The 1,153,433-nt window shown below is 37.3% G+C and overlaps 12 protein-coding genes and 4 long non-coding RNA genes across 17 annotated transcripts in view; 10 read left to right on the top strand and 6 right to left on the bottom strand.

Annotated features, from left to right (window-relative positions):
- Window positions 1–239,664: 239,664 nt before the first annotated feature.
- Window positions 239,665–244,519, bottom strand: LOC124160999. The gene is made up of 2 exons (XM_046537136.1): window positions 244,452–244,519; window positions 239,665–242,474 (listed from the first exon to the last, which is right to left on the bottom strand). The coding sequence occupies exons 1-2, from the start codon at window positions 244,452–244,454 to the stop codon at window positions 239,760–239,762; spliced, it is 2,718 nt and encodes a 905-aa protein (XP_046393092.1). The 5' UTR covers window positions 244,455–244,519; the 3' UTR covers window positions 239,665–239,759.
- Window positions 244,520–391,641: 147,122 nt separating this feature from the next.
- On the top strand, window positions 391,642–414,543 carry LOC124161395 (ATP-dependent DNA helicase PIF2-like). Its single transcript, XM_046537712.1, has 2 exons — window positions 391,642–392,734; window positions 414,461–414,543. Exons 1-2 carry the CDS (start codon window positions 391,642–391,644, stop codon window positions 414,541–414,543), a joined length of 1,176 nt encoding a protein of 391 aa, XP_046393668.1.
- Window positions 414,544–440,619: 26,076 nt separating this feature from the next.
- On the top strand, window positions 440,620–925,419 carry LOC124160998 (neuroligin-2-like). Its single transcript, XM_046537135.1, has 12 exons — window positions 440,620–443,986; window positions 448,962–449,382; window positions 824,140–824,295; window positions 854,680–854,880; window positions 867,171–867,566; window positions 877,506–877,655; window positions 880,093–880,367; window positions 898,407–898,561; window positions 899,790–899,911; window positions 916,139–916,663; window positions 918,498–918,726; window positions 922,567–925,419. The coding sequence occupies exons 1-12, from the start codon at window positions 443,705–443,707 to the stop codon at window positions 922,880–922,882; spliced, it is 3,228 nt and encodes a 1,075-aa protein (XP_046393091.1). The 5' UTR covers window positions 440,620–443,704; the 3' UTR covers window positions 922,883–925,419.
- Window positions 925,420–965,730: 40,311 nt separating this feature from the next.
- LOC124160996 (glutamyl-tRNA(Gln) amidotransferase subunit A, mitochondrial) lies at window positions 965,731–990,440 on the bottom strand. The gene is made up of 9 exons (XM_046537132.1): window positions 990,312–990,440; window positions 989,759–989,918; window positions 989,449–989,644; window positions 989,141–989,359; window positions 980,977–981,152; window positions 976,738–976,955; window positions 973,841–974,058; window positions 969,257–969,462; window positions 965,731–966,275 (listed from the first exon to the last, which is right to left on the bottom strand). The coding sequence occupies exons 1-9, from the start codon at window positions 990,333–990,335 to the stop codon at window positions 966,121–966,123; spliced, it is 1,572 nt and encodes a 523-aa protein (XP_046393088.1). The 5' UTR covers window positions 990,336–990,440; the 3' UTR covers window positions 965,731–966,120.
- Window positions 990,441–990,493: 53 nt separating this feature from the next.
- LOC124160997 (reticulon-4-interacting protein 1 homolog, mitochondrial) lies at window positions 990,494–994,138 on the top strand. The gene is made up of 6 exons (XM_046537133.1): window positions 990,494–990,842; window positions 990,939–991,162; window positions 991,251–991,448; window positions 991,555–991,667; window positions 992,863–993,151; window positions 993,900–994,138. The coding sequence occupies exons 1-6, from the start codon at window positions 990,590–990,592 to the stop codon at window positions 994,011–994,013; spliced, it is 1,191 nt and encodes a 396-aa protein (XP_046393089.1). The 5' UTR covers window positions 990,494–990,589; the 3' UTR covers window positions 994,014–994,138.
- A 2,272-nt stretch (window positions 994,139–996,410) lies between these two features.
- On the bottom strand, window positions 996,411–1,007,252 carry LOC124160995 (protein FAM76A). Its single transcript, XM_046537131.1, has 6 exons — window positions 1,007,074–1,007,252; window positions 1,006,764–1,006,828; window positions 1,006,189–1,006,402; window positions 1,005,964–1,006,109; window positions 1,001,679–1,001,973; window positions 996,411–997,881 (listed from the first exon to the last, which is right to left on the bottom strand). Exons 1-6 carry the CDS (start codon window positions 1,007,161–1,007,163, stop codon window positions 997,642–997,644), a joined length of 1,050 nt encoding a protein of 349 aa, XP_046393087.1. The 5' UTR covers window positions 1,007,164–1,007,252; the 3' UTR covers window positions 996,411–997,641.
- Window positions 1,007,253–1,007,379: 127 nt separating this feature from the next.
- On the top strand, window positions 1,007,380–1,011,842 carry LOC124160992. 2 transcript variants are annotated; one of them, XM_046537128.1, is made up of 4 exons: window positions 1,007,380–1,007,702; window positions 1,009,252–1,009,364; window positions 1,009,437–1,010,753; window positions 1,010,988–1,011,842. In XM_046537128.1, exons 1-4 carry the CDS (start codon window positions 1,007,642–1,007,644, stop codon window positions 1,011,558–1,011,560), a joined length of 2,064 nt encoding a protein of 687 aa, XP_046393084.1. In that variant the 5' UTR covers window positions 1,007,380–1,007,641; the 3' UTR covers window positions 1,011,561–1,011,842. The 2 variants fall into 2 exon arrangements, with proteins under 2 accessions (XP_046393084.1, XP_046393085.1); XM_046537129.1 differs by lacking the exon at window positions 1,007,380–1,007,702 and having other exon boundaries at window positions 1,009,282–1,009,364; window positions 1,009,418–1,010,753.
- LOC124160993 (tyrosine--tRNA ligase, cytoplasmic) lies at window positions 1,011,831–1,032,094 on the bottom strand. The gene is made up of 10 exons (XM_046537130.1): window positions 1,031,740–1,032,094; window positions 1,031,482–1,031,657; window positions 1,031,108–1,031,229; window positions 1,030,900–1,031,040; window positions 1,025,108–1,025,293; window positions 1,024,607–1,024,828; window positions 1,023,773–1,023,886; window positions 1,014,644–1,014,794; window positions 1,012,300–1,012,438; window positions 1,011,831–1,012,049 (listed from the first exon to the last, which is right to left on the bottom strand). The coding sequence occupies exons 1-10, from the start codon at window positions 1,031,953–1,031,955 to the stop codon at window positions 1,011,939–1,011,941; spliced, it is 1,578 nt and encodes a 525-aa protein (XP_046393086.1). The 5' UTR covers window positions 1,031,956–1,032,094; the 3' UTR covers window positions 1,011,831–1,011,938.
- A 2,727-nt stretch (window positions 1,032,095–1,034,821) lies between these two features.
- Window positions 1,034,822–1,054,953, top strand: LOC124160991. The gene is made up of 9 exons (XM_046537127.1): window positions 1,034,822–1,035,597; window positions 1,038,819–1,039,090; window positions 1,040,482–1,040,707; window positions 1,041,109–1,041,286; window positions 1,041,739–1,041,947; window positions 1,043,177–1,043,665; window positions 1,045,814–1,045,977; window positions 1,046,954–1,047,117; window positions 1,053,623–1,054,953. Exons 1-9 carry the CDS (start codon window positions 1,035,379–1,035,381, stop codon window positions 1,053,670–1,053,672), a joined length of 1,971 nt encoding a protein of 656 aa, XP_046393083.1. The 5' UTR covers window positions 1,034,822–1,035,378; the 3' UTR covers window positions 1,053,673–1,054,953.
- Window positions 1,054,954–1,077,245: 22,292 nt separating this feature from the next.
- LOC124161394 (vegetative cell wall protein gp1-like) lies at window positions 1,077,246–1,079,883 on the top strand. Its single transcript, XM_046537711.1, has 3 exons — window positions 1,077,246–1,077,251; window positions 1,078,250–1,079,088; window positions 1,079,598–1,079,883. The coding sequence occupies exons 1-2, from the start codon at window positions 1,077,246–1,077,248 to the stop codon at window positions 1,079,063–1,079,065; spliced, it is 822 nt and encodes a 273-aa protein (XP_046393667.1). The 3' UTR covers window positions 1,079,066–1,079,088; window positions 1,079,598–1,079,883.
- Window positions 1,079,884–1,091,345: 11,462 nt separating this feature from the next.
- On the top strand, window positions 1,091,346–1,093,789 carry LOC124161393 (formin-like protein 20). The gene is made up of 2 exons (XM_046537710.1): window positions 1,091,346–1,091,354; window positions 1,092,803–1,093,789. Exons 1-2 carry the CDS (start codon window positions 1,091,346–1,091,348, stop codon window positions 1,093,787–1,093,789), a joined length of 996 nt encoding a protein of 331 aa, XP_046393666.1.
- Window positions 1,093,790–1,105,728: 11,939 nt separating this feature from the next.
- Window positions 1,105,729–1,106,169, bottom strand: LOC124161392 (putative glycine-rich cell wall structural protein 1). The gene is made up of 2 exons (XM_046537709.1): window positions 1,106,061–1,106,169; window positions 1,105,729–1,105,919 (listed from the first exon to the last, which is right to left on the bottom strand). Exons 1-2 carry the CDS (start codon window positions 1,106,167–1,106,169, stop codon window positions 1,105,729–1,105,731), a joined length of 300 nt encoding a protein of 99 aa, XP_046393665.1.
- Window positions 1,106,170–1,106,198: 29 nt separating this feature from the next.
- Window positions 1,106,199–1,108,723, top strand: LOC124161158. The gene is made up of 2 exons (XR_006865327.1): window positions 1,106,199–1,106,558; window positions 1,108,442–1,108,723. It is a non-coding gene; the product is annotated as an uncharacterized LOC124161158 (long non-coding RNA).
- Window positions 1,108,724–1,121,290: 12,567 nt separating this feature from the next.
- Window positions 1,121,291–1,122,176, top strand: LOC124161006. The gene is made up of 2 exons (XR_006865298.1): window positions 1,121,291–1,121,360; window positions 1,121,963–1,122,176. It is a non-coding gene; the product is annotated as an uncharacterized LOC124161006 (long non-coding RNA).
- Window positions 1,122,177–1,130,114: 7,938 nt separating this feature from the next.
- Window positions 1,130,115–1,131,151, top strand: LOC124160951. Its single transcript, XR_006865290.1, has 2 exons — window positions 1,130,115–1,130,208; window positions 1,130,823–1,131,151. It is a non-coding gene; the product is annotated as an uncharacterized LOC124160951 (long non-coding RNA).
- A 12,697-nt stretch (window positions 1,131,152–1,143,848) lies between these two features.
- LOC124160891 overlaps window positions 1,143,849–1,153,433 on the bottom strand; it is a 10,260-nt gene continuing 675 nt past the window's right edge. The window contains exons 2-3 of the long non-coding RNA XR_006865262.1: window positions 1,146,750–1,146,971; window positions 1,143,849–1,144,194 (exon numbers count right to left, since the gene is read on the bottom strand). This is a non-coding gene — a long non-coding RNA (uncharacterized LOC124160891). The remainder of the gene's footprint in view (window positions 1,144,195–1,146,749; window positions 1,146,972–1,153,433) is intronic.

The raw sequence follows: 1,153,433 nt of genomic DNA, 5'->3' as shown, positions 1-1,153,433 counted from the left end.
ATTTAATCCTTAAGATAAAAAAACCACCATCTCAACCCGTATTTCATGTATTAAAGTATTTTATCATCCTATTTTGTCAGCATATAAAAAGTAACCCCCACTAAATTTTTCCGTTTCTCAAATTTGTAAGCATCACTTTAGTATTTTTATTTTTGAGGTACAGGGAAATGTATATAATGGTCTAGGTCTCTACCCCATCGAATGAATTTAAATGGAAAATACGACAAAATAGTGAAAAATGCCAACGGTCTCGTTTCCAAATTGAGAAAATGTCGGGGAAAAACCAGATTTGATGTTCACACAAACTATATCATTTTGGGAAATAAAATTTATCAAATTTGAGGGTAAATCGTTCAATTTAAAATATTGAGCATTAAATGTCTCTGGACCTTTGCTAAGTAATTGCTTTGGCATATGGCAAAGTTCACAGTTGGGAAAAGGTGCTTTGGTGGAAGTTAAATAATCTTGATACAGCTCTGTGATTTTGAGCAATAACACCGTCGTAGCTCTGTGTTACACTGAATCAGCTATTGTAAAAAACTCATAGCGTATCATATAAAATCTAAACTGCTAGAGCCATAAGAAGGTTATTGAGTGCAATTTTGGTGCCCATTCATTGATGATCCTTATGCCTCATTTGTGGAAAATTTAACTCACACTAAAGTAGTAGTGTTTGAAAGGTTAGAGGAATCCGGGCCAAGTTCATTTCATAGGATATTCAGAGGAAGAGTAGTGGAAGAATGAGTCTCGTCGAGAAGGAATCATTGGAAAACGTCGTTCCCAACGTTTCCTCTCCGCAGAATTGTTTCGGATAGATAGGGCAACAGAGGGTTTGATAGCATGTTGAGAATAGAGTGGGTACTTGGACCTAAGTTAAACGATTAGGGTTGTTTGTGCGGTGAAAGTTGTGATGAGACCATTTGCCGTTCCGAAGGGCAGAGGTTATGGCCTACGCAGATTTTTTTATTTCCTTCTCGCGGTTTTAAAACACTTTCAATGAATACATATTTATATATTTTGATTAATACATGCATTTAATACGTTGGAGGTAGTTCATAGTATTATTTTTAGTGATTAACATATTCTTATACCAAAATGTCTCATGTTTGTACCATCATGGCTTGAGAATTTTTATTAAGCGCATGACGTAAAAAGTACCAATCCTTCACCAAACTTCTACCTGTAATCTACTGATTTGATTGGAGGAAATGGCTGCGACAATATTCGAGTTTTATACATTATTCTTTTACTCAGTTTTGAGCGCAGAGGTTAGTTTGGGTAGAGCTTATCACAGGCTTTGCAGCGGGCGTGCGAATATTACACTTCCAGGTTATGGGACCAGTTCCTTTCCCTGGGTCATCTTGTACTGAATATTTTATTTGGAGGTTTCCAAAGGTTTCATTCAGGATTAGATAACTCGATCAGCAGCCAAGGGCTGAACCCACTATGCTATCACTGTCCACTCTTATATGCTTCATCTTTAATCATATTTCGCACTAATGGTGGATGAGCGTCACTGTGCGAGCTACCAAAACCCATCGATTGCAATGGTGCTCTGCGAATTAGAATGTATACGCGGAGGCTAGTTTAGTTTGTGGCTTTCGCGGACGTGGTAGAACTTATAATGGAGGTATAAAAATGGTTTAACATAAGGAAATTACTTTTGTATTTGCGTACTCTATTGTTTCTACCAACCATCGGTTTCGGCACGCAATGCCATTTTCAAGGTAAAATAATTAGGTAAATTTCAAGGTAAATATGACAAAAGTGCCATTTTCAAAAAGTGTCATATCAATGGCATTTTCAAGGTAATACATGAATTTTCTCATATCATGTACCTTGAAAATGACATTAGTATGAAAAAAGTTTTATACCTTGAAAAAGGCATTATGTGCCGATGCCAGGGTCTGTAGAAATAAAGTAGTGTGGAAATTGATGAGAGCTTTCATTATGTTATATAGCAAATATTTTCACAGAATTACACCAGAAACTATATATTTATACATGCACCGTTGTAAAAAAAATTACAGCCATTATGGATAGATGAACAGACATCTGTTCAGCTCGTACACTATCCCTGGTTATTCGCGATTCATGGTAATCCGTCGGTCTCTGCCTTGAACGGAGGATAGACCAGAGCAATAGTATAGAAAAGGCAGCATGGAAAAGTACATAAAAATAAGAAGTGGTGGGTTGGTAGATTCGAGTCTATGGTGGTGCTGTGTCTAAGAGGACAAAGTAAGACAACCTCCATTACAGCACTGCGAAGTAGAGTTGAAGTATTTTGGAGATTGGATTTTGCGGAGAACAACTCCTCAAAACAATGGGCGAGCCTTTTTCTTTGTTTTCGAGTCGACGCCGTAAAATTGTTTTAAAATATCTCTATCTCCCTCGTTCTTGCTTTTTCTGAGCTTTTTTATACTCTGCCGTGCCCTTGTTCTCGTGGACTGCACCATGTCTCATAACTTCAAGGTGAATAAAAAATTATGTCAAAATACGTGCAGGCACTTGAGGACAAAAAGGCGCTGTATGCTAGCAAGACTCTTGAGGTATACGGCTGAATTTCATTCTCTTAGAGTAAATGGTAGGAAGTTATCGTTCACTGCTTGGTAAAATACGTGGTAAAACGTAGTAGAGAATGTCAGAACGGAGTTTTCAATTGAATTGGTCTTTTACATTGCCGTAGATATATCAAGTTTTAGTACACGGTGCGGTAAACTGTTGTCTCTTGCTTTCGCTAGTTGTCGAATAAGGATTCTAGGATATTTAGGCGCCAATTGTCACTGGGCTTGCCAGTAACAAAAATTGTAAAATTATCGTTTACAGGGCATTTTGTGATGTTTAAATATAGTTTTTATCCATTGACATAATTCATTTTGTCCGTTTGCATTATTGTATTCGTGTAAAGTGTATTTCACGGGATATTTGCGATAGTGCATCCATTTTTAAACTTAATATAAGGTAAATGAGTGCCATGAAACGAAATAAAAACACTTCGTACCCTTACAAATGCCAGGTCTTATCAAATGTCTTGCTGACTGTTCAAATAATGTTTTAAATATATTATAGAATATCAAATTAATTTTAAAATATTTATATTAAAATATTCTCTGATTGATTTATAACGATAAGTTTTTCTCATTTTTAGCAACTTCACGCACAGGATATAAATACTATAAGAATTATTTGTAAAAAAAAACAATATTTCACTATTAAGAATACCGTCCGTTTTGTTGAGTTTTAAACAAAAGGATTGACAATGATAAAATGTTCATGCTTCTTTACCTATAAAGGCATCATATGCTTTATTGTACTGGTTTCCCATAGATTAATCAGATACTCAGAGTTATATTTTTAGTGAGTATAAGAGCTATCATTGTTTCACACAAAATATGCCAAATTTGCAAACTGGTTATCATTAGTAATAGTGTCTATGTGTAACCAACTATGATAAACCATTTTGTCGTCTTTTTACAAACAAAAAATGTGTCTTATGACATTTAACACTTTGTGGAAAGAGTTAATATCAGAGCTGTTGGGAAATATATAGGACATACTTTAGTGCCCGATTGGCCCATTCTTATTTGCGCATCACGCTAGTGGCCGTGGCCTGGATAAGGACCATGTCATCATTTTTGTTCCCCATTTTTACACTCTTATACGCCTTATCTCGAATACTTTAGGCAGCCATTTCTAGGGGAGCTTTTGGTGCATCAGCCTCTTACATGCTGCTTTACACGCCGGTAACCGTTTCGCACGTCAGTCATGAGAATGTAATACTACTTCCTCTCACTCACGCTGTTTCATCTTTTTCTCCATCTCCCGGTTTCATGGTAACGTTTGTCGGCGCGGCTCAACCGACCTCCACTCAGTCCATACCAACCTTTCAAGCGCCCGGGTACCTTGGGACGTATAGTGAGGGAAACAGTAGTGCTCGCAGGTATCCGTGACGCCACGTCCAAGTCTGTTCATTATTCAACATTGAATGAGTCCGCGCGAGATCGCTTTATTTCCTCCTCCACGTCCAGGTATGAGGAGTTTTGTCGTGCCGTATTCTCCGCGCCCCTCGCGAAGGGATGCTATCCGCGTCGCCGTAACATTTCAGGCCTCTCTCCGCTCGCTGTAAACCAAAAGCACTCCAAGATGCATAATGCCCGCACGGTGCATTCGTATCCTTGAGTGACGCAACACGGCGTGACGGATTTTATGTGAGAGATTGCATACTTAATAGGATACGCGGTGTAGGGTAAAAAAATCCTGGTGAAGGCCTCTTCCGTTGGATGTTCGTAATGGTGTTTCGCGTGAGTCCCTGAGAGTTATTCCGTGATTCGCATTGTACACCGTCCTCTAGGTCGTAATTTGAGACAAAGCTGATGAAAACGTTATATGATCAGCATTTGTCATCAGTTAATTGCTTAACCTGCCCATTTTTTTCTCTTTCTCACTTGGATCTTGTAGCGTCGAAATCTTCTTTTCGTCCTTATGTGCGGCTATGGGTATTTTAGCCACTTTATTTCCTTTCCAAATATTTAAATTTTCATTCTATTAGCCTCTCTCGAGAATGGCTTTTTTCTCATTTTCTAAGTAGAGTAACTTCTTTTGGATCGTAAATTTTCATGCACTATTATTTGGACCGTATTTTTTTAGCACTAGAGTGACAAGGGTTTGGATCATGCGAAATGTAATTATTTTAAAATTCAATGGATTGATATTTATTCCTTTTTATCGTGTTGGCAGGTAAAAACCGATAATCACTTTTTATGCGCAATTACCATTACTGAGGAAAGGGTTACTTGTGTATAATGAGTTACTTGAGTATTAATGATCATCAAAGTTGAAATATACAAATCGAAATGAAGCTTCTTATCCTTTTATAGCATATTAAAATAAATATCAGGATTGATACCGGTGCGGAGTTATAACTTCATTATTATGTTATTTATATTTTTAACTTCATTATTTTATAGTTTATGGAGTTCATTATTTTATACGTAGTCATTTCTACATTGTTAATATGCAAAGGATTTAGTTTGTAAAAAAAACTTTCAGTTATGGCTCTGATGACAATGCGGTGGACATAGCTCTCATATTTGTATTTTAAGTTGAGTTTAGGAGGTCTTATTTCGGACATAAATTTTAAATTAAGTTCTTAGAACCCTTATTTGTAATAAAGTTTGTATGTCATTCCTTATTCACCTGATATTGTAATTTCGTATGTCTTGCCATTGTAAGTAGGTACGTGCAATCGATTTAACCCTACTAAAAATTGTACGCCTTCTATCCTCTTGTGAAAGTCTCTCTGTTCCCTTTTTTATATGCTGTATATATTGTCCATTTTCCTGGTATCTTTAGCTCAAAGAATTTTTCGAATATTTTTTTCCTGCCGCGGCGAAATTATTCATGGGCATGCGAAAAAAGTCCTCATTAGTTTATAAAGTCCCCATCTATTTTTCACGAGCACCCCAAACCCTCAATCTTTCTCCGTCCCTATCTTCTTCCTCCTTTTCTCCGTATCTCTCCCCTTTCTTATCATTCTTCTTTCCTTTCGTTCGACCCCACCCTTAACTCATCCTTGTTTATTGACTTTCTCTTTTCATCCGGGGCCATTTCTCAAGCCGTCCCGTGAATTCTACGGGTCCGCACGGGGGCAATCCCCAACACAGTGTTCTCCCTTCCAACATATACTCCAACCCTCTCCCCCTGTCTCTTTCTCTCAGTGCTCCCCCGTTATACACCCCTTTTGGTCTTTTTACATTCCGCGCCTTACCCCCTCGCGCTTACTTCCCTAAATGCGGCCCTTTCTCTTACTTAAATCGCCTCCTTCTCGCCACCATTTTTCACCGACCCTTTTTCCCTTCCTCTTCCAGCACGTAAACCTTCGCCCCTCCACGGCATGGCCCTCCTCACAAAAACCTTGCCGTCATCCGCCCCTTCACTGCCCTCCCACGGATCACATTCAAACGATACATTTGCCGGATCTCTTTCCTCCCGTCGGAGACTCTCATCTCTCCACCCTCTTCCCTAGTACGTCCCCACTCTGTGCTGTCCCTCTGAAAGATCCCGCTCACGTTGTTTCTACAACTCAGCTTGAAATCGTCCTTCTAGTCCCATTTATCTCTCTCCATGTTTCCCCTTAGCATCAAGCCGCGTTAAATCTCTTCCCTGGTACTCCTCTTATGGGATGCAGTTTGCAAGAATGCTGCAGGACACAGTATTCTGATTCCGGTTCTGATTTTATTCGAGGTCACATATCCTGCCTCTCTTACTATTTGGATTAAACTAATCACCTTAGTCGCATTACATTTTTCCATCTTTTCCCAAGGATTGAATCTTTGCTGTGACAACAATAGTTTGATGCTGATTTTATCCGAGGTCGTGTGTTCTGTGTCACGTTTAATATTTAAATACATAATCATCGTAGCCGCAATATATTTTTCCATGCTTTCTTTAGGATTGTAATTTTTCTTTGACAACAATAGTTTGGCACAAAGAAATAATTTTTTTATTACTGGAAGCTCTCACCTTAGTCGCTTTCCCGACTAGAGCTTTTCTAGAACTGGCATTGCTTGTAAAATCATTCTTTAAACCCCATATAAATCTCATCTCAGTCTCATCATAGTACGAAATTTCTCAAGATAAATTAGTGAACTAGTTTTGAAGTAGCATTGCTTGTAAATACATTCTCTAAGCCCCATGTAAATTTCATCTCAGTCTCATCATAGTATGAAATTTCTAAATGTAAATTTGGCAGTGCCGTTATTATGCGGTGTATTTTACTTGAATCCTACGAGGCTGTAATCTTTGTATTTAGGATTGGATACACCATAAAAATTGTCCTTGTGATGATGTGATTGTACAACTTAGTTTTAAATTGATTAATATATCTCGAAATAACAACCTATTCACTGGTATTCATACACTTGGTCCTTGTGAAATTTGACTGAATTTATCCAAAATTTCATGATTTATAAACACTTGGAAAGAAGTAGATATCCTTTCCATTCAACAATCTCCTCATAAAATAGGCAGGTATAGAAAATTTTAAACATATTATACCACCTTATTTATCTTATATCATACGGATTATTCGATATTTTGCAACTTTATTGCCATATTGCGGAACTCCCTTGATTGACAATCGCCCATCCTGTGGTCATAAGTGTAAATAGGATACAAAACTTGTATTATGTGTTTTTTTCTTGGTTCTTATCGCAATATTTCACCGAACCGGTAATCTTAGCGAGCCTTGACTCAACATGGCCCAACAATCCTCGCCATCCTTCCTTTTCTGGTTTTGCATTCTGTGGGCTACCCTTCGCAGAATAAGCGAATGCTTTCTTATTTTTTTCCTTTTCCCCCGGTCCAGGCTTGGATCAAGGGTCGAATGGATGTTAGGAAGAGTCGGGTTTGCTGGCAGATGAGGAAAGGGGTCCTCCTGGGCCGGGAGAAGAAGGGGATTGGGAGGGTAAGTTTAGGGGAAGGAATAAGGGACAAAGATTGAGGAAGCAATGGGGCGGAGAAGCGATGGTCCGAGACTTGAATTTTAATTCTCCCCCATAATGCAAGTTCTTATTTGAAAATGTTTGCAAAATTAGCGCCCGCACGCAGGGCGACGTCTTCGGAATATATTTCCTTCCCAATCGCTGGGAACCATAAATTCTTCAGAAGTTGAGGCCTGCTATTCGAATTTCCATCTTTGAGAATCTTCCCGAGTTTACTTCTTTTACTTCTTTTACTTCGCTAAGCCTTATTGGGCTTTTGTAGCTATTACCAGCCATAATTCATTTCTGTTTACGGTTTTGCGCGGATAAATTTTGAAGACAACTTTGAAAATTATCAAATATTCCTGGCATAGCATGTTTTCTACGAATTTTATTACGAAACTTATCAGTAAATAAATAATGCTTGCATAAGTTTAGTCTTGGCTATTTGTCCAAAAGAAGGTTGTAATATTTAATCTCTAAATCTCTAACTGCGACTACATGTAATTATAACTACGCTTGCTGTGGCATTTATGAGTGCTCTTTGTTCCAATAATTTAAACAATTCCGGCACTAATATATATTCCAAACTGTCATACAAATCCTTCGATTGGAAAGACCAAGACGGCGACGGATCTCCTTCATTTATTTACGAGGACCACATCTTATATCGAGGTTTTTGTTTGTCAATGTGATAAATAACCCACTGTTCCTACACCGTTAACATGTGGACATGGTTTCAATTTTCCAGTTACTCCAGGAGTTAAGGCTAAAATTTTGAATATTGTCAATGAAAGAGTCGCTAATATTTTGATATTATATTGCTTTTTTCCTCTCCTTAATCCATTTCAGCAGTATCCTTATCAGTAACCTCATTATATTATGTAAACCATTAATTATATACTCTAAAAATTAATTCTGTATTTATAGTTATGCCTTTTTATCTCACGCTACTTTTTACTTTCTTGTTTTTGTTTCCTCTTCCAGAAGTCATTGTATGTATTCGAGTATGTAGTCTATGCATATGAGTGAAAAATAGCTTCTCCTACATGTTACATTTATCTTATGGGTGAATAGATATTAACGGGATAGTATAATAAGTTGCGATGATCCGTGTCCGGAGAGAAAACTTCTTGATTTCGGAGACGTTGCATTCTCTTTCTTACAAGCAGGAGAGTTAAGACAGAGAACGATGACATCACGTGTCAGTAATTTTGGTATGATTCATCATTCTTACCACGATGTGCTTCTCTCTAGGCGTACGAGCAATGCACGTGCTGCCGCCTTGCGAAGATTAGGCATGAAATTGCAATTTTTTGCTGTAGCAAATGTGTCGTAGATCTAGGACCGTCACGTGTGCGTGAAAGAGGTTACACTCTGGTGTGGGCGTTGGAAGAACTTGAGAAGGGCTTTTTTTCTGGAAGGGCCGGGCGTATGTGAGATCTCTTGCCATTAGCTCCTCAGGCGTACTCAGCGCCTATTTCATTTGCCTTTCAGAAACATATGGCTTACTCGCCATTCTCATTTCTTGCCCTCATCACTATTTCCACCGTTTCTATGTTTTCTATCTTTGAGCGGCCACGTTAATCTCAATTTAAATTCTCTAAAAGAGGTAACATTCGTTATGTTGGCTCGAGTAATGTGTCTCATCCGTTTGTAAAATTAAAATGGATTCATGATTCCGTGTCTTACTTATTAGCAGTTACCTTTCTATTATTTATGATCCATTATTAATATTTGTCATGTATGCTTCAGGTTTAGATAGCATAGCATGCGTTGCATTTCCCTTTCTATTCCCAAAAATGGGTATATTCATTCCTTGTATTGCATGTATGTGTGTTTTTGGCGTAGAATAGCTTGTTCTAATTCTTAGCTCTATTTTTGTTGAAATTATCTTGCACATATGCATTGCCTTTAGCTACAGTTGAAACCATTGCCCATGAATTCTTAGTTTGTGTTTCAATAAAAATTAAAATATCCCCTTTGAAATAAATATTAATTATAATGTAGCCATGTAAAAGAATGCTCTCAATAAAAATAAGGTTTTCAAAAATTGATGATCTTGTGCATGTTTTCATGTGCGGTTGATGGGTTAAGGTTTCAAGGTTTTAGATTATTCATGGAGGTAGCGGATATACTTTTAGGCGACTTGTTGAATAAAAATTAAGTTCTGCTAAAACTCCCTTATGTATAACAGTCCTACCTTCCACAACATTGAAAAATAATGCAAATCGTTAAATTATTAAAGATTATGTAGGTTCACGGATGAAAGACGCTATTCTCGGTATAAATATGCGTGGTAAATATTAGTTTACAGCGTACACAATGTGCATTTACTCGGCCCTCGTCCGGAGAGAGAACTAGTGGAAGGAAAGAAAACTGCCCCTTGTTTTGAAAGAGCAAGGATAAGAGTATTCCCATATTTTTACCATCTTATGGTACCCACTCAACGCACATCCCTTTAGCTCTTATTCTTTATTTCTTCGCTCTTTTCCTCCACGGCTTCCCACGGAATGACAAGCAGATACGAAACGCTTTTCAGTCTTATCCTCGGGTATCCTTTTCTCCCATTATTTCTTCTCACTCTCAATGTTCGTGCAAATTCTCCTTCATCAGCTGGCGCGCACTCTTTCCGGTTCTCATGAAATGAAACACGAAGGTCTATCTGCGGCACGCACATAGACTCAGCATGCGTCGAGCTTCAGAAATTCTGCATATATAATGCATTGATTAATAATCTATTTAAGCTACTTGAATTATTCTAATTATACTTTAATGGAATATTTACATTATTCCATCGATTTTTGAACAAAATAAAAGGATATTGTTTGTCATGAAATAAATTAAAACTTTTTACACCCAGAGAATTGCTAGGTTTCATCACCTTCCTAGCTATTTCTGTTAAAAGTAGTTTTTTAATTAGTTGTTAATGTATTATCTGAAAATAAATTAATTTTTTCCATTTATGATTAAAATAATATCTTATGAATTTATTAACTACTAGCTGACCCGACAGACTTCGTCCTGTCAAAAAAATTTGTAATGTGGCAGTGTTTTGTTCCTACCTTTTTTATATTCTTTGCAAAAAATTATCCTGAAGAGAACCGTCACCCTGGTAATAATTCGGTGTGAATTAAAAATAATTAAATAAAACACTATAAGCATTTAAAAGTAAGTAATTTTAATCATGTAAATCATAATTATTAACAAAAAAAATCAGTTCTATTTTCATTGTAGTGCTTTGTGATAAACGATGTTTTTTGTTTGATTACCTGGCGCATAGACAAACAAATCTGATGGTTTTCCAATACGGGAACAGGCAACATACAATTGACCATGTGAGGAACATGGGTTTTCCAAATTAATACCACAAACACTTAGTGATTGCCCCTGGGACTTGTTTATGGTCATAGCAAAAGCAAGCCGCACTGGAAACTGTAGTCGTTTAAACTCAAATGGCACATCAGTCGGAATCATTGGGATGCGCGGTATGAGAACATCTTCTCCTTTATACTTTCCTTTCAATATAGTTGCTTCTATCACGTTGTTTAGTAGTTTTTTATCGCTAACCGTGTGCCGTTGCAAAGGCGCGGTTGGTTGATATTTCGCAACATTATAATTACCGATCCAACCTTTAATTGAAGATTGTGAGGTGGCAATCCTGGCAAATCCAGCGAGTTTAAAAATTCCGGTGGATAGTTTACTACATCGTCTTGGTTAGTTGCCGAATCAACTGATTTATATATCCTCGATTCGCCTGTAATTTGTTCTTGAATTTTGAAATTTAATTCACTTACATCAATGTTTTTGGCTGCCAATATAGCTCGTTCGCTTAACCAATCATGGTTTCTGTAATTTTGAGCAACATCTGGAAATACCTTCTGAATGAGTTCTTCTTTTGATTGAGTTAAATGACAAAAACTTTGAGGAAAGTTAATGCATCCAGTCAACATGTCAATAGGAAAATTGCCATTACCAATGTCAATGAGTTGTTTAGAGAATATGTTTCCAGATTGGTCATTTTGCAACTCAACACGCATATTCTTGCTTAAATGAAGTACTTTGACATATTTCCACAAATTGGATGACTTTAGACATGCGTTGAGTTCATCAGCTGGCGTTGATCGTGGAATCACTGGCAATTTATAAATTATATATTAGAAAATATTGTTCGCTAAAATAATTATGATTAACTGCTTTAATACATACCTTGAAAGTTGGCATAAAATTTTCCCGAACCACATTTGTTGCCCCAAATGAAGTCATTTGAAAGCAATTGTTATATTGTTGGATATTTTTCAAAAAGTGTATGGAATCTGTTCCTATTCCTGAAACCAATGAGTACAATGGCTCTGGTGGTGGATTCAATGGTATTAATTTCACTTTACCATTTGCGCAACACAATCCATTGGCTTCATTTTTGTATTTTAATGCTTTACAATGTGAGCAAACCGAGTTCATAGAACCAATAACAACACATTGGTAGTTACTGTAGTCAATTGACACATCGTAACTGAAAGCAGCTCGATTCAAATTTGCGCGATTATTAGTTGAAAGTCGTGCTCGCGCTTCACGTGTTTGTGATATCCTAATTCTTTCATGTTCATTTCGGTCGTCACGTTCTTGTGCAGTACGATTAGATCGGTAATTAGCTTGGTTTGTAGCATTTCGTGTTCTTCTACTTAAATTGCCTCGTCTTATAGGAGGCATTATTAAAATATTGTGCCACATGCAATAACTTTTTTTCATAGGTAGATAACAAAACACTGCAAACAAAACAAAAGCACACTCAGTAGAGTATCACAGAAAATCCAAGAAAAACAACACCGGCAAAGGCGGAAAATCGACATTGACAGTTGTTTTTTTAATTTGTTTTTTTTTAAATCTGATATGACTTGAAGTCAAATCCTTTAAAGCCATACCAATGTTTTATTTTTTTTTGTCGCCTGCCGAAAGTAAAACAAAAGAAATAATATCGCGAATCCAACCAAGTTGTTATTATTATATTTTGTGACTATTCAATTTGGTCGGGTCCGCGATCACTTTTTTTTAGTTTCGGAACGCGACATTAAATCCTCCAACGACGTATTCTGTGCTCCAACGCACACACGCACACTGTTTTGATAGAAATGATTGAATTTGAACTTTGTATAGTGGTAAGAAAGTGCAAATTTACTTTTTGACGTTAGGAACACACCTACATTTCTTAGATAACAGTGAGTGCTTGTAATTTAATATGAACTTTATATAATAGCAATAAAGCTCAAATTGATTCTACGTTTTAGTTAGAAAACGTTTGTATGTGAAAAAGAAAAGGGCTGTTTTTAGGGTTTTTCCGGCAATTATTCGATTTTTTCTCGCCGTAAGAACCATCCTTGGACTTCAACGAACATTTTAAAAAAAGAATTGGCCAAATTGGTCCAGGCGTTGTTGAGTTATGCGCTTACCAACACATTTTGCGATTCATTTTTATATATAAGAAGATAACGATAACGCGTGTGATAAAAGTGAAAAAAAGGAATGATTAAAATGTACTGGTAATTGCCAGGATGACAACTTAGCAGAGTCATCCGCAATTCCTAAAAATGTGTGAATATTCCAAAGAGAAAAATCATTCATCTTGATTGGGATTCGAATCCGGATCCCCCGATTGCCGGTCAAGTGCTTTTGCTCTCCGGCAGTGGCGCAATGCGAACGTCTAGGACTGCCAATTGCATTATGTGTTCAGCAGTCCAGACCGTCTTGTCCGGTATATTCCCCAAATACCACCGAAGGAATGATGCATCGATAGCTGAACTGGCTGAATCACTCGACTAGATAACGGGGGATCTGCGTTCAAATCCCGGTCAAGGCGAATGATTTCTTTCTCTGTAGATTTGTCTCATAAATAAGGAATTTAAATGCCTAATTTCTGGACATGGTGTGAGAGAAGAGGCAACTTTTAGATGAGATACGGAGGAGACAGAAGGATATGGATGAGAGGAGTACTTAACGGGGACGGGATGTTGAAAATGGTGTTTGAGGTTAGAATGTTGGGTAAACGAGGGAAGGGAAGGAAGAGAAAAGTATTTTTAGATAGATTGAAAGGCATTAGGCCTATATATGGCAGTGCTGGAAGAAAGGGAGGCCCCAGAATACTTCTTTAGTACCCTATGGAAACCTACCTAAATCGGTAGAATACAATAATAATATAATACTTTGATCAAAGTCAGGATAAAATCCTGGTTTCTCCATCATCCATCCAATTGAAAAATGGGAAAACCCGCATAACCTCGTCCCTTGCGCTCATGCAGTTCATTTATGCCGCTAGTAAGGAAAGGTAGGTGAGCGTGGCATATAAAAATACGATAATCAGTGCTAACAAGAAAAGCGGAGTGAAAATAGGGAAAAGTCAGGGAGATTAAAAATTGAAAGTTGGTATGAAAACCCTAGGAACTGTGATATGGGCATGGCGGGAGAGAAGCTGGGTATTGCCGGGCAACGGCGACGTCGTTCGCGGCGCCAGGCGACGACTGGGTCGGTCGGGGAATTGAACGAGGGGGAGGGTGGCGAGGTTAGTGGGAGAGAGAAGCACGCAATAAAGCGAGTGTGTAATGGGAAGCTGAGACAGGGAAGAGTGGAGGCAGCGAGGACGAGCACGGAATTTGTGCGATGGCTGAGAGAGGATTGTATTGGAGTGGGAGGAAAAGGGAAAGAGGAGAAAGTGCTAGAGGATAGCGGATTTCATAAGGAGGATAGAATTGAGTATAATGTGGGCATAGAGAGGGAAAATGACGAGTGGATACAGGAAAATAGGAATCTACCATGAAATCTTCCTATGTGATTGTATAGAGTCGTTTCAGGCTTGACTCGGTGGATACATGGTACATCGATGATAGAATGTAAATTGTGGGAAAATTCCATACAGAAAGTCATTCCCTTTGACCGGGATACGAACTCCGATCCCCAATTCCCGGTCGATTGCTCGAGTGCTTTAGCCTGTTAAGCTACCGTGATCTTTCCTAATTATAACAAATGGCCATTTCTTTAAAATTTAGATATTGCGAATCTTGTAACAAATTATAAATTCCTCACTATTTAAACCTACACTACTGACCATAGTTTCGACATTTTGTGTCATTTTCAAGAAAATGACATAGAAAAATCCCCATAAAATGACATAGGAAGACAAAACCATGATTGGTAGTGTAGTTTCATATAAAAATATGAAAATTAGCATTTGTAGTACAACTTTTATCACGGATATTCCTTTTTGATTTCATGTTGGATATGTTTTGAGAGAATTTACAGCCGCTAAGGGGGCAGAACTCAGTCATCGTTTGCCATACCCATGACCGGAGGTTTAAAAGTACCTGGGAGGGATATTCTATTAAGAACGTGGGCTTTTACGATTTTACATTGTTAACCATTAAAATACCCCTATTTGAAGGCCATTATATACTTATTTTGGGGTTGTAGAATATAATGTATATGCATTTGTCTTGTGTGTAGGGAAGAATAAACTACATTTTGAAGAGAATTTCTAAGTATATTTATTTCTACGCCTGGTTGCATCATGATAATCATTTTTCCTGGCAATGTTTTCGCATGAATCAATGCGCGCCAGAATTATTAAATGAAATGAAAGTAGAAATTCTACCGCGATAAATTTTGCAAGTAGGGGTCATCCGGTAGTAACAAAAAGTACGTGGCAGCATTATTTGAAACATTTCCATGAATACCGAAAGGCGTATTTTTCTTTGCCTCTTTTCCATTTTTTCTCGGACATCAGCGGCCTTTTCAATGTTGGTGCTCCGTCGGTGCAAATGTTTCCACGCGATTTTTAACTTGGTATATTTTTCACTCATGAGCCTTTTTCTCATGTGGTGCGGTCGAGCAAACTAAAGGCTTTGCATACACTGAACCTACGGAATATATTATTTGATGATCAGCTAACGAAGAAGCGGACGCCAACAAAATCAATGTACTATGAGATACATGGTAGTATTGCAATATGGTGGTCATAAAAATCAGAATATAAATTAATTTTCAGTTGAAAAATAAAATCGTTGGAATATTCGAAAAATATCTTGTATATAAGAAACTACATTAGCGATCTTATTTTTGGGCTACTGCACAAACCACGCATGGATCATTTTGTCGTTATCTGATGAACTTCTATAATGTGTGTGCAATGTGGTGGAGGTTCTAAATACTGATTAAATTTGTCATTGCGTTATGTTCCACTTTATTAATTTCCACACTACACGTTTCATTTTCTTTAAAAATGCACTTAAAAAGGATTTAGTGGCAACAAAAGGCTTCGTAAAAAAAAAGTTATTGCAATGCCTAAATAAATCAATTGTATATTCCATTTAGCAGCATTGATCCGATTCACTGCGTGAAAGTGACTTTCATATCTTCCTATTCGTATGTGATGTGGGTGAAGGGAAGTCATTGCAATATTTTCCTTTAATTTTTTCCCACACTACACGTTTCCTTACCACTACAGCATGCACTCGAAAATGCTATATTGACAATGAAAGTCATTGCGCAAAAATACATTAAGTGGAAAATATTTCCATGCCTAATTAAATCAATCTTATTTTTTGCTTAACTTCATGGATAAGATTTTTTTACATAAATGCAACCATCATAGCCTTCTGTTCGCATGTGATGTGGGTGAAGCAAAGGGAAGAGAAAGATAGTAGTGCTATAGAGGAAAAGAGGAGAGCATGCGTGGGGAAAGAGTAAAGGGCTAAAATGGGATGACGAGGGGATCCAGGAGTGGGTATATAGCGACCCTACGAAGCGTTAGCAGTTGGGCCACGTATCGAATATATATGGGCCCCTCCCCAGCATATATGGGATACGTCCTAGAAAATGGATTAATTACAGACTCGAACAGAATTCCGTAAAGGGTAGGCGGGGCTGGGGAAATTAACCAACCCCAACCGCCACTCACCCCACCACACCCAATCCCCGCCCCGCACAGAGCACCAGCTTCACTTTGCAAATTCGGCATTATTTTGCAATTATTTTTTTTGCTGCAAAAAAGCCCATCTCCTGCTCTACTTTACTTCGCGCCGCCTCGTTCCCGCACCGAGTTTTTTTTATTTTGCTCAAACCGCAGCGGTGGGATAAAAAGTTACGTTCCAAATCACATACTCCATTCCCTCCCCTCCTACTTTTCAAAACCTTGTTAATAACGGTTAAAGGGGCACAGGCAAGCCGATGGCGTTAAAGCCTGCACACCTGAGAGGCTGGGCTCACTACTGTAACCTGCTGGTAAGGGTCCAGCTTCATGTATTTTTCCTGACGAAATATATGGTTTTAGCCCTTTCTAACCCAGAGCTGCTACTTGGAAAAATTAAATTTAAAAAATTCTCATTTTAAAAATGCGAATATTTCCCTCTCAATCATAATTATTGTGGTTACTTATTTCACCATTAAGTTTTACAGCACAAATGTACACATAGTTTAAATCGTTCATGAATGGAATAGAAAATTCTTGATTAATTTATGTTACTTAGAAGCAGCATTGGGTTATGATGGGTTAAGCGGTTAAGGGGGATGATTATTATTCTAAAAATAATGTGCGTGCATTTAAATTTTATATTATGAAGGTACTTGTTCAGCTTTAAGTTAAGAGGAATATTTTCCACCCGGTAATGCTGTGACTTGGGGTTTTGAAACGGTTGTTAAAATCGTACCTAATTTTAAAATTTGATGCATATTTGTACTAATGACAATAACCGTGAAACGTTAATTGACAATGACAATAACCGTGAATTTCAATGAAATTCGTGAACAAGAGAGGCATTTAACACATAGCAATGCTATTAAAAAGTTTTGCAGATTATTGCAATGTTTTTTTTCTGATAAATTCGAATGAATTTTGCTTTTACAATACCAGGAATATTCAATTTAAGCGGTGATGTGTGTCGGGCTCAAGTAAAGTTCACGCCAAATATAAATGAGGAATCTGTGAGTACGTTATTATGTATATCTGGGCGATAAAAAGCTCAAATATTTGCAATTACAAGTTTAGTTTCATTTTATTCACTGCCCTCGATACGTTCTTAGAATTTGGTACTTTGCAATTTGGTATTAAGGATTTTATCTAGAAATTTTATAAGTTAATTTCATGTGTGTGTTATAACTGAATTTTATTGTGATTATATTTTATGTAGATAAGCCAATTAATCATGCGTTCTGTACCAAATTATAATTAGGCCAATTTTCTCAATCCTTGTGTCCTCTGAATTTCTCTCCATGAGTTTACCCTAAGTCAACGTGAGAAACCAACGCAAGCGTTACCCTTGTCGCCTACACATCTTGATCGGATTTCCGACAGCTTTTTATTTTGGCTCCTCTGTCCATATCATTTTCCCCTCAATCTTTCTTATCTTTCTCCTAGATTTGACTGCGCCATGCTCGAGCGTCATTTTCGCTAAAGGTATTTGCGATAGATGTTAATATTCTTCCTAATTCCCTCTTTCGGAGACAATAGAAAGGAATTGAATAACACTTTCTAAACAATTTGGAGTTCCAAATAATCATAACTTGATATTCTCTCCACTAGGTATCTATCACTTGGACAAAGCCTTGTAAAGTTCTTAGTAGGCTTAATCAATGTTTTACATAACAATACCTTTGGTTTGTTTTTACGCTACCGGTTATGGTAACGGTAGGTGTCATCCTGAAGGTAAATAATAACGAATATAGCCTCATTATGGATGAACATATAATCTAATGCATACTGTATATCAATGTTTGAAAATAGAATGGTTCATTTGGCATTGCTCAATAGAAATACATCATGGCACACAAATTATGAATAATGTACGCTGGTCCACTCTTTACCTACAAATATTTCATTACTGTAAGTATTGGGCCTGGACTTAAATACGAATCTCGTATGACGTTATTTTCTTTCAAAATTTCCTCTTGCCCTGGGGTGGGCACTAAAAAAAACTTAGATTGATGGAAAAAATTATGTTAATATGGAGCTTTCGTGGGTTAGATACTTCAAATTTTGGATATCCATCTTTCTCAAGAGAGGAGAGGAAAATTAACCTCCATTGATTCACTGTAAAATTTGCTTTCGCTCATTGTGCGTCTCAGTAGTTCATCTCCGCGATTGCAATTAGTATTAAGCTTCTCTCCTAAACAAATCCATACGTTCTGATGGTGCATACGTATTTAAATTTTTCGATTTGTAACCATTATTTGAGAAATTTCGTGTTGTATTTGTGTATGCGGTGAAATCTGAAAGTAATAGAATTACTTTTATCTGGAAAAGCCGATTTATCCTATCCTATCTTGATCGGGATCCCGTCACCTTTTCATTCGTCAGCTTTCATTAATCCAACGTTTCGCCCTCACTCCCTTGCTGCTTCCTTCAGGTTTCATTCCGCCGCTCTGTGGATTCATATACGCTTACAAAATTTGCGGAGATGTGAATGCTTTTCGATAGGTCTACATGAGCCAATAGAGAGGATATGATAACCATTTTAGCAACGCTGTTCTTCCAATGTGAATACGGCCCCATTTCACTCTACCAACAGTAACAGATTAATATCAATTCATGATGGCAGTAATCGCTCGCAGAGATTTCCAAAATAATTTATATTTCTGAGCCTAAGTTGTTTCTTTTGATATTCTATATATTTCATGGGTTAGTAGCTTTGAAAATAGGCATTGTTTTGGTAGTTCATGGGCGTTGTTAATCTCTCTTTCATTTAAGCTCTATGAAAAATTCAATGATTATTGAATACCCATTTGTTCCTTGTCTATAGATAGTTATGGAGCAAGAAACGAATTTTTGCAAGTAGCCTGAATGCGGAGGTGAAATTTTAATGTATCGCGGTTTTTAGTGTGTTTTTCTCCAACTCGCCCCTTATTTTATATTACTCCAATAAAATCACATGCTCAATCGTTTCCCGCGTCTAAAAATCCCTCCTGTCTCAATCGGGTTCCTGCCAACTTTTAATTCGGAACATTACCACAAATTTTCTTTTGGAAATCCTATTTATCACGCGTCTTATCGCCGTAATATTTATGTTTCGATGTATTTTCCTATGTATTTTTCCACCCTGTTTTTTACTGTTTTTTCTTTGTGCTACAGATCATTTTTTTACATTAGGGCTATGCTCGTAGCGTTGTTAAAATGTTAATGTGGTTGTTGCTAGGGTGTTTTTTTTTTATAATTTACGCGTTTCAATAGGTCAACATTTTGACACTCAGTCGTTATTTTGGTATTTGATGAGCGCTGTTAATGTATTGAAACGAAAATCACGTATTTAATGGCATTTTTCTCCACGATAGATAAAAAAATGCTGACTACCCATCTTGTCCTTTCTTTACAGATGGATATGATTTTTTCGAGTGCTGGGAAAACTCGAACGGTCAATTGACGGCCATTCTAATGCTAACCAGGCTGTAGTTTAGGTGTTATTTTGATAATTTAATTGTTTCATGAGCTATAATTTTGAAAATTATCGTTATTATGGTATTTCATGAGTGTAATTAATGCACTGAATTGGAAATCACTTGATAAACTGCCAATTACCTCTACGAAAAGTAAAAAAAAAAAAAAAAAAAAATGCGATTACCCATCTTGCTCTTTATTTATGGATCGGTATGGATCTGGGAACAATTTTTTGCAAGTGCTCTGAAAGCCTGGATAAGTTTTTATTTATCGCGTTATTTTGTTTGGAGAGCTTTTCTACCTTCGCCCTTCTTTTAACTTACTCCGCTTGAGTCACCTCCCCAATCATTTCCCGCGTCTGCCTTTCCCTCCTGTCTCGATCGGGTTCCCGTCAGCTTTTCATTCGGAATCCTTTTCTCTCTCTCTTTTTCCAACGTTTCTCCCTCTCTCCAGCGCCGCATCTACCGGGATTGACTCCCCTCCCACCTGGGCGTCATATCCGCTTAGGGTGAAGCATCTGAAAGGCGCCCGAAATCGTCATGTAATCCTTTTTGGCACCTTGCTGCATTCCGAATGTTTTCCTTTTTATTATTTTTTTTTGTCGCTGTATGTGTGTGTACCCTTTTCATCCCCAATCCTCGGATGCCGCGTTCTCTCCTTTCACTCCGGCAAACTCATAAAACTGTTATGAACAGAAGTAGCGTGGTTATGTGTCGTTGCTTATATATTTATTTTTTCATTTCTTTTCTGGTAGAGTCGTGCTTCGTTTTCTGTGATAGGGGTCCTTTCTCTCTACGAAAGTTATGTTCATTGCGTCGTATAAGATATTAATCAAGTTTTCTCGGATGTGTTTCTTCTGATGTGTCATGTGTTTCACGGGCTCACAATTCCATCAAAAATCGTTATTTTTTATTTTATCTGTCTTCTTCATGCATTGTTTGGAGATATGCATGATAATCTGTTACGCACCTCTAAGAAAAATTTAAATAATGTTCTCGTTTTAGTTCTCGTTCACTGTACATGGATGATATCGGAATAGAACAAAGTGAGAAAAAGTGCCCCTAAAGTTTTTTTTTACATTTATCACTTATTTTATTCATTATTGATGATTTAGAGCTCTATGCTTTAAAAATTATTTTTGGACATCGTGTTATTTTGTGCAAAGGACTAGAATGTCTTGCAACGTATGTGTAAACAGTGTAGTCCTTAAGCCTTCTTCATATTGCCCTCTTTAGGGAGTAAATGGAAGCATAATTATTAGTAGTTTGTTTGATTTCTTTATCTGAATTGTAGTTTTATGATCAACGTTTTTTATAAGCGCTGAGAGGAGAATAGTTTTTACTTTAGTATCCAACCTTTAAGGCACCCATATTGAGCAAAGAAGATACATTCAACTGCGTGGAGCTGCGTTTAGGTTGAACTGAACATTACATTTGATAATTTAAAAAAAATTGTTTGCTGCTTTTAACTTGAGGAATCTATTATAAGGATACTCTTATATGTAATGGCATGACAGACTTCGTTTGACTACAGAAAGTATCAATGACTATCATGCGGTGAAATTTTACCGAACGTCCGAGGATTCCAAGTATTCAGCGCATCACTTATGTAAATTTCATTGGCATCATATTGACTGCTGTTACGATGCGGCCGTCCACATAATTGACATTTGATTATGGGAATCGTATAGTCCCCAATTGACTTTTAGCTTTTATATCGCTCATGAAGTTGATGCAAGTGACCCCTTTCAATCTTGTCCAGGATGTTTTACATGTAGCGTATGTACCAGACAATGTTTTTGCGAGTAATGAAGTGGCACTTGATTTTAAATTGACTGAATAGGTTATCAAAAGTCTTTATCGTGGATATTCATCATTACCTATGCCCATATTCACACCTTTTGAAATAATTTCCATCCAACCAACTGATTTTTTTTCTGTTTTTGCAGGATTTCTTCACATGTGACCTGCGACTTCATCGCCCGGATTTTCAATAGGTTAGTAGGTGGCCTCTTTTCTTAGTGTTTGTGTTCACATTTTCACGGACCTAGTGAAGTAATACGTTCGCTTATTAACTGACCGAAATACATTAGGAATTATCGTTTCAAATTTTTGTATGCCCAGTGCTCTTAATACAAGGTACGTTGCAGGAAAACAGAGCAACGGGGTAAAAATGAACCTTATAGCTGCTAGTGAGAAGAGTTCCGCAGTAAAAATCACATCGTCTATTTAAATACACTTTTTGTTCATTTCCAAAGCGTCGTGTTACTCGGTTTTTGTCGTCTTTTAGAGAAGTAAGCACTCAATAAATGAGTAAAAAATTAGAGGAATTTGTAATTTATGTGCGGCATGACCTTTTTATCTGTATGCATATTATGAGAGAGCTCTTTAAATGAGTGCATTTCGTAAATTTGTGCGATACTTTTGCATTCATAAATTATGCTTACTAGCTTAGGAAGTCTAGCAGTCTCATGATATCCCTCGTGGATATAACATCAGAGAATAATGCCTTCATGTGAGATAAAAATTGCCGACCCTAGTGCGAAACATTTTCCAATGCCTTGCATTTTGAAAAAATGGAATATAGAAGGAGATTATATGTTTTATGTATCCAATGTTATCACTCATTTACCTTTTAATTACAGCCATTCAACTTTGGCATCACGTTTTTTCGGAGTATTTGTAGGCTGATTCCGCATGTGCGAACTATTGGTAGGTATTTTCTCACGAAGTGTTTGGTTGTATGTGCTTGGCTGGCAATTCAAATATAAGAGACGACATCATAGTCCTGCTCTAGATTGATTAATGAATACTATTAAATAAATTTAGTGCTAGTCATCTTGGGTGATGAGAGGGTATTTTTGCGGAGATATAGAAAATATTCTAGGATGAAGGAGACTGAATGTGAAGGAAATGAATAAAACCGTGTTCTAGTGAAAATTCTAGTAAGGTAAGTTGAGAAGCAGACAGACGTTAGTGGGATTTAAAGATAGACTGAAAAGAGAAAGGCATTGAAACGGGAAGTCCAATTTGGGTGGATAGACATGGCGAAGTGATCCTCGTACATGGCGCTAATGCTTCTCGGAAATCTGACGTAATTGGTAGAGCATTCAACTGGAATACTACACAATTCACTTCCCATGTTAATTACCCTTATGATTTGGTTGATTTTGGCTTCATCTTACCCCAAACTAAGTTGAAGGGTGTGCCTATCACTAATTCAAACAACAGGGTCTATTCCCTTTCATTCTCTTACCCTATATCATGGTATTTGGAGGAAGCGACCGATTGCTAATGTCATATACGCCTTGAGAGAATGGTAGGGTAGGAAGGGTCGAGAGAATCCCGGCGTTGGCTTGGTCTTAACGTAAGGTTCCAATGGGACCACGGCTAAACGCCCTATCCAACGGACGGAGTGCTGAACTTGAAGTGCCCTCCACAAGGCACTCAAGTAGGAATCGGTCAGTCGCTGTAAATTCTCTGGCACTGTAGGGACTTGAACACGGTTCCATTTAGGTAGGATGCCAACACACGAGCGACCATACTAACCTGAACCCCAATTAGAATTTCTTTAGTCCCTATGTCACTAAGTGCTTCGACGATTTTTGCTTCGGGGTGTCTGAAGTCTTTACTAGAGCTTTGACCCTGCAACCTCAATACTCTACCAACTGAAATACCGCATTCTATTTAATAACTAATAATAGTATATAGATACAAATAAATTTGTAAGACAGGAAATTAAGGGATAGGAAAGCATAGTAGAAAAAGGAGGACAAAGGAGCTATAAAAGATGGATAAAAGCCAGAAATCAGAGGGTAAAAATGAGACATGACTGGATATGAACCCAGAACCTTTTCGAATTGCCGGTCGAATGATCTACCAAGTTCACTACCAGTACGCTTAGATTTATTATGATTTCAGCGGGGATTCCAGTCGGGATATCAGTCAGATAATATGATAAATCTAATAGTCTTGGCAGAGCAACTGGAAGAGAACCCGACCCGGTAATGGAGAGGCTCTGGGGTCGTATCCCTGTCAGGTCGTATTTTTTCGCTCGGATGTCTGGATTTTTCCTTCTGCCACACCCTTGTCCTCCTCCCTTTTCTACTGTTCCTATCCCTTTCTCTCCCATCCTTGGAATGTATTTGTATGTTTGCGCTTATGGCGTCGCGTGAATGGATGAAGTAATAATGTATAATTAATATACTTATATTTATAAAGTGTGACCGCATGGTTTCGTGGCACTACCTCAATTCCTGCCGCACACCAATCGCTTGCACCCTCTCGACCGTGCTCCCCCCTGTAGCTAAATTGAGGAACTACTGAGCGGGCCACTGCTACCCTTATCGAATTTGCCTCCCGTGCCTCGGCCAAAAGTGAGCCGCCCCGCGCTCCGATCGTACGTAGCGGCGCCCTTTCTCGTTTCCGACCACCAAGAGTGCACCACCCCGTCTATATTCCCCCAGGCGCGACCCCTCGGGAACCCCCTCGCTAACACCGGATCCGCCAGCCCAAAGGATCTGGATCGCAGCATAATACGCACAGCCACGCACACATAGGTTGCATGTGGTCCCCACGTGTGCTTTGCCTTTTATCTTTTCGGTTGCGTCTGCGCGTGTGGAGTGAAGGTGAGATTGAGGATGTGGCGTTATCCAGTAAGCCCTGTTTGCTCACATTAATTGTGAAAGGATTTGCTAAGCCCCCTCCAGCCGCCCTCGGGTGCTCCTGGCGTATCCGCCCGGCTACCGTTTCCTGCTTCACTCCGCTTCTCCTAATGCCGACGCGAAATGCATGGAGTCTCCTGGGATCTCTCTATGCCTTTGTTTCTACGGTTTGCCATTTCCTCGTGCTTACTAGGAAAAGTAGACGGAGCCCACAGTAAATTATATATTTTGCTTTGATTCCTATTAGGTTTTGTCTAATAAAGTACTACATGATTACTATTATTAATAAATTAGTTTGAAAAAGTAATGCCATTTTTATCAATACGTAATGATTTATTTTTGAAATATGTTGTTCATATTTTCGCCTATTAAGTGATGGTGGGTGAAAATATTGAAAGTTTTTATTGGGGTATTTCCATCGGTAGCGCTATAATGCAGAATACAATAACATTTGTTAGTCTATGCTTTGAGGCAAATTTATCAGCAAAAGCTAATGCTTACAATAGCAATACATGGGTTAGAAATATATGGCCAAAGGAATATGTAATTATATAACTAAGCATACTAATTGTCAATCATTTTCCTTACATGCATCTAAAATAATTAATTTTAAAATACTAACGACTAACGACTAGCTTTGGTGGTGGCCTCAGTGGATTCCAAATTCATAATTTTGAATAACTTGACCAGAATCCACTCCACGGCCCCTGACATTTTATCAAAACCCTTTCGCCATCTCGAAGTCCTCGTTTGGCTCTTGGTTTGTTTCTTGAATCTTTAAAAATAATTATTGATTAAATATGATATTCTTTAAATGATATTTATCAAGAAGCAAAGCTGGTATAAAAATACAATTCTTGTGGTTGCACGAAAGTTATTTTTATGGGATAGAAAAATAGAAATATTATTTAACACGTGTGAAAAAGGAAGTATTGTTTAATTTATTTTCAAGCCTTAAAATCTCGAGTATAGGAAGCATTAAAAGAATATTTTACCATACACAAAGTGAGCATCTCACTATCACATTGCATCATTACAGATTTCATGAATAGTTTACTCAATAATGATTGTTGTTTTGGCGAAAGTGGAATTTGTTTTATGAAGCCATTATTTCTTATTGTTATCACTACATCAAGCCTGACTTCAGTTGGCTTCGAATCAATGGGAAATATTAAAAACCCTTCACTGGAAGTAGTTAAATGCGCGATTTATTTGGTGGGATAGGAGTGATTATGTCAAGCTAAATCCATAATGAATTGAACTATTTACCCTTTCGGTCTTGAATACGACATTAAAATTTGTATAGAATATTTATGACCGCTTCTTACTGGTTATCAAGTCTGATGTTTATAACATTCTAAGTCGTAATGTATTTGTAATATTTTGGGTCTTTTATTCACATATTGATTTTTAATTTCTTTTTTTTATTGGGTCCTCTGTGACTCCCTTGTTGATTGAATATAAAGAGTGCCGATTTTTAGCTAGATTAAAAACAATAAGAGTGTTTTCTTTGGGCATGTGTTCTAATGACTCGCGAGCTTCATTTCATTTTTCAATAAAACTGGTAAAAAATTAATGTACCGGTTATACTATTTCAAACAAGAGTAATGTCAAATTTGCTGGTTGGAACGTAAATAATTCAATTTAGGGTGGCAAAGAAACTTGATTTTATGTTTGTATCCGATCGATGGTTAAAAGGGATGCGTGCGATGCCTCATATCACTCCTTCAAAATTCCGAAGCTGTTCGATTTTCTGGAAAGCTGAACGCCGTGGGAAACCGCAGGTGGTCCTTAGAAGAAGGATTGGTCCTCCCCAACTCCAATCATTCGGATTTCTCCTGACGCAGGATTATACCGCATGAACTCTTATCTCATCTGTCGGAACTGATTTTCGCGGTAATGGGTTTCTATGAGTCCTACTGTGAGCTATACAGAAGAACATGGAGTCATTAGGTCGGTGTGAAACCTCCGCGTTGGAAGAATCGTCCGCTTAGTTTTACCATTGAACCAATATATCTTGATACCGTACATATTTTTATGAAAAAAAGCTACAGATATAACAATGTTTTATAAATACTTCTGACTTATATAGGCTCCAATTTGAATTATATGTCATAAGGTAGCATGTGCCCTGATTTATCACCAATGCACTAACTAATATTTCTTCAATTTCTTTAATTACACACATTAAAAAAATTAATGAGTCCTTTTTTATCCTTATAATGTCTTCTTTTTATAGCCTCGAAACAATTATACGGTAGTATTTATATATCTAATAACAACTTATCGTTGATAAAATAAGTCTTCGAGTAGGCTTCCGCGACTATGGATAAATTCTGATATTGCTTTGTGTGAGGTGGTTATGTATCTGCTATTAGGAGCGTCTTAGTGGCAATGTTTAGCTCTCTATGGATAGGAAGTTCCTAAGAATCTCCTTTAGTATTTCAACATATTGTAAAAACCACATGTATTTAACAAGGAAGTACCTAGTGGGATAGAACTTCGTTGAAAGAGTGCCGAAGATCTCCCATTGCCATTTATCTATTCTCTTAGAGTTATTGGCGATAATATTTTTCTATTCACAGTTGGAAATAACGCTTATAATCTACCTAAAATCGTGTTTCGCAATATTTGAGTGGAATTTATCAGGTTATATGCTTTTTTCCATGCTTCAGGAATATCAGGTTTTGAAGGAAAATAGCTCGGAAAAGGAAGAATTATTTTTTTAATAAATTTTTAACTCTTTGGGAAGAGGGAAACAAGTAGGTACCTAGTGCAGTAGTAGTAAGTACCAATACTATATAACCTAATTTTACCAGAGACTCTTGTTTAAGTGTGAAATTCGCTTTGTAAATGAGTGGGTTTTGATGATTGTACTCCGATTATGGTGATTGTTCCCATAACTGACAAAGGAGCAAGCATAGGTAGAATTTAATAGGTATTCAACAAATTTGCTCCCCTTTAACTTCCTGGCTCCGCTGTTCAGCCACACTGAACAAATAACGCCACCTTCAATGGAGTATAGTTGTGTGCTAATATGTCGAAATAACTAGTTATCACATGCATATTGGTCCCAAGGCCCTTCTACTTATGTCGTTATGCATAACTTCTAGTCCTTAAGATGGAAACAGAAACTCTCTTAATGGAGCAGTTCTCTACGGACGAATATAAGTAATGACAGCATCATTTACTTCGTGAGGCTCTTCTTGCTAGTACTTAGACTCGTGGGATCTATTAAACTCTCAGTAAAAACCATTATATGATATTTCTGACCTACATTCCCGTCTCTAGCACCTAATTGAATTCTTCAAATCATTAGCGAAACATAAAAATATTTGGACCATATCTAACTCGCAAGAGAAGTGTACTAAGATGGAAAAAATTTGCATAGGAAAGTTTTTTATTTAAAAATTTCTACAAGATTTTTTACTAATGTCGTATAGTTTTTAGGAAAAAATAGTAGAATGAATTCGGAAATCTCGTACTCAAGTGGAATATTCGTGACAATATTTTATTTTCATTCACAGATGAGGCAATATTCGCAGTTATCATATTTCGGGCTCAATAGCGTATGCAAGAATTTATGGCGTAAATCCACATAAATGGTTTGTGTTTGTATCGTCTGAAATGAAATTGATAATGTAAATTTTTTTGCAATGATTGTATGCATTCATTTATTATTTTATTATATGCTCATATGTTTGTCATTTTGCACTTCTTTTTACTTCGCATGTTGTGTTTGTTTTTGCCACATGTCGTATTAGATGATGTTTTTATTGCATTAAAAATTTATAATTTTTTCTAACTCGCATTGCATTCTAATTTAGAGATGGTAACCTCTATACTGGTGTTAACCAATGAAGCTACCTAAACTTCCTTAATTTTTTTGTTACCAAAGCTGTAAAGCTGAGAAATTGGGGTAATAAATTTATTATTACTATTTTTTCCGCATAATATGATGAAAACCTGAATGCCTCCAACGTTAAAAAAAAATGCTGTGACGATCTGCATTGACGCACCCCACCGTGCTAGTCGTTCCTCTCACTGCATGAAGGGCGTGGTTGGTATGTAGATTTGAAGGGATGAGAGAGAAGAGACTCACTCACTCATCTTGTTCGAAGACGAATGCTTCAAGAATATTGATTTCTCGCGTGACCCGATTTCCATAAAATAAGCCTGGCTGATGATAAGCCTCCGCGTGCTTGTATATGACTCGCTCAAATGGAGCGGTAACGAGGGACGAGGCATCGAACTGGTTTGTTAACTCGAGGCTGCCTCGTTTTCTTTGGGTGAAAAATCGTGTGAATACTTGGTGATCTGTTGTAAAGCTACCTTTGGAATAGGTCACGTGCTCCCTTCATCTTGATGCCATTGTAACTCAATGTGGAAAATCGCATTTGTATAGATTTTTTTATGTGTAGTTTTCTTTGCTGAACAATAATCTTTGATTTTGTTCATTGTGCTGCTACCACTTTTTTTTCGACTCAATCACGCAATTTATATTTTTCACCATAATTTTATTCTTACTCTTAACTTCAGAAAGACTATATATCCCGAAGGGACTGTAAAGAAACAAATTATTGAAGCAAATGCTTTGGAAAAACATTTTCCAATTCGTTATTTTTTCCCATAACACGTCAACCACATATATTGGCCTTTAGCATCGAGGTTTTCAACAACTTTAACGAATAACCATGACCTGGATAGGAGAAACCTATCTAGCCGGAACTGGAATCCGCGACGTCTTGTTTAAGAGGAGAATACTTGATCCCTCCGCCGCGGCCGGCCATAATTTATTTTGGAGTTAATATAGAAGTGAGAAATATGCAAACGCTTCCATTACTTCTCGGTGGTTACAATCCGCCGTAAAGACGGATACCAAAGAAGATTACGAGAACAGTGAAGATGGAATCCATCACGGAGGACTTAATCTAAGTGATTAACTCGCAAAGTACCCCACGATATCCAAGTACCACGAATACCGCTTCAATGAAGTGTTAAGCGTGAATTCCGCCCGACGCTATGGAAGATTTTGCAATCGAAATTTTGAGCGTTGGGAACGTGATTTGAGGGAATTAATCTTCCGTTCCACCGTAGTGCCGAGTTCGCATCGTTTAAAAACTCAGTCCCGTGAAGAAATTTATGGATGGATGGTAGGAAGAAGGGAGCGAGCGATAGGAGTTGGAGATGATAAATAGAGAGGTGTGTGCCGGTGGAGAAATTTATCGTTCGGTAGAGAAGTAAAGGGCAGGGTATGGTTTGCAGGAGTTGTGTTGTATTGTTAAGGAAGGCGTCGGCAGCCAAGGTGATTAGCAAACACAGAACCGATGGGGTGGTTTTTTTTCGGGAGCAAGGAAATGGCTGGAGGTGGAGAAAGGTGAGTTTAAGTTTGAGATATGGTAATGGGAATGAGGGGGAAAATTAAGCGAACGGAAGGTTTTAGAAGAGGTGCGGGAAAGTCAAGAGAAAGGCATAATGAGGCGAAGAGGGTGGAAGCAAATCAAGGTGGAGCAGGAGGTTTGCCGAACAAAAATGTTGATGAGAATCTGTTACGGTGGGAAATGGAAGGGGGCGAAATTTTTTCCCTGTAAAGCATTTATTTCATGGCATTTATATAATTTTTTTTCCATGTTACTAAGCAGGTTTGTAATATTTCGTGTCAAATAGTAATCTCCATGTGAAGCCTTTATCCTCCCAGTACCCATTCCACAGTTCAATGACATTAACGGGCAAGGTGGAGCAGAAGGTTTGCCGAAAAAAAATGTTGATGATAATCTGTTACAGTTGGAAATGGAAGTGGAAAACTTTTTTTTTCCTCAAAAAAGACCTGTAAAACTATCTGCAAGGGAGGGGTAAAAGTTTAATTAGTCTAGGGACCTGTATATTTACATCCATTAAAGAAAGCTGGAAAATTAATGGAAATCAAATTGATAATTCATATTAATTGTTTGGGGAAAATTCCTCCATCGCGGCAATCAAACATGTGCCTTTGGTTTTCCACCATTTATGAAGACCGCCAGGGTATGCATGCTTTTTAATTCATATGGATATTTTACCCTGGTTGATAGTTATAGATTTTACGGTCAATAAACCTGGATGGTGTAGTTTTCCTGCTGTGGTGTGGAAAGAGGACGATTTGCGTTTCGATTCGTGTAAAGCATTTATTTCATGACATTTAACTTGGTTTTTTTGCTATGGTACTTTCCGGGTTTGTAATATTTCGTGTAAAATGATAATCAATCTAAAGCCTTTATGCTCACAGTGCCCAATTCGCAGCTCAGTGGCAGTCATGGACAAGCACAGTCTTCTACCATAATACCACTAATAATTTCCCTCCGACACACGCCTATTGAGGCGACTTACGGGGTATTATGTATATGAAATTAGTAACCACAGTTGAGGGTAATTTGACAAAATGTAAAAGAGGGTGGAAACCCTCTTATTGTTGTCATCGTAAAAATATATCAAAAGCGTACTTCGTAAAATTATTCTTTCATGCATAAAAAGCTATTCGTGTGGTCTAATTCAAATTTTTAATTTTTTTAAAAATTCTTATATATTGCAAAGCCAGTGGTCGTTCACCTTGCGGTTTCATTGCTGAGAATAAATGCTAAATTATACAAGGTATACCTTTTATTGTCGCAGTGTTTCTCAAAATTAGTGTCTTAATTAAATTTCTTGTAGTAGTTATGCTACCATAATCGCATGTTTTTTACTACGGTTGTCCATATCCCTCCGAGGTAGCGGTGTTACCAGCCATATTTCAATAATTTTTCGTCCCTACGCCGAGGAAAACCTAATCCTAATTCCTGCCTGGACACCAGAAGAAAAAATTCTATTAGACTAGGTGAGGTAAAAACACCGCGCTAATTGCCAATGTGCGTGCCTGCTCACCTCGGGCTCTGTAGGAGAGTTTCCGCTCTGAAAAAAAAGAAGCAGTGGAACTAGGAAAACAAATAAAAACAGATGGGAACTCTAGTTGGGAGCTCGGTCGGCGGTGGCAATCAATTTTGCTCGTGGATTTTCGGAGGTGCGAAAATGCGTGCAGTGTATGTGTCGCTCATGGAGGCAGTGGTGAGAGAGATGTAGTTGAGGTGTCGAATGGGTCAGTCGGGGAGCGTTGAATGGGGTGTGCGGTCGGATAGATCAAATGGGACTGGAAATTGGGTCAAGTGAGTGCGTTTACCGGGGGAGGTTCTCTTTTCTTAGAATTGACTTTTGAAATGAAATGAAACGACGCGGAAGCCCAGATTACACGTTGAAGTAGACTGCAATATCGAGTAGCTCCAAAACGATAACTCGCCAATATTGTCAACGAAGGGGTGATCAAAAAGCACCAATTGATTTAATGGTGGCAGAGGTAGGGGAAAATGATTTTCGAAGGAGAAATAATGTCATATTATCCTCTTTCTGGGAAAAATTAATTATATCTTGACATACAGTTGATCCTTTTTTAGAAAATAATTAAAATGACGAATTTCGTAACTATTCTTTGACTACATATTTATATCTACAGTTGCCGGTAGCGATAAACCTATAGCCATAGATTCCTAATATGTACCAAGTTGATCAGCTTCAACTTCAACAATAGTTAAAATTAAGACCTCATTCAATTTCTACTACCAACGCAGGGTTTAACAGTCACTGATCACGAGTTGAGCGTAATAACACACCACTTCTTCCACTTCTCCGTGTAAAGAAAGCTTTAAATGTATCGAATTTAGGTTTTCACGCCCCCTTTCATGTGTGGGCGTTTTCCTGTAGTAGGTTTTTTCCCTGAAGGATACTACCTTATCCTCATTTTTTCCCACAGCAAAAATATTTTTTTTGCACAAAAATTTTCACATATACTTTTGTTTCGTATTTGAAATTTCACCCATAGTGTATATTGTATATTTTTTATATTTTAAACTTTTATTTGCCGTTTTTAAATGTTTGCAATGGCGCTATCGAGGGGTTAGGTTGAAGAGAGAACTTATTAGTCTCAATCTCGCCCGAATAAAGACATCTTATTATTATTATCAAGGCATCGAAAAATATAAAATATAATGGATGGTCTTCCTTTAGGTATCGGTTTTTAATTTCCGTTTATCGTGTTTCATATCGTCAGAATTCTTTATCATCAATTTTATCTATTTTGCATTTTATTTGCGTTGACTGAATACTTCATTTTACGGTACTAAATTGTAAATTACCTCAATAATAGAGTGCATTCTACCATTTAATAAAGATTTTATTGAAAATATTACGATCACTCCTTTTTCCTATCACCAGATTTATTTTCCCTCTATAACTTGCAAAAAGACCTTTAACAGGTCATCAATGACAAACGTAACAATTATGAAAAATCCATCCTCTATGTCACCAATGCAATACACAAAGGATGAAGTTCGTAATGAAAAATTCTATACTTTGCCGGGAATCCGTATTTATATTAGTCGGTCATGCGTGTTAACTAGTTATACCGCCACATGTGCCACTACACCACCAGAAATACTAAAATGACATAACGAAAAAACACACCAGAAACGAATTTTCCTGAAACGCACTGGAGACAGCCAGTAGGCTGGGACTAGTGAACACAGTAAAACCACAAATTCCAGCGAGGTGAGGCACATGTGCCACAGTATGGACTTCTGACCTCAACACCGTCTTAGGTAAAACCCATCCCGAGGTTCGCTCTGAGAAAATAACTTCATTGCCGGCAATATTCTATTTATAAATACTCAGGTGAAAGCTAAGGATTTTCTGTAGGACTTAAGAATGAGGCATTAGATTTTGGTGACTCTTCGTGATGACAGATGGCGCTGAAGGTTAGAGAGGTAATGGGAAAGCGGTTTGGAAGAACTCCGTATTTAAGGGCGCGGAATGAGGGTGGAGCACGTCAGACGGAAATGGGGAGATTGGAATCGAGTGCGAGCGTCGGAGAGGCAGAAGAGGCGGGAAAGTCTGTCGCTCGAAGATGCAACGCCGCGAAGAAAAGGATCCCTCGGCAGCGGGATTGGCTGGGAAATGATGGCGTCAAAGATGGCGGTGATACCTGCATAAAATATTCGTGTGCTGTAGCGGAGGTTGATAAACCAAGTTTTGAAATGAGCAAAACAGAGTGGATGATAAAAGTGTGCTTAAATTAAGTTAAACCGATAATGGGGTGATATAGTGGAACTTGGATGCATTGAAATGAAAATTAGTTAAACTTTACTTCAATTATTTAATGCATACGACGCGTTCCTGCTCACAGCTTGAACCAGATGATGGCTCTGTGATCGGAAAAGCGTTTTGTGCATTCCAAAATTGTGGAATGGTGTAACTGCATTTCGTTTTAATATGTAATAGCTGTACTTAAATGAAAAATTGTGTTGTTGATTGGTTAAGTGGTTATTTCCTGTTAGACTTCTCGTAGTAATTCTGAATGGTAACGATAGGTTGTGATGACCGTTGTGTAAAATATTCAAAAGGTGTTAATAAGGAGAGGAACCTTTTACAGGAATTAAATAAAAGTTTTCGTCAAAGACTAAGAGATGAGTAGATAGTGCAAACCGTGTTGCAGGAGAGGGTATAAGTTAAGTGGATACGTGGGAGGTAAAGAACAGAATTATCAGGTAGACTGGAAAGGAATAGTTTTTACTGAAAATTAAAGAGGAAAGTTCCATGTGTGAGCAAGTACAGGCCGGAATGACTTGCATAATTTTCCATGCAATCCTTCATGCACTAGCACAAAAACGTACGTAATTAAAATTATATGCTGAATATTTTCTGCGTGTTGCTCCTTTTAGTATAAGTGAGTATGTCCTTTTTTTATTTTCCCAGCTAATGGTGGTGAAATGGGGAAGTTGGATGGAATAATATATCAAAGAAGGATTTACTTGGCGGTTAAAACTTTATTTCCCTGTGTAATTTGCCGTATTTCAGAAGTAAATGTATAAGTGAAGGTAAATATTACTTTATTAAAATGTGTATTGTTACCCGAAATACCACCTGTTTGGTACTAAGCATGGTCTCACAGAAGTAGACTCTAGGAATTATGCCAATACAACAGGCTGACACCTCATAGAATTCTGTCGTTGTTACAAACTAGAGTTATCGTCATACGTTCCGTGAAATTAAATTTTTGTAGAGATACTGCATTTGGCGTTAGCTTTTATAAGATACACATTAATCCATTAATTGTATTAAATAATAGACCCTTTAATACGGTGTTTGTAGTAGTTCCCCTTTTATGAACCTTTGATGTCATCTGTAAAGTTACGTGATAGAATTTTCTTGGCTGTGAGCTTTCATTCGCTGTTATTCGTTAACCTCGTTTTATTAATCTTACTCCTTGGCATCAAGAATTTTCTTCAGCCACCTATTACTATGGATATTATATTATCTTCGAAAATTTCAAATAATATTTTTGACTTGAGATCTCATAATTACGACCTGCTAACCAGTTTCCCTCACTTGCCTGGATATCTACCATGAATTTGCGTTGTACAGTTATGTAGGTTACAGGTGTTACAGGTGGTGAGTATTAATTTATGAATATGCTTCCTCTTAATATTTTTATTCCTGAGTGCTAACCACTCGGTAGCCACTTATTATTCAACGTTGTGAATATGTCTTCAAAACCCATTTTAGCTTTTAGTGATTTATAATCTCAATTTTAAATAACCCCAACAAAATACGTCCTGCAATTTTATCCCCGAATCTGTGCAATAACTACATGTTCATCACTTATATGCCTATCATCCGATATTTTATTGCTGAATTCAAAACTGTGAATAGGTTTTGCGAAATAGTATATTGTTTTGACGTTCCTACTTATGAAACCTTCAATTTGCAATATTTAATTGAATATATTTACTGATTATTCTTAAAGTAAAAATATATGGTGTAAGGTTTTCCATTCATCTGAGATTTTAATTATTTCTCACATAAAAATTAACTTCGAAATTGAAATTATTTATAATATTCCTTGAGGAATGATTAGCCACCTTAAATGATATTTGCTTTATACCAAACGAATTTTGGGAAAGTTTTACAACTTTGAATGCTAATTTATTGCTGTAGTATTTAGTGTGCCTTGAGTTTAGTACGACATAATTGTATTTTTATGATGCACAATCATTTCGTGCGAGTCGTGTTTTTGAAAAGTGAATTTTAGTACAGTTATGAGATTTAGTTGTGCAAGTAAGTATTTCATTTATTGATCCGATGGGATTATGACCCCATTATCTGGAAGAATTATCTCTTGGCTTTCTTCTCAAATATCTATTTGGCTTTCTCTCAAGGGCAACAAGTTTATCGACGCAGTACCTAATGCGTTTTGCTTCGCCATCTCGTCGTGCACGTGCCGTTCCCAGGGGAAGGTAAGAGCCCTGAAAGGGGTTGGAATCGCCGGGAAATTCTAATTTTGCGAACGTGGAGAGGGAACGGCAAGTCTTTGTTCTCAGCAGACTTCTACGTGGGATTGCGGGTTCAGGCTGGTGGAGCATTTTGACCGAGTGTGGAAATAGATCCATGCCAAAGGAAAGCTATGGAAGGGTGGTTGTATGGTCTTAGAAATGGGTTCGCGAGGATAGTGATGGCGAATTTGCATCTTAATGCTACTGTGCAGGGTGCAGAGAATACCTTGAAACGTTGTGGTGTGGTGATGAATATTGAGGACATTGGACGAAAAGATTTGGAGGGATTTAGGTAAAAATTTGATCCACTGTTTTCGGATTTGTCTTAGTCTGTTTCATTTTCGTAGTGACTCAGCAGGGGTGATCACGATCAACAATAAACAATTTATAATTTTAATGCATTTTATTATTTGAACTCACAGGTGATATGTTGAATATAAATAGCTTTTTTAGTTTTATCTGAGAAATGGCGTTATTCAATTTCAATTATGTTCCCTACATGCCCTTTTAGTAGCAGATATATAGAAGATTCAACGTTATCCTCATTGCGCTATTGACGCTCGTGTGAATTTGATTAAGATGTGGATCATACATCTGATTTCTGCATGCACGCTGCTTTGAAGTTGCCATTTGCATTAATCAGAATGTATTCGAAAAGCCAGTCCAAGAGTATCATTATGCTGAAGTAGAAATTCTCCTTCTATGGAATATAGTTTTGCTACGAAGGCATTCATTATGGGTGGAAAAATGCCTTCTTATTTCGCCTATCATTACACCTTGACACCATTATGTCTTTAACGACTCATTCCATGGGCATGCTTGACGACTTCTTTAAAATAGTTTTGTTCAGGGAGACTTCTTTTCAAAGATACTCAACTTAATCTTAAGGTCAATATTCCTATATTGTTTTGATATTTTTTCTATATTCATTGTGCACTTAGTGAGCAATTTTTTGTTAATTACAATAAATCTTAAATGATTTTTTATTAGATTTTATCTCGGCTAACCTCATTCAGATCGTGTTGCAGAAAGAGATTGCTTTGGCTGACACAAGTACAGGAATCATAGTAATTCAGGGAACTCAATTTTAGAAAATAGTGCCTCGCTTGTCATAATATATTTTATTTTTACTGTAGGTCTTTGTAAAACCAGAGATTAACACTTATGAACTCCATCTTATGTGCGAAAAAATAGGTTTCTATGAGTTTAGGCATCTCTTAATTTCGTCCATCCAATGAAAACCCTATGTCCTAGTCACATGACGCCGAGAGGCCCTAGTTGAGTTAGGAGCAGATGGAATTCGAGAAGGATCGGTATGGAATAGGTGAAGGCATGAATAATTTTTTTACGCTGAGAGAGGGGAGGAAATAAAAAACAGCTGTAAAGTGCTCAGCTGAAGGGATATTGGAAAAACGGAATGGGAAGTGGATGGAAGGGGGTAAAATTTGGTTTGGGGAGAGGGTGGAGTGAAGAAGTGTACTCCTTTGGGCTTCCTCTCACACACGCGTGGACGAGCACACTAAGTTAATGGAAGCAGTAAATAGGCGCTGATCTTGAAGGGAAGAAAAAGCTCTCGCCGGGAGCTATCTAGGGGGTTGGAAGAGAAATATAACGTGAAAAAGGGTTTAATGAAGATATTCAGTAAAATGTGTTATTGTTGATGAAAATACACTGTTTTACCTTTTCATCGTAGCGAAGTACATGCACGCTTATAATTATCATAAATTAAATTTTGAATGTACGTCTAGATATTTTCGGCTTCTTAAGTTAATGCTAACTTAGCTAAACTTGCATAAATGTTTATCAAATAAATCAATTACATTTTCAGATCACTGTAGTGCTTAAGGTTTTTTAAAGGAATGTGTTTACATAGTTTCATTTTCATGCTGAGTGCCCCTTTGTTGTAGACCATAGTATTAGAGGTGTTGCTATAATGTCAGGAGTTAATAATTCTAATTGAGAATTTTTATTTGTTCAAATTCGTAATTTAAAATTAGCTCAACGAAGTTCGGTTTTTACAAATTTTATGTCGGGATATTCAAATTTTGTCATGTTCAAATAGAGTATGGACATAGGATTAATCACGAAGCGCCGGGATATATTCTTTGATTACGTTATTTTTTAGTGTGGTTCATCTTAATATCCAAGTATGTGGATATCATGGCTGTATGTGCCCCAGTAGCTAGCAGACTTGAGGGGAAAATATTTTTAGTCATGGTTTGAACTCAAATATTTCTCTGTTTGCTCTGATTTATGGAAACTCTGGAGATTAAATAGAGTTTAGATTTGATGAGACGGGAGACAGAGATAAGTGGCTGGATAGGAGGAGGACTTATTCTTCAGAGAAAACCTCGTCACGACTGGAGTCATTGAATAGTTTTTGCAGAGATTATTCCTAGGGTCTTAGGAAATTGCTCCGGAGGAACCCGAATTTGGGCAAAAACCTACTTCTCCGTAGGTCTTTTATTTTATTAAGATCTCCCTATTCGGCTGATAAACCTGGTGTGGAAGAAGTCAACTTTAAAATTATATTCATCAGTGTGGTCTCCAACATAGGCAACAGCAAGCGAAGTGGTAAGGAAGGAAGTGTGTTACTTTACTTTTATTGCTTTTATTTATAGTCTTAATTTTCTCCATAAATAACTTTGATTTTAAATTCAATTTTTTCTTTATTTTCATTACTTTAAATTTTATTCTGAGCGTAAAATAATTTTTCTCACTTGAAGTATAAATTTTTCTATGCATGGCGGTTTGTTACGTGTTAAACCGTATGGTGTCGTTTCCGTAATCAATGTTGTGGTGCATAGATTTTTGTTTAACTCAATTTCCTTGTATTTACATCATTTGGATAGCCTACACACTTGTTTTAGGAATAACTACAAGTTGTGGTAATTATATGTTATAGAATTCTACGTCTACCTCCATTTGAGTGAAATTTCATGATCATTTTTGTGACTAATTCACGTATTATAACTAACATTAGTTAGGCTTCTTGTATGATATCTAGCAAATAAAGTAAAGAGCAGTAATTTAGAATAAACTCCTAAATTGTTTCGTTCGGTTGATAGTTTCTTATAACACTAATATTTACTGCGCTTTACATTTTATATTTAGAAGAATGTTTCCCAATTTCCGGGAGTGGGCTATGAGGGGTACGAAGTGAGGTCAATTCCTTCCGTGCAATATGTTTCCTGGCATCTCTGTCGTTTACTATTCCTTTTATTGACGACATTTACTCTTTTTGGCTGCGGAGGGCTCACGTTATGTTACGAGTTTCTCTATCTTCAATTAGTTAGATCAATTGGCAAATAAAAGTAGGTATTCGTGTCTGGACCATCGTTTGTGCATGATGTCCGTTATCGAGGTTATTTTGCACAATAACAAAATTTATCTAATCATATTTGAAGTTTTTCGGTCATCTTTTTCTCCGTAACTAGAAGGTGATCCTTTGGAAAAGAGCCTTGGTCGTAAATGACAAAAATCCTTATCAATGTTACATAGAATTTTTATCAAACCTGTTGATGATTTGCGTTTTATGAATTCAATAAATCAATGAATTTGTTTATACAGTTTCTTGAGCCTTTCCTATATTTAGGATAGTTAGAAAAAATGGTTGATCCAAATCATATTTCAGTGGGCGTCTTGTTAGAATGTCAAAACTCATACGGAATTCGTACCAGTTGGTTTCAAATAAAAACATTATTGATGCTAGCGTAATTTACTTTGTATAACGGTGGCGATAGCTGAGTTTTATGCCCCTAGCATACTTGGGTGTCTATAATTTTGTAAAAGTGCAAATAAACTCTACATATTTACGTGTATGAGGTTTTTAATACCAGTTTAAAGTCTGAAGCAACATATTAATGCCTCAATTGTTCTGAGTGGCAGATTTTTCTGCTTTTCGGAGTGTTTTGAATAGTGAGACTGTTATAAAACATCTTAGTGGTTCCAAGTAGTAGTTTGCGTTTTTTAATTAATTTAGTTTTTTATTTGATCAAATACATAGTACAGCTGATCTAACTACTCGTAGAAATATTTATACGACCATATTTTTTAAATTGACGATTTTTTAATGCTATGTTAAGTAGTCAAATAGTCCCATTACTTTCACTTTTTCCATCGTCATCGCTCTCAGAAGTTTCTATTTCGTCGCCCTTTCCTTTTCATCTCTAAAAGCTTTTATTCTGTCTTGTCGAGGCAATCGAGCCTCGCTCAAATTTTGTTATCTTTGCGGTAACGACCTTAACCCGACTCCGCGCGAACTACCTCATCGCTGCATTATCACTTCTGAGCTCCTAACACGTCCGTCTACGCATACAAGGCCCGTGAGGACTCTTTGAAGTGCAATTCATACGCGATAGTTTGCGGGATATGGCCCCGGCAGTGGAGGCCGGGGTATCGCGGGTGAGAAGTGCTGCTCTTCGGGAGGGACGTCGTTCAATACAAAGTGTTATGATATCGTCCCGCTCGAGTAAGGGGAATGGCCTGTGTAAGCAGCTAGTGTTGCCCGTGTCCGCGTCAAAAGTGTTCCTTGTTCGTCGGTTGATCTTGAACCGGTGCTTAAAGAAAGGTTCACGTTTTGACCTTGAGCATATCTTTCTCATTTCACTTCGTGGTTGTGGGTACATCGCTGTCCAACTTTGTGAACGGCGCGATCAAAACGCTGACTGGTCTGCGAAGTTAAAACGGTGCTAACTGCGGGTCAGACTATACGAAATTAAATTTATTGAAATTTGACTGCTCGGGAAAATGGAAAATTTCATTTTTATTCGACCCATAAAAATGGAACCAAGTTTTCGTTTTTTATGGCCAATACAATGTACATATACTGATGCCTGACTGATTCATTCGCTAAGTTGAATAATTGCACAGCCATCGTTTTGTTTTATCTGCGATTGCCGGCATCGGTGGGGACGGAGAAGAGTCCTCGCCTATTATACAAGAGGTCACGAGTTCGAGTCTCATTGGAATAGGTTGCCGCTATACAGGGCGTGGCTGTTCGTTCACTTGTATTTGTTAAACTCGTGGAAAGTCCGATGTAAAAGGACAATTTTCTGTTTTCGGTAGTAAGGAAATATATGAATAGATTGAATTTTCATAGGTACCTTTGAGTAGTATATATAAATGCGGGAATGATAGTAGCTTGAATGCGTGACCTAATATCAAAGTAGGTTAGGTGATAGTTAAAAATAAAGAGAAAAAGGAAAAAAATGGATAAATTAGTAAAAATTTATTTTTATATGAGAGTGGTTTATTTTTTCTAAGCATTGTAAATAATTTATTCGTGGAATTCTTGTCCTTTTGGTGGAGCCTATTTAACTAGCCAATATTTCTGAATTTTATGCTTTCCTAATAAGGGCTTTTTTAAAATTGAATGATCATTGAAAATAAAATAATCAAAATCTCTAGCTCTTGGACACAGCCCCAAGGTTTGTTTTGGCAGGTGAGGGTTGAACTCATCTGGAACTAAACCGTTGATTGGGTTGTGCGCATTCAGAGAGGTGAAAAACGGGATCCTTCCTTATCTTTGGGTCGTAAGGCTAGAGTAATGATGTGAATCCAGGGCCCTGCGATTAGCAATCGAGCGATTTACCTCAAGGCTAACCGTAAATAAACTGTAAATTATCAAATCAAAAATATCAACCGAATTATAGGCCCTGATGATGAAGAAAGTGTGGATTCTGGAAGATTCAACTAATTAAATTGAGCACGGTAAAAAGGTGAAAGAACCTATTGATTTGCCTCTGCACAATTCTGGAAAAAAATTAACGTAAAAAAATTAACTTTTTTCTCGTGCACATTTTAATTAGATAATTTCTTTTATTTTTGGAACGCATCCCGTACCTACATGCAAGTATAACTTTCTAAGACGGTTGAATGAGGGGGATTAAATGATGTACGATAAAAATCACCATTCTCTATTTTAAAAATTGTCGAATGAACATTTAACCTTATTTATAATCTTATACTGCCGACAAGTGAAACGTCATTTTGAGGAATTACTGTTTTCGTTGCCTATATTTCACCATTCTTTTCACCCAATAGAGAATGTTCAAGATTTAATGCCGCATTAGGAATGTTACTGCACTAAATATCTGAGAGAAGAAATCTAGAGCGAGCCCAGAGATAAACAGCTTAAATATCGATGCCAAAACCGCTGAACAAAACATGTTGGGAATATAACGCAAGCTTCAGGCAGATAAATTGTCGTGGGGCCACTCAGTTTCGAAGAGCCGCGGTTTTGTTCACGAGGCGGTGGTTTATGAAGCAAACTGAAAACACTTTCTTCTATCCCATAAAGCTAGGAGCGATCTCTTACTTGGATACAGTTCTGGAAGGAGGAAAAGGACAAAAAAAGTCTGCATTCAAGGCGTCATTAATCACGACGTCCATCTCTTGAATTCTCTTTTTCATAGCCGCTGCTCACCCAATCCCTTTCCTTGCTATTTCCATTCCTCCTCTTACGCTTCCCTCCTTCCCCCAGCTTAAATTGGACCCGGTGAACTCACGTGTAATTAACCCTTCTAATCTCCACCCAAGTGTTTTCCTCAGCACCCAATCCTTTTCCTTACGCCCCGCTCCCTTCTTCCAAGTTGGCATCAACCCCTCCGCGCTCGCTGGTTCGCTTGTGTTGTTTTCCTCCTGACGGGATGCCTTCGTCAGTGCTTAAGACCGTGGTGAATTGTTCGCTGAGGATTCCCATAAACTCCCGCAATGAAGGGAACGATACGCGGCACGTATCATTATGTAGTTTTTATTTCCGTATTTTAGCGTGGCTAATGTTCAATTTTTAGCTAAAATCAATTTTAATTATCAATTTATGCACGAGTAAATAGTATACTCATGAAGCCCCCGTGTTTTATTTGTCCAGATATTCGCTATCATCTTAAGTTTGAAATCAAAATAGTTGCAATGTATTTATGTTCATTGTTCAGTGATTGAAGAAATCCCGCTTTTGCAGTAAATGAATGTTTTGTCAATTTTTAGCATTCTAAACCGGGCATAGAAAACCGTACATTTTGCAATGACCTGAGTGAGAATCTAAAATAAGTGTACCATTTAGTACATGAAGTTGAAATTATCATTATATTAACAACTTTTCCGTATAAACTAAGTAAAAAAGAAATTAAAATATTTTTATTACCTACCAATTATGTATGCACATGTTTTATGTATACAAAATACTATTTATTAATGTTCAACGCTAGACTTTCATCCTTCCTAAAATACCATTTATCCAAGCTGGTATGCTTCCTCCTGCATACGTTAGGAGTTAGTGAATGCATTTGTAATTTACTACTGCTCCATATCCTATCTCATTGTTTACAAATATTTGATGTTTCCTTGGTTAATGCAGCAGAATGTATGCACTGAGTAACAAATGCCAAGGCTTTTGGTTCAAATGTACCTGTTGCTGTTGAAATGAAATGTATATGTGAATAGATATAGAGTAATTTATTGCTGGCTGTATACATATTGCTGGTGATTTATGGTAAATCAACGAGGCCACTTGACAAAGGAAAAATAAATCATATTATATACTTGACAAATATTTTGAGTTCATCGTATCGTTAAGAGATTGAGCACCTCACGTCGAAGTGGACGCAGCTGCTGATTATAGCTTTTGAAAAAGATAGGATACTTAAAATGTATTATTATATTCATTGTACCGTCAATGGCAAAATCAAATGCATGAAGAAGCCCATTGAAAACAATTCCTATATAATATTTCTTTATTTTTTTACTATTACTTACATCCAGCGATAATGGCACATTTTGCTCCCCTGTCACTACTTGAGATCGAATGGTAAATCATTTTTTCTATTTTTTTAAGCATTTAAACGCAGCAATCATGCAAAATAAATGTGAATATAATGTTATTTATTGATGTCGAGTCATTGAAAAATTTTGTATTACTATTTTTGAAGTGCTCATGAAGTTTTATTTTACATTGAGAGAGGGCTAGTGTTTGTAGCGAACTTTCCCCAAACCTGACGTCTGAATCGTCGCATGACTGAATGTAAATATCGGTACATGTAAGGAGAGCTGCCAAGTATACGATTACACCTGAAAGTGGTACGTTTCTCTTTCGTCCTATTGTACGCACAGTTTTGACTAAATCAACCGCTTCCCCCAATGTATTTTCATTCTAAATGACGGCCTCATTCCTTCTCATCAGTTAGAGAGGTTGAGTCTCCGAGCGAGGGTTTAAAGTTGGCAAGTCGCAATTATAACCAAAGCGTTTGTCTCTCCCTTATCCAATCCTCTCCTCTTCCGGATATTTATCATTCTGCCCGACACATTTCTCCTGTCCTTCACCGAACTTCTTGCCTCTCTCTCCTTGAACCTTTTTTTACCTATTTTTCGAACCCTTCTCCCTTCCGACCAACCCAAAGCTCCATATACCTCATCGTGTACATCCACGAAAGATGCCACATCGGGTGAAATATATCGCTTTGCCGATTATTTGATGCTTATAAAACTGCTGAACTCCCTAATAAATTAAATAGTGGTGGAATCGTTATGGCTTTACGACAATGAAAATATCGTAGTTCTATTCTAAAAATGTGACAGCATTGTGAGAGTAAGATTACTTTATGGTATTCCGTCACTCTAACCAACTTCAGCCTACTAAATATAATTACGACACTCTAACCAACTTCAGCCTCTTCTGACCATTTTCATGAATACCCACCGCTATTTTTCCGTCCCTTTAAAAATATCCGCTGTGGCACCCTACGATAATTGTTACTGGCGTATTCAAAAGATTTGTTATCGCGTATTCTAGTTGTCCTTATCGTCGCAGTCTCACTGTCAATTCGTACGGTTTCCCACTTATGTGGCTGTTATCAATGGCACGCTTTATGAATATCCACCGTTAAATTCTCGCTCCTCATTAAATGCCCGCTTAACCAAACCCGCGACGTTTTTCTTAGCATATTTTGTGTTTTAATCCATTGCGAGTAGTAATTATTTTTAACGTCCGCAGCGTCTGTAGTCCTATAAATAGCTTGAAGCGTACCGGAGTGAAGTGTAACCGGAAGTATCTTAAATTTATGTGTGGAATACAAAAACGTATTTTCTCTACTCACCGCCAACTAAACATTTATTCATCAAAAACATCTATATGTCAACGATTTTAAGTTCTATACGTGCTCCCGCATATTGAACCAAAATTTTTATGTGACATAAATGCTTTTGCACTTTCATACGACAGATTGCGTTAGTAACGGTAGTTCGTGTATTCGATGGACTTTTGGAACCAATAAAAATAATATGTAAAATTCTAAAAATTGACTTGATACGCTCCGCTCTATCATCAAAATAATAGAGCTATTGAGTTAATTTCGAATCTCGACGTGAAAAACAGTGACTTAAGTATTGAGTGTCTTAAAATAATACTCATGAACCTCGATTAAATTACTTTAAAAACCGCGGAACATAATGGTCCACGCAGCGACGCGGAAACCCAAAGGTACTTGGTTCGATTACAGATCTTTGGGAAATATTTCCATTTAAATTAAATGAACAGAGCTTTAAGAGTGTTTTAAAAGAATTGAGTATTTATTCAATCGATTTTTTGTCTATTAATCATTTCGATATATCTAAAAATATTTCAAGTATTTCGATGCATCGATTTCATTATGGTATCCCTAATGCCTGAATTCTCTCGCTCTTCTCCAAAATGCCTCCTTCCATTATATGGTACCGTAGCAACGCCATTCCCTCTTTTATCCACCCTATCGCTTCAGTCTTCTTTTTGATAATGGCAATGGTGGGCCGGGTCTCATCTCATTAATCAATCCTCGAGACGTTAGCTGTAGTAGCGTCGGCGGGTAAAAAAAAAGAACGTTAAGAGCCGAGAGTTTTTTTTCCCCTTCGTTTTTATTTTGAGCTAGGGTTGAAAGAAAGGAGATTGGACGCTGGGCGGAAGGATCTTCTGAAGTGATCAAGCTCTCGACAGGCCTCACTGTGTCACATCGGTCGCTTTCAGTGCATTTTAAAAGTGTCATGGCAAGGGTGAGCGATCGAGGATGGGGTGTTATAAGGTCGCGTGGACCTCTCCATACATGAGGTGGTCCTTTTTTTTAATGACAGGCTGAATCGCCGCCGGGACGAAGTCCTTTCAGCACACAACCACCACTCCATGTGAAGTCATTCTTTTGCCCCTAAATATCACGTAGAATCTCTCCGATCAAAGGTTTATGCAATATGCCCCCACACCTCGCTACAATGGTGAGTACCTGCTCATATGCAACGGGTGGCCCGCTCGCTAGTTTCTACAAAGTGGACGGCAGTGTTGGCACGATGTCCGGGGGCTCCTTAACGGCCAAGATCGATTAATTGCTGCGGCGGAACCTTAAACCTGTGACGCGACTATATTGGGGCTTTGTAAGATGCAAAATGCTAATGAAAGGTCCCAGGGACGAATGAGGGCTTGAAGAGTTGAGGAACTTTATGAAAAATTGTCCAAAAGGCTTTAAAGAGAGTGTGATGATTACTTTCCCCAAGAATTTGATTCAGGGTCATTGTGCACCGTACAATTATGTCACTCACTTTTTGATGCGTACCCAAATATGAGGTCATAAAACCTGTTAAAGGGTTTCATCTCGGTTACCAATGAAGTGGGGCGTGAGTCCAGTGGACGTTGGTCGTGTGTTCAAGAAACTTCGAGTGTCACATTCACACAGTAACTGATTCGCATTTCATTTCGAGCATGCGTTATAATTATCCTATTCAATTTAAATTAAATAGCAAATCGGGGAAATATCGTCTGTTTAGGTGATTTTTATTATTATTTAATACAAACTTTTCATGTTTCCATCCTTATAAATCTAACATTCCGCTCCTAAATACTATCAATGGCGAAAAGTGTGGATTTATAGAGGAGGGATTTCTTGCAAATGAATTATTAAACTCAAAAACCGTCCAACCAGTAGAATTGGGTCTGATTTGAATGCAAGGATAGATATTTCTCGGCCATTGACTCAATGATTACTTAAGTACCAAATATATTTAATGTCAATTCTTTTTGCATTGTAGCCTTTAAAATATGCTTTAAAGTTAATATAATTGTTTGGCCGGAAATATTTTAAGTGGACCACTTGTTAATGCTTAGATTACCTACTTTTTATTTCCTGTTTATGAATACTTATGAATAGTTTAACTTATCGCCGCTTATGCTAAACTGCGAGCCATAATTATAAGAATACTTTTATTGTTTCAAGCTTGAAAATATTTTCTTAAATGCTACTTGCAGGATGGCAAACCTCATACGCGTCCCGTAATTTTCCTAGTACGTATCTCGTTATTTTCCGAACTCCATCGCGATCAATAATGATGAAAAATTAGTTAGAGTCTATTTATTATCATTTGGCGCCCTTAGTTTTGCCCGTAAAGTGCCACCCACAGTTACGTGCAGGATGGCAAGCCTCATACGCTTCTCGATATTTTCTTAACTCCATCGCAATCGAAGGTAATGAAACATTTGATAAGGAATATATTGTTTGATATCTGGTATTCTAAATTTTGCCCAAAGAATGCCACCCAAAACTACGGGCGGGATAGCTGACTGTAACACTCAAATTTGAGTTGTTTTGAGTTGGATGTTGGTGTGACGATTTATTGGAGGAGGACAATGATGCGGGCAATAATGAGCAGCAGAGGGGAAAGGAGCAATTGCTGTTGACGGCGCTTGAGGGAGTGTATGGGAGTTGTATTGTAAAAGTTGTGGCGTGCGGATGTGTCTTTGCTCCCGAGTTTTTAACTTATAAAAAGTGTTTTTAAAGTGTAATAACAATATTCGCCGGCCTTGGTGGCGGCGGGGTAACGTTCTCGCCTGCCAAACAAGAGGTCGCGGGTTCGAGTCCCGCCCGGGTAGGTTTCCCCGGTCCAGAGCATGGTCGTTTGTGTACGTTTACTTGTTACATTTGTTGAACACCCCGGTGTAAAATGGCCAATAAGAGCTGTATCCGGTAGCTTGAGAATAAAATAAAAATAAAATGAATAAATTTGTGAAGTTCGAAGAGAAATAAAAACACGTTACAAGACCTCATGTTTCCTGTCCTGGGCCCAACGTCTGACCTCCACCTGTTCTTTCCCAGCCTCATCTTCCCTTTCTCGACCTTCATCAAGCCCTCGTGCCACTTTCATAGCTGCCTCGACTTGATTCCTTTCTCTCCAGCCTTCCAACTCCCGCGTGATCCTTGTTCTACAGCCATTTTCAGTCCCCGCCTTCACCACCTAATCTCCCAGAAACATTTACCCACCCAGTCTCCAGTGGAGTTAGGGTTTGGGCAGAAACAATGAAGCCAGTCATCCAATCCTTGTGCCCCTACTCATGCGACTCCGTTCGTAATTGAATCTGAATAATAAAGCTCTATTTCATATTCTTGACGTCAGAGAACCCTAGGATTAGGGGAGTGCCAACTTCTTGGGTTAGTCGGTCGCCGAGAGGGTCGTGGAATCTGTAGTTCTCATGTTCGATTGTCTTGAGATCTGGTGGATGAGGTTGAATGCTCGATATCTTCAAGTCTCAGTCACTCACGAGATGTGATGTTCGAAGTTGATTTTGCTAATAGTAATTCAAGTTTCTGCTAGTTTCTCCCATGCTCTTGGTTGGAAGTGTTGTTCTTGTTCGCAAGACAGAAGGTGAGAGAATAATGTCTTAGCATTGTATCATTCATCTGTATTTATTTTTCGCTGATGTGAGCCATTCACTATATTTCCAAATATGTATGTTAGGAATGAGAATTGTAGAGTTCTTTTGTGCTTTTACGCTAGAGTTCTTTTGTGTCTTTAAGCGCTTTTACTCTGCTAAGTAATTTTAAAAACTTAAACCACCAAAACATACTTAGCTTTAGCATAAGATACGATGGCTTTTTAATTGTCCATGTAGTTTTTTTACCGTAAAATTTTTTTTTTCTTTCTGTACCTTATAAAAAGTATTTCAGATCACACTATGTTGTAAAAGATATAACTAACCGTATTATCCACGATTTAAAAAATAGTGAGTCTTAATTTATTGTGTGGGTGAAATTTGAAGAGAGCGCAGGTGCTCAAGAAGGAAGTGTTTTAACGGGAACGGCCGGGTTTGAAAATTACACAATTGCAAAATAAAAAATGAGTAAAAAATGTAATCTGAACCCAAAAGGTGACTGCCCAATGTGCGGTTATGAGAAACTGAGGATTAACTTTTCAATCATTAAGTTAGGAGTAGAGAAGTTGGAAATTAAAATTATGTAGTGCTAAAATATTCTACCGGTTTTGGTAGGGTAGAAATCTCCCGGCCTGTCTCCCCTCCCAAGTTATACTTCCCGCTCCAATTCATTAAAGTAAGGCCTAATCCCTTTCATTCCTATTGCTATTATATACTATTGCTATTGTACATGCTATTATAATCCTCCCTCTGTCCCGATTACTCCACATTTTCCTGTATATCACTGTGTTAAACATCCTATTACCGCTCGGAAATCGCTCCGTTCAAATGTCTTGTCTCCTGCGTATCTCACCTAGAAATTTCTTCTTCCCGTCCACAATTTAGAACATTCCGTCAGTTTATTTCATCTGAGTCCACCTCACTTTCTCCGTTCCTCTCATCGCCCAGACCTCAACGACATTAGTTTGAAACTATGCGGATACAAAATTAAATCGAGGATTAATGTAAGAAAGCACATCAAAGCCGGTGCTGAAACATTTCGTTTATCACATTGCGCATATTACTACCCAGTTTTTTGTGCATTTCAATGCAATATTTATATGCAACCTTCCACCAATTGCAGCATCTTACATGAAATGAGCACCGATTAATATTTCCCTTATCGTACATAGAGTATTCACATTATCTCGAGTTTCGACACATCTCTTATAATCCAAGTATATTTAATTTGTTTCTTCCCATACCCTATTACAGGCATTTTAGTTCTGAATAAGATGTGTAGCCTTCTTACCTACCGTGATGATAATTAATGTGGTTAATCCTTAAGAGTTCGATAGACAAGGTAGTAGACTCATCTTTAATCTCAACATCCTCTTTCTGCTATTCAGTGGTTTTATATCCTGATTAAACCAGTTATGCGGCCAACGTCCCTGCATCTTATGTATTAAATGTTCCCTTTTCCGTTTATTTAACATCGAAATTTACCACATATCTAGTCTACTCCAAAAAAAAGAAAAAAAAATTCTTGATTTACACACACCGCAAGTGAAGCATGCAAGGTACTACATCAGCTACGCGGCGTGTGAACTGTTTTTCCAAAAAAATTGGGGAGTTATCCTTGAGAATGCCTTGTCCCGCTTAATTTCCCCGGAGATCAATAAGAATGCAAAATCCGTCCTTGGAAGAAGTTTACGAGATACACCTTGAAATGGGCTCGTGCGAATATATATATTCTTTGTTACCTTCCTCACAAACCCATCTCGCAATCGGTATTTTTGACGGATGAAGCGAGGAAGGAGAGTAGACGTAGTTCTGTTGAAGTCGATACCTCATGCGACGGAGGCAAATGCTCGCTGCAGAATGAGGTCTGCGAAGCAAATCCTGCCGCTAGATCGTAATGTTCTCAGCCTTCTTTGGCACTGGGGATCTCAAAGGAAACGGGATTCTCGAGCAAAGGAAATGGTCTCCTGTGATGGCTTACGACGAAACGGCTGCATTTTGGACTGCATAAGATCTCATTCGTTCCGATTGCACTCGCCGCAGGAGAAAGACTGCAGTGAAATGCTACTATGTATCTCCATGCAGTTGGATGCAGTGTATCAGATTAGGAATTCCGATATTTACTACTTAGTTCAAGTGTCTACGAGATTTGTGACACATGTCGTCTCAATGACATAATTGGCCATTTTTCACTATTAGTTATCAGCAATAAGCATTCCACTTACGGTTAATGGTTACATATAAGGTTTTATTTAGTATTCCATTAATAGGGAAGCGAGAGTAATCAATAAGAGATAGCAATTAATGAAATCAAAGAAAAGGCCTCGGGGGGGGGAATATCCACGGATAAAAAATTAGCATACTTAGATTTGCCGATGACATAGCCGTTATAGCAGAAGCAGAGAAGAATTTGAAAAATATTCTGGTTATTATGGGTAGGGTAATGGGCAAATATCAACTGAAAATAAACAAAAAGAAGACCAAGATGCAGCAAGTACGCAGCTGAAGAGAAGGAGTCAAGAATAACATTGAAATAGGGAAGCAAACACTGAACGCAAGTAAAGAAACAATTTGTAAGAACCTATATTTGGAGTATGCTCCTCTACGGAAGTGAGGCATGGATAATGACAACGGTAGAAGAGCAAGGATAGAAGCCTTCGAAATGTGATGCTACAGAGGAATGATGAGGATTAAATGGATCGACTGAGTTAGTAATGATGACGTCCCAAGAAGAGTAGAAGAGAAGAAAAGCCTCATGAAATCCTTAATAAAAGACGGCAAAACCTTATGTGCTACGTATTAAGACATGATGACCTTATGAAGACAATCGTCGAGGAACAATTGGATGGTAAGAACGGAAAAGGAAGACTTCGAACAAAATATAAGGAACAGATATAGAAAGATATGAAAGAGAAGAAATGCGTAGGTGTGAAAATATTAGCTGGATATATATAGGAGAATTGAGTGGAGGGCAGCGTCAAACCGATATTAGGATTGTTCACCAGTGATGATGATTAATTATTCTAAACTCTGTAACCTTTGAGAATTTTTTCTAGATTTATTGTTATCGGTAATGGGAATGATCCATGACTTGGTCATGTAATGAGGTTACTTGAATTTAAAATGATTGCATTTCCCTAACATGAATTATAAAAATGTGTTTCTAGAAGTAAAGCGTTTCTAGCGTTATAAACTGTAAAGCAATGCCGTTCTTTTGTCCAAAATGTTTTTAATGTCCAAAACAATCCTTGTTTTTTCTACTTACTACTTATTGTTAGATGTATGCAAAACTTCATCAAACCAAAAAAAATATATGCTTGGTTAATATTCTTAAATAACACGTATTTTACATTTTACATTTTTTACATGCTTGAATAAGGTTAGTCTATTTAAATATAAAGATATTATGGTGTAGGTAAGTCTGTTTTTTACTGAGATAAATTTCAGGCAAGTTTTCATGGGTGATGATGAAACTTGTCTTGAGAGTTTCCTTATATCTTGCAAATCATTCCTTTTGAAAGTTTCCCTTCTTTAAATATTTACATAGACTATTTAGGAGGATGCTTATCAATCATATTTTGGAGCAAATTATGCAAAATAATAGCATATATGCAAAATAGCAAAAAAAGGTTCGCATATTTGGAGCATTATATGTGTATATTTCCTAGAGCTGAATATTTTTTCTCTCTCTTTTTTTTAGGTGAGTCCTTCGATTTCCTCATCAGTGTTAGATTCTTCTTATATTGGAACTGATTGCACGTGCCAACCGTGAGTGCCCCTGCATGTTATCATTTTAAGTGTACTAAGTACTATTTAAGTACTCTCCTTGAAAAAATTTATTGAAATCTCAAATTTTACCCCTTGATTCTCCATTCTGACAAAATTTTAAATGGTATTACAATTGTAACTGGCATATATAGTTACATTTCCGAAAACATGCATCTCTGGCGAGTATTTTCCTGACAAAATGCTATTTTAATTAATGAAGAGTATCTGAATATCCACGAACATGGACAAAATTTCTTTATTTTGAGAATAAACCATGCTTTACCATTAATAAATTAAAGATGCATAAAGGAGAAGTCAAATTATAACTTCATTTTTCTATATACATTTTGTGCAATGAAAAGGTGATAGTTAAATTCTAGAGAAAAGGTATTAATATTTCACTCCCGGAGATTTTCCGCTTTCGAAATCTTAAGTGTGACTTTGTATGTGGCCACTATGCTGACCACATTTATTCTAAATTCTCCCTCAATAAAGTATCGTTAAGGGGGACTTTATACGATAATGGTTTTGGCGAACCAATATCTTTCCAAATTTGCGAAACAATCATTTTTCCGTCTGAACCTTCTTTTTTCCTCAATGAATCAGTAATTCATGTTTGACAAGGATACATTCAAATCTTAATAAGTTGATGGGTACACCAAGTAAACTCAAGAATCATTCAATTTTTAGTTTGAAATGGGACTTCCATAAAGTAACACAGCCTTGAGGATGAGAGACAAGTCGTCTCCCGAAACGTCGGCTTGCATAAAAGCATTAACCTGGCTGAAAACCCGAGAAATATTCGTCACAAGTATTCACCAGGAAAAATTAGAATCGTATATCAAGAATCATTATTCGGCTCTGGAATAAAACCGCTCCAATGCTACGAATGTATAAAGAATAGTGCTACATGCTCGTTCAAACTTTCTCACTAGACAGCTTTTGAGGTTGACTATTTAAAGATTGCCACCATATTCTGACATGCCTCTAATTTTAAATTACTGAATCTATTTATTATGTTCCATGGAATCCTTACACGAGGCTTCATTTATGACGCCCGTTTTGTGAGACTTCGTGAACTTTCTTCATCCACGCTCACAACGCCTTAGTCTTTTTTTTCCAGAGGTAATCACATTCTTAAGACGATAATACCATAAAAGCCCGACTATGTTTCCCATTCGCCTAATCTAGAATCTCGGGAGATTATATATGACGACCACTTAGTGAAAATAGGTGAAATTTCTCCTCAAGAATTTTCATCAAATAATTTTTTTCCGTTAGAATCTTCTCTTTTTCTCAATCAATCAATAATCCATGTTTACGAAGGATGTCTTCATGTCTCAATAAGTTAATGGGTATTCCATACGCAAATTCAAGAATCATTTTTCATCACTACAATAAAACCTCTCTAGCGCTAAGAATGTTAAACGCTAATGCCATATAGTCTTGGGAACTTTCTCATTGGAGGGATTTTATTCTTAAGTCAAACAAAGATTTTTGAGTTTCCATAACGTACCAAGCAACTCATTGAGTCACTTAGGCATCTGTATCAAACATTGGCAACCAATTGATTGAGTAAAATAGGTGATTGATGAATAAGGTGACAGCGGGAAAAAGAATAATGAAATACGCCGTCTTTAAAATCTCAGAAGACTATATATGACGACAGCTTATTGGAAATTGGTAGACTTTCTTCTTCCAAATTTGCAACACATTAGTCGTTTTCCCGCTTGAATCCATTGGTTGCCAATGTTTGATAAAGATGCCTAAGTGACTCAATGAGTTGCTTGGTAATTTTCGGAAACTCAAAAATCACCGTTCCACTTAAGAATGAAACCCCTCAGTGCTATTAATGTATGAAGTCCAATTCTATAATTCGTAAGCTTTTGCGGTTGACTCGCCACCATATGGACATGGGTTATTTATAAAACATCACCGTATATATATTTAATGTGTTCCATGACATCGTTACCCGAGGCTTTATTTATGATGTCCGTTTAGTGAAACTTTACGAACTTTCTCTATCCACGCTCGCAACACCTCAGTCTTTTTTTTCCAGAGGCAATCACTTCCTTATGACGATAATCCCTTTGGAGCCCGCCTACGTTTCCCATCCACCTCCTCTTCTTCCATCAGCCCTAAGGAAGAAGGATCGTCTCCACACACACCTTTCATTTCCCTCAGCCTCCAGTATTCCTCCCTCATCCATTCCCAACGCGCCAATCTTCCGCTAATCCCTCCCCCGACCCAACGGTAGCCTCCTTTCCAGACCCCCCGAGCTATTTTTTAAGAGCGAGCTCAAATTGATTGCACGAGTGCCTTTGGAAGGGAACGCAGATGGGAGAGATGGGAGCTTTTTAACGCGAGGGACCGGCTTTGCAACTTGGAGTATATGTACACAAATAATTTATAAGGCGGTTGCCCATTTCGCAGTCACCAAAATCTGAGGCCAAATAGCAAGCCTTTTTTTTCGATATTGAAGTGGAGTGTAAGAAAAATTGGCGAAAAAATTATTTTCTAAAGGTTTTATATCGGTTTCTGTGGATTAAAAATTGCCACACCTGTCTTCCCTCCCAAGTTGGATATCACTCTCTCATTAATTCACAATAATTAGGTCTCCTATTTTTCGTCCCATCTATTTACGCTCTCTTGCTCCTCCTTTCCTGATTTTAAATATATTCCTCTCTCTTACACGGTTTTAGTGCAAGATAAACTATTCTTTCTTACAATAAAACCGTGACCTCTCTATTCTTTTATGTTACTCGGTTTTAGTCTCAGCACTGGCTCCGTTCAAACACTCCAATCTTCCTTGTATCTAAGCTTGAAGTTTCCTTTCCTCACTAACCACCTAGAACATTTTGTCATTATCAATCCTCTCTGTCTATTTCATTTATCTTATCTTCTCCACGCTTTTTCCAGTAACGCTGTCACCTATGTGAACACAAAATTATATCAAGGAATATCATTGGAATATGTTATACGCGTTCTTCGCCAGTTAAAAAAAAATGTATTTCAAGGCAATAATTATATGGCTTCTGTCAATTGTGGTTCCTAGTATGAAAAGAAAACCGTTAATTTTCCCCTTTTACTGGTACATAGTTGCATCCATTTATATTCCAGTGTATACCTAATACCCCCTTCAATGCTCTTAATCTTCATCCATCGTTGAGTATTCAATTGATTGATATGTATTTGACGATCTTAGTATAACATTGGAAATACTATTGGAATTACCCTTCATCATAACGCTGGTAAAGCCATTGATTGCTCTTCAGGCAAAGGATGATAGCGTTGAAGGAAATTTTAGTTCACGCGTCGTTTATTCTTCTAACAAAATAATAATACTTACTACCGCGTAATATTTTACCCGAGAAAGCTTTATGGGAGATAATGACTGCTAGCTTAAATGCTTTATTAATTTTTATTCATACCAATCCCATGATCAACGGTTTGTTTACTGGTTTGCGCATTGAAGGAAACAAGATTATAGACAGCGTTCAGTTAGATGAGCTTTGTGGAACACATTCATACTTCATCTCAGATAACCTCCCATCTCTTTTCATCATCTCTTTATCCCACCCATTAATACTGTTCCTTTTCCTTCTCCTTGCTTGCTCATCATCCTTTCTTCTGTTAACGGCATCAGGAAACCGCCGCCAACCATTGATTCTTTGAGCCACCCTCTTTGTCTTTTCCTCGTCTCTTCAGATAACTTCATCTACTCCATCCGTCTCACTTTCTTCTTCCTCCCCCACGCCTATGCCTTTAAGCCATTATAAGAATAAAATAATTTTTAATTATTCTTATCCAATTCCACAATGAGTACCATCTATATTAAGAAGCTTTTGTTGACCACGAAGGCAATTGCCGATTACTTGGGTCATCTCTAGCATGTTTCAATAGTTAAAATGCTAGCTTTAGGTTAAAAAAAGGTTTTTAGCTAGGAAAAGAAAGGAAATTTTTGAGTTAATACTTGTCTAATAATGGTATGAAAGAAAATATGTTGAATACACCCTTCATGATAGCTCACTAATTATATTTATACTGGTAAATAGGCACAGCTTCAACCAATTTAGGATATTTTTGTGCTTACTTGGATTCACTGACTTTAGTTATGGAAAACGTTTTCCCTTTGTAAAAGAGGGTATCCTTTGAAGAAAAAAGGATGTTTTCCTCTCTGATCGTCGGTTAAATTTGTCGTACTCCGACAGGGCTGTCTCAGTTGAAGTGAGGAAAGTTTCTGCTGCTTGGTGCTGCTCCAATAATTGTAAAGACTTTGAAAGGCAGCACAAAAATGATTTATATTGGTAAGGAAATGTTATAGCAGTTTTTAATGATTCAAGGGCAAAAATTATGCATAAAATGCAAATTTTCAGAATGGATAAAGGAAAAATATTGTAGGCGTTCATTTTTTCAAAATAATTCCATCTATTGAATGTATTATATTCATCTAAGAGAGGACATTATTTCTTCTTTCTCACATGATTCTTAAATTTGATTCAGGAATAGTGAAACAGTGAATAGTGATTGTTTAAAACACAGTATTCATTCAGAGCATTGCAATTTCAATATTTGTGACAAGCAGCCCTCGATTAAGTTAGGTACTTAATTTTACTGATAACAGCGCATCCTCATGTGCAAATATATGGATTGCTATGGATACATCATAGTTTTTTTCCAGATAACGTATTCACCCGTTTAGGGGAAGATTAGTGTGCAACGGAAAGATAGACTAAAGCTACTGATCCCAATCATTCTCTTTTAAGGCTGTTTTACACGGGGCACGTACTTGCATAATGTGATGTACCTATGTAAAAAGGTGCAGTCAAATTTGCGTCGTGTAGAGCGGTGAATTGCTAGAACACATGTGAGAATGCATGGATTCGAGATCTAAAACAGCCTCTGCTCTTATTCCGAGCTCGTATTCCTGCAATTTCAAAATCATTTTCAGTGCTAACCTCCGCAATAACATGACCCGTTTGAATCGGCCTTAAGGTCTCATTATCATTCCAGTCAGTTTAAACTGTCTTCACTTCAGTATTTTGCATTGACATAGTTGCCCATAGTAAAAGCACAAATCGTAATTTCCACAATTTAATTTAAAACTCAACGACCGACCATGGTTTCAAAATATTATGTAATTTTCAAGATTCTTATACATAATATGCTGAAACCGTGGTCAATATTCAATTTCAAAACTCAACTACCGACGATGGTTTCAACACATGTCATTTTTAAGATCCTTTTGCATAATATGGTGAAACCATGATCGGTAATTGAGTTTTGAATTAAAGTGTTGAAATAACTATTTGTGTTTTTACCATGGATGTATCGAACTTCCACCAAATCAAGCCCGTAACGATTTCATCGCATAGGTGTATTTCATCATTAATTAATCCCACGGTGTATGTGCCTCCAGCACAGTTTCATTTTACAGCAATTTCTTTCAGCCAGGGGTTGCCGTGAAGGATAACACTTGAGCGGTTGAGAGCGATCCTCGCAGTAACGAACCGAGGCATCGGAGTCCTTGATGGAATCGCTTCACTTCGGCGCGAAAATCATCGCTGCGACCGTTCTCTCCCTCTACATCCTTGAGGGGGAGAAAGGAATCTGCTTGGAAGCGAGGACACGCGACGGAAGTGGAGTTCATAAGCGCGTTTTCCATGCATCAAAGCGGGGGAGATAAATGGAAAGTCTTCGCTCTACGGAGTGAAGGCGGAAACATGGAAGGAAAATGGAATCAAGGGAGCGAAGCAGAAAATAAAAATCGCGAAGGAGGCCGGGAAAAGATTCTTCTCTCTCGAGTGGAGAAGCTCGAAAGAAGGTTGTTTTGTGTGGCCAGGTAAATACGCAGTGGCTGGGGTGTTAAAGAAGTGTCAGTGTAATTTATGAAAATATGTGGTTCGATGGTACTATAAGATAGTATATTCCCTTTATGAAAGTTTTCATTAAATATCTTTATGAAACCAAACTAATTTCATTCGGGAATAACAATCGCCCATCTGAAATAACCACGCGTTGGCTAGGATGCGGGCAGATTGCTAAAGGAGTGTCTCTGTACTTTATGAAACAATGCGGTTTGTTAGTATCAAAATGTAATACATCCCCAACTGGATGGATGATGTTCTTTTTTTGAAGCTCAAGTGGGATATTGATGCCTGTTCTTCTTGCCGTAGTTAAATATTTTCTGAAATTATGGGTAAATACACTTTTTGAGGGGTTTTAGTGAATCAAATATGATGTTTGAAATATATGTCGTGGTAAGGTTAAGCCGTTGTCAATAAACTATAGTCAACCCCCGACTTATTTACTTGATCTAAGAATTTTTTGTTAACTTCGGTTGGTATATTGATAACTTAGGTGGCTTTAAGGTGACAATATTCATAAAGACGAGGTTATATTTTTTTCATGAGTATATTTAATACTTTTCTCAACTACTATCACTCATGGAGGACATTCTTCCATGTGAAAAATATCTAGTTGTGCAACACACAACACATTTTCTTTCGTCGCAGCGATATATTTCCTGAATTTGTTAAGAAAAAGTATTCACTAAGGTAAATTCTACTGATTTTCCTCTGAGTTATGAAATCAAAGAACTAGAAAAGAGGTTATGAATAAGAAAACTATCTAAAATTGGAAAAGTTTGCTTTTACTCGAATAAAATGTTCCAGTATTAATAACTTAGCATTTTTATGGTTAAAAATAGTGGCTAAAGTAATTGTAGAGTAGACTGAGGAGGAAATGAACCTCATGGAAGAGTTGGAAACTAATTGTCTGTCATGAGGTAAAAACAATACGGCAGAATACGGCTAGTGGTTACTCCTGCCGCAGACCTACCACATGGTTCTAATGCAGTTAAAATTTCGAATGGGGTTTGAAAATATAGAAATTTGGAAGCGAAGGAAAATTATATTTCACTCGTTGAATATTGACGTAAATCTCATCTCTGTATTGTAGATGGGAGTAGGACTACAGAGTTTCAAGTAGTGTCTGATATTGTAGAAGAGTTGAAAAACGGTATTGATTGCTTTATGTAATGTACGTGCAGCCCTAAAAGAATGCTTCGTTCACGTTCCACTGTTTTTTTGACGCATTGCTTTTTACTGTATATTATATTATCTTGAAATTTTAGAATATTTAAAATAGACTTGTCACCATTTATACCTTTCAAGAATTTTTTTTTCATCAAATAGTTTTCCATCCATCTTTCATCACATTGAAAAATTGAATATGGTCGCATGTGAGTACTAAATTCTGATCTCCAAACCCATAAATTTTCTAGATATTCCGCAAATTTTTAAGTAATAATAAGTCATGTTGAATGAAATTCAACGACCGGTGTGATGGGTGTAATTCGTCTTCACAAACAGTAAGGTGGTTCGGATTTGATCCATTAGCGACGATATGTCCAGAAAAATCGTCTGGAACACGTAGGAAAACGGGATGAGAGTTCGAATCACAGTGCGTACGGCTGATTTATTTGCATTGAATTCATCCCGACAGAAGACAGTGAGATGGTGTCACCCTTAGAAAAAGAATTGGTAGGAAGCTTTATAGCACTTTCGGAACCAATATCGCTACCATTTCTCCAGCCTTCTCCCAATGAACCCCCATCCAACAGTGGCCTCGTATCGTTTTCTGAAGGATGGTGGTGCGAAATCATTCCCTCCTCGAGGACAAATCGTGGAAACGTCCGGGATATCTATCAGAGGAGTTTCCTCTTTGGAAGCGATAAAGAAAAGGGTCGGCCGTGTGTGCGAAGACCCCTCAGGGTACGTAGAAAGACCTTCCCAATTCCCTGAAATATTGGTTCCTTAGGAGATTGACACTGTGGAATCACATTTATCTAGGTTTTCTATTGTCTTTTCATCATTGCAAGGAAGTGGGGCGCAAAACGAAGTAAGCTTCATTTCCGTGACGATTTCAAATATTGCTATTTTTCTGACGTAACTCCAACTGCTTCTCAAATAAAGGAGTTTTCTCGTCATAGTTGGGGAAGAGAATAGTGTAAGTCCAATATTTTTGTGCCTGCGCTCAGTTTTTAAACGAATTTTGGTTTGTTTATGATATAAAAATTGTTTTGGCAGCTAGGTGAAGTAAAACTAATGGATTTTGAAAATTTATGTTGGCATTTTAAGTGAAAGTGTTGAACTTAGTCAATTATTGTTGCAGCTGAAATCTCTATTCACCTCTGGATTTTCTAACCAAAGTATTACTGGAATAAAAATATCGCGAGTGTCATTAGAATTGTATGACTATTTTCTTAGTTTTATTCATTATTTCAGTTATTTGACCCAAGATTGGTGTGAAAAGGTGAGGCTACAGCTCACTTAGGGCCAAATAAAGACTAGAGCCCGTGAACATTTTAATTAGTTTTTAAACCGTGACAATAAATCTGTTTTTGCTGAACATCTATTTGACTTGTCACACGAGGCTAATTTTGAACCTTATATTTTACACACCTGTGACAAGGGAAGAAAACTGGACTTTTTAGAAAATTTCGAAGTCGTGTCACATCCAAAACAATGTGGTAATAATTTGATCAATGACATTATGTCTACTCACTTGTCACCCCTCCTCAGTGTTAACCTCCCCCAAAAATGAATACCTCCCAATTCCACACCCGGATCCCATTAGTACGTGACCTTCACCATTCAAACCACTAACCTTCAACCGACCCCCTTTCCACATTACCTACTTCCCTATCCCTCACCTTAAAGTATAAAATGAACTTTGGCTTGTTTGGAGATGGCAGTCTAGCTTGAAAATGATGTAGAACACGTCGAAACCAGTCGCAAAATATTAAAATTGTGTGGTAAAGGTATTTTATTTTATCAAGTATAACTTCCACAAAGTTAATTGACCTACCATCAACTTTCCTTGATTTATTCATTCCCTCTTCAATCCACAATAAGGCGTACGCTCGTTCATTCCATCTAAAAATTCTATTCTTTCCCTCCATCGTTTACCTGACGTTCTACCCTCTATCATAGTTAACAGTATCTTCTCCCCGCTAAGCACTCGCTCCATTCATACCTTCTGTCTCCTTCGTATCTCATCTAAAAGCTACCTCTCCTCACCCATCATGTCCAGCACTTAGTCGTTCCTCCTCCTCCGTAAGGCTAGATATGTAATTTATTAGAAGGAATACGAATTGATTCACTTTTACGTACTGTAATTTTTTGCTTTAGTGTTATGAGGGGGTTAGAAAGCTGTCGCCTTGGGTGGTGTTATTTTTTTTAAAGATCGTGGGAACTGGAGACACTACAAGTTTGGGGAGGCTTGAGAAAGTGGGGGACAGTGGAAAGGAAGTGGGTGGGTTCTGAGAAGCACGGGGTGAGGTTGTCCTTAAGGTGCCGTGGCAGTAATGAATAAGGAGAATCACCGAGGGGCCGGATGATTAATGAGGAAGCGGGGGCGCGAGCGGGTGGGTTTGGCGGGAGATGCGGGGTGAACTCCAGGGGAGTGGCGTAAGAAAGCTCCCGTTAGTGAAGAGGAAAAGGAGAATTAGTCTGATGCGGGGCCGTAGGATCAGTTGGGGGGTGGTAATGATTCCAGCCCCCCCAGTTTCTGAGAATCTTCACCATTCCTCCTTTCTAAATCTCCTGGGAATTGTGAAATGTTCCCCCAGACCAAATTATTACGAGTTGCCCCCAGGACGAGAATTGGCAGCTTCAAGGACCGTGAGCATTTGAAATTCTTATTGTTTTGGTGCAGATTTAGGCGAGTCATATCGACTATTTGTCCAATTTAATACATTGCTGGGCCGTCGTCTGATCCTCGTTCTCAAAGTCGTGTGAGTTTCTTAAAATTATATATGTTTTGATGGGTTTCCATGTTGGCCGTTATATTTTCTTTCCGTGTAGTATTAAGGAGGAAAATGGATTTGTGCATTATCATGGGGGAGAATAGTGAAGTTATTTGAGCAAGAGAAGATACGCAATCATATAATTTAGACATTCTGCAATTATTTAAATGTAGTACTAAAAGAGCATGAGTAAATATTGTCAATCTGTAAAGAAGACTCCACCCTTTTTCGTAAAAAATAGTGATTGATATTAGAATTGAGAAATTTACCTTCGATATCAATCGCATTTGGAAAATTCATTTGATTTAAGATAACTTAGCAATAAAGTTTGAGCATTGAAGCTGAAACTATAGTCTTTGGTTTTCCATTCTTTAGTTACAAAAAGATAATCATAAGTATCTTCTCTTTCAATGGGTGATTTAATATATTGATTTCATGTTATTAAATAAGTCTAATTGGTCTCTTAATGTCTTACTTCCACTTTAATGTACTCCTACGGACTACTAAAAGAGTACTAATGATGAAAGTAATCGAATATATACCTCCGTGCATATTTTTTTTCTATCCAACTCAGGACAAATAATGGGAGCATTAGGATAGTGGAAGCTTGAGTGCATGGCTGAGTTTCCTTGATACTGAAGAGAAAGTAAAAGCCAGAGTGGATGGATGAGGTCGTATAACCAGTCTCCGATGCCTGGTGGCTGCAGAAATGTCCACTGGACCAAGTAGGTCGGTCAAAGGGCCGAATGAGAGGTACACGAGGACTCTTTGCCTGTGCTTACCCAACCTTACCTTCTGTACACAGCTTCCGTACAGCTAACCTTTCGCTATAGTGAGCTCGCTTATCCCCTATACACGATGGCTCGCTGCTAATTCTCACATGGAGTTTCCCAAAATATCATTCATAAGGCCTACCACCGCCTCTTTAGCTCGTTTTTCCAGGAAATTAAAAAGAAATTGTTCCGATCAAAAGCCATTTTGCATATTGTAAATTTATTCTCTACTTGGTTCCTATGTATTTGGCTTTTAGCATCCGTAACCACCTTCCAAAACGTTGTCAAAATGACAATTTTCCATTTTTTGTTGCTTGCTGTGTACTGTCACTAGATAGCACTTGAATCGTCACTTGATAGCAGGTGTGATAAGTATTCCACACCAAACTAGATGGCAAGCAATTACATAGCGTACCTTTATTATGCATTTGAAATCAAAACGACTGTAGTGAAATTATTTTCATATTTGCCTTGGTCTTTGAGTGTGTTACTAGCATCTGTTCCCACAGTGATAATTTTAGCAGTGTTTGGAGCGATGCAGTACTTATAGCATGCACCCACATAGTATAACATACAAATGGCAACTGGCACTCGTTATTTGGCTCCATCACTCGAAAGGTTTATCTGTGTTTGTTCTCCCAGTATTTTTAACATTGAGTGCGCAGTTGGTGTCTCCAGAAATAGGTTCAAAAGGCCTGGGACGTATTTAGAGGGATCACACGGGTCATCTCCCCCCACCCACATTCTATGAAAAGCGTTTTATTTGATTAGTTTTATTGTTTTTGTCTCCTTAAATGTCAAAACTTTTGTATCGTTAAAAATTATTCGATTTCATCGGTTGTTAAGAGCAAAAATGGAATTTTAGACTCCAAACTGCGTGAAAAATTGGTATTTTAAAAACTTATGCGCGGAAGAACTCCCGGAGGATATTCCAATTTCCATCCATCCAGGTCATGAGCCTCTCCCAAGTTTGATGATTAATCCGCCTATACATTGGGACACATTTTAACGATGTCATAACTGGTTAAACCGCTGGTGAATTTTGTATCAAAAGTACTATAGAAGAAATAAGAGTCACTACTGTTTGTTAAAAGCCCAAAATTAGGTGTACAAACCATCCAACTTAAGGGTAGATGGCGATATTTGGTGGAACTGTGTGACAGGAAATATAATCACAAATACACTGGCATTGTGTATTCGACAAATTTTTTTAATGTCCTGTCCCAAGTTTCGACAGTAAACTCAATGTCGTGCCCAACAGTTTGAGAATGACATAGCGCACACCTTAACTTTTGAGTATGACATAGTGTTTAGTGTTGAAACCTTGGCCACGCCATTAAAAAATTGCTTAATATACAATATTAGCGCATACATCATTGTTTCCTGTATATACTATCCTTTAAAAAGCAGGTACAGATGAAAGTCTAAATATATCGACTATCTCTCCCAATTCTCGACCTCCAAATATCTCGTATCACCCCAATCTAGGCCCCATCCCGTCTGGCGCGCCGAAAAATTTTGAGCTGCAAAAATTGGGGAGCTTCGGAGCGGTCCTCCGGCTCCTCGCTCCCTTTTAACGTACCCTTTAAAGTCGGTTCCCCTGCACAAACACCACGTCCTCTTTGTCTTCCTTCGCTTTCATCCAAAAGCGGGGTGGGCAGAAGTCCAAAAGCAGGGACGACGCTACTGATAACGTGACAGCCTTTGAACGCGACGTGTGGAAGGCTCGACTCACAAGTTGAGACCGTTACGCCACCATGTATGTGGCATTTATCCTTGTACTCTGGTGCTCCGCTTTGATTTTATTTTATTCCTGTGTGTGTTTCCGACTCCCGTCCCCAGTGCGTTCGGGTCATGTTATGCCCACACAAAACTGATCTTTCCACTTCACTTCGCACTTGAGTTACGTCGTAAGCCGCACTTCAGGGCTCAGAACTCATGTTTCCTCGAACGGAATGGTTACGTCGAAGAGGTGTGACTTTTCTTTTGGCGTCCAATTTGAAGCGCCACTTGATCAATTCACTCCGTTAGGTAATTTTAGTTGACTAAACAGTTTTGGTAGAACAAAGTGTGAAAGTTGGTGGTAATTGTGTTGACAATTCGAATCCTATTTCAGTGGAGGCAAATATCGACTAACTATGCTACGAAATTTGAAGCTTACTTTAATGGTATGGTATTTGGAGGAGGCGACCGACAGCTGAGGTCATTTGCGCCACGAGGGAAGGGTAGGTAAGGAAGGGTGGAGAGAAACTTGGCGTCGGCATTAGCCTGCTCTTAGCGAAAAGTGCCAAGGTGACCACGGCTTAACGTCCAATCCGACGGACGGAGTGTTGCGCTTGAAATGTCCTCCACACAACACTCAAGCAGGGATCGGGCGGTCTCTGAAAATTCTCTGCCACTGCTGGGATTTGAATCCGGGCCCACCGGGTGGGAAGCCAACATTCTAGCAACCACAGCAACCCGATCCCCTGGCTTAATTTAAGCTTTGGGGCTTAGGTGATGACCTTAATAGACGTTTAAATGTGGAGCATAAACTAATAATAAGAGTTAGAGGTGCCTTTTAAAAACAAAACTCCATAAAAGGGGTTTAAGCTATGTGGAAAGCAGTTTTCTTTTTAAATATTCTGTTGGGCTGTAATATACCACGGGTATCGTAAGATGTAGGTACTCGTATTTAAGTTACCCTTTTAGTGAACTTGTTTCGCGAAAGTATAATTCGGAGGCCGTTGGTACATGGAAAGAGTTGTTAGAGATTGAATTAAAAGGTCCCTGTGTGTAAAAAACGCTCGCAGCAGGGAATTTTTAAGTTTTTTTTATAATTTGAAAACATTTATCGCTATTTCATTTAAGAAATATAATCATCATCACTGGTCAACAATCCTAGGATTGGTTTGACGCAGCTCTCCACTCAGTTCTCCTGTCAGCTAATCTTTTCACACCTACGTATTTCTCCTCTTTCACATCTCTCTTTACTTGTTCCATATATTTTGTTCGGGGTCTTCCTTTTCCATTCTTGCCTTCCACTTGTCCTTCGACGATTGTCTTCATCAGGCCATCATGTCTCAAGATGTGGCCTATAAGGTTGTTCCGTCTTCTTATTAAGGTTTTCATGAGGCTTCTCTTCTCTCCTACCCTTCTTAGGACTTCCTCGTTACTAACTCGGTCGATCCATTTGATTTTCATCATTCTTCTGTAGCACCACATTTCAAAGGCATCTATCCTTGCTTTCTCCGCTACGCTCATTGTCCATGCCTCACAAGAAATATAATAAAACCAATATAACTTTCCTTTGAAAAGAATTTACTTTCATCCACTATGCTGTGCTGTGAAAATAAGGCTATTTTTATCTTTTATCGAAATAGTTAGAATGAGGGTGCCAAGACCGAAACTATAAACTAAAAAGCGAAAAGTCGAAGTTCTAATTGGAAGAAGCGTTTTCTGCGGATGACTAAATTAAGACTTGAAAAAATATATCAGGTTTCAAATTTTAGAAGTGGTATTTGTGTGAAGTAAATTGTGGGTATTTACATATTTTCCATTACTTCCGAATATCATTTCTCTAAAGTAAATTTATTTAGAGATCGCACATTACACAGCATAATATCAGCGAGTTCATTCTCCAAATATGAATATTCTCGAGGTGCAGCGGCTATCTTTATCTGTTGAAATCTCGGTATCGTGATTTTTTTTTACTCCCTATCCATTGAAATATTCTCTCTTTAATTGAAAAATGCGCTAGTGCATTTGGAATGCTCAGTTTGGAACGGGAAAGCACTTGATTAATGAATTCAATATCAGTTGCGCTTAACTAGGTCAGCACCGGCTGTGCATTTGCACCGGGTGTGCATAAGAACGTTATAGAAATGAATCAAGGTAAATTAAACAGTGATTTTTTTTCAAGCTGTAAGTGATGACAGTTACTTTTTTCCCTTGCTTCTTCTTATTTTTCTCTCACATTTTCATAATTCTCGTGCCTCAGTGTTCATCCCTTTAATAAATTCCGAGGAAATAATCAGTTCTTGAAATACGGAAAGAAATTTCTCGCTTTCCTATATGTTATGGCGATATGATCTTTTATGAACGTGACTAAAATGATGTTTTTAGTGATGGTTGAAAGAAATAAGTTTTTTTTCTAAAGTGTCAAAAAAACCTACCCTTAGCTATAATGATAGATGTCGTTGTAATAACGTAGCAAAAGGAAAGTAATAGAAACTAACTACAACTCTTCGAGGAATCCTGTGAAATTGATGACACTTTGCCTACGGCTCGGCTATAATCTTCCAGGTTATTTATCTACCCATTTAATCTTCATTAAACACCCAATTTATGAATTTGTGCTTTTCCTATGCCTTTTTTCCGTTTTTTGTCTCTTTTGTCTTCTAGAAATTGATGTACACAATTTGATGAAATGCATCATCTATTTCAATTAAATTTGAAGTTTAGTTTGGATCAGCTAGATATACATGATGTTACACAGAATTTGAATTTAAGAATATCTTATGATGTCTTTTAGCCATCATATTCTAAGTATAATATTATCATGTTCATTAACTTTCTTCTTGTAACGTTCGGGGTACAATATCCCCGTGGATTGTGTACCCACAAGCGTATTATGTTTATAATCGTCATCATATATATTACGAATCAGGCTATTCACGCTGAAAATCTCCCTTCAAATGATTGAGACACTAATGTGATGATTCAGATATGTGATTAGTTCAGGTAATTCGACCAGTGCTCCTAGAAAGAAATTCTTTAGAAAAATGTGCAAATATATTATTTTCTGCAATCTTAAAACAATTATTACAATTGGTTTCTACATTCTATGAAAATATGATTCGGTATTCTCGTTTAAATACAAGTATTTTTGACTACTTATGTCGACAGTACTCCTCACTTCATTTTTTGAACAATATTACAGATGATGTTAAACATATTTTTGCTGCAGTATCGTTTTATTGGAAACTTAGTAATACAACTGAACACGGCTGTTCTTCTGCTCTTGCCAACTCTTTCTGAAGCATTAAACTAGTTTTCTGTGGTTTACTCTATTCTTAACGCTTTTCCCGCGAACATGGTTTCATTGGATACCCTGGGCATCCATTCGTTCAAATTAGGATCATATTACATGTGCATTTAATATTCCACTCGATGTCAGCACATAATAGAGACTCACTCGTATCCCTTGGCCTCCAAGTTTTTGTATATTTCTTTTATCAATTTCTATACCAATCTTTTTTTAGTCACTTTTACCTCATGGCTTTTTACCCCCACATGTATTAGGCTGAGAGCCACTGGAGACTCGGATGCTGCACGCTAGGCTTAGATTGCTTAAACAATTAAGAATGAATATCTTTAGCAGCGACCCGGAGAACATAATGTTAGAGCCGCACTATATTTCCAGGTCTGACGGAAGCGATGAATTAAGGGAGGTGTTATGTCGAAAGGATAGATATGGGAATTTGCTTTTCCCCCGAACCATAAAGGATTTTAATTAATGCTATTCGTAATTTCCTTAGAGCACTTCCTTTTTAATTGTAAACGGCTGGTGTCCTAACGCCCCCTGCCACACGCCTTTTAGTCAGCTTGCGGGGTATTATGTGGATGTAGATATTTGGCTAGTGCTGGTTGGGAGAGGATCTTATAGCAATACCTTGTGGTCATGTTGGAAAAAATTCCCAGAGTAAGCTGGCCGTGAGTAGTAACCCGCGGATATTCCCTTTCATCAAGAGACCAAAAGGCCTGTTATGGGTGGGGTGACGTCATCCATTCCCTATAGATATTAGTGCCCAATGTTCGCATCCTAGAACATCCTATCGGGGATTGTTTCACGGTACTCGCGTCCCTTCCGCTGATATGTGGCAGGAGATCGAAATTGCGGAATCTGTCTTGCCGGCCGGTCTACCATGTTTGCCGAGCCTCCCATTCCTTCCCCCACGACTTATTTACCTTATGCTTGCGGTCTGGGCCGGATGGATTTTTCTGTTCTTCTGAGCAATTTTTCATAAAAGTTCCGTCGCGTCTTTGTTCGGGAGATGTTGAGGATGTCACTGCCCCCAATCGCGTTTTCATGCCGACGGCTGGTTAGTCGCGATTGGTGGACGTAATAAGGCACTTTGTGTGTTTTATTGTTTCTGCCCCATCAGGGAAGAGAAGTAGATTGATTTCTGCAAAAATTTCGTTCCTGATTTTTGGAGGCCAGGTCCTCTCATCCTCGGGAGTTTCTGAACATCTAACGCAAGGGTTTTTACGCACTCATCAATGCATTCCTACTAACCAAAAGAATGGGTCACTTGAGTATACTAATTGTGTGGTTTGAAGCTGCGTTCTAAGAATGATTACATTTTTAAAATCAACCATTTTCATACTTATAGGTATTAAAGTTGGTTTTAAATGGAAGGTTAGGTGACCTATCCCGACCTTGCTACCATCCCGGTCGGAGTCCCTCTAAAACTGGCATTATTTCCCACTGCTAATCAATGCTTCCTTATCCCCCCTTTCGCTACAGTGTTTACTCAAATAGAGTTTGAAGCATCCTGTATCCTCGTAGTATTCTCTCATTGAATATCATCTTGTATAATATTATGAAGGAATGGAATCAGCTGTTTGCATATTCCCGTTGCCATGCTGCGTACTTATGTACTTCTAAACATTCTGTTATCATGTCCCCAGGGAAAGAATTTTTCGGTACTACTTACGAGTTGAACTTGGGGAGACTTGGTGGTTTTCTCTTCATCGATCGTCCTAAATGTTTTTTACGTTCGCTATCCTTTGAGAACACATTATAGGATCCTTTATTCCATTTATTCAGGCTGAGAAGTCCTCTTGCAAGCGGCCGGTATGAATCCGCTTTTTGCTATCCAAATTTTAAAATGTTTTCACTCCCCGAGATATTAATAGTAAATGTAGTAACGCTAATCGTAACACATTGTGCTGACATGATGTTCGTTATGGCCAATAAATCACCCAATAAATATCGTTAATTACGTAACAAAATAGGAATGCTGAGAGCAGAGGTTGGCAAAGAAAGCATAAAGCAGCCATCAGCCATTTTTACTTTTTGTCCTTAGATTTGGCTCAACAAAATATGTCAATTTCAATATAGCGATGTGTAACACAAATTCACTCTCCTTCCAAGTATTTAAAACTTCGCACTTTCAACTACATCATTGAGGAATGCGGTAATCCATCATTTAACTGATCGACTGCCTGTAATATGTAGGTCTTCAACTATTTTTTTAGTTAGTTGACCTTATGCTTACCTCAATAATTTGCACCACGAGTGGTAAACGGCTGATGTTGAATAATTAGACTTATTTTCCTATGTTTAATACAAATTCTTCGGCGTCTTAGGTTATATGGGAGGAAGTTGTACTCATTGTATGTAATAAGAAATTTTTTCCATCACGGTGTTATGCATCGCATTTCGAGCACTTGAAGTGTAAATTATGAATAGGGCATGCAATTCATCTATCACAACGACTGGTAAAATTCTTTATAATATTTTTGTTTCACATTTTCATGACATTTACTCCTACCGCACAGCCTACATGGGTTTTCATCGCGTTATTTAGCCTGCACGAGTAATCCAAATCATACTGTAGTATGGATCTTGAAGACAGAGTATTTGTGCGATAATTGGTCGCATAGGTCGTAAGATTACTAAAAGGTATCTAATCATAAATTGAGTTATACTTGTAAATTATATAAATAGTCGCCACAATTATTGATTAAGCCTCTAGTAACTAGTTTGAGTTTATTTTAGCATTTGTGGATTAGTATAGTCTTTATGAAGGTTAACATGTGGCTCTGAGGTAGGTTATATGAGGTCAATTAGTACTCAAATGGAATTTTTTCCATCTCGTTGCTATAAATTTCACTTCGACTAATAATATCTACCGCTGAAATATGTAGGATTTCAATGTCGCAGGGACACATCTAAGTAAATTCGAAATAAATTTTTATTTAAATCAATTTTGTCATTAAATAGTAATATTTCACATGTTTTAAAAATAATGCGTATCATAAACAATGATTTAAATAGATGAAATGCATTATTTTACCTTAATGACATTTATCTTTATGGAATGTTCCACGCTACTACTCCTTCTTCTAGAAAACATTTCAAATTTTCTCGTGAAAAATATATTCCAGCTTGACAATTAAATGGAAACTCTGAGGAAGGGTTCCTTCATCTAAAAACAACCCCTCAGGGTGTGAACTACTTTGGCTTGTGTTTGTCGTGTGGGATTCAATGTCATTGTGCTCTGCGTCCATTCTTTGCGCTTATAGAGTGCTTGTCGTCTTAGAGTTTCCGATAATTGCGAAGGGAGTAGCGCTTCCCAGAAGCGATTTTAAAAGCATCGAGCCGCTTTCGTTCGCATTTTTCTTAATTCAAGAATTGACTTTCTTTCCCATCCTCTTGGTCTCTACTGCTCCGGGCTCTTCCGAGATGTGCTCGAAAGGACTCGGAACTACGGACCATCCTTTAAAATTCCAATTTTGAATTTTTTATCGATAATTCTCCTGTTTCTTTCGTTCGTTTTTCTCATGAGTGGAGAAATAGCTGTTTTTAATGCGGGCTCAAAGTGTATTTCGAAAGTGCTTCCTTCATGTTTTTTTAATGTTCTTCTTCTATTTTGTTATTTTGTCGAGCTTCAAGACTGAAGCCATTTATTACTGCCTGAAACTTAGAGTGTCTTAAAGTGATGCCATCTAGCTACATATTTTCTTTCTCTCCTTAAATAATTTTAAATGGCTGTATTTTCATCAGTTGTATTATGATGCCGGAACTTGTTGCAACGCCATTTTGGAACTGGTTAACAAAATATGCAATGATAAAAGAACACTTTTACCAATTTTTTGCCTCAAAATTTTCATTATATGCATTCGTTACCAAAACAAAAAAATTAATGGAAATAATAAATGTTAATAAAAAAAAGCGTAATATTTCACTTCTAAAAAAAGTTAAGTGCGTTCCGGCACCGCTAATTTTGCCATGACGTCACTGATTTTAATCGAATTTATCCCGCACTGAGCCCATAATAGTATACATCATATTCTTTGAGTTCAAAACACTTACCGTCAAAAAGAGCAATGATATGAACAATGTATGGGGAGGTTGCATAATGGCATTTTATTCAACAAAATTCGAATTATTCTTTATCAAATGACTTCCATTACTACTTATCATTAAACACTTATCTCTTCAATTTTACCAGCATTGGTTGTCACCAAATATTTTCTCGGATAGATACTTATGACCTTAAAGTAGAGTATTTATGGCCCACTGTAGCTAGTAATGATTGTGCGATATTTCATTTAAGCGACTGCTACTCCCATAGAATGGTTTTTGTCATTCGTATTCAGATATGAATCGTACTGATAGGTATGCTACATAGGGGAGGCTTGGGCAAGAAGCATAATGCGGGTAAGAAGAATAATGTTTTTTTAATAATTGCTGAAAGATGGCGTCATAACACGCGTAGGTTGGGTCGGCTGATCTATTTGGCGACAACAATAACAGTTAAAACAAAACAATACAGACGCGAGTTTGCCGTTTAAATGAATAAGAAATATTTCTTCTGTTTTCTTACGATTTTCGCAAAGATTTTTTCGTATTGTTTTTTGCACTAATTGTCACTCAATCATAATTTCTATTTGTTCGATGGAGCGTATCTTTCAGTTTAATTTTTGACTTTATTCCTCCACTGACCGCCAAAGATATCTGAAAGTATTAGTAATATTTCTAATATTGTGGCTTTGGGCAAAACGGATAGGTAGGTAGTCGTTTCGGAGGAGTAACACAACTTTGATGTGATCACCATATATAACATGGACAAACAGTTGTGAAGAGCAGCACAACTACCACCATCAATAGTTTTATCTATCAAATGCAAAAGCCAACTCGGAGTAATGAGCAGTGCGGAAAGGGTCCACTAAACACTATTATTTTCTTCAGCGATGGAGCCAGTGGCTGTTTTCTTACGATTTTCGCAAAGGTTTTTACATATTTTTTGCACCAATTTTCTTTCGGGAAAACATAAGGATGGTCTACTATAGATACTTATATACTATAGATATAGGAATAGCACCTTCGGCGATATTCATACCACCGCAAATCAGACCCATACCAGCTATGGTCGCTCCCAAAACCAAACCGTAAACACAAGAGGCAACGATCAGGGATATTGACATCTACTTCGGTTAAAGCTGAGGAGGCTGAAAAAATATGATAAATTTACAAAACAAAAAGGCAAAAATAACAGAATTTGTATGGTGTGCATGTGGGGATACTTTTACTTGCTGCATACTGGTTGATCTGCATATTGATCAGTAATGGCGTGCGTCTTACACGAGTAATCCGAGTCGTATTCTGTAGCAAATCTTTGGTTGAAGTATATTCTCGAGACAGTTGGTCACAGAGATCGTAAGAATGATAGATGGCATCTAATATCAAATTCAGTCACACTTCTAAATTTGTAGACACGTGTCACAATTACAGACTGAACATGCAATTACTGGTTTACTATAGTGGAAGAGCATTTGTGCAGTCTTCATTAAAGTTGACATGCAGGTCTAAGATAGGTTATATGAGTTGAGCCACCTAAGGTATTATGTAGATTTAGAAGATTTCCTTTTTTTCCCAAATACCGTCATTTGTCAATCCGAGTTGTCGGAAGCAGTGTCCCCTGCTACACGCCGGAACAAAGAGATTGGCTGAAGATGTAGATTCCACCCAGCCCTGTACCAGCAATACACTCTCCCTGCATTTCCCTCCCCGAGCAGCCATTTGCTCCTTCATCTCTCTCACTAGATTTCCCCCGAGCACCCTTCCCGTGACCCTACCGACGCCGTCTTTCTCGATGCAAAGCTTTTGGGGATTCTCAAAGATATCTCCCGTTCCATTACGAGATCAAATTAATGCGAATGTTTCATCATCCGCACAATCTGTATCATGACGGTAGATATGTTTGTTGTTTCGTTTCTTTTTTATATATTGGAATTGGTTCGTTGCATCTCTTCTGATGATTGGTCCCTTGCCAGGAGATCATCCCCATTGGTAATTTAGTTTCTAATTCGTCAAGGCTCTGGTCATCCCAGCGGCTATTTGGACCTCATTCAAACCAATTTTCCTATTGAATCAAAGTAGATCCTGTAAGTATGCATAGACAGTGGAATCAGTACAGTCTAGTCGTAAGTAAGTGGATCTTTTGCCATTTTCACTTAGTTTTTTATGAATGAATTAATATTACAATCCTTTAGCTACCGTATAGTTGATCTTGGGCTGTCCACCGGGTAAAAGTGTCCATTGATGTCTACGTTTCAAAAATCGAGTCTATTTTCGTCTTCAATGCGAGTGACATGACTTGAAATGGGGCCAGAATATATATAGGCTTAGGGGCATTCGAATCGTCAGCATCAACGGAGATGACGACAACTTTCACCCGGTGGACAGGCCAAGTACAACTACAAGACATAATGTTCCGGTAAACGACGAGATCACCCATCACTAAATTAAAGGGTACATACATTTTTCAACCTCTGGGGGGCCGAGTAGCGTTCATAATTAATGTAGTTACAAATAGTTGAATTTTTCTCAGTAGGAATTTCACTTTTCATATATTTACGTTTTCGAGGGTCAGAGAAAAATTTTCATTTACTGCCATGAGATTGATTTTATGCTCACAGCTAATTTTCTGGACAATTTGGAGCCAATTGGATAGAATTTTCTCTCCACCTAACGCTGAAGACGTTAAAGCTGCTGGAGACGTAAGTATTTAATGTAAAGTACTTTTACATAGAGAAAATTTACACCTGACTAATTATGAAGCTAAATTAAAGTTAATAATGAATATATTCTTTGAGTGGTAGGTTCTAAAATAATCTCAGATCTAATCGAGTCTTCCGAAAAGTTCGTCAAATGGTGCAGTTTTTTTTAACACGGCTAAGGATGAACCGACGTGTCGCAACTTGAAGGAAATACCGGAAAGGACTATATATTTTGGAATGCATTCGCTTGCAAGCAAAGTGTGAGGTGAAACTGGAGGAGGATGGCGGTCATTACGAATTATTATGTTATTATTGAAACCGTTTATTTGGATTTTATTTTTTATTTACTTTTACTCTATTCGATTCTGGCCGCCTATTCGTTTAGACCACCCTATATTAGTACAGCCCTTTATGTTATAACCGTATTCTTCCCCTCCTCTTCTTTTGATGCTAATTTTCATCTCCCTATCAGCCACCAGCTAATATTTTCCCCTTGATGGATGTCTTCCGCCTTGCATTATTATATCTTCTCATTGAAATTCGTATTAATAAGTATATTTTATGATATTCACAAAGAATATGAAAAAATATCACAGGTACTTTTATAATGAAGTCTTCCAGAGTAAAGAATATTTTGTTTATAATTCCTCAGGTCAAACTTTCAATCTTCTTATTTTCTTATTTTTAGTGAGTATTTGAGAATATTTTGGGTGAAGTTTAAAAAGTAATGACCAATTTATTTGCCTATATTGCCTAAACGCTAAGTAAATCCCACATTTCAATTCTTTTTGTAATATTTTTAATGCTTCTTGCCAAAGGACCAACTTGTGGGCCATGCCTATAGAAGAGTACTTCATAAGACTTTATATTTCGCTGTCATTAACATTTTTTAACTTTAGCGAAGAGAAAGCTAGAAGCTTCTCCCAATGTTTATTTCAACATTTGTGTTTATAGAGAAACATAAAGGCGGAAAATAGTAATTAAGCCCAAATGAAAACATTTTTTATCATATTTATATGCTAATGTAGGAACGTGTTCTCAAGCTATACAACACAATGAGATGAAACATTCCCTTCGAACAAAGCATTTTTTTAGGACTTGAGCCTACTGTCAGTACCAACCCCATGTCAAGTTAATGCTCGCCTCATCTCATCTTCACTGATATGCCGAATCATTCCGTGTACCTATAAAGGTCGTAAGAATTTAATTACCCCTTGCCAGCTCTCGTTTTGATGATTGCAGCCCAAGGAGGAGGCAACGCCATGAGCCCCAAACCCCTTCAAAACATGACGCAGCCGCAGTGAATATTCCACAAAAAGGCTTCATTAGCATATATTTTGGCGGACGCGTAAGTGGCCCCCGTTTTGTGCCCTGATGCTTGTGCGATGAGCACCATTGTTGTTCCTTATCTGCGGCCTGTCGCGCACGCAATTAGAAGGGACGAGGAAGGCGTTGTGGGGGGGGGGGGGGGAGGATCTATTCAACTTCGCTCCAAGGCGGTGAGGAGTTCCCTACCCTCTCGGCCAGTCTAACCCTTCCCTCCCACCGTACACCCCACACCACCTTTCTTCCCGAAAACTGGAGAAATTTCCCCTCCCCTTACCATCCTAATGATCTCCCTCATTTGCTCCTCACTGTCTCCTCTTCCTCAACAGTGAAATCTCCCCCAACCTCACCCACAACCCCTCCTTCCCCATCTCGCGACGAAAAGTTTTGCTTTCCATTCCTATGGCGCCCACTTCCGGCGCGAGGTTTCCTGTCCCTTTCCAACGTCACCCCACCTCCGTCACCGCCTTCCAGCCACGCCCTCCAGCACGCCTTCGTTCCCTTCTCTCCATACCCCGGTTCCTTGCCCCGGTTTTTCCTTAAGCGCCTTCTCCTTGCCTCAAGGCTACCACAAGTCCACCTTTTTCTCAGTGTTTTCTTCCTGACCCATACTTCAATGCTGGATTCAAGGTGATTGAATGGTTTGCACCGGGTAAGATTCTCCTTGAATGCGAATGTTTTGACGTACGACTCGTTTATTGTCTTGGCCTGAAGTGCTATGCGATATTCGAGTTGGGTGCCAAAGCGATATACGTACTTTACGAGAAAGCACAAGATCTTATATCGTAGTGAAGATATGTTTAATTAATATATTTCTGAAGTTTGAAGTCAGAATTGATGGGAAAGTTGCTTATGAGGGAAAAATTATATTTAAAAATCAAACAACTTCAAAGCTGGATTCTAGGGCACCTCATAGGGGAGACCCCAGCCCATCCCATAGAAGTTTGATTTATGTAGCCACTTTGGGCGCGTTTAAATTGACTGTCATAGATGTCCGCAGCGGGATAATGAGTTCAAAGGGAAACATTTAACCTCAATGTTTGTAATAGAGTATATACACCTGCTATGAAAAGATTAGAATTGTTATGAATTTGATGTATAATTTTATCATAAATTTTATATTCGATTGACAACCATAATCCATATTTTCTGCGGAACTTGAATCGCTCACAACTTTTCTAAATCCATTTAAATGCAGAGTGGGTGACAGCAGTTAAAATGCCTCTAAGGAAATTCTAGTACAGTAATATTTCTTAAAAAATACAACATGGGCACTCCTGGACAGTTTACCAGGCGTTATTCCGGCTATTACTGTAGGACACTCAAGGTATTGAAGAATTTTGCGACTTTGGCGACGATGATATTTCAAATCCTTATGCCTAGCTAATTTTTGCCCAGAAAATCCTTGGATACATCAGATGTGAGTTAAAATAATTACAAAACATCAATATAGGTAACCATTCTGGGTTTATTTACCTTTACTGGCGTATGGCAATTTTAATTTAATGTGAAATATTTGATATCTGCCTCGTGAACCCGAGAGAAATTCACATACATAGCCTAATGTCTATTACCATGGGATAACTACATTGAGAATCAGCAGAATCAATAGCTTAGAAGTTTGCGTTTAAACCTTGAATCCCTGAGATCGGTAATTTCATTCCTGACCCAGGCTTATATTTTTCCATAAAAATTTATGTGAATTTGATTTAAAGTGTTAAAAGCATTTCACTACATCACTACAGATTTGAGCAATAAAGTAGTACATTAGTAATATGGTAAAGTAAGAAACAAAGTTATTCAAATGGAAACAATGATACGCGTATTTATCCCTGGTGCCGACTCTAGCCACGCCCACCACCACGCCTTGATTCCCCTTGCTCCTCGCCCCTGTCGGTATCTCCCGTTTTTCCTGAAGTGCTTCTTTCCTTCTTCTCAAGGCTATCTGCTTGTCTTTTCTTTTCTTAGCCCAGGGGCGCAACAGCGGTAGAATGGGCATTTCCCCCAAGTGCGATTTTGAGGGGGCCTAGGACCCTATGAACCAGAGGTTGCGCACACTTTTTAATGGGCACTGTCTATTTTGCAAAATTATTTCCTCCTTCATCCCCAGTGACTCCGCTGTGGTTTTGCACGCTTGGGAACATTTTGTATGAAGAAGATAACATCCCGTCCTGTGGAAAGAGTTGAGGAAAAATTTGACTTTTCCCATTGATATGATAGCGGGTCGCGACAACAAGAGATAGTGAGAGCGTTGTCTCTCTCCCCTCCAAGTGCGAGATTTTTCTCCTCCTCACGATTCGGAGAGTTGTTGCTCCCTTGCCAGAGCTGGCCTCCAATCGTAGATTGCTGTGCCGGGCAGGAGATAAATTGATTGACCTTTTATATGCGTTGTTATTCTCCTGCTTACAGCTGAAGCTAAAACAGCACGTTTCACTTACCTTGCTATGCCATTAGGGTGATTCAGAAAGGCAGTGTAGTCTACTTCGCTTCGACAGTGTAGACAATAATTTAAACCATTTCCATCAATGAAACTGTACTAACTAGTAACTCTACTCGAGGAAATATGGAAGGATATAAATAGATAATTTTTCGGAATATACAAATTCAGTACCATCTTTTCCCGTGCTGGATAAGTAATCTAATGCAGTTTTTTAGCATGTATACTCGTAGATACAGGTCTGATATAAAATTCGTGAAGAATACACCAAAGGAGTTTTTCGAAACCGAAACATTTGTAGCACGCCGCTAAAATTTTAGCCGCCAGTATTTGCCAGTTTCGATTTGTATCACTGCATCGTTGTTCAAATCATTTATAACTATCGGCCAAGGTGAAGGAATAAGTTCAAGAATAGCTTCATGGGGCAATTTTTTGCCTTAGCACCCTGTATGAGCTCGTTTATGACGTATATTCGTGACCTTAAAGGTGGAAAAATAGAACTAGTGGACATAAAATCGACTCTTTTCCAGATATTTTGTATTTTATTGTATCCCTATCTTAGTCGTACAAGTCACTATTCCAATCTTATCTTGAAAGAATTAAAATTCTCGTTTTATTTTTCGCCGGCCTCGGTGGCGTTGGGGTAAAGTCTTCGCCTGCCAAACCATAGTTCGTGGGCTCAAATCCCGCCTGGGTAGTTGGTCCCTATCCAGGGCATGTATGTTTGTGTCGTGCTTTATTCATACTCCGTAGTAAAGGCCTGTATGTGATGTTTACGGGGAAGCTGAAAAATGAATAAATAAAATAACTTAATTCACATACAAAGGCTGTGTCTACTACGCATACTTGGCCATAATTTCTCACTTAGCTTTATTCTTCGAAAGAGTATCGTTTGCGATTATTTCTCTATATAATGAAAATTATTATGGGAGGAGCAAATTATTCTTAATTTTTTCTTCAAATTTTATGATAAAAATATCCTGTGAGAGTTTAATTATGGAATGAATACTTATGTTAACGGCGTATTTTATACCCCGTGGAAGCTATTGCGACCCACGTAGACCTCCAGGCTGAATACGCTACCCTCATCCATGAGATGTCACCTGCCCATGCACTAGGTAATATTCACCCCGTTTCGTGCGAATATTTCTTCTTCTGTGCCTGCCAGACGGTGTTTCGGTGCGTAGAAGAACGGAGCGAGTAAATGAAGCGTGGTTTAGTCCCTTATGCCTTTTACCTAGATGAAATGTGTTCACGAATTGTTACCCTTCCACTCTCTCACTCCTACGACATCATATCTTATATTTTTCTCTTCTTCTCATTTCTTCAGCAAGTCTCTTCGCTCCCTCGCCCTCGACTGTTTTAGCCTTTCCTTCCTGCTTATTCGTCTTCCAGTTCCCCTTGCATCTTCCTCCGTGGCAGTCTTCGAGTTTTTGCGTCTGTAACCGTTCTCCTTTTATGCTTTCCGTACCATTTCATTCCTTCGCCGACTCGTAACTCATCTGTCATCACCCGACTTGATCTCACCCCTGTGCGATGCTACTGTCTCTCGACTCCGCGCGACCTCCCTACGACCTCCCACTCAACATCTAAACACTATATGCGACTTTCACTCAGCGATGTCACGATTATTGGAAAGCTTGGGGACAAATTTATCGGAAATAAATTACAATGTTTCGATTCAAACCATTTGATGTATCATGATTCGAGTATCGATATCTATGTGCCACGGTAGGCCATAATGAACTTACGGTTGTTGAAACTTGCGTCTGTAAAAATAAAATTATGTCAATTGAAATATTAATTAAAATTTTTCAGGGGTCTACCGAGTAAATTTTTCCTTGATTGCCAACGCACGACTAATTTATTTTCTTTTGCAATACTTCTGGCCTGAATAGTGTATTCGAGTCTAGTGTTGAAGCGTTGGTTATCATGGAGAACCTTTTCTTACATAGTGCTTCGGGAAAGCACAAGATCTTTTATGAATTTGTAGCAATTTTTATGACAATGCATCTGATGTTTCAAAGCAGGACTGCTGAGACGATATGAAGAGCTTATGAAGGAAAATAGTATTTAAAAATCATTTGACTCGGCAGATAATCAAGATCCATTGGTCAATTACCTTTGAGTTAGGCTTACTATTCCAACTAATTTGTTCATACCGCAAAATTCAGCAGTTTTATTGAACAATACCCTCTTTTTCATTGGTTACTGAGTGACACTAAAGGCATGGCCATGCTGATGTCTAACAGACAACTACCTTCAAAATAAGTTCATCTGTTCTAAAAAATTGTTATATTAATATTCTGTATTGCTATAAAAAGTATCTATTGCAATTGCCACTTTGAACAGTTCCAGTTAATTTTGTTTATCCATTGATCACTTGCTTCTTGATTATTTTTGTTGTTTCCGGCGGTATGAACTAATTATATAAGTATCATTTGGAAACAGTTTATCCTTCTATTGAATTTATACTTTCTGACTAGAATGAATATCCAATACTTATACGTAGCTATCTTCACAATAGAATGGAAATATGTTTTTATGGTTGATTCTTAATTCCAATATCTGACATTGAAGAGAATGTTGGGTTGGTTATAAATAAATCTCTTTCAAGCACTCTAAGTTTGATGAAAAATTTGCAATTCCTGCATTTACCTTACGTGCATTGAGAATTTGAATAGTAAATGGACTGTTCTGGCTACTTAATGAGAAAAACTCATTCAATGGACGTGCAGGTTAGAACAAGTAGCAATTGTCAATGGCATTTATAACTCTCGAAGGAGTGATATATATGCTATAGGGAATCTTAAATTGCATAAATTGCGGAATCAGCCCGCAGGTAGGTGTAGGTGACGTAGGAGAGCTGAGCTAAAAAAACCATTTTTCTATTATGACGAACATTGGGGAGTTAAAAGAAAAGTTTAAACGTAATAGCTTAAAAAAACTGAAAGATCTCTACAAGGCTCGGAAAAAATTATTAAACTCCGTTCCCCACGATACAGTGCATTGTACGCTGCGGAGTTTGGTATGAAAGCCAAATGTTTGATATCATTTTTTCACCTCTCATTTAAATTAAAGTTTTTTTCAAAGAGAGATGAAATTTCCATTTTTGCGTGAATTTATATTGGTTCGGAAATTTTAGCCACACGTCGTTTTTAGGTAAGGTATCATATTTAGTTGTCACCGTTGCCAATGCGAATGTAATTTGATGTATACCATTAGAGTCTAAAATTAGCACTGCACTGGAAAACAATCCTTGAAACATTTTTTTACACCGTAGTATTGAGCATATTGTTTTAATGTTTTTAGCATTCGAGTAGGTTTTTTTATGCTGTTTGAAATATAAGTAGGCATTTTATGCCAAATGAACGTGTAATCGTCAATTTATGTCCTCTCATAAAGGATTTTGCCTGTTTCACTCGCAATGTAGGTATGTTGACATAATGTTTTGGTTGTAATAGTCCTATGCCATAACTTTCTATTAAGCTTTACAGTTTGATTGATGATAGATTTCTAGGCTATATCTCTCACATTGAAACGCTGTCTCTAAGGTTTATAACAATTAATATAGCACTCACCATGCTCTTTATATGCTAAGATACCGTTATAGCTGGAGATTTGTAATACCATAGAGACATGGTGTTTATCCTCCAATGTTATCGTGAGTACATTAGATAAATTACTTATATTTTAAGATACGATCCATCAGTATTTATGTTTTATAGATGAGTGGACTCATAATTTTAATTCTAAAATAATGTATATTATATCATTTTAATGATAAAAAACTCACATGGACCTTTCCCATTAGTAGATTTAAAGACCGCAGTAGTATGCATTATTTATGGAGACCAAGGGAAATATCGATTTTAACTCTGGGAAACGCTTTATCCTCAAATGTTATTATTACCGTTTATAAAATGTGAAAACTCTATTTTCAGTCGCGTTATTCCTCTTTCAGACTGGTGTAGGCAAAATTTAAAGTCATATGTTGTTTTTAAGGGCCCTTTTTACTGATCATAAGGTACGTGTATGTGAATAACGCCTTCCTCACATCAGTAAATAGTGTTTCTAAAGTAGATGAAACTGAACTATCGGCCTAGGTGGCTATTCGCGGTGAAGTAAAAACATATCGAATAGCTCCTAGGGCAATTTTTGATCTTAACATCCTGTTAAACCTCGTTTATGGCGCATTTTCATGGCTTTTAATGTGAAAAATAGTCCTAGTGGATCATAAAATCGACTTATGTCCAGATTTTTTAGCATCTTATCGTTTCCTAATCTCAGTAAAGTAAGGTCACTATTCCAATCTTATCTAGAAAAGAGGTCAAGTTCACGTTTTTTTGTAAAATAATTCAATTCACACTCAAAGGCTTTGCCAACGACGCATAATTGGCCATAACTTCTGACCATGTTCCATTCTTCGAAAGAATACAATTCGCAATCGTTTCTCTGCCCCTTACCATACTATTACCCTTATTTTCTTATTTGTAATACAACCAAGCTTCATTCGTGTGTAGTGAAGGTAAGCAAGTAGGTAAGCAATGGTGAAATTCGTTGCAATTTCTTACGCTACAAATATTTATTCTTTTATTATTTCTATTATTTAGGACCCAATTCTCTTAATGGCTAGTGTTTAAAATTTTTGAAAAGAATTTGGAATTAATTCCCGAAGATTCATTTAATTAATCAATTGGTATAGGTGCTCATAATATTTATTATGAATCGCCCTAAATACTGCATGTTCATTTTTATGGAGTATATAGAAATGAATATGTTAAAAATAAAAGCGAACGGAAATATCTTTCTCTGTTGTATTTTTATTAATTTCCAGCGTTGCATTGTAATTCGAGCACATCAAGTAGTGTTTTCTAGTTTACTTATTCTTGTTTGGAAAGCTCTATTTATCTATCCTAAACAGTCATTATTTACTTGAGTTGATCCTTCAAGCTGCATGCATTGTTTATCCTTTTGTGCCAGTTCCGTATGCTTATTTTTCTGAGTTCAGTGTTCTTTGCCATTGTGTGGGTAACCTCGGAATGTGGAAATATTTATTATCGTGGTAGAGTATGCTTTTCAATGCGTCGTCTCTATTTCACTTGGAATAGCTTGAATACTGGCTTGCAAAAAAGAAAATATGTATGTGACTTTGTCGCTCATTTACGCTTCGACATTTCAGTGGAGGGTGTATCCAATGGAAATCGCTTTCGCCCATTCGCGTCTCACGCTCGAGTTGACAAGGAGACGGCAATAAATGCTTCTACCCGACCTCTTTCCTCACCACCTCCTGAAAGGATTCGCAGTTATTCCCCCGCGGAAGGCAAACAAGGAACATCAAAAGCCTTGAAATGTGGGTTTTTGGTGAATGTTTCGGGAAAGGCATTGGAAAGGGGTAGGGATGTTTGAATGTTGGCGTGGATTCGTTATATGTGTGTGTGTGTGGAATGAGTTTCGATGGAACGGGGTCTTTGGAATGAACGAGAATTGTGGACTGTATGGATGTCTCTCCTGGGGAAAGGCATTGTCATCCTTCTCCTCCGCCTTCGATGCTTCCTTATCTAATGCGTAGAGGGAGAACTTGACGGTGGTTTGGGACGTAAGGAAATATGGTTTGGAGATGAGAATACATTTTGAGTAGAATGGGGGTCTTAGAAGAGAAGCAATCGAGCTGCTTCGTCGATAAAATTATTTCTATCCGGGATTTGAACCCGGGAGTCTCATATGATGATAAAGTACCTCACCTACTACTACTATGAGCTCTAAAAATTCTGCTATTCAGAGCAAAAAATCAGAAAGTAAAAACAATACTTAGTGTAAGAGGGCGGATGCTGGCTCGTCATGTTCGAAAGCACATACCTAAGCATCCCACGCTCTCTCCGTTCTTTTCCTCTGCTTGCACCTTACCTGCACATCCCTCTGGTTTCCGGTCGCTCCTTTCCCACCAATAGGTACTGCAACATCAGCGACCTACGAGCCTCACACGCCACGGCGATGGCAACGAATCGGAGAGGTGAATGCCGATCACGCGGGGACGCCTAAGGTGGACTTGGGAGAGTAAGCAGCTTGGCAGTGGGGGTCGATCGCGGGATGTAGAGAGAGCAACATCTACTTGGGGATTAATAAAAGAATGGTCGTAATCTCTCAAAATCTTTCAATTCTGTTCCCTGTACTTCCTCTGACGGACCAGTAGCGGTCGTAAATCTTACACTTAGACTATATTTTTTGAACGAATGATTTTGTTGAAATATAAATTTCAGAAAGTCTTAGTATTTATTATTTTCTGATTTTTTTCTCTAAGTAAAAATATTTTTGAGGTTCATTGGATAGTAAATTATGCACTTTATTACCGTTAATATAAGAGTCCCGGGTTCAATTCCCGGATGAATTCTTGCCACAGTCCTCAAGAAAAATCGTCGAATTGCGTCTTCTTTAGGAAAACGGAATTGGCCCTTCATATCTAAATCTGTGGCATTACATGCCTGTGGCTATGTCTAGGGAGAGGTTCACCCCACATATTCAAACCAACCTCGAAAGCAATCAACGAATGAGTGTTGTAGGTATCTTTTGACCTCAAAGAGGCTTTTCCAAGCCAAAAATTCCTTGAAAACTTTTCCAGATTACGTAATTAATAAATTACATTATTGAATGCTATTCTTTATCTCCATTCTGCTACCACTCCATCATGTAACTCTCTGAAAGTCAAACTCATTTCTATCTTTCCAGTGAAAATTTCTGTTCTTCCAGTTATTGTAGTTGGACTTATCCATTTATCCACTATGAGTGCGGTCATCGTTCAAGCAGTATTATTTGGAATGAGCGACCGTTGTGGGCTGTATGGATATTATCAGGAGGGAGAGGGAATACCATCCTTCTCCCCTGCCTCCGATGCTTCCTTATCTAGTGCTTAGAGAAGGAAATGGACGCTGGTTTTGGACACAAGGAAATACGGGATGGAAATAACAATACATTTCGAGTATAATGTAGGCCTAAGAAGAGAAGCAATCGAGATGCTTCGGTGAAAAACGTATTTATCAGTTGTGCGAGTATTTATAATTTTCTCATTTTTCGCTCTAAATATATATACCTACAGTAAAACTCGCTTATAAAGATCACGCATATAACCACATTCCGACTATAACGAGGTGTGTTTCCGGTTCCTCGGACATATCTATGATCGCCAATGTTAATTTTCCCTATGTAACGAGTTCGGATGAAACGAAATTCCCGCTTTAACGAACTGTTCTTTGGTCCCATGGGGTATTACGAGATTTTCGTATTTCTTCTTTTATAAAGACTCAGCGGCCACCTTCGCTACTTAACCGTTCCATACCGTATCATCGGTTGTTCTCACGTGTGGCCATCATCGCACAGTTCTACCGTTGATCTTAAAATCCTACTCTTTACTGCCGTTCGATGGGAAGGGTGGGATGATGGTTAAATGTTACGGACAAAATTCATTATTAACTTTGTGGTATTCTTACTCATTGTTAACTTTGTGGTATTCCATTATAAGTTTTAATGGATATTAAACTATCACTTATACCTCTGCTTTTTTACATAACGTGACCTGGATTTCGGTGAGTTAACACTTGAACCGCTGAACTTTCCAACCCCACCAAAACCGCGGCGTGGGACTTTTTTGTCCCATTGACAAAATACGTTGATCCTGTCATGTTTAAGTATGATTGACGGCTTTTGTGGTTTGTGTGAACAAAACACGTGTTTAGGTAATGTTTAAAACGTTTTATTAAGTATAACTAGGAATCCAGTAAACTTATTTTGACAAAAAAAGTGTTGTTTGTCAAGAGGGGCGCAGCGCTGGGCAGAGGTGACGCGGCCGGCGCTGCATGAGTAGGCGGCCGGCGCAGTGCATAGATTATTCCCTTCTGCGCTTGTAAATGGCAGAATAACGGTATCTGTGCATCGATCCCCTTCGTCATAAACTGTTATTATGCTAAATACAAAATAAGTGTACAAAAAAACTGAAATTGTATGTTTTCCCCATATGGGACAAAAAAGTCCCATCCCGCGGTTCTAGGTAAATCGTCGTCTGATCTCTGCATTTCTCCAGGGTTTTCTTCCGCGTCAGCTTGTTGACAAGAAATGGAGAAATGCAGAGATCAAACCATCGCCGCGGAAACCTACGTTCTAACACAAATCGTAGTTTCTCTCGCGAACCAAACATCGTACAATATTTTACATATGACCATTCGATAGAGCATAAAAAATGAGTAGAAGTCAGTAAATTTCTAAGGGATCAAACCACTAGTACATGAATGGCAAACATTTGCAAAGGGCGATGGGACAAAAAAGTCCCGTCCGCGGTTCTTGTGTTAATATCATATTCAGGCGTAAATTATGATAAATGTATCTTTTTATTGTTACTTAGTTATCTAACGGAGGAAGAGATGAATTAAAAGAAAACAACGATGATAATAGTAATTTTGCTAAACACTTAATATGTAACTGCCTAAAGAGCGATTTTAAATTTAATATTTTAAAATTATGCAACGACCGCCGAATGGTCTCTTGGACTTTGGACTCTTGATAGCAGTTGGTAATTTGAAAAATTATTGAAAGGAAATACAGCACTCCGATAAAGGAATATCTTTACCCATCCTTTTCCCCTATTCTGGCGTCCGTTTTAAAATTCATCTTTTCCTCCGTTAGTTGACGAGGTGATACAAATAAGACAAAAATATCATAATTTACGCCTGAAGATCATGATAAGCCATCGAAACTCAGGTAGTGTAAAAAAGCAGTGGTATAAGTGAGAGTGTAAGAAAACTTAAATGTTACGGATATGTTGCTTAAATAAATACACATTTGCGGATTATTAGCCGGCAATCCTGAGACGTATAGGGAAAAGGCCTTTAATATAGCGAAATCCCGCTTATAGATGAATAGAACGATGGTCCCCTGAAATCCGTTGTAAGCCAGTTTTACTGTATTTTTAAGGGTTAGAGCGTATTCGGTGAGGTACTTTATCGTCCTGCGCGTTCGAAAACACTTACTCTTCACCCACTCTAAAATCACTAAGTACGGGATTTTTGAAGCTTGGAGTTCAGTGAGTAGTGCATATGGCAAGGCTACTTGTGCTGGGTTTAATATCCCGGATAAGTTCCTCGGACAATCCCATGTAAAAATCCTCGAAGTGCGATGTGTCCCATGTAGAGAAAGCGGCAGAGCCCTCCTACCATGAATTTTTAAACTTCACACGCCTTTGGGTATCCATAAATAGATCTATTCTTACCCAGCCAAAGAGGCCTTAAGGTTGAAGCACTGAGGGAGAGTCAGAAGTAGTAATTTATTTATTTGCAAAAGTTTCCAAAGTGGTATGTAGACTTTTAAAATTGGATTTACCTACTAACAAATAAATAATAGGAAACCACAAAACGAAGGTTAAAAAAATTAACCATTGACCATTAATGGGTTTCAAATAGACCAAGATGGGTTTTTAAAATATGTATTTTTTTACATGATCAAATTCAATATTCCATTCCTAAGTATAGCCATCCCCTCTGCAAATCTCTGAGCGTGAAATCCGTGTTCATTCTTTTCTCCTTTCCGGGATTCATCCATTTTGAGTTAGAGATATCGTTCTTGTTGTCGCAGCGAGAATGAACGAGAAGTGTAGGCTGTTTGAATGCTTCTCGAGGGAGAGGCATTGTCATCCTTTACGTCTGCTTTCGATTCTTCCGCATCTAAAGCCAAGAGGGTGAAATTTGCGTGGGGAAACGAGATGGTGGGTTTGGAGTGTAAGGAAATGTGAAAATGAAGTGAAAAGATACGAAAATGTATTTCAAGTTTAAGATCAGTGGAAAGCGGAAGTTACGCGGGGTGGTTTGGTAAAAGGTAAATAAATTAGATAGTTATTTTTATATTTCTTTTTTGCTGCATAATAAAAGCCGGTTTATTAAGTGGTGGAAAGTTATGACTTTAATAAGTTATTTGCTTAGTATTTACTATGGTAATTATTCATGATCTTCATAAGTATCATTTTCTGAGCTGATGCTCAAAGGATGTAGTGGCTCTACATTTTCAGAAAGAAACATAAATTAATTGAATGAACGAAGCATAATGTTATTTAAACCAATTTTTGGAAAGTGCTTTGTTTCTTTCATTTCTAAATGATATCTCTATCACTCGCAAAATGAATTTCTCTTTCTCCGTACGGAACAAGCTAGCAGTATAAACAAGGTTAAAGGCTTGTTTTTCATTGGCACCTTTACATCACTTGTACCGCTGATGCAATGTTTATATTCAAGAATTTCATAAAGGATTTAACGTGGCTATACCATTTACTGGTCCACCATTAAAAAATTAGTGGAATTCATTCAGTCGCTGCATTTATAATTTCAGGAAAATCTATCGAGTTAAAACATGAACTAGGCCCTTCAATGGATGTGTACCGTGTGACGAAAGGAGCTCATATTCAGGAATATTGGGCAAAACACAAGGAATTCGCTGTTATGAGACATACCATTGACTATGGTAAGTCAAATGGTATGTGTGCCACTACAACGGTGATGATATAGCCTGATTCAGAGACTGGCACTACTAGAGCGCTTAGTGATCAACTTATTAATATGACGCCCCTGACTCCGTCCATTTAAGTTCTCAGGCGTCTCTTGATATCATAGATCGATCCATATACGTGTCTTTCAATCCAGTCTATGATAATGGGGCCCAGTGGAACTCTTCAGTAGGCACTCATGCAATCTAAAAGTCTAAAGACCTAGGCATTTATTTTGATTTACTCCGCACTTGTTAGATGATTAGTTTCTTTTCTTACTTGATAGTGATAGACATAGTACATCAATTTGGAGAGGTTAAATGTGGTGAAATTATCACATATTAGCAAATTAAAAGTTACTAACAATTTTCGATTAGTATTTTGTAATTTGAGGGGGGTATTGCCAATTTTTGTTGACTCTACTTGAATTGGTATTCATAACCTGAATGACTGAGACTGATTTTGCAATAACTTAAGTTTTTATTTTTTAAATAATAATGTTATCCCCTTCATACTAGTACTCTTAGGCAGCTATAGACAGGCGGATTTATTGTCCCCACTCTTGGTAGCCGCGCTGGAAAGCTTGAAATGGCATGGCTTTTAACTGGTCGACCACAGTCTTTTTTATGTTCTCCAGATTTCCAAAATGATGTCTTTTGAGAATATGTTTCAATTTCGGGAACTGGTTAAGGTCACAAGGACTCAAATTAAGTGAGTAAGGGGGGTTTAGGAACAACAGAAATGCATTTTGAGGTCAAACATTCATCAATGGAAATGGCCGAGTGACACGGGGCATTGTCATGGTGAAGCATCCACTTGTCTGCAAATGAATCACTTTCGGCAGTAGTTTTTCGCACGTTCAAATCGTCCGTCAAAATTTCATGCAGAGTTGAAGCGTCTAATTTAACTGTTCACTCATCATTCAAAATGTTAAACGACGGTGTGAGCACACAAGAATCCTCACACTTTCAACGTTTTCGTTAGTTTTTGAAGTTAGAGGTCTTCCTGAGCGATGTTCATCTTCAACGAGTTCTCGGCCTTCCAAAAATGGTGTGTGCCAGCGGAATACTCGTGCTCTTGATGAGCTACGTGCCCCATAGGCCAGTTTCAACTTTTCAAAAGTCACACTCGCGGAATCACCAACTTTAACACGATAATTTATCGCACAACGTTGCTCTAAATTCCGATGCCCCATTTTTCTAACACAAAACAAAAACACACATTCACTTATGACGCCGTCAAAAATATTGTGTTAGATTTATGGCGTGAAAACTCTCACTTAGGAAGTGAAAGACATAAACAAATCGGTCTATCACAGGACGGTGGACACAACGTTGTCAGTTCGCCCGCAGTATTGTCAGTCTCATTTATTTTCTTACACACCTCGTATACGTACAGTGCATCTAAACTGACCGCAATAATGTTTGTAAGTAATTTTTAGGATTAAGAATTTTCTTTGAGCATACGTGAGTCAGTTCACGTCCCTAGAAGACACAGGAGGTGGCACCAAGACGAGGGAACGTTGCGAGGGGAAGAATTTAGCTTTTATGGCCCTAGGGGAGTCATTTCGAAACTTACTTAGACAGATAAATGAAATCCAGCTCCGCCCCCATCCCCGCTCCGGTCCCTTCCTATGTGTCACGGCTTGAAATGAGATCTCCTTGGCAGGAAGGCTTAGGGAACAACAGTGCGAAGCCAACGTTTATGATGAAAATTGTGAGACGGTTTGGGAGAAGGGGAGGGTGGGGGTGGTTGGGCTCTCGGGATCGTCTTTCAAAGGGACGGGGATGATGGGGGTGAAGGTTGGGAAAAGTGTCAACCAAGAGTGATGGGTGGGGGAGGGAGAGAAGTTGGGCCTATTGTTGCGCAAAGCTGGCAGGGGGAAGTTATTTTTTGGTGGGGGAGGCTCTATGTTTAGCTGGTACCAGACTTCTCATGCATTATCTCCCAAATATCCAACTTATGTTGCACATCAGGGGTGAGTAACCCTCTGGTTGCCTTAAAAAAATTTCCGGGCTGCGAGATTCAATGCACTTAGCGTAACTAGGAGTATGCCTTGGGGAGATAAGATGGCCTGTAATGGCGAAATCTGGTAAAATTTTTGAAAAATAACATTACTGGAATGACCTTTTGCATCATTTTGGCATTGAAAATTGAACTTTAAGCAGATGCAGTTATTTTATTTTTATTTTATTCTCAAACCACCGAATACAGCTCATTTTGGCCATTTTATATCGAGGTATTCAACAAATTTAACAATTAACCGTACACGAACAACTATGCTCTGGACAGGGGAAATCTACCCAAGCGGGACTCGAACCCGCGACCTCTTGTTTGGCAGGCGGGGACGTTACCCCGCCGCCACCGAGGCCGGAAAAACTCGTTAAAACTAGGCAATATTTTAAAATATTTTTTTTTATTTCTCCTAGGCTTTGGGATGGGATCTATCCTCTCATCTCCCCCATAGTTACGCCACTGCAAAAATGTGTATATATTTAATAATTTCCGAGCTAATTAAACCAAAGACAAGTCAACCGTAGGAAACAAGGTTATAATAACTCATTTGGTATGTTTCAATTTTTCACTCCAAAGAAATACCGGTAGTGTGTCAGAATACAGTATGGGGATACGTATTTTTAAATGCGGCCAGTGGGGTTTTTGATGCATTGCCAAAATGGCCCTCAAGCCCACCTTTTTTACAATACTGCTGACAATCCTCTAAACTGTGTCACATGACGTCACTCTTAATAGTTACTCCCTGAGGAGCTTATCGAAGACTTCCTTCAATGATATTTGGTTTGCATTGCCTATGCTGAGACAAATTCAAGGTTTCGTTGTCAACTGATTTCAAGAATATATGAGGTTTCTTATAGTATTGGTCGAAGCCAAGATTATCAAGGCTCCTCGAGAAAAAGTTGTGATGCTGAAAGCTCTATTATGCTCCGCTAACGCAGCTAACAGAGGAGCATGGTAGCCTGGTTGAATGCTTGAATTATTACCAAAGGATCCCGGATTCAAATCTCTGATGAAAAATTAAAACTTCCCACAACTATACCCCTCGAAGTGAGAGATTTCTCATGGAATGTAAGTGGCCCTTTTAATATTCATACTTGAAATTCATTCATCTATGGCTAAGTCCAGAATAACGTATACTTCGCATCTGCTGTTTCCATGATCGATACCTGTGAGTTTTTTAGAGGTTTTCATCTCCCAATAATTTTTACTTAGCCATGAGAGACCTCTACCCTTGCCTGTTCGAACCAATCTTTAGAAATAACCTAAGCGTGAATGAATTTTTCCTTCTTGGTTACTGTAAATTTAGTTACTACAGTAAGTTGTTTACGTATCCACTGTTAACAGAATTGAAGCGTTAGACTCGTTTTAAAGGCCAAATTTCCTTCTCACCATAGTTACAGCTTAGTCTATAGTGATGTCTACCCTCATCTATCCAAACCAAACTTTAGCTTGAATTTATTATTAAATGAATTTTCCCTTGTTGGATTCCGTAAAGTTGGTTTCTTCGTTAAGTTGTTTACGCATTTACTGTTGATTTGATTGAAGCGCGTTTCTCGTTTTCGAAGTCGATTTTTTTTCTCCCCGAAGTTAAAGCTTGGTGCTGTATGAGCTCAACCCTCGCCTTTCCAAACCAACCTTAAGGTAGAGTCTATGATTGAATAAATTGTTGGTTTCTGTAGAAGTGATTAACATGCTAGATTGTTGTCCCGTCTTCTGTTTACATGACCGAACAGTATAACTTGTGTTGGAGGTCAAATTTTCTTCTCCCCGTAGTTAGAGCTTACTCCTCGGTGAACTCTACCCTCGTCTATCCAAACCAACCTTAATGTAGAATCAATGCTAGAATAAATTTGTCTTTGTTGGTTTCTGTAAAGTTGGTTACCATGGTAGGTTGTTTACGCATTTACTCTTGATTTGATCGAAGCGCTTAGCTCGTTATCGAGGTCGAAGTTTCTCCTCCTCCTGGTACATGGTCCCTAGTTTAGATTGTTCGGAAGGGGGTTGAACTTTTGGGAGCGTTGGGAGAATCACAGCGTGGAGGGTTAGAAAGAGGGATGAGAATGGCAAATGGGTGAAGACTGGTTTGCTCGATGAAAAGAGGGAACTTGGGTTGATGGGTGAGCAGCGGAGAGACCGAGGATTTTTGGAGGAGAGCAAAAAAAAGGAAGATGAAGGCTTGAAAATGGGATTTCCGGGCGAAATGATTTTGGACGTGCCCACTGGAGGGAGTGTGATGATCCGAGAACGAGCCAAGGGTGAATGGCAACCACTCCTGCCGTTTTTTTTTTATCCTCCCGGTAATGTACCCCTCGAGGCTGCGAGTGGGTGCTAGGTTTGGGTGCCTCGTTTTCCTGCTTATTTCCTGAAGCGTATTGTAAAATATGAAATGGATATGTTTTGAATTGAATTTATTTTTTCGAAATCTGTCAATCTTTCTTATGTCAAAATACGAAATTTCGTACAAGTAATCACATTATATTTTTTATTACTTTAAGTGACATCATCATTATGTGATCATGCATCAACTATGGTGGAAATTTTAACCCTCCGTTGGTTGCGTGACGTCTACCCGACGCCAAGCCATTTTCATGCTTTACCCACATCATGTTTTTATATGCTCAGCAGTCCATACCACCTTGTCTAGTATAGCCTACAAATTGCCAAAGGGAATCGTGTAGCTTCGGTAGCTTAACTGGCTTAGGCACTAGGCCGGAAATCTTGGGATCGGGGTTCGAATGTCGGTCAGGGCGAATGATTTTTCTCTGTGGATTTTTCGCAGAATTTGTGCATTGCGGGTGACTCCCGTAAAGTTATCGCCGTGGCTAGTCCCAGTATACTTAAATTTGTGTTTTCAAAGGTATAAAGCTGTCCTTACTTGTGTGTCATTATTTTATGCTTCTGATTTAGTCACCAATATGATTTTATGTATCGTCGCATTTCTGGATTTAATACGAATATTTTGTTGCTTTTGGCGTCTTGTAGGCGCAACGCGACAACTTGAGATACAATATGTTATATGCTATTTCCTTCGTGATATTCATTGCAAAGTTTTTAAATGTGTTTCATAATTTAAACAGGCATTATTAACAACTATTTAAAGCGACGTTTGGGATACGCGACTTTTTGCTGCACACTTATGATTGTAATCAATATATCACATGGTACTATTATTGCTGTAAACACAATGTGTATTAAGTAATTCATTAATATGAATATCTCCATCACTATTGTGCATATAATTGATGCCCATGCATGAAATTAAATATTATATGAATGATTTTTGCAGTTAAACTGTTATTTAAACAGGCATGTATTTTGTTTAACCATTCCAAAATGGCGTGTGTGAGACGCCGCGCGAAAAATTGCGTTTCAAAATGTGACGCAACTGACGGAGGATTTAGGACACCCCGATGCATAACAACTTGAAAATATTCTTCCCTTTTACCGATTAGACCGTCTTGCATGATGTTTCACTAGGTTTGCACTTGCAGGCGAAGGTTCCACGAAGTGCATGGTAAAATGTGTTTTATGGATGCTTTGGGCGTGATTTTTTCGAAAGTAGAAATTATTCTCTGCCGTAATTTCAATATTTTGTGTTGTCACTCACATTGATAGTTTTACTAAAAAAATTGACCTTATTTTTAGGTAAAGACATTCTGACGTGATATTTCTGTCGAATGACCGGGCCAACTTGCTGTGCACGACTAAGGCTTCATATTTCTTATTTTCCTCCATTCTCTATAATAACGTTTATTTCAGGTAGTATTTAACATGCCCCGTCCATTTGCTTTTCAATATCATTGCTTAGTCGCAGGTGTTGATGTTATCACCCGTTGTTTCTAGGGTTTTTTCAATGGACAAAAAAAATAAATGAAATTTCGTATTTCTTTAAATATCCATGTAGGTCAAAACTTGGGTCAAGTGGCTGTATCGTGTGACGCTACTTTTGTCATACTTTGCCTCTATCCTCAAATCTCAAGCCATGTCCATCTTGATTATTCATCACAGCTCGTTAATCATTTACGAGCCTCTTCGTTTACTCCTCTCTTCATCGCTACCGTAACTCTTAATTCAATTATACACTCAGACTCTAGAGCCAACTTTACGGCTTTCTTTTCCTCAAATTTTCCCTTCAGTCTGTCTTGGCCCTTTACCTCTCCATTCTTTTCTCCAGTTTTCATATTCAATCCTAGCTTTTTATCATATCTATGAGCAGTTATCGGTAAACTTTCCTTATGTCTCATCCTCGTGTCACGGGGTCAATTAAAAATTGTCATTGAAAATTATTGAATAAAATTGTTTTTTTTTAATTTTGGATATATACGAGTTCCCATTTCCTCGTGTCTCGATGGTTTAACCCACAATTTTTTCGGATTAATATTTTGTGATATATATTTTCATTGGTTGTTATTTGATGTTACATTGTATTGTGTTATGTTGCAGATATATATAAAATTAAATTGATTTACATTATTAACTCTGGAGTACGGTCATTACCGGCAAATGTTACAATTAGCGGATGTTCTACATTGCAAGATGCTATGCGGATTAAAAACAAAATATTGAAAAAAAGGAAATAATTTGGTATTAGAGCATCTTTGTAGCACTACTTAATTGAAAAGTATTTAAGATAATGTTTAAAAATTTTAAGTTTTTACGATTCCTACATTAATTAATCATTATTTTTGAATGATGTATTCTGAGTTCCTTTTACATTTCTTGACTTAAGCAGGCGCACCCAAGTTAACGAAAGAAGCGGAATTCTATAAAGAAGAACTATGCAAACGCATGACCTCGTGGTGATCTCCGTGCTTACCTTATGGTACTTGATTGAATTGTCAATATAATAATCAGATGGAACCACATGTTTACCAAACTTTCTAGTGCGGTACATTAGTGGTGGTCAAACTATTTCAAGCAGTGAGATAGATAAATGCAATTTACACTCATTTTTATGAGTTTATTGAAGGATCGATTTAGATACCTTGCATGCATCATGTTCGAGTCTTTAGCAATGAAATTATAATAAAGAATGGATAAAATATTACTTTGAAGTCAAAAATTGCATGAAATTCTTCAGTGGTTTATGATACAGTTCCACCACTTCGACCTGAGTACTTAAGCGTACACATTGAAACGTACGAACGTGATTTGATAATATTTCCTAAATAAACCTTCCGATATTTGGATACATAAAATGTTAAATAACTTGTTTTCAAATGCACACAATTAATTTTGAAACGAAGAGTTTTTTTTACCCATCAGTGATATCTTACGTGCCACGATGGATTTGGAAAAACAGTGGAGAACCTTAGAAGCCAAGGCGGATAAGTGCATTTTTTTATTTTTGGAGATAAGTACAGATAATAGTTGTTAGGGTACACAATACTGTTGTGGCAAAGGGATACAAGTGAATCACTGATAAGCATATGCATATATCTTCAGTTATTTACATGTATCTCTTTGTTGCAAAAATAATCTGTACCCCTTCAACATTTCTTTTATCTACATCTGCATGCCACCCCGCAAGCCGCCTAAACAAAGCGTGTGGTAGGGGGTGTTAGGATACCAACCATCTACAGGTAAGAAGCAAATGCTTAAACAAGATTACTACTAGCCTTTATTAAACTATTTTATGATTCCGAGAAAAATCGAAATCTCATATCCATCTGTTCGGCTAAATTTCTCTCTTGATTTATCGCTTCTGTCGGATCAAGAATTATAGTGGGGCTCTAAGGAGATGTTCTTCATGCTGCTTCTAAATATTCTCAATTGTTCAAATATTTATCCATATCTAAAATATATTTTCTGTACTTATCTCCAAAAATAAAAATATGCACCTCCTCCCCTTAGCTTCTGAAGTTTTTGAGGAATTGCACTCTAAATCATACCACTGGTTTTTTTTCTCCTAGGCATCCCTAAACGAGAAAGGTGTGTTCTTACACGTGCAAATTTTTCTGTACCATAATGCTTTGAGGTCTGGGTAGGTAAGGGAAATCGTCGAGGCCCAGCGTTGGAAATGGCGATAAAGGGTTATCCAACCGCTCCCATACTCACTCATAAATTATTGAACTCCGAAACTGTTGTTTTGGTATCCCTGCGAGCTTCCCTTACTCATCCCACTATCCCTCACACCACTCTCGCTATTCCCGTATCTTCCCACATCAATCGAGAGTTCCATTTCCTACTTCCGCTCTCATCGCCAACCTCTTAAATTATTCCATCCCAGCCCCTCCCACCATTTTCCTCTGTTACCCAAAACCCTAAAACCATTCCCATATCAAGCTGCAAATTCCATGATACCTCCTCTCCATTAACCCATTATGTGCCATCGGTGTTTCGGTAGATGCCACAGAATAATGCGGGTACTTCCCAAAGCTCTTCCACTCTGCGCAGTTCTTGAGTTATCATCTCCGGCTTTGATAGTGTATTGCGGTAGCGAGGGGATTACGCTTTAGAGCAGAGTTAAATAATATTTAATAGTTTGAATGGAAACGGTGGAATTTGATATTCATATATATATTTTTGTGATTTTAGGCTCTTATTTCCTGCTTTAGAAGTAATGTCTTTTTGTGACCAAAAATCAGGTGACAATTTTAAGGAGATTAGATATCGAAGTGCTGTGTCCTTGAGTACTGAGGGCGAATAAAACGAATTTTTAGAGATGAGACATATAATGATGAGAAAATATTTCATATGGTGATAGGGCTTTCTCACTATAAGACTGCATAAAAATCTACGGCCTGAATTGGCTCCATGACGTTCGTGTACTTTACCGTTGGTGTAGTTTTAAGTCGAACTTTAGAGTTGCAATATGGCCTCTAAGGTGAGTCAAATTCCAGGAATTATGTGGAATAGTATAAAAAACTGAACTTTCAAGAATAATAGTCATATATAACGGATATCTATTAGGATAAATTTTTCTTTCGGGAATGATTACTGACGGGGGTAATCCTTGACGAAAAAAACTTTTTCATGGAGTCAAGGTATCCTTTGTAAAGTGTTCCCTCGTTTTCATGGCATGTGATGATCGTAACATGTGAGTTGTGGGCAAGATCACGAATCATTTTTCCCCAATTTGCATATTAACAACCAGCCGTCCAGGCTACTCACCGGCTGAAGTTACTCCTGTCATGTTCCTAGCATCTTCATCATACGACAGTGGCTCATGTAAATGTCTCCATCTTAATATCCAAGTATCACCTCCAGTTGACAGAGACAACTTCCTTCAGTACTTGGTCTTTCACCCCCTTTGCTGCAATGTATACTTTGCCTTGTTCGTCTCGTATCCTGTTAACCCTTCAGTAAACATTCAATAACGTCGGAGTGGAAGGAATTCGTCATATACTTCGTCTCCTTAACTCCTTTTCCTATGCCCCGGACTGTATTTTCTCTGGTCCTTCCAGCCAGTTCACTCTGTATTAATTGGGCCGATAGATTGACAGGTTAAAAAATAACCTTTCGCATATATTCTTGGAGCTGATACCGTATATAACCTGTGTAATTATACTTGATTTCCGAAGTGAGGTGGGGTATTTATATTCAACTTAAGAGCTCATATTTGCATTTAATTGCCAGAATTTCTTGGGAAAAATTGTCTGTTAAAATTAATTGATGTTAATCTTCAAATCCAACCACACATGTCTGCGTAAAATAGAATTCCTATAAAAGTACCGGTTATGCAAAAAGAATTAAATTATTTGTGCTTTTTTCAAGCAGATTTTTATGGATTGTGATATTTTTAAAAACAACAATACGCTCTCTCTGGGCTTAAAATTTTCTGTTAATAATTTTGTCTTTTCATGGATTCCTTCGTATGTGACTGTGGCTCTGTATCGTGTTTTTTACGCAAAATCCTCATATTGTTAAATTTTTTGTGAATGGTTTTTAACTACAACATTAGATGATACCTTTAATAAAATGGCAGGAAACATGTGAAAGAAGTTTCAAATGGAAAACAAGAGAAGCGTTAAGGTTGGATTGATTATTGCATCAATTGGAAGTAATATTTCTATATTTGATTCATCTCTTCCCTGGTATAGTCAGTATTGATTGTTTTATTTCATTCTGTATTTAATTTCTCCTCTTCGCGAGGGTATACGTGATTATATTATAATTTATTTCTTCGTGGTGGTGAGAAATCAATTCGACGTATAGCCATGGTAATAGTTCTCGGTAACACATTGAGATTTAGAAACTCCGCAGCTCATAAATGCTAGTTTGTATCAAAATTTGATTAAGAAAATTCTGCTAATTTAAAATGCTGCTAATTTCAAATAAATTACATCGTTATAAAAAGAATAAGATTTTTTCTGTTATGTATTTTACTTAATGATAATTGAAATCTCTAGTAAAATACTGTTTAATAAACCTTTCTTTTACCTTTCTTTTTATAAATAATTTCTGAACTCTGTTTGAGTTCTTAAAATGAGATCTCTTTTATGTTAACTTCAGTATCTAAAGGATGTGTAAAAATTTTGCTAACTATAAATATAATTGTAGTAAGTCATTGGAAATTCATATTTTCTGAAACATAATATTCAATATATACAGTATGCACTATCTCTATCAAAGGTGGGGACTTTAAATTGCTCATATGTGGTTTATTTTACCGAAAAAGTGGACAAATCCATATTTTCTTGCTACTGACAATTAAGTTAAACGTTAGCATTGTCTCTTTGGAAGGCTTAAGGACATATTGTATAATCCGACAATATTTCCACGAATGCGTGTTGCGGACGACTACAGTAACGTGGTTCGCCGTCTCTCACTCAATGTTTCAATTTCTTGAATCCATAAGCAATAACCGAGAAATGGTCAGAGCATCGCATGCTACGCCATGCTGCGCCTTTATGCTTCCCTCCGTGCAAAGGAGCATAAAAATGAATAAAAGGAAAAGGAATAAACACGAGACATGGGCCGGGGGTTGGGGCTCCTATATATCCTAGGCGTTGAGTTGAGGGGGTTCGGAGTACCCCCACTCCCTACAAAGGGCACCTTGTTCAGGGCCCAGCAGTGGGGACGGGTGGAGATATGCATGCGCAATTTCGATGCGTCGCTGTTTCCTCTCTCCTTTCGCATCCAGCTAAAACCGTTTGCCTGCTTCTTCACGGTGCCCCCAGGAATACTAACCCGAGCCTCCCCTTTTTCTATTGTTCTCTTTTCAAGAGAAGCAAGGTTCTGCCTACACCTAAGCGCACCACCGTTTTTATTGGCGCTATGACCTTTTTTTCTCAGCTCCGCAGGCTGGGAAGCCTTAGGCATAGGAACTGTGGAACAAAATAGTAGATGAGAGCGCATTGGATCCACATCTTCGTAATACCGTGTTAGGCGCCATTGGGGCGTACGGGAGGGGGTCCGAATATCTCCCTTACATGTAGCAGGATTGAAGATTTCCCGATTCGCGGGGTTACTCTCCAGAGGTAGGGTCTACACATCATGCACTTTTTAGCTGTCATCTCAAGTGGAGTTTGAATTGAATAGGATTTAGACGGCGTGCTACCTTAACGGAAAGCTTAAAAGTAATAAGAGTGACTGTCCCTACATCTCTGTATGAAGTTATTATATAATACTCCGTTTATAAAGCAAGTAGCCGGTAAAGAACAAAAAAATACATATTTTGTGTAATTTTTATGCACAATGGAGAGCTCAAAACATCTTCTAGCTTTTTATTCATAATTAAAGTAATGTATGCTGCTTACATTTCACGGCGTAAGGCCTATATTTGCAGCAATTACGTGTCCTCTTTGCATTTGCAGGTTGAAATCGAATGATAGTTTTTTGAACAAATTAGGAAAACGTTAGATTTAATTATATTTTTCATTCATATAAACACCATAATGAAGAATGACTAGTGAATATTTTCTTTTAAATATTCTTAAAAATAAAACTGCTTTACATGAAATGAAAGTGACGAAATGGGAAATTGTGATGGCCTGCTGATACGTTTTTTCCGCATGATATAGAGCTCTTTTAGAGAAAAGAGGCTTCGCCGCCATGAGCAAGACAACGCCTATGGTTAAGATTTGGCATGGAGGAATCTGACGCCGTTATTGAGGAAATACGAGCTACTACCAGAAATACCAGATCTACTAATCGTATAAAGTGAGGTATAACAACCCTATGGAAGAGCTGCCCTAAAAAAAGTAGATTACGGGTGGCTGACCGAAAAACTAACAAGTGTCTTCCCCAAAGAATACAGACCAGCGTTTTACAACCACGCAAACTTAAGAAATCTCTGTAACAGAACAAAAGATAAAGTGAAGAACTTGGAAGGAAACGGAATATACAAACTCAAGGGTAATCATTGTGACGCAGTGTATGTGGGGCAGACGGCTAGTGCGTTCCTGACAAGAACAGAAGAGCGCAAAAGGTGTTTTCGCACGGGGAATTTACAGCAATCCCACTTTGCGAAGCACCTGTGGGAAGAGGGACATCATAGTGACTTCTTACCGGACATTTTACTCAAAGTCAAGGAGGAGAGGGAGATGGACGCCCTGGAAGAGTTGGAGATTAAAAGAAATTTGAGTTTGGGACATGTTCTTAATGACATCGTCTTCCTAAGAAACTCACCTCTCATTACTGCACTGCACTGCACTGCACTTAACCTTGGCAATTCACCCCGCGCCATACCGACCCTTTCCCCTGGCCAAGGAACCTTACCTGCCTCTCCTAGCCTGTACTTAGTCATGCAACCCAACCATTCCCTCACCAACCCTCCTACTCCACCCCGAATTCTCCCCCCTGTATAACCCTTCTCCTTCCCCCCTGATAGAATTTGGGTGCTTATTGGATTGTCTGAATAATAAATAGTGTAATTGAGAATGATGCCTCAGCGTCGAAACGAGTCGTACCAATAAATAATTTTCCAGTGAAAAGTTACCAGGGTTGTGTATTTTCATTTCAACCTGTACTTATAAGAAAATGTGATTTTGCTAGATCTTCTATGCACGTAATTGGTACGATTCTGGATTGATAAGATTATAGCGCTTACAGGTGCAATATTGAGTCAATTACCGTGCAAATTCTCATGTAGGATTTCATCTTTGTACCTTGATCATATTCTATTGAAATGACCTGAAATTGTCTATGCTCAATCAAAGCAAGCTTAGTCGACTACATTCCTGTACATACCGATTTTTCCAATTGAGATGTTTAGAAATGAAGGGTTTTTTTCTGGATTTTGTTACATCACGAGTTATCGAAGATGTAAGTATTTACTATGTACAAGGAAGTTATTGCTTCCCCGTATTTCGTATCTTTGATTTTCAAGATTAAAGTTTACATTTAATGGTATTTTTTTTGAGTTTCACAGACTATTTTGTTCCCTTTGAGGATCACGCGTTAGTGCAACAGGAGCCACGGCATCAATTGTACACAACTCTTTTCTCACACTTTAAGTTCTCATCTCCAGCGTTTTTTAAGTAGCCGTTGCTTCGTTGAATGCATAGGTGGCATATCAAGGCGTTTTCTTCTGTACCCGGAACAAGTTTATATTTTTTTATTTTAAATATAATTTTTGCTATGTTCTGGAGAAAATCTCATTTGAACCCTCCATCTGTTTCTCCATTTTCTTTCTCCCAATCCTCGTCAGTTTTTCGTATATTGGATTTTCAGGATTTAAGTTTAAATTTTGTAGCGCACCGTTTGAATTTCCAAGGCTATTTTTGTTCCCTTAGAGGACCATGCGTTAGTGCTAAAGGAACAAAGGCACCCAGTATACATACACAGCTCTTTCCTCCCAATGTAAGATCTCCTCTCCCAAGGAGCCGTTGCTTTGCTGAATGCATAGTCGGCTTATCAAGGCGTTTTCCTGTGTATCCGGCACTGGCAGTAGCGTAGCCAGGATTTTGAAATGGGGGGGGTTACTGGAAATTTTGGGACCCTTCCGGGGTGTATGAAATACACCCCAGGGCAAAAGGGGTTCTCGGATAATGTTGGGATGTATGATGTTGAAAATGCGATTTTTAGGACTCAAAAAAAGTGTATATGTTATCTTTTTTTCTTGAGACCATCTTACTAGTTTTGGCGCCTATTTTAAAGGCTCAAGGGGGTTTGTAACCCCCGTGTTTTCGGCATTTGGAAACTAGCATATGATTTTGTTTTATTTTTTTGGTTTGCTCCGGTGCAAATCTCATTTGGGCACTTTCCTTCCGTTTCTCCATTCTCTTTCTCCCCCGGCCGCGTCCCTTACCCGCAAGTTCATCTGCTTTTTGCTTCTTCTCGACCCAATCCTATTCTATTTCCCAGAAATTCGTCCCTTCTTCCTCTCATTTCTTGGTTTCGACAGCTGAATCCAATTTTCCTCTTCCACCGCGGCCTACCTTTTCCCTCCGCCATTTCATATCCAACAGTGTGGCTTCATTCCCATGGACTCACCAGCCCGCTTGCTCCTCTTGCCTTTTTCTCCCCTAGAAAAGTCTTTGTATTTCTACAATCGGTTTTGACCGAATGTTTTTAGCCCCAGATGCCCAAATTGAAACTCCTTGAGAGTGTTTCCTCTGAAATCGGACAAGACCGAGAAAAACTTCCGATGGAAATCTCATCCCTCGATTGTGCGCTACTAGATTTGGGATTGCACGAGGGAAAAATAATGCAAACCTAGAGATTCCCCAGCAGAGAATGAACCTAGAGTTCCGCTATCTTATTAAATGCAGTGAGAAGACCGCATTTTTCCCCAGGTACATACAGACAAGTGTATACGAATATTCTATTTTCCACAACTCACCTAATACCCTTCGCTTTAGATTCGCAAATATCCATTTTATCGCCAAGTTCCGAGTAAAATTCCTACTATCTTTTCTTTTGTGGGTGAACAACATCACTTAGCTAAATCTTCGAGTTGACTCGCGGTCTCGAGTAACACAAAAAGGCACGGTTATGAATGCATTCCTTGTTTCTTAGCAAAAATGCAAAGGGATCTGCTTTGTTGGAAGCTATTTTTCTTTGTTACCTCACATCCTACCGTGTATTACTTCCAAGAGTTAATTTTTTTATTATTACGCATCTTTGACATTGAGGCATCCGCCTAACAGCATGAAAGAATCACCCCAGGCAGCAATAAATATCCCAACAATATCTAGACAACATTGCCGGTATTAGAACATGATATCTGTGGAATATCCATGTACATCTAATAAACTGATGTGATATCCAACAGTGGACATAGAGGTCCCTATTACAGCATCTTTTAGATATCTTCACCACATCCAACTAGTAGATGTGGGGTGCGATTATAATGGTTTTGATAATCCCCAGGCATACACACAATACATTTGTGCTCTTCAATATTATACAGAACATATCGATGGCTAAGTTCTAACAACACATGTATCAAAATTCGGCCGGTTTGAAACAAGTATCTTAAACAAAATGTAATGGCATTTAAAGCATTTAGTTGGCTTCGGTGGCGGCGGGGTTAAGTCATCGCCTGCCAAACAGTGGGTCGCGGGTTCGAGTCCCGCCTGGGTAAGTTTACACTATCCAGGGTATGGTTGTTTGTGTACGTTAAATTGTTAACATGTTAACAACCCCGATGTAAAAGGCCGTAAAGATCTGTTTTCGGGGGTATGGAAATAAAAAAAATAAACAAGCATAAAACAACTCTTTGTTTGCAAATGTATGCTTCTTTTTCAGTTTTATGAATTTTTGGTTTTTGATTTCAGTTTCAAATTAAAAATATGAATCGTTTATTTTGCTCACGTGAAAAGTCGCTATTTTTGAGATACCTATTTTTAGAGCTTAGCAATCAATATGCTACCTTTGGATTCAGTTTGGAACAACAATTTTTTAATATCACGGATATTTCCACTTGGATATCTATGCTACGCTATTTTTACAACTTGTTCTGGATGTTACAAATAGGATATCTATAAAACTTTGACAAATGTCCATCGTGTAACAACAATTTGTTTTGAAACATCAACCTCATTTAGTTATCTGGTGTTTATCGTCTGCTGCTTGGGACTTGCCCCATGCTTTTTGCTGTATTCTCTGTCCTTCTATTCGTCCTCTCCTAACGTACCCTCTTTTCGTCTCACTCCACCCTTATGTTCATCTCACCTTACATTTTCCTCATATTTCCCCATACCCTCTCCACGCTACCCCACCACCGAACTTCCTTATAGTTCCCTCCACGCCTTCTTCTCCCCGTATAAATCGTCGGCATTTGTCATTCCCTTTGAGCAGTGAGGGAGTCCCGCGAAGGAAAACGTAAAGGCTTTCCGAGGACGACGGTAGGCGGTCCTTTAGAGGAGAGTAATAGGAGCTGGAAAAGAGTTCGTGGGGAATGGGAAATAACACGATTTTTATGGGTGGCAATGGACGTGAGATTTGTGCTGGGGGATGAAACTGACGATGGCTCAGACTACCTTAGTATGATCGCCCAACAGTAGCCGAAGGCCGAGGTGAATAATGCGTGACTTCAAAATCATCATTGTATCATTAGTATCACTATAGAGTTCTAACAGTCAAGCTAGTATAAATAGAGCATTTAGCTATTAATTCCCTTCCCAGTGGGACTTTCATTTTTAATTCAATATTAAGGCTCCTCCTATTATATCACCGGTAAATCATTGCTACAGTCGAATACATCGTAGATATGGTAGTTATTTGGGAAATTAATGAAGAAAGTATTTTACCACTTAATGATGGTTTGCGTTTAATGAGAGTTTTTCAAGTCACTCTCTCCTGTCTCCCCTTATTAATTGGATTAAACTTTCAGAATACGACCTCCTACCTTTCATTTTATCTGCAAATCCTAATCCTTTCCACCCTCCCGTTTACCAATAATTCTTCCCTCTAGCACTGTTTTCAACAATTTCCTCCCCTCTAGGAGCTCGTTTCATCCAAACCCTAGGGTCTCCAACGCATATCATAAAGAATTACCCAATCCCAACCAATCATGTCTAGCACTTCGGCGTTCCTCTTCTTTTGCGTCCTTTTTACCAGCTGCATTCTTTTCGGCACCTTCATCTAGAACGCCTGCAATACAACCTCTGCGTCCACGTTTTCTCCAAACTATAAAGTGCTACACTCTTGATAACACACTGCAAAACGTTGCAGGGAGTTATTTTCACATCGATAGAGTACCACTAAAACGGCCGCTGAACTCCGTCTTCACATAAAAATCCCAAAGTACCAAAACACGACCTTTTTTCCCTGTGGCATCTATAATACCTGCTCATTTGACCCATTTAACTCTCATACTTAGAAATCCACTCATTAGCTCTTTTATTGAACGCCTATTTTACTAATTCAAATCTTTCGATAATTAAATACACCAATGGATGAAGTTCTCCATGAAAATATATTTGACTTAGCCGGGATTCGAACCCGGATCTCCCTATTGCCGGTCAGGTATGTTAGCCAGTTACACCACCAAGCCATTTTTTTTAGACCGAACTTCGGGATGGGTTTTACCTAACAAGATGTTGACGTCACAAGTCCACACTTTGGCACATGTGGCGAGGGTCGTGCTTACTAAGCCACTGTTGGGGTGAAAAACCCCTCTTAAATTGTGGGAGAATAAATTACCGGAATGAGAAAGAAGGTAGTTAGTACATCTTGCGGATGTAGCTCGTTTACGTGATATTGATGAGGGAAGAATTAATCCGTGGCTGTGCGTTGGGAAATGCATTGGAGGCGAATTGGAGGAAGTTATGGATGCTCGTCTTTTCCCAGTTATACGGTCGGTGGCGAAGGAAGCCGAGTGTTCGCAGAGCATGTGGGTGTGTAGCTGGGGAACAGCAGTCGCAAATTCGCTGACTGACTGCAAGAGTGCATGCCCCTGTTTCTGAGAGGCTGGGTGGTAGCAATTAGATTACAGGTGCACCCATCTCTTGAGGTCGCGAGCATCGGTCGATTCAATTAGCATCCTGATGTTGCGGCCTGGCGTGTATTGCCGGTAGAAGATCGGAGCTGGTTCCCTCCGAATTCGCTATACATGGCATATTGTTGGCTTGAGTGAGTGTTTGGCCCCAAGAAGGAAAGGCCATCGAATTGCGGTTTCCAATGAGAACAGTTTGTTGTGGCGAAATGAGGTTGAGTAAGGCCTTTCAAAGTTAGATCGTCATGATAGAGCGTTTTAGACTCATAGAAGAGAGAATAAGGGAAAATAGCTTTACGAGCGATAGTTATCGTCGCGAAAAGACTTAAACTCTACCATTAGGACGCTGCGTCACACCCGCTCGCACAGCCGTATTTTGCCCTTTTCGTCAATTAGTAATTACTCTTGAAAAAACTATGACGTTGCCTAGAAATCTTCAAAATATAAAGCTGGACCTTTATCCACATTGTCTGCATCTAAAATTTTAAAATTTTACTTGGTGTAAAATTGTAAATCATTTCATTAGGGTCCATTTTAATTGCTTTATATTCAGGAAAATATTGATCACTATATATTCTTTATTCCATGAGGATTTCATTATGTTTTTATATTTTTTACGAGTAATATGTTAATGAAACAATGATCAAACGGGAGTGATCCGTCATACTATTCTTGTCGTTACTTACTATTACTCTAAATTTACATACATGTGCAAGTATGTTTATAAATTAGTGTAAATTAATTGTAACTTATTTTTTAAAAATTAGCTACTGAGAATTTATCATACTTTTCTATTAATTCATAGTGTACACTGTCATATTTATGTTACAGAATTGGCATTAAAGAAATATTCACCAAAATCTATGCTAGCTATTTTTTTTATTCGATACATTTTGCGGATTATTTTTATTTAAGGTATTATTTACGGTGTTAAGAAAAACAGCTATGTTGTGCAAACCTCATCCTTTGAAATTTGAGACTGCTAAATTTTGATTGCGACCAGTAAAGGTTTCAAAAGCATCGCATGTAGATTTATGAAGGAGTTCACGAATTCGTGATTTAAGCTGCTTCACCTATGCCCCAGGGAAAGGGTCAAATGATCCGGTATTTTAGATGCCACAGGGAAAATAGTCGTGTTTTGGTGCTTTGGGATTTTTATGGTAAGACGGAGTGCAGTGGCCGCTTTAGTGGTACTCAATAGATGGGAAATAAACTCCCTGCAACGTTTACAGCCGAGACGGGATCAATGAAAGCCAACGCATTGCCCTCGAAATATTGATTACTTAACCTGTGTATTATTCCTCAATCTCGTATTTCATGGGAACGATTTTGACGCAGTCCAAACGTGGAGCTTAATTGGGTGCGGTCGGAAGTTATCCATCGTTTTGCGAAGCGTAGCAATTGTGCAATCAGCGGTCTTCACGTTTTACCTCGTGTAAATGAAACGGTAGACCGCTGAAATTGGTGGCTTGGAAACAGAGCAGACGTATCTTGACCAATCGTTAATTTCTTCAGTGTTATTTTATCACTGTATTTGGCCTAATTACATCGAAAGTCGCGTTATCCATGGCCTCGAAGGTTCATATACATTTAGATCACATCCATATGATTTCTACATATTTAATGCGAATTATTACCTGCAAAAATTTAATTGGAAACGTGGACTGGCATTAAATTTATTGACTGTCTCTTTGTTTTGAGATGTTATTGCTTTTGAGGCCACTGCTTGGAAAACTTAGCTCCTCTTCATCCTAAATGATGTGTTTTGGCACTTAACAAGCGGAAAGTTAATTATAAAGAGAAATTTTAAAGGCACAAAATATATAGTAATATTGATTTTACTGCAAAAAATAATACGGTTGAATAATAGGGTAAGAATAACCCAAATAATGCATCCGGTTATGCGAGGCATTGTGATATTTTCTTCTATTAATGTAGGCTGCATTTTCCGGCTTTCACCGCGTCGTGGTTGCGTTGGTGACAACAGTTTCTCCTGCATTCCAGCAGGCATCTTCAGGTCGAAGAAGCTGTTGTCACCAACGCAACCACGGCGCGGTGAAACCCGGAAAATGCAGCCTACATTACCAGCGCACCGCGGAAGCTTTCGCACCAATTTTCTTCTATTGGTGAATATATGCGTGTATATTATCTTCGGAGAATTCTTAATTCAATTATGTTCTGCAGCAATCTCAATTAAACCTTAATGTGATAAACTATTAAATTCCAATAATATTTTTGTAATTTAATGCCTGATACTAATAAATTAATGGTAATTAGCTTAAGACAATCCTTTATCAGATGTACACGGAAGTACTCTACCGGGAAACATATTCCGTATATGCAAAAATTGGCAATTTCTATTTGTGAATGAGTGAATGTTATATAAAACTAGTGTTGCAATTGGGAATATCTAAGTTTAAGCTTTTCTATAACTAAATAACTATCCATATTTTAGCTCTACCAGATAAAGAATAAGAAAAAAGGATCTGCGAAGAAATCATAAGATCTTACTAATTTCATTTAAAATATAAAATTTGACGTATCTGGTTTCGGCTTATGTAGCACGAATAGTTAGCCAAAATATCATTTACGAATGCAAATTTTGGAGAAGTAGGAACAATCTTATCGGGATTCCCTCCGGGTTAATTTTTCCACAATGGCTAATTTATTTTAGCATTGAGACTTAGCACCCACAAACAAATAAAATAACTTTCATCCCTGAGGATGATCCCCAATTCGGGGCTAAAACTTTGGAAATTATGGAAAAATTAACCCAGCGGGAATTCTGAGAAGAGTTTTCACAGATCATTCGCCGGGAAAGCATCAAATAATATTTTGGAGAAGTTCTCTACTTTTGAATTCTTACGGCGTGAAGTATGCAATGCTTGAAACAGGGAAGGGTGAGTGAAATAATTTTAGAATCTAAACAATTATAGAGTAAATGAGTTAGGGTTTGAATCTTACACCGTATAATCACTTCCTATTACCACCACGTTATTAAATTTTACGTCTTTCTTCCAGATAAAACGTACAGATTCGCTCGAAGGTTGGTTAGAACACTGCCGTGCACGATGCCTCGAAATGCGATGAGATTCAGCTCAGGTTTTCTTATAACTGGCCGAGGAAACTAGCTTCACGGCCTTTTTGTGCCCACTTTTCCGCTCCTCTCCTCCGACGTTAATATTTGAAAAGAAAGGCAAAATCACGAGACGGCAGTTCCTTCGTCCTCCACTCGACCCGGCAGCGCCTTCGTCTTAGGGCCTTCTGGCACTCGCCCTGCCCCTAATAACAGGGGTGGAAATTGGAGCAGGAAGCCCGGAGTACTACGTATGTGGTATCGGCCTTCCCTTCCATCGCCTCCCGCCGTTTTATATAAGGCGATGCCCTCCCTACAGCGAGGTTCTCTCTTCCGGCCCAACGCGGCCGTTTCTATCTCGTAGTCAGTGCTGCAATCATTTCGCCGGATAGAGCCGTGTTGTGTTCGGTATACACCTCGCTGGGCGACCGTTGCCTCCGGAATTGGCCTGCAGCTGGGAGAAGGGTTCGCGGACGCGGGATATCTACGTTCTTATGTTTTTTTTACCCGCCTACAATATTCTCATTTATCCCGCTACCTTTTGTTGCCCGCGTATCTGAGTCGCTGGCGGCGTTGTTAAAGGAATGCAAGTGGCGAGTTCTGTAGCGGCGCGGGGTTCTCTCGGGTTAAAATTTCGTTGCATTTTGAGATTACAAATGAAATTGTAAGGATCTTGTCATATTCTCCGGGCAATGAAGGGGCGCACAATTAGCCACACCCGCAGAGCATTATGCTCTAGGAGTAGTTAAAGACATTTTTCTCTATTTTTCCATGAAAACGCTCGGCAATATTGTAATTATAATATAAATTTAGGGTACTGAATGCACAAACGCAGACGTACGCCAGCTTCAAGTTAATAGCTGTGAATAATCACAATTATTCGTGAGAATTTCCATTGGTGTTGCTTTTTATCCATCAATGAAGTGACAAATTGTTTGATAAAATGGTAAAATTTGCCGCAATATTTTGATGCGTTTTTGCTCGAAATAAAACATGCGGATGTAAGTGGAAAAAAGAGGGGGAAATAGTTTCAAGTGTCCTTTCCTAAATATCAGAGCAAAAGTTAACTATTCCTCAAATAAGTTCATTCTTATCTTACTCAAAATTGTAAATATTCGATGGTCAGCGCTTAGTTACAAAATGGGATGGTGTGTTGGCCTACAGCGACACTCATTGCCCACGTGTTGTACCTCATTAGGCTAACTTTCTCCTTTATGAAACACAATTGTTCCTTATTAACTGCCTATATTTTTTTCCCGTGTTGGGTTTTGGACTTGCCACTACTGAATAACCCTATTTTTAATAACGTGAGCTTGACTATTGGGAGATATTTGTTTTAAAAGTTCGGGAAATTGCTCACTTTGGCTAATATACAGTAAGTTTTTAACCATTCACAAGTTGAATTGTCAAAACTATTAAACCCAAAATCTAATTGATGCCTTTTTATACCTTTATCCTTTTTATTTCTTTTTTATTTCTTGCTAAACATATCCTATCTTTATGGGGCGATTGTGGAAGCTCGTGTAGAAGGGAGCAATCGGATAGAATACGCCCATATGTAGCGGAGGTCATTAGCTCTAATTTTTTACTATCTTGCTGAGTGTTAACTAACATATACTTGCTACTGACTTTATCACCAATGGCTACCATTTTGCTAACGATTCATTTTTTTTTTTCATTTCAGGTATGTTGTCATCCCTTCTGACCATTATCTGGATTATGCACAGTTCAGGTATATTTCTCTACTATTTCCTTCTTTCTATTGCTACTAAAGCCATACAAAATGTGAAATTGAAAAAGGCTTAGAAAGGTCCGTGGTCTGTCCCTTGCTTTGGACTTCGGATCGCTCTGTCTATTAACGACGCGAGTGGCTAATTTCGTAAGCCCATATAAATACGCGATAGGTGACAGTATATAAAGCGGCCGACTTGAGAAACTTTCACAATAATATTCGTGGTACATGTACATGGAGTTGGACTCGGCCATTGACGCCACAGTATTCACTCCAACAGGAAGTAATTGTTTTGCGAAAGAAAAAAAACGCAATTACTTCACGGATTCGTACCTTATTTCGTTTCTTTTTTTGTCCACGCCACCGTGATAATTCACGGCTTCCCGCCTTAATTCGCTCCCGTGCCCATAAACACAATCAAGCCCTATTCCCGAGGGAGGGGAATAGGGGTGACTGTCCGGGATTCGGAATGCGAAATGCGTCCCGGGAATAAGTGTGTCACGTAGAGAGAGAGAGAGACGTTGGTGGTGGGGGCCGCCTGGGAGAAAGGCGACCGGTGCGGGCGGGAGGGAAGGGATGCGACCCTGGGAAGTTGGGCGTGCGTCACCCCAGCGCCGGAAAAGGACAGGTGGGCCAAAGGCGTCAGGCGGTATTCCAAGCTTTAACAGTCAGGGGTTGGCTGGCAGGAAATAGTAATACTACGGGATCTACATGGAGGAGGCCCCATTATGATTTGTACCAGGGATCGCAAGTGAAAAGGAACGAAAATATTTCGTTTCCACCCGGAGGGAAAGGAAAATACAAGGCTTAGGTTTAGTTTCGTTCCCGCACGAAATTAAAATCACCAAGGAGTTTAGTTTCAATTCGGAACGAAACTTTACTTCTAGGAACGAAACTGAATTAATCGAAATTCCGCTGCTCATAGTTAATTTTTTATCTCAGAAGTGGAATGGAGGAGATAAGAGGGAATAGTTTCGAGTCATTTAAAACAACGAATAAAAAAGAGTGAAACACCTTAGAAGGATAGAGTTGAATCGTCAATAGGAGACACCGTCCGTAATAGAACCATCAGAGGTATGGTTAATTTTAATGGCAATTAAGGTGCGGAGAGCACCAATTGATTTTAATTTTTATCATTTTTTCGCAAAAGAAATGTTCCACCAGAAAAAGTAATTAATATCCTTCACAAATATGTGAATTTTATCAATTTATCCTGGAGCGTTTCTATTATTTTACGGTTCATTTGTCACTTTTTTATTGTACCTATATCTGATATTTGTCCACGCCACCTCGATAATTCACGTCTTCCCACGTTAATTCGCTCCTCTAACATTTCTCAAAGAAAACTAGGTGTCTTTTTATGTAAAAACGTCTCAGAACGACAGTTGTCATTGACAAGTATGTTCCTAATCTGGGACTTGGAATCTTCTCATTTAACTCCTGATGACACTGCATCTTAGTAAATACTGAGGTTGTGGCCACTGTTATCGATTCGTTGTTTTGTTTTGTAGCGTTTGGATTTTGAATTGTAATTACCTTTTTTAATTTACTTGTTTTAAGTGCAATTTAAATTGGTAGCCTTTCTTTTGTGTATCACTTTATTTAAAATAAAATATAAAATACGTTGCGAAAAAAAGGATGAAACAGTCTGGAAGGATAGGGTTGAACCGTGTGCTCTGACGCTCAACCAGAAAGGGAATCTGGGAGGTGGAGGGTGGGATGGGAAATAGAGAATTCGAGGTCCAATCTGGCGCTTTTTGGGTTGAAGTTCGTCGGAGAATGGATTCGCTCGGAAGTCACGCAGCGTGGGTCCGTCGTTCCCCGTGAAGGGGCGAGGGGGTTTGCCGGGAGGGCGGCTCGGGAGACGCCCGAAGAAGAGAAAGCAGTGAGAGAAGGAAAAAATAAAACATGTTTAGGTGGATATGGGAAGCCGGGGAATGGTTTGGAGGCCGTCGAGGTGGAACGTCTGATGGATTGATAGATCTTCTTTCTTTCGCGCGGGAGTTTAAGTAAATTGAACCTTTCTCCTTTGTTTCCCTGCGGACCGCTTCCTTGTTTTTATTTTTCCCTATCGCCTCTCAGTCTGGTGTTCTTTCTCGACGGCTTATGCCTCTTTCTTTCTCTCTTTATTCCCACCTGGGATACACAATAGATATCGGTATGCCGGTACATCGAGGAATTTTATGTTGCGATACATAGGTCGTCCTTACTGCTCAACTGAATTCAAAGCTGCAGAAATTGAAAATGGTATCTCACATATTTACAGCATTTGATCCTTCTTTATCAATATTTAATGCATTTTAAATTGAACATTAACAATATTAGGTTAATGCCTATTATATATTGGGTAGTGCCAAGACGAATGATTGTATTATGAAATAATATTACTTCTATTTTCAAATATAATTTCAAACCTTATTAGGAATTCAGCAACAATATTGTAGTACTTTTCATAAACTCAGCTACATTAGAGTTAGAATTTCGTCGTTTATAAAATATATGCATCATCACTTCTTATAAAAATAGATCTGGTGTAGGCACTTTTTGCATCAAAATCAAATGGTCGGTACTATGCTGCTATAATAATTACGACGAATAAAAGTTGAAAATTTGCATAGTATTAAGTAACAAAAATTCAGAAAAGTCATAGCGAATACAATTGTAACGACAGTTTAAAAATACTCGACTTTTTTCCTGAAATCCATTCCTCCCACGACTAGTTCATTGATACGTCTTGCGGTGTAGTATATTGACTTTCATCCAGATAAATCCTTCCTTATCCGTTCTCTCTTAACAATTTCTGTCAGAATGTGAGTTTACAGCGTTCTACAAATCGCGCTTGTTTAACCGATATGTGGGTATCATCGGAAGATATAGTTAGGAAGAATTTACCGGTGTGATCCGGGTACTGAACAACTTTCACTGAATTAACTATATGGAATGGCATTAAAATATACTTAGCTTTATCTAATACACTTACATATTGGAGAAAATTGTACTTGTTCTCCTTGCATAGTTTCAGTTTTGGTAGAAAAATGTACAAATCTGGGTTTGTCCTTGGTCCATAGATTTTGTATTTTGGTCCATAGATATTGTATTTGGGGTGAGGGAAAATGGAGAGATACCGAGTAATTCGAAACTACTCAGTGTTATATTAAAAATAATAAAAATATTTACCTAAAAATTAAACGAATGAACTTATATGCTTGCGAGATATCTTCCCCCATGTCGTTCGGAAATTTTCGGAATATTTCAATAGAATGTCTCTTTAAATAGAATTAATTTGTCTTTACCGGCTTATTTTTATGTTCCGTTCAGCCCAGCATTCTGCTACCCTTACCACGGATCACTTAGTATCGTGGAAGGAAAAAGGTTTATTCTCACAATCCTTCTCTCCGTTAAATCCTCAAATTAGATGAAAAGAGAACACGAAGTCTGAGACAGATGGATCGAAAACTCTGACAGTGGTGTTGAGGAGACAAGATGAATGAACGAGCTTTTTCATTGTCAAGGACTTGACATTATCAGTTCTAAATCGTAAATCTCATTCCATGATGTTATGTAAATGTATATGCTTAAGGGATTAGTCATTTTGATGGCATATTTGATATAATTTCTCTTTTAGCATGTTAGTTTTTGTGGTGTTATTTAAGTTATGTATTCGATAAGCTTGAGAAACATTTTCAGCAGGAGCAGTTCGTAGAAATGTGCCGTACAAGGATATTTATGAAAGAAAATAAAATCAACTGTTTCATAGTACTATATTAATTATGATACTCATAGATTTACTTCCAATATATGAAATTTATGATGAATTAATGATATGAAATTTACCTTGAATGAGTGGTCTCTAAGTACAAAGGAAAATTTATCACAGTGGACGCACTATAAATAACATGTTGTACCAGTTTTTCTGGACCCGACAAAAAAAATTATTCATCATCTTTCGACGAATGGAGTAACCAGTTTCTGATACTAAACCTTAGGTCCTATGATAAAAACTAATGTTTTATGGGTTCTCTTCATCAAAAAAACTATGCTCACGAAGCAGGAGATTATGAATAGGGAAGTGCTTTTACGAGCATTAATATTGTGCTTCAGCGTAAAGTTTAAAACATTATGATGTTGACCGTGGCTCTTAACCCTGCGGAAAGGTGGAAGCTGTGGATTGAAAACATGAAAAGGCTAAAGGCGTTCAAGTCGTAGGTTTGGAGGAAAATGAGCAAGATGAAATTGACGGAGTGAGAGACAAGTGCTAAACAGGGATGGATGAGAGGAAGAAGCATCTGAAGCTGATAAGGACTAGGATGAGGGTTTGAATGGAGAGAATCCTAAGGGGGAGAGGAAAGCTGTAATCGAGGGGAGGATAACGGGTAGGTAGGGAATGGGGCGGAAGAGAAGAGGTTTTATGGGTAGAATGAAAGGAAATCGGTTCTATGATGAATTAAATAGGGATACTATATGTGAGGGGGACAGACCTCTATGATTCACAAAATATTTTAAGTGACCTTACGTAATCAAGTAAAATAGCCTCACAATAGTTGGCATAGGTGAGCCTTTTCATCAAACTTTTCGTATGACTCGTGTCCATAAAGATATATTTTATGAATTTGATATGGAATAATAATTGAGAATGTACTTTGTCATGTTCTACCTTTTATTTGAGTACACTTAGGATTTTGACTATCAACAGAAATGCTTGAAACCTTTCAAATGCCTGTTATTTTTGTAAAAAAGATTTTAACAGGCCTCTTTTGGTGCTCACAAATAGTGACCTTGTCAAACTTTGATATTTATTGCTGTAATTTCTTTTTTAACTTAATCAGTGTCATCGAGGAGTGAGGGTAAATGTTGGTGAAATTTACTGCTGATTGGGGAATCATTATGTAATCATTATGGAGAAAATATCAAAAATCTTAGTATGGAGGCAAAAGAATATTGAAATGAAGATTTCTCGAAAAATTAAAAATTGAAAAAAAATATAGTTAGCATTTACTGTCCACACCTCTAAAATTATTGTTTAACATTAGTGAAATTTATTGCTGAATGGGGAATCAGTATTTAATCAAATTGGTGAAAGTATCAAACATCTTATGTCGACAAGAGAAAATCGATCGGTAGCATTTACGGTCCTCACCACTAAAATTTTCTCATGAACATAAGGATATAAGAGAATTAAGCGTGAGTTTGGTGTGTAAAATCCTGGGTCGCTTTTAACGTGCCCATTCACGCAAGTTCGGGTTCTCGGACTAAGCGGGCGTTACACCTCGGCACGCGACTCCGCATTAATTTCACTTTCGTGCCCGACACGCGAGCCCCAAAATCACTCCCCACGACGTTATCTCCACAGCTCGGTGATCACTTAGTCGACACCCTTAGTGGGCCGAAAATAATCTCGCCAACTAAATCAGACTTGGCAGGGGATTAGAAAGAAAGGACCTGCCTAAGTGACGAGCGGGCGAAAGCATAATCATCCCCGACACGTTGGCCGTGATGGAGAAGAAGGAGATAAAAGTTGAAGGTCGTCGGGCGACCGAAGGGGATGATAGTAACCAAGCTTAGAGCGTCATGGTAAGGGAAGTCATGTAAATTACCCATATCTGAATATCTTTTATGCTCAAAAGGATTCAAACCGTTAACGACCTACTTAAAATAAAGTTCCGAATAACACTTCGGTCTTTTTTTTTAATATTTATTTTTTATGCGACGTTAATTTAATGATTGGCCTTGTATGCATACTAGACTCTTATCCTTATGTTATAGAGGTTCATTTCTTTTACTAGCATTTTTTCACGGGTGTAGTGCTGTTCTTTTCTTGTCATGCTTATTATCCAAGTCCAGTTGATTGTGCATGAAGGAAATGAAAGGTAATGTTGTAGATGTATCCAGAGCTTAAGCTTTCATTGAAGCTCTATATGACTATAGCTCTAATGAAGTCAGTTTCATGGAATAGAGCAGTGGGAATGAAATAAGCAATGAGAATCAAGCGTGATTAGGACAATTAAATACATTCCATTCTTATTTTACTTCACTAAAATTTATTCCCAACCTAAATTTCGACTTTGCAACTATCATTTTCAAGGTAAAATTACTCTCTGCTGTTCCTCTGAAACCTAGTTCAAAAAAAATTTTTTCTATAGGAGAATATACTAAGCTAATTTTTCTTTATATCTGTAGCCACATCTACGTTACGCCATTAGTCGTTAATGTTCTTCTTACCATAGCCATTAGGAGTGAATGAGCCATTGAAAACATATGCGTTGTCATGACTTGGTGCCTGGATACAAAATGAGATTTTCACAGGGGTTACTCCGTCACAGCAGGCTAGGGGCAACCCTACTCTACACAGGTGCAGCCCTACACTACATTGGAATGTATTAATTTAATTTTTTGCTGTATTAAAAACTACATACCACTACGTCACGTGATAAACCATTAATTTTATTCTCACAAATAACCATTAGGAGTGAATTATCATTAAAAACATATGCGTTGTCATGAGGAGGTGCTTGGATACACCATCAGGTGCTACTCCGTCACAGTAGGTTGGGGACAACCCTACACTAAGCCTTTCAATTCAGTGGAATACTTAGCCGGCCGAAAGGATCCTCTTTGAAGAAGAAGGGTTGGCATAAGGCTTTTGAAGTTGATGATAAGGAGACGTGGCGTTGGAGGCTAAAGGCAGCGGGTGTCAGGAGGGGATGGTTGGTGGAAGAGGGAACGGTAGTCCGCAAAGGGCGCGTGTGATGTTTTGCCGTGGGATGGGCGCCACCTGGCCCCAACACGTCGAAACCCTCCCTGCTCCATTGCCTCCCCCTGCCCTTTTCATCCGTCGCCTTGCCTCGTTAGGGGCCATGCGATATGAGAATGTATCGAGAACATTTTGGTGTATCTTCCTCCCTTTTTCTGCGCCCATCGTTGGCGATAGCGCTTGCGAGCCGAGTTGATAAGTCCATGGCATCCTATATTTCCCCTTATTCTTTGAAAAATATGGACGGTAATGGTTTTGGAATGAGCAGGATTTTCTTTTTTCCTCTTTTTAGCTGACGCTCCTCCTGAAGGGAACGCTTCTATCTCCGCAAAAGTTGTAGGGAGACAGGAACAAAGGTTTTTCTGCATCTATGTGTAAAAATCCTGTTTCTTTCCCATATTAACAACAAATTTTAGTTTACCGGTTCTTATTGCTACTTGTTTTTGCTGATTATGTATATCTTAGATAATCTTTTGCAGGGAATATTTTTTATTTTTATGGATAAATGTTTAGCTAAATTTTATGAAGGTGTAAGCGTTAGGTACTTATAACCAATAGCGTTCTGTATTTATTCCCTGGCTAGCACTCGACTTCACATCCACTGAATATGCAATTACTTTTCGACCTCTTGTATTAGAATTTCCTGCTCTGCAAATATTTTATGTATTCGATGGTGATTTAAAAGAAGATGCAATTTTATTCTATGAAGTAAGTTGATCTCAAGAACAGCATTATTGCTTTTGAATTTGGTCAACCAATCTTTAATATATTTGAAATTTTAGTGAATATACAGTTCCGGCCAGAAAAATTTTGCCACCCGAGAATGCCTTCTGAGTTTCCTGTTTTATCATCTAATTCCCTGTCAGTGTTTGCCCCATTGAAACCTTTTATCAACTCCGTGGGTAATTTAGAATTTATTTTCAATTGCAGACTTAAATACCTATTGAGAATTCGATTTAAAGGAGCAATAACTTATAAGCTCAACAGATTCAGGCTTCAATTGGTGGAAGTTAGACATATTTAAATAAATAAAAGATTGCCGCGCTTTTCCACAAAATATTTTACTGCATACAACGCATTTCGGCTCACAGAGCCATCATCTGGTATAAGACGCTGCAAAACATTTGAAAATCACCTTTATGCATTGATAAAGGGGGTAGAGGTGGATTTTACCTGTTTGAAGAAGGGGTGGGAACAGGCTTACAGAATGGAATGTCAGCACAATCTGTTTAGTGCCTACATTCTCGCGCCGGAGGGCTACTTCAGTGTCCACTACCAACGATTTTAAGGGGCGATAACTCAGGGGATGAGTAGGAGCACATTTAAGGCCTTTCTGTAGAAGGTCCATTTCGGAATTCATAAAGGAAGAATCTGATAGATCTGTACGCCTGTTATCACTCCCTTATTAAAACAGGTCAAATCATCCTCAACCTCCTTTCTCAAGGTATAAAGGTGATTTTCAAATTTTTTGCCGTGTATTGTACCAGATGATGGCTCTGTGAGCCGAAACGCGTTGTACGTAGTAAAAAATGTTGTGAAGAAGCGGTAAAATCTTTTATTTATTTAAATGAGCAATACCTTAGTCCTCGCCTTCCTTCTCACAACTAGAAGAGAACTTATATGCCATTTTTTTCCGTGGAAGATGGGTATTTCTTCTTCGATTCCCTTCCTCGTTTACCAAACATTCTTCCAACGGTGTTCGGCGAGATGTTGTGGAACATAATGATACAATGGTAAATGAAGAGCAAACTTAGTGCAATTACTGTGGACATGCACTAAGTTTGCTCTTCATTTACCATTGAAACATTCTTCCCTCTAATACTGTTTTTATCATCACCTCTCCTCTCAGAACTCTCTTTAAGTCTTACAGTTGTAGACTTAAAAATCCATAAGAGTTCGATTTAAAGAAGCAATACCATAGGTCCAGCCCTCCTCCTTACATATAGAAGAGAATTTTGGTGCCATTATTTTCGTGAAAGAGGGGGATGTCTTCTTCCTTCCTCGACCTCCGCCGTGCTCTCCACTGGAGTGCCTGCCGGTGACAGATGGGAGATTGATAGGACGAGTGTGGCTGTGAGGGAGGGTGGGGACCTCCATGCGGCGGACGGAGCAGAAAGTTGTGCGACGGGACGGATGAGGAACGGGCACCATTCTGTTCTCCCAAGTTGGTGGAATCGCCAGGAGGTGTCAGGCGTTTTGAGGAAGTTGCTTTTGTAAACGTTGGACGATGTTTAGGTCTCTTTCCCGCCCTCCCCCGCCATATCTATCCCTAACCGTTGTCTCACGTTCAAAGTGACGTGATCCGAGGGCGTGATTCTAACATTGAAATAGAAATCCTACTAACTTTTCCCGAATCTTTTTGTGTTGATGACGTAACTATGGTATTTTTCGTTTAAGAGGCTGGATCATTCCTCGTCTTTTTTGAATGAACCTACCTTAGCATCTCATGGTCTCTTCGTTCTTTCATCTACCTGTATCTTATCTAGACGCTTGAGGAAGTTGCTTTTGTTAACGTTGGACGATTTTTAGGTCTCTTTCCCTCATCCTCCCCGTATCCCCCCCTTTCCATTTACCGTTGTGTCTAGTACAAAGTGTCGTGATCCAAAGACGTGATTCTAGCGATGAAATAGAGATCATTAAACCTATCCCTTATTTTTGTGTGGTGGCAAAATACCTATGGTATTTTTGGTGTCGGAAGCCAGACAATTCCTCGTCTTTTTCCAACGCACCAACATTAGCATCCCATGATCTTTTCGTTCTCTCCCCTGTTTGTACCTTACCTAGACGTTTGAGGAAGCTGCTTACGTGAACGTTAGACGATATTTAACTCACTTTACCCCCCTTATCTATCCCTTATTGTTGTGTCACGTATATAATGACGTAATTGTAACGTTAATAGAAATCCATAGACCTTCTTTTAAATCTTCGCGTGTTGGCGGCGTAACTGTGGTATTTATTTCTGGTTTAAGAGGCCGGACACTCCCTCGCATTTTTCCAACGCACTGACCTAAGCATCGCACGGTGTCTTCGTTATTTTCTCTGCTTAGACCTTGTCTGACACACTCCTTTAGTTTCCATGCGCTTCATTCCCGCCCATAGTTGCTGCAACAAAAGTAACCCACGGAAATGATGGCAAATGCGAGAGGTGAGAGCCGATCACTTGGGAATGCCAAAGGTGAAGTTCGAAAGAGCAAGTGGCTTCGCGACACTCAGTTGGCCGCGAGATGTATAGAGAATATTGAGCGGGAAGTTGGATGTGAAAGCAGTACTAAAAAGGGGAATGTTAGGTAAGATAGGGAGGGGCAGGAAAAGAATAGAATTTAAAGATGAAATGAAAGGAAGTGGAATTTATTGCGAAGTGCAGAAGAAAGTCCCATTTTGGGGGAGTTACAGCCTGGAGTTATCTGGAAAATACTTCATTTTTACCTGCCTTAACCGTTATTATCTTTAAATAATAGATAAAGATTGACCTTCGCTTCTGCATGATGCCTGTTAACCGTATCAATGCATTGTATTGGTGTGTGTGTCTAGCGAGGAAAGGGCGGGATAGGTTTTTTTGTTGTCCCTATTTTTTTCTTTCCCGTGAGTGGCTTAATGACATGCAATTCGGATCAAGGCCACGTGGCGAAGATGGAACTCATTGCGCTAATGGCATGTGGAGAATCCGTGATTTAAATTTCGCTCCTTCGATTGCTGTAGGTACTAAAAGTTTTTTTTGAGTATTTGTTTGAATTTTTGCACCACTGCAATCAACTGCACTTGTTTTCTCCTTAGCACTGCGATTGGCCTTCCAAAGGTTATTGAGATGAATGAATTTTAATTAATTAAAAAAAAGATTATCATAATTGTTTGTAATATTTGTATTCCATTCAGTACTTAAGAAGTATGCCGACAGCCGTCCCTTTCTTCATGTGCTTTTCCGTACTATTCAAAATAAGGCCTACTCCCTTTCATTCTATCCGAAATTCCATTCTCTTCCTTAGTGTAGCATAATTTGTGATGCATTGTATGAGTATAATTTCTTGTCCCTCGCTATCGATGTCAAATGTGACTGCCTTCAATAGCTCTTGATAGGAAAGGTCGGTATAAAACTCATCCCAAACAAAACCAATAGGTAGCGTACGAATTGCATACACTTAGGGTTCTCGTGGCAGGTCCTTCCAAATTCATAATTTTTGCGAGGACTTTTTTGGAATGCTCAATGATTTACCGTGATCTAACAGAGGATCCAAGCGCTACACAAACTAAACCTGCAAATTCCTAGGTAAATCAATTTCAAAATCATGGAAAGAGGTTGGTAAATTTTCCAATTTCGTTTTGTAATCGAACAGATTGTTTTTTTTTAAGTTTCATTCATCTCTATGTCGACATTTTAAATCATTGTCATTCGATTTGGGCCGATACATTTCTTCCCAATGTTGGTGCTCATTCTAAGCAGATCAATTATGCTACTTCGGAAGAGTCAGCGTAATTACGAAATTACATGTCTACATTCATTAGAATTTTTAAGCTCATTGAATGTTTTCACGAATCCTGGCTTTCACGGATGCCATTCCCATCTCATATGCAGTTGTTTTCCTCAAATGGAACCTTTGTTACAATTTTGCTATATTGGAAGAGTCAGCATAATTACAAAATTACATGTCTACATTCATTAGAATTTTTGCGCTCATTAAATTTTTTCACGAGTCCTTGCTTTCACGGGTGTCATTTACATCTCAGATGCAGTTGTTTTACTCAAACGAAACCTTTGTTGATACAGTTTGAAATTCGGTTTTTGCACTTTGTGTATTCGCACCATCCATTTTGCAGCGTGTGCAATGCGGATTATTATAAGATATTCTGAGTTCATTTTCGAAATCATAGAACTTCAAAAGTCCATCATGCATTCACTGCCATGCAGCTATGAATTCAAGAGTATTTTAGCATCAATTCCCCTCTTCTTAATGAATTTTTTTTCCGCGTCCATTGAAATGAGTATGATTCACGTGACCGTAGGAGAGCTATCTTTTTCGAAATTCAAATTTTTGTCACCGCATCAGCAATTCTTCCTGATCAGCATGGAAAGATTACTCTCGTTATGAATGTGCTATTAGATATGATGGATATGTTGCATTTTTTGATATAATATAGGAAACAAGTAAGAACTGATTATTTTGCTGATACATTTATCTCATGTTTACTCATTAATTTTGTTTCAAAGCTCTTAAAACTTTTTTTTTCCGTGTTATTGTTTTTTGTTTATGAAATTATAACTTGTAACGTAAAATAATTGCTATGCTTTCAATGTTGCCACTATGTAGGACCTTCTTACTAGCCACATGGCTTAGAGGGACCAAGTTTGTATATGCTAATAAAGGCAATCTAATCTAATATTATATGTGAAGATCCCCTTTAACCCATTTTCGAGTACGTTACCTAGAATCTTAGTGAAAAGGAACTCGGAACTTCGGCGTGAGGCCTGTGGTTACACATGTGAGACGTGATGCCCCGTACATTTACATCTCTGCCTTCGACCTACCCTTACACCGACCCCACTGCGTAGCCCCGGGTAAACACGGCGGCATGGGGAAGCCGGAGGATGGGGGAGGCGGTCGCTTTTGCAGACCCCTGGGGGCATTCCGAGGAAGAGGCAGGAAAGCCCCCGGCGAGGCCAGGCCGTTTGCTCTGGATGATCTAAACACAGGACCGCGTCCGACTCACTCGGTCCACAGCAATGTAAAATACGCACGGAGATGTTACAACTCCCATGCCTGCGGCAAGGAACGCTAATGGAAAAGACGAAGCAACACCGGATTGGAATGCTTTTATTTAATTAAATCACTGCCTCAAAGTCCAGCAAACTGTCGCAGAAATTCGCGGATTTTTTAATATTATTTTCTTCCCATTTGGCTAGGCTCGTGCTGTAACTTCAAAGCCTTGTGCATACTAGTAGTGAGCGCTAGTGGAACTCAGTAGGTGGATTTTTAAAGAAAAATTTTATTTTGCACAGGTTAACCTCTTATATTCAACCAATTTTGTCATTCATTTCGTGGGAGTATTAATATTATGAACTTCTTATTGCAACGTTAAATAAAATCCTGGTGTTCTATTCCTTTAAGTGGAAACATATTTAATACTTAAGCTGAATATATACTTAAAGGTAATTTAATAAAGAGCTAGGAGCAAAGCAAGGATTGGTTGCAAAGATTTCTATTTTGTTCTATCGTTAATTCAATACTAAGTCGCTAAATGGGATGTTTTTTTCTGTTTTTCAATTTTGGACGAACTCTCAAAAAATATTTTCTCTTTGAAAGTGTAGTATAACCTTTCCACCATATTTTTCATTCATATTCATATGGAACTAACGTTTTAATGTGTGACATTGGAGAAAAACACCGGAAAAATCTTACAGAATTCATATTAGGAATGCTTCTTCACGGCGAAATAGCCAATTACATCTCTTATGCCTCCGCACAAGCATAAGTAAAATATTTTGTAAAATGTTAGCGTATATTTTTCTTTTTCAGTGGTAAAGCTTATATATTTCATGAACTTATGAAAATGTTGAATTAACAGGCTGTGAAAAGTCTTCATTATAAGCATTGAGTTTTTTTCCAGTTAAATCGTCTCCAAAAATGAGATTGTCACTCGTAAACTTATTGCATCGTGAGACAGAGATACTTACTTTTTAAAAATTGAACTATCTCGAATTACTTAGTTCGTATTTTCTACGATATTTATTGACCAGTTTAATTCAGTGAAGGCACTATCTGACGATAAATGAACTCGTGTTATTGGTCTTTCTCTGCAGTTATATATGGATGTACTGTCAAGAAAATTTTACACCAAAATATTACGTACTTATAAAAAAATAAGTATTTTATATCGACCACTCAGGCGTGCTGGACTCTCCTTGAATAATTATGTATGATGGGTATTAAGGTGCGTGTTATTTCACGTTAATTCGTTTAACACATTTTTTTTTAGATGGAAGAGATGGAAAGAGTAATGTGTAAAGGTAGGGTTTACACGATGAAGTGCATGGACGTATACATAGCAATTACGGGGCAGCCTTGTATTGCGACCCAATTATTTATAGTCTTTATCAGTATGTTAACCTTTTTAGCAGTATAGTATTTCTCTACGTTGATGAAAATTATTCCTTTTGATATTTAAACTTGGTGTCGTGTGATGAAAATTTTACCAAAAAGACTGGATATTTTTTGCAATGTACGTTTATCGTGTACGTACATAAATGTGGATAATTATGTACATAAGGACGTTTAAAATGCTCAAAGAGCGGTATCCATTTTAATGGACACTATGACTCATTGGGTAATGTTTTAACTTTACAAGTTATTGCAATTGATAAAAATGAGAGTTGAACGTTTGTTGGGTGTCCTGAGAGATGGATAGAGTGGGATATAAGGGTGGTATTCCCGTAAGAAAAGTATAGAGGACATGCTAAACAAAAAAGCTGAGCTGTTAGGGAGACCTTAGAAGGGGTTCGAAAGAATTTTGCTGTAGCGACGGAATTGCCGTTGGGAGATAGCCCGGACCCTTGCTTCGTGCGTTAGCTGGCAGTCCTTCCTTCACCCCTGGGGTCATCCCACCGTGCCCAACGGCCGTATCCCGGTAGCTGGGAGCAGGTACATGGAGGGCCTTTAGGGCAGAAAATGAATCCAGGGCCCTTGAAAAATATTTTTTTATTTTTACATTAAAAATGGAATGTTTTATTTAAACTACATGTATTCAACAATTTCAACGGAATTAAACCTCTAAAGAGTTTAGATAGCAGCTTACTCATACTTCTGGTCTATTTTCTTAATTGGCATTAAATAATTCAATTTTATCAGTGATATATATGCTTCTGCTTTGGCATCAGTTCATTTAAAAGGTCATCAAATCATGTCCCTCACCTTAAGCATGGTAGTACAAGTGGATATCAGTGATTTAAACATGCGTCTTTACTGATCTCTTCGATTGTCATTAACTACGTTGATAATTTGACTTGGGCATTGAAGTATTTTACAGCAAGCTACTTCATTTGCTGTCAAGCGAACGGGTGCAAATGTACACCAAGATGGAAATTCGCCGAGAAAAATATATGCGGCTACGCCGCGATTTGAACCCACATCTTCCAGTTGTTGGTCAGGTCCAATAGCAGTGGTTTGGTTGTGTTACCGGTAGCATTCGTGAATGGCAACTGGCTGGAATTGGCGAATCCTGGCTAAACCAAATGATATTTTTCATTTCGAATTCCATCTTTTAATGCAAGGAATCTTCAGCTAGAGTGAGGGAGCCCGCTTTCTGGACAGACTATGATGAAAGCTTTTGTTTGCATATTATATATTTTTTATTAGGATTTAATACTTTTCTGTGAAAATCAACATTCACGAAGAACAACGATGAAGATAATATTAAATTTTAGTGGGTAGTATTTCATTTGATTAATTCTTATTTTTATTAGCAATTCTGACAGTGAGCTTTTCAATACTAACCAAAGTTTTTAGGTGACTGCGCAGGCATCTTGAGGGTCATGGTCTTTATTTACTCTAAAGATGTCCGTTTATGGAGCGATAGCGGAACCCCCCAAAATGCTTTCCTTCCTGACTCCCTGTAGTGCCATTCTTTCCTTATCCCTATGCTACCACCTTGGCCTTTAGTGCAGAGAGATGGATAATGTCAGCACTTAAAGAACATTCGTTTCTTAGGGGATACTGAGGTTTTCCCCTAAGGGATCCCACGTTTACGGTTCATTATTGCGAAAAACCCGACATGAGTCCGCCTTGGTCGACTAATTTTTTGTATAATGACACAACAAGGGTCGTTCTGGTTCCAATTTTTTTCAAAGCTGTTGGTTTGACGTGGGAACGTTTTACTTGGGTCACTGCGAGGGACGTGTGCCGAAAAAAGTCTGAGTTCTCAAGGTGGCAACTCAGTATCCAAAACTTGTGGACAAAATTGAATCCATAAATGCAATATTAATATGTAAAAAAAAAACAAAAATATCAAGTACCTATAAATCAGTATTATCAATCTCCATCAATCCAATGTCAGATTCACCGAAAACCGAGTTGGCATTAAAATATAGGAGCGGTAAAAGTTTTGAGAGGATAAATGACCTAGGAAAAGAAATTGCTCAAGACAAAGTCTGTGGCAAAACAACCCAGGCCCTTTCAGCTGGACTTACCCAGACGAGTATTTGAGCTACTTATTTAGCTTTAACTTAGCAGTAATTAGGGTACACTTATGCAGACAGAACTTTTGGAAATTAGTAGTAATTAGTGGGAACTTACGCCGGTAGAACTCTTGAAAATGGCCGCATTTTATGTCGGAAGTCTCTGGCAGGATGGCACTTGTCCAAAAAAAAGGTAGTCTCTTCCAGTTAAGAATCCAGCTTAAGAATGAGAGTGAAATGAATGGAGCAATAGAGTTAAATGAAAATGCGGGATAGGGACAGGGGATGACGATTTGAATTCAGGGCTCGACGTGTCATTGTTTTTCTTCCTTCTTTACACGTTAATTACGATTTTATTTAGGTAATATATTTATTTTTAGACTTTAATAATTAACGTGGCTAACAAGAATCTTTTATTTGTGAGTCATTATATATTCAACCACCCGGCTTTCTATCTGAAATATGCGTTATTACATCTGTTTGACCTCATTTCAGGAGTAAAATTGAGTATTATTAAATTCTAACCTGATCAGTAAAATTTATGTACTTTTTAATCCCTTTCTTATAACTTACCAAGTCATTTTTAATGTAATTAATTTTACTGGTTATGTTGTTAAACATTTTAAGCTAGATCATAGGCTAAAAATTCCACTCTTATAAAAAAAATTCATTGATTCCTATCAGAGTGATGTACAGCTACTTTATAGCAAATCATTAGGTTTGAACTGGGTTACGGGCTGTACCGCCATATTACTCATTTGCATGTAGTTGGATGTGCAAACTTGGTTATGTAGAAGTGACTGTGGTGACGTAACGTTTCTCATCTAGGTGACAATTCAGATTTTATTAGCTATCAGCATTCCGTGAACATTCCTCGGGTGATGTTGGCATATTCGTGTAAGTTTCATCATTACGCAAACAAGAAGCTAATTGAGATAATTGTTTTGGTAATTGGGACATCATCAGTGTTTCGATTACATGCAACAATACGTGCAGGGCAAAATTAATATTGTGGAGAGGCAGCTTCCCTTTGATAACCTGTGAAAACAGAAGTCGCCATACTGTTATGATAAGCCGTGTATCAACCAATCCACAGGCCTCATAGTTTCGGCATTGACTAGGTACTTGGTGTGGCTACGCTATTCACGAAAATATTTGCTAACAAGGGTCGACGGTTATTGTTCAAGGATAAAGGACTACCTTTTTGAATAAATATTCAACCTTGTGGGCACTCAATACAACCGTTTTATTTATATTTTGCTTTAAAAACTTCATTTTTTGGGTATTTATATTTTTCTCTACCTCCTCTCCAATGTATTCTGAGTTCTTCCTTAAACATCATCGAAAATAAAAAGCATTTTTGTCCACCAATTATTTTTTAATACTCAAAGTTCTTATTCATCCAGTACTTTGCGGCCGAGTACGTTTATGTATTTTTATTTCTGATGAAATTAATTAATTTTTCTGAATGGTTGAATATTGTGAATGAAACTACAGTGCTTATATTTGTTTCTCTTATATGGGCTATCGTCATAATAAAAATTCATCTCACGAATGTATGTTTAAAAAGGAAGCTTTAGCCATTATCAATATTATACATTAGTATTGACTAAAGTTGATATTATTGACAGAAACACACCACAATAACCTTCTTATTGAAATTAAATATATTGCAAAGGAATCTTAGCAAAAAAATGGGAAAGACTTGTAAGTATTACCTTTCCACGAAATAAATTCATGTGATGCACCGAAAGCAAAATTCGTCTATATTATATACACGCTGTCGTGCGAATTGAAATTCCAATTATCTACTCTCCATGAAGGAATGCCACCAGGAAAGCCAGTGGACTGGCCGCACATTTATGGCATAGCTAATTTGCGAGGACCTCGATACTGGTGAAACCGATACGAGGAAACTATGGGGTTATGTATACCAGGAAATAAAGACAGCGGGAAAAGGTATTAAGTTATTTACGATACATGCAGAGGCCATTTTGTCTTGTGCGAGTCTAGCTATCATAAAGCTAAACTATCGCAGGTTCTAATGGTCTCTTATTGTACACGGAAAAAAGACATCTTAAAGTAAATGCTAACAATAATAATATTAAATAATATTCTATTCTAACAGTACTTAATTCTAACAATACCAGGGGCCTTCAAGCTTTTCTAATCTAAGGGCCAAAAATTGGCGTCATCCGGAGGGCGACTGTGCTCCATGCTTCTTTATCACCACATCAATAAAATTAATAAAAAACATACAATTTTGAAGTGCAATTATATTTATTGATTAAAAAGTTCAATCAATCGATCAATCCAATTTTAAATGTTATTTATTTTAGACGAATGTATCCATATATATTTTATAATGCGTGGCGCAATACAATTTTTTCTTAAGCCTCTAGATGCCCCAAGAAATTAGTCTAGATACCATCAGTCAGGCATGCGGCTTGATGGCCGCGGGTTGTGGACCCTTGGTTTAGTACCTATCGTAGATTTCCACCCAGGAATATTTAAATTGCAGCAATGCGACATTGAAATTTGAATCTTTCAAGGGGGAAGCGTTCCCAGAGGTGCTGAGGTGACACCCGGATGCGGGGCGTTGGAGCACGAGGAGAGGCGAGGGGTTTTTGGGTGTGTGTTCTGAGGGACAGGCACGGGCAGGGCCGGCAAGAGATGGATGCCACCCCTGGGATGCCACGTGTCGCGTCCACCAACGTAAGCATTCTTCTCCGCCTCCTCTCATCCCTACGTTCTTCCACCCATCTTCATTGCCTTTTTCTCCTTCATCTCCGCCTTCGTCTCCTCCTTTTTCCCTTCCGTGCGGGTCTTAATTTATTACTCTTTCTCCGAAGCCGTGCCGGAAATTTGGGTTGGAGCTCGTGCCTCCCCGTAATAAACCTCAATTATAGCTAGCAATTTAGGTCAAAGGTTTATATCGCGGGCTAAATATGCGTAACCCAAAGGTCTATACGGAAATATTGTTGGGAAGACACTCCTTGTGTAGGCTTTCGCGGTGTGGTGAGGATTCAGCAGACTGGTTTTTGGGGTTACTACCGCGTAGATTCATCTCTGCCGACGACGACAGACGATTCATCGCTGCAATGCCGGCGAAACTGTCGTCTGAAGAGATGAATCTGCGCGGTAGTAACCCCGAAAACCAGTCTGATGAATTGGGTAGACACTATTGTCTTTTTGATACTAAGTTCCCTACTATTACTAGACATGTTGGGTTAGTTGAGAAATAGTGAGGAGGAAGCTGAATAGCGCCTAGTTCTGGGTTTCTGTCCGATGATGGGCTAGTAAACTAGTGCTCTGCTAGAGTCTCGTCCCGGCGGTCGAGACGAGACTTTCATTTCTCGGCATTGTCGGGACAAGACTCGGCGCAGCGAGAGTCTCGCCTGGGTTGAGAGTCTTGACGAGAGTCGAGAAGTCTCGCCCCTTCGAGATTTCTCGACTCCAGTAGAGACTCCCAGGCAAGGCGATAATTTCTGATGAATACCGCAATCAATCGATGATAGAGTTTAACAAGGTACCCCTTACGGCTTTTACGGATTTATTCAGACTATAAAAATATTTTATTTGATTACCCTTTGCATTCAATTTTTTAAGAGTATCTGTGATGCTAATAGAGTTCCCAACGAGAGATTTGGAAAAAAAATTATTTCCTTTTCCCTCAATATTTAATATAAAATTTGAGTGGAGTGTATGTCCTTAAATTGAAATGTAAATTTTGCCGACTCTTCCGGTTATTCACAAACCATTGTCAGGACTTGAAATGAAATTGAGCATATAATTTTGATACATAGACATGTTAAAGGGTTACATCAATGTTTCTTATTATAGTTATATAATAAAAAAGAAACATGCACATGTAAATTCACAAAAAAGAAGAAATCATAAGTAGACACAGCCTCCGTCGATTGTGCAACAAAGTTGACTTGAGATGTAAACAACTTGATCAATGAACCCAGTCTAAACTTTACCCTGTGGGAAGATGGCTTAGTGGTTTGACTAGTTGTATGCTGGAGCGGGAATAGGGAGATTCATGTTCGAAACCAGGCTAAACTAAGTGATTTTCCCAATGAAAATTCGACTGTTGGTGAATTTAACCCATTATAACCCAATGTTGCTTCTAAGTTACATTAAAAATGCTTACATTTTCATCTCTATTCAGGAAAGATTTTAACTACGTGTTCTTATGTGCTGTAAAGTTAAATGGCGAAATGTATAGCAGCCTCAATAATTATGAATTATTTGAAAATATTCACATTAATAAAATTAGAGGTCTTAGCATTTAATTACCACTGATATTTTACCAATACCTTTTGTATGGTCGCACACTTTGTGATTAATAAAAACTCACAAACATGAGGAAGAAAAAATGTGTCCAACATTTCATAAGACTTGAATTTTTCGAATCATTCCTCGCATTAATTATAATGGCGTCTTAATTATGAGGCAATTTTTTCACCTGAGGTTTCAAGAAAATTCAGCAGTTGTATTTCGTTGCTACAAATGCTAGAAAAAATTAATTGGAAAATATTGAGATGAAAAAATATGAACCACATATTCACTATCTGATTACAGGAGAGAATTTAATATTCTCTGTGGCGTGGATAATTGAGCCATCATTTCGCGATGTTTTCCATATTATTTACGCTTATCGTTTTTTTCATCCTTGTTAAAAAAATTATTTATAGTTAATTTTCAATTTTTTATCTCCTAACTGCTTAACCTGAATGATCTCCTGCTCTTTAAAGCCCTTTCAGCGTGGATATATTCATTTATGAAATTTCCGGGTTAATTCTTAGTCATGGTGCTTTTAGTATTTCTCAGCTATATGAGGAAATATTTCCTCTTTTCTTAGGGTTTCATCTTTGATTCATCATTGATCTTTGCTTTCGTGCTCGCTGTGCTTGCGAGAAGAACTTCTCATTTTCATATATATCTTTTGAATGCTATGGCTAAGCGACAGAACCCTTTGATGTACAAGAGTGCAAGATAAATTTGAATAAGCGTGCTGAGGCGTATTTCATGCGGAAATACTACTTGACGAATACGCTTGGGCGAAGTGAATAGTGGCGTGATCAAATAAATCAACAATATTAAATGCTGCTGTTTATTATTTCGTTGTTTGCCATTTCCATACTGCGTACATTTTCCTACTGCTCCCATAAAACATTTTCCTATATTTTCAGAATGCCTACATTTACCTTCTAATTTTATCGGAATCAAATAAGGCTTTATGGATTACCTATGCTCGATGGAATGCTGCTTTTATTTCCAGTCTTTTGTGACTGAAAGTAAATGAAGGGACTTCAAAAGCTGAAAATGGCAAACTTCATGGGATTCTAGGCACCTCAAATGCTTGCTTATTCAAACGAGGAAATTTGTTGCATAAAATATCCTATTTTATTGATTAAAAATCCTCTCGGGTAAAAGGAAATGGAGTGTGAACTTATCCCTTGTTTTATGCAATTATTCTAACAATTAAGGCGTGCGCTGTAATTCGTTAAATAATACTGTTTTTAATTTTCAGTCGTATCTAAATTTTTTATCTTTTACTTGCATTTTAAAATTCATTATCAACAAATATAATATTTTATTTGTCAAATAAATGAAGTACGTTTAAGGCCAGTTAAATTTTTTCCGTAAAAAAATAATTCCTATACTTGTTCTAGTTTGTGCTAAATCTTTTTAGGTATCGTTTTCTACCTAATGTTCGAGAAGGTATGAGAATTGATTAAATATCGTCATTCATTAATTTAAAATTTGGACACAAGACAAAAATGTCGAAATTTTCTTGGACACTACAATGCGTCAATTTCTCAGTCCCCTTTACCATGCTCTTCTCGCCACTAAATTTTTCTCATTCATAGGAAAACTAAATAATGATAACATTAATAAATTTTTATACCAGCATTCTTGATTAAAATGAAACAATATAACAAATTCCATACACGATGTGGAATTAGGTAATTCCAGAGAAAATATGTGTTTTTGAAAATTCCATTATATTATATTAACGAAGGCAAACTTATTTCTCACATTTTCAATTTTTTAATACGTTCCAGAGGATACATTCAGCTCTTTTTTCATGTTGACAGGCAATTAAAATGGAAATAAAAAGGAATACCTCGAGAATAATGCGGCATGAAAATTTATCGTTAGATGATAGGAAAATTTTGAGAAGAAAAAAAAATCAAAGCGACAGAATTCCAAGCGCAAGGTAATGATAGAAACCCTGTTGAGTCTTCGGCTTGACTCTTTTGCTGGAGTATTTCTTTAACTCCCGTTTTTATCCACGTGTTGGTTTTCCGAGCACTCAGTATATAGTTTATTCAGTATTACTTACTTCAGCAATTTTTCATTGAATAATGTGCCAATTTTCGTCAGTAAAATACGTAATCATGTTCACTATTGCTATCGTAGCGTATTTTTATACTTATTTATTTACTATAAGTACATTGTAGTAATTAGGCTATCGCCATATGGTAGCATGAGATTTGAAAAGCCAATACAAGTCCAAAGCAAAAACAAAAAATACACCAATAGGTAACAAAAAAAAGAATGCCATACTAAATAAAAATTAATGTTTAGTCGATATACCCAGTTTCCAATATTTCCTATTAAATCACGATGACATCAACCAAAAAAGAGGAAATATTTAAAATATTTTCATATTTGCAGGAAATTTAAAAACTTTATCCACGTAAGTCATTCCACTCCCTTATTCCTCTAATCAGGAAGGATTTTTCAAAATGTCCGCTTTCTGCTTCTTGATATTTATTTTCAAAGTCGATGAATATGGCGATTCCCTCTTGGAACTCATATTTTAAATAGGGCAGCTTAAATTTAGTTTCTAAATTATTCGTTTGTACTTTCTAAATTTCTGTTGATACGTTTCATTTTCATCTCAAGAGTCATGCGATTCTTGAGATGATTCAGGATATAAGTGGCTAAGTTTACGAAATCAGTGACGTATTTGCGTGCTTGATCAATTACTTCTCCATTTAGGCGTGGAAAAAGAGATTTATCTTGGAATAAGCCTGATAATTTACAGGTTACTTTTTGCACCCACTATGTATCATATGATTTCGTAATAATTATTTCATATTATTAATTACATAATAATACATACTAACTTTGATGTCGTGTCACGCAAGTTTGCAAACATAATTGATTGATATTATGAGGAGTCCTTTAAATACGTATGTTTGAAAACATAAAGCGAGATGTAATGCATGACCTCAGGGACTCGACCCTAGTGGATCACGTGATGTAAGGAGAGCCCCAGGAGAGAATGTGAGTTTAGAGAAAGCTGTTTGTACGAGTGAAAGGAGGAAAAGGGGAGTGAATGAATATAAAAAGACTATGTGGTGACAGCACTAATGGATGATCTTGCCTCCGGGTAGGAAAGTCTTTTTTTTCTGAGGATATATGAAGAAGACCAATTCCAAACGTATTTACGTGAAATACGCACCTAGTATTCCTTTCTCTTACCAATTTTACCGAAAGGAATGCTTGGATACCTTCTGTGCTCCCAATTGAGCTGCGTATTTAACCCAATATGTATATACTTTTGTGCGATAAAAAGCAGTTTTTAATTTTTTCCATGTGTGATTATATGCTAACGACAGAATGAAACACAAGGTGAACATAATGTCTTGCCATGATTACAAATATTATTGCAGAATAACCATTGATTGTAATAATTTAAATTTGTTGCTGTTACATTGGTCAGTGTTACTAGTTTTTTATAAGACTCCTTACGTAAATAAACTTCAACGCGTGCCCCCTTGGTTGCTCGGAGAATGCCGAAGCGGTATTCCAGTTCCCGTAAGGTGTTTTGTAACATATGTTCTGTCACAGTAGCCGTAGGAGTTTGTATCCTGGCCTTCAGTTCGTCAACGTCAGCTTAGGGTGGAGACTGTCCTTTTTATAGCCCCAGATAAAAAGCTAGTATGTCAAACGATTATTCTGCAAAATAAATTTTGTAATTGGGGAAAACTTTGTGCTCACCCTTTACGTTACAGATTAATTTTGCAGGATCAAACTTCTCCAGTCAATCAATCTCTCAGCTTAGTAAAACCACTCGTCTGTTTCCACACACTTTTATTTAAACCGACCATGTTTTCGGCAACTGGTGTCATTATCAAAGCCTTGCCGAAACCATGGTCATCGGTTTAAATAAAAGTGTGTGGAAACTGACAAGTGGACTAAGCTGAATATCAAAGTTTTCCACCGTATCACGCCGGACACTGTATCTTTTAATCAATCTCTCGTTAGGTTATATACAATAGGGAATGGGGCATTAAAAACCTACAGAAATGGAAGAAGGTTCAACCTTCCATTGAGGAAATTTCGAGATATGCTATGTATGTATCAAACAATAGTCAATTTTATGCTTCCATCACGATCTATATTCCATTGTATCAATTAAATTGTAATTTTACGTCCAGTCTCTTGATTTAAGTTGCTCTAATTTCTTCGATAATTTTAAATGCAAATAAAATTCACTTATATTAAGAGCTTTGAAATTTGAGATACATCTCGTTTGTGGACTAGAGGATATTTTTCCTATTTATTGGTAAAATGTTGATTGAGGCTGTAAAATCACGTTAATGGGAACATGATTCAAATAAAAACAACAGGGTTTTCCATTCCTTTTAATCCTATTCTGAATCTAAATAGAAAGTAGAAAGTTAAATCATCGCGTTTTGGTGATGCAAAAGACGGTGTCGTTGATAATTTTCTATTTTTGGATCCCTAAATTCAAACAAGATCATTACTCAAATTCATGTATATTTGGCTAACTGGAATGTAGTACCATTGCTCTTACTACGAGTGACAAAGTCGACTCAGCGACTATGCATCTTTGAGATAAGTAGCTAGTTCTAGATACAACCTCGTACAAGTTTTTTCTTGGAACTCGGGCTGGTTAGGGCCATCATGCAGATTTAGTTGCTTGCCACTGTTTAGCGTGTGGTGATTTTATTTAGAGGCGTGGGGACTTGAATTCGTACGCTCCAGGCATTCCGTGAACTAGGTAGGTACCTTACTTTGAGTCACTACCCTAAAGGTTGTTTCTGATGAACAAAGAGTTTCCCTTTGTCACGGCAAAGTCTGCAAGCCGCACGGCAAACAGTTGGAGTTAACGTGCCCTCATTTTACGCCTTGGGAGGATGCAAATTTAGAATGGACTCTTATTTCCTTTATTTCATCTCTTAGTCCCTCGCCGCTCTGGACACAAGGCGCTGCGATTTTGCTCTGAAGTCCTCGCTCACTCCGTGACCCTGTCTTTTTTTTCCTACCCGGGAACACTCCCAGCGAATAGGAAGTGTTCATTCAGTCCTAGGTTATTTCATATAAACCTCGTCTCACACTCATTTCTCTGTCTCACTGAAAGTCCTCCGGGCATACAAATACCTTGTCACTCGTTTTGTTTCCTCTTCCATCCATACTTTTATTAATTTTTTGTGGAAAACTTTCGTGCGTTGTGGCAAAAAAGGAAGCAATTGTTTCCAAGCCCTTCGACTATTTTGTGATTCGTTTTAGGTTGAACGTGTTTGCTGCTACTGAGAATCTCTATCATTTCTCAAGTTGGCTGTAGTTTAAGATCTACAGTGCAAAAAATATAACTTTGATATCAATTAAGTGCAGATTAGTTGGTGAAGACCTATCGTAAATTGTTTTTCTCAGATCACAGTGCAGCGGGGTGTTCTTGTTGTTGTGGGTACAGAGCCTGTGGGTCCAGGTTCAAATCCCGATGATGGCGGAGATTAATCAGAGAATTCACCATCCTTGCTGGAGTGCTTACTGGAGGACACTTCAGGTAAAGCACTACGTACGTCGGATCAGACGCTGCAAGACGTGCACCCTTTTGGTACTTTACGATAAGAGCAAGGAATTGCTGACGCCGGGTTTCTCTCCACCCATCTTTCCTAACTTTCATGGCGCAAATAAACGTTGATCTCGGTTGCCTCCTCTGGCAAGTATTCCGTTCTCATACATTGAATATTTTTAGGTAAAAATTCTTCCAGCTATAAACACTTCGAGCGATAATGATTAAGGCTGGGGCTTTTTAGGTCAAGAGGAGGCATCACTCTCGTAGAATACTTATGGTATATTGAGTAAACCGTACATCTTTTTTGTATCTGCTTGCCTCTCGGAAAGGAACTTTTCAAATACAAAAGAATGCCGAGGCGAAACATTTATGTTATTGATAAAAGGAAATTTTGTATATTGTTTTTCCATGCACTTGGAATGTTTCGAGTTGATAGTTGTGGTTTCTAAGTACCACGTCACGAAAAATAATCAGAATTCGTAGTTGTGAGGGTGCAGTATGTCCTCCCAAGGGATATATTATATTGAAAGCATGTTGTGTATTCTCTGATCACGGTCATGGCCACATTTTTTCTGAAAAAGTACTTTTACCCTGATTCCAAGTCCATAGTGTTGTATTAACCATTAATAACCTAATTTTGCTTCTAAGCAACACCAAAAACATTAAAACTCTCAGCTCTATTTGGGAAATATCTAGAATTCATATTATTTTGCATTGTAAATTTTAATAACTATATATTTAGCTGCCATGATGGTTATAATCGAGAGTTAAATTTTGAAGTTTTCAAAATGAAAAATCTTGATATTCGATTTCTCCCAGAATCAGCTCTAAAATCTCCCAGAATCAGCTCTCGGTTAGAAAGGGTTAATAAATTTTACTCATGTTAATTAATATGAGTAAATAGCAAACCTTTGGATGCCATTATGTATGGGGATTGCGTTGGTGTGGTGGCTAGAGTTTTTACTTCCTATCCTTTGGCTCCGTGTTCAAATCCCGGTGGAGATTTTTGAGAATACCCGGTCTCCGATGGAGTGCTTTTGCTTTATTGAAGGATACCGCATTTTAGTACCGCATTCTGTACGTTGAATGGGACGTTGCACTCTGGTCTCCTCAGTGCATTCCGTTAAGCACAGGCAAATGCAGGTTCCTTTCCATGCTTTTCTAAGACGTGAGTTGTCAGTTGTCCCCTAAAAACCTCTATCTTATTTCTTGGTCATGAACGGAGACCTTACTTTGCTTGAAAAATTATAAAAATACTTAAAATAATATTTCCACATACAGATGCCTCTATCCTGAAGTCCTTATGTGTAAACATTTTAATGGATCAGAAAAGGTGTAAGTCACCTAGCGCTAAAAATATGGCTGGCGAAAATAGCATACATCAGCAACTAAAAATAACACCTCAATGGAATTGATAATTGCCTCTTTGACCTTTAAAATATCAGATATCTAAAAATTATGGCCATATGCCCAGCGCATTGGATAGGAAGCAACGCAAATTCAACGAAGTGTGATGATAGAGTCAATTCCTCTAACGGAGGAGGGTTCGTGGAGTAAAATCCTTTCCAATTCTTCTCAGCCAATCGACCCAACTGGAAAAAGGAGTTCCCCAGTTATAAGAAACACTTTTTTCAATAGCTCGCTTGAAAAAGAATCTGGGGAAAAAAAGTATCGATCGCGCGAGCATGCACTTCCGTTACTTCCCAGAATCCCGTTTCGGAGTGAATAAAGAAAATATATTGCGCGGATCCACCGTTTGAAATGCCTTCTCGGATCGGCTTTCAAATGGAGCTACTAGAGGTACTGGAGTTGACCGGGAACGGTCTTCACACAACCGCCATTATGTGGATCCCTACACACACCGTATATAACAACTAGAAACCTAGGATATCTACGACTGGAACCAACCTTAGGATGCTCCCTTAGCCCCCATTTATAGCTTCAGCCAGCCACAACATTTTATTGGTATTGTTGGTGTAGTTAATACTTAAAAAAATATTGTTAAGTGCAAATATTTGAATATTATTTTAAAAGAAATTTATGGTTTACCCCCGCTCTTAAGGTGAATTCCGGAATTCCGTGTGGGTGAAACAATGCCAAAGAACTTGTTGTATTTTTCCACATTTTTAACTTCACCGTTCCACTATTTCCAGTACATTAATGAATCCTTTTTAAATCTCAACGTCTTTATATACTGAAACGAGCGTGATGCGCCCGCTCCCAGCGGGCTTCCCCCGCTCTTTTCAATGCAGGTCCACAGAGGGATAGGCGCGTTTCTAATTTTAAAATGTAGAAAAAAAGGCAGGGTTTTATGTACAAATTTAATTGGAATTTTCATGTACAAATTGAGAATTGAGGTCAGAGGACCTCTTTAAACACAACATTGGAAGTAATTACACTATCCTCTGTTAAACGCACATGATGACTCATACTTAAGTATCAACAGGAGACTTGAATATGGAGTCAGCCGCATTTTGATAAAAGTTAGTTAAAGAATGCGAGATATTGTTGCAAATGAACAAATGTATCAGTTTGTGCACCGTTAAGTCCAGGAATATTTACCGGTTTTTTGTTTTTTTTTGTTTTTTTTTAATTATTTGAAACAAATTTTGGGAAACAATAGCAACATTTAGGAAGTAAGATATGCCGTCGCATATTCTCTGATAAATTCTGTGCATTTTGGTACTTCATTTGTAGAGTTTGGTTGCATATAAGTTGAGAAAAAGGTATCTATACAGTAGAAATAATATAGAAGATACCTGAGCGAGCAGTTGATAGTGTGGCGTCTGAAGATGATGCATTATTGTATCAAATGTTTTTTTGAAGTGAAATTTTAAGTTGGATACACACGGTAACTTATTGTGTAGCTCATTGCATATCATGCTGTTCCACAGTATCTCTTATCATATTGTTGAACTCTATCATTAGCGCTGCCATTATGGATCCAATATTAATTTAAAAGACGTAAGCCTAAATGGGCTCCACAGATGTTGTTATTGTTATTTGTTTCCTTTATGTATTCACTTCCTATGATTTAAACGATAGTTAAACTTCAGCAATACTTGCTTGCTATCGCCCCCTCTCCTCTTGTCTAAGCTGGACCACAGCGTCTCAACTCCCCCGAAATCCAGATTCTAACTAATGGGTGGTCTTTTCTAACACACGTCTCTTTCGTTACCTCAAACCACCCAGCACCAGCCCCATTGGAGATTTTTTTTTCCTATTTCCAACCCCAAGTCTGGGCGTCCATTGAGTTGCGGTTTTTTTGGTTGACGGATTTTTTCGAACTCCCATTACTGGAACTAAATGACGGTCTTTGTTTCGATGTTGAAAATCATAAAAACGTGTACAATGTCAGTTGCTTTCATTTATTACCGGAATTTCAATTGTTAATTTACATATATTTCTTAACGAATCACTTTTATCCACCTATTCAAAGATACCAAAACCATCACTTCAAACTTTCCCCACTATGACTTCTTCTTATTTATATTTTCTCCATTCATCAAAGAAAATTGTAAGCAGCGGCTTTATCAGCTCTAAAGGCATTAAAAAAGCTTATTTTCCCATGTTTCAAAGAAGCGGAATTTCACCGCTCCAAATCATTGCTTCAATTGTCATTGATTAATGATTGGTACCGAATTCCATGTTTATAAATTGTTTCAGTTCTGGCAGGATTTTCTTTTGTACGTTTATATATTTTCGGTAATTGTTGAATTTATTATATTTAGGTATCAATTGCGTCTAAATGTTCGCTAATAGATGAGTATCATTTATTTTCAACGATCGTTAACCTCGTATCTTGACAGAGAGTTATAGAAACTTGGAGGCTTAAGGTATTTCGGAGTACCAAAGAAAATGGACTAAAAAGAGGACAGACGGTGTGGTTAAAGCGTAAACTTACAGAAGAAGACATTTTTGAAAACCCGGATAGACTCAAGGATACTGAGTAAGTGAAGGAGGAGGAGTGGGGCGTGCACATGATGAAAATTAATAGGTCATTCCTTTCTGTAAAAGGAAATTCAATATAGAAGGGGCGCTGGCTATCCTGAGTGGTGTATTCCATGCAAAACTACCTTGACCGGCAGGATATATACATGTCGTAAAAATCGATATTCAGTGGTCTTTGGCCGATTTCAATGGCCGATATTCGTTCATTTTCAAGGTATTTGTTTACCACAGGCTCTCGATATTTATGCTAGACACACGGACTATAAAAAAATGTTTATTATCGGTTTTAATTATGTTTATGTTCCACTTTCACCGGGAATAGCTCGTAAACTTGGTGGATTTTCAATTTTTATTTACCATGGTTATATCTTTTTCGGAGGATTACTAGGATCATCTGTTTTTGTAACATTTTTTTTATTTTTCACTAAATGGTAGTTTATGTTCAAAGTAACTAGCGTATGAAGGATTGTGGCAGTATATTGGATTTACCAGTCATTTAAGTCGCAGGATCACCAATGTTGGCAATTTGGAAGCATAGGTAGCCGATGATTGGTATCGAAAGTCACTATAGATGGATGGAATTTGGAGATGGGGCCAATAATTCGAACCGTCCTAAAAGGCCACCCTGTTATTTTATCTTCTCCTTCCTCTGTCAAGCAGCACTGTGAGTTAAGGGATAGAGCATTTTTAACCCGGCTCCCCTCCGAGACCCAACCACGTTCTCCTTTAAGGGATTGAATGACATGCCAGGTTAGTGGAAGCTCATGTCTTATCTAGCGGTATCTATCTCGTACGGGTAAAGATTTTCTCAAGGGTCATATTCTGGCACACATATAATGTGTTTTGGGAGTGAAGGAAACCTTTTATACGATAACTGAACATCAGAAATAAGTTTCGAAAATGCTTGAGTTGATATTCAGTTTTATAACTTACATTAATTTTTTACTTTTTTGCATTTAAACCACCGATCACCATTAAAAATATTTTTCTAGGATCTTATAATGCTATGGAATATAAAAGTATTAAACTTTGTCTGGTTCACTTCCAAATATAAATAGGAAAGATCCGGGTTTCATAAGGAATCAAGTTAGTTCTTCAGGTATGTACCTATGGCTTTCCATAGTTGAAAAGTTTCGCATATTGAAGCCTGAGGTTATCAGTTATATCTTATAATGTTTTATGTTTGTTTGCAATTAGCTTGTTAACATTTGGCTCATTTGGAGTTTTCCTCTTACTTAGACACATTTTATTTCAATATCCATGGTGCTAACCACCATTAAATTTTGTAAATTTTCCCGAGTATTCAATGAAAAATATTTGGTTGTCTGCCGTTTTCCATCATTGGGACAAACCGGAGTTTTTCCTCACTATATGCATTTTTATCTTAACTGTGATGTGTCTTTTGCAATTAAATTTAGTATTTTTTCAAGAGTATTCGATGAGAAACATTTGGTTGTTCAACAATAGGATCAACTGGAGTTTCTCATCACTACACATTTTTATTAAAACTGTGATGGGACTTATCACCATTAAATTTAGTATTTTTTCATAAGTACGCTTAGGGAAAAATTTGGCTGTCGACCGGTGTTCAACACTTGGATCAACCGGAGTTTCTCCTCACCAGGAAATTTTTTTATTTCAAGTGTGATGGAACTTTAAAAAAATAAAATATTTGTATTTTTGCACGAGTTTTCTATCAAAAACATCTAAATAGAAGCATGAGAATAACAGCTATGAAGTCAGCTAAAATATATCTTTGAATGTTCCCGTCTTTCGTGTGGAGAAGTGGCAATACTGCCTACCTCGTCCGAGCATTCCCCTCTTTTTCATTTCTCCATTTTCCTAAGGGGCGAGACCCTTCCGTCCCATCTCCCTTTCGCCAGAGTCTTATCGCCACCTTCATCCGGATAAAGCCCTTTCCCGAACCCCCTCTCTCCTAATGCCCACCTATACCGCTCCCCAGGCCCAGAGACGGGCACTTTTCGGATCTAACCTTCCATCTTCTCTTCCGCGAAGTCGCGTCATATTCCCCTGGCAATAATTGGAAATGTGAGTGAGACTCCATCGTGCATAACTAAAGGGCAAGGGAAGGACATTGATGTGATGAAAGAAGGGACAAGATTCCCTCAGGTTATAACGTCCGCATCCGACAAGAGTAACCTCGTTATTGAAGCCAGGTCATGCTAGCATTCTGTGAACGCGTCGAAATCCTCCATCGCCATCCTTCGCTATTTATTATGGATTGGAGCGTGAATAATTAGGATCTGGGAGTCAGATCACGGATAATCATACCCATGCGATATCATTCTCCTTCAAGGCATGTCATAATTTTTTATTCGGGAAAATGTTTTTTTGTTCATCAATGAAATATGAGAATCTTATAGAGAAATTCCAATCATTTTGACTTTTAAATTGAATTATTTTATACGTGAAAATTACCGAATGAAATTTATAAGAGCCGACATATCGGCTCTTAGGGAAAATGTGCATTACCTTATGCAAGCGGAAAATATGCATTAACTTTGTGTTACTGTAAGTTTGAAAATTGTCACGTTATATCTCTGTTAATTTGGCCTACATTTCATCATCCAGAGGAAGTTGGAATATGTATTGATAGGATAAAGCTTTTAAAGGAAGCATCAAAATATATCCATAAAAATATTTACTCTCAGTTATATTATTCACAACTACCCGAGATTGATTCTGTTTTCAATGGTGTAATTTTTTTTAAAGCATTACATAACGTTCTGCAATTTGGGTCTGTAGACGTAAGGGAAAATAATATTTCAAGTTCAATTTTTAAGTAAATAATTTTCAAACAAAACTTAAAACATAAAACTTGTATAAATCATCAAACTTCATTTTATTTATAATGGTAAATGCTACGTGATAAATACTATTTTGCGACCTGCACTGTTAGGCTTAAATTTTTATCATGTTATAAATATTAGCTTCTTCGATAATGTCAGTGCTTATAAGCCGTCCTGTACTTAGTTATACCGAGAATATTCATTTTTTCCAGTTTTGGATTATCGCATAATTTATAGCAATACAATGCTTTGCTCTTGAGCTAAGCGAATTTCGGGGTATAACATCTCTTTCCCCTTTAACCAATAAATCTCTTAACATTTTTGCCTTACCCTTTAACCTCTTTTTTCATTAATCCCATTAATTTGCACTCTTACCTCTGAATTTCCCCCATGCGTCTGGTTCATATCGACTAACTTATCTCCAGCCCCATTACTCTGGTCGTATTTTGAATTGTGTGCACAGAAATTAGCAGTATTTCCCCGTAATTATGCCCTCTCCACCTATGCTGCTCTCTCTCTCGCAGCGGTGGATAATTACGATGAAGTGAGCTTTTAACTTGGCGGCTCCGGAGTCGCTATTTTTTTATCCTAGATGGCCGGCTGTACGAAGAGTGGCGTGACACACCGAGGAAAAATTCCTATATTGGAAAAATAATATTTGAGAATAAATAAGGAAGGAAATGTCTTGCGCTCTTGAAATGGAAGATTTTCACATCCGCTCTATTCTATAATATTTTTTCTCCATTAAGCTTAAAAAAGGCTCACGTTAAAAAGTTTATGGCCTGTAATTGGAGTATGAAATGTACTGAAGGTAAGTCAGGCCAAGAGAAGTCACATGAGCCAATTAGCTCAGGAAGATAAGTTTAAAGAGGAGCGATACGTGGAGCCTCAACCTGTAATTGTTTCTATTCGCTGTTGCGACAAATTACAGTGCATTTAATGTATAACGGTGAATTTAAAGGGCCCTTATTTTGGTGTTTGTACAGAAAATTATTTAACAGTTTACTAAATCTCACTTTTGAAGATGAGATTGTCTTTCTGGTCTTTGGAAACTTATTTTTACGCTGGCGGTGATGCATGATATTAACTCCAGTCGGAGGCCATTCATAGGCAATCGCAATAAAATAACTTTATCAATTAATCAGTGCACCCAAATGAAATTCTTAAATACGCGAAGCATACTTTAATGATGTTGCAATAGAAAATGTAAGAAAGTTGATAATCGATTTTTTGAAAAAATAATTTATTGAAATTTCAATTTATTAGCAAGCAGATGAGGGTTCTACCACAAAAATGCAAATAATATGGGATTTAATGGAGTTGTGTACTAGTGCAAGTCTCATTTTGCACACATTACACTTCGTGATGTGTTTTATAACAAACACTGTATTTTCTCAAATGATCATTCATTTGAAATGGCGTTGTTTTATTTATTGACGTGAAAAAAGGAGTGATAGACGTATCGTTCGTATCGGCAACAATTTTTTAGACAACGGAATAGCTGGCAAAGCCGTTCCGTCGCAAGCTATTCCGCCGACGAAAGCACTCATTTGTTTTCAAACTTAAGTGTTTGAGCTTGGCCAAGAATAGTAGGTTGGAGAAAGGCAAAGTTAGCGCAGAAAATTTCTTCCGAGGAACTGGGTCAAGAGAAAACATGGTATTAGAGATAGAAATGAAGAAATGAATAGAATAAGCCTCCCTAGGCATCTTGTTGGCTGCCTAACTTACGCCGTGTATATTTGCTCCTTTTATGCAAGCAAATCAAGGTCATACAAACTATACTGTGCAAACAAAATGGATATCATGTTTTCTATTTCCATTGTATAAAAGAGCTCCTTTAAATGTTATCTTATTTATTACGCCAGTCTCTACGTGATAAAACTTCTTATTTCTCTCTCCAAACACGGCTTGTCATATATCGGTTTTTAGCCTATCAATTGATGTTACAAATAGAATATTTCTGTGACGTTCTCTATACATCCATCATGTATTAACAATGTATTTTGGATATATCAACCTTATTTAGGTATGCGATGGATATCGAGAGTTGTCGAGGAGTTTGATCTGGAGTGTACTTGCTCTCTACGGTGCGATAACGTGGGCACTAAGGAAGGAGGACGAGAGAAGATTGGAGACATTTGAGATGTTGGTATGGAGAAGAATGGAGAAGGTGAAATGGACAGAGAGGTGGAAAAAAGACGAAGTGCTGGACATGGTGGGTGAGGAGAGGTAACTTTTAGTAGAGATGCGGAGGAGACAGAAGATTTGGATGGAGGGAGTACTTAGTGCGGAAGGAATGTCGAAAACGGTGTTGGAGGGTAGAATGTTAGGTAAACGAGGGGTGAGAAGGAAGAGAACAGGGTTTTTATATAGATTGAAACGAAGTAGGTTGAAATAATTTGAAGAAGGCAGTGTTCGGAGGAAAAGGAGGCTCCCAGATTGCTTCTTTAGTATTCCATGGAAACTTACCTTAATCGGTATATAATGCATACCGATTATACTACAATAAATAATAATCGTGAACTGCTTCGGGAGAGTCGAGAGCTGCGTCAAACAAATACAAGCATTTATGACTGTTGATAATGTTGTGATGTAGCAGGTTTCAGTCTTAATGCAAAATTATGTTCAAACTTATAACTTTATTCAGCCATTATAAAATGAATAAGATCATAATTTTGACTTTTCAGTAAAATGCAATGCTCTTCATTACCAAACTTCCATTTTTGTAAGTTTTGATTTATGTTTTACGAATATTTCAAGAAACGCACAGTATGTGATATCATTATTCGATGCTAGTGTTACTTGATTATCATTATCTTTACTTAATTGTTAACGAAGAAAATTATCGTCTTTAGTCGGTTCTATATTCCACAATCGTCTACCAAATTCAGTTTAAAATCTATTGGGTAATTTCTGCATTTACTGTACGATTTTTTTATGTGCTTTAAAATAGGAAATGGATACATTTTCAGATCATGTAAATTGAATGATTATATTCAGAATAACGATCAGATAATTCACCCTATACAGTTGCTAACAATTTATCGGTCGTATTATGCCATGATTTTCTGACGTTCCTTTTAAAAACTTAGATTTTCATCTTCAAATTTTCAACCTCCGCTGATAAAATATGGACACGAAAATTATAAAAATTAAAATACGCAATTAATAGAATTTTATTGGATGAAAATTGGGCATCACATATGAAAACATACATCAAATTTTTAATGCAAAGAAAATCTCGCGTTAATACTAGTTTTCTATCGTTACTTAGAGGAACGTATTTGAAAGGTTGCCTTTTGACTTCCTTTGCGAGCAAAATTCCTCTCGGCTTGACCGTCTTCCTTCCACCATTCTCTTTGGCTTGCGACCTTGGCGTTGAATGAGATCGGTCAGTCGGCGTCCAATATTAATGAATGCTGAACGCGAATCCGTCCCCACCCTTTCCCATTTCCCTTTCCCCATCACCCTAAACCGATTTTGTTTTTGGCCTGGCCTTCCTTGTTCCATGCTTTGGTTTCCATTCTGTCCGAAATCTCTATCTTATGACTTTTTTTCCCTCCATTTCTTTTGTGCTGAAATCCGCAAAACAACCTTTTCTTCGATGAGAAGAGGTTGTCTGGTGGGAGGGGTGGCACTTTAGCGAGAGGGGTGGTTTAGGAGCGTCGGATTTGAAATGCTCTTTGTTGTCCGGACTCTTGTGTTAACGTTCCACTCTCGACTCCTCATCCACGGCGTCTCTGCTCCGTCTCCATTTCCTCTCCTTTGGAGCACTTTCATTGTAGTTTCGCTGCCGCTTTCTGCCTTTGTCTCTCTCTGCTCCCTTAACCATCGTCTTACTCCTTTGTCATTTGTGCTCTTTTTAATACCAAGCCTCTTCTTCTTCGACATGCAATGAAAACAAAATAATAATAATAAAAATCCTTTGCCCATCTTTAGCGTATCGATTCGATTTTTCTGCCTCAAAAAGACGCATCACTTACATCAACTTTATCCGCATTTTAGCATTAATTTCTTAGCGTAAATATTATTTGAATGAAACTTACGCTATTTTTTTAAATGACTAGTCTCTAGTGTAAATATTTTTCTTTCGGCATGTTCTCTGATGTAAGATATTAATATATAAGAAAAATTATGTATTGGAAGAGTGTACTACGTATGCCTTGCCTTTCAAGGTTGACATACTAATTATTATTCCATATATACGTTAGGAAATAAGCTCTGGTGTCCATGGTTGGTCATCATAATGCTCCACTCAAATATAAAAGCGCATTAGGTGTAATGTGTGGGTGTTTGGTAAAATGCATGAAAAACATAAAAATAAAGTTAAAATTTGGCTTATGTAAAAAAATATACAATCAGCTTTTCATTTTGAGAGGATTTCCTTTCTCGACTCTCCATCCTCCACGTCATTATTCCGCATAAATGGTTCTAATTTCCTCCCCTTTGAAGCGCTTTCATTGTCATTTCACTTCCGATTTGTACCTTAGTCTCTTTGATTCCTTAACCATCACCTTATTCCTGTTCTCATTTGTCTTTCTATCGACAGAAATTTTATTTTTCTTCATAGCTCAATGGAAAATGTTAAAATAAATAATATATTAATCATAAACATGATTAGATCTTAAGTTTAAAGTGTGACTAAACTCTTATACGGCTTATACATCATGAAGCCCTAACGAAAGCATTTCTGTGTAAAACATTAGACATCTTCAAATTTACAATGTATCATAATAGGTATATTAGGCACAAAATACAAATATCTTTGTATCACGTGTTATTATTACCTTTGTTTATTCTCCGAAGCAAAATTTTATTCGACGCACATATATTTTTGAATTAAACTCGTAGGGTTGGAAAATCAGTGCCCTCGAGCGTGTACGTCACCCTAACGATCCACTATCTTGTGTAGGCGTTTCAGGTCCACACGCTATAATTTCTCTACCCACAAAGGTTTTTATGCCTACTTTATTAATATTCATGGTGAAACAAAAACACAGTACTATTCCACGAAATTTATTTAAGCTGTCAGTTGCTGTTTATGACAGCTTAAATACATTTCGTGGAATAGTACTGTGTTTTTGTTTCACCATGAATATTTCATCGTTCCACCAAGTAACGCCCAAATCAGTTGATTTTATTAATATTGTTACGTATTAATGTGATGCCATTATCAACCTACCTATTGGCACAAAATGCCAGGATATTGGCGGGTGAAATAATCAATTTATTGTGGAAAATCACTATTTGGTTTTAATTTTCATAAAAATTACACATGTCAGACATAAGGCGTGATATTTATGAAGTTAAGACTACAATAAACGCTAAGAGACCATATTTCTGCACGGAGAAAAAAAGTTTAGTTAGAAATATCGTATTCTGATGAAATTTATCAATTTTTTGGGTTCATATGGCACATTGAAAAATTCATTAATTATTACCAAACCAGTTTGATAAATTCAATCAAACTGGTTTGGTAATTCTTACCGAAATGGCCACAGCAGTTCGATAAAAACTATCAAAATCGAAAGGGTAATAAAACCGACGTAGCGTGCACATGTGAAAGATTTTCAACCCAGAAAACACTATTCTGATTGAAAATCATAAAATTAGCAGTTTAACGTAAGAATTAGCAAAATAAATAAAAAACAAGTGTTCATGGAGTAAACATTGCTTTCTCATAAATGCAAATTTTACCTCGTGATTTTCTTGAAAACGTGCTTTAAATTTGGTAAAGGTAATGATGGCAAGAATCTTCTTTATGTGACAGGGAAGTTTGAGAAAAAATACAACAGTTAGGTTTGAGGCACTGGTATTTGTTGGCATGAGCCTATTGTAAAGGTTAAAGACACTAGAGTACATTTTAAACTGGCCACATGTCAGGGTTGCAAACCGGTCTTTTGGGAGTTGCGCTGCGAAATAAAATATCTCCAGCAGGAGTGATGCGTCAACTTACCTTATCACTCTCAACTTCTCATCCAAGAATTCTTTTACATTTCACTCAGTGCTACGACTCGAAGGTTCAATAATTATAAATATTTTAGAAATACTATTGCAAATCATTGTTGTATATGCCATGGAGATATGTGTTCTACTTGACTTACTATGAAAAAATAACTCTATCTCAATATCTCACAAATCATTGCTGGCGTCGAATATTTTCTCCCTTATCTTAATGAAAATACTTCATTACTTCAGCTGTAACCAACTATGGTACTTTTCCTAGTTTTCTGTATTTTACACTTACCCACTTCTCAATTAGATGCCAAATCCCTGGGAAAAACCCTAATTAAATTATTTGGAATAGGTAACCACATACACTTAAACTAGGAGATACAAATAGACAAACCGCTGCGAAGACGTCTGTCACCGACAGGCCCAAAAGAGGCTCAGCGGCAACTCTGGGATTGTTTTCCGAGCAACTTCGCGTTCGATTCGGCACGTGCATGTATACCACTATCTCATTAAAACCTTACATAAGCATGTTTTTGAGACATGCCTACAAATTTGGTGGTTGAGGGCTTACGTGAAAGTTTATAAGTCGGAAAATAAGGGATATCTTAGCATTGCAGAGCAGTATTTTTCCCTTTATGTAATCATTCAAGGGCGGAAGTATATGATGTGAGATTCCTTGAGAACATAAAAAGTAATTTTGCAGCTAGACTGTCTCACTTCCCCCCACCATCCCTGTGAGATGAAACTTCCGCGTTAAAGCAGTGTGCTCAAGTTTCGGTTTCAGAAGTTCGTTTTTCTTTTTTTTTCTATCGGTCCATTTTTCCTGATAAAAACCAGCTGTACAAGGTGGTGAAAATGGCTCCCTCCGACCGATCGTCTTCCGAAGCGATTCTCAATGCGGCCTTGGTGTTGGACGTAGATACGGCCAGCCGTCTCAATTTCCTCCGCGCCACAGGAAGGAGTGTTGTCATAAATATTTTTTTCTCCGCTCAACGTCCGTTCCCATTTCGAGTTGGAAGATACGCTCGAGGGACCGGGGCAAAGTCGCAGTGGATTAATGTGCAAAGGTTTTGTGTACGGCTGATAGTAGAAACGAGGTGGCACACATATTCAAGTATTTATGTGGGAGCGAGAACTGAAATAAAAACATTCATAAATTAATATGGTAACGCTTTTAATACTGAAATCTAATCGTAAGTTTTTGATTTTAGAATATTTATTACTCGTACTAATTCCGAATGAATTACATCGGGCTTCTTGAGTTGCTTGTTAAGCAACTTGTTGAGTTTAAAGAAATAATTGTGACGGTACATATCTATTATAATATTATTATATTATGTATACTTAAATGTTATAAATGTACACTTATCTTCGTAGTGACTTTTCAAATACTTAGGATTATATTGTTGCCCACACTACTCAGTGTAAAAAGAATATTCTTGTATGATTTATATGAATATTCTGTTAACACTAAGTCTCTATAGAAATTAATGAACTATCATTATATTGCGATTTCCTCTTCATTAAGTAAAATATTTTTGGTGCCCATCGAGGCACTGCTTACTCAAAAATCAAAAGTGCGTCCCTGGAACATACAATATTTTTTTGAGTGCGGTAGTATATGCAGGCTATGTGCCTCTAATTTCAAGATCCTGGCTTAAAATCTCGAGTTAATCTTTTGATCACTCCCAAACAAAAATTCCCGAGGTGCGAGAGAAAGGTACTGACCTACCCAGCATAAATTTGTTATATTCGTACGCCCGTAGTTTACTCCGCGGTGAGCTCTACCATCGCCTTAATAGGCTAATCTTCTGGTTGAATTGCCTATTGATTTAAATAATTTTTATATCTGCTAAGTTTCGACTAAGATCGAGCAATTGTAGTCCGTACCAAATTTTCCTATTCGGTGTTTTTAACTTTTTTGGGTCCGAATGATAATGCGGAACAACATCTTGAACGTTTCTTGTGAGATTTTTCAATCCCCTCTTTGATGTTTTTTATCGTCGTTGTCGTTGTTGCCAGACGCTCGAAGTATCAACTCTTCTCCACTCGGCGTAGATGAGAATTCTCGTCTCGAGTGTTTTTTTTTCCTCGGAGGACTGTTTCATTTCGTTTCGCAGTTCGTGCTCCATTTCTCTCACTGCTATCTATACCTTCGACTCCTTCCTCTATTCACCTTCTCCGTTCATTTTCTGTACCGGCATTCCTGTTGTGCTGTGTTCTATCAGCAGGTTGTGCAGAGAATGAAAGTATTTGTTGATTTCTCGAAGTATATCATGTAATATTTTACCCTAGATGACTATACCTGGCTCAAAGTCACCAAATTAATGGGCATTTTGACGGCGTTATTTTTTTACCTTCCAATCAGGTTATTTTTGAGCTTTAAACCCTTTAAATTAAATTTTAACTAGAGTTAATGTGTATTTAAAGTTTAAGTCACGTTTGTTTCCTTTAAAATGTTTTTTATTATTGTTTTTACTATGATTTATTACAAAAATTTTAGATATTAGGTGTTAGGAAAAAATTTTTTTAAACGCCATGAAGTACGCAATTTTTTATTACAAAATGCATTTTCCAAAACTTTGGAGTTTTAATTTGGTGTGTCGTAAAAATTACGAATTTTTAGTGATCCAGAGTCACTCAACTGAATGCTGTTTAAAATTTTCACTGTCTTTTCATGTGTTTTCAATTGCTAAAAGGTGCTCTTCAGGCTATCTTTAACAGCGCTATATATATATACATTTGTAGGGAAATTATCTTACGCATTTTATGGCTCTAGTAGAGTAATATTATCTGTAAGTTAAATTAGAAGAAATTTATGACCAATTTTATGATTAAATGCTCTTAATTCATACCCAAAGGGATTGAATTGAGCAAAAATTGTACTTGAGAAAAGTTGGAAGTATTTTTTTTAATCAAGTCAAGTCTTTCGTCCTCTCCAATGAGAATATGAACTGTCCCGGTGTCGGCACGTGTCATTTGACTGAGTGAACCAGAAGCGTACCGGTATACGAGTGTCTGCGGCGTTTTCCGTTCCTCTACTATATCGCCCACGTTTATTTCGACGGCGCTCGACGCTCCGGTATTATTTTATTTTTCGTTCTTCTTCTTTTCTTGTGCGCAAAAATGTCGTACCGTCCTCATTCGCCTCCCGTAACGCTGGTGGTAATGTAACGCCCCGCACCCGACTTGATTCCGACGCTTTTCTGGAAGTGTTTCTCCTCCGATACTTTAGGACGACATTTTCATGGGAGGATTTTCGGCGTCTGAAGCAGTATGTCCCCGTAGTTTAGAAGGACAGGATCGTCCACTGAGGGATTTATGCCACAAGTTGTGCCGGAGATACAATGTTAGGGATGGAAATTTATGGGAAGGTTTACAAAATTCTGAAGGTATGCAAAGTATAAAAATAAATTAGAAAAAACCAAGGTATTTTTATGAGAAAGGGATAAATCAGTGCTTTGAAAGGTTAGTGATTGGGGTAACGGTTATCACTCATAGAATCCTGGAGTACCATAACCAGGGATGGAAGAAACAGATCAGCCAATCAGATCAAAAGAAATTAAAACTGGTGTATAGGAAACAGAGAGTGGAAACGTTCATGTGAACAGTGGCATCTGCAGAAACATAAACTAAAGGTAAAAGTGATCCAAGAAGATTGCTGCGTATGCGATTTAGTTTTTGTGGCGTTTGCTGAAGGTCAGCTGTACTAATAGTGTGAAGAACGAGGAGCTATACCAATGGTTATGAGATGGAAAGCAACCGAGGAAAACCATTTACCGTTATCCGCGCGGTGGACAGGCCATTTCATAGGAATTGGTACTACGTTTTAAATGAAATTGAGGGATAAATTGTGGGAAAAGTCCGCTCAGGAAGGCGAAGACAGCACCAATACAACTATCTGAAGCTAATGACGATCGAGTTGTTTTTGGAGCTGTAGAAGCTGAAACGCCATCGCCTCTGTAAGTGAACGCAAGTTTAAATATAGCTACTCTTTTATCAATTTTTTAGTCGTTATTTTCTTTCTAAATCGATAATCCTTTGAGTATTAACCATGTGGGCCTCGATGACGGCGGCGTAAATTCCTTACCGGCCAAAAAAGAGGTCGACAGTTCGAGTCCCGCCTGGGTAGGTCGCCCCTATCCAGGGCATGGTTGCTCGTGCACGTGTAATCGTTCAATTTGTTGGAACACCCCGATGTAACATATCAAATATGTGCCGTATACGGCAGAATGGGAATAGAAAAATAAAGTTTTTTTTTTTTTAATGGATTCCGACCGAATGAGTGCGAAGTATGCATATTTGTCTCTTGAGTGTTCTCCTCTGATCCTACGGGCCATTCTCCTTTCGCCTCCGCGCCGTTTCGTCTCCTCAAAGAAACGGCGACGCGTAAGCTCGTGGGGAACGAGATGCCCTAAACAATTGATGGCGAGCCGGAAGGACGTCCTTGAAATGCATTCTACGCTTTGTACCTAGTGTGTGCGGCGTGGGACGATACGCCGAGACGCTGCACTTGGCGAAATGTAGGGCGACTACATTTCGGAAGCGAAGGAAATTTCTCTGCTTCGAACTGTTGAGAGAGGATACGTTTTGTTTGTTATTTTATGCGAGTTCCACGCTCCCTTGGATCTGTACCCGTGATGGAAACAGTTTTTTTTGGCACATTTGAATGTGTAGATTATTCAGCAAGTCATCATTCCGAAGTTTGCTCAATTTATAAAAAGTCAAATATTTCCATGAACTTCATAGTGTCCGATATATTGCTTTCAGAAGTGTCATTATACGCTATAGTATCAAGTACATAGTTTTTAATCTCATTGAAATTGATGTATTCGGCCACTGGTTAGTTGTCTAACATATCTTCCGTCGTGAATCACGTATGATAATTATGTAATGCTTAATGTGGTGAATTATGCATGCAAAGGTATAGAATATATACAAAAATACCTACCTATATATAATCCGTAAAGCACTTATCAGTATCTGAAAAACACCACTCCTGGTGTAGCCGAAAAAGTTCTTTGCTTCCAAATATATAATTTTTGGGATAATCTAATCTACGTCCAACTTGCCCTATGCTTCATCTGTCTAAATCCATTTCTCTTCTTTTCATTTCAGGTAGCGTAATTCAACCTTTAAATTGTCTGCAGTGGTCCACTTAAGTATGGCGCTCGTGCATGTGAATTCTCCGTAGTTGTATGTTATCTTCTAAGAATGCTAGATTTCCTTCAATCCTCATGCCATCATGCTGAATTTATTCGGCAGTATCTATGTAATTTTTTAAAAATAAAGTTTCTTGAACGCTCTTATTTACAATGCCATAAGCTTGTGAAGCCCAAAAAATGGGTTTTGAAGTTAAGCTGAGGTCAAATTCATGAAAGGCTATCCTTTTGAGCTTTCTCCACGCAATGTTGAATAATTTTGCTTCGGAGTGTGTATGAGGTGAATATTTTGGGAGATGGCCATATATGCTAGTCCTTTCAATGAGATTGGACAAGTATTAATGAGTATTGGCCCCAATGAATGATATAAAATACAAGCACTGAGATATGTGGGATAAAAACACTGAGATATAAGACCCATAGTTTGCTACATGTTAAATTATAGCGGAGTTTTCATGTCTACTCTCATCCGCATATGAACTCGTTGCTCTAATAAAGCGATTGCTAGCTGAACTGTTGACTAGCGTAATCGTGCTTTGTCAAATATGAGGAGCTTCATGTGAATCAGTGAGGGATACTAATCCTTTCACAAGGGACACCTGCTGTTTTTACAATAACTTTGAGGTGTGATTATCTTTCTCCACTCACAATTGGTGTTGCGTAATTTTCAAATTCTGTACAATGAGTATTAGTTATCAGAAAAAAATCAGTTGAAAAATACCGGCGTCTTCTTATAGCCATTCCTGTCCAATAAACAGCTAAAAATGCCAAAATTTCATCACTTAGAGGTGTAGGTGGGAAAAAATGTGGAAGTAGGTATGTAATAGACCTCTATCACGCAAATGGGTACCCTACCTGACCCCCCCCCCCCTCATTACTATTTCTATATTTTACCCCACTTATACCTTACTGCAATATATTTACGGGGCTAGTATAAGCGTGGAGAATTACTAAAGCTGTTTTTGTAATTACTATAAATGAATTTTCACAAAATGAACTCATCGACAATAAAAATAATACTCTAACGTGCTTAATCTACAGTTAGTAATGTTCTAAAATAATCTTTTAATTGTTCCGACACAGGGTTTTCAGTACTATATAGTCATTATCATCAGTATAGTTTGAATATAGACATTACTTTGAGATTTATTTAGCACATTAGGTACGTGGTTCCACCAAGCCTAAGCCTAAAAGCCTGGTGAAGCTTAAGCACGTGATATATAATCTAATACACATTAACACTCACATTTCATTGATAGGCCTAGTATCTATGGTCTTCTCCCAAAATTTCGAACCACTTACACGTGCGGATGTCAATGACGGCGGTCTTAAGGTCCTAATTCAGTGGAGGAAATGCGTCCCGTCACGTGGCTTTCCTGACGGTCCCCCCTGCCTTGCGTCTCTCGATTCGCCCACGAGATATCCTTTAGCCGTCTCCCACTTTCCTCATGGTTCCTCCCACTCAAGAGAAGCCATCATCTTCAATACGCGAGGATCCCCGGAGACCTCGCTTGCTGGTGGTCCCCCGGAAGAGTCACTCACCTGTCAAAATCTTCCCATCAGCCCCCTCTCGGGACACGCCACTTGAATCGGGCTCAAGCAGGCTTGCGATGGTATCATTCGTCTGGATCAAATGCGAGTGGCATTAGGATTGAAGGAGAATCGTGGGAGGGAACACAGGATGATTTAATGAAAATCAAATAACTCAGGAAACCACTGAAAGGGATCTCTTTATGTTTTGATTTATTCTACTGCCGAATCTAAGTAATGCCTCCACGTTATCAAAATAGTTTACTTAATAATTGAATTTAATTGTTAATTTTTTACTCATAGTTTGGAATATTTTTATATTAATGCACCATAATTTCGGTCAGTAGAATGAGTATAATTTTGCAATTCTCGAGAAAATATTATTCTAAAAACTGTTAGAGGCCTTTTTTACTGGTTTAAAATTCTAATTATATCATGATATTGATATAATGTTTTTATATGCTGGAACACGTGTAAGTTTATTGTACGGTAGTTCCTTCCTCATAGTAACAACCATTTTTAGTACGAAGGTAAAAGTAGGAGTACAATAGGGTTTACAGATTGAATTAAAAGTAGGATACTTTCTTCTGAATTGAAGAGTGAAGTCTGAAATGAGTGAATCATTCCAAAAAAGGTGTGTGTAAAACCTGCATTAATCGGTAGAATACTTCAGTAATGCAGATATAGGCTTTATCGGCGATTGTTTTTACCTATCAACTGTCACTGCTAACACACCACTCCAGTACGCTAACTTCGCCTTTGGAAATAAGTATGGGATGATGTAGCTGAGCCTGGATCAGGTCTGATTTAATTTACTAGGTCATCGACAAAATGTGAAATACCAATTGCGGTCGCAGAATATTGGAGATATCTGTAGGCCAAATAGTCAAAATAAGCGCAATGTGAATTCTATCTTAACCAGTAGATTAATTTAACAATGCAGATATAGATTTCATGCACGATTTTCAAGACCTGTCACTCCACCTATCTCTCTTTGCAGCTGAACAATTTTTACGAACTCTTTCCACACTATCGTTTCATGTCCCTTTATTATCCCGTGTACCACCCTGGGTGCACTCAGCGCGCCCCAGGCTTTCTTCCCTCGAGGGCTGAAGGAGTGATTTGCATGCTCGCCACGCGATAGAGGAGCCGTATCCGTGAGAGGATGGGGGGCTGGCCCGAAGCGCATTGAGGGGGAATGACGGTCGGCCTTGGCGGCTCGGATCGCGTGTCGTCGCCGTGATGCCCGCCGGCCAGGGAGCGGAGAGGCCGGCAGGGAATCTGGTTTCTCGCAAAGCGCCGCTCACGTGCTGACAAGGTTTTGCGCTTAGTTCCCACGTCAACAGCTCAGCCGCTTTGAATTAGCCGTGGGATTGATAACCCCGATGAAGAATTGAGGAGTGGGTATCTCTGTGTTTCCTCCTTTTTGTGGTGGATTCGATATTATCTTATTGTGTTATTGACTTTCGGTGGTAAAAGCTTTGCTATCCATCCTTCATCTATTTTTTGGGAAAAGAATTTCTACTTCAAGTTCCAAAATTCATAGTGTAGCTACATTTCAATGAAAACTCACAATTATATATTTTATAGGATTCTATTATTTCAGAAATATCTCTTCATTTATTTTATCCATTGCTGTATTACGGCTTTATTAATGTGACTAGCCGAATAGATACTTCTTGACTTTAGAATAATAGGTATAGTTTCATATTAAATTGTCAACTTCATTAGAAAATATGTAGCAATAAAAAAACTTAGGATTATCATTGTGCTACTTTTTGAGGTGTTTGAAAATGAATTCTGTAATTGAAAACTAACCACGATAGTTGGTGGTACAGTCGGCTCAAACATATCGAAAAGTTGTTGTTATGAAAGAATAAGGGTTCATTTACCCGCGTTATGTACACCCTCAAGCCTCGTTCATAACAAATTAACTCGACTACATTGGGCGACTATAAGTAAGAACTTGGAAACGCTTATAGAGCACTTTTAGACTCCCAACAACTTAAAGAGGCAAATATGGACACGGGACTCGACAGAAGAGAAAATTTATTCTTTGAATGAACCATTGGCAAAGAAAATAGCAATCCGTTGAGAGACGTCGAGATTATCGTCGGTACTTTAAAAGTCATTTTCGCGACTGATGCGCAGATTAGGCTGAGTAATGGAATATGTCATTTATTGGTGTGGTTCATGAGTGAATAAACGTATATCAATATGTTAATAAGGAAGTTATGTTATTCCAAGTTAAGTTAATATGAATGGTGCCTGAGTTTTCTTTATGACCTTAATTGATGTCGTCCATGATGGTAAAACTTTTTAAAACTTAATTTTTAACAGTATTTATTATTTGAAAAGTATTTATTTTGAATCTAGCAGTTGCAGACGCACCGTCTCAGTGCAGATAACCCCTCAAGTCATGGACGCTGGTATAAAAATCGCTAGGGAGTGCATCCACTACCATGCCTGTTTTGTTATATTGCCTGGTGTGGCAATGAAGCTTTTGTTTAAACAGCAAAGCAACGGTATTTTTGTGAAACAGGACTGTTTTAGTTGTTGGTATGTGTTAAGTATTCCTTTTCAATATGCACCCTTCCATGCAAGCGCCCTCCCATGCACCCACCTCCCGGCACCAATGGCCTTTTAATCGCATATCCTCAGCCCCTTTGCAAGCCACGGTAGCACACCGTCACTTTGTCAATCCTTTCACTTGCCACCCGCCAGTTCCCGGCCGAAAGCTTTTAGCTTCGCCGCGGAAAACCCCTTATGTTCCCCACCTCTCCTCCTTCGATTCCGTCCTTAACTCTTCGTTTCGAAAGAGCGATACGTCGATGCAGCCAATGTTCTCAACCGTGCTCCACATGTGCGATACCGTTATATTGATCTTTGGGTAAAACACTCATGGTTTAACAGCGATAGATAGTAGTGAAACAGGGTACCCCGGTGTTTTTAACTCGTGTCTAAGGACATGGGTGTGTACGGTAGTGAGTTGTCGACACGCTTGCTTACTTTCATTAATACTATTTCGTATAACCTCATTACTAAAATTCTCAGGCATCAATTTATCATGATTCGTTGTAGACTATGTGTTTTTAAATGAAGCAGCAACAAGGAAAACTTTGTTTAATAGCGATAAAGCCTTTGGTGATGTACTTGTTATGCATTGAAGTTCATGGCAGATGTCGTTGATTATATAACAGATAAATAAGCAACATACTTGGTTGATACCAATGGTAAAATCATGAAACTTTATGTCAAAGATGTTTACGTATTAATGAGTTAATCTATAACCGTGACTCAAATGCAATAATACCTTAAATGTAAGGTAGAGGTGGAATAATACCCGGTGTTTGACTCCACAGATGCTACGACCAATAGTGATCTAACAACGTTTGATGAATGTGAGGCGAGGATTCACCATGGTGACCCACACGCCGTCAGTATGACAATACAAAATATCTGTCTGTGGTTAATTATACTTTGTTAAGAAATGGTAACTTACCTCAGAAAGTTGCTTATTATTTCAGTGATGGGTTATGTATTTTCCTTTTCTAGTTAAACAAATCTTGTATTATCGTATGTAGCATGTAGTATGTAGCCGTGAAAGACTTGGGGTGATACTCTAAAGATACTTTAGGAATCTGTTAATCAGTGGTAATTGTGTATTGCCATTTTTTTGAACACGTTCTCCTCACTGCAGCTATGCACCGAAGGAACTCAAATTCCCTTAAAGGAAAAGACATCTTTCGTAATAGATATTAAAATTGTAAGCAATAGCTTAATAACTATTTCACCTATAGCTACCATAATAGGTATTTAAGTATACCGGGACTAGCCACGGTGGTAACTTTTACGGAGTCACTCGCAATCCACAAATTGTGCGAAAAATCCACAGAGGAAAAATCATTCGCCTAGGAAATTGAGGGATCCGGGTTCGTATCCCGGTCTAGGCGAATGATTTTTCCTCTGTGGTGTTTTCGCACTATCATAATAGGCTTTTATAAAATTCGTTCTGGCCAGAAAACTCATAATTGTAAGCTGAGAAATAGGTATTTTAGGACAATGAATCAGAATTGGTAACAGATCCTTAGTTCCCAAATGTTAGGAAAACTCTGTCCTTGATTTACATTGTTTAGGGTGAAGGAATGTTCGGACATTCTTGAAATATTTGGGAATATTTGCACGAAATTCGTTGTAATTTTCAAGGTGGGCAGTGATATATGATAATCTGCGAATTATTTCATGAACAATTTGCATAGCTAGCTAAATTTAAATTTAATTACATCGTCAATATCTGCGGTTTCCTCCAAATGAAGCTCTCACTGTGCTTGCAGGATCGCAGCCTGCCGCTTCATTGCTCGCCAGCATCATTTCAGCCCTCTATTGCCCTTTATATCATACCTACCCTGCCCATTGATTGAGTTTTCTCCCTCCAGCTTTGAACATCGAAAATGTCCCAAGGGTCGCCTCTATGGATATCCGCAAATACATGTATTCACGTACTACATTGGAAGTGAGTTTAAAAAAAACCACGGGGTCACGTGAAGATCGTACGTCAAAGCGTATAGCTTTGTCAATTCTTTCTTTTTTCCTCTTTGGTAAAAATAGACTTTTAGTCCGGTAGAGAATTAAAAATATAATCTCTAGCTGAATTATTTTATAAAAATTTTATGCCCCGAGCATTAACTTTTTCATCGTCGTTTTTCAGTTTTAGCTGAACAAAGTTGGGAACACATACATTTAATGTGATATGACCTCCGAGGAAAACACTCGTGGTGTAGCGCCCATGTTTAAAAAAAATTCTTTAATTCACAGCGATTCAAAAACGGTATAAAAGCGAACGAGTTTCTTCTTACTTTTTGCCGCCATTTAGTTATTTATTATTTATGTTTCTTTAAATCAGGTGGAAAGTACGGCCGTGTAAACTCCGTTACTTTTTCAAATATATTTATTAAATACCTTCCAACCCATAAAACCTGTGGGATCTCTACTATCATTATTAATGGATCCTCCTTTAACTTTCACGGGGAAAACTTCATGATTTTATTTTGAGCAGATTCAGCGTCGGCGCGGGCGCGGCACTGTGTGGACTGGTTGTCTGCGTTTGAGGCTCACAGAACTGGTTGGTGGCCCCTCGCTTATACAGGATGTTTGATTTTTCCCTTTCAGCTTCGTCCAGTATTCTTGGAAATGTATATAGTATGTATGGGTTGGCTGCGGCGATTGCTCTCCGGCTTTCACTCCCATTGTCAGCTGGATCGGCGGCTGGGGAAGCAGGGTGGAGTGAAGACCGACTATATCGCCGAGCGATCTGTGGCCGAGGGGCACAATGCACGTTTTCCCTTGAAAGCGTATCCGTGAGGTTTACTTTCCTTGTGGAAAAACGGGGTGGGGGGGATTGGTTTAGGTTTGTTTGCTCGGGTTCAATTGGATTGGTTTCGGAATATTTTTTCTCCCCTTCCGTTTCGCCACACCTCTCTATTCATCGCTGAGCACGCGAAATAAATCTTTCGTCGTCGGCAGTTGGTTGCCAGTGCCGTGGTCCCGTTCGGATCGCGTCATAAATAAAAAAAAAGTGGTTCAGGATGGAATTTGAGAAAGCCTCGACGAATTATTTGTTATAGGGTCTGTTTGATTGGACTTGATCGAGGGTGTTTTTTTTATATCCTCGCAAGAATTGGAAAAGAAAGATTGGGAATAATTTGTGCGATCTCGCGTTTACAGTGGCTGAGTTAGTAGGATTTTGTCAAAATTGTTCTTTCCCATATGGTCATTCAAAGTGGTCTTATTCAAAGATTTGAGCCTCATGCCAATTGTAATAGTAATTAGTGTCCCTGAAGCTGCTTTATCTGTTTGCTAGGCTAGTACCATGGAATAATGTGTGGTAACAATGCTCCGAATACATATTCTCCTACCCGATGACTGTTGCCTTTGCGAACCGAAAAACCCGTTTCAGAGGTATTTTAATTGGATTTAGGAGATGCACTTAAAAAATCTTCTCAATTTCAATTTCCGTTTCCGGCATCTACATAAAACTTTTATTAGCTCTCGTGTCTTCACTGGCGGTGTAATTAGGATTTGATCAAATTTTTCTTTCTTCCACGGTTAATTTTTTGGTCATATTCAAGCAATTGACTTGTCTGAAAAATCTTTCTAAAATTCCTACATTCATGGAAATTGTCAATTGATTTTGATTCTCGTAAAATAATTCAGATATTACTTTTAATATCCGCCTCGGTGTAATTTTTTGATTTTAAATTACGCAACATTGTTTGTTCAGCTTTAATTTATTAATGCATTGTATCCTTGATGGCTATAGATTTAGTAGCGTTAGAATTAATGCTATTTTTTTCAAAAATACGCTCAAATTATTTTTCTGTACCAGTAAATACACACAATTTAGCATGCATGGTAAAATATACAATTTCACAGACGTGATTTTCATTAAAAAAAATATCCATATAATTCTTTTCCTGGAATATTCGGTATTTTTTAATGGATGGTAGTCCTTTGTGAATTATTTACCATGTCGCATAACATTTTATGTTGCAATTCCAGTGATTTTGTATGTTCGAATAGGTGACTTTCACTATAATTTTCAGAATAATCATTTCGGTATTCCTTCTAATTTCGTTCGACCGTTTTACATTGAATCATCCTTCTTCTAGGTTAAATATGTGTCAGTGAGCCTTTATTGGGTAAATTTAACATATAAGCTGAAAATAAATATGGTGATAAATTCTGTGCCTACCGTTGATATCGTTTACAGTTTGCAAATTGCTCACCCTTGCACATTGAAAGGTCAAGATATGTTTTATGCTATGTTATCGGTTCATTTCATAAGTAATAACTACAATAGATATTACGTCATTGTCATTTTTTAAGAATCTATTCTAGTATACGGTGCTTTATATACCAAAGGAATGTAAGCCTTATGATTGATGATCTTTGCGTATACATTGGATTTCTTGGTCTCGTCTGTGAAGTAAAAAACGTTTATGGAAATGAAGGTGTAATTTTAACTAGGGGATAAAAGAAAAAAAAAACTTGTACGTTTTACTGCAACGGAACCCTCAGTTAATTATCATATTTTCCTTTAATTCAAGGATAAATGAAGATTCGCAGAACATGGGAATAAAGAATGTGTTTCTTCATTTAAAATAAAAGAATCTCTTTACTCTAGAGTTTTCTCAGCCTGAAACTTAGTCCGAGGGCACCCAGCGTTTGAATAAGAAGTTTTTAAGCTTGCGTTGAACCACCCAGATGTTTCATGCTTCCTAATTTTGGGTGCGTGAATAATTAAGCTAAACTATTGAGTTGAAATTCAGGGCGAATTTCAATAGCAATGCTCATTAAGAAACATTTAAAAGCTCAAATTTCATGAAAATTCAAAGAAGCAATATTCGTAATTTGTAGTGACGTTCATTATGGGTAAAAATATGCTACCTAGTGCTTTAAGATCAACAATTATTTAATACCTCACCAGTAGAGGTTTAGGGGTTATTTTACGAATACGCTTTTATAAATGCGAGGAATGCGCGTTGAATCTTCAGCCTTGTATGAATTCCATGAAAATCTATTTTATAAATGTAACTGATTATTCACCTGAAACTAATTATATCATCGATTTGGGATACATAACTGCCTACTTCTTAATCGGTTAATCTGTTGACCGTCATCAAATGTCAACTTTCAATGCTTTTATTCTTGTCGCAATGATTAAAGGTTAACAACCGATTCGGATTGGAGCATGTGGTAGTGAATTATAGCATTGTAAAATCTCTGTATATTAGCACTATAATACATATGGTATTCATAAAATTTCCAAGAATTTTTAAGCGGTGTACAGGACCGAGCAAAGATAGTTGGAGTTTCTGGGGGAAATGGAATTTCTGCCATTCCTTCCCCAACAAAATTTGGTGAAACTATTTATACCGTTTCTTTAGAGCGAGTTAAATATTAATATCCGATTAGATTTTATTCCTTGATATCTGTAGGTATTGCTCACCTACCCACTAAACATATTAACTTAAAAATCCCTTTTGAGATGCATATTCACATCAGGTTCTTGAGATAGCTCAACTCACCTAAATGAATTTTTAGGCATGGATAACTTTGATAATCAATTTGTAGCCTTGGCAAATAAACAATTGAGATTTGCTGATTTGCCCCAATAGTTTAGGGATTCTAAGCATCCTTGGTTCTAAGTACCAACTCCAGTTTATTGCAACAGCTCCGCAAAGCTCACTTTACTCTCATCGGGGAGTAGGTTGTACTTGAAATACGATCCTAGCTTTTGTTTCCCTTTTCTGAAGCTCGTGGAACGCTCTACATTTTCGATGCTGCGAATTATAAATGTTTATCATTAACCTTAAAGTCTCGCTTGGTTAATAGCAGCCCAGTGTCGTGAAAATGAAATTTCAAAAGCTCAATACCTTGTAGAATGTGAAGCACGATGTAGTAGAGTTATTAACATTTGTTGAATGAAACATTTTAATCTGTATCCAATAAATTTATTTGAACACGACGCGTTTCGTTGTGATAGCGAAACACCTGAGAATGCTACTGTAAGAACGCCTAAATGCTACCGTACGAAACGCCTAGTGTTCAAATAAATTCAATGCAATATTGCAATGCTTCATTTAAAAAATGGTATATACTCGAGTCGAACTATTGACATGAGTTCATGTAGCATCTCACTTTTCCGTATTCTCCACCAGGGCTCATGTTAGGGCATTGGAGAGTCAATTCAACTATTTCACTGCGACGAGCTTAGCTTGGCAATTGTTGCGATTGTATTCAAAGGGGAAAATGGAGTAATACCAACAGCAGGCTGACTCTTTGTGGGTGGTGGTGCTCTGTGGAGCATTTAGCATGAAGTCCCATTATGCTCAAGACGAGGATAATCCATGCTTCCCAATTAGCGTTTAATTCTTCCCTTTTGTCCAACCTTCCGTTCGGCTGGATCTTCTCCTTCAGTCGCTTTCTCTCTCTTCCCCTGCACAAACTCTTCAACCGTGGTCCTTATTCCTCATGTACAGTGCTATATCCAGTTTTCCTCCAGTCCCTGTCGTTTCCATGAAAATTTCCAACTACCCCTTCCATGAAGAAGGGTGAGGATTCACTGAAAATATTAAGTTAGTGAAATACAGTGGAGAAGGGCTAAAAGTGTATTCAAGAGGGAGCATGGAAAAGTGTAAATTTGTAGGCGTTCCCAGCGAACTGGTTGCAGGAAACCATGATGAAAGAACGCAAACAGTATTTTCCACACTTTTTAATTCCAAAACTCAACAGCCGACCCAGCTTTCAACATATTGTGTCATTTTTCCTTGAAAATGACACAATGTCTTGAAACCAAGGTTGGTTGTTGAGTTTTGGTACTGAAAAGTGTGGAAATTACCATTTGTGCTCTTTCACCATTGATATATTGAACTTCATCAAATCAAGCCAGATTCGATTATATGTATATGGTTGCAGAAAATTTTCTCGTTTTCTTTATAGTCACTTTTTCCATAACCGACGTGTCAATCTTCGACTTGGGCATCGTCATCTGGGGTAATGAGCAGATCACTCATCAATAATTTTTCATTGGTTATTTTAGCCAACTATTTCATTCAAGGTGTTCTTAAAAAATCAACTGGAAGGTATTTTACCAGTTGTGATAGCTGTACACGGAGAATTTTGCTAGGTCCCTGAGGCACACCCCCCAGTGGTATCCCTTATCGATAGTCTTCGCTACATTTCACGTTCTAAAAATCATCTGTCCCTCTGTCGTCACGCGGCATAGTCTGTCTCCCACGCACCTCATTCTTTTAAAATCGGGTCTCTGTCCTTATGTATTGCGTAATGTCCTACAGCATCGATATCATCCCTCTTATTTAAGTGTTTAGCTTTATTTTTAGTGAGTTTCATAAGTTGGTATTTTAGTACTGAGGATAAAACCTGTAAGTTTAGGTTTTCATAAAAAAAGAAATATACCCAAGAATAGCAACAGAAAATTATTTATAGATAATTTCAATTTTTTGAAATTTCATCATTATCATTCAAACCTGATTGTGTTATAATCAAAAGTGTGACAGTGAAATTCGCAAGGTTTTATTTTATTTCCACCATGAAAACGCTTCACACAATTTTCCCTGGAACCATTAGATTAATTGGCTTAATATTTATTAATTTCAAAGGCCCTGTAGCGGTGTTTTAATATTTTACTTAATTAAGAAATAATTAGGATGAGGAAGCATAAAGGTGATAATTATTCTTTTTTTAAACCCATAGCAATTATTAAAAGCAAACTTCTGCAAAACTGTGCGTATCTTAATGAGCGTGTATGCACAAAATAACTCACACACACCCCTTGCTCGCACGCGCGTTTCTATACGCTTCCCTTCCATCACCAAGGCAAACGCTGCGACAGGAGTAAAAGGGGCGAGGTGGGTATACCTCGCCGCAAGTCGCATTATTTTCGAGAGAGCTTTTTCGCCTCTTAGCTCTTCGGCCTGGGGAACCATTACCTGCGCGAGCGATGAATTTTTTTTCGGAGATGCTCGCACACATATCCAACGTCGTGAGAATATTTTGTCTGAAACTCCGATGGAGTCATAAAACGTCGAAGACTGCTCCTCCTCCTTCGTACATATATTTTTTTCTCACTTTTTTTCCGCGAAACACCACCGTCACCAGTAGCTCCTCTCTCATTCTTGCGCGTTTTTTCTCTCCCGCTCTTTTATCTCCGCGAGTTACTCTCCATTCACCGATGCGTTCCTTGTCTCCCTCATCTTCTTCAATCTCTCGATCCATCCAACCTGCACGTATCACTCGTACGTTTCTTCCCTTCCCCTTCTTCTCTGAATCCTCCCTTCGCTCGCGTTCTCTTTCAAAACACTCCGCCTAACTGTTTCCACGCATCTTATCTGCGCTTCGCAGTAACATTTTCGGTCTTATGTCACGCCCTCGCGTATCGACAGCTAGTGTGTGCTGTAAATTAAGGGTTTTCATCTACAACTACATAATACCCCGCAAGCCGCCTAAAAGGTGTGTGACAGGGGGTGTTAGGACACCAGCCGTTAACACATAAAAATGAAGTGCTCTAACGAAGTTAGGACTAGCATTTTTTAAATTCCTTTATGGTTCGGGGGAAAAACGAATTCCCATATCTATCCGTTCGGCAAAACATCTGTCTTAATTTATCGCTTATATCGGGCCTGGAAATGTGCGGCTCTAATATTATGCTTTCCGTGTTGCTCTTAATGATATCCATTCTCAATTGTTCAAGCAATGTAAGCCTAGCGTGCAGCATCTGAGTCTCCAGCGGCTTAACTTAACATCTGGGTAACGCTGTCATTACGCCCGTAGCAGTTTTTGACGAACCGCGCAATCGGATACCATACGCTCGCTGCATATTCAAGGTGCGGTCAGACGAATGCGAAACAGCACCCTTTCTTTCACTTTCTCATCCGAAAATCTTCCCACAATACGCTTGACGAATCCTAATTTCTTCAGGGCCGCAAATATTCTTTATCTGTGTTCCCCACGAGAGGTTCGAGGTTATCGTAACTCCAAGGTACTTCACTTCGTCTGTTGCCTTTGTGTTAATACCATCCACAGCATAAACATGGTTATTGCTTGACGAACTCCACAAGAAATGTACCGTCATGCATTTGCTCTGATTAAGTTCGAGTCCCCAGTCTTGGCTCCACAAATGAACGTTGTTTAAACCCGATGATTTTTTTGCAGGTTATGCACGTACAGAGGTGGTGATGGATTATTTTGATGGTTTGGTTCCGCGATCACACCATGGTTTTTGCCATTTACTGTTTATTAGTCGTTTATATCATAAAATCATGCCGTATAAAAGGCATTGTATGATCTTAGTGGTGAATGCCATTCCACAGTATCTCACGTATCGACTGTGCGATTCTCATCTTAAAGTATCTCTCCTTTCCCAGAGGTCCTCATCACACATGGCCTACTTCAAAACACTCTGGCAGTCTATGCTTTTATCCTCGCTTCGCGTCCACATTTCAAGTGTCTCCATACGACCTGGATATCGACTGGTAGTGCGTGCCGTATTTTGGCTATATAGGTTTGAAGCCTAAGTAGTAGTAGTATTTGGCTTGACTGTTGGTGTAGTTTATCTAAATATTTCTTTCCTGGCTTTATCTATCGATGATGTGATTAAAAATTACTAGGGTGATCCCAAGTACCGAAAATCTAAGTGTCTAAAGCATTCATGAGTTTAAACTCTCCAAGTCATTGCTATCGATATTCGATGATGATTTGATATGTAACGGTAATCAAAATTTTATGATAAATCAATCCTTGGTTGCTACTATACCCTCGATATCAAACAGAAGCTGGTAAATAATAAATAGCTTTGAAAATTTGATGTTACGGAAGAATATTGAAGATCGAATGGATAGATCTTGCGAGTCATATGGAAAGTTGAGGGAAGAGAAATCTTTTGAAAAATTTAGAAAGATGACGGGACCATTTACTGATCCTCGTCGAGTTATAAATACAAATGGATATTCCTCACATCCCAAAAGATCATGGTATTGAACATAGATAGTAGAGATAATATCCGAGCTAACTGGCCTTTGTAGAGAAAATGTGGGAGAAGCAGGACGTTCTTGGAGTTTATGTGAAGTTTTTCACTGGTGTGAAGCTTTGTACGGATTTTATGCATTTTATACTCGTACCTACCATCGCATGCATACGAGGTACCACATACAAGAGCTCCCCGCATGATAGGCTAGGGTATGATCCTAGAAATGGCTGTGTAGAGGATAAGAAGAGGCACGTAGGACGTACGGAGAATTTGTATGTCCGCGTTATGGCTGGAGTTCAGTGATCATTGGCAAAAAAAAACTGGGTCGGGGCGATTCTCATCCGTGGTATTTCCTCCTTTCCTTCAGAAGGAAATCAAATATTCATTCATGCACGTGCCGAAGCCCGGTATATAGAGGGAAAAAATCATATCCCCAGATGAAAAGTATATCGCGCGAAGCTCTAGCAATTTCTTCATGTTTGCTATAAAAAATTGTGATTATTTTAAATGAAACTTTCTCGGGTTTCACCCCAGGTAAGGCTATTTAACCCGGGAAAGGGCGCGCGGGGTTATATCACCCCATGGTTCTTTTATTTAATAAGAATAATTATTAGTATCAATTTAAATCGGTGGGCCTATATAAAGAAAAACACAGCATAACTATATCATTCCAAGGAAAGAGAAAAAATAATATTTTCATTGGGGTGTTGATGACACCCCACGCAGCTTCTAATGTTACATTTCGCCGAGCGCCCTCCCCTGGGTGAAGGCCTACGAACTAGTTTTAAAATAAAGCTTTTGAACGAATTCGGTAGGAAAATTTCCAACCATATAAATTAATACATATACAGTACGTGTTTTACTTAAGTGGTTTTTGACAAATCTCACTCGTTCATTTGTTATCTGCCTGGGCTTTGATATAAAACCATCCCTTCATAATTCTTTACCGCTCTTAAACAGTCTTAAATAGTCATAGCCAAACTCGAAAATATTTTACCTATTCGCCGGCAAAACCTTCGATCTTTTGTAATAATGTTTTCTCTAGGGCTGCTCTAACGCTCGTTTCCTTTATTAATAATGATATGCACATTTGATGTCCGTCTCGTGCTCGATCTCGGCCCAAACTTTTTTGAGGTATGTTACACTGTCCCGGATTATAAATAATGCTGAGTATAATTACGCATCCTATATGTGTGTCTACCATTAAATCGTTCATTACATAAACCCCAAACTTAACCAACATTTTTATCAGTTTAGCAATTTAGTACATTAGGAATCTACAACTTTAAATACATCGTTATGTGCAGAAAAGAAAGGACTGCGTATACCGTGGGAGTTAAAGATGTAAAATTATTTATTTTTATATTATGTGCTCATTTTGTGTAACTCAAGTATTTTAATTTCACTACAGTTTTTAAAAAGTTGGTTAAGACATTTCTGTTACAATCGATTCAGTTGTTTCCCCCACCTATTACGCTATTTTCAAAGAATTAAATATTGTTTATAGTATAATAATATTTTAGTACGAATTTGTTCCATTAATTAATAGCGTAAGATATGGGAGATAATTATAAAAGCCGTGAATTAATTCTGTCAGCCTCGGTGGCAGCAGGTTAAGTCCTCGCCTGCAAAACTAAAGGCATCGGCTTTCCCGTATAGTTATTAAAGTCATTGGTGGTTTTACATTTACCTGTCCATGTAGCAAAATGCTAGTGATTGAGGGAACCTATTATCAGAGATATAATTATTATTAAAATAGCAGTTAGTTTCTACCAATAGATTAAAATTTTACCATTACGGCGTATAATACATGAAAAATTTACATTACGCGTGCTTAATGTTGTATTTTTAGCAAAACTAAGCGAGTATAGACTGTCATAAAATGTCTGTTTCTTTTTGTTGGAAATACTCTGCTTTCCAATTATGCTTATCAACATAATAGGTGCACGTTGTGTTGTTTATTATTCTCAAATTTAGCATTCAAAAATTAAGGAATATAAAGATTTTGAGGCTTAGAGAAATTGTGTGCCATTTTTGACGTAAAAATGCTAATAATCAGGTTGCTCTCTACTTTCTCCCCGATTATATGTTGCGCTTCTATCGTTTGCTGGTAGAGAATTTATTAATTCCAATTTTCGTCTGCAATCATCTTTTTTTGAAAGGAGCTCATTTGAAGCGTTGACATAGGACAGATTGCAAGTCACTGAACGTGAATTGAACAGGAGACGAAATAAAGAGGTTTGTAAAACTTGTGAAGGTTATATTAGTGTACACACTTCGTCAATCGTAGCAACTAATATATTTTACCAATTGACTTTCTACCTTATTAATGTCATTGGCATGTCCATGTACTACCTTCTCCAAGAAAAGACGAAGTTTTAATTTTTTCTAGCTTACTACCTTTTCCATGTCAACGCTTCAATTTTCCCCACTTGTCATAGTTTTTTGCTTTCAAATAATATTGTATAAAGCCATAGGTGGTGCCATAAAGGTAAGTGTAGTCCGCGAAACGAATTGTATATAGCCAGTGCAACATAGGCTTCGTTGTACTGAACTCCGTTGTGTTTGGTGTGATACACAAGAAATGGCATGTTATTTGGAGGTAATACCGACAGCCAAGGCCATTTGTTACACGAGAGAAGGATAGTATAGGAAATATAGAAAGAAACGTGGCGTCAGTATTTGCCTTCTCCCAACAAAAGGCGCCAATGGTATCACGGATTAACGTACCATCCGACGGAACGAATTACTTAAAGTCCACAAAGTACTCATGCAGGGCATTCTATAGAAAATCTCTGCCCTTAACGGCATTGAATCTGGATCAACAGGGTGAGAATCCATCCTTCCAGCCACTACCCGGGTTCCCTAGCCTAAGGGATGATGACAAATTAGTATTGATTGTAAATATTGCTTTTTAAATACTGTTTTCTGTTTCAGACAACTTTATTCTGCTTGTCATAAATAATCTGACGCGTATATTTGAATAAAGTTAAATATGCTTTGTATATGGTCGGCAGAGCTTTCTTATACGCAGTCTACAAGAAAAAGTGGCGTTTCTACGTTGCGAAGCGCTATTTCAAAGATCTAAATCAATGTTTCGGTATCTCGGTGAAGGAAACAGTTTCGCAAGTCTCTAGGGATAGCTGCAAAACTTTGTTTCTTGTTTTAACTCCCCGTTGGAAAGGATGCAGCAGTAAAAGTTGCTGTTCTCATCAAGTTTTTGGTACCATGAGTCAACTTCTGTCTTGACCCAGATACCTTGGAATAGATAAAAATTGCGTGGGAAGAAGGCATAGGACACTTTGGAATCAGATTTTATAAAGGCTCATTGATCATTGTACGTTTTTAATATTTCTTGGATTTACTTCATGATATAAAAATTAATTAATAGTTTTCTAGTATAGGAATTAGACCTTGACATATTATATTGATTCAAGTCGTCCTTTTCGCTTCCATTTAGACATTCATTTTTAATCAGTATAAAATATAATATTTTGAACCACCGAATTATGTCAATTAATGGTAAAATTTGTTAGTTTATGTCACACTTAACTCTAACACTTTCTGAAAGGATTGTCAACCTTGAAATCCTCCCGTAAGTTGTTGATTGTTATTTAGCTACAGACGAAGTTTACTGTTTAGTGAGCAGTCAGTAGAATAAACCAGATGCGTTTTAACGTCTTTTAAACGCTGGATAAGTGTTACTTCTTTCATGATTTAGGATGATGAGTTTATTTTTATATAAACACCTTGTTAAATTTATTAAACTATATTAGTTGAGTTATTTTATTCTTACGTTTAGGCATTTATTTCTTATTCAGCATTGTTGCACAGTATTGCCATGGAAGTCCCCAATTCGAAATCTCTAAGCTTAATGAGAAGGAATGCCGGAAATATTTCGTCTGTATACGCCATAAGTATGTTTCAGCGTCCGTGAAAATGCACGTAACCAAGTGCACCTTACGCCATATAAATCAACCAATGCATGGAAATCTGTGGAAATCCGTCTTTTCACTGGATGGGTCCATTAATCACGGGAAGATTTTCGGGGTTTTCACAGTACACCAAACCCGGGCATTAGGTTAAAGCCATCGTTTTTCATTTGAACAAAGGAGAAACTCTGACGCCTTCTCCCGCAAGTGAGCCCCCAGCACTCGGCTCTCGTTTTACCGGGCATAAATCGGGAAGAGGGCGCATCAGAACCGAAATTTTGTGCAGCGATCCGTCTTAATACGGTGTAGCACGCGTATTACATCAGCCTGCCAATTTTCGCTCCATTTTTCAATTACCTCGCATGCGAAATTTCTTATTCCATTCCGCCCCGAGTGCAAACCAAAGTTTTCCCTCAGCGGATGGGGGAAAAAAAAGTATTGCGTTTACGACCTCATCTTATTACCTTACCCCACTCTACGTGGAGTCACCGGTGCAAAAATGGTAATCCCATTTACATTCGAGTACGTAGCTTTTCCGTGCCGTCTTGCGGACTCGAGTTTCATCCTTTTTATCCCTTTTTGTTTGGTTGGAGATGTGCAGATACATTTTTCTTCGCCTAAGTTTCTCGTGTCGTTTAAGTTTCACCTGTCCTCCTAGGTTCGCCGCATTGGTTAAAGTTTTGATATACCTCTACTTTCCGGAATACGGATAAATTTATGCTATAGAGTCATGGGTTTGACCCTCTAGCGCTTGTAATTTGTTTATTAAATTTTGTGCATTATGACTAGTAATTCTGCTAATTCTGAGTCCATTCGTATGAAGGCATTATTATTTTTACAGTATTCTACCGATTAAGTTAGGTTTCAATGGAGTACTTAAGAAGTATATTTGCAGCCTTCCGTTTCTTCATGTACTTCCCTCATCCATTCACAATAAGGCATTCTCCTTTTCATTCCATCAAAAAATCCTATTCTCTTCTTTCCTCCCTATCTTTTACCTAATCTTCTACCCTCAACTACTGTTTTCAGCATGTATGTAGGTATGCAACTTCTTTATTTATTGCCGAAACTAATGTTGTAGCAATTGTCGCTTTGCATTAAGAGTAATGGGAGGTGTTTCATTTCCATTAGTCTTCTTGTAGCCAATTTTAAATGCCTTTAACGGGATAAAATTTTACCTCATATATGATGAGAGAACTATCATTACATCTGGGTTATCGTACACAATTTCGCCCTGTGTGCGAACCAAAGTTTTCTCCTCCGGGTGGAAAAAATTATTGTGTTTATGAGCTCATCCTATTCTTCTACTCTACTCTCTGTGGAGTCACCGGTTCAAAAATAGCAATCTCATTTACATTCGCGTGCATAGCACTCCATATCGTCTTACGGACTCGAGTGTCTTCCTTTTCCACTGTTTTTGTGAGTTAGGAGAAGTGCAGATATTTTTCATCGCCTAAGTTTTTCGTGTCGTTTGAGTTACGCCCGTTCTCTCATGTTTGCATTAGTTGAAGAGTCTGGGCATCTGTTATCAGAATGCGACGTGAGTGATATTTTTTCATGTTCAATGTTTTACCGAAAAATGTATCTATGATTTAGTAGGTAATGTGTATCAGCCCAATAAATATTTCAAATTTTCCCGTTTCAATTTACTCACTTATGGTGGTAGGTACCTATTCATACCGCATCCTTGTGTTATTATCATTATGTTCAAATCGTATTTAGATTTTCAACTGTTTATTCACTGTTGCCGAAACAATTGTATAAGGAGTCAATGTTTCAAGTTTGAAAATTAAAGAGAGTTTTAGGAATCAGTTGAAACTTGTAACTTAGCTTAAGCAACTATTTTTTTGACAATATCAGATACGTTAGAGCGCCTTCTATTTTCATGCTTTGTAATAAGAGGACTTACATAACATCTTTAATATCTATATACTGCTTATTTTATTTCAATATCAGCGCTCTCCACGTACCAGTTTGAAGCAAAGTTGCATAAGTATTATCTCATTTTTATCCGCGTAAGATTTTTCAGTTGTGCGTTAGTTTTCTTTGCGTATGTTTCCCGTAGGATACACATCCATTATTTAAAAATTAATGAGAGATTTTCACATTCAATTGATCTAACCACCGACCTCTGTTTGAGGGCATGTGATCGGTTTTTTACGGAAAGTCACTATATTATGGTTCTAGATTTAGTATCTTATCTATTATAGCTCTCTTTTTGAGCCATACCAGTCATATGATATGGTATTCGGAGGAAGCGACCGACAATTGGGGTCATTTGCGCCAGTAGGGAAGGGTAGGTAAGGAAGGGTGGAAAGAAATCTGGCGTCGGCATTAGCCTGCTCTTAACGAAAGGCGCCAAGAGGACCACGGCTTAAGGTCCTATTCGACGGACGGAGTGCTTTGCTTAAAATGTCCTCCACACAACATTCAAGCAGGGATCGGGAAGTCTCTGAAAATTCTCATCGCCGGGATTTGAACCCGAGCCCACGGGGTGGGAAGCCAACACTCCAGTCACCAAACAAATCCGATCCCCCATCACCATACTTATAATCTTATTAATTCAAGGGTAATGCAACATCCACCTGCCGTATCCATGCCGATAAGGAATAAATAAAAAATTCATATTGGCTAAGATGTTTGTATTCTTTGTCGATTAATATTTCCAATGCTTGATATTCAACCATCATGCATTGTTTTTCCTCCATTTTCTATTATTTTCACTTAGCGAAAGGATAGAAATCAGAGGAATACAATAGGCGTAAAATGCAACTTGAAAACTTTGGCATGAATTATTTTAAAAATCTCTATCATGCAGCAAGATGTTCATCGGTTGAGTATCTTGATTTAATTTTCTGCAGCGTCCAGCCACCCTCAAAGTATTTTCATTTTCTTCATTGATCTCTCAACGTTCTCCGTCACCGGAGGAGGTCTTCTCCCTAAGGATAGAGACGGCAGGCTTCGTTTCATCCGAGAAAGGCCCCCTCGGCGGTAATTTCGGCCGTAATAACGTTCTGCTCGACTCCATCCTTTTTCCCCTGCATCCGTCCGCCATAACCTTCCTTTTCTTTTCCTTCCTTATTCCTCTCTTCCAATTCCAATCCTGGTCTTATGTGTTATTCGCAAAATGTTCAGTCCGGCTTTAAACGAGTAATATTACGCATATGACTCTGTGGAAGCTAAGTAAGGATTCCATAAATGATATTGGTATTGATCTATAAAAGGGACACATGTGGGCAATTTATAAGCGTAATCGCCTAAAATAGTTGCTTTAGTGCGTTTCAAGCATGCTAGAAATGCCACATGTTTTACAAGTATGTTAAATGTAAGCATTTAATTTTCATTTATGATTGGAGGATATCTTTTTCAAGTCAAATATCTCCCGCATATATTGAACTTAATTTTTTGTTATTCCATGGAGTCAATTCTTTCAAAATTCTGTTACAAATTTCTTGAAACACCGACTGTGGATAGAAAGTATTGTTAATTATATATCAATTTAAGGGCTTGATGGCTAAAAACACGGTTTTGGTATTGTTTCACATAATAAGAGAACAATGTTATAGAACATGCAATGCTGTAGAATAAGCTTTAAGATGAGTCAAAAATAAATTGTTATCAACGACTGATCCAGATCTTATTTTTTATATTGTTTTCTATCCGGTTACGTATTCGATCCTACCATTTTATATCTCTAGTTACATTAAAACTCTCTTTTATAGCTGAAATTTGTATGTAAATGGTGTTCTTAGTGCAGAAAAATGATTTTTTTTTTCGAAAAATGCTTTTCTTATTTGGGAGATTTTGAGTAGGAAATTAATTTTTTTAAACTAACTACAAAATGAATCTCCGTAAATTTCAATGGGTATTAACGGACATACGTGTTGTAGCCGTCTGCACAGTGCTCCGGCAAGAGAAGTCTAGGGAAATTTTTCCATGTAAGTTATTATAATCTCCCCACCTATCAAGCGTTAAATTTTTGATTAATCACAAAAGAAAACAATTTTTCAAGTACCTTTGCTTCTGCTATTAGCAAATTCAAGAAATTACTAGGAATAGTGGTAGTAGGGATTCATAACCACGCGAAAGGCAGAGCAATAAGTGTAGACGTTGGTCAATGCACAATGGCCACAGATATCCGTTCATTAATATTGTGGAGGTACGTTTTGGCATATGATAGACGAAGGCTGTTATGTTATTCCCATGAGTAAATGAAACTTTTTTTCCAACTATGCTCCTGATGTTTGCGAATTCAAAAATTTTCCGGGATTAATGCGTTTCGATCTCCTTACAAAAGGTATAGAGTTTAGCCATTACTGGTACAGATTAGTCCGATAAATTCTTGATTCAGGGTAGGTTTACTTTAAACTAATGAGCTCTAACTTTTCAGTTATTTGCATGTGTAGAAGAACAGATCTAAATTTAAATATGCCCCTGCTCTTTGAAATTTGAAGTATTTGCTGGGATAAAGAGACCATAATAAAAATTTTGATAACTTGGGTTTCAGGTAAAATGTTTTAACATTTCCGTGTCTTTATCTAGTTGTAACACATAGACATAATATGAAGTATAAAACATAGGAATAGAATAAATATTTATACATTTATTTAACCATTCGTAAGTTACGAAAATTTATCATTCAAGCTATCAAAGAGATACGATTGAGATGCGATTTCCTCACGAAAGCCAGAGCGTTAACTCTTGGGAAGTTGGGAAGACAGGAGTGTTGAAACCGATTGAGGTTGCATGAAATAAAGTTAAATTCATAGGATTTATTTATGAAAGCAATAGTAGAAGTAGTCAAACTATTTATATAACCTTGAGCAAGTTCCAAAAATTTATCTCTCAAGCAATTGAAGAGGTACGATTGAGGTTCGATTTCGGCGCGGAAGTCAGAGCGTTAACCCCAGGGAAAGGGGGAAAATATGGGAGTGCTAAAACCGATCAGGGATGGTTCAAATAAAGTTAGGCATATTGGCCATATCAAATAAAGCAACCGAAAATGTTATCAATACATTTATTCAACCAAGAGCACATTAAAAAAAAATATGTTTTGCACGTAATGGAAGAGACATGAATGAGGATCGTTTTCCACCCGAAAGTGAGATTGCCAACTCATGGGAAGTTGGTAATACACAGGAAAGCTGAAAACAATCAAGTTTATATCAAATAAAGTAAGTAATATACGTTTAATCAGTTTGATGAATAGGAAAATTACCAATTTATTCAACCATGGGCAAGTTACAAAAATACAGCTCGCAAGCAATTTAAGACATGCAAATGAGGCTCGATTTCCATTAGAAAGTCAAAGGGTTACCCCAATTCGAAGTTGGGAATACATGAGAGTGTTTCGACCGATGGAAGCTGTATCAAATAAGCTAAGGTACATAGGTTTAATCAATTTAAGCGTTAGGAAAAATTATCAATATATTTATTCAGCCATGAACAAGTTCCAAAAATTTTGGCTCGCACCCAATGGAAGAGATTCGAATTCGGTGCGATTTCGGCACGAAAGTCAGAGCATTAACCCATGACTAGTGCACTACGGGCCGAGTGACCCCCTCGGACGCTAGAAGCCGTAGCAAATACAATCCCCCCGTTTCCCTCCCCCGGTGACCTCGCCACGTATCACCTCCTTGGCCTCCTTCCTTCACTCTCGGCCACTGTATCTGCACCTGCCTCCTCCTCTTGTCTCTCGCCGTAAGACGCTCGCTGAATCGATTTTCCTTATCCCCTTCCCCTTATCTCACCGTACCTCTCCGAAATATCCTCTCCTCCACGCCGAGGTGTCTATCCGACCAGTAAGACTCCTCCCTCCCCTCCCTCGTAATTTCTCCGCTATCGCAATCGTTTTCCCCCTGCGAGATCGGGTCACCCTGTGGTGGCTCAGTGGCGTCGTTACTCCGTAGGGAGTAGTTTCGAAAGTATTCTGGAGTGAATGTTTATTTAAGTAGCGTACACAAGTTTTCGTGGTAGAAGGGGTTAGGATTATGAGCTCGATTCTTTAAGTAGAACTACGTAATCGTGGAGAATCTTCGGTCTAAATCATGAAAGTGAAAGTTTAATTTTTTCCGGTGTTACTGAATGAAATGATTGAACTGCAGGGAAATAACTAGTAGGTACCTTAAACTCGCATAGAGCTCAGATTTTATTTTTGAATAGAAAAAGTTGTCTAGCATGTGACATAAAATTCTCATAAATCCTATTAATAAAATAAAAAAATATAGTTTACTTCGTGCGTTATAAAGTGTATGATCGTATATTTACGTGTTATGATTATCCTGTAGCTCACTGAAATTCAGTAATTGACCCTCGTGCAGTGGCCAAGTTTTTGGTTGAATTAAGCTAGGCCTATCATAGCACCCTAATAGTGGCCCCAATTTGTTATATGATCGAAGCGAGTGGAGTTCCCCACGACGTAATCCATTCTTCTTGATGCAACCAGTCAGACTCTTCCCTTTCACTTCTCGTAATTTCTCAGCTATCGTAATCCTTTCTCCCTCCCCCGGGATCGCTTCAATCCGTGGTGGTTGAGTTACGTCTTACCCCGTGGGGAATAGTTCCGATAGAATTTTGGCGTGTATGTTTCTTTTAATAACTTACACTAGTTTTCATGATAGAAGGGGATCCAGTTGGTTCGGTGAGCTCGAATTTTTCTTTTTTGGTTTGTTGAACTGTATACCTAATCTTGCAATCCATCGTTCACCAGGTAAGCTGAAAAATGAATCAGGCGAGGCTCGAACGATTGGCATCGGGAATAGCTCAACTTTCTTGGTTAATTATCTAAGATTGATTGTTTGACAAAGGGTTTAGTTTTTCTTACCTGCGCAGTATACCGTAGGCTTTACCAGTTACAAATATATTTAAAGTGTTGCAAGAGTTTTAATCGGGTTCACCACCGGGTCAGAATTTCCATGGCCAAAATTTCGATTTCACGACTCGCGCATGCGACGCCAGGACATATGAGCACCGGTCTCCTTAAGTACCTTTGTTACGTGGTACCTAACCTCCGCTCAGGGTATATAAGGTGACTGTAGGCGCAGTTTGACTCTCATCTGCTCGGATGACGTAGCTCAAGCCAAGCCGTCGAAACGTCTGGTAGGAAAACTATAACCCGGTGGAAAACCCGCGATGGAAAACCTACAATCCAATTTTATTTTTTAAATTTATCAAAGGTTTTTTATTTGAGAAGGCTGTTAAAGGGCGACGCTTCGGTAAATGGTTTTCTCACTGTCAGCAGCGATCAGGAATTATCATCGGTGGGAGAGTTATAGTCGAACTGTCGCTCCATGACAGGCTAACAGGTCGCAAAATCAGGGAGAACTTCACGAATGATATTTTTCCTCCTGCCTCTTTCTCTCGCTAACATAGGATTTTATGACAGAGGGATATCATATCGAGCATACAGCGCTCGGGTTCGTGGAAGAGGGAAAGTTGTTGTTCTCGGCGTGAGAGGCTTGCGTGAGGTGTAATTAATAAGCTCATGTTTGCAGAATGTGGCGTAGTTGTGGAGGTAAGGACTGCCCCGCAGGTGTTTGTGTGTTAGTTCTCAATTTCATGGTCGCAGAGCAAAATTTTGCTTCCCTCTGGGTCATCGTTTCTCAACCCTACTCACTCTCCTCGTCTTTCAGCTCTTGTAATCTGAAATGCCAAGGCCAAAATTACTAAATAATGAATTTTGATATGTGTTTTCCTGTGTCTTTTTTGGACCCTATGCTGGCTTTCTCAATCTTATTGAAATCACAGACGAAACTGTGTGGGTTAGGTGTTTCGCTAAATCAACAAATGTTTTGACGCAATACTTAGTGTTTGATTTAATAAACAATCAGGATTTTTTCGTGAGTAATTGCTTCATAAATACGAGAAATAATCAATAAAATGAGTTGAAATCCTGTTCCCGCATGGGTCGTCAGCAGTGCAAATTGGTTATTCATAATGTAAATTCAGCTCTGTAAAGATTGTAGAAGAACGTAGTTAGTTATTCAAAAAAATAATGAGTGTAGACACAATACAGTGATGAAATGTCATATCATTCATTAAAAAACAATTTAAAAATTCAATATTGACTCAACTACTTAACATAAACCAAAACCGCCAGCTTTATTTCATTTCCTCTGGTACTTCGAGTTTCTTTAATGTGACCGTCGTCTAAATTCTTCGCTGAATGGCTCATCTTTTATCGGCCAAATAATTTGTTGTCATATTTAGACCACAGCGCATGATACATATCTCAAATGAGGAGGTCAGTCACCTTTCACACACACACTAGTCATCTCAACTGCGTGTACATTTATTAACGTTGAGTGAAATACGTTGAGTGTGGAAAAATTCTTGAGCTTTGTAATTCCTTTCTACATCGTGTAGAGCACATAGGAAAGGAACAGAAAGGGGAAGCTATATATCCATTGCCCGCACACGTAGACAAAGCGACGCTGCTCGGCCACGTGGGATATGGCGGAAGCCGGCGACACTATGTATCCCTGACATGGAGACTGGGGTAGGACGTTAGACTCGGCGAGTAAAACAATGCTCGGTATGCGTGTTCGATCCCCCGGAGCGCCTCTATGAGTGTAGAAGTTTTGATTCCCCTACACTCCGGAGCTCCCCATGGGAACATGGGGTGTACGAGTATGCCATACAGTGTGAGCTTGGAAAAAAATAATTATTTTTTCCTCCCGTGCCCCCATTTCCGTCTGGAGAAAGAACCACGGTTATGCGGATAGCGTGACAATGGGAGGCATGGTAAGAATCGCAGCGATGACAAAGGGTTTGGTGAGATGTAGAAAAAATCGAATCATTTTTAATGCCTTCGCGTCTTCAGACCGGCAGAAATAGCGATATATAGAGTGTGTGTGAGACAGAGAGATAGGGGGCACGAGAATTTCGGGGTTTTCCGTCGAAAAACCAGCGCACTTTGGGTGTCGGGTTTTGTGTGCGGACGTTGTCATCCGCGCCAGTCTTTTGGGGATAAAGGAAGGATGTTAGGGGAAAAAAATGAAGTCTGCACGGAATCTCTCGCGAGTTTGCAGAATGCTGGTCGGTTGCACTTTCCATAACTCAAGCCGTGGTGGGCGAAATTGGGGCAGCCAGTCCCTTGAGGGGTTATGTAGCCAGTGGTGTTCGTCAGCTTGGGATTGCTGCAACAAGGAAACCTCAGCGTGGGGAACACATAGGAGGGATAGTCACCGATTCTCTTCCTCTTTCGTTCCGGCCATTATCCTTCTGAACCCTGGTTTAAAAAAATCTTTCCCCTTTCACAGTAGTAATGGTTGACATTCCCCGGGTTCATATCCTTCATCGTGCCCGAGGATGGAGTAATACGCCCCCGTTTCATGGTGGTACGGCTGGCCTGGATATTCCGGCGGCACTCCCACGGCTCCCAGTTTCCCCGGCTTATCGTAGCAGTCGAATCGGGTGGGATGTTCCGAGAGTTCTCTTTATTCCTCCCACCTTCCAAGGTGACGCTGACACCTCACTCATTCAGCAACGGCCCACAACGTAACGCCGCTACAAACCTTACATGGCTCCGTTTGCTGAGTTTGCATTTCTGCCAGAGAGTTCATTGACATTGGAGGTCTCTGAATTCCCGTGATCTTTTCCGGTATTTATTTGCAACCCGGGCAGTGTTTTTTTGCTTTGCTCTCTCAATTGTCACCCTGAATTGTATCTTTTATTCATAATAATATATCCTTCGTTGCCCTGGCATTTAGATAAATTCATACGGTTATGTCATCTCTACGGTGTTTTCTTTGTCCTTAAATAGCTTTGCTTTTCTCACAAGCGCCGCCTGTCCCAGAATAAATTCATGCACGATATAAGGCCGCGTTACTCTTTTTTCACCTTCGATGGCTTTGCTCGCGTATCTGCCCCTGAGCTGTTTGCCATTGCAGTTCATGGAATGCCTTACATCTTTTCCGGTACTTTATCATACTTAGAATAGTATTTTCTTTCAAATTATGTATTCTTTCCATCTCTTTGTGTTTTCTGGATTTAAAAATAAATTAATATAGTATTGGTATCATTGATCTCCTCAATGGATGTATTCTTCTTGTTTATTTGTCTCCATTCGTGAAAATGCCTAAAAATTAAATGAAAATTTGAACTGCTAATGTCGCATATAATTTTCCCATCAGTTGTCTAAGCAATCATCACTTAGGAAACGCGGCGTGACGCCGCGGTTACATTTCCTAGTTCAGATTGCTGAGTTTGCTCTTACAATAAGAGCTGTTATTTCATTGGAATTTACGCTCTTTAGATATCTTTGATATTTCCTAGTATCTTTTTACTTCATTATATAAAGATTTTTGTGACTTAATACGTTTTCTATTTACATTTCTTTTTTTGTTTTCCAACTGAATTTTTATCTAAATATATATTCATTATTTGATTCGTCGGCCAATGAGTTTTTCATCAAACTTACTAGTATGACTTTTTCGGGATATTTTTATCAAAGACGGATGTGTTTTTACACCTCTCCAAGAATTTCTTCAACTTTATCCCTGGCTTTTCACCTAGATTTGGAAGTTAAAATACGTCCCTTGTCTATTTTTCCTCTTCTCCAGTATAGTACCCATGTGTTTTATCACTTCATACATTTGAGTTGTTCATAAATTAATAAATTTTTAATGGTCTCGTTATTAGAGGTAAATAATCTTTCCACAACGGCACCGAACACGGAATTGTTTTTTCTCAGAAGACTTGTTTCGCTTTTCGCAGAAGGATTTTCTTCACTATCTTGACATTATTAGCAGCCCACGATTCTGGTATCCACCTCACTGGTATTTCTTCACCTCGCAACCTTAAATTACGTTCTATTCATGTCATTGTTGGTCTTTCTTCATCATTCTCTCTGTCCACGTCTTTCTACGATTGCCTTCATTAGGCTACCATGACTCATGATTTGGCTTTTTAAATTGTTCAAAAGATTTCGGGAAATATTCTCTTTCAGTAATTAGAATTTTTCCCCTTTTCATAAAATTTCTCGGAGTTAATTTGGTGACACCTAACTGGGTTTCTTTGAGAATTTTGGACACCTCGAAAAAAAAATTATTTTTGAAGTACTTCGTAGCCCACGGTAAGGACCTGGATCTTATACCCTAAATTTTGTGATAGCCAACTGCCTGTTGCTTATGCTAATAAGAGCTACACGTAATCTGTTCACACATTTACCTGCTGTGATCTAGCCAGAAAAAAATCCTTTTGATAGGGTAACCGAGTGAGTAAGTAAGGTTTTCAGAAGACTTCCCGTTTTTCTCCGCTCTCTCGCCGGCACCCAAACTCACTGCATATGAACTCATCTCATCCGGTATTCCACGTCTAATAACGAGCCAAATGTCCAGAAAACGAGTCGTGAGCGGCTCTTCTCGGCTCCGTGGTGGACAAGGAGGTCAACGAACTCTCTCAGCGCGTCTCAGATGTCCCGCGGGTCCAAATGCTTCGAGCCTAATGAGTCTTCTCTCGTGACGTGGCCATTCAAGGAGACTCTTGGGGTGTGGGAAACTCAGTCACGAGAGGAGGCAGAGGGACGGATGAAGAGAGGACTTGTACCGTCATCGGTCGAAACAAACCATCGGGTTAAAACACCTTCAGCAATCATAATCTAAACTTTTCCCTTATCACCTTCGATGCAACAGAAGTCTATAATGAAATCACAGGCAAACTTAGTGGGCACCAAATGGATCGAAGAAATGGGGTAGGTGATCGGTAAATAAAAGGTGATGCGTGTATTTTTTTTGGGAGCAAGTGATTAAAATATTACTAGCCATAAATTAACTTCATATATACAGATGGAATGATCATCCGCCAAGCGTTTAAAAATGTTCATATCATATGTTAATTTCATTTCCAGAAGTAGAAAATAACCACATATGATTGAGGCCTATATAAGAGCAGGTGTGTTTATTTTACAAAGTCGATCTCTATGGTAGGTACGTTCATATAATAATTTCACTTCCAGGGGTTGAAAGTAACCAAATATGATTGAAGCGTACATAGGAGCAGGTGCGTTCATTTTATAGAGTCGATGTCTATGTTACGTTCTATGAATGCTTTTATATATTCAAGGGAGAGGGAAAGAATATCCCAGCAATTTTAAAAGTTTTTTTTGTGATATTAAGGTTGAAGAGGGATCGTTAAAGAATTTGCCATTTTATGATAAAAAATACAGCCGCTGGCCTTAGATGGGGTAAGTGCTACAAAAGATTGGAATTTACATATTTCGTACGGGAAATAAGATCGGTTCCAGAGAAAGAGCCAGCTCATGGACGTGCCGCGGAATTAATGTGATCGTTTTGAAAGGTTTCACTGTATGGCGATTATAAGGTCAACTCTCATGATAGCCATCCTCAGCCTTCCCTTTTCCACGATTCCCTAGTGAACGAATCAGCTTCATAACTTTGCTAATCCAATTATCCTATTCCTTTTGGCGACTGTCTTCATCAGGTGTTCAGGTGTCGTGATACAGATACAATTAATCACATTTTTCAAACTACTTCTTACTACTTTCAGACGGATGGACAAACGGTCTTGATGTGTCATCAAACGGGCTCTATCCTTCATATCGGGCCATAAGTCATGATATTTTGTTGTCATTATGAGAAGCCCAACTCCAATGTCTAGTTAGTCTCCGTCTTTGCATAAAATTACCTCATGCTGCAAATGATCGTAGCTGATTTGGTACACCTCTTCTTAAGTATCGCCTACTTTTCAAGGATATTCTTAAAATATTACGGTGTAAACGTAAACAATAATTACTAAATGACTGTTTTAAACAATATTTTATGATATTTCCTCGTGGGAAAATTACGGAACGTTTCGATCGGGCGGATATTTGAGACAAAAGTGTCGTTCTCGTCCCAAAATACCGTACCTCTTCATGAATTTTCCACAATATCCGTGCTTATCCTGTAAGTCTTCTGACTGCTCCAGGCAAATATTTTCTAAGGTTGTGGTGGCCCAAATAGGTGACATTGTCAGTAGCTCTCCTACACTGAATGTGTTATGCTTGTGACTTTGTTTGAGGTTAGCCTTCGAAACCTTCCCTTTGGTTGAAACACTGAGTGACCACTAAAAATTAATTCAGCGGAACTCATGTTTGCTGCACGTGAATCCATTATATACCTCAGTCCACCCACTAATTATAGCCGAAACGTCCAGAGAAAGAATCTTAAGCGGCCCCTTGTCGGGCGACCCTCGAGGAGTGAGGAGGTCAGCGAACTCCCTCCTGTGTCTTGCGGGTCGAGATGTTTCGAGCCTAATGAGTCTACCCTCTCGCGACGGGCGCGTCCAAGGAGACTCTGGCGGCGAGAGAGGCTTCGTCGCCCAGGGGGGAACGCCGACCGCGGGGGACGGGCGAAAGAGGGAACCTCTCCGCGAGATTTGAGGTCGCATTCATCGCGTGCGCAAATCGATGGAACGGAAACCTCGGCCGAGAGACGAGCGATGGACGGAGAGGAGAGATGGAGATGTTGGTGCCACGCGTCCGTCTATACGCGCTGACGACGTAGTGGTGGTGGTGGCGGCAAAGCTCTCCAATCCCACCGGAGTCTGGCACAAAGGATACCGGGTGTGAAGTCTGCAGGGTGTCGTCAGGTGTCTGTGTTGGTCTGTTCGCGATGTACTCGTGCTTCACCAGTGGCGTAGCTGGACTAGATACTCCCCCTTTGGGCTGCTACTTTGATATGGATTTTATCACAGAGTTTTCTATTTAAAACAATACTAAATCATAATGAATAATAACTTGTTTTTAATCCACACTTTTCATTACATCGAGTATTAATACGATCGTCTGAGTAATAATATCATCCCGTTGCTAGCCAGCATCTGGGTAATAATACTTTGTGCAAACTCAGGCCAATTTAAAAAAATAAGGATTTAATTCAAGTCATTTTTTTATCAATGCATCACAATCTGCAAAAAAGTTAAGACTGTCTATTACCTATTGAATAATAGTAATTGATATTTGATGCTGTAGAAATACATATTATAGAAATTAAGTGTATCAAGCAAGTGGGGAAGGTGACAGACATAGGAATAGTTAAACAGATGTCCTGCGAAACGTAAAAAGAGTATGTTAGATTCCCTAAATTGGATCATGTTTCTGAATGATAGCTGCAGCATATAATAATGTTATGGAGGAAGAGTATATCATTCAATAGCAGGTGAAAAAAAGACAGATGACAAAGACAAAAAAAAAGTTTACAAAGAAAGCCAGCGTCGGCTTTGTCCTGCTTTCAGGCGTTTAGTGGAATTCAGTTTAATGTCCCTTGTGACGGACGGAGTTTGTACTTGTAGTGCCCTCTATGCAGCGAAATAGAAGATTTATTCTGCTATTAACGAAATTTGCCAAGGGAGCATTAGCTAAACGTCCCGTATGATGGACGGAGTACTGTACTTGAAGTGCCATCCATGCAGCCCACAAGTAGAGAACGACCTTGTACGGAAAAACTTCCGCCACCTGAACACGGGCAGTGAACGAATTACTAATAGCCCAGGCAATATGATGCCGAATTCCATGAAACTAATCACTTAGGCCATATGCATGGCGTATTACCACGTAGCCTAAAGTTTTTTCTAAGAAAACTCATAAAAAAGTTACCGGAATATATTTTTAATATTAAAAAATGGAAAAAATGAAATGATGTGATTCTATGTTAAAAAACGAAGAGTCTAATCTATTGACTGAAATTTTTTTAAGAATAAAGAGACTCATTTCACTCATAAAGACGCTGAAAACTCTTATCATTCATTAGTAATTTGATTATTCACGCTTATTAAAGAAATAAGTTTCCATATTGGCTTAGTTGCTAGGTATAAATATAAGGATCAATGATCATGGTATAAACACTCGTTCCGAGTTATAAAATATCTGTTTGCTACAGGCCGCGTTAATACCACAGGTGAAAAGCAACATATGCTGCGATGTACTTCCCTCAACACTTCTGGGGCAGATATTCATGTCATCTTCATCCAACCAAATCTGTATTTAATCACCTATACTTTGAAATTAGACCACAAAACGTAACGCCTTTGACTGTAACCTAGTGAAGTTTATAATGGTACCAAATACTGTTAATTGATCTCAAATGTGACATTTATCTCAAATCCAACCTGTTGGTGATCCACTTTTTCCTAACCTTCGGAATATATCCATTAAAAGGATACGTCAACCCTTGCCCTATTCCTAACTTTTTCATGGCTCACTACCATTTTAGGAATGTATAAGTAGCAATTGCTGCAAATTTACGATAATGAGAAACCTGTACATGAAAACAATGTGAATGAACAACCTAAAAAAATACGAGCATGGTATCCCATGATGAGGACCCGATCCCATTGCCATCGCTTTCGGAGGTGAAATGTTTTACACTAAACCACCACAGGTACTTGGAATATCGGTGTTATGATTCGTAAATTGCAAATCAACAGTGGAAACCGGGGAGGGTGCGCTGTATATCCATACGAGATAATCAAATCCAACAAAAATTCCAACAGAATGTTGCATTTGCAATGATAAAGTAATGTCTCCCTTTTAGTGCATGCATTCACATTCAGGCACATGTGAAAAGACAGTAAAAGGGGTAAGGGACATTACATTTCCTTTAGAAGCTAAATTAATGCTACAAAATGTGCCTCAAAACTGTTAAATTTAACTGTACGTTTAAAAGAAGTAAATGTTCGCAGAAAATGGCTTAATTAGGACTAATGAGATACAAAGCGATGCGTCCTACTAATCAAGGCAAACATCGGGCTAGTTCATTGATTTTATTTTTCTCTCAATCATGACAGAGCTTAAAAACTGATGAGACCCCTATTTTTCCGCATTTTGACCCGTTACCGATGTTTTTGCTTTGTTGCGACGAAAAATCGACAGCCGTTACCCTGTCGTATCAAAGATTTTGAAGCCGTAAGCTCAGGCCAAAAGTATCACAGTTTCTCCGCTACTCTCCGGCCTTATTCATGAGGTTTATGTTATTTTTTCACCTCTTTTCCTTTAATTCCCTGAATGAAAGGCTCTTCCCCATCAATTTAATGAACCAGAACTTTAATGACGTCACACACTCATGAGAAGTGGGCGGCAACCTTCGCGTTTGAAAACGTTACACTTTCAGTCGAAAGGCTGAAAAGCAAAGTTTTTTTCAACTGTAACAGGGCTACTATTTCCTTCTACCGAATTCTTTAGATGAAATGCGATTACGTATATAAGTAAACAGCCCCATGAGAAAAGGTATTCCACCTGTGGAGATAAGTTTGTATGGAAAATTTTTCTAGTCAATGGAATAGATAACTGAGAGGTGATGGGCTGGACACGCGATTGCTGGAGGTGGCGGGAGGATCTTCCTAGGAACTCGTCTTTACGCACATACGTGTAATGCATAGGATAGTCTCAAAGCCTCTCCGATAGCTTACTTCCCTCCCGGCGGCGATTCGGGCAAAGCAAGCCACGTGTGTGGTCTACTGGGTGGCTTTGTTGTTGGACGAGTCGATGTCGCCTGCGTTGCTATTACGCAAGGGTGACGCCGCCAAATGAATGATGGGTGCTAGTTAGCATTCAGGTTAGTTTTAGACATATTACTATATTATTATCATTATGTATTCTACCGATTAAGATTTTTTCTTTTGTATTTATATAGTGCTCAAAGTCCCTCTTCTCTTTCCTCAAAGTCCTTCTTCATATCACTATAAGGTCTGCTCCCTTTTAATAAACATAGGAAATCCTATTTTCTTATGTTTCCAAAAACACTTGCCCAAATTTTTCCCTTCTAATATTGGTTTCAACATCTCCTCCCCACTAGGTTCTCTCTCTCCATCAAAACCCTCTGTCTCCTCCATCCTCTCATCTATAAGCTGCCTCTTTAACTCACCATATCCAGCACTTTGTCGTTTCTCCTCCTCTCCGTCCACTTCACCTTCTCCTTTCTTCGCCACACCCACATCTCGAACGCCTCCAGTCTTTTCTCATCCTCTTTCCAAAGTTCCCATGCTTCCACACCGTAAAGAGCTGCACTCCAGACCAGGCCCTTCACTAAGCTTTTCTTGAAACTCCTACTTAATTAATTTACGTATAAAGTCAAAAACTAGAGCAATTAGAGATAAAAATAATACTTGGAAATCACTTAGATATATCAGGAAACCAATAGCCAGAATAAGGTTTATCATCCTCAGGGACCTGTGGAAACTTCACCATTTTTGGGAATTAATGAAATTATACGTTTTGCACGTAACAATTTAGGATTTAATTCACCCTTACCAGATTAATGTGATTCGGTGTGTTTTTACCCCTCAATAATGGCAATAAGTCGTCGAAGTCTAATGAACTAGTGTTTTGTATCTTTTTATTTTCACCGTTTCCTTTATGTAGCCAAAATATCACTTTTATAGTAATGACGGTTGTTTTCCATATTTCATTGTAATATTTAGAGTTTTCAATGTTAATTTTAATATTTTATTGTGTAATCCGGGCGGAAATTTGTTACTGCCTCCTAATCTTCGCTTGTGACAAATGGGTCTGTGGAGAATGAGGGTGTTCTAGGTTTTCTGTACAAACTTACTTGTTCCTGGTACGGTAATAGCCTACCTGCCTATTTACTTGATTATTGGCTTGTTATTAGATATTCCAGTGGTCGATAGAAAAAACAAAAACTGCTTATATTTTAGACGCGTAGTTTCTAGCTTATTTCGAATCGTCAAAATGTAGCGTCTCTGTCTGAAGAGAAGCCGCCTGTGATGTTGGAATGGGCGGCGCTAGGCGACGGTGTTGGTGTGTGTCTCGTGGAATGGGAGTCATGGCCGTAGGCTTCCCCGCTCCACTGATCTGGTGTATGTCTCTCTCTGCGGCCGTTTACCGCTTCGTCTGGCGCGCGCCGACGATCGGCCGATTGGCGGATTATCGGCTCGCCGGGCTCGGGGAGGGAGCAGCGGTAGGAAGCCTTGTGCGTCAGAGAGGGATGCGGTCGCGGCTGATAACAGCAGACCACTCGCTCCCTTCCCGGCATTCCCTCGTCCTGCTCGGTGGACGTCTTTCTCTGCGTCCGCACATGTCAATCCGTGGCTGCCCCAACCGGCGGCGATTGTTAATCTTCGGTCACTAGACACCCGTTATGCATCGTCCGTCGACACCGCGAGTCTTGACTTTGAAAAATTAGTGGAGTCTAATGTGGCAAGTTTGAGCAAGTTTTGCTTAACCTATTCCCGCTTTAACTTGGGTTTATTGAATTTTTTGAGCGATGTTTACGGGCGTTTAGTTGGTTTTAGGAAAGCTTCTTCAAGTTTTACCTGACGTGAGTGGTATCACGGATTGTGATATTAGTATAGAGAGGGGTGACCCATAGGGTTGGGTTGCTGATCGGAGGGTACGGGGTTTAAATTCAGGGTTTAGCCTACGGGTACCCGACAAGTATATCCTCAAAGTGAGAGGTGGTCCAGGGATATTAACTTCCAGGGAAATATAGAATTCCATAGAGCAAACCCGTCAGTAATTGAAGAATACGTTTTTCACTGTAATACCTTCTCATCAACATTATCCTTGGATACATGTTTAACAAATACGTACGCGATGTATAAATGCTATAAGTATGAATTATTAAAGTAAGCACATAATGGAGGCCAACTTTTGTAATATTTTAAAGGTGATGCAGCTTTGGTAATGATTTTCACACATTTAGATTGACACTACTGTAAAATATGTAAATTAACGATACTTGCAGCGTTTAATTTACGTATTTTTTCCAATATATTTTCTGTACGATTGAATTCATTTATTTTTCATGGGATAGTCGTAATTGGCCGTTAGATTTGTATGAGAGGAGTCTATTTCCCACAGTGCCATCGGTTTGTACCTATTATAATTACGAATATGCTTTAATAACAATTGGATATATGTAATTTGCATAGTTATTTTATCAAAGGTTGTGATGTGGATAATCAAACTGGGATGTGAGCCATTGTATTCTCTTTCTTATATCCTAAGTAACACATTACCTCTGTTGCTTTGAACGTTCATTTTATTATCGTAAAGCGTATCGTCAATAAAAAGAGATGATTTATCATGGTTATGAGTAATTTCCGAATATATCATCTCAACAAAATTTTACTACGGATATCACTTTCGTAGTCTTAGGTAAATTCGTTCATCTTGAATATCTATGAAGGTTTGTTTCTGCCCAAAAATATTCAATCCGTGCTTTAGACACCTATTGCAGACATTATGGCAATATTTGTAAATGATTTCATTGGCTTGCGAAGATTACAATGGTGAAATAAAGGTGATTTTGCGCAGTGACGTGCTTAAATTGAGCGTAAGAGTTTAAACGTATACTAACTCTCCGACAAACATCATCGAAATATTTTTTTTAATACTTCTGCCATCTTAGTTTCATACTGTGACCTTGTATTCAAATGTTTAGCTAGTACAAACGAAGTCGGTGTGCGGAATATGCAAATCATATTTTCCATGTCTAATTGAGGGATTCAGCGAAGTGAATTCGCAACCGCTTTGAACATAAATTTGTTCTTTCTTTTTCTCCTCGTGATACTATGCTGGGGACTGTTCAACAGTGACCAGCCCTGGACCGAAAATCCCCATTTCCCGCACACCTGGTGGTCAATCGTTGACCCACTTACCTTTTCGCCTCCTCAGCACCCACGCTGGTCTAACGAACCGCTCCAGAGTTCCGCCTCTGCCCATAGAGACTAATCTCGCCTCAGTTGCCAAGCAAGGAAATCCGCAAATTCCCAAACCTCTCGTGTCCTACACATCAGTCCACATCAAAACGTTCCTTGTTCCCCCTTGATTCACTATCTCTCTCTCTCTGGCTGTCCTTGCACGGTAGCCATTACCTCTTGTTGGTGCGGTAGTACTGCGGAATATGACGGTGTGTTGACTCAATGCGGATATCATTACCATCTCAGAAATCCAGCCCTGTTTCAGAGCACTCCCGGGACAATTCGATTTGGATGGTGATCGGTTTTCCATCCAGTCGATTTGCCTCGCAGCCAAATGTTTGTAAAATAACCAAATTAGATCACGCTTCAAATTTACATATAAAACTTAAATCTGGGTTGGAATTCTGGTCAACAATAAGATATGGATTTTATAAATATTGAGGAAATTTAGCTAGATCAATTACCTAAAACAAACAGCAGTCTGATTTTATGTCCGTAGATGTTAACAGTCCATGCTTTTTTCTTACAATTGAAAAAAAAAATTTGATTCACCGCGATGCGTTGACCTCGAAAAGTATATGCCATGAGGCGTAACTTCTGTTAATTTTTTAGCAAAATTATAAGTTTTTTGGGAAGTAATTTCGGTCTCTTACAGTTAGAAAGAATGATAATATTTATATATGATGATAGTGTAATGATGTGAAATTGTTAGTATATTTAAACCGGTATTGGCCCTCTTTATATTTTCCTCATGCATGCTTACTTCTTTTTTCAGGTACTTTTTTCTATCCATATTGCCCATCAGCCATCAAAGCATAAAGAAAAGTTTTCAGTGACGTAGTTGGCGATTGGATGCAGCAGTCATATCTATTGGCAGTAAAATATAGATCTTCTTAAGTAGTCACGATGACAGTGGCGGATACAGAAAAAACTCAAGGGGGGGGCGCAACATATCTTGAGTTGTCTTTACTTTTATCGTAATAAAAGATCACAGTCAAGTCACAGCCAAAGTATTAGAAAATTTTATTTAAAATGATTGTAAACATGTAAAAGATAATGCCATCTTATGATATAAAAAAGTTACAATTGTGGTTTTGCAATGTTCGGCAATACGGGCGGACCCGCAAGGCGGGGGCGCGCGCCCCCTGCGCCCCCCATCTGTATCCGCCACTGCGATGAATTATCTCAGTATATCTAGCCTTCAAATATTTATATGGCCATGATAACAGTAATGATCCCACACGAGTTCACAGGGAAAATTCACAAAAAATATTCTTTCCACCCCAATTTCTACAAAAATATGAAAATCTCTCTTATCACACCTCAGTTATTCAACTCGAAGTTTGGATTTGGTATAGTCTGTGGAGAGTTCACTTCTGTCTAAACGACTTTTTTCGTGCATTTTACAAAGGTGAGGAAGTATTTCTAAGGAGACTCAGAGAAAGGAGGCATTTCCTTTCTCTGAGTCTCCTTGGAATTTGAGGACAATTGCCAAGGGTGTTTGAAGGCTTCACTTGGAGTTAAAACCCGTTACCATTTTATCGGTAGTCCAGCGCTCCCCTTTTCACCTTCGCAATACTCAGAATGCCAGCGTCTATTGGGCATTATGCTGTGTCGTAGGTTATATGTTGTTGCCTCATTTTTCTATTTTTCGCCCAGTCGCACGGGATCTCTACCCTCAACATCCGAATCGCTGGTTCCCCCAATTCCCATATTCTTATTCCCGCAGATTCGCCGAAGTTGATATTTTCCGACGTCCCTCGCCGACTCCACAATGGTTTCTTTAACACTCTCCTCTTCTGCGCTACACCCGTCAAATATCTCTGCATAGCCATCTCCTATTAGCCAACTTCTTGCAACCCTGGTCATTCTCCTCCTAACGAATTATCTTCTCACACTGGACCCACGCGAACATGTCATCAAGGAGATTGAAAATACGCTGGAGGTTGCAGGGAATGCCTTGTGATTAGTGTTCTAGCGTACCAGGAATGAGGTCGTTCACTCAGATCGCAATTTGGAAACAGAATTCTGTAGATGTACGGAAAAGATGAGTTAGGAAGAAATAAAAATCTCCGGCATCCTGCGATTCTCTCACAATTTCAAGGAAAAACTAATACAATCGTGCAACTTTGGTCCACTTCTAATGGTTAGGTGACGTCGTTAGAATGTTGGTTAATTCAGGGAGAATTTCAAGGCTGTGGGTAAGAATCGCTATCAAAAGTTAAACGACAACAAGCCATGCGAGTCCCATGTACAGGATCGACTATAAGATGAAATTCTATGGCACGCTAAGCACGAGTTCGTGACGTCATCCACTTTCTCGCGAAAGGGTTGAGACCGTCAATTTTTGCGGCAAATACCTCGGGGAAAAAGACGTAAAAGAAGGCCAGGATGTGAACATGACAGAAGTCTTCCATCTAATGAGACCCTTTCACCTCCCATTTCTAACTATGCAAATTGGATGAGGGATAGCAAATACATCATTACTGTGACGCATGTATACCAATATTTTAAATGAAACATGCTAGGATAGGTACTAACCTCCATAAAAATGTGGCACGGATAATAAATTTAAAAAAATGGAGAATGTGGAGCGAATGTAGGCCCCTCTTGATCTTGGGGTCCTGAGGAGAAGCATAGTTAGCCTACAGAAAAATCTGGCCCTAAATATACGGGCCACTTTTTAAACTAACAAATTCGACAGTAAAAGAAAATTTTTATGGGAGACCATAAAATTGCTTGAACAGGTTACTCTACGCCTACCCTGACCAAAAATTAAACATTAAATTATAGTACGCCAAGCTTGATTCAGTTATGCAATGTTTCTTTCCATATTCTTAGTTAAAAAACGAGAATAACAACTTACTTGGAACCTAATTTGGTTTATATCTCTTCAGTGTTACTAAGGATAGTATAGGACCAGCATTTGCCATAGGGTGCGGGAAACTCGTTAAAAAGTTTCCATTTGCTACTCCAAATAGAATGGCGTCTCATGTATCTTAATCAATATCTCTTTCCTGAACTCAGGCGCTGAAAGCGTATTGTCCCTAGCTCCTTAACTCTGTAACCAACGCTGACCTTGAAGGCAAAAGTGGTTCAAAGGCAATCAGTGATAGCAGAGCTTGAATTGGCTTAGGATAAACATTGAACACGTAATGTCACCTTCGATGCGGCCACCAATTTATTTTATCCTTTTCAACTTTCCTCGTCTTGATTTCTTGGCCCACGACCCATGTTGTTGCCATCTAAAATAAGATTTACTAGAGTGATTTTTTTCTTGACGAGGTCGAAGTCTCTCGCTTGATTTGATGTCTCCTTGTGGGTAGCTCCCAGCAGTTTGACCCAATAAAAAAAACTTAAGGACGCTGCTATTGATGGTACTTACGGGCTTCTTCGGGTTTCATTGCTATGAGGTGCTGGGATCATTTTCACCCGGTTTTAATGACTCGTGACATTTCCACCTTTTTTTCCGGTGACTCTAATGCATTACCGGTTATAAGAGGGAAAAATTAATGCTACCATTAAATTTATCTTGGTGGAAAACGGAGATGCTTTATGATAAACACATGAGCGAATTTTTTTTTAATCTGATCATATCGTGGCAATCATAAAACGTATGGAATGAATGAAAGGTTCACTGAAGAAAGAATAATGGGATAAATAAAGTACCCTGCACAAGTAACAATTTTTACATTTTATGACTTCTCACCAACAGCTGTGCGGGTTACCTCAGTTACCCTACCAAATAAAGATGTTTAAAAAAATATGAAAAAATTCATTCGTCGTCAGATGTTCAGATATAAAAAATATCGCAAGGAAAAAATAAAAACATTATACAACATAAACAAAACTAGGGGTTACAAAGTTACCCCGCACAGTCAGGGAACGTTTAAAATTAGAAATCGACCCTAAAACGCCTCTCCATTCCATTTAAAAGATTAATTAAACAATTAACATGATGACTCTGTTCGATCTTTCAGCGGCCTCTTATTGAATGGCGGCGTGAGTCTTCGCTCCCTTTTCCCGGATCGTAACCAGCTGCTCTCACCTTTCGTAGGCAACAACCCCACCTAAGCCCATCTCGAAACTCTCTGTCAGTGAAACATTTTCAGGGCTCCTCCACCGTGGCCTCCACACGTCCAACTCTTTAACAAGCTCTACCGCCGCCGCCAGATCCATGCCACAGCCCCCGTGAACGCCCTGAATGAACCGCCTCCGTTTCTAGTTCCTCGACGTCGCTTCGAATCCACATCGCACATAGTATCTGTTCTCTCCGCGGCAAAACTTTCCGGTAGCCCTGACTCGTTGCTCCATTTCCATTTTCGGGGATGCGATGGAAAATCTGCACGTGCGAGTTTGAGGGTTTGAGATGAAGGAAAAAGTTAAGGTGAGGGTGGGTAGTGATATGGACTGGTTAGACTCTCAGTGAGTGTTTATAACTAGTTTTATTTTAAGAAACGGGAACGTATGAAAAGGTTTTTGAAGTAGGCTTTTGGGTGGGAATTTTACCTGTTGGTTGTCTACAAAAAGGATAATTTACAATTTAGCTCTTTATATTTGGCACGGGGGACAAGTGAAGGTATCATGCTCTTTAAATACAAGCCATAGACTGATTTTGGATGGGGGCACGGGGGTGAGGAATAGTAGTGATATGGACCGGTTAGGCTCTCAGTGGGTGTTTATTACTTGTTAGGTTTTAAGGAACGGGAACGTATGAATAGAACTTCAAGTAGGCTCTTAGATGGGCATTTTACCTGTTGGTTGTCTACAGTGAGGGTTATCTACGATTTATCCCTTCGCCTTTGGCGCGGGAGACAAGTTCGGGTATCACGATCCGTTAAATTCAAGCCTTAGGCTGATTATGCCCCCCCCCCCAGAGGCTTAAAAAATTGACATGATTTTTAATACGGTTCTCTTAACGTTCCATTTTTTGTGTATTATGCAGCCTCAATTATTTAAGACTTGAGCTCAAGTGAATAAGACTGGTTGGTCATTCGCTTGTCTGCGATCGAAGAAAAGCATTGCCTAAGTTGGAAAGGGGTTCGAAAACTGTCGTATTTATGTAACTTATTAATATTTTCATATTAAAATACATATAATATTTTGTACAGTCATTCCTGTATGTTGTTAAGATATATAAAATGAGAACATCGTTTCACTCAGACCCTTGTGCTCCCCCTTGTTTATTATAACATCGTGCCTCATATTTGGCCTATTCAGTTATCCCAATTTCTTAAGAAGGTTACCAGAAGGCTCTCTCACTCTCTTCTTAGAATATACACATCAACCGCTTTATCTATCCATTTGATCTACATCATTGTCAAAAAAATTAATTTTGTCAGCAGATCTTAAACAAATCGCCATGCGATGGACGTTTTCTGTAGACCTAGAAAAACCTAGGAAAGGCACTAGTATTCGTTATGCTGATCAACAGTAATGTGCCATTTATATTGGCCACCATTTCCCGGTGACTATATTCACACTTTCGGTCAAAAGAGGGAAAAATTAACTCTGCCATTGGTTTCATCGCATTAATTGTATTTGAACTCGTCCCCTAAAAAGCCTTCCCATACCATTTTTACGATTGATTTCATTATTTCCCTGCACCTCCTATCCACCTTATGCACCCCCTAATAATAAGGGTCGATAAATGTTTTGGACCAAATTGACTACACAGGTCTTCATTGTAAACAAGAGCGATCCAAGTGACTGCGCAGTAACCAAATACGGAAGCCATCGTTTCAATAATTTGTCGGAAATGGCGGAATTATGCAAATCTTTAAGCAATTGTTAGATTTTAATTTCAATATTTATGCTTCTCCAATCAGAGGGGTTTTAATTTTATGCAAATTATTTATCCTATCGAAATAAACAACACGAAAAAACATCTATTGTTGTAATGCGCCTTTTAGGTCTATCTGACCGATTGCGTGGTCTCGGATTTTTCCTTTTACATCGTGTTCCAATGCGCAGGGCCAAAAATCGCTCTTTTTTATTCAATAAATCATCAACTCACGAACATTCGACTTAGCAACAAGAAGATACGTTTATTCATGCCCAATATAAAAATTTAAGCATTGCCGAAACATCAAGTTTTGCGCCATAGGAGTTGGCCGAGATGAATGACGGTGCGGTGAGCAGGTTACATTTTGGTTGTACTTTTATTACTCCCTGTAATTCATAGAATTGTCCTGATTAAAGCGAATTATTTCTGTCTCATCATTCAGTTACAAGTAACATCAGCTTTCAACTTACTAACAGGGTCTCGGAACGCATTTTATTTATTTCCATTCCATTAAAAACAGCATATATGGTTTTTATATCAGGTTTTTTTCTACAGTTAAACAATTAAACGTGCACGTACAACCATGCCCTGGATAATGGCAATCTACCTAGGTGGTACTCAAACACACGACCTCGTGTTTTGGCAGGTGAGGAATTGACATCGCCGCCACCGAGGCCGACTAACCGTTCGTAAGTCGAGGATATGCTGTATTTACATTGAAGATGAGTGCTAAGAACACGAGTACCAAGTGGCCTACTGTGATGAAAATTTGCAACATATTTCGTCTTTTCACCCTGTATCGCCGGTATTGATGTGGTATCAGACGTTATCTATCCCTTCTGTCTTGTGTTTTCACCTCCTCCATCTCTTGCCTCAGCATATGGCGACCACTATCCCACCCTTTGTGAGCACCCTTCTCAACTGCCTTCACCCTTGCCTTCTCTTCTTCCCAATACCCTGACCGAAACACTACTCTCTCGGCTGACGCAGAACCCTTTCCTCCACGTCTTGACCCCATGGGAAAGCTTCCCTTTCATCTATTCACATCCGCTGCCAGTCCGTCTCCATTCCTGCGTTTTTCCTCTGTCGCTCTATCCAATTCCATATTCCATTTGCTTTTCGATACAGCCTCTCCCTTTGAAATTTGATGATGTTTTTTTACGTCAGCTAGCATAAATTCATCCTTTGATGGGTTATTCAAATATTTATTTGGAAGATACACGAACGAAAATAATAAAATTAATAATTTTCCAAGTCGCAATCACTGGCGCGTGGGAGTTAAGCTTGTACGTACGCGATAGGGTTGAAAATTGATATCCTAACGTGGTGTTTTCAACGCAGTTTATCTCTTTTTCTTTAGACTTCCGAGGCAATTTTGTTCCATCCTCAATCGGCAGTTATTATTTCCTAGGAGGGCAGTAATTACAATTTCGTTTCTTACTGTGATTTTTTGTTAATCTAAAATGTTTTCCGCTCAATAAATAATATATGCATGTCTTTTTACTCTATTTCCTTGCGCAAAATATGGAAATTATTTCATACACTCTGTTTTAACATACTTAGTTCAAAGTTATTGGAGTTTATGTCTTATTTTTTGTAAGAAAATTAGAGTTGAAGACCGTTGGAGTACTGATATATGAGTTAAAATTTATAATCAGCTAAGTTCTGTAATGATTATTTGCATTTTAAATATAAGGCGCAGAGGAATGTCATGAGAGAAAGTCTTAATTACAATTATTGATAAATTTGTTAATTGATTAAGAGATTTTTTACATATTATCATGGGTACGCTTTCGCAGTATACATTTTCATTGGAATGCATGTTTTTTATGATTTTTTTCGAACCTGCTTCTACTGTTTAGCTGAATTTCCACCAAGCTGTGACATCTGTGACTTGTAATAAAATTCAAGTTTCCTTTCGGATGCATGCACTATACTTCTCCCTTCTGCATCAGTTAGTGGGTGGTACATCAACTGCTATTCCTGCTCTATACAGAATGGTCTGTTTTTGTTGTATTTACTTTATTTTTAATTTTATTTGGAGACACATGTATTGACGCTTTTAAGTTACAGGTAGCATTGAACAGCATGCAATCGTGTCGGCGCCACTTAAAGACGTTTAGCAGAGGAGTTCCGACTAATGGTGTACCGAGTAATGAACGCATAAGGCGTCAATTTTCGCAGAGCATGCAATATTCATTTTGATGCATATAACCGAATACTTTTCATTCAAAAACTGTCTTTTGCATTCTCCATTTGCTCATCTTTTGCGCTCCCTAGGCAGTTCGAAGGACTCAAAGGGTTGCTTACCTCTGATGCGCACTTCTATGGAAATGTTGCCGGCCCTTCAGTACGAGCGTAGTTACTTTCGGGAATTTATACAGTAGAAATGAGATGTGAATGAAAATAATTTTTGCTTCGCCTTATCGTCCCAAATTCACTGTCCCTGAAAATACAAACTACCGAAGGGATGCGAACTTCTTACCAAAATTACTGCTTCTGCATGCATCTTGGTTCCTTTTCCGGTGAATTGCTTGTAGGCCGATTTTACGTCCATCGTTCAGGGCAGGGCTAACCATGAAAACGTTGGCCTACAAGCAACTAACCCGGTGGTAAACCCGAGAAGATTTCATCAATGATTCGGGAGGTCAGGAAAGATAAAAATCATTTACTTTAATAATAACTATTTATTTTCGTGCAAATGATTAGCGCTTTTATCCTAACAGTGTCTTTCTCAATAATTTTACTCTTTACTTGGTCATCTTCAGACTTCTACGACCCTTGTGCTCTCTCCCGGTCCCTATCGCCACATCCGTTCGCGTTACATCTCGATTTATTCGCCCTCAACCATTTCACTGCTTTATCCAAACTGGTTCCATTTACCTAAACTCTGCTTCCTTCTCTCTCTATTTTCCGTTCATTCTAACCCCCAATATCTTCTATACATTTGTGGTCCCTTTTTGCTGTTCCTGTAACCTCCAAAAAACTTTATTTTCAGCCTTTCTCCTCATTTCATTATAACATGTGCACATTTTTCCATCGCCAAGATATTACCTTATGAAACTTACGGTCATATTTGAATTTTTCCCAGAATGTTTACTTCTATGATATTTTGTATGAATTTGTGCCTAATTAAATGTCTTCCTTTTTAAATTGTCATCGGTCCACGTATATCTTTCACCCTCTTCCAAAGAACGTTTCTGCAGCTTCAAGTTTGGACCAAACTATAGACAGTATCACGAATCTTTACGGTCCCGGCACTATTGTTATTATTATCCAGCTAGTACTAGCAACTTTCATACGGATGAATGAGTACTTTCTATCCTATTAGTGTCTTTTTCAATGTTTTCATCCTCCATTTGGTCACCTTCTGTGTTCCCTTGACCCTTCCTCTCTCTCCTGGTTGCTATTGCCTCATCCATTCGCGTTACATCTCGATTTATCCCTCCATCCGCCCTCAACCATTTCAATGCTTCCTCCAAACTGGTTCCATTTACCAACTCTCTGCTGCCTTCTCTCCGTCTCTGCCGTCGTTCATTCTAACCCTTATTATCTCCGCCCACCTAACCATCCAGTGCTGACCACGGCCCTAACGGCGCCCTCTCCGTTCTTCGCCCACTCACACACAGACAGACACACACGCCATCTGCCATACATTCGCCTTCGCATCCCTTGGGATTGGTTCCCCAGTTTTCCCTTTCCCGGCGAAAGATCTCTCCTCTTTCGGACGTGCCTGGTCCTATCCGGGGGGTTTATTTCCGCGTGACCGCTGAGCTTTTAACGGGCACGTTTTCGAGATGTTCTGGGATCTCTCTCGATTCTCGTGGGCGGCCGAAAGGGTGAACGGGTACGCTGGGCAGAACTCCCGGAGCGTTGAACACATTATAAATTTCCACGTTAACAGGGATTTCGGAATGGAGACGGAGAGAAACGAGGCCAGAGGGCGCTCTCTGGGACTGGAAGATAATCTTCCTCCAGGGTGTATCTATTCCTTTGCATTTATAATTTTTTAGTCCCACGCCGATCATTGCCCGAGTGTGATGTTCTCACAATTTGTCGACAGTCATTTCAATGCATCAAGTATCCATGGATAAGCGCATGCATAAAATAAATATATTCTTTGCATAAGATAGAAGATATTGACTCTCGTATTTGGTGAAAGAGATATATCTGAAAAGTGTTTTTTGTTGTTGTGGATTTTTATGAAGCTTTTTCACTAAAATTGCGGAAACGTTAATAGTGCTAGAACGTAGTTTTCCGCGGCGATGGTTTGATCTCAGAATTTCTTCAGGGTTTTCTTCCGCGTCAGCTTGTTTGTGGACAACAGTTTCGCTGGCTATCCTGCCTGCGTCTTCAGGTCGAAGGTGTTGGCTGTTGATTTTTGCCTCGCTTATATACTGTAGGCTGGATGGGAGATGCACTGTGATTGGCCAGAAGATGGATACTTCCTTCACAGCGCCTGTAAAAGAGTCATCAAAAAGAGAGCCAATCAGAGAGAAGCGCCAGTCAGACAGCCAATAGCAGTGCTAAAAGGGTTTCACATTTCTTAAGGGCATTTTACACAAGGCACGTACTTGCACAATCTGTACGAAGGCGCAGTCAAAATGCGTCGTGAAAAGTAGAAAATTGCTGGAACACATGCGAGAATGCGTGGACGTGAGATGGCTAAATAGCCTGTTCTAATTCCGTTCATGCATTCGCGCAATTCCAAGCCATTTCAGAAATTAATGCAGTTATAATCTGTGCAATTCCGTGCCCCGTGTAAAACGGTCTTTATGCAGTCTACAAATATATTCAGGGTTAGGCCTCTCTTTGGCATGTGATTATTTGGAAAAAAATGAGGGAAATCTTATGCTAAACATGGACAAAATTTTATCTCACATAATTTAGAATAAGTAGCATTTTCACATATGGAAATTTATTAAAGTTTTATTGGTATGAGGGCCGTAAGAAAATCAAAAGTTTTTTTTTATAATAAAATCAGCTTTTTTTATCGGCCCATCAAAACATGACTATATGCTAATGCGCTCTTTTTGGTCTACATAAATGATAACGTCAATTCTCATTGACTTTTATCTCCAGAAAAAAATTAATGCTTGTATTTTATTTTTCCTGCAAATGGTATGGATATAAGTTTCAGTCATGAAGTAACGAAAAACGAAGAGAAATTTGATGTTCCATTACTACCTCTGTAGTGATACGTTAGTTTATATTTAGCGTCCAGAGAGCGTCTTTGAAGCACCCAAAGTGCTCGTAAGATGCGTTTACTGGCGTGCGACACAAAAAAAAGAGGTCACTAGGAAACGGTCGTGCACTTTTTATCTTCTTGAGAGCGGTGAGGGAAATAAAACCAAATGGGAAGAACACCTGGTCCAAATGGATCATGGTGATTTCCCCTACCGCGGGCCATCGTAAAAGTCGATAAGAATACCGGGACGAGAACACCAAGACGGTAAAAATTTGAAGCGAAGTAGTGGGAATGAATGGCTCCCAACAGGCCGAACCGACTTGAGGGAAGGAAATTTAAATCAGGAATACGTTCTTAAATTTTGTAAATACATCATTTCAATTCTGTTTTCCGCGCATAACTTCAGTTCCTTTGAAGGAGAATACAGTGTCTGACAATTTTTTAACTAACTAACGCATTTGCGAAGAGCAAATGCATACATAACAACCAAAAATTCAAATAGAATTCATTAGAGTGCAGTGGACGAGTGAATGTATGAAACGATTCGCATTTTACAATTACACAAATTGTCACCATTCATTTTTTTTGTTTGAACGATTGAGAATGGATATCTTTAAGAGCGACACGGAGAACATAATATTAGAGCCCCACTTTATTTCCAGGTCCGACAGAAGGTGTTAATTGAGAGAGATGTTTTGCCGAAAGGATAGATATGGGAATTCGTTTTTCCCCCGAGCCGTAAATGAATTTAATAAATGCTAATGGTAATTTTTCTTTCCTTTTATCGGTGTGAACGCCTGGTGTCCAAGCACCCCCTGCCACACGCCTTTTAGGCGGCTTGCGGGGTATTATGTAGATGTAGATTTTTATAAAAACTTCTCGGGAGAAATCCTAAAGCCACCCTATCTTTTCAACGTTATGCTTTATTTTAGACCATTCTTATACTCGTCATTATAATGGTGATATGGACGACGATAAATATCATGTTCTTACAGGTCTTCAAATTCATGGGTTTCAGTTTTGTCCTGTAGAAAAGAATTCATCTAAGATATTTTTGCAAGGAATGAATATTTTGACATATTCCAACAATTTGGTTTTCCGAGTCATCTGAAAAGGTAAATAAAATAATCCTTCCAGGAATCTTATTCTGAAATCATGCATGAAGCAAATGACTTAGTACGCACTCACGCGTACGGGTGCGAAGTTATATTCACTAGAGATGAAGTCCACCATGGCAAAATATTTGGCTTAACGTGGAAATCGGTTATAAAAAATACTTTCTCATGGCGAAATTCATCCTTGGTGTATTAATCTGTAATATATAATCTCGTCGATCACAGTTTCCCAATATCGGCACATACACTCTGATTGACGAAATTTGCGTAATAACCTCTCAATAATTTGCAGTCTAGCATTGATCCGGTGTTTCTTCTCCAACGGGCGAATACCCATTCCCGGCCGTTCCCTTGTGGTAACATCATTGGTGGTCAGCACCGTAGAACGTCCGGTATCCGGCCCAGTCTGTGTATTGGCCCCCGGAGGGCAGTTGCTCGCTTGCTGGGGCAGGGGAGACTGTGGCCACGTTGAAAGTGGATTAGAGGAGGGAATGGAATGATCAGCAATGGAAGGAATGGATGGGCCAAGGGTGCCTTTTCTTCCCTCAGGATAGTGGAAAGCCCAGGATGGCAAAGGTGAAGGCAAAGAGGCCATTCTGTCGAGGGATGATTACATGATGACGCTCGATTTGACGTCAAATCAGCTTTTTGTGTGATGTTCCTTACGAGATCTTTGATATCATCCTACTGTTTCTATTGAACGTTTTAAAATCATCTAGGTGCATGTAGACCTGTCGGTATTTTTGGCAAGTCCTTATTTGTGCAATTAAAGTTGTATGAAGAGCTTAAAACAGCTTTTGGAGCATAAAAAATATTTTCCGGCGTAATTCGGGGGAAATATTTTATATTTAACATGATAAAAAGTACTTATCTATTTCCACAATAATACATTCTTACGTATATTCATCCCAACCGACCCCGATTTTGACACATATGGCAATTGAAATGCCATAATACTTTGATAAGTATTTTTCATCATGTGAAACACCATTTCGAAGTTCAAGCCCCTGTAAGGTACTTCATTGACGTCACGGTGGACTCTTCTATTCACTTACTTCCGCTAGAGTTTTATATTTTCGACTGAAAGGGTTCTTATTGTGCACTCAGAAATATTTTTGTCGTTTCTTTACCTATTTCACTCGTATTTGATCTAACTTACTACTCATTGTCTGCCAAACTATTGTACGTCCTGTAAATATATTTCAATTATTCTCTCGAAGAATGATACCACTTTGTACTTTCATATGTCACACTTGTCTTCTATAATGTTTGTTGTGGAATCCATTACGTTTGTTACGAAAGGATTATATGATCTATACTCAATATATTAAAATTGTGTACATTCGTCTCACTTTGTTCAAGTCATATTTTTAGTAAACGGCCTCGTTTCTTCAAGAGATTTTTGATTGATTTGCAGCTTGTAGAACATGGTTAATCTATTTTTTTCCATTGTACAATGTCGTATTTTTTCCCTGAGAATGCTTGAGAATTATACATCGATGTCACTGATAGCGTATTTGCTCCATCTTTTTCTCACCACTATATTGAACTTATCGTTCTAGTTAATTTGCACTGAAGTGTATAAAACGTGTACCAATGCAATTTTTCCCCATTTGTAGTTTGACGGCTGAATTATTTCAATACGTTGCTAGAATTAAGTCTCAAACTTTTCTAACTTGTTTTGTCGTTTAAAAATCCTCTTTTCTTATTTCCCGTCCAGGTAAACATCTGCCATCACTCTCACTCAGTATTTTAACCTAAAGGCTGTTATTCGTAAATCTAGGGTAGAGCCCACTCCACCGTAAGCCACAGGTCTGTAAACGTCACACACCCATGGTTATTGTTTTCCCTCGGCCAACTAGCATTTCAAGGACATTTGAGGTGTCCCAAGACTTCACTCGTGGACAATGTTACTTAAGATCTTTTTGCCAGCAGTTCGACAGTGTACAGTGAAAACACATGTTTACATTCTCTCCAACACCTATTGACATTCATCCAAACTTGCTATCGCTTTGAAACGTCAGAATCTCTTTTAACTGTTTTTAATTTTTAGATCTTGAGCTTATTCCGCGTGCGGATTGATCGGGTTGATCATGGCTGAGCGTTTCACGATACGCATTTTTCACTCCGTACATGATTTTCACAATTTGTGAAACTATGATTTGTTTTACACGGATAGTGATGTTAAAACTAGATCGTTTAAAACGACGTAATGCGTCTTGCTACAGTGATTGGGGAAATCTTGTAGATGAGTGAGCAATCTTGTGCCAAGGTTGTTATTCCGTAAATTTCCGAATTCCTGTGGTCTTGAACGCCTTTCTCCTCGATGGCGTGGCCAAGGGAAACACTGTAAATCTTTTTGGGGAATTTCATTCTTTTGGGAGCGTAAACTTTTACTCCGGCACGGAGATAAATCTGCTACCATGGCTGCCCCCAACAATTTTCCGGTGAAATAGAAAGGTCGCGGGAATTGGAAATGGACTGATGGAAAAAGGGGCAAACAAGACGAATATGGGAACTGGTGAAAGTTAAGCGTTTGTTTGCAAGTCTGGGGAAACCCGTTTTGAAAAACTGCCATTCACAAACAAGGTTATTGACGAACAGAAAGTCCGTTGATTGATGAAAAAAAAGCTCTGTTATCAGTGTGGTGAGTTTTTCTTCCCATAACTTCGGTTAGATTATTTACAACGATTTAAATCGAATGTGGCTTACCCGATTTTCTGCCAAAAATTAATTGCGTTGCTGGCAAGGATATGGGTAGTTGAGTTTCATTCTTCCAATTTCATATTTACTCAAAACTTCTTTCCGTCTCATAATTCGTTCACGTGATTGTGAATCGAATCAAATTTTGGGTAATGTTTAATTTTAGGTGACGTAATGCGGGTTACTCATGCTTGTCGATATCTGGTCTTTGACCTGAAAAGCCCTCATTAATAATAACCGATAGCGACACTTCAACCTGATGACGCCTGGTGGAATACCGGCGAAACTGTCGTCAAAAGAACCAACGCGGCGAAAACCCAGAAGATGGAGAGATTCACGGATATAGGTGATATATTTTGTTTAACGTGTGACGAGCTTACATCATGTTTTAATTGCTTGATACAAAGCATGTAAATTTAAGATATTAGAAAGCGATAACTTCTTTAAACTACCATTTTGAGCATACTTAAGTCATTATTTTTTAAATGTATGGACGTAGCTATTCTTAGTAGGACAATCTTTATCTTTTCTCTTTAAATGAATACGGATGTAATGGAGAATTACCTTTGGATTAGCATGGAAAATAAGCTATAGTTTGGTTAATTTACACGAATTGGTGTTTTTCCGGTGAATGGTTCAGGACTTCCTTCGGATTACCTTCCGGTCCAATAACTCCATGTTTTTAGGGTTGATAATTTGATGCGATTTCATGATTGCCATAATTATGATTACGAATTCTCACTTTAAAAATTTGGAATATCATTTATTTCATTCCCAGTCAAAAGGTATTTTGGCTGCAAATTAAATTTTTGAACAAATTTCTTTTCATAGTGAAAAATACTTAAAGATTTGCTCAGCGTAACTCTTTTCAAGTACCTTACATGTTTTCATCGGGTCAACTCTTCTTCCATTAAGAACCTGAGTAGATAATTAAAGTAATTAAGAGTGCAATATAATGTTTCTTAATTGCCTCCGCTCATTCCATCTACGATGGCCTTGAATCTTTTCGTGATACGATAGTTAAATATGGTATTTGTTCTAGTTATTCTTGGTGGAAATATATTATGTGCGTGATACATTTCATTCGAAAACGTAATTAAATCACGAATTAATTGAAAAACAACACGCAGGAACACTACCTTTAAATCTATTGGTCTAAAATGGACGCGTAGCTTACGCTTGGCTGGTATTTTTGTTTTCAACGTTTAACTACTTCAAGAGCTATTATATTGTTATTATTGTCCTGATGTAGGAATTTGTCAACATTTGGTTGTGCCTGTTAGTTAAAAATCTTACCTTGATATTTTCTGAGATTTTTTTAATTTGCAGCAGAGACAAATTTTGTGAAGTGTCTACCTCATTGTTATAAACTTCAAGGTGATAACTTCAGTATCTAATGAAAATTTCTTCACAACATTCAACTATTCAAAATGCGACTGTTCAAGGGGGAGGTATACGTAGGCCTTAAGGCCTTCCTTTTTCGTTTTTCTTGGTTTTCCAAGAAAATAGTTGCGTGAGCTTCCCATAGGTCTGGATATGTGTATTTCATATTCGGTTTGCAACATGTGACAGTTGGCTTGTAGTGGAAATCGTATCTTTATTTCCGTTAGAGCGTTCAAACCCGAGCCGTCGGATATTCCCGCAATCCATGCGTCGGGATCCCAAAGAGGGCACGCTTCTCCATGCGTCTTACCATATGCGTCATTTTTTTGTTTCTTATTTTTGTCAATTTAACTCACGTCAATTGGTCATATTCATAAAATTATGATTTCCATTTATGAATCTAGTAAATTTACTCATACTATATTTTTATAGTTTAAAATCACTTTTGTACGTTGCATTGGCATTTTCTAAATGGTAAACTCCGGTTAACCTGCCGCAATATTTGCGGCGCGCTCTTTCGTGTGAGTCACGAGATTTGCACGCCTTAAGATTAAGCACCATTCGGTATCAAGCATCATCTTAAACACATCTGAAGATAAATAGTCTTATTCTCTTATAATTTTGGCGTTTTCATTTAATTTCAGCTCAAGATAAGAATTGTTTATGGACATTAAGTGTTGTTTGACCATTAAACGTCACTGAATATGAAGTAATTAGCTCTACGGCCTTGACAGGTAAATGCTAATTAAATGCTCCAAAAGCCAATACAGAATTTGCTCTTTAAATAGCAATTAAAAGACTGGAATTCATAGTCACTGGGCTAACCATTCTATATTTCTTGCAGATAACTTTTGAAAATTAGATAATTTACAATTGCTCTTGTGATGATGCTGGTCTAAGCGTAGGAATAGGCTTTTGGAGCATTTAATAAACATTTACATGTAACGTAATTTTCATCTCCAGAAGGACATTAATAGGTCTCCATTTCCCTCGCTCCATCTTTAATTCTCGTCTTCGCACGATGAAGTCTTCGCCTCTTCGTCTACAAGGGCGGAAGAGCTGAAAAGGATTGGTGAACCCCGAAGACCCTCAAAGTCTCACTCAACTCCTTTGCGTCCCCAGAATCGTTGAGCGGCCTCTTTCCCAGAAGGCTTTAAAAGGAGGATGGGGTGAAGGAAGTGAGCTCTATCTTTGGAATAAAGAACTCTAGAGATTACTTCTTTCGCTGAATAAGGGTGGACGACGCCCCGAATGCTTATCTCACATTTTTTTCCTCACCTTGCAACCCCCTTGAATCCAGGGTCGCAGCCCACACGGGATTTCCGGGTTGAAAATCGGGAATTCAAAGTTACCGGGAAAAACTCAAGACGTTACTTGTTTTTCTGGAAAAAACACTGCATTCTTTCATGCCCACCCCGAGCGCTGTGCCACAGGGAGGATATCCTGAAAGTATACTGCATGTTAACATATTCTGTTGGTCGTCTTGAAATCGTGCTGTCTTCGTGTTCTTTTCAACATATATTTTGTTCTTGTAAACCTCTCATATCCAGTATTTAAACCAATTGATATTTTAGTTGACTAAAATAAGCATTTTACGGGATTTCTCTCAGAAAGGAAGAAATGTATTTTCAAAATAATTCCATCATTTGCTCTTCAAATAGAAATTAATCGACTGAAGATTATAGCCATTGGGTTAACCATTCTATATTTCTTCAAGATTACTTTTGAAAGTTAGATTATTTACAATTGGTCTTGTGATGATGCTGGTCTAAGCAAATGAGTAGGATATACATTTTCCATCTTAAATATAAGCATATTTGAAACAGAAAACTGTTTCTTAGTCCGTTATGCAGATAATCATGTTGATAAAATAAGGTTTATACCTGTTACAAAGCTACATTTTGATTTCTGGCAAATCAGTGTTGGTTTTAAAATTAAATAGCGTTAGTTAAGCTCGTTATACTTTAATAATGGTGATAAATGAAATGTGGACGTTTTAAGTTGCTAAATTTTGGGCTATTGGTGAACTAATTTTGTTTTTAAAGCCAAACTACGTAAATTACATGAAACTCGCTCAACAGTTGGTACACAAAGATTAAAGTGGTTACGTAATGAAATAACATACGTAATGAAGCTTTTAGCTGTCACATTATTTATACCATCATGTTTTTGGACGTAAGGCAGAAAATATTTGAAAGGAAATGAGTGAGAATATAATTATTATAGTATTCTACCGAATAAGTTAGGTTTCCATGGAGTACTAAATAAGCATTGTGGAGTATCCCTTGCCTTCATGCACTTCCCTCTTCAATTCAACGTAAAGCGTACTCCCTTTTATTCTATCAAAAAATTCTATTCTTTTCCTTCCCCTCGTTTACCAAACATTCACTCTCCAACTCCGTTTTCAACATATCCTTCCCCCCTAAGTATTCACTCCATCCATACCTTGTGTCTCCTCCGTATCTCATCAAAAAGGCTTATAGTTTTTAAGTTAAAGAAATAAATAATTTAATGGAATTCGAAAGGAAATATCTAGGGATAATTACTCTCTTTCAATTAATTTCTGAACTGGCATAATTCATGTTTTATTTTGGAAATTAAGTGTCATTAAAATAAAACCCATTTATGACCCAAGGTAAAAAAAACTTCTAAGATAAGATTCCATCGTTAGTTAAGACCAAAATTTCATCTTCTCAGGGAATTAAAGTCAGCATAAACATGAAAAATTGCCTAAAGTGAATAATTCTGTGAATATTTACGAGGTAAAATTAAGTCTCGTGAGAATAACGGTTGTTTGTATGTCCTTTTTTCACTTTCGAAATATTAATTATTTTTAAAAAATTCATATAATTTTACTACTGGAGACATTTTGTTAGTCTACATGCTATGTTACCATTATCGAATTATCCTAAAAGTGACCCCACCTACGGGTCATCAAATTTTAATTAAGTGTAGATGAAGATGCATTCCCCTCCTTTGCTTTTCGGGTTAGCTGCGTCGAAGTTGAGTTCTGATCACGTTTCGTGGTCCATGCTGGTCACATCTTCAGATCAGGTCTGAGTGTCGATAGATGGAAATGGCCCTCTAATACTCAGGGTAGGCTACCGGTTGCTCGACCAATCAGCGTCGAGGACCTAGATTTTTGGCGTTCTGTTTTGCAAAAATAAGAAACCCATGTTTGCATTGCTGCAATTACTGGATATGACGAGCACTCAGGTGCGTCTAAAATTAATACCAACGGGAATTAATCCGGTGGTGATCACGAGAACTCCTCACGCTTTCCATTTATTCATTTAAATCTTCACTGCATTAAAATGTGAAACTTTAAGTGATCCCTGAAAAAAATGCATGTTGGTATTAATTTTAGACATATCTTAGTGCTCATCTTGTCACGTAACATATCGAAAACCATCAGGAAATGATGGGGAAATATTAAAAGCAACGCAGACATTTCTGTTTCTTCGTCTGCACTTCATTAAAATTTGAAACATTACATGATCTGTTGTTGTGGTCACCTTAAGGATATTCCAATTATGGAGTATCCTATTCTATATAAGTAATGCAATTCTTGACGCGGTGGCGAACCCGAGAACTCTTCACGCAGTCCATTCGCCGGGAAAGCACAACTTTTTTCACAAATACAATTTTAGTATTGAAACAAATTATTTTTGTTAATGTACAATAACAATATCTATGCGGAGTGGGCCTCTTCGTGAGTTGAAAAACTTTTTGTTTGTTGGGAAACTCCGGAATGCAACGTCCCGAGTGCATTTCCAGTGACCTCCGTTCGTTAGAAATACACTCGGGACGACCAGGGAAAGCTCGGGAAATTCTGTAACATTGCAGCGTCACCACTTTCTCCTCATCACCCACTCTTGCCGTGATCCTCTTCTCGCTTTCTGCTTGGTACATCGTCCACTTGACCCCTAAGGGCGCCTCTACTCTCCCAAACTCTCGCCTCTCTCCGCTGGTCCATTCCTCCAAAGGCTTCGAGGAAAATGAGATGAGAAAAAAATATGCGCCTTGTTGCCTCGTTATTTTTAAACTCATCAATAAAACCATAAGCATGCGATAAATCAGCACGTTTTCTTTTTTTTATAATTCCAGGGAGCCGGATCGGAGTTAAGTTCACTGAATCCAGGACTGTTTCGCGAGAGTGGGGACCCTCAACGAATATTCGTAAAGGTAAGTGGAATTTGAAAAATTTTATAATGACGTTAGCGTTAAGGTTTGGTCGCAGTTTTCCTGAAATCGTGGGATTATTTTATCGCACCAATTCGAGCACCTCGCGTTATTTATAGGATATCATTCATCCCGGAGGTGCGTGATTTGTTGCATACCTGGAGTATTCCCATTGACAGCTGTTCAGGCTTTCCAACCCGTTATCAACCCTTCCGTGACTGCGGAGTAACTCAGTTACCCCAAATTATGTTAATGTCGTGTAATTTTATTATTTTTATTGTGTCCCTGTGATATATTTTGTAATTGAGATCAACCAATTTGTCGTTATTTAGGTGAGGAAGGATTTTTTTATTTCAAGTTTTTGGAAACTTCAATACTTATTGGTGGGGTAACTGAGTTACAAAATATGATGAACTGAGTTACCCCGCACAGCTGCTGGCGGGAAGGAAAAAATACATGTTTATTATATGAGTGCAGGAATCAAAGTTGAATGCGGTAAATTTTATTACATTATAACTTCAGTAACGCCAATTTTCTACATGATGCCACCTTTATTACTTGTTTTTTCATTGCTTGTTAATCAATGCACAGTTAAAATATCAAAATATGAAAGATTCCTACCATTTTGCATAAAATTAATGTAAAAACCTGAATGTAGCATACATTGTATTTACAAAATATGATGAGCAGGATTTAATATCATTAAAAAAGAAAGCCATGGTTTTAAATCACAGGAAATACTAAAAGACAACATATAATACATGAATTATGAATGGGATAAGTGAGATACCCCAACAGTCGTTCGCGTAAGTTTTCTAGGCACAGTCACGGAAGGGTTAAGAGGCAGTATTGAATTACCCGCAAGGGAGGATTGGAATAGAAGAGAACTGCATTTATGGAATGATGTGTTGTTGGTCGTATGATGGGTAAAAGAAGGAGTTTGAATGAGAGAGAGGGGTTAGGCCGGGGTGGTTTGCAAAATATACCATGTAAACCTACAATTAATCTTAAGGTAACTTTATTCAATAATTAGTAAAACAAATTGATTTTCGTTTCTCCTTATTACGCTTTCAATATTTTAATTTTCTCCTGCGGTTAGTTTAATCTCTAATCTTTCAATCAACCGACAGTATTCCGCTCAAAATTTCGTGGTCTGTATCGTATATTTTTTAGCTCTGCAAGTATATGGCAGTTTACAGTCTCAAAAGATCATTTTCTTGAAGAAAGTTTCCAAATTTTTATAAGCTGAAATATGTGATTGTCTACAGTATCATCTTACAATAGATAAGATAGGTATTCAATTATGCCAGCGTTTTTGTTTTATAAAAGAAAACGTAAGAGATATATCCAATTTAATACTACAAACCGTCTCGCCTGCTCTTCAAATACCATATTTTTCGATTTAAACAGACATCGAGGCAGTTCTTGCTAGAAATCGGTGATATATTTTGCATTTTAAATTATTTGACAATATTTTTTACCAATATTGAATGGAATGATTGTTTTTCTTTCATCATTGGAATTCATATTTTAGTAGTGGTCAAACCTGTTGAGGAAAAACTCAATTAATATTGTAAAAATACAGTTTAATTTATGAACTAAACAAATACCCTTAACCATGTTAACTTTTTTAAATTGTTTTCGGGACGCAATATCTGGCGAAGTTGCCAATTTGAAATTTTTACTTTTATGATTAATTCCGATGGAATAGTTATTTTTGATTGTAAAATAAATATTCAACCTGGGTATGAAGTAATATAAGTGGAAAAATTTCGCCACTCCCTCATATTTAAATATCTCAGTTACCTATATTTCACGAAGTCTTCTCTTTTAAGGTACATATATATGTCCATGTAATTTAATTCCGCTCCATTTATGTTATAGAGAGAGTTAAAAACTAAAAGCTCCAGAATTCGCCAATGTTTTAAACATACATAACATTAGATATTATGCTTCATTACTCTAAAATTCCATGCCCGTACCAACTTGTCCTCTATCGGCAAAATAAAGGTGAAATCTGTCGTGTAAAATAGCACTGTAATGTGGACCTAAGTTAGGAGGTTTTCAAGAGAGAAGTAGCATTACAGTACATATTACATGGATAGAGTACTCGGCGTTTCAGGAATATTATACAGTGACAAAAACTCAGTATTATGGTGTCAGAAATCTTTTTGTTCAAGACAACTTAAAATCAATAGCCTATGTGGAATCAGTATTACAAATAATTCTACCACAAGAATTCAATTATATTTGCAAAATCACACACCCAAATTTATTCAGGGATGTCAATGATTAAATTTGTGCATATTGTGAATATTAGAGTCGTAAATGTTTTGAAATGATCATTAGCTTGGAAAATGGAAGTAACTCACTATTGTGGCCCATAATCAGTGGTTAGAAAACGTTTTTGTCTGTTTTCAATGGAGATGAACCCATTGTATCCGAAATATGCTATTTTTCCAGGCCATGAGGTGAATAGCGAAAAATAAAAACTCAATGCAAGTCTAAACTGACGTGCTTTTCAACAAATGGTTATGCATCGTGCAGGGTGTTTCACTCCCATCAATGAGCGGAATTAGGCCTTGCATTCAAGCCAAAGCGGGACGAGGTGTTTGGTTTTTAGCATTCAATATTCTGCTTCAATTTTTACCATTCGTGTCCCGCTTATTTCACCCAGAAATTTCCAGTTTCGCTACAGTTTTACGTGGAATAGCGTGCGACGCCTACCCAATACGTGGATATGTGTGTATATATACACAGACGCCGCCGAATAAAAAATAAAACGTTTATTCCCACCAAATAACCGGGCGTTCCGCCGCCCGGTAATAATAAAAAAATGAGAAGCCGACTATCGACAATTATGCCTCGGGCGCGGGACATATCTAACCGTCACAAATTCAAGGTTTTTGCGCGGAATCGTTCCCCGAAAATGGAACACCGTGGAACGGGGAAGCGGAATGAATTGTTTACATCGGTGGAATAAATTGTTCCGGGCGTCTCACCCCTTGGGGAAGAAATTATCTCCGCCTGTCCGGACGAAAAGAGAGAAATTAGTTGGAGGGAAACGTGGAGGGGAGGAAGCGGCAGGCCAGCCCGCGTTGTTGGGCATTACGAGTAGCCAGACGGCTAGATATGCCCGCTGCGGTGCAGCGTTCGTTATTGCGACTGTGGTTATAGCCGACTACGCAATCGATATGTCGATTCCATGGCCTTGTGATTAATGAACGACCAGCGATTACACTCGCCCCGTTGTAACCCTCAGCCTCTCCCTCTCCACGCCTCCCCGCTAGATGGCAGGGAGGTATGAGGGGTTCAGTTCCAACCTACACCGCGCCATTACCGCTATTGTTTAAATCCTTGGTCCTGAAGCATTCGCCTTCTCCTTCCCCTCGCCAATCAATTATCTCTTCCTCCATCGTTTCCCTTTATCTCCTTCCCTCTCGCTTTAGACATAATTCTTCTTTCTGCAGCCAATCCAGCTTCTTCCTTCCTTCCTGGAATCGGCAATTCCCTTGTTTCCTTCCATCGACGAATAAACCAACGAATTCACCGTTCTACCTCCCGTGCTAATTATAGCTCATCCCTGTAGGGTTTCTTTCCGACTGTTCGTAGCCAGCGGAAGTCTTGAAGACTACGCGTGGGAGGAAGTAATTCTCTCTCGGTATTGTTTTCAGTTTTAAGGAAATGAGAAGTTATAGTGAGTATATATAGTAAGCATAATAGCAAGGTAAATAAGCATACATATATAGTATATATATGTATGCTTATTTACCTTGGTATCAGTCGATATTTCCTCTTTTGGTCATAAATGTATCAATGATTTTATAAATCCTCTCAAAAGAAATAGACTGCTCTATTTAACATTACAATTATTGTAAATCATTTTTAGGCGATATTAGAAAAGCCAAATTGCTTTCAAGATTGGTTTTAAATTCACATTTTCTATTTCTTCTGAAGCTAGATTGGCTAGTTGTTTATTTTTTTCTCTAGATTTAACCGTCATTTTTTTCAATCTGACATCGGGAAACAGTTATAACTTCTTCGATTACTCCTGGCACTCAAGTCATCATTTTGTCATTGCTTCAAGTACGGTATGCTTGAAATCTTTGGGTATCTCTCTTTTCCATGCGATAAATTGTTTGTTCAAAATAAAGATATTATTAACTTCTAAAGGCAGGCGGATATTTTTAAAATCCCTTATATTTTTTATGAATTCTTCCCAAATAATTATATTGGAATCTAGGCCACATATTTTTCTAAAATAAGTCCAGTTTCCATCTTCTGTTGATCAAATTCAAAAATTAGTTTCTACTCGAAACCTTTATTACATGAAATGGCGATTGACCTAGTATTATTCGATGTGTGTACAGTGTACACCTTATACCTTCCTGTTTTGCTTCTGAAAGGTAGACGTGTATGTACTATTTCCTCATAGCAAAATTTTGGCATCTTCTGTTAAAATATTTAAAAGTTAAGTCATTATTTGAATATACATTTTTTACCATTGTATTTTGCTATGTATTTTGCTAGTTATTTTCGTGTAGATCGAAGATTTTTTACCTGAGTAATGCAATTATATTTTGTCCTATATCATTTTAGGGCTCATTGCGTTTTTTTATCCTTTGGCTACCGAGCGAAGCTCTGAATCATCATAAAAATATCGCATTTTTCCGTGTATGCTTCAATGAGTTAACGGAGCTGCATTTCACTTTGCTCGATAGTGACGCATCAACTTTCTCGCTCATTACTTAAAAGCATTCAGACTCCTTTTCTCATTCTTAATTACAACGTCATTCTTCAGACCATTCTCCAGATTTTTTTGTTACCCATCACTTCTTAAAAAGAATTCCAGCAATCTTTTGTACAGAATTTGGAATTTCAATTTTTCATTGGTAACAGTGCTTCCTTAATGGCTCTTAACGTTCATAAAATAAGTGTAAAGTTTTTCGCGATGATTATTAAAGCTCATTTACGCTTAGCTTAGGACGTATTTATGAACTTTAAAAAGTAGTGGTTGCTGCGTGAGATTTTTAAAATTGCATGATCGTAATCCTACTTTAACTTGTAAGTGTATTGAAAATACGTCAATGAAATCGATTCAAACTAAATGAGGTTTCTTTGGTGCTAATGTTTATTTAGCCGGAATATTTTGGTGCACTATTAAGGGACTCGAATCCTTTTATTTATTATGAAACGCTTATCAAAATCAGCTCAAATAATGAGAGCTGCTCTTAATACTCAATAGTAAAAATAAAAATTTACTGTTTCCAGTTTTAGCTTACGATATATTTAATTTTTGGATGTCTTCTTGCCGATTTATTTATAACACAATTCCACGTAAGTTACCCTTTTCTCATCAGTTAAAAAATAAACCCTCATCAAGATCTGGATCACTATTACACCTTTGAATCAGGAGCCTATTAAAATTATATATTTTTTCCAAACTCAAAGAATAGTAATATCGCCCTCTTTTATGTACTCTTTTCATTATAAGCCACTGCAATTTATATGAAACCATCGCGGTTTGAGTGTATAACGACGCAGATCACCGCAACGTTTTGAATGAAAAATTAGATTCGATCTGAAAGAAGCATTTAATATATTTTCTGTTTTTTATTGGATAACATCTTTTTACAAAAGTACTTTTAAACATTTTGGTCTGATGAAGTCCTCATTATCTTATGCTTTCAACGTACTTTATGTGGCCTTGAAGATAACACAAAGAATGTCTAGTTCCATACAGCAAAATGCATTATAAAATTGCATGCCAAGGATAATTAGATTTGCTGATGAAAAGATGTTATCCCACAAAGGGAATCCACTGCCGTTGGGACTGAGGTGGATGAAATGTCTCAAAGAAACTTCACCGTTCGTACGTTCCCCGAGGCGAACAAAGCGTTTTGCTCAAAAGCAGTACGAGACATCTCAATGCATCCCATTATATTATCCGAGCTTTGATCAACTTAGAGTCTTTACCCGCTAAGGTCGCAAAAAGACACCGTCATGAACTTTCTTGAAGCTATATCGATATAAATCCTAAGAAATGTATCATAGAACTTTTCGTACCCATGTGCTTTTAAATTTTACCTTTTCGCTATCTGTGGTCAATAAAGATTATAAAAATTCAGGCCATCGTGAATTATATTAAGGTTGAACGTAATGAACGTAATAGGTACAGTCTTTTCAAGAAAGAGAAGGCATCCTGGTCTCCTTCTGTATCATCCTTCTTGGACTCTTGATTAATATATCCATTAACAATATAGAGTTAAGTTCGTCAGTTCTATGTTTTAAATTTCATGCTATGCCAAAGCTACGAATTTTAGGTGTTGTATTACCCTCATTTATTCTATCCATGTTTCTATGACGAAGTAATTTGTTAAATAACTAATAATATTTTCTACGTATTGTATGAACCAAGGTCTTCTGTAGCAATATTTTAATATTCATGGCATATATACCAGCGTTATTTTATTAAATCTTAGATCTTAGAGTAATTCAGTTAATTCAAGAGCTTTTATAATTTGAGCGATATCAAACAGCTGAAATAAGCTTATGAAAACAAATAGCTATTGAGGAATCAGAGTCCTGTGAATGGAACATTCAATGTGGATAACGTCTACTCTGAGTGATTAATTTGACTATTGGAATATATTTTCTCTTTACATGATAGGTAATGTAGTTTTTAAGATATGTCTATTTTATTTTTCTCTATATGGTGCTAATGTGTTGTAAAGACGAACCTATTATATATGATACTCAAACATATAGTTCCAAGGTAATTTACAATTTCCTATTTCAATTTTTCCAGTTAAATTTCAAAATAAGACTACTCACTTTTAATCATTTTGGTCCGCAGCTAGGTTTTTTAAAACTATCCGCTCCTTTGTTTTAATGTCAGATTTCATGCAGAAACTCCTTTAATACTTGAATTGTGAGTGTAAAACTTGGGCTAGGTTTGGAATCTAATGTTGCTTTGATGAAGAGAAGGCTGACTAAGATTAAGTCAAAGCAGCCTGGTTACCTGCGGTGACCTAGTTCTGTTGCTCTCCCATATTTATCAAATACTCTATTATCGCTCTTATTTTTGGCCATGAAATTAATGTACATTTTTTTCAAGCTGAAATGCTGGAAATACAAGCGCACGCTTTTTTCTCAGCGTTCCTTTCTTTTCATGAAACCCTTTTTCAATTTTAATCAAAATTCTTCAATTATTGAGGTATTACATTTCTGAGGATAATATTATGGGAATTAAATTAGATTTCCTCTTATTTTCCTATAAGAATTTACCAGCCTCAGGCATGCATTTCCAAATGAAATGTGCGGCCAATCTTCGTGGACAAGATAACATGATCAAGTTCATGAATTAAATAAAAAAAATTATACCCTAAGAGGCAATCCATGCATAGCCCCTCTGAAAGACTCCACTTATGAAGCCCGATATGAAATGCATGATCTTGTTGTTGAAATCTTGGTGAAGATTGTAGATTGGAGTACAGGACGTATATTGAATATCATTTCAAAGAGATAATCTTGCATTCTCTGGAAGACCTCACTTGTGAAGCCTGCTAAACATTACGTGGAAACAGTGTGTGGAATCTAACGTAGTGGGCATTGGCACTCAACATATATTAAAAGAATTTAAGAAACTAGTATTCCCTGTTATTGAACGCAACTCTTTACTTTGTTCACCAAGACAACGTAATGGTGGCGATGGTTTTTGATGACAGAAGGTACATTAGAGAGGTAGGGCTACGAAGAGTATTAAAGGCTAGATAGACTAAACGAAAAGGCAAAACTATCAGGCACTTTATTATTCTTACCATGAATTACGAAGCAACTGACTGTATAGAATCTACTCCACCTCTTCTTTGGTGAATTACCATTGAAGAAATAGCTTCCTTCATTGAATCAGGCGATAAACCAGATTATTAGGATATTATAAACTTTCCATGTCACACAAGCAGTGGATCGGTGGGTGAAATTCGTAACGGATAAGGTTTAAGGCGCATAAGGTTTGAGGTCACCGATCAAGAGATGGATTTATTAGGGCTACATTCAAATCAAGGTCCATTTGACCAGACTTCACCACCAAATCGCAGTACAAAGTAGCCTTCAAAAACTAAAACTAAAAAGAAGGGCAACAAATTTAAATATTGTAAATAGCACTGTCCCTCATTGGTTGGATGAAGGAAAGGTGTGGGTGGAACTCGAAGTGTAGCCACCTCCCTGGGGTGAGTTCCGGGTCGTTTAAATGTTTTTATATGATATCTAAACAAAGAAAGAGCTACACAATCAAATATGCTGTACTTTATACTAAAATATTACTTTAAGTAATTATTACTCTACTCTGAAAAATCGGCTAAATTTTAAAATTTATACATTTTTCATGACCTTTCGCGAATTGAAACAACTGTTTAAATCTTAATATATGAATATATTAATAATAACTTATACTATTTGTAATCATCCTTCACTACTGCGTTAAAAAATATAAATATAATTTTCATTTTTTTAATACGACAAAAACAAATACGATATTTTTATTTTTGTTATTTTTTTTAGGTTCTTCGCGGAATCAGAAGATGACGTTTGATTATAATTATTCCTTTTTTTGTTTTTCTTTTAATAACGTATCACAACTTTTCCGCACTATAGCGACCCGAAATTTTAATTTCAGTTTATTGCACCACCTTGATTTTTTTTGGGTTTCATATGCATATACATATATGTTTTCTATGAGGGGGAGGAGGGGTAACGTTTAGGACTAGGAATGGGAGGTTAAGGTTGGAACTCATTTGATTGGCAGAAGTCTGGTCATTATGGTAATTCTAATCGTAATTATTTTCTTCGTATTAGAAAATTAAATTTATATTTATATTTTTAAAGCAGCAGCAAATAATTATTATGAACAGTTATTTTCGATCGCGCAAGATCATTAAAAATATATACATTTTAAAATTTACTTAATTTTTCAGAGTAGAGTAGTAACTACTTAAAGTAATACTTAGTCTTATGACAAGGCTAAGGCGGATAGGAGGAGGGACTCCTTCAGCTAGAAGAGATGAATTCGTCATTGGCATAACTAGGATTGGACAATGAACTCCTACAGTGACAACCTTTAAATTTTCATGTGCCTATCCACCTGTGTGCCGTTAAAATCTCCAAGAGCGAATAGTACGCAGTGCTTTTACCAAAATTCCCCCAGTAACCCATGTCCTTCGGGGAAATCATTAGCCCATACCAGCACCTTCCACAGCCGGACTCAACGACCATCCATAGACTATTGTGATTTAGAAAACTCAATGTACCCCGCCAATCCTCTCTTTCTTCCCCAACACCGCCACCTTCTTTAGCTCTCGTCTCCTCACCCACTTTAACCCCGCCCTCCCCTGGCTGGTCAGATACCTATCCTCAGAGGAAAAACCCTCGTCCCAAATCAAGGCTGCCCCTTTCCGCCTTGCCCCCCCTCTCCCTATTTCATTCCGTGTTTAACCCTCACCCCCGCCCTTTCAACCAGTCCTTTTCCTTTCCGATAGATGTCCTCACTGTCACTTGTGTACTTTGTGTATAAATGTGTGATGCATGCAAGATCAGTCACCTGACGATGTAACCAAGTTACGAAACCCGGGTCGTGCCCTTAATTAAATAACAGTGACCCTTACAAAGTTTTATTTCCTTACTTCCAATATGGAGAGGTTTCACAAAGTAAAGCCTGAAGTTATTAGTTGTATTACTAGGATTATTTCTAACTGGTTAACTTAAATTTCTACGAATTCACATAGGAATTCGACTTTGTCAATCAGTACCATCCTTGCCCCCCCCCTCTTTTTTGGGGGGGATGTCCGAAGACACGTCGAATTCCAAACCTGCATCCTCCAAACAAAAGCAAAGTAAACAACCACTAGAACAACATGGCCCAATCAGAGATATTCTTTTACTCACCGATCTTGCACTTAAAATTTTTTGATGAGTCCGAGGACCACATCCGGATTAGGCAGCCGGGGCCCTTCAATCAGTATAGAAACAAGCATTCGCAGCAGCAATCCGCAAATATTAGAGTGTCCACCGGTAAGGGAACCTATTTCAACTGGATGGGTCCCTGTGTAAAAAATAAAAATTTGCTTTTTTGTGGGAGGATTAAAACTTCACTCTGCTATTGCATACTTAATATGAATCTTCATTTGTAATAAAACAATCTCGTATGATCTCATTTATCTCTTTTTATTTACATTTCTTCACCGCATGAGTTTTTTATTCCACTAGTCATATTTGATGATATTTATTTATTATGCATAAAAATAATATTTCGCGTGACTAGCATTGCAGTAAAAGGATAGTAGCTTCCAAACTAGAGTAAACCTCTGTAAAGTGACCTAAAGCTCCTTAATTTATTTGTAACGAAATTTGTGTATTAAAAAATTGATGTTAACTAATTTATTAAATGTATTTATTTTATGTTAATTTATTAAATTATTATATGAAACCAAAATTCTTCAATCGATCACGAAACACCAACCCACTTGAGCGCCATTCCCGAATAAAAAATATTCTTTCATACACTTGTCTTTCGAGCGACGAAGATGAGGATTTTTTTTCAGCTCATGTGGCAGATTCGCAGTGGGCCATGTCCCATATTCGCAAACTTGATTCCCAATCATTTCCCCGAGAACGTGAAAATCTCCGTTCTCGCTGAGAGGAGCAAAATGGAGGAGGTGTTGGTGCGCACGTTCAAATTTGAGTTCGCACCGAGTCCTTTCCCCCCGATCACCCTCTATAGGGTTGGGATTTAGCACGAATTATCTCCCCCATCCGCTTTCGAATGATGAATGCTGGCACATAAAGCGACCGCTCACTAATCTTCGGTATGCCGAGAGAAAGGAAGCACTTGAAGTAATTTTTCACCGTTTTTAATAATTGATATTTGACCAGTTTCGACCTCTGCATGTCATTTCCTCATGTTTCAAATATTATAGATGCTACTTGCATTACAAGCAATTGCATTTACTCCTTCACAGTACTTCCATTCCAAAATGGGTGTACTGCAGTGCTCAATTTTTCCATGCCAGATAGATTTAAGTATACCGGGACTAGCCACGGTGATAACTTTTACCGGAGTCACCCGGACCACCACTATGTCACCACCTTGTCCGGTGAAGTCCCCAAATTTCCATAGGGGAGAATGACGCTTTGGTAGCTTAAATGGCTAAAGCAATCGACCGGAAATCGGGGTATTCGGGTTCAAATCCTGGTCAAGACGAATGATATTTTCTCTGTGGATTTTTCGCACATTCCAGATAGCTTTCACGATTCCCTGAAGTTCTTTGTCTCTGCACTCCTAAGATCGTTTTACACGGGGCACGGAATTGCGCAGGTTAGAGCTGCATTAATTTATAAAATGGCGTGGATTGAGCGAATGCATGAACGAAATTAGAACAGGGGCTATTTTGCCGTCTCGCATCCACGCATTCTCGCATGTGTTCTAGCAATTCACCGCTTTACACGGCGCTATTTTGACTGCGCCTTCGCACGTTCGTCAGATAGCGCAATTCCGTGTACCGTATAAAACGGCCTTTAGAAGTACCTCTTCTAGCGTTTACAAAATATCTATCATTTAATAACATAATGTTTTCGATGCATCAAATGTATCCAATATTTAGATATCCAATGTATATCGTCTGCTGCTTGGGGAATCATCCCTTTTTTTTAGCAAAAGCGGCAGGTTTGTTCTTGGTCGTGTGTCCTACATCCACCGGCATCATTCCCGACCCGAGGAGAGCCTCGCCGTTCTTGCTTAGAGGTGCAAAATCTGGCGTGGTACGGGGACTAGCGTTTTCGCACCCGACCCCTTTTCTTTTTCCGTCTCTTTCTACGTAGGGTTTCGGGCTTTGGCTCGAATTACCTTTCCTCTCCCATCCACCTCGACGAATGATAAATGCGGCGATTTTTAGGGACCGTGCCGAAAACAATTCGGTCCATTGTACCTCGGGTGGTGGAGGGTTGAGGGGTGGGAGGAGAGAATCTTCGGGATTTAACTCGAAATGAATCAAATTCATCACTCCACGGTCTCCTCCTTTTTGCCTCCCACACTCCACCCGCGTTATCTTGATCGATTAGTCTCTACTTGAAATTCAGATTGCTTCCCTTCCCCGCATCCCATACCCTACTGCCTCTTTCCTCTCACCACCCCTTTTCCCAGCAACCCCCTTTGCCGTCTCCACTACCATCTTCCCTTCATTTCTACCTTTCCAGTCCATTGGTTTTCTATTGCGCGCTCTCTCTCCTATCCCTTTCCTCCCATCTCTCAACGCTCTTACCCTTATATTCTCCGTTCTAAATCCCTCTCCTGCCCCGGTTTTCAACCCTCACCGCTCAACCCCCTCTCTTGTCTGTACCTTCTCCCCTCCTAGCCCTTGTCCCCTGTTCTTTCTTCCCCTCCCACCTCGACGTGAGCATATCCTTCCCATCCCATAAGCCCTTTCATCGCTTATTCCCATCTACTCCCGTCCCACATCACCCAGGGCGTTCCTTTGCCTCACCCGAAACCGTCTACTCCCTGAACTTCGTCCTTCACGGAATCCAGGAACCCTTCTCATGCAACTACCGAAACCCTGGGATATAAGAAGGGAATGTGTCGAAGAAAATTAAAAAAAAAATTACTACTGCCATGTTTCAGGATAAATTGTAACATGGTATTGATTGACTAAACCAGAATATTTTTTTTGCGTTTGGACAACCATGTTCATGATACCCTGTGAAGTCTAACCAATGTAAGTTAGGAAGAATAATAACTTTGCTTTCTACAACTTTACCTTTAATCCTCCGCTATTTTCTGTATCATTATACTTGACTACGTTCACTACACTGTGTTCTGTATCATTTTCAATACTAGTCTTATAAATAATGCTGTGTATTGAAACTAGTCGACGATTAAAGGTTAAGTTGTTGAAAGCAAAGTTATCTTTCCAAACTTTAAATGGAATTCTACAAGGTTAGGGCCTCAATAATTCAGTACATCATCATCAATGTAAACCGACCATGGCTTTGAATGCCATAGTTGGCTATATTAGTTACGTGGTGCCAAAATCACTCATTCCTTACCTCATTTGAATAAATTTTTCCCGGCCATTTCTTTAATACTGTCCCTCGTTCTTCACGATATCTAAAATCCCTTCTTCTGCAACGTGTTACCATTACATTAACCAGCAATTATAGTAGAAAATATGTTGTTTATCTGACCAACTAAGATTAGTAGTACTCTTATGGAAAGTTAGTTATGAACAAAAAACGTGTACAAGGGATGTAGGAGTGTAAAAAGAGATGGATATTACAGATTCGACCGATCAGACGATTGACGAGGTCGGAGTCGGCAGAGCGTTTAAACTGTGGGTGTTGACTTGAAATGGGGTCGATTAAATTACCTCCAAGGTGAATCAACTTCGATTAATGTAATTATAGGAAAACTGGGGATGTGAGCAATCATACCATTAAAGCTTCGTAGCTGTTCATCCTTTGGTATGATCGGAGGTGGTACGGAGTCGTAAGCCTATAGCCATCTGAAGTCATTTCGCAAGCGCATATTGATTTTGAGACCAGTTATCAGATGGGATTTTTGTTCCTGCTACCTTTGAATTAGATTACAAGTATTCAATGAAACTATATCCTTAATTGATTTCGTCTTATTGTAGTGTGTTGAATATATATACTTCCGTGAATAAGAGGCCTTTACGTCAGTTATTTTAGCATGGGAGCATATTACCCATATCACTGACTACATAATGAAATATGTAGCTCGTATATCTTCATTAAATTTCATTTTGTGTTGCACGTAATTGAATGTGGCCATTATAAATGGAGATTTTTGCAAAAGCAGAATTTTTCCTGTGGCACTGTAATACTGAAGTTGAGTTTGGCTCTTCTTATACTGAGATTGCCAAGGAGTGCTCGATTGAATAAAAGCACTCTGCCTAAAACATGAAGAGATTTTCTCTAATTGAAACTAGGAAATTTGTACTAATGTTGTTATATTCGGTTGCTTAAAGTCTGGTTCGCGCAAGTATAATTAAACGATGAGACTATTCACAAAACATTGAAATATTCTTTTTATGATGTTTCTTTTTAGTTTAGGTCAATTGAAACCAAGTTATAGCCAATGTTTCGATTTATGTAAAATCATCCTCAGGGCTATGATAATAATAATTTATCTTTTAATACCCATTGTAAAGCAGTGTGAAATTAGGGAGGTGAACATAAATTTTGCCTTGAAAAACTATATTTCCTTTCAGAAAAATTTCCTCTAAGGCTTACTTTTGTTTTTTTCATCACAGAATTGTAAGAAAAATAATTATCACTGTTAATTGGCTACAATTCATCTCATTAATAAAGTGAAAACAATGGAAGATTATGTATAAATTCTTGTTTAATTACTATTTTAAATGAAGGAGGAAAAAATGCACCAAATATTTAAGCCATGGATATAAGTGTATATAAATATTTTTTGTCTTGTAAATGAGTAAATGCCGAGGTCATTTTCTCTTGAGTCATCAATGCCGTGGAAGTTTACATCACTCTCCTGCCGTATTTTGTTCCGCCTCCATTGCCGTCAACTCATCCTCTTCCGCTGTTCCTTTCCTTCTCATCACCATTACCCTTCGTCCCCTTATCTCATCCCTTCACTCCCATTGCCTTCGCATCGTCCTCTCCTGTGCGTTCTTCCTTGACATTTCATTCCCCTAATTCCACGCTTATCCTCCGTGCCCTCTTCCGTCTCGGCACCTCCCTTCGTTATCAAGCTCACTGCTTTCCTTCCTGAGAGCATTACGAGATGAAATCTCCTTCTAAGGCCTTCAATTTTTCCTCCAGACTTGAAACAAATAGAAACATGTGTATTGTTATAAAATGAGCACGCACTACGTGACAGAAATGGCTTAACTGTAGGACTGATAGAACTCTTCCGGCAGTGTCTAGCATGAGAACGGCTTTAGATACTTCAAATGACGACGTTTTCCTTACGCGAACAGCGTGAAATCATTCATTTTCGTGGTGTGACACCATTTGAAATTCATACACAGTCGAAAGAGATATGCGGTGATGGAGTTATGGAAGTATCGAAACTGCGTCCATGTGTGCGACACTTAAATGAAGGCAGAACATGGAGGGACAACAAAGTAAAACCAACTTGGCGATTTTCCAGTGGTCAAACAGACTCCTATTGTTTTTGTTACTTTTCAATGCTATTCCTTGCAATTACAACGGCCATAGTTCAAAATATTGTAAGGAAGTGGATTGAATTGCAATTACCATTCTACCGATTTAGGTAGGTTTTCAAGGTGTGATAAACAAATGATCTAGAAGCCTCCCTTTCGTTCCAGCGCTGCCTTCTTCAATTCATTGTAAGTCCTACTCCCTCTCAATATAGTATCTACAAATCCTATTATTTTCATTCCCCTGCCTCGTTTCCCTTACATTCTACCCTCTAACACCATTTTCAACAGCCCCTCCCCGCTAAGTATGTACTCCTCACAACCATACCTTCTGACTCCTCCGTATCTCATCTAAAAGTTGCCTGTCCTCGCCAACCATATCCAGCATTTCGTCGTTCCTTTTCCTCTCCGTCCATTTCACCTTCACCTTTCTTCTCGATACCCACATCTCGGAAGCCTCCAATCTTCTCTCGCCTTCTTTCCTCAGTGTCCACGTTTCCGCACCGTAGAGAGCTACATTCCAGATCAAACTCTTCACTAACATAAAAACCGATTAAAGTGGGGCCGAAGTGGCAACAGATATCAATCTTCTATGGGATGGAGTAGGAGCACCTCTGTGCATTCTCCTTGGCTAACCCTTATGACTTCCTCTTCCATTCTCCTAGCTGTAAAGAATAGGCATCTGCTGCTCCATCTCCCTGCTCGTTCAAATGTCCCCTCTCAAGCATAGGCCTTCCATGAACGAGGGTTCTCGAGTGGACTAGACTTAGTGTGATTCCTTGTCTTTTCCTTGTTCCATACTAAGCTTCTTTTTCCTGTAGCTTTCATCTTTCTTCTGAGCACAAGCTTTTTCCAACGCTTTCTTTTCCTACATTTCAATTTAAATTTTCCATCTTGGCTCCAGTTGTTTTGCATGTTCTAATTTATCTTCGAACCTTTCTTTCTTTTCATATTTATGACTGGATTAAAAAGTGTACAGATATCATTATAACTGTGACATTTATGTCGCATATAGTTCTTCTTTCCAATTTAGTTTTAATCTATCCCTTTATGTTATGAACGGCCTTCGATTTACCGGTTAAGACATTAAGCTCTCTTCATAATAATAAGGGCATTATTGATGAGTAACAGTTCCACTATTGAACCTAAATCCATATTTGCACGTATGAAACGTTGTTTTAGGTAGTGCCTTGTACAAAAATTTCTTCGTTAATCTATGTAAGGAAATGGTGAAATAATTTATATTAGGCTGCTTTAAATGTAAGTGGCGATAATAGGTGAATGCAAAACCTACAACTGCCAAAGAAATGAATTGTTTGGGTGATATTCTCGGCTAGGCTGATGTTACCAGTGTAATTTTCAAGCAACAACATATCTATCACTTAATTTTGTTTCCGAAACATATTTCCTGTGAGTGTGTTGTGCATAGCAAAGGTAGGGAATAGAGCAGGTTTTGAACAAGCAGCTTTGACGAAGTGCCGTAATTCAATTATTGCGAACGGCTGATAAACTAGCTCACCCTCAAATGTAATTATTCATACTATCGACTCAATTTTTATGAAAATGGTGAAGTTGGTTTAGTTCGATGTAGCTTTTAGTATCGAATTCGGTTTTAACTATACCATTTTGTGGATATTTAGCAGTCTGTTGTGTTTATATGCTCGACTTTTGCCAGATTAAGCAGGACATTACTCTCTATACTGTTTATTCAGTGTCTTGAAATTGGAAATTACTTGCGGTTAGAAGAGGAATATAGAGCTCCGTGAAGCCAATCTTAGGATTGTTGACTAATGATACACTGAATCAACATTAAACATAGAGGGAAAAAGAAAAAAAACTCTCTAATTACCCTTATTTTTTTCTTTTCTCCCTTTAAAATTAACTTAATTGCTTAAGAATATACAAATGGATTTGAGAAATCGATTGTTTATTTATCTTTGGGACGAAAGTGAGCTTAAAGTTTAGAAATTATTATGTTTTCGCATCCACATCTCTATTGGTCTGACGTGATCTGTAGATATTTCAAGCGAGGAGATATTCATCATTTAATTTCACCTCCGAAGCCAATGTTTCTCTGTGGAGGCAGTAGGTATATATATATCCGTCGTTGGAAGGAGGGAATGGATCGGGATTGGCAAGATGCATTAACCGAGTGCGGCAATCACTTTGGAGGCCTGAGGGATGGATCCGAGGGCCTCGGGCAATCCGGCCCGCATATTTCCCAGGCGGGCCCCGTCCGCGGATTCATGGGCAATATCAGCGTGATGGGAAGTTACGGCTTCTTCAACCCCCGTCCACTTAAGCTCATCTCCGCGCGCTTGTGTTTTTTTTTCTACGAGAATTTTTTTTTCCTCGCCCGACATCTGGCTCGTCCCCACCATTTCTAAGAACTCTTCGCTCTCCACGCGCTCGTCTTGACCGCTCTGGAATTTTTTTTACCCCGCTAAGGCCGGCTATTACGACATTCGTGGTGATGTGATGGTCGTCATCTTCGGTAGCTGTAATCACTCTAGGCACTAATAGAGATAGTAATTTAATTAATCCGTCCATTTAATCCTGACCTTTGGTATGTAATCCATTTAATAATACGTGACCTTTTTGCCTGGTAAGATTTTTCACGTCAATTTATTAGTTTTCATTTGTAGGATTACATTGTTTTAATTAATAATTAAATACTTTTTCGGTCATTATTGCAGTATCGACTGGGCTCCAGAATATTCTTTCCCTCCGTAGAATTGAATAATTATCTGGTAACTCACCCTCACTTTCACTAGATACTACAAAATACATTTTTCAATGAGATTGAAAAAACCACTGTCACACTTTCCTGCCTTTTTATAATAATGAAACTGACAGTGTGTAGTTACTTCAACCACCCGTTTTGCTCATAGCTCAGAAAACTTTTCTCAACCTATAACGACTGACTATTACAACACTCGTAGTGTTGTGGTGGGTGACAACTTTGGTAGCTTTAATTACTTGAGACACTAATAAAGGCAGTAATTTGATTAATTCGCCCATTTAATCTTTGCAGTTCTTATATTTAACTAAATATTTATTGATAAGCACTTATTTTGTTTCTCACTAAACTCCTTATATCTTCCCTACACCTTCAAGCCATGATGGGTAAGTGAAGTCAACCGTAGGCCTCCTGATTCTTGAGATATCGCTACCCACTCGGTTACGATGCTCTTCAGGTCTTGAGTGGTTACTTAGGAGACGACCGGAAACCTGTTATGTGCGCGTCATTAGCTTGGTGATCAGGAAACGACCGAGACTGTCATGAAGAGCTTGGTATATAGATGTTTATTTATATATTACATATGTATTTGGGAGATCGCATCGTTTCCACCATCTCCGTGATTAACGTCCTCGAGGAAAATAAAAAGAACGCATCTCCGCGAAAGAATGGATGGAGAGACGTAGCGGAGCCTTGTGGGACTCCTGCGGTAATAAGCCTCTCGAAATAATTCTGAGTGGTCTCGCTTCCTGATTGGTATCTCCTACCTCTTCATCAAAATTCTTTCCTTATACCAGATTGATAAGTCTTACGGCCCTTCTACCTCTAGTGTTCCGTTCTTCGGTCTGCATCCTCGTCGTCTAGTTTCTCTAGGTGTGCGGGAATTACTTTTTCTAAGTTGAAATCCGCATGGAGCAGTGGAGTTAATAGCAATGCCCCTGTTTAAGCAAGTTCATATTTATTTGCAATTTACAAAAAAAATATTTCTATTATTTTCTCCACGCTACATAGCTTTCACCTATTATTGGCTACCTATTACCTATCCATCCTATTACCTATCGGATGCCAAATGATTTGCTGACGCCGAAAAAAATAATAGCCGGTTCAAGAAAATGAATTACTTAGGTTATTAATGTAGCAGTGTTCTCTTTTTTTTTGCAAGAGCTCAATGGTTATTAATGAATTCAGTGGGAATGTGGGTATTTAGCGAAGTGTGATGTGGATCCGTCATTCTTTATCAATATTTGAATCTTAAAGTCCGGAAATGTGTACTTTTGATTAAAATAGAGCTTAGTTTGGAATAATTTTTTATTCCATTTTAAAGATACTTTTGGTAGTGTTATGACACAACTCTATATCCTAAAGGAAACTTATTCTACGTTGGATTTACTGTTTAAAATTCAACCAAAGAATGCTTAATTCAGTACCGTCCCCAGGAAATCTCATGTCCTCTCAATGCTCTGGATATACAGGTAGAACTAGTGGAATGAGGTAAAGAATAAGGAAGAAAAATAATCAGGAAGTACATAAGAAAAGAGGGGATAGGAAAGGGAATGGAAGAAAATGCTGAGCATATGAGTTGTATAACAGCCACTTTGAAATGGAATTCGTAGATATTTTCGACTATTAAACTCGCCGTGAAGAAACGAGCAGTTACTTTGTTGATCCTTCCTGCTCGTGTTTCTGTCAAATTCATGGAAGAGGCATCTGTCATAAACTTCTTCTGCGAATACTTGGGGTCAATCCAATTAATATTGACGTTTGAAAAATTTCTCAGTTTGCAATGAAAATCACATTCACTAACCAGCCGGCGATACCCATATACTTGTGACAACTGGTGAAAACTATGCAGTCAAAAAATCATGTACTGAAAAATTACTTTAGGTTCTACGGGGAAAATGAAAACATTTTTCGCAATTCAAATATAAATCCTTACATATAAGCTCAAGATATAATGCGCATTATTGTATCTGTAGAGCGCAGTGAATCAAATAGATAGTTTTGAGTAAAATAGGCAGGTTCACCGTTTGTGGATGTCCATCCAGTTTGGTTGATCAAATAATATTAAAATAAACTAATTTAACATTCTTTATATATTATGCACATGATAATTACCCAATCATATCAATTGGAATTAGGCACATCTTTGGAAAGAACCTCGTGTTTATAAGTCAGTCTATTAACCATATGCAAAACAACGAAATATAGCCACAAAAATATTAAAAAACAACTCTAAATTGTACTTGACATATTTAACTATTGTGAGTAAACCCTACTTTCACTGGTAGTATATCGTAAATATAAAAAAATTACGTTTGTCATATCAGCACTACCTGAACAAATATATCAGTCGATTCTATGAAGTATGTGATTTGAGTTTTGTATTTGTGTAACCTATATTCTCCATCAGTTCCCATACTCCTCAATCTCTTCCCTATACAGCTTGTCTTGTCTCTTTCTGTGATGGTTCCATCTTGGGGGGGGGGGAAGGGCAAGAAAGGCACACCCTTTCTCTACTTCCCCGCTCTTTTCTCTCCGCCCTTCTTACCCAACGGGGTCAGCTTTTTTGGCGGAGGCCCAAGGAACCACCGACACCCTCTCCCATTTCCGCTTGGATCGAAGCCGGGGACCTAAAAACGGGACATACATGAAGCGGGAACTCATTTGGACCATATTCTGTACGAAGCTTCTCTCATTATAATTGAATATCTCAATCTCTATTCATGCTCATGAAACATCCGCATTAGATTTGTCAGGATAGACTTTGTAGGTTTACGGTTATGTATGTTAATATCCATATATTGCTGTATAGTTAACAAATTGCCCGAAAAGGGTGGTTACCTATTATTAATTATTGCATAAATTGAAAGATTATTACTCCTGGAGTAGATATTTCACGCTATTAGATTTTTAAATGACGATATCTATTTTTCGCGATTGAATGAAAAGTGAAAATTTCCAAGCGCACGAAAACGCGACGGCTAAGTATGAATGCTGGGAAAAGCCCGTGTGACGTCTGGCTGCTGCTATGTGAGGCCATCTGGGTGCAACGCTATGAACGCCGCACAGTGGGCTAGAATCGAAAAAAGCTGGCCAAAACCTCAAAATCGATTTTTTTGAGCTAGGAAGTTGAAACTTCGCATACACATTCTCAAATAAATTGTGCATAACTACCCAGATTATTTTGGTCCTGTGTTTTCACTTTAACAATATATGTGAGGTCAAAGTTGAGCAAATTTAGCGAAAAACGACCACCCTCGATTTTTTCTGAAAATTGACGATTTTATCCTCGAGCAGTGGTTTTATAAATAGTTTTATCGACAAAACTGTTATACCATCTTAATTGACACTTCTTATTCTTTCATTTGAAAGGTTTTTAAAGATTTTGTTTCATCAATAACCATAGATACATAACAAAATGGCGGAGCCTGTTTTCAACCCATTTTTTTACATAAACGTAGAAAAAAAGTAGACATTGTCACCGGCTTACACTAAGTAACTTATATCATGTCGTTCTTTGAAGCTTCTACATTGTGAATCTAAAGTCAAACCTTGCACCAATTTGCAACCCCGAATTTTAAATCGTTTTTTCGAACGCACGGACGACTCCGGTTCTGGCCGGCGGCGGCGGAGAGTACGGCGACGCGGCAAGCGGGTGGATGCAATATGGTCTCATTCACTTTTATGTGTGGATAACAGATATATTAGTGGCAGAAAATAATCACCAGAAAGTAAAATTTATAAATATTACTACGAATGGCTCTCATTATGCAATCGCTGGGCACTGCAAGAGGTGCACTGAAAGGTTTCTTTCTTTGAGTGCATTCCTTGGAGAATGGACTTAAATCGCGTTCCTAAAGTGGGGAAACGGACTCTTTTATTAACTAACAAGCTCTATTTCTAGGCAAGAGCCCTCGATGATCCATGGCCTCCACTTCCTAACCTGTCATACATATTTAAAGGCCTTCGGACAACGGTCGTTTTATAGTATTGTTGTAGTGCCGAGTCCTTCGAACTTGTTTTTGGTTTGAAATCCTTTTAGCTTTAAAAGCTTCGGAAGGCATATTACTCACATCGAATAATGTATTCTTTCTAAGAATAACAGTTCATTTTAATCTATGTCTTATGCTCAATATAAAGTATTGATTTAAATCTCTTACCTATATATCAACGTCATTATTCTTAATGAACTGCGCTGCTGACAAAATGGTTATTTTTCATGAATATTTTACCATACAAACATAACATAAACAAAAGCAACACAATTTACGCTTTTCCCAACTAACATTCTGCAATTAGCACTGTCAGCAATAAAAGGTTACTGTTTTTCATTCACTATCTGACGAGTTTTTATCACTTTCACTGTCTGAGCTAAGCATTGTTTTCCTTTTTCAAAAACAGATCCATTACATTGTTCGGTAAGCTGTGTGTTTCCTCCAGTTTAATTGGCATAATTTTTGTCATTATCAGTTATGACAATAGGAGTTGTCTTCGAAATAAATCCCTATTTGTGGCCACTCGTGCCATTTTTCTAGTCAACCGTTCACGGAACTTTCTCACGTCCTTATATCGTGCCTATATTGCTTCCCCTGTCAGTTGTCGCAATTAAGAATGGACTCTGTTGCAATGTCAGCTCCTTGAATGAAGACCTTATGCACGATTGGTGGAATACCATAATTGTATTTAAAGCGTCAGTGAGACAGAGAGAGAAAATTAAATTATTTGGAGAGGAAATCTAGAATAATTGTGATGACTTTTGAATACTCGTGCCTGTTTCATGCTTCGCCTAACGAACAGCATTTTTTACCTAAACAAGAAGGCACAAAGGTGCTCACGAGCAATAATTCATGAGACATAGGCCCTCGTTCCCACGTGCAATTATATTTCGCATGTCCTCATTGCTATCAAAGCCGTGTTTGCAAATTAAAGTGCACTTTATATGCGACGCGAAACTAGGATCTGTGGAAATGCACGTTAAGATTCGAGTCGCAGTAAGAGAACAGAACCATTTTTGGAAACTTCTTATATAACCTCTGCTACAATAATTTCACTCGGGTAAATGAAATCATATGCTCGCGTCACTCTCTCATCGCTGGGGTTAATATTATATCCCTGGCATTTCAGATTTTCGAAGATTCTTGCACCGAAATTTGGTGAGCTGCATGGACACAATTACTTATTGAGAGGGCCTCTTAATCTGACATAACATAATATTCGGGGTTGCATTTTATCCACTTGGCAAGAGTTCTTCTTGCCTCCGAGGATGGTCACTGTATCTTCCTTTTGCATTCGTTTTCCTCCTATTCGTTCTTTCGATACAACCCTGAAAACATGAATTGACGTCCATCTGCACTGGCTAAAATAGATCAACATGTAAATTGTGCTGCATAAGGAATAGTTATTAATTGCTTTAAATCAAGAAAATAAACTAAATAAGAATAATGAACTCTTCAAGCACCAAGACAGTACTTGATTTGGCAAAATTCGACAAAATCAAGTACTGTATTGAGCCATTTTCCATCACGTTTAAGGAATATATTAACTTTTATTTTTAAAAAGTTTATTAGTTAGTAAAAGAGTCCGTTTCCCCACTTTAAGAACGCGATTTAAGTCCATTCTCCATGGAATGCACTCAAAGAAAGAAACCTTTCAGTGCACCTCTTTCAGTGCCCAGCGATTGCATAATGAGAGCCATTCGTAGCAATATTTATAAATTTTACTTTCTGGTGATTATTTTCTGCCACTAATATATCTGTTATCCACACATAAAAGTGAATGAGACCATATTGCATCCACCCGCTTGCCGCGTCGCCGTACTCTCCGCCGCCGCCGGCCAGAACCGGAGTCGTCCGTGCGTTCGAAAAAACGATTTAAAATTCGGGGTTGCAAATTGGTGCAAGGTTTGACTTTAGATTCACAATGTAGAAGCTTCAAAGAACGACATGATATAAGTTACTTAGTGTAAGCCGGTGACAATGTCTACTTTTTTTCTACGTTTATGTAAAAAAATGGGTTGAAAACAGGCTCCGCCATTTTGTTATGTATCTATGGTTATTGATGAAACAAAATCTTTAAAAACCTTTCAAATGAAAGAATAAGAAGTGTCAATTAAGATGGTATAACAGTTTTGTCGATAAAACTATTTATAAAACCACTGCTCGAGGATAAAATCGTCAATTTTCAGAAAAAATCGAGGGTGGTCGTTTTTCGCTAAATTTGCTCAACTTTGACCTCACATATATTGTTAAAGTGAAAACACAGGACCAAAATAATCTGGGTAGTTATGCACAATTTATTTGAGAATGTGTATGCGAAGTTTCAACTTCCTAGCTCAAAAAAATCGATTTTGAGGTTTTGGCCAGCTTTTTTCGATTCTAGCCCACTGTGCGCCGCCACAATGCAGGCTGCTTGCTGCCGAGCATGGCGGTAGCGTAGAGTGCCCAACTAGTATGCAGCACTTGGCTTAAATAAGGATTATTAACACCCCATCAAACGAAGGAAACTATCCGACCATGGGCAATTTTAATAGGCGATTATTAAGAAATGATTCCCTGAGTTCTGTGCCTCATACATGAATTGGTAATCTCAGACGATGTAAAAATCCTACATACTCGTATAGTATCTAGGTCCCCTTGACGTCATGGGACTGGCATCGCATGGGCGCCAATCTGGCCTTTTTCAAATGAGGTTAAAATTGACCATTAGCATTCGTCTAAACTAGAATTTCTAAAACCAAATAATTTTTATGTAATGAATACACTAATGGTGGGTAACTAATCGCAATCAATGCCTTTCGTTTTCTTCGATGAAGGAAACTGCACTATGAGTGATTTTGAGTTTTAGTAACGTTGATTGAAGAAAATAAATAGCTTGCTTTCTTATTACGCGAAAAATGTATTCCTCATGATAAATAGTCCGATGTTAATACTTATATTTTACACTATGTAGATATTTGTCAATTTATCCATTTTGAATGCAGTGGCGGGAAATTTGGTGATTATTATCAGAGTAAGTGATATAATTTTTCAGCTGAATTTCATTGGAGTGATTTTTTTAATCTACTTGCTTCATTCCCTTATATATGCATAATCTTTTCTGAGAAATGACAAATTTCGTGTATCAGATACCTGGGTGTAGGGAGTTCTCATCGGGAGAATCCAGATAAGAAAAAAATGAAAACTAAATTAAATGAGCAGAAATGAGTGAAAGAAAAACCATGCGTTCATTATAAAAAAGTGATAAATCCCTGAAAACCATATATATCCCGTCATTCGGAACAGAAACATCTCCCTTTTATTACAACTTTGGAAGTTCGTTCCCTTTTTACTTATATCCTTATATTTTTAATACTAATATTAATTAATTTATATCAATGAAGTTTTGCGTAGCTCTTTCGGCATCTCCAAGAGAACTTTATTGCCTTATACGGCAAAAGAAGCAAACGAGGACGGTGAAACCTTGGAAACAAATATAGAAGGCATATGCATATGCACTTGGACTATACTATATGAACTTGTTAGTAGTCCAAGAGGAGTTACACAACTAATTCTAAAGTCCCTTTCATTGTTAATAATAAATATTATTGTTATTAAAAATTTGAATTTGCATATTAATTTTTAAATAATTATACATTGCGCAATAGATGTAGTGTAAAAAACGCCTATCACGGATCATATCTTTTTCCTGTTAAATTGCACTGCATTCAAAACAAATTAATAAGCATGGGTTAATTTTTTAGCACACACCTCACATATTTTAGTTTTTCAATTTCCCGATTCTGCTATTATTAATAATAGTAATGCATGTCAAACCAGCATGGAGGCTTTGTGGCCGACTGTTTCACAATGAACCATCTGCGCAGTGCTGCAATGCCGTAATGTGAAGAAAGAAATACGGCAAAATATTTCAATGATGACGTGGACGTTGCATGGGCTAACAAGTTAACTGATGGTATCGATTTCTAGATATTATATTTCGTATGCAAGAGAAACTGTGTGTGGAACTGTGGCGGAAATAAACCACATTTTCAGACAGTATAGTTTTAATACAAAATTGAAAGTTCAACACAATTATAACACAATGGGTGAGCCGAAGGACCAGCTCAAGTTAAAGTTCCACACAATTATAACACAATAGGTGAGCCCGAAGGACCAGCAGTTGGCAGGCCGTTGCGACGTGTCCAGTGCCCGGCAACCGCAGAGAGAGTACAGCAGGGCAGGTGCGAGGAGTTTCTCCGCCGGTGACGAACGAGAGAGAGAGAGAGAGAGCCAAGTCGCTCCGTCGATCCGGCCCGCACGAGACGAGAGGAAGTGGGGGAGGGCGAAGGCAGCGCCGCTCGGGTCGTAACTCAGACAAAACGAGAGCGTTTGGCGCAAAACCGAACATTCCGCCCCCCTTGAACACCTTGTTCAATAAAAAGAGAAAAAAGAAAACTCATAATACATAACACATAAAAATTATAAACCGTTCCTGTAAATGTACGTCAGTCAACAAATGTCAATCGTCAATTGGGAGGGGAAATACTCGGGTGGCAGGACGGGTAAGAGTGCCCTTGGGGGTACGCAGCTGCACCGCTCTAACTATTCCATCATCACCTGGTATGGCTTTAGTTATGCGTGCCAAACACCACTGAAGAGGAGGAGTTTTCGGGGAGTGCACCGCAACTAAATCTCCCACCTTAAGATTTTGCCTGCGCCGAGTCCATTTTGACCTCTGCTGAAGAGTGTGGAGGTACTCTTGATGCCATCGGCGCCAGATGCGCTGTGAGAAGGCTTGAACAGTCTGCCATCTGCTGAGCCTATTGGTGGGTAGAGCGGCGAAATCGTCCTCTGGAATGGCTGTCATTGAGGTTCCGATGAGAAAGTGTCCCGGGGTCAGCGCCGATACATCAGCAGGATCCGTGGAAAGAGGTGTAAGAGGACGAGAATTCAGCATGGCTTCTACCTTGGTGACAAGCGTAATAAATTCCTGCAAAGTGAGAAGAGTTTGGCCAATGGAACGAATTAAGAGTGTTTTGGCGCTTTTAATGGCTCTTTCCCATAGCCCTCCTTGGTGGGGCGCGGCAGGGGGAATAAAATGGAAGTTGATGCAGTTTTCAGTAGCGAAATGGGAAATGGCCTCTTGAGTTTCCGGTGATGAATAGAAGTTCTTTATTGTCCTTTTCAACTGCGTGGATGCACCAACGAAGTTTGTTCCGCAATCGGAGTATAGATCACTACAAAGTCCTCTCCTTGATACAAATCGGGTTAGTGCTGCAATGAAGGCGTCCGATGAGAGATCAGTGACTACTTCTAGATGAACAGCCTTGGTACACATGCAAATAAAAAGACACAAATAGACCTTTAATGGAACAGTTCTTCTTAGAGCATGGCTCCTAATAGTGAAGGGTCCAGCATAATCCATTCCGGTCTTCTGAAATGGTCTTATTGAGGAGCAAACGTTGAATATTGGTTGTTTCACTTCCGGTAGATCCTCGTCCAAAGGAGCGAATGGAGAACACGGCCAGTCTTCTGGCGGGAGAGAGAGCCAGCGAGGGCCAGACCACCACAAGGAATTCTTCTCGAAGAGAGGAGTGGGTAATCCACGAGAGGCACAATCAGCGGGGTTGTGTTGCGACGATACATGAAACCAACGTTCAGGAGGTACCCATTCTTGAATCTGGGCTACTCGATTTGCTACAAACACCTTAAGGCGATAGGGAGGGGTGCGGATCCATGAGAGAGCAATGGTTGAATCACACCAGGCAGTGACAGATTCCATTTTACAGTAATTGGACACCAAGTTTGAACTATAATGAATGAGTTTAGCCAGTAAATGCGCCCCACAAAGTTCCAATCGGGGTAGAGAGATACGTTTGAGAGGTGCGACACGGGATTTAGCCATGAGCAATGCTATCTTGGTGTTGTTGTCAGCAGAAGCACATCTTAAATAAATGACTGCGGCATATCCCAACTCAGATGCGTCGCAAAAACCAAGCAGTTGAACACTGCTTGTTCTTTCGATAAATAAAGATCGAGGTAGCGTAATTTCCTTTACTCTAGCAAGATTCTTCAAAATTTCTTCCCACCGGAAGGCAACATTAGAAGACAATGGATCATCCCATTGAAGACCAAGGGTCCATAAGTATTGTATGAATGACTTAGCTAAAAATACCACGGGAGCCAACCAACCGCAGGGGTCATATATTCTTGCGATAGCGGAGAGTACTGAGCGTTTAGTATGAGGTACATTGGATATTTTCACAGCATAAGAAAACTCATCGGATGTGGAATTCCATTGCAGACCCAATATATTATAAATAGGTTGCTCCGAATATTGGAAAGAGAGAGGAATTTCTCTATCATCTTCTGAGATGTGGGATATCAAAATATCAGAATTACTGCACCATTTTCTCAACTGGAAGCCACCTAATGAGAGGAGTTTTGTTAAATCATGTTGAAGTGTGAGGGCTTCTTGCACATTATCTGCACCAGCAATGATATCGTCAACAAACGTTTGAGACTTTAGGACACGAGCAGCTTGCGGAAACTGAGCACCTTCATCTTCAGCCAGTTGATGAAGAGTGCGGATGGCTAGAAACGGTGCGCTCGTCACTCCATAAGTGACTGTTGTCAATTTGAAAACTTTGAGAAGATCCGTAGGGGTTTCACGCCAATATATCAACTGGAAGTGCTGGTCATCAGGATGAATTTTAATTTGACGATACATCTGACGAATGTCACATGCAAATACAACTGAATGGCACCGAAATCGCAGAATAACTTCACAAAGATCATTTTGTAATTTGGGTCCTGACAATAAAATGTCATTAAGTGAGACATTCGTTGAGGTCTTTGAACTAGCATCAAATACAACCCGCAGGCTTGAATTTGGATCTTGATTTTTAAAAACTCCATGGTGCGGCAAAAAATAATGCTTAACTCTAGGGAAATTATCACAAGGTGTCATGTGACCTAGGGTGAGGTACTCCGACATAAACTTAATATACTTCTCTCTCAGGAGAGGTTGCGCTGACAGTCTTCTTTCCAGACCAAAAAATCTTCTTTTGGCACACAGCGCTGAGTCTCCAAGAGGAGGGTGAAGGTCCTTGAACGGCAGCCGAGTGATGTAACGACCAGTTTCATCTCTGGAATGCGTTGATTGGAAATGCTCTTCACATTGTCGGTCTTGAGGAGTAAGCGAAAAATGAGGTACTTCCTCAAGTTTCCAAAACTGTTGAATAGAAGTATTGAGATTAGCATCATGGGTTGAAATTAAAGCGACGGAAGGCTTGTGATTAATTTCAGACACTGGAGTAATTGGAGTTGAGCCCATTAAAACAAATCCGAAAATAGTACCAAGGGCCAGTGGATAATTTTCTCCAAGGAAACAGCGAATTCCCGTAAATACATGAGGGAAGAGGTCAGCTCCAATTAAAACATCAACAGGAGAGGGCACATCAAAGGTTGGGTCAGCCAAGACAAATGATTTCATCTTCTCTTTCACTTCAGGCGAAATAGTTGCGAGAGGCAAATTGGAAGTGATATTTTGTAAAATCATCATAGGATGTGAGTAAGCGAGCACTTTTCCACCGACAGATGATAAACTAAGAAAAGTTAATCCATTACATTTGACATGAGATTGTGATAGTCCATTAATCTCATTATTTACTCGTCGGCGTGTAACGTTCAAAACTTGAGCACAGCGTTCCGAGATGATACTGCATTGAGATGCTGAGTCTAAAATTCCTCTAACTACATGAGAGAAGCCACTTGGTGTAGTTAAACGAATCAAAGTTGTTGCCAATAAAATTGACGTATTAGGTTTTGACGACGATAGTCCCACAAAGTGTTTTTCTGTAGTTAATTCCGGTTGTGATTTACCAGAAATTGATAGTGAGGGCAATTGCGCATTAGCTGCAGCGGTACCCGGGCGATTATTCAGCGATGAAGAGGAGTTCACGTTGAGGTGCAGGAGCGAATGATGCCTCTTAGCGCAACGGTTACATCTCCGAGATGAGTTGCATGACTTGACAGTGTGAGATGTTCCGAGACAATTATAACACCATTTCTTCTCCCCCACTATCACTTTCCTTTCTTGCGGCGATTTATCTTTAAAAGCAGAGCACGAATAAATGGCATGACTTGGGTCTCGACAGAATGCACAGAAGTTCCCCGTGGTAGTGGTAATCAGAGCCGTTTTATTAATTCTGATCTGAGGACCCTTTACTGTTCTCCTTCCATCAATTATTGCGTCTTCAAAATGGACGCATTCGGCTTCCAAAAAATTAATCAAGTCAGAGACGGCCGGAATTTCATGATTGACGCCTCGCGTATCTTCAAAACGCTTCCGAGTTTCGAAGTCCAATTTTCTTATGAGAATGGAAAGGAGCAAAATGTTTTCTTGAGTAATATCGTATTGGAACGCAGACAATGCTTGCGTATTTTCAAAGTACGTTGATAAAAAAGAACGAATGCTCGAAAGTGAGCCGTTCATTACCGGAGGCATGTCCAGAATCTTGCTTACATGAAGAGACACTAATTTCCGCACGTTGTGATAACGCTGATGCAACAAATCCCAAGCAATCTTATAATTTTCTCCGGTAATGGGCAATCCGGAAACTAATTGCAGAGCTTCACCGCGAAGAGAACTTAGCAAGTACTGGAACTTTTCTACTGAGGATAACACTTGATTCTTATGGATTGTTACGTCAAACGCGTTGTAGTAGTGCATCCATTTAATGGGTTCGCCCGAAAATTGCGGCAGCTCAAGCTTTGGCAATCGAACAGAGGATCGCGGGAGCGGATTTTCACCAAGAGTTCCGGCGAGGTAGTCTGGTTTAACGTTTGCCATCGGCAGCAATGCAGAAATAATGCAATTTGCGTCGACACAGAGATCTAACATTTCTTCGCGTAATTTCACCAAAAGTTCGTCATCTTGTAGCCCCGAGGGAGTCTCTGTATCGGTGAAACGATTCACTAAATCATTGAATTCACTTATCGTATTATCAATCTCATTTTTCCAGCAAGTCAAACGCCTAATTTGGATGTCTGAAAGAAGGGACTCTTTCGATGAGGCTTCCGTTGAGAGCACGGAACCATGAACCTTTTCAAGCCTCTTCTTCAAGAGATTTGACTTTCGGGTAAAAGTTGCAAAATTCATTTTTAAGAGTATTCACACACACTAAGAAGATACAAAAAATATCCATACCATTTTCCCGTGGGCAGCCGCGAGGTAGAAAATAGGAGAGGAGAGGAGTAGGATAACGTACGCTCGTCAGTGTGCTCGTCAAATCCAACGATGAGTCAGGAGCACGTGTCGTCACCCGTCAGCAGAGTACAACTTGATTGTAGATGCAGCGAAACAAAAAACTTAAAAAATGAGCAGAAAAGAGCAACATTTAGCGATGATACTACTTGACTGTATCTTACAAGCACTGGGTACAATAAACTCATGCACTGATTGCGAATACAATGTATCCGGCCCGAAGGACCAAAATAAATGTGGCGGAAATAAACCACATTTTCAGACAGTATAGTTTTAATACAAAATTGAAAGTTCAACACAATTATAACACAATGGGTGAGCCGAAGGACCAGCTCAAGTTAAAGTTCCACACAATTATAACACAATAGGTGAGCCCGAAGGACCAGCAGTTGGCAGGCCGTTGCGACGTGTCCAGTGCCCGGCAACCGCAGAGAGAGTACAGCAGGGCAGGTGCGAGGAGTTTCTCCGCCGGTGACGAACGAGAGAGAGAGAGAGAGAGCCAAGTCGCTCCGTCGATCCGGCCCGCACGAGACGAGAGGAAGTGGGGGAGGGCGAAGGCAGCGCCGCTCGGGTCGTAACTCAGACAAAACGAGAGCGTTTGGCGCAAAACCGAACAGGAACCAAAAATTATCCAAAAAAATAATTCCCGAAGTCTGCTTCATTTGTCAATTTAATATTTATTTCATCGGAATACCCATCATGCTATTATTTTTTGATCGTAAAACTTTTGCAGACAGTCATATTTACATTTATTTCTCAAATTTCCTATTTACAGTTCATTTGATTTGCAGTGATTGAAATGTGTCCTTTGAAGTGAAATTCATTCTTCGTTAATGAACGGTAGAAATAATTATTAAAACCCAGAGTTGAATACGGAGGAATTTAATTGATGCAAGCAATCGGCATGTCCAGGTCCAAAAATATACAACGCCAATTACAAAAGTAATTTAGCTGTCTGTTATACACAAGTCAGTCATCACATACATTTCCTGGAATATTTTAAACAGAGATAGACTATTATTTATAATGGGGAACAGTAAAAACATCGGAATGAATGATATACTTAGTAACTGAGAACAGACGGTAGTGTTTCAAAATGTATTTGCGTATAATCTTCGGAGTAGTTGGCCTTTTTAGCATATGATAAATCTGTGATGCTCTTAATATGTTCGGGTACAAATTGAACAATATTCAGTCATTCTTCATTAACCTCTTCCATTTAAGCTTAATTATATGATGCAGAGTGCCTTGTTTCTCAGTACCTATTCGTATTTAATTCGATTGGCTTGACGTACTACATTATTCAATAATTAGATTGGTAAATTGGCTGAATTCAATATATTTTCCTACGTTAACCTTGGTTCAAGGAATCATTCCCTATTGTATTACATTATCATTTATAGATTTTATTTTTTTAGAGTCGCTAATACGTTAATTTGAATCTGCATATAGCATACATTAGCCAGATAGGATTTCCATCCGAGATGAAAATTGAAACAGGTATGAAGGACCTATTTAAAGGTGTCCTGGAAAATTTATTTACTAATTCAGAAAAGATGAGGACGGTAGCTTGTTGACTCTATAGGAAATTGATAGGAAACGACACGCTAAATGATAACGTGCATTTTTTACCATTAGCCCAATTGAGATCGATTGAGAAAATTCAATTATCATTATGCCCTTCAACCCTCCGTTGACGGCATGATCAATTATGCTTCTGCTGCAGTAAATTTAATCTACAGGTATTCTTGAAATTTTAAGTAATTATTGAAGCATAATCTACATGTGTGAAATTTTTTCCCAGCTTGTGAAGCAGAGAAATTTGGATTTCATACGATTAAGACGGTAGGATTATATCCTTATATTTTTGTGTCTGTAGAGGATAAATTCAATGGAATGAAAAAAATCTACTGGATGCGACTTGAGCTTTAATTCGGCATACATGTCTGTCTCCAGCTTGATTTCGGATTAATTGTTTAATTTAATACATGTTTAGTCTTACTTATTATTTTGCAAAAATAGGAATGAAGCTGATTTTTTATCTACCTAATTTTGCTTGGAAATCATCAATTCTGTCCATTTTTATCCTCTGCTTCACGAAGTAATATTGAAGCTTAAACTTTTGAATATAGATTTTCCAATCTCCGTCGAATTTGCTTTGGGATGTGAGTTTGAATGAGGCTGGCGTCCACGGAGTGAATTTTGAACCGCTCCGCCTGGCGCCATTACTTACACCTCCTTGCACTTCGTCGTTATTTTCTATGCATGGATTTGTTCCTCCGAAAAACATTTCCACTCCGATGAGCACATCCCTTCCACTCTCTTAGTGGGAGGCTAGGTTTTCATAGCTGTAAAATCTACATTTGGAGCATTTTCATCCGGGATCTTCGCCTCCACGCTATAACCTCTCCCGACTTCCTCATCCTCTCGCTTGTAACGCAATTCAGTATTTCTACCGTAACGTCAATGATCGTCTGCTCCGTGAAGTGGATACCAAGCACTTTCAGCGTAGAATCCATGCATACAGGACTACATCTTGACATTGCTCTGCCGACACTGGTTTTACCAGATATGGGAAGACAGTAAAAGTCCTAGCCTTGACGTATTATTTAAATACCAGTGCCTCCACTTAGTTCCTGAATCCTGTCACATTACTTAATATTTGTTCAACAGAAGGTTCGGAAAAATTATGAAAATAATAAAATTAGCTTTCAATTTTGAGCATGGATTTTGGAATCTTATTCCTGCATTATCCTATAAGAAAGCTATGTGTATCTACAAATGTGAAACATTTGAAATTTTTACGACCGGTTTGATAAGTTATAAGGTCCTCCTGAAATTTGTCTCCAGGGTCAATAAAGGCATAATAGTTTCAAAGGCAACGAAGGTCATATTTATCCCAAACAGATCACTTAGGTTACTGCTATATTTGTCAGCTATATTTGCATTTGATATATCTTGCATCACTTACATTCTGAAAATATTCCGAATAATCTTCCTCATTCAATTCGGTTTGTGCTTATTCACAAATTTTCATGAAGTCGGTCAATCCCCACAAATTTCCACACCCTTAATTATCGAAATACCACTTTACTTGGCTAATTTCTATAATATGTCTACGAGCTCAATCCTATATTATCTTTCAATCGCTGATCTCTGCAATCAAAGGATTAAAATAGATTAAACATTTATTTACAATATTCTAAACTCACACATTAATTGTCCTGATTTGCTTTTCTCTGTTAACTTCACAGTGCACAGCCGAGACACATGTACACATTCCTTATTTCATACACCTATCCCTACACTATGGCTCGTTAAGCGCTCACTCCAACACCGCCTTTACTGCCTGCTAAATTCATTGCCAAATAATATTCATCCGATTTTTCTGCCCTTAAACTCATTTGTCAAACTCGCCATTTCCCGTTTCCCAGCGAATAAATAAACCTCCCTTTCCACTTGTCTTGTATTTTTGTTTTTTACTATATTTTGCCTGTACTCTTTGTTTTCATTGTTTACCTTTAAATATTATGTTTGTTAATGCGTCAATGTAAATTGGCAGAAATTCTGTATGTGTGGAACTACTTAAATAAATAAATATTATAAATACATTTTTACAAGGTCGACTAACTTTTATAACTCATAAAACTTCTATGTTCTGTCAATTTAGGCTTTCATCCACTTTGCTCCATAATTGTTTCATCTATGTTTCACGTTTACAGTTGTAAATGTATTTTCATAAGTATAAAATGTCGTTCCCGCTTCCAAGAGGTGGTATGGCCACCTTAATTACTTATTTAAGCAGATAATTTTTCTATTACGCACCTTTATTTGCTCCTTTTTACTAAGTTTGCACCTCTTGCTTACTTGAACGAGTCGATGGATTTCTAATGTATACTTTTTTACCTGAATAATTCTATATTTGCTTGATAGCAAATTGCAGAATATAATTTTAAAATTTTTGTTAAACTTTACTCTGGTATTTTTTAGCACCCTAAAGATACCCTGAGGTATTTTATTTTTTCACTCCGTAATCTCTTTGTATCTTATCCGTCTTACTTCTGCTCCCTCTTCTACTCTCCTCCGTAGACCGGGCATTTCTCACGTATCCATTTCCCAGGGACTAGCGTATCCACCTTCCCCGTGCTGTCTGGGAAAAGAAATCCAAATCAAATCACCATTCGTTTTCCATGTGGGATGAAGCGGGATCGGAAATTTATTATCCTTGGGTTTTAGGTCGGGTGAGATGGCGTATGGTGGAAAACACGTGTATGTTAAACTTACGAAGGATTCGTTCGTGCCTGGTTTGGAAAAAGATGGGATTCAGTGATGCATCCATGAAGGGGTTCATCCTTCGGGCAAACTATCATATACGAATACAGATCAATTTGCCGTAATGGAGGGAAATATGATCTGATATCTAGGCATGAATATTGCTTGCGTTTCTGAATGATATTCTTTTCCTTCTGTGATATTAACTATGTGACGCTTGGCAAAATACTTCATGGTTTCCATGTGAAGTCAACGAAAGATCATTCACTGAAGAAGATGTCATTATTTAGATGTCGATTTTAATATTTAAGTGAAAATGAACTTTATTCTTCAGTCTAAACTAACTGAGTAATATTTTTCAATATACGTTTTTTTATTGAATTTATTTTTGAATTTAATCGTGGTCAATAGTCATCTCAGTCCCAGAAATTGATGAAATGTAAGTAAGTGATATCTTTTAGACTCAAATGATGAGTATTTTCCCCTGGGTGCTCAGAATATTTACACATTCTTCTTTTCACTAAACTTTCTGTGACGCCTTTACGGCTAGTATTTAGGCTAAAACTCCGAATTTTTTATGGGTTGAGGCGTACCTTTGTGAAAGCGATTCATTATGGAAAATGAAAAAGGAGAAACTTTGTGCTTTCACATGAATATTTATTCACACATTTACGTGACCCTGGTTTAAACGTAAGACGTCATCATCAGGTGAACTCTTGTGACAATGTGTCATGTAAATGTGTGAATAAATATCAACGTGAAATCACAAAGTTTCTTCTTTTCATTTTACATAAGTACTCCAAATTTTAGTTTTTCTCACCACATCATCATCGTGAGCAGTGTTCCAGGTAACATTTATTGCCAGATAATAGTTTTTATTATTATTTCACTGCTGCCCAACATAAAATTATTCTATGCCAATCTATTTACATTTTATTTCATCGAAACACGGGAATTAGATATCAGAAGAATGATATTTTACAACGGCATTTTTGAAATATATTGTTGATAGTTTAAAGGAGGTTGCGAGTCACTTTATCTCGATTCCTCTCTTCAAATTCTGCAAGAGTCGTCGTCTGGGTCATCGCCTCTAAGCAAACAGTTTGAACTAGTTCCAAGATTCGGAAAACTCTTTCAGGGGTGAACGACTCTTACAATTAACGCTCCATTGAAATAAAATGGGCCGAGCGACAGCAGTCTTTGGGAATCGACCCGAGTCCGGACGTAGCAGTGTCTCTTTTTTCTTTTTACTCGAATGAACTTCGTCTACAGAAGCGAATGAAATTTGTTCTTGGTGTCGCGAATCAAAATTCCCAAATCAAACGTGTGTAATTAAGTTGGTCATCTTAATCGCCTCAGGTGTGGAAGTTCACCTTTTGATAATGAGATCAAAATTGGTGAAGTAGTCGTGTGAATATTTTTTTCTGAATCTACACCTCAGCGACTTCAATTCATCGCACGATTGCGATTTCCTTTGGATACGTTCTTTCATGGCACTGACCTAATTGATATTCTTTTTCGCCTTTTTTGCTCACTATTTTTTTTTTCTCACTCAGGTATTTTTGCTCACTAAATCCTGAGATATTTCAATGCAAAGGTTTTCCATCGCAAAATTTAAAAATGAACTAATTTATGCATAGAGGAAATCGCATTTCAGCGACGGTAAAATTTCAGGCTGCTTCTTTTGAATGAATATTTCTCGCCTTGCTATCAGTCGCTAATTTCTCTAAACTTGAATATTTTCTGCTTGTGATTTTGAAATTCTCTCTATGCGTACTGTCTGAAATAACTTTGATTTAAAATAATAGAGAATTATAAAGATATATATGAAAAAGATAGATGATATAATTTTTTTTATATATAATGTTTAATGAGCTGAAATTTGCTCTATTTTTTTTAAAGTTTTTTGATGCATAAAATACGCAAATTGTACAGTGAACAAAAATTGCTTTCGAAAATAAAATATCTATCGTGGAAAGTGAAAAATCGAAAATTTATTCCTTAAACAATTATGTTGAGGAATTCTTTTTGTTTCTCCTTTCCTAGTTATCTTTATTCTATTTCAAACAATGAATATAACGTGTTCCTATTCTTAATAGCCAAACTATAAAAATGGTTGTAAAATAAGTTCAAGTAACCGAGACTTTATATCCAATGTGCGATGGGTTATTACTGCTAGCGGCCTGCATCACTTCACTTCCCAAATAACATTCCTGTATTGTTATAGTTTAATTATATTTTATATTATAACTATGGTTATATTTTTAATATTATGACCTCCAGTGTTACTGTTTTGGAAATCTATTGACTATGTCGCGCTAGTTGCAAAATTATTCTATTCAAATTATAATATTTTAGATCAACATGGAATTATCTACTCCCAAAAAGTTGTGACAGAAACAAATTCCACCCCTTAAATGACGTAGTAGTTTACCTAGTACTTCAACACTAAGGTGGGTTTGGATAGTTTAGGGCAGATCTCAGGACGGAATGAACCCCGACGTGAACTCATTAAGGATGTGACTCCCATAGGATCCTTGAGTAAAATCCATTGTCTTCACCCAGGATTTGAAACCAGGTCCCTTAGGAAGGCGTCATAGGAGTTTACACACGGAGTCTCCACGCTCTCGAATCTTATTAGCAACTGAAACTCTGTCTCAATCTTTTAGATTAATCCATTAATAGAGCTGGTTTGATTTAGCTAGTTTCCACCTAGGCGTTTCATTGCTGCAGAAATGAATACTTGGATCTTTGCTCGTGATGGTTATAAAACATTCGGAACACAAGCTAGATAATATGGTATTTGCCTCCTATGCTGTAAAGTCACCTCGATTCTGGTGGGATAGAGGTGATATGAGGACGTGCTTTGATGGCTTTCTATCCACTGACTCCTTCAACGTGGGATCTAGAGCCTTACCGTACCCTCGGTAATAGGGTCGCGGGCCTCGAATCGAGTATATTTTTTTATTTTAGGTTGGATACATAAATCTCAACCCGGATTCAGCATTCGCCTACCCGGAGTATCCGAAACCCTCTCAGACTCCTCTCACGAAGATATGCTCACAGCCGAAGCAGATTCACCGTTGGGTGCCTTTCAAGCCAAGGATACACCATAACGTATTCCTCCATTATTATTGGACCTCCTCAGTTGAGATTCAGAGGTAGTATACAAAACAGTACGCGTTGGCATCAGCGCATGAAGCCAAGATGTTCCACATCACATAATTCCCATTTTCCTAAAACCTCAGTGTGAATCGTTTCATTTCATTGTCTACAGTGTTTGCAATTTGGTTTTTCAATTGTTTGTTTCCTTTTCAATTTCTTTTTCAGTTTATGCTATCATGCTATCAATAATTTGCCTTTGAAAATTGATATCAACACGTTAGGTTAAATTTTTTAAACAACGATTTTACTAATAATAAACGAATTAAATAAGCCCTAATAACGGGAACAAAAATTCAAAAAACCACAAAATAGACTACATAAAGTTGTATATATTGGGCTCAAACATTCTCAAATCGAATGCTCTCATTGTACGGATGAAGAAAACGATGTTTTACGCGCGGAGTTCCAAAGATATAAATGTTCAACGTGGACATAAAAAAAATACCTCGCCTGTAAACTTGCTGGGGTAATGAAGAGCTTAAAATTCTTCGTCTTTCGAACCATCGTCTCCCACTTTCTTATCGGGTACTTTACTTGTGTCACTGATCACGTCATATTTCCCGCCTACCTACTTGTTAAAATGTTAGCGGGCATGACCAAAAATGGAAAATCCAACTTTTAAACCCGCTGAAAGTGACGATTATTTTCGCAGCATAATGATTTCTTCGGAGTTTTGGTTCTTCAAAAAGTGATCTGGTGTGAGTTTATCTTGATGAATTCTCTTTTTCGTCAATAATTTTGTTAATTTCAAATAAAAAATCATAATTCGAAATTAGTAAAGTGGTACGGCTATTTAATATTCAAGTGTTTTAGCTTCAGTAGGTATGTTGCCTTCGATTTCATCTCATATCAATCGGTCTAAGTAGGTATATTCGCTTAGTTGTCGTATGCATTCCACTCCGTAAGTTATATTTCCGTAAAATATTACTCGATGAGGAACTTGATGGAATTGATATATCACCAAACCCTAAAATAGCTACTAAATTTCTTTGTACGTCATTAATGTATCTTGTTTAAACACTTTAAATATCTTCGTACTATTCCACGCAGATGATTTCTGTCTTTAGGATTGTAGAGTTTTCCAGTTTTCCATCTCCAATTTAATCATGACGGCTTTAGTAATTGGAGCCCTTTATCATTCAAAATAATATCATGCAGTATACTCGAGGAAGAATATTTATTGATGAAATATTTTACTCGCATTAACTTTTAATTTCCCATAGGAATATATAATTAATTTCCCAATGAATACTGAGTAATGAGCCTTTCATTTTTATTTGTGAAGGGTGAAGAGAATGCTTTATCTAGCTGTATCGTATTTGCAAAGTTTGAATTGCTTTGAATTATTCGCTTGCCCAAGTATGTTTATTAATTACTTGATGGATATAATTAGCGCATTCAGCTGGTGTATCACGCTCTGATCTTGTTATTCGGTGAAAAATAGCGAGAGAGAAATATTTGACTCTTAGCCGAGTGAAATTAAGTAGGTGCGACATCAGTTTTGCTGAAATAATAAGAATCGTTATCGATTTAAATTTTTAGTGACAAAGCAGTGTTTCCTCTTGTTGATGCCCATTATTTTGGGTTTTTACTGCTAGGGATAAAGTGATATAGTTTCACAATGCGGAATATTTTAATAACCCGATGTGTTGTACCTAGTTCGGTAGATTTACGAGCGAGTTTTCAGAATATCTTGTGCCCCATATCCCATATGCGTCGTATATGGCGAATTATTGTTTTACCTCATTCCACGAAATTAAATATTCAACACATATAATCTCCATTTTGTGAGTTTTTCCACATTTTCCCGGCATTAATTTTTGCCCGTATCGCCCATTTCATCATTTTGTATCCGACTGGTTCCAGAACGTCATTTTTTATGAGGCGATCCTTTTTCTCCCATTGGAGATGCGGTGTAAAGTCAGGAAGCGTATAGCGGATGTGGAAAATTACTACAAAAAAACGAAGAATTTGGCATTGGGCTGAAGCTGGTTGGCTTCTGTGTGGTTTGGAATGTGGAGGTACGCATGAGGTTTGGAGTGTCGCTGGGAAGAAAAAGGTCTTAGACCAATGAAGTCAAGAAGTGGGGCTGTAAAATATCATTGGCCATATAAATGGGGGCACAGCTCCAACATACGCGCGGCTGATGGAGACGATAAATAAACGGAGAGGTATAGGGGGGAAGTGAACAAGACCCATCCCTTTTAAAGGACCATCTTAAAGCCAGTATATCCGCCCTGTTATCTTCCCTTCTCTTGTATCTAATAGTACACTACGGTGTTGATGGAGACTTCCGCAGAGTAGTGCAGTAGGCCCGGCTAGGTTACCGGGTGATGCACTACGTAGATTCATCTTCGTGGTTTCGCTGGCGTTACAGTAGACGTCCGTAAGGTCGAAGTATTCATTGAGTCGACGCGGAGGACAAACCGAAAACGTAGCTGCTCTTAATACATTCATTCCTTTGTCAGTGTAGGTACATGCTAGTTTATGGGGAAAAATGTATCAATAAATTTAAATCAGGCGCTACACCAAAACTTAGCTCCATATTTCTGGGGCGTTATAAGAAATAAAATAGTGTGAACTAGACGCCATCTGGCGATATTCCAAATGACTAACCGCGGTATGGCGATCAAAATTTTAAATAGAGGCCAGTGGTTTCTAGCCGCCTCTTTTCTGGAGTTTACCTATTCATTCCATAATTTATCAATGATAGTTTTCGTCCCAAGATTTCTCCTTCCGTGATTTAGAGTTTGTGCTATCAAAAGCGGTAGACATTGCATGAAAAACTACAAAAAATGACTCTGATCCTGCGCATATTCACAATTGCCCGTTAATGTTTTCGATAATTCAAAATCGATCAAACTCCACGCCTATGTTCACGCTGATTTCACCAGAACCCGCGCAAATTTTTGGCATAAACGCCGCGATTGACGTTTGGGCGATAACATCTTACGCTATTTTCTCCATTCGGATTAGTTATTGCATTTTTTAAACAGGTCAGTATTAATATCTTAGCAGGTACAGCATCAGAAACTTATTCCAGGTGGAGGGATTATTAAGATCGGCTACAGAAAGGAAGCGAATAACGTTGGTTGACAGTCATTTGATCCATCAAAGTTTACTTTTGTTAAAAGTTGTCCAAGCTCTTCAACCCGTACGCAACGAGGTGACTTAAGTGGTTTAAAAAATGTGGATTCGGAATATCCGGGTTCGAAACCATGTGAAGGAAAATGAATTTTCCTCGGCAGAATTTTCGTACTTGAGATAGCTCTGCAAGTGACTCCGTAATGGTACGCCACCAGATACTTTCCGATAATTGTCTTGAATAATCTATATGCTATAAAACTCACTTCCAACCATTGCCTGACCTGTCTCCCAACTACTGACTGACCAATTCACACAACTTTTTAGGGTGAACCAGACGAGATAAGACAAAATGTCGTAGGTCCGTCCCCATCTAAAACGGTCAGAAACCCCAGGAAAAACTATCGGAACAATACATTTTTTATCTTTTACTGTGTTCCCATCTGCTTCGATGCCTCTACTTTTTGGGGGCATTTGAGATTTAAAAAATCGATGGTAATGACGAATTTGAGCATCGTAGAAAAGCTTTTTCGTCGCATCAAAGTCATTGTGTTAAACAAGGGGAGAGGGGGGGTTTGGGGGATAAAACCCCCCCAGAGTTATAGAAATTTTTAAGTTATACCATTTTACCTAATTGGATTGATATCACTAATAGAATAGTGTAAGGATGAATAAAATATCCCTCAGAAGGCCGTTAACTCACAATTTTGAACCATTTATCTTCAAAATTCCGCAATTTATTAATCTCGCACCTTCCGCTTATCCTGGTGGGTATACCGTACTTCCATACACGCCGGTGTTGCAGCTAAACCCCCCCAGCCTTTATTCCCAGCTGCGCCCCCGATTGTGTCTACCATAAGTTTTCATATTTTTACAGTTAGAAAGCTTGGAAGACAAGCTCAAGCTCTTAAGTATTCCAAGGGTTCAATTTAGGTAGGTTTGCAATCACCTACAAAAACGATCCTTAAATAGCAAACGGCAGACAAAAATTGTGAGAACTGACCGAATGACTTAAAAAATCTGCAGGCCTTTTCAGAGTTGATAGATAAGAAATTGAAACTTTGTTTGGGATAAAATAAAGTTTAATTTTGAATCTTAATTGTCACGATTCCACCAAATAACCTTTAAAACCATTGCATACTTTCCTCGGAGGTTCTGGCGTGAACCGGACGAACCTGCCCCCTCCACCCCTTCGGCGAATAGGTAGAATTGACATACATTGTCCTCGCTCAATCACGAAGAATTGAAAAATGGCGAACATCATTATTTATTGGTATCGTTGGTGCGTGTCCACTCTCCGTGACGCGTGTATGTAGGTTAGGTGTTCCGCGTCGTGCACAATGACCGCGACCCTTCGCCGCGACTTCCCCGGCCACCTGATGCATCTGCTCCCGCCCCACCTCCGTGAGATCTCCGTGCTACCCAACCGCTCGTCGCCACCCTGGAACCCAAGGGCTTCACGCTTTCTGCACCCTTCACACACCCGCCTCACCCACTCCACGCCTTTGCAAATTCCTACTCTGCATTCAATGAGGGAATTTCCCACCAGGGACGAAGTGTATGGCCTTTTCTCAAAAGTTACAAGTTATGCACTTCCCATAAACTTTTATTTTATTAGCAGTTTTTATTGTAGTGCATAATTAAAAATAGTAAATGGTGCGTATTTATGATATTTAAATAGAACGGTATTGTCAATATTGATACCGCACAATGTAATTTTATTGACACAATAATGATTTAAAACTTACTCTATCATCCTATAACGTCATGTGCTTGTTTAGTGGGCCATATGAAAAAATTTTCTTTGTCTTAAATATTAAAAAATGCAATGTCTGATATTATTCCGTGGTAATAATTTTTAAAGAAAGGAACTCGCTAATTTACACCAGGGATTTATACAAACGTGCTGAAAATGTCAAGGTGTAAGGCTATGAGGGATGCGCCCCCTTTATATCCTTGGCTGGTCGTGCTCAAGGGAGTAATCTCCAGGAGTGTTAGCTTAATTTACTATTATGCTTTAAAGAGATTATATTTTGTAAAATAATGACACATGTTGAAGATCGGTTTTGAAGAAATAAAAAGTTTTGGTGGATTCTAAGTTATGTTGGTCGAACAATTCGTAGTGACTGCGATTTCGAAAGGAGTAATGATAATGTGATCGAATGGATTGAGTGCAAGCATGTATAGATAGATATGTTATACTATAGTGCTCTAAGATAATGTGGGTGGGTTATTGTAGACAGGGAGCTTTGTATAGAGAAACATGAGAATAGAATGCACAGCGATGGGATGACTTGGTGTAGATGCCTCACTTGTATTCACTGAATTCAGAAGCATCCCCTAAGCTGATCGTGGCAGGATTATAATATTCCGAAGGGAGACATGTTATTGCTTCAGATGGACGCGGGGATATATTTTTATGCATATCCATATTGATTGAAACTAGCAAAAAATATAGAAAATTTGGTTGGTAGCGGTGAAGTTATGGCAGCACAAATAAGGTACAAGATTGAATTTGGGCAGAAATATGAAATTATGCCTGCTGGACCAAGCTTTTTACTATAGAAATTTTATATTTTATATAATTCCTTATATTTGTAGGAGATAGGATCAAATCAACGCTTTTAAGAAATTAACTGTATCAATAACGGCAAAAGTAGTTATAGCTGAGGTGGCATTTATGATCTAACATTTCAACCAAAAATCTCTACGAGAACGGTTAAAACACGCAGAACACGGAAATTCATTAATTTGAGATTAAAAATGTTAACGGAATGAATTTCTAAATTGAATCATATTCACTAAAAGTTGAAGAAGCCAGCGGTTATAGTTTTACAATTAACGGAAGGATAGGCAAGCTCGAAGAAATAAATGATGAAATGCTACGAAATATATTAAAATACAAGCATCCATAGTGCATAACATTGAGAATGTTGAGCTCTAAGGTAATTCAGGGAGGTTGTCGAAAGAGAATGAGTTTGATATCCAGAAAAATAAAAAAAAAGACAAAGAAGTTTGTGTTTAGTTACCCTCTTTTGCCAAGCTGGTATATTCGCCACTCCGAAGCTACCCCACCTGACAGAGTTATGGAATACGGAAATGAGACAGGGTATCTTCACAGGCAAAGGGTGTTAGTGGTTGGGCGTGGAGCAATAAGGTGCTGAGGTTGGCAGACTCAGTGTAGAAGGCGGTGCCGTAGTTGTGAGTTAGAGAGGGCTCAGGGGGTGGAAAGAATGTCATTTGGTTAGATGCGACGAGTTTCTTTATTGAGAGTCATTAAGGGAGGCAAGATGCGTGGGACTCACAAAAAGTGAGAAAAACGTTGATATTTTTTTCCTTTTTTTATCAACGCGTTGGGGAAACATTTTCATTCCGCAAAGAAAGTTTCGTAATGCGTTTCATTATCAAATAAATCAATTTATTTATGATTTAAAACTTTCCCTGCGAATACAATGAATAAACTTTTCTCTGGTTTGCGCGCGGGAAGTAAATATTAAGGCAGCCCACGTCTCGGGTTCCTATCAGTAACCTTGAGAATAGATAATGAGACGGAACCCGAAGCGTTGACTGCCTTAATTTTTCTTATCCAAGAGCGAAACCAATTTTTTCAATCAAAGTATTTCTTCCATAATTCTAACAGTAAGAGATATATACATTTTAAAACCTTATTCTCCTCCACCCCACTCCGATCCTACCAAACAATCTTCCATGAAGTGGAAATTTTAATATCCCCTCCCATCTCAGTTCTCAGTCTATTCAAACCCTGTCTTATTTGTATCTTTTCTACTAGTTTCCTCTCTTCCCACCACACAAGGCAATTCCTCGTTCCTCTTCATCCCCCATCCATCACTTGCATGCTTTTACTAACCCACATCTCCTTACGCCTCCTGTCTTTCTTTATTCTCTCTCACATCAGCATCCATGTTTCCGCACCATAAAGCGCTACAATCCTGATGACACTCTACGCTAATCTACGCCTAGATAACTCTAACCTTTTCTTAAACCTCATACCGTCTGAGCCTCTCAACAGCTTATTCTTGACTGTCTTCCTTGCTAAAGCAATGCATACGCAATTCCTATTTTCTGATAAATATATCACTCGAATGATGGAAAGGTAGTTGGTACTTTCTACGCATATTGATTGGTTTTTTTATGGTAATTAAGGAAGAAATAGTCCATAAGATTACCCTGGAAAAACATTTGAGGTGAATTGGATGGAAGTTATGGATGCTCGACCTGTTTGTGGCTATACGATCGGAGGCGAATCACATCTTTAACGACTTTTTTCTTTTTAAGTATTTTCTCGTTTTCATATACGCGAAGAGTATTTATTTGAATGTCGCATCCGCGATAGCGCCTCCTCGATCCCTGAAACTCACAAAAGGTGGGAAAATGTTGATGGCTCTTTTTTCTTCTTTCTTTATGGGCGTGGCTGAGGTGTGGATTCAGTTGGTTAAGTTTGGCGGCAAAGTTTATTTTTTTTCTTTCCTCAGGAGTGCCTCGAATTCTGAAGAGGTGCTGGGGAATAAAGTGGAAGATGAGATGGCCAAGGAGGTTAAAGGTTAAGAAAGGACGGCGTTCACCCATAGTGGAAGTGTTTTTTGGACCTCTCCCACTCTTCGCCAGATCCCCGAGGGAGAACTTCCTTTTCACTCCTTTTGTTCGTAATGCGTGCTTAAATTTAAAGTTCTCCACGAGTGGGTCGCGTCGGTCCTTTCACCGTCAACCGTCTTTTTGCTTTTATGGCTTCGATTCTCTGCGTGCCAGGCTCCCTCGACTGTAGTTTTCGCCTAGTTTTATCGCCCAGAGGTCTACCCCCAAATAGGTCGTGCTGGTGGTTAAAATAGGTCCTCCGTTCCCTGGGCACTAGGAAAGCTTCTTCTTTTTATCAACGCTGTTCTAGGAATCCAAGATCCTTCACCTCTTTTTCAACTTTTCAATCTCATGGTAATCCTGAGAATCCAGATCGTAACTTTACTGATTTCCTCTCTCTTTTTTGTGGGATATTCGCTGTATTTTTGCATGTGAAGGCCTGGTTGCACGGTACATTAACACGTAGAAGTTAATGTACGTCTACGTGAATGATTTTGGTGGACCGGAACGGAGCATGTATGAATGCATGAACAAAATTAGGACAGGTTCTATTTTCTGTGCATGCATTCGCACAAGTTGGGTGGTTACACGGTGCATTTTGGCGTTCATTCTCGCGTTCATACATTTAGACATTAACCCGTACGTGTTAATGTATCGTGTAACCAGGCCTTAAGAATCGATGATGTAGGGTGGGAGTGGATTTTATCCACTTAATTATGAGTGAAGAGGTTATAATAGATGAAGACAATCGATATGTTATGAGTGAAGTAGTTACAATAGATGGAGGCAATCGTCAAAGGACGAGTGAATGGGAAGGGCGGTAAAGAAAGACTTCGAATAATTTACATAGTAATGAGAGCAAAAGGGAACACGTTTGTGCATTTTAAAGCAAAATAATATGAGAGCTGAATGAAGCTCTGAGTCAAAAATGTCATAAAATTGTAGGCCCGTAATAAATGTGGAACTAAAAAAGTGATGAATTTCCACGCGAGGAGATCGATGTCATAACTTTTCGGTAATTCAAAGGTAATCTTGCTAAAGACGCTTGAGGCGCTCTTAAATGAGTGCTTGAGTTATGTATATCAAATGCTCTATTTTGGCACCAAATATGAGTAGATATATGAGTATTCCTGAGGTCTCTCACTCAATGATTTCAAACCGAAGGCAGTTTTGTATAGAGCTCATCCCAGACCAAGTCAGTGGGGTGAGAATTCATACTTTCTGTGTTGGGGCGGGGGACAGTTCCTTTTCCCTTGGCCACCTCGCTCTTCGAAAATTAATAGTACTTAGTAATACTGTGGGGAGGCGAAGGCTTCATCTAAATTAAAACCCGATTACGACGCTCCCTCTATAGTTATTTCAACTTTATAAAATATAGATTATCATCTTCGAAGTATAGGTCTGATATGTATTGCTTCCATTATGCTTTATCTCGGACTTTTATCTGTTCCAGTCTTTCATTCTCTCGTGATGCGTTTGTTCCGTTGACACTTATCCATCACACTATTCAATGTGTTTCATAATATCATTATCGTGTTAAAATTCTTAGTTATTTTGCTGCCCTATCAAACATTAATTTTTTCATCACACCAAGCTCATGTCAATGAAGTCATGTATGTTTGCTTGCATTCCTAGAAACAATTTGGTCAAATATACACGCGCAAGTATGTGAATAGTGCATGCTACCGCAAGTACACATTAAAAATGCCTATTGAATAAATGTAGTCCAATATGGGTTCATGTTTTTGTATGGAATGTATGGAAATATATAGCCTGAGGTCCTTCGAACGGAGAGTTTTATTGCCGTAAGAGAAGTTAAAATAACGTTTGACTGAAGAGGAGACGGTGCGGAGATAGAGACACGGTGGAGGGTGGATTTGAAGGAAAAGATGGTTCAAGCAGATAATCAAAGGGGAGGGTTATAAAAAGGGGACCAAGAAGGGTAAGATAGGAAGGACGCCGAAGCTAAGGGGTATGTATGTGAGGGGTTCAAAATAAATGTACACAAGGAGGAAGGGATAGGACGGAAGGATGGTGGGATGAGGCTGAGGAATTGGATGAATAAAAATATTGGAGTAGTAATGCTTGTTTATTTAAGAGATATTATCATATCTTCACCAGTGAAATACTTTCATAAAAGAATCCAGAGGTAATCTCTGATGAAAAAGTGATACAATTAATGAAATAAGGAATGTATGCATTGTGGCTCACCATACAGCAGAAAAAGTCCCAGTAGGTTCCAATTCAAAAGACACAGTGATTAGATAATTTTATTTGTATTTTATTTATTCCCACACCACTGTAAACAACACATATTGGCATTTACTCTGGAGTTCCCAACAAGTATGACAATTAATGGAGCGCGAACAATCATACCCTGGATAGGGAAAACCTAACCAGGGACTCAAACCCGCAGCCAATTTTTTTGGCGGTCGAAGACTACCCCGCCGCCCTGGAGGATGGACAATAGAATTATTGTTGAGGGAAAAGTCCTGCGAGAAAAGCCAACAGCTACCTAAGTCCTCGTGGGCGATATAGAATGGCACATGAGAAGTAGCTGTTGGGTAACACAAATATAACTTGGGAAAAGTAGTAGTAGAGGACTGTAGTGTATCAGTCTTTGGGTCGCTATGAAAATGAAAAACTTTGTTGGAAAGTCATTTTTTTTAGATGAGGAGGCTAAAATCCATCCGCTAAAAGTCATCCGCTAAAGTCTTGCATGATCTATCTACAAGTTTAATGTGAAGGGTATTTAGAAAAAAATAGTTCCAGTTCCCAGTCAAAAGTACATGATTTTGGGCATTAATCTATGCGGCAATTTTAAAAAAGTGAATGAAGTGAGAACGAAGATTTCCGCGGAGTGCGATGAGATTCTTTGATATATGTTACTTCCAAACCCGTTGCTGTGGCGAAGACAACAGTTTCGCTGACACCACAGCCAACGCCTTTAAGTCGAAGATCCCGGTTCGTAATTTTAGCCCTCACTACATTGGTCACCGTCACCATCAGTTCTTGCAACTTCTCTCCCATTGGTTTGCTTGAGTAATCTCCTCCAATGGTCGTCTAGATGTTAAATGCCGTCTCGATTTAAATTACCTTTCCGGGAAATTTAGATGGATTCTCTAATTAGTCTGGGGTAATATGCACTATCTTTCACAATTATCTTTGCTTCGTTAAATTTCATGTCACTTTCATAAAATTTCACGGTTTAAAAGCGCGTTAATTTAATCAAAAACAGCAGTTGAGGTGTCCTATTCTGTGCGAATAAATAATTGGCTTCATACTATTATTGACTACGATAAATTGCTTCCAGGTTAAATTTCTTTTTCAAAAAGAGTTTCTGGGTTAGAAAAACTGAGTAAATTTATTATTTTCTACATTAACTTTTTATTTTAGCCTTATAAATGGTGGAAGCCTTTCTATTTGAATTTTATTAAATATACTACGCGCATTTGAGTGAACTCTAATTGTTACGCATCCGACCTAATTTTTTTGCACCTGCTTACTTCATTAGGCAGTGTTTCATTTGGTATAATTAGTATTATCTTTTGTTATAACCGAGAAAATTTCAAAAAAGCATTCTGAGAATAAGTTCATTTTTCGTAACTCAACTAAATTCTAGGGCAGATATTGAGGAATCATTTTTACCTTCGTTTGACGTACCAGTTTTTTCTCGCGCTTCCTACTACCAAAATCAGCCGGCCGTGCTTAATATTCTTTCCTAGGATATCCATTAATTTTTGGTGCTTTTTTTGCTTTTGGCCTTACATTTTGCTCCGATTGAAGTGACCTGTTAGTATCATAACTCCACACTGTATTTTTATGCTAATCATGCTCCATTCCAAAAATTTCCGATGATGATTATAGTTTAGAATTTTTACGAAAAAATTACTACCTTATGCTTCATTTCCGTAGAAGAAATGTCTATTTAACTTACGTTTTCTTTTATTTTCGTATTTTTGTTATATTTTATATCACGGAAAAACTTGAGCATTAAAATTTATCCATGGTCGAGTTGAATAAGCCAGGGAAGTACGGATGAATGGTGATTTTCGCTCGTCATTTATTTTCTATCCCTTACCTTTTCGTCTTCCTATAGGCTATGCTCTTTCAGGCTTAAATCTTTTCGTTTACACGGTTCTCTTGTGTCTCATTTTTTCGGCACCCTTCTCTTTTTTTGGTACCCTCGCTCTTGGTGGTCTTCGTTTTAATTAGCTGGGATGCGGTTATGGGAGTCACATTAGTCTTCAAACTTGGCAGGGTATGGGCTCCCGTTACTGCGTTTGCATCAACTCTACGAACTTAATTTATGTCTCTAGTTAGAAGAAAGGGATTTAGTTACGACTTTTATGGCTCAGAAGCTCCAAGGCTATGAAAGAAAGTTGGCACCTAGCTTAATTCAACGCTACGAGCTGTGCATGAGTACTAATGACTTAGTAGAAGGATCCTGATATTGCTACCATTATAAAATTCACCACAAAGGGTTTGAAATGTGATACTTAATTATAGTTTTCAAAAATCAAACCCAGAGTTTATGGTAGTAAAATTCGCTTTTGGTTTCTGGTTCGTGTTGTTAGTGAAACTGTATTTGCTAATAGAGTCCATTGTAAGTCTCCTGCATTTGTTGTTCTGTCCGTTATTACTCGCTTCAGCAACTTTTAATAAATATTATCCAATACTACTATCCACCAAGACTACATAAAAGCATTATATCCTTGTGACCTCAAGCTAAAGTCAATTTTATCTAAGAAAATTTATTTCACTAAATTCAAGTTGGCTTACTATTGATATTTTTTCAGAATTTTTGAAGAAGATTTTTGCATTTTTAGCTCTCCATTTAGAAGAAAGTATATTTCATTAATATCCAACTTAAAATGGCAATTGTAATTCTAATGAAAATCTGATAATTTAATAACGTGTTTAAAGCTAGATTTTTTGGAAAGGTTTTTGATTCACTATTTCATCCATTCACCATTGATTTTTCACAAATAATTTTTTCAGAATTCAAATACGTGGAACAAGGACGAATGGGGTGGATTAATCTTCTATTTAGGTGCCCAAAACGTACAAAAGACCAGGGGGCTCAGGTGGCAAAATGTCTTCACGCACTACCCGTCCAGGGAGTAATCAGTGCATAACCTTCGGGAGGTGAGAAGTGCCCCCACGGGATTTGACCAAGTGTATCCGGGGAATTTTCCCTGGGGCAGGTGCGTGTAAATGTTTCAGAGCGAGCTTTGCGTGCCTACGTTTTCGTTTGGGACTTTTTCGAGGAGGTCGCATGTGCCTTGGACCGGCGAATGGGACGAAAAGAACAAAGGTAGACGGGTGATGGGGTGTCGTGCCCTCAGTGTGTAGGGAGAGAATGTTAAGCTTTTCGTTGAAGGCGAAATGAAATGCGTAGTTTTCGCAAGTTTGGATTTTTCACGAGGGTTATTCTTCGTCACCAAAATGCAAAATGTAACACATTCAACACACTCCTTTCCGATTCCTTCCAAATGTACCATAATTGTTGAAGTTTATTTTATGATATTATAATTTTTACCCTTGTCTGTGATCGATTTACCAATTTGTAAAGTTTTACATAAATTTACTGGAATGTACTTAGACAGTAGAATTGAGGTATAGAGTGCGATTAGAACAGGTTCGTTTTTATATAGATGTTTAAGTCTACTTGAAATTTGTGCACTGCATTTAAACTGCAAAGCCTTTGCAAATTTAATAAATAGAGATTTAAACTGCTTTTCAACTCAGCATAATGCATCAATTTTCAAATCTAAGGTCATCAACTTGAAGATTTGATCTTGAATAACTCAAATAACCTCTATTTAAAACTTGTTAACTTGCTATATCGTTCCAATCTATTGGTTGATATATCCCATGAAAGTTTTAGAAGGGATTATTATTGGCATCGTTCAGATAATATGTACTGCCAATTTTCCATTTCAAATAGAAACAATTCTTCACCTTTGCAAATAAAATAGTTGTTCTTATTGTTGAGTCATCTTATGAGGTACCAATTGATTTTGTTTTAAAGTATTAAGATATGTGTTTATAGATCATAAAATAAAATAATAGTTAATTATGGGTTAGTGTATTTGATTAATGCTAACTAATAATTTTTAAACATAACAATATAGCAATAGTTGGGAAATGAATTAAATGTATGTATTACGCATTACGTGCCCTACTCAGTCTTACCATTAACCAAAGCCGTAAACAGTGGCACTTGGACAATTTGGTGGTGATATGGAAAAATTATCATTATTCAAAATAAGCTATAGTTCCTAATTATCAATTGGCGCGTTTGATATTTTTGGCCAAATAATACAAACGTGCATGTAAATCACTCATTTGTTTCGCGAATCAGTCACGGGGATTTTAGCAGGAGGTAAAAATATATCTATTAACAAGAGGAAATTTTCATCGAAATCTAAGTAGGCTCCTAAAGGACACACTTTTTAAAATTGAGGTGGTATGACCATTTAAATATAATTTGGGAAATGTTTTTCACATACAGTTTTATTTTCAAGGGGAAACTTCATGGCAGATGAACCAGGAAAAACACTGCAACCGTAAAACTGCGACATTGGAGTTGTGGGTTTGGGTACAAATATTACTTATAATGAAAACCAAGAATCCAAGACCTTTGTTTTTTTATGTGATGTGGAAGTGTGAGTTCTGCGTTGATTTAGCGGAGCATTTGAAATCTGAGAGTTCAATGTTTCGGTCACTGTGGTGCGCCGCATCTGAGGCTTAGACTAGAAGGAAACATGGGCTGAAAGCGTTGAAGTTAGTTTTTGGGATACGCCTGCGGAGTGACTGGGACAGGGTGAGACGATTGTATGTATGCAAAGTTCAAAATGATAAAAACGAGATTGGTGAAAGGCTTTGGAGTGCCCTCCTAGCGAGCTCTTGTGGTAACCTGAATAGGGTATTCTCTCCAATTCAGGCCCTGAGGCTTGCGCTGTGAACAGATACCGAATGGGTGTCCAAATGAGAACCCATTCTATAAGTTTAACTTGAGGTTTGAGGGAATGAGATGAAAACCATGCTTGATGTCCTTGATCGTGCACCATTTTTTGGTGGCTATTAATTGACTCAAATTGAAATATACTTAGATATATCTTCTCACTTTTAGGTATTTTCATAACGCTTTTGTTCCTCTGTACATATTTTACATAGAGAGCCAAATATCAATGAATCATTCAGTGGGTCGTCCATTCATGACCTACGTGTGGCCATAAAAACAAATAAATATTTAAATTGGTGGTTTTAGGCGTGACTTGTTGAAGTTGCTTTATTTTAGATAAATATTTTCAGAGCAAGTAGTGACTTTATCTACCCGAAGAATCCAGCAAAACTGTCCTCAACGGAGATGGAGACACGCTGTCTATTTCCCGTGAACTATGTTGAATCTTGTGAGAACCACACCACGGATGTCTACTCATCACTGTAGAGTCTTAAGCGTAGAGAAAGCTGATGAAAAGCTTTTTGTTTTTTAAATATTTGTTACTAACAAATAATGGTGTGTTCACCTATTTTGAGAGGAGATTCAAGCATTACATATGTCTTTATCCGTTGTTTATTAGATGCTGAAACCGGAATAGGAACATCGGTGCCAAGGGAAAATCAGCTCGAGAACCGCATGGGGATGTGGAAAGCGGCAATGTGAATGTTCGGAACGCGAACGCCACAAAGGAAGGATGGAAGGAAATTGAGGGCTATGGGAAAAGGAGGAGAAAATTAGGTTATTGTGTAGAGGAGCATGGGCAGATGTGGTCCGCAATTTATCTGGCGGAAAAGGCTTCCCCACCGATTCTAGGAACCGAAGAGTTGAGAAACTTTTCGAGCATCGGGGATGTGGAAACAGAATTCCCCACGCGGAATTTCTAGGCAAGGTATTTGAAATTTTTCACACAGAATCGCTTCCACTTCCCTCCATAAAAGTTTTGTGGCGCGAGATATGTGATACGGCGTGAAATCGGCAATCTTAAAGTTTGGCTTGTTGATTTGTCATATCCATACACATGCCTTGCGATACGCAAAAATGATTGAAATACGATATCCGTTTTTGTTGTCATTGTGTCCTTTTTGCATCGCAATGTTTCAATTTAGAAAATTCTGAAAGTTGAACCTGCAAGTCAAAATAACGAAAGTTTACCAGCTTACAAATAAATTTAGAAGCGTGTATTCGCTACTGATACACAGATACTTTCTTTTGTCACCATTGCAATTAGCACAATATTTCAATTTTTCGCTGTTTCTTGATTCACTTTATCCTTTTACGTAGTGATGTAATCATTAACTACACATTTATTGGTTTAAATTCCACATAGAAAGGTATAAATACAATTGTATTTATCTTTCCAGGTATGTGCCGCGGATCTGTTACTTTTTCTGTGATACCTCATTCAATAAGGGTAAGTTACTGATGCAGCAGAGGGCTTAATCCTGCAGCGCAAGGGTAACAGTGAAACATTAGTATATTTAATCCCTGTGTATACATTCTAAAGCGCTGCTAAACTGAATTACAATATTTAATTACAAAAACATTTGACGGCGTGGATAAATAGATTTTGCGAGACCTTATTTCCTCGTTTTATCTTTTCCTTTTCTCATTAGATTAAAATTGGTGAAATTCAGTCTACAATTGAATGACTATCAGCTAATTCAAGGCAGTGGATTGAGACACATTCGGCTTATAACATTCAATATCCAATTCATTGGTGAATTTTGAAGAATTGCTTAGCTGGATACAAAACCTATTTAACGCTTCTGATGCGCACAAAACAGACAACAATACCTTGTAGGTTATATCATTCCGTAATCGCCATGCGTGGCATCTATTTCACATGCTGTTTTCCGGAAGCTACCCTTTTTTTGTCGCTTCTCTATTATGTATGAATGAATTTTTAAGAAGCAGAGGAAATTCATTGAGAATTGCTCTGCGGTGGAAGCAAGTTCCATCTCACGTCCTCGCTGAATCGTTCATCGTCGAATCTCTTTCACATTGTTAGCATTCTATCTGTAAATTCTATTCCCTTTCCCGCTTGCATAATATTTTATTCTCTTGCGTGGTTTTTAGCATCCATAACATACTTTTTCCTGCTTTCACACCCTCTTTTTTATCCGTATTGTATCTCATGTATTACTCTCACATATTTCCTAGTACATCCTCGTTCCTCTTTCTCTTCGTTCTTTCCGACTTATACATTCTCCTAAATCCTCCCACTAGTGGATCGCCTATGGTCATTCCTCTTCCTTGAAATTATTTCCTTTTTGCTCACTGGGAAAGATCCGACATAAAAGAAAGATAAGCTTTTTAAAGTACTGATCATACCAAAGTTCTCCTTTCATGTGATAGATGCCTTTTGTATTATATGCGTATGTATGGTATTATTCAGCGCATATAAGGCCTAGAAATAGAAAAAATAGCGAACAATTAACCGTAGGAACTCTTCGCTTCAGATTCCAACTCTTGAAGATCGATGGTGGCGTTCGCAGGAATAATCAGCGCGCAATTTGGTTAAATAAACGGGAAAAGTGGGTTGGGCTTCGGTCGATTTCAAATGCGCGGGAAATTAGGCGTGAAAAATTTTGGACGCAGAGGGTCGTTGTCAGTTGTTTCATGCCCAACCATTTCTAGAGTTTTCGAGAATGGAGGAAGCATGAATATTGCAAAAGAGTCCTGGAGATATCCTCTAAATATGTTGTCAACCACCGCATATTTAAAAGGGTTTACAAAAGTCGCCACTCGCGTCGCTGACGAACTAATTGATTTGTGTTTCATGATGAAATAGAGAATAATAAGCGGTTTAAATCGAATTTTATATATATGATGATGTGATCTATCAACTTCATTGTTATTCCTCGATATTACAATCATTGTGCCGCTAAAGTGGATCACATTGTACTCGCTACCGCGTCGCGGACATGTTTGAAAACCGATAATAATGCGATGTAAGTGGCGGCCGTCTTCTATTGGATAGAATTGGGCGTCCTCTATGCAATTCCCTTGGGAGAAAGACTCAACCATCCGGTATACCCGAAAGCAGTGTCAAAACGGAAAAGGAAACAACCATCTGCAAGTACACAGGGCCACTGCATACCCAAATGTAAACCAGTGCCGGGAAATTGACAGATCGCGAAGAAAGAAGTACCCATTGAGGACATATTGATATAGTTTTTGTGAATAGGGAAATGAAGAACATGTGCCATGTAATAATCTTAGAGCAAGAATCAACCTTTCAGATTTGTTCAAATATGAACCAAGGAGTAATTAAATTCCTCAGACATTGATTCAAAACAAATATACAAAAAGTGTCAACCTTTTAGGTAGACTCAACTATGAAGTACATTGATTAAATTCCTCATTATGGGATCCACATAAACTGACCGAAAGGGAAAATCTTTATGGTCGACTCAATTATGAATTACAAATTCAAAAAAATCTTTAAGAGCAGTTGAAAACAAATTGACAGAGAAGGTGAACCTTTTTGCTATACTCATCTAGGAACTACATATTTGGTAAAATTCTTCAGTGGTAGATCAAAAGCAAACTCTCAAAAAATAGTAAACCCCTTAGGTATACCTAACTATGAAGTACAAATGAATTGTATTCCTTAGTAGTAGATTCAAAGCAAATTGACAGAAGGGTAAACCTTTTTGCTACACTCCACTTGAGAAAGAGAGATCAAACCGTGAATCAAGAAAGAGATATTGAGGGATGATAAGCAGTTAGCTGTTAGATCTGCAGAAGAATGATAAATGACGTACAGTAAGCGTTAAATCTTTTCTTTAAACACCTTATATCCTTGAAACTAACATGCATTTAGTTTTTAATTTAATTTTCGCTATTTTTTCTGTCCACCGGCCGGTTCATCCCCTTAAAAATTTGCGGCATATTTAAATGTGCTTTCTGGCCGAGATATCACGGATATGACGGAAGAATCGGAAAATGAGAAGTGCTAAAAAAAAAAAGACTCTCCTTTCTAAAGTGTCCTCTCCCGTGAAGGGTTTGCCGCGGGCTGGGAAGGCATAGGGTTCGGGGCCTCAAGTTGTGTGGGGTGTGGAGAGATATACACGAGACTCCTCGTCCCTGGAGACAAATTACTGAGGCAAGGACGTGTGTATGTATATGTATGTATGTATGCGTGTGCTTTGAGTGCAAATAACGGCGTAGGTGGACGGCGGAGGTGGTTGTGTGTATGTTAAGGGGTTTCCGCATGGCCGCCCCCGGGGGCATACGCGAGGATCGAAGCCGAGCGCCCACTTGTAAGGTCGAGGGGGTCGTTAAAGGGACGTTGTCCGCACCGTCCGCATGAGGGCTCTGCCCTGTCCCCTCAACCCCCTTAAGGGTGACGAGCCGCCCAGTATCCTTTTCCAACCCCCAACCCAACGAGGAACCTCGTCACCTCCTCCTCCTTAACCGTTAACCTCCTCAACAAATACTCTCTCGTTCCTTCAATCAATCTTACATAGCCTTTTGGGGCCTTTTCTTCTCCTCAATACCTCCCTCTGAAATCTGGGTTATTAAACAAAAGGGACAAACTTCAAATTTAATCATGTATCACATCATTTGCCAGCCTCAGTGACCCCTTACTTTCCCTCAATAATATTTCTGATTGTCGGCCTCGGTGGCGGCGGAGTTGTGTCTTTGGCTGCCACACAAGGGGTCATGGGTTCGAGTCCAGCATGGGTAGGTTGCCCCTAACCCGGCCATGGATGTTCATGTACGAGTTCGTATGATTAATTACGAAGCTAACAACCCCGACATAAAAGGCCAAATGTGATGTTTTCAGTGGTACAGGAAATAAAAATTAATAATTAATAAAAATTAAGGTGCTGAGTGTGAAGAGTGGAAGCATTCGAAATGTGGTTCTACCGAATTATGATGAAAACAATACTGAATCAACCGATTTGGTAATGAGGGAGTGCTAAGAAGAGTGGGAGAAAAGACAAGTCCACCACGCTTTGGTGAATACGAGATTACGAGGCGTGAAAATAGGTGGAAACAATGGTAAAATGACAGGTGGAAGGGAAGAAGGGTAAGGATTGCCCCAGAATGAGTAACATAGAGCTGAATATTAAGGATGTAAAAGAGAAGAAATACGTCAATATTGCGAGGGTAGTAGACAGTGGCGTAGCCAGTGAGGGGTCCAGGGGGTTCGGACCCCCATCCCCCCGAAATGTAAAAACTCACTAATTTTCGTCATAAAAGGAAAGAAAATATTGAAAAATAACGCATTTACAAATTATTTCTTTAACAAATAAAGTTGTTTCGATTGAAATGAATTTCGATGAAAATTCCTAAAATTAGATTAAAACCCAATTCTTGGTACCCCGTTTTTTTTTAATTTTCCACCCTGGTTTTGAACCCCCCGGACCAAATTCCTGGCGACGCTCCTGGTAGTGGATGAGAGAGCGGAATGGAAGCTGCGTCAAACCAAACTTAGGATTGTTGAATAATGTTGATTATTATGATACTGCCTATTCATCTCCAGCGTATGGAGGTTCATGGTTCCCTTTATCCTTCTATCCTTCGGCGCATCTTATCGTTTCCTACCAAATCCGTCCATTTAATCTCCACCCCCCGCCGTCAGCGCTGTAAAAAGCCCCGTATGAGGAAATAATGCGTACCTAAGAGCAACGGGGAAGGTAGAGAATCAGATTTATAGCTATAACGGTAGAAAATTGGCTTCACTGAGAATTGAATAGGAAAAATTCAAATTGGTGGAGTGGGGTCAAGCGGGGTCGTTCTACAAACGCTTTATATTCAAATTTGATTTGGTTATTGTGCAATATGTTGAAATGCTGGTATTATTTCCTCTTAATTTGGGATGCGCCTGTGTCCGTTTTATATTACCACCAGGTGATTAGTAACAATAAGTGATAAATGAATAATTGCAAAATATCATGACCAATAGAATAACTTTAATGCTGAAAAAAAATTTGTCCATAACGTTTTACGCTTAGTAGCATTTAGAAGGGATAGATGTAGAGAGTGCTTAGCGGTGTGGGCATTTGGAAAATGTGTTGCAGGGTAGAATGTTGTGTAAGCGAGGGCGAGGAAGGATGAGAATATGACTTTTAGATAGAATGAAAGGGATTAGGCCTCATTGTAAATTTAACCTTCCGTCGAGTGAAATGGATCCGAGAGGCAAAGCGCTAGTTTTTTATTCCTTCGTGCCACCAGGCGGCATAGCCCCTTGACGCTTGCAGTAACTTTTTGCATTGACACGCTCTAAACAACCTTTCACTTTTCACATTTATGCCGACTGATCAGTGGCGGAGTGTTCAGCATAATTAAGCAAAATAATGGCTCAATAAAGCGATGTAAAATCATTATTATGTAAAGAAGATAAGAAAAAACACTGATCTTATATACCATCTACCGATTCGATCGATAGATTTTTCTTCCTCATAGGAAAATCTACCTGGATTGGTAGCATATTAATTGCGTAAGGTTGGTTTCGCTGTCAGTAGGGCCCGCCCGCCTTGTGACGGTGCGGGACTCCTCGTCCCTTCCCTTCCTTCCCTATCCCCTCCCAGGAGGCGTCGTCGGGCTCCCATCGCGGCGGCGCCTCCTTCCCTTCTCCTTCTTGTGCTCCCCCTTCTGGGTGCAGAGGTAAAAAGCTCGCGCTTATAGACCCTGCCCCAGGAGTGTAACCCGCGAGCCCGCCCCAAGGGTTTCGTTCACACTGATCTTATATACCATCTACGAAAAATCGTAGGATTTTCCTTCCTCATAGGAAAATCTTTCTTTGCTGTAGAAACATTAAATTATGGTTCCGCTAATAGTAGGACCCGCCCGCCTTTGTGACGGTGCGGGATTCCTCGACCCATCCCTACCTTTCCTATCCCGTCCAAGGAGGCGTCGTCGGACTTCTATCGCGGCGGCGCCTCCTTCCTTTTTCCTACCTTGTCCTCCCCCGTCTGCGGTGCAGAGATGATAAGCTGATAGCTTCAGACTTCGGCCCAGGAGAGTAACCTCGCGAGCCCGCCGAAGGGTTTCGTATCCACTGATCTTATATACCACATTCTAAAATACATTACATATAATATTACTTAATATCCGACAGAGTACGTTAAGTTGCACCTTGCTAGATCGGTCTGGGGCTGTGTGACGGCATGAATAGTATGACAGACATCATGTAAGTGCTCAAGTACTATATTAATGGTGGTTTTAACTTTAAAGGTGTACCACTGAGTCATGCTAAGAGTTAATGTTTTTTTCATCTGTGTCTGCCAGGCGCATTGGGCCTGAACTCAGCAATTCCAATTTTGCGCCTGACGAAAGGTTTACACTTTCCTAAAGTGGAAGTACATGAAGGAAGGGGAAGCTGCCAGAATGCTTCTTAAGAGCTCCATGAAAACCTACCTTAATCGGTAGAATACTTTTATTACAATTATATTTCTGGTAACTTGGGACATGATAGGGTCCAATGAGCAGGAAGCCATGGTAGGTTTTTGTGCTTAATTTTATATTTATAGTATCATTATCAAGGAGAACCATTAATGCTGCAGATAACTGTTAAACAGAATTCCGGCCGCGTAAGGCGTACTAACGATGTTAACCCTTAAGACTTTTTTCAATTTCATAGGATAGTCCAAGGTAGACTCCCTGAATGCCATGAAAACCTACATTAATAACTAAAATACTTCAATAATAACATCAAGTCAGAGAACCTAGTGTACTTATCTATTTTCCGTTATCATACGAGTCTACCAATACTCAAATAATACTAGCAAGTAGGTATGTGCGAGTACTCGATAGTTCGAGTCGAGTGGTTTGTACTCGACTCGAGTGCTTCGATTACTATTATTAATGTCGAGTTGAGTAGTTTCGGTTACAGAGCTGTCGAGGCCAGTTACTTCAGAAATTTGTTTACTATTGCCTGGGTTTTTCAGCTTTTGTATTCATAGCAGTCAAGAACTATAGTAATCAATGTGAGCGGCGAATACCTATTCGTATTTGCGGCGGCCGACCGTCTTCCAACCTGGCGGCGTTTTAATATCAAATATTGCACAATTTATTTATGTATATAATCAGTATTACAACTGCAAACATGTCTTTACTGAGGGCTCTTATGTGGGTTTTGATGCATACATTAATTAAATTGACGATACATTACTATGGGTAAATTCATTTCAATGGTGCTTATGGAACTCTTTAAGACACATTAATTTTCATTCATCTCCTGATTGTGGCACAGCTACAATCAACGTTCCTCATCATCTTTTCCTTTTTAGATCAAGCTAAGCATTCCGAATAGAAAATGCATAACAGGATTGGAAAAATGAGAATATGTTGGAGATAGTATTGCTGTATTGCCTAATTCAGGAATCGCCTGACTCGACTCGATACTCGCGAATAGTTTTCACGAGAAACTGGACTCGAGATCAAAAAGTACTACTCGCACAGTCCTACTAGGAAGTCAGAGAACCTAGTATACTTTTCTATCCCCCGTTATCCGTTATCCATACCTACAAGCACTCCCTTCTCACTCGTTTCTAAGCCCTTCGGTCAATCCCTCTCAACCTCCCTGCTGCTTTTCTTCTCCTCACGGCCCTTCTAACACTCAAGACACTGTCCTCTTCCGTCCCTTCAAGGGCCGTCACTCCTGACCCCAAGGCCCTTCTCGGACGATGGCTCCGTCCAGGAATGTGTATATCACTTTTTATGCTTTCTTTCTTTCTTTCTTTCACGAGGTATCCACCTCTCTATCTCCTTTCTTTTCAAGAGCGTCCACCTCCGCCTCGTGGGTCTCTCTCGAGTCGCTTGTTACTCTCCTCTTCTTTTGCACTTCGGCTTGATTGGACGGATTATGCGCCGTGCACAATAGCCGTTTTGCGAGGGAAGGAAAGAAATATATATTTATTTTTATACTCGCAGAAGAGTGGGTAGGTAGACTCGTATAATGGGTTCTCGAACGGGGGAAGTTTATTTATTTATTTTTTTTGGAAAGGCGCTCACCTTGGTCGTGGTTACGTTAACGAGGTTGGAATCCTTTTGTGCTCCGGGAGCTTCCGAAAATGTTTGCAATTAGATGGACGGGTCAGTCGAACTCGAAATTTGTGGTCGTTCGGCCGTTATTTTTAGAGAGTGCCGCCCTCGTTCAAGAATAGCTTTACGGGTCAGACGAACGGAAATAAGGATAGTCGATGGGTCACAGTGAAAATAAATATGTTAAATTTATCATTTGAGGGAAGCTAAATTTTAAGCCGTGGTTAGCGGGAGTGAATAATTATTTTTCGAGGGTAAACTTAAAAGTAAGCCCTCCAATTTTTTTGTCAGTGAATACGACATTTATTTAAATGTTTTTAGATACATCGCTGAAAAGATCATGGCTTCAGCTATTTTTCGATGTGGTCACCTGGTTCTCGGTTACTATCCTCAACCGCACGATGAACTTTTCTATCCCATCGTCATACTATAGTCTGTATACCGTAGTTAGGCGCACGGGCCCGCCTGCTACCTCAGTCGGTCCGCGAGCCGCGAGCGCCGGGGGGAGGAAAGGACCGACCACAAAAACTCTACGGGACCGACTCAGGTAGCTGGCGGGCCCGCGCGCCACATTACGGCATACAGGCTATAGCTTCCGTCGGCGTTGCGAAGGTTGGCATTGACCTCCTCGTGGACCTCGTCGTCCGTCGCAGACTTCATCTCTCCTCGGAATTTCTTCAGAGCGAGAAACATTTGGGAATAAATTTCATTTTTTCTCAAATGTAAGTTCAGATTCATTTTACGTTTTGGGAGTACAGTACATGTTTTCATACAAGGTTAACCTCCCGGCAGGCGTAATATTGAAATTGCTGGGTTAAGGCGCAGTGTGCCCACCAGACACAGATTTGAAAAATCATTATTAACACTTTTCATGGCTCAGTGGTGCACTTTTAAAGTTTAAATCAGCTATGTTGCGCAGAAGTAAGAATAATGGTCCTAGTCTAGCGCGGCCAGCAGAACTCCAACGAAATGGAAATCCTGGTCTATCTCAAGGCAAGGACATTCGGCTATCTGAATGGTATTACTATGTATGCCAGGTATGAAAGCATATTATTCAATATTTAAGTGTTCAATTCTGCTATAATTGAGCACTTAAATATTATCTTATTTGCTATGCATTTACACCTTTACACACCGTCAAACGACCCCGAACCGATCCAGCAAGATACGATTTAAGGTGCTCTTTAAGCTTTTAAATATGTATAATTACAGGTAATGTATTTTAGAATGCGAATTCTATAAGATCAGTATTTTTTTACTTTGCTAACCTATCTACCGAATAATTCTTTTATTCTGATTTATTGTGCCATTATTTCGTTTACTTATGCCAAATAATCCACCACTGATCTGACGGCATTGATGTGAAAAGGGAAAAGCTGCATAGAGAATGTTAAAACAAACCGCTACTATAAGTGCCAAGGGTCCATTTCACCTAGTGGCGTGGAGAAAAGGAAAAACTCGCATTGTGATCGGATCCATTGCGCCTGACGTCTAGTCTATGTCCAGGATAAAAGGGATTGTAGGAGTTTATAAGGTTGAATAAAATCTCGGTTTTATTTTGGCATGAATCCGATTTTTAAAAACTACACAGTAGGTGAAACCTCTAACACATCTATTGAACTGCAGCATTTAAACACAAACTGAAGGTTCAGTGCAACTTGTTCGGGTATCTCAGCGTTGCTCCTTCGAATCGGAGTAGTCCGAAGGTGATAGATTAAGAGTTGGTAGGTTGAGAGAAGTAAGAATAATGGTCCTAGTCTAGCACGGCCCGCAGAACTCCAACAAAATGGAATTCTTGGTCCTCTCAAAGCAAGGACATTCGGCTATCTGAAAGGGAAGACGTAGGTCAGAAGCAAGGTATTACTCTCAAACAAAGGCTGAGGGTGAATGGATGTTTATAAGGGTTCTGGACTGGCGCCCTCTCCCTTGCGGGGCATAGACTGGGCTTTGCAGCTAATGGACCAGGATGTTGCGGGTTGAGGGGGAGTGTGGGCGAAAGGGATTGTGGGAGTTTATAAGGTCAGGAAGAGATGGGGGTGGTCATTCATTTGGGCCCGTGAGGGAGAAGGATTAGTTAGAGATGAAATTGATTGCTATCAGGAGATCTCACTTTCTAAAAGAAAGGGGAGCAATTCATCTTGAAACCGGTGCTTTTTTCCCAAAATACTCGGAGATATTAGTTAATAATCTCTAATAAGGACGCAGCGTCAGCAATTTTAGCCGAAGGCAAAGCAAATGCATTCACCGATCACCGAGTTATTATTCAGAAAATTGAAAGAATTTTCGTTTTGAAGTAAACATAGAGTTTTCAATAGAAATTTACTAACTGAAAGTCCGTTTAATAATTAATGAACCTGTTTCCGAAACAATCCCGTTAAGATTGATTGATACGTCTATAATTTCTCAATCCACTTATTGAAATGCTTAAAATAGGTTTGAAGGAATTTCTTCTAAAGTAGTCATAATCAAGCAATAAGTTATGAATGTAATTTTGAATCAATAATAAAATGATAAGATGAGATTTACAAGTAATCATAAAAGTTATTTTCAGTTTAAAAAAGTGTTAACGTAAGAATACCATAAAACTTGAGGTGCCAATGGGGTTGGACCCCGTTTGAACCAATTTTATTGCCGATGGATTCTTTCATATATTTACTAAGTTTAAACCAACTGTTTGTTTGTTTTGTTTACATACAAAGAAGTTTCATTTTTTCTTAAATACCTTAAAATAAAATTATTATTATTATTATTTTTTTCTATTTTCACAGCATTTTTGCAGATTTTAGGCGAGGTGCGGCACCAAGATCTCTCGTATTTTTACTCATTGTTGAAAATTATTCTGACAATCCGAAATGTATTTAAAATTGCTGCTTTTTGTATTGTAATGATCATGTTTTTCGCCTGTCCAATAGTCTTAAGACCTTGATGGATTTAATGAGGCACTACTCCTATGGCAGAGATTATTATTGGTATTATGTGTACTTTATCTGAATTCCATAATTCTTAATTTCATCTCTAAGTTCTTCATCATTAATCACACGTATCCGTGTACTTAATGAATGTACTCTGTTACCGGGGGTTGCGAAAACGATGTAATTATTTCCTAAATACTAGTTTCTTCCTCGAAAGTTAATTAATTGTGGAGCCGATTTCCTGTTTCCTCCTTATAAGCTCAAACGTTTTCCAAATTATATACAAACGCTAAATTGCGAGTAGCTTTTATTAGTGGTGTTTATTCCGGTTCGGAAAGCAAACAGGGTTATCGTGCAAGTGAAAGAGGCTGGTAGCTCAATAAAATAAGCTAATCATTCTAGATTTGTCATCACATTTTTGCCCGATTGTGCTCGCGTGAGGTTTGTTTTATTTTTTAATTTTACGTTTACACCCAATCTCTTACATTTGCACGGGTTTTTGTGCTCACCGTGACAGATTTGGCCTCACTATCGTGCTACCTCTACCCTTGAGGAAACTGCCCGTCTCTTCCACTCTCCGTACCAATTAGAGGCGCGGGGGTGCACCTGGCCAATTAGGGCGAGATCTTGCCGAGGGGAAGTAAGGCGTGGGTGGGAGGATACAGGTAAGGTGGTTTGTTGGGAGACAAGGTAGCTTAGGTGTGGGCGCGTGGGGTGGGAGTTTAAAGAGGAACAGGTGGAATTGCTGGCGAGGAAAAGGGTTAGCGGCGGTGGATCCCAGAGTAGCGATAGTATAAGAGACTCGAAAAGGAGTTTATTCTACTTTTGGATCGGTAATCCTCATTCCTTACTAATTATTTCCAAGTTGTGGCCAATAGGCCTCTGGGAAAAAAGGAGGGAATCCTAGAGTTCCGAATTTTTTCTGAATGTTTTTCTAATTAACATTGCTAATATTTTATTCATTGTCAGTATATTTGTATTTGAATTGATTTTACACTATCTCAAGCTATTTTACTTATCCAGTTTAAAATGAATTAGTCAATATCTGTAAGAACTCTATTAACTATCTTGAAATTTTGGATTCAAGGCTGTTACTTAATTTAAGGCCTATTGCGGCAGGAAACTAATATAAATGCATTCATTAGGTCGAATATATCATTAATACTTGAATTGTTTTTTTAATAATTACATTTACACAGTGTAACGAGGATAGGGTTAGCGGCGGTAGATCCAGGAGTAAAAGTGACTCGAAAAGGGGTTTATTCTACTTTTTGAAGGGTAATCTTCATTCCCTACCAAATATTTCCAAGTTTTGACCTGCAGGTATCTGGAAAAAAAGGAGGTAATCCTAGGGCTCCGATAATTATTCAGGGTAAACAGTTCACATTACTTTGATTTGGTCCATTACCATGGAATGCTATTTATATACATAACGTTCTCAATTGTTTTTTTTTTTCATTTTACAGCTTAAAATAAATTCATCAATATTTTTCGAACCTACTTTGAAGTATCTTCTAAATTTGGAGCTATGTTTACCACTTAATTTTCCATCAGTTACATTAGGAAACAAATATCAATGCATTAATTAGCTCAAATTTGCTATTAGTACTCACATTTTTCAGTTAATAAATGATTTCCATAGTTTTTTACAGGAAAATGGTTAGTGGATGTAGGTGCAGCGGTAGCGAACTGAATGAGCTGAATATGAGGTGCTGTTACAGTCAACGATGGGGCTTACTGCTTTCTTTTAGCTTTACGGCTGTGTAGGAGGAGGATTTTTTTGTGGCAAGCAGGAAAGAGGAAAACTTTTGCAAAGTGCTGTGGATTATGACAATGAGGGAAAGGATAGCTGCTCCCGAACTCCTGTTCAAAAATGTTTTCTCTCTTATAAGTCGATCATAAACTTTAAGCACTCTTGCCTTTTAATTTTGGACTGGATATGCAATGTAAGCAGAATTTTCATTATGAGTTTTAGCCGTAACTTCTTACTTAACTCAGAGTCCTCTGGATAGCAGTTCTCTACACTACTCCCTCATAGAGTCAACTTTGTAGTGTATTATCAACAATCCAGAGGACTCTGACTTAACTAACTTCCGTTATCATCAATGAAAAACTGCAACATTTATTGAATGTAATTTTTTCAATCGTGAAATTATAGCCCATTTTAACCACGATTTTTTTTTAAATATGGAAAAACAATCATTATAACTTAATTGCCAAGTAAATCTCTTTAAATAATTTCGAAGGCATCATGTTAAAAAATTAATTGATTTGTTTTTAAATATTTTTGAAAAGTTTTTATATATGGGTATAGTATTTGCACGTTAAGATTACCTTAATATTTACTACCATTTATAAATTTCATTGGTATCCCTGCTGAATTAAATCTACGGAAATATAACTCAATCCAATGGTGTTCTTGAACCTTGACTTCGATTAAAGTACAACCCATAATGTTGGCAAATCGGAAGGAATGGGAAATCGATATAGATTCATGCTAATGTGGGTATAGCCGTTTTTATAATGACAATTTATGGCCGAGAAAGTGTTTTTCGCCTTGAAAAAACATTTTTGGTAGTCACATATCTTAAATACGGAGGACACAGAGGTATGGATAGAGGGAGTACTTAGCGGGCAGGGGATGTTGAAAACGGCGTTAGAAGATAGATTGTTAAGTAAAGCAGGGAAAGAAAGGAAGAGAATAAAATGTTTAGACAGAATGAAAGGGAGTAGACCTTATAGTGAATTGAAGAGGAGAGAGGTGCTTGAAGGAAGGAAACACTCGCAGAATGCTTCTTAACCATTTCTAATCCAAAGCTGCTTCTGGGAGAAATCAAATTTCAGGATTTCTTATTTTGAAAACTTGAAAATGTTGCACTCAATTATAATAATCGTGGTAGCTAAATCTTTCGTCATCAAAATTTACTCCACAAAATAATACGTATTTCCTAAATAGACCTGAATATTTATACATTTATGATGCTCCTTAAAAGCAAAATTGGGTTATAATGGGTTAAATACTCGATGGAAACCTACATGAATCGGTAGAATATTTTAAATAATAAAATACAATAATGTATCTTAAATATTCTACCCTTCATTGTTTTATTGAGCTTCCTTCAGCCTGGTAAATGTTCGCGGAAGTGCACCCTCAAAAAAATGTTGAATTCCAGAGTGGATCATGAAAGGCAAAGGCTTATTTAAGAGTGAAGGAGAATCCGACGAGAATTAAAAAAATATATAAAGAGAACAAGGGAGACAATTATTGTTAAAAAAAACTTGTGTGCTCGAGCGTGAAGTAATGGAAAAGAGTAGTGGACAAATAACTGTGAATCCCAAACAGAAAATGGAGGTGCAAGAGAAAAGCCATTTAAAAGAACGGAGTCAAAACCGAAGAGTGCCCAACCCAATGTGAAGAGGCAGGATAACGATGGAGCGTTCGTCGGGACGGGAGTGAATTGGGAGAGTGTTTTTAAGGAGGCTTCTCGACTGGACTGAATGAGAGAGACCAGTTGTTGGGTAGCCCAGAAGCAGTGAGGAGGTTGCTTTTGAGAACTCGAATAGGGCTGGGGGTGCCGAATAAAAGGAGTTTCGCTCTCATAATGTGCTGATGGAGTTGCCTCCTCCCATAGTGCTGGAGTTTTTAAGGAGATTAAAATCTCGTCCCGAAGAGGAATACTTCTTCCACTGTTGAAAAGATGAAGCTGTGATACTGGCGAATAATCTTCTAAAATAGTTGCAATAAAATCTAGTGCACTCAGTAATAAAGATTGAAATACCGCCATAATGTGTTACGTATGTATGAAAAAAACGCATGAAATTCAGTCATTTTTACTTCCAATTACAAGCAATTGCTTTCATCAATTACTATAAGTTAATAGTAGTTAAAAAAAACTAACCGTTATATATTTTCATAAAGATATTTAAAAGCTCACAAATGTACCCAGTTTAAGAGGTTTCGACATAACAAACTGGTTCAAACATGCGTTATTAGGCTTTGCCAATCTTGGTGAAAACTATCTGTATAAATATGTTTACCAGCTATTAATAAGATTAGAGAAAGGTCAAAATGTTGCAGTTCCATATTAGCAATCATTTATTGCTTCTTTCATTACTGACCCTATTTAAGGCATGGATTTCAAATGGGCGGCGCTGTGCTTCATTTAAAAAATAATTAAATTAATTAGTGTCACTGAAGCGCCTATTTTAAACCACATTAATCTCTCCAAAGTCTTGGTATATTTTGAGAAACTATGACTTATATATGTTTCTCTTCTTTAATTTTATTGCGTGTAAATTTCATCGGGTGTCAATTTTTTAAGAAGATGGCTTAGTGGAGTTCTTAGTAGCATATCGAGCAGGCGCTTGGTATATCCACGTTAATAACGCGGTTGAGCTGAATGCCTTTTCGTAGTTAAGCTCTTCCTCCGCACACGTTATTTGGATATGTATCAGGTGTATAGTGGTACGGCTGAATCTCAAAATCTATTTTTTTATAACTTGCGTGATTTAATGTAACAATTAACCAGACGATGCAGATGGAGAATCCATCTTTATGGGAGTGAGGTATGGATGATGGCAGATATAGAAAAGTCAAAGAGTGTAAACATTGGAAATTTAATGATATGTAGAATGAGGAAGAGACCAACCAAATTGAGTAAGTAGAGAGTCGGAAAGAAGGGCTCTAAAAACCCTTATAAGATGGCAGAGTAACTTAATCGCCCATATTATGCTGTAAAATGTCCTGATGAAGTCGTCGGAGGACAAGTGGGCAGAAAGAAATGGAAAATATGGCCCCAAATCAGTTACATCGGACACCTTATTAATAATTTAAAAGATAATAAATACGCAAATATGAACAATTTGGCAGATAAAAAAATGGAGGGAAGAGCTACTTCAAACTAATGTTCCGATTAAAGCTGGCTCGCATTATTCGGCGCCGTTGTGGAGTTGAATTAAATTCTTCTGGGTTTCACTGGGTCTAAAATTCCTTCCACGTCCACAGTTTTGACAGAAGTTTATTCTCTTAACTTGATGTCAATGGTGGTTGGAAAACCAGCAAAACTGTTGTCGCGGAATTAATTTAGATGCGGCATAATTCAGAATAAATGCTCGCCTCGGTGTCAGCGGGGTAAAATCCTCATCTTCCAAATTGAAGGTCGCCAATTCTAGTCCCTCCTCAGTAGATTACCCCTATCCAAAGCGTGAGTGTTTATGACGGTCCTACATTATTGCCGTAAAGATTCCCTTCTTTAAAGCCTTAAATTCGCTGTTTTTGGGGCGAGAAAAAAAATGAAATAATTTATCCGATTGATGCCTTATTGCCGGCCTCGGTGCTTGACAAACAATAAATCGCGGGTTCGGATCCCACCTGGGTAGATTTCCCCTGTCCAGATCACGTTTGTTCATGCACGTATCATTTTTAAATCTGTTGAAAACTCCAATGTAAAATGACCAATAGGAGATGTATTCGGTGGTATGGAAATAAAATAAATATATTATCATGATGATGATGTGTATGATCAGGCTTGAGATAGAAGGTCAAACTGGTGGTGACCATATTACCAAACCTTTTCAGCTCTGAATTCTGCCAAAGAATCGAATCGAGTTTTCTACCCAAGTAGTGGAGGTATGTGTGAAAGAGAAGGGGTGGTTGTTGAGCAACAAACGGGGAGTGTTCGGTGCGGCGCGAGTGGGGGTTAATTGTCTTTGCCTTTGGGGGCAGAGTCGCGGGTGGTGGTGGCCCTTTGAGAGGCGCTGAGAGGGGAAAACAGTAAGAGTGGTTAGGAGCAAGGGTCGAGGGCGGAGGGTTGGGCTGTGTGGAGGTGACGGAAGTGAGAATGGATAGGGATACAAAGGAATTAAGACTTTCGCGAATAAGGGAATCGAGTGACCCCGGTGCATTATTCGACTTCCATAGTTAAAGAATGCTTTTTGAGAACACCGCTGAAAAGTAGTATAGTCTAGAGACTCTTTGATAATTGGTATTAAGTAATTTATTAATTTATGGTGTAACTCTAAGGTTTATTGTATGAAATTCTTTTATTTATACCACTTATTTTTTTAAATAAAGCGACCCAGATTTCAATGAATAATCACCATCACCATTGGTAAGTTATTTGCTATTTAAACACGAGTAAATATTTTTCCCATACTCTGGCGCCCGTTTCAAAGGTCATCTCTTCTTCCATTACGTAATTAAGATTACACTAATAAAATAATTGCTATAATTTACTCCTGGTGATAATTATTATTCAACTAAACCCGGGTCACTTAATTTTTTGAAAAGAAGTGGTGTAAATAACAGTATTACATCCAGAAAATACCTTAAAATGGAATATTTCAAAGTAAAACATGAGTTATTTTTGATGTAACTAATTCATTCCGTGTATGCATAAATAATATTTTTTCTCAATTATATTACTGAAGTGGGTACTTGAAGCAAAAAAAACTCGTAGTATTGCATAAAAAAATAACTTTTTTGTATTTCCAATGCTCTTAATGGCAATGGTTATAAAACTACTCGTTTTGAGGCATATTTTCATCATTAGGTCAACTTTGAGTCGAAATGTATTGGTGTGTAACCATCGTAATTAAAGGCGTACATCAAAATCTTTAATTTTTTGAATGAATATATTGTCTCACCAAACATCGGATTCCATTACATTGCATTTTAAACTTATCACTGTTGAAAACAATAATTGAATTTATTACTTTCCGTCACTGAGCCTGGAAAACTTACGCGAACGACTTTGTGGGGTTTCTCAGGTACCCCAATTATAATTCATATATCATGCGTTGTATTTTAGTCTTTCCTGTAAATCAACACCACGGCTCTTTTTTATAAATATTTAAAACGTTGTTTTTTTTATAATTTTTGAGTACATATTGTGCTACATTTAGGTTTTTACATTGATTTTGTGCAAAATAGCAGGAATCTTTCATATTTTGCTATTGTAACAGTACATTGACTGACATGTTATGAAAATCACGTACAAAAGGTGCCATCATGTGCAATATTGGCGTTTTTGAAGTTATAACATAGTAAAATTTGTTGCATTCCACTCATTATCCCTGCACTCGCATAATAAACAAGTTGTTTTGCCTCTCCGCCAATATCTGTGTGGAGCAACTCGGTTAAATACATTTTAAATGTAAAACAAATCACTCGTCGCCTAAATAACGTAAAGGTGGTTTAGCTGAAGTACAAAAAATATCAAATGGACAAAACATTTTTTTTACAACTTTAACATCATTTGGGGTGACTTAGTAACCCCGCACAGTCACGGAAGGATTATACCCTTTCATGCAGCAGTTGACGAATAGTAGTCCCTTTGTTATTTACATACTAGATTTTACTCAAACCGTGAGATCAAATGATTACATTTATGATTCCGGCAATAAATATAATAAGTTTCTTGTGTTTTCGTCTCCTCATGTCAACTCGGGAAATAAGAGAATTAAGTTATAAATGTGAGTCGTCTCCCGCGGTCGCAAAGGAGAGATCCCAGAGAAGAGGCACCAGGTGTGAGGGCAAGGATTATATTGGGCATGGGTAGGTAGGAAGGGATACGTTGTTGGCTGTTGGTTGGATTTGAGAGGAAAAACCAAGGAAATGTACATTTTGGATAGGCCTGCGAAGCTTTTGTTACGGGAACCTGGAATGTGTATCAAAAGATTTCGCTACCTTTTCACATAATTTAATTTTGTCCTACCGCTAACTTTAATTGACGTTTGGAAAAAATTTTATCAAACGGATATATCAATACGAAGATAATAATTGTTGGACAAAAAAAATCTGAAAAATAGCAAATTAATGGTTTTTTCTCCTCATAAGAAGAAGAAAATTTAGGGAAAGAGATAATTATTTTGGATTAGGTGGAGGAAAAAGTCTTTGCAGTAATTTTTTTACACCAACTCTGCTAGCTTTGTGAAAGCATTTTGTGTGGAATACTCTCGTGAATATATGCAATGTAATTGCTTTACCTTGCAGAGAATATTAAATTAATTACGAAGAGAAGTGGTCCTTATTCCGAATTCTTGGGCTCGTGATGGGAAAAGACGAGACATATTCAAATGAAATTAAATCAGGACTTGAAGCAAAAATGCAGCACGTATGAGTGTAAGAACCTAATTAAAATTGGAAGAAGACTTGTCTGCTTCTTATTGTTGAATCGGCCGGAATGTTGTGTTGGGTGAGTTTAAGATGCATAGGAATATAAATGAGGCCTTATGGAGACGTACACCGAAAATATACGAGATAGTTCTCTTTTGCGAAACGTAATATCTTTTCGTAATATTCTTTGGAATTATTGTACATTATCTTTGCATATAATTGATAAAATATTAATTGGCCATTATTGTTTTTTTATTCCTATAGGGAATATTTTCTAAGTCCTTTTCTTAGCTTGAGAAAGGTAAATTAAGGACACCATTTAGGAGGTTAGTATCGTATTTCTCAGTAGCCTGTCTAGATACCTTTTTTAAAATACCAAAATAATACGAATATGGGGAAATAGTACGTAATAACTAATTAGACACTCAATACCTGTTGACTTTTCTTCTTGTGATTATATTTTATAGCTTACATTTTAACACCTCACATCACACAAATCCGCAAGAGTTATTTAATTATATCAACAGGTAGAAAAATTGAAACAACTAATCATTGCAAGTTAAAATCTATGCTCTTCAGTGGTGAATAATTTGATAATATGGCAATTGCGAAGTACACCAACATGATTTTAGTACTATTAGATACTATATACTTCAGGGATATAAGATTTTACCATGAAGGATATTTTTCGTGCGTTCATAAATCAACTAAGATGGCTTCAAACCCTAAAATTACTTTTGAAGGACTTTTTGAGACTTGTTTGGCATGTATTTTCCGTGTTTTACTAAACAAAACTTCTGAAACTCATAAAAAGCGCTTTTATTCGCATTTTAACGTGTTAATTAATGCATGATATATGGTCGTCGAAAAAATAAAATTTTTGGCATTAGTTTTGGCAAACGAAGGTGCATATTGTAAACTAAAATCACCTGATGCCTGGCGGGAAAAGTAATATTTTCATGCCTAACCGTGAGACCTGTTACAACCAAGCCAATTAGTGTCCAGCCTAAAGTTATGACGAAATAAGTTCAAATGAAACGATTGCGTTCACAAACTCGAGGCAAAAATCCCGGGAAAACATTTCAAGACACGAAAAAAATACGTGCCCGTGGGTGGAGGTATATTTTAGTGCCGGGAGCACGTTAAACTCAGCGCACTCGAGCAGTTTTGGTAGTTAGCTGTGTCGTCAAGCGTCAGGGAAATCAAATTAGTATTCTCAAATTGAGTTGTTCAGATCATCAACTGCCGGCTTAATGGATCCAATTAAGGTTTGGGGTCGTTTCCCAGTGTGCGCAAAAATAACCCTTTGACAGCCCAACCCACCCGCTTCAAGAGTCACATTTTATTTCTTATTCGTCCTTTTTCCATCTCCCCCAAGCCGGAATTTCTTTTCCTTTTGTCCCGTGGCGTGGGAGTGCGCATTTTCTCTCTTACCCTGTTTTTATTATTTTCTTTCTTTCTTCTTTTTTTTTATAAAGCTTTCTCTCCCTGGCGTGCCACGGTGCCTCCATCTCTTGCCGCCACTCCTTGCCTCCCACCCCGTGTGGTACTCAGCCAGCCAGGCCGCCCTCTTCTTTGAATTCCCCGGCGCTCAAAACCATTCTAATCCACCTCACAAACCCTCAATCTCGGGCCGCCATTCTTTCCCGCTCTCTTCGCCGGTGTGGGTCCTTATTCCTTTACACCCTTCTCTCTCTCTCTCTCTTCCTCTTTCCCTGCGTCCCTCTTTTACCAGGGACAATTCTCCTACCTCCCTCCATTTTACTCCTTTGCCCACCTCTTCACCTCTCGTGTCAACTTTTTCTCCTTTTTCGGCCCGTTTTTTCATTGCATTTTACTATCGTAACACAAGTTTTTTTTAATTTAAAGCACTGCAATACGTCTATTTAAGCATATAAAATAAAATAATAAATAATTGTTTGGTTTGGTAAATTTAAATAGGTGCGACTTGGGTTTCATGTCATGTTATGAAACACGTGATTATAGCTATGTTTTATCCTTTTATTTTACATTATCTAAAGCCTTCCCACGGTAAGCCTAAAGCTATCGGTAAGGATTATTTCAAATTTCATAGTTCTCCTGAAACGGAAAAGAAACGTAGTAATTAAGATACTATGATTGTCATCATTATTTGAAGATATAATTCTTGTTTGGCGTGGGATGAAGTCTGCGTAATGCATGCGGGTTGAAGAAGGTTTTGTAACTCTATGGTCTCTCATACTCATGTATTTATTATTTATTTAAAGCATTAAATTTTCAAGTAAATTAATCTCCATTTATCTGTAGAATACTTTAATGTATAAATAACCCTTTTGTTTTTTTTAGTCTTAATTTCATTACCCTCAAGCCACGTGTATCCGATGTGTGGCATGAATCATTTATCCTTCCTTACCTTACATGCATTCAAATAATTTTTCTTTTAATTTTCGCGGTATTATGATACAGGGAGATTTGAGAATAACCCACATACCTACCCTCAATCTTGTGCCGCCATTCTTTTCCGCTCTCTTTGCCGGTGTGGGCCCTTATTCCTTTACAACCTTGCCTCTTTCCCTGCGTCCTTCCTCATCCAGGGACAAAACTCCTGCCTTCTCTCATTTATCCCTTCACCTCTTGAATCAACTTTCCGTTTTGGCCCTGCTTTTCCCTTGCATTCGGAAATGTAATGTGAGTTTCCTATATTTATTTCCTCTAAAACACCACAAAACATTTAATTTAGCATAAAAAATAAAAATAATCGATATACTACTTTGTAAAGTTCACTTGAATATTTAGATAGGCTCATCCCGGGTTTTATAGCAATGTTGCATCACCAGGTGAAAATGTTACCATTTTATGGAACCAGTGAACCTAAAAATCATGTATTTGCTTTTACTTTAAACACTACAAAACATTTACTTAACCATAAAAAATAATAGGTCTACTACTTTTTAAGGTTCACTTTTATTTTTAAATGGGCGCGACCCGGGTTTCATATCATATTATGAAATAAATACCTTACCAGTTTTTATTCCTTTATTTTATATCATGGAATTGTTTCAAGTAGTTAAGTCCAAAGTTATTAATTATGTTTTTTCAACTTTTACAGTTCTCCTAAAACTGCAAGACACGTATTTACTAGCTGCTAAGATTCTCTTAATTACTAGAAGCTATTCTTCTTGATTAGCCTGGGATAAAGTCTAAGTGATGCATCCGCGTTGAAGAGGGTTGTGGAAACTCCTCGGTCTCATATATCCACGTTTTTTTATTCATTTTTAAGTATAATCTTTCATTGGTTGTTAATCCTTTGTTGTAAATCCTACTTCGATGACCCCAAGTGAACTGTATCCGAAATGTGAAATCAACCCTATTCCTTCCTCATCTTAAATGAATTCAAATAATAATTATATTAATTTCCGCGCAATTATGATGCAAAGTGAGCACACAAACTCTCAATCTCGGGCCGCAATTCTTTCCCGTCCTCTTCACTGGTGTGATTTCTTATTCCTTTATACCCTTATCTCTTTCCTACTTTCCCTCTGTCCCTGTTCTCAGGACAATTCTCCTGCCTTCTCTCATTTACTTCTCCACCTCTTATGCCAACTTTTCTTTTTCGGCCTATTTTCCCCTGAATTTGGATATTTTATGCGTGTTAAATGTATTTTTTTTTTTGCTTCAAATCACAACTAACGTCAATTTCGGCATAGTAAAAAATTCAATAAAAATTCTTAGGTTCACTTGCTTAAGTATTTACATTATTTCGCCTGAAGACGTAACTATGTTACGGGACCCGTGTCACGCTTATTTAAATATACAGGTAAACCTGTCAAAGTTTCATTCTTATATTTTACGTAATGGAAAAGTTTCACATAGTTGATCCTGTAGTTATCTCATATGTTTGTCTCAACTTTCATAGTCCTTGTAAATTATCAAGAAACGTATTTACTGAGATTATGATTCTTTTAATTGTCAGATGATATCATTCATGTTGAAATAACGTGCCTGTCTGCGTGATGCATGCGCGTTGAAGAAGGTTAGGGGACCCCACGATCTTACACAGCCACTTATTAATTTTTAATTATATAATTTAAAGCCAACTAACCTCCATAATGGGTAGAATAATTTAATATTTAAACTACCCTTTTTTGTGGATCTTAATTTGAAGACCCCTAAGCCACGTATGTCCGATATGAGAGGTCAATCCTATATCCACCCTAGCCTCACATGCATTCAAATACTGTTTTTTTTTAATTTCCACCTAAATATGATGAAATATGAAAGGAGAATAGCCCACAAACTCTCAATTTCGGACCACCATTCTTTCTCGCCCTCATCGCCGAAGTGGGTCCTTATTCCTTTACACCCTCCTCCTCTCTCTTCCTCTTTCCCTCTGCCCCGGTTTTCAGGACGATTCTCCTGCCTTCTCTCATTTACCCCTCCACTTCTCGTTTCAACTCGTTCTTTTTCGGCCTTTTTTACCCATGCATTTGGATATTTAATGCACGGACCTGAATATTATTTTGAATTATATAGAAAGAGAATATATATACGTAGTAAATAAAAGAATGAATCTACTACTGTGTTAGGTTCGCTTTCATATTTAAATAGGCACACCCCGGTGAAGATATGTTATGAAACAAGTGAACATAACTACGTCATATTCTTTCATCTACCATGGTGGTTGTACCACAAAGTCAGGCCTGAAATTATTAGTTGTATAATTATTCTAAACATTTTATTAGGAAATTTGTATCCAGAAATTTAATAACAGTTGCCTATTTCTTTTTATTTAAAACGCTACAAAACATATATTTCAACATTGAATATAAAATTATAAGTCTAATACTTTCTCCGACGCCTTTGCATATGTAAATAGGCAAGGCGTCTGAGTAAGTATTATAATTATTATTATAAAATGAAATTTTTTTTTTATAATCAATGTCATAAAAAAAATTTCATGACACATTTGCATCTTCGGGTGATGATTTTAATTTTTATGAAGCAATAAATATAACTAAAAGTTTTTTCCCATATGTATAGGTTTCACTTAGTTAGGTCTGAAGTTACGTTAGTTATGTTTATTTAAACTTAAATACTTCTTATAAAATGGCAAAAAACGTAGTGATAAGTGCCAGAATTCTCTTAATTATTAGAAAATATTTTCCTTGATTGACGTGGGATTGCGTCTGCGTGGTGTATGCACGTTCAAGGCTTAGGGTCTCCACGGTTTCATATACGCACGTGTTTATTATTCATTTTAAAAGCAAAACATTTTAAAGGTAATTAATCCCCTTAATTGGTAGAATAATTTTCAAAATATCCCTTCTGTTGTGGCTTCTACTTCGACGACCCCCAAGTCACGTGCGAAATGTGAGAACAGTCATATATATCCATCCTTATCTTGCATTCAAATAATTATTATTTTAATTTTCGAACCATTATGATACAAAACGAATGGAAATAACCCACAAAATCTCAATCTCGGGCCGCCATTCCATTCCACTCTCTTGCCTGCGTGGGCCCTCATTCCATTTCACCCTTCTCTCTCTCTCCCCCTTCGTTATCCCATTCTCTTTGACCCTCTTTCCAGGACAATTCTCTCACACCACTACCTCCTCTCCTTCAACCCTTCGCCTCTCGTGTCAACTAACCTTTCCCGGGCTGCTTTTCCCTTGCGCTCGAAATTGCAGGGAAGGTTTTAATGGGGTGAATGTAACATTTACATTTATGCCACAAAAACTGTTTTCAAGCTATTATGATTCTCTAAAAACAATGCATGCATTATTCTTGATTGGATTGGAAAACATTATGTAGAATACATGTTCACTCGTAGAATGTTAGTGGACTTTCTGTTTTCATATTTTAATTTTCCATTCAGATGTTCAAATTTCAAATTAACCATTTCTTCTGCAAGTCGTATCAGCTATTTTAATTTTGCTTCTAATTCGATGACTTTCAGGTCACTTGTGGCAGAGAGGTGATATGAACTTATCCTCACAACCTTCATCCTTCCCAGCATCAGATTGTTTCAAGTGGTGTTTGTTTTAACGGTTTCGCTTCTATATCAAAACATGAGCTGGGAATAGCTATCAAACTCTCAACCTCGTACTGCCGTTCTTCCTTTCGTCTATCTGGTGTGCGTCCATTTTTCTTTGAATGCTTTTCTCTCTCTATCGTCGCTATCCGATCGTCTTTCCAAGCTCTCTCTTCCTTCCATTTTTCAGGACAAATATCTAACCCCTCTGCCTTTCCTTCTTTACTCTTAAGCTTTTACTCCTTAACTTAACATTTTTTCAGAACTGTGGATGTTTTTTATTACAAGTTAAATGGGCCTGTACATATACGCTGAAGTGGCCATGCATTTTTTGCGTCAAGCTCCACTTCTTATCTGAAGATACTGGCGGCATTTCAGGTGAAACTGTCATCATCAGACGCAAAGCAACGCGTTCGAATGTATAACAGAATTTACTACTCACCGCGGAAACCTGTGTAAGTGTTTTTTCCTGATCTCTTCGGTGTTTGTTCTTATTCCTCTACAACTTTCTCTCAGCCCATTCGTTACCCCATCCTCTTTCTCACCTTTCCCCTCGTTCCTCAATTCTCTGCCTTCCTTTATTCTCTTCTATTCTCGTGTCAACTCTCCTTTCCAGATTTTTCCCCTTGCGTTCGGAATTGCATAACTTTACTGATCAACATACTTCAAAACCGGAATGAATGAATAAATGTTGATGAATATACTTTCGGGGGTAGGTAACTCTTGCGAGCAAAAAATAAATTACGTTTTCGTATTCCGTTCTGAAAAAAATAAATATCATGTAGCAAAAGAAAAAAGTTTAACGGTTTTGAAGAAATCATATTGAAAACTGTCGCTTGAAGATAATTTTTTAGCAAAAACTAATGGAAAAACTGTTTGCAAACTTAAAATGTGAGTCGTCAGATAACGGGATATTTTTTTGGAACGTATGAAGGGTTGGTGATGATTTGACGTTAACTGACAGGGAGATCCAAGATTTTTGTACGGTATATCGTATTGCTGACAAGCCAATGGCTTCGTGTTCACCTCTTTTGTTTGTGTTTTCCCTTTTCCTGTCCCTCGAGACGCGCCTTTGCTTGAGTTGGCATTCCATCTTCCGCGCAACTCCCCCCATTTCTTCCCTTTTCACTGTCATTTCTGTCTCTCCCTCCAACCTACGGAGTAAGCAGCGTACTTCTTACCATGTCGCGCACTGATACATCAGGAGATAATTTGGGCTTCGCACGAAGTCACGAGGGGTACACCGAGACATAAAGGCACTGATGGCGAGCGTTGGTCACTTGCGAGATGTGAACGAGTAAACACAATAAACTCCATCAATAATTTGTCTGTCCGTCACTTTCACACTTGGCTCCCTTCTTCACCCCAGCCGAATCTTTTGATAGCCGTCTAAGACGTAAAAGGTATAAAGTGTGGTATGGTATTTGAAGGAGGCGACCGACAGCTAAAATCATTTACGCCATTAGGGAAGGGTATGAAATGAAGGGTGGAGAGAAACCCGGCGTCGGCATTAGCCTGCTCTTAGTGAAAAGCGCCAAGGGGACCACGGCTAACGCCCCATCCCTTGGACGGAATGTTGTCCTTGAAATGTCCAACACACAACACTTAAGCAGGGATCGGACAATCTCAGACAATTCTCTGTAACCGCCAGGATTTGAACGCGAATCCATTGGATGCCAACAGTAGCAGCCACACCAACCCGAACCCCGTAACGGAAAGGATGGGAGAGCTTGATGCACATGCTCATGAAACCTCATTGCACCTCAGATGGTGATCGCAGATAACGTATTAGATACATTTTCAGCCGATAATATGTCAAAGACCAAACGGAAAGTACTTTGCTTCGCGATGTCAAGAAAAAGAGGGCCTCTACAATTACTTCCTTGAGCTGTGGCTCTTAAGTGTGATATCACCTAAGTTGTTTGTCACTATGATTGTTTTTTTAATAATTTGTATTGTAGTATGTTCATGTCTCATCGCTTATGCTGTACTATTACTCACATTCCATGAGATTAGCGTCATTTCACGGGTCTAAATATGCTCTTCTTTCTGCTTTCCCACTTTCAGATTTTTCTCCTTGTATTTAAGGCTACCGTCCCCTCTGTCCCACAATTCTCTCATATTTTTCATGCATTTGGATATATTCTGTCTTTCCCCCTTTTTTGCCAGTCTTTTTTTATGGATGTAACATTTTGCTTAACATTAACTCACTTTTTCCCTTTGCTACCTCATTCAGAACCCCTTTGTCCAAACCCCTTACAAACTGTCGCTTACTCATTTTTTGAGGCTGAGTCCAAGGTAAACAATTTAATTCTTCCGTTCTTAGTGTCCAATTTCTGTTTTCAAGTCTTGTCTTTTTTGAGCTCTGTTCTTGTTCCATTCAGTTCCCTGTCCCGTTATTCAATTTGAGCCTCTGTATATTCTTCCACCTTCAGCGGCATTTGCCCGTTTCTCGAGAATTTTGCTTCGTTAAGATTGTCGTGTAATATTTTTCCTATCAGATATCTTTTTTTGACAATGTTTTTTTTACCACGTTATGCTGTGATGAGTAAATGCCTATTTTCTAGGTGGATGGGAAAGGAAGGAATAATTTTTATGCCGTAGAGTAGTAACTCTTTAAGTTTTTTTTATCCTGATATGATCTCGTGAAAAATTTTCTTGCACTTCAAAAGCGTCCAGCTTAGGAGACTTTTTTGCTATGGCTCTACCATATTTTCAAGACCTGTGGTTACAAAACTGTGATATGGATAGAACTGTGCGTCAAGTTAGAATTCTGTGTCAAATTTGGGTGTCGTTTTGGGTTCATGACTACCTCGGTGGAAATTGGTCACTGCCGACTCAAATTGAATTCCAACCGTTATGAAGTACAAATTAAGTATTAAATAATTAGTGTTCATCCTTCAATCACTTTATGGAGATTTACGATACTCCTTTGAACGGTCTTTCTGTCGTGTTTTGAACCAAATTTCAATGTAAGCGACGCGGTGGCACTTAAGTCTGATTCGATGATTGTGGAGGACCACTGCGTCATTACAATTAAGTAATTGATAATTAAAGAGTAATAGGCTTAATATTATGGAATTCAATCAAATTAGTATATTTAAGTTCATGGGCTGTTTTTCATCAGTAATTTTAATTTTTTGATTAACAACTAACTCATTGGTGGATAGCGCAATGGAGTACTTAGGTCTAAGTTCCCATGGTGATATTGCGCCCCATTGCTATTTCAATCGATCAAGTAGTCTGTAAGATAATGTAAAATATCTTTAAACCCGTAATCGAAGATACTATGTATTATTTTTAGAAAATTTCCAATAAATTTTTTATCTAATACTACTTGACGACGTTTTCACCTGGTGTAATACAGTTGGCAGCAAAGCTCAAATCACGTTCATCCTGCATGCCCGAGACTTTTTAGCACCTCCATACCTGCCTACTCTTGGCTGGCATAACTCACGAGCTGCGTGCATGCCATCTGTTTTCTTTCCATCTCATTCCGACAACTATATTCCAGAGAGAGAACGCAGCTCCTTTTTTACTCCTTCCCCGAAAATTCCAAATTCCTCGTGACGTTCTCCATCCACTATGCTTCCCACTTTTTATTCCCTCCCTTCGTCTCTTTACAGCCCCGTCTTGGGAAAGCCTCGGAATCCCTTTCATTCACATGACGAAGCTCTCCTTGCAAACCTACGTTCCAGGTTGCTCCTTCCAGCCTTCGTCTCCGTTTCCATTTCTTGTGTCTTCATGAGCTTAGATTCTTCCTCTTCATCCGTAGTAGAGGCATCTCATCATAAATCATTATAATAATTATGTATATTTACTTCATCACTCTTTACGTTGGTAACAAAGAACAAATAACTCGCAGCTTTAGATAGTCTCAAAGATACAAGCACCTGCATCGAGACTGCCTTCCGTAAATTATTATATGCCATTGCTGGTATTGTTTTACATTGATTGAAATTTTCCGAGCATGTATGTATATATATGTACTTATAAGAACTATCTCATTTATGACAATAAAAAAATAATAAATACGTCTTTTTTAGAATACATCAAGCTATATCACTGAAACACTTAATAAGATTAGTTACGATTTTTAGTATAATTTGAATTACAAATAGATACAAAACATCAATTTTATTAATCGACGGTATCCATTTCTTGAAAACCTTAAGAGTTTATAAACTTTGATGGATCATTAAGTGCTTTATGTCCTAAGTAAACAAAAGACCTCTTTAATAATTTTAAGTTTGATTTACGCGTCGTAGCACATCGATTACTTCATCATTGCCGGTATAGCGGGGATATTGCCGTTCATTAAATAATATTATTTAAGCACTTTAAAAATTACAAGTCGGCAGAATCTGCAACCGTGCGAATATGGGATAATCATGTGCGTACATTATACTTTTGGTAACAATTCTTATAATCTTTTTCTGCAATAATAAAACTGGCTGCGAGGAGTATCCATTATTTATTTATTTTAATACATATTGTTACAAGTTATCTCCTGGTGTTAATATGAGGATTAAAATCATTATTACAATTAATCGCTACACTCCAGATCTAACTCTTAACAAACCTTTTCTTTAAACTGTAGCGTAACGATCCTTTCATTAGCTCCATTCTGCTCGTGAACGCCTCCTTCGCTAACGCAATGCTCTCCCTGATGTCCTTTCTGTTGTATCCGTTTTCCTCTAATGTGCTGCACAAATAATTGATTTTCTCTAACAGGTCAAGTGTGTTCCCTTTGGTGTTCTGATGTTTCGGGGATCTTAACAATTCCCGCAGATGCGTTGAATCTTGGAGGACTTACTTCGATGTGGCATCGGCCCTTTTGTTCTGTGCCTCCCGAGTGCGGCTCTGTTGCAGCTGCATCTATTGCACAAATACGCATTAGCATATTTTCTTTCCTTAATATCATCCTTGAGCGCCTTACCATGATGAATAAAAGCAATTGAAATGAGTTGTGTCATGGTGCTGGAACGCGCCGAAACGCCGCGCGCCGTTCCGGCACTAGACAGAATAGTCAGAACTTTTATCAATTTTGGTGCATCAAAATTTATAATGTCTTCGCAACAAGTAAAATTATTTTAAAGTATGCAGACGTAACTCGCAACATGAAAACGCGCAGAGTAATATTTCATTTGTGAAAAAAGCTAAGGAAATTGTGTTCCGGCACTGCTAATTTTGCCATTACACCGTCGGTTGAAATAGAAGGGAGAGTAGAAAAAATTGAAAACATAAGAATACAGAAATATTCAATATTTTCTACCAACCTTGTTGCTGCCATTAATAAATGCTCTTTCTCTTCTTCTTCAGGTACGGCACTATCCTATTCCCTCTTCCAAAGATGCCAACCCTTTGGATTGTCTTTCAAATCCGCTGGTTATGTAATAAACGTAAGTGGAGCATAATTTTGTAGAGTGTTAATTCAGTTTTCCTTAAAATTATATCTCATTAACTCCAAATTTTCTTTTAAAGACTCACTCATACTAAAACTAAGAATTACTCATGCTTCAATTTGATGTAAATATAGGTGCTATAATAATACCTACATAAGTATTAACGCAAAGCTACGTCATAACGTCGCGTAGTGGGATTAATATCCCCGTACCATTTTCTTTATTTACTTATTGGATTAACTCTCGCTTTTTCCTCATATTCTTGTTATCTGAATGCGTTAAATCTAGCTAGCTAGGAAACGGAAAAATAGGGTATAGGTATTTTATTTCTCAAATTCTATCACAATAAAAAATGGAAGAAAGTTGATCGACTATTCCATTTTGCTCAACCATAATGTGACGCCTTCGATTAAGGCCCAACAGCGATTGTTAAATTTTCTTGCACCTTGGTGAGTCTGCCATCTTCTCCTTGGTTATGGTAAAATCTCACATTTGACTTTCTCAAAATCGATGAAGAGTGTCATCTGCAAGTGTGATAGTAATATACACATATTCAAATTAGCATACTTTTGCAATTGCTTAGTACGACGATGAAGATGAAATGATGGCAATAAATTACGTCTGCTTTCTTTGCCCATCAAACGTTAATGCCAAGCTTGGAATCACCCACTGAGTTTTACTCTGAAAATTTTCAATTTTGTAGAAAATTTCCATTCAATGTAATGATATATTTTCACATTGAAAAAATTGGTACGCGAAATACATAATTAAAACACCGATAATGACAATATCATCGTTGTTTTTTTTACTGATTGTGTCTCATTTGAATGAGCTGCTTAATATGAAAAGTGTATAGTTGATCTTATTTTTAATTTTTTAATTGATAAAAGTAAATGCTAAAAATAATTTCACCAATTTTAGGCTTGAAACCAGAAGATAAAATTGAAAATTTTAGTTTTTGATTGCAGTTTGATGTAAAGCAGCATGCAACGTTATACGTATCCCCATTCGTCTTGACCCTAAGGGACGAGTAAACAAAGCCACGATTACATAATCAGAAGTGGAAATGTGCTTACAAGATGTGGTTCCTCTTCAGTCACTTAATGGCTTTTGTGTAGTTTTAGCTCGTAATATAATTAGTCTTCCTCAAAACTTCAATGAAATCATTTCTTGGTATCAGCAGTTCACACATCGTTAGCCCGCCATGCCGTTATAAATTAGCGCAGCCGTGTTGTTTGCCTTCGGGTAGAGAGAGAAGAAGGGCAGCGACCCCTTCAGCCCGCGATATGGTTCCTTTCACTTTCCCTCCTCTTTGCATATTTGTCTTGAATCCTTTTATTTCTTCTCCGTCACAAAACTTTTTTCCGCCCCAGATAACTCCATCGTTTTAATCAGACCCCTTTTTGCCTAAGTGCCTTCCACGGCCGCCTCTGCAAAAGTATTAGTGCATCCCTCCGTCTGTTGTCCCATGTCCTTCCCACCGAATTTCTCTCCCCGTTTTCTTCATTTCTTCTCTGACTCCGTGTCCTCCTGCTTTTCATCTCTTTGCATATAAAGCGTAATTTCATCTTCGTTTTCACAGTCTCGTAGTTTTTTTAACTCCTCATGATGATTCAAATTTCAAAATATTAAAAAATAGTGGAATTATAATGAATCGTGAAACAGTTAATAGATAATAACTATCATTGATGATTTGTCCTTCCAAAAAAATCAAAATATCGTTTCAATGCATTCACATGTTCGTTAGGTACGTGCCCTGATAGGCATCAGGCCTGATTTTAGGGTGCTAACACGTTTATTCATACGAGTTCCTGAAAAAACAACAATAAATGAGGTTTAAACATGAAAATGATGTAATGCATGATGATAAAAACAAATCTAGAGAAATTGATGCGTTGAGGACAATGTATGAGCGTAATGGCAATGGTAAAAACAGTGGAAGCATTCCCCGATGTATACCTTAAATTTACAAATACCCCGTGATGTCACCTTATACGATATCTAAAGCTCCAATAGACGAGCCGCCCGAAACCAAGTGGCGATAGGACACAGCAATATGGGTGCATGAGTGGAAATATTAAGAAGAGCGGCATTCATTCTTTAATGAACATTTGATTGAAAGCATACGCAATACGAGGAAGTTGAATAAAGTCCTTCATAAGTCACAAATTTTCTATTTGAACTTCATAATTAAATTCCTGTATAGCATGTTTGGTTCCTCTTTGATCATTGTATGAGTCCATTCCCAAGAAATGTTGCTCAGGTCATATCACTATGAGTTAATAAAAAAAATATTTGATTTTTCCAAATAGAGCAGATATACACCCGGGCTAGTTAATTGAAAGTGGCCAGCAGTTTTACAAAAGCACTTAATTTTTATCTTACGACCGGTTTCAATGCATTTTGTATTATTTTCATACATTGATACCGGTAGTCAAGTTAAATTACAGTATTTTTTAAAAGTTGCCTATAAATTTTAATTTATTAATGTGTCAGAGTCCAAACAGATCAACCCTGAAACAAATCTATGTACCAAACTAGGAGTAGTGGTGGGGGATATTTACTCGATCCGCTATGTTTCTCATCGTAGGTATATGCTAAATTCCTCTCTTCACTTTCTTCGTCACTTTCTTGTCTGGTTTCCATGTCTTGCGTCTTTCCACTTCCATTTCTTCACTCAAAAGTCTAATGTCATCTTCTTCCTCTTCGCTCATTCCCTTTTCCTGCCTCTCTCTCTCTCTCTTCTTGCACTTTAGTTTGTTCTCGCTTAGTCTCCCGCCAAGATTCAAGAGCTCCTTCCATGGCTTTTCCACTGCGAGTTCCTTAATTTCCCATCCTTCCCGGACTCGCCGCTTTTCATATTCATGGCGTGCGTGTGTGCTTTGAAAGCGAGGCTTGAGGGGCGCCTTAAAAAAAATTCCACGCTGCCTGTGCGCGAAACCTTATTTACATACTTATACGTATTTCCCGTTATTACTTTGTTTTCAGTCAAAGTTTCTGCAATTTTAAATAAATATGCGGATTCATCCTCCCTTCGCGCGTAAAAATGTAAATTAGCGCTGAATACTGATTAGTGTGCTCTTCTTGCCCAGTGAAACGATCTCATCAGAAATTCCCGATGATGGACGGGATAACTTTGATGTTTTGAAAACGTCCTTGTGTGTTTTGTTGCACCTATTCCGTTTGTAGTGCGCATGGATGGTCCTTAGGAAATGTGTTTAATACTGTATCCGTTTCTATGCGTAATTGGAAAAAAGAATCCATCCACATTTTTTCACACCCACCTCAATTTACCCCACCACTATAATAATATTTTTTAGTGTGCCTTCTATCTAAGTAAGCCCATTTTAAGTGTGAATAATGTTTATATTAGGCATATGAAAGTTAGACATTACTACATGGTTACTATTATGGTTACATGTTCATCATATATTCCAAATGTACAATAGTACAGTATATCTGTTGAACTATTTCATACCATTTTTTTCAATTCCGCGTGTAGATATTTGTGCTCAATATTGAATTTTTTAACACCATTTTAACTGTATGAGTCATTATTATGATTTGAGATTGGATTTATCAGGTATATATGTTGTAAAATAACAAGATAAATATTGAGATTTATCTTCTAGCTATGCATCTTATTCTGGCCTGTCAGGGACTTAATTATGTCAAAAATTCAAGGGATGCTTCTAAATAGTTAGGGACAAAAAGGCTTTATACACTATCCTTCAACTTGTATGTACTTCGAACCTGCGCTCTCTCAAATGTAAGAGATTACTTCCCATGAGATACTTCCCATTCTTCAAGCTACTTGAAATTTTGTAAGAAAAAGTTGGTATATTGGCAAATGAAAACATTGGGTCAGGTGGTATGGTTTATGTAAACGAGAAATAAATGCCCTTGGAAAAGATAAACTCTTCATATATGACTTATTTTTAGGTACTGCACGAATGTTTACACTAACCAGCATTAATGTATTGCTTGGTGACTCATTGTTCATTTATGGTCTCAAGGTGATGCGTAGAGGTTATTCAGGAGGACATTTTTCGTTTAACGATTAAAAATGTTATTCATGAATGGCATTTACGAATCTGTAAAAAGCACCAAGGAAACGGTATTGGATAATAATCTTGCCACACTATTTTTTTAAAGATCGTTCCAAAATTTTTCATGTTATTCTTGTACGCAGTGGTGCAGCGAGGAGGGATTTTGGGGGATGTACCTTCCTCATAGATCAGTGAAATTTTTTAGTTTAATCCATTTTACATAATGGGATTTATTTTACTTATAGAATAGTGTAAGGATTGATAAAATATCCCTCAGAAAGCAGTAAGACTCACCATTTTTAAATTTATCATAAAATACTTTTTTCCAAACCTCCTGCTTACCCTGGCAGGTATTCTATACCCCCAAACTCGACAGTATAAGTTGCACCTAAATCACCCCCTAGCCTTAATTCCTTGCTGCGCCCCTGATTGTGCGATTATATAATCCTTAAAGTCTACAAATTCAAGGGCACGGATTTGAAAATCATGTTTAATCGAGTGAATACTGAAGGCATTTACAAAGCGTTATTAATGACCTTTTACTTAACCTTCCCTTTAGCTTCTGGTAAACATGAGACAGAGCTCAGGATATTGGTTTATGTTCGGTTCCTCTGATATCCCCTCGCACGGTCTTCCCGCCGCGTGGGTGGTGAGTGGTCTGTACTGCGTGTTTTCAACTTCCACCGAGTTGGTGTTTCTGGGTATCATGCAAGCCATTCAGGCAGTCGTTTGCGGTTGCCACCAGCTTCAGGCGTTGAGCCAATCACCGCGTCTCTTGCTTGATTCCAAGTGCTCTTAGGCCTAATAAATGGATTCGAGGATGATCGGAATTACATCAAGTGGCTGGGATTTGCTCACATTGCCACGTGCCTGTTCTTAGAGCCACTCTTGTGGTTGTTAAAATTCCCCTTGTATTCATCCACGCATTTAGGTAAGGCTTATTCTCAAAGACATGGATTTATTGCCAGATTTGCCTGTGTAGGAATAATTTTATGAATTTTTATATTTTAATTTCGTCCCTTATATTTCTTTATCCTTATATCGTTTTTTCGGTTTTGGGCATGATTTCTAACTTTTAATATATTCTCGGGAATTTTTCTATCATAGTAATGCTATTCATAGGTTAAAGCTTTCTATTTGCAATTTTCGCTTGAATTTTTTTGACCCTGCGTCAAAGAAGCTCTTTTAATAAGCTTCCCGACATTATCTGTAAGAAATTGTTTACTTCATCGTACTTATTTTTATTTCGTCACTTCAATTCTACTCATTTTTATTTTTCCCCGGTTTATCTAATGTGAGATATATTTCGGGATTTTTTAATTACTTCAATGCTATTCATAGGATAAACCTTAATTTTGGTTACTTTATCTTGAATATTTTAGGCATCACGTCAAAGAAGCTCTGTTACATCGTGTCCTGAAATTAACTACATAAAATTAGTTACTTATTCAAACGTATTTTTATTTTTGCCCTTCTATTCTAGTTATTTTTGAATTTTACCTGATTTTCTCTCATCATAGGTATTTTTTTCTATTATTAGGACTTTTACTATCATTTGAAAGACATAAATGCTTCTATTGACAATTATTACTTGAATATTGTAGCCATCACGTCATATAAACGCTGTTACTACCCGTGTGTAAGAATAATTACAATTTTTTGATGCTATATCGACTCAGAAATTACTACAGCAACTTAAATTTCACGCTAAAGTTTAGAGAAGGAGAAAATTTTGTGGTAAAGAGGAAAGTATTTTCGCTTTCAAAATACCCTAAAATAACTCAAGTTCACGAAGTAAATACAATAAATAACCTGGTTCATTTGAATTATATTTTTGAAAAATAAAAAACTATTTTGTTCAATGGTTTCGGTATGTCAGACACCACTCATCTCTTAAAATGGAAGTCTATTTTGAATCAATAAAGCTTAAATTTTCCAAGCTTCCCTGCTTATTTCCTTTACTAATTAGTCATATATGTACTAACTCATAAGTTTCTCCCATATGGAATTATCGACACCATCAGCTGCTTTGACGACTATCGATATCGAGTCATTGGCACTATTATTTTGATTGCCAATGGTTTACTGATAATTCACTATTGACGACTGAGAGCGTTATCAATCATTTGCATTTGATGGTAAATGATAATCTTTTACTGTTGACGTCTGTCGTTTATTATCGACACCGAATACATTAATTACTGGTGATCGTTAGTCATATCAATGGTGTTCAACTACCAGCAATTGATTTAGCCAATAATTATCTGTTGATGGTTCATTACCCAACGATCAGCGATAAACGGTGATTTTGTCGTTTGAATGTTCGCTTCCAGAAAGTATGGATTGGGTCCTTTTTATAAGAATGCAATGGTGAAAATATATAAAATAAAGATTTCTTTTCTATCCTTTTGTACAGCAGTATCGTTTTTTGTAACAATTTCTGTCTTCTTAGTTGTAGTAGATGTAATATAATAGTTAGAAGATTTCGTAATTTTAATAACGCAAGTATCAAATGAAAATTTAGTAATTTCTTAAAGGAAGTTTGGAAATATATTTTATGCTTAGACGGATTGCTGTGGGTAATTTTAATTCATTGCTGGTCCACTGTCGTTACCTCTCTTTGAAGTCAGCTTTTCTCCTTATTTTTTTCTACTGCCCCCACTGGATATTTATTTTCGTGGCTAATGGCATTTAAAATGCAATATCAGTATTTAATCCTTTCATTCCATTTAAATACTTTTCTTCAATCCATGTGAAATGTGCATATCCTGTTTTGTTGGTTGCCTGAGTTACAATAATGGTCACATATATTGGGTTGAATTAAAACTTTTTTCTCGAAAATATGATTTATTTGCTGGTTAATTTTCCACTATCACCACTCATTATATCCGTATCACTAATATATGCCGATGAATTTCACAGATTGATGACAAAAGTTTTTATGAAGCTAGACAAGTATATGGTCGAAATGGCCGATTCCCGTGCTTCTAGGAAGTGTGAAACCTCAGTCGTCCTAGTTTTAAAGAACTTTGTAAGGGTCGCGTCACTAAGGAGTGGGTGGATGGGTGTGTGTAGCGGTCATCTATTCAATGGAGCCTGAAAATCGAGGACTCTCACATTTTTATTTCCGGATTGGCTGGTCCCCAGTGTGGAAGAAGCTCCTCACCCGCGCCCCTGAAACCCCGCCAATAAGATGCGGTCTCACCGAATTCGTATTAGCAGGATTTCAACTGTCAAACCACTGAGCAAAGAAGACCATGTACAATCATGTGGGCATCAGTTGTGTTACAGGAAACCTGTGATACGTGTAGGTCTCTTCTCTCAAAGTGCCAATTCTGTACGTCAGGGGTGAACTTTTGAAATGTTTTTCGTAGAACGTTTTTTTTGCGGTGGATTTGGCGTTTCCTGGTATTGTGAAGCAGTTTTCAATGCCTCCGGCTCACGGAGCCGTCCGGCATTTTCCCTCCATTCATCTCTTACGTTTTTATTTCCCATTCACCTGATCGAAAGTTAGATCCCAAGTAGGCAATTCTTTCCTTTTCCATTTTTTCCCCAACTCATCCCCGTTTCTGTATCGTCTCTCCCACTCCCCCAAATAAAGTATAAACTTCCCCACCTCCCAACCAGTCGTTCACCCCCACTATATATTTTTTCCCTCCGGTTCTTGACGTCAAAGTTTCTTCCCCCACACAGACAGTCTCGCTTCGCATTGTGTCCTTCTAGATCTCCCGAAAAAAAACTCCCCACCCCCATATTTTTCTTCTTCCCCAGCCACCCATCTGGGGAGGAGAGAGTTCGTGTTTGGTCCATTAGAGGAATGAGGAGATCTCTCTGGATGTATCCCCTTTCTGGCCGCTAACCCCGGAGAGTAAGACACTGGAGGGATAGGCTGACTAAGGTTTCTGGGGTCACGAGTCGTTTCAACAGAGTGGACGACGTAATACTTATAATGAATGACATACAATGGTTAAATATAAGCATAATCTATGGAATTAAAAACGATTTAAACAGGGAAAAGGTAATAAAGTGTTTATTTTGTTATCAGCCTACACAATAATTGGTTAAGAAAATTAAGTTACCAGTATTCAGGTACGTAATAATCCCACATTTAATGGAGGGTAATATCGGAATACAACAATAAAGAGTCTCAGAACACTCTTCTCTTAAGATACCCCTGAGTGACTTGTTAAACACATTTTATTCATCTCAATAATTTATGATAGATTATTACTTCCTGATATCCCTTGTGTAAAGAAGAAACATTCAGTGGTGGCAGGAACTTGGGATATCAGGAAGATGGGTAAGCGAAGCACATACCATACCCAGGCTAAAAAGCCTGCGGCTTTAGGTATATCAGCCTATCGAAGTCACGGAACAAGAGGCACCACTGTCAACACTCGTCAACAACACACCACTGCAACCGTCAATTGGACGGTCCCATCTTCTGTGTCAATACGTACACCAAAATATTTGATTGATTTCACATTATTCAGATTGGATTTAGACACATTCACTGAAATACCGAGTTCACTACTTAGAAAATTACATATCTAGTACATGCAAAACCTTTTTGGACTGAAAAAGAAAGTTTCACGGCTGATTGGTTACCGATTGTTATTCAAAATCTCGTGGGAAGAGTAAGTTGGTGCTGGAGGGCTTATCGGTACCCTTTTGTTGCCGCTCAGTAGATGAAGAAGAGCAGAAAGGATTCCCAGTTTTCCCATCGGGTAATTGGCTGCATATCCCGTGAAGTTTCGAAGAAGGCCTTTTTCTTCATCCTCATTGAGATCAAATCGTTCTTCGAAACGTCGGGAGATATGGAGCCGAATTCGTGATGGAAAACCCGAGAATCATTTTTGTTCTTGACACGCCAGGAAAATCTAAGATCTGAAAGATGAAAAGACCCTACCAATGGTGCGAACCAACAAAATACAGTTTATGGATTTAAAAAGTCATATGTTTCTATTGTAATGGTGCTTTGATGAAAATACTGAAGAAATCCTTGTTTAGTATCACGATCGCCAATGCTTGCAAGAAAATCGGTTTCTTTCGGTGTGAAAATTATAAAACAATGGAAGTGTTGGTAAACCATAAGATTTAAAATACTACTTTCCTTTCATTTTTATTTTTGACGGGAAAATTATTGTAGGGATACCTATTAAAATAATTGCATATCCGTCTAAATAAGGTGTATAACTCTTATTTACGATGAAACGGCAAAAAAATACACCATAAATTTTGCTCAACATTTCCAAAATTCTCCTCCCTTTTAAAGCATAAGAGCTCATGATTTTTCCGGTTCAGCCTCTTGGGCCTCGTCCAAGACTTTCCAATGTTTTATTAGCTCTCGCGTTGTTGCCGAACGAGAACAGTTTTAAAAAGTGGAAACTCCGCTAAAATGCCTCTTGCTCAGTCCCCGAATTTTATTTTTAATGTTTCCCACAAGGGTTCTGGATTCAAGGATTTTCCTTCCTCTCCCATCTAGTTTTGTGCGACCAAATTGGGACCTACGTAATTTCCTCTCATCGGGAAAGGAATAACATCACCGAGTACTTGGAGAGGCCCTTTATTTTCCATGCATGGGTCTATTGAACAACCTCTTTTCATTTGTTTCTTCACGGTTAACTCATTGAAATTTTTGAGTGGTGATGAAGGAGCAATTTCGGCTTCGTGAACGCTAAGTATCCTTTCAAAAACGTTTAAGAGTGACTTAACTCTGGGTTCCCGTTATTATGTATTATGTCAAGTATCCAATTCATCATGTGCAGGGTTTAAACTTCTGTATATGAAGTGAACAGGTCTTAATGGTAGTGATCAGTGTAGTTCATACGTTTGGTGACTTGAGTGCAATGATGTCATTTGGCGCTGAAGCTAGATAGAGTATGTGGCGTACTTTATCGCTCCTAAAATATATTTGCTAACTACGGATTTGCAATGCTCTTACTAACTAGCTTCCGTTGGCGGTTTTATGCCCTTTGCATACGGGAAAAATCTTTTATTAGAAAAAGTCTGTATATTTATTTAGGCATGAATAAATTCTTCGAATATATATGTTATCATTTTAGGAAAAAATTTCGGTGACTACTTTAGATGAAAAAGGTTTACATTTTTTAACCCATTTGAAGTGTAAAAAGATAGGAATTAATGCAGCATAGGTTATCTTCTTAAAACAATCATCTATTTCATTATGTGCTGAATAAAATATGCTGGACTATCTGTAAAGCGCCAACCAGAGCGAAATGTTCATGCCTACCTACGTAACGCGATCAGAATACTGAATATGGTGATATCAAAATTGAGGGGGTTGGAAGCCAAGGGGTACAAGTGATTTTCTTTCTAAAAGAGATAGGTTCAGAAATTAGGTAAAGAAAGCAAACGAGATTAACTAGATATTTAGTAGTGCATTTTATTTACCACTCGATGTCAGCACAGGACAAACACTCAATCGTTTCCCTTGGTCACCAATTTTTTGTTTATTTATTCTATCAATTTCTGTACCTCACTCTGACTTTTAAACCCCTGAATTGTGGTCGTACATTTTACAAGCACTGTCAACATCGAGAAGCATAGATTACTTAATCGATTGGCCAAAAAAACCATTTTCAGCTAAGCCCACTTCCGAGTTCCCAGGCGATGTTTTTAGAGTCGTTTTCCTCACCAAAATCCTCTTGAATCTCATCACCCTGTTCCAAGTGCACCCATTCTCGGCATCTTTCTTCCCTTGAGTTATGGTGCAGTGAGGCAGTATCCTTTATATGCTCCACTGATTCAGAGTGTTAGAAGGTACTTCAAAAATGAGAAATGGTAGATAGTTACATCTTATTTTCGAATGAGTTTAAGGCATGTTTTCATAGGAATAACACGCTTAATTTACTCGGTATTTCACTGTTATTAATTTTATTTGTATGTGCTTATTTTCGTACCACCGAAAACAGCTTTATTCGGTCTTTTAGATTTTGGTTATTAAAACATTAACAGTTAAACTTACTCAAACATACATGCCCTGGATGTGGATAACTTACCCGGGCTGACCGAGGCCGGTTGCGGTGGGGTAAAGTCCTCACTATTCTATAACACCAGGTCTTTCCTCAATTCTCCAGGTAGTCCGATGTCCTGCATTGGAATATATCATGCGTTTTTTCTCTGTGAAATTTTCGTCAAAATCAGATATTTTGGATTCCTTAGGTTTCAGGCTAATCAATGGCTTGGCCCTTGAATACCTTTATGTGAAGGCAGAAATTGTTTCAGATACTTTTTTACACAACGTGCGTACTCGGTGACAATTACAACAACATCCAGTGGCTTCAATAATACCAAAAAAATCGATATGGCCGCAAAACTCAATTTTTGTAGGAAAGATTAAAATTTAAAATTTGAATTCACTACAAAAAGCACATTTTTATAATATACGTTAGAAAAGAAAAAGGTTCGCAGTTTCCTAACATTTTTTACCTTTGCAGATTTTGTAGCTGAAGAAAGTTTCCAGTAAACTCTTTATTTAGAGATTGCAAATTTTACTAAAATAAAAAATAAATTTTGCATCTGAAAATGGACAATATTGAAAACCGTTTCCTTAGAAACAGTTGGGATCCAGAGAAAAATTAGTATGTTAGGCATGTTAATGGCATTACGTCAGTTTATATAATCTCTTTTGTAAACATTACATTTATATTTCCATATGCTCAAGAGCTTGAGATCAGAATATATGTTCCATACCCGTTCTCGATCTGACCAGCCCAAATAATGACTGTCAAAAACAAACTATTATAATATGTTTAATTTACATCAAGATTCACAACTATATCTTCTATGGCCAAAACCTAGGGTATCTTTAGACCAAATGAGCATACTCAGCTGAGCTCCATTCCCATTTCCCGGGCGATCTATCCGCTGTCGCACTCCCCAACGAACGCCCAGAATTCCCTCCACCCAACTCACTCCATGCCGGCCCATTGTTCGCATCTTTCTTCTCTTGAGTTATGGAGCAGTGTCCCAGCATCTCCCATTTCGTTATGCTCCCCTATTCCCGACAACCCTTTCCCCGCTCCGTGCCTCCCGGCACGGCGTGCAAAACCTTGGGTCTCCAAGGCTGCGTCATTGTTTTACGACACGGGCGAACAATAGACGAACAACGCGCGGGTCGCCTTTTTGGGGAGGGTAGGAGGGAAGGTTGAAATGGATAGCAGTGGCACTGGTTAATTTTTTTTACCTCCGGCTGAATTATGTCGCCGTATTTCCGGGTGCCTTGGGATATTTTTTTAATGCCGTAATATGGCCGGGCATAACACCCACGTATGAATTATATTCACGTATCACAAAAGAGCAATAATTATGTTTTATTAGTCCACGGTTTATGATGAGATTGCGAAGATGATCGTATATTTTTTAATGCAAATTGAGAGAAATTCGTTAAAATGTTCATTTCCTCCCGTTGATATAAAATTAGGTTTTTTTTCAACGTTGTTAATATCAGCGTCTTTGGTTGAAAATACTTCAAATTTACTTTTAGATTGTGAGGGAAGATTATTTATACCTAAAACCTTGTTAACTAAACCAATAATAGTGGAATATTTTGGTGATGTTTATATTCGTTCCATTTCATTATTGTTTTAGTGTATCATTTTTGTTTAATAATACAGTGTCATTTAATTGTGATATGGTTGCACAGATTAGTTATGGGAATTAGGTAAAAATTCCATTCATTACATTCCTTTGTATTAATTAAGGACACATGAAATGTAACAAGTCATGTTAGATACACCAAGGGTGAAAGTATTCATTTCAAAAATTCATTTTGTTTTGTTGCGATTTGAACTTGTGTCACTCCCATCTCTGAAATTAATCTTGGAAGGAGAATGCTTGGTTGTGTAACTAGAAGTATAGCTATCCGGAAATTGGGAGATGTGGGCTCAAATTACGGTCGAGCCAAATGATTATGTGCGCGGGGGAGTTCATTCTTGGTTTAATTAACTTGTACGTGACTTCCTACGAATTTAACTGTTTCATTCAACTCATGAACGAGCCCAAGTATTCATAGGAGATTTCGTGATTGGAATGAATTGCCATTAATAAAATATGTGTCTTACTCCATCATTTATATTGCAACTTCTATATTTTAGGGATTTTAACACTAAGCATGCCGGCCAAAAAACAGCTACTCATCCCTTGTATGCCGGCCGTTTTTGTTACTTTTCAAAACTCCATACAAAATAACCAATCATCTCATGACAATTAAAAACATTATATTTCTGCATGATCATTTATCCATTGGCTTTGAATGGAACGAACTATACTAAGGAATGAACAGAGACACATGATTTACATCTAGCGACGGAATAACTCATTTATTTATTGTTGAAAAGAGCATACCGACAATTGACGTGATTGGCACGCTAAGTGTTAACTTCTGAATATACAATATTTTGGATTTTCCTTTCTGGGTATCAAAATATATTTTAATCCTTATACTTACAAGTTATTCCTGGGTTGGTATATCTTTGAATTCAACGGGATTCTTATCTTATATCAAGCCACAACTCCCTTCTTCCAATAGTCTCAGCTCGTAATTGGGTTTTCATTCTTTTTATTTGTTATATGATGTGCTACATCTCCTTTTGCCTTTCTCTTTCCATAAGTCTCCTCTCTCTTCCCTCGAGTGCTTTCTCTTCGTAATCTTATGCCGATAAAATTGGATTCCGTGCACAAAGGTGATTAAGAGAGAAACTTTATGATGGTCTAAGTTTATTTCTACGTGGCAGTAAAATACCTGCCAATTTAAAGATAATTGGTTTTCTCTATTCTTATATTTTTCTTTCATTATGGTCAATTTTATGCGCTGTAACGTTTATTGCCTTGATGTTATCAAATATTTAATAATCCGAAATTCACATCGAACATTTCCCAGAAGTGTATTTCCCCCTTGTCTATTAATTGATCAAATTTACCTCTTAAGGAGGATATTTTTTTATACATTTCATTCTCGCTTTCCGAAGGACTCATCTGTGAAATATGTGGATATCTAGAGTCATTAAATACCATTAGTAATTTTAGACAGGCTTGGAATATTCGGAAATTATTGCTTTTCGTGGTATTAAAACTCGATATTGCTGCTTAAAATAGACCATATGAATTGTATCCAAGTCAATGGTAACTTATTTTTAAATTCATTTTACTTAATTGCCTGAAAGGGTTGTAAGAAATAAGTGAATGTTCTGATATCCCTGTTGGAGGAAAAAAACAAACACAGCCGAGATTTTGGTTACCTTAACCAATGATGATTGATGTGCTTATTAGGTTGCGTCCTCTCGTTTTGTGACGTTATTTATCGTTGCCCTCTCTACCCAGTGGCTGAACCCTAAGTGGACCATAGTAGTGGTAAGGGATCCATGTACTTTCCAACCATCCCCGTTTTCCGTGGATGTTCAAGGAATTCAAACTTCTCTTGCCTTCCCCACCTTGGAACTCTTCCCCGTCCTCGTTTTGTAAACTTGGCGCATAAAATACCCAAATTAGGGAAACTTAGGGAGCCTGCCATTTTCAACTAACCCTTTGTCTCTCTTTGAGCATTGATTTTCTTCCATTTTCCAACGTTCACCTTTCTACTTTCCTCTCATTACAATCCCAATGCTTATCGCTTCTTCTTCTTCTCTCTATTTTGCTCTTGCCGAGGAGGAATTGCGGTAATGAACGGCCATCAGTCGAAACGAGTTAAACTTGTGGGTTTTCAATATGACTTCCTTTCCGGGAATTAGGGAAAACTTATGAAAACTACGTCGTATATTTTGATTTAGAATGGGTTCAAAGATCTCAGCGTTCCAGTATTTTTCATTTATTTTTGAAACGCCCTCCATAGGATGCTGTTCTCTACATTACGTCCATTGCCTTACGAATTTCATGCCCTTTTTCCAATCCTCTGTTGGATTATTATACCGTCATATTTAGAAAGCAACTAGGCGCAAGTATTCATGCGTCATTTCATCTATATCCACAACTCTCAATGTAATGGAAATGAATATTTAAAAATATTTTTTAAGTTTAAAAATAAAATTTTTATTGAAACCACGTTTTGATAAAGAGAAGATAATAATTACCTACGGCCCCTTATATTATTAAAATTTCAAATATGATTGTTGACAAAGGAAAATAAGTTTTAGAAGAACATTTGAGATACCAAAAACGAAAAATGCAATACGCATGTGAGATTAAAAAATTAATAATTACTGTTCAATATATATGAGTCTTGTCTCCCACTAAAAGCGAATATAATCTTACATACACACCACGTTTTTAGTTTTTGATATCTAAAATATTCTTCTAAAACTAATTTTACTTTCTCATCACATTTAAAATTTTAAAGATATAAGGGACCATACGCAATAATTTTCTTCTTCTGAACAAGACGTGGTTTTTCTAAAAATGCCATTTTTATACTTAGGTATTATTATTATAGACTTTGTAGTTTTGTTAGAGAGGAATTATGAAATCGACGAAAATTTTAAGTACGAGCAGAGTGGTTGAGTCAAATACAGTCTTTTACACCCGAGAGTGACTTACATTGTTAACTCATATGTAACACATAAATAAAGCTAATAGATAATGTAATAATACATGTAATATAAGCTAGTAATAAATGTAATAGATTTTGAACTTATTTGGCATCTCTAAGAAAGGAGTAGGTGTGATATAATTTAGTTGTCTCAAATCCAACTACCAAGGCTTGTCAATATAGCAATACCAGAATTGATTCATGATGAAGTAACCGTAAAACCAGTTTTTCTTTATTTGTAATAACATGAATGGAGTTCGAATGCTGCATATGTTCTTTTGGTATGTACATGCTATTATTTTTGTCAAAATTTTCACCACGACGAGCTATTTCACCCTCACTTAATTTCTCTTACGAGAAATCTCCAACTCGATGCACGTTTTTCTTACTTCATAACCGGTATAGTGTCCCCTAAGTTGGACCGTAACGTGCGGGACGGCCAGATCAAAAAGTCACCGGGATCAAAAAAGCTAGAGAGGGGAGACAGGAGTCGGAGTGACACGTGTTAGAATTATCTTGAGGTAGGAAGAGGGGAAATCTGGAGAAAGAAGAAACTTGCGAGGGAGACATGGCATCCTGAAGTTCCCTGTTTTTGCGGTAGGTGGCTTATCCCTTGAGGGGAGAGGTAAAAGGAGCCAAACCGAATTTTGTCTCTTGGCCGTCGGGATGTACACAAGGTGGGATGGATTTGTAGCGTGGAGGGGTGGCGTAGCTGGAGGTTGACAGGAGGAATGATGGGAGGAAAGCTTTATGAGCCTAGCTGCGGCCGAAGGAATCCGAGGATATATTGTAGTGGTTGGGAATGTGATTGTGTGTGTTTTCACTGCGACCAGGTCCGTGTGCGTATCCGCCCTTGTGGTCTCTTAGTGTGGGAGAGAAGTTTTCTCTTACGCGTCGGTGGGTGTGGAAATCGGTGCTGTGCAGGGAGTTGTGGGATGGGTCCCGACCCAGGGAAAGATGTTGGGTGGGGTAGTGGTTGCCTGGGAAGAGAGGGAAGCAATAACGTTAAGAGTCCACTCTTTTGCCGAAATTGACTTTGCAGTCTAATGGGACCTGTCCCATCCACCGTGCCTCCCCTCTTTAGCCCCATCTAACCTCCCCTTATTCCCGTGTTCCATCTAACCTTCCCACTCTCTTACCCCATCTGACCTATTCTCTTCCTCTTTTACCTCGTGAAACGTTCACTCCTTTCACTCATCCGTGCACCTCGCTGGGTTTTCCATTCTTCTCTTTGATACCTAATCCCTTCCCTGTGACCTCTCTGACTTTGTCTGTTTTTTTTTTAACCCCCCCTTAAACACGAATCTCGAATCTCAGAATCACGAATATTGCCGAAAAAGATTCTCCATACGAGCAGCGAATGTATTGTCTTCCTCCACGCACTTACCTGGGTTTATGAAAGTCACCAATTGCGTCGCAGGCGGATCGCTGTCGCTAAGTGTTTCCAATTTCACATATAGGATGTTTCAGGAGGAATCTATAAAGCATACGTGGCATGTCATTGCGCAGCTTATAGCTGAAAACATTTTTGAAATTTGCTTGACTGCGGTCCGGAATTAGAGAAGGGGCTACTTTGCCATCTTTTATCCGTGCATTCTCGCATGCTTCTAACAATTCACCCCTTTACACGACGCAATTTTGACTGCGCCTTCGTCAGATTGCGAAATTACGCGCCCCTCAATAAAATAAAAATAATCAATGTATGCAGTGTATTGATATTATCTACGGACATGTTACTGAAATAATATCAATAAATAGTATGATATATATAAATAAATAGTACTCCGCTTTCATAATGCAATGCCACTAATTGTAAAATAACACCAAAACTGGATACAATACAAGCGGCGCTCGGCACTTGGAGTAACCCCTGCAATTAGATAAGGAAATTATATAAAAAAAAAACAGATATATCATGTATGACGCACAGGGACTGAAGAGGATAGTGGTAGATATAAAACAAAATATACATTGATGATGGTAGAGTCACCAATCGAAATGTTGAAAGGGGATGTGAAAAATCTTACCCGGGGTAAAACCCGAGAAATATTCATCGTCTTTGATAGATTAGCATTTTTTTATTGCACAGTCCCTGTTTTGAGTCACGCAGTAGTAAACCTGCCTACTTAACCCCGAACCTTCCCTTCGCTGGCTTCCTCCTCAATCTCCCTTCTCCATCCCATCCGTAGCTTTTAATCTCCCGGCTTTGTAATACCAGTCACAGTGGCGTCTGGGTGGCGTATCCATTTTTTCTTGCTTTCCTTACCTCTCGTCTCAGGAGGATTAAGACCGAGGGGAAATAGTTATCATCTACATCTATATGGATCCCGGCAGATGACCAAATGGGTCTACCTTTTCCCTCCCTTGGGTGATGAGTGCGTGGTGAATGGGAAATGGACTGACCCGAAGTGGGGTCTGGAGAGTACCACCGGTATGATTAAGTCGCTAAATTTATTCTGGAAATCTGCGGGACGTCCATTTTACGTGCCTTGACGCGTTCAAGGCTCAAGAGCTGATTTCGTTTCAAATGGAGAATCTTAAAGGAAACCATTCGCCTCTTTTATCTCATGTAATAGATTTAGTATCCACCCTTAATGTTTAGAAAACATAAGAGTGGATAGTAAATTTATTTTGTATTACGTCTGATATCTTCGGCCACCTTATCTACCACTTCATGGGTTACATTCTTCTCCGTTCATTTCAACTTTTCGATTCTCCTGAATACCCACGTCTAGTGCGTTCTAGTGTTTCTCGTGGAATTTTCTTATACTTCAGTTTTAACCGTAATGCGTTGCCTTCCATGAAAAATTCTTTCCCTGTCCTCTTCATTGCATTGTTAGAAATACTCCTGTCACCATCTATACCCTGCGCATAAACTCGTTTGTCCTTAGTGTAATCCTTTTCCTGATATCTTTGCTGCTGAGTCCCCTTTTATTCTATATTGCTGTTCTCTTTATGGAATTCCAAGATTGCTGAGTTATTTATGATCCTTTAATGAAAAATCGCTCGTGCTTTTGATATATTCGCGGTGGATTGTCTTAATTTTTTGCATTTATTCCAATAAATTCCCATTTTTAGGCCTTCTCCGTTACCAAAATTGGCCAAAATAACCTGTTGACAGGCTGAATGGTGGAAATATACGTTCGATGAGAAAGAAGAGTTGGTAGTTTCCGACATGACGTCACACTGTTTCCTAGCCTCAGACCGCTGTAAGGATTCATCATTAGGTATTGACAAGATTTTAAAAACAAAGCGTTGCATAGGAAGCTAAAAGATAAAAAAGGTATCATTTTTACCTCCTCTTTATGGAGATAAGCTGCTGAAAACGATCTAGGATAAGGGAACCGTAATGAGTTTAGTGGAAAAATACGAAATTAATCCTTACTTATCGCAGATAAAAAAAAACTTAATTGGCCACATGACTAATTGATAAAACGAAGGCTATTCTCTACAGTTATGGATTGAACGATGTTTCCCAATTTCTAGCAACCACTTCGCTGGAGATACTTTTTTCTTGTTGAAATAGCATAAGGAAAAGTTTTAAATAATTTTAGTCCATTAAATAGTTTGCTGATATTTTCTGAGATTGAAGTGATAAATATGTACAAATATACGTAGGTACACCGTTACATAGTATAACTTGCATGTTTTTTCTTAATTTTTTTAAATATGGTTCAACAGTGCCAATATTAAATAGCATTTAAATTATACTTTTTCTTTAGAGTACAATTACCGGGTTACATTTGATGTTCACGTATCAATACCAAGACAATCCTAAATAACAGTTGTTGACAATTTTTTTTATAAAAAATATATTTTGAATAGAAAAGTATTATTATTTATACATAATACTTATTAAGGTCGGTTTTCATGGAATATATATGAAGTATTCTCGTCACCTTTCCTTCCTTTATGTACTTTCTTCTTCAATTCATAGTAGGGCCTACTCCCTGAAAAACCAGAGAAAAAATCCCCACAAAAAATGTCAATAGTTGATATGCTTTAAATAATCTTCAATTTCTTTCAATGCTACTCAAAAGCAATTTTTCATCCATGAATACAGTAGTGAAAATCATCCGTGATAATTGAGCAGGCCAGTTGAAAGTACAGTGCTTTTACGAAACCGTTTGATTGACATAATTTACTTGTATCAATATGGTATTTATGCCTGCAAGAGCACTTTAAATTCATTGTAAGTTTTTTTAAATAACTTTAATCTCCCGAAGTTATGCTGAGATGGAAATGTTTTATCATGACCTCTCCTAGATCAAGCAAAGCTATTAAAGAATATTTCATCCAATGTCATAGCCACAACTTTCACCTCCGCAACCCAAGTTTTTTTCTCTTTGTTCAACTTTATTACCACTCTCGAAGTCGCGCTCCGCACCTCGCATTCTTTATCGCCTTTACTGCTTTTCTCGCCTCCAGATCGCTTGTCGGGGTTTCTTTGGCAAACTTCCTTTCATTTGTGGTCCCATTAGTTACCGCAAAGAACCCCAGCTATTGCCCCCCCCCCCCTCCCGATTCTTAACCGACCAACGCCCTTGCCCCTGCATTGCCGGCCACGTAAGACTAAGGTCCCAGTGACAAGAGTTCCGATGTGCCAGCGATTCTTTATTTTGTCTTTGGATATTGATATCCTCATTTTAGGCTTGTATTAATTTGTTATTTCAATATATCGTATTACCACTTTATTTGTATTTTCAAACCGCGCAGATCCGTAAAATATTTTGCATCTCGACTTTTGTTTTTGATAGTCAAATTTAGGTGAAATAAGTTTTTTCTTTACATGTTGCGAATCACATTTAGTCATGGATATAGACACTATGTATATATGACCATAGTTTCATGATTTAGCATTACTTATTTTATGCAATTGATCGATGTGTTAAAGGCTCTCTTTATTTTTAACCATTATTATTATAGTTTTTGGTTATGTAGCAGCTCCTATATATAAACGTTCGCACTTTACTAATAAGTCCTTGGAGTTTGAAAGTCACGATATCTTTTATCGCCTACTGTGCTTTTACTCAATAAAAGTCATGAGTGCTCATCCCGTTGTATCGCCACAGCAAAATATTTCTTGACTAAAACTTAAAAAACTCTCCTCAAATACCTGTAGAATTGGGCTTCAATATTTTTGCGACTGGCGAACGAATCGGTATTTTATCAACCACATCCAGAGTTAACATGCAGACACCCCATGGTTGTAAAATTAATATCAACTGTAGAAAAAATTATAACACATTAATAAAAATGAAAAGTAGTCTCAACCAAAAAAATAGATAGTGAAAAAAGTTATGCAGAACTTATTTATCATTACATGTCCGTTATTCATCAAATTATGACGAAACAATAATAAGTTCTGTTTTAATTCAACAATTACTTATTTTCCCTTTCATTCTATCCATATTTTTTGCTTTGAATTAGTGTCATCCAGATCTAATGTATGTAATGTAGCCAATGTGTGCCCTCCATCAACTATTCTCACAAAACGTGTCTAGTAGTTCATGATTAACTTTATTGTCTATCAATTTCACCTTTTCAATTATCTTCCATACCAAACGTTTATCGAACGTCTAGAATGTTCTTATTTATTATCTCTTGCAGCTCAATTCTTATCGAGGAAAAGCGTTTCACTCCAGAAAATAATCATCTTCCCAGTATTCTCTTATATAAATAAATACATTTTTTAATTGCATTTCTGTCATCAGCTCTTTCTTATGCATAAACTCGGTCGTCCCTAACGTAATTTTCTTCCTGACATCATTACTGCTGCTGTGTCACCATTCCTTTACGGTTTTTTACTAATTTATTAGCTGCTTATGTTAAACATAACGTTGACGAATCCAGGAAAAGCATCTTAGGTGTTAGTTACACCTCCGTTTGCATCACTGTTTTTCATGAATAATTTCACGCCATAATAGTTATGTCGGTGACATAAATCGGGAGTTGATAACAAGAAATGGTCGTAACGAACAATGAGACGTCAAAATAATAGTTTTTATATACCTATTTGACTCAATTTTTGTGAAGGAGTGAAAGCGGACTTGATCTATAAGAACTGCCTACTCGTTTAGCATCGCATCCCGCATATAGTACACTTCATACTTCTTGTAGCCAAACCTCCTAAGACCACGGCACCAAAATCCTGGCCCTGCGGCTTCTTCCTTTACCCTAACTCTCATCTCCTATTACTCAACTCTAGTGAGTTCTTTCTCACTGTCTGTCTGCTGCAGAAGTTTCCATACTTTCTTGGAGCCGTCTGCAAGTCTCTTCCCCCTTTCCAGGGTCTCTCCGTTAGCACCCCTTTTCATCCCCACAGTTAGGCAGACCCTGATCTTCTTCCTTCGCCGTTCTTTCTCATAGGTATTACTCTAACTCGCTCACCGAATCCCATCATGAAGTTCCTCTTAGAAATAGATAATGATTATTTTTTACTAAAACGTGAAATACCATCAATATAGCGTTTACGTGTTATGATTTTACTAAAGATCTAATACAAAGAGGTGATTGGGATAGGGTGTGAGATAAGTAATTGCAGCCGAGGTACAGGAGTAAAGAGAATAAGATTTACTGATAGATTGGATGGGATTAGGCCTTGTTGTGAATCAATCAGGGAAATTCAATTTAGGAGGGGAGACAGGCCAGTGTTCCATATTGCTCATATTCATATAATGCTCCACCAAAAACTAGTTAAACCCTTGAAATATTTCAATTATAACTGGATAGCCGATCAGTAGTTCATGGAATACCTTTTTGAAAACAATGATGGTCGCTAGATCTGAACCTTCACTGATAAACTGTCCTCTCCCTCAACAATCAGGGCCCGATCTTGAGCCTCGATATTAATCGGATATTTCAAACCCGCGTCTGTAGCATTGTGAAAGGGTGACGAGCTTTCACCCGAAACGATGTAAACGAAAGCTTTTTTTAAAGCTTACATTCTTAATTTGCTTAGTTAAAGATGTAAGCAATTGGAACTCTGAATAAAGCGCTTTGATTTAGATAATCCTCATTTTATTAAATATTTTACACATACTTTACACAAAATCTTGAGGTATTTGATTCAAAAAGTTGCGTAGCGGATGACGTTCTCTCCTAGGAGTATAGTTACAATAGTTTAGGTTATATTTACCTTGATTTTTCATACTAAATGCTTCATACTGATTTAAAGAAGTGTTTAAAACTATGATATTACCAATACCCGTCCAATAATACAAAATTTCTCAATTTCGGTAAGGCATAATGATGCAATATTCCTATATATACCTATTTATAATTTGGTTTACCTTTACTAGGGTATGCGGGCAAGCGTATTGGAGTGTTTTTATGAATCTTAGCTCTTGGAGTGTTGTTATGAATCTTAGTTCTTGCACCACATTTTTGAAAAGTCTAACTAGCTGTTTTCGATATCATGATATCTGGAGTGAACTTTACAGTACCTTCCTCGTCTCACCCTACAAATATTTAGGTCTTGGATGTAGTTCTGATTATTCAGGAACGAAAAGAAAAAAGAAGTGGACGACTTCATCCAGAGTCAAAGGCTAATTATAATGTCTTCCAGCAATACGCCTTGTCTTTGAACTTTATTTTCTTTTTACCCTCGCTGATGTCGTATTGCTTCATTTTGGAGCATAAAGCGTTGATCAAAATTTCCTCGTTCCTTTATCTGGCTTACAAGAAACGTATTTCATTAGTTCAAAAGCTCTTTCTTTGTGCAGAACTATTTTTTTTACCATTTTAAAGTTTTTTTCTCCTGCTTGAGTTTTCTTTCCTTTCTTCGAGAACTTATTAATGATGAACCTATAGGTATGTGACTATAAAGTATTTTATGCATTCAGTTCATGGGAAAATTGAAAAGTCACGGAGAGATGTGTACCCTAATTATTAATTTCTCTTAATTTTATAAAAGACCTTTAAACTGCCCCTGTGGTGGGATTGCGCCTTATGGATTACGGTTTTTCAAAAGATAATATAGATTACATTGCCCATTAGAGAAGTATGATATTCTGTTTTTTGTAAACTATTACTTGCTCAATATTTCACTAAAACTAAAGTGAACAATATGACTGATTTCTCATTATATTTTTTTCCTTGTTATTAAATTTCTGCTCAAGTTAATAAGTTTTATTAGTTTACGTTCTCAAGAAGGATAGCTTAAGGAAATATCTGTCTAATAATTGATACTGGGATACTCGCCGTCTAATTATTTATTACTTCCTCGACATTCAATTTTTTCGCGTCAAATAATGCACAAAATCATTGGATGGCAATCTTCGCCTTCGTAATTACCTTGCATTTAATACTGCAATAGACATTATAAGACCTTATTTCCAGCTGCTTACAAATAAATTTAGCATCGATGTGAAAAAATTCGGAAGACGAAAGCATGGGAGGCATTTTTGTGCCGAAAATACTCCACCTTCTAGCTAGGAAACTGAAGACATTCCCCAAATTGAGTCTCAGAAAGAAACATCGTTGGAACAGGCCCAGAAGATTTCACAACGGGACGGTAGTATGGAACGGCTCTTCGGCCCCGAATCAGGTTGGAATGAATGAAATTGATTTTATTGATGCAAGGTAGTCTTGTCTTCTGATTTGCTTACTTACATTTTGGTCGGAATGGAACTCGGTGCAGCCGAGACGGATCCAAGGGATGCTGGGCGTATAAAAAAATAAAGGAAGAGAGAGAGTAAGCAAATAAGCACTCGGTATTCGGTTCGTAATAACGACGAAAGCAGGTCAACGTCTGAACAGCAATGGGAATGAATGGAAGACTAGATAAATGAAAGAAAAACTTGGGGTTGAGATGGTTCAGTCGTAGCGCTGCCATCTGCTTCCTCGCGTTTTATTCGTTCTCCAGTCGCAGACGTTTTCGGAAGGACACGGGAGTATAATAATGTTTGCTTGCTTCGCGAAACGTCCTGCAATACCATTTCTGTGAACGTACCTATACTCACCCACCAATGTTCGTCCAAATCGCGCTTTCAATTTTTGGATGACCAAACTCTTTTTCCGGTCTATCGTCTTCCTCGGTTCCCCTACACCGGTGTTGTGGCGAAAGTATTCTAGCAATTCTTGTTTGCTTACTTTCACCAGTTTTAGTAATATAATTGGAAATATTGAGAAGATTCGTTTGCCAACTCTGTCCTCATCATTCACTGGGTGCATAGCCATATTTCGCGCTCTTTTAATTTACATTGTCATGCCATAGCTAGAAATTATTAAAAAATTCTCCATACTTTTAACATTATTTTTTCCGTGGGAATACCATCAACAATTATCGGTAGATCTTCCAATTCTGCTCCGCTGTACTAGGAGTGTGGCACAAATACTTCAGTCTTCAGGCCTGGATACACGATCCATTAACACGTACGAGTGAATGCGTGATTAATTAAACGTTAAGGTGGACCGGAATATGTTCGATAGCATGTTCCAAATTTGAACATGTTCTAGTTTCTGTTAATACATTCTCACAATTTCTTCGATTAATTAGTATCATTTTGCGCCAGTTCATACGTTCACGCATTTACACACTCGTACAGATTAATAAAACTAAGCATTTTGACCATAGTAGCTATATATTAAATGGAAGTTTTTTGGAACTTAAAATTTGTGACGCTGCCTTCCGACCACTATCACTTATAGAGCTTTGGTAATATTTATGTTGAATTTCCTACCCGTACTCGAACTGAGGTAACCGGGAATTTTAACCATATTCCATATTGAAAAGCGAATTTTTTTATAAAGTCGACTTTTTACGTTGCCTTTCCACAAATGTCACCTCTAGGTTATGTTCATATTTAGTTTAAGATTCCAACCCGTGCTTTTCATCCTTGGAATGAAAACCAACATTTTTCGGCTTCTTGTCTCTCTGTTTCTATGAATCCTACCTTTTTTTCCTGTCCTGGCCGCGGAAAAAAATGAAGATCCATCCTCCCCCTCAGAATGGCTTCCCTGACCGCTTTCTTTCCTCACCCAAAAACTTCCCCTTTCCCGGAAATCATCCCTCTACATCCATTTCGCTCCTCCAGTACCCGTGTGCCTTCTCCCGAAGCCGCCCTTCCCTTAGCCTTTGGCGCCCTGATTTCCATTTTACGAGACTCGCTGTGGGGTTATTGACACAGAAAATGACGACAGCCCCCGAGGTCTTGGCTATTTACGGGGAAATGGAGCCACCTTTTGGCCCCAAGCTTCCCGACCGCCCAAGCCTCCCTCACGGACTACCCTAGCTGGGTCACCCATGTCTATCGAGAGCGAGAAAACTGTATTCCGTAATAGGGGAGGGGGGGGGGCCCAGAAACTCACTTGCTTTAAAGGCGAGGCTTTACAGGAAGGAGTTTAGTTTAGGTTGCGATCTAAATGATGGAACGCCGGCTACATTGTGTAAAGTTATCAGCAGCAAACAAATGCCAACCTACAAATGCACAACCGTACGAGCATAGAGCGGAATAATTCACTGTTCCTTTGTTTTCTGGCACGGTCGGTTTCGCGAATGACTGCATGTGTGCTTTGCCAATTAATTCTTATTTATTTCTGTTCTGGCGTTTATTTAATTTTAGCAGAGCTCAGTATTTCTCCTATTCCAAATGAAAATCACATTTTAAATACTCGTAAGTGCCTTATATTTTAAATATATTCTTGAAGGCACCTGAAGAGTTCAATCTTCGCTTTAAATAGTGATTATAGCAGGAAAGAGATGCCATTCACACGGTGGATAGGATAGAGCTAATCTCATATAATAATTGTTATTTTAAGCAGCGGCATTTTTGAGAAATAATTATAATCTGCGATATATGATGCACTGAATTTTGGAGGCCCTAAACTTCCCGTATACCATCATCATTTAGTAACAATGTAAAAAACAGCGGTATATCTAGATATTTGTAGATTCAGACTTTCCAATGAACCTGTTTGGTGTGATCCACACATTAATTTTGGTGGCACTAGACTAAAACACTGATCTCATATTGAAATCCCACGTTTATTTTTTTTTCTATTGCTGCTTCTAAACTGAAACTTAATGTGAGGACTTTTTGTAAGAAACAGCGTGTAAGTGACAGTATTGGTCATTACTCAATGCTAGGACTTTTATATTTAAAAAATGTTCGAGTTAACGTGCATAAAACTCAATTCTTTACATGCATCCAAATTCTTAGGGAAAAAAGTTGGATATAATTATATGCTACGGGCACCACTTCCAGTGGATTGGACATTTTCTAGAAAATTTTTTGTCCAATCACAATGATTGTGATCAGTGGCGGATAGGGACAAGGGGGCTAAGTAGGAGGTATCCTTTCAGTAGTAGTGGAGGTCCGAACAAAATTACCATTCTAGCTACTGTATTGGATACCCAAGGAGGGGGGATTCATCCCGTTTAGCCCCCCCCCATACATCCGCCACTGAATGTGATCATAATTAGCAAAAAGTAGCTTTGTTAAAACTTTGAGCTATACCGCATGATGATAAAAGACATGTATATTCATTATTTCTCGTTTCTGCCTTTAATACTGGTGGCCATGACTAGAGATGCGTGAAAATCGCAAATAAGGTAAATGCGATGTACGCAAATAAATGCGACATAGATGCGATGACTGGACTTTTATGATATATTTACGCAAATTTGCCTTTTCGACGGCAAAATTCGTACCTTTTGTGCCAAGCGCAGTTTAAATGCCTCGCCGACACTCACCGCTTAAAGCATGTGAGCGACTGGCCAGCTACTCTACGTGGCCGCGAACTACAAGTGGGCGCGGGCAAGCTACATCTCCGCCACTATGTGTCTTATTCCTTAATTTATTATTGTTCTACAACATAAAAATTTAAAATATTCTGTATATTGTCATATAACTGTGTTTCACTGCATTTTATCGTCATCTACCTCATTATGAAAATAAAAAATAGACGCTACAAAATGTGATAAACTGTTATTGAAAGTGCGATAAAATAAAAATGAAAGTGCGATTTTCACGTATCTCTAGCCATGACATATTTTCCCATATCGCTCTTCTGTGGCGAAATACGCCTTGGTCCATCCCTTTCTCTTTTCTCTCTCAGTCCTCAATCTTCCTGGCTCTCCCTCTGCTCTGAGGGCCGATTTCAAGCAGGAAAGAACACATGACTTCATCCCTGCTTGAGTTGAACCATCCGTATTCCCAGGATGTTGCCATACTCTTTCGGTTTGATCCCTAAGCATCGTGGACGGTTGGGTTTGTTTACTTCTTGGGTCAAATACCTGGAAGGACCTGTGACATGCGTGTCCTCGTCCTTGGCTGGTAGATTCAGGCTACACCCCCCAACCGCTTGCGGCTTGGAGAGACAGCGAAAGGTACTCCTATGAATATTGACACTGCTTTGAGTGTTCTCCTTAACTGTGAGGCTTTCACATCTGCCCAAAATGCCTAAAGTCATTATGTATTAGTAAAAACCATTTGAAGAAACTATTTAACTACATGAAAGTACCTTCAAATAAATGAATCGTTTAAAATAATTATAACTTTTTTTGAAATTTTGATTAGATTTCCTCACAACCAAAAGTCATTCACATTAGCGAAATGAGCCAGCTTCGTAGAGCTTAAGATGACCATAAAAATGCATACTTTGGTGCCGATGCTTTCAAAGTAAGGCTCGTCGGTCATTTGATTCATACGGTGCTTACAAGGGAAAATTCGACTACTGAACTGGACTGATTTAAATCTAAAAATAATATTCTTCAAACTTATTATTAAACCCATTACCACTACAACTCATTTCCATATTTGAAGTCAGTGATGGAGGAATGGGGTAAAAATTTAGGGAAATACTTTAGTTTTCTTATTTTTAATATCTAACTTTACCCCTTCAGGTTTATGACTATTTTCACGAAACTACATTAACGATAACATCAGTATTTAGATGCATGCGTGTTATAATGCTTCCAATGGTAGAGTTTTAAAATGTCAGTTTACTGCCGAAATGTATATGGACCCATCGAGATACTCTTTAAATCTTTCGAATATCTAAATTTTCATAAATTCATCTTTTGATACTTTTTCAATCGAAAATTGGCTTCATTTGGCTTCTAGGGAAAATATGGAAGCCGAATTTAATACCTGTTTTGCCCATATTTTTCTATTATATTCATATGAGATACAAATTGAATGCACTTGAAATCGGTGTTATTAAATATTCACGGATAGTCTTATGCATGAAAGCCATTGTAATGCACAGTTTTTCATCAAGAATAACCTCAGATATGTTTTGGGCTATTTGAAACATATTCGTATGATTGAAAAAGGTTTCTATATTCATTAACAGAAATTCACTGATATTTTAATCATACTAAGGTATTCACATTTATAAAAATCCTCAATTTAAAAAAAATCGAATACTTAATCTGTTTTACTATTTCATGTCAAACGTGACTGATTAGCTGATTCCATCAGGTGACGCAAAAATGCATTTTTTACCTATAATATATCAATTTAATCCTCAAAAACATACAGTATTAAACCAATTCCTCAAAAAATGGAGTATGTTTTCAGTAACTGAGCCGTTTTTTAAATCTACTGGAATTAGAAATCGCATTTGGGTGCATCTGGGTATATGGGTCATGCAGGTCATTTGTACGAATCCGGGATAAGTGTTCGTTGAAGCCGAACCCAAATTTTATTCCCTCGTCGCATTTATCTATCTTCTGGTCGTCGTTCCGCGTGGTTATATTCCTGCTTCCTCTCTCAGCTTTAAAGAAATCAAGGCTTCCTCCTAAAGTAAAGTTCAAAATCTGTCCTCCCCCTCTCTTGCTTCTTAAGTAATGACTGCGACGTCTGGAAAAGTGCATGCGAGCGATTCCGTTCTTCTCTGAGAGAGCTTTCTGAGGCCCCAGTGCCTTCAAACTCAATACCCTTCTCCGTATCCTACCCTCCACTTTTTTATTCGGAGCCCAGTAAAAAATGAAAGAGAATAGAAAATGTAGCGGTTTGAGAGAAGCGGTATGAGAAGTAATGAGTTTGGAAGGGTGAAAGAGACGGAGTGGGTGTCAAGGGAAGGAACAAGGAAAAACCCTTATCGGGAGATGCATATGAAGCTGTGTCAATTTCCCGAGGCCGTCTGCTCCTTTTGGCACTCGATACAACTCGCGAAGAAATGGCTCGACGAGGAAATTGGCCGTGGAGTCCACGCCCACGCTAGAAGGACCAATCTTTTCGCTTTGATCCGCGGTATTTTTTTTCATTCTTCCCGTTCATCTCATGAACGCGTTTTTTATTTTTCAGTTTTCTGGAAATATTCCTTATTTTTCTTTTCTCCAGCTCAATATAATCATTCTTTGAATATATACAGTCTAGTATGATGCTATAAGTTTGAAGCATTCTACCCACAAATATAAAAATATTTTTTCAACTGATATTTTTGTCATATAAAGACAACCGGTTTCTTCCAATCGCCAGGCCTTAACTTCACAATTTTTATATCATCAATTGATGTTTCTCCAGCTTATCATTATCATTATTTAAACATTCTTGGAACTGATACAATCTGGTATTATATTATATTTATGAAACATTCATATAAGAATGAGGTTAACTGTCCACAAATTCTCACTGATATTTGTCTTATTATAGATAACCGGTTTCATGCTATCATCTACACTAGCTATTGTATTCTATTATATTTGTTCTTAGCATACTTCCGCAAGAAGCCGTATGCTACTACTTTTCCGACCCATCATCATAGTTAGCTTTATTATTGCGGCTCGTAGCTCAAATGTGTTCTTGCAGCTGTTTTTTACTTTTATGCCAAAATATGTTCGCGTTTTCTCTTAGCCGCATCTATCTCTCCGCTTATAATTTTTGCTTCTTAACTGTTACTAATCTTTGCTATGAATGCAAAGTTATTTTCTGACTCAGTGAAAGTAACTTCTAAGACTTTATATTTAAACGTATTTTAAGTGGTTTGGTTGCTCATGGATAAAATGTCATCTCAGTATAGCTCCAAAGAAGAATTACTGTAATTGTTTTATAGTTATGTTTTTCCATGGCTCTATTATGTTGCTATATTTAATTCATATTATTTTTAGTTATCTTTTAACTTTCTGCATTAGTCATCAAGTCCAAATTAAGTTGGAATGTGTTATTTAGCTCATCAACTATGAAAGAAACTGGCTTGAAGGACGAAGTAGTGGCGAAAAAATACACTCCTTCAATAAAATAAACCGCTAGAAGTAAAGCGGCTTTGAGAAATGCATTTACGTTAATGTTACATCTCTCGTCTTTTTTTGTCATTTTTTCCTTTTCGTCCAATCACTTGCTGAATGAGCTTTTATTCGAGCGGTCAAGGCCATGCTATCTCCATCCTTACCCCATCTCCTGATTCTCCGTATACTGAACAATCAAAGTTACTGCTTACGTCGGGATTGGTTTCCGCGGTCCATTTCATACCTACAGCCGAAAAAGGCATTCACCGAAGGAACCGGAACTCCCACTCAGATTTAAGTGAGTGGAAGGTACACTTGCTTTAGGCAGATGTTTGGCCCGGACCTTCATTAACCGCTGATGCGAGGGTATATTGCCCCGCTGTTTTCTTTCCGCGCCAAAACGTGCGCCACGAGTTCATAGGTACTCCAAACTCCATTCAAACCTCGCTACGGCTGGCATGCGCTGTGGTATCTGGGGCAAATATTTTTGCCCGGTACTTTTATTTTATGCCATGAGCGATATGGCCCGACTTCAAACGTGGTGGATCTCAGCATGTACAAGAATCGATTTTTTATTTATTAATGTGCTTAGTCTCCACTGGGCTTTAAAAAGGTGCAAGAAACTGCTAGATATACTGACAAATCTCCATTGATGGAAGTAATTCATTTTTTTTTCGTCTTTGGAATTTTAACAGCAGCAAATCTATGAAGAAGTCGTTTGTTGTGTGCCAACATTTAAAAGAGAAAACAATTCCAATAAGCCTAGACCCTGGGCTGTATCCTTCAGATTTGCGGCGAATGCCTTAAGAATTTCATAATTAGGAAACGAATATGGGCCCTGGTCGGGTCAACAATCATTTATTGGTTTGATGCATCGTTAAAATAGGAGAAGAAATTGATTTAAATCTCCTGTTAACTTAGCGTGCGGATATATAAATATAGTTTGTGTGCTAATAGTAAAATTCTTCAGAAGTAGTTTAAGGGGACCTGATATGAGGCAGGTATTTCATTCCCTATTGGACCTTTTTGGAGAATGGCAAATTATTATATCGTCATATGACATAACTCGTTCGTTACCTCATGCATGAAAAGCATACATATAAATGATTATCTAGCGCAATTTCACGGATCGATTCATCACAAAAATAATAACTCTAACTTTGTTTTTTCATTAATAATTTTGATCTGCTTTGCATTTCTCCTTGATCAGTTGCACCTTTTCTCAGTTGGCTCCCCTGGAACAAAATTACAGCGCTGCACATCAAGGCAAGGTTGATATTTATGTGACTATTCGCGTGATTGCTCTGATTATTTCCCGAGCAAAGTCAGTACTGTAATGTTATTTAAGTCTACACAATTAATACGCACTGTGACGCATTAATGAAAATTCATAAAATGAACACCTTTGAGTAGACATTTTGCAAACTTATGTAGGCATTCTATGCAAAAGTGTTGTTGGAATATACACTGTAAGAAAATCAACTTTTGCATTTCACTTAACTGAACGTTAGCTCGGTTGGCACCGCTGGAACAAAACGCGTCCCTGCACATGACGGCGTGGTTAATATTTACGTGAATTTTCTCGTTGCGGCTCTGATTAAATCGCGAACAAATTCAGTATTGCCATATACATGACATGCTCAGGAATTGTATAATCTTGTGTAGTCATCGTATGTCATAGTGTCGCGGGAATATACAATACATATAAATCAAGTTTTGCATTTCACTTCACTACACATTGGCTCGGTTGGCGCCACTGGAACGAAAACGCAGCGCTGCACATCAAGGGGAGGTTAATATATACGTGAATGTTCACGTGACGGCCCTGATTAATCCCCGACTCCACTCTCCCCCCCCCCCCCACCAAATCTCCCCGAACGACCGGAATCCCATGCCAAGCCATCTCACGCTGCAACATTGTCTGGCGTGGTTTCGGGAGCGATGCTAAAATTTTACTGCCCCGCAGCGGTAGCCGTAAAGTTGGAACAGGGAGGAGCAGAGTGCAGAAGACCCGGCATCTCAGCGGGTGCCGTGGGACCGGAAAAAGGGCCGCTCCCGGCACACGGGGTACGGTGGAAGGGAGCGGCGCATCCGTGCAAATGGGAATTTGTGGATTGAATCTTCGGGGACGGTTGTATACTGGTGAACGAAGCTCGTGGAGTGAACGGCCGGAAAAAGATGATCGTTAAAGGTTGAAACGGCGATATATGGCGTTAGTGCCGTGCTAGTATTTCGGCTATGGTGAAGTAAGAAATGAGGAATTGTAACGAAAAGTTGTAGAAGACAGGGATCTGTAGAGCACAGTACATCGTAGTAGGGCCTGTTGGATAGACCATGCCATAACACGCTGTTATTGCGTTAGAAATGTAATGGAGGGATATACAGAAAAAAAATTTCCAGAAGAAAACCATCAAATGAGCATAATACTTGAGGAACAGGCAGAAGATTAGTGAAACATGGCTTTCGGTCATTTCTAGAAAGAAAGACGTCCAGAAAATTCTATGCTAGCACCCACCTATAAATTGATGCTCAATAAAGGCAACACGACCATTAGCCCTGAAAAGCCTCCGGCAAAGGGGGAAATATAAATAATTTTTAAGTCTAGACACGGATTGCACGAAAATCCATTATCATTGACGAACAACGAAATTTTTCGTAGCTTGATGAGATGAGCAGTTGAGTCAGAGGAAGAGGGACATAATGAAGAAGAATATAAGAAAAGTGAAGGAAGGGAGTAGTGGAGATCTGCAATGAACGAATCCAAAGATGGCGGTACCATGAATGAAAGTTTAGCATGGTGGGTAGAGCGATTGGCTATCTATAGGAGAGTCTCGACTTCATATTAACGTCTTAGGAAGCCCTCGAGTAAAAATCCTCGAACTGCAGAGTACCCTACGTGGAGGAACCAACCCTCATACACTTTTTGTTTGATTTTCACGTCTAAGACAAATTCCATGAGAACTCTGCCTGCTGTAGAAGGAGCGATGCTTCCGAACCCATGGGAATTCGAGAATTGCATCTTCAGGGAAGGCTGTACACAAGGCAACATAGCTCGTAAACGTAAGGTTAACAACCGGATATTTGGGGCTGTTAAATGCGGAATAGCAACTGATGCCGAAGTATCGTCTAGTACGTCTGGACTGGTAGACGGGGAATGACAAACCAAGTAGGATGTGTGAAGTGTTAGAAGAATGGAACCGAAGTGTTTCTTACGTATGTTCACATCAATACCATTCATCACAGTTTTTCCCTGGAATTTCACAGGTTCTAGAAACCGCAAATCTCGCACTTCCGTTTTTCAACATTCATGTCGTAAAAATATGTCAAAACAAGACTTGGAAACTATTTAGTACCTTAGAGATGGACCCAATAATTATTTTGAGGAATAAATAGGCTCCTTCTATTTGCTCCGAGACTTTTAATCCATGTCGTAATAATATATTTGCCGCTATTTTGGGAGATTGCTCTTCTTTCAATTTTTAGTTGCTCTTATTACACCCCATAGTTTTTGCAGTCATCGTTTGATTGCTTTTAATCTTCGAAAACCATGTTTTTATTGTAAATAGTTTGGTTGGGACGCATGATTTAACGTCACACGATCACTGATTGATTATATTCGAAGATTGTTTCGGATATGTAAGGTTGGAGCTCGAATCGTCACTCACGTGTATTTCATACATTCGGGCTCGAGGAATGCAGTTTATTTCAAAGGGATTTAATTTTAAATTACTTAGTCGAGTTTAATTAATTTGAGGTACTTTTTCCACGAAATGACATTTAGAAAGAAACTCGAGAATATATTTCCAACAAATATTTACGGTAAAGTAGAATAATGAGTTATTGGAGAAGAAAGATTAATGTGAAAAGAGTAGACGAAGGACCCGCCCTGACAAAGGATTTCTTCAAGCTGTTATCCCACCCCAATCTCTGCATTCTTTTCGACCGCATGGGTTTCATCTTTTCGTTTCATCCGGTACAGATCAAAAGAAATATTCCCCTCTCGTCTTCCGCTGTTTTGCCCAATGCACATCATGGTTCCGCGATTGTTTTTCAAACCCTTAATGACAGCCCGACCACCTTAGCTGTTGCTTCAGGCCTTAAAGCCTCTTGAAAAAATGAAAACTTTTGTAGCTATCAGTTTTCTCTTGTGAAAAGAATCATTTTTTTTTTGGGGGGATAATTTGTCGTCCTTGGAGTGTGAGGAATCTTGTCTGGAATGGTACTCTTGCGTATATCTTCTTCGCGAAGCTCAGGTATTGATCGGATTTTCTCTTGCATCCTTACATGGGAAGATAGGTTTTTTTTTCTTTGAGGTTTATCCGTAGGATAATAGGATTCATGGGGTTGATGGCCTTATTCCCAGTATGTCTTCATTGTTGCTCCATCTAGTCGTTCTGTCATTTCGGAACGGTGTCAATCCTCACACACTCATTATGTATGGAAAAGAAGCACACCTAAGTGAGAAAATGAATAGCTACTATTTTTTAGTACCATTTTCACTTTGGAAACATGGAATCTATTAATCTATTTCATGTTCAGTGTTAAGCACAATTGGTGTAAATTACATCATCTTTGTTTAGATATACTTCATTTTGAGATACTTAATGATTTTTGTTACCTCAAAAGAAATAGTGAGGTCATACCACTTGTGAGTTACAAGATAGCAATAAATATATTTCAGTAACGTTAAAGACGATACATCACAGTATGGCGATTATTAAACCGTACATGTACTTTCTACAACTTATTTATAATACTTGTTCACATCTTTGTGTGATGAGTATGCTTCTGAAACACGAATAATGGCTAAATTGATGATTTAGTTGTGTCATAGAGTAAGTATATACTTGCTTTATGGTTGTGTTCACTCGAAAGTAAGTGGATTACACAAATTGTTTCACAGGGAACCAGGACCTTCTCATTATGTGCCACGCGCCATGTGTATTATGTATCACGCAAAAAGTCTCAGAACACAGGATTTAGTTTCGAATAGTATGAGAAACCAACTGCGTTGTTTTTTTAACACACCCTCTTATAATTGGGTGAGTAGTTACTTCTGGATTTAACCTATTTTTTTCCATTTATTTTTATTTCGAATAATATGAATCACACACTCCATACATATTCAGAATAACACTAGCAGTGACGTTTACCTACATTAAATTCCCTCGCGGTAATTGGATAAACTAGTAGGTTTTTTTTTTAGATGTTTACGCTTTTTCATCTTCCGAGAATTCTGTACATCATATGTAATCTTTTTGACTTTAATACCCTAGTGCTATTATTTAGAATGGTACATTCGAAAGAAAATAAAATGTTGAAGCTCTTTGATTAGAATGGTTTATGTTGCAGTTAAGTACCGTTGTGTCATCACGCTTCGCTGTGACAAATTATGTCGCACTAAATTCCCACCCTAGTCATCAGTATTATCTCCCTTTGTCGTCGTATTAGCTGTTTCAGCCTCTATTTTAGGTAAACTGCACTATGTGAAGCGCGCACTCAGTAATTAACGGCAGGAGCTCTGTTGGGCTTTATTCTAAAAGTCTGGAAATCGCGGCTAGCGTGCATTTCTCATCCTAGATGTGTCATTCCGCTTACACACTTCCCCAATCAAGTTAAACACCGTACAACCTTTGACGACGGCTGTAAAGTTGTAGTTTCCGTCGCTTCGGTGTGAATTCTAGCTGTGCAAGCTGGCAACCCAGAGGATCAGTTATGCAACCGTGCTGTGGGTGATCTGTTTAGAGCTGAATACAAGCGAATATGCATTAGTTCTGCTTTGCGTTAGCCAATTAGAACAGATGTTAGTATGGAACTCGGGCATAATTATGCATCAAAATATGCAAATGAGGTCCACTGTTTGTTTTCCGTTTAGCCCTAGGAAGACTGAAAAAAAATTATCGCGTAGTAGCCTGACTGGGTCCAATGGACCCTCAAACATTTTTTCCACAAATTTATTAGTTTATGATGAATTTAGGCTGAGTTAAGTGATGGTTTCCATATTATTTACTTCCTCAACATATTTCTTCACCACTTTATTATTATTTAGTTATATTGTTGGAAGACATTAGTGCAGCGAAGCATAATATTATTCCCTCTACCAGAAATGTCACTCCACTTTTACCATTTTTATGTATGTTCATTAGCACAATTACATTAACACAAATTACAAAACGGATTATTTCTCAATGACTAATAAATCATAGAACAAATTGAATGAAACAAAAGTATGATACATTTACAAATGTTATTAAAAACTGTTATTTTACTACAAGCACTGATTGCATAAAATTTCTGAATGCTCTTGGCATATTTTTTGTGCACATCGTGAAGAGGATGCTCATGCATTTCTATCTATTTTGTAATTTCACTTACAACAATTATTTTCCTAGGTTGCTGAGGTTATCAAGGACTGTGTCACATTTTATTTTTCACGATGTAAATTCTTCCTATATTTGTTTTTCTCTTGGATTTCATAAGATTCATGAGATACTACTTTGTTAGGAAACCCTGTAGGCTGTATGGCAATTATAGACGTGAGCTCGGATGGAATCCCTCGTTTATTTTACCTCATGATCTCTACAATCGCTAAACCTTTGAATAGTAGGCGGTCTACTTTCACATTTTATGTTTTTGGCTGGTTAGTCCCTCAACCATGCCTGTAATAATCTTTTCCCTTGATTGACCTCTTGACTTATATTAGAGTCTCTACCTGTGTATACTTGGATATTCCACTTGTATGAATCACTACTACCACTTGCAGCCAAAATTTTAATTTTATTTAAAATTTTAATTCCATACTTTCCTGGTTTTGATGAAACAAACTCTCTAAAGGTACAGCGCCCATGGAACATCAATAACTGTTCGTCAACTGTCATGCAGAACCTTGGCACGTGTGCATATTTCAAGTATTCATTTCACCCACCAAATATCTCTCTAATAGTCTGCAACTTAGTCTGCCTCTGCTTTTCTGTCGCATTATCAAATCGAATAACCCGCAGTATTATTTTGACTCTATAATACTGTTGAATATTGGTCGCCAGTTTAGTTTACTCCAAAGTTGTGAAACATTTTCATTTTTGACTTGTAAAAAAGATAAATACTAGCAGTCCCACAATCTTATTTATTTCAGAGTAATTTTCTTCATTCTACAGAGCTTGAAAAACTGAGTGTCTTTGGTGGTCCATTTTCTAACAACATCAAAGATGTTTGGACGCAAAATTAGCAAAAGTAGGAGACAGAATAAAAATTCCGCACGGCACACAGGATGTGACGCAAAATATTACGCCTTCGCATTCTACCCATTTTAGTGGCATGAGGTTTTGTTTATCACACCTCTTTCAGATTGCGTGAAATAAAAATTTTCTCCAGATAGGAATTCCCCATTTTCGTAATTCTATCATCTTCTCAGCAAGATGAAGAAAAATCGCCCAAGGGTCAGCTCTTCTCTATCCTCATTCAACATTTTAGGCTTCATGTCCACCGGAGTCACTACTACCCTCCTCCTGTCAGCGCTGTATGTTTAGGTGCTGAACACGTCCTTCTGCAATTTTTAGATGAACGCACTCCAAATTTGTGTCACTATTACCAAGCCTGTGGATAAAGTGATGATGAAATTTAACAATTTTCCATTCCAAACCTTATTTAGGTATAAATGGAATAATGGAACATTGTTCGTTTTAGTCCTTTGTTGTGAATTGAGGTAAAAATTAGCCAAGCACTGTCTCATATTATGTTTCTGATATCATAAAGCAATTCTAAGAGCTCAATTATTTTACTAGAAAAGCTAATTTTTAGAATTATTATAAACAATGCTTTTTTTATTATTGCCTCAAAAATATCTTGATAGTTATTTTGACTGTAATATCCAAAAGGCGACGCCGATTTCTTAGCTCCTCAGCTACACAGTATACCAATAGTCACTCTATGAATTCAGTCACATCAATACCACACAACACAAAATTTGGTACCACTAAGCATCCTGTAAAGATAGGAATAATAAAATTGCTGTATATAATGGTATATGAAAATCAATGCACCACTTCATCTAACTAATCCATCGGAAGAGTAAACGATTTGGTAAATGTGGTAAATACTGAAGTAGTACATTAGAATGAACGAGTATATTCTTTTATATAACCCATAAAGGTTTTTCTTACCATGTACGGTATCAAAATGTAATTATGGAATTCAAATTCTTCAATGTCTTCAGTCAGCTAGTTGGAATAAAAGCAAATGTCGGCAGGCAGCAAGACCACTCCTGCTTGCGAGCGTAACTTCTGACTGACCACAACCAAAGCACCTCAGACGCTAGATGGGCGGTCTCACATATTAAATTGACAGATTATGGGACTGAATGTAGATAATTCACACTGTCTATGCGTCAAACCAGAGTAATTTGCAAAAACTACCCATTACGAAACGATGTGGATACATGTTTCTGACCGTATCACTCTAAATGTGACATTGTAAGAGCATATGCAAGGCTTCACACAAATCCATAAAAATTGCCCACTAATTGGTTATTAGTATCGCCTACGACTTTGTTTATAACTACATAAGCATTGAATCTCCAAAAACTACAAAGTAAATAAGAAAATTGCTTATAAGTTGAAATGAATCACCCATAGCATTGAAAATAGTCGACTGGGTCCAATGGACCCAGTCCGTCCACTATGTAACTTTGTAGTATACTATAAAATGTAATGAGCCCATTTTCGTTATTTCTTGCTATGTTTTAGAGGACATACATTTAGGAAAAGTCACGGCGTCAAAATCAGTTTCGTGCATTTTTGACATATTTATAAACTTTCAAAACTACCAACTGGGTCCATTGGACCCAGTCCGTCGTTCTAGGGTTAGTTTTTTGGATTTTCTTCTCTTGGTGATGGGATATATGTCTACAGTTTTTACTAAACATATATTCCATCTGTGTTTTTTGCATTAACTCATCATTGCAAATACTTTTTTCTTCATTCCCATCTTTCTTATCTCAGTAACATGAACTAAATAACAACTCGTAAAGTGATGGAATCAATGAGGCACAGGCTAATGATGTGGGCTTCCTGTTACAGGAGCCGGTTACCAATCATCTAAATGGCGGAGATTCATCAGCTAATATTATTTCCTATTCATTTGCTTCGCAAAAAGGACGTGAGAACTCATTCCTTTAGTCAGGTAGGACATCGAGTTATTCTCGTTTTTACGGCATTTGTAAGAGTTCACGAATCCCAAGGTTACTCTTTTTTCTCCTCCTATAATGATAAAGTACTCTACTACTATCTTCATAATATGCAGGAAGAAATTTAATTGAATAAAATTACAAGTTCTCAATAAAAACTTTTTCAATTGTACACCCGGTTCGGTATGTTTCTCTTAATACTTAGATAAACACTATCGGATTTTTATTATTCATATTATATAATTATTTACGGATGTTATTTATTTTAGTGAACATTTTACGTTATATTTTATTTCTTTTTTTTATAGTCATGATTTCATGTCTAGAATTTATTGCAAAAGTCCCTCTTTCAAAATATTTTTAGAAGCTAAAAAGACATACAGGCCTACATTCAACTTCAAACGGCATTATATTTATACTCTTGTTGGTGAATTGGTTTGGAAAATGTTTTGCTCTTGATGAGTTCTGCAATGATGATATCGCAAAAAATGATAGCCGATCAATATTTTGTAATCCAATTTACTGATAATTTTTCTCCTCACATATGTTTCTCATTGCCTCTGACTCCTTTTTTTTCAAATCATTATATCCCTTGATTTAAACCATTATTCTCATGAAATAGCCTTTTTACCTTCTGACGACTTCCTAGCTTATGTATCCGATAAAGGAAATACTTTTCTTAAAAAAATAGATTCTTTGTATCCTATGATGATGTTTTTCGAGGATTAACCGAACAAAACCGCTACTTTTTAGGGGAAAAAAATGGTGGAGGATAAATGCTGGTTTCTACTGAGAATATTTTCCAGATTTCCAATAAATTTATCGTGGTGCTGCTCTTTTTATTTTAGTTTTTGTAATATTTTATGTCGTAGTCGGAGGAGGAAAACCCGTGCGGCCGTCTTTCGAGCATCTAATTCGCTTAAGCTTGGAATGCCAAAACTGTGTGTAGCTTCTGCGTTCTTTCATTTTGATTCATCTGGGGAAGAGAGAGAAGGAGAGAAAGAGAGTAGAGGCTAATGCTGAGGGAAGGTCTGGAATGCTTACAAATTAAGATAGTGGACCCTTCTCGTGTCCACTCCTGTGTCCGCACTGAATGCCACCAGGACTTATCCGTGTGTGATGCTGAAGGAAAGAAAGGTTGACTGTTACATCTTTTTTTTATTCTTGCCGTCCGAGCTTTTTCATAAGGGATGTCCCACTCATCCTTTCCACCGAAATTAACAAAAAAAAATATGTGAAACGCTTTCTTTACAGTGCGGTCCACATCCCGTTTGTAAAATATTTCGGTGAGGAATACTCGTGTTTCTTTTTTTATAAGTTGAAAGAGGACGAATAACAATTCGAGCGAGGAAAAAAAAACCCAGGATGGAATTCTTTTTGCGCAGAGTTGGTTTCGTCAGTTTTCTGCGTCACTGCCGACGCGGAACACACGTCTGCTCATAATTCAAAATCTTTTTGTGCGTGTTTTTTTTTCTCTTTTTTAATTTTCACGGCGAGGCGGAAGAGCAAAAGGATATGGAAAGAAATGGAGTGGATCGTGTTAGGTGTACGCGGTGGGTGTGGAATTGAAGTAGGAGCTGAGTGTGTCCGGCGATTCTGTTTGTAAGCCCGCGGAGTTGAAGAGGGGAGTACAGTGGACAAAGAGATGTTTTCAGGTGGTCCTGCGGGACGGTGATTTATTCGCGAGTGCTGTCGTATGAAAGTGGTGAGTAGCCACGCGTATGGGTGCTACATGGATCGGAAAGTTGGGTAATTTGTGTTGAAAAAAGTCGCATGAAAGCATTTTGTAATTGTAAACCCACACAAGAAGTGAGGGGACCTATTTAAATCAGATCTTAGGGAAGTGATGGGGAATTTATAATTGGTTATAGCATGGTACGAGTGGGAGGTTCTCGAAAGACCATTTACGAGATAGAAAATGGTATGCATGATCCTATGCATTCTTCATTACTAACTATACTTATGCATAAATATCTTTTGTGTAAAGCGCCATTAAAGATGCATTTATCCATTAGGTGAAACTGTATATTTTACAATGGGGAAAGTGGAGTAAATACGGAGTGCTACAAGGAACGGAGAAGTGGGTAATTTGTGCTGAAAAAGGGCAACTGGAAGCATTTTTTAAATTTTAATCACGCACTAGATTGAGGGTGCCCATTTAACGCTGCTTTTAGTGAAGTGAAAAGGAATTTTGATTTTGGGCAGGATTTGGTTTCGGACCCTTTTGTTGGTAAGCTAATACTCTAGCCACCACACGAACCATAGTTGAATTTTACACGTATATGGTTTAGTGGGTATTAGACACTAGATAGGCCATCTTGGAGGTGCATGATTATAGCATGGTACCAAGAGGAGGGGATCAAATGCATAGACCATTTAAAAGGAAGGAAATTGTATGAATAATCCTGTGCACTATTCATTACTCACCAGAATTTGAGAAGGAATATTATATCTTTTATGGGAAATGCCATAAAAAATGCATGAATTAATTATGTGAAAATGTTTATTCTATAGTGTTAAGGAAGGATGAAGAAGAAAGATGGAAAAAGCACGCGACGTCGGCATTTACCTGTTCTTGATACAATACACCTAGAAACCACGATTCAACGTTGCATCCCACGGATGGAGTGCTGCACTTTAAGTGCCCTCCTCTAAGCAATTTAGCGGGGATTGGGAAATTTATGAAAAAATTTTAACCCCTAACAAGATTTCATTTCTGTCCCACAGATACGCCACCTTGTTGGTGTAACTATCAGCTTATCTGACCGTCGACAAATGGATGCTCGATCGATCCTTGGAGTTAAATATCTTTTCAGAGGAAATTTCATCCTATAAATTCAATCAGTCATATATCCATAGCTTTTTTTTACGGCCAAAATATGGTTAATCAGAATACTTAATCAACAGCATCACTTTTCCATATTTTTATGGTCATATTATGATATCATTAAAAAGTAGTGACCACAGATGAATTCCTGTAACAATGTCATTCTTGAATACCGCCTCTTTGGAAACGCCCCTCATACTAACAACAAAATGCTCAGCAGTCAAGCATATGGCTGGGCTATCTATTGGAAGGTTGTGTGATGAAAGTAGCAGCTAAATTCAACGGAAGTCCTGGGCAAGTTTTGAACATCCTATAAGGCATAATTATTCAGGATATTAAGAATATAAGGTAATTTTGCAGGAAATTTATCTTTATTCAATGAGACCTATGCATTTTTCATTACTAGCTATACGAAGGTATTTTATATAATACGTTTGAGGTTTATATCTTTAGTAGTTTCATGAAATATGCCTTTGATTATTCGGGTTGACTGATTATTCCACCGAAAATCTGAACCAAAACTACGCCCGTGTGCTTAAATAAATAGTCATAATCAAGCGTCTTTTTTCTTGCTTTATCACTACCACTTGTCAAAATATACTGCATGTGCTTCTAACCTTCCTTTTATTGTTCATATTTTTATTTCTGTGTTTGTTTATTTCAGCAGTATATGGAATTAATTGAATATCCTCTGAATAAATCGCTTAGCTCATAACCTTCTAACCGTTTTCCATGTTTTAAGCTCAATTTAAATTATAATGTGTTTATTGCATAATTATATTTAACGTCCCTATAATAGCTGCAAACTAATTCACTGATTGGGTGATTGATACAAATTAGCAGCCCAAACTGTGATAGGTGTGGGTATATGGAATATTGGACGTAAAAGTAAAAAAAAATTCATCGGGAGGAAAAATCTGAAAAGTAGAAAAAGTCGATTAGTTTTCGAGATATATCGACTTGAATTAACATGGGAGCCTTATGGGACTAAAACTTTTTCACTTTTATTATGTATTTTTAAATATGTGAGGAACATGAGATTCCCTTGGTATAAACTAGATTTTTTGGTTGATTTTTTGGTGTGGTTGTCAATGCGATGAATTGATATTTAGTATTTTTTATGATTTTTTGAAAGTGCCCCATGCTTTTCTTATGGCACTACGTTAGGATTTTTTTTGACCAACTTGCAATCATCACAGGACAAATTCCTTGAAACGCAAGATACTAGATTTTTTGGTTGATTTTTTGGCTATCTCGAAATTTTCATATGTCGAAACAATTCCGAGGAATAAACGATTTCGACTTTCCATTGTAGAGGTGGTCGAATTTTCAATCTTGGATTTCGGCGTTGAGACATGTGCCATATGAAAATTTGGAATCTTTAAGAAAAACCGTTAGAGGGTTCTCCGAACCCTCACGTTTGAGCTTACTTTCGCCGTAACCCTCTTGGTTAATTCATAATTAAATTCCGAAAAATGTCCTGCAAGCGAAAAATCATTGTCGCCATTTTTTTGTGGAGCATGCAATCTTGAATATCTTAGCAACCGTTTAAGCTAGATGGATGAAATTTTCAGAGTAATAATATTATTAAAATGGTCAACTTTTGCAATGATGACCATTCCGATCGATCGATTCATGTGCGAGTTATATCGATACGAATCTCCTTGGATACGCTTTAATCGCTAATAACTTTTTTATTAATCAAGTTTTGAACATGAATGTTTTACAAAATACGACTGAAAATGTCATTCATCCGACAAAAGTTAAATCAGGCGAATCGATTGATTAGACTCGAAGTTATGATCGATACAAGGTTGTATTCGATTGAGCCATTTTTTGGGCTTATTTACATAGTTACGGAGATAAAAATATTAACAATATGTAAGGAAAAAAATGAATTATGCGCACACATAAATTATTTAGATGAATTATGTTTCCTAATGAAGATACATCGATTTGAATTTATATCTTTTTGTATTAGGCCCCCGTAAGAAATACACGCATCCCGTCCAATTACGTCACCAATATAAGAACATAGGCTAAATTTTGAAAGCGGGGATATTAGAGAAGGCAGGGATAAGGGAGTGACCATAGAAGGGATATCAATAGGATTGCGGATTTTACAGTACAGATGTCAGCAGTGTTTAATGTACGATTCGATTAGTATAGCAAATACGCAAATTGGCATAACTTTATAAGTATATACGTTGGACCAATGAAACATGGTAAACAGGTACATCTTGGTATTCCTCACGATACTCTATGGTAGTATGTTTTGTATTCAGTCTCACGTTCGATATATATCGAATCTACTTTTTCTTAAAATATGTCGAATTGCTATAACATATAGGATTTTACATCTAGGGACATAGTTGACCAGGAATTTTAAAGAAGTTACCCATACACTGGATGTTAAACCAATAGCATTGCGGATTTTACAGTACAGATGTCAGTATGATCGAAAAATCGATTCAATTAATAAAGCAAATACACAAATTGGTATAACTTGAAAAGTATACCCGGTGGACCAATGAAATTTGGCAAATATGCATATCTTGGTATTCTTCACAATGCCCTACAGAAATATGTTTTGTATGTTGTCTAACGTGCGATATATATCGAATATGCTTTTTCTTCAAATATATCGAACTGCTATAACAAATAGGATTTTGCATCCAAGGGCATAGTTGACCAGGTTTTATATAGTAGATACCCATTGACAGAAAGTTAAACCAATAGCATTGCGGATTTTACAGTACAGATGTCAGTAGGATCGAAAATTCGATTCGATTATTATAGCAAATACGTAAATTGGCATAACTTCAATACTATTACCGCTGGACCAATGAAATTTCGTGAATGGGTGCATTTTGCTATTCCTCACAATGCCCAATGGAAATATGTTTTGTATGTAGTCACACGTTCGATATATATCGAATATACTTTTTCTTAAAAGATATCGAATTGCTATAACATATAGGATTTTACATCTAGGGACATAGTTGACCAGGAATTTAAAAAAAGTTACCCATACACTGGATTTTAAACCAATAGCATTGCGGATTTTACGGTACAGATGTCAGTATGATCGAAAAATCGATTCAATTATTATAGCAAATACACAAATTGGTATAACTTGAAAAGTATAAACGTTGGACCAATGAAATTTGGCGATTGGTCACATCTTGGTATTCCTTACGATGCCCAACAGAAATATGTTTTGTATGCAGTCTAACGTGCGATATATATCGAATATGCTTTTTCTTCAAATATATCGAACTGCTATAACAAATAGGATTTTGCATCCAAGGGCATAGTTGACCAGGTATTATATAGTAGATACCCATAGACTTTAAGTTAAACCAATAGCATTTCGGATTTTACAGTACAGATGTCAGTATGATCGAAAAATTGATTCGATTATTATAGCAAATACGTAAATTGGCATAACTTCAATACTATGTCCGCTGGACCAATGAAATTTCGTGAATGGGTATATCCTGGTATTCCTCACAATGCCTAATGGAAATATTTTTTGTATATAGTCTCACGTTCGATATATATCGAATCTACTTTTTCTTAAAAGATATCGAATTGCTATAACATATAGGATTTTACATCCAAGGATATAGTTGACCAGGAATCATATAGAAAATACCCGTAGACTGGAAGTTAAACCAATAGTATTGCGGATTTTAAAGTACAGATGTCAGTATAATCGAAAGATCGATACGATAATTATAGCAAATACGCAAATTGGCATAACTTGATTGCTATATAAATGGACCAAAGAAATTTTGGGAATGGGTATATCATGGAATTTCTCACAATGCCCAATAGATATATGTTTTGTATATGGTCTCACATGCGATATATATCGAATCTTCATTTTCCAAATTATATCGATTTGCCTTAACATTTAGGATTTTACATCCACAGGCATTGTTGACGAGGAATTATAGAGTAGATGACTATTAACTGGAATTATAATATACAGCGTTGCGGATTTTACAGTGCAGATGGCATTTTAATCGAAAGATCGAATCGATTATTGTAGCAAATATGCAAATTGGCATAATTTGAATAGTATATGCGTTGGACCAATGAAATTTGGTGAATGGGTACACATTGGTATTCCTCACAATGCCCAATGGGAACATTGTTTGTATGTATTGCTTCATTCGATATATATCGAATCTGCTTTTTCTTAAAATATATGGAATTGTTATAACACATCGGAATTTACATCAATGGGCAAACTTGACAAGGAATTATATGTTAAATGGCCATGGACCGGAATTAAAATCAAAAGCATTGCGAATTTTACATTACAGATGCAGTATAATCGAATGATCGAATCGATTATTATAGAAAATACGCAAATTGGTATAACCTGATTCGTATATCCTTTGGACCAATGAAATTTGGTGAATGTGTACATCCTGGTATTCTTCACAAAGCCCAACGGAAATATGTTTTGCATGCAGTGTCTCATTAGATATATATCGATTCAGCGTTTTCTTAAAATATATCGAATGGCTATAACATGCAGGATTTTACATCCTCGGGCGTATTTGAACATGAAATATAGGGTAGATGACCAGAAGGGAAGATAAATCAATAGGATTGCGAGATTTTCATTTCACGTTTCAGTATACTTGATGATTCGATATGATTATGGTAGCAAATATGCAAATTTTCGTATCTGTCGAACTATTCATGCTAAACAAAGGAAATTTTATGAATGTTTATTAAAGCATTGTTCATGCTGCACCAATTAATAATATTTGCTTTCCAAGCACCCATTCGACACATATCGAATCTACGTTTTTGTAAAATATATCGAACTGCTATTACTTACCGAATATAACATCAACGGGGACAGTTGAACATTCTTCCGTTCTTTCTCCAATTCAAGTTTCATAACCGTATTAATATATTTATTGTAATAAATGCGTTTTGTTGTTATAAATCTTCCTTAGATATAAAAAAATGACAGCATTGAGAGACATACATCGTCAGAGAAATCCGTATATTACTTCATTATTCGAGATATATTTATTCGGATAATCATTTCATTAGTCTCCGTTCGTTTCTTTTTTAATAATGATGTATTTAATTTCATTAAGTCTTCTGTATTCAAACGTTAAAAATCAAAAATGGAGGTGATACAATATTAGGGTAAGAACTAAAATAAGAAAAATCGGCTACATTTCTTAAGTTCATCTATCGTACACTAAACATTTTTCTACGTTGCGTATATCATTCATATCAAAACGGTTTCCCGAAGCATTGATCACCGTGGCTACTAAGAAGGTCTTAAGTATTGTTGACAGTGAATGAACGTATTGCCCGCATATTTCACTCATTTAAACGATATTTGGGGTGTTTCTTTTGCTTTTTGAACCACTTATGGGCACTTGACTCGGAAACATGTGACACAACTATGTTCCCACCCCCCTAATTACCCGCTTGATGAATTCAAGCGCCCAATCGACTCGTTAACGTCCCTATAATAGCTGCAAACTAATTCACTGATTGTGTGATTGATACAAATTAGCAGCCCAAACTGTGATAGGTGTGGGTATATGGAATATTGGACGTAAAAGTAAAAAAAAATTCATCGGGAGGAAAAATCTGAAAAGTTGAAAAAGTCGATTAGTTTTCGAGATATATCGACTTGAATTAACATGGGAGCCTTATGGGACTAAAACTTTTTCACTTTTATTTGGTATTTTTAAATATGTGAGGAACATGACATTCCCTTGACATAAACAAGATTTTTTAGTTGATTTTTTGGTATGGTTGTCATTGCGATGAATTGATATTTAGTATTTTTTATGATTTTTTGAAAGTGCCCCATGCTTTTCTTATGGCACTACGTAAAGAATTTTTTTGACCAACTTGCAATCATCACAGGAAAAATTCCTTGAAACGCAAGATACTAGATTTTTTGGTTGATTTTTTGGCTATCTCGGAATTTTCAAATGTCGAAACAATTCCGAGGAATAAACGATTTCGACTTTCCATTGTAGAGGTGGTCGAATTTTCAATCTTGGATTTCGGCGTTGAGACATGTGCCATATGAAAATTTGGAATCTCCAAGAAAAACCGTTAGAGGGTTCTCCGAACCCTCACGTTTGAGCTTACTTTCGCCGTATCCCTCTTGGTTAATTAATAATTAAATTCCGAAAAATGTCCTGCAAGCGAAAAATCATTGTCGCCATTTTTTTGTGGAGCATGCAATCTTGAATATCTTAGCAACCGTTTAAGCTAGAGGAATGAAATTTTCAGATAAATAATATTATTAAAATGGTCAACTTTTGCAATGATGACCATTCCGCTCGATCGATTCATGTGCGAGTTATATCGATACCCATCTCCTTGGATACGCTTTAATCGCTAATTACTTTTTTGCTGATCAAATTTTGAACATGAAAGTATTACACAATACAACTGATAATGTCACTCATCCGACAAAAGTTAAATCAGGCGAATCGATTGATTAGACTCGAAGTTATGATCGATACAAAGTTGTATTCGATTGAGCCATTTTTTGGGCTTATTTACATAGTTACGGAAATAAAAATTTTAACAATATGTAGGGAAAAAAATGAAATATGCGCACACATAAATTAATTAGATGAATTATGTTTCCTAATGAAGATACATCGATTTGAATTTATATCTTTCTGTATTAGGCCCCCGTAAGAAATACACGCATCCCGTCTGTCTACGTCACCAATATAAGAACATAGGCTAAATTTTGAAAGCGGGGATATTAGAGAAGGCAGGGATAAGGGAGTGACCATAGAAGGGATATCAATAGGATTGCGGATTTTACAGTACAGATGTCAGCAGTGTCTAAAGTACTATTCGATTAGTATAGCAAATACGCAAATTGGCATAACTTGATAAGTGTGTACGTTGGACCAATGAAACTTGGTAAACAGGTACATCATGGTATTCCTCACGATACTCTATGGTAGTATGATTTGTATTCAGTCTCACGTTCGATATATATCGAATCTACTTTTTCTTAAAATATATCGAATTGCTATAACATGTAGGATTTAACATTCAAGGACATAGTTTACTAGGGATTAAATAGTAGATACACATAGACAGGATTTAAAACCAATAGCATTGCGGATTTTACAGTACAGATGTCAGTATGATCGAAAAATCGATTCGATTATTATAGCAAATACGTAAATGGGCATAACTTCCATAGATTTACCGTTGGATCAATGAAAATTGGTGATTGGGTACATATTGGTATTCCTCACGATGCCCAATGAAAATTTGTTTTGTACGTAGTCTCACATTCGATATATATCGAATCTACTTTTTCATAAAATGTATCGAATTGCTATAACATGTAGGATTTTACATCCAAGGACATAGTTGACTAAGGATTAAATAGTAGATACCCATAGACTGGGTTTTAAACCTATAGGATTGCGGATTTTACAGTACAGATGTCAGTATGATCGTAAAATCGATTCGATTATTATAGCAAATACGTAAATGGGCATAACTTCAATAGATTTACCGTTGGATCAAGGAAATTTGGTGAATGGGTACATATTGGTATTCCTCACAATGCCCAATGAAAATTTGTTCTGTACGTAGTCTCACATTCGATATATATCGAATCTACTTTTTCTTAAAGTATATCGAATTGCTATAACATGTAGGATTTTACATCCACAGGCATAGTTGACCAGGTATTAAATAGTAGATACCCATAGACTGAAGATTAAACCAATGGGATTGCGGACTTTACCGTACAGATGTCAGTATGATCGAAAAATCGATTCGATTATTATAGCATATACACAAATTGGTATAACTTGAAAAGTATACCCGTTGGACCAATGAAATTTGGCGAATGTGCACATCTTGGTAATCCTCACACTGCCCAACAGAAATATGCTTTGTATGTTGTCTAACGTGCGATATATATCGAATATGCTTTTTCTTCAAATATATCGAACCGCTATAACATATAGGATTTTACATCCAAGGGCATAGTTGGCCAGGTATTGTATAGTAGACACACAGACTGAAAATTAAACCAATAGCATTGCGGATTTTACAGTACAGATGGCAGTGTAATCGCAAGATCGATTCGATTATTCTATCAAATACGCAAATTTGCAAAACTTGATTAGTTTATACGTTGGTCCAATGAAATTTGGCAAATGGGTACGTCTTGGTATTCCTCACAATGCCCAAATGAAACATATTTTGTGTATAGTCTCACGTTCGGTATTAATCGAATCTACTTTTTCTTAAAATATATCGTATTGCTATAACATATAGGATTTTACATCCAAGGACATAGTTGACCAATATAATTATGTGGAAGATAGCCAAAGACTGTAAGTTAAATCAATAGCATTGCGGATTCAACGATACAAATGCCAGTATAATCGAAGAATGGATTCGATTATTATAACAAATACATAACATTGGCACAAGTTGAATAGTGTATCCGTTGGACCAATTAAATTTGGTCCTTTGTACATCTTGGTATTCCTCACAATTCCCAAAGGTAATATGTTTTGCATGTAGTCTCACGATTGATGCATATCGAATATGCTTTTTCTTAAAATCTATCGAATCGTTATAACATAGGATTTTGCATGCACGTACATAGTCGACCAGGAATTTTAGTGTTGATGATCAAAGATTGGAAGGTAAATCAATCGGATTGCGTATTTTCAATGCACGTGTCAGTATACTTGATAATTCGATACGATTATGATATCAAATATGCCAAATCTTTTTTGCAAAATGGAATATCTTGAGAATAACTATTTTTTAAGACCAAAGAAATTAGAGGAATCGTTACAATTCAGTATTTTACAAACTGCATTATGGATATTCGTTTTGCAAGTGGAATATCTTTATATATTTATCTGAAGAATCTGCGTTGTATTTTATAGAGTGGCTTATCACAATGCTTATGAACTTTAACAGTTGAAAAATAACCACATAATCAACACTCTCTTGAAATTTTTAAAACCTTATTCCGATAATGTGTCAATGGTTAACTTAATGGATCAAAGAATCAATTATCCGTCAAATAAAATCACATTGAAAAAAACAAATATTTCTAACAGTGAAAAATTTAGTTCCTTACCCTTTCAAAAAACGGCGGGGAAATTTTTGAATATTAAACCACTTATGGGCACATGACTCGAAAATATGTGACACAACAATGTTTCCACTCCCCCTAATTACCCGCTTGATGAATTCAAGCGCCCAATCGACTCGTTACATATTTAAAGTGGGAAAGTAATTGATTGATTGGGTGATTGACACAAATTAGTAGCCCAAACTGTGATAGGTGTGGGTATATGGAATATTGGACGTAAAAGTAAAAAAAAATTCATCGGGAGGAAAAATCTGAAAAGTTGAAAAAGTCGATTAGTTTTCGAGATATATCGACTTGAATTAACATGGGAGCCTTATGGGACTACGACTTTATCGCTTTTATTTTGTACTTTTAAACGCCCGAGGAACATGATATTCAATGGACATGGACTAGATTTTTTGGTCGATTTTTTGGTGTGGTTGCCATATGGACGAATTGATATTTAGTATTTTTTATTACTGTTTGAATGCTCTCAATGCTTTCCTTATGGGAAAACTTTAGGAATTTTTTTGACCAACTTGCAATAATCGTACGACAAATTCCTTTGCCAAAAAGTTAGAGAATTCTTTGGTTAATTTTTTGGCTATCTTGGAATTTTCGTACGTCGAAACAATTCCGAGGAATAAACGATTTCGATTTAACATTGTCGTGATGGGCGAATTTTCAAACTCGGATTTCAGCCTTGAGACATGTGCCATATGAAAATTTGGAATCTCCAAGAAAAACCGTTAGAGGGTTCTCCGAACCCTCACGTTTGAGCTTACTTTCGCCGTAACCCTCTTGGTTAATTCATAATTAAATTCCGAAAAATGTCCTGCACGCGAAAAATCATTGTCGCCATTTTTTTGTGGAGCATGCAATCTTGAATATCTTAGCAACCGTTTAAGCTAGAGAAATGAAATTTTCAGAGTAATACTTTCATCACAATGGTCAACTTTTGCAATGATGACCATTTCGCTCGATCGATTCATGTGCGAGTTATATCGATACCAATCTCCTTGGTTACGCTTAAATCGCTAATAACTTTTTTCTAAATCAAGGAATGAATGTGAAAGTCATATATAATACTACTGTTAATGTCTTTTCTTCGACAAAAGTTAAATCAAGCGAATCGAGCGATTACAGTCGAAGTTATGATCGATAAAATGTTGTATTCGATTGAGCCATTTTTTGGGCTTATTTACATAGTTACGGGGATAAAAATTATAAAAATATGTATGGGAAGAAATGAATTATGCGTACACATAAATTATTTAGATGAGTATTGTTTCCTAACGAAGATATATCAATATGAATTTATATCTTTTTGTATTAGGTCCCCGTAAGAAATACACGCATCGCCCTATATACGTCACCAATATAAGAACATAGGCGAAATTTTGAAAGCAGGGATAGTAGAGAAGAGAGGGATAAGGGTATGGCCATCGAATGGAGGGGTTATCAATAGGATGCGAATTTTTCAATACAGGTGGCAGTATAGTCGAATGTACGATTCGATTTTTATAGCAAATACGGAAATTGGCATAAAATGATAAGTGTATACGTTGGACCAATGAAATTTAGTGAATTGGTACATCATGGTATTCCTCACAATGCGCAATGACAACATGTTTTGTATATAGTCTCACGCTCGATATATATCGAATCTACTTTTTCTTAAAATATATCGAATTGCTATAGCATATAGGATTTTACATTTAAGGACATAGTAGACAAGGAAATACATAGTAGATACCCATATCCCAGAAATTAAACAAAAAACATTGCGAATTTCAAAGTACAGATGTCAGTATGATCGAAAAGTCGATTCGATTATTATAGCAAATACGTTAATTGGCATAACTTCAATTGTGTTTCTGTTGGACCAATGAAATTTGGTGAATGGGTACATCTTTGTATTCCTCACAATTCCCAATGGAAATTTGTTTTGTTTGTGGTCTCACGCTCGATATATATCGAATATAATTTTTATTAAAATATATCGAATTGCTATAACACATAGGATTTTACATCCAAGGACATAGTTGACCAGGAATTATATAGTAGATACCCATAGACTGTAAGTTAAACCAAAAGCAATGCGGATTTTAAAGTACAGATGTCAGTATGATCGAAGAATCGATTCGATTATTCTAGCAAATACGTTAATTGGCATAACTTCAATAGTGTTTCCGTTTGACCAATGAAATTTGGTGAATGGGTACATCTTTTTATTCCTCACAATGCCCAATGAAAATATGTTTTGCATGTAGTCTCACATTCGATATATATCGAATCTGCTTTTTCACAATTTATATCGAATAGCTATAACATATAGGATTTTACACCCATGGGCATTCTTGACCAGGAATTATATAGTAGATGACCATAGACTGGATATAAAAAAAATGTCATTGCGGATTTTACATTACAGATGTCAGTATAATCGAAAGATCGAATCGATTATTGTAGCAAATACGCAAATTGGCATAACTGGATTAGTATATACGTTGGACCAATAAAAATTGGTGAATGGGTACATCTTGGTATTCCTCACATTGCCCAATGGAAATATGTTTTGCATGTAGTCTCACATTCGATATATATCGAATCTGCTTTTTCACAATTTATATCGAATAGCTATTACATATAGGATTTTACACCCACGGGCATTCTTGACCAGGAATTATATAGTAGATGACCATGCACTGGATATAAAAAAAATGTCATTGCGGATTTTACATTACAGATGTCAGTATAATCGAAAGATCGAATCGATTATTGTAGCAAATACGCAAATTGGCATAACTGGATTAGTATATACGTTGGACCAATGAAAATTGGTGAATGGGTACATCTTGGTATTCCTCACATTGCCCAATGGAAATATGTTTTGCATGTAGTCTCAAATTCGATACATATCGAATCTGCTTTTTCACAAATTATATCGATTAGCTATGACATTTAGGATTTTACACACATGGGCATTCTTGACCAGGAATTATATAGTAGATGACCATAGACTGGGTATAAAGAAATGTCATTGCGGATTTTACATTACAGATGTCAGTATAATCGAAAGATCGAATCGATTATTGTAGCAAATACGCAAATTGGCATAACTGGATTAGTATATACGTTGGACCAATGAAAATTGGTGAATGGGTACATCTTGGTATTCCTCACATTGCCCAATGGAAATATGTTTTAAATGTAGTCTCACATTCGATACATATCGAATCTGCTTTTTCACAAATTATATCGAATAGCTATAACATTTAGGATTTTACACCCACGGGCATTGTTGACCAGCAATTATATAGAAGATGACCATAGCGTGGAAAAAAAATCAATATCGTTGCGGATTTTACAAAGCAGATGACAGTATAATCGAAAGATCGATTCGATAGTTATAGCAAATGCTGAAATTAGCATATTTTGATTAGTATATACGTTGCACCAATGACATTTTGTGAATGGGTACATCTTGGGATTCCTCACAATGCCGAATTGAAATATTGTTTGCGTTTAGTCTCACGTTCGATATATATCGAATCTACTTTTTCTTAAAATATGTCGAATTTCTATAACATATAGGATTTTACATCCAAGGACATAGTTGACCAGGAAATATAGAGAAGATTTCTATTAACTTGAATTACATTCTACGGCATTGCGGATATATCAGTGCAGATAGCAGTTTTATCGAAAGATCGATTCGATAATTGTAGCAAATACGCGAATTGGCATAACATGATCAGTATTTACGTTGGACCAATGAAAATTGGTGAATGGGTAAATCTTGGTCTTCCTCACAATGCCCAATGGAAATATGCTTTGCGTGTAGTCTCACGATCTATATATATTGAATATGCTTTTTCTTTAAATATATCGAATCGTTATTACATACAGGATTTTCTATCCACGTACATAGTTGACCAGGAATTTTAGGGTTGATGATCGAAGACTGGAACAGGATTGCGAATTTTCAATACACGTGTCAGTATACTTGATAATTCGATACGATAATGATAGCAAATATGCCAAAGCTATTTTTTTCAAATTGGAATATCTTGAGAATAACTATTTTTTAGTACCAAAGAAATTTGGGGAATCGTTACAATTTAGTATTTTACACACTGCATTATGGACATATGTTTTGCGAGTGGTACATCTTTATACATTTATCTAAGGAATCTGCGTTTCATTTTCAAGTTTCGCATATCACAACGCTTTTGGACTTTAAGAGTTGAAAAATAACCACAAAATCATCACTGTCTTGAAATTTTAAAAACCTTATTCCAATTATGTCTCAGTGCTAAGCTTAGCCTATTCAAATAATGAACTATCCGTCAAATGAAATCATATTGAAAATAACAAATAATTTTGAAAGTAAACAATTAAGTTCCTTACCCTTTCAAAAACCGGCAGGGAAATCTTTGAATATTATACCACTTATGGGCACATGACTCGAAAATATGTGACACAACTATGTTTCCACCCCCCCTAATTACCCGCTTGATGAATTCAAGCACCGAATCGACTCGTTAACGTCCCTATTAAAGCTGGAAAGTAATTGATTGATTGTGTGATTGACACAAATTAGCAGCCCAAACTGTGATATGTGTGGGTATATGGAATATTGGACGTAAAAGTAAAAAAAAATTCATCGGGAGAAAAAATCTGAAAACTCAAAAAAGTCGATTAGTTTTCGAGATATATCGAATTGAATTAACATGGGAGCCTTATGGGACTAAAACTTTTTCACTTTTTTAATGTATTTCTAAATATGTGAGGAACATGACATTCCCTTGACATAAACTAGATTTTTTGGTTGATTTTTTGGTGTGGTTGTCATTGCGATGATTTGATATTTAGTATTTTTTATGATTTTTTGAAAGTGCCCCATGCTTTTCTTATGGCACTACGTAAAGAATTTTTTTGACCAACTTGCAATCATTGCAGGACAAATTCCTTGAAACGCAAGGAACTAGATTTTTTGGTTGATTTTTTGGCTATCTTGAAATTTTCATATGTCGAAAGAATTCCGAGGAATAAACGATTTCGATTTAACATTGTCGTGATGGGCGAATTTTCAAACTCGGATTTCAGCCTTGAGACATGTGCCATATGAAAATTTGGAATCTCCAAGAAAAACCGTTAGAGGGTTCTCCGAACCCTCACGTTTGAGCTTACTTTCGCCGTAACCCTCTTGGTTAATTCATAATTAAATTCCGAAAAATGTCCTGCACGCGAAAAATCATTGTCGCCATTTTTTTGTGGAGCATGCAATCTTGAATATCTTAGCAACCGTTTAAGCTAGAGAAATGAAATTTTCAGAGTAATACTTTTATCAAAATGATCAACTTTTGCAATGATGACCATTTCGCTCGATCGATTCATGTGCGAGTTATATCGATACCAATCTCCTTGGTTACGCTTAAATCGCTAATAACTTTTTTCTAAATCAAGGCATGAATGTAAAAGTCATATATAATACTACTGTTAATGTCTTTTCTACGACAAAAGTTAAATCAAGCGAATCGAGCGATTACAGTCGAAGTTATGATCGATAAAAGGTTGCATTCGATTGAGCCATTTTTCAGACCTATTTACATAGTTACGGGGATAAAAATTATAAAAATATGTAAGGGAAGAAATGAATTATGCGTACACATAAATTATTTAGATGAGTATTGTTTCCTAACGAAGATATATCAATATGAATTTATATCTTTTTGTATTAGGTCCCCGTAAGAAATACACGCATCGCCCTATATGCGTCACCAATATAAGAACATAGGCGAAATTTTGAAAGCGGGGATAGTAGAGAAGAGAGGGATAAGGGTATGGCCATCGAATGGACGGGTTATCAATAGGATGCGAATTTTTCAATACAGGTGGCAGTATAGTCGAATGTACGATTCGATTTTTATAGCAAATACGGAAATTGGCATAAAATGATAAGTGTATACGTTGGACCAATGAAATTTAGTGAATTGGTACATCATGGTATTCCTCACAATGCGCAATGTAAACATGTTTTGTATATAGTCTCACGCTCGATATATATCGAATCTACTTTTTCTTAAAATATATCGAATTGCTATAGCATATAGGATTTTACATCTAAGGACATAGTAGACAAGGAAATACATAGTAGATACCCATATCCCAGAAATTAAACCAAAAACATTGCGAATTTCAAAGTACAGATGTCAGTATGATCGAAAAATCGATTCGATTATTATAGCAAATACGTTAATTGGCATAACTTCAATTGTGTTTCCGTTGGACCAATGAAATTTGGTGAATGGGTACATCTTTGTATTCCTCACAATGCCCAATGGAAATTTGTTTTGTATGTAGTCTCACGCTCGATATATATCGAATATAATTTTTATTAAAATATATCGAATTGCTATAACACATAGGATTTTACATCCAAGGACATAGTTGACCAGGAATTATATAGTTGATACCCATAGACTGTAAGTTAAACCAAAAGCAATGCGGATTTTAAAGTACAGATGTCAGTATGATCGAAGAATCGATTCGATTATTCTAGCAAATACGTTAATTGGCATAACTTCAATAGTGTTTCCGTTTGACCAATGAAATTTGGTGAATGGGTACATCTTTTTATTCCTCACAATGCCCAATGAAAACATGTTTTGCATGTAGTCTCACATTCGATATATATCGAATCTGCTTTTTCACAATTTATATCGAATAGCTATAACATATAGGATTTTACACCCATGGGCATTCTTGACCAGGAATTATATAGTAGATGACCATAGACTGGATATAAAAAAATGTCATTGCGGATTTTACATTACAGATGTCAGTATAATCGAAAGATCGAATCGATTGTTGTAGCAAATACGCAAATTGGCATAACTGGATTAGTTTATACGTTGGACCAATGATAATTGGTGAATGGGTACATCTTGGTATTCCTCACATTGCCCAATGGAAATATGTGTTGCATGTAGTCTCACATTCGATACATATCGAATCTGCTTTTTCACAAATTATATCGAATAGCTATGACATTTAGGATTTTACACCCATGGGCATTCTTGACCAGGAATTATATAGTAGATGACCATAGACTGGATATAAAAAAAATGTCATTGCGGATTTTACATTACAGATGTCAGTATAATCGAAAGATCGAATCGATTATTGTAGCAAATACGCAAATTGGCATACCTGGATTAGTATATACGTTGGACCAATGAAAATTGGTGAATGGGTACATCTTGGTATTCCTCACATTGCCCAATGGAAATATGTTTTGCATGTAGTCTCACATTCGATACATATCGAATCTGCTTTTTCACAAATTATATCGAATAGCTATAACATTTAGGATCTAACACCCACGGGCATTGTTGACCAGCAATTATACAGAAGATGACCATAGCGTGGAAATAAAATCAATATCGTTGCGGATTTTACAGTGCAGATGTCAGTATAATCGAAAGATCGATTCGATTATTATAGCAAATACGTTAATTGGCATAACTTCAATTGTGTTTCCGTTGGAGCAATGAAATTTGGTGAATGGGTACATCTTGGGATTTCTCACAATGCCCAATTGAAATATTGTTTGCGTTTAGTCTCACGTTCGATATATATCGAATCTACTTTTTCTTAAAATATGTCGAATTTCTATAACATATAGGATTTTACATCCAAGGACATAGTTGACCAGGAAATATAGAGAAGATTTCTATTAACTGGAATTAAAATCTACGGCATTGCGGATATTACAGTGCAGATAGCAGTTTTATCGAAAGATCGATTCGATAATTGTAGCAAATACGCGAATTGGCATAACATGATTAGTATTTACGTTGGACCAATGAAATTTGGTGAATGTGTACATCTTGGTCTTCCTCACAATGCCCAATGGAAATATGCTTTGCGTGTAGTCTCACGATCTATATATATTGAATATGCTTTTTTTTTAAATATATCGAATCGTTATTACATACAGGATTTTCTATCCACGTACATAGTTGACCAGGAATTTTAGGGTTGATGATCGAAGACTGGAACAGGATTGCGAATTTTCAATACACGTGTCAGTATACTTGATAATTCGATACGATAATGATAGCAAATATGCCAAAGCAATTTTTTTCAAATTGAAATATCTTGAGAATAACTATTTTTTAGTACCAAAGAAATTTGGGGAATCGTTACAATTTAGTATTTTACACACAGCATTATGGACATATGTTTTGCGAGTGGTATATCTTTATATATATTTATCTAAGGAATCTGCGTTTCATTTTCAAGTTTCGCTTATCACAACGCTTTTGGACTTTAAGAGTGAAAAATAACCACAAAATCATCACTGTCTTGAAATTTTAAAAACCTTATTCCAATTATGTCTCAGTGCTAAACTTAGCCTATTCAAATAATGAACTATCCGTCAAATGAAATCATATTGAAAATAACAAATAATTTTAAAAGTCAACAATTAAGTTCCTTGCCCTTTCAAAAACCGGCAGGAAAATTTTTGAATATTTTTAACACTTATGGACACAATGCTCGACAACACGTGACACAACAATGTTCCCACCCTCCTAATTACCCGCTTGAAGAATTCAAGCGCCCAATCGACTCGTTAACGTCCCTATTAAAGCTGGAAAGTAATTGATTGATTGTGTGATTGACACAAATTAGCAGCCCAAACTGTGATATGTGTGGGTATATGGAATATTGGACGTAAAAGTAAAAAAAAATTCATCGGGAGAAAAAATCTGAAAACTCAAAAAAGTCGATTAGTTTTCGAGATATATCGAATTGAATTAACATGGGAGCCTTATGGGACTAAAACTTTTTCACTTTTTTAATGTATTTCTAAATATGTGAGGAACATGACATTCCCTTGACATAAACTAGATTTTTTGGTTGATTTTTTGGTGTGGTTGTCATTGCGATGATTTGATATTTAGTATTTTTTATGATTTTTTGAAAGTGCCCCATGCTTTTCTTATGGCACTACGTAAAGAATTTTTTTGACCAACTTGCAATCATTGCAGGACAAATTCCTTGAAACGCAAGGAACTAGATTTTTTGGTTGATTTTTTGGCTATCTTGAAATTTTCATATGTCGAAAGAATTCCGAGGAATAAACGATTTCGATTTAACATTGTCGTGATGGGCGAATTTTCAAACTCGGATTTCAGCCTTGAGACATGTGCCATATGAAAATTTGGAATCTCCAAGAAAAACCGTTAGAGGGTTCTCCGAACCCTCACGTTTGAGCTTACTTTCGCCGTAACCCTCTTGGTTAATTCATAATTAAATTCCGAAAAATGTCCTGCACGCGAAAAATCATTGTCGCCATTTTTTTGTGGAGCATGCAATCTTGAATATCTTAGCAACCGTTTAAGCTAGAGAAATGAAATTTTCAGAGTAATACTTTTATCAAAATGATCAACTTTTGCAATGATGACCATTTCGCTCGATCGATTCATGTGCGAGTTATATCGATACCAATCTCCTTGGTTACGCTTAAATCGCTAATAACTTTTTTCTAAATCAAGGCATGAATGTAAAAGTCATATATAATACTACTGTTAATGTCTTTTCTACGACAAAAGTTAAATCAAGCGAATCGAGCGATTACAGTCGAAGTTATGATCGATAAAAGGTTGCATTCGATTGAGCCATTTTTCAGACCTATTTACATAGTTACGGGGATAAAAATTATAAAAATATGTAAGGGAAGAAATGAATTATGCGTACACATAAATTATTTAGATGAGTATTGTTTCCTAACGAAGATATATCAATATGAATTTATATCTTTTTGTATTAGGTCCCCGTAAGAAATACACGCATCGCCCTATATGCGTCACCAATATAAGAACATAGGCGAAATTTTGAAAGCGGGGATAGTAGAGAAGAGAGGGATAAGGGTATGGCCATCGAATGGACGGGTTATCAATAGGATGCGAATTTTTCAATACAGGTGGCAGTATAGTCGAATGTACGATTCGATTTTTATAGCAAATACGGAAATTGGCATAAAATGATAAGTGTATACGTTGGACCAATGAAATTTAGTGAATTGGTACATCATGGTATTCCTCACAATGCGCAATGTAAACATGTTTTGTATATAGTCTCACGCTCGATATATATCGAATCTACTTTTTCTTAAAATATATCGAATTGCTATAGCATATAGGATTTTACATCTAAGGACATAGTAGACAAGGAAATACATAGTAGATACCCATATCCCAGAAATTAAACCAAAAACATTGCGAATTTCAAAGTACAGATGTCAGTATGATCGAAAAATCGATTCGATTATTATAGCAAATACGTTAATTGGCATAACTTCAATTGTGTTTCCGTTGGACCAATGAAATTTGGTGAATGGGTACATCTTTGTATTCCTCACAATGCCCAATGGAAATTTGTTTTGTATGTAGTCTCACGCTCGATATATATCGAATATAATTTTTATTAAAATATATCGAATTGCTATAACACATAGGATTTTACATCCAAGGACATAGTTGACCAGGAATTATATAGTTGATACCCATAGACTGTAAGTTAAACCAAAAGCAATGCGGATTTTAAAGTACAGATGTCAGTATGATCGAAGAATCGATTCGATTATTCTAGCAAATACGTTAATTGGCATAACTTCAATAGTGTTTCCGTTTGACCAATGAAATTTGGTGAATGGGTACATCTTTTTATTCCTCACAATGCCCAATGAAAACATGTTTTGCATGTAGTCTCACATTCGATATATATCGAATCTGCTTTTTCACAATTTATATCGAATAGCTATAACATATAGGATTTTACACCCATGGGCATTCTTGACCAGGAATTATATAGTAGATGACCATAGACTGGATATAAAAAAATGTCATTGCGGATTTTACATTACAGATGTCAGTATAATCGAAAGATCGAATCGATTGTTGTAGCAAATACGCAAATTGGCATAACTGGATTAGTTTATACGTTGGACCAATGATAATTGGTGAATGGGTACATCTTGGTATTCCTCACATTGCCCAATGGAAATATGTGTTGCATGTAGTCTCACATTCGATACATATCGAATCTGCTTTTTCACAAATTATATCGAATAGCTATGACATTTAGGATTTTACACCCATGGGCATTCTTGACCAGGAATTATATAGTAGATGACCATAGACTGGATATAAAAAAAATGTCATTGCGGATTTTACATTACAGATGTCAGTATAATCGAAAGATCGAATCGATTATTGTAGCAAATACGCAAATTGGCATACCTGGATTAGTATATACGTTGGACCAATGAAAATTGGTGAATGGGTACATCTTGGTATTCCTCACATTGCCCAATGGAAATATGTTTTGCATGTAGTCTCACATTCGATACATATCGAATCTGCTTTTTCACAAATTATATCGAATAGCTATAACATTTAGGATCTAACACCCACGGGCATTGTTGACCAGCAATTATACAGAAGATGACCATAGCGTGGAAATAAAATCAATATCGTTGCGGATTTTACAGTGCAGATGTCAGTATAATCGAAAGATCGATTCGATTATTATAGCAAATACGTTAATTGGCATAACTTCAATTGTGTTTCCGTTGGAGCAATGAAATTTGGTGAATGGGTACATCTTGGGATTTCTCACAATGCCCAATTGAAATATTGTTTGCGTTTAGTCTCACGTTCGATATATATCGAATCTACTTTTTCTTAAAATATGTCGAATTTCTATAACATATAGGATTTTACATCCAAGGACATAGTTGACCAGGAAATATAGAGAAGATTTCTATTAACTGGAATTAAAATCTACGGCATTGCGGATATTACAGTGCAGATAGCAGTTTTATCGAAAGATCGATTCGATAATTGTAGCAAATACGCGAATTGGCATAACATGATTAGTATTTACGTTGGACCAATGAAATTTGGTGAATGTGTACATCTTGGTCTTCCTCACAATGCCCAATGGAAATATGCTTTGCGTGTAGTCTCACGATCTATATATATTGAATATGCTTTTTTTTTAAATATATCGAATCGTTATTACATACAGGATTTTCTATCCACGTACATAGTTGACCAGGAATTTTAGGGTTGATGATCGAAGACTGGAACAGGATTGCGAATTTTCAATACACGTGTCAGTATACTTGATAATTCGATACGATAATGATAGCAAATATGCCAAAGCAATTTTTTTCAAATTGAAATATCTTGAGAATAACTATTTTTTAGTACCAAAGAAATTTGGGGAATCGTTACAATTTAGTATTTTACACACAGCATTATGGACATATGTTTTGCGAGTGGTATATCTTTATATATATTTATCTAAGGAATCTGCGTTTCATTTTCAAGTTTCGCTTATCACAACGCTTTTGGACTTTAAGAGTGAAAAATAACCACAAAATCATCACTGTCTTGAAATTTTAAAAACCTTATTCCAATTATGTCTCAGTGCTAAACTTAGCCTATTCAAATAATGAACTATCCGTCAAATGAAATCATATTGAAAATAACAAATAATTTTAAAAGTCAACAATTAAGTTCCTTGCCCTTTCAAAAACCGGCAGGAAAATTTTTGAATATTTTTAACACTTATGGACACAATGCTCGACAACACGTGACACAACAATGTTCCCACCCTCCTAATTACCCGCTTGAAGAATTCAAGCGCCCAATCGACTCGTTTACATATATAAAAGCTGCAAAACGATTGATCACTTATTGATTGACACAAATTCACAGCCCAAACTACCGGGTCGATCGAGTTGAAATTTTCGGTGGGAAAACTAAAAAAAAATTCATCGGGAGAATAAATCTGAAAATTCCATAAAGTGCGATACTTTTCGATATATATCGAGTTGAATTAACATGGCAGCCTTATGGGACTAAAACTATTTCCTTAATTACGCCATAACTAGGCGTCTTAGGGTAATCATCTCCCCTTGACTTAAACTAGATTTTTTGGTCGATTTTTTGATTCCTTGGTGTTTCGACGATCTCTTTCGATCACTGTCGAAATAATTTTTGAAAATCGACAATGCTTTTCTTATGGGCAAATTTTGGAATTTTTTTTGACCCACTTGCAAAGGTTTTTGGACGTTCGCCGCCTAATACATTGTTTCTAATTTTTAGCCTGATTTTTCGGCTATCTCGGAATTTTTGTATGTCGAATAGATTCCGAGTTATTAGCATTATCGAAATAACATTGTCGAGATAGGACGATCGATAAATATCGATTTGAGAGCTGGCGCTTCAAAATTAGGCTATTCAGCTCAAAAAAGCATGCCTACAAACGTACCTTCGGTACGTCCAGGTTTTCATTTTTATTTAGATTTCGTAATATTTAACGAGTTATTTCATTCCGAATTTTTCCCAAATTATTTTCTTGAGCCCGCGGCAATCGCCGCCATTCCTCTCCGCCAAACGGGCGGTGGTCGGTGCCCGTAAGATATACACGCATTTCCCTATCTCATACGTGCATGTATACGGATGAAATTTGGAGAGGGCTAACATGGTTATGATCCCAGTAAAGCCTCACCGCCTAACTTTTTTGAGTATTGATTTTTTCATTACGTATTCGGTATCGCATTTGCAAGAGTCATTTGTTATATATACGGATTTCCCTTTGACATTGGCCATAGGCTTAGAAGGTGAATTTACTGCAATGGTGTAATGGAAAAGTGCATAACTTCCAAAGTATTTCACCTAGGCCTATGAAATTTGGCAGATAGGTACATAATTGTATTGTTATTATGACCATATATAATTTAGTCCAATAATGGCCATCACTTTCGATATATATCGAACCTACGTTTTCTTTAATTCTATCGAATGTTAATAACTTATTGGAATACTCATCTACGAAGGAAATTAGTGCCGGCATTACATGTAAAAACGACCAACCAATTGAAAAAAAAACAGATGACATGGATATTTCAGAGTGCCGGTGTCAGTAATATCGAATTTTCGATTCGATTATTATAACTAAAATGAATATTGAGATAACTTTTTAAGTATTTGCGATAGATGAATGAAATTTGGTAAATTGGTACATATTGGTATTGCTCATAATTCAATGGGGAAATTTGTTTTGTATGTAGTCCCATATTCGATATATATCGAATCTGCGTTTTCTTAAAATATATCGAATTCCTATAACACATACGACTCGGCATCCACGGGCATATGTGCGACGGTAACAGATAGTGGATGACCATAGAATGAATTTTGATTCAATACCTATGAGCATTTTGCCGTACAGATGTCAGTGTAATCGAACGTTCGATTCGATTATAATAAGAAATAGGAATGTTGACATAACTTTAAAAGTATTTCAGGTAGATGGATGAAATTTGGTAAATGTGTACAGATTGGAATTCGGCATAATGCACAGGGGATATACGTTTTGTATGTCGACTCACATTCGATATATATCGAATCTGCGTTTTCTTCAAATGTATCGAATTGCTATAGTACGTAAAAATTAAGCATCCGAGGGCATAATTGTGATGGTAAAAGATAGTGGATGACCATAGAATGAAATTCGAATCAATAGCTATGATTTTTTTACCACACAGATGTCAGTATAATCGAAGTTCAATTCGATTTTTATGTAAAATACGAATATTGGCATAACTTGAGAAGTATTTCAGGTAGATGAATGAAATTTTGTAAATGGGTACAGATTGGTACTTGGAATAATGCACAGGGGATATACGTTTTGTATGTTGGCTCACATTCGATATATATCGAATCTGCGTTTTCTTCAAATGTATCGAATTGCTATACTACGTAAAAATTAAGCATACACGGGCATAGTTGTGATGGAAATATATAGTGGATGACAATAGAATGAAATTTGAATCAATACCTATGAGAATTTTTCCGTACAGATGTCAGAGTAATCGAGCGTTCGATTCGATTATAATAAGAAATAGGAATGTTGACATAACTTTAGAAGTATTTCAGGTAGATGGATGAAATTTGGTACATGGGTACAGATTGGTATTTGGCATACTGCACAGGAGATATACGTTTTGTATGTTGGCTCACATTCGATATATATCGAATCTGCGTTTTCTTCAAATGTATCGAATTGCTATACTACGTAAAAATTAAGCATCCACGGGCATAGTTGTGATGGAAATAGATAGTGTATGACCATAGAATGAAATTCGAATCAATAGCTATGAGATTTTTACCATACAGATGTCAGTATAATCGAAGTTCAATTCGATTATTATATGAAATACGAATATTGACATAACTTGAGAATAATTTGAGGTAGATGAATGAAATTTGGTGAATGGGTACATATTGGTATTCCACTAACGCACAGGGGAAATACGTTTTGTATGTCGTCTCACATTCGATATATATCGAATCCGCTTTTCATTAAAATATATCGAATTGCTATATTACATAGAATTTAGCATCCACGGGCATAGTTGTGATGGTAATAGATATTTGATGACCATAGAACGAATATTAAATCAAAAGCAATGAGTATTTCAATGTACCGATGTCAGTATAATCGTAAGTTCGATTCGATTATTACGGCAAATACCTTAATTGATATAACTTGATAAGTATTTCAGGTAGATCAAAGAAATTTGGTAAATGGGTAAAAATTGCTATTCTTCTTAATCCAAAGGTGAAAAATGTTTTGTATGTAGTCTTACATTCGATATATATCGAATCTGCGTTTCCTTTAAATGTATTGATTTGCTATACCACGTAGGTTTTAGCATCCACGGGCATAGTTGAGAGGTGAGAGATAGTGAATGACCGTAGAATGAATATATACAATATCTATGAGGATTTTACTTTATATATGTAAGTTTATTTGAAATTTCGATTCGATTATTATAACAAATACGAATATTGACATAACTTGAAAAGTATTTAAGGTCGATGAATGAAATTTGGTAAATGAGTAAATATTGGTATTCCTCATAATGCACATAGGAAACATGTTTTGTATTTAGTCTCTCATTCGATATATATCGAATCTGCGATTACTTAAAATGTATCAAATTGCTTTAAAACATAATATTTAGTGTCCACGGGCATATTTGAGAAGGTTTACAGATAATGGATGAAAACAATGAATCCGTATGGATTTAATGATGATAGTATGAATAGATTTGTGTATTTTTCAAAACTGATGTCACATCAACTATATGTTCGATTCGATTATTGTAGAAAATATGCAAATTGACATATCTTCATAACTATTTCAGTTATAGGTATGAAATTTCGTGTGTGAGTACATTTTAGTATTCCACTTGCTGTCAAATAGAATTTAATGAAGGCAATGGGCTAAGTTCAACTAATATCAAATATGAGTTTTCATAAAATTAATCGAATGGCTTTACCTTTTATATGGTGAATTTTTCGAACTTTTTACCAACTTATGGACCCAGGACCAGGCCACCATTCACACCACCATATCTCCTTACCCACCACGACACGCTTGATATATTCAAGCGCATATCGACTCGTTGGATATATTAAAACTGCAGATTGGTTGATCACTTATTGATTGATACAAATTCACAGCCTTAACTACCGGGCCGATCGAGATGAAATTTTCGGTGGTAAAACTAAAAAAATATTCATCGGGAGGAAAAATCTCAAAATTCCTAAAAGTGCGATACTTTTCGATATATATCGAGTTGAATTAACATGGCAGCCTTATGGGACTAAAACTATTTCCTTAATAACGACTTAACTAGGCGTCTTAGGGTAATCGCCTCCAACTGACGTAAACTAGATTTTTTGGTCGATTTTTCGATACCTTAGATTTTCGTCGATCTCTTTCGATCATTGTCGAAATAATTTTAAAAAATCGACAATGCTTTTCTTATGGACCAACTTTGGAATTTTTTTTGACCTACTTGCAAAAGTAGTTGGACGTTCGCCGCCTAATACATTGTTTCTAATTTTTAGCCTGATTTTTCAGCTATCTCGGAATTTTCGTTTGTCGAATAGATTCCGAGTTATTAGCATTATCGAAATAACATTGTCGAGATAGGACGATCGATAAATATCGATTTGAGAGCTGGCGCTTCAAAATTAGGCTATTCAGCTCAAAAAAGCATGCCTACAAACGTACCTTCGGTACGTCCAGGTTTTCATTTTTATTTAGATTTCGTAATATTTAACGAGTTATTTCATTCCGAATTTTTCCCAAATTATTTTCTTGAGCCCGCGGCAATCGCCGCCATTCCTCTCCGCCAAACGGGCGGTGGTCGGTGCCCGTAAGATATACACGCATTTCCCTATCTCATACGTGCATGTATACGGATGAAATTTGGAGGGGGCTAACATGGTTATGATCCCAGTAAAGCGTCACCGCCTAACTTTTTTTAGTATTGATTTTTTCATTACGTATTCGGTATCGCATATGCAACAGTCATTTGTTATGTATAGGGATTTCCCATTGACATTGGCCATAGGCTTAGAAGGTGAATTTACTGCAATGGTGTAACGGAAAAGAGCATAACTTCCAAAGTATTCCACCTAGGCCAATGAAATTTGGCGAATAGGTACATCATTGTATTATTATTATGACGATATAAAATTTAGTCCAATAATGTCCATCACTTTCGATATATATCGAACCTACGTTTTCTTTAATTCTATCGAATGTTAATAACTATTTGAAATACATATCTTGAGAGTTACTTATGCCGGCATAACATTTGAAACGACCAACCAATGGAAAAAAAAACAAATGACATGCGTATTTCCGAGAACCTATGTCAGTATAATCGAATTTTCGATTCGATTATTATAACTAAAATGAATATTGAGATAACTTGATAAGTATTTGCGATAGATGAATGAAATTTGGTAAATTGGTACATATTGGTATTCCTCATAATGCCATGGGGAAATATGTTTTGCATGTAGTCCCATATTCGATATATATCGAATCTGCGTTTTCTTAAAATATATCGAATTGCTATAACACATACGATTCGGCATCCACGGGCATATGTGCGATGGTAATAGATAGTGGATGACCATAGAATGATTTTCGAATCAATAGCTATGAGAATTTTGCCGTACTGATTTCAGTGTTATCGAACGTTCGATTCGATTATAATAAGAAATAGGAATATTGACATAACTTGGGAAGGATTTGAGGTAGATGAATGAAATTTCGTGAATGGGTAGATATTGGTATTTGGCATCATGCACAGGGGATATACGTTTTGTATTTTGTCTCACATTCGATATATATCGAATCTGCGTTTTCTTAAAATATATCGAATTGCTATAACACATACGATCCGGCATCCACGGGCATATGTGCGATGGTAAGAGATAGTGGATGACGATACAATGAATTTCAGAGCAATAGCTATGAGCATTTTGCCGTACAGATGTCAGTGTAATCGAACGTTCGATTCGATTATAATAAGAAATAGGAATATGGACATAACTTGAGAACTATTTCACTTAGATGAATGAAATTTGGGAAATGGGTACATATTGGCATTTGGTATAATGCACAAGGGATATAAGTTTTGTATGTCGTCTCACATTCGATATATATCGAATCTGCGTTTTCTTCAAATGTATCGAATTGCTATACCATGAAAAATTAAGCATCCACGGGCATAGTTGTTATGGTATTAGATAGTGAATGACCATAGAATGAATTTTGAATCCATAGCTACGAGAGTTTTGCCGTATAGATGGCAGTGTAATCGAAGTTCGATTCGATTATTATATGAAATACGAATATTGACATAACTTGAGAAGTATTTGACGTAGATGAATGAAATTTGGTGAATGGGTACATATTGGTATTCCTCATAACGCACAGGGGAAATACGTTTTGTATGTCGTCTCACATTCGATATATATCGAATCCGCTTTTCATTAAAATATATCGAATTGCTATATCACATAGTATTTAGCATCCACGGGCATAGTTGTGATGGTAATAGATATTTGATGACCATAGAACGCAACTTTAATCAATAGCAATGAGTATTTCACTGTACCGATGTCAGTATAATCGTAAGTTCGATTCGATTAATATCGCAAATACGAATATTGATATAACTTGAGAAGTATTTGACGTAGATGAATGAAATTTGGTAAATGGGTACATATTGGTAGTCCTCAAAACGGGCAGGGGAAATACGTTTGTTATGTCGTCTAACATTCGATATATATCGAATCTACGTTTTCTTCAAAGGTATCGAATTGGATTACCACGTAAACATTAAGCATCCACGGGCATAGTTGTGATGGTAAAAGATATTATATGACCATAGAACGAAACTCTTATCGATATCGATTAGTATTTCACTGTACAGATGTCAGTATAATCTTAAGTTCGATTCGAATATTACGGCAAATACGTATATTAATATAACTTGATAAGTATTTCAGGTAGATCAAAGAAATTTGGTAAATGGGTACATATTGGTAATCTACAAAACGCGCTTGGGAAATACGTTTTGTATGTCTACTGACTTTCGATATATATCGAATCCTCTTTTCCTTCAAATCTATCGAAAACCTATATCACATAGAATTTAGCATCCACGGGCAAAGTTGTGATGATAATACATATAAAATGACCATAGAACGAAACTCTAATCAATAGTGATGAGTATTCCACTGTACAGATGTCAGTATAATCGTAAGTTCGATTCGATTTTACGGGTAATACGTATATTAATATAACTTGATAAGTATTTCAGGTAGATCAAAGAAATTTGGTAAATGGGTACATATTGGTTTTCATCTTAATGCACATGTGAAAAATTTTTTGTATGTAATCTTTCATTCGACAAATATCGAATCTGCGCTTCCTTAAAATGTATCGAATTGCTATAACACGTAGAATTTAGCAGCCACGAGCATAGTTTAGAAGGTTATAGATAGTGGATGGATAGAATGAATAGAAATGAGTAACATACTGAAAATATGAAATCATTTGCCTATTTTTTATACACAGATGTAACTTTACTCATAAGTTCGATTGCATTACTGTAGCTAATAATCAAATTGACATATCTTCAAAATTATTTCAGTTAGAACAATGATATTTGTAGTGTGGGTACGTGTTGGTATACCACTTACTTCCCAATAGAAAACAATGAAGGTAATGGGCTAACTGTCGATATATATTGATTATGCGTTTTCATAATTTATGTCGAATTACTTCAACTTGACATGGTGGAATTTTCGAACTTTTTAACAACTTATGGACCCCGGACTAAGCTTCTTGTGACACAACACTATCTCCACACCTTTCAGTAACACGCTTGAAGAATTCAAGCATTATATACTCGTTACATATATAAAAGCTGCAATTTGACTGTTGACTGATTCATTGATACAAATTCACAGCCTTAACTACCGGCCCGATCGAGATGAAATTTTCGGTGGTAAAACTAAAAACAAATTCATCGGGAGGAAAAATCTCAAATTTCCGAAAAGTGCGATACTTTTCGATATATATCGAGTTTAATTAACATGGCAGCCTTATGGGACTAAAACTATTTCCTTAATTACGCCATAACTAGACGTGTAAGGGTAATTGCCTCCCACTGACGTAAACTAGATTTTTTGGCCGATTTTTTGATACCTTGGTTATTTGTCGATCTCTTTCGATCACTGTCGAAATAATTTTTGAAAATCGACAATGCTTTTCTTATGGACAAACTTTGGAATTTTTTTTGACCTACTTGCAAAAGTAGTTGGACGTTCGCCGCCTTATCCGTTGTTTCTAATTTTTAGCCTGATTTTTTGGCTATCTCGGAATTTTCGTATGTCGATTAGATTCCGAGTTATTAGCATTATCGAAATAACATGGTCGAGATAGGACGATCGATAAATATCGATTTGAGAGCTGGCGCTTCAAAATTAGGCTATTCAGCTCAAAAAAGCATGCCTACAAACGTACCTCCGGTACGTCCAGGTTTTCATTTTTATTTAGATTTCGTAATATTTAACGAGTTATTTCATTCCGAATTTTTCCCAAATTATTTTCTTGAGCCCGCGGCAATCGCCGCCATTCCTCTCCGCCAAACGGGCGGTGGTCGGTGCCCGTAAGATATACACGCATTTCCCTATCTCATACGTGCATGTATACGGATGAAATTTGGAGAGGGCTAACATGGTTATGATCCCAGTAAAGCCTCACCGCCTAACGTTTTTGAGTATTGATTTTTTCATTACGTATTCGGTATCGCATATGCAACAGTCATTTGTTATATATCGGGATTTCCCATTGACATTGGCCATAGGCTTAGAAGGTGAATTTACTGCAATGGTGTAACGGAAAAGAGCATAACTTCCAAAGTATTTCACCTAGGCCAATGAAATTTTGCGAATAGGTACATCATTGTATTATTATTATGACCATATAAAATTTAGTCCAATTATGTCCATCACTTTCGATATATATCGAACCTACGTTTTCTTTAATTCTATCGAATGTTAATAACTATTTGAAATACATATCTTGAGAGTTACTTATGCCGGCATAACATTTGAAACGACCAACCAATGGAAAAAAAACAAATGACATGCGTATTTCCGAGAACCTATGTCAGTATAATCGAATTTTCGATTCGATTATTATAACTAAAATGAATATTGAGATAACTTGATAAGTATTTGAGGTAGATGAATGACATTTGGTAAATTGGTACATATTGGTATTCCTCATAATGCAATGGGGAAATATGTTTTGTATGTAGTCCCATATTCGATATATATCGAATCTGCGTTTTCTTAAAATATATCGAATTCCTATAACACATACGATTCGGCATCCACGGGCATATGTGCGATGGTAATAGATAGTGGATGACCATAGAATAATTTTCGAATCAATAGCTATGAGCATTTTGCCGTACAGATTTCAGTGTTATCGAACGTTCGATTCGATTATAATAAGAAATAGGAATATTGACATAACTTGGGAAGTATTTGAGGTAGATGAATGAAATTTGGTAAATGGGTAGATATTGGAATTTGGCATCATGCACAGGGGATATACGTTTTGCATGTTGTCTCGCATTCGATATATATCGAATCTGCGTTTTCTTAAAATATATCGAATTGCTATAACACATACGATTTGGCATCCACGGGCATATGCGCGATGGTAATAGATAATGGATGACTATAGATTGAATTTCGAATCAATAGCTTTGAGCATTTTGCCGCACATATGTCAGTGTAATCGAACTTTCGATTCGATTATAATAAGAAATAGGAATATTGACATAACTTGAGAAGTGTTTGAGGTAGATGAATGAAATTTGGTAAATGGGTACATATTGGTATTTGGCATAATGAACAGGGGATATACGTTTTGTATGTCGTCTCACAATCGATATATATCGAACCTGCGTTTTCTTCAAATGTATCGAATTGCTATACTACGTAAAAATTAAGCATCCACGGGCATAGTTGTGATTGAAATAGATAGTGGATCACCATAGAATGAAATTCGAAGAAATAAATATGAGAATTTTACCATACAGATGTCATTATAATCGAAGTTCTATTCGATTATTATATGAAATACTAATTTTGACATAACTTGAGAATTATTTGAGATACATGAATGAAATTTGGTCAATGGGTACATATTGGTATTCCTCATAAGGCACAGGCGTAATACGTTTTGTATGTCGTCTCACATTCGATATATATTGAATCCGCTTTTCAATAAAATATATCGAATTGCTATATCACATAATATTTAGCATCCACGGGCATAGTTGTGATGGTAATAGATATTTGATGACCATAGAATGCAATTTTAATCAATTGCAATGAGTATTTCACTGTACCGATGTCAGTGTAATCGTAAGTTCGATTCGATTAATGTCGCAAATACGAATATTGATATAACTTGATAAGTATTTCAGGTAGATCAAAGAAATTTGGTAAATGGGTACATATTGGTATTTCTCATTATGGCAAGGGGAAATACGTTTTGTATGTAGCCTCACATTCGATATATATCGAATCTTCGTTTCCTTAAAATGTATTGATTTGCTATACCACGTAGGTTTTGGCATCCACGGGCATAGTTGAGAAGGTGAGAGATAGTGGATGACCATAGAATGAATATTAATCAATATCTCTGAGCATTTTACTTTATGTATGTAAGTATATTCGAAATATCGATTCGATTATTATAACAAATACGAATATTGACATAACTTGAAAAGTATTTGAGGTAGATGAATGAAATTTGGTAAATGAGTAAATAATGGTATTCTTTAAAATGCACATAGGACATGTGTTTTGTATTTAGTCTCTCATTCGATATATATCGAAAATGCGATTACTTAAGGTGTATCACATTGCTTTACAACATAATATTTTGTATCCACGGGCATATTCGAGAAGGTTTATAGATAATGGATGAATAGAATGAATTTGTATGGATATTTTGATGAAAGTATGAATAGATTTGTGTATTTTTCAATACAGATGTCACTTTATTCATAAGTTCGATTCGATTATTGTAGCAAATATGCAAATTGACTTATCTTAATAACTATTTCAGTTAGAGGTATGAAATTTCGTGTGTGAGTACATATTAGTATTCCACTTGCTGTCAAATAGAAATTAATGAAGACTATGGGCTAAGTTCCAATTAATATCAAATATGAGTTTTCATAAAATTAATCGACTGGCTTTACCTTTGACATGGTGATTTTCTCATACTTTTCAACAACTTATGGACCCAGGACCAGGCCACCATTCACACCACCATATCTTCTTACCCACCACGACACGCTTGAAGAATTCAAGCGCCAATATACTCGTTGGATATATTAAAGCTGCATTCGGATTGATGACTTATTCATTGACACAAATTCACAGCCCAAACTGCCGGGGCGATCGAGATGAAATTTTTGGTGGGGAAACTAAAAAAAGATTCATCGGGAGAATAAATCTGAAAATTCAAAAAAGTACGATACTTTTCGATATATATCGATTTGAATTAACATGGCAGCGTTATGGGACTAAAACTATTTCCTTAATTATGCCGTAACTAGGCGTCTTGGGGTATTCGTCTCCCACTGACGTAAACTAGATTTTTTGGACGATTTTTTGGTACCTTAGTTTTTCGTCGATCTCTTTCGATCACTGTCGAAATAATTTTTAAAAATCGACAATGCTTTTCTTATGGACCAACTTTGGAATTTTTTTTTACCCACTTTTAAAAGTGGTTGGACATTCGCCGCCTAATACAATTTATCTAATTTTTTACCTGATTTTTTGGCTATCTCGGAATTTTCGTATTTCGAATAGATTCCGAGTTATTAGCATTATCGAAATAACATTGTCGAGATAGGACGATCGATAAATATCGATTTGAGAGCTGGCGCTTCAAAATTAGGCTATTCAGCTCAAAAAAGCATGCCTACAAACGTACCTTCGGTACGTCCAGGTTTTCATTTTTATTTAGATTTCGTTATATTTAACGAGTTATTTCATTCCGAAATTTTCCCAAATTATTTTCTTGAGCCCGCGGCAATCGCCGCCATTCCTCCCCGCCAAGCGGGCGGTGGTCGGTCTCCGGAAGAAATACACGCATTTCCCTATCCCATTCATGTATTTAGGCGGGTGAAATTTGCGGAGGGCTGACAGGACTATACCCAGTAAAGCCTCACGGCATAACTTTTTAAAGTATTGATTTTTTCATTACGTATTCGGTATCGCATGTACAACAGTCATTTGTTATATATACGGATTTCCCATTGACATTGGCCATAGGCTTAGAAGGTGAATTTACTGCAATGGTGTAATGGAAAAGAGCATAACTTCCAAAGTATTTCACCTAGGCCTATGAAATTTGGCAGATAGGTACATAATTGTATTGTTATTATGACCATATAAAATTTAGTCCAATAATCGCCATCACTTTCGATATATATCGAACCTACGTTTTCTTTAATTCTATCGAATGTTAATAACTTATTGGAATACTCATCTCCGGGGGAAAGTTGTGCAGGCATTACATGTAAAAACAACCAACCAATTGAAAAAAAACAGATGACATGGATATTTCAGAGAACCGGTGTCAGTATAATCGAATTTTCGATTCGATTATTATAATTAAAATGAATATTGAGATAACTTTATAAGTATTTACGGTAGATGAATGAAATTTGGTAAATTGGTACATATTGGTATTGCTCATAATTCAATGGGGAAATTTGTTTTGTATGTAGTCCCTTATTCGATATATATCGAATCTGCGTTTTCTTAAAATATATCGAATTGCTATAACACATACGATTCGGCATCCACGGGCATATGTGCGATGGTAATAGATAGTGAATGACCATAGAATGATTTTCGAATCAATAGCTATGAGAATTTTGCCGTACTGATTTCAGTGTTATCGAACGTTCGATTCGATTATAATAAGAAATAGGAATATTGACATAACTTGGGAAGTATTTGAGGTAGATGAATGAAATTTGGTGAATGGGTAGATATTGGTATTTGGCATCATGCACAGGGGATATACGATTTGTATTTTGTCTCACATTCGATATATATCGAATCTGCGTTTTCTTAAAATATATCGAATTGCTATAACACATACGATCCGGCATCCACGGGCATATGTGCGATGGTAAGAGATAGTGGATGACGATACAATGAATTTCAAAGCAATAGCTATGAGCATTTTGCCGTACAGATGTCAGTGTAATCGAACGTTCGATTCGATTATAATAAGAAATAGGAATATGGACATAACTTGAGAACTATTTCTTTTAGATGAATGAAATTTGGTAAATGGGTACATATTGGCATTTGGTATAATGCACAGGGGATATAAGTTTTGTATGTCGTCTCACATTCGATATATATCGAATCTGCGTTTTCTTCAAATGTATCGAATTGCTATACCATGAAAAATTAAGCATCCACGGGCATAGTTGTTATGGTATTAGATAGTGAATGACCATAGAATGAATTTTGAATCCATAGCTACGAGAATTTGCCGTATAGATGTCAGTGTAATCGAAGTTCGATTCGATTATTATATGAAATACGAATATTGACATAACTTGAGAAGCATTTGAAGTAGATGAATGAAATTTGGTAAATGGGTACATATTGGTAGTCAACAAAACGGGCAGGGGAAATACGTTTGTTATGTCGTCTAACATTCGATATATATCGAATCTACGTTTTTTTCAAAGGTATCGAATTGAATTACCACGTAAAAATTAAGCATCCACGGGCATAGTTTTTATGGTAATAGAGAGTGGATGACCATAGAATAAAATTCGATAAAATAGCTATGAGATTTTTACCATGCAGATGTCAGTATAATCGAAAGTTCAATTCGATTGTTATCTGAAATACGCATATTGACATAACTTGAGAAGTATTTGAAGTAGATGAATGAAATTTGATAAATGGGTACATATTGGTATTCCACATAACGCGAAGATGAATTACGTTTTGTATGTCGTCTCAAATTCGATATATATCGAATCAGCGTTTCCTTAAAATGTATCGAATAGCTGATTCACATTAAATTTTGCATCCACGGGCATAGTTGTGATGGTAAAAGATATTATATGACCATAGAACGAAACTCTTATCGATAGCGATGAGTATTTCACTGTACAGATGTCAGTATAACCGTAAGTTCGATTCGAATATTACGGCAAATACGTATATTAATATAACTTGATAAGTATTTCAGGTAGATCAAAGAAATTTGGTAAATGGGTACATATTGGTAATCTACAAAACGCGCTGGGGAAATACGTTTTGTATGTCTACTGACTTTCGATATATATCGAATCCTCTTTTCCTTCAAATACATCGAAAACCTATATCACTTAGAATTTAGCATCCACGGGCAAAGTTGTGATGATAATAGATATAAAATGACCATAGAACGAAACTCTAATCAATAGTGATGAGTATTCCACTGTACAGATGTCAGTATAATCGTAAGTTCGATTCGATTTTACGGGTAATACGTATATTAATATTACTTGATAAGTATTTCAGGTAGATCAAAGAAATTTGGTAAATGGGTACATATTGGTGTTCCTCTTAATGCACATATGAAAAATGTTTTGTATGTAATCTCTCATTCGACATATATCGAATCTGCGCTTCCTTAAAATGTATCGAATTGCTATAACACGTAGAATTTAGCAGCCACGAGCATAGTTTAGAAGGTTATAGATAGTGGATGGATAGAATGAATAGAAATGAGTAACATACTGAAAATATGAAATCATTTGCCTATTTTTTATACACAGATGTAACTTTACTCATAAGTTCGATTGCATTACTGTAGCTAATAATCAAATTGACATATCTTCAAAACTATTTCAGTTAGAACAATGATATTTGTAGTGTGGGTACGTGTTGGTATACCACTTACTTTTCAATAGAAAACAATAAAGGTAATGGGCTAACTGTCGATATATATTGATTATGCGTTTTCATAATTTATGTCGAATTACTTCAACTTGACATGGTGGAATTTTCGAACTTTTTAACAACTTATGGACCCCGGGCTAAGCTTCTTGTGACACAACACTATCTCCACACCTTTCACTAACACGCTTGAAGAATTCAAGCATTATATACTCGTTGGATATATTAAAGCTGCAAATCGATTGATGACTTATTCATTGATACAAATTCACAGCCTTAACTACCGGGCCGATCGATGTGAAATTTTCGGTGGTAAAACTAAAAAAATATTCATCGGGAGGAAAAATCTCAAAATTCCCAAAAGTGCGATACTTTTCGATATATATCGAGTTGAATTAACATGGCAGCCTTATGGGACAAAAACTATTTCCTTAATTACGACTAAACTTGGCGTCTCAGGGTAATCGTCTCCCATTGACGTAAACTAGATTTTTTGGTCGATTTTTTGGTACCTTCGTTTTTCGCCGAACTCTTTCGATCACTGTCGAAATAATTTTTGAAAATCGACAATGCTTTTCTTATGGACCAACTTTGGAATTTTTTTTGACTCACTTGCAAAAATAGTAGGACCGTCGCCGCCTAATAGAATTTATCTTATTTTTTACCTGATTTTTTGGCTATCTCGGAATTTTCGTATGTCGAATATATTCCGAGTTATTAGCATTATCGAAATAACATTGTCGAGATAGGACGATCGATGAATATCGATTTGAGAGCTGGCGCTTCAAAATTAGGCTATTCAGCTCAAAAAAGCATGCCTACAAACGTACCTCCGGTACGTCCAGGTTTTCATTTTTATTTAGATTTCGTAATATTTAACGAGTTATTTCATTCCGAAATTTTCCCAAATTGTATTCTTGAGCCCGCGGCAATCGCCGCCATTCCTCCCCGCCAAGCGGGCGGTGGTCGGTCTCCGGAAGAAATACACGCATTTCCCTATCCCATTCATGTATTTAGGCGGGTGAAATTTGCGGAGGGCTGACAGGACTATACCCAATAAAGCCTCACGGCATAACTTTTTAAAGTATTGATTTTTTCATTTCGAAACCAGTATCGCATAGGCGACACTCATTTGTTATGTATACGGATTTTGCATTGACATGGGCCCATGCTTTAGAAGGTGACTTTGCTGCTATGGTGAAACGGAAATGCGCATAACTTCCAAAGTATTTCACCTAAGCCTATGAAATTTGGCGAAACGGTACATCATTGTATTGTGCATTTGACCATATAAAATGTAGTCCAGTACTGGCCATTACTTTCGATATATATCGAAACTACGTTTTCTTGGATTTTATCGAAAGCTAATAACTTATTGGAATACTCATATCCGGGGATAGTTGTGCCGGCATAACATGTGAACCGACCAACCAATGGAAAAAAAAACAAATGACATGCGTATTTCCGAGAACCTATGTCAGTATAATCGAATTTTCGATTCGATTATTATAACTAAAATGAATATTGAGATAACTTGATAAGTATTTGCGGTAGATGAATGAAATTTGGTAAATTGGTACATATTGGTATTCCTCATAATGGAATGTGGAAATATGTTTTGCATGTAGTCCCATATTCGATATATATCGAATCTGCGTTTTCTGAAAATATATCGAATTGCTATAACACATACGATTCGGCATCCACGGGCATATGTGCGATGGTAATAGATAGTGGATGACCATAGAATGATTTTCGAATCAATAGCTATGAGCATTTTGCCGTACAGATTTCAGTGTTATCGAAAGTTCGATTCGATTATAATAAGAAATACGAATATTCACATAACTTAGGAAGTATTTGAGGTAAATGAATGAAATTTGGTAAATGGGTAGATATTGGTATTTGGCATCATGCACAGGGGATATACGTTTTGTATGTCGTCTCACATTCGATATATATCGAATCTGCGTTTTCTTAAAATATATCGTATTGCTATAACACATACGATTTGGCATCCACGGGCATATGTGCTATGGTAATAGATAGTGGATGACCATGGAATGAATTTCGAATCAATAGCTATGAGCATTTTGCTGTACAGATGTCATTATAATCGAACGTTCGATTCGATTATTATCTGAAATACGAATATTGACATAACTTGAGAAGTATTTGAAGTAGATGAATGAAATTCGATAAATGTGTACATATTGGTATTCCACATAACGCGAAGAGGAAATACGTTTTGTATGTCGTTTCAAATTCGATATATATCGAATCAGCGTTTCCTTAAAATTTATCGAATTCCTTTATCACATAAAATTTTGCATCCACGGGCATAGTTGTGATGGAAATAGATATTATATGACCATAGAACGAACCTAAATCAAGTGCGCTGAGTATTTTACTGTGAAGATGTCAGTATAAACGTAAGTTCCATTCGATTATTACAGCAAACACGTGGGTTTTCTTTTTTAATTCGGTTTCGTAATAGTAAATGAATTTTTTCATTTTGAAATTTACCCAAATTATTTTTTTTAGCCAGCGGCAATCGCCGCCATTCCTCCCCGGCAAACGGGCGGTGGTCGGTCCCCGTAAGATATACACGCATTTCCCTTTCTCATTCATGCATGCAGGCGGGCAGTTCATAGGACTATTCCCAGTAAAGCCTCACCGTCTAACTTTTAAAAGTATTGAGTTTTTCATTACGAAACCGGTATCGCATGGGCAACATTCATTTGTTATGTATACGGATTTTGCATTGACATGGGCCATGTCTTAGAAGGTGACTTTACAGCTATGGTGAAACGGAAACGAGCATAACTTTCAAAGTATTTCACCTAGGCCTATGATATTTGGCGAATAGTTACATCATTGCATTCTTAATACGACCACATAAAATTTAATCCAGCAATAGCCTTCACTTTCGATATATATTGAAACAACGTTTTCTTGAATTTAATCGAAAGGTAATAACTATTTGGAATACGCAACTTGGGGGATAGTTGTGCCGGCATAACATAAATAACGACCAAATTATTAAAAATAAACCGATTGACTTTCGTATTTCAGAGTACCGGTGCCACCAAATTATTAAAAATAAACCGATTGACTTTCGTATTTCAGAGTACCGGTGCCAGTATAATCGAAAGTTCGATTCGATTATTTTCCAAATACGTAAATTGCCTTACCATGATAAGTATTTCCGCGTGAGCAATGAAATTTTGTGAATTGGTATTTATTGGTATTCCCTATAATTTTCAATGCATATATGTTTTGTGTGTAGTCCCATATTCGACGTATATCGAATCTGCGTTTTCTCAATATATATTAATGACTTATTCGTTGATACAAATTCACAGCCCAAACTGCTGGGCCGATGAAGTTTAAATTTTCGGTGGTGAAATTAAAAAAAAATTCATCGGGAGGAAAAATCTCAATATTCCAAAAAGTGCGATACTTTCGATATATATTGACTTCAATTAACATGGGAGGCTTACGGGACTAAAATTAATTCCTTAATATCGTCATAAATATAAGTGCAAGTGGCATCTTCTCCCATTGGCGTAAACTAGATTTTTTGATATCTCAACCGTTCTTCGATCTCTCTCGATGTTTCTCGAAATATTTTTTTTATAGATAGTGATTTTCTTATGCGCGAAATTTGGAATTTTTTTGGACCCACTTTTTACGGTAGTGGGACGTTCTCCGCGTACTATGTTGTATCTATTTTTTAGTCCGATTTTTTGGCTACCTCGGAATTTTCGGATGTCGATTACATTCCGAGTTATTAGCATTATCGAAATAACTTGGTCGAGATAGGACAATGGATAAATATTGATTTGAGAGCTGGCATTCAAACTTAGGCTATTCATTACTTCATCCCTAGAATTTTTTTGGACAATCGTTAATCTCTTAAACGGATTTCATGAAGAAAAGAAAATATATAGGTTGGAGTTGCATTCGATACAAATATTAATACCATGTATTAAAGACTTATTTTGTGGTTCGCACACGGTCCGGTTGCATTCCGTCGAAATAATTTTCTCACACTGTTGCCAACGACCAACGCATGGTAGCGATATTGTTTTAAGATCTCCTCAACTCGGGGTTCGGTATTTGAGGTAGCATTGACTGAAGGCGACCCGTCCAAGGCGGAAGGGGAGAGTGTGTTCCTCTCTCCGGCGGGCGGTGGAGTGGGGGAGAAATGGATGTGGCTTATTGGGCAGCGGGCGCGAGGGGGGAGAAGCGGGAGGAGGGAGGGAGAGTCGATGGTAGAAGTGGGGGAAAAGGGACCTGGCTTTCCCGGGCTGACACGCGTTGCCGCGATGGGAGGGGAAATAGCGGGATTGTTATTGAGAAGGAGGGTGAGAGGGGGACAGCTGCATTAGTAGAGGCACCAGGATTCGTTGCGCGCTACGGAGTTCGTTGTTATAATATACTCCGTGGAGTGGATTTGTTGTAAACGCTTTAGTGAAACCGTGTACGCCCTTCATAGACAGTAATTATTAATAAATCCTTTACTTTCGTTGATTCAAATCATTCCCGATTAGTTTATGATCTATGTTTGGCGTTTGCAAATATTCAAATGTTCATATCTGTATAATTATTTCAGGTGCACCAAGGAAAATTGGTGAATGGGTACATCATAGTATTTTTCATACTGCACTGTGGACATATGTATGTTGACTGGCCTTATGGATAAATAAATAAAGTGGTGCACTTTCCGCTGCAGTAAACAGTATGTCGTTTTTAATCGATTATTCTTGCCAATGGCCTAAAAGGCATATATTGGTAATTATTCCCGTTAGACTAATGACCTTTTGCTGTTATCGTTCGTCGTGCTATTCACCTTACTGCCATTTCTCGGCCACCCATGTCGCGGTGGATCAGGGGGGCGGCAGGAGAGGCCCGGGCCCTTGGTACCCACCCACCCACTGCCACCCATCAAACATGAGCCTTCCGCCAATATGGAGGTAAATCTTTAAAAAATCCGAATAACAGAAATATCCATCATGTACTACATGAGTCGAAGTGAAGCTGGCCTGTTAATATGTTGTCGTCAATATTAGCGTAAATAATTTTTCACGCTGCTGCTGAAATTCACTATTCGTTGGCGTCGTTAACGTACCTCTATACGCCAACAGTGGCACGCATTTCCTGATTTAAGTTACATTTTCATTATGAATACGTATCACTATGCAGCGATATTAATTTATAAATGTATAAGCTTACCTAACCTCGATTGATTACCTGTTAAACCATTTTTTGCTTTATTTTGGGGACATAACTTTTTAGTCTCCCACCCTAATGATATGGAGCGTTTTCATCTTCATTTCTGGCCAAATAAAACCAATCGTAATTGCCTATTGGTAATATTAAGAAGTCGGATAGTTTGAAACTTGATGATCCCCTTTATTTGCCGAGATATTTTCTGTGTGTTTTGTTCCTCGAGGTGAATTTTCGTTTTCGAGCGGGTTTCACTGTTAAAGCTTTCTCCTCATTATTTTGCAACAAATATCTAATATACGCCTAAGCCCAATATAAAATCTTATAATAAAATATAGATTTATCCACTATACATTACAACTATAACTTAGATTCAGTAAGCCGCTTCATTGTGATATGTTTTGTTTGTGTCGATCCGACATTCATACCTTAACACGTATTTATTACTTTCCATTTCCAGACTCAATTCTTGAAATTGCCCTCGTGGATAAAAATTTGGATATTTCAAACGATCTTTGCTGATATTATTGCGTATCATACGTTATCACATTTTACGATTGGTGTGCATGTAAGGAATATGTCTGATATTCTGGGCTTTTGCACTATACTTCCGCATGCATTTTGCCGTATTCAATAATACTTTTTTGTTTGACATCAAGAAATACCTCCCCTATCAGGCCATTGGTCCATGGTTAGCATTGACGGTCTTATGTGGTTCGTGTCGACTAGGTACGAGGTATTATAGGTTGGCGTCACTGAAGACAGATTGGGGAACGGGGAAGTGTGTGATGGCCAGTTCGTTCCGAGACGCGGCGAGACGATTGAAGGGGAGGTGAGAAAAAGAGCGCTGATTGGTTGAGAGTGCGGGGGGGAGAGAGTGACAAAGACTTTACAAGGTGGAAGGGAGAGAGGCCCGTCCCGCGCGCCGGGTCGCATGGCGACGATTGTGGGTGAGGGGAATTAGCGGGGGGAGGGGGAATTAAGGTGGAGGGTGAGGGTGGGAGTAGGAGATGGCCCAGGGTTCCCTGCGTGCGAAGGAGGGGGCCTGATTTTGAATTCTTTCGTAACGGACGCGTGAATCTTCTTCCGGCTACCTGTTTGAACATGCGGTCATTATAACTGCCTAGATTTTCGGAGTGGACGGTCGTGCTGGAAATTCTCTGCGATTATTTTTGCTCTGTGGGAGTTGATTCACAGTGCTTGATTAATAGTTTAGTGCTATTCATCTTCTTGACTAATACCTACTTTCACCCCCTGAGAATTTGTGAATTGTCGTCAATTTATTCAACAATCAGTGTTTTCCACAAACGGAATCCATTTTAATATTCGAGGTCCCTGTAAGAACTACATCATGTCATCTCCTCAGCCGGGACCAAGTGGTATGTCTTGCTTTCTTTGTATTATTTTTCTGTTACAATTTATTTGCCAATGTATTCGATATGTTTACTGTTGATTGTTTGTCAAAGACATGGATATTTTCCAGTGTCTCGAGGGTATTTTTATGGCGCGTATAGACAGCAGTATGTTCAGTGTGGGTGTGAGCGACGAAGGAGGATGCTTTTAGAGTAATTTAATGTAAATGTTTGAAACTCCTGAGTCTACGACGGGTTAACAATTGCTAACGATTTTCGTTTTTGTTGTTTTGGTTAAGTAATATTGTCCAGATAGGGGAATTGTCATATGACTTTCACGCGGTAAATTTGTGTCGTATTATTTTTCTTCGACGTATTTAATCGCAAATGAATTATGTTTTAAGTAAATAAGATATTGAGAGTTATGTTTTCGCTAAAAAGCCATATGACTTATGTACATTGCTTGCGTTCAATTCCCGTGTGGTGCCTTAGTATATTTGACCGCAAGGGAAGTTATAAGGCAAGTGGTTTTAATGAAAATGCTCAAAACTTCTGTGCTTACGATGGGTTAACATTTGCTAAATATTTTCATTTTCTTTGTTACGGTAAATTAATGTTGTCCAGCGAGGGGAAACGTCATATGAATTTCACACGGTAAAGTTGTGCCGTGTTATTATACTTCGGCGTAGTTAATCGCAATTCAATTATGTTTCACGTAAATAAGATATTGCTAATTATGTTTTCCCTTAAAAGCCATGTGGCTTATGTACATTGCTTCTGTTTCATTTTTCGTGTGATGGCTTTGACATGTGACCGCATGAAGAACTATTTGCCATGTGGTTTTACGTTATCGTGCATTTATATTTATTGTATACAATAACGCGTCCATTGGAAATACCTCACCCTATCTTGCTTCTTTATTTGCGTGTGGCGATTCATTGAAAAGTCTGTTGTCTTCATTTATTTAACGGCACGCATTCTGTAGTCATTCATACTATGTTCCAAACCAATAATGTCTTTCACGATATGTTATTATTTACATATTAAGTTTGCGAATTGGTGAGTACGAAGTGTTATAGCGATTATTATCGAAGGAAAAAGTTTTCCTGAAGTGGAATTTTTTTCCTAAATGCTTGAGTAGAACAGTGTAGGCCCTTCTTAGGTATGCACGGTAATTATTATTTGCATCCTTTGCTTACGTTGATTCTAATAATTCCCGAAAAATTCAAGATCTACGATTGCCGTTTATCAATGTTAACCCTGTCATAGTTTCTGGTGTTATAAAATACGTAGAGAAACCTTCACTTTTTCTTTCCGATAACTGAATTTGCAATTTTTATCATTCTCCTCTTCATTATTATTAAATCAATTGCTTCCTTATCCCACCTTAATTCGCTGTTAGAAGCGAGACCTGAAGGACGTCTGTACACCATTGCAAGGTGCACACGGATAGCGATTTGGGTTTTGTCATTATCGTGTGTGGTAGTTCGGGTGCGCGAAAACCATGCATGTTCTGGGAGGTAATGCTGAGGCGAGGGGCGGAGGTGCTTGGGGATGGTACGGGGGGAGCTTCGCTGAGTCCTGCACTTGGCGGGTCGGCGACTAGAAAAAAGGAGTGGAGAGGGGAGGAAGGGTGGGGGAGTAGTGGAAGGACCAAAAGCGTTGGAGGAGGGACCACGCTTCTGGCAGCTGTGCGGGCTAAGGTGGATATACCGTTCCACACGGGACACGGAATTGCGCAGGTTAGAACTGAATTAATTTATAAAATCGCGTGGAATTGCGCGAATGTATGAATTAAATAAGAGCAGGGGCTATTTTGTCATCTTACGTCAACGCATTCTCGCATGTCTTCTCGCAATTCACCGCTTTGCACGACGCAATTTTGACTACGCCTTTGTTGATACGTCAGGTTGTGCGAGTACGAGCCCCGTGTTAAACGGCCTTAAAACCCTTTGGCCATATGTCTGATCACGAGTAAATGTTCATAAAAATGTCATCAAAAATAAGTTCTATTTCGCCGTTATTAATATTGGTAAATGAATTTGTTAAATGTTATAATATATACAATATAATAATACATGTTACCGAAGGATGGCGTAAAAGCGTCATTCAAAGCGAGTATCGATGTGTCTCATTTTCAGGCTATCTTTGCATTAAGCACAGCTAGGTAGCGATTATGTTTCCGGCGACAGAATATCTCTGCGAAAAAGTTGACAATCAGTTCGACAAAATAGCGATTATGATTATGAGGAAAAACAGCATCATTTATTTTCTATAATGGTGCCACCTTTTCACTTGGAGTATTGTTAATGCATATTATTGTTTTTCCTTACTCGATAACAATGTTTAACCATTATCTTCTTCTGGAAAAGTAATAATGAAAGCACAAAAATGTTATGCTTTCGCTATTTTCATTGGCTATTGCAGGCGGTTTCTTATGATGATTTGCGATAGAATATACACTCCCCGTGTTGATGTTAACAGGACATATTTTGTGTTCGGCATTTCTTGGTGTAGATCAAGCCAAGAATTTTTTCTCGATTTGATAGTATTTTCAAACACCTATATTAATTCAATGTGGCAATGAATACAAAAGTGTTCGAGTTTTCATGGATTGAAAATGATTTTTACACCAAACCCTTAGGTGAAACCGTGAACGCCATTCATTGGTATGTACGATCATTATTTTTTACATCACTTACTTCCGCTGGTTGAAATAATTCCCGAATAATACATCGTCTGTATATGGCGTTTTTTAATTAGTGCACGTAAAATAATATCCGGTGTCATGATACCGGAGGGAGCTTAACGCTATCAGCATTGCTAGCGCGTAATATTCTGTTTTTGAAGCATTATAATGTTTGAGCTTTGCGACCATGAAAACTTTTGATAGTGTTCGGAGGAATTTTTTTTACTTCTTTCTTTTTTAAATGTGTCTAACTATGCTTGACTTCATGTTCACCACTTACCACGAAGCATTTTTGACTGCGCCTTCGTACACACTTCGTCAGATTGTACAAGTATAGGGCCCCGTGTAAAACCGCCTTAAAACCTTTTTTCCACGTGTCTGACCATGGGAAAATGTGATAAAAATAAATGGATTATTGGTAAATATATTTCTGCTACCCGAGGATAGCGGAAACATCTTTAAAAACGAGTATCACTGCGTCTGATTTTCAGGTTATCTTTGCATTAAGTACAACTAGGTAGCGATTATGTTTCCGGCGACAGAATATCTCTGCGAAAAAGTTGACAATCAGTTCGACAAAATAGCGATTCTGAATATGAGGAAAAACAGCATCATTTATTTTCTATAATGGTGCGACCTTATTACTTGGAGTATTGTTAATGGATATTATTGTTTTTCCTTACTCGATAACAATATGTAACCATTATCTTCTTTTGGAAAAGTAATAACGAAAGTACAAAAATGTTTTGCTTTAGCTATTTTCATTGGCTATTGCAGGCGGTTTCTTATAATGATTTACGATGGAATGTACACTCCCCGTGTTGATGTTAACAGGACATATTTTGTGTTCGGCATTTCTTGGTGTAGATCAAGCCAAGAATTTTTTCTCGATTTGATAGTATTTTCAAACACCTATATTAATTCAATGTGGCAATGAATACGAAAGTGTTCGAGTTTTCATGGATTGAAAATGTTTTTTACACCAAACCCTTAGGTGAAACCGTGAACGCCATTCATTGGTATGTACGATCATTATTTTTTACATCACTTAATTTCGCTGGTTGAAATAATTCCCGAATAATACATCGTCTATATTTGGCGTTTTGTAGTTAGTGCACGTAAAATAATATTCGGTTTCATGATACTGCGTTAAGAAACTTCACCTTTTCCCCCCGTTTAATGGATTAGTGAAACTTATTTTACACCGTTATTCAATTCGTACCAGGAGAGTACTTACCCGGCGATAGATAGATAGATACACAAGACGTCGCTGTTTACGACCTTTTCCGTATATATACAGGAGGGAGATTAACGCTATCAGCATTGCTAGCGCGTAATATTCTGTTTTTGAAGCAATTATAATATTTGAGCTTTGCGACCATGAAAACTTTTGATGGTGTCCGGAGGATTTTTTTTACTTCCTTCTGTTTTAAATGTGTCTAACTATGCTTGACTTCATGCCACGGAGCGAAAACGACATCTTCATTTATTTTTAAAGGGATGTTACAAATGATTTCACTATGATTTTCCACGAGATGTATTAAACATTACCCTTGAGAATTAAAGAGTACGCAAATTGTCTAACTATTAATTGTCTAACTATTCTATGGTTAGGCGTCAATATCGCGGTATTTGAGAATTTAATGTATATACTGTCTATTTAAAAGGTTTTACGCTAATTTCAACCAATGCAAACTTTAGTATCAACGTATCTTTTTATATCTTATCTCAAATATAGCGTAATTTTTGTAGTTATCAGTAATAAATCAAAAACAAAATATTCATATATATATTACATTACATTTATAAGTAAAATATCAACCTCTTTCTCAAGAGCAGTTACTATTTCTTCAAATCAGGTATCAGACCAATACGGGCTATCCGATCCCATGATTCCTCTTCGTCAGACTCTGACGGCTCTTCCATCGCTGACTCAGAGCCCTTGACGTCAGGTAATGTGTCCTATATTTAATATTTTTAATATTAATATTTCATTTCTTTTAATTTTACATTAGGCATTATATTTTGGACAAAAACATATATTGCCTTACTTAAACATGTTCATATTCGTTTTTATGAATTTTCATTTCTCAAACATTTTTCATTTCCCTTTTGTTTATTTTCTTATTATTTTAAATCCTCAAATTCATTATGCATATAGTAACAATTTTTAAAAATTTCCTTCATTAAGGTGTCCCACCAAAAAAGCGAGGTAGGCCTTGCAAAACGAAGAGAGGGCGGCCGAAAACTTCCAGCCTTACTCGGTCACAACAACGCAATATAGCATCTAAGAAGTATGCCTCTAAAAACCCAGTTTCAAATCGAGAAGCCGTTCAACGGTATAGGGAAATCCATCCGGAAATTCAAAGGGCAGCATCGCAGCGATATCAAGCGGCCAATCCGGAGGTTCATAGACAGGCTGAGCAGCGTTATGTAGAGGCGAACCCTGATGCTCGCTCTCAGGCCTCCGTGCGATATAATGTAGCAAACCCTGAAATACACCGCGCGGCCGACAACCGTTATAACAGAAATGTAAACACCCGCGTCCGTAAATTTATACCGGGGTACGCCGGTCCAGCGTTGTCGAATATAATGTGCCTAGGAAATCTTCCCGGCGAGTATCTAGAGCACGTACCATCCCTCACACTGCAAGTGGAGTCCTTAAGGTCAGAAATGATTTTCCGGTGTCCGTACTGTAGGGCCGCGCTCTTCTTTGAAGAATCTAAAAGGGCTAAATGGTGCTGTGGGGGCGGGGATTACGTAGTGAATGTTTTACCACAACTTGAGGCTCCTTTTTATTCCGATAATTATTTTCTAAAAAACGCGCGAGCTTTCAACAACTTTTTTGCTTTTTCCGCTTTGGGGGTTAGTGGTAAATTTCAAAATCCCGACGCAGGTGTTGCCTTTGTAAAGATTCAGGGCAGGATTTACCACCGCGTATTCGATTTGAGCTGGAAAGGGGAGAAAAATAATATGGCGTTATACGTTGAGGACCCGCAGGAGCGACTCAGGTTAGCGAGGGAAATAGAATTGAGGCAGGACGTGGTCAATGACGTCATGGAATACCTAGGTCAGGTCAACCGCCTAATTGCAGACCTGCGGAATCTAAATAATCATGTCTCCGAGTCGGCGCACTTGGTTTTTAAACAGACCTCAAGGAGGACCGATGGACCGATAATTGGAGATGCACCCGCGACGAATGAGATAGCTGGCATCTTGAGCACAAATTTCGAGTATCATCCGCATCAGGTCGTTGTATGGAAAAAAGGAGAGGCGAAACCCCATCAGGTGCATTATTTGAGTGAGACGTACGAGGCGTTGCAGTATCCTCTTATATTCCCACATGCGTCATCCGGATGGTCACCCGACCTGCGCGATCGTACGGGTAATAAAATTACTCAGGTTAAATATTATAGGAAACTTCTCCTCTCAGAGCCAAGATTCACGTTTTTGCGTCGGCTTTCTCAGGAGTATTTCGTAGACATGTGGTGCCGCGCAGAAGAGGCGCGTCTGCAATACGTTAAGCATAATCAGCGTAACATTTTGAGAATCGCCTCGAGACAGGAGCTGGACGAGTCAATTGCCGCTGAGGGAGACATTGTGCCAGGGAAGGTGTACCTGCCGTCGACGTTCACCAATAGTCCGCGCTACATGCAGATACGTTATCTTGATGCAATGGCGCTGGTTTCGAGGAAAGGGAAACCCAGTTTTTTTCTTACCGTTACCTGTAATCCGTCCTGGGTCGAGATTAAAAATAGCTTAAACCCCGGTGAGAATGCCGTGGATCGGCCAGATTTATGCGTGAGAGTGTTTCAGGAGAAGCTTCGTAAACTTCTCAACGGCATCAGGAACGGCGTTATTTTCGGGGAGCTAATTTACATTCTTTACGTGATAGAGTTTCAGAAGCGTGGCCTTCCCCACGCACACATCGCTTTTCGCGTCGCCGGTGGCGGCCCGACGCAATCAGATGAGATAGATTCTTTCGTCAGGGCCACCATTCCACCGAGAGAGGAGGCGAATGGCCGACTTCACACGTTGGTCCTTCAGCATATGGTACATGGACCATGTGGCATTAATAACGCGAATGCACCGTGCATGGACAGGGAAACCGGGAAATGTTCGAAGCGGTATCCACGGTCGGCAAACGAAGTCACTCACGCCGACCGGAGAGGGTTCATTCTTTACCGTAGACCTTGCGATAGGACCGTCGAAATGGGAAGGAACCGAGTCGTAACGGATGAGTGGATCGTACCTTACAATCCTGCAGTTCTCCTCCTCATGGAATGCCACTGTAACCTCGAAGTGGCCACGAGTCAAAGAGTAGTCAAGTATTTGTTTAAATATATTAACAAGGGACCGGACCGCGCGAGAGTAGCGATCGTAGAGGACCAGTCGATGGACGAAGTGGAAAACTACGCCAACCTCCGATACATCAGTGCCTGCGAGGCCTTATGGCGTATATTAGAATATGACGTCAGTTGCCGGGAACCGAGCGTGTTAAATTTACCAATCCATCTCCCTCAGCAGGATAACGTTATATTTCGCCCAGGACAGGAGAGGGAGGCGCTTCAGAGGAGCAAATCCAAGTTGACGTTGTATTTGAATAGGCCGGACGAGCCAGAATTCACGCCGTTGACGCTGATAGATTTTTACGAACAGTACGTAGTGGATACGACCGCTAAGCCAGGGAGCATTCCTTTCGACGATGGTAATCATTTCATTCATAAGCGACAGCGTGGGAGCAGCGTAGCTCGACTTCGGTGGCTCTCCCCCACGCTGGGGGAATTGTTTTTTCTGAGAATGCTCCTGGCGCGATTCCCGTGTAGGAGTTACGAGGAGTTGCGCACCGTAGACGCCGTTACCTACGGATCTTTTCAAGAAGCGGCAATGGCAAGAGGGTTGCTCGACGAACTAGACGAATACGGACACGCTCTAGAAGAGGCTGCGACTTTTAAGACGGGAAGAGCCCTGCGACAACTCTTCTTCGCCGTAATTATGTTTGGTGCTCCCGCAGCCGTTCTTTGGGAAAGATTTAAGGGCCCCCTGAGCGAGGACTACGCGGGACGTTTAGACGAAAGAGCGGCCTATCATCACGCCTTATGCGATATAGATCACATGCTTCGTCCTCACGGAAGATGTTTGAGGGACATGGGTCTTCCTGAGGTCGAAGACGTAACTACGGAAGTCGGTCGAGAAGAGGTACGATGGAATCCCGAGGACGCCGCCAGGGCAGTTGAGGAGTGGCGTCCCAAGCTGACCGAGGAACAGCTTAGCGTTGTCGACGCCGTAATCACCGCCGTTAGGAATGTTCATATGAGGGATAGAGTATTTTTTATTGACGGGCCAAGCGGGACGGGGAAAACCGTGGTTTTAAATCACCTGACGGCTAGGATGCGTGCAGAGGGCGCCATCGTGTTATGTACAGCCTCAACGGGAATAGCTGCTTTGAATCACCAAGGGGGTATCACCGCGCATTCAATGTTTCAATTGCCGCTAGAGACGGACGACCCTAATGCACCGTGCGGCATTACCGGAGGGAGCCAGAGGGCCGATCTTATACGTAGGGCTTCGCTAATCATTTGGGATGAGGCGCCCATGTCACATAGAAACACAATAAACATTCTCGACCGATCATTGAGGGATATTTGTCAGGTGGAAGCGGCGTTCGGGGGGAAAGTTGTAGTGCTAGCCGGCGATTTCAGACAAATACCGCCTATTATTCCAGATGGGTCAAAGGCCGACATAATCGACGCTTCCCTTAAGTCATCCGTATTATGGCCTATCATTATTAAGAAAAAACTCCGTTCCATTCTTCGCTCTCGAGACGATCGTGCGTACTCGAAGTTCGTTCTTGCTGTCGGGGAAGATAGAGTCCCAACCGTAGCGATGGGGGAATATCAAACTATTCCTCTCGGTAGTATTTCATTCACAACATCATTGCAGGAGCTTATAGATTTCGTGTATCCCGCTGATGTGTTAAGTAATCAAGCCCTATGCTGTAACCGCGCCATTCTGTCGGGGACTAATCATAACATCTCGGAAATAAATAGATTCGTATTGGACATGATACCGGGAGAAATTGTTCGCCTGTGCAGCGCCGATAGCACACCACCGTGCGCGGGGGCGGTGGATAACACATTAATACATACGGACGTTCTCAACGCTATAAGTCACTCGGGTGTCCCTGACCACATTCTAGAGTTGAAGGTTGGCTGCGTGGCCATATTGATTAGAAACATCAGCTTTGAAGATCGTTTAGTTAACGGGACGAAAGTTATCGTAGAGAAAATATCCCGGCGATTCATTGAAGCTAGAATTCCGAATGCGACAGACACGGTAATGATCCCTAGAATACCTTTTAAATTTGCCGTTTCAAATTCAGGGATAGAAATGATCCGTAAACAATTTCCTTTGAAAGTGGCGTACGGAGTCACTATAAATAAGTCTCAAGGCCAGACCCTGGAAAAAGTAGGCGTCGATTTGCGGAGCGATGTATTTTCTCACGGTCAGTTGTACGTTGCTCTAGGCCGCGTTAGATCAGTGAACGACGTGAAAGTCTTAGTAAACGAAAACAGAGTAAGTAATGACAGGGCCCATACAATTAATATCGTTATGAAAGAACTATTAGATACATGAACACGATAGTTACGTTTGCACGGGAAAAACATGTAATTTTTGAAAACGTTCACTCAAATAGAAACACAACAACGACGATAACAATTTATGGTAACGGTTACTATTTCCTCGCGTAATTCACGGTTTGAAAAATGCTTTTAACAGGAACAATTTAGAATTAAAGTAATCGGGAACCGGTGTCCAATGAAGGCGTCGCAGTAAATGAATGCCAATGAAAATTTATTCATTCCTGGCAAACACCAAAGTAGTATTGTTTTCTCCCATGGAAAATAGTTTATAGCCTTGGGAAGGTCTCGAAGAGCAGAAGACAGAAGTAAAAATTTTTGTAATTGAAGAAAGAACATTGAAAGAGTGCCCTCATTCTGCCCGCATCATCCTCGAAGATTTAGTACGAGAAAAAGAAGACCATCCACCTGCGTATTCACTATCCGAATCCATAAACATGCGCTTCGCTGAGTTGTGTAGGATTGCTACGAGAAGTACGAGAATGCCTTCCATGTCTACGCTTTGAGGTGCTTAGGGTGACCTTATCCTCGCTCGAAAGAGTTGGTCACCAAGAAGATTGTAGAGTAGGGACATGTGAAGGCCGAGTACTGGCCATATGGATAGGGTTTGTGGTGACCCTACGTGCCTTCCATCGTAATCGTTCTATATTTTACGGAGACCCATTAGGACGCTGTGAACGGCTGGTCTCCGGCGTAGGGGGGAGAAGGCACCACGGGTGTTTCCACCGCAGAGAGAGAGAGGTATCCAAGAAGATTGAAGACTAGGGAAATGGGGGGGATTAGTTTCGTAATTCGTAGGTAGAAACAGTAGTCGTTTTAATTTAAAAAATACAAAAACTCAAAAAAATGAAAAAACTAAAATACAAAAATAGTATATTAATATTTTAGTATTGCATGTTGTTTGATCAAAATGAACTTTGTTTTTCCATCACATTATTTCATTATTTCCGTATAACTTCGAAAACTTCGACGTTCCGCATGACTGGAGGTCAATTTTTTTTAACACACTATGAAGAAATAGTGATTAATGCATGTTATGGAAAACAGAAACCAAAATCAAAATTAAATTCAAACCGGTATTATGGAAAATTAATAATTGTAGAGTAGAAAATATATTAGTACACCATATGATGTATGTCGACTCTCTAATAAGAAGCACCTAGCATGATATATTATTGCATGGGCTCCAAGAGGAGATTCTTTGGAGTACGGTGTTATTAATTTTATTTACATTATATCAACTTACTTATCCCCGGTATGACTTAAGTAATATGATTTTGACATTAACTGAAATGCGTGGAAGTTCCGCATTGCTGGTGGGGAATACATATTTATTCAGAGCAAGAATGATTATTATTTTATGCATGTAATAAAAAAGGAAAAAAATTAAAATTTCTTGCACAGGACTGTGGAGTTGTGTTATCATGTGGATGAGTAAAGAATTCTGCTGCAATATTTGATTGTATCTATCTTATCATGAATGTTAATCAGCAAAGTATTTTTAGGGTAATGGGGCCTGTCTCGAAAGCCTCTTAATTATGGTGGCAGTAGGGCGTCAATGATTGGGGATCCTGTCAGTTGGTGAAACAGAAGGGGTCCGCAATCATTGGCGCGATGGACCGGCCATCGGTATTCATATTCATTTGTTTGAATGCTGGAAACGGGTTCCTAACGAGCTGTTTGTGGTACCTCACGGGTCAGCATGGAAAACCACAGTTAACCGAAAGAATTTCTAATGAAGAAGCAGGATCAATTTCATAAATTTTAAATTTATTGGTACTACCGGTTTCGCTGGTACCAATATATTTAAAATTGTGAAAATTGCTCCATCTTCTTCATTGTGTTCCGTTTCCACTCCATTTCGCCTAATACCTAAGATTATATTCGAAAGATATTCTGTCTAAAAAAAACCGAACTCGATCGTTGTACATAGAATCTGGAAGCTATATTATGTATTCAGGTCTTACTATTTTTGCCATTTCTCACATGAGATAGTTCTACTTGAAACACATCCTTAAATATATTCGTGTCCGAACTCCCATAAACAATTAATTACTACAAAATGGACCCTTTCAACATTTTCAGCGTGTCATGCGATACACATTCACCTTTTTCTACCCGTTTCGGTGACTTTTTATGAGAATACTTGAATGGCTTATGGACTCAATACTAGATCTCATATGACACTACCATGTCCAAATACCCTGTATTCACACGCTTGATATATTCAAGCATTATATACTCGTTGGATATATTAAAGCTGCATTCGGATTGATGACTTATTGATTGATACAAATTCACAGCCCAAACTACCGGGCCGATCGAGATGTAATTTTCGGTGGTAAAATTAAAAAAAAATTCATCGGGAGGAAAAATCTCAAAATTCGAAAAAGTGCGATACATTTCGATATATATCGAGTTGAATTAACATGGCAGCCTTATGGGACTAAAACTCTTTCCTTAATTACGACATAACTAGGCGTCTCAGGGTAATCATCTCCCACTGACGTAAACTAGATTTTTTGCTCAATTTTTTATTACCTTGGTTTTTCGTCGATCTCTTTCGATCACTGTCGAAATGATTTTTAAAAATCGACAATGCTTTTCTTATGGATCAACTTTGGAATTTTTTTTGACCCACTTGCCAAAGTAGTTGGACTTTCGCCGCCTAATACGTTTTTTCTAATTTTTTACCTGATTTTTTGGCTATCTCCGAATTTTCGTTTGTCGAATAGATTCCGAGTTATTAGCATTATCGAAATAACATTGTCGAGATAGGACGATCGATAAATATCGATTTGAGAGCTGGCGCTTCAAAATTAGGCTATTCAGCTCAAAAAAGCATGCCTACAAACGTACCTTCGGTACGTCCAGGTTTTCATTTTTATTTAGATTTCGTAATATTTAACGAGTTATTTCATTCCGAATTTTTCCCACATTATTTTCTTGAGCCCGCGGCAATCGCCGCCATTCCTCTCCGCCAAACGGGCGGTGGTCGGTCTCCGGAAGAAATACACGCATTTCCCTATCCCATTCATGCATTTAGGCGGGTGAAATTTGCGGAGGGCTGACAGAACTATACCCAGTAAAGCCTCACGGCATAACTTTTTAAAGTATTGATTTTTTCATTATGAAACCAGTATCGCATAGGCGACACTCATTTGTTATGTATACGGATTTTGCATTGACATGGGCCCATGCTTTAGAAGGTGACTTTGCTGCTATGGTGAAACGGAAATGCGCATAACTTCCAAAGTATTTCACCTAAGCCTATGAAATTTGGTGAAACGGTACATCATTGTATTGTGCATTTGACCATATAAAATGTAGTCCAGTACTGGTCATTACTTTCGATATATATCGAAACTACGTTTTCTTGGATTTTATCGAATGCTAATAACTTATTGGAATACTCAACTCCGGGGATAGTTGTGCCGGCATAACATGTGAACTGACCAACCAATGGAAAAAAAACAAATGACATGCGTATTTCCGAGAACCTATGTCAGTATAATCGAATTATTCGATTCGATCATTTTAACTAAAATGAATATTGAGATAACTTGACAAGTTTTTGTGGTAGATGAATGAAATTTGGTAAATTGGTACATATTGGTATTCCTCATAATGGAATGTGGAAATATGTTTTGCATGTAGTCCCATATTCGATATATATCGAATCTGGGTTTTCTTAAAATATATCGAATTGCTATAATATAAGGAATTTAACATCCACGGGCAAAGTTGAGGGGGAATATTATAAAGTAAGACCACAGAAGGTAATTTGAATCAGTATCATTGCGCATTTTACTGTACAGGTGTCAGTATAATCGAAAGTTCGATTCGATTATTACAGCAAATACGAATATTGATATAACTTAATAAGTATTACTGTAAGACCAATGAAATTCAATGAATTGATACATCTTGGTATTACACATAATGATATGTGTAAATATGTTTACTATATAGTCTCATATTCGATATATATCGAATCTGCGTTTTCTTAAAATATATCGAATTGCTATAATATAAGGGATTTAACATCCACGGGCAAAGTTGAGGGGGAATATTATAAAGTAAGACCACAGAAGGTAATTTGAATCAGTATCATTGCGCATTTTACTGTACAGGTGTCAGTATAATCGAAAGTTCGATTCGATTATTACAGCAAATACGAATATTGATATAACTTAATAAGTATTACTGTTAGACCAATGAAATTTAGTGAATTGATACATCATGGTATTACACATAATTTGTTGTGTAAATATATTTACTATGTAGCCTCACATTCGATATATATCGAATCTGCGTTATCTTAAAATATATCGAATTGCTATCATGCATGGGATTTAACATCCACGGGCAAAGTTGAGGAGGAATATTATAGTGTAAGACCAAAGAATGAAATTTAAATCAATAGCGTTGCGCTTTTTACTGTAATTGCGTCAGTACAATCGATAGTTCGATTCGATTATTATAGCAAATACGAATCTTGACATAACTTGATGAATATTCAAGGTAGATGAATGAAATTTGGTGAATGGGTACATATTGGTATTCCACTAACGCACAGGGGAAATACGTTTTGTATGTCGTCTCACATTCGATATATATCGAATCCGCTTTTCATTAAAATATATCGAATTGCTATATCACATAGAAAATAGCATCCACGGGCATAGTTGTGATGGTAATAGATATTTGATGACCATAGAACGAATTTTAAATCAAAAGCAATGAGTATTTCACTGTACCGATGTCAGTATAATCGTAAGTTCGATTCGATTATTACGGCAAATACCTTAATTGATATAACTTGATAAGTATTTCAGGTAGATCAAAGAAATTTGGTAAATGGGTAAATATTGCTATTCTTCTTAACCCAAAGGTGAAAAATGTTTTGTATGTAGTCTTACAATCGATATATATCGAATCTGCGTTTCCTTTAAATGTATTGATTTGCTATACCACGTAGGTTTTAGCATCCACGGGCATAGTTGAGAGGTGAGAGATAGTGAATGACCGTAGAATGAATATATACAATATCTATGAGGATTTTACTTTATATATGTAAGTTTATTTGAAATATCGATTCGATTATTATAACAAATACGAATATTGACATAACTTGAAAAGTATTTAAGGTCGATGAATGAAATTTGGTAAATGAGTAAATATTGGTATTCCTCATAATGCACATAGGAAACATGTTTTGTATTTAGTCTCTCATTCGAAATATATTGAATCTGCGATTACTTAAAATGTATCAAATTGCTTTAAAACATAATATTTAGTGTCCACGGGCATATTTGAGAAGGTTTACATATAATGGATGAAAAGAATGAATCCGTATGGATTTAATGATGGTAGTATGAATAGATTTGTGTATTTTTCAAAACTGATGTCACATCAACTATATGTTCGATTCGATCATAGTAGAAAATATGCAAATTGACATATCTTCATAACTATTTCAGTTATAGGTATGAAATTTCGTGTGTGAGTACATTTTAATATTCCACTTGCTGTCAAATAGAATTTAATGAAGGCAATGGGCTAAGTTCAACTAATATCAAATATGAGTTTTCATAAAATTAATCGAATGGCTTTACCTTTTATATGGTGAATTTTTCGAACTTTTTACCAACTTATGGACCCAGGACCAGGCCACCATTCACACCACCATATCTCCTTACCCACCACGACACGCTTGATATATTCAAGCGCATATCGACTCGTTATATATTTAAAGCTGGAAATTCATTAAAATTGCGTGATTGACCATAATTAGCAGCCCAAACTACCGGGCCGATCGAGCTGAGATTTTTTGTGGTAAAACTAAAAAAATATTCATCGGGAGAAAAAATCTGAAAATGCCAAAAAGTGCGATACTTTTCGAGATATATCGATCTACTTTAACATGGGCTCTTATGGAAAAAAAATAAATTCGCGATATGACCTACTTTAAATCGCCGCACGCGGACGACATCCAAATGGGAAACATTAGTTTTTTGGCCGATTTTTTTGGCATGGGTTAGAAGCTTCCAAGTCGAGCCGATTTCGAGATATCGATTTACACGCGTTCTTATGTGATTTCGATTTGACAGCTGGCGAACGAAACTTAAGCTATGTAGCTCGCGAAGATGTTGGCACAAGCCTAACTATTCGTTAGACTTTGGGTTTTCTTTTTTAATTAGGTATCGTAATAGTTAATGAATTATTTCATTTTGAAATTTTCCCAAATTATTTTTTTGGCTTCCCGGCGATCGCCGCCATTCCTCCCCGCCAAACGGCTTGGGGTCGGACTCGGTAAGAAAAACGCGCATCGCCTTATAGGAGGGAGCATGGCAGTAGACGGGAGAAATACGAGAAGTATGGGACGATACCCAATCAACCATCGCGGTCCATTCTTCGAAATGCATTGCTCTTTTGTTTTCAAATTATTATCTTAGGCCTCATGCACCATGGGTGGGTATATGAGTTTGATTAAGGGCCGCCATTGCCTGTTCGGCTAACCTATGCTGCCATTGAAAAACGCGAATTTGCACTACTTGGTTGGTATTACAGGTACACCAATGAAATTTGCATGAATGGTACATCTTGGTATTCTTCACGGAGCAATGTTAAACATACTACTGCTGGTGGGCTCACCTTCGATATATATCGAATCTACGTTTTATTGTATTTTAACGAATGCTAATAAGTACTTGGAATATTCATAAATGGGGACAGACTAGCCAGCCTAACATTGAGAAAGACCAAGAAATGGAATACCAACCAATGAAATTGCGTATTTCAGAGTTCCGGGGTCAGCATAATCGAAAGTTCGATACGATTATTATACCAAATACGTAAAGTAGCATAACTTCTTAAATATTTTTGATAGATCTATAAAATTTGGTTATTTGGTACATCATAGTATTCCTCATAATTCACTGAAAAAATATAATTTGTATGTAGTCTCATATTCGATATATATCGATTCTTCGTTTTCTTAAAATGTATCGAATTGCTATACCACATAGTATATAGCATCGAAGGGGTAAGTTGAGGTGGTATTAAATAGTTGATGAGCGTAAAAAGAATTCTGAATCATTAGAATTGCGCATTTCACCATACAGGTGTCAATGTAATCGAAAGTTCGATTCGATTATTATACCAAATAAGTAAATTGGCATAACTTGATAAGTATTTTCGTTACACCAACGAAATTTGGTAAATGTGTACATCTTGGTATTTCTCATGAAGTACACTGGGAATAAGTACTGTATGTAGTCTCACATTCGATATATATCGAATCTGCGTTTTCCAAAAATATATCGAATTGCTATAATACTTAGGATTTAACATCCACGGGCAAAGTTGAGGAGGAATATTGTAGTGTAAGACCACAGAATGCAATTTGAATCAGTAGCATTGCGCATTTTACTATACAGGTGTCAGTATAATCGAATGTTCGATTCGATTATTATAACAAATACGAATGCTGACATAACTTGATAAGTATTTGAGGTAGATGAATGAAATTTGGTAAATGAGTACATATTGGTATTCCTCATAATGCACAGGGAAAATATGTGTCCTATGTAGTCTCAAATTCGATATATATCGAATCTGCCTTCTTTAAAATATATCGAAATGCTATAACACATAGAATTTAGCATCCACGGACATAGTTGAGAAGATAGTAGATAGTGTACGACCATAGAATGAAATTTTAATCAATAGTTATGAGCATTTTACTGTGCAGATGTCAGTATAATCGAAAGTTCGATTCGATTATTTTACCAAATACGTAAATTGCCATAACTTAATAAGTATTACTGTTAGACCAATGAGATTTGGTGAATTGATACATCTTGGTGTTACACATAATTTGTTTTGTAAATATGTTTACTAAGTAGTCTCATATTCGATATATATCGAATCTGCGTTTTCTTAAAATATATCGAATTGCTATAATACATGGGATTTAACATCCATGGGCATAGTTTACTAGGGATTAAATAGTAGATACCCATTGACTGGATTTTAAACCAATAGCCTTGCGGATTTTACAGTACAGATGTCAGTATGATCGAAAAATCGATTCGATTATTATAGCAAATACGTAAATGGGCATAACTTCAATAGATTTACCGTTGGATCAATGAAATTTGGTGATTGAGTACATATTGGTATTCCTCACGACGCCCAATGAAAATTTATTTTGTAAGTAGTCTCACATTCGATATATATCGAATCTACTTTTTCTAATAATATATCGAATTGCTATAACATGTAGGATTTTACATCCAAGGACATAGTTAACTAAGGATTAAATAGTAGATACCCATAGACTGGATTTTAAACCTATAGGATTGCGGACTTTACCGTACAGATGTAAGTATGATGGAAAAATCGATTCGATTATTATAGCAAATACGTAAATGGGCATAACTTCAATAGATTTACCGTTGGATCAATGAAATTTGGTGAATGGGTACATATTGGTATTCCTCACAATGCGCAATGAAAATTTGTTCTGTACGTAGTCTCACATTCGATATATATCGAATCTACTTTTTCTTAAAGTATATCGAATTGCTATAACATGTAGGATTTTACATCCACAGGTATAGTTGACCAGGTATTAAATAGTAGATACCCATAGACTGAAACTTAAACCAATGGGATTGCGGACTTTACCGTACAGATGTCAGTATGATCGAAAAATCGATTCGTTTATTATAGCATATACGCAAATTGGTATAACTTGAAAAGTATACCCGTTGGACCAATGAAATTTGGCGAATGTGCACATCTTGGTAATCCTCACACTGCCCAACAGAAATATGCTTTGTATGTTGTCTAACGTGCGATATATATCGAATATGCTTTTTCTTCAAATATATCGAACCGCTATAACATATCGGATTTTACATCCAAGGGCATAGTTGGCCAGGTATTGTATAGTAGACACACAGACTGAAAATTAAACCAATAGCATTGCGGATTTTACAGTACAGATGGCAGTGTAATGGCAAGATCGATTCGATTATTCTATCAAATACGCAAATTTGCGAAACTTGATTAGTTTATACGTTGGTCCAATGAAATTTGGCAAATGGGTACATGTTGGTATTCCTCACAATGCCCAAATGAAACATATTTTGTGTATAGTCTCACGTTCGGTATTAATCGAATCTACTTTTTCTTAAAATATATCGTATTGCTATAACATATAGGATTTTACATCCAAGGACATAGTTGACCAATATAATTATGTGGAAGATAGCCATAGACTGTAAGTTAAATCAATAGCATTGCGGATTCAACAATACAAATGCCAGTATAATCGAAGAATGGATTCGATTATTATAACAAATACATAACATTGGCACAAGTTGAATAGTGTATCCGTTGGACCAATTAAATTTGGTGCTTGGTACATCTTGGTATTCCTCACAATTCCCAAAGGTAATATGTTTTGCATGTAGTCTCACGATTGATGCATATCGAATATGCTTTTTCTTAAAATATATCGAATCGTTATAACATAGGATTTTGCATGCACGTACATAGTCAACCAGGAATTTTAGTGTTGATGATCAAAGATTGGAAGGTAAATCAATCGGATTGCGTATTTTCAATGCACGTGTCAGTATACTTGATAATTCGATACGATTCTGATAGCAAATATGCCAAATTTTTTTGCAAATTGGAATATCTTGAGAATAACTATTTTTTAAGACCAAAGAAATTAGAGGAATCGTTACAATTCAGTATTTTACAAACTGCATTATGGACATTCGTTTTGCAAGTGGAATATCTTTATATATTTATCTAAAGAATCTGCGTTGTATTTTCAAGAGTGGCTTATCACAATGCTTATTAACTTTAACAGTTGAAAAATAACCACATAATCAACACTTTCTTGAAATTTTTAAAACCTTATTCCGATTATGTGTCAATGGTTAACTTAATGGATCAAAGAATCAATTATCCGTCAAATAAAATCACATTGAAAATAACAAATATTTCTAACAGTGATGAATTTAGTTCCTTACCCTTTCAAAAAACGGCGGGGAAATTTTTGAATATTAAACCACTTATGGGCACATGACTCGAAAATATGTGACACAACTATGTTTCCACCCCCCCTAATTACCCGCTTGATGAATTCAAGCGCCCAATCGACTCGTTAACGTCCCTATAATAGCTGCAAACTAATTCACTGATTGTGTGATTGATACAAATTAGTAGCCAAACTGGTGATATGTGTGGGAATATAGAATATTGGACGTAAAAGTAAAAAAAAATTCATCGGGAGGAAAAATCTGAAATCTTAAAAAAGTCGATAACTTTTCGAGATATATCGACTTGAATTAACATGGGAGCCTTATGGGACTAAAACTTTTTCACTTCTAAAATATATTTCTAAATATGTGAGGAACATGACATTCCCTTGAAGTAAACTAGATTTTTTGGTTGATTTTTAAGTATGGTTGTCATTGCGATGAATTGATATTTAGTATTTTTTATGATTTTTTGAAAGTGCCCCATGCTTTTCTTATGGCACTACGTTAGGATTTTTTTTGACCAACTTGCAATCATCACAGGACAAATTCCTTGAAACGCAAGATACTAGATTTTTTGGTTGATTTTTTGGCTATCTCGGAATTTTCATATGTCGAAACAATTCCGAGGAATAAACGATTTCGACTTTCCATTGTAGAGGTGGTCGAATTTTCAATCTTGGATTTCGGCGTTGAGACATGTGCCATATGAAAATTTGGAATCTCCAAGAAAAACCGTTAGAGGGTTCTCCGAACCCTCACGTTTGAGCTCACTTTCGCCGTATCCCTCTTGGTTAATTAATAATTAAATTCCGAAAAATGTCCTGCAAGCGAAAAATCATTGTCGCCATTTTTTTGTGGAGCATGCAATCTTGAATATCTTAGCAACCGTTTAAGCTAGAGGAATGAAATTTTCAGATAAATAATATTATTAAAATGGTCAACTTTTTCAATGATGACCATTCCGCTCGATCGATTCATGTGCGAGTTATATCGATACCCATCTCCTTGGATACGCTTTAATCGCTAATAACTTTTTTGTTGATCAAATTTTGAACATGAAAGTATTACACAATGCAACTGATAATGTCACTCATCCGACAAAAGTTAAATCAAGCGGATCGATTGATTACACTCGAAGTTATGATCGATACAAGGTTGTATTCGATTGAGCCATTTTTTGGGCTTATTTACATAGTTACGGAGATAAAAATTTTAACAATATGTAAGGAAAAGAATGAATTATGCGCACACAAAAATTATTTAGATGAATTATGTTTCCTAATGAAAATACATCCATTTGAATTTATATCTTTTTGTATTAGGCCCCCGTAAGAAATACACGCAATATATGAAATATGTTGAATGGGTAATTCTTTTTATTCCTCACAATGTCCAATGAAAATATGTTTTGCATGTAGTCTCACATTCGATATATATCGAATCTGCTTTTTCACAATTTATATCGAATAGCTATAACATATAGGTTTTTACACCCACGGGCATTCTTGACCAGGAATTATATAGTAGATGACCATAGACTGGATATAAAAAAAATGTCATTGCGGATTTTACATTACAGATGTCAGTATAATCGAAAGATCGAATCGATTATTGTAGCAAATACGCAAATTGGCATAACTGGATTAGTATATACGTTGGACCAATGAAAATTGGTGAATGGGTACATCTTGGTATTCCTCACATTGCCCAATGGAAATATGTTTTGCATGTAGTCTCACATTCGATACATATCGAATCTGCTTTTTCACAAATTATATCGAATAGCTATGACATTTAGGATTTTACACCCACGGGCATTGTTGACCAGCAATTATATAGAAGATGAGCATGGCGTGGAAATAAAATCAATATCGTTGCGGATTTTACAGTGCAGATGTCAGTATAATCGAAAGATCGATTCGATTATTATAGCAAATACGTTAATTGGCATAACTTCAATTGTGTTTCCGTTGGAGCAATGAAATTTGGTGAATGGGTACATCTTGGGATTCCTCACAATGCCCAATTGAAATATTGTTTGTGTTTAGTCTCACGTTCGATATATATCGAATCTACTTTTTCTTAAAATATGTCGAATTGCTATAACATATAGGATTTTACATCCAAGGACATAGTTGACCAGGAAATATAGAGAAGATTTCTATTAACTGGAATTAAAATCTACGGCATTGCGGATATTACAGTGCAGATAGCAGTTTTATCGAAAGATCGATTCGATAATTGTAGCAAATACGCGAATTGGCATAACATGATTAGTATTTACGTTGGACCAATGAAATTTGGTGAATGTGTACATCTTGGTCTTCCTCACAATGCCCAATGGAAATATGCTTTGCGTGTAGTCTCACGATCTATATATATTGAATATGCTTTTTTTTTTAAATATATCGAATCGTTATTACATACAGGATTTTCTATCCACGTACATAGTTGACCAGGAATTTTAGGGTTGATGATCGAAGACTGGAACAGGATTGCGAATTTTCAATACACGTGTCAGTATACTTGATAATTCGATACGATAATGATAGCAAATATGCCAAAGCAATTTTTTTCAAATTGAAATATCTTGAGAATAACTATTTTTTAGTACCAAAGAAATTTGGGGAATCGTTACAATTTAGTATTTTACACACAGCATTATGGACATATGTTTTGCGAGTGGTATATCTTTATATATATTTATCTAAGGAATCTGCGTTTCATTTTCAAGTTTCGCTTATCACAACGCTTTTGGACTTTAAGAGTTGAAAAATAACCACAAAATCATCACTGTCTTGAAATTTTAAAAACCTTATTCCAATTATGTCTCAGTGCTAAACTTAGCCTATTCAAATAATGAACTATCCGTCAAATGAAATCATATTGAAAATAACAAATAATTTTAAAAGTAAACAATTAAGTTCCTTACCCTTTCAAAAACCGGCAGGGAAATTTTTGAATATTTTAAACACTTATGGACACAATGCTCGACAACACGTGACACAACAATGTTCCCACCCTCCTAATTACCCGCTTGAAGAATTCAAGCACCCAATCGACTCGTTCCTTTTAAAATTGGATTAGGGAATATCCCGTTCTTTCTCGTATATAATAAAGCCTATCATCATTGATTCCTGAAAATTTATCCTCGTTATTCTACTTAAATATTTCCTTCCGTATTTTCCTGTTGAAGAAAATTTCGTTTCGAAAGAGATTTCCTTGTTGATTTTTGCACAAGTATTCTTTTCAATTTTGGTATAGGTATTTTTAATTTCTACGATTTACTAAATCCTAACAATTACTTTCAGTCTCAGGCGTGAGATATTTGAAAAAATACTCTTTCGAGCACGTGGGCATGCAATTAATTTTACTAAAATAGGTTTAACGTGATAATAAAATTATAAAATTTAACATGACCATATCATTTGGAATAGTTTGAGGATTATTCCTTCTCAATATATTTTATTTGTGCCTTTACAGTAAAGATAAATGATTCCCCGAAACGCTGCTCACCGAAAGCTCTCAAGAAACCTCCATCAGTGTAGTTGGGGAACACGTAGGTTCTTGCGTAAAAGGTCACGTAAAGAGCCAGGCGGTATAAAAAAAAAAACACGATTGGAAACGTGCCACAGTGTGGACTCATCCAGTCCCACATAGATTTTTCGTTAAGTGCCACCATGCTCAACCGTTTATTGTGCTTCGTGTACTACGGCTGTTTCATTTGCAGGATTTAATGCTTCCTATCCATGCACTAAGTACATATTTGGAGTATATACAATTTTATTTTAGTGCAGGTTAACTTGATTTAACTTTTCCCAATTTATCAGCTCCAGTTCTATGGTAACAAATATTTCTTTAACACAGTTCAGTTGCTCGTATTAAACTCATTGTAGATATTCATGCAATGCAGGCCTAAGTTTTTATTGATCTCATTTGGAAGAAATTGAACATTTTTAATGGAATGGAATTGGTATCTGGTGTTAAAGGTGTATATTTGAAAGAATTAAATCGAACTAAATCTATAAATATGCATAGTTAATAAGGAAAAATATATCGCGTCAATATTATGCCAAAGGTTTATTTAAGACTGGGGCTTGAGGAAAACCATTGCTACACCTTCAACGTTCGACGTTCAATACCTTGTCTGGCGGTATAATAAGAACTCTCAAAGAATTATGCATAGCATATTGATGCTGATATGCTGTCGATTTTGAGTTGAAACGGGAGTAATAATGATAAAAAATCGTTAGATTTGTAGAACATGATGCAGTGGGTCCAATAATTATTGTACTTGATAATGACCTAACGGTCGAAACGCGTAGTACAGACAATAAACTTGTGGAATATTGCCATCTTCGTGTTATTTTTTAAAATACTTAAAAAACATGACATAAAATGTCAGCTTTTTTAGATAAGTGTAAGGTTGGAGGTGGGATGACTTGTCCAACAGAGGCGAAATGACGGATATCTGGGCTTGTGTCAGTGAGATGAAGCAAAGAAGGAAAGTTACGTAGAGGGGTTACTCCGTCGAACACAGGGACGGTTGGACACTAAAACTTAACGACGAAGGTTTTTTTTAGGGGGGAAGGCAAGAAATCTTCTGCCAGGGCCAGTCTCGGATAGGTTCTGTTTTTTATGACCAAGGTCCTGTTAAAGTTTTTTATTAGTGTGCTAACATATGCATGTGAGGCTTGGATAGTGAGAAAGTGAATAATTATCAAACTTGTAACTACAAGTTTGATAATTATACACTTTCTAAGTTACATGAGTGTGGAAACAGACAAGCGTTTTTAATAAGCTGAATATCAAAGATTTCCACCGTATCACGTCGGACACTCTATCTTTTATTGATTATGAAGAAGTTGTTTTATAAGTATGGGATATATAGTGTATGTAGAGATATAGTACTATGCAGAGAAGCAATAGAAAGGTTTCACAAATCTCAGTAGACTATTGGGTAATAATGAAATCATGGCCAAATTGTACTATGATTAACGGCAAATGAGAAAACTAGAAAGCCGTAAATCACTTACTCGGGCACTTAAAAAGCACAAAAACTTCATTAAACGTATGTTGGAGGGAAGAGTCTGGGAAGCAAAGCACAAAAGACGTCCTATAACTTTTTACGTGAAAGAATTGGTTTTGATAATGGGATGTGCCTTAATGAAAGAAATGGCTATAAACTGAAACTACTGATATTCGCAACTTCAGCGACAAGGATTGTCATTTCAACTAATAAGAAGTTATGCTAGTGCAGAAGTTTCTCTGTGTGGACTTTAGGGTGGGAAAATTAGGTTATAAGACGATAAAGGAAACGAATAATTGCTGAGCATAGTGTTTGAGAAGGTAAACTTGCCGTTTCAGATTATTAGGAGGTAAAGGGATGTGAGTGGAGGAAGTAGGCACCTACTGCGGTTCGTGGGTTGCTGTAGTTCATTTTATGAGGAAAAACGGTGGATAAGCAGTGAAGTTAACATTGGCAAATAGGAATGTATTTTTTTCCGAAATGAATAACAAAGAAAATCGGTTTGTAAAAATATGTATTGCTTTGCGGAAGGGAAATGTGTTTAAGGAATGAGGAAGGAAATTGTCTAGAAGCGTTCAAATTGAAAATTGATGGGCGTTATGTGATAAATACGGCTAATAATTATTATAATTAGAGTGGGTCCTTAGATTAGAAATGAGGAGGATTCAATAATTGGATTAGAAAAGAAACTTCATGTTAATGCAAGAGACAGTAGGCTGAGACCCAATGAAGGTTGATGAGTGAGATGGAAGGAAATACTGAGAAAACGATAAATGAAGAAAAATGTATGATCTGTGAATCAAATGAAGGTATAGTTCATATCTCACTTATTCAACCAAAAATTCAACCTGAAAGTTGGTTTGTATAACTGAGGGTAGAGCTCCACCAGAATTAACCAACGAGGATGTAAATTTCACACATTCTGAGGAAATGGAAAGTTCCTTTCCCTGGGCCTCCTTGAACTCCGAGGATTTTCTTTGGGCGAGTCCGAAGGCTGCATCCGGAATTTAACCTTAGACCTCCCCTTTGGCAGCCATTCCCTCTACCCACTAGGATACTATACTACGCAATATACATTAAAAACCAAAATGAAGTCACGACTTTAAACTAATAATTGGGTCGTGCATGTGTAAGCACTGATAACCTATAACTAATAATAATTTCCTTGCAACCATACGAGGCAATGGTTTATTTAGGTTATTTCTAAGATAATTTAACTATTAACCACTGCTTGACCCGTCGTAATTCGTTTTTCCCTTGGCATTTGACTCTTGTGGAACTTTTGTCTTCAAATTAAACTCTTCAGGAAACGTTGCGTCAACCTTTTTTCTGTGTAAGTTCAACAGATTCAGGCTTCAATTGGAGGAAGTTAGGCATATTTAAATAAATAAAAGATCGTAGCACTTTTCCACAATTTTTTTTTACTGCGTACAACGCGTTTTGGTTCACTGAGCCATCATCTGGCACAAGACACTTCGCCTGTTAACTTAAGTACGTAATTTTTTCGTTAGAGAAAATGCTGAGGTACAATTTTCAAATTCAAAAAGTTTTACAGCAGCTGTACTTTATCGCTTGGCGGTTGAAAAACTAGTATACGTATATTTCGTAGCGATAAAAGACTGGTAAAGGGATAGAGATGCGTCCTCTTAATACACGTCTATTTCGTGATCTGTAGTCTATGTTAAGGATATTTGATACGCGGTGAGATTTTTTGCGCAAAAGCCATTATGCTCGAGCTAGTCTACCGCGATAGCAGGCACACATTTTTGCAGAGGTCAGCTCTATCTCAGCAAATCCTATTAATATTCTTACAATCGTTGGTGCATCTCAAAACTAAACATTTGCATCAGCATTTGAAAAAAATTGTACTCATCGAAATTTAACAGTATGGGAAGAAAAATAGAAATGAGAGGCTGTGACCTGCACTTCGTAATCCAACTTGGAACGCAATATCATTGATTTTTCATCCTGTTGTTTTCTCGTCTATTCTTTGAAAATTATCTGTCGAACCTTTCGGTTCTCAAGGTGCTATCTGATTTAGGATCATTGTTAGAATAATTGTGCCTCTCATAGTTATGCCTTGTATATCTAGGTCCTCGCCAATGGCCCATTTAAATTTAGGGGTCTGTTATCTTGATTCTTGGAGGAACGAAAGAAAACAAAATTAACAGAAAGGAAAAGAATAAAATTAATCATAGCAGAAGACATGTAGTCTGAGATCGTTTTCCTCGAGTAAATATTTCGTGAAGCTCGGGAGTAGAAATGTTTAAGTAGGTCAGCAAATGGAAGTGTTGCGTACAACGAAATTGTTTCTTTCCATTATTCCTGGCGGATTCCTGCGCAGAGGATTAATTCCTTTGCCCGTTTACTTTCCATCCATTTTCAGAAGTGTGCTCTATGAGAGGAAATGAGTTCATTCTTTTTTACTGACGAACTCCTGTGGAGGAATTGAGAACTACTTCTATGATGAATATGACCCCATTACCAAAGTGAAATTAATTCTAAGACTAAATTTTCTCTAAAATTTAAGCGCAAATCATAGTAAGCTATAATTTTCTTTCACTCATGGAAAATAATTTCACTTCATAATAGTGCATACAAAGCTATTTATTGCAGTAATATTCGTCAATATTATTTTTTATATGATAGTATTTTCCTGTTAATGGCGAACAAGTCCAAACAATACTTATTACCCATTTTCGCTGGTTTTCGTCGCGGATTTGCCTAGTGCTTCATAAAAGGTGTCACTTATACGACATAGAATGGTTTTAGGTGATCAGTATTAAATAAAAAAAAATATAAATCCCACTATTAGCACTAATTTAACGAAAGCTGAGAATAAAAGATGAAACAAGCCTCTTTTTGGTCGGTCGTTCATCGTTAATCTTCGCCCTGTGCTCTGCAGCCATTCTTCGCTGCTTTTTCTTGCCCTTATTCAAATTAATATTCCTTTTTCATTACCCACCGAGGCGACCGAGCTCCTTCCCATAGAATTAAATCTTTCGTCTTACTCCATTCCGTAACTACATGGGATAACGCATATATAAATATAATTAACGTATGGAAGGAGGAGGTCAATTCTACTGTATAATACCTTCACTCGAATAGCGACAGCTAGGTTGGTAGTTTCTTTTTCTTTTATTTTCATTTTACTAGTATTTTCATTCGTCAGTTAGGTTTTAATTGCCTGTACATTCGCGCTGCTATGACTAGCTGTTGTGGGGAATGCTAATTGCCGTATGAAATGTTACCCGAGGCTCGACGATCCGAGAGAAAAGTAATTGTGCAGTAAAGCATTGTACTGGCAAGTAAACGAGTCACTATTCATATTTAATTGTGAATATAAATGTTAATTAAAGAATAGGCGCTGTTGAGAGTCTGTTTTCGTCCTAACTGTGTGAAGAATTTCCGACACAGAGAATTGTTGTTGCATTGGACATGTACTTGAATTTCCAGCGCACATTTTTATGATAATCTTGTTGTCTACTTCTCTCAATGTATTTATGTGTGGGATCAAAAACCCCGTATGACATAATACGCTCAAAACTTGCTTTTAATAAAAATCTACGTTGATGAAAATGTACATAATATTTCAACCAGGATATCTGAAATTTCTATTCATTCAAATACATTTGATTTAAAATGAAAAGGATTAAGATTTTAGGGTCATCAGAAAGATTTAGTTGAAAATATATTTCCTGCCGTATATTCCTCTCCTTTAACTCACGCCCTGCCTTTTAAAAATCATTCCCATATCAATAACTGTAGTGGCGTTAATACTATTACTACGCCAAAGCTCCAAAGTTTCACTCCTTTGTGAGAATCTACTGATATTATTCATCTGAGATATTATGTTTTCGGAGCTCATTGTTTTCTCCTCAGATTTCAATTATTATCTTGTTCTTTACTGTAAACTGTTAATGCGACATTTGAACTCTAACAATATATTGTTTTATCGAATGTCATCACCTTAAAAAAACGGCTGTTGTGCTATGATCAAAGAGTATAGAAATTATACCTGGATATGAAATAATAAAATGTAAGAGAGGTGACCGCCGGGATAGTGATCGGAATGGGTATGCTCTCTTTCAACGTAACCAACGTTACGCGTTGGATGTCTTTTAGTACCGAGACGCAGAGTACATAACGTATAAATGTATATGCTGTAAGGCTCAAGTGCTTCAATCTCATAATTTTTTTAATGAATAACCGGTGCTTACACAATGTATTGCGTCAATTATATTTTAATCTTCTAAAGATTGCAATCTTTATTAGATGCCATATTACTTTTTTGGGTTGAAATACACTGATATGCTATTATTTTCATAGTATTTTCACCCACGTTAGTTGGCCTTGACATGAAGAAAGAAAAATTATTCACAGCATGGCTTTCCTAGCACAGACGGGATGGACACGCATGCTATCATTTAGTGTTGCTACCCATTGTGAACCGCGATGACACAGATCCTAAGACTACTTGACCCTCAGTGAAATTTTCATGAATATTCTGAACTTAAATAGCAATACGGTCCATGCTATGGCAAATTAAATAAAAGGTTCAAATTGATACGAATCATGGTCCAGGGGATTTAACCCATTGTTATTTTAAACTAAGTTGTATAGTTTGGTAGAAATTGATATTTTATGGCATCGCCATCAGCTCGGCTAAGTACGATAATGTGTCGGCAGACAGGCGGCGGTAATTATACGTAATATTCACCTAAAATTGATTTTTTCAATAGAAACCTTTTTGCCCATTAAATAATGACCGTAGATTACTTTGGGTATTTTCGTATACTTCCTACATCCTGTGGAAGTGTAGAATGATATTTTCTTGCTGATTCCATATGTATTATAAATTTTATGAAGTCGTGCCAGGTATATACTACTTGGCTAGATAAACGGGTGGATAAAAATTGTACCACCAAATTTGAACCCTGGATAGCTGATGCCAGCATAAACCATAATTGCTATTGATGTTTAGGCGGAAATCGCACCATTTACAAACCACAAAAATTTTGAGCTAAGCGTTCCGATTGGCCGTGAATTTGATCTGTTGCCGGATGCCTTGCAGGCAGGCAAATCATTATTATTCATGAGTTATGAGTTATCTAGAGTATCCGGCAACAGGAAAAACTCGCGGACAATCGGAGCGCATGACTCAAAGTCTCTATAGTTTAAAAATAGTGTGTTTCCACCCAAATTTGAATTGAAATAAATGCTGCTAGGATGCATTGTTTTATCTTCATACTTCAATTGCTATCTTGTTCTTTAGCGTATTATGCGAATGTGAGATTTTAATTCTAACATCTCATTCTTTCATTAAATTTTATCACAGGGAATAGCAGGTATTAGGCTATGATTAAAGGGAAGAGAAGTAATGCCTAGTTAAGAAATAATATGATGTGGTAAACGTGACCGCCGGGTTAGTGAATGGATTGGCTGTGCTCTCTTCCAGCTAAACCACCATTATGCGATGGATTGCATTTATTACCTGGACCTTGGATACAATTATGTAGAAATAAATATTATACAGCGTTCTAGTACGTTCAAGTGGTATTTTTTGTTCCTTCTAGCATCAGCTATCCGAGGCTAAAATTTCTTGGCACAATTTCCTCTGCACCGTATTTTTATTCAGCATTTGAATCAGAGGGCTGTCACTGGGTTGATAAAGACATATGCAGTTTAGCAGTGAAGGCACCATGGATACGACATGTTGCTCAATTAATATTTTTCCTGCATCAAACAACTTGGACATGACTGTTTAAGGCGTGGGTAGTGAAATAAAATTCCCGGGAGATATTTACGGGGTCTTCAATCTTTACACATTCCTGCAAAGTGGACTCGCAGTGCGAAGAATCTTCCAACTCGTCGCCTCTGTGCTCTCTTAACTCGGTCATCATTTGCTATTCATTTCGAAATGCCTTTTGAGCAGTTTCTCTCTCTTTAACTCTTGTCTGACCTCACAGGCGAGGATTCTTGCAAGGTTCTTTCAAAAGGGCCGGGAAAAGATTTGGACATAGCCTCTCAAAATGCTTGCAAAGAGGCATAATGAACATACTTCCTCGTGAGGCGGAGGATTTTTCGGGTGGGCGTTGTTTGAATAGGTGTTTTTGTCATGCACTGAAAAAATTCCGAGGCGGGATGCTACTCTTTTCTCGGAAGGATATCAGTGTTTTTCGAGTGCTACTCGACTCTCAGTTACTTTACCGGTTCCAGAGTCAACGTCGTCGCCTCCTTCGAAACTGAGAATTGAGTGACTTGACAGCAATTTTTCTTCTTTAAATTGAAACTGTCACATGGCTAAATGAAGAGCCTCACCATATTTTAGTCTAATTTACAAGTCTTCCCACTTTTATCTCCATGTGAGACATTAAACGCTGAGGATATACTGGGGAAGTCGTTGCGTTCCTTTTTATCTCAGAGGTCATCGAATATTTTTCTATGTACTATCATTAAATTTAGGCAATTTGCATTGCTGTAAGTATTATCTTCATGTTTACCATTTTGTAGATGCAGAAATAGTGCTACTTCGTTCAAAATGAAAAATATAGGTCGCATAGAGTGTGTTTTTAACTTCTCTCGTGTCATTATTTTTGTAACCAGATTATTTCATTGTCGCACTAGATTTCGTCAAATGTAATAGGAAGGAAATGAAAAAAAAACATTTCTCTGGCCTTGCCGTCTTTTCTTAATTCCTTCTCCGTTCAATATCCATTTCTTCCTTCCGTCTCTTCTTTCTCGTGGCAGAAGATTATACAGAAAATGTGATGGACTAGAACGAAAAGGGCTGTACTAGTTCGGAAAAGAACGGAAGGAGCTAAAAAAGTTTATAAAAAACTAGGAGGCTATGGGATATGAACGAATGTTTGCGTGAGAGGCGATGGAATGCTGAATAATATTGGAGGGAAAAATGTCAAGAAAGCGGAAAAAGTGGAGAAAGGTAGCAGGGATGAAGGATTAGATTTTTCAGCAAATGGCTGTGGTAAGCATTTATGTTTCTACGCTGGGTTGTATCTAGTGCGGAGGCCTACGTTTTGGTGGAGAGCTTTTGTGCATTCTTAGAACTGTTAAGAAACGTTTCGTTTTTCCTATGTTTCTGTCATCAAATTGTAATATATCATCCGGTGCGAAGTCCGAGGAATGTTAGAATCGAAGTTGGCAGATTTTTTGGGTAGGAAAAGGAGCAGTAGTAAGAAATAATATTTATGAATACAGGTATTCAAAGCAGAATCAGTATTGACTGGCTTTATTGTTATTATCTTTAATCAAAAAATATTTCCTCTTTTTCTTCAGCGTTGAAGACCATACCTTCGTCAAAAATTGTTCAGGATTATTTTTTGAGTTTTTTACTTGAATAAATGGAGGTAATGAACGAATATTTTTTACTAATTTTGATACTGATCGTTTCCCGTGATGAACTAATTTATTTAACTTCTAATTGAGAGGTACAGAAATGGTTATTTATAATGAAAGCAATTACTAAGAGTTAACATATTGGGAGTGGTATCATTAATGACTTGTAAATTAGTGTTATTTTCATAAGAAAAAACATCCTTTTAGGAATAATCAACATTATACTATCAATACCTTTGTGATCAACGTGTTGTTTACTACTTGGTACAGAAGCTGATAATATTACCGTTACCATCAGCAGCATAAGCTCTCATGGTGACGGGATTAATTATATTGTCTTGTGTTAAATTTAGAAATCATAACTATAATGACCGTTCTTGCAAATGGCAAGTTGGACAAACACGTATTCTTATAACTTAAAAAATTTTATAGCCCAAGGTGGTGATAAATTACAATTCCCGAATGTGGGATACGAACTCGCGATCTTTCGGTTGGGATGGACGACGATGGTGTGGTGGGGAGTTGGCAGGAATGGAAAAATACATGAGTAAATATCGGTCTTTAAATATCCCACCCCATCCTACCCACATCAATATGCAACATCTCTCAACTCTTCACCGTTTTATAAATTCCTCTGCCTCTCCTTTGGTCTGTTCACTTTCATTAAACCTTACTCTGCGCTTCCTCATTTTCTTCGAAAGCTGTCTCCTCTAGAGTCTCTTCCATGAGCTTCACCAGTTTCCCTCTAATCCATACGCCGACGCTGCTCCGTCTAACTTATGCAAAGCGTCGTCTTCTCATTCCTTACGCTTTTTTCCTCTCCCATTATTTTTTTTGGGGACAGCGCAAGAGTCCATTGCAGGATCACGTCTCTTACCCGTCTTCCTTATTCCTCTCGCTTCATCCAGAATCTCATCCATTCACCCAGATCTAGCCGCCTCATATGCGAACATAAACTTTAACTGCATTTTGTATTAGATATGATACATTACAGTCATTGCCGGTTATTTATTAAGGGCACAATTCTTCCTCTCTAACGCATGGTGTATCAGTTATGATACACCCTGTCGTCATTCTATGTGGTTCTCGAAGCAGTCAATAGATGCCAAAGGTGATCAGTTCCTAATTATGTTGAAGGAAGTCAGCTTCCCGCATGAGATACGAGTAAGAGTATTTACCGGAGTATTATGTATTTACGTAATTAGTAATGGTACGGGCACCAATGAGAAGTTTTCAATGAGTATGTGAAATGAAAACCTTTTGTGGAAATTTCCTAATCTGTGATACATATCCATATAATATAAAAGTTCCCTATATGCATAATGCATCATATGTGAGACGTGTTAAAATGTTTCTTTCAAAATTAAAAATACAGAAAAAGTTGTTAAAATGTAGTAATTTAATCTTATCTGGATAAATTTAATAAAGAAAAACAATATTGGCAGGTATTTATACATTTATGCATTTAAAGGTCGAATAGTAAGAAAGCGGTAGGAATTCAGTTTGAAACAACGTATACGTGATGATCATTCGCAACCCCTGCATAGCCTTAATAGAGGTATGCGCTTGAAAATAGTCTTCTGAAAATCAAATAGTAGCCCTCCAAAACTAAACTCATTACTATCACATTAATATTAATCAATCATGGATTTGCTCTTCTTTAATTATTGGCACTCAGTTTTCAATTGTAGTGGGAAATTCGCGTTTATCCGTAGACAGCATTAGAGTGTAAACAGAGAAGCCTACGTGATGCCACCATCCGTAAACTGAGGTTCTAGATATTTTAGTTTCGCCGTCCCCTTTTGCAGGTATCAGTCGTTTCTTATTTAGAGACATTGCCTTTACGGCAGATTCTTATCATAGCACTACGAAAGAGTTTAAGATACCATTTTCCTATGAAGTGCAGTGTTTCTTTTGATCTGGGTTGGAAGTAGATACTCAACGCGTAGTTTACTCATATTAGACTTGGAAGTAAACATTATGGTCCTTCAGCTACATTTTTGCAAGTTACCTTATTTGAGCGACTTATGATCTAACCTGCCGTTTTCTTAATCTCTAGTAGACGTACGTAGATATATATCGTTGCTACTTAAGACTTAAGACTCAGCTGTATTGACAACGACGTAGGTGCCGGATTTAAATCCCATTGCATGGAGCACTGCGTATTATATTGTAATATTATAAATATCATGAGTGATATTTGCCGTTAAAATATCTTTTGACTTAGCCAGAAGTCGCATCTGTAATTTCACCTCGGAGGAAGCTGATTTCATGGTCTAAGTAGCAGAATATCGGAACGGCAATAGGAATATTTTGTTTCGATGAATACTTTGCTTGTCTTAATTGCTAACCTAAAGCTTTGATTTTTTAAAATAAACACTGGACAAAGATATTTCAGAAAAAAAGACCAGCCAAACTAATCCCAAAATGAAGGACGCAAAATTTCCACAGAGAAAAAATCATTTGCCTAGACTGGGATTTAGACGAGGAAGCTATAGAGTGCAATGTATCATTATTTGGATAATACATTCAACTCTGAATCGAAGGTGATGCTGTCGGTAATATTTTTCCCTTCTGCATGCAAACTTCAACTCCTGTCACTCTAGTCTCAGCCACCGATTTGTACCAAAGGGACATGAAATATATTGGGAATGGGTTTTCTTCCACCCATGCCAAATGCATTTTTGAATGCTTTCTAATGCGTTTATGCATGTGGAAGGGAGAGATAACACGTATTGGTTTGCTGCTGCGGTTGAAGAACAGATGGGATCAAATATTCCGTATAGGATAGGATAATGTTTAAGAAAACTTTTCGCCTTGAAAAAAAAGCCAATGCAGCATTCGGTTAATGTAGTGTACTCCAAATGCATCTCCGAATCATCAAGCTCTATTGCAGTATATTTTAAGTATTGTGGTATTTTTGTACAAAAAAGTGAGAAAAAACTATTCTGGATCGTAAAACATTAGGATCAGAGATTATAGGTTTCGTCTTGAAAACCTAGGCTTGGAAGCGATTACAAAAAATATACTACTCTTGTCATTGTGGTAGAAAATTTGTTTTGTAGTATTTGTGTACAATAAGCAAACTAATGCATAAAATTAATATGATTTTAATATGACTCATCGATAACAATTAATTTAATATGTAATTATTTTTACGCGATGCAGAATAAAGGGCATGACATGTGAGGGGATTAAATATAAAATCCTGGTGGGAGATGTTTTTGATAATGGCCAATTGGACGATAGTATCTTCACTTCTTAGATTATATTATGAAAATGACTAAATGCCATAGCTTCTGGGAAATTAATAGAAAGGCGAAGAGGCGTGAGGAATGGAGAGTAACTGTAGTTAAATCACATGCCAACCAATATTTGAGTCAATTGTCAGAGGAGGAAATTCCATGGATACTATTTTATCCTTAGAATCCATTAGAATTCTATCATTGGAAGCCGTTTTAATCCTGCTACTTGTGATCCTAATATGTCACATTATAACCGACAAAATTCATCTTGTAAACGCACGATTATTATTCGTATTTCTTATCGATTGAAGCTCTCAATAATTGCATTCATGGGAAAGCTCAAGGAAACTCAAAGGTAACGTTAGCGTTTCCACGAAATAGGTCATGGTCAAAATTCCGAGTATGACTTTTCCTCAGGTATTTTTCCAATCGTATCAAGTTGTAGGATTCAGTTTCTGCGCTGGACCCGTGGTTTGAATTTCCGGCGAGTTAGACCTTGGGCCGATCCGCTTTCATCTCATTGTCGGCTCAATACAGAGACCCCTAATTAAGGGCTCGGTGCCTTGCAGAACCTGCCGAAGTGAATGGGGAGCCACGGGACCTCGAAGGCGGAAACAAGCGGCCTCAAACGAGCTGGGTTCCTCATCTCTCGTGCGGTGGTAACCCGCAATGGCCTTTCCACCTTGAGCTTATAGATGTACTACACACATAAGGCTCAATGTTCCGAGAGTCTTGCATTTTTATTTCATTGCTGGAGAGTATCGAAAATGTAATTATAGCTTTATTTTTTATTAACTTCCAATAATAGTAATAGTTTTCGTTGCCAATGTTGTTGACTTCCCATGATTATTATCTATAGCTCTTTTTATTATAAAATTTTTCAAAAGACGTTTACACTTACGTTCCTTTTTCGTAAGACAATGAATATTTTTGTTAAATTTACAATAGCTTAAGTCATTTATGAGTATACGATATACCATCTTCTTCCCATTATTCATTGTAGGACATTTAAAAGATGAATATAAAGTAATAAAAAGCCCTCTACTCACATGATACAAAGTGTAAATTATAGTATGTACTCGGTATTTAGAATGTTGCAGATCATAATAGCTTTGTGCTATACTCGTGTGTGTCGTCAAAACATAAAATAACATCTAAAGTGGACATTTTTCCGTTAATTGAAGTCATTTATGGCTTAATCAGATGCTTAGGAGTTCGATCTTTTATTCTAGGCGGTTGATGGTTTTTGTCATTTATATCTACAACGATACATGGTTTTCAGAAAATGATTTTGTTTCTAATTTTGTTATGCAAAATAACTATACTTAAATCTTACGTCTCCTACTTGACATTCTGATTCGAGTAAATTTTAATGGATATTTCCATTCATAAAAATTTTTTTGGGAGTAAATGATCGCTAAGGTGTAATTGCCAATTTTCGTAGAAATGAAATATCGCAGACGTTGAAAATATTTATAGACCCTAAAAATATCTAGGGCGATTAATACCCGTAAAAGATTAATATAGTTTGGAACATTTTGTGGATTTTAATGTAATAAATTTTGTTGGCATATGACTCTTGAAAGTACATTTATCTTATGGAGTTTCTCATCATGATTCGTTCGGGTCGGGTGTCTGTCTGCAGGGACGCCTTACATTCCTGTCCAAACGTAGGACTGTAAGCGTCTTCTTTTTTTGCTAGTTATTGCCTCACACGAAAGTCTAACCTCGAGGAGTAGAAGCATGATCGCTTGGATTCACCTGTATGTATTTCCTGCCACTTTGCCATAAGTATTTTTCTTTGGCGTCTGCTTCGCCATTATCGGAATGTATAAACGGTATGGTGCGAAAAAATTGTTTTTCTCGCTTGCAGAGAAAGTATAAAAAGGAAGATTGCCTTCTCATCTGGAAGCACTGCCTTGAATGGAGGCTATATCTGGATATATTTGCTGAATATTCTGCAAAAATAAGAAAGTTGACTGGCTAAAAAAATATCAAGAAGTCGCCTTCATGTAATCAAGTGGTATTGCTGCCATGAAAAGAGGTTACATTTTTTCCGGTTGTTTTTTAGCGAGTGTTTATCTTTTGAAACTTTTTATTATTTCCAGAAACAATATAAAATAATGCTAGATAATGCAACAGATATAGTCAAGTCATGTGTGAGGATTTGTTTCGTTTTTCTGCATGGTTAGGAATGTAATTATCTTTGTCCAATTTTTGTTTCTTAGATGTATTTAATACCCTCAATAGCTTTGGGATGTAAACATGTTTATTAATTTCATTTCTTTATCTCAATTACCCCCCGAAAACAGCACAATGTGGCCTTTACATCGGGAGTTCAAACAATCAACAACAGACGATCACACACACCCATGTTCTGGAAAGGGCAACCTATCCAGGTGGGACTCAAACCCGCGACCTTCGGTATGGTAGGCAAGGGCTTTTCCCCCCCGCCACCGAGGCCGACAAAATACGCCTGCAAGAGGCATTCAACGTGGGCCCCCCGCGTAGTAGCAACGGACTCTAACAATTAGTCTAATTCGGTTGCTAAATCTTGATTTATTGGGTACAATTTTTGGAGTTTTTACTTTATCTCTGTGTATGAACTTCACGCTGATACATTGAAAAGCTTACATAGGGTATGGTTACTAAAGGAGGCGACCCAAAGTGTAGCTCAACTGCGCCAAGAAAGAAGGTTGGAGATAGAACCGACGCGACGCCTGGGTGCTTTTAACGAAAGGCGTGGCCAAGATTATGCGTCCCTGAGACAGACGAAATTTAGCAGTTTAAGTTCCCTCCGCGCAGCACTCAAGCAAGGGCCAAGGGATTGCCCATCCACATAAATATGTCTGTCACCACCGGGATTTGAACCCTTGCCTACGAGTTGGGATACTAACATTCTTGCCACCACATGAACCCACCGTCTTTTTTACAAATTTAAAGAAACTAACAAGCAAATAGGAGCAAATAAATGTAAGAAATACAATTTAATTTATATTTTAAATGTGAAAGATCAAAAGAGTGACATCAAAATTCACAAAAGAAAAATCTTCGAAAATAAAACTTACATGTACCCTTTAACGAGTGAAATGAGAGGTATTTGTCACATTTTGTGCTTCAAAACCAGAAGGAGCTGCATTTCTGTCCGATAAAGACAAATATTTAAGAAATAGAAACTTATCATGACCGATAGATTTGGAAATTAAACTGAATAGTTTCTCGGGAGGTATATTGGAATTCTACGCAAATATTCCGTATTTCACCTCAATATACTGCGCTTTAGTATACCAGGAGAAAATATAGTAATATGAAAAGAACATTTAAAACTGTCGGACGTATCGACGGAATATCGCATTTCATGAAAAAATAATTCGAAAAAAAAAACATGCACGTATGCCCTGTTATTACTAGCATAAATGATAGATATGCGCTATATGATATACATACCCGAGGGAGCCGCATTTCTTGCAGGTTATTACGAATATTTTTTATGGGTAAACTTATCTTGACCAATATATTTCGAAATTTAACTTATTGGTTTCATGGGAAGCATGTTGGAATTCCTCACAAATAGTTCGTATTTCATGTCAACATACTGTGCTTTGTTATACCCAAAGACTACTATACGAAACTACTACAAACTATCATGAAAATAACAAGTAAAAGCGTCGTCTGTGTACGTATCGACGGCGGATGACATTTAAAAGTCCTACGCATCGAGGGAATATCGCATTTCATGAAAAGAGAATCCACAAAAAAGGGTCATGTTATATGTTGCATAAATGATAGATATACGTTATATCATATACATACCCGGGAGAGCCATATTTCCTGCCTGGCCCGACGAATATCCCGTTTCGGAAACGTCACTCCGCGTCCTCGACGTTCATTTTTTTTCCAACAGACCTCAATCAAAAGTTCCCTCCTCGTTTGATCGACGGGGGAATACACAAAAAATTTCATCCGTTTCGTGTTGGCACGGGGCGGGACGGGTAGGAGTTCCATCCCCCGGCGACCGGATGGTTGGACAGGGTCATCCCCTTGTTGGGAGGCCAAAAATAATGTGGCGAGAGAGGAAAAAAAGATCATTCGAATGTTCCCACTCAATACCGTATTTTTACCAAGAAATATATTTTTTACCATACACTTTTTCTCAATTCGTGGTGTCAGAGCTTTTATCTTTTTACTTGCACATTATGAATCAGTTATACTCTTCGTATCGTCATACCGTGAAGATAATGGAAAGATATTCAGTTACGTTTCATTTCGCAGCTAGATATTAACTTCAATTGAGCTATGCCATTAATATTAATCGATTTTGGGGGTAATCGGCACTTTAAAATAGCCAAGTTTCCTCTCAGCCTGCGACCTCGTCAGAGCAAATGATAATCGTTCGGAATGACAGAGCTATGCTAATTCAGTGGTTTTGGTGGTGCTTCTTTTGCTGAAACTATAAAAACCTTGTTTCTATCAAATTTTCAGTACAAATATCAGTATTTTGAGTGAATCTTCATTCGAAGGTGTAAAACCTAGCTATCGGTATTATGGAAAGAATTGCTATTTCTTTTAAGAAATGTCATAGTTAATCGTTATAAATAATATATTACTATCTATACCTTGTATTTCACCCTAAATTTAATCTATACCAATCATGAATTTGAAAATGAAAGTTTCTTGTGGCCCCATCCATATCAATACATTCCCTGCACTGGAGTAATCTATTCAGGTGGGACGCACTTACGACCTGCGATCTCTTGGTAAGACAGGCGAAGACCTCAACGCTGGCTAGGCTGACTTAGCTTTCCATTCAGCTCTGCGCTGTCAACATGCTACGTTCGCAGAAAATAGATATTATAGCATTTTAGCCTCTTACGGCCTATTCAACAATACAGTGATCACGGCTTTCCCTACGACGCGACGCGTCGCGACGGTTTATGTTTTGGGCGTACGAAGCCTTCATTTGTTAACACACGGCATTTCTATCATGAGTTCCATCCCTCGAGGGTCTGATGCTTGGACAGGGCCATTCTCCTTCTATAAATAAACACATGGGTATGAAAATCGTGTATCATCTTGTTATATTTCCATTCCATCTTGTCTATCATTTAACTAAATCTTCGTGTATCTGTCACAGTTGTAGTCGGTCACTTTACAAATCCGCGATCAATGGATCAATGGATTTCAATGGAGGAATCTCTGTTCAATAATGAACAGAGATTCCTCCATTGAAATGAATTCGTTAATACTAGTATTATTATTATTATTTGGTCGTCTAGCATATTATTTTATTTTAAAATAATTATAACATAACATGAACTCAAATTTAGCAATATAACAAAAGATGTAAATAATAAAAATCGTGGGTAGTAAAATCAAAAAGGGTAAATCGTTATTCAACATAGGTAAACACATTACCCACCAGGCTACTTCGCTCCCTAGATTGGACAATAATAACACTCGTTTATGAAAACCGCTTATCGTATCTTTAAATTTCCAGTCCGGAGGAGAAGGGGGTGGATTCTAGCCTTGTTGTCCTTTTTCCCCATGCTCCTTCATTTAACCTCACGCTCATGTCCAGCATGTTCCCGTACCCTATATTCCCACCGAACATCCCATCTGACTCTATGGTACAGCCCGACTGCGGCAGCGACGACTGCCCGAGGAAAACCCCTTTACGTCTTCTTCCCCTTCTATGGCCTCATTTTCCCTTCCATTCTCTCCATCTCTGCCCGATCGATCCCTACTTGTTTTCACTCGACGCGCCTTTCAACTCTCCACCCTTTTAAAGATGCATCTATATACATGCGTAAAGGAAGCTTCTCGATGCCGTTGTCCAGAGACTCCTCGGGGACCACGATCCTAAGAAACCTCCATGATAATGTCAGTTTCAAAACGATGAAATATTGAAAGGGAAGAAGTTATTTCGAACAGTTAATACATAAAAGTATTCCCGTTTATCATTTTTTAAGAAATTACAGTTTTCCACTTTTTATTGCTAACTTTTTATTCCCAAGGATCGGTTTAGATACGCCGCATCCTTCAAATGAACTCCAGAAGCATAAATTAATTTTACTTTCATTTCTAAACTACCCGATACCTTAAGGTGAAAATTCAAACCACTGAAGCTGCATTCTTTTGACTTGACATAGCGATTGTAAAATTATAAAAAATAATTTGCCGTAATATAACTGCAAATAATACCACTGCCTGTTAAAATTAAATGGGCTCTTCATACACAATCTCATTGCTCGAATACAATTTTTCAGGAAAAATTGGTAACACTTGAGTCTTTTTTACTGGCATTTTGTCGCAAAAGATACTGAAAATAGGTGCCAAAGAGGAAATGCCTATTTCACTGAGCTGTGTGGTTTCCAATTAAGGATTATAATTTTCATGCTAGAGTAGGTATGAAGGCCTTTGGTCAGTCATAGTCAATAAAAAGGTCGAGGAAAATCCCGATGTTTTAGGCGGGGGTGATCCGTAAAGGAGTGGGGCTGTTATAATGCTCAAACACAGGTTGTTTGCGATATGATACTTGGCGAATGCCAATCAAATTAAGTATTAAGACAAACCTTTGCTCAGAATTTCTACCCACCGCACCGATTCCGTCTGGTCATTTCTATACTCCGAATACTGGAGTTATTTCTTACTTTCATTATTTAAAGCTACTGACAGAAAAAAAATATAAGTTGAGCAGGTAGAGAATGCAGAGATAATAATGACCTGGGAAATAATAACGTTAGCAGTCTTAGATTCAAGTGTAATTTCTATGCTTATTATCATTTGCGACAGCAGAAAGATTGAAAGACAGCCTTAATCTTCCCCTTCACGAAGGTTCCTTTTTTTGGGAAAAACAATACATATGGCTTCATATGTTTACAATTCTAAAGATAATATTTAGTATTCGTGACCTACATCATTACATACATACATCCGTACATACATCATTTAGACTATTTTAGATGCTGTTTCAGCTACATAACCAAAATATGAAACTTTAGCAAATAATGACATGGGGAAAATTCGTATTCGCAGAAGTCAAGGAGCCCTTCTCAACTCATTCAGTAGAGTTTCTACAATTTTTTTTAAATGGCCCAGTAGGTAGCAGAGAGCTTCGTCCCATGATACACGGTAAGAAATATCATCCCTTGGTAAACATCCATGTGAAACACACCACGCCCACCTACTTGACTCTCATATGTTTAGCATTTTGAAAATAATGCTAGTATTCGTGGTTTTATGCACGATATTCAACGAACTTGGATGGTGTTTTAGCTATAATACGAAATTACAAAACTTCAGAAATTAAATAAATATGGACTATTCTATTATGCAGAAGTCAAGGAGCCCTATTTAACACACTTAGCAGAGTTAATTCTTCTATTCTAATTTGCTTCAAATAGTATGTATGGTAGCAGCTAACTTCGTCGCGTGGTGCACGGTGGGAAATCTCATCCCATAGCAAACACCAATGTAAAACACACCACGCCCACCTTCTTGACTCTTTCCCCGATATATGAAAGATTCTCTCCAGTCGCTCACGGTCCTCTATGATGTTCCACATTGCGTGCCCCGAATTCCTACCTCGCTCCATCCCCGGCGTGTGGGCCGTATCCTCTTGGCCCTCCTCGCACGCGAGAAAAGGCGAGCGAAAGTTTTACCCAGCGGTATGCCCCACGGAGCTGCGGAATGGTAGTCTACGGCAGTCTACTGTGCACGCTCCTTTCCAAGGCTTATTTCTCTTCTCCATCTCCCTTTTGGATACTTTCGCTCACTTTCTCAATTAAAACTTTTGTTCATGCTGGTGCGGTAGGTAGAGGCTTAATATCTTTTCCAATTCCGCGGTTTCTGAGACGGGGTAGGTAAATATTCTCCTCCTCCGACATTTTTTTAGAGTAGAATTCCTTTTTTTTATCATATATTCGGTCACGAATTCGACGTGGTTTGGCAACGAATCTCGTTTACCTGTCCTCCCCCGCCTCTCCCTAACCGCTTGGAAAGTAAATTGAAACCCTATTATCTCCCAAAATCTCTTCCATTCGCCGGGACTAATTTGGTTCTCGTCGGATAAGGAATAATCTTTTGGTTTGATCGTCTAAGGTTTTATAATTTCTTTCTCCTCCAACCGGAAAATTAACAATTTTTAGTTCGTCTTAATCTTCGAGGTCTGCAGTAGTTCAAACGTAAGGATAACTTCTTGAAGAAGGGACTAATTGAGAGTACCCAGTAATAGTATGGTTGGAGCATTTATCTTTCATAGATCGGCCAGTTTTCTTCTATAATGTCCCTTCTGATTGGCAACAGTCGTTGATTAGACTTTCTTTTTTTGTGTGTTTTTGATTGTTGATGTATAAGATAGGAAAGTTCGTTTCTTTTATTGGCAGCATTGCCTCGCAGAAGAACTATTTTCATCCATTTTCATTGAATGCAAGCTCGACATTTTATGGAATTTGTTTATAAAATATAAATTTTGTTTATAAATTCTCGTTTTTATACATTTTTATTCGTTGAAAATTTTTCATTATATACGTTTTGATGTGGCTGTGTTTTTATTTTTGTTTAACTTTATTGAACAGGGAAAGTTGTTCACATACCGCTTATGTCATTTTTGAAAAATCAATAAGATTATCTATTTCATTATTACCATAAGTATAGGACGTTCTTGGTTTCCAAATTAGAATCAGATTCTAGCGGTTAAGTGTGACTCCTCAAGTTACATTCTTTTAATCTAAGGAAGGTTCGAATTTGAATCAGCAAATTGTATCACTAACATCCTTGGTTTTTTAAATATTTTTGTTCGAAGTAGTCCGAAGCCTTTCAGGATAGAAATTCAGAATGGAGCCTTCGGAAAACCAGAAATCAATATCCTATTAGTGCGAGGTGGCTTTGGGAAAGAAACTGGCCCATTCATCCTCAACGTTTGAAAGTTATAATATATCTTTTGCTTAAACGGGGTGAGCTCTCCCTTTACCTGATCAGAAAAAAACCCAGGGTTCATAGTCAAATGTACACTATTATTGTTTATCCCACAAAGTTCATAATGATCTCACCCAGTTTGCGACACTCTGCACGATGTTCCCAAATGATTTAGTGTTGACGATGTCGAAATCTGGGTCAGACTACTGAGAAATGTGTGGAACATACAATATTAGAGCATCTGTGATCATACTTCCTTTTACACAGTTCCTAAAATATCGTCATCAACCCTTAAACCTCAAGATTAGATCACTGAGTGAATAAATTTAAATCCATTCATAGTACTTCAATTAGTTTTAAGTATACTGCGACTAACCACGGTGATAACTTGTACGGGAGTCAACCGCAATGCACAAATTGTGCGAAAATCCACAGAGAAAGAAATCATTCCCCTTGACTTGATGCTTTTCCGGTTGTGTCCATAAATAACCACAGGGAGGAATGGCGCCTAGGTTGCTTAACTAGCTAAAGCACTCCACCGGAAATCGGGGGATCTAGATTCTTATCTTGGTCAAGGCAAATGATATTTTCTCTGTGGGTTTTTCGCGTAATAGTACTTCAATTCCAGTTTTTGCGTCTACAGCTCTTTCTCTACCTAGTTCCTTTAGTCCTTGATGTTACTCCATTTTGTTTTCTTCTTTTTTTCCCCTAACTATTATCCCTTGGCCTTCCTTGAAGGAAATTTCCTTCAATTTTTCCATTTTTTACATCCCTCCCGCAAAAATAAAAATAGTAAAAAATGCCGGGGTAAAATCTCCATACTAGCGTCACCAGGATTTTTGACAGGAGTCTGATATGGTACACGGAAAATTTCAAGATGATATCGTAAATTTTAAGCTTTTGATATGCACGTCAGGGAAATGAGGAAATAACACGGCCGGCCCAGCGGGAGTGGTGCATCCTCTTGAATGCCTTCCCCTCTACTCTTGTCCTGGTCCAGATGAATGCCCAACCCTCGCCATTCATCGTCTCCCTCACATCCTTTTAGAGCTGCCTCCCCTAAAGGCATTTTCCTCCCGTTCCATCCATACCCCCTTTATCCTTCTTATTTGAAATATGCATATATATCTTTCGCCGTCTCTCGAAGCCCATCTTTTCCTCCCTCAGCCGATGTGACACTCTAGAAAACAGCAGTGGCCTGAATTCAGTTGGCCCTAGAAGGCTGACCACCCGGGGTCTCAGTCACCGCTACGCGAGACTGAACTCCTCTTTCTGCTGGTTAAGCTGTATGATAAGTTTCATGGTAGGTACTACGCGTATACAGCGTGGTTGAAATTCACCCTGAAAATATTATTTGTAACTTATTGTGAGCGGTAGCGTTTATATATTATATCATAAGGATCAATGAGGTGTCAGAAATTGGTTTTGTGGGATCTTAGGTAGCATGCGGGTTGCCTGAACTAAATTGGCGCGTTAAGGTGACACATCAATTCCCGCTAAACCGATATAAAGAGTAGAGGGATTATTTAGACCCCAAATTTAGAAGAAGCTATGCGTCAAACTCTTCTTGGATGTCAGTCGGGTAATTAAGTGGGTTTTCTGGGTAGACCCATATCAAAGCATCAGGCACATCAACTATGAAACTTTTACGTAAATACAGGGGTTTTCAGAAGGATAGTTACTTGCGCCGTGTGCAAGAGAGCTTGTAGACCTCAAATTTTTCTCATACCGGGGAAACAGGGCGTCGGGTCCCCAAGTAAACGTCTATGATTCCGAGTTACAGAATTACGTGAGCGCAAAGCCTTTCGGTTTTTCACGGCGAATTTCTTTCATGATTAAGATGGCTTCGCACCCGTTCTTATTCTCTCTACACAATAAGTTGTTATTTACAGTATTTTTTATTGTGAGTGGTTGGCACATTTTTAACTTTATCGTCAGCATGGATACGAAATTTCAAATTCGTTTATTTTAGCTATCCTATCCCGGTCTTTACTAGTATTCGCATGCATACTAAATTCCCCATTTTGAAAATCTACGATTAAAACAAAAGAAAAGGCTCATCAGAATTTGTCCACTTACTATTGATAAATACCCACTACATCATGTCCAAAAACAGCAAAATTCTCTATCTTATTCTTTACTGTGTGGCATTCCAGTATAATGTTTCTTGGTTATTTAACTCTATCTTATACCACTACTTTCATACATAAAGCAACCCGGGTGTTCGTGAGCGATAAGCATCATCAGAAGTGAATTATTATGTCTTTTTCTTATCATTGTAACTTAGTTACGATACCTAACGGAGGAATAGATTAGTTTTGAAATGGACTTAGCGTTACCTCCACTGCACAAAAGCTCAACAATCGCCCACCAAATCAGATTCACTAATATATTAGCCCTAGTAGAAGTACTGGATGTGCGGATTTCAATCGGTGGGCGATTGTTGAGCGTTTGTGCAGTTGAGGTATCGATATGACTATGACGTATGCAATGACGTATTTAGGAGACGTTTTTAAGCTGGGTCGCTCTATGTAAAAGAGCAGTGGTTAAGTAACAGTTAACTAACCAAGAAGCCAAAAAACTAGCCTTCATATGTAACGATAGAACCACCTATCTTAATCCTAAAACTTCCAATGTAATTCATATAAAAACTGTGCACTGCTTTCCCTTCTCTTGTTGCAACTTTTTTATTTTGTGCAGATTTCTGTTTGTAGTTCCTTTCGTTCACGGATTAATTACTAAGGTGTCGGATTCAATATACATGCTGAATATTTGAGTTTCACCCGGGAAAGTGTGACATTGCATTTCTTATTCTCTTACTCATCCGAAAACTTTCCTATGACACTATTAACGAATCTTGGTTTCTTCGGGGCTCTACCAAATATATTGAATATTTCTTCTCCGCGATGGCTTTGAAGTTATCGCTCCAGATACATGACTTCGTTTGACATATTTGCATCAACTTCTATGTTCTTTTTAATCTACATACCTAGGTATTACATTATTGTTCATTAAAAAGTTCACATTCCTGATTTCAATGATCTTTAAGGAAATGCACAGAATCGTTCTTTCGCTAATCCTTGTAACGGACTTTCGTCACAAATTTTTCGCCCAAAATGACAAAAGCGAGTGCTTTGCCACAAAAATAATCATCATCTTCTTAAAGAGTGCGTGGACTCATCCATTTGTGAGTAACCGTGTCGGGTCATCATGAGATGAGGTTAACATTGCGGGATTATCAACTCGGACATGACCGAAATGCGGCATTTGGATGCAAAGCGTGGAACCGGGTTTAAGGGCTACGCGGGTACTAAACGGTGAGAGTATCAGTCGTGAAGTGGCTGGAAGTGGGTCGTCTTTGACCCTTAGGATATGGATGGCGATAGGAACCCCTGGGGTAATCGTGCCTTCCATGGAAAGGGAGCATCTCCTTAGCTATTGAGGAGATGAAAAGGGTCGGGGTGGAAGGCCAGGATAGAGGAAGGAAAAGGGTGCACGCCCGCCTCAGGGTAAAGCCGAAGGGATGCGTTAGGACCCTGGTGAGGGTGTCAGGGGGATGGCGTTCGAAAAGAAGACCTTGGCTAGGACGGAATGTGGGTATAGAAGGGGTTCGGTGAACGTAGCGGAAGTGGTTTTCGAAAGAGGCATCTTCCTCGGGCGTGTGAGGCGTTGAATACAAATATGTGTAGCTCATGTAGGAGGTGGGAGAATCTTAAGTTCATACCCAATTGCCTCCATCGATTTCGGTGCAAAATATGGCCTCTTATAATCTAAATCCGTATCTACATGCTACCACGCAAGCCGCCTATTAAGGCGTGTGGCAGGGGTTGTTAGGGCACCATCTGTTTATTTGTAAAAAGAAAACGCGCAACAAAATTACGAGTAGCATTTATTGAAGCCCTTTATTATTCGGGGGAAAAATTCCCAAATCTATCCGTTTGACGCAATGTATCTCCTAATATATCGCTTCTGTTTGACCTGTAAATATAGTGGGGATCTAAGATGATGTTCTCCGTGTCGCTCTTGAAATTCATTTGTTCAAGCCTTGCGCGCAGCCTCCAAGTTTCTAGCGGCACCCAGCCTAATTTGCTTAACAACAGGGTAACGCTGTCTGTACGCCCGCAGTATATTTTGACGAATCACGCAGCTTTCCTTTTTATTTATTCAGCTCATAGATTTAGTCTTTCTGCACCGGATAATGCAGCGGGTGGGTGAATCTTAAGCTCATACCCAATTCCCAGCCTCGATTGCGGATCAAAACATAGCCTCATACCATGAGATGTATTTAAGCAAACTCACCATGCACTTTTTATGAAATACCCAGTTGAAACATTTGAAAATAGTGCAGCATAGTGACTAAATTCTTGGGTTACCTATTTTTAAATTTTATTCCTCCGACTTTGGAACTTATGAGAGGATCGCTATGTAAGAGTTAAAAAAAAAGATTAGTGATTCGTCTAATTAGGAGTGTAGCGCTTTTAGATAGTAGCGCTGCAACGTGGACTCATAAGAATGAGGACGAGAAAGCACTCGAGCCCTTGGAGATGTGGGCGTGTAGAAGAATGGAGAAGGTTACGCCGGAGGAGAAACGACGAAATGTTGGACATGGTGTGTGAGGTGAGGCAGCTTTTACATGAGATACGTAGGAGACAAATGGTATGGATGGAGCGAGTACTTAGCGGGGATGGGAATGTTGAAAACAGTGTTAAACGGTAGAATTTTAGGTAAACGAGGGAGAGGAAGGAAATTAATAAGATTTTTTAGATAGAATGAAAGGGAGTGCGTCTAATCGTGAATTTAAGAGAGAAGTGCTTGAATAAAGAAGAGGCTCCCACAATGCTTCGTAAGCATACGATGGAAACTTGCCTTAATCGGTAGAATATTTCTAAGAATAATAATAATTCCTTCGACCTGAAGACGAATGTCAACGAAAGTGTGGTCAACAAAAGCCAACGAGCAAGGTGAAACCCCGAAGAAAATGCAGAATGCATCTGATCAACGCCGCGACAATCTTCGAAACTTCCTTATATATTTTTAATATTATTTTCTAAACAGATTATGTAAGTACATAGTGTTTAAGTATGGCTGGCAGCCTAACCTGTTATCAATGCCCACTATTTTACCCATTCATGGAAAGGTGACTTTTCTCTAATTAAAGCCTTTTCTAAGCTTAATATTTTGGGACAGTAAAATTATTTACTTCTTAATTCAGAAAATACGTAAGTCCCCTCGGTTATAGTTGAATTTGACTTATTTATTAATATTCTAACTGGGAAATTGAGATCGCTAGACACTTGAGGATCTTTTATGCTGACACGAGCAGTAGAACTGATAGACGGTGAATGAAACGCAATTTGTTAAGCGTAAAAGGTAGAAAATGAATGACTTGAGTTGAATGCTGCGTTCATTGCTGGAAGTTTTGGTTGCAAGTTCGTATTGGGCCATTGGAGTGACGGAATTTTAGCAGCAGTAATTGATTGCGATTGACGAGGAATGAATGGGAATGATTATGCTTTTGGATCTCTGGTTCTCCTGGGAAGATTGGCAGCTGCTATGCTATCGTGTGCAAAGCGCGTGGTAGATAATTATTCCCCTCGTCATCTGCTTCGGGGCTTATCAAAGCTAAACCATGGCGATGTCAGGGATTCAAACTTATAGCAAATTAGATGATTTGTCCCGTGGCATATTGTTTGATCTCGGGTGAACGAGTTTGACTGCCAATCTTCACGAGATCTTGCGAACAGCTGCAGGAAGTCTGGGATGTTTCCAATTATGCCTTGTTCCCTCTTGATAATATAGGCCGCTTCAGCATGAGATAAACGCTTAATTCCTGCTACAAATATCACAGATTGATTCCGCGTCGGTGTCCTTCGACCAATCATGGTTAGCTATTCCATTTGTGACTCAGTTGTGGTTATTCCTTGCATTTCTTAAGCGGCGACGGCTGTCTAATTTCATACATGTTTGAACTAGCTACTTCCTAGGTCTTTATGGAAATAGCGAAGAGCTAGCATATATATGGGTCAACTTACGTCCACACTGCGCCAAAATCTTGCGATATTGGAGTTTCTTGGAGATATTTTTAATAATTTGTTGAAGAAAAAGGCTTCTTTTTCAGCATTATTTGGTCATGCAGTGCAACTCTATCGAGTTTTTACCGTAAGTTTATGCCATTTATAATTTAGTGAAACATCATTCCTGGAGTGTAAACAATGCTACTGCTTTCCTCCGTTTCTTTTGTCTAAAAAACTGAGAAACAATCACACCAGTAGTAGTGGAACGGCGTACGTAGCTAATGTGAACACGTAATATGTTCCTAGCAGAAATAAGGACGTAAGGAATCCATTCATACAGGTCAAACTAGTTTTTCAGAGCATACATCACCATTAGCCACATCTTTTAACTCATATATTTGTGGACATTGTTCCTTGCGAGGTCAAGTATGAACTCTGCGGGAGTAGATTTGATGGAAGATATTACAGAAAGCTATTTTATTGGTCTGTTAGGGCGAACAATGCCATGTCCTTTCATTTAAATGCATTTTGTCAACTGTAGTGATACAATAATATATTTTACCTTTTACAGTATTTTTATACATTTTTCTCAAGCCCAAGAATTTGTTAATCGAAACTGTTATGTTATTTTTGCTGTGGTACTATCATCTGTTTTGATTTTATACTCAGCAAGTGAAGAGTTGAATTTAATTTTGTGACAGTTGATTTTAAAATCTGCTTATATTTCACTTTGCACCACTCAGCATATCATTTAAAGTACAGTTCGTCATAAATGCAAAACACTTGCATGAAGATAGTTTGCCGAAATGTCTGTTGTTTTGTTTGATTTTATATTAATTCAATATGGCTCTTTCTATTTCGAAGAAAATTACAGCTCTTATTATTTGTTTTTGGACCGTACTTTGTTTTGTATGCTCACTACTCATTTCAATTTTCAGTTCATGTACTGCTTTTTTCGCTTCTTGCGCATCAATAAATTTATTAGATTGAAGTTGTGAAAGGTTTCCTGCACGGTTCAATATGGATAGCCGTTAATACCCCTTCTAGACAATCCTACCATGTATTATGTGAGGGAGACTCCGCTAATCACTGGATCTTCGTATCCGTTCGATCACAAATCTTTTTGCTTGCCTTTCTTTCATTTTTAACGGTTCTCGGAAACTACCACATTCCTCTCTTCTCTGTCGTAAATACCATGGGGCTGCAGGATAACCCCATAAAATGGACAGAAATCCTGTACAAACAGCATTAAATCCAGAGGAACGTCATTCGTTCCAATAAACATTCCAACCATTGCAATCTCGATCGTTCCGGCCGTGTTTTCATTACGGAGGCGATTACGCTGCGTTAAAAGCCGTATAAACCTTTAATCCTTCGGTTGATTCCACTATCAGTGTCTTGGGCATTCGACCTGCGCCGCTCTTTCTTCCAATCTTCACGTAGGCGACTCTCCCCCATTCTTATCCTTATATTCCTTTTGACCTTATTTTACCTAATGTTCATGTTATTGCACACGTTTTCACGAACATTTTTACGCTTATTTAAGTAAAACATTCATAAGATTCTATTTGTGGAACCATGCTATATCATTTGGAAATAATATGATCAAATGACGTTCCACAGAAAGTTTTTTTACTGCGCATTTGGTTTCATTGTACTCACTTAGATCTCAATAAATACTTCCGAGGAGTTAAAATTAAGGCCAATGAATTAAATGATTAGGTGAAATTATATCGAAATATTACGCTTACTTACTTTCATGGTCTTCCGTACTCCTCTAACCTATTTTTGGTGGCCTCGTTAAAATACCCCTCTTGAAATCTAAGTAAAGCATTAGAAAATAACTACCTATGTATAGGAAAGTTGCATGTAGACTGCAAGTCCCATTATATATCCTACGCTTAGGACTACCAATATAAGCGAAGTTCGAAGAGAATTCCATTATATTCGCACCGATGAGATGCCCGTAATTATGCTTACGCTTTCCATGCAGATTTATTGCAAATATTCTTATTTAAACGTCTCTGTCGAATAGAGCTATCAGTATCACTGATCAGAACTCGATTTTTCACAATATTTTGGTTAATGTCAAGGTCGATAGTTAATAGATTTATTTTTATTCGCTTAATTTGGGATTTGACCGCGTTGATTCATTTTTGGGGACAAAATTTTCACCTACCTGCATAATAGCGTTGTCAGGTCATGACTGAATTAGGAGATCATTTCCTTTAATGGTATTTGTAAGGCGCGCGATAATAGGCAAAGATGAATCAATGCGAAAATAACGAAAATTATACGGTCATTAAAATCATGGATTTCAGTGATGTAAGGAGTGGTTTAACACGCGGACACGTGCAACATGTAGATATTTTGGTGGAAGGCGGAAATATGTGCTCGGAAAATAGTGTAATTAAATATCTAATGGCGCTCAAGCTAAACGTTTTGCTCGGCAATCGATTCATTAGAGCCCGTAATTCTTAGTTTTCGAACGATGCCCTGAGATAATAAAATTTTATTGCTGATGAAACAGTCATCAATTATTTTGTATTTATGACTGTTTCAAAGTCGCTATTTGATATTTTAGTTAAAACTAGGCTCATTTCTATGTCATAAAATTATCAAAGTGTTTTTGCCACGTTAACTGTAAAAAAATTTGTTTTCAATTTTTTTTATATTCCTATTACGTTTTGATGATCATTGGAATGGTGGCAACTTTAAACTACGTGAAAGTGCCTTGATATTTCTTTCCTAATCATTTTCACTTCTCATAAAAACGCCTAAAATATGGTCGTTAACTTATTCATTCAGTGATGTGGTTAGTAATCAGGTGACCTTGGTACCTTATCGCGGTAGTGCGGGGAAAAATTATCTTTTCTGCTCTTATATCTGCGGATGCAAGGTTTCATTTGAAGTTATTGTTATCTATGCATTGTGTAAGTTTTATTATGCTTAGATTCAAGCTGAAAACATTATGGATTGTCTCATTTGGGCATTTACCTAATTCATTGGGATATGACTGATTTAATACCCCTTTATAAATTCCCTTTTCACAAGTTATTCGTAGCCCCCACATTCCCAGTCGTTTGAGAGATAGTAATAAAACTTCTCTGAATTCAACTCCAGATGCCTATTTGTTTTCTTTTAGAGTTATTGATTTTCTCCGTCTTGTTCATGCACGAAAAGGTTTTACGTCACCCATATTTTCCCAACTCATTGAGATTGCGTAACCAGCGCTTGCGCTATTTTGGATTCCATAGGATGCTCATCTCTTTTTTGTCATTAGAGAAGCTCAATATTGCTCCCCTCTCATGAGAACAAAAAAGCCAAAGCCCCGCGAGAAACACGCTGTGGCTGAAAACTGGTTGAATAGGCTCGAAGGCCTCCTCCTCTTTCTTTAAAAACTTCCACTCATTGATTGTGCCCGAAAACACCATTCATGCACTTTTAGTAGAAGGGAGGAGATAGGTGAGCGATAAAGATTGGAGGCGAAGTGAGGGAAAAAAAAGCTTTTACCCCCAAGCCACGAAGAGCTATTGTTCCCTATGAGTAAGTCATTAATCATTCAAGAAAGACAAGAGAGGGAGGGAAGAAAAGGTGGAATGTAAAGAGGTGGATGCAAGATCGGAGAATGGTCGCTGTAAGAACGGGTCCATCCGAAATGTTTTGACCGAGCGATCTTACGTTTCAAGGATTTCGTGGCTCCTCCTCCTTTCTTACACGACTCAATGATCTCATTCGTACCATTGGGCCTTTCAGTATCCCAAGAGCAGTTTTTGTTTTCACCTAGATGTTGATAAGCTACATCCAATTCGTTGACTTTAACTGATTGTTCCATTGGAAACTCCTAAAAATGTTATGTGTCGGGAACGGTGGTGGACTCTGATGGCGGATATATCTCGGGTTTTATTTCATAGCTTCAAAGTAAGGGAAGAATTTCATAACTCGAAAACGGATACTGCAGGAAGAGAATAGCATTAGCGAAGGAGGCGTTCATGAACAGGAAGGAGCTTCTGAGAGGATCGTTGTGTAAGAGTTTAAAGAAAAGGCTGGTGAAGAGTTTGATTTGGAGTGTAGCTCTCTACGGTGCGGAAACGTGGACACTGAGGAAAGAAGACGAGAGAAGATTGGAGGCATTCGAGATGTGGTATGGAGAAGAATGGAGAGGGTGAAATGGACGGAGAGGAAAAGGAACGACGAAGTGCTGGATATGGTTGGCGAGGAGAGGCAGCTTTTAGATAAGATACGCAGGAGACAGAAGGTATGGATGGAGTTAGTGCTTAGTGGTGAGGGGATGCTGAAAATGGTTTTGTAGGGTAGAATGTTAGGGAAACGAGGGAGGGGAAGGAAAAGAATAGGATTTTTAGATAGATTGAAAGAGAGTAGGCCTTACAGTGAATTAAAGAAGGCAGTGCTGAAAGGAAAGGGAGGCTACCAGATCGCTTCTCGAATACTCCATGGAAACCTACCTTAAACGGTAGAATATTATAATAAATAATAAAATAAATGCTTAGTTGTTCTAGATAGCTTTAACTCTCACCACTTAGATTGAGGACTTGACGTGGACTGACCTTGAGGTGATCATGCCAAATTCGCACACCCCGGGTAAATATACTATCCCGAACAATAAATATGGACATTACGGAAGATAAGATGTTGCAAAAGAATGTGACACGATCAATGAGGAATTATAGAATAAAAAAAATACTTTGTTTTTATTCCACACTTTATTTTACATAGCACGACCCGGGATTCAGCATTTAATGCTTGCACCTGATGAGAGCATCAGATGCTGAACCCCGGGTCGTGGTATTTAAAATAAAGTGTGGAATAAAAATAAAGTTATTTTATCCTATAATGAAGCAATTGCACAAAGTAATGCCTGAGACCGTGTCTTATAATAAATGAGGAAGAGGAATTATATAATATCTTCCGTATTGTTAATGATTCTGTCCGAGGTAAAAAAAATTACACTTGGCATCACGTGGTGCAATTCTACACGTTTTATTTTTAGGTAATAAATGTATTTTTATGTAAAATACCTTAATAAATTTACGTTTATAGTTGTTTTGCCTGTCTCTGAACTTTGCCCTTCCCTGAACCCAACTCCAGCTACTCTCGCAATCGAATGAGAATTGTGTCCCCAACTTTGTAGGAGAGCGGTATCTGTGTTCGGGGGGTCGGGCGAATCCATGCTCAGGTTTGAAATCTCCCGGGAGCAAAACAGAGCGAGAGAAGAATTGGAAGGAGGTAGACATGTAGCCACGACGTAGTTGGCACGGCTGGTTAAACCACTTTGAACGATTTAAATGGCGAACTGTTTAGCAGCACTTCCATCCTTCTTCTATAGGAGTAATTTCAGGGCAGTTTCGACTGAGTCTCCTCCTCTCTCTCTCCCAGGTCGCGTTTTGCTTTGTAGCAACAAAAGTCCCTTCTCTAGCCTCAAATGTGGAAATTCCTCAAACTCTCCTCCCTCTTATACCCCCGCGTGATTTCTCTCATCCCTCCCTCCGTCCTCACCGTTCACAAAACTTCTAATTAGTCCAAGCCGGGTGGGCCGCCCCTGGGTTTGTGTGTCTGCGGCCACTAAAAGTTGCCGTTTGTCACGCCAAACTGGGATCGTCCCTTGGGTATTCAGAAGAGATGGGGTCCTTATATCTTCGCCGTGTCCGTGGTTGCTTTCGAAACAAATGTAGAAGGAAAATTAAACGGACGACGTCTCATTGCCTCGTTAACTCACCGTTGATGGGGTTGTCACCAGTTATGCGTAGTGTTATTGCATTTACCGACTTCCTTTGCTTTGGTGGACCCGTTTTTCCTGCGTTACTTTTAAGTTCCTCACGTAGTTTTCATATTTAGAGGTAGTTATTTTTCAAATAGTTTGCCAACAGATGACGGATTTCAGGGAAAATGATACACATGTATAAAACTATCATCTAAAGGAAGAAAAATGGAAATCTGTTTGTAACTGGAAATAACTTCGCTGTGCCCCAAGAAAAGTCGCCATGTGGAAATAATTGGCATTTACTTGAACAATGTGGTCTTTTACATATATTTTTTCAATATTAACTACACAAATTGTATTCCGGTATAGTGCACCATTAAGTGCGATTTATCCGGTATAACAATTCAAATGCTATATTGATATTTTTGTTTAATGTTGCTCTAGCTTCTATTTTTAATGAACAATTTTTGTTCAGTGTGTCTAAATAATGTATAAAAGCAAAAAGGGACAAGCATATTTTCGCGTTCGTCGTATTATCTAATCAGTATTCCATCATTTATGTATTAATATATCAACTTTAATATTTTTACTATTTTTGAGCATCCGTGTTCAAGAATACAAATTTTAAGGCTAACGAACACCTCCATCATATCGTAAGCTTTTCTTTGTCTAAATGTTCATAAATTTGTGCGGAAACAACGACCTATTGCACATACCTAAAAGCATTTCATTTTCATGTCATTTATGATTCTCCGAATTTTGTACGAAACGGTTAATCTTGCAGCAATGCTCCTTCCCTAGCCACATTTATTCTCAATCCACGAGAAGTGTCTTCTTGCCATTGATGAATGATTTTGTTTTCTTCTTACAGGGTAACTGCATACGAAGTGGACCTTTGTTCACGGCAGTGTGACCCCAGGGACAACAATGAACGCGGAGATGACGCAGATCAAGGCGTTCTCATCTACTTCGCCTCCTCCTTCTACCGTGATTCAACCCTTCATCTTGGAATAAAGAAATCCAGGGGCTCGGAAGTGAGTGTAGGAGTCGAACGGTTCCACTCACGTAGAGGAAAAAATACCAAAAGACTGAGAGCAAGAAAGGCACACAACACGGGTGAGACGTCTCCTTCAGGCGGGACAGTGCTTTCAAAACTTCCAAGGACGCACCTGCGTTCGGCTCCAAAGCTCTGGGACTGTTTTTGTTACTCCCAGGAAAAAAGGGGGGAAAAAACATCAAGAAAATTGGATCGAGGCTGAGTGTTTTCTTTATTCCTCCCTACGAGACCCGGCTTAGACTTAAAACCACCCTGTATGTCCCCAAACACCTTGACGGAGAGCTGTCCATTTCTTGCTTCCCGAAAACAAGAAGAAAAATCATCTTCACGCGTGATGTTTTCATTTTAATCGGCTCAATTTTTTTCGCGAAATCGACGAAACAGGTTAAAAGTAAAAATGGAGTCAGGTACGGCTCGAAGGACCTACCGCACTTCAGCGGATGACTGCTCTGGAGCCGGGGGTGACCAGAAGTCTTTGAACTGGGGTAGGCAGGGTGGTCGCCGTTGCGGTGGTTAGGATGCTCCTGTTCCCAGCAGGGGCGAGGGGTGGAAGTCGCCGGGAGGTGAGGGGTGCGTCTTCGGGAGATATCGAGCCCCTCGGTAATAGGAAAAGTGTTCCACTAGTTGAACACCGGCCGACTATCAGACCCGAAGGACCGAAAGATTCTCAGCGAGACAGCTCAACTTGCTCCAAACCCCTACCTCACATCTTCGTAATCGAGTTCGCTTCGAATCGAACCCACTGACGCAAAGCTGAATAGACTGTCCCCTCCTGTTTGATCCTTTTCTATAACCTTGAGCGATTGAATGATTCCACTTTTTTCGATGTAAAAACTCATAAGCCATATTTGTTTTGTGTTCCTCAAAGAAGTGAACACTACTTCCTGGGCACCCAAGTGGCCACAAAAAGTTATTACGAGTAACGAAACTATAACTCTTGTTATCAGTACTGACGGTGGTTAAGAGTACTGTCTACGCGGGAAAACAAAATGGTGCTGACATACTGGTGATACCTGTGCTTGTGATTTCAGTGTGATTGATCCGTGTGTGTACTTGAATATCGATTTCTTTCTCTACCTCTTAAACTGTCATCCCGTGCAATGGAAGTTGCATGAAGTCACGTTCACGACGTGATTTTAGGGGATATGTACGTAATTTCTCGGCTGAACTCCATATCCGACTCTCGGAGATAAAAATTGTGGTTGGTTTAGAAGGAGTAACCTCTAGAAAGCCGGATAAACTTTCGGGTTTCTGTCGTCAAGGTTTAGTACATAGTAGGAGAGACGTGACGCGTCTTTCAGCAAATAGGGGTGGGTTTCTTTCTACTCATCACGCAAGGCCGTTCCTTTTGTCACCGGAATTTTTCACGCAAGTCGTTTCCTTTTCACCCAACTTCCCGCATGCCGCAGGTTGTTCTTTTTTTACAAGTCACTGGACCGGCGGCTGAAATTAAGTCCTCCAGCACGTAGTCTTGTGCCTAGCTTCAATCAAACGCCACACTCACACAACTCACTGCGACTCCCTTTCCCAGTCCATCCAGGGTTAAAATACATCTTACCTCCCTCGAACGAAAACCTCCGGAGGAGAGCCCACTTAGCATTCACGACCTCACGTTGGCTTCCCCTGACCTCTTCCGGTGGCTGCTCTGACGACGACAGTGTCTGCCTCCCAGCCAGTCACTATCGTACCCACTTGGAGAGGGACCACCCTTTTTAACCCACAGGCCTTCCTCTCCTTAAAAAAAACTCTTCCTTCCCCTGCTCCAACACACACACACACAACCTTACCGCACAAAACCTCCCGACTACCCAGCAAACCCCACCCTCCGACTCCGTGCAGAAATACCCGCACTTCAAAAGACCGGTGTGTCTCACCTATTCCGGGTTTCTCACCACGTAGCGAGTTTTTATTCAAGGCAATCTTCCCGAAATTGCTTTTTTATACTTCCCCAGGTCTTGAGGAGGCGGGGTAGGAGGTTTCCTGGGATCGAGACGGGGTAAGAAGGAAGGAGGAGCGTGTATAGAAGGTTTTGAGGCTAGACTGGGCGTGAATGGTTCCGTGGGAGTGAGGGAGAAGTGGGGCGAAACAGAAAGTTATGATCGCTTATTCGAGAAAATGAGAATACTTCCCGTCTCTCGAACTTTTCGGATAATAAAGGAATAAGGAGTGAGAGAAAGAAAGTGCCCGACGTTGTTGTTCTTTTTATTCCTCCAACGACGACCCGATACAATTTTCTAATTTAGTGGAAGTACGTGATATCCGTTTTATAATGACTAACGATGGTGTGTTAAATGAAGTCTAAAAGAGTTATGTACGTGAAAGGATAGTATATGTGTTTGAGTGACCAATGACACATTTTCGTTAAGTTTTTGCCACTTAAAAGTATTTTTTTGAATGAGTGAATATTGGCGTTCATGAATAGCAGTTTTTATTCGATGAATGATTTTTGACGAACCCACATACTGGATAAATATGTCGCTGAATGTTATCGAGAACGAAAATTGTGGAATTAAGTACTGAAATGATTAGTGCATTTGATTAAATTGTCATTTCAGTTCTTATTTTGAGAAGCTATTTGAAACTGTGAGACAATTGAGTTTTTTTTATAAGTTCTTGTAAAACACGTATATAAATCGCTCGTGAATACTAAAATACAAGTGATCAGTAAAGGACAATACGTGCGCTCTGGAATTCTAGCCTTTCCTTTACATTCACAAAGTGAATTTCAATGGTGCAGTTCGTGAGGAAATTCCTCGTGTTGAACCAGTGAAGTGCTCCCAGAAGAAAAGCCATTGTTGATAGGGGAAACACCGAACTTAAAGGCGTCACGCATGTCCGTTTTTGGTTACCCAGGCGTCGGCGACCCCATTACATCGCTCTCAGTGACCACGTGACCCGGTCAAATGGGCCGTATGATCATGGCGTCTTACTCCGGGCGCGTGGCGTCTCGCTGTTGCCGGTGTGGCGGGCGGAGGCGTCAGTGGTCGTGCGGGTGGCCTAGCCTTCCTCGGCCCCCAGGGGCGCTGGTCCCGGCCCTACTCGTCTTCTGCCTGCTGTTGCCCTTGCCCTCGCAGTCCACGGGCCTCGGCGAGGAGGACGGGGTCGCGGAAGCCCCCCCGCCTCCCTCCCTGCCCCCAACCACTATCAGAACCAGGGTCATCAACACCAAATACGGCAGGCTACAGGTGAGCGAATCCATAAACTTTGGGTGGTGATAAAAATATTTTTGGTGTGTTTAGGCTTGTTTTAATTAAATAAACTATGAGAGGCCAGAACGCAATTGCATTCATGTGGTTTTCTGCACATTGGTAAAAAGAGCTTTGATTTTAAAGACAATTCAGTGATTATAAAAAATAGATCATATCTATAACTTCCTCTTTGTCTCCAGAGAATATATTTTGCAAATATTGGCATCATGTAATTGAAGCTAAAAGGACCTTTAAATGGCTACAATTTTGCCGTTGTGATTCTATTTACATTTGTTTGGTTTACATGTACAGTGTCAAGGAGCAGTTATACTCTCTGTATTTTTAAGTAACCATTATTATTATATAATTACATCTTGATGCTATTATGCACTGACAGGAATACAGTGTATAAATAACATATTTTAAAACCTTAATATGCTACTTACGTCAAAAAATTATAAAATAATATCTCAAATCAAAGCACAAAACAATGAAAAATACTCTAGTTACCTATTGAGCCCTTTATAAATATTTACGCAGAAATAAAAGATGAAAACTGTTCTACGAGCCTTGGCTAGACCCAAGTAAAATGAGCGAGCAAGAGAAATCTTAATCTCAATTGTTTTTAACTTCTTGATTTCGTACCTATAAGGCAAAGTAAATTTCTTTGTTGCCTATCTTCTTGCAGAGATTTTAATGGGATATATTGCCAGCCGCGTTCAAACTTAGTTTTTCACCTCACGAAACTGGCAACTTGTGAAAGTTAGAGCCTAGTTACTAATTTTGTGAAAATATAGGAAATATTAATTTGAACGACTAATTGACACAAGTGAATATTTCCGAAGACAGGGAAATTGAAAAGCTAATTAAAGGTAGGGAAAAATTAATATCTTCGAAACAAGTTTTTCTCCTTACTTGTCAGTCATTTAATGGGAGGAAAATAGGTGTGGTGGATTGGAATAAAAGTTTTACGCTCTTTGGGAGATAATAAAAGGGCTAGTGGTGAATCTTTAATGAGTATAGAGTAAAAGGATAAACTAAACTATCAGGACAAAGATGATCGCCAGGAAACCGAATATGTTCATAAATACGAATTTAATTATGTTACAACTTGCAAAGTACTTGATAGTCAGTCAAGATATTTTATTACATTTTGTAATCATAACTGGTAAGTTATATCAGGACATGTGTAATAGACAACAGCGTCACATGCCAGAGGAACTCACACGTTAGTCAGTAATCAGCGATTTCCTAGGCTCGTCACAAAATACCAACAGACGTACGACTTATATTATCAACAACCATATGAAAACGAGCATAAAAGCAATACTATACCGCGCAGCCACGTTACGATCAAACAAAATCGTACAGGAATTCTCAAATTTACTCGTAAAATTAAAAGGCCTTAAAACCTTTAGGCTAACGTAATATAATTTGAAATTTTCTATAAAAATCCAGTGGGAAAAAAATCATTTGCCAATTTTTTCGCACAATTTGTTCCTTGCTGGTGACTTCCGTAAAGTTATCACCGTGACCGAGTCTCAGTATAATTAAACTTTCCATGAAACGTTTGTAACGATATCGACAAATGTGTGCTGTCATTACGACCTTTTCGAAACATTGAACTATTAGGTGTTCACTAGGCAGGATATAACTGTTCCACTCTGTTTAGCGATGGTCTTTACGGTTTGACGCGCTATCGTGCTTCACATTTAAGAGGTCCGAGGTCCCTGTGCGGTTCCCTTCTGGCCCACCTTGCGGTTCGTCTCCACCAAACTTTTTAATTGGCTAGGTTAGCAGCGGCGATGGTGTGGGAGCCGTGGTCGAATTAAACGTCAGGCTGGTGTATGGAGCAGGCGATAAATTTTATCCCACACAGGGGCTCTAGAATGTCACTTCTGCGTGCTTTATACTATATTTGACTTCCCCTTTGTTAAGGGAGATTGTCTGGGAACGTCTAGCGACCACCTTACCTTTCCTTTAATGGAAAGAACCTCATCAAAAACTTTAAAGCTTTGTCAAGGACTTTACGGATTCGCGTTGTTTTCTTAAAATCGCTTAATGAGGTTTTTTTTTATCAAGCTCTTATTTTCCATCTTCATTTCTTGGGATGGGTTTTTAGCTGTATTGGTATTTAAAACCAATTCACATTAAATATTTTAATTACATTTTGGGACTCGTATTAAATTTGGAACGCAACGCATCAATATTGTAGTTGACCGCAAAGGGCCAAAGTTTGTATTACGTGCGGTTAAATTATTAATTATTCATGCATTTTATCATTTATGAAATTACAGTTTTCTTCATATGAGGAAAATGTTGGCAAAAATATCACTTTTATGTCTCTTGTTTCATGTGCTAATATATTACATGCTATTTTTTTCAATTTCCCACTTTCATTCTCTTGCAATATAATAAACTTGTAAAAAATGTCAAACTAAACAGTTAACATTGGCTAGAAAGAATTATAAAGAGATAGAAAGATGATAGGCCTTAATTTTATGCTTCCTTAACGATTTTCAACTTATTTAATAAGAAACTATTTTCGCTTGTAAAATTTTGTGGGGCTATATAAGTAAAAAATTTATTTGCAAAAGTTAATTAACGGGTGTTCGATCTTATAACTAGAAGGCCCGTCATATATAGCGGTAGTATTAAAGCAGATAATGTGAAAAAGTACTACATAGTTTCAAAGTAAGTATACAATATTTTTCTTCCATGTTAAGTTTTAAAATTGAGTAATTTCCGCTAAATGTTCCTTACATTGGAAGTGCATCCAGGTAAATCGATCCAATAATACAATTTATATAGATCAATTTAAGCGATGAATTCAATTGTTGAGGCCTTCACTTTGTAGAATTCCATATTTAATGTTTGGAAAGGAAATTGCTTAGCTTTTCTACAAAACAAAAGAAATTGTATTGTAGAAAAAAATTGTAGAAAAGCTAAGCAATTAATTAGGTTTCCTGGCAATTACTGACTTTTCAAAAAATACTATTGAATAATAAATAGGTATAACCCGTAAAAAGGCAAAGCAAAGTCCTTAGTAATCGAAGCCTTGGATTCCAAAACAGCACAAACTACACCGGGATCAGGTCAATGGGTGGCTGAAGTGCTGGGTTTACGCCCCTTGACCTCAGGTTCGAATCTTGAAAGAGACGCATATATTTTTTTATTGGTTGCCTCATCCCTTCTTAATTGTTGTCTGGATGTTACCTTAAATATAGGTACTCCATCAGTTGGGTTGAATATTCGGCCATGGTGCGTTAAGTTAAGATCAAGCTAACGCAAACGCCTGATTTTTCTCCGCCTCTCCTTTCTATCCTCCGGAAAACAAAATAAAGATACACAAATTAATGCTCAATCCCAAGTTCATGTTAAAGAACTTTTAAAACATCATACATTTTCTTAGCCTGGCCATTTTTAGTTTATTCGGATTATGTGACTCGTTTATACGTTAAAGAATAAATGAATAAATATAGAACTTCATGTAATTCGTGTAGTTTTACGTATTTCATGGATAAAAACGTAGTGAGAAAAAAAATCCATTAGCTTTCATAATGCTTTGATTGCTTCGGCCTGCGTACATTCTTACGTACATCATCCGTTTGAGGTGGTGATCTGCTGGTCCAACTATTAAACCCGGGCGCGAAGACCTGGTCTCGAGTCGCCCTCGTTTGGGCGTCACGGTCGGCCACAGCGTAGCTGCATACCCACAGACAGCACCAGCCATTGACTTAGTCGACACAGAATCATCACTAAGGCGCTTTCCAGTACCTACATGCCTCACTTGTACCATACGTTGAACACTAAAGGTCCCGCTATACGCGAATGAGCCCTTATACCCTGCTTACAATGTGCTTTAACCAGAATTTGGCAAAGGGAAGTGACTCCTATCTCAGGTATGGTATGTGCTAGCGGTGGTATCTACTTCAAGGAAAATGCCTTGCTTAATAGATGGCATTAAACTAGCGTGGACTATCATTCATCGCAGAAAAAATATTTCTAGGAGCATTCAAGGTGGCTGCGCCGTAATTGAAAGCGAAGTCCCCATTGAAACCCCAGCTTATGATGACACATCCTTCTCTCTTGATGGACTGTATTTTGTGCTATTTTAATGTGTGATAGCGCGTATTTCAGTACCATCTCACCTCCCATGAGGCCATTCTGATTGGCCCATTTTCTCTCATCCGAAATTTTTCCTATAAATTCAATTTTTCCAAACCTGAATCTCAGCTGACCTAAATGTTTTTCCCTCTATTGTCAATGGATATTTTTGTTGCTGTGATTCTCCCTCCATTTCACTGAAAATTGCATCCCGTAATACCCGCAGTATAATAATTTCCAGCAACCTGGATTATATCTGTCAATTTCCCAACGGTCCATATTTTACCATTTTCCTTTCCTTTTCAAAACCCTCTTTATCGCTTCCCCTGCTGTTGGCATATCTGACTCACCCAATAATTTCAGCTATCATTTGCGGCGCCATCCATCTTATTTCACCTCCTGGATAAATTAAAATAAAAGTAAAAGTACCTTAGTAAAATTCATGCTTTTATTTTTAAAATTTCGAGATAAATTAATTTATTTACATACTAAATAAAACGGCCTTTTACATTGGGGTATATTAACCCTACAGCAATTCTACATGCACGAACAGCAATGCCCTGGATAGGGACAATCTACCCAGGTGGGACTTGTACTCGTACCTCTTGTTTGGAAGGCAAGGATTTAACACTGCCACCAGCGAGACAGGCCGACTGGATAATATATTGTTGATTGTCGTCCCTTGTCAACATTACCCTATACCTCAAATTTTAAAGCTTAAACCATTAATTTTCTCATGCACAAAGGTGGCATACTTTCAAAACTAGCGAATGTTGACGAATTTCCATTCTATTTAACATGAAATTTTTAGGATTTTTTTCCGTTCGGCATTTGAACTCACCTGTTCTTCCCCGCCTATCCTTAGGGCTTCGTGTCGCACGCCTCGGGCCCCCACGGTGCCATCCCGGCGTCCACGTCGCCGGCGACGCAAGACTCCGAGGGCGGCACTCGACACCGCAAGCCCGTCGACGTGTTCCTCGGCATCCCTTACGCCACTCCTCCCGTTCGCTCCAATCGCTTCGGTCCCACGCGGACGCCCGTGCCCTGGGACGGACTGCGGCCGGCAGACCGCCTGTCGCCGGTGTGCCCGCAGCATTTCCCCGAAGAGGTCCTCGCCGTGTTGAGGGCCGTGGAGGCCTCGAACCCTTCGGCGGCGGCGGCCGCAGAGGCCGAGGCCCTTCGCCGGATGCCCCGCGGTCGCCTCGAGTCGCTGAAGAGATTGCTTCCGCACCTGCGGAGGCAGAGCGAGGACTGCCTTTACCTCAACGTCTACGCTCCAGCGCAAGGTAGGCCAAGCTGTTTGCCTGCATTCTTTCTTATTTTCTTATTCTCAAGGTGTGATAGGGGCAACCCAAGTATTTAAGTATGAAGATGTTCGTCAATATTCTCCTCCAGATATATATGACGTTGAGTTTTCAGCAAAAATTCGTCCCTCTGAATTATCTGATGCGCCAATGTTCTCATTCGTTGCAGGTATTACGGCCATTTTCCGGTTATATTAGATGACTTTTGCCTTTTATCTTTAGGCCGTTTTAAACGGGACACGGGATTGCGCAGGTTAGAACTGCATAAATTTCTAAAATGGCGTGGAATTTTGCGAATGCATGAACGAAATTAAAAAAAAGTGAATTAAAATTAAAATTAGTAAAAGTTGATTGCTCTACACGCAATGCAAAACTTTGATATTTTTAGAAATCCAATGAAAATGTACTCTGTAAGACCATTTAAATCAAGCATCTACGGGAAGGACGAGAGCCTCGTATTTGTTAGTCCCCCGGTCCTAATCCTAATTTTTCCGTAGTTTGCTCTCACACTCTCATGAAGTAAAGAATAAATTTTGTATTTTTTAACACTTCGATATACCAATTCGAATTGTGGATTGAAATTTTAAGGACTCTTGTGAATCCAGCGCGTTTTGATATGTACCTACTTAAATTTTTTTAAAACTTTTCAATCTAGTCCTCGTGAGTGCAAATATGGTGTTGGATACAGTGAAAATAAATTGATTTCCTTGCGCTCAACTCAGTGATTCTGATATTTATATAAACCGATTAAAATGCAGGACGCATTTTAATCGGTTCATGCGGCAGCGAAAATCAAGCTTCCATTGGACGGACCGGAGCCTCTTCTATGTTAGTCTCCTGCTTTTATCTTTTAATTCCGTAGTTTTCCGTAGTTTGGTCCTTTTATTCAGTAAAAATTGAATAAAATTTGTATGTCACGCGTTTATACTATTCTAATTGTGGAGTGAAATTTTAAAAATTCTTTGGATTGCAGTACCTTTTAGGATGTATTTATAATTTTTCAAACTTTTCAAGGCAAACTGCGCGAGTGTGAATGCTACATTGGAAATATTGGGAATAATAAATTGATTGCTCTGAAGTTAAGGCAACGCTGCTCAATGTTTTATTAATCAATTGAAACGGATCCCAATGTGGCAACTTAAATCAAGCTTCTTTGGGACAGACTGTATCTCCCTTGACTTGTTAGATCCCTCTTACCTTTCAATTCCCGAGTTTTTCCGTAGTTTGATCTGTTGTAGGAACAAACTAAGCATTACTTCTGGATGTTATACGCTTAATCAATTCTAAACCTGTATGATTCTTGGGAATTCAGTTACATTTGATATTTATTTATCAGTAGTTTAAATTTTAATCGCATTCCTCGCGAGGGTAAATGATGTAGTAGAAACATAAATGGAGTATAAATTGATTTCTCTATACTCAAAAAATCTGAAATTTATACTAACCGATTGAAGTGCACTCTAGGTGACAACGCAAACCAAACTTCTACGGGACGGACTGAACCCTCGTGTTTGATAGACCCGCTACCCTAATCTTTCGATTTCCTAATTTTTCCGTAACGAAACGGGCGATTTTTTCTCTCCAGTACCTTTTCATGTATATTTTTCAATTTCTTTAACTTTTCAACCATTTCTCCACGAGTGCAAATGCTGTACTTATTATAATAATTGAGCGTAAATTGATGGATCTATTTTATATTATTATCATTACACCTACCGCAATGGTGCTAACAACTTTGTAAACATATTAAAATACACACTATGTGACAGTTTAAACCAAGCTACTACGGAAGCCTCCTCTTTTTTAGACACCTTGCCCTAAAATTTCAATTCACGAATTTTTCCGGTTCTCGCTGCTTTAGGAAAAATTGGATGAGCTTTGTATGTGACGTGCTCAATCAATTCTAACCGTGAATAGAAATTTGGAATACTTTTGAGACTCCAATGCCATTTGATAAGTATTTATCAATGGTTTAACTTTTCAACGTATTCCTCGCGAGTGCAAGTACACAGTACTGGAAACGTCGAGTATAAATTAATTGCTCTGCAATAACTGCAGTGCTGTTGCCACTTTTATAAACCGATTGAAGTTTACCCTATGTGGCCATTTAAATAAATCTTCTACGGGACGGAGTTGAGCTTACTCTTTGCTAGACCATTTTCCCTAATCTTTTGATTCTCGAATTTTTCCGTTACGAAACGGACTTCAGTCACGCTAAATTTATTGCACTGCAGTCGAAGCAGCGTTGCCAGTGTCGTAGCAAGGAATTTTGTTCGGGTGGGGGCCCAAAACCAGGAGGGAAAATTTTTGAAAAATTTGGCACTAAGTAATGAGTTTTAAACTAATTTTAGCGCTTTTCATAATCGAAAAAACTTCATTTATTAAATAAATATTTCATAAAGTCATGATTTTTGAATATTTTGTTTTCTTTTATGAAGGAAAAAAAATGTTTTTATATTTCGGGGGTACGGACCCTGGCTACGCCACTGAGCGTTGCTGACATTTTTATGAACCGATTAAAATGTACCCCATGTTGCAACAAAGAGCAAGCCTCTACGAGACGGACTGGAGGCTCCTCTTTATTAGCCGTAACATTTCCATTCCCGAATTTTTCCGTAGAGAAACTCCAGTCAGGCTGCACGCTGCCCTTTCGTCACGTCCTCTCCATTCTGTTCGATAAGCCGACTGCAGTGGAGACATTTCCAACTTTCACGAGTCTTGTGTATGTCTCTCTCTCGTTCTCTCCGAGACCCGCCCACCAATAACAATCGAGTTCCCCCACCGTCATACTCGTCGCGGCGTCACTAAACCCCCGCCCACTCGTCCACCCCATGGAAAATGTCCGTTCGGATCAAAAAGAGCCATTTTGAGGGACGTTACCAGCCAATGTGCAGACTCATTTCGGACTCGGGTTTTAGCACCGTCCGTCCTCGCTGCCACCACAATACACATTTCCTTTCCATCCTTCCCCATCTATCCGTATACAGCTCAGTTATCCTTCCATGACCTGGAATCAAGGTGGCGACTGTAGAGCCGAGATAAATCTCCCCAGTATATTTAGTACATTTCTGCCGTGCCATTTAAAAATGCGTGCAATTTTGCTACGAACCGTAATATATTGAAAAAAAATGATAAAACTTATTGTAATGTCCACTGGTTTATTAATAGTAACAACGCATTTCGACGGCTATCGTCATCTTCAAGTCAAATACAACCAGACTTGTTGTTTCTATTTGACCTAATGATGGCGCTAAGCGTCAAAACACTTAGTTGTTATCAATAAAATATTGGAGAGGAAAATGAAATATATCATTTTTTTCATCATGAAGTTCAACCATATCTCATCAAACACAGTCGAGCGTAATGTTTTATTTGATATGCACTGTGTTAGGAAAAAGTAATTGACATTTTATATTGCGAATTTTTGTTCGAACCTTAATATTTTGTTTCATCCGCAATGTTTTAGGATACATTAAATTAAATACGTATGTTACACGCTGGCAATAGGGAAGTGCACTAATTTTTTTTTATTGCTGAATTTGAAAGTATAGCCTAAAAAAGAAACATTAGTATAGTCACTTATATTTCCTGCATCTGGGGTATGCACTTTAAAACGTTTTGAAAGTCGGAAAATTTCATGTTGCGCTGAAACACAGTGCTTCCATCTTGATTGAGATGTGACGTCACAAGGCAGTAGTCACCAGTGGAGTATCGCTGTATTCCGTCGCCTTTAGCGCGGCGTGAGTTTCCGGGAATCGGTGGAGTGTGCTTCCTAAAAATGTCGGCTAGTACGGAAAACATGTATTCAAAAAAGAATTATAAATGATTTTTTGTTCCAAATTTCATCTCGACGTCGAAACAAAAGCCTGGTGAAGATATTCATCCCCGTGCCTTAAGCACAAGCCATACGGAATAAATGGTTCAATGCTGCTCCTGACTCTTACCTATCGATGATATTCTGTTTTGAAGATCATTTGAAGGTATTGTAAGATCAAATTGATATTTATATTATAATGATTTACTTACCTCAGTCACATCAGAAAGTGTGTTGAATTATGGCGCGACTGTTATTTTACACGATCGGGAAGAATGCGTACTTTGCCCATGATATGTGCATATATGATAACAAACGACTTTTGTTAAAGTTAATGTTTATATGTTGAAATTAGTACATTCATAGGTGATACAGATATAAAGGTACACGGCAGGTCGCGCGGCGTAATTTATACTCCACTGGTGACGGGTTCATCTTGCTGATCTAAAAAAAATTAGCTACAATGTCTCGAACTTTGAAAACTCGCAATATAGGCAGTCAAAGTACATTGTAGGAATACACGAGACCATTCTAGCCCAGAATGCACGTACAATGTTGAAATCCTTGGTTTTCAAAGATTGACGTATTTTTTAAGCCAGCGCGCCCGGTTCAGGGTTATCAACTTTTATTTCATCCTATTTGTTAATTGAAATTATATTCCGGAATGGTTCTTTTAACACTGCACCTGAGGTAAACTGGTAGGTACTTCGAGTACAAAGTACTGAGGTAGGTCCTGAGTAAGTAAACTCCCTTTGGAGTAATGTGAATTACAAGTGTTCGAGAAATATGGCATTTTATATTCGTTTTGTGTTCTTATTAATCATGTCTGTACGCATATTGTTGCTTGCCGCGAGCCATTAATGGTATGTGCTCTTGCAAGAGTGGTTTTCATTTTTAATGTGGAAGTTGGTCAGTATAAGAAAAGAAAAAATTAACATTTTAGCGCACACCAACCCTTGTAGTCGTCGTATCTCTGCGTTTGTAATGACACTGCTGCAATACCTAAACGCCATTATGATGATAAAAAATTTGTCTCATGTCAATGATTGCTGTCATTAAAATTAATGATAAACTTGACGCCGTATGATCACAATGAAGACATAAAAATATATTGCCATGACGAGGTCTCGATCCCACATCCTCCGGGTGGGATGCTGAACACGCTGCCACTGCACACGCTACCACTACCCCAACAAACGCATCGTAATAACCGAGAAATTTTAATTTTATATTTACAACTTGTGAAAAGTAACGCATGAAAATTAATTAATTATAGCCTAACTAAGGCCCTAATTGAAAAAGACGGAGCAAAGTACGTGGTCTCCCCTTGTTAGCCTTAAAGCCTCGCATTTCTATGGAGCGTTGAACCTGTCCTCCTTTTTCAAAAATTCAGTGACCGTAAATACATCAAAGTTTGGTATACCATTTATAAATCGTTGGAATTTTCCTTCTCCCAACCGAGATTAACTTTTCTTGAACCCATCCTGGACAGCGAACCATTGCAACAACCAGCCAGCACGGAAATAAGGCTAACATCCCATGATTCTAGTTGCGAAGGGCGAACGTTCCGGACGGCGTGAATACATAAGCAACGAATAAGTCTTGCAGCAAACGTCTAAAATAGGTTTATTAGTTTGACTCAGTTCTTACAAAAAAGTTTTGGAATGATTAACGGCATTGTGCCAAAATATACCCAGCGAAAAATAAATACCATAATCTATTTATTAAAGATTCAATGTGCTATTCGCACTACTCTTTCCAAACTTGAAGTTGACGCGTAAATGAATATTAACACTAGGAATACCGGACTTGACACCCCCCCTAGAACTACCGAATGGAGTCATTTTGACTCCTACCTTATTATTGTTTATTTTTGCTGTTTATGTCTGTTTTTATTGATAGATTGCATTAGTTTATCATTTTTGTTAATAATTGCAATATTTCAGACGTCGTTTTAATAAAAAAATATATTTTTTTTAAATGCGAAATTCGACAGTATTGCTTTGAAATTCTTTTTTCTTACATGTTATGTTGTTTTAATAGAATTATAATGGAGGAATTGGATAAAACAGCAAACGTAGAAATTTCAACACATTTTATCATATTGTTTGAATGATCAAAAATATTACTTAGGCTACATGGTAGTTTGGAAGATAATTAACTAAAGCAAAAAATTGCAGTTGATACGCCACGCATTTGTCTAAGGTGCTTTAGAGTTCAAGCATTGTCGTTCATTTTCATTGCTCACACAAAGACTTTTGGCAGGTCTTACAATTCCCAACTGATAGATTATTTTTGCACTTTGGTTTTGCCTGGAAATAATTTTTTTGCAGAAACCCGTCAGAAGAATCTGCGGCATTGGACACGCAACGCTTTTATCTACATCTAACATGAGGATCAGCCAACTCTGTAACGAGCTGTTTCTAAAACGTCTTGCGCGAAATGTTTTAGGTAGTCTCATTGTACACTATCCATGAACACGTGCTAAGTCGGGAGTATTTTCCAATTGAAGTGAATTACCTTTTCCAACATAAGGGAAGGCATTTGCAAGATATTTGCTCTCCTTGTCAACAGGTAGCCAATATTCATGGCCGTATTTGTCCGGATTAGAAGGAATGTACAGAGTGAAATATACCTAATTACACTGGGAAAAAGTTGTTCATCAACTATAATGTACGGACCAGGTTTGTAACAAGCAATGTAATTCTCTATGAATCTATCGTACACTATTGAAAAGAGGGCAAACTTGATAGTTTTGAGCCGCTGGAATCAATTAGATTTCTCATTAACTCTTAGACATTGCAAAATGTTAACAAACCTAGTCGTTCGTTGTAGAAAATGGTATTCCCCAGTCGTTTGACCAAATACTCTCAATAGAGTAATCATTTGTACCTGGTATTCCTCGGGCATAAAATATGGCTATACATGCAACTAGCTCCACATCGGAAAGTGTAAAATCTTCGTAATTTTGCCTGCGTGGTTCCACAATTGTACATCGCTTTATGTGAGTCAGTATAAACGAATCGATAAATAATCGTATATAATACCTTTTTTTGTAACTACCCATGAAAGGGAAAGTAAATGTAAATTACTGCTTATATTTCGCACGCGTTTTGTCTGAATCTTCAGACTCACTAGAAACGTTTTGAGGAATAAAATCCTCGACTTCGTCACAGCCGAAATGATCTTTTGTTTCGCGTTCCGATTCACCTTCCGGTATAGAATGCAACATAGATAGGACTTCTTCACGCTTTCGCCTACTTCTTCTAGCCATACTCCCAGTCAGGAAAAATGAAATCCTTGCTTCATAGGAGTTTTGCAGTCCACTCGAGAGTTCACTGGATTCACTAATGCAAAGGACAGCGCACGGTTTTCCTGTGCGGCACCCGGCAGCCAGCGCTGTCAGAGCCGAACGTGCTAGGACAGTAACTTTATTTCATTCTACTGATTTATTTTCCTGGTTCATCAGTATATCAATTTCTCTGGGGAATCGGTATATCAGAGGTACTGTTTCATATTTGAAAATCAACTTCCACGCAGTCAAGGCTGAAATAAAAGTGCTGCAGCGCAATGCACAGTATTAGCGGGCGGCGGCAAAGGTGGGCGGCGAGAAGGAAGGGGTAACGGAGGAGGGACAGACACAACGGATTCTAAACACATGGATTTGAAAATGCTATATATTGCATATTCACCACTTTATCGCAAGGTAAAATAATATCAGGACATTCACATAGTTTGTAGATCCAAACACAGACCCGTAAAATAAGAAATGCTTTCAAAGTCTCGCAAATATGAGCCAAAAGGAAAATAATTGTTTATTTAAGCCTTTGATTGATTTATATTAATTATTATTGACATACGAAGAGATAAAAACTTGTATAAATATTACTATTTGGTGAAAAGACAAGCAAAATACATTAGGGAGTCAAAATGACTCCCTTTGGTAGTTAAAGGTAAATTTTGAAAAACGTGCACTATTTTATTTTCTAGAATTATTTTAATCGCACAGCCTTATTTTGTGTTGAAAATGAATAAAAGTCACGGAATTTCAGGCCGGAATTCGGAAAATTTTAGACAGGGCAGAGAAATAAAAATGGCGAGGAGTCAAAATGACTCCATCGGTAGTTCTAGTGTTAATATATTACGCAATGATGAAGCCATGTACTCAAAAGAGAAGCAGCCACATATATATTTAAAAGATATTTTATGACAGCAAAAAACGGATTCCCTCAAATTCGGTAATTTTTCTATGCAATAATAGTGGTAGAACTAAACGGCGTAGAAGCTGCCTTCTGCTACTGCCTTGTGACGTCACGGCCAATATTCAACATGGACACCCGTTTTAGCGGCCTTTGAATTTTTCCATATTTCAGACGGTCATCTCGAATCAAGTATTCACTATTAGGGTTTAAACTGTGGTTTTACGACATTATGTTATTCTGAACTGTAATTTAAAAAATGTCTTTGGTGCATTTGAAACACTAGTGTACTTCCCTATTTATTACCAATCATCTATTTCCGGACTTATTTTGTTATCAATGGGTGGAATGTGAATTTTACTTTCCTATATCGGAGTTCCACAGTATAAAGCTGGAAATCCGTGCATTAATATCTTCCAAAATTCGTGTTAACATGTAGTTGCGGGTTATGTATGGTTACAAATCCACATGGTTTCACCGATAAGTTCATTGAAGTTACTGGATGAATGCAAACATGTTTTCAAAAGGTTGTTTCAAATAAAATGTTTGTGTCTACGGAAATACGTATGTGGTGAGGGTTCTAGGGAAACGAAAGCATTACATTTCCTGGTGTATGTATCAAGTATTTCTTGGGTGGAACAAGAAATAGCTCTTTTTCAGGATCAAATTTTCCCTGCGCGGGAAAGTTGTTAACTTATATTAGAGTCTCAAATACGATTTTTTTCTGAATCAGGTATTATTAACAAATGTCGCCTAAACCCTAAAGCTTAAGGTTTCGTAAAAATTCAGGATGTATTTCAAGATTATATTGAAGAGCTTTTAAGTTTAACTAAGAAAAGTTTTGGAATGGGTAAAATTGATCAACTTATGTAGAGTGTATGGAACTCATTTACCATCCGAAATGTCTAGCTACGTGTGGCATTACCTCATATTTTGCCTTTTGGAAGCCTTAGCGTTAAATTGAATACTTTTTCTCTTACTATCACTTTTAAAATGTCTCAATGGTCCATTGTAGGGAAGCGTGACAATAGTTCAATTCGATAGCATGCAAAATGTGGCATACAAAGAAATATTTGAGGATTTATTGCGAGTAAAAATATTTTGTTCATTAATATACTCTATAGAAAAAGTTTAAACAGCTCTTTTATTTCTCAATATCTCTCCACTGTATTTGTGGTGAAATTTACTTCAAATTAGAACGAAGAAATGGCTTATTTGTTAATATTGCTGGACCACCCGAGCAACTTCTCAGCTCTCAACTGCTTCCCACCTCAACTTCAGTGGATGCATATGCGCCGTGAATACGTGATTTTACCCTCATATTCATTACAGTACCTTGGTTTAATGTTATCCTCTTTATCATTGGTTTCGATTCGACCTATTCAGAATGTGAATTCCCGTTCTCCTTCCGGAAAATCACCAATTACTAATGGAAATTCCCGATTTTTCCCCGGCAGCGTCTTGATTACCCGTTTTTTCCGGATTGTCCCTGTTAGTTTGCCACCTTTTCTTATAGGTACGTTTGTAATTATCTAGGTGCACAATGCTTATTTAGATATCTTTATGTACGAGGCCTATTCATAAAGTTATGGCCGTTAGCTTATATATAACTATTGGCTCCACAGAACACAGTTTTACTCTTGCTGTGTCATCTACTGATTCATTGAGAAGCTATAGAAGCATTTGTTTTGTTTCCGAAGTCGTTTCCTTGCCCGCGCATGCAAACAATAATATCCGTAACAATCGATGATCCCGCCAGCCAGGGGCGCAGCTAGGAATTTGGGGGGGGGGGGGGGTTTAGCTGCAACTAATACCGGGGAGTGGGGGGTTTGGAATACCCACCAGGATAAGCGGTAGGTGCGAGATTAATAAATTGCGGAATTTTAAAGATAAATGGTTCAGAATGGTGAGTTTTACGGCTTTCTGAGGGATATTTTATCAATCCTTAGAGTATTCTGTTATTCCCCCCCCCCTCGCTGCGCCACTGCCGCCAGCTATGAAGTGCGTTCTGTCATATGATTATTGTATGCAAAAGGATTATCAGCTCCTGAAATTCAACGGCTTTATGTCTACTTTATGGACCTTCTGTTTCCACTGCTTGCACTTGCTCGTTGGACAACGCAACTTTTCGAAACCGAAGAGGAACTTAAGGACGGCGTTATCAATTGCTTCAACTCTCTGCTGGCGAGCTTCTATGCAGAGGGGTCAAAGAAGCTGGTGGAGTGGTACGAAAATTGCTTAGAAGGGAAGCAATAATGTGGAAAAGTGAAGTAGGTTTGTACGTTTCATATAATTATATTTTTCCCTGTGAACAAACGGCTCTCACCTAATTTAATATGCCTCGTAAAATCTGGAAGTAAATAAAAAAGAGGCATTTCAATTATATTATATTTAGTTTCGCAGGTGGTATAAGTGCTTAGAGACTATGAAATCAGAACTTTTCCCAGTAACTTCTAAGAATTTTTGAGTTTTCTTTTATCCCCGCAGCCTCTAATTCCCGGAAGTCCCATGCGGTTGGCCACCATGTCTAATATGGTGGACCCTTCCGTGTTACTCCGACCCCATCTCTTTATCCTCCGGCGGCCCGGCTGCCAAAGTATTGCTAGCCAACAACTTTGCGGCAACATCTACGCCTCGAAAGCGGCTATGAATTTTACCGGTCCACTCGCTGAGGGATGCGGAATAAAACTGGGTCAGAGTTGACCGTTAGGGATTAGTAGCGTTCTTTTCCCGCGGGATTCGGAGCTTTTTTATTGTTATTTTTTGCTCACTTTAACGTTTTCCCTCGAAGTGGATTTATGGCGGACGAAATTGATTTTTGCGATAGGATATGTGGATGTACAGAAAATTATACAAAAGTTGGTCGAAAAAGAAATTCTTTTTTTATTTTAGGATCGGATACAATCGTGCTTGAAATGTGTCCCCTTCAGTTCTTATTTTTGTAATTATCTGTATCATGGAGCTATTCTTTAAGTGGGAAATTGAAAGTAAAGATGTGTAGGTATACTCATCAGTGTATCGCATTATTGCTACCGAAAATTTTAATAAATTTGATCCCGATTCATACAAAATCACTTTGGCTGCGATGCTTTTAATTTGAAAGCTTAAAAATCGTCGTGAATTCAGGTGTAAACTTTTAAATCACTGCTCTGTTAGATTTTTCTCTTGTTATCTGTTGAACTTCAACAGTTTTTTCACTACAGTGCGGGTAAATTTATTTCGTATTTTTTGACAGATACTTAGATATACAAAGTGCTTTACGCACAAATGCCTTATTGCAACAATCTCCTCAATTTCCTTAAGATTTCGCAATTCAATTTTAATACTGCACTCCCCTTCATACGATGTATATTTTTAGTTGCATAAATGTATTTCTCATGCTACGTACTTTCTGGCTTTTGATATTTTATCATTATTTCCATCCTCGTATAACAGGTTGTTTTCTAATTCGGTTACAACCAAATTATATAAATCTCATTTATCACACAGATTTTCCCCTAAAAACTGATAATACGTCACCTTAGATATATTCCCTAATGGTTCAATACGAAGTTTATCAATAATAACTAGGAATATCAAGATAAAACATGGTGACATTATTTTAATAATTTCCCAATCATACTCTTAATTTTCCGGCAACTTTATTTTGGGTAAACCCTCGTCACATGTTAAAAATAGACGCCTTCACTTTCGTCTGTCGTGATGGATTGTTGCGCAGGCTATTGATTTGTTTACTGAAAGTTTGATTTTAAACGTTTTAAATCGGTTATTAAATAAGAAACATATTTACTACTTTTAAATGTATAAAGGTAAAGTGATAACTCTACCCTGCTTCCAGTTACTTTGAGGAAAGTTTATTTCTCGAGAAACTTTTAAGGAAAATTTTTTTATTGAACCACGGGTTTAAACTAAGCATCATCACTGTACGCCATGCACTTCATTAGTTATAGCCAATTATTTATCAATATGCGTGCTTCAAAGAGAGGTTTTCCTGTTCTACTTGGAATATTCTAATACCAATCATAGCACGCTGTGGTATAAATTGTATTATTGACATTTTTTACCTATTTGCTTTTCTTTGGAATGCTGTAAAACTCATCGTGTACCTGGCAACGTTAGCGTGATTCAAATCAATATGGAATTCATGGTCACCTTTACATCGAAAACAGTTGAATGAAAACTAGATCACAAATGATTCCTTCTATTTTTTGTAAACAGCGAGCGCATGAGTATTTTTTCTGTTCGTGGTACTCAATAGTTCTATTTGTAACTTTCTCAATGGAAGTTGCGTTTTTATTGATTGTGAGTTCAAGCCTTGCCCTTTTTAAAATGTTTCACCGTTATTTAGAATGATGGATTTAAATTTTATAATTCCTTATATCTTCCTGCGAGAATGCCGAACGCTTCCATTGTATTTTTGCAAATGGGACGAATATCTGGCATTCAATTGTTTTACATCCATAAAGTCAAAGGAGCGAGCAAGCACTTCCGCCTCGATGATTTCTGGCGCTCTGAAAAATTGTCTGCTACACGGTCCAGCTGCATTGTACAGGGAAATGGAAATTAAAAAGGGCATTGAAATCCACATTTACCGCTGCATACATGTATCATTAATTATATCCCTGTTCTCTTTGTTTTCAGAAAAAGTAATATTCATTTTGTTGAATACGGTTTTGGCCAAAGCGAAAGATTCTAGCAATGAGTGGCTGTGTCCGCCGTTTTATGCAATATCTCCGATAATTCAAACTAAATTTGTGCTCTAGGTAGTTACACACGACTATGCTAATTCACACAATGGGGTGCGCTCATGAAATTGAAATAGTATTTTTTTCTACGTATTGCAAAGTAAGTCAATGTTATTAATTTATGCAAAATATGGCTTCATAATTCTCAATATTCTTGCTTCTTCAGAGATTCAAAGTTCGTGAAAATTTCTAAATTCTTTCACGCCATAAGAACGCCCTGTGACGTCAGAATGCGAGTAAACAGAGTCGCTCCATGGCAATAACAAACAGCTACGACGATACTGATTCATAACTTGAAGGGTGTGTTAAAAACAGTTGTGAAGATTTTACGGTGTGCGTATTGCGCAATGGCTGACTCAGACTTCGTAAAGGCGCATTCAGGGAACATTCGGAAGGTAGATAAATTCACGGTCGCTGATTTCTTCTCCGGTAATGAAGATTTCGTCGACGCGGAGCTTAGAAGTCACAAAATTAAAAGGTAGGATTTTAATGAACTATCTCGTTCGCTAGTAATGTAGAGATTGGCTTGTATATCATTAAAGTACTGTCATTTACTCAGTGCTTTTAATACGTAGGTACTGGGTACAATATTGGAACATGTGAAGTTATAATTGAAAAAAAATAAAAATTAAAACATATTTGACGCCGATTTACTAAACATCACTTAGATCTGAACGAGAGACATGCGGTGATTCAGCAGTTGCAACTACCATGGATACGTTCAACTGAAAAGGATTTGAGCGTTTTCACTGTTGGGGCTAAGGTGAAACCATAACGTAACGTGAGAACAGTAATCATATACTGTGGAAATCACCGTAGCTGAGAAGGAAGAAAAGGAAATAAGCGCTATTTGTGACTACAAGACTTTGCTCAATGTTGCATGCATGCATACATTCTTTAAATCGGTTAATTATTCAGTGTTAATCTTTCACGTGACTGAATATGAAATTAACATTTGTTACTATGAAAAAATAAATTGTTCTGAGAAAAAGTGCTGAAATATTCATAGGTACTTCTAAAACTGGGATAAATATTCTACTCGCACCACGCAAACGTATTGTTTACTGGACTGTGACGTCATGCTTAGCAAACATGACGATGGGCCGTTTAGAGTGCAAGTATACTAAACTATTTTCAAAGTGGAATTTTACGAATAATAGGGAGGTTGGTGAAGAACTGCTATCACTGTAAAATTTCAGTGTGGAGTAATTTTTTTATAGCATAATCATTCATTTTCAGTAGAATACCTATTTGGTTACCTGACGACTGCTTATGAAACGATGTTTAGATATTGTTGATTTAATTCAACAATATTTATGAGTATTTACGAAAAGTTATTGTTAAAAAAATTAAAATTTATAGAGGTGAAATATTTGTAGAAACATCTATTTATTATATATAGTGGTCTCGATGGAAATATTGAAATTGAGAATTTAAAGCCAAGTAGATTTATGAGTGAAATATTCGCAATTTTTAATAATATTGGGAATGTTGAATTGTTCTTGACAGTTTTTTTTTGTTTTTCTGTCCTTAGATATTAATTGTTCTTTTGTTATTTATTTAGTAAAGTGCTCCATTTAGGAAGATACACATGAAGTATTTTGCGAATCACACTGGCCTTTTGGCTCTCCCAAGTTGGACGTTCCTTTACCACAAATGGTACGGCTTGCTTTCTTTCATTTTATCTATAGATCCCGATCTATTCTGCCTTATTCCCAGCTTTCCAAGAGACCTTACGATTAGCAAGATTTCTTGCAATTCCTGTATTTGCTTGGAAAATCAAATTGCCGTTTGCTGTAGTATAATGCATACGTTGACTCGTATATTTAATTCCTCTTTCTCTACTTCTCGATCTGTATTAACGTTTTTGGAAAGTGGAACGGATATTTTAGCGAACCCACCACCATTTGGCATTTCCTCGTGACAATGTCTGAAGTATGATGGATTGAAAACTTGACCTTCTTTTCAAATAAAAAAAGCACTGCGATCATCCAGAGTTGGTTCCCTTGAGGCGTAATTAGGGTCGCTAATACTCCCAGGGGAGTAAAGTTCAATTTGGCGAGACGCCTTCGCCGTTCCGCCGTCTGTACTGCGGTGACGAGAGACAAAAGGCATGTAAACATCGGTCTTCGATTGGTACCCTATCCGCTCCGCATTTTTTTTTTCTTCCCTTGTGCTTTTCGGGGGAAATTGATTATTCAGGCGCAAATGGAAGTACCTAAGGAGGTCACCGCGGGGGAAAGGATTGATGAAGCGAAGGATCTGAGAGCGAGCTTTTTTCAACAAGCGTTTTGCAATCGCGGGTGGAAGTGCCCGTACGTAAAGCGAGAACACATTAATCATATCTCCGATATCTACTCGAAGCCTGGCGTGACTTCCTTGTTCGCCGTGGTAATGAACAGGCGAGCGATCGATGCTGCGAGAATGTCCTCGTTATCGGCATTTCAGAGATGTAGTCTTTTCTTTATTAAAGGGCGGAACTCTGACACTGTAGTTTGGTGTGTATAGAAATTCCGCACGTGCGTTGCCGGTGCAATTGTAGGTAATGGAATTTTGTTCATTAAAGCGTAGTGGCTGATATGAACTTGTTTGATCTAACAACGCTCTGCGAAAATCTGGGACATTTCATAGCTGAATACGTTCTCATCTCTGTAAAATGTTTCATTTCATTTTCACTAATTTTTGGCGTCTGCTTCATTTTCATTCAGCCTTTATTATTATCTGTCCCTTTATTTTGCCGTTAATATAAGTATAATGTCAACACAAAAATTTTATTTAGCAATGCGTTAGAATTAAAATCGTATTACATTATTTGACTGATGTATTTTTGTGTATCGACGAATAAAACGTTTTAATAACCGGGACATGTTTATAGATGAAAGCAATCTCCCCCATTAAAATTTAAATTTGTGAGCAACTGTCGGGAATTTTTTATGAATTGTTTACTGTTAAATCTGATTTTCTGGCGATACTTGGGGAATGAGCTTGACTTTAATTGGCTGTTTTTCTAGTTTAAACTTCAAAAATTTATGAATTTTCCAAAAATGAAGCATTTGTACATTCTTTCATTGCTTGTTGCGTGCAAATTTTTAAAAATTCCTCTAGATGCAAGTATCGAATCTGCTAAATGCTCATTTAATCCCACTGCTAATCAAATTTTTGACCACCTATGTCGCGAGGTATTTTTGGAATGTAAACAAGCGTATTCAGTAGCTCCATGTACTTCTCTTGATATTCTTCTGTTTGATATCTCCCCATACATATCTAGCGTCGAGGCTTGGAGAATTGTTCGGATCCCATTCTTAAATAATAGATATTATTTTACGTCAGAGAAGAAAAGTAGTGGCTCCAACATGCGCCCTATATCATTCAATATTCTTGCATGCATTATTCAAATGTTTTAGAAAATAATTTTAGTGAAACATCATGTTTTTGAGTAAGGTACCTTATATTGACGAATGTAGGCATTGGTGGCTGAATTGTGGAAGTAAATATTTCCCCTAAACGCATTTCCTCATTGAAAAGGAACTTTTTTTCTTAAGGTTCTTTTGGACTTAATTTGAACGGATAGTCATGTTTTCTTTGGATTTCCTGCGTTTACGTTGCCATCATTATGCGTCAAGAATCTTGAGATTGGTTTGACGCCCCTCTTTATTCCGCTCTCCAAGACGCTATTCTTTTCATGGTGACGTATTGCTTCACCAACAAGTTTTTAATTATTTGTCCTAAATAGCACATTCAGGGAAGTCACCTTCCCTTCTTCACATCCTTTGATAATGGTCTTCATCAGGTCATCGTCTCATGTTTTATCTAAGTTAATAAAAACAACTAAAAAAACTTTTGGACAAATATGCTTTTCCTATATTGATGATAATTCATCGATTTATCTGCCTATTCATATCGATATAAAGGAATGGCAAATAGCGGGAATGAAATTTTGATATCCCTCCGTTCCTCATGAGTTACGTAAGGGTCTCCAATCTGTCATCAATACCATGCATTTCGTGTTAACACCCCCTCAGCTATTGTATCTCACCATCGTCATCCCGCTGGAACTAACCTTCTTGTAAGGAAGGAATGTTGTCACGCGATGTAAGAGAAAACTCTGGCCTTGGGATATGGGAGAATAAGGTTTAAAGTAGGTACGGCTCAATCGCACCGGATGTATACCTTTTGAGTCTCCGAGGAGAATTGTTCGGACGCGAAGATCGCAGACGGTCTCTGTTTCGGGCGGCAGAAGGAACAATCATCTGGGGTCTTACCTCAGATATGAGAAAGTTATGAGGAGAATAGCCGTTTGCTGGATAGAAGAGTTGGCGGTTGCCTCGATGTGAAACTTCGGTCTCCCGTGAGATTGAGCCGGGCGGAATAGCGGTGTGTAGTACCTTATTTTCCGGGTTCTGGCGGAGGAAATTGAAGTCCCACATCTTAGCACAGTCTCTTCTGCTTTATCGTCTCGTATTCTAATGCATCGGTCCTTAGTTTTCTTCGGTTTTGATGCTTCGCTCACCAGTGGTCATCAAAGAAGTCGATGATAAGAGCGTTCCAGTATTAATAACATTAATTATAATTACCTATCCTTATATATAAGGCGAATTATTGGACTTTAAAGTCCTCTCCTGCATTCAACCTGCTTGCAATTCCTATAAATCCACGCCCTGGAAGATAAAAAAAAACTCACACGTTGGTTTCGAACCCACGATATCTTTGTAAGCAGGCTTCCGCGTAAATCATCGAGGCCGGTGGTTATTAAGGGATTAGGAAATTGAGCTTTGAAATCTGTATTTTAACTCTAGTTTCATATGGTGCTGTTCATTTATGTATGGAATTATATGCAATGGTATTTTAATTACCTACCTCTTGATTTGTTTGGGCTACGGAACTTAAGCTGCAATTCCCCGTTTACTGCTTACTGAACATGCCTCCTTATGAATTCAATGTACTATTAAAATATTTTTACTCTGGTGAGTCGTTGAAGATCCATTCTGTTGTTATGTGCTAGGCACTTCTTGCATCACGTACTGACGTAAAATATTTTAAAGTAGGTGTGTGCAGTTAGAATATACTGTTACGGTGATCCATCAATTAAACATCTCTACATCTGTAGCTGCCGCAAATGACTTACCAACACCAAGATCCTCCTCAAAGAATCTGAAAATTTTTAAGCAAATGGAACAAGTCGTAATCATTTCTAGATACATGAAATTGTTAAATTAGTTCATATCTATTTCGGTTGTCAGTTATCTACTTCATTTGCAAATTATGTCACCATAAATACGATGTATCTAGTCTTTTCCATCAGTTCTTTTCATAAATTTCAACTTGGGAGCTGAAGATTAGTTGAGTCACCATCGTTCCTATACAACCTTTGAAATTTTCATTTTCAACCTAAGTGTAAGAAAATAATTCTTCAACTAACCTATATACTGTTTTTTCTTTCTTAATAAAATACATCATTATTCATCTGAACTATTTCTAAACTTGAATGACCTTCTTTTACGACAGTAATGGAATCATTAAAGTCCATCATTGAGTATAGAACCAATTACATCAATATGAAAGGAGGACGTGGAATTTCTCATATTTATCTTCCTCGTTTTACGTTCGGAACGTTTTTTCCCCGTCTCGCAATTTCTCTTCTTCCATATTTTTGCACCATCTCACTTCCACTATTGTCTCGCAGAGGGCAGTAGGGATGGCTCTTTTCGTTTTTCTCATCTTCTGGCGCTCGCCTAGCGATAAATCGCTACGTCTCAATTTTCCGCGATCTTCCAGCAAGTTCCCGTCTAAAACGGTCGAAACGGTCATGTCTCTCTTAGGTCCTCTTTTATTTTTTCATATGGCGAAAAAGAATCCTAAGTTGTGGTGCTCTTATAGGTTCCATCCATTGCGTGGAATATTTCAAGGAAGCCATAACCCGCAGCGTCTTATTTGAGGAGCTCGGTGGCAACAATAAATTAAGAATTCTCTCGTGATTCCGGTAGTGCCACGAGAATACCCCCTTTCATCCTAGTTTGCATTGTGAATTTATTTCTAAGTAAATGGTAGCAGATAAAATTATTTACCCAAAGATTTTTGCTACTTTTTGTCGTAGAATTTGATCAAAATCATGTTTTAAAAACTTTTTAAGTATCCGATGCATGGAAATGGAAGTATCTGAACTTAAATATTGCTATGAGTCCCTGAGAAAATTTAAATTAATTAGCATTTATCATTTTTGGTGCTTCAATGAGTTTGTGCCAAAGTAATACTGTACTTAAGGGTTGTTCAAATTTCTTGGGGCATTTTTGATCTTCATGTGAGCTTTAGGTACGTAGAATTTTAGCCGAGAAAGGATTAATGTTTTAGAGGGTTGCCAAGAAAGTAATGCACATATATTTTTTCTTCGACGATTATTTATTTCACATAATGAGAATTACACACCTGAAAGAAAGATGTTTCACCTACGAACCCTATTTTTCCAAATAATCTCCGTCCCTTTCTATGGACGTCACCCAACGTGAAGCAATGGTGTGTGTGCCTTGTTGGTACCAACCCTTGTTCTTACTACGGAGCAATGTCTTCACCGAGTGAATCACCTCCTCGTCGACCTCAAAATGTCTTCCACGAATGGCATCCTTTAATGGGCCAAATGAGTGGAAGTCTGAGGGAGCCCGGTCAGAACTGTAGAGTGGATGGGGTAAAAACTTCCAACCCTGTTTTTCCATTTGTTCAGCAGTCCTCAAACTTGAGTGGGGCCGAGCGTTATCGTGTTGAATCAAAAAATCTCCTGGGCTGATATGGCGCCGAAGTCGGTGGAAGCATTTATTTCCTCTGCTCATTAATAGATCTAGCGCCAATTTCTGAGTCGTAATGCGTCTTTATTCACAGATGGCAAAATCAGCTCGATGCAACGTTTCATTTGTGACATCCGCGGATGGTCTCCCCGACCGCTGCATATATTTGAGCACCGTCGAACCACCTTCTGATGTCCTCATCATCTGAGCCCAGTGACTAACACTACTCCTTTTGAGAGCAGATGCTCCTCAGGAATATTTCCCACAGTTTCTTTCTTTGCAGTGAGAAATTCAATGGCGGCACGCTGTTCGTTACGTATATCACTTACAGACGCCATATTGAAACGGTCCTGCAGCTACCCTAACCATTGTAAGAGCCAGATATTTTTCATGTGCATTTATGAAACTTTTAGATTCAGTAAATGGATACGCCAAGTTACGAATTGGGTCTATTGTTGTCGGCTGAGAAATTAACTGAGGTGTATTAATTCCTGGGCAACCCTTGTATATTTACATCAACATTGTACGTAGTAAATATGTCTAATTAGAAGTTTACAGAATCAAAGTGACAAAGTTGAGATACATTAAATTCCCATTATCCACTACTTTTTTATGGAAACGGAATTAAATTGTTGCAGTTCATTTTAAAACTGATTTTAAGCATGGAACCTAACTTTCTTGCGTACTGTATATGACAATACTCACAAAAACTAAATTAATTAGACCTGACATTGAAATTCTACGCAGAAGCTATTTTGTTCATGATTTTGCTATGAATTAATTTTTATGCACTATTCTATATTTCCGGAATTATGTACCGATTAAATAATAATTGTTTTTCAGAGAAATTAGTTAGTATTTATATAATATTCATGATTTTCTCATCATTGGAAATAAACATTGCTAGAAATGTACGACATGCTTGCACACTCAAAACTAGTTACTCAATTGCTGGGGGTTACCTTCATATGTATCTCATACTATTTTAATTTACACCGTCAAGCTCATTTGTTATGGAAAATGTGAAAAATATAATAAATATATTTTTTTTATATTTAAATTTTTTCCAGATGACCTTTTGATATCAGCCTGAAAACTATTCATCGTATGAAAATTAATCTGTAATTACGCTGTGAAACAATGTAATAGCTTACGTTGAAATACACTCGGACGAAAAAATTTACGATAGAAGTAAATTGGTTATTTAATGACGGAAGATTTAATTCTTTAATAATTTCTTATCTCTTGGTTATCTCATAACCTTTTTGGCCCAAATTCATGTATTCAAAATTTGCATGAACTTATTACGAGAAGATTTTATTATAAAAATGAGATCCCATACTCTTCTACTCTTTCCATTCTTAATTTATTGAAGCTACGGCTTATTTATTGAAGCAAGAAAATTATATGTTATTTCTGCGGGGGATTTATTTTAACAGGACTTTCCCAAAATAGAAATATCTTAATAATTTTCTTCCTGGAAATCCTGCAAAGGATTAAGTGGGAAGGTCTACTTATCTTAAGTTATGGCTATCCCAAGAATAATCTTTTGATGAAAACTGGGATTTTAATTAATTCTGTTCAAATTATTAGTTGCCAAGGGCCCTCTCGAGAGAGAGGGTTGGCTCGTGATATTTATTTTGTTTCATTTTCAAACCAAGCGGTATAATGTTTTTACGATCATTGCTGACATTACCATTTGACCTATTCTTTTCATTTTATTGATAGTGACGTAAAAATGAATATATTTTTATCTTTCATGGGACTTCTTGCTGATCTTGGAAAGAAATTCTGTATAAATACAGTGATAGACATCTTTCTCCTCTATCTCTCTGGGAATAATGCAGAGGAGGTTTAAAGAAAACATTTGGTTGGACCAAAAATGGATATTAAACGAACTATCTATGCATTTCATTGTACTTTTAATTTACATATCTGAATCAGAACGTAGCGAAGCATAACGCTGCAAATTTCATTCTTCGTGAGCAGTAAATTTGACGTGAAATAGATATGTGGCAAAAAACAATGTAAATATCAGTCGCCACCCTTATATGTACCAGTAAAATGCAATGAGTGATAGGTAATTATACAGCGGATATCTATAATTTATTATAATATAAAAAGTTATAATATTTCTAATATCGGTTTATTTAAAGAGCTTGGACACCTAGGTAATTCTCTTTGTCGTCAAAGGCGTCGAATTTTTTTTTCTTACCTTATGATTTAAAGCCGTGATGTTATTCTGGGCATTATAATCTTATTTTTGTACTATGCAAGGTGTTTCAGGAGGAATATGCGATACTTCAGGAGGTCGTATTTTAAGCATTTTTTGTCCTATGAACATGGGTTCACAACTGCTTGGTTACTGAGCCTTGGCAACGCCAACATTTTTTGGCTACACTTTGCAGTTACCATTAAAAGGGCTTTTCTTGGATATTCTGCCTTTACGACGTGTTTTTAAATGCTATTGATTTTTAAGGATATGAAATTATTAACAGTGGATGAAAAAGTGTAATTATAAATGTCTGAAACAATTAATCTCTTAATGGGTGAAACCGCGCAGCGCAATCGTGTTGTCGATAACCGCTCCAAACTCTTATTCAATTAAGCTCAAAGATATTCTGCATATCTAAATTAATTATGAGTCATAATTTTAACTGCAGTAACACCTATACGTCAATTGAAATCGTCGTAAGAAATATGTAGCCAGGGCGTGGCGCGCGGCTTCCAGCTCTGGAGAGGGGAGACGAAGTGGCGAAGGCCTGTTGCCAGGAATTATTGGGGGAAAAGAAAGGTCGCGGTGAAAGTTCTTCGCAGCCATGGCGGGAAGTCAAGAGTGTATGAAAAGGCGTAGTATATAGGGGGAATCTATTGAGTTATAGGGTTACACGTATGGGTGGAGAGAGGTGGTATGGTGGCCGTGTGGAGGCTGTGGAATGTTTTGCGTCTGGGAGGATTGGGAATTCGTGACAAGGAGGGTGGATGACTATTCACAATGGTATGGGTGTTTGCTCTGGAAGGAAAGAAAGGTGTAGGTGGTGTAGAGAGACTGGGAGAAAGGAGTTCTTATGAGGGCGGAAGGTTCTGGGGGTTTTGTGAGGAGAGGGATAGGTGTTGTAGTAGGTGAAGTGAGAGGGAGGTTGGGCCAAGTCGGCAGAAATTCGAGTTGGCGAGTGGGGCAAATCTCTACATGGGGGTCCACAGCTGTTACGTCGTTTCAGGGACACCAGCCGTTCTTCCCCTCCTTCCTTTTCTCCCTTCTTCTCTCATGTATCCCGCTCCTCTTTTATCCTCCGGCGGCGCATCTTCTTCAATACTTTTCTTCTCCTTTTGATTTTTCCTCCTAAGTCCCATAGCTCTATTGGTTTCTATAAACATTTGTACTCACCCTCTTATCTCAGGTAAGGCCTTGAGATAAAATTATAATATATACAATTTTAAATATTGATTTAAAAATAGTTGAATTCCAAGTAATACTTACTTACTTACTTACCTAATTTATGAGATAAGTTGGTAAATACGGGGACGTTATAAATGTCTATCAGTGATTATTTTGTATACCTATCGCAAACTTGGTGCCATGTAATGCCAATCTGCTAGGAGTGATATCATGACAGTACAATAGTTATTATAATGTGTCGCCAAGGTTAAGCAGCTGCTTTATCAAACAGGCTTTGCTGATTGGCTCCATAATTTAGAATGAATTTAATATTTTTTAAATTATTTAATGCAATAAAATTGCTCCGAAATAATAATGCAAATTAAGAGAAATATATTTGTGACCAACTAGTCCAATTGCTCCATTGTTTTTTATAAACGTTCCTTCTCTCCTTCTTATCTCAGATAAGGCTGGGTGATAAAGTTCTTATGATTGATTACATAGCAATATAATAGATATTATTACGTGTCACAAAGGTTGAGCAGCTACTTTATCGAACGTACTTTGCGCAATGGCTCCAATATATCAAAGGAATGAAAATTCGGAATAAGTATATTGTGCAAGAAATATTACCTAATCCTCGTAATATTACAAATGAAAAGAAACGTATTGATGATCGAATAACGCAATAGCTCCACGGATTTTGATAAATGTTCTAATTTACCATTCTCAAAGTTCTAACTTCACTCTGATCTAAGATATGTCTGTGTGATAAAATGCTAATGGTTGATTACATGGCGATATAGTAGCTATAAATACGTGTTCCAAGGGCTGAGCAGCTCCTTTGGCAAACGTGCTTTGCTCAATGGCTCCAATATACCAAAGGCATTCAAATTTGGAATAAGTATGAGATGCAACAACTATCAATAAATAAAAATGCAAATTAAGATAAACATATTGATGGCTAAGTAGTGCAATTGCTCCATAGTTTTGAATAAAATATTTAGCTCACTATTCCTAATGCTATCTTAATTCTGATCTATCGTAAGACTGTGTAAAATTCTGATTAGAGATATAATGCGATTCTATGACGATTACGAGGTCTTGAAAAGGTTGGGCAGCTACTTTGTCAACAAATTTTTCGTACAAACGCTCTAGTGAGTAAAAAGTTGAATAATTATGTGATGAATGTGTTATCACTTAATAATTATGCAAACGAGAAGTAAACATTGGTGGTATTGTAAGTGTAAGATATTAGTTGTTAAAATAATGAAATGGCAGACCTACTTAATTTATGACATAAGATGCTACCTACTAGAACATTAGAGATGTCTATCAGTGATCATTGTGCATACCTGTCACAAACTTTGTACCACGCATTGCCATTCGGACAGGAATAATCAGCATTATATTACCTCAAGTTGTATCGTCATATTACGTCAGTCCTTGCTGACATTTCTCTTCAAAATTATTGTTATTCTTTCTTTTGTCGTAAATATTTGATTTTGTGCTTGCAAAAACTAATTCCTTATCTATGGAATAACGTATGGAGAATGCTCTTTGCATCTTTTGGAAAATTGGGATACCGTAAACGTTTTTCAAAGATATTTATGTCATCCGTTCGAAAGTTTAAATCTGGTCCTTTAATAGTAGCTACATGCCTTGAAATATATACCGTGTTTCAGCCTTGAATATTTTAGTTATATCTCTAAGTTCTTTTTCAAATTTCTCTAAGATTTCTTTTAAAAGGATCGCATAAAATTTGTGCATCATAATTGGCCCGATGTTAAACAATCATATTTTGTACCACCAAACACTATCGTCTACCTTATTTATTCAATAAGAATACTCTGTAACCTATTACCTCGATCCCCGTGTTCATCCACACACAAATATACTCAATAGACTTTAAGATTTTTTGCTACCGCTGCAATTGATAATTACTCCCGTTGTTCTCCGTTTGTGTTATTCATTTTTGATATGCGGTACCTTATTTCAGTACGCGAAATATAGTTAAATTATTCTATGCGGAGCCATCTCTGATATAAAGCGTCTACCTCTCTTCTTGCGCACCCTTTTCTTGCCACTTGTTATTTTGAGAAAAGTTCGTTCTCTTTCCCACATTTCTTCCAAACCGATGAAGGAAATGCTGCATAGAAACATATCTTCTCCTCCTTCCAAATATTTTTTTTTCCTGAAACCGCCTGTTACTCCTACTACGCCAGCCATCTGGCGCTTCGCTCCTTGGGGTTACCTTCTGTACCCATCCCACTCAACGCAGGTAACGACCGCTGAACCCCATCTCCTCTTTCTTCTTGAACAGGTAGCACAGCGCCTGCAGAGGCCCTTAATACACCCACCAGAAAGGGAGCGCTCGTCCCGTGAGCGATTCAGAAATATGTTCATATATTTTTTTTCCGAGGGAAAATGGGGAAATACCTCGCGGCCTGAGCTCCTCCTTTAAGTACATATAACTCCAAATGGAATATTGCTTCGTCTTGGGAAATAACTCGGGGTTCCTCCGCAAGTCTTTTAATATATAGGTCGAGCGTATGGGCTTCCTACGCGGTTTCAATCCATCAAGTACCTGTTTATTATCATCGGGGGTGCGTTTGGGTCTCTCGCCTACCTTTCTTCCGCGCCAGTTTGTACCTCCTGTTTTTTCAGAGGTGCTCGAGGCAGCACGTAAAATGTCTGTTAGTATATTACCATGAATTGATGATTCACCTGCAGTAGTCCATAACTCAATTTTTACATTTATAACTACATAGTTTCCACGCGTAAAAATATTTTTATTTTTTCACCTATTGTATTTATCAGTAGACCTACTATCCATAGGTTTCCGGGAAGTTATCACTATCCTCTTAGTGTGTATTTTCTCAGTATGAGTTTATATTTGTAAAGTTTCAGTCTTATAATTCTTGTGTTTTTTCCGCAAGTGTAGGTATGGTTTTCATCTTGCAACTCCTGGTAAATTCATATTCCATGTACATGTCCTTCTTTTCAATGGGATTAAACTTGATTTTTATAAACCATTCATGCTATATTTTCTTACTCTATCATAACATATCCTCTAAAATGTATATTTAATTCAACGAGAATTTAAGGGATTTATTGATTTTTGTATCTCACAAAAATATGAATGATTTACGTGACAGTCTCACTTGAACCTTGGTGTTTGAATTGAGAATCTCTGTTTTGAATAAAGGGTAAATGACATTAAACTAAGGAATAACGAAATTTATATGGCTCGAGCGATTTCTTTATAGTCGGGAGCCATTTCCTCAAAGCCGAACGCGAACTAATCCATAGTCTAAGATAAAAGGTATGCATGATATTACTTTTCTTAAGTAGCATAATTAATATTATAAGTATATAATAGTATAATATATAGTATTCACCCTCAAGATAATTACATACTGTCGAGACATTTTGATCATTGATAGCTTTTAACAAAGCCAGAATTTTACATGCAGCTCTCGTATTCACACCGTGCCTTACCTATCTAATTTATCCCTATTTAGGAATGCGCAAAATTTCTAATCAACACCAGCATTTACAGACGCCAAGGGGAAAGAGAAGAGGTCACTCTCCGATATAAATTTTGAGGATGATAAGGTATTGAACCAAGTCATCCATGCTTATAAATTATTTTAGGAGCAGAAAGACTTCTAAAAAATACCTCCCTCTTAATATGGATTATTTAATTCATTTCTCATCTTTCTACCACATTGTGGATATTATCGATAGACTTTATATTAAATATTTGAAAAGAGAGTTGAATAGTATGAAAAGAGTCACTTCTGCGTTATTCTAACGAAAGGAAACGCCAATATCCGAGGCAGAGAGTAATTTCGGATTAGGAGGGATTAACCCAAGTGAAAGTCTACTTTTCCCCATGAAAAAAAAGTCAAAAGATTTATTTGCCACAAAAACACCTTATTCGATGAATAAATGAATATTCATAATTCTTTAGGAAAAATCTATAAGAGTGAAGGAAAGAAAATAGGTACATACTATTTTATGCTCTGAAAAAATTATTTTGATAAAATTTCGATGTCAGGGATACAAGAAATAAATACTAATAGTAATGGTAACTACAGAAATAAAAAAATAGTGATAGAAATAGTAATGAACGCATGCATACATGGACATTTTTGATAGTAAAAAAAGATAAAAATGATGAACAAACTTAAATCCTGGTCTTCAAATGAGTCTTTCTTTCTTTAAATTATTGAAGTGATTTTGATGTTTTGATGTATAGTGGTAAGGAATTCCAAAATCTAGATGCTGTAAGTAGAAAAGAAGAGATTTACGGAATAGTGAGAGACTAATAGAGAAAATTTTAGTTGCACAAATTCGTGAACGAATCTATTTTTTTATCATAACAATACGCTCGCTTACGTGTTTAGTGGTTCTTGCACAACTTTTTAAGGTAGGCTGAAAAAATGTTCGGGGGGTTGCTTAAGCCCGCATAGCACCCTCCCTTGTACCCGGCTTCTACTATCATAATTATTACCTCTTATCATCCTTTTCCCCGTCATAAATTTCTTCAAACCACGCCTTTCCTCTCGAGCTGGACTTGCCGGCGCAGTTCGCCATACTCTGATTACGTCACTCACTCGTCACTCCTCACCCACTATCTTCTTTCCCCGCTCGCTTCAGTATTTTGCCTTGACGTCCTCATGTCCATCCGTTACAGCATTTCATCCAGCCAACCGGCGCTGTCTCCGTGATGTTTCGGGCGTCTTTCTACAATTCTGCGGACGTTTATAATCTGATCTGACGTGCTGTTAAGAAAACTGATTTGATAATTTTGTTTTAACAAATCCCTCAACAGACGCACTCGTAATTCGGGATTTTCAGGGTTTTGCAACGAGGTGATAGCAGATCAGTGCCCCAGTCATTTCTGTAAAAGTTGAGCCGGAAGTTTTAGTTAAAACAAAGACGGAAAGGTTTTGATTGAGGAAGAGGCCTTATCGAAGAGAAATTGTTTTTCTGAGAAATGAAATATTGAAAATGTACCTACCTCTGGTGATATGTAAGGGAATGAATGCTTAGTGACTTTAGCATTCGTTGATTAATGATCGAATAGGTAGGTACAGGTAGGTAGATATAATAGCTTAGTTAACCATTCTGTAAATAACAATTACCTCAGCATACGAAAATCTATCCGTACAAAAACCTCAAGCAATATTTCAGTGCGTGTTCAAAGGCTTAAAAGAATTTTCACAAAAATTAAAACCAATAAAAATAAGGAAATGAAGAATATTTCATGTATAATATATATAGTATAATTTAAGGAATATATCATAATTCTTCTTTAGCTATTGGTTTAAATATTTAGTGCCAGAAATATTGTAACAGTGTCAGATTGTTCACCATAAGAATCAACATGAAGGTTTCAGTCTAATTCTAAAATATAATTTAAAGTTGGCATTTTAACGAAATTATCCTGTTTACGGTATTTAAGAGTTGATCTCTATATTTCATCTAAAGCCTTCTTTCAATCCCTCCTGCCAATCACTTGTCCTTAGCTCTTTATCTTCATTCAGTAGCGCCATTTAATAGGAAAATTAAGGATTTTTTTAGAACTTTTTAACTTTTAAAAAGGAGGTAAAGTTATGATTTAAATGTGTTTTCTGGACCTACCAAGTTGGTATTTTCAATAGATTTCCTTATTTTCATTTCTTTCTCTGTGTTTAAACGTACTCTCAAATTCAATTTATTGGAAAACGATATACTTAGGTAGGTACTATTTTATGCTCATTTCTTAATTGGCTACTGTTTAAATGAAATGAAATTATTCGATAAAAGTATGCTTGACGTCCTAAGTTTATTCATTGCACTTGTGCATCATATAATTTGCTTTTTAATTATACTCTAGGGGCATGCATAAATGCGTAACAGCAATTTATACAGAATTTTCATTTTTCTTCCCTCATTCGAAGTACAGACATTACTCCTTGGCCTCGTAAGTCCATGCGGTACCATAGAAACAATTTTTTTCGTGGTTAACATTATTGTTACGACTTCTATTTATATTTTTCATGTAGGTCGTAGTTTCCCAGCAGTGCTAACAAACTGGACAGAAGTAAGTTCGTATCACGTTGGGTAAGTACTCGCGAGTATGTTCGGCATAGTACTCCCCTCACGTTATCAGTCGTTCATGTCCTCTGGAGGAAACTGCAAACTCCTCAGGAAGTTCCTTGCTCGCGGCCACCTCGCACTGGAGCTGGTTCATTACGGCAACTTACTCTCAGCCTCTTATCCTTTTATTGAAGTGTCTAACTTCACCCTTCCTGCTGGCTTGATGCTACACGGTGCGGCTAATATACCTGAAAATTTGGAGGTGCTGAATTAGCTCTTTCCTGCAAGCACGCTGTTCATGAAATAAACCCCATGATTTCATTAATGTCAAGGGTGGTAGGAATTTGTCCGAGCGAAACGAGTTGAATCGTAATGTGGCTCAAATATGGACTTATTATGGAAGAGAATGAAAAATAAGCACAATAAGTCTCCGTAGAGGTGCTAAAGTGTCACTTCGAGTACCTGGGGCAATTTTATTTGCTGACTTTTTGAATTATTACTTAGTTTGAATTATTATGAAGCCTCTAGTTAAACATAGTACAAATGCATTAATAATGATATTTTTGATTTAAAAAAATAAAAATGTGCCCGATATCATCGTTGTTATTCATTACCTTATTTTTATTGCTTTTAATTTTTGTGAAAATTCTTTTTAGCCTTTGAACACGCACTGAAATATTGCTTGAGGTTTTTGTACGGATAGATTTTCGTATGCTGAGGTAATTGTTATTTACAGAATGGTTAACTAATTAATTGTGATTATTTAGGTGCTTAAAAAATCAGAGCAAGATTTATTACCAAAATATGGACGTCAAAAATTTATTTTAAATGTTGACGGGCGAACAATAGGTCGATAGCATGCTAATTAATTTTTTTGGACTCGATAGGTGTCACTTGAAATACTGACTCTATCCCCTTCATTGCGTTGTTTTGCTGGAAATCCCTTCAATATATTTGTAAAATATTCTTGCTAAAATATTCCACTTATCCAAAATAGCAGCCTACCAGAGGAGACTTTGTCATGTTAATGTCCCGTTAAAGAAGTCAGTTTTATTATTTCATTCGTTGAGTTAGTGTTTGAGCCTTTTGAAACGCTGACGAAATACGATGACTTTCAGGCGATGAATGGACTGAGTCAATATGTTATTTAAAATTTTAGATTCAATACAATGAAAAATTTGCTTAATAGTTTGATAAACTATAATTCATCTATGATGTTTTTAAGTATAGTTATTTCCTGTCAGATCAAGGTTATTGCTATTAATGGTGCAAAAAGCATGAGAAAATCATGAAAAGCACTAAATATGACGCTGCTTTGGAGATGAAAAGAAGACAGAAAGTCCCAAAAACTGCTTAGGACATGTGGATGTGTAAAACAATTTAAAAGGTGACATGAACTGAGAAACGACGTATTGCCAGATGTGGTGGGCGAAGAGGTAAAACTTCTAGTTCGGTGGCAGAGGGTTTAGATTGAGCAAGTACCATTTGGAGAAGGTACTCTAAAAAACAAGTTATTAAATTTTTATTTGAAGTGAAGGATGTTAGATAAGCAAGGAAATGAGCAGATGAAAAATTTGTTAACTGATGTGATGGAGGGGAACAGGCATAGTTGGGCATTGAAGAGAAATATTCAGTATGGAATCAGGAGCAAGGTCGTGAGGGGGCTTCATGCTATAATGCATTACACTTACCGTATTGTGTAGGATACAATAATTTTCTAAAGTCACCCTCTCATAAGTGAAGATTTCATAAGTTGATGCCAATTCAGTGAAAACGTCAACCTTTTAAGGGTTTGGTTTAGCGTACTTCGCTCCTCCTACACATCTGCATGTGTTCCTTCTAGGGCTCCACCCTTGGGAATTTTCTTTCCCCTCTTGGAAGGGTCCCCATAACCCTTCGCTCGCACCCTTCACCCGCATGTCATCCCTTTCCCTACGCTTGCCACGCTGCAGTGCCCTCACCTGTCCACTGTTCCGCCAATCTCTCCCCACGTGTCCGAATATATTCCGCAGACACTCCAACCCACGCGCAATAATCTTCGCCCCCAAACCCTCACGTCAATTCTACGTCCAACCCGCTTCCCCAACACCCACTGGTTTACTACATCCACGCCGAGTTCCTCTCATCTCTGTCGTACATCACTCCTTTCGTTCCTATTTTATTTTTCCTCATCTAATGTTTCTTCATATTTTAAGCTTTAGCATTCTTGAGTACGGACCTAACTGTTGTCTCACCCATTGAACACCTAGGGTTATATTTGAAACTGATAGGAATGACTCCGATTAGTTCTCTTATGATAATTCACGACGAATTTAATGATACGATAATTTCTGTATTTTCATTGAGAAGAAAATGGGGAATCGTTGCAATTACTATGGTTCTCCTCGAAGAGAGAGGCGTTTCCTTACTGGAGTGCGAGTAGTAAGGGTTCCTGCTTAAAATTACAAAATAAACGGGCTGCTGTAAAACATTTTAGGAAATAACGAGGAGGTTGTTGATCGTGCTAAAAGTTTCATGAAATAATCACATCTACTGTGCAGGAGGTGGGCAAGTCATGTTATTTAGTTTTCATGCAGCGAGCACTCAATATCAGGAGCGAATAAACATCGAACCAGTGATAAAAAATAAATTGTAAACGCTGTCTGTAACAGAATAAGTAACAATGATGATAAGATTGTGCGAAATGACCTTTTTGTGACGAATCATATTTAAAACAAAGCAAAACAGCACTAGGTGATTGTGAACATGTGGTTGCAATTCGATCGGAATATTTTATGTTTTAACTCTTACATTCTCACCACTAGATCATTTGAAACAGAAACATCTAGAAAATCTTGCATTGATTTACTAAAACAAGCGCAGATAATTCGCCTTTCACACTTGCATTCGCGAAGTCAAGTCATGGAAATGGTGCGTTGACGTCACTAGAGTATGTATCAGGTGTATGGATCAGGTGATTTAGGAATGTAAGTTAAATGAACTCCTGATACTGGATATCTACTAATGCATCTGCCGCCCAATTTATTTAAACTAAAATACATATAATTTCCCTTAAAAATCCATTCATGAAAGTCTTTATTTCCATACTATAGGATTGGAGAATTTTGCCCGAATTTCTTTCCCCCGAAAAAATAAAGAAAATAGGTTGATTCCTTTTCGAAACTGCGGCGAAAGTTGCACCGATCATTCCGATGACTGTTACCGATACCTGTCATTGTGATATGTAGCTTTAGGCCTTCGTTCACTTTCATTTTTTGTACTCTTTTGTGCTTCAAAGATTCTACTGATTTACGAATGCAGGTAACATCAAGTCTCTCTCCTGGATTCCTCTTTTCAAACCCTTGCCCTTATCCCTTCAGGAAGCAGTAATTGCAATAAAATGGGACTCATGATGTTGTTACAATGCTAACGATATGGTTGATTGTCATTGTGATATGTAGCTTTAGGCCTTCGTACGCTTTCAATTTTCTATGTTTCAACGGAACTTTTTATTTACAAAAGCAAATAAAAGCCAGTCCTGCTCCTCGGCTTCTCTTTTACATACCCTTAGACTAATCCCCTTCTGGAAGCAGTGATTATAATATTATGGGTATTGTAAAATTGTTCTAATCGTAACGATAATGATATGGTCGTCTTGTTTCGTTCCCTCTTTTATCTTGAGAATTCAGTGTGCCACTTCTCCATTTTCGTTCAGTTTTCCGTTATTTCTCTCTGGGAGGGTGGAAATGTATGGATTGAAGATATTGTCGTCAGCAGTGTTGAAAATCCTCGTGCAAAATTCTGTTTATTATCAAAGTTAAAATGGTAGGTAATGATATGGATGAATGTCATTGTGATATGCAGCTTTAGGCCGCCATACCCTTGCTTCTCTCTTTTCTCTCTCTCCCGTAACTTTTCCTCGGCGACCCGCTCATATTCCCGTAAGATCTCGGCCTCGTCCCCTCTCTTTTCTTCTTACTTCACGCCACCGCTTTCCGTCCACTCCCTACGCTTCACTCCTCCACGTCACTGTCTCAGCCTTTCCCTTCTGGAATTTTAATATAACTTTTTCGGGGCGAGGAGGGGATGGAGGCGGCGAGGAGGAGGGTGAAGGCGGGAGACAGAATTCGGGAGTTTCCATGGGGAGGATTCGCCTTCGCTGTGTGTCTTTCCCTTTCTTGGCACTTACTCTCCCCCTACTGCTTCTCCTTCAAGACCTCGCGTCTTCTTAGAGACTTTCTTTTAACTTAAATATTCAGTGTGCCACTTTTTCTCCATTTTCGTTCAGTTTTGCGCCATTGCTCTTTCGAAGTATAGTAAAGGCAAGGTTTAAAGGTATATTTCCAATAAATTTTACAAATTCTCTGGAAAAATTAATTTTTTTAATATGAGAGGGTGAGAAGCCAAGGGGTACAAGTGATTTTTTGTTTCAAAAGAGTTAGGCAAAGTTAATTGTTAGTAGGAATACACAAAAACTTGGTTGCCATGGGATACGAGTGATTCTTTATTTGTGCTGAAATTAAGTGGAATATAAAATGCACAACTAAATGTCTAATTCATCTGGTTTGTTTTCCATAGCTAATTTCTGTACCTAACACTGCATAGAGAAAAGAAATCACTTGTACCTCTTGGCTTCTCATCTACTCATATATATCAGCCCTAACGCAGTGCATTTGGTAAAAGATTTTTTTTCTTTTTCAACGCTTTCTTTTCTGAAATGGTTGTTCAAATTCCATTAAGTCTTCCATATTCTAAAGTATTCCATAAATTCTAAAAGTTGAATAATGATATCGAAATATCGTTACTGTACTGGTATTATCTGACGCAATATACGAAAGCTATCAGGGTTTCATCAGGTGAATGATTAAGTTTACCTTATTTGGCCGTTCAATTGCTCGTAGGTACCTATAACAGTTTTGTTAATTCCTTATCTTGATAACAAAAATTAAGCCATCTTGTTGGAAAAAGTGGCCTTGTAATTCACACTTCAAATAGAGATAAAAAAACTCGGAAAATAAAAAAGAGAAAAATATTTCCACGTGAAGCATTATTTTTTTAATATGAAGTAGTAATGCAAGTAAAACAGGTTTGGAGTTTAAAAGTGTCTTCGCGTCACACTATACCTACCTAGTCCTCAATCAATTTTAACAATGCCACCAAACGTCCGTAAAAGTTAAATTTTTTTACCCAATTATCCAATTTTACAATTGCTGTGAGTATTGTATAGTGTTCTTCATTCTATGATTCAGTATGAGTATTCTGAAAAGAACACATGGAAAGAGGAAGATGGCCTACCGAGTCTTTCATCAATTCGGCTCTAATACTACCGATATTCAAAAAATGTAGTATTTTATGAATAAAATCAATCAATTTTTCTACCGTCGTGAGCGCTGTAGAGTGTTCTTTATTCCATGGTTAAGTAAATGTATTCTAGAAAGCGTGCATAGAAAAAGGGAGTCGTCAATCAATTCGGTTGTGATACTATCAAACGTCCATAAAAACTGTATTTTTTCACCGAATCAACCAATTTTACAATTGCTGCGAGCATTGTGGAGTGTTCTATATCCCACGGTCAAGTAACGTATCCCGGAAAGAATTCATAGAAAGAGGGAGAGGTGAAGGTTTGAAAATCCAAGATAACAAAAGCGAATGGGCCAGAGGGATATGCAGTGGTGGATGGAAAGCGTTGGGTAAGAGGGCTCTGGAGGCCGAAGCATAAAGGGATGGAGTGGAGAATGGAATAAAAAGCCTTCGGATCTTGAGAGAACAAAGAATGTTTGCAAACCGCGGGGGTGGAGTGGTTCACCGGGGGATTTTGGGTGAGCGTGCGAACGGATACCTACGTATGTGGGGGCGGGCAGGAGTGGGGGTTGAAGGGAACGGGTGGATATGGGTGGGATAAAAGCTGAGGGTTATGGAGAGCAGGAGGTGTGATTCAGGATACTATTTGCAGAAGAAGGGATCCAAAATCCATGACTGCACATCCATGTGACATTTACCAACTGTGTACGTGGGCAAGAGTATCAATGTTGCTAAAATATGAACTGCATGAAAACTTAATCTTTAATGCTTACTTCAAGAAACTCAAAATATTGGTCGATACATTCTTATGCATCATCAAGAATAGTTGAATTATATCTGAGGTTCTGTTGTCAATATGGATATGATGTATTTTCTGATTGCAAGTTTTCAAATGCTACTAATTAATTGTTAAAAGGCGAAAGCTTTTTGTCCACTTGTTTTAGAAAATTTGAGAAATCCTTTAGATGATTTTATTTTCATCTCCTGCTGTAGTCATGATTATCTTTTTTAAGGCATAGGCTTAGGTTTCAAGAACTGTTTTAATCAACACCCCACTGAGTAACGCAGAGATCATTATAATAGAACAGTAATAGAAATCCAGGTTCGAAAAAGTGATATAAAAGGAGAGAATAAAAGATAGTTTACCAATTGAATACATATATGATTTCATTATCAAGAAAGGCACTTATGACGGCTAGTTCATGCTCAGGCATTTAAATCTATCACAATGAGCTAAAATGTATTTTGGTCATTTCAAAATGGTATCTGGTGTCCTACTACCTCTCATCACACGTCCCTTGAGGTAGCTCGTGGGGTATTATGTGGCTTTAGATGAATTACATCCAGTTTTTTTATTGGAATATGTGACGATAAATTGAATGGAAAGGCAGATACTTTCTGGTATCAATTATGAAAAATTAAGTGAAACACTTTGCACTTTCCGCATAAAAATTCATTAAACTACAGTCGACAAGTTTCGCTGGACTGTATAATTATCAAGACTCAAGATAGTGAGTCTTGATAATGCTGCAGTGCAGTGAAACATGTCGACGGTAGTTTAATACATTTTTATGTGGAAAGTGCAAAGTGTTTCACTTAACATATCAAATATGTGACTCATAGGTGCGCAAGTATATGCACTCTTCGCTTTCTTTCGCACTCCTTTCCTTCTTTCCGCTGCTCCCGTTTCCTATTATCCAGCTTGTTCACTCTCTTTTTCTTGCCACCCTCACTGCACTATCCAAGCTCAGAGAGAGAGGGGATGAAAGAAAACATAAAAAGGATATGGCGCGCGGAAGGCGAAACAAATTGAAAGGGAAATGTGGAGTTGGGGTATCGAGCTCACGCGTCCTATGATCGGTTTCTCACTTCTCTTTTCCTCCGTCCTTGTCACGTGGCGGCGGACGTGTGTGCTGAGTATGATATCGAGGAAATTGTAGTTACCAAGCCAATTGGTGGGGTGTGATACGGTGGATTGTACTGCATTTCTTACCCTTCAGTATTTCATCAATTTTGGTGACGTGACTTTAGTGAGAAAATAGGTATACGATGACTGTCATTGAAATAAAATATTAATATATTAATTAAGATTTTGGCATCTATGGGTGTGGAAGATATGGCCAGAGGATTGCTTTCTGCGGCATAGTAACCGCATAAAAAATTGTGAAAATATCGCTATGCGGCTTAGAGTAATTTTTCCCTGTTATGTTTTACGCTATTGTCATTCATGAGTTTTTGGCTCGCTTGGGAAGTTTTCATTTTCCATCCCCGTTTTTACCCTCAAATCTTTCATTTTACGGTCATCAATCAAATGTATAACTGAATACACTTATGTTCTTGAAACCTATCATTGGTAGCGTCCAATGGATTAAACACAGGAAAACTAAACTTTTGAATGGATATCGGTACTTCACAGCACAAACGCTCAACAATCGCCCACCGAATCAAATCCGCTCATCAAGTACTACAAGGGTTAGTGACTATATGAGCGGATTTGATTCGGTGGGGGATTAATGAGCGTTTGTGCAGTGGAGGTATCGATATTATACGAGATAGCAAATTATAATTTAAACTTGATTTTATTTGTATTCCACACTCTTAAATTGAATAATTTTCCTTTCCTTTTGCGTCATACGCTATCTTTCCATTATAGCTGTCGATTGTTGACCATAGATTACTCCATCTTGTTTGCATGGGATTAATGCTATTCCTGCCACTCCTCTGTATCACCGTAGATACCTCACTTATCCCTTTGTTTTTGGTACAAATCCTTCTACACCTCTCTAACCTCTATTTTCTTACGTTGTCCTCGGTCCCACGAAAACGGAATCCCTCCGATGCCTCAGCATGTAATTCAAAGCGACTTTCGATCTAGAACGCAGTGTAAAGGAAGCCGTGAGCAAAGGAGATTTTAAGGTCAAAGCCGAGGATAAGATAGGTTTTGGTTCTGTTTGATGCCACTAGAGGATCTTGGGAAATATGCAGGTGAGAGCTGCTTTGCTTACTCCGTCTCTAGCGGCATGCAAGTTGGTGATTTTGGGCAATTTTCCGAAGAAGCGCTTCCAGAGAACGAATCACTTGATCTCTTGTATCTCTGTTCCTTTCTCCACATATCTTTCTGGGATTATTCAGTTGAAAGCCTTTATTTTACTCATTTGTGATCACCCTCGTTGTTACATACGTTGAAGTCACGTCTTCTCTTGTCTTATTCCTTCATTATTCCCTATAACTTACTGAAAATTCCTACTACTTCCTTTGTTACTTGTTTCTTGCAAAATTTTTTCTGTTCTTTTAATCCATTCTTATTTGGTGAATTTCCAGCTTTAAAATGTATGCTCATAATTATAGAAGTTCTTGTATTTTTTCATGAATATGAATTGATTGAATATTTGGTTCTTATAAGTTTTAGCTTTATCTCGTAAATATTTCATTCTTCTGAAGTGTGATATGGATTTTGCAGCTTTTATGAAACTCGTCTTGGCTGATGTAATCCTTCAAAGGTACCCTCTTCGCTGATTTTGCTTGTTTCTAAAATCTTCCTCCTTTTTTTATCATTTCACTCTCCATCTTTGGTGTTGCTTCACTCGTTGAATGTTTACTTTTTTACATTAGGAATAACTTGAGGTTTTCGTAGCTGGGGGACCGCGGAAATGTTGAGTGAATTTTGTGAGTGTAATCAATTTCAACTAAGGATTCACAGACCAAAAGGAGGATTCAGTGACCTTTAATTAGTTAATGGCCAAGTCAACTGTATATTTGGTGACATTAATATAAATTAAACTATATAAATCTTAACTGTGGCGTTCAAATTTGGATACAATTAGGAAAATTGGATTTTACATCAAATTGGAATTACATAATTCATAAATTGCGTTATATCATTGTATAACCAACAGCAAAATTTTAGCAGGTCTTCATCTTTTTTTGGTGAGAACTTCATGGTCATCATCACTGGTCAACAATCCTAGGATTGGTTTGACGCAGCTCTCCACTCAGTTCTCCTATCAGCTAATCTTTTCACACCTACGCATTTCTTCTCTTTCACATCTCTCTTTACTTGTTCCATATATATTGTTCGAGGTCTTCCTTTTCCATTCTTGCCTTCCACCTGTCCTTCGACGAATGTCTTCATCAGGCCATCATGTCTCAAGATGTGGCCTATAAGGTTGTTCCGTCTTCTTATTAAGGTTTTCATGAGGCTTCTCTTCTCTCCTACCCTCCTTAGCACTTCCTCGTTACTAACTCGGTCGATCCATTTGATTTTCATCATTCTTCTGTAGCACCACATTTCAAAGGCCTCTATCCTTGCTTTCTCCGCTGCGGTCATTGTACATGCCTCACTTCCGTATAGGAGCATACTCCAGATGTAGGTTCTTATAAATTGTTTCTATGGTAATCTTCGAAAATAAAACCGTAGTATGGTATGCTAAAACTTGGCTGCAAGAAGGAAAAAAAATAAACGGAATTGTACCCATCCACGACCTGTTCGCGCTTCTCTGTTGTATACCTACCAGCGCAACCGAGACCCCACGCGCACGAGGGAGAAAATATATACGGCAACGCTTAGGTCACCGGGCGGGTAGGCGCTTGCTTATAAAGCGCATTTTTCCTCCCGGCCTCCATACCGCGCGATGCGAGATTTTTGCTACTTCCGACTGCGTGCGCCCGCCCGCACAATCGGTTCCAAAAAAGAGATGAAAGGATGGAAAAGCAGGAGGTTTTGCGGGCGGACTTGGGAAGTTGGGAACGGACAGCGGAGTAGTAGTATAAGGGTTTCCTGCGGCGGCCATAAAAACTCCTCGGAAAGCGGACCAAGTTGAATGGGAAAGAATAAGCTTTTCAGGGGAGAAGGGAAGGGTAACAGGGGCATGGGGATAAGACTGTTTAGGTGCGATTGGATGGGGAAACCCGTGGGGAATATAAAAAAAAGAAGAGAGAAAAAAGGGGTGCGAATCAAAAGGGCTGAAGGGAGGACTCTAGAAGGATTGGTCACCGCAGAGCGATTCTCCCTTGATGGTCGCCTATCCCGTGATTTTTTTATTTCATCAGTCATTTGGGAGAGAATGCATAATTTTCTCATCGGTAGATTTGTGGGGACGATCCAGCGCCCAAAGACGGATAGCCTCAGGTCTTCCAAAGCAATTTTTTGCGCTACTTATGCTTTTATTCCGGATTTATCCTTCTATCAATAGAAATTACGCATTACTGTAGTATATATTGCACTAAGAAAGAATAAAATGGGTGTTTACCTGAACATATTAGCTTTCATATATAGGTTTACCAGAGGATTGTTATGCAAGAGATACTGAGAAAGATAGTGAATGGCCTGATGTGGAATCAACAATGCAGAAACCTGGATGCCGGAAAAGATCAAATAAAGTTGGAGGCTTTAGAGACGTGGTTTTAGAGGATAATAGAGGAGGTTAAGTAGATTAATGGAAGAGGAATAACGAAGTAGCTAAGTATGATGCATGAGAGAAAAAAAATTGCTGGAACAGTTACAGAGAGGGCAGTCTCTCGATTGAAGGAGTATTAGCGGGTGATGAAATAGAGTGGTCAAGACAAGAAAAAATGCCATTTAATATTATAGCGATGAGTAAGGGAGCTATTGAAAAAGTGGCAGAAATGAAAACATGAGCAAAAATTGGCATAAACAAAATTTTACTCTTGAGCATCATCCACTATTGAAATGGATACCATTACTTCACTTATTGATATGAATATTTAAATATTATATCATTAATTATCTATCATTTGATACTAATTTTCTGATAAAACTATGAAGCTTTTTTTAAAATTAGTTTTATTTTCGTTTTAAGAAGCTTTGTAATTTGCTAAGCGAGCATCTCAATTGTTTTGAGTATTAATCATAGAAAAAGTTGGTCTTCAACATTTACCATGCTATGAAACTTATGAAAGTTTGAACTTTTGTTCAGATTACATTGGTGTATTGTGATTAAAGTCAATATGTAATGTTTTGCTCACTTTTACTATTTGTAATCAAATAAGCACAAATTACGAACAAAATTGTCCTGGGCTAATTCCCGTGAAGAAAATCGCGAGCGACGACTCGTAACATTACTTCATAAATTATATTTTCCCCAAATCATAAACATAATCATCCTGGATAGTAACTCACACAGAAAGTCGGGATGGACTACACGAACCTTACTTTAAAAATCAAATTACAAGCAAAATGCGATCATAATTAATGAGTAATTAGGACGAAAGTTTGGGAGCGACGACGTGTATAACCGAACGTTACTATTTCCATTACATGATCCCCTTTTTTGTTCATTTTAATGTCATCAACAAGAATTGTTGTCCATCATTACTTTACTCCCATTGTTTTTCTCCCTTTGTCACGGAGAATTGTTAAACTAATTGAGGACCCTAGTAGTCAAGGGTGGATGAGTGGATTTTTTTGGAGATAGGTGCAGATAATGGTTGTTGGGGTACACAATATTTTTTTAACAAAGAGATACATGTAAGTCATTAAATTTATTTGTATTTGGTTATCAGTAATTCACTTATCCCATCCCTTCACCGCAACGGTATGGTGTAACCCACTAGCCATTGTCAGTACTTATGTCCAAAAATAAAAAAATTGCACTTATCCTCCTTGGCTTCTAGGGTTCTCAATTATCTACTAGTGTTGCTCTTCTAGATCCCGGCTTCTCAACATATACCTCTATCGACCTGTGGGGAAGAAGGTTGACTTTACCTTCATGGATTTTAGGTTCTAATGGCCACCCTGCTCCTTGTCAGCGGGGAGGTGAGGAGCAAGTATTCGCGGGAACGATAGAGGTATCGTCTTAACCAGCAGATAAGGACAAAGGGGTGGATTTGAGGAGTGAGACCGCCGAATGTGGGTGGGAGGTGTTCCTTGAGGATCATAGAGGACCCACCCGGCTGAAGTTGAGGGAGCTGTATTTAGGTCGAGGCTTTGTCGGCTTGAATCCATTTGCATGAGCTGACTCGAGGTTTGGGTGCAATCCGCCAGGGTTTTTGGAGACCGTAAAGGGGGTGAGGAAGCAAGAAATGGGTGAGATTTAGAGAACGGTTTGAGGAGAGCGAAGTTTGCCGTCCGGATAAATTCTCGTTTTTCTGATTCATCCACATTTAAACTCTTTTCGCTTGCCATTTTTTGTTACCTCTGCCCAATAAATTTCATTCCCTGATTTATTCAAGCCCTGCTTTTTTTATTCTTTTTTTAGCACTTGTCAAACTCTATTTTGCAATTTAATTATAATAAGAGTCATAACAAAGATCAGAATAAGTTAATTATAGCTTTAAAAACCTGAAATTTTCACAATTAATTTCGATTTTAGCTGGAGGTGAGTTATCCAGGATTCATGGATGGATGGATTCATCTCGCGACTTTACCCACTGTCGCTCCCTCGGTTGCTATTCTATTCTTAACTACCTCTCTAGGGCTACTAGTTTAAATCTATATTTGGGAGTGATAATGCTATGAAATATTTATCCAGGATTCTAACCTTCAGCCTTAGAACCCTTTTCACATTGGGGTTTTGCTATACATACCGATAGAAAACCTAAAGTTACCCTTTCTGCATTGCAAATAGCTGGCAACTTTGAAATTTTACCGCCCGGGAAATTAGGTGCTTGAGAGCTTAGAATTTTATTGATAGCCAATGTATTTTAATATTATTCTATTGTATATTTTCCTAGTATCGTCCTTTGGTCAACCTCTTCCATCATTTATAGACGTTTCGAATTATCTGTTGCATTTTAAACATATTTATAACGTAATCGAAAGCCAGAAAAAATTTAGCTACCACATAGAAAACCAGAAAGTTTCGTGCCGTGCCTATTCTCAAATGTAGAAATAGGTTTTTGGTTGTCGGTCGTCGTTCGTCCCTGAGACCCCATATCAATAAAGTATTTAAAATATTACTTCATAATTGCATGAGAAGACAGATAAAAAAAAGTTGGATACTTGTTTCTATCGTTACCGTAAAAGCCATTAAAATAAAATCTTCCTTAGGAAACTATTTACTCACCGCGTGTCGTAACTTGGGCTAAAATTATAAAAGCTGTGTTTTTTCGATAGATGAAATCGCGCTGGGTATAGCTTGGAATACTTGTAATCATATTTTACATAGTATACGATAATACAGGTTTGCTGAAACTTTGAACACGCTTTCCGATGGAAATATCCGAAGACAAGGTTGAAATATACTCTTCAAAGAATAAATGTTATGAAAATGCTAAGCTGTTTAGCGGATAATTCACGATATATATTTCTTTACATCAACTACGAACGAAAAGATCTTCCGTTTAGGATTCCTCAGTGATCTGTACATTCGTAGTGTATATTAGGAAATTTAGGGGAAGGGGGGGCTCGGAGGCACGTGTCCCCCCTGAATCCGCATATGGAGATAATATACGCCCCCATACGCTTAAAAATAGGCAAGGTTTTTAATGCGGTTATTATAAAGTTCGTTTTATTTTGTTTATTACGGAGTCTTAATCATTTAGTTTAATATAAATAGCTTTCATATCAAAATAAAGATATATTTTCTACAGCGATCGTTTTATTTTGTTTTTAATCTCAAATATGACAAAACCTGTGGGACCCTTGTGCCCCGCAGAAAAAAAATCCTGGATCCACCTCTGTAAGGAAATACATATCGTCAGTTTATGTTCGTAGTTAATAAAAGGAAATAAATGTGACTAGGTCATCTTTACACAGCTTTTCATTCTCGTAACATCTACTCTTTTAAGAGTATTTTTTCACTACTGTCTTCTGATATTTCAAATTAAAAGTGTCGCCTAAGGTTCAGCAAACCTGTACGTTATCATTAAAACGTTTCAGACGCCTTAAACCTACTCTGTTGTTCGATCTTACAAAACGGGCGAATCACCCCTTCTCCCACCCGTAATACACGGACTATTTAATTCTCCTTTCCCGACCTTAGGGCGTCACCAGGGAATGGTACGCTCGCGGCAAATTGTGCTGTGCGGTACGATGGGGTCCGGAGCACGTTAACTGACTGAGCCTTAAACGAATTTGGCGACTGCCGATGGGAGCTGAATGGTGACCTTCCATCACATACTACATTCCGCTTTTGCCGTTCCACAATCGCCCGGTCATCGTCCGCTTGGTCACCCGCCGTGCACCATTGAGACACGCGGGAGAGAAATGGATGGTGGGCCCAGATTAGCGCTCGCTCTAGGGTTTGATGCCGGATAAGTGGTTGCCAATTTTGCCCGGCAGTTAATACGTCGTTGGCCGGGAAATTATTGGGAGGCGAGGGCGATCGGACGTCGCATAAATGCCTGACCGCCGACGGGGTTGAATGGCGAGGGAGAAGGTGAGCATAAGAATTGCCCAATTGGCTCATAAAGCGATTTCAAGTTTGTCGTCGTTAACAACCGTGATGTGGATAGGGTCGTCAGACGTTCATAAAATCCCTCACTTGCCCTACTGTTGTTGACCTAAGTGACCTAAGAGTGACTGGTATGTAGGAGGTATTTGGAAAGCATGGTATATGACCCCGTTAGTAATATATAGAAGCGTTGAATAACGCTTTCCTACTAAGAATAATGATACTGGAAGACGCATCTGTCCCGCTTGTTCTTTTTTTTTGTAACTTATAAAAAAATGCAAATATAAGCTCTCATCATGAGCATTTAACAATAATAATAATGTCGTCTTTATTGCAAGCGAAGGGCTACAAAGTCCTTTCTTACAATTTTGTTATTTACAGTCTTTTGTTACTTGTTTGACAAAAACATATAACCATGCCATGGTGGTAAATCCACCCAGGTGGGAATCGTACATGCGACCTTTATGATGGAATATGGTGACGCTAGCCCGATGCCACCGAGGGCAGCATTTATGATTTTTATAAAGGAGGCAGAACCATTTATTCTTGCTTTTTCAAACTTCATTGCCGATGCGTGCTCTGAATATTGTAGTTAACATTTTTTATCCATACTGCCATGTTTTTATTATATTACTATATTTATTATTTACTATATTAAACAATTAGAGGGTAACCAAAGTAATTATAAATAATTAGTGAAACACATTACCATTGTAGCTGATGCTCCTATTTTCCTCTGCGATTTTATATTTTCAGTCATTTCGGCCATAAATTATTTGTTGAATTGAGTTAATACTAAGCTTGCTATTGCGTCATAAATTGTTCACCGTGGTTCAAGATGCTTCATATCTTATATAGAGTCGTTTCCATTTGTTATGAATGTTTCTGTTCACCTAGTATCTGGTGATTGGAGTAAACCGCATACTTGCTTAAAATTCATTAACGGTACAGTGTGAATAAAGTTATATTGTATGCATTATGACATTTATTTTTTGCGTGGAAGTTTAGAGTAAGAGGTCAAAGTATTTGCGAGAGGATCTGAAATAATGATCGTCAAAATTACTTTTTACGAAAGCCAATTGATTTCAAGATTCCCCCGAATCCCTCGAGATTATGGTAAGCTAATTTTACCTTTGATCCCATTTAAATGCGGTAAATTTATGATTCATATGCGGCCTTATTTATGTTAGGCATGGATGAAAATACTATTTTCACACTTTAATGGAGTGTGTTGACTGTTCATGCTACGAATTTTAGATTTAAAACTTTTTACCCTAGTTTACCATAATTTTAATGGAAAACAAAGAGGACATAATTGAAATATTTTTTTGCGACACCCATACAGATAATGCTCATATTAGCCTCGACAAGTTTTCTCAGATCTAGCTCTGCCTCTATAGCTCTCAATTCTTCAGCCTGTGACATATTTTTTTGTTTTTAGCTGTGGCATGAATTTAGAATAATTCGAAAATAGTTCAGATAAGAGAAATATTATTCCTATGATTTTTAAATTTGACTTCTAGTTAGTTGTTAATATGATTCCGTCTACATAATGCCTGACAACTAGATAGCGCCGTAATCTTGCTTGGTCATCAGTAATGCTCGCCGTGAGTAAAGACTCCTCATATGATTGATTAATGATATTTTACGTGTTTATATGGAAAATAATTCCTTTATCGAAGTATTTGAACAAGTATTTCCAGGGAAAATTATCATTTAGGTTAGCCTTTTTTAAAAAAAATATTACGAATATGATACCGTCTAGGTTCATAATGTTTGGGAACTAGAGTTCACCATAAGCTTGCTAGATCATCATTGACGTTCATCATGAGCGAAGGCACTTCATATGGTAAATTAAATCAAATTTTGCGTGTTTTAATGGAAGATAACTCATTTTTTGAAGTATTTCCTCAAGCATTTACTGGGAAAATGATCAAAAAGACAACGTTATTCCAAGGAAAATTAATTTCAAAACTGCCCGGCGAGTTTGTCGTCCATCGCATCTTCCTTTGATCTCTTGGAGGTCTACGAACTAAAAATGACGGTCTGTATTTATTTGCGGTCAGTCCCTTTGGCGGGGACATTTATATGTGAGAAGAACACGTAAGCGGTATGCGAGAGAGCATCCGATGATTTTGGAAAAGTTCAAATACCGTGTGCCATCGACAAAACCAATTACGTCATCCAAAGAAATCTGTCAAATGAGGTCTCGCATTTAGCGGAATCCCGGCAATATCGCACGGCCCATCCTGAGTCATCCTTTTGATTGTGAAAGGATGCGAAAGGCTCAATTCTGTCCGTCATTCGGACCATAATAAATTCTTCATCATCCAATCTATTACGCCGTCGGCGCCGGTTTCAATCGCAAAATCGTCAGGGCATTCAATATGATACCAGATCAGTTTGAACTGCGATTATCCCTTTGCAGACTACCGTCTAATCCTCTGTCCAGCATTTTCGTTCTCAAAGAGAATCAGGTAGTGGCCCATGAGGATATGGGTATTTTAAAAATTAAAATATTTCCTTTCAATCCGTAAATTGTTTATTCGCAAAGAAATTCATTACTCATGCTCAACAAGCACCACGCTAAATACTAAAGTGATCCTGAAAAGAAATTATTTGCATTTCAAATTGTTTGTTTGGTATATTTGCTTGAGATTACATTTAATTTTATAATGATATGAATGTTATATCATAGTCATTTAGAACTAAATCTTAGTTCAACAAGGCTTAATGAACGTCTTCATTAAGTCTTTTTGAACTAAGAACTTTAATGTTTAGTAAATTACGTCAGGATTACAAATGCATAATCTATTTGAAACTCAAATGACCGCTGATTATACTTCATACGATGATAAATATATGTATAGTCATTGATATGATCCCCATATCTTGGAAATCCATATTAGTTCCTGCCTATTTCTAATCTAATTATTTAAAGTTGGCATAACTAGGGTTAATTCATCCTATTTTGTCGCTGAATTATTGAAACAATCTCTGGTCGTAGTACGGCCTTCGTTGAGATGCAGTATGCTATTTAATGTTACATTAACCCTGAAGAGCGAATTTTCAGAGGCAAAGGAGGGAAAGAAAAAAAAGTAAGTACCATAAATACGAGAAGTTGAGGATAAATGTATTGAATTAGCTGAAATAATTGGCAGCTAGGATTTGTTGCACCTTAATTACAGGGCGTAGAATAAAATTAGAAAGAAATGTAGGATCACCATTATTTTCTTTATTTATTCCTTACTAACTTTTATCGTACATGAAGTAAATACTGGGTAAGTCATCGTAAACTCAATGCCAAAAACCATGGTTTTATGTGGCATGTGCGTTACTGATAGAGATTTACACTCTACAGATAGACTTGATCAAATTTCACAAGGTATCTCAAAGAAGTGGCTGTAACCCTGTCGCAAATTGTCATGAAACATGAAATATTACAATTTTTCATAACTTACCAGGGTCAGTACAGATGCCGAATTTGAATGGTGTTGGAAAGATTCGGGTACAGAGGTATTTTACAATCACAAGAAATCACTTAATAAAATTTTCAAATAAAGAATGATGATGTGAGTTCTCCAAGAGTAATTCCTGTTTGGAGGTATCGTAAGGGAATGAGCCTGCTTTAATCTTGGCATGGGCACGTACGATACCAACCTTCTCTTTTCAGTAATCCACTTAAGAACCCGTTTAGTTTCCCTTCCTTCGTGACGGCATTTGTTTGTTCTTCGTAGTATTTTTTTCTACCTCTGCTCTTTGACCTTATTGGCATCGCCGCGATGGAATGTCGGAGAAATCTCTGAAGCTCATGCGGATGTATCTGGATGCCATGGATTTCCTCATCACTCCTCCTTGCGTCTAGGGTGTCTTAAAAGAGTCATGATTTATCTTTGAGGGATATGAAAGAGCTTTATTGGGCAGTCTTTCATTATTAAGATTTCATCGTTATTCCCATCAGATCCATTTATGTCTGGGCGTGACCTTCAAGCAGTCGTAAGTCTTTGCTGAGCTCAGTAGAAAGTTTGGAAAGTCCTTTCTCCCGATCTCGTTATAAACATCTTATTACCAATACCACTTTCCGGAAAAATAGGGAGTAAAGCCACGCTTTACTTGTCTTAATGGATTAAGAACTGCTGCTTTTGATACCATTTCCTATCCCCGAGGAATTGCAAAATCTAGTGCAGAAGAGGAGAATTATTTGGAATAGAAGATTCCATGGAGAAGAATCGTACTTCGGTATATACCCTCTATCACGCAGGGTACAATATGTCTCATTGTTATAATTTTTTTTATAGACGAAATAAAAATTGTTTACTAAATATTATCTGTCTTTATTCAATACTAATTAAAAAATAATTATTGCCCATCGAAGTATCATGAAAGTCCTCTGCAAGTTAAAACAACTGCAAAAATGTCTACAATCTATTAATTTTTCTTCTCTAAAAAATAAAAACGTATTTGCTCAATCAAAGCTTTATATATCAACAAGGTCATTAATATTACTGCAACTGGCTTGGTATTTAAGCGAAACGAAATCTAAGAATGCCTCTCGCATCTAATTACCCCAGAAAATTTTTCTACCGCGTTATTTTTCTCCATGTTCGTTGCGGTTTGGGAAGGGTCGGTTCAGCGGGAGGGTTTTCCTGAAATTTTTACTTGAATTTGATTTATGATACGTTCCTAGTCAATTTTGCCATGAATCGGACTGAATCACTTTGTGATCTACTAATTCGTGCTAATTGCGCAGTAGTACTAAGCCAGTAAAAATAATTCAAACGACGACATTTGACAAACTTACGACAAAAAGGCTTCATTTAACTTTCAAATAATGGATCCCTCCACCATATCTTTCCTACTCATCCAATGAGACGAAAATTACCTAAGCTATTAGTTGCCTCTTTCAATTATCATACCATACCGGGGAAACTATATTTACCGAAACTTTCTCGATAATCAGCCTCACAAAAATAAATTAATGTACCTAAATATTCGCAAATATTCGCAATACCTAATATAAAACACAAGTAATTAATATAAAAGTACAAGTGAATAAGAAGAATATAAAAACAATTATTTTTCACTGGGTGCGTTTGGATTGGAAGGTTACATTATTGAGGGTTTTCCGGTTTCAAATAGGTGGTTCACTCATTCAACCCAAAGGCTTGATTGGTAGGTAAAGATAGAGCCCACCCTGGACCAAGACACTGGGTGCGTCTATCACACATTGAAGTGAATGGGACGATTTCCTTTTCCTGTATCGTACAGATTTTTTTCCGAGGATTTTCAGTTCCCAAGATTTGAACCAAGGACCCGTCGCTCAGTAACTACATTCCCAACACGCCATATCATTGTAATTATTTTTAATAAAACCATGTCTGCTATCGAAAATTCTGTCTGTATCCAATCACTGTCCAAACCTCACAAACATCACATAATATGAGAACAAGTATTTCATTACCTCGTAATGTAAAATGAATATGCATGCAAGCGAGTGGTAATAATTCAATAACTACCTTACTGGGAGAATTTTGGGATAGGAAGTAACAGGAATGAAGGGTTCTTGTTCTTAATAGACAGTACGTAGAAAATGGAGTTACATAATAAATAGCAAATAATATGAAATTAATGCTTTGCCAGTTTCAATTGTGGAACTTTGATATGATAGGATAAAAATTTAACTTTATTGTACTCAAAACAGAATTTGCCGGCCTCAGTGGCGGCGGAGTTAAGTCCTCGACTCAAAAACTGAAGGTCGCGGGTTGTAGTCCCACCCGGATAGGTGGCCCCTACCCATGGCATGGTTGTGTGTGAAAGTCGTTGTTGTGAAAGTTGTTGTGAAAATAAATGTGAAATGTGAAAGTGTTGTGGCGATGAAAATAAATAAAATAAAATTTATTACATAATAGAAAATAATAATTGTAACCCACGTCATTATGATCGGTATGAACTGGTCTTATTTCGAAATGAAGGACGGTGTGGGGTGATGGTGGACATTTGAGTAAATTGGCCCACGGGGTGGTGGGGAAGGGAGAATGGCCAGAAAAGTTGAGCTGCGCGCCGTTTTATCGAAGGCGAAAAGAATCACTCGTCGGACGTGACGCGAATGTTCCGACCCCATCTGGAATGCGAGGCAGGCAGCGGGACGGAGCGGGGGCTGATGGGAAGGGAGTTGCAGGGGAGAGTGTGGGAGCTTTTGAGTTGGGTCGGCCTGGGCAGGTAAGGCTGTATAGAGGTGATGGGGGCTCCCGCGACGCTACACACTGGAAACAAAGAGATAAATGGGGGAGATTTATGTTCGTTAGAAGGGTAATGGCCTCAGCCTTTTAATTGGCAAAGCGGGGCACCATGAATCTGTTCCGAAACCTTTTTTTCCAGGAGCTATAGGGAGGCTCTGCATCCCAGGGCCTGGAACTTATACACCTATACTACCTCCACAATCCCTGCCCTCCCGCCGTTATATTCCCAGATCCCCAACCTTACAGTGGGATAGGCCGAAACGCGAGCGATTTCAACCCGTTAAAGCCTCGTTCCTACGTTCATCTCATCACACATTCTCCATTCATTCCTTCTTCCTCAGCTCCCAACCAATGATTACCTGAATCGCACGGACCACTGACCGTAATGGTTCATCCTCGTTGCCCATTTGAAGAGAACGCATGCCTCCCGCTTTACCCGTCTTCTTTGGCCATGAACCACTCGCTTCAAACTTACAATTGTATTTCTGATATCACCTTTCATGAGTCTTTTCTATATTTTTGTATCCTTTTAATCAAAGGTTTTATATCTAGTTATGTTTCAATTCATTACATGAAAGTTAAAGAAAAAATGAAAATATAAATTATAATAAAAAATGAAAAAATTGGAAAAAGAAAGAAAGAGAATATACTACAAATTATTGCTAATTTTTGAATTAAATAAATGTTGAATAATAAAAAATAATAAAATAACGACCTATTACGAGAATGATTATTTTACAAAATAATAAAATTATCAAATAAAAAGAAAATAATCTATACCTATATATTTTAATTGCCTACTATTTTGAATATTTGTTGTCACATGTAAACAAATTCAAGTTTTAAGTTTCTATTTCACACTGACAACACTTTACACCAACAACTGTTTCGTAATTCAATATCATAATTGAAAATTTCGAAATTGAATTTAAAAATTCTATCTCAGAAATAAGGAAATAATTTATCAGAACTTATATTTGGAGTATGCTGCTCCACGGAAGTAAGGCAAGGACAATGATGTTGTAGAAATCAAGGGTAGAGGCATCGAAATATAAACTCGAATAATTTATCTGAGTTCATTCTCGCGGCCCATTTTCATGTCTTTACCATTCTTAAAAGATAAACGTTAGCCTTCAAGGCTGCAAAAGGCGTACCTTTTGCCCTGCGGAAGTTCTCAAAATAATATTTACTACTTGCGGAATGAAAGGAATCTTACAAGAATGCAACATTAAATGAAAGCATACGTGAAGCATTGAAACATTCCCCAGAGCAATTTTTACAGCCTTGTTCTCCAGAGCAATTCTTTCAACCGTCTCTACATGGTGAAAACTATTTAAACGGGTCTTGTTTTGATTTCTCCCTCTCTTAGCTGTACTTCATCGATACGGACTAATATCGAGCTGCCTCAATAAGTGCCAATTATTTCGTATTTCATGTAATTAGGTTGTACTCGCTGCTATGTTTTCTAACTTTATTTGACTCTCTAAGGTTTCGTATATAGGTTCGAGATATGAGACCCCTCGGGACGTTGGTGGTGACTATGGCTAATTCGTATAAAAAATAACTATTCGGCTCATCGTTAATGTCATGAAACGTACATCAATTGGTCATAAAATTCATGTTGGAATGGAAATAAAATACTTTTTTATTTTTTACCAGTAGTTCAAGATGATTTTTTATAATTCGGCATTCCCAGATTTTTCAAGCTGCAGTTGTGCCACTTTTTTATGCGGACAAATACTTCTCCATGATGCAAAAAAATCAAAAAATCTCTTTTTTGAGAACAAAATCGCCTTTACAAAACAGCGTGGTACTCTTTCATCGAGAGACTAAAATCACATCTCTCTTCTTTGAAAAGAAGCTGATCACGTCCCCTACTAGAAATTCAACAGTGCTTGTTACCAGTAAAAGCATTTTTCAGCTGTGCGAAATATTCTCAAGTTTTGAATTGGGACGATTGAGATGGGAATATTCTCGAAGAGTACCTACTTGTCAGTCAAGAGGACTTCACCAGAGAGAATAGGCGCTCATCCAATTGCTTTTGGGGGTCTAGGCTGACGTGGTGGCATGTATATTGACTGCCTATCCTGGAGCGCTGAGTTCAAACCTTGGCTTTGCCTTTTTTTACGGGAAGACTTTATATTTACGTAGTTTTTATGTTAAGAGCTCTTGATTTCTACTCCCTCGTTGGATCTGATATAAAACAATGCTCCCGTGACGAATTCATTTAAGACAGCTAATTCGGATTGCTCTCCCTTCATTCTTCATTACCTATCCTTCATGTAAAAATATCTACAACTGCGTAACTACCCCCAAGTCGGGGTTTTAGAATACCAACTAAGAAATCATATACGCGTACGAAGTCCGCCTACCATTTATTAAATTCCTTTGTTGCTCAGGGAGAAAACGTATTAATAGATCATATTGTTAAGGCAAAATAACCCTCTTAATTTATTTTTTTGATTATACTATAAATAACATTTTAATTGATTATAATAAATCATCAATTAAGATATTAGTAATATTATATCATTTTTATGCCTGAGGTATTTGTCGCTTTCTTCTATATAAAATCTTCTCTCACATTTTCATTGCACGAATGAAGGAAGAATGTGTTAGTCGATGCTGACCTAACATTCGATCGAAACACACTCATGGACGTTGACTGATAATATTCTTCTGATTAATGTGAATGGCCGGTGTACTTAAGGCCTGAAAGTTGCTATTTCGAAACGATTTATTTCAAAATACCCTTTAGTGATGAGGTATAATGAGCATCTGTTGGAAAAGCTCTCAATTCAAAATTGTGGCTTATTGTATTTTCAAGCCATTTCTTATTTTTTTTTATTTCTGGCAACAGGTTTTAATTTATACTGTTTAATTTTGGATGGAGGTGTATTGTATTTCTTCAAACTTTATGCCTTCCATAAAAATGGGTATCGTAACCTTCAGTAAATAAAGTTCTTTATATGCTACTTCATTTGGAAAATAACGTAATTTTTATAAAAATAGAATGCTTTCCTTGGTTGCTGAATGCATCCTGGCAGAATTTTTGCTGAATTGTGGGTACGTTGATCGGTTCTTCTTGATAGGTATAATGCAAGTGCAATTAGGAGTTATGCTCCTATATTGCATCCCCAGCCTGCCTCCAGGTATCAGCGGCGGCATTTGGCAGTTTGTACAGCCTCGTTAGACGCTAATGATGAGGATTGCACCTCATGAGTGAGCTTACCTCTGTGCCAGGGTAGCACTTAATGAATCGCTTATCAAGAATTCTATTTTGGAATAACTTAGATCGTTTTATTGGCCTTAAGCGATCTTAGCTATCCCTCTCGGATATTAATTTCCATTGAAATTCCGTGGAATCATGTTGTATTACCCGTACTGAAATTTGTAAATAATTTTTAATGTCCCCAAAGAAATACCTTGTTGTGATGTTTCTCTTTGTTTGTGGGAGAATCACTGCTTTTTGTATAATCAGCCTGTGAAAAATATGCATATGAGTTTTATTCTAACCGGCGCTCTGCTTGCTCAATAATGAAATTTTATCGTAATTGAATTTTAGCTAGGAAATGTAATGCTTACGTTTTTTCACTTTAATAATTCTTTAATATTATTTTTACCAGATTCTTGTCAAACATATTCTGGGCTCAAATACCGCTGTCAGTGTATAGTTTATTTTCGATGGCATTACTTTTAGGAGCTTTGGAATTGACTTAGTGTTTGCAATATGAAAATTAGAGCACATAATGTTTCATTTGCGTCCAATCATTTATTGATGACTTATCGCACTTGTCATTGATTCTGGAATAAACACTGATGATTTAAGTAAACATCTATCATCGTGATAACTTTGCAATAAAATAAATAATGACTGTTCATTGCTTCAATTTAGATGCTACAAGCTTTAGACCGCTGCGTAATTATTACAAGTACATAGGTGGATTTAAAAGTTTACATATATATCAGAATTCCATTCCAAATGCGAGAATTATTGCCTATGACATTTGAAGGCGGAAAACTGTTACTGCAAGCACTTTCCGAGGCTATCACCGAGAGTGTAAATTGAATCTCGCTTGCCTAACTCATTTGTTTGGCACTATTTTTTTCAAGGGAAACAATGCATTAATCTGCTCTATAGCACATGAAATCCGCAGTGAAACAAGGGGTTTTGACGCTTTGTTAACAAGAACATGCTCCACACAACTTGCTCTCGGTATAAAGAGGCCCCTGTGCATTTCGTCGTAATTTAAGCCGCGCACTGAGAGAGACTAACTGGAAACACTGGTCACTGTCACGCGGCGCTGCGAGGGAGATCCTCGCTAAGGAATGATTCATTTGCCGCGTCCGCTCGTAATCCGGGGATTAACCTAACTGGCCCGATGGTCCGCCCCTGTCTGAATAGGCCAACCGTTCCGATATCGTTCATTTTTATTTCTGAGAAAAAAGGGTTGGTACACGTTGTTAATTCAATAACTAACCTTTTTTGACTCATACATTTTCTCGCATTAGATTTTCTGTAAAAAATTAAAAATTTTCATCATGTGGAAAATCCACAGAGATATAATCATACACTTTGATCGGGATTCGAATCCGGATCCCCCGATTTCCGGTCGATTGCTTTATCCCCGTAGAAATTTTAGGACTATACTGGACTAGCTGCTGGTGGTGGTGGTAAAAGATCCGGGTTCGAATCCCGGCCAAGGCGAATGATTTTTTTCTCCGTGAATTTTCAGCACTAATTGTCCATTGTGGGTGACTCCCGTAAAGTTATCCCCGTAGCTAGTCCTGGTATATTTTAAGTGATTCAAACCCTAAGTGTTCATTCCTAAATGACTTGTCAGTGATTTAGGAGTGAACACTTATGGTTTGAATAAGTATCTACCGTCGTGGTAAATTTGCAATAAGATGTGTAATGAAATTTTACTGCCTAAACTTCATTGCAAATGAGATAATTTGGCGTGTAAGCAATAATTGAATAATTTTCTAATGTTTTCATGTAATTAGAGTTAGTATTTTATGCAACCATCTCGATAAGTCTCTCTTTGATTTTCTTTTAATGATGTATCTTTAAATGTGGTGATAGGCCTTTTCATGATGCCATTCGTGACACATTATTATGATTAAACAGAATATTATCTGCCTTTATATGGGTCTTATTTAAATATTAATAAGTTCAAATAAATTTTAATAATAACTAGGTGATTTCTTTTTTGCCGTTTTCCGCTGAAATGTACTAAAAGCGCTTCCGTTATAAATTATAATTAATTATCATCGAAAAATGGCACATACTTGGAAACGGTTATCCAGTATTATTCTGGGAAATTGCCGAACAAAATATATACTCTATTAAATTACACCTTAATATGATTTCAAAGCGCTATATAATCTACATATTAATTTAGCAAATTCAAATCAATAAAATTGGCATGTAATGCAGGCTTGTTTATGGCAAATGTGTATTATTGTGCAACATTTAAAGTTTTCTATGCAACATCTATTTGTAAGTTTTATAAATTCTAAGAATATGTAGAAATTTCATATGTGCAATGTAGTAATGTACCTCTTAACTTAACATGGAAGCAGGTAATACTCGGGGCCATAATATTCGAAATTTCAGTTGATTGATAAGAAAACGTCTTAGAAAAAGCATATTGCACTTCCAAGAAAAATGTAAAAGCAGTATATTAATAAGGAGCAATATTCTAAAATCACTTTGCGTACTACCTGTTTCCTAAAAGATTCCAATTTTAAAATTGTTTTAAAATCAAGTAATTAATGACCATGTATTCGAGCCAACATTCAGCAAATACCCTAACGAATTCCATATTAGGGGTTACTAGCTAATGCAGATTATTGCTTCGTTGAATGCATATATCATTTTATCTCTTTTGAGTTAAACCTATGGCTTTCGTGCTTAATAACTGCTTATATATGACAATTTGATTTTTTTTCATGGTAACAACAATTCTTTGGGGTTCAAGGGATTAGAATGTAAAACAGTCTAACCCAGGTTTGTGGGACAAAAATATTTGTGAAATGTTACCCAGTAGATGTTTCCAGCTATCATCCAAATAATTTTATCTACAAGCACTTTGCATTTTTTTGGGTCAGAATGCAGTATAAAGGATATATGATTCTAGCTTTTCACTATTGAGTGAATTTTATTCTTTATTTCACTGCAAATAGACTTAAAAAAATACCATTAATCAATTTAGAGGCTGAAAGGCCAAGGGATACAAGTAATTTTTTTCTAAATAGATTTAGTAACGGACATTTATTAAAGAAAAATAAAGTGATCAACTAGATATCTAGAGGTGCATTTGATTCTCCACTTGATGTCAGCACAGAACAGAGACTCACTTGCATCCCTTGTATACTAAGTTTTTGTATACTTCTTTTATCAATTTCTGTACCCTACTCTGTTTAGAAAAAATCACCTGATACCACGGCTTCCCACCCCCTCAATTGCAGCCAGTTGAATGACCGTTTTGAACTCTATGACGCTCGCTATCAAAAGCTCCGAGAACGTAGATGTCATATAAGTTAATTTATAAATTTATACTTTTGTGAACCACTTACTTTGAATATTTATTAGCCTTTTTATTGGAGCGTCCTCTTTAATTATTATTAAGTGTTTGCGTTTCCGCGCTTTTTCGTCGTTGCCTGGATACATCCACACGCTCATAGAGGCGTTGAAGTTGTAGTATAAATTAAATAGTAATTCATAGTCTTGGAATATTGGGAAGGGAAATTAAATGCAAAATGTTTATCGACGTTTAGATATTTTAGTACCTTCATCAGGGCTATGACTAATGGTTATAATAAATTAATACGTGAAGGCATGAGCGATTTCCAGAATTATTTTTGCAATAATAAAATAAATAATATGAAAAGAAAGATATTGTGCATAAAAAATAGTAGAAAATAAATAGATTGGGATAGAAGAAATGGATTCAGTATAAATTAATTTATTTTCTATGAATTCATCGAGGGAATAATTTTACATTTCATTCAAATATTCATGATTGAGATTCTCTGTTCCGCTCGAGTAAGCCTTGTGTCATTTCCACTGAAAGATCGAGAAGACCGTCTATCAAAGGAGAACTTCTTCAAAGGTTTAAATTTGATTGATGGAATCGAATCTCACAAACCATATCCATTCATATACATTTGATTTGACTGGGGCCCGAAAATCATTTGAATTATTCATTTCACCTTGAAGTCAAGTTCCAATCTCTTCCTTCTAAACCCACTCCCAACCATTTTGGGAACAAATCACAGAACCCGGGTTACAGAGTTTCTCACTGAAGCCCGCGTGATCTCCTGCTGTACCCAACCATGTCTCAAACGCTGAGAACTTCAAAACCGACGCTCAACCGTCTTCGGTAGCTTCAATTACCTCGTCTCCTCCACCATATCCGCCTATTCTCTCGACAACCAGACCTTCCAATCCCGAGCTTGTAGCACGTCAATTACGTCCCCCGCGTTCGGGAAACTGTGATGTGGATGTCTCTGTTAGTGAACAAGACTGGATGTAAGAGGTCGTGCTCGACTATACCACCAAAAGCAACAAGGTTTATGCTTACGGCTCAAAATATAACATCCTTCTTTCGTCTAATTTTTTTTTTTTATTGACTACCGTCAAATGGGGTAACTTTGGCCAAGAGACGTGAAAGATCCATTGATTTCATTTTAATTCTTGAATTGAATTATCGACTTGTATCTTGCAACAGTAGATAGGCAGCAGAACTGGCTTCACTCCTGATTTAAAGTCCGTAAAGAAACCCAAATAAAATACATTTACTGGTTAAAATCAAGGAACGTTTGAAAAAAGTGTACTGAGAGATATTTTCTGTGGGATATCTTTGATGCATCGCATGGTTTAGAACTAGATTTGTATGTTTTTATTATTCTGGGCCAAAGTTACCCCAATTCTAGGTAACGTTTGCCCAAATTTTTAAAAAGAAATCCTAATTGTTAAAATAGTAAGATGTTCATAAACAGCCGTAAAAATTGAAGATAGATGATCTTTAATTAATGTTAACCGTTTTCTGTACGTGTTTTAAAAATTTTAAAGTTAGATAAGTTTGTTTGTTTTCAATAAATCATGAAAATTTGGGCCAAGGTTACCGCAGTAAAAGGTAGCTTATCACAGAAAAAGTGTATTTTGAGTCCCTGAAATAGGGATGTGCGATTACTCGAAAATTCGAGTCTAGTCGAGTAGTTGGTACTCGACTTGAGTCTTTCGAGTAGCATTGCGAATGTCGAGTCGAGTAGTTTTGGTTACAGAGCTGTCGAGGCCCGTTAGTTCATAAATCTGTCGACAGGTGGAACTATCATGAAACTCATGTAATAATATCGTTTTTAAAGTCGATAAGTCGTTCTTATATCTTGGCCTAGGAGTTTCAGCTTTTGCTTACGTAGCAGGCAAACGCTATAGTAATCAACGTGGGTGGCGAGTATCTTTTCGTCAGATGCGGCGGCCGAACATCTTCCAACCCGGCGGCGTATTAATATCAAATATTGCATGATTTATTTACGTGTATAATCTTTATTAAAATTGTAAAAATACCTGCACTGAGGGCTCTTGTGAGCAGTTACGATGCATACATTAATTAAATTGTCGAAATATTAGAAGGGGAAAATTAATTTCAATGGTGATTATGGAACTGTTTAAAACACATTAATTTTCATTCATCTCCTAATTGTGGCACAGTTACCATCAACGTTGCTCAATATCTTTTTCGTTTTAGATCAAGCTGAGCATTCCCGATGGAAAAGTCACAAGAGGTTTGGAAAAATGAGAATATGTTGGGGAACGCATTGCTCTATTTCCTATTTCAGGAACTGTCAGACTCGACTCAACTCGACTCGATACTAGCGGGTAGATATCAACTCGACTCGAGATCAATGCGTACTACTCGCACATCCCTACCTTGAAATACTTTTCTATTAATAAATTCTCCTAATATTCTCCTTCATCGGACTTCTTGCAAAGAAAATTTTCTTTAACCAGTAATGTCTTTACACTAGTTCAGGCGCCAGCCTTTTCAAAGCTTGACTGCGCGTGTAAAAAATGGCATGCAGCTGCGGGATGCATGCTAAAATGAAAAGATTAAAGTCATCTCAAGTACAAACATGAAATATTTCCGAAAATATGTAGGTATTTAAAGCCGTAATACGCATTTTGAAAGCGACTTGCAGCTGCGGGCTGTATGCTACGAACACAAGGTTATAAATAAGCCGAAAATGCACGCAAGTGATATTGCCGCAAATATATATGTGGTGGGCTTCAATAGTATACATGCCTACCACGTGATCCTATTATTCCAAATATAAAGTAATTATGAAGAGCATGATTGCTCAGTGGCTTGAGTGTGAGGCTGATGATCGGAGTGTCCTGTGTTCAAATCTTGGGTAAAGCCATCGGAAACCCCCGAGAACCAACAAGTGAAAGAACCATCCCCCTCCTTGCATTAATGAATGTGCATTACTCACACGCCTGTGGCTTATTCATGGATGAACTATACAAATGCCAATCAAAACTCACCTACGGGTTGAATCACTGATTTGGTTAAGATGACTGATTCCCATTAAGTGTTGCGGGCCACATAAAATAACTTTGCCACATTCGGCCTGCGGATGTCCGACCTCTTTTCTTTCCCACATTACATATTATTTTTCGAATAAATAGGCTGACCTTCAATTCTATTGGTGATTTTCACTATCTTATCGTCCACTTGTTTGATAGGTTCTTAGTTTTCTCTCTGGAACCCAACGAAACTAGTCCGGATCTTTTCATCAGCTCTTCATTGAATTATCTAAGCTCATCACTAGTTTCATTCATTTACGGCAACTGGGAAATTCCATTTGTGACGGAATAACCTTTAGAGAATACAATGCATTAGGATATTTCGATTGAATCGTAAAAAATAAAAAAAATTGTAAACCTTTTAACTGTGCATGATCAAAAAACATTTATGAAGGTGATTTTCATGTACAGATACAAAATTAATTATCGAAATGCCTTCTAAATATGCCCATAATTAAAATGTGACGGAATTACTGCCAGGTCAACCTAATAAGTGTAATGATTTCAGACATCTTCAAAACTAATTGGTGAAGTATAGTTTGAAAACCTTTAAGATGGCTGTGAATAATGTTTCAAATATTTTTTTCATAAAATTCAATCAATTATCTGTTGATTTATAAAGATAAAATATTTCCAGCCTAAAATTAAATTCGTGGTAAAAAGTTAACTTTTTCATGGAATGCCCAATTAATAGGCTGAATGTCAAGTTGTTTCCGATCACTGAAACAGGCATCAGTAGAGAGGACCTTTCCAAGGTTACGTAATACACACAGTTGAAGGATGTAAAGCATGTATTGTTACCTAGTTTTATTCCTACTATCAGGACTGAATTTCTGAAAGGAAAAGCATTTTTTATCTTTTCTTTTTTTGCATATCCTTTCATGCCTTAGTCTTACCACATTGGTAAGACTTTCTGGAGTCCTACAATTAAAAACATGGAACAGAATTCCTGAATAGGAAAAGAATTTTTGAAATTATTATTTTTTTACCATCCATTCCTGCATAAGTCTTATCAGATTCAAAAGATTTTCTCGTAGCCTTTGATTTCAAACGCATCTCTATTTCTCTCCATTTAAAGACCGATTTAATAAGAAAATGTCTCGAATTAAATATTTTGCTACTATCAGAATTACTCTCTCTCTCTTGTGTAAAAGGTATAGGTAAGTTGTTACGGCAGTTGGGTGACAGTGTTTTGGTAGCCCGTTACTGACTTTTCCATGCCCATTGCGCCCATCTCCTATGTGAGGAAGGATGCAGCCGACTCCGGGTCCTGAGTGTTGCTTGGTTGAATAGCAGGGTGGTGTAGAGAATGGTTTTGAATGGCAGAACGTTTCCCTGCCTATCCCGCCACGTACACCTTCAGACAGGTTTCGTGGCGTAATTGGAAAGGGAATCGAAATGGATGGGAAAGGCGGAGGAATGGGATTTGAGGAGGAGACGCCGTCGGTGGAAGGGAAGTCGCTCTAAGTGGAATAGAATGGATGCGAAGAGGAGCTGAGGTGCCTGGGAAAGCGAGTGCCGAGCCGAGATAAGGAGAAGGAAAGGGGTGGATGGGAGGGATTGCTGACGACTGCGAAGCCATGTTCGTGTGTGTAGGTTCGGTGGTGGCTGGAGTTGATGTCGCGAGCAAGGAAAGCTCTGGCATAGCAGGGCGTTTAGGGTAGGTACTCTCTCTCTCTTGGCGTATTTTTCAAGGTGACGAAACACTCGTTAAATATTGTTGAATTAAAAGTTGGTGAAAATTTTCCACAAATACGAGGATCGTTCAATAATTCTTTAGATAAGGTAGAAAAACGATTTATTTTGGGTCAATTTTTTATTTTTATTTTTCAAAATATCCCTCTTCAACTCATTAAATATTTAAATCTATTTTTTCAATCATTTTAAGTCATCCAATGAGTATAATTTCGGAATCTCCTCAAAATAGGTATTAGCGTGGATAATGAACTCTCCCTTAGACATAAACTTTTGTCCGCAAAATCATTTCTTCAAGTAAGGAAATAATAAAAAAATAACTGGGGGCCAAATCTAGTCAATACGGTGAATTTCGTATTAAAATCGAATTTACTTCCGTAATTTTCGCCATTGCGACTGCGCAGGTGTGCAACCGCGCATTGTCTTGTTAAAGGGGAAACCTTTTTTGTTTCAATGAGGACGCTTTTCTTGGGTTCTGCCATCAACCGGTCCAATATCGATGTATGATACTCTCCTGTCATTGTTTTTTTTCCAAGTAATCAATGTACTTTACTCTTCATGTTTCACAAAATATTGTTACCTTGATCCGACTGCCCCATTTCACCATCTTTGCCTGCTTTGGAGAGGATTCGACTTAAAAACACCATAATTATGAATGCTATTTTGTCTGTGTAGCATATTTCCTAAAAGCGCTAAATAGCTTCAGATTTAACCACGTGATTATATTTACTATCTGAATTGAGAAAACAAGCACCCATTTACCAAGATGTTTCAATTCACACCCTAATTTCCGTTAAAAATTAAATATAGTGTGCATTTGTATCTTATAGTGTGCATGTGGCCTCACTAATATGGCGCACTTTGATTGGCCTATTTATTAAAACCATGCCGTCGATTTTGTCAATCGTTTTGGGGGTAGAGACTTCCACAGGCCATCCGGAACGATGTTTATTTTTTTGGATGTACGGCCACGATTTAATTCATTTATCCAATTGTAAATAATCGCAAACACTAGAATAGATGTGCTTTGAACTTCATGCAACTCATTTTTGATGTATTTAGGCTTTAACCCTTTTAAATACAAGTGTTTGATCATCAAGTGAAATTCAATTTGAAACGTTTTAAGCAACATATTAGAGTGGTTTCCTTTAATCGACAGTAACAAAAATCTATCGGATGGATACACCTGAAACTCTAACAGCTGAGTAGTCACGAGTGCTACTTTTTGGGTAAAATTAAGTTTTGATTCTAAGAGGGTAATATCTCGGACTTATTGCACGAACCTCAAGATATTAGTAGTATATAGTATTCATTTCCCAGAAGCATAAATGTTTTGTGAAAAATTGCCAATTTCCACAAGTGCATCTACAAATATCCTCATCTACCCACTATTCCGCAAGCCACCTCAATAGGTGCGTGGCGGGATGTGAGGGCACCAAGCGTTTACAGATGAAAATGAAATGCTCTAGAGAAATTATACCTTGCATTTATTAAAGTTTGAAATGCTAAGTATTTATACAAATCTCAATGCAGTTAATACAGGCATATTCGTGGAAAATGGCTGGCATCTTTTAACTTTTAAACATAAGCTAGAGTTCCACCAAATTACGCCTAAAACAATTCTAGTCTCTTGTTAATAGCATATATCGTAAAGAAAATATTGCCATAAATTGTCAGTTGTAGGTTAATTTAATGATGTTTGATACCAAATAAATATTTTTGCTTTGATTTAAACTTTTTGGAAAAATTATTGCCTTAAAAAGTTTTTTTATCGGATCAAAATAATGAAAATGATAAAATTTTAACACTCTTTGCGAGTAATACCAAATTGTACTTGTGTCTCTGGTTCAAATACATTAGATTAACTGATAATCCAAAATAAAGACGTGATAGCAACAAAAAATGCGTACATGGGATACATACATACTAGATGGGATGCAAGGGCCCAATCACACTCGGAAAATGGAAAACACGTTATTTACTAGGAGAGTAACCCTGCCGCCCGGAGACGCATAGGTACCTGTTAGAAACTCCTCTTCAGAGTGTAAATATATACAGGACGCCTTGCTACCGTAATTTGTTACAGAACTGAGTTCAAATTTTAGGAATTCTCTTTCAAGTATGAGTCAAGTCGAGTAATTTATCCTATTTAAATATTTTGTCGTCATACTCACTTTTGGGAATATCCGTAAGGCTTAACCACCTGGTAGTCCAAGCCTGCAGCAAACTGGAGGGTCTAAATCTACCTATTACCCTGCAAGCTGGCTCAATCGGCGCGGCACTTAAGACAGCAAATAGGCGTTTCGCAGTATTTGATATCCGGTGATTGACAGATGATAATTTTGAGGCTCTCCATCTATCTGAGTCCGTAAATGGAGAGGTCTTTAAGGTAAGAGATCTGTTGAGACACCAGCCGATAACCTGCCAGAGAGATTCGAAAAATTATGGCCTCGTTGAGAGGAATTTGACTGCGTGAATTCGACTTATATTTAATATTAAAGTCCTATTTTGACCTAGGAAAAGCAAATCCACATACCTACTTCCCAGATGAAAAAATTTGTCTCTCTTATACCATCATTTTTGTTCCTTAAAATATCTCTATTATTTAATTTCTTAATTTGAACCATAGAATAAAGTGTGCTTTATAAAATGAAGTTCTCCGTGTCCCTCTGGAAGATATCTGTTCGTATGGAGTACGGCTACCTAACCCTAGCACGTAGCCTCTAATATCTCCGCGAATAATTCGTGTGATGCCTTTGATACGGTCTCTCGGTTCACTCGGAGCAGTTAGTTTTGAGAAGTCACGCTGGTTTCAATTATATTTTGCTTGGTTCTTTTAAGCCGAATACCAAATGTTTGCCGCCTACTCGAAGTGCGGCCAAGTGAGGGTCAGGAGATCGTAACTTTCCCCAATAGTGATTTTGACATAATTTTAGCTTTACCCATCCAAGAGAAATGCATATTCTCCTTTAAGTGAACAACTTCCAAAAAAAAAAAAATTCGCCTAAAAGTGTCACCACGAGACAAGCTAAGGTTCTTTCCTTAATATACGTAATTTATTCCCTTCAAAACTATTTCATGATGGTGATGAATACGATCTGTGAACTGATAAAAATTGATTCATTGCATATTTTAGTAGCCATTGCATTTTCTACTTGCATTAAACTAGTTTTTTTCACAAAGAAGATAATGCTTTCATTAGAGATAAGTGCGATGAAAGGGAAATATTTAGGCTAAATGTGTTAGCCATTCCTATTAAAAATGTTAATATCGTTCAACATACTGATTCTGAGTTAAATAAAAGTGCATTTATGAATAGGCAAAGACTATTAATAGTGAAAGTTTTTATGACTTGAATTTGTTCAAACGTCTATTTTATGCAATATGCTTAATCCAGTGGCGTTGCCAGGAATTTCGTTAAGGGGGGTTCAATACCTGGGGGGAAATTTTTGAAAATCAGGGTACTAAATAATGTGCGAAAAATCCACAGAGAAAAAATCATTCGCCTTGACCGGGATTCGAACCCGGATCCCTCGATTTCCGGCCGAGTGCTTTAGCCAGTTAAGCTACCGAGGCGTCATTCTTCCCTGTGGAAATTTGTGGACTATACCGGACATGGTGGTATGGACTGCCGAGCATATTATGCGACGAGCAGTCCAAATCGTGCGCACGGCGCCACAGCCGGAGAGTAAAGTCCGAACTTTGAACACATATAGGTGTTCTCTCTTTGACGAATTTAAGTATACCGGGACTAGCCACGGTGATAACTTTTACGGGAGTCACCCGCAATGCACAATTGTGCGAAAAATCCACAGAGAAAAAATCATTCGCCTTGACCGGGATTCGAACCCGGATCCCTCGATTTCCGGCCGAGTGCTTTAGCCAGTTAAGCTACCGAGGCGTCATTCTTCCCTGTGGAAATTTGTGGACTATACCGGACATGGTGGTATGGACTGCCGAGCATATTATGCGACGAGCAGTCCAAATCGTGCGCACGGCGCCACAGCCGGAGAGTAAAGTCCGAACTTTGAACACATATAGGTGTTCTCTCTTTGACGAATTTAAGTATACCGGGACTAGCCACGGTGATAACTTCTACCTATATGTGTTCAAAGTTCGGACTTTACTCTCCGGCTGTGGCGCCGTGCGCACGATTTGGACTGCTCGTCGCATAATATGCTCGGCAGTCCATACCACCATGTCCGGTATAGTCCACAAATTTCCACAGGGAAGAATGACGCCTCGGTAGCTTAACTGGCTAAAGCACTCGGCCGGAAATCGAGGGATCCGGGTTCGAATCCCGGTCAAGGCGAATGATTTTTTCTCTGTGGATTTTTCGCACAATTGTGCATTGCGGGTGACTCCCGTAAAAGTTATCACCGTGGCTAGTCCCGGTATACTTAAATTCGTTACTAAATAATGGGCTATAACCTAATTTTAACTCTTTTCATAATCGAAAAAGTTTCATTTGTTAAATAAATATTATGGAAATTCATTATTTTTCAATATTTCGTTTTCTTTTAAGAAGGAAAATAATTGTGTTTTTATGTTTCGGGAGGGGTCCGGACCTCCCGGAACTTGACCTGGGGGCCCCCTGGCTACTGCCGTCGACTTAATGATATATTCAAATACTATCCATTGGAACATTCGGATTGTATTGGCGCTGCTCAACAATAGAAAATGCTTATACATTGTACTTTATAATAAATTTGTGGTAGGTCATTTCAATATTTTTATTCTTTCCTATTCAGAAAAAGATTAGCACTTAAACCATGCGTTTACCATTCAAATGCACGCGTAATACTTTAAAAGGTTTATGCTGAGTTTATTATGACATCATTTAACCTTTAACAACCATTACGAAGCCAACTGTGTGGCCACTCTCTTTTCATTTTTGAGGGAAGGGTTCATACAACTGGGAGCCTGCTGTTTTTTAATGATGCGTTTGGTGGTTACTTAAGTCTCTCTCCAACGAACTAATTGTGTTGGTTACTCCTGGTCGCTGACTTCGGCGTGCTTCGCATTACACTGCCTCCACGGCTGGTCAAATACGAGGGCACGTTTACTCTCGGTTCGATTCACCGCAAATCTCTTCAAAGAGTGCTCACTCAGTCCTGTGTGTATATATGTGATGTGCACTGGCTTTCTTAACTGCGTGCGCTATTTTGTAGTCTGAGTGCAAATTTCCCTGCACGACCCGTTCTGCATGCGTCGTAATTGGCGACCCACTCCCGGCCTTTTAAGTGCTCGAAATCCCAGGAACCCGCGCAGTTGAATGGGCCGTACTTGAGTTACGACGGCAGTTGTTCTGCTCGAATTAAGGTCGATCTCGAATGAACCCCAGGATTTACCTTCGCTCTACTTATGCGGGTAAGTTCTATCCTCTTCTGGTATAAAACGATTGTCCTTCCCATTTTGTCTCCGCTACCGAGTCATTCTCTCAGTAGCTTAACCTAACTGTTGGTTTTGATATGTGAGGATAGTGTTCAGCCCCATTCTAAGCCATAGGTGGGTGTATTTCACAAATTCCGGAACATTTAGCAGTTCCTTTCACCAAGTAACCTTGCACTGCGAGGTTTTTTTAGGGGTTTTCCCACGGAATCAGTCTGGAATCGATTCCGAGACACGTCTATCTGTCAACATATAGCCATGCGACCCCATCAAGGCTGATTTTTGTACTCACTTCGCTCGCATTTTAATCGGTTTGCAAAAATTTCCCCGATGCGGGGATGAGTGCAATGCGATCCACTTTTTTTCGAATATTTTTCAGTATATATCATGTTTCTAATTGCGAGGAATTTCATGGAAAAGTTATGAATTTGATAGACCACAATCAAGTATATATGTTTCGGTGGACATCCCTGATCATACCTTATTTCCCCGTGAAACTCGGGTCATTTTGTCCGTCAGCGGCTCGAGTGGTGACTTTTGTAAACCCATTTAAATGCGTGGTGTGTGACAACACATTTAGGGGTCGACTTGAGGATCCTCTAATGTAATATTCGTGAAATTTAGAGTGTAGGGTAACAGTAGGTAGAAGGCTTGACTACTTATCTGAGGGTATCGGGCTCTTTTCATTGTCGATTCAACGCTTGCGGCAGCTTCTGGTGCGAGCTCTACCTTCTCGCACCAGAACAACCTTGTGCTCAATACTGTGTGGTTGAGTGAGCTAAGGAAATCCTGTACATTATTTTTTTTCCGATGTGATTATTTTCAAACAGGAGTGAATGATTTGTATGACTATAGAATCCACAGTCATACAATGAGACAAGGATTAATAAATTGCTTCAAAAAAAAACAAATAGAATATATTGACTGCGTTGTTAACAAAATCAACGAGAATAAATAAATTGTGACGGTACATTGCTTAGTCACTCAAATGACTAGATGAAACGCATGTAGGATCATATCCTTTTTCTCACAGAATGCTGCACCCCGAGATGCTCTAATGCAGATAAAATTGCACCTTCAGGGTGGTATTTTCTTATATGTTTTCACATAGTCGTTTCCTGTATATAAAACTGTTACCCTCCCTCGTGCTTACTTTAACAACACCTTTAAATTTTGATAGTAAATATTTATGCATATTCAGTCAGAGCTACCATTCAACCGTGAGTGAGCCGTGAGTCTCGTCTACCGTGAACAGGAATGTCAATAGAAACTAAACAAAATTCAAAACCATTAAAATTTCAATAGTTTCGTTCCCGTAAGCGAAATCTAGAAACAAAACTAAATGGATTTAAACCCAAGAAGCTAAATTTAGGATCGAAACGAAATGGGAGTCGAAACTGCTTCGGGCCGAAACTAAACTAAACTTCTGGGACGAAACGAAAGGCAGATAATGTTTCGCACCGGAAGAACCACATGCTTTACATTCGAACAGTTTAGTTTCGACCTATACACCGAGTACGAATTATGCTTGAATGAAGTAGAGAATCGGCCTAACGCTATGCATGGTGAACCGCTATTTTACCACAGGTAGGAGAACTGTGAACACCAACTGGCCATTTGATTTTAAGCTCCTCTACACGTAAAACGAACGTAATGGGTCGATACTGTTTCCCATTATGCCCCACCACTCATCCTCTGTGATCGAAACTTAACGATGAACAGCGGAGTTTCGATTAATGTAGTACCGTTCGTGGGAGTAAAGTTTCCCCCCTTGGTCGAAACTGAACTCCTTGGTGATTTTAATTTCGTGTGAGAACGACACAAAACTTAGGATTCGTATTTTCTTTTCCCTCCGGGTCGAAACGAAACATTTTTCGTTTCGCTTCACTTGCCATCCCTGCATAAAACCTTAAAAATCTCTCAAACTTGATGGCAGAACTACGATTGAAAAGATCGATAGGACGATCATATTTCAAGTCAGTCTCGCACAGACACTGTCCACGTATTTATCTGCCCTCGTATATTCGAGGCGCAATTATTGGTCCTGGTTCAATGACGACACGTCGACCCTTAAGCCCTTGATTGGAAGAGCAGTGGCCAAAGCTGTGGCGAGAAATCAGACACTGTTTCACTTTCCTCCCACCCTACAACCTCCATTTTCCCACTCACAACATTCAGCCAACCTTGAACGATAACGCTAACGATAGGTGACGTCATAAGAGAACTTTCATTGCTGCGTTTGCATTCTCGGTGTCAATTGTTTGTTAAATTTTTATATGACGTGCGGCCGGTAACTTTTACGTGATCAATACTTTTGCCTAAAATGGCTAATCAGCAGACCGTGAATTTGACGACATTAAGACCTTGAAAACGTGGAAAAACCTAGGGAGGGAATCCTGCCAATTGGTTTTGTGCATCCTTGTATCTACAAGATGTTATTTTTATATTACCAGTTGTGTAGGAGGAGTGGAGGTTGGGCAAGGTGGACAGGCGTAGTCTGAGTTTTTTTCGAGAGGCTGAGTTCGAATGGAGATTCGTCACCTTCAAATGGAATATGAAACCTTCCAATCCTTAAGATGAGTTTTTCTTTTTCTCCGTCCCTCGAGTGGGTAGACACCTATTCGCAGGGATCCTCAACCCATCATCGTAATATTTTTTTTTTTTAATTGCCTCCTTTATTTCCTTTCCCTTTTACTAAACAAAGGTGTGAACGTGACGCCTTGGAATGAATTTTAGACTTGAAATGGCCGATGTGATATATATTTAGCACCTCGTTGAAATAGATTTATTTATTGTAATTGTCGATTAATATTATCATTATTATTTAATTGTCCGGGTAGGTTTTCCTGGAATATTTAAAAAGCATTCTGTCGGTATCCCTTCCCTTCATGTATTTACCTTTTTGCCAGGGAACTTTAGGGAAATCAATTTTATGAAGTAATTTCCATTTTTAGGAGATAAAATAGAGAACTGAACTTGTAATTGGAGTGAGAAATATGACTCTTCCTCATCCTTCATTTTATCTAATATTTGCTTCATGGAAGTCTCAAAACTAAAGAACTCTACAAAATTCTTGACTAATTAAAAAAACAAAACAAAATCATATGATTGATGTTGCCTGTTTCAGGTATTTCTCCATTGATAACTACACTTGAAAGTCACAGGTAAAATTTGGCGTGCCAGTAGAAAATGTTTCCATGTCATAATTAGTAGCAAAAAAAATCATAAGAAGTATCTCTGCATTGTGAGTCGTTCATTCTCTTCCAATACGATCTCAAGGGCACCGTCTGCCGTCATTTGATCGCAGAAAATTTTTCAAGTAACGCATTTCTGTTTTTGGGGTAATGTATGCTAAATATTGGCATTTATGGGACTTTGAATTTTACAGAATTATTGATATAATGTCCACAACTTATAGTTTAAATATTGAAATTAACATATTAGTCCCTCTCTTCATGGTATTTAGGACTACGCGTAACATCGATCTTTTTGAACTCAGAATGCCATTTGGATTTTTTACATAGTGGGAATAGCTTTGAAATGGTATCTTCAATATTTTTTATTTACGCGCGTGTTTCACGTCAGAACATAAAGTTTTATGCTTCGTATCGCCTTTTTGTGTCTATAAAGCTTTTTGTTGTAGATATACATATATTCTACTAGTGGCAGCTAGTTACTCTTCACCAACTGCATTTTGGAAAATTAAATCGAAACTTGAAGCATTTACGTGGTGGAAGGGCTCCATATTAATAATGAAAAACACTTTGTTACTTCCACAAAATTCACAGTTTCTATTTTATTACCGGTTTCGGCTATTACACCATTTTGTAATGTATTTGAAAATGGTGTAATAGCCGAAACCGGTAATAAAATAGAAACTGTGAATTTTGTGGAAGTAACAAAGTGTTTTTCATTATTAATATTTTGGAAAATTACGGGAATACACATTACTCGGAAAAAGTTAATTATCAATCCCTGCATACGGTATAATTTTCAATACTCACTTTTGTCAGAATAACCTCATGATTCACACTGAATTTCACTGAGAATTTTCCTCTTCCACTTCCTTTTCCTCTTCCTTTTCCTTCCACTGTAACATGTTTACATGCATGTCACAGCATTCCTAAAATTCACAAGGATGGTTAAAGAGAAAAATATTTTAATCCCTACATTACGCTCTCTTGCGTGTCAATTCCGCTTAACATCCTTGGTCCTGGAAAATTCCTAGATGTGAATTGCGAGAAAATTATTTATATGACCCCAGCCAAAGGTGACTTTTTGATATTACCTACTCCTGCCTCACGGCATAATATTACGTTTTGCAGTGTGCATTTTTCTCTTTGAAGTGCAAGTGATGCCTTTCTTTTTTTAGTACTACTGACAAAGACAAAGCTTTGTAGCATTTTTGCAATCAGTTAAGGGACACGCTAGTGCAACGAGAATGTTTCTCGGTAAAATCTCTCCCCCGCCATTTGTGATCGGTAAAATAAACCGCAAATGAATGTGCGCAAAAACGTGCGTTCTGTTTTATTGCATGAGTCGACACAGTAAATGACAAAGGTTTGAGTACTATTTTCCTTAAAGATGTAGCTCTAAACTTACTTTGCTTCACTGTCGACGGAAAAAGCTTTCTTTCCAATTGAATAACTGTGCATGTATATTATTTACAACAAGCGTTATATCTACTAATTTTGGGAAGTTTCAAGCTGAAAATTTCAATTCAGAAAGCTGTTTAATTAAACCAACCGAAAGACCGTCTATACTTCAATGTTTACACACGTGTCTAACGTCATTACATGATTTTTTGCACAAATAGTTATTTATTGAACTGCAGAGACTACCGTTTTTTAATATAATATCTTTAGTTTATTGTCTCTACTTATGGCTTTTCCTTTAGAATATCAATATGTTAAAAAAAAACTCGGACAGGGCGTAATCAGAAAAAACACAGATAATAATAGTAATTTCTTTAAAAAATTACAATCAGAAAGTATTCACATTAAAGTATGAGTATGTTATGCATTCACATTTTTAGGCTGATTACACAGCATGCTACTTTTTGCATGCAATTGATCACGGGTCATGCGTCACATCATTCTTGGAATCCGCAAGGAGGCTTCTGGGTAAGAAGGACTATTTTTGAGTGCCATGCAGTTCGCTCTCCCGCCTTTCATTTCGAGATTCGGCTGAATGGTTCGGAGGATTTTTACCGCCGACGCCCTCTCATTTCCCATTCATTCCCTTTTTGCCTTTTTCCTCTCTTTCGTCGCCTTCCACGAGTTATCCGATTTTAATGAGGTGGTTTTTGTCAAACCGGAAAGTTTTCTCGTTTGCTGAAATTTTTCGAGTTGCAATTCCACTACTCACTCATCCTTTCTTTCGGCACAACCTCTTTCGGCAAAAAAAACCTTTGCTAACTCATCTACACATCCCTTACCTTAAGTCCTCTTCATTTACAGACTCAGACAGAGGGAGAGCCCCAAAGTTATCAACTGTCAATGACCGGATTTCAAATGCTGCGAAAGGCCTATTTGCCATTTTATAAACGTCTTACGAGTCGATTCTCTCTTAAATATTTATACCGATATAAAATGTACACATTTGTAGTATTTATTTGCAACATCCTAAAACAGCTTTTTCAGAGGTAGAAAGAGAGTATTTTAACATAGTTCTGAGAATTGTGGAATAAATTTATTCGATCGTTAGTTTCCTGTTGAAAATTTTATGCTGATTAATTCTTAGCAAAGGAATAAATGAGAGTTTAAACGAAATTCCCTCGTATGTATAGCGTCGTGAAATTCTCTTCAGATTGGTTATTCCGCTTGGTATACGCCAACAAGGGTAATCTGTTTTATCGTAAGAATTGAGACAGTAAATGTGAAATCTTCGATATTTTCTTTTCCGAACAGATGTAGCTGAATCATTGTGGACGGAAAATGCTTTCCTTCAACTTGAATTACTTCGCATTAATTGAATTAACAGTATAAATCGACCGAAATATATCCGTTGCGTTGTATTCATTGTGCAAAAACTATGCTTAATTGGGTATTCTCGAAAAACTTTGAAATATATTCATGGAGGCATTGGAAAGTATTGTACGCCTTTGCATTATTTTTATTGAATACTGTCGCCATTTTTCAGCAGAATTTTAAAATTATGATTCTAAGGAAATACTTGGATGAAACATTGTTACTAAGTCAAACATTAATTCTTGCATTTAGGTACTGCAACTTTTTCATATTATTTTTACCCTAAGAAATACCTTGAATCATGTTTTTAGACAATTTAGCTTTACCTATAGCCGTTTAGGTAAAGCCAACTGTCTTTACCTATTGCTCGACACCTAATTATAATTTATGGGAATACTCGTTCAATCAATGCCTGGGATACACAAAAACGATTAATTTTGTTGCAATAGAATATTTTTTTATTAATTACCAGGGGTCCTTCAGTCATAAGTGTTCATATTCCGTGTACTAAGAGTCCAATTTTTGAAACGTGCAGTAAGGAATACCCTAAGTCTGATATATTTTTGCCTAGTGTCGGAGATCGTGATATTTAAGTACTTACTCGTTCAATAAATACCCGGGATACACAATAACGAAACGATTAATTTTGTTGCAATAGAATATTTTTTTATTAATTTACAGGGGTCCTTCAATCATAAGTGTTCATATTCTGTGTACTAACAGTCCAATTTCTGAAGCGTGCAGCAAGGAATACCCTAAATCTCATCTATTCGTGCCTTTTTCGGAGAGCTAATAATTATTTACGTACTTATTTGATCAATCAAGACCTGGTATATTCAATAATGCTTTATTTTTTTCCAAAAACGTACATATTTTTTTATTAATTTACAGGGGCCCTTCATCCATATGTGCTCATATTTTGTGTGCTAAGAGAGTCCAATACCAGAAGCGTACATTTAGAGTCAGTGCATGATTTATTTCAGTTCGAAAAGCGAACTAATCTAATGCCCACTGGAAGAGCAATGCCCTCTTGCGCAATTCCCATCAACGACATTTTTAACCTCTTTATTGCCGGTATTCTGGCGATGGGGAACTTTTAGGGAAATTGCTCGCGCTCCCGTAATGTGCGCGCGGGGTTGGGCACTCGATGGGTTTCCCGTATGAGCGATGGTCGATTAATTTAACTATCGAAGAGGAGGGAGTGGATGCCGGGAGAGATGGCCAAATTCGTTTCGCCCGGAAGTTTATCGAGGGGTCCCTTCCACGGCACTGAGAAAAGTGCGTCGAATTCGGAGTAAATGCCCGGCCATTCGTCTTTTAAGCGGAGGGATAGCCTCTCGTGATGGCTGCTGGAGGAAGAAAGGAAGAGCGGAGAATAAGGAGAGACGTCCATAGCAGACCCCCATCGACTATATGGACGTCGGGACTGGATAAAAAGTGCCCCTTCGCCGGAAGGCTGACTGGAGGATGTCCCACATTCGCCGTCCCAGATTTAGGTTTAGCATCGAGTCAAGTGATATTCCACGCTAAGGCGTCGACAATATTTTTGGTGGGGATATATAGCACTTTCAATAGCATATATTTATCTTTTGAAACATATTTATCAGTTTACAACAGCCGTGGTTGCTGTAATTAGGTACGGTATGGTATGGCCTTCAAATATTGAGTACCTGATGGATTTCGAAGGTACTTAAAATAATTTAAGGTTTAGTGTTGGGTCATTCGTATAGTTTCTCATTTTAATTCATCAATTTCCGTAAAATCATGCGCATTCTTATATTGCTGGATAATTTATGTATATTTAATCGACTTTGTTGTGCATAATACTAGCTAAGTAACAGTAACTGATTTATTTTTTCATCGAGTGAAGTGTCAATTTACTCAAAGGCACCGACAATATTTTCATATGGAAATAAGCAACATAAAATGATAAAGAGTTTCTTTTGACATTGATCCGTTATCTGCCATAACTTTTCACTTCAATATCTGCAATTACAAACAATACCCATAATATTTGGCTTTCAATACATGGTGTGCCTCATGGACGAGGAAGATACTATATATAATATTATGTCATTCATTTATCTTCGTTTTACAACTGACCAACTCCAATTATATCAATACACATTCGTAGAGGTTCTTCTAATTGGAAATTCTTATAAAGTGGTATTTTAATGATATAACTTATCTGAGAGATGGGAACGGAAAAGATGTGCTGGCTGTATAAAATTCATATCCTTAACCTATAAAAATGACTTATGATGCTGCTTTGAAATGGTGTCGCTGATTAGACTACAGTCTGTAACAACTCTATAAATAGAGAATCGATTCCTACGCACTGCGTCGCATGAGCTAATCGCCACGTTGAAGGAGGATGGAAGGGAAAGTGGTAGTTATGTCGGTGGGGTGTTTTTTTTTTCTTTAGAGGAGGGTCGTTATAGTAGGGCCGTGTTGTGGCCGGTTTTGATGGGATTGAGGGAGAAGGGAAAGTGCAGTATTCGGTGGGTTGACGAGAGCAGCGAGCAAATGAAGTAAGCCACATCTTCTCCTCGTCCCACGTGAGTCGTTCGTGCAGCGCAGCCGTGACTGACGCCAGCTGTATGCGTGACCTTGCATCGCACGAGTGCCCACAAGCACTCTTTGCCCTCTCGGTCGAATCACACGCTTCTCGCCGATGCTTCGTGGAGCGACGTTATGCAGGGGCCGGTAACTTTTCATCTACGGGCCACATATTCAGTCTACGGGGTATGGTTACAAAACTCCAATGGGACGTGATTCGCAAATATTATTTTCCCGATTCGTGGACTTCTACATCTTCCGAGTTCTCGCCGTGTTGTTTGTCCGAGGTTAAGGTCAATGTAGTCAAGGTAATTAAAGCATTCCGGGACTAGCCACGATGATAACTTACTGGAGTCACCCGCAATGCACAAATTTTACGAAAAATCCACAGAGAAAAAAATCATTCGCCTTCATTATAAAAAATCATTAGCCATTCGGATCCACCGATATGAATCCGGGGATTGGGGGACCCGGGTTCGAATCCCGGTCAAAGTGAATGATTTTATTCTCTGTGGATATTTTGCACACGTATTCAACATAGTTAAATTGGCCAATCTCTCGCGGTGAAAACCTGAAAGATGGTGAGATTAAAGAACCTAGAATGCCATGGAAGATGACGAGACTACATTATTTTCCCGAAATAATTTTTATGATTTTTTCTTGCGCTTTTTTCAATTTTCTCTGCACGTAGTCAAATAGAAAAATAAATACACATTGTACAGACCAGATCCTCAAAGAATTTTCATGTGGCTATTGTCAGCAAGGACTATGTACTGTTTCATAAACAGCATATAGTCATTGTTGTGTACAATTCATTGTTTATGGTGTCCTTGTGGTTAGGACGCTTGGCTGCTAATACCGATGCTTCTTGCTACACTGTAATGCAGGGAACGACAACATTCCATCTACGGGCCGCATATGCAGTCTACGCGGTATGTTTACAAATCAATAAGGCGACGTGGGTCTCAAATATTGAAGTCCCTATATAGCTAGGATTTGATTCACTGATTGGGTGATTGACACAAATTAGTAGCCCAAACTGTGATAGGTGTGGATATTTGGCTTATTGGACGTAAAAGTAAAAAAATATTCATCGGGAGGAAAAATCTGAAATCTTAAAAAATTCGATTAGTTTTCGAGATATATCGACTTGAATTAACATGGGAGTCTTATGGGACTAAAACGTTTTACGTTTTTTTCGGTATTTGCAAATACGTCAGGAACATGAAAATCCCTTGACATAAACAAGATTTTTTGGTTGATTTTTTGGTGTGGTTGTCATTACGAAAAATTGATATTTAGTATTTTTTATGATTTTTTGAAAGTGCCCCATGCTTTTCTTATGGCACTACGTAAAGAATTTTTTTGACCAACTTGCAATCATCGCAGGACAAATTCCTTGAAACGCAAGATACTAGATTTTTTGGTTGATTTTTTGGCTATCTCGGAATTTTCATATGTCGAAACAATTCCGAGGAATAAACGATTTCGACTTTCCATTGTAGAGGTGGTCGAATTTTCAATCTTGGATTTCGGCGTTGAGACATGTGCCATGTGAAAATTTGGAATCTTCTAGAAAAACCGTTAAGGGTTCTTCGAACCCTACGTTTTAGCTTACTTTCTCCGTATCCCTCTTGGGTTATTCATAATTAAATTCCGAAAAATGTCCTGCAAGCGAAAAATCATTGTCGCCATTTTTTTGTGGAGCATACAATCTTGAATATCTTAGCAACCATTTCAGCTAGATGAATGAAATTTTCAGGGTAATAGCATCATTAAAATAGTCAACATTTGCAATGATTGTAATTTCGCTCGATCGATTCACGTGCGAGTTATATCGATACCAATCTCCTTGGATACGCTTCAATCGCTAATAACTTTTTTGTTAACCAAATTTTGAACATGAAAGTATTACACAATACAACTGATAATGTCATTCATCCGACAAAAGTTAAAGCAAGCGGATCGATTGATTAGACTCGAAGTTATGATCGATACAAGGTTGTATTTGATTTATCCATTTTTTGGGCTTATTTACATAGTTACGGAGATAAAAATTTTAACAATATGTAAGGAAAAGAATGAATTATGCGCACACAAAAATAATTTAGATGAATTATGTTTCCTAATGAAAATACATCCATTTGAATTTATATCTTTTTGTATTAGGCCCCCGTAAGAAATACACGCATCCCGTCCAATTACGTCACCAATATAAGAACATAGGCTTAATTTTGAAAGCGGGGATATTAGAGAAGGCAGGGATAAGGGAGTGACCATAGAAGGGATATCAATAGGATTGCGGATTTTACAGTACAGATGTCAGCAGTGTCTAATGTACGATTCGATTAGTATAGCAAATACGCAAATTGGCATAACTTGATAAGTATATACGTTGGACCAATGAAACTTGGTAAACAGGTACATCTTGGTATTCCTCACGATACTCTATGGTAGTATGTTTTGTATTCAGTCTCACGTTCGATATATATCGAATCTACTTTTTCTTAAAATATGTCGAATTGCTATAACATATAGGATTTTACATCTAGGGACATAGTTGACCAGGAATTTTAAAGAAGTTACCCATACACTGGATGTTAAACCAATAGCATTGCGGATTTTACAGTACAGATGTCAGTATGATCGAAAAATCGATTCAATTATTATAGCAAATACACAAATTGGTATAACTTGAAAAGTATACACGGTGGACCAATGAAATTTGGCAAATATGCACATCTTGGTATTCTTCACAATGCCCAACAGAAATATGTTTTGTATGTTGTCTAACGTGCTATATATATATATAATATGCTTTTTCTTCAAATATATCGAACTGCTATAACAAATAGGATATTACATCCAAGGGCATAGTTGACCAGGTTTTATATAGTAGATACCCATTGACAGAAAGTTAAACCAATAGCATTGCGGATTTTACAGTACAGATGTCAGTAGGATCGAAAAATCGATTCGATTATTATAGCAAATACGTAAATTGGCATAACTTCAATACTATATCCGCTGGACCAATGACATTTCGTGAATGGGTAAATCCTGGTATTCCTCACAATGCCCAATGGAAATATGTTTTGTATGTAGTCTCACGTTCGATATATATCGAATATACTTTTTCTTAAAAGATATCGAATTGCTATAACCTATAGGATTTTACATCTAGGGACATAGTTGACCAGGAATTTTAAAGAAGTTACCCATACACTGGATTTTAAACCAATAGCATTGCGGATTTTACGGTACAGATGTCAGTATGATCGAAAAATCGATTCAATTATTATAGCAAATACACAAATTAGTATAACTTGAAAAGTATAAACGTTGGACCAATGAAATTTGGCGATTGGTCACATCTTGGTATTCCTTACGATGCCCAACAGAAATATGTTTTGTATGCAGTCTAACGTGCGATACATATCGAATATGCTTTTTCTTCAAATATATCGAACTGCTATAACAAATACGATTTTGCATCCAAGGGCATAGTTGACCAGGTATTATATAGTAGATACCCATAGACTTTAAGTTAAACCAATAGCATTTCGGATTTTACAGTACAGATGTCAGTATGATCGAAAAATTGATTCGATTATTATAGCAAATACGTAAATTGGCATAACTTCAATACTATGTCCGCTGGACCAATCAAATTTCGTGAATGGATATATCCTGGTATTCCTCACAATGCCCAATGGAAATATTTTTTGTATATAGTCTCACGTTCGATATATATCGAATCTACTTTTTCCTAAAAGATATCGAATTGCTATAACATATAGGATTTTACATCCAAGGACATAGTTGACCAGGAATCATATAGAAAATATCCGTAGACTGGAAGTTAAACCAATAGCATTGCGGATTTTACAGTACAGATGTCAGTATAATCGAAAGATCGATACGATAATTATAGCAAATACGCAAATTGGCATAACTTGATTGCTATATAGGTTGGACCAAAGAAATTTTGGGAATGGGTATATCATGGAATTTCTCACAATGCCCAATAGATATATGTTTTGTATATGGTCTCACACGCGATATATATCGAATCTTCATTTTCCAAATTATATCGATTTGCCTTAACATTTAGGATTTTACATCCACAGGCATTGTTGACCAGGAATTATAGAGTAGATGACTATTAACTGGAATTATAATATACAGCATTGCGGATTTTACAGTGCAGATGCAGTTTAATCGAAAGATCGAATCGATTATTCTAGCAACTACGCATAACTTGAGTAGTTTATGCGTTGGACCAATGAAATTTGGTGAATGGGTACAACTTGGTATTCCTCACAATGCCCAATGGAAACATTTTTTGTGTATAGTTTCTCATTCGACATATATCGAATCTGCTTTTTCTTAAAATATATGGAATTGTTATAACACATAGGAATTTACATCTACGGGCAAAATTGACTAGGAATTATATGGTAAATGGCCATATACCGGAATTAAAATCAAAAGCATTGCGGATTTTATATTACAGATGCAGTATAGTCGAAATATCAATTCAATTATTATAGAAAATACGCAAATTGGCATAACTTGATTCGTATATCCGTTGGACCAATGAAATTTGGTGAATGTGCACATCCTGGTATTCTTCAAAAACCCCAATGGAAATATGTTTTGCATGTTTTGTTTCATTAGATATGTATCGATTCAGCGTTTTCTTAAAATATGTCGAATTGCTATAACATGCAGGATTTTACATCCGCGGGCGTATTTGACCATGAATTATAGGGTAGATGACCAAACGGGAAGATAAATCAATAGGATTACGACATTTTAACTTCACGTGTTAGTATACTTGATAATTCGATGATTACGGTAGCAAATATGCAATTTTTCGTATCTGTCTAACTATTGATGTTAAACCGAAGAAATTTTATGAATATGTTTATTATAGCATTGTTCATGCTGCACCAATTAAATATATTTGCTTTCCAAGCTCCCATTCGACACATATCGAATCTACGTTTTTGTAAAATATATCGAACTGCTATTACTTACCGAATCTAACATCAACGGGGACAGTTGAAAATTCTTCGGTTCTTTCTCCAATTCAAGTTTCATAACCGTATTAATATATTTATTGTAATCAATGCGTTTTGTTGTTATAAACCTTCCTTAGATCCAAAGATTGACACCATTGAGAGACATACATCGTCAGAGAAATCCGAACATTACTTCATTATTCGAGACATAATTATTGGGATAATCATTTCATTAGTCTCTGTTCGTTTATTTTCTAAAAATGCTGTTTTTAATTTCATTAGGTTTGCTGTATGCAAACATTATAAATCAAAAATAGGTGAGTAAATCAAGAGGTGATGCAATCCTAGGGTAATGGCTGAAATACGATAAATCGCTTAAGTTCATCTACCATACACTATATTTTTTTTATATTGCGTAAATCATTCATAATAAAACGGTTCCCCGAAGCATTGATCACCGTGGTTACTATGATGGTCTTAAGTACCTATTGTTGACAGTGAATGAGCGTATTGCCCGCATATTTCACTCATTTAAACGATATTTGGGGTGTTTCTTTCGCTTTTTGAACCACTTATGGTCACATGACTCGGAAACATGTGACACAACTATGTTCCCCCCCCCCTATTTACCCGCTTGATGAATTCAAGCGCCCAATCGACTCGTTAGTTAGCATATATAAAGTGGGAAACTAATTGATTGATTGTGTGATTGACACAAATTAGTAGCCCAAACTGTGATATTTGTGGGTATATGGAATATTGGACGTGAAAGTAAAAAAATATTCATCGGGAGGAAAAATCTGAAAAGTTGAAAAAGTCGATTAGTTTTCGAGATATATCGACTTGAATTAACATGGGAGCCTTATGGGACTACAACTTTTTCGCTTTAATTTTGTACTTTTAAACGTCCGAGGAACATGATATTCAATGGACATGGACTAGATTTTTTGGTCGATTTTTTGGTGTGGTTGCCATAGCGACGAATTGATATTTAGTATTTTTTATTACTGTTTGAACGCTCTCAATGCTTTTCTTATGGGAAAACTTTAGGAATTTTTTTGACCAACTTGCAATAATCGTACGAAAAATTCCTTTGCCAAAAAGGTAGAGAATTCTTTGGTTAATTTTTTGGCTATCTTGGAATTTTCGTCCGTCGAAACAATTCCGAGGAATAAACGATTTCGATTTAACATTGTCGTGATGGGCGAATTTTCAAACTCGGATTTCAGCCTTGAGACATGTGCCATATGAAAATTTGGAATCTCCAAGAAAAACCGTTAGAGGGTTCTCCGAACCCTCACGTTTGAGCTTACTTTCGCCGTATCCCTCTTGGTTAATTCATAATTAAATTCCGAAAAATGTCCTGCAAGCGAAAAATCATTGTCGCCATTTTTTGGTGGAACATACAATCTTGAATATCTTAGCAACCGTTTAAGCTAGACGAATGAAATTTTTAGGGTAATACTTTTATCAAAATGGTCAACTTTTGCAATGATGACCATTTCGCTCGATCGATTCATGTGCGAGTTATATCGATACCAATCTCCTTGGTTACGCTTAAATCGCTAATAACTTTTTTCTAAATCAAGTTATGAATATAAAAGTCGTATATAATACTATTGTTAATGTTTGCTTTCCAACAAAAGTTAAATCAAGGAGATCGAGCGATTAGTGTCGAAGTTATGATCGATAAAAGGGTGCATTCAATTGAGCCATTTTTCAGACCTATTTACATAGTTACGGGGATAAAAATCATAACAAAATGTAAGGGAAGGAATAAGTTATGCGTACACATTAATTATTTAGATAAGTATTGTTTCCTAACGAAGATATATCAATATGAATTAATATCTTTTTGTATTAGGTCCCCGTAAGAAATACACGCATCGCCCTATATACGTCACCAATATAAGAACATAGGCGAAATTTTGAAAGCGGGGATAGTAGAGAAGAGAGGGATAAGGGAATGGCCATCGAATGGAGGGGTTAAAAATAGGATGCGAATTTTTCAATACAGGTGGCAGTATAGTCGAATGTACGATTCGATTTTTAAAGCAAATACGCAAATTGGCATTAAATGATAAGTGTATACGTTGGACCAATGAAATTCAGTGAATTGGTACATCATGGTATTCCTCACAATGCGCAATGGAAACATGTTTTGTATATAGTCTCACGCTCGATATATATCGAATCTACTTTTTCTTAAAATATATCGAATTGCTATAGCATATAGGATTTTACATCTAAGGACATAGTAGACAAGGAAATACATAGTAGATACCCATATCCCAGAAATTAAACCAAAAACGTTGCGAATTTCAAAGTACAGATGTCAGTATGATCGAAAAGTCGATTCGATTATTATAGCAAATACGTTAATTGGCATAACTTCAATTGTGTTTCCGTTGGACCAATGAAATTTGGTGAATGGGTACATCTTTGTATTCCTCACAATGCCCAATGGAAATTTGTTTTGTATGTAGTCTCACGCTCGATATATATCGAATATAATTTTTATTAAAATATATCGAATTGCTATAACACATAGGATTTTACATCCAAGGACATAGTTGACCAGGAATTATATAGTAGATACCCATAGACTGTAAGTTAAACCAAAAGCAATGCGGATTTTAAAGTACAGATGTCAGTATGATCGAAGAATCGATTCGATTATTCTAGCAAATACGTTAATTGGCATAATTTCAATAGTGTTTCCGTTTGACCAATGAAATTTGGTGAATGGGTACATCTTTTTATTCCTCACAATGTCCAATGAAAATATGTTTTGCATGTAGTCTCACATTCGATATATATCGAATCTGCTTTTTCACAATTTATATCGAATAGCTATTACATATAGGATTTTACACCCACGGGCATTCTTGACCAGGATTTATATAGTAGATGACCATACACTGGATATAAAAAAAATGTCATTGCGGATTTTACATTACAGATGTCAGTATAATCGAAAGATCGAATCGATTATTGTAGCAAATACGCAAATTGGCATAACTGGATTAGTATATACGTTGGACCAATGAAAATTGGTGAATGGGTACATCTTGGTATTCCTCACATTGCCCAAAGGAAATATGTTTTGCATGTAGTCTCACATTCGATACATATCGAATCTGCTTTTTCACAAATTATATCGAATAGCTATAACATTTAGGATTTTACACCCACGGGCATTGTTGACTAGCAATTATATAGAAGATGACCATGGCGTGGAAATAAAATCAATATCGTTGCGGATTTTACAGTGCAGATGTCAGTAAAATCGAAAGATCGATTCGATAGTTATAGCAAATGCTGAAATTAGCATATTTTGATTAGTATATACGTTGCACCAATGAAATTTTGTGAATGGGTACATCTTGGGATTCCTCACAATGCCCAATTGAAATATTGTTTGTGTTTAGTCTCACGTTCGATATATATCGAATCTACTTTTTCTTAAAATATGTCAAATTGCTATAACATATAGGATTTTACATCCAAGGACATAGTTGACCAGGAAATATAGAGAAGATTTCTATTAACTGGAATTAAAATCTACGGCATTGCGGATATTACAGTGCAGATAGCAGTTTTATCGAAAGATCGATTCGATAATTGTAGCAAATACGCGAATTGGCATAACATGATTAGTATTTACGTTGGACCAATGAAATTTGGTGAATGGGTACATCTTGGTCTTCCTCACAATGCCCAATGGAAATATGCTTTGCGTGTAGTCTCACGATCTATATATATTGAATATGCTTTTTCTTAAAATATATCGAATCGTTATTACATACAGGATTTTCTATCCACGTACATAGTTGACCAGAAATTTTAGGTTTGATGATCGAAGACTGGAACAGGATTGCGAATTTTCAATACACGTGTCAGTATACTTGATAATTCGATACGGTAATGATAGCAAATATACCCAAGCTATTTTTTTCAAATTGGAATATCTTGAGAATAACTATTTTTTAGTACCAAAGAAATTTGGGGAATCGTTACAATTTAGTATTTTACACACTGCATTATGGACATATGTTTTGCGAGTGGTACATCTTTATATATTTATCTAAGGAATCTGCGTTTCATTTTCAAGTTTCGCTTATCACAACGCTTTTGGACTTTAAGAGTTGAAAAATAACCACAAAATCATCACTGTCTTGAAATTTTAAAAACCTTATTCCAATTATGTCTCAGTGCTAAACTTAGCCTATTCAAATAATGAACTATCCGTCAAATGAAATCATATTGAAAATAACAAATAATTTTGAAAGTAAACAATTAAGTTCCTTGCCCTTTCAAAAACCGGCCGGGAAATTTTTGAATATTTTTAACACTTATGGACACAATGCTCGACAACACGTGACACAACAATGTTCCCACCCTCTTAATTACCCGCTTGAAGAATTCAAGCACCCAATCGACTCGTTAACGTCCCTATAATAGCTGCAAACTAATTCACTGATTGTGTGATTGATACAAATTAGTAGCCAAACTGGTGATGGGTGTGGGTATATGGAATATTGGACGTAAAAGAAAAAAATATTCATCGGGAGGAAAAATCTGAAAACTTGAAAAAGTCGATTAGTTTTCGAGATAATTCGACTTGAATTAACATGGGAGCCTTATGGGACTACAACTTTATCGCTTTTATTTTGTACTTTTAAACGCCCGAGGAACATGATATTCAATGGACATGGACAAGATTTTTTGGTCGATTTTTTGGTGTGGTTGCCATAGCAACGAATTAATATTTAGTATTTTTTATTACTGTTTGTATGCTCTCAATGCTTTTCTTATGGGAAAATTTTGGGATTTTTTTTGACCAACTTGCAATAATCGTAGGAAAATTTCCTTTGCCAAAAAGTTAGATAATTCTTTGGTTAATTTTTTGGCTATCTTAAAATTTTCGTACGTCGAAACAATTCCGAGGAATAAACGATTTCGATTTAACATTGTCGTGATGGGCGAATTTTGAAACTCGGATTTCAGCCTTGAGACATGTGCCATATGAAAATTTGGAATCTCCAAGAAAAACCGTTAGAGGGTTCTCCGAACCCTCACGTTTGAGCTTACTTTCGCCATAACCCTCTTGGTTAATTCATAATTAAATTCCGAAAAATGTCCTGCACGCGAAAAATCATTGTCGCCATTTTTTTGTGGAGCATGCAATCTTGAATATCTTAGCAACCGTTTAAGCTGGAGAAATGAAATTTTCAGAGTAATACTTTTATCACAATGGTCAACTTTTGCAATGATGACCATTTCGCTCGATCGATTCATGTGCGAGTTATATCGATACCAATCTCCTTGGTTACGCTTAAATCGCTAATAACTTTTTTCTAAATCAAGGCATGAATGTGAAAGTCATATATAATACTACTGTTAATGTCTTTTCTTCGACAAAAGTTAAATCAAGCGAATCGAGCGATTACAGTCGAAGTTATGATCGATAAAAGGTTGCATTCGATTGAGCCATTTTTCAGACCTATTTACATAGTTACGGGGATAAAAATTATGGCAATATGTAAAGGAAGGAATGAGTTATGCGTACACATAAATTATTTAGATGAGTATTGTTTCCTAACGAAGATATATCAATATGAATTAATATCTTTTTGTATTAGGTCCCCGTAAGAAATACACGCATCGCCCTATATACGTCACCAATATAAGAACATAGGCGAAATTTTGAAAGCGGGGATAGTAGAGAAGAGAGGGATAAGGGAATGGCCATCGAATGGAGGGGTTAAAAATAGGATGCGAATTTTTCAATACAGGTGGCAGTATAGTCGAATGTACGATTCGATTTTTAAAGCAAATACGCAAATTGGCATTAAATGATAAGTGTATACGTTGGACCAATGAAATTCAGTGAATTGGTACATCATGGTATTCCTCACAATGCGCAATGGAAACATGTTTTGTATATAGTCTCACGCTCGATATATATCGAATCTACTTTTTCTTAAAATATATCGAATTGCTATAGCATATAGGATTTTACATCTAAGGACATAGTAGACAAGGAAATACATAGTAGATACCCATATCCCAGAAATTAAACCAAAAACGTTGCGAATTTCAAAGTACAGATGTCAGTATGATCGAAAAGTCGATTCGATTATTATAGCAAATACGTTAATTGGCATAACTTCAATTGTGTTTCCGTTGGACCAATGAAATTTGGTGAATGGGTACATCTTTGTATTCCTCACAATGCCCAATGGAAATTTGTTTTGTATGTAGTCTCACGCTCGATATATATCGAATATAATTTTTATTAAAATATATCGAATTGCTATAACACATAGGATTTTACATCCAAGGACATAGTTGACCAGGAATTATATAGTAGATACCCATAGACTGTAAGTTAAACCAAAAGCAATGCGGATTTTAAAGTACAGATGTCAGTATGATCGAAGAATCGATTCGATTATTCTAGCAAATACGTTAATTGGCATAATTTCAATAGTGTTTCCGTTTGACCAATGAAATTTGGTGAATGGGTACATCTTTTTATTCCTCACAATGTCCAATGAAAATATGTTTTGCATGTAGTCTCACATTCGATATATATCGAATCTGCTTTTTCACAATTTATATCGAATAGCTATTACATATAGGATTTTACACCCACGGGCATTCTTGACCAGGATTTATATAGTAGATGACCATACACTGGATATAAAAAAAATGTCATTGCGGATTTTACATTACAGATGTCAGTATAATCGAAAGATCGAATCGATTATTGTAGCAAATACGCAAATTGGCATAACTGGATTAGTATATACGTTGGACCAATGAAAATTGGTGAATGGGTACATCTTGGTATTCCTCACATTGCCCAAAGGAAATATGTTTTGCATGTAGTCTCACATTCGATACATATCGAATCTGCTTTTTCACAAATTATATCGAATAGCTATAACATTTAGGATTTTACACCCACGGGCATTGTTGACTAGCAATTATATAGAAGATGACCATGGCGTGGAAATAAAATCAATATCGTTGCGGATTTTACAGTGCAGATGTCAGTAAAATCGAAAGATCGATTCGATAGTTATAGCAAATGCTGAAATTAGCATATTTTGATTAGTATATACGTTGCACCAATGAAATTTTGTGAATGGGTACATCTTGGGATTCCTCACAATGCCCAATTGAAATATTGTTTGTGTTTAGTCTCACGTTCGATATATATCGAATCTACTTTTTCTTAAAATATGTCAAATTGCTATAACATATAGGATTTTACATCCAAGGACATAGTTGACCAGGAAATATAGAGAAGATTTCTATTAACTGGAATTAAAATCTACGGCATTGCGGATATTACAGTGCAGATAGCAGTTTTATCGAAAGATCGATTCGATAATTGTAGCAAATACGCGAATTGGCATAACATGATTAGTATTTACGTTGGACCAATGAAATTTGGTGAATGGGTACATCTTGGTCTTCCTCACAATGCCCAATGGAAATATGCTTTGCGTGTAGTCTCACGATCTATATATATTGAATATGCTTTTTCTTAAAATATATCGAATCGTTATTACATACAGGATTTTCTATCCACGTACATAGTTGACCAGAAATTTTAGGTTTGATGATCGAAGACTGGAACAGGATTGCGAATTTTCAATACACGTGTCAGTATACTTGATAATTCGATACGGTAATGATAGCAAATATACCCAAGCTATTTTTTTCAAATTGGAATATCTTGAGAATAACTATTTTTTAGTACCAAAGAAATTTGGGGAATCGTTACAATTTAGTATTTTACACACTGCATTATGGACATATGTTTTGCGAGTGGTACATCTTTATATATTTATCTAAGGAATCTGCGTTTCATTTTCAAGTTTCGCTTATCACAACGCTTTTGGACTTTAAGAGTTGAAAAATAACCACAAAATCATCACTGTCTTGAAATTTTAAAAACCTTATTCCAATTATGTCTCAGTGCTAAACTTAGCCTATTCAAATAATGAACTATCCGTCAAATGAAATCATATTGAAAATAACAAATAATTTTGAAAGTAAACAATTAAGTTCCTTGCCCTTTCAAAAACCGGCCGGGAAATTTTTGAATATTTTTAACACTTATGGACACAATGCTCGACAACACGTGACACAACAATGTTCCCACCCTCTTAATTACCCGCTTGAAGAATTCAAGCACCCAATCGACTCGTTAACGTCCCTATAATAGCTGCAAACTAATTCACTGATTGTGTGATTGATACAAATTAGTAGCCAAACTGGTGATGGGTGTGGGTATATGGAATATTGGACGTAAAAGAAAAAAATATTCATCGGGAGGAAAAATCTGAAAACTTGAAAAAGTCGATTAGTTTTCGAGATAATTCGACTTGAATTAACATGGGAGCCTTATGGGACTACAACTTTATCGCTTTTATTTTGTACTTTTAAACGCCCGAGGAACATGATATTCAATGGACATGGACAAGATTTTTTGGTCGATTTTTTGGTGTGGTTGCCATAGCAACGAATTAATATTTAGTATTTTTTATTACTGTTTGTATGCTCTCAATGCTTTTCTTATGGGAAAATTTTGGGATTTTTTTTGACCAACTTGCAATAATCGTAGGAAAATTTCCTTTGCCAAAAAGTTAGATAATTCTTTGGTTAATTTTTTGGCTATCTTAAAATTTTCGTACGTCGAAACAATTCCGAGGAATAAACGATTTCGATTTAACATTGTCGTGATGGGCGAATTTTGAAACTCGGATTTCAGCCTTGAGACATGTGCCATATGAAAATTTGGAATCTCCAAGAAAAACCGTTAGAGGGTTCTCCGAACCCTCACGTTTGAGCTTACTTTCGCCATAACCCTCTTGGTTAATTCATAATTAAATTCCGAAAAATGTCCTGCACGCGAAAAATCATTGTCGCCATTTTTTTGTGGAGCATGCAATCTTGAATATCTTAGCAACCGTTTAAGCTGGAGAAATGAAATTTTCAGAGTAATACTTTTATCACAATGGTCAACTTTTGCAATGATGACCATTTCGCTCGATCGATTCATGTGCGAGTTATATCGATACCAATCTCCTTGGTTACGCTTAAATCGCTAATAACTTTTTTCTAAATCAAGGCATGAATGTGAAAGTCATATATAATACTACTGTTAATGTCTTTTCTTCGACAAAAGTTAAATCAAGCGAATCGAGCGATTACAGTCGAAGTTATGATCGATAAAAGGTTGCATTCGATTGAGCCATTTTTCAGACCTATTTACATAGTTACGGGGATAAAAATTATGGCAATATGTAAAGGAAGGAATGAGTTATGCGTACACATAAATTATTTAGATGAGTATTGTTTCCTAACGAAGATATATCAATATGAATTTATATCTTTTTGTATTAGGTCCCCGTAAGAAATACACGCATCGCCCTATATACGTCACCAATATAAGAACATAGGCGAAATTTTGAAAGCGGGGATAGTAGAGAAGAGAGGGATAAGGGAATGGCCATCGAATGGAGGGGTTAAAAATAGGATGCGAATTTTTCAATACAGGTGGCAGTATAGTCGAATGTACGATTCGATTTTTAAAGCAAATACGCAAATTGGCATTAAATGATAAGTGTATACGTTGGACCAATGAAATTCAGTGAATTGGTACATCATGGTATTCCTCACAATGCGCAATGGAAACATGTTTTGTATATAGTCTCACGCTCGATATATATCGAATCTACTTTTTCTTAAAATATATCGAATTGCTATAGCATATAGGATTTTACATCTAAGGACATAGTAGACAAGGAAATACATAGTAGATACCCATATCCCAGAAATTAAACCAAAAACGTTGCGAATTTCAAAGTACAGATGTCAGTATGATCGAAAAATCGATTCGATTATTATAGCAAATACGTTAATTGGCATAACTTCAATTGTGTTTCCGTTGGACCAATGAAATTTGGTGAATGGGTACATCTTTGTATTCCTCACAATGCCCAATGGAAATATGTTTTGTATGTAGTCTCACGCTCGATATATATCGAATATAATTTTATTAAAATATATCGAATTGCTATAACACATAGGATTTTACATCCAAGGACATATTTGACCAGGAATTATATAGTAGATACCCATAGACTGTAAGTTAAACCAAAAGCAATGCGGATTTTAAGGTACAGATGTCAGTATGATCGAAGAATCGATTCGATTATTCTAGCAAATACGTTAATTGGCATAACTTCAATAGTGTTTCCGTTTGACCAATGAAATATGTTGAATGGGTACATCTTGGTATTCCTCACATTGCCCAATGGAAATATGTTTTGCATGTAGTCTCACATTCGATATATATCGAATCTGCTTTTTCACAATTTATATCGAATAGCTATAACATATAGGATTTTACACCCACGGGCATTGTTGACCAGGAATTATATAGTAGATGACCATAGACTGGATATAAAAAAAAATGTCATTGCGGATTTTACATTACAGATGTCAGTTTAATCGAAAGATCGAATCGATTATTGTAGCAAATACGCAAATTGGCATAACTGGATTAGTATATACGTTGGACCAATGAAAATTGGTGAATGGGTACATCTTGGTATTCCTCACATTGCCCAATGGAAATATGTTTTGCATGTAGTCTCACATTCGATACATATCGAATCTGCTTTTTCACCATTTATATCGAATAGCTATAACATATAGGATTTTACACCCATGGGCATTCTTGACCAGGAATTATATAGTAGATGACCATAGACTGGATATTAAAAAAATTTCATTGCGGATTTTACATTACAGATGTCAGTATAATCGAAAGATCGAATCGATTATTGTAGCAAATACGCTAATTGGCATAACTGGATTAGTATATACGTTGGATCAATGAAAATTGGTGAATGGGTACATCTTGGTATTCCTCACATTGCCCAATGGAAATATGTTTTGCATGTAGTCTCACATTCGATACATATCGAATCTGCTTTTTCATAAATTATATCGAATAGCTATAACATTTAGGATCTAACACCCACGGGCATTGTTGACCAGCAATTATATAGAAGATGACCATAGCGTGGAAATAAAATCAATATCGTTGCGGATTTTACAGTGCAGATGTCAGTATAATCGAAAGATCGATTCGATAGTTATAGCAAATGCTGAAATTAGCATATTTTGATTAGTATATACGTTGCACCACTGACATTTTGTGAATGGGTACATCTTGGGATTCCTCACAATGCCCAATTGAAATATTGCTTGCGTTTAGTCTCACGTTCGATATATATCGAATCTACTTTTTCTTAAAATATGTCGAATTGCTATAACATATAGGATTTTACATGCAGGACATAGTTGACCAGGAAATATAGAGAAGATTTCTATTAACTGGAATTAAAATCTACAGCATTGCGGATATTACAGTGCAGGTAGCAGTTTTTATCGAAAGATCGATTCGATAATTGTAGCAAATACGCGAATTGGCATAACATGATTAGTATTTACGTTGGACCAATGAAATTTGGTGAATGGGTACATCTTGGTCTTCCTCACAATGCCCAATGGAAATATGCTTTGCGTGTAGTCTCACGATCTATATATATTGAATATGCTTTTTCTTAAAATATATCGAATCGTTATTAAATACAGGATTTTCTATCCACGTACATAGTTGACCAGGAATTTTAGGGTTGATGATCGGAGACTGGAACAGGATTGCGAATTTTCAATACACGTGTCAGTGTACTTGATACTTCGATACGATAATTATAGCAAATATGCCAAAGCTATTTTTTTTTAAATTGGAATATCTTGAAAATAACTATTTTTTAGTACCAAAGAAATTTGGGGAATCGTTACAATTTAGTATTTTACACACTGCATTATGGACATATGTTTTGCGAGTGGTACATCTTTATATATTTATCTAAGGAATCTGCGTTTCATTTTCAAGTTTCGCTTATCACAACGCTTTTGGACTTTAAGAGTTGAAAAATAACCACAAAATCATCACTGTCTTGAAATTTTAAAAACTTTATTCCAATTATGTCTCAGTGCTAAACTTAGCCTATTCAAATAATGAACTATCCGTCAAATGAAATCACATTGAAAATAACAAATAATTTTGAAAGTAAACAATTAAGTTCCTTACCCTTTCAAAAACCGGCAGGGAAATTTTTGAATATTTTTAACACTTATGGACACAATGCTCGACAACACGTGACACAACAATGTTCCCACCCTCCTAATTACCCGCTTGAAGAATTCAAGCACCCAATCGACTCGTTAACGTTAACGTCCCTATAATAGCTGCAAACTAATTCACTGATTGTGTGATTGATACAAATTAGTAGCCAAACTGGTGATGGGTGTGGGTATATGGAATATTGGACGTAAAAGTAAAAAAAAATTCATCGGGAGGAAAACTCTGAAAACTTGAAAAAGTCGATAACTTTTCGAGATATATCGACTTGAATTAACATGGGAGCCTTATGGGACTAAAACTTTTTCACTTTTTTTATGTATTTATAAATATGTGAGGAACATGAGATTCCCTTGACATAAACTAGATTTTTTGGTTGATTTTTTGGTGTGGTTGTCAATGCGATGAATCAATATTTAGTATTTTTTATGATTTTTTGAAAGTGCCCCATGCTTTTCTTATGGCACTACGTAAAGAATTTTTTTGACCAACTTGCAATCATCGCAGGACAAATTCCTTGAAACGCAAGATACTAGATTTTTTGGTTGATTTTATGGCTATCTCTGAATTTTCATATGTCGAAAAAATTCCGAGGAATAAACGATTTCGACTTCCCATTGTAGAGGTGGTCGAATTTTCAATCTTGGATTTCGGCGTTGAGACATGTGCCATATGAAAATTTGGAATCTCCAAGAAAAACCGTTAGAGGATTCTCCGAACCCTCACGTTTGAGCTCACTTTCTCCGTATCCCTCTTGGTTAATTAATAATTAAATTCCGAAAAATGTCCTGCAAGCGAAAAATCATTGTCGCCATTTTTTTGTGGAGCATGCAATCTTGAATATCTTAGCAACCGATTAAGCTAGAGGAATGTAATTTTCAGAGTAATAATATTATTAAAATGGTCAACTTTTGCAATGATGACCATTCCGCTCGATCGATTCATGTGCGAGTTATATCGATACGAATCTCCTTGGATACGCTTTAATCGCTAATAACTTTTTTATTAATCAAGTTTTGAACATGAATGTCATACAAAATACGACTGAAAATGTCATTCATCCGACAAAAGTTAAATCAGGCGAATCGATTGATTAGACTCGAAGTTATGATCGATACAAGGTTGTATTCGATTGAGCCATTTTTTGGGCTTATTTACATAGTTACGGAAATAAAATTTTTAAAAATATGTAAGGAAAAACATGAATTATGCGCACACATAAATTATTTAGATGAATTATGTTTCCAAATGAAGATACATCGATTTGAATTTATATCTTTTTGTATTAGGCCCCCGTAAGAAATACAAGCATCCCGTCCAATTACGTCACCAATATAAGAACATAGGCTAAATTTTGAAAGCGGGGATATTAGAGAAGGCAGGGATAAGGGAGTGACCATAGAAGGGATATCAATAGGATTGCGGATTTTACAGTACAGAAGTCAGCAGTGTCTAAAGTACGATTCGATTAGTATAGCAAATACGCAAATTGGCATAACTTGATAAGTGTGTACGTTGGACCAATGAAACTTGGTAAACAGGTACATCTTGGTATTCCTCACGATACTCTATGGTAGTATGTTTTGTATTCAGTCTCACGTTCGATATATATCGAATCTACTTTTTCTTAAAATATATCGAATTGCTATAACATGTAGGCTTTAACATTCAAGGACATAGTTTACTAGGGATTAAATAGTAGATACCCATAGACTGGATTTAAAACCAATAGCATTGCGGATTTTACAGTACAGATGTCAGTATGATCGAAAAATCGATTCGATTATTATAGCAAATACGTAAATGGGCATAACTTCCATAGATTTACCGTTGGATCAATGAAATTTGGTGATTGGGTACATATTGGTATTCCTCACTATGCCCAATGAAAATTTGTTTTGTACGTAGTCTCACATTCGATATATATCGAATCTACTTTTTCTTAAAATGTATCGAATTGCTATAACATGTAGGATTTTACATCCAAGGACATAGTTTACTAGGGATTAAATAGTAGATACCCATTGACTGGATTTAAAACCAATAGCCTTGCGGATTTTACAGTACAGATGTCAGTATGATCGAAAAATCGATTCGATTATTATAGCAAATACGTAAATGGGCATAACTTCAATAGATTTACCGTTGGACCAATGAAATTTGGTGATTGGGTACATATTGGTAATCCTCACGATGCTCATTGAAAATTTGTTTTGTACGTAGTCTCACATTCGATATATATCGAATCTACTTTTTCTTAAAATGTATCGAATTGCTATAACATGTAGGATTTTACATCCAAGGACATAGTTTACTAGGGATTGAATAGTAGATACCCATTGACTGGATTTTAAACCAATAGCCTTGCGGATTTTACAGTACAGATGTAAGTATGATCGAAAAATCGATTCGATTATTATAGCAAATACGTAAATGGGTATAACTTCAATAGATTTACCGTTGGATCAATGAAATTTGGTGAATGGGTACATATTGGTATTCCTCACGATGCCCAATGAAAATTTGTTTTGTACGTAGTCTCACATTCGATATATATCGAATCTGCTTTTTCATAAAATGTATCGACTTGCTATAACATGTAGGATTTTACATCCAAGGACATAGTTTACTAGGGATTAAATAGTAGATACCCATAGACTGGATTTAAAACCAATAGCATTGCGGATTTTACAGTACAGATGTCAGTATGATCGAAAAATCGATTCGATTATTATAGCAAATACGTAAATGGGCATAACTTCAATAGATTTACCGTTGGATCAATGAAATTTGGTGATTTGGTACATATTGGTATTCCTCAAGATGCCCAATGAAAATTTATTTTGTAAGTTATCTCACATTCGATATATATCGAATCTACTTTTTCTTAAAATATATCGAATTACTATAACATGTAGGATTTTACATCCTAGGACATAGTTAACTAAGGATTAAATAGTAGATACCCATAGACTGGATTTTAAACCTATAGGATTTCAGACTTTACCGTACAGATGTAAGTATGATCGAAAATCGATTCGATTATTATAGCAAATACGTAAATGGGCATAACTTCAATATATTTACCGTTGGATCAATGAAATTTGGTGAATGGGAACATATTGGTATTCCTCACAATGCCCAATGAAAATTTGTTTTGTACGTAGTCTCACATTCGATATATATCGAATCTACTTTTTCTTAAAGTATATCGAATTGCTAATACATGTAGGATTTTACATCCACAGGCATAGTTGACCAGGTATTAAATAGTAGATACCCATAGACTGAAAATTAAACCAATGGGATTGCGGACTTTACCGTACAGATGTCAGTATGATCGAAAAATCGATTCGATTATTATAGCATATACACAAATTGGTATAACTTGAAAAGTATACCCGTTGGACCAATGAAATTTGGCGAATGTGCACATCTTGGTAATCCTCACACTGCACAACAGAAATATGCTTTGTATGTTGTCTATCGTGCGATATATATCGAATATGCTTTTTCTTCAAATATATCGAACCGCTATAACATATAGGATTTTACATCCAAGGGCATAGTTGGCCAGGTATTGTATAGTAGATACACAGACTGAAAATTAAACCAATAGCATTGCGGATTTTACAGTACAGATGGCAGTGTAATCGCAAGATCGATTCGATTATTCTATCAAATACGCAAATTTGCAAAACTTGATTAGTTTATACGTTGGACCAATGAAATTTGGCAAATGGGTACATCTTGGTATTCCTCACAATGCCCAAATGAAACATATTTTGTGTATAGTCTCACGTTCGGTATTTATCGAATCTACTTTTTCTTAAAATATATCGTATTGCTATAACATATAGGATTTTACATCCAAGGACATAGTTGACCAATATAATTATGTGGAAGATAGCCATAGACTGTAAGTTAAATCAATAGCATTGCGGATTCAACAATACAAATGCCAGTATAATCGAAGAATGGATTCGATTATTATAACAAATACATAACATTGGCACAAGTTGAATAGTGTATCCGTTGGACCAATTAAATTTGGTGCTTGGTACATCTTGGTATTCCTCACAATTCCCAAAGGTAATATGTTTTGCATGTAGTCTCACGATTGATGCATATCGAATATGCTTTTTCTTAAAATATATCGAATCGTTATAACATAGGATTTTGCATGCACGCACATAGTCGACCAGGAATTTTAGTGTTGATGATCAAAGATTGGAAGGTAAATCAATCGGATTGCGTATTTGCGTAATGCACGTGTCAGTATACTTGATAATTCGATACGATTATGATAGCAAATATGCCAAATCTTTTTTGCAAATTGGAATATCTTGAGAATATTTATTTTTTAAGACCAAAGAAATTAGAGGAATCGTTACAATTCAGTATTTTACAAACTGCATTATTGAAATTCGTTTTGTAAGTCGTTTTTAAAGAATCTGCGTTGTATTTTCAAGAGTGGCTTATCACAACGCTTATGAACTTTAACAGTTGAAAAATAACCACATAATCAACACTCTCTTGAAATTTTTAAAACCTTATTCCGATTATGTGTCAATGGTTAACTAAATGGATCAAAGAATCAATTATCCGACAAATAAAATCACATTGAAAATAACAAATATTTCTAACAGTTTAAAATTTAGTTCCTTACCCTTTCAAAAAACGGCGGGGAAATTTTTGAATATTAAACCACTTATGGGCACATGACACGAAAATATGTGACACAACTATGTTTCCACCCCCCTAATTACCCGCTTGATGAATTCAAGCGCCCAATCGACTCGTTAAGCTAATATATAATGGCAAATCGATATGCCACTGACTGACTCATCAATATTCGCAGCCCAAACTGTGATAGGTGTGGGTATTTGGCTTATTGGACGCAAAAGTAAAAAAAAATTCATCGGGAGAAAAAATCTGAAAACTTGAAAAAGTCGATTGGTTTTCGAGATATATCGACTTGAATTAACATGGGAGCCTTATGGGACTAAAACTTTTTCACTTTTATTTCGTACTTTTAAACGTCTGAGGAACATGATATTCAATGGACATAAAGTAAATTTTTTGGTCGATTTTTTGGTATGGTTGTCATTGCGACGAATTAATATTTAGTATTTTTTATTATTTTTTGAACGTTTTCTATGCTTTTCTTATGGAAAAAGTTTAGGAATTTTTTTGACCAACTTGCAATAATCGTACGACATTTTCCTTGACTTATTTGGTAGATAATTCTTTGGTTGATTTTTTGGCTATCTTGGATTTTTCATATGTCGAAACAATTCCGAGGAATAAACGATTTCGATTTTACATTGTCGTGAAGGGCGAATTTTCAAACTCGGATTTCAGCCTTGAGACATGTGCCATATGAAAATTTGGACTCTTCTGGAAAAACCGTTAGAGGGTACTTCGTACCCTCACGTTTGAGCTCACTTTCTCCGTATCCCTCTTGGTTAATTCATAATTAAATTCCGAAAAATATCCTGCACGTGAAAAATCATTGTCGCCATTATTTTGTGGAGCATACAATCTTGAATATCATAGCAACCGTTCCAGCTACATGTATGAAATTTTTAGGGTAATACTTTTATCAAAATGGTCAACTTTTGCAATGATGACCATTTCGCTCGATCGATTCATGTGCGAGTTATATCGATACCAATCTCCTTGGTTACGCTTAAATCGCTAATAACTTTTTTCTAAATCAAGGCATGAATGTAAAAGTCATATATAATACTACTGTTAATGTCTTTTCTTCGACAAAAGTTAAATCAAGCGAATCGAGCGATTACAGTCGAAGTTATGATCGATAAAAGGTTGCATTCGATTGAGCCATTTTTCAGACCTATTTACATAGTAACGGGGATAAAAATTATGAAAATATGTAAGGGAAGAAATGAATTATGCGTACACATAAATTATTTAGATGAGTATTGTTTCCTAACGAAGATATATCAATATGAATTTATATCTTTTTGTATTAGGTCCCCGTAAGAAATACACGCCTCGCCCTATATACGTCACCAATATAAGAACATAGGCGAAATTTTGAAAGCGGGGATAGTAGAGAAGAGAGGGATAAGGGTATGGCCATCGAATGGAGGGGTTATCAATAGGATGCGAATTTTTCAATACAGGTGGCAGTATAGTCGAATGTACGATACGATTTTTATAGTAAATACGGAAATTGACATAAAATGATAAGTGTATACGTTGGACCAATGAAATTTAGTGAATTGGTACATCATGGTATTCCACACAATGCGCAATGGAAACATGTTTTGTATATAGTCTCTTGCTCGATATATATCGAATCTACTTTTTCTTAAAATATATCGAATTGCTATAGCATATAGGATTTTACATCTAAGGACATAGTAGACAAGGAAATACATAGTAGATACCCATATCCCAGAAATTAAACCAAAAACATTGCGAATTTCAAAGTACAGATGTCAGTATGATCGAAAAATCGATTCGATTATTATAGCAAATACGTTAATTGGCATAACTTCAATTGTGTTTCCGTTGGACCAATGAAATTTGGTGAATGGGTACATCTTTGTATTCCTCACAATGCCCAATGGAAATATGTTTTGTATGTAGTCTCACGCTCGATATATATCGAATATAATTTTATTAAAATATATCGAATTGCTATAACACATAGGATTTTACATCCAAGGACATATTTGACCAGGAATTATATAGTAGATACCCATAGACTGTAAGTTAAACCAAAAGCAATGCGGATTTTAAGGTACAGATGTCAGTATGATCGAAGAATCGATTCGATTATTCTAGCAAATACGTTAATTGGCATAACTTCAATAGTGTTTCCGTTTGACCAATGAAATATGTTGAATGGGTACATCTTGGTATTCCTCACATTGCCCAATGGAAATATGTTTTGCATGTAGTCTCACATTCGATATATATCGAATCTGCTTTTTCACAATTTATATCGAATAGCTATAACATATAGGATTTTACACCCACGGGCATTCTTGACCAGGAATTATATAGTAGATGACCATAGACTGGATATAAAAAAAATGTCATTGCGGATTTTACATTACAGATGTCAGTATAATCGAAAGATCGAATCGATTATTGTAGCAAATACGCAAATTGGCATAACTGGATTAGTATATACGTTGGACCAATGAAAATTGGTGAATGGGTACATCTTGGTATTCCTCACATTGCCCAATGGAAATATGTTTTGCATGTAGTCTCACATTCGATATATATCGAATCTGCTTTTTCACAATTTATATCGAATAGCTATAACATATAGGATTTTACACCCACGGGCATTCTTGACCAGGAATTATATAGTAGATGACCATAGACTGGATATAAAAAAAAATGTCATTGCGGATTTTACATTACAGATGTCAGTATAATCGAAAGATCGAATCGATTATTGTAGCAAATACGCAAATTGGCATAACTGGATTAGTATTTACGTTGGACCAATGAAAATTGGTGAATGGGTACATCTTGGTATTCCTCACATTGCCCAATGGATATATGTTTTGCATGTAGTCTCACATTCGATACATATCGAATCTGCTTTTTCACAAATTATATCGAATAGCTATAACATTTAGGATTTTACACCCACGGGCATTGTTGACCAGCAATTATATAGAAGATGACCATGGCGTGGAAATAAAATCAATATCGTTGCGGATTTTACAGTGCAGATGTCAGTATAATCGAAAGATCGATTCGATAGTTATAGCAAATGCTGAAATTAGCATATTTTGATTAGTATATACGTTGCACCAATGAAATTTTGTGAATGGGTACATCTTGGGATTCCTCACAATGCCCAATTGAAATATTGTTTGTGTTTAGTCTCACGTTCGATATATATCGAATCTACTTTTTCTTAAAATATGTCGAATTGCTATAACATATAGGATTTTACATCCAAGGACATAGTTGACCAGGAAATATAGAGAAGATTTCTATTAACTGGAATTAAAATCTACGGCATTGCGGAAATTACAGTGCAGATAGTAGTTTTATCGAAAGATCGATTCGATAATTGTAGCAAATACGCGAATTGGCATAACATGATTAGTATTTACGTTGGACCAATGAAAATTGGTGAATGGGTAAATCTTGGTCTTCCTCACAATGCCCAATGGAAATATGCTTTGCGTGTAGTCTCACGATCTATATATATTGAATATGCTTTTTCTTAAAATATATCGAATCGTTATTACATACAGGATTTTCTATCCACGTACATAGTTGACCAGGAATTTTAGGGTTGATGATCAAAGACTGGAACAGGATTGCGAATTTTCAATACACGTGTCAGTATACTTGATAATTCGATACGATAATGATAGCAAATATACCAAAGCTATTTTTTTCAAATTGGAATATCTTGACAATAACTATTTTTTAGTAGCAAAGAAATTTGGGGAATCGTTACAATTTAGTATTATACACACTGCATTATGGACATATGTTTTGCGAGTGGTACATCTTTATATATTTATCTAAGGAATCTGCGTTTCATTTTCAAGTTTCGCTTATCACAACGCTTTTGGACTTTAAGAGTTGAAAAATAACCACAAAATCATCACTGTCTTGAAATTTTAAAAACTTTATTCCAATTATGTCTCAGTGCTAAACTTAGCCTATTCAAATAATGAAGTATCCGTCAAATGAAATCATATTGAAAATAACAAATAATTTTAAAAGTAAACAATTAAGTTCCTTACCCTTTCAAAAACCGGCAGGGAAATTTTTGAATATTTTTAACACTTATGGACACAATGCTCGACAACACGTGACACAACAATGTTCCCCCCCCCCTATTTACCCGCTTGATGAATTCAAGCGCCCAATCGACTCGTTATTATTATATTTCTGGTTACTTTTTTAGCTTCGTCTTGCGCTCTTTCCTATTTTACTCAACACGAAGTCAAATTGGGAAATAAAATTCACTTTGTACAGTCCTAATCCTTGGAGAATTTTCATATGGCTGTACTCACCAACTGTACTCACCATAAGTGGTGGCCTCAAGGTTAGAGCACTTTGGTGCTAGTCCATAGGTCCCAAGTTCAAATTTCAGCTCATCTTTGACTAAGCCGCAGCCGAATGCTTTTCTCGCATTGAGGTTGGTGAGCCATTTATTTTCTATAATCCACCTCAGACTTCAATTTTTCGTAAATATGGATATTTTGAGACACATGAAAACGACTCGGGTGTCTTATGTAGGCTGTGGATTGTTTACTTCAAGTTTAATAATTGCAGTTTTGACAGATCTCGTATGTGGAATTGAAAACTTTTTTGAAACTGGAAAAAAATATTAATTTAACTTCTACTCGGGCACAGAGGTTTCCTCTTGTGTTGATTTGTGACGAAAACAATGTTAAATTTCAGTACAAAAACATTTCATATTTCATTGCTGCATAGTGCCTACGTTCGATATTGATCCGTGCGTAAATATCAGTGAAGTGTCATGCGTGGCCTTTTTTCATTTTCAGGTGAATGTTCTGCTCTTGTCGTTTGATTTCAACAGTATTGTTTTAAATGATATTGAACGTAGTATTTCCCAGAAATTTTGAGCTAATTGTCTCTCTATAGTTCAAAGAGAAAATTTCTTGGAACGTAACTCGGAATAGAGTTATTTTTCAGTTAGCCTCTATTGCGATGGAAAAGTTATCTCCGTTTATCATTCAATTTCAAACGTAATTTGGCAAAACACAGTGCCAAAGGACTTCATTGAGAGGCTTATTTGGGAAAACTCTACTGTTGGTTATTCTCGTCGTAGCATAATCATGATACGCATATATAAAATATATTAGTACATATAAATTGTTTTTTGATTTGGGATTTTGATGATAATTTTGCCCATATTTGATCGAGGCTTGTTGGAATACTGCTGCCCTAAATAAAAGGACTTGTCATTGAATGGTGAGTATGTAGTTGAACTATTCATTCTTTGACATGACTTTCAGATGAAATTTATCTCCGATATATTAAAATTTTATCTCTGTAGATTTTCCTTGTCTCTTCATCAATTGTCGTCACTTTGTAATTTTCGTAACTCTATCTCGTAAAGGAATTAATATAATGCAAAGACTATAACGAGCAGATTTTTATGCGTTGTATTTAATTTATTCTCATAAAAAGTTCTAAAAGCTGTTTTGATCTTGAAAAAAATGTGATTATAGAACACTGAGATGATACTCTATGCCATTTGCCTAGTATTTATGCTCCTAGCTTGATCACTGAATATCGGCTTCGTAGGTTGCTGATGTTACCTAAAGCCCTTTTTATCGACAAAGGAGAAATTAATTACAATGTTTTATAATAAAACTACTCAACTTTATTCGCTACTCTTACAATTTATTAGGGATCATCTAGCTATTTTTCTTTGCTGTATATTTCACGTTGCATCGTTCAACTCTCTCTTGTGGAATGATTTTACTTACCATTCCATTCACTTTATTGAGTATTATATTATACTCATCGATTTCTAGTGAAACATTATTCCATGATCTTGTATGCCATTCATATTATATGTATTAATGGCTAAGTGCTAACAAAACGTTTCTAAAAAATAGCAACTTTTCAGGAGAGCAAAAAAAACGATTAATTTTTTGACTGTGTATAATTTATATTGAAATTAAAAACCAAAAATACATAAAACTGAAAAAGAACCATACATTTGCAAAAAAATAGTTTTTCACTTGAATTTTATTTTTATTAACATTGATAGTAAAATTAAAATTAATTCTTAAGGCAACCGAAAAGAAAAATTTTCGTCTTTCTGCGGTTGCAGAGCATGCATGGTCGGAACCTGGGCACGTCATACTTTTCAAGGAATCGAAAATCATCGCCAGGGAAAATAAATATTTCCCTAGGCTGATAAGGGAGGCGATTGAAATAGCGAGTCACCCAAAGAACTTCAATAGGGAAGACGGCTATCCTTTATCCTCATCTTTCAAACGGCTTTTCCAACAATGGAATTAAAAATCAACATCCGTCTGACTAGCTGTAAATAAATAAGGATCACAGATCTGCAAATCATTTGGACCCGAAGACGGGAGCTGGAACGCGCCCGAAACTGTCGTCCGCAAAACATGTATCAACGCGGTGTAAACCCGGAAAACCATCACCGATAGTAAAATTGATTCAGACTGGCCAAATTTTGAGATACCTACGTGTTGTTGGAACTTAGCCCTCGAATTACACATTTTTGAGTAGTTTCAAGTCTGGCGCCTGCGGCACTGCTGTAACGATTCTGCGTTTTGATTACTAATTACGTCACGTTACCGCCCCAATTGTCACACGCTCACGACGAGATGTAATTTTAGGATAACGGGGTCGCTATTGACGCCCTCCCAGGTGGAGATCCGGGGAACGATCGCGGTTCCTCTTACGATCAAATTATGGCTTTTAGCCAGGCCACAAAGCTGAGCGGAGAACTCCTCTTTATTTTCAAATCGAACGTTTCTACGTGAACTTCACTCGCCTGGGCAAATAGAGGTGAGGTCGCGCTCAAACGATAGCTTAGTATCATCCGTTTACACAGAACAATAAATTTTTCAGGCAATGAGTATTTCATATTGCTTTTTATGCCATTGAACCATTTTCTGAAATATCCCATACAGAATACGCATTTGTTCTGCAAAATTCATCAAAATCGTTTGGAACGAATGTTTTCTTAGTGACGAAGAAACTCGTTTTTCACCTTGAAAATCCATGCGCTCCGTGTCTGAGCTTAAACATGCCATCAGTTAATTAATTATTATTTTACTCTCATTTCCATTGAGCAGTAACATAATCAGAAATATAGGTTTCTTTTGAACTGCATGTTTTCCCTGGAACAATGAAATTCGAATGAAGTTCCAGAATCTAACGTCAGGGAAATACGTACATTCAGGTACTAACGCTATATACGATCAGTCTTCTCACTTAGTAAATACACATGCTTAAAACAGCTTTTTAGCCAATTCATCGTCAACGCAAAATATTACAAAATGCTTGTAAAAGCTTAAATGCGTCTTATTGCGAATTTATGCATAGAATTATAGTATTTCATGTAAAATAAATTTGAGTTATAAATTTAAAAATCTAATTTTCTTACATTATGCTTACAATGCATTCGTCCTAACACCTTAGTTTTAAAGCGAGAAACTAAAATTTAAATTTGCTTTTTTGGCAAGATAGCAATAGCAGTAAAACCTGTCGTAAACTCTGCAGTCGAACATACAGTGATGTGAGATGGATCACCTAACCTTTAAGGATATGAACTTGCTATCCCCAATTTCATACTGATCGGTATACAGTTACCTTACATATGCCATTGCATGTTTTTTAATCATTTTATAAAAGTAATTCATCAACAAGCTTATATTAAATTCAATACCCTATGCTCTATGCAGGCAAATAGTTATAACTGTAAGGAAAACAATATAAGTTTATGTTAGCCTACAAAACATGCAAAACGATCACTAATCGTGATCAAAAAGGTCGTCTATTGGCCCTTAAAAACCTTATAAGTGTCAAAGTAGAACTGAAGAATGGTAACGGTTTGCATTCACTCTCACGATCTCACTAAGAACTGAACTCTTTTCCAGAAGACAAAAATATAGTGAAAGTTTTAAACTCTTCTTAACGTCTTTATCCAAGTTCTCTGTCTGACTTGCGTGGCGAAAGACGGAAAGTATTTTCGATCAGCTTCGGTTATAGGGTGGTGATGGGAGGGGCGGAGGCGATTGGGTGAGATCTTCGGATCTTCAAGCTTGCTGGAGCAGAGGGTGGGGGGAACTGAGAAGAGGGAGGCGTGTGATGTGTTTTTAACGAGGGGTGAAGTTTTTTATCAACCCCTTCCTACTTCCCCCCGAAAGCGGGCCAACTACTTGGGTGTGCATCCCGGTATGAGGGTATTGGTGGGTGGTAGTGGAGGTACATATATATTTTATTTTTAATATTATTTCTTCTTTGAGGGTCGGCGTTGAGCGACGAAGCTTTGACAGGGTGCGGTATTCAAAAGGGTACGGAGTACACGGTGTCGTTTTCGGCATTAAAGAGAGTGGGTTGTTATGGCGTCACCGCGAGAAGCTTAAAGCCTTTCAGACCGATTCCTAGTAAAATACGAGGACCTGTGCAAATTTTTGAATGCATTATTGAGTGTAGTTTTTGTATTATTCACTAGAAAGAATGTTATAGGTATGGCAGATTGAAGAGACCTGAGTTCGCATCCGAATCAAGGCCGATGATTGTTATCTGTAACTCAATACTCTATTTTGTACCACTATACTACACCTCTACTTTGCAGTATATGTAGAGATACTATATTAGCTCTACCAATAGGTTCTGTGCAGTGCTAATCCTCTGGCTAGTCCGCAAATATTCCCTCGAAGAATTTCGACAGAGAACAATCAAGCGTGCATGGATCTGGCTTTAGCCTCGCTAACGCTTTACTCTGATGCTATCCACAGAAGCATACCATGTTGTTGCATTTTACATGTCGTGGTATAAAAAATGTTATCCGCTCAAGCCAATTAAATTTCTGCAAAGTTTGATGATTGCTTGGTAGTATATGTGTTAGAATTATTTTATTATTCAATTCTAATTTTAAAGTTTGTCACTGTATTCATTTTAACTTCTGTGGATAATAGTAAGTAATGTACCGCGTGCCTTATGCTACGTTTATCAAATCGAACGTTTGGTGGCGATACCTCGTCATCTTGCCTTGAGTCGTTGGCTCATGTGGTCTTCTCTTGCCTTCAGTCTCAGTTTTGTTCGGATGAATTTCACTCATAACCCAATAAGTACGAATTCTTGACTGGGCAGTGCCGGCGGAAAAAATGATACATTAAGAAACTTATTTTTCAAAGTTAATGAGCTTCAGATTTAAGAAGGATATCACATGGAGTGAAATTAATAAAGGGTAATAATAACCATTAGGAGTGAGTATAATATTCCCCTTATATTCGCTTTTTTTTTTAGTTACACATTAATTTGGTCTGTTGAATGAAACCGTCACCTACTAATACCAGGTATTCCTTGAAGACTATAGGGCCAACTCAACGACGGAACGAGAAGCATGTGGAAGGTATTCTGACAAATTAAATAATAAGGAAAACTAAAAAAGCTAAATTAAACATAACCGCAGTTCCAGATGATTTTTCCATTTAACTTCTCCCAAGTTTTCCTTTGGTCGTCTCAGTTACGAGATGAATGAGATTTGGAGCTTAGAGACCTTCATAATTTTTTTTTTCTTTAATCCAGTTTTTCAGTTTGTGCAGCAGTATCTTAATTGGCCGCCCTTAGACGGACATGGGACGAGAGTTGAAAGAAATGAGAATGATAAAAAGTGAGAAAAGTGCGTCCAACTTGCATGACAGCAAAGAGAAGAGATGCGAACGAAGTTTTAGAGATAATTTCAAGATAGGGACTGTAGGAGCTGTCTGTAATGGAGGTGATAATGAAAGGTGGAGGGAAGGTAATGAGGACAGAAAAATGGCCAAAAATAATGTGGAAAGAAATGAGATGAATTCATATCCAATGGTATATCTCTATAATTGTTTTTATGTTCAACTCTTTTAAAGTAAGCTGCATCCTGGTTTTTACCGTTTCATGGTTGTGTTGGAGACAACAGTTTCTCCTGCATTCCAGCAGGCGTCTTCAGGTCGAAGTGCTTATGCCGTATAGTATATGTGTTACATAGCGCTCTCTGTTCAACTAATTCGAGGGAATATTTGTGGACAGCGGATTAGCACTGCACAGTATATGTAGAGCTAATATAGCATAGTAGCTCTACACATGCTGCATAGTAGCATGTGTAGTCGTACACGGCATAAGCACTTCGACCTGAAGACGCCAGCCAGCCATTACCAGCGTACCGCGGAAGCCTTCGCACCATCTTCAACTCTTTTAGTTCAATTTGTATTCTGCTGTATGCTTATGCAAGTTCATGAATGGTTTTTTACCATTGATATGCAGAATATTGTGTAATGCGATCTTAAAAATTAATAAAATTCATCAAATAGATTATGATTGATAACGGTTGTTATTATTATGGAATGGTTTCACTTAGTAATTCAACGCAAAGGTTGGTTAGGCTATACTACCTACGGCTGCTTTCTGTGTGTTTAAGAGAGGGGAGATCGAAAATTTCCTCGGATAAAGAATATATTGCCGTCAAGAATTCCGAATGCAGGTAAGAGAAATATCCAAAGTAAGCCTCGTATAGTTCGAAATGGCATTTTATTTTCCGATTTTTGAAATTTAGCTGGGAATAATGAATTTGTGAAATATACGATTACCCTTCAATTCTTTCGAACGAATTTCCCATGGCTAAAAGATGCTCAAGGGTAAGAATGGAATCTTTGTGGTCCCTCAAATATTAATCATCCCTGAGTTACGAAACCTTCTGTTTGGAAAGCCGATTTGAAAAGGAAATTTTCAGTCTGGGAATCGTTAAAAGGTGTGTTATGAAAATTTTTAGTCAATAGAAAATTGGAGAACTAGCAACACTTGGTAAATTTCGGTATATTCGTAGACATATGCCGCAGAATCTTAATTTCCTTCACTCCAATGCTGATGTATCCTCTAAAACTCGTGGAGATTTAAGCGATGAACACGGTGAATGTATATCTGCATGATCTCTGTGGAAGTGAACGTAGGAAGCAGAGGCGCAGTGTTGCGTCATTGATCATTCGCTAATGCTGGACTGTTAAAACAGGTGCTCTGGATTTCAAATGCAAGAGGCAATCAAAAAGAAAAGGAGCACAAGATTCGGTTCAAATCAACCGATTCTCTCTTAAAACATTTCCATCGTTTAATTAAACATTCTTTTTTCATTAATTTCAGCCCCAATATACTCAATCGCATTGCTTAAATATTCAAATTCACATATTTATTTTAAAGTATGGTAAAAGTAGAGATAAAAAGTGCAAAAACTATGCATATTTTGGGGAAACTATTGTCCACAACAGGAGTATAAAAGAAGAAATATGGAGGGAAAATTTGGAGAAAGGGATATTTTGGGAGAACTGACGCACAAATAATCCGGAACTTAAAAAAAGTAATCTACTTTGTAAGCTTATATTCTGGCTCATTTGAGGTACGTAGTTGAAATGTTGAGATAGGTTGGTAAAAATATGTATAAATTGAGGAAAAGATCAGCATGCGTGGGGGAAACCAATGTTTTATGGTACAGTAATGAGTAAAGCAACGGTAATAAATATTTAAAAAAATTTAAACTGACATTCTGCTCCATTAGAGGAAGATACAGGAATTTAGTTTTTCTAATTGACGCGCAATATATCGGAACACTGGAACCGTTATCCTACGATGTGTTCCACGCGAGGAATAGTGCGTGGGAAACCGCCACGAGTGAAGCCTATTTAACTCGAGGAGCTGGAGTTAGGCGGATTACGTTGAAAGGCTTCACTGGGTTGTTGTGATCTTTCTCCCACGGTCTTCCCGGCGCGGCGTGTTGGTGTGTGAATTTTTACAGACTGCCCCTCAGGTGAGGTGTGATGGTTCGATGTTCCGAACGGTGAGCCTTTAACTGAGGGTGAATACGCGTAGAGCTGTGGTGAAGTGGACTGAGAGGTATTGCGTGTGATTCTGGAAGCGTTTTCTGATCACCGATGAACGCTTGGAGAGCTGTAGGCGGTTGAATGCTTTGAGCTCGCTCGCAGTGATAGAGGGACAGAGGAACTAGAAATCTTCTGAAGCTCAGTTAAATGGTTTTCATTGCTCAATGCCCAGTAAATGGATAAGCGCTCAGTCATTAATTTACGTCACCTCATGGACGATTGGACTGTTAGTGATGGAGTAGCAATGGAACTTGAAATCTTCTTTGGGTTGGTTAATAGTTTTCAGTGCTGAATGCAGAGTAAATATGATAAGAGAATTAATCATTCCCGCTCGTCCAATCATTATTGGTGACGCTTTCCTCTTTCAAACCTTCTGTTCTGTCGTATAAATAATTTCAAAGAGTATGATATTAATATGTTATCATGATATTTTCTCCAATGCAACTTATGTATTTTTAGATACACACAAATATTGAGAATTGGCTACTCTATTAACCTTGATATATTCAAATATTGAGCTAAGTATCAAATGAGGAATGCATAAAGAACTTTACGATCGTTCAAGATGGAGTGATACGTTCTCCGAATGTCTAGTCAGTCATTTGTCTTTATTTTGCTCAGAGACGCTTTGCTCTGAAATACTACTTTCCTGACTATATAGAGAAAACTGTTATTTAAAATTTATATAGGTATATATTATGTCTAGGGCTAGGCCTTGAATATATATAATCCAATTTTTAAAAGGCTGCCTATATTATTCCCTATTTTAAAAGACTCAATGTATGTTTAATAATCGCGATTAGTTAATATTTGAATTAATGAAACGCGATTGAAATTAAAACTAAATTCAAATGCGATCACTACACTACCAACACGTTAATACTTATTTAGAAAAAAAATTGCCGCTAATAACCAAGTTTAACAAAAATACCCGAATACAACACTCATAAGGAATCGTAAATGCCGAGGTTGGTCAAAACAGTGTTAAGCGGTAGATTACATGTAACATATTCAAACCAGCTCCCTCGCGTGTAACAACCTAATTCTTTAGCTAAAATATCACTGGTATGTAACGTTTATTATTTAATTGGCAAACTGCTGGATGTGAACGCCCTTTTCTTATTCCATTTGCCGCATAATATCCAGACGCCCTTGCGACAGCGAGATATGAAAACGTCGCGTCAGGTCACTGGTCTCCATTGCTCTGCGTCGCATCCTCTCGAGCCACCGCAACTGGATACTTCAGAAACAATAGTGCCCCGCCGTAGACTGGGCCGGAACAAAGGGTTTTCCTTCTTGCCACTAAGTTTAAGTGCGGAAAGCAGGAAGTGGAAGGTATTGGTTTCAGACTTCTTGGGACAGGGGTTCGTAGAAAACATAATTAGTAAAAGTGTTCTTAGAAAGAATTAATTACTGTTTCGAGCGGTGAATAATAAAAACACGATAAAATAATTTTCAACTGCTCAGGTGGTAATGCATGGGGTACGATGACTTTGTCTTTCTTGCTAATTTTTTTTTATTTTGAAGGCTAGGTTAAATAAAATAATTTTTAAAGCAGTTAAGTTAAATAAAATATCTTTTCCTTTCACAATATTAACTGTGTGATACTATACCGTAAAACCCTCTTATCGTTGTGCCTTAGCGCCTTTGGCCTTTTTCATATTCTCATCGTAGAAAATATATTTTCAAGGTATTTCACAAGTGAAATGTTCCTCGATGAGATTTCTTCTTTTACTTTGCATTTGACACGCTAAACATTCTCTCGTAGATCAAGTTATGATTATAAAATTGTCTTCAGATGTAAGAGTGTGTTGCTTCCGAGTGGCTAGATTTTTGGGAGGTCCTAGGAATGGGAATAGATAGAGTTGATAGAGGTCCTGAGATGAATCCATCGAACACCCAAACATAAATCGTCTAAATGCGATGTTAACCGAGGGAAGGAACTATATTCAGCCCGGTGAATACCTCCGTTGATTTTTAGCATTTCCCCGAACTTTTGTATTTGATTCTAATCAAACGCATAACATAAATCTTCCCTTACTGCGCCCATCGATACTTTACGTCGGAAAATAAAGATCAAAAGCACCATGTTGATTTTCTACCGCATTTCTAACTGAAAGTAGTCGTTTTGAGACTAATTCTTGGAATTTAAAAATGGACCTTAAAATGATTAAATAATTTCAGGTATATTTTTGACTGGCAAATTCTCATTTGAGACATTGAAAGCACCCCATTGATATTCTATTTTTTTTTAACTTTACGTAGTCGTTTTGAGATTTAGATTTGGAAATTTGATGAGGGAATCGAGGAAACTCCATATAAAGAAATAAACCACCCAAAATGATTACCGTAAAATAACCCGATAACTGTGAATATATTTTTTGCTGGCCAATTTACACTTGATATGTAGGGGAGTCGCGTTATGGTGTTGAGAAGAGTATAGCTACAGATTCTTTCGATCGGTATAAGGCTACAACCTCCACGACGGAGCAAAAAAAAAACTTTATCCCCCGCTCTTCGTCGTCTCCCTTAAATTCCCCTCATATCTCACGACCCGATCCCAGAATTCCATCAACCCAAAGACGACACGCCATACCAATCTCCCTCCCAGACTCACTCCTCCCACCCCCAAGCCATCGCCACGTATCTGCGATCGATTCGAGAAAATCTGAAAGTGATCCTCTCCAACTGGCCCTTAGCTTTCCCTCTCCAAATATCTCCCGCCTCTTCACCCGTGACGACGTCTCCACACATTTTTATTCCCTCCCTCCTTTTTTCCGATTGGAAATATCTCCCCGTTGTCGCATCTTCCAACCCCTCCTCCATCTTTCTATACTCCATCGAAACGATTTCTTCCTCATCTTCTCTTCTGTAATACTCATCCACAGTGGCGGATGAAGAGATAACCAGGAAAACACCATATTAAGGGATAACCTACCAAATTATGGACCGTAAAATAATTCAATAACTTCAAATGTATTTTTGACTGGCAAATTTTCACTTGAGATGTATGGAATCGCGTTACGGTGATGAGAATATGAGGGAAGTAGAGCTAAAGCTTAGAGCTATTCAGAGTAAAATAATTCTATAAATCAAATATCTTTTTGACTGTAAAATTATCACTTGAGGCGTGTGGTATTCGCATTATGACATTTATAAGAGTAGAGCTACAGATTCTTTGGATCGGTATAGAGCTACAGCCGCCACGATGGTGCAAAAATATCTTTCTCCCCCTCCCTTTAAAGCTCTAAACTTAGGACCCATTTTACACGCTTTTGGTAAGTCACAATCTAGTAGAAGATGAAGGTGGCGATGAGGGGCTATAGCCCGCCCGTTAGGTATCCAAGTTAAACGTGATGGAGTGGTAATTTTGTTCGGACCCCTCCTATTCCTATTACCCCCGACTTAGCCCCCCCTCCTTGTCCCTATCCTGGATCCGACGCTGCTTATCCAACACCACTTTTCCCCCAGTTATGTCCAACTCCCCAGAATATCTATTGTTTGATTATATGCTCGATCAGGGGCGAGAGAGGGTTCAAGAGGTGCCATTGACCTCCCACCCTTCCTATCACGATGATGACGAGGGATTCGCCAGTTATCTCGCTAGCTACAAAATGGGTCTGTATATACACGCCAAAGTGCTCCTAATAGCGGTCGTTTTCAGTCAGGTTTTCTCTGATTGGCCAAACTCGTTTTTAGGTTTTGGCAGTCGGTTACGTAAAAGACCTTGGGGAAGTTTTTCTACTCTCTTACATTATTGATTGTACTTGCGATTCATTTCTATCGTTTTTCCGCATTACTGCTCCCCAAAGAAGCTATTGTGAGTGTCTCGTGTTTAGACCATGAATATGACTGTAGCACAGACGCTATTTTCCGTTAAGAGCTTCTCTGGAAAAACTTCGTTTGAGTCATTCATGTAATTTACAGGAAAATATTACTGGAGGACTTGTTTAGTATCATAATTACATTTATTAGATAATTTTTTGCATTTGAAATCTGTCAATGAAATACCAAATAAGTGAGCACATGATGAAGTTTTTAAGTACATGTGAAAATAATGCCAGCAGAAATGTGAGTATGAACCGTAGTACTTTATGAAAATAAAGGCTTCAGGATAATATCTTCACTATCTAAACCCATGAGCGGACGCGCTGGCGTATAAAGTACGCAAATCTTCGAAAACCAAGACTTTCAACATTGTACGTATAATTTTGGTCTAGAATGGCCTCGTGTATTTTTACAATATACTTTGACTGTCTATAGTGCTAGTTTGCAAAGCTCGAAGTATTGTAGCTAATTTATTTTTAGATCGGCGAGAGGAACGGACACCCGTGTAGTACAAATACGCCACGCGACCGGCCGTGTACCTCGTGCTTTGACTTTCTTGAATGGCCTCGTGTATTCTTACAATGTCATTTTGTGAGTTCTTAAAGCACGAAGTATTGCAGCATTTTTTTATATCGGCAAAAGGAACCCCAAACTCATGGCCTATAAATTACGCAGCGCAGTGTACCACCTGTACCACCTGTGTATCTTTATATCTGTTTCACCTATAAATACATAAGCTTGAACTAATAATACCAATAAAGATAAATTTTTAACAAAAACCGAGTGTTATCATATAAATGCATATATCGTGGGCAAAGTGTGCCACGCGCCCGGTCGTTTAAAAATATCAGACGCGCCCGCTCATGGGTTAATTCTACTGATTATGTTTCCCTTACTATCATGATATTCGCACTTGTGATGCATTGAAATTTTCTGCGAATTCGTAATATTTCCTTGGAAATTGGAGTGGTAAGGGAAAAGATAATGAGAATGACTTCAAGTGAGGTTTTTTAAGGAATTGAAATATTTTTGTTAATAACACCGCAGGCTTTGCCGCAACTTTATTTTTCACGGTATAGTTCACAAGAAAATTTATTGCGCAGCGTAATATATGGAAAGGGTGATATGGATGTTTTGGAGGTCGTATAGCCTCGTCTTCCCATCTAACTTAGCAAATAGTAGATCTCACCAGGAAAATGAAGTTCTGAACTCTGCAAGAGTCTTTTTTTTTCATTGTAAGTGATGCAGGGTATTTCTCAGAAAGAATGAGGAACCATACAATTTCTAGTTCAAAGAAACCACTTGTATTAAAATGGAGATGAATATTGCTATTCGAAGATTTTCCCACATGACCTTCATTTGCATTTATGGCTTATCATGCTCTGATGGAATAGTCAACTGGCTTTTTGCTCGTTTCATTTTATACCTCACCCAAAGTACGATTCACCGATTTCGTTTTTTGTCATAATTGGAGGTTTGAAGAAAGATATGGAAACATTTGGTGCCACTTGTATGATCGACTCCTGTATGCAACCAGCCTCGCGGGAACCTCTGTACCTACAGGAATACTAAATTACGTGTTATAATCATTATTATCATCACTAGCCACCAATTATGCGATAGGTTTGTTATTGAACTCCACTTATATTCCTATCAATACTTAAGTAGGTTGTCCTTCGCTACCACATTCCTGATCTTTTATAAAAGAAAATTAATAACTAATAGATACTTTCTACCCGGATTTAATCTCCTCACTGGCCTAAGTACTGGCTTTTAGCGTCAAAAATGAGGCAAATATACATGGGTTCTTGGTAGTGACTAAAGAGGTCACTTCACGAAACAAGTCAAAAGTTGTTATTTTTTGCGTAACCCAAGCGTTTGCAGCATTTTAATATAGTTATAATGCTCAATCATGGATATTCAGGAGCTCAAGGAGACATATTACTAACAACATTAAGTTTTTTAATTTTCTTATTTAATCTTTAATTTTTTATTGTAAGGTTTTTATATTATTATCCTATACACAGTCGGTACTGGCCTGTGTTGGGCAAATTTTAACGTACTCCCTGTGTTCGTGGAAGAAATAGTACCTATCCACTTTCTTCACATTCCATTACCGAGGGCTCCCCTGGAAGATGAGCCTCAAGGCACAAAATACCCCATTCCTCTGTTCTTTTAATGCAAACAAGGATGTCTCGCAATTCGCTTCTCCCGGAAACTGAAATAGAAGGAAAAGAAAAATGCGCATAAATATTGATTTTGAATGGACGGCGATTTATATATGGAAGGTATTTGTGCTTCTTAAGCGATACTGGGGTGAGTTAAAAGTAAAATTTGCTTTTCAAAGGATACCTTTTATTATCTTAACCTTATTTTTGCATACACGGGTCTCAAATTGTATAATAAATATTATATTTCTTAATTGGTATCGTCCTTTCGTTATTCATTTATCTCTTCTTCCTGAAGCATTGAGGGAGAGAAGTAAATTGATTTGTTGCATTGCTAGAATGTGGTCTTTGTGAACATGGCAACCTTCCTGGGAACAATGTCCTTAATATACTTGACCAGTATGAATAGCCGTATTTCTTGTTCTCTGATATAAAAAATTTTTTTCAAAAGTGTCCCTGCACTTTTACTTATATTTCATATTAATCGCTAAAATGCATTTAAATTTGGATTGTTGATAGATTAACATAAATGGAATATTACTTGATTATGTTTAACATGCAGCATTAAAATCTTGGAAAATTCTCCACAAACTGCTATAGCTTCCCCCAGCTGCTTCGTCCACCGTAGTGCTTCGGGTCACAGTCACATGTATCTTGAGACTTGATATTTGCAAAATGTAGTGTGTCAATTTACGATTTGTCTTTGAAATCTTTACCTCTTATTTTAAAATTTATAATCTTTAAGTATTCTGGGCTTCCTAGATTATCCTGAGTGACACAATTATTCTATTTAGTCTCTTCAATCTGTATGTCAATATCATTCCTTAATGGAACTTGCAAATGATGAATGGTACTGTAAATAATTGTCTCAAGTAAAATTTTCTATTTATTTGCTGAATGAAATATGAGTGGAGGAGGCACTAGCAGTAGCAGAAAAAGGATGCATCATATTTTATCTTTGAACGTATATACTTGAATGAATTACTGATTTAATGTGTAGTATGGTAAATATAAGAATCCTTGTTAAAGATTTTATCCGCCATTTAAATTCGCATACGATTAAAATTTGTAAACATTTTATCGTGAGAACACATAACTTTAGTTCACATAGATCGCAGAACAGCCGTTACCTTCGAATGTATATACTTGGCCAGTGGTGGATACATATGGGGGACGCACTCCCTCTACGCCCCCATTATGATTACAATCAGTTTCAGTTTCAAAGTTCTTAAAACTTTGCATGTGACTTGATTATTTTTCATTACGATGAAAGTATAAAAAGCTAAAATATCTTTTGCCGCCCTTATTTGAGTGTTTCCTGTATCCACTACTGTACTTGGCTAATTGAATAAATGATGTGTGCTGCATAGAATTCATCTATAATCCCTCCTAAATATTATAGTCTTCTATTTAATCATTTAAATTAGTGTACGATTAAAAGTTATATACATTTTATCGTGAGAATGCATTACTAGAGCTCGTATCGCTCGCAGAACTTCCGTGACCTCGACTGTGATTGATTCCCGCCGAGGAAAAGTTATTTGGTCCGGCGCAATGGCGCGTTAAAGGTCGCATTCCAACTTTACGACTCCTTTCGAAATTATGCCATTAAACGATAAGCGCAAAACGTTGGCACAGGCAGAGGGAAAAATTAAAAGAATACGGAAGGAGATGGGAGGAAAGTGAGGCGCAATTTTTCCTGTCGAACCATGAGCGGGAGAAGTTTCGACCGGCAATCATCGGAAAGAAATCACGCTACGTTTAACTCCCTCTTCCTCTTGAAAATTACGGCCTTTGGCAAATGAGTAATACGCCCATTCTGGCGGAGCACTTCGCTTCAGCGTCGAGGGAAAAAATATGGAGGAAGAGGACCCTGGCGGTGGATCGTCCGTAGGTTTTTAAGGAGGGCAGCAATATTTTATATTCGACTTTAATGATACGGAACGCCCTCGGGGGACTGGAAAATATAACGGAGAATGTCCGCTCTTTACTACGGCTGAAAAAATAACTGTATCAGTCCTTTTCTTTTCTCGTCCCTGTTGAGATTTTTTTCTCTCGAGTTATAGCTCTAGCAAGGATTTTTTTTGAAGATAGAGGGTGCAAAACATTTTGAGAATCTTCATTTCCCAGAAATTCTGATTACCATGGAGATCGATATCAGTACATTTCTCTGTAATTTAGTACTTCATCTTTTCGAAGAAAAGATATATCGCAATGGACCCAGAAGTGAAAATCAAATAGCATAAATCAATAAATGGCCCACTCACTTTCTCATTGAATCAACACGCAGGTTGGTAGTAATAGGTGATGGTACAGCCCATAAAATACTAAGCTGCAGGCCCGTGATTTTACACATTCTGAGTAACTTGGCCGGTAGCGTTCCCTAGGTGAACTTTGAGATTTTTTGTTAAGGTGTTCATAGGCTGTGATTATTAACATATATTTAGTTAATTTTGTTTAATGTGGTTATGGAAAATGAACTTTTATGAGATTAGGAGAAATAAAGAGCTACAATGTACCAAAATGGTTACAATGCATCTAAGAAACTTTTATTTATCACTAGCTTTGCGGCTCCTGTATTAGGACGACCGTCTTAATGAATGACCTTCGATTTTTTCTGCATCGTTAAATTTGACTCAAAATCTGTTGTGTATAGTATATCTTCCATTATTATACATGACTTTATTGTTAGCAATTTTACCTTAACCGAAGTTCACCTGAAACACACGATTCTTATATTCTTAGCTGTAAGTAACCATCTATTATTTTTCATGCTTCGTCTATCCCTTTTTTTTCGGCTTCATTGGTAACAAAAGTTCTTCACATCTATATTGTTGAATTCACCGCGATTTTTCAAACATATTATTTATTAAATGCTCTACAATAGCACAACTGGCTAAAATGAGCTGATAAATGGAATTAATTTCTGTGTTCTATGCATACCATTTCATTTCATTGTAGTCTTTAGGAGAAATATTTCTAGATTCCGCTGGTTCTGAATAACTAGATTTTTAGGAGCCAGTGGAATGATAATGCTGATGTTTCCTTGGCCTAATGTTCTTTACAATTTTTAAGACGTTTTACCGTGTATCTCATGCACTAACATGACCAAAGAATGAGTACTAAAAACGTATCCTCTAACTTAATGCGCCTTGTTGGTTTGAGAAACGTAAGTGGACTCTTCTTTCTCGCCAAAAACTTCCACGATAGCTCCGAATGTTTCCACAGCGAATGATACTCTGCAGTTTTATGCCTCAATTGATGGCTCCCATACTCCATCCGTGCTAAGGGATCATAAGGGTTCAATTTTCCCTCCCCAGCATTTTCCCACTTTCTCCATTCCCCAGCCCTTTTTCACAGCTCTCCGCTACTTTTACCCCACACTCCAGTCCCCTCCTCTCCCCCGAAAGAGTCTTCGATACTGGCTATTTCGCACGCCCCATCGCTCCCGGAACCGTAAACTGGGCTATGCTCACGTACCCCACGAAAGTCCACCTCTGTCCCTCGTCGTTCCTCCCTCTTTGCACGGTCCAGATCTTCTAGCACCCCCCCCCCCTCAATTCAGGGTCCATACATTCTTGGAGGAAAACGCAAAGCTAGATAAGTAAGGGTAGCGAATGACCCTTTTTTTTGCTATGAAAACGCTTTTCAGTGCATATTTCCAATGCGTTGATACCAATAATATAAAATGTGTTCCGGATAGATCGAGTTTGCTTGTCTTTAAAGCCGTGAAAATATTAGTGAAATTTTTGAGCGTTCACTATTATTATTAATAATTTCATTTTTCATAAATAGATAATGAATTATAAACTCTTTTATTCACTGATAATGATCCAAAATTTGCATTCTTGGTGTGGTACATTTATTTTTTTGTTCTAAACATAATGAGCTTATGCTTTAAACCTGGGGGAAAAAAAAACTTTTTAAACCTATTTTCTTCAAATGATTAAAATGGAATGTGGAATATCTCATAATTATAGCACTAATTCTTATTTACCTGATAATAAACTGAAAACGTATGCACGCCACAGCCATTGCGAAGTTGCGGAATGCATAATCACAGTCGCTAGCAGCGGCACATGTCGCCGCGGTATTGAACCCCTAATATACCCTTCCAAGTAAGATCCGGCGCGGTGTCTTGCCGCTTTCGGCAGATACGGGATGCTCGCGGCACGTAGAGCCACTGCCTAAGGCCACTGGACCCGCCGAGGTGGACAGGGTCTCGGTGGCCATAACGTTTTCTGCTTCATTGAGGGTGTTTTTAAAGCCATTTCTCGGGAATGGGAGGAAAGGAAGCCAATATAAAGGATTTTTTGAGCAGTTTCGGAGTGCTTTTGTGTTCCTATGTGCAAGGATGATGGCCGAAAAGGAAAGGACACCTGGAATTGGTGTGCAGTCATGCGAATTTATTGCATAACGTTTTTGCATCCATCCTGCACAGCTCGGATGAAAAATCCACGTACTTTGCGGACGTTCTTGTAATGTACGAATTGATAATAATTCTCAAAAATAAATACCCTTGACTTTAATACTAGTAGCAACCAAAATCTCCTTATTGATAAAGAGACGGTTTTGCGGTAAGTTATCCATGGTTGTAGCTGTCGATGGACAATAGCGTTAATTGCTCAAAATAAAAAAAATAACTAAATCCGTAGCTCCATAGATAATTTTCAACAGTATCGTTTCTTCGTATCTTCTCTTTACGTTTCCTTTCCTCAGAAATGGTGGGGTAGAAAGGTATACAGAAGTGGAGATACGGATAAGACTCACTGTTTAAAGACAGCGAATAGGTAATAAGGATGATCGAAACACTAATAAGTGAATAAATTTAAATTATGCGGTTCAAAAGGGAGGAAGAGAATTGTGGTGGTTGGTAAAAGAAAAGAAGTACACCTTTTTGTGAATTGAAGAGGAAGGTCCAATTTGGGAAGGGGTGACTGGGTGAAGTGTAGACCTGCCGGTCGAACACTTAAATATAATATTGGTTCCAGTATTGGCCGATCCTCAGCGTGGTTTTTCTGTCGGTGTAAAAGTGATATGCTGCTGAACTTTGCAAATTTTTATCTGCGCTTGTGCGCCTGCTAAAGTGATAAATATTAGGTCATTTCATATAAATTTATTTTTTAATTCCAATGTATTTTAGTGAAAATTTTAAAAATGTAGGCAGACCAGTACAATAAGTGACTCCGCGCACCGTAAAAGTAGCCGTTTTGTCAACTTCATGAACTTTGTAATTCAACCTAGGGAAAACTGCTACGTATACAGTATTGATCTTCCAGAATAAGTAGCAAATATTTATGTAGATCAAGAAAATGGCATTTTCGTATTTCTAAAATGCATATTTTTTCGCTAATTAACGAAAATGTTTAAAAATTATCTACATTCCTAGCCTTTACCCCGAAACATAAAATAGTCATTAATACTTAAAAATAGTCAAGTCAAAAATAGTTAAGTAGTCATTGAATGACAATGTTATCGCTACCCGGGTTTCTATCATTCCATGTTGTATTTTTTCATAGCGCTTACGTTCGGAGACATTGGTAATTTCTTAATGTGAAAGACACGCCTTATGATTACAATGTTCCTTAAATTATATTTTTTCTAAGTCCATGGTCCGCATCAAAAAGGATGCATGGGTTTTCTAACTTTTCCAAGAATTTAGACGTAAGTACATATGCATAATGCCTTAATTATTTCGTAAATTGTTCAGCATATGTGATTAAATATTTTTACTATCTACTTTACTAAATTCAATAAGTAACTATTACTGGAGTAATGGAAGCATGAAGAATATAGAGATTTTTCTGCAGAAAGAGAAGCTAGAAATTGCTCCAGGAAGTTACCTCGGAAACATGTTCATATTTTGCTCTTTTTATGACTTGAAATAGTTAATGGTACCCAATCACGCTAATAAATAGAAGTTAGAGTAAATTCTGAGACGAAGGCTTTTTTTAATAGAGGTTAATCATTTTCGGAATCTCATTCACTTGAATGCTTGTTAGCGGTACACTAAATATAAAAAGTTGATTCGACGCTCCAATCGCATCGAAATTTTCCGAAAATAACCCATGGAAAGTGCTCTTCTTTAGCCTAAACAACTTTTTTATAAAGGGATTAACATTTTTCTTATTTTATAAGAACGTATTCAAACGTTTTCCCTTCAACACTAAAAATAATACCTTGGGAAGGCTTTGTAACAGCTTAAAATATATTTATATCCTTTCAAAAATACTTTCCTTTTACCAAGGTTATTTAATCTTTAATGCGGCTTATCAAAGTATCAATGAATTAGAACGGGGATTAATTTATTTCTCGATATTAATTTATTTTTGAATCACCTGTGTTCATGCGCGTGTTGGAAGTGTAAATTCAGTTTTATTACATTTTTTACCATTTTTTGTGCGTCTGAAAGATCTAATAATCTAGAACTTTTTATTTTCCCGAATATTATACGACTTCAATACCTACATCATTCACCATTTTAAGAGAATAGTTTCTCGGATTTTGTATTAAAAAAAGATTCCATCCCGGAATTCCGGAATTTCATTCATGTTACAAGCTGTTAATTATGTAGTATGAAATTGTTGAATTTTGATCCAGGCAATCTCATCATATTTCAGTAAATAAAATTAGACTAAATGTGCGCGATATCTATGCTTTCAATAAACCCTTTGGATGATACAGCCATCATATTATGTTCAGACTTAAATAAAGATGCGAATATTGCATAGGTTTTAGGTAGCAATGAAAATCATTGACTTATTGGCGCAGGGTATACTTTTTTGCATAACATAACGTTTTTATGATAGTAAAAAAGTTGTAAAATGAAAATTATTTATTTTACGAAAGGGAGCCAGGAAAGCATCATTCCCTTGAATCTAGTGGAATATTGAATTTGTCTGCAAATTCTTCGTTTAAAGCATAATTTGTGTTCCTCAAACTTTCAGGGTGTTTGGATTTTGTCCTCGACAGCAATGGGATGTATCTCGAATTTATACATTTCTCACCTGAGGATATGCTAAGGGAATTTTATGCTCTGGAAATTCCATGACGCTAGCTTAAGTTATAAATGAGTAATAATCGTGAAAAAGACTTGTCAAGCGGAAGTTTTGCGTTCTCTCACGAAATTAATTTTAAATTATCCCGAATGTATAGAATGGCCCCTATCAACAAAATCCTCTATATGATACAACTTATATATTTAAATTTTTACCCTTAGAAAATTCTGACGCCAAATCCTTAATTTCAGGCTTATGAAAATTCATAATTTTTAAATCCTTAATTTAATCTTAATCCGATAAAATCGATGCATTCTCAGTTTTTATACACGATTTAAAACGCGGAATATTGAATAAAGTCCGTTATGGACTGAAAAAAATATGGGAAAAAAACCAGGAGTACGAAGCTGTCATTCTTACTTATATCCCCACATTATATCCTGTTTAAATCTTTATTCGTTGAACCATGGAGGAAATGCCGGCATAATAATCCGTCACTGGGCCGTGGGATTGGGTCACTTTCGGGAAATCTGTGGACGGCTGCACGAGAAGGCGGTTCTGTGACTAAACTGGAGGGGAGTCAGTTGTTGCTCTTGGGTCTTAAAGCGGATGAAGGCGAGGGAAAAATAATCGCTTCAACGCCTCTTTATCCGACCGCCGTGCACTCACGGTCGACCTAGTTCCCTTGGTGAGAAGTGTGCCCTTCAACTTAGGGTGGGTCGGCGGGGCTAACTCGTGTTGGTCCGAGATAATTTTTTCCTTTTACGGCACATGTGCGCTCGTGCCACCCTTAGATTTCCTCAGGACACAGACTTGACTGATGCGGTAAATATACTGCCTTTATCTGTATCGTTGTACCCTCAATTACTCTACTTATTGATTAATTATGCATTTAATCTGTGTACTCGCAATTCAGGCTTTTTAGTTGCATTTTTTTCTATTACCTTTTATTCATTTGTTATATATGAATATTTTTATTTTGGTTGTACTGCTATCAACTTCTAAAGGACTAGAAGTCCACGATAAAAAGATTTATTTTTTTATTAATTATTATAAATTAAGATTATTTCACTAGCTTTCCGAGTCGTTTTCCATTATATAGTGATTTAAAAAATCCTATAGTCTCGTGGAGTACTTAGCAAATTAACAGTAACTGCCAATTTTATACAAGTACTTTAATTTAAATTTCACGAACGGTTTCATTGCATATTTTTATTATCTTCTGGCGTTAGCCTCAAGGTTTCAACATATATTTAAAGTTTCATTATATTTTGTATTATTTTCCTGCCATATACACATTCTTAATCTTATTTTATGTTGTATTATCTTCATGCCAAGACATGTCGATAATGCAAAATTGTACATAGTATAGCGGAAAAACTGTAAAAATAATTGATATGAATATAATCTAAGTTTTCATATGAATTACCCGTTGTGTAATTAACCTTCTATAAATATTTTTTTAATTAACTAGTAAAATTTTGATAATTAATTAAGGGCTTTAACACAGCCAATTTCAATCAATCAGAATACCGCAGCATGCTAACTTGTGATTGAATAATTGCAAAGGAGGTATTTTAAGTCGGTTAAATTATGGATATCTATAAAGTTAAAATGGCTACTGGGTAATAAAAACAGAGTTTGTATTAAAATGTGTATGCGGATGCAAATGTAAGTATTTACATGAGTTGATTTTTATGAAATGTGTAGAAATCGAAGCACTTCATGGAAGAAGTGCCATTGTTTGCAGTCATATATACCAGGAAAAAGGATTTGCAGCATATATATATATATATATATATATATACATATATGTATATAAAGTCTTGAGGAAAGCGCACTACGCGATAGTATAAGTATGTGGCCGATCGAGGAGAGCGGACAAAAATAACACTAATAAAAACATAGAAACACATAGAAAAGGACACTCACAAAGAATCTTACAGACGTTTCAGCGGGTTGTCCCGCTATCCTCAGTGCTGAAGGTGTTTCTATGTTTTTATTAGTGTTATTTTTGTCCGTTCTCCTCGATCGGCCACATAACTTATACATATATGTATACATATATACCAGGAAAAAATATGCTAAGTTAAATATTTTTCCATTGCGAACTTCACTTTTGGTATACATGAAGAAATGGTGAAACAAGCGCATGAATATTTGTACCTATATTTCTCCATTGAACTCATGGATACGGGGTTGGTAATTATCCTTGTAATCATCCAAGTTTTTGGGTGAAGTGGATCGCTGTATATTTGAAGGTTTTCCCTCTTCTCATCAACGGCAGTGAGAATCTGAAATCCGAGGGTAATTAAAATTCTTGCGTTGAATAGATTGAAGTTGGCATGCAATCTTCCCCCTCCCTCCACCCACGCAATAAGGCGTCAGTTTCTAGTTAACTTGGCCTATAAACCCACGTGTCTTTAGAAAGAGTGCAGAAGTTCATGGATTATTTACACGCTCGCCTTCTCACCTCACCAATTTCTCGTCTGTGACATAAATACAGGTAAGCGTAACTGCGTGTGAGATAAATTTAGAATAAGGTCGCCCCTCATTTGAACTAATCTCCATCCGTAACTGTAACGAAGGTATGTAATGATTTTTTTTGCTAAAGGTTTCCTAATTTCCCATTGCCGCCCACCCTAGCTATATGGCTACATCCTACCACTCTGAGCATAACATCTTCAGACCCAAGGAGATTGTAAAAATACTGGAGAGGGCACCACTGTTTCCGAGTGTTGAGGGCAGTGTGGCAGGAATAGGGGAGCTATGGTAGGAATATGTATCATGCTGTGAAATATTTATAAGTAAATATTTATTTCTTTCAAATTTGAAATATTTATTTCTTTCAAATTTCACTGTGATGTTATTTTTTCCATTGACTCTGATTATGAAAAGAATCTCATAGATTTGAAGAGTATATGAGGCTCTTAAAGAAAACTCGCACTCTTTCTTGCTGTCAAATCGTTAAAAATATAATGCTGAAGCTTTAAAAACTTAATACTTCCATTAGTTATTTGTTTAAACCGGTCATAATAAACTCTCTGACAGAAATTGGTAGTTGCAAAGCGGATATTCGACATGGACTCCTACAGTCTGAAAATTTCATTAAAAGGCCTTAAAAGTAAAATGTAAATTGCATCTTTTATATTATTTTAACCTCCCTTTATTCAAAAATATGCTTGCCTGAAGATTTATCATTCATGTCAACGTCATTTATAGACGTTTAGCAACATTAGTTTTTGACCTCGTTACCACCGAGTGTGGTTATATGGCTACGGGTCATTCTGGGTAAACAAGTTGCTGTATCAAACGAATATTTTACTAAATACTGTCGACGAATGAAGACGAACATGGTATAAACGTACTTAAGTATCTTCATAATCGCAAGCAGAAAGTTTTCTGGGTGAAAATGAGTTAAATCACGCATAAGAAATAAAGACGATTATTTAAAGTTCTTCCATGGAACCCATTCCAGCCGTATCAGACGTCTAATTTGCCAATCAATCATTTTGGGAGATAAAGTGGAGTTATCAGCGTGGGAAAGAGGCGCAGTCCCTCAGTTGTCAATAATTTACGTTTTATTCGAGTGGAATATTGCAGCTAAAAACAGCCGCGTCAATTCGTCGTGATTTATTGCCGAGCATCTCTCGTCTTTTTCGTTTCACATCATCGGTTTGTCTTCTTTTCACTGAGAAAACTAAATTTATTTACGGTTACAAAAGATACTTTTAAATCGACGTTAGGTAAAACTTCTTAATAGTTGCAATTAAGTTATGGTGAAGGGATTTTCGCAATTGTCTACTCTTAAACTTTATTTAACTCCACTGGTTTCCAACATTTAAAGAGATATTTTCTAGGGCAGCTGCGAATAAAATTTTTCTTATGTTTCTTCCCCTTATTTACATGCTCTATAAATTTTGCCTTCATTTTCACTTTCTTTTGTGCAATGATCTTTTTTCTCCATTCCGTTTCTTAAAACTTGGAATCTTATTTTTTAAATTGTGATTTTTATACGACTTCAAAAAAATTAATTAATGCGTATGGAGAAAAATATAAGAAATGAATCAATATGTGATTCTCAGAATTTAAAATTAGAGAAATACCCACCGTAAAACAGAAGTATATATCACATTCATTCGAGTGTTTAAACTTATTCATCTTGACAATATTTATGCTTACAAAGCGATGTCCAGATTACTTTTTTCCAGCGCTTAGAAAGTCTTGCCTGGTCTGCTAAATGCCTTATTTTTCCTAAACCTGTGGTAGCGTATGCACGCTACAATTCGTAATTCAGTTATTGGGAATCAATCCAACCCCACATGATACCATACTTCATATGACACACTTCCTGATTGCTGAGAAACAATTCATAGGTCGTGAACATAAATATTTTTTCAGATCACGTTTAGGATGACGGCCGCGGTTCCGACCTCAGCTCGTCATTAGCCATGTTAAATTTTACTACTGAACATGGGGCATTATTGTTGTTAGATATCCTGTATAATATACTTCGTGAAATCATGTCAACCTTAGGACGCCACTGAACAACCTCAAGCTTTCATTAACATAATCACCAGGTATACCAACTTCCAATTTAACTAGCACGAAATGTGCTTTACTGAAGCTGGTTTGAATCGGTAAATAATACATAGAATTAAGCATTTACTTTAAGCATAGTTATGCTATGCCATTAATTAGTCAATATAGAACAAAAAACTACTATACGAAGTACTGCCTTAACTCTGTTATCTACTTTGAGTAGGTGGATGCCCATTAAATGTATTTGTTATCTAAAATTCAATGAATTGCTCTCTTGTGAAACTGGGGTCGCTTTTAATTAAAAAATTACTGTTAAGATATCTGAGAATTTTGTAATACTTTTGTTGTATTCTTCAACGAACGGGATGGAAATAAATTGTAGTGAAATCTTCCGATAAGATACGCTTGTCGATCAATGGTATGATGGAAGGATATCACAGAGTAAGTAATATTTTTTATCGTAAACATTGTTTTGATTGCATACTTAAACTCAAAATATCTCATTTCAATAAAGGGGACTGCGAAGAAGTGGGAGTGAACTTTGATACGTATCTAACCAGTTTAGGGTATCAAAAGAAAAGATTTGGAGGTAAAGGTTTTTTTGTGCTATCTTACAAAGTAGAAAAGTTTCATTTCACCCTTTATCATACTGTATCTCGTTTCAATAAATGAGACTGAAAGTAAATGCGATTGCAATCTGAAATTACGCCAGGTTACGGATTTGATCGAACAATTTTGGGAGAGAAAGGACGGACACAAATTGTTTTTTTTTTCCTCTCCCTCCCGCAACATTTTGGCACCATTGCTTCATCTCCACCTTACCTGCTATCTTTTTTATATTGCATCGTGAAGGCAAAGGGTTGAAATGGGACGAGTTTGGAGGCAAGGAGATTACCATCTCCTAATTCGACTCTGCGTACAGCATTAAAAAGGCCCCCTTTTAGTCTCAGCTTTACCGTCTCTCTCCTCCCGAAGTCCTCTTTGTTGAACTTGAAAGAAGAAGAAAGACCCTTTCCCCCCTCCTACCAAATATACTTTTTCACCCTCATTAGAGATGGCAGAGGGAGGGGATGAGAAGCGAGTTGGAGCAAAAATGCTCCTTAAAAGGTCGCCACATTGCGGATGCGACGCTAAGCGAGGTAAAGGTTCAAGCTACAAAAACCCGCTATGCGTGTATTTCCAGCAGTAAGTCCGCGCTGGTGAATCTTTGTAGAATGTTGTTACGAAGAAATATGATTTGATGCTATCACGGCGAATTTTATGGGTAAACTGTTCTTGGGATTCCCACCGGGATAATCCTTTCATAACCACAAAACAATTAAAATTAAATAAATCAGCCAAAAATTAAATAAATTCAGCCCTTTAGCTGATGATCGCCGGGACGGAGGTTGAAACGTTGGCCGTTATGAAAGAATTAACCCGGTGAGAATCCCAAGAACCTTTCTCACGAAAGCTTCTGCGATGGTTGGTATTAGCTCTCATGTAGTTCAGATTTTCACCACGTTGTTTCATGCCTGATGACGAAAATTTCGCTGGCAATCGCACAGGCTTGTTCAGGCCAGAAGTTCAATTCAGAAGACCACTCTAACCAGAAAATTCTGGCAAGATTTCCGGAGAAATTGTCATCTTTAGCCATGAAACAACGTGGTGGTAACTAGGAAACCACGGAATTATCTTCTCAATGTTATTTTACGCTAGCAATATTCGGTATTTGCTAAGCAGGTTTTTTGACATGCATTCAAAAATAGCCTCTGTGGGCCTTTGCGTTGGATCTAAAAAATACAGCAATAGATAAATGATACCTCCCATACCGTCTTAATGACGATGTTTTCTGGCACTACTTGACCTTGAGAGTTTCGGCTTGATAGGAAAGAACATGAGCATGATCTATATGTAAAATTTAAAGTTTTTTTTTCTTTTTTTTTAAATTTTTATGTATATTTGTTCAATACTATTTGCTATGGATGAAAATTATAGCTGGTGCGATTATAAAATCTGTTTTTCTCTTTGTTTCTATGATAATGATGTGCAATTAAAATTGCAACCAATATGCGTACAATACGGTTAGTTGGAAATGACCTAATCTATTCCTTCAGCATACGTCGGTAATCCACTAAGTTATTTGCCATCAATATAAACCCAATGCGAAGTTTTACATATAATAATTATCTTAATGAGAATAAATAACTACATAAACGTGTTGAGGTAGATTTTATAATTTTTCCTGGTTAATGATGAAGGATTTGGTGCTTTCCCGGCGAATCTTCTCGCGAAATCAGTCGCGTCAGGATCGGCATTGCTGCCAGCGTTACGATAGCCTTCTCTGTCATCATCCCTAATGACGATGGAAGAAAAGGCTATCGAAACGTTTGCAGCAATGTCCAACCAGACCCGACTTATTTCCCGAGAAGATTTTTCCAGGTTAATTTTAACAACAGAATTACGTTTAAATTCTTCTTATACGTATTCATCCTGGGAATCGAGTTGATGTGGTGGCTAGAGTGTTGGCTTCTCACCCGGCGGGCTCGAGTTCAAATCCCGGCAGTGGCAGAGAATTTTCAGAGACTGCCCGATCCCTGCTTTAGTGTTGTGTGGAGGACATTTCAAGCACAACACTCCGTCCGTCGGATGGGAATTTAAGCCGTGGTCCCCTTTGCGCCTTTCGTTAAGAGCAGGCTAATGCCTACGCCAGGTTTCTCTCCACCCTTCCTTCTCTACCCTTCTCTCATGGCGCAAATGACCTCAGCTGTCGGTCACCTCCTCCAAACACCAGACCATATCACACGTATTGATTCAGCTAGTGATAGTTAAATTGGAATTATCGAAAACTTATTGTTCCTATACTTTCTTCAGTTGATCTAATAACCAATTAGGTAGGACTTGTTGCGATGGCAGGATTTGTTTTTGGTGCAGGAATGTGGGAACGCAGCAAGAACTCCTCACCCACTTAGCATCGTATTCGATACGTGGTGGCCCTAATGGCTGCGCGGGACAGTTGTGTTACGGAACTGCTTACAACTTTTGATTGTGGACGTTAAGAAAAAAAAGGGAAGGGGAATAAAAACCTCCACGATGTTTATATTTATGTACATTCCGGCATTAAATCAAGTGGAACTCTCTGGGGAATAAAAAAAGGCGTTGAAGAAAAAATTATATGCGTGTATATATGTAGTACAATCCGCATTAATACTGGTGGAGAGAGGGGTTGGAAAACGGTTGGGGATGAACGCTGGGGTATGTATACATAGGAGGACGAGCACGGTGGAGCTTAGTCAAAAGATTCTCCGGAAAAGGAAGCCCTTCTATACCTCCTGACTTTATACTCGCTTTAGCCTCTCCTCGCCCTCGTTTTTTTATTATGTATTCCTCCTCCCTATCTCGTAAATGGGTGGAAGTGCCTTCTGGCCATGGCAAAAAGGCGATAAATTTCAGTTTTAAGAAGACCCCAACCCCCCCGGATGGAGGGGGTATGGGAGACTGCTTCCTAGGAGGCTTAATGTTTGGCTCTGGCCTTGTATAGTGTTGGTGGAAAGAGAGGGTCCAGATCTTGTGCACTTTCGTCGCACCCAAGATACTCCTTTTAAACAGCTCTTCCAACACCACACTGTCGACTTATGTGCTATACTGCCTCCCTCTTTACTGCTTGAAGGAAGGATATGCAAGGGAATTACCGGGACGATAATTTGTTTACAATGTTGAAGGTAATGAGATCACTGCGCGGAGGACGTATCTTAAAGTTTTCGTTCTTGATTACAGCTTAAAGAGTTTAATGTCGTGGGTGGATTGGCGAATTATAAACTTTATTTTTACTTATCTCTGTCGTCTTAGGATTAACTTCGTGGAATTACATTTTAATAATAAAATAAATATAACTTTGTTTTATTCTACCAATTTTTTATTACGGCATGCCTATAGTTTCGACGCAGCGGCGTCTGATGATGATGTATCGGATGCGTATCTGACTCTGACGCCACTGCGTTGAAACTAGTCGTACTATTACAAAAAAATGATGAAAAAAAACAAAGTTTTTCATTTTATAATTTACTTATGCTAATGTTACTGGTTTAATAATACTTAATATTTGGGTCTGGCCTTGTAGTGCTGGTGGAAAGAAAAGTTATCTTGTGCACTTTGGACGCACCCAAGATACTCCTTTAAAACAACTTACCAACTCCACAACGTTCACTGTTTAGCTACACTTTCTCCTCATTTAGTGCTCAAAGGAAGGATATGTACGGGGTTTACCGGGCAGATAACTTTTTTACAATGTTGACGGTAATGAGAGCACTGCGCTGAGGATGTATTTTAAAATTTTGGTCCGTGTTAGCAAACTTGTATAGTTTTTGTATTGTTTATTTTTCAAGATTCGCTAACATTATCTTGAATTTCGTTAATAGTTATCCTTTCTCAGATTATAAAAGCAGTTTTTTCCTCTTCATTGCCCCGATAATAATGCGCAATTAACATTACTGCCAGTTTACGTGCAATACATGCTATAAATGAGCTCGTCTATTCCTTTACCACACGTCGGTAATACACTACGTTACTTTGTTTGCCATTGTTGCGACCCCTACATGAATTTTTGATAATAATAGCATGCATAATAAGACGAAAATAACTTCATTACCGTGTTTGAGGCAGAATTTTACAACTTTACCGGGTCATGTTTAACATATTCAAGAATTTTACTCAATGCTATGGCAATTTATGTAGGTTCGATAGCCGAATTAAACATTTTTAAGGCATATTTTTCATCTTCATTGTTATTGAAATAAGCGCATATGTTACTGACGAGGCTAGCTCTGAGGTTACAGTCACAGACATTGGTATAGGGTATCCTATTCATATTATTCCTATGAATGTATTCTACCTGTTAATGTGGGATTGCGTGGAGCATTTTTTAAATCAGAATGCCTTGGCCCTTCTTTTAAATGAACTTTCCTGTTCAATTGCCAAAGGAGCCTATTCCTTTTCATGTTTTAGGATTCAAGTTTACCAGATTCATTTAATCTTAACTATTTCCAGCCGTTTGATTTGTTTATGATTTTTATTTATTGATAGGAAATAACCCCTTAACGCGTTTCTATTAATTTTAATTTTATCTTCTTCAGTTATCAAATACCTTTTATATAACTATATCCATTTGTTACTATATCCATTCCCTTCACCTTTTCTAGCCATTAATTTCTCATTATTGTTTTAATTATCAGTTGGTATGTAGACAAGAGCGGATCCAGGATTTTTCTGGGGGGAGGGACACAATGGTTTAACAGGCAAACGGTGTTCTTCTATTTGAGATCAAAAACAACGTACAACAATTACTGCACATGTTCATGTTATTTATTTTTAATACGGAAATTATTAATATGAAATTAAATGAATGGGGGCTCCGTAATTCACAAAATAAAACGAACGTAATGATAACCGTGTTAAAATGTTTGCCTATTGTTTAAGCATTGGTTGGGGGGGCACGTGGCCCCGTGCCCCTCCCCTAAATCCGCCAGAGATCGTAGACAGATGAAGTTTGAAATTGATCTCTAGCTTTAAATTTATATTTGGCTTTGATTAGTCTCACGCCATAATTGGGTTTCTTTTGTTCAATTTTCATTTTACAAAACTACATCATTTTCAGTGTGTCTTATTGCCTTTTTTTGTTTGTAATTCTGCTTTCGGTCGGAAGTTTTCTTTTCATCCACGTATATATAGTATATAGGTTCAAATCACTTGTTAAATTTATATCTCTATTTTTATAATGTTTGTCGTTGTTATTATACCCTACTGTACATAGTACTAGCACTACTAGATAACACTACTTAGTGTTATCCTCCAGCGATGATGGAATCCATAAGTAATTATCGTTTTTACCACATGGTGTTACTTTCGTAAACATTTCGTGTGTCTCAAATGATTGTTAATATATTTTAATAACTGAAATACTTGCTACTAGGTGCATAAGACTAAGAGCTTTGAATTTCTTTTATTACTATGTGGATTGTGCATTGTGTTTTTGTACTAATCTCAACCAATTTTATCTTTACAGGTAGGTCATATGTGATAAATGGGGATAAAGCTGCCTCTCACAGCACAGAGTAAGTGTATGTGTTGTTGGTAGTACTTTGCATCACTTCTCCTTATAAGCTTTAAGGAAAAATGTGATCACCGAAATATACTCGTAATAAATGATTACTTTGCCGATGTTTTTTATATTCACTCCAGCGTTTGAACACCACCAGTGTATAAACATCACGAATTTAAAATTAATAGGAGTGCTTTGGCCTAGAGCAATTGCTGATGCAAATTTAAATTCTTGTTCTTCATTATAGCATGCTAAAGTGTTTTGATATCTACGCTTCGGAAGTTTTTCATTCAAAGAAGGAACGCGTAGTTAGGGAAATTGGAACATCAGCTTTTAAATACTAATTAATTAGCTGAAAACATTTATACATTTCTCCGCTAGTAGCTAATGTCTATTGAGTTGAAAACTATGTATCGAATAAATTCCTGATGAGTCATTAAATTATATTTTCTTGACAGAATAATTTTTTTCACTGACACAATCAACAGCCATAATTTCTAATATATATTATAATTGCCACTCAATAGTTATCAATTAAAAACTAATGTCTTGAAATTTACGAATATATAAAATTTGATCACAGAAACATACTCGTAATAAATTACTACTTTTCCGATGCTGTTGATATTTACTTAAGTGTTTGAACAGCTTCTGTGTGTAAACATCACGAATTCATGTTCGAAACGTCATGAACGAAAATTCCTGCCATCAACCATGCTTTATGTTTACGTTTTAAGCTGTCCTCTCTCTTCCTTATTTATTCATTAAAAGCGATACTATAAAAAGTATTTTAAAAATCTTAAGATAGATATGTAAATTGATTCATGCATCGCCATTTTAACATCCTTTATCGAATATTTGTACAGTATGGGGACCCTTAGGGAGTCTGGTTTGTTTTCCTCCATAAGAATCTTGGGAAATTTCTGTTTACTCATGACTTTCAAATAAAACGAATCAATCTTTATCTTTCGCGACCTATGGAGCCCGCGTCAGTCGAAGTTATTCCATTTCGAATGCCGTAACTTCTCTCTGGGCCAATCGAAGCAGAAATTCATCCCGTCTGACTCCGTTTCTTAGCCTCCTTTTTTCTAAGTTTCGATAGCTTCTCGTCATCCAACTTTTATTCACTTCAACGTCCAACTCCTTCCTATCACTTTCTCACTTCCATAGCACGCGCTCCTAACTTTCGATTTTCAGATATCTACTTTGACCTCTCCACTGCTTTTACCTTTTTTTTACCTTGACTGGGACTTGTACCATAGCAATATATCCTTAAAATCAATATAGCTCCTAGTCATGTTCCCCTAATAGATTCAATAATATTGCATTGTGAATAGAACATGTCTAAATGAGTGCTTTATTTTTTTATTCTCTATCTTATTTTATTTATTTTCTCAATTTTAATACTTAAGTGACTCAAATTCGTGCGTTTCCTACACATTAAAGACTGTTAGTTTTTATTCATTTCTTTACTTTATCTCAAGTTTATGGTATGAAGTTCATTTTAATTTTACTTATTAAAATTATATGCAAGCGTAAATGAAATCCAAATTTTCATGGGTACATTTTATACTACACTCTAAATTTTCGTAACCTACGCAATAATTGTTGTTCTTTAAATATATCGTTGCTTGCCGTAATTGGATTTCAAATACAGAATTGTATAATTTTCATCCATCCTTAAGCCCGAAATCTTTAATTCTTAAGTTCACTTTGGATCACCTTTCGTTGTGCGAATTTAATGTTATTTACGAAATTTTTTAATTGCCAGGACACATTTTGTCATCATTAATATATATACTCAGTCCATCTTGCCTGCAGATTCTTCATATTTTTAATTTTTTCGATAGTATTATCCTGATTATATTGACATGGAAATCATTATCGGCATATCTGATTAATTCGTATAAATTAACGAAATTTTGATTAAGGTTTTAACCCGATTTTTGAAGAAGCCTTTGAATAAATTATCTACCCGTTATTTCTTTTCCACCGAGAAATCTCCATTAGACGGATAGGAGAGAGATTAACTGCCCATGAAGGACTCAATGTTACAGCCCGTCATATCTAGACGCCTGTCGAGCCTTAGTACAATCTCCGAGCTGCAAAGCACGACCCTTGCACTAAATGAGGCTCCGTTAGTCATCCCACTAGTCCCCCAACCCTTGAATATGAGTAAATTCCTATATTCATTTCCATGAACCAGGGCGGAAAAGAACGAGGGAAAGTCGGGAAAAAAACTGAGACTTTAAAGGAACTTAGGAAAACTTGGGAAAATCCCATTGAGTGGATATGTACCCGGTAATTTGAAGAAGAAAATTCTGATTCTGAATTTCACCACTTTTAAATTAAGAGTGAATATTGAATTTATCGAAAGGAAATATCTTATCCTTAAAATGGTGAATGTAAGCTTCCCCAAAATCCCCAAAAGAAGTTTTTTTGTTGAAGTGCCCTCGATTCTACGGAACGGGAAGTAGCATGCATTTTTTACGCTAAGTAGCTATTATCCATATCCTAATGATTATTTCTTGTCGATTTTGTATCAAATAGTAACACGATATCATTGAAATTCCTCTAATTTGTTCCAGTTTCATAACGTAGTGGTTCCCATCAAGACCTAAGGGGTCCCTCTTTTTCAAATGCTGCTGTGATAAATGAATACGATGCAATAGAGGAACTTACCCTAATAATAGTATTCTCAGATCACGGTTTACTGTTCTCTTAACAAAATTTTGTTAACTCACTAAATTACTAGAGAAGTTTTAGTTTAGCGCAGTCCAAATATGTACCGATTCCTCTCGAATTTACAAAATTTCAATGTTTTTTTAACTGGTAAAAGCATCCGCTCCCTATTCTTTCCGAAATGTTTTTTTAGAGGTGTTTTAGTGCGGAAAAAGTTTCAAAAGTCATTGCGAAATCACTGCGATTTGAAGAAACTGCCAATGGAGGGATACAAGGAATGGGTGGCAGAGGAGTTATAATATTCTCGGGAATTACGGAAAAAGAGCGGGAGTTTTATTTCTGTCACTGAGGAGGCCATCCTGCTGCTACTATCCACCCAAAGCGCGTCTGGCATCCTTTTCAGTCGAGTATTCATATTTCAGACGCGAAGCTCAGTAATCATGGCAGCTGCCTTATGCATACAAGCTGGATATACAAGACCCCGAGGAGGGATAAAGGAGATACCCCCTCCCAGGGTTGGCCCAGGGGTAGGCGTGCGAAATGAAAATGCCGGAGTGGTTCCAGCTAGCGGCGAGGCGGAACAAGTGGTGTGTTGAATTCACATGGAATGACCCGTACCTCTCTTTACTTTTCTTGCCCTCCCTTTCAACGGAGTAAGCATGACGCAAACTACAAAATTTTGGCTTCTATCTCTACTAATACTGTTCAGTTGTATTGAAAAATCTGTGATGACCAATGCGGAAACGGTTTGGTATTCCATCTGATATTGATATTTGTTTTATTTTTATTTCATCTGATTTTACCTGAAACTTTTTTTATGACCATTATAATTATAAATTTAAATGACACTGGGGAACATTTTTTAACTTATTGTAGCATCTAATTTTCAGTTGTTTTGAGTTGGATGTTGGTGTGACGATTGATGGGAGGAGCACAATGAAGCGGGAAATAATGAGCTGCAGAGGTGGAGTGGAGCAATTGTTGTTGACGGCGCGGGAGGGAGAGTAAGGGGAGTTGGATTGTAAACGTTGTGGCGTGTGGATGTGTGTTTGCTCCCGAGTTTTTAATTTATAAAAAGTGTTTTTAAGGTGTAATAACATATTTATGAAGTTTAAAGAGGAAATAAAAAAATGTTACATCATTTTCTGTTGATTTCAATCGTTGAGCTGTTTTTGGGTAAAATAGGCTAGCTGATTTCAAAATTGTTATTAGTTTTCTTCTACCACGTCAAGTTTTTTTCACAATTCCTTGTGCAATTGTGATCTCTCTCTGCTAGGTTCAATGTTGGTCCCAGGAGGTATCATTGCTTGCTCTCGCATTGGCTGATATTGACCTTATCCGACTGGCGCCGGATGAGTTGTACCGTAGGATACCAGTGACAGATGAATAGCAGTCTAGTTATGTAGGAGATACTATAGGGAGACATAGCCCGAAATTTGCTTCGTGAGTGAGCTTTGGTGTTACACGGGTTGCCTACACGGATTTTTTTTGTTAATTCACGCGCATCTGTATGTATGTATAAATTTACTAAATCTGTGTGGACAGAATGAGACGTGTGATTACTTTTAAATTCCTTCAATTGCAAATTTTGTTTGACGCATGAAACAAAAAATTGACGTGATAGATACTTGGCAAAACTTGGAAATCCCATTGGTAGAATATTTACCGGAAAATTTGAAGAAGGAAATTCTGATTCTGCATTTTACCATTTGTAAATTAAGAGTAAATATCGAATTTAAAAAAATTTAAAGAACGAGTGATTGTTAGGAAAAATCTGAGAATTTGATGGTACTTGAAATAACTTGAAGATCCCATTGAGAGGATATTTACCCGGAAATTTGAAGAAGGTAGTACGAGTAAAAATCAAAGTTCTCGAAATGAAATAGGAAACTTATCCTTAGAATGGTGAATGCAAGCTAAAGATGCCGTATCCTATAGCTTAAAAAGTTGTGATAGATAAAGACGGAGGTAATTTTTTTTGTCCAGGGCAAAAAGTTAGTCAAACACAAGTCATAGACCTAAGATAACAAAATGGTTGTTCCTAAGTGTTATCTCAGATTTTAGTTTTCAGCTCCATTTTTGAGCTCAATTGTAACTTTTTTCTCTCACTATATTCTCCCGTCTTCTTCCAATTTGTCTTTCTTTCTCATGTTTTGCAGTTTCTCTGACCCATTCCCTACGTTATTTTCCGCCTTTTTTAGCCCTCTGAGTGATATACCGATGACTAAGTTCTAACAACACGTATCTCAAAAATAGCAACTTTTCAGGAGAGTAAAAATCGATTATTTTTTTACTTATACACTGAAATTAAAAACCATCAGTTCATAGAATAAAAAAGAAGCATTTATTTGCAAACAAAGAGTTGTTTTTTGCTTGTATTTTATTTTTTTTATGTTATTACACTTTGTTAAAGATGCCTGTCTCAAGCCGGCCGAATTTGAGATACATGTTATTAGAGCATGATATTAGAGCTTGGCCGTCAATATGGAGGAACTTTTCTCTTTCCTACCCCGCATAGTACGTGAAGATGTTTCAAAATTTCGTTTTCAACCAGTTTTGTAAGATTGGCCACATGTCTTGTTATAAAGTCAAAGCCTACGATTAATAATGCTTTTCTCAACTTGAAGCACCAAAATGTATGCATGACTTTCATGCGATAAATTTTATTCGTTTGCTACGACCGAGATGATTTTTATTTATCATATTAGTTATTCCCGTGATGAATACGAATTTACATGGTCTTATGGTCGTATTAGTGTATATATGGGTTTTCTATCAAGCATTCTAAGTAGTAAAGGCTATTCGAGTTCTACATCGGGTAATCTCCTTCATGGCTGCCGACGTTTCGGGGTACGAGTCGTTCTCCATCTTCAGGCTTGAGTGTCATTTCTCGGTAGGTGTTCGCCTTATATAGCGTGCCGGGATATCAGGTTCCCTCTGATTGGTCCTTGGTATTAGCCAATCGGATTTTATTCAATAGGGTTCCCATACGTTACTGAGGGAGTAACCACCATCTCTATTGAAGTTTTTGTCCGTTAGCCGGGTCTCTATGGCCTCCTTCGTAATCCTTTCCCAATAATTCTTTCCCGAGAAATGACACTCAGCCCTGAAGATGGAGTATGAGTCGTACCCCGAAACGTCGGCAGCCATGAAGGAGATTATCCGGTGGAGAACTCGAATAACCTTCACTACCAGCACACGCCGGGAAAGCATCAGATCTTTTTTCAAGCATTTATTGCAAGCAAGCAAGTGTTTAAACTGATATTTTTTTAAGGAGTAATTCATTCACCATAAAAAACAGTAAGCAAACGAGAATGTTGAGTTTCTTTACTGTTCTAGCAGACGCAGTTTGCCAAGCTTTTAGTGGTATTTACATTGCTAGAAGTAGCTGTGACGCAGAATTGCTGGAGGTGACCTTTAAATTATCCCAGTTTTCATCCTTTAACAGCTCATCTTTCTTCCGTCTGTTTTCCCAATGCGTATGTCAGTGATAATTACTTAAAGTCATGATTATATCAATAGCATTACAAGAGGAAAATTGATAACAAATATAAACTTCGTTGGAAAAATATTATTATCATTCATCTGGTTAACAATACCCTACAATTAAACGATAAAAAAATCCTTCTTCAACCTATTCTTATATATATATTTATTTTTTGGGAAGGGTTTGGGAAGCTATGCTGTTAGATCGTTAAATTCAAGTATTTTTCTATTTAGGTAAAAAACTCCCTAAAAATTAGTCCATTGTGATTGGCGCTTTATCTTACAATGGTGATCTTTCCTTCCAACAAAGGTTGGCATCAGTATTACCTTCATAGAGTATTACCATGCTCTCTCCTCGCTTCCCATTTTACACTTTTTAGTAGGTTAATTAGTTCGGTTGAATCTGCTTTATAAAATATGCCGCATAAGATTACCGTAATTTTTCGCTTCATAGGTTTCCCTACGAACCCTTTTATGGAAAATTGATAAAATATATACCGTGAATAATAGTTTACTCCAGGGGTCTCCAAAATACGTCCCGCGTGCCGGATCCGGCCCGCGGAGGGCTTTCATCCGGCCCGCGCACTCGTTTCAAGTAGCGCGCGATTCTCGCCCTTTTAACTCTTTGAGACGCCACTAGGAGCATTGCAGCGCTGTATTGACCGTTAAAGTCGCCTTCAACTGTTCGTAAATAAGAAATACGCCACCGGATACTTCAGTAGACGTTGGTATCGAATACTTCAGTCATCGGCAAATTTGCTATCCGGCCCGCGGGGCGATTCGGAACTTGGAATGTGGCCCTCGTGGCCTAGTAAATTGGAGACCCCTGGTTTACTCAAAAGCTGCAAACTAAAGGAGATAATGCCTCAGTGCAAGCTGCTATTATGATCCTGCTGAATGATCATGTGAATGAAATATTTCGCAATGCCATCATTCGCGAGATCATGCGAGCAAAATTAGAACAGGATAGATTAAAAATTATTATGCGCATGATACGCTCATTCACGAATGTTTCCATTATACACGGTGAATTATTCCATTCGTATGATCATTCAACATGGTCATTTTCATAATTATTCACCGTGTAGAGTGGTAAATACGAATAGTAACATAAAGTAGTATGCAGTGAGTCATGTTACTGATAAACGAGGAGGTTGTAAATATAGTGGAGGGGGCACCAGTGGTTTTGATTGTTGAGCGCAGTGTGGCAGGAATGGAGGTGCTTGGGTAGGATAGCCACGGCTACTTTGACCAAAACATTGATAACCCCGTAAGAGTCAATGCTAAGTATTTGGTGAAATATTCGGTCACGATCGTTGTTACGTTGAAATAAAATATCGCAAACGAACACAGTATACCTTTTTTCTATCATTATTTGATCGTGAAAATGTGCCTCGAATATCTTTTGCCAAGGAAAAATTATTGTCAATCATCACGGTTCCACTGTGCAACTAGCTGAGCCGAAAATAACATTTAACAAGTGTAAAATATCCATTCCCCTGCACTTCTTCTGGCAATTAATAAGATTACAGCCAATGGAAATCTTACGATAGCGGACCGGTCGCAATGATAGTACGAAAGTATGTTCACAGCGAAATATTATCACCACGATATGACTATATGGACGGTATAATATACACATAGGATGACGAGCGATCGGAAAACTCCGACGGCTATCAAGAAGTAATTGTTGCATTTTCATTCTATAAATAAGAGGGGATATAAGGAATAGAATACTTGACTATGTACGTACACTGTTTGAGACTAAGTCCGAAAATTATCAAACCAAGATGTTGGAATTCTGACTACGCTTAAAATTCGAATACAGCGCCTCCCGATATTTGAAACCTCCATGCTGATAAACGATTAGATTTCAAATATTTTTAATGCATCATTTGCTGAAAGTGCCCGTGGCATACGCGCCCGTCGCATGACGTAAGATATAGCTTTCTGTCTCCCCTAGCTCATCTTTCTTCCATCTCCCTCTCGAATGTTCAATACTCTCGTATATGTGCCCCCACCGCATTAAACTCCGCGGTATTACCTCGGCTTGAGGCCACAGACATTCTGCTCTCCATGTTTTCCCAACCTCTGCTATCTCTTAACCCCGCCATAAAAGCACTCATTAAAAGATCTCGCATTAAATGTGGTTCCCCATTCACTTTTTTTCACCCCTTGCCAGCCAGTTCCTTTTTTCCACACACTATTCTTCCTCCATTTTTTGCCGGCTTTCTTCTTGCGTGCGAGGTTTTAAAGTACACCGTCAGGGACTATTGTGTGACCCTCCGGAGAAGGTCTACCGCGTAAGGAGCGTGGTGTTAAATATTTGCATGCGAAGAGGATTAAAAAAAAAAAAACAAAAGTTTCGGTGTTGGGACGTGAGCAGATTTTTCCATTAGTGGGACTTTCATTGCAGCCTTGGTTTTTCTCCAGGAGATTTGGTTTCATTTTATTTTATTCTGCCTGGATGCAGAAATTCCGTTTTCCTCCTTATCAACTCTCTATTTTTTTTAACTGTAGTACAATATACGAATAACCCGGGAGTGTCATTACTTACACACATGACATGCATTTAATAGTATTATTATATAAAATTACACTCTTTTAGCAGCACTATCTTTATTTGAGACTCCGTATCAATTAAAAATAAAGAAATTGAAATGAAATAAACTCACATCAAACTTAACAAGAACACATGATGACAATGTTAAAATAAATTTCGTTTTTAAAGTTTTTGCATGCAACAGTAAAAAATTTAAGGATGGCTTAGATTATTTTTTATACTTGGAAAATATCGCCTTTTCTGATTCGCTTGATGATGCATTTCAAACCCTTGAATATATGTTTTCATTCAATATATTAATTTCTTCTTTCTGAAATATAGATATAGAGCGCTAAATTAGTTAGCTGTCAAATAAAGTTAGTTTAAATGTTACATTTTCTACTACTTTTTTTGAGGCACGATGGTCTGCTGAACACTATCGTAGAAGGACAGGAGGAAGGAAAGAATGAGCTGCGTAGGACAGGTAATAAAGTATGTAAAAGAGAAGAAATACCTCGCTATAAAAAAGTAAGCTGATATGAGAGAGAAATCGAGAGCGTGCGTCAAACCAATCTTAGGATTGTTGGCTAATGAGGATGGTGATGTAATATTGATATTTTCTTACTGTACTACATATTTCCACAGCTTGCATTTCTTTCATATTTTATGTATTTCATTTATATCTCAATGTTCCTGCTTAGAATATTTCAGATAAGGTCCATTAAAATAAATTCATTAAGGAACATTTACTTTTGTTAACTATTGATTTATAATACGTGGTTACTAAAGGACATTGGTGACACTGAATTTGTATGGTGAGGTTACTTTTCTTATGGTATGACGCAGTACTTATTTAGTAGCAAGTATTTAGTAGACGCAGTAGCAAGTTTGTGAAAACGAAATTCTGCCTTCTATCTGTACTATAGTCACGAAAACTACTTTTTGTTCATTTGATGTGTAATAATCCTGAGAAACCATCGTTTGAATGTCTTATTAATACACTGTCTAATATAATTCAAATCTTCCTTTTGTTTATCATATACCTCCACAAAATATGCTTTGCAGCACTCAATTTGACCGCACAACTGATAAAGGGGCTTCGTAAAAACTGTGGACAAAAATTCTGTCAACTCATATCTTACTCATTACTCAATATGTTTCGCGTAGGATCAATCGAACTTGGACTTTATTTTAATGAACTTGATATGATGATTACTTGTAGTTATGTACGGCGCAAAAGTGAATTTCGACTGTTTTAATTGCATTATTTCCGATCACATGTTCTTTAATTTTCCCTTGAGGTGTTATACCCTTGCATTCCCAGTAGATTTCCTCTCGAGGCACGATTTCAAAACCGGCTTCGCTGACAATATGTGGTGGGAATTCATGCTAAGTGCACTCTAATTTAAATTTGGCTCTAATCCATTTTCTGCGAACGGGCCAGTGCGGCGAGCACAGGGTAACAAAGAAATGTCCCCTCTTGTTTTCGTATTCCGGTCTTTCCGCCGATTTTGTTTTCCGTTTTCAACATCCCTTCTTTATTCCTTTCCTCTCTTTTGTATTAGATTCGCCCATTCACCCTTTTTTGCGCCTTTATCTTCCTCCTGTCCTACTCCATGCCAATCACATTCGTACCGTTCTTTATTCCATCTGCGCGGCCGGCGATAATTCGATAACGAAAGCACTAGCAGTCCACATGCGGCCCACGGTGAGCTCTAGTGGTTCTGATGACGAAATTTGTTGGGAATTATTTCACCCTGGATGGAGGACCTTGAAAAAATTTTCGTGGCGAAAAATGTGAGATATATATTTCCACTCTCCAACAATCGTATCCTGCCATATCCGTGACCTTAATTAGATGGGTTTCGCCGCAATAATAAACTGAGGAATGCGAATGAATTAAATTACTCCCGAGAGTGTGTTTTTATTGCACGAACTGCCGCATGGTTTGTGCGGTCGTGGATATTGGGGTACCGGCCGTGAAAAGTTTGGAGGGAATTTCGCCGCGAAAAATTAGATATTCATGGCGAAAATATAATTTTTCGTCCCAGGCCGAAAAGTTCTTTATTTTCTGTGGGACGTACTGCCCGTGTGATTCAATTGTTCAGCTTTCCCCGACAAATTGCTCCCTAGTTTTACTTTCAGTCTCAAATAAGAAATATAGTGGGCTCCAATGCATACCTAGTTTAAGTTAAATGTGTTGATGTATCGGTAATTTATGGCCGATTTTTTTTATTTTAAAGCATCCAGTATCACTTAATATATCCAAGTATTTAAACACATGGGTTGCCATTTTTGAAAATGCAATAGACAGAACGATATAGGTAGTATCGTCTTTTTTATTTTATTGTTACTATCTTATACTCTCTTACTATTTCACCTCCTTTTTTATTTGCATACACGTATCTCCTAAGTGACTTAGGATCGTATACTCATGACGGGGTATATATTTTAAATCCTACTCTATGAAAGGGAAAAACAGGGAATGTTAGGCATCAAATAGTTAATGCAAGCATAAGGAATTTAATGCAGACGGAGCGGAATGGTTAGGTATATTTCTAATTCCGTTTTTTTTACTAAGCTCATGCCTATATATTGATATCACATATGGTGGTCGATCTTTCATTTTAGTTCAATGTGTATGAACTTCATTTTTGGGTACTGTAAGAATTGCCTTTTAAGATTTTTTACTTTGTATACTTAGTAGTATTTTCACCGAATTGATGTGTTATGAATCCAGCAGAACTCCTAGGTAACGTTCGTCGATGTTTCTAGATCATGAAATTAAATTTTTTGGTGATTGCCATGGTGCTAGTAAAGAGAGATGTTGACTTGATAGCCTATATCTAGAAGTGGAAATGGTTCAATTCCCACTTTTATATCGATTTGTCCTCGAAAAACTTAGTATCACTAAAAATATGTTTGGGAAATTATTTTGAGTTTCGCTATTATAAAAAAAATTATACAAGCGATTCATAATTTTGTAACTGTAAAACAAATGTTGCGCTATGGAGTCAGATTACAGCGGACTAATAATTGGTAATTATGTCTTTGTCTTGATATGATGAAATGTACTTGTGAGGTATGAAACATTTTGCGATAGATGTTTGACATCAAAAACTCATATAATCATTGTTCCAGTTAAACACATTTTAGCTGATGACGTCAAAGTTTACCGGATTGTGATTGATTCTACGGTCGCGTTTCCTTGAATGAACGAGCTTTTGTGATTTATTCAAAGAAATTATGCCTACTTGCAGATAGTCGTTCCTTCCTTTAATACATCCAAAGCATGCTTTATAAATTATTACCGCTAACAATTCCAGCGAGCTCTACCTAATAGAAAACAGAGAATGTCTAAATTCTTAGTACTGTCTATTACAAGGGCTTAGTGGCATTTAAGCTCCCCTTACTCAATATTTACTGCACTGCCGTAGTCTTCTCCCTTGATGCACACGTATTTCCCAGAATTTGTAAACCTTAATCGCTAATACACTGCAGTAACGCGAAATGGGTTGAAAATGGACGATTACGCCGCGCTCGGAATATAATGATGCCCGCTCCGGCGAAGAAATCAGCCAGGAGATGGGACGACCCAGTTTCTTTCTTCCATAAGAGATTTGAATATCGCGGCCATGTTTTATATTTCGTCGGACACTCTCCGAGACTCGCTCTTGCGCTCCACACCAAAAGTGTTACCACTCCTCTCGCAAACTGCCGCCCAAAGTGCCCACTTATAAAAGACCTCGGCCCCATCTAACGGCTCCCCTACTCGTCGTATGCGACCTTCTCCCGTTGTTCATCACGCGGGTTTACGCAAGGAATGCCCCTTTTTACTGCGGTCGTATCTTTGGATTATGCAAGTGCTGGCGAGAGGACCTAGGACGCGATTCCTCCGGACAGAGTAATGGCACGAGGGAGAGCCCTTTTGGCCTTGGGATACATTCTAAGAGGTCTTGCGAGGCAACGGGTAAGATTATGGGTTGGAATGCCATCTGCATCTATTGCCGGCACTTGCATGATATAATTCTTCGATGAACTGGTGTTCCTTGGGCATGTTTCGGTTAAATCCCTCTAGATTCTCCGTTTTAGATCAAGGTCGGATTTTTTGAGGGAAATATTCCATTAATTGTAAAATCTGTAGGTTGATATTCTGAGACGCTAGTATAAAATGTAACGCTAAGAAATAAAAGGATTTGGTAACTACCATGGAATAAAAACGAAATAAACGCGCCATGAATCAATTTTACTTATTTATATATTTCCTTAATTGTTTGCCAAGCAATATGTATAAGTTAATAGTTTTTGCTCCTCTTTTTCAGCATTTTAAAAGTGTAGTTCCTCTTAAATTCGGCAAATGTCAGTTTATAAACACAAATAGATATAGTGAATGAAAAGAAATTGCTGAGAAATTTTTGGGCTCAAATGCAATCTTCTCTATTAGCAGCGCCAACGTGAAATAATTCGTCGATGATTTCATGCTGTTAGGGATAAACTGTTATATCCCTCTGCATCCTACTTCACCAAGACAGGCAGATAATTTAGAATATTTTCATTTATAGTCAACTATATCGGTTGACATTCTAATAATTGTCAGTGGGTAAGATACGGTTGGAAAAAAAATGTACTCATTTCAGAACTACCGTGAATATGAAATCTAAATATATGCCGGATGAATCAGTTCCATGAGATCTTTTCATTAAAGCGGTTTCGATGCAAATGTACCAGATGATCACGTGTCAAGTTGAATCCTAGTTCGTACAGTTACAAATGTATGTGTAGTTACAAAGTTTTTTTTTGCATTTCATTATTTTAAGTAATTAGAACGCGAAAGAAAATAAATACAATTTCTATAAAAGTTAGCGGTGAGCAAAAACGAGAAAAAAATCCTGACATAAGATCATGGAACACCCGAAACCTACAAGTACTCTGGCTCCCTCTAGCACTCAAAATTCACCCCAGGGTGGAGTGCCTTGTACTGCGGCCTGCTGGAGCGAACAAGGTAGAACGAGCCTGGGATCTAACTTCAACAGGACAGATGTAGAGGAAAGAATTGCAAGAAAGATGCATGCAACATCGAAAATGAATTTAATTGGGAACAAAATTCCATTAAAATATTCTCTTTATTCCACTGCGTATCCTTATTATAATACGGATGTCTCAAGCGCCTATTACGGTAGAAATGAAGGTGCATTCATCTGGTCTTTCCAATTGACGTATTTATATGCCTGTAACGTAATATTTACGGAAACATAACTTATAAAAGCTGGTAGCTTCTTACCATTATAGTATTATTACCAGGAAGTGTTGAGCTTCGATATATCTAGTTTGCGTAGCTCCTGATGAATTTTAAATCAAATGGCTAAAAAAAATTAAATCATCAGTAATTTTGTGCATCGAAGCTAGAAGCATCGAAGCATAGTTCCCGCCTCCTTTGGCACTAGGTATATGCTTTACCTGACTTGCATTGCAGAAAATTTAAGGGCAGGATAGGTGGCAAGCTACGACAACATGGATGCAGGGTTAAATATAAGAAACTCTTCACAACCTAGACAAACTTGAAATAAGGATTTTTTCGGCCGGAATTAGCTCACTTATTGCAACTCTCACATATGATTTAAGACCTTCAAATGGATGCTCACGAAGATGATCTTATTTTCTGTATCTGATTACGTTTTTACACATTTTTTTAAAACTACTACGGAACCTATCAAGTAGACGTAGCAAGTTAAAGTCACCTAATTTCAGTGGTGAAAGTCGGCGTTGCTGATATATAGTTTAATAATTACCTCAGAAAGAATAGCTTTGTTCTTAAATATGACTTGTTGCCGAATGTGATAGAGTTTGAGAATTAAAGAAACCTGAATTTTCAGTTTTATTTCCGTCGCTTACTTCCGTTTATTTCATAAGGTAGAGTCTATAAAATCACGCACGAGACAACGAATTAAAGTTACGTGAAATGGATTGTAGGATACTAAGTTCTTCCTAATATTCATGTAGTGGGGGCCCATAATTCTAATTTTAAACCCCGATTTTTTTTTAATTATGTTCGCTTAAACGGCGTGATAATAACAGAAGTAATTTTTAAAAGGAGGGAAACGTATAACAAAAATTCCATATGAAGACTACTTCTTATAACCTCTTGACAAATACGTTTTTCCGGGAAATGAAGAGGAATTTTCCATTGTATTTGGATACTTATTAAAATATTTCTGAGGTTGCCAATAATTTTCTATTATTTCTTCCCTTTGCACCTGTCCTATAACAGCCTGTCTCTCATGATTCCGATTTAAGAGCGTGATACTGGTTGAGTTTCAGTCGCTTAGTAAGTATGAAAATATTACATTTAATTTTCTTGTAAGTTAGAAAAAGTCACTCACAAATGCCAGATATATAAGCAAATTCGTATAACTTCTGAATTCATATTTATAAAAGGGAAATAGATGATTTTACGATTAAATTTTGGTGGCTAAATTGCTAATTTAATATTTTTTCATTGCGAATATTTTCCTTTTATTTCTTACTTCTGCACCTGTCCTGTCGCAGTCTGACTCCCATGTTCGCCGTGGGGGGTCGCAATACAAGGCATTCCAGCCGGGGGCGAAGCCTGTATGTAGCGCCAAAGGGAGGCGAGAAACATGCAGGGGTCGGGGAGCCGATTCGTGGGAAAGTCCCCAGGAGGGCGCCGGCGTGAGAGAGGGGGTGGGTTTGGCGTTCAAGTTTGCCGGCGCCGCACGGGGGCGACCGGGGGCAGCGGTCGAGGGACCGGTGGGTGCTGGGGGTGGTGTATGGCTAATTGCGTCCATACATCACGGGGCCCGGCGGCGTCTGCGGGGGTTGGGGGACCAATGGGTGCTCAAGAGGGAAGGGATGGGGAGAATAGGGTGGGGGTTTGGAGCTGAGCGTGGAAGGTGGAACATTGGTCAGCATCCCTCTAAGGTACCTTTGTCCTCTACATTCGCGCGGCCAAGGGTGGGGAGGAAACGGTGACAACAGAACCAATGCGTGATTATGGAGGGAATACAGGCATGCAATTGATATCTTCATCTTAAATGTTAAACCTCATAAACAAAAATGCCAAATTTACTGTATGAACAAAACTATCTTTATTTTTGTTTTCACACAGTTTTTAATTAAGTGTTTTAGTTTTTAAATCTACTAAATTACCATTTCCATACCTTCTCCATGTACCTAATTTCAATATCATTATCATTCCGACTAGACTTTATATTATTTTACTAGCTTGAGAATTCCAACGCCATTTTCGGTAATATTCTTTTAATTATATGCGTGAATTACTCCTGGTGGTTCTTTAATGAATGGAAACATACAACCTCGAGAAAGGGTATTGGAAAGGTTAGATGATAATATTATAGCTTTGCGAAAATATACAGCTTGAAGTTAAGATATTGTCTGGGGTAGAGTATGTGTGGGTGATATTTTTACGGTGATCCACGGATGCCACAAAAATATAAAGGGTAAACTAATTTGGCGCATCCTGGAGCACAGTGGGTCCGTGAAGACCAGAGCGGAAATGACTATAAAAAAAGTAATGTACAGAGATTCCAGTAATGAATGGAGGGTCTAAGGTAATTGATGGTGTCAGATGAGAGGTAATCGATGGCACTTTATAGTTAGTTGTGATGGGCAAATCTCATAAAGGACTTTGCAGCACTCATAATTTCGTATCGATAGGAAGCGAATATATCTCTATTTTCAACGTTGGAATACTTAAGACTTTTATCCTTTGCACAGTTATCTCTCAAGTTTTATCTTTTATTGGAATTAAAGAACCCAGATAGAGTGGTGGACCGCACAGTTCTACAGATAACCAAAGGTTGTTCGTTCGATTCCCGGATTCTGGGGATTTTTCTGGTGCAATTAATGACAATTTCTCCACCATTTTAGTGACAGACATGAAATCTCTCAATTATTTAAAGGTGTCTGCATAGGCAAAAATATTTAATATATCATTTTTTTACATTAATACAATATACATTATTTTACAATGGATTAAAATTATTAATGATAAGGTTTATAAACCCCTGGGTCTATCTAATCTGGCACTGGTATTAAGGGAAGAATGATATTTTGAAGCACATTTTATTTTGTTCTAGTGATTCGTAGTTTCATTTTAATATTTCTTTTTCACTCTGAATCAAAAATTTCTACAAATAAACGATAGTTTTGTGCGATAAAATCGCTCCATTTGGCAATTTATAATGACACGTGTGGATATATAGTATAGGAAATGTCAGTAAAATATACGAATACGTGGAGATTTAAGTTCAATTTTGATAAATAAATTTGGGGACAAAACTCAATTTTCTCATTTAATGAAAAAAGAGGATTATTCTCCAAGGATAAGGATAAGGAAGAGGTTAAATTCCAAGAAAATCTCGGAATGATACTGAGAAAAACGAGAGACGCAGCGGGTAAAGATAAGGAATAATATTCATTTTGGGCTGTAATAAAATATCCTTATCTTCATCCTCGCTTCGTAAGGTGGACTTTGAGTAGAAAAAGGCACTCTAAGTGAAGAAATGACGCCCTTTTAAGGTTAAATTTTCGCTCCGTAGGATAATCAACTGAAGGTGCAGCGCTACTAAAAGCCTTTTGTAATGTCATAATGATTATTAGTTTATACTTTTTGGATATAGTGTAACTGGGTATAAATATTTAGGTTTTATGTCTACATTTGTGAATAATTTACTTTTCATATATGGACTATTTGTCCCGCAAAACTGAGATTTAGACGGAATCATTCTAGTTTTAGTTAAAATCAGGCTTATATTTACGATGGGTTTTTCTCCTAGGTTCCAATTTATCTTCCATTATAGTTGATGCTCTCCCGATGTCAAGCGCAAATCCATGTAGGTGATGAAGTGAACGAACTGGTGACGAGGATCATGTTTTGATCTAAGTGAACCTCAAACAGTGACGAAACTTCTGTTGTAGTCACTTGCCTTACCATCACTTTAACTTACTGCCTGCTGGCTTAGGCCACTAAGAAAATGGTAACCTCAGTTTTTTCTGATATTAAGTAAATAATTAGGGCATTCTTCTTTTTCTTCTCTGATTATTCTTTGATTTTAGCAACCATGTATTTTTTCATAATCCTCCCATGGTTACTAAGTTTAATCCTGAAAAATGTATATTGTCATTTCAGGATGTGTGAAGGTGTAAGGAGAGAAACACCAAGTTTTAGGCTTAACAATACAGAGACTCTTGTTCATCTTACTTACTCAACTTTTACATACCACTCCATAGAATTTCTTTCTTATTTACTTATTTTATTCTCAGATGAACTTCTCAAATGATAGGTTTTTGCCTCATTGCGTTGCAAGAATATAATTACAAACTCCGTAGCATCAAAGGCGTAACAGCAGCATGGCCCTCCTCTTCCCGCAACAATCGGAGAGAGGAGGTAGTGCTCACACGGTTGAGGATAGGGCATTGCCCTTTGACACATGCCTATAGATTTACCGAAGAGAAAGAATCTCCTCAATGTGGTAATTGCAGGTGCCCGTTAAGTATTCGACACATCCTTATTGAGTGTGATAAGTACCGCGACGTGCGGAGACGTATTGATCTAGGGGGAGATGTAGAATCACTTCTAGGAGACCACCCTACCAACTTAAATAATACATTTCTGTTCCTCTTCATGTTTTTAATAAAATGTAATTATGCTCACTCATTTCTTTCTATTTAAGTTTTGGATTTAAATGACATAGTAGTGGTGCTAAATGACCTAGCCATTGACGCACCCTAAATTTAAATAATACTACAAATGATATTATAATAGTCCCAGAGCATCGACTCTTTATTCATACAACTTTCATTCCACCGCATATACGGCGCTATTTTAGGATGCATGGCTGCAGGTTGGAGAGAAAAGCAGCTCATTTCCAAGGATTCAAAAAAAAACGACATTATGTGCAATCCTTTCACAACCCTGAATCGTTCATGTTTGCCTTAAGTAACTTGTCAAAAGAATTAATATTGTTGTAACAACCTGAGTTATTTTCATTAGACCCTAAGCCTAAGATCTGGTCTCATATATTTTTCGTTCCGACGAATACCTAGAGCCACTTCAGGATGATTGCATGAGGGTTGGCGAGAAAAGCACCTCAGTTCATAGTTTAAAAAAAACGGCGATATGTACAATTCATGGACTAATCAGAATCATTGGTATTTGGCTTGCCTAGTCAAATTATTGGCATTTTTGTTATTACCTGAGTTTTGTTTCATAAATACCCTATAAGTACCCAGGCCAAGTACTCTTAGTAAGATCTTGTCACATATATTTTTCGCTCCGGCGAATACACCACTCTATTTCACGACACACGAGTGAGGGTGAGGCAAAAATGCGTCTCAATCCCTAGGCTTCTAAAAACAGGGATATATCCAATCCTTGCGCCACGTCACTCCACTTCCAGTGTTCTTCCAACCCCTGTCGCATCCCTATTTCCTTATTTTCGCCACGGCTCGCATTCTCAACCTCTCGAGAGCTCTCCCCCTTCCCACAATCCCTGGACACCCCATGCTCCTTTCCTTAATGGAAGTGCCACCCGTGAGATATGACACTCGATCGTCCCACAAGCTTTACCTCCCTCGTCCACTCGCTGCGTCTTCCCTCTGCTTCCTTTTATGTTTGGACACGTAGGACCTTGCAAGTCCAAGCAAGGTGCCACCCCTAGCCTTCCTCTGCTACCCCTATACCTTCCTCCCCCTCCAATCTAGATATCCCAATTCCTCTCCATGAGTACCTTAACTACGTTTTACATTCTGCGCTGGTTAGCACTGAAAACATGCTAAAATTGCGAGAATGCGTGCTGAGAATTAGAGAAGGGTCGATTTTTCCGTATCGAATCCACCCATATTCGCAATTGCGTTCTAGCAATTCAAAAAAAAAAAAAATGTGTGAAAATCGGAACGTATAAACCTGAACACGATCATTTTTTCCATCATTTCCGAGTGACAGCTCCAGCTATCGCTGTAATGACAGTTCCCGCGATCATTTTTCGTGACGGCTGGAGGTATGGGAATCACAGCCCTTTTCCCATCACTCGGAACGTCCCTTTTTCCGTCCCTGAAACCATCGCTGATACCTTCCTTCAGTTAATCAGAGCGCACGGCCGCTAACAGTGATTGTAACGTCACGCTTCGCTTTTACTTGAATGGCAGTTGTAAATACGGAAAAAACTGAATAAGCGATGGAAAAAGGGAATATATACACTTTTTTAACTTTACTTAACATTTACTTAACAATGTAAAAAGCGGTGGAAATGACCAATTGATTCAGAAAATGATGTGTCGAGCGATCACTCTTTTCGTCCCTAAAAACCTATCGCGTGAGCTATGATTCTAAGGGAAAAAATGATCGTTTGATTCAGGATTTACTGAGATTTACCCTCTCCCTCTCTCTTCAAAGATGTGGTCGCTTATGTTTTTCTTCTGTCTATTCCGTCATTTCGTCTCCCATTAGGCGTTTGACGGGTGATACAAATCATCGGGTTACTTACTACGCTCTGGAATAATATGATGAAATATATACTTTCCATTGCTGCAGCCAAAGTAAATCTTGAAATTTTACAAAATTGTATATGATACGAACGATTTCATGGAAAAGTCACCATCTTCAAGATGTATACTCATCCAGGAAAGATTTCCCTTCATTGTGACAGTGTTCACAAAGCTTACCATAAGACCATTTGAATCGCTTTTCATTTCATTTCTATTGTAGAAGTTCAAGCAAATAAAATGCACATTTAAATGTGAAAGGTCAAAAGGCAACCAAAAACATAGTGTTTATGAGACATTGAAATATTTTAATTGCCTCATAAAATAGAAAAAAAATCACAAAAAGATTGAAATAAAGTGGTTGATGGGAAAAACTGAAAATGAAAACCTTAATTCGTGTTCAAAACCTTAATTAATGCTAAGAAAATTGGTGTAAAAAATGAATTCTTGCATATTAAGTGGCTTATATTTGCGACTGACCCTAGAAATTATGGCTTACTCAAGCCAATTATATGCCGTGCGGTAGCACTAAGATTCAGTGCATCTAGGCGGGATTAACGATTTTTCAGAATCAAAAGTATCCATTTGGATAGCGTTTGTGACTCTCAACCTTCATCCATGAGAAAATCTGATAATGTAAAACAGTCTTTAGATATATTAATGAGATGGTTTATAATATTTTTCTCTTTTAATTAAAACAAAAGTTTTTATATTGAGTCGTTCATTATTATCTCAATTTTTATTTATTTATTTCAAGTTTTATTTATACTGGGTCTCATGAGGCCAATACTCTTCCCCAAACCCAGTGCTTTCAGTGGTACAGAGTTTTAGGCAGTTTGCTATTTCTTATGTAATGGTTTACACGTCTTTGATTCGTGTTTAACATTTAGGTTGATATAATGATCATTTTAAAATTTTCTGAACACATGTCCAGATTTTTTCACAGTAGTCTTTTTCTTTCCTTCATCCCACCAGACAGGTTCCAGTTAGGTTGGAAGTAGAAAAATACAGTGAACATATTTATAATGATGAGTGCTCGGAACTTGTAATAAACCAATAATCTTTGACAATAAAGGTACCTCAACATGGTTATTCTAGAATATCTATTCCATCATAATTCGTAATTTAACGCGAAAATTTAGGTCATTGATTGCGTAGCTGTACCAGTGGAAAAAAATCAATTTGCTTTTAGTTCCGCTATCATAATTAGGGGGCATGAATTGAATTTTTGCAGTGTATTTAATTAATGCTTGTTTGGAGTATTGACTCCATTTTTTTACTTCTATTTCTTAGTATTACTTCCATTTGCGGAAAATCCAAATGAACGATGAACAATGAGAAATTGGGCCATTGTAAGGAAAATAGTGGCGCATCACCAATTACAAACAGGAAACATCTGTTTCCATTGCAAACAGTTTCAGAAGTCATTTAGGGGCTTAATCATTTCTCATTTAGGGCGACGAAGGAAATATGTGTACCAATTTATCTCAGTTTATCTACCATTGTTCTCTCATTTACATCGATGTAAACGTAGCATCAAAGAGTTTAAATCATTCGCGTTAGCCAAAGAATAGCGTGAGATGCCTCCAAATAAATCATGATTTACTTTTAATGTCTAATCCAATCTGACTTAACGAAATGTAATCACAATCCTACTTCCATTAAGGATTTATATGTTGCAGATTTAGACATTTCAATGAAGGCGAATACAATTCAATTGAAAGAAGATCTTAGGGCGATTTATAATTAATGGAATGAAATGTCATCATGAGCACTTTTATTCATAGGATATACCAGCATATATTTGCAATATTTTGCTTTTTTAGCGGCGATTTTGGCAAGGCAGAGTATGAAACTCAATAGATGGAAATAAATAAAAAGTGGACAAAAATGTGGTCGTACCTAATTTTCAATTTTTGTATTTGTGTATAATTAGATGAAATGATTTATAATATATTTACAAGAGTGATTTCCTATTTAACAAGTTGAATTCCACTTCAATGAGGTCAAGGGAAGCAAAACAAAACTGCCCTGCGCATCTGAGTACTTCCTTTTCAAAACACAGATACGGAACCATTGACACGATTCCTCCCTGACCTATAGGATAGAACACGGAGCAACATTTATGAGGAAGCGGCCGAGGAAATTCAAACGACGGATCCGGGGATCGCAACCGTCTCTGGAGCGGGCGCCCTTTGCTAGTAACCCCTTCGAAAGTAACACATTTGAGCTCTGCCGTCCATCCCAATCGCCTACACACCGGCGCCGGATCACAAACAGCCGGATTCCCTGGGGGGACCCACGCATTCGCTCGCACGTGCGGCGAAAGAAAGGAACATATGCCCTCATGCCCCCACCCACACCTCATTGTCTGAATGCTCTCATTCATCCCCCCCTCCATCGTTACATAGAAAGCATAGCGGCCACAATGTTTCAGATGTAACATTCCCGAATTTAATACACTTTTTTCTTGCCTTCCCATTTCTCTCAAGACCCTTATTTTTAAGTTTTCATGCGGCATCGTCTAGATGCGTCATCGTATCCTAGATTGGTTTGACCAAATTCTCCTCTTTATAATCTCCTAAACTTTTTCATATCTAGGTTTAATTTCTCTTTCATATTCTTCTTTACCTGACCAATGTATGTTATTAAGAGTTTACCTTGTTCGAGCAATGGTTAAAAGAATAGCGAGGGATCACTTTAAATAAATACTGATTTAACTTAAGTGCTAAATCTTATGTAAGTACCTAAATGAAATGAATCATTGTCATTTAACATAACATGGCCTCCCACTGGTCCTTCAATTATTATCTTATTCAGGCCATCTAGCCTCAAGATAAGGCCGATAAATTTGTTCCGTCTCATTATTCAGGTTTTCATAAGGCTTTTATTCTATCCTATTCTTCTGAGGCATTTTACAATGCTCATTTGATCGATCCCTTTGATTGTATCATTCTACTGTTGCATATTTCCTTTAACATATTTAAACATATAAGTGTGACTGCTTTTCACATTCCCAAATCATTTAGAACGAGGCTATATCCGGTACTTATTCCTGCAATAACGCGCTTGATATTTTCCCGTTTTTTGATCGTATTTCCTTTTTCCCATGGATATTGTTTCCAGCGCAATATTTCTTGGCGAAAATTGCATTGACCTCATAAAATTGAGGTGAAAAATTAGCCAATAATTTAGTACTTGAAGAAAATGGAGAGGTTATATTTATTAAAAGATACATGCAGTAATTTCAAAATCCCTATACAGTATCCCCGACAGTATAACGAAAGGGCGTGCAAACTTATGCATTGCAGTTGGTGAGTACTCATTCCAAGAGTACAGTAAAGTATATGACTGACTGTACTTACTCAGGGTATTCAAGCAGCATATTTAAGTTTTTAATTTTTTCAAAATATTACTTGATGTGCGAGTTAAGGAAAATTTTAAAGTTGGAGTAATTTGTTAAAAATTGGAAATTATTTCTTTTTTAAGATTATGAATCCCTTTTTCCCGGTTTTTCCGGATGCCTTTTGTGGGTGGACCAAATTTTGTGATGGCATCCCCCACCAATCACCGCGCATGCATTCTTTCATGCGCATCGGAGCATTAGGAACGAATCTGGTAACGGGACACTCGAGGGGATTGGAAAGGTGATTGTATACCAGCGTGGGATTCAGAGGCGCTTTCCATGCTCTGGGTGTACAGGGGCATGGCGAAGGGGTGCTGGCGGAAGACATGGACTTTTGAGGGGAAGGAATCGAATCTAGGTCACTGTAGGAAGGGTCAAATTGGGCTTGGGAGGAGTCGAGCAAAACGTAAAACGTGGAAGGGGATAGTATGGAAAGGGTGCGTGTTTGGGTATGGGAGAGGTCAAATAGGGCAGTACGGGAGGACAAGATGGCGAAGGTGTTGTTGCGGAAATGGCGCGCCCTCGTGCACCGGAACGGAAGTTCAGTAGAGCGTGGAAAAGGGTAGGATATTTCTTAGCACTGTGTGTACTCCTTTTTATTTCTTGATATTAGGGTTAAGAGGTTAAAAAGAGGAGAAAATACCATATTTCGCCGTTTTTGAGAGGGGGTCCGCTCTTCGTTCACCTCTTATACGCCTCCATCATCTTTTTCCTCAGAGAGAAGGCGGTGTCACCCTCTTATAAACGCCTCCACTCATATCTCGTCTGCCGATAGACCTTCTGGGTCGTCCCGTAAAGACGTGTTGGAGAAGATTAAAGGTTTTTTTTTTGGAGAAAATAAATGAAAGCGGGTCGAATGCACGCACACCGCCAGGACTCTTGAGTTAGAAATGTGCCCCATTCAATCTTCGCCATTTTATTTCTTCGCTTGTTTATTTTTATTTTTACCTTGCTCTTCTTTTTTTCCCTCTCCGCGATAAGGTCGTGCAGTACACAGAGAAAAAAAATACATCGGCAGCACTTTCACGGGAGGAGGCCTTCTGAGTGGATAGTTTGGAGGGTGAGTTGTAGAATTAGGCAGGAAAGCGTGGCCGGAAAGTATTCTTTGCCGCGGCGAAGTTTTAAACCCCCTTACTTCTCTACGAGTTTCCGTTGGTAATGTTCGCAGTTACGATAAGAGAAAAGGGTATTTATTTTTGTTTCTCGTTTCCCTTTGCCTCGTGGTAAATGTTTTTCCTACGCCAAATTCTTTCACCTCACCTAATTACCTGACTCCACGAGAAAACAAGTTTTTAGGTGGGTACCTGGAAACAGATCAAATGGATTAGTTTATTTCGTTGGAATCTTCAAAGGCTAAATGATGAAGAGGGAAAAGAAATATTTCGGAGAATTCTTCAGTTTTCAAAGGTTGGGTTTCTGAAATAGATTATTTTAGTTTCACTCAAATGAAACCATTAATTTACTGAACATTTTGTTGAAAAGTTTCCTGCGTGCTATTAATAAATACCCATTTTTTCAGAGTAAACGAATCGACTTTAACAATTTATATGAGAATTTAATTGAGTTATATAATTTATATTTTATGTTATCCTGCTTTGAATTTTAATGGTTAATTGAGTTATATTATATTGATTAATGGGATATGTCTTTTACTGTGCATTGCCTAAATGATTTTGAATAATAAATTAAAATTGCTGAAATGTATATATTCATTTTCCGTAATTATTATATATACTCCCGCACAACATTGACGCAAGTACTAATATATTTATAATAATATAATTTTTTCAATAATTGCTTATTTTGGCGCGCATAGATTCACCTTAATGGATATTGAGAGACTCACTGAGTTGCATGCAATTGATGCTGGTGATTATTCTTAACTATCACTGGCCCTTACGACCAGGGTAATTTGGTATCTAGCCACTCATCAAATTTATAATGTGCCTTCTAATATTAAGCTTGCGAAGAATCTACCAGTAAATATAGTTATTTCTAGTGTATTTTATGGTACTTGATTGTACATATTCCCTGCATCTTATTGAAGCTTGCAAAAATTTCGAACATAGATGTCATAGGTATCAGCTACTGTACATATTCAATGCTTTACGCTTTGGTGTGGAATCAGTCCTTTATACAAGGCATATATTACCATTCAACTGTTTTATTTACATTTTTTAAGTTGACTGGGCTTATGAGCGTTACGGAATTCGACTTTTGATATCGATATTAATATCGATGTGGAATTTGAAAGGGATAGTAAAATAAAAAAAATAAGGAGAATCATTCGATATTGTTATACTTTTTTATTCTTGCCCATCTGCTGGAATGTTTTTTCTCTGCTAAACAATATTTGTGTCATTTGATAAAAATTTTCATACTGACCTCGTGGTAGTATCATCAAATTTATAACTACTCTTTATTTCGATGTATCAGCTGCAGTATTGGAAGTTAAATAAGATAAAAACGAAAACGGGCTCCATGTGAAAGAGGAGCTACTCCAAGAAGTCTTGTGGAGATTTTTTTATTGCTATAGTACTTAATATGTTTTCCCGTTATTACTTTTAAGGAAACCTACTTTTCCGCTGTTCAAACTAGTTTTTCCCTCTAAATGGCTATGGATTACTTCTCTTCAGATGGGATATAGTGATTGATACATTGTTAGTGACACATACTGACCTACTACTACTAGTGGATGGAAAATTTTGTGACCGATATATTTTTTAAAGGAATAGTGCTCCTCGAACAAGTTATGCAACCTTCACTTTGTGAACCATGGAAGTATCCTTTAACTAAACCATTTTCTTATATTACATAACTTAGGAGAGAATGTCTGAGTGGTACAGAACGTTTTCGTTATATCTTAGCTAAACCTTCCATCTGTTGAATTTCTTGCATTAGTACCGCTGCCGGGGCTGGGTGAACGTCCCAATTTGGCACAGTTACCGCTCGTCTGCACGTCTTAAAATCAAGAGACTAACTAATCATCGGTCTCTAAAATTCTCGCTCTGTTATTTTTTTTCCTTAATACATAGTTTGAAAACAGGTAGCCACAATGCATTCGTTTCTCTTCATCTTGCATTTTTTCCGGGGACAATAAATGTGGCGAGAGATAATAGAATGAGGCATGGATTTGAATTCCTTGGATTAAGAGACTCTAGTTCCTCCCTTTGCACACGACTCCGTGCATTCTTTACCGCGCCACTTATGAAACTCCGTCGCGACGCAATGCTGGAGTATGGCGCGACCGTGGAGCAAGGATGCATTTATATTTTTTTTAACTCAGAGTTCGGCATTTGTTTAATCAGGCGGGAAAGAGTTTCGTAAGTCGAAGGAGCGCGGTAGCAGAGGCAGAGGGATGCAGCCGAACGGGAGGTTTTCAAATGGGGTGTGAAATTAGAATTTAAGGCCGATGGGCGCGGATTCGGGTCCCGAGGCTGACGTAAGTATTCGTAGTTCTTTAAAACTATTTTTTCTGTCCAAATAATGCGATTTCCGCGTCTATATTTATAAATGTTGCTTATCGTGAGGACTTGAAGCGATTTCTAATAATTTTAAGTAGCGTTTGAAAAATAATCAAATTATGTGCACGTATAAAGAGCATGGGTTATTGCATATGATAATCATTTCATTATGTCTAGATTTCAATGCTCCGAATTATGTGCAGAAAGTTTGTAGTTCGTTGATGATTTTCGACGCACATATGCTCATTTATTCTTTTTTACGGAAATATATAATATTTGTAAACTGTTTTCATTTAGCTGGGATAAATAGGTCTAAAGATTTTCTTTGCCGTCCAAGACGAAATGCAAATCAGCGGTGTGATGTGTGCACACGAATTCTGTGTGTTTTGAAATGATTTTATTTTGCGTAAAGGGGATAATAAAGAAAATCTTCGTTAGTCAAACAATGAATATGATTATTACAATTTATTCGCCACAAACGACGGACGTTAGTAAAACAACTGGTAGCCACTGGTGGTACACACAAATGAATATTTTTTTTTCAATTCAATGGATATCGCATAGCAAAAATATTGAGTTAAACATTCGCTTGGTCCTGGTGGTAATTGGGCAGTGATGTTCAGCTTCCGGGACGAATCTGAAATTTTATTGAGCAAATATCTCAACGATCTATGCATTTCTTTGAATCTGGGTCGTAAGCTGTTTCGAGTATTCATTATTAATTTAGCAAACGACAAAGAGTTACCATTGTAAATTTTAGTCCGTCACCGTTATCCTTAATTTGTGTTTTTATGATCGTAGGCAAGAAAAATCAAGATTGGTTCATAAATGTGTGATATTCTTTCTCAAATATCCTTCAAATGAACATATGATTAGATTTTAAATCAGTTAATTCCACGTGTGAATAAATGAGACTCAGTACTTTTTATTCAGTGCATTAAAATCCGTGTAATTAGTGATATTTGTTTTTGAATCATTTACATTTAGGCATTATTATCGTTAAGTAATGGCTGAGATTAGTGTCTTTCAAGAATGAATGAAGTTATGAAATCACTTTTTACCTTCTCCGTTTCTTTACCGTTCTTACGCACCCGCTTCATATTTTTTCACAAACGCATGATTGAATAAGTCGAGTAATTTTTGGAAAAATCTATATCATCACAACTTCTATCTATAACAATTTTTTACTTCTTAAAATATGCGATTATCTTAAGAGATCACGAGTATTCTTGGACTACGCTTTTAAGGTTATTTTTATACCATAGCAATTGTATTTTAAAAAAAACCATTTAGTTAGCTGTGTCCTACTAAAAAATCTAAATACTGGCTGTGTTATCTATCTCCGTAAATGTTGACTAAATATGGCGTGTTTATTATAACTTTAGGATATTAATACCGAACACCTCATTTCTTGCCAACTAGGGCAATACATTAACAAATAAATATTAAAATAACGCTTTCATGGGTTCGTCTTTAATTTTCAATTCATACATTTATTTTGTATCTATTTTAGTGACTATCATGTCAATAGCTGAAGGTCTTAAGCCTGTGTTCCTTAATGCAATGCTTATTTACTTCTGAATGATTCAGTTCATACGACTATTTAAAACTGTTTGTAAGATAAGCATAAAATATTGAGTAAGTCCCCACCTACACTGTTCCACCATTCAATTTGGAAACAGTCCGCCATCACGATATCTCGCATTTTAAAACTCAAAGCGACACGCCTCCCGAGTGTGATGAAAAATGAAATCTAATATCCGTTTGTTTACCGCCCCGACCTCATCCGAAGGAGTCTCATCTCAGAGGCGAGACAATGGAAATTTATGCGACTTCCCGCCCCCTCGGAAAAACAATTTTAAAGATTTTTAAATCCCATTCGGTAATTTGGATTCAAATTTCTCAAAAAATCCCTTTAAGTTCCCATCCTACCTCTCTCTTTTCTCGCGTCCCCTCCGTTTCACTTTCATCAAAATTCCATTCCATTATGGCCTCTTCTTCCCTTCGTTTTCATGCCAAGTCACCGGCTGCCCCAGATCCTCCTTCCTCGGCATCCCCCCATTCCTGGCCGTCGAGCAATCTCCCGTGGACCTCTTCTCACACCCCTGGATACCCATCTCCACGTTTGCTTAGAATCAGGGTTGACGCGAACCCGGGAAATCCGGGAATTAAGGACCGTATTCCAGAACCTCTGAATAGTATAATATAATGCAATATAATGTAATGTAATATGATATGATATTATATGATATGATATGGTATGGTATGGTATGGTATGGTATGATATGATATGATATGATATGATATGATATGATATGATATGATATTATATGATATGATATGATATGGTATGATATGATATGATATGGTATGATATGATATGGCATGACACGACATGATATGATATGATATAATATAAGGGGTGAGAAGCCCAACGGTATAAGTATTTTTTTCTAAACAGAGTTAGGTACATAAATTGATAAAAGAAATTTACATAAAATTGGTGGCCTAGGGATACGAGTGAATTTTTGTTCTCTGTTGACATAGAGAGGGAAATGAAATGTACCACTAAATATCTGCTTGACCTCATTTGTTTTCTTTGACTAATTTCTGTACCTCTGTTGAAAAAAATTACTAGTACCCGTTGGCTTCTCCTATTTATATTTTATTTTACGGTAAAATAGTTTTTGGAGTATAGGTCAAATGTATGTGGCGCAAAAAAAAGTTTTAGCCAACGTTTCAGTTTATTTTAAACTATCATCAGGGCTATGAAAGAAAACATGAGAACAATATAAAATACAATGATATACAATATTTTTACATAAATAAACGTTACGATAGAGTTTTTTACCGTTATGTAATTTAAAAAAAATATATATAAGAACAGAATAGGTACACAAAAAATTTTGGCATACCTTAGTTTTTCAGATATGTATTAATATTACGTTACTAAGCTATTGCAAAACCTTGTATTGTAAAAACTCTATCGTGACACTTATTTGTGTAAAAATATTGTATATTATTGTATTTTGTATTGTCCTCATGTTTTATTTCATAGCCCTGATGATAGTTTAAATTAAACTGAAACGTTGGCTAAAGCATTTTTGCATCACATACATTTGACCTATACTCCGAGAACTACTTTACCATGAATTAAACGAGGTCAATATGAGAAGAAAAAATATATTATTTTAGAAACGTGAGGTGTAGGGGGCTGGTTTCTTTGAACTTGGAGACTAAATTTGAGCTGGAGCTCAAGCAATCAGAAGATGAGTGTAGTCTCTGTGAGCTTTGAGACTCGAGTGAGGTCTCATAGCACCAGGATGCCAGCCGAGTCGAGTTTGAGTGAGTATCTAGACTCGGGTGTCGCTCTGGAAAAACTGGGGATCGCATCAAACGCTGGGGCTTAGCGGTCGGGTAAAGGCCTCTACTACCAAACCGAAGATCGCGAGTCCGGTTGATGTAATATCGTGGAAGGTTACCCGGGAATTCCAATGGTTCAGGTTCTCCAACTCAATCACGGCCGACGTTTCCATGTACGAGTACGAGTCCATCATCATCATGCCTTGATTCTAATTCAAATTTCAATTTCAAAATCAACGAGGAAAATACAAATTTACCTGATTGAAAACGCTGGTAAGGACTTAGTCCCCTGAGAAAGTATTTCATTTCTGTTACCGCATGGTTATCCTTCGTCTATTTCCCGTTTTGCTCTCAGAATCTTCCCTTTCCCTTTACTCCTGAAGCACAAAAGATCCCCTGCTTCGCCCAGTTTTCGTCTTAGTCTTCACTCCCCGCGAGCTTCCGCTGTCATTTCTCACCGCCTTACTTTTAATATCTCATCTGCATATTTCTTTTCGCTTCGCATCCGTCAAGATGCCATCTTGAGGAGTGGGCAACCGTGTTCTTCCCATCTGAGTCAATTTCTGCCATGGATCGGCGTGCTTGGTTGAAAAATAATAATAACAAAAAATTGATTTCCTCCGGGTATATTTCCATGAAGAGCCCTAATTTTATACGGTTTCGTGAGATTAAAAATACAGTTTCAGAAAGTGGTGTAGCGATGCCTGCAAGCGCCTGGTGCGGTACTCAAAGTGAGTTTAAACCATTAGCGATAAACGGTTCTCGGGGTACAACTATATCAGGCTCTCCATAACTCGAGAGGTGTCAATAGAGCGAGATTCTATATTGCTTATTATGTGAATTCCATTCCATCATTTTCTATTCGGTCGCATGAAAAAACACCGGTTTATACGCTATATATTGTTAAAACATATGAATTATATTAAATAATTAGTATATTTTCAATTTTATTCTGATTTTATCTTTTACTCGAGAAGAAAGAAAGGTCGTTCGTGAGAAAACTTATTGTCTCTTTTATGTTACTTCTTAAACTTTGTAGAGATCTTTAGATGTCTGAGCAAATCTTGCTTATTTGACGGTAATTCCTAAAATTTAGGTCTTACCCATTAATCGCTACAAACTATTGCAACTGGATTTTAGATATCCGAGGTCAGAGGTACAACTACACTGACTCGAGAACAGAATGCCGTGATTTGTGCATACTTAAGGTAGAGAGGGTCCACTTATAAACGTTATTGCTGAAGCATTTTACTATTGATAGCTAAGATTTTGTATTGAATTGTATGAATAGCTTTGAAATCTGCCAATTAATAGTTCCTATGCACTATGTTCCAATCATTTCAGTTCGGAGAAACACTACAGCAATATATTGGTGTGAATCCCATTCACGGATTATGTTGTTGAATATTCGAGTCTTGTGACCATATGCTACAATATTTCTAAACTGGCTAGAACTAAGGCAAAGATATCTGCATAGTTATATCAATTTGGCGGCATTTTTCAGTAATACAAACATATTTTCACTTGGAAAAACAAAAAAAATTCGTTTGAAAGTCAACTCACGGTCTTATTCCTGTGACTATCCGAAGTTTGCGTGCTGCTGAAAGTCATAAATCATGGGTATTTGTCAAAGTCATCATAATAAATAATGGGTATTTGTTGAGGAAAATTTATTGTTAGTAAAAAATAGATTGCATGAACTTACAATTATTATATCCTCGGTGAACTAGCAATACACATATATCTAGTTCTATGATAATATTCTTTCGTTATATTTTATAACGACCATTTCATCCCTATTTCTATTTCCTTCCCTTCGAAATGAATCCCCTCGTCATCCAATCCGTTCCCATCCCACTCGCAGAAATCCAGCGATTCGCACCCGTACAACTTTAAACGCCGCAAATATTTCCCGAAGTGAAACGAAGTGAGAGAGTATCGATAACGACGTTCGGATAATAAATACGCTTCAGTTTGATTCCGGGGAATCAAGCGAAGGGCTTTTTATCCATCTTGATTTTCGCCTCCATTAATTGATTTTAGTAGCCAATTTAGCGCTTGATATTTAATCGGCTCACTCTCATCACACAGCTTCGGAGAAGTTCAGGTTTCAGGCTGCTAATGAAGGCCTCCTTTGGGGAGAGAGAAAACTTCGACAGTCAAAAAACCTTCATCGTTTGCTCATACCCCTTTTCATCGAGACGCACATCATATACCATCTCTCCCTTCCCTTGAAATCCTTGGAGCATTTAATATTCGCCTCCCATCCCATTGTTCTTTCCACAATTTTCTTCATCCCGTGGGATTTCTATATGCCTTACCCAACCCCTCACGAACGTCGCCCGCTTCCCCTGTCATTCAGCCTTCAACCTTTCACCATATCGTTTGCCAGCCTTTGGCTCCCCACCTCCTTCCCCAATCGTGGCACCTTCTATGCCCTACCCCCATTCCCCTGCTTTTCTTCACATAATCCTGCCCCTTTTCTGCAACCTCAAATGAACGAAATATCTGGATGAAACCCAATCTGCAAGTTTAATTTTGGTCGTGGGAGGAAGTGAGAATCGGAATAGGTTTGGGAAGGAACCTTTCCCTTTTGCGTCGCCCCCTACTGTATACCCTCCGGAAACCTTCTGTAATTCAGTTCCTCTCCCTCGCTCTTTCTTTCCCTTGGCTTTTCTCTCGCGTTCTTGTCACTATTGAGTCTAATTATCATATTTTTAAGGTTTTTTAACGTCTTCACTATCTCTTTGATAGATTCTCTAGCAGCTATGCATGGAGATTTCTCTTATATTTAATTTACATTTAGTATAAGTACTTACCTTAAGCCTGAAAATCGCGGTCAAAAGTCCCGAGAACAAATGCTGTTATAACAATAACAGAAACCACGCATGAGGCACAGTGTATTGCACAATTTACAGCCATTCATGAACCTGAATTTGTACTGAATGATCCTGTGAAACCGTTTGGCAGCACGTGAAGTAATTAAAACATTATAATACCAGAAAGCATTGCAAATAGAAAGGTTATTTTATGAACGTTAGGGTACTTACTCTTCGAGAGACTCAGGACACCTCCTAAGTACTTCTCAGTTCTCACAATCAGTGAGGGTAGTCTAGCGTTCTTATCCATTCCATTTTATTCGTGCTGGAGAATGGAGATGTTTCTCATAAATTGAGAATGAGCGCATTAGCACTGTGGCGTACACTTGTACTGAAATTTATTTATTCTAGATTTTGATTGAATTTGAAAAATGTGCGTGTATTACCCCGCATCTCCCGTTCAGACAAGAGAAGGAAACGGTCATTTTTTACGAAAGATTCCTTGTGCATAGCCTATGCTACTATTTGGAAATTTTCTGGGTGTAAGCAGGTCAATATTTGACTTTGTCCCAAATTTTGCAATTTTGCCTTAGTTTTTCTCCAATAAAAAAAATTATCATTGAAAAATTTGTCATCAAAATAGAAGCAGATGCAGTCACTTTACTACCATATGCGCCGTGAAAATTTCTTTCTTTCAGAAGATTTAAATGAGTAATTAGTCTCGAAAACAGCATTGAAATTGAGCAGTTGAAAGGTTGTAGCCATTTAAATGTCTCAGTATTGAGCCCACTCCCTTTATCATACCCTCCATCCCTACCTTCACTGGATATAGCTGCGTCAATTTCCTACTCGACCAGGGACCACAGATGCTTTCTCATCTGAGGCTTAGGCCGGGGTGAGCTCTACCCTCACCAATTCAAGCCGACCGAGGTTTTGAATTGCCGAGGGAAATAACCGAGTTGATTTTTAGTATACTCCATAATTTCAATCCAAATTAGTTCATAAAAGAGGATGTTTTTTCCGAGGGACTAAGGTGGTTGGAATGATATTTAAGAAGTTTAGCAGCGAAGGAAATACCTCCCTACTTCCACTTCCTTTATCAACCTACCTTTACTGGATCCTACTACGTCAATTTCCTACTCAACCCTCCCACCACCAAGGCTTAAAGTCTCCGTCGCTCTTTTTTTTATCTCCCCATCCGGTTTATTTCCTCCAATCTCCCCTTTTGCCCGCGTCTCAAAGGTCTCCTCCATCCTTCTCTCTTGGCCTATTTTGTCTCCTCGAGAGTCCCGTCAAAGGAGCGGCTCAGTCAGCAAAACGCGGCAGAAAATTTAGACCCGTTCCCTCAAGGCTCCCTTGCACGCTTGCTCTTCGGATAAGAAATAAATGGCTTAGGCGAGGAGGAGCGTGCCCTGATGACGCGGATTTGGGAAGAGCCGACTGGTGACACCCCCTTGAGAAAGGATCGGTGTTGTGGTGCTGGTGAGGGCGGCTAGGTTTGCTTCGGGCTTTGAGGTGCTGAAGATCAAGATCCGAGGGTTTGATGCGGAGGAATAGTGCACGGTGCATAATGGAGACGAAAAATTCTCATTTCGCCATATAGAGCTGTACTCTTATAAAGAATTGCGAGGGACCATCGTTCTATTACGTTATAAACGGGATTTCGTTATATCCATAATGAAAGATTTTTCCCTATGCATTACAGGATTGCAAGCTAATATTCCGTGAATCGTCTTTATTTAAGCAATAGTTCCGTTGTAATCAGCCATCTAATGGATGATAAGGTAGGGAACGGCTAAGGAGCTGTGATGGCCGTTATTTATTTTTAAGAGTGGTAATAATACACCAAGGTAGCAAATGATAGTTTTTAAAAGCGGGGATTCGTATCATCCGGACTTGTTATATACGGGATAATTTGTATTGGCGCTCAAAGGAAAGTCCGTGGGAATAGAAATTCACCTCGTTATAGGCGGGATTTCGTTGCATGTGTGATCGTTATAAGCAAATTTTACTGCATAATCATACGAGGACTTCTGTTGCATTGTATTCATTGAGGCAAAAAAATGATCAAATATTTGCATAAAAGGTAGTTCTTTTCCAGTTTATTTCAACATGTGAAAGTTCCTCCACATCATGCCTTATTCAGATGAATTTACCCAAAATCGCGTTCCTTGAAGCCTTTTTAACACAGGGCTGCTTCTGAAAAAATCATTAATTTTTTTTTAGGAATCATCGTTTTCAAAAAGTGTAAATTTTTAACTTATTCATCATTATCATTGCAGAAACATTTTTTTATGTACAAATAAAATCACTCGTAATCCAGAAGTGAATTTAAAATTGCAAACTTACTTTTGGGTTAGAAACGATAGTTTAGATGAAAAATACGCATAAATTGACTCATGTAATCCAATTATTGAAAAATTACATTATTGTAACTTTTTTTAACGGCCATTGCTCTTAAAACTAAAGGAAGGAATTGTAAGTTCTCCGGCTGAAAATTTAATTCTGTTTCTACCTGATATGCCTTTTTATGCCTACCTTGCACGTTTTTGCCTGAAAAACTATCGACAGCATACAAAATCTGCTTATAATTTCTTTCATTTCTCAATTTTTCCTCATTTTCTACTTATTTATAGGAAAAAAACTGGGTCTTAAGAGCTTAAGTTTGGGTAACGGCGTTATATTTCGCGACTTATTTGTACGAGTGCTTACGTCTGCTGAGTGACGGTGTCGGAATATGATTAAATACAAAATGTAAGATCTACAGTGGTAAAGTAAAATCTATTTATACATGATTCAAGCCTTTTTATTCCTACCTCGTCCATGGATGCTTAGAAAATTACGGGCAGATAAAAAATCTTCTCAGCATTTTTTTTTAATTTCTCAATATTTCCTGCTTTCCACTTATTTATAGGAAATTAACTGGCTCTTAAGGGCTTAAGTATAGGTAACAGCGTTGTGTTTCGCGATTTATTTGTATGAGTGCTTCCGCCTGCTGAGTGACGGTGTCGGGTTATGTGTTTGAAGTAACGTCAATGTGTTTGGCGAGCGCCCGCAAGGAAGCGGCCAGGAAGGGAGTTGTTGAGTTATTAGTGCGAGGCGCTGTGGGAAGTGGTGTGGGAACAAGGCTGCTTGATTGATGGAGTATACGTGAGTGGATGGCGAATTGAGTTGGCGTGAAGGCGGATGGCGGTTAGAGATGGCTTACGGAGGGGTAGAATGAGAGGGGTGGTGGATCTGGGAAACGCGGGGATAACTGGAAAGTCTTCTAAAAACGATATGAAGAGGAAGTATCATTCCCGCTCAACCGGTTGTGTTTCGTCTTTTTCCGTAATTTGCTAATTAAATTAAAATATTTTATATATATTGACTTTATTTATTTTATTTCATTGAAAATGTCCACATGCAGCAATAATGCCAATTTATAGTGGTCCATGAGCAAGGAAATACATAAAGTATAACGGTAATCAATAAAGAATCAAATCCATAAAAACACAGCAATCAAGTAAATAAAAATAAAAAGAAATGGAACAAGGGAAGTGTAAAGGCATTGTGCTTATGAGTGCTATTGAAGATCAGATAGGTAAGATAGAGCCAAGTATGTAAAAAGGTTCGGGATAGAGAAAAGGAATGAGCCCAATTAAAGGAATTTGATGTGAGGGGGTTATTGCAGAATTTACATACCATTTTTCTAAGGAATAAACTTATTCTCGAGCAAATATTTTGCAATTATAATTTTGCTTCATCAGAGCCGGAAAATTTGTTGTAGATTAATTCATTGCCGAAAATGTCCTGCTACTCCTCCAAACTAGAATCTCTAATCATTGAGAACTGACAAAAATAAAAATTCTAAAGATGAGTTTATAAGAATTTTATGTATCTCGTTATACTAATTCCCAATCACGAAACAATGGCTATAGTGTTGATTAATTAAAAAATATATAGTCATTGACCTATCTCGAAGAAATTCAAGATATAAATTAATATAGAATGACTAAAAAATACTCATTTATTTAAACTTAAAGTTTAATCCTGGATTCCTCTAAGTTGGAATTAGAAGCATATGAACATTTTTGTAAAATACTGGGGCAAAATTGGCTCATTCAGTGTTTATTTCATTGTTAACCGAAATTGAACTTGAAGAAGGAATTGCTGTTTTTTCGTTGTTTAGATACCATCGCTTCTTTGAATAGGTATGCACGGTGGAAGTTCCACTCCCTTATCCCTTGCGTATAATTTTTATTAGGTCACGCGCGGTCATCGCTTCTCAAATACTCCTTAACAACCTATTCCTTGGCACCCCGCAAAGGGATCGCATACTCTTTGCCCTCCCTGCATGAGTAAACTGGAAATGTAATGACGTCACCAACTCATCAAAACTGGGCGGCCACTCATTATTTTATTTGAGGTATTAGTGATTGGCCTGAGTTTTTGCGTGAATGTTGAAAATATTCATACTTCGCATCCACCCCAAAATTTTCAAAATTAGATCGTAGGTTATTAACAAATATTTCGTGGAGGAAAATACCTCAGGTCTGACATAAACAGAGGCATTTGCATTTCAGGCACACGGGACAGGGGTGGAAGATCCTTTTCCCTAGACTTCGTTGAAGCAAAAATGTCCTGTTGAAGATTCTATAAGATTTATAAATTAAAGCAGAGTCAAGGCGGCTGACCACTTCAAATTCCCTCGATAAGCATGTGAGCGCCTCTTTTTTTCTTAGTAACTAGGCATTTGTCCTACATTTTGGTCGATTATTCTTATACCGACATCATTGACCGTATCATTAACACCGGGAGATGGAAGGGCAGTCATTGGTTACAATATAGCATTTCGAGTCGGTGGCAGGGGAAAGAACTGGTCAGGAAAGCGTCCATTGACAAAGAAGAGTTCTTTTTTCAAATGGTTTTGCAAAAGTTATAGAAGAATAATGGCTGGAAAAAGAGGAGAATCAGACGGAAATTGATGCTAAAGGTACTTGTGAAAAGACTAAAGCTAGACCGAGATCAAAATATCCCGTATCAGTTTTCACTGAATTGATATAATGCGATCCTGTAGAGGAGAGAGAAAAATAGGGATAATTTTTAGCTAACAACGTCCGAGGCGATAGGAAAGTGAATATTCTCTTCTTCGATTCTATAGTGTATCTGACGGCTATTGTTTATTTATTGTATCGCTTGTCACAATGCCTACGACACGTCATTGCTAATAAAATACACGGCGTTCAATACATTTTAACAGGTGTTGATCCGTAATTAGAAGCCGTTAATGCAGAAAAACATTTGACAGATTCTTTTCTCTATATTCCTCTGCAGAAGTTTCATATTTCAATTGCTTAGCGCTAATTTTTTATATACCAGAGAATTTCTGGTTCAGTAAGTCCTTCGCTGATGAAGAAAGGAGAATAATGAATTATCTGGTAGGGAAATTGTTGACTCTTCCCAAATCCTATTAAAATATATATTATCCTCAAGTTCTTCTTATGATTAGAAATATATTTTTAAATCGGATCTATTCCTACTATGGTCAGTGGATTTCGTCATCTCATAGAGCAAAGCATTCATTTTAGGCTTGAAATTCATAATGAGGAAAGAGTCATTGGATTTCTTCATAATTGACTTAATATTTCGGGGATTTCCATCGCACAAGGAAGAGGGTTTCTGAGTACTGGGGGTTAATTTTTGATTCTTCTAGAGCCAGAATTTAATTTATGGCGAACGCATAAATATTGTTGTGGGAGCAGAGCGTTTCTTTTACTGAAGGTAACTATTATCATTAGCGACAACTGTTTAGTACCAATTATATCCTCATAAACGTTGCGTGGTGCAGGCTTAATGAGTAAAGGAATGTCCCACCAATTAGCTATTTTGAAAATTACGGAAGGTGTAAAACATGTTCAAAGCCTCAATGCACTAGATGGCGTATGATATCGTTTTTAAGGTAATTAGGTTAATTAGGTACTTAATTTATAAGTTTTGTATTATTGGTTGTGATTATGGAAATTTTAGCTCGTTTTCCAGAATTAATAATCGTATTACTATGTTCATGGGGTAGGTACGAAATGTTATCTGAATAAAGAACCTTTTGTATTGCTAAATGGAGCGAGAGTATTTTTAATAACATAATTCCCGTGTTGATAATATCCCACCGGAAATCTTATTTTTCTTTTTATGATTAATAATTGGAAATTCATCCTACGCTGGACCAAATAAATTGGCAACTCGATCTAATTCTAATTTTACACTTATTAGTTGGGAGTATTTTTGCTTCGAAGTTGTACAGAAATATCAAATTAATTACGTTAATGATTAAAATTTTGGTTCAATTAATTTTAAATTTGATAAAAACCACTATGATATGTCTCACTTTGCTGAGGTAATAAATATACTTGTGAATCGCAATTTATGCGAGAGCAGCTTTAAAACACATTATTGGTGCACTCATACCTGCTTTTTTTCCCAACGCTATGCTATTTCCTATGGATTTTGAGTGAACCTTACATTTGAGAGCATTAAACCACTAGCTTTGGTACAAACCATTTATAGAAGAAAGCACAGGATTAATTGTTATCTTTTCGCTATATGTGGGCCTTATTAGGGCGTCAATTTCGTAATTTTACCAAAGCATCCTGCTACATGTAGGCAATTCTTAAATTCCAACTACTACATCCGTATAACAATCTTAAAATAAATACCACGATTTTTTAAATTCATGAATATGGCTAATTATGAATTTAAATTCATGAATATGGCACAGTTAAAGGAACTGTGTATCTAACTTACCAATTAATTTCGCTTTGAAAATCATATTTTTGACCATGTCTTTTATTTATTCCTTCACGGATTCATGCCTTTATATTCAGAAAGTTTATCTCTTCGTCAGGTCATCAGTTTTTGTGTGTTTAGAGGTACTTTTGATGACGACTTGGTACATATAATTATTTTTTTTAAGCCGTGTCATTTGAATTGGTAAGCTTTAAATTTCTTCAATTTTTTTACCAAATGAATGTAACCATCATTAACAATCGTTTAAAACTAAAAATTAAGCTTTATTGACTAAAAATGTAGTTGGATTCGGATTACGTTGACCCAAAAGAAGACTTACAGGATTTAGAAGGGCGACCACCTGCTCACCACGGCTAATAGTAATGTGTATTCAGGCGCATTATCCTCTATTCGAACAAATCTGAAATTCCTAGTACGTGAGTAGGAAGAACGTGTCGAGCGTTTTTTACGGCATCAATAGTTATTTATAGATAGTATACTACCTCTAAAGAAATGTTGATAATGATTTTAACGAGTATGGAGTTAGATCTTAACAGGAATTGGCTTATATTTGATTCAAATATTGGGGTGGCAAAGACTTATCGAAGTAGTTAAACACTCTTGCTTGATTTATAGAGGGCTCTTTTATAGAATAATACTCCGTCCGTCGTGTAGGACGTTTAGCCGTGACCCCAATACATTGGTCCTCAAGAGCATGTTTTACACCGATGCCGGTTGATCCTCAAACCTACCACCCGTGTCCTACCCTTCCCTCATGACGCTAGTGAATTAGGCCATTGGAATGCCAGACCGTCATTGGTATGTAGTCCAATCATTAATCCGTTGAAAACATTTGACCAAAGAAGGAAAGTGAATTTTTTGTGATAATGTAATATATTTGTGAAATCAAATGTGTTAGAGGCTTTCAGATGGCATCATGAATTTAGCTGGGTTTTGAAGTTACCGCCATCGTTAAAGTTTGTGAATACGTAGAGTGAATACGATGTCCTCATTTATATTTCAGAACACGAGCGTGAATAATAGTGAACGAAGTAACGCAAGGGATTATGGGTTCTTGATCATATTTTAAGTTTACGGGCGAAGATTTACGCCGTATCATTTTTAACTCGTCATATTTTTTTTTGTCTACACTGCCACAGGTCATTCCTGCCTACAAATTTCTTGGAAGATGTTTCACATCCAAGATATTCTCCTTTACGATGCAGAATACATCATCAATTAAGAATAATCCGGGTAATGCTACGTCCTGGCTCTCGGACTCGACAGCTTTCTTACCCGAGACCGCAAGAAGAGTAAGTTGCCATAAAAGCAGAAACTGCCTCTTTCCATGAAGGGACGCGGAGCGACGATAAATTTGGTGGATATCTCCGGGACGCGGGCAGGAATAAGAAGCAGGATGCGTAGGCGGGCAGGGTCGGGAAGGGTTCTGGTCAGAACGAGACGCGAGTCACATTTGTGCTACCCAAGAGAGTAGTTACGTGAGCCGCCCGTGAGACACCATCGTGAGACGTAGGGTAGCACGTTAAGTAAGTTAAGTCGACAGAATTGCTGATTCTTTGAATTATAACTAAAAATTTCAGGTTTCAAGTTCACTTTATTCATATAGCTCATGACTTCAGGCTTAACTGCGTGAAACCTTTCTATTATGGAAAATAAAATAATAAACTTTGCTATGCTCATTAATATATCTAGAAAAGCACGACCCTTGCTTCATAACAGCTATGTAGTCACCCGACGATGTAACAATGTTATGATACCGACGATGTTACTATGTTATGATCTTGCTTCTCCAAATATATTAATGAACTTATCAAAGTATGTTCTGTCATTTTCCATCACTTTATTCATAAGTGAATGAATTTTGGCGTCTACATAAAACTTTTATTTTACCCGGATGGTCTTCTGTTTGGGCAAATTGGTTACCATTTCATGAAAATTTTCGTGGCGTTTTCCTTTTAATTATTTCTGAAATTATATATAGCCTAAGTAAATAGACTAGATTACATAACGCAATCAATTCATAACTTAGTTAGTCAATTTCATTGATGTAATACCACGTCAACCTGTTTCCCACATATTCTCGTTCATCCTCACTTTTTCCGTACAAGTTTTATATACCTGTAATATGAATGAATCATAGGAGAGTATATTTTCTTACTCAGATAACCATGCAGATTTTCAAAACCTAAAAACACCAAACTTATGTATTTTTCCTATGAAAAATTACTAGGGCGTTTTTTTTCAACGATCGCTCGGCAAAGACACCATACAAGCGACAGGAGGGTACTGCACGGATAAGGAAACTGTGCATCCTCCGCACCACACGTTCAAGTCATTTCGGACCGTACGTTGGTAGTTTAAGGTTAGTGGTATTCTCATCAACTACACTGCTTCCATTGATTCTCCCTGCGGAGCGATAGCCAGAAAACTTGCCGTATAGCTTCAGCATTGACAGGTCTTCACCTTTATGCCGATAAAAGAGAATTTTTTACGGAAATTCAGCTGTTCGCTGAGAAACAATACGCCCTTTTCAATTCAATACAAAATAAAAGACTTTGGAAGTGTTCTGATCCATGACAATGCCCGTCATCTCAGCACTGATGCAGCCCAATTGCTCCTTGAGCAATTTCAATGGGACAATTTTGATCACCCACCATACAATCTTGACCTAATGCCGTGTGAATCCCATCTTTACGCTGAAATGAAGATTTGGTTCGGAGGGAAGGATTTTCAAACGAGCGGTGAGCTTCAGGACAAAGGCAAAATTCATGGAAAGCCAGTAGCGGCAACATCCTATGAAGATGGTGTAGTAAAGCTTGTGCACAGACACGATCAATTCCTCAATCGCCAAGGCGATAATGTCGGACGTACACCATAAGTGAGCTAAATATTTAGATATGAAATAATTTTCAATCAATCACTTCGTCTTCTGTTCATGGCCCATCGAAGGTTGAAAAATAATCGCTTAGTAATATGAATGATAGCTACCCAGACGGCACAGAATCCTCCGTATCTAATTCGTATGCAGATAGTATCCATTGACTACCGCTCCGTCGCTTTTTTTCAATGGATACTATCTGCATACAAATTAGATACGGAGGATTCTGTGCCGTCTGGGTAGCAGAATATATTTTCCTACTCCGATAACGATGCAGATTTTTCACCTAAGAAACATGTTTTTTTCTTATGAAAAACTATGTTAAAACCTCTGGGACTTGCACGGCAAGGTCCCTAGAGTCCTTTTTGGGCACGAAACGAATTCGATAATTCGAGTTCATTGAAACCACGATCTGTGAGTTATGATTTCCCCAATAATAATCATTCCGACAAACTCATAATTTCATTTGGTCGCAAATTTGATACAATTACTACAGGAAAAAAACATCATCAAACGGAAATTGGATCGTGAAACAGTGGGTTTCATCATCACTGGAATTATTCACAGCTTGCGTGCATTTTTTTCGGGAAGCAATTTGGATTCATTTCAACGACGTAATTGCGGCCGAGATGGAAACACATAATGTCATCTCTCTATACACATTCATGTATAATGAGAATGGTGATGAAATCAAAATAATATGGTTCTCATAATGACGTTATTTTTGAAGGTGTGCAAGCTTTGCAGAATGAATAACATCTATGAGGTATTTCTTATGGCTTAGACTTCTGGCTGGAAACCTTTTTTTATAACGGTACGCAGTTTTTACCACGTGGGTACATACCTGGTTATCACCCATTTTGCGCGGTTAATTTTTTAGAGGCTTTTTCATCTATATCTAAGTTTGATAACTTTTTTCTTCTGCAGGAAAAGAAGGATGGAGTAGTTGAAATCTAAATTCCACACAATACATTGCTTTTAATTCCGAAGAGTCTAGGTCAAAGGCGATTAAAACAATGGCGCGTTTCCATAGCATATTTAAATAGAATAAGTCAGCATTGTATTTTGACTTGAAAGGATAATTATTGGGCATGAGTTTTTATTGCTAATATTTTGCCATTAATTGGTTATTAAGGGTGATGATCGCTGTCTGTCTTACTATATTATAATATTCAGTTTTATGAATTTTGGCTCACTTGAATTTAATAGTGTAATGATATGAGTAATTAATTAGGTACCTTGCGGGAAGAAGGCTATTACTTTATCCCGTAAGTAGTCACATATCCGATTGTTTATTCGTACAAGGCAGATGCCGGGGTATTTGTTTAAGTATTGTTAGAGTCAGTTCTATGGTGACCATTCCATGGAAGGTGAAGTTCACAGAATAGAATAGGTATAGAATTGAATAATATTATTGTATCAATAATTAATAAATTATTCTACGCAGTTGCAATCTTTATGGAGTCATATCTAAAGTGACTAAGATTGCAACACAGTAGAACATCTATGTGCGTTATAAAATATTTGTTTCGTTTTTAAAAAATAAGGGGTGGAATTACATATTTTATGCCATACTTTGCAAGTAAAAACTAAATCGGTGGCAATTGAAATTTTAAAGTGCTCATGGAATCACCTTAGTTAGTATGCTGTATCAATTACAAGTAGAACCCTTCGTAAAGCGGGAATGGGTTGAATGAATACGAAAAGATACGGACGGTGTAAATAAAAGTTAGGACACCACAAGGAGGAATCGCAATGGTGGAAGGAATTCTCAACGACGCAAGCTTAAAGGAAGGATAGTTCCACGAATATTGCAAAAGAGGAACCTCAAGTCGGCCTTATAATGTGCTGTCATCCACCACGCATTTAATTGGTTTACAGAAGTCGCCACTCGCGTCGCTGATGGGCAAATTGATCCAAGTTTCTCGGGGAAATTAGATAAAATTAGTGAAGTCGAAATTTACAATCGTGGTAATGCTATTTATCAAATTCATAGCTTTTCAATGCAATTCCTTACAATTGCAAACAATAAACCGTGAAAAAATGGGAAAAAGTGGATCGCATTGCACTTATAACCGCGCTGCGTATATTTTTGATAGCCGATTAAAATGCGATCGATGTAGCAACAGAATCGGCCTTCCGTGGGATGAAGTTGGGCCTCCTGCACGTAGTCTCCTTAGATAGTTCATTCCAAGGACAAAGAGAGGAGCGATTCGTCTCGGGTTACACTAGGAGAGAAGTATCCCTCTCCTCCCCGAAAACTTAATGGTGTCTCATCTTGGAGGATAAAAATGGGTGGGGAAGAAGAACTCTACCAACCTGCTCCACCCATCTAACCCACCCCTTAAACAGTCCCTCAGCCCTTTCTTTTTTGCCGTTATAACTCTGGGCAAAAATCTTCTCATCCCTTCCTCTTAGTTTCCTCAATTCTTATTAGCTCACATATTTCGAATATGTCACGCGCTCCGGGAGTAATACTCTCGTCTGGCTCCCTACCATTCCTCGGTAAACCCCTCATATTTATCTTTTCTTCGCATCTTTCATTATTATTGCGGTCGTGCCCAATTTTATTCTACCGGAGAGAGGTTATGGTAAAGGCCAAGAGCCTTTACTTATCCCCTCATATTTTTTTGAACATTCTTCGAAGGTACATGTAGCAGCATCGTGACGAGGAAGATATTTTTCATTCATTTATAAGGGGTTCAGAGAGCCATAATTTTTTTTACAGTTGTTACCATATTTCTCATAAGTATATCTGCCGTTTTCGTCAAGATCAATATCTAATGTCATGCCCTTCTCGCTCTATGTTTATGAGCATTTATGTAGCAAGTGATCCTTATGCAATGCATAGACATACCGATTTATTGGAGTACGTCATTGTGATGTGTAATTTTCTTACCTTAAATTAGATTGACCCACTATTTTTGATATCCTTGGTACCTGAGAAGCAAACATTGGTTTTAGGAAAATAGATTTAACCTAGAGAAGAGAGTTAACTTATTAAGGAAATAAGCAACGAAATGGAAAATTCATAGATGCTTCATTAAAAACTTATTCTTTTTGGCATCTGAGATTGATACGAGTTTTCATTCGTAATTTTCGTTTGTTCGTTGTACTTACGAGAATATTCTCTCTTAATTTTTTTTATCTTTTTTTTTAATATGTGAATTTATCCCCACTGCTCTGTGCCTTTTTAATTAACCTTTAGATAAGAAATCAATGATTCATTCAATGAATGAAAATTGGTCCATTGTCCGATTGCTCATTACGAAACACGGTAATTCGCCGTGAAATGCCGAATCATAACGTTAATGAGAGAGGGATTACTAGTCTGAATGGAGCATCAACACTTTGAGGTTGATTGGAATGTTGTCATCAGATAACGTAAATTCCACAGTGAGATGGTGGGGGTATTGATTAGGTCTGTTTCTGCAGATCAGTGTTTATGGGGAGGAAATGTTGCTGTTATTAAGACTGGACGGGGGTTCAATAGTAACACCTTGATTAAAAGACGTGAAATTCATTAGTTGTCGCAGTCTCAATGGGTCCTATGTTATCTAAAGGATGAACTAAAGTAGTGGAAAACTGATTTATGTAATTGTGCCACAGTTTTACCGAATTAGAAGTTAAGTAATTATGTATAACTAAAATAGTTTCATGCTTTGCAAAACAGAAAGTTATTAGGCTAATAGTTCAGGTTCATTGTTTTTATTTTAAGTTGAGTCAAAGCCTTTTCTAATTTAAAATTACTCTTAGCTTGCTTTGTGTGCCATAAGGTTCTCGTGTGTAAAATCTATTCCATAATCACTGGTCGTCAATCCTAAGATTCTTGTTTTTACGCAGCTCTTCACTCAACTGTCTTGATAGCCGATCTTTTCACGCCTACATATTTCTCTTTTTACATTATTCTTAATTTTTTTACATATTTTATTCGCAGTCTTCTTGATGATGATACATTCTTGCTATATCCTTATCCCTCCACAGTTATCTTAATCAGGCCATATTATCTCAAGATATGGCCGAATTGTTTGTTTCGTATTCTTATCAAGATTTTCACGAGGTTTCTCTTCTCTCCTATGCCTCGTTCAGATAACGATTGTTCCGGCGATCGTTGGAACTATTGCGCATTCACACAACGATGGCTAAAACCTGTGCTGCCCTTCAATGCTGAAATCAAAAGAGAACGAGAAACTGAGAATGTCAAAGCTGTTGAGTTATATAGGGTTAAAATATTGCCGTGTTCAACGTATATTTAACGTATAATTACTTTCTTCCGCCCATATTCTTCCTTACTTGGGCAAATAAAAATAGATCGATGGGAGCTTCACAAACTTTTCGTCCTTCTCTTATCGCATTCTTTCCGGCTTTGCAGCGCTTAACTACCGTAAAGTGGCAACGTTAGGAACTACGTGAACTATTGTCCGGACAAGCAATCACAAAACTAGTTCTTCCAACAATCGTTAGGACGATCGCTGGGAAAATCGTATTCTGAACGGGGCACTAGTCTTTTCCTCCTCATTACTTCTCGGAACTTCCTCATTACTTGCTCGGACAATCCATTTGATCGCTCATCTTATTCTTAGCAAGTACCACATTTCGAAAGCCTTCACTTTGATTCCTCCTTTGCCGTCCTTGCCCATGCCTCACTTCCGTAGAGAGGTATACTCCGAATGCAAGTTCTGAAAAATTGTTTCATTAATTATTAGATTATATTTCCTGCTGTAAATAAATATCTTTTGCTGGAATGCACTCTTTGCTATTGACTATTGATTTGTTATTTTCAGATGACATCTACCCTTCATCACACTCATATTTATCAGAACCCTCTTCAAATCCTTTTCTGGCTCTGCTACGACATCTATGGATATTCACTACTAACGATTTCTCTTCGATTTCATTGATGACTGATATTCAAGTAACCGTTGAAAACTACTTGTTATAGAGCACATTCTTGTCTCACGCCTATTCTAATGTTTTCCCGTTCACAGCTGGATGCACATATTATCATTTCTACTTTGTTTTTTTTTTATAAACTGTGGGGTATTATCTGGCTATAATTATTTCTGGATTTTAAGCATTGAATTCCAATCCACTTTGTTAAACGCCGTCTCTAAGTGCACAATCGTAACGAACGTAGGCGTTTTCTGTCCATTTTATTTCTCTATGAGCAGCCCAAGGACCAATATTGCTTCTGTTGTACCTTTCATTTTTCTGAATCCGAATTGGCCCTTCTCCAGGTATTCCTCTTGCTCTTGATTACTGCTTACTATTGAACGTTCATCGATGTTTTTCCAAAGGGTTTTCTGTAAGTTTGTTTACGAAGCGGTGTAATATGGAAGCAATGAAATATAGTTATTTCATTTACTTCAAGAAAAAAATTAAAACAGAGTTGGTAGAAATAGAAGAATAAAACTTTTTAAGGCTCACTTTTGTGTTCACTTTGTGAAGTTCACATGTGTGTGTTCATTCTCACTCACGAAGTTTTATTCTTTTCTTTCTAATACGGAGAGGTTTTACATAGTCAAGCCTAAAGTTATCAGCTATAAGAGTTGGTAGAGTTCATTTCCTCGTGATTGGCTTAACCACAAAATAGATATTTACGGAATAGTTATTTTATCCTTGATTTTTCCTGTGGATGTCACCAGTCTCGACTATGAGCATTCAAATTAACGGTGTTTCATCTTCAATCTTCGTGAGCGTGGCCACGTAATAGTAAACGCAAGTAGCAGAAGTCAAATATCGGTTAAACCCTTATGCCAGTCGATTTTTTTGGGAAAATATTTTGAAGTACCTACCCCTCTTCTTGAACATACCTCCTCAAATTGTCAACGTCACTTAATCATGACCCGTAATTTGTGCACTTTAGCCTGAACGAGATGAGCAGGCACTGGTTGTCCTTCGACCGCGGAAATCTCCAATAAGGCTAATCCGAAGCCTGCATTTACCCTGTTCGTTTTCAGCCGGACGGACACAATTTGACCGGGAATGGCGCCCTAGGTCCTGCGGTCTGACGAGTGCTGCGTTCGGTGTCGTCCACAATGTGGCGCTGTGGCAAATGGGATCTCGCTAGCTCCCGTATTTTATCCTCCGATCCGCAGAAGTTGTCCCAGTGTTTTCTTCCCCATCAGTATCTCGGCCAACTCTTGCTCACCGCTCAACTGCTCGACGCATGTGAGTTCGTCATTCCGTCACTCGGAAGCAAGACCTTGTACGAGGTTGTCATCATTTCATCTGAACAATGGGCTATCGATCAACCCGTTTGTGGGGAAATATTTTCTCACATATTGGTCACTCTGTGCCCTATTGGGTGCGTTCAAATCAGTAATTTTTTGGGATAAGATGACGAATGGGGGTGGGTAAGATGACGAACAGATAAAAGTAGTACGTTAAGATGGAAAAGTTTTATTTTAAGGATTCAGAAAAACATTTAGCTTGCTAACCCTTAATATGAATTTTAAAAAGTCAAAGTTTAAGCACAAAAAAATCAAGAACCGGTCGATTCTAATGAAACAAAACATTGAAAATTTGGCAATACAAAAATTTAGAAGAACATAGTAACCAGGAAATACAATTTACACACAAAAATCACATTTCCAGGGCGTGTCTTTCGCTTCGCTATTACTCCAGCCAGAACATGCAGCATGTGCCCAAGATTTGCACCTGAAGCACTGGTACCACAATTCTTCCTTTCCATACTCTCTACAAATAATGCACTTTTCATCAAATATTGATTCGTTCTCTATGTCGTCCTCCGTGTAAGGAACCTCTTCCGGTGACTCGTCTGATGACTCGTCATCCAGTTGATGCTTTTTAATTTTCTTTACTTTTTTTGTCCTCTTTCCGGTTTTATTTTTCTTTACTTCCTCAGATTTAGAACCCTTGGCTTTCTTTGACGCCAATGCTTCAGCTTTTCTTTTCAATCTTTCCTGCCTTTTTATTTCCAGCAATTCTTTTTCTTTCTGCTTTTCTTCAAGAGCTTGTTTCACAGGACTTCCAGAAATGTGGTAAGAAGGCAGTTTATTCCTGGGTCGCCTGATTGTTTTCTTGATGGCCATTGGAAGTGGAGGTAGGGCTGAGCAAGTGGGGAGCTGTGGAGGCAATGTCGAAGAGGTAGATGGCTGTTGAGGAACAGTTGAGGAATTAGGATGCTGTGGAGGTAGGGTTGCCGACATGGTGGGGTCTGTAGTACGGGCTGAAGAAATGGGCTGGATACCTATGGTAGGAGCATCTTTTTGGTTATTTTCAACGATATCAGTGGTGTGTGAAGCTTGAAAATCTTCATCAGTAAAAATATTGCTGTCTAGGGGCTCAATGCCAGTAGCTCTGAACCCATTCACAGCAGTCTGGATAGTACTCACTCTAAGGTAAGCTTTACCGAATATTCTGCCTACCTCTCGTATTGTTATGACGGCTCCTGGGTTAGAAACCAAATAATCTTCGCAGCCTTGACTATAGGCAGTCTTCAGCGGGCCATAGAAAGCCACATCAAGCGGCTGCAACCTGTGACTTGTATGAGCTGGAAATCCGAGAAGGCATATTCCATTATTCCTACAAAAGTTAATGGATTCCAGGGTGACATGTGAGGCGTGATTGTCCATGATAATTAGGACTGGATTTTGTTTACTTGGGTGAGCATGACTAGTAAAGTGTTCTAAGAACTCTAGAAAGTTTTGAGCAGTCATCCATCCTGATTCATGAGCCACTCCTTTGGTACCTGGGGGTGTTCCATTTAAAAAATCAGAATTCATCCTTACCCTGGGAAAGACTAGAAAAGGTGGAATGTAAGTACCAGTGGCACTCATACCGCATAAGGCCGTGACTGTTACTCCTCTTTCAGCAGAGGAAACTTTAATCACACGGGGGGATCCAATGGGTGAGATCACTTTAGGAGTTTTCGTTGGCACTGTGGAAAATCCCGTCTCATCGATGTTGTAGATATTCTGGGCTTTGAACAGATAGTTCAATCTGAGTTCTTTAAGTGTTTCAAAAAACTTTCCTACATTTACTCGATTGAAAGCCATGAGTCGAGCTACCGATGTTGCCTCTGGCTTTCGCAGCGATAGCTTGCAAATTTTTAGATAATTCGCAATGAATTCTTTTCCAGCGGCTTTCTTTTCTGTATTGAACCGATGGCTCAATCCTAAATTTTCTGCATACGAAAAACACAATTTCCCAAACTGGTTTTTCGTTATCCCAAAAGCTCTTTTGTGCAAATCAATTATATATCGTCTAAGCTCTTCTATTTGTTGATCTGTGAATGTTTGCTTAAATCTGCCTAAGTTATGAGGATATTCCTAAAACAAATAAAAGAGTTATCCATAAATTTTTAAAATAATAATTCTCAGGCAATTATATTTTTTTACTAACAAACTTACAACTTTCCCACTGGGGCCACATCTCTGCTTAACATATCTTCGTAGAGTTGCTTCCGGCACGTTATATTTCTTTGCTGCAGCATTTACACTAGTGGTTTTTTCTTTTACTTCTGCAACAGCTGCATCCATTGCCTCCTTATCCCACTTTCCTCTGTCACTTTTCCTCGTGTAATTTCGTGGCATGATGTTTGTCAAGCCTAAAACATTCGTAGATATATACTATGTATGCATTAATATAATGTAATAAAAATAATTCTATATGATAACAACTGAAACATTCGCCAGACGTGCTGACCGCATATTTGGATCCGCCTTTAGATTGATGGTTTAGCAGTAGTTATTTTGATTTCCAAAGGAATTTAAAAGTAACTAAAACTAAACCACCAATCAAACTTAAAACAAACTATTGAAATAGACAAACCTACCAGCTAAAATTCAGTCCGAAACCAATTTTTTAAATACGTCAAAAGCTATTCATAAAAGGTACTCAAAAAGATGTCGGGTAAGATGACGAACCAGCAAACTTCTCGTCATCTTACCCCACGTCGCCATTTTGGTTTATAAGTTATCTATCATTACCCTAGCTCATCTTAAAAATCTACTGAAGACATGGTTCTTTGCATGACAGGTTATATTCTGAGAAAAATATAGGTAAGAGTAAAAACAACTAACCGTATTCGAGTAATTCCTTGCGCCAAAAACTTCAAAACTTACAATCACGAGGTAAGAAAACACATCTCACTCGCTACTGCTCGCAAAAACATTTGGCCCGCCTTTCTTTGCGGTGAATTTCGTAACTAATTGCCTGAGTCTCAGGAAGAGCTAGGACTCATGCTGCTATCTATGAATGCACAAGAGAAAAATCGAGTTCGTCATCTTACCCGCTTCGTCATCTTACCCGACTTTCCCCTACCTATATCAAATATGATAGCACAAATAAGATACTCTATATCTTTCTAAATTTTCTTGCGTAAAATTATCAACTTTTAACCGCTAAAACTTTTTGCGTGGGTCTAATTCAATCATCATTTCATTTCAAAATGGTGGCATAAGTTTCAAATAAGCGATACCTTACGATAGGAAACTGACCAAGTGGTTTCCTGGTTCCTCGACCGTATTCGTCATGTGCATTATAAATATATCGTTCATGTGTTTTAATAATATATGTTATGGTGTAACAATAATTTATTAAATGCCGCTTGTTTTTTGAGAAAAATAATCACTTCTGTGTGGATTTATGGTGTTCGACATTAAAAATTCTTAAAAATTCAATGTGACTGTGAATTCGACTGAAAACAGTGAAATTATAAATGTCTTTCTAAATTCTTTCTATTTATTGAGTAGTGCAAAAATAAAAATTGTTCAAATTATCATGTCCAAATTTGCTTATTTTATATTTTTCCTTACTTTTTCTCTGCTTAGAAATTAAGTTAAGGCGTTGAAAAAATTGAAAATACGTCACGATGTTTCCACTGTGTTACATTTGTTTGATTATATGTTATTATGTTATGTTTCCTAATGCCAGTCGTTGGCCATTCGTTGGTTGGCTGGCCGTGATCCAAATGCTTGTCCCGGTGTGAGGCAACTGTGATCGCCTCCTCTGCAACTGGCTCACCGGCTTATGCTCTTAACCAGGTCAATTGTACAGCATTCGTTGGAGACCTTACAAACCGCTCCATGCGCCTCAAGAACCCATTTTAGAACCGAGTTGTTCAAAGGGGCGGATTTGTGCTTTTTGGAGCCTTTAAAGTAGACGTACCGATGATAGATAAACTTATCTGATGTTGAAGAGCAGCGCGAGTTTTAAGTTAAAACAAGTACTTCTTGAGGTATGAACACTTTTATATAGAATCACGATGCCTTGTTTCATTTTTATTACTTGAGTTCACAGTTTATTATACTGGGAATCACATCTCATCATTTTAGAGTGCCTTTTTTGACTACTCCTCAATTCGAAATCTTTGTGATAATACTGAAGACGTTGGTAGTATTTTAAATAAAAATTCAACGGTAAATTACGAGACTAAATATTCAAATAAAAGGGTGTTGAAGAAAAAAAGCGATTGGTAAAGGCGTTTATGTCCTGGTTTTTAATAATCTTCATTAAGATTAAGATATCGGTACAATATGCAGTTACTTAGCTACTCATTTAAATTATGGAATGATGTAGTGAAGGACTAAAATGCTGTAAAAGATTAAGAAAGGAATTTCCAAGAAAAAAGAACAATAAATAATTTGTACTTGAGAGGGACTAGAAATTCTTAAATACTGAATATAGTTGAAAGCATAAAAAATGTAGCGAAAAAAGCGAACTTTTTTCGCTACATTTTAACTAAACCGTTTTGATGTGGTAAAACTAAGATGGCATTGGCGATAGAAAAATAACGGTATACGAAAAATAAGGATAAAATGAGGTAGAATGGAAGAAATACTTGATGTTTTTGGGTATTGTCATTTGGGAAGAAAACTGCTTTCATCCAAAGAGGTTTATAATGCACAGATAGAAAGAAAAAGCCAGTGATTTTCGGCTGGATATACAAGTTACGTATCTCGGGATTTTCAAAAAAAAACTTCGGCCATAAATTACCGCGTATTGCTTTACTAATGATGATAATTACATGTGGCCCATCATAATATGCATCCCCATCCCTTTATTAATAAATGCACTATTTTTTGGGCTCAGCAGGCAGGACGTCACTGATATTTCGATATGCATACGCGAAACCTTATGAGAGCCTGTATAAAAATAGCATACGATGAGAAATGGGTAAAATGGGGAGAGGAATTTAGTGTTTTGAGTGATATGAACGGAGAGAAGAAAAATATTTGCTGCCAAAGAGGAGGAATAATTCAGGGGGAAGGAAAATTGATATGCCGCAAGACGTATTTACAAAGTTATGCCTCGTGGGCCACGCTTCTCAATAATTCTTCGGCCATAAACTGTCCCAGGACACCTTTATTCCGGTAGAATACGTATGGAGGCGATCAAACTATGCATGACCGTCTACACTCGCTTCACTTGCGAATTTAGGGCGTGCAAAATTTCTCGGCGCATGCGGGCAAAGCGGAATAGAGCGAGTGTTGGTTTTAGGTGACAAAATCGAATTAGCCGCGTTCAAAATTTATACGGAAAAGGATGAAGGCGCGTGACGAGCGGCTCTTGTGGCGCCGGATGGTGCTAAAGATAGCCCCTTAGCACCTGGGCCCCCTCAAACGTCCCCACTTTTTGCTCCCTTTCACATTTCAATGTTCTCCCTTTGCTCGGGCATCTCCGAATAAAGAGGTCCATCAGCCAAATCTTTACGATAAAATATCCATCAAGGAAATGAATATCGTTTTACTTAAAATGGCCTCATTCCTATTAGATACGCTATAAAATTCAAGGATTGATGGGTGAAATTTGTAACTAAATTGAACTATAAATAGACGATACGTGAGTACTATACTTATTCAAATAATTTTGAATGAATTATTATCACTATGAAATTTCAACCCTGAGTATGAGTATGACAAATTTTGGAAAGTTAATTTCCCTTCCATTTTGTAATTTGCTTGAAAAAAATGACGAATAATGTTTTGCCGTACCTGTACATGATTTTTTGTATATTTTTATCCACATGATATCGAAAATTTGTACCACAACGAGCTTAAATGGTATTTTCAAGACTTAATATGTTAAGAATGCATGTTTTGATGAATTTGTTTAGTGTACAAAGGAATTAACATATTTTTGCATGAAAAGATTAACTAACAATTGAACTTAGTGGGGATCTGTGCCAAAAATATTCTTGGAAGTGACTATCGACACAAAATTAAGCTGCATAAATAAAATAATATCTCTTTTCTCTATACATCCTTACCTGCATCCGTAATGTTTCAGTACCTTCGTAAATGACAATTATGACCTCCAATTTGATTCGTGATGAAATGGCTCTATGAATTCAAGCCAGAAATCGCCAACTCTACTGTATTACCTCATGGAGTCATATAATGGACGTGACCGATCTGTAAAAGTTTTCGGGGATTTAATGAAGTTTCTATTTTCCCTTTCTCCTCTCTTTATTCACATGCTTTCACTCGCTGGTGGAGCCCAGACCACCGCGGAAAAGTTTTTCTCTCATCTTTCCGTTTAAGTTCCTTCCTTTTATTTTCCAATTTATTCACTTCTTCTTCTTTTGTTTGCATAATCAAATTCGTTGTTATGATTTTCTATCATTCTCCTTCCTTTTTCATATCACAGTGGCGTTTTTAGCGGCCTTTTTGTTAGCTGATCCCCATATTCAATTTTTAATGAATATATAGATAGAAACTGGAATATTTAGTGATTTGACAGTTTTTCCAAGAGTTACAGACGCTTTAGAAGAAGTTCATTGCTTGGATTTTTGTCGTATCTGGTCTCGTTCACCCCAAACATTTGTATAAGTGAATAAGTGGTCGGAAGTAGGTTTTATGTAAATGCAGGCTGCCCTTATCTAAACTACCCGTGCTTTCTGAGTGATGTGAAGAAGAAGGGATAGATTTTTGATAGACTCTCCCATCCCATTCCCAACTAGCCAGGACCAGGGTGGAATGGACTTCTCCCGCACGCTTGCGGCGTCGACCTCTATCGATTCGTATCTTCGCCGAACGCAAATTTCGTCTTCTATCTCGGTGCACGGACCGCGCGCAATTCTCCTCTTCCCGTCCCGACAGTGCATCCATCGCCCTCTTCATTATAATCCCGGATCTGATCGCCTAATAAGGCACCCGGACCACATTCGCCCGTGGCGCCATCACTCGAGAGAGAATGGCGCCTTTGGTGGCCCCGTGCGCCTATTTGATGAGTGTGTGAAGATTTAATGGCTGCGTACAGCCGTGTGTAACGTTGTTATTGCAGGGAATATCGTCTGCATCAGCGCGTGAGACTCTCGGAGCGCTTTGATCGAGGTTCCTCCAAGAGCCTCGGTTACGTCTCAATCTTGCTAAATTTGGTCCTTAAGCCATGTCATTATCAGGGAGTGTTACTATAGGTTCCCTGGATGATAGGAGAAGACTTAGAGAGTTCTCGTTTGTTGTAAAGTGAGGATGGGAGAATTTTACGAGCGTCATTTATAGCCTCTTATCGGGAATTCATTAATAAAATATATTTAAATGAAGTTACTATATTTATGTTGTAATTAAGTATTTACAATGAATGCCTTCCTAGGTTGTTGTTATAAACATACGTACTTCATTTATCAAAATCTTGTTTTTAAGATAATTAATTACTTTTTTACATCTTTTCTTCTTCCGATGAGGTAAAAATAATAGCCGTCAGATAGGGCGAGTTTTATAATGTCTGCTTCGTGTAAACAATGAAACATTAATTCCGTAAGTGTATCATAAAACATATTGAAATGAAGTTTCTACATTGATGTTGTAATTAAGTATTCACAACGAATGCCTTCCTAGGTTATTGTTATAATTTTACGTACCTCATTTATCAAAAACTCGTTTTTAAGATAAATAATTACTTTTTTTGCTTCTTTCCTTCTTCCGATGAGGTAAAAATAATAGCCGTCAGATAGGGCGAGTTTCATAATGTCTGCTTTATGTAAACAATGAAATATCAATTCCATAAATGTATATTTGAAATGCATTAAAGTTACTTAAAACAAATATTATTGTGTTTAAATATGATATATATACTGTGTACGATTATATTAAAATTAAAATTTTTGACCGATAGTGTCATTGGTAAAAAATTTGTGCGCCATATCTTTCTCCCAATAATCCTCACCAACCTTTTATAAGAGTTGCTTACTTGTTCTTACTTGTACTCATCATTTTTATTCATAATTTTTTTAATGTTTATAATTTGAGAAGGACATATTAATTACATTATCGGTGGGCCCATTAACACTTCCAATTTTCGGATATCACTGTTAGATGCTTCTCCGGCTTTCGTTGTTTTCAAAGGTGAATAAAATTCAGCTTTCTGAGAAGGATATTGAAGTTGCCACAAAGGTTATGGTCAGTTAAGAGAAGGACCACCCAATTTTGCAGCACGCCCTCCAAGCTTGAGTGCCCTTATCTGCCGTAGAGGTACCCCAGCATTGGTCCAGACTCACTCATCCCAAACTGACCAACCAAAACATGTGACTTTACAACTCGAGTGGATTTTGATAGCTGAATAAATAACACCTTTCACCTCTAGAAATACCTCGAGTTACTAATTTTAAAAGTGTGTGTAAGAGTGATGAGAATTTTATAAGGCTTATCTATTTCGAGGAATTATTTGCGAGAAATAATTTGTATTCTGCAGCATGTATTATTTCAGAGAATTTTTTCGAATAATTTTTTGCGTCTCTGTTTTTAGTAATAGCTTATATTAACTTACATTTACATATACATGTACATGTATAATTAACCACTTTTATTGAGAAGAATAACGAAGCTGATCTTTATAATATTCCTAGTGTAAAAGTACTGGGTGATTTCCTGGCGAAAATACTGTGTAGATAATTTATAGTGTCGGGAAATTGGGTGTGAGTTTTTATTTCATGCTATCAATATTTCCATTACGCTATCAGCATACAAAGACTTAATTGGTATTTTCCGGCATCAATCCAAGCAACGCCGTATAGCGTTTCTTTCAGGCTGAAAAAGATAAGTCCTCGGTATGCCTTAGCAAAAGCGGGGCTATTGTCACCGAAGAGGTCGAAAGATTAATGGAAATGTCGAAGACATTAGGGGCGTACGTTTGTTCGTAGCATTAGAAAAGTGGATCAGTTTTTCGAATAAAGTAATTAAGTGTATTTCTCTGTGAAATGTCACATGAATATTTGCGATGAATTACACGGAGACACAAAAATTATTTTCGCCGTTGATCTTTAATTAACTCTTATTGAATAAAAGGCATTTTATTCCATCAGGATAGAAGCCTGGTATCATATCTTCACTATTAACTCTAAATTTATACCATTCTTTCTTCACTCTTTTTGATGTGCATGGATATATACTCAGTGAGTTGCTATTATTTACCCTCCCTCTTTGTGCTTTGAGTAGTATCGCTTGCCTACTCAGGTTTTAATAGCAATGTAACGAGACTTGAGTCATTCAAATTGTTTTTAAGTGTAAATATGTTCTTTTGTTGCAAGTCTACATTTTATCATTGAGTCGGGAAGTAGATAAACTCACAATCCAGTTTTAAAATTAAACCCTCGTGATTTTTGTGAATTAATAGGCATAGATAAAAATAAATACCGGCATACTATGCTAGAATACAATTTGTCAGTAGAATTCATGTGTTGAACTTCCAAAAATAGCTTTCTCTATGTCATTTGCAACTTGGTTAAATTATTATGCGAGTACGGTTATGTATGGCCTTACATGGAAAATATTACGAAATAAATCTAGAGATTTTTAGATATGGCCGAAATTAAATATATTTTTGGAATCTAAGTGTTTATGATATAATTTGTGAACGTTCACATGGGTTACTATGTGAATTTACTTCCCATTGATGAGGATAATTAACATATCTACGAGTATATTCTTCTTGCTACCTTTTTTTACAAAATGGTTAAATTAGTTTCAGAAATATTTTCTGCTATCTTTCTTGCAGCGTACTCCTTTTACAGAGTTTCCAGTAGTATCGCAACCCGTCAAGATTTATCCTCTGTAAATGTTTATAGCTGGGGTGGGGATTAAGACTGTCCATGAAGCAGTTTCTATGGCCCACTGGAGAGAAGTGTTGGAAGATATTTAGCGTAATCTTTACGAGGGCCGTAGACTCCCGCACTTATCTCCCTCTACTCCGTCGTTACACGCAAAGTATCCCAGCCCCTACGTTTTACTTGAAGTCTCCATTTTTTTCCTCCTTTACCCTTTCCTCATTTGTTGTATCGTCTCATCTGAAAGGCAATGCTTTCTCAACTTCGTATCATCCCTTTCTCTGTTGTCCTTGGCCGTTTTATGAAGGCAGCCCCGTAAAAACTTTCCTTGATTATACCCTTGCCTGTGATCTATTGCAATCAGCTCTGTGTTGGTTGATGTTCAGAAAGTATCCTCGACGAAAAATATACCGACAATAGTGCCCCTTTTCCAACTGAAGTACATTATCATTTTACTGCATGGGTTTAGTATTATTGCCCGTGGAGGTATCATTACTTTATTTGGCTATGTTCATGCTTGACAATTACTTTAAAAATTTCAGTAGTAGCAGAGAGACTAAATAAAACAATGAAATTATGTGATGCATCCAGCCCTTGAATCGGACGTTATGTAAATTATATTCTTCTATTTCACTTTTAAATAAAAAATTAAAGGCCGTTTTATAATGTTTACTTAAGTTTTATTGAGATCGTAAAACTCGTAAAGATCGTAAAAGAGTTGGCTTTCATTTTAGGTCACCGGTTTAATTAAACGATATACTGAGATATTGAGGTTTATTTTAAATTTCAAATATTCTCATGTTCAGGTTGCGAGTGACATTAACTAAAATAATTCCGGTTAACAATAACTTATATAATTAAACCCGCCCTAAGAGTCGGTTAGAGATGAAAGAATTTCCATCTTAGAGACAATACCTCAGGCTATTTGTTCTCTTGATACGCACGATTTTTGTGAGATAAAACTGCCGATATCAAAATATATACAGACAAAATAGAATACGATCTCTCTGCAAAAAATCACGTTTTGTACTTCCAGAAATAGTTTTTTCTTCTCGGCCGCTTACAACCTTAGTTGAGTATAAAATTCATATTGTCTCTCATGTGAACACTTTGCAGGAAAGTACTCTTTATCAATATTGAACTGTAGATGTGCTTGAATTTTCAGAATGGAATACTCTGGAACAGCCTTATTTTAAGAATTTCAAACGCCCTATTAAAAAATAAATAGTCGCATGTAGTTCATTGAAACTTATTTTCTATGAAATGCCACTTCCATCAGCAGGTGCGTCCTTCACTGTGAAAAAATCAAGTATTTCCGTTGGCCTTAATACGCGGAGTGACCCAGAGGTTACCACTCGGTCGGAACGGAATTTTCGTGACCTTTCGCTCGCCGTCCCTTGTTGCCATTATGCAGTATCTTGCTTTCACGTGTTCATGCGATCCCTTGCCAAGGGCCTCATCATCTCAGTTAGTAGAGTCTGCTTTTCACCCCTCTTCTCACGGACACCGTCTTAGCTTTCTCTTCCTTATCTGCCTTCTGGATTAACGCACTTCAAGGCGCTGGATTTTTCCTTAAAATCCTTCTCCTTCACCCCTGGCGTTAAATTCCGCGTAAGAGGGCTTCTGGATATTCAAATCACCGTGTTTGTGCCCATATGAAAGAAAAATTGTTTGTTTTTATATATTTATTCCGAAGTTTACTGATAATTTAAATAATGCCTATGTCCTGTTTTTCTCTCTGCTAATTATGTTAGCCGTTGTATAAAATCGCACTAAAATCTGTTCGTACGTATTAAAGAGTTTCGTCTGCCAGAATGAATTTTTTGTCATTGATACCTTCTTGGAGGCAATATTGCAGTTTTCAAACGTAATCCCCGAAAACTGGTTGAGGCAAGCTCTAATTATTTACTCCAGTAGCTGAAGATAGCGGCTAATTGAGATGTTAAAACAAGTAATATTAATAAAATCAATGGGAAATGTTTATGAAACTAAAATAAGTAATATTTAATAAATTAATAATGTATGTTTGTACAATCACTTCATGAAAACGGTGATTCCCTAGCATCACACGCACTCAAATTTACCGATCAAACTTTTTCCACTGGAAGTGATGAGTCTGATATACTATATTCCAACTTTATGGTATTTAACGATGATGTGCTACCACCGAAATACAGTAATCAGTGAATTACATCTAATAGAGCTTATGCTTCTTCTTTTAATTTATTGTATGGTCTCCCGTTCAATATTTGCCGCAGCATATCGAAAAGCCGGGTGAAGGATATGATAGGGTTGTAATGGATCACCTTTGTTGGAGGAAAAGGAGGGAAATGAGAGATAATGAGAGATGAGGGAAGGCTAGATGAAGGATTAAATTTGAAAAAAGAAAGGAGACGGGAAAGAGTTGAGTAACAAGGTCAAGGGTAACGGTTTGAGGGGGAATGGAAGGAGGAGTAAGCTAGAGACATGGGTAGTCGAAAGATGATGTTTTTGAAACTCCGGATTGTGTACGCAAAATGGCAACTTGATCTAGAAACCATGATGATAGATCAAAGTATATCCTCCATTCTCTTCCGCTGTTTACTTGGACGATGAATCGAAAATGAGTTCCTATGTTTCAATTTTCCTCAATTGTGGTAAAAAAGGACCCTATAGCATTTAGGCCCTTGTTTTTGCCCTGTTTATTTTTAATTGCAATGCAAAACACTCACTTTTTATTTTCCAATCATTTCCTTATAAAATCATACAATTTATGTAAAAACAGCGATATTATATTAGAAATAGATCATAATATGGTATCGACACATTTGATGTATTTTCGAGGTCTTTTATATTGAGCGCTATCAACTGTACATCTAAAAAAACTTTCTCCGAAAAGGATGAGAATTACTGGAACCATTTTAATCGATGTGGGTTACAAATGCAGACCCTACAAAGTTTTACCTTTATCGGCAAAACCTTGCACACATTTTTAAACAATATTTTCTTAACCTCATAAATATATCTTTATCCATTATTTTTATACGCAACCTATATAATGAATGTAAAAATCCGATTTTTATTTTTTTAGAAAAACTATAATTTATTGGGTTAACTTTCAAAAATGGCTATTTATCTAATTTGATACGTAAATTTGTAATATCATTATGCCAAAATTTTATTTTTGATAGTACCTATTATTGTGGTTTTCATATCGTGTAGCTTGAAATAATGTCTACCAACCCATTTTGAATTTAATATTCCTGTTTTTAATATCGCCATTATAATGCTCGTTCGAAAAAATTAAAACCCTGCTATGCGTCGTATTCAATGAAATAGCTTCGCGCGAGATATAATGGCTTGATTCAAAATAATTCCCCGCAGTTTTCATTGCGGCGGAAACTACGAGAAAAGGCAGAATTCGTTGCATCATAACCACATCGTAAATGTATTTAGTGGTCATACAGGAAGAATAAAGTTGCGATAACAAGATTTTCTAGTTCACGTGTTTCACCGATGTGAGCCCACAGGGATTTCGTGGAGATTTACAGCAACACAGATCCGCAGTTTTTTCCCGTTAATGCGTAAGTGGTAATTACTTTTGGTAATATTATACTCTAATAATTCCGCATTTTTAAAGAGGTACCCTCGCTTTTGATCCAAACGGCTTCGTTAAAGCAGCTTATATCACCAGAGGGATTAAAATTAATGAAATTACACAATGGAAAATAATATTGGTGGATGTTGGCCGTGTTTTGGTTGATTCAGTTAGGCTTTAGTTTTTTGCAACTTGAATAAGTCTGAACGTCATACACTCTTTAATTACAAACTTTATTTTGAAAATGTTGGAAAGATATAGAATTATGTTACAGTCATGTTGGTATTTTGTGTGTTGCCTGAACCTTTAACTGCAATGTTTTTACGATCAAATATTTCGATGTAGCATTGATGTTCATATCCTTCTCTTTTAGCCCAAGATTTGAGTTAGAACCTTGAAAACCAAAGCAGCTCACTTTTGACAGGCATACCAATCGCAGCCATTACAGGAATATTTGATGATATGATAAGTTTCTCCATGAAGTTGCAATATATTTCGGTGAATAGATGTACCGACCAAAGTAAGAATAGTATGAGACTCTCGACCAATCCTAGGGTTGAATAATATTACACCATGATAATGATTGTCTGAGCATCATCATGGTATCTAAATGATAGGTGTTTTTTTTTCTTGCTTTATGGATTGTCGGAGTAATTTTTTTCTATTATTGAACAATATTTCCACGAGTATCACTTAACTTGCCGACATGACACCAAATGTAATGCCTTAACGACTAAATGGAGTATATATGCATATACGAGTGGGCCATAATTTTTTTAAGTACATATTTCTCTTATTAATTATTGCTTATTAATTAGTATTACATATTTCTCTTGACTTGAGAATGGATGTGATAAAATCCAATGTTAATATTTTAATGCAATTGAAACTAAATTCATTAAATCAGCGCAAAATCAAAATATACCTATGTGTTCATGATCGTCTAGATATTTTTATGCACATCACTTATTTGAGAGTGGTCCATATTTATTTTTGGTATTGTCGATTCCGTGTTCACTCGTAAATCTTCGCTTGAATCGTTTCGCTCGTGTTCATTCCTGCTGCATCCTTTATTCGCTTCACTGCCAAACTTCAACCTCATGATTGATTCCCTCGCTTTACGCTGAAACTCGTCTCTTCTCTCCTCCAACACAACTTAATCCAACTCTCTAGACGTCGGGACGTACGTCTGCAATTTTCATCCGCTCGGGTAGGATGTGGGACTGATTAGATTCATGCAATTTAAATAGGCTCGAATAACTGCACTCACTCCGGCAGCGGGAGAGAGACAGAATGAGGTCCCTTGTGAAGTTTAGCCATCCCAGCTGCTCACTCTCGCCTCTGCACATTGCGCAAGTGGGTATATGTTTCTTCCCTCGGAATGAAACTTAACCGAGAAGCGATCGCGTTGCTTATGTCACCCAAGCCATGAGCTCTTTCACTCAAACATACTCTGCTCGTTTTCTCAAAAGCCTCCGAACCACTTTTCCTACTGTTGAGGATCCTTGCCGTACGCTACAGTGGATTTTCCCTTATAAGATATTTCTCTTGTGGAATCAGTTTTCTGGGTTCTCTACCGCTTTGGTTCATCTAAAAAAAGAAGACTAATAATGAGCATTTTACCAGGGCTCATCCTTGCATCACGCCCTACTAGTTACTTCTGAGAGGATTTTCTGAAGTGAAATTATTTTTCCGGGTTTTCTACCGCACTGGTTCGTCCAAAACATGATCCAAATTCTAAAAAAAATACGCTCCTGTGACCAGCGTGGGTCCTTACTGGACGCCCAGGTTAGTCCTTGAGATAATTTTCTCTGGCGTTATAAGTTTCTGAGTTCTCACCCGCGTTGGTTCATCTGAAAAAAAGAGTACTTTCCGAGCACTATAAAAATCTGCTCGTCTCACCCGCGCGAATCCTTGCTGCACGACCTGCCAGTTATTCTTTAGGAGAATTTCCTCGAGCAAAATTAGTTTTCCGGGTTCTTTACTGCGATGCTTTGTCTGGGAAAGGGCAACTCTAAAAAAATACCCGCTGCTCTACCAATGTAGTAAGCCTTTGAGAGATTTTTTTCACGTAAAATAAGTTTTCCCGGGTTGTGTACTCAAATGGTTCGTCAAACGAAGGAAAGTTATTAAGATTCGGGTTCAGCTGACTGTGATATATGTGGGTATTAATATGGGAAGAAAAAAACTGGAGCATGTTCAGCCTTTTTCATCGACACCTGTCTAATAATTACTTACGATAAATATGTGAAGTAGGTATCCATTTTATCTCCATTTGAAAGTTAAAGTCTAAAATGTGGTTGAAGTGAATTATCATATACAGTCGTTCATACTTGATCAACCTGTAAAGATTTTAATTCTGGGACCCACTTCAACAAGCAGCCACGAACTTCCCATTCCACTAATTAATCTCTGTACTATACATATTTAAGTAAGTAAAATGTAGAAAGTTATTTTCCTCTTGAATTTCCACTGAAATTTTTCCTAATTTACCCTAGCGTTCCTCCAACTCTCCCAAATTGAAAATTACTTTCTTAAGTTAAAATGCATCCCCTAAATCCTGAGGCATTTCATCTTGTCCTCCAACCTTTTGAAAACACCTCTCTCTCGCTCTCCAGGCTCTGCGATTCCCGAACAGGGACCTCCTCGCATTCAGAGCCTCTTACATAAGTAATTCACCACCTTAAACTGTCTCAGCTGTAATATCCGTGACGAGGCATGTGCACTATGCAGTATCGCTTCTCCCACTCAACGATTTAGGAGATTTGCTTGGTGGGAGGGATCATATGGTCTGTCGTACCGAGCCTCAGCACCGTGGCAACCGCCGCGGAGATGTAGTAATGGATGGAACCAATTACCGCTTAAAATTCACGGTTGAAAACACCTTCTGCCTTTCAGTTAAAATGGGAATGGGATTATTTTGAGCCTATAGTTTAAGGACCCGTTACATAAGGTTTATCATCGATGAATTTTAGGTGCATTTTCGAACTGAAAATTCTCTTTCGGTCGGGTATTTATTTCTAGCTTCATTTTTTATTTCATTTAAATCTTGAAAGTAATGAAGAGCATAAACCAGAATAAACAGAGAATACAATCCCTAGAAATAAGTGAACTCGGTGGAAATTAAGGGTCTCCATTGTTTGAGGAGATGTAGCCCTGCATTTGAGATATGAATTTGGGTCTTTTCCCCAAAATGCGCCCAGGTGTTTGCCCCTTTTGTCACCTGTTTCCTCCAAGTGTTTAAAATTGCCTTAATTTGAATAGATATCAAATTTCTCAAAGGTTTTTAGTACAGTATGGAACGGTTGACGTGATATTTCAATGTAATAAATACACTACAGTTAAAGGAATTCTCTGAGGAACTAAATGAGGACTGGAATGAGCCATTCACATTCGATTTTCTATGAGTATTTATCTGGTTTTCTTTAAAATGTTATGAAAGTGTGCAAAATCCTTTTTTTATTCAAGGAAACTTCATTTCATTTCTGTTTCCTTTATTTGGCCCCATAATATTTGCAAAATTATTTTAAATCTCGTCGGCGTAAGTAACGTTTGAGTGACAACGTATCGATCTACCTATAAACTTTATTGTTTTAATGTCAATATATAACCTCTCATTTAAAATATGGAATAATAAGGCAGACCAATAAATTTTATATTCGTCAAGTTCAATGTGACCATGTGGGGATAATTCTTGTTGAGTGTGTGAAATATTGAGCAGTTTAAAACTGCGATTTTATCGTTGATTTGTATTATTTCGCGGTAGATTGAATGCCGCTCTAACCGAGGAAGATATGATGCAAGTATTTTTTTTTAGCTCAGGTTCTTTTCTGATACATTCTCAGGTAATGGCGCTGATAGTAGGGATGGCCTTGCAAACGTTTTAGCCTGGTGATGAATCGAATTGAGGTCAGGACGAGATTTTTTTTATGCGGAGAAAGTACCTTCGCATTAAACCACTACTGGTTAATAAATCTTTCGATAAAAGAAAAGAGAATATATCGATTGAACGAGCAGAATTGATGGGACATATTTCTAAAAAAGTCCACCTCTTCAATCCAGATTCTCGCGTTCTCATCATTATGGGCTCGGAGACGGTGGGTAGTGAGATATGTTCTGCAGTTGGAAACGTGTGTGTTAAGGTTGATAAGTCTTTTAAAAGGGATCTTATGTTTCTAAAGGAATATTAATGAGGATTTGTAGGAAAATATTCAATGAAAATGGGTTAAAATGGTAGCGAGTTATTATTTTTACGATAGCGAGTTAGTATTTTTACCATAAAATACTTCATACATTTCATAACTTAGATTTTCATTATTTATTACCCGTTATTTATTAAGATTTTTTCCAATTAAAAGAGAAGGCAACAACCTCTGGCTTAGTCAACCTTAAAATTTGAAAGACCGAAGCATTTTTTTGTTTGAGCAAGTACGCCATTTAGGACGTATAACTTCTGATTGACCGGTCGTATTGCGAAGAATGAGTGCTGTAATATTTGTTGGAAACTTATACTATCCTCGAATTTTAAGGGTAAACAGAGGAGACCCATTTTAATATTTTCTTGATCATTAAAAATGAATATTTTACCTCTGAGAAAATACGGAGTTGGCATCTTCACTGATGTGAAATTTAAAGCAAAGGTAAAATTGGAAAAGTTGTACCTCTAAAGTCAAGGTGAATTTTAAGGGACTAAGTTAAGGTTTAACCAGGGAGTACGTCACGGTAGATTAGTACAAGAGGAGATGTTCTTCCTTTGAAAAGAGTTTGCTGTAGGAGGCAGCTACCTCATTGAGTGCCAGACTTTTCTATCTTTCTTGTACTCGTGGATATTGAAAGTGATGATTTTCTGTTGACAATAACGTACCTATAAAGGTTTAATATGCTGAATTTCAGAAAAAAACTGAAACTCGTGGTAAATTACAAAGTATTTTACTTATTCTTTCTGAAAGTTGCATAAATTGGAATCGCTGGTGACCAAGTTCATCGAAATAATTTAAATGAACATTAGCAATAGTAGATAAATGAGGAAAAGATGAAATAGGTTTCGGCTAATCCACTTCAAACTGGTCAACTTTCAGTGACTCGAAGAAGAACGCATTCTTTTTGTTTACTTGCATGAATTGACCTGCATGACAGTTAAATTATAACACGTCACTTCGGTCCCCTTATGAAATAAGTATGATTTTTATTGGTATATTCTGGTCATGTGATTCATTATGAGTATGTTTCACCTTTTCGCCATCTATTGAACTTCTTTGCGCATTGAAAGCTGTGATATATTAAATAATATCATATCTTTACGCCTTTTCATTCAGTTTCTCGTCTTGCACTCAGCTATCTCGGTACTCAACACCTCATTACCTTTTATCACCTTCCTACCTCTCCATCTGGTCGCACTTTAATATTCCCTTGAGACTTCCTTTCCCTGCTTTGAATTCCAAAACCCTTTACTTGTATTCTCGTATCTTTCGGTATGCTTCAGTATTATGGAGCAATCCCTCTACATCATTCCCTACAAATATTTCTAATTCATAATGATGCGATACTGTATTGAGCAATAAGGTAGGGATGAGAAAGTAGGTACAATATCCAAGTGAAATACGTTAGATGGTGGGAAATTTGTAACTATCCAAAGGGAGAATTAATTGGCGTAGTAGTGTCAAACTATATTCCGTACTTTAAATTACTATGGAGTATTCAGTGTACCTAATGTAGTCCTTAAATTGCTTTGTAGATAATATGAAAATGAAATATCTTGGGTAAGAATGTAGAAACTTACCAATTTGGTTCAAACCGAAAATGAACTATCCTTTTTAACACAGTGAATAGTATATAGTTATAATAATTTGTTTTGGCTAATGCCTAGTAGTTAGTTCATTTGTAATGTTCATATATTCCCGTGTTTCTACATGGTCTGAAAACAATGAGCGTATTTGGTGTATTTACTACGATTTTGGGTATTCATGATTTTTTTAGGCTCTTTCTTTCAATCTGAAAAATACCTTCTCGCTACTCGCGATGCTAACATTTGTTAAGGTAATTGTTTGAGTAAAAAGAGATATCTATGAAGAATTGAGTGCTTTACCGAGTCACAAAATATTAATTATATAATGCTCACAATTATAACCGATGTAAGATATAATAAATGGCCCGTATGTGTGTAGACTAACGCCGAAAGTGGGATTGAAGAACTTACTACTTTGGCGAGAGTGCGATGAAGTGACAGCGAAGGTAGAAACACCTTTATAAAGGCCGCATTGTGTGTCGGGTGGAACAAAATGATGAAAAGGGTGGCATTGTGGGTGGTGGCGTTAATTGATTTTTATCTTCAGGGTGCGTTCAACCTCCCCACTGTACAGTGTCGCCCTTAATGGACTTGGCTGGTTCCGCGGGGAATTGGAGAATATTTAGTGTGCGCGGCCGTGTGGTCGGTTCTGGAAAGCAAGAGAGCTTGCATCCGATTCGAAGAGTTCGTTTTATTCGCTTAGTTCCTCGTTTTTTTTTTTTTTTTTTTTAAGTATTCCGAGAAATTTTCTCTTTCTCGATCCAGGTCGAAAATTTCATGCTGCTCTTTATCTTCGCATTCTTTATGTGCTCCAAGGCGGCTGTACCGAGCGCACTTAATTCAGCAAGTGTCTCATTTCTGTGGAAACTGCTAAAAAATTTAAGGGAAAATTACAGCACGACATTTTGACCTCACAAAGTACTACGTGCCGTGCCATGCCATCTGGTTTTAAGGGTCAATGACATTTTTTTAAGGGAAGGACGCGGGGTCGCGACAGTTTTTTTTTCGAAACGTTTCGCAGTATTAAGATGTCAGCGAGTAGTTTTTTTTTCTCGTTTCATTTTGGTCTTAAACTTCGCGTCACGAAACTTAATAACCCCTTCCCAAATTTAGCATTGATGCAAGGAGCCGTTGCCTCGTGGAACATTGCCAACCCACAAAAAAATAGTCCAACCGCGCAATATTTATTTTTTTCTTAATGGCTATCTAGCGCTCTCATAGATAAAATTGGCATGGCTACAGACTCTAGGGTATATTAGCATGGCTCCGTACACATTTTAGATATTCCGTTCACAAGAAGGTGCAGTCGGATGTATGATCTTAATTTTTAGTACATTTCATGGGATATTTATCATTAAAATTGAATATCTAGAAGTTAAAACAGTAAATGAACAACGTAACTCTTTTGTTTTCAACTTTTCCGATAAGTTTTTTATTGACCTTACCCACTGTTCATTAGAAGTCTTTATTTTCTGTCCAATTTTCATGATCGATATGAAAAAGAATAGATTTTACGTGGACGATTCCTATTTAGTTTCATAGTTAAAGAGGTATCACTTGAAAATAAAAGAGAGAATGTCTGTCACGTTGCAGTGGTCACCAACCTGTTTTTTTGTCGTTCCTTCATAATGAAAAGTACTCGTATATTATGCGTATAAATACACCGTGTATTATTTACCTGTACTTTAAGACTGTTGTACTGTGATCTGGCTCTTTTTAGTTCCTAGATATCGAGTCAACTGGATTGAATCCTACGTCGCTCGGTGGGTGATTAAGTGTGGTTTTAATAACCAACAAAGGTCAATTATGAATATCTATTTCCAAAATGTGAATAATTTACTTATTACGTACTCGAGTATTTCCGTGCGCCGAAAAACTGATGCTGAAATTGATCTATTCCTGTAATAACTCAGAATCGAATTACAGAACATCATGATGTTTTGCCTAATTTTTCAATAGCTTCACACATATACAACTTGAAGCGGTCACAAATAGTTACGTTGGGTTAGTTCTGTTTTCGAGTTACCACTTTTAATGGATAAAAACCTAGATTTTGCCCTAATAAGGCGTGTATCTACTCGACAACTTATAATTAACACTATTCAACCTTTAAATCCATTAACTTTCAAATTCATAGACACCCATTAACTTAGCATACTTACACTTCAATCACCATCTAAAACTCCCCCATTACGGTGGTGGTAAATTCTCTATTCCATTGCATTGGGGAAACTTAGAGAAACTTTTATTTTTTAAACTTAGAGTTGATTCCAGTATTTAGAAGCTGTGCTGATTAATAAAATGTTGTAAAATTATTTCAGAACTACCTAAGAGCATCGTTACTAAGAAAATACATTAATTTGAAGTCAGATTCACCAGCATTCTTTTTAATTTTTGTATTGAGAATGCAACTGTGATGACAATTAGAGATTCTACGGTAATTCTACGGTATAATCACCTGATATATTTCGAGAGACCAAGACTGAGTCTTTCACTGGATCAAAGAGAGGTTTTTACCGTGCCAGCGAAGCCAAAGAAATATGAGGAAGATTGTTAATCTCCCTTATTTTAGTTAAATTCACTGCTCAGGTAAAACAAGCAAAGTGTGTTTCAGACGTTTTAAATTGTTATTTTTTTCTAATCTATGAATTATATTAAAATTTATTGTATAGCTCCGTTAATGGAAAGAAAGAGGGATAAGGGACATCTCAAAATGAGTTACATAGGACAGGTTATAAAGAATGTAAAAGAAAAGAAATACGTGGCTATGAAAAGGCTAGCGGATAGGAGAGAGAAATGGAGAGCTGCGTCAAATCAATCCAAGGATTGTTGACTCATGATGATGGTGATGATAGATGAAGAGTTTTTACGTGTGATGCAAAGAATTGTTAGACAAATGATTTCGATTGAGATCCGCTGTATTATTTGCTGAGAACGGTAGCGTAATCAAATTTATCCCCAATGCTTGGTTCGTTCTTGCGAGTTATCTCATTTACCTAGCTTCAGTTTGATGAAAATGTTGATTGAATTAAACTGTAAAACTGGTTCCCAGTGAGGGTTAATGTGAAAATTATATCATGCATTCTTCATGGAATGACCTCCATTAATAATTAGCTAATTGATATGTGTGCTGTAGGTAATTAGTTTTCATAATGTATATGCAATATTGATCTTGTGCTAGAGCAAACATTACCAATTTTCCCTATTGGTGATTCATCTCTGCGGGGGGTGAGCCTTTTGAAAACACACCAAACATAATTATGAAATTTAGAATTTATTATGAAAATTTTTCCTAATTAATCAATTGAAACTTGATTATAAAGTGATTAGGTGTCATTATTCATGCTTCTATTCACATTTTTTCGTTATCCTCTTATTTTCGATGGTTTCAGTTATTGTTGACCATATTTGCAGCCAATCAATTTGTGAAATAAATGTTCATTAATGAATTTCATTCAATGGTCACTAGATAGTGAGAACGCTGAAAGGATCGTTAGTAATTTCTAAACGCGTCCAAAAGCAATTTATATTGTTTTAATGAAATTGCCGGAGTCTTTCTTTTAAATGTCTCCAGTTTTTTTGTTCATAGGGGTCTTTAAAAGAATTGAGCTTGGATAGCGTTCGCTGGACTCAGAAACTTAATATTTGTTAATCATAAGGTGAAAAAGAAGAAGCCAAATAAAATAAACTAATTTGGAAGAAATACTCACCAATCAAAATTCAATATGTTTGAATACAGCCAAGAAAGGGTGACACGAAAAGTCCATTCAGTAATTATACCATGACTAAGTCTAAAAAATAGATTGTATTATTCGTTTTTTTGTTACGTTTCAATACCGCAACATTTTAAGCCTTCAGTTATGGAATATCTCCTTCAATATGAAACCATTTGTCGAGTAGGGGTAATTTTGACACATAAGTTATGAAAGTCTATTTTATTCGTATACCCATTTTTTATGTTCAATATCTAAGTGGCATATCTTATTTATTTTAAGCATTAAAATGTACCTTTATATTTCACATTTTAATAACCAACCAAGTGAAAATTGCTATGTTATACCCTAGGTGGAATAATATAACAGCTAGACGTTAAACGTCCGCACCTCTATATAAATAATTTCATGCTTCGTTTCCTAAGAGAATAATTGTTTGGAAGTTTTAATTGACCTAAATGGTTTTTTACTAACAATACCACATGATTATAGCAGTACAACCTTGTACCCCAAGAGCTTCACTGTTGTGAGTTGAAAAGAAAAAAGAAAAGAATCATTCTATTTTGTTGGATAGTCAGTGCACCCAATCTCACAATGGTTTCTCTCTTTCCTCGCTGCACGTGGCGGCAATAGGAAGTTAGCTTGAAAGAACTGGACCACTCCTCGCCGAGCTGAGCCAGAAAATGCTACACATTGGAGGTGGTGGTTGGGGTGAACACATCATGGTGTTGCTGCATGCCGAGCGAGTGTGTTTAGGAGGAAAATGGAAATGTTAGCATGGAGTTGCACAAATGAAGTCATCTCCACCGGGAATGACATTCCCCGTTTCTAAAGTGTAACGAAAGCGCTCTGCGCGGAGAAGTCGGACGGTGGAATAGCGGAGGACAAACTCGAGTTTCCCGTGTGTTTTTATCCTCGCATTTTCGCTTTTCATAAATCATGTGTTCCCACATTGGGAAAAAATCCCCACATTTAGCCCTCCCACTTCCTCTGTCGTCGTCCCCGTGTTGTTTTGTCCATTTTTTTTCCTCGCGCGTGCTGCGGGAAACTCTCGAGGCACTGTTCTGCTACGTGAAATGATTTCGTTCGACCCTTTGCGAAAATAGGAACGCATTCCAAATATTTCTGCGTATTTTCCAGTTCGCACTGAGCGATCTGTGTGTAAACATAGTATTTGTCATTTTTTCTCCCAGTATCCCAAGTACCTGCTGTGTATTCAATTTTTTTTCGCTCCAACGTGCTTCCATCAGTGATTTATAGGAAGGTTTGGGCTGCAAATTTGTGCAATTTATCGTGGGGCACGTTAACAATGAGCATAGATCAATAGCTGTGCTTTTTTCTGTTCTGCACGCGGTTCTTGGCTTGCTTTTGAGTGGTTGCTACTTTTTTATTTTTTAGTTGCCCACTTAACCACGTCTAAATGTCGCTATGATTCTCCTAGGCACTTGTGTGAGAGAAAAAAAGAGCTTTTTTTTATTGATATGGCTGGTGTGTACTACATCTGCTGAAATAAAGCGAGAGGAACGCGTACCAACAGATTTAAGGCACTCTCTTAGCATAGAACGCCTACTTTCTGTACGTGGTAGCTTGGTTTACCTTTTTTACGCTTGAAAATCTCGAGTATTTTGAGCTAGAATTTTGTGGACGCCATGTTTATACGTTGCGATTAAACTGGATCAGTGGTAGATATGCGGTTTGGTCAGCATAATTTTCTGAGTGTACTTTAGGTGTATAAGTATTATTTCATTTGAAAGTCCACTGCTCCTTTTCAATTGCCATTTCTATTTCAACTTTGTAATTAAATATTGCTAAATAAATTAGCATCATTATCCTCATCAGAATAGGTCAATACTTCTAGCAAATATTGTTTTGGCATGTAACTCCACCTAAATCTTCTACCAGCTTTTCCTTCTGTTTTTTCATCTCTGTTTTACCTTTAGCAAATTTTCCGCTTAACTAACAAGATCTCTCTCTTCTGGGAATCTTCCTGGTCACTATTATTACGACAATTGTCCTCAACTGGCAATTATGTCTCCAGTCTTGTATTTAGGGTCTGTGAAAGTAATATTCTTCCTCCATACCACTTCATAAGACTGCTTCAATACCAGATTGGCCGATCAAATATTTCATTTTTATTCTTTAGTGCCGTTTATTTCAATTGAATTTATTCCCAAAGGTCAAAAACATAATGATATTTTGGGCAGTTCTCTTATACCTGTAGTAATATGGTTAGTTTGGAAAAAAATATCGATACCTGAATAAAAAACAATTCTAAACAAATTTCGAAGTACAAATTAAATTTCTGTCTCTCTTAAAAAAATATATTTAGTGTTGAAGACAAACGTAAGATTTTGCTATCGTCCAGATTAAAACTTATTCCACTTAAAAAAATATATATTTAAATGAGTTATTTAATGCCTGGTAGTTACAAGGAATTGAATTAAATGAATCACATAGTTGAAATTAAAGCGTATTAGTTTCATTTAGCGTGAAGTGGATTTGTATTATATCATTAGGCATCGTTCAGTAGTTGATGCTACTAAAATGGTATCTTAGATGTTATATAATGCCCAAAGATTTCTTCGTGAAGTTGAAGACGACAAAATGGGGTATGAGAGAGTGGGAGAGATGGAGAAAACTGTTGCTTTAGGGGTGGAAAGACCTGGAACTCAAAGAGAAGATAAGTTCAAAAATTAATGAGGAGGCTGAATGGCAAAGATATACAGATGTGTGATAGGAGGTGCTGAGGAAAAAAGAATGCGATACTTCTTGGGAAATGTAGTTCTGCGATGGGGAAATTTGAAATTTTAGGTGTGTAGCGGACAGAATTGAGAGGGAATATATGCTTGTCGGTATGGATGGAGATGACTTATTACTCATGGCCGTTCACATGCATGCAAACCTGATCTACTATTAACATTCTTTGGTCTTATGTCGACGCTACTAAAATTTAAAAAACTTTGGTTTTCTTTTTTCATGGAAAGTGCCATTAATTCTTAAATACATAAGTAATAGCTTTTGTATACCCTTTTGAGTCGTATTTGAGAATATTTATCGCTAAAAAAATACTGGCATCAGAAGCGGCTGGGGTGACAACAATGAACTGACTTCAAAGATGAGATAACATTAAGGTGTCAAATGGTAACGCCTCCATTACAATGTAGGATTATTTTAATTCCATGTTCACTATGTAAGCAAGGAATATTTTTCAATAAAGTAGTTATTTTTTGGTTTGAAGGCTTTTTCATTTTTTTTCATTATAAATTATGATTCTAAATTTTTAATTTATCATATAAGGAGAAGTTATTCTAATCTAATATGCATTTATTTGTAATCACGGAAAAAGTAGACTATAACACTTACTTAAAAGGGAGTTGTTTTGTCCTAAACTATTGCATATATTTTATTTTATACCCTATATTTTCTCAATTTTTAACAATATAAAGAAGATGGAAACATAACCTCGAAAATTTACGCAAAATACGAAGTATTGTCTATTTTTTTCTTGCTTTTTTTATCAAAAACTCTCCTCTTCCTTTGATTTCGCGGGCATTTTTTTCATCCCATTGAGAAGTGTAATCAGCTAAGGGGAGCTCAAAGAATAAGCTGTTTACCGCATAGCCTACGTCAATCCTTGCGCAAACATGGGAGTTGAACTCTCGTACAATCCCTTCTATTTTTCCATTCCTTAGGTGCAGCACCGTAGAGGGTCTTTGTGGAGATAAAAATGAGTGAATAGACGAAATGGAGATCGTGGGATTTGGGTCATCTTCTAGGCACTATATATTTCTTTTTTACTGTCCATACTTTTCCGTACTTCGTTGACTCCATTCAATGTTTATTGTTTATCTGAAGGAGAAAGTATTCGTAATGTGATGATGAAAAGTAACCAGACGTCGGGCAGATGAATGAGATAACGGGTGAATTAAATTGGTAATAGCCATAATATATGTAAAGGACTGTCGTTTGAACTAGTGTGTGAAAAGCGGTGGATTTGTTTGGAATAAATAAAATTTTTAATCATTATGGCAGTAGTCATTTTTCATCATGAACTACTCCGTAATTTTGGATGCTTTGGGCTGGAAGGAGGAATCAGCACTTGTAGGGTAATGTGGGAGCCTAGTGGGTAGAACGCTTGGCTCCTATGTAAAGGGTTCCAGGTTTTAATCCATAGGGGATCCTTCAGACGAACTAAAACAGAATCGTCGGAGTGGAAGGTGGTAAACCCATTATAACTCAATGTTGCTTCTAAGTATCATCAAAAATGTAAATATATTCAGCTCTATTCAGGAAAGATTTAAACTATGTGTTCTTTTGAGCTGTGAAGTTCATTGGCGGAACATGTTGCTACCGTAATAAAAGGAATGAGTGGAAAATGTTCACATTTTTCAAATGAGAAGTCTTGAAATTTAATTTTTCCCAGAAGTATCTCTAGGTTAGAAATGGTTAAGAGAAAGAAACTCCCCCCGCTTCTCTGAATGTGAGGAAACAATGCATCTTTTTCTAAGAGTGGAGGGAGCTCTATCTTCACCTATTCTTCCTAACCTTCGGAATGACTTACTGAGTGGTTGAGCACTAGTGCTAGCACGAACATTTATTTATTTCTTTGGGAGTCCAAGTAAAAGCCGAGCTAAACTATTTTATTACTTAAGTCCTTTTCATTTTTCTGAAACTAATTGTTTCCTTCGAAGCGCGCACTGTAAAACTTCATGAAAGAGTAGCCGCTGGAATCAATTTTTTCTTACACGACGCAAGCATCGCAGATCGCTGCTCAAACATCGCAGTAAAACACCGCTCCCATTTTTCCCTCAAAGACACGGCGGACTAGTGGGTCTTTTCGAAAGGGGAGGACATGGGGGAATAGACGCAATGGGGATGTAAGGCTTCAAGAGTGCTGCGTTGCCCTCGAGAGGCAAAGAAAAGAGACCATCTCCCGGCGGGATAAAGTGAGCGGAGTGGAGAGGAGGCTGAGGCTTTAAAAGCAGCGGGAAGAGAGAAATAAGGGAAGATAGGGGCGGCGGGTTTGTGGGAGTGTAGTAGACGGAGGTCTGAGCGAAGGGATGGACGCAGAAGTGGGTTCCCAGGAGGAAGGTGATGGCGACTTGAGGAAATGCCCTCTTATTTAACGAGGAGTGCCGTACGAAGAGGACCTTCCAGTTAGGGCCGGTGGTTTGGTGAATATGCTTCCATGTACGAGGGTTCTAGTATTAGAGCACAAAGGTGTTCTATAACCCCAGGATTTTTTTTACATTTCTTTTGCTCATCTTTGCTTTATATTCATCTACATAGGTATAGGTACTATCACACAAGCAGCCTCAAGGGAGGTGTTAGATATACCAAAAATTAACAAATATGAAGGGTATGCTCTAGCGAAGGTACGCCTAGTATTTTTTAAATCCTTCATTACTCGGCGAGGGGTGTTGCGACACCAGCTGTTAACAAATATGAAGGATATGCTCTAATTAAATTACCTCTAGCATTTATTTAAGCCCTTTATTTTTCGTGACAAAAAAAGATTTCCCATACCTATGTGTTAAACCTGCCAGCCTAATTTGATGAGGAGTGTCATAGGATAAGGACCTTCCAGTTAGGGCCGGTGGTTTTTTTTAAATATGCTTGCGTGTAAGAGGATTCTGGTATTTGAGCATAATGGTTTTCTATAGGCTCTGGTTTTTTTTAAATACATTTCCTTTACTCTTCCTTGTTCTGTATTCATCTTTTTACCACACCGTAAGCCGCCACAAAAGGCGTATTTAAGGGGTGTTAGGAGACCAGACCTTAAAATATAAAACAGATATGCTCTAACGAAGTTATACATAGTATTCATTAAATTTCTTTGAGGGAAAAACAAATTTACATGCCTATCCGTTTGGAAAAATATTTCCCTTCGATATGGGCCACTTGAGGAAATGCCCTCTTATGTAAGCAGGAGTGCCGTAGGAAGAGGACCATCCAGTTAGGGCAGGTTGGTGAATGTGCTTTCATGCCGTAGGGTTCTAGCATTATAACCTAAAGGTGTTCTATAGGAAAAACCTTTTTTTATGCATTTATTTTACTCTCCTTTGTTATCTATTCATTATCACACCATCCCGCAGGACGCCTAAATATTTATATTAGAACATAAAGGTGTTACATAAGCCTTGATTTTATAAATTGATATTCTCTAATCGTCTTGGTTTTCTATTCATCTACATTTACATACCATTCCCAAGCCGCCTCCATAGGCTTGTAGAGGAACGTGTGAGGACACCAGCCGTTTACCCATATGAAGCTTTATCTATGCACTAACTATATAATGCCTAGAATTTATTAAAGTCTTTTATCGTGTTGGGAAAAATAAATTCTCATATTTTAAAGAGTTTTTGCGAAGGTTTATTTTTTGCGTTTGGCAATATAATTCGGCGTAATAATAATAAAAAATTAAAAGGTATATTAATGTAATAATATTGTATTTTGTGTATTGATTTGAAATTTTACTTTTGAAATTGTAATTTTCTTTTACATCGTTGATAATTTATTTATTGATATTTCTTAAAGATCTCGAGATTTGTGCCGATTAACGACGTTCGTCATTACGGTACATAGGGATATCAACCCTGACGATAAACGATTTGGATCTTACAACATGTATTATCATCGGCGAAGTCAAATGGTCAACACTGTGATCAAATTCTTGGAGCCAAGGAAATGGCGAAAAATCACCAGAAAAGCAAGGTATCCTCCATTGCAATACAAAAATCTTAAAAATTAACTTTTCGAAATCACCCACAGTAATGTCATAGCCATAATAGCGATAAAGCGAAAAATTTCCGAAAAAAATCTCGGTTTCAACAATCTGCGAAAAATTTGCATTTTTAAACTTGATTTCAAGAATGCACATTATTTATTTTGAGCAATTCTATTATCTTCCTACAACAGAGCATAGTAAGATGTTTGTACTTTGTAATTGACGTTTGTACTTTAAAATTTGTGCAAATTCTCTTTCTTTCCTTTCCCGGCAGTATCTCCTAAAAAATCCTTTGGGTCCACATTGCAACGCAGAGAAAGTTATGTATTGCTTCCGAGAGAATTCAAGTTTATGAAAGCACCAGGTCAGGTTCGTAAAAATTTTGGCTTAAAACGAGTCAGAAAGTTTTAGGTGTAGGTGTAACACGAAGGTGGTTTGTTGGACAGGTTATGGAGAAGGAAGAAGAGGATGAGTTGGAGCTGGTCCTGGATGGCTTGCGTGAGACAAGGTACTCTGGTGAAGGCCGTTCAGGCCCTTGGCAAATATAAGAGTTCTCGTGTTGTATGAGGAGCTTTAAAAATGCTATGACTCAGTGCAGCCACCTTGCGTTCACAGGATAATATTTTCTCGCATGCAATCGGGCCAAAGCATGCCAGTAATGGTTTCCCTTGATCGCTTTGAAATTTTTAGTAAGTCGGAGTAAAACGCTTGGATAAACACTTCCTTTTCATCTATAATAAGAGTTCTTTCGATAGTCATATTATGCTTATTTCGGTTAAGCCATAATTCAATAGTTATTTTAACATATCATAAAAGAACACGGTTTTTTTACATTTTTATTTTGCTTCTACGTCAGCTATAGCCAAATAAAAGACAGGCATATATGTTGTTGAAATTATTAATGTAGTCTAATAAACTGAAATCCTAGTTGAGGTAAACTTAAATGCGTTGAGGTCGGTGGATGTCAGCCAGTAATTCCTGAGATTTTTTGGATACGTGTAATAATTTTGATATCAATTTTCACCGGTTGGAATTACATTTTATACAAACCGCTAACAAAGAGCATTTATTTATAAGTTATTGGCAGAAAATGTTTGGAAAAATTTCTTCTCGGTGTAAAATATTTCAATTACTATTTGACGCATTTTTAATCAACCTGAATAAATTCCATTGTCCAAATATATCATTAAACAATTGATAGTGTTTTTAAATATACTGACTTTAACAATCGTTCTTTAAAATTAAACGAAACAACGAAAGCACTAAGAATCTAAACAGTATTCCATGAATTTATTAACCTTCGCAAACTCAAACAATTCTATTGGATACTTCTAATTCGGACTTGGATTTGCTCAGTCCATCAAACTGTAATTTCGTATATTTCATTATGAAATGATTGCGTTCGATTCTCTTTTTACTATCGCTTTTTATTTTTTAATTGATTCTTTATATTTCTGATTTTATTTAAATTTATCCGGTGCCTTTCAGCAACAAATCATTTTTACTAAATTACTTACTAGAATAATTTGGCATTTAAAAAATTTAAGTCGAGTGAATTGCCTATAAAATGATCTTCAAAACGCATATTTGGTGAGAAGGTATGTGCTTTTTGCTGAATATCATAGGTATTGATCGTTTTCATCTCTCTGGCATCGTAACGTTGTGTAATAGCTCATGACTCCCTGGGAATATTGGCTTGCTTCATCCTTGAGGTGTATTGCGGTCGCTATAACGCCCTCGTTAATGAGCAGTTGTTCCATATTTGGGCATCAACCTGTCAAAAGGATAAAGTCCCATACTGCTGGAGTGATGCTTTTCAATTTCTGTGGATCGATAGACGGGGGAAAAAACGAACAATACGTTTCTGAGCCTCGCCCGAGTATTTACCCACTGCCTTACAAATGAAGCTGTGCTGGGCTCAGACAGGGTGCGGGCATTAGGGAAGCTAAGTCTCCAGTCGCTTGCAATTAAGAGAGATGCGGAGGATTCAATAATGAAATGTCGTGTTTAATTACTTCAGCAGCGCACCTCGGTTGATGGTAGGCAGTCTCGCCTCCCGCTTCAAATGATTGCTTTCTGGTGAGGGAAAGTTCGGGGAGTGGGAGACAGGATTTTGGAAGTGCTTAGAATTAGAGGTGTAATGGAGCCAACCGTGCTCGGAAAGGTTTCCTATCAACTGCAACGTGCACATCGCCTCTAACCGATAATGACGTTTCATTATATAGGTTTTGAAATCTACTGCGTGATTCCTCTTATTGCATAAAATTTGCTGCTGAGTTTCCGAAAATTTTCAAAGTGAGTTTGGGGGATAAGTAGATAAGGTAATAGGTTACTGATCGAACGATCTTGAATATAAATGCAGGATGAAATCTTCGGACTAACCCCATGAATAAACCCTCCTATTTGCAGTGTCACGGAATAGGATTGAAAGTCATTTAGTAATTAGCTGTATTTGGGAATTGCCCCATTAATTGAAATCGAGTAGACTGACATTCTATTTCAAGATAGAATGGCTATAGCAGTAAAGTATGCAGTCTCGGTTATGCAATAAAATATTCCCGTATCTCTTTAAGATGGAGCAGGGTAGGTTGAGCGTAGGGATGCGTCTAAAGGGTCCCGGGTTCAAATCCCTGGCGAAGTGTTAAGACAATTATTATTATTATTGTCTACCGAGTAAGGTAGGTTCCTATGGAATAGTGAAGAAGTAATCTGGGAGCCTCCCTTTCCTTTCAGCACTGCCTTCTTAAATTCACTGTAAGGTCTACTCCCTTGCAATCATCTAAAAATTCTATTGTCTTCCTTTTCCTCCCTCGTTTACCTAATATTCTACCATCTAATAGCGTTTTCAACATCACCTTTCCGCTAAGTATTCCCTCCATCCATACCTTCTGTCTCCTCCATATCTCATCTAAAAGCTGCGTATCCTCACTCACCATGTCCAACTTTTTGTTGATCCTCCTTCTCTCTGTCCATTTCACCTCTTCAGACGGTAAGCGACAAAATTCCTTGAGGTCCGAGCTGGCCCTGGAGAAAAAAATCTGTAAAATAAACCGTTAGGTATCTGATTGCGTGAATTTCGTAGGCGTGTCCCTCGGTGAGTCGAAGCCTCATTTTTCTACATCGACTTTAGAGGCTGAACTGCAGGTTAATTGAGTGAATGATGCCCACATCACCATTTTGTCTTTTGTTGTAATTTTTTCACCCTTCGTATTCTTTAAATATTCTCTTGTTACGTGAAAAACTTTTGAAACATTGAGTTTGATTTTATTATTGAGGAACCATTTTATATATACCTATCGAAGGCTAAGTTATAGCAACACGTATCTCAAAATTTGGCTGGCCCGAGTTAATACTGCTAATTTTGTTAGTAAAAAATAAAATTCAAGCAAAAAACAACTCTTTGTTCGCAAATATATGCTTCTTCTTTAGTTTTATGTATTTTTGGTTTTTTAATTCAATTAAAATTATATTCAATTTAAAAAAATAAATCGTTTTTTTTCCTAAAAAGTTGCCATTTTTGAGATACGTGTTGTTAGAACTTAGCCATCCATACGTTCAAATCCGGGGTGAAGCTCAAATGCACGCCTAGAAAAGAAACTCTACGAGTAAAGTGACCCGGAGGAAGAAAATTCCGGAGTAAGTGAATGCAATACTTCAATCGGATATAGGATAATACGGTATGAGCTCAAAAACAACCTTCTCAAAACACAGTGAAAAAGGTGGATGAATTAGTTAGTTAACCCTTAGGCCGGCGCTGAACAGAATCCAATTGGCCCAGAACCAATTGTGCCAGTTGCCCCCTCAATGGGGATGGCTGCAATCAAAGTGTGGGGATCAACCCAACACTTAAAGATCTGGCGAGAAACACCGGGTTTACGTCAGGCAAAAACCCTTATAGGAGAGATCTCTCCTAGACTCGAAGGAAGACTTCTTCTTATGAACAGAAGTCAAGTGCGGACGGTAGTAGGCCTGCTTACGGGACACTATCACGTAATGAGACATATGCACCTACTGGGGGTAACGGACTCAGATAGATGTAGATGGTGCGAGATGGGAGAGGAAACAACCACCCATCTAATATCCACCTGGGTCCACCTTTTATAGAGCCCAAGGAAGTAAGAGATCTTCCCATTGGGGACCTCTTGTCCTTCGTCAAGGACATTGGCCTCTCTGGGTGATCCATTTACGGTGGGTAGCACAATGGACCTACAGGTCTAAGTGCCCTGGGAGCTGATCCCCCACCGCAAAACAAATCTATCTATCTAGTTAGCCCTTTCATATTGTCACCCTGATATAGCATCAATAATTGTGTGGTCTCTTAAATGACCTTATAACGAAGTTACACCGTAGTGTAAAGGAAATTATGTTTGAGAAAATAGGCCAAAATGGGCAAAAATATGTCATTAAATCTCCTTAACCAATAGGAGGAAGCATAAATATTCGTATGAATGCCCTTATATAATTTTATTCGCAATGAGGTTTTCAGCCAGAGTTTACGCCTTCTTTTAAGCAGTCCTTTCACGTTGAGTTCCCTTTTTGCAAAACTAATTGGCCAAGAAAATGTTTAGAAAATGACGTTACTGTTGAAGTAAACTGTTTTTAAAAATAAAGTGCAGCACACGAGGGCTAGTAGCACCTGAGTAAAACTTGGGGTTAACTCGAAATTAAAAAACCAGCTGTTCACTCACAAAGTTTTCTGTTGCCTGTAGTTCAGTATGTGAAGGATGTTTTTTTATGCGGGCTATGACGCTAGCGATGAAGATTCTTGCCAGCAGGCTTGGTTGTGAAATTTTTTAACAATAGGAGGACGTGGGTTTTACTCTTCCTTGAAGAATATGATGAGTAACTTTGATGTAGAAAGTTTAATAGCCTCAATCAAATTTCCACCCTTAAAATTTCCTCTATTTCGTCATACTTTGGTGATGCTAAGTGATCCATAAAATGATAAAATTAGGATAACACATCATCAATCACATTCTTCCAAAAATACAAATTGTAGTGCAGCTCAAACGAAATATTATTTTTTTATGATTTAGGCAGCTTCTATGTAAGAAGAAGATCCTCCAAGGAAATATCATTCAAATTAAATGAAACTGTTACGAATACTGCTCTATTTATGCTGATGTGCTGTTGATTCTATAAATGAGTATCTCGGATGTGCAGGTTGGAGAAAAAAGAGAAAACTTGACGTGAAGACAGAGAGTAATTTGGGTCAAAATGACATGAAAAATATGAGTACCAAAAAATTCCCTGGATAAAATGCGAAATTTTCTTTGTTTAGATGCATTATAGGAGTAATCGTTCGTAAATTCCTAAATCCTCTGCCAATTTTTATTTCATCTCCTTTTTAATAGCCGCTTCAAAAGGATGGAATTGCCCACCGGTTGATAACAAATCATTGCCAGCCCTACTGTCGTTTATAATTACTAAAAAAAGCCCCCATTTAATTTTGCTGAACATTTTTCTTTGTTTTCAATGAAAAATTATATTCTTCTTGTGACGGTATTCGTCATAGTATATCTAAAACTGTGGGACTTCTTTTGTATCAATTTAGAATCTATTGCTTTTAAGGTGTTTTGTTTGTAAGAATAATTTAGGAGTATAAATTATCTTTTAGTGTGATTGATTATGCTGAACATAAATAAATAAGCAAGCTAAAAATTTTGGAAAAAAAGGATTGGATAATAAATGTATAAGAAAATTTGATTCTTTACACAGCGCTGGAACCAAAATGGTGCTAATCATTCTTAAAGAGTCGAAGGATTTTTCGTCATCAGCCAGCACATTCCTCTAAATTCGCAGACTTATGGGAACTTGGCGGTTTTTCGTCTCTCGCAAATCCTTTTAATCGTAATTAGATGGGAATTCATCAGTCATCCTAATGACGCATGGATAAAAACAAGCTCCCATCGCGCGGTGCTTTTTTGTCTAAGGATGAAGCGCCTGTTTTTTTGAGGTCCTTCGGGGGGTTCATGGAAGGAAACTTTCTTCTTCATCCTCACTTCCGGCTCGCACCTCGTAATTCTACTAATCGTTCTCGGAAAAGGTTTATCCGGATTCGCAAAGTTAATTAAACAGAAAAACGAGGTTTCGGAAGTGAATAGGGTGTACAAGCGTGTTGGTGAGTCGGATGGAAAGAAATAGCTTCCATTTGATTCCCACCCTAATGGTCTTCTAAGTCCCCATCCTCCACTTTAATTATAAACTTTAGGCGTTCCATTACGTGATTACTATTCGAGTTTTGCGCGGAAAATTTCTTCCCATTTTAACACCTCACCTTTTACGCATAGCCGTTCGGAGTGAAGAGAAAAGGGAGACTACTTTTCAGCATTAGGTTAGCAAGTTTGTCATTGGAATATTGGCTATGCACTAAACTTTAAACTCAAGCATCCTTTTGAAAATGTGAAAAGATGGCTTCAACTCCGTACAACACCTTCCACCTGAGCCATTTTTCAACGAATCAGAAGTTTTCCATTGGCATTGTCTTCGTTTCCACGGAGAGAAACATTCCCTTAATGCCGAGTCGCTACAAAAACATGAGTCTACGAATTTGGCTGCAGGGAACACTAAATAACGTATTCGCCCTCGGCGAGCATTGTGAAAAGAAAGAGTTTTAGATCGTAAAATATACCTTCTGCAGGCTTGGGCTTATCTTAACTATATTGATATTTTATTTAGTAAATACCTTAATAATTGTCCAATGAAAACTAAGAAAATTTTGTTTCAACCTTTAGATTTCCCCTTTAGTTGTTTTTTAATTAAAATCCAGGTCCTATTTCACATTTCCTAGCCACAATTTTTATGTTTCATTGTAAAACTAAGACGATTTTCAAGTATACCATTTCTGTGTTTAAAATATGCATATAAATTGAAATAATTTACTTATAAATGTTTCATTTATCTATAATTGTATTTTGTTCTAATGTGTGCTTTTTATTTTACAGGTATGTCCACATCTATGCCGTCTGGGCGTGCGTGTATGTGAGTCATTGATATTAGCTTGAACTAATCGTATCTATTTGTTGAAAATCAGAAGGTTTTGGGAAATATCTTCTCCAGTAAATGATAGATTTTAGTTTTCATTAAATTTAGCATCAGACAATGCGTTATGCTTACTTGATAGTGGGTATATGCTTACTTTCGCCTCAAATCTGTTCTGGTCTGAGTAGCTTTAATTCAAATGGTATTGGATATGTTACCGAGTATCCTTGATGGTGTAGGTACCCATCGTTTAAAATCACTAGTGATACTAATCACTGATTAGTGATCAGGCTTCTTGGATAGCTACTCGAAGAAAATGTCAATTGCATGATTAATTCAAGTATACTGGGACTAGCCACGGTAATAACTTTTACGGAGTCACCCGCAAGGCACGAATTTTCTGAGGATTTTTCGCACAATTTGTACATTGCGGGTGACTCCATAAATGTTATCACCGTCTCTAGTCCCGTTATACTTAAATTGGTCTGGAGCGAACACCTCTGTGTGTTAAAAGTTCGGGCTTTGCTCTCCGGCTGTGGCGCTTTGCGCACGATTTGGACTGCTTGTTGCATTATATGCCCAGCAGTCCATACCAATTTGTCCGGCATAGTGCAAAAATTTCCACGGAAAAGAATGACGCCTCAGTAGCTTTACTGGCTTAAAGCACTTGGCCGGAAATTGAGGGATCTAGGATCGAATTCCAGTCAAGGTGAATGATTTTCCCCTGTGCATTTTTCACACAATGTTTGATTAATTTTTATGCACTTGTACATGAATGATTGGATGAATATGGTAATAAGAATTATAAGAAAGAGCAAAAATAAGATGGGATAAACGTAATTTTTTGAGGCAGTCATCCATTCAAACAGAAAGACTAGTTCACCGATTTAAGTGAATGGGTTCAAATTATAGCTGAGATTGAAAAGACTATCGGATCTCTTCACAGTGTTTTGAGGAGAACATTAAAATAGTATCTTGCTACGTGAGTGGAACTTGGGGCCTATGTTCCCCTTGCCGTCTCTTGCATGAGTTGCCTATAGCGTTATTTATTTATTTACAAGACACCAAAAACAGCACTAAGGCCTTTACATTGGGTTTATAAACTAAATAAATTATGTAAGTATAATTAATAAACATGTATAAAAATAATATCATAAATAACAACCATTTTCAACATATATAATACATGCAAAAGGTCGGTGTCAAAAAGAGACTTTTCACTTGGTTATTAATATTGGTGCGGGAGGCAAAGATGTCAAGAGAGGAAGAAGTATTGGAGACTGAATTGAAAATAGAAGGTAGGCGGGATCTAGAGGGATCTATGAGATATTGTCAGACGGAAATTGGGCTTGTGTAGAGCTTCAGAATTGCGGGTTTTGCGAGCAGGAATGCGTAGTGAAAAGACTGTTAGGAGATCACTGGATCTGAAGGAACCATTCATGATGCATTAAAGAAATTTGATGTGTAATGTCAATCTGCGATGGTTGGGGTGTAATAATCCAAGTGAATGAAGTATTTCGGCTCGTGAAGAGAATATGAGGTGAGGTATGCGATGATGCGATGCGGTTAGGTTAGTTTTTCTTCTTTCACCCTCTTGACGCTCTACTCTGCTAATCCTTCTTATCCATCAATCCAAGATGCGCACAGATTTGAAGTACGTCGATGGTTTTTGCTAAATTGATGATCGAATTGCAAGAAATGTGAAGGAAAGCAGGTCGTCAAAAGCTGGAATAGAGAAGCAGTTTAGATAATTGGGCTGAATGATACAGGAAAACGGACGTACCAGTAAGAATACCAGGAATATAATTGAGTTGGCCAAGTAGGGTCATGAGTTGGAGAGACGTGATGCGAGAATCGTATTTTAAGAGTTTAAAGGAAAGGCCACTGATAAGATTTATATGGATTGTAGCGCGTTACAGCGTGATAAAGGCGGCGGGGTAACGTCGTCGCCTGCCAAGCAAGAGGTCGCGGTTTCGAGTCCCGTCTGGCTAGGTTTCTCCTATCCAGGGCATGGTTGCTTGTGTGCGTGTGCTTGTTAAATTTGTTGATTACCCCGATGTAAATGGCCAATATGAGCTGTATTCGGTGGTATGAGAATAAAATAAAATACATAAATAAAATGGGCAAGAAAAGGTTCTAGTAGCTGGCAACGTTCGATTTCTGGGTATATGTAGGAGACGAAGTGAATTGAGGATATGAAGGGCGACGGAGTATAAGACATGGTGGGCGAGGAGAGGAAGCTTCTAGAGAATATGCGTTTCACACAGAGTTCGGATGTATCGAGTACTGATTGGGGAGAGAATTTCAAACCCGAATTAGAGGAAAGTATGTTAGGTAAGCGTAGGAAGGGGGAAAATAGAATGGGATTAATTGATTAATGAATGGGATTGGGCCTTATTGTGATTAGAAGAGGAAAGTCTAATTTGGAGGGGGGGCACACGAGGGTAATCGCAAAATGCTTCGATGAAAGGTACAATAAATTAAGAATATAATATTTTTAACACCAATGGTCCTGTTTCAGTAGTTAGTGAAAGTAATTGTCGTAAATGCGTAGAGATTATTCCTATTGGTACAAACTGGTGAAGTTCCTCAATCTTAAACACAGTCTCCTGAATCTTAATGGCAGATATTTATTACGTACTCGATCCCAATTTTACTGAATTTGTATTTTTGTTGCTATAATTTTATTTTTATGGTTGGGAGAAAATTACTTTGCTTTTCTACAAAACACACACTTTATTGCCGACTAGTTTCGGTACACTGTACCATTTTTTCAAGACTAGTGATTATCAAGTGATAGTGATGATCAAGACTAGTGATAGCCAATTTTAATTTTTATGTTAAAACAAACCTTTTAGAATTGAATTTTATCATATTTTCTTATCTATCAGCGTTAACGAAGTTGCGATCATACCTTTGCGTACCAAAACGTACATGCACAAAATACGGTCATCTTCGTTAGGTTATTGGTCCTAAATATATTTTTAAACTTAGGGGTGATACATAACCGATACCTCTTGTGGCTCGATGCAAAATTAATGAAGTGAGCCGAAACACTCAATGGTTCATAACCGTATCATAACAGTTTCCAAGTGCCCAACAGTTTCCTCTTCCTCATCTTTTCCCAGTCTTTTATTTCTTTAATACCGTTGCCATCTCCACTTCCTCGTGAAACAAGGCTTAGTTTTCTCGACCCTGGTCCTTCCCCCACTCTTCCGGACTCATCGTTTCTCGGACGCGGGGAATATTTCTCCAACTTTTCCTTGTTTGAAGATCTTCCTTTTTTTTGGAGCCCGAAAGAGTCAAATTTCTGTGATACTCTTTCATGGAGCGTTTTATGCCCCAGTGAGTTTGCTCAAATTCGTTCAAGCGAATGAGATGGCTCTCAAGAAAACAAACTTCTTCGTCAAATTCTTATTAAGAAGAATGTCTGCTTATAAAGTCTTTAGCGCAAGAACTCTTGAGGTGCTGATTGATGCAGTTCAGCATGAAGAAGAAGGTTCATTAGATATTGATTTTTCCGAGGACTTTAATATTCTCGTTCATGAAGTTTCTTATTTCTGATTTAAAAATGGCTCGAAAAATAAACACTGCTGCTCCTTTTAAACCAATTTTCATTGATCAATGAAAGTAATTTTGCTAAATACTCATAGAGATTATGCAAAGTGGAACAAACTAGTGAAGTTCCTTAATCTGAAACTAAGCCTTCGGAACCCAGCATCTATCACCTACTAGATCCCAAGTTTATCGTGTTGCAATTTGTTTTCTAGTTTTTTTTAATGTTACAAAAAACTTTTTAGGATTTAAAATAGTGCTTGTTTTTTTTATTTCTGTCAATTTGGTGAACAAATATTTATAAAGAAACAATGTATTTGCATAAAGTCAAATGCGGTGGAAGCGTTCCAATCGCAAATTTGAGTTTATTCGCAAATTATTTTTGTAAATACAACGCAAAATGCGAGGATGATGAAAAAATTTCGAAAGGTCCCTTTTTTTAACTGAGCTTGTTTCAAAATGAGCTCATATATTCATGTGTAATGTAAGGTACTGTTTTAGTAGTAACTTCACCTATCCAAATTTCCAAACATAAAAGCCATTTCCCTGCTATTTACTGTATAGAGCCCAATGAATCGCCATTGCCATTCAAACAAGCTGGGATATGTAAAATTGAGTGCCTACTAAGGAATTGTGCAGTTCAATAGGTTGCTAAGACCACCTTAATTCTTTCACCCCTGATTTTTTTGGGCAAAACGAAAACATTTTTGGATAACTTACGTATTTAAGGAAATAAAATAATCCCTGAAGCATATTCACAAACTTTTATTCAAAACCGGCTGGAAACTCAGTAGTTTCCAGAAGTGCAGTAAACTCTATATTCATCAAGTGGAGGCGTCATCAAGAAATCATTAACTAGGACAAAAATCCCAAAAAATGTGCCCTGGGTTTAGCTTAATATGTCAGCTGTAAATTAAAAATGAATTAAAGTGAGATCTTCGGTGAAAAATGACAATTAATATTTTAACCACTAAACATATGGATGATAACTATGTACGTGCGAAAATTTAATAGTAACATTTGTGTTCTCTAATTTTTAATAATCATTGATAAAAATCCGAATGATGATAAGAAATTAAAGTCTCAAATGAATTTTTCAAAGCAGAGTATGTCTCAAATGATACCTTTTGCAAATAATCTGACAATTTACACGACTGGGTAGATTATTTTGAAGGGAAAATAGAAGTTTTAATAGTTTTTTACGTAATTGTAGTAATTGATCACCATTAAAGTAATGTTTATAGTTTGCATTAACAATATTTCTTACTACCTCTTCTCTGCATCCATTAATTTTTTTAAATAATTGCAGGTCTTACCAGCTGAATATTTCCTACTGCCAGCCATTTTGTTTTTAGTGTTTATTCTTGAAACTTACGCACAGGTGTCATTGATAATTTTTATGCACTTAGTTAACAGCAACTTATAAATGCCCTCAATTTCAGATGGTGGCAGCTATTTAAAGAGGGAATTAAATAGTGAAGTTATTGTAAATTATATTGTATCATCATGACCGAAATGACTAACATGTAGTTGTAGGGTAGTTGAGAAGATGACCGAAGATAATTCGTAATGCGGAAGTAACTAATATTAGCTGTGAATAGTGGCATTTCATAAAATCAAGCATAATTAGATAATTAAGTTTACAAATATTACACTCATTATTCCTTTCTAAAGAAATTATGTTAAAGCGGAAATGTTTGCTCTCTTTTAAGGAGAAACATTTTAACTAGCGTTCGTAACTAGTTTGGGAAAGTGGCGCGTGGATTGCTGGATTGAATTGGCCTGAATGGATGAAATTAAATATCCTGAAAGATGAAATGAATTGCAGAAGAGTTTCTCGGGTTTTCCACCGGTTCATATTGTCCATGTCTCCCGAAGTTTAGAGCAGCGATTTGCTGATCATCCTCAGGGGATGTTCCGAATGAATTGGAAGATCCCCTGAAGATGATGAGCAAGTCGCTCCTCGAAACGTCGGGAGACATGGACAACCGGTGGAAAACCTGAGAAATTTTTCTGCGCCTGATACGCCGGGAAAACCTAAGATCTTACATGAAATGAGTTGATAAAGATCTGTATTTACCCAGATAATTCGGAGGAACAATGCATCAAGGTGAGCCGGACACCATGGTAATTTGGTATTTGTTATCATAATAATTCTAATTGGACTTATTAATAAGTCTTTATTGGTCGAGGTTAGTGTTATAAAGTCCCTTCTACCAACTAAACTCTCGTTATGCATCAAATATATGCAGAGGAATACATTTTCAAGTTACTCTTGAAATTAAATGCACTCAAATTATAACAAAATAGACACAGCAGTGTGCTTTAAAAAACAACAAAAAATTCAAGGGTGAACAAAGTTGCATAGGCAATGGCAGGAGAGGTATGTGTGTTGAGTATCACGTAATGGACATAAATGGGAAGGCAAAGAGTTCGGTGGGTTTAAATCATCGCGAGAGTAGGGGCTGGTGGATGCTACGGTCGTGGCGAGGTGGTTGCCCGTACAGGACTGGCGGAAGGGTTGAGATTAGGAGAAAGGCAGCGGTTTGGGGTGGTGAAGGTCTAGAAAGTGGCGTGTGGGAGAATACTCACCCCCTCAAAACTTGGAAGGAGGGGTCCCAGCCACGACTTTCGACGCAAGGCCTCCCCCGCCCCTCCCAAACCCATCCGCGAAGGGCCGCAGATGGCCACGGGGTTGGCGCGTAACTTTGGCCAAATTACCAAAATCTGATTTACGCATGGCCTAACATTTTGCTCGGGAAACTTCCCCTTTCCCATATACCCACTCCAGCACACTCTCCCCCCTCCTCTCCCCTTCATTTTGCTACCCGTAAGAGTAAACCCTTTACCCGCCAAACCACCGTCGACTTCATATATACTCTTATCCTTCTACTGCTCCTGCCCCAAACCCTATGTATATATTTTTTCATATGTTCCCGTCTTCGTTTGGTGGACTTTTCGTTGAGGATCACTTGATTTTTTCACCTTTCCTCTTTTATCTTCGTCCACTTTGCTCTCATTTCCTCATTTTCTCCTCCTTGTTGGCTCCGCTGGGTAATGACTTGGCCATCTAGTCTTGGGATCGTGGATTCGAGTCTCGGCGTAAGGGCTTTACACCACTGAGGACATGGGCGTTTGTAAAACTGTGCTGGTCCGGTCAATGGAGAACCTAAACGCAGGCACTGCCGTCTAGGATTCCTGGGGTAAAACGGATCAGGGATAGAACCGTCTGCGTAATAATAATGTCTAATGGTTATAATACTACATTAGTTCCTTTCTCAACCACTCTCTCATGCGTTTAGGTCTAAAGAGCTATATATCATATTAAAATTATGTTTCGTCTGAACAAACCTTTGCGTTGTTTTTATAGGGATATGTAAATTTAGTAGTGCATTGCATTTCATGTCCTCTCTCTTTATTCTCTTTTTAAATTAAATTTCTTGTCCCGTGTTATCTTCATCTACCGCACATTTCTCCTCTTCATTCAATCCCTTTGGCCTGTTCCCGCTAAAATAAAGACACTAGATATATTTCTTCCACTTACATTGTGTCTTCTCTTGTTCAGTTAAAATCTCGAGATTTTTAGCCTTAATTTTTGTCATGATTCATCTTCATTAGCCGCCTACCACCGACTTTACCTTGGTGTAAGGAAAATTTACCTCATCGATTTTTCGATTTTTATCCATTTCTTTAAATTGTCTTTTTCGCTGAGCTTTTCTATTTACTTACTTTGTCCATTCAACGCATAATTTTCTTAGGACGTCAAACTTTTCATTTGATATTCTTGTTTTTTTAAGTAGGATTGTTACATACGATATGCCAGGTACTTACCAAAGTTATTGGGTAGATGTTATAAATACTATATGAAATTCATTCTCCATTCAAACCATTCCTGCTCCTTCCGTTGCAAAATCTAAACAACTTTTTATATTTATATCGAATCGATGTAGCTATTTGTATAATAGGTATTTTATATTTTGTCTCCACATGTTATTAAACATCACATTACCGCTTGTGATCCTATTTCAGTTATTTTTGCCAACCTTTAACTTTTTTACTTTCTCTAAAAGTATCCGCTTTTATTTGTACATGTAATGCTTTTCTAGCGTCGAATCTTATTCGTCTTATAATTCCAATACCTACTGTCTCAAATGAGTATAACTTCAATTTGACAGTGAATTGTCGTCATCGAATTTCTTTTGGTGGAAGGTTTTCTCCTGGATTTCCTAGATTGATCGATATTATGGCCGATAGTAGTATTCATTCGTCCTCATATGATCCAAAAATGCCTTCACCCTCTCCTTTCCTCACCATTCATTCTTCAGCTGACGAAGAAGCCTGAAGTGCTTCGATAGCTTCAAGTTTATTTATTCAATGTGAGTGTTTCTTTTTTGTGTCTCTGTGTGTATCGACATTAACTTAAACTATATATATATATTATATATATATATATATATATAATATCTGTGCTTACACTTTGACCCACGATGTCCAGTCGTATTTCCTCATCATTCAATTAGGAAAATAAAGGGAAAGAAGAGGTGACGAAAGGAGTGTAAACGAAGGAGAGTGTGAGACACAACCTGGGAATATGATGAGAGCAAGGTTTCGTTGGATAAAACACGCGGCCCAAATTAATGAATTTTCATGGTGAGTTATTCGCCGGGAATGAGCTGATTTTTTGACCCGGAAACTTTTCCGGGGATTTGAAAAGTTTTTGGTGATAAAGGCCTCCCCCATCTACTCTCCCATATCACCACCCTCTTCTCCCACTCCACTTTACAGTCTCGTGTTCCTCCCGCCTCCAGCCTTTCCCCGGCATCTTAGGATTAATCTAATTGTTTTCATCGTTGAGCGTCCGAATTATTCATGTTCGCGCCCGAAAGGTGGCGCTGAAGCGCAATCAAAGGAATGGAAGTGTACAATTTTGTTTTGGCAACTTGTGTGCGGCAATCATTTCTACCTCCCATTAAATTTTCGCCTTCGGTGGGTATTGGGTTTTGTGCACACAGCTCACCAGATGAGTTTGAATTGTCTGTATCATATAGGGTAATTTTCTAATTTCCCTTTTTTATCTAACGTACCCACTACTTGCCATTCATGTGCGAATTTTTAATAGATAACTTTTTCCTACAGTAATATCCCTATTCCCCTATCTAAAAGTCCTTAGGGCTTTAAGATACGGGCAGAAGTTTCTAGGACTTCATGTTTAATGAGAGCGGAATGATTCCTTTAGGAAATCTGATGCCTATAGCTTTCCAATGATCATATTTTGAGATAATTATTTGAATTTACAACTTCTATGACCTTTTGTGTACTTACTATTTGAGGTTGATCTCTATGGTTTTATAATAATTAAATCTGTTTAAGTAACAACACCTGTTAAATTTGATTTCTTAATTATGTTTATTGTTATTTAATCAGAAAGAGGAACTTAAATTCCTTCTGGTGTATCTGGAGTATCAGCAATATCCAAACATAATACCAATAGTTAATGTGACTTCGTGGTTATAACTTTGTAAAATAACAGCCTAATCTTGTTGCCTATCTGACTTTAATTTGCACTCTTCTGGCTGCTCTATTATATTTTATATCAATTATCACTAAAATTTGAAAACTTTCTATCTGTCCTACTCATTATTTATAAACAAGTACAATTATTTGGAATTCCTCTTTTCCAGTCTTTGTATTTAAAGCCATATTTTTCATTGACAGATAAAAATATTTTAGGAAAAAGGTTATAAGTAAACAATTTCAAAAGAGACAGAGTATTTTCTTATGTTAAATGCACATCATTTCACTAATCAGAGCGTAGTGATTGTAGTGTTTTTTGAATAATAGGTTATACCTGAACAAACCAATCAACATTTCTGAACTTCAATATCACATTAATTTTGTATTATTCAGCGAGATCCTATTGTCTAGAAAATGATCGATACTCATCCAATTACTGCCCAACAATGAGTTATAAGACCATCAATCACACTGTCATGACCACCAGCCTTTCCTTTCACCATTCCTTCTATCCCATCCGTGTCCACCTCCGGTGTTACTACTCTTCCCCCACTTCATAGCCGCCATTCCTCTTTCTTTCTTCTTCCAAACCCCCTCCCTGTCCATAATTCTTACTTTTTCCTCATCACTCCTCCTCCCTTTCGGATCGGGTCAACAATTTTCTGGAACACTTGAAGATTTGTTGAAGCGTGAAGTTTTTTCGGTTGACATGGTCTCTGGGTCTCGTCGGATTTCGCCGTCCGGCCAACTCCTCCTCCTCCTCCCGCGCCCCAGTCTCGCCCACACGAACGCTCAACTTTTCGCTCCGTCCACGGCTTCGCGCACAATCGGACCCGTCTGGATCGCTTGAGGGAGTGAATGGGATGATTTTTGACGGGAAGCTCAGAAATGGGATGAGGCGAAGATTTCTCTCTCTCTCTCTCTCTCTCTCTTTCTCTAAAGAATGGGAGCCATTCGGAGAAGAACTAGCTCCGATCGCACGGTTTCTCCCAAAGTTGAAGGGAATGAGATTTGAGGAGTGGTTCAGTATAGCTGGTGCTTATACTCCGCATATCAAGGCTGGGTGATGGCACCTAGAGTACCTGTGGCCTGACCTCCTCCTTGCTCTTACCGGAGCTATCATATATTTTTTCTTTCAAATTGAGAAAATGGTGAATAAACATTGAAGAGTGAATACAAACACTAGTTATTGTGATAGTAAACTATATTATTTTTATCTGGTAATGGATATCGACAGATTTGTATTGCTGTTTTAAAACTCAGCTCGAAAATCGTAATGCAGTCGTATTGCTGTCGAACCCGTTAGCGGCGAAGATAAGTCTTCGCTTATCATATAGAAGGTCGAGAGTTCGAGTCCTATCTGGATAGGTCACCTCTATCCAAGGTATGGATGTTTATGATCGTCGATTGTTAGCTTCTTAAGCTCCTGAAGATGTAAAGGCCGAAATATATTGTTTTCAAGGTAAATTGAGATAAATAATATAAATCTGCATTTATCAGGGAAAAGGTAGTTGATAGGGTTTCCTAAGTCAATTTTAAAATGATTCTGGCTGCATTTTTAACATGACACCATCACGTGGACTACCTTTCGTTTGTCTCCTCACAAAAAAAATTCAATAATTTTTCGGTAAAAAGGTTTCCCTTGTTGTACTCTATGGGCATTACCTTGAAAAATGCTTTAGACAATTACACTAGCAGTAATTTGAATTCCTCGAGGAATGGTTTTTGTAGTGAGTGGAACGTTTCTTCTTTGAACATATTTCTTTTGATGTTAATCTCCTTGAATAGACGCGAGTATTGTAAACGAGTTGAACATTTCAGATACAGCAAAAGCGTCACCCGTTACTCCACTCAAAGCCCCCAGCAGCCTCACTCCATCACGAACACTCGGTGAACTCAGTGGAAAGAACAACAACGGGTGCTGAAAATACAAATGAAAGGAAACGCGTGGAAAAAAATGGAATTCCAACGAGCAAGTTCTATAACTAAGTTAAGTCGGGGAAGTCGGTCTTAGGGGATTGAACTCGAAACAGATGGAGTTGGTTGCCCAGGTAATCACGAGAAGCGGGAATAGTGACCCTTTAAGGAAAAGGGTGGCCGAGGTCAATGACCGACATAGCTCCTGACAAGATTCTATTCTAACAATGATCGCATTATACGCATGTTACGAGAGGAATGGCTTTCAGTCGTCAAAGACATCGAGTCTCCTTTACTTGACTGAATTCCATTATTTTTCCTTGCTTAGTTGATGAAACTGATATACTTTAGTAATGTTGGAGTGGTATTTTCAGCAAAAAGGTATTCTTCAGTTCTGGAGTGGTTCATTATGCAGCCCAATTAAAGTTACCACCCTTGGCGATTGTAGTTTCCTAAGAACAAAATCAAACATATTTACGGTACTTTAATCGATACTTTAACCTCAAGTATTTCTTCGATTGAATTTCCTTTTGTATGCCTTTCAAAGCCATTGGCCTCTATAGAAGCGTGAAGCTCAAATAATTGATTTTATCACGTAAATATTGAATTTGCGATTTCTGAGTAGAGCGATTTGAAAATTAAAGCTTTCGTTGAACTGGATAGGTATATTTGCGGCTAAATTTGGGAAAACCATCTTCTAATAAAATTAGCAAACACGAAAATTAACGAAAATATTAATTTCGACCCTTCGTCATCGCAAATACATTGACCAGTTAAGTTTTGATAATTTTATCGATATAATTTAACCCAAGGCAGCTGTTGAAATATCTGGCGAAGAATGATATCTGATATTCAATGTAAGGAGGAATGGGACTTCATATTAAGTTGGTGGCGAAACTTTTTAAAAATTCAGGAATTCTTGGGATGAGCATATACTGTAGTATATTTCTCGTGATATTAGCAATAAAAGATTCATTTGTACTATATGTTGGTACCACTGCCACCGTCACTTTTTTTAAAATTGTATTCCACATAATATGCAGGCATAGAATTTTGCTGATATCTTTCAATTACTTGATTTTAGCCTAGCGTTGAACTTCAACGGATTGGTTTGAGCGTAACTAGGTAGGTACTACATCGGAATGTACGATGGAAGATTTCAGTGAAATATTCGTAAGAATTTATAGAAATACTAAAATTGTGTATGAATAACTCATTCTTGGTCCACTTTCCGCCCTGTTTGTATACCTGCGATGCAGAAGCCGTATTAACGCCGTTATGATGTTTTTCTACAACGAACTTATATTCAGATTCAAATTCATGTGGTAAGATAATTATTTGCTGTGCTCTATATAGTAGGCTCAAATACATTTGTATGTTAATATTTCATTATGTTGCGACTTGAGACTACGATTTTTGTTGAAGAATGCATTTAGGCGTGGCAAAACCATGTGTCTATTTTGGCGAGAAAAAATCAACTCACTTGTGCTCAAAAGTCAATCTAGACCGTTAAATACGGAGCTTGATGGTAAACTTTCTCTTTTGCTGTCGTGTGTGCAAACATGGGGAGCAGAATTAATTTCAACAAGACTGTACCTGTTTTATAATTCTTTGAAGAAATTTTGCCTAAAGATTTTCTGTTTAACTTTAATCTAAGTCCTATAAGCTTCTCTAAGATTCATTTTGTTTACCTCAACTTATTCAAGCGGCAATACACTTTCCCATTTTTCGACTGTGTTTATACTGCCAATCTTTATCCTAAAAATTCTTTTGCTTGTTTAGCAGAAGGGATATTCATATTTTTTAATATGGCAATAGAAAGGTATCATATAAAATGCAGCCGGTAATGGAGCCTTTGGTCCGGCTGAAACTTTCACTTATTAAAAAAAATAGAACTCTTGGTACGCTATTTAAAACTTGGGGACAGACTCCACATTATATTAATACTCTGTAAACCCCTCTATGGTAGTCACCTCCGAGTAGCTTTCTTATTTAATCGTTACGGCCGGACCAAAAAACAAGTCGCGTGGACAAAATGATTTCCTAATCATCACACGGACTAATATGGGCATATTTTCTCAAACAATCTGGAACTACATTTTATATTCCTAATCCCTTGATATGTCTTATCGAATTACCGAAAAAGTTTGCTCCTACTTCCATGCGATTGTGGAAGTGCGTAGAGTCCGCTTACATCAGTACTCTAATGAATTGAAAAATTAGAATTCTCTGAAATATCGTATGTTTGCTGCATATTAAAGGTACGGCCTGGCATGGGAAATGCCACAGCTTTCTTTCACGTTATCTTCCACGGATTTCCTTAGTATATCTTGTCATGTGTGGATAAATACCATTAAAATTATCAATAGTAAATGCCATATATTAATTTTATGATGATGTAGTGGTGAAGTAGTGTTTAAATATAAGGATACTTCAAGCATTTCTATTTCCCCAAAATAAGTAAATCATCAATTCCGTTCTCATGATTTTCCACATATTTCCAAGAAATTTATATATTTGAAAAATATACCAAGATAGAAAAAAATCGCACTTATTTTACTACCTAATATAGAGTGAATATTGTGGCACATGCTACTTGTAAGTTTTCCCCTTTTCTACGATCAGCATAGATTCTATTATCAAATATTTGTTAGCCTCACTTGTTTGTCACAACGCATTTCATCCTAATAAAACACCTTACAATTGAAATACCTTTAAAGCCGATATGTGAAGCTTGTGAATTAAAAACCAGTATCTTTTCTCGTACACTCATCTTTCAATTGGCTGTTTTCAAGTCTACATCTGTATCCTTCGTGGCTTCAGTTTAGTCTATATTATGGGCCAGGGTGGAAGCAATTTCTTCATTTAATTTGGAAATTATATGTACCATGAATAATTGAAATCACTTAGTAGGCATAAGACTAATAGATTTCGCAAAATAGTCATTGCTTTAATTGATCATTTCTTTTGCGAGTACTTCCATGTCCTACGCCTACAGTTGCTTGCAACATGAAAATATAGCCATTATATAATTCACTTATCCAATTTTAAACAGTTTTCAATACACAGTGCAATAAAAGTTTTTTAAAGTGTTCTCTTCACAGCCTTTTTATTTTCAAAGAGTGTATAAAAATTACGGAGTTAGTGGTCGAGAAGAAAAAGCGAAGTCCGTGAGTTGTCATGACTTTTGAAGTTCTGGCGATGTAAATATTTTCTCTCACGAGCGGAAAAATAGGAAAAAAAGGGAATATGATGAACAAAGCTCTCACCGGATAATCCTTTGGACGAAAAAAATGTGTGTGTTTTACGTAGCCATTTTTCCCCGTAATGTGGCATATTTAGCTCCTCGTGTTGTCAGGTGGGTTACAGATATGAAGTGAATGTGCTAATTTTTGCGCTCCTTTTTGCGAGGGTTTTGTTTTACATATGCCAGTCGAAAAAAAAGGTCGAAGAGAAATATAATTTTAGGGAAAGGGAATAAACAACTTGGTGAAAAGAATGTCCGCGATGAATGTGGAATGGATGTCTTCTCAGCTTTAATCCTTTTATTCAGGCAAAAGTCTCAGTGATATGTGTGCATTTTGACCTTTTCACTTCTTCCCATTTGTCATTCCAGTCAAATGAATTTCACAGCTCATCCTAATTCTCATAAAAAAATATAAGAAAGATAACAATAATTATGATAGCAATAATAATAATAAGCATTTTCTATCGTGGACCCTTAGGGTCCTGCACACTTTACATAAATAAAAATTTCACTTGCTGTTACAAATTAGAAAACAGTGCGAAATTGTAATAATTTTCGAAGACCTTCAATGTAAACATTAAATTAAACATAAAATAAAAAATCTATTTGACGCTGCAACAGTATTGCAACAAAACTTCCACTGAATAAATAAACTCAAAACTATTTAACTCAAGAATAACAAATAAACCCAAATATATTTATAGCACAATAATAGCAAATACACCGAAAATATTCTTCTCAAAATAACACATTTTGCTACAATAACTTCCACTAAATGCAAAAGTAGACCTCAAACAAGACATCTGTAGATGTATGAAATTTGAGAAACATTAGGTATGAGAAGGTCACAATATATAAAAGAAAAAGTGAGAAACAGTAGCATACACTACAGACACCATGTCTTTTTACCATGCCCCGAAAATTCAGGTTTGCATTCATGCAGAAAAAATAAATATTGTTTATATATAGCGTTGTTGGTCCACTTTTATTAAATCAACATAATATTCTCTATAGATTCGATTACGCTATGTGTATCAATATGACACGAATTACTTTTGTTATTAGGACGATAGCCATGAGGCCTGGAAGGCGCTGAAAATGCAACACGTTATAGGGTATAGATTAAAGTAGAAGAGTTTTTGCTTATGGTCAATTTTTGTAATATATTCTAAATGTTATTTACCGCAAAAGGGTCATATTTAAAATAAAAGACTGGTGTGTGGTGTTTTTATACAAATGCTTTTTCAATTAATTAACTGTGTTCTGCTAAAAACTGTTTTTGCCTAGTCAATCATATTAAGGTGGCTTGGTGATTACAGTTTCCTTTATGATGCATGAATTGAGGTATAGAGTGATGAGCTCCTTCTCAAGGCGGATTTTTCACGCTACCTCATGATGGGAATACATTTGCTTAAAGGTACAAAAGAAAAACAACTAATTTCCAAAATTAAATCCTTAGGATAAAATCCAGACTAAAAGGATATTCCACATAAAGCAAGGTTGGACACACAAAAATAAGCTCAAGTTAAAGGTAATTAATTGATTAATTTCTCAGTTGACCATAGAAGTCTAAACCACAGGAATAAAGTCTAAACATAAGGAATCACCTGGCGCAATATATGAGACATTGGAAAAATGAAAAATTGACTCAAGTTAGTCATCTGATATGATGAAGATAGTCATCTGACATCTGAGCTAATATGAAGTTATTATTGCAAAATCTCGTCATTAACTCTTACGAACTGGGTGGCAATAAATATTTATAAACAAATGAATTAAAAATTATTTGGATAGCACTGAATTTGAAACTTGAAACCTCGAGTCAATAACGGAATAAGCTCTGTGTTGAATCCTATGATAGATTAGACGCCGCACTTTTCTCCTATTAGCTACCATTTTCATTATATGCATATGAGTATAAAAGCATGTAGAATGAAAAAATAATAGGATAATACGCCAAAACATTTTAAATTAATAAGCAAATAGTGAGTTTGCACATTGGCTATTTAAAGGTTAAAAAAACTTTAACTTTACTTTCGTCAGAAAAGAGTACTTGAAATGATAAGATGATGTTGAGTGAATGTCCAAATAATATTTCATATCATTTAAGCCTGCGTTCATTTCAGCTTATTCTTCATTAGGATTATTTTTATCTACTTCACATTTATAAAATTTACGGGATATTATTAAAATTTATTCAGCGACTGTTTGCTATTAAGTACTCCTTTTCTCATCCTTGTAGTAGTTAAATTGGCTCTACATGTTATTTCTCTGCCAATGAATTCACTCCAATTCCATAATGATTCCATCCCAATTGAAGGATTTAGTTATTGAATGTTTTTTTATCACAAATTTTACTAAAAATTTGCTATTTTAATAAATTTTTAATGTATTTCACGAAGTAAAGACCTATAGGGTTTGAATATATGGTATAGTTTGAATATTTCAGTGAAATAAATATAAAAGGTTGTCTGAAATTTGACATATTTAAAAGAAATTTCGCAGAACACTGAACCGACAAATTTGAGTGTACATATTTTTATAATGAAATTTAGGGTCATTTTTGAATCGCACATTTTGTTATTCCTTTGTGTTATTTTCATTTCACTCAATTTTTGTATTTTTTCTCAGTTTACAGGCCATTTTCGTTTTCTAAGCTTATTTTTTTCTGTAATAGAATTATAAGCTGATTTCTATTTATACATTTATTTTCAACTTTCCAAGTAGATTTAATTCTTAATTAATTGAAATTTTAATATCAGCATGGGTTAGCGGCAAAAAAATATATTTGGAATTTTCTGCCATCCACGGGTTTTCTGCAAGATTCTTTTCTCGTCCATTTCATTCAGTACTTTGTATGCAACCTTTTAGCGCATATAATCATCAATACCCATTATTTCTAATGCATCCTGTGTTTGCTTACGTTGCAGTCCTTGTATCTGGAATTCCACATGGGCGTTAAATTCCGCTCGCCATAAATGCATTCCTCTGCCCAGTTTCGATTCTCTCACGGACACGTGCAATAATTGCCATTCGAATTCCTTACCAACAATCACCATCCGAGCACCTTTATTCGATTCCTTCGACACTTGGAAAGATAGTGGATGATAAAGATTTTCTCATAAATTTTACCGAATTCAGAAAGGATTCTTGAGTTTTCAACCGGGTAATTGCCTCCATGTCTCCCGACGTGCCTTGCCAAGGAAGCCATTCAGATCCGCATGAATCCCATTAGCATCAATCGAGACTCCGGATTCCAAATCAGCAATGCTTGGAGACCGATCATGACCTCCATTTTAAACAACAAAATAAGGTGGAAAATCAGAACGCGCCTGAGCCAATCAGGTTACACTTGACCCATGGACATACCAGATAATTTTTAGAGATGGCAATCAGAAGACCCCCTGAGAGGTTGAAGATCGAGTCGTTCTTCGAAACGTCGGGAGACATGAAGCCAATTACCCGCTGGAAACCCTGAGAATCCCTCCTGCACTTAATACGCTGGGACGATCTAAGATCTTACAACTTCACCGAATATTTATCAATTGTATCAGATTTAAAAACTATAATATTCCGTAACAAACATGCGGGGCTCTGAGAAATTTAATTTAAGAACTAGGAAAAGAAACTCGTTTCATACGAACGACGAACGTTCACACACGTCTGTCTCGTACAACGGCCATTGTTGAACTCCCTCCGTTCAATGGAACGATATGGCGTCTTACGCAGCTAAACAAATGAAGCACAGAATGCAAAAGTTTGATCACACATAGATATGAGGAGGCGGCCTGGAAAAGAGAATGCACACTGAAAATTCCCAGAAAATTCTTCGAATATCAGCATGATGCAAAATGAAACGCCAAACTCAACTTGGAATCAAAGGTAGTTTTATTTATTTCTCAAGAAGATACTTAGAGTGCCTTTCAAAAGAAAATCAAGGCCCTCTGTGTATCGGAAATCCAGAGATTCTGGACTGAAGTAGTCCATTAAATGTCAAAATGCCCTCAGAATTGAACGTGCTGACTTCAACTCCGGAATGGAAGTAAAGCATTCGCTATATCCTCAATTGTTGTAAAAATATAGTTTTCGTCAGCATGATACTACAACCGCGCAACTGTATCTTCGAGCTTATGGAAGGTGTTTTTGTCAGAAAAAGTTTTACATGGCGTGGCGAAAATTTAAATGCCTTAAAAATTTAATATCAATTGGAGATAGCTCCTTTTGTGCAAAGTTCTGATTTATCCTCAGTCCATAGAGTTTCTTGGGTTAAGAGTTTTGCTGTTTTAGTATGTCAATAAATGCATTCTTTTATGATTCTATAATCTGTGGTTTTACTGCTTGCTCCTTTTATTTTTCAATCTATTTAAAAGTTATTTTAAATCTTTTGTGCTCACCTAATTCCTCGCAAACTTATATTACCGGTAGATTTATGTTGCAATAACGCTCATGATATGTCAATAATGCCTAATTTAAATGCCTTCATCGTCCATATACGCCTCGTTCCTCAGCTTAAGCATTCCATGGAGGGGTTAAATTCCACTCAACATAAATTCATTATTTGTCCCAGGTTCAATTCTCTCACGGCCACATTTGCAAGAATTCCTATTCCAATACTTGACAACACACTTCGTACAAACACCTTGCTTCGATTCCTCCAGTGTTGAATGACGCAACGGGCGGACGGATCCTGAATATTCATCGGGTCCCTCGCCAGGAGATTCTTGGGATGCATGGAACGAGTCATCGGTGGGAGGCAAGACTTCCTGCTAGCCAACGGAGCAGGAGCGAGTGACCCCTGGGCTTCCAAAACCAGTCCCCGAAATAGTAAATAAAGGACACGCTCTAGAAGTGAGCACAGAGACGTCGACTAGGACACATATGCCTAGTGAAACGTGTGTTATGCTGCCCTAGCTCCACGGGGCGGTGGTGGTACACGACTTCGGTTCATGTGTGACATGAGTTCAATATCGACCGTAAAATATGACTCCCTAAGCTAACACAAAGAGGCACGAAATCTCATAAAATATGGAACACAAGAATCTTTGTAAATTAGTTTTGTTTTTAATAATGATAAATAAGGAAGAGTTTCAAAGGTAAAGTTTTGAATGAAATAAGTACACTATTAATTTCTATTTCACAGTGTGTCATAAGTTGTAGTAGCTAAAACCTTACAAACGTGAAAGTGGACTACTGTAAATTTATATTTTTGACTTTTTTGTGAATGAAAGTGATTGAAAAATCCATATCCATAACATCAGCACCGAAATAAGGCAAATTAGCGGCGATTGCAATAATATATTACAATATTATTTAATGCTTAAAACATGTTATTCAAATTCAATTTCGTTTATACTAAGGTTTCAAAGGTTTGTTGCATAAACACATAAGATGTATTACCACAGTTAAATGAGTGTTAAGAACTGCTGTAAACATCGAGATAGCGATATCTAAATATGGTAAATAAAATATGGCAAGTTAATTTATAAAAATATACGCTTTTGTAGCGAAGAGAAAGTAGTCGACTACGACGCAGATGTCCGGCGAATCGTTAGGGCATGGCTGTTCTAGATACACGAGGCTGTAGTGGCGGAAAATATCACGGTTCTCGTGTGTCTGGAATGCCACTTCGACCGCTAAATATTGAGGACTCTATGTCTCAATGATTTGAAAAGTTAATGAAACACTCGCTTCATATCCATCGTTTCAATTCATTCCACAATGCTATCAGTTTATTATTTCTACGTATTTTTTACGGGCCATTCAGAATATTCTCCACTGGAAAGATTTCTTGCAGTATAAAATTTTAGGCAAAATTCTGCCTCATTTACCATAAAGCATGCATTTTTCATTCACATTTTATCATGTAAATTGTGAAAATATCATTATTCACACTTCTCCTTTCGCGTTTCGTTTTTCTATAAGGTATTCCACGAAATATCGTGATGGAGCCATTGTTTACCAAAGCATCTCTTTACACAATACGAATGGCTTTGCTACCACTTCGTTTTCAACCTTTACGGTAAAAATTCTGCTATTCAAAATAGTATTATGCAAACAATCCAGGAACTTAGAGTAACATCATGTTACTCATACCTTTCCATACTCTTGACCAAGTACACCGAATATGTATGGCAGAGGTTATTATGCTTGTTTTTCATCCATAAAATGCTTGTAATGCGTTTGGTAACGTTGCGAAAAACGCATTTAACAACAATACGAACAAGTTTTCCATCCTTTGATCACAAACGTCAGTGCAATGTCAGATGATTTTAATAAATGAGCGAATAAAATATTTTTCTGCGCAATACGTACAAAGTTTGCTCTCAGTTTTATCATTTTACTTTACTCTGTTATAGATAATATTTATAAATGATCTAAAGTTAGTGAATGAAAATGGTGTACCAGAAGCCTTTAGCAATTCAAACGTTATTTAATATCTTGCTGCTTTTAAATTTATCTCCGATACTTTGTGAATTATCGGAGGAAGTCATGTCATGAATTTTACATGCGAAAAAGTCTATATTTATTATGAAAATATGGATTTATTTCATGTGTCGATGTCGTCTTGGTGTCCTCATCGTGTTTTTTTCATAGCTGAGAACTTGACTAATGAATAGTAGGAGATATGGAGAGTAGCATAGCGGGAAGGGGTGGGTTGAGTATAAGAACGCACTTTGAATGTGGTGCAAGGCTGAATAGCCAGCCGGTGACTATTCACGTCGTGGATTCATACGGCGCGGCGATGGCTTCGCTTGAAATTTATTTCGTGCTCCCTCACACGAGGGTTTACGCAAAGCATCATATTATTTGCCATGCAGATGCATTTGCGCTCGTGTGTACCTGAGGTTATTGCATGACAAACAGGAAGCCTCGTCATTCTCGGAGCAATTTGGCATGTCATTGACTAGAATTTGATTGAAAACTCTCAGCACGGATAAATACGTAGATGGATGAATTCCACTTGCTTCAATAAAATTATAAACACGGTTACTTAATATTTCAATGGAAACTAGTTGATACTTTTCTAATTCTAACATTAAATAAAGCGAATCTTAATTATGGAGTACAACTCCCGCTTTCGAGACCGTATATATAAATTTTTTGACTCAAGCCTTTGAGTAACGCTAATAAAAACTAACCTCGACGAGTAATTGTTCCCAGGGTAGATATAAGGACCCTTATCTGGTTCTGATTTCAGTTCACCAAAATAAATTGTGGGAGCAACTTTACAGTATTTTATTTAATCATACATCGTCGTAATTATGAATTGCATCGGTAAATATGATAAACGGTAAAAATAATCAGTTTCTATCAAAAAAGTCTATTTTTCAGGAGGGCTTTTGAGCTGGTCATCATAAATGCTATATTTGTGCGCAGTTGGTAACGTGATATGATTTTGACAGAGTAGGTGTGTCTTTTTCTGAGGAGCTTTCATTTGATGTTTCATCTAACCTATAGTGATACTATGAAATGACATGTGTATCTATTTCTTTATTGGTGTACTTACATGGTTTCCACGAAAAAGATTCTCTGACGCACGTTCTTCCAATTTAAAAACCATTTCCGCTGCCTTAATTCTGTGAATCATCAAGGTATCGCTGGTATTTGGTGAACCTGAAATTGAATCGCTATATATGGGTTGAAATTTTTGAAACGCATAGGTAAACTGTTTTTCAGAAGCATAAAACTTCCATGTGGGACAATCTGTAATTAAATCATGGTTCCTATTGTTCTGATATCACATTGAATACTCATTTTACAGAAGTATGGCTTTTCGTGAAATGTGTGCTATCTCTTATTCCACTTAACATTTTTCGGGGTAAATTGAATATAGTGCAGTGCAATTCAATAACAAAATGATTTCAGCAAAGCTAAGGAAATAACGTCATCAAAGCTAAAAAATATAATGTTTCAAGCTATAAACGCTGAATTTTAATGCCACAAACGCTTGCAATTTTCAGGAAGGTTTGATTTTGAGCTGCAACATAGGTGAAATAAATTAAATATATACTTTATGCCGTAAGTAATAACGTAATAAAGGTAATTAGGTGGGAGATAGATGCTTAAACTAATTACAGAAATGGAATTCTTGCATCACCAATCTGGAATAGAAAAATCAATATTTATGGAATATTTTAACCCCGCGGTGATAAATTGCCCTTTACATTATTTAACCTCCATATGTTTAGTGCATTGTTAAACGAATGGTAAAAAATCAATGGCAATAGCAAGAAAAAAAAGGAATGCCATCCTTTGGAAAACATGTCTCCTAATTCCAAGCATAATAAGCATATTTTGGGCATATTTTTTTTGCAAGGAAAGGCGGCTCGATGTTCAATTATATTTGATATTTGATTAACTACGGTTACAATAATGTGGCAGCGATACCTGAATTGTCCGTATCCATGCTGTGAGATTATATGCTATCAAACAGATTTAACTTAACATATGCACGGAATTGGTACACATACAGGTATCTTTACCAAGGTAAATCAAGAAGCTATAGTAAATAAAAATGTGCTTATGTATGAACATGCAAAGTCATTGTCATGATATTACTGATGAATAATTTGATAAGCATAGCTACAATTTCACACCTTAATGTAAATTCAATTTCTTGAGTATTCTTGGTAGATTTAATTATACCTTAGCTGACTTCATCGTAACATCTTCAAGGAATTCAATCTTTGCAGTTTCTGTTTATTGTTTTTGCACATGCTTTTTTTGTAAAAAGGCTCTTATAGTTTAATATTATTGATCCTTTTTTCCTAATTAAAGTGGTATAGTTAACATTTGAGAAGAGACTCTTTTGTGAAACGCATCTTCGTTTGAGTAATTGCGTTTTTAATAAGGTGGATTAGATTCTTCGTTATTAATGCCACAGAGGTTTACTTTAGGTCACAAAAAGTATCTACGACTGCTACATTCCTTTGGCATGAAATGTCTCCTTGAAGACGGACGAAGCGATTCTGTACTGAATTATATTTTTTCTTTTCATCTTGAATTTATTTCCCAATCTTAAAGGGTGCGCACTCAATGCGATCCGCGAAACGGATTTATTATTCTCGTCCTATAGGCTGTCATGTTCTATTTATACGGCGACGCTATTCCCGGTGGTCTTTTGATCTACGCGATCTGGAATTGACGCAGTATCCTGCGATAGGTCATGCGGCATGCTAAGGTCACGGTCGATTAAAAGAATCGTGTCTGCAACAGAAGTTGTTCTCTTTGTCGTCTGACAAGAGAATCCACCCATGTCTCCTCTAATTAAACGCCCTAATTCCTGAATGTCCCTCAGTTGCGAGGAGCTCAATGAAATTTGCCCCTTAGCTTGTAAAGAAAGGAATTGCGGAAGGCAATGCATACGATGCTCGTTGCTTACTTCAGGATTGTTAAAAAAAAGAAATAAATTGCTCAACTGTGGGTAACACAGGAAATTAATTACCCTACAAAGGAAATGTGACGGTTGATAAAAATAAGTTTTATAGAATAAATTAAAAACATGTTAGAAAATATCAGGAGGAGAAAGATTTAGTGCTTTCCCGGCGAATAGACTTTGTGGAGAGTTCTTGGGGTCGCGACCGGGTCAGGAACTGTATAACTGCCAGTTATGCCAAATGCCAAACTGCCGAAAGGCAGTTGTACAGTTCCTGACCCGGTGGTGATCGCGAGAACTCTTCACGAAATATCGGGAGGGTCGGTGTATTAAATATATAGCCCCGTTAAAATTTCAGCAGTGGTCGCTTTGTAGCGGGTTTTACCCCCCACGCATGCCACTTTGTATGGACTGGGAATTATAAATCTGTGACTGAAATGGCACCACGTCGGCGTCTTTCCACCACCATATTGATGAATGAGATTATGAAATCGTGTTACATATTCTTAGATGAAGCCCAGTTATTTGCGTCTCTGAATAACCCCCGTGACTGGTGGGGTAGGGGAATTTAAAGGGAATTGAGAGGATCAGAAGTAGTTCTCGCAGTACTTTGGAGGCTTTGGGAGACCTAAGTAATATACTTAAAGAGGATCGAACCAATAATTTCAAATTGTAATAACGAATTTGATAAACATTTCAGTGTTATTATATTTGTTTTACGATTTTTTCAAATGTCATTTTGAAAAAAATTGGAGAATTACGAAGTTTCATTCACAATTAGACGTCGGAAACGTTTCCCACTTAGACCAAAGTACCTCTGATATCAATCCTCTTGCAAAAGTTAGTAACTTAAAGCTAAACCGACTAAATTAAGCCCAGTAAATATTTAATTTGTCTTAGATAAATGAGACCTTGCAATATTTCCGTAGGATTATTTTTAGCATGACGCGTTTCGATATTACAAGCAACATTTTTAAGTGCATTATTACTCAATTTTAGTGCATTAATACAGTTACGTTTGTAACAACGAAACCCGCGGTTTTGAAATAAATCCTGTGGAAATATTGCAATGTGTCATTTAACTTATATTATGAACTTCCACCGCATCGTGCTGCGTATGAAACAAGACTTAATTTGTCATGTACAGGTGGTAGTCATATATATTAAAAACCACTTTTTCGTGGTAAGTACTTTTTGTAATCAATGCGATTCCTACTGCCAAGAGGAAATATGAAGAAGCTTGAGAGGATGTGTTGTTTTTGAAGTACGGCGTTGGTGAGTTTTCTGGGACCCTGGCAGCGTACTGCTGGAGAAGGAGATGGAAAAGTGGCGTGGACGGCGGGTGGGCGGAAGGTATATCAATTCCTTGGGACGTCGGCTGTTTGTGGTATGTCATTAATGTTGCATTCGATGAGGAGGTTTCTGCACGTGGAGCGGGAGGTGAGGGAGTCTTGTGGGAGTTGGCGGTAGGGGGGAGTGTTTGTCGTTGGGGGGTGGAGGATGTGACCCAAACCGTTTTTTTTTTACTTTCTTTGAAAAAAGTTGGGTAGCCGAAAAAAAGGCGAAGAAGAAGTAAGGGCAGGGAGGTCAGGACACGTTTGCGGTGGGCAAAGGAAGACTGGCAGGAGTGGAAAAGGGAATGTTCCCGTGAAACTTCAGAGCGAAAGAAGGAATGTAGAGAAGGAATGATGTGGAGGAGGGTTGAGGTCCAAAGAAGACAAGGAAGGAAGCGAAGGGAAGTGTAGGAGATAGTAGCGAATACAGATAGTTTTGGCCGAACGACGAACCTTCATGGATGTCCATTCTCATCACGACTCTCTTTCTTAGGTTTACTCGTTCCTTTATTTTTTATAGGGAACCTTTAATTACGCGAATGCGAAATTTGAATGAATAGGATTTAGCATTATTGTGATTGATGAGGTAGTTTTACACAAAGGAAGGGGGGCTGCCAGAATGCTTCCTATGTGCTCCAATGAAACCTACCATAATCGGTAGTGCACTTTAATAATTACTGTCGTGCATTTTTGAACTTGGCGGTAGGTTCCGTGAGGTAACAGTTGGTACCATCAAAAATCGTGGAAAAAATGGCAAAATACGATGAACATATAAAGGGAGCATTTAAAATATTAGAAGTCACGAACAGTTTTGTTAGCGAAAATCAAGGAGCTCTTACAATCGGTATTGCAGAGATTTTGGGCTGAGCTGGTGAATATGAAAATGCCCTCAGAATTGTACGTTCAACTCCGGAACCGATATAAAATAGATTTTCAATCATATTCAAAGCAATAGTTTTTATGAATATCATACTAAAATCGTGCAGCCATATTTTTAGCTGATGGAGGGTGTTTTGGTCTGACATTAACATTTCCCAACTTTTAACATTTCCCAAACTGTCTTGAAATGCCTAATAGTTTTGATGTCAACTGGAAATAGCTCCTTTCGTGTTTGATACTGAATAAATCCACCAGTTTATTCCTAAGGGTTTCAATTGGAGTAAAAGTGTTACCTACTTACTGCTTCAGCATTTTAATCAAAAACGTACTTTCATAACTCCACTATCAGATTAATGCCTCTTTTTCATACTCAAATTGCTCCCCATCCTCTATTTAAATAAAAATACTGATTTTTAAACTTTATATGCATTTATGATGTTTTCTTCAACAGCTGCATCATATTTTTTTTAACTTTTGTGTATTCTAAATGTGAGACACTATGAACAAGATAGTTGGCTTAATAATAATGATACCTGTTGATGCAATGCGTTTGAGTCAATGATTGAGGATATTTATGAAATTCGAGGAATATCTCAGGTCTTACGTCCCTTCAGATTTGTGAAGAAAGCGGGAGGGAGAACATTCCATTGAGGAAAGGAATAACTCAATATGTTCGTGACGTCTTCAACTCAATCGCGTAAGGGTGAAGGCGGCATGTAAATATCCTTGCCAAAAAGGTAGAGAGAATTGTAAAAGGATTGAAAAATGGACAAATATAAAATCATTATATTTCAAACTATTACAATTGGCAATGAAATGAAATTGGCAAAGGAGTGCTTAACGATAGTAAATGACCATTGTTTGAAATTCGAGTAATTCTAATTATCCCAATAAATACTTCAAAGATATATTTTATGAGTCTTTAATAAGCCATACTCTATTATATGAGGAAGCATTATATGAAATGAAGATCTGTTTTGGAAGAGAGTAGCTGGAAGGTAATTTTAAAGGGCTAGAGCAAACAGGACAATATTCTGGCGAACTTAGAGCGGAGAAGGTGGTAGGAACACACTTTGTGTTTTTGCTGCCACACCTATTTTTTCTGGAGAGAGTGTTTTGGGGATGCTTCTGGAGAAGGGGGAGAAGTTTGCGAGGTGACTGGCTTTCGGGAGGGGTCAAAGATGTATGGTCCAGGAAAGGGGACTTCGGCAGAGAGAAAGGTGGGGTTGCTCCACTTGGCGTGGGATAAAGGAGCTAGGCGACAAAAATAATAATATATAATATATAATTTCACACGAGATCAAACTTAATATTAAGAAAATGACGTCCCAAGACAGTATGAGATGCGTTTTATGTACAATAAGTATTTACTTCATTACACAATTGTTTTCCTAATGTATGGTTATCCCAATACTATTACAAACACCATACAAATAGATACGATGATGGCGGGAGTACTAATGGCTTTGCAATATTCCACACAAAATTTGTAATCTTATCCGTTGTCAGCTCATACTGTGCCTTAGTTACCCTTGGTAATTTTGCAGTAAGTATTACAAAAAATTGTGTGAACTAATGCTGTGTTGAACATTTCAAGTTCATTTTTACTGCCATTATAATAGCGAAATCAATGAAGCTGACAGAAACAGTTGAATCACTGCGCTAAGTTTAGTAGGAGTTAAAACATTAATTTTGTGAATATTATGATCCATCATTTTCCAATAAAAAAGTAGCTTCTCGTGCAGTTAAATGATGACTACGATAAGAAAACATGTTTTTGCGTAGAATCATGAAAGGCAAAGGTACATAGAACAGGGTAGTATTTCTCGCGTTAACTTTAGGGAGCATGATTTCAAGAGAAAGTCAATATGTGAGCTTTATGTGATAGCAGGCAAGTAGCCAGGGTAAGAGGGTTTTTGGAGGCTTCAACCTACCCCGAAAGTTTTCCTTATGGCGACTACCCACGTTACACCAGCTGAGGAGTCACTAGGGCAGAGGAATCTTTCTTCTGACTCCATTTTTAGGAAATCGGGTCTGTAATATTTGCTGTACCATTTCTGAAGACTAAGACTGAGAGAGACAATTGAGAATGGATATCTTTAAAAGCGGCACGAAGAATATTATATTAGAACCCCACTATATTTCCAGGCCTGACGGAAGCGATAAATTAAGAAAGATATTTTGTCGAACGGATGGATAGGCGAATTCCTTTTTCCGCCGAACTACAAAGGGCTTTAAGAAATGCCAGTCGTAATTTTGTTATAGTATTTCCTTTTCATATGCAAATGGCTGGTGTTCTAACACCCCTTGCCACACGCCTTTTAGGCGACTTGCGGGGTAGTATGTAGATGTAGATGCATCAAAGGTAACTAAAGCTGTGTATAAGCCGAAAAAGGATACGATAATAAATGTTGCTTGGAATATTGAAAAGCCATTATTACTCCCAAATATTCGAAAAATAGTTACATTTCTGCTATTTCTGCCGAAGCTAACGGTGAGCTTAGCATTTTGTAAACGATATACTATAAAGTTGACTTAATGAAGTTTATAGTTTTACGATGCTTGGAGAATAACAACAAATCATCAGCATAGGCAAACCGCATACCTCACTAGCGTCACCGGAAGCAAGTTTCGCGTGTGTGATAGCATAATTTTTAATAAGTTAATGATAATAAATATAATAATAATAAGCTTGCCGGCCTCGGTGGCGGCGGGGTAAAGTCCTCGCCAGCCAAATTATAGGTCGCAGGTTCGAGTCCCGCCTGGGTTTTCTCTATTCAGGGCGTGGTTGTTCATATACGTTTAATTGCTAAATATGTTGAATACCCCGGTATAAAATGACCAATATGAGCTATATTCGGTGGTTTGGGAGTTAAATAAAATAAATGAAATAATATTCCAAACAAAAGCGGGATTCAAACGGATTCAATTCTGATCCTGAATTGAGATGGTACAAAGTATAAAAAAAATTGGGGGAAAGGGGACGAAAAAAGGCAAAAGAGGAGGTAAATTTAAAGGGTCAGGCACGAGATATGGCGGAGGACTCAGAAAAAAAATAATAACGTGTATACGGACGCAGGGGTCTCTCCCAGCTGCGGGAGTGTAGGTGCTATATAAGGATGGCCCAAGTGTTCGGGACCAAGGAAGAAGAACTGCTGGATGGAGTGCCGGCCATAAATTTGTGTTTGACAGTCAAGGACGCATCTAGTATTAATGACCGAAGTTGGCAAGAGAGAGTGGGGAAGAATAATGTTTGAGGAAAGGGGACGCTGTGGAATATGGGAAAGAAATAGCGATTCAGGGTTTGGGAAAGTGTTTGCAAAATTGTTTTCCAAAGCGGAAAGTCGAGAGGCGGGGGTTATGAAAAATGTAGCATTATTTCGATTCTCACGGAGGGGTAAAAATGGAAAATACCTGAAAGACCGACTTTCTACGGCGGTATGACGCACGCTCATTGATAAATTGGGTGGATGAGGCAGATACTTTGTGGAGATCAATTATGAGATATGAAGTGAAACACTTTGCACTTTCCATATAAAAAATTATTAAATAACAGTCGACATTTTTTGCTGCACTGCAGCATTATCAAGACTAAACCAAGAAATTAACCATACCAATATAAATACATAATTACACACTCGCAAACTTTTGAGAAAGTGGGGGTGGAAGGTGGGGTGGAAATAGGGAGGGTTGTGAATTTTAAACTGACCGTTGGTCTGGGGTGAGGTAGGGGAGGGGGGAATGGTGACTATTTTTAGGTGCTCGGATGGTTTAAAATTATTACGCGATTACTACAGTTTAAAATTCCCAACCCTCCCTCCTTCCACCCCCACCTTCTCAAATGTTTACGAGTGTGTAATTTTGTATTTATATTGGTATTGTTAATTTCTTGGTGTAGTCTTGATAATGCTGAAGTGCAGCAAAATATGTCGACTGTAGTTTAATAAATTTTTATGTGGAAAGTGTAAAGTGTTTCACTTCATATCGCTTTTTTATTGGTTGGATACGCGTAGGTGGTGAATGGAGTAATAGGTGCATAATCGGATAATTCACGCAGACCCTCAACAGCAATGTATCAAATTAATCTGGGAGATAACTAAATGAGGAAGATTTATTTTAATCATTTATAATAATAGAGATCAAAAAAATAAAGGAACCCCTATTTTTCCATCGCCGACTTCTCCAGCTATTCGCTGTGAAAATTCGATGGCTTTAATCTATTTAGAGATAAGTTGATGACTTCACCGTTCAACTTCTTTCTCAGTAAGAATTTCTCCTCAGGAAAGCATTCTCTCGTAATTTCAAGATATAAATACGAAGTAGTCATCACCAATTTTCATGAGTTGGTGACGTAATCATTGATTTCCGACACTATTTCAGGTAGAACCGTCAATTCAGGGAAGAAATGATCATAAGAGTGTAATCAAAATTAAACCACATGGGGCTTATACGCAAAGCCAAGGAGTAGAGGGGAGGTGGTAACCCGCTCGGCAGGTGTCCGTGACGTCATCAACTTATCTCGGAATAGGTTAGTTACTTCGAGTTTTCGCCGCGAAAACCTTGAGAGGTAGGCAAACGATCGGAATACGGAGAAATGAATGATTTATTTATTATTTTTATCCTTCGCTATCGATAATTTGGAGTAAGTTGAACGAGTCTTTGAAAATGCACCAAATTATTTGCTCAGGATGGATATGAACTACTCTTATACTCCACGAGACAAGCAGAGGTTATTTAGAGATAGGATTTGGCGTAATGGAAAGCACTTAGATCTGTGGAACTAACTGCATGAAAGCTGATACTAAAAGACTATCTGTCCTAACATTCCGAAAGAATTATTTTTCGTTTCACTTCAATGATCCGTGATCAATAATAGCATTAAAAAGTTGTGTTGGCAGTATTATTGATATCAAGCGCTGATATGATTGATTGAAATGACTAAGAATATTGTGTGTTTTAGGTCATGCGAAAGATATTTTACGTGTTTGTATTCTTTACTTTTCCTTCAATTGGTTTTCTTGCTGTTTTCTTCTTCTGAATATCTGGGGCGGTATTATTCAAGTCCTTAGTTGAGGAAAGATTTTAATTTTGTTTTTGTTTTTTGGCTAATTTGCGTCTGCTTTTGCTAAAATGCAGTATTTTGTTCAGTATTTATCAGATTTGGAACATATCAACTGTCCATAATGATTCCTTCTCATGCATCGAAATATTAGCGATCGGAAACCTTTTGCAAGATTTCTGCCATAGTTTATCCAAACTGATTGTTAATCTTCTTCCTCTTCTTCTTCATCTTCTTCTTCTTTTCCGGATTATGCTACTAAGCCTGTTCCGGCTACACATCACTATCTATTTCTTGGTCTTCCAGCACTTCTCTTGTAAATTGGTTGATATTCCATTGCTTATTTTGCAATTCTTTCATTTTGCATTCGAGGTACATGTTCCTTCCATATGTGATTGTATTCATGTCATTTATCAGTAACTGCCTGGACATTAAGTTCATCTCTTATAAGAGTAAGTATAATTGTTGTTAATAATGAAACTATTTGAAATTTATAACTGCTATTATTATGTTGACTCATCTTAAGACAACCATATTCCTCGCGTTGAACTTTTGGGGAAAAACAGAGTTTACCTATACGATTTTCATTTATTTTCCTTTGGTTAGTACTGCCATTATTGTTGGTTTTAAATTTTTAATTATGTATCCTACTTTGTTCATACGTTCACACCTTTTACAGGTTTTTCAAAATTACAACCACATTAGTTAAGACATTGTGCAGTATTTACGGTCAATAATTCTAGAATGAAGAATTTTGTCGTATTCTGTCATCTATTATTTCTGTTCACAATCAACGTAACTGCGTGATGGAATTCCATCCTATTCCTAATTATTTCGGATTTGGCTATTTTTTTGTGCATATGTGTACTTGTGGATTATTTGTAAAAAATTATTATTTCTAATACATGTTGGCTCTTCTAATGTTTCATTTCTTTTTTCAGGTGGGTACGGGTACTAATCTGCAGCTTGACGTATCGAGGCGTTGTAAGTAAATGCATTTACTTCATTTTGACTTGACAGATTCATAAGAAACAGCTATTCGGGTCACTGCAGGAAACAGGTGACTTTGTACGCAGTCATGCGCAGGAGAGCGAAGCTGAAGAATTCGATTAAAGAAGCCCGATTCGATTACAATACCATAGATAAAGTTTGCCGTGAAAAGTGTTTGGCTTATCCAGGATTCAAACCTGGATCTCCAGATTGTCGGTAAGCCGTGCTAGCCCGTTATATCCCAAAGCCATCTTCCCTAAGCACGGGAGATCCGGTTTTGAATTCCGCGATAACCTAATATTTTTATGACATACTTTATCCTTGGTTTATATAGATACACGGGTTTTAGCTCTCAATTTTTTGTAATACCTGGATCGTAAATCGTGTACATTAAGGTAATATAGCAGCAAATTTTTCTTCGTATTAAAAAGGGCTACACTTAAGACCATCTGCGACTAATGTCTCCGAATCGCTTTCGGAAGGGGGGCATTTTGAAATTAATTTAACCCATTAGCCATTAAGTTATTTGAAGTGTTTTATTCGTTGTCCCCAGGCTATACCTTAACCTCTATTTTCTCCGAAAAAGTTGAGAACGAGTTTATCCTGGGGTAAATTAAATTCATTTAATCATTTACAAAGCGGTTATCCTGCTGCAAGCGTCTGAATGCTGCTGAAAACCAATTGATCAATTTGCATCACATTCCTCAGTGTAGTGAACCTCACCTTGCATTAAATGGATCTATTTTAAAGGAAAAAATATTAGCCATAAATGAAAATAATTGCTCTCTTTCATGCGTTTTTAAAGTTGAAGCTGCCGATTTCTTATATATGTAGTTATATTCCATGTACAATGATATTTCAAAATTCTTTAAAATTCCTTAAAAATATACCTAAAGGCCTATCTCTAAAGGCCTGGTTACACGGTAAATTAACACTTACAAGTTAATTTACATTTGCGTGAATGATTTTGGTGGACCGGAACGGAACATGTACGAATACATGAACCAAATTAGAACATCTTATAATTTCTGTGCATGCATTCGCACAAGTTGGGTAGTTACACCGTGCATTTTGGCGTTCATTCTCCGGTTCATTTGTTTAGACATTAGCCCGTACGTGTTAATGTGCCGTGTAACCAGGCCTTAAGAGGTAAAGGAGAGGGATGAAAGAAAAGATGATAATCGTTTGCTGAAAGGCCTTCAACGTGAGGGTAGTAAAGTGATTTAAACTCAATTAGAGATTCTTATTTTTTGGCACTTGGAAAATATGTCAGGGTAACCAATTTTAGATTTTAGGGAAAAGTAATGTTGGATTACACGTTTTAAGCGAACACCATAAGTTGAAAGCCAGCAGAATGATGAGCTTATGCAAGGCAGTACATCAACGGAGTTTAGTCACAAGAGTTACGTATCCGTTCTAAAGAATAATTCCGCGAGGTAGTTTCAAGGAGTTTCGGGTTGAGATGGTTGATATCCCAGCGGTCTGGATGTGGAGTTAAGGAGTGAGGATTATTGCTCGCGAAAAGGCCTTCGGCGTGAGAAAAGTAAAGTGATTCATGCATATTCAGGGTTTCATTTCTTGAAAATTTGTTCGTATTTTGAAAATATCAATCAGAATAACCGTTTTTAGATTCAAGGTATTGGTAGATTATTCACGTATTAGGCGAACAAATTTGGTTGAAAGGTAGCAGAATAATGAGCTGAGGCATGGCAGTACCTCGAGGCAGTCAAAATAGTTACAGTTTCCGTTCTTAATTCGTTTTTACTACGAACCATAAAGGACCTACTAGTCGTAATCTTTTTCAAACATTTGCTTTTTATCTGTGGACGGCTAGTTTTCTAGCACCCCCTGCCACACGCCTTGTTAGCCGGCTTGCGGGGTAGTATGTGGGTGTTGATGTAGAATAATGCCGCTAGGTATTTTCAAGGAGTATCAGTTTGAGATAGTTGATATACCGATGGTTTGGACGTGATTTTTGGAAGGGAAAGAAGAAGGTCGCAGTATATAGAAGGGTTTAGTGGGAAGCAATCGCAGGAGGCGAAGGAAAACATCTTAAGGCTTGCCTTTGAGATTAAGAAAATCTAAGGGTTCGTGGAAAGACGATACTGAGAGATCAGGCTTTTTCTCGAAAGATTTTATTAGTGGATGGTGCTAGAGGGACTGGCGTTAAGATGAAAAACAGAAGACGAAGAAGGACGCAATAAAGAAAACTTTTTGATGAAGCAGTAAATTAAGTGAGAGGCATGGCGTGAGAAGTTTTTCGAGGAAAGAATGAGCGGATTTTGCTTAAATTAATTAATCTGCAGGTTCGGGGTTGGTGTTGCTCCAGTCATTTTGCCTAGAGACAGTACCTTTAGGCTCTAGCTGCGGAATTCTGTTTACATTATGCTTACCTCTCTTCTCTAATAAATCTATAAGCTCCTCGTTTAATTTTGGTAAACATTTCACTTTCTTGTTTAACGTCGATCTCAGATTTATTTTGTTTTCATAGCCTCACTGGCTGTCTTTCATTTACCTCTCCTTCCTTAAAAAAGGTTATTAAACGGAAAACTATGAAAAGTCCCATTTTGTATTTGAAAACATAATTTATCTAATCAGTATTACTACTCTTTTAAATATGTGAGTTTTAGAGAAATATTTTTTTTTTTTCTAGCTATGAAAATATTAGATGTGAGTGACGTGTTATAAAAATTCATTCAGAGCGGAAAAAGTTTTTATGAAGTGCTGTGAATATTGGTTCCATTTACGTTTCTTTAATTTCTAATTTGGGTGCACTGGGCCCAAAATATATAAGTATATCTTTTTGCCTAACTTAAACGACGAAAAACATTTATTGTTCTTCAAGCGGTATTTTTTGTCTAGTACTTTTTATCGTCGCCATAAGTTATAATTTATATTAATTGTTTTATCATTACATGTTCCATGAATGATTCTTGCAAATAAATAGGTGAGAATCGCTGTTTACAACCAGAATATCCATCAGTTAAGAATAAAAAATATTATGATAATATAAAATGAAATAATCTATGGAAGATATAATTAGTAATGTGGAAATCCTCAAATATTTTATGGAAAATGTTGACTCATTAATTTATAGACTATTTGCGGTAGTTTTAATAACTTTTTGGAAGAAAAAATGCAAAATGGTATTTCGTACCGCTGGAGTTCATTACATGAATAATGCACTGCATCAGGAATGTGAAACGAATATTTCAATTGAATGAGAAAATATTGAATTGATGACTTTGCATGAAATTTAGAAGCATAGATTTATTTCAGGTTATTGAAAAATCTGTTTTAATGTGGATGGAATATTCCGCTGATGATTAATTTTCCTCGCGTCCGTACAGAATGATGAAATTATTTTCGGATTATGGTTTTAGTCGTGAGTGATCACATTACATCATGGACGTGAGATTTTTCATGTCGGCTTGCATTTTTTTATTCAATATCGCAGGGTATAAATGGGAAATTACATTGCAGCCATGATCCAATATTCATGATTCCTGTCTCGCGCTTGCGTTTGTATAGAACCATTGAAGAGAATCCGATGATGGTCGCCGTAAAAATTTCAATAGACTTTGAGTGCCGCTCGTTTGTACGAAGTCCATTCATTCATCCATTTTCTCCGTTCGCCAAATAATTCCAATATTCGATTCGCGAAAATTCCCACATTTTTTTCATCGTGCGCATATCTATATTTTATCCGCACCATCCGATCGAACGCGTTAAACGAATGGCCTGGCCATTTTGGAAGAGTCTCGGAAATAGCTCACGGAGTGGTAGATGTCACTTCGGAATCCCCATCCCAAAAGTGCTATACTCTCCGTCTTCAAGGTTAAGGAGAGGTCGGAAAGGAGACAGGTGTCCCGTTAAATGGGTGTTGGAATCCGAATGCTGCTTCAATGTGGCATGAATATTTCATCTTGTAACCATCGTTAAAAATTCACTTTCACATTAGAGGGTGCTTCAGTCCCGGTCTTTATTCTTACGTAGAGCTTTTCCAAAACTAACCCAATCTACTTGAAATTTTCAGCCCGTAAGATGTATTTACTACCTACTTGACTACGTCTTCTTCTATCAAAAATATGAAAATCCTACCTCAGTATATTCATCTACATCGACATAACACCCCGCAAGCCGCCTAAAAAGGCGTGTGGCAGGTGTTGTTAGGACAACAGCCGTCCACGTGTAAGAAGCAAATGCTCAAACTAAATTACAACTAGCCTTTATTAGAGTCCTTTATGGTTGGGGGAAAAAATGTATTCCCATATCTATCTCTTCGGCAAAACATCTCTCTTTATTTATTACTGGTATGGTATTTGGAGGAGGCGAACGACAGCTGAGGTCATTTACGCCATGAGGGAAGGGTATGGAAGGAAAGGTGGAGAGAAACCCGGCGTCTGCATTAGCCTGCTTTTATCGAAAGGTGCCAAGGAGACCACTGCTTAACGTCCCATCCGACGGACGGAGTGTTGCGCTTGAATTGTCCTCTACACAGCATTCGTCTGATAATTACATAATTGCCCTATCCCTTGCTAACAGTAATACATACAGAGGCATATAAGACTCGAATTTGAGCTAAAAATTAAAATTACTGCTATTTTAAACCGTTTCCGCCTACCGTAATCATGAGGCCCCACCCTACCATTCTGAGTATGTGAATCTCTTGATGAAAAATTACGCTCTATTCTGTTTTCCAATTGCTACAAATATGCTGCTAAATGTTTTGTTGACCTAATGTGTATGGTAGTTCATTTTTCGAGCTGGTAACAAAAATCCCACTTGCTGCAAATCGGAATTACAGACATTTTTCTGGGCGGAAATGGGTTTTATGACGTTTATGTAGACGCAAAATGCTGAGATGAGACAATGAATAAATACGTGGAATGCCAGCATCTCACCCGGAACTTCGCATAATGGGACACAGGTATCGGGTAATGCTTCCATGATAAAATGGGGAACAAGAGAGTGTGAGTTGGCGAAGTAAAGAGTGGGTGAGTGGGTGGGTAAAAGTAAGAGAGGAGGCGAACTTTGCCCGGGGCAGCTGAGCGAAGGAGATGGGGAAGGGAGCGTAGGGGGTACGGGATGGGGGGGGCGAGAGTTACCCAAGTAAGTTTCTCGAGGCCCGAGTGTAGATTTAAGAAATTTTGAGGTTTCTCGGGAGACTTGATGGTGCTCCTAAATTATTTAATGGTTCGGAGGTGGAGCCTGAGCGCGACTTGCCGCTTCAATTAGGCTCAAAAATAATTTTTCGAGTGTTTCGCTAAATTTCGAAAGGTGGAGGGGGTTGTTAGGTGAAACTGTGGGAGCCGTGTCTTCGCGGAGAAAGTTAGACCGCTATACATGATTTTCTCTCAAAAATCTGTCGGCAATTTTGTAATAACATTTCAAACACATCGAGTTTTAATTGGTTTGCCTGCGCAGTTATTAATGAACTTTTTACCCTCTGCACGTGTTTGCAGATGTTTTTGCTCATTTTTAACGTGTCAAAGTGTAAACAGGCAGTATAAGTTAAATCAAGGTGAGGGATAAAAGAATTGTCTATTGTTTTGAAATGGCTCTATATATTTAAAAAGGACATATTTTTGTAGGAGAGGGCTCCATAAATCCATATTTTGGTCAATTGTGCGAAGTAATTTTTATTGCATGCAGAACCTCAAACTTAATCATTTGCGATACTAATCAGCATATTTTGTCCCTAACATATTGCGTTACAATAGCCCATTTATAGGGTCTTGATTTTTGGGATCATTTTAGCTTTGGAAAGTCCATGTTTTTTATCCCTTTGAATCAATCAAAAGATTTTCACGTAGTTATTTGACTTTATATTGATACGATAAAAACTCGACTGGATAGCAACCTTGATCTTCACCACTGTCTTTATTTTGAAATTGCCACTAGGCTATTGATTTAAAAATAAATTCTATTTACATGGAAAATCTTCTCGGTTTATTGAATGTTAATACATCCATAGGGAAAATCCGCTTTGACTTTGAATTGAAAAATATGATTCGAGTGTTTTGTAGTGGTAAATATATAATTTCAGTATACAAGTTATATGAGTGTTTTCAGCGGTACAAATCCAATATTATATGAATACACCACAATGTTCGTTTTCAAGAATTGCTCTTGCATTTCTCCTAGCAAGGGATCGCGTTGGTGTATTGATTAGTGTGTTTGCTTACCACCCAGTCAACTCGAGTTCAAATCTCGGCGGTCGCAGATGTTTTTCAAAGTGTCCAGTAGCTTCTTAAATGATTTCTGGATTTGAAATAAGTTATCAAGGACAATTGTGTTTGCAATGTTCCTTTTGGCGCCTTCCATTAAGGCCAGGCTAAAACCAACGGGGTTCAAGAAGTCTGCATAAAGGAGGTCGAATTCCATCCCAAAGAAGGTTGATTTTTGTTACTACTTCGGTCGCATTTTAATCGACTTTCTAAGGTGATAAGTGCAATGCGATCCACTTATTTTCCAATATTTTGCATTATTATGCGTGTAATTGCAAGAGATAGCATTGAGGAGTTATGAATTTGATAAATCACATCATCATGAATATAAATTTTGGTGGATACCCCTAATTATACCTTACTTCATTGTGAAACTCGGATCAATTTGTCCGCTATCGGCGCGAGTGGCGACTTCTGTAAAACCCATTTAAATGCGCAGTGATCGATTACACATTTAGAGGCCGACTTGATGACCCTATTTTGCAATATTCGTGGATGGGTGTCTATCTACCCTTCCTTCCGTAAGACGAGAATGACCTCACCTTTTGGTCTACTCTTCCAAGTACCATATCATCTCTCCTAGCTCGTGGCCAAGCTTCTAATACAAGAGCGAAAGCATGACAGGCCACGTGAAAGAAGAGAGGCGGAGCTGAATGACGTCAGGGTTATGAAGATGGAGTGTGTGTCAATCATGGACCTCTTTCGGAAGAGGTGTGAAGGGGGAAACACGAGTGGCATCGAAGATGTGATGAAGGAGCCTCAAGCAAACCTTGAAAGGGTTCCTCGGCCACCCCCTTTTCCTTGCGTGATCCGTTGCCGTAAACCTGTGGAAGCCATTCCATAATCTGCCAGGGGATAAAAGGGAAGGTAGAACCCACTCCAGATTTTTTCCGATAGATGGGATGGTCAAGATGACGCTAATTAGGAATTTGAGGGCCGGTGGATCAGGTTGTCGGTTCAGATGAGAAAAGCGGCCAGATGGAAGATTGTAAGGGGATGAAGAAGCCATGGGTTAGGTTTAGGGGTGTGATCCAAAGGAGGCTTCGCACACTTTTTACTGGGAATTCAAAAAACTCGTTCAACAAGTTTATTTTATCGCTGATTTTATAAACTTTGAAAACTTAGGAGACCTACTTCTCGAGTTGCAAGCGGTAAAAAATCGTCTTAAACACTTTCTAATGTAGTGTGATTTACCTGAACCTTGAATCTTTATTATTGGAATTTTAATGGTAACGTATTTCAAGTTGGATGTTGTTCCGTAAATGATTAGTTTATTTGGGATAACCCTTGAATGGGTGCAACAAGGGAAGATTATCGACAAGAGCTACAATAGTGAAGTGTGATAGAGCGATTTTGTTGTTAAAAAAAGTGAAATAAAGGACTCAACTATGTGATATACTAAGGGTATTGAAATACGTCATCCAGGTCTATTGTGTTTGCCATGTATGTGTTATTTTGATTTGTGTAATTAAAGTGTACGTTCCAGAATCGAAGTACCTGAGTAGCGAAGTGGTCTCCACCTTGGTACGGAAAGTCAAATGTCTGTGGTTTGAATCCCGATGCAGGTTATATTTTGCCATGGCATGGTAGAAATAATACAATAAAATTGGCCATTTCATTGTATTATTTCTGAATTTATATGCAATTAAATTAGTACCTGAATGTAAGAAATACACGTAAAAACGCTGAAGTTTGAATATCATATGTACATACTATTTTTACAGATATCCCTGCTATCTTATCTTTATTACTTTCCGAGCTCATATTTCTTTTTATTGGCTAACCGTGTTTATTTTTCACGACTCTGATCAGCATATTGATTATAAAGATGTTTGATGTGGTATTTATTTATCTCGCAGTCCTTTTACTGATGGTGCATATAACGGCTAAAATTCATGTTTCCATAGATGTGTAAAAACTCCGTACAAAACGCTTCTGTCGTATCGCTTTTTTGTAATGCAGAGTGACGCGCGGATGTCATAAGAGCTTCCAACAATTTCAAACGAAATTCTTTGGAATTATGTTTCACCTTTGCATTTTTTTACTTCATTCATCTCTGGAATGAAGCGAATAAGGTATTTCCAATCCTAAACTTTTATATTTTGCGTGCAATTATTTTTAGCCGTTATATTTTTACCTCCTCATTGACTTTCTGGCAGTAGATACATTACTTATTATGTCAGAGCGATGAGACGCCAGATTTACTCAAAGTAGCTTTAAATACATTTGAAGGATCTGTTATCAGTGTAAACCTGTTAAAATACCGATGATATATCCATTAGATACATGTGTCTCAAATTAGTGTGCTTCGCATGAGAAATTCATCCTAATTACATCGTAAGTTTTCTTTAAATAAAGTGAAGAAAGTGGGTATAACTAAAATGCGCTGAAAAATGGAATAACTAAAAAGCGTGCATATAACCCCTGGTCTTATGTGAATGGCCGCATAGCTTTTCATCCTCAACTACGGTGTAAAAACCTGCTTATTCATTATCATGTTCTCGTTTTGACGTCGCTCCATTTCACCAGGATAAATTTTCTAGCGAAGGCAAAGCTTTAGGGTAGGTTTGAATTTTCAGTTGTTCATTTCCCCTTAATTATGGACTCAGCGTTCTATTAACACTCCGAGATTAAAATTCCCTTGTCTATTAATAGCTATTTAAAACAATATGCGTTTGCTTTTTATACGTTGGCCGCTAACAACATTCCATTTTGAAACAAAAGGTTGTACTCAGCGGGAAATGATTTTTACAAAAATTCTCTAATTATATTTTCTTTCCATTCGTCATTTTATTTTCATTGGCTAGGAGTTTTTGATATCTGAGAGAGATTCTTTGGCATGACTGCGCATGAGTCAAGCAATGGGAGTTTATAACTATTGAAATCGATGTTTTCGATTGTATGAACTGGAGTCTTGCCTCTTATATCCGTTATGACTACACTTAGTGTTTATCTAGTAAATGTATTATTTTCAGTCTACAATTTATAATATTGTGAGATTGTTTCATCTAAAATGGCATAATCTCCCCCTATCAAATTTTCAAGACTCCATTTTTTTCAATTCCCATTTTTTTTTCACACCTCTTACCTTCTTTGTAAACTGTAGGTGATTCTGCTACTCACAAAAAAATCATGCTGCAAGGGCTATTTCTTTTATTACTTATTTACTTTCTAATATTAAAATCATATTTATTGGTAAAGTTACTAACTAAATTAATGTTACAGACTTATTTAATATATGTTTCCTGAAAAACACTTTTCCATTATTTTTATAGCAGTTACTTTTCACCTAGTGCGTAAATGATCCATATTCTTTGTTCAAAATGTCATTATTTTCTAATGCCTATTATAAACTCCCATCACATGCTTTTAAATGAAAATCCCCGTCACAAATTAGAAATATTTGATAGCTTATGTCCTGTTGCTCTCGGAACAAAGTCGTGCGTTGAAGACGGAAAGTATTGGAGTTGAATTTTTTTACATCATCAGCCTTCAGTATCATACATATTATCTCTTTATTTCGTTTGCTTGTTATGCACACAATATTTGTTAGTTCTCAACAGTTTGTTCAATAAGGTTTACAATTTCCAATGAAAGAATTCTTTTTATTAAAAAATTGCGTCACTTCTTTATTCTTATTTGTGTAACCTGAGGATATCACTGAGGATATGTTGATATCAACGCAACATGTGAATGTTATTATTGGTCGGATAGAGCAAATAATGAAGCATGGTTTGCAATGATCACACATGGATGGTGTTGGCTTTCATCACATGAGCATCGCTAGAAAGGTATTGATTCAGCACATAGTCTGAGTATTGAAACTATCAAACAAAATATAAACTAACAGCGCAAGACTAGCTGTGAAAATCAGCCGCGATAAACTGTTATTAACCATGAGTCAAAATTCCACCCCGCATGAAAGCATCAACAATGAACTTCAATTAAACATTTAAAAATAAAAAAAAACTTGTCTTCAATCGTTCTAACAATGGCACATTTTCATCTGAAGCATGGATTATCGCAATATAATTATCACTGATAGCCGAAGAATGAGAGACACCTTTTAGCTTTCCGATATGTAGCTAATAGCTTTCATCTTCCACTCCTAACCTTTCTTCGAAAATGTAGCTAGAATCTATCTAAGTGGTGAAGATATGGATTTGCTCGTTATATTGATTAGGATACCAAAGAGTGTGCAAGAATAGCTGCGTCGCTCGTTGGTTAGCTATGAGAAGCAGAAGATGGACGCTTCAAGAAGCTCTTGGAAGAACTTTCCCCGCTGGAGGCCATGGAAGATGTGTGTTTGACATGCCGTCGGCCAGAAGTGGACTGGTGTCGATGGTGATAGGTTTATATACATCATCAGCTTCACTCAGTCCACTGCTGGACGTGAGGCTTCCACTATGCCCAAATATTTCCTCCTGAATCGCAGGTGTGATGTACGTTTTGACGAAATTGAAATTTCGTAGAATTTTTTCGCTGCTGACTTCTGGTTAAAAGTGTACACGTGGTCAATAAGGAAGATAATGGAGAAGATGAGATAAGCAGAGGAAAGGGAATGAAGTAGATAGAATATACTGCGTTTGGGAAGAAAAGATACTTCTAGGATGGTAAAAATACCCTCTATGAATTGAGCAATTGGATATTCATCGCGTTCTGAGTATGCATGAGAAAAGCGAACGTTAATGGGATGGAAACGAAATGGAGTGCGAAGGTAAAAATGTTACCTGCTGTGTCGAAAAGGGCAAGGAACTGCTTCTTGGAAGAGATCGTCATAAATTTGAGTGCATCATGAATGGAAGAGTATAATCGCCTGAAAAGACTAGTACTGATTCTTTACAATACGTATTCGAATGGTAGTCATTTCCTCATTGAAACTTTCTTCTACCACTACTGTCTGTAAAAAAAAGCAAGATACTCGAGTTTGAGGAGCTCTAGCGTAAAATCGAAGCAATCGATTTCAATGCAATAAAAAGCATACGAAAGAAAATTTAGTTCTACGTTATATCATGTACTTTAAAAATTTTTCGGCTTAATAGTATTTCCTGTACTTAATTTTTTCTCGAAAAAGTACCCGTTTTTTGCGCGTAAAATCAAGGTGCCCAACTTTGAGCGCTTGGCATTCCCGTAGTTTTCGTTCCTATGACTTGCTTTTGATATAAAGAAGCCACATTTATAACTAGCAGTTTGCCGAAAACAAATTGTTTATACCACAAAAATTAACGGAGGTGTTGTAAACAACGCAAACCTCTGCTAACTTCGAAACCAGTGAGTCAATTGAAAATTGATTGGTACTGTTGTCTTCCGTAGAATGCTAGTAATGCAAGCACGTATGAAATGTATATTAAATATCAATAATCAATAATATTAAATATCAATAATAAATATCAATAATAGTAATTCCATGGTAATTCAATCTAAAAGTCTTATTCTCACTACGAGATAAATTATGGAAGTATATTCTCATCACTATCAGTTCCTGTGGATATCCATCAAATCTCAAGCACAAGTCCTCAGGTGAACTTAAATGAGCTGGGTTCACATTACCTTTGTGTGAGACATTTCCCCTACGTTGGCAATAGTTTCGATCTCTTTGGTGCTTCGAATAAAAACTGAAAAAGTGAAGTAGTTGGGGTAATAAAATCCTGAAAGGTTAATATAAAGGTTCAAGGCTTCGGTGTGATCTTGGTGGCCTCCCATCCCAACGTTGGAGACGGAGCTTAAGAGGTAAAAGGTGCGGGTAAAGATTAGGAGAGGGCATGGGAACGGTTGAATAAGCATTTTAAAGCTTGATGCAATGGGGAGCCGTGTGTGTGGATTGCCGGTTGTTAAAACGATAGCGCAGAGGAGGGGTTGCAAGTGGGGTGGTAAAGGCACTAAAACGGATAGTCCGCGGTCGTTAGGGTTACGGGGAAGGGGGTCAGGAGGGAAGGACAGCGTTTTGTGTCGTCTGAAATGGGCCTTTTGAGGTGCACACGATCGCAGCGCCACGCCGGGAAAATAGCCCAGGATTGTTGGACTGTGAGGGACTGGGTTTAAGGATGAAAGGAAAAGATTGGCGTCAGGGTGTCACTCATGATGTCATTTCTTTCTACGCATTTTGCTGTTTCCAATTTGTTTAATTGATTTTTAAAATGTATTTTTCCCCCGTTTTGTTAATTTAGTTTAAATGAACTTCTCACGGGTTTGCGGGAAGGTGAGAAAATTAATGGCAACCCAACCGCAAACCGGAGGGAGGATTATTTATTATATTCGCCCGGAAAGTATTGAATCATACATCATTTAGTTTGCAATATGAATCTTTGAATATATGCACAAATGAAATAGCATAAAATTATTTTATAGTGTTTAAAATTTTCAAATAAGACACGGTCTCAGGCGTTACTTTGTGTAATTGCTTCATCATAGAGTAAAATAAAATAAAATTACTTTGTTTTATTCCACACTTTATTGTAAATAGCACGACCCGGCTTCCAGCATCTAATGCTATCATAAAGATTTACATATCATAAAGATCACTAAAGACAACCTGATGATAGCATGGGATGCTGAAATTCGGGTCGTGCTATATAAAATAAAAAGTGGAATAAAACAAAGTAATTTTATTTTATTTTATTCCATAAAATTTTCATGGCTGTATTTCTTCTATCCAATTAAGCATATTTGATCCATCATTTCAGTTTCAGTGAATTGCGTTTTTTTCGTCGAATTTTGTCAGTAAATTTAAAATGCATTGTTAAATATAAAAAGTATTGCGTGGTAAGTGGAGCGTTTTGTTGCTGACCGCGCGTATGGCTTTGTTCTGGGCGATCTCCATCCTTACATATTTGAAACCAACCTACGGTTTGAATCACTGAGTGAGTCATGTAGAGCACATGAGAATGATTCGTGAATATAATCAAATTTTTTTTGTCTCTGGTGATAGTTGCCGACATTTTTGAGAATATATCTGACGTATAAGTCAAATGCTGTTATTAATAATTGTTTAATTACTCATACTCTATCTTAGAATGTGTATTCTGTATCTACGTATATATATACTCGGTGAGCATTATAGTTGCAGCGTTTAAAAGCCATATATTGGTCAGTTAAAGACAGGTTTCAGGGGGATAAATGGAAAAGTTGATATTTTAAATATTATATAATTATTGAGTTTTTTTCTCGCCATAATGCATTCACTGCTGGGTTCCCATGATTTCTTGTGATTTAGAATATTATTATCTTCATGTGGTTGGTCTTACTCGTGTTACATTTGTCAGTATGCAATAATTAAATTAAGGGTTGATAATATGCCTAATGATGCGAGCTTTTTATGACAGGTAAAGGACTGGTTCCCTTTTCGTGTTATTAAAAAATTCAGCTGCTTAGCTAATGCAACCTGAATCACTGAGTCAACTTAAGTTTTTAGTAGGTTTATATTTAACATATTTTAAGTTTAGGAGATCATTAAATAGCACTATTTACTTCAGTGTTTATTTTATTCTTAATGAAAATAAAATTTTCCATCAATGGAAACCAAACGGAAGCCTAAGTTTGAGTTAAGAATTTTTTCGTTAAATTTAACTAATTAATGTCGTTGAGCGTATTTTTAGTAGAATTTATATCGATTTATTTATAAATTCTGCGTATTTAAAAAATTCTTCTTCTTTAATACATTTTCGATTATGAAAATTTTTAATAGCATTTTTCCAGTGATTTTCTGGTACCAAATTGTTTTATTTTTCCTGGGATATTAGTTTTTTATTTTTACCACTGGCTTTTAGTTCGATAAATACCAGTTTATTGTAAAAAAATATATCCTTAGGTATTAATTTATTAAAAAATAAGAGTAAGCAGTCAGTGCCTTGATTATAAGCTAACTTAGTATTTGAAGTGTGTTTTTATGCGTTCTCGATATTTTCATGTGAAGGTTTATAAACAGTAATAAAAAACGATCTCTGCTTCTTCATTACAAGAGTTGTCAAGCTGGCTTAAAGCATTCCATATTGGAGCGTTTCATCTCATCTCACAATATCCAGGACCTTTCTAAGTATGGAACTGTTTTCCGAATTTCGGTCTGACGTATTTTCTGAGAATTCGAGTGATGACCTTGCCTCGGGTTCAGTTCACAAATTCCCTCCAAATGAGTTCTTTTATGGACACCATTCCCCTTAAGGGGCCATTGTTGTGGTATTGAGCTCCAAGCATGTAAATGGAGTGATGAAATTATAAGTTAATGCGGGCAATAACTTCTGTTGAGAGAAAGGCAACGACCTTATTTTCTGCACGTCCTTTGAGCATTTTTGCAATGTGTTTCTCATTCAAGAGGAAGGCATCTCAAATGGTAGTCAATTTTAATTCCCTCGGCTGGTTTGGTTTAGTAATTTTCATTATTGTATCTTATTTGCATTGTCGAGTTGAAGGGATAAATGCAGTTCAGAGTACAACGCAGTTGAAATGTAGCTTATTGTTACCACGAGTCCAAAAACGCTCTTCAAAACTAATAATTTGCAAATATTTGTTTCGAAATATTAATGTATATTCTTCATGATTCGTAGGATATCCTATAATCTAAGCCTTGATAATTCTTTACTAAGACCTCTTGCATGTAGAAAATGATAGATGGCAGTCTGCTCGTTAGCATAAAATCCATAGTAAATGATCATATCGACCCAAATTGCGAATAACTTGGTTGCAGTTAAAGGCATGTTAATTTCAGCATTTAAGAGGTGATTAAACTTTTGAATTTTTTTTTCGTTATAAGGCCCTTGTGAAAAGTTGTGCCATTTTTTTATTTGGAAGTGTGCTGGTATGTAATAATTTAAATATAATTGAAGTGTCCGAATAAAGTTCTTTATATGTAGGTCCATGCACGCAATCGCTCGACTTAACTCTTAGATTTTGATGAATTGTATTATAAATGTTTGCGTCCCAAAAAAAAAAAAACCATGTGAAGAATTATACGAAAGTTGAAAATTTAGAGGAGGAAAGAGCAATTTTCAAAAGATACTTTCCATTCTGGTTCTTTTCGCGGAGAGAGCTTCAGGTACTTATCACGGAATAGATCGGAATATTTGGCGTTCCATTTTCCTACATGTGCTCAATGCAAACACTTGTTTCAAGGCGTACTTTTACTGCGTAATGAAAAATCTGAAAATATAACGAAAACGTTGTTTTATTGTTGATTTTTGAACACTTTATTTTTAATACTAAATATTAAAAAAATTAATGATTGAATTCAAATTATTAGACTTATATGTTTTTTTGCCATTTTTCGATGAAAGCTTTAAATGGTATTTTTTTAATTGGGAAGGAAACAATTTTACATATATCCAACAATATCAGAGAGGGCAAAATTAAACAGTCTGAATTGGCGTGGAATATTTCCTTCTCTGAGTTAACGATTTTCATTACCTGAAAAGTTATCTCGATTTAGATATGCGAATGCATCTTATGTACTCTTGCATTAGCCATAGCCAAGCGCTAGACTTGTTTTACGGCAGTGGTTTATTTATTTATTTTTATTTTATTCTCAAACCACCGGATACAGCTCTAACTCGCCATTTTATACCGGGGTATTCAACAAATGTAACAATTAAACGTACGCGAACAACCATGCCCTGGACCGGGGAGAACCTACCCAGGCGGGACTCGAACCCGCGACCTCTTGTTTGGCAGGCGAGGACGTTACCCCGCCGCCGCCACCGAGGCCGGCAAATTTATTAAATAACAGCCTAAAGGTAAATTTTGCGTATTCATTGAATTTTTAATTTATTATGGAAACGTTCCTGAAAAATAATGCTATATATTCGATTACTGACCCATCGTTTTCAACTAATTTCTCAGAAATGGTGCCTCTCTCTTGACCTGAAAGGGTTCGGGCCGAATCTTTCCAGATTGGCGCGCAAAGCAAAGAGGAATGGGTCAGTCTCCCGGGAATAAGTTCACCCGAAAGTAACCAAGCTCTGTGACCCGCAAATACACCCGAAACATCCTTTCTTTATCACTCTGTCTTTTTCGTCTGCTTAGCCGTCGCGCTTAGATTCGTAGCCTCGCCCGCACCAACATGACTCGCTTGCCCCGATTAGCCGAGGGACTTTGAATTTTGCCTTTTCCCTATCACACCCCTTTTAAAGGCCGACTCCACTCTCCGGTTAACCTTTTTCCGAACGTAAAAGCTCCCTATCAAAGTGATTTTATAAGGGAAATAGAGCGATGTAAACATTGCAATGAGTATTTTACGTCGGTGTCCGTGTGATTAAATATTTGGAGAAAACATTCTGTCAGTTTTTACTATCACAGCCTAAGTAATACAATCAATAACTCTACATTTCACAGTTTGTTGAATTAAATAATTGCAATCGAATTTTTAATACAACTATCATAATTGAGCCAATGGAAAAATCCTGTGAATTTTTACGTGTTTTTCACCATGCTATATAACCTTTGGTGATGTTGCTTTCAGTGGAAATATGTGCTAACCGCATAATTTTAATGTCTAAACCAATCACTTAGATGCTCTATTATATTTTGAAATTTAGTTTGGCGAGTATCAGAGAATATCTCTCGACGATTAGGTCTAAAAAAGTTATTAGGGAACCACGCGTTCAGTGAACATTGTGATGGGCATGTTACATTAGTGTTTTAATATTGGGATTAAAATTTTGAAAACAAATACTCCGACAGTTTTCATTTTTACTGCCCATGGAAGTATGGCAGTACTTTTGCATTTAGCAATCTACTGGTATAAAATTATTGATATCGAATTTATTATAGCATTCAAAATGAAATCAATGGGGAAAATACTCTGGGATTTTTACCAATTTTGCACCATTTATATTCAACAATATATTTGTCCTTAGAAAATCTATCTTCATTCAGCATTCATCAAGCAAGGCAAAGAGTAGGTATAATGAGTATTCAACGCTAAGCATTCAGCAACATCATATGGCTCCCAATCCATATCGCCGCATATATTTTGCCTTAGAGTGGCTTTACAGTGGCCTGTAGATGCTGTTATTTCCTGTTAAAATATGTTTTAACCGCAAAACTATTATTTCTTAACTATATATATTACTAAGATTCCAGCTAATACTTTTGGATCTCAGTTTGGCAAATTTCAGAGAATATCATTATACTGTAACGCGTATGAAAATGTGTGAAGAGATCTAAGCGGTCAGTGAAACGATATCATGTCCCATACATAAGGGAAAATTGAAATCGTACTGTGTTACGTTTGTAATAAATACTCATCTATGTCTAAGGCCAGTCTATTTCCATAGAATGGCTATGACAGCTCGTCGAGTCCCTAGTCAATGCCTAAAAATACGTCATTTCTGCCTAGGATAGTTCGTTTATCCATTCATACGGAAATAAAAAGTTTAAAAGCTCTCGTTAGCGTGTTTGAGAGCCGTCGTGGAGTGGCCAAAATAAAAAAAAAGATCGGTCCGCTAGCTCCAAAGTCATTATCTTTTTTATTTTGTTTCCACGTCGTCCGACGTTTCTCGTCCCGTTTGAGTGTTTCTGACGTTATTTTAAAGTGAGCATCACCGTGAATGCATTGCTTTGCAGATTTGATGAAACGAGTCGTTCCATAAAGTTTTCATTGCCATCGAGTTCAAAGGGGTGGCTGCGAATTGGTTTCAAACGCTGCGAATCTCTCTACTCGCGCGGGACTCTAGGTATAAAATTCCAGGTGACTTAATCAAAATTCCGTCTCACGGTTTCAACTCTGAATGAGTGCTTCTAAAAATTCTGCTGAGCAGACTTTGGTTGGTTGCATAAACTGTTATTGTGTTTTCTTTGAAAGGTTTTTTAGTCTCTTTTTTTGTCTTTTTGAATAAATTGTTTCAAGCGAATTGTGAAAGTTTGAATATCCATGGTGAGCTTGGGTCATGTCTCAGCGTAAGTACGTACAAGAGCATGCATGGTACCTGCGCAGTGGCTAGAAGCTAAAGGTTAATGATAAAAACTCGACTTCAGTGCTATGATGGGAAATGCAAAAGTTAGGGATGGAATACTTATGAGCAGATTTATCAAATGTGGTAATCCGGTAATTCCTGAATTTTGTTTCCAGAGTTATATTATTATTATTATCATTATATTATTTTTTACAAATTAAAGTTGGCCATTCACATATGAAAAGAAGACTTCGTTGACTTACACTAATTAATTCTCTTGATACGACATTTTTCGATCCATAGAGGTCATTTTCAAGTACGACCTCTATGGATCGAATCATGTCCTACCAATAAAATAAATCAGTGAAAGTCAACGATGTCTTCTTTTCATTTGTGAATATCAATCTCCACATAGTTGAGCTTGATACCATGGAACAAATTTGGCTATTTGCCAGGTGGTAACAGTTAGTATGTAATAATGAAAACTCATCACCAAAATGAAAGTAGATCAGTGCAATCGAAAATTTAAAACTAGCAATCAAATTAGTTTTCTAAGATAGATTTTTTACATCCCTTCTTGAAAATATTTATTTTGCTAGGATAGGGCTAAAACCGTTCTGCAGTGACTCTATTCCAATAATTAATCGTGTTGTTGAGATATGAGAACATTTTTATGTTAGACATTTGAGGACGGCATTTCATCTTGTATTAGTGATCTTTCTACCTATTGTGGTTTTCAATCTTATCTCGTAGTTTCCCCAATGCCTTTTCCCCCGTAAGTGTGTGGAAGAGTGCGCAAAGCCTATTTATTTTTCTTCTCCGTGCTAGTGAGTTCCATCCCAGTACTTTCAACATTTAAGTGACACTTTTGGCCTTTTTATGCTTCCCCATTACATACCTTGCTGCCTTTCCTTGCATATTCTCGATTATGTTTGTCCATTTTCGTACGGGTCCCACACTAGTGATGTGTATTCCAAAATCGGTCTTTCTCTTGCAGTACGACCGCTTACCTTTAGATTTCTCTTCACCCAATACGCCTCTTTTTTAGCTGATCCATATTTGCCTCCCACCATAAACCTTTATTTAAATGCACCCCTAAGTATTTTAACCGGTCACTTTTTGGCATTAACGTGCCTGAATATGTACAGTCTCTCCTAGATGCACTTACCGTCCCGCTAAAGGTAATAAATATGCACCTTTTTACATTAATATCAATTCCATTTTTTAACACCAAATCTGCCATTTTGTCAACATCATTTTTAAGGACTTAGATTGCTCTCTCTTTCTATTTTCCTGGTTATTATGCTTACAGACATCAGCGAAAAGCCTAATATGGGAGTTAATGTTATCCGCGATTTCATTTATGTAAATTAAGAATAAATGCGGTCCAAATACGCTACCTTGTGAGACACCCGATGTTATTTGTGCTTCATTTGAACACATTTCACACCCTTTAATATTTTGTGTTCTGGAAATTTTCAACCCAAAAACACATTCTACTGTCTGTTTGAGATGGTAATTTGCTCATTTTTTTCTCAAAGTCGATCATGCTTAACTTTTTCGATAAGAATAACAGCCATCATACTATTCCTTCAACCTATCTCTTTTATTGAGTAGAATTTTCGACATAAAGGGATGAAAGAGAATCAGTACTATCTCATTGGCTTCGCATCGAGTTTTTTATGAAGTGGGTTCAAAAAAATGAGGGTAGTGTTAGTGATTATAATTTTTCACGTTCATCGTATCTTTTTTCGGATACAGTCATATATAAGGTACAAATAACTCACCAGCAATACCTATGATTTAAAAGAATTCAATGATTATTCGAAATAATGAAAAAGAAAGGATTTTCCTTCATCCACCAGGCTCAGCTATGGCATACCCACTTCAAACGAGGGACACCATTGTCCAGAATTTTTTTAGTGGGATTTTAGATCACAAATTTTACACAATTCAAAGTGCTGTAGTAGGCATTTTATAAAGTTTTTGTATTCACAGTGATGCTTTCCTTTCAGTTTTCCTTTATTACCTTGTTAACATTTTTCCTGCGTCTTAATTAGTACCCTATATTTAAATGAATTTTTAAGCAAACAATTTTTCTTCTAAGTGGGGAAATTCTGAGCCCAATGAGTTTAGTTGATAAATATAGGATTAGAAATTTTTAAAGGACCTATAAGATTGCAAAAAAGACTTGGGTACGACAATCTCGTTTAGTTGTCATAACGTATCCGATGGTATCTAATGGCGTTTAATCATTATTAATAATAATACTTGAAATGTATATAAAAGTAATATTATTAACTTTGAAGGTTATTCATTGCTGTAATTTACTCTTTAAATGACTCGTATTAGTTGAAGATGTCGGTGGTAAATATTCTTATACCCCTTTTAATAAACTGGATTTTTACTTAATTTTATTTTTCGTGTATGTGTTGTTTTTTTTATTTTTAAATTAATTTTTTATTGCGCCAATAAAATAGGAGCAAGCAAAATAATGGTCGTAGCTTGGAGAATTATGAGGTAGCTCTCAGGGTAGCTAAATGTTATCCAATGATTAATGACTCATATTTTCACTTTCAAATGCTTTTGCCGCAAAAATATTGCAGCACTTTGGTTACATCTTGGCATTTATGTTTCTCCGTTATTCCCATTCCTGAATGGCATGCCTAAACTCGTTTATTTCCTGTTATTGATAAGGATCGCATCTTCCTCTCCTTGTATTTTTCTCGTGTTGGAAGAATTTGGACCTCAAAACTTTTACCGTTGCACGATGCTGAGAAAAAAAACTCTCATGTTATTCATATGGAGACGAAAGCAAACATGTCAATTCCTCAACCGTTTAGGATTTTATTTATCCCAACGCGCTGAAGTCGAGAAGGGAAAAATGCACGTCAAAGCATGGAAAGGATTCGGAGCGCAAGAAATAAACGAAAAACATTGGGGTTGGCGGGCATGAAAAAAATTTGAGGGTGGAACGAATGACAGATGAGAGTTGGGAATACTTGGGGAGTTTGTGCGGGGGAGTGGTTTGGGATGGGGTAAGGAGAAGGGGTTGGAAAAGGAGTAATATAGATGGATGACTGGGGAGGCAAGAATAATGAGCCATGTGGTAGAGGATAGAGGAAAGGAAGGCAGGGAAAGGAAGATGGGAGAAAAGAGGTGGTCGGGAATTGTGTTTAACGGTGTTATATTAAAACTTGCTTTCACTCGTAGGATGAGCCATCTCCCTCAGACCCTGGGGCCTTTTCTGGTCACTCTGCCAGGTCTCAATACAGGCATGAGTCGTATGACTGCTTAGAAGGACTATCATCCGCCATTTTTATGGGTATTAAGTATTAAAATTAAAAAGAAGAACTTTGTGATTTCACATTTATTCACATATTTACGCGACCATGGTTTCAACGTTAGACGTCGTCATCAGGTGATGATAACGTCTGATGATGACGTCTAACCTGATGATGACGTCTAACGTTGAAATCATGGTCGTGTAAATGTGTGAATAAATGTGAAAGCACCAAGTTCCTCTTTTTTAATTTTAATAATGAATCGCTTTCACAAAGTTACGCCTCAAACAATCAATTTGGGTTGTAAGTATTTTAAAGATTTCTTGTGTAATTTTAAAATTAAATTATAACTTCATTAAATATCACCTTTATACGATACATAGTAATATAATATATACTGAGGGTACAAGCATAGAATTAAGGAAACAATTCATCAAATGCTACGTATGGAGCATATTTCTCTATGGAAGCGAGGCTTGGACGTTGGCAGGAGCAGAGAAGTAATGAGTACCGAAGAATGATGGAGATAAAATGGACCGACCGTGTAAGTAACGAGGAAATGCTAAGGAGGGTGGGAGAAAAGACAGGTCTCCTAAAAAGCTTAGGCAGAAGATGGGACAACATAGTTGGACGCATTATGAGACATGATGGCCTGATAAAAACAATCGTCAAATCACAGTTGGAAGGGAAGAAGGGCAAAGGACGGCCCCGAATGAGTTACATAGGACAAGTTATAAAGGATGGATAAGAGGAGAAATACGTAGCTATGAAAAGGCTAGTGGATGGAAGAGAGGAATGGAGAGCTGCATCAAATCAATGTTAGGATTGTTGACTAATGATTATGATGAAACATAACCTTTTACTTTATTCATCAATAAAAGTTAGTAATTTTTTACAAATCATTTTACAAATAAAAATTAAAATTACCAGCTTTCCCGTCCCTTCCACTTCTCATGCCATGACCTACCACACGCCACTCAGGGTGGCATTAATGCTGCTTATTTCCATTCAACATATAGTATGGAATGTCAATACATTTATGTGCTAACTAAAGCATCAAAATGGGAAGGCGTAATATATTTTAGTGATTTTCCGAGGAAACACGCATTACCTTTGCATATGAAGACGACAGACAAAAAATCTAGGCAGTACGATTAAGTAAGTAAAGGTTGCTCTTGAAAATAATGGGTCTGGTCCTTCTCGTGTTAAGGTCGTTTTACACGGGGCACGGAATTGCGCAGGTTACATCTGAATTAATTTCTCTTTATGGCGTAGAAATGCGCGAATGCACATGCGACATTGGAACTAGGGCTATTTTGCCTTCTAACTTCCACGAATTGTCGCATGTGTTCTAGCAATTCACCGCTTTTTACGACGCAATTTTAACTGCGCCTTCGTACGAACGTCAGGCTGCACAAGTACGTGCCCCATGTAAAGTGGGATTTACAATTTTTGCCTTAAGTATCGTTTCTTTTCGGTGATATCTAACGTAATAAAATTGAATAGATACCAGAAATTTCAACCAGTTCTTTGCTTCAAGGATTTCTGATTGCTACAAGGTGTGGACTAATGGCTGGCACATTTGGCTGGCTGATTTTAGATATTAAGCTTCTGCTATTAAGCTTATGTTCATTAGATTTAAAATTTTCAGATTCTTGGATTTGTTAGAAGCATGGTCAGGAAGCAATCTTGCTCCATACGCCAGACTTTGCTTATTTTTGCTTTGTTTACCTTAGTATAAGTTGTATTTTAACTACATATGACATTTTTAGATTTTTCAATATTCATTCTTTCAATATCATTTTAACGCTTTTCCATGATAACATTGCTAACATTATTTATAGCATATCTCCCCGGGTACCATGTGATGTCAAGCCCTTAGTTTTGCAGGCAGTACATGGTAATGATTGATGTGCAAAAATATTACTCCATCATTTTTTATTTTTATTGGCATAAATTACCATAATCTGTGAATTTGAGTTCATCTAATCTGTAAGTATCACTATCAGCTCTTCATTTTAACTATCACTCTTACTTTGTATATTCTTTCACTGTGACAGATATGATATGATTAAATATTGTACTTTAAAGTGTTCCTCTTCCAGTAATGTGGAGGCTAAGAAAACTCAATGGAATAGTGAAACAGATGAATTGGAAGAGAACCTTGAATGTGTGTTTGAGGAAGGATCCTCAAAATTAGAGCGCAGAAAGGACTCCCAAGGTTTTTATTTGCAACCGAGGGACTTTTTGGGAGGTAAGGATCGATCTAGCGTAGACAGATGCTTCTTGGGAAGACCAGGATGTGAAAAAGGAAGTCGTTTGAACTTAGAGGAAGACTGCTCTGCTTCACCGGAATCAGTTCCATGAATTTGTCTCATGTCGACCCTTGCTTTGCTCCAGACATCTCGTTGAACGGTTGAATAAAATTCTCGAAGATAATCCTCAATCCAAACTTCTCTGAGGGTCCTTTGGAGGAGAAAATGTTTCTATTGACCTAGTTTTCAAGTTACAAGGTTCTTTCGTATTCATAAATAATACAGATGATATGATATCTTTTCTCAGCAATTATGATTATAGATGATAAAAGGGATATCATTTGGATATATATCATTGGTGTTCACATTTCTTGAAACAGGGCAAGGAGAATATTTTCCCCACCTTGACCTAGCCGATTCTTATATTGTCTTTCATATTTTCCTATCGTTTTCAGGAATACATTGCTGCAGATAAATATGAGCTGCGAATGGAAACTGCAATTTGTGATGAATGATAAAGTAGTAAATTTGAATCGAATGCGTTTTGTTGGCATTTATATATTGTGTGCATTAGACTTGTCTGTACACTTTGAAATATAATTTTTACTTGCACTTCACATTTATGATTCGTTTCAATCCTGATTTTATCTTTTTTTTGATCATTTAGGTCACCTTTATGACTGATGCGTATCTATTATTGAATAATTAATAGTATCATTTATCTATTATAAAATGCATCATTCTACCATATCCACTTTCAGCTTTGCCATACTCGTAACATTACGTGCCGCACCGTAATCTGCGGTGAACTTGTGTACAGTATATCTATGGCTAACGTGGTAATTATGGAGGTAATTCCACGAATTGTAATGTTTGCGTAGTTATTGGGTATTAACTACATAGTAGCAGATATATTTTAAAATTGATCCTTACCAAATCCGTGCCTTTTGGGGCTGATACTTCAAAGTAATAATCAATGATAAATAATAATAAAGCACACTTATTTATAGATGCATTATTAAACCATTTTATAATGTTCCTGTTGATCTGTTTTTACATAGTCATTCCAGTTGTCGCAACTCGTTGGAGGCTTTTACGAATTCATTTATGATTCTCATGTTCCAAACTTGCTGTGTGCAGGAATCGATGGCTTTATAAAACCATTTAACAATGTTTAACTTTGTTTAAGCTGGATTTTAAGTAGTCATTCTTGCTCCATACGCCATGTGAACTCGTTGAAGGCTTCTGCGCATTCCTTTATGATTCTCCATTTCATACTAACTGTGTGCTAGAATGATCAATTGAAATGCGCAAAAACATGAGCGATGAAATTATTCGTAAAAAAAAACTCGTGCACACACGTGTGTTGGCTGGGGAGTGGATTTTCTTTTTGCACATTAATGCCGGACAGAGAACGTCGATGGCGAACGAGAGAGGGCATTAAGAAGGTAATTCCACAAAGGGGCTCTCCGCATCAGATAATAGCGGGACCGCAGTTTGATGAAGAGTGAGTCGACCGAAATGAGGTTTTTGGAGCTGCGAGGGGAATTTTTCCAAATGCCAAGAGCAAAGAGGGTTCTCTCTCTCGTGATGTTGGCCCGGGAGGAGACAGGGTCAACGGTGAATTGAGTATGGCGAGCCGATGCGGGCTATGGTCGACGGCGGGGAGGAAAATGGGAAATTTTAAATCCACGAGTGAGTAAGCACTGGGTGAAAAGTAGATCAAATATTCGTTTGAGCACAGCGGTCTCTATTCAACCTGAAATGTAAACGTGTGATTCAGATTGTGCGAGATGATGAAAAGAGAGGAAATATTTCTTCGGGAAGTAAAATTTACTCTGGTTTTCACATTGCAGACTCCTCTATTGTCTTTAAATGATCGGGGAAATTACTACAAACTCTCCCGCTTTGTTTGGTTACTCAAAAAGCATTTGGTTTGATTATTCGTCTTTTTGGGGCACATATTTTATTTAATTCCTATAGGAATTTAGTAAAGTTGACTTGAAATATGTTTTAAAAAATACTATCAAAAATGCGTGTTCAATAGCATTTATATAACTATCACGTTTTTTTTAAGTCCTATGATAAAATGTTTACCTATTATCCATGAATGCCATAAAAAATTACTGACTGTGAAGTAATACTATTTTAATTAGAATCAATAGGAGTAACAAAGCGGCCTACATAAAATGGGTTTTTGTCTTCATGTTCGTATCACAGACCTAATTATATTCAATTATTGATAGAGTGACGTGATTCATTTCTTTTGTTAAGTAAAAGTCACTCTCAATTTATATTTCAAATGGGCTTATGATATTAATTGAAATTATGCAAATACTGTTTTACAAAGAATAAATTTATTAGTAAAATTTGCTCCTAATTGAGTGATCAAATGATATAGTGAGATTGCAATATTTATTTTTCATTATCATATCTAATAGAAATGGAGTATGAGATTTTAAATTTACATAATACCAACATAATCTATTGTTTGTATATTTTTCTCGTAAACCTTTCTCTGCAGAATTCTTAAGTCAACCTACTCGCTTTTGTACTAAACTGAATGACCTTTGATGAGCGCGGCAATGTCCTTAGTAACTTTCATTAGCAGCCAATAAGGGAATAGACTTAATGTCCTTTTCCTCACGTACCTCTTACCAAATATCGAAACGTATATGATACTGTCCAGTATATCCTTCAAAGGGTGATTAAATCCTCGTAACCTGCTTTTAACTAGATCGCATCAGATATTCCATCTTATGTAGGCAATTGTCTGACCTCTTAGTAAGTCCTTTATGTCAGCGTAAATGATTGTGAATATGCTTTAATTCTTCATTACTGACTCCTCGATTTGTAGCCTCATGTTTGTCTTCGTCTCTTGCTGAATATGTTTGGTTCTAAAATTAGATTATGTTGATTTTCCGATGTTTAAATACTAGCTCCGGAAATTTAATTGCACCTTTGAATGAAATGGCATCTGCATACTCTTTAGATGTAAATCCGAGGAAATAGTGTTTAATGTAATATTTTAACATATTAAGTTCAACAGATTCAGCCTTCAATTGGTGGAAGTTAGACATATTTAAATAAATAAAAGATTGTAGCACTTTTTTACATTTTTTTTACTTCGTACTACACGTTTAGGCTCACAGAGCCATCATCTGGTTCAAGACACTGCAAAACATTTGAAAATCACCTTCGTACCTTTGAGAAAGGGGGTTGGGAAGGATTAATTTTTATTCTACAGTTATGACTAAAGTCTTCCTTCCACCGTGGGTTCCCCACATCCCTTACTCGTATCTTTTCCCACTGTCTCCAATCTGTAGGCCTGTTCCCACGCCCTTCTTCAAACATGTCAAATCCTCACCAACCCCCTTTTTCAAAGGTACAAAGGTGATTTCCAAATGTTTTGCATTGTCTTCCACCAGATTATGGCTCCGTGAGCCGTAATCTGGTAGAAGACTACAGTGATAGAAGAAAGTGCTACAATCTTTTATTTATTTAAATATTTTAAAAATTATTGATGATCATTAAGTGATCGTTTCTTTTGTGACGGTCCGGTGACCTGTTCACAAATTTCCCTCTAAAGTGCGGGGGTTATGCATCAAATTCGGAACTTCTGTCTTACTGGTTTATATTAGGGTTTAACTTTCCACGAGTATCCAATGAAAAGTCCAATTTTATTTCTTCCCATGTCAAATCTAGAATAATAATTTGCCTAGTGGTGTGGCCCCTTTAAAGGACATTAGTTCATCAAAACTGGAAAGGAACAAAAAATAAATAATTTACCATACAAATTATCAAGAAAAATTCTGATTTTTGAGTAACCAGTTGCCGTCGTAAATCGTGCATTGCACGTGAGTTACTCCATGCTTTCACAGACCGTTTTACCGTCCTTATGATTCCTAATTTTCTTGCCTAGTAATATTATTACATATTGCTGCAAGTACGCTATTGTCTGGTGGCAGCATTAGATCTATACACATGAATAACAAATATACCTATCTAATGCAAAGTTTAGAAACAGAAAATACGTCTATGGTAAAAAATAATGCATTAATTCTAATAGCATACTACAAAGAATTCAACATTGTTCCAATAAACCAATTTCAAGCAATCCATTAAATACATTAATTCTAATATAATACAGCTAACATATGAGCATTGACCTAATTAACCGAATTTCACGCCCTATTAAACCACTATGTAATTAACCAATATGTGATGGACACTTATTCCTAATAAATTTCGCATTTGCAGGGAAGATCTTAAAAATAACTTCAGGTAGGTCATTCCACTCCTTTATTCCTCTATGTAGGAAGGATTTTTTCAAAAGGTCTGTTTTATGTTTTTTAAATAAATTTTGAATTTATGATCTTTCCCTCCTATGTAGCAGGGTGAGTACAGCATTAGGCCTATTTCTTTCCAACCCCCTCATTTGTACACCCCGCATAGCCAATTTATGGTTCTTCTCACTTTTAGAGGTTTCCATTCTAAGCTCCCTAGCATAGCTGTTACACTTTCTCCCCGTCTTTGTTTCCCTAGAGTATACCTGGCTGCCATTCGCTGAACTTTTTTAAGCTTTAAAACTTTGAGTGCCGGCTGCTAAATTTAAAGCCCTACTGAAAAATCCAGACATTTTTACTATGTTCGTAATTTCTTTTAAAACATTAGCACCAAAAATATATTTATATCAATGTGCATTTCAATAAAAATGGACTTTGTTCTTCTTTATGAATGAGTTGAATAACATTTACTGCTAATTTTTAAATACATAATTTAACAATGAAAACCTACTGTTTTTGAAAAATAAAAAAGTTGCAACATATGATGTGCCGCCATAACATGCATAATAATTTTTTAATACGCTCAATTTGAACTATTTAAGGCATGGAAATCATAAAAAAGCATTGTTACAAGCAAAGCATTAAAAATCCTGGATGACAAAAAGGGTCAATGCACCCTCAACGAAAGGTCCATTGGCCAAAAGAATTTTCACACTAAGTGGCCAAGATGAGGATGCCGGTAGCTACGGAGGACTTTTCCTCCTCAAGACATAAAGTGAACTCTTTTTCCATCGAGCAGTTGATTTAAAAAAAAAAAAAAGAACCACTAAGCAGTAAACTGGAAAAGTACCACGGGCGAAATATTACGGCTTCACGCATACAAAGCCAATGACATGGAAAGACGTAATATTACGTCCATGGCAATCCTCAGAAGAATTAGCAGGACGTAATATTACGTCCATGACACGCAGTGTTAAAGATTCATTTTTACAGTAGGGATCCCACACCGATGTTGCATATTCAAGTACAGATCGAACCATGGTCATGTAGGCCATTTCTTTGGTTTCTTTTTTGCTCTCTTTTATAATTCTCATGACCCAATGCAGAGTTTTAAATGATTTCCCTACCACCTGATCAATATGCATTAAATCCCCAATCATGATTAGATGTTAAACTAACCCCAAGTATTTTAAGTCGCTAACGTTGGAAATATTTTCCCCGAGCAAGCTGTATGACCGAGTAAGCTATATAAATATATAGGTACAATTTCATTTTTATATAACATTGAAATATGAAAATAAAACCAGTATTTTTCGATAAAGGGATCCGTCATCATAAAATACGCGTAAAAACTAAAAAATAAGGACTCTGATCGCCGATAGGCTCAGACATTTCAGTAACACCCCGTGCATCATGCCTGCAAGTTGGCGCGCTAAATTGTATATAGACTTCTTGTTTGTGTGCCTATATATTGAATACTTTAAGTTTTTAATATGTTCATGATCATTCCATTTTCACTCTCAGTGATGAACATCCCTTTTATTTATATACATTAAAGTAATTCCTTATTTCGCAAATTCTTTACTGTCAAGAATAATATTTCATTCTTGAATCGAGGGCAAAGAATCAAAATTTCTTGGTAAAGGATATGGAGCCAATAAACCGGAATTGCCATCCTAAATTTTATCACCCGGGGGACGTGAAACTCAAAAGAACTCCGTGGCAATATAGGTCTTGTGACGTTTCCGTAAAAGGGTATTGGTTATGTTTTTTCCTCTCTTTTGCTGCCAGTACATCCTCTTATTTTTGCAAGAGAGAAAGTAGTGCGTTAGCGTAATGGCACCGTGGACTGAGGGAATACGTGCGGGCGCTGGACGTCTGAGAATATGGGAACGTGGTTTCCCTTTGCGTGATAGAAAGCTTGGAAAAATCGCGACGAGTGATTGCCAGTGGAGTGTGAGATGGATTGGTGTGAGAGTGAGCTCCATAAAATTTGGAAGCACTCATTTTGGTGGGGCAAACGCATAAAGCAGAGTCGCGAGGTCGCCGTTGGAGGAGATTGGAGCGTGGAAATGTCTTTTGGGTGGCAATGCTGAACAGTGAATGTAAAGGGATTCGGAGAAAGAGGTTCAAGTGGAATGAAGTCGCGTCCTATAAAGTGGTTGTCAAGGATGAAAGTGAGTGCCTATGGAGTGCTCTTTCTTTTGTTTGGCTGTACTTTATGGTAGTATTACTGTAAGGTTTAATGTATGTGCAGTATCTATGCAGACATTATTCACCTATTTATTTATCGAAATAATGAATGCTGATGCTTAATACTAGGAAAATAATGGCTTTCTCGAATATGATTTGGATAGGCGAGGGTAGAGCTCACCGCAGGCGGATTTGAAGATAGAGGTTTAAGTGCAATAAAATCGCATCCAATTAAGTGGTTGTGGAGGACACGGATGAAAGGGAGTGTCGATGGAGTTTTATTTCTTTTATTAGGCATTCTATTGGTAATATTTTAGTAGGTTGTAATATAGTTCACTCTATTAATATTAATTTTATTCAACTGTTTCATTATAACAAATACGAGTATTTATACTTAATAATTAGGAAATAATTCATCTCTTAGTGTTTAATAGCGAAGTTTTTTTTGGATAGGCCAGGGTAGAGATTACCACCGGCTAAGCCAATGGGGTATGAAATAACGTACACTCAAGTTATGAAAGACCATTCTTTCCCTGGATCACCACCCTATTCTATTTAGAGGATTTAGACGTGGAATATAGTCCGGTCCTATAGACTGGTTGTCAAGGGCATGAATGAAAGCGAGTGTCGATGGAGTGATTTGTGTTGTTTGTACATTCTTTTTCTGGTAAAATATTTGCAGGGTTCAATGTTGCACATTGTATTCATAATAACTTTATTCTACTGTTTCATTATGGAAATAATGCGTATAGATATTTAATAATAAAAAAATAATTACTTAACATAATGAAATCACTTGTCTATTACAATCTATACTTTTAATCTCGTCGCCGGTCTCGGCGCCGGTGGGGTAAAGTCCTAGCCTACCAAATAAGAGGTCGCGGGTTCGAGTCCCGCCTGGGTAGGTCTCCTCTATCAAGGGCATGGGTGTTTGTGTACGTACAATTATTAAATAAGTTGAATACCCCGATATAAAATGGCCGATATCTGTTGTATTCGCTGGTTTGGGAAGAAAAAATATATAAATACATACCTATATTTTATTCCTAACTCCGAGGTTTCGGCCCATAAATCATTTTCATATTTGAAATGGTAGAGAAAAAGTTGAGTTGTTAGAAATAAAGGAGTGTGCAAATAGACAAATTCTTTCATAATGTTAAATGTAAAAAATAACGTCACCGAATCACGCTGGAACGTAAATATTTTCTGACAGCTACGTAAATATTTTAATTAAAATAATTAGATATTTCTTAGATAAATCAAATTTCAAGAATATGAATTAAGAGGGTAGTCGTAATGTAACTTTGGAAAACAAACCCGATACATGAGCAATTCTTCAGCCTATTTATTACAGTTTTTTTATTCTTTATCGGTGACAAATGTTTAGAGTGACGTATAGGAAAATATAAAGCATAAGTTCATAGTTGCAGCAACCAGAAAAGAATCGGTAAGAGGATAAATCTTGAGGAAAAATCATGATTTCTCATGAATGGAAGCGGTAATATGATCTGTAATTTGGGGGGTGAGATATATAAATTGAATTAAAGAGAAATGGTTTCTGGCAGGAGCGGGGCACTCGGGATATTTTTCAGGAAGGAAGAGAGGTTCGGGGGATGGTTCGCCTCGTGGGTTATTTCGAGAGCGAGCCGGGGGGTATGGGTTGTATCCCACCTCGGGGCAAAAATTGGCCGGGAGAGGCAGAATGGCCTCATAACGAGGGAAAACACGGGAATCAAGGTGCGCGGTTGGGGGATTTTGGTGCGGGAGGTTGAAGGGGGTCCGACGCGGGCCGAAATGAATGGCCCGGGGACCGTGGAGGAAGCGAGATGTGGGTGGAGGGTGTGGTTGTTGTTTTTAAGGCAGCAAACCCCGAGGATTTGAGGGGAGGAGGTGCGGTCTGCTCCCTCGGAATCGGCCCACGGAATGAAAATATATGGCCCGAACAACTTTCTGGGCGGCTTCGGGAAGAATTCGTGTAGGTTTCTGGACGGTTAGGGAATGAGGGACGTGGAATCTTTGTGTGTGAGGAAGTTTGAGAAGCTGAAATGTTGGTAAACGGATGTGTGGAACATCTAAAGGTGACAATGAGCGTGGTATTTACAGTATGGTGACATGTTTACGTCCGTTTGTTATTGTCGTGTGGAAGAAAAGACATCAAGGAGGTTATCAACAAAGTATTCTATCGATAATGATCTCCTTTAGTAATAAAAGCCTTTAATAATATAATGCATCACCATTAACCTTCTGTAATAATAGTGGCCTTTAAAACATCGAGTATTCAAGAGCTACTCTTGCAGTCTGCCCTCACTTTATGAAATTCTCTCTTCAATTCACAGTAAGGTCTATTTATGTAGCAGGTTCAAGTATCACCTTGAGTCACATGCGGAAAACATCGACCGATCAAGAACCGTTTTATACCGTGTTATCGTATTTGCCGAATTTATTCGTGTTATTATCAAAGTATTCTGCCGAAAAGATAGGTCATCAAGGAGGTTAGCTCGACAAATTAATCATTAGTTATTTTCAACGCAACGCCGCGCCAAGTGGTCTAAAGTGATTAATAATTCAAAAGTATAAGTCAAAGAAAAGCATCATTTCCCTCTTATCATCCAGAGGCTATTGAAATTGTAAAAAGTAGCACAAAAGTTCAATAGGCATGGTAAGCATAGAATAAATGCCACTAGGAAAAAGCACGCTACAATAAGGGTCCTTGCTGCTGATTAGTATATAGAGGGTCAATTTCATCTGTCGGCACCGAAGGAAAATCTATGCATTATTCTTATTTATAGAATAGTCTTTCCTTTCCGTTGGCGGAAAAATGTTTTCCAGGTTTCCGCCCACAACACAACACGCCCTCCTCGGCCTTCATTACCTTGAAGTTGGTGTGAAACGTTCCTGCTCACCCCATCCTTTATCCTCCCCCACTTGAGGGTCCAGCGGATTAAATCCCATGATGATAGGCGCCACTGCTCATAGGGCTCCTGCGAGAGCTTTTAACTGTCGGCACTCAGATCTGATCTGAAGATGTGGCCATCATAAGCCACGAAACATTAGCAGGAGAACAACTTCGACGCAGATAACCCGAAAACCGAGGAGAGAACTGCAAGATTTTCTATGTTTAAAAGTTGTACAAAAGGTCGTACAATGCTGGCTATACCATAGTGTCGCGTGTTCACGTAACGTTTAGTAAAAACTGTAATCGTTTTTTGCTGGCAAATTTAAACAATACTATGTTACGCGTTGTTGATTGTCCATTTTTTGTGCAGAAATTTCTATGGAGTGTTTTAAACCAGGAACTATTTTGCAAATGTTTTTGGACCTTTCGTTAAATAGCTTTGTTAAAAATGATACGGAATTTTGAAAATTTTTCTCTCTTGATGCCATTAGTTCCATCCAAAGAATCCATTGATTACCACGGTACGCTAATTGGATTTCATTAGTTTTCAATATAAATTGGAATTCCATTGCGTAATTTTTTTTCGTCGCAGTTGAAAACATAATTGGGGTGCATTACGCATTTAGTGTACCAGTGATTCCCAATTGACTGCAAGGATGTGTAATGATTTTATCTTCCTTGAATAACATCACCATGTGTGCCATTTTCATCACACGCATTTACATGACACGACCCACTATAAGTGACTTTTATTGTCTTTCATTATCATCCAATGAAAATATGAATCGCTGAAATTATATGCAAACATTTTTAGCTCACATTGTGTGAGATTCCCGCCTTTCGTTTTTTCATTCATCGGAGTTAAAAGTCATTAATCTCTCTTTCACTTCATTTAGCTAGACATTTAAGTACAAAACATTTAACCAAAGAATGTCTGCTTTGAATTAATTTCAATAAATCTCTATTCTACGTCGTTCATCTTCATATTACCTCACCATTTTCCAAAACTTGACGCCGATATGTCCATTTAATGAGTCTCCATCATTCCGTTAAGTTGTTTCCTTATTCTTCACCCGAGCGTACTGTGAATTAATACCCATTGCTTTAATTCTCGATTTGTCATCGAGCTGACCCTGAATATTATCCATCATATTTCATGGATGTCGCTTATTACAATTTTTACGGAGCTCGCACTGTTTCTTTCGAAGCGGTCATGTAAATGAGTGTCAGAAGTCAGGGATTGGTTGAAAAACGATCATCTTCCGCTTTACGGTTTCAGGAAGAAGATTGCCGTTCATTTATGCTTGTATATTTTTCGTCGGCCTTCCCACCGATACAGCCACCCATATAAATGTGGAGGATAGTCCTAAGACGCTAACTTTTTAACATCACCATCAAGACTCTAGTTCCAGAACTGCTTATAAATATTTTTTACCATTAAAATAAGTTTAATTCTCGATATTTATGCGGAATAAAAAAATTATAATAACTTCATTTCATTAAGTATACATCGCTATTACAAATACTAGGCTAATGGAGCCATTCTCTCTGGCTTGAAATCGTGATGCATAAAAATAATTCGCTAGATTGACATTAGACTAAAAAATTTATACCTGATAGAATATTATATCAACTAATAACGATTTTCGTGCTTTACTTTATTCCTTTTTCCCTCCCATCCCTTATTCCTTTCCTACTATACTACTGATAATATTGAAAGGCTATTGTTTGTGGAGTTGGTGATAAGTTCTCCAGATAATATCGCCGAAGCCTTGGAGCGCGTGGATATGTTATTAAGAATGTGGATAAAAGAATACCTTGTTAAATGTTATTGTAGCTCTGTAGTTACTAGAAAATAACGGTGGTGATGTGTAAAATCCGTTGACCCGCTGGTTCAGGAAAATCACGTGGATGGCGCTACAAACTGTTCGGCGTGAATTTTGGGCACTTACGCCATCTCCTTCATCGCGGTGCCAAAAGTGTGCTCATCCACGCAAAGTGGGAGAAAAGTCGCGGAAAGTTTCCGGAACACGTGACACTCTCCGCTGCGGGGCCCGAGCACGCAATACAATTAGTCCTCCTCCCCTGGTCACGACCGCCACGCCTTCCACAAGTGCCTTGGTGTCCCAAGGGCTCGCTTCCTTCACACATGGCGCCACCGCGACGCCGACCTTACTTACAAGCCCTCGACTCTAATTAGCAAATCTTTCATCTTTCCTTCCTCTCTGCCACCCGCCGTATCACTTTAGTTCTTTCTCAGTAGGTTTTCACAGGTATTTCACGCTCCTTCTCCTTTTCAGGGCGTTTTCTTACATTGACTTTTTTCCAATAAGGACGTTAGTGAATGTACTTAGTTTTTCTCACGTTTTTTCACATCTTTTTAAACTTGGTAAATGTAACTTTCATTTGTGGCTCGGTTTTTCACGCTCCCCGTTCTTGTGAGGGCGTTTTCGTGTATTGATTTTATTGCAATAAGGGCATTACTCAATATCCTTACGTTTTTCCCATGTTTTTCTTATCTTTTTACAGTTTGTTAAAGTAACTTCCATTTGCGGCTCGGTAGGGTTTAGAACCAGTGTTCTCAATGGATATATAATGTGTATATAGGGTGATATCTGTTTAGGTACGTGATAGAAGATTTATACTAACATTTAACGCTACTTGGCTCCATCTCTCTCCGCACTTCTACTCTGCACGCATTCTCGCCTCTACTACTTCAAATTCAGCCCTTACGACACGTCTCCCGCAAACTCCAACCTCTCAATTTTCCCTCCCCGTGTCTGATTTCATAGTTTGAACTCGCGGCTTCCGGTATCTTCGAAAACTTCACCTGCTCTCCGGCGGCACTTCAGTGCGTGGGAGTTGTCGGATGGATTGGCTAAGCAGGCTGATATCCGACCAACTCCGTTCCCATCCGACACAACGCCTGAGCAAACTTGCCCGCGCAGGCGGTGGCGACTGTTTCTAATGCACATAATTAAGCAATTACGGCGGCATCTTGAGCGGCAACCTCGGAGGGCGTGGGGGAGACTTGAGGAATATACGAGGCAGTGACGCTATTGCAACGGCGACCGCTTTAAGAGGTCGATTAGGATGTTTTAGAGATGGTGGGGGATGGAGATGTGGGGCCTGCATAATCTTGAGGGAGTTAGCCGCGGCATGTGGCGTTTGGTCTTCGACGGAAGTCCCACGTTAACGACTTCAACAATCTCCCTCAGTTCTGGGGCGAATTTATTGAATTCTTTGCGGTCGTCTCCCATGAGGAGTTGAATATCCTCTTTTCTTTTGACATCGAGTTCGATCTACATTGAATTTTTTAATCTAGAAGCCTAAATTTTCTCTTTGATGCTGTTGATTTTTTCTACAAATCACCACTTAAAGTGTCCACAATTCCTCTGTTTGGGTCCACAATGATCTTATTATTGTAAAAAAATAATTTTATAGCCATTTAAAGAGGTTATTTGGACATCGAGTTATCACAACTTATTTCAACGGAGAAATTTCTTGATATTTGCTTAATATGCCACAATAGTTTGGTCATCATAAATGAAAATTTCCTTAATAATATTCTTCATTGCCAAGAACTGCGCGAGGCTTTGATGTCTCGTGGTTTTAAAGTAAAATTCAACTTTTTAAAGGTTTTCACTCGAAGTTACCATTTATCCATACGTACTTACCTGAGAGAGATTTGTGGTTAAATGATAATCGCTCGTTTCCGACAGTCCATATTTCATAATTAAGCAATACGTCCATGAAAAAGTAGGTCCATACCATCCATTTGGATAGATAGTTACGTGATAGGACTCACTAATCTTGCAGAGATTGAATGAACATTAGAATTAAATTCTTAGTACATGAAGTTGCCGCGACTCATTGCAATGGATAAATTTCTTTATTTTTCTTTTTCCTTAAGACATTTATCTCAAATGGTCCTTATGAATAACTATTTCCAAGAAAATACTAGATCCCAGGCACTTGAAAGAACATTTAATTGCAATTTGAGAACCTCAAACGAATCTATAATCATATTTTACATTTTTGTACACGAATGACTTACCCCTGATCTGTGTCATCAATAGAAATATTATTTAACAAAATTTTTCGTCGATAATTTCTATAAATATCTTACTTTTGTTTTTAAGAAGGTTTTATTTTATAATAAATGCATTTTATCCTGGTAAGAAGTATGCATGTACATAAATAAGTATAAATCTCTACCAATTAATTTTTATTAGAAATAATTGCGTAATTTGCGTCACCCTTCAAAAAACCACGTCTTATTATGGTGACTTAATGGCCCTAGACTTTGTTAAACCCTAGGCAGCTAAGAATAATTATGCCTTCAAATTTGCATTAGTATCATGAACTTAATGCAGATTGAGAATTCTAAAAAAATATAGCAGAAAATACAAGACAAAATGAATCGACCAAACGTAGCTATCTATGTCCTGTCTATGGAGTTATTCACTTGTGTTGTTTTCTTTCTCATTAACTCTACCCCAGTACAAATTTCACTCATGTGTGAGGTTTTATACGAATCTGTACATTTCCAAATGAACATTCTAGCCACGTTAATTTTGTTAGAAATGGAACCAAATGAATATTACGCGAGACGAGCATTCCCTGAAGAGATAATTTTTGAGATCCCATTGATTTAGCAGTTGCCAGGTCGTTTCATGAATTGAGCGAGCTCATAGCCAGAGGCTGGAGGCAACAGTGAGAATGGAAGCGATGAGAATAATGACGTTTCAGGTTAAGAGGTTATTTTTTGCTAGGTGTTGAATTTGTATTTGAAAGACTTTTTTTCACTTTTTCATTCGAATAGGAAAAGTTCTTCTTTACGTGTAAATGGCTTTTAAAATTTAATTATGCCTTTTTTTAAATTCATGTATTGAGCTAATGATTGCAATTTTCAGGAACAAATCTCGTATTTAAAGCAGCAGATGACCTTCTGCTTCGTGAATGATCCGCCGTACAGATGGAATGTCAATAATCCCCCCTGTCAATCTTAACTTTACTGGATATAATCCTTTTCTCTCTTTCTCTTAATGAGTTTTTGCTGATAGTTATACTCTTTTTATTTATCTGACGAAAGTAAAATGGGGTCAAATGGAATCAAATAGGTTAGTGGCAAAATCAGGCCCCCAGTATTTTTAATCTACGGCCCGCCACCTCGTTTTTAAAAAGGTCGTTTTATAATCCGTCCGATCTCACACCGGGAATTCGTCGAAGGCCGTAAAATATATCGGCTGACCCAAATAGAGCGATCAAGGCAGAGGGAAGCATTACGGGCCAAATGATGTTATAGCCAGCAGACGTGGACTCTGGGCGTTAGTGGGAGTATGGCCGGCGCTAGGAATAAAAAGGTCAAAAAAAAATAATTCGGCCTTCCTGAAAAATTGAACGTCATTGATCATGGAGCGTTTGGGATGAAACCGAGGAGTGTGAGATGATTCTGCAGCTGACGAAGATAAGCGATTTATAAATGGGTATTTACCCGGTTCCTTACCATTTGCGAGGGTAACTACCCAAATTGGAGGTATTTACTTTACTTGAAACTATTTTTTCTCAGGTTTACGACGTGTAAGTTGTTCAGCGTTGACTCATCTTACCTTGGCAATATATTTACTGTCGGCGTCAAAATGATATACCGCTGTTCTTCGAAAATTTATACTTGCGCTAGTGCGCATGCTGCAATAATATATAATACGTCATTTTAAATAAAATTTTATTTTCAATTCCAATGTATTTTTTGTTTTATGAAATATTTCAAAATGTAGACACACCAGTGCAATAAGTGACTCTGCGCACCGTAAAATTAGCCGCTTTTATAAAATAATCTACAGCATTAATATTCCACAGTAAGTTGCAAACATTTATGTATACCAAGAAAATAGCTTTTTCGTATTTTAACGCATATTTTGTGGCTTGTTAACAAAAATGTGTAAACATTATACCATTAAACATTATTTTTTTAGTAGATGAAGGTACCCCAATTATATGCGACCTGAGCATCATAAATGTCGCGGGAACACTCACTTCATTAATGAATGAGTTTTATCTCTATGCGGCATTCACTTGAGGCTTGAATGCATTTAATAAATGGACAAGGAATATAAACAGAGCATAGTTTATGCCTAATGTAGCTTGAGTCGTACATTCTTTCATTAAACGTATTCATTCGTAAATGGGATTGCCCTCTCGGGAAAATCCTCATGCATTTTATTGTATCTTATTGCTAAATTTATGAGTGATGACTATTATGCAATTATTTAATACCAAAAGGCTTTGTTCATAAATTGATAACCGAAATAATGAATTCATCCCATATTATATTCGATAGTAAAACACATCATTCTAGTTGCTACCTTTGAAAGAGAAAAAAATTAATAAATGGTCTCACAATCTATTTATTGAAACAAATTGCACTACATTGAATCTCATATAATTATTGTATAAGGTATATTAGGTGATATATCGTTTTGAGAAAAAATGAGTAAGGTGTATCACCTCAATCAATATAGTCAACAATCCTTGTATTAGTTTGAGTTTGATCTCTTCTCCATTCTTCCATCAATTAACGTTTTACACTCTTCATCGTCAGAAGATAGAGTTAATGCAATGATATAATATGAATGAATAGTTAAACTATGTTAAATTAATTATTGTGAATAGTTAATTATTTTTATGAATAGTTAATTATTATTATGAATAGTTAAACCAAGTTTAAGTATTCATTCAACAAATCTTTTTGAATGACGTCAACCGTCGAAACCATGGTCGTGATTGACTAAAAAAAATCCGTGGCAAAACAAAGTTTGTGTTATTCATTGAAAATAATCAGAAAATTCTATAATGTACAGCTGGTAACCACCAACAGTGATACATCCTCGAAAAAGACGGAAGAACTTAAACGGCCATACCTTGAGGTATATTGGGCTAATGACGACAACCTTAGAGGGAAAATTGGTTGGCAGGAACAGAAAAAGAAAACCTCGAATAAAATATATGGAACAGGAAATGAAGGTTGGGGAAGAAAACACATTTTTGTGTGAAAAACACATTTCAGCTGTGAAAGGATTATTATTATAGTATTCTACTCATTAAGGTAGGTTTCCATGGAGTACTAAAGAAGTAATCTTGGAGCCTCCTTTCCTTCCAGCATTGCCTTCTTCAATTCACTGTAAGGCCTACTTCCTTTCAATCTATCTAAAAATCCTATTCTCTTCCTTCCCTTCCTCGTTTACCTAACATTCTACACTCTAACTCCGTTTTCAATTCTTCCCGCTAAGTATCCTACTCCATCCATACCTTCTGTCTCCTCCGTTTCTAATCTAAAAGTTGTCTCTTCATTCCCACCATGTCCAGCACTTCGTCGTTTCTCCTCCTCTCCGTCCATTTCACCTTCTCCATTCTTCTTCATACCCATATCTCGAATACCTCCAATCTTCTCTCCTCCTCCTTCCTAAGTGTCCACGAGTCCGCACCGTAGAGAGCTACACTTCGTATCAAACTCTTCACTAACCTTTTCTTTAAACTCTTACATAACCCTATCATGAGCTCCTTCCTCTTCATGAACGCCTACTTTGCTAATGCAATTCGCTTCTTGATGTCCTTACTACTGTATCCGTTTAGTGAAAGTTTAGAAAAAATTATTGGAAAGCTGCGTCAGGTTAATCTCAGGATTTTTGACAGTGCATTACGATGAAGAATACACCCAAATGTATTTTCATGTTCGGATTTTACTCTAAAAATACACTGACCTGGGTATTTTAAACCACCTATGCTCTGTAGATGAAAAGTACGATAAGTGATACTTGGGGGAAAATTTCATGTCATTTGTCATGCGTTGGCTCGGAAGAGACTATAAGGGAAGAGGTTCTGATGGGAATAGGAACGGTGAAGGAAGTTCACTGGGCAGTGGAGACGGATCTGGTTGAAGGGGATTCCGCTGGTACTAATGACCGAGTGATCTATTTGAGGGCCTCAGCTGAAGGAACGGAATTAGTCAAACAGTGACCACGCGAGGGAAAACCTCGTTTCCGCAACGGCCAGGAGTTAGCGGTGAAGACGTCGGATCCCAAGAGGATGCTTCAAAGTCTGCTGCCTCGAAGGGAATTGGGTTTTCGGCAAAGGGTGGGGACATTCTGGAAGGCCAGGAGTTTCGAGTAGGTCGTGGAAAATTAGGCGAAGAATACTTACCTTTCCAGACGTTCAAGGCCTGAAGTAATGGACAAACGTGTTGGAACGTTAGTGCGGAATGTAATTAGCACTTGTTAAGGCTACCCGAAAGTAGGAACTTCCTAGATCTCGTTCCATTACCTTGAATGTCTTTAATAATTTAGATATCGGATACAGACGGAAATACGTGGGATCACGTGTGCAAGAATGGATGGCTTACTGATGATAATGCCTAATGTTTAAATGTTAAATTAGCCGAAGACTACGAATTACCCTAAATTACTTACGTAAATGTCGCGGTGAATTTTTCATCTCATATAAAAACCGATTTTTCATAATTTTAAGGGAAACTATATTTGCTAGAATCTAATAAGACTGAAATTTTCATAATGAAGTAGGGGAATAAAAAATTGATAAAAATGTATTCATTAATTTAATCGTATGAAATTAACTTGCATTGTTTCTATATTTTAATCACAAGTGCTACATATCAATTGTATCAATTTTGTTGTTAGACCAATAATATTCAGCTACTTATAAGCACCCACTTAAACATCCCTCATTTGGTCCATGCGTAAGCTTCTCATTTTAAAGTTTTGCTTGGCTTACAATAATAGTTTACTCAATGCTAATTTAAAATAATGCTTCTATTGGGTTAACTACGCTGTAATTAAATCTATATTAGTCGTTAACTATGCCCAAAACAATTATTTGTTTTCTGTCTCTCTCTTTAGTTAATCCAATGTCTATTGCGCATAAGGAAGCCGCTTTGTAGATATCGAATCAAACTGAAATATTTATGCGTATAAATAGGAAATTCAGTTTTCGAAAACGGAGCACTTGTCATGTGCTTGATTTACGGAGTCGTATTTTGGAAAATTTTACTTGTGCTAAAAGCTACGGAAAACATTAGTCGCGCTAAAATGCTTCTGAAGTCAGCTGAGGTTGAAAGGTAGTATTTTTTTCTGTACATTGGAATTAACACATTTCCACAAGCAGCTTGCATGTTTTGTGAAAATTCGCTAATTACCTCAAAATTTACTTTCAGATACGACCGGCGAAAAAGGGAATGTCCATATATCCTAATTTAGTCTACGGTTCTTCATAAACTAACAATTCAATTAAATCTTTTTAGCTCTTCTTTCGGCTTCTTGATGCTGTTGGAATGCATTTTATATCGGGTTTATTATCCAAAAGTTTTAGCCTCCTCGTATCGTAAAACTAGTTCGGCAGTGGAGCTAATGTTGTCGCTGGATATTATTTCATTATAACCTAAATTGTATCGGCAAAAAAAGTTTTGTTTTCAATCGTAGTAAATATCTCTGAATGCTATTAGACTTTATATCACAAAAAAATAATTATAATCGGTACATAATGCCACGTTGCTTAATGCGTAATGCAACTTCTTGGGAAGGAAGACTTTTAGACGAATAATTTGAAAAGATACATAGTAAAATTGCTAATAAAACTAAGCTTGCTGTTCAAATAAATAACAGAAATAGGATTTTCCTAGGTTTTCTCCTGTGGTGGCAATTTTCTTCTGCATCTACAAGCCTAAAATATCTCTTTAATACTGTTATTAAAGAGCATGAATAAAATCCTCTCAATTGGGACCACAACTATTTTATTGTTTAAAAAAATATGTTATAGCTATTTATGGAGATCTTCAATAATGCAGCCAATCTCTCAATGACTCTGAAAAGCGGAGTTTGTTACAGTGTTTGCGGATTAAGCACGTGGTTGAATTAGATTTTTATATAATCCTTGATGATACGTAAGGTGGTATAAATTCCGCCCCTAAAAGTATTTAAAATAAAGGCACTCAACTAGCTGAGCGATTCCATTATCTCCTCATCTACTTTGTCACTTATTACGGACAAATTTCCAGCATTTTGCTGGTGATATGAAAGACAAGGTTATGCATAGCTTTTTAACCCTAGTGAGCAGTAATGAAAGTCATGTTAACAAGGAAAATTGCAGATCGCGGAAAGCAAAACTTCCTCATTGAGCGGATAATCCGCAAAACATGCATACTTTGAGCCTGTTTGTCGGAAAAACTTGAAGCATGTACCTAGTTGGCAATATTGGAGACGAGTTTTGGACAGCCTCTTAACACAAGGGAGAAGGGAATGAACGCTATGATAACCAGGAATATCGCAGATCACGAAACGCAAAACTTCCTCGCTCGGTGGATCATCCTCAAAATATGCATCCTTTGGATTTTAACGCAGCTCATTAGCCTTGACGGGAGTACCCTTGTTTTCGACGACATTCCGATGAAGTAGATGAGATTATTAGGCGGTGAGTGCAGGCGCATGGCTCCATTACAAGCACGTTCATCAGACTTAGTCGTGGTAAGATCGAGGCTATGGCCGCATGGTAACATTTTCGGGCGACTTCTACCGTCTTGTTTGCCCATCGGAGCGAGAAGGGGTGGGAACTCCTGTTGCAAAAACCTATGCGGAAGATGGATGGTTAGGTATTATCCCTGCTAATTTGGGGAGCGGGCGTATGCCATTTTCAACCGCGGGTAGTGTATTAAGGTATTCTTCGTCGGGCGTAATATTGAAAGGAATTCTCTGAGCTCAGGAGGCGAGGTTCTCTCTCAGCCAACCGGGAAATGGCTATGGGGAGGCGTAGAGTGGATATCGGCGGTGTTTGGCTTACGGATCGGTGTGGAGATAAAGGAAAATTAAGGAAGTTACCTTCGTTGGAAGGTCGGAAGCACGTTTTGGTGGGGCGTAATGTGGCAGGGAAGGAATATGGAATAATGTAAGAGCTCGCAGAACGAAGCTGGCGTGGTGGAAAGTGAGTGAAAAATCGATGGAGCAGAGGAAATGAAGTTACGTTCGGTAAAAGTACAGATTTTGAGAGCAGTTAAGAGTTTGTGCCAACAGTAGCTTTTAGTGAACTTTGGAAATGTATTTTAGGGTATATATTTGAGGTTTCCGCGGTGTTTCTCCACATTTTTTATGGCTTTCGGTCGTTCCTCCGAGTGGTCTTGTCTAAGGGCGACGAAAATTTCTTCAGCCATCCTGCTGGCGTCTTCTATTGCTAAGCTACCACATCAAATTGATTTTGGCAATAAATTTTTCATCTATGTTAAATGTTGCTTGGAAGGCAATTCAGGGCAACGTAAAGTAGGGTAGCAATTTGGGATTTCGAATAAAAGCTAAGTTAACAGCATTGCCAGCCGGCCTCGGTGGAGGTGAGGTAAAGTCCTTGCTCGTCCAACCGAAAGTCGTGGGTTCGAATCCCACCTGAGTAGGTGGTCCTTATCCAGGTGTGTTGTGTTTTGCTTTCTTAATCCTCCGTTGTAAAGGCCCGTTGTAAAGTGCTGTTTACGGGGCAGTTTAAATTGAATAAGTAAATAAATTGGTATGCAGGAGAATGATTCAAATTTCAGTGTGTATGAAAACGAGAATTAAAAAAGAATAATTTCAAATTTTATTGCGCAAATGAAAAGCTCAATATTACAAAATTAAAATTTTGTAAATCGAAGTATTACTGCAAATAAGAATTCACTGTTAATAATGGACAAGTCATAAAGAGGGAATCGTTTTGGAAGAATGGCAGTTCTTTCTAACTATTTCAGTGAATTATTTTTTATGGATTCGAAATGCGCAAATAGCCCTTGATATATTTGACAGTTATCACCACTGACTTTTATAGCACACGAATTAGGAATCTCCCCTCCTCCTCCTAAAGTCATAAGCACGTTCCTGTCTGACTTAATCTTCCTGTCCATATGGCAAATATTTCCGAAATTTTAAGTGCTGGATTAAAGGCATTGCAGAGCAAGGTAAAGTAGGAGTACCAATGTGATAATTACAATAAAAAGCGAATTGAACAAAATTGGTTTGGAGTAGAGTGAATCAGCATTCAGTGAGTATGGAGATGGAATAATGTAAGCAAAGTATTACTGTAAATTCACTGCAAATAATTCACAAGTCGTTTAAAAGTAACAGAAATAGAAAGAATAGTAGTTTTTTCTAACTTTTGTAGTGAATTATATTTTAGGAACTCAAGATGTGCAAATAACACTTGACATATTTCAAATTCATCACCACTGACTTTTCTAGCACACGAGTTAGGATCCTCCCCTCTTTCTCCCAAAGTCACAAGCACGTTCCTGTCTGACTTAATCTTCCTGCCCAGACGCCAAATCATTCGTGATTCCCCGCGGTACGAAAGGATTCTACCGGAGTTAATCGAAAATGTGACGATGAACTCATTCTTCAGATCACCGGCATGAACGTGGAAAGTAGAATGAGGTGTGGATCTCTTGAAAGGGCAAATGGAAGACGATCTTACCCGAAGGGAGTTGTGTCTGGTCTTCGGTGTGTGTGAACTGCTTAGGCAAGGAAGCAATGTTGAGAGTAGAAGAGGTTGGGGCCTCAGTGTGTCGGCATGGAGTCCGAGAAACTCGAGGAGACGGGATAAAAAGGCCAAGGAGAGTAATTGATGGCTGAGATAGATTCTACAGGTGGGAGAAATAGATCTCAGGTTTACCTGTGACCTCGTTTCTAATTTCTTGGAATCGTCCCTGCCTTCACCCCTATCGTTGTCAAAATGGAATTTCTATTGACCATTTTTTTTAAAAAGGATACATTACTTTATTCGTTAAAACATTTATTTGCAGTTTAAAATGTTAGGAGGCAATTGATAGAAAGTTAAAGTTTTGTTTATTGGCAAAATTAGGAAAACATTATGTCTTACATTCGTGTTGCTATATTTATGAATCTGCTGTACGCGTGCAGTCATGAATACAAACTTGTATAATTTATAATATAATCATTTAATTGTGTTTAGAACTTGCCCTTGTGTAAGAACAACAAGGAGACTTCTGACAATGCAGGAGGTTTAGAAGGACACATGATGTCTTCATGCAATAAAATCATATCATTTAATTGAACTTTTAATATGTAATTCTTATATCGTTTAAGCCACATGGCTTTTCGGTATCTTCCGTACAGGATACAAAGTGACGCATAAAAAACCGGCAGGCCACGAGGACCTAACATCCAGTACTTGGAGCCTCGGAACAATTGCAATTGGTTCGATTCCCGGTCGAGAGGAAATTTTCTCATGGAAATTTATGTGAATTTTACCGCTGTTCACGCAGCAGGTTCGAAATATTAATTAATTTACTACCAATGGTGGTGTAAATTTGTGTGATTCCATTGTGTTGGTGGTGTTAGGATTGATTTGTCCTAGCTTGACACATGGCCACTAAATATTATGGATAGAAAAGGTAATATATGCATTCCTCCTCAGGGATGCCGACTTACAAAAAATATTGTGGGGACCCAAACCGGGGATCTTGCCCCAGGAAATGTGACTGTGTGAAAAAAAAGTGGTGACTTTTAAGTTTTTTAATCATTTTAGAAGAGTCATATGATCAACATTAGAACCCTGATAACTCGAATCTCGATATCTGGACACTGGGGAAAATCAACAAGCCTGACACATTTTTTACTCACACCCATTACAAATTTCTGAGGAGGCTCGGGCCCCCACAGGCCCCATTGAGTCGGCGCCACTGTTCCTCCTATCAACTTGTTTCTTCTGATTGAAGATAATTACCAACAATAACCTCTTAACACCCAAAGTACACTCACGTGCTCCTCCACGTTTTATAATACTTCACGTGTGAATTATTGTCATTTAAACCCGCCACTGCACTTCTTAAAGGCCTGTTTACACGGTACATTAACACGTTCGGGTTAATGTCTAAATGTATGAACGCGAGAATGGATGCCAAAATGCACCGTGTAACCACCCAACTTGTGCGAATGCATGCACAGAAAATAGAACCTGTTATCATTTGGTTCATTCATTCGTACATGTTCCGTTCCGGTCCACAAAAATCATTCATGCAAAGAGACATTAACTCGTACGTTTTAATGTATCGTGTAAACAGGCCTTAATACCTTGCAGTACAGGATTCTTCCACTACATGCCTCACATGTTTTGTTTTGCATTCGTAAAACAAGATAGATGACACAACGGCAAGCATGATGAGTGTGCGTTGAAACAATATTTCTGGTAAGTTTAATATTTCTATCATATTCCCACCAATTTTCAAGTGTTTTCTATCAAAATAATTGTAATGTACCAGAAAATCCAATATCTTTCCAGCCTTATCGTAGTGCATAAAAGTATCGTCGTTAAATCCCAAGGTTCACCGTATGGTATGTGTACCGTACTGTAAAATAATTTTTAATGAATATTTCTCTCAAATTTCATAATAATGTTACTTATTCCATCCACCCGGATTATGAAAGGTGGTTGAAGCATAAATAAAATATGATCTCTTCATTCTCTTCGTGTTTTCACCGCGTCCGTTGGGTTTTGGCGACAACAGTTTCGCTGACATTGCAGTCAGAGACTATGGGGGTTCTAGGTGAACCCTCTTAAGGGTACAACGCACCGGGGCCGGAAACCAAGCCCATGGTTTATACGTCCGATCACCCGGGGAGGGGCTGGAGAGGTAGGAAAAAGGATAGAGGCGCCGCCGCGATGGGAGCCCGCCGACGCCTCTGGGAAGGGATAGGAGCGGAAGGGAGGGGACGAGGGAAAAACACCCCAACGCTATAGAAGCGAAAAGGGCCCACTAAATAGCGAAACCAAGCATACGCAATTAATTTTCTACCAATCCTAGTGGATTTTCCTATGAGGAAGAAAAATCTATCGATCGAATCGGTAGAGACATTGCAGTCAGCGTCTTTAGGTCGAAACTGTCGTCGCCAAAACCCAACGGACGCGGTGAAAACCCGAAGAGAATGCAGAGATCATCTGATAAACGCCGCGAAAATCTTCGAGCCTACATAAATAAAAAACTTCAGAGACTCATGGGTCTGAAGAGGATAAAAACTGCGGGACATCCTACGGTTGTTTTTCGTCATCAAAATACATGATATTTTCTTAGCACTTCATGTCAGCTTATATCTAACACGTGGATAGGTATAGTCAAAAGTATGCTTATTTTTTAGATAATTTCAGGTGTATACCGTTTCGGCATGATTTAACTCCTGTTTTCATGATATTTGCTAAAAATAAATTAGAAGCAAAATTTTTCATTAGCTACCATTTTGCAATTGCTCCTCCATGAACTCTTTCGGGTCACCTCGTTGATTTTTTGCCATTTTTTTTTAATCTATAGCGGCAATTTGGCTATTACGTGTATTGCGCTGAAATATAAATTTAGTTTATGAAACCCGAGATAGTGAAAATTGAATCGAAATCTATGTAATACCTTGCAAGCTACCTCCAAGGTGATTGAAATTGTTTGAAAGACTACGACTAGCATAATTAGCTTAATGCGAGAGCGTCTCATTAAAAAGTTAAGTTTTTTATTTTTAATTAAAATTTAATTTTTATGTACTTTTAGCAATCTGAAATATGAGACTCGCCTATACGCGATCTCCTTTATCCTTCCAATATCTTTTCCTGCCGATTGATGAATGTTCGATATTACATGCTTTAAATATTTACTATGCTTTGTCATACCCCTTTTATTTCATGCATTATATTCTGGTGAAAGTATACCAGACTAGGCATTGATATAAAATTATTGACTCACGGTGAAAGGCGATGTGCATGACCATTTTTAACCTTTTCACAGGAAAATAGTTCGATAGTGAACATTCTTGTCACTGAAAAGTTCACTTGGTAAATACAGATAACGTTTTTTAAGTAAAAAAGCATCGAATTTTGGCTATGATCTGCCGAGGTTCATGGTATATTTAGCTCTGGATGCGTAATTTATGCCAGAACGTTTCTTTACCATTCCCCGTAATGAGAATTTACAGCTTTGCTTTCACCGCGAATTCCCATAGCGCGCCCCTAATTCACGTTGCGGGGAAAACCTTTATAAGAATACCTTTACCCTTTTCCCTTCCTCTCCTTCCCCTTCCCTCACAAAAGCCGGAACCTTGCCCTTTCAACAAACACTACTTTTAAAGCAACGGGACCCTGAACCCAAAATCTTTTGTTTCCTTTCCCCACTTTTCTCCGAGAAATATTTTCTCCGGACTATGTTCATACATCATTTCATTCATCCGCCTTCAGCGAATATCTCGTCTCTCTTTCTTTTTTAGCCTTTTCCTGCGGAGTTCTTCATCTCGGTGTTCTGTGGCCACACTTCTCTTCTTCTTTCCTTTCCATTCCCTTCTTGGGAGACATCCGTAATTCATGTGGCGTGGTGAATGACTGGACAAAGTTGGTGTAATCCCACGTATAGTCACGGAACCTCAAGAGGTGAAAGGAAGATTTTGTGTATTTTGGCCTTCTTATTCTTGGTAAACTGAATTGTTTTAGACCTTAACCTTGTAAAATTCCATTTTTAAGCTAGTGAATATGACACAGTTTGCTTTCGACAACTTAACTTTTAATCATTGACTAGTTTTAGTCTTCAAAATGATACAGCGTATCAAAACTAGTCGATGATTGAAAATTAAGTCGTAGAAAGCAAATTTTTAATTTTTCGAAAGTTTTTAGTCTGCTTATTGCTAGCCTAGTAGTGTAAACTTGATGCTGAACCAAAGGTCTTGGGTTTAAATATCAGTTGAGGTACTCGGACATGCCATACAAAAAAGTCCTCCTAATGCCTAGTGTCGCTGGGAAAATAATGAATGCGTGAATTTCACACACCTGTGGCTTAATCCGGGGCGAGATTTACCCTCACCAATACTAGCAGCGTACGAGTTGAATAGCTAAAATAGCGTTCTGTTGTAGGTCTACCTCAGTATCTGCAACCAGGACTTCCAGCTATTTTGGTTATCAGCCATTCTCTTCTTTTCACTATGCAGTATATTCTATTCCCATAGACTGTGCTTACGTGGCAGCTTTTGGCTGTTGGCTCAATTTTTGCGCTCCACTACGATTTTTCCCTTCAATATACTCCTCTGTTATTTTCGTAAGTGCCCAAGAATCGTTCCTTTTCTAATGGTTAAACAGTTAGCTTTGCTAATATTTCGATTATGACTTGATAAATATCTTTTTCTTGTGATTCACTTTGGGTATAAATATTATGTTAAGTGCTGAAAATTGCAAAGTACTCTAAAATGCGTCAAATGATTTATGGACATTCTCTATTTCTCGGGACATAATGCCCAAATTATAGCGAACACAACAGATCTCCCTCTTTCTCTTCCTATAGAAATTTTGTCACTAAATCATTTTTCTCCTCTCGCTTCTTGCCATCACCATTAATATCATTCGTAGGACCTTTATCCGTTGCCTCTAGCCTATTCTATTTCCCTAAAGTGCGTATATCTTCTCGTAAACGGAGTGCATCTACTGGCAGATTCGTAGGGAATTTGGACCGCGGACTGTAGCAGTTGCTCTTTGAATGTCATCTTTGCTGAGATTTTGCATCGAATAGGGAGCCAAAATGTTGAAAAATACTAATATTTTGACCAGTAGGTACACCTAGAGAAAATTTTTCAGTACTTTATGTATATTATACTATGCAGAGAGTTAGTTATGCAGAGAGTTAGTTATGCAGAGATTTGTTTAATGAAACAATGGGTTACAGAAGTCGTCGATGTTTGTTGACCATATAATGTTTGCCTACTACCATGGTGTCAGAATTATTAGAAACATATATTAAATATTTTCTTCAAAAAATAGTCAAAATGCTCAGTTTTCACTTGTTGCAATAAATTTAATGGTGTTATATTTTAAAATATTCCATTGTCATTTTTAAAATTTTCAATCTCCTCTCCGGAAAGAATTGAACTATGCTGTTATTATAATACTTTTATCATTTTGCCTTGATAACCTAATTTCAGACGACCATTGCAGTTTTTGACAGCAAGAAAGGATCAAGCTGTAAGAATTGGTTATTTTACCTTCGTGTAAAATCAATTTTCAACGATGAATTTGTGAATATCAAAGGGCAGTATTGATTTTACGAACTTTTATTTATAGTTTTCTTCCATAATTATTCCACTGCGTTGTATTAAAAACTTGAGAAATGCATATGCATATTTTGTGCGGTATATTCAATTCCTTTGGGCAGAATGTTTCAATTTTAAGACGCAGGAAACTTATCCCTCATATAACTTTTCGAGCGTTTATGTTCCTTATGTTGATATTCTGTGATCTCCTTGATCCCTGCGTAAAATATCATATGTGATGTGGCATATTCGTTGGTGTTAATCCTTTCTTACTATACATGTAATTCAGAACAACACGATGAAAGCTTCACGTATCATGATTAACTGCTCTCCTATGGTTATCGGCTCAGAAAATGACGTTGATGCAAATGGAGTTATGCATGGGTACCAGTAACACTCTCAGTCACCTGATCGATGAGGTTATCTGCGGTGAATTAACCTCTAGGCAGAGATCACTCACTCAACTAGTCCGCATCCGAGCGATCAAGTCCTGTGGCTGTTTGCTGGGGAATAGGCTCTCAATAGCAAGAGCCACAGGAACACAACCTTGATGCACGCTAATGCTTCAACTCGAGGGCCCATGAAAATTTTGTCCAGGAAAATGGCACAATGTTCATAGGCCATCCAATCAGCTTTATCCCTCCGAACCTTGTTTTAGGTAATTTTTTTCATCTTGTGTAATTCTTGGCTAGAATCCCGATTATATATCTGCGCGGAAATTTAATACCAATTAATCCATTTGAAATACTGTTATAATATGATAGAATATTTATTATATGGAGGAATGAAGCCTACTGAGAGATAATATAATCACCTGATAAACATAAATATTTTTTGATACAGTGCGTCAGAGAAAAGATGAGCTCATGAATACCTTTATGTTTATGGCTAGATAATGTTAGCTAATTGTCTTACTTCTCTTTTTTGAAATTTATTTTTACTTATGTAATGTGAAAATTGTTTAAATGCGGTTGCATTTCTTTCCTAAATTTTAAGATTTTTACTATCTGTCTAATTAACATTTTGGAGTGGTGTTACATTTGTTTTAGATTTTGTTTAAAATGCATGTGGAATGACATCAGCACATCAAATACAAATTACACATCGGGGTAATTGACACCTGCCATTCAATTTTTTTCTAGTATATCCCGAATATTTATTTCGCGTTAATAATCAACAAATCACTGGGACTATGTTCTGGAATGAACTTTATATTTTCAGTCGTAGATTCTGATGAAAACCGTGAAAATTCTATTGAACATTTTTTTGGCTTCATTTTTCTATTTCCTCAATGGTGCATGTACTGATTTTGATAGTTGAATGTTACAAGAACTGTCATTTCAATAACATTTTAAAATTATTTTTACCCATTAAAACCATAGTCTAAATTAGTTTTAATTAATTTAAAATCTGTATAATTTTCTAAAATTGGGGTACCTGTTCCATTTTTGAATTCTCGCGTGTTCTACTATGTAATTCTCTACGTGGTCATCGTTTCATAATATCCTTCCCGTCTTTGCTCACCGAAATTTTCCATTCCTGTTCATGAAGCACCTATATATCCTATCAATTTTGCAATATAAAATAACTTGTTAAGAAAAGAAGAGGACTATTGCAGATAAAAGTTCTTCTAGATGTAGATGTGCAAAATAATGGAGATGGTAGATAGAAGTACTGATTGTAATGGATGGACGAAACGGAGAAAGGAAGTCCTAGGCATGATAGGTGAGGAGAAGGGACATCTGAGGGAGATACGTAGGAGATAGATATTTTGGATGGAGAGCATAACTGTACTGGGAATCTGTGCTTAATACAGTGTTGATGGGGCGGATAGTTGGTATGTGGTGAAGGGGTGATTATAAATAGATTTTATGCATTAATACAATGAGTGGAAATTGGCCTTGATCCCATCAAAGCGGTAACTGTGGGGGGGGGGGGGGAATCAGACTGGGTTAGTTCAGAAAAATTCATCATGAAACTCTTATACTAAAATATATTTTCAATAACATGTAAACCTTCTAGCATTACGGATGAAATAAATTGTTTCAGACACTACTTGGTGGCAATTTTCATATTGCATTTCATAACACTTTGCATATTCCACAGATTTTATTTAAAACCGTCCCCGGTTTCAACAAATAAACATTGAAATTGAGTGAAGCATGACCATGACTATTCTTTGAGCCGTTGAAACCGCAGTCGATTTAAATAAAAGTCAGTCATCAGAATGTACAAACATTTATGTATTTTAATTTCAACCTACTGCTATAATACCTGAAGTAACATTTTCTGGAATGCCATAATATGTATCCGATACGTATCGCAGGAAGAATGTCGTGTAAAAATACCTGAAATAATACTAAATGATAGGTAAGTCATATTTTATATATATACATATAAATATATGATACTGTACGAATCGCAGTGAAAATACGAGTGTCGTTCAATCAGTCCTCAGAATTTCCGAGAGATTGCACACTTAATAGCAAAAATGAATTTTTCCCAGTCTGCAGTACTCTTCATTAGCCAGCTGTTTGAGTTTCAGCTGAATCCATGCTATAGTTTCATTATTGCTGCCGATTTTAGTGAACAACTTTCATTTGTTTTTAAAAATGGATAACACTGAGTTTCGTGCGGTGATCAAATACTTGTTTTTAAAAGGGTTCAAGCCGAAATAAATCAAAGCTGAGATGCATGAAGCTCATGTCACATCTAATTTTGTGTTTGCAACTATTTACAAATGTGTAAGGGAATTAAAACGTGGCCCTATATCCAAAACATTGAACATGGTTCCGGACGCCCTTCGGAAGTGTCTATCCCCGAAATGATGGACAAAATCCACGATATAGTTCTATGCTACATACCAATCAACGTGGTGTACGATATAGTTGAGGCTACAGGCATATCGCAATGCACAATCGCTTCAAGTTTGCTCGAAAAATTGGGTGTGAAAAAAATGTCGGCAATATGGCTGCCGCGTTTGCTTGCCGTGGAGAATGAACGAAATTGTGTGGTCAACTCCAAGGCTGTTTTGGCGCTTTTTACTCCGCAATCCTGAGAATTTTCCCCGTCAATACCTAATTTTTTATGAAATATGGATTCACCACTGCACTACAGAGACAACAACAGTCGAAACAATGTAATTCTGAAGGTGAACAGGCTCCAAAACAGGCGAAGATGAGGAAATGGGCTGGTGTGGTCATGGCGACGAAATTTCGGCATGGATAAGGGTCAATCATGAATAATACTCTTCTGTTTTCGCTTTTCTCTTATAAAAGAGAAAAGCGAAAACAGAAGAGTATTATTCATCGTTATTGGACTGATTGTTGGTAGAAATCAAGAAATGCGTCCTCATTTTGAAGAGAAAAAGTTCGTCCGTCAATCAGACAATGCACGGATGCACACCTGTGCAGTTTCATTGGCCAAAATTACGGAACTTAAGTTATAATTGTTACAAAATTCACCATTTCCACAAGATTTTACCCCAGGCGACCTTCTCAACTCGAAGAAATAGCTTTGCAGACAAAGATTTTCGGCCATGGCGTAGGCAATCGCCCAAAATAATGGCTATTTTGAGGAGATCCCCGAAATTCTACTTTATGGACGGCTAAAAACGGTTAAAAAATGCTATTGAAAATGTACAGGGCTGAAAGGAGTTGAGAAAGGAGTTTACAGCTGAAAATATAAAAAGAAATTGACCCAATATAATTTTTTTGTACTTTTTTCTTTTGTAAAGACTTATTGAACGACCCTCGTATCGTGGATGAATAAAATAACTACGTGATAGAATACCTGCTTTAATATTTTCTGTTAAATTAAAATGTGCATACGATACGTATCTCAGTGAGAATATCGTGTACGATGCAGCACGGTATAGAGCAGCCATGGGAGAGAACTCATAGCACTGCAAGGAGGGTGGTAATGAGAAAAAGGAAAGGGTGGAGAAACTGTTGGAGAGACCCCCAACTCCTGCGTAATAAATAAGCCAACCTTAGTTGCGGCATAGTTTGCGGACAATAGCTGGGCTTAATGGGCGCGTCTAGCCCACTCGAAGGAGCGGTGGCTGGAGACCACTAGCGTTACCTCGGGACTGGAGAGAGAGAGAAGCAGATGAAGGTGGTGGAGAAAACTTGGGAGGAGGGGTTCCCCATGCGAGTTGGACCCCTCCTAACCCCCTTTTCCCGCCCCCCCCCCCCCCAAAATGCACCTCCTAAAAACCCCACCCTGGTCCTCCTCACCGTCACACAAAGCGTGCGGAAGTAATTAAAAATTTTAGGCCTCGCTACGGGCTGAGTCCTCCACACTGAAACGCGTGGGTGTGCTTGATGCGATGTGGAGTGGGGTAGAAGTTTTTACGGGCGGGGACGAGTTAAGAGCGGGTCGGGGGGAGAGAAGGCCGCATCTTCCGGTCGTGGAGCTCCTCCTCCGTACCCTCCTTCCAAGGACCCAGAAGTCACGAGTAACGGGTATCTCCCTAAAGGAAAGGGTGGCAAGTCGCGGAGCTGGAAGAAGGATGGAATGCGCCGTTGTAGGAGAGGCCTGAATCTCACAATACTTGACCTAGCGGCACAAATCCCAGTGTTCTTGCGATTATCCACTTTTCAGGCTACAGGCGAGTTATTCAGACGCAACAGTCTAAGCTACAAAAACCTCAATACCTGTATTAGAAAATATAAGCCAAGACTTAATCGGAGAGAAATCTTAGAGTGGGATTCTAGGGTAAAATATCTTAACGGAACGGCAAGCAACATAGTAGAATATACCTAAATAACATTATATTTGACCTAGCAGGAATCCTAGTATTCTTACGAGCATCCATTGTCGGGCTTTGTTTATGCTATTCAGACGCAAAATAAGAAGGTCCTACCCGTTCATAGAAAGTCCGTACCCGTTTTATATAAGTGCCCGTTTATAGAAGTACCTGTTTTATGTAAGTACCCGTTTATAGAAAATATTATAGTCAGATAGTATTTTCAACCTCTGATTTCTGGCATTTTCCATCTACCACAGCACCGTTGTCCTCGTCCTTTTTCTATTATATGTTCCTATCCCTTTCTTTCCTAACCTCTGAATTTATTTGAATGTTGACGCGTCGTGTGAATGAATGAAGTATTACATAATTATAAAGTATTTTACGGGCTGAAGTAAAAGTTGATAAAACTTTCGCGGTCCATTGACCATTGATAAAACTTTTGGATATACCCGCGTCTTGTCTTTTAAAATTTGTCAATGTCCTTTCCACTCTGCCGGAGACCTAAAATATTTAACAATTGATAACGATTACGGTGGGTTTCCATGGAATGCTTGTATTCCCTCAGCCTCTCCTTCCTTCAAGTACTTCCCTCTTCAATTCAAAAGTAAGGCCAACTCTCTTTCGTTCTATCCAAAAATCCTATTCTCCTCCTTCATCTCCCTCTTTTACCTAGCATTCTAACCCCTTATTTTCAACATCCCTTCCCAGCTAAGAACTCCCTTCATCCATACCAAGTGAATTAAACGGAAAGAGATATTAGTGGGGTTTTCTTGTGTTGAATATTGAAACGTTGAAACGAAAGCGATGAATCCGTACTCCGAAACGACCGAAAAGTTGATTGATGCAAGTTGGTATATTTCATTTATTCTTTCATCCACTTGTTTTACAAAAAGTAGATAAGTACTCCAAGATCGAATGATACAAATCCTTGGAATGAACTAAATTTAGGAAATTAACTTAAACATCTAGTGCCATTAGGATCAATGGCGGCGCTCATAGAGAAAGAAAGGTTTAGAATCAATATGTGGGTAAATTGACGAGAACGTCGACGGAAGGTTTACCTGATTTTGAATTGACGAGAAATAATAAACGCGAAGTGTCGTAGTGGTTTGTTCATGCGCTTTTATTGTGTAAAGAGTAATTGATAGGAGGGCTATACATCCTGTTGATATTATCAAAGAGAAGCTACCATTGTCCAGGGTAAATTCCCAAAATAAGGGTAGTTTTATTTGCATGAGGTCAATCAGTGAGGATAATATCTTGAAGTAATGTTGTACATTGCTATAAAAAGACTTAAAATATGCTATGACTGGCTCAATTTTGCGCCTATGGTACTTGCAGGATCTCATTTATTTTTTCCTCTGCCTACGTGAAGTTCTTTTTGAACTCTTTTACATATTTCTACGTCTTTCTCTGAATGTAATCCGTCTCAGCTCGTACCTTTTATATTCTGTCTCTTCCCCATCTCCGGGCGCGAAAACTTAGCCATGAGTTGTGGGGGTGGAAGACTGTAAGGAGTTGGAACCTTGTTTCCCCACCTTTCCCTCTTCCCCCTACCGCCCACTTGCTCTAAGATTCAGTCTCGGGGCCTGTTAATGAGGTCAACTCTTAAAATGGGAACCTTGTTTTGCTCGCCCTACTTTGATTGTGCCAGCCATTTCCGTGAAAACGTTCTCATTTAGGGAGCCTATTATTACAAGTATTATCATTATCCGTTGTATGCGGTGAGCTTGGTAATTCATCAAACCGTATGAGGCATAAGATTAAATGCTTATCCTGCGAATGATGTTCATAGACTCTTCTCGGGATTTCCACCGGGTTAAATTCTCCATATTAGCCCACATTTCAAGCCCCGAGTCAGAGATTGAAGCGTTGGCTAATATTGAGAATTTAACCCGATGGAAATCCCGAGAAGATTTTACCCAAAAACCTTAAGAGGATTGGCTTGAGGAACTACGTAGGTGTCATTATCATGAATAGGCTCTTCCAGCTGTATTTGATATACTTACAGCCACATACAAATAGGCTTTCCGGGCTGCTGTCACGATTTCTGGATATCGTCAGTATTTTTCCATATCTGATGACGAAGGCGCAGCAAGTTTTCCAGGTTGTCTTCCGCGTGTACAAATATATTCGTGAAGATGGTTTCACCGGCATTGAAGCAGGCGTCTTCAGGTTTTAAGTGTCGAATGCAAGTTTTTGTCCTTCTATTGGCCGTGGTCTGGTGCGTCCTGATTCGTCGGAATGTAAAATAATCTCTTCCAGGCGTTGCAGAACAAATATATGTCCTCCTTGTTGAAATTAGATGTTTTGGCAATTTCAATAGCCTCCCGTATGACTCGAGGATAGTAATACTTCTCTCTAGTCATGAGTCTAGTATTTTTGAAGTCCGCATTGTGCGTTGGCCCATCCCATTCGTGCTCGGCGATGGCGTATAAACGAAACTGTTTATTCAGACGATAACAGTTTATTACGACCACCCGAATATTTTCCTACGCCTACTGCATCACTCCGCAGAAACCTACAGCAATATCTTATATGACGAGAGTTTCTTTGGAAATTGCGCCATCGTGTACATGCATAAGTCGTCCAAATTATATCTAAGAACCAAACTGTGGATGTTGACAGGAAAAACTGTCGTCATCAGGCACGTTGGAATCCTGGAAACAATGAGAGCATATGCTTCTCATCGCAGAATCTTTGCATGGTTATTTCAAGCTACTTTTCATGAAACTGTCATTTGAATATCTGCACTTTTTTATCCCTCACAAAGGTAATGATACTGTCCTACGCGAGCAAAAACAAATGGATTGCTATAATGTATACTTTTTATTCACAATAATAAGATATGATGCCTTTTTTTATTTCAATAATCACCTCGAAAATCAAACTCAAACTCTTCTTCGTCAAAAAAAAAAACGATTTATGATATCTTGTAGTCCTTAGAAATCGTTAATTAAATGTATGCTTGTCTCCGGTCTACTTTTTAAGGTATCAGCACATTCGTGCAGTAAATGACATAAGATCCCGTAACGTACATGAAAACGGTGATGCTATCGACTTATACAGTTAGAATAAAGTGTTTATTTACATAATATTGATTTATATATTTTTTATTTACTGTCTCTACCCTTATTTTGGTTTTTAACCTCAATGCATGTCGTCTATGATGGAGATACGTTTATAAGTAACAGCGGCGCTCTTTATTTGTTTTAAATTTTAGGACAAAAACCTACCTCCTTAAGGTAGCATTACAATGTATACGTATATTTATTTCCTAGTAAAGAATTTTCCGAATACCAATGGGTAAAAGCGTTGGTTATCTTAAAAAAATATATTAACCGACAGAAGCCATAAGACCAGCATGGTTCCCTCTTTTCGATATAATTAATCCAACACGTGTATACTGGCTCTCCATCAATTTTAATTCAATGAATTAATTTCATGCTCACGTATTCTAGCTTTCACCTAGTCCGTCTTCGTGTAGTTTTTCTTCTTACTAAGCTTCAATATATTTTATTAACTTAAACAAAGATTGTATGCGTTAATAAACATGATTTATGACATCTATGATTTCAAATTATTATTCATAATTATTTTTCCTGGTCAATTAAAAATTGCCTTTTGAGTTTATTTAACAAAAAATTATTCCCCATATCATGTTTTCGGGTTCTCAAGCAAACCTACTACGAGTATTGTGTGAAAAGAATAAAAGGGGAGAAAATTTTGATGTTATTTTTACGCAGGGAAAATTGGGTTGAAAGTTTTCTGTTGCTCAAAAGTTTTAGTTAATGAGCTCGCTTGGTAATCAAACTTCGGCTGGTGTTGTGGAAAACAAAAAGGAGACATGCCTAATTGAAAATGTGGCGTGATATTTTCTCAGGAGATGTCATGGTATTACCCGGAATGGTTTTAGGTAACACGACTGTCGGGTAAAATTTCAGGATTTCACCTCGAATAGTCTCCTTAGTCTCAGATGCCTTATTTAAAAACCTCATATTCTGACTGTCCTATCAATATTTGTGAACATATTGTATTAGTGATTTATCCACCCATACCATTGATTGTGTGTGGCAAAAATATATATGGCCTTGTTATAAAACGAGAAAATATAGTTTAATGATGTGCACGCTTACGTTAACAATTTCATGTAGTAAATTCAAAAACTTATATTTATATGGCTAAAACATGCTATAGGTTAAAATTGCTTGTAATGAATGACAAAAAAATTATTTGTTACTTGTCTTGCTTTAAGTTTAAACACTTTGCTCAGTATTATCAAATAATGTCCCTCCCATTGTATTCTTTTCGCTTTTTACTGCGTATGTAGGTAATATGAATAATACATGAATAGTATTAGGTAGTAGCGAATAGTGTCCTGCATTATTTAATAAGGATGAATTTAATTTTTATCTCACATTTCCCAATTTAATGCATTCATTTAAATTACAATCAAGCGAGGAGAAACTGCATTTTTTGAAGTGTAGAAAAAAATCTCTTCATTTTTGCATGCTACCGTTGAATCGGCACGATGACCAGGGTATGGAACGTTCCGCTCAGCATCTCGAGTGGATTTTCAAACTGTGTTATTTACAATACTTATTGAATTGTGCTGACGGTTTAGACAGCAATATAAATTCGAATTGGAGTCGATATTGGATACAATCAAGTTATACACCATGCCTTTGATTTGATAAATGACAGCAAGAATTTGATATTTGATTTAAAAAAATGGTTTTCAGTTTTCTTGTTCTAATTAAGTCATTTATAACAGAACCATTGGAGCGTCTGAAAGTTCATTCTTGATCTCTCACTCAATTCAATCTCCTTTTGTTAGCAATCGAAGGAGAAAAAAGGAATAAACTTGTTCCGAGTTCTCTCGAGCGTGTTTCCAAACAAAAAAAGGACTTGATTTAGTTATAAAGGAAGGGGAAAGAATGTAATGAAGTGGGAAATATGTATAAAGTTTCCGCGCTTTTCAACAACTCTCCGAAGGTAAAATTGGAGGCGGCGTCTGATCGGAATTTCTTTTTCCCCTCGCACTTCTTTTTCCATCGTTTCCCTCCCTATTGTTTTCTCGTGCATCGACAAGGCCTGGAGATCCCGGGGGAGGGCACTCTGGGCCCGTCAACGTTGTATTTGTTTCCGCACCAACTTCCCCAGTTCGTCATCGCCTTCGCTATTTCACGACCCCTTCCGAAGGTACGACCTCGCTGTTTCTTACAGCGCCTGTTGACGAGGCACCATTCCTCATTCCATCTGACCTTTAATATTCGACGTGAATGTGTAAAAGGAAATGGTGACAAAATAATGTTAAACTAATTGTCTCACGGGTGATGCAGGAAAAATCCATATCTATTCATTTTTTATTTGTTCGCGTTCAAGTGTGTTTCCATTTTACAGCGACGCAGTAAAGAATTAATAAGTAAGGAAATACAAAAAATATGCTGGCGCAAAAGAAACGCATGGTAATAGCATTTAAATACAGAAGAAGTACGTTCGCAGCTGGAGGTATGCCAAAGAGGAAACTCTGATGAAATTAAGGACGCTTTGTATGAGTTTATTTGTTGTTTTGGGAATGAGTCGCTGCAAGTGTGATGAGTCCGAGGAGAAAAGAAAGGGAACAACATTGAATTCAATTCAATTTACTTTGTTACCGCGTTCCTTTCTGACCCTTGAGGCCTGATAAACATAATAGTCTAATTTACAGTGAAAAATAAATGCAAAAAATTACAATCAAAGGTTGAACGGAGAAAGTAGCACAAAAAACCGAAATAGCATGAAAAATATGAAAATCATATTTGAACATAAAAAAATTTGAACGATGAAGAAAAAATAAAATAACGGTTAATTTGATGTCACATTGAGGAAAAAAGAGTACATTTTTATTGAAAATTACACCATTTTTCGAGATGCAATCACAAAAATTTTCTCATAAGTACTTAAAGCCAAATTCATGGCTATAGACTCGCCTACACAAAAATTACAGAGAATGTATTTATGGAGGGAAATACCTGATATTTTATGAAGTAATCCGAGTAATTTATGCTTGAAAAAATTACTCTTCTTTTTCTTGACTTAAAGTGTTCTGATGTGAGGAAATGGTTATATCGTCTTGCAAAATGTTGAGTAGGGACGCACTCAATTCAATGCTTAACTATGGATAATCTGGGGGAAGGGGGTCTGGATTAAGGAATGTAGACTAGTGGATCTAAGGGAAACTCTGTAATCAATAAGGGGATGCAATTTAGGGCAATCCATGATGGAGTTCAATGAGCTGTAAATAAAGTTGAAGCCTGCCCCTCTTCTTTGACGGTGGGATGTATAAATAGGATCAAGGCAGTAAATGTATTGCGTAAGCGGGGAACTATGTTCCTAATAACGTTCGCGAAGCATCTAGTTATACTCTTTAGGGATACAAGGGCTGTTGAAGCTGCCATGGACCTTATGGTAGACCAATATCATGAAATTATGAACCTTGTATTTGAGTCTAAATGATAAGAGTTTACAAGTTTTCATTGGGTGGACAATTTCTCATGGTCCACCCAAGGGAGTACGCGTTCATGCAATTTATTTGTGGACAATTATCATTATGTCATTCAACAGTGTCAGTTCTCTCAATATTTCATCAAGTTCAAAGAAACCAATTTAAATACATAAAAACTCTCTTGATCAAAGTTCTGCATATTACACAAGTTACAACACGAATGAAATTGATAAGGCTCATTTGGGTAAATGTATCAGCCTTCGTTCCTTGTCAAGGATTGTTGTGCTAGGACCACGTGAGTTTTCAAGCATCAAGTATCAGATAATACATCGTAATACTGTTATACCTATTATCAATAAGAGACACTATGTTACTTCAACAAAATATTTTGTGAAAGTAACCAAGTGTCTGTTATTCATAATACGGAGCCCTTCCTCCACGTCTAAGCTTCAAGTCTCGATTTACCTTTTATACCTGTTGAAACCTACATGCGTTTTACGCTATGATATGCATTTTTAGACAATAAAAAGCATTGGATGTGAAATATGTCTTTTCTAGGTGATCCTAGACTTACCTACCATCATAATATAGGTACTCTAGAAAAAAAGAGAACTAATTTTAGGTGTTTTACGGTTCAGAATGATAAAAGATAATTATTACCAAACTCACAAAATAAGATCTTATCCTGAGATTGGTGTGCCTATATTTTTTCAACCTGATGAAAATTTAATTAATCAATATTCATTTGGTTTAATTTCAATTATACTTTCCTAATATGGATCAGTTGCTTTGACTGTCTTCACACATTTGCACCATCACCGTTCCCTAATATTGAAATTTAATTCATAATACTTCGCAGATCCAATGAAAATATGGCGAAAATTGATAATTCGCCCATTGTTTAGATGTAAGTAATGGTTATTAGAGCGAAAAGATAGCAACCCACTTCAAATCATGCCCATTGCTTTTACGTAGCCTGCGTTTTTTTACAAAAACGATACGCATTATTTAATTCGCACGAAAAGGTGACATTGTGTTCTCAGGTAAGTCTTTAAATTTCTCCAAATTTCCTTTCCTTATCACTGTCTCAATATTCTATATGTAATTTATGAGACCATAATCAAGAACAATATTTTATTTATCTGCCTTCCAATGTATTTTATAAAAATGTAGTCCTCCTTAAAATTAGTGTCAAAATATTTACTTCAAAATCTATAACGTGGGTGCATCACGGAGTTAAATTTATCAAATAAAGAATTGGAGTTTGACTATAATCATTGACTCTCGTGAATACTGAGTAAATAATGGTTAAAGTAGTTTCTCGTGCCGTGATGTCTACCTTGAGTTTTTCGTCATTTTTCTTGAAATTAGATGAAGCTTGCTTCACTCCAAGGACGAATTCAAGCGAAAAGGCTATTTCAGCCTGACCTCTTTTCTATTGTCATATGATATGATTTTTCTCTTACGACAACCTTTTGCCCAAGAATTTCAGAACTTCTCATTTTTGCTGGGAACTTAGGAGGGAGGCTCATATGGAGAGCTACCGATGCCGATATATGAAGGCCATAAGTTTTCATGGTTCTCAATACACATCTATCTAGAATAAACCCCTCAGTTCTATCACTAACTTTTTCCGTGTGAGATCCAGCGATGGAATATGTGAACACAAACTGTGATTTCTGTAGTATTTAACTAAAATTTCGTCGCCATGTACTGAAGTTATTTATCGTCAGAAATTGCGGAAACAATTTTTGTCTCTATGTTTTATAACATATATTTTGTGTGTAGGATTTTTCGCTCTTATGATTTTATATTTTCAATCAATTATTTTTTCACCATAAACTAATCAAAATATAAATCACAAGACTATATTTTGGTTCGCAAATATTTTTACATGCCATGATTATTTATTATGAAGAGGTGTAACTCGCAATTTTAAATTACATGGACTGCTTTTATTGAGGTCCATCCTAGGAATATTTATATTCTTGTTCAGTATACGCCTATTTGATGATATAAACAATTTAACGTTTTGGGTGGAGTTGATATAAATCTGTTCACAAATCTGTTTAATTGCATTCATTTCTTATAGCACTGGAATGCCGTAATTATGTCGTGGCTTTGAAGTTAAAATATGGGGCTATAAGGCATAACTTTTCTCGTGGTTCTGTTTTCTATGGTAGGCAGTTCACAATAGTTGAATGCACTGTTTTAGCTATAGTCCATCCTCGGACTATTTATAGTCTGTGCATATATTTGTAGTTGGACTATATATATTGGGTTTATTTATATTTGAAGATATAGGCAGTTCACCGTTTTGGGTGGAGTTGATATGATGTCATTCATATATTTGTAAATCTAATATGTTTTATTCATTTCATATAACACTAGAATGATATAATTATGTTGAACATAACATATCGGGATATAAACAATAAACTTTCTCCCAGTTCTGTTTTCAATGAAAGGCAGTTCATAATAGCTGAATACACTGCTTTGGTTGGAGTCCATCCTCGGACTATTTACATTCTGAGGCAATAAACCTACGTATTTTAGATTATGTAGACATTTCAGCATATCGGGTGGAGTTGATATTATGTGATTATACATCTATTATATTACATTCATTCTTTATTTTACTTGAATGATAAAATTATGCCGAACTTAAAATATCGGGCTACAAGGTATAGACATTTCTCCCGATTCTATCTTCAATGGTAAGCAGCCCACAATAGTTCGTTGGAGTCCATCCTCGGAGTGTTTCCAAGCCTATTTGATGATAAAGACAGTTTAACGTTTTGGGTGGATTTGATATGATTTCGTTCATACACCTGCACATCTATTTTGTTTTATTAATTTCTTATCACACTGAAATAATACACTGACATAATTCTGCTGAACTTAAAATATCGGGCTGTAAGGCATAGCTTAACTTCCGGGTCTGTTTCTAGTGGAAGGCAGTCCACAATAGTTGAATTTTGCTTCCGGCGAACATGTTCGAGGAACGATGAAATTTTTCCCCAGACGACGAGCAGATCAGACACTGCTGCAACGAATCGACAAGGACTGCACAAAAAATTTCCGCTACAACCCTCTCCGAGTAAAACTCGAAATATTTTGAATTCCACCCTTATCTATACTTTTTCCGCTCTCGTCTTAAGTCGTCATTCCTCGTTCACATCATCCACTCCAGACCTCCACAGTCGTTGGAAGCTCGCGTCCCGTTTCATCTGCTTCCATCCATATTTTTCATTTCTTCTACCAAAGGCCCTTTGGGAAACGTTCCCATCCTCACTGCACCATATCGTGTCCTTTCCCAGCCTCGTACCCCACGAGAAATATACGCCTGAGGAAAGAATCCAGCCTATCCCCTCCCTCTGCTCTCTACATCCGAATATACAGGAACCCGAAGTCAGTCCACCTTCTCTTATCCACCTTCCTATTGCTTGTAGGCGCTATCGGATGCGCCCTGCGGGAAGTTGGTCAGATGAAGGAAAGCCCTAGGATATAGCCCTCCCCCACTCCCTTCATACCCCCTCTTTCCCGCTTCAATACTATTCTATACGTGCCTACTAGATTGTACTCAGTCTGCTTTTTATGGTAGGAATATTTCGAATTTTCCCTTATCTTAAGTTCTATTCGCCGCCCGCATTTTGGAAACTAGTTTTCAGTGCTTAGTCTTTTTTTACGCGAGGTTGCTTCTGAGAAAGTTTAGAATTTTAAATTTTCCTTTAAAAATTGCGTATTTTCAACTCGATATAGTTATCTAGGAGGCTACAATTGAAACCATATACTTTTCAAATGGAAATTAACTAGGAGTACAGATATTTCTTTAATACAGCTTACAATGCTCACCTTTTTGATTGATGATCTTCCATTTGTATGTTGCTTAGAATCGACACTGGATTGGATATGATTGATGAATTATTTTATTCGTAGGTTTTTTTTTTATTGACGCCAGAAAATACTTTTCTCGCCTTTTATTTTTTTTTTTTTTAATAATAATAACAACTTTATTTGCAATATACAGCAAAAAGAAAATATGATACAATGTCTTGCATGAAAATCATTACATGATCCTAACTTTTGTTTTTTACAATTAAATCATAAATACACAAGTGGAAAAATAATCCGAACAATAATACAATCTTGTATACATATTCATATAGCAAGTGAATAATTACATTTTAAGTCCTCCTGAGCCACTGGCTCGTCAGGAGGTGCTTATGTAAACAAACATATAGAGGGCAAATTAAACTCATCATGACAATTGATCATTGAACTTATAACTAGAAAAATAACTAAGAAATTATTTTACACTAATTATACATATTTACAAAATTTGTAAGTAGAAAATAATGATTTTACATTAGTTTTTTGTATTATTTTTCAAGTAACATTTTCTTACAATTTCGTTTTAATTGGGAATAGGTTGTTATATTTTGTATTTTGTGGTTTACATAATTGATCAGTGTTGGTACTTTTACTTTTAACATTCTCATTCCATAGTTGGTGTAGGATTTAGGAATTTCATACAGCTCTTTACCTCTCAGAATCATTTCAAATTTGTTTACTTTCTTAATTTTATATTTATTACTAAAGTAATTCGCTGTAATTAGTATGTACTCATAAGGTTGATTTAAGGGTAGAACACCTATGTCCTTATACACCAGTTTAATATCAGGTACCTCTGTATAGTTTTCTAAATTATGTTTACATCTGTAGATTGTTTTGAGTTATTAACCTTTATGAAAAATAATATTTCATGCACTAATAATATTTTATAATTTATAATTTGAAAATTTTCAAATGATTTCAATCCATATGTATATTTTACGGGAACCCTGATTCTACGTCTTTCATTGTCAATTTACTTCCTCTTTCCTAATAGACTATTAGAAATAAGCCTTGAGGCGATATGAATGAAAGTCCTGGGGTGTAGCTCTTCCTCGTAAATTAATCCTGTTACCCGCTTAGATATTATTCCATGCGTTTCTACTAGCCCTTGTACTATCTGTTATTATATGACAAGAATGTTTGGAATTCTCCTTTATCCAATATTTCGTTCCCCGCCTGAATTTATTAAATTGTGTTTTAGTGCTTTAAGCATTCTCTTTGACGCCATCTTGAATATAATGATGCACAATTGGTATTTTATTTATGATTAGATCTAAGTTTTCAACTAAATGTTCATCCGCTTGAATAGGAATGCTGATCGGTCTAGTTGTCCATACCCATTCGCGTTCTCATTGCTTTAACGCTATATTAAATCCACCCTGCGGCAAACTGGTCAAATGAACCAATGCCGAGAAATACCCTCGTTCCTCGAGACCATTCCCAGTTCCCTACTTCAAAAGTATTCCGCTCGTATCCACAGGAGAATATTGAGCGGTGCTGATTCGTTTTTTTTTAGATTCTGCAAATGCTCCATATCCATATTCTAACGATTGATGTAACTATGATGTTTTATTTTTTGTGGTGCCACTAATTTTTACTTAAATTTAAAATTTCCTTTAATATTATTAAGTTTAAATCAGAGCCCTTTGATAACGTAATTCTATTTCTGATGTTGTTACTGCTGCTTTCGTTCGTACTCGTTTAGCTGGCCTAAAAATTTTATCTCCTACAATGGCTTACGTTTGGGATTGCCTATTTTTATTTTGTCTCAAATTCATTTCTCGCGTCGCCTTATAAATCTGCATAAATTTTGCCTCTTTGCGATCTATTTTCGTACCAAATTCGGTACACTGTTTACCAAACGCTTTCACTAAAGCGTGATACCCTGACGACGACTGTCTCATTAACACCTCATCATCCGTGAACCTCACTGATTTATGCGTCGTTCTCCCTACCTGGACTCCGGTCTCCAATTCATCTCTCGCTTCCCTTACCATCTCATCAGCTTATACGTTTAAAATTAAGGGCGATAACGGACAACTTTCTTTCAAACCTACCTAATACTAAATGGATCGAATGTTTAACTTAATATTGATAATTTTTGATTTAGAAATTAGGTTTAATTAAGTCAATTCAAAATACTTTGAGAACTTATTTCTTCGCAGTAAGTTTTTTTTAAATTTACTACACACCACAATACTACAAAATTTACTACGACTATTTTCTGTTCAAAAAGGGATGACGGGTAAAAGATAAAAGCAACGATCGAGAACCCAATAATAGCTGCATACTTGCAGTCCGCGAAACAGTAGCCGGGGTCCAGCCAACCTCAGACGATATAACGGGTAGCAATTCGCACTCTGCTCTGATAAATAGTAAGCGTGATTATAATTTTTATTACAGTATTGATATCTACGTGTGATTTCATGGAAAAAATGTGTCTAAATATGACGGAGTGATGTCAAACTGTAGTCCTATAACAATTAGAGGATGCAAAAAATTATATTTTTCTTTTTTTTAAAGTGTCACACGTGTTACACTCGGTACCCTAATCTGTTACCCGGCCTCCTTGTTTGTACAGACTATATCTTATGGATTGAAAATTTAAATCGATCTGTACTCCCTTCCAAAGGTTTTTCAATGGCTTTCCAATAGTCCTGACATAACTATCGTTGTGCATTTTCTTTTTTTTTGTTGGACCAGTACTTACACGTGTATTTGAAAAGTAAACCTTGGAGAAGGTACATATTCACAAATGTTCATTTCCGCAGTATGTCTTTATATCCTTTTCTGGTAATGGTACTTTGTCTTACATACGAGGCTTCGCGGAATTCATCGTGTTGTTCTCGTGCACACTCATTGAAATGATGTCTCGGTGGTTATGCGTAAAATGTATCCTTTTTCCTGCCGCTATTAATGCGCCCTCCGGGTCAATTTGACGCTCAAATTGCTAAATCCCGCCTGGTCCGTCGCCATAGCACGCGGTGCAAAACCAGGCGGGAGGCATTAAATCCAGTCTAATGGGGCAGGGACCGGGGTGGGGCGAGAGACTTTCATTGCCGGGTTCTGGTCTTAATGTCTCTGTGATTACGCGTCGAATGGCATTGAGCGCATATAAATCCCTTTTGCCCGACTCAGAAAACCCCTTAATATAGCGATCAAAATGCCTCCCACCCGTACATGTAATTATCTTTCCTCGTGAGGGCACTCCGTCACGTTCCTCTGTGTTCCATTCATAGGCGCTCACCGCCTCCCCCCCTCCAAAATGCCGCTCTCGTGCTATTCCTTTTTTTTCTCCGTCTCTTTTACGAAGATTAAAAACCACCTTCGTTGTATCATCTACTGCATTTTCCATCCATCTCGTTTTCTCTCCTCCATGTACCGTCGCAAATAAAAATTGCTTCAAGTCAGCAATTGCTTTAACCCTATGAAAGCGGAGCAACGCGTTTGATCTCAGCATCTCTCAAATGCATTGATGAAATGAACTGATGGGCATATCGCTTTTCACTATACACATGAGGCACGATAGAAGTAATCGAAGAAGTTTTAACCCACTATTCTAGAGTGGAAGAACCAATTTTAAGTCTTCTTAACTCGGATAATATTTCATCTCAATAATAATATTTTTAAGTTTATATCATGTTCTCCTACTGATGAATTTTCATACATTTATTTCTCATAGCTTCTTACCCCGTTCCCTTTTTTAATTCTTTAATTGTACTGCATTTTCCAAACGAATTGATCCGTCTAATTTCAGCATCACTCAAATGCCTCAGTTAAAATAGAGAAAGGCGTCTGTCGTTTTAATACCTAATTTAGGATACTATGAGATAGAAAGCATGAGGAAAGTTGTGCGTAGTAAGATATTTTGAAGCAAATCTGAAAGTGAATGAACCTATCAGCTTATCATCTGTAGAGGTCATTCTATATCTTCTTTTAATCAACGTACCCATTTATAGGTTGCTATGGTATTTTTAGTATCCTGCCATAGTAATTGATTTGATTTATGTCTTGTACAATGGCAAATGAAATTATTTTGCATGCATGCGAAATTTATCGACCATCAATTTAAATTTAATATATTAAAATTTTGTAAACGTATCCGGGTACCTAGGAAACATAAAATTTGTGAGTGATTCCTGATCTGTATTTTGCATCTCTGTCTACCTCTCGTTCCCAATCCTTTGCATACAAAAATGGCTCTTGATTTTAATCCACATATATCTTTTCAAAATAAACTAACTCGTTCAATCTAAACGTATTCCATGTGGTATATCAGAAGTGATCCTATCCGTTCCTGGTTATAATCAGCGCACCTCTGATACTCAGTAAAAAGAAATCTGTGAGTAGTGATCGAAATGTAATCCAACAGATTCTATTTCTGATTGAACGTTAGAAGCCTTAATTTTTAAAACTCACGATATATTTAATGTAAATTTTATCCTCCTCCCAAATTTCACGTTCTCTCTGAATTTGAGGCTAAATACCTCCCCAGTTTACCATCTATTGCATTTTTCACCCCTTTCTTCATCTTTCCAACACTCCCGTTTCTAAGAAAATGAATTCGAGTCATTAATTGCTTCACCACTTTTAATGATGACTGAAGCGTTTAATCTCAGCCTCTCTCAAATGCTGCACCTAAATGTAGTGAAATGCGTTTCAATTCTCAAAGAATCATTCCTTTAAAATATCGTGAGAAAGATAGCACCCTTGGATTAAAAAGCAGCACAAATTTGAAGCAATTGTACTATTCCATGAACCTTTTAGTCAGTCATTTTCTGTAGTAATTGTTCAATTATCCTCAGAGGGCCCTTGCGGGGTTATTATCATAAACCTAAGATTCCGCCTCCGCCCGGCAATGTCGAAAAAATTATATTTGAATGAATTAAAAATTGCATCCATCGCTAAGCAAGTTGTTGTCTCTTTTTTTATAAATAAGAATAACATTCCGTTTCAAGGGCATTCTTGGACATGCATGGGATAACCTAAGGGGTCTGAGACATATAGCCAGGTATCCCATAGTTTAAATCACTATCTTTTTCTCTCGTCTCTGCCCTGATACAAATTATAATGACTCGCTATCAACATTTTTTTAACGTTAATCCCTAAATCCCTTAGAATGCGAGCGAATATGTATTATATTCCCATTACTTTATAATGAACTCTTCTCCGGAAATCAGCCGGGTCAGGATTGATATTGCGGCCAACGTTTCGATGACCTTCCTTGTCATCGTCATTAGGGTGAATGGTAGACCTACAAGACACTAAATGTCAGCGCCGAAGGCACATATACAGAAGCTGTAACGGTGAGTCAAAACTCACCACAACCAGCCAGTTTGCAAAGTAATAATTAAAAAAATGGCGCATGTGTTGGCTGTGTTAATGTTGTTTGCGTGAAAAAGAAATAATTTGCGAATTATTTTGAAAAATTGTGATCATTTTGCTCTTTTTTATTTAATTTTTATTCGCAATAGAATAACTATGGTAAAAATTGCTTTTCTTCGGTTAGTGTCGGGTTTATATACACAATTGAGGTGGTCAAGTCTTCTCTGATTGGTTAGTTTTTTGTGCCCTTCTTCCTCTTAGCCTACACATTCGTTTGATGATGGGATTCCATATTTTGCTCACGTTGAAAAATCCAAACCTGAGTATGGATTCCATATTTTGCTCAGGTTTGGATTTTTCAACGTGAGCAAAATATGGAATCCCATCATCAAAGAGACGAGGAAGCCAAGAGGATGGACACCAAAAAATGCACCAATCAGAGAAGACTCGACCGCTCCGACTGTGTACATAAACCCGGCACTTACCAGGTCCATCATTCATCCTGATGACGATGGCCGAGAAGACCTTCGAAACGTTGGCAGGAATGTCCATCCTGACCCGGCTGATTTCCCGAGAAGATTTCATCAGCAAGATTCGCCGGGAAAGCACCAAATCCTTCATCGCATTAATTTGGCGCTTAAATACGTAGAATACATTGAATCGGCCATTATCAATGAATGCCATCTAGTTGTGTAACTTTTTCCGCATAAAGAATTACAAATAACTCCAAAATAGGTGAATTTCTGGAATGCAAATTAAAATGCGGTAGAAAGTCCAAATCTCTCCTTTTCCTCTTCACCTGATACCATCTATGGCCGTTCATTCATTAGTTAAATCTCAAATCTCAAAACATTAGTTAAAACTCAGTAGTTAAATGGGATGTACAGTGAAATTACAAGTGAATTATGACATACTATAATAACATACTAAACGATAAATCATGCATGAATAACAGTATTCTTTTCTCTCCGACCTACTCCTGTTAGTTTTCTCCTTCGTAGGAATTCGTAAGGATTTAGCCAGCACTATTCCGAAGTCCCTGCACTAGCTATGTCAAGAAAAAAGAAATTTCGGAGAAAACACACTTAGACGAATGGCTTGAGGCATTCAGATTTAGTGAAAGCAAGTAGAATATGTCTTTATTCGCAGCAAAAATCGTAAACAGTACCCCGCCAGTGCCATCCTTTCTTCCTTGCAAATCGTTTTTCATACCATAGATTTATCCCATAGCAAAACCGTCAACTTCGCAATACCATAAGATTTCGCTAGGACTGTTGACGCTCTTGTCACTCCCTCCATCGGGTCGTCATCACCACCACATTGACTCCTCGCAGCGAAACCCATCGATACGCTAATCTCCGCCTGACCCCGTTTAGCTTAACGTCTCCAGCTCCCTCACATTTTACTTGACCTTAAGTGGTCCATTTCATGCCGTGTACCACCGTTATACTACGTACATTATTCCTCTAAGTTGCCAGCTTAATTCTCAGTCAATCTTTTTTTAATAATTTTGCTCGATTTTTATTCCAAATTTTGTTCACTGGACTGCGTTAAAAAGTCTCTCATTGTTAACAAAGTAATTAAGGGATAAATAGCATATAAAAAATTTGTATTCTTTTATAGTTTCTATTAATTAAGCATTGCAATTGAAGTAACTTAAACATTATAACATAGGTATAGTCAATATTATTTTTGGTATTTTACTCAGTGAGACAGTAATTACTTCTATGATATTTAGTCATAAATTGATGACAAATTCAACTATATCTTTCATTTCGAAAATCGTGATCGTGTGAGGCAAATAAACTCAAATATAATACCAATTTACGAATAATTTTTTAACGCATTGCCACAAATTATTTTCGGATCAAACTTTTTATAAACCTAAAATTCTGAAATATTCCTCTTTGTGTCGTCACTTGGTGGAAATCCTTAATCGTAAGATTTGAAGGAATAAAAGCTTTGCTTTTTCCTCATGGTGATTATCACGTACTTACTTTTCCCATATATATATTTTCAATTCCCTCGTTATTCAGACCCTGGGGACTTATTTGTATTTTTAGGCGCTATAGCCTCGGAAAAAAAGATGTGGGTATGCTTACAATAAATGAAAATATCCTTTCCTTGGAATGGATTACCTTTCCCAATAGTTAAAAGAGAGTATAATTATTTTACTGCATTCTATACAAATAATGCATTACACGGTGAAATTAATACAAGTGAATTATGAAATATTATTATTGTATACCTAACGAAAACTCATGTATGAATAACAGTAAAATTACATGTAGTTTATGGATGAGTGACATTTTGTTTACACGTGTATAAAAATGAGGAGTGGCAGCTCATGCCAGTAACTGCCCTAATTTTGCTTCCCTCTTCCTTCGCCAGGATCGCACCGATCGGAGTCCGCACGTAACTTCCTGCGATACCTATTTTCCTGGCGTATAAAAAACCCTTAGAGAGAAGGGGATGAAGCCCTTACTCCATCTTCCTATCTAGCGATAATCCGGGCGCACCTGGTCTAACTCGTGGTGGAAAGTCCTCTTCTTTTCCCCTCTCTTCCCCGGCCACAATCCATGGCAGTGCATTCATTATACACTCCATCGCTTATGCTCCTCCGACCTTCCTCTTTTAGCGTTTTCCTTCATGGGAGCCGAAGGATAGCGTGAAAGCGATCTTCTTCATGGCTAGTGAGTGCGAAGAAAGGCCGAGATGTCTGGAAAAAGCTGCGTGTTCAGGTGTGCTTGCAAAAGCGTACCCAGCGGGAAAGAGAAGGGGGCAGCTGCTCCCCCCTCCCCCTCTTCCCCCCCCTCCGGATGGAAAAGTTAATGTCGTTAAAAACGAAGGATTTGAGAAATCTATCTTTAAATCCAAGAAAAGTGATGTTAGTTTAAAAACATGTAATTAAAGTAAATATTATTTGCTCCAAAATAGTATATTTTCGAGCAAATAACATTAAAAACTAATAAAGCGCTGTTATAATTTTCTTGAAATTTTAGTTTCCTTAATCTCTTTTGTGTTAAAACTTGAACGACCACGGCTTGCCCCCAAATAGTTTTCATCCTGCGTACGTCCTTGTGGGCCTGGTTCTTAAGAAGAAGCCCCGCTTGGTTGAGACGAACTTAAAACTTTACTTTACTTTACTTCATCATGTAAAAATTACGCCCTGTATTTTAATATTTACCTCAAATAAAATAATTATGAGTTGTTTTCGCCTTTTAGATTTAGATTAAGTTATTTACTTTTAACCCTATCGTTGTCATTATATTACTATAGTCTTACGTTTTACACTAATTAGTGTATCATCTACGTTAAATTTTCATATAATCCCGGTGCCGTCCCCTAGTAGATATTCGTGAAAAAGTAATCTAGTGGGGTAATCGGGTTGGTGTAGTGGCTAGAGTTTTGTCTTCATACCCAGCGGGCTCGGGTTCAAATCCCGGCAGTGGCAGAGAATTTTCGAAGATTGCCCGATCCATGCTTGAGTGTTGTGTGGAGGATATTTCAAGCGCAACACTCCGTCCGTTGGATGGGACGTTAAGCCGTGGTCCCATTGGTGCCTTTTGTTAAGAGCGGGCTAATGCCGACACCGGGTTTCTCTCCACCCTTCTCTCGTGGCGCAAATGACCTCAGCTGTCACCTCCTCCAAATACCATACCCAAGAAATCTAAATTCCCTGAAGTTTTTAGAATGCGATGGTAATATATTTGTTAAACAAAATATTTAATATCAATGCTATATTTTAGAACAAAATAACTACTGAAGCGACAGGAATCAAAAAAATACAACCAGTTAAGCGGACATGATGTATCCTCCTAAAGGCCGTAACCTTATACTATTACTGGTTGCTTCTGCTGTCTTTGATACAGAGTTTGCAGTGCGTATTTGATTCACTATTTCGCCATTTAGGTCTTATTTCCTTACCAGGAACAGATATTTCCATACTAAGGTCCATTTCCATGAATGGTTCAGTATCAGCAGCAAAGATTATTGCCCGAATGGAAATCTCTAATTTTATACTTGTTGTAAAACTTATTCAGCTTTTTTTACAATTACAGGATTTTTGCTCTAGTTCTGTCGACTTATAAAGTAAGTCCTGCATTTCTCCTTCGTAAGACGAAGCCATTTGTGTTAGATATTTGCTAAATATTCAATGGGTGCTATAAAATGGATCTGCCTACCAATATGCATCAAAATCAATAGCATATTGTTTTAAAAAAGTCAAAAACTCAATGCACTTAAACTTAAGATTCACTTGCACCCATTTGATTCGCGAATTGAAGCTGATTTTGAATGTTATTCTCATTCATTTCTTGGCTCACCACAACAGAATGCTGCATAAACTTCAAAGCCATTCTCAGCTTTCCCGGGAATGACGTCATTCAGCTCTATTCATCCGGCTTTCCCAGATTAATGCCTCTAAAGCATCCGTGACCTTTCACCTTTCCTGCTGTGGCAGTGTTGAGTGTCGGCTACCCGTATCGACATGCACGTTCTCAGATTTATCTTATGCTATGAGGTAACTCTCGTACTTTTTTTAAAACTTTTTCACGTCATATTTCATTAAGATCATTAAAAAGAATGCGTAAGTAGAAAAAAATGTCTTCAGGTATTAAAATGATTTTTATTGATTTTATTCGTCATCATTTCATTAAAAACTTACAAATTAATGTCATGTTACAAATAAAGTCAACTTTTTGCGGTGAAATGTCTTGGGACAACATATCTTATGATCACCGAAGATATCGTGTTGAGCAAAAATTTTATTACAGTAGCTTACTACACTTGTTTTGATTCATATTATCTGACAATGAGAACCTGGTTATGATTAAGTAACAATCGAAACACGCGTAGTAAGCTATTATAATAAAATTTGTGGGCAGTACGAATTCTTCGAGGATCATTTTTCATGATTCAAGAGACCTACTCCTGTTTCACTCGACAGAACTCATCCACGTAAGGATATCCAGTGATATTTTTATCCATTAGAAACGTTAATTTTCATTTAAGGATTCTAAACTGTAAGTATTACAGTCAGAAGTTTAATTCTGTTGAGGTACAAAATGATATTTGGTATGCATCTGCAAAATATTCGAAATCACTATCGTATTATTCTGTTCCTTTAATTAGTGTAACTTTTATGCCTCGTTGGCTCCTTTTTATTCGATCTGCCATCACCTTCAACAGTCATCTATCCCAAGATTGGCTTGATCCAACTCATCACTCATGTATCCTCTCAGCTAGTACTATAACCCCGTCTTAATTCTTTGCATCCCAAATGCGAGAGATTCGGTGTCAATGAACAATAGTATTCATGAAAAGAATTAAAAGCTATCGATAAAGGAAGGTGAAATAATCAATTTACTTTATCACGCTGAAGATATTGCCAGTTATTTTCAATGCTCACTTTTTTACCCTTAGTGATGAATTCTTTTATTTTTAAGCTGCCAAATGTTTAATATATAATCCATTTTCCTACTTTATAAATTATATGTCCTATCATGTGCTGTAATCCCACATTATACCAGAATTGCGTGCGATGAATTCATCTCTTATTGTTCTTTGGCTCTGTTCGTGTTGAAGTTCTCTGTTTGAACTTATTATTTTTTTTCCTCGATATTTTTTAATCTTGGGTTATATTATCCGTGGTATGAGAATTCCTTTTTTTTTATATCACCCGGCCAAGATTTGTTGGTATCTCTATTACTCGTTTCCCCAATGGCCTGAGTAATCCATCAGACTGAGTAATAAAGGGGTATTTTTAAAAAGAAAAATAAATTAACATGCCTCGGGAGTCTAGTTTTAATCCGTCATTGTAAATTGAGAAATCACTATTTCAAACGAAAATTCCCGATGGAACTTCGAATTTTTTTCTCATGTTAATTGCTGAAATGGAGTACATGGCTGCCTATGGAAAACTGCAAGCTAGGCTGTGTCTTGACGTCTTTATAAAAGAATCGGAAAATATGGATAAGTAAAACATCTTTCTGGGAGAAAATTTGAAGCATTGTTTATTTTACTTTTTTATTCGTTATCTCATTACATCCCTACGAATTACTAACACCGATCATAAATTACAACTAGATTAATTATTCAATCCGATACATATGTAATTAAAATTCCTTGCAGATGCGGGGCCGAAATATGCATAGAAAACATCGATTATTGCTCACAAGTACTTGAGTTCCCTTCTCTACTGAATTCGATTTTATATTAACATATTATTTTTAGAACTTTGCATTAGTATAAGAATTTCTGTGCTACCAACGCATATTTTTTATTCTATCATATTTTTTACCGTGCACTAGTAAAAATACCAATTTAAATAATAAGCACTTAAAGTAAGTAGGTTCTTTTTCTATTCAAAAATAGAGTTAGTATTGTGAGCAATATGCAAATTTCAATTTAAGGAACATTTTTCATTTAGAGAGGGGAATAATGCAAAAAATAACTTTTGTTCTAGTAAACAATTCCCCTGGTGCTTTTGCATATGAAGTGTGTCATTTCCATGATAAGATTGTTGCAATTTTCTATTGTCTTGCGAGTGAATTTCTGAAGACTTAAATGCATAGTTTTAAAATTCTTAAATGAGTGTATGAAGTTTTCAATATCGTCGTTTGGAAAAGAAAGGATTTTTCTAGACACGTTACTCCTAAGACTATGTATTGTATGACCTTTTCTCAGCGAGAAAATAAACAAAGAGCTCACCAACTCTTTTTATCCCGAGGGAACATAAGAGGAAAATGCCTACTACTTTGGAGTTAATTAAATTCTTTCACGAGCAGCTTTTTCATTCAAAGAGAAAGCAATAGCAGGAGAAAAAAAATTAAAAAATATATGAAACAATGAGAGCTATCCTTCTTTTGCTCTTTAACAGAGTTTAAGGCCTCTTCTTAGTGAATCAAGGAAAATCTCATTATTCTGTAGTCGCTGAAATTAGGAAGTTACACTCATTTTCGAAGTAGGAGAAAACGGGACTCCAAGTCACTCCCCATCTAATGTCTGTGAGAACTGAAAATTAATTCCACCACGGTCAAGATTTAACGCTGGAATGGTCTCCCGGGAAACATGATAACCTTGGAATAATTATGAATCTATCTCGGTTTACCATATATTTCAGTAATTGCTTATTCAGTATCATTTATCATCAGATGGATTTAAGTGATGTTTCTGCCAAAATAAATGTGGTCTAAGGAAAGTTTTTATTGGCATACAGGTTCATTTTTTTATTTTCTTAAAATTTCAAACAAGGTGCACGTCCTAAATTGTAAAATATAAAGGTTTGTCTACTATTAATACGTGAGCACTATGATGTTATTGACTTAGCTTTGAATAAAATGTATCCTGCGATGCAAGAAATATTAGCCTAATTAGTACGAACGAAATTCATTTGTACCTTATTTTTGTCATATTTCCCTCTCAAGGTTGTCATACTGGACAACTTTTATCTCTGGAACAAAATTTGTTTATGTTTATCAATTTGAAGATATATTCCAACTCCGGCCGAAAAACTACAGTTTCCCCTATCTCATTTTATGCTTTGGCCATACTTATGAAATAATTGGGTGCATGCCTGATTTATAAAAATGGGTATTTGAAAATAAATTCTTTAAAAAGGAGAAAAATTTAGTTACATGAGAGGTGGGAGGCAATTTCAAAATTTCGGATCAGTTCGTAATAATTCTATATCTAGAGCTTGCCATTTTGATAAGGATATGGTTATTGTCTTGTTGATAATCCCTGAAGTTGACATGATGGCATAATAGGGTAATATTAATAGGTACTTAGTAATAGCTCTTGGTGTTTCATTTTGCTATAACTGCGACAACTTTTCTCCGACGGCATATTAACGCCGGATAGTGACAGTTTCACTGCCGAGATAAGGGAGTTGTCAAATGCGACTTCTTCTCCCTTCGCACTTATCCCTACCTCTTCTTCGAGGGTAGTTTTGAAGTTTTGAATGGCACTTGTTTGTAGCAGGAAGGCGAGGTCTGGTCTGAGGGGATGCTGAGATAGAGGAAGCGGGTTTAAATACGGGAAGAGAAGGATACAAGGGTATGCAGATTAAGCCAAGTTTTTAGACAAAGAGGGATGGGCTTAGGGTGGGCTGAGCTAAATCTTGGGGCACGTAGTTTGAGCTGAAAAGTCGATAGGAGATGCATATCAGAGGGAAAATATGAAGAATAGTTGGCGACGAGTCTAAGAGTGGCATAAAGTAAATGGGTATCAATTATCCAAAGTAAATGCCATCGCTATTTTCGTGGTAGTATGCGAGTTACATCATGGCAAAATCAGCAGCGATGGAACACACTTTCCGCGCCCTATTTTAGAAGTGAAATATTACTCTGTGTATTCTGTTTATTACAAGTTATTATTTACATTTTATTTAAAAAAATTTTTTGGTTAGTTACACAGTTGGGTACAGAAATTAGGTTTAGTAAACAAACGAGATCAGTCAGGTGTTTAGTAGTGCATTTGATTATTTACTCGATGTCTGCACAGAACAGAGACTCACCCGTATCCCTTGGCAACCAAGTTTTTATGTATTTATTCTAACAATTAGCTTTACTCAACTCTGTTGAGAAAAATCACTTGTACCTCTTGGCTTCTCAACCCCTCATATATATTAGAAAATTTGAGGCACCAAAATTGATAAAAGTGTTATTTAACTATTAAATGTTTAGTTAACAAGTGCCAGAACGGCGTTCCAGCTCGTTCCGGCACCATGATACCACTGTTGTACGCCGATAATTATCAATTTTCTTGCTGTTTTCAGGGCAAATAAAATCCGAAGACGCAAGCGCGATGAAGAGGAACATTTAATTAATTTCCCCCACTCCAGTTAAAAGTAGTAAAACAATTATACTTACTCTCTTATACTTAGTTAGACTGGACTTATATTTTTCAAATAAAATGAAAAATGATAGAAGTACCTCCATTAGTTAATTGGTTGTGTTACTGAATTTAAGCATACATTTTCAATAGTGAATTGAATGAAAAGTACTAATGTGACGAAAAGCCTTGAGTGGCTTAATTGGCTTATTTAATGCGTCTGGATCATTGAAATGCCGTTTGCGCACAGGAGATTTGATGGCAGATGCTCTTATTTCAGCGTGCACTTCTGGTGCCATTTGTAGACAGAGAGTGGCAATTGCGAGAGTTTCTGCGAATTCCCATTATTTTAACCAAATGTATCTTCGAATATGAGCCACCATTCTCGCGTGACTGGGTCCTTTCAGGGAAGACGAAAAGATGGACGGCAACTGGGAATGGCTCCGAAATCTAAGCTAATTCGCGGAATCGGAAAACATGATACCTTTGTTCCTCCTCTTTACAGAGAGCTCCAACCGGGGCTCTTTGGCTGGGAGAAAGGGACCCTCTCTAGATAAGTGAGGTGATTATGCCTGACTGCGCGAACAAACACTTCATCCCGTATAGTCTTGTGTCTTAATTTGGACGAAAAAAGCATCGTATAGCTAGCTACTTATGCAATATACTACATGCTAATTATTTTAAGTACTTAAACAAATTTCTGTCAAACAAATGTCTGATCCATATTGTTGTCAGGAAAATATCTCTACAGCTCTAGGTTGGAACTTTAATTCGACATTCTGGATCAAGAAATCAAGGGCGTGGCAATATCAGTTTCAAATCATTAATGGACTTTTTTCGATCACAACTATATCATCCAAATATTACGCCTTGAAACTACTGCTGAAAACTTTGTGTGTAATTATGTAAAACACAGGATATGACAAAATTCTTAAGTGCTCCAATTTTGCTTTCCTACATACTATGACTAAGGACATTTCATCAAGCGTTTTTGTGATCGAATCTTCCATTAATTTCAAGTCTTGTGACCTCTGCATTCCCTTCGGGGTTTCACCGCGTCCCAAAACCCGAAGATAATGCAGAGATCATGTGATCAACGCCGCGAAAATCTTCGAACCTACAATTTCATGTCTTGTCTCTCATTAGGCTAGTCATTCATCTACAGTGTATGCTTCTTTCATTTAAAAATTTTATATGATGGTAGAAATAATCAGAACTTAAATACACCCAGAGATTATATTCAGATATTTCTATAGAAATGAGGACCTGTGTTATCTTGAATATGGTTTTATAAACTTCTGTGCTCCTCGAAGTAACGAAAATTTCCCTTCATTTCTAGAAATACAGTCTCATCTTTCTCTCGCAATGACAAAACTCCTCGATGAGTTCGTCCCAAATGGAACGAAGACGGAAGCAGAGTAAGAGACAATTCTCTCAATTCACAATTCTCTGAGGTTTAAATGAAGACGTCTTCTTTGTTTACCCACCGTGATCGCGAATCAAAAATGAGTCAAACCATCCCGGCCGCTTTAATATTGCCCCTTGGAAACTCCCTTTGTAATTAAATCAGGGATGCGACCAAGCTCAAGGCGTTGATTGGCAGGTTGAGCGAGGAGATACGGATTTCAACTGAGTCGGTAGAATGGGTAATAATAAGGAAAACTGAAGGGTGAATAATAAGTTTCAGTGGATAGTTTCATCTAATTATTGGAAATGTACATTTCATTGGAACTAATATGTTGTATAAATTTGATAGGATTGTGCCGTAAGCAAAAAATAAGTTCGCGTACCACGTATGAGGGTGAGGTTCGGAGATTGTTTTACCGGTTATGATATTTATCATAAATTTATGTATATTTTAATACATTTATTTCAATTTTTTTTCTATTTAATGAATTAGCAATATGTCACTTGGGAGAAAGGTGCTAAGATTGGGTTGCGATTACATTAAGCACTTGTTAAAAAGGGCAGCGAATGTGATGTTAGCATCAATTTGAGTTTTTTTTAAGTAAATATTCATAAAGCTTCCTTAAGGAATTGAGAAATATGAAAATTAATTTCTAATTGATGATCGATTTCAATTTTCAATCATCAGGATCTTCCAACTGAGGTATTTATCACCGTTAACTATTTAAATTCGGTGAGGTATAGTGATAAATATTGGTTTCTTTCTACAAATGGATATCAAGCTTTGTTTTGTGGGTATATCAAATTCATCTTCATCAAAACAATAATTTTATTAGTTATTTTATAAACATTAATATTAATAATGAATAATAATTTTAATTATTTATTGTTTTAAGTAATCATTGCATTTCTTAAGCTCTCGAAGTCTTCATTTTTTTTCTGAAAACATATTACCTCCCATAGACCTTGCTTTTAGTTTCAAATGTTAAAATAATAACAGCAATAAAAATACAAATATATTTGCAAGGGCTATTACCGATAACTTATTATGAAATTATGGATTCGCATCATCGCACAGATTTTTACGAAAGAAGGACGGACAGGAATGAAAGAAGGAAAAGGTAAAGAATATATCGCAAGGGGAACAGGAGAAGTAAAGGAGATAGGGTGAGTTTGAAGGGGGAAGAGTTGATGGCGGAGAAGGGGCCATATCTCTATGGATTCCGCGTCCCAGCGAGACAGGGAACAAGGCGTAAGAAATGGTCTCCCATCCATCAGCAGACACGGCAGGAGGATGCATAATTGGCTTCTTACGCCTCTGCCTTAAAATCCACCCCTTCCATCTTGGTTAAGGATATCTCTCCACCCCCAACCCCTATCACCCATCCTTCCATCGCATCCATCCAATTCTTTCCCAGCCTTAATCTGCCTCTCCATCTATATTCCGCTCAATTTTTTTCTCACGCTAAATCTTCCATTCTTTCGCTGCAAGCTTAAGGCATAATTCTACGTTTTTAAGTTTTGCACAAGTCTCTTACCATGCAATGAATTTCAAAATCAAAAGTAGGTACCTTTACGGTTTTATTTGAGTAATACTTTTAACATGTTTATGCCTCAGTTTTGGGGTAGGATGGGCGTCTTCAAATTATTGAGATATTTACCAAATAAAGCTTAGTTTCGTTTTTTCTAAGGTGTGGTTAAAATCATGTTATTTTCTTGTGATGTTTTACTTAATTTTGAGCTTTTCTATTGCTTTATTTTTCTTTTCTTTCTAAACATCGTGCTAATAAACCTTGTTGTTTTACCTAACCCTTTTTTTATGAGTTAGTATGCCTATGGTACCGTCATCATTATCAATACTCCACTCCTCTCCGCTAAATTCTCCCATTGGCTAATCTTTTAACACGTTCATTATTCCTCTTCTGCTTTACACCCTTAATCTTCTACTCTATGCATCTAACCCATGGCCTACCTCTGCCTTTGTTGCCGTCCAACTGCCCACCATTGATAATTTTCGCTACCCCGTAAAGTCTCATAATACGATCGAATAGACAATAATCTTCGCCACGCCATCGAAATATATTTACCAATGAATCAATGGCTGTCCTTTGGTCTTCAGACGTTTTAGTTCATTGTTACCATTTATGCCTTAACGTTCAAATTATTATATTACCACGTTTTGTACCTCTTGGACTGAGACGTTAAAAACATGCCTAAGATATTTAACGTGGTTAACATAGTAATCCTCCAGTATTTCGCCAACGTAAATCCCTCACATTTGTCTGGGGATAAACTTTGCCATGAAGACGTGCTTTAGAATGTTCGACTAATTCAAAGTGACAGATTTCCAATATCAATGGTGAAATGGATGATTGTTTTTACCAAGGTGCTTTTGCTCACACCATATCCTTTTTTTCCATTTTCAATGTTAGATGAGGCTATATTTCTAACATACCGACTCACTAAACGCATTTGTCACTATAATCAAACGAAGCTGTAAGTCTTCAATAGGTTTTACGCTTTCTTGGAACGTGCGTTGTTAAATGTTGATCCCACTCCAGTTTTTCAAGAAAACTACTTTTGAAGAAAATTGAGTTCACCATAATATCTAATGCAATAAGATATTGTCTAAACTTATGGTACATTTTTGAAGAACTTTTGGAAAAAGAAAGTAAGGTATAAAAAGATCAACTCAATGAATCCACAGTCTCTAATGATTCTTGGAATATTAGTATTCTTCTAGCTGATTTGAAATGATAATGGTGATTTTTCCATGGTATTACACAATTATTGTGGCAATAGAAGTTTAATTGTAAATGATAATCCACTTACGTTTGACCACTCATAATTATCTTACTCTTTAAACCATTCAAAAACTTATTATTAAGAGAATTTAATTTGCAAAATTCATTAGATAATCCTAATATGAATGTTTCATTTTTCTTCTAAAATCGTTTGCTATAAATAAGTCATTTTCAGTAAAAGTTTCCTCAAATTACAGGTAAATTACATACGTTTGCTTTGAATTTTTATTACGCTTTATGATTTAGTTGGTTACATAAGATATTAAAAACATTGAGGATTTGCTAGTTTCTGCTAGAAACGGGAATATGTTTGCGGTTGTTTCATCGACATCGTTTATTGAATCAAACTCCAAAACTTCACTTGCGGTTTCGACATGGTCATATTTTTTTACTCCATGGTATCTCGTCAACGGTGAGCACTGGGAGAAATTGGTTCACGATTACATTCGTCCAAGCCACGTGATATAAAACAGTCGCCAAGGTGTTGCTATTTGAAAGAATTTGATGGAGCTGAAAGACGATATGTCCCCGTTCATAGCGGGGAGTTGCCTTTTTGTCCTCCTTGTCATCTGTGAATGTGGGAAAAGTACAATCTCGAGAATTTCACGTTGAGTTTCAGCCGCGGGTTCTTTAGAGGAAGAATTATCTCCGAAGTGCCGTGTGGTTGAGACATATTGTGAGAAGAGATCAGCCTATTGCATCATGTCCACTTCCTTTCAAGTGCCGATTGGAAAGCCTAGCAATAGAGACACACGTAGTAACTTGAATGGTTTAAGCGAAATATAGAGTTGATGTAACCATTTTATTGACCACAATGAAACAATATTTGAGGGATAAAGCATAAATTTTCGTGAAGGAAAAGTTTCAAAGAGGCATTTTTAACGTCCATTTCATTTTCATAGGACAAAATGGTGCAAACAGCAAAAAAAATCCTATCAAGAAAGGGTATCAGTTAAGTGTATCAAGCCTCAGAAGATCAAATTAAAAATGATAATCAAAAGTGTTCCCAATTAAACTATGTGAAAATAATTTCCAAATATATGCATGAATTCATTGATGAAAATGAAAATTAAACCTTATTTACTAAATCTTTGTACAATTTATATTTGTGATCAGTGTATTTCATATCACAGCCACAGCATTATGTGAGAGCTTATCTAAACAATAATATCTTTTAATATTTAAATGCATGCATAAAGAATCTTGCTTATGTAGATATTTGTAATATAAAAGTTGCTATGAAATGATTTATTGAGAATTAGGAACTTTGAAGTGATATTTATGCTACTTTTGGTGTTCATTTAAATCATTTTTTCTCGTATATTGCTTTCAAGGTAGATTGAGAATGGGACAGTGATGAATATAAAATTTTATTCACTGCTGAAAGTAGAAGATGTTTAGTAGAAAGATTTTCTTAAGAAATGAAACGGACATCAATTTTATCTCTATTTGATCATCTCAATTCCATCTCTTATCTCGCTTGATTCTATTCATTTCTATTATCTGTATTGCATAGTTATTTTCTTTTACCTTTATCTTTCTGATTTTTTGCTATATTTTTATATTTCCTAGGTTAGCATCGAAAATATTCTAATTTATATTCTGAAACATTAATTCATTCAAAACTGTGTGTAAAAATTTAAATGTAAGGCATAAGATATTAGTTTTCTCTGAAAAAACCTTTAGGTTTTTAACTTGCGTGCACAATTTCTAATCCATGCGTAGGTCCTTCTCGGTTTTTTTCTCTAATTGTGGTTCCATCTGAAGAAAATTTGACAATGTTGACTCAATTCTTAAAACTGTTACTTTGATTTAAAAGGTACTGCTTCTTCAAGAGTTTGATATTTTTCCTACCTTCAATTATTAATAATTTTTAATTAATAATTTATTTATGATAATTTATTCAGTTGATTCTTTGTTTATAATCTTAGACCATTTTACCATATCAGAATGTATGAAATAAGCCATTATCTTGCTTTTAATTAACTTCAAATTTTCACGTACTTACCTATTGCATATGCCGCCTTACAAAATTTAGTTAAATGCGTACCTATATGTAAATATGGGTTCATTTTATCGTTTATGGGACAGTACCCTTCCGGTTTTCCTCAATGCAAAATATCTATCGTGGAAGTAGATATCGTAGTATTGCTTGAAGAATTAATACGGCTGCTTAATATCCACATTTTTGGCTGACGATCTTTTTTTTAATTTTGTTCGTTGGGAGTTCTTCGAATCGTGTTGCAGGATACCAATTTAAAAGATTTTTTTTAAATAAGCGGAAACGTGTAGTTTAAAATCTGAGGGTGCGACTCGATGAAAGATTTTCGCGCTGTGACCAGAATATTGATTTCAAGCAGCCCCCTCGTTAAAGCGATCGTGAGATCCATTCAAAATTAGATCCATCGAATGCAATCTTAAGCTAGCATACGTGATTTCAATATCGAAATGGGTACTATTACAAGCGTTTTCTCCCCTGGAGAGGAAAGGTTAGTGTAAGCTTGATCAGTTATTCGTGTATGATGGTCTTTCATCGAAGTCAAATTGGTCACCAGTAACTTAGCATTAGAAATGTAAAGATATTTTTATGCTTCTTAAAAATTTGTTCCGTTTTTATATAGGCACACGGCTGTTGATAGCCAAATATTATTTGACAATAACCTCATTTGGTGAAGTTTGAGCAGGTGGTGACTCTTTTTCATTCCTTATTCCTGTGTATGGATGTAACGTGTGGAATAAAGCACTCCGAAAAAGAGAAACCTTCTATTTAGAGCAGGCTGCAGTAACCATGGGTAATAAATATGCATGCCTTATTTATCACGATAATATAACAAATTAAAATTGTACATCATACTTCAACTGATAGATTTGTGATATTTACCCTTGTAGATCGAAGTCTTCATAAGAATAATTTCTAATAGAATCTATATAGGTACGTTCAAGTTGAAACTGTATGGCTCACCCGAGGTGCACCAATTTAATTTTGAGATGCGACGCCAATTCCTATTTACGGTCATATGTAGGCTAATTTTTGCATTTTGTTAATGCAAAGCTACTGAAAATACCTAATCCATTTTTATGCATAACTCGTTAGCCGGAATTTTGTGCTGGAACTAGTGATTACTTATGGGCATTCTCCTCCTTTTAATTGTGCAAAATATTTAAATGTGCTTAGGGTTAAAAAACATTGTTTTTTTTATTGGGAGGATTTTCGCACATTTACCATCGATTTCTTGCTTAAAATCCAAATAATTACGACACCTGGACGTTAGCTAAAATGAACGAATGCCTTCAAAGCTGTAGCATGGTTTTTACTTGCATAAAAACATATTTATTTTTTTCCTGTTGTCTCGGAAATACAATTGGTTTAGTGTAGCGTTTTACAAAGATAATGAGGTTTCCAAAGTCGAGTTTTACAAATTTTCTCGTACAAAGTGCTTTGGTTTTACGTGGGAGACTCAAAGTGATTGCGAAAAAACGAAAAGGAATGCATTCTCCTCCTCGGCGTTTTTACATTGATTATTAAATACAAACATGTTGAAGAGGAGTAAATTAAATTAATATTTGTTATTAAAAGAATGTGAATAAAGTGGGGATGGAAAGTTTTCCTTCTCGCAAAGAGAGGACATGGATTTAAAAACAATGAATTGGTGATTTTTACGTTATTTTCTATTGCCAACCAAAAACGTTAAGAAAAGTTTTCGAATTCTGCGTCAAGAATTCTAAGAAATTTTCATGCCCACTGAATTTATAATGGAGAAGTTAGATCTATGAAAGCCTTGGTCTCATTCAGTTACTATACTTGTTATTTTCTTAATTAAATTCCACAGAAACTCGATAAAAAGGTATTTTCACATTCTGTATGGTTTCTTTATTATGGAAGGTTGAATTCCGCTGCCAATAATTACTTTCAATTTCGTCATGGTAAAGTATGAGCATCATTTTAAGTCTTAAAATTATATAAGAATATCATGTAAAAATATGCTCTGCATCTCTGCTAATTGTAATTTCATTTTTCCAGCGCGTAGTGGAATTCTTTTGTATCGGTTTTTGAAGCACCGATTAAGTTCAAAGTTCAGTATTGCATTTGCATATTAAACAGCATATTTTGCCCAAATTTCTCTCTAGAGGACAGTTACTTTGGTAGTGAAAGGCGAGAAATGTCCCCTCTTCAATATGAGAATGGATTCTTACGTTACCCAAGTTTCCAGCATTTCATGATAAATATTTGTCGTATCTGTTTGAGCTTTAGCATAAGTACCACTAGCATTTGCGAAGTGTCGTGGCCTTTTTCTTATCTGTCAGACTCTCATAAGCTCTTACCTTATTTATTTCTGGCATTTTTCCCTGTTACTATCCGTCTAAATGATATGTTATTTTCATTATTCCAGCCCAATAGTGCCATTTATGACCTGACGCCGAGATATAATGCTAGACTTTAGTACACGAGTATTTTGTTTCTAAGGACTAATTGAACGGCGAAAATTCTCTACAGAGCTATCCCTCTCCTTTAAATTAATAAATTATGATCCGAAGGGGGCCTTTATTTGTCCTTTTTTTCATTTCAACTACTTCATGCGTATCTGTCCGCCCATTCTTCATAAGGCAAACAACCTCTCTCGCAGATCGCGTTACCAAATTGGTGACCAGCTGGCAATTTTCCGGATTTCTGGATGAGTTCTTCTTGTGGCTAGAGAGTGCAGGAATACATAGGTACCGAGTCACAAAATTGTGATGACTGTGTTACCTCCAAATCGTTGCTTCCCGTTCCAGCGTCGTGTTGCAGTGAAGTATCGTGGGATAGAGTGGGGAAACGGATAGGGAGGAGAATCCAGGTCATATATCCTCTCTATGCTGGTGACATCCCGGTCCTTGAGTTCTTATAGTTGAAAATTCCGTCCGCAATTGGAATTGCTGCGTTGTTGCGGGGCTCAATCGGAGGATTTGTCCTAACGTTGCAAAAAAAAACATTTAATCTTGATAAGGTACCATATGTATCCTTAAAATTTTCTGGAATGAAAGCCGAATATATAGAGATATACTCGGATGGTATTTTTACCCGCAGAGTACTACTTACATCTGAAAAAAGACAAATTTTCTTATGAAAAATAAAACACCTCGAACTTGAAAGTAAATACCTGGAAGGATTGAAATGAAAAACATTAAGATTCCTGTGAATTCATGCGGTGATACAACGGATTCAAGCGAAATCATTTATCGCGCATGGCATTATTTCAAGATTTGGAAAAAAAACTAAATGAGTTTTGAAATTTACAAATTGTTGTATACCTCTCTAGTTAGGTCTCTTTGTGAATAATATATAAAGTTCCTGGAAGGGATACCGGATAGGATGCTTCCTGATACTTAATTTGCAACTATTTTTTTAAATGTGTGAATATTAATCATTAATTACTTTTTGTCCTCCGATTATATGATTGTTTTTATTTGTATTTTATTGTTGTTTTGAGGTTTCATATTTGACGTTTTATACTTGGTTATCTTTGATATGATACAACCATTTCATAAAGATATTGCTTTTTAATTGGGCCTTGGCCCGATGATAAACAAATTTTAAATATGATTCTTCGATACATCGATATTAAAACATTGTATTTGTTGAATGCATTTATTAAAAAGAACTGCCCATACGTATTTTAAATGCTTGCTCCCCTGGTTAGCGATAAATAGAAGAAATAATTTGAATTTTATCTTAAAAATAAATAATTGCTATTGACTAGTGAAGAGTTCTCGGAATCGCCACCGGGTCAGGAACTGCATAACTGCCGACGTTTCGATGGCCATCGTCCTCGGCATCGAAACGTCGGCAGTTATGCAGTTCTTGACCCTGTGGCGATCTCGAGAACTCTTCACTAAGTCCATTCGCCGGGAAAGCACGAAATCTTACTTCAAATACGATTGCTATTTTCCGTGGTATTATTTCATATGGGTTGTTAAATGCAATTCTTAGTTTCAATAGGCGTTGTTGGATCAGCATTATTAGATAAACATGATACCATACGCACACTATTTTTTAGGATCCCGAGAGTTGTATTTCATAAATTATTTTCCTCTTTTTCTCAATGAAGGCCATTGTATAATTAGTTCCTTCATTGATAAATAATATATCGTTCTCTTTTATGTAAGAATATTTATGAATGATTAATCTGAGGCCAAAGTGATGAATTATTACGAATTCAATTATGGTAACCAAATGAGGCTATCTGATAAAAAAATAATTCACGGGCATCATTTCAAACAGGTGCGGAAACGCAAAATTTCAGGAACATCGCGAGCGGCGTATTTCACCACAGGTTTGATATTCCTCCAAAGAATTCAAACCAGTCGCCTTTGACCGGGGATGGAACGTGGGAGACGCATTAAGCAATTTAATTTGAGAAACAGCCTCGAATTCGCAAATAAGCCCGCGGGGACAACGTGACTTAACAAAGAAAAAAGACACCTTGCACTTTTCTGCTGGATGTGGTGAATGAAGGTATGCTACAGGCGGCTGCAAAATCTTTCAAATTGGAACTTTTTTCTGTTAGCCCAGAGTTTGGACTGAGGGTAGGGAGAGGCAAAGGTCCCGCAATTTACGGGAGGAAAGATTTCCTGAGGGACACGCAGCATTGCGCCCCGGCTGGACCGGATGGCGTTCTGGGACACCGCCTGCGGATACTCTTTTAGGAAAACCCCTCCGGCGTAGCTTAGCCAAAAGAACAGAGTTTAATGGCCACGAATGGGATAGGAGACAAAAACTGACTCGCCAGTAAGGTTAACGGTTAGAGAATGGTAAAATGAAATGAGGCCTGTATAAATGGGTAAAATGTATAGGTCTGGTGACATGAGTGCTGGACCCAGTGGCGGATCCAGGATAGGGACAAGAGGGGAGTTGAGACTACGATACTATCTAGTGTAAATTGGATACTCATGGGGGGCTGATGCCCACCCTAGTCCCTTTATGGACTTACTACTGGATTGTAACATACCAAAAGCGTGTAATTTAGGCCCTAAGCTTAGAGCTAATGTGTATTTCAATTCGTTAAAGAAGCAAATATGTATAAAAATATCACTAAATACTTTTGCAAAAAGTATTCTGTTATAAACCCCCAAAGACTTCCATTTTATCTAGTGCGTGTTTGGACCCCATGGGGGACTGTAGCCCCCTTCGCCCCCCTCCATAGATCCGCCACTGGCTGGAACCCTACCCTGTGTGTATGGGTTCAAATCCTGGCGATCATACATATTTTTCAGAGACTTCCCGATCCCTAATTGAGCGGTTGTGGAAGGCACATCAAGTTCTAGGCACAGCACTCCCTCCGTCATATGAGACGTTAAACATTGGTCTCTTTGGCGCCTTTCGTTATCATTAAAATATTCTATCGATTGAAATAGTCTCAATATAGTATCCAAGCAGTATTCTGGCAGCCTCCCATCCTTTCATGTACTTCTCTCATCAATTCACAATAAGGCCTTCTCTAAAAACCGCATTCTCTTCCTTCTTCTCTCTTCGTTTATGTATCTGCAGGCTAATATCGACGTGGAGTTTCTCTCCACCCTTCCTTCCCTGCCTTCCCTAATAGCGCAAGTGACCTTACTTGTCGGCTCCTCAAAATATGATACCAAAAACGAAATAAGAGGATCATTTTATAAGAGTGGAAAGGAAAGGCTTGTGAGGAGGGTATAGCTTTATGAGGCGGAAACGTGGTCACTGAGGAAAGAGTACGAAAAAAGTCTGGAGGCGTTCGGAATGTGGGCATGGAGGACGATGGAGAACGTGGACTGGATGGTGGGTGAAAGAAAAGAGGAAATGCTGGATATGGTGAACGTGATGAATGAACTCCGTGATACGCTTCGAAGAGAGAGACTAAATGGAGCTAGTAGTGAGTGGTGAAGGAATTATATAAATCGTGTTAGAGCAAAGTACATTGAGTATCTTTGGAAAAGCAGACCAGAAAGGATATAACGCCTTTGCGACCTGGTTCTGAAGGTAGTTACTCAATGATCAAATGGACAGATGTGATGGAAAACAAAGTAATGTACCGGTGAATAGCAGAAGAAAAGAAATTTGGATCACAGTGATCCGAGAATCAGGTGGAAAATTCGTCTGACAGTGTTTACATTAGAAATATATTAGAGGGAAGAATAGATAGAAAATTCACTTGAGAAAGGCAAGAGATAAGTAGTTGGTGCTGATAAATAAATACACACCCAAGAACAATGTCAGGAAACTGAAGAAATTAGTTTGGTTTTTCGTGTTATGAAGGGCTTCAGTAAAGCAGTCTCAGGATTACAGTACTATTTATATGTATGAGAAGTTGAGAATGTATACGTCATTGTAAGAGGTCACGTAGCTCGGTAGGTCGTGTTATTTAAATAAATAGAGATCTTGAAAGCCGGCGAATTCTCAGGAATTCATCCAAGAATATGAATGAGGGGACATCGTGGACTCATGAAAAGCTTCCTGAGTCTCCAAAAAAGGACTAAATTCGTCTACCGGGGCTCATCCCGGTACATACCCTTCCACACTCCGCGACCGTTCACCCGCATACCGCGCTGGGATATCTTAACTCTCCCGCGAGATCCCTCTGTGGAACGAACAAAGGACCCTCTACAACCACGGGCACGTTATTCTCTCCACCCTGTCTTTGTTTCTTACAGCGCGAGCTGGCTTCCGGCATATAACCCATACCTCTACTATAAGCTATCGTGGACTCAGCGTGGTCTCTTCCAAAAACGTTTCTGTCCCATGTAGAACATTGTGCGGTAAATTGTCAAATACATCATAAATATAATTGTAATGCTACATTGTATGAATTCAAAGAATTAAGTGGAGAATGAGGGCGTGAGCCCTAAAAAAGATAAATTCAGCACTTCCCGTGGGTTTCCTATTTCAATTCGGAAATTATTGAAAATGGAGCATTTTTGATTGTTTAAGTTACAAAATAATTTCCCCAGCCTTTCTCTGAATTGGTCTTTTATCTCCAAGCAAAACTTGGAATTAATATAAATGATATAACGCCGTAATCGGGTTATAAAAAATGACAGAATGAGTTTTATTGTACTGAATTGACTGCTCTTGTAAAAACCATTATTTCTTGTCACATAAAATGGCTAAAAATTAATAAAAAAAATTTATTACATGCATGATCACATATTACTCCGCCACCATATAGCTCAATAATTGCTCACTCAACTGAAAAAGATACAATGATATTTTACCCGCAGCGTTAATTCCTAAAATCCCGTTTTTAAATGCCAAAAACCACAAACCAAATCTCTGACCTTTATTTCATATATTCTCCGGACAAAGTAGGTAAGTGCTTTGCAAAAATTATGGTCGAAAATGTTAATGTTTTGTTGGTGAAAAATGTGCAAGTAAATTTTTATGCATAAAATATTTATTTTTTTTATCGATCTAACTCTATAAGAATCTCAGGGAAAAAAATAAAAAAATATTTTCATTTACAGATTACCTTGGCTGTCATTAAAATATTGATATGAAACAGCAAATATGTATTTCCCACGCGTTTGGGTAACATCTGTAACTATTCACTACTAGAACAGGTACTCGTTACCCTAAATATTCAAAGACTCCTTGGAGATACAGTACTCATATTTTCTATAATTATTACCAAGAACATCCTATGTCAAGAGTGTCCAAAATATTTACCGCATTTTTCCCAGGCTAGATATATCTTTTTTCTGGAAATTTTTCTTACCTTCCTGGAGCTCTTTTCCGTTTGGGTGCATATGAAATCCGGTGTGGGGAATTGCGTTCCGCGACAGACTGAAATTCTGGTCGTGCTATGGGATTCCTCGCCGTCGGATGCTTGTTCTAACATCGTGGATGCGCTGGTAAAATATCGGATTGCAAAATGACACGTCTGCGCGGAAAAATAGGTTGGCATTACGGCAGGATGTATTCCGATTCTGATCAGGGGTAACGCCACCTACTGGCCTCGCGGCGAAACCCTTGGATTTTAGGAGCTTGAAAGGGGTTTAATCCGCTGTAGTGGTCCCGCTCCTTTTTTGTGTCATCACCCGTTTTTCCTCGTTTTTTGGCATACGTGAACGAAATGCTGTTTGAGCTTTAGTTCCGGTGGTTGGGAGCTAACGAAATGTGAAGTATTGTGGAGATAAAATATTTGTCATTCTTTTTCGGTGAACCACCAAATCTCGTTGCATCATATGCATAGGTATATGTGAACAGGAGGTGATGCATTAATATTTAATGCATGAATACGCTTATAAATCAAAGCCAAACGAATCAAGATGAATGGAGATGAAATCGCTATCATAGATGACAGTGATGAAAATATACATTAATCACTGAACATCATTATAGACGTGTTTTGTAACATGTTCTGTGGTGTTACCTACGTTGTCACCTTTGCTGAGCATACTTTATTATTTTAAGTACAGATTACTGTGATTGCATTAAAGCCAAAATGATGGGGAAAAGGGACTTCCTGGCTTTTTTTATTTCGTGGAGACTTCTTTTTAGACGAATCAAAATTTGCAAATTACCAAATCTTTTTATTTCGCAAATTTAATTCATAAATAAAATATTAAATTAGATAAATTGGGAATTTTATCTAGTTCAAAGTTACGCAAATGTGTACATAACCAAAAACTGATTTTTTCTGACAACAAAACGCAATATTAGTAATATCGAAGCTTGCATAGCAAATATTTTAACATTAACTCAGAAATTAAGTTTTCGCGGGTGGTTAATTTATGGTCATTGACAAAAGTATGCTGATGACTACTTTGTTGGACCTCATTGCAGCAAGTAAAACGAACTCATTCCTTCGGGCACATTCAAATCTAGGTTTATCGTAACACAAATAAGCATATGGTATTCCATTTGAAGGATGATAAATCTAAGATTTATATGATTTATGGTCTATTATCAAAGATCCATATCAAATTTCATTGATGTAATCATCGTCATTGCAGTTGGGTTTCCCAAATCGAAAAAAATATATGCAATTACGACAGGATTTCTGTTAATCTCAGAATGCATCGCTTAAACTAATGTCTCATATGATCAAAGGTTGGTTATTCAAACCTCGGAGATGCATAATGTTAATGCTGATCAGTCTTTGCATTTTATTTCCAGTTGTTCAATAGGATTATATACTTAATTGACTTGTTGTTTTTTCCTCTCGTCACCTATATTATTATTTCTATCAATCAGTGAGTCCGTATTGCAATTACACTTTGCATCATTAAATTGCTTTTTCTCGGTTACTCCAGCAACCGTCGTCATCTTCTGCATGGTTTTTTACCCAACCTTTTCTCAATTATTACCTCCACAGCTCGTTCTGGGAAGCACTTGGCACCATGAATCTCCCTTACGCACTCCGGCTTGGTACATCAATCTTCAAATTCGTCGACCTGCTCGTGAGCCCTTGTCGCCTCACGTCTTTGCCGCAAATCGTACATCACGCCAATTTTAACCGAAATATCATCGTTCTTCCGCGCGCGCTCCCCATGCCTTTATCCATTCCTGCCCTCAGCATCCGCATCTGAGGTTTTCCTTGTTTTTTTGCCCATCCAGTCCTCCTAAAGGATATTTATGTTTTCCAGGGTATTTTGCTTGAACTCTGCAGCTTTTCTTGCAATCTTACGCTCTAGACATACTCGTAATCTCTTGTGTGTGACTGATAAGGTAATCAAGATGATGAGACTTCTTAAGAAATTAATCTTCTCAATGTTATGGGTGATTTGTGATATTTTAAGAGAAAAATTTACGGCCTTTTTAATGGCTTTGAATTTAGCGTCCGCAACCAGCCTCGTATTTCATTAGTTAAACGGGGAATGCATGAAAGTAATTCTTTTCCGGTAATTGAACTCATAGTTGTGATTTTATCAGCTGGAGAGCTAAGATTGAACCAGCTTATGCTCTTTTTGGGGGTGCATTTTTATGACGTTTGATGAATAGCTCCTCCTCTGTAAAAACGTATGTAATTCAATAAGTATCTTTGCAAGAAGAGTAGTTTAATAGATTTACAAATAATGAGTGTATAATTTTCCGCTCCATTCGACTTTTGTCATTTATAACATAAATTTGACACTGTTAGATATATATTTTTGTGTTATTTCTATTCCCGTTAAAGAAATAGGTTTGGTATTTTGGTAAAAATATTTTCTGAACTTATCATTTGTTCGACGTATTATTCAATACGCTTATTTGGCAACGTCAAGGCAATTTAATTGAGCCATCTCTCTGAATGAGGTAAGAATGCTGGAATGCTATTACCTTCGTCAAATACATTTTATTTGCGACATTCATAGGAACTGATTTCCTTAACAATTACTAATATTATAGTAGCTCGCCGATTTTTGAAGTGCTTCATGTGCCCACCAAAAGCTCATGATTAATGTTATGCCGACATTAATCATTTTTGTTCTAATTGCTCTCTTGAACAGATTACTTTCCATAAATCAGCAGTATTTACTTGCATTTTAGTCTTGCACGTTGTATAAAACTGAGAAATAACGATATGAGCTTGCATATCTGATACTGCAACGACAGTTAACTTGCTTACTAAGTTGTAAATATTAGACTGTCTTCCAGGCATATATTTTTAAGTACTTTACATATTATGTCCATCAGTGATGGCAAATCTGAGAATATTTTTCGGTTATATTATAGGCTCGAATATTCTTCGAATCCATTATTCTTCAATAATTGTAAATTATATGTATTTTACATATACGTCGGCAAGGAATACCCAGACATCCGGATCTTAGCAAGCAGATATTACACCGCAACGACGTCCGATCTGCCTACCAAATTTTTAAATGCCATACTACCCTTTAGGTTGGTGTTTCCCAACGATGCTTTGTGAAATTTTCCGGACATTTTGAATAAATAAATTGTTTTCGACGTGGTCTTTAAAGAAGAATGGCGTTAATCGTTGAAACTATAGACGTTTTTTATAAATAATTCTGTGGAAAGTTTAATTTATTCATTCAAAATACCACTCCAATTATTTACTCGGCACGTTTTACTGGCCATACTGGCCACGGCTTAATTTTGATCAGTTCTTATTCTTCTCGGATAGCGGGCCTCTTCTCACCTCACGTTATTCCCGTCCCTTATTAATCTTTCTCTATTTCCCCGTCCCTTAATTGCCTCATCCGCATCTCTCTCCATTTCCCTTGTCACCATGTCGTCATCCCGCGCCCTCTTCAACTCGATGTCAAACCCCATTCACTCCCTCCCTCTCCTATCCTTCCGCCATAAGACCCATCCTAGCCACACCCCTCCAAGGAAACCCCTAGCGCCATCCCCCTATTTTAGCAGTCAATGGTCAAGTCACGTCCCCTTGTCTCGTCACTTGTCTGGAGGTCAGGGAGGGGCAATCCATTTCACCCTGCGTTTGTCTATCCCCCATGCGGGCCATGTACTTTCCCGGCATCCAGAGGAATTAACTTTGTCACTAAGGCTCGTGATCCCGATTCATTTAAAGAATTTGAAAGATGAATAACGGAGAGATGGCGAAAAAAACAATCTCCCTAATCCACTCACAAGTGTAGAATTAAAAAAACGCGAAAGTTGCCGACCGCGTTTCCTCAGTTGTTGACGTCATGTGCTGGCTCATTCATTCGTTAAGTGAGGGAGTACTTCCTTGTTGGAAGGAATCGATCACTTGAGTCTAAAACTATAAGAAGCCACTCTAGACTTATGAGCGAATAAGTGCAGTAGCGGAGAATCAGTAAAATGCTCAGCGTGAGTTTTTGACGTCACATACTTTTGCGCGAAAGGTTTGAGATCATCGATTTTTCGCCTGAAATTGCTGTAGAAGTAGACGACGGATTAACTATCAGAAAATATAGGTGCCTCTTCATTTTTCAAACTAGTGTATGAATCCTAAGATTGGTTGGAACTTCTGTACCCGCTTCTGCAACTCGAGGAAAAAATTATATCAATTAAAAAGGTAATTTCATTACGTTTAACGGGGCATACTATTCTAAGATGGTATAAAAATGATAGAAATAAGGCTTGTGAAGTATCTTTCGACTGTACAAATCAAGTATCCTGTTCACTATCTTTTCATAGCATCTATGTTGATTTTTTGAATGGATACTTTTTTTGGGTCAATTTTATTAGGTGCGCCACTAAGTTCCCACTGTTTTAAATAAATGACTCTAGCAATAATTTCTAGTCGATATTAACATACTGGAAACGTCATGAACCAAGCTTATACAATTGGCAAAAAAACTGCTATACGAAAATGGTGAGTTTGTTATGGCATCATAACCTAATTTTTGCGTGAATATGTCTGAGATAATGCCAAGTAAGTAACCGTCATTTGCGGGAAGTGTTTATTTTCTTCTTTTACTTGAAGAAAACGGAGACCGAAGCGCACGTAAAGCTTCAATAAGTTTACGAAGATGCTGCTCAAAGTGAAACAACGTACCCTAATTGGTTCCGTGGCTTCAAAGGCGGCCATTTCAAACTCGACTCCCGTCCGTATGTAGGAAGACCAAAAGCCATCGATGACGCTGAATTGGAAGCATTATTCGATATAGACTCATGTCAAACTCAAGAAGAGCTTGCTTGTGCATTAGAAGTTACCCACTAAGCCGTTTTATGCAATAGAAAGGAACTTGAATTCCTTATTATTCGAGAAAGTGATTTTACAGTGAGTTCCTTATGCTGCCAAACTCGTTAATACCTGCCTTTAAACGCTCAAATGGGAAGTCCTTACCCACCCGCCACATTCCCCAGATATTTCGCAGTTCGATCATTACTTGTTCCGTTCGATGGCACATACACCCGCTGATCAGCAGTTGCACTAATTTGAAGAAATCAAAAAATTGTTTGCTTCGTGGATAGCATCAAAAGATTCACACTTTTACTGTTGCGGTATTCGAGGTCTTCCACAATGATAGGTAAAAGTTGTAGCTAGCGATGGACAACACTTTGAATAATTCTTTTATAAAAATTTTTTTTCACGATTGAGTGGTATTTTCATTTAAGAAAACTGCGAGAATTTAGTGCGCACCAACACAATCTAAATAGAACTAAATTATGCAAAAGTGAACATCTTTTTGGGAACGTGTTGATGAATGTAATGAACACCTGCTGAGTCGCGACTACGGCAAACTTCATTTCAGCAAAATTTAAATTCCATTGCTCTCCTCTCTCACCACTTCCACGAAATTCATCCGCAAGATCTTTACCGCCGTATCTCTGATAACCACCGCATTTCTAACCCAGTAACTTCGTGCTTTACCACCAAGTGAAAGACCTCTAATTCCTTGCGTTCTAGTTACTACGCTCTGCCAAGGCTTTTACACTCCATTTTTGGAAAACCGAGAAAATCCTTTTTAATTAAGCCACAGGATCCAGTAATCTCGGGAATAGTCTTAAAGGTGGTCGCTATTATACTCAAGTCTGACGAAAGGCAACGACGCTAAGTATACAATACGTTCCGCTAAGAGACTTAAACCTCATTTCCCTCGTAGGTATCTCATTTTATCTCGGCTCAAATGCACGGAGAAGTTGACGGTGAGTTGATTCCATGAAAGTAGAAGCTTTGAATAAGAAAATATGGAGGGTTTTGTGAATATATTTGCATTAAAACGCTATTTACTTCATTATTAAATCAGCGCTGAATAATTATTAAAACCTTTCAGTAGCTACTGAGTGTTTAATCAGTGCGTTCTTCTCATTTTAGAATCACTGTGAATATTGCCAGAAGACCAAATTTATTAACTTTAAGATTTCAGTTTGAATTAAGTTATTCTTATACTGTTAAATTTAATTTATTATCATGGCGAAAATACGGAAAACTTCATTGATTTCTCCAATTATTTTTGTTGTAAAATTGGGGCTATATGTTCTACATTCTTTCAAAAATGACGTGAAGTTGAAACGTCAAATACTGTAATTCCTGAAGGTGAGATAAACTAGCAATTAATACGCAATTAGTTAAGTACTAAGTACAGTTTCCTATTTCTCATAATGGATCAATTTTACTCAGATAGCTCTGATAATATTACTATCGAAATTGATAAAATTTGATACATAAATATTTTTATTGATTAATAACATCTTGGAGCATATACCTGAAAAAACCTAGACTCAGTCCGATGCTCTAAGGCGTTAATTATTATATAATTCATTTATTAAAGAAAATAAATCGATCTATAAAAGGTTATATCTTTAGCTCGAACAATTACCTATTAATTATTGTCATGTACATGTATACTTGATATACTTAAGCTTACATTCAGAGTTAGAATTCCAACGGTTGATGGGAAACTTTTCATATGAATAGATTTTGTTAAATGCATCTTCAATATTTGAGGAGGTAAGTAAACTGTATTTAAAGCGAGTGATTGTGGCAGAATGGGCTATTTAATGATGGAATGATCATATTTAGCATACTTTTTTGCATTCATCACATCCAATAGCAGATAAATTTTCATCTTCTGTTAGGATAATAACCGACGAATAAGCAGTTTACCACTCCAAATATCTTCAGCCGCGTGAAAAATGAATGGAGAAGGAGGAAGAATAATCAACCATCTCGTCAAGCGTTGAGGCTAATAAGGTACCCTAATATGAAGACTCGAAGGGGGAGGAAGTCTGTGACGCGTCGTGCAGAATGAACTGACAATGAGTCTCCCGGACGAATATCTAATTTCTGGAGAAGGACAAGAAGGAAGGCGGCGGAAGTGTGAGATGCGAGGAGCTCGGCGAAGTGGGAACGGATGAGTGAGGGTGGTGAAAGTTGAGAACGCCGGGAAGGCTTGGGGATAGTCGGCGAGATAGATTTTGTCGCTCCCTCTCGGGTGACGCGCTGCCGCTCATTCTAAATTGCCTCTCCTTTAGAGTAATTACTCCGTTGCAGAATTCAATTTGCCTTTTGTTATTGCGTCGCCTCTCTCACCCGCCCGCAATGCAATGCGAAGAACTCATTCTCACTCTCCCGGTTTTAATTTCGTCTTGTCCCCAGGTTTGTTGTTTGGGGAGATTGGTCCGGAGTAATTATTATTTCGAGAATTTTACTTGGCTCGACTGAAGCGAATTATTTTTAGTTAAGATGTTTTTTTTAATCATACCGGGAAGAAGAACTTGGAAAAAATCGACCTCTCCGCGGGATTAACTTTGTTTGCAGTCCACTAAGGTTGCTTTCTTATTTCAGCTGATTAATGCGGTGAAAACGATTTAGACCTACTTAGTTTAGGTGTGTGGCTGCGGTTGAGAGTTTTTTGTGGGTTGAATTTTTGTATGGAGATACCCAATCTCCTCTCCCTTTGAGCATTATATTGGTTTCACAAATTACCATCCTCAGCATAATCTTGATGTTTTATTTCAACATGTTTATTATCTACTTTAGATAAAAATATACGTATATGATCATGTTGTTTGTACAAAAAAATTATATTACAGCATGTTGTTTTGGGATTTTGGTCCGGAGTAATTTTTATATTCAGAATTTTACTCGGCTTGATCGGATTGAATTAATTAAGATAGGTTTCTGGGAATCATGCCGGGAAGGACGACCTGGAAAACAACGTCCTCTACGCGGGCGTAACTTTGTTTACAGTCCACTGAGGTTATGTTCTTATCTCAGCTCACCCATTACCGCCCAGCGAATAATTTTGGGTGTGAAGTTCCATGTTGGTACGAGGGGATGCATTTTATATATGCACTCAAATAAGTAGCAGCTGGTTTCATCATGTAGAAAACATTACCTGGCACTCATAGAATACATTGTATCTAAAATATCTACTTTTTTGCGTTAACTACAGTGTTTTGACCAGGGCCGGCCTTAGGGCGGGGCGACCACCCCGGGCCCCGCGCTTTGGGGGGCCCCGCGCTCGTGAAAAAAAAATTAAAATATACGATAGTTTTGAAAACGCAATTTCAACTATTACTGTATTGTTAAGTCCGTGCAAGACATAAATTAATATTATGAAAAAGGAATAATAATGCAGTAATTTTTATTGTGCAATGTTTTTATGTGAACGACGGCGTAATTACGAAGTCTGAATTTGGGAGGGGAACACATACTTAGCCAGAGAGTGTTAGGGATTTAAAATGCTCGAGTTTGTAGATGGGGTATAGAGTTTAATATTTTAAGCGAAGGGCCCCGCACTGAAGGCTCGCGCCTAGCCCCGCACCTGCTAGGGCCGGCCCTGGTTTTGAGTGATGAGTCGTAAACAACCCACTTGGGCGGCAATGGGTGCGATGAAAACGATTTACACGTACTTAGGTTTGTGTGTGGTTGCGGTTGAGATATTTATACTTAGGTTGATGAATTTTAGCATGGTAATACTCTATCTTCTCTCCCAATGAGCATTTTATTATTTAAACATGTAAATTTCCCTCCATTACCATGATATTTTATTTCGTTATGCTTATTAGTTAATTGAGGCAAAAAATATATAAAATCATGCTGATTTTTGTGTATAGCGAAAAATTATTATATTGATTGCTTGTATCTATTTGCATAACCCTGTTATGTTTTGTTTTCTTATATAAATTCTTTGTCTTTTGATTATTTCGTGCTCTCTGTGAATTGCTGCCCACTCTCATAGAATTTTCAATTACCTACTCATATTCGTTTCTCATTTTTGATGAAATTGGAGCATATTGTATTTTTTTCATTTAGGTACTCTTCATAATATGTATTCTTGATTTTTACAAAGTAATCAGCTTTCAACGAGAAAAGAATGTGTGCTAATAGGAAAGCTTTAAACCTTAGATTATAAATAATGATAAACCTAATTGTATATGAAATTTTTCCAATGACACAGATGTATTAAACATTATTTAAATTGAATCCTATTTTCAATTATTAACACATGGGTAAAACGAATTCTGTAGCTATCTCTTCGGCCAAGCATTTCTCTTCATTTTGTTGTTTCAGACGAATCTGCATATAGTGCGATGATGAGAAAATATTCTCCGTATAGAGTATAGTATAAGAGATAGGTACTTGTTATTAATTGCTCTAGAATTTGAAGCATAGTAGATAGCTCTCTCCAACCTCTAGCTTAATTCTTGTAAAACTGTGTAACGTTGTATTGCTGTGGACCTTATTGTTTGAATTAAAGTTTTCCCTTGCATAGTCTTGGAGGAAAAAGGAACTTAGCTTTATAATGAAGAAGGTGAAAGGTGTAGATTATGAAGGGAAGTCCAGAACGGAGGAGACCAAGACACTATTTAGCTGTTGCATTTTGGGTAGGGAGGGAGGGGAGAAGGCTGACAGGGGGTGGGGATAAGCGGGGTCGACAGGTGGTGTCTGGGAATAATACGTTGGGATGAGCGAACGGAAGGAGGTGGTGTGGGTGGAGCCGACGGTCTTGGACCCTGGGTGATGAGCAGGGACATCCCTTTTAAGGCTACTCCAGCCTCGGGCGGGTGGGAGGACTTGGTGTCTCCAGGGAGGCGCAATACGTGATGTGGGTAGGCCAAATACCTTGCGTGTATGATAATCATGAATGGGTTCTAGCTCATATTCAATTCTCTTAGTGCGGTGGAACGATATCAAGGTCCATAAGAAATATGTTGTGCCATTATATTAGACAACAATAATAATATTTTTTTGTCAAACAGAATTTTTATGTCATAATTAATTAGATCAACTTGGACAGTGAGAAAAAATCTCAGATGGAGGAAAAAAGTGGCTTCACCAAGTTTTTCTATACCTCTTACTACAGCATAATAAATCACTCTCCAATGTTTCGTTATTAACCTTGGAAGAACGGTCGAAGTAAGAAAGAGGTTGACCATGTACCTATTTCGCTAATGCAGGGAATGAGGCAGGGAATAATAATTTTCAGCTCTTGGCAGATGAATTCGGATATTTTAGAGAAACATATATATCCTCCATAATACCTGTAAAATCATTTAATAGACGATGCCCTAAACTTCATTTTTTCCTGCCTTTATGAAAAATACAATAAAAAATATTCATTTCAAAGACATGAAAAGGTTTAGTTATGGATTTATTTGTATATATCGGGATAAAAACTCAGATTTATTAAGCTATATGTATCGCTCACAGCTGCACTGCACAGCGTAATTAAGGAAATATTTTGCAGCAGCTAGGAAATAAACTATTCCATCAGTCATACTCATGATGGTGCATTGATCAGAACATAATTTTTCCTGAACTTTTAGGGTATGGGCAGTCATTCCTTACCTTATTCTCTTGGTTTTAATGAAAATATAATTGATTTTCCCTCAAACGAAGACTTAACGAAGTCGAGTCTCACAACTTTGACTAGTTTTCAACGAGTGAATGCTTTCCACAACTCCTGTAACTGTCGTTACACCAATTAACCTCAAGTTAAGTAGTTGTTAATGAAGCTTTAGTCATTAGTAACAACAATATTAAATAAAATTCTCTTTTGTATGTCCTTTATTATTTCATTTTCACATTCGATACAAATGGACGAGCTTATTACCAAAAAAGGCTTTCTGTGTGTTTTGAGATCAAAAATATAGGGATATTTCACATCCTAAGTCGGTGATGAGCAGGTATATTCTTTATAAAGGCGATTTCTACGGTCGTGCTCCACAGTACGAGACTTATTATTTACGTTTTGCATTCAATACAGATTGACGAGCTTATTACCAAAAAAAAGGCTACTTGTGTGTATTGGGACCGATAATACAGGGATATTTCACATCCTACGTTGGTGATGAGCTGGTATATTCTTCATAAAGGCGATTTGTATGGTCTTGCCTCAGCGGAGGCTTGCTTGTTCTCCCACGGGAGGTGAACGAGGACACGCCGGGGCTCTTGTCTAGACCTCCCCCGCAGCAACCTTCTCCACCCTATCTCATTTTCCACCCATTGCCCCGCGGGAATCGTGCGGCTTTCCTCCGGGCACTGTCCTCCTCGTACACCGTTCCTTCCTTCCCCTAGAGCCACCCAAGCACCCCTCCTTATTAATGACTGACGTCGTCGCTGACGTGACGATGATTATTTTTAATCCCAAGGGGAGAGCGTTTTTCAATTAATGTCACCCAAGAGTTCGGGTTTTTGGGGAGGGGATGTCTAGGGATGAGGAAAAAACGTTGAAAGCTACCCTATTCCCTTTGTCTTCTCCTCCCTGGAGACTTTTCTTTGTTATCAAGGCCTCTAGGAATGTTCCAAATGTCATTGAGTGCACGTATCCTAATACTCAAATATCCTATGGGAGAGGTATTAGAGTAATTCGATCCTGTGGACCATTCAGAATTTACATTGGGATAATATCAGAGAAATAAAGTTGTAATTTACCGCGAATTATTTTTGCAAGCAGCGATAAGTGAAGTGATGCCACAAGCAGTTAGACATTTTGAGTGGTGTAAAAGTTGTCGAAGAATTTACAAGAGCTTTGTGTATCATTTATTATTTCCTATACTAGCTTGTTGAATTTTCCTGGAATCTCCTAATTTTTACTTAAATATGTTTAATTTTTATCGTTAGTACCGAGAATAGCTAAGCTCGTGTGACTCTTGTGACCGCCCCTCAGGATACACTGCCTTATTCTCCAAAATTCTGTCTTTGGGGTCCTCAGGATTCCACATTCTATACTCTGCTTCCCAACCCGAAGAAATTCATTCGAAACCATTACTTTTGGAAGATGTACACGTATATTTTTCATGGAAAATATATAGTTACTTTTGACCTCATGCCAATCTAAACACGTGTAGTAGAGTTTGTTAAATTAAGTTTAAGGAGAATTAACAAGAGCTTTGTGTGTTATTTATTATTTTCTATACTAGCTTGTGGAATTTTCCTGGAATCTCCTTTTTTTTACTTAAGTATGTTTAATCGTTAACGTTAGTAAATAGTTCCGAGAATAGCTAAGCTCGTGTGACTTACGACCAGCCCTCAGGCTACACTGCCTGATTCTCCCACATTTCTGTCCTTGGGGTCCTCACGATTCCACATTCTATACTCCTCTTCCCACCCCTAAGAAAGTCATTCGTCTTCCTCTCTGCCAACACTTTTCAGACCCCTTTATACTCCCGCCTTCCGGAGTCTCTTAGCCTTAACCATCTTCCCTCCACGTTCCACATCTAATCCTCTCCTCCCCTTATCCCTCGCCATCTTATACAAGGCTCCCTCTTTTCTCATCGCCGACATTTCTCCCTCCACCCAGCCTTTCATATCGGTGCCGCCCTCATTCCGAATACAACTCCTCGCGTCTCCCTCACTTATCATGACTCTAAGAAAGATTTCCCTTTTCCATTCACGTGTTGTTGGGGCAACTAGTCTTACGGTTTTATTGGTCTGCTTGATTGTCTGAAATATTGGGAATCCTTTTTTCAAATTAAGGCGGTTTTGCTGTGGCTCTATCTTCTGTAACAAGAATTCATTGCCTTTGGATACTTATGTTAGATTCTTAGAAGAAGAGTTTCACTTATCCATTCATGTGTTGTGCGAAAATCCACAGAGAAAAAAATCATCCGCTTTGACCGGAATGACTCTTCTTGCGGGTGACTCCCGTAAAGTTATCACCGTGGTTAGTCCCGGTATAGTTAAATTCATTCACGTGTTGTTGGTAAAACTAGTCTCACGGTTTATTGATCCGCTTGATTGTCTGAAATATTGGGAATAATTTTTTCAAATTAAGAGGTTATGTTGTGACTCCATCTTCTGTAACAAGAAATCATTTTCTTTGGATACTTATATCAGATCCTTAGAAGAAATTTTTCCCGTATCCATTCCCGTGTTGTGTGAAAATCTACTGACAAAATATCATCCACCTTGACCGGGATGATTCTCCTTGCGGGTGACTCCCGTAAAGTTATCACCGTGGCTAGTCCCGGTATAGTTAAATTCATTCACGTGTTGTTGGCGGAACTAGTCTTACGGTTTCTTGGTCCACTTGATTGTCTGAAACATTGAGAATCCTTTTTTTTAATTGAGGATGTTATGCTGTGGCTATATCTTCTATAACATGAAATCATTTCCTTTGGATACTTTGATTCTTAGAGGAAAGATATCCCTTATCCATTAACATGCTTTTGTCGCAACTCGTGCCCCTCGTATTACGGTCTATTTGTGCGCTTGATTGTCTGAAATATTTGGGAATCTTCTTCCAAATTAAGGTTTATGCGACAAACAAAGTACGCGGCCGCGTAGGGTGCCCTTGGGTCTAAGCGCTCAGTCCAATGTTCAGTACTAATTAAACAAGGAGATTAAAGGCTGAGGGTTGATTTTCTCCAAAATATTATTGTAGAAGTAAGGATATATCGTAAAGTGGGTACCCATAACTCGGGTTATTGTCATTGCCAAATGGACTCGTCCATTTGTCCCTCTCCAAGTGACATATTTATATATAATTAACAGCTGATCCAACAAACGTTGTTTCGCCGTATAAATTATTCCTAGTGAATATTCTGTTAGTCAAAAAAAAATAACTATTTTTTAACTATGGTTTACCCACGCGAGAACATGCCGCGAATAATTGCCCGAGTGAAAAACGCGGTTTGCCCGAATATAAGCCACAAAGAGACATCGTTTGGCCTTGAGATATATTGACTGTCATTGCGATTGCCAATCTAATTTGAAATTGAACCCATTTGAATTCAATTGGCATATCTGTCGGAGTAATAGATATTCGTGGTACTAATAATCTTCTCCTTGGTACTTGTCATTCAAAATACTTCAAAAACGTTTCTTATCAATTTTTAATGGCTAATTCCGTGCCATTGCACAGCCGTGGTGGATTCAAACTAAGAAGTAAATTTAGTGAATATCCAACCTACAGTTGTAAATGGTGCGGTGGCATGCCTGGCAAATCCAATGAGTTCAAAAACTCTGCAGGATATAATTTTGTACGCACTGAGTATTATAGTATCAATATATACCGAAAACGATAGAGGCTTTAAACTTTAGTGAGTGAAATAAAGCTTCTTGAACTTTTTAATGACTATAACAAAGGATTTATTTCGTGACTAAACTTAGAAAGAGATGTCAAACAACAAACAATACTCACGTTCGTCAAGGGGGCAATAAGCCAAAAACGCTAAAATTTCAGTTCTTTTTGAATTTTATTTCAAAATTCACTGTAAACCACGTGGAAAACGAAATTTAAACAAAAGGTTAATAAGTGTTTTATTTTTCTTTCCAAAATTATATGTTTCAAACATACGTGATTAATATCACTAACATAAATACGCAAAAGAAAAAAAGGTCTGCAGATTTTCAAATTTTGTATTTCTTGTTGTTTTGTATGGAAACGATTCAGGGCCCATTCCAGTGCCTCGCAGGACCCTAAATAAAAATAGTTTACGTCCTATTCTCAGACCTACTAAATATTCACACACAAAATTTCATAGGAATCGATTGACGAGTTTCGGAGTAATTTTGTAACAAAAACTGTGACACGAGAATTTTATATATCAGATTATATGTAATTATTATAATTTAATTCTTATATTTCAATGGTTTTTAAGAGATTAAAGTATCTCAGTCAATATATAATATTAAGGACGTTAAAATTTCATGCTGACATTAAAGTCTTGAGCCTTATTCCTTTTAGTATTTGTATTTATTTCAAAATGTATCCAAAGAGAATCCCTAGTACCCCTCAGGTTATTTTTTAGCAGGGCGCCGGAATATTGTACGCTTACTCTAGAAAAATGTCTAGTACCGGCCCTGCTCTACCTTTTAACACAAGTAATTAGTTGCTTTGGATTCCTAAAACCATGAGGACGTTGGGCAAATTGCACATCGTAACATCAGAAAGAGATATGGGGGACCTTTGAGGTGAAACTCGAGAAATCCTCACTGTGATTGTTCGCCCGGGGAAAAAAGACATGAATTAAATCATTTCCTAATGCCGTAAATATTGGTTGGTGATTTTGAATTGACGCTAACTCGCCATATTTTTTTCGAAATTCTTTTTCTTATGACCTTCGATAAAGAAAAACTGAGTAAAAAATGTGCTAGTGATTTATCACCTCACACCAAACACCATAGAGATGGCTCGCAAGGTACTATGCACATGTAGAATGGAACCTTGAGACGTCATACTTACCCCTCAACTTGTTTCTTCTAGATTTTATTTATGTTCTACAGTATGAAATTCATGCCCTGGTGGTGTACTAACTTGCATCTCTAGGCAACGCATGAGCAGTTGAACATACGACCTAATTCGTATGCTAAGCAGGTAAATGTAGCAAGATAGGCGCCTTGTATCATGCGGTGCGTTCTCTAGGTTGACGACCCGATTGCACAGCCTGGCGCAATCACTGCATAATTTCCATATTAGTGCCTGGGTGTACAACAACGGCGTGTGGCAGAGGAACAGGTGTGGAAGCCGCAAGTCTTACTCTAGAGCATGAGTTTGTTCGTCATTTTAATGAAGTGGAATTTGCAAGTCTTGTATCCAGGATCACATAAGTATATGTTGCTACTCTATCCTTACGAGTTACGGATACTGAGCGGCTGCGATATTTTTTTATGTAAGCTCTAAAGCATTGAAATTTAGCTGCCTCTTTTTGCGTGACAGTAGAACGAAAACTTTTGCGATAGGAAATAAGTTTTGTACGTCACCTTTTTAGTTTTTCTTTTGTCGAGTTAACTTAGCGCAGATATTTTGCTCTCTCGAATTATCTGTGGCAAAGTTCGGAAGATTATTTATTTCCCTCATATCTATTGCACCAATTCATATCATTATAGATAAAATTTTATAATAGTTAGGCCATGAAAATACTCCGTTGCTCGAATATTATGTGATGCATGCTATTATGTTTTCAATGAGCTCATGTACTCTAGTTGTTTGCCAACCAGTGCAAATATTTACAAACCAATTTTATTACCGCTCGCGATAAAACAATTGGTTAATTAATTAATTAATTGTTTTACCGCGAGCGGCAAAAATTGGAAAAAATTAGGAAATAAAAATGTTATATTATGAATTACAACTTAAAATGAAAATGTTTGTCCTTTCCAAAAATTAATTCACTTGCTTATACTAAAAATATTAATTAAAACCACGGCGAAATATTTTATGGAAGCGCGGAATTAGCACAAGTGGCTACTTCTTGAAATAAATCGCAATGAAACTTCATTGCATTTCGATTACATTCGTAAATCATAAGGATATAGCATGGAATTCATGCCTTTGAGGTATACTAGCTTGCTATTTAACTTCTATAAATTACTCACATAACCAATGACCATTTTACCAGAATAATCTTCAAGTGGGTGTTATAGATTAGATTCCATTTCAAAGTAATTTTTTTCGTAATAAATCATTTGAATTTTTGTAAATTATTTTTCATTTAATATTTTGACAGTCATTCTCATTCCTTGCTCGTCAACATTCTGCTCGACTTTGAAACGAGGAAATTTTGAATGTAAATGAAACTCATCGAAGGGGAATATTGTACGATTAGGCTCGATTATTATTTTCGAAACGTATCAAGTATATCAAGTTTTTTTGCAGTTCGAGCGATTATGCTCCCGTTTGGTTTCAAATATAGGAATAGAAAATCCTGTAACTGTTCGGACCAAGTTACTGTGAGCCGTTAAATGATTGATGAACCAGCATCTGTCGACAATTTATTTTTTTAAATCGCCCAAAAAAAACACTCTGTCGCCTCATAACACGGTAAAGCTGTCAAAAAGTGAGCATGCTTATAATTTCACAGAATATGGGAGAAGTGAAAAACACTTTGTTAACCGCAGTGGCTGTTGTCGTGAAAGCTAAAAATTCGCCATAGCTTACAGGAAATGTTTACAGTGAAAGAATTAAAAAATAAATTACTGTGATTTATCGATGCGAGTCAAGAAATTTCTTCGAGACATTTCTAATTTAACCCCCTAATTTGAAAATAATTCTATCCTATATCCGGGTAACTTCTACTCATTCATAATGGGTCTGTAAATCTTAGAGTCATTTGGCAGAAAAATAAAGTGCAGTACACCATTCAACAGATACAAGCTCCCACCAAAGAATATTTGAAACATATGTTTTAACAATTTAATTTGAATAACTATCTACGTATCAACAAATATTGGATAAGGAAGTGAGTGGAGTCAATCTCGAATAAATTTACATCTAATTCTTGACAAAATCTAAAGTTCTACAACTGACTCACTGTGTACTAACAACCGCTACTCTTGGAAGATGGGAGTTTATAAAAATATTTTAAATAACTTTATGTTGACTCGTTACTAAACAATCCTTTTTAACCGGTATTTTATAGACAATTTTATATGATGAGGGGGGCAGTACCTTCACTACTACCCTTTGTGACTATCGGCGTTAGATTCCCCAGAGAATGTGAGCTCCAAGTCTGAATCCATGGGGAAATAGGAGGACAGCGGGAGAATTCCGACCAAGTCTCTTTATATGTGCATTTTGTAATTCCCCGGGATTAAAAGCTGTCGGCGGAAGCAGACGCGGTCGCTGCGGGACAAGCAAGTCTCCAGCCCCGGATGGTGAAGGATGATAGAAGTCCAGGTGAGAGCGAGAAAAAAATCTTGCCTCGGGAAAAGGGAGGGGCACCAAATTCGTCTGCTATGTCGGACTTTCCACCACTTAGAGAAAGCTTACCGAGCTACGTATCAGGCGATTCTGAGACTGGAAGAGAGTACTTTTACCATACATATTTCACCGTAAGCAACTACAACAGGCGTCAAGCGAGGGGTGTCATGGACACGTGCATACTGAGGTCAACCTAAAGTAAATTGAAGTCCTTTTGTGCTCGAGGTAAAAACGAAATCCTGTACGCTTCTGTTCGGACATTTTTTTATCGTAAATAAGCGCTCTGTTGACTTGTAACAGTGTAAAGCTGTAAAAAGGTTTGCATGCTCATCATTTTTGATTATAAGGTAGGAGTGAAAAACCTTTTGGTCGTACTGGTCGTGGTTGATCGTACCGGCTGGTGTGATGAAAGCTAACTAATAACCATAGCATTCAGGCAAAGTTTATTGTGACCATTTCAATTATCAAAATACAGCTTATGGTGTAGTCATCTTGCCCTCCCATTCTCCAATGAGGTGTTCTATGAAGATAACTGCTTAAGGGTAATTTTGGAAATAGCTCACAAAACGTTGCTTAAAATATTTTTATTTACGTTTTTATCGCCTAATGTATTTATTTATTTATTTGACCACCAAAAACGGCACAAAGGCTTTTACATTAGCCGATCTCAGTACTTTGATTACAGATTCCACCAAGCAAATTGAATTCGCTTTAGTTCGAGGAAAATCTAAATCCCATTCGCTTCTTCCTTTCGGATCTCTCTTAATTTATCGCTTTTTTTCGGGCCGAGAAATAAAAAAGTAAGTTGAAATTAACTCCACGTGAAAATGATGTAACGCCGATTATTTTTCGGGAAGTTTCTGTAAGGGTATAGTTGAATGACTAAGAGCTAATTGTTTTTCACGCATTCACTCTTTTTCGTAGGTTATTTTCAAAACTCTAGAAGTGTTGAGCGTGAATCTCTTATTAATCCCGTTAGAATTTGTGCGATCAAATCGAATTATAAATCTAATCAACGGTCTTATGTCCAACGTTAAGATCGCGGTGACTTTGAGGAATTATTAATCGGGCCTTGATACATTTGTGCAAAAATCGCCTTTACATTTCTTCCCTCTGAGAGTGCGAGGAATATATAGCTGTGCCTGCACTTTTCAATGGAATCTCTGCTGGGTTTAAACTCATGCCTTTCACAGTAGGTTTAGGTTAGGCTAAAGATGTAGAATTGATCCCCTTCGCTCCGTGGTCATTTCCTCTTCATAGTATGGAGGAGGAAATGGCCACGTTTTTTTTATCGTTTTACCTTTAGAGCAACTGGTAGGGACGGGAAGTGCATGTCATTCTGTGCGAGGCCATTGCGAGGTCCCCATTTAAATCATTCGAGCCCTTTTCGAGAGCAAAGATGCATTTACTGGGTACTGAACTCATCATGCACTCAGAGAACGTCTCCATTTACATCTTCAATGCAATCTACGGGTCGTGCGCCAATAAGTAGTCCCTCGCGAGGCAAATGTACCCAAAACCTCTCCACAAAAAACTTCTGCTACTTTAGGTCTGGAGACGTCCGGAAAAAGTGCGAAATGCTATGGACTGAATAAGTTTTCAGGTGAATTTGGGTCTTAGTAAACGGTGTGATTAATTTAAAAAATGAGATTACAATTCCCAATTTTTGTAATTTGCTTTCAAATTTTGTTAGCATGCTAACCTAAATAATCAATTGACTACGTATAAAATTCCCATATTGAGACAAGGAAGATATTTATGAATTACTTTTTTTTATACAAGCGAATAGTGGACAGCAAGGAAAGGATAACCTAATTTGATGCTGCATAGATGTGACTTTGGAGGACGTCTCTAACTAAAGTAATGGATGAAAAACTTATGAGCAAGTATCCAGGTAATGAAATGGTGAAAACTATGAAAACAAAGTAAGGGAATATATAAGAATATATAAGTCTTAATATTGCTGGTGCCTCATGTGCTATGCATTGGAAGAAAAGGGTGTTGGTAAGAAAAAGGGAATTCCACCAAGATACATTACTCAATGATGGCAGGAAATATGGTAACAACGGCAAGAAAAAGTCTGTAGAAGAAGAAAAAGCTTTTTCTGAAGTGTTAAAATTCCAGGAAAATAACATGCTGGTTTCAGAAAAACATAGGAATCTTATATCATAGCAGTATGATCTTCCCAGGATCTTCAATAAATATTTTCTTTGAGGAAAGCCAGTTTGCGAGTGATGTTTTTCAAATGAGAGCCTGTAGCCTCACATACATTTAATTATTAAATAACACATCTAAGACTAAATTCTAAATATTTCATCAAAAATTATTCGGTACATAAATACAGTAAGGAATGGAAGTTTTTCTGCTGAATTTGTTCTATTATTTGTTTTTTATGGAATTCATCGCATTTTTATGATTCTGACCTATGTACAGACAGAAATTTGAATGGTTTCATTTCAAGTTTATCTAGGCCCTTGTGAAGCAAGGCTCTGATTTCCATTCAAAGAAATTAGATTAGTTCCGAACTCACTGATGTTCATTGAAGGACTTGATTAACCACGACCAAATTATGATCCTCCCTCATATTTTTCTGGCAACGATAATTTAAATTGTTAATTTTGAATGGCAAAAAAAAATCCGCGATCTTATTTATGAAAAAAATTTACCTCAGCAAGGACTTAATTTGGTCTAAACCCCAAGTGATGTGGTCTAGTCTGAATTATTTGGCACAATATATTCATCAAAAAATTCCCCTTTTTCGTACAATTAGCCTTCAAAAACAATCCTTACCTAAGTGATTCTCAAAAAAATTAGAAATACTTTTTGATCTCTTTTTGACCACTCTGTGCGGCATAATGCCAAGCTAACGCGGAGCCCTGGGCCACCCCAAGACCCTCGCCATATATTGAAGCCGCACCACACCAGATGCCATTTCCCGCTCCCACCCCCATATGTCAACTCCCCGCACCCAGCCACTGCACCCCTGATTCGTGGATCACGCACTCAACACTCCACAACACACTTCCGGTCCTGAGCTCCTCGCTGCACTCCTGCGCAAGCCAAACCACTTCCCACACGAGGCGGGAAGTGGTCCTTGAGGCATCCGTATGTCATCTTTCGGGCCATCCTGCACATCGAACGCACCTATTTTTATGTTTCAGACACCACTCCAAAGCCACCATCACCCATTCGTTGATAAAAGAGGCATTTCTTATATCCCTTCCCTATTCTTTTGTCCCTCCATACCTTCAAACGTCCTCTTAACTAGAGTTTTTCGTATTTTTTTGGAAAAGAGTTGTTTGTTTGCTGCACAAATACGGATTTGCGGGTCTATTCTGTGAAAGAATAGGAATTTATGTCAGTCATATACAGAAGTAAAATATCTTTTTGCTTTTAGTTTGACGGATTTAGAGTTTAATTTGTTGACTTTGATATTTTCACGAAGTGCCAGCTGGCTCCATTAAAAACCCTCAGTAATCGCCAGGTCATTACCATGTCATTTTCAAGAAGACTTTTACTCACATTTTCATAGTTTCTTTCTGAGTTGCTACTAGTGGAAGACTTTTCTCTCAAGATATTATCTCTTGCATTTTATTCTGATAAGCCACGACAAGAGCATAACACCTACCTAGATGAGCCTAGGTAAAATTGCCGTGGGAATTTGGGAACCTGCATAGTGTAGTCTGGGAATTGGCACCGGAAGATTTTTTCCGTGGTTCGATTCGCGGTCTAGGCTAATTAATTCTTACTGCAATTAAAAGAAGCCATTCTTTCGTACCCTTAAAAAATACTTGCTGCGTTCATTGCAATCTGAATTGATACGTCTATGAAGTTCAAAACTTAATTTTTAATCATGCTTCACTTGGTTGAATAAGATGACTTTGACTAAGTGGTAGTTTTTTGACGAAGTGCGTGACAGCCTTCGTAAGTACCTTAGTAACGCTCTGCAATGATCATATGAAACTTATATTTTATAAATATTTATCCAGCATTTTTTCCTCAGTGTGCTCATCATCGAATTTATCGGAATTTCCTCACTCATCAGTAGGCTCATCAAAATATAGGAAAAATAAAGAAAAAACATTTGAGTAGCAAGCAGTAGGTACACAAGCTTTGCTATTTTACAATGCCAACCGGGCTTGAAGTGCATGTTGGTATTATTCATGACCTTAAAAAAAGTATCTGTAATGCTGGATAATATCTCTGCATACCAAATTTTTATTCTAACTTGACTGACCTAGAGAGACCGATGAACTTAAAACTATATTTGTAGAAGGTTACAGGGGATTTCCACCGGGTCAGGTTCTCCAACTCCATCTCGGCCGACGTTTCGATGGGCGAGTTGTCCATCGTCTTCAGGACATGTCGAGTCTTGAAAATCGTCCTCCTTATACATGGATGACGGCGGTATCAACCGGGGCAGGTGTTACGTGATTGGTCGAGAGCTTCCCGCCTTTTTCCTCGTTTCTCACGAATACTCCTCAGTACTGGTTTCCATGAGGCGCTCAGAGTGTAGCCAGTGTCACGGTTCATGGTGGTGTTGAGACGAATTTCAATGCTCATGCATCCTGTTCTCAAATATTTCAAATTGACATCCATTCAGCCCATCGCAAAAGGAAGAATTTAAAATCAATTCCGTAGATCCACGAACGGAACGATTACTATTGGTAGTGATTGTAGGTTTCTTTAAAAACCCGCTGGTATTTGCTATCGTGAGAACTATAAAGAGACATCCTTCCCACAGTCACTCCGGCAACTCCTGTCTCGTGATCGTGATGGGAATTAATATCTAGCAAGTAGTCGCCCTTTTCATTGTTATATACCCCTGCCTCTTCCACGTCATCTTTCCTTTAATGTTCACTTTTTTATACTCCTACCACTCTTTTCAATTTCTTCCGCCAGATGTCTCCGTATATCTTTGGCGAAATCCAGTTTTGGATAATAACTTCTCGTCCGAGCCGGATTTCATACAATTTTACTTGCAATTTTGTTTTGAAAGACATGCTAAGGATTACGCTTAGTCGAAATTATCCTACGAACCAAAATTATGAAAATATTTTCTAAGTGATGCAAGGAGCACACTATTGTGTAGGTTAAATTGAACGTTGGCATTGTTGAGGTTTAACTTAACATAGAATGTATTAATTAAATACTTCTGGACCTACAATACCAGACAATGTAGAGGCTATTGCGCTCTTTTATTAAATGAAATTATTTTCAGTGGGAAAAACGTAAGTATAAAAAAAATCTCTCAGGTAGACCTTTGAAACTTTATTAAGATGCAATAACTAATAACATTTCATTCAAAATAATGAATTCCAAGTAAACGTACAAGTTAAAAACACCAATTATAGCCATCCCTTCTCCTAGACCCTGTAAGACTCTCCAGCGCTAGGCCTTAAGTTACGAAACTTTAAGTAGAAGAACGTGATATAGTCTGAAGACGAGACATAATTCGCGACGTGGAAAAGAATAGGTCGGGTTGATGAAGAGGCTGCCGCGTAGGGTTATGGTTTTTTTTTTCTTTGGTTTATTCTAGGTGGCACGTAAGGCTGGATGGGGCTGAGGAGGAGTAGATCAGCAGGTAGAAGGGGAAGCGTGGCTCAGAAAACCCCGCCTTTTTACCACTCCTTCATCATTTCCTTCCCACAGTCACTCCGGCAACTCCTGTCTCGTGATCGTGATGGGAATTAATATCTAGCAAGTAGTCGCCCTTTTCATTGTTATATACCCCTGCCTCTTCCACGTCATCTTTCCTTTAATGTTAACTTTTTTATACTCCTACCACTCTTTTCAATTTCTTCCGCCAGATGTCTCCGTCGTCTACTCTTTATCGCGCGTGGAACTGGCAGCGTCCTTGTCTTCATACTTTTCATCCAGGGATTTTTTTTCTGTCTTTGCTTAGGACAGTAGGTAAATTTTTTCACGCCTACATTTGTCTTTTTGAAGAGTTTTATTTAAGTACAGTCTCTCGTCTTTGGTATCTACATTTATCTCTAGTTTTGCTGTTTTTTCTCATTTCATGATTATAATGCCAAAAAAACTCAACCAAATATATTATAATGAAGAAGGATTTGATGCTTTCCCGGCGAATGCTGTTGATGAAATCTTCACGGGAAATCAGCCGGGTAATGATGGTCATTGCTGCCAACGTTTCGATGGCCTTCTCTGCCATCGTCTTCAGGGCGAATGATGGACCTGGTTATTGCCGGGCTTATATACACCGTTGGGGAGGTCAGGTCGTCTGTGATTGGTCAGTTTTTTTTTAGAGTTCTTTCCTCCTTTCAGCTTACCCATTCTTTTTTTCATTGGGTTCCACGATTTGCTGAGGTTGAAACCCGCGTCCCTATTCATTTTATTATTTGTGATTCGTATTTCGATAGCTTCTTTTGTAAGGCGGTCCCAATATCCCTTTGCCTTGCAGAGGATTTTTGTTTCATTGAACTTGATGGTGTGATTGTTTTTAATGCAGTGGTCGGCTACGGCAGATTTCTCTGGGTATCTAAGTCTAATACACCGCTTATGTTCTGATATCCTGGTTTCAATTGTTCTTCCTGTTCCCTAAATGTAGCTATCTCCACATTCACAGGGTATTTGGTAGACGCCAGAGGTCTTGAGTCCCATTCTGTCTTTAACCTTCACAAGTTGGCTCCGTAGTTTTTCTGGTGGCTTTTGAATTGTCTCAATGTTGCGTTTTCTGAGAATACGAGACAATTTCCCCGAGATTGTGGAAACATATGGAAGAGCAGCCTTGGCAATGGGCTTAGCTTTGTCATTATCTTCAGGAGCCAAAAACTCTTCTGTTGCGCGTTGATATTGTAATGAAAGTCAATGTAATCCTAGGATCACGAGTGATTAAGGTGATAAAATCTGTCAATGAGTACTTATCGCACAGCTGCTGAGGCGGCTGCCTAAGATCATTCATAATTTTTGAGCAATGGCTTTGGATTTGATTTAACATTTGCAAAAAGATAAAGAGAGTATCATCTTCTTATCACAATATGTATCTAACTCTGACAGAAACAACGAAATTGGAAGAAGTTAACTTATTGTTAGCCGAACGTATAGGAATTGAAAATCGTATGTTGAATCGAACCCAATCAGATAAATTTGTCACAACACGCACCGTAATTTTTTTGTGCAATAAGACAGTGCAGGGGCCTGCGCATTACTACCTTTTGCCCCACGGATATTAAAACGGCATGCGATCTGGTATGTTCATGTAAATACAGTCCGTTGATATGCATGGATTCCAAACAAAATTTCACAATCAAATCTGGTGTTCTATGTGGTCAAAATTCGCGAGATAACCTTGAGCAAACTGGAGACCAAAATCGACAGAGAGTTCTCTTATTTATTCAGCATCCATTAAGGCCAATGGATAAAGGTCAGGCTTTTATTTTTCTTCAATCTTTGCCAATGGGCAGCCTTGGGGTCGCCACCTTGCCCAGGGACGGCGTAACCTCCCGAATTTAAGCCTTTTGAGTAATTCCAAATCGAATATCGAAACCTTTGTTGGTTTTGTGTGCTAACATCGGCACATTTCTCGGAATTTATGTCCTTTCCGTGCCGTGTGCTCTTCGAAACCAATGCGTAAATCTGTTTTCCGCCCCAGGAGGCTAATGGAAAACAAGGATTCGTTTAACGCCGGGTCGTCTCCGTGCGCCGTATATTTTTGGGGATGTGCGACCCGCACGTAAATTGCCGCACGCCTGTCCTTCAATGCGGGGGTTGAGGGCCCATTTAACATCGGGCCAAACTCCCACGCCACCGCCACCAATTCAAACTTCCCTACCCGGCCCCTGCCTTTAACCCACGCCAAACCAATTCCTTTCCAATTCATGATCGTCCTTTATTAGGGGTGGCAGTGAAATTTGAGGACTATTTCGTAAGCAAGTCCAAATTATGGTTTTTTAGCTGGTTGCTCAAGTATTGTAAACAATAATCAGGAAAATACATTAATCTTTGACACTAACACGTCCAAATTATGATTTTTTTAAGCTGCTTGCTCAAGTATTGTAAATAAAATGAGGAGCATACAATATTAATCATTGGCACGAGTACTTCCAAATTATGTTTTTTTTTTTAGCTGCTGCTTCATTTATTTTCGAGCATAATTAGGAAAATGCAATACTAATCTTTGGTACTAGCATTTTCATTGATTTTTTTCGTGTAGATTCCATAGTAATCTTTGAACAGTGCTAGTTTTTATTTAATGCATCATTGGATTAATACGACAAAAATAATTTGCTTTTACAGTGTCAAATTTTCTTATTGTAACTGCCCAAAACTTTTTACAGAATACAATGGCTCTTTCTGGGGCTTCCGATGGGGTAACCTATTTCTGCTTATCATATTACGGCTAGTTGAATCATTGCACTCGCTTTGAAAGCGATGGAAAAGTGTTCCATTGAAGCGTCATATGAACTGCAGAGCATAGTGCGGTGGAAAGGTTAGACACATCCTTCCCATTATTCCTTTTCATAGTACAGTAATTCTATGATTATTAAAGTACAGCTCATAATGTTCCTCTTCCCAAGCTTTTTACTTCATTTTCCCGTTGTTTTTCCTTATGTCCAACTTCATAATTTCCAAATATTTGTTTGTCAAAGCAACCTTTTTCCACAAATAAAATAGTTTATCACCGATTAAAAGTTTTGATCCGACGTATCTGTTTTGCAGAGGGTTAATGGGTTCAAAGTGAAAGAATGATAAGTAAAATATAAAATAACCAAGGCTTATATAAATAAAGCCTTCAAAATTGCCGCAAGGGCCCAGCCGATAATATTCATATTTTATTTGCTTTGCTTTTCAAGTGCATGTTCTTTTGATCATGCATTAAAAAATTAACATTATAAATTGATATTTATAAAAGCCATTGAAATGAATAAGTGATTCATATCTTCTTGAAAAGAGAGGCCTGGATCTACTTAAAATTCCTCCTAAATTTCTTTCCTCCTTCCAAAAATTTTCTGTAAGAGGAGAAAATTGGCCCCACACTTATGCTCTATCATAGCTTTCCGTTATCATGCGTCGCTGCCCCCTAATGTAATATCTATGACCAAGATTTTAATAATCCCCTAACGAACTAGCATTCGTGATTGCCATCCATGCTGCTATTCGATCTCACAAAACTCATGCGTTATTTTCTCCACAGCCGGAATCGATAAAAAAATGTTTTAAAAGGAATTTTCTATGAACAATGTCAATTTTTATAGTAGCGTGTATACAACTCAATTTTAAGGTCAAAAATCTGTCAATTTATTTGTTAAATAAACGTTTCACATGGGATAAATATGTTTACGTGTAATACAGCCTTTTTTTGGAGAATTATTTAAGTTTTTATGAGGGTGGAAAAAGGTTAAACTCGAAAATCCGTTAATATATTTTTTTTAAATAAGCCACATCATAATTATTACTCAGCCGTCACGGTTTTTTTCGTGGTCATATTTACTCGTATTATGCATAATCAATTGGGAATTATATATTTATTACTAGCAGGCCACCCGGCGTTGCTCGGGAAATATAGTACCCAGAGAAGTGGGAAATTTCGTACGTGTCATTCATAGTCGCATTGAAGGATTTTTAGATACGCTGAACAGCAAATAATGGAAAAAACGATTTTCTTATAACGCACACGGGATCGCTTTATACCTCGATCCACAGCATTGATCGTTATTTGTGTCCGTACGCGTGTAGACCAAAAACGTCTTGTGAACTCATACCACAGCAAAATGGTTAGCACCGACAGGATCAATAGGTATTTGTATTATCTTATGAGTTATGTTTCCCTTTGTTCGAGCAAAGAGATGTATTCTCCGGCAGGATGTCCAACCACAAAAAAAGTGTATGAGGTGACGTAACAAACGGTAATGAGAAACGACGTGAAGGACGCGTCAAACGCAATTAAAATCAGGACTACAAACTTTGGGAGCATGAGATTCACCCATGAACTTTGGTTGCAATCCGTGGCGCCGTATGAAAACACATAGCGGACAAACAAACTAACGTCCTCTTTTATATATATATATATATATATATATATAGAAGTGGAGGAAGTGAATAGAAGGCTTGAGTCCTGTTCAATCATATTCTGAATAGCCTTGTGGCGCTTTCAAATGTATGATATTACATGAGAATGGGAATCTGACCCATCACGTGTGTGTTCTCTTTTCGCTTTCCGTCTTCAGACACCCCGATCCCATATCGCCCTCATATTTCCCACGGCTGCGATTGGCTTGGCTTCTGTTAGGGTGGGGCAAAGGGGACGTGCGGTTTGCGGCACTTCCCCATCCAGCCCCCAACATACGCCTCATACCAACCCCGAGATCTTTTTCATTCCCCTCCGCCACTCCCTTCCACGCACGTCGCAGTTTGAGGAATGACCGGGTGGATATAACCTATTAGCCTTTTACCAAACGTATTGACTCGTGTTCCCGCCGCGGTACAATAAAAACGTGGGGAGCTCCGTATATTTTCCCGGATTGCTGGGCGGGTCCACGTGGTGCTGCGATGTTTATGGCCTGCTAAACTCGGGGTTGGAAAGTTTCATTGTCGTTCGAGCATATGCCGTCTGTTACGACGCGTGGGAACGAGATTTTGACCGACCCCCTGGCCCGGATTGACATGGTGGGCAAGTGAGAAATTTTTCCTCAGAGCGTCCTTACACTTAACATTTTATGCCGCCAGTATATATCTCCAAAACAATCAGTATCCTTTATGATATGATTTTAATAAGCCCAGTGGCGGATCCAGAATAGGCACAAGGGAGGGGGGGGGGTAGTTGGACCTCGCAGTAGTAGTGGAGGTCCAAAAAAGTGGTCATTATATCTAGTGAAAATTGAATACCCCCCCTAGAGCCCCTCTCTGGATCTGCCTTTAAGATAATTTATATTTCAATTCGTTGAAGTAGGTAAATATGTCGGAAAGTATAACTGAATGCTTTGTACAAAGTAGCAGCTGCCAAAAATTTCGATTTTATCTAGTTTGTGTTTCGACCCAAATGGGGGGGGCTATAGCCCCCTTCCTCAATCCCATTGTTCCACCGCTGACTAAAACCTAATTTCTAAGCTCGAAGCATTCCGAATCTTGTTCATTTTGTCATCGTATAGTTCAATGAAGGTATCCCAGCCGCTTGCCTGCCCCGATTTCTGCTGGTCATCAGAGTGGTGGATGATTATGATTATTTTATACCTTTGAAATCTTATAGTTCTTAAGTTGACTATAAGTAAATTATTGAACCTTTCTCGAGTATAAGATGAGCGGGATCTGACGGAATGAGGAAAGAGGGGAAATGCGTCAAGAGATTTGACGAGACTATTTCTTGCACTTCACTCTTACAAATCCAGGATTCTACTTTGCACGGCCATTGCTCTCATTTGGAAAAATCTCACTATTTAGTTAGGAATAATTTTTACTTTTATAATTGGTATATTGATAAGGTAATGTATGGTTAAATGCTTGATGTTGCTAAAAACGAGTTGCTAGTCACAAAAAAGTAATGCTCCAATTGATTTGAAAAGAAGTAAAATAAATTTTGATCCTAAATGAGTTTTCGGTTCTATGCCTATTGATCTTTTTCCGGCTGTTATAATTATATTTTTCTTATTTTTAAACATTTCGTCCAATACAAAATACATGGAATTAATGCCGCAAGAGGTTCTCTTGAATTTATATTTGTGGAGACCTGTGTTTGAAGTATAGCTGTGTGTACCTTCAAGTTGACTTTCATCTCCGTTTATATATCTCCAATATAGCGTTTATTGATTTGCGCTTTCGTGGTTAGTCTTATGCTTTTTAGCATTTTTTATCTATTGCTATGGAGCATGTGCACTTTTTCAGCAAATTACTTCTATTTTTGTGGAAGTTGTGACGGATTTGGAATCATTGCAAAGTAATATGCATCATGAAAATATCATAACTAGGCTGAAGATATTGCGGTGCACACTATATATGAAAGAGTAGGAAATGATGTTTACAGGTGATTGCATGCACTAAATATACCTATAAAACAAACAAAATACTCATTTTATGCCGGTAAATATGTATTTTTCATTTTGTTCTCCTTAAAGACGTGTTAAAGTTACATAGCTGTTCATATTTGAAAACGGAATTTTGATTTGAAATCTGCCCGTTGCTTTTAACGAACGTTGCTCAATAAATTTTATCCCATGTGCCCGGTGATGCAAGATGGGAAAATAATTCCATAAATTTTATTCCGCGTGCAAAGGAATCTACGTAGCATGGGATAAATTATTCCGTCCACAGAAGAGATGACCTTCGCTCGCGCTAAGTTGGCCATCAAAATGTAAATTCTTGCCACCTCAATTAACTCTGTCGTGCTTAAAATTATTTTCGATGAGGAAACTTCCTTCTCAAGATGATTAATTTATATTTTCATCATTTTTTCTAACATTTTTTCACCGTCGTGACTAATTTTTTTCCTTCCATCTTTTTTTTCAGTGGCGCCACCCGAAGCTCTTGAGAGATATCCGGTGCTCGTCTTCGTTCACGGCGAGTCCTTCTCTTGGAACTCTGGGAATCCTTATGACGGCTCCATCCTCGCTTCATACGCTGACCTCGTGGTCGTCACGCTCAACTATCGCCTCGGCGTCCTCGGTGAGTGCAAATCTCTTAAAAAATGCATCAAAGGGGAGTGCTCAGCGGGAAATGTTGACGTATGAGGCCGTTTCGGCCACTAGAGTAGGCACTGGATGACTCAAGTGCCGCGATTTACATCTTCATTTTCCAGCCTCTTAATTCTATTTCTACCGTTTCGTTTTTTCGTGAGTTAAGTGCGTAATGTAAATTGAAAGACTTGGACTCCGAACCTGATCCGATTTGGATTCATGTCAACGCTTCGACAGCTTACTCCGCTAACATCATCAGGGAATGAGTGCCTAAATTTACGATGCTCTTATATAGGTCACGTTGGTGGAGGATGTGCCACCTGATTGGTGGATTTTTCCTTCGTCCTCTTCATGTGACGCACAATTGTTGTCTACTCACGGCTTTTGTGAGTTGAAAACCAGTATTTCGGTTATTACTATTCTCCTTAAACCAGATGTAGATGGGTTCTTTCATTATGCAATCAAAGCAACCCGTAGACCGCCAAAAAAAAACTTTTTTTCAAGCAAGTGACTTTGTGGCCATTTAGAAGTTGATTAATTTTCCAGACAATTAGCTTTCTCTCTCACACTTTCTTTCTCTCTCAAGTTTCTCTCTCTCACATTGCATTCAACAATTTTTACAACGAATTTTTTTAAATATACAAATTTAATTTAATTTGACTGTTAGTGGTGGTTTAATAACAACCGGGAAAGTCTTATATGCGTCTTCGGCGCTACATGAAGTCTACGTTGTCAATTTACTCATTTTCCTTTGTTCCGCTTGTCTTTTGAGCATATCTAAATGATGATCTCGTGCCTGAATTCAATAAATTTTCCAGCTAGCATAAAATTGTCGTCATACTCGTTGGAAGTTTATATTACATATTTCGTTGGAATTCCCCAACAAGTTTTTTAAACTTAGCATCCAAGGTAAACAGGGCATTAGTTGTTCAAATGACTCAAATGCTCATCTTAGTCAAAGTGTTTTTCAGCTTCATAACCAACAAGGTGAGTATTTAATAGGTTTAAGGGGTCGATTCTTCGTGAACTTCCCCCCCGATTAATTGAGCTGTTTAGATCCATAAATTATATCCTTGCATCATACCAGTCACAAAGGACTAGATATAGAGTGATTTAAACATTTGCTTCACGAAATGAATTTTAGATAACATTTCATAGCAAATAATCAGCTCAGTGAAGAAAATGGATATAAGTATCACAAATATTTGGTAAAATTGTATGCTGTAACTTATTTTGTGTTATTATTACTTACATTATTACACTTACATATAAATGAAATGATTCTTACATCACCTTCCGGTTCTCCTTCCAAGTGCGATTTTTTTGTGTAAAATTTTCTTTATACTAATTGAGTATTCATTTCATAATATGTTAATGGTGCATTTAAGATTTTTTTAATTCATTGGTGTAGCGCCCTGCTGCCTAGCCTTTGGATGTGTACATTCTATCCCAAAGAGCTAATATTTGACAACTTCAATGTTACTGTTAAAGGAAAGAAACCTTGTATTTCCATTCGACAGTGAATGGTTTGTTATTTATTCGTAATTAATTTTTTTTTATTTAGAGTGGTGATAATTTAAACTGCTTACGTTGAGTCACATTTTTACATACCTTAGGCAAGCCAAATTCATTTATTATGAATTCAACAAATATCACGGTAATTTAAAGAAAACGAATGAGTGTAAATCAATTATATTTATTATGTATTACGCTTTATTCTCGACTGATTTATGACGGAGTTAACCATATTGGCTACTCAGTTATCTCTTCCATAAGGTGCGGAAATTTTCTTTCAGACAAATATTTAAATGATTATTGGCTAAATTTATGACTTTGTGCTTAGAGAATTGGATTGCCCGCAAGAGAACCATTTAAAGCCTGCTCAAATCAACTGAAGTGATTACGGAGAGAAAAAATGTAACTGTGGGTTAATGTAACTAACGGGCTCACGTGATCTGAAAGTTTTAAGCCAATCAATGGCCAATCGTTTCCTGGGTCTTCCAATGAATGGCCGAAGGGTGCTTATTCCGTGTTATCCGTGTAATCCTTTGGCATTTTGGAATACGTAGCAATTAGGCAGATTTGCGTCCATTACGCCCATCGTGGTTAGTTTGATGACTAGCGTTGGAACTTTCGTTCGACGAATCATCATGCCGGGTAAATGGTCAACCCCACGGAATAAATTATGCCCCTTCCCACATTTCAACTTCTCTTTCCGAAACCAAGAAATAAAATTTTCCTCGCCTACTCTCAAATGAAGGGTACACCTCATTATGATCGTTAGTTAGATTATACGCGATGGAAATGATAGTTCCAGCTCGTATTAACGGATCCCAATGGGAATAAAGGATGGTAAAACCGTTCAAATTCCAAAACGAGGTTTATAACCCTTTTAGATATGTAGGTTACAACTAGGAAACATCTATCTTCGTTCATATTCATAATACTTGGGTCTATTGCACAAAATATAATAAACACGACCCATGGTTGCGACACTTTATATCACCCATAGGCCACACACATTGTCTATTTTCATACAATTTTGTGGAATTGAACCAAGAATCACCATACCAGTGATACCATACTTTTCCACAAGGTAAAGCCTAACATTTTGTCTCATAGAATCAAGCTTGTTTTGAAATTTAACCCTAAAAATTATGTATTTTAAAATACTTTATTTATACCGCAAATAACTTTTCTATGAAAAACTAAGGCTTAAGAGAACGGTATTTTGAGAAGAGGAAATATTTTATTCTCCTTTTTTCTATTGAGTCATATATTGGTAAATTGAAATATTGGATTGCATCCCTTATATTCTATTTCATAGCATTATGATTAATCTTTTCTCTGTTGCGGTTAACTCTGTATAATTACCCAATTCTATCATATTGTAACTTTGGGACGAATTTAAAAAAAATCGTTAACTGTAACACACCAACTACTACAGCAAAACAATGCGTGTTCTCCTGTTGACTTTCTTTTTTTATTTAGTCAGTTTTTTCCCTTAACTTGCCTTTTGTTTTACTTATGGAACCGCTTATAGAAGGTAATTTTTGAAGTATTCGTGTCTCATAGGCCTAACCAGAGCCCTCTAGATTGCTCTCTCAACACTACTCTCTCATCATGTCGAGTCGTCGCATAGGCTTCCACTATGGGAATGACGACGTCCGCCATTGTTAGTCCTAGCAGCCCGTTTACCCATAAGGAGATGTGGGCAGATTTCTTCGTTTGTTTGGTATGCAAAGAATGTTGGTAATTTTCGGATAGTTGATACTGATTCCCGAAACCTTCGGTAGCATAAATACAAATGTTCTAGGCATGACAACAATGGAAAGGGTGAAAATAAAGATAAAACCACGGCAAAGACTAAACGTATTACGACCTGATAGAACCCTTCTTTTAATGGGTTGACTGTCATTTGCGCTTAATAATCACTGAAAATACTATTGTATATTGACAATCATGGACCATCAAAACAGCTTAACACAAGAGCAACTAGTGACTCTGTTTAATTACTCTAGCAGTATTTTTAAAACCATTTTTCAATGTAAAGTAGCAAGGCTGATGCTATAGAAGTAATGAAAAATGGCATAACTGAAAAATTGCCAGAACAAAGGCAATGTGAAAGAAAAGAACTTGTAATGTATAGTTCAATCTTACATTCAAACAAACACGTCAATTTGAGAAGCTACCTCATTTGATAGATGATAAGCATTAACAAAGACTGCGTGCCTATTTTTCAACAACTATGCTGATTTCTCAAAAAATTATAGATGAATGATAATGCTAACAATTACTTCATTTTAAAATATACATATGTAGTCATATCTCAGCAAAATACCAAGCGCAGGTGACACGTATGGAAGATGAGAAATGACTTACACTACCTAAAGACACTATCATGAGGCATAATAGAAAAAGACAAACTACAAGAGATTTTAGGAGTCCATAACACAGGGTAATAGGTGCTTATGACATGAATAAAAGCACATATAAAGACATGCTCCGTATCTCCAGCTCCTAAGACTGCATGTAGCCATCAAAAACACTCAACCCCCCCAAGAAACGAAACATTGGAATCATCCAGCCTTCGACTATTATTACTGCTTAGTAGTAGTATTATCTTATGAATTACACACAGGGGACTTTTTCCAAGGAACACTATTGAGATACCACACGTCAATGATTTTGGTTTCATGCAAAAAATTGGTATGAAACGATATACGATAAATAGAATATGAGAGGTCTCCTCTTTGGTGTAATAGGCTTAGGATAATTCGCGACGTCGAAAATCGTTGGAACATCAGTTGGCTTTTAATTTATTCCAGCCTTCCTTCCGAGCGGATTCAAATTTTGATTCGTATAAGTGCACCTGTGGCAAGGAAAACGAAGATAACTCGCACGAAAATGTTTTCATAATGATTAAATGGCTAAATAATTACGTGCATGTACTGTATGTTGCCTTTCCCTTGGGCTACAACCTTGTCGCGGTGGAAAGGCTTGCGCGTTCCTAATACCCCTAGAGCTGCACTGGCGGGATTAATTCTAAATTATTCCCGGTAGGGCCACCCATGCCAGATAGGTCGAAGGGTAGGAGCCAGACGAAAGGTAGTCCACGTGATGGTGTCACGTGAAAAACAATGTTGGAATGGAAGTGGGAAACCCTACCAACTATCTCTTCCCTGAAAACATGGAGTACAACCAAATGAGCCTCGGAATCTCATCGACCGGGACCCGTCCGCAAAGGGCGGGTGTCGGGCACGGCAGCGAGGTCGGCAAGGTCCTCGGGGTCGTCAACATGCGAAATCCTTGCAGAGACTTATCATCATCACCAGCAGCAGCAGCAATGAAGAGAGAAGAAGGCCAAGAAGATGGAGAAGAAGAAGTCGGCTATAAATGTAGGGACGTGGAATGTGAGGACAATCATGAGGGCATGGAAGTTAGAAAATATGAAAAGGGAAATGGATAAAGGGAGGATAGATATCTTAGGATTATGCGAGGTGAGGTGGAGGGATGGGGGGACTATTGGAGTGATGGGTATAGGGTTATATATAGTGGTGGGGGGGTAAGCCAGCGAGGGGTAGCTTTATTAGTATTAAACAGGAAGATGGCTAAGCATATGGTAGGTATAGATCAGGTAAGCGATAGGAATCTGGTGATAGAAATTGAGGCGCGGCCCACCGACCTTGTGGTGGTCCAAGTTTACATGCCCACTAGCAATCATAGGGAGGAAGAAGTAGATGAGGTGTATGAAAAGCTCGAGGAAATAATTAGAGAAACCCCGGGTAAGAAAAATTTGGTAGTGATGGGGGACTGGAACGCTTTAGTCGGGGAAGGGAGGGATGGAAGCGAAGTAGGAGAATTTGGATTGGGAATACAGTACGACAGGGGAGAGAAAGCAGCAGAATTTTGCAGGAGAAACAGGTTATTCATCACAAACACGTGGTTCAATCATCATAAAGGGCGAAGGTACACATGGAAAAGTCCAAGGGATGTTGGGAGATATCAAATACACTACATTATGGTAAGGCAGAGGTTTATGAATAGTGTGAAAAACTCGCGTAGCTTCCCAGCAGCAGATGCAGTTTAAGACCACAACCTAGTACTTATAAAATGTAACGTAAGATTCAAAAGACTTATATACTAAAGTTAGAAAGGCGAAGAAATGGAACGTAGAACACCTGGAGGGGAGGATATCAGGAACAAGTGTACATTAGTATACGGGAGACTGGAAGTACACAGACTGAAGAGGAAGGGTGGGATAATATTAAAACGGGAATAGTCAATGCGGCGGAGAAGTCAATTGGCTACGTTGACAGCAGAAGGATAAAGAAGCCTTGGATTACGGAGGGAATGGTAAAAGAAATGGAGGAAAGAAGAAGTGGAAGAACGTGGACACAGATCAGGGCAAAAGAATGTATAGGGAACTAAATAATCGATTACTACGTGAAACTAAGAGGGTAAGGGAGGATTGGTGGAAAAGATAGTTTGAGGAAATGGAAAAGTTCCAGAGGGATGGAGAAGTAGGCGCGTTGTACGCCAAAGTTAAGTCGCTATCGGACGGCAAAACAGGAGAAGCCATGTCTAAAAGTAAGGCTAAAGATGGAAGGATGCTAACCGAGCGAGAAGATGTACAGAGTAGATGGAAAGAATACGTGGAGGATCTCTATGAAGGAAGGAACAGACCGGAGAGATTGACTTTAGAGGATGAAAGTGAAGTGGGGGAGGATAATTTTGGGCCGGGGATATTAGATTCGGAAATAGAGAAAGCACTTCGTGATATGAAGGCTAGTAAAGCAATGGGCGTGGACAATATCCCGTGTGAGCTTCTGGAGAATCTAGGGAAGGAAGGTAAGAAAAGGTTTTTCAAACTAGTACGCAGGATATATGAGGAGTGATGTTGGCCGTAGGATTTCGTGAAGACGGTTTTAATTCCGCTACCGAAAAAGAAGAAAGCTGTGGAATGCGGAGATTACAGGACTACCACCCTAATATCGCATGCGACGAAAGTGGTGCTGAGGATATTGAACAGACGAATGGAGGCGAGGGCAAACGACTATTTGGGCGAAGATCTGTTTGGTTTTAGGAAAGGGAAGTCAAGTCGTGATGCAATTGCGATAATGAGTGGAACCTAGAATACCCTGGTGGAGAGGAACCTAGAATATGACCAGGACGTATATGCCTGTTCCGTGGATTTTGAAGAAGCGTTAGATAGCTTGAACTGGTTAGAGTTAATGGAAATCCTCAAGAGAATAAGTGTATATTGGAGGGATAGACGACTAATTTGTAATCTGTATATGGCCCAGACTGCGCAAGTGTGGGTAGCGGACGGAGAACCTGGGTGGGTAAGCATTGGCCGAGGTGTGAGGCAAGGCTGTCCTCTATCGCCGCGTATGCCTACTTTTTATCGTATGCACTGAGGAGATGGTAAGAGAAGCGAGGGATGAGTTAGAAGCTGGAGTAAATGTGGGAGGGATGATGTTCAAATATGTGAGATTCGCGGATGATCAGGCGTTGATTAGCCAGTCAGCGAGGAGGCTTCAGGCTCTAGTGAATGCGTTATACGAGCGTTGCGAGGAGTATGGGATGAGGATTAATCACAAGAAAACTAAGTTTATGCGGTTTTGTAAAGCATCACGAGCGAGGAATGTGAGACTTAAAATAAAGGTCGGTGGTGAATAATTTGAGCAGGTTGAGCAGTTCAACTATTTAGGCAGTACGTTAGAGGTAAACGGATACGGTAGTAAGGACATTAGGAAGAGAATTGCGTTAGCAAAGGAGGCGTTCGTGAACAGGAAGGAAATTCTGAGAGGATTGTTATATAAGAGTTTAAAGAAAAGGTTAGTGAAGAGTTTGATCTGGAGAGTTGCGCTTTACGGTGCGGAAACGTGGACATTGAGGAAAGAAGACGAGAGATGATTCGAGGCATTCGAGGTGTGGGTATGGAGAAGAATGGAGAAGGTGAAATGGACGGAGAGGAAAAGGAACGACGAAGAGCTGAATATGGTTGGCAAGGAGAGACAGCTTTTAGATGAGATACAGGGGAGACATAATTTATGGATGGAGCAAATAATTAGCGGAGAGGGGATGTTGAAAATGGTGTTAGAGGGTAGAATGTTTAGAAAAATTGAAAGTAAGTAGGCCTTACAGTGAATTGAAGAAGGCAGCGCTGGAAGGATAGGGAGTCTCCCAAATCACTTCATTAGTACTCCATGGAAACCTACCTTAATCTTAATAATATTAAACTGTATGTTGACTATTATATTAATTAAGGAAGGTTTCGCTGTTTATAAAGCGCATGTAATTACAAGGTGTAAAATCCAGCATGAATTCGAATACAATTATCTGCAAACATTCGTTACCAATAACGTAGTTCCAAAAGGGACATACTTAAATATTACATTATTTCAGTAAGTCTTTCATAAAAACTGGTATCATTGATTCCATTGCACGTAAAAGTTCCTCATGGTATTTCAAACGTGAAAGCACTTATATGGTTACAAGTTTAACTTTCAAGGACACTTACAAGTATAACTTTCACGCGACGAAATAATAACAACTAACCACATTCCATCATGTGAATAGGTTGCGTATTCTGATGTTTATTGTTTGAATTAATCACTTGAATGTATCTCGGGTTACTTGTATTAGTTTTACGACACTATGAACGTTTTAAAACACACTATTGCCACAAATAACCTTATAATCATGAAAAACTCTCAACAATAGCAGGAATTATTATGCACTCTTTTCTGTTTACATTACGTGCAACGTAAAACTGAGTACCAAAGGTATTAAACTTTGAAATAAATCACAGCCTTTCATCAACTTAAGCCGAAACTAAGGAAAAACTTGATCTTCATATGAATACTTATCCAATACACTGAATTAAATCAACTTCTAACTCACCTCACAAATTGTGGAAGACGGCTATGGTTGCCACTTATCCATCCCGCAAATTTGTAACCATTTCGCCCTTACCTCAGGATTACAAGGAAAAACAAAAACAAGGAACCCATCCCTGCAACTAATGGAACAGCTTGGTGCAGAAGAACCACCCATCACTCTTATTAATAAATTACAAAAATGGAAAAAACTGCACCTACTTGACGTTACGCCTATGCTACAACACAGCCCGCCATTGATGTTTTGACCAAAAATGGCGGACTGCGACGACTCAACTTCGTAGTTATTATATGGCAATATAGAGGACTCTGGGCCTAACTGCCTTCATCTATTATCTTCATTCATATCGAAAATAAACATTTCTTAGTTCTCCACCACTATATATTTTTCCCAATAAATCGCACGGGTATAATTATTTTCATTTTGAGCTCCTAGGAATTGCTGGCAATATTTTTTACTAAGCGGAAATATTCTGTCTCTGCACTTCATTGTTCTTGGAAATTTATTTTCTGTGTAAAGCTTTGGAATGTCGTATCTCATACGCTGAATCCTACTTCCTTCTTCCTTACAAGAACTTGTTACGCCTTGCAAGAATTGGTGTCTTGTATTTGTTCGATTCGTGGAAGTCATCATGGAGATCAGTTCGTCATAGATATTCGGAAATGCATTTTACAGCTTCTGCCCAAGAATTAAATTTTCCAGTATCCTTATAAGAAATATCCTTTCAAAGAAACAAGAATTATCCTTTCCAGTATCCGCAGGTAGGTTCGTATATCGCTTTCCTTTCCTCTGTCTATCCTTATATATTTCTGCTATTTTTTCTTCCGATGTTGAAACGAGTGATTTCAGAGTGAAGCTTTTATTCATTTTTATCTGTTTATTAATTTTGGATTAATGAGTGCTGATGAAACTAACTACTTCCCTTATTTTCTACCAAGATCCCTCTTTTCCTTGTACCATTTAAATACATTTAATTTTTTAAAATAAGGAATAGAGTTAGACTATATTTTTGTGAAGCAGAGGTTTAGGAACCAAATAAAGGACTGTAAAAGCTACCCGGGGGCAGATATCGACAGTGATCATAATCTAGTGATGATGAAATGCCATCTGAAATTCAATAAAATGAAGAAATCAGCAAAGAACGCCTGGCAATTAGAGAAACTAAAGGAGCCAAAAAATCAACAGGCCTTTCAGAAGTAATGGAGCGCAAGATAGGATGAGATCAGTCTGAAAAATCAGTTTAGAATAACTGGACTAACATAAAAAGTGGGTTTCAGAAGGCCGCTAGAGAAGTTCTAGGGAGAAGAAAATGTGTTAAGAAAAAGCCATGGATCACGGATGAAGTCCTAGACCTCATTGAAGAACGGAGAAAGTATAAAAATACGAATACTGAGGAAGGACAGGCCTGCTAAGAGAGAATAAAGAACGAGATTTGCCGCAAAGCGAGGAAAGCCAGAGAAGCGTGGATGAGGAACATATGTGAGGACGTACAAAATAACCTCGTACAAGGGAAAGTGGAAGCGGCCTCTAGAATAGTGAGGAACCATTTCAAGGAACGAAATGCAAATTATAATACCACAAGGGACAAGAATGGAAACATTCTAATTGAAAACGAAGACGAAGCCGAAAGATGGAAGGAATACCTGGAGGAATTATACTACGGAAGCAAACTTAGCTCAAAGGTTATCGAAGAGGAAAGTGAAGTTGAAAAGGATGACATTGGAGCAAGCATCTTAAGATCGGAATTTGACGCTGCAATAAGAGACCTGCAAAAGAATAAGGCCCCAGGAACAGATGACATTCCAGCAGAGCTAATAAAAAATGCAGGAGAAAAGGTCTTAACTCAACTGTATAAAACTATCTGCGATATGTACTCAACAGGAGATTTACCTAGTGACTTCGAGAAGAACATCATCATTACCATACCCAAAAAGAAGAGAGCTGAGAAGTGCGAAGAATTTAGGACCATAAGCCTGACGACACATGCGTCGAAGATTCTGACAAGAATCATTTACAGGAGAATAGAACGAAGAGCAGAATAATTCCTGCACCTCAATTATGTAAATGTGACAGCGACGACGGCGATAGATGACCATCACGTTCTCCTATCACGTTCCGCTGTATCGCGCGATCATGTAAGCCACCGTCATCGCGCGTATCATATAGGTACGAGCGCGTGAGGTTGGTATCATTGAGAAATCTGAAGAGCCAATGAAATCCTTCGACACATCTTTGTCCGAGAATGCGTCGTCTGCGGAGTCTTTGAAATAACAATAACAAACAACGAAAACATAAAATGGATGCAATTCAAAGCTAAGTACTTCGCTTCGCCAATAGATAATATTATGATAAAGTACTCGTATTATGGTAAAGTTATGGGGAAAGTGTTGTATTACTTTTCAATGCGTGATAACGTAATCCATTATCCATTATGCTCGCCGGGAGATGCTGCAGTCATTATATTTACCATATCGTAGAGAATGGCCAAAAAGTCGTGATCTTGGATTGAAACTAATTAATGTTGAAATGATAATGGAAGTGTAATCGCGCTAGCGATTTGAATGTAAGTAGTTAATAGTTGATTTATGATGATTAAAAAATCGAAAAGGAGTTTAACGATGTTCATGGTGAAACAAAACTCAGTACTATTCCACAAACTTTTATTTTAACAGTCTACTAGTTTCGACGTTTATACCGTCATTATCAAGACTAACCTGACTGTTAAAATAAAAGTTTGTGGAATAGTTCTGAGTTTTGTTTTATCATGAACATTTCATCGTCCCAACAAGTAATGCCCAAATCAGTTGAGTTTAACGATGTTGATATGTTGGAGAACGTACTTGGCAAATGTTGATAATTAAACTTCGATATAAAGTAATTGACGTTTGAATCACGGATGTACTTCAATTAGCAGTACTTTCCAAGTTGTTGTGTGGAAATAAAGCAGCTCAATAGAATTCACTACCGTGCGCATATAACAATTGAACAACGTGGACAACTAATAATGTCAAGAGAGCACTCCAGTAGAAATAATTAAGGATTTCATTGGTTTTTAATCGATTATGGGGCATTTTTAAATTAAATAAACAATAATTTTTTCCTAATATATGCATTTAGTGCTCGTTTTTATGTCAGCATATGCTTATCACCATGGGTTTCGAACGTGATAGGCCGATGACGCTGGAAGCGTGATAAAGAGAGCGATCACGGTTTCATAATCGCTGCTATCACCTTCCTTCGTGGGAATCGCGTTGCCCCTGGCAACGACATCGCCCTCACCCTTCTCACAGTTATATAATTAGGGTGCTGGATGAGGATCAATTCGGATTCAGGAAAAGCAGGGGCACAAGGGAAGCAATTTTGGCACTTAGGATGCTCATAGAGAAGAGATTGGAGAAAAACAAACCGACTTTCATAGCATTTGTCGATTTAGAGAAGGCATTTGATAACGTGGAATGGAAATCAATGCTTAGAATTCTGAAAGAAATCGGCGTGCTCTACAATGATCGTAGAATTATTCATAGTTTGTATAAAAACCAAGTAGCTGTGATCAAATGTGGACCAAACGGTGCGGAAGCGAGAATAAGAAAAGGGGTGAGACAAGGTTGCGCGCTTTCCCCCTTAATTTTTAATGTTTACATAGAGAAAGCCATCAATGAAATCAAGGAAAAAGCTTCGGGTGTCAATATCCACGGAGAAAAAATTAGCATGCTGCGATTTGCTGACGACATAGCAGTCATAGCCGAGACAGAGAAGGATTTAAAGAAGACGTTGACAAAGATGGAAAGGACAATGGTCAGATATCAATTGAAAATCAACAAAAAGAAGACTAAGATATTAGTTTGCAGCAAAAGAGAGGAGGCTAAAACAGACATCAACCTAGGAAAGCATAAACTTGGAGAGGTGAACGAGTTTTCTTACCTGGGAAGCCGAATTACCAGCGATGGATGGAGCAAGAAAGAAATACACAGTAGAATAGCGCAGGCGAAGAGGGCTTTCTACAAAAAGAAGAATCTTCTTACAGCTGAAAATACCAGCATAGAAGTAAGGAAACAATTCATCAGATGCTACATATGGAGTATGTTTCTCTATGGAAGCGAGGTTTGGACGTTGACAGCAGCAGAGAAGTCAAGAGTGGAAGCATTCGAAATGTGGTGCTACAGAAGAATGATGAAGAAAAAATGGATTGACCGTGCATGCAACGAGGAAGTGCTAAGAAGAGTGGGAGAAAAGAGATACCTCCTAAAAACCTTATGCAGAAGAAGGGACAACTAGACACATTTTGAGGCACGATGGTCTGATGAAGACAATCGTTGAAAGACTAGTAGAAGGGAAAAAGGGACGGCCCCGAATGAGTTATATAGGACAGGTTATAAAGGATGTAAAAGAGAGAAAATATGTAGCTATGAAAAGATTAGCGGATACGAGAGAGAAATGGAGAGCTGCGTCAAACCAATCTCAGGATTGTTGACTAATGATGATGATGAAGGAATAGAGTTCGCTATCGACCTATAAATGTTTTGGCGTTTCCCGCTTTTCGAATTGAATTTCCCATAGTCTACCTATTTATATGTATTACGATGTTTTTAATATTTTAATGCTTTTCCGACCATTAATTAGCCATTATCATAAGAAAACTATCCGCAGGTAGGTTCGTATATCGCTTTCCTTTCCTCTGTCTATCAGCTAACCTTTTCGTATTCTTGTACTTTTTTGCTTCACTTCCCTACCTTCCATTTCATACTTAGCGTTTAATTGAATACATACCGAATAATAATGTGATGTTGCAAATTTTATTAGTCAAAATATACCCATATGTATTATTTCATTGCGAATGTATACTTAGTTATTAGATCAGAGTTTAGGTTACGTCTTCGTCATTTGTATTCCTTGCAAGCATAAATAGGAAATTCCTCACTTGGTTTGGTGACTCTGCGGCTGCGTGATAGGCTTAGATTACTCGAAAAATCAGCAACGAATGTCTTTCAGAGTAAAACAAAGAATATTCTCCAAAATTGGCGCGATTTGTCGACCGACAGAAAATATTAAAGAAGAGAGGTATTTCGTTGAAGGGATAGGTATAGAAATTCATTTTTATGATTAGCAAAAATATAGCATAAGTTAGCACCTCGCGTAATAATCTAGTTGTTTTGCGGGGTGGTGAGTAGATGCCCTTTTCGAATAAATAGGTGGTACGCTTTGATTTAGCACCCTTAATGATATTATTTTCGAATCAACTAAGGGTTGAAATAATCAAATTGTGTTACTATATAAGAAAGCCCTGGAGCGATGTAAAAGGCCGTGTTGAACTGTTTCCGGTGGTATGGAAATGAAAAAAGTGTGTTTAATAAAAGCTAGTTCATAATCAAGTGGTTGCATTCCATGCAACGCGCACCTCATTTTTCACTTTCTCATACTACTTAACGGCTTAAGTCCTTACGGCCATTCTAGATGAAATATTTTGTGCAAACGGATAAGCGTGAGATTGTTTACTTGTCTGAACAAAATTAGAACACGATCTATTTTGCGTTCTGTCATTCATGCAATTCGATGCTGAGCACGGTGCTATTTTCCGTAAACAAGGGTTAACGGAAGATATTGTACCAATAAACGCGCCGTGTAAAACGATGTTAGCACCTCGCGCAATAATCTAGTCGGCTTGCGGGGTGGTGAGTAGATGCAATTTTCGAATTATTAGGTGGTACACTTTGATTGTGTTCCTTTTATGATATCATCTTTGAATTGATTGAGGGTTGAATTAATCACATTATTATAATATATAAGATAGCACTGGAGGACACTAATTTTGTTGACTGGCCTGATACTTGTATCTGCCGCATTTTGCCGTGTGATTTCGGAAATAGCCAAAGTTTTTGTCTAATACGTCAACATATACATCGTTCACGGGGTATATTTTATGCAAAAAGGCTATATTTAGTAACCGTGTGCATCATATAGCACTAGTGCATCCGATACATCAATGTTTGGTCACCTTAAGGATAAACTGTGATGAAAAAACTCATCATTGCAGAAGAAAACGGAGTATCAAGAATGCCTATTTGAATATCAAAATGTTGGAAAAACTTACTCAAAAAGTTTTGCTCGTGTATTTCATCATGCCCACCACCAATGTTTCTCTTTTAACGTAAGGTAATATAACTTCCACCAGGCTCCCGGACGTGTGAATATCTTTATATCAATCCGTATCGTAGGAGCAGAGAGACGGTGTTAATTTTCCTTTGATAATGGCAGTCGACAGCTCCTAATGCCCTGAAAGCCTTCCCAAACTAGTTCCTATATCAATTGGTGCGCGATACGTCAGCATTGCTAGGCATATCCGGCCACAACGCATGTGATCTCCTAGGATAGACCATCTATCGATTCAAAAGATAATTCACTTGCATTCAGCGAGGTGACTAAGCCATTTCGGCTCACTTCACGAGGAAGAGACGGAAACTCAGGCATGAGACAGCGTAAAGGGCTAAGGGATGGGTTGATTCCCTACAGTGGGTCACAGTGTAGTATTCGCAGCAGGAGAGTGTAAAAATTTGCTCTCTTATGGCTAAAACGAATTGAATAGCGTATTTTTTACATTCGTTTCGTAGATGCGCTGATAATTTCCTTCTGAAGATAATCCCCTTTCTCGCTATAACCGGAAATGATAATACATTACCACAATTAGGCATTTTTGTGACTCTTTACAAGTTACCCATCCTAAAATAAAATGAGTGCCATATTTATCATATTGTAGCTGCCGTCGCAGTTCTTTATTTCATATCTAGTATTGTTTATAACAAGGCTTCTGCACGGGTTATATCCCAAAATTAAATTAGTGCCATATAGTAACTCTCGTCTCAGCGCTTTCTTCCTCATCTACAGTTGTTTTGAATGTAAATCAGTGAACACTTTTGAATTTGGTAACCATCGAAGGAAAATGATTATAATACCTTACCATAGTCTTTCTTTCTTGTCATTTGAAAAATCCCATATTTCTTGCATTGATGCTCCGACGAGATGTGGTAGACGGGTTATGAAGGGCTGATTTCCGGGCTGTCTCCTCTGAAATCATGACCACATCCCCTCCGCGCATTCCCAATTCCCAGCCGTCTCTCTCAGTGCGCTTGATGGATCCGGACGCGGGGCTTAACGTCAGGAGCGCATGCACCACACACTGCTGCTGCTGCCGTATAGTAGTCCGCGCTCACGAGAGGCGTATCTTTGTGCCAGACAGGTCCCGGTGCATTTCGACTGCCGCGCTTCGCCTATCTGGAAGTGTCGCGGATGCCGGAGTCAGTGGTCTGAAACGCGAGGAGCATTCGCCCCTCGTTGCACACGCAAGAGACGGGGTGTCTAGCATTGGGAGGGAGGGGGTTCGAGACCTTAATATGGCACCAAAGCTCGCGTCCCTTCCCCTCCTTCAAGGTGGATTCCATCCGATACGTCGCGCGGAATCATGTCAAGCGAGGCGCATTGGCGTATCATGCATAGAATGGGTTGCATCTTACAAGGGGGTAAGGTCGTGTTCGGATCGGCATCGTTGGGTAAATAAATATCCAAAACCTCTGATGACTCGTGCGGAATGAAACCGCGAGGGGTTGATGCTCCTTCGTTGTGCAGTGTGCACTTGAGGGAGTTGTACCGAAAAGTGTTAGCGATGCGGAGAAAATTCGGGGACCGTTTATCTTTTGAGGAGTTGATCTTCGGATTCATTCCATCGCGATACTCAAGAAATATGAATAGTTGCGCGGAGCGTTGCTTCTATTTAATGTGCATCTGGGCAGGAATGGCTCACAATGGGTATTACTTCCGTGTTTCGCTGGCTGATGTTCTTGGGAAAAATAATTTAAAGAAGCAGTCGGAGTGGTGTGGGGTATTTTTTGTTTTATTATGTCTTTTCGTAGTCGCCGGAGGGAAAGAGGCCAATTGAGGCAGTGAGAAGCAATGGAGTGAAAATAATTATAATATAGAGCTAACTACATCACATGGTAGGGAAAGCCTACTCCGTTTGGTGGCGAAGAGATGTTGTTTGCAGCTTTGACAGCTATCTAGCGGGATTTCAAACCTCTACTTAGTAAAAACTCAATTTTGTTTAAATTTAAAATCGGTTTTACGCAAAATTTAGCTTTTGCCGCTTACATGCCATTGCTTTTCACTGCCTTAATTTTGAGTATTTCAGTATTACAATTTTTTTCTTAAATTAAATATTAGGTAAGTTCCTGCAAGTTCGGTATGCCATATGGACAAAAGTAAAGTAACTCTGCGAGTTAACAGGAAAAAAATAAGCCGTCGGCTAAAACGCCAGTTCATCCCGTAAACGGAAATAAAATGTTTTTTTAAAGTGCCATAAACTTTTATTTTGATATTAATAAGACCTCTCGTGACCAATCCACCAGCGCCTGTTTTTTTAGGAGGTAAAGAGACGGTGGTCTCAGTTGACACCATTGACGCGATCGATGGCATCACTAAGATAACTATCGCGTCCATTGCTCCTCTGCAAAACACTTCAAAGAGGATGTCACAGATAAAGCACTTTCGTTGTCCGATCATGGAAATGCGGTCAATGAAAGCTTTTTAATTATTCCAATATATTTGCCAGCACTGTTTTGGTGCAAGAGTTTTTTTTTTTGTTCTCTTAATAATTTCTGTTCCACGTTGCTCTCTATAAATTTCAAACTCATTAATTAATTGTTAATTTTAATAAGGTATTTCCGGGAATTCGGAGAATGTTATCTTTTTCATCAATTAATTGTATTCATAATTAAATTTCCTTGTCTGCCATTATATTTTAATCATCATTGCGTACTTTCCCTGCGAAAATGGAAGGGTTGCGATCTCTTGTGACTAATTTGTTTGGACAGGTAATCAACCTAAATTATTATTTCGCTGACATAATATTGAAAAAAAGACAGGAGGTAGAAAATTAAGGGAAAAACATGAGCGGTTATTAGGACAAAGACGTAGGAAAAGGAAATAGAACTCTTAAAAAATTCTGAGGATAGGAAAGTAAAAGTTGTAATACTTTTTTTGTAATTTATTTCCTTCTCACTTCATTTTTATTTTTGAGTGTCTCCTATTTCGTCCAATTGTATGATAAACATCTTTTTTCCCGACCACATTCCGCTTATTCTAGTTTCCCCTAACCAGTGTAGGTATATAAGATACCCTTCGATTGCCAGAATTGAGCTCCATGAGTATTTAAATTTTTTTAGACTTCTATCCCACATTATAAGATCACTTTTACCTTTTTCATCTGCCTTGTAAACAATGATTTCGTATTTCTGACCACATTTTATCGATTTATCCAGGAAATTTACACAATACTTACCTAATGCGTATGCTTAAATGGTGAATCCTTTTACTTTGACCAATTCTTCTCCTACTATAACTGTAACTCATATTTTTTATCATTCCTAGCAAGTAAATGAACTCAAAAGATACTTCAGATTTATTTATTCATATGAAATAGATATTTTTACTTGTGAACAGAAGCAATGCCCGTAATATTCCTGACTGTTATTATTTTTATTCAAAAATGTAGCTATTCGGAATAACGAATTCGATACTTTTTCATTCTTTTGACGAGACAAGTGAGGGATTGGGTCATGCTAGATTCATGACTTTTTTAATTCTGGAAAACGAAGGAAATGCTTCGTTTTGAACTTTCATACTTTTTAACTTTATTTAAAAAATACCCATAAATTGATTTGCCGGTGAAATATATGATGCTAAGAGATCTGTTCTAATAAACATATATCTATTAATATTATTTCCGAATAGTTTGAAAATGCTTTTGTTACGCTTTCGCTTTCACAAAAAATCTAGACTCCTTTCCCCTTCACCCTTACTTCCGTTTTCATCAGCACCACAGGAAATTTGTTTCTTGCGGCTTTTATTCCAAGGCAGATGTGAAGTTGACGTGTAATTAAGAAGTTAATATCCGGGTCCGGCTTTAACATATGAGACCTTTGATCATTCTTTTGTGGTGAATATAATACTTGGATGACTATGGGAAGATGTATCTTGTAAGCTCGTCTCATCAAACTAGAAAGAGAGAATTTTTACTGCTTTTCACTTTCCAAATTTTTGCATTTATAAAGTAATATTTTCAATTCATGAACCAAAACCTTCTGTCTAGAAAACTAGGTGAAGTTACGAAAAAAAACCTCCTTATCCGGGCTTAGTAATATTTTAATTGATAAATTGATTGGTCACGGTACAAAATTTAAACAATGTCATAGGATTGGATCCAGGATTAGGAGTGGATCCAGGATATTTTTATGGGAGGGTCGCAAGGTATTTCCACGCACTGATCTTCTCTTATTTGAGATTAAAAACTAAATACAATAATTACGGTAGAAAATATTTTCTTCACTTTGATATAATATTAAATTTAATGATTGAGGCTGCATAATACACTAAATATAACAAACTTAATGATAACCTTATAAAAATTTTGTATATTATTAAAACCGTCTGGGGGGGGCACGTGCACCCCCCTAAATCCCCCAATTATCATAGGTATGTTGATACAAATATGACGATTCAAATATTTTTAAATCATGGCAATGAGGATCTTCTTCGTAAACAGTTGATAAGGTTGCTGAATTTTTATTTACGAGTCTTTATTTGTAAATATTCTTTTTTGTTTTGAATATATGCCCTTTTTTAAGATATTTACATTTTGCTATGTCCGCCTGTTGGTTCAATTAATTCCATGAAGAAATAATTATTTGTACATATTAGAAAACGCCTCTATCTAGATAGTGCATATTGATTGTAGAGAGGCTTTAGCAAACGTTTTGTTAGAGGTTTTCCTCTGTGGTTGTCGTATGGCGGTTATTTTTTAAGGGACTTCAACCCAATGTCAACCGAGTTGAGGTATGGCAACTCTTAATGTAATACTGACATATCAATTCTGATAAAAAGGCATCTGTAATGCTAATATCTGAAAGGCTATCCTGACGGAATCATTATATATTGTTTTCTCTGAGTGATATTCCTTGTGTATGTTCATCTTCAAATCAAAGTGAAAACACAGTGTCTTCGTACGTGCTGATTATTTTTATTTCAATAATCAAGGACCAAATTACTATATTTGCCTGCAGCATGTAATTCTTCCTTTGCCCAAAGCTCAAAGTTATTTTTGTGGGCTCAACTAAATCAAAATCAATCCAGGTAGAGCTTTTAAATTTGAATTTAATAGTACGTGTGATGAGAATTTTTTTAAATTTAATTGGAGTTTAGTAGCTTGAGTTTTTGGTGTGAGTTTCTGATACTTAAGAAAATTCTTAGCCTACAGTAAATAGGTTGATCTAAGGTGTCAGAGTAAAGAGGCTGTGCACCTCCATTACCTACCTAGCAGATAAATAAATGTGATATTTGAAGAATTACACAGGCCAACAATAAAAAAACTTTTTTACTGAAAATACCTTATTCTTATGCTTTTAAAGTTGCTGAATCCAAATATAATGGTTTTAAAGTTGTATCACCCACCATTTATTCACATTTTACCGTTAAATTTATGAAATCTAGCAATGTTTTTAGTATTTAACTGCTTTTTTATAGTTATAATAAAATTGAAAAGTAGGTCTAATGAACGAAGATAATGAGGTATTACTGTTGGTACTTCACCGAGAAGTTCAGCAAACGATTCATCGTAGAAAAAAATACACAAGAAGCTTCAAGGAAAAAAGGGAAAGAAAATGTAGACCAATTCCAGTTGACAAGTGAACCCTTTATTATCACGCTGTAGTAAATACAAACAATTTTATCACGATGTAGTGAACAGTACATTCAAACAATTTTATGATGTAACACAGTGTTTCATTGATTTCCCTGTATATGTATAGGGGTATTAGACTAAATATTAAAAACATATTGCCTGGAAACTATGGGTAATACAAAACTAAGGCCAAACAAACAAAAAAAACTAAGGCCAGGCTTGGACTCGGCACATAAAAATGTATAAAGATCAGCTATTAAAAAAAAGTTAAAAAAAAATTCTTTGTTGGTCTGTATTATCTGAAAAATTTTATTCCAATTATAATTAAGGCCAAAGTTGTAACAACGGCCTTTAGCGTGTTATTGCTCCCTTGCTGAAGGGCTAAAAGTTGTTTCTGTGGGCTTAATTACAACAGTATCATTCCAGGTAGAGCTATCGACGTTGAATTAAATAATATGACCCGTTGATTATTAATTAAACCCGACTTTAGTAGCTTGATATTTTGGTAGGAGTGTGAAATACTTCACAAAATTCCTAGCCACCGTTGAAGAGAGCGAATTGAGGTGTGATATTATAGAACCTGTGCACCTCGATTACCTAGGTACCTAATGGTAAAATAAGTAAACGTGATGTTTGAAGAATTATCTACCCAGACGGCACAGAATCTTCTGTATCTAATTCGTATGCAGATAGTATCCATTGACGAAAAGCGACGGAGCGGTAGTCAATGGATACTATCTGCATACGAATTAGATACGGAGAATTCTGTGCCGTCTGGGTAGATACCTTTGGACTTCAATACTTCCTTATCATCTATAATCATGTTTTAATTATTAAATTCTTATGGTATGGTATTTGGAGGAGGCGACCGACAACTGAGGTCATTTGCGCCATTAGGGAAAGGGTAGAAAAGGAAGGCTGGAGAGAAACCCGGCGTCGGCATTAGCCTGCTCCTAACGAAAGGCGCCAAGTGGACCACGGCTTAAAGTCCCATCCGACGGACGGAGTGTTGCGCTTGAAATGTCCTTCGCACAACATTCAAGCAGGGATCGGGCAGTCTCTGAATTTTCTCTGCCACCGCCGGGATTTGAACTCGAGCCCACCGGATGGGAAGCCAACACTCTGGCCACCAGACCCACCCGATCCCCATTTATTAAATGCTAACCAACCATCGTCATTCAGGGCTTGTCACTCCACCGCAAGGAAGTTTTGAAACTGGTCGGTAGCTAAATAACGATTTCTCGGGTGTCACAAAGTTTATTTATTTAACCTTAATGAAAATTCCACCAAGTTAGAGCCAAAATTAGTTCACGGGCCCGTAATCCTTTCTTTGCTCCGGGGCCCGTAATTCTCTACTCGGGCCCAACTCAATCACCTGAATTAGTTTCGGAGGGAAAAAAAATAATCTGTATCTCTGGGAGAGCTAGGCTCCGCGCACCCAATCCTGCATTGTCGCAAAATAAAGACGTACCAAGCTCGCTCCAGCCACTCTCTTTGTCCTTTTGTCGGGCTCAATGCTATTAATTCTTTGAACTTGGCCCTCTATTTAACATCACAGCATTGTGGTTCCACAGTCCGACGTTATTTCGAAAGCGCCTCTCCGACACTCTCCCGTCCCGGCCATTCCACTGTAGCTGGCGGTACGGCTCTTGTCTCCTGTCTCGATTGGGTGAATGAGGGAATATAAGCCGGGTCTTAATCAAGCTATCAATCAATCAGGACCGACCGCACCTTGCTGTGTCCCCCGCCCAGACCGAGGGCTCTTTCCCGGGTGACCCCCACACCCTTAGAGTAAGGGCCTCGTGGGGGTGATTAAGCTACTCCCCCTTTAGAGTCCCACTGCCGGAATTCCGATCCGAATTACGATTCTCTCTCTCTCTCTCTCTGTCTCCCAATTGTCCACGTTTCCTTTCCCTTCCACTCATTTCAGGGCTAAAAACATACACCTCCGCAACCCCACAGTGTCACCCGATTCAATCGAATACCCGATGATGGTAGTACTTTTCGACTGTGTATCTACCGCTTAATGTGTGTCGTGTATTTTATCTTTGTGTAATGATCGTGGAGAAGTAGTCTTTTAGTTTATAGTTTTCGTAAACAAGGTTCATGGGTTTCTGGTTTGATAATTGTTATGGAGCTTCAATATAGCCAGTTCTGCAGCCATCTGAAAAATACTATTTTTCTCCCAAATTCAATTTGAACCTTATAACTATATTATCCATGTTTTCGTGTTTTATCTGCAAGTTTAAGGGCCACAACTCATACCTTCGCAACCTTGCAGTATCACCCAATTTAAGCGAATACCCAATGATAGTAGTTATATTATGACCGATATTGTAGTTAGCTATAAAATATATATTATAAATATTTAACATATAATAAATGATATATATGACCGATCTATCTTGTTTTATACCTTTAAATATTCAGATCGTTGAGATGTAGTCTATTATGATATGGTGTTTGTAAGCAGGGCATGTGGGTTTATGGTTATTTTTTATGAAGCTTCAGTCCAAATTTCGATTGCATTTCAGGGCTAAAAATACATACCCATAATCCACAATCCCATAGTATCACCCAATTCAAGCAAATTCCCAATGATAGTGTGAAGTTGACCATTTCCGTGGAGATATCGAGATACATGAATGATGCACAAAGGTATCGTGCTGTCCACTTAATTTTTATTTCACACACTCAACTACACGTGTTTCGATTGGATTTCAATCATTTCGGGTACGGTAAAGTTTTTGAAATTAAAATTATGTGGACTATACGATACCTTTTTGCATCACCCAATGATAGAAATTATTTTCTATTGTGTATAAATCACGTGATGTTATCTTGTGTGATAACTCATTTATTTAACTATTTTGCTAAAAAATAGTGCTCGAAAAATAGTCAGTTAAAATTTAGTGTTAATAATCAAGGTTCGCGGGTTTATGGTTATTTGGGTTATTTATCATTGAGATTCGATCCAAATTTCGATTTTCTCTCTCTACGACTCCCAATTATCCGCGTTTCCTATTCCCCCACGCATTTCTGGGCTAAAAACACATACCTCTGCAACCCACAATATCACCCAATTCAAGCAAATGCACAGTGATAGTATGAAGTAGATCTTTTCCGGAGATATATCTTGGAACAGCACACTAAACGATGCACAAAAGTATGGTACTGTCCACTTAATTTTTATTTCATACATTTAACTACACGTGTTTCGATTGGCTTGCAATTATCATCAGGTACTGATTGTGATTCTATGTGATAAGAAAGTATTGAAGCCTAAAAGGGGCTAAATAGTTCTCTGAACATCACCTTTATTTATGTTACCATTAGGTAGGTAATCGTGGAGCACTAAGTAATCGAGATGCGCAACTTCTATAGTATCACAACCTATTGAATGGAGGCTTGCAATCATGAGGGGATGGATGCTAGCCAATCAAAACGCGTGTTAAAATTAAGTGGACACTACGATATATTTGTGTTTCAGCCAATCATAGTAGTTCTATTCGATTTTAAATCGATCGCGAGCCGCATTCTTGTTTAATATATTTAAGAAGTGTTCCCTCGGAAGTTATCTGCTGTGATATGACATGTGTTCGTAATCAAGGTTCGTGATTTAATGGTTATTTTTTATTAATCTTCAATATAGTTAGTCCTGCAGCCTTTTAAAAATGCTATTTTTCTCCCAATTTCAATTTAAGCTTTTAAGCTCTATTTTCCATGCTTTCTTGTTTCCACTGCATAGTTCAGGGCCACAGCCCATACCTTCGCAACTCCATAGTATATCCCGATTCAATAATTATCTTTTTCTTTACGGTTTTTTTATATCGCGTGATATCATGTTTTTTCAAACATTTTGCCATAGGGTATTTTCTATGGCATGGGATAGCATTGAAAAGCTATTAATTGGATTGATTGTGTCATTTTATATGCATTTTCATTGAAAGACTTAATTATTTTTTATTTCCCTGTTAAATGGGACCGCTCTATCGTCAGCATCACACGTGGTGACTTCTGTAACCTATATAAATATGCGGCGGGATACAATATACGTACCTTGTGGCCGACTGAAGAAACATCTACAAAAATATTCGCCCCATGAAACCTTGAAACCAATAATATAAATTTACGTTATTATTACTATGGTATTCTTCCAATTTAGGTAGGTTTCCATGGATTACTTTAGAAGCATTCTAGGGAAATCCCTTTCCCAAGTAATTCCTTCTTCAATTCAGAATAAAGCCTTTCATCACATCTAACTATCCTATTCGTTTCTTTCCTCTCCCTCGTTTACCTGACATTCTACCCTCTAACACCATTTTCAACCAATCCTTCCCGCTAAGTACTCGCTCCATCCATACCTTCTGTCTCTTCCGTATCTCATCAAAAACTTTGTCTCTCCTCACCCACCATGTCTAGCACTTCGTTTCTTTTCCTCTCCGTCCGTTTCGCCTTCTCCGAACCCACATCTCGAATCCAGTCTTCTTTCGTCCTCCTTCCTAAGTGCAAACGTTTCCGCACAGTAAAGAGATACACTCCACTCCAAACTATTCACTAGCCTTTTCTTTAAACTCTTACACAACGATCCTCTCATGAGCTCCTTCTTGTTCATGAACGCCTTCTTTGCCTTTGCAATTCTCTTCCTGATGTCTTATCCCTTTTAGTGCCAGGGGGCCGATCCATCGGCCCGGGTAGTATATGCGAAGAGTGCCAAGGGCCGATCAATCGGCCGGGCTTATTTTGCACTGATGCCTTTTATTTTTAGAGCTTCGTGTAGATTTTGTCACTATTTTTTAGTATCTGTCATGCTTTAACATACCTATAAGTATTTAGAGTCAATGAAAAAAAAATTAGTTTCAGAAAATGCATATTAGGCTTTATATAATTTTTTTAGTGCAAACCTACAAATTCAGCCACAAAAGGCCTGGCATTCTTCAGCAAACCAGGAAAAATGGGCTGACAATAAAAGGGTAACTAATCTATCCGTTTTCCAAATTTACGTTGAGAGCCCTAATTATTAATTATTTCCCTGCAAAATTTGGATCGCTCTACTGCCTGCATCACATACGGTGACTTTAGTGACCCATGAAAATGCGCGGCGGATAACATCATATTTTTTGCCCGACTGAAGAGTCATCTTTCGTATTTTTTGTGATTTAGTTACTCCGCAGACATATTTTTGCGGTTACTTTGAGGCGGCTCCTCTTCCTCTGTGAAGTTATACCATTCCTTCTTCGGTTCTTTGAGAACGACCTACCAGCATTGCTGCCCGATGGTGAATTTTGTAACCCATTTAAATGCGCGGTGGTCCCAGCATTTATTGGATCTGACTGAAGAATCATCTTTCGTAATTTTCGTCGTTTAGGTACTACGCAGCCACCTTGAGCGCCCATGTTTATATTTACTTTGAGGCTGCTCCCTTTCCTTCTTGAGGTCAATATTCTTCTCTCTTCTTCACATTTTTTGGTCCCTTGGGGACGACCTTCCAACACCACTGCCACGGTGACTTTTTTAACTCATTTAAATGTGCGGTGGTTGCAACATATTTTGGAGCCTACTGAAGAATCATCTTTTAATTTTTTTTCGCCGTTTAGTTGCCGCGCAACCACATTTAACGCTCATGTTTATATTTACTTAAAGAATGCTTCTCTTCCTTCGTGAGGTCATACCATATCTTATTAGGGATGACCTTCCCTTAGGGTTGACCTTACATTAACACTGCTCGACGGTGACTTTTGTAACCCATTTGCGGGGCCGGTTTAAGGGGTAAGCAAAATACGCATCCGCATAGGGCGCCTAGCAAAATAGATCGCCAAAGCTCTCAGTCCAATATATATAACATTGGTTTTTAAGTTTTGAAATTATAACCTTCGGTATGTTAGAGCAAGTACGTTTAAAGTTCGCGCTGATATTTAAATCTCCACCCTAATAGAGTATGTGCACTCGGGAGGAATACGATTGAAATGCAGTTTATTCGATAAAATGTATCGTAAATATCATTACTTTCGATTAACAGCATTAATTGTTGCTTAGTTAGTTTAATAATTACTATTTAATATGCATTGTTTTCGCAACGATATTAGGCAGACGAAAACGCTCATCTATTGGCTCCTCGGTATGTGACGTCATTCTGGTCTATCTCATCAGCGTGCAAGGTGTTTATCGTGTTATGATCGTGTTTATGATTCAATAAACTACGTGTGCATTGGAAAAAGTTGGTGGATCTGATCTGTGTAAAGGGAAATACGTTTAAGTGCTTATCATGGAATCAGGTTTCGTGAGGGTTTCTTCAAATAATATCCCGAAGGTGGATGCTTCAATGATTGACCGTGCTGATTATGTTGGACTATACCTACATGCCTCGGCACGAAGTTTTAATGTTGAACTGGAGCTTTTTTGTTGTCTTGTCTCATTCATAATAAAGAGAAATGGACGGGAAACCTCATCGGAAATTAGGTCTAACATAAGTGAATTAAGTAAGATTGTTTACAGTAGGTAATTGGCCAAAAGTTTGTTAGTACGATTCGAAGGTTTATGGAAGTAAAAGTGCCGGTAGGTAGATAACTATCGATATTTGTATTATTGTCATTTCAAATACCGATAATAATTTAATTTATCTATTTAACTATTTTCTATTCTATTATTATTTAACCTACTGACTCGCGAAAAATAATTTTTCATATTTAGTTATGGCCCGTGGTGACTGGATGAATATCCATAATTAATTATTAAATTGCCGTTACTGAGCTGGGTTCTTCTTCTTCTGGGTTATTTAAGGTTTTAAACGTAAGCACAAATAACTGAAGTTACATTTTGGTCTAGTTTAAGCAGTAATCTGATCTTAATTTCGTTAAAAAAACGCACTTTTAGTCGACGTATTTGTTCTTTCGTAGAATTAATGTATTCAAAAGCAGAGTTCTGATTATCTCAATGTTTCTACAAGTTATTTTCAGTTCGCTAACATAGATATGTCAGTCAGATGTACATTTGCTTGGTTGAGGTTTATGAATAGCATTTGTGAGGAATATCTAAAAATTGGTTATTGAAAACTTGGTCCGGATGAATGACGGAAATCTCTCGGGCTGGAAATCAAATGTTTGATAGTTAGATCAGACGATTACTTTTCATTCATTCGGTTTAAATATGCTTCTCGAAGCATTTGTTAGCACAATTTATTAATTGGTTCATTTTATATTTCTTCACAGCATAAGTTTATTGGTTTTCAAGATACAAGTGTCTTGTTATGACCGGTTATGACTATCCATTAAGCGAGGAATCCCTGCGCGCAGTGCATTTCCAAAAAGTAGTCCCGACTTGTGATACGTAATAATGAGCTTATTTCACATCCGATTTGGAAAATATTAGCATCACTGTGTTTGGAATTAAATTACAAACATTTTGAATACCCAAACTATCACTTTTTATCGAAAATTAATTTTCCGTTTTTTAGTTAGTAGTACGGGTACAGCTACTAAGTTAGTTACTAATTAGTGACTTAGTTTTCACGAATTAAGTCGTACTATTTTCAAGGATCATCACTGTTTAAGTGTCTCTTAATTTTAATGTCACTATAAATCTGCAAACGAACGCAAATGCGAGAACCGAGGAGTAAGAAATACGATTAGGTAGTTCGAGGTAGAAAAGTTGATAGAGTCTTGTCGTCAGCGTAACCGAGAAACAAATGAATTAAAAGATGTAGATGATGGCATGTACACACTTTAAATCTAGTTCATAAGGCATTCCATGGCTTCTTTCCAAACTCAGTATACGCTGTAGAGGGGCTCACCCTAAAGAACTAGGAATGCCTGAGAACACGTCGAACAAAATGACGTCACAGCCTTGAGAATATGGCCGACTGGTGTTTCAGCGCATCATTAATTTTGCAAATTTTAATAATTAATATCTCGCTTAAAAAGTACCTCTCTATTCTCAGACTCGGAATTTAGCCTAATTGAGGTGTAAATTCTTTTTTAAGATCACTTCCCAAAAATGTGCACATACTCTATTACTAAATTAATTGTATTTATTTTAAAATTTATCCAAAGGGAATCCCTACTACTTTTCAGGTTATTTTTTGAAGGGGGGCGGAATGTTGTATGCTTACGCTATAAAAATGTCTACATCCGAGTCTGGGTGGTTGCGGCATATATTGGAGCCGACCGAAGAATCATATTTTGTAATGTTTCGTCATTTATTTACAGCGCAGCCATCTTGAGCGCTCATGTTTATATTTACTTTGAGGTTGCTCCCCTTACTTCTTGAGGTCATACCATATCTTCTTCTGTCCCTATGGGACGACCCGCCAACACCGCCACCCGGCCCCGGCACTTGACGGTGATCGAAGCGGGAGAATCCGCCACGTCTTCCTCCACCCTCCCCCGTTCACGCCAACCCAACTCTCTGGCCTCGCCGCCGCAACGAGGAAATGCAATGCCTGTGAGCCTTATAAAAAAAAGACCCCAATCTCTCCTTATATACCCGTTCTTTTTTTTTCTCCTTTTTCTCTTTCCTCGGCTCCTCGCCCGGGTGATTTAACGCCGTGGCATAACACCGAAATGATTCCATATATAGGTACCCACGGCTCCCTCCTTCTTTCTCCTATCTTTGAAGCTTTTTACGGCCACCCTTCACCGTTCGCTTCGCGCCTCCTGGATGCGTTTCAGCGGAGGCGTTCTGCATTTTTCAGTGCTCCCTCCTCCCCCTTTCTGCGAGGCAGCCCTCAGGGATCAAACCGGGGAGGAAATCATTCGGCGGTCGCATTGGGGATTCATTTCCCGGCCGAAGGAAATGAATTTCTTGGGTGGCGGCACGGAGTTGGAGGCTTTTCGAGTAATATTTGATAAAGCGGCACCGCCGACGCGATGTTGATGGCGACGTCTTGTACTTCATAACGGCCTTTTTTAAAAGGGAGCTTTGTCTGCGCCGGTTCAGGCGCCTATTAGCGGCTGGGGAACTATTCCTCTCTGTTATTTATAGTTTTTGTCGTCGTGCATTTAGAGTGCAAAGAGATTGTGGAATCAATCGAAAATAATCAAAGATAGAGAGGAGAAATAATTTTTTATCTTTTTCTGTCTATTAAGTATTCCTTTCTATAATTTATCTTTGTGGTCTATTTGTAGAACACAAAGGTTGAGGAATTAATCGAGAAAAGCCGACGAAAAAAGAGGAATAGAAGTAATTATTTCTCTTTTCCTCTGAATTTACTATTCCATTTTATTATTCACATTTGAGGTCTACCATTATATGGAAAGAAAAATTTTTGATCGAGAAGATACAGATAGAATTCCTATTTTCATGGTATTTTTATCAGTCATATTTTCCACTCAAAACTCCAGCGTCTAAATATTTTAGAACATATGGGATATAATTTCCGGAGAACGAGAATAACTCTTACGTGAAATTGTACGAATGTCGAGGTGAAAGTGAAAACAAGAATACGTGAAACACTGATTTATCAATGCAACAAGCATGTTTGCGAGAGTAATTAAACGTAAATGACTAGATTTGAACATCAACCAAAACTTACACACTTGAGCGCACAATATGTGGATAATGAATATTAGAGTGGCGGAAGATTAGAAAGAAAAATACGACCATGACTCGGCCATTTGAGCAATCCATCTAACATTTGGTCAAATGAGTGCATCGCAAAATGCTTATCATTTCTCACCCACCTACTATTTATTTCTCGTAACTTTCGTTTGATTTTAATTATTTTTTTAGTTAATTTTTCCTTTCATAAGGTATTTTTCATAATTTTTTTACAGGTTCTCCGAACTACTCTTTTGGGGGAGTTTTACGCCCTCTTGATGCATGTAATATGTCTTTATGACATTAATGTATATTTTTTCTCAAATTACTCAGTATTTCCTCGCTAGTAGCTTCCCCATTTGCTTCTATGCATCGCTGCAGTTGAGTTGAAGCTGAAATGAGCAAGACGCAGTTTAATTACGAGACGTTTTTTTTTTCTACCATGGGCGAAACTCGTTGTGAAAATGATTTGACGGGGATTTGAACTCAAATTACTCTCCGACCTTCGTTCTCCAGCGTGTATCTGCTTATAAATTTATTTGTTCATGCGAAGTTTCAAGGATTTTTTTCTCTGAACACTTTATTTTTCATGCAAAAGTGATCATGTGTTTAGTTTGATAGGTTAGTTTTAAATTGGCTTATTATTTTAGGATACTCTTAATTTGAGAACCTCTGTAGTAATCATTTATTCTCTCTTTTCTATTCTTATAGGTTTCCTGAATGCCAACGCGGCTCCTCATTTGCGAGCAAGGGTGGCCAACTATGGGCTGATGGACCAAATAGCCGCCCTCCATTGGATCCAGAACAACATCGCGCTCTTCGGTGGGGATCCGACTAACGTCACGCTATTCGGCCATGGAACGGGAGCAGCCTGCGTCAACTTGCTCATGGTCTCGCCGACAGTCATGCCTGGTAAGTCATCACCCATCACCGCCCAGAAAACCAAACCAAACTTTCCAGGTCCGATAGAAGCGATAAATTAAAGAGATGTTTTGCTGAACGGATATATATGGGAATTCGTTTTCCCCCTAACAATTAAGGCCTTTTAGGCGGCTGGCGGGGTATTATGTAGATGTAGAAAACTTTCTACTGGCTATTGTGAAGATATTTAGATACGTTCCCCTTATAATCGTCTTTAGTATTGCAGGGAAGGAGTTTCCTGATACATCAAATTATTTCTTCAGAATGATCCGTAGCCATAAATCTACATTGGTTGATTACGAGGTCAGAATCTATTGTCGTTAAATTTCCACGAGTTACCGAAATAGATTGGATTAACCTACATGGCAAGCATATTTTTGGATGAATAAAAGTCAAAATAATCTTTAAAATTCCATATCCTCTTTACTTTTATGATACTTGCATTTAATTTACAGATAGTTGGCGCCCGTATTTAATTGTCTTTTATTTTCAATTTCTTCGAGTGACCTTTATATAAAGGATGAATCTGCAGGGCAAACATATTTTTCATTGAAATAAGTGAAAATAATCTATACAATCCCATTTCTTGTTTACTTTTATGATACTGGCATCTAATTTACAGATAGTAGGCGTCCATATTGAATTTCTGTTTCGCGCCCGTCCCTCTCCGCCAGTAAGCTTATTTCCTCCGGCTTCGAATAGAAACTGAAAATTGGATTGAGTTATTGAAAGACATATTTGCGAGAGTTTCACATAAAAAAATGAGAGCTTTTCTACGAAAGCCTCATATACTCAGAATTGTAGGCTCCAGACATATGGCTGCGGTGTGCGGAAATGGGTAATCAGTCACGTGTCAATTGAATCACCACTTATTGCACCAACATCCTTGAAGTTGGTATATTGAAATATTTCTCCCTTTCTCAAGCTATTTCCTTCAGTTCCTCGATGTTCTACTTACTTTCGTTTCTCTCTCTTTGTCCGATGAACTCAATTCTTGGTCTACCTCAACGGGATTTTCATTCTATTCTTCCCTATATGAATATTTCCCACATAATTACTGAGTGACCAATTAACCGTGTCTTTTAGAATATGTATGTACTATTATTTATAATTTGATGCAAAGGAATCCTTTTCCTCTACTGAGACCTGTTGCAGTTAATTCAAACCAAGAGGAATTTCATAGAAGACTCATGAGCAAAAAATTAAGTGTTACCTTTGTGTGAGGTTTCCATTATGACTATCATATTGTTGATAATTCTGGTTTTTCCCCTTCTGGAATATTGAATATCGTTTAACTTAATTATCCGCCTGTCATGGATGCTCTTTGTCCCTGCCATATAGCTTCATTTTTGTACACAAGTTTATGAAAGTGTTATGGAAGATAATTTTTTGGAAATAGACACCTAGTTATACAATATTTTTCTGATGAGAAATATTTACTCCGAAATTATCTCGGAATCTAATTGAAATTAATTTTATGGAAAATGCGAAGGTTCTATTTGGATATCATCACAATTTCCAACTTAAATGACAAAACCTGTGCGACGCTAGTTAGTTTTCACGTAAAAGTTTCATATTCATTGAGATTATCAGGTATCGTTGTTAAAAAAATCCTTCCGTGTATTATGTTGATATGCAGAAAAGTTTCTCGGGTTTTCCACCGGTTGATGTCATCCATGTTTCCCGACGTTTCGATCCGCGACTTGCTGATCATCCTCAGGGAATCTTCCGAATGCCGTTCTTCAAAATTTTCCCATATATATACACTCCATTCGAGTTCAGGTGTAACCTGATTGGTTCACGCTTGTTGAGGTTTTCCCGCCTGCTTGAACCAATCAGGTTACACCTGAACTCGTATGGAGTGTATATATATATATATATATGGGAAAATTTTGAAGAACGGCATTCGGAAGATCCCCTGAGGATGATCAGCAAGTCGCGGATCGAAACGTCGGGAAACATGGACGAAATCAACCGATGGAAAACCCGAGAAACTTTTCTGCAAATGGTACGCCGGGAAAACCTAAGATCATGCATATGTTGATATGGTTTGTGATACCTGCGTATGTGTTCATTTGATGCAAATAATTCCTCATGATTTTCAGTTGCATACTAGATATTCCATCGATTTTACCTCTCATTTGTCATTCAGGGTCCTATTATATACCCTAACCAAAAAAATCAAAATACATCGGAGAGTCGTAGAATCTTTAAATCCCTTTAATCCCTGGGAAAACCCTAGCTATAAATTACTTTGTTGATGAGAAATCTTTGCTCCAAAGTCATCCCGGAATATATTTAAAATTAATTTGATGTAAAATGCGAATGTTCTATTTGGATATCATTACAATATCCAACTTAAATGATAAAAACTCTGTGACGCTACTCTTTTTCCACGTAAAAGTTTTATTTTCATTGAGGTCATCAGGTTTGTTTGTCAAAAAAAATTCTTCCGTCTTATTTGATGATATGATTTGTGATACCTGCATGTTTTTTCATTTGATATAAATTGTTCCTTTATTTCCATTTGAATACTAGTTAATCCCTCGATATAATACATTACCTCTCATTAGTCTTTCAGAGTCCTATCATGTATCCTAAGCAAAAAAAGCAAAGTAATTCGGTGAGTCGCAGAATCTTTAATCCAAAAAAGTATCCAATCGATAACTTGAGCGTTTCCGTAGAATTCTAGAATGATTGTGAACTCCAGATATCATTAATCAGACTCAGCTGTCGATTCAGGCGAATGCACGGTGATTCTCCTTTTTCGTGGCCTTCATCGCTAGATATCAGTCCTCTCTTTATTGAATTCGGTGCAAACGTCATCTAGGTATTCTCTCTAACACCTGATAGATAGCCAATTTCTCCTCCAGTGAGCATTATCACCTTAGTAATATATGGCCCCGAATCACCAACGTTCGGGTTCTCCATATTTTCCGATAAATCTTTGCAATAGCACGCAATTCATCTCAAAATTAATTCTAGGAGATGCGGCGAGACTCATCGTCATCACTGATCAAATATCAAGAGAATGGTTTGACGCAGCTCTCCATCAATTCTCCTATCAGCAAATCTTTTTTCACCTGCGTTTTTCTTCTGTTTCACATCCTTCTTTATTTGCTACAAATATTTAAATCGCGGTCTTCCTCTTCCATTCCTGTCATCCACTTATCCCTCGAACATTGTCTTCATCAGGCCAACATGTCTCAACATAGTGGCGTAACTAGGAATACGCTTTTGGGGGGGGCCTTTTGGGTATGGCCTGGGGAAAACTTTTGAAAAATAATATCCCTGTAAATACATTTTTCACCATTTTGACACAAAAAATTTAACTTTAAGCAGGTGCAGTTAGTGAATGTAAAAACTAGACAATATTTTTAATTTTTTTTTAATTTCTCCGAGGCTTTGTGGGGGATCTATCCCCTCATCCCCTTATAGTTACGCCACTGTCTCAACATATAGCTGATACTCATTGGAAAAATATGAAAGAAGTGGGGTATATGCAAGCATGATATGGCTATGTTCTTAATTTTGTAGCTTTTATTACAGTTATAAATTTGTCATTGATAGTTGCGGGCGTAACCCGATGGAAATTCTTTAATCGTAAGAGTAAAGAAATAATACTTGGCTTTTTCCACATTGTTATTTATTATGGTTTCGTTACATGGTAACATTATCAAGGTCTAATAATATTGTAACGCTTGATAATGTTACGCGGTAAAGTAACCATGTTCGGCCATAATAAATCACAAAGTGGAAGAAGCCAAGTGTTCATTTCTTCAATTCTTACAATAAATTTGTAATTTAGTGGACCGTCAGGACATGCCATCGGGAATGATCTGCTGATACCCATCAAGAATCATGGTGATATTTAAGGAAAAAAACAGTCCCAATTAAAGGCTTCAAGAAACTGATTTAACCGAAACCGTAGCTTCTTCCGTTATCTCTGCTGTCGCTTTATATTCCGCGCTAGTGTATAATTTTCTTGTACTTGTATTCTAATTTTCTTGGAAAGTATTTAAATAAACGGATGGTCAATCCATGCCTTTGTTTAAATTTTGCTTGAGAAGATGTTTTTGTTCACTCTTTCACAGGCAATTGGTAATCAAAAAATATCGACACATCATTATATGCTTCTGATGTATTTTCAAGTATGGACCTCTAACGTGTTGGTCTTGACGAGTCTTGACGTAGAGTAAGTGTATAGCAATCTTTAATCTAACTCACCACTGAAGGAATATTTTTGGCTATTTTTCCGCGATTAAGATTAGCCTATACTTTAACATTGTGTAGGTATGTATCAATACATTTCTTTTTGATTTGGTACATGTATGTACTTTTTTTATCAGTAAACTAACGAAAATGCTCTTTTATGAAAAAGTAGGGTTTAAGCGCCAAGTCAGATCTTAATTCGCTTTCCTAATTCCAGAAAATAACGCGATTATATAACATTATCCGTAGTCTAATTAGTATTTATAGGGATTTTTTAGAGATTAATTACACTTTTCATTAGAATTTTGTACGGAAAATAAGCAATTTTTTTAGAATTCGGGAAATTAATTGCATCACTCTAATAAAAAGTACGTCATTTTGCTTCTATCTTTAAAAAAAAACTAGGCTTTATCTCCCCCTTTTCATCTACCTTAATTTAACCTAGGTTCTCAAGTAATTTATCTGACACGTTTTCCGGGCGAAGGGAGACTGATCATTAGCTCTTCTTCACCAAACTTTCTCCATGATGCGTATCGAGAGGCATCCGAAGCCGATACGGCGTCGAATGAGAAAGGCTTGCGCATTCCCGAAGCGTGTATCCGAATTTAAGCGCGTCATCGCACCTTTGGGCCGAAATTTGTTACGGGACGCGGTGGAAAGGCGACATACGGAGATGGGATGGTGGCAAAATGTGTTCTGGATGGCGGAGTGGAGAGAGGGGGAAGCGACGTTATTTAAATCCGTCCTCGCGAGATGGCGTTAGTGTGCGTGTGACATGGCACTCCTCCATCCATGGCACCCACCTTCTCTCCCGACTCAACACTCTCTCGCTCGCTATATACCCTTTGCTTTTTTCCCCAGTAAAAATATCTCTACCTCTCTCCTCATCCAGGTGTTTTGCCTCTTTTTCCTGGTTGCTCTCCTGCCTCCTGAAACCCAAGGTGGTAAATAGCAATGATGCCTGCATGTCTGGTTAAAATTGGGAACGGGTACATTTGGTGCGCTGAAGTCTTTTTTGAACCATAGTTTATAGATTTTATAGATAAAAATAGATAGCGATCCATAGGCAGATTAAGGAGGGGGGCACAGGGACACGTGTCCCCCCCCCAGACGCTTAAAAAATAGTCAAGATATTTAATACGGTAACCATTATATTCGTTTTATTTTGTGTATTACGGAGCCTTAGTCATTTAATTTATTATTAATAACTGTCACTTCGAAGTTAAGAATATTTTATACAGTAATTGTTGAATTTTGTTTTTAATCTCAAATATGAGAAGACCTGTCAGACCGCCCTCCTCCCCCCCCCCCCTTCCCCCCCCCCCCCCCCCCCCATAGCATAGCTGTGTGTTTTGGTTTGAAGAATCAAAGTCGGCGACAACAGTTCAGCGTTATTTTCATACCAAGTACGCTAAAGATCATCCTTGTATGCCTGCCGTTTATGAGTGGCATAAATAATTTAGCATAAATGTTTTGTAGAAACTGGGAGCTCAGTTAAACATAAGAAATAATTTTGTCTTCAAAGCACATCTAGCGATTTCGTTGAGCAAAAGGGACAAATTTTTGTCAAAAGGCCTACGAAATCGACCCAGCGTGCATTTCGAGAGCTGCAAGTCCCACACACAACGGTTTGGCGTGTGTTGAGAAAGCGTTTGCATTTGATTTTTCAAAATTGTCAAGTCATTTTTGAAATTCCCAGTAATTTCCACACTTAACATACTACTCCTATAACGGCCATGCTTTCGACATTGTTATGTCATTCATTCATCATTCTTAATTACCTTGAGAATGGCAAAATATTGTCGATTGGTGGCTGGATATAATTGGGTGGATTTTTATATTAAATAGTGGAAATTACTATTGGTTTTTTATATTTTATTCACGATATATCGCGTTTCCCCCACGACAAGCCTGAAAAAATTTCATGCACCATTGTGATGAAAATTTTCTGAGTGTACTTAGTAGACCCAATTTTCACATTACCCTAGTCACAACTATGAAAAATTCATCATACAGAAAATATCAGTAATGCCCTAAATTTTAGCTGTATACGTTATGCAGAAGTGACGGCATTTTGATCACATTTCATCTTCTGTGCCAACCCACTACTTGTTTAAAATTTACGCCATAATTGTAAATGGAAAGCAGGGGCTCAATAATTCCACATCAGTTCACTCCCTCATCAATTCAATATCAACCTATACGCCACAATGCGTAAATTGTTTAGGGTATACAGAGTGAATCCAATTTTCAGGATTTATCTGTGACACACACATGAAAATTATATCATAGATAAAATACTAATAGCTCTATTATTTCTCATTGTATTATTAATTTTACAATGACGAAAGTTCATGATGTGATTATTATCATTAAAATGACAACATAACTTTTAGGCAACTACTGGAAAGAGAATGATTATGTATGCTTAAAGAGATTACGCTGGGGTTACAGTCCATTCGAGTCGTACAAAAGCGAGAAGACATATATAAATGTCCGCAATGAAAATTTATTCTCAAATGGAAGGCGGTAAGAATGGTATTTGTTATATTCGTCAATAAATTGTCTGAGCTTACCAAATCTAGCCAAGAATTGGTAAATTTTACTCCTATTTATTGGAAATTAAATAAAAATAAATATTGTTTCTCCCTTAACGTGCCTTTAAAGTAAAAGAGTGGTAAAAATATTTTATGGGGTAACAAGTTATTTTTCATCCTTAGTATTTGATCATTGTTGCCACTATTATGTTTAGAGTGTAACAGTAAGATCATGTAATCTTTCGTGCATGTAGACTAATGTCCACGCAAAAAGTCGGAGTAATATAAGAGTGGAGGAGAAAGGTTGATTTATTTACCTTTATATCATAGGACTGAGGGAAATAAAAAGGAATTCGATGCTAACTCATTCAGGAAAATAAGTACGGCTTTAAATTTATGTGACTTCAAGAAAGAAAATTGCTCTCCGTGAAAGATGAGTCAAAGAACTACAGGAGAATACTCTCAAGGAACAAGAACACAGCCTTGTATCGGATTCACCTTGGTAACAGGATGGAAAATTCCATCCCTGCCATATCACAACAGTCTGTCTGATGGAGGCGTCGCTTCGCCCTCCGTATAAGGATTCTCCACCCATCTTCCAAGTATACGCTCGCAACTTTCTGCCCTTTGCCTTTCAAAGCATCCTCTCCTCCCTCTTTCCATCCTTTTTTCCATTCCCCTATTTCGTCCGCGATTCCTTAAATCCATTTTCACAAGCCAACCAGCGCCTTTTCGTCTCCTACTCCACTTTCTTTCGCGGAATAGGAAGAGCTCCATAAAATAAACTCGGGGGCATGCAATCTAACAGCCACACTTGGACAGAAATAGACTCAAAAAGCAAACAAAAAGACCCTTTTCTTACCCAAAAATCCCTCCCAAGAAAAATGTAGAAAACATCTAAACTTTAGGCTCATTTATATTCAGCCTACCTGTACGAGATCAACTCAAACGCAATTTGAAGGCAAAGGTTGCATGATAAAATAAAATTTTAGTTGTAGGTTACTTGCACAAGCTCTTTAGATCCGACGAATGCCTAGTATTAGTTCACACAAGCTGAATTTAGGTAAAGTTATTTACTTTCTATGAGATTTTATTTTATGAGAGACATTTGTATCATTTACTATCAGGCCACCCAGCTCAGTATAGATAGTAGGTAGCTAGTGAAGGAGGAACACAAAACTTCGAATCGATGGTCATAACGACATCTCAATTGGAAACTACGAAAGGACGTAAGAAGAATCATGATTTTTCGGAATGCAAGGCAAAAGGGCAGCAAGGTTATTCGTGGGTCATTTACCTCTGAACGGTGAAGCTGCGAGGAAATGCAGTATTGGAACTGGAAGTCAACAAATCGGCCTTCATCTCGTACACAGCGCGCTCAAAGATGTACAAACATGGCAGAGTGTATGAGGATGTTATAGGAAGGTGGGAGAGTAAGCAGAGGGTGGAGAATGGGTGCTAGGTGACGCTGAGCGAACTTGCAGGGTTCGGTAATGAGAAAACGATGCAAAAGGCGCGTCGAACGCAACCGAAAGTAGCACTACAGGCTTTGGCAGTATAAGATTCACCTATGTGTTAACTTTGGTCGCAATCCATGCAGCCGTATAGAAACTTATGACGGACTGACTTCTTACGTCCTTTCGTAGTTTCCAATTGAGATGTCGTTATGACCATCGATTCGAAGTTTTGTGTTCCTCCTACAGATATTCTCTTTTATATGCGTAGAAGTCTAGCAGGCCACCCGACGTTGGTCGGGAAAGATAGTACCCAGAGAAGTGGAAAACTTAGAACTTGGAATTCATGGTCACATGGAAGGATTTTTTTGTAAAAGCAGGTATGATGACGGTATGCACACCTATGTAGCTGCAAACAATGGAAAGAATTATTTCCGTATACCGCGCACAGGACCTGCTTATACCCCGCTCCATAACATTGATAATTATATGTATCCGTATGTGCGTAAACCAAAAACATCGTATGAACGCATACTCCAGCAAAAAGGGTTGCACCAAGAGGATTAATGGTTAAGTTTAGAATACCTAGAGTTCCGTTTTCCCATTTAACGCGTTGATATGTTTGCCTATCCGGCAGGATGTCTAGCCACAGAAGTTGTACGACGTTACGTAAAGAACGCTAATAAAAAAAAGACGAAAAGGTCACGTCGGACACCACTATAAGTAGTACTACGGGCTTTGGAAACATGAGATGCACGAACTCGCTATCTTTGTTTGCAATCCGTGAATCCGTAAGGAAATGTATAACGGACAGATAAAAAGGCATCCTCTTTTATATATCTACATCTACATACTACCCCGCAAGTCGCCTAAAAAGGCGTGTGGCAGGGGGTGTTAGGATACCAGCCGTTTACCCATAAAAAGGAAATGCCCTGACGAAATTAAGATTAGCATTTATTAAAGTCCTTTATGGTTCGGTGCAAAAACGAATTTCTATATCTATCCGTTCGGCAAATATCTCTCTTAATTTATCGCTTGCGTCGGACCTGGAAATATAGTGGGGCTCTAATGTTATTCTCTCAATGTCATGATTTGAGATGTCTATTTTTCTATTGTTCAAGCAATCTAAGCCTGGCGAGCATCTTCCTGTGTATCCAGCGGCTCCCAGCCAAATTCTCTTAACATCTGGGTAACGCTGTCTGTTAGTCCGAATCAGTTTTTGACGAACCTCGCAGCCTTCCTTTTTTTTTCAGTTCACGGTTTGCTTGCTGCATATTCAAGATGCGGTATAACGACTGCTACATAGCACCTTTCTTTTACTTTCTCATCCGAAATCTTCCCACAATACGCTTGACAAATCCTAATTTCTTCCGGGCTATGGCGCAAATATTCTTTACATGCGTTCCCCACGAGAGGTTCGAGATGATGGTAGCTCCGAGGGACTTCACTTCGTCTGTTGCCTTTATGTTAACACAATCCACAGCATAAACATGGTTATAGTTGGACGAACAATACAAAAATTGCACCGCCGTGCATTTGTTTAGATTAAGTTCGAGTTCCCACTCTTTGCTCCACATATTTACGTTGTTTAAATCCGATGATAGAACTTCAAAGTCGGGTTGATCGCTAATTTCACAATAGATGACAGAGTCGTCAGCAAATAAACAATTTTTACTGCTAATTCGGGAGCAGAGGTCATTAATGTATATAATGAACAAAAGGGGGCCGATTTCGCTTCATTGTGGAACACCTGATGTCACTTTAACTACAACAGAGCTAATTCCGTCATGAACTACTATTTGTCTACGATCACTCAGAAAATCGCAAATTGATATTTACAGATAGATCGAAAATAGTTGAGAGACATTTTTATTTTCTGGGTTTTGATCATGCTACATAAAACTTTTTCTCCCCTGTCTGAGAACTGTAAGGTCAACGAGAGTGGGAAGCTGGCATTTCACACGAACGAGTCAGCTCATCACTCACCGATGGTCATTCAAGCCACACACACCCTATAGATTTTACGCTCATTACCGTTCGCACACTTTATCCCTCCGTCCTGCAGCTTTCCACTCGGTCGTATGCCCACGGCCAGACGTGCCTGTCGTCCGCTCTTCCGCGAGACAGCGCCACTTGACGGGGGTAATTGAGGTTTAATGTCAAAAGCCGTGGACCCATAAAATGACGAATTCCCGCCTTCGGAACTGCTCAGTGCCCCCCAAATTAATTCCCATCCCTAGCGACGTTTCTAAAATCCCCTCACACAAGACCGTTCGGACCATCAGCTTTCGCATTAGTCGACGCGCATCACTCAACTGGACAGTTTTCCCGATCTAGGAGATATTTTGGTGCCGTAGCTATTTCGTGCCCTGAGATTTACATTTCAATACGGCATTAGAGAACCATATTTACACTGTTCGCTGTTTCTTAGAAATGCGTTTCAAAACTTCGCGTCTTCTCCAGGCACAAGGAGAATAATTTATTTATACCATTTAGCTGCACAGTTTTCCCGATATGGGATATCCTTTTCGTAACTAGCTCGTGCCTCGTGATATACATCTCAGTACGGTTCTAAAGCAGCGGAAGGAATATCGTTGTTTCTTAGAAATGTGTTTCAAAACTTAGCGTCCTCTCCAGGCACAAATATAAACTTGTATTCATACCGATCAGCCATTCTGTTTTCCTGATCTAGAAGATCTTTTGGTCTTGTAACTAGCTCGAGCCCTATGATTTACATCTCTATATGGTGCAAAAGCGCCATAAGTTACACTGCCCACTGTTTCTTAGAGATGTGTTTCAAAACTTAGCCAATAAATTTATACCAATTGGCCGATATTTCCCGTTTTCCCGATGTTAGAGATCCCGTGGTGTCGTAGCAAACTCGCGCGTGCTCGCTCTAGACTTCACACTTTTATGGAAACCAAAGCACCATACGTTAACTGCGAAACTGTCTTTTAGAAATTCGTTTCAAAACTTACCTACCTTCTTCCGGCACAAACTGAAAACTTCAAGCGTATAATTCTCTAAAGGCCGCTATACACGGTGCATGATCATGCGAATGATCATACTGAACGATCAGGCGAATGAAATCGTTCACCGTGTATAACGGAAAAATTCGCGAATGAACCATCAGGCGAATGATCATGGAATTAAAATTAGAGCATGTTCTATTTTTGCTCACATGATCCCATGAGTTATGGCAGTGCGAATGATTTCATTCTCATAATCGTACAGCATAATCATTCACCGTGCCGTGTATAGCGCCCTTAAAATTCTACTTAAGAGACCTCAAGGTCTGGTTACCAGGTCGGGCTAATGAATTCACATCTTAATAAAGTAATCAAGAAGCATAATTTGTACTGCCGACTGTTTCTTATAAATACGTTTCAAAACTTAGCGTCTTCTGAAATTGTTCATTTCCGGTTACTACTGTGTCAATTACTATGGAGGAGACAACAGTTTCGCCGCACTAATGCTCTTCAGGTCGAAGACACTGGCGGTAGTGTCAGCGAAACTTGTTCTTCTCGACAACAACCGACTCGAAAGTAACCGAAATTTAGACATACATTCAAGATGCATTTGTTACATATTAACTAAAAACTGTAATAATAAGTGTCATAAAAATTCTTACGATAAATTTAGTTGATTAAAATATTTTTTAAGTTGCATACAGGTGCGATAAAAGATCTGGCATCATAGGTACTTTTTACCACGTTTTATTATACTCGCTTTCCTGTTTGTCCTTCCCGGAAAAATCTTACAATTCAAATTTCGACCACTTCCTGATTAACTATGGCACTGAAAGTTGCAGGATAGCTCAAAACTAGATGGCAATGCAATGTTACTTTTGCTACGATTTAAAGAGTGACTACTTAACACTTTTACTACGATTTAAAGGGTGCCTTGACTAATGTTTAGAAAATAAAATTAAGTATTATTAATAATCTTTTTAACATTTACGTCTATACGCTTACTGATGTGATACATTTATCTTCACTTATTTTCCCTAATTTACTACACATTGTATGATAAAAAGTTTGATCGATAATGGCAAAATATTGTCTCACCTTGCTTATAGGTCTCTTCCACCGTGCCGCGCTGTTGTCCGGCAGCGCCCTCAGCAGCTGGGCCATCGTCGAGGATCCCGTTTTCTACGCGGTGCGGCTCGCGCGCCGCCTCAACTGCTCCGCACCCGAGGAGGCGGCACCCACGGCGACTGGCGCGGCCCCCAGCGGCGCGGCGGCCGCGGCCGAGGCGTGGCGGGAGGCGGAGCGGCTCGAAGACTGTCTCCGCGCCGCGCCGCTCTCGGCGTTGACGGCGCAGGACGCCCCGCCGCCGCCGCCCGCCTTCCTCACCGCCTTCGGACCCTCCGTCGACGGCGTCGTGGTGCGGCCCGGGTTCCGCGCCGACATGGCAGCCGCGCTCATCGCGTCGGGCGGCGGCGGAGCGGGTGCAAGCGGCGAGGGAGACGCGGGTGAGTACAGTGGCGTCGATTAGAAATTTTTTCTTGATGGCAAGTCTATCAAGGCCTCTTTACATGAGGCACTTACTTGCACAATCTGACGTGTCTATGTAGGTGAAGTCAAAATATCGTCGTGTAAAGTGGTGAATTGCTAGAACGCATGCGGAAATGCATGGATGTTTGATGGAAAAATAGCCCTTGTTCTAATTTCGTTTTACGCCATATCAAGAAATTAATTTAACCTGCGCAATTACGGGCCTCGTATAAAACGGCCTTAAGAGTTTAAAAAAGAAACCTTATGAGTTTGAAAAACGACCTTAAATTTTCCGTTTTTAAATCCGTTGCCTACTTCCCGAGCTGATCGAAAAATCGGCGGCTTGACCCATTCGCAGATAATTTGGTGACGACACGAACTTATGCCTACCGAATCACTGCTCGTCAGTTACTCCTCGCCTTCGTGTATTTCATTTTGATTTTACATTCTTTAAATCGATTATCTTTCTTAATGAATCGTTTTCCTAAATGAATAAAAATGAAAAGAAAATAAACCAGACTCGAATTACGTCATCAACTCAGCATGAATGGGCGGAAACTTTCGCCTTATCCTATTTTCAACTGGCGAGAGAGTGGTTTCATGGGGAAGAATTATTCTTCGTCGTAACTGAATCTTAACCAGCATCTATCGATTTCTTTTTATGAACTACGAGTTCGAGCCGTTAGAGTGTGGGGTACTTCAGGATAACAGGGTAGTTTCCTTCATCAGAGAAAACAAAAGGCAGTGATTGCGATTCGTTAACCATCATTATTGTATTCATAATATACAATTTATTAGGTGTTATTAATCCCAGTTTAGACGAATGTTAATGGTCAATTTTAACTTCATTTGAAAAAGGCCAGATTGGCGCCCATGCGATGCCGTTCCACGTGACGTCACAGGGACTTAGATTCTCGAGAAGTAAGAAATTTTGCATCGTCTGAGATTATCAATGCATGCATGCGGCACATAACTCAGGGAAACATTTTTTAATAATCACCTATTTAAATAGCCTATTGTCGGAAAGTTTCCTTCGTTTGATAGGGTTTTGATAATCCTTATTTAAGCCAAGCGCTACCTGCTAACAAGGTACTCTATTACCTGCTAGCAGGCTGCATCGTATCGGCGTTCATAGCCTCACACCAAGGTGGCCTCACACGGCGGCAGCTAAAATTAGAATGACGTCACACAGGCTTTTCCTAGTATTCATACTTAGCCGTCGCGTTTTTGCGCGCTTGAAAATTTTCACTTTTCATTTAATCGCGAAAAATAGATATCGACATTTAAAAATCTAAAAGCGTGAGACATGTACTCGGAGTAATTATCTTTCGATTTAGGCAATTAAAAAAAGTAGAAAACCACCCTTTTAATCTTTGCGGGCCTTTTTCGGTCATGCTGAATGCTTTACGTCGAATCACGATATCTCTTTATAGCTGATACCTTCCATTAACAGACGATTTTTCAAGCTCCGGCAGTAGGAAATTGAGTTTTTTTTATATTTTTGCCATCTCTTTTATGTACTTTGGTTGCTTCCCTGCATTCCGTTGGACTTTCCAAGTACTTTTCCTCCATCCTTTCTTGGACAACTCTTCTGTGAAGGCAGGTGTTGCGTGTGCAGACATATTCGGGACTTCTTCTAACATTGCACATCATTTACTTATGGAAGATAGGAGCGATTGTGAAATTTCTGTCTCCAATTACATTCTTCCGAATATATTTCGATTTCTCGATGCAAACCACATGGCTCCTTCGCCTCAGTAAGCTACACCAGTGCAAATGTCACTTTCCTCACATTCGAATGTGACGGAATATCTCATTTAAAATTAATAAATCAAGTGCATTCCCAAAATCTAGCTTCAGCTCTGCACTACTATAGGCGATTTCCATTCCATGATATTTTTGTCTCTATCGATATAATTTGAATTTTTTGCATATTTACTTAAATTTTGCCTTAAAATTCACCGGTCTAATAATATATCCTTTCTTATTTTGTTATCCATCTAATGTACATTTTTTCCACAGTATAACGTTTACAAATTGCATTATTTCTTGTTAGATTTTGATCTTGTTCATAAGAAAAAAAATAGAAATCCAGTTTATGCGCAGGATGGTGGTATTCCATTTGAATTAAAACTGGTGGGAAAATTCTCCCTTTACGGTTCAAAAGCCGAAGAGACATCACGAAAATGCGGGTGATGGAAGGCAAAATAAACGAAATAAATGTATAAAATGCTTTAAGCTCAAAAAAGGGAAATAAAGGATGTAAAAATAAAACCTCAAGGCATGAATAAAAGATTGGGGAGAGCGAAATAAAACCGGCGAATGAATCTAGAGGCCGGGTCATTTTGTTTTCCTTAAATTTGGGATTCCGGTGGTAGCCCGATACTCATAAAAGCCCCTATCTTTTTCCCGCGGAGTCGCGTATCAATCTCTTGGATCCTCACGACGAGTAGCCAGGAGGGGGTTAGCATATTTCGCAGCGGGGTCATTCTCAGGATTAGCCCAAGAGCAGTCATCTGTGGACGCTGGCCAACCCTCCGTGTTCGCTTGGATAAAAATGGTGGAGCCGCGAATAAATCGCTTTCAAAGCTCGGCCGCAAAGTAAATGACGAAATAAAACAGTAAAGTCGACCTTCACTTCTCTGGCTAATAAATTTCTATTGACTGCGCTTTCTTTTTTTCATTTTTTTCGCTCATTTTTTTTGCAGGACGCCGAGCTTTTTCGACTGTGAAATCGGTATGTACTATCATCCATTTTAAGCGTTGCTCCTCTCTCCGATTCGTTCGTAAAAATACTATTACAAGCGAGCACCGACGTTTGGAATTAAATCGGTGATCATGGTTTAAGTGTTGTCCAAAATAGCGAACGCTCTAAAGTCTCGTGTAACTTGTTTTGATTCCTGTATGCTTGTGGTTTAGTCGGTAGGATGGTATGTTTCGGTTGTCTTTATGCAAGTTTCCCAAAGGGCTCCGTTTTAAACTAAATTTTGGATCAAAGCTTTGCCTTGTTTGATTGCTCACGTTAATTTTTGTCGATCCAACGTAATTTTTTGGCCATTGACGTTGTTTGCATTTAATTTACAAAATATTTTTGAATGAGAATATCAATTTAAACGGGAATTTAAATATTAAATATTTCAAACTTGGTTATTCAGCGATTAATAATTAGGGATGATTTTTTTTCAAAATTATTGCACGGTGTATGCAAGACTTGTTGAATCCTATATGTGAAATTATTAAATCATCGGTAGGATTGCTGTGTGTTAACTCTATTGTTTTAGTAATGTATAAAATACGTCTATCATGAATTTTAGGATACTATTATTTATTTAATTTGTCTTGCCTGAATTCAATCTTGTGTTTTTAGCGTGTAGCAAAATTCTTAATTTCATATCATTTATAGAGAAAAAATCGCGATTATGTTCCAAATTTCGGCTAAAATTCGGCTTCATATTGCGATGCACGCGATAAATTCTATCTAATGGCCACCTATCATTGAACCAGGCTGTCGTATGAAGTACTTCAGTTCAAATAATAACAGTTACACCTTTCAGGAATAAGTCTTTTCGGTATAATTCTTCCAGAATTATTTACTTGACTTGTTTATTTACTTGGAATATTTACTTGATTTTCATCAATTTAGAGTCCATCTCCTCCTTCATTTTTATTTAAAATTTGTATTCCATAACTGCTTTTTATTGCTCAAAATACTCCAACGTATGCCGAATAAAATTGGAGAAAATCAAAGAAAATACCTTTTAAAAATAATTCTTTTCAATTGATTAATCTTTGAGCATTCTTTACTTGTTTTCGAATACCGTTACATGTACTTATTGAGAAGGTACAAACAACTTCATATTCTCCTTAGTTTGTATTTAAAAACTCTATTTCATGGCTCCCTTTTCTTGCTTATAATATTCGTAAGCATGCCGAATATAAAATTCCATGCAAAATGCCTACCAAAATAACCTGTATAGAATTCCACGAGCATCATTCTTCAGCGCCTCTTCTAATTTCCGTTCCGTGATCGATCCGTCTCGGTGGAGTGATTTCGGCGACCACAACTAATTTTTCCCATTCTAATCGATTACCGGTCCCAGAGGTTTTGGACCTAAGGTGTATCTGGCTCTCTGCTTGTATAGCCCAGCAGCAAACTTTGGAAGCCTTGTGCAAGCAAGGCACGATTATTAAATGCGTGGAGAAGCCAATGCGAGGAATTTGGGCGTGCGCTTAAGCGAGGATAAATATTTACTCCGTGAGATACAGCACGATGTCACCGCGAGACGAGGAGTAATGATTTGGCTAACGTGTTTGTACTGCCAGACTCGATTCAACTGCAGATACACACCCAATCGCAGAGGATGATTTTTCTCTTTTGCCCTCAGATCCGATAGTTATCACCATCAGGCAACCATTAATATCACGAAACTAAAAATAGCACTTCATCCCTCGAACGTTAAACATGGTACTTATTTTTCTGTTACCAATTACAAAAACTTTATTAACCGGACAGAAAATTTACATGCATGGTTTTTTTTTAGTTAATGTGACGAAAAATACAATCAATGCGGAACATCGAAGGTGATTATCTGTTAATAAATTCGATAAATTGATGCAAACACACAGAAATCTTGGTATTTTCTGGTCTTGTGAGGTCGTGACGATTATTAATACATAATTGTCAAGTTGTCAGCAGTTTTTAATCTCAACATTTCCCTCTAAACATGGGACGAATTCTTGAAGTTTTTAGGTATTTTCCCCATGAAATGTATCATTTTTTATACATAATCGAAAAATTAACAGCTTGTTATCAGTAGAAGATTGAATAAAGTTATACCTTACTTGATTAATTTCAGTCTTTAAGTTCGGTAGAATTCGTGCCTTTGAATGTGAAAATCCCAGTCTGTTTTTCATTATATTGTGTCGAGCATACTATTCGTAATGTGTTTTATCTGCTAATGTCAGCAATGCTCATAATTATTATTCTTAAGGTGGAATACGAGTGCAAGAAAGGGTTTTCTCTTCACGTTCTCCAAAGGCTCATTTTTTTATCAAGTACCCCTACCTTAATCGGTAGAATTCTATATTAATAATAGTAATAATGCATTTTACGACGCTAAAATCCTCTCTACCTCAAATAGCGTATGCAAAAGAGCTACTTTTAGCGAAACGTGGAGAGGAACAGTGCTTTACTTATACATTTGACAGTGCTTTCTATACTTAAAGGTCTCTGAACAAATATTGTATATTCCAGTCTCCCACCCTTCTCCTGAAATTGAAGCAAGATGATGTACTGAAGTCATTATTTAGGTGATAGAATGCAATAACTCCTAATAACACTAAATCACCTCATTCCTAACATTCTTGAAAATACGATTGCACATTTGCCCTTTCGCGAATGTATACAAATAGTATTCAGCCCATTTCTGGGCTGTCAATTGGTATTCTGATTCGGATAATGTGATCGTCTTGCATCTCCTAAACATGAGAAGCGTATTGAACAATTTACTGCTGAATAACAGGTCAAATAGTTCTTAAATTAGAAGTTTTTACATATATTGTTTTACCTAAGGGTGAAAGGTGAAAATTATATCTACATTTTAGCATCGAATTTTAACATTTCAACATGCTAGTATCGAATGTGAAGCGAAATTGAACGTTTTATTTATGAGAGCGCGGGACGAATGGAAGAGTGCCAACCAGAGTATTTTTTTTTAATAGTACCAAGAAATTATATTAATGCGTAATAAAAGTACATACACTCATTTACGGTAATATAATAATAACATAGGCATACTGAAAACCTCCATTTTTCCCCTATATAAGTCAGTTCCTTCCGTTCCCTGACGCTCTTCTTCCTCGTGTGCTTTATTTCGTCTTCCTTTAGGGGTGATAATATGTAAACAGCAAATGTTAATTTCCACCCTTCAATATATAACTTTACAACCGACCAAGGTTTCGAAAATGTGTCGAGAATGATGTAGTGTGTCTTCCTAAGCCTAGACGTGCTGTTGAATTTGGCAACGCCGCCTTAGCGGAGAAAGTAGTCCTGTCCGTCCTTCGGTGGTCTGATTCTCTTCCTGCTAAAAATGCTAAAACTCCATCACGAATACTTAGCTGGAGAGTCTTATTCACTGACAGAAACACTGAACTCCTATGAAATAACAAATAATCTATTGCTCTGAATACTTTTCGTGTAAGTAGCGGGGTTTGGAACGATAATTCTAATACAGAGAACACAAGAAAAGTACTTTCTTAAATAATGAAAAATAACTTTTAGGCTGGTATCTATGAAAAGCAGTAGACAGTTAAAGAAACACAAGACATGCATATATAGTTAAAAGAAATTTTTATTTCTTGATAATGTGACAGAGTTTCACCATTTCTTTGGTTTCACGAATACGAATTCACAGCACGACGATCGAGGCTTCCGAGCCCCTGTCGTCGGATAATTTGCTTTAAATTGAAATTAACCAACACGTCTCACAAAGGAAGCTGTCTAAACTGCTGGCAACTCAAACAAACAATAACAACAATGCAGAACGTGGTCGGGAACATTGCCGTGCTAGCTCCTGTGTTGCCAAATCTCCATCATCGGGGCTCGTTAGCTTAAGAAGACATTGGTCAAGTCCATGGTCGTTAGTGGAGTGAGGTAAATATATATTGGAATATACATGTATATTGAAGTGTGGTAATTACCGTTTGCTATTTATATTGTATCATCGATACATCGAATTGCTACCACATCAAGCCTGAAACGATTTCAAACGTTCCTTGGTGGGCTGCTATTCCTTATATTTTTCCCTCCGTTATATGCATAGTATGTGCCTTATGAATTGGTATATGCACCGGATTTTACTCTATTGCATTGATCTACAACCCCCGTTCTTCTCCTAGTCTTCTGCACACAATCTCGTTTCTATCTCTATCCCCATCCTAGATCTTCAGCACATGGTCTGAACTGATCGACTCTTCCAAAGGGGGAGCATCGTAAAAGTATAATAAAAGTACGTGATTCATATCATTAGATTCTGAAGTGGAGTCATCAGGCAGTTCAGTTGCGTCGTTCAAGGTCTTATACCTAGTCTTGGCCTCCTACGCTTCTCATAGCTCGTCTAGTTTCTATTGAGCTTGGTAAGCCTTATACCAGAGATGAAGTTATTGAAGAAAACTTCCGGGTCACTTAAGCGGAAACGGAGTTCGGAAAAAAATGTAATTTACCTTGAGTGCTTCCATATCATGCGTACTTCAGGTAGGTACTCGAGAGTACTTGAATCGTTTTTTCTACCTGGAAATGTGCACAGATTACGTTCATAGAGGCTCAAGAGATATCAAACGAAGAAAAACTCCTCTCATAAGTAGATAAGTTGAAAAAAGGGCGATACTTACAGAAAATTTATTGAATAGAGAGGCACCTAGGAAAGCCGTCTTTGGACGTATCCAAACCGACTTTGATTCTTGAGTAGACGAATCCTGTATTTTGAACTCAGCATTTTTAAGATGATTAATTGATAAATTGAAATAAATTAAATCGATACATTATCGAAAAACTATTTTTATAAGATAAAATATGGAAAGATAAAAATATTCTCATAATTTGGCAGTTATGGAATGGGATATAATTTTAACTCGATATCTGCCTTTTTGCGAAGATAAATCTTGTGGGTAGTACAAAAATATAAAATTTGCATTGAGCGAGCGAATCCAAAATATTGTTCATTTTTAGTTATCGTTGTTTGGACTTTGTATTTAGCTATATGTATTTAGCTATATACTATAGCGGACTTAGTATTAGATAGAAACTTTGCATGTACACATTTGTAATTCATGTACAACTAATGCTTGGTTTATTGGGTTTAGTGCCAGGCAATAGTCTACTTGGAGCAATTTGTAATAATAATAATAATGTAACCACCTTTCACTTGGCCTGACTTTCCGTATGTGAAATACTAATATTTACCATTATATTTTCTTCATCACGAGAAAAGACAAAGTGATAATCTCTCATATATTTGAAATATTATGGATCTTGATGTTATCTTGATTTCAGAATTTTTGAAAACTATGCTCCAGAGATATTTGATTGGATAATTGAGTATTTGGAAACAGTCTAATTCTATCAACACCGTGAAAATAGATAACGACATCTTCAAATTATTTCAATTTTTATACTCCTGTTCTTTATGTGCGCGTATAAAGGACGTTCTTCGTCTTCTGATTCCCAATCCCCATGCCTCCCGAATCTTAACCCAATCCTTATTCAGCCATTTCTTTCTGTATACCAAATGCGAAAATTTTTAGGAAGAATTGTCCATCACTTATTGATTAGTTACGTAGTGGTTTAAAAGGGAGGGTGTGGAATTGGGTTAATTGGGTCAGTGTTCATTTTTTAGTTGTATTATATTAGAATTAATGTATTTAATGGATTGTTTGAAATTGATTTATTGGGACAACTTTAAATTCTTAGTAGGCTGAGATTAGAATTAGTGCATTATTTTTACCATGGGTGTCTGTTCTGTTTCTAAACTTTGTATTAGATAGAAACTTTGTATGTACACATTCGTAATCATGTGCATCTAATGCTGCCACCAGGCAATAGTCTACTTGGAGCAATTTGTAATAATAATAATAATGTAACCAGCTTTTCTTTGGCCTGACTTTCCGTCCCCTTTCCTCTGGGATCCACAGCAGCATTTTCTTCGGGAGTCTTTCTTTTCCCATTCGTTGAACGTACCGCTTTGACTACTGTGTTTCTATATCCTGCTTACTCTTTTCGCACTCATATTCACTCATATTCTTAATTACCCTAATCCTTAAATTTAAAATTCTTTCTTATCTTGATTTTCTGGATACTCTACGCCGGAAGTCTATTTCTGTGCTTAACCCAATGTTATAACATATTATAACCCAATGATGCTTCTAAGTAATATCAAAAATGTATACACTTTCAGCTCTATTCAAGAAATATTTAAACTAGGTGTTCCTTTGTGTTTGGTAAAGTGCAATGGCGAAATTTTTAGGTATCACAATAATTATAATTGAGTAAAAATTTTGTTAAATTTTTCGATGAGAAGACTTGAAATTTTGTTTCTCCCAGAAGGTCTTCGTGTTACAAAGAGTTAGTGGTAGTTTTCCAATTTTTTACGTTTGTACTTACTTACCAGTTTTAAGTTTGATTTTTACTTCTGTGTTTCAAATGCTCTCTTTATTTTCATCGTATACGTTTTGATCCCATTACAAATTATTCAAAATTATGATTTCCTTTTTTCATCTATTGCATCTTTTCTAATTTGCTGCCTCCATTGTTTTGTTTTCAGCGGTTTGAATACAATATGTTTAAAGTACTCACTGTTTGTTTCCCCCCCTTCAAGAATGAGATTTCGTGTATTTCTCCCGTAAACACGTACTTTTTTAGCGAAACTAATATTCAGACTCCGATTTTAGTATTCTACTAAAATTTTTCTATTCATGTATTCATAATCGTGGGCTGCAACAACTTGGTCCTCAGCATACCTTAAAGTTTGTCTGGCACTTTTATTCAAAGGTATTCCCGTGGTTTTATTATTTCCTTTTCCACTGCTTAAGCACTCGATCTAAATATATTTTATATAATATACGCAAAGGGTGAAGTTCGCCATGAAAAAATATTTGGCTTACCCGGGAATCGAACCCGGAAATCCATATTGTTGCTAAGGCGTGTTAGGTAGCTGTACCACGAAGCCATCCTCTCTGCGCGAAATTCGGGATGAGTTTTACCGAAAATTTATATTTTTCATGAATGTGGATAGTTGCTAATCATTCAGTCGTACAGTATCCATTGAATATTAGTGTAAAAGCAAGGTTTTTGTGGATAATAAATAGTACGGCGTAAATGATGAACGGCATGTTTCTGATATTGCTCTTCTTTTGTTTCGCAGGTGGCAATGGGAAGAAGCGGAGTAGCGGTGGTGGTGGCGGTGGCGGCACGGCCGGCTTCGGCCTCAACACATACGATCTCCTCTTCGGCGTCGTCTCCGGCGAGGCGCTCTTCAGATTCTCCAACCGGGACGTACAGTCGGGCTTCGAAGGTGAGCCACATTCAAGTCTTGGAACGTAGGCTTTCGCAGTGAGAGGCGTCGTTGTCAACGGCTTTTGGAAGCAGCTGCGTGTTGCGCTTTGTCGTGCGAGCTTTCGCGTGAGTTGCAAGCCGCATTATCAGGCGATGAAATCAGGCATTCATACATTCTACGAAGTTCCTAAGTCTTTCTTCATCCGACGCTGTCATTGTCCAGGTCTCTGAGCAATGTAAAATATTCATTATGGTCCGAGTAAATGTTTTCCCAGAGGGAAGAGCCAGGTGGAGTTGAATGTGTAAAGAGTGCTTTTAGGTGTTATTAGAGTTTTTTTGAGTTTGGATCAGACATAGTTCAATTATCGTACGTCAAATGTAACGACCGTTTGTAATCGTTTTCCGGAAAAAAATCGCAAAATTTGTGGGGTTGACCTTTTCCTTTTTTCCAAAATTCCCATTGTTAAAAACTCGTATAAAAATCCATAATTACATTAAGATATGGGCAAAGGCCGCAGGATTGAAAACTTATATATGAAGACGACTGCGATATAAAAGTCAATTTCCATTCCATCTGGCAGCGAACCGTCGATGCAGTTTAAATTATCTCGCTTGTGATTAGCGAGCTCTTCGTAAGTGAAGCTCGGAATATTGGGCTCGTAGTGCAAACAGGAAGAGCGCATTAATCTTTTCCCCTTGTGTTGATGCACGTGGCTTACTCTGCAGTTCGAACGCGGAAAAACTCAACGACCGCTCTGCCGTGGTCTAGAGAAGCGCTTGCCAACGCTAAACAAGGAAATCAATACGCCTGCTATGGACTAATTTGTGAGGAAAATCGAACTTTTCTTCCTAATTCCAGAACAAGTCCCGTTCCAATCCTACCTACAACGCGCAACGTACCTATGCCTACATGTCCATAGGTAGACTTATTGCTCATGAGATCAGTGACCCCTACAAAGAGAGGTAAGGTAAGGCATTTGGGAGGATTTCGTTGAGCATACATAGAATTTTAAAGCATCTACGCTGCTATGTAGAGATTCATTGTTTTCAATTTTTTTACATTTTCCATTTCCATTAGAACGCTTTAGAATAAAGCTTATTCGTATAACCTAGCTGGTTAGAAAATAAAAACAATCAATATTAAGGAATATATGTAGTACATACCTAATTAATACCCTTAAAATTCTCTATACCAATTTGAAATGCTATGCTATAAAATCCCATGCCATAAAAATAACAGTCAAAGAAAACAAAATATTCTGTAAAATAATGAGGCTGTTAACCTCAAAAAATTAACTGTAGAAATTCTTCGGTAAATTTTTTAACTGTGATAAATGTACGAAGAATCAATGAAGATTCAATAATGAGTTTTTTTCGGCAGAGTCGACAAAAGATGCTCCCGTTGTTTTTTTATTTAAGTATGGTATTATATGAGGTCCATTCAGATTTAAAATTCACATTCTATCGCTTTGATACCATGGGATGAAAGTTGAAAAATGGCCTTCCCAAATACCTGATACTCGTAATTGGTAGTGATTCTGTGAAATCTTTAACGCAACTCTCCATTAATTAGTCTCAACGATCTATAAAACATAGATAGGCCATAGAACGATGGATAAAATGACGTTACGAGAAACGAGGATGCTTAATACGTAGATAGTTTTCTATCTTTAATTTTTTTATCTTTTGGCAATTTTTTATTCATCTAAGTGGTTACCACAGATAAATTAGCCAAACATATATAATAATACGTTATAAATAACAGCTATATCCGCCAGTTCCTGTTAAAATGCCTCTTTACCCTAATTAAAATCCAATTAAACTGAAATTTTCAGTCGATGTGTGAATTCTTTCAGTGCTAGTGATGGAACTGTGAAAAGCTAACACCTGCAGCTCTACTCTAAATTCAAAAGGAGGATATAATAACATTTTATTTCAAAAGTAGGGTGTATGGGCATTGGGGAATAAATCGCCTAATTTTTCACTGTAAAATAGTTATAGTAAGAGGGATGACCTCACCTTTATTGTTTTTTTTTAATATCTAGCAACTTGATTATAGCCCTAGTCAAGGTGATAACTTGACGGAGTCAACCGCAATGCATAAATGTGCGAGAGTCCACCGAGGAAAAATCATTCTGACGTATCAAAGCGATTATGAAAACTTATATATCACTTGTCATTATGGTCTGTCTTACAACTCAATATGGCTCCTGGATCAACAATTCTTTGTTTTTATATGCCTCATAGGGGCCTACAAAATCAAAACAATAAAGAACCAAAAATCAACTAAAACAAACGGCAAATGGACTTCAGAAAATAATGCAGAAAGATAACGTGCATAAAAACATGTATAAAAGTGATTTGAGCCATCAAAGAATGTGCATCAACTCTCAATCGCTGTCAAGGCGAATTATTTTTCCCGTATTTAATTTCGTTCGTCTTTTATTCTTCTGCAGGCGAGCGTCGTGACCGCATCGTGCGGACGTACGTCCGGAACGCGTACCGCTACCACCTCTCCGAGATCTTCTTCACGGTGGTGAACGAGTACACGGACTGGGAGCGGACGGTTCAGCACCCGATCAACACCCGGGACGCCACCGTGGCCGCACTATCGGACGCGCAGTTCGTGGCGCCTCTGGTCCAGGCGGGTGACGCGCTAGCCGCCCGCCCAGGTGCTCGCTCCTTCTTCTACGTGTTCGACTACCAGACGAGGGACGGCGACTACCCACAGGTGAGTGGAATAGCCCACGCAAGGGGGTGCTAAGAGTTGACACGTCAATGTGATTGCTCAATAATTCAAATATGATTGCGTCTTCCCTCCTCATAGCCCCCTTAAGAGCTTCTACATTCCATTTCCTCGCCTTTCTAATTTTCTAAGTCTTTTGAATCTTACGTTCCATCTCATATAAGCATTACATTTTGATCGGAATCTGCATCCTCTGCAGGGAAGCTGCCCGAGTTTTTGAGTTCCTATTTAATATATGTATTGCAATTCAGCTTACAGGCATCCATTTCACAATGCAATTGGAGGTTCTCTTAATAATTGAACATTAATTGATGACTATCCTTATTCGATAGCAAATATTTCTTTAGACGATGGAAAGAAAACTCAACCATCACTATATCCATTTGAATTGATTATGAGAAGGCAACTAAGGAAATATTAAATTTACCGTGCGTTGGAAGTACTTTCATGAATAAATATTCAGATATCAACCGAACGCCTAATAAATAGCATTTATTGTATATGGCATAAAAAACCGAGGTTGATAGAATTAAAATAAGTACCTAATACGGTGTGAAATTTTCAAATAATTTCATTTCAATCTCTTCGGCAATCGCGATACCTTTTTAATCACATTAGGAGCTGTTAAGTAAACTGAATAAAAATCCAATTGAAGAGAAATTTCCATTCGATGTTTGAATCTTTTCGCTGCAAGAAATGAAATTCCATCCAAAGTCGACCAAATTTGGCAAATCGTTTTTTTCTACCTTAAATGAAATATTACCCTTACCAATTATTTTTGCGTGTACAGGTAGGCTGTATCCACAACATACCACACAGTGAAAAAATCGAAGTGATGTAACACAGTTAACTTAAGTAAGTTACTGCATTATCAAAAATCGATTTTAAAATTTAAGTCTTTTATTTAAAAAACCTGGATTACTTGCATATTTTGAAATAATCCATTCTTAATCTTTTCAAATTCTAGGACTATAAAATAAAAAATAGCACAATTTGATATTTTCTGTATTTCCCGGAAATATGACGTCTATTGTGAGGATGCTTTCAAAAAATTGTATGTAGTTTTTCAACAGTAAACTATATTTTAAACCGATGCATGCATTACGAAATTACGTTGGAGTTTTATTTTACCAGTGAAATGACGACGATGTACAAAATTTGATCAAAATTGATGACCCAAGGGACCTGGTCACATTTGAGTGGAATAACCCAGTTGTACTAGACATTAAGGAATCAAGCACAACCCTAATAAAGATTACATCGATCCACTGTGATTTCAATGCATTTTTTTCTTCTAATGTTTTATCCAACTTTTTAATATTTCTTGCAGTTTCTTAACTATATAGTCGTACTAACCCTTAGTGTTATTTTTGAAATCATACCTACAGGCACCTACGTAAACCTCCTTCTCAAAAAATGGGTTACCTTTGATTTTTGATCCCAGAAATAATTTTTTAAACCAGGGAATAAACGAAAGACGAAAACCGCTATAATCCGCAATTAGACGATGTAACAAAGCAATGTAATGCAGTGTTTATTAATCTAAATGTTATATAACAGTATTATAAAACAATTTCATGTAACACTTTTTTAAATTAACTTTCGTAAGCCAAAAGAAACTACGTACATTTGTTATTTTGCATCAAAAATGTGCTATAAAACAGTGTTAAATATTTCCCATCCAGTGTCGGTCAAGATCAATAGAAGGAAAATAACAATGCAATGTAACTTTGTTGATTAAATATTGTTTTACGACATTGCTACATAGAGTGAATGCGGCTACACGAACATATCGCGACGTTTAACATAAAACGCTCCTATGAAATTTGAATCTGCGACCTCAGATTTTGCTGGCGAGGGCGTTAAACCGCCCCCGCTGTGACGGATACAATTGTAACTTTGTGATGAAGTCATCAGTATTTTACGCGAGCATATCGCCGTGTTCCGATCGAACCCCGCCGTAGTGGCTGCATGCCGGATGACTGGGAATGTGGGTGTGGGAGCCGTGCAGCGGCGGGTCGGAGTGAGAGGAGCGGCATGTCGTGGTTCTAGTCAATTAGCCCGGTCCTCGAGTGTGCGCATGCATGGCTAATTGGCCGCCTCGCTCGCGTGAATGCCACCAGCCCTAGACAAATGTGCCGCCAGGCAAGCGTGCATACCTGCACTACCACTCGGTCTGATCTTTTCTTTGATCGAACTCTATTTCCCGTGAATATCTATATGCATTAGCGTCTTGAAACTATTATAAAGAGCTTGCGCAATGAATTATGGAAATTATTTCTTTACTTAATTCCAATTACCAGCAGGGTCCACTCAAAATCAGTAAACATCGAAGGATCAAATTAATACTAATTGTGATTACTATAATAGCAGTCCTAATTACTATGGTGGCAAGCCACCGTCATTTCAATACAATTTTTCATGCTAATTTTTATCTCATTTCTGAATATCCCTAGAAGTTTCATCATTTAATACTATAATCGTATAAAGCCTTAATTCTATTTTTGCCATAAATCCTCTAGTCAGTTATGTGAGACCCTCTTGACTTGCGTGGAGTATGGCAATTACTTCACTCCAAAATATCATCGAGACATTTAAAGGGATAAAATTTGAAAAAGTAGTTACCAAAAATTTAGCTTCCAAGAACCAAAATGTGTAGTAATGCCACATGCAATCTCCTATCTTTTTTACTGACGTGTCTATAATTTTAATCTACATTGTAAAACATTTTCGGGGGAATTAAAGAGAAAATGTGAAAAAGTAATTAAATGATCACATATTCGCCTTCTGAGATTCCAAATGTGAAGTGATGACATACTACGCAGCCGTGTGGCATTTTAGGTGACCCTAGGGTTGCATACACTCAAAATTTGTTGATCATTCTCATCCATGGCAAAACAATAAAATTCTTTATTCAAATTTTTAAGTTTGTCAATATCATCTTGAATACAGTATTCATTTTGGGTTATTGCTAAAGGGGGCTAAGTTGCTTTGATTTATTCTCCATAAGCTTTTGTCTCCAAATTCTCCCTGAATTTTCATAAAATCTAGAACCTTAGGGCTCGGCGGGCAGTGGTTAATAATAATATCCGATTTGGAAAATATTCGAATCTGATACCCTGATAAGAGTTGGCAACTTTCATTCACAGCACAAATGATCCCGAAGAAAAGTAAATTTTTGGTCTTTTTTGCTGATGTATTTATAGTTTTCAGGGCACATTGTAAAAAAATATTTGGAAAATTACTGTAAGATGATTGGAACTATAAATTCTAATAAATTTTGCCACAGTGATTCAGTAATATTTTTTACAATTCCACTTTATGTCAATTTTTCACCAAAAAGAGCGGTTGATTCCCTTAAAGAGAGTACATTAATGACTCTACAGTGATTGCATTATTTTCATGAATTGTTGCTTATTGAAAACGAACGCTGTCCTTTTAAAATTCCTAGGTCACATCAATTTGAAACTTTTCAACGTTTTAAGCGATGCATTTTAAAGCAGCAAAAATCCTTTTCAGCCAAGTTTTGTGACAAGGCTGCTTTCTAAGTACATATTCATAGCTAACAAAGCCATCACTTCAACTTGTACTCAGAGGAGACCGGCTACTATATTAATATTCATCGGCTCTACTGATTAAAAAGGCCTAAAGATGCACAAAAGAAATTATTCCTTCATTTGCCTTTGACTTAGCAAAAATTTAAGATTCAATCTCAAGCACGGAAATTTTACCTCTAAGAAAATAATGAGCTTATAGTTTTGAATTTGAGATGCAGGCTTATACTGATAAGTTGGTACTCTTAAGACCTTGAAAATTTCAGCGTGAAAGCGTTAGTTGCGAGTAACTGATTGATAATAAAAAACTGATCCAGCTGGAGTGATGCTTCATCAGAAGTTCATTGAATAAAAAAATGAGTACTTCATCAAGCACTTCCTATATTGCTATTAAATACGTAAAAGAAATTTTGAAAGTAATTTACATTTCATCTATCGGCCTCCATCAAATCCTTTGAAATGGTCGTAGATATTCTAGTTTTCATCCATTGAAATCCAAATCAATTCTTTTGAGATAAAGAAAATTAAATAAAGATAATTTTAAGTGCAAAGAGATTACCATATCCACTCATCGGGTTTGGCTAATAATTTGGGTGACGAATACGCGTTGAAAACTAGTTTGACTCTTACACGTCGCTCGAAGTCGGCCGAGTGAACGGGATTCGCCCGAACGATCGGTAGTGTTTGATTTAGTTTTCAACGCCTGAAGTAATTTAGGAGCATGTTATGGTATGAAACTTGGCTCGTAATTGTGCATGTATCAATTCCAAGTTGAATCTCGGAAGTCTTTTCGTCTCTCTTATAGATATTGGTAGTAGAGAGATGATCAACTTATTAAATGAGATATGAATATTCTTTTCATATAGGACATTTGTAGTTAGTAAACTTCTAAATTTAGGCTATGTCGGAGTCTAAATTATCATCATGCATTTATACTTTGAATGCTTAAGTTTTATTCCTTTGCCCCAAGATCACGATTAGTGCCATTAGCTTCAACTTAAACGAAGTCTATTTTAATTTGTTTTAATTTGGAAAAGAAGTATTATCATTCATTATGATTTCTTATTCCCCCAAATGACTCAAAGTTCTGGTTAAGAACTGCTTTAGTTTGAAAAGAAAGGCTCAAAGTTTAACTTTGGTCCAATATTTATTCTCCAACTTGGAAATGGTACTGGGTATAAGTTATACTCATTGGGTTCATTTTAATGCCGTGTGCTAAGAATTCGCTATTCAAACTAGAATTTCTACTTAAATTTTGCACGCGAAAGAAGAGGAGTTCACCTGAACGATTGGGAATGCTTAATTGAGTTTTCAACACTCAAAGCAGTTTCAGAGCGTGGTATCGAATGTGCATTAGGTTGAAACTATCACATGGGTTCCATAGTTTATCGCAAATATCTTCTTCCACGTCCTTGGTAAATCCTGTGACAGTGGAGAAATGGGATTATACTTTTATGATGTTATCATATGAACATTTTCATCTCATCTTCTTACTTACCTGAGCTTAACTTTTCTTACATACCAGTTTAATGAAGCATGCGTATTTTACTTCGAACGACATGTACCTGTGAGCACAATTTTAAATCTGGATTTACTCTGTGCTAGGTTACTAATAGTGCATTTTAGTATTGAGTGTTATACTATAATATCCCTGAGCATAGATCACCATTGCGGAAGTTGTCTCAGGCTGAACGAAATCAAATATTTTTCTGAAGTTGTATTAATCCAAAAAAGAAGTAAACTATTTAGGAATGATTTATTTTACCAGCGTTTGAGTAGTATCTACAATAGGTTGATTCTCTTTTCAGTGTAAATGAATACTTTTTTTTGTAAATTCAGAAGCCTTGTACCTTAGGTAAAAACTACGCAAGATTGTCAGCATGGAGCAGATAAAATGAAATCTTAAATCATTCCAAAGAAGTGATTGTTTCATTTTTGGATAAGGTAGTTTTTATCAGCGACACGAAATATCTTAAACGAAGCTGCTCATGAATCAAGGGCGTATGAATGTTTTTAATCTTGATAGAACTACCGTAGCTTTAAAAACTACTATATTTTAAAAGGATCGACTCAAGCAAAACTTTGTTTCCACATATCTTACTCGACTTTGAAATGGCACAGGGTATTAATTATGCTCAATGGGTTCATTTTAATGCCTCGCGTAACGAATGCGCGTTAAAAAAAACTATCTTTTCTTTTTAAAAATTTCCCCTCCCAAAGACAAAAGGGGGTTCACGCTAACGACCGGGAATGTTTAATTGAGTTTTCAACGCCCAAAGCAGTTTCGAAGCGTTCTGCGGAATGCACACTGTCTCGGAACGGTTTATATCAATCCGAGAGTTAATCGCGAATTTCTTCTCGTGTGCACTGTTAGAAGTGGTGGTGGTGGTGGTTCCTGAAGGAGAGGACATTGTTTGAGGAGCGTGTAATGAAAAATGACGAAAGATGGGCTAATAAGGTCCGGAAGTAGGGCGTACATGACGAGGATAAATAGAGCGTGGATCTGGAAAGCTCAAGTTTGAATATTCCCGGATCCCCTTCTGTTTCAGTGGGTTGGCTAAGGCCTTGGTGGGAAACTTTTCTCGCAGATATCTTTCGTAGGAAAAGGGTTAGAAGGGGGTTGAGGGGGAGTGAAGTCGTTGCCGGGCAACGGAAAGTTTTCCTCTCAAGTTGAAGCTGAAGCGCTTTGCCATAAAGCTTTGCAATTCTCTTTTTTTTTCCTTTTTTTTTTGAAACGTTGCCGACGAGGAATTTTTTTCGTAGCTTGTTCCATGCTCTGTCGAGTCTTAAGCGTTGCCGCTGCGGCGTCAGTCCCTCTGCCGCACCACTAGATTGCCTCTGTCTCTTCCATTCATTCTCCGGGATGATATTTTCTCAAGGATATGGGATTTGTCTTCCGAAATCTTGGGATGTGTGATGTCCACGGGAATGACAACTGTGGCCCGAAGTAGCGAGTCGGACGACAAGGAACAAATTATCTCGTGGACGAATATGGAGCGATGGCTATGCGATATTGGAACGGAGTTACTAAATAAACAAAAGAAGACTCAATAATTAACCCTGATGAAGGGAATGGAAGGGTAAAGTTTTCAAGTTTTTATCAATTCTTTAGGCATGAATATTACAAAACAAGGTCCTCAAGTCAGCTTATTTCAACAACTAGTACTTTTCCCCATGAATTAAGAGGCATTGAAATGTTTCTCTTTAATTCTGTACTTCGCAATCTGTATCGCTCATACAAGCTCGCAAGTCGTCTCAGTAGGCGCGTGGTGTTACAACACCAGCTGTAAAAAAATAATGAAATTAAGAAATTTGATACTGAGTACAACCTATCTTTCATTAAAGATCTCACCGTTAGTTGGAAAAAAGGATTCTTTTTTGAAGTATTTTCACTCCATCCGAGTCTCAATTTCACAAATTCTTCCTTCTTATAACCCTTACCAAGGCTATAGGCACGAATATTACATAAGAGGATCCTCAAGTCGGCCTCCAACTGTGTTGTCACCCATTGCGCATTTTAATGGGTTTGTGAAAGACGCTACAGAGGTCGCTGATGGTCAAAGCGATCCAAGTGTCACGGGGAAATAACGTGTAATAGGGGTGTTTACCGATATTTATATACATTATGATCTGATCTATTGATTTTATCTAACTTTTTTATGCTATTCCCCTCAATTACAAACATTATGCTGCAAAATATTGGTTAAAAGTGGATCGCATTGCCATCATCACATTTTAAAAAGCGATTAAAATGCGACTGAAGTGTTAACAGAAATCAGCCTTCTGTGGGATGGAATTGGGTCTCCTCTATACATTTCCTTGCCTAAATATTTTGTTTTAGTTTCCTTTATGTATCTTCAATGCCTAATACCTAATATTTTGTAACAGTAAAATTTCAGTTTTTTATAATAACCATCGTGTGAAAAAATTAGCTTGCGCTATAGAAAAAAATAATTGTTAAATGGTATATTTCCCATAAAACTTAATTTTTTGGAGATAACTTGAGCGTCTTGTGATTGAATCTTTTCTCTTTTGATAGAATATTGTTATGGATTTTCCAAATATTCGTTTATCTATATTTTTTGTCGAAACTTATAAAGACAAGTAATATTGTACCAGTCTTATAGAATATTGTCATCAGCATTTAAGTGCATAGTGGTCTTGGATGGCGATAATAAAAGCCTGCTTCGATCAATCTACCATCTGTCACCATAAACTGTATATAAATATATTTTCACCCTGTGGTTAAATAGTGATTCTTATTGATATCTATTGATACCTTTAATTGCTGTCTATTCCCATTCCGAGGCACCAGGGACAGTCTATAATGTCTATATGCATAGTACGACGTGCTTAAAATTTCGTGCAGAAAACCCAACATTGAAATACAGCGTATTTTGCGAGGAACGTTTACCACTCTTGGAGTGGAATAAAATTGGTATATCAGGACAAGTTGTGGGAACTAAAAATGGGGCTCTGAGGAATTAGGAATACCTTTTGACAAGTGATGGGTAATTTTATCAAGATTTCATGGAAATAAGGGGTAGGGTTGAAGTAAAATTGAATGAAAACTTACAGATATTTACAGATACAGAATATTTTGAGGATGGAATTTTACTGGATTGTAGACTACCAATAAGTGCTGGATGGATAAATTTTGATTGCCGTTTGACAACAAAAACTGCGAAAGAACAATCTGTAAATAGTTATTCCAAGTGAAGAAAATTTTCAAATTATAATAAATAATATTTTGACTTGCAAAATAAATGATACAATGGATGTACTTTCACTTTATATTAGTAATCTATGCCCAAAGTAGGAAAGACTTCTACTGTTAATCATACATTTTTCTGTACTATCCTGTGTATAAACCCACTGTATACTTGAGAATGTCATGTTTTTATTACAATGTTACCAAGTAGCCTGATGTAATGGAGATGAACCGAATTCACTAGATTCAACTTATTTGATTTAAAGAAAAAATTGGTTTAAAATTATGCAACTGTCTGAAGGTTAAAATTGGCTAATCTGCGTTCATATTTGGCGAAAAGTCTGAAATAATCTTTTAAGATGCTTTTAACGTGCATACGTTTAAGTATAGCGCGTGGAACAATGATCACCTGACCTACGAAGGCTGATAAATGATATCATGGATAGAACTTGACTTTATATTAGTACCTATGCCCAAAGTATGAAAGACTTTTACTGATAATCATTTTTTTCAACTATCCTGTATATAAATCCTGTGTATACTTGAGACTGTCATGGTTTTGACTACGGTTTTGCAAAATAACCTAATGTGGTGGACATGAACCGACTTCACTAGATTTAACTCGGCTAATTTATAGGAAAAAAATTGTTTAACCTTATGCACCTGTCTGAAGGTTAAAATTGGCTGGTCTGTATTTCTTTTTGTTTCAAAGTTTGATGGAATTTTTAAAGATGCTTTTAACCTTCTCGCGTCTAAGTATAGCTCGTGTAACACTGAACTCCCGACCAAGGACGGCCGAATGGCTTTGACTTGGGGCTTGGGTAGGAGCACTTGCGTCATTCGCGTTTTCAGAGGGCTTTGCCATCCTCGGCAGACGTGGATCGCGGCCTTTCAGCATTACAGCCCCATTCCCTGGAGCTACCTATCAGTCAAGAGCGTTCTCTTGAGTGACCCGCGGACTTCACGTAACGCGGGACCCCTTCGTGAGAGCGACTGCGTTTCAGCCTTGAATATAAAAAGAAGGGAAAAAGTTGGACATTGTACACCCTGGAGGGCGTAAAGCGGATTGGGACTGGAGTTTTGGGGGGGGGTTATGGGAGAGAGCCAATAAGGGGAAGTGCGTTCGAGTCCGCCGGTCTATTTGAGCTTCCGCTGCGAGGTAGCTCCGGGAGTAATTAGCTCTTCGCGGCCGTCGTCGGCCCATCAGGCATTGCGTGGTCCGATTACCTTCCGCCTGTGTGCATTGGCCGTCTGTTCAGGGCCAGATTTTTCTCTTCTCCCATGCATACAGCTCTGCTCCGAAACCAGCGTGAGTACCTGCTTGTAAGCCGGAATTGCTCTTGGCTCCAGCGGCACAGTTTCAAAATAGCGCTTCCAAAAGCTTTTGCGCTTCTCAAATCAAATGCCTGTTGACTTTTTGTGGCTTCCGTAGTTTTAAATTGTTCTAGTGAAATGTGGACCATTTTAGTCAGTGGCATATTTAGAAGTTAACTTTGGTGGTGGCCAAGATCAAAGCAAGATTCGGCTATCCTATTCATAATAATAACACCCCTTCATTTAGTTTAAAGTATACCGGGGCTAGCCGCGGTGATAGCTTTTACGGGAGTCACCCGCAATGCACAATCGTGCGAAAGATCCACAGAGAAAAAATCATTCGCCTTGACCGGGACCACAGGGAAGAATGACGCCTCGATAGCTTAACTGGCTAAAGCACTCGACCGGAAATCGGGGGATCCGGGTTCGCATCCCGGTCAAGGCGAATGATTTTATCCCGGTCAAGGCGAATGATTTTTTCTCTGTGGATCTGTCGAGCACCCCTTCATGTTTTATGTTTATCTCAAATCAAATGCTAGTAGGCAAATTGTGGCTTTTGACTTTTTGAATTGTCATGGTGAAATGTGTATCACTTGATTCGGAAGCTTATTTAGAAGTTATCTTCGGTGGAGGCCAATATCAATGTAATTCAGGTAATCCCATTCATAATAATAACTCACCATCATATTTTATTTTTAATATGTACGATTGATAATAATTATGACGGTGCATCACTCCTTATAGCGGTAATGCCATCGCGCATGATTTATTTATCTACTTCAGGATATGGTGTGTAACTTTTTAGTGATTTTCCTCAGTTCAGGGTTTCCCAAAGATCACTTATCATAGTACCTCACTTATCCTCTAGTAAGGGGCCAATGGTTGAGGATTTTGGTGAATTCTAGCTTGGTCAACTCTCCCAGCATTTATTTTTTCGTTTTTTTACGTTTATAGTCATTCCAGTGTATAAGTCTAATTATTTTTCCCCATAAAATGAGAAGCACTGAAGTATTTACTATAAAATTCTTTATGTCTACATCTACATACTATCTCGCAAGCCGTCTCGATAAACGTGAGGTGGGGGTTGCTAAGACACAAGCTGTATAAAAATTAATAAAAAAGAAAAGAGCGTACTGAGTTCCACCTATCATTAATTAAACCCCTTACGTTTCGTTGGGAAAATCGATTCCTATACCTATTTTAGGCACTTATATTCTATGTGAGCCTCTCTTTCTTCAACTTTTCCTTATCATCCCCCTTACCAAGGCTAGTGGGCTTGGAATTCCTTCCTCTTACTCTCCTTCTCCACAGTTCCTTGTCCAATTACGATCTTACTAGACTTTCAGGCAGACTAGAGTGAGTCAAGCGGAGTGTCATATGCCACTCGGTCGCCAAGGCTGCGCCACGCGAAGGTATTCTTCGCATAGATGGAGAGAGCCGTCTTGTTTTCCCGGCCTCTAGTCGCTAACGCCCGCTGTTCCACTGAGCTCTCCCCCGCCGCCGTCTTCCATCCGTCCTCACTGCCTCCTTCACCAAACCGCTTCACCTACGCCGCCGCCATTCACCTGATCCTCGCTCCTATGCTCCACGCCATTCCAGTCTCTTCGCACCCTTCACATGTGCCACTTACCTTGAGCTCACGGCCAATACGCCGGCTTCGCTCTTTGAATCGTTTCCCCGGTGTATTTCCTTCAATGTCGGAGCGCATGACTTCCTTTTTGCCAGCGTATACTGAATTAAATGACATTTCAATATGTGCAGCTTTTTCACTGTGCGTAGTCGATCACTGACGACAGTTCTCATAGGCTAGAGGAAGTTTTATAATGATTTTGTGATGAAAATCGGCGCAAGATTATAGAGCATAGCTTTAGTAAAATGTAAAAAACTAGTATAAACCTGCATGTGAATCTTAAACCGTGACATATTTTTATTGAGTAGGTTTTAAGGAGGAAAAGAGTAAGGAGAGTTTCTTCTTTTGAAGATGACATTTACCGTCGAAGCTTTGGTCATTATTACATAAAACATTCTGTGGGAAAACAAAGTTTAAGTTATTCATTCAAAAAAAAGAGCATGAAACGTAGAAATTTTAGCTTGGTTTAGTGAAAATCCAGTAAGACGCAATTTTATTTTATAAGATATTAAATACCACTTGAATCAATGGGAGTGACACATTTAAATTTTGTGAAATTTCACTTCAATAAAGGAGGACTTTTCACAAAGTTTAACTTTTCCTTTTATTCTTAGAGAAAGTGCGGAGACAGGTGAAGAGAAGTTCGAATAATACGGCGCTTTGAGGGTGGATAATGGCCCAACGAGAGACCAATTTGAATCAATTGGTTGAGGTCATAACCAAGAAAAGAATTATTTCCTCCCTCATGCATTATTCTTTTTTATCTTTAAGGTCACTTCTTGAAAAAGAATATCAAAATAATGAAACAAGTTGAAGGCAGGGAAAGGTAAACAAAAGACAAGTGCTGAAAACGTTACATTTATGGATTGATTTTGTAGAATGCCATTAGGACGTAAATGAATTTCATACGGTGCTAAAGTCCACTTGTATTAACAGTCGTTGCAAAGTTTAACTTTGTAAAACTTCGTCTCATTCGAGTAGAAAATTTTACGGAGTTAAACCCTTTTTTATAGTTTAATTAATTTCTTGTAAAATAATATCAAATTTTTAAAGAAGCTGAAGGTAGGGATTTGTAAAGATGTAATAGAGCATAATGGATAGCATTCCTGGTTTCATTTTTTGGCAATTCATTATGGCAAAAATGAATATTATACGATGCAAATGTCCACATGCATGAAGAGGAGTTACACGGTTATACTTAGTAAAATTTCACTTCAATCAAGTTTAACTTTCATTTATATCTTTGACAAGAGCGTTTAATTATGGAGGTAGTGAAGCGAGGGACGGATAGTACGACGGTGTGTGGGTGGGTAATGGTCAAATGTGAATAATTTGGTTACAGTTATAAACTAGAAAAAAATTGTAATTTCTTCCCTCAGGCATAAGGTTAGTTTTAATTTTTTTTGCATTAATCTTACATTCTTGCATAAGTCTTAAGTTAAATTCATTTCTTGCATTTAATATCAAAGCAATTTGATCTTAAATGCATATGCAAGACCGTAAGGTGGGGTTAGGTAAAGATGGACAAGAGCATAAAGCGTAACATTTGTGGATTGATTTTGTGGAAATCCGTAATGATGTAAATGAATTTTACACGATGTAAAAGTCCACTTTTATCAAAAGGAGTTACAAAGTTAAACTTAGTCCACTTAAATCCACCGGAGTTAAACTAAAACAAAGTTAAACAACTAAAATTTCATTTTAACCAAGTAGAACTTTTCTCAAAGTTTAACTTTCATTTGTGTCTTGTAGAATAGCGTTGAAGTGTGGAGGCGGGTGAACAGGAGGACGTATGGTGCGGAGGGTGGATAATGGCCCAACGAGAGACTCTCGAGTGCGTGGTCGGCGTGAACTCTCCTTTTGCGGGAAGGACGTAAGCTGCGAGAGGCGGAGGGTGGTGGAGACGGACCGCGATGGATGCGAATAGGCCTTGCGTGCGGACGTGGGTTGGGAGATGGGAAGGTGAATAAGTCCCCTCCCGGGCACGTGTGAAGGGGGTTTGGCGGCATGAAAGGCCGCCCTGCGGAGCGGAGGGTGTGACTGCGGCGGGCCGTGGCTGGCTTGGGCGTGCCCCGTTGCTCTCCTGCCGGAGACAAGGCGGGGGAAGAGAACGTGATCTGAATCCCACCGTAAACAGCTCTCTCTCTCGTACGGTCAATGGGCGGGAGAATGGGAAACATTTTGAAGGCACTCAGTCGCCGTCTATCTTCACCCTCGGCCGTTTTCACGGTGCGTTCCAGGCAAAGCCGCACTCGGTAAAGCCATGCTCCCCTAGTTTTTCTATTCTCATGACATATGATGTCCTAGAGCACCGTATCGCCTCGTCGATAGCGCTGCCAATCATTGAAAATAATTATTCTATCCCAGGGGAGCAGTTAGGAATCAAGGCTTCGGGGGGAGGATTTTAGGCGCAAATAGACCTGAGATGTGAGGTATACCCGCCAGGATAAGCGGGTGGTGCGGGGGCCCTCCCCCAGAAAATTTTTAAGATGAATGGTTCAAAATGGTGAGTTTTATGGCTTTCTGAGGGATATTTTAGTAATCCATACACTCTTATAAAAGTAAATTAATCAAATTAAGTAAAATGGATTAAACCTAAAAGTTTCTCTTAGCTCTGGGGGGGGGGGTTTATCACCCAAAACCTCCCTCGCTGCGCCACTGTTCTAATATGTATCTGTTCCTCCTATATTCTAACCTGTTTTGCATAATTCTGTGCAACTTGAAAATATACTACCGAAAAACATACTATCAGCCATGCATTGTTACACACCTTGACTGCTACTGTTGTGTTGCCCACAGCGTGCAATACTGGACACTCTGAAATAATACATATAGAAGGAAATACATAAAGCAGGAAATTATATATTGCTTCTGCTACATTTAAAGCTCAAGAATTGTCTTTCTTGTAAATTTCACTTTCAACCTATCCGTTGACCGAGAAAAATACTTTTTGCTCCTTTTTTTGGGTACATCGCACCTTATATCACCTTCATTGTGATAACGCCGAACAGCTTACTAATTAGCTAAACAGCTGGTAAATTGAAAATATACTCAGAGTAAAAACCACGAACATTATTTTTGTCCTAAATTTTAACCAGCGGGCAGTACAATCCGCATTTGGATCTGGAAGAAGCCCACTGCTGGATGAGTGGTGGACGAGGTGTAAAAGGGTGCGAGGTTTTGATGACATACGAGTGTTCCCCTATAGCATCCTCATCGTGGGGGGGAATACAAATCCTCGTGTGACTTCTCCGCCAAGGGACCTCCTGTTCTATAGCAGCAGTAGCCCCTGGGAACGCGAAAACATTTGGGAGCATTCGAGAAAAACATCGGAATGTCCTCAAGCTACTAGCAAAAGATTTTACGTTCTTTTCGCTCTTTCGTGATCTGTAAGCCTTCCATTTATTTTATCAGCTACACAAGCACGACTGTGCACCCTGCTCGCTATGCATATTTCTCTTCATCCTGAAATTGTACTGCCAGAATTACTTTATCACTTCATTTTTACTATTCGGATATCATTACATAATATGTACATAAATCTCTATTTATTTGTATCAGTTCAATCGTCTTCTTGGTTAATATTAAATTCTGCGTATACGTAGAATGAAAATAATTATTATGACCACATTTTACGGGCATATTATAGCTAAATTCATTCGCATGCTGAATGCAGAACACATATTTTTATATACGTTTGCAGAAAAAATGAATTAACAAACACCTGGTGAAAATTAAAAGATATTCGCACTTGGAAAAATCTGGGAATATTATTTCAGTCTTGACCATTTTGTACTACATGCCGCGTCGTGAGCTGGAGGAAGCTAGCAGCTTGATAAGTGGCGTAGATGGAATGAAAGGGTTTGATGAGATACGAGTTTTCCCTTATAGCATCCTCAGTGTGGGACAGAACACATATCCCCGTGCGGCTTCTCCACCAAGGGTACCCTCTTGTACGGCAGTAGAAATCCCTGGGAACGAAACGCATTATTCTCGAAAACATTTGAAAGGGAATCTTGTAGTGAGTTAGGGGCCAGTGTGTGTAAGGATTGGGGTAGAGAGGAGGAGGAGGCGATTTCTCGAGTAGTATTGTTGGGATGGCTGGGTGGGCGGGCTTCCGGAGTGTTGCTTCCCCATTGGAGATCTGCAGAAGACAGGGCCTGCAGAAGTGGGGACTTGGAGTGCTTGGAGTGGGGCCAACGATGCGTGAAATATCGCAACACCACGATCCCTCCCTTCCCCGCATCCCGTCCTGGGTGTTCGTTCGTTGTGGAGGGAGGCATGTTTCTAGCAGCAAATCGTGTCGCGACACAACAGTTCCGACCACTATTTCTTGCACTGTATTTCGGGGAAGCAAAAGGTCGGTGTGGTAGAAAGTCGTGGTTCGAATTTTTAATGCTCAATGTTTCGGACTGATTCCTGTCGGCACTGATTATTAGGTTATATATTTTAATATTTAGCTAGATATTATTATAATTATTAGAACTGTATTATTGTTCTTAAACCGATGTAAAATCATGCCTATTTTTTACTGTTGTCAAAGGTGTTCCTTGGACAATTATGAATAAGAATTACTTAGCCAAAAAGCCGGGAAATTAAAAATATACGCAGAGTAAAAGTCGGGGACTATATTATGGTTCTTAAACCGATGCAAAATAATGCCAATTTTACCGTTTTTGTTGACGGTCGTCCTAAGACATGTATCGCTATTAATCAGCCAAATAGCCGGGAAAATGGAAATATACCCAGGGTAAAAATCGAGAACATTATTTTTGTCCTGCATTGCAATTAACTGCTAGTACAAACCTCCCCTGGATCTTGAAGAAGCCTGTGGTTAGATAACTGATGAACGAGGTGTAAGAGGGAAAGAGGTTTTGATGAGATCTGAGCGTTCCCCTATATCATCCCCGACAGAAAATCGTGTCGCGGTACAACAGTATTTCGGGGAAAGAAAAAGGTTGGTGCAGTAGGAAGCCGTGGTTGGATTGTTAAAACGCTCGACGGCTAGTGATGTCTGTCGGCACTGATTGTTAGGTGAATTGTATTATGGCTCTGAAACCGGCGTAAAATAATTTCAATTTTTCCACCGTTGTTGAAGATATTCATTGAATATTACGGCAGTAAAGTTATATTCCTCATTAAAAATAAGAGTATTTAATGGATACCTTCTTAATAAATAAGAGAAGAAATCAATTTTAAATTTAAAAAAATATTTCTCATACCATTTCAGTGAGTTTTACTTTTTCAGTACAAAATTAAGTTGTTTTCATTCCAATTTTGAGTATGGTCAATTTAATTGGTTAATTAGTGCATTTAAAATTTTTAAAGTTGGATCATTTTTGCATAAAATATCTTGTAAACCACTTTGCTTCCCACTGTACAATTTGATCTCGTCGAACTATGTGATAGCGCCTAATAGTAAAGTTCTTTCTTTAAAATGAACGACTAAATCGAGTTTTCAAATTACTGAAAAAAACGTTTGCCATAAGAATGTCTGATAATTATGATGGTACATATAATCGTGGTGGAGGCCTTTGTGGAAGGAAGCATGTCTTTAGAAATTAATGTTGTCCTCACATATCAAATCCGACCACGCTGTCTAGCAGGGTATTGCAAGAACGGAAGTAGTTAAACGGGAAAGAATGTGCTCGCACTTTGGTGATGTCTGTCAGCACCGGTTTCTAGGTGAATGTAAAAAAAATTAAAACGGACTATGATAAATGCAAAAAAATGATGTCTGAGTCTCACAGAGAAATTTCGAAATGCATATCAATAAAAGGGCAAAGTGAAGGAAAAAAATTCTGTTCTTTTTTTGGGTTATGTCAACTAAATTCCATCTACATTTTTTAAGCCTTAAGTTTAAGACTCTTTAAGTTTTTTTCGTGCTTCATTTTTATTTCGTTGCTAATATCATAGATTTTTGCGTCTTAAGTTGAAGATTCTTCTTTAAAAAATATTACAATCGCAATATCATATAGCAACTCAAAATGTAGATTTTAGGACGATGTATTCTAGACTTTTCAATTTAGTTTTATACGATATTTGATTCGAAGATTAAAATATACTGTTCAAATGGTCGGATAAAATATCAAAAAACTTTTTATAGAGAATATCCAAAGAATGAGAATATCCAAATAGCGATCTCATCGTAATGAAGAGAAAGGTATGAACTCTGGAAATAAAAAAAATCCGCTGGATATAAAATATCGCGTCTTACTGTGTTGCGCTGGTGGGACAGATATTTTAATAATACGTTTTTATTTTTTTCATTCATTTACGAATTTATAATTCGTATAAAGTTCCTATCTTTGGTCCTCAATATCTGGAGGGATAGACGAAGACTCTTGTTGGATGCAAAATTTCCCTGATGCCTAGGGTAGATACTGAAAGGAAATAGCATTTTAAATACGTGTATGTCCTTCAGAATAATTCTTTAAGTTGAGTTAAAGGTTTTTAAAACTATTATCTGGTCGAGTATTTTTTTTTAATATTCATTAAACAGTTATAGCATGTCAATGCCGAAGCGCGGGGGGAGAGTTTCTTTGTTTGAGTTAAGTAGCCATTATATATTTCCGTAATTAAATTAATAAGGTTTTCAAATATAATGAGAATTATATTCTGGCGGAAAATTCCTGGAATCAATTTTCATTAATGAAGCTTGTTAGCATTGAGGAAATAAGCATAAATGCAATTAAACTGCGTAACTATAAATATAAAAATGAAGGGCATCTCTCTCAATTATTTTTGTAGAGACTAATGTGTTCAACTTAAATTAGAGATCATTATAATATTCTATGTACATTGCTTTTTTTCAGCGAATGGGAACTGTTCATGGGGAAGATCTACCGTACATCTTCGGAGCGCCTCTGGTGGAAGGTGGCTTCAACCACTTTCCTAGGAACTACACAAAAGCAGAAACCGCCCTTTCCGAAGCAGTCATGATATATTGGAGCAATTTTGCGCGCACAGGGTGAGTCTTCATCATTTTTATTTCTAACACATACGGTAGATTTTATATGCTATGATTTCACCGTGCTTAAATGTTATTTGTTAAGCTAATGTTGTGTTACATAAAACGTTTTACGTCAGTATTTTTCATTACGGTTTTGGAGACAATTTATTTTCCTATTTAAAAAAAGGGATGAATTTATTGTTCTTCATTGAATACAACACTAAAAATAAATTAATAATAGCACTTTAAGGCTTTAGGCATGTTTGTTGGTTTACACCAACCTACCAGCACTTACATATGCGTTAAAAATTTCACTCAAAATTTAGCAATTGATTTTTGGTAAGATAAGAGTGAAATTAATCAAGAAAAAAAAGAGAATAAAGCAAAACTCGATGAGAATACTGGGATAATAAATAAGCTGCTTAAAAATTTTAACAATATGTTAATGTAGCTGTGGAAAAATAGTTTTTCACCGTACGTTTTTATACAATACGCATCCGTATATAACTTCTGATGAGAAAGTAGCCAGTCTGCGACCTTTTTAAAAAACAAATTAACTCTTGAATGCTTTAACTTCACTCGGTCAATTATTACAAATGATTCTTAGCCCAATAAATATGTCATGAGCATATAAAGTTGACAAACGCTCGTTATGATGCATAAATATGATAATTTATTGACTACTACGATTTATAATGTCTTCAATTGCTATGGATTTGTCGAAGACAAACAGGCTTGAGGAAACGCTATTAACAAACCCTTACGAATAAATTCAAGACTTTTCCATTTATATTAAGAAGATATCTGATTCAGAAAAAAAACAAAATATACTGTTGAAACGGTCATTTTAAATAAGTACTTCGTAGTTACTATTTAAACTACTCTAGCTTAGTATGATTTGGATAAAATGTTTCTCAGATATCTATTTGAGTTCGAAAAAACATTTTATGCCTATATGTAGACCAAATTGAGGCTTTTTGAGATTATTGCATGGATATTGGTAATTGAATTGATCAAGAATAACAAATACTTCTACGATATGAAACACTTCTCCGATGTGGGAAAAATATTTATTTTTTATATCGGAAATTAAACTCTTCTCCATTATGACCTGCATGCTTTCCAAAATATGCATGCATGCGTCTGTGGATTGAAACTTTGGCGGTAGTTTGGCAAACAGCCCCAATAATTAAATTTCAAGAAGTTTTGCCCGGAGATGTGATGAAATTATGCTTAAATTTACCAGGAACCCCAATGAGCACTTGCCGAAGGCTGACGGCAGTGACCGAGGGTCAAGGGAAAGAAACCGATTCAAGAACATAGTGTGGGAGGAGTACGACAGCGTTCACCAAAAGTACCTTGAAATAGGTAAGTATATTTTTTCTTCAATCCATCCATTCATCAATATTCTTACTGATTATATTAATATTTTGAGCTCTTTACGTCATTGTTCGCTCAGCCTACGGTATTTCTCGCTACATGCATTTGCGGGATTATGTCGCTTAAATGTTTGATTTATACATCACTTGATCTAATACGGTATTTACTCATTAATTTTCGTTTTTTATCACATCACCTAAGTATATTTCCGTTTAATACTCCACTTACGAGCCTTTTTCTTCAAAAACACATACCGAATGAAATTTAATACGGGAATGCACAATTAAGACTTTCCCATCGATACATATAATTCATAGATAGGTATGTATAATTACGGGGAGTACCTTGAATTTAATTTCAATATAGAACGTAATTTGTTATCATTGATTTTATTGGTTCAGAAATCGCTAACGTATGACTTTTCCAAAATTCTCAGCTTCTTTTTATTCGTAATTTATATTATGCATTCAGTTTCACTAAACTACTTATACGCCTTTAGACTGCTAGAGTTATTGCTTCATAATGTTGCAAATGAAGTTATATCCATCGATGACATTGTGTATTTCTGATGTAATTCAGAATATTTTTTATAAAATCATTTGTTTCATGAATTTTAAACGTGAAAATTGATTTCCACTGTAAGGACGCGGACAGGTCAAATTACGAAGGGTATTTGGGACCTTCTTCGTGAAAAAGACTGTAATTAAGGAACTCGAGTGTTGATTTTTCGAGAGTGAAGGCGCTTGCATACATATTACCCTCATCACGGACCTTAACATTGAAAACCTAATGGCATTCCTCATCACGAACTCTTCGACCAAACATTAATTTTGATCGAACCCCCTCATCCGTGCACAGTTGATTAAACACGACGAAGAAAGTTACATTTTTTAGGGAGACCCAAACCCGATTAGGCAAAAGTATACGGGAAGATCAGAGAGGGGTGTAAGGAGATATTGAACGGAAAAAAGAAAGGGAGAACGAAAAAAAATTCGCCCTTTATCGAAGAATTCCCTCATGGTGCGGAATCCACTCTAAAGAGATTTAACTGCATTAAGTCGACGGCGGACACTCGGTCGAGCTAATGATCCGCCTAACGCAGGACCCCCACATTATGTGAGCTTTCCAAGGAGAGGAGAAAAAAAAAGAAAATAGTTAAAATGGGCCTGGACTCCATCGGAGGAGCAGGCGTAGATACGGTTTAGGTCGAGTCCGGGAAATAGCCCGGATTGTAAAAAGGAAGATATTTTAATTTTTTCGGGGCCTTGGATTAAGGCAAGGGCTAGTTCGTGGGGAAAGCGACTGAGAATATCGCGGGGAGGTAAGGGAGGAATCAAGGGGTGAAGAGGTTACAAGCCCGGGTCGGTTGCCTCATCGGGCCCATTTCATGGTCCGTTTGGTCCAAATCTTCCACTCACCCCATTACACTTTCCTTCCCACAATCCTCCTTGCTACCTCCCCTCCCTTTTCTCCTCGGCCAATCGGAACACGCCCACCAACAGCTTAAAACCAACCCTTTCCCCTTCCTCCTCGATAACCTTCACCCTTCTGTCCGTTCCATCCCGCATCGGCGCTGGATGGGCCCTCTTCCCCCGTAGATTGGAAACTACTTTTCCGGGCAACTTCAGTCATTCACCTGTTCTCGTCCGTTCCTCCTCCATGCTTCTCCAGTTCCTCCCTTTCTCAATCGGTCGGAAATTCTCACCTGACGTTCTGCCTCCCGGCCAGTGAGACATCAACCGCGTTTTAAATCGAATGATCCCACCTCTCCAATACATATAGATAGGATACTAGGGAACATTCACTCCCCGGTTCAAGATCTGCCAAACCTCGAAGAGATTAATGAATTCTTCTCGGGTTTTCAACCAGGTTAACTCCGTTGTATTCGAGAATCCAGACAAGTGATACGCCAACTATCGGCCAAATTCGGAAGTAGAGCTCTGAGGATACCAAGCAATCATTTTAGGAAACCACATTGACAAATCATTGGCATTGTTAGGTATTTAATGTTTTCTCTTGTTATTTTGTTGGTATTAAGCTATCATAACGTCTTAAATAATATATTTAACGCAATCTTATTCATGCTTAGTGTCTTTTAGTTGCCATACATTGTTCCACACAATTCATCATTTACTGCGACGGTGTTTTTTTAGGTTTAAGGCGTTTAAGATAACTAGCGTATTACACTTTTTTCCCACACTTCTGAGTACATTGTTTTTTATTGGAGTCACGATATTTATGATGATTATGAATCCTTTAAGTTATTGCCGTTGGCTGTTAATTATTTCAGCAATATCATCCTGAATCCTAAAATCTGAATCGCGACTTTTAGTTGCCACTGGGTATCAAAATACCCCTTCAAAACCGAGGAAAATCTTCTCTGACAAGTTCTACTTTATTTTTCGCAGTGGCACGACGGTTTATCCTATTACACCAATGTTATCATCACAACACTATACTCGATGCTTCGGCCATATTGAGAAATTACGTACGTGCCTTCAGCGCTGCCATCGGTGATTTCAGTCCCGATATTCGAGACGCCCGACGTTCCGGAAGACGACTTGTCTTTCATCGAGTAACACGCCTTGAAAATGGGAGACAAGCGTTCTTCCGAAACATCGGCCTTTGAGACTAAATTAACCTGGTTGAACACGCGAGAAAAATTCATCAATACAGATCCCCAGGAGAAATTAAAGTCTTGAGGAGATTTATTTACCTGATGAAAGAAAAATAAAACTATGGTCATAATCATCATATCTTCTTCCATGCATAGATGGGATCCTAGGGAATATTCACTCCCTGATTCAAGATTTTCTTAATCTGGAAGAGATTATAATTTATTTTTATTTATTTTTTATCTTTATTTTATTCCCTAACCACCGAATATAGCTCTCATAGGCCATTTTATATCGGGGTATTCAACAAATTTAACAATCAAACTTTCACGAACAACCATGGGGATAGGGGAACCTTACCAATGCGGGACTCGAACCCGCGACCTCATGTTTGGCAGGCGAGGACTATACCCCGCCGTCACCGAGGCCGGCTAAACCTCATTTAATTAGGGGCATTCACATGCCCTTCCTCCTGTCCACCTGCCCTTCGACGATTGTCTCCATCAGGCCATCATGACCCACGATGTGGCCGGACTACGTTGTCCCACCTTATTCCTAGGGTTTACAGAAGACAGTCTCCGAAGACATTTTCTTCACTTTTCTCCCACTCCTTTAAGCATTTTCTCATTACTTACTCGGTCAGTCCATTTTATCTTCATCATTCTAAAAGTATGATGGAACGCGGTAATAAAAATCGAATTCGTGAGGATGAATTCATGTATTAAAATTATTATGAATGAAATATTATTCAATTCGTTCATTTTTTCCGAGTAAAGAATTTAAATTGGTATACTTCATCGTTAAGATTATGAAAAAATTTTGAAAATGCTTAACGATACTCATTTTAACGATATATATTTAGCTATGTAACTCAAACTCAAATATTTAACGATACTCATATTTTGAAGAACATTATTTTATCATCATGGTGAAGACGATTTTTTCACTCAATCCTAAAAAAATGTTGCTTTTACGAATGCGAAATTAAACCTCATTAAAAAATATTAATTTTACCCATTTCATTAAATATTTTTGGCAAAATATTTTTTCAGCATCAGGCATCAGATTTCTTCATTCATTCTTAAGAAATTGAGTACATTGAGTTCGAATAAAGATTGTCTATTTTTTCGATGTATAAAAACTTAAGTAACATAAAATATGTATCAAGGTTTACATGCAATAATATAAGAGCATTTTTATTTATTTTACAACATACTGTTTTCAATCGTAGGCCACAAGACATTCCGTAGCTGTTACTCCAAATTTTAACTAGCTTAACTGAACTGTACCGGAGATACAGACTAGAGAAAACCGCGTTAGCCTTTAAAATTAGTGTTGAATTAAATATTAGAGTATGAACCTGGTTTTTGTTCGTTTTCAGTTCAGATTATTTTATTTCACGTGAAAACAAATTTAAGGAAAAATAAAATATTCGGAAATAACTATGTATTATTTTGCACCCTTATTGGATTGATTATTGAAATCTAATTATTGAAAAAGCCCATTAAGACCACTTTCAGCCAAAGTTGGAAACAATAACATCTTGTCTGACCAATTTCGGGAGTGACTTTTAATTTTCATTAATTGTCTGGGAAACTTATTTTGGTATCAATTATTTACGTTAATGCAAGGCATCATTATCAAAGAATGTGATTTTTTTATTCTGCCTGATTTTGAAATTGACTTTCTAATGAAATCTTAGAATTTGATCTTAGTTGTCTGACAAACTTATTTTAAATTATTCCTTCGCATAAATGCGAGGCTTCGTTTTCAAATAATGTGGCATCATTCATCTGATTTATTTTTGAAATTAATGAATAAAATTAGGCATGAAGGTGAAACGTTTGATATCTATGTTTATGTTCAATTAATACTGTTATTGATTTGAGTTTTATGATGAACTACATGTTTATGTGTAATGAATAGAAATGGAAGGTTGCCATGGAGTTGTTGCAGGAGGGAAGGGATATTGTTGCGAGAAAAGCCATTTAGAAAAGAACTTGAAGGAAGGAGACGAGTAAAAAAATTTATTATTAAAGAAATAAAATAAAGGAAAGATAGAGAGATAAAAAGGTTTTGAAAGGAAAAATTGTGTGATGATACAGTGTCCGATGATAGTGATTGAACCTGGTTTTTGGTTCGTTTTCAATTCAGATTATTTTATTTCACGTGAAAACAAAATTAAGTGATAATGAAGGCTTCTTGCTACTCGGGAATTTTAGTCAAATTTGGGAAAAAGTAATTTTTGTCTGCCCGACTTTAGTCAAATTTGGGAAAAAATGATTTTTGTCTGCCCGATTTTAGTCAAATTTGGGAAAAAATAATTTTTGTCTGCCCGATTTTGGAATTGACTTTCGACTAGAATATGAGAATTTGAGACCTTTGGATGCAGCGTTATGCAATCCTTGCGCTCACTATGCAACGTCTCGCTTCCATCTGCAAGATCAGGTGGAATTCGAATTCATCCATCGTTCTCTTCTCTTCGCCGAACCCTGTTCTCATTCTTCTCCCGGCCAGTCATCTCATCCTCGCCCCTTTATCTCCACCTTCCCTCCCCCCACCTCCCTCCCGAGTCCCGGAGACTCATTGGTAGTCTTCTCTCATCGTAATTTCGCGCCGAGTTGGGACGAGTTCAATTACCCATCGCCTGACGTCTCCTATCCTCTCCTCCCTCTCCATTTGGGATAAAGTCACGACCATACTTGAGCGAGGCTTGGTCTTCTCATATTTGAATACAATTTCCTCCTAGTTGCGGGACTCGTTTCTCGATATTTGGACTGCATTTATACTGCCGTCAACTCGAACTATGTAATCGTCTAGCAATCTTACTTTTATCGTTCCTACGTTTTAATTCAGGGCCTCATTTTCAATGTAATGTGGTGGTTCCCCGTTGACTTCCACAGTTCAGTATTTTGACCTATTCCGTGAACTTTACTGTCGCCGGAAGTTATTGATAGCAAGGCAGTTGATGTTTTACTGATCTGGATAATTTTCTTCATTTCTTCTTGTTTTCTGGTTGAAACTTCTTTCTCTTGCCTGAGGTTTACTTCCACTGTAGTCGATTAGTGAGGCTCCTCGTCTTTGTCGCTCATAATTGTCGATATTATTGCGCATAATTCAAAGATAATTTTCCAGCAGAAACGGAATTTTAATTTTAACTTTTCTATTGAGGGATGAATGTGCCTGTTTCAATGAATTTGTATTTCACGGTGATAAATTATTTATTAGCTTCCTAATAAAGGTATACACGAAGGCTTCTTGCTACGCTGATACTTCTTGAGCTAATAAGAATCTTCCAAAGCGAAACGGAGAACGTCATCTTAGAGCCTCAATATGTTTCGCTCGAAAAAAAAACGGCAAAATAAAAGATATATTTGCCGGACGGATAGGTTTAGTAATCATTTTCCTCCGCAAAAACAGATAAAGAATTAAACATGCTCACAATCAGTAGTCAAAGATTTGTAATTTTTAGCAAATAGCAGTTGTCACAGCACTCCGCGCCACATGCTTATTGAGCTAGCTTTAGGTGTAGTATGCCGTAGGTACATTGTGCTGGTCTTCCCTCACCTTTAGAAATACTTTTTGTTTTTTTTTTCAACTGATTTGGATCGTAGAATACGTATACGTTGGCGTAAATAACATCAATTTTGCAGCTGGATAAATCGTTTGCTTGCCAAATACTCCATTTTTAGTGTTAGCATGAGTATTAAAAGGTAAATTGATTTTGAAATTGCTAGGAAAAAAATCTTGTAAGGGTCAAAATTTTTTGATGTGCCGAAATATTGACCACAAATAAATTTATCCGCCTTTTTTGACAAACCCGACTAAAATGGCATTATGTGCCAGCTGAGATATTAAAAATTTGTAGAAATTTTTGTGAATACGTTAATTTTGCCATCCTCGTAAAACATTCTTAGGGTAAAAGACTATTCTTAGGGTATGGTGAAGGCATTTAAGTATTTGCCTCCTTGCTTAAAAATGCATGATTGATTTGATTATCAAGTACGTATTTTGTTTAATATTCGTTGGAAATGTGCTAGTATTCAAAATAAATCAATATAATAACGTAATTTTACTTTTATTTGTTTTGTTATTCGTGGTATTCAGTTGAATTATTTTTGTAACTTCGTGTACCAACAATAGGCTTCTATTATCCGATCACAATCATTCCAAAAATGCTATGTTTTACTGACAACCTCGGGTAAATGTTCTTAAATTACTCTTTCGATTGAGTGAGAAATTGTGCGGTCACTTACGATACGCCAGTGCTAGGAACCGATGAGACCAGGAAAGCAAGAGAAGTAATGAAGCATTCACAGACCGGCGACGCCCAGCTGCCGCTGCAAATAAGCGATTTTCCCGCGGACCGACGCTATCCGAGACATTCCATAACTGTACAGTCCATAACTTTAAATCGCTGCCCAGAAAATTCCTTTAATTCCCTGGTTCGCTAACTATTCACCCATTATATGCTCTTTATTACGCTTTTATAACCTTTATGATGTAGCGTATTTGGTTTGACTTTTTGAGATATATTACGCTACTTCCAGGGTTTTTTCTTTATTCAATTTATGTGTGATGCCTCCATAGTTTCTATCAAGTGATTTTAAATATGAAAATATGAAGCATTAATACGCGTTTGTGTTCGTAAAAATGTCCCACGATATTTTAACTGCAGTTTGATAAATGGCATTCTTCAATTAAACATTGTCACCAAATAAGTAATTCAAGAAAATTGAAGTCATTTTTTATGTTTAAAATTGAATTTAAAAGTAGCGTCAATTGACTTAATCGATGGGTATTTTTGTAAAAGTAAATAATTGAAATGTATATTATTCCAACCCCTGTCCTCGAGTATCATAAGAAGCTTGCTCCTGCAACGATCTAAATATGGCTTTAACTAGTACCACTACGCTATATCCTTCAAAAGCATTCCTCATGCATTGTGCAATCTATGTTTCCCATGAACGTTCATTCTCTCTTCCTTACCATCTCTAGTATCATCTATCACACTGATTTTTCATGGTTTCCCATTAAGCTAAACACAATCGTAAGGATAGTGTACAATCTTTTATTCGTTCTTCTTATACTCACCGACCGATTTATAGCTTTAAAACTAGCAATTTTTCGTGCTCAATGTCGGTAACATTGAATAAAAATAAAAATGGGTGATAGTCACACGGAATATGTAAAGCCCGTGTATCCTGCGTTATATGCAACCCGTTCAACTATCTTGGTTGACATCACTGCAGGATAACACTAGACGTTCCGTATGGGAACTAAGCGACCCCCACGGTATGGATATGAAAGTTTTGAAACGATGTGGGTAAGCTGGTGAAGTTTGGTCAGCTAATGCGTGATGGGAGAAAGTTTCCGTGGCTAGCCTTATTAAATTTTTGGTGAACATACTCCTACCACTATATTCCTTATCTAGTCGTCCGCCATTAACCCTTTATAACCCACAACTGATGCTGGGAGAAATCAAATTCCAAGATTTTTGATTTTGAAAACTTGAAAATTTTACACTCAATGATCATTATCGTGGTAGCTATTTCATCAATAATATTTGCACAACTATGTTTGCACTATTTACACTACTACACTAATGGGTAGTTTAGATATTTCCTGAATAAAGCTGAAAGTTTAAACATTTTTGATGTTGCTTAGAAGCAACATTGGGTGCTTTCCATTCATTGACACACGTCGACACAAGTCGACTTGCGTCGCGGATTTCGTGTTCTATGCTGTGTGTGTCGCCGACTGTTGTGACACAAGTCAACAAACGGTTACGCACAGGAATAGGAGAGTTATAAACAAATGCCGCGAGTCGACACAAGTCGACGCGTGAGTCGCATGAATGGAAAGCACCCATTGGGTTGTAAAGGGTTATTTAATTGTTGCCGATTGTGAAAGAGCTTAGAAAATAAATAACTTGTATTTTTCCTTTTCCGATCCATCGCCTGTCTCGAGATATTCTTGAGGAAGAATGTTGGCCCTTTCACAGATTTGTTGGTGACGTAGCGAGCTCATGCCGATTATGTCACCGCTTCTCAGCTACCCCTTGGTCTTACGGATGGGCTTTGCGGGGTTTGTTATTTCTTGCATCCATATGAATGATTCCGTTCCTCAATGATAGCTTCTCATTTAACGAATAGATGAACTAGAACGACCACGCCACCTCTCGGAATGTGTGTGACAACTTTCGCGTTATTTTATTCAATACTTGAGGAACCGAATGCGGAATTTTAATTTTTATGCGGATAAATACGAAGTTCTACTCTTAAGGTCACAATATCCCACATTTTTCGTTGCACCTTTCCAATTTTTCCTGGATTTTAACTTTTTGGCGATATATATGAAGCTTAATAAAGTCAAATGAGCGAAATATAATGCTAATTTTAGCATCAATATTCCTTCAATCACGGGTCTTCCACCTTTTTTAATGCAAGAGCCAAAAATCGATTTCACATCGTCTGGAGAGCCACAATGTTCCACGTCACTTGCATTCTTTGCACCAATAATTTTTTTTAAACACTTAGTTTCAAAGTTCTAAATCTTTATTTGCTAAAAAGTTTAATAAATGAATGTGGCAAATACAAAAGGACATTACGATATAAAGAATGTCATACTGTATCGATAGGTCTTCTTAAGTTGTATTCTTTGAAGGCAGAAACTGATTCTTTACACACCAAACAGACGGATTTTGACTAACACAAACGAACTGTATTTTCTTTATACTCTAGGAGCCGCAAGAAATTAGCCGGCGGGCCGCGGTTTGAAGATATTGCGTTTAACAGAGTATCTTGCCATTCCTTACTATTTTTCCTTATTGTGTCTGTTCCTACTATAGTACCTTTCATGTAATTCTAATTATGAAAATTATCATTAATATGAATATCGTTTATTAAAGTTTTATTTTGTTATGGCCAGAAAGTGGGAAAAAGTCTTTTGACCTTTTGAAAAAGAGGTTTCACCTCCAAATCTTCACGATTTTCCTCGAATCGAATGAAAGGCTTCTTAGATTTTTTTTGGTGTCCTGTGACATTTTCCAAAAAATAAATATATATATTTTGGTACAATTAGACAAAATCACTTAATCTATAAATTTTCGCCATTTACATCTCTTGAGCACTACGGAATGTCAAGAAATTAATAGAGCATGCATAAGTATTTGTGTACGTGAAAATCTCACAACATTTTTTTATTGCAGTTTGAAAAATATCATTCCTCGATTACATATTTTTGAAATAAAAATAAATAATTTCTTAAATAAAAAAATTGATGATTTATGCTTTTAAATGAAGTTAAAAGCCAATGGAATTTACTCATAGCTATGATAATAATGGTAAACATTTTAATATGTATATTTTTCGTCACAATGACAGATATTGGACTTACTTTAGTCCATAGTTCCAAAAAAAAATTGAAATTCAAGACAAATATCTAGGTTAAAAAGGCAATTATGCATATCAAGCTTAAAAAAGACATTTCATTAAATATATACCGCGGTCCTACTGATCTTAAACTTACGATAAATGACTAAATGGAGAAGATTTGCTCATAGACGTAACCTATCTTTTTCTTCTTTTTAACGAATCATTTTAATGAACGACCCTATCACCACTATAATGACAAGAGGACGAAATGAAATGGAATATACTGTTCTCTTTAAGTTGATATTACACCTTCTTCATTTTCTTTCCCGTCCTCAATGTCTTCCCACACCCCACCACTGCTCTTTCATCATCTATTCAATCTGATTATACTCCTCGATCGATCCTGCATTTGATAGCTTTTAAAGTTTTAAACTAGCACTTTTTCGTGTTCAATGTTGGTTACATTCAAAAAAATTAAATAGGCGATAAATCCCACGGAATATGTAAAGCCTTAATATCCCGTGTCATATGCAACTCGTTCATCTAGGATATTTTGCATCACTGCAGGATAGCACCGTACGTTCGCAATTGGTGAATTGCGACTCCAAGGTATGGATAAGATACTATATAAACTATATGAATGAGGTGGTTGATGTTGGTTGTTGACCAACCCCGGTCACTCTAATGCTATCTAGAAAATGACATAATGGGAAAGATTAACTTCTCTTCCTTCTAACGCGTCATTTTAATAAAAGACCCCATTGCCTCTAGAGTGACGAGAGGACGAAATAACACGGAATATACTCTTTTCTTTATGCCGATATTACACCTTTTTCATTTTCTTTCTTGTCCTCAGTGTCTTCCTGCAGCTCAACCGCTGCTCTTTTCTCTTTGACCGACATCTCGTCTTCGTAAAGGGTCGGGTTGCCGCCACCACTGGCCGAAAACTCAATTTAAATTATTCACGCTTATGCGATCCGAGCAACCGATGTGCACCGATGGGAATGGAAGAGGATTTTCTGAGAGGACGGGAAGGGTTTGGGTGAAGAGAAGGGCTAGATGAGGGCTATCTCTCCGTTAGAAAGGGCTAGCTAGGGAAAGGTGATGGTGTATGGGAACCCTTTTTGGAGGCGGTAGGATATTAGACGGCGTGCGGACAAAAATAACGGTCGAGAAAAATAAGTGAAGGTTGTAGAGTGTATACGGGAAATATGGCTCATCCAATCCTCAATTTGAAGGTTCTCTGTGGCAATATATCCTCGTTAGGTACCTTTCAAATGTGTTCAATGGCAGAAAATCGTGGTGCAAAGCGTGAATTTTTCTTTCGGATTTCAAAAATGACATGAGGGCATGATATGGGAAATATGGCTCAAACAATCCTCAATTTGAAGGTTTTCTCTGGTAATAAATCTTAAGCAGGTATTTTACAATATGCTTAATGGCATAAAATCGTGGTGCAAAGTGTGAAAATTTTCTTTCGACACTAGGACATTTTGCACCACGAGAAAGTCACCTAGAGAAAAATGTTGTCATTGGATTGAAAAAGAAAATATGTGCATTAGATTGGGTGGATGCAGAATAAAGGTCGGTCTATGGAGAAGAATAGCAACACATTATAAGTAGGACCATTAGCACGAAAGCAAACGTGGGGTATGGTCAATTTTTAATTAACGAGACAATACGTGAGAAATTTTAGGAATTCCCACTGTCGTATTCATGTTTTGGTTTTTAATGTGGTACTTTTCTAATGTGCTCCATTTCAGAAACAGGTGGTACGAAGCGTGAATTTTCCTTTCCGATTACAAAAATGTCCCGAAGATATGATATGGGAAATATGGCTCAACAAATCCTCAATTTGAAGATGCTCCTTGGTAATATATCTTCAGTAGGTACTTTTCTAATGTGTTCAACCGCAGAAAATCGTGGTGCAAAGCGTGAATATTTCTTTCGTATTTCAAAAATACCCTGAGAAATATGGCTCAAGAAATCCTCAATTTGAAGATGCTCTTTGGTAATATATCTTCAGCAGGTACTTTTATAATGCGTTCAACTGCAGAAAATCGTGGTGCAAAGCGTGAATTTTCCTTTCGGATTTCAAAAATGCCATGAGGATATGGTATGTGAAATATGGCTCAACAAATCCTCAATTTGAAGATGCTCCTTGGTAATATATCTTCAGTTGGTATTTTTATAATGTGTTCAATGCCAGACAAGCGTGGTGCAAGGTGTGAATTTTCCTTTCGGATTTCAAAAATGCCCCAAGAACATTTTGCGCCAAGAGGAAACCGGTTTAATGTGTGTGTGTATCGGGTTGAGTCACTACTGGGTAGAGGCCGATTTATTGAGAAGAATAGCATTAAGTTATATACGTGACATTTAGCTCAAAAATTAACGTGGAGCGAATTGCAATTGACACTGGGAAACAAATCACTCAAGAAAGTGTCATTAACCAAGGAGTTAGACAGGGTTGCAACCTATCCCCAACCTTGTTTAATCTATGTATAGATGACGTTTTTAGAATATGGAAAGAGAATAGCTTTCGAAGCATCACCAGGCATATCACCAGGCATAGAATTGGGACCATCTCAATACTTAAATACAATGCTGTTTGCTGACGATAAGGTTACACAAGATTATAAACATTATTTGTGTTAAGCTACAGAATTGAATCATGATAAATAGCGGACAATAAGAAGGCTTTTTACGCAAAAAGTTTAAATTTTGAAGTAAAAAATATGGAGTTGAATGTTTTCAACGGTAAATTATAACTTTTCTTATACTCCAGGCAAAACAGGAAATTCAGTTTTGAGAAAGAAAGGTCCCCGGGATTTTTAGAAAATATGAAACCAGTGGGTAAATTTAAAACTAAACATTTTATTCTTTCTCGGAAATAGAAATCTTTAAAAATTTCCTGGTGGAGCAAATTAATTTATTTGACAAAGTAGTGGTCACAGAGTGAGAAAAGTACTTTTGAAATGAGCCGTTGAAAAATTCAAATTCATAAAATACAGTAGGTAAATTAATTTTACTGTAATTTCAAATATATCTAATGTCCTCGGTATAACTAACGATTTTATTTGAAGAGAATAGTGTAGAAGGGATAAAAAATATTTTTTCGTGAATTCTTTAAGCATTAAAACCTTAAACTTTTAGAATTTTCATTATTTTAACATTGAGTTCAAATTAAAAATTATGAGGAATTTATTCGGAAAAAGTTGCATCGTAGGATGTATAAGATTTCTTGACGTGAGAAGCAGAAAAATTCAAGCTTAAGAATGAGCAGAAATCGAATTATTCGTGTGTAAATAGACGTACATGATGTTTTCACGGTATATCTCATGATAGTTTAGCTTTATCATTAAAATAAAATAAGTTTTAGTTTGTTTCAGAAATGATAGATTTGATCCAAGTTTTAGCTTGAAAATTTCTTTGGTTTGTCTCTTACACTCTCGTAGAAAATACTTCATCCTATTCGTCACTACTTTTCCGAACTAATTCCTTTGTTTGATGTGTAGATGACCACAAGATGTATTAAAAATATTTGTGTAGATGGCCACTAGATGTATTAAAAATATTTGTTCTTACCGCTAGAGCTACTACGTTTTTCTCCAATTTAGAACCTAAGTTCTTTGTTGTTGAAATTTCAACTGATTGCATCATAAACTCTTAAAAATCCTGGAAAAAACTCTTTGCAATGATAATTTTTTTTTTAAATTACCAGGAATATCAATAGTATTCGTATTCACTCATAAAACAATTCAACGATCCCTATCGAAAGGAAAACGATTTCAAAACTTCTAAATTATTTTATTTCTCCACTATTTTCTTTGAGGAAAGTCCGTACCTTAAACCGCCGAAAAATATTATTCGACGACTTTATTTTTTTGTCTTTACGAATTACTTGGATAAGCTAAGGAATATTTTTTACTGATAACGTGGGTTCTACATGATGTACTAGATTTTTTTATTTGAAAAGTTAGAAAATCAAACTTACAGTACGTAAAATTAAGTACGGAGTAGTACGCAGCTCTTACGGACAACCCAGGATACTAGAAGACACAAAGAATTAATTTAAGCTGGGACGAAAGTTTTTGAGGCTGTTGGAGAAATTTTAACTCAGAAAAACTGTAAGATAAATGTAACATGAGGTAAATGACACCAAAATAACACGAAATTGTATCACGTGAAAGTCCAAATATAGCGGCAATGACAGCTATATTGAAAGTACCTGAAAATTTTTATTTTCCGGAATAATAATAACAAGGCTAAATAGTTTTCCGTCATTTTCGTCTGTTACTTTCTTTTGTTCTCGATACTTTTGCCAGTCAAGAATTCTCAATTTTTTCCATCAATCCATAGTCCAAGTTTGTTGGCCAGAGGGTTGAAGTTCCCCAGCTTGCGGGCGCGTGTGTTTCTTCATTCGCATTCAATGATTTCCGATGGAAACGGGGAAAGCGGAAATGTATTCATGGATCACAAAGTTATCCCGCGCCGCTGCACCCCTCTGGGGGGGAGCCTGCACCCGAGAGAAGTGACGCCTGAATTCGAGAGGCGCGGCAGAAGGTGATAAGGGGCACCCGGGACTCCAGCGAAGAGGCTTATTTCCTCCAGCTCTTCACCCCCACGCTCCAGGGACGCTGGAGCAGATGGGTGCGAGTTGAGTGAGAGAACTCGGCAAAGCCAAAACTGATCTTGGAAGATCGTAATTCAGATTTTGTTGGCGGTAATTTAAACTTGATCACCTGTGGTGCTTGGTGTTTGGTAGATCAAAATTATATTTCCGTGGAGGAGTGAGGCGTCATTGCATTGACAGGGGCGATTTGTGGTGATTTCAAAACCCCCTTGCCTCATTGTCGTGCTCATGATCGAATACGTAAACCATAAGAGCTATATATATATTTTTTATAAAGTATGTTAATGTTTCTGTTATTTCTGAAATATTGAGTACCATCTACGGTTTAATATCTTATCTATTTCAACACTGACCAGTGTATCAGTGTATATATAATATACCTGTGTATTTTCACCCAAATTCGACCAGGCGCTTGCCCCTTGGGTCACCGAGTCCGACCATATTTGGCAAATCGTCTTCCTATGCGTCGTCTTACTTACAAATTTGCGATTTTGTGAAACTGCAATTTTACTAAAGCGCCTCCAAATTATCTCCAGGAAAAAAGAGGATATGAAAGCATGGAATATGTCTTCTTAAAAGTTTTGGCAGATTTTTTAATGAAATTAAAATAATTTTATTTTGTTTATAAGAAACTCAAATGAGTAAGATGCAAATGCATCCAATGATTGTCGTTTAGTAAGTGCTAGTGGTAGTCAAAATTGTAGCTGAAGGTAAATAAAATAATTTAAAGGCTATTCATTTTCGAGCTCATTTCGTTATTTATGTATGTATTTATTTATTTATTTAATGCAGTCAAAGTACAGTACAATGCCAATTACAGAGGACTCACAATAACACAGAAAATAATTAAGAAATAGTAAGAAAAACGTAAATTACAATCAACAAAATAATATTCAATAGTATTATAAAATAAAGAACACAAAAATGGTTGCATTCACAGGGTGGTGCGTGGAGTAAGAGGAAAATTACAATGGAGATGTGCGAGATATATGAGGGATAAAAAAGGATAGAATTTTGGAACACATTTTGAATAGAAGTGTATGGAAGAAGGTAGTCTGAATAGAAAAGAACGTTCAGAGACAGAAAGACGGGGTGTGAAACAACGAAAAAGGCCACTCGACCTCGTCGTGCGCAAAGAAACACGAAGCGGGAAAAGAAAAAGAAGATCAGATAATCTGTAACTGCCATTAATAATATTTAAGAAGAATCTCATTGAGGACACGGCGACCAGCTAGAGTTGCAATACCAAAAGAGTTTGAATACTCATATGGGGGTGAGGTATCGAAAAGAAAATCTTATCTTATCCGGTAGCGGACTATATAGACAGCGGAAAAAATTCAACGGACGGTCCAGGAGCTATAATCATGAAAACGGGGCCGTAGCCCGAACAGGCATTTATAATCTCAACTACATACATTTGTTGCGGACAAGGAAATGTGGAGATAGACTTTGAAAATGTTGGTCTAAGGGTTCTCATTTCAAATCTGGATTGATTTTGAGTACCGGTAGGTAAACATATTTTCCGTGCCAGGTTGTTGCTAAGAAGGAACGCGGGGTGAATGGGTTAATATCACTTTTTCTCCTCCCTCAGGAATGAAACCACGCATCAAGAACCACTTCCGCGCGCACCAGCTCTCCGTGTGGCTCCGCCTCATCCCGGAGCTGCACCGCGCCGGCATGGAGGACGCGGCCGCGCGGCACAACCTCTTCCGCAACCACGACGACCCCTCCCTCTACGACGGCCCCCTCCGCGCTGACTCCGGCTCGCCCCCGCTCCCCGACCTGCCCGAGGCCGTCTCCTCGCCCTCGCCCGAGGCCTCCGCGCCCCGTGGGCCCACCACCACGTGCGCCAGCGTCCCCGCCGCCGCGTCCGCCGCGACGCCGCCCTCCGCCAACGCCGCCGCCGTCAACCAGAGCGACGCTTTGGCCAGTCTCGAGGCGGCCGCCGGGTTCGCCGCCTACTCGACGGCTCTGAGCGTCACTATAGCCATCGGCTGCTCTCTGCTCATCCTGAACGTGCTCATCTTCGCGGGGGTTTACTACCAGAGGGACAAACACCGGCTGGAGGCGAAGCACCTGCAGCAGCAGAGGGATTTCGGATCGTCTTCCGGAGGAGGTGAGGGCAACCTTGCTGGAAAATTCTGTAGCAATTCCTAAACCAGTTGTGTAGCCAGGGGGGAGTATAAAGGGCATGTGCTGACTAATTAACTAACTCCCCCCAATGCTAATGTGCTAAATAACCCCTAATAACCAATTAATTTTAGTAGAAAAAATATTATCCTATAAAACAAATTTGTTCTACTTCACCTAACCCCAATGCCTTCTCGAGAAAGACAATTGGTTCATTCAGCCAATGAAAATGCTACAGGTTAAGATATAAGTGAAATATTTTGAAAAATATCCCCATAATTTCCTTTGTCATCCTTTTGCATAATGAAGACCTAGAGATCCATGTTGACGTCCCTGCCTTGAACAATAGATTGGGCCAAAAAAAATAACTTTTTTCAGGATCAAATTTTCCCTGTGAGGGAAAGTTGCAAACTTGTAACAGGGTCTCAGATCCAGAATTTTTTAAAAATGTGATGATATTAGCCAAAACTGCCTTAAGTTTAAAATTCTGCAAAAACTCAGGCTGATTTTGGGCAAGTTATACGGATTATTTGGATTAGGAATGTAATGCAACAAAACTTTGAGAATTTTTTATGTAAGCATTGCTTAAAGCATATGTTTTGTATAGAATTGAAGAGCATAAATGTTTTGTTTGTGTGTCTGGGGATTACAAAGAGCCATAATAAGCATTATCATTAGTTGTTCCGAAGTTATCTAAGAGATGGTGTATTATCCATGTCCACTGTTGGACATGGTTACAATGTTGTTTGGTTGGTCTTTTGGATATTTGACCAATAAAACATTAATTGGATTGACATGGATATTTCACTGTTGTGATATGGGCATTTCCATGAAAGAATCAACTTTTTCTCTCAAATTAAAATTTAGGCTGGAAATATATACAGCTGAATGATTGAATTTTATGAAATCAGTATTTAAAACATTATTCAGAGCCTAGTTAAAGTTTTCAAATTATACTTTGGTTCACAGAGTTTTGAAGTCATTTCATATCACTACACTTAGGAAGTTGACCTGGCAGTAATTCCATCACATGTTAATTATGGGCATATTTAGAAGGTATTTCGATAATTAATATAGTTTCCATATATGAACATCACCTTCATAAATGTTTTTTGATCATTCACAGTAAAAAGTTTTGCAATTTTTTGTACTTAATAATATTATCGAAATATCCTATTGCATACTTTTCTCTAAAGGTAATTCCGTCACAAATGAAATTCCCCATAGGCGGATCTAGGGGAGGGGTACAGGGGCACATGACCCCCCAGATGCTTAAAAAATATGCAATATTTTTAATGCAGTCCGATTATCATTGCGTTTGTTTTGTATTACAATGTATCCTGGTACCCCCCCAGAACAAAATCCTCGACTCGGCCTTGCTTGTGCCCCCTCCCTCAGAAAGAAATCCTGGATCCGCCCCAAGAATTGCCCATATGTTAACACCAATCAGTGGCACAGCGGGGGGGGGGGGGTTTTGGGGGATAAAACCCCCCCAGAACTCAGAGAAATTTTTAAGTTTAACCCATTTCACTTAATTTGATTTATTTTAGTAATAGAATAGAGTAAGGATGAATAAAATATCCCTCAGAAAGCCGTAAAACTCACCATAACCATTTATCTTTAAACTTCCGCAATTTATTAATCTCTCACCTACCGCTTATCCTGGTGGGTATACCATACCCTACACACCCATGTGTTAGTTGCACCTAAACCTCCCCCAGCCTTAATTCCTAGCTGCGCCCCTGACACCAACAATGGTGTCTGGATGTTGTTGGGATATTGATTGCTTCTTCGGTAATCACTCTCCCATTGCTCCACAGGTACGCTGGACAAGCGGGGCGGGTGTGGGGACAGCGGAAGCAGCCTGGACGAGACAGCGACGTCAATGGTGGGCACTCCTTCAGCAGCAGCTGCAGCTGCGGCATCTCCCCTACGTGGCAAGGCAGGAGCGTTCCTGGAGATGGGCGTGCAGGCTCCACTGCGTGCACCCCCGCCTTCCCCGGCAGGCATCCCTCCCCCCATCCTCCCACCACACCTGGCCCATCACAGGTCAGCACAGCACCCGAGCTATAGGTGAACCCACATCCCAGTGGACCGATGAGAGTGTGTCATCGTTGAAGCACCACTGTGAATATATGTCTCTTTGAATAATTATCATCCCGCATCCGTCCTTTTATTTTTTTCCTTTTCTTTATTGTTTTGTTTTAATTTTTTTATTCCCTCCCCCACCCCCACTCCTTCATTTGCAACTTTCTGGCCTCTTTCTCTTGTGTTTGGATGAAATTCTATTGATTTCTTCATCTCGAATCCTAGGTTATTGGTTTTTCATGAGTTCGATTTAGCCGTGGCACTGACTCAATGGGACTTGAGGGGGCCTGAGCCCCCTCAAAAATTCGTTATGGGTGTGAGGGAAAAATATGTCAGGCTTGTCGATTTTCCCCGGAGTGTCCAGATATCGAGATTCGAGTTATCAGGGTTCTAATGCTGATCATATGACTCTTCTAAAATGCTTAAAAAACTTGAACCTCACTACTTATAAAATTTCCCAGGGCAAGATCCCTGGTTTGGACCTCCCCCCAATATTTTTAGTAAGTCGGCATCCCTGCAATTAAGTGACGTAAAGCAGAGCAGTTTTTCACCTACGTGAACATAAGAATTTTCTCATTCGTGAGCATTTGCAGCTCAAGCAATGATAAATTACAGAAGATTAAAATAGTTGATTTTTTTTTAACTTTCAGTCACGGGTTAATGTGTCACTCCCTTTTATAAAGATTCCATGTAACTTGCTATGGTTCTTTCAGTTTCGTTCATTGACTTTTATAAAAATTTTCACTTTGAAGCGTAATTTAAACTGATCGTCAATAAAATTAATAAATATAGTACCATGAATATAGCCATGAAGCTTGTTATAGTTCTTCTTTTGTTTAGTTCCTGGATATTGAAATTGTGACAAACCAAAGAGGCTTGCGGATAGGAGAGTGGAATGGAGAGCTAAGTGACAAACAAATCTCACAATTGTTGACTTGTAATGATGATGATTGTATCACAAAACCTAAAAATCACAAAATACTATTCATTTTCTAATTATTATGAGATACTATTTGTGTAAACTCTATAATTCCAGGTTTAAAGAATTTTAATTCTTAGATTCCAGTTTTGCTTATTCAAGGTATTTTATTGCATTAAATTGAGTATAAATTGATGCACAGGGAGACCTACCTACATCTGTAGGCTGTAAGCAGATAGGCATTTTTTACATTGTGGAAATAACTTCATGCAGTTTTATTTTTGTTTCATTGCCTGATTCATTGAGTTATATTATTTTGCATGTTACAATTAGTGTACTGAGGAAATATGTGAAATGATAAATTTAATGCCCATTTGAAACTCACCACTGTCATGTACCCTCTATACACTCACTCCCAGAGCTATTCCAGATAAAATAGTGTACTTCTAGTTTAGAATGGAATGCTGACCCTCTTTTTTGATTGCAAATACATTACTTTTAATTTTAGCTTGAAGATCCCTCGCTTCACTTGATTTTTGATTTCTCTAGTACATACCTACTTTTATTGATGCGTTAAATGAAAGTATTGAGCTGTCTGCACAAAAATTTTGGCTGAATTACGGTAGTGAATAACATAGATATTTAACTATACCTATTAAAGCTGCCATAGTAAACTAAAAAGAAAATTTAGCAGTATTTTTCAAGGTTGAAAAAACTTCTCAAAAGAGCAGGATGGTTACTATTTTTCGTATTAAGATTATAGAAAATAATTCATTTAATTAATTCAATCATTCAATTAATAGTTGTTAATTATTCATCAAAAAGTTCGAATAATAATCGTTCTAGATTTCATTTTATATGTGAAAATGCTTTAGTAATATCTGACAGTTAATTTCTATTTTTTTGCTAAGAAAGTATTGGAAGACTAATCCGGGCTAATTAATCGGGATATATGGCATGAATAATCGGAAAACAATGATAACCCAAACTTTCACTTTATTGTCTTGTGATGTTCATAACTTACGTAAAACAAACAATACATTATTATTAATGCAGTTAGATTCTGTTAATTTGTGCTTCCCGGACTCATTGAGAGCTTTCTTCACCAGTCCGCGATCTTTTTAGCGGTCATAACAAGGTTTTACTTGTATTATCACGGTTCCATGTAAGAACTGGTTTCGTAAAATAGATTTACAGCAAGTTAGTAATTTGTGTTTAATGTTAGCCAATTTTTAAAGTTGAGGTTTGTTTCACAGGCTTAAAAAACCTGGTACTTTTTTACTTTATGCACTTCTATCTATATTAATCTAGTTAGATAAAAAAATATCAACCATATATTAATCAACGTGCAAGAAAACAAAAAAAGTAATGGTACCAAAACCATGCAGATATCATAAAGGGTATGATTTTATAAGCTTTCAAACTCAAGTCATCTATACTCTTGGTACGGACAGTATAAAGTATCACCAACTCATGAAAAGTGACTGCAAACTTTTGAGTTGTTGCATTTCAAAATTATTAGAGAAAGGCGAAATGAAGATTTTATTTTAGTCATAACTTATTTTTTCCTTCCATCCACTGAATTATTTTAGTGAATTGAGATTTTGGTTCTAATAGAACTATCCTGCTGATGTGCCTGTTATCTTCAACCTCACTGCCATAACAAGGGACACCCAACTGAACTCTCATGTGTAACTCATGCTAGTTAGGTTGTAGGAAACTTCTTAAGCCTTACTATTAGTACACTGCTGTACTGATATCCAGCTTGTTACGCTATGGACATCCAAGTTATTGTCTTATAGCATGAGTACCTAGACTATGCTTATTCAGGTGACAGTTATTTTCAATTTGTGAGATCCAGCTTGCTGCACTTCTACATGTGAAGCCTCTGTCTAGTCAGCTTGTAGGATACTTCAACTGAGCTGTAAGCATACCACTAAATAGAAATCAAGCTCAATGCACTTTTGCATGAATGAAGGTGAGCTGGTATTTGGCCTCTAGTGAAACTTTCCGACAAAAACATATCTATACATATGCCAATTGAAATAAAATCTCTGAAATACATTTTTCCTTTGACTTCAGCAATAAACAAAGTGGAATATAAAATGTGTTCTCATCATAATAGTCAGGTTAAAAGTGTGTGAATTAGCCAGTCTTTTGATGGGATGTAACTGAAAATCAACATCTATTGGATTAGGGATGGCATATATAAATGCAGAAACTTCATTTCATTTCACAGTATTTATTTCAAATTTACTGCTTCAGACAGTTTTTTCTCATTTCCAACGCCTCTCTTGTAAAAATTACCATAGAAAATGGAACAAAATTGGATATGCATTAAATAATGTGAAATAATACAAATTTATACTTAAATTAATATAAACTTAAGTGTATGCAATTCAATAAATATGCAGTAATAGAGCAACATGCATTTTACTCCCTGTTATCTTCAATAGTTTGCGAGTTTACATTATATATTCATGGGTTAATAAATTTATTAACCCATGAATTTTTTTTTGGAATTTAATGAAGTTAATGAATTTATTAACCCATGTATTATTATTTTTTTTTTTAAGTTCCACACATCTTTATTATACCATATAAAACCTCAATCAGTGCTAACACCAGTGTGTCATTGTATCATAACAAAGTTTTCTATCTATATTTATCCTTCTTGTTCATTCATAGCACAATCAAATGAAAAACTGGTTTGGAATATTTTATATTTGGTTAAAATTGCATTTCTAATAATTTTTCTACTAAAAATTTTGCACTTTTGCATGCATAGCCTGCTACTTCTCAGATTAGGTACTTACTCTTTTCCTTAACCTCTAGTTAACACCCGAACGAACTAACGTGGACCTGGTCTTATACCTTCACAGGCTCATCCATGGCCATGGTCAGCAACATATCAGCGCAGCCTCGTCACCTCCAAACGGCTCGGCAGCCCTGCACCTCTCCGTCCCCCTCAACCACCCGCCCGTGCCGGCCCCGGGCCCACCCCCAACGGCAATGACCCACCTCCACCATGGGCCCCACCAGCCCAACAACCTCGCCGCCCTGCCCGGGGGAGGTGGAAGCGGTGGAGGCCCCGGGTCACAGCCCCAGGTGGAGTCCCAACCACTCCTGCCTCAGGGGGTTCCCGCTCCCCCCAGGGTCAGGGTCCCACCCCAGGGGGTGGGTGAAATGCGGGTCTGACCCCAGGGGCACGAGTGTCACATCAACCTAGGCCATTACCCGTGATAGAAAAGAGAGGAATTGGATGATCACATTTTGAAATATGTGCGTGTGTGTACCTACGTTTTAAGTGTCTCAAAATGGGATTCAGTGTACCATGTGCTGGGGATGCATCATTCTTGATTCTTCCACGTGCTGGGTTTTTGACACTTGATTTGATTCTTGGAGCCATGGGATGTAGGTATAAACATTTTTTGGGAGGTGTTCATTTGTTGGGGCTGTAAAAATTGGTGGTATTTGCCGAGGAGGGTTCACGTCAGACTGAAAAATTCATAAATTTCTTGGGTGCATATGAACCCTGTTACCCAACTAGTCCCTCTTACATTGCCAGTGTGCAAGATGTCTGGATTGAGGGTGGAGAGGTCAGGTTCAAGCATTGGACTGTGCTATGAAGACTCATTTTCATCTCTTTTTATTTCCCATGTACCCCCAACACTTCCAATCTTCTGTTCTTTGAGTCTTGCATGGCCATCCTTAGAAGTTGTGACTGGAGTTTTATAGGAATTTTATGCAAGACGCAAATTGTAGGCAGGATATTGAGGACTGCTTGTTTGAGGAAGTAACAACTATTTAAAATTATTATACAAAGAATGCTGACAAAGAATGTTAAAGAATGAATTATGCTAGTGAATGGTGTGATGAGTGAATGAAGTTAATGTGGAATCTGCACATGTGGTATGCCTAATTAAATTTGCGTGTGAGAACATAGGTAAAATGTGCCTACTAAGAGTGCATTTGAAACATTTGTGAGAGAAAGTGATGGACATTTAGAGCTTTTGAAGTCTTTTGGGTACTCTTAGTAATCTCTTCAATGACCCCTTAAAAACTGATCAAAGTGATGCCATATACTGCCATTCACACATTTACCCATCACAAAGTGGTATGAATTGTCTTTGAGAATGAAGACACCCACATTGTTGACATATTTGACCTATACTCAATCTACTCCATGCAGTTTTTTCTTTGGGAAACAAGATGAAGGTCTTTAAAATTCTCGGTTATGCCTTTTAGAATTGTGTACATATGAAAAAAAAAGCAGCAGGAAATACATATTTGGAAGGAATCGTGTTAAAGGCATTCGAATTTCCAGGAACGCAAGGCTGCTTGTCATGGGAATGAAGAAACATACCAAGCCTTCTATTAGAGTTTATAAATAAAAACAATCAAGACCTCTGTTTTTTTGCATTAGGGGCTGATTATTGCACAGCATAATTATAAACAATAGATTTCAACAATGTTTTCCCCTTCTTTAAAAGGGTATGGTGGCTAGAATTAATAAAAATACCTTCTGCATTGCTACCGCTGTCAGGTTTTATGGTGTCAGCCATCTGAACCTTGGCAGAAATTTTTATTCCTTTTTTAAACCTCTGAAAAGAGGGTCAAAAATTTGTGTTTGACAGGAACATTTCTGCACTCATATAACAGCGCATTTATTATAAATTTTGTACCCTTTTGACATTGCAAGTTCCTTTGATGAAATATGAAAAACAATATTCATTACCTGTTGACTTAAGAGCATGAGGTAGTAAAAATTAAAGCAGACTGAGATTTGTGGATAAAAATGAATACTTGAAATGTTTTTTTTTAACAAATGCCAAGAGTTCTGAACAACTTCTAAGCTCTTAAAACGTTGTAAAGAAACTCTAGACAACTACGATAAAGAATAATTTATCATTAATTTTTTTTATATTTGTTCAAATTTCTTCTTCATTACATTGTTATTCCCATTGTTATGATGCATACCTGACAAAGGGTGATATGTACTTTAATTTCATTTGGCTCAAATGATTATTTGTCTTTCATTTTTCTTTTTGGCATCAATAGAGCGATATTTTCTTGAATTATAGAATATTAATCTATATCATGATTTTATCATAGCCCCAAGTATTATTGATGAATCAAATGAAGGTACCGGATAGGTATCTTGGTATGTTTATATGAAATATTTGTATCATCATTAAGAAGATAAAGAAGTCTCTTCACCAATTAAGTCTCCACTTGAGAGATTTACGTCAAGGAATGCGTTGAGTTTGTCTTTGAAAATATTGATAATTATCCTTATTCCTCCTAATACTATAGGCATTTCCTGGTCTTGTTTCATGCAATTGGACGAAATGAGCCACCAAAAATAGTTACATTGTAGTGATCTAATTTTTTGCAAATTTCCCAACAATTTATTTTGAAACTCGAAGACAGCATTCCTTGTTTGAGCATACTCTTACAGGATGAAGGGCAGAAGGCATTTGTAACCTGCAATTGAGTGCTTAAGACTGTTGACATGGAATATTTGTAATGAACAATCAGAGAAATATAAATGTTATACTTATGAGATCAATATTTGTAGTTTCTAAATGTTTTTGGTTTTTGTGAATTATGAAAGGAGAACCACTTAAAAAGTGAGTTGAAGATCTACCGATGAAGAAACGGAATGATATGGAAAAAGTGCTAGTGCATACTTGTTATTGTATGAAATTTTCAAATACAAACAACTTTATAAATACTTGTTTTATTCCCATTACCTCTTGGTATATTCATTAACTTTGTACACATATGCTGTACACATACCTGACAAAGGGTGATATGTACTTTAATTTCATTCTCAGACAACATGAATTTAAATCCATAGGAATTTCATCAAATTCATGGTATTTTGCATGGTGTTACCTTACCTGCAGGTTACCTTAACTTACTGTTGCTGAGTTCAAGAGCATGATTTTCTTTTGTAGTGAAAATACATTTTCTCTGTTGATACTGTGTGTTTATTACGTGATTAGTTGGTTGGTTATCATAAGTTGGATGAGATTTCATAATTTACAAAATTCATCCTTTTTGCTCTAACTTTTAAAAGTATTTTTATATTTAATTACATAAAATATCTTTGTAAATTGTACTGGATTGCTTTTTCCACCCATGAAATCTAAAGGTTCCGGCAAGAGCAACATTTTTTACTAAACCAGCATAATCCTTTCATAGGTGACAGTGCTAGTTTGTGAACTCAGTTATTTTAAATTATATTTTCTGTTGCTTTGTCATTAGTCCCTGTTTCATGAACGCCAGTTATTTTTTATAACTGGTGATTTTTTATTTATTTTTCCATATTTGTAGCTTAGTATTCAATTTGGTTTTGTCATCCATAGGAATACATACTAGCACAGATAGCACAAAGTGAGAGAGTTATCCGTTTCTTATGGTTTTCTTAACGAAAAAATTGATAAGCAGCTTATCGTAAGCTAAGGGGCTTATATAAGGCAAGGGTAAGATTTAGGGAAGAATAGGTAAGGAATGCTGTCAAATACCCTCCCTCAGACACGTAAGTCTCTTCTGTTGGAGTGCCAAAGGTTACGGAACGGCATACTGCACATGCTACTTTGCTCATCCCAACATGAATTTAAAGCCTACTGGTGAAATTCAGCGAGTCTTTGTAAGAGCTTAACAACTGATAACAGATTTCCCTGTAGATAGAAAAAAATTAACAACTGCAAGCGACTGGCTGGTGAAGATACAAAGCATAATACAAGTATGTACTTAATCCTTAACAATTGTGGTGGAAAGAAAAAAAAATTTACTTCGAGGAGAACCGATCGTATGACCTACGCATCCGTAGCTCTATGCACTAATTACTACACCATGGCAACTGATGAGTGTGAGAGGCATAGTTACCACTTTAAAATCCAGTTATGTAGAAAGACTTAACTGGCAGGTGCACGAAAAACTGAAATTATTCAAGGTCCCCACAATATAAAATTTATGAATTTTAATTTATTTTCTGATAACCACATGAATACAATACGTAGGTATATTAGAGATTCCTTCCGGCATTTTTATATTATTCCACGTCGCTATTCTTGAGAAATTATGTTTTTTTTCTACGACCATCGTTTCGCCATCGGTTCATAAATGTGAATGATTTTCAAATTATGGCCTAATGATATTATTTCTACTCATATTATAGAAGTGCCAAGAATGGAAAAAATATTCATATATATTAACCCTTAATGAATACTCTAAAATGATGGATGAAATAACATCTACAGAAGTGCTGAAACTTTGGCATCCATTTAGTCATTACTCTGGATGTTTTTCGGCCTGGCCGTAAGAAACCCATAACAAGCTTGCTTGATAAGCACCTTTCTTATTTCTTCCTTTCTCCTTATCTCATTGACTTATAATGTGCTAGCGTGGAGATATGTAAATGAGAGGGAAGCTATTTTTTAATGATGATTATTTCCTTCAATGTTGAACAAATTATATTAAAGGAATTTATTTTTAAGGGACAACCAGTGCTCAACAGAGACAAGTTGAAGTAATCAGAGTTAATTTTTTTTAATGATATAGCTCCAATTCATTGCTTTTTTCACCAACATCCTATGAATCGGTTACCTATTGATATTTTAAATTACCTGACAGCTGACTTACTGACACATTATGAATTTAATAGTCAACAGAATTGCAGTATCCAGGTATCTTCCAACTTACATTAATGTACTTTATGTGATACATATTCTTTGTAACGTTTGTAACTTTGTAACTTCTCTGTCAACAATAGGGTAGTTTCCTTCATCTAAGAAAACGAAAGGCATTGATTGCGATTCGTTACCCACTGTTAGTGTATTCATTATATACAAATTATTTGGTTTTAGAAATCCCAGTTTAGGCAAATTGCAATGGTCAACTTTAACTGCATTTGAAAAATGCCAGATTGGCGCCCATGCGATGCAACTCCACGTGACGTCACAGGGACCAAGTTTCTATACGAGTAGATAGGAGTTTTTCATCATCTGAGATTACCAATTCATGTACGAGGCACAGAGCTCAGGGAAACATTTCTTAATAATCACCTATTAAAATTGCTTATGGTCGGAAAGTTTTCTTTGTTTGATAAGGTATTAATAATCCTTATTAAGCCAAGTGCTACCTGCTAGCAGGGTACTCTGCTACCTGCTAGCAGCTTGCGTCGTATCAGCGCTCAAAGCCTCGCCCCAAGGTCACCTCACAAGGCGGCAGGGGGACCAGAATGTGTATTTTTGTATTATTGTACGCATTTGAACCTTTTCGCCGCATGTGAGGAGAAGGTTTTCGGAGATTGAACAGCAGCGAAAGGGTTAAGCCACAATAATGGCATACCCTTTTTGGTGATGATACATAGTCATTTTGAGAAGTTCTTCAGTTGCAGGTGATTTGTTCATTTTATTGGGGTGCAATGGCAAACAACTAAATGTAATAAATTTAAACATTATATATGACATAATTTAATGGATACTGCATGCCTTCCAGTCTTCCTGCTTCGCGCATGCACACAAGTAAGATGCATGCAAGCGCACGCATACACATGTGTACATACACATCTTATGGGCATGTGTCTTTATTTTGGAGTAAATTTGAATACAATTTTGAATGAGTAGCACACAAGGTTTACACCGGTAATGTAAATTATGATGCTCTGAATTTTGCTATTCCAATTTTTCAAAAAAATTGATTACTTTTTCAAACACACCCAGCGAATACAAAATGCTGCAGATGTGCCACACGGCAGTGCTGCAGCTGTGGGAAAGGCACTGCTAGAGCGCATCTAGCACTCCTCAACTTCCCTTTTTTTGCATGTCAGATGGGCTGCAAATAGATGTAGGCAGCGCTGCACAAGCATATCAGGAGCGCTGCACAAGAGTGCCAGGATCGCTTCAAATGCATGTCAGATTCGCTGAAAATGAATTTTGGATGTGTCACCAATAATCGTCAAAAGCAGTAAAAAAGTATGTCAGGGCAAATAAGAATGAATTGAAAACACAAGGTTGCATTTAATAACTTTATTCATCATTATGGTCTTCAAAGTACAATTTCAGTGGCAGCCTTTAATGGGAGCCCCTTCATCCTTGTTCAAGTTAGCCTAAACCACTTCCCCATTTTCTTTACAATTTTCATAGTGCTCATTTCTAGAGAATTCATATGAATAGATCAAAGCTCCTAGGATACCAATTTCACCAATCAAATACTGATTTATAAATGGAAATATTCTTGAAAAACATAAGAAGACACACCCATTGCAACATGACAACTTGATGAAGTGCAAAATATCACAATTACACAATAAAATTCATAAGAAACTCGCAGAGTGAAAAATGTAGTGGATAGTGCTATTAAACTAGTTTTAAGTCATCACTAAAATGAAATTGCATCATGAAATTAATCACCTACCTTTCAGTACTCTTCCTTTTCCTTAACCTCCATCTGCACTCTTCCCAGCACTCGAAGATAACGATGGTTTTAACCACTTAGTGCCAAGTACGAAGTAAGAAAAATGCGAAATGACACTACAGATTTGAATTTCATTGCTTTAAAAACGGTTTCAGTACAAAGTAAGAAAAATGCAAAATGTAACCCATAAATTGAATTTTATTGCTATAAACACAATTTCAGTGCGAAGTATGAAAAATGGGAAATGACACTTCGGAATTGATTTTTATTGCTATCAACACGATTTCAGCACGAAGTAAGAAAAATGCCAAATGACACTCCAGATTTCAAATTTTTTGCTATAAACACGATTTCAGTACGAAGTAAGAAAAATTCGAATTGATACTCCAGAATGGATTTTTATTGCTGTTAACTTAATTTCATAACGTAGTAAGAAAAATGCGAAATGACACTACAGATTTGATATAATTATCATAAACACGAATTCAGTGCGAATTATGAAAAATGAAAGATGACACCCCAAAATTGAATTTTATTGCTATAAACACGATTTTAGTGCGAAGTAAGATAAACGAGAAATGACATTCCAGATTTGAAAATTATATTTATTATTTTCAGTGCGAATTAAGAAAAATGAAAAATGATACTCCAAAATTAAAATTCATTGCTATAAACGAAGTAAGAAATATGCGAAATTATACTCCAGAATTGAATTTTATTGCTATAGACACGAATTTAGTAAGAAGTAAGAAAAATTCGAAATGACATCCAAAATTGAATTTTATTGCTAAAAATACAATTTGAGTGCGAAGTATAAAATTGCGAAATGACAATACGGATTGCAATATTTTGTTATGAATACGATTCCAGCGCGAAGTAAAAATGATGTAAAATGACACTCGAAAAATGAAATTCATTGCTACGAACACGATTTCAGTACGAAGTAACCAAAATGCGAAATGACACTCCAGAACTGAATTTTAATGCCATAAACACGATTTAAGTGTTATGTAAGAAACATGCAAAATGACAATCCAAAATTGAATTTTTTGCAATAAACCCGATTAAAAAGAGAAGAGAGAAAAATGCGAAATGACACTCCAGAAATGAATTTTATTTCTATGAACACGATTTCCGTACGAAGAAAGAATAATGCGAAATGACTCTCCAAAATTGAATTATATTGCTGTAAACACGATTTCAGTGCGAAGTAAGAAAAATGCGAAATGACACTCCAGAATTGAATTTAATTGCAATGGAGATAATTTCAGTACAAAGTTAGAAAAATGCGAATTGACACCCCAGAAATGAATTTTATTGCTCGATTTCAGTGCGAAGTAAGAAAAATGAAAATTACACTTCAGATAATTTTAATGCTATAAACACGATTTCTATGAGAAGTAAGTAAAAAATGCTAAATGACTTTGCAGATTATAATGTCATTGCTATAAACACAATTTCTGTAGGAAGTAAGGAAATGCGAAAAGACACTCTAGAAATTAATATAATTGCTATAATCATGATTTTAGTACGAAGGAAGAAAAATGCGAAATGCCTTTCCAAAATTGAATTATTCTGCTATAAACACGATTTCAGTGCAAAGTACGATCTCGTACTCGTATATGAAGAATGCTAAATGACACTTCAGTATTGAATATTTTTGCTGTGAACTCGATTTCAGTATGAAGCAAGAAAAATGCGAAAAGACACTCCCGAATTGAATTTCATTGCTATTAACACGTGTGAACTGCTTCGAACTTAAATGGTACCATTTAAGTTCGAAGCAAGAAAAATGCGAAATGACACCCAAAATTGAATTTCATTGCTATGAACCAAATTTCAGTACGAAGTAAAGAAAATGCGAAGTGGCACTCAGGAACTGAATTTTATTGTTATAAAACTATTTCTGTGGGAAGTAAAAAAAATGCTTAGAGTCACTCCAGATTAAAATGTTATTACTATGGACATGATTTCAGTACGATGCAAGAAAAATTCGAAATAACACTCCAGAATAGATTTTATTGCTATAAATTCGATTTCAGTACGAAGTAAGAAAAATGCGATTGACACTCCAAAATTGAATTTTATTGTTATCAACACGATTTCAGTACGTAGTAAAAAAATGCGAATTGAGAAAACAGAAATAAATTTAATGCTATAAGCACAATTTCAGTGCGAAGTAAGAAAAATGCAAAATGACACTGCAGAGTTATGTGCCTTGGCTTAAGAGCGTTCCTACGCGTTTAGATGTCCATAAGTGACGACAGTTTCTCTAGCCATCCTCTGGCGTCTTCAGGTCAGAAGTAGCGATGCATAAAAGCCTGTCATGAAGACGCCAGCAGGATGGCTGGAGAAACTGTCGTCACTTATGGACATCTAAGTGCGGAGGAACGCCCAGAAGCCAAGAATAATATGAAGAAACGCCACGGAAACCTCAGAGCAAACTACAGAGTTGAATATTATACTTATAACTTAGATTTCAGTATGAAGTATGAAAAATACGAAATTACACTCCACCATTTAATTTCATTGCTTTTAATACGATTTCATAATGAAGTATGAAAAATGCAAAATATAACTCCAGAATTGAATTTTACTGTTATGAACACGGTTTTAGTACGAAGAAAAATAAAGTGAAATCGCACTCCAGAATTGAATTTTGCTATAAACACGATGTCATTAAGAAGTAAAAAAAATAGAAATTTCAATCCAAATTTGAATTTTATTGCTATAGACACGATTTCAGTACGATGCATGAAAAATGCGAATTGACACCTCAAAATTGAATTTTATTGCTATAAACACAATTTCATTGCGAAATAAGATAAATGCAATTGACACTACAAAAATTGAATTTTATGGCCATAAAAATGATTTCGGATACGAATTTAGAAAAATTCAAAATGACACTCCATAATTTACTTTTATTACAATAAACACGATTTGAATACGAAGTAAGAAAAATGCGAAATGGCTCTCCAATATTGAATTTTATTGATATAAACAATTTTTCTGTGTGAAGTATGCATGATGAAAAATCCAAATTTGAATTTTATTGCTGTAAACACGATTTCAGTGCGAAGAAAAGAAAATGCTAAATAACCCTCCAAAGTTGAATTTTATTGCCATAAACATGATTTCAGTGCGAAGTGCGAAAAACGCGATATGACACTATAGAATTGAATTTCATTGCCATAAACACGATTTCAGTACGAATTAGCGAAATTGCTAAATGAAACTCCAGTAATAACTTTTATTGCTATAAACATTATTTTAGTACGACGTAAGAAATATGTGGTATAACACTGCAGATATGAATTTTGTAGCAATAATCACGATATCAGTTCGAAGCAAGGAAAATGCGAAATGACTCTCCAGAATTGAATTTTATTGCTATAAACACGATTCATGTATGAATTCAGAAAATTGCGAAATGATTCTCCGTAAATTAATTTTATTGTTGTAAACTAGATTTTAGTACGAAGTAAGGTAAACGCGTAATGACACTGTAGATTTGAATTTTATTTATATATTATTATTATATATTTATTGCTATAAACACTATTTGTGTACGAAGTAAGAAAATTTGGAAGTGGAAGCTCAGAATTGAATTCTATTCCTATAAATACAATTTAAGTATTTTTTTACTTCGTAATGAAATCTGTTATTATAACACAAAAATTCATTTATGAAGTGTCATTTCACACTTTTTATTTTGTACTAGAATCGTATTTGTAGCAATAAAATTGCAATTAAATTCAATTCTGGAGTGTTACACCGCATTCTCCTTTTTTCGCACTGAAATCGTGTGTATAGCAATAAAATCCAATTCTGGTGTATCATTCCGCATTTTTCTTCCTCCTTCATTTTTCTTCCATATCTATAGAAATCGTGTTTATTGCAATGAAATAAATTCTGGAGTGTCATCTCAAATTTTTTTTACATATCAATGAAATCGTGTTTATAGCAATTTATTGGAAGGTCATTTTGCATTTTTCTAAATTCGCACTGAATTCGTGTTTATACCAGTACATTCAAATGCGTAGTGTCATTTCGCCTTTTTCTTACATTGCACTGAAATCGTGATTATATGAATAAAATTCATTTCTGGTAAATAATTCTTTTAGCAATTTTCTTTCTTCGTACTGTATTCGTGTTTATAGCAAATATATTCAATTCTGTATTGTCATTTCGCATTTTTTTACTTCGTACACAAATCGTGTTGATAGCAATAAAAATAAAATCGGGAGTGTCGTTCTGCGTTTTTCTTACTTCGTACTGAAATCGTGTTTGTGGCATATAAAATTCCATTCTGGAGTATGTTTTCGCCGTTTTCTTCCATTCCACTGAAATCGTGTTTGTAGATATAAAATTAAAAGTGAGACCTCATTTCGTATTTTACGTACTTCGTACAGATATTGTGTTTATAGCAATATAATCAGTTCTGGTGTCTCATTTCTTATTTTTCTTACTTCGCTATGAAATTGTGTCTATAACAATAAAATTCAATTCTGGGGTCTAATTTCGCATTTTTCTTACTACGTACTCAAATCGTGTTTAAAGCGTTTTAAATTCAATAATTGATTGTCATATTGCATATTTCTTAGATCTTACTGAATAATGATTACTAATAATAATAATAGCATTAAAATACTATCCTGGATTGTCATTTCGTACAAGTTCGTACTTAAGTCGTGTTTATAGCAAAAAAATTCGATATTAGAGTGTAAATCCGCATATTTCTTACTTTGTAGTGAAATCGTGTTCATAGCAACGAAATTCAATTCTTGGATTTCATTTTAATTTTTCTTAGAGAGCACTGACATTGCAAAAATTTCAATTTTGGAGTGTCATTCTCCATTTCTCTTACTTTATGCTGCAATCGTGTTTATAGATGTGAAATTCAGGTCTGGAGTGTCATTTGGACTCTTTTTTAATTAGCTATAAAATTCCATTTTTGAGTGTTGATTCGCATTTTCCTTTCCCTGCACTGAAATCGTGTTTATAACGATGGAATTCAAATTTCGAGTGTCATTTCGCATTACTCTTACCAAGTACCGGAACTGTTTTTACAGCAAAACTATTCGATTTTCGAGAGTCACTTAGCATTTCTCATACTTCGCACTATCATCGTGTTTAAAGCAATAAAACTCAATTATGGAGTGTCATTTCACAATTTTCTAACACTACACTGGATACGTGTTTATAGCGATAAAATTCAATTTTTGGTTGTCATCTAGCATATTTCTTACTACGCACAGAAATCGTATGTATAGCAATAAAATGTACATTCGAGGCTCAATTCCCATTTTTCTTTCTCCATACGGAAATCATGATCATAGAAAAAATTTCATTTCTGGAGTGTCAATTCGCGTTTTCCTAACTTCTCGCTGTAATCGTGTGTATAGATATAAAATTCAATTTTTGAGTGCCATTTAGCATTTTTATTACTTCTCACAGTAATCGTCTTTATAGCAATAAAAATCCATTTTCTAGTGTCAATTAGTATTTTTCTTACTTCCTACCTCAATCGCGCTTTTAACAAATAAAATCTAAATCTTGAATGTCTTTCGAATGTTTTTTCTTCGTACGTAAATCGTGTTCATTGCAATAAAATTCAATTCTGGAGTGTAATTTCGGATTTTTTCACCTCGTAATGAAATCGTGTTAACAGAAAAAAAATTTAATTTTGGATTGTCATTTCGGATTTTTCTTCTTCGCGCTGTTACCTTGAGCATAGCAATAAAATTCAATTTTTGGTGTCTAACATTTTTCTTACTTCGCACTGCACTGAAATCGGTTTTAGAGCGATAAAATTCAATACTGGAGTGCCACTTTGCAATTTTCTTATTACGCACTACAATCGTGTTTATAGCAATAAAATTCAATTCTGGAGTGTCTTTTCATATTTTTCTACTTCGTACTGACATTGAGATTATATCAATAAAATTCAATCCTGGAGTTTTGTTTCGCATTTTTCTTAAACTGCACCGAAATCGTGTTAATAGCAATAGAATTCAAATTTGGAGAGTCATTTCGGATTTCTCTTATCACGTACTGGAATTTTTTTATAGAAATAATATTCCATTTTTGAGTTTCACTTAGCTTTATTCATGACCCGCACTATCATCGTGTTTATAGCAATTAAACTCAATTCTGGAGTGTCATATCGCATTTTACTTACACTGCACAGAAATCGTGCACATAGCAATAAAAATATACTCTCGAGAGTCAATTCCCATTTTCATTACCTCCTATCATAAATCGCGTTTATAGAAATAAAATCGAATCAGGAATATCAATTACGAATTTTTCTTACTGCGTACTTAATTTTTTTATAGCAATTAAATTCCATTTTCGAGTGTTATTTTGCATTTTTCTTACTTCGTACTAAATGCGTATTTATGGCTATAAAGTACAATTTTGAAGGGTCATTTTTCTTAATTTGCACTGAATTCATGTATCAAACAATAAAATTCAATCGTGGAGTTTTTTTTCGCATTTTTCTTACACTGCACTGAAATCGTATTTATAGCGATGGAATTCGAACTCAGAGTGTCATTCCGCATTATTCTTACCAAGTTCCGGAACTGTTTTTATAGCAAAAATATTCGATTTTCGAGAGTCACTTAGCATTTCTCATACTTCGCATTATCATCGTGTTTAAAGCAATAAAACTCAATTATGGAGTGTCATTTCGCAATTTTCTAACACTACACTGAATACGTGTTTATAGCGATAAAATTCAATTTTTGGTTGTCATCTAGTTTATTTCCTACTATGAACAGAAATCGTATGTATAGCAATAAAATTCGAGTGTCAATTCCCATTTTTCTTTCATCATACGGAAATCATGATCATAGAAAAAATTTCATTTCTGGAGTGTCATTTCGCATTTTCCTAACTTCTCGCTGTAATCGTGTGTATAGATATAAATTTCAATTTTTGAGTGCCATTTAGCATTTTTCTTACTTCTCACAGTAATCGTCTTTATAGCAATAAAAATACATTCTCGAGTGTCAATTCGTATTTTCTTACTTCCTTCCTCAATCGCGCTTTTAACAAATAAAATTTAAATCTTAAATGTCATTTTGCATTTTTTTTCTTCGTACGTAAATCGTGTTCATTGCAATAAAATTCAATTCTGGAGTGTTATTTCGGATTTTTTTACTTCTTACTGAAATTGTGTTAACAGAAAAAAAATTTAATTTTGGATTGTCATTTCGGGTTTTTCTTCTTCGCGCTGTTACCTTGTGTGTAGCAATAAAATTCAATTTTTGGTGTCTAACATTTTTCTTACTTCACACTGAAATTGGTTTTAGAGCGATAAAATTCAATCCTTGAGTGCCACTTTGCAATTTTCCTACTTCGCAATACAATCGTGTTTATAGCAATTAAACTCAATTCTGGAGTGTCATATCGCATTTTACTTACACTGCACAGAAATCGTGCACATAGCAATAAAAATATACTCTCGAGAGTCAATTCCCATTTTTATTACCTCCTACCATAAATCGCGTTTATAGAAATAAAATCGAATCAGGAATATCAATTACGAATTTTTCTTACTGCGTAGTTAATTTTTTTATAGCAATTAAATTCCATTTTCGAGTGTTATTTTGCATTTTACTTATTTCGTACTGAATGCGTATTTATGGCTATAAAGTACAATTTTGAAGGGTCATTTTTCTTAATTTGCACTGAATTCATGTATAAAACAAAAAAATTCAATCGTGGAGTTTTTTTTTCGCATTTTTCTTACACTGCACTGCAATCGTCTTTACAGCGATGGAATTCGAACTTAGAGTGTCATTCCGCATTATTCTTACCAAGTACCGGAACTGTTTTTACAGCAAAACTATTCGATTTTCGAGAGTCACTTAGCATTTCTCATACTTCGCACTATCATCGTGTTTAAAGCAGTAAAACTCAATTATGGAGTGTCATTTCGCAATTTTCTAACACTACACTGGATACGTGTTTATAGCGATAAAATTCAATTTTTGGTTGTCATCTAGCATATTTCTTACTACGCACAGAAATCGTATGTATAGCAATAAAATCTACATTCGAGGCTCAATTCCCATTTTTCTTTCTCCATACGGAAATCATGATCATAGAAAAAATTTCATTTCTGGAGTGTCAATTCGCGTCTTCCTAACTTCTCGCTGTAATCGTGTGTATAGATATAAAATTCAATTTTTGAGTGCCATTTAGCATTTTTATTACTTCTCACAGTAATCGTCTTTATAGCAATAAAAATCCATTTTCTAGTGTCAATTCGTATTTTTCTTACTTCCTACCTCAATCGCGCTTTTAACAAATAAAATCTAAATCTTGAATGTCTTTCGAATGTTTTTTCTTCGTACGTAAATCGTGTTCATTGCAATAAAATTCAATTCTGGAGTGTAATTTCGGATTTTTTCACCTCGTAATGAAATCGTGTTAACAGAAAAAAAATTTAATTTTGGATTGTCATTTTGGATTTTTCTTCTTCGCGCTGTTACCTTGAGCATAGCAATAAAATTCAATTTTTGGTGTCTAACATTTTTCTTACTTCGCACTGCACTGAAATCGGTTTTAGAGCGATAAAATTCAATACTGGAGTGCCACTTTGCAATTTTCTTATTTCGCACTACAATCGTGTTTATAGCAATAAAATTCAATTCTGGAGTGTCTTTTCATATTTTTCTACTTCGTACTGACATTGAGATTATATCAATAAAATTCAATCCTGGAGTTTTGTTTCGCATTTTTCTTAAACTGCACCGAAATCGTGTTTATAGCAATAGAATTCAAATTTGGAGTGTCATTTCGGATTTCTCTTATCACGTACTGGAATTTTTTTATAGAAATAATATTCCATTTTCGAGTTTCACTTAGCTTTATTCATGACCCGCACTATCATCGTGTTTATAACAATTAAACTCAATTCTGGAGTGTTATATCGCATTTTTCTTACACTGCACAGAAATCGTGCACTTAGCAATAAAAATCTATTCTCGAGAGTCAATTCCCATTTTTATTACCTCCTACCATAAACCGCGTTTACAGAAATAAAATTGAATCGGGAATATCAATTACGAATTTTTATTACTGCGTACTAATTTTTTTTATAGCAATTAAATTCCATTTTCGAGTGTTATTTTGCATTTTTCTTACTTCGTACTGAATGCGTATTTATGGCTATAAGGTACAATTTTGAAGGGTCATTTTTCTTAATTTGCACAGAATTCATGTTTAAAAATATAAAATTCAATCCTGGAGTTTCTTTTTCGCATTTTTCTTACACTGCACTGAAATCGTATTTATAGCGATGGAATTCGAACTTAGAGTGTCATTCCGCATTATTCTTACCAAGTTCCGGAACTGTTTTTATAGCATAAAAATTCGATTTTCGAGAGTCACTTAGCATTTCTCATACTTCGCATTATCATCGTGTTTAAAGCAATAAAACTCAATTATGGAGTGTCATTTCGCAATTTTCTAACGCTACACTGAATACGTGTTTATAGCGATAAAATTCAATTTTTGGTTGTCATCTAGTATATTTCTTACGATGCACATAAATCGTATGTATAGCAATAAAATCTACATTCGAGGCTCAATTCCCATTTTTCTTTCTTCATACGGAAATCATGATCATAGAAAAAATTTCATTTCAGGAGTGTCATTTCGCATTTTCCTAACTTCTCGCTGTAATAGTGGGTATAGATATAAATTTCAATTTTTGAGTGCAATTTAGCATTTTTCTTACTTCTCACAGTAATCGTCTTTATAGCAATAAAAATACATTCTCGAGTGTCAATTCGTATTTTCTATTTCCTTCCTCAATCGCGCTTTTAACAAATAAAATTTAAATCTTGAATGTCATTTTGCATTTTTTTTCTATGTACGTAAATCGTGTTCATTGCAATAAAATTCAATTCTGGAGTGTCATTTCGGATTTTTTTACTTCCTACTGAAATTGTGTTTACAGAAAAAAAATTTAATTTTGGATTGTCATTTCGGGTTTTTCTTCTTCGCGCTGTTGCCTTGTGTTTAGCAATAAAATTCAATTTTTGGTGTCTAACATTTTTCTTACTTCGCACTGAAATTGGTTTTAGAGCGATAAAATTCAATACTGGAGTGCCACTTTGCAATTTTCCTACTTCGCAATACAATCGTGTTTATAGCAATTAAACTCAATTCTGGAGTGTCATATCGCATTTTACTTACACTGCACAGAAATCGTGCACATAGCAATAAAAATATACTCTCGAGAGTCAATTCCCATTTTCATTACCTCCTACCATAAATCGCGTTTATAGAAATAAAATCGAATCAGGAATATCAATTACGAATTTTTCTTACTGCGTACTTAATTTTTTTATAGCAATTAAATTTCATTTTCGAGTGTTATTTTGCATTTTTCTTACTTCGTACTGAATGCGTATTTATGGCTATAAAGTACAATTTTGAAGGGTCATTTTACTTAATTTGCGCTGAATTAATGTATAAAACAATAAAATTCAATCGTGGAGTTTTTTTTCGCATTTTTCTTACACTGCACTGAAATCGTCTTTATAGCGATGGAATTCGAACTTAGAGTGTCATTCCGCATTATTCTTACCAAGTACCGGAACTGTTTTTACAGCAAAACTATTCGATTTTCGAGAGTCACTTAGCATTTCTCATACTTCGCACTATCATCGTGTTTAAAGCAGTAAAACTCAATTATGGAGTGTCATTTCGCAATTTTCTAACACTACACTGGATACGTGTTTATAGCGATAAAATTCAATTTTTGGTTGTCATCTAGCATATTTCTTACTACGCACAGAAATCGTATGTATAGCAATAAAATCTACATTCGAGGCTCAATTCCCATTTTTCTTTCTCCATACGGAAATCATGATCATAGAAAAAATTTCATTTCTGGAGTGTCAATTCGCGTCTTCCTAACTTCTCGCTGTAATCGTGTGTATAGATATAAAATTCAATTTTTGAGTGCCATTTAGCATTTTTATTACTTCTCACAGTAATCGTCTTTATAGCAATAAAAATCCATTTTCTAGTGTCAATTCGTATTTTTCTTACTTCCTACCTCAATCGCGCTTTTAACAAATAAAATCTAAATCTTGAATGTCTTTCGAATGTTTTTTCTTCGTACGTAAATCGTGTTCATTGCAATAAAATTCAATTCTGGAGTGTAATTTCGGATTTTTTCACCTCGTAATGAAATCGTGTTAACAGAAAAAAAATTTAATTTTGGATTGTCATTTCGGGTTTTTCTTCTTCGCGCTGTTACCTTGTGTGTAGCATTAAATTCAATTTTTGGTGTCTAACATTTTTCTTACTTCGCACTGAAATTGGTTTTAGAGCGATAAAATTCAATACTGGAGTGCCACTTTGCAATTTTCCTACTTCGCAATACAATCGTGTTTATAGCAATTAAACTCAATTCTGGATTGTCATTTCGGATTTTTCTTCTTCGCGCTGTTACCTTGAGTATAGCAATAAAAATCAATCTTTGGTGTCTAACATTTTTCTTACTTCGCATTGCACTGAAATCGGTTTTAGAGTGATAAAATTCAATACTGGAGTGCCACTTTGCAATTTTCTTATTTCGCACTACAATCGTGTTTATAGCAATAAAATTCAATTCTGGAGTGTCTTTTCATATTTTTCTACTTGGTGCTGACATTATGATTTTAGCAATAAAATTAAATCCTGGAGTGTTTTTTCGCATTTTTCTTAAACTGCACCGAAATCGTGTTTATAGCATTAGAATTCAAATTTGGAGTGTCATTTCGGATTTCTCTTATCACGTACTGGAATTTTTTTATAGAAATAATATTCCATTTTCGAGTTTCACTTAGCTTTATTCATGACCCGCACTATCATCGTGTTTATAACAATTAAACTCAATTCTGGAGTGTTATATCGCATTTTTCTTACACTGCACAGAAATCGTGCACTTAGCAATAAAAATCTATTCTCGAGAGTCAATTCCCATTTTTATTACCTCCTACCATAAACCGCGTTTACAGAAATAAAATTGAATCGGGAATATCAATTACGAATTTTTCTTACTGCGTACTTAATTTTTTTATAGCAATTAAATTCCATTTTCGAGTGTTATTTTGCATTTTTCTTACTTCGTACTGAATGCGTATTTATTGCTATAAAGTACAATTTTGAAGGGTCACTTTTCTTAATTTGCACAGAATTCATGTTTAAAAATATAAAATTCAATCCTGGAGTTTCTTTTTCGCATTTTTCTTACACTGCACTGAAATCGTATTTATAGCGATGGAATTCGAACTTAAGAGTGTCATTCCGCATTATTCTTACCAAGTTCCGGAACTGTTTTTATAGCAAAAATATTCGATTTTCGAGAGTCACTTAGCATTTCTCATACTTCGCATTATCATCGTGTTTAAAGCAATAAAACTCAATTATGGAGTGTCATTTCGCAATTTTCTAACGCTACACTGAATACGTGTTTATAGCGATAAAATTCAATTTTTGGTTGTCATCTAGTATATTTCTTACGATGCACATAAATCGTATGTATAGCAATAAAATCTACATTCGAGGCTCAATTCCCATTTTTCTTTCTTCATACGGAAATCATGATCATAGAAAAAATTTCATTTCTGGAGTGTCATTTCGAATATTCCTAACATCTCGCTGTAATCGTGTGTATAGATATAAATTTCAATTTTTGAGTGCCATTTAGCATTTTTCTTACTTCTCACAGTAATCGTCTTTATAGCAATAAAAATACATTCTCGAGTGTCAATTCGTATTTTCTTACTTCCTTCCTCAACCGCGCTTTTAACAAATAAAATTTAAATCTTGAATGTCATTTTGCAATTTTTTTCTTCGTACGTAAATCGTGTTCATTGCAATAAAATTCAATTCTGGAGTGTCATTTCGGATTTTTTTACTTCGTACTGAAATTGTGTTTACAGAAAAAAAATTTAATTTTGGATTGTCATTTCGGGTTTTTCTTCTTCGCGCTGTTACCTTGTGTGTAGCAATAAAATTCAATTTTTGGTGTCTAACATTTTTCTTACTTCGCACTGAAATTGGTTTTAGAGCGATAAAATTCAATACTGGAGTGCCACTTTGCAATTTTCCTACTTCGCAATACAATCGTGTTTATAGCAATTAAACTCAATTCTGGAGTGTCATATCGCATTTTACTTACACTGCACAGAAATCGTGCACATAGCAATAAAAATATACTCTCGAGAGTCAATTCCCATTTTTATTACCTCCTACCATAAATCGCGTTTATAGAAATAAAATCGAATCAGGAATATCAATTACGAATTTTTCTTACTGCGTACTTAATTTTTTTATAGCAATTAAATTCCATTTTCGAGTGTTATTCTGCATTTTTCTTACTTCGTACTGAATGCGTATTTATGGCTATAAAGTACAATTTTGAAGGGTCATTTTCTTAATTTGCACTGAATTCATGTATAAAACAATAAAATTCAATCGTGGAGTTTTTTTTCGCATTTTTCTTACACTGCACTGAAATCGTATTTATAGCGATGGAATTCAAACTTAGAGTGTCATTCCGCATTATTCTTACCAAGTACCGGAACTGTTTTTATAGCAAAAATATTCGATTTTCGAGAGTCACTTAGCATTTCTCATACTTCGCATTATCATCGTGTTTAAAGCAATAAAACTCTATTATGGAGTGTCATTTCGCAATTTTCTAACGCTACACTGAATACGTGTTTATAGCGATAACATTCAATTTTTGGTTGTCATCTAGTTTATTTCTTACTATGCACAGAAATCGTATGTATAGCAATAAAATTCGAGTGTCAATTCCTTTATTCTTTCTTCATACGGAAATCATGATCATAGAAAAAATTTCATTTCTGGAGTGTCATTTCGCATTTTCCTAACATCTCGCTGTAATCGTGTGTATAGATATAAATTTCAATTTTTGAGTGCCATTTAGCATTTTTCTTACTTATCACAGTAATCGTCTTTATAGCAATAAAAATACATTCTCGAGTGTCAATTCGTATTTTCTTACTTCCTTCCTCAACCGCGCTTTTAACAAATAAAATTTAAATCTTGAATGTCATTTTGCAATTTTTTTCTTCGTACGTAAATCGTGTTCATTGCAATAAAATTCAATTCTGGAGTGTCATTTCGGATTTTTTTACTTCGTACTGAAATTGTGTTTACAGAAAAAAAATTTAATTTTGGATTGTCATTTCGGGTTTTTCTTCTTCGCGCTGTTACCTTGTGTGTAGCAATAAAATTCAATTTTTGGTGTCTAACATTTTTCTTACTTCGCACTGAAATTGGTTTTAGAGCGATAAAATTCAATACTGGAGTGCCACTTTGCAATTTTCCTACTTCGCAATACAATCGTGTTTATAGCAATTAAACTCAATTCTGGAGTGTCATATCGCATTTTACTTACACTGCACAGAAATCGTTTACATAGCAATAAAAATATACTCTCGAGAGTCAATTCCCATTTTTATTACCTCCTACCATAAATCGCGTTTATAGAAATAAAATCGAATCAGGAATATCAATTACGAATTTGTCTTACTGCGTACTTAATTTTTTTATAGCAATTAAATTCCATTTTCGAGTGTTATTTTGCATTTTTCTTACTTCGTACTGAATGCGTATTTATGGCTATAAAGTACAATTTTGAAGTGTCATTTTCTTAATTTGCACTGAATTCATGTATAAAACAATAAAATTCAATCGTGGAGTTTTTTTTCGCATTTTTCTTACACTGCACTGAAATCGTATTTATAGCGATGGAATTCGAACTTAGAGTGTCATTCCGCATTATTCTTACCAAGTTCCGGAACTGTTTTTATAGCAAAAATATTCGATTTTCGAGAGTCACTTAGCATTTCTCATACTTCGCATTATCATCGTGTTTAAAGCAATAAAACTCAATTATGGAGTGTCATTTCGCAATTTTCTAACGCTACACTGAATACGTGTTTATAGCGATAAAATTCAATTTTTGGTTGTCATCTAGTTTATTTCTTACTATGCACAGAAATCGTATGTATAGCAATAAAATTCGAGTGTCAATTCCTTTTTTCTTTCTTCATACGGAAATCATGATCATAGAAAAAATTTCATTTCTGGAGTGTCATTTCGCATTTTCCTAACTTCTCGCTGTAATCGTAAGTATAGATATAAATTTCAATTTTTGAGTGCCATTTAGCATTTTTCTTACTTCTCACAGTAATCGTCTTTATAGCAATAAAAATACATTCTCGAGTGTCAATTCGTATTTTCTTACTTCCTTCCCCAATCGCGCTTTTAACAAATAAAATTTAAATCTTGAATGTCATTTTGCATTTTTTTTCTTCGTACGTGAATCGTGTTCATTGCAATAAAATTCAATTCTGGAGTGTCATTTCGGATTTTTTTACTTCGTACTGAAATTGTGTTTACAGAAAAAAAATTTAATTTTGGATTGTCATTTCGGGTTTTTCTTCTTCGCGCTGTTACCTTGTGTGTAGCATTAAATTCAATTTTTGGTGTCTAACATTTTTCTTACTTCGCACTGAAATTGGTTTTAGAGCGATAAAATTCAATACTGGAGTGCCACTTTGCAATTTTCCTACTTCGCAATACAATCGTGTTTATAGCAATTAAACTCAATTCTGGAGTGTCATATTGCATTTTACTTACACTGCACAGAAATCGTGCACATAGCAATAAAAATATACTCTCGAGAGTCAATTCCCATTTTTATTACCTCCTACCATAAATCGCGTTTATAGAAATAAAATCGAATCAGGAATATCAATTACGAATTTTTCTTACTGCGTACTTAATTTTTTTATAGCAATTAAATTCCATTTTCGAGTGTTATTTTGCATTTTTCTTATTTCCTACTGAATGCGTATTTATGGCTATAAAGTACAATTTTGAAGGGTCATTTTTCTTAATTTGCACTGAATTCATGTATAAAACAATGTGAGGTAGAGGTTTATTAACAGAGGTAGCAAGGATTATTACAGCACTCGAGTGGTACTCCCTTAACAAAACTCGCACCGTCTCTCTACACACATTCCGCGCGACCGACTGCGCGTCACCCTCCTTACTGGCTCGACCGTCCGAGTTCCTCGGCGTCCCCCAGAGGGGCAGCACCTGCCGGACCATTTCGAACAGCCAGTTGATGACAGTCGGCCTTTCCTGATTTCAGGGCCGTCCTCGGCCCGCTCTTGCGGTTGGCTGAGCTCTTCTTCTACAGCATCGGATTCCTCTTGAATCGGCTCGTTGGCTCCCTGGTCTCCGAGGCTGCATGGGGGTGGGTTGTCATCTTCTTCTACAGCATCGGGGTCCTCTTGGATCTGCTCGTGGGCTCCCTGGTCTCCGGGGCTGCATGGGGGTGGGTTGTCATCTTCTTCTACAGCATCGGGGTCCTCTTGAATCTGCTCGTGGGCTCCCTGGTCTCCGGGGCTGCATGGGGGTGGGTTGTCATCTTCTTCTACAGCATCGGGGTCCTCTTGGATCTGCTCGTGGGCTCCCTGGTCTCCGGGGCTGCATGGGGGTGGGTTGTCATCTTCTTCTACAGCATCGGGGTCCTCTTGAATCTGCTCGTGGGCTCCCTGGTCTCCGGGGCTGCATGGGGGTGGGTTGTCATCTTCTTCTACAGCATCGGGGTCGTAGTCTGGTGGGGGTTGGCACCATGGTTTCATTCGATCTGCACAAAAGACCGAATGAAACCTCCTCTGGGTTCTGGCTGCTCCTGGGATGTCTGTCAGCAAATATCTATCCCTGGGGAATACCTTCTCCACCCTGTATGGTCCCTTAAATTTGGGTGCTAGCTTTTGAGACGTTCCCGTCGCCTGGGCTTCTCGCTCGACTAACACTAACTCTCCCCGCACGTATTTTCTTGGCTCCTTGTGAGCTTCGTCAAACCTTTTCTTCTGCCTCTCCTGACATGTTACCATCCTGCCTAAAGCTTCCTTCCTAACCTCCTCTATCACTTCTTTGCTCACTTCATGTTCATCTTCCTGCAATGTCACTACAACTCGGTTCCTTAACGCATTCCGCGGGCGGTACGCGAACAACAGTTCATGTGGACTGGCTCCCACCGTCTTGTTCTTCATCGAGTTCATGGCAAATTGAATGTCTTTCAAGCGCCCATCCCAATCACTTCCATCCTCCGTTGAATTCATCGTAGTGATAGCTCGAGTAATTATGGCGTTTGATCTCTCTACTTGTCCATTTGCCCTAGGCGTTGCAGTGGCGTTCTTGATGTGTTTTATCTGATGCCCCTCGCAAAATTCCTCAAATTCTCTCGACGTATATGCCGTTCCTCTATCCGAGATGATACGGTCCGGACAACCAAACAAGCTAACTATCTCACTCAAGGCCTCACAGACTGGTTTTGACCTCGTGTTTTTCACAGCTCGTAGTACTATGAACTTCGTAAAATTGTCTTGGTACGCGAGGACGTATTCACTGCCTCTTTTGCTACGAGGGAACGGTCCTAGGTGATCTATATTAACGGTATGAAAAGGCGTACCCTCGCGCTTAGTTGGGTACAGTATTCCTTCCCTTTTCCCGCCTGGTCTCTTGTGGTACGCGCATTCGATACAGGCTGCGATATATCTCTTTATCCTTTGTCTCATCCTCGGGAACCAGAAATATCTTCTCAGGTGTTCCAGAGTCTTTTCTTCTCCGTAATGTCCCATGTCATCATGGCTCCCCTTTATGATTCTCCAAATCGCATCTCTTGGGACCACCCAACGACTTCCCCCCTCCACTCTTCGACATATTCGATGGTCTCTTACTACATAATCAGTGTGCACTTGCTTATCCTCGTTTGTCTGTGCTGGCTTTTTCAATGTCGCATGTATTTTCTGGAGACTCGGATCTTGCAGCTGCATGGTCAACAGCCAATCCTCCTGCTGAATTCTGGTGGTGAATATTTTCGAGTCCACCATCTCAGGTTCTACCGCCTTTCCCACCGGGTTTCTGCTGAGGGCGTCTACGTGACTCATGCTCCTGCCTGGTCGGTATTCGATTTCGAAGTCGTACTCCTGTAGTCTCAACCACCACCTGGCGATTCTTGGCAACAGCTCCCTCTTAGTCATCGCCGTCTTTAATGCATTACAGTCCGTTACTACCTTGAACATTCGATCCAACAAGTACATCCTGAATTTGTCAACTGACTCTACTACCGCTAAGGCTTCGAGTTCGTAGCTGTGATAGGATTTCTCTGCATCCGTTGTTTGTCGGCTGTAGTACGCCACAGGTCTCAATGGTCCCTCATTTTGCGATTGCATAAGAATGCCTGCTAATCCATGTTTGCTGGCGTCTGTGTGAACCTCATGCTTTGCACTCACATCAAAAAGCGTCAGCATAGGTCTTTCGACCAGTCTTGCCTTGAGTTCTTGGAATGCCACCTCTTGTTCCTCATTCCACTTGAACTCCACTCCATTCTTCGTCAATTTTGTCAACGGTTGGCTAATCGCAGCAAATCTTGGCACAAACCTTCTAAAGAACCCGGCCAATCCAATGAATTGCCTGATTTCGTGGACATTTTCCGGTCGCTTGAACTCTCTCACGGCTCGAATCTTTCGTTCGCCTGGTTTTATTCCATCTGCGTTTATCTCGAACCCCAAATAGTCTACGCGCTCCTTGAAGAATTCGCATTTCGCCAACTTCAATGTTAGTCCTGTCTCTTTGAGTGCTTCTAGAAATCTTTCAAGCTTCTCAAGTCCTTCCTTCACGGTTCTGCTCGGTATCAGAACATCATCCATATATATCAACACATCCCCTGGTTTTGTGTTCCTGATAACTTGTCTCATCGCCCGATTAAACACGGCTGGTGCGTTTACCAGACCAAAGGGCATACTGTTGAACTCGAACAACCCTCCCGGCGTCACAAACGCTGTAAGATGCCTTGACTGAGGCGCCACTGGTATCTGATGGTAACCCGACGCGAAGTCTAAAGTGGAAAAATAACGGTTTCCCGCGAGGCTATCCAACTGCTCATCAATCGCCGGCATGGGAAACTTCTCCTTCCGGGTCTTCTGGTTCAGCCCTCTGTAGTCGATGCATAATCTGTCCTCTCCATTTGCCTTTTTCACCAACAGAGCCGGGCTAGCATATTCTGATGTAGAAGCTTGGACTATTCCAATCCTCATCAGCTCCTCCACCGCTTTTTGCATGCTCTCTCTTTTTGCGTAAGGCAGACGATACGGACGTGACGTCACGGGTTTGTCGTCATTCAAGTCAATGCTGATGCTGGTGAAGTTCGCCTTGCCTAACTCGCTTAAGTTTTTAGCAAAACATCCCCTGAATTTATTTACGAGGTCGCATAGTGCCCCTTCGTCTTGCGTCGTCAGGTTCTCGTTCATGTGTATCTCGTCTTTCTGGATCCGTGACTCCTCTTCCACCTTCCGCACTTGAGAATTCTTTCTTTCACTAAGGTCGGCGTTTTCTCTGGAAATGGTGAGTCTCCCAAACTCCTTTTCGACCCGAATTCCTGGTTGGTCTAAGGCACTCCGCCCTACAATGATAGCATCCTCCTGAGAATTTTCTGGGACAATTAAAACCTCTACTTCCACATTCACATCGTCTACTTTCAAGATCATTCGTTTCGTGCCAATAGCTTCACAACCCCCTGATCCAAACCCAACTAAACGCTTCTGGCTCGCCTCATATTCGACTCCTAGTTCTTGTGCAACGTCTCTTCTCAGGGTGACAACATCGCTTCCTAAATCAACGAAGCCAACCACCCTGTCGTCGTTTATCTCTATCCACTTGTGGTACTCGTCCTTTATGATGCAATTGGGTCTAGTGATTTTCCTAACGTTCCACTTTTTCTCATTCTGGGTCGTTCTCGGTGTTGCCTGCAAACAATCTTTCTGCATATGTCCCGTCTGCTTGCACCGGTAACAAATTCTCTCACGGGCAGCTTCTCGGCACTCCCTAGCGAGGTGCCCCTCTTTTCCACAATTGAAACAAACGCCCTGGGTAGGCGTCCTTTCTCCCCTCACTTCCTTGACTTCAGCCCTTTTGTCAATGGTCACAGGAGGTCGATTGTGAAAGTTTGCCCTATCTCCCAATTTGGCCCTATCAGTGACACTCTCGTATCGTCTTATCTTGCGTAATAGTCCTTCTACATCTTCAAAGTCACACATAGTCAGCAGCTTCACTAGTTCCTTATCCCACATGCCATTTAGAATGTACTTGATAAGGGAGGCTTCATTTACTTCACCACGCCTAGCGATAGTCTTCATCGCGTAAACATATGACTCATGCGTCTCGCCACGCTGCATTCTTCTCTTTGTAAGACTCAAGTGCACGTCGGCTTGGTCCTCCACTGATGGGAAACAATATAATAGTCCTTTTTTGAACGCCTCCCAAGAGTGTACTTCCTCGGCTACGCTATTCAACCATAGTTTCGCCGCTCCGCGTAACTTACTAACGGATTGGGCTAACAACATCGACTCGTCCCATCCGTAGGCTGATGCAATGCTCTCTACTCGCCTGACCCACTGTACCGCCGTGAACCCCAGGGTTAGCGAAGGTTCAAACTCCGGCAATAATTGCTCTGCTATTTCTCGATAACCCACCATACTTTTCTCAAGAACTAACGATTGCCCATTTAAAAGCTCTCGTTCACGTTCTAGAAGTTTCCTTTCTCTCTCTAGCAATTCTCTCTCTTGTTGCAAGAGCGCTTGTTCCCTCTCCGCTGCGCTTCTAAGGACGCTACTCTCTCCGACAGGATACCGCCAATTTCCCAACGACGGTTCTCTGCCCTTCGTAGGCCACACGACAGTAGCCTCGCGCGGTTGCTCACCGGGTCCTCTTGACTGTATATCCTCCTTAGCCTTGTCTCTCGCGGCATACGGCGTCGACGCAGGCAGAACCCACTTAGCGGTAGCCTCTCGGTGCATCTCACTATGCTCCCTGGCCACGCCGGCCTCGCTCTCCTGCTCTCGACATGTTCCCGCCAATTCAGTCGCGTCCCTTCCTTCCGCAGAATGGACCCCGTTGAAGCTACCTACGCGACACTCGCCATCCCACGACGCATTCGTCGGACTGGTCATTGCTACAACTAGAACCACACTCTCTCACCTTACTCAGTCCGCACTGGGGTTTTTGATGTTCTATCTATTGATGGCTGGATGTGCACGAACAACTCCACCGCAGCTCGCTGGTCAATCCCACTTCTGAACTGTGAGGTAGAGGTTTATTAACAGAGGTAGCAAGGATTATTACAGCACTCGAGTGGTACTCCCTTAACAAAACTCGCACCGTCTCTCTACACACATTCCGCGCGACTGACTGCTCGTCACCCTCCTTACTGGCTCGACCGTCCGAGTTCCTCGGCGTCCCCCAGAGGGGCAGCACCTGCCGGACCATTTCGAACAGCCAGTTGATGACAACAATAAAATTCAATCGTGGAGTTTTTTTTCGCATTTTTCTTACACTGCACTGAAATCGTATTTATAGCGATGGAATTCGAACTTAGAGTGTCATTCCGCATTATTCTTACCAAGTTCCGGAACTGTTTTTATAGCAAAAATATTCGATTTTCGAGAGTCACTTAGCATTTCTCATACTTCGCATTATCATCGTGTTTAAAGCAATAAAACTCAATTATGGAGTGTCATTTCGCAATTTTCTAACGCTACACTGAATACGTGTTTATAGCGATAAAATTCAATTTTTGGTTGTCATCTAGTTTATTTCTTACTATGCACAGAAATCGTATGTATAGCAATAAAATTCGAGTGTCAATTCCTTTTTTCTTTCTTCATACGGAAATCATGATCATAGAAAAAATTTCATTTCTGGAGTGTCATTTCGCATTTTCCTAACTTCTCGCTGTAATCGTGTGTATAGATATAAATTTCAATTTTTGAGTGCCATTTAGCTTTTTTCTTACTTCTCACAGTAATCGTCTTTATAGCAATAAAAATCCATTCTCGAGTGTCAATTCGTATTTTCTTACATCCTTCCTCAATCGCGCTTTTAACAAATAAAATTTAAATCTTGAATGTCATTTTGCATTTTTTTTCTTCGTACGTAAATCGTGTTCATTGCAATAAAATTAAATTCTGGAGTGTCATTTCGGATTTTTTTTACTTCGTACTGAAATTGTGTATCCAGAAAAAAAATTTAATTTTGGATTGTCAAATCGGGTTTTTCTTCTTCGCGCTGTTACCTTGTGTGTAGCAATAAAATTCTATTTTTTGTGTCTAACATATTTCTTACTTCACACTGAAATTGGTTTTAGAGCGATAAAATTCAATCCTTGAGTGCCACTTTGCAATTTTCCTACTTCGCAATACAATCGTGTTTATAGCAATTAAACTCAATTCTGGAGTGTCATATCGCATTTTACTTACACTGCACAGAAATCGTGCACATAGCAATAAAAATATACTCTCGAGAGTCAATTCCCATTTTTATTACCTCCTACCATAAATCGCGTTTATAGAAATAAAATCGAATCAGGAATATCAATTACGAATTTTTCTTACTGCGTACTTAATTTTTTTATAGCAATTAAATTCCATTTTCGAGTGTTATTTTGCATTTTTCTTACTTCGTACTGAATGCGTATTTATGGCTATAAAGTACAATTTTGAAGGGTCATTTTTCTTAAATTGCACTGAATTCATGTATAAAACAATAAAATTCAATCGTGGAGTTTTTTTTCGCATTTTTCTTACACTGCACTGAAATCGTATTTATAGCGATGGAATTCGAACTTAGAGTGTCATTCCGCATTATTCTTACCAAGTTCCGGAACTATTTTTGTAGCAAAAATATTCGATTTTCGAGAGTCACTTAGCATTTCTCATACTTCGCATTATCATCGTGTTTAAAGCAATAAAACTCAATTATGGAGTGTCATTTCGCAATTTTCTAACACTACACTGAATACGTGTTTATAGCGATAAAATTCATATTTTGGTTGTCATCTAGTTTATTTCTTACTATGCACAGAAATCGTATGTATAGCAATAAAATTCGAGTGTCCTTTTTTATTAACACGATTTCAGTGCAGTGTAAGAAAAATGCGATTTAACACTCAAGAATGGAATTTTACAGCTATTAAAAAAATTCCAGTACTTGGAAAAAAAATGCGAAATGACACTCCAGATTTCAATTTTATTGATTTAAACATGAATTCAGTGCAAATTAAAAAAAAATGACCCTTCAAAATTGTACTTTATAGCCATAAATACGCATAGTGGAATTTTTTTTATAGTAATAATATTCCATTTTCGAGCTTCACTTAGCTTTTTTTTTGACCCGCACTATCATCGTGTTTATAGCAATTAAACTCATTTCTGGAGTGTCATATCGCATTTGTCATACACTGCACAGAAATCGTGCACATAGCATTAAAAATCTATTCTCGAGAGTCAAATACCATTTTTATTACCTCCTACCTAAATCGCGTTTATAGAAATAAAATTGAATCTGGAATATCAATTACGTATTTTTCCTACTGCGTACTTAAATTTTTTGTAGCAATTAAATTCCATTTTCGAGTGTTATTTTGCATTTTTCTTACTTCGTACTGAATGCGTATTTATGGCTATAAAGTAAATTTTGAAGGGTCATTTTTTTTAATTTGCACTGAATTCATGTTTAAAACAATAAAATTGAAATCTGGAGTGTCATTTCGCATTTTTTTTACCACGTACTGGAATTTTTTTAATAGCTGTAAAATTCCATTCTTGAGTGTTAAATCGCATTTTTCTTACGCTGCACTGAAATCGTGTTTATAGCGATGGAATTCGAATTTGGAGTGTCATTTCGCATTATTCTTACCAAGTTCCGGAACTGTTTTTTTTTAGAAAAAATATTCGATTTTCGAGAGTCACTTAGCATTTGACATACTTCGCACTATCATCGTGTTCAAAGCATTAAAACTCAATTATATAGTGTCATTTCGCAATTTTCTAACACTACACTGAAATCCTGTTTATAGCGATAAAATTCAATTTTTGATTGTCATCTTACTACGCAAAGAAATCGTATGCATAACAATAAAATCTATATTTGAGTTTCAATTCCTATTTTTCTTTCTTCATACGGAAATCATGATCATAGAAAATATTTCATTTCTGGAGTGTCAATTCGCATTTTCCTAACTTCTCGCTGTAATCGTGTGTATAGATATGAAATTCAATTTTTGAGTGCCATTCAGCATTTTTATTACTTCTCACAGTAATCGTCTTTATAGCTATAAAAATCCATTCTTGAGTGTCAACTCGTATTTTTCTTACTTCCTACCTCAATCGCGCTTTTAACAAATAAAATTTAAATCTTCAATGTCATTTCGCATTTTTTTTCTTCGTACGTAAATCGTGTTCTTTGCAATAAAATTCAATACTGGAGTGTCATTTCGGATTTTTTTACTTCGTACTGAAATCGTATTAAATGAAAAAAAAATTTAATTTTGGATTGTCATTTCGGATTTTTCTTCTTCGCGCCGTTACCTTTTGTATAGCAATAAAATTCATTTTTTGGGTGTCTAACATTTTTCTTACTTCGCACTGAAATCGGTTTTGTAGCAATAAAATTCAATTCCGGAGTTCTTTTCATATTTTTCTACTTCGCACTGAGATTGTGTTTATAGCATTAAAATTCAATTCTGGACTGTCATTTCGCATTCTTCTTACACTATACTGAAATCGTGTTTATAGCAATAGAATTCAAATTTGGAGTATCCTTTCGGATTTTACTTACCACGAACTAGAATTTTTTATAGCAATAATATTACATTTTCGAGTGTCACTTAGCATTTTTTATACTTTGCACTATCATCGTGTTCATAGCAATTAAACTCAATTCTGGAGTGTCATTTCGCATTTTTCTTACATTTCACAGAAATCGTGTGAATAGCATTAAAAATCTATTCTCGAGTGTCAATTCCCATTTTTATTACTTCCTACCTAAATCGCGTTTATAGCAATGAAATTGAAATTTCGAGTATCAATTACGTATTTTTCTTACTACGTACTTAAATTGTTTCTATAGCAATAAAATTCCATTTTTAAGTGTTATTTCGCATTTTTCTTACTTCGTACTGAATTCGTATTTACGGCAATAAAATACAATTTTGCAGTGTCATTTTTCCTAATTTGCACTGAATTCATGTCTATAGCAATAAAATTGAAATGTGGAGTGTCATTTGTCATTTTTTCCACGTACTGGAATTGTAAGATTTCACTTTTTCCCGGCGTTTTATGGCGGGGAATTCTTCTCGGGTTTTCATCCGGGTGAGCTCCATCTCCATCGCTGCCGACGTTTCGATAGAATCCTTTTCTATCGTCATCAGGGCCGATGATGCCAGTAGGAAAGTGCCAGGTTTATATATCCTCGGTCGTTATATAACCGGCACCAGCTCCACCACGGATGTATGGTCTACCGAAGATCCGTAAGGATGGTATCCCGCTACGACCGATCGTTAGCGCCATTGGCTCGCCAACCTATAATCTTGCCAGACATCTCACAGGCATTCTAGCGCCCCACGTCGGAAATTGTGGACATCACGTGAAAAATTCCGCTGACTTCGTCAAAATCCTAGAGGGCATCTACCTTAATCCATCGGACATCATGATCAGCCTGGACGTAGTGTCATTATTCACCAGAGTGCCACTCCATGAAACTCTGTCTCTCCTAGAAAAGAAATTCGACGCCAACACAGTGAAGCTCTTTCACCACGCGCTTACTTCGACTTACTTCACCTTCGACAACTGTTACTATGAACAGAAGGACGGCGTGGCCATGGGATCCCCACTTTCTCCGGCCATCGCCAATTTCTTCATGGAAGATTTTGATGAGCATGCACTCAACACGGCTCCCCTCCGGCCAAAATACTTTTATCGCTACGTGGACGATACCTTTGTCATCTGGCCACATGGGGTTGACACCCTGAAGCCTTTTTTGGACCACATGAACAGCCGACATCCGAACATCCAATTCACTATGGAATCAGAGAAAGAAGGAAGATTGCCATTCCTTGACATATTGGTGCAAAGGAAAGAAGATGGGAGTTTGAGCCATAAGGTTTATAGAAAGTCGACTCACACCGACTTATACTTAAACGCAAGAAGTCACCACCATCCAGCACAACGATCAGCGGTTCTTTCATCTTTATTACATAGGGCCAAAGTCTTTTCCGACCAACAAAGCCTTCCTGCAGAACTCGGACATCTGAAGAAGACATTCCGTGGAAATGGTTATAGCTCGAGAGAAATCTCCATGGCCCTGAAAAGGGCCTTTGAAGGAAAAAGGAAGACACATGAAGAAGAGCGGAAACCGGTGGCAAATGCATACCTGCCGTACGTCTCTACGGTATCCGGCAAGATTTCGCGCATTCTTCATAAACACAGCATACGGACAGTGCATCTGCCTCACAAAAAACGAAGACAAGTCTTAGTCCGTGCCAAAGACCCTGCAGGACTGAAAATACCTGGTGTCTACAGCATACCATGCGAGTGTGGTGAGGAGTATATCGGTGAAACGGGAAGAACGATCGAGACCCGAATCAAAGAGCATAAGCGTCATCTCCGGCTGTGCCAACCATCGAAATCGGCGGTTGCGGAGCACGCCATCAATCTCGACCACGCGATTCGCTGGGAAAACACCAAAATGCTCTGCCACTCCAGCGGCTACTGGGATCGTCTGACCAAGGAGGCAATTGAAATACGACTCTCCAAGAAAAACTTCAACAGAGACGAGGGTTTCAACTTAAGTAAGGCATGGAACCCGATTTTGAAAGTGGCGGGAAAAGCGCACTCTTTCTCCGCCAATAAGAACGACCCAACATAACGACCGAGGATATATAAACCTGGCACTTTCCTACTGGCATCATCGGCCCTGATGACGATAGAAAAGGATTCTATCGAAACGTCGGCAGCGATGGAGATGGAGCTCACCCGGATGGAAACCCGAGAAGAATTCACCACGTACTGGAATTGTTTTTTATAATTAAGAAATTCCATTTTCGAGTTTTAATTCGCATTTTACTTACACTGCACTGAAATCGTATTAATAGCGATAAATTTCAAATTTTTTGTCTCATTTACCTTATTTCTTACTACGCACAGAAATCGTGTAAATAGCAATAAAAATCTAATCTCCAGCGTCAATTCCCATTTTTCTGACTTCCTTCCTTATTCGCTTTTGCATCAAAAAAATTGAAATCTGGAGTATCAATTGTGTATTTTTCATAGTACGTACTTAAATCATGTTTACAGCATTAAAATTCAGTTTTTGGAGTGTCATTTCGCATTTTTTTCTTACTTCGTACGGAAATCGTGTTCATAGAAATAAAATTCTTTTCTGGAGTGTTATTCCGAATTTTCATAATTAAGACTGAAATCGTGTTATAACAATAAAATTCAATATTTGAGTGTCATTTAGGATATTTCTTACTATGCACAGAAATCGTGTTTATAGCAATAAAAATTCCATTGTCGAGTGTCAAATAGCATTTTTCTTACTTCCTACCTAAATTGCGGTTATAGCAATATGATTGAAATCTTGATTGTCATTTTGCATTTTTCTTTCCAGGGACTGGAATTTTTTTTAGCAATAAAAATCTATCGTCGAGTGTCAATTAGCATTTTTCTTACTTCCTACCTAAATCGCAGTTATAGCGACATGATTGAAATATTGATTGTCATTTTGCATTTTTCTTTCTAAGTACTGGAATTGTTTTTATAGCGATAAATTTCCATTTTCGAGTGATAATTCACATTTTGCTTACCTCGCGCTGTAATCGTGTGTATAGATATAAAATTCAATTTTTGAGTGCCATTTAGCATTTTCCTTACTCTGCACAGTAATCGTATTTATAGCAATAACAATCCATTCTTGAGTGTCAATTCGCAGTTTTCTTACTTCCTCCCTATATCGGGGATTTAGCACTAAAATTCAATTTTGGAGTGTCAATTCCGATTTTTCTTACTTCGTACTGAAATCGTGTTAACAGAAATATTGTTTTTTGGATTGTCAATCCGGATTTTCCTTCTTCGTGCTTTTATCTTGTGGTTAGCAATAAAATTCATTTTTGAGTGTCATTTAGCAATTTTCTCTCTTCGCACTGAAATCGGTTTTATAGCGATAAAATTCAATTCTGGAGTGTTTTTGCATTTTTCTTACTTCGCACTTCAATCGTGTTTATAGCACTAAAATTTAATTATGGAGTGTCTTTATATATTTTTCTACTTCGTACTGAGTTATTGCGGTTATAGCAATAAAATTCAATTTTGGAGTGTCATTTCGCATTTTTCTTACACTGCACTGAAATTGTGTTTATAGCGATAAAATTCAAATTTGGAGTGTCATTCCGAATTTTTCTTACTTAGTACTGAAATTGTATTCATAGCAAAAAAATTTAAATCTGGAGTGTCAAATCTCATTTTTCTTTTTACGTACTACAATTGTTTTTATAGCAATAATATTTCATTCTCGAATGTCATTTCGTATTTTTCTTATTTCGTACTGAACTCGGTTTTATAGCAATAAAATTCAATTCTGGAGTGCCACTTTGCAATTTTCTTACTTCGCACTACAATCGTGTTTATATCAATAAAATTCCATTTTCGAGCGTTGTTTCGCATTTTTCTTACTTCGTAGTGAAATATGTTTTATAGCGATAAAATTCAATTATGGAGTGTCATTTCATGTTTTTCTTACTTCGTGCTTAGATTGTGTTCATAGCAATGAAATTCAATCCTAAGGTATCATTTCGCATTTTTCTTACAGATCAATGACATTGTGTTTATAGCGAGAATATTCAAATTTGTAGTGTCATTCCGCATTTTTCTTACTTCGTACTGAAATTGTGTTCATAGCAATATAATTTAAATCTGGAGTGTTAATTCTCATTTTTCTTTTTACGTACTATTATTGTTTTTATAGCAATATTATTTCATTTTCGAGTGTCATTTCGCATATTTCTTACTTCGTACTGAAATCGTGTTTAAAGCAATAAAATTCAATTCTGTAGCCTCATCTCATATTTTTCCTACACTGCTCTGAAATCCTGTTTAAAGCGTAAAATCCACATTTGGAGTGCATTACATATTTTTCTGCTTCGTATTGAAATCGTGATTACAGCAATAAAATTCAATTTTGGAGTGTAATTTCGTATTTTTATTACTTCGTACGGATATCGTGTTCATAGAAATAATTTCTGGATTTTCATTTCGACTTTTTCCTACACTGCAATGACATCTTGTTTATAGCGTAACATTCAAATTTGGAGTGCATTTCGCATTTTTTTACTTCGTACGTAAATCGTGTTCATTGCAATAAAATTCAATACTGGAGTGCCATTTCGAATTTTTCTTACTTCGCGATGTAATCATGTGTATAGCAATAAAATTCAATTTTTGAGTGTTGTTTCGCATTTTTCTTACTTCGTCCTGAAATCGTATTTCTGGCAAAAAAATTCAATTTTGGATTCTTATTTTTCCTAATTGGGAATTCATGTTTATACAATTAAATTGAAATCTGGAGTCATTTCGCATTTTTCTTACTACGTAAAGGAATTGTTTTTATAACAATAAAATTCCATTTTCGAGTTTTATATCGCATTTTTCATGCATCGTACTGAAATCGGTTTTATAGCGATAAAATTCAATTCTGGAGTGTAATTTCTCATTTGTCTTATTTCGTACCCGACTCATGTTTATAGCGATATTTTTCTATTCTTCATTGTCATTTCGCATTTATCATAATTATCACTGAAATCGTGTTCATAGCAATTAAATTCAATTTTGGAATGTCACCTCCCATTTTTCTTACTTCGCACTGATATCGTGTTTATAGCGATATAACTCATATTTGAAGTGTCATTTATCATTTTTTTCGTTCGTACGTGAATCGTGATAATAGCAATGAAATTCAATTCGGGAGTGTAATTTCGCATTTATCTTACTTCGTTCTGAAATCGTGTTTACAGCGATAATATTCTATTTTTGATTGTCATTTCGCATTTTCTTTGCTTCGTACTGAAAACTTGTGCATAGCAAAAAAAATTAATTCCGGAGTGTCATTTCGCAGTTTTTAATCGCGCTGTAATCGTGTTTATAGCAATAAAAACCATTTTTGAGTGTCATTCAACATTTTTCTTACTTCACACTGAAATCGGAATTATATTCGACTAATTTCGCATTTTTTAAATTGGCGCTGTAATCTTCTTTATAGCAATAATATTTCATTTTTGAATGCCATTATTCATTTTTCATAATTCCCATTGGATTCATGTTTATAGCAATAAAATTCAAATCTAGAGTGTCAATCCGCATTTTTCTTACACAGCACTGAAATCGTGTTTATAGCGATAAAATTCAAATTAGGAGCGTCATATCGCATTTTTTTTACTACGAACGTCAATCGAGTTTATAGCAATAAAATTAAAATTTGGAATGTCATTTCGAATCTTTCTTACCTCGTACTGAAATTATGTTTATTGCAATAAAATTAATTTTCGAGTTTTATTTCCCTTTTTCTTACTTCCTACTGAAATCAATATTGAAGTATTAAAATTCAATTCTGGAGTGTAATTTTTCATTTGCCTTACTTCGAACTGGAATCATGGTTACAGCGATTTTATTCTATTCTTCATTGTCATTTCGCATTTACCATACTCACTACTGAAATCGTGTTTAAGACATAGAATTCAATTCTGGAATGTCACTCTGTAATTTCCTAATTCGCGCTTAGATCATGTTGATCGAAATAGATTTCAATTTTTGAGTATCATTAAGTCATTTTCTTACTTCGTACAGAAATCCTGTATAAAGCAATAAAAATCCATTCTCCAGTGTCAATTCGCATTTTTCTTACCTCGTATCGAAATCTGTGTTATAGTAATAAAATTCAAATTACGAGAGTTATTTCGAGTTTTTTTACTCCATACGTAAATCGTGATTATAGCAAGAAAATTCAATTCGGGAGTGAAATTTCGCATTTTTCGTACCTCGTACTGAAATCGTGTTCATAGCAATAAATATCAATTCTGGAATGTCATTTCGCATTTTTCTTACACATCCATGACATCGTGTTCATTGCAATAAAATTCAATTCTCGAGTGTCGTTTCGCATTTTTCTTACCTCGTAATGAAATCATGTTCATAGCAATAAAATTCAATTCTGAAGTGTCATTCCGCATTTTTCTTACACTGCACTGAAATAGTGTTTATAGCGATAAAATTCAAATTTGGAGTGTCATTTCGCATTTTTTTTACTTCGAACGTAAATCGTGTTCATTGCAATAAAATTCAATTCTGGAATGTCATTTCGCATTTATCTTACACATCACTGACATCGTGTTTATTGCGAGATTATTCAAATTTGTAGTGACATTCCGCATTTTTCTTACTTCGTACTGAAGTCGTGTTTACACCAATAAAATTGAAATCTGGAGTGTCATATTGTATTTTTCTTACTTCGTACGGAAATCGTGTTCATAGAAATGAAAGTCATTTCTGGAGTGTGATTTCGAATTTTTCTTACTTAATACTGAAATCGTATTTATAGCAATAAAATTCAATTCTGGAGTGTCATTTCGCATTTTTCTTACTTCGCGCTGTAATCGTGTTTATAACAATAAAAATCCAATCTGGAGTGTCAATTCGTATTTTTCTTACTTTCTATACCTAAATCGTGTTTATAGCAATAAAATTTAAATCTGGAGTGTCGTTTTGTATTTTTCTAATTACGTACTGGAATTGTTTTTATAGCAATAAAATTCCATTTTCGAGCGTTGTTTTGCATTCGTAGTGAAATAGTTTTTATAGCGATAAAATTCAATTCTGGGGTGTCATTTCATATTTTTCTTACTTCGTACTTAGATTGCGTATATAGCAATAAAATTCAATTCTGGAGTGTCATTTCGCATTTTTCTTACACTGCACTGAAATCGTGTTTATAGCGATAAAATTCAAATTTGGAGTGTCATTTCGCATTTTTTTTACTTCATACGTAAATCGTGTTCATTGCAATAAAATTCAATTCTGGAGTGTCGTTTCGCATTTTTCTTACTTCGTACCGAACTCGTGTGTACTGCAATAAAATTCAATTTTGGAGTGTCATTTCGCATTTTTCTTACTTCGTACTGAAATCGTGTTTATAGCAATGAAATTTAGTTTTGAAGTGCCATTTTTCGTAGTTTGTACTGTAATCGTGTGTATGGCAATAAAATTCAATTTTTTGAATTTCATCATCGATATCATAATAATTCACTAATACACCGAAATCATATGATTTTTATACAAATTTTACCAAAAAATAAAACCACTTTCACGGACCTCTACTCATTGGTATCATATACGTATATTTTTTAATTCATTGTAATGCAAACCCTTCAATATCTCAATTTGTAAATAAATGGAGGTAGGCCACTATCAAAATAAACGGCTCATATACATCAAAAGATACCTATGGTGAAGAGTAAAGATAAATTTTATGTACAGTAAAACCTCACCTTAACGAACTCCCGCTAAACGAAGAACTCCGCTCAACGAACAAATGCTATTGGTCCGGCCAATTGCCTATGTAAACACATTAGTGAAAAACCCCGATGAACGAACTCCTCTTTTACGAAAACTCCCGATCAGCGAAATGAAATTTCGGCGCGATCGAGTGAAATTCACCTCCCAATAACCAATTTTTCCGGTTAAATTTTTATTTTCATATGAATAATTTAATATTCGTAGCGTTGGAGGGCAAATCAGAGACTATCACTGAATAAGCCAATCAGAATCGTCATTAACCATAGCCTTCCGTCGTGTGTTTCCGCCGACCCCAACTCGCGGCTCGCGGCGAATTGCGAAAAATGTTAATGCTGACTTTCGTAAATAACTCAATGTCCCAATATTTACACGCTCAAAGATATGATATCTAGGGCTATGTACTTCGATCGCATTCTTTTGACGGTTGTTTAAGATACTTTACAGAATTACAACGCGTAAATTCCGAGAAGCATTTTTTTTAACTCGCCGCCATCTTGGATAACTTCTTTAAAATTTAACTAAATTACGGAAGATACGATGTGCGCGCTAGAAGATGAAAGCCAAAATTTGCACCTCTTAATTATCTTAAATATATGACTCAGTAGTTTCTCTTGTTTCATTCACATTGTTTATTTCAACATCATCTAAAAAATAGGAGAAACTTTTGCATTTGCCGCAATCTTGGATAAAAAATATTCGCACTTAAGAGACGAAAGCCAACATTTCCCATTGATCTAGACGTTACTTGAATTGAGTGCTTTATACTAAAGGTCAGTCTCTGTCTGTCGGCGATTGTAGCGATGTCCTAACGTGATGTGAAGCGGTGTTGATTTTCTCCTGAGAAAAAGGTTTGCGACGGCAGTCAATTGTTGCATGAAGAAGACGACACAGTCTAAATATGCCATATTTAGACTGGGCCAATGGTGATGCATCACCCCTGTGGTAGCAGCAAAAATCCATGAATGACAGCGGAATTAATTCAGCGGTGGTTGGCGGGAGTTGATGCACTCATGGGGAAAGTAGATTTCTTCCTCGATCGCTGCACGGGCCCAAACATAGGAATAACAATAAAAAATGTGCGTGTTATTTTCTTCTCCCCAACTGCAATAGCTAAGTTGCGACCTCTCGACCGAGGGGTCATTTCTGCGGCAAAGCGGCATTACCGTCGGATTTTAGTGGAGTTTTTGGTTTATCGAATGGATGTAAGGGATCGGCGAAATTGAAGAGGACCATTTTGCAGGTAATGCAAGGGCTTTGCAAAGCTTGGAAGCGTGTCGCACCTGTCACCATATTTAGTTATTTTGCAAAAACCGGGTTTGCAGTCAACAGCATCATTATCGTGACTTATTTTACTTCAAGAACTCCTGCATGAGGCCTTCCAAGCTGTTTTCTTATCGGGAGTTGTCAATCCGGTTTGCAGTCAACTGCGACCACGCGATGGAGAGTGATGACGAAAGCCGTGAATCCTGGCAGGGTCTCTCAAAAGTCATGAATATTGAAGGGTCGTTTGATGAGTTCACTAGAATAGACTCAAATTTCGTAATCCGCGAAGCCAGCGAACTGAGGGTTGCAGAATATAATTTCTCGAAAACTCATTTTTCAAAATCGTGACGTATTTTACTTCGAGAACTTCTGCATAGGGCCTTTCAAGATGTTTTCTTATCGGCAGTTGTCTATCCGGAATGCGATGGAAATGATGCTAGTACAATGAATTATTTACGGATCCCGCGACCGCAAATATTGCTATGGAGTATTCTGGATTCGACTACTATAAAGAAATGCTGCCACCCACTGAGCTTTAATGGGTCGACGAAAGTCGCACTCGCGCCGTTATGGTAGAGCGATCTTAATTTCATGATGAAGCTATAATTGGCGCTGTTACTTTAACTTTATATTAGTAATGGTCAAATCTATCGAATTCTTAATTTTTCAGTGTAAACTTCGCGAATACATGTACTCTATTTCAAATATTGAGAATAAAGGGATGGCCTCGCACTCACCGCTACGTTGCATACATTTTTGAAAACCGATGAAAAAGCACGCGAAGTGATTGAATAATACGAACTGAGGCTTCCTAAATGTGGTCTATTGCCCGCGATTTGTATTGCAGCTGAAGAAATAAGCACTGTTTTGAAGTATGCGAAGGTAGAATGAAGATAACGCATGCAGGCTTGCTTCAATTTCCGAGCCCCTAGAATGATGCAACGTGCGCATCACCTCCGGGGAACGAACTCCGGATCAACGAAACGGCAAAATTTCGGTCCCTTGAGTTTCGTTTAAGAGAGGTTTTACTGTAGTGGTAATTAGGGGGTTGTTTACACATGGTTGAGAGGACAAGATTTAAAAGAGATGATCTATCATTGTAACCATTTTCATTGCATTACTCAAGTTGAGTTGATAAGATAGGTTGTAAGGAGTTTTATATTCCTCATTGGTTCCTTTAGTCTGTGGTACATCCAGGAAGGGTTTGGGGAAAAAACCAGAGCTCAGAGAAATTTTTGAGTTAAATCCATTTAACTTCATTGGATTGATATTACTAATAGAATAGTGTTAGGATTAATAAAATATCCATCAGAAAGCCGTAAAACTCACCAGTTTGAATCATTTATCGAAAAATTCCTGAATTTATTAATCTTTCGCCTACTGCTTATATTTGTGCTAGTGGGTATTCAATACGTCCAAACACCCCGGTATTGAAAAGTACACCCCGGTCAATGAAAAGTACATGAGATTAGCCTATTTTGCTTTTTTTCATAGTATTCTTGCCTATGGTGTTCAACTCTGGGGACATGCAAATGAAACCAAAGAAATTCTAAAACTGCAAAAAAAAGCAGTGAGGATTCTGAGTGGTGCTGGGCCCCGTGACCACTGCAGGCCAATTTTTAAAAACTTTCATATCCTCACCATCTACAGCCTCTTTGTGTTTCGCAGCATTATGCACATTAAAGATAACTTAGATACCTATCCCATACGATCCACCATCCACTCTCATGACACTAGGGCTAAAAATAGCCTAAATATTAATTACTGTAGGCTGTTTAAGACCAACAACCAGTCTGACAATTTGGGAGTAAAATTAGTTAATAAATTACCCAGCAAAGCCAGATCAGTGAGCATCACTAGACTGAAAAATGTGCTGGAAAAGTGGCTGTGCAATTATCCACTGTACTCAATTCATGAATATTTTGAGCTGGACTTTTCTTCTCTTTTATTTTAAATGTAATCTTTGTAATGTATGTGTTTCTAATGTTTTGATCCAATGTACATGTTTTGTATGTTTCGTTGTATCGAATGTTTTTATAAATGTGTTGTATACAACATCCGCGAGGGCAAATCCTCGCCATGGATGAATAAAGATAAAGATTATACATGTACTTGGACCTAAAACCCTGCCAACCTGAAACACAAATTAAGAGAAATTATTCCTGCTGATTTTTTTTATTTAAATCAGATTTCTATGATTTCAGTGCTTTCCCATAGTTTAAACTACTGAATTTTACATGCTCTGCTCAAATATCATGATAATAATATTTTTTCACTTTCCCATAAGTAAATATGTATTTAAAAGCCAATAAAAAAGCTAATATTTTAATTTTTGCTCAATAACTTGATTTTTTCCACTTTTCCCATACAATAATTTTGCAAAATAAATATAATTTTTGCAAGATTGGTAAATACTGTTATTTTTTATGGCAAAGATATATCTTGTGCGCACAACCGTAAAATTTTAGCCCTAAATATGGACAGTTAGTGGAGTAATGATTTTTTTTCTGAAGAAAATCAGTTTTTTTTTATATTACCACTATTTTGAGCACTATCTATAAATTGACCAACAAAAATCATAAGGATTGTTGAAATACCGTTCCAAAATCATGATACAATTAGTTAGAAGTTGTAAAAGTCAAGTTTCATACAAATAGGTTTTTTTTAGTACACTAACGAGTTACCCCACTTTTCATAAATATGTACCTATATTTTTTACATGCATTTATATTTTATAATACATTCATAAAAATAGAAATCGACCATTTGTGATTGTGAAGCGTAGGTCATATATACTGAGGTAATTTTTGGTTAAATGATTTCACGATGTTAGCGTTTGAATTAACTTTGTACTCATTTTTATTCTCTTATTATCAAGCACCAACTTACATTATCTCTAAAGAGACACATCACAGAATTAGTGAAAACACAAGATCTCTAATGACAAGTGATTTTTAAAAACAAAATCATGTTAATAAATAACGCAGGGATAAGTAACTTAGTACCTCTCCATCCCTAGAATTACATAAAATATTATTTACAAACACTCACTCTCTTATTTATTACTTCTTAATAGACAACTTTTAAATCCATAAAAATACTCAACAATATATTTATCTCACATACACAGGTATATATTCACAATTTATACTATCGTGCTAAAAAAGAACAAGTGCAACCTTCTCATTCACAAAATTATCAGACCAGCTAAGTAACATCTCAGTCCATCACTAATCGTGGGAAGTTAACTGCATCTTCAATCCATTTCGCCACTTTTAAAAGGTTACCATCATCATAAATACGTCCTATTAATTGCAAACTTAGAGGTAGTCCTTCAGATGACAATTTAATTGGAATAGAAATTGCTGGACAGCCTGAAATAGAGCAATACAAAAATTAAAAATACTATTCATATTCATGCATAATGTCTAATAAATACTGAGGTAATTTTTGGCTACTATTGCCTTGAATTATGAGGAGACCATATTTTTGTGGCAATGCAATGAGACAAAGCTAAAAATGACCAATGACTGCTCTATTATTCAGAGAGCTCATAAAAATACATTATGTACATATGACTGAACAAAATTCAGCTGCAGATCGACAACTCGATACCTAATTCATAGTATAATTGCTTACATTAATTAATTCATCACAAATAGTACCTAATTAATGGTTAGTGAATAAGTGCACTGGTGTCAGTCAGTCAGACCCATGCAAATAAAGGAATGAGCTTAAGTGAAATAAAAGTACTGAAGTTGTGCCATTGTTAAGATGCTACGAATCAGAAATCTAGCCAAAGATTTATAAAAATAGAAATCCAAGATTTGTGATTGTGAAGTGTAGGATGAATTCCACATGCCACAGACACTTAAATACCTAGAGCTGACACACAAATATGTAGCAAAAAATAAATCTTTAATTAAATATAATTTTTATCCTTCATTATAAAAATAAGCATTCAAATTCTGGCATCAAGAAACAAAATTGACTTTAAAAGGCACAATTTAAAAAGGGTGATTTATAAAATTGATTCTATTTTCTTGCATGAGCATACACATTGTTGCTGTTTTGTCACAGAGAATGATGAAGTTAGTTCAATTGAGTAAGTTATTAAGAAGTGCCAAGGAAAGTAGGGGAAAAAAGAATTCTTGCAAAACCCCTCGATCGACAACTCGATCACCTAACACCCCAAGGCATGCTGGCCTAATGACGACTGAAGGACAAGTTATATTGATAAGATTTATAAATATGAGAACCTAAACTGATATTTTGTTCATTATTCATCAGCATCATTAATTATTCATAATCATCAGAGTATATATTACATACAGTATAAATTACAAACAGCATAGAGAGTATACATTTCATCACATCAGCTATATATTTTGCTTGCACAAACTATGGAACTTAACTATATCTATCAATAGAGGGTCATAGGATGAGCTGTAGATACCTCTGAGCTAGTGGGCCTTTCAGCAGATGTATCACATGTAAGTCGTCACAAAGGAAAAAATTTGGGGGGAGGGCTGAATTCCCCAAAGCTACTGTCGGCATCAAAATGATGTGCTTCTGTACTTTGTAAATTTATATCTGGACTTCAGTGCATGCCATGACCATGAATAATACGTCATTTTAAAGGAAATTTTATTCTCAATCCTATTTATTTTATTCTCAATCTTAACATTGATTTCAAATAATAAAATGGCTTTTTCTTACTTTTAGAACGCATATTTTGTTGTAAAATAATGAAAATGTTTAAACATTATCTTGTCCTAAGGTTTACCCGCAAAGAAAAAATAAAATTAATAGAAACACTTGTTGATTTATTTGCAATTTTTCAATGATCCGAAAATGCATGATTTTTACGTATTATAGATTACATATTATAGGTTTATATACGGGTATTAAAAAAAATATGCCGGAGCGAACGAATGCTGCGTGCAAAACTTTGCTTCTTACCAGGAAGCAAAGTCTTGCGTGCAAAACTTTGCTTCCTGGTAACCAGTACTGGCACGGCCCTGTTTGGCAGGTGGAACGAAACCCTTAGAACGGGCTCGCGGGATACACTCCTGGGGCAGGGACTGTAAGCGTTAGCTTTTCTCCTCTACCACCAGAAGGGGAAGGACGGGAAGGAGCAAGGAAAGGAGGCGCCGCCGCGATGAGAGCCCGACGACGCCTCCAGGGGAAGGACGGGAAGGAAGGGAGAGGACGAGGAATCCTGCACCGTCACAAGGCGGGCAGGTCCTACCATCAGCGAAACCAAGCTTACGCAATTAATATGCTACCAATTTTAGTAGATTTTCCTATGAGGAAGAAAAATCTATCGATCAAATCGGTAGATGGCCCTGTTTGGCAGCATGACATTAACCCTTTTAGTGCCAGGGGGCCGATCCATCGGCCCGGGTAGTACATGCGAAGAGTGCCAAGGGCCGATCTATCGGCCGGGCTTATTTTGCACTGATGCCGTTTATTTTTCGAGCTTCGTGTAGATTTTGTCTCTATTTTTTAGTATCTATTATGTTTTAACATACCCGTAAGTATTGAGAGTCAACGAAAAAAAAATTAGGTTCAGAAAATGCATATTAGGCTTTATATAATTTTTTTAGCGTAAACCTACAAATTCAGCAATAAAAGACCTGGCATTCTTCAACAAACCAGGAAAAATGGGCTGGCACTAAAAGGGTTAATAGAAGTTATTGACGTTCATAAATATCAATATTTTTTCAGACTATGGGTCATGGAAAATTTTTCATTATTTTACAACAAAATATGCGTTCTAAAAGTAAGAAAAAGCCATTTTATTATTTGAAATCAATGTTAAGATTGAGAATAAAATAAATAGGATTGAGAATAAAATTTCCAACTTATTTTTTCCAACAAATTTTTGCAACTTATTGTGGAAGATGACGGTTGTAAACGTAGTAGTTTTCCCTAGGTTGAATCACAAAGTTCATGAAGTAGACAAAACAGCTAATTTTATGGTATGCGGAGTCCTGTATTGCACTCGGGTGTCTACATTTTTGAATTTTTCATAAAGCAAAAAATAAATCAGAATTGAGAATAAAATTTCCCTTAAAATGACGTATTATTCATTGTTACGGCATGCACTGAGGTCCAGATATAAATTTGCAAAGTACAGTGGCACATCATTTTGACGCCGACAGTAAGTGGCTGGCAGTAGTATACCAATACTAGTACATAATGACTACTACTACTACAACAACTACTAATGGTGCTACTTAAGAATTACAAAGATAAAATGGATTGACCATGTAAGTAATGAGGAAGTGCTAAGAAGAGTGGGAGGAAAGAGTTATGGAGTGGCATGAATGCAATATAAAAGCATGCTTACCAGCCATGTTGACAGGTTGTGTACAATAATCCTGGGTGGCACACTGTTCTCGGTTGTCCTTAGTGGAAAATTCTGAGAAGCGAGGAGAAACCCCTAATGTCACCGGTGTGAGAAGAAAATTCATACCAGAGTCCCAAACATTCTCAAAGTCCTTGGTAATTAAATGCCTAATTTTCAATGCTTTCTCAAAATACTTCTGGTAGTTCCTGAAAAAATAAGACACCATCAATAGCAATCTCAAGAAATAGTGATATGTACAGAAGAATAAAATGTGATGCATGGTGAAAGTTAGCCAATAGGACCAGAAAGAAATTACATCATAATAAGTGGTCATTGTAGACATCATAAAACTGACACACTTATGTAATGATATAAATATGACTTTATTACGTTGCATAACAATCCAAGGCCCCATAAAATTACTTCCATCATGACGATCTCTTAAGACAAGCTCATGACTCACTTATCAAACGTATTGACATTGAGGATTAGAGGAGCATTTGTCTACTCAAACCTCACAGAGTCAAGGCTTTTAAAACCCTAATAACTATTGAACACATGCGATATAATATCTCAAGAATGTGATGAAAAAAATTGATGTGGATGGTGATATTTAGTGGAATCCTTTACCAGGTGACATAATGATAGAATAATGTTTACATAGTCTACAGATTTTTATTTCCACCTTGAAAGTGACATTGTTTGTCAATGCCTTGGTCGTTAAAAAAATATCTGTGGACCAGATGATCGTTTTTCTGTAAATATGTTAACTAATTAATATATGTACTTCACAGAGTGAACCTAAGTGCAAAAAATTCCAAAGAGGAAATCATGCCTTTATCAAGAAATTCCTGTCAACAGGCAAAATGTAGGTAATTGTAATTTTAACTACTTATTGAATGCATAAATTAATGGTTTGTTAAAAACTTCATCCTAAAAATGAGTGTGATCTTATTCAATCCTTTCATTATATTTTCCAAAGAAAAATAGTGTTTTAAATGTCAATTTTTATGCCAAAAAACATCGTTTTCATCTTTAGAAAATGTTGCATTAACCTCAATTTTAATAGCATAAAGCATCCTTCCCACATCCATCCCATGTCTTCCCACAACCATAGAAAATGGTTAATAGGGAAGTGCACTAATTTTTTTTTATTGCTGAATTTGAAAGTTTAGCCTAAAAAAGAAACATTAGTATAGTCACTTTTATTTTCTGCATCTGGGGTATGCACTTTAAAACGTTTTGAAAGTCGGAAAATTTCATTTTGCGCTGAAACACAGTGCCTCCATCTTGATTGAGATGTGACGTCACAAGGCAGTAGTCACCAGTGGAGTATCGCTGAATTCCGTCGCCTTCTTTAGCGCGGCGAGAGTTTCCGGGAATCGGTGGAGTTTGCTTCCTAAAAATGTCGTCTTGTACCGAAAACATGAATTCAAAATAGAATTATAAATGATTTTTTGTTCCAAATTTCATCTCGACGTCGAAACAAAAGCCTGGAGAAGATATTCATTCCCGTGCCTTAAGCACAAGCTATACGGAATAAATGGTTCAAGGCTGCTCCTGACTTTTACCTATCGATGATATTCTGTTTTGAAGATCATTTGGAGGTATTGTAAGATCAAATTGATATTTATATTATAATAATTTACTTAATAGGTACCTCAGTCACATCAGAAAGTGTGTTGAGTCAAAATATAGCATCTTCCGCGTAGACCTACGTAATTTATAAACTGAAAGTAGTTTGGTTAAAGAATTATGGCGCGACTGTTTTTTTACACGACCGGGCAAAATGCGTACTTTGCCCATGATATGTGCATATATGATAACAAACGATTTTTGTTAAAGTTAATCTTTATTTGTTGAAATTAGTACATTTATAGGTGATACAGATATAAAGGTACACGGCAGGTCGCGCGGCGTACTTTGTACTCCACTGGTGACGGGTTCATCTTGCTGATCCAAAAAATTAGCTACAATACCTCGAACTTTGAAAACTCGCAATATAGGCAGTCAAAGTACATTGTAAGAATACACGAGACCATTATAGCCCAGAATGTACGTACAATGTCGAAATCCTTGGTTTTCAAAGATTGACGTATTTTATACGCCAGCGCGCCCGGTCCAGGGTTATCAACTTTTATTTCATCCTATTTGTTAGTTGAAATTATATTTCAGAATGGTTCTTTTAGCACTGCTACTGAGGTAAACTGGTAGGTACTGAGGTATGTACTGAGTAAGAAAACTCCCTTTGGAGTAATGTGAATTACAAGTGTTCGAGATATATGGCATTTTATATTCGCTTTGTGTTCTTATTAATTATGCCTGTACGCATATTGTTGCATGCCGCGAGCCTTTAATGGTATGTGCTCTTGCAAGAGTGGTTTTCATTTTTAATGTGGAAGTTGGTCAGTATAAGCAAAGAAAAAATTAACATTTTAGCGCACACCAACCCATATAGTCATCGTATCTCTGCGTTTGTAATGACACTGCTAAAATACCTAAACGCCATAATGATGATAAAAAAATTGTCTCATGTCAATGATTGCTGCAATAATAATTAATGATAAACTTGATGCCGTATAATCACAATGAAGACAACAAAAATTAATGCCGTGACGCAGTCTTGAACCACGGTCCTTCGGGTGAGATCTCTCCTTACAAACGTGCACGCTACCACTACCCCAACCGACCCATTGAGAAACATTGGACATTTTGTATTTATATATATAATTTGTAAAAAGTAACGCATGAAAATTAATTAATTACAGCCTAACTAACGCCCTAATTGAAAAAGATGCAGCAAGGTACGCGGTCTCCCCTTGTTAGCCTTAACGTCTCGCATTTCTATGGAGCGTTGAACCTGTCCTCCTTATTCAAAAATTCAGTAACCATAAATACATCAAAGTTTGGTATACCATTTATAAATCGTTGGAATTTTCCTTCTCCCAACCAAGATTATCTTTTCTTGAACCCATCCTGGACAGCGAACCATTGCAACAACCAGCCAGCTCGGAAATAAGGCTAACATCCCATGATTCTAGTTGCGAAGGGCGAACGTTCCGGCCGGCGTGAATACATACGCAACGAATAAGTCTTGCAGTAAACGTCTGAAATAGGTTTATTAGTTTGACTCGGTTCTTACAAAAAACGTTTTGGCATGATAAACGGCATTGTGTCAAAATATACCCAGCGAAAAATAAATGCCATCATGCATTTATTAAAGATTCAATGTGCTATTCGTACTACTCTTTCCAAACTTGAAGTTGACACGTAAATGAATATTAATATATTACGCAATGATGAAGTCGTTTACTCAAAAGAGAAGCAGCCACATATATATTCTGAAGATATTTTATGACAGCAAAAAACGGATACCCTCAAATTCTGTAATTTTTCTATGCAATAATAGTGGTAGAACTAAACGGTGTAGAAGCTGCCTTCTGCTACTGCCTTGTGACGTCACGGCCAATATTCAACATGGACACCCGTTTTCGCGGCCTTTGAATTTTTCCATATTTCAGACGGTCATCTCGAATAAAGTATTCACTATTAGGATTTAAACTGTGGTTTTACGACATTATGTTATTCTGAACTCCAATTTAAAGAATGTGTTTGGTGCATTTGAAACAATAGTGCACTTCCCTATTATGACCATTTGTACTGCACTTTAGTTATAACAGATGATTTTGGGGACTTTTTTCGCCAAAAATGAATCATTTTTTCAAAAGTGATTAAATTTTGCAGTTTTCGGGACTTCATGACATTGAAAAAAAGGAATTTTTTACCAGTTTTCCTTTGGATTTCTAGGAATTTAAAATAACGGATTAATGGAGAAAAAACCCAAAAATGAAGGCAAATCACTGAAAAATGGAGACTGAATGATCCAATATTACAACTATGTAACATCTGAAAATATTCATGATGTGTGCTTTCTCACATACTAAAAATGCGTAGCCTCAACACAACAACTAATGCTTGCAGCAGCAAAAAAAGCCCTCAGTGAAGTTGAGACAGCTGAATTGAAAGCCATCAGAATTCCACAGGAGGCAATGTCTAGTGCTGAGTACCCCTTCGTGACACTCAAAGCATTTAATGGATACAAACAGTGATGTAGATGCTCTTTATTATCATGATGCTTTCACCATTTCTTTTAAGATGTTCATCTTGACTTTCAAGTGCGACACCCATTTTGTAGTGTTTACTACAACAGTTCGTAAGTTGAAATGTCCGTAAATCATGTTAACATAATGATTAATCATTACAAAAAGAGGCTGAAGTAGCGCCAGAGTATTTTAAAATATTTATCAATAGCTCCTTCAAGAGTTAGACATATTTGAAACTTATATTGAAATCATTTTGAAATAATGAAAAAAAATTACTTTTAACAGAGAGAGCTTTCAAAGTAATTTCAAAATGATTTTCAAAGTAATTTCAAGAAGACGTTCAAATTGAAATCATTTTGAAATAATGAAAAAAAAATTACTTTTAACAGAGAGAGCTTTCAAAGTAATTTTAAAATGATTTCAAAATGTTCCTACAATGTATGTTAAAATATTTTTTCATAAGATTTTGCTGCTTGGGTACCTTTTCAGAAGGAAATAATTTCCAGCTAAAATGCGGCCACGGACAACTTCATTGAAGCCCATCCTACGTGAAGAGGCAATCATCTCCTCAGTAGAAATGTTCTCTGCACTCCTTATGCCAAATTCGATTCCATCATAGCATGCCATATTGCTAGCAACCTCACATTGATTAAGTACTGAATAACATGCCACAGAATACTTGGTATGAGGAAGCGACACCTGAAAATAATGAAAAAATATGAGAGATATTGAGGACTCATGCAAAATATGAAGCTTAAACTACGGGTAAAGTTTATAAACTTGTCAGCACACATAGGAACTATAGATCATAGGACATAGGAACTATAGATCACCACAGTGTGAATGTGAGATCAACTCATGGGAAAAGAACGGTACCAATTTACCTGGAATAATTATGAAATGCTCACAGGAAAGAGTGTTCTTATTTCATGTAGATGGTAAGTAATACCTCACCCAGCACAAAAAATTCCCCTTAATCGATAAACATTATGTGTATTTTTCTGAGCTGGACTAACACTTGGACTGAGACTCGATTAGCAACTGGATCTGAATGGATTTTAAAATTAAGCATGGACACAAAGAACTTACACATTTTCAGAGTTCATTAATATACCAAAGAAAAGAAACTCATATGTTTTAAGCCTAAACTAGATGATGACACTTCATACATGTCCTGGGATTAGTCAAGTCATTCTTTTCATTGAAAGACAAAATGATAGCCTCGGCCATTCCTTTTCATTACTAACAGCCACTGGTTAATAATTACAGATATCATTACAGGACCTGAATTGCAAAGATTTTAATCCCTCCCTTGACTGGGTACCTACAAAAAAAATTCCATTTTGCTTACAAGTAATGATCGGTGGCAGCAATTTCTCATTAATGCTTAGGAACCAGATAACACAACTGCCATCAAAACTGCAGCCCAGCAAGGTCTATCATGAGAGATCTGTCTTGATATGTCAGCCCAGCAAAGACTACAACTGGGCTCTAAACGGATGCCTTTCCAAAACAAGGCATTTCATCCTCAAAAAGACGTTCAAGTACACCTAATAGAGGGAAGACATAAGGGAAAGAGGAAACAAATATGCACGTATTTCTGCAAGCTAAGGATTATGTTCTATAAACAACCCTAAAAAATGGCTAGAACTCAATTCAGAGATGAACTTGGGTTATGAGAGGCAATCATACCTGTCATGACAATACAAGATTACTTGTAAAATTAATTAAGCAATTTTGGGCCATTGGGTTTGACCCACATTTTTGGTGCTTACCAAGTCTAATAATGCTCAAAGCACTGCAGAAACAAGTGACTTTTTACACAGTCATGTGCAGGCTAATTGCAGCTAAGTCAAATATTTTTTCGTGGCGAACTTCATCCTTTGGTGTATTTATCTAATAATGCTTACTGTATATACTAACTGATGAAATAAATAATAAAGGGCGTAAACTTATGGTACAACTGCACTCTCTATTCCGGTCAGATCAATCATGACATGATAGCACAGGCACACCCTCGCTATCGCTTCACGGATCTAATTCATCCCAAGGAGCACTGGGCTCTGCTCCTCACCCCTTTTACATATGCCCCCTGTTATGTAGAAACAAAGATCTAAAAACAAATAGGTACTGAGTAGATTGGACATGTAGTATGGGTCAAGAAAGTTTCCCTTCAAATTGAGCAGCAACACATTCGCAATGATTGAAAATTTAGCTTCTGCTACCATGGCTTTTTATTCTTAGGTTGCAATGATGGAACTTGACTGAGTAATTTCCAAATTTTTTAATGTTAGGCTTAAGCAATCTACAGGGTTGGCTAACATACCTAATCTCATACAGAATGAAGCATTTTGTCGATAATCATAATAACCTTGTCAGCTAACTCGTTCAACGATTCATAATTCAACGATTATGATGGGTTTTCAATAAGTTTGTTTACATTACATGTTAATATAGTAACATGTGCACATGTTTACTTTTCACTAAAAGGATAAGGTACTTAGGGTGCTTTTATTAATTTTTAAAAATTTATACCTCAATAACTTGCTTTTCCTCAAGCAGTGGATGCTAGTTTTCTCATTTAAGAGAATAGGACGAAATGGGTGCTTGAATTTCGACCTTCATGGACATGGCCTTTGAATTATATGCAGCCAAAGAAGAAATCAATAAGCATAAGTGATACTGCTCCCTTCGCTGGAAAACTACATATGTATTTTGAATCATAGTAAACCGGAAAATTCAAATTTTGAATTTTGATTGTTATGCACACAGAGTTATGAAATGGAAAAAATAGTTTTTGATGTTGAGCAAAGATGATAACACAACACATGGAGAATGCCAATCTTGATGCTCAGCACTCTTAACTCCACGTTACACGGTACATTGACTTGTTTGAGTTAATGCCTGTTTGCATAACTGATTTTTGTGAACCTAAACGGAATGAATGCATGAACCAAATTAGAACAGGTTCTATTTTATGACTGTGCATTCCCACAAGTTGGTTGGTTACACGGTGCATTTTCATGTTCATTCACATGTTCATACATTTAGACATTAACACATTAAAGTCATCAAAATTGGCCATAAAAATTAGAAAGAAAAATATAGATGGAGGTTTTCGCACCATAACTTCCGTTCAAATACTGCTTTTTATAAACAGCGCACACGGTTCGAAAGAAGGAAGCTTGCTGAAGGCCATACACACAATGGGAAGACTCAGCAGTGGATATTAGTCATGTAAAGAGGCAGAGAAAGGGCTCCTGGCCCTCGGCTTAGACGGGACCATGTCAATTGACGTGCTCCACACTGAATGTGTTAACTCATACGGATTAATTCATCATGTAACCAGGCCTTCAGAGCAGCAGAGAGCTTTCTCACCTCTTCCACTTCAGCACCGCCCCGCGAAAGAGCATCTGCAACTTCCTTCCACGTGTCTACAACATCAGGTGACATTCCTGGGCAATGGTATTCTTTTGGAATTCCAATTCTAACTCCTGATAGACCACTAGAGGGCTCTTTGCCAACCTCCTGCAGAATACCTTCCAATGGCACATCAACACTAGTGGGATCCTTGTGATCATGTCCAGCAAGAACGCCTATGAGCAAAACAAAATTTGCATGAAAAGCAGGTCACATACCACTGACAATGATAACTATAAATCCCTTCTGTGAAGCAATGGGGAGCATGATAGCCTAATGGGTAGGGCACTGGGCAGCTCCCAGGTCTCCCAGGTCCCAAGGCTCCCAGGTCCCAAGCCCTGCACCGCCAAACAAAATCCTTAAAAAGCAAGGTGGCCCAGAGAAAGGAGAAATACTGAATGCAGAAAACCCTGACTGTGGAAAATTCACATGCTTGTGGGTGGGGCTCGCCCTAAGGTGTGAAAATACACACCTTAGGGCGAGCTCTACCCACACCTCTCTAAACTTACCTCCAGGTTAAAACACTGAGAGAGTGAATGAAAAGCAATGTGTCCTGACTAACTGATTCATTTACTTGTCAAATTACAGCCCACAACACTGAAGGTGCATGAAATTAATAGGATACAGTTTTTATTGGGTCACAGATATGCAAACCAAGAAATAAATTTGGCCAGAAGATATCTTGGAGTTTTTTTTAGATCCAATGCATATAAACTTTTAACCCCAAAAGAAAAACATTGACTTTGTTGCATATCCACTATCTTTTGCACTTATGAGCAGAGAGCAATTGAAAAATGTGTACTTCATATGTTTGAAATACATTAAAGTAGAAAAACAACATTACCAGTCAATAGATTTATTTAAAATATTCAATAGCCAATAGTTGATCATCTCTAACTGAAAATTACAGTGAATTGAAAGCATCCATTTACTAACTACTTTCTCTAATAACCTCAGAGGAAATATAAAATGGCATATGATGGCTGGTCAGTAATGCAAAAGAGGCCTACATTGAATCCCTAATTCCCAAATTAATGTGGGAAATGGAAACAGCAAAGTACCACATAAATGCATATAAGAGAAACATCTTTTTTCCCAGAAATTGCAGCCGAAAATGGGGTGCATCTCTTACACGAATTTCTTATCTTCCCCTTTCCCAATTGCAAGTCCATGAGCCAAGTGGCCTTGGTTTTCAGCGTGAGTCAGCCATCTGGAACTGTAGGTCAAAAACAAGCAGCAGGCAGGGGAGTTTATTCCTTAGTGACGTATTTTTATTATGCTGTTTGCATTTCTTACTCGTAAGTGTCGTGCCGTCACATCGCACAGTGGACTAGACTCGAAAAAAGATGGCCAAAACCTCAAAAACGATTTTTTTAAGTTAGGAAGTTGAAACTTTGCATACATACTATCAAATAAATTATGCATAACTTGCCTGATTATTTCTATCCTGTACCTTCACATGAACAACATATTTGAGGTCAAAATGGAACAAATTTAGCGAAAAACGACCACCCTCGATTTTTTCTGAAAATAGCTAACTTTATCCTCATGCAGCGGTTTCATGAATAGTTTTATCAACAAAACTGTTTTGCTATCTTCATTAACATTCTTTTTCTTCCATTTGGAGGGTTTTCAAAGATTTTGTTTCATCATTAACCATAGATATATAACAAAATGGCGGAGCCTGTTTTTGCCAATTTTTTACATGAACTTAGAGAAAAACTAGATACTTCCGCCAAGTGACTCATAACACGTCATTTTATGAAGCTTCTACATTGTGTAATCTAAAGTAACTCTGCATCAACTTCCAACCCCAAATAAAACATTGTTTTTTTGAGTGTGCAGTCGAATCCCATTCTGGCCAGAGGTGGCGAAGAGTACGGCTACGCGGCAAGTGTGTGGATGCGATGTGACCACATTCACTATTAAAACTAGATAATAGATACATATAAAAGGGATATAAAATAATCACCAGAAAGTAAAATTAATAATATTGCAATGAATTACTCTTATTATGCAATCACTCGGCACTGAAAGAGGTACACTGAAAGGCTTCTTTCTTTGAGTGCATTCCATACACTACTCCGGAGAAGGGACTTACATTGTGTGGTTAACGTAGGGAAATGGACTATTTCATTAACAAACAAACTCTCTTTCTAGGCTAGAGCCGACCATGATCCATGGCCTCCACTTCCCAGCCTCCTATACAGGATAAAATTTTGCGCTACTATGTATTTAAAGGCCTGCCAACAAGGGCCATTTTATAGCATTGTTTAAGTGCAGAGACCTTCGACCTTGTTTTTGGTATGGTCTCCTGCTAGCTTTAGAAGTTTTGGAAGGCACATTACTTACATGGGATAGTATATGTTTTCGTAGATATACAATTAATTTTTAATTTATGCCTCACCCTCAATTTAAAGTTTTGACTTAAATCTCATAAGTATATATCACAGTCATTATCCTTAATAAACTGCACAAATAAGCAAAGACTACAAGTGAATACCTACTTATCCCCGATGCCTTACGCACATATCGTGTAAATTTAGCTGAAAAATGCAGCGTAAATTTTTAGTAATGAAAGTGGACATTTTGATAACTGTCGAAAGTCAAGGCATACGTCTGCAATACAGCATGATAGGATTGAAAAAATGCTGCAAAAATTTTTCTCTTTAGTTACGATGCTCAAAATAGGGGTGCATCTCTTACATGCATGCATACCGTACTTTGGTACTAATAGATAAATGGCTTTATGGAATAGAAAATTTTATTAGAATTAAATTTGCAATTGACATTGAAACATATGCTTTCTTCATATCCAGGCAATCATACCCATCAGATCTATTACATGATCTAGGTTTCAGATGGATCTAGAAAACACAAATATAACCCAGGTTTGGTACACACAGTAAAGAGCACAATAAAAGGCACAAAAGACTTGCACAACTAAATTTTTGGCAGCACTACCACCTTCCTTGGGGTTAGGAAAAAGAGGTCAGAGTTATCTAGTAAATAAAATTCTCATTTAACAGTTTTTGCTGCCAAACTCCTCTGAAACAGCTTCACTGATTCTTATGAAATTTTGTGTTTAATATGCACATTCAAATGCTTTTAACCCAACTGCTGAAACATTCTCAAGGCAACTGTTAGATATGGATAAGTAGCTGTATATGAAAATACTGGATGCATAAAATTGTCGACCAATTTCTGCTAAATCCTTAATTTGCAAAATCCTCTGATTGACCTGATATGTACTCTCTGATATACATACACAATACTTAAATTATGAATGGCTGGCAGAAAGAGCAATATTAGCAGCAAAAAATGTGGCCGTCAACGATTTGAATTTCAAGATAGGACAGTTGCTCCCAGGGGACTTATTGTTAGTGCCATACATATCTACCAATACAGTTTGCGATACCAAACGAAGCTGCAAATTGTCCAACAGTTTTTTTGAACTTATTTGATTTGCCAGGTATGCCACCGCACCATTTACAGCCGAAGGTTGGATCTCCAGTTATTTTGCTTTGTAATTTGAACCCACTACGGCTATGCAATGACACGAGATTTAAAAATTATCATTAATTACAATTAAAACATTGATGGAAAACCTTGTCATAGTCAGCATTATGCATAACAAGTTCCAAGGAGAGGTATTACTGACATGAGCCCCAATTATTTCGACAGATGAGCCAATTGAATTCAAACGGGTTCAATTTCCAATTAGATTGGCATTCTCAATGAAAATCAATAAGTCTCTAGGCCAAACCATGACTGTTTGTGGCTTAGATTTAGGCACACCATGTTTTTCACATGGACAATTATAAGTGGCATATTCCCACGAGGTCAAACAATCCAGTTTGTTTGTGTAGGCTAAAGATGGACTCTCTAAAAATATCGTACATTCCATTGCACAAGGAGACTGATGATGACTCTTTTTTATGGTCATAATTTGTGTTAGAGATGTACTTTAAAATTTATTGATGAAGATAATAAAAATAAAATGAATTTTAAACAATGATGTTTGGTGTTTCGTTATTTTTATACGTTGTATTTGTTCGCGGCACGTCATTCCTCTTTCAGTCATATCCACATCCCCAGACACTTACAATAGAACTACACTAGAAATGATTTATATGAAAAAAAAAATGTTTTCTGGTTATATATATCATGAGCCACAATAATGTAACAAACAATTACCAAGGCAAGAAGCAGCATCATCCACTGAGCGAGCTAGTATTCCCGGGACATCCATTGAGTGAACTAGAGGAATCAACCCATACCTCGAGACAAGACCATAGCTGGGTTTCAATCCAATGACACCACAATATGCTGCTGGATTTCGAGTGGACCCACCAGTGTCTGACCCAAGAGCTCTGCCTCGCAAAAATAAAAAAAAAGCATAAATTAGGAGCAAAATTTAGTAATATCTTGGATCTCAGGTTTTCTTGGCAAATTGATTGTAAGAAGAGTTCTCAAGTTTCCCTCAAAGTCACGGGGATATTGGTCACGATGATTTTAAGGCATAATCCACCATCGTCTTCAGCGTGATGAAGCAGTTTGAAAATTCTCCGATCATATAGAGAAGAGCCATGGACAAGTGGGCTTTGATTGGTTGACAGGCTTATTTCCTTTCTCCTACAAGTTTTTATACACCTGGTTTCCATATGGTGCTCATGATTAAACTTTAAGGCACTGGCAATAATACCTAAAATTATCTCATTTTCTGAAAATTTCAGACATGAGACCCTGGTTTCAGTCCACAGCTTTTTACAGTAAACCCATTACCGCCTGAGTATAGAAATACTTGAAAATATATAATTTTTTCTCTTCATTTTACCTAATCACATGCTAAATAAGGTAAACTGGAAACATGGGCCTTCAAAAAAATTTGCTAATGGTAAAAAATTAATGTTGCGTTTCAATGCAACTTTGGCTGAATCCGGTATCTATAGGCACTTATGCAACCCACATTACCATATATTGCCATCTCTCAGATATAATCCTATGCCTTTTTACAGTGGTGGATACAGAAAACACTCAAGGGGGGGGCGCAAAAGATGTATTGAGTTGCCTTTACTTTTATCGCGATAAAAAATAATCAAGTCACAGGCGGAGTAAAATAAAATTTTAATTCAAGAAATTATACACATATATAAGACAATGCCATGTTATGATATAAAAAAGTCACAATTGTGGTTCTGCAATGTTTGCCAATACAGCCGGACCCACAAGGGAGGGGCGCGCGCCCCCCGCACCCCCCATCTGTATCCGCCACTGCCTTTTTATGCCACATATTTGACAGATATCGTCATATATTATTATTAAAATTCTTAGGTTTTGTGTTTCCAATGAGATGTTGTATTATTTAACCTAAATCCACTATAAAAAAGACATGCTTCACTGTTTGAAAGAAATAAGTCAATGCGAATATTTTCTCAGAAGAGCATGAATTTCACATTTTTTCATTGACATTAATTTTATCATTGCAGATTGAATTACAACAATTGATGACAATTTATGAAAGTATTTTGGGTGCAATGTAACACAACATTTTGTACATTTGTTTTTGGTTTGGCTTTTACACTGTCGTTTCGGCAACTACTTCTGGTCTCACTTTTTTGAACTCTATGGCCAAATTCTTCCTTTCATGCTTCACGAATCCGCGATTAATCACATAGCCTACCTTTTTCTATGTTTATGGACGTGAATCGCATAGGGGTACGTCATCTACAGGCTCATTCACTTTACTTTTTAGATGGGTCCCTGCTAGATAAGATTTGAAGTCTACCAGTGACATTTACTTCCGTTGCATAATCTGTACAATTTCTAGACGGTAGTACAATCGCTGTCCAGTAAGTTGATAAACTAGGACTTTTTTCCCTGGAATTCTAGTGCGGTAATTTGCATTTGCATTTTCTAGTAGATCCACACCTCCCATGTATTTACTATACTCCCCAATAACTCGAGACTGTGGAATAGTATTTCATTTTTTTTTTATATTTTTATTTTTATAAGAAGTGCAGAACTTGTATTGTTGTCTACAGTGAAAACTGAGTTATCATTCCATCAAACAATACTAAAACCTACAGCTTTATCAAATCCTTGTTTTCATGTTCCTCTCCATTTTACGCCGATGGTTTTACTATATTCTAACAGGAACTCCTCTGTTTTATTTTCACAGATGGCTCCAGTGACTAAAAATCCTTTTTCTTTCAAAACAATAAATAGTCTGTATGATGAAAAGAAGTTATCGAAAAGCATACGATGATTAGTTGGTTCAGGGATAACCTAGAGAAATTCCAGAATAACATTTGCTTCCAAGCCTTACTTCCGATGGAAGTCATTTCCCATCGCCTGGTTGAACCCTAAAGCCGTCTGGATAACATAACCACCAAAGTTTAAAGTACTCATTAGTTGAAAAAATGATGCGCAAATATTCCGAATTGTAATAATTGTTAATCCAAGTCGTCAAATAGAGGTCATAATTTACAAATCTGTCATTTTTGTCCAGACAGGAATTGTCTGAAAAGAGTAGATCATTTTATTTATCTAAATATGTTTGGGCTCATTGATTTCCAAACCAAATCCACTCCTTATTGTCTTCTTTTGACAAATATCTTGTAGTGGAAGTTGGTGATATCGCTGATTTGTGAAGTAAGGAAGGACTAATTCGGAATGAATGTACAAATTTTTGTGTTCCATTGCACCCGAAACGCTTTCACGTATTTCATAAATAGTCATTATTTGTTGGAATTCAATCTGTAGTATATATAAATATGTCATAAACTATACTCAATATTCAATCTATACTATATATAAAATGTCAAATAAAAACTGGAAAATATGTTATCTTCTGTAAAAATATTTGCTCTGACCCATTTCTTTCAAACCTTAACACATTCCGTGCTGACCGTTTTTTGGAGAAAAGGACCTGTGGCTGACTTTTTGGCAAAACTTTGTATTTATTATTATTATTTTAACGATATGATCTTATAATTTGTGATGCTGGGTACATGTTTTCACACTTTTTTTTCCAAAAGTAACCCTTCATTTGTCAAAAATTTGAAATTAACATTTTCTACTTATCCTGTTGAACTTGTGAAACCTTCCCGCAAGACACATACATGTTTCCGATATTTCTTTGCTCTTTGTCAGCACTGCAGCGAAACCCCATTCACACTTCATCACTTTCTGAAAAAAACTAATAAAAATAGTAATGCAGCTAATATTAATTTTTTAAATCTGGAAATAATACATTTAAATAAGATTTTAAATGTTTTATTGTACTAAGGTAAATAAATATTGCTAATATTACCAATATTTCCTGAAAAAGTGTTGTTCCCTATGATGGAAAATGCGACTGAACGATATGATATCCTCTGGAAAAGATTTTATAATGATATACATACATTGATATAAATGAAAAGGAAAATTTGAATGAACGAAGAACTATTGCAATGAAACAAATTGTTTTACAAATCAGAAATTGACTAGCGTACGAAGAATAATTTTGCTAATTACGATGCATCAAATAATATCATTTTTAAAAAGAAACATTTAAATAGAAAATGTAAAAGGTATGCATTAAAAAATAATTTTTTCCCGCTGGGTAAATAATTTTCTGCAGAACAAATTCTTGTGATACTTCTGGAAACAGTCAAGACACAATCGAGGCTCAGCCAGGCAGGTGGGGCTATAATATGATGTGTCCTGGCGGACTTCTTCTTGAAGTACTGCCTACATCTCTTCTGTTTTCGTCTTTTCTGTCTTTCGTGTTTTTCATATACCTAATCGGGGAAATGTCCTGATAAGCCCTTGGTTTTGGATGAGGCGGGCTAGGATGATGGTCTCTTCAAAGGAGTTGAAGGTTGAGGAAGCACAGATATTGCCATAAGAGATTCTATAATTTTAATTCGAAAGTCGATGAGAGGAATTTACCAAAAATTTTAATTGAATAAAATATAACAGTTCAACAACAGTAAGTTCAGTAGGTGGATTCCCAATATTTAGTACCATTTGATGGATTTCCTTTCAATTGGGAAAGTAAGGCCATTTGATCCCAACGGTCGATGCCACAATTGTAATTGCTGTATTCAACCACTGCCTGAGGCTTTCTTGGCGTGCACCCTCGTCTTTTCGTGGATTTAATCATTTTTTGCACTGACATCAGCACTGATCATCTGCACTTCCCTCTTATCCTTCCACCTTAGGATACAGATTTCATCCTCAAGAAAGCCTCCACCACCTCACCTTTCTTTAATTCCTGGCAGAGCACCACAAGAGGAATACCTTTCTTGCTGCTCCTCATTGTCCCTGTACGTTAGTTTTCCCAATTGGATGGAATCTGGAACTGGCTACACTGTTATAAAAGTTATCCATATAGAAAGGATTGGCCGCAGTCAAAATGATCCTCCGTCATTTATACATATACTATCTTCTTCGAATGCCCTTTTCCAGACACTTCTGAGTTTGAAGATGCTTGGTATTCGAGGACTTGCAGCGCCAAACCTTTTGCTTCCGTCAACATATTTATTGCGTACCTGTAGCACTTTCCCCTCATATATTCACTACATCCCAGCCTAACTATCCATGGAAGTATAGACTCTTCCAAACTTAGGTCATGTGAGGGGGTTACTACTTTGTCCATTGTTTCCTTGAATGCATCTATAACAGGGCTAATTTTGAATAATCAGTCGGTCAGAGGAGTGTTAGAGTCAGAGAACGTACATAGGTTCTCGTTGATTTTAAGGGCTTGGAGAATTGACATGAATTGATCACGCGACTTCTCTCTCCTGAAGCAATGCAAGTCATATAAAGGATGAGGTTTTCAATAATCGGAGATACAGGAAATTTTGATAATTCTTGTATGAAAAATAAGGCCAAAAAGTGAGGAAATTCTTCTATGGTTAAATACTTCCATCTAGTAATTTTCCTCCAGGACACGCATTGCCCATTTTATATCCTCGGATGTATCCTGCATATCCTCGGGCAGGATCAGTTTCTCCAAGTTCGGCAGCATGAGACTGGGTTAGGGGAAGTTGATCTCTTAGGCATTTTTTTGTTGGAGAGGATGCCAAATAAAATGCTTGTAAGGATTTCGAATATCATGGAAAAAATCAAGTTATGAGTCTCTAATACAAATGTTAGTGAACGCAAGGATGGGGAAGTCTAGCTATTATGCATGAAACGTAAGTAAAACATAAATTGCAATGTCGAACCAGGACTTCACTGAAGTTATTGTAAACTTATGCAAATATGGTTATTATCTCAAGCGTAGCAGCAAGTAAAAATTGCGATAAAAACAAATTTTGCCATGATGAAATCATAGCAATTGAAATTCACATGGAAAATTTAAAGGCATAAGAAAGGAAGCATTTATTATTTATCGTAAGGATTGAATTACACATACCTGGAGTATACCCGACATTAGGCAACCAGCCAAGCAATTTACCACGATAGCGATACTTGACACTAAAAATAACAATTAGGGAAAAATATTTCCATTCCTTCTCGCAAAACAAATCAAATAAACACATGTTAATCATTGCGTGAGGAGTCATAAAGAAAGATAAAATTCCTTATAATAAAATATTTTACCTATCCTTGTCAACTGCAAAATGATCTTTTTTTATTTCACTTTGAATATTTTTAAAAGTTTTTTTTATGGTATAAGAACAACTGTGAGAATATATTACTGTTTATAGCATTATAAATGAAAGTAATTTTGTTAAAACTCACCCCCAAAGACGTCCTTGCAGAGCAAAACCGGGTAAAATAGAAAAACACAGAAAAAATTGAAAAAAAAAAATTTTTCTGAGCTTTCTGCACAACAAACAGATGAAGTGGTGACTCCATACCCTAACACCGGTGGCTGGCGCTCAGGGCGGAATATAACGCAAAAGGGAATCATGACGTAACCCTTACGTCATCAGCCACTTGGTAGTGACTGCCATGACGTAGACGTTACGTCATGAGCACGGAACGTGTTAATGCATCTCTATTTTAGGATTTAGGTTAAATAATGCAGCATCTCATTGGAAACATAATACCTAAGAATTTAGTAATCAAATGACAATATCTGTCAAATGCGTGGCATAAAAAGGCGTAGGATTATATCTGACAGTAAAAACGGCATATTCCTTCAAGATGGAAATATATGGTAATGCGGGTTGCATAACTGCCTATAGATACCTGATTCCGCCAAAGTTGCGAAAACGCAACATTATGTTCCCGATCCGATTTTCACTTAATGTTACTTCCTGACGAAATATAAGCTGTAACATCTATCAATTGAAACTCTGACGTTCATATGAATGCATAAAAAACTTAATAAAGGGGATAGTTACTCTTAGGAAAAGTAATTTATCTTGCGTAACAGGTGACTTGAAAATTGATACATTTTGAGTATTTTTTTAAAAATCGAAATGCTTATGAAATGTCATTATAATCTCACTAAAAATCAGTTTAAACTTATTTTTATAGAAAAAAGCGAATTCTATATGAATAAATTTCAATTGAAACAATTTTTTTGCATTTCTCAATAATGTTGTGTTTTTGCAACTTTGGCTGTAAATGGGTTAAGGCAAAGTCAGAGGAAATTTACTTCTCGGCTGGCTCTCTCCAAAGGGTAAACATGGCGGGCAGTCACACAAGAGAGAGAATATACTAATTTAATTTAATTTCTAAAGGCATAAAGAGAATATACAATGTAATATTTACCCCCAAGCTAAAAAGAATATCAGACAAGGTATTTACAAAATAATACCCCAAATTACTACAAATTATATATTTTAATGTCTCTTATGTAATTTATTTGTTATGAAAGTATTTACAAAGGTACAGTTTTATCATGACTCTAATATTCTAAATTATTTAAAAAGCATCCACCAAGGTATTTTCAAATTGGTGGTTTCCATGTGGAGCTTAATGGCCTAGGAAATCAGGATGGAACCCAGAAGACTCAAGAGAGACATGAGCTTCCATATGAGCACTCATGGAAATCAATGAAAACATTTGGAGGAGAGGGGAAATGAACTTTTTGGAAAATGGATCAATCAGAGCTCACCTGACCATGGCTTCTCTCTATATAACCAGGGAATTCTCTAGCTGCTCGATCACCTAGAAGACCTTGGCACACTACATGACAGAAACATTAGTGTCAATCAACCATGGACCGAGTAGGTAGTGTGTGACCTCTTCCTACTGCACTAACATCTTCTTCATCACATACAATATAGTCATTAACAAAAAAGACAATGCTACAATACCTTTCCCATTGAAATTTTTAATAGCCACATAAAAATTAAAGAATGTTTTAAAATAAATTACTAATTATTAATAAAATAAGAGTATAAAAATCGCATACAATGAGGAATGTAAAAATTAATAGGTACATATGTATTTACTCGCAAGCTAAAAAGAATATCCCATAAAGCCTCTCGAAAATGATACCACCAGTCCCTACAAAATTATTTAAATGCCTCTGATACAACTAATTTGCGGGGAGAGTAAATACATAGAGATTATTGCTCAAATACACTAAACTATCTAGAATAATGCATAGTTTTTCAATGAGGAAAGCAAAAATACATAACGAGGTGTTTAGTGTACAATAGGTATGACGGAATACGGATATATCATATATATATCCGTATATATGGATACATATATACATATATATACGGATATATCGATATATATATGATATATCCGTATATATATGCATATATATGGATATATCATATATATATCGATATATATGCATAATTGATTCATAGGTTTTTCAGGAAAGATGAAAGTGAAGAAGCTGAGGGATATAATGAACAAAAAAGTTAGAGATATATAAAAAAAGATTCACCATTTTGAGAGAGAGCACTCTCAAAGCTCCATTGTGCAAAATGCTCACATTAATCTGGCAGAGAACAGAACATGCCAAATAAAGTTTACATGGCTCCAAGAAAGTCGTGGAAGAACTACTTCTCACTTCTTATCACACATAGCAAGGTCTACCTCCAAAAACCTAGCCATTTGAAAAGAATGATAGACATGCACTGCTAGGGTTATTCATCTTCTCAACCCTTTGTGAAGAATAATGAAAAAAATCAATCATTAAAACAACGAGATAAAAATATTTATAGACCTCATTCATAATTAAAAAATTGGCCAACACCTGAAAGTACCTATCTATTTTGTCTATGACAGAAATGACTAGGGAAAGAAATCCTTTTAAGAGATAAATTCAAAGGCTGAATCATAAAATTTCTAATATTTTTGTGGACAAATTGCAATTCAGTAATTTTCTGCATTATTCCCAGCCAGTATTTTTACAGAGGGAGATAACTATTTTAGCTAAACATCTTACGCAAAACAAACTCCACTTGCAACAGCCACAGCACTTCCTCCAGAGCTGCCTCCTGCAATTAGCCAATCACCCTCAGAAAAGGCCTTAGAACCACGTGAAACATCATTCGGAGAGAGAGTAACAGTTTCACCCCCGGGTCCTTTTTGCTCCAATTTGTACTCAAGATGTGACTGCCAAATATTTTTGGTTGGGCCGTGTATTGAATCCACAGTGCCAGACCTGAAGCAAAATAAGTATATCACCTGTCGTAACAATCATAACACTCAATAGGACCATTAATAATAACAAAATATATCCAGAAAACTAACCCCATAGCAAATTCATCCATATTGGTTTTTCCAATAAGGATGGCTCCCGCATTTTTCAGCTTTTCCACAACAGTTGCATTGTATGTTGGAGTGAAATTCTTTAACATCTGTGAGGCGCATGTAGTTGGAATATTTCTTGTGCAGAAATTGTCCTTAACCGCCACCGATATCCCATCAAGAATACTTGCATCTTTCCCTACAAGGAAAGATGCGTCACAAAACAAGTATTACCCTAGGTGTAAGTGAATATTTAATAAATTTACTGTGTGATCAACAAAACTCTTAGTAAAACCGTGAAATACACTATCACCTTTAAGAATCCTTTCCCTACTCTTTAAAGATTGCTCCCTAAAACTGTCCTCAGTGAGGCAAACAAAGGCGTTCAGGTTCTGTATTTTCTTCGCCCTCTCCAAACAAGCTTCACATAGTTCAACAACATCGAGTTGTTTCTGACGCAGCTTTTCCGCGACCTAGAACAGTAAAGCATCTCAAAACTTACCTGATTCGTGTTGGCGCAACCCCCAAAGATAACATAAAGAATACAATCGAACCCTGTCACGGGGAATCGAGCATGAAACGCTATATTGGCACAAAAATACACAAGGGTATACGCGCTGAACACATACCCAAACATTCAACTAATTCGCAAATATTTTGAATCAGTTGCATGAAAATTTTTAAGGAATTGGCAGAATATCCAACTTCTCTAAATTTACCAACCAAAATTAGCTGAGTAAAGAGGGAAAATATTATTCGAAGGGGTCCGGAACTGTGGAGTTTACAGGAATTTTCTATTCAGTAGGTGACATTCTTTCTATTTCTTAAGCAGTGCACAAACGAATAATTGACTTAAGTATAATTACCTGCTTTATTGTTAATGACAGCATATTCTTCTTTGTCTATTTCAACAACTTTCTCGCCTTCAAATTATATAGCATCCCGGCAAACAAAATTGGTCAAATCCTGTTTCGAATTTTTCATATTTTCGATTTGTACCTGTTTTAACTGTCTGCTAAAACAAACGAGGTGCGCAATACGTCCCTGTATTATGTAAAAAGGGGTGGGGTATTTTTCGGAGTTTATGTTGTGGTTTCACATCCGGCGAGATATTGAATATTGAAGGACCTGAGACAAAGAAGAAATGATCGCTTCCGCCCGAGTATGCATCTTTAAATGCTCAAACAAGCATTTGAAAGTATGGGTCCGAAAAATCAGTGACTCGAGTGGTAACGGAACACGGGATAGAATGCGTGCTTGGCAGATTCATTCCTACGGAGGGCTAGACGTTTTGTGTATGACAGATTCTGCCAGAGTGCCCGCTGTCAAACATCCCGAAGACGTGTTAGTAGAAATATCAGCATCGTCGGTGAATCCAATGGATGTTGCCATGATGGGTAAATATATACAATTTATTTATAATATATTTTTTTTTTACAATTGCCTTGTCATAGTATAAAATAAATTTGCTCTATCTGTAATAATGCTTGCAGGAGGGTATGGGGCACGTTCTCTCAATTTTGTCAAAAAATTACAAGCTGGATCAAGAGATATGATTGAATTCCCGCTTACTCTCGGTAGAGATTTCAGCGGTAAAATTGTGGAGAAAGGTCATGGAGTTCCTGAAAGTCTAAAAGTTGGGGATACTGTCTGGGGAGTAGTGTCACCTTTTCAGCAAGGATGCCATGCTCAGTTTGCTATAGCCCCGGTATCAAGCGTAAGTTTATTCCCGATCATTATTTCGTTTTAAGTTTAGTAGTAAGTAAAGCAATTTGGCAAAATAATAAGTGTTCACTATATGACAGGTCACCTTGAAACCCTCAAATCTAAGTGACATAGAGGCTGCATCGATTTTGTATACAGCAGTTACTGCTTGGTCATCTCTGAAATTAACTGGTGAACTCTGTATCCAGTCTGCTAAAGGGAAAAATGTTCTTGTGATTGGAGGATCCGGAGGCCTTGGCTCTTGTGCAATTCAAATGCTTAAAGCTTGGGGTGCTCAGGTTTGCATTTTTTCGGACAACAAATATCTGATAACAGTTACCGTTTTTTATGCTAATATTGTTTATATTTTTGGATTGTGTTTTAAGTAAAATACCTCTATTACAGGTTGTAACTACGTGCAATTCTGATGCAGTCCCTTTTGTGGAAACTTTAGGAGCTGACTGTGTGATTGATTATAATGACCCAAATGCTGAAATACTCATAAAGGAAGCAGGGAAGTAAGTTCAAGAGTTCCTTGCTGCCAATGTCAATTTTTCTACCAATTTCAACGTCTTCAAAAACACTTGCCCTCATTCATATGTATTTTAATGTTGAAAAGAAATAGAAAATATGTTTGTAGTTCCAGAATTTGTCCGGAGAATTCTTTTGCTTTTACGGTAAGAACATTACTTTCCACTCTCAAATACTAGTTCTTGAGTAAAGGGTAGGTAAATAGTAAATAATTCACTTTACTTCAGCATGTGTTAATTTCCAGAACTTCTAGACCAATTATCCTGGCCCACAAAGAACAGTTGAATTTGTTGAGTAGGAGTTGAGTTGAGGAGTTGAGTAGGATTGCAAGTGAGTCATTGATGACTTTGGAGCACATGCCTTGAAATCTTGTTGCTTGTATTATCAAAGGTTTCAGTATTAATAAAAGCCTTCTAAGATGATAAAGTACCTAGAATTTTGAAACCTCAATGGAGTATTTAGTAGCTTTTGCAACTGATTCTTTGAGGTCAACCAAAGCATCAGCTGTGGTATCACTGATAGTAATAGCTAGTATTACATAGTAACTGACACCTTAGATGATATTTTAAATCCTGAGGCATGGGATGCCTGAGATATGCAGCAACCCTCAAGGTGACGGCTAACTATTTTCTTGGGGGATGATTCTTGTTATGTCCTTCAATTTTCAGTTTAAATCTGTTTGGGTCACCTTAATGTGAATTTCCATTCATATTTATCAGCTTTTTATTAATTTTATTTTTTATTTATTTTCATTGCCCCGCAAAAATCTCAATTAAGGCCTTACATCGGGGGAAATAGCACGAAACAAGGACTATCCCATACAACCATTCCCTGGGTAGGGCCTACCTACCCAGGCGGGACTCAAACCCGGGGCTTGTTATGCCTGAGATTATGATACTCTCAGGCGAGGACTTATCCCCGCCGCCACCGAGGCCGACGATTGCCTCAAATAGATAATGTTATGCCCTTCTGTAATAAGTCTGTAAATTTCGTTAGGTGACTAGAAAAATTTATGAAACTGAAGCTGTTTTAACTATTCAAACAGTTTTTACATCACTTTCAAGACTTATTTCTGTATCACATTTCAGAAACCACAGTAAAAATCTCCATTTTTTTTAGAACTGCCCCATTATAGTGCGAATAATGTGGAATATTTTTTAATTCCTTGTTTGTTTATGCCAGGTATGACATCATTTTCAATGCTGCCGGGATATCTAATCCTGTCTATGGTGATACATTGAAGTCCAAAGGCTGTGCAAAATACATTACAGCCACTTCACCTCTTCTTCGTAATGTGGATCGACATGGACTGGCACTTGGCATGGCCAAAAATGTTTTTGACTTGATTTCAAGCAACTTGTCCGTGAGCACTACTCCATTTTTTCTTGGTGGCCCTACCGTGAGATGGGGTTTTTTCATCCCTTTTTCTAAGGCCATTGAGGAAATAGCTGAACTGACATCAAATTGTAAGGTAAGGACACAGGTGTAAATACATGAAAGGATCAAAATAACGTACACCTTTGATTTGATTGATACAGTAGAACTTAGGGGTGAATTCCATGAGAGAATGCATGCCTCCACAAATAAGGTATTCTTTCACATAGTCATATGGGAGTTCAGAAGTAACTGAGCAAAAGTGTCTAAGTTATCTGTAATGATTACTTGTAATCTACTCTTTCTGAAAGTAACAATTTTTTGGTGTGCACATTGAGACACGGACACAGACAAGGGCACCTGACATTATACCTAACAAATTTTGGTGCCACCCTACTAATAATAAATGACCAATTAGTGATGCATAGCTGTAATTATATGTACATTGAAGTCCCTAGTCAAGGTACTTCAATTTTTTTAATAACAGATATGAATTTGGAATGGTAATGACATCAGATTGTGATTGTGAGGGTTGCTGGTGTAATTATTCCAGAATTTTTGCATAGTGTAGAAGTTATTCATGTAGCATGCATATTTGAAATTCTTGTCAACACAGTAACATGTGTATGTATGTAATGGCTTTTTCTTTAACCATACAGATTGAAGCTCAGTGCAAATGAGTTTTATAGTGGGTATCACAGAAAATATTGTCCTAAAATACTTTTTTCTATAATTCTTGAATGATTATAAGAATGAATGATTAACACCATAAGAGGCCTAAATTTTCTTATATTTTTTTGTTAACTGCCAATGCATCAATCTTTCTAATCTTGTTTACTTTCTAGCTTACACCAACTATTGAGAAAACTTTTTCATTTTCTGAGCTACCTGCAGCATATCAGAAGGTATTAGATGGACATTCTCGTGGAAAAACAGTCATCGACATGAAATCTGCATGAAAAATGAATAATTATGTATTCCATATTAGATTGTGTGATCTCACGCTGGTTTCCTAAAAATAAGTGATTATGTACTGTAACTGTTGAAAGATTTTTTTACGTGAAAATAAAAAGTGAATTTTAAAGGCTCTATTTTCCCCTAATATCATGTCTCCATTGTTCATTATGGTAAGTGTACATACGTGGCATGAAGATATCAGATAAGGCATAGAGATGTTTGATAGCTTTCACCTCAAATCAACAAATGTTCGTCCCTTGGTCTAAGATTTTGATGAAAATTTCTGCATGGTCTACATTCTGGTATAAAATAAATAAATTAAGATATTTAATATTTTGCATTTCTGTAAAAAAATGAGCCTTGATTCGCATAATTCCTTGTAGGCATTTCTCCACCGAACTGTTGCAGTCTTATCTTATGGCTTCTTTTAAAGTTAAAAAAAATGTTACTAAACTTTTCAAAGTCTCCAAATCAGATTTGGCCCAAAACTTTATTAAATGATCTAGACACATCCACCTACCTATTCCAAAAAATATAATTTATGGATACTCATAAGTCATGTATTAAATATATTTTAGCACATACATTTTTTTCTAGTGCAGCATTATGATTCTTCCTTTATAAACCATGCAGTAGACTTGGGTATAATACAATTCTGCAGCTCCATACTATAGTATGAGGCCTATAGCTTCAATGATGAACAATGAATGCCGTCAATTTGTTATCTAAGTCATTAACAGTGTTCTTGATGATCCTTTTGAGATAGCTGAACGGAACATTTGGATTTGACAATCAGGTACATATGACTCAAGTTTCTCAGATATACTCCACATACTACTTCCACCTATTCTGAACCTCTTTTTGTTTTACTAACAGATTCTTTTCTCAATCTTAATTTTTTGCTATGCCTTCCCTCCCTTTTCTCCTCCTCTTCTACTCAACAATGATTTTAGCAAGGCAAAAAGGGTGCCAACCTCTCTCCACCATTCTGCAACTTTTACTACACATTGTCAGAGGTCACACGAAGTTTTAATTTCCTGTGTATTTTTTTTAAATTCGTGAATGCTGCAGATTAGTCTACCCTAGGATTTGCCTTGGAATGGATAGGAATGGCCTTGATAACATGGCTGACCTTACTCCCTGGAACAAAACTCTCTGAATAGCTATTTCCTGTTAAATGAGTGTCATTGTGAGCAGTGGCGGCACGTGCGTATACATACACATGTTAGCAAGTGCACACCCAAATATGAACGAATTATAAAAGAAAACTATTCCTTTGCAACGAGAAGGATAAAAATCCTGTCTGCATATGCAAGAAACATGAAGCTCCGAACGCTACAGCTATCGAATTCGAACCTTTTCGAATTCACCGCTCTACAAGTGTGCGATCCCGTGGCATTGAGCCGGGTGCATTTTCGGTCTATGCGATCGCTTGAGGGTGCTCTGGTGGGACGAAGTAAGCGGGAGGGTATGCACAGTTCAAATGGGTGATGGGAGCAGACTCAAAACGATGCGAGTGCACACGCGCATATTTTTGGTGACTCGCAGGCAGTGTAGTGGTGTAGCCGCCACCTACACCACCTGGGCCCAGGATCCTAGTCCGTCTACAGAGTCATCTGTGTGGCCGTTTTCTACACTACTTCCTCATAGGGTGTAAGGAAAGGAGAATGAATTTCACCTACAGTCACTTGTAAAGGTGTGTTTAGAATAATTATTTTCATACATGCTAATATTATTTCTGTTCATGCAATTTTAAGGGTAGAATATACCAGTGATATGTTTTGCTTGCTATGTACTCTATTACGACGAAATATGATGCTCATGGATTAGTATTAACATGATATAATTAAATCATCCCATATCTGCTCTAATGCACACCCTAGATAAATTACCACCAGCCACCACTGATCGTGAGTGCTGCTCATTTAATTGTGCTCCTTATTTCAGGGTACAAGGTAGGTAGGTAGATTTTCTGACATGCATTTCTTCAGTGACTTGAAACCATCATTGACTAACTTTCGTCAAGCTCCTACTCTTTGATATATCTAGTGTGGTTAGTTCAGATGAGATAAATTGAATGTTACCTCCTGACAGTGCAGCTTTAGGGGTTACTGGAATTTCTATTTCCCCAGTCCTGACTACCCCTTCACCCGATGCCTAAACCCTCTAAAAAAACCATCACTCTTACTTAGAGTGAACAACCCTGGCACGTAATACCTCAATAGAGTTCTGAAGATTGATGCTCTCTCACCCCTCCCCTGTACGCCATGCATAAGCCATTGTACCAAATCGAGGTAGTTGCCTGAGGAAATGCTAGGACAAGTGATAACTGCTCATTTAATTAGTGAAAATATGAGAAGCCATGTCTTCAATAGGATCAATCAAATAATGTTTCAAAGTTGTTTCCAAGATTCCTTTTATTCCAGACAGTCATAATGACAGAGGGTAGACATATTCAAATAAAATGTAACACAGTAAATACTCATAGCTCTTGAAAGATATTCTTGGGATCCATTTCAGATGTTTAACTACCTGTCAACAGAGGTTTCCTGAAATGTCTGCCAAGTATTCTCTCAAATAAGTAATGCAAATGCATTTGATTGAATACAAAAATATATGAATGCCTTCATTGATAAAACTATTAAAATGAGTTCAACACAATCTTTAATTAATAATTAATATTAATTGCTCAATAAAGGAACTTATACTGATAGACACCAAGTACAGAATAACAGAGTAATTTTGTGAACTTATAACCACAGAAAATGTCAATACTTTCATTGAGAAACCCCTGTCCATCACATTTCAGGGTATGTGATGAGAAAAAATTGATTAAGCAACAACTCAATAACTTTGTGAAAACAAGTTCTAAATGAGAACCTAGAAAACTTAGGTATTTACTTTAGAATAAGGGGCATACGAATTTGAAAATGAAGGGTGTATGCTTGAATCAATAAGTTCCTTTAGAACAATGAAAATTGATTTTCCTAGAAAAAACATACAAATCAAACATGGAATTCCATCAGTAGGAAATCACAATACTACTTACACGATGTGGCCTTCATGTAAATATGTTAACAAAGATTGATTGTGAACCGATGATAAAAAAATAAATAACTACACTTATAATCACTTCCTACAAACCCTTAAGACATAAATAAAAAATACTCTTTTTAGAATCACACTGATGCAGTAAAAATATAGTTGTTTTTGGAAAAAAATAATCTATTTAAGTGAAATGAGCCGTCAAATCACTAATAGAGCCCAAATATTTAATTTCAACGAATGCTGAGGAGAGAATAACCTTCACATTTAATATTATCATCATTTGAACAAGAGAGATAAATCATACATAGTAAAATATAGATATGTTATCATGGTCAAAACTATTTATTATGTAGAGTAACTAAAAAGGAAACTGCTCACAATCATGTTTTAAGTAAAATTTGTATGCTTGCCTTCCGTCCATTACTCCAGGGCAGTTTGATTTCTATCATCATTTCCTAGGTGGTCAAATGTTTATCTTTAGATGTTTATACCAATGGTGCAAATGAGCAGCTTTTCGAGTCCAATTTGGAGTATACTGAGGGCCAAACCAGGAAGAAGTTGGTGCTGGAAACAGCACATCCTCTAAGGTGCAATAGAAGGACTATCTGTTCCACTTCCACTCCCTGCGACATCCTTATTGCTCGTAGCGCTATTATTCAGGACTTTATTTTTGCCCTTTGATAGTGTAGCCACTTCTTTCTGGAGAGCTTTAATCTTCTGTAACAGCACTTCTACTTTATTCTCATGCTCTTTCTGCACATTTTTCATCTTATTACGGAGGTCATTTTCAACAGTGAAATGCTTAGCCTTCAGTTCAGTAATCTGCCAGGAAAAAATAAAGGTTTGAAATACACTTGTATCACACAATTTTTATGCCCACATGACACATCACTTGAATAACACAATGCAAGACTATGTATTTGATTTAGAGTAAGAACATAATGAGAGACAGTTGAAGCTGTACTTGAAATATTCCTGTAGCAATTTAACAATGGATAGAGTATATAGGCATGTCAAATAGAAAGCACAGCATGAAAAAATTGACTTCACACGGGTGCAAACTTTTTGGAGGTCAAAAAAAGTAAGGTCGTGCTTACTAAGCCACTGTCAGAGAAATAAACCCTATTTTCTCACCATTCGGTGACAACGAATTTTAAAGCACTGCTTGTAACACGTGACTTTACATAGCCATGCAAATATTTTTTCATGGCAAACTTGATCCTTGGAGTATATGTTAGCAACCGTGCGCGTAACTGCATACTAAGTCACCTGTTTCATACAGTGCTTTGAAATTCATCGTCTACCATGATTCAGCGACAAAGTAGGGTTTATTTCTCCAATACTGGATTAGTTAGCACAACCTTTTTTCCATGCATCAAAGTGTGGACTTCTAACGTTGACACCTATTTTGGTAAAACCTATCCTGAAGTTTGCTCTGAGAAGACAGCTAGGGAGGGTAATCTACATCTAAATACTACCCCTCAAGCCACCTAAAAGGCGTGTGACAGGAGGTGTTAGGACACCAGCCATTTCCACATAAAAAGGAAATGCTCAAACAAAATTACGACTGACATTTATTAAAGTCCTTTATGGTTCAAAGAAAAACAAATTCCCATATCTATCCATTCGGCTAAATATCTCTCTTAATTTATCGCTTCTGTCAAACCTGGAAATATAGTGGGGCTCCAATATCATGTTCTCCGTGTTGCTCTTAAAGATATCTTTTCTCAATTGTTCAAGCAATTAAAGCCTAGCATGCAGCCTCCAAGTCTCCAGCGGCTCCCAGCCTAATTCGCTTAACATCTGGGTAATACTGTTTGTTGACCCGAATCAGTTTTTGACAAACCGCACAGAGCCACACTAGTACGCCTGACCGGCATATAATAGTGACTGTAACTAAAATAATTCTTTGTAAATTATTTTGCGCATATAAATTAGGTAAGACACCAAGTGAAAGTATCTTCTTTCATCATTTCTTGTTGATCAAGCCGTAATGTGTTAAGAACTTGTGAATACAACTTAATATGTTCGCATTTCCTATTTTTCTGCTAATGTACACAAATGTTGATAAACTTAATCCTTACGTATTTCATCATTTATAGCTTTTGATGAGAGTATTGGTTAATGACCACTTTGGTATAAAACAATTAGAAATACCTTGGGCCACTTGTATTAATTGCCCAAAAACGATGCAGGTAGTGAATATGACTCTCCATCCTGGAGCTCTCTATCAAGATGACTGTGGTGGCAGGGTGTATATAATCTTTCACTGACTATGTACTGACTTTCGTATCCTCTCCAAGCTCTCAGCTGCATCTTGGTGATGAGGTGAAAAGCATGACTTTACGGTTATAGTAGGATATTATCATTTCCCCGAGCGCATCAAGCAATCTTGTGTCGCCATCGCAGCCAGCAATAATGTTAAAGGTGTTAAGACTCTTGTGGCAGTGCTCGCAACTGTGCAAAACAGGCGTAGTTATGCTATGTCTACCATTAATATTAATTCCTCAATATTTTGGTGCCGAGATATATGAAATGAGATACAAATTTCCTATATTTATTAGAGTTGCAACCTCAGAACTCCCATTGCAGATATTCAAAGCAAACAGAAGATAAACAAAAGATAATGTACATAACAAACAAGAACAACTACAAACATAAATATAAAAATGCAAATAGAATGCATGTAGAGGCACTAGAATTTGTCAAACAAATTATTTTTCAAAATAAATTTTTTTCCCAAGTGGAGTTCCAAATAAGGGGGGTTTCAGAGTTGTGCAAATACGGTATATGCAGAAAAATTGGTGGGCAAACATTTACTTCAGTTGAGGGAATGGGTGGAGAGAAACAGAATCAGACCTTTTACCATTTCTACATTTGCAAAAAGAGGTTTCTTATCAGATGTGAGGTTCAAGTTATATTAAAGGACAAAGTGGGTGATATAATTCACATGAGAATAGGGTAGTTTCCTTCATCAAAGAAAACGAAAGGCATTGATTGCGATTCGTTACCTGCCATTAGTGTATTCATAATAAACAAATTATTTGGTTTTAGAAATACCGGTTTAGAAGACTCATTTGAAAAAGGCCAGATTGGTGCCCATGCGATGCCACTCCACGTGACGTCACAGGGACCTAGTTTCTATACGAGTAGATAGGAGTTTTACATCGTCTGAGGTTACCAATGCATGCACAGAGCTCAGGGAAACGTCTTAATAATCACCTATAAAAACTGGCTAAGGTCAGAAAGTTTTCTTCGTTTGATAAGGTATTAATAATCCTTATTTAAGCCAAGTGCTACCTGGTAGCAGGGTACTCTGCTACCTGCTAGCAGCCTGCATCTCAGCAGCGCACATATCCTCGCCCCAAGGTCACCTCACTTGCGGCAGCGGGAACCAGAACGACGTCACACAGAGTTTTCCCGGCATTCATACTTACCCATCGCGTTTTCGGGCGCTTGAAAATTTTCACTTTTCATTTAATCGCGAAAAATAGATATCGTCATTTAAAAATCTAAAAGCGTGAAATGCGTGCTCCAGGAGTAATAATATTTCGATATAGGCAATAAAAAAATAATAGGAAACCACCCTATGGTAGTTGAAAAACAAATTTTAGTTGCTAGAATGGTGAAACTTAGTGCACTAAATGACTGTTATTTTTTACTATATTTTATGTGTGTGCTTCCTAATTTTTAACTTTCACTCTGTAAGTAATGCACAACCATTTTTCCAGTGGAAGTGCAGAAAATAGAAATGCTCATTTCTAAGTCTGAACAAATTGACCTAACACGTGCAACAATATTGTGGCTAAATTCTCAAAAAATATTGACTTCAGCTGGCTTCAAACAATTATCTTTGCACAATTTAAAATATCTATCTGCAACATCATATGCATGAGTACTGTTATCCCATCATTTAGTGCTTTTTCAAGCATGCTTAAATTTGACCTTAGTTTTCCAAATAAACCGGGATCCCTTAAATTACTTTGGCATAACAACTTCATGCAATTTTTTCGTGTAAGGAAACTTAGAAATACTATCCACAGATTAAGAAACTTCTGTCCAAAAGCAGCGCTATCTGAAGAAAGGGCTTGGAGCATTTAAAAGTTTTCTATAACATTTTTGGGGTTGAATCATAATGACTGTAATGCGACAAAACAAATAAAGCCAAAAATGAAAAATCTGTGACAAGCTGAACCACATTTATAAGGAGGAACTACACCTTGTTTGTTTTATTGTTTTAAAATGATGACCTAACCAGCCAAACACCAAAAAATTGATACAATTATGTTTATTACTTATAATGCTCTTTATCTGAACCCTTAATGATTGATCTCAGGAAAGCTTCCAATCAGACTTCATTCTCACAAGTTCCAATAGCAGACCAGATAAATATTCGGATTTTGTTTTATCCATAAAAAAATATTCTAGTACCTTCTCCGTATATCTGCAGTAAAAAAGTCCAGATAAACATCTGGATTTCCTTCACCCAACGACAAATTACAAAAATATTCCACTTTCCATCATAATAAAACCTCACTCATGAGTATAGATGCCCTCATTTTTTCACATCACGGATAGCAAGATTGCTGTCATGAACTTCATCAAAGAGGGTCACTCACCTGCTTATCCTTAGAGAGCATTTGCTGATCTTTCAAATTTAACTGCTTCTGCAAGGACGCTATAGTCTCCTTCAGCTGAGTCATGGCCACTACATGATCAGATGAATTGGGGTCAGGCGGTTCCCTAGATGTCGATACTGTGGCAGCAGTTGTCACTGATCCTACTGAGCTGCTGACGCGACCAACCTTGGCTGGTGGGCCACCACTACCACCACCAGCTCCATCTTCAGTGTTCCCTAGCTTTGTCACGTCCACTCGGTTAGGGCGCTTATTGTGACTCCTGTGGTGTCCATGCCTAAAATAAAAAGCAGAACAGAAATTATGAATGAAAAAATATCATTCCCCACAAGAGGTATGTTCCAAAAAAACAAGGTAATACCAACAATCCATTTTCAATGCCCCTGACCTTTCCCAGATTTCAAATTCAAATTGTTTTTCTTTTTTTTTATTTCCCAAGAATTATTGAATGACAAAGCAGTTTTAGATAGGGATTTTATAGAAAAACAAAACATGATTTTTCCTCATTCCTTAGTGACTCAGATTTTTAACACAGTAGCATCTGCATTATCATTTATTCATACATGTGCTGATGCTCTTTTAACTGATTCATCGCCAGGAAATGATGCAGATTCAACATATGATGAATTTCACTGTAGGGTCAGTCATTTAAGAACATATTAATCATGGAAAATGAGGGTCTTCTGTATTGTGAAATAAAGCCAGACTCTTCTTCTTTACACTAGACCAGCGGTTCCCAAACTTTTTCTTTCTGCGACCCATTTTAGCCCATACGTTTTAGCCGCGACCCCCTAAAAAGTACATAGTTCACTTTATTATTCGTATACATCTCGCGACCCCTTTCCGAACAGCCCGCGACCCCCAGTTTGGGAACCACTGCACTAGACTATATCTCTTCTCTACACCTCATTCCAGCCCATTACCAAATTTTCCTGACATTTATACAACTTCACTGACCAGTACGAATGTTAAAAGTGGGGTATATTCGCTAAACTGTATGCTGCACATGGTAACATATACGTTTAAGTTTCGATTCTTCATTAAAGGAAGATTTTTGTGTTTGGCGGTACATATAATAATTTTATACCACTAAACAAAAAAATAACATCTGATGCTCGTAGAGGTATTAATTCTGATTAGCTCTGAATACAGACAGCAAATTTTCTAAGGGTAAAAGATTCAAATCTCTTGGATGAAGCTTTAAAACACCAAACAAAATCCTCCCGCTACAAGGAAGCCCAGGGAAAAGAATTGCCCCCCCCCCCCCTCTACCCCCAGTATATAAAATTCACACAACTGGGGGGAGTGAGCTCTACTCTCACCTATCCAAATGCAATCTTCAGGCTAATTCACTGAGTAACAGTGAAGGACAACCAAGACAACTCAGCATTTTGTTAACTTGAAAGTACTAAGTCTAAGATAAGTACCCTTGACCTTGTACCTTAAGTAACTTGCTGCACTTAACCCATTTATGCCGAAGGTTTGAAAAATGGGAATTTTACCCTGATTTTTACATATTGTCGATAAAAATATGTATTAAAACATTACCCGAAAGAAAAAACAATGTATCTCTTGCCAATTATTAATTACGAGGTGTTCCAAAAATGGAACACTAGGCAAATCCACTACTATGACGTACTCATTGCTGGCATGCTATAAATTTGATTCAGGCTTTTATTAACTCACTATTAAGAATGATATCCAGGTGAACACTTAACATGCAAGGATACATTGCAGTTTTTACATTGAAAAGTGGTATTTTTATGGCATTTGACACAGCAAGTTTACTTTCCCTGCTTTACATTCAAATGATTAATGCCGTCATGACATGAGTCAAGTTTACGATTCATAGATTTCATGGTCCCCCTTTCCCACCAGGCTCAGCAGAATTACTGTATGTCTCTATATTGTGACAGGTCAAACGGCGACGAAATTTAAAAATATCCATTGGCTTCACATCGTTTATTTTATGCGATTGCCAAGCATTTTGTAAAGCCAGGTCAAAGCAGAATAACTGGAGGGCTCGAGTACCATTTCTTTCCACGGTTTGATGCTTGATACTTGTCAATATTTTCAACATCTCGGTCCACTCCTCCCATATACTGATTATAGACCTTGATTGAATTTGGCATAGTAACTTGTATCTTTTTTTTTTGGGAATAATGACTGACTGTTGCAAAGGATTGACACCGGCACCAGAGGATGCAACAGTTAAAACACTTTTATCATTTCATCTACAAACAATATTGCCTTTTCCATCAGTTTGGTAATCGAATGTGCCCCAATCTTTTTCATTTAGGGTATCATCAGATCGTAAAGGAGGTTTGTCTACGCGATCTTTTCTCGCTACGCCAGTTGCTTGGTGGCCCATTGAATGAAGTTTATCAAGGAGTGCAATGCTTGTAAACAAGTTGTCGAACACAAAATGGTATTTGCTGGGATGCTACGTTGTGAGTGCCTCAGTGAATTGCAAAACAATTGAAGCACCTACACCATATTATTGGTATTGAGTGTTCGGGTTTTTTCCTTGATAAGGCTGAAACCAGCAAATGACGCACCCGAATTTATACCTACCCAAACCGAATAGGCTTACCAAGAATGAACTGTTTGCACCTGTCACGACCCAAACAGGGAATCATGGCCTCATCAAAGCTGAAGTATATTTCATTTGGCACAAATTTCATACATCTGTCATTCAGACGCTCAGTTAGAGGTCGCAGCTTGGAAAACTTGTCCATGTGGTTCAAGTTAGAATTGCCAGCAAAATGAAAATTTGAAAATATTGTTTCAAATCGATCACGTCTCATTGCACCACTAACTAGAGAATTATGCAAATCTGGTCTTATTTCCCAAAGCATACGTCGTCTCGGGACAGAGATGTAACCACTCAGGAAAATTATTCCCAAAAACACCGACAGTCAGTTCAAGGTTCACTTCAATATCCAGAAAGAGTTCTAAATATTCTGTAGGGGTTTTCATTTTCATGATTTGTTCTTCTGAAACTCTACCTCCTACTGGCTGGGCAGTCCGATCGGCTTGCTTCCATTTGCGCACAACTTTGGTTACCTTTTTTCTTAGAGCAAAAAGAGGTTGAGGTGAAGCAGAAGCCGATGCCCCGCCATTTTCAGAAGTATCACCGTCCGGTATCAGAAAAAGGTAAAAGTTCTTGTCAGAAGAACCATGAATGAGATGAGCAGAAGCGCGTAGCAATGAACCGGGAAGATTAGTAATTGTTCCACATCTAATTACTTACTTGATATAAAATTAAAGTGAATATTTTGGTGTGCCTGAATGTATGCATAATACATAGTAGTGGATTTGCCTAGTGTTCCAAAATTGGAACACTGTTAAATAAAAGATTATAACTAAAACAAAATACGTTGTTTCAAATATGTCTTCATTAAGCACTGTAGGTTAACTAATACTGAACATGCAGGGAAAAATTAACAACATTTGGGCGTAATGGCAAATAGTTATTAATGTAACATTAGAGATGGTCACAGAAAAACTGCCTTGAAAAAAAAAGACTGATATTTCTCAACACACTGGCTGCGATGGGTTGGCAAAACTGACTAAATCTTTGCGCCCTATAATACAATATATCTTTATAAAGAGGAACAGAAAGGAAAACCGTGGCATATTTGTATATAATGAGTCATAGTCATTCAATTAGAAAGTCATATTAGGTGTTCCAAAAATGGAAAACTAGGCGTAAATGATATCACAATTACTATAAACTTATAACTCTCAAAAAAAAAAAAACAATTGAATGCTTCAATGATCCCTACTTGTTTGTCAAGAACAGATATTTTAACTGATATTTTTCGTGAACTGGACAAATATGAATGTGTTAATTTATACATTACCTATCATATTCTTTCGAGTAAATTACCAGATTTTCAGCAAATGTTGGGCAACACTTATGCTGCAACAACCCAGATTAACGTTGTAACCATGATGAATACTAATACGAGAAAAAATTACTAGTTATGAATAGACACAGGATTTGGATTAACCTTTAATTTCAAATCCTATAGATTAATATCCTTCTCCTTTCCCAAAGACTTTTCTACAATGCATACATCTGATAGGGTAGGTCTGAAGAAATGGCAGAATGAACAGAACATAAACAAAAATGAGCCAATACAGTTCTTCTCAAAAAAGGATTGCAAAGGATGCGAAAGAGGAATAAAAGGAACCAGTTTTTTTTACTAGGGATAGCGCAGTTTGAAATCAAGCACTGCACCTATACAAGACCATTACTTACTTCTGATGATGTTCTTTCGATTTGCCTCCAGCCCGGTGTGCAGCCAACTTAATGTGAGAACGTCTCTCAGATTCACTTTGCTTAGTTTTAGCTAATGCTCTTTTATAAGAAACAGTACAGAGCCAACAAAGGAGCTTTCCATCCACCTTAAGTAGAAGATAAACGAATCAGCAATACAAGATTACAAATTATGCAGTAGACGAAAAAAATTACATATCATAATACCTTCTTATCTTCATCTTTACGATCGAATGCAGATTTCTGCTTGCATTGTTCGCAGGTCACCGGTGGACCACACTTCTTCTCTGAATTGGTGCACCTCTGGCATTTATTACCGATGAATGCAGCAATAATGTTACAGTATTCACAAGCTGAAGGTTTCCCATACAATTTCACATTCTGTTCACACTTCTTGCAAATTGTACTAGTACTGCTCTTGCTGAAAATTCGAACACATAATGACAATGTAATTCATATGTGCAACCACTGTAGTACAACCAAAGTAACCATTACAGTGAAAAGCCTTACATAAAATTATCAATCATTAAAGGAGGACTTAGCATTATTTAGCAGGAAACAAAAAAAAATTCAAACATCTCCACAGAATTTTCCTCACAAAAACCAGATAATGTAATAAAGACAATCGACCCCACTTCTCAAGCCCTTCCACTCCATACGCGAGTGGAAAATTTTCATATACCACGTAGATATTCATACAGGCCTTCATCATATAAAATAAGAATGCAAAGAGAAAATATATATTCATGATAAACCGTATCAGTTCATGAAAATCTACTTACTTCGTTTGCTGAAACTCGGACCTACAAAAAGTACACTTAACAACAGGAAAAGCTCCTCTACATTCCTGTAAAAATTACAAACAATATTCAAAATTATAATCGTCAATGCCAAATATGAGAAATTCTATTTAAGGAACTCAAGCGAAAAAGATAGTCCTTTATGTCATATATTATAACATAAGCCAACCACAATTTGGTGGAGGCTTAAGTACACTACGACAGGTGCAGCATTGATTAAAGAAAGAGCCAATGCATCAACTTACGAAATACACTTAATTTAGCCAACCAATATGCGTTACAAAATAGGTACCTTGCAGAGTTGCTGTCCTTGGGATAATTCTTCAAAAGGGTGCCTAGTTAGGCACTTAGAACATGCAAAGATGGCAGACATTTCACTCATGAGTCTAGAATATTTGCTGGAACGAAAGGGATCCTTGTGTATGAAATATTTTCTTAAGACTGTAAACAACGGCTGCCGGCCACCATATTTGTCTGATGTCAGACCAAAACAAATGAGTTGCGACGGTAACTCAAGCAAGTCCCCGGATGATGAGTAACGGCGAAATTCAAATTGTTGACAAGAAATAATTGATCTGGTTAATAAAATCCCAACGGAGGGTGTCTATCTTAGAATCGAAACCTTATTCCACGCAATTTAAGGCTGTTTAATTTCGCATTTCCTCAGGTTAATAAGTCTGAATACTGCTGGGTAGTTGCTATGGCACATAGAAAACCGCTGAATTTACATCTGTTCCTTGTGCTGCACCTTAAGTATGGTTGAGCTAGCGGTGTTTCGAAGCACGACATCGAATTAAATTTTTTTTGCACCAAATGGGGTCTATTTCGTGAACTATTGTTAGAATATATTGTGTGTCGAAATGGAAGACAACAAAAGCAGTCTCTCAAAGGCAGAAATAGACGAATTGGCTTGCTATGAAGGTAAAATATTTACTTTTGAAGGGAGCTCACGAATTATTGTAATCGGGAATTTTGGCGCGGAATTTGCAGATTCCGCTCAATCTGTTAGTATCTACTTATCTTACGGAATTCAAACGTCAATCAAGGTCTCTGTATCATTCCTGTATACACGCAAGGTTTACGTGAAATATTTTAGAGGGGAGGTTACGGCTAAGGCCATAGGATGTCGACGCCAGCATGAGCTTCATATTTTACCCCGTCTTCGGTAATTGCACTATTACAGTACATGCCAGGAATGCATAACTAAATTAAGATGCTAGGAATCGTTAACAATCATTAGGGAAGTAATTCGTTCTTCATGTGAAATGGCCTAGGATTTTTCACCATGCCACTAAGAGACAAACCTTTTGTGGCACATCAATGCAAATTTAAATGTCATGGAGGATGGCTAACCGTGTTTGAGAGGGTTGGAAACATTGGCATTTTCTATTGTGCTAATAACCTGAATATTTACTCACACTTTCTATAAAGCAAAAAGATACACATAATTCTCTATGCTATAATACTATGCTCTAATAATCTATGCTATAATACAGAATCCAACCTCTAATGTTATACACATATTTAAAATTTTTTGTCTTGGCTATGTCAGTGATTAACTTTTAAATGAAAGTCCATTCCAATGGTTTTTACGATAAACAACCAATAAAGCTGTTAAAGTTAACCATAGGAGAGCTTCAAAGACTTTTGTCATTTTTATTTTTTACTCCTAAGATGAGAACACATTTACAGAGCAGTATTGCAGCAGCTGTGGATGTTATTGCCTCAGCTCTCCTTGCCGATTGATGTAGGCTCAAATATTTGTCTTATTTTAGGTAGTCAAATGTGAGTTGCTAAATTATTCTAAAGCCCATAGGTTAGAAGTTATCCGAATTAAAATCCGAATGATTAAAGGAGTTCACTCATCTTTTCCATTCAGGAAGGCAGAGACCATGCTATGTAGAGGTCTGCTCATATGATGAGCAAGTGCACAGAGCACAAACTACCCCTTGCCTTTCATAGTTCTTTCTGTTACAAGATTTAGGGCCAATGGTGAATAATTAGAATTGAAACGCCAATTTGTTGCACAGTATTAAGCCTCCCTGGTTTTATGAGTTAGATAAAATTATGGTATGAATAACTTTGCTGGACCAAAACTTTCACTAGCACCTGGGCAGAATGCCATACTTAACCTGGGGTATTTTGATAGTAATCATGCCTTGGTAATGTAACAGTTAATGGTATAAGTATAATGGTTGTCGGAAGGACAATCATTGATAATATTTACGAAAGTGTATAGTTGACTTATTTCCAGGCACTAGAATTAATTTTTGCAGAAATAAATTGGGGGTGTCCCAAACTTCAATGCCCTCATAACTGAATGGAGCCTCTATTAAATCACAACAACATTCCTACTACATAATGATTAGTGATTAAGGCGAAAGATTAAAGATTCTCATAACATGTCCAGTAATGATCGACCTTTTTAAATTAATTGACATATTAATTTTATCACCTTGCCATTAATTAGAAAAGAAGCTTCTAATTCAGAATGCTGAAGAAAGATGTGAATATCTAAAGAATCAACTGGACTACTTCAGAGTCATCCTAACCAATAGTCATTACTCTCCAGCACAGGATGAAGTAAGTATGAACATTAAATAAATGATGATAGAAAAAATTGACTATATTAATAGAATATCCTATGTTTATTAGGAAAATAAGGCTGTGATGTGCAATGATCCAGATGAAGAGTTAGATGAATCCAGTTATTTGAATATACCTAACATGACTGAGGATAATCAATTACATTCCTATCATCAATTGTATACTAATTTCAAGGAAATTAAATTTGATGCTTCAGAAGATAATAACTGTAATAATGGGGATTACAATGAAATAGCTATGGAGGTTAATACTGATGAGGAAAAATTGAATAAAGCAATTGACAGCACATCACTTGATGATGAAATAAATGCAAGCCAATTCCCTCAATTCTGTGATGAACAAAATGGCCAGGATTGGTACACTAAAAATGAAAACTTTGAATATGAGGATTTAGAAGAAGAGTTCATAACGATTCAACAAGAAATCAACAAGAGACAGGACGAAGAAAGATATGGCAGTAGAACAGATAAAGTATCCATAAATTTGATCAAGAGCACCAGAGAAAAGAAGAAAATATGTTATGAAAAAGGCAGAATAGAACAAGCTAACTGGATTTGCAATAAAAAAAGTAATTGGTCACATGATTCCCATAATAAATTAATATGTAAAATAGATCATAGGAGCAAAGAGAGTAATTTGAATGAACACATCAAAAATTTTAAACGGCCAGTTTTAAGGACGTCCTCCATCATATCAGTAACTACAGTACCCTCAACAAATTTCAAAAAAGAAAATAAAAGACACTTTTCTTCATCAAAAGACAACAAATTTAAGACATTAAGTATTATTACTGATAGGTCAGATAAATCAAAGCCAGAATTTAAGAAAAAAGTAAGCCCGACAAAATCTATGAGAAATCGCAATTACCACCAGGCGACATTTCAAGAAACTATACCTGGTATTAATACCCAAGCCACCAAAAATGGACCCTGGGCTAAGAAACATGTTGACAACAATGAATGTGGGGATCAAGTGGTCAAAAGACCAAAAATGCCACGACAAAGTGCATCGAATGTAATATCAAACTCGAGGCAGAATTTATCATTCACATGGAAAGATATGCCAACTGAAAGAACAATATATTCTGAGAGACAGGAGGGTCAGAACAAAAAAGCTAATCCAGCCCATACTAAACAGCCTATTTCTATAAGTCTAGTCAAAAAGGGATCAAATTCCTCAAAGAGAAAATCAAAGAATGAGGAGAAAGAAACTCTTGACTGCATTGCAAATCAAGAAAAGAATAATAATAAAACAAGAGCTCTTCGAAATGGATTTGGGCTGCATACAATTGCATCAAAACTTAAAATGTCACAGAAGATGCATGGTCAGAGGCAGAGCTCTAAATACCCATTTATTGTTGGAAAGGTAATTTTGAATATTTTTTAAATAACATAACTTTCCAATCACTCATTTAAAATTAACCAGGATATACCTGCCTTAACTGGTAGTTCCTAGCAAACATCTCTTTCTATATGTTAATCTTAAAAATATTTTTCAGTGCAAGAAAAATATTTATCATGTTTTAAAAACTATGATGGTACATATTTCTGAACTCTATAATAATATTAGACCACCCACAATCTCCCTTTACTGTTTCAGGCAACAACTCCAAGCCATAACTTAGTACTAAATATTCAACAAACACTGTCGATAATCAAAATGAAGCCTTCTGTGACCAAATCACAGACTACAGCGATGGGAGCTATTGAATACAAAGATTTCCCATCTATCACCACAAATGAAGGTCAAATAGGAAGCAAATTAACAATAGCTCCAGTTAATTTTGCTCCATCAGGCTCATCTGTTGTAAGGATTCAGAACTGCCCTCTCATAAATCAAGCCAAAATCACAACATGCATAGTGCAAAATGATATGTTAGAAACTCAGGATTGGTACCTTTTTCAAGAAAAATATGGAGATGCCTCGAGTAATAAATGTCTATGCTACCCACGCAACTGCACTAATTATCATAAAGTCATCAATTACTATCTACATACTGCAGATGATATCCAATTCTCTTATGAAAATGAAAGATCGCGACATAATGGCCAAATAAAGAAGTACCATCAAATGGATACGAAGCAGGGTGAAACAATGCGTGAGCGACTCGCTCAAATCCTCCGTCAGTTCCAAAATTTTCAATGGATGCATGTACACAAGCAAGGCGTGTGATCATAGATGGCAAGATTACTTAAAATTTCTTTGTTTCACATTTTTACACCTATCAGATACCTCAGTTCATCAAAAAGTTGATGTAATTTATCTGAAATGACTACTCATGTTCATGAGAGGAATCATTAAAAAAAGAGACTTTGTATGATTTTATACATTTGAATGAGTTTATTGTAATATGTATGGTTAATGTAACATGTCAAATTCTGTCCTTTATAGTGAATATCTATGAGCAACTCAAAATGTGTCAGTTGAATAATAATACATACCTTCAGCACATAAGTCATCCAGACTATTTATTGCAGATGAATAATTTACATGTTAATAAAAAAGGAAACAATTCGATTCACAAATGCATTAAAATTTTCAATATAATATTCATCTTATTGGAGCATTCTTTAAGGATTTGCATGAGACTTTTCCTGAGATTGTAAATAGTGGATTCCCTTGCCACTGTGCCTCAAGGTCAGAATTAGTTTTCAAGTCAACCTGGAAAGCAATGAAGTAAGAACTTAACAAGTTAATGGTGGAAAATTATTCCTGGCAAACAAATATTGAAAGTGAACCACAATAAAATACATTAACACAACATGAAACGCAAAAATTTTAAAACCTAAACTTGAATCTCTGAAAATCAACTCAAATAAGAAAAATCAAATGTGTATCTGATCAACAATAGCAATTGATATGAAATAAACCAAACAACATTTACAAATCACTAGGAGGAAGAATAATTTACCTGCAATTTTTCCCAAACTTTCTTTTTAGGATTTAAAACTTCATCTGGACATCCTGATTCATATCCTTCAACAATAACTTTTTCACCTGGCTTACTTCCAGCAGGAGGTATTAAAGGTTCTACTGCTCTTGGTTCATCTCTAAAGAAGAAATATATATAAGATTATATAGATTATTTAATAAGAGCAATGCTGTTTACACACACCATGCTAAATTAACAATAGATGGACCGGAGGTAGTCGGTTACCTAAGCAGACCAAGACTGTTCATTTTGATAGGTGTTTTGTATTCTAAGTTTTAAAAATTACTCCACCAATTTTCACTGAAATTGTCTTCCAGACATGTCTAATATGTATCTCAATGCAACAATTTCTAATGTATCATTAAAAAAATCATGTTATTAAACAAGCATGACAACTGTAAGAACAAACAAAAATTCACACTTAAGTGACGAATTTCCTATGTTTTCTAACGCCCCATGATAAGATTACTGATTCAATGAACAGAGGATTATTTATGCCATATCATATAGGCATTCAATTATATTAATCTTCCAATCAGGCAAAGCATAATTTTATGAAACATTGATATTGTTGAGAGGGTGGAATGTAAGTAGATTTACTTCATTATAACAGCGTAAAGAGAGGTTATAGCACTGAGACTGGGCACCTGTGTGTTTGGCATGTGAAAAAACATGTGTTTTCCTTCTCAAAATACCTTAAGACCATACCTTAATACATTAAATTCAGCTTTATACAGTAAAAATAGCTTAAAAGGTATTGTAGAAGAAAGGTATGTGACATGAATAAGGATAAATAACTAGGAACGACAACATGTACAGCAAAACTTCTTAGCCATAATTTTTATGGGTCTTGGTCCATTAAGGTAGCTGGTATCAAAGTTACATTTTTATTTGTCCAAAATGGATAATAATTACCTAGTTAAAAGTATACTGCCAAAAATAGAAAAAATTCTGAAAATATTTAGGCAGTACAGAAAAAAAAATTTATTTTAACCTTGAGAGTCTTTGATACATGTCAAAATGATGGGTTCGGACTTTCTTGTGCTCAGATACATTCACACAAAAATATCACCATAATTACAATGAAGTTCCGAAAGATATTCTCCCCATTGATTTTTTTCTCTAACAAATTGATTCTGAAATTTAAAAAACCCTTTGGACAAGTTTGGGAATAATATATTCACCGACACAGATATACATGTGTACATATAAGCCTTATTCCATTCACATGATGCCATAAGCGCAACCACACAAAAATATAAATTCTTAGATGGGGAAAGAAAGAGATAGGAACACATAATAGAAATAGGACTGGGACAAAGGTGCTTTGGCAGATGGTACAAGCCAGAAATCAGAGGGTAAAAATAAGGCCTGAAAGGGACTTGAACCCAGAACTTACCAATTACATGTCAGAGGGTCTATCAGTTGCACTACCAGAATACTTAGGTTCACCATGATTTCAGTGGAAGTGTATGGAACAGAATATGAACATCTTCAGCTTGGTCCCAAAAGAGTGACCATCATAAGGCACTAAGGCAGCTCACCACTCAACAGAAGAATTTGATGACGATGCAAGAATGAAGTAAAGATACAGATTCAAAATATAGTTTGAAAGAGACAGGGGCATCTGCCTTACCATTGCTATTCTCATCCTTTTTTTTGTCATGCGTCTCTATCCCTTTATGTTCTCCTTCTGCAAATTTATATTATTGCTTAGGTATTGTGTGAATGAGCAAAGGAGTTCTGGGTTTTGGCTTGGTTTGTCTTAAAAGGGGTAAGTGTTTCCCAAAATTCCCGTCCAATGTGCCTGTCTTGATATAAGTGCCTGTCTCGATACAGTGGAACTTGGTTATAACGGCATCGGCTTTAACTCGGGTTTAACCTCACATTTAATACAGACCAGCCAAAATTGAACATTTTATGTTGTACGAAAACCCGTTTATATCGTCAACAAATATTGCGACGCTCGGGTATAGCATCAAAAATTTTGCAATTCTTAGGTTGCAAAAGTGGTAGTGTGATTGTATTATGTCCCAAGTTCATAGAAACCATGTGTAGAAACATCAAGAGCAAAACCAGGTCGCAAGCTGGACATTGAGCTGGTGAGGGGATGCAACTCTTTTGTTTAATTGGTGTCTGGAGGGAGCGGGGTCTGTCCCATATACCTGGGTCTTATCCATTCCCACCCCTACATTCTACAAGGTCACTGACACAGGCACACTGTATTGTATTGTTTGTTTCGTTAGTTACGGTAGATCATCAGTCACATCACTACCTACGTAGTACCTCTCTAGATGAAAGGAAAAGCCAAATTTCTACTCACACAGAAGCACATAAGACCATTCCATTGGACTCAACACCCCTCATCTTGGCAGGTTTCAAGTTACATAACACAACAACAAAACGATCTTTCATTTCTTCAATAGGAACGTAGTTAACTAATCCACTAACAATGGTACGAGGCTCACTTTCACCTGCAAAAGGATACATATGGTTACTATGGTTGATTAATTTCTTGCAAGAAATTTAAATCCTGCATTTATACACAAGATACCAATGACCAAATGACCTCTTTGAGGTTGAAAAAAAATTTGTTTCTATCAACAATACCATATTTCTCCGAATATAGTCCCCCACCCCCCCTAATTTTGAGGCTTGTTTCGGAAAAATAAAAAAAAATGCGTTTGAATATAGTCCCCCCCTTTACTTTTACCACAGGCATTTTTGGAAAAAGAAGGGGGGACTATATTCAGACACATAAGGTAATTACATATGCATTCCAGCCTGGCTCAATTGGTCTACAAGTGGACTCAAAACAAGCATTGCACCAACAGATTTAAAAATATTTTTCCCTCTGAAATGGTTGAACACCCTTCTAAATTTTTCCATAAATAATTCTGAATTGGTAAAAAAAAGAAAAAAATTATTTAAAATTAAAGCCATAGGAGTACTAAAAATTTTAATGTATAACTACAAATTACAGAAAAAAATTACCAATTATACACATGCCTTTTTACCTATGTTGAGGCAAGAATGAAGATTAAAGACTAGTCCTCAAATATCCTTTTACATTGATATGTGTTTTTTTGAAAAATGAGAAGTGCAAAATTTTGTGTTCACAAAAAGAGTTATTTTGAACACAGTCATTATAAAAATGTAAAGGACTGGTGAAGTTGACATCACAGATTGCTGGTCATTAGTTTTTATTTGAAGATTTTTGCAGCGTCTTTCATCTATCTTTTAAGTTCCTTTCGGGAAATGCTGCATTGAAAATATTTTGTGCTCAACGTTCCACTCCTCTTACTGGGAGCGTTTTCAAAGAGGTGATAGCAAGATTTTCTTCTGATATGGATCGGAGAGAACACAAATAGACATACTGTTGTCCAGAGACATTCTGTTCTCAATACACCAAGAAGCCATACTGTTTAGTCCAGCCTGAACCACCAATTCTAATCACAGGAGATCAGGTGGTTGGTATCATCAGGGTACATAATAAACTCCCTAGTTACTATACCTTTTGGGAGATATAACAAAACTAGCAGTGGTCCTAGTAAAAAACCTGTTGTGAATAAAACAAAACAGTGGTAAACTGGATACGCAACTTTCTGAGTGATTGTAAATAAAAAGTAGTTCTTGACGGAATGAGCTCTGATGTAGTTTAAGTGACATAAGGAGTTACACAAGGATGCCTAATCGGCCCTGTTTCATTCATTATACACATTAATGACCTCTGCTCTAAAATAAACAGTAACATATGTTTATTTTCTGACTATGCTGTCATCTATCGTGAAATTAGTGATCACTCTGACTTTGAAATCCTATCATCAGATTTAAACAATGTTCATGTGTGGAGCCAAGAGTTGGGACTGAGCTTAATCTGAACGATAACCATGTTATACTGTGGATGCTATTTACATAAAGGCAGAAGATGGACCTGGGAATTACGATAACCTCGAACCTCTCATGGGGAACACATATAAGGAATATTTGTGGCATAGCCCTGAAGAAATTAGGATTTGTCAAGCATATTGTGGGAAGATTTTCGGATGAGAAACTAAAAGAAATGTGATATTTTGCTCTTGTCCCACCTCACCTTGAATATTCAGCAAGCATATGGGTTCCTGTGCAGAAAGACTTAATCCTTGAACTGAATAAAATACAAAGGAAGGCTGCGCAGTTTGTCAAAAACTGCTAAGGACATATAGACAGCGTTACCCAGATGTTAAGCAAATTAGGCTGGGAGCCCCTGGAGACTTGGAGGTTGCATGCTAGGTTTAGATTGCTTGAACAATTGAGAATAGATATCTTTAAGAGTGACGAGGAGAACATAATATTAGAGCCCCACTATATTGCCAGGTCCGACACAGGCAATAAATGAAGAGAGATATTTAGCTGAACGGATAGATATGGGAATTTGTTTTTCTTCGAACCACAAAGGACTTTAATAAATGCTAATCGTAATTACGTTATAGCATTTCCTTTTTATGTGTAAACGGCAGGTGTCCTAACACCCTTTCCACATGCCTTTTAGGTGGCTTGTGGGGTAGTATGTAGATGAATCCTATGTAACACCTCCAAATTCTATTTTGTTTGGGAAGACTCTTGAGATGACTTTTAACATGTTGCGTACCAGGATATTTAAATACATAGGAACGCTGAGATTGGAAATACGTGCTTATTAGGGCGTATTGCCTTTGGTTTAAACATGGTTAAAAAGCTATTGTTTAGAATATAACTTTATCCAATCAAACGCTATGATGCATCAATTCATTATGAATAACAAAAAACAACTGAAAACGTACTAACGAATACGTATTTTATGCTGTAAAATGTTTCAGGTTGACGCACCTAAATGACGAGAATCTTCGTCATCCGTCTTGAACGTTCGGGAAAAAAATGATGAGAATTCTCGCCATCTGTACAGAACGTGTTAATGCAGAAAAATTACTGACTCCTTCCAGAGTGATAAAGTCTCGCCGAATCATTGGCCTTGTCAGAACTACATACCATAATAATGGAGTTTCTTTAACAGAATTCTACCTCAAACAGAATTAAATTAAACACCATCAAATGCCTTCCTTTCGTCATATGAGATAACAAAAAAATCTTATGTTTATCTAATCCAAGAATAATCTGATCAAAAAAGTTATAAATAGCAGTTTCTGTACTTTTTCCAAGAAAAAAAAAACCATGCTGAGATAAGGAAAAGAAAGGGAAATATAATGTTTGGTTTCCAAAAAATATGACATTTTTTTCCTACTGTAACAAAAAAATAAAGCAGTTATTCTCATATCCACAATTTATGATGACCAATAGAATAGACCAGGCAACTGGTAAACCACAGATGTTAATGGACTATAATAAAACGAAAGGGGAATCTGACAATGCAGATCAACTGTGTTCCACATACACGTTTGCTCGCAGTACTTGTACTAAGCTTACTTGTACCTTATTATAGAGAATGTAATCGGATTAACTTTGATGGAATATTGCCAACTATTTAAACATATTTTACGATTTAAGCCTAATTTTTTTCCACTTGTCCTTTTGAGTATTATTGAAAAATAAATAAACTAAAACAATTTTCAAGACTTCTGAGCTGCATGACTGCTAGATGTTACTAGATAATCTAAATTAATTAATTCAATGAAAATATTTACAAAATTTTTAGTGACGCACCAAGTGTGCTAACATGACTGCTAATGTTTCACCAAGAGGCCTAAGTGCTCGAGCGTCAGCTTTGAAAGCCTTCATTAATGGTCGGAAATACATAAGGAATTTGTCATGACCATGACTAACTAATGAGGGTGTTCATCTTTGATAATATAAATCGGCAGATGGTAGAAGGTAAAAAAGGATGCGTAGTGAGACGACTTGTCTATCATTTGGCACCTCATCGGCGTAAAAGAAATCGATGATACCAACTTTCACAGAAGTTATGAAATACTTTTAGATCCGAGAACGCAGGAAAGGAGCCTACGGTCTATGAAAAGGCCTCTCGAGTGGCTATAACGGTGTGCGAACTTCGATATGCACTTATATTCAGGTATTGTACGACAGCCTTCTGGCAGCACACGCGGGATGAATTTTGCTGTATTCGAGGCGTGGGAGGGGGAGAAGCGAACGGGGAGGGGACGGGATCGGCCTGCCGTTCTTGTATCCGTGACGCTGCGTGGGCATTGGAATATTTTCTTCGCGGATGCACACTCAAATTAGGCATTTTGTGGCTAAATGGTGGCAGATACGTTAAGATGCACGAAATTTTTGGCCTAAATGGTTAGTAACTCAGCAAAATCTATAGGAAATGACCATAAAATATTATATTTTTAGAATTTTGACCCTCCCCCCTAAATTGCATTTGAGCGAGGGTCAGGGGTTCACCTAGAGGTCTCTAATTTTTCAGGCCTTATTTTTGATTGGTCCCACAACTCTTTTTTTATTGGGCCAGATGGATTTGAAAAAAATCGATTTTTCTGATCCGCCCTAGTGTCCAGCCAATCAAAGCAGAAAAATTCATGCATAGTTCCAGGTTTTCCAGGGAAATTTTACAAAATTCCAGGTTAATCTTGAGTGATTACAGCGATGGATAAGAATTTTAAAACACCCTAAATTTTTTATCCCCCAAAACTATAAAGTACTTTAATAAAAGCTATGTAATTATGTTATGGCATTTCCTTTTTATGTGAAAACGGCTGGTGTCCTATCACCCTTAACCACATGCCTTTTAGGTGGCTTGTGGGGTAGTATGTAGATGAACCCTATGTAACACCTCCATATTCTACTTTGAGGAGACTCTTGAGATGACTTTTAATGCAGAAAAATGACCGACTCCTTCCAGATAGATAAGGTCTCGCTGAATCAAAACTTTTAACACTAGAACCGCTGGACAAATACCACTACATAATGCCACTGCCCCCTTCTCATAAATCTCATAATTTCTCAAAACCTGTTTCTGCCCATAGTATCACCAAATATCGGTGGTCCCCATTTCGCTGACCAATGTTCATCGATCTCATCTGCTCTGGCACAGAGAGAACCTCTAATGTAAAGGAGAACTATGAAGACTCCAATCATCATTTTCCAGCTGTCCATTTACCTCAGCAACTGTGTATTTCTGAATATGTTTTAACATTCCTTAATCGAAAAGTAGTTTCCAAGCACTGCTGTGGCAATCCTTACAGATGAATTGCAGGAGATAAGGAGATGGGCCTTGGGATACCATCAGTAAATTTTGCAGCGAAATGCTGCCTCCATTATGAGTGGAAAGAACTTGGACAGTTCACCCTGCTCGCCCATCCTCTCCTATCAATTTATTGCCAAATATGAAATCATCTCCCTGTGGCATAATCCTGACCGGTACCGTACCTGAAGTCAGTGGAAAGGATGACAGTGACGGAGACAGTTTTTTATTGAGTATTAGCAGGTTCATCATCGGAAGAATGGACAGTCAATGCTTCCGCATGTCCGCTGTATCCTCTTCATATGCGTCCTCCAGCAAATCAGTTAGCATTTGAATGATCTTGTGGGGCGTTAACTCTTGTCTACGAACGTCAATGGAGTGGTTGCCATTTCAATTCAATATTATAGTAGTTAACAATAGCTATGGCTGCTATTCATAAAATTTCTTAGGAAGAGGACCCTCGCTGGGTTGGGAATGAGGCTCATGAGCTGCACTTCTGTAGCCAGTCGATGCCGCATTTCCATCATTGAATAACCACTTTGTGCATCGGTATAGAATGATGGCATTTACTGATACATTCAATAAATAAACAGTAACATTCAAAGAATCCTAATGAGAATGAGCGTATACCTAAATTACAATATAAAAATACCATACAACAATGTAAATGCCAAAGAGTAGTCAGCACTACTATGAATAACTTTGCATGAGATGGAAAAGTGTCATTTTCCAGACTAAATAACAACAGCTACAGTAGAATCCTGATTTAAGGTTTTTCAAGGGGGACAAAATTTAAAACACTAAATGCGGAAAAACACTAAATGAGGACCTGCCATTTTGTTCAGGTTTTAGGGTCTGTAATGATTGGAATGGCTTTTTATGAATAAAAAATATTATTTTAAGTAACTAAAAGGTGCTGAATGCAGCAAAAAATTCTTTAATGAAATGTTCTCTGCCCTATGAAGGTTGGATAATACTTTTCAGGAATCAGCTAAAAAAATGGGTAGTAAAAATAAGTAATGAGAGGATGACAATTGTTTTAATGAAATATTTTAAGAAAATTCTAATAAACATCAACTTAAAAGCATTCCCACACAGATTATTATTATGGACATTAGAGATTCCATTTTTATACATATTTCAGTGGTCTCTATGAAATTTAGAATTTTGTGACATGTAGGTGACTATAGCATTTCTAATATAATAAGAAAAGGTGTAAGTAGGTACTCGAAAAATCATGAGGAATGAGTGAAATAAAGGGACAGCAGAAGATCGCTAATCCCGAATTCTCAACTACCGAATATCTAGTAAAAGGGAGGTTTTCTGGAATTTTGCTAACTTCACGTTTTCTGTTGCCTCGGCGAAACAAGGGATTTATGAGCCTTTAAAAAGCCTCCTATGCGCACATTTTGGATTTCGAGGTCATTCAAAAAAGTAGAATCTTATTTTAGTATGCGTACAAGTCGCTGGTGATTCAACTCGATGATAACACCAGATTCGTTGTCATATATCCGCGGCCTTATGCAGGTCGAATGGAGCCGGGAGAAGTTGCTTACGCGGCGCGCTGATCACCTTGACTCCAACTCGCCTTGTTTCTCGGCAGCTTTTAATAAAATTTGGTTGGAGCTTGAATAACGATTAGCTAAACTCTGTTAAGTGAAAAGGTTTAACCTTCAACAGAACTGGATTTCATCCGAAAAATTGTCAGTGCCTCTGGAGGTTGGCAATTTCGTCAGGGTTATGATGTCGAAGTCAACCACCAACCACCTGCCGGATTTTCGTATTTTTCCGCGCTCATCTATTCTACCGTGAGTATGCGGTGATTTTTTTTTCCCAGCATGAGCGATTTATTTACAGTCATGGACCGTGATAGTTCGTCATAACTCCGATTGTCATTCTCTTTTGACATTAATTAGCACCAGATAAATATTTTTGAATCGACAGCGATATCAACCAGCCGCATGTCGATAAATTGGCTCCGGGATATCTAAATTACGATGTAAAATAATGTTATTCCGTAGGGAAAGAATGCTCTCACTCACGGTCATGACAGGGGAAACACTTCCTGTTCTTTCGCTGTTCCTCCGTGGAAACTGACCTTGGAATGGATTATAGAAAGAATCTTCTAGTGAACTGCGCAATTGATATTGGGCCTCCTCTTTTGAACAGAGAAAGTAGCCGACTGAAAAAATATTGGGCTAATAATCGACTGCCCGTAGGGAGTAGAGTTGAAAGGGGCATAAGCCATCAATTGAAAACATAACGAGAAAACCATTATTGTAGCGGCCCTCGGAGGATAACTCGTGTCATCAGTCGTCACGTATCATCGAAGTCAAGTTCAAGAAGTGAAGGATAAGGTAGTTCGAGGTTATTAAGGGATGACTTTGCTCCATTAGATCGGATCTAATACAAAAAGTACCTGGTGTTTGGATCAGAAGGGGAGCGAAACGTTACGAGAAGACAAACCACCCAACTTGTGAGTTGAAGGTCGCAGCGCTGCGCTCGCGGAAGAAAGCAGTTGAAGAAGCGTTCCCCGGAAGATTCTATCGACTCTTGGTAAACTTTCATGAGACTGTTCTTGTTGATGAGCATAAATTCGAAGATTTGGATGAACCGTCATGAAAAAACGTTAAATCGGGCAAAAAAATCTTGAGCGGGACAAATTTTTACGACCATAAATGCGGAAAAACGCAAAATGCGGAAACACTAAATACGGATAATTTTTACATTGTCCTAATAGGGAATGAACCGGGACCCAAAAAAATAAACGCTAAATGCGGAAAAACCTTAAATGCGAAGACCTTAAATCCGGATCCGACTGTATTTAGTTTAAGCTTGAACATGTTCAAATGTACTGCCTCATAAAAAAGGCAGGATTGAATGCTAAAAAAGGCAAAATTATAGAGCGGTAAACTTAAAGTTTGCAAGGTGTGTTCAAGGTTGCTAGGTTTTTTAGATAGTTCTTTTGTACCCAAGAAAAATAAACATGAATTCTGCCACCTTTACATCGGACATGGGAAAATTATACTATCTGTAAAATTTGCATCATAGGCTCTCAGACAAGGAAAATAAATGTTTGAAAGATTCTGCCGAAAAATCAAAAAACATATGAAATTAGCAATGAGATGTTAAGGGCCGAAATATATAGCGGTAATTTTGACCGGTCAGCGGTTTAAGGAGGAATGAGAGAAATTTCTCAAACCTAGTCTCCAGTGAAAGAAAATTTTCAGGTAATTTCCTTACATAAAGTCAGGAAAAGTTTTAAAATTACATACATACTTTTATTTGTCTTTATACTCAATTGACAACTGCTGAAAGTGACGACAGTGGTCAAAATAACCCCTGTGGTGGTTCTAGCGCTAAATAATATTATTTTTATGCATTACTTTATGTTCCTAATCTAAAGACTCAAACTTAGTAAAAGAAATTTTACAGGTTGTCACATGAGATGTTGACGTCGTCTGGCATTCTATTCTTCATGTTTTTGCATCTTACTATAGTCAGGTATGCTAGACAATTTGATTCTGTTGTCTTGTCTGACATTTCACGTTTTGATGTGGTTGTAAAAATTCTATTAAGCTACTGCACTTAAAATTACAACAAACACATTTTAGGACAGAAAATGGGTGTTGAACTGGCAAAATTTTATGTGGAATGAATTTGAAATAAAAGGTTTTGAAATTCCAGGTTGGTGCAAAAATTCTTGAATACATGATTCACAAAAAAATTCCCAATTCTCTCGGTTTTCCCCGTCACTATATCCTTTTTCCAAACTGATGGCAGTTGGGTCAAAAATACCAAGTAGCCAATCAGAAGCGCTGCCCCTTCCACCTCTCTGTTCCTCTCCCTCCCCTTCCCTTTTCTCCTCCGCTCCCCTCCATCCAGCCGACCGACGTTGCCAGCCTTGGAAATAATGGTACTTTCGGGGGCAGCAGTAGATTCTGGGACAAATGCTGTGTGATTCGGTTTTGCAACACTGAGCTGGAGTGCGATCTGCACTGCATGGAATTCGGAGAGAGACTGCGGGCTCTTACACACTTTCTCCTGTCGCTCTTCTGTGATTGGCTAGAAAAGTGGGTGGGTTTCGAGCACGCTCAAGGTTAGCTGCCGTCAGTTCAGAAAAAGGGTATAGACACACTGTATAAACATTACATTTATCAAAAGTTTCTTTAGAATGGAATATGCATAGTCTTCAAATGGCTTCAAATGACTACAAAATACATAAATTGAGTCTTCCACTTCAATATTAAATAGGTACATAATTGGACTTACCAACATCAATTTTTTCCACATAGAGAGCATCAGCATCAGGATGTCTATTCACTTCTACAATCTTTCCAACCCTAATATCAAGGCGATGAGGGCTAATCTCATCTACAGCAGCCTCTGTAATAATAAAAAAGATATTCTGAAGGCTACATTTGATTTATATCCATTAAGTTTAGTAAAAGTTACTATAAAAAATAGGAATTCTGTACACAAAAATTAAATGATATGAGATTTACATAAGTAGGGGTCTGAATTTACACACTACAATCCTACAATAATCCTAACAAAAGTAATATACAAGAGGGTATCATTGATATTCACAATTGAAGCCACTGTAATTATGATGGTAAATATAAACATTCAAAAATCCTTCAACCTCGAGGAATCTACCAGCAAATAGCATCTGAATGATATGTTTTTATTCCTGAAAAGAATATTTGAACTTTTCAGGGAATAATAAATATATGTACACATATAGATAAGAAATCAGTCCACAAGGAAACTTCCACAGGATAAATATTCTTTTCACTCCGGACTCGTAGAAATGAATTAATGACAGAATTTCTAATGCTGACTCAAATCTCGTTTTGTTATCTTAAATAATGATTTGAATCAATCAATGCTGATTTTTAATTTACACATATAAACCACATAAAGCATTCCTCTTCCACAATAACTCTTCTTAAGTATATTTAATGTCTAATAAAAATAAAATTTCAAATCTAAATAGGTAAAGTCGTTGTGTGCCCCATTTACTAATGAACTAATGATGGCAGGGTGTAAGTGGAATTAACAGCATAATGGAATAAGGTGTGATAGTCAAATGTCTGAACTTACTCTGTTTGGAGGGAGGAGGGTAAGCACTGCTAACCAGCTTCTTCAACTCAGGGGTTTCAAATGTTTTCCTGATAGGATCCAGCAATTTGTTGAGCTGTATTTCAACAGAGGCTTTCAAATCAGCAGGATGTAGTTGTTCCTTTGCAAATGCCTCTTCCAAGCTATCATAGGTCATGTATGTAGCATTTCCTCCATTTTCCTCACTCCGAACCACCTCAAAGCCTAGAGGAAGAAATTAGAAATTAATTTAGCATGCTATCATAAAATTTTAGCGTGCTACCATAAAATAACTGGTATTCAGTGATGATATCCAAAACATTGAAGCATGACAATGGTACAAAATTTGTATATTATTACGAGAAAAGTAACTTAAAACACAAATTCTATCTATTTGAAAGTCTGGAAGAGTCATAACACCATGCAGGAATGTGTGTGACGGCTTAAATAACTTCTCAAAGATATATTTGTATTGAAAACTTATGATGGAAAAACATTTCTTACCTTCACCCGGCTTGAAAAGAGAAAAGAGAACATGTTTTACAAATGCCAAAACACCATTGTCAGCCACATTTCCAGGCTCACAAAATGCCTTTTTGAGCTTTTTCTTCACTGCTGCTGGGGAGTCAAGTAGATCTATTTTACTGTCCTCTTCAGATGATGACATTTTCCCACCAGTAAGGCCAGGTACTGTCACATTAAAAGAGAAAATAAAAATTAATTTCATAAATGAGGAGATAAAACCACAACAGGAAGAATTACAGCTGATAATAAGCTTTTTACTTTCATTTCAGGATTCATTATGAAAGTTTGACAAAAATACAAGACATTCTTGACATCGACGAAGCATAGAATATGCTTCCTGTACAAATAACTTTTCATTAATTCTTGGAATGCACTTGACTGAAGGATCACACAGAACACACACAGTATATTTTTAATGGTATGGTATTAGTTATCTGGGCACTAATATATATGCAAGTTTTCATGAGCATCAAGCATGCAAAATGAGAAAAAAATGACAAAAATATTTATAGCAATTAAATTTGACACTAAATTAACTTTTCAACACTAGTATTCAATTATTATCACACAACTACATCATAATGAATTTCCGCACATATTCACATGGCGATTCAGCCATAATAGAAAGGGCATTCTTTTGAGGCTGCCCAGAGAGCTATAGTGCTGGACTAACTATCATCAGTCCCAAACTCAGGTGCTATAGCTCTCCCTCCAACAACTCTCCCCTTTCCCCTAGGCTTGCCAATCCGACTTTTTCAGTGGAGGGGGAAAAGGACCCATGATTCGAAATTGGTCGAAGTATCCGGGAGCCTTAAGAGGGAGAGGAAATAGCATTCTGAAAGAGGCTGCAGTGAATCCAAAAGCTAACGCTAATATCAAATAAATGAGACTTCTCATCGTCACAGAAAGTGTAACTAGGTCAATAACTTGGAGATGAAAATCCTTTGAAATACATTCTACCCCAATTCTGATACTTTTCATTTTGCTTGAGTCCTAGCTTTAATGAGGATAAATTTTTTGTCTAAAATGCACCAACTCAGCAGTTCACTTCATAATTTTGTCTTTAAAAAATGAGATAAATGAAGTCGAAGAACTTTCAAGTGTCCTCTCCATCTTCTATTCCCATTCTTGACTGTCAACTTGATAACCAAAGACCAATTTTTGAATGTATCACACATCAGTAATAGATAAATGAGACATTATATTGAGACATATTATTCTACATTTATTGATAAATGAGATATTTAACACTTTTGAGACGGCAGAGTTTTTGTCTTACAAGGAGACTTTGCCCAACTGATGTCAAGTAAGAAGATGAAACCTTTTATATATGAAAGTAGACACTTAGATAGGAATACTGTTGAAGGGTTTTGTCGATATACGCCTGGGTTTGAGAGAAAAAAGCATTTTAAAATTTAAAAATATGGTCACGTTGAATTTAATTTAAAAAATTTCGCTCATTGTTTAAGGCCGATTTGGCCGAGTGGTAGTGTGCCACGCTTCTGATATGAAAGACCAGGGTTCGGGACTCGGAGAGAGTATGGATCTCACAGATCTCTCTCTCTCTCTCTCTGAACTCTTCTCTGTGGATCTTATGCACGATGTAACAATTACATTAGCAGTAATTTGTACTCACAATGATTACCCAGGAAAGAAAAACTGATTTCCAACCGTTTTGAACCTCATTTGAATCTGATCTGAATCGTTAAAATCTGATTTGACTCTGTCTTGACACTGAATTCCACTGGTTTCCAGCGGACAGGAAATGGAAGGAAGTGATTTGAATCTCATTTCCATTGTAACTGGTTTCCAGCTGTCTTCCACACGGACTGTATTGACACTGAATTGAATGTCATTTGAAACTCTTTTCCTTATTTATTGGCTTGAAAGTGTTTTCCACAAGTGCTTTCCAACAGAGTTGAATTGTGGAATGAATTTGGAATTCTCCTGATATGAGTGTCTTGTAGAAACCCATCTCACACAGGCTTTACTACTGCGTTGATTGGAAAATTACTTTTTCTGAGGTGTCAATGAGTATATTTAATTCAAAATCATGGTCAGAAATAAAATAATGACATAAAGGAGGAAACATGTACTTTGCCGTCTTGCAAAAATGCACGGGTGATGAAAAAATTCAATGTACATCATCCGCACTCTGTATTGCTCATCATTTCACCTGTTGGAACTCACTACCACCAATATACCAAACGGTACATAACTTGGGAATGAAAGCACGTAAAAACCTCACTTCGCATTTAAAAAAATATAGCCGGTATAGTGCTGCCACCTAACTACGAAAGATAGCAAGACAAAGTAGCAACGCTGACACCCGATTTCGTTTTGAATGTTTACGTGCTTGTGGTTGTCTGTTTTGTGCTAAAGTTATAGGGTGTGGAGAAAAAAATAATCATATAAGTATTATTTAACCAGTGCTAAATTCCCGCAGCGTTGAATTTAGCCATTCGTGCATCTCTTCAGGTTTTAAGCGACAGTGAAATTCTTGATGTGATTTGGATCTTTTGTGTTTTCATTGAATAATATATCTTTTGTTTACAGTTTTTGAGCGATTGCTAATATTTTTGTATGCAATATGTATAATATGTACGCACGTTACGTCGCCGACGAGAACCTACCAGGATTTTAAGAGTATTGTGTATATTGCTGGTTTGTTTGTGCTAAGTGAAACGACCGTGTTCATGTATAAACAGTATGGCAAGTTTCTGTAGTGAAACATACAGATGTGGTTGGCTTAATACTGAATCAGAATTATTTTCATAAGGCATGTAAAGAAGTCTTTCTTTCATAAAGGCATCTGAAATATTTTCTAGTGTTGTGGTTTTTCTGTTAATCACGGAAAAATTTGTGTTCTTCGATAATTCAAGATTGTGAAATCTGATGTAAGTTGTTGTTCTGGTCCAATGATTGTTCTTTTACTCTTGGCAAACCTTGTGCCTTTCGATGAGTGTTCAAGATTGTTAGAACTGATAAACAGTGTGGAAAAGCACTACTAGTTTGTCAAACTCTCCTTCAAATGAGATTTCATCTGTAAATTCTGTGTTTCCCTAAATTATTTCTAATGCATGACATTGAGATTTTAAGTGTATTCAGCCTCAGAAATTTACCAAATTAGATGACAATGTATTTTCAATTGAATATATACTTGCAATGGGGTTTGTGCATACTTAATAAATACGTTAATAGAGCCTGTGTTATTTCATTGTGGTGGGAGACTTACATGAAGTTCATTTTGTTAGGCTGTATTTTGTAAACTTTTTTCTGCCGAGTCTACATCCAGGTTGATGATAGAGATGTAGTATGTGAAGTTAGAAACGTTGGTTGAGTGCAGCTCTACGAAACTTGGAATTGGCGGAAATAACTCATGCATCAGCAGGTCATAGGAGGTGAGAATCGAGATTCAGATCGGTATGACGGTGGAAAACAGATTCGAAATAGCTAAAACGGGGAAACCGGATTCAAATCTATTGAACGGTGGAAACCAGAGTCAAACCACATTCATGGAAATGAGTAGGAAAACAGCCGCCATATTGGACCTTCACAACTGATTTCCAACTGTCTTCCTACTGATTTCCAGCTGTTTCAATTTTCAAAACAGATTCAAAGGAGAAGGAAATCAGTGTGTCAAATCTGTTGGATATCAGTGTCAAATCTAATGGAAATCAGTTTTTCTTTGCTGGGTACTTTTTATAAAATGTAATTTTTATTTGTTATTTACTCTTTACGGTGAAAGAGGAATCATTACTTTGATGTAATCCTTACTCATAATCAACGATTAATTTACTGAATTACCTGAGCCTTCAAGTACCATAATTTGCTTTTTTAGGTTCAGCCACTCTTTAAGATGTGGGCTACTTATGATGGTTACAAATTATGACACCCCTTGGGTTGTCGCAAGTGAAATTGCAACTACAGCAATTCCTATTATACAATTATTCTACATTTTTACTTCGCTATCGACAGTTGCCAGGAGGTCTCCAGAGTTGATAATCTTACCAGAAGTATTTGTAATTTTACTGATTACTTTTGCAAATCAGAAATTTGTACTCATAATTAGTTACTTTTTTAAAAAGTAACAGTAATTGGGCCAAGTTACTTTTTCTCAGTACTTCTACCAACACAGGTCTACAGGCACATTCAGAACATGAATAAAATAATTGAGTGAATGCTAGCTAAAAGACAGTGACTTTTCATCTTCTGTAAAATCTAGACTGTTCATTTTATCTTTGCGGGTGATCTGGTGTGGCTGAAGTAAGTGGGGGTGAGGGGAGGGAGAGTTTCTTGACACATGACATTCCATTTGCCTATCAGTAGACAGTAGGCATGGGCTAATGCTTCCAATATTCAGTCGCTCTCAGACCTCTGCGAGGTTAACATCGTAAATCTGCTCCTGGAGCAGTGTTACCAAATCTCACACGTTCTCCTTTTATGGGTTTAGTATTCTTTTCACCAATGGTGCCCCATTCAACGTGGAAGCTGACAATGCCCAGGGCTTCTGTGAAAGGATTATCCTCAATACCTTCCAAATGAGTAGGAATATTGTCTAGCTGTCGGGTCCAAAATACCTGTCCACCTATGACTCAAACATTATCAGTTGGCTATGCACATTTGGCAATGTTAAGTGCGCTCTTGCTCTCTTTGGTACCACCCCTCCGCATCAGCGAAAGCCTGCGAAAGTGCAAACATAAAGAAAACAAATTTCGTCATTTGTATCTCTGTCTAAATCAGTGCGTGTTGGGTGCTTCACATGGAATGGGGATGGCATAGGGATATAATAGGGTGGTTTCCTATTATTTTTTTACTGCCTATATCGAAAGATTATTACTCCGGGTGTACGCATTTCACGCTCTTAGATTTCCGAATGACGATATCTATTTTTTGCGATTAAACGAAAAGTGAAAATTTACAAGCGCCGGAAAAGGTGACAGCTAAGTATGAATGCCGGGAAAACTCCGTGTGACGTATTTCTGGTTCCAGCTGTCGGTGCGTGAGGTGACCTTGGGGCGAGGCTAGAGTGCTGATACAATACAGGCTGCTAGCAGGTAGCTGAGTACCCTGCTATCAGGTAGCTCTTGGCTTAAATAAGGATTATTATTCCTCTATCAAACGAAGGAAACTTTCCGAACTTAGGTAATTTTTATGGGTGATTATTAAGAGATGTTTCCCTCAGCTCTGTGCCTCATGCATGCATTGGTAACCTCAGACGATGTAAAACTCCTATCTACTCGTATAGAAACTAGGTCCCTGTGACATCACGTGGAGTGGCATCGCATGGGCGACAATCTGGCCTTTTTTTCAAATGAGGATAAAATTGACCCTAGCCATTCATCTAAACTGGGATTTCTAAAATCAAATAATTTGTATATTATGAATACACTAATGGTGGGTAACGAATAGCAATCAATGCCTTTTGTTTTCTTTGATGAAGGAAACTACCCTATTATCACGAAATGCTGGTCTCGTAGCAGATGCGATATATATATACAATACAAGGATATAAAATTTCCCATCTCTAATAAGTTCAGAGGTTGATCCCTTTCAGCATCAACCTGTAGTTCATATTGAAGAAAGCCCAGAAATTCCTAATTAAATAAGGGATTTTGATGTAAAGGACAACACAAACAATACAGTTAAATATTAAAAGAATGTTAACCATAGAAATTAACATAACATGTTTCATATATCTTTGCCATCATTTCTCTTAGGTTGAGCCAGTTTTTGGATTGACTGAATGAAGACCGAATGTATTGACTTACCCATTGGGTTCATTAGATGAATTCTCTTCTGGTACCCCAATTGAGGGAGATACTTCTCAGCGAATGTAAAAATCTTCCTTTGGTCCACCCCGCCAAACTGAGCATCAACATGCAAGTATTCTTCATCAAGTGCCTGTAAAGCTAAAGATAAGCACTTTTATGAATGAAATACTAACTTGAATATGATCCCTAATATCACCATTCTTACCAGGATACAACAGTCCAGATAACAAGGGGTGATCCACTTGTTTCACTACCTCAGCTCCAGCCTTCTTGGCGTCGTGCTCAGTTATAATTGAGCTAAGCTTGTAAATGTCCAGAGTGTACTCCCTGAAAATATGCATTATTAACCTTTAAGACATATATTCTGAAAAATATTCCAAGAAAATAGAGCCATACCTGGTAAAGGCATTATTAATAAGATATACCTAATTAAAATTTGGTTTAGTTCGATACTGATAGTTCTAAACAAGATAAAATAATGATGCAAAGGTATTTACACCAAGTTCCGCATACATTTAATTCTCCGATACGTATGTTTACTGCAAGAAAAAGGTCTCAAAAATGTAAGGAGAAACAAACCTTGACAACTCATATTCTGTGCCACGGACAAATTTTAATTTCTCCAACGGCACACCAATGGACCTTAGCATTGCCTTAATGCAGTGCTCGTAATACTCCGTCCGAAGGGCTAACAGCTCCCACGGTGCTTTCATGTTGTCTAAATAGGCATGAAGATCCGCAAACAATATAGTAACCTTGAGAGAAGAAGTTCAAAATCAAAATACAAACCTACGGGTTGATAAAAAATCAATATCAAGACAAGTACCTAAAATTTACCTCGCATCCTGCTTTCAAGAAATCTCCTATTTTGGACATAGGTACAAAATAGGCAATGTGAGGTTTCCCTGTAGTAGCTGTGCCCCAATACACTTTGAGATCCCTTTCCTTCAATATTTCCGTCAATTTATCTTCACCGAGGACCTCTTGAAGGTTTCTCACAATTAAATTCTTCTTTTCTGCGTGAACATCTAAAGACGGATTGTCCCCTGCCATGATGACTTCAAAATTGTTATTGTATATATCTTAATATTAATCAGTGCACGGGATATAAATACACCATATGGGTAAAACTTCCACTTTTTTGACGTGGTCAGCCAGCCGGATTTCCCCCCCGCAAGGCCATGCAGTCTCAAAAAAATGCCTAACGTATTGCGGTAGCTGACATTCAAGCGGTACTTTTGAAGATGTTATAAAAAGAAGCGACGTTTTACGGTTTATCCACGGCTTAAGACCAGTTAGCGATAAAATATACCCCATCTACATAAACTAACAAGGTTTTTAATACAAAAATGAAATGGCATTTGACCGAAAAACAGTAATTTTTAAATATTGCAATGGTAATTAACGCATTAGCCACGGTAATGAATAACGGGCATTAATTGCCATGCGGAAAAATAATCCAGGAACTAAAATAATCCGTGGTGTCATTCCCGGGGAATAATTTTGCGCAAATTTTATGAAATCAAATGCCGTTGACGTTCTAAAAATAATATTTTCACAGAAAATAGACGGGGAATAGGATATTCGCTAATTCCATTAGATTAGTGGACGTTTAGAAACTGAATTTTGAATTGAATTGGACAAAACATCTTTAAAATTTTCAGCTAATATGCATGAAATATCTATTAATAACTTTAGATATCTCCATAACATTTTGTATATATCTGAATGCCCGCTTTACCAATATCTGCAAGATATCTGGAGCACATATTTTCTAGAAATTCATATTCAAATTGTATCCACAGGATAAATGAATCGATTATAATATGTTTCAGTAAAACAAGAGTTTATTTTTTAACCGACATCTTGCTGGCGGAAAAGGAGGTGAGTGTATATATATATATATAGTGCTATATAGGGTGCCTTCTGGGGATTCCTCCTTATATTGGAACCTCTCTGGCTTTCGGTTCTTTTTAATAGGGGCTTCCTTCTCCGTTTCCAAATTTTAAGTTTCCAAAGCAGCTCACGATTTCCTTTTAGCTTTCTCAAAGGAGTCTGCAACATTATCAATGAAAGCTGATCCAGTGTCTTACAGTATAGGTCTTGAAGAATTTTTAATGCAAGTTTTTGCCAACGTCTTTATAAACACCTTCATCAGGACTATGATTGAATATGAGTACATTACTGTGACACACATAAGGTTATGGCACTGTTTTTTTACGATAGTAAAAAATTAGCTGTAAATTAATTAAAAAGAGGAGACTAGAATATTTTGACACACCTTTCATTCCAATGAATTGGATTTATTTACTCATGCTAACTAAGCTGATACAGTTCATTCTTATGTATCAATTTCGTTAATTAAATAATAATAAATTTTGCTTAAATTGTCAATATTTGCTCTTTTATCACAAATATTTTTGATTTTTGAAACATGCATCATTTCTGTAAATAATCTCTTGGTCAAATTACTTTCAGTATTTAAAATTCCGGTAATTCCGAAGGCTAAATAAAATACCTGTAGTTTCATAGGATTGACATATTCTAGACACAAATAGATAATTGAAAAACAGGTTTTCATAATTTTAAATCACTTCTATAAATATTTTCCAGAGGAGTTGCCTTTGCTTTTTAAGTGATCGCGTGTTCAATTACTTCACTTTACATTATTTTCTTCATAAATGATAACAAAATACTGAAAGATCATGAACTTGTAAAAGATTTCTTAGAAAAATTTAGTTTTTTTTATTACGAAAAGGGTTAAAATTAGTTTAAAAACCACCACTCAGTACCCTGTTTTTAAAATGATTCCCTTTTGGTTTTGGACCCCCCAAACAAAATTCCTGGCTACCCTATTGCTGATAAGTTTATCGGCACCGATTGCTGAGCCATTCAAAGAGATCCAATAAAAACAAGCTTTATTCCGCGTTCTGTAAAGCTAGCAATCTTTTTAAAAAAATTTAAAATCGAAACTACATTGGGGACATCCGCGTTCAGAGAGGTCATTTTAATCTTTCTTATTCGTTTAAATTGAGAAAATATTTATGACCTAGGTTTCTTTAAAAGTGATATGGCTCAATTCCATACATCATTTCCTAATCCAAGCAATAGAAATCTTAAAATTTGACCATAAATGACTTTCGGTTATATATATACTAACTTGGTTATCAAGCGTATGGCTAAAATATTCTTCATTTAGAAATAATTCACATTATAACATTTTATCATAGATTTCACGACTTCATGCTAAAGCATTAGGGAATGGAAAAGTCTACTCTCGAATATTTATTCTTCCTCCATCTTATCTATAAAATTGCCGGATTCTTAGAAGTACGTCATGGCTGCTTTCAAATAATATAATTTAGGAAAAACATAGAAACAACACAATTTATTATTTTACCCTTTGCTTTTATCATCTTGTAAAATATTAAAAATTTAAGTAATGTGACAACAAAAACTGCAGAGGATTTTAAACAACTTTAGGAAAGCTCAAACATTGGGTCCATAGTTTTATGGTCGACAAGTCTTACATTTACTGATTATATAAAATAATAGGGAAATCATAGTTAATAATACGTGAGGCATGAGTCTCTACGTGACATAAAAAGAATAAAATCGCACAATATTATTCTCCACTTATTTTGCAAGCACATCTCATGACAAAAAAATTGGATTGTCACGGTAGTTAAATGATACAAACAGACCCTTATTTCTCCCTTAATCTGCGTCATGTCATCTTTACTGGGCACAAAAGTCAATCTGATCTTCACGGTTCCATACCTACTCTGTATTTCCCCTGCAATGTCGTTCGGATTTGCCTTATCTTTTTATCCCTACGCCGTGACCAGCAGCGAGTTATCTTATCGCATGCGAACATGATTTTGAGCGATGGAACCACTACCACAGTCTTCCAGTAGACCTGTATCAGTTAATGTGAGTCCGACTCCAGTAGGTCCTCGTGATCATCGATGAATCTCAAAGTTTCCACCGACATCTCAACGGCATCTTCTGGAGAGGTTAACGAACGCCTGGAAGTGCCTGGAAGTATGGATCTGTACTTTAAGTGATTTTACCAAAGCTTCTCGTCGATTCTCCTATTTTATATATTTTTCAAGAGTGAATAAATATAAGCATTCCATCAGTAGCTGCACTTGGAATACAACACAAACGAAGAAGAATAAATCAAAGAGAATTTCACAATGAAGTGAAAGCCGAAACCAAGAAAGAATCGTATCCCTGGAGAAATTTCAATTATATGTACCATTGAAATTTTTAGCATTAATTCATTAATACTCCTTTCCAACCTCCTGCTGAAATTTTGTCGTCTCTTTCGATTAATCTTCGCCGTGTCATTTTTTGTGTCAACAGTGAAGATTTGGGAAACCTTTGCATTACTTGCGAATTAACTTCCCACCAGTGTTTCGATTTGAGTGTTGAATCTACATCGGTGATCCAGATACTCTAAAGTCCAAAGAAATGACTGGGATACATTGGTTTGTGTTTCTTTGCGTGATAGGGTCTATGACCATAGCAACTGCCCTCGACACCGCTAACCTTTCCAAGGCCTCCGTTGCTGTGATCAAGGATACAGTGAATACCAGTATCATAGGCGAAAGGAATGGAGAGGACACTAACAACGTTTCCTGCACTTCTGAAGCCGATGACAGAAAATGGGATATTCTGTTTGCGTTTGAGGCAAGTTGTCTTTGAGTGCACAAAACCATCAGGGCATTTTGTATCTGCCGGCAGTATAGCCTCTGTGGGAGGTGATGGAGAGTTCTTCAATCATTATCATAGAAATAAAAATTTTAGATTTAATAAGAAAAATAAATTTGTAATAATCAGCAGTGAAAGGAAGATTTCTCTTCCGCCCTAATCTATGTAAAGCTCAAACTACTTCAAATATATACATACATATTAAAAACTTACGGCAGCAGTCTCAGGAAATTGATGAAATTTTCTAAAACCTTTTATCCAATAAGATATTTTGGTAAGAGGTGCTTATAGCAAAAAATTTACGCAAAGAAATTTTTCGGAACCAAAATTAAATATTTTAAGGGTGCCGAATGAGAGGTATTTCATATTTACAAAACAACAAAACATGAAGAAATTTTATAAGCTCAAATAAATGGCTACTGCGTCATTTAAAAAAATTTGATATTCAAATTGGCATTTTATATCATCAAACTTTATTTGATAAGCGATTGATCGCGAAATCACTTTAGTTGCTGAGGTATTCAAAAACCTCACCCCTGCTAACGCCACAACTGTGGGCAACCTAAAATTCATTTTAACGTTATCCACAAATTATTTGATGTAAAAGTAACTAAATTAAATGCTTTTTGGTCCTTAACTGCTTCTATCTTCTTCCTAGAACAGCTGTTTTCATTTTCACGCATTGGAGATAACAAATAATTGCATGATTTGTAGAAACATGGCAGTGAAAAAAATAATATCTTTTTTGAAAATGTCCTACGTGTTAGGGTACCATTTGCGCCATTCGCCAATCGCGTCAATCGCCTAAGTCAAATGTAAAGAATGGTTAGGAATAGGATTTGAAGGGTCGCTCCCCAGTATATCAAAAAAGTGTTCAAATGCTTTTATATAAGCCACTGAAATGGAAATGACTAGTAATGGTATCTGATAATTATATGGCCACTTATGTTTGTAAATAGATATTTATATTTGGCTGAAGAAACTTGATGAACGACTAAAAATAAGGTAATTTTTAATATTGACAAGGGATAATTGAATATTTTGGGGGAGGCGTTTAGTGAGCTTCTTTTTGGAGTAAGAGTTGAAAATGTGAATCAATTCATTAGTTCAACCTACGGAGGCCCGAAAACAATTAAAATGTAATTATTATTTAGGGAAAATTCTGTGTTTGTACTTTATTATGTTTTAGTAAACGGTATTAGTTTATCACTTTCTTAGCTTATGTCACGAATAAAGCCTCGTAAACCTCAAAAAGATTTTTCCACTTAATAACAGAAATGTAAAAAAAAAATTATTTTGTCATATGATCTTTTTAGTCGAGTTTCCGATATCACCGAGGTATTTTACTGATGGTTTGACAAATAAAAATTCAACCCTGTACAAAAGAAAAATGAGAAATAAGGATTTTGAGCATTATTATTCGTTTATTTTCACGGAAAATGGCGAATTTTTTAATGAATGAATTCGGTTTTAATTTAAAAAGTAAAAAACCTATTTTTTGTTTATAACGCGCACTTTCTTATTGCCATTAGATTCAGGGTTTTATCGGTGTCTTAAAAAAATGAACGTCACATGGTTTTATTCTAGGTCGATTTTAAAATTACTATTGGTAATAAATTAATGAAAGTTACCAAAAATACAACTAATATTAGTAGATGATTTAATCAGTTACTCCATAAATGGGACTTTCCATGAAATGATACCTCATCCTCACGAATTTTACTCCGGCAATCATTAAAAACAGAAAAAGTATATCACATAAATCAAAATTCAGCAATTATATTGCTCCACGACGGGAAAAAATGGGTCGACATGCTTTCATTTCCTCTGTATTATTTGATGTAACATCCACTGTAGCTGCTCAACGGCCAAAACGATTTCATTTGCAGGTAATAATTGGGATACGACGGAAAATTTTATTAGGTAGGAAAATTTTATTTGAGGTTTACTTTAATCGGAAGTGGCACGCTTGAAAAATTATCATCTTTATAGGTACATTTCTTTAGACACATTCATAGCGGCGGAGGCATGTGGGAAGAGGATAAGGGCAATTTAAAGTCAACTGATGATTTTGTTGTGTAATTAATTTTCCTGTAGCGGTTTACAAAGATTTTTCTTGTTGGTTCAACATGAATTGTATATCCTACAAATTTGCGCCGGATACCATCTCATTTGGGTAAAAATATGTTTCGTTACTTTGAAAGAGGAATGTCCCAGAACAAAGAAATACTCTAACGCCCAAAGAAATGACCAGGATACATTTATTTGCGCTTCTATACGCGATTGCGTCTACAACCATAGCAACTGTCTTCGACATCGCTTACCTCTTCAAGGCCTCCGTTTTTTTTACCAAGGATACGGTGTACACCAGCAGGGCCGGAATTAGGATGTGAGTGGCCCGGGGCCCATTTTTGTGGGAGGCCGTGAGGGCCACTGTTTCAGGGTATTGCAATTTGTTTCCTAAGAACAGAAAATTCAAGTAGCATAATTTTCACCAAATTTATTGACAATGTAACAAACTGACCTCTTCGTCTTCCTAAATACACAAAGGGAGGCGCGCGCAACTCGTGTTTCCGACGACACCGCTTGACGTGCCACTGGTTGAGGTACTAGCTACATTAATAACTCCAACGGGTTAAGTGTTTTTTTATCAGCAGCATTTACCATTTATTAACGTTCATGTTAATCATATACAAGCCCCTCGTACATATTAGTTTTCTCTTTTTTTCGATTTCATGATATTTTCCTCTATACGAGGAACTCATAGAGAGGATAGTCTTCCCTGCTCTATATTAGCGGAAAGCTCATGCTGGGTGGATAGCCCAGGGCCCGGGCCCCTTGAGCCCCACGTTTAATCTGGCCCTGAATGTCCCAGAACAAATAAACACTCAAACGCCTGAAGAAATGACCAGGATATATATATGTTTGTGCTTCTTTACGCGACAGGGCGTGCGACCATAGCATCTACCCTCGACACCGCTAACCTTTCACAGGCCTCCGTTTTTTTGACCCAGGATACTGTGAACACCAGTCTCCTAGACGAAAGAAATGTAGATAACACTAGCAACGCTTCCTCTACTTCTGAAGCAAATTCCACAAAGTTATGCCACCATCTTATTTAGGTTAAAATATATTTTATTGCACTCAAAGGGGCAATGTCCCAGAACAAATAAATCATCTATCAATGTGTTCTTTTACAGGACGTGTACTACCCATCGCTGATCGCCCTTGGCTCCGCTACCAACGTTCTCACCCTGCTTGTGCTGATGAAGTCGCCGCGCCTCTACCGCACTCCGGCCTCCGTCTACCTGTGCGCCCTCGCCGTCTCCGACACCTTAAACCTGCTCAACCTCTTCCGTCAGCGTCAACCTCCAATGTCCGTGGAAAACCCTTTTTGCAGCGTGGCTGCTTCCTTGGAGCACATACGCTGCCCCATCTACAAATACCTGGACTACGTACCCGTGTTCTTGAGGTGAGTCTTAAAGGACTACGTGAATTTAACTGGGAATTCATCAAAGAATTCAATTGATTGGGGGAAAGAACGGGTAATTAAGCGTTCAACAAAATATCCGTCTTATTCAATATCTTCTTTGGGAGAAAGCCTAGCACCATTGAAACCGGCAATATCATCGAAGTTAAGCAATATTGGGTCCGAACTAAATTTGGTTGGATGTCCATTCATGTCTTCACCGAGGCGATCTAGTTTTTTGTCTTGAAGTAGCATGCAGGGTAAAAATGGGGTTGATGCAATGGACCAAAAAGGTCTAAGTGCTACGGCATTTGACTGAGACCCCCCAAAACCATGCAATCTAATTGTTTCTTTAAGGTCTGAAAACATAGAGCGGTTCTAAGATGATTTTCTTCGTGTAGCCCTGATATCTGCTCTAAATTACTCAAGCAATCTAAGCCTAGTAAATTGTCCCAGAGTATCCAGCGGATTGCAGCCCAATTCGTTTTAGATCTGAGTAACGTTCTTTTTTCACTGAGTAGTGGACTAATTTATTGATAAATTAATCAGTAATATGTAATCTGTCTAAGGAAAATAGGCACAACAGTGAGGAAATCAGGAAGAGAATTGCGTTAGCAAAGAGGACGTTTTAAAAAGGCAAGAGCTAATGATGGGATTGTTTTGGTAGAGTTCATCTGGTGTGTGGTGCTGTTCACTGAGAGCACGTGGATCCTGAGGAAAGAGGATTATGGTAGATTATTCCAGAGAAGAAGACCTCGACAAAAAGCGTCGCTAAAGACTGTCACGATTTTTCACTTCGTAACTTAACATCAACTATGATGTACTTACATTTTCGGTCTATTCTAAGGTGACCTTAAATTAAGTCCTAAAATGAATTTATACAGCCATAGGGATATTAATTCATTTTAGGACTGAATTTAAGGACATATAGACCAATGACAAAATATTTCATCACTTTTACAGCATGAAGGTATTCATTAACATAAAGATAGATCACGAATTATATGGAAACATTGATCTCTCACCCTAAGTTATTTAAAGAATGCATTACTTAATAAAATAATAAAAAGCTAAATGATTTAAAATGCTTGCAAATAATAAATACTCATTGTTGCTTCCACGTTGTTTCGGCACAACTTATGAATTTTATGAAAAACATCTAAGTTCTGTAGGGGTCAATGGGTATAATAATAACCCGTTACTATAAGAGATAATAAACATGTAACGCGCAGCATCATACAGAATGTCAATAATGGTATTCAGGATTAACCTATATTACGATATGATGCACGGTTATCTGTTCCAAAAATTGTACTTCGGGAAAGATAAGAGTCACTGACTGTAGGACAGGTGGACTCAAAGCATGTTTTCTGTTTTTGTACTTACCACGGCAGTTCCTGGTTCGTTTTGGCATTCACGTTGGAGCGCTTCGTAGCTGTACGGTACCCAATAAGGAGCATATCTTTCTGCACTAAGAGAAAGGCTCGTATTGTGTTGGGCGTGCTTTGCTTCTCGTCCATGGTCTTCAATGCCCCTCTGCTGTTCTTAGTCAACTCAAAACCATCCTGCGAAAGCCCAGAGCAGAAGTTTCCCGCAGTGACTGTAACATCAGAAACAATGGTTTGTATACATCATATTACGGAACGAAATATCTATATTGTCAAGCAGGGTTTTCTAACTTGTTTTCCTTAAGCTTCAAATTCAAATAATCCTATTTGTACGATTAAATAAAATTAATTTAAGTAAATGTTTCTTTGAGCATGAGTGCAGTATCATCATTATAAAATCTCACAATCACTTTAAAATGTGACTAAAACATAATTCAGAGACTTAACTCGTAAAAACATGGAATGCTTACCTTGATATACCTTGAAATCCCCTATTGGAGTCCCTAAGAGACCCTCTTTTTGCACCTCAGGGTCCGATTGGACTTTTTCTGGGAAGATCCATCTGTAAGCACGAGTGAGCAAATGCCATACTACTTCCATACATTTTCATACTTCTACTTCTTATTTTATTAGTCAAAAAATACGCTCAATTGCTGGAATATTGACGCCATGAATGGCACCACGATGTCGCCGAAGAGTAACTGTGAGACTCAAGAGGTGACAACCTTGGATGAATCAATGATGAGACTCGAAGATTCTCCTACCGAAATGCGACGTAATGGAGACAGAGATCATGTAGACAATGCCAATGGTAAGCAGTAATAGTTTGCAATCTTTCATTTTTAAGGTCACCTGTTATAACCCAAGTTTTATTTCCATGTTTAGAGGAATAAAAAGAGAGTGTCATTAAAATAAAAAAAGGTTTCCTATATTAGGTGGGTTTTATAGGTGCAGAAATATAACTAAGAGTCCATTGAAACCTACCGTTGAAAATGATTTTAAAATCTCGAAAATTTTATTCCTCCAATAAAACGGCTATTCATCTTCAAGGAGTAATCTGGATCTGAAGTAGATAGGGTGAGACTTTACTTATTTCTTTATGCAGCTAACTTTTTCATTGGTTTTTCAGTCTATTTTTTCTATATTACTATCTATTGAAAAATACCCAATAGTTATGTGATAAAAAAATGAAGGAGCAAGAATCATATGTATTCCTGTACCCCTTCAAGCTAAATTATGAGGATAATTTCCCACTCCTCTCAGGCTCTTTACACGACTGTGTACCACAAAACACACCGTGTATGCGCGAAACGAAGTGCGGCTTCAAGAAGGAATACACTGACTTCAGTCTGGTGTTCAGCCTCGTGGACTTGATTTTCGTGTTCCTCCTGCCATCGGCTGGCATCGTTGTCCTCAACTTGTTCATCGCGGCCACGCTTTGGAAGGAACGTCGTCGCTGGAGCAGAGTTAAGGCAAGTACCTATGTCGTACAAAAGTAAAGAATGTGTATCAGAACAAGAAATTAGACGTTGGTTGTCATCTTCCTGAACATTCTTGATATTTCTTAGCTTTAAGATGAACAATGCCTTTTTTCCTTAGTTTTGCGCCCAGGATATACACATATTAAATGCAAAAAGCAACATGGAGAACAGTGGCGCCGACTCCATGGGGCCTGAGGGGGCCTGAGCCCCCTCAAAAATTCGTTATGGGCGTGGGGAAAAAATGTGTCAGGCTTGTCGACTTTCCCCGGAGTGTCCAGATATCGAGATTCGAGTTATCAGGGTTCTAATTTTAATCATATGACTTCTAAAATGCTTAAAAAACTTAAAACTCACTACTTATAAAATTTCCCGGGGCAAGATCTCCAGTTTGGGCCCCCCCAATATTTTTTGTTAGTTGGCGTTCCTGATGGAGAAAGTAACGTAGCAGTACAAAAATATCCCTACAAGTTGTAGCCAATACATAATTCACTGGAATGGCACAAATACAGCAGACGTATTTTGATGTAGGATGCAATATACGGTCTTTTTGAAGGAATACCTTAGAAAAATATCTTCCGTTCTCTTGGGAGTATCGGAAAAATGGTACCTACTCCATTTTTGAAGAGATTAATAAGGGCCAATTTCACCAACGCCGATCAACGCTTGATCTTGGATAAACCGTACAATTAATCTCAAATCAAACTTGTCAATTTGTTGCTAATGGCAGCGAAAATACATATCAATCCAATATAATAAATGAACCAAAACGGCGAAAAACTTGCTAGGGTAAAGAATAGTCCACAATCGATATTTGATTGGTAAAAGAAACTAGACAGACCTTCACTAACTTTACTGAACAAAGCTATTGCTTAGTTAGATAAATGACACCAAGCGTCGCCGACAACGAGATATTACTGTGTAAGTAATTTTCTCGAGAAAACGAACAGTCTTCTACGGCGAACGTATTGAATATTCACCATGGTGGAAAAACTGGCAGCTTCAGTTATTATCTAAATGTGGTAGAAAGCTTGAGGTGAAGGTAAAGTAGGACTAAAATTTCAGTCTTTCTTAAGAATGCAGGCTTTTACCACGATTATTAAACAAAGAAGCCTTTTCTCTATCAGCAAAACCACGGAAGCCTTAATATCATAATTATGATTTTGCTGAACATTCCAACTCTAAATGTACGGAAACTCAGAATAATATTTTTATTCCTTTAGCCGTATCTCCGAGTCAGCACATCCACGTTCACCTCTTCCCTACACGAACGTACAGCATCTATACTGTCCAAGCGAAGATCTCTTCCCAACCGGACATCCCTTCCACCGCTCATGGTCCTATCACCTCTACCACTTCTGCGGCCGATGGAATCTCCGGCGTCCCAGAAGGAAGACATTGGGCCCTCTCCTGATTCGTCGCCGAGCGGAGGAGAAGTGGTGGCTTCGCTGGAGGTCGTATCGGACACAACTTTGTCCCAGATCGAAACCACGTCGTCGCCTCCGGACAGCCCGAGCGACAACCTGCTTCCCGCCAGTCCTGAGGGCTTCGCATACGGACCCTTGGGGGGACATAAGCACCAGAATCGCGTGACGATGGGGATTGGTGTCAAAGGGGCGAAAGTGACCGGTATGCTGTTCGTCGTGTCCACCGCCTTTGTCGCCCTGAATCTGCCAGCTTACGTCATCAGGATATATGGGTTGTACCTACAGGTAATAATAGCGTCATGATACTACTAAAATAGGTAAGCCATTGCGCATGCTGACGGTCGCGTGATTTCTTTTCCAAGGTGTATCCTATTGAGCAATGGCGTAGCGAGGATCCCCCCGAAATATAAAAACACAATTACTTTGCTTCGTAAAAGAAAAAATATTGAAAAATCATTAATTTCTGGAAGATTTCTTTGAAAAATGAAGTTTTTCACTCTGTGTCTCATGCATGCATTGGTTATCTCAGACGATGTAAAACTCCTGACTACTCGTATAGCAACTTAGTCCCTGTGATGTCACGTGGAGGGGCATCGCATGGGCGCCAATTTGGCCTTTTTCAAATGGGGTTAAAATTGATCATTAACATTCGTCTAAACTGGGATTTCTAAAACCAAATGATTTGTATATTATAAATACACTAATGGTGGGTAACGAATCACAATCAATGCCTTTCGTTTTCTTTGATGAAGGAAACTTCCCTAAATTCCATTCAAATTCCATCCAATTATAAATTCAACATACTAAAAAGACAGTAAGTCACTGTTCTTAAGCTATAAGTTTTCCACCTAAAACTTCACATCGCGGCGTAGAAAACACTGTTGGTCAATCGTCTTGAGAGTTTATCAAAGCTTTTCTAATCTATCAGTAGGAAATCACTTAAAACTACTGGAGATAACAATAAAAGGAGGCATATGTCATGATTTGCTGAGTGGATTAACGGGAGATATATTGAATGAGCTCTGATTAACGGAAAGGTTGCGGATTGATTTTGATCGCGAGAAGTCAACGAAACATTTCATAACATTTATGGTAAAGCAATGGTCGAAAAATGCTCTCATAACGAATTGTATGAAGTGAAATGCCTAACATTTTCCTTACATAAAATTGACTTAACGCCGGAATAAAAGAGATTTTTTTCCAAACAAATACGGTGAATTAGGGAGTCGATATTAGAATGACGTGCGCATAATATAAATAATTGGTGAATTTATTGAAAGGAGAAAGGTGAAACAGTATGTAGAATTAAAATCAAGCGGGAGATAGATGTTCCTTGCGGGAAAAGCCTATAAATCATACATCCTTTTGGAGACCACGGTCGGAGAAAAAATGAGCATCTACAGCCACGAGAATTAAAATAATGGTAGCTTAAACAGCCTTACAAGAAAAATTCAGACATAGTTTTGTAGCTATTTATAAAATGATACATATAAAGTTAAATATAACAAAAATACAGATGATATTCGCTGAGAGTGGTAACTTAGTGGGTAGAGCGCTTGTTTTGTGAACAGAAGTTCAGTGATAAAAATCTCGTACTAAGCATTTAGACACCCGAATCAAAAATCCTCGAAGAGTGAGGCAGATTGTGGAAAAATACTAGTCCCCAATCCTTGAGGTGTAAATATTCAAAATTTCTCTTATTTAAAAAGATAACTGCGGAGGAAAATGGAGGAGTATTTTTCCACCGATCGGCATCATAAGATATGCAAACGGAATCATTGAAAGGAAAATGTGGATTTTCCGATGCAAAGATTATCTTTGTTTATGATAAACTTTAATAATAATTGATATCATAACGCAATCTTTAAACTGATTTCACAACTTAAAACTGGACCGACAAAGAGTTTAAACGAATTGTATTCCATGATTAAACTTACTATCCATAAAAATAAAACTAGATTTAAAAAAAATAAATTTCTAAAGAAAATTGAGAGTGGGCCGTACACGTTAAATGGTGGTCGAGTGTAATCATGAGGTTTTTAATAGATGATTTCTGAAAACAACATTCATTCCCGAAAATTCCTCCAAGACCTGATTGTAGTGTCACGCATCGGTACTTATTGCTTACATGCTTATTCCATCATTCCATGCTTATTATACGATTATTCTCCTACTTTTAAGTCTTACGGGATGCAGCCGAAAAGGCCGCATGCCTGATAATTTAAAAGGCCGACAAATCTGACGAACAAATAGTCAGGTCATATGTTTTTCAGTTTTACTTAACGCAGAAACGGTTTGGAATCATTAAGTCTACTGCTTGAATAAAACCATCTCCTTTTCTATGCAGATTTTTCTACACTAAGCAGCCATCAAAAGCGTTCTAGGCATCGTTTAGGATACAATTCTTTAGTTAAGAACTCTATCTTTCCACAGTCAACAGTCGACAGCGAGTCCGAAGCAGTTTTGGCCACGAAGCATCTAGCCTTCCCACATGTTGTTGCCGAGGTTTTCTACTACACGAACTTTGGAATCAACTTCTTCCTATATTGCATTTTTGGGAACAACTTCCGCAGATCTTTCAATACTCAAACGTGCAGGTGAGTGAAGTGGTTGGGAAAATGGGTTTCTTAGCCTTTTTAAACTATGTACTTACCTCAGTATTTCAACTTGCGCTTCCATCGCTTGAGTGGTTATATGTCTGCTCCTTTCACCAAAGAAACTCATTATATTCAACAATTTCTACTTTTTAAAAAGTTTTTTAGCTCAGTACGTTTCTGGAAAATGTTGTAATAGAATTTATTTAAAAATTTTGACAGGTAAAGCAATGTCAAATGCTTATAATTCTTATCGGAGCTAATCCCTTCACTAACATGTGCAAGGCATGAAATAAGATTCTTTTTATAGCTCAAGTGTCTAAATATTTTGCAAAATATTTGTATGAAAACTTTCAAAACCGCTCAATTGAAAAAAATATTCTAACACAGCAAGATGAAGGTATACAAAAATTATAATAGTTATTAGTGATATGAATAATATAACGCCATGCAATTGATAACCTGAGATGTGCAACAGCCTATCAGACGTATGCGTCTTGCGTCTAGGTGACGAGGTCACTTGCGAGGAGATCATAGTGCTAACTTTATCCATTCCACTTCAACTTATTCTATGAATATCCTTACCTTTATTAATTTTTCCTATGGCTCTTTTTTAATGGAATGAAATGATATTTTATTGTTTTGTAATCAACTTAGAACAGTGAAATAAAAAAGTGATTATTATTTCATATTATAAATTAACCATTTAAATACATAGGGAGCACATCTATCGCTAATAGTATAAAATCATTTAATTTCTTCCATTGCATAATATTCCATGAAATATGAGCTCTTAATGTACATTATGAATCTACCAACACTGTTCAACTTTCACATGTTTATATTGTTCCCCTAAATAGCGCTAAAATTACCAAAATCTGAATACGAGCTACACTCGTGATTTGGTATCGGAATTTCATATAGAGCTGGACTCGTTATTTCAACGCCAGGAGTTCATGAGTTCCTACGACCATTTCAGGCTATTCCGCTGGCTTCAAACATTCGTTCCCTGTCTTCGAAGCATTTCTTGGCCAACAAGGGACCAGTGGAGTGGGCAAGGAGTGAAGACCAACAGCTGCAAAATGGATCGCAGACACAGGGGCGAATCGTTCACGTCATACTCTCGAGCACGGACGCTAACAGGTAGGCTATCCTAGATTTTTATGTCTCATTGTGAGTGATCCTGAATTTGGTTGCTACTCGACTATCGTCGATGACCATGACACTATTGCATTCAGGGGCGTGACAACACTAAAAACTCCCCGAATCGATGGAGACGAACTCTCGTGTTTAGTAGGCGGAGAATTTTTTTCCGCAAGAAATAGTATAAAATATGATCATACACTACAATATTATAGTATTGCATAAGAAATTATTGTATTATTGTAAATTATGGATGCATTAACATTTTCAACTTCCAAATATTAATATTGTTCCCCTCAATAGTTCTCAAATCACGAAAATCTGATTACAAGCGACACTCGTGATTTGGTATCGGAATTTCATATAAAGTTAGACTCGTCATTGTGCGTTTTAGCATCGGAATGCCATGACGACCTATAAATAATTAGTGCTGCAGTTGGGCCGGTACGAGCCGGTACGGCGTACCCCGTAAAAGCCAAACTCATTAGTAAGCATGCCAGTTAAAATACCTTTTCAAATCTGTAAAAAATAGCCCTACTGTAAATTGTCCAATGGATTTCAGAAAGAAAAATCGGAAATAATTTTTACTTCTTCAGAGTTATCTCGTGGCACAACTTGGATCTAATATAAGAGTTGGAGTTTGACATTTCAATCGCGTTCACATTTCACATTTACCAATAGACGTTCAGCTGTTGGCAAATTTTGGTGAGTACCGCCTAAATTTTTCCCAACTACAGCGCTGCCTATAATAACACTCAAGGTTCACTCATAATCTATCATATAAGGTTCACTCATAATCTCAAATACCAGTCTTAACTAATCTTAAATAAAAATAAATAATTTTTTTAATAAATCCAACGCAATGAAGCATAGATTAACGTATTTACACTGAAAATACGCATTTTGAACAATCTCCCGTGATATTAGAGGGAGGGGTCGAGCCAAATCTGACGATAACTAACTAACGAGGATTGGGGGGGTGGATCAAAAAAATCGCCAAAATCACATCACGTAATTATTTGACGCCCCCCAACGATTCAAAATTGATATCCAATTATGAAGAAGTGTGAAGATTGAATATTGAAACTCGTAATGAGGAATAGTGACAAGGATGAAGGAGCATGTAAGAGCCGCAAGTCATAAACAACTGCACTTCTCAACCATTGCAGAGCATGCCTGGAAAGAGATAGGCCACAAAATTGATCAAGGGGCCCCAGCTGCCTCCCCGTTGTTGCGCACATGGACCATATTTATTATGGTTATCTACCGATTAAGGTAGATTTCCATGGAGTTAGAAGCATTCTAAGAGCCTCCCTTGACTACTAGCACTTCCCTCTTCATTCACTGCAAGACCTACTCACTTTCATTCTATCTACAAGACCTATTCTTTTCATTCCCCTCCCTCATTTACCTAACATTCTACCCTCTAACGCTGTTTTCAACATTCATCAGGTTTCTGCTCCTCTCAGTCTGCACAGTGAGAAGAAATTATCCCGTAAACTTATGACATACTCACCCATTCACACAGTGCTAGGGCAAGTAGGTTGGTTTGGAAAGGTTAGGGTTAAAATCACGCCAGATTACAATCTTACCCCTACCATTTACCACATCCCTGCCCCCTAAAAATTTCCTCTGCCGCACTGTGACTAATGACCTTTCATCGTGAATTTACCGTATTGAAATGCACTGGTGACAGCCAAGTAGGCTGGGGCTCGTGAAAAAATCAAAACATATATCCCAGCGAGGCGAGGTACCGTATGCCGCAGAAATATTATTTTCATATTTAGCCATGATTCACCCTATCTCTTGAGATGGAGTTGGAAAGCGGACAATAGTTCAGACATAACCTACTATTAGAGCAATTACTTATACTGAAGGGCAAGCAGTAGGCAGACAAGATAACATAAGTCGCACACTTCCCGTGGAATAACTGTATATACGGGTAGAGAACTAATTTGTACTGGGATAAAATTCACTTGCTTGACACATAAATTATCGATGAGCTTTTCATAATATCGTAATAAATAAAAGTTCAAGGCTTTATAATTCAATCTATTGCTATGGAAGGTACTTATTTTCAATATTTAAGAATTCATGTTGTGCATGGAAGAAAAAGTGGTAAATTTTTTCGAAGTTCATGTCATGGGGATACTCTGGTGATATTGGACAAGATAAATAAATAAATGCTAATTTGTAATAATGAATTAATTAGATTTTGAAATGAAATCAAAAGAAAAATTACATCAGAGGTATCAGTTTATGAAATTTCACTTCTGCTTTGAAAATAAATTACCATACGCACTTAACTTACCTATGGATATAACCTGTATTTAATGCTTTCTTGTACTAATACTGAGAAGCGAGATCAGGTGACAAAAATTGCCTTTTGAAGGCGAGTATCGTGAGCACAAACATGCTTTTACAGTGTAGGGAAACTTATGACAATTCGGCGTGAAGGTAATAATAGAAAATAATTTATTGTTTTTCGGAGTAGCAAAAAATTACATTTATTTAGCCGAAAGAAATCATTATGCATAAATGTTAGTAATCATTGGCGTCATTAGTTTTCATCAAACTACCTCAAAGCTTGAAATTGAAATTCCTAAGAGAGTCTAGTGCTATCCATACGTCTCACCCGTTAAGCGAGAGAAGGGAGAAAGTATCTGTTCGTGCAAGAACGCGACGATTTAACTTCACTCGAATAACGGGACATTTCTGAATAAAAATAGAAGGAAGTCTTCGTGGAAGTTAATCTCCGTTGACGATTTAGAGGTGCAAAATGAGTACAGGTTCTTCATTTGTTGGAAAAAATAGATAGTTTCGAGAGATGTCCTAAGAGGATGCCATAGAGTTTATATTACTATAGAGTATTTATACTAACGCTCAACGGTTTACATGCAGTCTTTTTTCGCGATGCACGATTTGTTTTAAAATGTAGTACGCATACCCCCGCTCAATTTTTTTTGTTGGTGACGGATTACTCACTTAAAACATTAGCCATAACCTCAAAATACGCAGAGTATATAAAGTATACGATAGTCAACATTTGCCAGTATCTAAAAATTTGAAAATAATACTTAAAATTGTCTAAGACGAATATTTTTATAATTGAGAAACAGGCAATTGTTGAAAGGATGCACTCAATACACCCGACAAAATTCGAAGAGATAGAATAATTTTTAATGGAGTGATATGATGTCAGTTACGACAAAATACCAGTCATGAGAGAGGATGGCGACTTTGGAAGTCACTATATTAAAAATTTCACGGTTCATAGAATAAAGAAATTTTTGCCAATATTTGCCTCCTCCTCAAATCAACTTGATTACATAGTGAAAATACAGATTAGCTGCGATGAAATTCGTAATAATTTTCAATTGAAATAAATTATTGGAATGGGAACCGTATCAATGATTTTCGGCTTTTCGTAGCAGGTACGTGTATGCGTGTGAATTCATATTATTCGCTGGTTTCAGGGCATGACACGCCGTGCAATACTCGGGTTCAATAATCTCTATTCCACAAGGAATAACGGAAGTCTATGCGAGTCGCATTTCCTGATATTTTATATGTCTACCACGAGATCACACCTGTAGTGGGAGTAAACTATTTTGAGGCGGGGCGAACCGTAACGACCACGGAAGCTTCTGCTTATACGGATTATCCTGTAATACCATCACGTACGAGTGCACGTGAACTTCGTTTCTCATCCGGAACAAGGATCATGTATCGGAGAAATCAATGAAGCGGTGGATTTAGGATTTAGATAAGGGCCGTGGGCGGGTTGGCCGGCCATCTGCCACTTGGCAGGATGAATCGCTTCATTATACTCCCACGATCCCCATCCCGGGATGTCCAAGACGAGTACTGGCTTACGCGCATGACGCTTCTTTTGTTTGCTTTCCTCGACTATCACAAACCCCTAACCCTCATGCACACAGACATCGCCCGCGAGACTTCAAATAACTGAGGAAAAAGAGCTTTCCTCTCGTTTGAAATTGCATTAACCACAGTGCACAGCACTACCACTTGTTTTGCTTACAATAGATATCCGTAAATACGCTGAAAAATGAATTAAAACGACGCGCTTGTGACGACGATACTCGCTTTCACTGCGGTTTTTAACCTTTTCTGGTGACTCTACCAGGTCTTAAAATTTTGTCTGCCGTTTTTTTTCCCAAAGAAAAGTTTTTTGGTGTTATCTGACCTTAGCTTGTCAGCGGTCAGAAGTGAGTTTTATAGTAATTTGATTTACGAAATTGAGAAATTGCACAACTTGGTCAAAATTAAAAGTGCTCCGATCTGTGTGACAATTGCTTTCTCAACGTATCACGATGTCAAATCTAGATCTAGATTCGAAAAATGGCATTTAAAAATGTCAATGTTTTGACCCTCAAGTCCCCCAAAAAGTAGAGACATTGAGGCAGTCGGTAATATTGTCTTTCATAGAAAATAGAAAATTTAAGCGTTTGAACAATTTGTCATAAGGTTTCAGACGACATTCCTCTGTATAATTGATAAATTAATCAGATATTTTTCAATCTGGTTCTCTCCTCCACTTTCAGCTAGGCCGCAGCCATTTAAATATTCGATTTTTAGGAAAATTTCTGATGTTTATATGGAGGGGATCACGTAATACTGCATATTCTTATCATTTCGGGGATACCCCAAGCTCTTCGCCCTCTCCCACTTGCTACGGCATTGACTTGATCAAAGTGGAGAAATTGCAATAGGAACATAAATATATCCAACTTTATGAATTAATGAATAAATACATTCTGTAATACCAATTGGGTAATAAAAAATTCAATAGCTGCATGTGATACGTAAGTCATAGACGAATAAGCGTCCTCAGAAGTATTTAGATTACTGCTGATATTGAATATTTCATTCTATTTAACGACGTATCTGATGCGTTATACAGTTTCTATGTGACTAATTATTGTACAAAATGTATTATAAAAGTGTTGCTCAATTTCTTTTCGGTGTATAGCCTTTGTCATGGCATCTCTTGTATGTAAATATGTGATACTATTTTCTTATGCACCTAGCTTCTCATCGAGACATCGATATTCCACGTACAAAAACTTCCGCTTCCTCTCCCCCACTTCGCTAGTATACTTTGTACATACTTAGCTGACGTATTAAATAATTATCCAGGCGCATCACCGCTATTATTGTGTTCCTGATCTGAAAAGTGGCGAGCATAGGCCGCGAAACGTTATCTTGAGAAGAACTTCGACGCAGCTAACCCGAAAACCATTGAGAGAACTGCAATCTAGCGCTGCAAAAGCCTCGAGCAATCGGTGGAAAGTGGAAATCAAAAAATCAAGCAAGCGATTCGGTTGAAATCTTGGTATGCCAACCTTTTCAACTCATAAAGCATCACTAACAGCGTTAGATTCACTTCAATTTATTTATCGTTCGCTTATTACCACAGCGTTGGTTTTGCTTTACGCAACATATTTCGAGGATCTTTGGTAATTTATCATAATTTTTATCACTGAAATATACAATGCATCCAAGCATAGACTGTGGAAAGAACCCGCGTGTGCTTCTTTGAATTTATAAGATCTGCTGTGCATATATATGCTAAGAGAGTAATTAATGACTCATAAATGACTGGATTTTCCAAATTCTATGATATTGTTAATAAAGGAAATCTGTTTCGGGGAAAATATGTAATACAACCTCTCAGAGGGTCATTAGCAAGCTAAAGCGGAATTTTATTTATCAGAAAGAAAAATATAGAATTATTAGATCATTTAATTTGAAAAACATAATCGTGAAATAGAACGATTTATTCAAAATAGAGAATTTAACAAGATTCCCGTGGATGTTTACCAATTTATTTCCCGTTTTTTACATTCTTGTCGTAATCTTTGTAGTTTCTTGGACAGGTACGACAGCGTAGCATTTAAAACTAAGAGAAAGTGAAACATAAACATATTCCACCAAGCTGAATTTTAAAATTTCATTTCATTTTGTTGCAAAGTAAAAAAAGACAAACGTAAAAAATTAGTATTCCCATGGATATTTTCTATTGTCAAATGACTTATTTTTTTATGTAAGTGGTTAGAGTGGTCGTAATATACCTAGTATTCAATCAGACTACTCGCCCTAATGCCAACTGAAACAATGTTATAATATATGATCTCTGTTTAGCCGAGCCAATCATCCACAAATCACCTACGGTTGGTGTAAAAAGAGCTTAAATTCATGCAATATTGAAACTTCTTATTTATACTGTAGGTTCTGGAAAAAACTTATAATTTTTAGCTAAAAAAGTCTCGAAACATCATGCGATACGGAAAAATGTTATTTTTTCTCTCTCCAAATAAAGGAAGCATTTACACTCTGGAGTGTGTTTGTATCACGTTCCCTTATCATCAATGTCCGCTATAAACTCCCACAACGCGCTCAACTGTCCATGCCGATTCTCTCTGACGCCATGTGAACTGTACATAAACACTCAAGTTTGCTTTGCCTTCATTCACTCCCGCAGTGACGTCAGAGATGTCAACGAGGGGATTTGGCCGCAAAGGATCATCATAGGCGGGCGTCAGGAGCAACGTGACGACTTCGTCACATATGCTGTTGCTGTTTACCGCTTGTGTGGAAGACATGTGAGGAGGAAACGTTGGCTGTGGACTTGGCATGCAGGTCTCAGCGGTACAGAGGTCATCATGGATCACCCGGGCTGCACCATATGATAAGAGTCCAGGAGTCCCCAGAATTCTGGTGATGTGCCCCACGGCTGGACGGCACATGACATTGTGAAACGGATCTCGGTTCAGAGAAAACTGTTTGTAACTTCGTTACATTGGTTCAATCGATTGAACCGGTTTTTCTTATACTGAACCGGGTAGGTTTATTGGCCTGGGGTATTTTTCTGAATTTTTTATTGCTACTGATTTCTTTTTCGATTGCACTTTGGAATTTTCTGTCCACCAGTTTTATCTGTCATTATTTCATGTAGTTTATTTGAATTTTTAATGTGACGTTTCGTAATGGAAGTATCTTCCTAAAACGTAAATTTACGTTTTGACCTGAACAGCGAATGCCAAAAACTTTGCGAAGGTAAAGGTTTTACGCGCGAGATCTGTGAGTATATTCATTTTATATGGACTTTTCTCAGGTGTCTAACGGTCCAACTGGATTTATAGATCAATTGAATTTGAATCTGTCTCGTGAACTGCGATGAAAGCGTGTGTTATGTAGGCTTCCGCAGATGGTCATTTGTGAAGATACAGGTCTTCGGGACTTGGTTCCACGTTGGTCTATTTCTTTGGACAAAAATTCCGACAGGATTGCACTTCGTCTTTTCAGATCACGAAAGGGTGCATCATTAACTCAAGAGACCTGAAGAAGCCGTGTGCAATCCCTGCGAAACAGTCGTTTGGACAAACAGACACAACACGGATTCAAGTCCGGAAGACCTGTATCTTCACTTGCGATGATATTCACATGAATTGAAATGAGGAGTTGATCACTGCGCCGGGAATCGCACCGTGGACTTTCGGGTATGTTGACTATTACGTGAGTGTGGGTTGATAATCTTCTCAGGTTTCAGAACCGTGCACCGACCCGAAATCAACTGTGAAGGAAATGAATGCACCATGGTATCCGGTAGAAAGCCATACAAATCAATGCTGAATCCATTAAAATGGCAGTTTTGTATCAAGACTCCATTGATAGACCTAGCGCCACGCAGTGTTCTATCATTCCTAGAAAGTGGAGCTCAGAATTGCATTGGTTCTGAATCAGAGTTGCATTGGTTTTTCCTTAAATGCGAACCGGCATGAAGGATTTAAAAAATACCGAAGCGCTGGATGGGGTGAGTAAAAGTACCGAACAATTGGTGAGTGGGAGAACCGTGCAATCTTAATGTGCGCAAGTTCAGCATCGTCTTGCCCGAAATTTCAGCCGAGACCAAGATATGTAAATGACGAAATAGATGCAGAGGAAAAAAACATTGCAACTCACGAGATATCGTTCAGGAAATCTGATTATCTGTCCCGAAAATAATTTTTAACGAGCATACTGCGCCCGCTCCCAGCGGGCTACCCCCGCTCTTTTCAATGCAGGTCCACAGAGGGATAGGCACGTTTCTAATTTTAAAATGTAGAAAAAAAGGCAGGGTCTTATGTACAAATTTAATTGGAATATTCATGTACAAATTGAGGTCAGAGGATCTCTTTAAACACAACATTGGAAGTAATTACACTATCCTCTGTTAAACGCACATGATGACTCATACTCATGTATCAACAGGAGACTTGAATGTGGAATCAGCCGCATTTTGTTGAAAGTTATTTAAAGAATGCGATATATTGTTGCAAATGAACAAATGTATCAGTTTGTGCGCCTTTAACGTCAGGAATATTTACTGTTTTTTTGTTTTTGTTTTTGTTTGTTTTTGTTTTTTTTTAAATTATTTAAAAACCAATTTTAGGCAACAATAGCAATACTTAGGAAGTAAGATATGCCGTCGCATGTTCTCTGATAAGTTCTGTGCATTTTGGTACCTTATTTGTAGAGTTTGGTTGCGTATAAGTTGAGAAAAAGGGATCTATACACTAGAAATGACATAGAGGGTTGTATCAACTGTGACTTCACAAGGTGTAAAACACGGAAGACAGCGAACGCTAATATGCGGGGTGGATCTCTGTTCGTTGGTCTATGTTTCCATGTGTCTCTCGATATCTACTTTGCAGATAAAATAGCTTGTCTACGGGTATCATGTGCTGTACAAATATCATTAACAGAACGGAGGAAGATAATTTTTCATCTTAAGAGCTGTTCTGTCATGTTATCATTCCGCGTTATCGTTAAGTTAAAAAGAATTCTGAGTTCCACGTTCTAGGAATCATAGAATAGTACGTGACGCTAGGTCTATTAACGGAGTCTTGATACACACTGCCATTTTGTGGATTCAACCTTAATATGCATGGCTTTCTACCGGATACCATGGTTCATTCATCTTCTTTGCAGAACATGGCTTATACTTTGTGAAAGCCACAAATTAGGCTGTTCACAAAAATAATCGGGGACAATCGATTTAATTAAGATAATTCATGCCCCACGCCTATCATAACAATCTGAAACTAGGTCAGTGGGTAAGCGTGATCGACTGAATGGCTGAAATAATCCGGCTAGCAGACGAGTGGCCCACCTTAACTTCTGCATCATTTCTTGGTCTACTACCTGTTAGCTTTATGCTGCAGATTACAGAGCGAAGTAACTTCAGAATCATATAACTTATTTCAAAAGTTATTAAAGAGAAAAAACATATTTATTTGTTTTGGCACAAAATATTAATTTCATTGATTTATTTTCTAGAACTTTGTAAATAACTGAGAGAAAAATACAATTTTTTCTCCTTTCTCAAGGACTTCAATTGAGAGAAAAATTTCCATAGGTTGCAATAAATTTTCCAATTTTAACTGCACGATATTTTTCATTTTACATGCCATTATTTTATTGTAAATATCTAATATTAAAATGTATCCTTATAAATTTGTAATAATTCTTTCAGCTTAAAATAAAAATAAAATGGAAACACGGAGTACTTCCTTGTAAGCATCAAACACTTATTTTTTACCCTATCTCCTAATATCCTATCTCCTCTCTTAAGGCCTGCTTACACGGAACATTAACACGTACGGGTTAATGTCTTAATGTATGAACGCGTGAATGAACACGAAAATGCACCGTGTAACCACCCAACTTGTGCGAATGCATGCACAGAAAATAGAACCTGTTCTACTTTGGTTCATGCATTCGTACATGTTCCGTTCCGGTCCACAAAAATCATTCACGCGAACGCACATTAACTCGCACGTGTTAATGTATCGTGTAAACAGGTCTTTAAACTTCCCCGTTCCTTTTTCTTACCTAACCTAAAACCTAAAAATGAGTTTGTTTCGTAAAATAGTTCGCCACGATTTGATTGCGTAATTCCTTTGAATTAATCTTGGTGTCTTAGTTTCCTCCTTTTAAAAGTTATTTGAAAAAGCAATGGCTACTTTTCAAAATGTACCTATATATTTTAACTTCCTGGGAAAAATACGCTTTTCTTCCGTAATGCCCTTACTCTACCATTACAACACTTTAGTTTCAGTTTCTGTAAAATATAAAGACATTTGAACGATTCTCAATTGTATTGAAGTGGTAAAATACAATATGCATAATAAAAAATTACTTTTCCCCTAGGAAATGACTTTAAACAGAGTCGTGAATAGATATATTACTCCTAAAATTAAATTTTCAATGTAAAATGCTGACTACAATCCTTAAAAAAGAATATATCTGACTTAAATATGCAATCTGACAATGAGTTAGATACAATGGAAAAAGAATATTACGAGCAAAAAGAAGTAATTTTAAAGCTCAAAGTGTAGTCGTAAGGTTACAGTGAGTGAACGATGCTTAAGTTTCATTTTTCTTAAGCGTTTTTAATTTTTCAATAATGGTTCATAATATTTTTCCAGCACGAGACTAATTCTTTCGTCATCTTTCCCTTCCTATGATCTTCATTACGTCTAATTCGATATAGTCTTCCTCGCCACAGTATACACCCATGGAGATATGATAGGAGTTTATGTTTACCAGGAGAATATACTGTGCCTACCGCCCACCGCTACGTAGGTATCCCTCCAACACATTTCCAGCGCTTCATTCAGCAATGCTCGAAGTGTTTACACCCACACCCTGTTTCCGTGGGAAACGCAGATGGCTCCTATGAATGTCATGATACAGCGAATCACCAGCAACTGATCGAACTCTTGTTTGAATATAAGATATCGATAGCCCCTGGGAACGGAGTTTTCCCGTCACCTTCCACCGCATATCAACAAAAAAGTAAACATCGTTTTCAAGGGTCGCATTGGACGCTCCAAAATTTGCAATAGGCGAAAGGAATGTTGTGGCGCGCAAGTATAAAAGAGATTACATGCCAATTTATTCGACGTATTTAGCAAAAGGTTCGACGCATTTTGGAGTAAGGACGTGTCTGCCATTTGGAAACTAGGTTAAAACGTACACCCGTGTCGTTTAGGCGGCAGATACGATATAAGCGGAGTGAAGAAGTGAGTAATATATACGTGGATACAAGAAAAATTAGATCTGACACCACGGGGATGAAAGATGTGAGTACAATTTGAACTAATTATATGCTAATATCCCATTTTCATGAGCCATTGCTCCGAAAAAAAGTTTGACGCAGCTTTTGACTTCGTTCTCCTATCTGATAATCTTTTCATATAAACGCATTTCTTGTCTATCACATACTTGGCGACCTGTCTCATGTAACTCATTCATTCGGGGCCGTCCTTCCCGTACAATTGCTCTTCAAAGACCGGCTTCATCAGGCCATACTTCATGATGTAGCCAAGTTGTTCCATATTCACATAAGAGTCTCTAGAATATTTTTCCCCACTCTTATAGTTCTTCCTCGCTACTTACTCAAACGGTCTATTAAATCTTCAACATTATTCGTTAGCACCACATTTAGAATGTTTTCACTGTCAACTTCTTTGCCGCTGTCAATACCTCGCTACCTAAGGAAACACTCCATATTCATTATATGCCATACATTGAGTATGTTTTAGCGACTTTGGAAGTGGATACGGATGTTGACAACAAGAGATAAGTTAAGAGCATTCGAAATGTGTTGCTTTCGAGGAATGATAAAGATAAAATGAATCGACCGAGTAAGTAACGGGGAAGTGCAAATAGACAAGAGAAGACGCAATTTTTATTGATATGAAACAAAGATAATGAAGGCGACGACCAATCTACAAAATAGTGCCTAGCGACGCAACAGAGCGGTAATTAGACCGGTGCAAAATGGCTTCCTAGTTCTATTCTCCTCTTTTTTGTTATTTTCCTTTAATCTTCTCGATAGAATTTCCTCTCACTTCTCACTTCATTGATACATTTTAAGTAAGCTGAATGCCTGAGCAGAAAACGTACAATAATTTCCCCTATATCAACTTCACCTTTGTGATGGCGCCCTTATATTTTCCAGTACATTCTATGGCAAGGATTAATTTTTGTTATCATTTTAAGACATCGTACACTTTTCGAAAATTTGAAAAAGTATAAAAAAACTGCTTCAAACTAACAAATTTTCGTGTTATGCATTCTTGCAATGCAACGTTAAAATATTCGTTTACATGAAAGCCATTTACTGCAGATACTCTGGCACTTTCTATTCACTGCGCCCTTATATTTTACAGCACATTCTTGAATTTGTGCTATCGTTTAAAAGACATCGTTTGTTTTTCGAGCATGAGAAAAAATATAAAAAAATTCTTCAAACTAATGCATTTTCACGTTATGTATTCTAACAGAACAACGTTAAAATATTCTCTAACATGAAAGACTTTCACTGCAGATAATCAATGGCAGTCAATCAAAGTCAAATCAATCAATTTAATGTAATAATTTTTTAACCGAATCAATCATATAGAAATTGATTTCTTCATTCTATCGAAAGTCAATGGCCATTGTCATTATTCAGTGAGATTAGCGATTAATCTGGATGGAATATAAAAAAACTGGATAAAAATTCCATCAATTCATAATGCCGATTTAGTTTGTCAATTTTTGATATAGAATTCAATGAATTTTTTTATCTTTCGGATCGCCATATCTCGCCTATTCAATAAGTGAGGTCATCAACTTGGCTTAGCAGAATTTTCTCACAATCCAGCCTCTATAAATTTTAAGTTTTTAGATAAGAACCTGAATTTTGAAATAGCCTGTCATATAAAAATAAATGAGGTTTATAGAAGTCAAGTTGTACCAGTGCAATTTTTATAATTTTGGAGATAAGTGCAGATACAAGTTAATCTCTGATAAGTGTATGCCTTTGTAACACTAATATTGTGTAACCCACCAACCGTTATCTGCACTTACCTCCAAATTATAAAAATTGCACTTGTACCCCTTGGCTTCTAGGGTCCCCAAATAACCTTCATCATAATCCTTCCTTATTTTTTCGTAGTTTATTTTTGCTTAACTAGCTAGAAATTTCCCTGACAGTAGACGGTCAAGATCAGACATTTAAAGTGTTTATGTACATTACAGTGAAATTCCGTATTATACGTTTCAGCTAACTGAACCATCAGCAACCATAAGTTCTATTCATGTAGTATATTGTACTTGATGATGGCTTGGTTAGCTTTTAAGCATTAAATACATTGTAAAAAATAATTCCTTTTTTATAACAGTACTACTCAGTTTTATATAAGGCAATGGGAATATGATCGTATATTTAAAATTTTCAGATTTTCGCCATTTGCTGTTCATTCACCGTTTACATGAAAGTTTACACATTACCGCCACAGTTGTTTAACATTCCCTTTCTCTTCAGTACTGGCTCTATCCAAACAGTTTGTCTCCTCCAAATTTCGCCAAAAAGATTCCTCTACTTGTCCATCATGTTTAGAACTTCATCGTTCCACTTCCTCTCATCCACTTCTCACCTTCTCCACTCTCCTCCATTTTCACGTCTCAACGCCTACAGTACATATTCCTCATTCACAGCGTCCTCATTTCCGCAACATAATCCGGTGCACTCCAACAATATGCTTAACACAAGACTCTTCACCAACGTTTTATAGCAATCATTTATAAAAATCCTCTCACTAGCTCTTTCCTGTTCATGAAATGCCTCCTTTAGTTAAGGTTATCTCCTACTGATATCCCATTTGTTACTTGAAAATGACAAACTATTTTCCTACTTTCTGATGCCAAAAGATTAAGGCAAATAGCCAACGCACATTTCAGCTAAAAAATTTATTTTATGACTAGAGCTACCATAAAAATATATTTCCATTCGTTAACCCTTACATGATAATAAAGCACTTTCAAATTGCACAAAACCACTTATTTTCCCCCTATTAAGCCCCCAAGCATTTGGTAATTCATGGCATATTTGACAATTTTGAGTATTTACCTACGTTTTAGAGATAAAGAAATAGGAAAAATTACTTTAAGGCACAATGGCTTGACTGCTCTCTGAACAACCATCTCATGGCATCACATTTTGATTTTTTCTGGACTTACCTGGCATCAGTGCCAAATGTATTGAAATTACTGAACACCTATGTAAAAGATCCCTGGTCCGGGGGAAGAGGGGGCCGGATTGTGGCCTTACCCGGGCCAGGTAAAATAAATAACAAGTCAAGTCAAGGAATGATGTCTACGTTTGTTATTAGTTGCAGCCATAAAAAATTCGGTAGGTATCTATTTTGCTAAACTGTTGACTAGATGCTGTGTTTTATTTTCATCTTTAATCCAGATTCGCAGTTTGTCACCACTCCTAGTGGTTCTCGCATATCTTGATTGGGTGCTGTCCACTCCCCAGCAAAAGGTCTACGGTCCACCAGTGCTCCCTCTCTTTTCCGGAAATATCCTCTCCAGCAAAGCCGCAGTTAACGCTAGGAGCATCTTCGCAGGAGTACAGCCGATGTCCCCCGTTGTACCCGTCGAACTATTCCGACGCCAGTTCCCAAGTCCTCTGCCATCACCCTCGGGGTTCAACCTTCCGCTGGTTCCTCCTCTGAAACCGATGCAGACATCTTTTTTTGGAAGGAGCAGGCCCCACACACGACCGCCTCCTCCGCCTCCACCACCACCTTTACAACGACCCAGCAGACCAGGGGTGCCTTCGTTGGCCTTCAACTTCTTTAGTTCCCCGGCACCCTCACCATCATATGGGCCTCCAAGTCGACCTCTAAAACCACCAAGCTTCATGCCGCTGGTGCAAGGTGGAATTTTGAGTCAGGGGACCGGGTTCGGCCATCCAGGTCTCCCTTTTCATTCTTCTCACCTTGTATCGCCGGCACCAACTGCGTTCCAGGCCAAAATAGATCCATCACGGAAGCCGTCGTAGAAGTTGCTCGCCCAAATCAGTTCGCCAGCCGGGCTTCACTTGTTGAATATTGTCTTGAGCAGTGGCGTATTGGAGGATGAGGGGTAGATCCCCCCTCAAAGCCTCAAAGAAATAAAAAAAATATTTAAAACTATAGTCTAGTTTTGGCATATAATAACTGCATCTGCTTAAGGCTGAATATTGAGTACCAAAATGATATAAAATGGATTTCCACTCATTTCATTTTTGAAAAAATTTCCCAGAATCCCCGTTGACTGGGGGAATCCCCACCCCAGCCCCTTCATCCCCCCAAAGCACATTCGTCTTTACGCCACTGGTCTTGAGGCAGAAAAATAATTGGTAACCTTAAGTTTTATGATAATAATTATGGGTAATCAAGGCCAAATTTTCCTGTGGCTGATAGGAATTCAGCCTCGGGCGTCAAGATCAATAGGAGCCTACATTCAAATGGTAAGCAAAATTAAAATTATACTATTCTTAAAATAGTGAACGGTAAAACACTGAACCGAAGACTAGGAGAAACTCTACGAATACGATTTATAACATAAAAACGTGTTGGTTAAGACCAACGCGATTGGCTCATTTTGGTCTGTTCGTTTTTAGGTATATACTAGATTTCACTAAAGTATAGATTGTTGGCTTACTGATTGCGATGGCATTACTATAGTTAGAAGCAATGAAAACATGTTTAATGTAACATTTTGATATGAATCATAGTGATGATACATTTAATTATCCCTCATGTAATTTAAAAACTAAAAAATGAGAGATGAAAGGGTCTCATGAGCTTGGAATAGGCAAGGGCCTCTTTTAATGTAAATCCGGCCCTGTTGGTAATTATCTGTTGTAGTAGAATTATTAAAGAAAAAATACCGGACCAGTTACGGCCAACCATACTGAAGTATTCACATATACATTATTATAGGTTATTATGGCATACAACCGAGAAAATGAAATATTATATCTACACATCAAGAAGCGGTGTAAATGTACAATATCGGGTATGCAGACAAACTTGATTAGCCTCAGCCGATTATCATTATTCATTAATGAAATACACAGATTATTTCATAATTTGTAGCATAATTACTATTTGTTTTGCCAATAAAGTATGATTTGAGCTGTACTTCTTCTCCATACCCACATCTCGAACGTGTCCAGTTGCACATTTTGTTGTATATTTTCTCGCCGTCATTCCTAAGTGGCTATGTTTCCTCACCGTGAAGTGCTATAATCTAGATCAGGCCCTTCACTAGCCTTTTCTTTAAACTATTGCATTAAGCTATCCTCATAAGATACTTCCTGAGCTTAATCAATGAGATTGTAAAATAAAATTATTCTGAAATTTTCTGCAGTACTTATTTTCATTGATCCGTCAGCGCCTAAAAACAACGGCCAAAAGCCATAATACGAAAACCTAAAGAAATTTCCAAGTGCATGCAAGATTTTCGAGAAAGGAAGAAATAACTAACTAAGTGGTTGGATTTCGTTTCCAGCTGTCTAGAGATAAGATGACGAGGACAAAAAACAGAAGTCCCTATTTTTAGCACGCCCTAGACTGACGGGTGTTGACATTCAGGCTGCCCCGGAGCGAATAATATCTTTTAACTAATATCGCTTTCACGACGTGTGTCGTAAACACATGCAAGAATGAGACTGGTGGAATAAATCAGTTTCATACCTCAATGGTTTTGAGCACTAAACAACAGTAATTTCTTCCATTTGAGCGGAAACATGAACTCAAATCTCCCCAAAATAGAAACTACATCAATGTTGACTAACTGAGCAAGACCTGAACCTATTTTATAGTTTATATTTTATATTAATTACTGATTTATTAATAGTAGGCAACAGTTCAGATATGATAAATATGTGATTAATGTTAATATAGTTATATCGAATACTTATTTTAATTTATTTTTTAATAATTTTTAATAATTAATTTTTGTGAAATTTGTAGTCATTTTTGTGCAAAATTTTATAATTGTAAGCTTATCCATTTGTGTAAAAATCTGGAACCTGCTGATAAGCAATTGCTTAGCAGGACCAAGTGATTGCAAGTTCTTTTTTTCCTTATAATTATTCCAATGAGTGTTTATATTCTTATGAGATTTCTTTATACATTTTCTATGTATGAACATTGAAATAATTTATTGAAAAATTTATGGTACTATTTCCATGGAAAGATTTATGTGATATATTTTCTGTAATAAATTATTTTCTAAAAAAAAATAAAAAAAAATAAAAATTGTGAGTAAAATGAGAGTTGCATATTTTGTAGGGATATGCGAGTAGTACTTTTTGATCTCTGGTCGAGTATCGAGTCGAGTATCGAGTCTGCTCACGAGTATCGAGTTGAGTCGAGTCAAGTATGCATATTTCTGAACCAGGCAATACAGCAATACATGCATCAATATATTACCATTTTTTCGAAAGATAATGACGAAAGTTGATGGTAATTGTGTCAGAATTAGGAGTGAAACGAAAAAAAATGCGTCTTAACAGTTGCATGATCAAAATTGAAATTAATTAACCTCTATTAATATGCCGTCAATTTAAATAATATATGTATCCAAACTTTACGGAAGAGCCCCGAGAAAATGCATTTGCACAATTGTAATAAATACTATTTACGCAAATGAATCGGGTATAATTTCATCCTTTCAAGTACCCATGCAGAAAAACCAACTGTTTTACAAGTTCAGGCAGCAGGTTATGATTCCCCAAGTTACAGTATCACTGCCAGCAGAAAATTTTCTTTCGCTACATGCTTGTGTCGCTGGACATTAGAACGACTTTAAGGACGATATTATCGCATGAGTTTCATGATAGCGCCCCCTGCCGGTAGATTTCTGAACCTACTGTCGTCGACAACTCTGTAACCGAAACTACTTGACTCGACATTCGTAATACTATTCGAATCATTCGAGTCGAGTTTCAACTACTCGATTCGACTCGAATTTTCGAGTATTCGCACATTCCTAATATTTTGGTATGAAACGAATTCCTGAGTAACTGTAAATGCTAGAATGAAATACACTTCGTAAATATACTGGTAATTTCCTAAAGTATAGAATGATTAAAAAATGATCGTAATTAACCGTACCTATTTGGTAATAATTTGCCATTATGGAACACAAGTCATTATGCATTCCAACCATAACAATTTCTGAAGAGAACAATCTGAATCAAAAGATATAGAACACTTCTGATGCCAGTAGAGAAAAAACCCCAGTTTACCGTTGAATTCAACTCATAAGTAAAAAGTTTTTTTTTAGAAAAATCCATCATATCCCTTTCCTTCTATCAAAAAATCATTTTTATTTTCCTTCCTCTCCCTCGTTTACCTAACATTCTACCCAGTGGTGTCATGGTGCCGGAACGCCGTTGGTTGGTTAGAAAAGTCGGAATAACATTTTATCAATTTTGGTGCCTCAAAATATCTAGTACATATATTCTTACCCAAGACAAAAATTTTGCAATAAAATGTTAATCATCATCATCATCACTGGCAAACAATCCTGGGATTGGTTTGACGCAGCTCTCCACTCAATGTCAGTTCTCCTATCACCTAATCTTTTCACACCTACGTATTTCTTCTCTTTCAAATCCTTCTTTACCTGTTCCATATATTTTGTTCGAGGTTTTCCTTTTCCATTCTTGCCTTCCACTTGTCCCTCGACGATTGTCTTAATCAGGGTTAATAACAACTTATAATTAATAAACACACGGAGTAATCATCACTTGTAAAATAAAGTTACAGAAAATGCGTTCCGGCAATGCTAATTTTGCCATGACGTCACTAATTCCATCCTCCAACGCTGTTTTCAACATAGCCTCCCCACTCAGTACTCGTTCCGTCCAAATATTTTGTCTACTCTGTCTTTCAACAAGAAACTGTCTCTCCGCACTTCGTTACACAGTGTCTCAGCACTCTACTATCTCTATCCGTTCAATTCCTTGTAACTAACACCACTTTCACGACGTATGCCGTAAACAGATGCAAGATAATCATCACCGAGGTAGATTTTTTTTGCATAGTTGACAAGTAGAACTGCGTTGGGGCCCTGTGACTTATACTCATTTGAGAAATACCTCCTTCCTGCGGAAATCAACATACGCTGTAGGCTACTTCGATGCATCACACTCGAATGCAATAAGTTTACTTTAGTTTTCTTTATTTAATCCTCTCCTCTGATGTTAGAATAGCTTGACTTGGATTAGGTGAAATAGGATTTGCATGTTTAGTTAATTTTGATATAACTCTGATATCTTCCCATACTAGCTATGTGAATGTATTTCTTGGCATGTTATAACTCGTGCATAAATCACTTATTACACTAACTTTTCATTTTCTATTATTTACCAGTAGTTTTATTCGCATGTTAGCATTTTCTTGTTTATAGCATTCTCCTAGCTCATGGTTTGACCACGTTACATCTTGTGTGCTTGGCCTATGTCCGGCAAGAGAGCGCGTTTCTGATTTAGGCTTGGATGAGTGCTGCATGCCTGGTGTTGAATCACCCCGTGCCAATCACCCTGGTGGTCGTTTACACGGTTCTTCATACATGTAGTCGGTACATTTATCAATAAATACTCTACACAGGATTCTCCACTCCCATTGTTCCATTAATGACCACCATTCGCAATAAATAGAGGCGTTCCAGTCGGTACAATACAGGTAAACATACGTATTAGCCCGTAAGAGATGCACTACGCGTTGAATGTAATCGTTTATTGCTCAAAATTTAGCTCATTTAATTAATACTAAGCTTAATTTCACATCTAATAATTAAAAAGATGCAGGTAAACATTTATGATTGAAATGTAGTCAAATCAAAAATACGAAATAGCCCTTATAACGTACTCATAAATGTGGTCCAGTGGTTAAGGTACTGGGATACCATTCTGAAAATCCATGATCGATACCATTTTTGGTATATCTTTCGTCCCAAAGTGCCTTGTGAGCGAGTGCTCTAAAATTAATATTTTCTTTATCCAGGTTGCGCTGCTTTTTGCCTCTCAAACGTTTGAGCTCTTTGTTGTTCATAGGGCTAAAAGTCGTTTTGCTCTTTAGGTATAAAAAATAAAATAGAAAAAACTCACGGTTACTAAGGCTGAAGGCAATATTACATTGAAATTGTAAATTGAGCTTTTTTGTTTAAGTCATTGAAATACTCATCTCATTTTTTAAACAGGACACATGGAATAAAAGGAATATTTTGGCATAAAATTAATTAACAGATAGAAATCGCTGAAAATAAATTATAATCCCTGTTAGCTGGAATCATCTTTTAACGACCGATTTCAATTAGCTTAGTTTTTCCTTCTCTCTATTTGCTATATTAAATGTGAACGGATTATTTTCACGGAAGAAATAGTAACACATAAATTATATTATCCTTACAAATTCCTTTACTTTATAGTGCCTCCGTAATAAATCGTTAGCATAGCCATTATTCAGTTACTAAAGGCTTGATTTTAAATGCTCAGTGAAAGAAAAACAAACAGCCATCTTCTTTGTCATCTATTAAAGTGCTGAATACTAGTTCCGACCCACTCTCTGTACAATGAAAGATGAGAAAAGGAAACATCCAAAGACTAAAAAAGTTCAAAATTATATCAATCCAATCATTATAATCATCGTTTTACTTACCATTTATCTATGATATCCATGTAAAAAGTAAAAAAAACTGGAAAATTTTCCACAGAAAAATCTTAATAACATGACTTTCGGCCCATACTACCGTTACCAAAGCAGAGATATGGGGGCATTAGCAGGTAATATCACGATCAAATAAGTTTACGAATTTAAGTATACCGGGACTAGCCACGGTGATGACTTTTACGGGAGTCACCCGCAATGCACAATTGTTTATTGCATAAACTTATTTATGCAACACACAAATAAGTTTATGCAATATTTTTTTGTGGAAAAATTGCCTGTTTTTAATACCAAGCACAAAAATATCTTTACCCTACGGGAGCACGCCAAGAAAAGTCTTGTTATGTCGTAATCCTCCTCGCAATCGAGTTTTAAAGATGTCGCTGGGTTTTTCGCGCTCTCCTGTTTTCCACTTCGCCTTCTCCTCGCGAGAATAACACTACCGTATCCGGCTGTGACATTTCCTCTCCTCCTGTTTTCCATTGATGTGGAATATTGCCCGGAGACATGAAGAATGCGGGCGAGAATTTTGGCCGGACGAAAATAGAAAGTCCAAAATTCTTGACCACCCCGCCTCCATGTTTTCACTTTCCACTGTTTACCTCTCACGAAAGCTGGCCAGTGCACTAAGAAACATTTCGAGATTTACGGACCTCCTTTTGTGATTTTTCCCATGCCTTGAAAGATACTTACTGAACGGCTTGGTAATCAGCTATACCCACAGATTAAAAAAAAGGTACATAGAATGAGTCATGAGAGATGATCTGACTGACAGAAGGACAATATGCACCATGGACACGGAGTCGGAACGCCTTAGTCAACGATCGATGTTACCACTAATACTGTGCACGATCAGGGGCTGATTCAGCATCAAATTTGGGGGGGAAGGAAATGACTGGGGAGCACTGAATTCCCTATGGCAGAGAAGGGCGTTCTCCTGTGTAAAATTTATAAAAAAGTACTAATTTTTTAAAAAGAATTTTGGGACAAAAATTTTATTTTTATACCTATCAACATGAAATAGCACCATTTTAGACATTTAAGAAGTTTAAATATGGAGAAGAAATAGAACCAACTCGAAGTTTAAAATATATTTATCAATTTGGGGGGTTATTCCCCCTAAATCAGCCATTATGTTCGATGCGTTTTCTGTTACCATTTTTTGCGAAAAAAATGTGAAATACATGAAGTCACTCGCACGGTGATTCAAACCGAAGGTTGGTTTGAATCGGTGAGGTCATATCTCACCCCAGACTAAGCCAGTGGGTTATGCATTTCAAACATTCAGGGTAGGGAGGCCTGCTACTACCCCGTACTCCAAGCATTTTTTCAGCAAATATCTGAAGATTTGAACCCTGGGCATTTCGATCGGTAGTTTTACGCTCGTGTGCATCACACTTTCTCAAGTGCTTTTAATCTCCACAGGTGCATCATACTTCCCATATAATTGAGTGCGAATATTGAAATTAATGTTTTTTGTGCTAACAATATAACTAACAGGGCCAGATAACTTTTCGCATCTCATCCCGTGGCTACAGCGTTAATGGTAGCGTAATAATGACACTTGAATGATGGCTCATAGTAAATGGAACTGGAATTCATCCACACGGAAAGAAATCCTAATTTAGAACACGTGTTTTCCATTTAATTTTTGGTGATTCTCTCACAAATCGTCAGCATAGGCATTATTCAGTTGCAAAAGACACGAGGTGCAATGCTCAATAAAATAAAGTCTTTCACCCCCTTTACCATCTACTAAAGTGCTGAAAATAAACCTCGATTTCTACGAAATTTGTAAATTTCCACGGAAATTGCATTTATCTTGACAGTGGTAATGAGACTCTAGGGCGGACTCGCGCGGTTACCCTCCCGGGGCAGGGTCTATGATCTTTTCGCTTTTCACCTCTGCACCACGTAAGGTGGAGGACATAGAAGGAGATAGGAAGGAGGCGCCGCCGCGATAGGAGCCCGAAGACGCCTCCTAGAAGTGGATAGGAGTGGAAGGGTAGGGATAAGGAACTCCGCTCCTCCATAGACGCGGGCGGGTCCTGCGACTAGCGAAACCATGATTTAATAATTCTACAGAAAGGAAAAAATTTCCTATGAGGAAGGAAATTTCTACGATTTTCCGTAGATCATTTATCTTTACGGATAAATGCGAAAAACTACGAGCATCTACGTACTACCCCCCCAGCTGACTCAATAACAATTTGACAGAGGAAGTTAGGACACCAGCCGTAAAAAATGAAAAGGAAAAACTTTAACGAAGTTCTGTTCAGCTTTTATTAAAGTCTTTTATTGTTCCAGGGAAAAATGATTTCCCATACCTATCCGTTCGAGAAAATATCTCTCTTAATTCATCGTTTCTGTTGGACCTATTGTTCAAGCAATCTAAGGCTAGCCTCCGAGTCTCAAGCGGCTTCCAGCCAAATTCTTTTAACCTCTAAGTATGTAATTTCTGTACGCCTGTAGCAGTTTTTGACGAATCGCGCAGCTTTTCTTTGTATTTTATTAAGTTCACGGATTAATCTCTGTGGTGTCGTTAGAGTGTGCTATCAATTATTGCGTTAGAATTTACTTGCATCACGCTTGAGTTATCAGGGTCAAGGATTTTTAAAATTTAATTTATCCAAGGGAAGGGCTCCCGCCCACCCTGCTCCTCATTCAAGACCCTAAAAAACGACCCTTTCTCCCACTACCTTCAATATCCCAACTTCTCGAAACCCTAACCCAGTGGCGTAGCCAGGTGGGGATGCGGGGGTTCTGAACCCCCCGAAATATGAAAACACAATTACTTTCCTTCACATAACAAAATGTTGAAAATAATGAATTCACAAAAGATTTCTTTGACATATGAAGTACTCCGATTATGATAAGGGTTAAAATTCGTTTAAAACCCATTACTTAGTACCCTCTTTTTAAAAATTTTCCCACCTGGTTTTGGACCCCCCGCCGAACGAAATTCCTCGCTACGCCACTGCCCTAACCCCATCCTCTGCCTTCAAGCACCAAGACGTATATGTATAATCTCTCCAAGGGGTTATATGGAAATCAACATATTAAAATAAAGGGCGCGTTGTGATTCTTTTTTTTAAGGTTTCGTCGACCCCGTTCAAGGTAAATTACTTTCTTGCCCGAGGGATAAACGAATTATTATATTTATCTGTTCCACAAAATATTTCTAAAAATAGCATTTTTTTAAACCCGGTACTACTGCGCCGTTTTCCATTTTATATTATTTATTTCGCGGATTAAATTTCTCTGCGCCATTATCGGTCAAAAATATTTCTAGCCTCGCCCTCAAAGCTTTAGTACGTGCCCTGGCTTTGGTTATTGACTTGATGATTGAAATCACTATCAAGCCCTTAGTTAACGGCTGCGGCAGAGTGGAAGCCTGAAACAGCATCTTGAAACGTCATCGAGTTGAACTTTATGATTAATCTCGGATTTGGTTGCAATATACTGGCCCAATACGAGGAGAAATGTGTTTAAATAACATCACAGATCTGCTAATTATCAACTCGGAGCGTAACAACAAATAAAAATCATATGCCCTCAGAAAGAAAAGAAATTTTACAGCAATTTTTTACATCTATTTAATACATGTAATAGACCATTCGGAAAAAAATATCACTTGTAAAACGTTTAAAGTTTTCGATTGGAAAATAAGGAATCCTAAGAGTAGCTGGATTCGCACAAAAATGACGTGTAAAGCGTTTGGAAAGGTAAGGTAGCATAGAATAGCTGCGAGCAGGGGCGCAGCTAAGAATTAAGGCTAGGGGGCTTTTAGGCGCAACTAATACTTATGGGTGTGGGGGTATTGCATACCCACCAGGGTAACCAAGAGTTACGTGGGTCCTCTTCCAGAAAAATTTTAAGAATAATGGTTCGAAACGGCGAGTATTATGGCTTTATGAGTGATATTTTATCAATCCTAACAATATTCTATAAGTAATACTGATCCAAATAAGTTAAATGGATTAAACTTAAAAATTTCTCTGGCTTCTGGGGGATTATTCCCTAAAATCCCCCCTCGATGCGACACTACCTGCGAGGTATATTCTGAAAAGGCATAAGAGGAATGAAAGCGTGACAAAAACGAAGCAAGTTATAGAATGGAAGAGTCTACAGAGCAAAGAGAAGTACAATACATGGGTTATAATGAATAAATAAGAATGTATAGCGTGGAGCGAGCGTTTTTTATGTATTCCTTAACTACCGACGGCAGCACCTTGGCCTTTTATTACAGGGTCTAAACCTAAAAATTTAGCGTATAAGAACATCCATGCCCTGGGTAAGGGCCAGGCAGGACTCGAAACCCGTGACCTCTTATGTGACAGGCAAGGACTTAACCTTAACGGAAATGAAGCCGGAGGCCGGTTTCAAAAAGAACTCAACGTGCTTTCCTCCATCAGCAAAATGACCATACATGCAAAGTGAAACAGATGTACTAAAAATAAAAGTCAAAAAGTTGTCATTCGCCGCAGGATACTTATTGAATGGAACAGGGATGCCGTCTCACAAAAATATTGGGGGGACCAAAACCGAGAATCTTGCCCCGGTAAATACTATAAGTAGTGAGTTTTACGTTTTATAGAAGAGCCATATGATCAACATTAGAACCCTGATAACTCGAATCTCGATATCTGGACACTCCGGGGAAAATCGACAAGCCTGACACATTTTTTCCTCTCACCCATAACGAATTTTTGAGGGGGCTCGGGCCCCCTCAGGCCCCATGGAGTTGGCGCCACTGGAATGGAATCAGTTTTACCTGGAGAGTTGCTGAAATCCTTGTCTCGTAATACATGTATGCGTTCAAAAATAAATATGATAAATGTACGAAGAGTCAATGATACGCACTATTTATTTTAACGGAGATTTACACTATTTAGTTCTATGTATATGTTCCACGATAGGTCTCATTGTATGCTTTATGATGTTTTTGATTTCTTGCGATTTCTCATAAAATAATACTCACATGTAGTCTTTTGATGTAACCTTACTGCATAACCCGAGCATAGTCAATTCACACTGATCTATGCAAATAAATTTAGGTAGTATATACAAAAGCAGCCAACATCCTCTCAAGTCGCACCGCAAAATATATACCTATGTCTTATGTGTATGCTTTTTGATGTTTTTGATTTGGGCTTAACCTTAACGGAAACAAAGCCGGAAAAAAACGTGTTAAAAAGAAAAGTTTAACAGAAAATTAGAGTATAAACGTCAGTGTAATTGATAATGGCTTATTATGAACGAAAATTACGAGCAATATGTAACTATGTACATGATAATGACGTAACGATTGAAATTCGTTGAATAGATAATTAAGTTTGCGGAAATGTGCCATCTTGTTTCCTTGACATCATGTGTATTTCCACTATATCATGTTCGACACAGTTACTTTTAATGCTTAATTTCTAGTTTAAAACCTAAAACAAGTTAACGTCAAAATCAAATCACACAACTTTTCTGCACCTGATACGCCGGGAAAGCTTTAGATCATACAACACCCCTTTACTATCAATCTTCATCATCACTTAAGCTCTCCGATTAATTACGCTAACAGCATTTAAAAAATATATAAGATTATAATTTTTATGATGACGGTAATTTAACATAAAGATTTATCCTAAAACACATTGACGTGAAGATTGGCTGAGGGCTTGCATTTTAATCGAACTACATGCATTTATTCTCTTGAAGACTTGCAGAAGAAAACGTTAAGGTTAAATATGTTTCAATAACGACTACCACAAAATATCATTTTTGGAATAGCAAAAAAAAATTGCAGTTATTAATAATAAAAAGTCTCGACCTAATCTGATACAGAAAATCAGCGAAACGTTAAATAGAAAGTTTTTAAATATTAAAGTTGAGACACATTAAGGAATAAAATTTAATAGATTTAATTGAAATAAAATGTATTAATCAAAGATAGCTTGAAAATGCGTCAGCAATCATGTGTATACAACATTAAAATCAGGGATAAAAAATAAAAAAATTTGGGCTCACGTGTTGGCAAATAAGTGAAAACATTGAATTCCAGGAAAACGTCTCTTCGCAAACCGGTTCAAGCAGATAGTTTAAGTGTATAATTACAGAATTAATTTTAAAAAAGTGTGAGACCTCAACGGACAATCATTTGTTGAAATTAAGTGGAATGAACTGTCCTTAATGACAATATTGGGGCTACTTCTCTCACTTAACAATCCTAGAACAATTGTTCAAAAATGAGTTCAGTCGAAGATTCCCATCATTCAGTAGATAATTGAGAATACAATGGCAACATTGCCGTACTGCAGTCCTCCGTTAACTATTTTCTTAACTAGCTCCATTAGTATAGGCTGATGGACGCAACGGGTTCATTCATGAATTAAATTTACCGTTTATTGTGATTTTTATTATTGTTATCCTTTCCCTTGTGCTACAACCTTGTCGCGGTGGAAAGGCTTGCGTGTTCCTATGATCCCCAGAGGCGGTATTAATTTTAAATTATTTCCGGTAGGGAAAACCATGCCAGATAGGTCGAAGGATAGGAGCCAGACGAAAGGTAGTCCTGTTTATGTCAGAGCCTTAAAAATATTATTCCGTTTTTTGAACCTTTACCTAATTTTCGAGAAAATGAGACGAAAAATCTACGGCCTAAAACCCTTAGATGGATAAATTAATGACGCCACCAACTTCTACCGATCAGGTCGTTGCCTCTAAGCTACATCACCCTTCCCAATATCCTCGAGCGATTTACGCGGTTGCGGGCCATTCCTGCCTTCAATAAGCGATTCTTCGTGAACTAATAAATACATCGAAAATATAATGACGTCAAAATCTCATGAAAAGTTGGTGGCAACCTTTTTATCACTTATAAAGAAATGGTTGAAAATGGGAGAGTTTTTTTTCGCCGTAACGTTTGCTTCCCTTCCAGTTACTGATTCATTTCAATCATCTACGATATTGAAACGTAGTAGCAGTTTACAATAAGTTAGCTAACTTGTAGCGCGGGACTGAATTTTTAGTGTAGCAAGGAGGAAGACGGAAGTTATTTTAAAATCTTAAATCTTAAATTCCGCCGATGTTGATAAATAATTAATAGTGAAAATGAAATATTTCCTGTAGAATATGAAGAAATCGCATAGAATACGAAGATAGCTTCTGACGTTCTTCTTTCTCACATGCTTCTTTATTGCCCAAGTTCTCATCTTACGGTCACCCCGGGGGAACGTCTTCTTCGATTTTTAGGTCTCCCCGAGGAGCGCAGATGCATTGCTAAAAACTTATGACACTTGCTGATAAGTAATGAACTATTACCATCGCTTCTTTTTAACGAAAGGTGAGAAGCTTTTCCGGGGCCGGATCCAGGATTTTTTCTGGGGGGCAAGAAGGGGGTGGGGGGTACAATGGTCTTACAGGCAAACGATTTTCTCATACTTGATGTTAAAAACAAGATATGTACAACAATTACTGCACGAAATATTCTCATTTTAATGTGAATGTTGATAATATGAAATATAATGATTGAGGCTTCGTAATACTAAAAAACGAAACGAACGTAATGATAATCGTATTAACAATTTTGTCTATTTCTTAAGCGCCGGGGGGGGGGGGCACGTGCTCCCGTGCCCATCCCTCCCTAAATCCTGCTATGAGCTTTTCCATACTCTGCCTAAGCTCATTATCTTGACCCAGCATAGCAACTCTTAATTTTGCTGAACATCAGGCGTTAAATTAAAACTTTCCTCGGAAGGAATAAGATCTGGTTGAAGGCAATTGAAACAATTATGAATTCACCCATTCGCCACACTGTAAATAATTATAACACCCAATTTCATTTGGAAATAGCAGATAAATAAATGGCGTAATAGCAGATAGCAAATAGTGTAGAATTCCATCCCGTGATTGGAGATAAAACTTAACCCAAAATGAGATGGAAATGGTTATTCCGTTTGGAGATGAATCTGCTACTTAAAGGAATTTGCTATGCCCATTAATAAACTTAAAAATGTAGTTTTAGTTATTTTTACCATATGGTATTAGGGCCCGTGTTTTGATTACTTATTCAATCTTCCATACAAATGTGGAGGAATATTAAACCCTGAAATCCCACAACATGAAAACATTTTTTTCAGATGAAATTCGAAATTTTTGTTCCTTTTCCATAGAGAGCCAATTCCTCAATACCATCATGATACTTTTTGTTAAATACTAGAACCAAGGACTTGTTTTTTTACTATTACCAGCGGCGGTAATCCTTTCCTGCTAAGGTTTTTTTTATCTCTATATTTTATCTGCTCACCTAATAAGGAATTGATAAATTTAGGCTTTAGGGCTAAAAGTTGTTCTGACTGACAATTACAGGTGGTAAATTCGTATTTCCCAAAAGTACCTAATGAGATTTTGACTCTTTTTTTCAAAATGAATTTTTTATTTGATAAAAAGCATTGTATGTTTAAATAAAAACGATATAATACGTACGTCAAAGGGCTTTTTTTTGTATCAAAAGGAATTTTTCACTAAGGGAAATAATTAAAGATTCCGGCTACTATGAGAAACCATATTATTGATAAAATTAATTTGCCATAAAAAAGCTGATCTTAACCCTTTAAAGACCTAATTAACTTGCAAACTAAATTTATTTATTTTTTGCATACCCTATTTGTTTTACAACTAATTAAGAGATATTATGAAAGAAAACCCGAAAAAAACTTTTTAAATGCGTTTTTTAAAAGCATTTTACCAAATGGGACACGTCAAATATTTTGCTATTGCCTGAAAAATAAGTATGCATTTGACTAAAAAGATAAGTTTAACAATATAGTGTATGCTGATTTTTTTGAATAAATTAGCATTTATTACTGGAGAGCGAGTGTAGGGAAAAATATCGAATAAACCGTATACTCACTACAGAGGTGATGAAAATAACCAATTTTAAAAAGGTATAATTAACGGCCAATGAATGTACACAAGTCGTGTAATTCAGTTTAAAAAATACTTCCATACTTTGTTAAATTAACAAAATCCATAAAAACAATCACAGATACGTAATGTAATTCCCATGAATTTTGATAAATCTGCTCCCAAAGGAGAACATTGGACTGCAAACGGTTATGGCACTTTTATCACAAAACGGCTTAAGTAGTCAGGCTGGAAAGATAACTTATAATTCTTCTCCCAAGAGTGTTTTGCCTTTTCTAAACGGTTAAAAATTTGAGAAAAATACCGCGAGTGTTTTTGACGCGAAGTTGCGGACGGGTGATTCACACTTGCGCAATGCAACACGACGCCGGAAGGGACAGGCACTCACGAGGTGTACACCAACAGGAATTAAAGCTACAGCCGGAGGAATAATTACTCCGGGAGAGGAATTCCCATCTCGAAAGATGATCAACCTAAGTGGAGACAAGCGTGGCATTCAGCCTAGCGGTTCCTACTCCCTAAGTTTCTTCAATTAAGTATAAAAGGTGGAGCAAGCCTGTGGAGGCATCACTCCCATCCGAGCTTTGGAGGATCTCCCAAACCAACTTACCAGAAGCTGTGGGTTAGAGAAAAGAAGTCAATATGAAGGTATGAACCCGTTGAATATACCCCGCACAAACATAATTAGTAACAAAAGTTTAACTAAATATTCAAGGCCGCAAAGATGTGTACTAATTGACGGCGAAAACGAAATTCTGGAGGTAGATTTCAATGAAGTTATAAAAGAAAACAGAAAAATAGTGTCACCTGTCAATACTTAAAAAATTGTGAATACATAAATAAATTCAAATTCATGCGACATTGCGTCAGACCTAAAACCTTATTAAGCTTCTAATCAATTTAAGTATAATAATGTTAAGTATAACTCTAAATGGATAGCAAAGTTATTTGAATGGCTATATCAATAATTTCATTAAAAATTTATCATATACAAAAAATTTAAAATTTAAAACAGTTGTATTATGATAGTAAGCGCGCTTTGCGATTGCAATTAATCACAAACACAATTACCATTTTGGGGAATATTTTGTAGAATAGGGTTGCTCTTAGCATGCACGAAATCTCATTTGAAAGCAAAAAGCATGTATTTAAGTAATACACCGACGGAATAACCTCAAAAAATTTATTAAGAGAAGAAATGAAATCATCTTCAGCCTTAAAAATTTAAAAACTTCTTATTTTGTAACTAAATGCGTAATAGAAGCTCATTGGCCAACAGATATCAAATACACAATTGCCAATTTTTTTTAAATGCCAAATTTGTTTGAGATCCCCTTTTTTTACTTTAAAAATATACCGTACACCTCGACAAATAGGAAATGTTAACATTCTTTTGATAGACATTCATCTTAAAAAAGGTGTGATAAAAGATTGTGTGAAAAAGGCCATCTGAATCCAGCTAAAACAAAGAATTTAAGCGTAAAATTTTCTAATTTTCTATACCTAATATTTTCCATTGATGGCCGTTGGAAAAGTATGCATACTTTACACATTTTGATTGGTAACCAGGGTCAATTCGGGAAAGCTAATAGTTGATGACTACTTAATTTCTCTTTCCCAAAATACGATTTTTTTTTAAATTTCAGGCTTTCTTCGCAGTGTTGGCACTCGCCGCCCTGGCGTCAGCCCAGTACGCACCTCCCGCCACTGAGTACGGGCCCCCAGCTCCACCGCCCCCACCGCCACCCCCACCCCCGCCCCCACCTCCACCGCCACCACCCCCACCTCCTCCTCAGACCTATGGCGTACCCACTAGATCCTTTGCACCAGTTCCGGCACCTACTCCAGTTTTTGCTCCAGCTCCAGCACCAGTTCCATTAGTCCGAGCTCCCGCTCCATTCGTCGCTCCAGCTCCAGTCTCGACTCCAGCCCTAGCTCCTCCAGTTTTCATTCCTAGCCCCGCTCCTGTCTTCGCCCCGGCTCCAGCTCCAGTCCCGGTTCCCGTCAGATCTTTCGCTCCGGTTCCTGCTCCGGCTCCGGTTTTCGCTCCAGCTCCCGTCCCGGCTCCAGCTCCTGTTCCGGTTCCAGTGAGAACTTTCGTCCCTGCTCCAGCTCCTGTCCCGGTTCCAGTGAGGACTTTCGTCCCTGCTCCAGCTCCTGTCCCGGTTCCAGTGAGGACTTTCGTCCCTGCTCCAGCTCCTGCCCCGGTTCCAGTGAGGACTTTCGTCCCTGCTCCAGCTCCTGCCCCGGTTCCAGTTTTCTCTCCCGCTCCTATTCCGGCTCCCGTTCCAGTTCCGGCACCTGCACCGGTTCCGGTTAGGACTTTCGTCCCAGTTTCGGCTCCAGCCCCAGTGCCAGTGCAATCATTTCCCACGAGATCGTTCGTTCCAGCACCAGCCCCCGCTCCAGTTCCAGTTCCCAGAGCACCTGCCTTGCGCTACGGACCACCTGGAATATTCTAAGCGCAGCCGTTGAATGACTTCTGGTAAGAGTAACATTTTTGACTTCCTAAGATCACTTAGGATACATATGTTCCATTGAAAAATTATGCATTCAAAGTAGTTATAAAATGAGAACCTTTTCCGGACAATAAGTGCAGCGAAACAAGCATGAACTTTGCCTCATCTTTTGAATAACGAACTTCAAACATTCTATCGGAATACCGTATGGACCTCGAGAGCTGTCATTAGTTGAAAATATGAATTCGTTAATAAATACAAGCCAATGAAAATGATACTACAAATAAACAATGTGCTTACTCATTCACAGAACTGAATTTAGTCGTAAAGAAAATTCTTGAGGAAAACATTGTATTCTCAAGCTCTTTGGGCCACATAAACCTATGTTCAAGCGCTCACTATCACTTAAAAAGTACATACCATGACACCATCTTTTTCACGATAAAATGTGGACTCGACAGAATTTTTTCATAAGAAAGTGAAAATGTCAGTAAAATGTAAATACGGTAATACTTCTATTTTTCCTTCGTTACAGGTCTAAACAATGAAATAAAAATCATAAAATTACATCACCCTCTACGTGGCTGAGATGGAGTAACATGGCGATGAATCGTCAAACGACATGATGTTACACCGACTGATGGCAGTGCACTGAGAAAAGACTGATTATATTGCAGCAACCATGACATGCGAAGATAATTCCAATTTAGGAATTACAAGAAACGTACTTGAAGTGACTTTTGACTATAATTGCGACCAGTAGGTCGCTGAGTTGCCTGTGATTAAAATAAAGTTATTGCTTACGTTAACTTTTTCCAAAATATCTGTTTTTGATTGAACTAATATCCATGGTCACAGTATTCCACATACCCAACAATCACAAATGATTAATGTTAATTTTCGGGTTAGTAATATACATGTGTCAAAATGAGAGAGAAAATATTTCTGGTATAAAAACAATTTCAAAGTTTGTTTTTTTATAGGCGAATTATATCAATAAATAATTATGGAGATTCTAGCCGAAGACGAAATAAAACCCCAATAAAATACCTTTGCAAAGACAGCCATTATTTGAAGCCAAGCCATGAGTAAAAAGCATGAAATATTGTTTGAAAAACTCTAATTGAAAATTAATAAAATAAATTCTCATTAATGCTTTAAGGATAATGAAAGAGTGTTCCATTGAAACGTCAGCCAAAAATTCTCTCATTTGGCTAGAATCCCGAGAAATATTTAGTATTAATTAAAATAAATGCTCACGAGGAAATTAATTAACGAAGAAATTTCCAATTGATGAAGCAGCTTCCAGATTTTTTCTAGTTAGTATCTACACCGAAAAAACAATAATATTGTTGAAATCAATACACCTATAATATTATCTTGAAAATTGAGTAGTGCCAGTCTATCTGTTACTCAATCATCAAAAAAATACTTAATCGATTGAAACTAAATTTGGCAGAATTATCCTTGGCATACTCATTTAACATGAAGACTGTATAACGACGGCCTTGGGGCCCTTATAGGCCCTGAAGTACTCCATTTTACTGGGAAAACATAATAGCCCTGCAAGAGAATATGGGGTTTAAATAAATTATCTTATTGTTTTACTCCACTTTGCTTCTACGATTTTATTTATCTGAGTAACTACGTTCACAGAGTCCAAATAATTAAATTATTCATTCATTCCCCGTGAAATCTCTACGGGTACTCACAATAGAATTTGATGAAACGTTATTCAAAATTTTAAGAGCATAAACATAATTACATTTTACGCTAAAAAACTAAAAAAAAAACATTAGAAAAATAATTTTGCAAATAGACGAAACAATTATTTACGTCTAAAATCATCTCGCATTTATCGGCTTATAAAAGAACTGTGTTATATGATATAGAAACTGAAATGGGGAAAGAGATAAATACTTAGACATCCTAAAATGTGAATAAAAGTCACATATTGGTAAAATTTTCTTAAAATCAGAATTAACTTCGCACCGAAAATTATTATTGAATTATATTTTCCAGAATATGGGAGGTATTATAACCTTTGCAAATACCACTATTATTAAAAGTCGAAACATGAAAGACAAATATGAGATGAAGTTTGAAAATTTTTCGAATGTTAATAAAATTACATCGCGCGATCGCTTTAGGGAAATCATGAGGTTTTTGAGGTGTGATGAAATATCAACTCGCTCTCAAAGATTGAAGGATAATAATTTTGCCCTAATGTCTGAGATTTGGGATAGATTCATATCAAACTGTCAGTGCAACTACATAACAGGTCCTAACATAGTGGTCGATGAACAGTTGTTTCCATCAAAACCTAGATGGCGGTTTGCACAGTTCATGGCATCAAAACCGGACAAATATAACCCAAAACTTTGGATGGCTGTCGATAACGACAGCAAGTATTTGATAAACTCATTTCCTTATCTTGGAAAAGATGATGAGCGACTTGAGGGTGACCGGCTCGACGAATATGTGGTGAAAAGCTTGTGGCACCTTACCTAAACAAGGGTATAAATGTTACCAGTGATAACTTTTTTACGTCTTTACGTTTAGCAAAATACCTGAAGTCGAAGGGCACTAGCTTGGTCGAGACAGTAAACAAAAATCGAAGAGAAGTGCCCGTATGTGTAAAAAAGGCCCGCAAAAAACATTTCGATAGTAAGATCTTCACTAATAGTGATATAATGCTCACTGTTTATCACGGAAAGCCACATAAGAATGTTGTTATAATGAGTTCTATGCACTTGGACGTGCAAATAGGCAACGATATCAAATCAAATCCTGAGACTGTGGCATTTTACAATAAAACAAAGTCAGGAGTGGATATTGTCGACAAAATCGCCCGAAAATTCAAAGTGCTTCCCGCAGGTGGACTTTCCACACTTTCCGTAATATTTTAGAGTTGGCAGGAATCAACAGTTGTATTCTGTACAGAAAGGTTACTAATGCTAAAATTTCCCGCCGCGACTTTCTTCTTGCCTTGGGAGAAGAACTTACAAAGCCTCTCATTGATCAAAGAAAGAAGATAAAGACTGCTCCCGTTGAGCTATCGGACATAGGTGATTCGCGTCGACGATGCCAAGTCAAAATGTCTTGTTGTGGTAAAGGAAACAAAAAACGAGGAAAAACTTCTTATGATTGCGTATCTTGCAGAAAACTTGTGAGTAAAAAGTATACAGGCGGCGTGAGTTATATGTGTGTTTCATGCAAACCTGAACAAGAGGAAGAAGAAAGCAATAATAATTATTTATTTTGATTTTGTGCTTATAACCATGACATATGCCAATCGCCAATGATTTAACTTCTTTGTTCTTTGGTTGATAATTGCAATTACTTTTTAAGATTGTCCTTGTATATCTTATGCTAATGTAAGACCTACTGTTTTGTTTACCTTCACTCTAGAAAATAAAGACTTGCCATCACTTTGATATTGGACTAATTACTTTCAGCAACTTTTCGCTAAGTTCTTCACTGTTGTGTCCTTTTTTAATAAAAAAATTAATTATTATTAAAGTATTCTACCGATTAAGGTAGGTTTGCATGGAGTACCAAAGAAGTGATCTGGGAGCCTTCCTTTCCTTCCATTACCGCCTTCTTCAATTCACTATAAGGCCTACTCCCCTTCAATCTATCCAAAAAACCTATTCTTTTCCTTCCCCTCACTCGTTTCCCTAACATTCTACCCTCTAACACCTTTTTCAACATCCCCTCTCCGCCGAGTACTCCCTCCATCCATACCTTCTGTCTCCTCCGTATCTCATCCAAAACCTGCCTCTCCTCACCCACCATATCCAGCACTTCGTCGTTCCTTATCCTCTCCGTCCATTTCACCCTCTCCATTCTTCTCCATACCCACATCTCGAATGCTTCCAATCTTCTCTCATCTTCTTTCCTCAGTGTCCATGTTTCGGCACCATAGAGAGCTACACTCCAAATCAAACTCTTCACTAACCTTTTCTTTAAACTCTTACATAACGATCCTCTAAGAAGCTCCTTCCTGTTCATGAACGCCTCCTTTGCTAGTGCAATTCGCTTCCTGATGTCTTTGCTACTGTGTCCGTTTTCCTCTAATGTGCTGCCCAAATAGTTAAACTGCTCTACCTGTTCAAGTTTTTCCCCACCTACTTTGATCTTGAGTCTCACATTCCTCGCTCGCGATACTTTACAAAACCGCATTACCTTAGTCTTCTTGTGATTAATCCTCATCCCATACTCCTCGCACCGCTCGTATAACGCATCCACTAGAGCCTGTAATCCCCTCGCTGACTGGCTAATCAGCGCCTGATCATCCGCGAACCTTACCGATTTCAACGTCATTCCTCCCACTTTCACTCCAGCTCCCAACTCGTCCCACGCTTCTCTTACCATCTCCTCAGCGTATACGTTAAAAAGCAGCGGCGATAGAGGACAGCCTTGCCTTACACCTCGCCCAATGCTTGCTCACCCAGATTCCTCGCCCGCTACCCTCACTTGCGCAGTCTGGGCCATATAAAGATTACGAATCAGTCGTCTATCCCTCCAATCTACACCTATTCTCTTGAGAATATCCATCAGCTTAACCCAGTTCACCCTATCAAATGCTTTCTCAAAGTCCACGAAACAGGCATATACGTCTTGGTCATATTCTAGGTTCCTCTCGACGAGGGACCTCATTACTGCTATTGCATCACGAGTTGATTTCCTTTTTCTGAAACCAAATTGATCTTCGCCCAAATACTCGTTTGCCCTTGCCTCCATTCGTCTGTTCAATATCCTCAGTACCACCTTCGCCGCATGCGATATTAGGCTGATAGTTCTATAATCTCCGCATTCCACAGCTTTCTTCTTTTTCGGAAGCGGAATTAAAACCGTCTTCACGAAATCTTCCGGCCAACACCCCTCCTCATAGATGCTGCGAACTAGTTCGAAAAACCTTTTCTTACTATCCTTCCCTAGATTTTTCAGAAGCTCACATGGGATATTGTCAACTCCTACTGCTTTCCTAGCCTTCATATCACGAAGTGCTCTCTCAATTTCCGAATCTAATATCCCCGGCCCAAGATTGTCCTCCTCCACTGCACTTTCATCCTCTAAACTCAATCTCTCCGGCCTGTTTCTTCCGTCATACAGATCCTCCACGTATTCCTTCCATCTACTCTGTACCTCTTCTCGCTCGGTTAGCACTCTCCCATCTTTAGCCTTAATTTTAAACATGGCTTGTCCTCTTTTGCCGCACGATAGCGACTTAACTTTGGCGTACAACGCGCCTACTTCTCCAACCTTCTGGAACTTTTCCATTTCCTCACACTGTACTTTCCACCAAGCCTCCCTTGCCCTCTTAGTTTCACGACGTAATCGATTATTTAGCTCTCTATATATTCGTTTTCCCTCCTCTGTGTCCACGCTCTTCCACTTCCTTCTCTCCTCCATCTCTTTTACCATCGCCTCCGTAACCCAAGGCTTCTTTATCCTTCTGCTGTCAACGTAGCCAATTGACTTCTCCGCCGCATTAGCTATTCCAGTTTTAATATTATCCCATCTTTCCTCAACAGACTTCGTACCTTCAATCTCCCGTACACTGATGCCCACTAGTTCCCGATATTCTCTCCTCATACTCCCCTTCAGTGCTTCTACATTCCATTTCCTCACCCTCCTGCCTTTCATGAGCCTTTTCAATCTTACATTGCATTTCATAAGTACTAAATTGTGGTCTGAATCCGCATCTGCTGCTGGGAAGCTGCGCGAGTTTTTCACACTATTCCTAAACCTCTGTCTTACCATGATGTAGTCTATTTGATATCTGCCTACATCCCCTGGACTTTTCCACGTGTACCTTCGCCCTTTATGATGTTTGAACCACGTGTTTGTGATGAATAATTTGTTTCTCTTGCAAAATTCTGCTACTTTCTCGCCCCTGTCGTTTCGAATTCCTAATCCAAATTCTCCTATTTCGTTTCCATCCCTACCTTCCCCGAATGAAGCGTTCCAGTCCCCCATCACGACCAGATTTTTCTTACCCGGTGTGTCTCTAATTATTTCCTCGAGCTGTTCATACACCTCATCGACTTCTTCCTCCCTATGATTGCTAGTGGGCATGTAAACTTGGACCACCACAAGGTTGGCGGGCCACGCCTCAATTTCTACCACCAGAATCCTATCGTTTACCTGGTCTATACCTACCACACGCTTACCCATCTTCCCGTTTAATACTAATGCTACCCCTCGCTGGCTTTCTTCCCCTCTACTATATATAACCCTATACCCATCACTCCAATAGTCCCCCCCATCCCTCCACCTCACCTCGCATAATCCTAAGATATCTATTCTCCCTTTATCTATTTCCCTTTTGATATTTTCTAACTTTCCCGCCCTCATCATAGTCCTCACATTCCACGTCCCCACATTTATAGCCGACTTCTTCTTCTCCATCTTCTTGGTCTTCCGTTCTTCTTTCTTCATTGCTGCTGCCGCTGATGGTGATGATGATAAGTCTCTGCAACGATTTCGCATGTTGGCGACCCCGAGGACCTTGCCGACCTCGCTGCCGTGCCCGACACCCGCCCTTTGCGGACGGGTCCCGGGCGATGAGATTCCGAGGCTCATTTGGTTGTACTCCATGTGTTCAGGGAAGAGATAGTTGGTAGGGTTTCCCACTTCCATTCCAACAGTGTTTTTTACGTGACACCATCACGTGGACTACCTTTCGTCTGGCTCCTACCCTTCGACCTATCTGGCATGGGTGGCCCTACCGGGAATAATTTGGAATTAATCCCGCCAGTGCAGCCCTAGGGGTCATAGGAACGCGCAAGCCTTTCCACCGCGACAAGGTTGTAGCCCAAGGGAAAGGAAAAAAATTAATAAATATCATAAAAAAGTACCTGAAGTTCTTATTTAGCTCTAAATTTTTCAAAAGAAGGCACGTCTATTCATTGAAAAAGATAAAAATGGCAATGACTCGTTGGGTCCCTTTTTTGGGACCTTCGCGGTTCTAAGGGGCCACCAGAGTCCCGCAGTCCTATTGTTAAAAAATAAAATCTACTTGAGAGTAATGCAGATAAAAAATTGGGCTACTAACAGCTACTTGTCATCTGCATAATCAGTTCAATAAAGAGAGCACAATTCACTCAAATTACTCTAGAATCCTCAGAGTTTCGTTAGCTTTCCAGTATGAATTAATTGAAATGTAGGCCAAATGAAATATTCACAACGGCTGTAATAATTAATAAATAAAATGATGTCATAAGTTTTATTAATTAACTTAAATAGCCCATGAAAAGCAAAATAATGAGAAAACGAAATTATTATGACCTTTCCTACCGAAGAGAAACTAGAAAACATCTTCCAATGAGGGAATATGATTATACTATTATATAAAAGGATAGAGCAATTACGTTGCTCGCGGTAACCGAGAAAACTTCTGAAACAATTGCAATCACATATTTAATCAAATTTGTGACATGAAAGAGATGACATATAATCTTGAAACATTGAAAATGTTGGAAAAATTTGTGTAACATGAATTAAATCCAACAAAAAGCGCAGTATTCACTCTTATCCGAAAAGTGTTAGTTTAAACTACTTCGATAGAGGGTCGATTTTTTCAGACTGAGGATGAAAAACTAGAGTATAATATCACATTTTCGTTCATCGGCTTACAAATTTTAATCTTTTCATAGAATTCAGTAAAAACCATTAAAATTATGTATCTTTTTCGTTTCATTGTAAACAAATTATTTAACCGTAACCAAGGCGCGCCGCGGTGTTAGGTTTAAAAAAATCCTTATTCAAGGAATTTTTAAAACTTTTTCATCAACTTTTCAAAAAGTTTTTTGTTTAATTTGGTTCCAACTTATGCGTTTAACCATAGAGTAAGTATATTTTCACTATAGAGTAAGTATATTTTCTTTTTTATTGAGCCAGAAGCTCTCTTTATACTTAAACCTTCGTCCATTCTCAGGAAGTTCCCATATGACCCAGCGCCTGCAAGTCTGCGAAAAAAGCATTTTGAGCATCATAAATGTATTCATAGGAAATTCTATGGTTTAAAAACGAATCTTTTTCAGCATGTCAAATACGCCGGATTTTTGGGAAACAAGTGAAGATTGAAATTCCCGAGGCTCATTTCCGTAGAGACTTGTAATCAATCATTGTCTTCTATCCAGTGAGCTCCCAAGTTTAAACGTTTACATTTGTAATCCAGGAAAATATCTTAATACCCCATCATATTGACGAGTCCTTGGCCAGTATCACATCTTTGTTGCCATTCTCTCCCCCATACTTTACGAAGCCGTTGTCCATTTTCCGATGATTTTTATCCACTATAACTGCTGCTGCAACCAAAAGCAGTCCACGCCGATGTAATTCATGCATAGTGCAATTCACAATTTTGAATTATATCAAATTCAGGCTTTTAGGATTCAGGGTTTAGGTTTTCGTGATGCAGGTTCCTACGATAACGAGCCGTGAGATCGCAAATGGTGCGAAAAGCTACAGAAAAAGCGACAGCGGAAGGGACCGTGTGATTCAGAAAAATTATAGGTCGATCGATCACTTTTCAGGCCCCGAAAAGCGAACGCTCGAGTGAGAACGAAGAGGGGCGAAAAAATGGTGTGATTCAAGCTTAAACAAGGCTTCTAACCAATAAAGGTAAAGAATAAATAAGTCTAATAATTCGTTGTTTAATTTTCAGTTGGATTAATATCACAATAAAAAAAGCCAATGCCATCAGAAATCGAAGAGGAAAGGTGATTGTTTTTCGGGTTCATTCCGCGTTGAGTCATATTTTGCGGACGACAAGCTTCAATAGGGAGTACGTGTATCTTTTAGCTTCATCATTCAAACGGCTCTTCCAACAATGGAATTCAAATAAACGGCCGCCTGACCAGCCTTATATATGAAGGATTGCAGCTCTGCAGATCATTTGGACCCGAAGACGGGAACTGGAACGCGCCCGAAACTGTCATCCGCAAAGCATGAGTCAACGCGGAATGGACCCGAAAAACAATCACCAATTAACTCGCCGCGGAAGCCTCCGTAATAATTTTATTAAAGAGGAATGTTTACCCAGCAATCAGATCCTCAATACCACACATTCAAGTGTGGGATAATATTTACCTGAACAGCACAGGATAGGAATAAATATACATTTTTAAGGAAAAGTCCAATGCTGCTAAACTATCAGAAAATGGAGTAGTTTTGATCAATAATAAAGTATAATCCCCGGGCTGCGAAACAGCGCTGATAGAATTAATTAAACAAGGCTTATAACGCAAGACAATGGAATGGAATGGCAAGGATGAATAACTTAAAACGAGGTGAATAAAAGTAGTGCACAATCTCCAAAAGAGACATTATGCAGAGTGGTATGTAGTGCAAAAACAATGATATAGATAAAATACAGCGACAAAGAAGTATGAATTAATGTGGAGAGTGCTTAAATTTGCAAGATACTTATATAGTGGACCCCAGTTTTATGGTATTAGTCCATTTCGGAATATTTATCGCAAAGCGAATTCCATCGTGTGTTGACACCGTTTCCAGGTGAGGATTTTGTTGAAAGAAAATCGGCGAATTACTGCATTAAGAAATGAATCTGGTGAACAAATATGGAGAATAATTTCTTAATTGAAGGCATATTATTAGAGTGGAAACAATATCAGCGAAATAAAAAATATTAAAAAAGATCTTTCAAAATCAGCTTAGAGCGTATGCTGAACCCATCGTATAGCGAGCCCATGTTAAACTGTGGTCTACCGTAGTATCTCCATAGGAAATATATATTACGGGGTTCGTGAATCAATGCACGCCAGCCCATAAAGCACGCTAAATAATTCTTTTGGCACTTCTAAGCAACCAATAGTGGTTAAATATCATGTTCATAATAATGGAAAAGATTTACTTTCATAGTTAGGAAATGGAAGTCAAAGGTGGGAAGCGTTTTTTTCAGAATCGTCAGAGGATTTGTTTTTCGAAGGGTTGGAGTTTCGTTGATATTTAGCGAATACTGCCTGTGTGGTATGCAACAGTTATGCAACAGCACTTTAAAAGTGGAAGTTCCCGAAGCTCATAAGGGTTATTGGTACTCTTGATGACCATGCCGATGTGTCAAATTAGATGCATTGACTACTTACAAGTCTACATAAGAGGATTATTTTAACAATATGGAATTATAAAATGAAGCATTTTGCCACTCAAGTGGTTTTTCGAAATAACTTTTATATATTAACATTTCATTTTGTAACTCTTATGCCTTTCGCGAACTCGTTTCATGTCTACCCATTTTCCGATGAAGAGTACCCATAACCTTTATGAGCTTTGGTACTATACCAATAAAAAAGATAAGCTATCTTTATTCATAGACCAGTTTAATATAAATGGCCTTTGATTAATATGTCATAAGTTATAAGGAAATCATTAATAATTACTGTTGGGCACTATAGTTTTATGAATCTCCCGCTGCATAAAACATAACGCAGCTGCTTTTCCGTGATTTAAGGCAACTATATACGGATTAATTTTATAGTCTAGCGAAGCAGTATTCAAAGCAATGCTTGAAAAGAAACTTAGAAGAAAGAAAACTGGCATTTAATGCTAGCGAGAGTGTAGCAGATACTTTCGTAAGCATCAAATATGAGGAGAGAGAGAGAGACGTGAACCATATAGATGATTAAAATGACCCTACCTAATATAAATTAACTGTGTAAGTAGGACGGTAGGTTTATATTGGATTGATCCAAAATTATAGAGCCAACTGAGAAACTGAAATCAATCTCGGCACCGTTGACTGAAGAATGCACGTAAGCACCAAAAAAGCGTCAATGCCAGAGGTGGTTAGAGCCATAGACTGAGAAAGATAAAATAATATTCATTATAACATACCTATTATTTTGATACAGAGGTATTTCTTCGTATAGGCATAGACAGTAGACCCCCAATGGGTTTATGATGAGTTCCACTCGTGATGGACTCGGAGGACGATCTGATCGTTAGCTTATTTTCCGCGGACCTTTTAAAAGGAGCAAATTTAGCCGATTAGGTTTCCGATCGCACAATATGGCATCAATTATTAAAACATACGCTTTTTAAATGAAATTTTTTGAATAGTGTATGTTTTGTTGTTTTAAAAAACTTATTTCTTTTCTGGAAATAATGTCGATCCAACAAGCGAAGGCCCTTAAATGGTGCTTTCCAATGGGCCCTATCCATTCCTGTTCATAAAAGAAAGCTCAAAATTCAATTGATGCAGTGCCTCAACACAGAGTCAGATTTTTTTCACTAAAAGTAGTAAAAAATCACCTCAGAGCCATGATAAAAAATGTTCATTGCTATGCTTAAATTTACGCATGTAAAACAATAAACCAACTAGGTGTAAAATACTCCGAGGGGAACAACTTAGATTTTTGTAAAATTCTCCTTATAATTAGAAAAAAATGACGGTTTTAAATTTACTTATATACTTTCATGTCTATATACCCAAGAATACTGTACTTACATACTGTACTTCTAAATTAAATATTTTTCATAAAATTTAACTCGTAAAATATCGGCGAATTAAAAATGTTCAGACGTAATTCATAAACATATTGACTATGAGCAATATATTTCTATAACGGCTGATATATTCTGACGGTAACTACAGAGAAAGTCCTTTTTAAAGATAGAAAAGCAGCTATTGAAAACCACATTTTTATCAAGTGGTAGCGACTCTTTTCTAATCTCTTCAATTTTTCTAATCCCTTGAAATTGTCTGCACTGCAGTCCAATTAAGATAAATTTAGAAAATCGTTTTTTAATCAAAATAACTTGGCAAGCAACTTTATTCTCTTTTCACTAAATGATTCAACCCCACATGTGATCAATAAAGTTACATACAATGGAATTATGTTCATTATTATAAAGGCGTGACATTTTTCATTCTTAAAACTCATGCCACATGTAATTTACCTGGGAGGCATCCGCGAGGACTTTGTCAATGCGGAAGTCGCCGGCTCATTTCTTAACACTCCCGTTATGTCGGCAAGTGTGGGATTTTTGGAGGGAAAAAGAAGAGAAGAGTCCTAGCCAATTACGCCGGTGGGGAAAAGAGTTCTCTTAACGATAGGTCTATACCTGATTACCTGGTCACTGATTGCGCCACATGGCGCAAAGAATGAGAGACGAAAATCAGTATTCCATCGAAAGTGTCCATATAAAAGGGGTGTCAACTTTGACTTCTTCAGTCTAGTTCATTCTCTTCTCTCATCAACACTGACAGGGGGAACAAACCTACCAAAGAACTCAAGAAGATAGAGGCAGCATGAAGCTGGTAAGTGAAAATTATTCACAATGAATCGCATATTGTCGAGGAATAGCTGCGCCTCTAAATGTCCAACTTACCAATAATTATCTCCGTCGGTAAAAAAGTCAAGCAGTGCCACAATAGCATTTTAACTTTTTAACTTAAACCTTTAGCATTTATTTTTTCAACTCTTTAGCCTTTAGCTACACGCGCCCGAGAGGATAGCGCCAGTGCACGCTTGCGGATTTTTGCCGCACTTTAATATTTTAGGTTCTCCTAAATATACATTCAAATTTTAAGGTATTTCAACGCATTTGGATAACTTACAATATTAAAAACAATGTAAATATTTTTATCTTTCATTTAAAAACAAAAATAAAGCATATTAATATGCAAATTTCTGGAGAAATACTTTGAATAATTTTGCTTAAGGAGTTGCCGACGACAATGTTCTTGGTCGAGGGAAAAGTGCAGAAATAGAATACCAAAGTGTACCACTAGTGATCTTTACGCAGTAAACGGGCTATTTCGAATTTTCAAAAAATGCGGCAAAATCCCCGCTTAGCGTGTAAGGAAGGGCTAAAAAAATTTCGATACCCTTCGTCTTGCCACTCGAAACAAAAAGCCGATTCACGAAAAAATATGAGATTGGAATGAAATTTTTTTTACGGATACTAGTTCTTATTTGACGTCATGCTGAAGTGGTGACCAAATTAGGCATTGGTTATGCGTTGGCGCACACATATGTATTCAGCTCTGCGAGGCAACTAGAGGATTATTTTTATTATATGTGTTACATAATTATGAATATATTTGCTAATAAAAGAGTTGGCCGCGGAGCTACATCTTCCCACTAGGAAGATTGTTGACGAAAATGACCTCAGCTCTTCCGATGTTCTGTCAAAAACTGCATTAAACCGCAATATGGAATGTTTGGAAGACAGGTATTTGCGATTTGCAAAAATATTACCCCCTCAACATGAGCTATGAAAGATGTAGAACATAACATAGAATGATAGCGATTAATACAGAGATAAGTTTAAGAAACAAAAAATTATGAAATTATTCTCTTTGCAATTTTATAGTATCCATGAAACTTCAAAAGGTCACAGATATATCTAAACCGTCTAAAAGAAATTATGGAATAAAAAAACTATAAGCTACTCTATCAATGTGATTGATGAATGCTCAGAGTGAAATGCAAAAAAAATTCACCCACAAGTGCTTATTTTACATTTAATACAAGTCATTACTCATGCAAAGAATACATAAGCGCCTTCAAAGTTTTATTTGAGCGAAATGAAAAGTATATTTCCATGCTGTTTCTGTCGTTCGGCAGTATGATCAGGAATTCAATTAATAAAATGACAATCAGCCATGATTTTTTTCTCCTTTCCTTCCTTTCACAAATACTTCAACTGAGTGAAGCATGAAAAGAGAAGTTGAAAATACTAATTAACAACTTTTTATTGCAGTTCCTTTTAGCCGTCTTGGGCCTGTGCGCCCTGGCTACGGCAGAGTACGCCCCTCCAGAACCAACGTACGGCCCACCACCGCCGCCTCCACCGCCTCCACCACCCCCTCCACCCCCTCCTCCACCGCCAACGTACGGACCGCCTCCACCAACGTACGGGCCTCCGCCTCCACCACCGCCGCCGCCTCCTCCACCGCCGCCTCCACCTCCACCGCCAACGTACGGACCGCCTCCACCGACGTACGGGCCGCCGCCTCCACCACCGCCGCCGCCTCCTCCACCGCCGCCTCCACCTCCACCGCCAACCTACGGACCGCCTCCACCAACGTACGGGCCTCCGCCTCCACCACCGCCTCCACCGCCGCCTCCACCTCCGCCTCCACCTCCTCCGCCTCCTCCACCAACATACGGACCACCTCCACCAACGTACGGGCCTCCGTCTCCACCACCCCCTCCTCCACCGCCTCCTCCTCCTCCTCCACCACCGCCTCCTCCACCACCAACTTACGGTCCACCTCCACCAACGTACGGGCCTCCACCTCCACCACCTCCTCCGCCTCCTCCACCACCCCCTCCACCGCCTCCACCACCAACATACGGTCCACCTGAGCCGGAATACGGCCCACCACCACCTCCTCCGCCTCCACCACCTCCACCACCGCCTCCACCACCTCCTCCTCCATCATACGGCCCACCCGCTCCAGAATACGGCCCTCCACCACCACCTCCACCTCCTCCTCCACCCCCGCCGCCTCCACCGCCTCCACCGCCCCCACCGCCTACATACGGCCCCCCAGCACCGGAATACGGTCCACCTCCCCCACCTCCACCGCCTCCACCACCTCCTCCGCCGCCTCCTCCACCTCCACCGACCCATGAATACGGTGTGCCTTCAGCGAGGACTTTCGTGCCGATTCCAGGCCCTGCGTTGTTCGTGCCATCTGTGAGGGCGCCTTCCTCGAGTTACCAAGTACCCGGAAGGTTTTGAACACCAGAATGCAGCCGAACAAGCCGTATTTAACTATCACACCGGTAAGTTTTTAGTTCGCAAATTTAAATGCTGACGTACTCCTGTGATACCCGTTATTCGAGGCAAGCTGTCAATGAGGCTCCTCATATGGCTGTGATTTCCGGTTTGACAGTGCGTCTAATATTATGCCTAGATTCGTTTGTTGCGCATACCGCCTTGAATAAACGAAGGTGCTGAAACAAAAAACTAATAAATGAATACCTTTTGATTATTGATTAATTAATATTGGAAAAAAAGGATCTAAAAACTAAAATTCAATAAATGTTGAAATTCGTTTACACGCCGAGGATAAAATGTCAACAAGAAAGCGTTCTTTCAAATTCTGTCCCTCCTTTTTTCATCATGTTAGACGAAACATGCGGCCACAAAAAAATCAACCAAGCCCAAGGGAACGTAAGTAATTATTAGTTCACATTTAAATTCATTGAATGTTATCATCCCAAGAATTTTGAATTCTTTAAATAAGTAACAGTTCCGTTACAGCACAGTATTTTGACGGGAATTATCCTTGAGAAAGGAAAAAAGTTAAAAAAGTAGAGAACAAATAAGAAAAATTATAGGTTAAATTCTTTCTTATCTAAATAAAAATATTAATAGCATGCATAAAGCAAATTGGGGAAATAAGAAAGAAAGTTTCGTGGCATCGGTGAGAAATAAGGTTAGGTAAGTATTAGATAGGTCAATAGAAATAAGACGCCTTGGTAAGCAGCCATTCAGAAAAGATAAGACATAAAGTACCTTTGAAGTAACTTATGGTTACTGGTGTAAAAATTGGAGTGTGCTTTTAGCCTAATTTACTTTGGGCGAGTAAAGATGAAAAACAACATATTTTATTTCTTTTCAGTTTACTCATCTGGACGAATGAAAGCAGCATGCTATCTGCCTGCCATTGACTGAAAGAAGAAGCCAGCCTACCATTAGCATCTACTCGTTATAGGATTTCCCATTATACGCGTATTTTTTCTTAGCCAGGAACTCATAAAAGAGGTTAAATTGGCATAAAAATGACCTGGTAAAAGAACACAGAAGAACTGGAGAATTATTTGTAACTCCTCTAATTATTATTATTGTAAATAAACATATTTTTAGTTAACATCCTATATTATTTACATTTTTGATACCTACAACATAAAACAACTCCATTAAATTTATCTCCTCTGCTTTGTGACTTTTTCTGAAGCAATGCATTTCAATGATATTTGATATCACTAAGCAAATAAAAAATGAAGTTTACCACGACACGTATCATACGACGAGGGCTACAAATTGAACAGTAGTGCTGGTAATTACTGTACCATGCCTTCTTTTCTCGAAGCTATTTTGTCCTAAATCACATAAACCTTACCCCAGGCGTTCATAATAAGCAATGAAATATAAATATTACCTTTTTATTAAGTGCAAAGAAAGGTATTTCATTTTTATTGAGAGGAAATCCTAGTGAAAATAATTTTGTAGGAAAACCGCGAAAGTAAATTTAAAAATAGGGTAATATTATGTGTCGGAAATAAATTTGAAGTAAGTAGATACTTTTGATAAGGATAAGGAAAACATATTCTTGCTTGTGATGCTATTTATTGTGTTAACTAATGGAAATTGCTTAACGATTAGCAACAAACTTTTTCACTCGAATTCCAGTAAAAGGATCCACAATGCAAAACCTAGCAGTGATTAAGATTCACATTTAGGCCAGTCAAGCACCTAATTCGGAAATAAACTGTGGAAATTTTTGAGGAATCTATCGCAAAGGTGATTAGCGGTGCGGGCTATTTCATGTGAAAAAGGAGAAAAACTTTAAGAAATTTTACCAAAGGAGAAAGCTTAGTGTTGATTGTGGGATGACCCTTTTGCGGTTACTGAGTCATATTTTTGAAAGTATGCATATTAAAACATAATTTATATATTGACTTAAACGAGGGAATAAGTGCTTCTAAAATTCTCAATTTTTTATCAAGCCTAAATGTACCTATTATGATCACTTAAGAAGCCTCATAATTTAGATATTCGTCACGCAGCTAAAATATGGAATAAACACGTATCGCAATATAGGGACATGCTTCCGTGAACCACGTTGGTGTACAAATTACCAACTCATTAACCTCACGTTCGGCTAACAGGATGCTTTTCGACCGCTCTTGGCTCAAAACGAGAATTTGAGAAAATTTCTCATTGATTCATGCAAAGAAAGTTTTCTAAAGGACAAAATTATGATCAAATCACGTATACAGTTGAAATTTTTTAACAGCAATATTTTCACAGTGTTAAATTTTCTACACATAATGCTGTGTAGCAAAGAAATCGATACGCCATTGGTTGCCGCTATTACCAATAGCCTATGATCTACAATATCACTATTCTTATATGCTCTGCATTCGGCATCTCTGTTCCAATCCTTTCAAATAACTTAAAAGTATTAATAATGAAAAACACTTTGTTACTCCCACAAAATTCACAGTTTATATTAAAAGTAAAATTCACAGTTTCTCTGTCATTTCTACATGAATGTATTTGAAAATGGTGTAATAGCCGAAACCGGTAATAAAATAGAAACTGTGAATTTTGTGGAAGTAGCAAAGTGTTTTTCATTATTAATATGGAGCCCTTCCACCGCGTAAATGCATCAAGTTTCGATTTAACTTAAAAGTAATCAATTAGAAAATTTTTGAAACCAAAACGAAAGTGACGGAAGGAGTATAAAGGGAAAATATAAACTAACTGTGGATTAATGTATCACGGGATTCCCACCAGGTGAGCTGATCTATCAGAGCCAGCGTTTCAATGGCTAACTCTGTGATCATGCTCAGGGCGTTGAATGCTGGGTCAAGATTTGTCCTTATATTATATATCTTCTGGCCGTGCGTAGGGTCATTTCTGATTGATCATCGTCGATATCTTCGTTTTTTTCTTGACGTCTTAATAATGTTGATCTGATTGAGTATCCCCTATCGTGGTTGAAGTTTTTGTCTGCCAACCTAATCTCAATAGCCTCCTTTGTCAACCGGTCCCAGTATCAGCTTGATTTGCAAAGAAGTTTTGCGCCGTCAAAAACGAGTCGATGGTCCACGGTATATGGTTCGATGTTTTCCTCATCGTATTTGAAAAATGTTATTGACGAAAAAATCAGCACTGTTATATTGTTCGATAAAATTTAATATAAACACCTATCACCATTATATATTTTAAGATATTTCTTTATTTAATCCTATGCGCAATTCTGCCACTATATTGAGCAATCTTATTCTTCTACTTCCTTCCAGGATTAGGCTACTAGGCCTGTTCCGGCTCCACGTGACCATCTTTTTCTTAGTCTTCCTATATTTCTCTTGCCAATTGGTTGATATTCCATTGCATTTTTTGGAATCCTTTCATTTGGCATTTGAAGTATATGTTCCTTCCATCTGTGTTTGTAGACTTGTAATTTATCAGAGACTGCCTGGACACCCAGTTCATCTCATATTTGAGTGTTTCTTAATTTATCTAATCTTGCGCAGCCTTTTAGTGATCTTAAAAATTTCATTTCCAATTTTTGAGGAATAATTGCCATAGTAAAACCAATTCCAATATAGTAGATATTTCTTATCATAATTGAAATAGTGCCAGAGGGTAAAATATTTAAGCGAAAATAACCATCCAAGTTTTATACTAACCTACACAAACTATAGTATATCGCGATAAATTGGTCCCTACTTATTACTCACTAATGCTAATCATGTATTGGCAACAAGATATGTCAGCATAATTTATGTATACATACATATGCTATGTTTATACATTGCTATTATGAATCATCCTCGCTGAGGGCCAGTAAAAATGAAGTAAATTATAGGAAACCCTTCTCATTGAAAAAAATACATGATAAGCCATCATTGTGGTGATCGGTGGTACATTTTTGAAGTCAAATGATCTGGTATTTACAATTCAAATAAATTCAATTTGAAATTGGATTCTTTGAAGCAATAAAAAAGTTAATCGGTTGAATCGTGCCCATTTTCCATCATTTTTCCCAATAAAATCACATTTCATCGTATGAGAAAGCCTCATTTACCATCAAGGCGTAGCTCTTATTATAAAATATGGAATTAATTTTTTTAAGGGGGTCAAACTGTACAGAACGTACTATAAGCATGTATTAAATAGCTAAACTACAAACGATTATATATATGCAAGGCTTAAGTATTAGGTATTCATATGATTATGCCATTAAGTTGAGGCATTCAGCTTAAATAATATGAAGATTTAGATACCAGTTTAAATAAAAAGGCGTGTGGTAGACCATATTGATGATAAAATTCCTGCTTCAAGGAATCGCTCCCGTAACGTCAGAGCATGCTTATCAATGGGTTTATAAATATTCATGGTTTTGAACAGTAGCCGTTTATATTATAAACCTTATAATGATATATTATTTGGTATTAATTGATTACTTATCTCTTTAAAAACAAATACGAGCCCATTTTGATTTTAAAATGCGACTGACATAACACGCCGTATGCTGAAAGCTACCGAGCCAAAAATTCCTCTATTTAGCTCCATGAGGTACAGTAAACCCCGCTTATAATGAATTTCATGGGACCATTCGTTCTATTTTATTATAAACGGGTTTTTGTTCATCCACAATAAAGGATTTTGCCATATACATCACAGGACAGGTTAAAATTCCGTATACCGTCTTTATTTAAGCAACAGATCCATAATATTTAACTTTCGTATTCTTAGAGCGCATATTTTTTTGTAAATAACGAAAATGTTTAAATACTATCTAATCCTACAGTTTACCCCGGAAGAAAAAATAAAATTGATAAAAACACTTCTAAATTTATTTGAAAATTTTCTATGACCCGAAAATACATAATTTTAATGTAATATAGATTATATATGGGCATTAAAAAATTACGGAGCGAACGAATGCTGCGTTGCCACGTCTGGCGCGCGAAACTTTGCTTCCTGGTTACCGGCACTGGCCTGGATAAGCCCTGTTTGGCAACGTGACATTAATAAAAGTTATTAACATTCACAAATATCAATATTTTTATAGATTATGGATCATAGAAAATTTTTAAATAAATTAAAAAGTGTTTTTACCAATTTTATTTTTTCTTTCGGTGTAACTGTAGGACTAGATAGTATTTAAGCATTTTTGTTATTATGCAAAAAAAATATGCGCTCTAAGAATACGGGAAAGCCATTTTATCAATCTTCATTAACGTTTGCAACTTATTGTGGAAGCTGAATGTTGTGGACGTAGTAGTTTTCCCTAGGTTGAGTTACAAAGTTCACGAAGTTGACAAAACGGCTAATTTTATGGTGCGTGGAGTCATTTATTACACTCGCGTGTCTACATTTTTCAATTTTTCACAAAACAAAAAATAAAATATAATTTGGAATACGATTTCCTTTAAAATGGCGTATTATTCATTATTATGGTATGCAGTGAAGTACAGATATAAATTTGTAAAGTACAGCGGCACATCATTTTGACGCCGACCGCGACATAAGTTAAAGAACCGTTTATTAGCGAAGATGATTTCTTTGTGAAAGAGGAAATGATTCCCCAAGGGACCCAATAATAATTCATAACATCGGGGATTTCGTATCATCCGAACTCGTTACATGCGGGGGAATTAACATTGGCGATCATAGGGAAGTCCAAGGAACTGGGAACTCACCTCGTTAAATGCGGGATATCGTTAAAAGCGAGCTTTACTGTATTTCTAAATAAAGGTAAAATGTGTCAGCCGTGTACACTTTGGGAACGATGCCTTAGTTTCCATAACAAAGAGGTTCAGAGATCCCGATCGGAACGATATACAAAGAAAGCAAGAAGACTCATCTGCCCCGCAGTGGTTTGACACGATCTGGATCCGAATATTTTGCAAGAAAGCGCGGGAGAATCGCCACAGGGGAGATGAGCGAGTTGTGAACCTTTGAGTGTTTGGAATATTTGGGGAACGCCCATGTTGTCAACAATCCCGTAAAATGACGCGGAGTTAAAATATCTAAAGAAATGTCCATAGGAGCCGTGACTATTTTAACGATGCACTCATAAAACATAGAAAAATTGTGATATGTTTAAATCACACCATGCAAAATCAGGCCACGGGAAAAATTATCCTGAGCCGGGGATCGAAGTACGAATCTTTGACTACACTGAATACTACGCTAGGCAGGCTAATTGAATCCCATGGCTATTGGTCGATGCACCTTTTAGGCTCTTGCAGTGCATAAAGGATTGCAACGCAAGGGATTTCTGAATCCCTATGCCCAAAAATAATTACGCTATGTATAAAAAGACTTTCTTGTACATCAGACCAAAATTGTACAATATTCTACCTAATGTATTTAGAGAAACAAATTTTTTTGTAAATACACAAGGCTGAGGAACAAATGGACAGTAACTTTTGAATACAATAAACATTATTATAAAGGGTCTGTATATTTACTTATTGCTTATATTACGCTAAACTTCACATATGTTGTACATTCTATGTTGCAATCCATTTTTAAGTCAATACAGTTTCGAATTAAATTTTACGCTTAAATTTCTTTCAATATTTATCTGTAGGTCATGTTTATTTATTGTTCGATGTTTTTTTTCATCTCAGTATTTACGTATTCTTAAGTTAGGTTCATTACAGGCTTATTGTCTTACAGGCTACCTTACCTCTCTAAATGGAAATATATACCTGTATGTGTACATATGTATGGAAAAATATATTATAATTATTACTTGTAAAATATGCCCATTGGAATTGACGAGAAACAGAAGAGATAGTAAAATCCAAGGTATACCTCACCATTAATAAATAATGGGATTTTTAAATTCAATATTCATACTGGCTACAATTTTTGATCTTCAAATCAGGTAAATAAGAATTTAATCATATAACTATACAGCAGTGACATAATTGGAGATCACATCCAGCATTAAGGGAAATGTCAGTTAAGCTATGAAACATTCTTATACATTATTCCGTAGCATTGAGCATGAGCTACTTCCAGTGGATAAGGTAATAATAAAGAAAGTTACTTATTTATGATGGATAACAGAGGAAATTCGAGTTTGAGGAGATAATTGAATTACGTGATGACGAAAAAGGTGAATAAAAGGAATAATTCGATCAGATTTTCATATTGGTGGAGCGACATCAGGTGTCATATAGGCACTTACCCATATCAGGCTCATAGTGCTACCCACTCATAATTGGTTAACCGTAGAGCTCTATATTCTGGCAAAAAAGATAAATCCCTAGCATCTCTGGGATCCAAAAATGGCGAGTCCAATTGTCAATTTCGGATTTTCATAATGGAGGGACACTTGCATAAAAAATGAATTGTTGTTTCATCATGCTCCTCACGCTATCTGCATACTACCATTTCAGCTACTACCAGGTTTAAGTGTCTCATCACTCGAGAGTGGCCCGTTAAAAAACATACTACCGTTCTCATTAAGCTTATCTTCAATAACATACGTCACTTCGCAAACCCTCATTTTGGCCCTACAATTTGAAGTTTTGCCCACCTTAGCACGGTAGTTTCTTGCAGACCTTTGCGTGTTGAGCTAGACTGTATGATCTGATTTGGCCGATTTAGTAGAATATCAAATCAAATATCTTATCAAATATTAAATAATACCATCTTCCCTCAGTTCATTAACTGCTTAGTTTCCATTGACTCCTGAATGTCCAGGTACCCAGAGAAGTCGAATTCTGCATTGGCTGCTTATATAGTCAAGAGCCTTGCGACATTCTGATAGTAGCTTTGGTATTAACCAAATGTACATCACGGGCTTCTGGACAGCTTCACTGTCTGTTTAAGTTTGAGGAGACAGTTTCATTACGTGAGGACAAAAATGGTAAATAAAAGGAATAACATTTCGCACGATTTTCCAAGCATTGGCTATGAAGTCGAAATATAATTAGAATAAAGCACAACTGTTTACAAAATACATCATATTTTTTTAATGCTACTACAATTAATGTCAATATAGGGTCAAGGTGAAACGGAAGACGGAAATTTCCTACGTCCATAATCGGTGTCGATTGATTTATGTTATCCATCTGAAGTCGAGGAAATCGACTTCTCAAACGCTCTGTTCTCAAAATAATTTTTTATTTACTTACAAAAAACTACCCTACTATGACAAACATGATGCCTGATAAGATATGTTGGCAAAGAATAAGGTCATAAAAGTAATAATTGATTTATTTCTCAAAATTATGGTGGACTAATTCAGTGAGTAATCTTACCTACAATAAATCACAGCATATGCTCCAATCAAATATTTTATCAACACCAGGATGGCTGATTGCCAAAAGGGAGTATGAAGTATACGCATCCAATATTTACAATGATTCCAGCAGGAAAATGTCCATTCCTGACTTGAGAAAAACAAGATTAATGAAATTACTGAGATTAAACTGAGCAATATGATCGAGTATTTCGCTCTTACTTTTGATGCATCTAAAATTTTCATTACAAGGCTAATAAAATGAATCACGAAACTAAGCTAGCTATTTCAAGATTATTATTGATGCAGATTATAAATGTACCGAAATACACTTATCAAGAATGAAATTTCGTACAATCGAATACATTTCCTTCCTCAAGTTATTTGGTATGAATCATTAAATCGTCAATAACTGCCGAAAAAAAATAAAATAAAACAGGCCTAGAGAGCGAAGATGAGCTCAACATATTTACCTCCAATTTTTCCACCGGACCTTTTCTCACGGGTAGAGATGAATGCCTTCCCGAAGAATGTTTTTGTCTTTTTGTGGCCGGCGCCTTGGGTGGCGATCTGAGGCTGCATCTTCGTCGCCTCGGGTGTAGCTGGCGCCTCGCAAGCGTGCTATGGTGACGCGTTTGTGTAAAAGGGGGGTCTCATCACGCGTTCATGGGAAGGGTGGCACTAGGAATGTGTGGGAGGACCAGGGTGAATAATCTGTGCTCTGAGAGAATGTCCCCGCGGGATATGGGATCCTCCACTGTCCACCCAACATCCTTGTTAGTGTGGACGTATGGACAGAGGTCTTGTGTATTTGTCATCAAGTATATAAGCTCATCTTCACCTCCTCAGTGCATCCACTACCATTCCGACTCGAAACGGGAGGAGAACACGTCAAACAGGACACTTCTTGGAGGTGAAAAAAAGTGACAACATGAAGTTGGTAAGTCTCACCCGTATGCATATGCTCTTAAAGTACTTAGATAACACTACAATTGGCTGAAATGAACACTCAAAGGGTAATTATTGTAAGTAAGAAATCAATTAAAAATTTATAACCCAAAAATATTTAATTTTAAAGAGGGAATTTTCAATTTAAGAAATTACATTGAAAATTCCCTGACGCTAGAAATCGATTAAAACCTAATTACTGATAAACTTTTCTCTCGGAAAAACCAACGCTTCGTAAAATGGGAAAATACTGTATTCATTATTTGCGCAGATATGGCCTTTTTTAAAATAAAACTAGTTAAAACATTGAAATCAATTAACTCCTTCAGATAATCTAAGACCTTTACTGTAGATGAATAAAAATGTAGTAAAGTACAGTAGTTGTTATACTTTTCCATGCTTTAGTTAAATTGCGTCTTGAAAGTCTTTTAGCTAGGAATTTCAAAATCTCTTCAATTTTTTTTCAACAGATTGATAATTCAAAATCGTATTCATAGTTTCAAGCATGGGAAATTAAAACACAACCATCCTTTTGACACTAATCCTCAGGGGGAAGAATGTTATATATCCTCTGAAACTATTTTACCATTCATATTGCTTCATAATACTTTATAAAGTATTGTCAATTATGAGTCCAAGCATCAAATGAAGTATATTGCGGAAGCTGAGACACGGGACCTCAAATGAAGGCTCAAACCTGTCTTCTAAGACGATACCTATTTATTCAAGATTCAGCAATACGGTTAAACCTTTTTGCTCTACAATTTTTTCACTTGAGCTATCAGTGTTAAGAATATTTGTGAAGTCTAGTTTTCACATCCACGGTCACTCACGTGGACATAAACATTAACCTCACTTCCGTACAGCTAATTGCCAGTATGAATTGGCTGTCGCAGCAATATTACGACGAATACAATTTTTTTTAATGGTGACTTTGTCACATTAGCTTATAGAAAATGCGCTACTTTTTGATAGAGAATTCAATGGATTACATTTTTTTCTTTGACGGAATCAGCAATGAGATAAACAAGTTCAGTGAATGGAAGGATAATACGCTACTTCTGATTTTTCTCTTCAACAAGAATTTTCTCATGGATCTCATTTTCTACCTTATTGCCCCGCAAGCCACTTCAATAGACTTGTGGCGTAAGTTGCTTGAACAACGGCCGTAAATTTTTGCGATAAATTTTGGTTTGCTTTGAGAGGGATTTAGCTAGGTTCCATCAGACATTTATTGTTAAATTATTTCCTTGACCGAGAGAAAAACGAATTCCAATACCTATTAATTGGGAAAAATGTCTATAATATTGTTTTCCTTGTTTATCGGAAAAGAAACATTTAATGAACCGTTTATGAGCAAGAAATGAAAAGGCTATCGGGCTAAAAAGCCACGGCACCCCTTCCATACCAAGCATTTGTTTCTAAAGTAGGACTAAAGCTAGAATTTTAACCCGTCGATTTTTGGATTTAATTATTCATCTTCAATGCCCCGAAAACAGGGCATTTAAAGTTTTTACATCGGGGAAAGCCAACAAACAAATTACAACGTAGGACGATTTCAAACACCCATGTCTTGGATAGGCACAACGTCCCGAGACGGGGCTAAAACCCGCAATCTTAAATTTTGGTAGGCGAGGACTTTACACCGCCGACACCGAGGCCGGTGATGACTAATGTTTTATTGCTAATTAATGGGTAATTATATCGAATGTATACGTCTATAAAACATGTAAACGTAGATAAAACTATGCTCACAGATAAATTGGCATCACACTTAAGTGGAGGCCGGAGAAGTGGGTATTTGGGTAAAACTAACGACTCTTAGGGTAAAAATATTTCGACCTTCGTAAAGATAAGTTCTCCCTTTTTACAGCTGGACCGTGGGGTAAAATAGGTAAACATAGATAAAGCCATGCTCACAGATAAAGCGGCATCACCCTCAAATGGAAACCAGATAAGTAGGTTTTCGAGTGAAATTAGCAACTCGGCGAAAAATATTTCCACCTCTGATAAAATAATTGCTGTCATTTTACTGCTTCAATCCATCCATTATTAATCATATGTATTCTATCAAGCATTAATTTCAATCTTGAATTAGCAGAAACGGATAATGCGAATTACCCCTATTTATTCTTTTTTCACCCAGTTCTACTTTGTCAGCGTTAATAATTGCCAATCTAAAGTATTTACGATAGCCTTTTCATTTCTTGCTCATAAACGTTGCATTAAATGTTTCTTTTCCGATAAACAAGGAAAACAACAAAATAGACATTTTTCCCAATTAGTAGGTATTGGAAATTCGTCTTTCTCTCGCTCAAGGAAATAATTTAACAATAAATGTCTGATGGAACTCAGCTTAATCACTCTCAACGCAACCAAAATTTATCGCAAAAATTTACGGCCGTTGCTCAAGCACCTCACGCCACAAGTCTATTGAAGTGGCTTGCGGGGCAATGTGTAAATTTAGATTTCCTGTTCTGCTAAAAGATGTTTTTCCCTCCGACCTTCGCTTTTCGATCGCAGAAAAATTTCAGTTATTCTTCCTTACCAAGGAAAATTCTCTTACGCTGTAATGTTAAATATCAATTTCTAGGCCAAGGCTTGCGAAATGCCTCTAAAAATGTCTAATTTGTAGAGAATCACCGCAAAGACTCTCTTTAACGTGTTTCTGCTTTATTTTTCAGTTCCTTCTCTTTGCCTTGGGGTTAGTGGCCCTGGGGTCAGCTCAATACGCCCCCCCGGCGCCACCTCCACCACCGCCTCCACCGCCCCCTCCTCCTCCACCGCCTCCTCCACCGCCATCATACGGCCCCCCTGCCCCGGAATACGGCCCGCCCCCGCCCCCTCCACCACCGCCTCCACCTCCACCGCCCCCTCCGCCTCCGCCGCCCCCTCCACCGCCAGTGTACGGCCCCCCTGCACAGGAATATGGTCCACCGCCACCACCACCACCACCTCCACCCCCACCCCCGCCTCCTCCACCACCACCACCTCCCCCGCCTCCACCGCCTCCACCGTCAACCTACGGCCTCCCGGGAAGGTTAGCTGCCCTTATACCACCCCAATCCACCACCGTCCCATTGCAACCACCGGTCTTTGCCCCACCATCCCCGCTGCCACCACCATTCCCGACCCGAAGCGTCCCGGCACCCGTTCCCGCACCCATTCCGTTCACCCCAACCCGTAGCTTTCCCGCTCCCTCGCCGCTTCCCGCACCAGTCCCGTTCACTCCCGCGATTCCCGCACCCATTCCCGCTCCGCCGCCACCACCTCCGGCACCTGTCCGCTTCACCCCCACGGCACCAATACGCAGCTTCCCCGCACCCGTCCCGCCTCCCGCACCCGTCAAATTCGCCGTTCCCATCCCGGCGGCTCCGACTCTCCCCGCCCGTAACTTTCCTTCACCCATCCCGGCACCAGCTCCAGTCCCGTCATTCCCGGTGAGGTCAACGGTGCCATCCTTCACGCCGTCCGTTAGGAACCCCGTCCTCGACTATGGGCTTCCCGGCAGGATCTGAGCGTACCAGCCGCCACGAGTTTGATGCTGAAGTTGAGGTATGTTACGCCCGAGTGGTTCAAATAATTTCTTTCTTGCACAATGCATATATTCCGTTACCGTCCGATGAGCCGAAAGTACCTCGTCCTTAAGAGTAACTAAGTCAGTAACTGACTGTATACATTGCTGAAAAAAACTTGAAAATAGTAAATTATCAAGTGACAGAAAGCAAAAATTCGCCAAACTAATTATTTACTCCCGACAATTGTTTTCAAAGAACTGTTTCGCATAAATGTACAATATAATAAAATTCCATTCCTTGAAAGCCTCAAACTAGAAGCATCAGAGGGTATATTTAATAGAATTTGAGGAATAATGAAGCTAATTAATTGGGAATGCCAAAGTATTACTTCAGAATGCCACATAATTGAGGAAACACATGCCAGGGAAATAATAAATAGTTTATTGCATGTACAATGTGATTTCAGTTTCCATTCATTTTGAATTTTTTTCGGTTTCGATATTAGACCCTGTTTCACACCATATTAGTTGAAACGAAACTCTACTGGTCTATGTGCAGCATTAATGGGCATAATGTGGTAGAGTCAGTGCAAATTCCTCAGGAAATTACAATGAGAACTTTAAATACCTGCGACTAACGAGTTTACAAACTAACTTTCTTCAAATGACTCCTAAATTCTGGAAAATTGTGTTTTCTACGCACCTACTATGCCATGTTGCCCAATCTCCCGGTGAACGTAAACACTGAACCGCTGAGGGATACCTTCTCAAAGTCTCTTGCTAAATTGCAGCTTTCTCGTCATTAATTTTCGTAAACACTTTTAAAATATACTGGGGAGGAGAAATGTCCACGATCATTATTATCTTCCACGATCATTGTTATTTATCTTGAATCGAAAGCATAGCACATTTTTCCTTCTTAGTCTAATAAATATAAGTTAAGATAAGGAGAAATTTCTAGCCTAAACGGCGTCAAATAAGTTTCTAACGGAGAATAAAAAAAAAAAAATTCACGGCAAACTACCCATAAGAAAAAATTCTACCCATAATGTATCAGCATGAAAGGGATAAAATTTGGAGCTTTTGCAAACATAGTTTTTGATTTAAAAATGACTAAATGGTTTTAAATTTGTGGTAGTATCATGGAAATGACGCTGCAATATATCTGCAAGGAGATGTAACGAAAGTGTTACTGCCGATGAATGTGGAAGTTTTGTGTCTTTTTGATGCTTCAATAATAAATTATTTATAAAGGATATATTTAATGGGCAATCAAATGCGTAACTGAACTTTTGAAATAAATACGTAACTGCAGTGCAACCTACGGAGAGAGAACAAATAAAAAATTACCGCGTCAATCAATGCAATCATACTATCTCATCATTGTTTTCAACCCATCACCATTTTTATCTAATGAATTTTCCTTAATTTTACTAATTAATTTATTTTTTTACTTTATTTTTCATAAAATACCTGCATTTTCTAATTTTCTTTACTAACGTATTTTATCCACCAATTCTTCAAAATTATTTTATTTTTGCCAATTCTTTCGGTGAATTGAGGGACTAATACCTCGTTGTTCAATCAATTGGTGCTCATTGAAGTGGTATAGTGTACTTCTGCAAACCAGCGAGTAAAATGGTGGAACCTTATCTAATTTTTAAGGCTTTACAATTGGATCTTTTGTTCATGATGTGGCCCACTTTAAAAGACTGGAGAAGATATTTCGTAGAGAAAAATTTAAAAATCGACTGAGCTTATATGATCATGTTTTGTTTCTGTAGATCTTTATCATTTTAAGAGTATACTTTGGTGAAACTAAATTCTTTAAGAAAAAATATAACCTAATAATCGGTGGACTTAATCTGGTGCATACACTTCATTCACACCATAAACTAACTCTTCTTAATTTATCCCACAGGCCTCTGGATGCTAGAGCATACGGTGTGGACCTGGCACCAAAGCTGTTCAGAACGGAGTGCTTTGTGACCACTGACAAGAGAGCAGAAGTTAGGGCTCTTTGACAGTGCTGATTGAAGAACTACTGAATATGAAGTGCTAGTGATGGACGCAAATATTTATTGGTCACTTGTTTAGAAGATTACAGATATGAAAGAAGAATCAAAGTGCTAAGAAATATATCAGTGAAAAATGCCATAGTGAATTTGTTGTTCTCTTGGTTTAAATAAAAGGTAAAAATTGATTGAACTAATCATTAATGGTACAGTATAGTCATAAATAATATTTTAAATCCGCGTTCCTCACGCGCGAATGGATTTGAAAAAAGCATTCGAATAATTTTTCCTAAAGAAATGCGGCTTTAATGGTAATTTTTTCAGCGCCATTATTTTCACGCTTACAGCATTTTGTGAGGTTGTGTTACCTATGATTTATAGTTTTAAATGTATCTATAAAGCCTTAGGAAGCAAGAAAATTAGGTCATTAAAATTTTAATTACGACACACTCCCAATTCACCTGGACTCTTTTCAAGAATTAAATTTATTTTGAAAGGTGTTTCATGAAATTCAGGGCAACGTGTAGTTTTATCTGAACCAATAACAGGTAAACACGTATGGATCATATAATTATATTTATTACATAACATGAAATAAGCATATGGATAAAAAAATCCCAATCGTAATGCATTTGCATTGGTTTTAGCATATGTTGCTGATCACTTTCCGGCGAACCAGAAATCATAGGAGGTGGCTGGTTAACTCCATTCATAATTATTCACCATGAATATATGGTAATATCGAGGACGACGCACGTTCCAATCGGCCATTGCTGGGCTTTATTAACAGCAGTTTATCTCTCTTACGCAGCAATGGGCGCACAGCACTGTGGGAAGAATACATAGATTATTTTCCTCATAAAAATGCTTCTCTTATTTTTTGGCAATTAGCAAATGTTTGCAATGGGGCATCGTTTTAGATGCAACATTTATATTACCAATTCAAATAAATCGGTAACAAGTTGAGCTAAGAACGGTAGCTTTATCAATTAATGTAAAATCCATATCCTAAAACTGTACTTATATCGCTCATTTACACGCAAGAAATGATTCCAAAACTTTCCCGGTAATTTTACGAAACATTTATATTTTCTTATATTAACAAGTTATTACATTTTATTAGTTGACTCAAAATATGCAGAATTTATCAAAATATGAACCCAGAGTAGCAAAATTATTATAAAAATTCGAAATTGTCTCAGAAAATCGTTACACAGCATGTACCACTTTAGGCTGTTTTTGCTAGCTTCATCCATTAAAAGAGAGATAGCAGTTGGGAAGAGAATTCGGAAAAGAGAACTAGCAGTAGAGAAAAAAAAAGAAACGGGACGATGAAGAGATACGTAAGGTATATTAGGGAAAATTCATCAAATATGTAAGAAGAACTTGTGACACAGGCAAAAAAAGCATACAGGCGTGGTGTTATTGCTAAAGTAAAAGTAAATGGAGTAAAGTTATGGACACGACCTTGAAGAATTGAAAAACTTATTTTTTTTCTTAAATCTTAGCCGCTCGAAGAACATGTTTATTAAATTGTCACCAAAATGAGATTATTTTGCGCTTATGCAAAATTCATAACATACAAAATCAATAATTTTTAGCTTATACAGTAAGAAATATATTATTCACTAGCTCAATGCACCAGGGGCGGATCCAGGATTTTTTTCTCGCAGAGCACAAGGGCCCGACAGGTATACGATCATCTAATAATTGAGATTAAAAGTAAGATATAACAATATTGTACGAAATATTCTCTTTGTTATATTATCAAAGTTATTAATATGAAATTAAATGATTGAGACTCCGTAATATACAAAACAAAACGAACGTAATGATAACAGTATTAACAATTTGTCTATTTTTTATAGCGTCTGGCGGGGGGCACGTACCCCCGTGCCATCCTCATAAATCCTTCCATGCAAGGCACGGCAGTTAATACAAACTAGGTGGAAAAGTTGGAGGCATAACTCCAAATTATTACTGGGCCATCACCCTTTGGTCATAAATAGTTCCAACAGCAGTATTCATGGCTACAAATAGTTATTTAACACAATTACCATTTATTGAATGAAATCACCAGTTGAAGTTCATCAAGAAATGACTTCATTGAATAGCATAGGGTTAAATGCATTTAAATGACGATTGAATCATACTTTGGATCAAATGCCATAAGGGATTTACAAGATTTACAGGCAAAATTGGTACTATCTATTCCAATATATATTTCTCTAGCATTAAATAAATCGGTAACAAGCTGCTTAGCTTTTTCACTTAACGTTATGTGAAAAGTTAAGAGAGAAGCCTTGTCGTGAATATGACAAAACTACTCTTACAGCTGCCGTTCAAATTCTTCTAATGAAAGTTTTATGGGGGAAAATTAAAGTCGACGTACGAAGATTAAATCGTAAAAATTAAAAAAAAACTTCAAAAACCATGGACTTTGTGCTCCTCCAAATCCTAACTATATCCTCTTATTTTTGGACGACAGGCCGGTTGAGGCAGTGGCGCAGCGAGAGGGGGATTTTGGGGGATAAGACCCCTCCCAGGGCTCAGAAATTTTTTAAAATTCAATCCATTTTACTTAATTGGACCAATATTACTTACAGAATAGTGTAAATATCCATAAATTATCCCTCCGAAAGCCGTAAAACTCACCACTTTGAACCATTTATCTTGACATTTTTCTAAAGGAGTTCCCTCTCGCACCTCCCGTTTACCCTGGCAGGTATTCCACACCTCCAGACACCCCAGTATTAGTTGTGTCTAAAACCCCCCCAGACTTAATTCCTAGCTGCGCCCCTGGGTTGAGGTGACTATTTTTGTGCATTTAAGCTAATCAGATGATAAGGAAATTATTCGAACCAAGTTTCACAAACTAAGGCAGCAAAAAAATAGGTGAATAATCAGAAAAAATCTTGACATATGAAGTTAAAATAGCCACCGAACGTACCTTGTTTGTGCTCTTTGAGGGCCTATCAAGATTACCCTATTTGCGCTTCGCCGGAGGTCCGTAAGTGGGTGCCGGCACCCTGACGGGCTCAAAGACCGGAGGCTCTGGGAGGTCAACCGAGGACCCGGCCGCAGGGCTGAGGGACACCAGGGGCCTGGAAAGCGACCCTGTGGACGTCAGAGGCTGGATGAAGATATTCGTTGGTGTCCCGGAGACGACACCAGTAGCTGCCGGGGAGGATGAAGGCCTTCCGGACCCGGAAAAGCCCACGAAACTTCCTCCGGGAGCCCCGGAGACTCCTACGTTGAAACCGGTGGCGGTGCCCGGAAACCCGGTTGAGGTGACGACTCCGGTCGCTCCGGGGGTACCGGATATGCTGACGAATCCGGAGGACGTTCCAGGTAGACCGGAGGAGACGGTGGACACGGAAGAACCGAAGGGGAAGGTTGTGGAGGATAGGGGAAGGAACGTGGATGAAGATACGGTTAGCGGTACGGGAAAGGCGGAGAAGGATGGCGGAAATGTGGGGGCAAGGAGGCCGGGGGCAGGGGCGGCCGGGGGCGGTGGGGCGAAGGCAGTGGGTGCCGGAGGGCCGTAGACCTGTGCTCGGACTGCCACACCCGCGAGTGCAAGGAAAAGTAACTGGGGTGTGGCGAGAAAGTAAAGTAAAGGATGCATAAGAATAGTCATGAGTAGAGACCAAAAAAGTACCTACAATTTCAATTAACTAGTGACTTAACCTAAGTCTTTGGACCCTAAGTTGAAATCCTCGGAGTCTGAGTTGTCCCAGGAATAGAAACTAGCCCCCAAAATCCCGAACGATTGAGTTTCATACACCAGTGGTTTAGTCTGGGTTAAGCTCTACCCTCATCAATCCAAACCAACTATTTAGGCCTGGATCTACAGTATATTTACATTCATTAATGTTAATGTACCGTGTAACCAGGCATAAATAGTTAGTTTCGATAGGTGATGGTAGAGCTCACCCCAGAATAAATTACAGGCGTGTGAAACTGAATCACTGGGGATACGGGAGAAAGTTCCTATTCCTGGGACACCTGTTTCCAAAGATTTCAACTTTGAGTCCGAAGGCTTCACCCGGGATTTGAACCCGTGACCCTTATGGCAGACACCAAGCGCTGATACTACTTAACCGATCTATATACATGCATCTGCTTTATACGATAATGGGAAAATATATAAAGGCAATAGTATACTGTAAAGTGAACATAAAATTTAAATGGATGAAAAGTAATAGAGGCAAAATAAATATTTTCCGGAATATGAGTGATATCTCTATTTTTGGTTTTAATTTCTCTCGCGAATTTTCACAAAAATTATAAAATCGTTTATAAATTCAAAATAACTGCCCAATCATGAACATTATATGTCATTATAAAGATGTTTAGGGTGTTACAATAAGTTCTTTAAAGGCCCTCAAAGAAAGGAAAACCGTATAATATGCATTGATAAGCTTGAATCAGCAAGGATGAAATTAGCGTACGTTCAATAAAAAATGAAACAAACTGTTGGAAGGCAAACTTAAAACGAGTCTGTTACACTTTAAAAATTAAAAAATGCTGAGTATGAGCTTCGTGTGCCTTTTAAGCTGAAATTAAGCTATTGCTTTTCATCATAGAAGTAAGGTGCAATTTTTCATAATATTTGCCTGCAGTTAATTTTAGACCAATGAAAGAATAGGCGCTTCACTTAGGTACAATTTAGGTAAGGTACGTTGACGTAAACTTATCCTAGGTACCTCATTACGGTTAGACTCACAAGCTTCATCCCGATAGACCGCTGTGCTCAAAACCGTATGATCCAAGTCTGGTGATCACCTTACGAACAATGCTTGTGAAATGTTTCGATGAAATCGCTTTTATATCGAATAGGCATAGAGGTTTTCTTTCCCCTAAAGAATGAATATTCTCACACCTATAAGTTGGTCCATCAACCCTTCTGATTCCTTGTGTTTTCGGATCAAGTAAACACCACATGCACTGGAGTAAACACAAATTGGACGCATTCTGGGAACACCTGATGTAGGCCCTCTCTTTTTCCAAAGCAGCTTTCTCGGCAGGTCTCTGAAACATCCACTACTTAGTCACTTTGTTTTTCTATCGGTGAAATTTGAAGCTTTCGGGTGACACACCTTCCTCTTTCTAGTGATTCAATATTTTCCGTCAATGATGGGTCTTAAAAACAAATTATCCCTCCAGACCGTGCATATGATGAGCAAACATGACACATTAGTTCTTGAAAATTAATCTTGCAAATCCAGCCCACAGATCTGAAAATTATTTCACGCGACGATACGTATTCAGGCCAAGGATGTATGTAAACGAACACAGATAACCATATTAGATATGAATAAAAATAGTTAATAATAATTATATATACATAAGAGCGATTGTTTTCTATACAAAGTATTGTTTTAAATTCTATAATGTGTAAAAAAAACAATTTACCGGAACGGGTTGTCTAATTTAGCATGCAAAATATAGAAAATTGAAGTTTATTTGTCGGTAGGTATTGTAAAAGTTCCAACACATCGACCGTAGTAACTAACAATACTAAGGTCCATACTTCCTTTCATTTTAAAAAATGCTACTTTACGCAGTGAAACCGAGGAAGGTGATTGACATAAGTGAAAATTTCTGGAGAGTGTCATTTAGATCTTCAAATCAGTAAAGTTGTCACAAAATATATTTCTCTGAGTATGAGAAAAGACGGGTAACATAATTTTGCATCGAGAGCCACACCTGGGGCAATTGTCAAACCTTCAGCCTAATGTCATTTTCATAGCAAGGTAGGAACACAACAGATTAATATTCGATGAATTTTTGTCGATTGATATTCAGCATTTCCAGAATGTAGCCATATTTTTAGCACGCATAATACTATTTCTTTCCAGTTTTATCTAGCAAGAACGACTGAGAGCTTATTTATAAACTTACTTTTATACCTTATAAATCTATTTTATGAGTATATTCATCTAAGTACCTTCTGTAAAAAGAAGTTATCTGAATAATAGTAACACGAAAACGTCAAGGTCTATGGAAGATAGTTTTAATATTTTGATAGTTTGATAGCAACCAGAGTGAGAAAATGCATAGAAGTCAAGTAAAATGAATGACTTAAGCGATCAATCAAAGAAAATAATGACGAAATGCTTGATTTTATGTTAGCCATCACAGGAGAATTTCGACGATAATAAAGTTCAAATTATATTTGAAATTGTGACGGCAAGTCCGGATAATCGAATTTAAATAGAAGTTAGGACTTCCCTTATCATGAATTGTAGCCCTTACCAGTAGAATATGGTGGATCATATTTGCGTTTTGTAATTGCCCCTAATGCATGGATATCAGAAATGAAGATAATGTTTCGAAATGAAAAAAAATTCCTTGCTCGTAAAACGTTTGCTCAGTGCAAATAATAGATCCATTAACTCTCATTTTGTGATGATATGCTACGGTATCCATTACAAATAACTCAACTATCCCGTTGAAAATAGGAACTATTTCTAAAATTTCATGGCTGAGCTAATTAATAAGAACAATTTTCATAGGTAAGTGCATTGTGTATACAAATATGGTTAATAGCACGAAGGATATAGTCATAAATTGCGGAGTAATACGCTGATTTGAAAAAAGTGGTTGTTACGATCTTCAGTATAATTTACGACGAAAAATAAATGATAGCAAAATCCAAAAGAAAGCACTATTAAATACTTAAAATCCAGTTGTTTAAACAAAATTCTAATTATCAAGAAGATCTTTTTTAAAATGTTATCGAAAGCCATTGTAAAGGCATTTCTTCAATTTTATATTTTGGAGTGGCAATTGACAGAAGATAATTAGATAAATTCAGTTAAATTTATCTAAAAATTACTTTATTATTAAATCTATTGTCAGGGAGACGATGAAAGTTACAGATAAATTTCATTATTTTAAACTGAAAGGACCAATGGTAAGGTCATGGTAACGTAAGGTAATGACCAAAGGTAATTATGCAAATGGTGAAAGAAAAGATTATGTCTGGAGACACAAAACTGGGTGAAATTAAAATGCATTGGCCATATCAAAGTTAATGAATGAAAACATGCTGAACCTTTATCGACGAATGCTATTATTGACGTGAATATGAAATTATGAACTTATTTTGGAGTCATACAATGGAATTACCCACTCATATTTTTCGAGCAGTGGCCAAATTGTGAATTTTACTCACCAAAAATTTTCATAGATATAATTTATAGACTTAAAACATCCAATGTAGTCTCCAAATCGTACGTTTCCAAAATGATAGCAGCAAAAACATATGTGTAAGGAAAACTTGTTGATTTCACTAAAAATGGAATTAATATTAATTAGGGATGGACGGATTCAGGTTTTTTATTGGATCCGGAATAGGATCGGATCCTCAATTTTCGGAGCCGGATCTTTAGGATCGGATATTTTTGGATCCAATTGCATTTTCAAATTCCTGTCGCTGAGATTCCTCCAATGATTGTTCAATATCTTGGGAAGAGTCACACTATGTGCCAGTCGTATTTTGCTATTTTTATTTTGCACGGCTGAAATTCTCCTACGTAACCTCTGCTAGAGCTTTCAAACAAAACGGTTCATGAGTAGTACAAGAATCGCATGCGACCGCGCATTCGAAGATAGAATCGGAGCTCTTTCCACCCTTATGCGGGGCGGGGCGTTGCATTCACTGAAGCTATTATTCAAAAATTCGGATCCAGGTCCGATGTCCTCCGCGACTTTGGATCCGATGTATCCGATGAAGGGTAATATCCGCGGATATTTGGATTGGGGGTAACCGATCCGACCATCCCTAATATTAATCCATCCAGATATAATTAATAATCCCTCTTTATGGTGAATTTTGTCTTCAAAATATATATAGAACAGCTCCTAAATTTGAATTGTGACCCATATTGTAAGTTTTTCTGGCTAATTCTCTACATTTTACCTTTCATAACGGCATAACTGTTAAAATATTGTTGAAATGACCAAATTAAAACGTCCAAAATAAGTTTAAATGTATAGAATAGAGGAAAACTATGGTTTTTAACTATAAATAGTACTTTCGTCTATGAAGGTGCTTTTTTCAAAGAAAGAGGATATCTACTGAATTCTGAAAGATGAGCCAAAACGCTGATAGCAAAGGGAAGTATAAGCTTAAAATTATGAAACGGTGTGATTCTCCACCCAGTTCCTAGTAGATATCAGGGTGGCAAAATCCCTTGTGACCTGAGGCTGACGTTTTCTCCCTATTATACCTTCCAGCCAACTACTTTCCATGGAAACCTTTTAAATCTGTGTCGTCCAACTAAATTGGACCTAATATATTGGATGAATTTATTTATTTTAACAACAGAATAGCTCGAGACGAATGTGGACGCTCTTAACATCAGCAACTGCTGGGCCAGGCACATCTCTGCCTCGATTTGGCGAAAACAATGATTGCGAAAGAAAAACGACCCAGGCTAAATTATGTGCAACAAGATTTGTGGTTGATTTGCTAGATTAATGTAGCAATTCGTCATTTGCAAGAAATACATATTGATGATATAATTGTGGCGCGCTAAAACCAATAAAAGCTATCTAATGGTAGTTGCAGTTTATAATTAAAAGTTAAGTTAAAGTTTAAAATTATTAATATTAAAAAATAATTTTCTATTGGTGAATATATCAATGAATATCCTAGGTATTTTTAAACATGTTTAGCCATAGACCAATGGCAAAATATACTCTAGCACGAAAATGTCTTCCAAGTTTTTAATGTATTTGTTTCATGATTGGGCTTGATATGCTGATGTAAAAGCGAACCTACCAATAAAATATTACAATATATTATCTAATTAAATGAGAAATTTAATTTATTCTATAAATAATTTATAACACATAACATTTTGTATAGCTTGAATTACATGAGTCCCCATCGATACTATAGTTAAAACACTCATAGAGTGACTGAATAAAAAAATCATTTTTCTGAGCCAAATAAATGAATTGATAATGACACAGTAGCATAACTTTATAAGCAAAAAGATTAATTAAGAAATTGCTAGCACAACTATTTCCTTCACGCCTCAGCTTTTTTTCAGCAGTTTTTGGCAAACACCTCAAAGCTCTCATAGAGAGTCTTTTTTGCGGAATGAACCTTAAGTCGCACCTTCTTAATGACAATTCGTAATCGATTCGTTACTCAAAATGGTAAGATTTTAATGTTTAATAACTAATTTTTTGAGTGGCTAGTAGCTTTTTTCGATTTTTCCCACGAGATCCAAGATTCAATCGTGCGGAACGTATGCTTAATGCATACGCTTATATTAGTTTACCTGCTTGAAATGCCAAAAATCATTTTATCGGCTATTTACCCAATATGGAGTCCATATTCGGCTATATTGTTTTATATTCAGTCCAGCCAAAGTGGAATTACTAATTAAATAAGAGCAATTCTCAACATAAGCATAAAATACTCTAAATCAACTAGTATAGAAATATTGTAATCCAGGTGCCGTATTTTCTTTACTACTCGTAATAGTTACGATGTAGAAACTAAGTACCCGTTGGTACATTATCAAAAAGTGACTATGTTTTCAATGCATGAGATATCCTTTTTTCTTCATCATATTCTTTGGATTAATCAGTACGTGCATTATATAGGTTCACATGATTATATAATTCGTTCACCTTTTTCGCGTACTGCGGTAATGACGGTTACATGTGCCTCCACCCGGGCTATACCGTTCGTGGGCAGTGTAATCGGGTTGGAAACCTGTGAAACCTTCATTATTACGTGTTTTCTACCAACAGGCACCTCAATGTTTGCCCAACGAATTTGGTATCCCACATAAGTACGATATGAATTAAATATACTGCGTCAATAAAAACTCAAAACGGCAACGAATAAGTTTGGTTTCCGGCTCCATACAGAGTACATTTTGAATAAAAACTCTAAGGAAGAAACGAAAAATATCCTTACAAGGCAATAAAAATATTTACGGAGACACTTACGATTTCACGGAGCTTTGGCCAGATAGCTTCAGCTTGCACGTGCAAAAAAGGGTAGCCAGGAAGTGCAAACAACGCCCTGGGGCATCCTCCTATTCCCACGTTTTTGGGGCAATATTGAATGAGAATTGTCTCTTGAGTTGGAAAGTCTGGGTTACTCACGTACCCGCGTTAACACTCATGTTTCCAACCTTTCAAGATTTTCCTTCTGCACTGAAACAAATAATATCATCGCAATAGCTGAGATCGTCCCAGCTGGAGACACGCCTACTACGAGTAAAGATTGTGTTGAGAATATTGGAATGCTGTCGAAGGAGAGATTAGAGGGGTGGGGCAGGGATGAATATCCTCCTTCGTGAGATCAAAATGTGCCTACCTCGTAAAGCACCCTTGCTACCAGGCAAAGGGTGAGGGAATGAGGGTCCACGGATTGGAGGAGGGATGACCGCCACTAAAAATGCAATGTGACGCAATTCTGGAGTGAGAGACAGTCTTATAAAAACTGACGGCAAGTTCCACTGAGTCAGTGTGCTCCCAGCATCCGAGACAAGCAGCTCCTTCTCCAGCGAACAGAAGATTTAAAGGAGACGTTGGCAAGATGAAATTCGTAAGTTATTTAAGAATAAGAACAAGCAGAGCTCTGACGAAAGAGTGGTGCAATATGAATTTGTAGAATTTAAGTACACGTATAAACTGCCGCACAAATTTGGATTGAACTAGTAAATTTTAGCTAAATTTATTTGGGACATGCCACAGATTTAATTTATGAGTATCAAATGAATAAGACACAATTCCACGGACATTACAAGCTTTCCTAAGCGTATTTTTGATTTCCACGAAAAACTGGAATGTCTGTCAAGATTCCGACCAACTTAATGCCGAAAGCCTAAAGAGTAAATGCATAAAATCTACATCAAGATAATAATTCTTAAGAAGAATAATCATATTCTATTAGAAAGAGGAAGTATATTTTTTCATCGAATTGTAGATATACTAATGATGTGAAGACGCACTAACCACAATCAACTAGTCACAATCAAATTACTGGTCACATGTTAATCAATACTACTCAAAATTTAGTGTGACTTTCAATGCTTCATGCAATATTTCATTACAATCCCTTTAATAATATGACTCGCAGAAGTGTAAACATTTTGCCAACAGTAAAATATTTGCTGATATGACTGAACAATGGTATTGAAAACTATTCCCATGGACTTCCAAATGAATAATTTCTCCCAAGAAATAGCTTTATTAGCATTAGTTGTTGTAAATACATCTTTATTATTAAGGAGTGTTTTCTTCAAAAATCCCCTCGCAGATTTTTGAAAACATAGAATTAGTGTACATTATTTACATTCACTCAAAGAGAAAAGAAAATAAAAAATATCTAGTGTGCAAAATTAGAATATCATCACTCTTCACTCTATCTATGAATGCTGTTTCATCAATTCTTTCCCGTTCTGCTGAATCAATTTCTTGACGAACACTTTTGTGGGGTCTCGTTAAGGAGGGGTAGGTTTAGATGCGCGGGCACTTCATTTTCTTTCGACACTTAAAGCATTAATATAGGAGCGACCTCAATGGTCGGGGTCCCGAAGAATAGGAAAGCCTCACACCACAACCCACCTACATTTGATTCGGACTCTCCACATTCCCTTTGGCCCATTATTCTTTCTGACCAAGGATTTCAGCATTAACACATCTCCTAGTATTAGTTTTAAGGACGGGTATTACCATTTACAGTGAAATTAGCAAAAAATCCAGAATAATAGTTACATAGTTTAAGAGGGAAGCCCATTGAGTGAGGGGAGATTGACAGAATACTTCTTATATACTCCATACAAACCTACATTATTCGGTAGAATAATGTATTCGATTTAAATACACGGCAATTTTCTACAAATTGCCTTCTCTTTTATTCATTAAATCGGGATGCCATTCCACTACATCTCGCCTGCCCCAGTTAAGTTAAGCAAAATAACATTCTTGCCTACTTTTCTTGGCTGTAACTTAAAAATATTCTCAATGTGAAGATGAGGCTGTGTCACGCTCTGGTTATCCCTATCAAGGATTTCAGCATTAACACATCTCCTAGTATTAGTTTTACGGGCGCGTATTACCATTTACAGTGAAATTAGCAAAAAATCCAGAATAATAGAGTTACATAGTTTAAGAGGGAAATCCATTGAGTGAGGGGAGATTGACAAAATACTTCTTATATACTCCATACAAACCTACATTATTCTTATATATGTTATTATTTATTAAAACTGGCCCCAATTATAAAATGTACATTGCAAAAGGCGCGATCATTCTTAACGAGTACACGATCACTTTTGTGTTCCCTTGGCAGTTCGCAGCTATGATCTTGGGGATGGCTTCTCTCGCCAGCGCGGAGATCTACGCCCCACCTGCCCCACCGTCCCTCTTGCCCCCAGTGTTCACCCCCGGAGGCACCAGCGCTGCTCCCCCACCGCCCCCACCTCCCCCGCCCGCCCCCGGCTCCGTCGGCCCCGGAAACAGCCGCCCCTCGTCCATCTCGTTCGCCCCCGCTCCCCTCCTGCCCCCGATTGACAACTCCGCCCCCCTGTTCCCACCCGCCTTCGCCCCACCCGTCGCACCATCGGGATTCGGAGGCTTCGCTCCCGCAGCGCCGGCAGGATTCGCCGGAGGGTTCGCCCCTGCAGCACCGGCCGGATTCGTCGGAGGTTTCGCCCCTGCAGCACCGGCAGGTTTCACCGGAGGTTTCGCCCCAGCCGCGGGCTCGTCTGGGTCCTTCGGAGGCGCGCCCGCCACTGTCTACGGTCCCCCTGGCCTCTGAGCAATGCAGCATTCACAGACCCAGTAAGGTTAATCATAAAAGTATATTATAAGTTACTGCCAATTTCGAATGTTATAAATTCAAATGTTTAAATTTAATGTTTTCAAAGATTCAGCTTTCAAACTCATTAATTCATAATATAAATTAAGGAAGAACTCATTATTTGATGATGAACTCGATTACAAGTGATGATTTAACAATGAAAATCGTCACTTGTAACTGATAAAATGGAGAAACAACCCTATGCCTATTAGTCGCCAGCTCTGCTTCCCACCTCTATTAGAAGTTGAACATGCAAATTTTACAGAGGGAGATCACGCTTTATCTTTCCACAACATATTTAAAAACTTCGATTAAAATTTCAAATAAATATTTGGCTCTTATAGATACGGCTTTCATGGATCTCACCATTACAGATGTATTATTTAAGTACTCTTTCCTTTTCGTAAGTTCGTATGTTCTCATGTGAATGATTCGCGTTAAAAAATGTAGCACTGCTAACGTTAATTAACCAAGAATTAAATGAGATTTTAAAATAAATAATGTTTACACGAATACCAGCTGAATCTGAGTTAGTTACTTGAATTTCCACACAATTACAGCACGTGATTTACTTTTATTTCAGACCTCAACGAATGCCGTGAGGGAATTCACCATATTCATCCCTGATGAAATACTCTGCTGATACGATGAATTCAAAACTGAAGCAGGCAATCAAACGACCAGATAAAATGAGCTTGGGAAGTCATCATTTCTCAAGAAGAGCGAGGGATATCATCGGATGAAGAATCGACTATTTTATTTGCTGAGAATTGAAATCATTCGAAAACAGTGTCAGCGATCCATTTATATGTTTTTAATAGTTACAATAAACATGAATTAGAAAAAAAAGATTCAATGATTTTTTTGGCCATGAAAACAGTAGACATTTACATTTCCTTAAGTCCTAAAGGATTGATACCAACAGTTACACTGACTCACACGATTATGCAATAACTGATGTAGCTGAATATACATTTACTTTCCCTGCCATTATTGTTAAGCTTTATATAAATTGTAAATTATAGTTTTGTGTGCAAGCAGGTACACAAAATCTAATTTACATTTATATATAATGTATTCATACTATAAATAATTTAATGGAACACCACTCATTTCACTCACCCAGTGATTCAAACCGAAGATCTATTTAAATAGGTCACGTTGAAATAATTTCTTAAATACAATTTCAATAAATTTAAAACAAACATTACAATGCTTAAATATAATATTATATGACTTATGCTGAGTATAGTGTATTTTACCACAAAAAACGTTCGAGTTGTCAATGTAGCATTTAGATATGATTCATGCTTTCACTGCATTCATCATTTGTTAAGTGAACGTAGAGCTAGACAAGAGTCAAGAATATAGCCAAGCTTACAGAATGCATACTCAGTAAAAATTACCCAATTCAGTTGCATCAGTCAAAAAGGTGATTGAGAGCTATAAGATCTTTTGTTATGAGACTGTGACAAGGACTAGAAGGAATCATTACAATACCTGCATTCACAATGATCGTTATCTTTCTCCTAACTAAAGACGATTTAATGCTGCTGCTTATTCTCTCGCATTTATCAGTAGGGGTCAAAAGAGTCGAGGGAAAGATTAACGAAATAAGACTTTTTTCTAATGGAAATTATCTATTTCTAACGAATTCAGGCAGGTATCATATGAAAAAAACTGCTAATTGAAATAAAGGTATTGTGCTATGAAAGTGGAAATTTAATCAAATGTCAATCTTCAAACAATGCCGCAGAGAATCACCAAAATCGGTAAAAAAAATTGCTAAAAATTTTTAATGAAATAGAAAATGAATGAAAGAGAGGTATAAATATTGAAATAATATGGGCTGGATACATTCCTTCACAGAAAACCATAATTTTGTTCATAAATTAATTATGTGATTGGTTTGGGCTATGCTATGGCGGAACAGACACGCAAGAAAAGATGCTGAACGGAAATTTTTGTTGCTTGAAACTTTTCGTTCAATTTTCCAATCAATCCGCTTAAATCTCTATATTCTTAGGAACATACATTTTATTCACCATTAAATAACGATCCCCCACCTACGATAAAAATCCCATTTTCAATTTTAATGTATGATTAAAAGATATGTAATTTTTATTCATATTGGCGATTAGAAAATATATTTATGGATATAATCCTGTTTTATTATTTTCGAGCATCACAATAATTTTTGGAGGACTGTTAACAAAATAAGCAGGAAAATATTTCGGCGGGAATATATCATATGATTATATTTTGCTCTCAGTGAATACCTAAATACAGTGTATAGTTTTAGTACCTATACGTATTCAGAGGTGCATCGGATAAATGCAAGGAATCATTAGTACAGAATAACGTAAACGATTTCACCGGGAAACTCTTCCGCAATACATGACTTCCGGGTGCCAACGCAATTATGGTTCAAAGACTACGGTTTTGCCTGAAAATACCCTAGCGTCCTCAGGCCAGGAGTATAAAATTGATGCAATTATAACAATTAAAAATATTGCTTAGATTTGACAAATATGACTCAAATGCCTATTTAAAAACTAATGATGATAATAGTTCCTTGTTTCTCTTACGAAAAATGTCATGATAGAAAAAGATATATGAGATAGGGAAAGCAATGTGTAGAATATGGATTGAAAATAAATGAAAAGTAGACCATATGGTGGGAATATATGGCATAGAGAGAAGAAAACATGAAATTCCACATCCATCATAGGTTTACATCATCACAGGTGAATTACATTACTTAAAAATGAATAGGGAGAAAAAGCCACTCATTATTAATCAAAGGTCAAAAATACTGCAACAGGTGCATAGCTATGGGGGTTTCAGCCGAAATTCTTTCCGTTGTGGAGACAGCTAGCTATACATTATCCCTTCAGGACACAACTAGCCCATGGCCATTTATCCTCTGACTTTATCTTGTTATTAAAGGTTGTGGTCTGAAATCAAAATGTTAGTACTGAAATCTAATCAAAATCGGTTCATATCAACTACAAAAAGCCGTAAATTTCTATTTTTTAATACGAGGATTACGAAAATGAGTTCTCGAGGAAACCAAGCCAAAATGACTACGGCCGTCTCAGTAATCAATTTTATCCTTATTTGAAAAAGGCCAGATTGGCGCCCATGCGATGCCACTCCACGTGACGTCACAGGGACCTAGTTTCTATAGGAGTAGATAAGAGTTATACATCGTCTGAGGTTACCAATGCATGCATGAGGCACAGAGCTAAGGGAAACATGTCTTAATAATCACCTATTAAACTGGCTAAGGTCGGAAAGTTTTCTTCGTTTCATAAGGAATTAATAATCCTTATTTAAGCTAAGCACTACCAGCTAGCATGGTACTCTGTTACCTGCTAGCATCCTGCGTCGTATCAGCGCTCAGAGCCTCACCCCAAGGTCACCTCACTTGCGGCAGAGGGAACCAAAACGTCGTCACATGGAGTTTTCCCGGCATTCATACTTACCCGTCGCGTTTTCGCGCGCTTGAAATTTTTCACTTTTCATTTAATCGCGAAAAATAGATATCGAAATTTAAAAATCTAAAAGCGTGAAATACATACTCCAGGAGTAATAATCTTTCGATTTAGGCAATAAAAATATAATAGGAAACCACCCTATTAGTTCAACTCAACTCCCTCTTAGTAAATAAAAATCTCAAGTGAGGTTAAGTATACAGTTCTTTGCTGTGGAAAAGTTTTATTCTAAAAGTATATTTCTACGAGAGAATAGAGAGCGTTACTCGGCTTTAACAGGAGCTGGACTCTGATCCTTAGGAGACCCGGAAAAAGAGTTCTTGGCTTAAATTGCTTGAGAAATTAGGAACAATTACTTTTCCGAGTGACTTTAAAATATAGGACATCGGATTTTTGCATTCCAGTTGAAAGAGTAAAGAGGACAGGAAAAGATGGTGGAAAAAAAGCTAGTTGGTGAATTATTTCACGAGGCACAGATTGTCATCGGTTGAAGGACGTATTGAGGGGCACGGTATAATGGAATCGTATGAAATAGGGCTGCATGTTCATTGAACGAGGAAAAGTGAAAAAAAGGGGACTAGGGGTTAACGAATGGAATGGATAGAAGCAATAAAGCTGAAAGTAAGAATAACTCCGAGCTAGAATTTACGTCCATTTGGGTGTGGAGGATTTTACATTATTTATTTATTTCCATTTCGACGAAAACATCACACATTTGCCTTTTAAATCCGGGTTTCATAAACATTTCAACCATTCCACATGCACGAACAACCGTGCCCTCGACAAGTGCCTCTTTTGCTAAGATTGAATTTGAGGTGATTCTCCTGCTTACAACACCGCGAAATGTATAAAAATCTCTAAGAGCACATCTGAGATACCACTTCTGCTCGAAATCAACAAAGAAACCGTTACGGGAAGTAAATTTATTATAAATCATCTGTGAAAGCCTACCTCAACCGATCTCAATCGAAGGACTCAGAAATGACAACATTGGTTTGTTTCTTTCGTTAAAGCACTGAGGCGTATACTCAAAATATAGACAACCTATGGCAAATGCAGAATTCTAGGCGAGGCTTTTGCTTATCGCACTATGAAGCATAATAAAATATAAATAATTTATGCTATACTAAAAGTGTAGATTTGAACATATGTGAGACATCAATTCTGTCTGGAGTCAACAGAGAAACCTTTCCAGGCTGTAAATTTATCAAAATTATTCAGTTTAAACCTACCTCAGCCAATGTCAACAAGATGACACGGCAATAGCAGCATGTTTTTGTTTCTTTCATTAAATGACTTAAGTGCATGCTCATAATGTAAGACAACCTGTGGCGGTTGTATGCAAGGTGTCTTACACTTCTACTACTGCGGAATGTAATAAACTATAAATAAATTAAATTACTTTAAGAATGAAGTTTTGGGCATATGTGAGACATCAATGCTGTCCAGAGTCAACAGAAACCTTTCCCGATAGGAGATTTTCCGCGCGAATAATAATGAATGAACGCGTGACTAGAGAGCAGCTATTTTCGTGGGGCGAGAGCGGAAATTCTGACGCCCGGGGCCCTGATCGTTTTGCCCTCATGAGGGTGTGACGGGGTCAGCGTGCCCTCAGAGAGAAAGGAGTGTTGACACAGCGCTCCACTGATCTTTCCTCTTCCGGAACAATCTTCCTGTCAGCACGCCAACAAATTGCATGACTGCTCGAGAAAAACACAAAGACGTATTGTAGAAGATAATACCCATGGTATACTGCCGGTACAAGAAATGAGAATTCCTTTAAAATTGAGAATACTAAATATTTTGACCAGAAAACGCAACGGTGGTCACGAAAGATTGCTTCATGGAATCAGAAAGATTAGAGTGCATTCGTAAGGATATGAAAAGAATCTATCGATGCATAAATATAATAATAGCCATTTATTTGAGAGGGAATTCCAAAAGGTTTAAATTTTTTTTACAAATAATTACGTTTTAAGTTTCAAGTATAGTCCATTTATTATAACAACTAACAATTAATGTCACTTATTAGTCTATGAAATAAAAATGCAATGTTAAAATTGAGCGATTAATTAGATTAAAAATGAATTTCTTCGCAATTGTGTGTGTGATATCTCACTACTTTGATTTTAATTCCACCAAAAAATAACAAGCAAATCTGAGGAAACGCATTCACGCTGAAATATCTGTTATCTTCCAAACAAGTTCCAAGGGGAAGTGTGATCCTGAGAGGGAATTCTAAGAATAACGGCTTAGTATTAATCTTGGATCAAGATTAAAATATTTAACAAAGAAACAGGAGAAAATTTAGGTTGCTAAGTTCTTTCAAATTATATGAAGTTTTTCAAATGGATAAGATTTGCTTAAAGAAATTACATACTACGCATTCAGCATTGAATGCCTCAATCCTAACTTTCGTCTAGTTGTGTTGATCTTATCATCACTAAATGTAGTTTAACTTGTATTGATGTTCAAACACCCGTGTTTAACATATGAGTCTAAAATATCTTATTTAATTTTAAATACTTTTTACTTCTCATTTCACGGAATATTTAGTTCAACAGTGCTGTAAAACGAAATACCAAGCTATAAAACGACAGTGAATATTGGATTGGACAGTCTGCGTCGTCACGCGTAAGGAATGACTACTTTGAATTTTCCCCTAGACATTTAGATCTATCTTGTATAAAATATCATTAATAGTAATTTGAAATCAGGTGGATACATTTGAAAGGAGTATATTCAGGAATAACCAATGGAATGGATACGATTTATAACAATTCACCTTATTATTTGGAATTGATGGAGAATCACGGACGTGCCAGCACAAATTATTATAATTTGAAATACATTATGTCCTTCACCTTTAATAAAAAACAAGTATGCTTTAAGCAAATTTAATTATCATAAGGTCATTTCATGGGTTATTCATCCTAATAAGTAATACAATGAAGATGTGGTAATGATGTTATAAATTTTAAAAACGTCTAAATACTTTGGCATCCGCAATCAAAGTCTTTGCACCTTCTTCAAAGTGTAGGTTATCCCACAGAAATGTTAAGTTAACAGAAATGTTTAATTATGCTAACTTGTCGATCTATTGCATTTCGATATCTTGATCAATTCAGTCCCAATAAGAATAGCCCCGTACGTCAATTTTAATACGTGTTGGTATTCGTACTGTTTCAGTGTTAGATTGAATCGATAAAACTTGAAACTATCAGTTTGTATATAAATCAGACGGGGTATTTGAACAGCTCTGGAATATGTGCAGCATCTGGCACACGATAGCAATAGATAGCAACCTCCAATGAAGCATTCAACGTTATTAATGTGCCAACTGAAATTCTTCGCAAAAGCAAAATTTTCAGAGCAAAGAAATTTCAAGTAAGATCCATCATAGCTCAAATTGTTCGCTAAAATGATACCAGTGTGATTATTCACCGTTTAACACACACATGCCAAAAAATGTTGCGCCCTGCATGTTAAAAAATGATATGGTATGAACGGTGATGGAAAATAGCGACACATCAAGTCATAGCGGGTTCAATGGGAAAACCTAAAAGAGGAAATCCGTCAATGGAATTCCTTTGATTGAAAAACAACAACGCGGATAAATTTGGAGAGCCTCAACTATGGGGACGGGATAGTTCAGAAATGTCAAGAAATTGATCCGTTGATCAGGAAAGGGTGGGGTTTGTTTAGTCAATCGGTATTCAATGAAGGGTGGGGATGACAAGGAATAGCGGAGAGGATCACAAAAGTTGAAGGACAGTCGGAACATCACTAGTAAATATGATGAACATTGAAGGGGAAAGGCGTGAAAATCTCAAAGTATATAAGGAACGTTTTCGGCTCTCAAAGTCAGTTCAACAAAGTGGTTCACCCCCAACAGTTTCCGTCGGTCGTAAAGGAAAAACAAGAAGGAAATATGAAAACGGTTAGTAAAACAACGTTGACTTAGCTTGATTTTATTGCTCTCATATCGATGTCCCATTACTAGGAAAGTATGATTGACCAAGTTTTACAAAGTTGAAAAATTACGCACCTACCTCCTTTGCTTAGAATTGGGAGCGGTTTGCAAGAAGTATAATCTAAAAAAAAGTACTTGACACAAGATATACATATAATGAGGAAAATTAAAAATGACTTCTAAAAATCTCTAAGAACTAAAATCACTAAAGACCAATGAAAGTTATATTGTTCTCATCATACGTTATATTGCTGTAATCAAAGTTATTAATCTACTTTAAGTATCAATCTCAACATGTTTGCAGCCTATTCGATGTTGACCTTGTTATTATAAACGGTTAATTAGGAATATTAATCTACACGCTCGCGTATTTAACTGGAAATTCACTGTGTCCTAATTAGTTTCGGTACATTTTCCAACATTTTATCCACCCTTTGCTACAAATCAAACACTTTTTGCATAATTATGCCTAAGATGTGCCTCCAGGGTTATGCTCTAGTCTAGTTGAGTCCAATGAAAAATATATGCACGCCTAATTGCTCGTATTGTACTAAAAATACGGACACTATTGTAGTACGGAGAAAAAGCAGAAACAAAATATACCGGGCATGCCACGTAAATAATAAAAAAATAAAAAAACGTATTTCTTGTTTTAAAAAGTTTCCTATACCGCCGAAAACAACTCATTTGGCCTCTTACTCCGGGGTGTTAAACAAATTTAACAATCATGCATCCACGAACAAACATGCCCTTAATAGAGGCAACCTACCCAGGCGGGTATTGAACCCGCGACCTCTCGAAGGACAGGACTTTGCCCCCCCATCACCGAGGCTTGTCTATCTATTATAATATCAACTCTGATAATCTTTTTTTTTTCAGTGCATCACAGTTCTGTTGGGGCTGATAGTCCTTTCGCAAGCTCAGATCTACGCTCCACCCGTGCCAATAAGTATCCCGTCATCGGCATTCATAGGGGTGCCATCAAGGGAGTACGGCCCACCGGCGCCTCCACCACCCCCACCACCTCCACCTCCACCCCCACCTCCACCACCCCCTCCACCCCCGCCGCCCCCTCCACCACCACCTCCTCCTCCTGCGCCCCCAGCGCTGCCCACCGGCTTCTATGCCCCACCCATCTCCGCCCCACCACCGCCTCCACCGCCCCCGCCTCCTCCTCCTCCGCCCCCACCTCCACCTCCTCCCCCAGCACTCCCCCTTCCTCTCCCCACCCCCGTCTTTGCTCCTCAACCTGTGTTTGCTCCTCAACCTGTCTTCGCTCCATCGCCTGCGTTCTTCCAACCTATCGTAGGCATCCCGGCCAGGGAATATGGACCACCAAGGTTCTAAACCAGCAGATGGGTAAGTAGCAGATTGATGGTTAAGCCTCTCATATATTTTTAGTAGCAATATGTTACACTTAAAATTGGTTGTTTCACGTGATATGTGGTGGAACTTTTTTATCAAGAATGGAAGGGATATAGCAGGTTCCACTAATGTGAATATGCAATTCATGTCACACATAAAACAAACTTAGCTGCCAAAAAAATATGTCTGAATATCTTATTACTTTGACGCAGCCCACCAGGATGAAACTATTCTCAGAAAATATGATTTTCTTTTAGTATGTATATTTTGACACAAATATGTTGAATTTACACAAAATTCCAAATGGTACATAGTAATGCGGGAATATTTAATGTATTTTATCAATGAAAAACAGCTGTTGGTCAAACTGTAATTCATCAAAATGAGCTAATAACGGCATTTCTTGAAAAAATATAATGGCGTAAATTAAATATGCCAAATTGATGATTTGTTATTGGTATGTTATAAATTAATGATACGCATTCAGCTGCTACATTTTTTTAAGAAATTTCTGAGGTGTGATATATACCCATTACATTTATTATTCGCACTATTTTACAATTTTATTCGTACTATTTCTATGAGCAATTACTTTTCTATCCCTTTAGGATTTCCTTGGATGCTAAGAAAACCAAACGGCACGGATTTTAATGGGGACATACGATGATCAATGACTGATTCGGAGTGATTCCTGGCTTAAACACAAGGAAGAGGAACCAAGCTAACACAGCAAGGATTCCTTGATTCCAGTCTATGGAAGATTTTACTTCTTCATTGGTTAATAGTCATATTGTTATACAATATTTTAATGGCTGAATAGGCATGAGGATGTATTGGATGTGCAAAGGAACCATCGTCGTCATGACAGTTATACAGACATGATGATTGTTTCGATGTATTTTTTACACTGGTTAAAATAAAGTTTTATAAAAAGAAATTCAATTCGTGTGAGATTTAATCTAAAGACCTTTTGACACAGGAAAAAGAGTTAGTTTATAGCGTACAAGAAATATTATTTTTTTTAGAAAATCCGATTTAACCGCACTATTTATATTCTAAAATGGACTTGATTTATCATAGGGGGACTTCTTAGGGTTGTATGATAAAATAGAAATATACAAATTCGTTTTAAGGTCATCATGGCTTCTTTAGATAGTCCTTATATAAGATTTTGTCCTACGATCACCTTAAACTGGATTTAATAATAAGCTATTTCCTGAATTTGCTCTGGATCATACATCTCCAATCTGTAATGACGTTTTCTAAGTTCCTGTGATCCAATTGTTTCCATAAATCTTCATCAAGAAAAGAAAACATGGGTTATTTACCTCATTTTGGATTCTGATGTTGTTTCTATATTAACACAATTCCTAACAATAGCATAAGACTAATCGTCGACTATTTTTGATTCCAATATAGTTTATAAAGGTTAAGAAAATTGGAAAAATAATGTAGCTATTCCCAAAACATCAATTTTTAGCTGTTCAGCTATCGGAATAGAAAGTGTAATACGACACTTAGCTAGAGACTTATGAGATGTGCTAAACCTATATTGAAATAATGGATAGTATTAGTTGTGTGTAGAGAATAAAAATTATTCCGAATAAAACCCAAAAGAGTTTGGAATCAAAGTAGATTTCATTTTGATTTATTGAAGTTCACCGTTTCGATCTTACAATCCTTTGGTGGTTTTAAAATTACATAATTAGTATTATTATTACTTTTCCTCTTCTATTCTTGACCTTGTTTAATAACTTTTTATGATATTTCTTGGAGTTAAGGTCAATATAAACCAAGTTATAGCCAACGTTTCGATTTATTTAAAATCATCCTCAGGGCTATGAAAGAGAAAACATGAACAATATAAAATACAAAGATGACAACGATATACAATATTATTAGATAAAAATGTTACGATCGCGTTTTTTATACAGTAATATAATTTAAAATATACATATACATATACATATAAGAACAGAATAGAATGTCAAAATTTTTTGTGTATGTGTAAAATGGAAGTCACTAAGTTTCGCCGTCAAACTGCGGTTAGATAAATATGCGAATTTGTCCACAAATAGACGAATTTTAGAAACATGCAAGGAAATACTTATGCAGTAGGTACGGAAAGTGGGAATTTCATAGGTAAAAACCGCTTATCATGTAGATAACCTTTACAGACCACATTTTTGAAACGAATGATCAACCTCCTCTCACCTGCAATCTAGCTTCTACGGGAACAGGATGGAGATAATTTGTAGCGGCATATCCACAAATGAAACACCGCGGAATAGATACATGGAGATAATTTGTAGCGGTATATCCACAAATGAAACACCGCGGAATAGATACATCGCGGGGAAAACTCAAATTGTGCTCATTTTCTTAATCTATATTATTACATTCCGGCAGTTTTTGGAGACCTTGAAGCCATTTTCGGCACCAGTATCCATACAATTCTGTCCCTGTGGAGGGCACCTTAATCGGTAGAATAATATAATAAATAAAAAGGGGTGTTATGGAGGGCCAGAGCATAGTGCCAAATGGCCAAAATCGCATACTTTAATCGCATTTTTCGCGATGTTCCACCACCTCAAAGTTATATTTTCAATACGCCAGCCGAAAGGTATTAAAAACACCTCCAGAAAACGTTTTTTCTTTTTGTCCCTCTCAAGCATATTTTATGAAAACATGCATTAGAAATTTTAAAACCGACGCCATATCTTCTTGTCCCGCTTAAAAGTTCTTGAAAACAATTGGAAATCTGATCCATTAAATAATGTTTCAAATGCCCCAAACCGCATTAAAAAATATGCATTCTTGACCGAGATATTTAAAAAAGAGTGAAAATCGTATTTTCGATCTAGCCGGCCCTCGTGAACATCTAGCCGGCTGGGAGGTTTGTCCTATTTGATCCCAAATCGCATACCCTAAGTACGGGAAAAATCCCGGAGGGTGGACTTTTCACCTCCTCATCCGGCTATGCCCTTTGTAATGAAATCGGTCACACTGATGGTTGGCATGAGAAATTTCATGGCTTTCCGGAATAAAAATGTGAATAGATTAGGCATGTAAGAATAGCAAGTAGTGAGTTTAGAAATGGAGGTCTTTTGATACGAACATTAAATTAGACCGCTTTTCCTCAAGCCAAAACCAAAAAAAGTTTTGCCACGAGCCGATAGAGAGAATAATTTGAAAGTATAGATATGGCCAGAAAACATTCAACCAATGTCATTACACTATGGTAGAGCTAAAAAAAACCTTCCTCAGACCTGATTGTTGATATAAAAAAATTACACCTGTGATGATTTTTAATCCAACACAATCTCATAGATTTTCTTATTCTAATCCTCATGTTGAATATAATTGTTTTTTGATGTAATGTTTTTAAGTGGTATGAAAGATAAGAAAACACATAAAAAACATCGTAATTGAAGTGTTTGATATTTTCTAGCTTAATGGAATAATAAACAAACTCAACTCAACATGCTAGTAGTTAAAGTAAGCGAGCAGATATTTATTTTACCACTTTTAATTGCGCAGATATCATGTTTAATTTTTTGAAACGTAGACTTTCGCAGCGATATGCGTTGAATGCGCCAGATGATGCGATCTGCGATGGACACGAAAGCTCGCGTGACAAAGCGCAATATGCAGCTACTCCCGAAAGCCGTTGATACCAATTACATACAATTGCTTTTGGGATAAAAAAGAAAAAAATGAGATAAGGAAGAAGTTAAATTCAATAAATGTGCGACCACTGTATTTAAAGAATGGGTAAAATACACATGCCGAGTAAAAGAGAAGTGGAGAAGAACTTAAATTGTAGTATCTCTTGTATTTCAGAAACATAATATAATGTATGCATAGCAGTAAATTTCTCGGTTATCTGGGGCTTCTATCAAAGTGAAAAGATCCAGCACGTGGTCATTGATCATATTATCGCCTTGCCGTAGGTCTAGCTAAGAGATTTGATCAATAAAATCGAAGGACAGAAAACGACTATGCAATAAAGGTCAAGTCTAATAGAAAGATAAAATATGCATAAAGAAATCAATATCCAGACGGCACCTTACAGCAAACACTGGTAATGTGACACAAGATTGACTTTAAGAAAAATAATTTAGAGATAAACACTTAGTAAACAATTTATTATATCATTCCGCTAACCGTGGTCTTCCATCCAAAATAGGCTAAAGAATAAGTTTAAATAGGTGATTTACCCAGGTAACTAGGTAAAAAAGTAAAAAGTGGAAAATGAGCGATTTGAGAGTGACTGTCAGAAAATTTGTGACACCTGTTAGCATAAAGCAGCAAAGTAACGAGAAAAACGTTTGCTGAACTGAATAAATACAGCTCAAAGAAACACACAGAAGGTAAAAGATAAATACATATAGTTTCTATGTGTTGAAGACGCTTTAAATCATAATTTAAGCGATTAAGTCTAACGAATAATTATTCTGGTGCAGAAATTATGTTTGTGCAATGAAATGTTTGTTCGACTCATATAAATGTATTTTAAAGGTTATTTAAGAAACAGCCAAATATTGCTGAAGTTAAAACTAAAACCACGCGTTAATTATAGACCATGAGATAAGTGAAATTTTTAATTCATCAAAACTGCTAGCTGCAGCTAGCTGCTATCTACTGCAAATTAAAAAGCACGTAAGTATCTTTGAAAATTATTTATAAACTATGTAAACAACATTTAATATTTTCAAGGCCAGTAGGAGGCTAAAAACTAATTGGACACTCTTTTAATTGAAAACTGGGAGAGTATGATGAAAAAACTATAGAATTAATTCAGACATTCACAGAAAATTTAAAGATCTTTATAGAATCCACACACTAGTCTCATATGTTATTAGGAAAGAATCACTTCAGAATATTGTTACCCAACAAAAAGAATAACCGTAACAAAATGTGTACGTACTTCATGTTTTATTCAGGAAAAGGCAATTTAGTGTTTTTTAAACCAAAGAGGCCATGATTAGAGATTTTTGCGTGTCCTCTAAGTCACCTTAAAATTAAAATTATTTACCTTGACACATTCCAATCCTGGTACCACCATTTCCTTTAAAGATACGTTCATTGATCCATCGCGCATTCACGAAAACTTGGTATCGTAGTTGTTGAGCAAAAATTACGGAGGCTATTTTATTTTGCCTATAATTCGGTACTTCATGAATTCATTCGCACGTCAGCGCAAAGTGAATTTAAGATTTCACGTAGCCTTGCCGTACGTATGTAGTTTCCCAATCGGTGGTCCTCAGATCCGAATTATAGAGGCTCGTGATAGCTATCTAACGTGAATGAGGTGGGCAATAATAACATGTAAATACGGACAACTCGGAAAGAACTCAATGCTTAAGAGATCCAAATTTAATGTGTTAAGCAAAAAAAAACTAATTTTTATCATTAATTTTCCTCTAGTCATCGCCAAGGTGTTTGAGAAGTATTATAACTGATATGGTGTATGGTAAGGGTAGGGGTGGTCAGTACCTTTAATTTCTGTTGGGGTGGTTCGCAGACTTCTAAGAGTTGGCCACTACTGACGCACATACAAAAAGCGAGCTGTTATTACCTAACTATTAAAACAAAGAAACCTGTGAGGTGGAATACTGCAGAATCTGGTGAATTCGTTATTTAATATTCAATAAGTCACATTTGCATCTAGCAACGTGAAAGAGGAAATTCCATAGACTGGCAACGAGTGAGAAGTACATTGAGACAGAATTTGACCTATACATTAAAAAAGCAGCGGAGGAAAGATTTATCTATATACTACACATTCCTTGTTCAACGTATTTAAACAATAAGAAAATCTTGAATCATCTATAAATAACGCAACACAAAGACACCAAACGATGCTAAAAAGTTAAATAGTTTTAATTTTGATGCCCCACTTGCGTACCTTAGAATTTTTTTACAATCAACTTCCTGCTATTTTGCCTGCCATTTGTGTAACACAGTTAAATTCACATAATATCCAGAGCATACATATGTAGTGCATAGCATGCATTAGTGAGAATTTATTTTGATATCACTCTTATCGCCTATTCTCTAAGATATGGAAATTCCTTGTGTAAACATGGTAATAGACATTTCTGTGCATAATATACTAGTGATGGGTCGATCATGAACGATTCGGTCAAAAAGATTGAATCACTAGGTGAATCAAATGACTCATGATTCATTTCGTTAAACAAGTCGATCATCAATCATCAATCACTCCGACTTCAGGTTTCATATCAATCATCTCGGTTTCAAAATTTGGAACGATAGATGCTTGATCTCTTTTCCTCAGGGCAGAAATAGTTGTGAGAAAATTAAATACTATGTTATCAAGAAGAGCGTTTCTACGTAACTGTCATACCAGGGATCAAAAATTCAATTTGAGATAAATGGACCGTTCAAAGTCCTGAAATGGTGTAAATATTTCAAATTTTAATAATCCGTAATTTTTTATCCCCATACTCCAACCATTTTTTACGAAAACGCCACGGAATTGAGCTCTTGTTTAAATGAGCAAATGATTCCGTTTACAGAGCCATTCTATTACTGAAGATTTCGCAACGAAGATACGATTTTTCCATTAAAATTTCCAGTTAACCATCCTCCCCAATCATGACTATTACTTACCAATCCATTTCATCAATACTTGAAAGTCACATGTTCCTGCAGAGGAATGTAATGCAACAGTGCGTCGTTTTGGTGTCAGTCAGTGACGATTGACATCCATTTTTTTCCGCTGACCAAAAACAAAGGATGCGGGAGATAAATCGTTTCGTATCCTAATCAAGTCCATCACAAGGATGAAAGATCAGAATTAAAAAATTCTCTGGTATTCACCGTTTTTGCTCTTGAGCGCCGTCACTGACTGACATTTTAAGCTTTGTTAGTGCTCAGGTTTCAAATTTTGGTGCGTGCGCTTCATTTGCCCCGACTGGTACACTAAATTTGTGGCATAATATGTTCCTCGAGTAATAATGCCATATTAGTTTTATTGTTCTCAGTAAATTATTTGTTTACACAGCGGAGTATTTCATTTTTTTCTAATTGTTGCCTTCGGCATGCCGCTTGCACCGTCACCTTCATTGTCGTCGCGTCGCCTCGGTACGTTTGTTGTGAAAGCGGGACATAGCAGTGGAATGATTGTTGAGATCTGAAATCCTTAATTGTACCATCTGTCAGGATTGATTCAGATGGCAAAGACGGGAGCTGAAAGACAGGGCGAGCATCGTGAGAGGAAAAAGCGTAGCGGGGAATGCGAGGAATTAAAAAGGAAGAATGGAGAGCGGCAATGAAATCGTAACAGATCATGGCAAGAGTGGTGTTGATGTAGTTGAGGGCAAAGGCAGAAACATGACCTGGGAAGCTTTTAAGTCAGGTTCTCCTGTGATAAATGCAGTGCAAGTGTGCAATTAAAACAGCAAGAAAATAAAATTTGCAGAGATCCCTGTACACGGCATTTCTCCCTCCAATGAAATGCTGGAATAACAGTGGCACGGAATTTAAACCATACAACATACACTCTTTGTTCACCATGTGGAGTTAGTTGCTATAAATATAATTAAGATATCCCTTAGATAATAGATCACAGTGCTAGGCGTACTCACTATTTTAAGCGAGACCAAAGAAATGGAAGCAAAAGTACTGGAAATAATACATACTATGTGCTTACGTTTCAATGAGGTAGCCAAGAATTTCGTTCGGGGGGGGGGGGGGGGGGGGGGGGGGGGAGGGTCCGATACAGGGGAAAATTTTTTAAAACAGGGTATAAGGTAGGGGTTTTTAAACTAATGTTAACACTTTTTCTGAAGGAAAATAATTGTGTTTTTTATATTTCGGGGGGCAGGGTCCGGACCCCCTGGACCCCGCCCCCCGTACCCTCTGGGCATTCCTCCTGGCTATACCACTCCTAGGTTTCTTTTATATAAATTTCTGGGTTCAATATGTATATTTTGCAATGCTCATTCCATGAAAAAGAAAAGTTAACAAGCGTCAAATCACATGTGTCAGTCAGTGACAATTCCCGTCAGTCAGTGACGCTCCATTTTTATGACCAAAGAGAGGAAACCATTACTTACACAAAGTCACGGTTTTGAATACATGTAAACAACACCTAGAACTAATTTACGTATTTCGTGGATTTTCTTTGTCATGAATAATTTCAGAGCAATCATAAGAAACGTGACGATGTCAAAAAACGGAGTTTCATTTTTGTCAGTCAGTGACAACGACTTTGAAGTTTAAAATCTCCGGTTCTACAGGGGTAACAGGGTGGTACCAAAGCCAGTGTATGCTTCCACTAACTTATTTTTGGAGGAATCCTCCAAAAAGTTCCTGCATTGATTTGTATTAAGTCAAAGGGGAAATATATGAACAAAAACTGGGTGTAACGGTCAGTCAGTGACGCGTAGAAACGCTCAGAACTGAATACTTGTGTAATCTTTTTCTTAAATGTTTTCCAGCAGTTATCAGTATGAATGACACCAATACACGTAAAAGGAAAATATTAAGATGACTCCTGTAGGAGAACGTTAAGAAGTAGAAGTTAAAGCTGGTAACATTTTATTGTGCCGTTCATAAAATTATCCTGCAGATCAGATTCATGCATAGTGTGTGGTGTATTTTGTGTTATATTTTGAGATATGTAGTTAGAAATTATTTTATTAGTGTTAAGAAACTGGCAGTTTTTCCTTCCCAAATATTTTCATGACACTACTTCCTTCATTTTTGAAATCTAATTTACTCATCTAGGAATTCACAATAAAAATAGTATATGAAATGATAATATGGATAGCAATCAGCGTTACCAATGCCCTTCGCAGATGAGGCAGTATTTATTCGATAATTCAAAGTGATTTATTACATCCATTGATTGAGTCTTTTCGATCTTGATTCCTTTTGAGTCTATTCGATCATGATTCCTTTGAGTCTTTTCGATCTTGATTCATTTGAGTCTTTTCGATCTTGATTCATTTGAGTCTTTTCGATCACAGTGATTGAATCAATTGATTGAATCACTTATGTGACTCGAGTCAAAATGATTGAATCACTAAAATGATCGAATTTGCCCATCACTATAATATACCCTATTATTCATTGAACTTTAAATCTATGAATGGATTTCAGATATTTAAAGTCAAACTTAGGATATATAGACCAACAACATTGTCCTCGAGTTCATTATTTGGAGATGAGTATAACTCTGGAAACGTTAATTGAGAGATAGTAAGAACATTTTATGTGCTCTTTTGCTTCATTTCTTCCGAGCCTTTGTTTTGTTTTCATAATTTATGATAATTTCGATGACTTTCATACATACTACCGGAGTAAAGAATCGGCGTTAAGCGTTTTCATTACAAAACTACTCCGGTAGAACTTCCTCCACTCTGGTACATCTAAAGAGGTATTCATCAAAGGATTCAACGGAAAGAATTCACAGGAAGTGCCGCAAATATTTCTGGAAGAGAAGTTATTGTTTACAAATCCTATGGAAATCTATCTCGAGGACGGGATTATTTCTCAACCTGTGAATTCTTTTGGACAAGCAATGAATGGATATGAAAGGCGCATTTTGGAATGTTTGGGAGCGGAGATGTTGTTTTCGATTTCCGGAGGAATGCGCTCGGCGTACGTCGAACTATTGAACGTCAAAGGGTCACCGAAGGAATAAGAAGGGGGAAATGAACTTGAGAACAGTATTTTTCCGGAAGAAAACAAATAGCGCTCAGGGGAACGGTGAATGAAATCTATAGTATATAAAGGAACGGTCCGCATAAGCCAGATCAGTGCAACAAAGTTGTTCGACAACAACGACAGCCTTCATTGATTACGGAAAGGCCCACTACAATGAGAACTGTGAGTAAAATAATAATTCCAAGTCAGAAGATTTCATACCATCGTATTCCAAGATAAGATGCATTTTCACTTATTGCCTACCACTAAACCTATATCCCACCATAAGATCATCTAATGATACAAGTAATGCAAGTTTCAAAAAAATTTAAAGATTAATAAATCATCGAATTGTCCAATTTAAGCAGTAAAGGTGTAAAAATAAAACTTTTGAATAGAGGTTGCGCTTAAAAAGTATTGAAGTAGAATTTTCCCTTTTGTTATGGATACCCTCAGTGTGATATTCCAGCTAAAGAATTCAAGCCTACTCTATATAGACGAAACTCCAACTTTAATATTCATTCCTAAAAATTCCTGTATTTCAGGTACTGAGGGCTCAAATTGAATCTACGGAAAATTACATAAAGCGAATTTAGAAAGTCTTGCAAAGCAAATTACCTCGCAATACATACACTTTGGAAGCACAAAATTAGTCGGCAAAGATATACTCAGGGAGCAAAAAGAAATTTCTGTTAAATACTATGTAATAACTATTAGTAGAAAATGGATTTTATAAGAGCAATACATACTAATGAAATAGAAAATTTGACTCTTCCATTAGGAGATTTTTTTCACTCGTTGGTAACCGATGTTATCATTTCCACTTCTAACAAAATATCGCAGCTTTTGGAACTTAAAAAATTTCCATGAAATCGTTCTGATATTTTCTTGCAGCTCTCTTGTTTTTACGTTTTTTTGTTTATTGAGTAGAGTCCGAATTATTATACTGAACATAGTGTCGATGAATTACTATAAGGGCCGTTTTACACGGTACACAGAATTTCGCAGTCTGATGTACGTGTGAAGGCGCAATTAAAATTGCGTCGTGTAAAGCGGTGAATTGCTAGAACACATGCGAGAATGCGTGGATGCGAGACGGCAAAATAGCCCCTGTTCTAATTTCGTTCATGCATTCGCGCAATTCCACGCCATTTTAGAAATTAATGCAGCACTAACCTGCGCAATTCCGTGTACCGTGTAAAACGGCCTTAAGAGAAATTTTTAGCACACTCGATACAATTTCCACCACCGTATACTCTTAGCGCATTATTACAATAAACTACTTATCTTAGTATATTCAGAGAGATAAAATCACTGGAGAAACTAATTGGCAAAAATAAGAAACCAATTGTTAAAAAGGTCGCTCCTCCATGTATTTATTTTCCATTCATGATTTACTATATATGATAACTACGGTGTTATTTACACTGGCTCATCCTGACCTTTAAGAAGCTCATGTATCTATCATTTTTATATATTTCCTAAATACACTGCCTCATCGTTTGCTCGGTCGGGAATCTTGATCTACTTACTAAGATGCTTTCCCCAAACAAATTTCGTCGCGATATAAAAATAGCGCTAGTTTTACGTTCTATCAGGTTGAAACAACATTGAAAATTGTAAATAGTGGTCGTTCTTTTTTCTTAATAAGACCATGTAAAATCAATTATCAAGATAATAAATCAATTATAATTTAAAAGGAGAAAATAAATCGGCTTAAGGAATAACTCATCTGATAAACCTCATTTAGTTCTGATAGTTAAAAATTAGTTTCAAAATTTAGGTACAGGGAATGATAGGAGAGAAAATGATGAGAAGTTTCTCGGGGAATTAAAAGATATAAGTAGAAAAGCAGATAATTTAACAATTTTATGATATCCGAAGCACCTAGTGCGTACTAGGGCCTTTATATCAATCTGAATATCCATGATCTCCTCAAAAGGTACGCACATCCATAATTTACTCATAACTTAGCATTCCACATGCTAACCCTTCTCCTCTTCAGGTATTCAATCTGAGGACTGGTTGGAACCTTCCATTCCTCACATCTCCGAACCTTCTTTTCCATCGAGCACAGTTCTTTCACTCAATAGAGTTAGTCCGGGTGTTTTTTCGTAAACATACTCCTATGAGATTGTCAATACAATGCTCCCATATCTAGTTAGATGGCCAAAAATTTAGATTCTAATGTTAAAAACCGATTTCAATTGTTTTATATCCTCTTTTATTTCACTTTTTTCCCCAATGCCCTGTCAGCCCACTTATTTTTTAGCAAATGGTCATAACTACATAAATGAGACGTCGAAATGGACAGAGAGAAACGAAGAAGCGCTAGACGTAGAGGTTGAGGATACTTCTAGATGAAATACGGAGGAGGCAGATGACTCGGATGTAGGGAGTACTGAGCGGGGTGAGGATGTTAATATCTGTGTTACAGGGATCATGTTAGGTAAGCAAGGAAGAGGAGAGGATTAGATTCATAGATAGAATGAAGTGTTGTAGACTTTATACCGAATCGAGGAAGATAAAATTGATCAAATTTAAGAAGCTAGGCAGCCCAGAAGCGTTTTGCAAAATGCTCCGAAAAAAACTACCTTAAAAGATGGAGTACTTGGATAATATGACAACTTGTTCTACCGAATTTTAATTCCTGCTAATATTTTTCAATCCCTGCAATTATTAATTATTAAAAGTATTAATATTGCGGAAGTAACTAAAATGTACGTTCGTGTACGATTAATTGTAAAGCTAAAAAAAGCGATATAAAAGGCCAATGTTTACGGTGGTACAGGAATAAAGAAATAATATTAGTTATTTGTATGGCTACCATTTTTTTGCAACGGATATGGTTTGAGTAGGTAAAAATTCGTTTTCAATTTCGCCACTGAACTCTCATATCTACTGCTTCCCACAGTCGATGCTTCACAGTCATTTCAATGATAGCATTTGTTTACTTTTAAGGTTTTATTCACCATCCTGGGTCTCGCTGCCCTTTCAGCGGCCGAGATTTACGCGCCACCCCTGCCCCTTTCCATACCATTCCCTCAGTTTCCAGTGCCAGGGCCCGCACGAGAGTACGGCCCTCCACCGGTAGCTCCTCCACCACTTCCTCCACCTCCACCGCCTCCACCACCGCCGCCTCCACCGCCAGCCTTCCCTCCCGCCGTCCTGCCCCCAGGATTCTACCGGCCCCCAGTGCCAGTGGCCCCCATTCCGCCTCCACCCCCACCCCCGCCCCCCGTCCTCCCTCTCCCCCTACGTCCAACCTCCTCCGCCTCCATCAACATCTTCCCTGCGGGCCAGCCAGCGTTCGCACCTCAAGTCGGCTTTTTTCAGCCAATCGGGGGAGGCATACCAGCAAGGGAGTACGGACTGCCCGGGTTCTGAGCCCCGGCCTTTCAAACTGGAGGAGGGACAAGCTAGGTGAGTTGTTTGCACAACGACAATAAGGTTGGTGTGATACATTGTTGGTGTGTTGGAAATGCTGATGTGCTGGAATTGCTGGTCTGTTGGAATTATGGTGTAAAAGTACACTTCATTTTAATAAGAATTTCAAAATATGCTCGTCTGGCAGTAGGTATCTCATCGACCATCGGAGATAAAAAAGCTTTCCGTTTCTTTCATTGATAATAAGTTTCAGTAGATTATTGAACAGATATTTTTCATCATCTCCATGAGAAAATTTTACATCGACATGAAAAATACTCTAAGTAATATATGATTTTGTACATTCCTGCCGCATATCACTAATTTATTTCTCTTACGAATCACACCAAGTTGATTAGTTCCAGTCGCGGAAATTCATTACTACTCCAACATATTAATTTTATGAATTCCACACCGAGTAAATCACTTTATCAATAAAAATGAAAATACTGCGAACACAAACGTCCGTAATCTCCATTTATTTTGGGGTAATTTTTTAAAACCCTATGCGATACTTTGAAAAACAATTTTTATTAAATCAAAATGAAAATATTAACAGATTTACTGACTAAAAATCCAACATCTGATAGATACATAATCGGATATGTTTTTCACATATGGTTGTCATACTATATAAACACTCAGATTCATGTTCTTGAGCTGTTTGCTGAAGATTTTAAAGCATTATTTTCTCTCTTTTAATTTATGATGCACATGAAATGGGATTGTGGACACCAGGAAGCTGAAGGATACTGATGGCTGTTGAGCCGTTCCTTGAATTCCCTGATTGTTTTGGAGGAGGCAAGGAGAACGGAGATTTCATCTCCCAAGCCATGGGCTCCTTCGCGCGAAGAGCAGCGAGAGCCAAAATTCCTGGAAAGAGCCAGTAAATTCACAACATGCTGCAGAGTCATGGAACCTCATGAATACAAGCTGGAACTCATACTGCATACTCAATCATGATTATAATGTTGTCATATGTTTAAATATTGGTGGAAATAAAATAAGTTAAAGTTATTAACGATTATTTTTATTTCAAACTGATGCAATATACCGCTGATATCCTATGAAATTCCGGGTTCTTAGCGAGCAGATTCTCGCTGAGCAAATTTAAAAAAATATCTAAAGCTATCTCGTGTATTAATCATTATACAACTTCAATGAAATCGTTAGAAAATTTTTGAAAAAATGAAAATATTTTCTCATGGCAATTCTTGTATGTAGAAATCGTTAGGGTTAGAGTATACCTTAAGAAAAACGAAATATATTTCATATACACCTGAGAAACACGCTTGTCTGATGACAGCACGTTTTAACGCTGCTAGAGTAAATATGCATTGAAATCAGACAAAAATAATTAAATAAAAATTATTTTATAGGAGGGCTCAGGGTTTTGTTAGGATTCAAGTCCAAAATTGAATTTAAAATAGAGGAAAATGTCACTCTTGTTACAGCAAAGCAACTCCATTTTATATGTCGAGTAATTAAAAGTTTATACATACTTTTATCTCATTGATATGGAATATACGTAAAATAACTAATAAAAACTATTCAAAGTTAATAGAAAAGGTCAAACCAGGGCTAATTTTTATTTTTGACACACTAATTACCTGTGGTAGCAATCAATTTCTACAACTAGTTCCTCATCTTCTCGTCAAAATCAGCCTACGTCAGTCAATAGGTCGATTAATCGTTAGGGTTAGTGCATACCTTAAGAAATTTAAAATAACAGCATTGATGAACGGCATTCTTTATCCATTTTGCTGAAAGATTTAATTTATCTTTAAATAGATTTTGATACCACTACTTTTCGGCACGAAAACAGCTGCCGTATTTTGTATTTTATAATTTAACTACACAGAATTGGGCTCATCACTACATCTCACGAAATCAATACTCACATTAAGCTAAAATAATAATTCATAGAATTTTTATGGACAAGACTCTTCTCATTTCCACTACACATTCTGTGTGCCTATATCCATAATTAAAGGCACCCGATTTCAAATAGTAAATGAAAAACTCAGCATCAAACATTTAATTTCCAATCACGATGTAAATTAGGTTAAGTTAAGAATATATTGGGGAAAAATAGGACTTTAGCAGTAAATATGACGCGATCGCGGAAATAAACTCAACTTGATATGCACCATAAGTATCAGGGGCTACGAAGCAATACATATACCCTAAATAATTCATGTTTCAAATTATTTCCTGGCAAGGTTGAATTACTTACATTCTAAAAAAATGATAACAATGAGGATAGTCGCTTTGAAGACTATGTAATTAGCATGAACAGGTTTGGACGTCATGGTGTAGTGGAATTAATTTCTTGTAAAGAGAGTTTTTATCTGAGTTATTTTTAAATTATGTGGATATATGCACGAAAGTTGAATTCATTAAATTATAATGACAAAAGTTATACCAAATGTATTTAGCCTCTCGCAAAATGCCCCCAAGGAGGTTCCACAGTATCTGTGTAAAATCACCAATTAAAAGAAATAATCATCTCACCCACAAGCAACCCTTTTATATATTGAAAGATAGCTCTAAAATCCCTGACTATACGTAAAAAGTTGAAGAGCTATTGCGACGGAACTAACGCCTTTTGATAAAAATTAAACACCACTAGTATTGGAGAGCTGTATTTTCCACAGTTATTGTCACTACGGTAAGTAACTAATTGCCTGACTAGTTTCAAGTACTTTCAAGTTATATTCTTTTCTCAGCTAGAGAAATATTTTGTCGAACGGATACGAGTAAGGATTTGTTTTACCCCGAACCATAAAAGACTTTGGTAAATGCTGGGTCAAACTCAGACGTCTGAAACTGCGATCCCATATTCTGTAAGGTATCATAGGTTCACGGTTGGTGTCCTAACACCAATTTAAAGGCAGGTTGAGTAGCACGCCGATATATCGACCCTGAGACCATCTCTTTAAATTATTAAAATTATAATCTAAAGTTCCATTCTGAAACATCGCCATTTAAATATTCATAGGCATATACAGGTTACCCTGCAAGTCACCACAATAGGCTTGTGGGGCGGTTTTAGAAAAAGAAATGGCAATATGTTGGACATGTGTGACTTCTTGAGTGCCACCAAGAAATTGTTAATATACTCTAGAGAAAACGGGATTCCGACGCCTACCCATTCGGCAAAATATATCTCTTACTTAATCCTCTCTGTCGGTCCAATAAATATGGTGATGTTTCAAGATCATGTTTTAAACGTGATAACTCCGCATCTCTATAGCTAACCGAAGTAAGTGAATGACATTTACTTCACTTTGCAGTGGAACCTCCGTAAGGGCAACATATCCTCATGAAATTGGACGAAAATCCGTTCAGGAATCAGGGACGCCGTAGTTGACGGAGGGACCACGGGATGGGCTCGGCAGGGGTGCCGTCAGGAAAGTTGGCCGTACCGATGGAGCAAACGACGTCCCCGACACGAAGAATGGCGGAGGAGCCAGTTGGGGTGGTACGAATGTCCCAGAGATGAATGCCCGCGGTAGGGGCGTATCTGATCGACCACCGACGGAGAACTGCCCCGAAGACAGGAAGGGCCCGGAGAAAGCGCCGCCCAACCTGAAGAAACCCTGAGCGGATACGGCCGCGAGCAGAGCCAGGAAGACTAGCGGGAACAGCTGGAACACAAAGTCGTGAGGGTTATGTGCGAAATAAATGCAAAATGAATTAATAAACCTTTTCATATATTATTTTCTCGTTACTATGGTACAATATGCACTACAGAAATGGTAATGTTCACACCTTAATTTTGGCACTTTCAAGGTGAAAATGACTTGAAAAATACGCAGAATGTCGAAACCATGGTCGGTAGTGGAGTGGATATAAAATTGTGAAAATTACCATTAATTTTATATTTTACAACGGACATATTGCGTTTCAACCAAGTCAGGCCGGAAACAATTTCATAAGCTCTCTTTGACGTTTTAAACAATTCGTGCTATTTAATATTAATGACGTTCTCATGAACGATTATACAAAAAAATTAGACAACTTATAATCTAGCATGAATTTATCATTTTCCTTTGAGCTGGAAAAATGTTATCCTTATAATATTTATAAAAAGGAATTGTATCCGTCAAGGTAAGTTTTCATGGCAAGTTTTACGAATCGGCCTGTACTGCAACCTATCCTTGAAAGGTGAATTTTTGGGAAAATTCACCTTTGTGTAGTCCTTAAATTCAATTCGTTTAGAAATCAATTGCCATAATATTTTTACGAATAATAAAGGTAATATACCAGTTTTCTTGGGGGGGGGGGGTGTTACGAATTATAAGATCTATCATACCCACATTGAAATTTCGTTTTTGAATTCAGATTACGAAAGTCAAAATTGTATTTTTCTTATCACCATCAGTGCACATTTCTTGGTACTCACGGCTTTCATCGTCAGTTTTCTGCTCTAAAATTTAACCCGTAGAAAGTTTTCACTGCTTCCTGCGAACTGAGTTAAATGAAAGGACTGCTCTTCTTTATAAGGATATTGCCATCACTATATTCAGCCTTTAATCTGACCGTAGCCTGAGTCCACCAATCAAGAATATATAGACCACTTAAACGTAATATTTTAACTTTTCAAGAGCACCTGCATCTCCCACCCACGCTCCAGGCTCTCCTAAACACCTGTGCTTATTTACCATCCTAAATCAACTTTCCAAAGAAGCCTCATAGTTGTTATACATTGACCTCACCGTTCTGTTCCACCTTAGTCTTGTTTTTCGATCAATGATTTTAAATGGACTCGCAAACCAATTTTGTATGCAGAGCCTAAGTATGATTTTACGGTAAATCAATAGTCTATATACAGTAAATCATTATCAAAGTCAAGAACTCTAGTTGTAGGCTTTTAAAAATGCTCAATAAGAAATACGGAAGAAATGTGGGGGGTTGGTTCTGGATGCTTCTGATGTTAATAGACTCTCTATTCTAAAATTGCGCCATGGCTTTCGTATTTGATTAAAGGAGGGTAATCATTGACCAATTTTTAAATATCATTGCAAGTGTTACTTGAGCAGACAAAAATTGGTGCACAACAATCATTCACGAGAAAAATATCACATTTTTTTGTTACTATGATGCATAAGTAGGACTTCAAAGCCCGTGACTTTGTTAAATTATGCATATTTATAGGCAATTGCACGAAAAATTTATTTCAAAATTACTTAGAAAATTTATAGGGGAAAAGATTATAGATATTGACGATGATGATGAAAGAGAATGAATCGAATCGTTAAGCTCAAAGTGCACGTTCCGTTAATAGTACCAATAATGAAATAGTGACGAAATTCGAGCATTGAAGAACAAAAATAATGCATTAAAAATTAAGTCCTGTTCCCATGCCTTTTCTTTGGTAGTTCAGAAAATGTTTTTCGAAATAACTGCCGACTGAAAAGGGGTAAAATCGCACGGAGTCACCCTTAACTGGACTTGAACTGCGGAAATTCCTTAGGAAAAATAATATTCGTACTAGCACATTTGGAAAAGCCATTTATTCTGGCCCAAAATAATACCGAACTCCCCTATACGTTCAAATTAAAGGAAAAATATAAGAACGGGAAATATTTATATTTAACTATGCGAAGTTCATATCTCGAGGAGTTCCGTATCCAACAACTCGGTGATTATATTTTAGTGGTCGGGATGAAAATTTTGGGAACCAATTTTTGACAGAATTCTAGTCAACCTTGGCTAATTAACTGCAAGAATCATTACATAATATCAGCTTATAGAGTTTATTAAATTTGAAAGAATCTAGAAAACCCTCCCGAGTCATTGCCGTGTTTTATTGGGCATCTTTTAAAAGGTTACTGTGACGTCGAGGTAAAGAAATTGTTGCATAAATTTTTGCATAGCTCCAAGATCTGGCTGAAGAGTTCATGAAAAAAACGTCCCCATTTCAATGTTGGAAAAGGAGAATGCTAAGGAATAGAACCTTTATGCTCGGCAGTACCCTCTTATAAGAATATTTTTCTTCATAGAATATTTTTAGCCAATACGCTTACCTAGCCGTAACTGAAGGCTGGTTACCTACTCGATTTTCCAGGCATTGACGACCTTTATTTAGTATGCATACGTTACTTCGAAAAATTTTACTTTCGGTCAAATAACTGAGCTTTATTAGAATATAAGAGAATTGACTATAAATTTATTCGCATTGGATAAATTCATCTACTAAGAACGTACGCCAAAGTAAACATATATTTGAGCACGATAGATTTTATTCTTAAAGCAGTTATAACATTATTAGCCATAGCACAAGACCACCTCATTTTTCAACTGAGATCTAGAGGTAAACAAATTAAATAATAAATACATATAAAGCACGAACGACTTATTTCAATGCATACGGAAACAAAGAGATGGACCAGAGTGTATTTGAATTTCATCGGAGGGCGAAACGAAGGCATGAAAACACATGTTTGAGGTTAGGGTACCTGTGATGAAAGGCTGGGTGGGGGGAATGGCAAGATAAAAGGGGGTGGGGAGTTTAATGGAAAAAGCGAGGGAATGGAAGGGATGTGGCGTAAGTCGTAATGGACAAGATAAAACAAAAATAAGCGATGCTCCTCCGGAACATGGAAGAAATTGAACGAGTGGTGACGCATTTCCGAAAAAGGAGACACCAAACTTGCAATGGGTCTGCAAAACCTGAGAAAGTCTATAAAAAGGCTTATTTGGCCACCAGAGGGCAGTCGATCGCCAGCGACTTGCAACTTCTCATTTGCGGCTCAATGAGACATACGCAGGAGGGACCAGCGGCAACATGAAATGGGTGAGTTAATAATTAAAACTTTAATATTTTATTATCTCTCGGTTTAATTGGTCGTCTGGGTTGTTCATTTGTTTTTTTCTTATTCTGATACATTGATCCCTTATCTCTCTTTGCAGCAGAGATTTTCCAATAAACTTAATAATTAAATTTGTTACCCTGCATAAATATTTTTTTTAAGCGGGTAAAAAGTTAATACAGGCTTGTAGCGCGAAAAGAGTGCAATGTAATTATGCATGCCAAGTAATTACGAATTGCTGACTTGTATATATCGAATAGAGTTTAGTTTAAGATGTGGCTTACATGGTGTTTGTTAAGTTGACCCTTATTGTGATAAACAAATGTAGTCGGTTGAAGTTGGTTCCTTCTTTATTATGTTTATTTATAGTAATTCATCTATAGAATTCGTTTTATCCATAGCTAGACATCTATAACTGAAAGTTTAGATGAATAAAGATGATAATGCAGGGACTTATCGCTGCATTAGCGCTTCCTCTAGGAACATAAAAGGAAATCAAACATTGCTGACGACCATGCAAAATTAGGGTCCAGACTAGAATGCGGATTATGATATAGTGTTACATTAGCCCCTCTACACATTTACTGATTCAATACCAATGCTGGTATGGATATGTGACGGTAGAACTCACCAAGAAAATGGATTTCATAAGTTGAGGACAGTGGCGCCAGTTCTAATCCCTTGTTTCTCTTATCATAATTAGTTTTATGGCTTTAATTAGGGACGTCCGGTTGACAAATTTTCGTTGCCTAAGAGATATTTTATATTATTATTATTATTATTATTATAAATGGATAAAGCCCTAGGTAGTTATGATATCAATACGTAATGCCATCACTCATTAATATAATTAAATAGTTAATAATTAATATTCACCGATCTTTCATTTTACCCATACAATAATTTACGTCGCATAATGACAATTGTAACTTTCTAATTTTTGAACTTAACTAGCAAATATTGGGTAAAAGAGGCTAATGGTGGCGTGTAAGAAATACGTAAATTTTCCTATCTACATTCCATACATTCATCATTGAATTGAATTTCTTCACGATATCATAAATTGACTATTAATTACTATAGCTTCCAGAAGCATATATAAGTATGCTGCAATGACTGCTTGTTCAAAATGAGCTTGGAGTATTGTTTTATTCGGCAAATTTGAAAAATAGCACCAAGTTTATTCACGAAATAATGAGTTTCTTTGGTCATCTTAATATGTATCCTTTTAAACATTATTCTTTCTTACATCCATTACATTTTATCACCGATTATATACGAATAGTTCCAAAATAGCGAATCAAAAAGTAGTTATTAATTGTTATAGCTATGAAATATAAAGGTGTTACTCTCTAGCAGAGTAACTAGTGTGATTTCAGCGGATAATCGTTGCTATGTCGTATTGCGTATGAAAGGGAAATACTGCCTGAGTATAGAAACCTCGAGTAAACTAACGCAGCCATAAGAGAGTTTATATAAGCATTATTAGATCCGAAAATAGTGAAGAGAAATTCATATCTGGATTCGACAGAGGTAAAATATTCAAAGATGATATCAGCAAATGAGCTGCATTGTGTAGTAATTTAAGTAATAATAGGAGTAATTAAATGTGGAATACCATTGGTCAGCAATGGTTGCAATAGTATAGCATGTGTAGTTGCTGGAACAGCACTCACACTCAAAAAGCAGCCTTGCATTATTTAAAGTATTTATCATAGGGAGATATAAATATTTATCATAGTAGGGAGATATAAATCACATTGAAATTGATGAAAGAATGAATTTTCCTTAAGACAGATGTTCGGAGTGACCGACCCTCGAAGATCATCTGCTAGAAAACTACTTCGAAAAATGGCAATTAATATCGATAAAAACTCATCTTACAATGTTCTTTTTCTACGTGGTTTTTACGTAAAAACGACCTTGAGAATTTCAATAAGTAGTTTAGAAACTAGATGTAAATGTTATGCGAAATTCAGGTGAATAGAAAAAGAGAATTACCACTGCCCTTCTTAGAAGCAAAAATATTAAGTCCAAATTTTATTACCGCCATCTATTTCTATGCGGTTTATCAGTAATTTTTGAGCAGTGCCCATAATCGTGTCTTGTCTAAATTACAAATTCTAGTTGACATAGTGCTTCGAAGTTTACATAATGTTAAATATTTGTACTAATGTTTTCAATTTATGAGCATGAGAGACTTTGAAATAATTTCCTGCGTTCATTAAAAATTATTCCCTTTCCTGCATTGCTTTGATCTCACTGGTTTCAGCCATTAAACGGCCGTATGTCAATACCCTCCATAACCAGTATTTTCTAACCCACATCGTCGAATTCCTTCCAGGGCGACCCGTCTATGCCAACTTCAAATTATCCAAAGGCCTCTTCACTATTAGCTCCAGCGCCTGCAAACTTGTCTCATTCTCTTCCCTGAGGATAATTTTCTCCACCATACCCTAAGTCAAGTAAACTCAAATGCACGAATGAGATTTCTATTCTTTAAAAAAATCGTCAGTAGTTCAACCTATCGGATTTACTACGATATTTCTCCAAACCAAGCTAAAAAATAATTTATTAATAATTTTTATTATTTTTTATGTATATTGTACATACAGCCGGTTTTTTCTGTCAAAGTTAGACGAATTTGCTATCTCCTTCCATTTGCTTCCTTACTACCTCCCACCATGACACCATTCTCCTCATATAATTATTATACAACGGATATTGAAATCATGCGCCCATAATGTTTATATCTCCCTGGTTCCAATGTATACTCATGCTTTTATAAAGTTTTCATAAGACTAATGGTATAAACTCAAATTCCCTATTTCTAAGACTACGATGGATGGTTTCTAATTACCCGCCTGAAAGACTATCTCGGCAATGGGTACAGGATAATTCATAATGTGGAAGAGCTTCTCCTCAATATACGCTCGCTCAAATATATGCCCTTAGTAAAAAAGAAAAAAAATACGGAAATTTACGTTATTTATTTTTTTCCTTAGGTAATCTTGATTTTCTTGGGTCTCTTCGTATCATCTAATGCGGCGCCACAGTCGTCTTCCGCTCCTTTGGTCCCGCCTCTAGTAGGGCCCCAAAGCTCATCTGTGACCCCGCTTCGGCCGAAGCCTCCAGGACAACCCTCTAGGCCCACGCCACTCGGCACTTCCCAGAAGCCCAAGCCTCGACCACTGCCTCCGCCGCCCCCACCTCCACCACCTCCACCACCACCGCCACCATCGCGTCCAACAAGTACTTCTCTGGTGCAGAGACCCTCAAAGCCGCAGCAAAAGC

The sequence above is a fragment of the Ischnura elegans genome, chromosome 6 (genome assembly GCF_921293095.1).
Source record: "Ischnura elegans chromosome 6, ioIscEleg1.1, whole genome shotgun sequence".
NCBI classification, from domain to species: Eukaryota; Metazoa; Arthropoda; class Insecta; order Odonata; family Coenagrionidae; genus Ischnura; species Ischnura elegans.
This window is presented reverse-complemented; position numbering and strand designations above follow the sequence as displayed.

What these genes read in the sequence shown, in the direction of transcription:
- LOC124160992 (XM_046537128.1), top strand. Translation starts at nt 1,007,642, where the DNA reads ATGGAAGACAACAAAAGCAGTCTCTCAAAGGCAGAAATAGACGAATTG. An exon ending in CGAATTGGCTTGCTATGAAG is followed by an intron (nt 1,007,703 to 1,009,251) that starts GTAAAATATTTA and finishes GCCATTAATTAG; the next exon opens with AAAAGAAGCTTCTAATTCAG. An exon ending in ACTCTCCAGCACAGGATGAA is followed by an intron (nt 1,009,365 to 1,009,436) that starts GTAAGTATGAAC and finishes TATGTTTATTAG; the next exon opens with GAAAATAAGGCTGTGATGTG.
- LOC124160997 (XM_046537133.1), top strand. Translation starts at nt 990,590, where the DNA reads ATGATCGCTTCCGCCCGAGTATGCATCTTTAAATGCTCAAACAAGCAT. An exon ending in CTCATAAAGGAAGCAGGGAA is followed by an intron (nt 991,668 to 992,862) that starts GTAAGTTCAAGA and finishes TGTTTATGCCAG; the next exon opens with GTATGACATCATTTTCAATG. An exon ending in AACTGACATCAAATTGTAAG is followed by an intron (nt 993,152 to 993,899) that starts GTAAGGACACAG and finishes TTTACTTTCTAG; the next exon opens with CTTACACCAACTATTGAGAA.
- LOC124160996 (XM_046537132.1), bottom strand. Translation starts at nt 990,335, where the DNA reads ATGCTGTCATTAACAATAAAGCAG. An exon ending in TGTCATTAACAATAAAGCAG is followed by an intron (nt 989,919 to 990,311) that starts GTAATTATACTT and finishes TTACTGTTCTAG; the next exon opens with GTCGCGGAAAAGCTGCGTCA. An exon ending in ACAACCTGTCAACATGGCTG is followed by an intron (nt 966,276 to 969,256) that starts GTAAGCATGCTT and finishes GCTCTATTTCAG; the next exon opens with GCTGTCCAGCAATTTCTATT.
- LOC124161392 (XM_046537709.1), bottom strand. Translation starts at nt 1,106,169, where the DNA reads ATGGGTGCGGGAACGGGTGCCGGGACGCTTCGGGTCGGGAATGGTGGT. An exon ending in GACGGTGGTGGATTGGGGTG is followed by an intron (nt 1,105,920 to 1,106,060) that starts GTATAAGGGCAG and finishes ATTCCTGTGCAG; the next exon opens with GGGGGCCGTACACTGGCGGT.
- LOC124161395 (XM_046537712.1), top strand. Translation starts at nt 391,642, where the DNA reads ATGGCAAGAGGGTTGCTCGACGAACTAGACGAATACGGACACGCTCTA. An exon ending in GTATCCCGCTGATGTGTTAA is followed by an intron (nt 392,735 to 414,460) that starts GTAATCAAGCCC and finishes CTGACCTCACAG; the next exon opens with GCGAGGATTCTTGCAAGGTT.
- LOC124160998 (XM_046537135.1), top strand. Translation starts at nt 443,705, where the DNA reads ATGGGCCGTATGATCATGGCGTCTTACTCCGGGCGCGTGGCGTCTCGC. An exon ending in AAGCGGCGAGGGAGACGCGG is followed by an intron (nt 867,567 to 877,505) that starts GTGAGTACAGTG and finishes TTTGTTTCGCAG; the next exon opens with GTGGCAATGGGAAGAAGCGG. An exon ending in CGTACAGTCGGGCTTCGAAG is followed by an intron (nt 877,656 to 880,092) that starts GTGAGCCACATT and finishes ATTCTTCTGCAG; the next exon opens with GCGAGCGTCGTGACCGCATC.
- LOC124160993 (XM_046537130.1), bottom strand. Translation starts at nt 1,031,955, where the DNA reads ATGGCAGGGGACAATCCGTCTTTAGATGTTCACGCAGAAAAGAAGAAT. An exon ending in TCTTGAAAGCAGGATGCGAG is followed by an intron (nt 1,031,658 to 1,031,739) that starts GTAAATTTTAGG and finishes TCTTCTCTCAAG; the next exon opens with GTTACTATATTGTTTGCGGA. An exon ending in CCCTCCTCCCTCCAAACAGA is followed by an intron (nt 1,023,887 to 1,024,606) that starts GTAAGTTCAGAC and finishes TTATTATTACAG; the next exon opens with AGGCTGCTGTAGATGAGATT.
- LOC124160991 (XM_046537127.1), top strand. Translation starts at nt 1,035,379, where the DNA reads ATGACTGGGATACATTGGTTTGTGTTTCTTTGCGTGATAGGGTCTATG. An exon ending in CTGTAACATCAGAAACAATG is followed by an intron (nt 1,040,708 to 1,041,108) that starts GTTTGTATACAT and finishes TTATTTTATTAG; the next exon opens with TCAAAAAATACGCTCAATTG. An exon ending in TCGAGCACGGACGCTAACAG is followed by an intron (nt 1,047,118 to 1,053,622) that starts GTAGGCTATCCT and finishes TCACTCCCGCAG; the next exon opens with TGACGTCAGAGATGTCAACG.
- LOC124160995 (XM_046537131.1), bottom strand. Translation starts at nt 1,007,163, where the DNA reads ATGAGTGAAATGTCTGCCATCTTTGCATGTTCTAAGTGCCTAACTAGG. An exon ending in TCCGAGTTTCAGCAAACGAA is followed by an intron (nt 1,006,403 to 1,006,763) that starts GTAAGTAGATTT and finishes TCGAATTTTCAG; the next exon opens with CAAGAGCAGTACTAGTACAA. An exon ending in TCGAAAGAACATCATCAGAA is followed by an intron (nt 1,001,974 to 1,005,963) that starts GTAAGTAATGGT and finishes TTTTTATTTTAG; the next exon opens with GCATGGACACCACAGGAGTC.